General features: G+C 39.1%; 10 protein-coding genes, 5 long non-coding RNA genes, 1 other non-coding gene and 5 pseudogenes across 33 annotated transcripts; 11 read left to right on the forward strand and 10 right to left on the reverse strand.

The window, feature by feature from the left end:
- Nucleotides 1-9,857: 9,857 nt before the first annotated feature.
- LOC125094102 (glycine cleavage system H protein, mitochondrial-like) lies at nucleotides 9,858-10,370 on the reverse strand (annotated as a pseudogene).
- Nucleotides 10,371-25,298: 14,928 nt separating this feature from the next.
- On the forward strand, nucleotides 25,299-26,420 carry LOC125094103 (voltage-dependent anion-selective channel protein 1-like; annotated as a pseudogene).
- Nucleotides 26,421-41,601: 15,181 nt separating this feature from the next.
- On the forward strand, nucleotides 41,602-42,188 carry LOC125094104 (ubiquitin-conjugating enzyme E2 N-like; annotated as a pseudogene).
- A 753-nt stretch (nucleotides 42,189-42,941) lies between these two features.
- Nucleotides 42,942-53,452, forward strand: LOC125093161 (uncharacterized). Its single transcript, XR_007125168.1, has 3 exons — nucleotides 42,942-43,013; nucleotides 51,548-51,690; nucleotides 53,337-53,452. It is a non-coding gene; the product is annotated as an uncharacterized LOC125093161 (long non-coding RNA).
- Nucleotides 53,453-87,364: 33,912 nt separating this feature from the next.
- HERC6 (HECT and RLD domain containing E3 ubiquitin protein ligase family member 6) lies at nucleotides 87,365-145,091 on the forward strand. Of its 2 annotated transcripts, XM_047717951.1 has the most exons (23): nucleotides 87,365-87,691; nucleotides 90,163-90,322; nucleotides 92,609-92,685; nucleotides 96,514-96,741; nucleotides 98,052-98,149; nucleotides 99,465-99,592; nucleotides 100,398-100,528; nucleotides 101,831-101,898; nucleotides 105,927-106,048; nucleotides 106,600-106,659; nucleotides 110,276-110,369; nucleotides 114,904-115,093; nucleotides 120,704-120,858; nucleotides 127,485-127,598; nucleotides 128,138-128,245; nucleotides 132,030-132,188; nucleotides 135,348-135,491; nucleotides 137,179-137,345; nucleotides 139,245-139,308; nucleotides 140,523-140,593; nucleotides 142,147-142,333; nucleotides 142,422-142,524; nucleotides 144,564-145,091. In XM_047717951.1, the coding sequence occupies exons 1-23, from the start codon at nucleotides 87,493-87,495 to the stop codon at nucleotides 144,791-144,793; spliced, it is 3,057 nt and encodes a 1,018-aa protein (XP_047573907.1). In that variant the 5' UTR covers nucleotides 87,365-87,492; the 3' UTR covers nucleotides 144,794-145,091. The 2 variants fall into 2 exon arrangements, with proteins under 2 accessions (XP_047573907.1, XP_047573908.1); XM_047717952.1 differs by lacking the exon at nucleotides 127,485-127,598.
- Nucleotides 145,092-149,861: 4,770 nt separating this feature from the next.
- Nucleotides 149,862-192,862, forward strand: HERC5 (HECT and RLD domain containing E3 ubiquitin protein ligase 5). Its single transcript, XM_047717950.1, has 23 exons — nucleotides 149,862-150,297; nucleotides 153,423-153,543; nucleotides 154,214-154,290; nucleotides 157,204-157,425; nucleotides 158,614-158,705; nucleotides 159,198-159,328; nucleotides 161,553-161,698; nucleotides 163,057-163,133; nucleotides 163,841-163,944; nucleotides 165,410-165,469; nucleotides 167,848-167,941; nucleotides 171,048-171,237; nucleotides 172,656-172,810; nucleotides 177,039-177,152; nucleotides 178,255-178,365; nucleotides 179,843-180,013; nucleotides 182,788-182,931; nucleotides 183,746-183,912; nucleotides 188,634-188,700; nucleotides 189,571-189,641; nucleotides 191,175-191,358; nucleotides 191,450-191,552; nucleotides 192,595-192,862. The coding sequence occupies exons 1-23, from the start codon at nucleotides 150,015-150,017 to the stop codon at nucleotides 192,798-192,800; spliced, it is 3,090 nt and encodes a 1,029-aa protein (XP_047573906.1). The 5' UTR covers nucleotides 149,862-150,014; the 3' UTR covers nucleotides 192,801-192,862.
- On the reverse strand, nucleotides 189,065-200,269 carry LOC125093160 (uncharacterized). The gene is made up of 4 exons (XR_007125167.1): nucleotides 199,979-200,269; nucleotides 197,211-197,312; nucleotides 189,974-191,692; nucleotides 189,065-189,927 (listed from the first exon to the last, which is right to left on the reverse strand). It is a non-coding gene; the product is annotated as an uncharacterized LOC125093160 (long non-coding RNA).
- Nucleotides 200,270-200,777: 508 nt separating this feature from the next.
- Nucleotides 200,778-201,581, reverse strand: PIGY (phosphatidylinositol glycan anchor biosynthesis class Y). Its single transcript, XM_047717954.1, has one exon. It carries the CDS (start codon nucleotides 201,579-201,581, stop codon nucleotides 201,366-201,368), a length of 216 nt encoding a protein of 71 aa, XP_047573910.1. The 3' UTR covers nucleotides 200,778-201,365.
- Nucleotides 201,582-201,663: 82 nt separating this feature from the next.
- On the reverse strand, nucleotides 201,664-203,712 carry PYURF (PIGY upstream open reading frame). The gene is made up of 2 exons (XM_047717953.1): nucleotides 203,387-203,712; nucleotides 201,664-201,817 (listed from the first exon to the last, which is right to left on the reverse strand). The coding sequence occupies exons 1-2, from the start codon at nucleotides 203,587-203,589 to the stop codon at nucleotides 201,676-201,678; spliced, it is 345 nt and encodes a 114-aa protein (XP_047573909.1). The 5' UTR covers nucleotides 203,590-203,712; the 3' UTR covers nucleotides 201,664-201,675.
- Nucleotides 203,713-245,317: 41,605 nt separating this feature from the next.
- Nucleotides 245,318-247,892, reverse strand: LOC125093168 (uncharacterized). Its single transcript, XR_007125171.1, has 3 exons — nucleotides 247,157-247,892; nucleotides 246,506-246,943; nucleotides 245,318-246,291 (listed from the first exon to the last, which is right to left on the reverse strand). It is a non-coding gene; the product is annotated as an uncharacterized LOC125093168 (long non-coding RNA).
- Nucleotides 247,893-249,834: 1,942 nt separating this feature from the next.
- Nucleotides 249,835-258,659, reverse strand: LOC125093167 (uncharacterized). The gene is made up of 3 exons (XR_007125170.1): nucleotides 258,398-258,659; nucleotides 250,949-251,069; nucleotides 249,835-250,335 (listed from the first exon to the last, which is right to left on the reverse strand). It is a non-coding gene; the product is annotated as an uncharacterized LOC125093167 (long non-coding RNA).
- Nucleotides 258,660-258,773: 114 nt separating this feature from the next.
- HERC3 (HECT and RLD domain containing E3 ubiquitin protein ligase 3) lies at nucleotides 258,774-382,088 on the forward strand. Of its 3 annotated transcripts, none has more exons than XM_047717955.1 (26): nucleotides 258,776-258,907; nucleotides 261,530-261,591; nucleotides 270,479-270,746; nucleotides 312,302-312,461; nucleotides 316,827-316,903; nucleotides 317,933-318,154; nucleotides 319,346-319,437; nucleotides 320,320-320,450; nucleotides 321,231-321,391; nucleotides 323,587-323,663; nucleotides 327,474-327,598; nucleotides 329,375-329,434; nucleotides 331,987-332,098; nucleotides 332,718-332,907; nucleotides 334,727-334,890; nucleotides 335,023-335,136; nucleotides 345,115-345,138; nucleotides 345,232-345,321; nucleotides 346,115-346,285; nucleotides 348,572-348,715; nucleotides 349,644-349,810; nucleotides 352,246-352,312; nucleotides 352,804-352,886; nucleotides 377,722-377,905; nucleotides 378,114-378,216; nucleotides 380,433-382,088. In XM_047717955.1, exons 3-26 carry the CDS (start codon nucleotides 270,521-270,523, stop codon nucleotides 380,639-380,641), a joined length of 3,153 nt encoding a protein of 1,050 aa, XP_047573911.1. In that variant the 5' UTR covers nucleotides 258,776-258,907; nucleotides 261,530-261,591; nucleotides 270,479-270,520; the 3' UTR covers nucleotides 380,642-382,088. The 3 variants fall into 3 exon arrangements, with proteins under 3 accessions (XP_047573913.1, XP_047573911.1, XP_047573912.1); XM_047717956.1 differs by lacking the exon at nucleotides 258,776-258,907 and adding an exon at nucleotides 259,706-259,845; XM_047717957.1 differs by lacking the exon at nucleotides 261,530-261,591 and having other exon boundaries at nucleotides 258,774-258,907.
- Nucleotides 360,583-362,645, reverse strand: NAP1L5 (nucleosome assembly protein 1 like 5). The gene has a single exon (XM_047717958.1). The coding sequence runs from the start codon at nucleotides 362,462-362,464 to the stop codon at nucleotides 361,883-361,885; it is 582 nt and encodes a 193-aa protein (XP_047573914.1). The 5' UTR covers nucleotides 362,465-362,645; the 3' UTR covers nucleotides 360,583-361,882.
- On the reverse strand, nucleotides 370,717-370,807 carry LOC125094562 (uncharacterized; annotated as a pseudogene).
- On the forward strand, nucleotides 376,566-376,661 carry LOC125094601 (small nucleolar RNA SNORD21). Its single transcript, XR_007125610.1, has one exon. It is a non-coding gene; the product is annotated as a small nucleolar RNA SNORD21 (small nucleolar RNA).
- A 23,309-nt stretch (nucleotides 382,089-405,397) lies between the features above and the next one.
- Nucleotides 405,398-759,203, reverse strand: FAM13A (family with sequence similarity 13 member A). 13 transcript variants are annotated; one of them, XM_047717965.1, is made up of 25 exons: nucleotides 759,001-759,203; nucleotides 705,946-706,135; nucleotides 698,819-699,028; nucleotides 668,547-668,724; nucleotides 606,519-606,672; nucleotides 578,064-578,150; nucleotides 541,993-542,156; nucleotides 507,530-507,574; nucleotides 492,169-492,210; nucleotides 475,084-475,125; nucleotides 472,026-472,205; nucleotides 466,240-466,426; nucleotides 453,966-454,042; nucleotides 453,322-453,364; nucleotides 442,707-442,854; nucleotides 432,422-432,632; nucleotides 431,845-431,983; nucleotides 430,980-431,061; nucleotides 429,984-430,204; nucleotides 429,264-429,347; nucleotides 421,056-421,151; nucleotides 418,868-418,951; nucleotides 412,957-413,153; nucleotides 412,274-412,375; nucleotides 405,398-409,980 (listed from the first exon to the last, which is right to left on the reverse strand). In XM_047717965.1, the coding sequence occupies exons 2-25, from the start codon at nucleotides 706,100-706,102 to the stop codon at nucleotides 409,854-409,856; spliced, it is 3,057 nt and encodes a 1,018-aa protein (XP_047573921.1). In that variant the 5' UTR covers nucleotides 706,103-706,135; nucleotides 759,001-759,203; the 3' UTR covers nucleotides 405,398-409,853. The 13 variants fall into 13 exon arrangements, with proteins under 13 accessions (XP_047573921.1, XP_047573917.1, XP_047573915.1 ...); XM_047717961.1 differs by lacking the exon at nucleotides 759,001-759,203 and adding an exon at nucleotides 731,468-731,691 and having other exon boundaries at nucleotides 466,240-466,384; XM_047717959.1 differs by lacking the exon at nucleotides 759,001-759,203 and adding an exon at nucleotides 731,468-731,691.
- Nucleotides 759,204-759,445: 242 nt separating this feature from the next.
- Nucleotides 759,446-762,791, forward strand: TIGD2 (tigger transposable element derived 2). The gene is made up of 2 exons (XM_047717972.1): nucleotides 759,446-759,806; nucleotides 759,981-762,791. The coding sequence occupies exon 2, from the start codon at nucleotides 760,871-760,873 to the stop codon at nucleotides 762,446-762,448; it is 1,578 nt and encodes a 525-aa protein (XP_047573928.1). The 5' UTR covers nucleotides 759,446-759,806; nucleotides 759,981-760,870; the 3' UTR covers nucleotides 762,449-762,791.
- A 118,426-nt stretch (nucleotides 762,792-881,217) lies between these two features.
- On the forward strand, nucleotides 881,218-881,751 carry LOC125094260 (60S ribosomal protein L23a-like; annotated as a pseudogene).
- A 12,187-nt stretch (nucleotides 881,752-893,938) lies between these two features.
- GPRIN3 (GPRIN family member 3) lies at nucleotides 893,939-955,460 on the reverse strand. Of its 3 annotated transcripts, none has more exons than XM_047717973.1 (2): nucleotides 954,991-955,460; nucleotides 893,939-898,319 (listed from the first exon to the last, which is right to left on the reverse strand). In XM_047717973.1, exon 2 carries the CDS (start codon nucleotides 898,204-898,206, stop codon nucleotides 895,876-895,878), a length of 2,331 nt encoding a protein of 776 aa, XP_047573929.1. In that variant the 5' UTR covers nucleotides 898,207-898,319; nucleotides 954,991-955,460; the 3' UTR covers nucleotides 893,939-895,875. The 3 variants fall into 3 exon arrangements, with proteins under 3 accessions (XP_047573929.1, XP_047573931.1, XP_047573930.1); XM_047717975.1 differs by lacking the exon at nucleotides 954,991-955,460 and adding an exon at nucleotides 945,991-946,110; XM_047717974.1 differs by lacking the exon at nucleotides 954,991-955,460 and adding an exon at nucleotides 909,822-909,944.
- A 14,899-nt stretch (nucleotides 955,461-970,359) lies between these two features.
- On the forward strand, nucleotides 970,360-971,298 carry LOC125093174 (peroxiredoxin-1-like). The gene has a single exon (XM_047717976.1). It carries the CDS (start codon nucleotides 970,416-970,418, stop codon nucleotides 971,013-971,015), a length of 600 nt encoding a protein of 199 aa, XP_047573932.1. The 5' UTR covers nucleotides 970,360-970,415; the 3' UTR covers nucleotides 971,016-971,298.
- A 41,496-nt stretch (nucleotides 971,299-1,012,794) lies between these two features.
- Nucleotides 1,012,795-1,018,818, forward strand: LOC125093959 (uncharacterized). Its single transcript, XR_007125396.1, has 3 exons — nucleotides 1,012,795-1,012,874; nucleotides 1,017,434-1,017,499; nucleotides 1,018,716-1,018,818. It is a non-coding gene; the product is annotated as an uncharacterized LOC125093959 (long non-coding RNA).
- The last annotated feature ends 134,615 nt before the right edge of the window (nucleotides 1,018,819-1,153,433 follow it).

Genomic DNA, 1,153,433 nt, shown 5'->3' on the forward strand with positions numbered 1-1,153,433 from the left:
CTTTGGCCTAGTCCCACGGACACATAAAATGGACCATTGCACTCACCGATGCAAATGTTTATTCTGTCCAGGAACTGTTTTAAATGCTTTACATGTAGTAATTCACTTAATCTTAATAAGCCTATGAGGTGGGGTTACTATCATCATCCCCATTTTACAGATGAGGCACAGAGAGGTTAAGTAACTTACCTGAGATCATATAGCTTACAAATGACGGTGCTGGAACTTGAATCCTTGCAACATGGCTCCAAAGTTCGTTAACAGCTATGTGATTTATCTCTCAAGAAAAAGAAAGTGAAAGCACAACTCATTGAGGCCTTATATGTTCTTCCCACTGGCCCCATAAACATCTTTGTTTCCCTGCCATAACATCTGTTAGATGCCAGTGTTTACAGAAAACTCAAGTATGTTCACGAAGCAGCCCTTTGATGTAGGTAACATTATCCCTGTTTTACAGATGGAGTAAATTTTGAGGCACAGAAGGGTTAATGACTTGCCCTCAGCCACACAATATTGAGAGGAATAGCAGGGATTTAGACCCAGGACCCTCTGTCTTCAAAGCATATCTCCTTCCCACACTGTCTGTACATAGTTCATCGATGTGTTAAATATGTTCCTACTCACCTCTGTTTTGAAAACTTAAATTATTTTAACAAAAATTGGCTTTACCGATTGCTTAACAAAAATTAGTCTTCTGTTGGGCGCCTGGGTGGCTCAGTGGTTTAAATCCCCTGGGATCGAGTCCCACATCGGGCTCTCTGCTCCGAGGGGAGCCTGCTTCCTCCTCTCTCTCTGCCTACCTCTTTGCCTACTTGTGATCTCTGTCTGTCAAATGAATAAATAAAATCTTAAAAAAAAAATTAGTCTTCTGTTTTAATGTGTTCCACAAGTGAAATACACCGTACCTATGAGCATAAATTTCTAATAAATTTCTGACTAAACTTCATGCACCAGGAAAGAACAGAGATTACAGATAAACTAAATGGAAAGAAAAGGCAGGGGAGGGTGAAGAGCATTTTCTGTTTCACCAGGTAGAGATTATACAGTATCATCTGCTGGGGGCCTTCCATGTTTAGAAAAAGGACAAGCGGAGAACACAGCACTCTGTGGCACTGAAAGGGGAGAAAATGAGCAGTTAAAGTAGAATATAAATTGAACCTGAGGGGTGAATTTGCTTAAGACTAGCCAGCTGGCAAGAGCTCTCATTGGGAAGGAAAGCATAAAGCAGAAACCATCCGTTTTACAATGTAGGCTCGCTCTGCTGGATTTTTAGCTGAATTTACTTTCCATCTGTTTTTCAGTGACTGATATAGAAAGTTTTATTCCAGAAGAAGGCTTGATTTCCTAACTGGGCCCAAGAGCAGGCGGAGCAGCCCACAGGTTTACTATAGATAAGGATCATAGTAGAAGAGTGCAGCCAGCCAGGACCTTTCACCTCTTCTTTCTTAACTCATTGATTAAACAGGGAGCTCAGGAGAGAGAAGGACCAGAAGTCTTTTTGCCCGACCAGCAGTCAATGTGTCAAAGAATTTTGGACTTGGGAGGTACCTTTGGATTTATTTCTTCCTCTTCCTCTCCCCTTCATTTTTCAGAGAATTCAGTGCAAACTCTGAGAGGTGATAGATTTTGCCCAAAACCACAGAGCTGACAACTACAGACTGGGAGTAACTATAGGCCAAACTTCTAGCATCCCAGTCAAGTGCTGAGTGCATCTCTTCACACCATGTGCAATCATAACTCATAAGAACAGGCAACAAAGCCAGAGATCTATCAGGGATATGCCAAATGGTAGAAAGGTTGTGCAAAACTAACGTGTTTCTTTACAATACCTGTAGGAAAGACACCAAGACTGTAGGCAGGATTGGCTCCAAACAATATTGTGAAGTAAAGTATGAATTCAGTGGCCTCATACTCGGCTTGTCTGAGAGGCTATGTATTACAATAGTGGAGAACAAGACTCTGAAGATAGCCACCTTGTTTCAGTTCTGGCTCTCGATTGATGAGCTGTGACCTTGGGCTAGTTTCTTAACCTCCCTACACTCAGTTTCCTTGCATGAAGAAGGAGATGGTAGTATTTCTCAAATCATAGTTTTAGGGAGGATTCCATAAACTAACATGTGGGAAGTACGTAGAGTCATTCCTGGCTTTAGACAGCCTAGTAAATGTGAGGAATTTTGACTAATCGCTGCCATTGCCTGTAACACCCTACCTTGCTCTAGGCTTGCTGGTCTCTGGCAATGTCCCAGCTCACAAAATTTCTCTGTTCTTCCTCCTCTTTTCTATTGCAGCTCTCTCCTTAGTTGTTCAGTAAATGGCTGTTCACTCATTCAAATAATACATATTTAGCACATCTCCTGATGTACCAGAAACTGTTCTGAGCACTGAAGATTACAGCAGTGAACTCAACAGACAAAATTTCTGTCCTTGGGGAACATACTAGAGAAAAGAAGATAGAACAACAGAGATAAATATATTCTTTACTTTCTGTAACAATGAACGGTCTGTAGAAAAAGAACAATGAATAATGGGATAGAGCAGGGAAAATGTGCTATTTGAGGTGAGAAAGCCAGGGAACACTTTTTAGAGTCAGGGGCATTCGGGGGAGAGACCGTAATAGAAGGGAGGGAACCGACCACACATATCTTTGAAGAAAAAGTACTCCAGGCAAAGGACAGGACAGGACAAGTACAAAGGCTCTGTAGCCAAGTGGCAAGGAAGCCAACACGACAGGAGCATGGCTAGTGAGTAAAATTAAGCGGAAAGGCGGCTGGAGAAATACTGGAATCTGTAAGGCATTATACACTAAGATTAGAAATTTGGATGTTACTCTTATAGTTGAGAAGACCCAGGGAAAGAGAACAGATGAGTGTCAGGAACGGATTTATGATTGAAAGGGATCACTCATGTTGTTATGCAGAGAATAAACTGCGGGGGGCCAAGAGGAGCAACAAAGGGACAAGCTAGAAAATTCTCCAGGTGGAGTTGAAGAAGAATCAAGGGTTTTACTTTGGGGGAGTTAAATTTCTGATGCTTAGTCGACATATAATGAAGATTTTGCATAGGCACTTAAATACATTCATCTCTTCTTCTAGGGAGACATGATTTTTGGAGTCATCAGTGTGTGCATAGAACTTAAACCCACCAGGACGAGACCACCTAAGAAGTAAGGAGAAGAGAGGAGGCGGGAGGCCAAGGTACTGAGATTTTGCAGGATGTAGAAGTTGGGAAAAAGAAGATGATTGAGCAAAGAGACAAAGAAGGAGTAGCATTGAGGTGGGAGGAAAAACAACAGAAAGTGAGAGAAGGACAGTATAGATTTCAAGAAGAAAGGTGTCAGCAGCAGTTTCAAATGGAGCTAAAGATTAGGGGAGCTGAGGCCTTTGGTATGCAACAATAGGTAAATAATACATATGTCTAAGCCCAAAGTCAAGAAACTAGAGAGGTATACCGGCATCAGACAAGTGTATATTACCCGAATTTCAATTCCTTAAAATGTAGGTTGCTCTTTAGTTACTATTGGCTTCTGACGTTTTAAATCTGTTTCCTAGTTCCCAACCAGTTCTATCTTTGTGATAGCTTATCTCCAGTTCTTCCCTTCCTATACTTACATGCGGTTGCCCTACCAAGGGTGCCCTATCAAGGGTAGAGTCTATTTCTGCGTACCCTTGAATCTGGGCTGGGCCTGTGACTGCTGTTAACCACTAAAATACAGGGAAGCAACATTGTCTCGATTCCTAGCCTTTTAGAGAACGGGCAGTTTGCATGTCCTGCCTCCTGGAAGCCTGCCATCATGTAAGGGACATCTACAGGGAGAAAACAAGTTTTCGACATTTCTTATTGCAAATAGCTAATCACTTACATATGTTTTATAAAGTTCCATTCTGCAGTTTCCATTTTTTAAAAATGGTAGGTACAAGGTTTTGTTTATTCTTCCGTCAGCTGATGGACATCTAGGTTAGGACATTTGGGGCTATTACAAAGAATGCTGCTATGAACATTCATGTACAAGTTTTTGTGTGGATTCATGTTTTTGTTATTTTGAGTATATATCTACAAGTCAAAGCGCTGGCCGTATGGTAGCAGCTACACATCTTTGAATCACTTTTCCTGAAAGAATTTTTTTTTTTTTAAAGTCTGAATCTAGGGGCGCCTGGGTGGCTCAGTGGGTTAAGCCGCTGCCTTCGGCTCAGGTCATGATCTCAGGGTCCTGGGATCGAGTCCCGCATGGGGCTCTCTGCTCAGCAGGGAGCCTGCTTCCTCCTCTCTCTCTCTGCCTGCCTCTCTGTCTACTTGTGATCTCTCTCTGTCAAATAAATAAATAAAATCTTTAAAAAAAAAAAAAAGTCTGAATCCTTGACACAAAATTTATAGGGCCAGACTTCGTGGAAAATACTAGTCATCTCTTCAAAATACAGCATGTTGGAGCAACTACAAATACACTAGTACATCGTTGAAAAACTTATCAGTAAAACCTATCATAGAAAGCATAAAATAAAACAGAAAGGAAGCTAGGAATAGAAAATGTGTTGGGTTAATGGAGACGATGTTATATGTGTATGCCTGGCTCCTCCCCCCGGAACATGGTCCACTCTCCCCAGGTTATCTCTGCTCTGTTACTCTGGCCTCTACTGGAGACAGCTCAGGGGATCACTCTCTCCTGTCCTGCAGGTCTCTGGTTACTCCTCAGTACATTAGGGGAGTCTCCCCTGACTACCTACCTAAAATAGCTCTCCCTCTCCTCTACCTGTTCGCATTTTCAGAGCACAGACCCACACATTGGATGTTTACCCATTCATTCATTTAGTTATATCTGCCATTCCCCAGACCTCCCTGGAAGGTGGATTTTTGTTGAAGTTGTAATATCCCCCCAGGCACCTGAATGGCTCAGTAGGTTAAGTGTTTGCCTTCTGCTCAGGTCCTGGTCCCAGTGTCCTGGATTCAACCCTGCATTGGGCTCCCTGCTCAGTGGAGAGCCTGCTTCTGTTTCTCCCTCTGCTGTTCCCTCTGCTTGTGCTCTCTCACTTTCTTTGTGTCAAATAAATAAAGTCTTTTAATAAATAAATAAATAAATAAATAAACAAATTGTAATATCCCCAACACTTAAAGCAGAGCAGTATAAATCTGTCAAATGAATGAATGGATGAATGAATGAATGAATGAAGAATCCTCCATTTCCTGGCAAAGCCTTTGCTGCATTGAGCACTGCCCTAGGGGAAATTACATCAAGCAAATATCATGCGTGCAAAGTTGGCCACCATAAGAAAATCCCAGGGAACCTAAGTGGGTCCACTGCCAGTCATGCAAGCAGAAAAGGAAATAGAACTAAAAATTACCTAAATACTTCTGTTCTCACTTTGTGGCATGGTTCCTGCTGCTTTCCCCTTCATCTGTCTCGGTCCTTTATACCTCTCAGCATTTGCTCTTCTTGACTCTGTTTCACACATTGTGTGGCACAGAACAGCGTGGCTGATGTAAAAATCCCAAATCTGAAGACTTAATGGTTGATGTGGAAAGAGCTCAGCCTGATTAGCTCTAGGGGAGTGCTTTCAAAAATTCTACATTTTTAGGGCAGGTAGCTACAGGCTTTCCCCTCCAGGTTTTCTTCCTGACTACTTGTCTCCTTGATCTGTTCTTAAAGTCTTTCTTCTCAACTCTCTTCATTTCTTTCACATTTGCCTTCACTTTTTCCATCTTCTGCCCCAATTAAAACTCAAGGACTAATGTAGACAGCCGTAGCAGGAGATGTCTATACTTTTGTGTCACTTTCTATATTCTGCCACATCTTTTACTTCTGTTTTTACCTCCTCAGTTCAGTTATATCAAGCAAATGTTTGTGGAGCCACCTGTGCCAGACACTTGCTAGACCTTGGAGACCCTTCTGCTTCTAGTATTTCACAGTTTTAGCAGCCACCATTCCACTCATTTATGTCATAACCATAAGCTTCTTGAAGTTTCTCCACTCTGAGAATAGCTTGCACATAGATGGTTGTTGTTAATGTGGGAAATGAATTAAATTGAATTGATAATCAACCTGGAATCTGTTTTCTTTCTTCATTCCTCTTCAAAGCAATCTATGTCTGTGATACTCTAAGAGATACATATTTCGTCTTTGTCCCCAGTTCCTGAAACAGAGCTCCTAAATCCATTAGAATTTCCTGAGTAATAGGAGTCACCTCTTGTCTGATGAAATGACTTTTGGTGGGCACCTCCATAGCTTCAGGCCAAGACTTGATTTGAGGGTTAGAACTTTCAGTCACACTTCCAACCTCCAAGGAGGGGAGAGAGCCTGGGGGCTGAGGTAATCATCTATGGACAATGATCTCATCAGTCATGCCTAGATAACGAAGCCTCCATAAAACCCAGAAAGTTGGAGTTTGGAGAATTTTCGGGCTGTTGAACACATGGAGATCAGAAGGAGTGGTATGCTCCAAAGTGGACTGGAAGCTCCATGCCCTTTCTACCACACCTTACCCTATGCATCTCTTCCAGCTGACTGTTCTAGAGTTATATCCACTTATAATAAACCAGTAACCTAGTAAGTTAAATGTTTCCCTGAGTTCTGTGAGATGCTTTAGTAAATGAACTGAGCCTGAGGAAGGGGTCGTTAGAACCTCCCACTTAGGGGCTCCTGGGTGGCTCTGTTGGTGAAGTGTCCAACTCTTGATTTCAGCTCAGGTCATGAGCTCAGGGTTGTGAGATCGAGCCCTATGTGGGGCTCCATACTGAGTGCAGAGTCTGCTTGAGATTCTCTCTCTCCCGCTCCCTTTGTCCCTACACTACTCTCTCTCTCTCAAATAAATAAATGAAATCTTAAAAAAAAAAGAACCTGCCATCTCTAGCTGATTGGTCAGAAGTACAGGTAAAAAGCTAAAGTGAGGGCAGACTTATGGGACTGAGTCCTTAACCTGTGGAGTCTGTGCTAACTTTGGGTGGTTCATGTTGGAACTGAAATGAATTATAGGATACCTACTTGTGTCCAGAGAGTTGGAGAATTCACTGGTATGGAGGGGAGCCCACGTATTTGGTGACAGAAGTATTGTGAGAAAAAAAATCACAGAAATGTGGGTAGTGTTGGCAGCTGTTATATTTTTTACATCAAAGCTAAGCTGGAAGGCAATTAGCCCGAGAAAATACTTTGAATCAGAAATTTAATAAGAAACTTGTATTCAAAATATATAAAGAACTCTTGAAACTCAGTAATAATTTAAAAAACCAATTGTAGGGGTGCCTGGGTGGCTCAATGGGTTAAAGCCTCTGCCTTTGGCTTGGGTCATGATCTCAGGGTCCTGGGATGGAGCCCCACATCGGTCTCTCTGTTCAGCGGGGAGCCTGCTTCCCTTCCTCTCTCTCTGCCTGCCTCTCTGCCTACTTGTGACTTCTGTCAAATAAATAAATAAAATCTTTAAAAAAAATAAAAATAAAAAATAAAAAACCAATTATAAATGGGCAAAAGGTCTGAATAGACATTCCTCCAAAGAAGATATACAGGTAACCCATGAAAATTACATCATGAAAAGATGCTCAACAGCATTAGTCATTAGGAAAATTTAAATCAGGGCACCTGGGTGGCACAGTCCGTTAAGCATCTGACTCTTGGTTTCAGCTCAGGTCGTGATTTCAGTGTTGTGAGATTGAGTCACGTATTGGGCTCAGCACCCAGTATGGAGTCTGTTAAGACTCTCTCTCCCTCTCTCTCAACCCCTACCCAACCCCCCTTCTCTCTCAAATAAATAAATAAATCTTTAAAAGGGGAGGAGTTCAAATCAAAACCACCAGAAGATACCACTTCACACCTACTAGGATGGCTGTAATAAACAAAATGGACAATAACAAGTGAGACAAGGTTGTGGAGAAATTGGAACCTTAGTACATTGCTGGAGAGAATGTAAAATTGTACAGTCACTGTGGAAAACAGTTTGGCAGTCACTCAAATTATTAAACGTGGAGTTACCCTTCTTAGCAGTTCTTAGGTATATACCCAAGAGAAATTAAAACATACCCATACAAAAGCATGTACATGAATGTACATAGTAACATTCTTTATAACTATCAAAAGGTGAAAACAACCCCAAATCCATCAACTGATGAATGGATACAGAAAATGTGGTACGTCCATACAATGGAGTATTATTCAGCAATAGAAAGGAATGAGTACACATATGTGCTCCTACATGGATGAACCTTGAAAACATAAGGCTACGTGAAAGAAGCCAGTCTCAAAAGACCGCGTATTGTGTGGTTCCATTTATAGGAATATCCAGAAAAGGCAAATCTACAGAGATTTGTAGATTCATGGCTGTGGTGTATGGGAGTTTGGAGGACGATGGAGAATAAATGCTAATGAGCATAGGGTTTCTTTCTGAGGTGATAGAAATATTCTAAAACAGTGGACACCTGAGTGGCTCAGTCAGTTATGTGTCCAACTTTTGATTTCGGCTCAGGTCATGATTTCAGGGTCACAAGCTCAAACCCTGCCTCAGGCTCCATGCTCAGCAGGAAATCTGCTTAAGATTCTTTCTCTCTCTCCTTCTGCCCTTCTTCCCGTGTCTCTCTCTTTCACTCTCCCTAAAAAAAAAAAAAAAAAAAAAAGAGTTACAGGTAACTACTGATACATTTCTTTTTTTTTTCCTAAAGTTTTTTTTGTTTGTTTGTTTAAGGTTTTATTCATTTATTTGACAGAGAGAGAACACAAGTAGGCAGAGCGGCAGGCAGAGAGAGGGGGGAAGCAGGCTCCCTGCTAAGCAGAGAGCCCAATGTGGGACTCGATCCCACAACCCTGGGATCATGACCTGAGCCGAAGACAGATGCTTAACAACTGAGCCACCCAGAAGCCCCTGATACATTTCTTAATAAACATTTGCTGTACATATTTTTATTTTATTTTTTATTTTTATGGTTTATTATTATTTTTTAACAAAGAAGTTGAATGTTTTGTTATTAAACTAACTTCATGCAAGGCTGGTGCTTGTTGTGTGAAAAAAGCACCAGCAAGTACAGTATATTGAAAAATTAAGGTAGGGGCGCCTGGGTGGCTCAACGGGTTAAAGCCTCTGCCTTCGGCTCGGGTCATGATCCCAGGGTCCTGGGATCGAGCCCCACATCGGGCTCTCTGCTCAGCAGGGAACCTGCTTCTCTTCCTCTCTCTGCCTGCCTCTCTGCCTACTTGTGATCTCTGTCTGTCAAATAAATAAATAAAATCTTTTAAAAAAAAAAATTAAGGTAGTATTGTTGTATATCTGATGCTATACAGCTAACAAACCTTTCTCTACTGCCAGTTGTTTCCAGTGGAAAGATTAATATTTCAAGCCCTATCCAGGGATTGATGTAAGCAAGTTACAATACTCCCTAAGGCTTAGGGTAACAATGTTTTCCTTGAATTACACAATTTTTATGGCTAGTTTTTTTTTTTTTAAGATTTTATTTATTTGACAGAGAGAGACACAGAGAGAGAGGGAACACAAGCAGGGGGAGGGGCAGAAGGAGAAGCAAGCTTCCTGCCCAGCAGGGAGCCGGATGTGGACCTTGATACCAGGACCCTGAGATCAGGATCTGAGCCAAAGGCAGACGCTTAACAACTGAGCCACCCGGGCACCCTTATGGGTAGTTTTTAACAGCAGATCATTTCAGGATTCTGAACATCAGAACTGGAACATACCAATCAGAGGGCGTTGCAAAACAGATGCATATTGTGTTATTCTGCAATCATTATAAAGCTAAGGGGTATTTTCTTCCATTAACATTGTTGCAAGTAGTTTTTTCCCACTGATATTGCTAATAGTTGCTATTTTAAATCCTCTGTGTACCACTAATTTAAGACCACTGTGCTAGACTAAGTTGTTTATTTAGGGGTTCTGTTTTCACGCCTCAGTAGATTTCATGTATTTTTCATATGCTTCTTCACTCATTAATTCATCCAATTCTGATGGATTACGGGGAGCTATCTTGATCAGCCAACCATCTTCATAACAAGATTGCTGACAAGTCCTGGCTTTTCTGCAAGAGCGTCATTAATTTTGGTGACTTCTCCTGGTAGAAGACAGTAGGGTTCATGAGCACTTCCACACTTTCCAAAGCACCAGCCTCATCTCTTTGTTCAGTGTTGTCCCAATTTCAGGCACACTACAGTAAACAACATCTCCCAAAAGTTCTTGTGCAAAATTGCCGATTCCCACTGTTCCAATACCATTTTCGGTTGTTACCCATTCATGTTTGTCTGTGAATTTATGCTCAGAGAGCAGCGCAGAGCTGGTGTGCGGGGGGCCAATGGGCGCCCACCCTTAACCCCCAAGGCCAAGGCTGGTGGTGGTGGTGGGGGTGTCGCGCAGGCTGCATGCCCCAGCCAGAACGCTCCACACTGCTTGCATCGCCATATTCACAGAGATGCCTGTTTATTTTATTTTTTTATTTAATTTTTTCAGAGGAGGCAAGGGGCAGAGGGAGAGGAAGAGAGAGAATCCCAAGTAGGCTCCACACCCAATGCAGAGCCCAGCTCGGGGCTCAATCTCACAACCCCGAGATCATAACCTGAGCTGAAATCAAGAGTCCAAAGCTTAACTGACAGAGCAACCCCGGCACCCTGCTATACACATTTTTTTTTTGATGTTCTAAAATTGATTTTGGTAATACTCTATGAATATGCTAAAAATCATTGACCTGTGCACTTTACATGGATGAGTTATATCTCAATAAAGCTGTTTAAAAAATGATATTGGCCTAACCCAGGGAACGGAATAAGGTATGCAAGAGAAACCTGAAACAGCAGGATCAATCTTACCCTTCTCAGCATATCAGCTTTACTGTGGGCTAGTCGGTTATATAAACACGAGTGGATAGTACTCAGAGAGATGCAAACAAAAACATTCCCAAGGATATCACTTTATAACTTTCAGGCTAACAAAAAATGAGAAATTTGGATCTTGCCAAGGGTTGGAAGCGATGGGGGGAAAAAGGAACATACTATTCTCCCCTGCTGATGGGCATCTACCTGACGCAGCCATTCTGGGGACCAATCTGGCATGATTTGTCTAATGAAGCATACATATATCTGTGACCCAGAAATTCTGCTTCTAGGAAACTTTCCGAAGAAATTTTGACACGGGTTATACGGGAACAGGGGCAAAGTTGTTTCCTGTGTCGTAGCCAATGGTGGACAGGAGTTGAGTTTACACCAGGTTCTCATCCCTGTGAGAGGACACAGGTAAGATGTGAGGCACAGGCCGGAGTCTGCAGCCTCTGTGAGTAGTATCAGGTTAGATGGAGGCAAAGCTGCATGGGTAACTCTTAAGTACATAGAGTTGAGTGGGAAAATATAAACACCTGAAGGAGATACGTGATACAATTCTGTTCCCATAAATAAAAACTTGCACACATAAAATATTTTGCAGGAATACATTCAAATAAAAAGATAGCCCACTACAATAAAAGCAGCAGTTAGTTCTATGCCTTATTAAAGGTCAGAAGTTATTGAGCTAGAAAGGATGAAAAAAATACCCATTAGTATGATTGTAGGGGAAATTCTTGCCTTGCGTAGAAGATCGTTTATCAAATGACCTAAAGCTACATAAGCCAAGAGAACTCTCTCCGTGAGATAACAGAGGTTGCAACATTAAGAACACAACCTAAGAGGAGTTAGTTTCTTTACTATTTTAAGGCTCAGTAGCTGGGGATGATTTCTCTGAGAAGGGATTTGAACCTCGGTTCTCTGGAATTCAAGATGGTTAGTTTTGCTCTAAACTGAGGTTGAACCACTGGTTCCCCAGTGGTTCTTGTGTGCCCCCCCGCCCCGGCCGCCCACTCTCCCACCAAGGCAGCAATGAAACATAGCCTGGTTTCTGTAAAACAAATGTACCCTGTTCACTCCACCACCCCAGTTTTTGCATCATTGTGCCAATGGCTTCCCTCATTCCCTCACAGACCTTTCTACCTAATGTTAAAGAGGTTCCATGCCAGACAAACTTGGTTTCACTCTAGGCTTCACCATTTGTAGCTGATTGTTCTTGGTTATTTACCTTGTCAGTTTCTGTTTTTCCACATAATCAGGGATAATAATAAAACGTGTTGTAGTGTTTTCCTTGCACCTATCAAACATTCATATTACAGTTCAAATTATGTCCTATTTATTATGTATGTTCTTCTGCTGATTTTCTTTTTACCCAATATCTATTATGGATAGCTTTCCATGTCAGTATATATAGATAATAGCTGTCATGCATACACGGGGGCAGAGGGTACACAGGAAATCTCTCCTTTTACTCAATTTTGTGGTACACAGAAATCTGCTCTAAAAATAATCTATCTTTGGGGCACCTGGGTGGTTCAGTTGGTTGAGTATCCGACTTTTGGTTTTGGCTCGGTCATGATCTCATGGGTGGTGAGATCGAGCCCCCCATTGGGCTCTACACTCAGTGGGAGTCTGCTTAGATATTCTCTCCCTCTGCCCCTTCCCCTGCTCTCTCCCTTGCATTCTCTCCTGCTCTCTCTATCTCTCAAATAAATAAATGAATCTTTGAAAGAAGTAAAATAAAAATAAAAAATAATTTATCTTTTTAAAAATATTAAAGTTGATTCAGCAATATACTTGAATTATTTAAAATACATGTTAAGGGGCACCTGGGTGGCTCAGTGGGTTAAATAAGGCCTCTGCCTTCAGCTCAGGTCATGATTCCAGGGTTGTGGGATTGAGCCCCGCATCAGGCTCTCTGCTCAGCAGGGAGCCTGCTTCCTCCTCTCTCTCTCTGCCTGCCTCTCTGCCTACTTGTGATCTCTCTCTGTCAAATAAATAAATAAAATCTTAAAAAAATAATAATAAAATAAAATACATGTTAAAGAATTTCACAGTATGATCATTATGAAATCTAGGATTGTACAATTAGATATTAGCAGTATATTATATATATATATTTTTTAAGATTTTATTTATTTATTTGTCAGAGAGAGAGAGGGAGAGAGAGCGAGCACAGGCAGACAGAATGGCAGGCAGAGGCAGAGGGAGAAGCAGGCTCCCTGACGAGCAAGGAGCCCGATGTGGGACTCGATCCCAGGACGCTGGGATCATGACCTGAGCCGAAGGCAGCTGCTTAACCAACTGAGCCACCCAGGTGTCCCTATTTTTGTATTTAAATAGTGTATTCAGTGAGAGAAATGATCATTTTTTAAAAGATTTATTTATTTTAGAGAGAGAGAAAAAGCAAGGGGCAGGGAGGGAGAGAGAGAGTCTAAAGCAGACTCCATGCTAAGCATGGAGCCCAGCACAAGACTCAGTCTCATGACTCTGAGATCATGACCTGAACCAAATCAAGAGTTTGTTGCTTAACCAACTGAGCCACCTAGGCCCCCTGAAAGAAATTATCTTAATATGAACATTTAATAAATAATTTTAGATAATACCTGTCCATGTCAATATGTACTTTAAAAAGTAGACATTGCTTTTTAGAGTAGTTTTAGGTTCACAGCAAAATTGAGCGAAAAGTACAAGGAGTTCTCATATATACCATGGCCCCCTCATACATGCACAATCTCCCCCACTACCACCATCTCTCACTGAAGTAGCACATTTGTTATAGTCAGTAACCTGTATTGACACATGATTGTAATTCAAAGTCCATGGTTTTACATTAGGGTTGACTCTTCATGTTGTACACTCTACGTTTTGACAAATATATACTTTTATTTTAGTATAGTTGACACACAATGTTACATTCATTTCAGATGTACAACATAGTGATTTGTCAAGTTTAAACATTATGTTGTTCTCACAACACTATTAAAGTATCATTGACTGTATTCCTTATGCTGTGCCTTTTATTCCCATGACTTACCCATTTCATAACTGGAAGCCTGTATCTCCCCTCCCTTACACCCATTTTGCCCATCTCCTCCACCCCCTTCTCCTCTGGCAACTATCAGCTTGATGTCTGCATTTATAGGTCTGATTCTACATTCTGTTTTCATTTATTCATTTTTTAAAAAAAATTCCACACATGAGTGAAATCATATGGTATTTTTCTTTTTCCGTTGTTAGCATAATACCTTCTAGGTCCATCCATGTTGTCCCAAATGACACAATCTCATTCTTTTTTATAGCTATGTAATATTCCATTGTATACATATATACAGCATCATCCTTATCCATTTGTCTATCAGTGGATACTTAGGTTGTTTCCATATCTTGGATATTATAAATAATGCTACAATAAACATAGGGGTGCATATATCTTTTTGAGTTGTTTTTATTTTTTTTTATTTTGGTAATATCCAGTAGTAGAATTACTAGAACATATGGTATTTCTGTTTTTAATTTTTTGAGGAACCTCCATATTCTTTTTCATAGTGGCTGTACCAATATACATTCTCACCAACAGTGTATGAGGGTTCCTTTTTCTCTACACCATTGTGAAACTTGTTATTTCTTATCTTTCTGATTCTACCTGTTTTGATTCTGCCTATTCGTAAGGTGATAATCATCTCATTATGGTTTTGATTTGCACTTCCCTAATGATTGGTGATGTTGAGCATCCTTTCAAGTGTCTGTTGGCCATCTGTATGTCTTCTTTGGAAAAGAAGGTCCTCTGCTCGTTTTGTTTTTTTTTTTTTTAAACTTTCTTCTGTTTGAATTCTCTGGGTTCATTCTGACAATTACACCAAAGCACCCTTTTTTTTTTTTTAAAGATTTTATTTATTTTTTTGACAGAGAGAAATCACAAGTAGGCAGAGAGGCAGGCAGAGAGAGAGAGGAGGAAGCAGGCTCCCTGCAGAGCAGAGAGCCCGAAGCGGGGCTCCATCCCAGGACCCTGAGATCATGACCTGAGCTGAAGGCAGAGGCTTAACCCACTGAGCCACCCAGGTGCCCCCCCCTGCTCGTTGTTTTTTTTTTTTTTTTTTTTTTTAAAGATTTTATTTATTTATTTGACAGAGAGAAATCACAAGTAGGCAGGGAGGCAGGCAGAGAGAGAGGAGGAAGCAGGCTTCCTGCTGAGCAGAAAGCCCGATGCGGGGCTCGAACCCAGGACCTGGGATCATGACCTGAGCCGAAGGCAGCGGCTTAACCCACTGAGCCACCCAGGCGCCCCACCCCTGCTCGTTTTTAATTGGATTGTTTTTCGTTGTTGAGTTGTAGAAGTTCTTTATATATTTTGGGTATGAACACCTTATCAGATATACCATTTGCAAGTATCTTCTCCATTCAATAGGGTTTTGGGGGGGAGTTTGTTTGTTTGTTTGATGGTTTCCTTTGTGGTGCAAAATGTTTTTATTTTGATGAAGTCCTGATAGCTTATTTTTGCTTTTGTTTCCCTTGCCTTGCTTAGGAAACTTGTCTAGGAAAATGTTATAGCCGATGTTGAAGACATTACTGCCTGTGTTTTCTCCTAGGATTTTTATGGTTTCAGGTCTCACATTTAGGTCTTTAATCCACTTTGAGTTTATTTTTACTTATGGTGTTAAAAAATGATCCAAGTTTTATTCTTTTACATGTAGCTATCCACTTTTCCCAGCACCATTTATTGAAAAGATTGTCTTTTCCCCCATTGTATGTTCTTGTCTCCTTTATCATAGGTTAATTGACCATATAAACATGGGTTTATTTCGGGACTCTCTATTCTGTTCCATTGATCTATGTGTCTAATTTTGGGCCAGAACCATAGTGCTTTGATGACCACAGTTTTGGAGTATATCTTGAAATCTCAAATCATGATACCTGAAGCATTTTTTTTTTTTTCTTTTTCAAGATTGCATTGTCTGTTCTGGGTCTTTTGTAGTCCCATACATATTTTAGTACTATTTGTTCTAGTTCTATGAAAAATGGTGTTGGTATTTTGATAGGGTTTGTATTGAATCTGTAGATTGCTTTGGGCAGTGATAAATATAAATATAATGACTGCATGGAGTACTATGTTATGGATTTGTCATGCATACTTTAATTGTTTGAAAATAAAGTTCATTTTGATTTTTCCCATTATATTTAATACAGATGATACAATGTTTATTAAAGCCCTTGCTACTTTAACTTATCAATCAATATGAAAATAAGATTGATGCATAGAAAAGTCAGCAGAGAAATGAATAAGCAATTTATAGAAGACATATAAATGGCCAATATAAAATAAGAGGTTGCTCAGTTTCAATGATCAAAGAAACAGGGATTGGAACAAGACATCGTTTTCAAGGGACATAGATTGGTGAAGATGAAAAAGATTGGTAACATTAGGGCTATAAACTGGGGGTAGGAGAGTAAATTATTACACCCTTATAGGAGGGCAATATAGTGACATGTTATAACAATCAAAATGTACAGGTCTTTCGGATTATTTTTAACTTTTTAACATCTGTGGTGATAATATTATTCTTATATTAGATAGTCCTTATCTTTTAGAGATAAAATATTGAAATATCATGAATGAAATTTTATAACTTGAATTTCTTCAAAATAGTCTGGTGAGGGGGTGGAGGGAAAGTGGGAAAGGGCATAGAAGAAACAAGACTGGCCACAAGTTCTCATTTGCTGAAGCTAAATGTGACAAATGATCTTTGCCCTTGGTTCCTAAAACACAGCTCCTAAATCCCTTGGAATGTCCTGGCGACATTTTTTGTTCTGAAGAGGCTACTTTTGGTGGGCCTCTAGTTAGATTCAGGATAAGGACTAGTCACCAGAAAGACCAAGACATGATTAGAGGATTGGAAGTTTTACCCCCACTCCTTAACCTCCAAGGAAGGGAGAGGAGCTAGAGAGGGGCTAGGGATTGATCTGCTGATTAATCAGCATTGACCAGTGATTTGCTCACTCTTGCCTAGTAAAGGAACCTCTGAGTCAGTAAGCATATTGAGGTGCTCACAGGTGCTCTGGAGAAGACATGGAAACTCTGTGCCCTTCCCTCCATAACTTGCCCTATGCATTTTTTTTTTTTTTTTTTTTTTTGGCTGTTCTAGACTTGTATCCAGCAGTGGACTGAATGTTTGTATACTCTTCCCTACTGCTGCCAAATTCTGAAGTAAAAATTCTAATTCTTAATGTGACAGTATTAGGAGAGGGGTCTTTTGGGAAGTAATTAGGTCATGAAGGTGAAGCCCTCATGATGAGACTTGTGCCCTTATAAAAAGGGATCACAGAGAGCTCTCTGCCTCCTTTCTCCACGATGTGAAGACACAACAAGAAGTTAATAGTCTATAATCCAGGAGCACCTGGGTGTCTCAGTGGGTTAAAGTCTCTGCCTTCGGCTCAGGTCATGATCCCAGGGTCCTGGGATGGAGCCCTGCATTGGGGGGGGGGGGGGGGTGTGTCTCTGCTCAGCAGGGAGCCTGCTTCCTCCTCTCTCTCTCTTCCTGCCTCTCTGCCTACTTGTGATCTCTGTCTGTCAAATATATAAATAAAAATCTTTAAAAAAAAATAGTCTGTAATCCAGAAGAGGGCTTTCACTAGAACCTGACCATGCTGACACCCTGATCTCAGACATCCAGCCTCCAGAACTGTGGGAAATAAACTTCTGTTGCTTATAAACCACCCAGTCTATGGTACTTTTTACAGCCCAAACAGACAAAGACATACTTGATAATAAACTGAAGATTAAGTAGAGCATTTCCTTAAGTTGGTGAGTTTTCTAGCAAATTACTGAGCCTGAGGAGGAGGTCATGAGAACCCCTGATTTATGGCTGGTTGGTCAGAAGTTCAGGTGGCTACCTGGGACTTGTAACTGCCATCTGAAGTAGGTGCAGCCTTGTGAGACTGAGCTCTTAACCTGTGAGGTCTGTACTAGCTCCAGGTGGCTACTGTCAAAATTGAATTAAACTGTAGGACACCCATTTGATGTCAGAAGTGTCTGAGGGGTACCTAAAGGGTGCCTGACTGGATCAATCGGTTAAGCATCTGCCTTCAGCTCAGGTCATGATCCAAGTGCTGGGATCGAGCCCCACATCAAGCTCCCCGCTCAGCAGGGAGTCTGCTTCTTCCTTCCCCTCTGCCCCCCACCCCAGTGGTCTCACTCTCACTCTCATAAATAAATAAATAAATAAATAAATAAAGTCTCTAAAAAAAAAGAAGAAGTGTTGTCTGAGGGGTTCCTGGCTGGCTCAGTTGGTGCAGCATACAATCAAATCGACACCTAAATTAATAATCATAATTAGTTCTCTTTTGCTGCACCACGAATTACTCCAAAACTCTGTTGCTTGAAGGACAACAAACATTTATTAGTTCACATAATTCTGAGAGTCAGGAATTTGGGAGCTTCTTAGGGTCTCTTCTTAGGTCTCTCATGAGGTTTCAGTGAAGGTAGCAGTCAGAGTTGCTGTCATACGATGGTTTGGCTGGGGCTGGAGGTCCTCTTCTAAGGTGGTTCTCTCTCATGGCTGGGAAGTGGTTGCTATGGGAGGTTTCAGCTCCATACCACAAACACCCACGTGAGTATCCTTGTGACTTGACAGCTAGTATCATCCAGAAGAAGTGATCCAATAAGGAAGAAGCCTCAATGGGACCCAGCCTCAGAAGCCACCCTCTAACACTTCTCCAACACTTCTTGCCTCTTGATGCAAGAACCACTGGGGGCTACTTGGGAGGCCGGCTACCACAGTCAGTGATGGAATGAGCATTAAAGGAATGCAGATGAAAGTGATTTTATTCTACTATTTATTTGCAGTTTAATATCAGTGCTCTTGCTTTATATCTTCTTTTGTCCCTCCAAATCTACTCTACCCTTTCCTGTCCCAAGAAGCTCACCTGTATGGACCATACCAAAGGGTTCCCTTGCCCTCTGGTTTCAGTTAAGTTCATCCAATGGGGAACCCTAGAGGGTTGAGGAAGGAAGGGAATAGGAGCATTAACTCTCTTTGTTCCCTTCCTCAGTCTATTTCTCTCCCCCAAATGTCACAGTTCTTTTCAGGGAAGTCCTTGCATTCCTTTCAATAACCACTCCCTCCCCTCATCCCCTCAGGCCATGGGGTGCTAACCACTCTGCTGCTGCTGACCCCAGGTTAAGGCATTCTCTTGTGGTGATGCTACACAATTTGTACACAAAATTGTGCACAAAGATCATTTGCTCAAATGATCTAACTTGAGTGAAATCAAGTTTTCTGTTGAGATTCTGACTGATAACAGTGCTAAACAGGCAAATGGCAAATTTATGTACAGCTCTTTAGTATAAGCCCAAATTTATGTACAGGGATTTGGTATAAACCCAAATAGCCTCCAAAACAATGTCTCTGATGTTTGGGGTTATTTCTGCTGCTTCATAGAATTTTGTTTTCTTTCTTCCTCCTTCCTTCTTCAGCTCACATCTGACATTCACTTGACCTCTTAGCTTGCCTGGTGGCTCAGATTGGTCTTTAATGGCTAGTCTTGGAGAGTTTAAAGAAAAAGGAAGGTGAGATTTCTAGATACAGGAGGATGCCCTAGCCCTAAAGCTTTTTACTTACTATCTTCTGCCCTTTAGGTGGACCCTGGAAAATCTGTGAATGGGTGTTCCCTACCACTTGGATGCCCACGTGATTTTGAGGTTGATATTCATGTGCTGGGATAATGGGGCAGAAAAGACAAAAGGATCTCACTCTCTGATGACCGTGGAGACTCCACACAGGCACTGCCTACCTCCAGACTTCTTTGAGCACAAGAGAAATGAACTCTCTTGGTTAAATCACTATCATTTCAGTGATATCATATCATCACATGCAGGTGAGCTTAATGCAAATCAATATAATGTACTTCGAAGAGAACATCTTGGTGTCAAGAAAATATCTAGCTATTCCAGTCACTGCAACAAATCCACAGAATGGTTACACCCAATCTGCACCTGCACCTCATTAAAAATCTCCACAGGGCACCTGGGTAGCTCAGTCAGTTAAGCATTGGCTCAGGTCATGATCCAGGGTCCTGGGATCAAGCCTCACATTGGGCTCCCTGCTCAGTGGGGAGACTGCGTCTATCTCTGTCTCTCAAATAAATAAATAAATAAATAAATAAATAAATAAATAAATAAAATCTTTTTAAAATAATAAAATAAAAGTCCTCCACAGACTGCATGTATCAGGGACAGACCAAGCTGTGAGACTTCACTCTGTCCTTCAGTGGCTTATAGAGGAGAGATACTCTTGTCCACACAAGATGATGATATTAAAAGGGAAGCAGGCAAGTCCATGTTAGAATTTATAGAAGAAAAAAAATGTGGCAAAGCCTCAGACTGACAGCAATGCTGAGGATTATAGCTTCAGAGTTGCAGACCTCAGAGTACCTCATCTCCAACCAGAGATCATCAGCTTTCTGCTTCTTCTTTTCCTCTAACTATATCTTGCTCCAGGCTGTACTCAAAGCAGCCTAAACAGCCAGCACTTCTGTGGGGAATTCCTGACACCACTGCCCAGCAATAGAGACCTTGAGAGATAACAAGTCCCAAGTCACATTCTCTTCTGACTAAGCTAGCCAGCATCCCCGCCCTTTGCTTTCTTTTTCCATTTTGGGGTTCAAACTGGTGGACTACCATGACATAATATTTCCTATTCAATTTTCTCTTTCCTTTAAGAAAACCAGAGCTGGGGGCATCATAATCCTGGACTTCAAGCTCTATTACAAAGCTATAATCATCAAGACATTATGGTACTGGCACAAAAACAGACACATAGATCAATGGAACAGAATAGAGAACCCAGAAATGGAACCCTCAACTCTATGGTCAACTAATCTTTGGCAAAGCAGAAAAGAATAACCAATGGAAAAAAGACAGTCTCTTCCACAAATGGTGCTGGGAAAATTGGACAGCCACATGCTGAAGAATGAAACTGGACCATTTCCTTACACTGTACACAAAGATAGATTCAAAATGGATGAAAGACCTCAATGTGAGAGAGGAATCCATCAAAATCCTAGAGGAGACTACAGGCAGCAACCTCTCAGACTTTAGCTGCAGCAACTTCTTGCTAGACACATCTCCAAAGGCAAGGCAAACAAAGGCAAAAGTGAGCTATTGGGCTTCATCAAGATAAAAACTTTTGCACAGCAAAGGAAACAGCTGACAAAACCAAAAGGCAATCAACAGAATGTGAGAAGATATTTGCAAATGACATATCAGATAAAGAGCTAGTATCCAAAATCTATAAAGAACTTATCGGGGCGCCTGGGTGGCTCAGTGGGTTGGGCCGCTGCCTTCGGCTCGGGTCATGATCTCGGGGTCCTGGGATTGAGTCCCACATCGGGCTCTCTGCTCAGCGGGAAGCCTGCTTCCCTCTCTCTCTCTGCCTGCCTCTCCGTCTACTTGTGATCTCTCTCTGTCAAATAAATAAATAAAATCTTAAAAAAAAAAAAAAAAAGAACTTATCAAACTCAACACCCAAAGAACAAATAATCCAATCAAGAAATGGGCAGAAGAAAAAAAAAAAAAGAAATGGGCAGAAGATATGAACAGACATTTCTGCAAAGAAGACATCTGAATGGCCAACAGTCACATGAAGTCAACATCACTTGCCATCAGGGAAATACAAATCACAACCTCAAGGAGATACCACCTCACACCAGTCAGATGGCCAAAATTAACAAGTCAGGACATGACAGATATTGGAGAGGATGCAGAGAAAGGGAAACCCTCTAAGACTGTCAGTGGGTATGAAAGCTGGTTTAGCCACTCTCAAAAACAGTATGGAGGTTCCTCAAAAGTTTGAAAACAGAGCTACCCTGCAACCCAGCAATTGCACTACTGGGTGTGTATCCTAAAGATACAAATGTAGTGATCTGAAGGGACATGTGAGCCCCAGTGTTTATAGCAACAGTGTCCACAATAGCCAAGCTATGGAAAGAGCCTAGATGTCCATCGACAGATGAATAAAGAAAATATGGTATATATATACAATGGAATACTACTCAGCCATCAAAAAATGAAATCTTGCCACTTGCAATGACATGGATGGAACTAGAGGGTGTTATGCTAAGCAAAATATGTTGATCAGAGAATGACAATTATCATATGATCTCACTGATATGTGGAATTTAAGAAACAAAACAGAGGATCATAGGGGAAGAGAAGAAAAAAATAAAACAAGACAAAACCAGAGAGGGAGACAAACTGTAAGAGACTCTTAAGCATAGGAAACAAATTGAAGGTTGCTGGAGGGGAAGGTGTGGGTGATGGGATAACTGAGTGATGGACATTAAGGAGGGTATGTGATGTAATGAGCACTGGGTATTATCTAAGACTGATGTATCACTGACCTCTACTTCTGAAACCAATAATACATTATATGTTAACTGAATTTAAATAAAAATAAATAAATTTAAAACCTTTTTCTCTTTCCTTAGGCTTTTTTGGATAGTAAATAGGGGAGACCAGAATATGTCACCCCCAAATATTCCTCTTTTACATAAAAATTATTTCAAATTTACGGCAATTAAGAAGCAGCAAACTCTTCTCTCTGATTGCCCTCTTTCTGCTTACAAGCAGGATATAAATTCTGCTTTTTCTGGAGGCAGACTTCAGCTCAAGGACAATAAAAAAGGAATTTACAAACAAACTTTACTCCATTAGCTTCCTCCCATCTATTTACCTTCTCTCAGTTTGCCACCCTTGGAAGCCTAAAACTACTTTCCTTTGTCCTGTTATTTCTCTATAAATGTATTGTTTTTGATGAAGATGCTACATAAGCCAGAGTTCTAAGCCACTACTTTGAATTACTCTTCAAGTTTCTCCCATGTGATGAACTGCACTGTACATATTAAATTGTTTTTCTCTCATTAATCTGTCTCTTTGTTAAAGAGCCCAGCTGAAAACCTAAAATGAGTAAAGTTTTGCCTCCTCTATGTAAAGAAGTAGGTCACCTGATGAATGTTTTTTTCTTCACTCTGGCAATGCATATGCTACAACTAATCACAATGTGATGGTATCTGGAATTGGGGTCTTTGGGAGGTAATTAAGTCATGAGGGTGGAACCTTCGGCCAGAGAGCTGGCTCTCATCCTCTGCCATGTAAGGATACAAAAAGTCAGCAATCTAGCTTAGATGACCCTTGCCAGAACCCAACTCTGCCAGCCTCCAGAAATGTGAGAAATAAATTTCTTTTTTTTTTTAAAGACTTTATTTATTTATTTATTTGACAGAGAAAGAGACAGCAAGAGAGGGGACACAAGCAGGGGGAGTGGGAGAGAGAGAAGCAGGCTCCCCACCAAGCAGGAAGCCTGATGTGGGGCTTGACCCCAGGACTCTGGGATCATGACCTGAGCCGAAGGCAGACACATAACGACCGAGCCACCCAGGCACCCCAACAAATAAATTTCTATTATTGACACATCACCCAGTCTATGGTAATTTGTTATAGCAGCCTGAACTAAGACATACCCCTTACAAATCTCATTTTGACTCTATTTCTATAATGCAATAACAGTTACTAAAGCCAGCATCATCTAGTCTGGTTGCAAATAGGTTTGCAAATTTTATTTATTTATTTATTTATTTATTTATTTATTTATTTATTTATTTGACAGAGATCACAAGTAGTCAGAGAGGCAGGCAGAGAGAGAGGAAGGGAAGCAGGCCCCCCACTGAGCAGAGAGCCTGATGTGGGGCTTGATCCCACGACCCTGGGATCATGACCTGAGCTGAAGGCAGAGGCTTTAACCCACTGAGCCACCCAGGCGCCCCAGGTTTGCAAATATTTAAGGTTTGATTTTTATAGATCAAACCAAGGACCAGAAAATGTGGCTTCAGGGGTACCTGGGTGGCTTAGTTGGTTAAGCATCTGACTCTTGATTTCAGCTCAGGTCATGCTCTCAAGATCATGAGATCAAACTCCATATCAGGGTCTGCACTCAGCATGGAGTCTGCTTGAGATTCTCTTGCTCCCTCTGCCTCTGCTCCTCCCCCCACTTGCACTCACTCTATCTAAATAAATAAAATCTTTTTTTTTTTTTAAGTCATTTCAGGGGCACCTGGGTGGCTCAGTGGGCTAAAGCTTCTGCCTTCAGCTCAGGTCATGATCCCAGAGTCCTGGGATCGAGCCCCGCATCAGGGGAGCCTGCTTCTCCCTCTCTCTCTGCCTGCCTCTCCACCTACTTGTGATCTCTCTCTGTCAAATACATAAATAAAATCTTTAAAAAAAAAAAAAAAAGTCGTTTCAGCAGGTCATGGGTCCATGGGCTACCGAAGAAAAAACAGGCTTCCCTGGCTCTTAATGTCACTCCTTGTATATATAGCATCCCTTTCCCTTTCAGTGTCTTGAGAGAGAGCACTGTGAATGAGGTGGGCAAAGTTCCTATGAGGGTAAATGAAAGATTCAGAAACTCCAGGGCCACCTTGTCATCTAGGCCAGTGGTGAGGACCTGAGGTGATTTGGCAATATCTTTGTTCTTGGCACAAAGAACACCTATTTGTTCTAAATGCACCCCTATTTACCCTGTGTGGGGTTTTGTTTTGTTTCTCTCTTTCTCTTTTGTTTTCTTTTTTTATTACTTTGATATTTATTCAAAAAATCGTTATTGAGTGCCTATTGTATATGAAGCACCGTGGCTGTCAGGAATTAAATGGTAAAAGTCAGAACATAGCCCCTACTTCTCATGGAGTTCTCAGTGATTCTCCATGATCAATAACAACAATAATCATTAATACATATAGAATCATTACTATGTGCCAGATCTTGCAGTCAGCACTGTACATTTGTTATTTAATTCAAACAACTAGAAATGTATTATTGTCACCATTTTATAGATGAGGAAACCAAGGCACAAAAAGTCAGAAATTTGCCCAGTCACATGGCCACAGTGGTGGAGCCTGTATCCTACTTGTCACTACTTTACTGTCTTTATTGTTCTACCCAAGGAGATGTCACCTGAGGTGTTTTACTAATCCATTGATTTATTCACTCATCCACTCACCACTCTGTTATTAAACATTTTTGATGTGCCTGGGATATGGCTGTGGTTTTGGACAAACAAAGAATTAAGAACAGTCCCTCTCATTGAGTAGATCACAGTTTACTGAGAACGATCCATAAACACGTAATTCCAGCACAACCTGTTAGGTACAAAAGCAGGGCTACATACCAAGTGAAATGGAAACAAAGACGTGGAAGTGACTCACTTTTGCATGTGATTGCTGAGAAAGACTTCACAGAAGGGAAAATCTTTTAACAGTAGTCTTGAAGGCTTAATAGCAACTCATTAGTTAAAAGAAAGGAGAGAACATAAGGAGAGGCCCAGAGTCATGCCCGTGCCAGGTGTGTGGGCGATGATGATATAGGTGGGTGGTGGGAAGTAGCAGGACTTAAGGATCAGATGTTGAGTTGGGGCTCCATCACTCATGCTATAGCCACCACCCAGCTGACACCACTGCCACTGAGCCAGGGATGGCTGTGCCTCCCTTAAATGCTCATCCTGGCAAATCTGCCAGGGATGTCTTCCCCAAGAGCTATGGATATGGCTTCATAAAATGTGATTTGGAAACAAAATCCTAGGGGTATCAGGTCAGGTCATGATCTCAGGATTCTGGGATGGAGCCTGGCATCAGGCTCCTTGCTCACAGGGAGTCTGCTTCTCCCTCTCCCTCTGACCCTCACCATCTGTTCATGCTCTCTCTCTCTTTCTCTAATAAAATCTTAAAAGAAGAAAGGAGGGAAGGAAAGAAAGAAGGAAGGAAGAAGGAAGGAAGGAAGGAAGGAAGGAAGGAAGGAAGGAAGGAGTAGGAAAGAAGGGAGGAAGGAAGGAAGACAAAAATCTGAGAATAAACTTGAATGTACAAACTTAAGTCCATCCAACACTGAAACCAACCACCAAAGTGAGGGTTAGACTGGAAACCAAGTAGATGCACCAAACATGGTCTGATGTCTACGGAGAAATGAAACACTGCGAACATACCAGGTATGGAAATCTTTGTGGAAGATCAGCTTGCATGTGGACTGAAGCTGACCTTTGATTCATCCTCTCATGGGGGACAGGGGCAGGGTGCCAGGGAGAGAGTGGCAGCGAAGGGGTGGGATGATAAAATCAGGACAGGGCATAAGCAAGAGTGCATCAACCTGGATGTGGATTTCTACATGGCTGGGCCTTCAGTCTGGGGTGTTCAGGTGCTGGGTCAAGAAGACTGGCTGGCTGGCTAGCTCCCAGATGAATCCTGAGACCACAAAGTCTGGGGGGTACCAAGAGCAACTTTGCGGTTGGCTGCAAGACTAATGAATTGCAGCTTCGCACTAACGTAAATGACAGGATAGAGTGTAGTGGCTCCATTTATCAGAAGGTGAACAAGAAGTTGGAGACCAATGTCATTCTGGTCTAGACAGCAAGTAACACTTGCTGGACCTGGTGTCCTGTTTCCCGACTGATGTGAACAACTCCATTCCGATGGGTTTAGGATACATTCAGATCCTAAAGCCAGGGGTGTCAGACTGACACTGTGAGCTCTGCTGGATGGCAAGAATGTCAACACCAGTGGCCACAAGCTTGGTCTAGGCCTGGAATGCAAGCATAATTGAATACTGTGCAATCGTTTAATTTTAAACTATTTTGCAGCATAGCTACCTTCAGGATTTGGGTACCTTTTTCTGGGATGCAGCATTGCTAAATATCATCTCAGACCTCCACACTAAAGATCATTCTGTCAGGGGCGCCTGGGTGGCTCAGTGGGTTAAGCCTCTGCCTTCGGCGCAGGTCATGATCTCAGGGTCCTGGGATAGAGCCCCGCATCAGGCTCCCTGCTCAGTGGGGAGCCTGCTTCCCTTCCTCTCTCTCTCTGCCTGCCTCTCTACCTACTTGTGATCTCTGTCTGTCAAATAAATAAATAAAACCTTAAAAAAAAAAGATGATTCTGCTTTAAGGTGTCGCCCATTCAGAGATAAAGGAAAAACAAATTCCAAAAAAAAGTCATTTCAGCTGTAGACTTGGGGGGAACTTGATGACCTATGGCGATGTCAGATTTCTTTTTTATCTAGAAATGGCTCCTATGGAAGATGATAATTTATAGGCAGTTTGCAAAGAGGTAGAGTACATGAATAAAATTATGACTTCCTGAGATATAAATTTTGGTTTCCTACCCTAATGGAGAAGAGGCTTGTTTGGCTTGTTCTTTGATGTTGTGTACTAACTCATCTGAAAGAGACTTAAATTTTTTTTTAAGATCTCCTTTATTTATTTGAGATAGAGAGAGAGCACACACAAGCGGGGGGGAGGGGAGGGACCAGCAGAGGGGGAGGGAGAAGCAGACTCCCGGCTGAACAAGGAGCCCGATGCAGGGCTAGATCCCAGGACCCATGTTCCCAGGATCATGACCTGAGCTGAAGGCAGACGCTTAACCCACTGAGCCACCCAGGTGTCCCTGAAAGAGACTTTAGACAGATTTTCATGACCTGTTTCCACCCCATTCCACACCTCTTTTACACCACATAGTCTGCAGTGCACAGTAGCTGTTTTTTTATGTGCCATTTTGGGGTGGAGAAGATGGATGTGATGAAACCAGTAATTCAACTTAATTCCCTTAATTCCCTTTCATGTTGTGTTTTTTTTTTTTGCCCTTGCACCAGATGAAACAGCTTCTAAGAGTTCTAGTTGCAAGCAGGAACAGTCTCTGTGACTATAATCACTTTGTGACATCATTCAAATCTAAATTGGATTTCTATTTATATTCTTACCATTTGGTTTATTTTTTAGTAGTTTAATGGGTACATTTTAGAGTCTGACATTTCGTGTGGAATTAGATCCTTCCTTTCTAATGCTATAATTAACATAAAGTAAAATTTGGATAAAATATTAAAGCCTAAAAAAAAAATGTTGCATTGGAAACAAAGGGTGACTTGACCATACTCAAAGGGGTTTCAGCTGGGGATTAATGCATACAGTTCTGTATTTTTTTTATTTTTATTTTTTTTTATTTTATAAACATATATTTTTATCCCCAGGGGTACAGGTCTGCGAATCGCCAGGTTTACACACTTCACAGCACTCACCATAGCACATACCCTCCCCAATATCCATAACCCCACCCCCCTCTCCCAACCCCCCTCCCCCCATCAACCCTCAGTTTGTTTTGTGAGATTAAGAGTCACTTATGGTTTCCAGTTCTGTATTTTTATTTAAGATTTTTTTTTAAATTTATTTATTTGACAGATAGAGATCACAAGAAGGCAGAGAGTCAGGCAGAGAGAGAGGGGGAAGCAGGCTCCCCGCTGAGCAGAGAGCCTGATGTGGGGCTCGATCCCAGGACCCTGAGATCATGACCTGAGCCAAAGGCAGAAGCTTTAACCCACTGAGCCACCCAGGAGCCCCATAGTTCTGTATTTTAAAGAATCTCCCCACCATTTTTTTTTTTAAGGATTTTATTTATGTATTTGAGAGTGACAGAGAGCAAGAGCAGAGGGAGAGGGAGACGAAGACTCTCCGCTGAGCAGAGAGCCTGGGGGTAGGGTTCATCCCAGGACCCTGAGATCAGGACTCGCAAGCTGAAGGCAGACACTTAACTGACTGAGCCACCCAAGTTTCCCTCTGGAGCCATTGTGAAAGACATCAAGGCTAGAAGATCCTGAGGAAAGGAAGAACAAGTTGGTAACTGTTGTAGCCATCTAAACATTATTTCAGTTATGGAAGAGGATTAATTCACTTAATTCTCATAACCCACATAGTGACCATATGCCACTTACAGATGAGGAAATCAATGAATAGAGAGGTAGGTTAACTTGCCAACAGCCAGTAAGCCGAGTCAGGTTTCAAACCCAGGCAGTTGTTGTTGTTGTTGTTGTTGTTTTAAGATTTTATTTATTTATTTAAGAGAGAGCGAGCATGAGCAGGGGATTGGCAAAGGGAGAAGGACAAGCAGACTCCCCACTGAAAAGGGAGCCTGACACAGGGCTGGATCCCAGGACGCCAAGATCATGACCTGAGCCCAAGGCAGATGCTTAACCCACTGAGTCACCCAGGGGCTCCCGGGCAGTCTGCTTTTTGAGAAGCTTTGGGAATAAGGATGGAGTGCTACTGGAGGTGGGCTAGAGGATGAGGGATATTATGGAGCAAACTTTCTTAGAAATCCCTTTAAACATCTCTCTCTCTTCGCAGTGTCGACACTCTGCCCGCTAATCTCTGCCCTAAGGGAGCAGTCACACTGCTTTTCCTGAGAACTTCCTCCTTCTCCAGCCTGGCTGTGTATATTCCATTTAGCTCTGAAAGAGAATGTGACTCTCCCGGTCTAAGCACCCTCATAGGCTAAGTGAAATCTCCTCCAGATCTGATTAATTTTTGCTGGAGATACTAAAACCCTGCTTTCAATTCCAGGGAAGGTGGGAGGAGAAGTCTGGGAATGTAATGGTATTAAGACCATTAAGACATTGGATTTGGGGGCGCCTGAGTGGCTCAGTCCTTGAGTATCTCTGCCTTCCGCGCAGGTCATGACCCCAGAGTCCTGGGATCAAGCCCCGCATTGGGCTCCCTGCTCAGCCGGAGGCCTGCTTCTCCCTCTCCCACTCTCCCTGCTTGTGTTCCCTCTCTTGTGGTGTCTCTCTCTGTCAAATAAGTAAATACATTCTTAAAAAAAAAAAAAAGACGGATTTAATTTCAGGTTTGTTTTGTTTGTGGTGCCTCAGGGATATTTAAGTGAAGATGAGAAAAGAAACCACAGCAAAGGAAGTCAGAGGTTTGAAGATTTTCTTTGGAAAACACTTACCAAAAAAAGAAAGAGAAAGAAAGAAAATAGTTATTAAGTGTTTGGTTTCAAACAATTAACAAGAATATTCAAATATCATCTCCCTGGTCATTACTCCTAGTATTTTGAGAAGGCACCTTTGTAAACACAGTTAGATTTTTTTTCTAAATACTTTGAAAAGGAAACTAAACCTGTGCATCAGTGGCCAAGTTCTCAAAGCCTGTTTCTCTTAATGTAGTTTTATCTGAAGATAGTTTATGATACAGGTTCTAAAATTCACAATTTCTTCAAGTTTAAAGAACCACATAGGGATATATGTCATAATATTTGTGCAAAAAAATTTGATAACAACATGTATGTAGAGGTTGTAATTTTTACTTTTATTTTTCCTGATAAAAACTGCATGTTGACTACAGAGAATATAAAATGCAGAAGATAAAAAATTCATCTTAACATCATATATAATCATTATGAACATTTACACATAATTCCTCCCATATTACTTCCCTCTTTTTCTTTCTTTTATTTTATAATTATAATGATTCTGGTGTTCCATTTCAAACATAGCTACTTTTTCCTCATGGTATATAAACTGCTCTTAAAATATATATATTTGTGGGGCACCTGGGTGGCTCAGTGGGTTAAAGTCTCTGCCTTCAGCTTGGGTCATGGTCCCAGGGTCCTGGGATTGAGCCCCACATCGGGCTCTCTGCTCAGCGGGGAGCCTGCTTCCTCCTCTCTCTCTTTGCCTGCCTCTCTGACTATTTGTGATCTCTGTCAAATGAATAAATAAAATCTTAAAAAAATATATATATATGTATTTGTTGGGGTTGCTGGCTGGCTCAGTGGGTAGAGCATGTGACTCTTAATCTCAGGATTGGAGGTTTAAGCCCCATGTTGGGTGTAGAGACTACTTAAGAATAAAATATTTAAAACTATATATATTTCTTTTTTAAATGGTAAAAATAATTCATTCTCACTGCTTAAAAAAAAATTCATACAATACAAAAAATACATAGAATCAAAAACATAAGTCTCCCTGCCTTTTCCCAGACTTATTCTCCAAGGTACCTCCAGTGATGGTTTGATTAAATCCTCAAGTTTTTACAAAAGCAATTCTTGGGGATATTTTTTCCCCTCATACCTGTAATCTAGATCAACATAAGCATGTTTTCCCTAAAGTGTTGTTAATGATTACTTGTCTGTTTTTCGGATTACTTTTTCTACCCTGTTTTTAATGATTATGTATGACGCAATGTTGCTAAAACACTGGAATGTTTGGTGTGAATGAGCTGGAGGAAGATTTTATACCAAGAGTGGCATAAAATGGAATATAGACATTCCTTGAATAGAGGCTAATTATGGTTTAGATTCTCATCTTTCTTCACCTTTCTTAAAAATAAATTTTTTATTATGGGGTCATCTTACATCTACAGAAAGATACAAAGATAGCCCAGATGGTGCCTGTATACACTTGGCCCAGCTTTCCCCAATGTTAGTATCTTGTATAACCGTGGTATGTTTGCCCAAGCTAAGAAATTAACACTGGTACAACACTGTTAACTACAGACTCCATTTGGGTTTTGTTAGTTTTCCCATCAATATCCTTTTTCTTTTTTTTTAAGATTTTATTTATTTATTTGACAGAGACAGAAATCACAAGTAGGCAGAGAGTCAGGCAGAGAGAGAGGGGGAAGCAGACTCCCTGCAGAGCAGAGAGCCCGATGCAGGGCTCAATCCCAGGACCCTGAGATTATGACCCCAGCCGAAGGCAGCGGTCCAATCCACTGAGCCACCCAGGCACCCCATCCTTTTTCTTTAAAAAAAAAAAAAAAAGATTTTATTTACTTATTTGACAGAGACACAGCGAGAGAGGGAACACAAGCAGGGGGAGTGGGAGAGGGAGAAGCAGGCTTCCCATGGAGCAGGAAGCCCAATGCGGGGCTTGATCCCAGGATCCCGGAATCACGACCAAGGGGAAAGCAGACGCCTAACAACTGAGCCACCCAGGCACCCCTTAATATCCTTTTTCTGCTCCAGGATCCAATTCAGGATACCTTATTTCATTTAATCACTTCATCTTTTTAATCCCATTGTTTCAGGGCTCTCCAGGAACGTTTGAGGGAAGGGAAAGGGTTTTGAGAAGAGCACACCCAGACACGTTTGAGATCATGTTAGCAAATGAGGCTGTGAATTATTGGGAGTTTTGAGATTCTTGGTGGATGTTATTTTACTTAGTCATCCTGCCTCCTTCAGGCAAAAGTATTTGAGGGGTAGCTATACCAAATGTCATCCGTGAGTAGAGATCCTCAAGACATCATCTGAGAGATGTCAGACATGAGTCCATTCTCAAAAAAGGCTCCTCCTCCAGCAACCTTCTCGTGAAAATTAGAGCAACAGGGATTTGCTCACCACTCTGGACCACAGGTGCCTCTGTATGTCTTTACTAAAAGTGCAGATCATCTTCATATTAATTTATCAGGTCATTTTCTTTGGCAGGTTGTCATGTAAGCTGATATAAGGGAACAAGCTTGGGTGGGTATGTAAAGGAAATGCTGGAGGACCGGCTTGGGAAAAACTTGGAACACATTCCACTTATGCTGTTGAAGGAAATCAGAGTATACTCGTTGGAATTGGGAGCCTCGAGGTGTGTATATGAGGTAGCTGGAAGGCAGGAAGTTTGGAGAGGAGAAAAGGTGTGCTTTTAATGTAGGAGATAAATTCTGTGAGAGGTGATAGGAAAAGACAAATCTAGCCTTCTTTATACCTTTCCCTCCGCTGAATCAGTGCTCTACGAACACAGTGCCCACAATCCCCACAATTGTTATGGGTGTTCAGCTATTTTATACCCATAGAGTCATATCAGTGCTGAAGGGATTAAAATACTTCTAATTCAGGGAGTAAGGCCTCTGCTCCCCTGAGCCCTCACGTACCTTTTCACCTCCCTGGCTGCCCAACTCCTGCCCTGAGAGCCCTGCGGGAAGGTGTTCAGGTCCCTGGCACCACAGGACAATCCTGCCCAATGGGCCAGGGCCCCGTCATTTCTGATGTCTGTGCCAAAGTGAGCAAATATTTGTGCATGGTTCCTGCTGATTAAGACCATGACCCTGGGGCACCTGGGTGGCTCAGTGTGTTAAAGCCTCTGCCTTCAGCTCAGGTCATGATCTCAGGGGGTTGGGATCCAGCCTCGAGTTGGGCTCTCTCCTCGGTGGGGAGCCTGCTTCCTCCTCTCTCTCTGCCTGCCTCTCTGCCTGCTTGTGATCTCCGTCTGTCAAATAAATAAATAAAATCTTAAAAAAAAAAAAAAAAAGACCATGACCCAGATCTTTTGCTGTATTTTTTTTTTTAAGATTTTATTTATTTATTTGACAGACGGAGATCACAAATAGGCAGAGAGGCAGGCAGGAGTGGGGGGTGGGGGGGAAGCAGGCTCCCTGCTGAGCAGAGTGCTCAGCGTGCAGCTTGATCCCAGGACCCTGAGATCATGACCCGAGCTGAAGGCAGAAGCTTAACCCACTGAGACACCCAGGTGCCCCCTTTGCCATATTTTAAGTGTTGAGAGGATTCTGACTACCAGGGATTTCCAGACTCAGGCCAGCTTTCTGCAATACAGGTAGAATTCCTCCACCAGTTCATCTTAACTTTAAACAAAACAAAACAAAACAAAACCAAAACACCTGGTAAAACATACATAACAAAATTTGCCATTTAATCGTTTTTAAAAAGATTTTATTTATTTATTTAACACAGAGAGCAAGAGCATGAGAGAGTATAAGCAGGGGAGCAGCAGAGGCAGAGGGAGAAGCAGACTCCCCGCTGAGCAAGGAGCCTGCTTCAGGGCGCCATCCAAGGACCCTGAGGTCATGACCAAAGCATGCATAACCAACTGAGCAACCCAGGAGCCCCCATTTAGTCATTTTTCAGTGTACAATCCAGTGGCATTAAGTTACTTTTAAAGCCTTATTACCAAGAATGCAATTCTTTTTTTTCCCTAAGTTTATTTATTTTTAATAATCTCTATATTGAGCATGGGATTTGAACTCTTGACCTCGAGATCAAGAGTCACATGCTCTTCCAACTTAACCAACCAGGCACCTGACCAAGAATGCAATTCTTATTATTCCTGGGCATCTTAAGGGTCTGTGCTTTGGCTCACACTGTTTCTTTCACTTCAAATATTCTGCTCTTTCATCTGCTATTGAAACCCTGAATATATATCTCCATGTCCACCAAATCTTCATTAATCTCTTATAGCAGAAACTAAGCCCTGCTTGCTCTAAACTCTTTTTTTCCCCCCACCCAGGAGCTCCCATAGCACTTGTCTTTTACAGTGGTTTTTAATTTAATTTTATTTTTTTATAGAAATTAAGCACATACCCTCCCCAATGTCCATAATGCAACCACCCTCTCCCTCCCCTCCGCCCCCCAGCAACCCTCAGTTTGTTTTGTGAGATTAAGAGTCTCTTATGGTTTGTCTCCCTCCCAATCCCATCTTGTTTCATTTTTTCCTTCTCTACCCCCCAAACCCCCCAAGTTGCCTCTCAAATTCTTCATATCAGGGAGATCATATGATTATTGTCTTTCTCTGATTGACTTATTTCACTCAGCATAATATCCTCTAGTTCCATCCATGTCGTTGCAAATCTTGCAAAAGGCAAGATTTCATTTCTTTTGATGGCTGCATAGTGTACACACACACACACACACACACACATATATCACATCTTCTGTATCCATTCCTCTGTTGTTGGACATCTAGGTTCTTTCCATAGTTTGGCTATTGTGGACATTGCTGCTATAAACATTCGGTTCACGTGCCCCTTCAGATCACTACATTTGGTAATTCGGGTAAATACCCAATAGTGCGATTGCTGGGTCATAGGGTAGCTCTATTTTCAACTTTTTGAGGAACCTCCATGCTGTTTTCCAGAGTGGTTGCACCAGCTTGTATTCCCACCAACAGTGTAGGAGGGTTCCCCTTTCTCCGCATCCTCGCCAGCGTCTGTCATTTCCTGACTTGTTAATTTTAGCCATTCTGACTGGTGTGAGGTGGTATCTCATTGTGGTTTTGATTTGTATTTCCCTGATACCGAGTGGATGTGGAGCACTTTTTCATGCGTCTTTTCGCCATCTGGATGTCTTCTTTGTAGAAACGTCTGTTCATGTCCTCTGCCCATTTCTTGATTGGATTATTTGCTCTTTGGGTGTTGAGTTTGTTAAGCTCTTTATAGATTTTGGATACTAGCCCTTTATCTGATATGTTGTTTGCAAATATCTTTTCCCATTCTGTCAGTTGTCTTTTGGTTTTGTTGACTGTTTCCTTTGCTGTGCAAAAGCTTTTGATCTTGATGAAGACCCAATAGTTCATTTTTGCCCTTGCTTCCCTTGCCTTTGGCGATGTTTCTAGGAAGAAGTTGCTGCGGCTAAGGTGGAAGAGGTTGCTGCCTGTGTTCTTCTCAAGGATTTTGATGGATTCCTTTCTCACATTGAGGTCCTTCATCCATTTTGAGTCTATTTTCATGTGTGGTGTAAGGAAATAGTCCAGTTTCATTTTTCTGCATGTGGCTGTCCCATTTTTCCAACACCGTTTGTTGAAGAGACTGTCTTTTTTCCATTGAACTTTCTTTCCTGCTTTGTCGAAGATTAGTTGGTCATAGAGTTGAGAATCTATTTCTGGGCTCTCTATTCTGTTCCATTGATCTATGTGTCTGTTTTTGTGCCAGACCATACTGTCTTGATAATGACAGCTTTGTAACAGAGCTTGAAGTCTGGAATTGTGATGCCACCAAATTTGGCTTTCTTTTTCAACATTCTTGTGGCTATTCGAGGTCTTTTCTGGTTCCGTATAAATTTTAAGATTATTTGCTCTGTTTCTTTGAAAAAAAATGGGTGGTATTTTGATAGAGATTGCATTAAATGTGTATATTGCTTTAGGTAGCATAGACATTTTCACAATATTTGTTCTTCCAATCCATGAGCTTGGAACATTTTTCCATTTCTTTGTGTCTTCCTCAATTTCTTTCATGAGTACTTTATAGTTTTCTGAGTACAGATTCTTTGCTTCTTTGGTTAGGTTTATTCCTAGATATCTTATGATTTTGGGTGCAATTGTAAATGGGATTGACTCCTTAATTTCTCTTTCTTCCGTCTTGTTGTTGGTGTATAGAAATGCAACTGATTTCTGTGTATTGATTTTATATCCTGACACTTTACTGAATTCCTGTACAAGTTCTAGCAGATTTGGAGTGGAGTCTTTTGGGTTTTCCACATAAAGTATCATATCATCTGCAAAGAGTGATAGTTTGACTTCTTCTTTGCTGACTTGAATGCCTTTAATTTCTTTTTGTTGTCTGATTGTTGAGGCTAGGACTTCTAGTACTATGTTAAATAGCAGTGGTGATAATGGACATCCCTGCCATGTTCCTGACCTTAGTGGAAAGCGTCTCAGTTTTTCTCCATTGAGAATGATATTCGCTGTGGGTTTTTCATACATGGCTTTGATGATATGGAGGTATGTACCCTCTATCCCTACACTTTGAAGAATTTTGATCAAGAAAGGTTGCTCTAAACTCTTAAAACACAATTTGAAACTCTCAAATATTTCTACTTCTGCCTTGCATTATTATTTTTATGTGTGTATATTTATTAATACCATCTAGACCTCTGTTTTTTTTTAAAGATTTTATTTATTTATTTGACAGCGATCACAAGTAGGCAGAGAGGTAGGCAGAGGGGGAGGGGGAAGCAGGCTCCCCACTGAGCAGAGAGCCCAATGTGGGGCTCGATCCCAGGACTCTGAGATCATGACCTGAGCCAAAGGCAGAGGCTTAACCCACTGAGCCACCCAGGAGCCCCATAGACAACTGTTTCTTAAAGTGTTATGCAGGGATTGCTTCTATTAGAATCATCTGCTTTAAAACAATGTTGATCCTCAGACCCCAATACCAGAAATTCATTTAATAAGTCTGGTAGTGGGTCCAGATCTTGCATTTTAAATAAGTTCCCCAAGAGATCTTATGCATACTCAAGTTTGAGAGCAAAGTTCTAGGCAATTTCTCCCAAAGGGTAGGGGCTATGTCTGGCTTGTTTTAGCATATTTTATAGCACCTTGTGCTCAAAAGTTGATAAATCCTGAATTGAACAGCTCAATTGACTATAAACCAAAAATGTGAATGTATTTTCTCTTTGTCCCTATGATTTGGACAACCAGATTTTTGTGTGTTTGGTTTTGAATGGCCAGTGTCTAGTCTTAGTTCTGCTGAAAGCATCTCATTTTCTTTATTTCCCTGAAGAAACTACTTCTTCCAAGTATTAAACTATACAGTTCAGATAGGGGTAAATCTAATCCCGGGTTCCAGAAGTGGGAATGTTATCCAGGCCAGCCTTCAAAGTGTAACAATTTCTCCTGACCACAATGATTTGTTCAGAGGTGTGCCTACAATCCCAGCTGAGACAGGGGGGTCAATCCTAGCATTATGCTAAACTCTTTCTCTTGGGATTGTAAAACTGAAATGATATTTGAAGTCAACACAGGACTGCCTGAGCACAAAGCCACTGAAAAAGAAAAGTGGAGCCTAGAGATTAATGAGACAGTATATCCTGAGGACATCATTTGAGTGCCTGAATAAAGCCTTTCCTGAAGTTTATTCCTTAAATTTGCAGGCATTAAGCCAATTAATCCTCTTCTTAATTTAAAGTAAATTGAACTGGTTTTGTGTTGCCCACAGCGGGAGTCCTGTTATATCTTTTATATTGCCCTCCACCATCTGATATTGTGAGTGAACAACTTTGAGTCTTGGACTTTCCCTAACTCTCTCTGCCAATGTTAAATATGATAAATATAATTTCACAACAGTGCTCAGGCCTGTTCAGACTTCTTTATTTCATTTGCATGGGTGTGATTTAAACCCATCTATGAGAGCAGCCTTTATATACTTCTGAGCATGACTTGAGTGCTAAGCCAATTTAGACAAGGATATTCTAGATGTCATCTTTCCTGGAAAACTTCCCTGACTCTCACACTTCCTAACATTCCAGGTTAAGAGGCTCTCTCTTAGTTTTTAAACTTACCCTTTTTCCAGCCCCCTTTATTCTGTTAAAATTGTTTCTTACCTGCTTTCCCAGTGGAGTTCCTTTTGTCTTTTGTTTGTTTGTTTGTTTGTTTGTTTTGTAATCTCCAACACCCCGCCCAGTGCTTTGCACAGAGTAGGTACTTGACATGCAATTATTGAATGAATGGATAAATAATGAATGATGAGAGTTGCATAAATTAGGAGAAACTTGTTTCTTTCCCCATACTTTCTCTAAGAAGGCTGCAGCGAATCAATAACTACATTTAAGACATCTGTTCATCAATTTTTTTGCCTTATTTTGTATTCTATGAGGCATATAGAGATGGATCTTGGTGAAGTATTCAAAAGCGGGCAGTAAGTGTGAAGAATTGAAAATAGGAAAAATGAAGAACAATTGAAGGAGCCTGGAAGTTATCCTGGGAGATGAAGATTTGGAATAGAAAACAAAATGGTCTTCAAATACTTGCAGTGGGGGGGGCGCCTGGGTGTCTCGGTGTGTTAGGCCTCTGCCTTCGGCTCAGGTCATGATCCCAGGGTCCTGGGATTGAGTCCCACATCGGGCTCTCTGCTCAGCAGGGAACCTGCTTCCTCCTCTCTCTCTGCCTGCCTCTCTGCCTGCTTGTGATCTCTGTCTGTCAAATAAATAAATAAAATCTTCAAATACTTGCAGTGGGTGGGAACAGGGCAAAAATGAGGCCAATAAATTTAGATGGAAGTTCTTCCGCAATAGAGAATTCTAATGATGAGGGCCATGAGAGGTACAACATAGCTGCTTCAGGACTTTCTGAGCTTCCCATTCCTGAGGCACCCCTGTAGAGCCCAAATACCAGTAGATACTGGGGGTCAGAAAATCAAATATTGGCCTTTACTGGTTTCCTGCCACCCAGACAACATTAAGTTTTTAGAAACTTTTTTAAGAATTCTAAGAATCTGGGGTGCCTGTGTGGCTCAGTAGGTTAAGCATCTGCCTTTGGCTCAGGTCATGATCTCAGGGTCCTGGGCTCCAGCCCGATGTTTGGGGGGTGGGGGGGAGCTACTCAGCAGGGAGTCTGCTTCTCCTTCTCCCTCTGCCTCTCCTCCCCCTGGTGCTCCCTCTTTCTTTCTGGTGCTCGATCCCCTCTCTCCCTCAAACAAATAAATAAAATCTTTAAAAAAAAAAAAAGAATTCTAAGAATCTTTGAATCTTTTATGAATATATTTATTTTAAAATTCTACTAAACCATTGTTTCTTGTGTAATGAAACATTTGCAAATGAGGAATTGTATTGCCTTCTCTTGCTCCAGTGCTACACTGAGGGAGAAGAGGATCATGTAGCCCCAAAGCATCGCTTTGCATTTGGTTAGAACAAGGGCTCGGAAGCATGGGATTCTCCTACATATGTCCTGCATTCTGCTCAGTCCCAATCTTAGGGCTTTATATATGTAAACTTTGCTCAAATACGAGTGTGTGTTTGTGTATGTCTTTGGCTAATTTTACTTATCATTCTTAGGTGGTGACTAATTAATTAAGGGTGCAGGCCCTCCAATAAAAACCAAAGGCTGGGTTTGGAAAAGGGTAGTCTAAGGACCACCTGCATCAGAATCTCTCAGGATGTTTTAAGAATGCATATTCCTGGGTCGCACCCACACTTATTAAATGAGACCCTTTGGGGAGTTGAGCCAAGAATCTGCATTGTAACAAGTATAGGGGAGGAAAATGAATTTCCCCCCTACCCTTCTAGATTCTTAGCTGAGACCACTGTATAAGAGATGGATTAACAAGAGAAAGACAAACAGAAGGTTGTTAACCTGCATATCTCATGTACACTTGGGCAATTCCAGAGAAAAATGAATAAGTCATAGAGGTAGCTTTAGCATTTAGGCTTACCTACCATTTTAATAGGGAAAGAGGAAGGGAGATGGAGACTTTAGAGGAAAGAGCAAATTATTTTTATTTAGCAAAGATGAGCAGGCCTTTAGAGGATGGATGGTACAGGGGTGCCTGGGTGGCTCAGTCATTAAGCATCTGCCTTCCGCCCCGGTCATGATCCCAGGGTCCTGGGATTGAGCCCCACATCCAGCCAGGTGGGAAGTCTGCTTCTCTCTCTCCCACTCCCTCATCCTCCCTCCCCCTCACCGCTTGTGTTCCCTCTTTCACTGTGTCTCTCTCTGTCAAATATATCAATAAAATCTAAAAAAAGGAGAAGGAGAAGAAGAAGGAAGGTATGGTCATTTGTGGCAAAGTATGTCTGGGTATGGGGTCAACTTTTAGTCTCCCTCTCCTGTGAGCACAGTCCATCCTCCCTGGGCAGTGAAACTCCCAAGAAGAGATTTATAGCAATTGAGTCCCATTTGGAGCCTGCCTTTAGACAGATAAGAGTTGAGAGAAAGTCTTTATCTATATTTCTCTGCATTTGCTATCTTCAAGTGCCTCCAGCCCAAAAGAATCATGATGCCAAAGTGGCATATTTTGGGGTCACATGTCCCAAACTCCTACAGGTGTATTTTGGGGTGGCATATTGTTACCCTTCACAAACAACCCCAGATAGTATTTTGAGTGTTAAAGTTTGAGGCTCATGACTTTGGAGGTAACAGGATAGCAGTGAGAGAACTTCCCTTCCCTGAAAACAAAAGTTATCTTTTTGGGGAAAACTGCAGACTGTTCTCAAATGTCAAATGACAGGGGCGCCTGGGTGGCTCAGTGGGTTAAAGCCTCTGCCTTCGGCTCAGGTCATGATCCCAGGGTCCTGGGATCGAGCCCCTTGTCAGGCTCTCTGCTCAGCAGGGAGCCTGCTTCCTCCTCTCTCTCTGCCTGTCTCTCTGCCTACTTGTGATCTCCGTCTGTCAAATAAATAAATAAAATCTTTAAAAAAAAATGTCAAGTGACAGACTATTAGGGAAGAGAGCAACTGAATTTTTTTCACTGCTAATTCTATGAAAATACATGACCTTATATGACCTTATTGGAATTACAGATATCAAATTATATTTTAACTATTCATGTGGTGAAAAGATATTTTAAAGATTTTACTTATTTATTTGAGAGAGAGGGAGTGAGCAAGAGAGAGAAGGAGCAGGAGGAGGGGCAGATGGAGAGGGAGAAGCAGACACCCCCCTGAGCAGGGAGCCCAAGGCTAAGGCTCAAGGTTCAAGGTTCTAGCTCAGGACCCATCAGGTCCTGAGGTCCTTCTAGCTCAGGACACCTAACTGGCTGAGTCATCCAGGCACCCCAGTGAAAAGATATTTTAAATTATATAAATTTATTTGAAATTATATAATTGTATAGTTCTGCACATATTAAGTGATGACTTTATTTTATTTTATTTTTTTTAAAGATTTTATTTATTTATTTGAGAGAGAGACAGTGAGAGAGAGCATGAGAGAGGAGAAGGTCAAAGGGAGAAGCAGACTCCCCGTGGAGCAGGGAGCCCGATTCAGGACTCGATCCTAGGACTCTGGATCATGACCTGAGCTGAAGGCAGTCGCCCAGCCAACTGAGCCACCCAGGCGCCCTTATTTTATTATTTTTTAAGATTTTATTTATTTATTTGACATAGAGAAAGAGACAGCGAGAGCAAGAACACAAGCAGGGTGGGTGGGAGAGGGAGAAGCAGGCTTCCTACCATGCAGGAATCCTGATGTGGGCTCAATCCCAGGACCCTGGGATCATGACCTGAGCCAAAGGCAGATGCTTAATGACTGAGCCACCCAGGTGCCCCAATGCCTTTATTTTAAAAGGAAATCGGGGACCACACACCACACAAAAGGTTATTATATGAAGGTATGCAAGTATTATCTAACCTTATTTATAAAAATAATTGATTTTTTGAATAAGGTTATATAATATAAATTTATATTTTTATAAATATAAATTTGTATTTATAAATATAAGATATAGATAGATAGACACGTATCTATCTATCTATCTATCTATTCATCACTTTGTTGAGACCAGAGGCTGAACTCAGGATCTGACCAGATGGCCGGGCTGTCCCTCAGAATTATCAAGGAAACTCAGCATTTGATGGCAGAACCAGTTCCTGGCATTAAAGCAGAACCAAATGGAAGCAACACCCGTTATTTTCATAGCGGCCCTCAGAATTCCACCTTTGAGGGAGGGACTTTTCAACTTGAACCATTCCTTCCAGAAGAATACCCAAAGAAGCCCCTAATGTACATTTCGTGACCAAAATTTATCACCCTAATGTAGACAAGTTGGGAAGAATAGGTTTAGATATTTTGAAAGGTAAGTGGTCCCCAGCACTGCAGATCTGCACTGTTCTGCTATCCATCCAGGCTTTGTTAAATGCTCCCAATACAGATGATACATTAGCAAATGATGGAGCACAGCAGGGGAAGACCGAGGAAGCCCAAGCCATAGAAACAGCCAGAGCATGGACCAGGCTATATGCTATGAATAATATTCAGAATCCATCTGATATCAAGTGTGCCTCACTTCTGTTCTGCCACGACTTCTTCATTTTCTGTTTGCATTTTATGGACACAGTTTTAGAAACATTACAGAATAAAAGACCAGACATCTTCAGTCCTTTGATGATTAAATGAACATTAGCAAATCTGTGTCTTGTCCTGATTCACTGTCATAAAGCAAGAGCTGAGGCTAGAAGTATCACCTGTATTGTCATGAAATGTTTAAAGCAGTGGCCCGGGGGGGTGGGGGCGGCCTGGGTGGCTCAGTGGGTTAAAGCCTCTGCCTTCGGCTCAGGTCATAATCCCAGGGTCCTGGGATCGAGCCCCGCATCGGGCTCTCTGCTCCGCAGAGGGCCTGCTTCCTCCTCTCTCTCTGCCTGCCTGTCTGCCTGCTTGTGATCTCTCTCTCTGTTAAATGAATAAACAAAATCTTATAAATAAATAAATAAATAAAAATAAAAGCAGTGGCCCTGCTCTGCCTGTATTCCTTTCCCCCATCCCGGTTTACGTATAAAGCACTGTGAGGGGCGCCTGGGTGGCTCAGTGGGTTAGGCCTCTGCCTTCGACTCAGGTCATGATCCTGGGGTCCTGGAATCAAGCCCCGCATCGGGCTCTCTGCTAAGCAGGGAGCCTGCTTCCCCCTCTCTCTCTGCCTGCCTCTCTGCCTACTTGTGGTCTCTGTCAAATAAATAAATAAAATCTTAAAAAAAAAAAAAAAGAAAAAGCACTGTGAATGAAGGTAGTTGTCAGGGTTAGCTGCAGGGGTGTGGGTGTTTTTCTTTATTATTTTTTTTGAGTGGGAGAGATAGTTTTATTCTAATTTTATGGGCTCCTTTTCCCTCCTTTAAAGGTTTTTTTTTTTTTTTTTAATTTATTTGACACAGAGAGAGAGTGAAGTGTAGAATCCTTCTTTCAAGAAAAAGCTTGTGATGATGTCGTATGGCTTGTCTGGAAACTTCGGTAAGTCTTGTTTGTTTGTTTATTTATTTATTTATTTATTTATTTATTTATTTGACAGAGAGAGACACAGCAAGAGAGGGAACACAAGCAGGGGAAGTGGGGAGGGAGAAGCAGGCTTCCCAACAAGCAGGGAGTCTGATGCAAGGCTCGATCCCCGGACCCTGGGATCATGATCCATGCCGAAGACAGAGGCTCAACAGCTAAGACACCGAGGCACCCCAATCTCTGTAAGTCTTATGTTTTAGTAAAATATTTTTTGTTGGAGCACCTGGGTGGCTCAGCGGGTTAAGCCTCTGCCTTCAGCTCAGGTCAGGATCTCAGGGTCCTGGGATAGAGCCTCATATCAGGCTCTCTGCTCAGCGGGGAGCCTGCTTCCTCCTCTTTCTCTGCCTGCCTCTCTAACTACTTGTAATCTCTGTCTGTCAAATAAATAAATAAAATCTTAAAAAAAATCTTTAAAAATACACGTATGTATTTTTTGTTATTCTAAAAAAAAAATCATCACATTGTATACCTTAAATTTGCTTGGGTATCAATATGTATCAATAATATCTCAATAAAGCCAGAAAGAAATCAGAGAGGAAAATTGGTCTTGACATATTTAGAGTCATCAAACAATATTATTAATTAATATTTTCAAACATTTGAGTGATAATCATGACGAATGAGAAATATGGGGAAGTAAATGACTTGCTTTAAAAGCTCACAGTGAAAGAAGTCTTAATGTCTACACCGGAAACCAGGCCACAGGTACAGTGGGAAAGATTTGCTACTTTTCATTTTATGACGACTCATTGCATCTCCAAATGGGCTCTGTTCCAGGTCAAAGAAAATAAATTATGCTGTACACGAAAACAGTTCCTGAAATTTACATTTTGTTTGCTTTAGAACATAACTGTTCACCTGGAAATATCTCCAGATAAGTGGACTTTGGAAGAGATTGCTACCCATAAACTGAGATATCAGATATACTTTCTCTAGTAATGACTAAAAAAATAAAATGGACCTCCAAAGCCTGGAACCTTAAACAAAAAGGCTTTTTTATTTTTTAAGATTTTATTTATTTATTTGTCAGAGAGAGAGAGAGAGAGAGTGAGCACAGGCAGACAGTGGTAGAGGGAGAAGCAGGCTCCCCGCGAAGCAAGGAGCCGGACGCGGTACTCGATCCCACAACCCTGGGATCATGACCTGAGCCAAAGGCAGCCGCTTAACCAACTAAGCCACCCAGGCGTCCCAACTTTTTTAAAGAACTCTTATATTCTTTTTTTTTTTTTTTTAAGATTTTATTTATTTGACAGACAGAGATCACAGGTAGACAGAGAGGCTGGCAGAGAGAGAGAGGGAAGCAGGCTCCCTGCTCGATCCCAGGACCCCGAGATCATGACCTGAGCCGAAGGCAGAGGGTTTAACCCACTGAGCCACCCAGGCGCCCCCAAGAACTCTGATATTCTTGAGACCCAGCCTTTTAAGGACGCTCAGAAGAGCTAGTACAACTGAATCTCAGGATTATGTTTCAAAAACTCGTGTGTTCTAGCTTTGGCTTCAATTGTTAATTTCTGACAAGTATTTTACCTCATTGCATCTCTACTTTTTTTTTTTTTTTAAGATTTTAATTGATTTATTTGACAGAGATCGCAAGTAAGCAGAGAGAGAGGCATCGGGGGTGGCGGAAAGCAGGCTCCCTGCCGAGTTGAGAGCCTGCTGCAGGGCTCCGTGCTGGGCTCGATCCCAGGACCCTGGGATCATGACCTGAGCTGAAGGCAGAGGCTTTAACCCACTGAGCCACCCAGGTGCCCCAAGCATCTCTACTTTTTGTGAATCAAATGACGGTCATCTTGGTACCAGACATTCTGATTGTGAAGAATTTGCAAATAGAAAGTATTGTAAAAATGACAAGTGCTGCTATGATTAGAGCCCCTGTGTCTTGTGTTTTCAGATAGGAGTTTTCTTTCAGTCTCCATCTATGTTTACTCTCGTTATATCTACTGCAATTATTAAGAATCATATGCGTCAAAGGCTTAGTTACTGTCCTGTTGTCACTGCCTTCCAAGTTGTCCATCAAGATAGCAGGGTACTGTATCCTGAGAAGAGGGTTTTCTGGTAAAGAAGCTTTGATAAAGAGGAATGCTAAAATACCTTTTGTCTTTGGAATTAAAAATCAGGAATATCACGCTGTGTTGTACTGATAAAATTTAAGAGGTAAATGTAAAGTTATAGTCAATCTCATTTCTCCAGGATACTTTAGATAATGTGTTATGGTTTACAATTTTAAAACTCTTTTAGTGAAGTTATACACACACGTATAAATAAGCATATATTACATCAATCATAAATACATAATGCAATGATTTTTTGTTACACATACATCCAGGTAACCTCTGTTCAGATCAAGAGGCAGAAAAATTTCAGCCCTCCTTAAGGTACAACTTTGATTGCATTTTAAAATGGTACATTTAGGGACGCCTGGGTGGCTCAGTTGGTTAAGCAGCTGCCTTCGGCTCAGGTCATGATCCCAGCGTCCTGGGATCGAGTCCCGCATCGGGCTCCTTGCTCATTGGGGAGCCTGCTTCTCCCTCTGCCTCTGCCTGCCATTCTGTCTGCCTGTGCTTGCTCTCTCTCCCTCTCTCTCTCTCTGACAAAAAAAAAAAAAAAAAATCTAAAATGGTACATTTATTTACCTTTTTAAAGATTTTTTATTGTTTATTTGACAGGCAGAGATCACAAGTAGGCAGAGAGGCAGGCAGAGAGAGAGGGGGAAACAGGCTCCCCGCTGAGCAGAGAGCCTGATGTGGGGCTCCATTCCAGGACCCTGAGATCATGACCTGAGCCGAAGGCAGAGGCCTAACACACTGAGACACCCAGGCGACCCTAAAATGGTACATTTAAATTATAATTCAAATAAATGAAATATTTAAATATTTGACATGTATTAAAAAGAAAACCAGGGATGCCTGGGTGGCTCAGTTGGTTAAGCAGCTGCCTTCGGCTCAGGTCATGATCCCAGCGTCCTGGGATCGAGTCCCACATCGGGCTCCTTGCTCATCAGGGAGCCTGCTTCTCCCTCTGCCTCTGCCTGCCATTCTGTCTGCCTGTGCTTGCTCTCTCTCCCTCTCTCTCTGACAAATAAATAAATAAAATCTTAAAAAAAAAAAAAAGAAAAAAAAAAAGAAAACCACAGTGGGGCACCTGGGTGGCTCAGTGGGTTAAGCCTCTGCCTTCGGCTCAGGTCATGATCTCAGGGTCATGGGATCGAGCCCCGCATCGGGCTCTCTGCTCAGCGGTGAGCCTGCTTCCCTCTCTCTCTGCCTGCCTCTCTGCCTACTTGTGATCTCTCTCTCTCTCTCTCTGTCAAATGAATTAAAAAAAAAAAAAAAAGAAAGAAAGAAAACCACAGTGCCCAATGGCATGAGTTAGGGTAAAGTCCCAAGTCAGTAAACCAAAACCAATCCTAACTGCAGTTTTAACCCTACAGATACATAACCTTCAACCCGTCCACAGGGGAGTGTCCTGGGTCAGCACTAGGAAATTTACCAACAAACTGCCCTCCTTTCCCTTTAGAGGGCGACCTTGTGTAAAACAATGGATCTTTTTTGGGGGGTGGCTAATAATTTCCTTTTTTCCACTCCCTCTCTACCTTTACAATCCTTCCTTTTCTGTCTCCCCTTAAAGCTCCCTTCTACTTGGTAGGTGGGAAGAGAAGAAGGGGCAACTCTTGATCTCCAGGTTCTGAGTTTGAGCCCCACATTGGGTGTAGATATTACTTAAAAGTTAAATCTTAAAAAGAGAGAGAGAGAGAGAAAAGAAAATACTCATCCATTGTTTTGCCACCTAAATGAAACTACTTTGATTTCTGATCATTTCATTTGTTAAAAAGAAAAGCACAGGCTCCAAATGGCATCACTTAGGTTCAGCCCCCAAGTCCGTAAGCAAAGGAGTAATAACTAACTAGCCTCCCTGCAGTCTCAGTCCCACAGGAATGTAACCTTTATTTAACCTGTGAGCATAGAATTTCCTGGTCAATACTAGGAAAGGGACTGATACATCCCTTCTGCTCCCCTTAGGAGGGCAACCTTTCCTAAACAATGCATTCCTTGCTAATAAATTCCTTTCTTCTTTTGTTGTGTGTGCCCTTTCTCTGCCTTTAAAAACATTTCTCTTGTTTAGCTCTGAGGCGCTCCCCTCTACTTGCTAGATGAGATAGATGCTGCCTGATTCATGAATCATTTAGTAAACCCAGTAGATCTTCAAATCACCTCAGTGTAATTTTGTGTTTTAACAGATTTGACTCTTTCACAACACTGACCTTATATCAAATTCAGCTGCTTCAATTCAGCGAGCCACAGCAGTTAAAAACAAGGATATCAGAAAACTGGGAGAGGGGTGCCCCTGGGCGGCTCAGTCCGTTGTGTCAGGATCTCAGGACCCTGGGATGGAGCCCCATGTTGGGGCTCCCTCTCCCTCTGACCCGCTCCCTGTTCAGGAGCATGTGCACTCTCTCTCAAATAATAAAAATTATAGGGTAACTGGGTGGGTCAGTCTCTTAAGCACCTGCTTTTGACTCAGGTCATGACCCCAGGGTCCTGGAATAGAGCTTCCATTGGGCTCTCGCTCAGCGGGGAGTCTGAACCTCCTTCTCTGCAGCTCCCCCTGCTCCTGCTCTCTCTTTGTCAAATGAATAAATAAAATCTTAAAAAAAAAAAAAAATCACGAGTAGGGGTGCCTGGGTGGCTCATTGGGTTAAGCCTCTGCCTTCGGCTCAGGTCGTGATCTCAGGGTCCTGGGATCGAGCCCTGCATCGGTCTCTCTGCTCAGCGGGGAGCCTGCTTCCCCCCCCTCCCTGCCTACTTGTGATCTCTCTCTCTGTCAAATAAATAAATAAAATATTTTTAAAAAAATTATGAGCAGAGTATATATAAAGTTTCAAATCGCACCTTTTTACCTGACATCACATCATATGCATTTTCCATGTTGTTTCATAATTCTTTGTATTTATAATTATTTGCTTCCATATAACATTGCATTGAACAATTTCCTGAACTCTTCCCCAACTGTTAGAAATAAAGTTTGTTCCAGCATTTGCTCTCTGCTGTGATGAACATTTTTGAGTATACAGATTTTTCAGTTTGGTAATGGCTTTTCAGTGATCCATCTTCCTAAATAAAAAGAAAACACACATTTTTAATCTAAGCAGCTTGGCTAAGACATTAACTTTACTTGACTTTCTGTTCAACAAATGAAGGATGGTAGTACACAAGTCTGAAAGGGACCTTGGAAGTAACTCAGTTCTGCTTAATTTCTTTTCTTTTTTTTTAAGATTTCATTTATTTATTTGACAGAGATCACAAGTAGCAGAGAGAGAGAGAGAGAAGCAGGCTCCCTGCTGAGCATTGAGCCCTATGCGGGGCTCATCCCCAGAACCCTGTGACTGTTTCTCCCTCCAGTTCCTCCACACCTCTCCCCTCTGCTTTCTGACTCAGGAAACTGGCAGTAAAGGACTGTAAGGGCCTATTTAGCCAGAGAGGCCCCACCTTGGTTGAACAGCCATTTTGTTGTTTATGCAGTAAAACTTAAATTGACCCTCCCCCTCTACCCCAGGGGAACTTACTTAAAAGCAAGTCCGGGAAACCAGTCCCAGGTAACAGAGCCCAAATACTAGGGTGGATCAGGTCGGGTAGAGATAACAGCCCGAATGCAGGGATGAGTCGGGCCAGGTGGAGACGTCCAATCAGTAAAGCTCGCATTCTGTCTCCCTAGCTACCAAGGAATGTGGGTCCCGCCTTTTGGGCACCAATTCTGACCAAGGTGATAGGCTAGTTCAAATATCTACTATAGGGTGAATTGTAATTCAATTGGTCACTTATGTGTGACCTAGCAGGACTGTGCAGCTTTCTCTGTGTTACAATCTCATTGGCCACCTGTGAGTGGCTAGGCCCAACCACATGGCCTTTGCCCTTAAAAGCTAGTCTGGCAGGCAGAGCGTGGTCACATCTTTGCAAGAGACGTCCCTGTCCCGTCAGTTTGATTCTGGATGCTTGGCTCGAAATAAAGCTTTGCTTGACCTTCGCTTTGTATCAGTCTCGCTCCTTTGACCATGGACCCATTATTGGGGGACCCAACAGGACTAAGTCAGTGCTTAGCTGATGGGCCCCAACAAAGAGGGGAGGGAAGTTTACTCCGTGCCCTGTCACATCACTTAAAGCAGGTTGCCTCCTTTCCCTCCAAGATCACAGCTCCTCTCAAAGTGATGCCCCCCAGGGGCATAATTACTCTTTCTGGGTTTTGTTAATAATACTTCCCTGCGTCCCTTCAGGTCTAGGGATATCAGCCTGGGGATAACTCCCTGACCTGGTCGCTTTCCTCTACCCTTCCCACACTTTTGAAAATGGTCCATTTAATCAAACTATTGGGACGATTTTCATTTGAATGTGCCATCTGTTTCCTGCTAGGTGTCTGATGCACTCTGTATACACTCAACAAGCACAACCCAGACTGGCACAAAACTGGAGTATTAACTGTTTGCTTTGTTGATACTGACGGTTAAATGGGCCAGAAAATACTGGCATGTCTCCCCTGCTCCCCTCTGGTGCTCATACTTCACAATCCCTGGCAGAAGGAGAAGGAAACTTCTGCTATTGAACGTCGGTAATAAAGTTCATCTTCAGTGGCTTATGAACTAAGACTTTATGTTGTGCTTTCCTTTAAAGTTCAGATTTTTTTAAAGCTTTTTTTCCCTAAGATTTTATTTATTTATTCAGAGAGAGAGCATGAGAGTGGGGGAGAGATAGGGAGAGAGAAGCAGGGTCCCCACTGAATGGGGAGCCCCACCCAGGACTTGATCCCCCACCCCTGAATTATGACCTGAGCGGAAGGCGGATATGTAAGCTGCTGAGGCACCCCCAAAGTTCAGATTTTTATCTCATGAAAACCCTGATGTTAGATATACATGTGCCAGAGCTATTTTATTTTATTTTTATTTGAGAGAGGAGAGAGTGAGCCAGGGGAGGGATAGAGGGAGAGAATCTTGCCAGACTCCCCACTGCCCAACGTAGGGCTCTATCTCACCACCATGAGATCATGCCCTGAGCAGAAATCATGAGTGGGACGTTCAACTGACTGAGCCATTCAGGTGCTCCCCAGAGCTATTTTAACAATAGCATGAATCAGGGCAGCTGGCTGGCTCAGTCAGCAAAGCATGCACTTTTGATCTCAGGGTTGGGAGTTCAAGCCCCACTCTGGGTGTAGATATTACTTAAAAATAAAATATTTTAGGGATGCCTGGATGGCTCAGTGTGTTAAGCCTCTGCCTTCAGCTCAGGTCATGTCTCAAAGTCCTGGGATCGAGTGCCGCATCACTTTCTCTGCTCAGCGGGGAAGCTGCTTCCCCCTTTCTCTCTGCCTGCCTCTCTGCTTACTTGTGATCTCTCTCTCTCTGTCAAATAAATAAATAAAATCTTTAAAAAATATATTTTGAAAATTATCTATTAAAAATATAATAACATGGGGCGCCTGGGTGGCTCAGTGGGTTAAAGCCTCTGCCTTCGGCTCAGGTCATGGTCTCAGGGTCCTGGGATCGAGCCCCGAATCGGGCTCCCTGCTCTGCAGGGAGCCTGCTTCCTCCCCTCTCTCTCTCTGCCTGCCGCTCTGCCTACTTGTGATCTCTCTCTGTCAAATAAATAAATAAATAAATAAAAATATATAATAACATGAATAGATGGTATAAGAGCTAGATGTGGGGGCACCTGGGTGGCTCAGTGGGTTAAAGCCTCTGCCTTCGGCTCCGGTCATGATCCCAGGGTCCTGGGATCAAGCCCCGCATCGGGCTCTCTGCTCAGCAGGGAGCCTGCTTCCTCCTCTCTCTCTGCCTGCCTCTCTGCCTCCTTGTGATCTCTGTCTGTCAAATAAATAAATAAATAAATATTAAAAAAAAAAAAAAGCTAGATGTGTATTTTCCCTTGGTGGATGCTCAATACCTAGCAAGCTATGGATGAAATAAGAACTCTGGGGGTGCCTGTGTGGCCGTCAGTTAAGCATCTGCCTTTGGCTCTGGTCATGATCCCAGAATCCTGGGATTGGTCCCTCACTGGTCTCCATGCTCAAAGGGGAGTCTGCTTCTCCCTCTGCTTTCCACTCTCCCTGCTTGTGTGCACTCGCTCTCCAACAAATAAATAAATAAAATCTTAAAAAAAAAAAAGAACTCTGATAATTAAAACATTTTTAAAATGAAGAGTCAACCTTTCTGAGCATTCACATTCTTCCATACCTGTAAGACAAGCTCACAAACAATTCTTCCACACCTTTGAAAGCATTATTTGGCAAGTTACTTTCTGGCTGTGCTTCCTCTAAGTTTCCATTTCCTAGAGAAAATGCTTTTTGACACTAAGGAGACACTAAGTGGATTAAGGCAGAATTGGGTTAATTATTTCCTTGTAGAAGGACTGCTTCAAACTTGACCCAAAGAAACAAGTGAAGGTTACCAAGAGTTAATTCAAACCATTCTGTCATTTTCTTGACACATTTCTCCTTCTGACTTTCAGTTGGACATGTTTTGCTCTCACAGAGGAGAGGGTGTGGATCAGGAAGTAAAAGATGTGAAGGCTGAATTGAGGCCAAGAAAAACTTGGGCTTTCTCACTACATATTGAGCAATCCTCTCTACTGACCGCTCTCATCCATTCCAGGTCTGCAGTTACCACTGTTGAAATAATTTTTCAATGGTGGTGAGGTCTGGGGCCAATGGCCAAGAAAGAATTCTTGAGACATCTTTGGAGCAAATGGGTGACTTTATGAAAGCACCAGGATGAATCCCTGGGCAGAAAGAGCAGCTGCCCCAGGGTTGGGAGGGGTGACTGATTGTGTACTTGGGAGTTGGGGGAAGGTGAGGAAAAGGGAGATTTTCAAAAGAACTTTCATATGCTAAAGAGGACCTACGGGATCCTCGCCATTGTCAAGTTAAGGTCGTTTTTCCCCCAGCAAAGCATTAACATTAAGACAGGTGGGAGTTTCCTTCTGGAAGTTAGGTCATCAATAAAAATGCTTTTCTTTTTTCTTTTTTTTTTTTTTTTAAAGATTTTATTTATTTATTTGACAGAAATCACAAGTAAGCAGAGAGGCAGGCAGAGAGAGAGGAGGAAGCAGGCTCCCTGCTGAGCAGAAAGCCCGATGTGGGGCTCGAACCCAGGACCTGGGATCATGACCTGAGCCGAAGGCAGCGGCTTAACCCACTGAGCCACCCAGGCGCCCCAAGAATGCTTTTCTTTTTTCTTATAAATCACTAAAGCATTTGTAAACTGAGGGAGACTCCAGTCCTGGAGGACTGTAATCTATATATTGAGCATTTGTTTTTCTTCCCCTTAGCTTTAAGGCAGCCGGGAGTGCCAGAGGATTGTCACACAGATCCTACCTGGGGTGGGGAAGGGAAGTGGTGGTGTTGGTTGTGGGGTGTCAGCTTGTGCTTTGTTCCCAGCTCACCTTCTCCCTCATCATTGTCACAGATGACTCCCTAACTTAATCTTTAACCCGGAACTTTCCAAGCTCCAGCCCCACACAGACAACTGTCTTCTTGACATTGCCAAGTGGAGGTGTCTGAAGAAATACCTGGGCATCATGACCTTTCCCATGCCCGAGTTTGCTCCCCTTTTTGTATTCTGTGTGTCACAAAGTGACACCATAGTCCATTCAGTTGCACAAGCCAGATGCCTCAGGAGCACCCTGGACATAGCCCCTCATCCTCTCATCACTCCTCATCCAATTTCTCTCCGAAATACATCCCCAAACGCTCCCACTCTGTCCTTTTCCCCGGGGCCAACTCCCTCGTCCCGCTGCCACCACCTCTTGCTCTTGTCCAGGGAACCGCAGTCACTGCCTGAAAGGTTTCTCAGTATCCACTCTTCCCATTCTTCCAACTAGTTCTCACGCTTCAGCTCGTGACTCTTTTGAAATGCAAATATGTTCACTTTTATACACATGCACTCACAGCACACAGAGCTTTCTTTCCTCATTAATATTTCAGTAAACTTTTTCTTTTTATGAAAATCAAAAATTTTAACTTGGCTTATGAATTTCTGCGTGGTTTGGTCCTGTCCTACTTCTCCAAACTAATCTTTCCATCTACCTCCTACTAACTGTATAACCTTGAATAAGTTACCTAACTTCTGGGTCCTTCAGTTTCTTCATCTGTAAAAAGGGAATGACAATAGTATCTTCCTCCTAGGGTTACTGTGAGAATTCTAGTAAAGTGCTTAGAGCTTAATAAGTACTCAACAAATGTTAGTTCTTATTAGCATATCTTAGCTCCTTCAATCACACTGATGGTTTTTCCTCAAAGGTGTCATACTTCCTTCTACCACAATACCTTTGCACAACGTGTTCAGTCTCTTCAGAGGACTGGTCCTTTCCATTGTCAGCTGGCATCATTTCCTCCAGGAAGCATTTATGATCCCATTAAACAGGTAAGTCCTTCTATTACCTGATATAGCAACATCTAACTTTCCTTAATACCACTTACTATATTTTTGCATTTATTTTGGTGATCACTTGACTAATGTCTCCCTCTCTACTGAAGTCCATGAGGTCGGGGTGGAGCTGACTGGATTGGTTTTCCCTCTTAATGCAGTATCCTTAGGCCCCTAGCATCTAACACTGAATAAGTATTCAATAAACATAACTTGAATAAATGAAAATGAATTTCATTGTACACTAACAGGATCTCCAAGGCAATCCATTCCCCTCAAACAGAGCGCAGCGTTTGTGTGAATGAGTTAGGATGGGTGTTCCTCAAGGAAGCTCTACTTGACCATGGAGACCCTATTAAGTTTCTCTAGGATTTGATGGTTATCTCCTTCTCTACCGGTATGTAAGTCATCCCTAAGAGGATTACTTTCCACTAGACAGGTGGTTCCAAAACCATGTCCCTTGATAAGGCCAAACTTAAACATGAAAAACAATAACACCCCCTGAGAAAAACCTTCACAGGAGAGTTTCTCTATTAAAATTCTCTCTTGGGGCACCTGGGTGGCTCAGTGGGTTAAAGCCTCTGCCTTCGGCTCAGGTCATGGTCCCGGGGTCCTGGGATGGAGTCCCGTATTGGGCTCTCTGCTCAGCAGGAAGCCTGCTTCCTCCTCTCTCTCTCTGCCTCCTTCTCTGCCTACTTGTGATCTCTGTCTGTCAAATAAATAAAGCTTTAAAAATAAAATAAAATAAAATAAAATTCTCTCTTGTCCAAGAGATGTCAGACAAGTTGTTTCCTGGCACCTTTGATTTTCTTCTCAGGCCTGGTTCTGGTTTGCTGCATTTTAACTTGCTCTACTTTATAGAGCTACACAAGGGTGAAATAATAAGAATAGTTCACATCTATTGGGTGGTATTGCTTGCTATCACCAGCCACTATACTAGTCATTTCCTATACCTATGACCCTGGAACAACACAGGTTTGAACTGCGGTCCACTACATGTGGATTTTTTTTTTTTTTAATGCAGTACAGTACTGTAAATGTATCTCCCCTTCTTATGATTGTCTTAATATCATTTTCTTTTCTTTAGCTTATGCTATTATAAGACTAGAGTATATAGGGCGCCTGGGTGGCTCAGTGGGTTAAGCCGCTGCCTTCGGCTCAGGTCATGATCCCAGGTCCTGGGTTCGGGCCTCACGTCGGGCTTTCTGCTCGGCGGAGAGCCTGCTTCCTCCTCTCTCTCTGCCTGCCTCTCTACCTGTGATTTCTCTCTGTCAAGTGAATAAATAAAATCTTTAAAAAAAAAAAAAAAGACTAGAGTATATAAAATGTATACAAATACATGTTACTCAACTATGTCTTTGGTAAGGCTTCCAGTCCACAGTAGGCTATTAGTAAAGTTTTGGGGGAGTCAAAAGTTTTACATGGATGTTCAGCTATGCTGGGGTTCAGCTATGCTGGGGTTCAGCGTGTAGATTGTGTGCAGAGCACTTGGCTCAGGGGTCCCAAACAGACCAGGTTTGGCTGCTCACCACCGACAAAATCCAAAGGCAAAGAGACAGTAGTGGTAAAACAAGAAATGGGCTTAGTTCAGTGAGACCAGCCCTGGCAGACAGTGGACTCGTGTATCAAAGACTGTCTCCGAAAGGCTACAAATACTTCCAGATTTATATAAGGAAAATGTGGGGCAAAGGGGGATAGGTATGCTCAGGTAGACAGCAAAGGTCAAATCTGTCATTGTTGCAGTCAATCATGGGTGGGTTCTTGCTGGCTTCCTGCAGTCCCTATTGATGTAGGAAAAAATGTAACCGCTCAAAGCCCATGGCCAAGAAAGAATTCTGGAGACATCTTTGATATGTCTTTGGTACAAAAGATGATTTTATTAAAGCATGGGGACAGGACCCATGGGCAGTAAAGCTGCACTGGGGTCATGAAGAGTGACCCACTATAAAAAAAAAAAAAAAAAAAAAGAGTGACCCACTATATACTTTCAGGTTGGGAGGGGGGTTAGGGATAGTGTAAGCCTCCCAAGTATTTTGGAAACAAGGTTTCCAGGATCCTGAGAGGGCTAGCTATTATTAGGAAAGATTATTTATTACTGTGTAGTAGAAACTCAGTCATGAGAGTCATGAGACCTTTCAGATGTACAGTGATGTGTCATATGCTTGGGGGTTGATTGCCAACATGTATCTTGGGGGAGGGGAGTAGAGATAAAGGAAGTTTCCAAAGGAATTTTTATATGTTAAATTAGACTTAGAGGATCCTGGGGGTTGGGCTAAGATTGCTTTTGCCTTTAAAAAAGTATCAACATTGGGGCACCTGGGTGGCTCAGTGGGTTAAGCCTCTGCCTTCAGCTCAGGTCATGATCCCAGCGTCCTGGGATCGAGCCCGGCATCGGGCTCTCTGCTTGGTGGGGAGCCTGCTTCCCCCTCTCTCTCTGCCTGCCTCTCTGCTTACTTGTGATCTCTGTCTGTCAAATAATAAAATCTTTAAAAAAATAATAATAAAAAAAATAAAGTATCAACATTGAGGCAGTTGAGTCTGTAGAGGAAAGTCACTCTGCCTGTTTTAAGGACTTGTCAATAGGCTGTAGGTAGTAAGGAAATGTATTAATTTCTCTTCTGTCTTTGTTTTCCATATCACCTATTGCTTGAGGGGGTAGTTTTGGTTCCCATGGGGGATACTTTGCCCTCAGGGTCTTCCACCTGAGCCAAGAGACTAGCAGGAAAGAAGAACCCAACTAGAAAGTTTGAAGTCAAAATGGAGCAGCCAGCGGCACCTGGGTGGCTCAGTGGGTTAAAGCCTCTGCCTTCAGCTCAGGTCATGGTCCTAGGGTCCTGGGATGGAGCCCCGCGTTGGGCTCTCTGCTCCACAGGGAGCCTGCTTCCTCCTCTCTCTTTCTCTGCCTGCCTCTCTGCCTACTTGTGATCTCTGTCTGTCAAATAAATAAATAAAATCTTTAAAAAAAAAAAATGGAGCAGCCAAAGTCCTCTTTCAAGTGTTCCCACATCTGCACTGTTCAAGGGTCAACTATATATTATTCTACTAATTCTGAATTAGAGAAAAAATCCTCTCAGGTAAATCCTATTATTGAAGTAGTTTTTGGAATATTTTGGTGAGGTTGGTAGAGTCCAGAGCCTATGGCCAAATAAGAATTCTTAAGTTGTCTTCGGTGCAAAATGGCAGTTTTATTAAAGCATGGGGACAGGACCCCTGGGCAGAAGGAGTTGCTTCTCGGGGATTGTGAGGGACAACTGATTATATACTTTGGGGATGGGGGAAGTGAAGATAAGGGAAGTTCCAAAAAGATTGTCATATGCTAAAGAAGATTCACAGAATATTTTAGGCTTTGCTAATGTCAGGCTAAAGCGGTTTTTCCCTCTAGCAAGGCATTCACAGTTAGACAGTTAGGAACTTCCTGCCTCAAGTATTTATTTGTCAGTGGGCTGCAGGTTATGAGGACATTTAATTTTTAAAAAATATTTTGTTTGTTGGGACGCCTGGGTGGCTCAGTTGGTTGGACGACTGTCTTTGGCTCAGGTCATGATCCCGGGGTTCCGGGATCGAGTCCCACGTCGGGCTCCCAGCTCCATGGGGAGTCTGCTTCTCCCTCTGACCTTCTCCTCGCTCATGCTCTCTCTCACTGTCCCTCTCTCAAATAAATAAATAAAAATAAAATCTTAAAAAAAATGTTTGTTTATTTGACAGAGATTACAAGTAGGCAGAGAGGCAGGCAGAGAGAGAGGGAGAAGCAGGCTCCCGGCTGAGCAGAGAGCCCGATGATGTGGGGGCTCACTCAACCCAGGACCCTGAGATCATGACCTGAGCCAAAGGCAGAGGCTTAACCCACTGAGACATGCAGGTGCCCCGATGACATTTAATTTTATCAACATTTCCTTTTGCCTTTGTTTCCCACATTATTATTATCCTCATTTTACAGCTGGGAACATGGAGGTTCAGAGAGATGAAGAAATTTACCTAATCTCATAGGGTCAGTGGAGCTAGATTTTGAACGCTGGTAGTCTGAATGCCACAGCCCACACCTTTATGTGCTGAATCACAGTGCCTAGGCACAGCTAGTGATCCTAACACATTAGCTTCTCATCCAGTTGGATAAGCTACAAAGACTACTCAAATTGTCCTCATAATCTTCCAAACATGTTGTGAACACAGACATCAGTCACTCTGGGATCAGACAGCAAAGTTATCCACATTCAAAACAACACATCTTGATCTGTGATTGGTATATAATGGGTGCTGCTGGCATGATATGGTGCTCAGTAAATACTTGTTTATTGAATAACTAAATGGATCATACCAGTCACACCATCATATACCCTTTAATTGGGTTATGAATATTTTCCCATGTAACTTCTCCATACATTCAGCATTCTCTCCAAAAATACAGTGAAGGGTTTCCTTCTTAATTCATTCTCTGTGGTCCAAACAATATGATCATAAATGCATGACCTTGACAACCATCCATCTGTCCATTGTACAACTGTTGTTGGCCAAGCTACGGTGTTTCCTGCTTTTGCCTTCGTGGAGAATGGGCTCATTTTTCTCTGATGACCATGCAGCCTGGCATCCCTTCTGTCTTCTCTCTTTTCATAGTCAGGCCTGTGCAATATTTCTCTCTGTGATTCTCCCACCACAGGCAGGTGAGTTTCAGCTGTTACTCTTACTGTGATTGTTACCTCTCACTGTTAACACCCGGCAAGACTTTCTTTCCCAAGCCCAACCTACACTGCACTGCAAAAGGTACCTTGCCATCAATTTCAAACTGCCTGATTGTCAGAAACCATTTCTAGGGCGCCTGGGTGGCTCAGTGGGTTAAGCCTCTGCCTTCAGCTCAGGTCATGATCTCAGGGTCCTGGGATCAAAGCCCGCATCGGGCTCTCTGCTCAGCGGGGAGCCTGCTTCCTCCTCCCTCTCTCTCTCTGCCTCATTCTCTGCCTACTTGTGATCTCTGTCTGTCAAATAAATAAATAAAGTCTTTAAAAAAAAAAAAAAGAAGAAACCATTTCTATCTGAAGTAAACTCTCTCACCATAATCAAAAGTAGTCCTTCTCTCTTTTATGAAGAATATATATTTATTGCATAGTTTCTTAGATTCCATATAAAGCCCCCAATAACTATTACACTACATGATATTTAAAGAGCCTATACTAATAATAAAAATGAATAAAGAGCTCGTACTACATGTTCATTGCTGAGTTAACAAATGTTAACTAACTAAATGTTAACTAACTAAATGTTAACATTACTAATCCAATTTTAAGGTGAGGAAATTTCACCAGGTGTGAAAAGACTTTCTTAAGATCCTTGGCTGGTATTTGTGAGTCTGGATTTATATCCAGGTCTATCCACTTGTAAAGCCATCCACCTCTACCACTGATGACACCTTTTTATTTTATTTTTATTTTTTTGAAGATTTATTTATTTTAGTTAGAGTGTGTGAGGGCAAGTGGGTTCATGAGCAGTGGGGAGGGGCAGAAGGAGAAGGAGAGTCTTTTTTTTTTTTTTAAGATTTTTTTTTCTTTTTTATTTGACAGAGAGAGAGAGAGAGAGAGCACAATTAGGCAGAGGGAGAGGGAGAAAAAGGCTCTCTGCTGAACAGGGAGCCCGATGCAGGACTCGATCCCAGGACCCTGGGATCCTGACCCAAGCTGAAGGCAGCCACCCAACAGTCTGAGCCACTCAGGCATCCCGAGAAAGAGTCTTAAGCAGACCCCCCACTGAACACAGGGTACTGCTGGGCTGGATCCCCCTACCCCATGATCGTGACCTGAGCCAAAATCAAGAGTCTATCTCTTAGCCAACTGCACCACCCAGGTACCCCAACAGCATCTTTTGAAAAGACCAGTTAGTATTCTTTTGTATAGCTGTACCAAGAGACTCAGCAGTGTCTTCTTTACTACTGGATTTTTAGGTGATTTCCAACCTTTTAATATTGAAATGTCAGTTTGGGGTGCCTGGCTATTTCAGTCAATAGAGCATGTGACTCTTTTTTTTTTTTTTTTTTTTTTTAAGATTTTATTTGACAGAGAGTGATCTCAAGTAGGCAGAGAGGCAGGCCAGGGGTATGTGGGTGGGGTGGGAGTAGACTTCCTGATGAGCAGAGAGCCCAGTACAGGGCTCCATCCTAGGACTTGAGATCAGGACCTGAGCTGAAGGCAGAGGCTTAACCCACTAAGTCACCCAGGCACCCCAGAATGTGATTCTTGATCTTGGGGTTGTAAGTGCTTGCCCCACGTTGGGTGTAGAGGTTACTTAAATATATATATATATATTGGGCACCTGGATGGCTCAGTTGGCTAAGCGACTGCCTTCGGCTCAGGTCATGATCCCAGAATATCAGGATCGAGTCCTACATGGGGCTCCCAGGCCATGGGGAGTCTGCTTCTCCCACTGACCTCCCGTCTCATGGTCTCTCTCAAATAAATAAATAAAATCTTTAAAAAAAGAAAGAAAGAAAGAAAGAAAGGAAGAAAGAAATGGCAGTTTGATGAACATTACAGTTAAATCTTTTAAATTTTTTTAAAGATTATTTATTTATTTATTTGACAGAGAGAGAGAGAGAGAGAGAGAGAGAGATCTCAAGTAGGCAGAGAGGCAGGCAGAGAGAGAGAAGAGGAAGCAAGCTCCCCACCAAGCAAAGAGCTGGACGTGGGGCTCAATCCCAGGACCCTGAGATCCTGACCTGAGCCGAAGGCAGAGGCCCAACCCACTGAGCCACCCTGGCACCCCTAAATCTTCTCTTTGAAGTAAAAACAGCATTATCTTTTCTCTAGAGTACGTAAGTAATATATGCTTACCAGAAAAAAAAAAATCAAGGAACACATGAAATTTTAAGGGAGAAAAATAAATACCATCTGCAATTCTACCATCCTATAATAGCCACCATTAACATTTTGCTGATGACAATTTTGTGTCTTCCTTATGTATACCATGTATAATTTTACATAAATGGAATCTTATGTCTCTCCCTCTTTTCTGCATTCCCTAACTCCCACTCCAACAAATGTTATACATAGGAGTAGACAGGAGGTTCATTATTTTACAAAATGGGATTGTTTATTTTATTTTGTTTTATTTTAGGATTTTATTTATTTACTTGACAGAGAGGTAGAGAGAGAGCACAAGCAGACAGAACAGCAGGCAGAGAGGGAGAGGGAGAAGCAGGCTTTCCACTGAGCAGGGAGCCCAATGCAGGGCTCGATCCCAGGACCCTGGGATCATGACCTGAGTCCAAGGCAGACACTTAACCAACTGAGCCACCCAAGTGCCCCGGATTGTTTATTTTGTAAAAACAGAAAAGAAAAATCACTTCTCTCCAATGTGCTCCTTTGCTTAAAAATAAATCATGAAAATACCTCAAGACTGCTAGTATAGCTCTAACTCACTCTTTTTGATGACTTCTTATTACGCCACTGGATTTGCCAACAATGTCTTTAATCACTTCCCTATTAAATGAAATTCCATTTAGTTTTCTTTTTTATTTCTCCTACCAATCAAGAAGGTTGTAAGTAACACCCTTACACAAATATCCTTACTTACAAATTTTCCCTTACTTTATGGACTAGATTTCCCAAGGTTACTGTCTGTCCTGTGTGACTTCTAAACCAAGGCCAGGGGCCAGTATGCAAACTATGACCCTTGAATCAAATCTGGCCTGCCCTTTCCCCTCCATTTTTGTATGGTATAGGAACTCAGTCAGAATGGCTGTTATATTTTTTTAATGGTTGAAAAAAATTTTTTAAAGGAATAGTATTTTGTGGCATATGGAAATTATGCAAAACTCAAGTTGCAGTATATAAATAACATTTCACTGGACCACAGTCATATGCATTTATTTACATATTGTCTGTGCTACTTTTGTGCTACCATGTCAGAGCTGAATAATTGCAACAAGAGTGTATGGAGAGCAAAGCCCAAAATATTTGCTATCAGGCCCTTCAGTAAACAAAATCTTACTGATGCTTGACTTAGGCAGTTGATGTACTTCTCCTATTGCTATTAAATGGACAGGGCAACTATCTATCAGGGCAACTATCTCTGTCTATCCATTTAGTTAGTTAGCTAGTTATTTATTTATTTATTTAGTAAGTAAGTAAGTAAGGCGATAGAAGCTTATTAAGTGAAGATACAGAAAACACTTCAAGAGTGAGAGGAATCCTGACAGGGTTGCCAACCAGGGCCTTTAGGGTTGGTCTTTTATAGAAAGCTAACCAGGGCGCTTAAATCCTTTTAACTTCTCAGGGTGCCTGGGTGGCTCAGTGGGCTAAAGCCTCTGCCTTCGGCTCAGGTCATGGTCCCAGGATCCTGTGATATGGTCCCAGGATCCTGTGATTGAGCCCCACATCAGGCTCTCTGCTCAGCAGGGAGCCTGCTTCCCTCTCTCTGTCTCTCTGCCTACTTGTGATCTCTGTCTGTCAAGTAAATAAGTAAAATCTTAAAAAAAAAATCCTTTTAACTTCTCTATTGATAACGCCTTCCAGGGCTTACTTCCTTTTATTTATTTATTTTACAGAGATCACAAGTAGGTAGAGAGGCAGGCAGAGAGAGAGAGAGAGAGAGAGAGGAAGGGAAGCAGGCTCCCTGCTGAGTAGAAAGCTGGATGTGGGGCTTAATCCCAGGACCCTGGGACCATGACCTAAAGGCAGAGGCTTTAACCCATGGAGCCACCCAGGTGCCCTGGCTTACTTCCTTTTTAAGGGCTGGTTATTCTTTGTTGGTCCCAGGTGATTATCATAAAGACACCCACCCACACAACCCATCCCAAACCTAGGGCAGGGTGATTCGCCAGGGGTAACTATTTAAAAATACATTTATTTAAGGGTATGGGGGGGGAATCAATAGCCAAGAATTTGGGGGGGTATTTAAAGCTGCTTTCTGGGGCGCCTGGGTGGCTCAGTGGGTTAAGCCGCTGCCTTTGGCTCAGGTCATGATCCCAGGTTCTGGGTTCGAGCCCCACATCGGGCTCTCTGCTCAGCGGGGAGCCTGCTTCCTCCTCTCTCTCTGCCTGCCTCTCTGCTTACTTGTGATTTCTCTCTGTCAAATAAATAAAATCTTAAAAAAAAAAAAAAGCTGCTTTCTATTAGAAACGTAACATTTATTGGTGTACTCGGGTGGCCCAGTTGTTAAGCATCTGCTTTCAGCTCAGGTCATGATCCCAGAGTCCTGGCATCAAGCCCCGCATCAGGCTCCCTGCTCAGCAGGTAGTCTGCTTCTTCCTCTTCTCCCCACCTGTGCTCACTCTCGCTCTCTCTCTCTCTGAAATAAATAAATAAAATCTTCTTTAAAAAGTACATATATTATTCCCTCTGTATAAAAACTGTTTTGATATTCAGATTTCAATAATTATCAGCGTCAGTATATTATCTGTGGTGACGGGAAGATATGTTCTCTGGACAGGTTGCAGGGAGGATGATATAGGACCTTTGTTTCTTTCACTGTCAGGTTGAGCTTATTCCTTCCTTCTTCATGTCTCCCCACAGTGCCTTTTAGCCGTCTAGGGATGGCCAGACAACCAGCGACTACTTTGCATATCTGCTAAAATTAAAGCACAAATTAGATGTGAGAGGAAGCGGTGGAGAAGTGTTAAGTGAGCAAGCTGACTGTCTTATGACTAATTCTTGGCAGAATCAGTGAGAGGATCCTGGATTGCAGATGCATTACCTCAGCCCTGAACAGAAAAGCATGCATGATCATGGAGCCAAGGAAAAGGCCAATGGAAAAAATATATTTTTTATAGTTAAACACAGAGAAATGACTGATTTCCCTTTCCTGTAGAAGTGTTCCTAGAATTGGCTGCTGTGATCAAAGCTGCCCTTAGAAAAAGGAAGAAATTAGCTTAGGAATTTACAGGGAATTAGGAATTCCAGGAGGCAGGAAAAATGAGTGCACAGGAAGACCAGTCAACAGGTCAGAGGGGGCAATGTGAGAATTTTCACATTTTGAACTCTGTCATTTTTTGTTAAGTAAGAAGTCTATTTGTTCTGTTAGAAGGAATGTTCTAAACCCTGAAAGAGGATAATCTCTCCTTTTCCCTTTGTATTCTACTGGATCTGTTCAGTTAGTCCTCAAGTATGGATGGGATGATGGTTCTCTCTCTCTTTTTTTTTTTTTTTTTTTTTTAAGATTTTAGTTAGTTATTTGACAGAGATCACAAGTAGGCAGAGAGGCAGGTGGCGGGACAGGATGGGGGGTGGGGGGGTTAGTAGGCTCCCTGCTGAGCAGAGAGCCCGATGCCTGACCTGATCATGACCTGAGCTGAAGGCAGAGCACTGAGCCATCCAGGTGCCCCTGGGATGATGGTTCTTGTCTAGGCACTGGGCATTCCGTGGCGGCAAAGTACACAGAAATCCTGCCTTCATAGAACATGCAATCAGCAAGAGAAATCATAAGCACAGTAAATCACCTTCTATAATTTTTAGAGCTTGACATATATGATGGAAAAATAAAGCAGGGAGGGATGGAGGTAAAGGAATAGGTCTAATCTTTTAATTTTTTAGCTCTCTTTTTTTCTTTTTCATTTCAGAGGTAGAGTTTAGTGATTCATCAGTTGCATACAACACCCAGTGTTCATTATGTCAAGTGTCCTCCTTGATGCCCATCACCCCGTTACCCCATCCCCCCACCCCCCTGCCCTCCAGAAACCCTTCTTTGTTTCCTAGAGTTCAGCATCTCTTATGGTTTGCCTCCCCTTCAATTTTCATCTTATTTTTCCTTCCCTTCCCCTATGTACATGTTTTGTTTCTTAAATTCCTCATATGAATGAAATTATATGGTATTTGTCTTTCTCTGACTGACTGACTTCACTTAGCATAATACCCTCTAGTTCCACCCATGTGGCTGCAAATGGCAAGATTTCATTCTTTTTGATGGCTGAGAGATAGCAATAGGTGAAATCCTAAATTTGAGGTCAGGAGAGGCCTCTGGGAGGTGAGACATGAGCCCAAGGCATGTCAGGGATGAGAACTCCAGGAGGAGAGACTGAGGGTGCGAGTGCAGGAAATGAAGTACTCCCCGCTTAATGAAGGGACCTGAAGGAATCCAGCTGGTCAGTGGGAAGCAAAGAAGCAGGAGAATATTTAGGAATGGGGTCCAAGAGCTGAAGGGCTGGTGGCTGGACTGCACAACTGACATGCACTTTGGCTTTTACTTTGGGTGAAATGGCTGAAATTTTCCTCTTAGAAGTGGAGATCTGGGATGCCTGAGTGGCTCAGTTGGTTAAGTGTCTGCCTTTGGCCTCAGGTCCTGCTCCTCCTGTCCTGCGGTGGAGCCCCGGGCTTCCTGCTGATCAGGGAGTCTGATTCTCCCTCTACCTGCTCTGCCTGCCACTCCCCCAACCCCCCGCTTGTGTGTAAACTCTCTCTCTCTCTCTGATAGATAGATAGATAGATAGATAAAATCTTTAAAAAACGCAAGTGGGGATCCAAGGGGTGCCTGGCTGGCTTATTTCAAAGAGCATGCAACTCTTGATCTTGGGGTTGTGACTTGGAGCCCCATGTTGGTTGTAGAGATTCCTTAAAATTTTTTTTTAAAGATTTTATTTATTTATTTGACAGAGAGAGACACAGCAAGAGAGAGAACACAAGCAGGGGGAGTGGGAGAGGGAGAAGCAGGCTTCCCGCAGAGCAGAGAGCCTGATGTGGGGCTGGATCCCAGGACCCTGGGATCATGACCTGAGTCAAAGGCAGACACTTAACAACTGAGCCACCCAGGCGCCCCCGCCCCCAATTTTTTTAATTAAAAAAAATGAAGATCCAAGATCTGATCTAAGATCTGAAATCCACTCTTAACTCTCCATATCTTCTGCCACCCTGTTTTTTTCCCCTCATCATCCATCCTCCCAGACTCTAGATTATCCCTGCAATACCAGGGCCACCACTAGGGGCCACTGAGTGAAGCACTTGCCTCCCATGCAGAAGTTAAGGGGGGGTGCCAAAAATCTCCATAGTACTGATTTTCTGTTTGGCTCAGTCACTGAAATGGCACAGCACAGCACAGCATTGTGACTGATTCTATCTTCATTTCAATTTTGATATTTTCTTCATCACGGAATGTGGGCATTAGTTTTGATATTTAGAAATACTGCATTAAATGTTATTTGATTACTTAGGCTTTTTGGCATCCTTTCTCTTAAATATTGTGTCCAAGGTGTGTCCCTCGTTCACCTCACCCTAGTCCCTGTTCCTATGCTTTCTCTTCTCCCTGTTCCCCAACATCGGTCTAAACCCAGGGTCTGTAAGCAGTTTCTATAAAAGGTCAGATAGGAAATATTTTAGGCTTTTCAGGCCATTTCTGCTATTGGAGCAGAAAAGTAGCCATCGGTAATAAGCAAGCAAGTGAGGGTAGCTGTGCTGTAGCAGGCTGGAGGAGGTTATGAAGAAGACAAGGCCTCCAGGTGACCTAAGAGCTGGACCCAGGCAGTTGGAGGCTCCTCACCACTTCCACTGTCCTTGAAATGTGTATTCTGCCCACCATTCCCATAGTGGGAGCCATTTTTCAAGGATGCAGCCTGGAGAGAGTAATGCGTTGCTAAGAGCATCTGGACAGTGTATGTCACTGGACCCAGTTAAGTTCTCTATATAAACTTCTGAGATACTGGTGGACAGGTGTGCAGATCTACTCATCTCGCGGCTGCCGAAAAGTCTCTTAATGTAAGTTCCTTTGCTTATGAAACCTGCCACCTACCGATCTGAAGCCTTCTGCCTCTTTCTTCTGTCTCCCTGCCTTCCAGCGATGAGAACCCATTTCAGATATATCCCAGGGAACTTCTGAGGTTGAGAACCAACGCAGTCTCAAACTTTACGAATGGATATGGAAATTTGAAATTAACGTCATTTTCATGTATGACAAAATACTATCCCCCCGCCCCGCCCCAGTCATTTAAAATGCAAAAATCGTTCTTAGCTCACGGGCCATAAAACAGGAGGGAAGTCCAGACTGGAAAGTCTTCATCTGAATTGTCAATAACCTGAGACATTTCTCTCAGAAGTGCTATTTCTCTCTCCCTGTCATTGCTCAAGGACCTGCGGTTCACCATGCTGAGGGCAGACTTTCAGGGCCTCTGTGTTTAGCCCGTGCTTCCACTGGAACTTGTCTTCCTCTCCTCAACCCCCATGCACATGTGCAGAGCAAGCCCAGTCTCCTTACCGCCCTCTACACAAATCAGGTTCGATGTTCGCTACCTGCCTTTGATCCTACTGCTTTTTCTCTCTGGGATCTGCCCTTCCTTCTCTCTCCCGCTACCTTTTTCTGACTCCACCTGCCACTAGTGGCCTCTTTTTCTTTGAACTCCTACTGTGGTTGACTGTAATGCCATCATTTAGTTCTTAATTCTAACATACCCTTGTTTTCCCGTTTTATACGTGCACATATTATGTTTCAGATGTGATTCCTGATCCTCTGGAAACCCTTCAGAATGCCTCGACCATGGCTGAGTACCTGGTAGAAGGCTGATACCCATGAACCAATGAACTTGGTTTAGGATTATTATCTTTTTTTTCCCCCCAAGATTTTATTTATTTGACAGAGAGACAGCAAGAAAGGAAATACAAGCAGGGTCAGAGGGAGAGGGAGAAGCAGACACCCCACTGAGCAGGGAGCTGGAAGCTGGGCTCCATCCCAGGACCATGATCCCAGGATCATGACCCAAGCTGAAGGCAGATGCTTAATGTCTGAGCCACCCAGGCGCCCCTATTATATCTTCTCTTAAAATTACCCTTCAAATGTTCAAATGGGACTGATGACATTTTTAGGACATGCCCTCTGAATTTGGGGAGGGGTCATCATTTTGATTGGATGCACAGATTATTTATATCTCTATGATTAGCAGCATTTTTGTGCCACGTGATTCTTAGCTTGTGATCTCATTGCCTTCTGAATGTGCTTCCTGATTCTCTAATTTACTGAAGGAAACCCTTAGGTTAAACAAAGACCTCTTGGACCACTTCCAGTTAAGAGAAAAAAGGAATGGCCGTTTATCAGACACCCGCTTAGGGGTCCAGCAGTCTGCTGGGAACGTTACAAAAGGTGGGAATGTTATTCCTGTTGTTCAAGGAGGGGAACGAGGCTCAGAGAAGTTCAATAACTCATCTAAGTACCGGGAATGAAATGAAACACTCAGAGGGCACTGTAAAGGGATTTGAACAGTTTAAGGTTACCGCTAGGCCCCCTGGCCACCCTCACCACTACCAAACCTCCTAACATTCCCGACGCATGGTGACGCATGGTGACGTAATGCGTAGCTCCCAGTGCAGAGTCTGAGGCTGGACGCTCGCACGGGAAGTGTAACATTTTCTTCCTCCCAATATTTCCTATTTCCATTCCTTACCTCCACTACCTCTTTAAAATTGAGTGGCTCTTTTAAATCCACACCTAAATTGTAATTCATATTATGATTTATCAAATTACATTGAAGAGAGCAAGTCAGAAAGGCAAATATTTAACTGTATGAGCTCCGGGGCACATAACCTGTGACCTGGTATTTGCGGTGGATTCTCTTCAGATTCTTGTTGAGCTAAATTGGCATTTGAGAAATTTCTCCCGATTTAAATATAAAATAATCCACTCCCACATTGGGCTGAATCCCGATGCTCCTGTGTTCTACTTCCTAGAAGTCCCTATTGCTTAACAGAGTTCACTTTGAGGGCCTGGCCTCCCAAACCTACCATGGCCTCCTGTCTTTCCAGCAGGTCACTTTCACTTCTCTATCTATTCCAGACACTAGGCAAACTGGCCTAGCCAACCTCCTCAGACAGAGGGTTTAAAGATCTTTGGTTCTTTGACTTCAAGACTTGAATACGATTTAGGAACCCATTCTCCATTACTCACTTGTGTGTCTTTGTTTGTGCCACTTCTCCTTTTTGGAGAAGTAGGCTTCTGGGGACCCTAAGGGTGCCCATCCGTGGAGCCACTGTCAGCTGAAATCCCCTATTGTTTTTTTGTTTTTGTTTTTGTTTTTTTAGATTTTGTTTATTTATTTGACAGAGATCACAAGTAGGCAGAGAGGCAAGTGGAGAGAGGGAGAAGCAGGCTCCCCACTGAGCAGAGAGCCCGATGTGAGGCTCAATCCCAAGACCCTGAGACCATGATCTGAGCCGAAGGCAGAGGCCCTAACCCACTGAGTCACCCAGGCACCCCATATATATAGCTTTTCTATAGTTACTAGTGTACATATCTCATTTGGCCAGTAGATTCAATCATCTTGAGGCAGAAATTCCATGAAGTAGGGCACCTGGGTGGCTCAGTCGGTTAAGCGGCTGCCTTTGGCTCAGGTTGTGATCCCAGGTCCCTGAGATCAAGTCCCACATCAGGCTCCCTGCTGCACGGGGAGTCTGCTTCTCCCTCTGCCTCTGCCTGCTGTTCCCCCTGTGTGTGTGTCCTCACTCTCTCTCTCTCTCTCTCTCTCTCTCTCTTTCTCTCTCTCTCACACACACACACACACACACACAAATAAAATCTTTTCAAAAAGAGGGGCGCCTGGGTGGCTCAGTGGGTTGGGCCGCTGCCTTCGGCTCGGGTCATGATCTCGGGGTCCTGGGATCGAGTCCCACATCGGGCTCTCTGCTCGGCAGGGAGCCTGCTTCCCTCTCTCTCTCTCTCTGCCTGCCTCTCTGTCTACTTGTGACCTCTCTCTGTCAAATAAATAGGTAAAATCTTTAAAAAAAAAAAAAATCTTTTCAAAAAGAAAAAGAGTTTCATGCTCAATCAATTGGCTTAATCCCAGGTGCCCCGGGAGAATAATTTTTAAAGAAAATGTGCTTTGATCACAAGGTGGGCATCAGTGGTTGTTACAGATAACCTGTTTTAGATGTTATTTAGATCCTATTTCTCTGTTCCCTGGGTTGAGGGCAGCTTTCCTTAGGTTTTCCCAGAAGCAGTTTCTGATTGAGAGTATAAAAGTGTCTTGTGATACACTTCTAGAAAAAAGAACAAGGGAATGGAGAAGAGGAACTGGGAAGAGAAGGTGGTAAAGAAGGAGACATTGAATGAAATCCTATGAGGGGTAATTTGGGTTCAATTCCATAAAGAATACTATAGACAATACAGGTCAAGACTGTCTAATAGAAGTACAAGCCAAGGGGCGCCTGGGTGGCTCAGTGGGTTAAGCCGCTGCCTTCGGCTTGGGTCATGATCTCAGAGTCCTGGGATCGAGCCCCGCATCAGGCTCTCTGCTCAGCGGGGAGCTTGCTTCCTCCTCTCTCTCTGCCTGCCTCTCTGCCTGCTTGTGATCTCTCTGTCAAATAAATAAATAAAATCTTTAAAAAAAAAAAAAGAAGTACAAGCCAAGCCAATATATTATTTTTTTATTGAGGTTTAATTGACATATAGCATTATATTTGTTTCAGGTGTACAACACAATGATTTGATATTTATATATATTGTGACATGATCACAATAGGTTTAGTAATCATCTGTCACAATATATAGTTACAAAAAATTTTTCTTTATATCTGTCCTTTTACTTATTTTTATTTATTCATTTATTTTTAAGTGGGCTCCATGCTGGGAGGCGGCTTGAACTCTTAATCCTGAGATCAAGACCTGAGCTGAGATCAAGAGCTGGACGCTTGGGGCACGTGGGTGGCTCAGTGGGTTAAAGCCTCTGCCTTCGGCTCAGGTCACGATCCCAGGGTCCTGGGATTGAGACCCGCATTGGGCTCTCTGCTCAGCAGGGAGCCTGCTTCCCCTTCTCCCTCTGCCTGCCTCTCTGCCTACTTGTGATCTCTCTTTCTCTGTCGAATTAATAAATAAAATCTTAAAAAAAAAAAAAGTCGGATGCTTAACCGATTAAGCCACCCAGAAGCTGTCTTATATATCCTTTTAAATGCTGTACTATCCACATCTGAAGAGATGAAATTAATTTTAATAATATTTTATTTAATTAACTCACTATATAATGATAGGGAAAAACTGTACTCTTAGATGGCTGACCAAACCAGCAAGGGAATTCCAGTCCCTATCCCAAAGCCCTTCCAGGTTCTTCTTTCCTACTCGGTTTCCCACTCCCGCCCAGAGTACCAAGTATGCGGAAGTAGAAGGGTATAAATCCCCCTCCCTGCCTGTGCTTGTAGCTCAGACCTTTGGAGAACAATCTCATCTGAGCCCACCGGTGTTAAATAAACCTCTGATTCCCCAAAGTTTGGAGTGCTGCCTGGTTCTTCCGCCAGGATCCAGTCCAGATTGTGCAACATTTGGTTCCCTGACTGGGAAACCGCTGGCCCATTGTTGCCACCGGTTTGGGGCAATGGCAGGGCAGTGATGGAACAGGGGATCTTAAGGGAGAAGGTGCGCCCTGCCTCATTTCGGCAGTCTCGTGCCCGGTCACCTCAAGCCGGCCAGCCCCGCTGTTCCCACCCAGATTCTAAGGAGACTTGGCAGGTGAGGACCCGGTCCAGATGTCTGATTCTGGTAAGACCTGGGGCCACAGAACCCAGTCAGGCCCAACCCTGAGGGTGGATGGGGAGACTGATCACCTCCCAGAGACCACTTAGAGGTCTCCCAGGTAGGGCCTCCTGTTGAGGGAGAGGTCCTTCGGGTCAGGAACAGCCCCCCCCCCCCAAGGGGAAACAGGAAGGAATTTCCGGAAGGAATTCCACAGGTCAGGGCTTCCTGGAGGGGAGGAATTGTAATAACTTCGGTGTGAATGTGTGAGTGAATGTGCAGTTTGACCTGGCTTGTCCAGCAGACTGAGTCAGTGGCTCCACGGATGGGCACCCTTAGGGTCCCCAGAAGCCTACGGAGTCCTAGTGGCCCTAACTTGTTTCCGTGGTGACCTCATAGGGTCTAAGGCAAGCCCCTTCAGGGTGCCAGTCTGGGGTTCATATGGACTTACTAAGGCTAAGAGGCACCCAGGTGTCCTCTGGGATGGCGGACAGAGGGGCATCTGACTGGTCTCTCCTTTGGAGGGACACCCACCCTTCATTTGTCTTCATGCCAATGACACAGGGAGGGAACACAGGGTTGCCAAGGGAGCCTCTCTGCTCATGGTGGAGGCTCTTCAAAACCTATGGTCTTAAGACTGTATGCTCAAAATTTTAAGCAAATTCTCAGACTATGGGATCAAAACATCTGGAAAATTAGGCACATTATGTGAATTGGAATGGGCCACCTTTGGGGTCAGCTGGCTCTCTGAGGGGCCCTAAGACCTACCCACTGTCCAGATCATTTACAAAATTATGGTCAGGACTCCCAGACACCCTGACCAATTCCCATATATATGTATATATATATATATATATATATATATATATATATATATATATATTAAAGATTTTATTTATTTGACAGACAGAGATCACAAGTAGGCAGAGAGGCAGGCAGAGAGAGGAAGGGAAGCAGGATCCCTGCTGAGCAGAGAGCCCAATGTGGGGCTCGATCCCAGGACCCTGGGATCATGACCTGAGCCAAAAGCAAAGGTTTTAACCCACTGAGCCACCCAGGTGCCCCCAATTCCCATATATTGATTCTTGGCTTCAGATAGCCCAAACTCTGACCCCCATGGGTCCTATTCTGTGCTAATAGGAAGGAGCAAAGTAGGACATTTTTAACCCAAGTGAAAGAGCTCAAAGTCTGTAAGGAAGCAAAGCCTATCAGGGAGGCCCTGGCCGGGGGGCATCAGGGACAGCAACTCAAATGAGCTCTGGATAAGGATGAACTCATCAAAAAGTGTGGGGACCACAGTCCTCCTCTGACCTGGGGCCTAAAGCTGAGCTGCAGGAAGACAGTGCTCCTGCTTCTTATAAGTGGCATGTGTGGGGAGGTACCTGATTTAGCAGCTCTGATAGCCCACAGGAAACTTGATCCAGACAAACAGGATGTAAAATAACATGAGCTCTCACATTTACCTTTAAGAGAAAGTGGGGTAGGCGCCTGGGTGGCTCAGTTGGTTAAGACCTGACCTTCCTCTCAGGTCATGATCCCAGCTGTCCTTCAGGATGGGGACTTTAAGGAATATTCCCAAGCAGCTGCCAAACCTTTGTTTTGGGGGAATTCCCTGTCATTCCTGGCCCAATAAGGATTGTCTATCCCCACCCTTGTTGGCGGGAAAATATGGCGTCTGCTCCTCTGGAGCTGGTGATCATCTGAGCCGGGAACCTTTCTCTGCCCTCTGACAGCACTTTTTTTCTGCCTCCCCACCCCCCTTTTCCTGTTTCTGCACCACCTTGGGTTCAGCCTGCATTACTGGCTCTTCCCTTCACTGTCAAGGAGCAAAAAGAGCACCCACAGGACCTAACAGCACCCACTCCAGATTTCCTCATGGGTCTCAGGTGAAAATTGATCATGGGGAAGATCCTGGTAGAACATATTTCAGCATTTAAACTAAGTTTGTTGGCTTAGTTCAGATAGATGTATCTTTTAAGTTATCAGTGGTAAATGTGAAACCTTTATTAAGGTTTACTGAAGGTCAAATAAGCTCATTATCTCTGTTGAAATTTGTTAGCATAGTGATGACTAAACTGATGGTTAATTGTCTCAAAGTTTTCATGGGTAATTGTTAATATAGCTTTCAAAGTCCTTGGTAACCTGAAACTTTAAAGTTTTGGTTGGATGACAAATGGAATTAAATTGTGTACATCTAGGTCTTTTCCAAATGGAATAAAATGCTAAAGCATTGATTACTGGATGTAGGTTTGTGCCATTGACTTCCTATTGCAAAGAAACTAAGAATATTTAAATCTCTTGGTAAACATGCTTTGTGCTTAACTGATTCATAAATTTGCAATCGAAAGAATTCTGTTGTAGCAGTTCACAAAATGGTTAATACTTAGCCATCACTAGATGTTAGGGTGTTTCTAAGAGTACAAAATTCTGCTAACTGTGACTGATGGAAATAAGGGAAACCAACTCTATGTGGAAAAGTAGGAGATATGTAAGAAAGATATAAGGAATGGGAATGCATTTTGTTAAAGGAAAAGAAGGTAATTTTGTCCTAAATGAGATGGTTGTTTGGAAGGAAATGGCTTGGGACAAAACCAAAATGCAAAGGAAAATTGTAGAAGGTTTTTGAAGGGAAATCTTCAGAAAAAGAATTTTAAGTGTGGTCACAACGGACTAAGATTGAAATGGAAAAAAAAAAGACACTGGTATAGAAAGCTGGTTTTCTCTCTGTTGAAAAGCCCAAAGTTTTCTTAGGTTAACTGATCTGCTGTTAAGAAGAAAACATAAACAGTTGTTTCCTCTTTGCCTGTCCAGAAAAGCCATTTTCCACATTTCACCTATATCAGGTGTTTAACATCCCTAATTATATTTAGGCATGTGCTTTAAAACTTTCTAAGATTTTAGCAAATGTTGACAAGATTTAAATTGTAAATGGAATCTCTTTAACTCATTAGACTTTTCCTTGGTATGCTGTTATCAGGAAGTACTGCCAAACAAATGATAATCCTTGGGTTACATTTGGGTAAATGCTGTAACTACTCTAAAGGTTCTATACATTTCCTAAAGTTTTAATATTTTGATAAGGTCATCACTTGATATTTAATTATTGAAGTGTTATGTGTCACAGAAATAACCTGATTTCCTTGCCTGCTAAATTGTAAACTCTAATCTCATCAGCTCTTTAACCCTGTTGATTCTGAGTTTTTGTCATTTATAATTGTTTTAATTCTCTTGTAAAATGGGTTTCACCTTAAAGGAGATTCATAAAAAGGACTTTCAGGACAACACAGGTATTCAATATCTTTACGATCAGAACTGAAATGAGTAAGAATTTCCAAAACTAACTACAGCTGCATTCAAACTAAACCAGAATTAGTAACATGGGACTAAATGAACAAAGAGTTTTTAATGTTATGTCTCTTATTTTAGACATTGCTTGTTCTCTAATGTTTGCTCTTCCAGACTAAGAAAAATTTTACTAAAGTTACCAGTGACTTACAGAAATGTAAAAATATTCATTGTAAACAAATCAAAGCATTCAACTTTCCTCTCTATCTGAAACCTCTGAAACTCAAATGGTCTCAGTTAAGTATTCTTCCATGGAATCAGTCATTTGCATAAGTTCAATAAGAATCTGTTCTTGTAACAGGACACCATTGGAAACATTGGTTATTTTACCCAGGCTTTGATTGGAATGTCATATTTGAGAAAGCCATGCATAGACTCAGATATGACCAGACAGCTTTAAGGAACTAAGGTTGACTTTATGAAACCTGGAGCTATAAATCCCCTTGCAACTGTTGGCCTGATACCTTGCTTACAGAGTTCCAAGCAGCCTCACCAGGTGAGTAAAGAATGTCACTTCCTGGCAGGTGCAGGAACCTCAGGATACTTTAGGATCCTCAGGAAGAGGAATTCACCCAAATCGACAGGTATTGCAGGCATGTCTAATGGCAAGTTCTTGGCTTAGCTTCTGGCCTGGAGAGGCTACTAAAAGTTCATCCTAGAGATTCCTTATAAGAAGTTCCAGCAAAGCAGATTCTAAAAGATGTATATGATCACTCACTGTTCTTGCTGATCTTATGTAAATAATTAGGCCAAATCTGTTTAAACTGGACTTGTTTTTTAAATAAATTACTCCTAATTTGGCTATCTCTGGAAATGAGGGTTATTTTAGAGAGAAAAATTATATTTCGGTAACACACCTTTGTGAATGTTAAGTTCTAGATTTGATTGTCTTTAAATGTTTGTTTTTACCTAAGCTAGACAACTAGAGGTAAACTTCAGAGAAATTACCATAGTAACTCATATATAGACAGTCTTCTGCTGATTATTCTGTGGGGATAAAAACAGAACCCCATGGGCACATAATTATTTAAACAACTGGAAAATCGGATTGACTCCCCAACAATTGTATAAATTAACTACCACCTTAATGAATTCTGTGGGGCTAAGATAATGAAATTGCCTAAAAGCCAGAACCATACCCCATCCCATAGGATTAACTATGGACTTATGGAGATAATAGATGACCCCACTTTCTTTATGATTGGATTGGATGATGCATGTGGGACTCCCCTTATCTCTTGACAAGTTTTCTCCCACTTGCCAGTGATCCTTTGTAATTAGAAGAGGGCTTCTTAGTGGTTTCATCCCTTAGTCATATTTAGCCTAGTAGCCACCTCTATTGAGGTACAATTACAAACAAAGGCTTTAGCTAAGCATAAAACAGCACTCCTAGTAAAAGGAGCCTTAAAGTTCACTATGGCACAGCCCCTGACTGTAATGACTTTGCATCAGGTCCAGATTTGTTTTAGAAACCAAAGGCTGCCGATGGATGATGGAGACCAACTTATTAAATACTAGGCTACACTGATAGAAATGCCTGAAATACCACCTAAAACCTGTCAGTCTTTAATAATACCTAAAACCTGTCAGCTACCCTTATGCCTGGACCTGAACATTGTACTTCTGTAGAGCATAACTGTTGGAGGGCATTGATATTGTTTATTCTAGTCAACTGGATTTAAAGGATTGCTGCAGCTATAATTCACCTCAAAAGCTCTTTGGTGGGCCACCCACCCCCCCATAGTAAGTAGGTTTTAGAGGATACCTCAAACAGATTGGAAACTTAGAGGTGTCCCAACACCTCCAAGCCCCAGGAAAAACTCAAAGGTGCATCTACTGAGAAGCTTTAGAAAGGACCCCCTCAAACCATGGTGGACAGGGCCCCCCACTGTTGTTTTAACCACCCCTACTGCCTGTAGGGTCTTAGGTGTCACTGAATGTGTCCACTGCTTTAGAGTAAAGAAGGCTGTCACCAGTTGGATGAGTCACACCAGTGGAAAGCCCAACCAGATCCTATGGACCTGCCCCGGCTCCACCTTCGATGAGATGCCACCGACTGATGGACATCTGTTCACCGTGGTTGTCGACATGACACTGACACCCTCACCTCAGGAGTTGGACTTTACATTGCTCCCCCTTCTGACTGGACTTTATTCCAGAAACTTGTTATTGTTATTGCTTATTGGGCAGCCTTAGGAACCTTAAGATGGATTGCTAAGTTCATAGAAAACATTATTACCAGATGAGCCACTGCCCAAACACTAGCCTTATGGGGCCATGGTAATAGATGATAATGATGCCCTCTAAACTAGTTTTTAAAGGGGCATCGAAGGGGGAATGATAGGGAAAAACTGTACTCTTAAGATGGCTGACCAAACCAGCAAGGAAATTCCAGTCTCTATCGCAAAGCCCTTTGGGTTCTTCTTTCCTACCCCGTTTCCCACGTGTGCCAGAAGTACCAAGTATGCGGAAATAGAAGGGTATAAATCCCCCTCCCTTCTTGTGCTTGGGGCTCAGATCTTTGGAGAACAACCTCATCTGAGCTCACCAGTGTTAAAATAAACCTCTGATCTTCCAAAGTCTCTAAGTGCTGCTTGGTTTTTCCGCCAGGATCCAGTCCAGGTTCTGCAACAATAAAAAGCATTAATGTTATCAAATGCCTCTGCAAGTCTTCCAAATTCCATTGCACTCAAGGCAATTCACAAAGGAATAAGTTCCATAAGTTTAATTTAATTATAAATAAATTCTGTTTCCTTGAGAAAATTAGGATATGTACCAGGAGGGAACACTCTGGAATCAGACTGGGATGACGTACCAGTCATATCACTTCTTATTTGTGTGACTCTGGGCAAGTTACTTTATTCCTCAATGTCTCAGTTCCATTTTATATAAAATAGGAATAATGATATCTGCTCACAATGTTTTTGTTATGATTCAACCAAACAATTCGTGTGCATCTCTAACAACAGTGCCTGTCACTTAGAAATCATTTAACAGGGATGACTGGGTGTCTCAGTCGGTTAAGCTGCTGCCTTCGGCTTAGGTCGTGATTCCAGGGTCCTGGGATTGAGTCCCACATCAGGCTCCTTGCTCGGCAGGGAACCCGTTTCCTCTGCCTCCTTGTGTGCTCGCTCGCTCTCTGACAAATAAATAAATAAATCTTAAAAAATCATTTAATAAAGATTAACTAGTGGGCAATAGAAGTAAGATGTATTGTGGTTTGGGGTTCCAAGACTCCAACAAAAGGCAGTTTATTATATCCCTTCAGTAAGTTTCTATAATTTAACTAGCTGAATTTGTATATTCCAGTTCAACTTTTCCTACATATTATAAACAAGTGAGGGTTAAGGGCACAAGTGTGAAGAAAATTCTCGTTAAGACTTCGTGACACAGTGATGAGCTCTCATGATGAACACTATAAGGGGAACAGCCTCCCATTTTGACTTGAATGAACTGCTTCACCCTTTCCCTCCATCCTTCTGTGGTAGTTTCCGTATTGGCACAGAACTGGGTGGAGGTGGGTTAGTGATGGTTGCCATGGGAAGGAAGAATATGCCTGGAAAATGGAGTATTCACCTGAAAACAAGAGTTCAAACAAGAGATGAGATAGTCAAACTAGTTTAAGATCATTGCCTACTCACTAGCATGGAGGCTTAAGTAAAGTTCAGATGAGTTGTAGAAATGAATGTTTCTGTATGGTCTGACTGGATTTTTAACCCTACCACCAGTCCTGGCTTCATAATATGTGGGGCCCAAGGGCAAAAATGAAAATGCAGAGCTCCTTGTTCAAAAAGTAGGAGAAAAGTACAATTAAAAGTACCAAAATTTAAACTTCTTTTATTTCACAATCTTTCAATTTGTCATAGTTTTTTAAAAATTTGTTAATGTTCTAAATTTTTAAAAAAGTTGGGTTTTTTGTTTGTTTGTTGTTTTGTTTGTTTGTTTTTTTCTGGCTCAGTTGGTACAGCATACAACTCTTGATCTCAGGGTTGTAAATTTGAGCCCCATGTTGGGTATAGAGATTACTTTAAAAAAATAAAAATCTTTAAAAAAAAAAGAAAATTAGAATTTTAAATTATTAGCATGAATTTTACCATTCATCTTTACATTGTGCAATATCAGTTTTAAATGCAAGTGTTAGGGACGCCTGGGTGGCTCAGTCAGTTAAACATCTGCCTTTGGTTCAGGTCATGATCCCAGGGGTCCTGGGATCAAGTCCCACATTGGGCTCCTTGCTCCGTGGGGAGCCTGCCTTTCCCTCTGCCTGCTTCTCTCCCTGCTTGTGCTCTCTCCTGCACTCCCAACCTCTATCTCTGACAAATTAATAAATAAAACCTTTAAAAAATAAATGCAAATGTTATTTTTTTAAAAGATTTTTTCATAATTTATTTGACAGAGATCACAAGTAGGCAGAGAGGCAGGCAGAGAGAGAGGAGGAAGCAGGCTCCCTGCTGAGCAGAGAGCCCTATGCAGGGCTCCATCCCAGGACCCTGGGATCATGACCTGAGCCAAAGGCAAAGGCTTTAACCACTGAGCCACCCAGGCGCCCCAAATGTTAGCATTTGTTAAAAGTTTTATTTCTTAGTGATCTGTACATCCAAAATGGGGCTGGAACTCACAATCCCAAGCTCAAAAGTTGCATGTCCCACTGACTGAGCCAGCCAGGCGCCCTGCAAATGTTAGTATTTAATTTGAATGTAAAATCATCAAAATTATGCAGTTCATATTTTACAGCTCTTGTACGCATGTGTACTTCATCCTTATCAGAAATGAGGAAATACTAAACAAAACTAGCTCAATCATTTTATTCCACTTCTTGATACCTATATATTCTACCAATCTTTAATTTCAGCCTAATGATAAGGAAGGACTGAAAAGAAAAGAGATTATGGGTTGCTTAGTTTTTCCTATTCTTTCTGTGTCATTATAATGCTGAAATGCATAATGCTGGTTGGCTAATACTGAGAAGTAACCAGAGTAAGAAAGGGTATAATGGGATTTCTTGCTTGTTTGTGTTTCTTAAAATGCTGGAAGCCCAAATTCTGGTTCTAACAGCAAGTGTAGCCTCTAGAAGCTCTCAGTGTCCTTGCTTACTCATTTGTAGATGTAACCTGCTGACTTTATACTAGCTTTGGGTCTCATCGAACTCTCACACATTGTGAGCCCAATGGAATCCTGTGTTCCTGCTGCATCTCAAGCCCTATATTGAACTATGGCAGCAAGAAATAGCTGACCTATCACACACATCTCCTCTGCTCACATGCACGCTCCAGTGTTGCACCAGATTTCACTCATGAAACACAAATCCAAACATGAAGTTGTTAAAAATTTCAAGATAATTTTAAGACAGCAGAACGTTAAACTAAGCTCAGGGCCTTCTGAGAGCAGAGTGCTAATGGGCTGACATCACTGGCCACACACCCATGAAGTGTGCTCTGTCTGCCCCATAGGTTTGCACCAAATGTCTGAAGTGCCTTGCTACTTGTGGAGAGATTGTTGCTGCCAATTATCTTCTCTCCTTCTTCCTTGGTAATGGAACCCCATTTTTATCTGGGGTTGTAAGGTGCACAGCTAAAAACTACATTTTCCAGCAGCTTCTCCCACTACAATAGCCATATGAAGACATTTTGGTTAATCAGATGCATGCAGAAATGTATGAGATTTAGGGAAGTAGCCTCATTTCTCCTTCCAAACTGTTTAGAATAGAGCTGTGACACCTAGAACTCCAGCAGTCATTGGAACATGAAGTAACAATTAGGTTCTCTAAGGAAGCAGAAGGTGCCTGAGTTCCTGAAAAATAATGGGGCTGTCACATGTGCCCTTGACTGCTCACCTCAGGGCTTTTTGTGTGTGAGAAAAATAAATTTGTATTTCAACCGTTACTCTGTATTTATTTTATTTATTTATTTATTTATTTTGCTAAAAATACTTCCTTTTATGCAAAGGTCATGGTTTTAGTATAAGCAGTAGAAATAAAGAGTAAGTGTTTTGAACTCAGGTACTAATACCTCTTTCATTTCTTCTATGGACCTTGCAGAAAGTGGTTGATTTTCTGTTTCTGGAATTGCTGTTCTTCTTCTCTTCAATCTCCCGTTGGATTTATAGGTGTTTGCAATCTTTATATAAGCTATTTAGCTGATCTCCCGCTACCTGAAGTAGTCTCAGCCTGCTACTTCTCCGCCATCTTGACTCCCCCCCCCCCCTTACTCTGTATTTAAACCATTATTACTTGGCTGCTGTATTATATGCAAATGAAATTAATCCTAATTTATAGATAAAGCTGCACTAGTTCATAGGTTAACAAGTTAAACTGTGTTTGAAATACAGTTCTTGGGGCGCCTGGGTGGCTCAGTGGGTTAATAAGCCTCTGCCTTCGGCTCAGGTCATGATCTCAGGGTCCTGGGATGGAGCCCCGTATCGGGCTCTCTGCTTGGCAGGGAACCTGCTTTCTCCTCTCTCTCTCTCTGTCTGCCTCTCTGCCTACTTGTGATCTCTCTCTGTCAAATTAAAAAAAAAAAAAAAAAAAAAAAGAAATACAGTTCTTGGTGGGGCACCTGGGTGGCTCAGTCAGTTAAGGGTTTGCCTTTAGCTTGGGTCATGATCTGGGGGTCCTGGGATTAAACCCCATGTCAGGCTCCCTGCTCAGTGGGGAGTCAGTTTCTCCCTCTTCCTTTGCTCCTCCCACCCCCAAGTAAATAAATAAAATTAAAACAAAAACAAAACCAAAACCAAAAGCAAATACAATTCTTGGGCAGCCCTCAATTTGTTATTGGGTAACACGTTTTGAAGCCCTGGCTGGAGCGGCAACCATTTCTAGGATTAGAGACACTTTTCCTCTTTCTTCCCAGTTCAGGGCTATGTTCTGGTGCTCTGAGACTGTTACAGTGTTACAATGCAATGTTCAAGAAAGACAATTACAGGGGCGCCTGGGTGGTTCAGTGGGTTGAAGCCTCTGCCTTCCGCTAGGGTCGTGATCCCAGGGTCCTGGGATCGAGCCTCGCATCGGGCTCTCTGCTCAGCAGGGAGCCTGCTTCCTCTTCTCTCTCTCTCTGCCTGCTTCTCTGCCTACTTGTGATCTCTGTCAAATAAATAAATAAAATCTTAAAAAAAAAGACAATTACAGTACTAACAGGATAACTTGAGTATAGCATTTTATTTTTTCTAAGTAATTTAAATACCAATATCTTTCAATGAGCATGGGAAAGAAAATCATTAATCCTTGTGAATAATTGTAATACTACCTATAGAGAAGAGAAGTCAACCGTTAAGTCTGCCAACCATGAAAAATGGTTGCTGCCATTGAAGAGATCAAGTTGACTAATACTGCCATCTAGAGTTCAAAATCAAAACTACCACTTCTTATCTGTAAAGAAACTGAAACACGGGGTTTGGATAGGTCAGCTTTTTTGGATTGTTTTAGGGTTTTGTTTTTAAATTTTTATTTAAATTCCAGTTAACTAGCATACAGTATAATATTAGTTTCAGGAGTACGATATACTGATTCAGCACTTCCATTCAGCACCCAGTGCTCATCACAGCAGGTGCTCACCTTAATTCCCATCACCTATTTATTTATTTATTTATTTATTTTTAAAGATTTTATTTATTTATTTGACAGAGATCACAAGCAGGCAGAGAGGCAGGCAGAGAGAGAGGAGGAAGCAGGCTCCCTGCTGAGCAGAGAGCCCGATGCGGGACTCGATCCCAGGACTCCGAGATCATGACCTGAGCCGAAGGCAGCGGCTTAACCCACTGAGCCACCCAGGCGCCCCACCCCCCATCACCTATTTAACCCAGGTTCTCCTCCCCTCTGGTGACCATCATTTTTTTTTTTTTTTAAGATTTTATTTATTTGACAGACAGAGATCACAAAGTAGGTGGAGAGGCAGGCAAAGAGAGAGGAGGAAACAGGCTCCCTGCTGAGCAGAGAGCCTGATGCGGGGCTCAATCCCAGGACCCTGGGATCATGACCTGAGCTGAAGGCAGAGGTTTTAACCCACTGAGCCACCCAGGTGCTCCTAGTGACCATCATTTTATTCTCCATAGGTTGGAATCTGTTTCCTGGTTTGACTCTCCTTCTCTCTCTCTTCTTCCCTTTGCTTGTTTGTTTCTTAAATTCCATATATAAGTGAAGTCATATGGTATTTGTCTTTTTTTGACAATTTCACTTAGCATAATTCTTCATTCTCTGCTTAATTTCACTCAGCATAATAACTCTCTAGTTCCATCCAGGTTGTACATATGTCAAGATTTCATTCTTTTTTATGGCTGAGCAATATTGCTGTGTGTGTGTGTGTGTGTGTGTGTGTGTGTGTGTGTGTGTGTGTGTGTTTGTATGCACACCTTCCTTATCCATTTGTCCATCAGTGGACACTTGGGCTCTTCCATAATTTGGCTATTGGTGATAATGCTGCTATAAACGGTGAGGTGATGTATCCCTTTGCATTAGTATCCTTTGGATAAATACCTAGTAGTACAATTGGTGCTCTATTTTTAACGAACCTCCATACTGTTTTGCAGAGTAGTTGTACTAGTTTACTTTCCCACCAAGGGTGGGAATCCTCACCACAACACCTTGTGTGTTGTCTTGTTAATTTAATTTTATTTTTTTTAAAGATTTTATTTATTTATTTGACAGAGATCACAAGTAGGCAGAGAGGCAGGCAGACAGAGAGAAAGGGAAGAAGACTCCCCGCTGAGCAGAGAGCCCAATGCAGGGCTCAATCCCAGCACCCTGGGATCATGACCTAAGCCAAAGGCAGAGGCTTTAACCCACTGAGCCATCCAGGTGCCCTGTCTTGTTAATTTTAGCCGTTCTGACACTAGGTCAGTTTTTTCTCCTACTTACACCGGCTATCCTAATTGTCTTGTCCATTTGTGAAGAACCAGAGAGCTAGACATGTGGTGGACATGTGAGAGCATCATGACTAAACACTAGATTCTCCAAGCCTGTGAAGCTGAGAGCTGGGTATAACGCTTAGAGCTCTCATAACTCTCTTGCTACCTCTAAGGAGATTCTAGAACTCTGGAGTACACTGTGTGGAGCTGGATGATGAAGCACTCAGAGCAAGAGACAGGGTGAAGAGATACAGAGACATGGAATCATTAGGACAAGTTGAGTCCTTGTTTTCTTTTTAAGGTTTTATTTTTAAGTAATCTCTACACCCAATGTGGGGCTCAAACTCACTACCATGCCAGCCAGGCACCCTGACATTAAGTCCTTGTTGACCGCAATTCCTGAAATCAGCCATACTGATGGACGTTTTAGTTCAGTGACTGTCAGAAGAGGCTAAGTTACACTATCTGTGTAATAACACCTCCCAAAAGCTCAGGAACTTACAACAAAGACTGATCTCTCACTTACACTACATAAATTAGCTACACCTCTGCTATGCTGTTGGTTCTAATCTGGGTCCCAGGATGATGGAACAATCTCTATCTGGAAAATCACCAATTGTAACAGAAGAAAAAGAGAGGAGGAAAAATAAGTATTGGCCCTTAAGCCATCCGCCCAGAAGACACTCCCTGCTTGCATGTCATTGGCCAGAACAAAATCACATGCTCAAGCTTGACGCCATAGGGCACAGAGGCAAATCAAATATTTTTAATAATAATAATAATAATAATAATAATAATAATAATGCAATCTACAGTAAATTTCCCTTCTGCTTAAATGAACTTCGGTCATATTTTATGTCACTTGCAATCAAAAGACTCTAAAGTGAGAAAAGTGAGGAAAGAACAAAATTGGATATTTTTAAAAAGATTTATCTATTTATTTGAGAGAGAGAGAGCATTTGCAAAAGAGTTGTGGGGAGAGGGGTGCCTGGGTGGCTCAGTGGGTTAAAGCCTCTGCCTTCAGCTCAGGTCATGATCCCAGAGTTCTGGGATCGAGCCCCACATCGGGCTCTCTGCTTAGCAGGGAGTCTGCTTCCTCCTCCCTCTCTCTCTCTGCCTGCCTCTCTGCCTACTTGTGATCTCTGTCTGTCAAATAAATAAATAAAATCTTAAAAAAAAAAAAAAAAAGACCTGGGGGGAGGGAGAGAGGGAGAGAATCTGCAAGCAACTCCCCACCAAGTAGGGAGCCCGACATGAGGCTCAGTCCCACAACTCAAAAGATCATGACCCCGGCAGAAACCAAGAGTCTGTCACTTAACCAACTGAGCTACCCAGGAACCCCTAAATTAGATATTTTATATAAAATAGCCAACACATGGTAAACATTCAATAAATGGAGCTACCCTTTCCAAATGCATGAACACAGATGAATTGAGAATTATATCTTTTTCAAGCAATAAAAGTATGATCGACTTCTTTAATTTGCATTTCATTCACTTATCTCACATTCATTGAGTTCTTTTTATTTATTTTTATTTATTTTTTTAAAAATACTTATTCTAGAGAGAGAGCACGTGCAATCAGGGAGAGGGACAGAGGGAGAGAGAAAATCCTGAAGCAGACCCCCACTGAGCACAGAGCTCCACAGATGGCTCAATTCCGGGGCCCGGAGACCATGAGCCTAGCCAGAATCAAGAGTCAGCTGCCCAACCAGCTGAGCCAGCCAGTTCTTTTATGAGTTCTTTTTATGGATCAGACACTATGCTAGGTGGTGGGGACACCATACATTTATATGTTAGCTCTCCAGTTGCTTTGTTTTAAGGAAATATTTAATATGGGGCTCTTGGGTGGCTCACTGGCTTAAGCATCTGACTTGTGATTTGGGCTCAGGTCATGATCTCATCGGTCACGGGATAGAGCCCCATTTCAGGCTCTGTGCTCAGCAGGAGTCTGGGAGCTCCAGGGAGTCTGGGATTCTCTCTCTCCCTCTCTCTTCCTCGGCCCCACCCCCCACTCACAAGTGTGCGTGCTCTCTCTCTCTCAAATAAATAAGTGAATAAATCTTTTAAAAAGGAGAAAAAAGATTCTTTCTCTCTCTGTAGCCCCTCCTCCCCCTCTCTTAAAAAAAAAGAAAGGAAGAAAGAAAGAAAGAAAGACTTAATATGAGGGCTTAGTGTCTTATGCTGATGGTCCCAAACTCTTATCATTTGTGCATGAGGGAAATAAATATTGAGGAAATTACTATTCAGAAAAAGGTTATATAGAGTACATACTGAAATAGAACCTGAAGTCTGAATGCTATTCATTTACTTGCCACTCATAAACCCTTTTGTCCAATACATATTTGTTAGCGTCTGTCATGTGCCAGGCACTCTTGCAACAACAACAACAAAAGAACATTTATCCCTGTCTATAGAGAACTTAAAATGTACTAGTAAGAAGAGTGGAGCGGAGAGTACATGAATGGATGCGGTAAATAATAAAAATAAAACAGTAGTGCCGGGGCGCCTGGGTGGCTCAGTGGGTTAAGCCGCTGCCTTCGGCTCAGGTCATGATCTCAGGGTCCTGGGATCGAGTCCCGCATCGGGCTCTCTGCTCAGCAGGGAGCCTGCTTCCCTTCCCCTCTCTCTGCCTGCCTCTCTGTCTACTTGTGATCTCTCTCTCTGTCAAATAAATAAATAAAATCTTAAAAAAAACAAAACAAAACAAAACAGTAGTGCCAATGATGGCTAACATTGTCATAGTCCCCAATGACCTATTTTTGCCAAACCTAAAGACTAACACTCAACCTAGATCTTGCCCAACAAGCAGTTGACAGAGGTGATCATTTCCTTTTCCTTCACCTGCTTAGTACACACCACCCTTCCTGGTTTTCCTCCTCAGATAAGTCCTCTGTTTTGTGCTAGTCACATTCACGCCCCATTGAGTGATCTCATTGAGGCATCTGATGACTGATTTCTCATTTCTACACTGAGGACTCCCAATTTTAGGACTCTCCCTTGACTTCTCTGCACAGCTCCAAAATGGTTGGTCTTATTGCCTCCTTATATAAACAAGCATTTTACAGTTATTACCAGACTGAACTCGTGATCCACCAGCCCCAACATGGAGCCTCCCTCAGGGTTCCCCATCCCAGGAAAGGGAACCACCATTCACCCAGTTGCTCAGGCCAACCTTGGAATAATCCTAATCCCTTTTTTTCTTTCCGCCTACTTCCAACCTGTCAGCAAACCTGTGGACTCCTTCAAAACATCTTGAATGTGATTATTTGTTCTCTCCTCCCTTCCAGGGTGTTGCCTTAGTCCCAAGGTCAACCTTCAGACCTGGCCTCTTATAGCAGCCTCTCCTAACTGGCTTTTCTGCTTCCATTTTTATTCTACTATGTTACCATAACCAGAATGAGTCTTTTAAAACTGAAGTCCGATCACGCCACTTCTCCGTTCAAAAGCTTCCAACTGCTCTCCTTCACCTTCTGCCTTTAGATATGAGCGTGACACATACCATCCTTTTCCATGTCCCCTGGACTCTGCTCAAATGTCACTTCATCTGAGAAGTGTTCCCTGAAATCTTATTAAAAAAACAAACAAAACAAACAAAAAAACCCCACAAGTTCCTGGGGCACCTGGGTGGTTCAGTCTGTTAAGTCTCCATCTTCTGCTCAAGTCATGATCCTGGGGTCCTGGAATCCAGCCCCACCTGGGGCTCCTTATTCAATGGGGAGCCTGCTTCTCCCTCTCCCTCTGCCCTTGTCTCCTGATTTTGTTCTCTCTCTCTCTCTCTCTCTCTCTCTCTCTCTCACTTTCAAATAAATAAATGAAATCTTTTTTTAATAAGTAAAATCTTTTTTAAAACCCCAAAGTTCCTTTTGCCCCCACCCTCTATTACTTTACTGTGTTATTTTCCTTCATGTTGCCACTTGACATTATACTAAGTATTTACCCCTTTATAAACAGGAGAGTGTTAGTCCCAAGAGGATTTTGCTTTTCCACTGCCCAAAACAGCCTAGGAAAAAAGGGTAGGCACTCAGATGCGTTTGTTAAGCACTCCAAGCACTCCAAGCATTATTCTAGCATTATGCATTACCTGTTGAATTACCCTAAGGTTAGATTTACTGTCCACGTGTCATCGATGTGGTAGCTGAGGCACAGCTTCGTTAGGTAACTGGCCCAAAGTCGCACAGCTCATGAACTGCTTAGCTAGTATGTAAGTGAACGCAGGAGTCTTCCTCTGGAATCCCTCAGCGCTCCTCAGCACTGGGTGCTCACGTTTGAGCTCCAAAAGCCATTGGCCCGGACGTCAGGATGACTAAGGGTGCCAGGGCGGGGGCGTTGTGGTGGGGAGTTGGCCTCTAGGTTAAGTCCGGCCGGTCCACCTGCCTTTCTGGTTTCCGCAAACCAGCACTCAGCTGTCACTAGCCTCTGAGAGCGCGTAGGCGCGGCGCGCGGGAGAGCGATGTACCTCTGCTGGGACACCAACCGCCCAGGACCTCTGCGCCGGAGGCTGGCCGGCCGTGGCGGTGCGGAGCTGCGACAGGCGGCCTCCGGGGAGCGCCACTCCCTGCTGCTGCTGAGCAACGGCAAAGTGCACTCGTGGGGGGACAACAGCCACGGCCAGCTGGGGCGCAGGGCCGCGCAGCGCCAGGAGCAGCCAAGTGAGTGCGGGACAAAGGTGCGGGACGGGGGGCCAGGTAGTGGGGGTGCTGGGAGCCCCGTGTCTCTGGGCCCCACGATACGGCCAAACGATGCTCTACGCTGCCTGAGCTCAACTTCGTTAGTTTCGTTTTCCAGAACCGCAGTTTGTTTCGGTTTCCAGTTCATCTTAAAAGCGTAACTGAGAGCGGAACCTAATGGGACAGCGTGGTCCCTCCCACTGAGCCTTTCTAGACCAATCCCTGCCAGTGCGGGTCTCTCTGGACTAGAGGGACCTTCCAAACGTGGTTTCTGGGTGGAACACCCCTAACTCTCTCAGAAATACTCCAGGGCATCTTTTTCTAAAAAAAAAAAAAAAAAAGTATAATAGCATTTTTACCATTACTAATTATTATAGAAACACAGGGAGAGAAATTGCCTATAATTCCACTACCCAAAGATAACTATAATATTTTGATGTATTTGCTTTTTTGCTCTATTCTATATTTACTTTTATAAAAGCATGTCATTATATAGTTTGTATACGCGGTATTTATACAGCTCTATAAATTGCGCTCTTACGAAACATGATATCATGAACATATTGCTTTTTTATTATGTATTTTTTGAAAACACATTTTAAATTGTTGCAAAACATTCCAGGCTTTGACAATACAAGTTAATTCTTCTTCTTTGATGGACATTAGGTTTTCTCCTCATTAGGGACTGCTATAAATAATGCTGTGATTGCCATTATTTGACCAAATTTATGACTACTTACTTAAAATAAATACCAAGAGTTGTGTCTGGGAGGAAAAACTTCTCCTCTACCCTGTTAGTTCTTTTTCTGAAGGCCTGCAAACTAAGTAGACAAAGATTGAGGAAAAATATATACAATTTTATTAATATTTTATGTGCACAGGAGTTCACAGAAAAAAAGGAAACTCAAAAGTGGTTAAATTCGGGCGCCTGGGTGGCTCAGTGGGTTAAAGCCTCTGCCTTCGGCTCAGGTCATGATCCCAGAGTCCTGGGATCGAGGCCCACATCGGGCTCTCTGCTCAGTGGAGAGCCTGCTTCCTCCTCTCTCTCTGACTGCCTTTCTGTCTACTTGTGATCTATCTCTCTGTCAAATAAATAAATAAAATCTTTTAAAAAAAAGTGGTTAAATTCAAGGACTTATATTGCATTTTAGCAAAGAAAAGGGAGTTTGAGCTTCAAAAGATAATTAGTTGTGGGGAAGTGACTGGAAATATATGGGGGAGACTAGTGCCAGCTCCGGTGGTAAGAGTTCCTCTTCCCTTTCTGGTGTAGGGAAGGGAGGATAGATACCTTTACAAGGGAAATTTATGCCCTACTTTTAGGTGTCTAGTGGGAGGGCAGAGAACTCTTCCTGCATCTGTTGATTTTTCAGTTGCCTTCAGCACAAAATCATCATTCTGTCAAAGTGGTATATTTCGGGGTGGCATATCCTGATCCTTTAGGTGGAGATGAGAGGCAACATGATACCTGATGCCTAATTGTTTCCCAGGAATGTGGTACTAGTCTCTACCTTCATAAGTGTGTGAATCTTTGGGATATTTCTTATTATCCCATAGTTTGAAAATAAATCATTGAAAAGGATAGGATCACAAAGTTTTAAAAAAAGAAAACTGAAGTATTAGCAAAAACTTTTCTAGTAGTGATAATTTTAACTCAAAACCTCTTATAATTCAGAGACAAACACTTTGGGAAAGCAGTTTAGATTAACTTGTAAGAATCATGCTGTAATGACCAGGTTTTCATTTGTGGGCACCTTTGACCCATTAAGGGCATATAACTGCATTCCTCTTTGTGAGAGGATCTGGCTTCTGCCTCTCACATTCATGGGGAAGGCTCCCTGCTCACTTCTTCCTGAGAAGGCACTCACTATTCTCACTGTTCAGGGCTGGAAAGTTGGAATAGACATCTATTCTCTGTCTCCCTTTGTTTTGCTATCATCATCATAGAGAAATCTTAGGCCAAGCCTCATAGTCCCTACAAGTTCCCCTCCTCCATGAAACTCATCCCTTTGAATGGCAACCATATTCCCGCACAGACAGTGTAACATACACTTTTATATTTATATACTTTTTTCCTTCACATCTTAAGTGTGATTATCAGGCCTTGATTTAAAAGTCCATTGGAAAGGATGAGAAATCTGAGTGACCCTTCTTTTTTTTTTTTTTTTTTAAAGATTTTATTTATTTACTTGACAGAGAGAGATCACAAGCAGACGGAGAGGCAGGCAGAGAGAGAGAGAGAGAGAGGGAAGCAGGCTTCCTGCCGAGCAGAGAGCCCGATGCGGGACTCGATCCCAGGACCCTGAGATCATGACCCGAGCCAAAGGCAGCGGCTCAACCCACTGAGCCACCCAGGCGCCCGACCCTTCTTTTTGAAGAAAGTAAACTTGTTGTCTTAAACTTCTTGTTAAATTAATAATCTTCTGAGGTGTTTTGTTTTGTTTTTGTTCCTGAAGAACCAATCCAGGCATTGGAAACTCTACGTGTTGATCTCGTGAGCTGTGGAAAGGAACACTCTCTTGCTGTCTGTTACAAAGGAAGGGTCTTTGCATGGGGGGCTGGTTCTGAAGGGCAGCTGGGAATTGGAGAATTTAAGGAAATAAATCTTATACCTACGTAAGTATTTCCATTCACTCATTCATTCATCTGTTATTTTTCAGTTTCATGGGCAAGGCATTTATGCAAGATGTCAGGGTACAGAGATGACTATGACAAACACAGTCCCTAGCCTCAATGATTATAGTATAGTGAGAGAATGAGGCAGGAAAACACCTCCAACACCAACTATTGCTTAATTAGAGTCCTATGAAGGAGAAGGGCAGGGCATTTGAAATGAGAACCTGTGACCCTTTATCTACATCTTATGTATTGGAAATAACTGTGGGGACCCTCCCAGTAAATAAATAAATAAATAAATAAAATATATAAAGTAAACATAAAATATCAATAAAATAAAATAAATATTATTTTAAAGTAAAAGCATTACACAGAAGATACAGAAAGAAACCTTATCTGAACTTCCTTTCTGACTAAAGCAAGATCTCCTTGAAAAAAAAGCTGCTGTTAACAGCTTGGAGCAAGTTTCTTTTGAATTCAGTTGCTTTGAAGACAGATTGCCCAATCAAGATTAAAAAAACCTATGGAACCTTCCATACTCTCCTACTGAAGTCCTAAATCCCCTCCTTTGGCTGTTGATATATTTAAAGTGATTCCACAGATTTTCCATTACTGGGAGCTCCCCTGTGTACATGTAAATAAGCCTTGTTTTTTTTCTCCTGTTAATCTGTCTATTGTCAGTTAATTTGCATGTCCCCGTTCCCTATCCACTGGATCCAACCTGGAAGAGGAAGAGTTTTCCTCCCAACATAACCTTTTTGTTCTGTCTTAAGCCACTGGATCCTAATATTTTGTGTAGTAAGATGGGGGGAGAATCACAAACACCTTTCTAGGACAAATGGTACATTTTCTAGGACAAATGATACGACAAGCAGTCTGAATTGTGTGTTCATGAATTACATATTTAAGAATTTTTTTTTTTTTTTTTTGGTGAAAGAGTAATTTATTTATTTGATAGACAGAGATCACAAGTAGGCAGAGAGGCAGGCAGAGATCGAGGGGGAAGCAGGCTCCCTGCTGAGCAGAAAGCCCGATGCGGGGACTCGATCCCAGGACCCTGAGATCATGACCTGACCGAAGGCAGAGGCTTAACCCACTGAGCCAAACAGGTGCCTTGTTTAAGAATTTTTAAGAGTATAATTTTTAATACTTGGAAGTTACTTTTTGTTACTTCTCTGGTTTTTAATTGTATAAGAGAGTGTGTGGCTTTGGGGGACAAGCATTGAACTTGGAATGAAAAGACGAAGGTTTGAGTCTAGTTCTACAACATGATATCTATAACATGATTCCCTAGACCAAACCAGAACTCTGAATTCTGTTAGGTTCAACCATATGAAATTGCGGATAGTTATGTTTTTGATCCACAAAAATGGCAGTTTAGTAGGATTCAACCTAATGATTTCTTTATCGCATAGAGCTTAAATCAGGTGATATAGATACCAGTGTTCTATAAATTCTAAAGCCCTGTGTCATATGTGCATGAAGAAACTTTTCTTTTAAGCCAGTAAGTACAGAATAAAAGTTAGTACATTATATAATGCATTTAAAGTCTAATAAATATCACTTCTGTATTACAACTGTTTGGATTCTGCTTGTACCTTTTTTCCCCCAAGATTTTATTTATTTATTTATTTATTTATTTATTTGAGAGAGAGAGTGAGTGAGAGAGAGAGAGCATGAGAAGGGGGAGGGTTAGAGGGAGAAGCAGACTCCCTGTCAATGCAGGACTCAATGTGGGACTCTATCCCAGGACTCCAGGATCATGACCTAAGCCAAAGGCAGTCACTTAACCAGCTGAGTCACCCAGAAGTCCCTGCTCTGTACCTTTATATGTGCTGATGTCATGCTTAAAATAGTTTGAGGACTTTGGAATAAGGGTAGAACAGAAAAAAGAAGAAAATAAAGTTATTTCTGGGGAAAATATGCCCAGGTTACCAAAAATCCTGAAAATGATGGATGTGTACATGCAAACTTGTCAGTGTGACAGCTGTTTCAGACAAGTATCTCCTTACAATTGCTGACGATTACATGCCAATCAGGAAAATTGCCATTACTGTGGTGTTTTTGAATACTGCCAAACTGCCTTACATATCTGCAGTCATCCAGAAACCCATTTATCCTATTGTAAAAAAACATTAAAATAGCCCAGTTTAAAAAGAAAAGAAAGGAAGAGAAAGTTATTTCCCTAAACCAAATATCTTACCTGGGATTGTTTTAATATCTGTAGTTCATTTAGTGAGCCATTCTAAAGAAAGATTAATAAATTTTGTATCATTTTTATTACAGGAAGATAAAAACTCTGACTGATATAAAAATTATACAAGTTTCCTGTGGACATCACCACTCCCTGGCATTATCAGAAGGTAAAAAAAGGGGGTGGTTTTGGATCTTCTAAGTGTCATTACAAAGTAATTTAAAAAAAAAAAAGATGTTATTTTTTAAAGTGAGAGAGAGAGAGACACACACAGTGAGAGAAGGAACACAGGTATGGGGAGTGGAAGGGGGAGAAGCAGGCTTCCTGCCCAGCAGGGAGCCTGATGCGAGGCTGGATCCCAGGACTCTGGGATCATGACCTGAGCCAAAGACAGAAGCTTAATGCTTAATGACTGAGCCACCCAGATACCCCACAAAGTAATTTTTTTGAATATGGATGATGCCTGTTGATTTTTAATGTACTGGGGCTCATTTTAATGCATTAAGAAGTTTGTTGTGTTTTTTTTTTTAAGATTTTATTTATTTATTTGACAGAGATCACAAGTAGGCAGAGAGACAGGCAGAGACAGAGGGGGAAGCAGGCTCCCTGCTGAGCAGAGAGCCCGATGTGGGGCTTGATCCCAGGACCCTGAGACTATGACCCGACTGGAAGGCAGTGGCTTAACCCACTGAGCCACCCAAGCACCCCTAGAAGTTTTATTAACTCTTCAGATTTCATAAGCTATATTGTTCTTCATTTTTTCCCCTATTCTCTTTGTTCATATTATACTCTAAGTAGTGCCTAATTCATATAAATGCCATAAAGGGTCATCTCTGTTCACATGACCTGATCTGACTGTCACAGAATTTAGTAGTGGTTTTAGCTGGAACTTTGCCCTTTATGCTGAATGGTTGTATATACCAGCAAACTCAAGTAGACTAAGGTCTATTTGTCTTTTTTACTTAGATCAAAGAAAGAAAAGTCAAGATATTAAAATTATGACTTCACATGTTTTTCTACTAATAGCCCCATCCTTTGTCCAGCGTCAGTCAAAATGTTCCAATAGAGAGTATTGCAGAAGAAAAACTTTTCTCCTATCCTCTTTTTTTTTTAAAGAAGATTATTTATTTATTTATTTGACAGACAGAGATCACAAGTAGGCAGAGAGGCAGGCAGAGAGAGAGAGGAGGAAGCAGGTTCCCCGCTGAGCAGAGAGCCCAATGTGGGGCTCAATTCCATGACCCTGGGATCACGACCTGAGCCAAAGGCAGAGGCTTTAACCCACTGAGTCACTCAGGCGCCCTCTCCTATCCTCTTTGGTTCAGTACCTGGGAGTCTGCACATTTAAGTGACAAAAGATAGATTGACAAGAGAAAAGACACACCGGTTTTATTATTTTAGTGCATGGAAGTTTACAGAAAAGAAGTGAAACTCAAGAAGTGTTTAGACATGGGGGCTTATGAACCATTTTAATGAGGGAAGGACTTGGGCTTTGCAGGATGACCAATTGTAGGGAAATACATGGGAGGTGGAAGTACATGGGAGAAACTAATAAAAGATAAGAGTTATTTTATTTAGGGTTATTTGTGAGGACTCATGTTAAGGCAGACTGTCCATCTCTGGTGATGGGTCACTGCCCCATCCCGGGTGCAGGAGAAGAGGACACCTTCAAACGGGAAATATATACCTTGCACTTGGGTGGATAAGAGGAGGGCAGAGAATTTTTCCCACATTTGTGGATTCTCAGTTGCCTTCAGCTCAAAATAACCCTTATGCCAAAATGGCGTATTTTGGGGTGGCATATCGTGAGTGTCTTCCAGAGACATGTAACATTTGCATATCCCCCAGGTGATGTCATATGCATAATGGCAGCTGCACCACAGGGGCTCCGGACATTGCCTGGTTGCCTTCTGTGCGCCAGCTACTATGGGAGATGCTTTACGTCTGGAACCTCATGAAATCACTTAACAAACACAGATGCTGTGCATCATTGGTACCCTCATTGTAGAAATGAGAAATTGGGCTCAGAGACTTTTTGTGATTTGCCTCAGATCACACACTAAGAAATAGGAGTGAGATTTGAACCTGAATCTGTTTACTTCTCAACCCTAAGCAGTTAACCATGGTACCATGAAGGCCATGAGACCACAGCATAATCCTGTGGCTCTCGGAGAATTCCTTCCTACCATTTCCAGAGGTTTGATCTAGGGCAAGTTGTTTAACCTGACGATTTTCTCATCTGTAGGAGAACTGATGCCTATCTTATGGGGTGTTTAGAAGATTCAGTGAAAGAAAGAACACAATATATCCTGTACCATCCATGGCAGATAGCAGGAGTACAAGAAGGATTAGTCTTTCTTCCTTCCTTCCTTTCCTTCTTCTTCATTATTGAAACACCTTGAAGTGTCTCCCCAGGGTATTGATTTGCCTTTATACTGGTCTGGACTGAGGGTTGTGTGGAACCCACGTACCCAATACATTTGCTGTGGTGAACTGTGAGTTCTCATAGACCTTCATATGAGTTTGACATTGTGCAGTGGGTCCTCAGAAATTCTTTCTTTCTTTCTTTTTTAAGATTTTATTTATTTGACAGAGAGGGTGAGAGAGCACAAGCAAGGGAGCAGCGGGAGAGGGAGAAGCAGGCTCCCTGCCGAGCAGGGGGCCTGACACGGGGCCTGACACGGGGCTTGGGATCCCAAGACCCTGGGATCCTGACCTGAACCAAAGGCAGACGCTTAACCCTCTGAGCCACCAAGTGCCCCAGAAATGCTTTTCAGTGGTAGAAATAACTTTAGAAGAGTTAAAAAAGAAAAATTAGATATAATAACATAAAAATCTGAGCTTTATTAGCATTTTTCCGGGGAAACAATGAAGCATTAGAAGATCTTGATTTTTTTTACCTCATGTAAGCTACCCATCTTTGGTCAAATTCAACATAAAATGTTGATGGTCTTTTCCTTCCATAGAGTCATTCCACAAGTATTTTTTAAGTGCCTATGTCTCCAGCAAAGAGGATATATCTGTGAACATATCTAAGACTCTGCTTTCATGGAGCTTATATTCTGGAAGGTGTGTAGGGGAAGTGAACCTTACACATATAGACAAATAATTATGTCATATAACAGCGGTAAGGGTAGGAAGGAAAGTGAGGCCAGGAAAGGGAATGGGAGAAGGTACTGGAGTGGAGGGAAGGAATCTTTCTCTTTTATAAATGATGTTAGGGAGACTATCACTTACACCATGACCAGAGACCAAAAGAAGGGACGGAGGAAGACATAATGCTAAGGCCATGATCCAGAGGTATGATCTAGATGCAAAGGCAATGAGGTAGCAACAGACTCAGCAGTATGTTCAGCAACAGCAGGGTCTCTGGAAAGGTCTGCGCAAGGGAGAGATAAAGGTCTGAGATGTGTCCTGGGGAACACTGGTGACCCGGGGCTTGTGAGCTGTGGTGAGAATTAGCCTTTTAATGAGCAAGATAGCAAATTCCTAAAGGGTTCTATCTGACCTTTTTTTTTTTTAAAGAGCACTCTGGCTGCATTGGAAAACAGACAAATATGGACACGGGGAGCCTAGTGAGGGGCTGTTGTAAACTTCCAGGAGAAATGTGAACCATGGCTTGGTGGCTAAGGTAATTAACAGTGGAGAGGTGAGAAGTGGTCAGTTTCAACACATTTTAAAGGTAGAGACTTTAGGATTTGCTACGATGAAGGGTGTAAAAGAAAGAAGGGAGTCAAGGATGATTTCAAGATTTCTGGTCTGAGCAGCTGAAGGAACAGAGTTGTTCTCAACTCGAGGGAGAAAAAGAGTGGATGCTGTTGGAAGGGGCTTTTGAAGGTGTTCTTGACCATCCTCCTTCCTCTTAGTGAGAATACTCTAACCTCCTTTATCCCTGTTGTAGTTATTAAAGACTTGTAGAATGAGGGTGGCAGTTTCTACTTGAATTTGGTATTCCAGTGTGTTGGCAGTTCTCAATTTCTCTGCTTTCTCTTTGTAGATGGCCGGCTGTTTTCCTGGGGAAGTAATAGCCACGGGCAGCTGGGCCTGGGGAAGGAGTGCCCATCCCAAGCCAGCCCGCAGAGGGTGTGGTCCCTGGACGGCATCCCCCTCACTCAGGTGGCTGCAGGTGGGGCGCACAGCTTCGCCCTGTCTCTCTCGGGGGCTTCGTTTGGCTGGGGAAGCAACAGTGAAGGGCAGCTGGACCTGCACAAGAACAACGTCCCAGGTAACGAGATAGTCTTCCTGTGGTAAATCAGTCTTTCTTTCCATTTGTAGGACCAGCTCCACAAAGGGGACTCTCACGGATTAGAGCAGTGATTCCCAAACTTTGTGATACATGAGAATCCCCTGGGGAGCCATCTTGATTTTTGATGGCCACTCTAATGTATTACCACAAACTTGTGGTTTCAAATAACACAAATGTATTATCTTACAGTTCTGGTGGTCAGAAGTTTGATTCAGGTCTCACAGGGCTAAAATCAAGGTGTCAGCAGGGCTGAGTTCCTTTTTGGAGGCTTCGGGACAGCCGGGTAGGGGATGCGTATGGGTGTTGCACCATTTTCTCGTCTTTTCCCCCTTCTAGCATCCACCTCCATTCCTTGACTGATAGCCCCCCTTTTTCAAAGCCAGCAATGGCTGGTGAAATCTTTCTCGGGTCACATTACTCTCAGGGTGATTTTTCTGCATTCCCTCTTCCTCAGATAAAGGACCCTGGTGATTACATTGGGCCCACCCAGATAAGCCAGGCTAACCTCCTTATTTTAAGGTCAATAGATTACAACTTTAATTCCATCTTCATTAACTCTTCTTTGTCGTGTAACCTAACATAGCCACAACCTCTGGGAAAGGACACGGACATCTTTGAAGACCCTTATTTTGTCTACCGTAAGAGCATTTAAAAAATCCCAGCACCCAAGTTAGATGCCATACCAAGTAAATCAGAAGGTCTGGGGATGGAAGTCAGGCATTGGTCATTATTAAAGAGTCTGCAAGTTATGCCAATGTGCAGTCAAGCTTGTGAACCACTGGATTAGAAGATGCTTGCAGGACAAACAACCGACAACCCTTAAACAAACTCACTGAAAAGTCTTCCCCACGAATCCTGTCCCTCTGTTCAGTTCTTTATATTCAGTTAATATATACTCAGCCAGGACTTAATCTCATTTCGTTTGACTCTGTCAACATGAAATAAGTCCTCTTCTTTTCTTAATTATTATTGCATATTTGCAGAACACCTACTAGGTGACAGAAACAAATATAACATAATGGCACTATTCTTGGGAATAAAGGTCTTAAAACTTAGCTTTCTAGGAGAATAGGCTGAGGTGTTCCAGAAGATTACATCGTTTTCAGAAATAGATGCTAAAGGGGTGTTTTTCTTTCTTTTCCAAGGCAGGGCCTTCCCTCTGTTCTATAATACTCCTGAGTGCTCATTTAAAAGATTATGTTAATGAATTATAAGATGATGAAAATATAATAGATATGACAGCTTATGAAATCTGAGTCTTAGCCTCTAGAGATTTTGCTTTCTTTCAGTGGTACAAAGCTCCAAGCCTCATACAGTTGGTGCGCTGAAGAATCTAGGTGTGGTTTACATCAGCTGTGGTTATGAGCACACTGCTGTGCTTACCCAGGTAATCTAAAATGTTTTGCTATTTTTTTTTAAATTCCTGACAATGTTACCCGAAGGTACATGCCCTATTATTGAAAGCAACCTGTGTATTGAAAGCAACCTGTGTATCAATATCTCAACGTAACCATTCAATGCACAAATATCTAAAAAGGTAAAATTAATCAAATGTAAACCATGACATTTTCAAGATCATATAACAGAAGCTAATTTCAGCTTTAGGAAATATTTTTAGATACCCACTAAATTAGATTAATGGGGTGCCTGAGTGGTTCAATTGGTAGAGCATTCAACTCTTGATCTTGGGGCTGTAAATTCGATCCCCACATTGGGTGTAGAAAATGCTTAAAAATAAAATCTTAAAAAATTTTTTAAATGATTAATATAGGAGCTAATCCTTTTAGCAGTTGTTCATTCATAATATAGTTCTATAGATGGAATTATTGCAGAGGCAACAAACTAATTTTTACAGCTTTCAAGAACCCAGATTATAGACTAGAACCTACTTTGTTCCATTTCTTGCTTGGCACAATTACCAGCCTGCTTTGTAAATGTTTGCCTCCTCTTCTTGTACTGGCCAAATAGTATATTCCAATGGGATGGATTCTCTCTATAGCCACAAGGAATAGACAAATAGAAAACTATTTGTGTGGTTGAAATGTTTATTTAAAAACTAAATGAATAGGGGCAGCTGGGTGCCTCAGTTGTTCAGCGACTGACTTCAGCTCATGTCATGATCCCAGGGTCCTGGGATGGAGACCCGCATCGGGCTCCCTGCTCACCTGGTAGTCTGCTTCTCCCTCTGCTGCTTTCTCTGCTTGTGCTCCCTCTCTGTCTGTCAAATAAATAAATAAAACCTTTTAAAAAAATAAATAAATAAAAATAAAAACGAAATGAAGCACTGACCTCTACCTCTGAAACCTCTGGCCCCAAAGCTGGAGCAACTTATATTTACTATTAGAAATAATAAATATAAGACCCCTCCCCTTTATTATAGAGCTTATATTTCACATAGTGCTTTCATACAATTCTTTGATAATACTTAATCTTCAAGTTTTTAGTTACTTTTTAAAATCTGTAGGGGTGCCTGGGTGGCCCAGTGGGTTAAAGCCTCTGCCTTCAGCTCAGGTCATGATCCCGGAGCCCTGGGATCGAGTCCGGCATCAGGCTCTCTACTCAGTGGGGACCCTGCTTCCTCCTCTCCCTCTGCCTGCCTCTCTGCCTACTTGTGATCTCTGTCTGTCAAATAAATAAATAACATCTTTAAAAAATAAATAAATAAAATCTGAAATTAGTCTGATTCCTTCTTTTTCAAACAGACTGGGAAAGTGTTCACATTTGGAGGCAATAGCTATGGACAGCTGGGATACAGCCCTACTGCTGAGAAGAAAGGGCCACAGCTCGTGGAAGGAATTGATGGCCTAGTTTCACAGATAGATTGTGGAAGGTAATGGACTAGTTTTTTGTTTGTTTGTTTTTAGTGTGAGTAGAAAGTGTTACATTTTGTTACTTAGAAATGATTCCTCAGGGCACCCCTCTCGGGTCCCCTCCCTCTATGGTTCAGTAAGCTTTGCTACTCATCCAAAAAAAAATGACTCCTCAGCCATGTTATCAGACCTTAAAACCCAAAATATGTGACTACTCTTTTTATAGATCATTTTCCTTTCTGAAAATTTACTTCTTTCAAATACAGTTTGAGTTTTCTATTTTTGTCTAATTTATGCTAGGAATTTCATTTGTTTAATAAGAATTTATTTGAAGTCTTCTGTGTATAGACCACCTTACTAGGTGCTGGGGGTTGGGAGGAAAGTTAAAAGTAAAAATAGTGGTGGGGCGCCTGGGTGGCTCAGTTGTTAACCATCTGCCTTCGGCTCAGGTCATGATCCCAGTGTCCTGTGATCTACTGAGCCTGGGATATATTGTCTTGGGATATATTGAGCCCCCTATCAGGCTCCCTGACTCAGCAGGGACTTGTGCTCTCTCTCACTCTGACAAATAAGAAACAAAAAAACAGAAATGGTAGAAGCTATAGTAAAGACCCATCAATAATATTCTATCTTTAAGGTTAGTAATAAGTTAATATTCACCTACCATTTGTTTAGTCACATCATTTGATACCCTCTCACCTTGACATTATGATAAGGTTATCTGGGTACTCAGTATAACATAAATCTGTTACTTTGTGTTAGGAGACATCATCTTTCTCAAAAAGTGTGAGTCCCTTGGTCTTCATTATATTCTGTCTCTTGCAGTTACCATACTCTTGCATATGTCTATACCACTGGAAAGGTAGTGTCTTTCGGTCGTGGACCATGTTGCAAAAGCAGCCCAACTCATCCAGAGGCTCCAACAGAAAACTTTACCTGCCTGGTTTCTGCTGATGGTACGAGTGGTCCTACTAACTTATGATTTTGTTTTAATTGATACCACTGGAGGAGAAAAATTATTTATATTCTTTTCACAGAAGTACATAGATCTGTGATTCTTTTTGTACTGTTATTTTTAATCTGTACAATATGCATCTTTTCTTATGCAGTGATGCCTGGAGTATTTAGTAACTTTTTTCTAAAGATCAGGGTAATACAAAAAGATCCCAAGTCGATGGATTATCAGAAACACTTCTATATATTTAATCGAACCTCTTCTAGGTATACCTGGCTGGCTCAGTGGGTAGAGCATGTGACTCTTGATCTCAGGGTTGTGAGTTTGAGTCCCATGCTGGGTGTAGAGATTGCTTAAAATCAAATCAAATACAAACAAACAAACAAACAAAAAAACCCCCATCTAAAGCACATCACCCTGATTTCATTATGCAAGTGCATGAAAAATTAAATTTTAAGAATATACAACATAGAACCTGATCAAAATTAATCTTTTTATGGTGCTTGTAGTCCAAATTCATCTAGAAGAATATAAATTGTCAATAAATAAGTAAATTTAGATGAGTAATATATCAGATTTTGTTTTAAGGATTTTATTTATTTTAGAGAGAGAGAGAGGATGCACAAGAGCACAGGGCCGGGGTTGGGGGGGCAGCAGAGGGAGAGGGACAAGCAGACTCCATGCTAAGCACAGAGCCCAATGTGGGGCTCAGTCCCATGACCCTGAGAACATGACCTGAGCTAAAATTAAGAGTCAGATGCCTAACTGACTGAGCCACCCAGGTACCCTGATATATTGTTTTTTTTTTTAAGAATATTTTTTTAGAAATGAAATCTTGCCATTTGCGATGACATGAATGGAACTAGAGGGTATTATGCTAAGCAAAATAAGTCAACAGAGAGGGACAGTTATCATATGATCTCACTGATTTGAGGAATGTGAGAAACAAGACAGAGGATCATAGGGGAAGGGAAGGAAAAATGAAACAAGATGAAACCAGAGAAGGAGACAAACCTGAAGAGACTCTTGGTCTCAGGAAACAAACTGAGGGTTGCTGGAGGGGCGGGGGTAGGAGGGATGGGGTGGCTGGGTGATGGACATTGGGGAGGGTATGTGCCATGGTGAGTGCTGTGAATTGTGTAAGACTGATGATTCACAGACCTGTACTCCTGAAAACAAATAATACATTGTATGTTAATAAAAAAATTTTTAAGACTTTTTTTAGAGCAGTTTTAAGATTGTAACAAAAGATTTATTTTTCTACTTCTAAAAACAATGAACATGGATCTGCATTTTCTTTTAGACCTTGTGGATTTTGAAGTCAAACATATTTTTGCTGGAACACATGCCAATTTTGTGACAACTTGTCAGGTATTTATTATACTTTGTTTCTTTTTAAAATATATTTTTTAAGATTTTTATTCATTTGTTTTTCAGAGGTGGGGTAGGGGTGCACAAGCCAGGGGGCAGCAGGCAGAGAGAGGCAGGCTCCCTGTTGAGCAAGGAGCCCCATGCAGTACTTGATCCCAGGGCCCTGGGATCTTGACTTGAGCCGAAAGCAGATGCTTAACCAACTGAGCCACCCAGGCACCCCTTTTAAAAATATTCTTAAAGGGGCGCCTGGGTGGCTCAGTGTGTTAGGCCTCTGCCTTCGGCTCAGGTCATGATCTGGGATCGAGCCCTGTGTTGGCCTCTCTGCTCAGCAGGGATCCTGCTTCCTCCTCTCTCTCTGCCTGCCTCTCTGCCTACTTGTAATCTCTGTCAAATAAATAAATGCAATCTTTAAAAAAAATTTCTTAAAAACAAAAAACAAAAACAAATAAAAATCATTTCTTTCCATCTAGATTTCTTTTTTTTTAAAGAGCACACAAATGATGAGAAAGCAAAACAGCCTTATTGATGATATGGAGAAAGTTTTAGTGATCTGGATAGAAGATCAAATATTCCCTTAAAACCAAAGTCTGATCCAGGCAAGACCCTAATTCTCTTTAGTTCTATGAAGGGGCACCTGGATGGCTCAGCCAGTTGAGCATCTGTCTTTGGCTCAGATCATGATCCCGGAGTCCTGGGATTGGGCCCCACGTTGAGCTCCCTGCTCAGTGGGGAGCTTGCTTCTCCCTTTCCTTCTGCCTGCACCTGCCCCTGCTTGTGTGCTCTATCTCTCTCTGTCAAATAAATAAATAAAATCTTTAAAAAAAATTCAGTGATGTCTGAGAGAGGTAACGAAGCTGCAGAAGAGAAGTTGGAAGCTAGCAGAGGTTGGTTCATGAGGTTAAGGAAGGAAGCCATCTCCGTAATATCAAAGTGCAAGGTGAGGCAGCAAGTGCTGATGGAGAAGCTGCAGCAGGTTATCCACAGGGTCTAGCTAAGATGGGGGCACCTGGGTGGCTCAGTCAGGTAAGCATCCAACTCTTGATTTCAGCCCCGGTCATCATCTCAGGGTTGTGAGATTGAGCTCAGCTTTGAATCTGCTTGAGATTCTCTCTCTCCCTTTGCCCCTTCCCCCACTCACATGCCCTCCCTTTCTCTCTCCCTTTCTCTCTGTCTCTCTCATAAATAAAAATCTCAGAAATAAATTTTTTAAAGATTTTATTTATTTTATTTGACTGAGAAAGATACAGCGAGAGGGAGAACACAAGCAGGGGGAGTGGGAGAGGGAGAAGCAGGCTTCCTGTTGAGCAGGGAGCCAGATGTGGGGCTCAATCCCAGGACTCTGGGATCATGACCTGAGCCAAAGGCAGAAGCTTTAACAACTGAGCCACCCAGGTGACCTACTAAATAAAGTCTTAAAAACAACCAAAAAATGTAGCTAAAATTATTAATGAAGGTGGCTACCCTAAACAAGAACTTTTTTTTTTTAAAGATTTTATTCATTTATTTGACAGGAAGAGATCGCAAGCAGGCAGAGAGGCAGGCAGATAGAGAGAGAGGTGGAAGCAGGCTCCCTGCCAAGCAGAGAGCCCGATGCAGGCAAGGCTCGATCCCAGGACCCTGGGATCATGACCTGAGCCAAAGGCAGAGGCTTTAACCCACTGAGCCACCCAGGAGCCCCCTAAACAAGAACTTTTTAATGTAGATGAAACAGCCTTCTATTGAAAGAAGATGCCATCTAGGACTTTCATAGCTAGCAAGAAGTCAGTACGTGGCTTCAGTGTTTCAATAGACAGTCTGACTATCTTGTTAGGGGCTAAAGCAGATGAGGACTTTAAGCTGAAGCCAGTGTCCACTTACCATCCTGAAAATCCTAGGGTCCTTAAGAATTATGCTAAATCTGCTCTGCTTGTGCTCTGTAAATGTAAAAAGAAACCTGGATGACGGGACCTGTTTATAACATGGTTTACAGAATTATTTTAAGCCCCCTGCTGAGATCTGCTTAAAAAAAAGTTTCCATTCAAAATGTTATTGTTCGTTGACCATGCAGCTGGTCACCCAAGAGCTCTGATGGAGATGTATAAGGAGATGAGTGTTGCTTTCATGCCTGTTAATGCAATGTCCATTCTGCAGCCCATTGATCAAGGAGTCATTTTGACTTGCAAGTTTTAGTATTTAAGAAATACATTTCCTAAGGCTATAGCTGCCATAAATAATCATTCCTCTAACGGCTCTGGGCTAAGTCAGTTGAAAACCTTCTGGGAAGGATTCACCATTCTAGATGCCATTAAGAACATCTGTGACCCATGGGAAGAGGTTAAAGTGTCAATGTGAACAGGAGTTTGGAAAAGTGGATTCCAGCCCTCATAGACGATTTTGAGGAGTTCAAGACCTCTATGGGGGAAATAACTGCAGATGTGGCAGAAATTTTAAGAGAACTAGAATGAGAAGTGGAGCCTGAAGATGTGACTGGATTGCTGCAATCTCATGATAAAACTTGAATGGATGAGGAGTTGCTTCTTATGGGTGAACAAAGAAAGTACCTTCTTGAGATGGAATCTACCTGTGAAGGTGCTATGAAGACTGTTGAAATGACAATAAAGCACCTAGAATATTGTATGAACTTTGTTTACAGAGCAGCAGCAGAGTTGGAGAGCACTGACTCCAGTTTCGAAAGAAGTTCAGCTGTGGGTAAAATACTTTTGAACAGCATTGCATGGTACAGAGAGATTGTGAAAGGAAGTGCCCATTGATGTGGCAAATTTTAATGTTGTCTTATTTTAAGAAATTGCCACAGCCACCCCAGCCTTCAGCAACCTTAACCCTGACCAGCATCCTCAAGACAAGATTACAACTGTCATCAGCAGAAACATTCAGGCTCTCAGACTCACGGATGGCTGTCTTCTTGCTGTGTCTTCACATGGAAGAAGGGGCAAGAGAGCTCTCTGGGGTCTCTTATAAGGGCACTAATCCCATTCATGAGACCTAGTCACCTCCCGAAGGCCCCACCTCTTTATACCGTCACACTGGGGATTAGAATTTCAACATATGAATTTGGGGGGGAACACATTCAGTCCATAACATTCTCCCCCCCCAAAAAATATTCATATCCTTCTTGCATGCAAAATACATTCATTCTGTTCCAACAGCCCCCAAAAGTCTTAATTCATTCCAGCACTAAAGAATGTTAGATTGGGATTTTTACTTTAAGGGAATCAGAAAAGGTGTCATAACCAAAGAAAAGAATGTTTCTTTTCTTTTTTTTAAAGATTTTATTTATTTACTTGGTGGGGGAGAGGTGAGAAAGAGTATGAGTGGGGGTGGGAGAGGGCAAAGCGGACTCGCTGCTGAGCAGGGATTCCCCCCCCACCCCTAAACCCGCCAATGCCGGCTCGATCCCAGGACCCTGAGATCATGGCCTGAGCCGAAGGCCACCCAAGCACCCCTGAGAATGTACTATATGTATATGTAAATTCAATGGAATGTACTGAATGGATGTCTCCACCGGGCCTGACTTGTCCTTGTATTCCGGGCTCTGTTATCAGGGACTGGTTGACCATATTTTACTGCATAAACAACAAAATGGCTATTTAATCCAAGATGGAATCACTCTGGCTAAGTAGGCCCTTACAATGGCTGAATATTCCCCTGTGTCTATGCACCATGTTTATCTGTTGATGCTGTCATTGGACACCGGCTGTTTCTACCTTTTTGGCTTTTGTGAATAATGCTGCAGTGAATATTGGTGTATTAAGTATGGGGTTGAGTCCCTGTTTTCAGTTATTTTGTGTCATTCCGTTTTTAAATGATAAAGCTAAGGCTCAGATCAAGCAAAGCGGCCAAGGCTAGGACTGGAACAGCCCGGCCAGTCTGAGAACCCAATCCTTCTGACTACACCTCCTCCCACGACACACCCTGTCAGAGAGGGTGGGGGCCTACCTACCGCCTGCACCACAAGCCTTGCCATGTTATTTATTCCTCAGCATGTGGGTGTTTTCCTGATCTCTTTTTTTTTTTTTTCCATGAAGGATACCAGTTCTACAGATGTTTCCAGGAAAATCCTGCCAGAAATAAGACAAATTAGCCAGTCCCTGACAGAAAAATGGATAGCATCAGCAGCAAGAAGCCCTGAACGCGAAGTGGCTAAGAGGTAGCTCTGTCTGATAACTTATAAATCACTGGTATTTGGTTTCAAAGCCATGGGGTCATTTTATCCTAAACATAAGACAGGGTTTGGCTTTGCTGGGAAAGCATGTGCATTTTAACCATATTCTCTTCCACCACCTCGAAGTTTGAAGACATCACTGATGATCTCACGTCATTTACTTAACTATATTGAGGACATGCCGTTCCCAGGCACCTTGATAGGCGTGAGAGAGGCAGAAGAGAATAAAAAACATGTTGTATCTCACAAAGCCTTCATTGAAGTAGACTCTTGTGTATCTTCACAGTTTATACTCAGGGGCGCTATAAATTTCTATTTCCAGGAGGATGGATTTTATCTAAATCCGTGACCTGGTAAAATGAACTATGAAGGGTTTTGGTGAGATTTATCAGCACAAAATATATCCAGAATTTGGAAGACTCGTCGGAGAGTAGTTATTTTCCTTGATGATTTCATGTCATCAGTTGTATAATTGGACAAAAGAGGAGTCATGCTTCATAGTACAGTACGACTTAACACTTGTGTTACTTTTACAGCGAAATTGCGATGATATTTTCATCTCCTGCTTGTCTGACTGCAAGTTTTTTAAAGAAAAGGTAAATTTTTACATGAGATTTACCTTCATTTAAAACACTGGGGAAAGAAAACACACTGAGAAATATTTAAAATGAAATGTTGTAAGTCAGTCATTTTAATTTGTGAATTACGTTATCTTCGAACATAAAGTTCAATGTAGAAAACTCTAAAGGTTGTTACAGAATTCTCCCATTTTGTAAAGTAAAGACCACTGCAAGTTGTAATTCCCAATTCACATTGTTCACCTTCTCTGCCCTGTCCTCCTCTGTGACCTGACAAAAAGGAATGATGTTCTTTTCAGGATCTTCATGTCCATGAGGGATCATTCTTATGTCGCTATAGTACTTAGAGGCCAAGGCAGCACTCTGCAGTTCTTTTTGTGGTGGGATCAGTAGGGGAATCCAGCAACAGGGAAAATAGATTCCATTTATTTTATCTTGAACTAGGTTCACTACTACAGAGGAAAATCTAATTTCTCTATTTTGTGTCTGATCCAGTCCTATAAACAGCTCTCTCTTTTTTTTTTAAGATTTTTTATTTTATTTATTTGACAGACAGAGATCACAAGTAGGCAGAGAGGCAGGCAGAGAGAGGAGGAAGAAGGCTCCCCGCTGAGCAGAGGGCCCGATGTGGGGCTCGATCCCAGGACCCTGGGATCATGATCTGAGCTGAAGGCAGAGGCTTTAACCCATTGAGCCACTTAGGCGCCCCTATAAACAGCTCTCTTGTGAAGTGCTCAACATTTGGTCTGGTATTTCTTTCCTTCCCTTTATGCTTTATAACACTGTGCCTGGGAACTGTTAAGAGATAAACTGGGGCATATTAAACATTTCAAGATTTATTTAAGCAAATACTGATTCAAACTGGGCAGCACCAAACTGAAATGGTTAGGAGCACTCCACCAACAGGGGCTAGAGGAAAGACATATATGTAGAGAAGGTGCAGAAGCAAAGCAAAGCAATTAATTGATCGGCTATAGCTCAAAGCATGGAGGGCTGTTTGTGATTGGTTATCCTTAGGTTTCTTTCTTTTTTTTTTTTTAAAGATTTTATTTATTTATTTGACAGACAGAGATCACAGGTAGGCAGAGAGGCAGGCTGAGAGAGGAAGGGAAGCAGGCTCCCTGCTTAGCAGAGAGCCCGATGTGGGGCTCGATCCCAGGACCCTGGGATCATGACCTGAGCCGAAGGCAGAGGCTTTAACCCGCTGAGCCACCCAGGCGCCCCATATCCTTAGGTTTCAATATCATTACTGAGGTGTTTATAGGCTCAGATTTGGGTTACTTACATAGGCCCCATAGTGATAGAGCCCCCTCAGTGTAATGGCCTCCATGTTTAATTTAACAGTATTTAAGGGTGAAGGTGGATAGTAGCATGAAGGGGCCCTTAGGCTGCCCTCTGGCTTCTCTGGAGGCTGATGCCCTGCTGGCGTGTCCGCAGCAGATATCACTCAGTCCAGTCCTCCCCCACTAGGTCAGGTCTCATCCCTCCCCGTTGAATAGGCCCCAAGCTGCCTCACAGATTCTGAAGTTAGTTAAATACATCTTGTGCCTCCTCCTGGCCAGGGAGGGCCAGTAGGTGGCACTCACTTAACCGGTGTTGCAGGCATTCTTTGGCTCTGTGTAACCCCGGTTGTCCCATTGGTTTTTAAGCCAGCTGCACTCTCAGTCACTCCTTAAGGGGACTGGAGGAACTGTTGAGTCCAACAACCGCACCTCAGGACCAGAGAAACCCAGGGAAGCTGAATGCCATGGCTTCCCACTGGCAGCCCATAGGCAGTGTCTTTCTAGAGTTCTAAAGAGCATCCTGATTCATCCCCACACATCCCGGTCAAGGGAGAGAAGAGAAATCAGACACTGCTTGCCTCTGCCTTCTTCCTCTCCCATTTGCTTTCTTCTTCTTCTTGCCTTCCTTCTAGGAGAGAAGTAAGGGACAGGGACTCTGCCATACAATGTTTCCTCTTTCTTCCCTACTCTAGCCTCAGGCTAATCCTTACTGCATACAGAATGTTTTCCAAGTGAAGAATATCATCTTTGTAAAGTGGAAAAGTATCCTCCCAGGAGTGATGAAACTCAAGGTTTGGTTTTAAGATGTCAAAGACTGCAAAGGACAATATATTTTAAAGGGAGAATTACAATACTTTGAGTACTTGCATAAATATTTTAGCCCTGGTATTACTATTGATCCATTAATTCAGCAAGCATAAGGTATTTCTTTTTTTTTTTTAAGATTTTATTTATTTATTTGACAGAGAGAGATCACAGGTAGGCAGAGAGGCAGGCAGAGAGAGAGGAGGAAGCAGGCTCCCTGCTGAGCAGAGAGCCGGATGTGGGGCTCTATCCCAGGACCCCGGGATCATGACCTGAGCCAAAGGCAGAGGCTTTAACACACTGAGCCACCCAGGCGCCCCCATAAGGTATTTCTTGATAGAATGTTATAAAAACAAGTTGTTTGACAGATGCAGTCTCTTCAGATATCCCCAACACAAGACCTAGACAAAGCTTTGATAGTGTTACTAAGGGGAAGGCGGGGCAGGCATTTATCAAGAATTGGCAGTATGGTTTAGGGTAGGCCTTTCAGTTTGGGGGATGGAGGGGTGGGGCTGGGGGCTCGATTAGGACTGGGAAAAGATTCAATGATCCAGGATGGTTGGAAACAGCAAGGCATTGACTTTGAAGCAAGAGAGTCTAAGAATCTTAGGGCATAAATTAATGCTTTCCATTGAGGAGTTAATGGGTCTTTTCAAGAAGTTCCTATAATGCACAATCAAACCACTTGCCTGGGCTTAGGCTCACTTGGAATAGTGAAGTCATGCTAATGAAACAGAGGAATCCTAAGTAATGGAGATGTGGATGGCAAGGTATGGGCGGGGTGTTGGGTAGTTTCGGTTCTCAGTGTACCGGCTGAGTGTGAGGGTAAATAGTGTCGGTTCTCAGATGCAGCACATAAAATCTCGCTATTATTGCACCCCACACTTGTAGCCACTTTAAAGATTTTATTTATTTATTTGACAGAGAGATCACACGCAGGCAGAGAGGCAGGCAGAGAGAGAGGAGGAAGCAGGCTCCCTGCTGAGCAGAGAGCCCGATGCGGGGCTCGATCCCAGGACTCTGAGATCACGACCTGAGCCGAAGGCAGCGGCTTAACCCACTGAGCCACCCAGGCGCCCCTTGTAGCCACTTTATTTATTATTTATTTATTTATTTATTTATTTTTAAAGATTTTATTTATTTATTTGACAGAGAGAGATCACAAGCAGGCAGAGAGGCAGGCAGAGAGACAGGAGGAAGCAGGCTCCCTGCTGAGCAGAGAGCCCGATGCGGGACTCGATCCCAGGACTCCGAGATCATGACCTGAACCGAAGGCAGCGGCTTAACCCACTGAGCCACCCAGGCGCCCTTGTAGCCACTTTAGAGATAATAATTTGTTACCTACTCTCTTTTAGGAGAATATAAATTTTATAAAACTTTTTTGTGCCAAGTAAATTATTTTGAAAGGAGGCAAGCTGTAAGAAAGAAGTTTGTATCTGCTAACTAATAAAACAATAAATATGTATGAAGTTTAGAAATACTATTTTCCATCTGTTTATGCGTGTTTTTGTTTTTGTTTTTTGTTTTTAAATTTCTTCTATCCAAAGAGGATCTGTAGAAACAATTTCCATTGATGTGGACTTACAAAAGGCAAGAGATACCTTCGAGAAGTTAACCAAAACAGAATGGATTTCTCTCATGGTAATGGCCAATATTTACTTGAGAAATAGAACAATGGAATTTCTTTACGGGAACCAGTAGATTGCAGTTTAATTTTGTTGGGAGCTGAGTCAGAGGGATGGTGTGTGATAGGGGAGGGGCGGCTGTTCATGAGGGTACCATATTCCAGACACTGTGTTAGATGCAGGCACTTTTAATTTTTTTAATTTATAAATCATATTTTCGGCAAATGACTTGCATCCAAAATACAGAAATGATTTTTGTAACTCAGTAAGAAGAGGAATGACCTAAATTTTTAAAAAGATCAAAAGATTTGAATGGATATTTATGGATAAGCATAGAGAAAAATGCTCAGTACAATTAATCGTTAGGGACATGCAAATTAAAACCACAATGAGATATCACTTCACATCCACAATGATGATCATCATCATAAAGAAAGACAATAACAAGTATTGGTGAGGATACAGAGAACCCGAAAGCCTCATTCATGGCTGGCAGACGTGTATTTCTTTAGAAAACAATTTGGCAGCTTCTCAAAAAAGTTAAACATAGGTTTACCATATGACCAGCACTTCTACTTCTGGATGCTTCTCCAACCCAAATGAAAACACATGTCCACGCAAAAGCCCCTATGTAAATGATCATAGCAGCATGTTCATGATTGTCAAAATGTGGAAACAACCCAAATATTCATCAACCAGGAAGTGGATAAATAAAATGTGGTGAATTCATACAATGGAATACTACTCAGCAATAAAAAAGAGAGGTGTTATAGCATAGGTGACCCTCAAAACATTATGTAATCGAAAGCAGACAAACACAAAAATCACATATTGTTTGATTCCATTTACATGAAATGTTCAGAGACAGCGAATCCATAGAAATAGAAAATAGATTAATGGTTGCATGGAGTGTATAATAGGAAATGTGGTGGTTGAATAATGGCCTCCCAAGATGTCCATGTCTCAATACTCAAAGTCTGTGAATGTGTTACTTTACATGGCAAAAGGAATTTTGCATAGGTCATCAAGTTACCAATCTTGAGATGAGGAGATTATTCTGGATTATCTCCAGGGGCCCAGTGTAATCACAGGAGTATCTGTAAGAGGAAGCAGGAATGTCAGAGTTAGGGAGATTTGAAGATGTGTGTTTCTGGATTTGAGAATGAAGAAAGGCCAATAGCAAAGGAATGCTGACAGTCTCTGGAAACTAGAGAAATGAAAGAGTGGGATTATCCCTATAAGAAACCACTAGCGAGGGAACAGATTCTCCCTTTGAGCTTCCAGAAGGGATGCAACCTTGTCAATGTCTTGATTTTAGTCCTGCAAGACCCATTTGGACTTCTTCTTCTTCTTCTTCTTCTTTTTTTTTTAAGATTTTAATTTATTTATTTGAGAGAGAGAGCATAAGCAGACAGAGGGCAGAGGAAGAGGGAGAAACAGACTCACTGTTAATCAGGGAGCCCAACGTGGGCCTTGATCCCAGGACCCTGGGATCATGACTTGAGTTGAAGGCAGATTCTGAACCAACTGAGTGTCCCTCATTTTGGACTTCTGACCTCTAGAACAACAAGATAACAAATTCGTGTTTCTTTAAATCACTAAATTTGTGGTTATAGTAACTGTTAGTATGGTTAGTTAGTATAGTACTAATATATAGTATAGTGATTGTTATAGTAATAATAGAAAATAGGGTTAGAGACTCTAGGGAAAATCTATTTCTTTGACTTTTTTTTAAAGATTTTATTTCTTTATTTGAGACAGAGAGAGAGCACAAGCAGGTAGAGTAGAAAAGGGAGAAGCAAGCTCCCCACTGAGCAGGGAGCCCGATGCGGGACTTGATCACATGACCCTGAGATCATGATCTGAGCTAAAGGTAGTTGCTTAACCAATTGAGACACCCAGGCACCCCTCTTTGACTTTTCTTGATTTAGAGGCTGCCTGCATTCTTTGATTCGTTGTCCCATATCACTGACTTCTGCTTCTGTGGTCACAACCGCTTCTCTGACTTCTACTCCCTCTTTTAGATACTGGCACTTTTTTAAGCACATGTTTAAATGTATGGTAAATACAGTATTTTTATTTTCAATATGAAAAGAACAAAGTTTGAGAGGTAAATAATCATTAGCAGATACATGAAAATAGCACTAGTTTGGGAAGCAAGAGAAGCTTTACCTGTACTGGGGGAATGGAAAGCCGATTCTCTTGCGATCAGTGTCAAATCTGGTTGAGCTGAATTGGCTACTGATTCAGCCCTTATGCTGTTTGGGTCACATTTTCTTTCCTTTTTTTATTGGGCTCATTATTTATGGAGTTCCTCTTTAAGATCTATTCTAGTTTAGTATTTTGTGATTCTGGGCTGTGTTGGAAAATTTTCCCTCTTCCAACTCAGGTTCATGTGTTTGGGGGCCTGTGAACTGACAATAGACTGATTAACAGAAGAAAGCGAGTTTTATTCCATGCTCCTGGGGATCATTCAGATGAAGAAACTCCCCAAAGAGCTAACAATGAGAGCTTATCTACCAATTAATGGGGAAAAGGGAATTAGAGAGAAGAGGCTTCTATGAGAAAACAAATGGAGTTTTCAGGGAGAAAAATGGGCTTTAAGGGAGCCGAATGGAAGATAGGACAGCTTGTGATAATGTTTGTTTATGCAATTTCTTATCCAAGTGCAAGTGGCCGGTCTTTCCCTGGCAGTGAAGCTTGCTTTCCAAGGACATCCATGCTGCCTCACTCTGGGAAGGCCCTGCCTTTAGTCAGATAAGGGAAATCTGAAGGCTTCTTTCTGCATCAGCGATATCACACATGCTTTTGGGTTAAAGTCATCTTTATACTGGGTCCCTACATTTGGCAGGGAAAGGGGGACAGTGTTCTTTAATATGGGGTAGATAGGATATTTTTATTTTCAAGACAAAGAAGTAAGCATAGTAGATATTATTGAATGTATTTAAAAATAAATACATCTAGGTTAAATGGGAGATAACTTGGGGTGCTCTTCCCAATGTGAGTTCCAAGGAACACTGGTTTCACAGAATGCTCCCTGAAAACAGGTTCTAAGTGAAACAACTTTGGAAACGCTGCATACCATTATGGAGTCATGATGTACATGAAAACAACTTGTAAGAACACTAATGTAATAATAATATATAGTACTTTTATTATTGCATATATAATCTTATTTAATCCTTATGACATGTAGAGATAGACACTGTCCTTAAAAGTAACTAAGCTCTATTAAATAGACTAAGTGAGGCTAGCTGTTGTAACAAACAACATTCGAATCTCAGTGGCTTGACACAATGAAAACTTCTTTCCACATCATAGTCTATTGACAATTGGAGACAGGAAGCGCATGCAAAGGGGAGAAAAAAGAAATATTTTCCCTCTACCCATCTTAGTTTCACTGGCTGGGGCCCAGCTTATTGGACTGAGAAAAGACAGATTAATAGGAGAAAAATAAACAGAAGTTTATTAATGTGTGCATGCTGCATATACAGTCAGTGATGAGTAGCTACAGGGGTGGTTATATAGCATCTTAGCAAAGAACAATAATTTTGTAGAGAGGAGACAACACAAAGGAAAAAGACTTTGAGCTTCTAAGGGTGCCTGCAGGAAGGCAAATATCTGGGGATACTGATAGTAGATAAGGTCTAGTTTGTAAGGTTGGTTTGTGTAGACCCTTTCTCAGTGCCTGCTCATCTCCCCTGATTAAGGTTGTTATCCTTCTCCTGGTACAGGAAGTTAGGGGCAAGAGGACACCTTCACAAAGGGAATTTATATTCTATTTTCAAGTAGATAGAGGGAAACCAGAGAGCTTATTTTGTACCTGCTTTTTCTCACTTGCTTGCCGCTCAAAATAATCCTCCTGCCAGAGTGGCATATTTTTGAGTGGCATATTCTGCTACCCTTCCCACCTCTGCACAGGTTCATTGAGAAGTGATTTGGGCTCCTTTCTTGAGTCCTAGGCCCTGGGACCATGAAATCCTCCAGATCTTTTGTATTTGGTTGGCAGATAAGGAAAGAGAGTATGGGAGGTCCCCTGAGGGGCTTCAGGAGTCATGCCTGGAAGTGATATACATCACCTTCACTCATATCTTGTGAGCCAGAACTCAATCATTTGGCCCCACATAACTGCAGGGAGGCTGGAAATGGCTCTTCCTGTGAGCCCAGGAGGAAAATGAAATAGGATTGGTGAGGTAAACAATATGGCATTATCTCTGCCATGTTAGATTTAAGTCAGATAGATCTGGGTATGGATCCTTGATCTGTCAATCTCTAATTGAGTGTCCTCCATGATTCACACAGTATGTACATGTGATTTCACTTTATTTCCCTCACACAACCCAATATAAAACAGAGAGGATGACTCTCACGTAACACTTTTGGGGAATTTGGGCTGCAAGGAATGATGGAGTTTGAACAGTAGGTTTGAGGAAAACTAAATTATTTTTCCACTGGAAAATGGTGGAACAAAACCCCTAGTCCCACAGCTTGTTTTCACTATAATCTGTATCTAATGGATGCTGGGCCCTTCCTGTTCCTTCCAACTACAGATAACTACATGTCTCAGGGATAATCTGCTCAGAGCTCTCCCATGTCGTTCTTCTCACCGAGAAGCATTATTAGTTTTCCTTCTGCTCCTAGAATGTCCTGTGATGCATGATTCTAGGAACTGGTGGAGTCTGGTGGTTCCATTTGCAGAAGCTGTTTGTAAGATACGTGACCGAAATTCACGAGATCTGAGTAAGTTTGATTACTTTTGTCACTTTATCTATACTCTCAGTAGAGAATCACTGAAGTAAAAGTTGGAGCAAATTTTGGATACAAGATTTAAAAATACATGGGCGCCTGGGTGGCTCAGTGGGTTAAGCCGCTGCCTTCGGCTCAGGTCATGATCTCAGGGTCCTGGGATCGAGTCCTGCGTCGGGCTCTCTGCTCAGCAGGGAGCCTGCTTCCCTCTCTCTCTCTCTCTCTCTGCCTGCTTCTCTGTCTACTTGTGATCTCTCTCTGTCAAATAAATAGAATCTTTAAAAAAAATAAAATAAAAATAAAAAATAAAATAGAATAAAAATATACACATGTTTGGGTATATGGTATGTGAATGTTTGAAAAGATTAAGCTAATATTACAATCATCATTATTATACAAAGCATGTGTAACTCTTAGGTTTGGGTATGGCTTTGACATCAGAATTTAATAACCATAGAGGATCCAGTAAAGATATATACATACTTTAAAACTTCGTTCATGTTTTAAAACTTGAGACATTTTGACCTGCATGGGAGCAAAATTTGCCATCCCAAAATGTGTCTCTCTAGCATGTGTCTTATTCTAGACTACTTTTAAGAAATAGAAGGCTCAGGAGGAACCATTGACCTTCTCCCTAGCTGCCTAAAAGATGTAAAAGATAAGGCCTGCTCCAGGAAGGGAGCTATCTCCACAGGTAACTATAGTATAATATGAATTAGGTGTGGTAGACAGGGAAGAACTTAGCAAAGTCTGTTAAAATTCCCCTCTGTATTCCTTTGTTTCCAAATGGCCCAGCAAACATTTGTTTACAAAACATTTACTCTTTTTCATCTTCTGTGAATTGTCTTCCTTCCTTTTGAAGACTCAGACTCCTGCCCTTTTCTCCTTAACTCTGCACAGCATATAAGCCTTAACTGTCTGACTGCTTCTGGGCCTCATATTCTTATAGAGCCCTTATACATACAAAATTAAATTTTATTTTCTGTTAATCTGTCTCATTAATTTAATTCTTAGACCAGCCAAAAGAAACTTGAAGGGAAGAAAAAAGTTTTTCCTTCCCAACAGATCAGTGATGAAAAACAAATTAAAACAAAGTTAAACTTTGTGTTCTTATGTATTGTATTCAGTGCTATGGAATTTCCTTTTACAATTTTAAGCTAATGTTCAAGGTCCAAAGCTTTAAAGGTACAAAGGATATATATGATGAAATATAAGCCACCTAGTTCCCCTCCCAGAAAGCAGTTATAGAATATAGTTTTTTTGTGTAAACTTTGAAAGATATGTATTTTAAAAAATAGAGACATAGATTCTTTCTTTTCTTTTTTTTTAAATTTAATTTAATTAACTTATTTATTTGACAGAGAGAGATACAACCAGAGAGGGAACACAAGCAGGAGGAGTGGGAAAGGGAGAAGCAGTCTCCCCGCTGATCAGGGATCCCAATGTGGGGCCTGATCCCAGGACTCTGGGATCATGACCTGAGCCGAAGGCAGACACTTAACCCACTGAGCCACCCAGGCACCCCTCCCTCTTTTTTAATTTTTTTAATGGTAGCACACCATTCACATTTTTTGGCAACTTGCCTTTTCCCATCAACATTATATTGTAAGGATATGTTTGTTCTGTTACAGGAACTGCCTGGTTCTATTTAATGGCTTATTAGTATTCTATTGGGAGGATATACTATAAATAGCTTTTTCTAAGCTTTTGCTATTATAATAGTGCTAACATGTATTTCTTTATATGTATATACATTTACACAGATAGGGAAAATTCCAGAAGGAAAATTACTGGATCAAATTGTATGTGCATTTAAAATTTTGAGAGATTTTGCCAAATGACCCTGCACAGAACTTTAAGTGGTCAAAATTCATATTGTAGTCTATGTAAATTGCATGTAAAAGTGCAACATGACAGCCTTGACAGAGGATATACAAATTTATACTTCATCAACAAATACAACAGCATCAGCCCACGCATTTTTCTACAATATTATCAAACTTTGGTATTTGCCTTTCTGAAGAATCTCTTATTTTGAATTTTGATTTCCTCTTTTTTTTTCTTTAAAAGATTTTATTTATTTATTTGACAGATAGAAAGAGAGAGAGACTGTGCACAAGCAGGAGGGGTGGGAGAGGGAGAAGCAGGCTCCTCATTGAGCAGGGAACCCAACACAATGAGGGGCTTAATCCCAGGACCCTGAGATCATGACCTGAGCCAAAAGCAGGTCACTTAACCAACTAAGCCACCCAGGCATCCAGAATTTTGATTTTCTCATTATGAATGAGATAGTGCTGGTTTTCCTATATCTCAATTCCATTTTCTGGGAACTATCAGTTCTTCCCTCTTAACCGATTTTTCCATGTGTTGTTGTTAGTGTTTTTCTTTTTTATTTAGGAGCTCTTTTTAAAAATTTTGTTATTTGACAGACAGAGATCACAAGTAGGCAGAGAGGTAGGCAGAGAAAGAGAGAGGGAGAAGCAGGCTCTCTGCTGAGCAGAGAGCCCTATGCAGGGCTCCATCCCAGGACCTTGGGATCATGACCTGAGCTGAAGGCAGAGGCTTAACCCACTGAGGCCCCCAGGTGCCCCTATTTAGGAGCTCTTAAATGATTAAGGCAATTAATACTTAATCAATAATATGAGTTACAAATCTTTTTTCTCTGGGTTATTATAATTATTTTTTTACTTTGTGGTACTTTTGAATGCATAATTATTCTACAACATTTTTATGAAGGGGTGCATTGGTGGCTCCATTAGTTGAGGATCCAACTCTTGGTTTCGGCTTGGGTTGTGATCTCAGGGTAGTAAGATCAGAACACCTCCCCACCCCCACCCCTGCACTCAGTGCTCAGCAGGGAGTCGGCCTGGGATTCTTTCCCTCTTCCTCTGCCCATTCCCCTGCTCTCACTTGCTCTCTCTCTCTCAAATAAATAAATCTTCAAAAGAAAACAAAAAGGGCACCTGGGTGGCTCAGTGGGTTAAAGCCTCTGCCTACGGCTTAGGTCATGATCCCAGGGTCCTGGAATCAAGCCCCGCATCGGGCTCTGGGCTCATCAAGGAGCCTGCTTCCTCCTCTCTCTCTGCCTGCCTCTCTGCCTACTTGTGATCTATGTCTGTCAAATGAATAAATGGAATCTTAAAAAAAAAAATTTAAAAAAAAAAGAAAACAAAAAGCAAACAACAACAACAAAAATGTTTGTTACCTTAAAACATTTTTATGAAGTCTAGTATATGAACATTTTCTTTTTTTTTAAAAGATTTTATTTATTTATTTGACAGAGAGATCACAAGTAGACAGAGAAGCAGGCAGAGAGAGAGAGAGAGGGAAGCAGGCTCCCCGCCAAGCAGAGAGCCCGATGCGGGGCTCAATCCCAGGACCCTGAGATTATGACCTGAGCCGAAGGCAGCAGCTTAACCCACTGAGCCACCCAGGCGCCCCTGAACATTTTCTTTTATGGTTTCTGAGTTTAGATCATACTTCAGAAAGCCTACCTCACTCTGAAATTTAAAAAAAAAAAAAATCCCCAGGCACCTGGGTGGCTCAATCAGTTGAGCATCTGCCTTTGGGTCAGGTCATGATTCCAGGGTCCTAGATTGAGTCCCGCATGGAGCTCCCTGCTCTGTGGGGAGCCTCCTTCTCCGCTTGCCCCTTCTTCCACTCATTCTCTCAATCTCTCTCTCTCACTCCCTCTCAAATAAATAAAATCTTTTTTTTTTAAATATTTTATTTATTTATTTGACAGAGATCATAAGTAGGCAGAGAGGCAGGCAGAGAGAGAGGGGGAAGCAGGCTCCCTGCTTAGCAGAGAGCCCGATGTGGGGCTCGATCCCAGGACCCTGGGATCACGACCCGAGCCGAAGGCAGAGGCTTTAACCCACTGAGCCACCCAGGTGCCCCTCAAATAAATAAAATCTTTTAAAAAAGATTCCCATGGGGGCGCTTGGGTGGCTCAGTGGGTTAAAGCCTCTGCCTTCGGCTCAGGTCATGGTCCCAGGGTCCTGGGATCAAGCCCGACATCAGGCTTTCTGCTTGGCAGGGAGCCTGCTTCCTCCTCTCTCTGCCTGCCTCTCTGCCTACTTGTGATCTCTGTCTGTTGAATAAATAAGTAAAAATCTTTAAAAAAAAAAAAAAAGATTCCCATGCTCCTATTAGAATTTTTTTAGGTTTCATTTATTTAAGTAATCTCTATACTCAAAATGGGTCTTGAATTCATGACCCTGAAATCATGAGTCACACACTCCTCCAACTGAGCCAGCCAGGTGTCCCCCTTTTCTTTTTTGAAGTAGGCTCCATGTCCAACATGGGGCTTGAACTCATGACCCTGAGATCAAGAGTAACATGCTCTACTGGATGAGCCAGCCAGGCAGGTGGCCCTCTCCTCCTAGAATTCTTATTGTTTCATTTTTATGTTTAAATCTTTGATCCATATGGAGTTTATCTTGATTAAACTTTATTTTTTCTGAGTCAGTTTTCAATTGTCGCCACACATTTATTGAATGATGTGTTTCATTCCCACTAATGTGCAATGCCACTTTTATCATATGCTAAAATGTCATGCATATTTGAGTCTATTTATGGAATCTCTATAAATCTGCCTTTCATGCATCTGCATCATATTATTTTACTTGTATGAGCTATTTTAACATTTGATAGGTTCCTTTTCTAAGAATTATCCTTTAAAGATACAAAAATCCAAGTTGGAACCAAGTAATATTACCATATTGTTATTGAGTTCATTTAAAAAAATATACCCATATATGCCAGGTATTCACAGTCTGAAAACATAGATACTATTTTTTTCAGATTGAAAGTGTTCTTTTTTCTTTTTTAAAGATTTTATTTATTTATTTGACAGACAGAGATCACAAGTAGGCAGAGAGATAGGCAGAGAGAGGAGGAAGCAGGCTCCCTTGCTGAGCAAGAAAGCCTGATTCGGGCTCGATCCCAGGACCCTGGGATCATAACCTGAGCCGAAGGCAGAAGCCTTAACCTGAGCCACCCAGGCGCCCCAAGATTGAAAGTGTCCTTGATGAAGGGTACCTTGGTGGTTCAGTCATGATCCCGGGGTCCTGGGATGGAGCCCTGCGTTGGGCTCCCTGCTCAGCTGGGTGCCTGCTTCTGCAGCTCCCTCTGTTGTTTCCCCTGCTTCTGCTCTCTGGCGTTCTCTCACTGTCTGTCAAATAAATAAATAAAATCTTTAAAAAAAAGGAAAGAAAAGATAATGTCCTTGGTGACATGATATGCATATATGTGTGTGTTTGTGTGTGTTCTTATGTATGTTTTCAGACTTTTAGATACTCTATATGGAATTTTCAGTTTGAAAATCATGCAACCAGTCAAGTAGTCAGGTATTAACAGGAGCTATGAGCAAGTTTCTTCAGAATCCTAAATTCGAGTTTTAATTCCAGTGATACTAAATTCACATCTATGAGTAATAAATGTCCAGGATGATATCTTGATACAAGATACTTTATAGATTTTGTCATCAGAAATGGAAACTATTACCTATTTCATACATTAAAGAACCCAGTAGAAACGGGGATTTTTTTTTTTTTTTTTTGGAGGCTGCATATTTATCGTGGCTGATTTTATACCCCTCAGAGCAGTGTTTGGCATCTTTGCAAGAATCTTCTTTCAACAAAATGGTCCAGATGCTTAAGACTGCAATTATCTCCCAGCTGTATCAGTGGACTGAAACCAGTCAGAGTTACTGCAGTCTTAAAGCTCTTCTAGGAATGCTGAAAAAAGTACATAAGGTAAGGGTTCCTCTGAGGGAATGTATATACCATTTTACTCGAAATCCCTCTGGTCTTGGCCAACTGGAGTCCTCTTTTGTTTTGTTTCTAAATCAGAAAGAAAATGTTTTATTCTGTCCTTAGTAATTCAGAATTTTGCTTGTTTTGCTGACTGGCTAGACCCTAGCCATAGACTACATATTTTATATATGTAACATATTTTATCTAATGTATATTAGATGCACAAATACTCAAAAAATGAGAATGACTCAGCATTTTCAGTAGAGTACACAACATAATCTAGAAGTAATTTAAACTTAGTGTACTAATAAACCTAATGATTGTTGAGGGAGAAGGAGGAGCCAGAGCATTTTAAATAAAAGAGCAGAATTAAATTAGTATTGTTCAATTAAAAATAATTAGCTAATGGGGTGGTAATCCTTATATCAGATCAATTAGATTTTTAAGCCAAAGACTATAACAAGAGATGAGGAAGGACACTATATCATACTCAAAGGGTCTGTCCAACAAGAAGATCTAACAATTTTAAATATCTATGCCCCTAACATGGGAGCAGCAAACTATATAAACCAATTAATAACAAAATCAAAGAAATACATCAACAATAATACAATAATAGTAGGGGACTTTAACACTCCCCTCACTGAAATGGACAGATCATCCAAGCAAAAGATCAACAAGGAAATAAAGGCCTTAAATGACACACTGGACCAGATGAACATCACAGATATATTCAGAACATTCCATCCCAAAGCAACAGAATACACATTCTTCTCTAGTGCACATGGAACATTCTCCAGAATAGAGCCCATCCTGGGTCATAAATCAGGTCTCAACCAGTATCAAAAGATTGGGATAATTCCCTGCATATTTTCAGACCACAATGCTCTGAAGCTAGAACTCAATCACAAGAGGAACTTTGGAAAGAACTCAAATACATGGAGACTAAACAGCATCCTTCTAAAGAATGAATGGGTCAACCAAGAAATTAAAGAAGAATTGAAAAAATTCATGGAAACAAATGATAGTGAAAACACAACAATTCAAAATCTGTGGGACACAGCAAAGGCAGTCCTGAGAGGAAAAATATATAGCGATACAAGCCTTTCTCAAGAAACAAGAAAGGTCTCAAATACACAACCTAACTCTCCACCTAAAGGAGCTGGAGAAAGAACAACAAAGAAAGCCTAAACCCAGCAGGAGAAGAGAAATAATAAAGATCAGAGCAGAAATCAATGAAATAGAAACCAAAAAACAATAGAACAAATCAACAAAACTAGGAGCTGGTTCTTTGAAAGAATTAATAAGATTGACAAACCCCTGGCCAGACTTATCAAAAAGAAAAGAGAAAGGACCCAAATAAATAAAATCATGAATAAAAGAGGAGAGATCACAACCAACACCAAGGAAATGCAAACAATTATAAGAACATACTATGAGCAACTCTACACCGACAAATTTGACAATCTGGAAGAAATGGATGCATTCCTAGAGACATATAAACTACCACAACTGAACCAGGAAGAAATAGAAAACCTGAACAGACCCATAACCAATAAGGAGTTTGAAACAGTCATCAAAAATCTCCAAACAAACAAAAGCCGAGGGCCAGATGGCTTCCCGGGGGGAATTCTACCAAACATTTAAAGAAGAATTAATTCCTATTCTCCTGAAACTGTTCCAAAAATAGAAATGGAAGGAAAACTTCCAAACTCATTTTATGAGGCCAGCATCACCTTGATCCCAAAACCAGACAAGGATGCCATCAAAAAAGAGAATTACAGACCAATATCCTTGATGAACACAGATGCAAAAATTCTCACCAAAATACTAGCCAATAGGACCCAAAGTACATTAAAAGGATTATTTACCACGACCAAGGGGGATTTATTCCAGGGCTGCAAGGTTGGTTCAACATCTGCAAATCAGTCAATGTGATACAATACATTAATAAAAGAAAAAATAAGAACCATATGATACTCTCAATAGAAGCTGAAAAAGCATTTGACAAAGTACAGCATCCCTTCCTGATCAAAACTCTTCAAAGTGTAGGGATAGAGGGCACATACTTCAATATTATCAAAGCCATCTATGAAAAACCCACCACAAATATCATTCTCAATGGAGAAAAGCTGAAAGCTTTTCCGCTAAGGTCAGGAACACGGCAGGGATGTCCATTATCACCATTGCTATTCAACATAGTACTGGAAGTCCTAGCCTCAGCAATCAGACAACAAAAATAAATTAAAGGCAACCAAATTGGCAAAGAAGAAGTCAAACTATCACTCTTTGCAGATGATATGATACTTTATGTGGAAAACCCAAAAGACTCCACTCCAAAACTGCTAGAACTCGTACAGGAATTCAGTAAAGTGTCAGGATATAAAATCAATACACAGAAATCAGTTGCATTTCTTTACACCAACAACAAGACAGAAGAAAGAGAAATTAAGGAGTCAGTCCCATTTATAATTGCACTCCAAACCATAAGATACCTAGGAATAAACCTAACCAAAAAGGCAAAGAATCTATACTCAGAAAACTATAAAGTACTCATGAAAGAAATTGAGGAAGACACAAAGAAATGGAAAAATGTTCCAAGCTCATGGATTGGAAAAACAAACATTGTGAAAATTACTATGCTACCTAAAGCAATCTACACATTTAATGCAATCCCTATCAAAATCCCATCCATTTTTTCAAAGAAATGGAACAAATAAAATTTATCTGGAACCAGAAAAGACCTCGAATAGCCAAAGGAATATTGAAAAAGAAAGCCAAAGTTGGTGACATCACAATTCCGAACTTCAAGCTCTATTACAAAGATGTCATCATCAAGACAGTATGGTACTGGCACAAAAACAGACACATAGATCAATGGAATAGAATAGAGAGCCCAGAAATACACCCTCAAATCTATGGTCAACTAATCTTTGACAAAGCAGGAAAGAATGTCCAATGGAAAAAAGACAGCCTCTTCAACAAATGGTGTTGGGAAAATTGGACAGCCACATGCAGAAAAATGAAACTGGACTATTTCCTTACACCACACATGAAAATAGACTCAAAATGGTTGAAGGACATCAATGTGAGAAAGGAATCCATCAAAATCCTTGAGGAGAACACAGGCAGCAACCTCTTTGACCTCAACTGCAGCAACTTCTTCCTAGGAACATCACCAAAGACAACAGAAGCAAGGGCAAAGTGAACTATTGGGACTTCATCAAGATCAAAAGCTTTTGCACAGCAAAGGAAACAGTTAACAAAACCAAAAGACAACTGACAGAATGGGAGAAGATATTTGCAAATGACATATCAGATAAAGGTCTAGTATCCAAAATCTATAAAGAGCTTATCAAACTCAACACCCAAAGAACAAATAATCCAATCAAGAAATGGGCAGAGGACATGAACAGACATTTCTGCAACGAAGACATCCAGATGGCCAACAGACACATGAAAAAGTGCTCCACATCACTCGGTATCAGGGAAATACAAATCAAAACCACAATGAGATACCACCGCATACCAGTCAGAATGGCTAAAATTAACAAGTCAGGAAATGACAGATGCTGGCAAGGATGCAGAGAAATGGGAACCCTCCTACACTGTTGGTGGGAATGCAAGCTGGTGCAACCACTCTGGAAAACAGCATGAAGGTTCCTCAAAAAAGTTGAAAATAGAGCTACCCTATGACCCAGCAGTTGCACTACTGGGTATTTACCTTAAGATACAAATGTAGTGATCTGAAGGGGCACGTGCACCCGAATGTTTATAGCAGCAATGTCCACAATAGCCAAACTATGGAAAGAACCTAGATGTCCATCAACAGATGAATGGATAAAGAAGATGTGGTATATATATACACAATGGAATACTATGCAGCCATCAAAAGAAATGAAACCTTGCCATTTGCGACGACGTGGATGGAACTAGAGGGTATTATGCTTAGCGAAATAAGTCAATCGGAGAAAGACAATTATCATATGATCTCCCTGATATGAGGAAGTGGAGATGCAATGTGGGGGGGTGTGGGGGGTAGGAAAAGAATAAATGAAACAAGATGGGATCGGGAGGGAGACAAACCAAAAAAATCTCTTAATCTCACAAAACAAACTGAGGGTTGGGGCACCTGGGTGGCTCAGTGGGTTAAGCCGCTGCCTTCGGCTCAGGTCATGATCTCAGGGTCCTGGAATCGAGCCCCGTGTCGGGCTCTCTGCTCAGCAGGGAGCCTGCTTCCTCTTCTCTCTCTACCTGCCTCTCTGCCTGCTTGTGATCTCTCTCTGTCAAATAAATAAATAAAATCTTAAAAAAAAAAAAAAACTGAGGGTTGCTGGTGGTGCGGGGGAGGGAGAGGATGGTGGGGTTATGGACATTGGGGAGGATATGTGCTATGGTGAGAGCTGTGAAGTGTGTAGACCTGGCGATTTACAGACCTGTATCCCTGGGGATAATAATACATTATATGTTTATAAAAAAATTAAAAAATAAAAAATAAAAAATAATTAGCTAAGATAAGATGATTTTATAAATATAAATTGCCAAATACAATCAAAATCAATTTCTCCACACAATATCAATCCCAATAGGAGAAAATATTATGTACAAAATTAGTGCTGAAGTGTTAATGCACTGATTATTTCTAAAGTAGTATATTTCCTTTTACCTAGCTTTATTGAGATATAATTATATAACATTGTGTGAGTTTAAGGTGTGCAGCATATTGCTTTGATACACTTATACTTATTTGGTATACTGATTCATTTTATAACTGGAAGTTTGTACCCTTTGACCAATATTCCCCGATTTCCCCCATCCCCTTGCCCCTGACAGCCACCATTCTACTTTGTGTTTCTGAGTTTGGCTCATACATATGTATTTTTCTTTCTCTAACTTATTTCACTTAAAATAATGTCCTGCAAGTCCACTCCACCCATGTTGTCATAAAGGCAGGATTTCCTTCTGGGTCATGGCCAGATAATATTTAGGGTATATATACATCTTCTTTATCCATTCATCCATCCAGGATGCTTGTTTCCGTGTCTTGGCTTTTGTAAAAAATGCTGCATTGAACATGGGGGGTACATGTATCTCTTTGAGACACTGATTTCATATTCTTTGAAATGAATATATTTATTCAGATGAATGTTTTTTTAATATACCCAGAAGTGGGATTGCTGGATCATATGGTGGTTCTATTTTTAATTTCTTGAGGAACCTCCATACTGTTTTCCACAGGGGTGGCACCAATTAACAGCCCTACCTGAAATGTTCAAGGGTTCCCTTTTCTCTGTATCCTTGCCAACCCTTATCTCTTATCTTTCTTGTCTTTCTGATGACAGCCATTCTCATTGTGTAGCTTTGGGTTGCATTTCTCTGATGATTAGGGATGTTGAGCATCTTTTCCTGTACCTGTCGGAGATCTGTAGGTCTTCTTTGGAAAAACAGCTATTCAGTTTCTCTGCTCATTTTTAAATCAGAGGTTTTTGTTTTGTTTGCTCAGTGGCATGTGTTCTGTATATATTTTAGATATTAATTCCTTCTCAAGTATGTAATTTGCAAATATTTTCCCCCATTTCATAGGTTGTGTTTTTTTTTAAATTTTTAAAAGATTTTATTTATTTATTTGACAGACAGAGATCACAAGTAGGCAGAGAGGCAGGCAGAGAGAGAGGGGGAAGCAGGCTCCCTGCTGAGCAGAGAGCCCGATGTGGGGCTTGATCCCAGGACCCTGGGATCATGACCTGAGCCGAAGGCAGAGGCTTAACCCACTGAGCCACCCAGGTGCCCCCATAGGTTGCGTTTTCATTTTACTTTCTTAATTTATATTCTTAGATTCTATTTTCCTGCCTTGTATCTTTTGGATTAGTTTGATTTGATAGAGGCTTATTTAGATCATTGATTTTCCAGAATTGCTTCTTCTGGGAAACCTTCTTGAACCCCTCAAGTCCTTCTCCAATCAGAAAGCGTATCCTCCATGCCTGATTACTTATTTTTACCTATTAGGCCCTGGGTCATGGGTTGGTAATCTACACCTATGGGCAGCCTCATGTTTTTGTTATTAAAGTTTTATTGGAACACATCCACACTCACTTGTTTACATATTCTCTAAGGCTGTTTTCTGCTTCAGAGTGTCAGGGTTGAATAGTTGCACAGAGCCTGTATGTTCCCAAGCACAAATATTTACTGTTTGGATTTAAGAAGGAGTTTGCTGACTACTATACTAGACAGTAACCTGTGTGTCAGCAAGGAGAATTTTTAGTTTATGTTTTGTTCCACACCTGGTAAATAGTATGTGCTAAAATAATATTCATCAATTAATGGAGAAAAGACTAATTTTGTCAAAAGTACTTGGATTTTATTCCCAAGATCTCAAAATTGTTTCCAGTATATCTGTGCCCCAACAACTGGTTTACTAATCTCCATTGTCAACATCTGTTATCTTTTACAGTATTTATGAAAATTGGATAAATTATAGATCAAAAATTGATATAGATCAAATATCAATGTCAAATGCATTGGGTTTATAGAGCTCTATTCTAATTATCTATATAATAGCCATATATATAATAGATTAAATAATATATTAATAGAAAATAAAATTCACAAGTCATGTTTTCTCTAAGGTAAACACAGCTAACTGTCGACTACCAGAAAATACTTTCATCATAGATGAATTCCCCAGTGAGATGATCTTTCATGAAACTGAAAGAAGACTGTTCTTTAGGGATAACAACCTGGTAAGACTAAAATTTTTATTTCTGAAAATTTTCATACTTTATAGGAGGACACATTAGTAGCTGGGTATCTTGTTGATAAATCAAGATTTGAACATTTCTTCATTGCAATGCTGAATTGCTAAATTAGATGATCACTGAAAACCTAAACACCTTTAACTCACAAAACAGATGCATTTTCTTAGAAAGTTCTCTAGCTACTTTGAATTTTTAAAAATAGATTGCAAAAAGAATAGAGGGAAACAATTTAAAATGATGAGGTGGGGCTCCTGGGTGGCTCAGTGGGTTGAACCTCTTCCTTCCGCTCAGGTCATGATCTCAGGGTTCTGGGATTGAGGTTCTGGGATCTAGCCCCGCATTGGGCTCTCTGCTCAGCAGGAAGCCAGCTTCTCTCTCTGCCTGCCTCTGCCTACTTGTGATCTCTGTCTGTTAAATAAATAAACAAAATCTTAAAAAAAAAACAAAAACAAAAACGATGAGGTAAAGGAATGAAATTTTTTCCCTTTGAATTATTAAAACTATTATCTCTTGTTATTTTTTAGATACCTGCAGAAAACCTCAGTCCCATTATTTTCAGTGATTTTCCATTTATTTTTAATTTGCCATCCAAGATTCAATTATTACGAGCTGAGTCCCATTTGAAAATGCGGGTATGTATGCTTTACTTTTTTTTAATTATGCAAAATTACAAACATGTACAAAATAGAGATAATGGTGTAATGAGCCTCATCACAAAGTTCCAGTCATCATCAACATTTTGCCCATCAACAATTTCCCCATGGATCCCCTTTGTTGGTTTTGTGGTTGTTACTATTTCAGCTGAAGTATTTTAAAGCAAATCCCAGACCCGATTTCCTTTCACCTTCAGTGCCTTGTTTCCGGTTGTTTCACTCTCATTCATGCCAAGATTTGTCAGTGGGTTCAGGTGGAGACCACATGATTCTTCTCTTGTAATGCTTCCCGTCGACGCTTTGTTTAATAATTCTCTCTGTTGTTTTGGTTGAGGTTTGCAAAACAGCATTATTTCTAATCATATCATTCCTTCCAAAGTTATTAATTGAATTCTGTAAAGAACTTTTCCTCATCAACCTGGGCCATTTGGCTACATTCATATAGGAAAGTAGAATGATGCTTAAGCCTTTTTCTTTAATTATTAAATGTTGCCAAATCACTGTACAGAGAGGTTGTACTAATTTATGTTACTACCAGTAACATACACACTATAATCGATGCAGAGTGTTATCAAGCTTTGTGCTCTTTTTCAACTGAACAGGTTAATCATGATTATTTTGGCTAATTTTAATTGGTTTTCTCATTATTATATAATGTCTGAGTCCTCACTTTAGATAATATCCATTGTTTTCCTTCTGTGAGCAAATACTGAAATGATCTAGTAACTGCTCTTTCTCTCTCCCTTTCCTCTCCTTCTCTATCCATTTTTTTTAAGAGTTTATTTAGTTATTTATTTGACAGATAACAAGTAGGCAGAGAGAGAGAGAGAGAGTGGGAGGAAGCAGTTTCCCTGCTAAGCAGAGAGCCCGATGCAGGGCTCCATCCTAGGACCCTGGGATCATGACCTGAGCCGAAGGCAGAGGCTTTAACCCACTGAGCCACCCAGGCGTCCCATCCTCTATCCAGTTTTAGTTACTACTGTGATCTTAGTGTTTGGATTTCATATCTGCTTAAGAGCTTGGAGCTTGATATGTAGCTCCGTCTGATATTTTTAAATTCCCAAATAACGGCTATGAGTCAATCAGTGAGTTTATTCTGTTTCCCATTTACTCTCTTCCTTCTGCTTCTTTTCGAGTCATCGAGTTATTCCCACAGAACATTTACATGCTATTTCATCTCTCTTAACCACCATTAGCGTTCATTCTCAGTTAAGTATTTGAGTGCTTACCCCACTCCCAGACATTATGCTAAAGATTTTCCAAACATGTTTTGATTGCTGAGGTCTGTCTAGGTTATTCCTCAGAAAAGTTTCCAATTTATACTTTAAAAACTCACGGGAATCAGGGCACCTGAGTGGCTCAGTTGGTTAATCGACTACCTTTGGCTCAGGTCATGATCTTGGAGTCCTGGGATTGAGTCCCACATCAGGCTCCCTGCTCTGTGGGGAGTCTGCTTCTCCCGCTGACCTTTCTCTCATACTCTCTCTCTCAAGTAAATAAATAAAATCTTAAAAAAAAAAACAAACTCACGGGAATCAGAAGTCCTACCTATTCCTTTTATTAATAATTTAAAGGATACAGGCCATCTACGTGAAACATGGAGAAGTCTGGGACATCATATGCAGAAAGGAGCCACTTCAATTATAAAACATTTCCTTGATACTCTTTTTTTTTTTTAAGATTTTATTTATTTATTTGACAGAGAGAGATCACAAGTAGGCAGAGAGGCAGGCAGGGAGAGAGGGGGAAGCAGGCTCCCCGCCGAGCAGAGAGCCCTATGCGGGGCTCCATCCCAGGACCCTGGGACCATGACCTGAGCCGAAGGCAGAGGCTTAACCCACTGAGCCACCCAGGCGCCCCTCCTTGATACTCTTAATTATGCAGCTTATGTGACATTTCCCAATGACCCATGCCCTATAAATCCATAAATTCCAGCTTTATTTATGTTAAACAACTGAGGTGGGCAAGGTACATCCTGCTAAAAGCATTCCATAGGTAAAGACTCTCCCTCTTGTTACTATTATTAGTGTCTGTCATCGGCATGTTTACAAGATTTCTTTTGTTTTCCAGCCACCTCTTTTTATATTTTCCTAACATCCCTGGTAATGGGAGAAATTATGTTTCCTTTAAACTGGTCCCTCCCTTGCAGTATTTTCTTCTACGGCAGTATTCAGTGTAGCAGGTCTACAGGTAGTGAGGGGTTCGTGAGGGCTGTGTGTATAGAGGAACCAGGCAGTTTGGATATGATGAAGGATCGGGAAAGGTCTGAGTATAAGAAAACTCTCAGTTGTAGTTGTCATGGGTGAAAGTAGACAAGAGACTCCACAATCCTGACCTCCAAAGGAGAGAGGATGGGCATATTCAAAACTGTGAACTCCAAACTATATTATCAATTCACATGCATAAATGTGGAAAGAGGAAACCAATACATGGGGAATTGGGATAGAGCAACTGGAAAATAAGATAAAATGCAGGTTTCCTGCCTAATTCTCAGTTAGGTGAAAGAAAGTTGGGGCTACAGCAGGCCACATATGCCTCTCCCTGCTATATAGTGAGTGGAGGATGTTGCTGGCCACTCCCTGTCACTCAGAGCCACGGGTCGTGGTGCTCAGCATTCAGTATTGCTGAAGTGTCCCAGAGCTGCAGACTCCTGGGCCACCAGAAGAGATGACCTGTAATCAGGAAGGACCAGAAATGCCACCTGTTTCATCTCCCTACAAACCTGGAACTTTTTTATAATGAACATATTCGGGAAAAACCAGAAGAATCTAGTGGAACCATGTATAATTTCTCAAGATATAGTAGTGGCAGAGATCTGGGACAGGCTTTCCCAAGCCCAGAGTCACACAGACGCTTCTCTGAGATGCTTGTAAGAATACTGCTGTGGGTAACCACACCCAGCCTGGAAACCTGGAATAGGATAGCTATTATCCACCTGTCTTGTTGTCGCTGTTCACAGGACAGGTCCCAAAGGCAGCTACAATGGTTTACAAGTCCTAATACTCCTTTTTTGTCCTTAGGTTATAGCAGAAGCCCTAGAGAAGTGTTAAAGCTCAAAGCAAAGCTAGTAAGTCCAATACTAGATTTCTAATCCGGGGAGTTCAGCAGAAATAAGATATTGACTAGCGTATAAGGAAATGTTGAAAATTCAGAAAAGCTAAATGGAAGTACTATGGAGAGTGACTGAGAGCAGGTAAAAAGTGAGGCCACTGGTGGCACATTTTTAGAGGGCTCCCCTATAAATCAGGTAGGTGGGTCACAGTTATTTGAACCAGAGTGGATCTTCTCTGAGCAAGTCTTTCCTCTGATCTTTTTCCTACTTTAACATCATCCTTGAGCTCCTATGCTACCCTTATATTCTTGGGGATTATGGTGCTAAAACTCTGCTTCTTAAGACATGGTGGATGTTTCAGTGTATCGAATACCGCTATTGCCTTTAAGGATCACGTTTACTATGAATGAGATCACTTGTAATTACTTAGCTGTACCTCCACGGTGACTAATCCTGTGAATATAATTCCTAGATGCCATGGTTTCACAGATCCTGGGATCTCCTTATCTTCCATAGTATAGTGTAGATATGATGGCCTTTTTTCCTAAATAATTACAATCTGAGTATATAGCAATGTGTATAGCAATAGTAGGCATGAGCAGATGCCATGAAGACCACATTTATTTGAAATAGTAAACACTTCATAGTGTTCTGTGAGATTCCTAAAATATTTCTTTCTTTCCTTTTTTTTTTTTTTTTTTTTTTTTTAAGGACTTAAAACAGAGAGAATACCTGGATCGGGGGCAAGGAATTCTTCAGTTCAATGAATTCCTTCCATTTATAGTTAAAGTCAGACGAAGTCACCTAGTTGAAGATGCTCTGTGTCAGTTAAGCCAAGTTGAAGACACCAACCTCTGTAAAGGATTAGTGGTAAAGTAAAAGTCTCTTTGGACATTTTTACTAATGTGAAGGGGAAACATTTGTAGCATACAGCAAAGGAAGAGCCTGCTTTTGCACCTATAGTTATCAGCTGTAGGTTTCCAGAATTCTGGGGTGCCAGGCTGGCTCAGTTGGTAGAGTATGTGACTCTTGATCTTGAGGTTGAGAGACCAAGCCTCACATTGGGCAAAGAGATTACTTAATAAATAAAAAATAATAATTCCTTGCTTACCCTTTAGAGAAAAGCTATGGGATGTTTAATTGAATGTTGGGATTCTGTGTAAACTATTAATTGCCTATAGCTACAAAACTGCTGCATAATGAACCATCCTAAAGTTTAATGACTTAAAAAGACAATAATTTATTATAGAGATCTGAAATTTAGCTAAGGATCTCCTAATTTAGGTTGAATCCACTTGGGTCGATTTGTAGATTTTTGTCTGCACTTATTCACATGTTTGGGAGTTAGGCAGGAACCTGCTGATCTAGGCTAGATTAAGCTTGGCTGGGGCAGTGTCGCCGTTTCCTGTGCTTTTCATCTTCCTGGGACCAGCATGCATGTTCTTCTCACTTCTGTGCCAAAGGTATAAGATAGCAAATCCAATCACACAACTAACATGGTTTAGTCAAAGCAAGTTACGTGGCTGAACCCAAGTCAAGGGCTGATGAAATATATTCAGCCTCTTTGGAGGAAGGAATTGCAAAGTCACACACCACAGACATGGATCAGGGAGGGTAAAACATATTGATGCAATTAACAAGCAGCAGGTAGAAGAGATACTTTTCCTACATTTTGGCTCTTGTTTTGGTCATAGAGTATCCAGTATATTAGTTCTAATTCTAGTCATCTTTCACTTTGTCCTTTGTGGGTACCTGTAGGGTGTGTATTGTGTTTATCTCAGATCATCTGCCCTATTGAGGCCATAGAATAATGAGTAACTTTTTAGGTAAAAGCTGGACTCTGTCCAGTGGTAGTGATTTTCCTGGTATCAGCCATAAGAAGGAGACTTAGGTTCTCAGAGAAGAAACCAGAACCTAAAGGTTGGGCTCAGCCAAGAGAGGGATATTTCCCAACCTGGGACTGAATGGCAAACAAACTATTTTATAAGCCAGACTATGTAGTTGTATATTTCATTATGTATCCACTTTCTTTTAAATCTTCATTATGAGGAAATCAATCGAGAATTACTCCATCCACAAGAGATATCAGAGAGGTAGGAAGGTGAACTTCAAGGTAGATCCAATCAACATGTAGACTCTTGAACAAGGCAAGGTTGTCAAAACCAGTTATGTGTGGGTCCTGACCACAGTGAAGGCAGACTTGCTGGTTTAAGTGAGGAGAAATTGGAAAAGTGGAAGTAAGCTTCATTTGTTATTGGGATATCCAGGTAGAACGTAAGGTGGGCACTTGGAGATGAGATGGTAGTGTATGGCCAGGGAGTCAGGTGAGGGGTGGCAGAGATATAATCTTAAGGCAGAGAAAGGAGAAAGAGAATGCCTAGTGGGGCTTAGTGATGCTTATATTACCAAAAAAAAAAAAAAAAAAAAAAAAGGCTGATTAAGTGTCCAGCTCTTCATTTTGGCTCAGGTTGTGATCTCAGGGTTATGGGAATGAGCTGTGCTTCAGACTCCACACTCAGTGGGGAGTCTGCTTCAGACTCTTTCTCCCTCTCCCTCTGCCCCTCCCTCCCTGTGAGAGTACATGCTCTCCCCCTGTCAAAAATAATAAATATTAAATAATTAAATAAATAATAAAGAAAAATAAAATCTTTAAAAACAAACAAATAAGATACAAAGAAATTGGCCAGGAAAGGAAGCAGAAAAGTAGTTAGAGTGTTAACAGGAAAACTGGGACAATATTGGCCATAAAGGTAGATTTTAGAGAAGGACATTTCCTACAGCATAACTTTTTTTTTTTTTTAAAGATTTTATTTATTTATTTGACAGAGATCACAAGTAGGCAGAGAGGCAAGCAGAGAGAGAGAGGAAGGGAAGCAGGCTCCCCGCCGAGCAGAGACCCCGATGTGGGGCTCCTTCCCAGGACCCTGGGATCACGACCGGAGCTGAAGGCAGAGGCTTCAATCCACTGAGCCACCCAGGCACCCCTACAGCATAACTTTTTAACAAAGCTAGAACAGTTTTGGCTTCTCAGACTTCATACTTGGGTAGTTTAAGCTGCCATACATGTTCAGTGTGAATAGTGTTAAGTTGAAAATATTATAAGAAGATGAATTTTTTCAAAAATATTTAAGGGGCGCCTGAGTGGCTCAGTGGATTAAAGCCTGTGCTTTCGGCTCAGGTCATGATCCCAGGGTCCTGGGATCAAGCCCTGTATCAGGCTCTCTGCTCAGCAGGGAGCCTGCTTCCTCCTCTCTCTCTGCCTGCCTCTCTGCCTACTTGTGATCTCTGTCTGTCAAATAAATAAATGAAATCTTTAAAAAATATATTTAAAAAAAATAAATAAGGGGCTCCTGTCTGGCTCAGCCAGTTGGTGGAGCATGCAACTCTTGATCTCAGGGTTGTGAGTTTGAGCCCCATGTTGGGTGTACAGATTCCTTAAAACTAAAATCTTTAAAAAAAGTGAAATAAAATTAAAAAGGAAATAATAGTAGAACTGAAGAAAGAAAAATAAAAGGATAGTTCACATGTGAGAGCTATGGGCCATCTGGTCTGATGGTTCCTTCAAAGGTGCTAAAGCCAGGGGGACTGAGAGGGTAATTTGTCAGAAGTTCTAATGAGGGAAGAGGCAGGAGAAAAAGCTATTGACTGGAGCCAGAGTTGTAAAATCTGAATGATGAGATGAAGATAGACCGTAAGACGGAAGAACCAGGGACCTGAAGTACATCCAAATGTGGTTCGAGGCTCTGGTCAAAATAATTGGTGAATGCTTAGTCTTGCTAGAATCCCTCTTTACTTGGTTCATGTGGTGGTGTAGAGGACGCACACACACACTAATCTGACTGTGACTAGGTTCACGGCATCTGCTGCTCAGCAGGAAATTGAGGGAGAACAGATTTGCGGTGAGGTGTGGGATTGAAGGGATATGGGATTCCAGGAATTCTGATGATGGCAGGAGGTTTGAAACTTTTCCACGAAGATCAAGGCATCCTATTTTAAATCTGAGCCTGTGAATGTGTTCTCTTTCCTCAGATTGAATTTACTAAAGAAATACGTTCTCTGGGGTACGGGGTAATAGCCGAGTTCTTCTACTATATATTTGAAGAGATGACCAAGACAGAATATGGAATGTTCATATATCCTGAAGAAGGTTCTTACATGTGGTTTCCTGTCAGCGTAAGTCTTTTATTTTCTTACAGTTTTCCAGGACAGAAAACGTATACCATATACTGCAACACGAAAACCATAATAATAATAATGTAAATTACTTAGGGGCTATTAGAAAAGCAGAATCTCAGGTCCCACCCCAGATCAGAGCATGTATTCTATAAGATCCCCAGGTGCTTCTATGCATGTTAAATTTTTTTTAAAGATTTTATTTATTTATTTGATACACAGAGAGAGAGATCACAAGTAGGCAGAGAGGCAGGCAGAGAGAGAGAGGGAAGCAGCCTCCCTGCTGAGCAGAGAGCCCAATGTGGGGCTTGATCCCAGGACCCTGGGATCATGACCTGAGCCAAAGGCAGAGGCTTTAACCCACTGAACCATCCAGGCACCCCAGCATGTTAATTTTTTTTTTTTTTGCATGTTAAATTTTTAAATAGCTTTTATGAAGTATATTTGAGATACAATAACCTACACATCAGGTGTTCAATTTGGTTAAGTTTTGATTACAAATATATCCATGAAACTATCACCATAATCAAAATAATGAACATATTCATCATTCCCCCAAATTTCCTCATACGCCTTTCTAATCCTACCCTCCACACACTTCCTGCCCCATACCCACACAGCCACTGATCTGATTTTTGTCATTCTGGAGTACTTTGAATTTCCTAGAATTTTATATAAATTCTAAGATTTCTATTTCAGGGCCAGCTTTGCCGTTAGCAGGCGAATGACATTGGGCTACTTATGTAATAGCCTCAATCTACATGCTCTATTTACTTCTTACAGCTATTGTAAGCATAAATGTTAAAAATGCATTTAGAGGGATGCATGGGTGGCTTAATTGGTTAAGCATCTGCCTTTGGCTCAGGTCACTATCCCAGGGTCCTGGGATCAAATCCCGTGTTGTCCCCTCCTCAGCAGGGAGTCTGCTTCTCCTTCTGCCTGTCGAGCTCCCCCTGCTTGTGCTCTCTCTCTGATAAATAAATAAATAAGTAAATAAAATATTTTTAAAAAATGCATTTAGGATTTTCAAGCTAGTTGTCTCTTGGCTGCGCTCTAGTGATGGTCCGGCAAGAGTTGGCCAGTGTTTTCCCTCATCTGGGACTACAAAGTGCAAAGAGTAAAGCCGTTTCATCAGGACTCTTTCCTTCTTTCCACCCACCTTCACTGTCAACAGCATCAGTCACCTTCCCTGACCCATATGCTTGTCCCTGTCAGCACACCTAGGCTGAGGGCAGTATCACCGAAGGGGACACACTTGTCTGACACACATGATATGCCTGATGCACAATGAAAGTGCAGATAAAGAGTACTCTTCCTTCTGCTGTATCTTTTTTCTACACAAATTTGAAGGCAAAGATGATAACATTAAATAATGACAACCTTGGCTTATAAGGCTATCCGAGCGTATTTTTTTAATATTCCAGATATACTTTCAGTAACAAAAAGTAAATTCATTTATTTAATATTCTGAACTATTAGTTTATATTTTATCTTGTGGAAGAAATTTAAATTGTATTAAAGCCTGTGTAAGAAGCTCAAACTTTCTTTTCCTGAAACCCACTTTGTTCCTAATTTGTGACTTTTAGAAAAGGAAACCAAAACCAATTTTTACTAATCTAATTATCCCTTTGGGTTATTGATTATTTCTAATACCTTAGGGATTTTTTTTTTTCTTCTCCTTTTCCAGCCTGTATTTGAAAAGAAGAGATATTTCCTTTTTGGGATCCTGTGTGGACTCTCCCTAAACAACTCAAACGTTGCCAACCTTCCTTTTCCACTGGCTCTGTTTAAGAAACTTCTGGACCAAAAACCATCATTGCAAGATTTAAAAGAACTCAGTCCTCTTCTGGGAAAGTAAGTAATATTTTTCCAGAACTATGTTAAGTCTCAGTTATTCAGGAACAAATGATGTTAATCACACATACACACAGAGACAAGGTCTTCAATTTCAATAAATGTATACTCTTTTGATGAATTTGAATCTTAGCCTGACTTACAATAAAGTATGCCTTTAAGAATAAGGAAAAGCCAAATGCTCTTCTAATTATCAATCTACAACAGAGCCTAGTATCTTAATTTATCTAGGTGGAAACTGTACACAATATTTTTTTTTGAAAGATTTTATTTATTAATTTAGAGAGAGACAGACAGCAAGGGTGGAGGGGCAGAGAGAGAGAGGGAGAAAGAGAATTTCAAGCCGCCTCCACACTCAGCCCGCAGCCCAATGAGGCTCAATCCTGTGACCCTGAGGTCATTAAGAGTAGGATGCTTAACCAATGAGCCACCCAGGTGCCCTGGAAATAATATTTTTAATGAGAACCATGCATGCTGTATTTATTTTCATAAATCATATTTAGTCAATTAATTAATTAATTAATTAATTTTTAAAGATTTTATTTATTTATCTGACGGAGAGAGAGAGCACAAGCAGGGGGAGAAGCAGGGAGAGGGAGAAGCAGGCGCCCCCGCAGATCAGGGAGTCAGATGTGGGGCTTGAATCCCAGGATCATGCCCTGAGTCGAAGGTAGATGCTTAACCCACTGAGTCCCGCAGGCACTGTCATTTAATTTATTTAAATTCATCAGCATGGGCGCCTGGGTGGCTCAGTGGGTTAAGCCGCTGCCTTCGGCTCAGGTCATGATCTCAGGGTACTGGGATCGAGTCCTGCATCGGGCTCTCTGCTCAGCAGGGAGGCTGCTTCCCTCTCTCTCTCTCTCTGCCTGCCTCTCCGTCTACTTGTGATCTCTCTCTGTCAAAAAAATAAATAAAATCTTTAAAAAAAAATAAATTCATCAGCATGTCATCAACTCTATTTTTTAAGTACTGAAAAATACTTGTTCTAAGTTAGTATATGTGCTGCCGAAGCGAGCACTACTTGTTCTAAGTTAAAAGGTAAACTATATCCTGTGAGGAAAATACTAGCAACATAAATGATAGACAAAGATTAGTATTGCCGATATATAAATATGAATATATATGTGTGTGTGTCATCACAGATAAATATGGCTGAGGGTATACACACACACGCACACACACACACACATATGGCTAATCAAAAAATGAAAATATGCTCAATCTTCCTTGTACTAAAGGAAATATGAATGAAAATGAGATGTCCTTTTTGTGCTTACAGACTGACAAATGTTAAAAAGTTTTTCATAAAATACACAGTTGGCAACAGATCGAAAAGGATTCTCTTCTGACGTACTATTTGTGTAAGAGTAAACTGCCTGAATTTACACTATATACCCTGACACTCTAGAGAACAGGGCTTCTCAACCTTGGCAACACTGAGATTAGGGGCTAGATAATTCTTTGTTGTGGAAGGCTGATCTGGGCATCGTAGGATATTTAACAGCTAAGGGGGCTGCTACCCACTAGATGCCAGTGGTGACCTTCCCCCTAATTGTAACAACGAAAGATATCTCCAGATTTTGCCAAATGTCCTCCAGGGGTCAAAATCTCCCCTGATAGGGAATCACTGGTCTATAGGAAGGGGCTCCTTTCTGTAATTTCCATCAAGACACAGCAGTGTCTGTGTATTAGCAGTGGCCCAACAAAACTGTAAAACAAGGTTAACTCTAAGAAGAGGGAGCAGGAAGGTAAGCACATTTACGTGGCATTTTATACATTTCTTTATTGTTCAAGAGTTTTTCTACTGAACATTTGTTATTTTTGAAATTTGAGAAGATCGAGAATATAATTTTTATTTTTTTAATTAAATATTACTTTTCAAATGAAAATTTTCATTAGGAATTTGCAAGTTCTAGATAATGAAGCTGATGACATTGGAGAAGAACTTTACATATATTTTTCTGTGAGTACCAATGTAGTTTAGCTTTATATTACCTTAAATATGGGATTTCTTTTTTAAAAAATTTTCTACCCTGTCCCCTTGGGATTCCTTTTTTGAGCATATTTCATTTCTGTATTATATGACTCTCCGCCCACCTGCTCCTCCTTTGATACCTTATGTTTATATAGTCTCAAAGAAAGTGAAAATACAGCAATTATGCAATCAGTGTGAACAACGTAAACCACTAAATGCTTAAGACTATATACAGCATATACAGGGTAGGCTTTTTAATTTTTATATGTATTTAAAAGGCTGAACTACATAATTATTTAGTTCCCAGTTATTTATAGTTATAGGGAAGAATGTCCTGGCAATAATGGTTTTGTCGTTATATTGGGAAGGAAGAATTTATTGTTTCAAAGTCCTTCTAGTTGGACTAAGAATCAAACTGGCATGACAAAGATTAAAAGAGAATATCAGATTTAATTTTGTATGTGCAAGGAATCCATCCAGACATGGAAATTCCAAAGACAGGCAAAATGACATATATATGTCATTCTGAACTAAGGAGAAGGGGGTAGGGGCCTAGGACTTCAGAGGGAAGAAATGCAATTTACAGGAAGATGAAAAAGAGCAAATGTTTGGTAAACAAATGTTTGTTGGGTAGCTCAGAAACAATGGGACATAGAGGACTTTTTAAAAAAGATTTTATTTATTTATTTGACAGAGAGACAGCAAGAGAGGGAACACAAGCAGGGGGAGTGGGAGAGGGAGAAGCAGGCTTCCTGCCAAGCAGGGAGCCCAGTGTGGGGTTCAGTCCCAGGACCCTGGGATCATGACCTGAGCTGAAGGCAGATGCTTAACAACTGAGCCACCCAGGTGCCCCAACATAGAGGACTTTGATCAAATGGGCCTTGCTAGGTTCCTCTCTATCCACCATGCCTAGTTCAGAGTCTATGTAGTTGTCTGTGGTGGTAGCTCTTCCTGGAGCAGGTCCTCTATCTAAATTATTTTTAGACAGTTGTGGGGGGAGGTGAAGAGCTTTTCCTGAATCTGTTGGAGGTTTTAAAAATTTTGTTATTTTTTTCTGATTCTGCTGGGTTTTGATTGCTTTTAACTCAGAAATAATCTTTATGCTAAAGTGGCCCCTCAATGGGGTGACCTGCCCGTGGCTCCTGCAGTTGAATTATTCAGAGTTTCTTTCATATTTGGTACTGAATATATTTTGGTTACAGATACACTGGGACAAAAAGGATGTTGATTTAATTCCAAATGGGATCTCTGTACCCGTGGACCAAAGCAACAAGTAAGTTTTGAGACTTAGAACATCTGCTATGGGGCGCCTGGGTGGCTCAGTGGGTTGGGCTGCTGCCTTCGGCTCGGGTCATGATCTCAGGGTCCTGGGATCGAGTCCCGCATTGGGCTCTCTGCTCGGCGGGGAGCCTGCTTCCCTCTCTCTCTCTCTCTGCCTGCCTCTCCATCTACTTTTGATCTCTCTGTCAAATAAATAAATAAAATCTTAAAAAAAAAAAGAACATCTGCTATGAATACACATAACATGTTTGTTATCACTATAACTTATGCATGTATTTTAGCTTTTCAGATGATCATTTTAGCTCCTCATCTCTGAGGAAGATTAAAAAGTTTACAGGTTAAGAGAACAGGGAAAAGGAGTCAGGATTAAATATTTCCTTTGCAGAACTTTTCACTAGTTATTCACTTAACAATTATTTTTGAGCCCTTCCTCTGTACCAGATCCTATTCCGGGTGCCAGAGAGACAGCTGTGAAACAGACAAAACCTGGAGCTTCAATTCCAGTGGGGCAGAAAGACCATATATAAATAAATTATTATGTAATATGATGTCAATAAGGATGAGCACTGTGACGAAAGTTAATTAAGAGATTTACAGTAGTGTCATGCTGGAACCACCTGGCATCTGCTTGTGAGAGCTGATGTTCAATTTTTCAAAATGTTGAGAGTTTATTATTGAGGTATTAGTAGCATGAAATCAGCCATGGTGGGAATATTTACACCACAAAGCTGGCAAATGCTGCAAATGAGGGTTCCCTTTCATTTTCTTCTCTTTAGAGGACTGGTTGTTAACCAGTTACCAGCACACTACTGGTTCCAGGGGATGGCAGAAGGCGGTCAGATAGGTCACTCCGCTAGGGCAGTCCCTGAAGCTGCTCAAAGGGTGGGAGACTTCCATGTTTCTGGTCGCTGTCAGGTGGACATACCTTCTTCCTGCCGTCAGGAAATTCATCAGGGTGGGGGTGGGGGAAGACAGACTTTTGCAGAAATGATTTCCACACGGTGACACATGATGTGAGAGAGGAGGGAGAGGGGAACAGTGGACCAACCCTGAGAACTAGTCCTGTTGCTATGGACCTCTCTGATGGTTGACAGAAGTCAGCATGTAAGGAGGGAGCAGTGCATGCTGTGGCCCCAACTCTAAGAAAGACGGGGAGCCCACCCACCCTGCAACTATCAAAGGTCAAAGATTCAAATGCCAAGTGGGAAGAGGCTGCTGCTGTGTCAGGCAGTAATCAGATCCAAAAGTTTGGAATTTACCCTAAGGGCAATGGAAAGAAAGCCTTTGAAAGATTTTAAGCAGAGAATTACGTGTACAGATGACTGTTTTAAAAGTATCTCTCTCTCGGAGGGAAAGAGCAGCAAAACAAAGTCTTTGTCCTTCTGCTACACACTTCAAGGTGTCTTCCTTCGGCTGACCACAGGCTTTTACTTCCCTCTGAATAATTTACTTTTCTTTCTTAATAGAAATTGTTAAAAGGGCAAAATAGAGAATATTTTAGTCAGTGGTGAAATATGTTATTGGCTTTTTTTTCCTTCCCTCAAGGAAAGAATATGTTTCTGCATGCATTGATTACATTTTTGACATCTCTGTAAAGGCAGTTTATGAGGAATTTCAGAGAGGATTTTATAAAGTCTGTGACAAGGAAATACTTGTTAAACTTTTCCAGCCCGAAGAACTGATGGCAGCAATGGTTGGAAATACTGATTATGACTGGAAGCAGTTTGAAGAGGTGGGTGATAACCAAAGTCCCCCCACTTCTTCCAAACAACTTCTATATGTTCCCCCTAAAATCCATTTTTCTCTCTCTTTTTCTCAAGAATTCACAATATAATCAAGGATACCACAAATCACATCCAACTATACTGATGTTTTGGAAAGCTTTCCACAAATTAACTCTGGAGGAAAAGAGAAAATTCCTCTGTAAGTATTACTAATGGATTTATAATTATATATCTTTTTAAAAGATAAATATTTGCCATGAAGTCATTATTAAATGTTTTATTTAATTAAATAATTTATTTAAGTAATCTCTACACCCAACATAAGGCTTAAACTTATCACCCTGAGATCAAGACTAGCATGCTCTTCCGACTGAGCCAGTCAGGCACACCGCCATGAAGTCATTCTTTTTTTTTTTTTTTAATCTTTTTTTTTTTTTTAAAGATTTTATTTATTTATTTGAGAGAGATCACAAGTAGGCAGAGAGGCAGGCAGAGAGAGGGGCGAAGAAGCAGGCCCCTTGCTGAGCAGAGAGCCCGACATGGGGCTCCATCCCAGGACCCTGGGATCATGACCTGAGCTGAAGGCAGAGGCTTAACCAACTGAGCCACTCAGGTGGCCCCATGAAGTCATTCTTAATAGTGGGTCACACGTGTTTATAGCAAAGCCAGGCTTCCTAAATCAATGTTCTTCCTCTTAAATAAGCCTGGTTTCCCATTGGAAAAAAAAATATATATATTACTAGTTGCCTTCTAATCAAGCCTTCACTCTCACATTCTTATCTTTATTTATCAAAGTCCTATGGAGGGCGCCTGGGTGGCTCAGTGGGTTGAGCCGCTGCCGCTGCCTTCGGCTCAAGTCCCACATCGGGCTCTCCGCTCAGCGGGGAGCCTGCTTCCCTCGCTCTCTCTCTGCTTGCCTCTCTGTCTGCTTGTGCTCTCTCTCTGTCAAATAGATAAATAAATAATAGATAAAATAATAGATAAATAAATAATAGATTAAAAAAAAGTCCTATGGAATTAGGACTATGTATATTTTTCTAATACTATTTTAGAAATAATGCTGTAGCAATTCCACTGATGATAATACCAATGCTTTTATTGTGTGCTTAACTCTGTGTCATGCATTGTACTGACCACTTCCTGTTACCTCCCTTTATCCTAATAGCCATGTTTTGAGGTACGGTACTTATTTTTTTCCTCATTTCAGATCTGAGGAAAAGAGGCCTTATGCGTTTAGTAGTTTGCCTATATTCAGACAGCTGGCGAGTGTGAGAAACAGACTCTGAACCCACTAGGCTGATCCAAAGCCAAGGTTCTGAACCAATAAACTGTGGCTTGTGATATGAGAACTTCTCTTGGTGGGAACCCTAAGGTTTCCCTTGGACAGATTTAATGACTTAGTCTCTCACCTCCCTTCCCATTTTTCAGTCATTCTGTAGATATATATCTTTTTTTTTTTTTAATTTTTTTAAAGATTTTTTTTTTTTTTTTTAATTTGACAGATCACAAGTAGGCAGAGAGGCAGGCAGAGAGAGACAGGAGGAGGCAGGCTCGCTGCTGAGCAGAGAGCCCAATGCAGGACTTGATCCCAGGACCCTGAGATCATGACCTGGGCCGAAGGCAGAGGCTTTAACCACTGAGCCACCCAGGCGCCCCAGATATATATCTTTTTGCTATTTTTGTTGCTCTTGAGGACATTGGAGGACAATTCCAACTTCACAAACCTAAACTACTTCTCCACAATCCCTGTCTAATCTCTCTCTCTTTTTTTTTTAAGATTTTATTTATTTATTTATTTGACAGACAGAGATCACAAGTAGGCAGAGAGGCAGACAGATAGAGAGAAAGGTGGAAGCAGGCTCCCTGCAGAGCACAGAGCCCGACGTGGGGCTCGATCCCAGGACACTGGGACCATGACCTGGAGAACTAACTAGCCAGATGTGACCCCTGTAGTCTCCCTGCTCCCCCAGCTGGGTACCACCCGTCAGTCTCAGGGCCTCTTCCATGTATCTTGCTCTTCTCTTTTCATGTATGTGATTTTCCCTAATTAGACCATGAACTCACTGAAGACAAAGACCAGATGTCATAATTTTTCTATGTTCTACATGGCCCTATGTGGTTCTCTCTACACAAGGGTACTCAGTGGTATCTATTAAATGAAGTGATTCATTTCTTCCTTTTCATTTTACGTTTTGCTCTTTCTATGAAATATCTTAACCAAAATTTATTCCTTTCTAGTTTTTCTTAGGGGAAATGACAGACTGCCTGTAAGAGGCAAACAGGAAATGGGAATCATATTTCGCTGTCCTGAAACTTTCCGTGAAACAGATTACCCAAGAGCGCTGACCTGTCACAATATTCTGGACCTTCCTAAATATTCTACAATGGAAAAAGTGGAGGAAGCCCTTCAAGTAGCCATCAACAGCAACAGAGGATTTGCCTCTGTCCAAGTCATAGAGCAACAGTGATCCTGCGAGTTTCAGTGAGGCCTCAGAGCCTTAAGCCCTCATCCTTTGACTCTTCTGTTCTTCCTTAGGTCTAAGTAGCACAAAGTGTTGACAAGTCTTAGGTAGAATTAGTTGACAAATGTTGGGATAAACAATAAAATGAATCAATTTAATCTCTTGATTAAAAAAAGTGATTTTTAAAAATGAATCAACATTTCTTGATCCCTAAATTTATCAGAATGTTTGTTTTTTACCAAATTATTCCTGAACAATAATTATCATTTAAAAATAAACTGAATATTAAAAGCTAATAGATTTTTTTAAAGATTTTATTTATTTATCTGACAGACAGAGATCACAAGTAGGCAGAGTCAGGCAGAGAGGTGGGGTGGAGGGAAGCAGGCTCCCTGCTCAGCAAAGAGATGGATGCGGGGCTCAATCCCAGGACCCTGAGATCATGACCTGAGCCAAAGGCAGAAACTTAACCCACTGAGTCACCCAGGTGCCCCGCTAACAGATATTTTTAGAAATATTGTATATCTAATAAACACATTGTCTGTAAAAATGAAAGATATGCTTAAGTTTGAAAAAGTAATAATTCAACATGTTTTTGAGGCATGTAAATGTATATTTTATATTCTAGCATATCTCTAGAATTTTTATTTTAGCCAAGTGCTGAGTAATTTATTTGAAAAATCTAAATGTTAAAGGATTCATTAATTCATCGAAGAATTACTTATGCTCAATACTGTGTTCCAAGAATATTCTAAATGCATATATCATTATTTGGGCTAAACTCTAACCCCAACCAGGAACTCCTATCTATTGGTAGTTGGAGAGAATGAAGGACATGAAATATGTCTTAGCAATATGGCTATGGAATGAATTAAAGGAGAAAGAGAAATATGGCTGTAAATGGCCAATGAATTTTTTTTTTTAAGATTTTATTTATTTGTCAGAGAGAGAGAGGAAGAGAGAGCGAGCACAGGCAGACAGAATGGCAGGCAGAGGCAGAGGGAGAAGCAGGTTCCCTGACGAGCAAGGAGCTCAATGTGGGACTCGATCCCAGGACGCTGGGATCATGACCTGAGCCGAAGGCAGCTGCTTAACCAACTGAGCCACCCAGGCGTCCCAATGAATTTTGAACACCAGTTCTATCTTATATTACATTTTAAACTGTAAGCTATTCTATAAATGCCTGTTGTAACAGCAAACCATACAGAGATGATGTCTTATATCAATGGCACTTTTGGAAAGGAAACACCATGGGGTGTAGTCCATGTCGGGGTGGTGATGTGGAAAGAGGGGAGGATCGCCAGAGGATAGATAGAACAGAGAGAATTTACTAAGGACACTAGAATGTGGGGTGATCCTTAGAAACACAAGCCCCAGTGAATCTTCAGATTTATTTTGGACATGTCTGGTTTCTCTAATAAATGGAATGGGGGCCCAGATGTATTCTCTTTGAATTTTAAGGGAAAAGGTAATCTCTAAATCTCAGGGATCCCTAGGCACTTGACTTTTAGGTTGTATTTTTCAGAACTTTCAACTCCAACATAAATTTTTCTAATGCAAATGGATGAACTATACTAAACATTTAGGGAAGACAGTGCAGCAATTCTTTTCTTCTTTTTAAAGATTTTATATATTTACTTGAGAGAGACAATGAGAGAGCGAGAGAATGAGTGGGGAGAGTGGCTGAGGGAGAGGGAGAAGCAGAGTCCTCGCTGAGCAGGGAGCCTATGCAGGCTAGATTCCAGGATGCTGGGATCATGACCTGAGCAGAAGATAGACGCTACCAGATTGAACCACCCAGGTGCCCCTACTGTAGTAGTTCTTTACATACTCTTTCAGAAAACAGAGGAAGAGGAGTGTCAGAAGAGCATGCAACTCTTGATCTGGGAGTTAAGAGTTTGAGCCCCAAGTTGGGAATAGAGATGACTTAAAAATAAGATCTTTTTAGAAAGAAAAAAGAAAACAGAGGAAGAGGAAACACCACCCAATTAAGTACAATGTTGGCATTATTCTCATGTCAAAACCAGACAAAGACATTACGGGAAAAGAAAACTACAAATATCTCTCATGAACAGAAACACAAAAAAAACTTTCTAAGATTTTAACATATCAAACATATCCAACAAAATATAAAAAGGATAATACTTTGCGGCCACGTGGAGTTTAGTCCAGAAAAGCACTTAAAAATCTATTAGATCTCACTGTAATAAGACAAAGAAAAACCATATAATTACCTCAATAAAGGCAGAAAAAATTTTTGACCAATTGCAATAGCCACTTATGTATGATATTCTTAGCAAATTAGAACCAGAAGGAAACGTTCTCAACCTGATAGAACCTGCAAAGAGCTAACCTTACATTCAATGGTAAGAGATTAAATGCCTTCCAAAACTATTAACAAGGAAAGGGTGCCTCTCATCACTTCTTGTACAACATTGTACTAGAGGTATTATTCCATGTAAGAGGGCAAAGAAAAAAAGAAAAGGTATAATGATTGGAAAGGAAAAAGTAATACTATCTTATTTATAGACTACTTCGGTATCTGCAGAAGATCCTAACAGATCTAATACCAAACCGAACCAAACCAAAACCTATTAAAACTGTTAAGTAAATATAGAAAAGTCTCAGGATTCAAGGTCAATATATAAAAATTAAGTCCTTACATATATTAACAACAATCATAAATTGAAATTTTAAGAACTATTTATAATATAAAAAGATAAATACTTAAGGATAAATTTAACAAAACATGTTACACTATACAGTAAAAACCAGAAAATATTGCTGAAAGACATTAAAGCAGCTTTAAATTAACAGGGAAGGGCACCTAGTGCTGCAGTGGGTTAAGCCTCAGACTCTTGTTTTGGCTCTAGTCGTGACCTCCAGAGCCGGCCTGAGACTCTCAATTCCAGCCAATGCCACATGTGTGGGCACACAGTTCTCTCTCTCTCAAATAAATAAACCAATCTTAAAAAAGAAATTGATGAGGAGAGATATGCTCATGGACCCAAGACTCAAACTGATTTATTCAGTTTGACACACTGATAATTAAATCAGTTCCCAAACTGATTTAATTCAGTGCAATCTCAAAGTCCCTGCAGTCCGTTTTGTAGGTATCGATGAACTTAACCTGAAATATATATGGAAATGGGAAGGACCTAAAATATCCAAACAAACAAATAAATATAACACCCAAAACAACACTGAATAAAGGAAAATGGTGGGCATTTGAATGAAGTGATTTTGAGACTTAATTATAATCTACAGTAATCAAGGCAGTGTGGTCTTAGAGTATAAACAGAAATATAGATCAAGGGGACACAGTAAATTTAGTCCAGAAATAAACTCAACTGCGCATAGCCAACAGAGTTTTGACAAAGATGCTAAGGCAATTCAATGGGGGAAAGGCTAGGTAGAACAACGGGAAATCAGGACAAAAATGAACCTCTATCCTTTCCTCATGCCATAAAGAATAATTCATTTGAAATGTAACAAAGACCTAAAACTGTAAAACTTGTAGACGATAACATATAAGAAAATCTCTGTAACCTCGGGTTAAGCAAAGATTTCCTAAGACAAAAGAAAAAAAAGAAAGGCATTAACTATGTAAGAGGAAAAAATGGATAAATTACATTAAAATTAAAACTTTCAGCTCTTCAAAAGACACTTCATAACATTTTAAAACAAGCCACAGATTGGTAGAAAATATTTCAAAACATATCTAATGAAGGACGATATATAACACAAGGTATTGTAATATATGAAAAGAACTTTGAGATAATAAGCAAATTAATAAATGGCAAAATCTGTGAATAGACGCTTCACCAAGGAAAAGACAGAGGTTAGCCCTAATAAGCATATGAAAAGATGCTTCAACATCATTAAGCATTAGGGAAATGGAAATGAAAACCATAGTAAGATACACAGATACAGGGGCATCTGGGTGGCTCAGTCATTCCGCGTCTGCCTTTGGCTCAAGTCATGATCCGAGGGTCCGTTGAGCCCGATATCGGGTTCCCCGCTCAGGGGGGTGCCTGCTTCTCTTTCTCCCACTCCCCCTGCTTGTGTTCCTTCTCTCGCTGTATCTATGTCTTTCAAATAAGTATAAAATCCTTAAAAAAAAAAAACCCCAAAAGATACGCGTAAAGACGACTGCAACTGCTATAATTAAAAAGACTGAAAATACCAAATGTCGAGGATATAGAGGGACTGGCACTCCCATAAATTGCCGGAGGAAATGCAAAACGGCATAGCACTTTGGAAAGGTTTGGTAGTTTCTTGTATCATATTCATGCATGTATTTACCATACGATACAGCAGTTCCATTTTTAGGTATTTACTCCCAAGAAAAGAAAACATATATCCGCTCCAAGCCGTGCTCACAGTCATAGCCCCTCTATTCACTGGAAAGAACTGAAATGTCCGTGGATCGGTGAACGGATAAACTGCTACCTCTCTGCCGTAATACCAACCAACAATCACTACTGACTGACCAAATAACTGATGAAACACGGGATTAACCTCAACAGCATTAAGCTAAGCGGAGGAAAAAACCAAAGACCGCACAGGGTTGACTCCCTGTGTAAGGGATTCTCGAAAAGGCAAACCGTGCTGACAGCGCCTCCGCGGTTGCCAGGCACCGCGGTGTGGGCGGAGGGACCGACTGCGAGATTCTCGATTTCAGTTTCCCCTCGGCCGACTGGCGGAGCCCCAGACCGAACGCTGAACGAAGCCGCTTTCCTTGCCGCCGTCGTTCCTGGAAATTCGGCAGGTCCGCTATGTCAGTGCTCCTCCTAGCGGAACTGCAGTGTTTCTTCCAAGGCCACCGGGTCCAGGCGTTCAGGGGGCCCCTGCGAGCCCGGGGACGCCCCCTCAGCCCTGCCCACCCATCCCGTCCTCCGCCAGCACCCTGTGTCCTCTGGCAGCCTTCCAAGCCCTTCATGACCCGTCCAAGTTTCCCTTTCCCTTTCCTTCTCTATTCCGCCCCCGAACCAGAGCGACGGTTTGGTTTCTTCCCGGCGCTTCGGGCTCCGCCCCCAAACTGCACGCTGCGAGTCCGGCGTCTGAGCGGGGGCGGAGCAGGCGAGGCTGCGGTTCCTCGACGCCACTGCGCTGTCCGCTAGCTCCGGCTGCGCACCGCGACGCCGCGGACGGTTTTCTCGGGGGCTCCGTCTCCTCCGAGACCCGGAGAGCAGACGTGCGGCCGTGTGAGCCCGGGAAAGCCGCGATGGAGCAGAGGCCGCGAAGGAGATCTCGCGGTGGCGTGCGCCCGGTTCCCGGGCCGGACCCGCCCTCGCGACCCACAGCGCCGCGGCGCTCCGCCGAGCCGCCGGGTACTCAGCTCTGGCTCTTCCCCAGCGCCGCCGGCCTCCGCAGAGCGCTGCCCCAAAGGACCGAGGCGACGCGACAGATGTGCTGCACGCGCGGGCGCCTCGTGGTGTTGGAGCGCGGCGGGGCCGGCGTCGAGGTTCACCAGCTGCCGGCGGGGAGCGACGGCGCCAAGAAGCCGAGTGAGTGGGCTGGCCGGTGCCCCCAGGGCCCTTCCGTCTCGGGCTGGGGGTGTGAGGGTGGGCGGCCCGGGGCCCCAAGAGCAGCGCCGGCGGAGCTGCCCGAGCGTGGGTGTGGCGGGCCTTCTCTAAACGCGAAGGGAAGCCCTGAGGGGACCCGACGCTGCCGCGGTCACCGGTGGCCGCAGAAACGCGCCAGGCCGGGTGGCTTTTGAATTTCGCGCGTGCGAGTGCCTGAGCGCTCCCTTATCCGCGTTCCCGTTTGGCGCCGAGTTTGCAGGACGGTGGCGAGAGCTGGGTCGCGCGCTCTGCAAGTCGCCCGCGCGAACGGAGAACGCGTGCAGGCTGCATCTTCAGGGCCAATCCTCCTTTAGCGTTGGTTTCTGTCGGAAGTTTGCTTTTCGCTCGCTCCTGTGGAGAACACAGCGGCTCCGATTTTGTGAGCCTTTGGAGAATATAGTTTTCTTGTTCTCAACGACAATATCATATATATGCAAACGATCTAAAGAACCCCTACAGTTGCCCTTTGCTGGGGTGGTAGTAATCTCCGTCGATAAGGTCGGGAACTGTGGTTCCGATTTTTTTTTTTTTTTAAGATTTTATTTGTTCATTTGACAGAGATCACAAGCAGACAGGCAGGCAGAGAGAGAGAGAGGGAAGCAGGCTCCCTGCTGAGCAGAGAGCCCGATGCGGAACTCGATCCCAGGACCCTGAGATCATGACCTGAGCCGAAGGCAGCGGCTTAACCTACTAAGCCACCCATGTGCCCTGTGGTTCCGATTTTAATGGTGGAGGAAAGCGAAGGGCCACATTCTTAATCTTGGAAATTTCGCCCGTCTGTTGAGTGAAGAAAGTCGGGCATCTTTTCCTTTTTTCTATTGAGCGTTTGCATTCCTTTTTTGGTGAACTGTTTGTTCATATCTTAAACTGGCTTTTAAAAAATTGAGTTGTTAATCTTTTTCTTATTTGTTTGAAGCGTTATTTGAATATTGAGTAAGAATAGCATAGACGTTGTGATGTTTTAGTTGATGTTATTTTATAGTTTTCCTTCATCGATCTTTTCTGTTAAGACTTACGGATTTTGTGTTACACAGCTATCCACACTCAGGTTTTCTGTTTTTTTTTTTTTTTTTTTTTTTAATGTACTCATCTTTATAGCAATTTTAAGCTTTTACTTTTTTTTTTTTTTTTTAAGATTTTGTTTGTTTATTTGACCGACAGAGATCACAAGTAGGCAGAGAGGCAGGCAGAGAGAGAGGGAAGCAGGCTCCCTGCTGAGCAGAGAACCTGTTGCGGGGCTTGATCAGAGGACCCTGAGATCATGACCTGAGCCAAGGCAGAAGCTTAACCCACTGAGACACCCAGACACCCCAGCTTTTACTTATTTTTTGAAGTTGGCTTGGTGGAGCCCAACGGGGCGATGGGGGGGGGCTTGACCTCTTGACCCTGAGATCAAGACCTGAGTTGAAATCAAGGGTCTGTGTGGGGTTTAACCAACTGAGCCACCCAGGCTCTCCTTAACGCCTTTATTTTAAAAGTTAAAATTTGGGAGCACTTGAAAATCATTTTGATTTTAGGATGTAGGGGAATCTAGATTTATTTGTTTCTCCAAATGGTTAGTCTGATGTCCCTTTACCTTTTCTGAGTAACCTTTTCCTCCCTGGCCCTTGAGTAACTTTTTTTTCAACTGATTGGAAATGCTGATCTCTGAAAAATATTAGTCTGTTTAACCATTTCTTCTTTATTACCATACTATTTTGGTTCTCATAGCATTTCTAATAAGGTTTGTGCTTTCAGATTTTTACATGAATAAATCCAGTTTGGTTAGAACTGAGAAGTAAAACAAATCCCCACATCCAATTTTTGTGAACAAATTAAATAAGAGTAAATGGTAACTGTGGACACTTTTTAAATCTCTTAACTTTTAGGAAGGGCTAACTATGCAGTAATGCCAATAAAAATTCTTTTAACAGCATGTCTCCTTAAAAACTAGTCCTCGGGCACGTGCGTGACTCAGTGGTTAAGCGTCTGCCTTCAGCTCAGGTCTTGATCCCAGGGTCCTGGGATGGAGGCCAGCATCAAGTTCCTGCTCAGCGCGAAGCCTGCTTCTTCCTCTCGCACTCCCCCTGCTGGTGATCCCTCTCTCGCTGTGTCTTTCTCTGTCAAATAAATAAATAAAATCTTTAAAAAAAAATTAGTCCTCAACCACAATTCTTCCTTTTAAAATTATAGAACTTGGGGGTGCTTGGGTGGCTCCAATGGTTGAGCGTCTGCCTTTGGCTCAGGTCATCATCTGCAGGTCCTGGGATCCATCCAGCCCCACATCAGGCTCCTGGCTGGCTCAGTAGGTAGCCTGCTTCTCCCTCTCCCTCTACCTCCCCAGTGGTTGTGTGCTCTCTTTCTCTCTCTCAAATGAATAAATAAAAAATCTTAAAAAAAAAACAAAACAAAATATAGAACTTGGCTCCTATATGGAGCAATTAGGAGAATTTTATTATTATTATTTGTTTTGTATTTGGAAAGAGTATATCTCAAAGTACAGAATATATTTTCTCCTAAAACAAGTTAATGCCATCCAGATACTGTTATATTTTCTTATAGACTTTTTCATTTCTGTCACTTCAAATTTAATTTCTCTGTCTCAAACTATTAAACAGGAATGTAAAAGCAAACATTCTAATTGGTTATTTAAAAACTATATTGAATTTTTAAAAAATTTTTTATATGAGGGAGGGACAGGAGGAGAGGGAAAGAAAGAAATGTAAGCAGGCTCCACACTCCTCCATCTCACAACCCTGAGATTATATATGACCTGAGCTGAACTCAAGAGAGATGCTTAACTGACTGAGCCACCCTGGTGCCCCAAAACTATATTCAATTTAAAACAAAGAATAAATCAGTGCCTTCCCAAATTGAAAAAAAAAAAAAAATCCATGGTCAAAACAATAGTCATTCCTAATTTGTCTGGTTTTGTTCTTGAATTTTTCTTTAAGGAGAGGTTCATGTTAAGCCAAAGGTTGTCTAGTTGAAATTTTTTTCAAGTGTTTTAAGCATATTTTAATGAAATAAATAATAATAGTGGGTAATAACCCGAGTGATGATAGTTCCTGATTGGGTTTGCTCTGCAGAATGCATTAAGTTAGGAAAAAAAATGAAGATACATTCTGTGGACCAAGGAGCAGAGCATATGCTGATTCTCTCCTCAGATGGAAAACCATTTGAGTACAACTATAGCATAGAACATGCAAGGTAAGGGAACTTTTTCTTTTATTAAAAATTATTTAAAATTTATTCAAATGGCAATCAATTTTTGTAGAAAAATGTTACTTTATATGAACCTTGTCTCCTGCTTTTACATAGTGGCTCTTAAGTAAACAATTCTGAAATGATCAGTGAATTCCATCAGTGAGATACAACCAAATTATGTCCATGGACATCGTGTATTGCTTTGACATTTAAAAGAAATGATTGTTGGTCTGCCTCACCCCAAATTGGACTTCCACATTCATTGATTCATTTACCCCTCATAATAATCCTATGAGTTAGATTATCAGACATAAAAGTTTTCAACGCAGGAGAAAAATACATTATCATGGAATGATTCGTGAGACTTTTTCCTAGTAGATCTTGTGACTTAGAACTTATTTTCATTTTTCATTATTCCTGTATCATACAATTATTGTTTGCAAGAGAGACTTGGGATCATTCTAATTAATATTATATAGTGCACATTATTTACCTTTTAAACCACCAACTAAAACACATGTATTTTTTATAATTTTAGATGTACTGAATGTGAAGTAATAAATTTAAATTTTTCCTTGAGCTTCAGTCCCAATGAAATACAATTAATAATTATAACATTGATGTTGTGACTTCCATTACAGTGATTGACATAAAATATATTTTCTATCATTAGGTTTCAATGCATTTTACAAGAAAAAAGTATAATTCAGATCACATGTGGAGATTATCATTCTCTTGCACTTTCAAAAGGTACTTTCTGGACTATTGTTTTTTAGAGGGAATAAATGTGTGTATACGTAGAAAGAGTAGAATGTATATGCTTCACTTTGTAACAGACAAGAATAATGGTTTTGAATTTGATATAGTTCAGGGCATTTCTTTGTTTTTTGTTTTTTTGCTTTTTTAAAGTAAGCTCTAGGCCCAACATGGGGCTTGAACTCACAACCCTGAGATAGAGTCAATGAAGAGTCACATGCTCTACCAACTGAGCCAGCCAGGCACTTGTTGGAAAGTAAGAGAATTTTTGGATGTGTAAAATCTTCAGGTTTCCATATTTACTGTTCCTACATTGTACTCTTCAAATGACAAAACTAAAACAATTTAGTAAAGAATTTGATACCCTTTGTTATTCAAGAACAACAGTTGATGGATTGGGAGTACAGTGTATCACAAACAATGGAGCACTCTCCTGGGAGGATTTCAAGCAAGAACGAGAATTTTTATAGAGCCTTAGAAGTCACAGTGCAATAATAGGGCATGATTGGTTGGGGTTGCGTATGTAACCTTATTTGGAAAGATCAGGGAATGAAGAAATAAGTATACAGCCTGGAGTTGGCTTGGTGTTTGAGGATTGGCTTACTGGTTGGATATATGGTGTTTCTGGCCAAGCAGAACATTTAAAGGAATATGTAAGTCAGTTTGCTGACATGGCACCCTGGGTAGGAATGGCTCCATCTTGACCCTGGAGATTTATTTCAACAGTTCCATGTTTTTATTTTTCAAATAGGAAACAATGAAAATATTTTGAATAATCAAAATCATTCTGGAAACAGCACCAGGCTTGGGCTACCCTTTTCTAGAACCTTCTTACCTTTTCCAAGTGCTTCTTCATCTCCCATGACAGGAACTTAGAATCTCTTGGGTCTGCTCTTGTGGCCAGTTTGCAGGCCTCTGATGTGCTCCCACATTACCATTTGAATTCAGGGATTCTCCCAGCCTTTAATATTTCTTCTTATCAGACACCATAATGGTGGGAAGTTGAAACAGTGAATATAGATTACTTCCTAAAGAAACTTGACTATGAAGGAATGATTATAACAGGATGGTGATAGATAGGAATTCAGGGTCAAGGAAAAAAATTTTTTTAAATACATAGGACAGATAAAAACAAACTAAAGGGAAATTGGGATAAAAGGGAAGTAAATAATTCAGCTTTTGACCTATGTTGAGGGCCCTGTTGAAGTTTGAGAGTATGAACTTGCATTGGCCTGATTGTTTGACTTTATCCATTCATGAACACATTTTGTTTTGAGTATCTACCCTGTTCAGATTATAAAAATAAAATAGAATCCTAGGGTCTGATGATATTGGGGCAAAAGAGATAGTGAGTTTATTACTGATAAATCGTAATCTAGGAAGAATGAAAATTGGGGAAGCGAGAAAGAGAATTGGTCATTTCATCATTATATTCTTTATTTTTTTTTTTAACATTTACTTATTTGACAGCGAGAGATCACAAGTAGGCAGAGAGTCAGGCAGAGAGAGCGGGGGAAGCAGGCTCCCTGCTGAGCAGAGAGCCTGTTGCGGGGCTCTGTCCCAGGACCCCGGGACCATGACCTGAGCTGAAGGTAGAGGCTTAACCCACTGAGCCACCCAGGCGCACCTCATCATTATATTCTTACTGGCTGATGGGCACATTGGTGTTTCTTTTCTTTTTTTTTTTTTTTTTTTTAGATTTTTTTATTTATTTATTTGACAGACAGAGATCACAAGTAGGCAGAGAGGCAGGCAGAGAGAGAGGAAGGGAAGCAGGCTCCCTGCTGAGCAGAGAGCCAGATGTGGGGCTCGATCCCAGGACCCTGGGATCACGGCCCCGGGCCGAAGGCAGAGGCTTTAACCCACTGAGCCGCCCAGGCGCCCCACACATGGTGTTACTTTTGAAGGAGAGTTCTGCCCCCCACCAGATTCTGCATGGTATCTTGCAAACAGGTGCTCAGTAAGCATTAATTCTCTGATATATTTTTTGAGATTCAGATATTGTCAATTCCATTAGATAAATACTTCAGAACTTTTCTGCACGCTCCATGTATTCAATTAACAGAGGGAGATGCAGACTCTTTCAAGATACTGCGCTGTAATTTCAAATTATACATTATTTAGAATCCTCAGGCACGTGAACAGAGTGGGTGGGCAGAAGGAAAACATTAATTTCAGGTTCTGTTTTCCTAGATGTAGAATGTTTTTGGTTTTCATGGGCCCATTCCTTGAATTTGGTTACCATATATTCAGGTAGCTTCATTCTTCTGGTCTTTGTCGGTTTGGGCTGCTATAACAAAAATACCACAGATTGGCAGAATTAAACAGCAGAAATTTCTTTCTCCCAATTCTGGAGGCTAGAAGTCCAATTCAGGGTGTCAGCATGTTCGGTGTCTGTGTGGAGGGCCCATCTTCTTACATGGTGGGGAGGGCAAGAGAACTCTTTGGAATCTCTCATAAGGGCACTAATCTCATTCTTGAGGGCTCCACCCTGATGATCTCAGCTAATACTAGTCACCTTCCAAAGGTCTACCTCCTAATACCCTTACTTGAGGGTTGGTTTTTCCACATGTATATTTTTTGAAAGGGACATGACCATTAAAGAAGCCCATCATGTAGTGATGTGGGGCAGAGGGGGGTGTTCAGGGGCTCTTACTGGTACATCACAATCTTGGAAGGTAATATTTGGGGAAGCAAGGACACAAACTCTACCCTTTGAAGCAGGAGGTAAGGAACTATAACTATTACTGCTAAAGAGGAGATTGCTTTGGGTTTTTCTCTCAGACCTGGGAAGTTGAATGTAGGATACTGATAGTATAGTATGGATAACATACATAATGCCCGAAGTTAATGTCTCCTGTACTTCAAACTTATTAATAAGGCAGCATTTTGTTTGTTTATGTCAAGGTGGTGAGCTCTTTGCATGGGGACAGAATTTACATGGCCAGCTTGGAATTGGAAGACTATTTGCCTCAATCCCCACACCACAGGTTGTGGAGCACCTTTCAGGAGTCCCCTTGGTTCAGATTTCCGCGGGAAAAGCCCACAGCATGGCCCTATCCATGTCTGGAAACATTTACTCATGGGGAAGAAATGATTTGGGGCAACTAGGCCTGGGCCACACTGACGGTATGGAACTATATTTTCAAGTTCATATTATCAAATATATTTCTTAGATAAGAGATGAATTAACACAGGCCTCCCTGTCAAAAATGGTTCAGATCTTCTCTGTCATTGGTCTTTTTTTCCTGGTTATCTCTGTCTTCAGGGCAGAAGCAATCTAGGAGACATGCGTAGTGGAAGTTGTTGCTGTGATAGAGATGTCTGTCAGGGTTGTGTAGGCTAAGCGAAAGAGCCCTGCACTGATCAGAATACCTGGTATCTGCTTCCCACTTTGCAGTTAACTAATGGCAGGGCCTGGCTGAGTCACTTAACTTTTTTCTAGGCCTTATTTTCTTTTTCTGTAAAGTGATGCATTTGGATGAAATGACCTCCGAAGTGCCTTTGCACATAAATGTCTGTTACTACTCCATTTTAGGACAAAAGAATACCAATAATCTCTTTAGCAGCTCACAGATTCTAATCTTAGTCTATAAGGTATTAATTATATCTGTATACGCAGATAAGGGGAAAAAACCCGTTATTCCTGTTATTGAACTACTTCCACAAAGCAGATGGCAAACTTTCTTATGATCCTGAATACGTTCTTGGAGTTTTCAGGTGTGGCAGACTGCTGCTTTATCAGTTGTGGTAATGCACCTGTTTTCCCCTGGGTTAGTGGTCATACACTGCATCTTTCCCTGATACGGCCCTCAGGAGAAACCATAGTCAGTGATGGAAAAATTCAAAGGAGGGAAAGGAATAAAGAGCAGTTAAAACTGTTTTTGCTGAACCTCTAAGTGCTTTGACAGGGAAATTGTGAAAAGAAAGGAGAGGTAGTATAGGACAGGAACACTGTAGTAGAGAATTTAAAAGAAAAAGAATCTTCATGTTCATTAAATTTTAGATGGGAATTGGAAATACCAGATATGCTGCAATTGAAGTTAATCAAGTTAGGCTGACAGGAGGAGTGGGTTCTGGGAAGTGGCTTGACACTTTCACATACGTGTTCTCCTGTGTGTGGCCCTTTGACCACTGCCTCACCCCCAGTTTTAGGCCAGAATAAGTGTACCAACACTGTGGGCTTTCTTGTCAGAAGGTGTTAGGAACTGTGACCACCAGCTGAGAGGCAGTGCAGGTATGTTCCTAGTAGCACGGAGCTCCAGGGTGCAAATCAGCGTTCTCTTTTGATCACTTCAGCTTCTTTTTCTCGCATAGGTGAAGAATTTCCTTCCCTCGTTGAAGCATTGGACAGTCAGAAAGTTGAATTTCTTGCTTGTGGTGGCTCTCACACTGCCCTGCTCACAGAGGTGCGTGTATCCTTGTCTCTCCAGTGGTAATTCTGGAAGAACTTTGTAGTGGAAAAGCACAAAACACCTGGATTTGGACACTTAGTATTTCCCTGGAAAGAGGGGTCACTTCTCACATGTAGGATTGTCCTCCTGATAATTTGGGGCTTTGCTTTGATGGTCTTTTTTTTTTTTTTAAGATTTCCTTAATTATTTTAGAGTGTGCACATGAGCAGGGTGGGGAGGGGCAGAGAGAGAGGGAGAAAAGCAGACTCCTCCTGAGTGTAGAGCTCAGTGTAGGGCTTGATATCATGACCCTGAGCTGAAATCAAGAGTCAGATGCTTAACCGACTGAGCTATCCAGGCTCCCCTGGGTGAGGCATCAATGAGGCATCAGTGAATAGCCCTTTTGTTAATTATGCAGTGATATCAGTGAATTCAGTAATATTTTATTATTAAGTTATATTACTTACTCTTGTATTTTTCTAGAATCTGATACTTTTTTTTCTTTAGGATGGGCAGGTATTTACTTTTGGTGCTGGAAAATACGGGCAACTCGGTCACAATTCCACACAGAATGAGTTAAGACCCCGTTTGGTGACTGAGCTCTATGGAATTAGAGTGACCCAGGTAGCATGTGGAAGGTAAGTTGTCAAGTGTCCATGAAGATTGGTGAGATCATTATGATAAATTTAGATAGGTAATTTAATAAAACTTCGTCAGTTTTTTTTTTTTAAGATTTTATTTATTTATTTGAGAGAGAGACAGTGAGAGGGAGCATGAGCAAGGAGAAGATCAGAGGGAGAAGTAGACTCCCCATGGAGCTGGGAGCCGGATGTGGGACTCGATCCGGGGATTCCGGGATCATGACCTGAGCCGAAGGCTGTTATCCAACCAACTGAGCCACCCACGCGTCCCTCGTCAGTTTTTTTTAATTGAGATAAACGTATCAAATATTTTCACATGGGTGAAGATGCTTAATTTATGTTATTAGATAATAATTTTTATTTAGCATATATATTTGTTTTCATTGTCTTTTTTTAAAAAAATAATCTCTAAACCCAGCGTGGGGCTAGAACTCATGACTCTGAAATCAAGAGTTGCATACTTCTCAGACTGAGGCAGCCAGGCATGCCCTGCATTAATTTTTATTAATGAGAAAATTATTCACTTTCTGTTGCCCGTTTAGTGAAATATCTTTGTAACTGCTCAGACAGACTTTCACCTTTAAGAAAAATATGTCATTTACTTGGGAGAGAATAAACATGAATCACAAAGGATTATTCATTGATGTCTTTCTCACAGCCCTTTAGAGGCCATCCTAAGTTACTGTTATTTTTCAGAGTGATCACAGTAGAGGAGAAGACAAAGTCCGTGGTAGTTTGAGTAGAATATTCTGATAAGTTTGATTTTTCCAGCTTTTTTTGTTGTTGTTGTTAATAAAAGTAGAAAAATTTGCTCAAACTCCTTGGCTTATTTAGTTATTCCTTGAAGATCATTCACTTCTAACCAGTGGGATTTTGGGTTTGTGGTAAGGTTAAGAAATCTTTTCAGTCAGATACTCTTCTTTTGGGCAAGTCTTTCCTTATTAAACACAAGCAAATTCAGGCTGTATCTGAATATTGGGTTCATGTGTTTACTAAAATCCTTTGTGTAAAAAAAAACTTGTGTATGTACCTTTCAGTCCATAGACCTATTCTTTTATGATCCTGGAGTAAGATTACATAAATGGATATTATTAAAGTAGACCAGATTATTGAGATGGTATGATTCGTTGCATTCAAGGGGACATTTTCACCACTTTGGATTTTTCAGAACACTCATTTCTTTAAATAGCATGTGTTAGAAGAGGAGTCTCATGTTAGAGATATCTTAATACACACCAGGGGGACAGTTCCCCTACTAACACAAGAGAATTCACTGGAAAGATGCTCAGAACTTACTGAAAGTTATTAAAGCCATATTCACATTTATTATAAGAAATGGATACAAATTAGAACCAGTCAAAGGAAGGGATGTCTAGAACAGAGTCCAAGAGGAGTCTTCCACTCTCCAGTCATCATAGAATCATGGAAAGAATGATATTACCTTCTCCCAGCCCAATACATGATGATGTGTATAGTATTGTCATCCAGGGAAGCTCAGCCCAAGTCCAGAGTTGTTACTGTGGCTTAGTTGCTTAGTCTGGTTGATTGAATCATTGCCCGCAGCAGTGAGCTCAAATTCTGGCCTCTCCCTCCTTGTAGGTTGGGCTTCAGTGAAGCCAGAGGGGCCCTTCCCAAGCCACCTGGGTAGGCTGTTAGGTGTGATCTAAGGATCTTCCCATGAATAACAAAGACGCTCCTATCACTTGGGAAATTCTAAGAGTTTAGAGGTTACCTCCCAGGAACTGAGGACAAAGGCCAGATTCTTTTCTTAACACATTCTAGAGTGGGAGAGGCCTAGGATCATATCCGTAAGGGAGTCATTATTAAGGTAAAAGTCTTTGGGAAATGGAGCTCAGAAAGGTTCACCTGATTCCATCTTCTAGGATGGGGAGAGGGGGCACTCAAAGATGGCTTCCAAGAGATGGTGACTCTCAAGTCAAGGTTTGAAAAAGGAGTAGCAAGCAAGGGCAGCTGCTTGTTCCTGTCCAGAGAATGCCTTTTCCCAAGGCCCAGCATTGTGGCCTTGAGTGGACATAGGGATTCCAAAATCTGAGCCACACATGAATGCTATTTTAGTTTCCATATTGCTAATTTCATCCATTGGAAGTTGGTTAACTAGTTTCACTCACTGGGTGACCTAATTTCAGCAGTTTACGTGTTGCTGTGTACTCTCATCATTGTAGATAATTGAGAATTGACCATCTGTGCTTTTATTTAATAGGCGGCACACACTTGCCTATGTTTCTGATTTGGGGAAGGTCTTTTCTTTTGGTTCTGGAAAAGAAGGACAACTGGGAAACGGTGGAACACATAATCAGCTGATACCACTTCCCATGAAATTGCCATCAAATGAAGAACTCAAATTTGGTAAATTTTGTAGGAACACAGGATTTGGCTTAAATACTGCGCTCAAGAAACTGACTTTTCTGTGTGTAATGTGACAAGGAAAAAAATGTATGGCTATGAAGGAAGTTTCTCTAAACATTGGTTTCATTTTTTTACTTGTAAAGAGCTTAAAATATTTGGTATAATTAATGAAGTAAAATAACCATTGGTTTTCTCTTATTTCTTCAGATTAATAAGATTAATGTGGACCTAAAATGATAGAACATAAAATAGATTATATGGATTCAGAGGCATATTCAGAGGCATATTATAGGAGACCTATTAATTCCGTGGTGATTGGTTTTTTTTTACCTGATAACTGACTCAATCACATAAAGCCCCAAGAATCATGAATGAGCAGCTGTCATATGCCAGGCACTGTAACTGTGCTTATCCCTTATGTGTGTTATCTCACCTGTCCTTTAACAGTTCTGGGAGATGTGTGCTCTCAGGCTCATCTTACTGGAGGATACAGAGCCTTGGAGGTTAAAGGGTTAGCCAGTTCTTAAAGCCAGTCAGTGCTTTGGCTGGATTTGAACCATGGCCCGAGCCACACGGAGCTTGAAACACTCTGCTATAGAAACTGCGTCAGAGTACTTAATTCTGAAACCTTAGTGGTGATCCAAGGTACCAGAATTCTCTTAAGTTCTTTTGGGAAAATAAACAGTAGGATGTTTTCTTTGAGCAGTTCATATACTTGATTTCTTCTTCTTCTTCTTCTTTTTTTTTTTTTTTTTAGATTTTATTTATTTATTTGACAGACAGAGATCACAAATAGGCAGAGAGGCCGGCATAGAGGGAGGGGAAAGCAGGTTCCCTGCTGAGCAGAGAGCCTGCTGCAAGGCTCCATTCCAGGACCCTGGGATCATGACCTGAGCTGAAGGCAGAGGCTTTAACCCACTGAGCCACCACCCCTCATATATTTGATTTCTTATAACCACTTAGACTTTTGAAGTACTTAATTTATATTCTTTACAGCCAGTAGTTACTGGCTAAGTCTTGATTTGTAGAATATGGCTTTTGGTAATGAGGGCTGAATTTAACCAGGGATCAGCTAACTAATCAAATACTAATTTGACTATTTTATATATAAGCATTTACATTAATTATATATGTCAAACTGATGTCATCTGTCAGCCTTGCAGATCATCTGTTTTTGCCAACTAGCCTTACTCTGAAGGAAATGTATATTTCTGCTTCATGAGTGGGAAATGTGCTGAGGCCTTGTGTCACAAAGAGAAAAGGACCAAGTTTAAGAGGAATCTGAAATGATTTAAATTGAGTGTGCCTGTTCATGCCCGTCACTTTCTACACTCTTACTTTCTGTGTCTCCCTTTCAGAAAGCCGAACTTCAGAAAAGGAGTTAATAATGATTGCTGGAGGGAATCAAAGCATTTTGCTCTGGATGGGAAAAAAGGTAAAAATAGATCTCTAGATGTTTTATATAACTTGGTATATTAAGCGAACTGAAGGGTTTCAGTATCCAGGTATGGTGAATTCCAAAATCATCTAGTTTCTAAGCTGACCTTTAGGGAATAGCTTAACATTATGGATCCTTTATTGTCAAAACTACGTAAGTATTGACTTACAGGAATCAGGAGATTTGTCTCTGGTAAATGTCAAATCAGATTTCTTTAGATCTTTCCTTGGCCCTGCCAGCGGCTTGGTCGGTATCCTAGCAAGCCATCACGTTGACGTTCTAACATTTTGCTGGCCTGGAGTAAAAAAGACCCGAGGTTCATAGCCTGTGAATCCTGAGTTGATAACCCCCTCACACTGCTTGCTGAGGCCAACCAAGTTCCTCCCACTCCTACACAAAGGATCTCCCCCCTGCCCCCCCCAGGCTGTGGTGCTCATTTTAATCTGATTATACCTGTTGGAAGTGCTGAGTGTTGGAGCACTCAGAGAAATTTACCTTGGATTTAAGCCCCTTGGGCAAGAAGTTGACAACCAGGCAAACAAATGATCCATTACTTCTTGGTAAAATCTTACTTAAGGATTTCTCACAGCTCTATCCTCTGTATTTAAAAGTCAGTATTACCCTGTATCCTTGGAATGTGCCTAAAAGTTGGATACCTGTTTTTGTGGTGTCTAAATTGCTGTGTTTTACTTGCTTTTTTACAGAATCCCTATGTTAATCTGAGGAGGAAAATTCCTACGTTGAACGAAGGGACCATAAAGAGGTGGATTGCTGATGTGGGGACTAAACAGTGGCAAAACACAAAAAGGTACCGCCCCTGTGTTTCTCTGCTCATAGAGTTCTGTAAAGTAGCCTTTCCCCCCATAACTGGTTCTAGACAGTTCAGAGATACGAGGTTTTGTGGTCCACGATGTCCATCAGCCAGAGGAAGAAGGAATAGATTTTGTGCGCGCTTGAGTGTGTGTGTGTAGAGACAGGGATTTATTTTTAAGGAGTTGGCTTATACTCGGTTGTTGGAACTGTGTGTGTGTGTGTGTGTGTGTGTAGAGACAGGGATTTATTTTTAAGGAGTCGGCTGATACGCAGTTGTTGGAACTGACAAGTGCAAAATAGGCAGTGCAGGCCAGCCAGCTGGAGACCCAGGGAGGAGTTAGTACTGCAGCTTGGGTCTGGAGGCAGAAGTCTCCATGCCTGGGAACCTTTTTCTCTTCAGGCCTTCGATGTAGGATGAGGCACACCCACATTATGGAGGGTTATCTGCTTTACTCAGAGTCTGTTGATTTGTATGTGAATCTCTAAAAAGTATCTTCACGGCAACATCTGGATTGGTGTTTAGCCAGATATTTGGGTACTATAGCTGAACCAAGTTGACACATTAAGATTAAAAACCACAGCTAATGTGTAAGCTCTGTGAGGGCAGCTTTTTTGACTGGAGGACTCTCTGGGTCTCTGGTATGTTTGCCTATATTGTGACTGTTCTTAGTAGGAGATACCCCTAAGCCATTTCCCAGCCCTCTTTGGCCTTAGAACCACTTGTCTGTGGACCTCTTCACAGCTGGACAGTGTGGCCAGTCTTGCTCAAAGCCATACAACTCCTACCATTTCTCAAGATTATATTTGCTTCTACAAGCGTTTCCTTTTAGAGATAGTTTTAGGCATGGTTTCTTAATTTTGTAAAGTAGTTGTATGAAACAGCTGCACTGTAGTCTGCATAGATGATCAAGAACTGTGCTGGTGATTGCACTCACCTTGCTGAGCGCTGAGTGATGTGTGGAATTGTTGAAACACTATTGTACTCCTGAAACTGAGGTGACATTCTATGTCAGCTGTACTTAAATAATTAAAAAAAAAAAAAAACCTACTTGTGCTATTACTTCCAAGATGGAACTGAGCCTACCCTCCTCACCCCCATCCTCCCATTTAATTTCTGGTAATTTTTTTCTGTTCCATTTAAGTGCAGCAGAAATAAATAGGGTTTGGAGAGCTGGGTGGGATGGGGATGTCTTACTTATTCAAGGAATTAACCCTAGGTCAGTCCTTTTCCTCTTTCCTTGTGGCTTCTCTGACTACATACCTTTTTATTACTCACATTTGTCACGAAGTTTTGAGATTGGGAAAATGAATAGACTTTTAGATGCCCAAGGCAACATGCAAACAAATCAGAGACAGAGAAGTCTGAAGGATGGTTAGGAGATGTGTTATTTATCATGTCTTATGCTATAAGGAGACATACAGTATGATGTGTTTTAACCACCATCTTATTCCTCATATAGGGAAATCAGAGAGATATTTTCATCTCCTGCTTGTCTGATTGGAAGTTTTTTAAGGGAAAGGTAATATATTTAATATATTTATAAAGTTCAAGATCCTGTTAAAAAATACTGTGTGGTGACTCAGTGAATAATGTATATTTGAAAGTTCGAAAGATTGTATATTTGAAAGTTGCTAAGATAGTAGATCTTGAACATACTCATTATAAAAAAATAAAGTTGGGGGGCATCTGGGTGACTCAGTTGGTTAAGAATCTGCTTTTGGCTCAGGTCATGATCTTGGGGTCCTGGGATCAAGCCCCTCATCAGGCCCTCTGCTTAGTGGGGAATCTGCTTCTCTGTCCCCATGCTCTTGTGCTCTTCCTCTCTCTCTCTCTCCCCCTCTCAAATAAATAAATAAAATCTTTATGAAAAAGGGAAAAAATTATAAATATATGTGATGATGGATGCTAACTAGACTTAAGTGGTAATTATTTTGCAATATATACATACATCAATTCATTATGTTGTGCACACCTGAAACTAATATAATGTGATGTCAGTTCTTTCAATAAAAAAATGAAAGATTTTAAAATGGCATGAGGTTAAAATAATTCACTCTGTGTTTATCTCTTTAAAGATTCTAAAAAAATTTTTATTTCTATTTATGAGAGAAAGAGACAGCATGCACAAACACATGTGTGTGGGGTGTGGGGGAGGAGGCAAGAGGGAGAGGGAAGGAGAATCTCAAGCAGGCTCCCCACTGACCATGGAGCAGGACATGGGGCTTGATCTCACAACCCTGAAATCATGACCTGAGCAGAAATCAAGAGTTGGATGCCTAACTGACTGAGCCACCCAGGCACCCCTAAAAATTAACTGTTTTTAATGAAAGCAAATACATGCACACTGTAGAAAATGTAAAAAATAAAGACCTGTGACCGAAAAAAATGAAAATACCCGTAATCCACTACTTAAGAGGACTAGCTTTTGTGCATATATCTTTTTTTGTGCAAATTTATTTTTTTACTAAAAATGTGATTATTTTCTTTTATATATTACTTTATACTTAATGTATTTGTCCATTTTTTATTTTATTCAGTTCATATTATTCAGTAGTTTTCTTTGATGTCATTGTAATGGCTGCATGGTATTCCATGGGAAGGACATACTTTATTTATTTATTTAACCATTAATTTATTTAACTATTTCCCATTAGAAGGTGTTAAGATTTCTTTGAATTTTTAAATGAAAGAACTACTTAGCACCTCTTTTCCTAAATATTTATATGACGTTTATCTTAAGAATATTTTCTATTCTGAGACATGAAATATTTGTATTATTTTACAGTGTGTCTATTTCTAAGACATTGAACATAAACATATAGAGAATAAATGTAATTCACAAGTTAAGTTTTTTTTTTTAAAGATTTTATTTATTTGAGAGAGAGAGAGAAGGCATGAACAGGGGGAGAGGGAGAAGCAGGCTCCCTGCTATGCAGGGAGTCCAGTGCCCGATCCCAGGATCCTAGGATCATGACCTGAGCCAAAGGCAGATGCTTAACCGACTGAGCCACCCAGGTGTCCCTCATTAGTTATTTTCTGTTGCAACACTAAGAATTTACTGCTTCTAAACCCCCCCTCATCTTTTTAAAAAGATGTATTTATTTATTTATTTGAGAGAGAGAGAGAGTGAGTACTAGTGGGGGGGGCAAGGGAGCCAGAGAGAGAATCTTACGTAGCTCCATGCTGAGTGTGGAGCCCAAGGTGGGGCTCAATCATGTATGACTTGAGACGAAACCAAGTCAGATGCTTAACCAACTATGCCACCCAGGCGTCCCTGAAGCCCCTTTTTTTGATCCTTTCAGTTCAGGTAAGTGGGAGACATGGTTATTTTTTTTCAGAAGTGGGCAGAATAACCTCTATTTTTTTGTGTGTGTAGTGTGGCTTTTTAAAAAAGATAAATATTTAATGTGGTGACTCAGTGGGTTAAGCCTTTGCCTTCTGCTCATGTCATTTTCTCAGGGTCCTAGGTTAGAGCCCCTTATCGGGCTCTCTGCTCAGCAGGTATCCTGCTTCCCCCTCTCTCTCTGCCTGCCTTTCTGCCTACTTGTGATTGCTGTCTGTCAAATAAATAAATAAAATCTTAAAAATAAATAAATAAATATTTAATATAAGATCATATCAGAACTAAACTTGGATAGTATGTATAGTGTTAATGTGGGCTTTATTTTTTTAAATCTTTTAGAAATAATTATAAGTGGTCAGTGACATTCTCAATTGAATTTGTGTTTAGCCTAATTATTTATTGTAAAGTTGAGGGAAAAAGTAATTTTGTTGAAATGAAATAAGATTTAGAAGAAGAGCTTCATCTGGATAAATAGTCTGATGAAATCTATAATTTTGAAGTGTCCTATTCCATTTACTATCCATGTACTTTTAAATTTTATCTTCCTTCTATAGAAAATCTGCAGAAACGATGCTTATTCACTTGGACTTAAATAAAGCAAGAAGTGCCTTTAAAGAGTTAACCCAGAAGGACTGGATTGCTAACACGGTGGTATTCTTTAGATTCTTATATAGAAAAAGAAAATACATTAAAATGTCTTTTTTTTTTGACAATTCAAAATTTGAGAAGAAATACTTTGTTTCAGGAGAGTCTCAGACCCTGTAGCATATCCAGATCTGGTGAAAGTCAGATGGCGTTCAGGAGTTGGTCCCTTTGGGGCAAATTGGTTGCTCTGGTAATCCCATGGATGACAAGTAGTCTCGGGGGTTCGTCTGTACCCACAAACAGCATACACACACACACACACACAATCTGTACATAGATGTACACACTCTCTGGAGGGAATTTTGTCAACTCAGGCTATAAGGAAGATGACTGAAGGATGTGTTGAGGTTGGTAAACTAGAACACAAAGACGTGTTATCTATAATTATTTTAAACATAGGTATAGACATGAGAACACTTTTTGTTATGAACATCCCCCTTACCCGGGACTATCTGGATTCTTTTTCTCTGTGTTTCGTTCTATTGCACTTCCTTTCTTTAGGTTTTAGAATGTTCTTTGGGGGATTGTTGCTCTTTGTTTCAGTACTGTTATTATTGTCCTTAGGTTTCCCACTTTGCCAAATGCTCCAAACGTGTTTCCTTCATTAGTTTAGCCTTTCTTGATGTAGTCTCTATTTATTTCTCTGTTCTCTTAATATTGGTTGATCTAGGGGTAGTACTTTCTATGTTCTCTCAATCTGTTTCTTTTTTTTTGTTGTTTTTTTAAAGATTTTATTTATTTATTTGACAGAGAGAGATCACAAGCAGGCAGAGAGGCAGGCAGAGAGAGAGGAGGAAGCAGGCTCCCTGCCGAGCAGAGAGCCCGATGTGGGGCTCGATCCCAGGACCCTGAGATCATGACCTGAGCCGAAGGCAGCGGCTTAACCCACTGAGCCACCCAGGCGCCCCTCTCAATCTGTTTCTTTCCTGGTGTCACTCTGGTTCCTTTTCTCTCTCCCTGGGCCCCTCTTCCGTCTCCCCTCCCTCCCCCCTCCCTTTTCTTTGCTCCTCCCTTCTGCTCCCTTCCCCTCCATTCCACTGTGCTTTCTTTTCCTCTCCTCACCTCTTTCCTCCCCTTCTTTCTTCCTCCCTGTCCCCCATTTCCCCTCTTTCCATTCCTTTCTCCTCCCTCTCCCCCTCTCCTTCTCATTTGCTCTTGGCCTCTGTTTCTGTACCTCTCATTATCTCTCAGTCTCCCTATCATCTCTCCCTCCTTCCTTTCCTGCCTCACCTGTTCTGCTCTATCCTCTAAAACCAGCATTCTCTATCTGAGCTTCAGGGTCTCTTTACACACACTCCTTTCTCTTGAGGGAAGATGAAAGTCTAATTCTGTTAACCTTGGCAGGACCATGGCCCTGTTAGGGGTTAAGGTAAAATGGATCCCTAATTGTGTACCTTTGTCAGAACTCTGCAGCATTTAGTAGGAAGATACCACTTCTGCATCTGTGGAGGGAAGAATTTGGGCCAGTTCCTCACTAAAGCTAATTGTACCTTGGTTGTGCCAGAACAATATTGTATGATATGCAGTCAGCATAATCATAGAGCAGTCTTCCCGTTATTTAGGCCAAATAGTTGGCTAAGAAAACCTGTAATGTTTCTTTCTATTTTGAGATTTCTGGGACACAGATTCACAGACTTTTGCAGTTCATTCTTTCATTCGGTAGGCTCTTGGATGCTTGCTCTGTGTAGGGCACTGTGGTGCGGACTCCTGGTGAAAATAAGAGACATGCTCCCAGTTTTTAAAACACTTAGGGACAAAGACGAACACGCAGGTATTAGTGGGAAGACTGGGTGTGTTTTACGCTCCGCTGCTTTCCCTGAAGCCACACTTAGAATCTAGTTAGTGTATAATTAATATTTCTGGATGAATTCAGTCATCACTAGGGCAATGAATGGTCATCTCTCTACTTAGAGCAATCAATTCAAGGTCCCCAGAGGAAGTATGAGTTTACCATGTGCCTACCTCAGGAGGGGCATTCCTGGCAGGCAGGAAAGTACACTGAGGCACAAGTGTGTGGAACAAGATGGTTGACGTGAGAGGATCACAGTAGTTCTGCAGGTCTAAGGGGAAGGCTGGGAGGTTGGGTGATATGGCAGCTGATGAGCACTGAGGTAGGAGGGGTGTATGTTACCGGGAGGTGTTAGAGTAATCAGATATGTTCACTCCAAAGACTGAACCATGTAGTAGAGCCTGCTATAGTGTTTTGATACAGAAATAGATAATTACAAGAATTTGTCCATTTAGAGACATCATTTAGTTCATATCATAATTTAATGATTAAGAGATTGGGTTTTGGTGTCAGAAAGATCCAGAAGAGATTCCCACTTAGCTCTGTGACTTTGAGCAGATACAGAGTTCCTGTCTATAAAATGGGGTAAAATACCATCTATGTTCTCGAAGAACTATAACCTGATTAACATATGTAAAGCACTTAGCATAATACTTGACAAATGAGTACTCCTAAATAAGTACAGCTTCTCAGTGGATTTTGAAACAAATTATTTCTTTTATCTGGGCACATCTAACATAAACATTCAGAATTGCATTTGAATTTTTCTTGGAATGCTTGTGTTCTGGTTTGGGGAAATGGTAAATGGAGATTGGAAGAACTAAAAGATTGAGTTTGTAGTGGAGAGTTGGTGATGAGGCAGGTGGTCCTGTGAGGAAACCATGCTATTTTTGTTGCTGGGGTTATTGCTTTTTGTTCGTGTGGGGTTACTTCATGTTGCTTTTGGGGGTTCTTATGCATTCTTTTTCTTTAAAGATAATGAGGTAGGATAGTGGAACGAGGGTGTAGAATGTAGTATTTGTTATTGGGAGGGCTGCCTATTTTGATTTCCTTGTTCATCCAGTATAACTTTAAGATGATTTTTTCTCTACCTCCTTCATGCTTCTCAGTAATTAAATGGGATGACGCTTGTCACGTATCTATACCTCGAGTATTTGGGAAGCTATGTGAGATTGGATGTAAACATTGGTTTTAGGACTGAATGATTATTCCAGTTCCTTGGTGGAATGAAACTCCAGGTTCTAGATTTTATTTTATTACAAATTGCATCTAGTTCTTGCTGTGTTTTGAGTGTCTTTTCCCTGATCTTTTTGACCACAGATAACCACATGTCTCAGGGATAATCTGCTCAAAAATCTTCCATTTCATTCCCCACACCAAGAAGCTTTAGAGATTTTCTTCCTTCTCCCTGAGTGTCCCATGATGCATGATTATAACAACTGGGAGAGCCTGGTGGTTCCGTTTGCAGAGGCTATTTGTGCCATGAATGACCAATCTTTACGGGTTCTAGGTAAGACTGATGATTTACATTTTGAAAATACTTTAACCATCCTCTCAGTGGAAATGCACACCTGGTAAAGTTATAGCAAAACTCAGATAATTGTTAACTATGTTACTGTTTTTTAGTTCATATTCTTAGCACATTGTAAAGATGCTGTAGTAAATATTGTAGTCATCCAAAATAGGTTGTTTCGCTACCTTTTTAGAGTTCTTGTAATGGTACATACGTGGTTTGGTCATGAAGTCCTTTGTTCCCAACTTTTCGTTATGAAAAATTCCATAGAAGTTGGAGGAATAGTACCCGAATATCCATATATCCTCTGCCTTAGAGTCAACGACAGTTAACCTCTTGCCATGTGTGCTTCGTGCTTTATGAGCAGCTTACATTTCATGTTTGCTGAAATACTTGAAAGTAAGTTGGACACGTCATGACATTTCACCCATAATATTTCAGCATGCATCTATTAAGAGCCTGTGTTAAACCAATCACTATCACACCTAATAAAATTAGTCATAATTCCATAATATCTATGCCATACTCAAATTTCTGTACTTGTCATAAAAGTATTTTACAGCCCCCCTTTTTTTTAAGAGTCTAGGTCAGTTGTCCTGTAGAACGCCCTACATGTAAATTTGTCTGATTATTTCCAGCCTTCTCTACTTCAAGTGCATTGGAAGTTAGGTCTAGGGGCTTGATTAGATTTTAATGAGGTTTTTATTTTGACAAATAGCATATTCAGCCCAAGGAAGTCCATTCTTTCTTAATGTTTTTTATTAAATCTAGGTAAGTGAGTGATGAAGAACTAGTGTAAAGCATTTTTTGGTTTTTCACAATGCTGAGAGGTGCATGTGTGTGTGTGCTTTCTTTTTAGTAAGCTCTAGGACCAACATGGGGGCTTGAACTCATGACCCTGAGATTAAGAGTCACATGCTGTGTTGAGCTAGCCAGACACCCCCGGAGGTGTTTTCTTGAAAGTAGGCTCCACACCCAATGTGGGGCTTGAACTCACAACCCTGAGATTAAGAGTCCCATGCTCTACTGAGTCAGCCAGGTGCCCTGAGAAGTGTTTAAGAGTTCAAAACTCATGCTGGGAGTGAGAAGAAGAAAGTTGTGCAATTGCAATTAATTCTTAAGTCTGGTTTTTAAAACAACATGCTATTTGATCTGGGTAAAAAAAAAAAAAAAGTGACTTGTCAGGTTTTTTTTCCCACAAATTAATTAGATCAGGTTCATGTGTTTGTTATATCAAGGGATTTTTCTCAAGGACATTAAATTCATGAACTTACTTGATTGCCTTAGTAGTTAACTAAAAACTTTATCACAAATATGTTTTTGTAACTGATAGAATTGACAGTGTTCAATCTGTTTACCTTTAAAAAGCCAAGAGAAATGACATGCCAACAATTGTTTATGTTTGTATTCTTCAGAGGAGTACTGGGCATCCCTGCAGGAACCTGCATTCGTCAGGCTAGTCCAGATGTTTAAAAGAGCCGTCACTGCTCAGTTGCACTACTGGACTGAAAGCTCGGAGAACAACTACCACGTTAAGGCTCTCCTAGAAATACTGAAAAAGCTGCATAGGGTAAGGGTCTTTTAGACACTTACAGATACGATTTTTATTTTGCAGTAAAAAAGGTCCCTTGGTTTCAACTGGCCCAAATATTAAGCAAACTCGGAAAACATGTTTATATTGCTATTTTTAAATTTTTGTTTTCTGTGAGTTAAGTCATGTGTATCAAAGAGAGTATGTACTTATCTGTGTGTAGTTTGAAGAGAAGTAATTCATACACATTTTATTACTTTCCTTTTCCATGTCGCACTGGCTAAGCCTTCCTCTATAATGTTGAATAGAAGGGTTGATGATGGTAGGTTCTTTACCTTGTTTGTGATTCTATTTATTTATTTATTTATTTATTTATTTTAAATTTTTTTTTATTTATTTGACAAGAGTAAGAGAGCACGAGCAGGGGGAGTGGCAGATGGGAGAGGAAGAGGCAGGTTCCCCACTGAGCAGGGAGTCTGAAGGTGGGGCTTGATTCTAGGACTCTGGGATCATGACCTGAGGCAAAGGCAGACTCTTAACTGACTGAGGCACTCACGTGCCCCTATTTATTTATTTTTAAAGGTTTGATTTTATCATGAAGTAATCTCTACACCCAATGTGGGGCTTGAACTCACACCCCCAAGATCAAGAATCACGTACTGCCCAGACTGAGCCAGCCAGGTGCCCCTTGTTTATGATTTTATTTTATTTTATTTTATTTTATTTTTTTAAAGATTTTTTTTTTTTTTTAAGATTTTATTTATTTATTTGACAGAGAGAGATCACAAGTAGACGGAGAGGCAGGCAGAGAGAGAGAGAGAGAGGGAAGCAGGCTTCCTGCTGAGCAGAGAGCCTGATGTGGGACTCGATCCCAGGACCCTGAGATCATGACCTGAGCCGAAGGCAGCGGCTTAACCCACTGAGCCACCCAGGCGCCCTATGATTTTATTTTTTTAAATATTTATTTAAATTCAGTTAACATATAGTATATTATTAGTTTCAGAGGTTGTTGTTAGTGATTCATCAGTCTTACATAACACTTAAGTGTTCATTCCTTCACATGCCCTCCTTAATGTCCATCACCCAGTTACCTCATTCTCCACCCCTCCCCCCTCCAGCAGCCCTCAGTTGTTTGTGATTTTATTTTATTTTATTTTTTAAGATTTTATTTATTTATTTGACAGACAGAGATCACAGTTAAGCAGAGAGGCAGGCAGGAGAGAGAGAGGGAAGCAGGCTCCCTGCTGAGCAGAGAGCCTGATGTGGGGCTCTTTCCCAGGACTCTGGGATCATGACCTGAGCTGAAGGCAGAGGCTTTAACCCACTGAGCCACCCAGGCGCCCCAAGATTTTATTTTTTTATTTGACAGAGATCACAAGTAGAGAGGTAGGCAGAGAGAGAGAGAGAGAGGAGGAAGCAGGCTCCCTGCTGAGCACAGAGCCCAATGACCCTGGGATCATGACCTGAGCTGAAGGCTGAGGCTTAACCCACTGAGCCACCCAGGTGCCCCTGTTTGTGATTTTAAAGGAAGAATTTGAATATCACTATTTATTTTAAAGATTTTATTTATTTATTTGACAGAGAGAGATCACAAGTAGGCAGAGAGGCAGGCAGAGAGAGAGGAAGGGAAGCGGGCTTCCCGCTGAGCAGCGAGCCCGATGCGGGACTCGATCCCAGGACCCTGGGATCGTGACCTGAGCTGAAGGCAGCGGCTTAACCCACTGAGCCACCCAGGCGCCCCTGAGTATCACTATTAAATAGGATGTTTACTGTAGAGTTTTTTAAAATAACCCTTATAGGTAAAGGTTGTTTCTAAATATTAAACATTTTAAATCCATGCAAATACTGACTCCCTCTTTTCCTGCTGAAATTCGAGTTAATTTGTATGTTTGACTTTCTCAGTCTTATCTTTCATGTCTCTTATCCATCTCTCCGTGTGAGTGCATCCCATTCTGAATGACTTCTTTAAAGATTTTATTTATTTATTTGACAGAGAGAGAGATCACAAGTAGACAGAGAGGCAGGCAGAGAGAGAGAGAGAGAGAGGGAAGCAGGCTCCCTGCTGAGCAGAGAGCCCGATGCGGGACTCGATCCCAGGACCCTGAGATCATGACCTGAGCCGAAGGCAGCGGCTCAACCCACTGAGCCACCCAGGCGCCCCTCCCCCATTCTGAATGACTTCTTTAGCCATATTTTTCTGTCCATGAAATCTCCTTTTAGTGATTTTTGTCTGCTAATAAAACTGCCCTTTGGGTTTTCATTCCAAGTATTATGTTTTCCACTTCCAGAAGTTTGTTTCTTTGAAAATTTTTTGTTGGTCAGTATTATGGTATCTGAGTCTTTTATTTTCAAGCTTTCCTTCTGCTTATTTAAATCCATATGCATCATACCTCTGGTATCTGAAGTCATTACAGGTCAGCTTTGCCCTCTTCCTTCTGCTGAATCTTCCTCATGTGTGCTTTCATTTTTGTGTTTAGTGACTGTGTGTGTGTGTGAGAGAGAGACACACACACACACACACATTTTCCTTGGAACATTATCTTCTGGAATTCTTTAAGGGCTGTGTTTCTCCAGGAAGATTTTCTTGTACCAGGTTCCTAGAGACACCACATCTGTTAGGTACTACGGTTAAATTAAATTCTTGGCTTGAAGCTCTTCAGATCTCCAGGTGTGGTCTGAATATGGTGTGTGAATTTTCAGGAAGGTGCTTCTGTGATTGCAAATTCTGTAGGTGACTTTTTTTTCCTGCAACTTGGCACCATTTTGACTAGCTGCGGTTTGCTTCCTGGAGTTGGTGTCAAGGTACGGTGGTGGACTGTTCATTTCTAGCTTACCCTCACTCTGATGGTTTAGCCCTTTTGGATGCCTGATTTATGAGATAGTTTTCTATCATTGGCCCCATAATTTGAACAGAATCTGGGTTTTGTCTCCATTCCCCAAAGCCCCAAGCATTGCAGACTGAAGTTAAGTTCCCCAGGTTTGGCAAATACTCTGAAGGCAAATGCCACTTTCACCTCATTTTTGACCTGGTTATTCATATCTACTTACAATATTGGTGTTGCATTAAAAATATCTGTTTACACTTCATCTTGTATTTCTGATTGTTTTCAGCAAATAAAGATACCTAATCTGCCAAACTGCTTTAAAAAAAGAGAATTCTGCCATACTGCTGAAATCAGTGGCCTTCATCTCTGGCTACTTTTAAAGGTTTTGTACAAAAGAGAAAGATTAATAAAAAAAATAATTTGAGTTTTGAGAAATTGAGGAATTTACCAAAAAGTACAGGAAAGTATATTCTCATGAGCTTTTTCCACTTGCAAAAAAGGAATCCTGAGAAATACTGAAGCAGTAACAAGAATCCTCAAGAAATCCTGCTCTATCCTTTGACTCTTAACGGTGACATTAGATTATTTGTCAGGCTCCCTCCCCAACCTCAGGAGGAAGACTATAGGAAGCCACAAGGATAAAACACTCACTTTTTCCACAACTGGGGATGTGCAAGGCTGAGATCAGCAGGTTCCAGCGGACCATATCATGGAGTTGAAATAGCTTCATGATGCTCTGGGTGGTGGTGCTGGAGGTTTGGATCATCTAGGGCCTAGGTCAGGGTTAATACAATATTCTAGGTGAATGGAAGCCAAGAGGAGCTTTTAGAGGACATCTTGAGAGTGAGTCATTTAGGCGGGGACTGTGCCCATCTATGTCAAGTACTTACTGTCACTCATGTCCAAAGCATGTAGTGTCATTATCAGTGTCTTCACTGACTGATGATTAGTGCTCTTGTAGGGTGTCCATGTGATACCCCTGGTCATCGGGCGATGGAGGCTGGAAGACACCCCCCACCCCAGTTTAGGAGGGGGGTGTTCCACACATGCCCTATCAGAGGGAGACGTCTGTAAATGGTATATTGTTAAGCTCTAAAGAACAGGACATGATATATTGGGCCCCAGAGTACTTTGGATTTAGGCTGTGATTTTAGGCTGTGTTTTTCCTTGGACCTAAAATTCTTTAAAGCTTTTCTATGAATTAAAAGTAAGTACGAGTAAGTTTATCATCATATCATCAATTTCTGCTATTAAATTGTAGGTATTCTTTATGTTCCTGAAAATTTGGGCCTTGGCCAGTGGAGGAATTGGATAGAACTTTATTCTGGTCATTGAAAAAGAGTGTTTAATTTGCTGTTTATGCTGATAATCTAATCAACAGCCATAAAGCAGAATTGTCTTTATATATATAAAACTTTCTCATGGGCCATATTTTATTAAAGGTAAACCAGGCCGTGTGTCAACTACCTGAAAATATTTTCAAAGTAAACGAGCTTACGCACTGGCTTGATTTTTATGGGGATGCATACAGAAGGTCTGCTTGGAAAATTAACTCTGTAAGTATAGCATGTTTATTATTTATTTAGTAAAGATTCTATTTTTTAAAACTAATCTGTACACCCAGTGTGAGAGGTCAGACTCAAAACCCATGAGATAAAGAGTTGCATGCTCTACCAACCAAACCAGCCAGTCACCCCATTAGGGTATGTTCAGAGGGGGGAGTGAGTTAATGTAGGTATTTGTGCTATAACTCTTATGCATGGGTTTCCAATCCTTGTACCCTGCAAAATTGCTCAGAAGAAATAACAGGGCTTACAGGAAAAGCGAGATAGTCCCCTCAAAACCAATGCAGTTTTGTAGCCAGAGCCCTCATAGAAAAGTGGTTACTACCTTAGATCACTTGGATCAACCAGGTAAGCAGCTCTTGGAGAGCGTCACAAGAATATGAAAATGCACCAAACAAATGGTAGAAATGGACTCACACTCTAATGAGAGAATTGGTGGTACTGAGATGGTGCAGATGGGAGTGGGGCTTTCTTAGGTGGGCGTACAAGGCAGCATGACTCACCAGGAGCCAGCAAGCAGAATGGGGCTGCAACTTTGGTGGTGGCTCTGGGTATGTCCTTTTTTTATTTTCTGAAATTGAAGCTGAAGGGCTGTTCCTGCCAGTTCAGCAGCTGACCTGAGCTTTTTTTCCTTCTCTCTGAATGTTGGAATTCTGCCCCTAGCACATTGACCCTTAACTGGCAGAAGTCAAATACGAGCTCAGCACCTATCCACATTATATCATTCACCTATTTTCCTCAGTGCATCTGAACTAATTTACATTTTGAAAGTGCACATTGCTGCAGAACAAACTCTTTGGGAAAGTGTCTAGAGTTTACAATTGATTGCTAAGTTAAATGAGCACTGAAAAATACTAGCTCAATTTTTATTTATTTATTTTTAAGTACTAGGTTTAGATATCTCTCATTGATACACACAAAACATTTTCTTAGAATTTTAGGTATCTAAGTACTACTGACCAGCAATTTGGATTGCTTCTGCTAGAAGAACTGAGACCTTAAACTTAAGTGTCAGGGATTTTAGGCTGTGAGTTAAGGTGTAAGATTTCTCTGTTCTTTCATTTGTCAGAATTCTTGCCATTTCCATTTTTAGGACACTTCAGTAGACACTCAGTATCCTGTCATATTCAGTCATTTTCCATTTATCTTTAATATTCTGTCGAAAATCAAACTACTGTATGCAGATTCACTTTTAAAAATACAGGTATGTATGCCTACTTCTTTGTCTTCATTAACAAATCAGATGATAAATGCCGTCTTAAGTATACAATATTTTGGGGGTTGATAACATTGAAAACAATGGTTATAACATTCATGGAGCTTAGACTACCAAAGGTGGCAAGAAAGACTGTCGTAATTTGGATTGGCCTGGCTTTGAGGCACATTAGGGCCTCAGCAGTGGAAGAGAGAGCAGCATGGACAGCTCCCCTAGCTTGTGGGGCTTTTGCCTTGAGGTTGGGCCCTGTATACAGGTCTTCTGTACAGCACCAAAAGAGGCATAGTAGACTTGGGCTTGGTTGGGATTAGCAAACCCATATTTAAGGAGCCCAGACTAATTAAAAAACAGAGCAGTGGCAATAGAGGGGACAGAGGACTCTTGAAATGCGGACACACATAGATGGCTGGTAGTCTAATGGTGCCATGATCAAGTTTGTAAAAAGTGTCCTCTTTTCAGTGACCTGTCATCGGGTGAGTTGGTTCTATTTGTCACCATATCCAAAAAGTGATTTTGAACTTAAAACTGAACTATCGAAAATGCCTCCGGAAATGAAAGTGCGCAAGAGTGCTGCTCTTGTTACTGCTTTTATATATGCATCTGGATATGTATATGTGCAAATCATATTCAAATATAGGTCATAACATTGGATACTTTTATATAATGCAGTTAACCACTATAAAACAAAATGGGAAATTGATTTATAAATATGACCATTGATGAAATATTTAACAAAGGAAATATGAAAGGAAAAAAGATACAAGAACTTTATTTTCCTTCAACTCTTACAACTCCTCTCCTCTAATTTTTAGCAGGCCTCCAGTGATAATTTTATGGACCTAGTATTTGATTGTTCATTGTGCTGAGAGCCTTAGACTTGAATTGCCATTTGGTCAGATAGACAGTCTGTGTGTGTGTGTGTGTGTGTGTGTGTGTGTGTGTGGTGCATGTGCACGCATCTGTCTTTCTGTCTCATATATAACTAAATTTTAGATTATCTGTGCTCTAAAATCTCTCACTGGGTTTTTCTCCTAGCATAGGATATCTTTAAAGGGATCTCATTCCTGAAGTTTCCTGCAGCATACTTTCTTTCTGAACTTCTTTTCCAAATGAGGAGGTTATGTTCAGCACACTGCTTCAGTGCTTGCTAATCATTCTCTTAACCTAATGATGGCAGTTAGCTTTGGTAGCTGAAGTATTAATAATTGTTGCCAGATAAAGTAGACCAGTGGAGGCCACACCTGGTCACTTTCCTGCTTACACTGGTTGGCTCCACAAAATTTTTCATCCTCCAGGTGTTTCTTCGGCTCACAGAGGGTGACTGCTGAATGTATGGCTTCTCTCCAGTGGCTTATGTAAATAAGGCTCTGTTCATGAATGTTCGTGACAAGCACTCATAATAAATGGAACCAAATTCCCACTTAGAGCAAATGGTGAAATAAGTGAAACATTTCTGTTTTCCTAGGAGAAGAAATTTAGAGCATGTATGCGGTTGGCTGGAATTGTGGAACAAGGAGGGTCTGAATTAGCTTTGCTGCCCACTTTGAATCTAACAGTTAGAAGGAGTCACTTGATTGAAGATGTTTTGAGTCACCTAAATCAGTTTGAGAATGAAGATCTGAGGAGAGAGTTAATGGTAAAGTATAATTCTCAATATTTTTGCTGCTGAGAGAAGGAAAACATAAAAGGATGGACAGTGGGTCTTGCAGAGAAGAAAGAATCTCCCTTTGCCGTGGAGTGTTGCTCTGATTCCCCATGTAGCTGTGAATACCTGGGAATAGCTGCGGGCACTTAGTTGCCCTCGGGCTGAGGAGCAGCGGTTGAAAGGGTTGTCCTCCCCCAGCCTGGGCAGCTAAAAATTCCAGAACTACCCGTAAAAGGTCCAGTCCTTCCTGAGGCCTGACCCACCCTAACTAGTCACCCCCTGGGGAGGGTTCCAGTGAGATGAGGTTGACACAGAGATTTGAGGATTAGTTTCTGCTCTCATACATGTACGCAGATTGCTTTGTGGAAAAGAGAACTTCCTCTTTATTAACTGTAGTTTTTTGAGGGTATTATTTTAGAAAGCCCCATGTTCTGAACATAAATGATCTCTGGTTTAGTTATTCTATAACTTGTCTTACTAGTAGATATTGGACACAGGATAATAATAATATCTAGTGAATCTGGTGAACATTTTCCTTGTGCCAAGAACACTGTGAATGCTTCACAAATATTTATGTAACCCTTTCAGTGACACTGCATGGAAGGTTCTGTTTTTCCTTTGTTTTGCTGATGTGGAAACTGAGGTACAGAATGATTAGGTGACTTCCCCAAGGGCAGTCCAGCTGAGAAGTATCAGAGCCAGAATTTGGGCCCAACTGTTAGGCTCCAGACTTTCCACTTAATCACGACAAAGATTTGCCTGATGATATTTATTAGAATGTTTTGATAGACCTTAGTTTATCACTTCTCCTACTCAGATTAAAGAATGACTTGACTCAAGTTCAAGACACTATTTTAAAAGTATATTGCACTGGGGTTTGTGGTTAGAGGTAGCATTGCCACATGTTTTTGCATATAGGTAGTTTTTAAAAATCTAACAAACTCATTATGTAAATCTTAACCTGTGATGGCAAGCCAGCCCACTGAGTTATTTTAGTTCCACTTTTATAGTTCATCATCCCTTTTAAACATTTAGGTAACATTTGATGAGCAGCCACCATTTTCAAGACTGTGAGAGGCGTTTTGCATATGTTTTTCTGTTTAATCTTTCTGATAATCTCGTGAGAAAACTGAGGCTCTGTGAGATGAAGAACCTTGCCCATAGGAAGGGACAGAGTAAGGATTTGACAACTTGGATTTTACTTATTTATTTTTTTTAGAGAGACGGGACAAAGGGGAAGGGAAAGGGAGAGACTCCCAAGCAGACTCCACACGGAGGAGAGAGCCCAACACAGGGCTTGATCCCAGGACCCTCAGATCATGACCTGAGCTAAAACCAAGAGTTGGACACTTAGCTGACTGAGTTACCCAGGTGCCCCAATACCTCGTCTTCTAAAGATTTTGAGTAATTTACTGAGGTTTGAAACTCACATCTCTAGAAAATAGAAGAGGCATCCATCAATTTAAAGCAGTAAAAGGAGCTTTTGGGGAAGTGCCATGGAACATCCTGAAGGCAACTTTGAGCAGGCCTTTTCACAGGAGTGTGTGTCAGTCAGAGAGAAGGTAGAGTGGAGAGGAGGGTTAAATGGCTGCAGGTGGTAGGGGAAGTTTAAAGGGAAATCGAGCATCCAGGGAAAGCGGAAAGGTGGAACTAGCGCAGAACTGCAAGAATTTCTCGTATTAAAGCAGCAGGAAAAAGAAGAGAGAAATAAAAAACCTAGTTAATGCTTCATAAGGGAAAGTAAGGGAGAAAACAGTGTGAAGAAAGAAGAGGGGATTGGAAGTGTAAAATGAGCTCATGAAATCAGGGAGAGGAGACGTGCGAACGGTCCTCGGAATTCAGGGGTTCACAGGTTCTTGGTCCTCTTGAAGAGAGCACTTAAGTAGGGAAATAGTTTTGGAAGTTGGTATACCTGATTCTCCAGAATTTGGTGACCTAGAGTAGAAGCCAGTATTCACTGTATGAGACAGTGGTGTTGAGATTTTCTTCTTTTAAGAGTAAGGGAAAACTCAACACATTTGTACACTGAAGTGAGGGATTCTAAGAAGGAAGGGCAGGAATGAGTGAGTATTTGAAGGAGCAAAGATGCGTTATGGTAGAATCATCCTAGGAAGAGATTGGTGTCCCTGGGTATCTTCTCAAGGAGTAAACAATGAAGCCAGTAGGTAACTTGTGTGTGCTCTGGTTTTTCAGCCTTTGAAAATCCAACTATTATTTATTTCTTTATGTTTATTTTCATTTAACTTATCGTTCCTTATTACATAATAATGATGCCAATTGAGGTCAGCTTAGTAGCTGAAGATAACAGGCTTGACAGATACAGGATTAAATCTAGGCTGCACCCCTTCGCTGTGTGTGACCTTGGGAAGTTAATATTTAAGTTCTTTTTTTTTTTTAAGATTTTATTCATTTGACAGGCAGAGATCACAAGTAGGCAGAGAGGCAGACAGAGAGGAAGGGATGCAGGCTAGGCTCCCTGCTGAGCAGAGAGCCCGACGAGGGGCTTGATCCCAGGACCCTGGGATCATGACCTGAGCCAAAGGCAGAGGCTTTAACCCACTGAGCCACCCAGGTGCCCCAATATTTAAATTCTTGAAGCTCATCACCTCATAGAATTACTGTGAAGATTAAACGAGTAAGATGCTTAGTGCTTACCAAATACCTGGGTCCATAAATAATGTTCACTCTTATGATTATTAAGTGAGTCTTAATACATAGCAATACAGAGCCCTGGAAGTGATATATTATTTGCTGTGTTTCTTCAGGTTTCATTTAGTGGAGAAATTGGACATGACTCTGGAGGAGTCAAGGTAGAGTTTTTCCACTGTCTGTTTGAGGAGATGACCCGGCCAGAATATGGGATGTTCATGTATCCCGAGGAGGCTTCCTACATGTGGTTTCCTGTCAGGGTGAGTCTTCTCCTTTTTGCTTACAGTTATCAACACAGAAAAGGCATGTCATACACCATTGGAAATTAGGTTGTCTAGACATTTTCATTTTGGGAGAGGAGTTATTGATACATATAATTACGGATAGCCTTCAGTTTTAATAAGGTGATTATTTTCTTTAAAATGGAGTCCCCTTCCCCTGTGTTCCCAATTCTGCCCACACAGGAAAACTTAAACAGTGTATGTTTTTTACCATTAATAGAATGTTTGGATAAAAAGGAACCCTTCCTTTCCCAGGTGCCCATTTTTTTGCTCAGTTCTGTTTTTCCTTGTGAATTTGAAAATTTCTTTTCAAATTTTCTTTTGAAAGCATGAAAAGAAAGTGAAAACTAGTTTATGAGGGTTTGCTGAGCCTAATGTGGTTCTATTAGTGTCCCTGTGGCAGAGATTTAACTTGACTTAATGACTGCACATAAACCCTAAATATTCTTATTGCAAGCTTTACTTTTTTTTTTTTTTAAGATTTTGTTTATTGAGAGAGAGTGTGTGAGCTAGCAGGGGGAGGGGCAGAGGGAGAGGGAGACAGAGAATCTCAAGTAGACTTCCCACTGAGAGTGGAACCTGACGACAGGCTCCATCTCATGACCCTGAGATCGTGACCTGAGCAAAATCACAAGTCAGAGGCTTAACTGACTGAGCCACCCAGGGGCCCCGCAACCTTTTTTATTTTAATTTGTGATTTGACTTTGTGAAAGGGAGAAAAGGTTTAGCTAATATGAATATTCCATTTTACTTGTAAAAATTAAAAGACATTAAATTTTTTTTCTCTTTTCAGCCTAAATTTGAGAAGAAGAGATATTTCTTCTTCGGGGTTCTTTGTGGACTTTCCCTGTTCAATTTCAACGTTGCCAACATCCCTTTCCCACTGGCCCTGTTTAAGAAACTTTTGAACCAAACACCATCATTGGAAGACTTAAAAGAACTGAGTCCTCTTTTGGGAAAGTAAGTAGCATAGTTTTTTTTTCTAGAACTCTACATAATATATATTTAGATATAGGTATACCTCGTTTCATTACCTTGTGTTTCATAGATAGTATGTGCTTCATAGATAGTAGTGTTTTTTACAGGGGTATCTGGGTGGCTTAGTGGGTTAGGCCTCTGCCTTCGGTTCAGGTCATGATCTCAGGGTCCTGGGATCGAGTCCCGCATTGGGCTCTCAGTGGGGGACCTGCTTCCCTCTGCCTCTCTGCCTACTTGTGATCTCTCTCTCCCTGTCAAATAAAAAAAAATAGTTTGTTTTTTTTTTTTATAGATCAAAGGTTTGTGGCAACCCTGTGTTTAAGCAAGCCATTTTTCCAATAGCATTTGCTCACTTAGGGTCTCTCTGTCATATTTATGGTAATTGTCACAGTATTCCAAGTGTTTCCATTACTATTCTATTTGTTATGGTGATCTGTGATCAGTGATTACAACTTGCTGAGAGCTCACAGGATGGTGAGCATTAAAGTATTTTTATTTTTATTTTATTATTTTTTTTAATTATTTTTTATTATGGTAGTCACCATACAGTACATCATTAGTTTTTGATGTAGTATTCCAGGATTCATTGTTTATGTATAATACCCAGTGTTCCATGCAGTATGTGCCCTCCTTAATATCTACCACCAGGCTTACACCCCCGCAAAACCCTCAGTCTGTTTCTCAGAGTCCACAGTCTCTCATGGTTCGTATCCCCCTTTGACTTCCCCCTCCTTCATTTTTCCTTTCCTTCTCCTGATGTCCTCCGTGCTATTCCTCATGTTCCACAAGTAAGTGAAACTACTTGATGATTGAACATTAAAGTATTTTTAAATTAATGCATGCACATTTTTAAGACATAATGCTGTTACACACTTACTATAGTGTGGTGTGAACATAACTTTTAAATGCACTGGGAAACCAAGTAATTCTTTTTGACTTGTGTCTGTTTGGATAATTGCTTTATTGCAGTGTCTGGAATCAGACCTGCAGTAACTCCAAGGTACGCTTCTAAATAAACACACCTCCCCACCCAAAAGCATTTTCATGTTCAGCAGCAACATTCTAGGTACCTTAGGTCAAGTATTATTTTGGGAAGAACTGTTAGATAATAATTTAACTTTTCAAATTAAGAGAAGTCGATTTCCCCTATGATTGGTCCTTAATGCTTATATTAATCTTTGAACCTTGTGTAGAAACCGTCATGGGCAGAGCATAAGTTATACCCTGGTGTGAATTTGCAAGTGACGTTTGTTTTAAATCTTGTTTCTTACCTTCACCTTTAAAGTGAAAACTTACTTCTAAGTTAAAAAGCCAAGCCACCACCTCACAAAAAATACTGGTAATAGAAAGGGGTGATATTCCTGCTGTATGTTGAGTTTCCTCAACATCCATAAGAAAAATGGACATATAGAAAGGAAGTTAACCCACAAAGGAGTAACAGAATGGCTTCACCTCCCCAGTGCTCATGGAATGCAGATGAAAATCAGAGGCCAATCTGCTGCCCATTTACAGTGGTTGGAAATACTGATGCTATGTGGTGTTTGCCAGGGTTTGGGAAAAGGTTTGCTCTAATTTCAGGGGTTGGTAGTGGACGTATGAGTTGGTGATTCCTTTTCAGAGAACAGTGTTATAGTACTTACCTGAATCAGAAATGTATTTGCCACTTTAGCCTAGCAGTTTTGTCTCTAGACATTTAATTTCAGAAATAATACAATCATGCAAGGCTGTTTCCATACTAATGTATATCACATTACATCGTTCATAATCTGTGGAATTACCTACATGTTCTTTAATAAGGGAATTACTTACTTTTAGTATATTTATGCAATGAAATCCTATGTAGATTTTTAAAAGAATGAGAATGGTAGTATGATTTTTTTTTTTTTTTTAAACTGAGCAGGCCAGTGGGAGAGAGGGAGAATCTCAAAGCAGGCTCCTGCAGGGCTCAGTCTCATGACCTAAGCTAAAATCAAGAGTTTAGATGCTTAACAGACTGAGCCATCTAGGTGCCCTGATCCTATTATTATTATCCCCACTTCACAGGTAAGGAAACAAACACAGTTTGGGTAACTTGTCTGAGACCCCATAGTGACAGAACCATGAATTGAACAGAGTCTGGCTCCAGCATCCAACTATTAATCATTATTACTAATTATACTAATAAGATAAGGAAAAACATCAGAAGCACAAGATTGGGCAAGGAGGAGATAAATTTATTGTTTTTTACTGAAACAGTGAAAATGACCTAAATAATGTTTATGCCTAAGAAGACTTAATACACATCAACTTAATAAATGTAAAGATCATTAAATCTGTATCAGTGTTCCTCATGTTTTTAGGTCTTCAGAATCTTCAGAAAGCTGTATTAATTGAGGACAGTACAGTGGGTGCAGGTTTTCAATGGAAGAAAAGTGAGAGTTCAGACACTAATCCAGGCGCTTGTGGAACTTGCTGGAGGTAGTACACTGGATTAATGGGAACAGGATTGTCAGTTCATGCATATGGGAAAAATGATCATTGATGCCTTATGGCGTATGCAGAAATCAGGTTCATGTGGGTGAAGGACTTAAATAGTAAAGCAAAAATGTTGAAAGTATGGACAAATATCTTCCTTGCTTTTGGAGTCTTTTTTTTTTTTTTAAGATTTTACTTATTTATTTGACAGACAGAGATCACAAGTAGGCAGAGAGGCAGGCAGAGAGAGAGGAGGAAGCAGGCTCCCTGCTGAGCAGAGAGCCCGATGAGGGGCTCGATCCCAGGACTCTGAGATCATGACCTGAACCGAAGGCAGAGGCTTTAACCCACTGAGCCACCCAAGCGCCCCTGTCATACTCTTTTCTATTTCATTTTTTTATTGTGATGAAATGTATATAACAGTTCCCATTTAAACCATTTTTAAACCATTTGGGTCTTTGTTCAAATGTTAGTTACCTCTTCAGAAAGTTCTTTCTTGATCACTCTGTATAAGAAGACAATCCCCACTCATTCTCCATTTCCTTACATGGCTTCATTATTCTTTTTTTTTTTTTTTAAAGATTTTACTTATTTATTTGACAGACAGAGATCACAAGTAGGCAGAGAGGCAGGCAGAGAGAGAGGAAGGGAAGCAGGTTCCCCACTGAGCAGAGAGCCTGATGCAGGGCTCAATCCCAGGACCCTGAGATCATGACCTGAGCCGAAGGCAGAGGCTTTAACCCACTGAGCAGTCTTAAGAAAGACATCAAAATTACCAATATTGAAGGAAAGATGATAAGTTTTAACTGCAGTGAGATTAAAGAATTTATCTGTTCTTCATGAGCTACCTTAACAAAAGGGGACAATGCTCCCTTTTTTAATTAAACATTTAACAATTAAACATATGTCAACTGTTATTTGTGACATATTTTGGGGATGGTAGAAAAATGGGGTAGGGGAAGTATCCATACAGGTAGGTGTAAGATACTAGCAATGTTTGAAGAGGCAGGTTCCTAAGTATTCTTTGTAAAAACACCCGTAAATTAGCGCATAAGCCATATACATGGACAGATAATGACAAGAGTATCATGAGCCAGTTCCCATCACTCCCTCTCCTCACCGCCCCCCTGCCAAAACCTACAATGAATAACACATGGTCTGTTTTTCACAACTGTGTAATAAAAAATCCAGGGGGAGGGGATAGTCAGCTTGGATTCCACCTTCCAGAGGCCTTCCCTGGTGACACATCCCTTTAGCAAGAGTTGACCAAGGCTGTATGTGGACACTTACAGAGTTTCTGCACACAGCTCACTGTGCTGTAGGGAGGCTTCCATCTGCATAGCTTACCTATGAGTCTCAGTGTATTGACAGTAATGTCTCAGCTTTACATCCCTTATTGCTGCCTCATTGGGTGCTTGATAGATGTTTGTGGAATGACTACATGAGAGAATGAGCAAACACAATGAGACATAGGACTTTATTACTTTTTTTTTAAGATTTTATTTATTTGACAGATCACAAGTAGGCAGAGAGGCAGGCAGAGAGAGAGAGAGGAGGAAGCAGGCTCCCAACTGAGTGGAGAGCCCGATGCGGGGCTTGATTCCAGGACCCTGGGATCACGACCTGAGCCGAAGGCAGAGGCTTTAACCCACTGAGCCACCCAGGCGCCCCAGGACTTTAAAAATATAAATGAAGTACCATAGGACAACAGAGGGTGGAGATATAAAAACACTGGCTGCTCTCCATGTTGGTGTAACCTGTATTCTCACAAATGTCTTGAAACAGTTAAGGTAGTTGATTGTCACATATGTCTTAAGCTTGATGATATTGGGACAGTAGATACAGAGAAGGTGCTCTGACCTTCTCATTCCTCCAGTTTCCTAAGTGATACCTGACATTTAAAAGGAGATTATTGTTCTGTAGGTACAGTTCAAAAGCTTAAATAAAGGTAACACTGATTTGAATGAGTTTCAGTATCAGATACGTTATCAGTCCTTTTCTCTAGAAACCTATAATCACTGAGTAAAGGAAGGTAGGATAAAGGGAAGAGAGCTTGCAGAATTGCAAATACTCAGGAACTTCACGCCTGTCGGTGAGGTCTGGCTATCAGTGCACAGAGAAATGGGCATTGTTAACTAGTGACCTGACCTCCCACCTTCACAATAGTCCTGCATTTGACATTTATTTAAATGATGTGTCCAGTGATCATAGTTACTGACTTTTAAAAAATAAAATTATTTATTCTTTAGGAGTTTGCAGACGCTTCTGGATGATGAAGGCGATGACTTTGGAGAAGTATTTTATATCTATTTTAATGTGAGTAGTGATACCAGATTACAGATCAGTTTTAACTATATTAATCCTTTACATCTTCAGATTCTAGACATATCACTCTTTAATAAGAGGACAAACTTCTGAATTAATGCAGAAGTTTTTTTTTTTCTTCACTTTTTATGAGCTGGGCTTATCAGTTAGATTTTTCTATGTAACAGCACTTAAACATAGTGGCTTAAACACAATTCATTGAGTTTCTGGCCTGAATCGACTTGCCTGGGCTGAATGGTTTACACCTGCCTTGCTCGTATACCCATTTGTTGGCTGGGTTATGGAATGTGGGCTGAAACAGCTTTTCTGTTCTAGGGAGTCTCTTGTGCCCCAGTAGGCTTGTCTTTATAGAGATGGCAAGCCTCAACATACAAGCTTCTTTTTAAGCTTTTACTTATAGTAGAGCCTATTGACCAGAGTAGCTCACATGGCCACAGCCATATGCAAGGCTGAAGAACCGAAGTCCTCCTTTTGTGGGGGTGCTGGGGGGTTGCACAGCTATTGCAAAGTCACACTGCACAGGGGCTTGAATACCAGGCTGGGAAGAAGTTGTGACTGTTTTTGCAAATCCACCATACTATGTCTAATTACTATGTCTAATCCACCATACTATGTCTGATTATTGAAATGTGGCATTTGCCCAATTTTTTCAGTATGATAAATAATTCAAGTTTTGTAAAAATTAATTTTTCATTCTGCATGATAAGATAGTAACTTTTTACATGCACATTCCTTGTTTGTATGACAAAAATGCGTACTTTTATAAGATCTTGAGAAAAACGGTATGCTTTAAGGTGTTTTTGTTGATAATTGCTTCGGATTGTTTTTGGAGACACTATCTGAGTTTATTTGTGGTTACAGGTGCATTGGGACAAAAATGATACAGACCTAATTCCTAATGGAAGTTGTGTCATTGTTGACCAGACTAACAAGTATGTACAGAGAAGTGAAATATTTGTTTTGTTTATACACTGTTTATTTCACTGGGCTCTAAAAATGTATTAGAGTTCTTACCAATTAATCACTTTTTAATAAGACAGCGAGGTGGTGTATATTATGTGTATGTGTGTGTCTCCTGGAGTTTATATTCTGGTAGGGAAGGAAATAGCTTTCGCAGAGAGGCCTTCCCTTATTGTCCTGTCTAGGTTTATACCACTAACTTCTGTCTCTATCTCCTTACCTGTTTCACTGTTTCTTTTCATATCACCCATTACATACCTTTAGGGGCGCCTGGGTGGCTCAGTGGGTTAGGGCCATTACATACCTTTAGGATTGCTGCTTGCCTGTATTTCCCCAATAATAAATAAGCTACTGCAGAATAAGCTCCTATAGTGAGCTGCTTGATGGCAAGGACTAGTCATGTTCATCATGGTGCATCTAGTACCTAGAAGAGCCACTGGTCTGTGGCAGGCACTTAGTATTTATAATGTTACAACATGGTACTGTGGTGTCTTGAGTTCTCAGCCCCTTACAGGATTCTGTTTTAAAGCCACAGTGTGGGATGAGAGAACATTCCACTGATAGTCGGTCGGAGTGGCAGAGAGATACCACCAGATGCGCATTCTGGTGTAAGCCAGCCAGCTATTTTTCTTCCATCTTTTCATCTTTATTTTTAAAAAAGGACTTCGAAGTCTGACATACAGAAAAGTATACAAATTAGTATACAGATCAAGAAATAGAATATTTCCAGTTCTGTAGTATATTTTATGAATATTCTAATTCACTATATTATCACTGATAGACATACTGAGGTTCTCTGCCTCTTCACAACTACTTTTAGCCTAGTCACTTTCCCTGAATCAGCAAATGGCCCAGAGGGAAAAACCGCAAGTAAAATGCTGGGCTCACTTTGCAGGGCTTCCCCTCTCTCTTAATACTTCAGAGGCCTCTTGCATCTTAGGTTTGGAAGCCTAGAGCTAGATGTGTTTTTGTATACTCTCTGGCTTTTTCTAGTTCTTCTCGTTGGGAGTATTTGGGGAATGCTATCCCATCATAGCTAGATGTAGAAATCCCTTCTGTATTTGTGCTTAACCACAAATACTAATATTAACTACTGTCATACATTCAGACAGTATGGAAGACCATAAAATAAAATGGGAAATTTTTCCCATCTCCCAAGCCTGTTTCCCAGAGCACTATCAGCAGGTCAGGTTTTACACTTCCACACTTTCTCTGTTCTAATCTGTGTCCTTTCATTTAACTGTGTGACCTTGAGTTATTATATAACTTCACCAAGAAACTTCTTTTCTTTACTAACATGTCCTAAGAATCTGCCCTGAGAGTTGTATGACGATTAAGTTAGATATATGAAAAATGGTCAAGTGCATATGGCTATTTTTTGGCACTGAATTGTTAGGTGTTTTAGTTCTCATTCTATTTTTGGCTTTCTGCCCATCTTCCCTGCCCCTTGCCAGTTTCCTTCAGGGTACTACAGTAAGCTGAAATGATTTTTTGTTTCATTAAAGGAGAGACTATGTTTCTAAATATGTCAATTACATCTTCAACATCTCTGTGAAGACACTCTACGAAGAATTCCAAAGAGGATTTTACAAAGTGTGTGACAAGGATATTATTGAGTTTTTCCATCCGGAAGAACTAAAGGATGTGATTATTGGAAATACAGATTATGACTGGGAAACCTTTGAGAAGGTATATTGTAAAGGCCTAGAAGTTTGAATTTGAATTTCTTGTTTATTATTTCCTGAATATGGGTTTTTTTGTGTGTATTTTTTTTTTCTAGAATGCACATTATGAAGAGGGATATGATAATTCACATCCCACCATAGTGATGTTTTGGAAGGCTTTACACAAATTGACTTTGGAGGAAAAGAAAAAGTTCCTTGGTAGGTATTCTATCAGGAGTGATCTAGAATCTTAGGTCTCTCTTATGGGATACCTAAACCTTGTTTGCTGTAGACACCATTTGCCACAAATCCTCGTGTAAGAGCCACTCCACGTCCAGTTGGATGTTCTCTCTGCCAGGCTGTGTGAACATATAAAAATGTTAATATGGGTCATCTTTCTTGTGATTTCAGACCTGCCTCTTGCTTTCAGATGTCCCCTCAGTTCTCCATCCAAGTTAGATATTTAGTCTGCTTTCTGTATTTGTGACTCCCATTATTCAGGCCTTATGGGATTGGCCATATTTTACAACATCATTGCCTCCAGCCCTTTGTGTCTCCCCTACCACATTTTGATCTCTGTTTCATGCTTACTTGGTTGTTTACCTGCAGCTTTGCTTAATGACTTTCTCATATTCTTCCAAAATTTCCATACTTATTTTTGAGAAACATTTACCTTCTTGTTCTTCTTTTTGTGGATAACATGTATGTTGGAAGATAATCAGGCTTCTCCAGAAGCCCAGCCTGACTTTCCAATCTTTGCTTTACAGGAAATCATTATTTCAGCCAAACATTTCCATCATCTCTACATTATTGAGCTCACCTTGTGCCCTCCCACCTCCAGGCTTTCTCCTTGCCCTGCCTTGAACCCTCACCCACCTCCTTGTTGCTGCTCTAAACCTTCCCCTTCTTAAAGATCCAGCTTAATTCTGAGCTCTCCAAAGTCTCCCTGGTCATCCCAGCCTGATTCTTTCTCCCTGCTCTGAACCACACTCAGCATTTTCACTCAGGAAGCACTTAATTCCATGATGGCTCACCCTTTTGTTTTTCCCTTGCTATTTCTCTTTTTCTGCACAAGAAAATAGTATTTCCAACTAGACTGTAAGCTGCTTGAGGGACAGCGTGTCAGTGCCCGATGCAGGCTGAAGTGGGACTCTGCACATGGTCCCTCCGTAAATGTTTTGAATAAGCACTTTTTTTTCCCCCTCTATAAAAGTCTTGGTCTCTGGGAAGCAGATCACTCAGTTTTATTCTTCTTCTCAAGTGTTTCTTACAGGAACTGACAGAATTCAAGTAAAAGGTTTAAAGAACATGAAAATAACATTTTGCTGTCCTGAAAATGTGAATGAAAAAGATCCCATAAGAGCACAGACGTGTATTAGTGTCCTCTACCTTCCCAAATATTCTACAATGGAAAGAGTGGAAGAAGCACTTCAAGTAGCCATCAACAACAGCAGAGGATTTGGCTGACCTGGCCTCACATTCTTTACCCCTTTATGGAAATATTTTCAAAAATAAAATTAAGAACCCAAGAATTAATGTGAAAGTCCCACTATTCATTGTATTCACCTGCTCTTTCAGAACTGTGTTTTTGCATATGAGATATTTTGATAATGTTCTAGACTAGGCTGTTAGAACAAGGTGACCCCAAAACATAGTGCATAAAAGACCGAATTTTGTTTTTCTCTCATAAGCATCTTGGCTGAGGTGGTGCTTCTCCTACTCCCACTGCTCAAATAAAGATCAAATGACTTTCTCATTGAAAATGTCCATGGAAACTGCCCATTTCTGTCTTAAATCTTCTATATGGCATTTGAAACTATTGACTTCTTTCTCCTCAGAACTGTTGTGAACTGGTAGACTGTGGCTTTCTTTTTCTTGGCTTCTTTCCCATTTCCTTTGCTTGTATTTCTTACACTCCCCTGACCTCCAGTGCTAGTGTAGTCCTCTGTTCTCACTCCGCACACACTCCCATCAACTCCATGGTTTCTGCTCTGTTTTCATGTGATGGTGCCCAGATCTCTCCGTGACCTACAGGAACTGGTCAATTCCAGTCCCAGCCATTTTTTTTGTCTAGTAGTTTGTATCTCCCTGTGTGATCCTTGGCTCATTAATCTCAGCATGTCTAAGAAAATTACTGTTTCCTGTAGTCCACAGCTCAATGTTATCACCAGGATTTCTAGGCAGAAGCCTGCAATCCTCATCCCTCTTTATCCACACATTCAATAAATCAGGTCCTAACAGTTCTTGTTCTTGTATCTAGATCCACACCACCCCACAGAACTCTCTGAGGCTGGAAACTGCCTCCCCCCCCATATCTGCACTGTTCAATAAGGTAGCCTTATGCTATAGTAAGGTTTAGTGTTTGAAGAATTTTGAAGAGAGAAAATGTCAGTGGTGGGAGAAAGAGTCTGGAGCTGTGCTGCCCAGTATGTGGCTATTCAGTTAAATAAGGGGGCCTGGGTGGCTCAGTGGGTTAAGTGTCTGACTTCATCTCAGGTCATGATTTCAGGGTCCTGGGATGGAGCCCTGAGTTGGGCACCCCACTCAGCTGGGAGTCGGCTTCTCCCTCTGGCCCTCCCCACTTGGTGTGCTCTATCTCTCAAAATCTTAAAAATAAATAGAATTAAATGAAATGTAAAATTCAGTTCTCAGTCACACTACCCGGATTTCAAGGGCTCAGTGTCTCCATGTGATGGGTGGCTAATGTGTAAGTGCAAATACACACACTTGGCACTGACAGGTCCTAAACCTACGAACCCCTGTAGTTTTGCATGTGCTTTTTTTCTTGGGAGAAGAGCCACAGTGTGATAAATCAAGATGATTTGAAAATCAGGCAGTAAAGTCATAGTTCATTGTTATCAGACACCCCAGATCCTTTCAGGCATGCCCCCTGTGCAGCTCCAGCCTGCTTTCCCACCAGTGCTCTGTATACACAGTGTACTTCACTCTAGACATCTATAACTATCTCAAGTTCCTGAACAGGCCACAGTCTCTCCTGTGTTGTTGTTTTTTAAGATTTTTATTTATTTATTTGACAGAGAGAAAGAGATCACAAGTAGGCAGAGAGGCAGGCAGAGAGAGAGGAGGAAGCAGGCTCCCCGCTGAGCAGAGAGCCCAATGCGTGTCTCGATCCCAGGACCCTGAGATCATGACCTGAGCTGAAGGCAGAGGCTTAACCCACTGAGCCACCCAGGCACCCACTCTCCTGTGTTTTTATTCATGCATTTTCTTATTCCTGGAAACTTCTCATCCCGCCCCAACCTCCCGACTCTTCTTTACCTCCTCTCTTTTCAATTCTGCATCCCAACTCTGGGTTCTTCCTCTTGTTTCTCAGAATTCACTTAATCTATGGCCACCTAGTAGGTGCCACACCAATAAATACGTGTGGAATATGGCTTCCTAGCTCAGCGTTTCACAAGTGCTAGTTTTTCTGAGTATAATCCTCATTATGGTTCCTTCCAAGGGCTTAGTTGCCAGTGGTTCTTCATATGAGTTAGCCAGAAGTGCCACCTAGTGGCAGATGCGGAAGATAGCAATCACGTCCAAATGGAGCCTTTCACTAAGGGACAAAGCTTGGAGAAGGAGACAGGCCTTTCTCCCCACAATCTCCCCACAGCTATACTCAGTAGTGAGACTCTTACTATGGCTCTTGAGGGTGCTCGGTAATTTCATATTTTCTTTTTTCTTTTTTCTTTTTTTTTAAGATTTTATTTATTTGTCAGAGAGAGAGGGAGAGAGAGCGAGCACAGGCAGACAGAATGGCAGGCAGAGGCAGAGGGAGAAGCGGGCTCCCCGCCAAGCAAGGAGCCCGATGTGGGACTCGATCCCAGGACGCTGGGATCATGACCTGAGCCGAAGGCAGCTGCTTAACCAACTGAGCCACCCAGGCGTCCCTCATATTTTCTACTTCCCTTAAAACAACCACCAAGTCTGGAAGTAGGTATCATTTTCATCTTACAGATCCAGAGTCAAGTTCAGAGAACTTCTTAGCCCACTCTGCAGGATTGGAAGAAAAGAGAGAGGTCATGGCAAGTCTTTTTTTGTTCTCTCAGAATGGGAAATTCTCACTTTGAAAGCTGAGGGAAGGATCTTATTCACAAGATGGGTAGTAAAGGTGATCCTTGTCAGCAATGCTGAGGACACTAAGGAAAATAATCTCATTAAGAGGCTTTAAGGAGGCAAGAGTTCCCATCATTGTTAGTGAAAGTATAAGATCGTATTTCTCGTGGTGGGCTTAGAGCTGGAGGTGGTGGGGTCAATGCCATGGCGTCCATACGTGGCATGAACTATGTTATGGGAAGCTAGTGAAGGAGAATCCCCGTCATTAGACATTTAGATATTATTATTTTTTAATTTGATAACAGCTTTATTGGTATATTACTCACATAGGATAGAATTAGCTAAGTGAGGTGTACAACTGAATGGATTTAGTATATTTGCAGAAGTGTGCAACCATTGCCACAATTTTAGAACCCCCCCCCCAAACATTGTACCCATTAGCTGTAACTCCATGATGTCCCAGCCATATGCATTCTCTAATCAACTTTCTGTTTCCACAGATTTGTCTATTATGGACATTTCATGTAAATGAGATCAAACAATATACTATTTTTAAAAACTGGTTTCTTTCATTTAGCATGTTTTCAAAGTTCATCCACATTGTAGAATTTATCAGTACTTTATTCCATATTTATTGATAAATAATGTTTCATTATGTTTATACCACATTTTACATATCCATTCATCAGCTGAGGGATAGTTGTGTTATTTTCCATGTTTTGGCTTTATGAATGATGCTGCTACGAATATTTGTGTGAAACATTTGTATGAAATGATGCTGTATGGTAAAATCTGTGTTTAACATTTTGAGGGACTGCCAACTGTTTTCCAAAGAAGCTGAATCATTTTTATATTCTCAGCAGCAGCATATGAGAGCTTGAGAAATATTTAAAATCTGCAGATTTGCTTTTTTTTTTTTTGCTACTGTGTTTTTTAATTGAAATATAATTGACTTAACAGATCTGTCCTTTTTTTTTTTTTAAATATTTATTTATTTGACACAGAGAGAGAGAGATCACAAATAGGCAGAGCAGCAGGCAGAGAGAGAGGGGGAAGCAGGCTCCCTGCGGAGCAGAGAGCCCGATGCGGGGCTCAATCCCAGGACCCCGAGACCATGACCTGAGCCGAAGGCAGTGGCTTAACCCACTGAGCCACCCAGGCGCCCCAACAGATCTGTTCTTAAGAGTGCTCGTGAGGGCCGCTAGTGGGTGACTCAGACAGTTAAGCATCTGGTTCTTGATTTTGACTCAGGTCATGATCTCAGGATTATGGGATTGAGCCTCACGTCAGGCTCCCGAGCTCAATGGGGAGTCTGCTTGAGGATTTCTCTCCCTCTCCCCGCCCCGTGCTTGCACATGTGCATCTCTCACTCTCAAATCTTTTTTTTTTTTTTTTTTTTTAAGATTTCATTTATTTACATGTCAGAGAGAGAGGGTACATGCAGGTCGAATGGCAGGCAGGAGAAGCAGCCTCCCCTCCAAGCAAGGAGTCTGATGTGGGACTTGATCCCAGGACCCTGGGATCATGACCTGAGCCGAAGGCAGATGCTTAACCAACTGAACCACCCAGGCATCCCTCTCTCTCAAATAAGTCTTTAAAAAAAAAAAAAAAAAAGAGTGCTAGTGAAATACAGAAACATTACATTTAGGTAGCTCTTTTCCTTTTTGTGCTATTATTGCCTTGTGTATTATGTCTACATGTTACAATCTCAACAATACTTGGTTATAATTAATACTTTATATAATTTAATGCCTCTTCATTAAATTATGAGGAGAACACAGATGTATTTGTAGTATTAGTTCTATTAACTTTGTTTACCTTTTCTGGTTCTTTTCATTAGTTCCTGTGAATTCAGGTTACCATCTGGTGTCATTTCTTCACTCCAGTTCAGCTTTGCTCCCATCTACTTCCTTTGTGCTGCTAATGGCAAATATGGTAGAGACCCCAAAATACAATTTATATATATTGTTTTCTACAAATTGCTCTACAGATCAGTTAAGTAGAGAGGAAATATACATTTACACTGTCTTTTATAGTTACATAATTATCTTTACTCTGCTGGTGGCCTGCCCCTCCAGGGAAGATGCCATAAAGCTCTACTAGACTAGGAGTTGAGGGAGGAGAGCTCCGGGTCTTGGCGGCACCCTCCTAGAGTGAAACGGTTTGAGCTGAGAGGAGGAAGAAAGATGTGGGTGATGGTTCAGATGGCACAAACTTCAATGTGCAGCATTTTCTGAGTTTTACATTTTCTTGTATGTTTCCTGATTTGGCTGTATGCCCTTGGGACAATTTCCAGAGACTCTGAATGGTGGTTTTGTTCACCAGTTAGGGTTGTTTGACAAAGGGCTTTCACGTGTCAAATTTAGCTTGTCCTCACAATTTTAGGAAACAAACAGGAGGATTTCTAAACCTACAGATGAAGCTCAGAGACAAGTAACTTGCCTAAAGTTCTAAGCATTGTTAGAACCATGCTTTCAGGCTCTCAGGAAGTATGTGCCTGCTCCATGCTAAGCATTAAATTAAAAATGTTGAACAGTTTACTGTCTAGACAGGAGACAGAAAGCAGGCAATTACAGTACAAGTTCAAGTGCTAAAATAGAGATAAAATATATGGTGCTTTAGGAAACAAGAAAGGCATCAGACTTGAACAGGAATTTGAATCCAACCATTTTGATTCCTAATTTTGCTTTTCTTATAAATAGAAAGGATGAGTCTTCTTAAAATGAGGTACTGTGCAGTGTGGTTAGGAAGGCAGACTGAAGCCATGGCTGCTGACAGTTTAAGCCTTGGTATGGTTCTTGCTGTTGCCCTGGGTAAATCATTTCCATCGCTCTGTGCTTCAGCTTCTGCATCTGCAAAATGCTGCCAGTATTGCCCACCTGACCTCTTAGGTTATAGAAGATTATATGAAATATGCTTAGCACTGGAGTTAGTGTACCATTTGCACTCTACAAGTGATTGTCAAATAAATTCTATTAGTGAAAGGATGGCATTAATGCTGAACTCCCCCAGAGTGTCCTTATCAGTTTCCTCAAAAATGATAAAATGCTTCGCTTGCAAAAGTTGAAATTGACTTTTTATAGTTCTTGTTTTATCAGCAAAATCATTTCATTTACATTGACCACAGTGAGATTTAGGGTAAATTAAAAAGGAACAAGGGGCATCTCGCTGGCTCAGTTGGTGGAGCTTATGACTCCTGATCTCCGGGTTGTGAGTTCGAGTCCCACATTGGGTGTATAGATAACTTAAAGAACTAAAAGCTTTAGGGGCCACCTGGGTGGGTCAGTTTGTTCAGTGTTGAGTGTCCGACTTTTGGTTTTGGCTCAGGTCACGATCTCAGGATGAGATGGAGCCCGATCTCATCATCGGACTCCATACTCAGGAGGTAATTTGCTTGAGATTCTCTGTCCCTCCCCCTGATCACCCCCTCTCTATATAAAATAAATAAATCTGAAAACAAAAAAGCAATAATTCCCTTTCAGGAAGTGACAGAAACTTCTATATTTGTCCAGATTATTTGTATTTTGCCATGCAGTGATTTAAGTATAGTTGGCACACCATGTTACATTGGTTTCAGATGTACACAGTGATTGGACAACTTTCTACACTGTGCTAAGCTCACCACAAATCTAGCTACCATCTGTCACTTTAAATGCTATTATGATACCATTGGCTACATTCCCTATGTACCTTTTATTTCAATGACTTTATTCCGTAACTGGAAGCTTGTACTTCCCATTTCCCTTCAACTTTTGCCCATTCCCCCTACCCTTCCCTTCTGGGCAACCATCAGTTTGTTTTCTGTATTTGCATCTACTTCTTTTTGGTTTTTAGGTTCCACATGTAAGTGAAATCATATAGTATTTGTTCTTTGTCTGATGTATTTCACTCAGCATTAATACCCTCAAGGTCAACCCATGTTGTCACAAATGTCAAGATCTCATTCTTTTTTTTATTACATAGGAGTAATATACCATTGTATATATGATGCCAGAGGCCAAGAAGGCCTCAGGCCCCTCTCCAAGAGGGTTTTGGCTTTGTACAAGGAAGAATTCAAGAGCAAGCCATTTAGAGAAAGGGGAAAAGATTAAGTATACAAGAAAGGAGCTACTTCATAGACAAAGTAGCTGTCTTCCCCAAGAGAGGAAGAGGATTCTCCTTTGCCTCTATCGGTTTTTATAAATTATTTTAGGATTTTATTTGTGAGAGGGAGAGAGCAGGGGGAGGGGCAGAGGGAGAGGGAGAGGGAGACAGCGTCCTCAAGCAGACTCCCTGCCGAGCAAGAAGCCCAAGGCAGGGCTCAGTGGCCAGCTCCTGAGATCATGACCTGAGCTGAAATCAAGAGCAGGCTGCTCAACTGACTGAGCCACCCAGGCCCCCCTATGTATTTTCCTTAAATTAGGTAACCATATGGGGAGGGGCTTACACTTTAACTTTGGGTTTCTCATTCACATTAGGCAATTAGTTTTTTCCATTGTTTAGGATTGTGGGATTACTCACAGGGAACAATTTTAAGAATGTCCAGCCTGTCACTTTTCCTGCTGAGTTTTAGGGTAAGGGTCAACCTAAAACCAAAATGGCTTTACCTTTGATCAACTTGTCTCCCAAGCCCTCTTCCCTCCAGCCTGATATGCCACATCATCTCCATCCGTTGATCCATTGAACTTAGATTGCTTCCGTATCTTGGTACTGTAAATAATGCTGCAGTAAACATAGGAGTGCATGTATTTTTTAAGATTAGTATTTATTTTCTTTGGGTAAATAGCCGGTACTAGAATTACTGGATAATTTAGTATTTCTGATTTTTTGAGGAACCTCGATACTGTCCCACAGTGGCTGCACCAATCTACATCCCCATCAACAGTGCACAAGGGTTCCTTTTTCTACACATCCTTGCCAACACTATTTCTCATTTATTTTAGCCATTCTGACAGGTATAATGTGTATCTCGTTGTGGTTTTGATTTTCATTTCCTTGATGATGAGTGATGCTGAGCATCTTTTCATGTGTCTTGTTGGCCACCTATAGGTCTTCTTCGGAAAAATGTCTGTTCAGGTCCTGTTTTCTTGGTGTTGAGTATCAGAGTGATTTTAAAAACATGATTTGTACTACAGAATACACTGAAACAATGCACTGCCCAACAGGTCTCCTAAGGCAGGAAAAAGTTCAACTGAAATGTGATTTAAAACACAGCTCTTAGCTCAATAGGACACAAAAGCTCTTTACAAGTCCTCCAACCCTACCTCTATCCTCAAATATACATATTTTCCTGGGAAAGTATTCTATGTGGGGTATCAAATGCCTGTTTAAACATTGCCTACATTTTAAACTTTAGAATATTTTTTACATTTCCCCTCTTTTGAAACCACACATTTGTGACCAAACAAAAACACACTTTTTTTTAAAAATGGAATAGTGTCATCTCATTTTATTATTACTAATTTAAGGATTTGATGCCAAAGAAACGAAGGTAATTTTACAAACTCAGAATGTTCGCAAGTACATGAAATTTCCATTTTATTGTAGTCTTCTAGCACACTAGCTCAAATACATTTCTCTACAACTGCTCCAACACAACTCCTCTGGAATTATTTCAGTCATCCTTAACATGTGACTCTGCCAAATACTTTGAATCTAAAATAAACATAAAATTTTAATTATTTTTAGATGAATGGGTTAAGAAAGTCATCAGGTGATGGTTAGGACTGTTAATTTCCAAAAAATTGTGTTGAAGTGTTTCTTCTGATACAGTAGTTATACATTAGAACTTTCAAAAAACAAGGGCAGAACAAAAATATAAAAGAAACTCCTGCAGCTTAAGCCTCCCATGGTCCTAAACCTCTGAGAGAAGCAAAGCAAAGCACCTTTCCTGCAATTTAAGTGGGTTTCCAGTATTTCCATGTAGCTGAGCTTTCTGAGATAGACACTCAACGATGTATCATTAATATATGTATCATCTTGGCTCTGGCTGTATTAATTATGCCTGAAGAGTTTAATACCCATCCAAGTCCAAAGGTGGAAGAACACATAAACGGGTATGGTAATGGGCAGGAGCAGACTGTAAAAGCACAGGCTGGCTGTGCTAGTGCAGCCCTGTGGGAAGTTTTCTTCCACGGAGGCTGAGTAGAACAGTCCCGCTAGAGAGACCAACGGTATAAGAACAGTCAACGTAGGAAGAGACAGAAACATTCTTCTCCCCCACTTACTACCTGCCACTCTGACTTTTAAAAAGGTAAGTGGTATTAAGAAAGTTTAGCTGTGCTGCTTTTTAAAAAATTATGATCTAGTGCTGCTCCATTTCTTCTTGCTTCTTACTTTGATGTGTCATCCTAGCTGCCTGCGGTATCATATTAGGGATCCCATCAATAATTGGATAGGCTATTCCCAACTCTTCATTAATCAATTCGTTCGTCGATGCTTCGTATCTGAGGGGAGAAAAGGAAAACAAAATGAACTGTGAAAACAAAATGCTTGGAAGAGCTTGGTGTTCAATAAACACCATCATTTATCTAATTCTTGATAGACTGTTAATTACAAAAAGCAGAATTAAACTGCTTCTAATTCTAAAAGCAGTATTACCCAATTGAAACATTTCTCTTAGAAAGTCAATCTCTAATTGTTCCCATTTTACTCCGTTTCTCTCATATTTTCTTTTCTACTTTATTCTCAAGCTATACTTTAGTATGTATTTTTAAAATCCAGTCAGAAAAAATCTCCCCTTTTCATCCAAATATTCCTTTCTTAATCTGGCAACCCCAAAACCATCCCAGTTAATTTACTACTCAAACAGCCACTAAAGAAAAACTCAACCTCTCCGCTTTAGAATACATGTTTAATAGAGCAACACTAAGCCATTAGAAGGAAACCACTGAAAAATCAAGATACACAAAATAAAATTTGAGGAAGATGAGACAGAAATGAGGAAACTTTAGAAAACAGGCCTGCAGTGAGCTAGTTACACAATTAACTGAGAGGCAGATCAAATGATCATTTCAAGGTGTAAGAAAACTGAGTGAGTGTTTTCATTACAGAAAAATAATCTAAGAGAAATGCAAAAATACTGAAAATAAAAAATGACTAGCAATCCACCACCCAAAAATAACCACTGATAGATACCATGTTGTCAGCCTTCAGTTTTAGTAGCCTGGAACTGTAGAGCTTTTTTTAAATTTTAAATTCAATTAATTAACGTTATTACGTATTATCAGTTTCAGAGGTAGAGTTCAGTGATTCATCACTTGCATATAACACCCAGGGCTCATTACATCATGTGCCCTTCTTAATGCCCATCACCCAGTTACCCCACACCCCCCTCAGGTCCCCAAGCAATTCTTTGTTTCCTATGATTAAGAGTCTCCTATGTTTGTCTCCCTCTCAGATTTTCTCGTTGCATTTTCCCCTCCCAGAGCTGTTTTTCCCGGCTCTTGGTTGAAGGAAGCCTTTACAAAACCCAGTTAGTCCAAAACTAAGAGCCAAAAGGGGCAGCACACAGAACGTAAACGTTTAAGGTCGTCAGGCATCGGCTGTACATTTTCATACGCCTTGGACCAACAGTTCATAAACCTGGCGGTACAACCGAACCGCTGCGGGGCCTTCTAAAAAAACTCCTTGCTCTAGTCCCGCCCCCAGACCGGCGGACCGGGTCTCCCTGGGATGGTGCCCGGGAATCGGCATTAAAAAAAAAAAGTTCCCTGGCGATTCCACGGTGCGGCCAGTGGTGAACCTGTAAACGCCCCGACCCATCCCTACGGGTGGGCGGCTTGATGTGGGAGGCCTGGGGCTCGGCTCCCCTCCCGTCTCCTCCTGCCCTTCCGGCCGCAGTTGGGAGATGCGTGGTAGTTGGTCCGCCGGGAGCCAGAAAATGGCAGCGGAAAACGAAGGGCTGCCCAGAGGCCCTGAGGCTGCCGCGCGGCCCACCCACCCCCGCCCCCGCCCCCGCCTCGGCCCCGGCCCCCGGAGGGCGCGAACGCAAACCCGCAGCCGGCGAATCTCACCTGAGCGGCTTCTTGGAGAGCGGGCACACCAGGAACTCGAGCAGCGCCGGGTCGAAGGCGCGGGGCGGGTCCCCGGTCCTCTCGCTCTTGTCCGCGGACCGCCGTGACCCCGACGCGTGAAGGCACCTACGGGCGACCGCGAACGGCGGCACGCGTGGACCCCGCAGCGCTGAGGCGAGCCAGCCGCACGCTCCGCTCAGCATGGTGCAGCAGGCCGCCGCCGCCGCCACACTGCACCGCACGGCGCCCTCCGCCAGCCCGGGCCCCTTCAGCCGGAGCCCGCGCCGCCAGTCCCACCGCCGGCCAGCCTCCGCCCCCGGTGCTGCGCAAACGCAGTCCGCGGGCCGGCAGGAGCTAGCGCTTTGGTTCCGGGGGCGCTCCTGACCGACTGCTTTTCCCACGGCACCAGTCGATAGTTATGGGCGTGGCCTGCATCCGGAGGACCCTAGGGACTGTGCCACCGCATTTACGAATTACAAACAAAACCCATGCTTAAATTGGGGTATTTTGAGCTTACACCAGGGCTTCTCGCAGGGGTGCCAGGAAGCCAGTGGCCGGACCTCAAAGTCACAAGGTTAACCTTGCACCTACGTGGTTATCTCCAAAAGGAGGTTTCAACCACGTTGTCACACTGGGTATGTTAAAAGCATTGATTTGTCTTTTTTTTTTTTTAAAGATTTTATTTATTTATTTGACAGACAGAGATCACAAGTAGGCAGAGAGGCAGGCAGAGAGAGAGGAAGGGAAGCAGGCTTCCTGCTGAGCAGAGAGCCCGATGCGGGACTCGATCCCAGGACCCTGAGATCATGACCTGAGCCGAAGGCAGCGGCTTAACCCACTGAGCCACCCAGGCGCCCAAAAGCATTGATTTGTCTTATGTAAATCTTTACCAAAGCTCCGGTAACCTCGTTTGTCTCCCCGCCCCTTTTCTTATTAAATTAAAACTTTAGAACCTGGAAAGAATACCACAGGCCTCTTAAGCTCCACGATGTCCAGATTCTTACCCTGTGGGACTTACTGTGACTTCAACCGCATAATAAAGCTCAACCAGTTCATAAATGACCTTGCAGACAGCAAGTTCTCTAAGTAACTGTGTAATTGGGCAGATGTCCATTAGTTGAATGGGAAATCCATTTAAAGGATTTTTCGCCCCAAGTTTGCCTCTGGCGCTCTAAGGAAGTGATCACGGGTTTGATCTTTGTTACAGTGTGGTAGATTTGGGCTCTGGTGCATGTTTTACTAGCTATGCGACTCCATCGAATGACTTAACTACTGTTTCTTTACCTGTGTAATAAGATAATGGCATTTACCTCTTGAAATCTCCTCCTTGTGGGGATTAAAACGGGATCGTGCATGCAAAGAACATTTTAAAAAAATGCTTGGGACAAATTAATGCTCAGTTAATGTTCTCTATTGTTATTTTTATTTCCTCTGTTCTTTCCAGTACAGTATGGTAGCAGATTCTTTGTTAGTCATCAATTTTTTTCCCCTTTGTTTTGCTGAATATGGACTTGAACCTTTTTTGTTTCCTTGGACTTTATCGTTTTTACACTTTGGGCTCTTGGGAGATAGGAGTGGGAGTGAGGGACACAGAAATACGGTTACAAGATGATATTTGCAGATATTTCCACTCAGTAATCTGAAAATAAAGTGAGAAATTTTTATAGTTTACTCTATGTTTAAAAGTCCACTACATTATTTGATGCTCTTTGTTCACTAATGTTCAGAAGACTTCAGCATCAGGCACTTTTCGGGGATGTAGCCTCAAGATGAACTATTGTAAAGTTCCTATGTTTACTTTCACATTATTTCCTATGAAGGCAGTAGGAGGAATTAATTTTTCAGTTGTAGTTAGTTGATACTTTGGGCCCTAGTTGATTATAAGAGATAAAATCTAACTATGTTTCAGCGAGCTTTGGGGCAGCAGAGTTTGACTTCTGCCAACACTGAGTGGACCCAGGCCAGGCTGGGCAGGCCTAGTGTCTTAGCCTTTGGTGGGTAGAGGCAGACACCTATGCTTGAGACCAGTTTCGTTAGCCTTAATTTGGCTAGCCTGGCTGACAGATCCCTATCACCTGGGTTTTCTAAACAGTTATAAATAAATTAGTTCCAGTTTGCCTCTACCTAGAAGGTTCAAAGCAGGTCAGTTTACTTTCACTTATGTTAGTATTTAGGGGAAACAGAGAGTAACAGCAAAGCATTGAAAACGTCTTCAAATTTATAAAACCAAAAATCAATAACCAATAGTTAGGAACATCTGAGTGTGTGATATATTAGTCCAAATCATGTAAATATTAAGTTACAAAATGTCCTTAAGTAGTCCTTAGTAATGAAGGAATATAACTCATTTCTGAATGCGGTATGCTAAGCTGAATGTAGATTTCAGAAATGAACTGTAACATCATTAGTCCTTTTTTGCTATTGGCATGACCATGAGCTATTCCATCACAGAGCCCTGTGCACATTATAATCATGTATGGGCTCAGGTACAGCTGTGTGATGTTGGAGAGGGTACTTAAACTCTCTGCCCCAATCTTGTCATTTGTAAGATATCACAATAATAGTACCTACCTTACGAAAGTTGTTGAAAGGATTAAATAAAATAATACAAGAGAAGCAGTTAGCATAGGGGGCTGGCATAGATTACATGTTGAAAAATGCTAGCAGCTGCAAAATGACTTATTGTGGTGAAATTGGTGAAAATTCTGGTTAGAAAATAGGGGCACCTGGGTGGCTCAGTGGGTTAAAGCCTCTGCCTTCAGCTCAGGTCATGATCCTAGGGTCCTGGGATCGAGCCCTGCATCAGGCTCTCTGCTCAGTGGGGAGCCTGCTTCCCCCCACCCCTCCCTGCCTCTCTGCCTACTTGTGATCTCTGTTAAATAAATAAATCTATTTTAAAAATTAAAAAAAAAAGTGAATGCACAGTGTACCACTGGGCCTTAATTTTAACCGACACGGAATTTTTACGGTGTGCATAATACTAACACAATGTGCATAATACTAATACAATGCTGTTAGCTATCATACACATTAGAGTTAGAGATCCCGGGGCAGATTAGAGGCTGGAATACATATATTTTTTTAAAATTATTTATTTATTTATTTGACAGAGAGAGAGAGAGAGATCACAAGTAGGCAGAGAGGTAGGCAGAGAGAGGAGGAAGCAGGCTCACTGCTGAGCAGAGAGCCGGATGCGGGGCTCGATTTCAGAGAGCCGGATGCGGGGCTCGATTTCAGGACCCTGAGATCATGACCCGAGCCGAAGGCAGAGGCTTAACCCACTGAGCCACCCAGTTGCCCCTAGAATACATATATTTTTTTAAAGATTTTATTTATTTATTTGACAGACAGAGATCACAAGTAGGTAGAGAGGCAGGCAGAGAGAGAGGAAGGGAAGCAGGCTCCCTGCTGAGCAGAGAGCCCGATGCGGGACTCGATCCCAGGACCCTGAGATCACGACCTGAGGCGAAGGCAATGGCTTAACCCACTGAGCCACCCAGGCGCCCCTAGAATACATATTTTAATGAAGTCCCATAAATACCAAATTTGGGGCCTTGAAATTTGGGTATATCTGATTCAGAGAAAGAAGTTAAAATTAATTTTCCACTAGATGGCATTATTCAGTATTTGAACTAATACTCCTGCTTGTACTTTTCTTTCCGCAATTACAAAGATTTATTTTGCCAGTGGTTGCCTTTATTTGATGACATCTATTTTAGGAACAAAAATCACAAAAATTTTATTAACACATTACAATGATAATGAGTTCATTGAAATAAAGGGTCTAATAGGTAAATGAAAAAATATGAAATTCATAAAGAAGAAAATGCAGCTGGTTAACAAACACACAAAATAACAATAGTAAAGTAAAGCAAGTTTCAAACATCAAAGAAATTTCCATTTTTCACTTATAAAAATAGAAAATATTTTAAGAATGTAATTAAAAAAAGATTTTATTTATTTATTTGAGAGAAAAAGCACAAGCAGGGGGTAGAGGCAGTGTTGGAGGTGGGGAGAAGCAGACTTCTTGCTGGATCCCAGGACTCTAAGATATGACCCAAACAGAAGGCAGACACTTGACCAACTCAGCCACTCAGGTGCCCCAAAATAATTTATCAAAGGTCCACTATGTGGCAGGTACTGTCTGAATTAGCTGGGGTTCTCCAGTTCTCCATATATATATATATATATATATATATATATATATATACACACACACACACACATATACACAAACACACACACACAAACACATGAATATATGGGTTGAGTCTCAACCCATTCGTATATATGCACATATATATATGAATATAATGAGGAATCAGCGCATATGGGTATGGAGGCCGAGAAGTCCCACTATTTACCATCCCATTGGTATTCTGTGGGATGGGACAAATGTGTAATGACATGTATCCACCATTATGGTATCATACAGAATAGTTTCACTGCCCTAGAAATCCCCTGTGCTTTCCTTGCTCATCCCTTCCTCTCACCTAACCCTTGGAAACCACAGAAATTTTTACTGTTGCCCTAGTTTTGCCTTTTCCTGAATGTCATATAGTTGGAATCATACAGTATGTAACCTTTTTGGATTGGCTTCTTTAACTTAGCCATATGCATTTAAGGTTTCTCTGTGTCTTTTCATGATTTGATAGCTCATTTCTTTTTACTGTTGAATAATATTTTATTTTCTAGATATACCATAATTTATTTATCCGTTCACCTATTGAGTGACATCTTGGTTGCTTCCAAGTTTTGGCAACTATGAAAAAAGCTGCTACAAACATTCATACGCAGGTTTTTATGTAGACATACATTTTTTTTTTTAAAAGATTTTATTTATTTACCCGACAGAGAGAGAGAGATCACAAGCAGGCAGAGAGGCAGGCAGAGAGAGGGGAGGAAGCAGGCTCCCCGCAGAGCAGAGAGCCCGATGCGGGGCTCGATCCCAGGACCCTGAGATCATGACCTGAGCCGAAGGCAGCGGCTTAACCACTGAGCCACCCAGGCGCCCCTAGATATACATTTTTTATTCATTTGGGTAAATACCAAGGAATGTGATTGCAGATCATACGGTAAGAGTGTACTTAGTTTTGTAAGAAACTGTCAAGCTGTCTTCCAAAGTGACTGTACCATTTTGTGTTTCCAACAGCGATGAATAATTCCTGTTGTTCTACATCCTTGCCAACATTTGGTGTTGTTTGCCTCTTGGACTTTCACCATTCTAGTAGGTGCTGTTGTTATCTCCTTATTTTAACTTGCAAGTCCCTAATGGAGTATGAAGTTGAGCATTTTTTCGTATGTTTATTTGCTTTCTGTATATTATCTTTGGTGAGGTGTCAATTCAGATCTTCTGCACATTTTTTTTTAAGATTTTATTTATTTATTTGACAGAGAGAGATCACAAGCAGGCAGAGAGGCAGGCAGAGAGAGAGAGGAGGAAGCAGGCTCCCTGCCGAGCAGAGAGCCCGATGCGGGGCTCGATCCCAGGACCCTGAGATCATGACCTGAGCCGAAGGCAGCGGCTTAACCCACTGAGCCACCCAGGCGCCCCAGATCTTTTGCACATTTTTAAAGTTGGATTGTTTTTCTTACTGTTGAACTTTAAGACTTCTTTGAACATTTTGAATAACTGTCCTTTATCAGATGTCTTTTGAAATAGTTTTCCCAGTTCGTGGCTTATCTTTTCATTCTCTTTATATGTCTTTATTATACCAGAGTAAATCAAAGTTCAGGATGCTGAGACAGAATAAATCAGAAATATCTTTCCCTGAGGCTCTTTTATTTCTACTCAAGATAATCTTAAGTAACCAACATCTATTTCCTGCACATTCTTTAAGCTTCTGATTGCAAGATTTCTCTCCTTTGCTGTTGAACTCTTTTAAAAATGGGAGCACAGATTTTTTTTACCCCATGTAACCCTAATATACAAGAGGCAAACAAAAAAGAGGTGCATTCACAGTCAAGCACTGTGGTCCTAATTGAGCCACTATTTCTCTCCCTGGAGTGACTGCAAAGAAAATTGACAGTGATAACATTCATTTACAGCTTGACCTTTCTCATTTGATTCATTGAAAGTCAAGTCTCCTCCAATCTCATACGGCAATATCACAAAGTAGAAAGATGTGAGTATTTCTCATGTCATACTGTAAGATATAAAAATGGTAGAACGTGGGGTGCCTGGGTGGCTCAGTGGGTTAAAGCCTCTGCTTTCGGCTCAGGTCATGATCCCAGGGTCCTGGGATCGAGCCCCACATCGGGCTCTGTGCTCAGCAGGGAGCCTGCTTCCTCCTCTCTCTCTGCCTGCCTCTCTGCCTACTTGTGATCTCTCTCTGTCAAATAAATAAATAAAATCTTAAAAAAAAAATGGTAGAACGTTCCATTCTGTTTCATCCCGTTGTTATAATTAACACAAACCATCTTGTGGGAATGGAGTGACCTACTTTGATGTATCTTGCTTTGTGTGTGATAGTTTAACAAGTTAGATATTCATAGACACAAACAAATGGCCAAGAACTTCCAACCCCACTTCCATTGGATTATGCAAAGGTTCTTGGCACAATGGCTTATAAGGCCCTCAAAAAACTAACCTCTGCCTCTCCAGCATCTTATCACTATGCGACTTCCCATCTTGTATTCAGCCGTTCTGAATTATTTGCTGTCCCACTAATACTCTAGGCTGTTTTATAGCTCCATGTCCTTTGCTCATGCCATGACACCCGTCCCAAATATCCTTTTCTCCATTTGTGCATCTAAAGCACTTACCATTAAGACCAAGTTTCAACAATCCCTCTTATGAAGATTTTTGTAACTCCCTCCTTTTCCCTGTACCCTGGGTATTAGCCAGTTCATCCACCATGTACAATGGTATCACACACACACACACACACACACACACAGACACCTATACTAATCTGTAAGATCCTTTAGGTCACATACGATATTTGTTTAATTTCTTTATCCCTGCATCTAGCACAGTGACTGGCACATAGTAGGGTTTATAAAAAAGATTTTATTTATTTACTTGAGAGTGAGAAAGAGGGAGGGAGAGGGCACAAGCAGAGGGAAAGGGAGGAGCAGGTTCCCGGCTGAGCCTAGACCCCAATGCAGGGCTCGATCCCAGAACCCCAGGATCATGACCTGAGCTGAAGGCAGATGCTTAACCAACTGAGCCACCCATGCACCCTCAGAGTAGGTTTTTTTTTTTAATTTTATTTATTTAGTTGATAGAGAGATCACAAGCACGCAGAGGCAGGCAGAGAGAAAGGGGGAAGCAGGCTCCCTGCGGAGCAGAGAGCCCGATGCACGGCTCGATCCCAGTACCCCGAGATCATGACCTGAGCCAAAGTCAGAGGCTTTACCCACTGAGCACACAGGCACCCCCCAGAATAGGTTTTTTTAAAAAAGCCTATAAAATGAATGTAATAGGTCAGCTTAGTTTTCAAATGTTTAGTTGTTCCTCTTGTCAACAGAGAAAAATATTATGCAGTTATACAACATGCCAGGAACATACCAGTGAAAAGATTAGCTCAACATACTTTTCTTTTTCAATTTAGAGAAATTTTAACATAAATTCTTTTCCAGCCTGGTTATAATTTTGAAAAACATAAGTTACAGTGGAGGGGTGGGCTCTGTTGTGTTAGCATTTTGGCTCAGGTCATGATCCTCAATCCCAGGATGGAGCCAGCATTGGGCTCCCTGCTCAGTGGGGAGTCTGCTTCTCCCTCTGCCTGTCGAATGCTCATTCATTGTCTCTCTCACTCTCTCTCAAATAAATAAATAAAATCTTGAAAAAAAATAGAGGTACTAGAAGGAGTACTATATTAGATCTGTCTTCTAAATTTTTTTTTGTTTGAGGTTATCTATTTTTACAATTTACATAAAAGTTACAAAGAATTCTTATATACTCTCATTGCGATTTCCTAAATTAACAACTCTCCAGCTTGCTTTTAAAAAGGTGTTTGAGGGGCGCCTGGGTGGCTCAGTGGGTTAAAGCCCCTGCCTTCAGTTCAGGTCATGATTCCGGGGTCCTGGAATCGAGCCCCACATCGGGCTCTCTGCTCAGCAGGGAGCCTGCTTCCTCCTCTCTCTCTGCCTGGCTCTCTGTCTACTTGTGATCTCTCTCTCTGTCAAATAAAAAAGAAAGAAAGAAAGAAAGAAAGGTGTTTGAGAGTAACTTGCAGACATGAGGCTTAACCACTTCAAAACAAACAGAAAGCATTTTCTTTTCTTTTTTTTTTTTAAAGATTTTATTTATTTATTTGACAGAGAGAAATCACAAGTAGGCAGAGAGGCAGGCAGAGAGAGAGGAGGAAGCAGGCTCCCTGCTGAGCAGAAAGCCCGATGTGGGGCTCGAACCCAGGACCTGGGATCATGACCTGAGCCGAAGGCAGCGGCTTAACCCACTGAGCCACCCAGGCGCCCCAAGAAAGCATTTTCTTATATTACCATGGTACAGTGATCAAAATCAGGAAGTTAATATTGATACAATGTTCTTATAAAATCTACAGATTAAAATTTCACCAGTTGTCCCATTAGTGTACTTTTATAGCAAAAGAAAAAAAGTATTTCTGGTCCAGGATACAATCCACTATCAAACATTGTATTTAGTTTCTGTGTCTTATTTTTCTCTTATAACATGAAATTGTTAAAAAAAGGAAAAGAAAGTTTGTTGCTGGGGTTTTTGTTTGTTTGTTTGTTTGTTTTTGGTCTTTCATGATCTTGACATCTTGAAGCATATAGGCCAGTTACTTCTCAGCAAGTCCATGCCTTGACTTAGATTGTGTGATATTTTTTCACAATTAGATTCAGATTATGCATTTTTGCCAGGAATACCAAAGATTGATGCTGTGTCCTTTTCAGTTCTTCATACTAAGAAGCATTACTCCTGATGCTAATTCTGCACATTTTATCAAGGTGGTTCCTGCAAATTGTCTCTGCTGTAATTTACTGTTTTTCTCTATGTAATTAAATATTATATGGGAATTACATAAATATCTTATGGAGATGAGGTTATATTTACAGCTAAACAAAACAGAGCAAGTTTCCTAAGCGATATAATGAGAAATTGTTTAGCTCTGTATTTGAACTTCCTGGAGATTATTTATAAAAATTAGAAGACTGGCAGCACCTGGTGGCTCAGTTTGTTGAGTGATAGACTCTGGATTTCAGCTCGGGTGGTGATCTTGGAATTGAGCCCTGCCTCGGGCTCTGCCTTCAGTGCAGAGTCTGCTGCACTCAAGTCTCCCTCTCCCTCTGCCCCTTCCCCTGCTCTCTCTCTCCCTCTCCCTCTGCCCCTTCTCCTGCTCTCGTGCTCTCTCTTCCTCTCAAAAGTAAAAATAATAAAATCTTTTAAAAATATTAGAAGGCTGTTTAAAAATGGAAATCTTCTGATATTTTAGAGGGTTTAGCCTCAAAATTATTTCCAAAAACAAGGTGTGTCTCTGTATTCTGTCGAACTGAATTTTAAAACCTTAAGTAAATGGAAGTTTTGCATTCAGCAGCTCCTGGGGGATTACACTTGAAGAGGAATAGCAGTAGAACTCTTGTTTCTATGATGTCTATGCATTTGGCTCCTCCAAAACCCTCTGACAGGAAGATAATGTCCTATGTTATTAGTCATACTTTATAATAAAAAAACCAGGCTTATGTTGGTGTTGATGAATCCTGAGTTCTGGTCTGTTTGTTCATCCACATATTCTTAAAAAGAGAACGATGGGGGTGCCTGGGTGGCTCAGTGGGTTAAAGCCTCTGCCTTCGGCTCAGGTCATGATCCCAGGGTCCTGGGATCAAGCCCTGCATGGGGCTCTCTGCTCAGCAGGGAGCTGCTTCCTCCTCTCTCTCTGTCTGCCTCTATGCCTACTTGTGATCTCTGTCTGTCAAATAAATAAATAAAATCTTTAAAAACAGAGAGAGAGAGAGAACTATGCTGAAATTGTGATTTGATGCATGTTTACTTGTTTTCTGGAGTTATATATCTAGCACAATAAATAGGATATTTCAAATTATTCTTTCAAATGCATCTATGCCATTGTAAAGGAATCATGGAGTTCTTTTAGATCCCTAATTGTTAAATTTTTTTTTGCTTTATTGAAGTATGATTTTTGCAAATAAAAATTGCATATATTTAAGGTATATAATGTAATGTTTTGATATACATATACATTGTGAAACAATTACTACTATCAAGCTAATTAAAGTATCCATCACCTCACATTTTTTGTGTGTGTATAGCGAGAATACTTAAGATATACTCTCTTACCAAATTTCAAGTACACAATACAGTATTATTAACTATGGTCACCATGCTTATACTAGATCTACAAAACTTACTCATCTTGCATAACTAAAACTTTGTACACTTTGATCAACATCTCTCCATTTCTCCCACCCCACTCCCCATCCTAGCCCTGACAACCACCACTCTACTCTCTGTTTCCATGAATTATATGGTTTTAGATTCCACATGAGATCATGCAGTATTTGGTTTTCTGTGTCCAGCATATTTCACTTAGCGTAATGTCTTCCACGTTCATTCCTGTCACAAATGATGGGATTTCCTTAATTTTTTTAAAGACCAAATAATATTTCATTTTATATACATATATATACACGATACATATACACATATGTATCATATGTATGTATCTAGCTCACATTCTATTTATTCACTTCTTGATGGACACTTAGATTGATTCCATATCTTGGCTATTCTGAATTAGCTGCAGTGAACATGGGAGTGCCGATATCTCTTTAAGATCCTGATTTCATTTCCTTTGGATACGTACCTAGAAGTAGGATTACTGGATCCTATGGTAGTTCTAGTTCTATTTTTTTGAGGGACTTCCATACTGTTTTCCAAAATGGATGTACAGTTCACATTCCCACAAAAGGTATATGAGGGTTCCCTTTTTTTGCATATCCTCACCAATGCTTATTATCTTTTAGCCTTAATACCCATTTCAACATATGTGAGGTGCTATCTCTCGGTTTTGATTTGCATTTCCTTGGTAACTAGTGATGTTGAGGATTTTTTCATGTATCTGTTGGCCATTTGTATGCCTTCTTTTTTTATTTTTATTTTTATTTATTTTTCAATTTTTTTTTAAGAAGAGAGCCCGATGTGGGACTCCATCCCAGGACCCGAGGATCATGACCCGAGCCGAAGGCAGAGGCTTAACCCACTGAGCCACCCAGGTGCCTGTATGCCTTCTTTTGAGTACTGTCTATTCAAGTACTTGGCCCATTTTAAAATTGGGTTATTTGCTTTCTTGCTTTGAGTTGTTTGAGTTCCTTCTATGTTTTGGATATTAACCCTTTATCAGATGTATAGTTTGCAAGTGTTTTCTCTCATTTCATAGGGTTTTTTTTACTTGCTGATTGTTTTCCTTGCTGTGAGAAACTTTTTAGTTTGATGCAATCTCTCTATGTACTTTTGTTTTTGTTGCCAATGCCTTTGGGGTCATATTAAAAAAGTCATTTCCCAGACCAAGTCAAGAAATATTTTCCCTCTTTTCTTCTAGTTGTCTTACAGTTTCAGGTAAACATTGAAGTCTTTAATCCATCTTGAGTCAATTTTTGTATTATGTTGTGAGATAGGCTCCAATTTCATTCTTCTGCATGTGGATACCCAGTTTTCTCAATACTATTTATGGAAGAGACTACCTTTCCCCTTCGAGTGTTCTTGAGATCTTTATGGAAGATCAATTGACCATAAATGTGTAGATTTATTCTGGGCCCCCTATTCTGTTTCATTATCCTTTATGTCTATCTTTATACTGGTACCATACTGTATGGATTACTATAGCTTTGTAATATAGTTTGAAATCAGGATGTGAGAACCTCAAGTTTGTTCCTGTTGGTCAAAAATACTCAGGCTACTTGAGGACTTTTGTCACCTATGAATTTTAGGATTTTTTTTTTAATTTGTGAAAAATAGCTCTGGAATTTGAATAGGAATTACATTGTGTCTGTAGATCTCTTTGGATCTTAGTGGACATTTTAACAATATTAATTCTTCTCATCTATGAACATGGGGTGTCTTTCCATTTATTTCTGTCTTCTTTGGTTTCTTTCACCAGTGTTTCATAGTTTTCAGTGTACTGATCTTTCATCTTTTTGGTTAAATTTACTCCCAAGTATTTAATTTTTTTTGCATGCTATTGCAAATGGGATTGTTTTCTTAATTTCTTTTTTGAATAGTTTGCTATTAGTGCATAAAAATGCAATTGACTTTTGTATATTGATTTTGTGTCCTGCAGCTTTTCTACATTTGTTTATTTATCTGTGCTAATAGTTTTTTGGTGGAGACTTTAGGGTTTCTTTTTTCTTTTTAATATTTTATTTATTTATTTGACAGAAAGAAATCACAAGTAGGTAGAGAGGCAGGCAGATAGAGAGGGGGCATGCAGGCTCCCCGCTGAGCAGAGAGCCCGATGCAGGGCTCGATCCCGGGACCCTGAGATCATGACCTGAACTGAAGGCAGAGGCTTAACCCACTGAGCCACCCAGGTGCCCCTAGGATTTTTTTTTTTTTTAAAGATTTTATTTATTTATTTGACAGAGAGAAATCACAAGTAGGCAGAGAGGCAGGCAGAGAGAGAGAGGAGGAAGCAGGCTCCCTGCTGAGCAGAAAGCCCGATGTGGGGCTTGAACCCAGGACCTGGGATCATGACCTGAGCCGAAGGCAGCGGCTCAACCCACTGAGCCACCCAGGCGCCCCTACCCCTAGGATTTTTTTGTAGATAAGGTCATGTCTTTGACAAACAGAGACCATTTCACTTCTTTCTTTCAGATTTGAATGCCTTTGATTCTTTTTCTTGCCTATCTGCTCTGGCTAGGACTTCTAGCACCATGTTAAACAGAAGTGGTGAGAGTGGACATCCTTGTTTTGTTTCTCATCTTTGAGGAAAAAATTTCAGCTTTTTGCCATTGAGTATGATGTTAGCTGTGGGTTTTTCATATATGGCCTTTGTTATGCTGAGGTATGTTCCCTCTAAACCCACTTTGTTTAGTTTTTTATCGAATGGTTGTTGCACTTTGTCAAATGCTTTTTTTGCATCTATTGAAACGATCATATGATTTTTATCCTTCATTCTGCTAATATCATGTCTCACATTTATTGATTTGCATATGTCGAATCATCCTTGTATCCAAAGGATAAATCCCACTTGATCATGGTGTGTGATCCTCTTAATGCGCTCCTGAATTCAGTTTGGTAGTGTTTTGTTGAAGATTTTTGCATCTATATTCATCAGGGATATCGGCCTGTAATTTTCTTTTTTGTAGTGTCCTTGTTTGGCTTTGATCTCAGGGTAATGGTGGCCTTATTACTTGACTTCTAAAGTGTTCCCTTCAATTTTTTGGAAGAGTTTGAGAAGGGTGGTATTAAATTTCTCTAAATACCTGTAGAAGTCACCAGTGAGGCCATTACATTCTGTACTTTTTATTAGGGGGGAGTTGATTACTGATTAAATCTCCTTACTTATTATTCTATTCATATTTTTAAAAATTTCTTTATGATTCAATATTGGTAGGTTGCATTTCTAGGAGTTAAGCTTTTTCTTGTAAGTTATCTAATTTGTTGGCATATAATTGTTCATGGTAGTCTCTTATGATCGTTTGTATTTCTTTTTTTTTTTAAGATTTTATTTATTTGTCAGAGAGAGAGGGAGAGTGAGAGAGAACACAAGCAGGGGGAGAAGGGGGTGCTGCAGAGGCAGAGGGAGAAGCAGTCTCTCCACTGAGCATGGAGCCCAATGTGGGACTTGATCCCAAGGTTCTGGGATCATGACCTGAGCTGAAGGCAGAGGCTTAACCGACTGAGCCACCCAGACGTCCCGATCGTTTGTATTTCTGTGGTATTAAATGTAATGACTCTTCTTTCATTTACAGTTTTATTTATATGAGTTTTCTCTATTTTTTTTATTAATCTAGGTAAATTTTTCTCAATTTTGTTTATCTTTTCAAAAAACCAACCCTAGTTTCATTGATTTTTTAAAAAAATTTTATTATTCATTAATTTGAGAGAGCGTGTGAATGAGCGAGCATGAGGAGGAGCAGAGAGTAAGGGACAAGCAGACTCTGGGCCGATGCGGGGCTCAGTCCCCATGACTCTGAGATCATGACCTGAGTCAAAACCAAAGGCCAGCGTCCAACTGACTGAGCCGTATCTCTGTTTCATTATTTCTGCTTTAATCTTTATTATTGTCTTCCTTCTGCTAAGTTTGTACTTTTTCTAGTTCCTTGAAGTGTAAAGTTAGTTGTTTATTTGAGATTTTAATTTTTTATTATATTTTTAAAAATTTTTTTTTAAAGTAGGTTCCGTGCTGAGCATGGGGCCCAATGTGGGGCTTGAACTCAAGACCCTGAGATTGAGAACTGAGCTGAGATTAAGAGTCAGACACTTAACTAACTGAGCCACCTAGAAGCCCCTCTTTTTTTTTAGATGTAGGCCGTTAGCACTATAAATGTCCCCTTTAGACCTGCTTTTGCTGCAAACTGTAAATTTTGGTATGCTTTGTGCTTGTTTTTGTTTGTTTCAAGTACTTTTGATTACCCTTTTGATTTCTTCTTTGACCCATTGGTTATTCAGGAGTGTAATTTCTACATATTTATGAATTTCTAGTTTTCCTTTAGTTATAGACTTCTAGTTTCATACCATTGTATTCAGAAAAGATAATTCGTATGGTATCTTTTGATACTTAAATTTGTTAAGATTTGTATCATAACCTAATATTTGGTCCGTTTTGATCTATGTGTGTTTGAAAAGAATGTGCATACTGCTACTGTTGGATGAAATGTCCCGCATATGGCTCTTGGTTCTACAGTGTTGCTCAAGTTTGCTGTTTCCTTATTAATCATGTCTTGATGATTTATCCACTGATGAAAATGGGATTGAAGTCCCCTACTGTTACTATTTCTTCCTTCAATTCTGTTAACATTTGCTTTATAAATATTGGTGTTCCAATGTTAGATGCATCCTCTTGAGGAATTGACCCCTTTATTATTATATGATGACCTTTGTCTCTTGTGACAGTTTTTGGCAATTTTGTTTGATAGCCATCTTTCTCCGTGTCTTCACATGGTCTTTCTTGTGTGTGTATCTATTTCCTAGTCTCTGCTTCTTATAATAACATTATAATAATAACATTATATTGGATATATATAGGGATATATATATCCCTGTTGGATAGGGTCCACCTATATGATCTCATTCTACATTATTTACCTCTTTAAAGGCTCCATCTCAAAATATATAGTCACTTTCTGAGGTACTAGGGGCTGGGATATCAAAATATTAATTTGGAGGGACACAATTCAACCCCTAACACTGTTCTTCCTCTCTTCTGGTTCCACTGGCTTGGTAAAAAATACTTCAGCTGTACAGGATTTAAAAGAAAGTGATCAAACATCTTAAAGTCTCTTAATAGACTTTGTAATACATATTTAAATGTGTTTAATTTTTAAAAGGAAGCCATTTACAGAATTCTCAATTATGAGGGAATTATATATGAGAAACATTCATTTTTAAAGTAATGATGGCTCCAAGGAAAATATCTGTTTTCTCTCTTTAAAGATTTATTTCTTTATTTGACAGAGAGAGAAATCACAAGTAGGCAGAGAGGCAGGCAGAGAGAGAGGGTGAAGCAGGCTTCCCCCCTGAGCAGAGAGTCTGATGCGGGGCTCAATCCTAGGACCCTGAGACCATATCTGAGCTGAAGGCAGAGGCTTAACCCACTGAGCCACCCAGGCACCCCTGTTTTCTCTTTGTATATACTTGAAGGTAACTTTACCATAAAGAACTTTTATAGTCTGAACTTTAAAAAAAAACAAAACTTAAAAACTTAAAAAAAATATTTTTTCAGGAAAAATTCTAAAGTGTAATATAGAGTTCTCCTCATGTAACTGTAGTAATTCAAGTACTTTCTTTTTTTAAAATTTTTTTAAAAAGATTTTATTTTTTTATTTATTTGACAGAGAGAGATCACAAGTAGGCAGAGAGAGAGAGAGAGAGAGAGAGAGAGAGAAGGAAGCAGGCTCCCTGCTGAACAGACAGCCCAATATGGGACTCGATCCCAGGACCCTGAGATCATGACCTGAGCTGAAGGCAGAGGCTTAACCCACTGAGCCACCCAGGCGCCCTCAAGTACTTTCCATATCTCATTTCTCCTTAATAGTGGTATAAATGTGAATAATGACCAAATATTTTAGAAGGGACTTCCTTGCCCTTTGGGAAACAATCAGTTAAGATATGCTTAATTATAGTAGACTGAAAACAACTCTCAAATATCAGTGGCTTGGAATAATGAGTTTATTTTGTGTTCATGCTGTTAGGTTAAAACACATGAGAGTAGCAGTATTTTAATCACTTTTGAACTAGGGATAATGCAAGTTTGTGTAGTTAACCCTAACCCATAACAGTTATAGATTGATTGGGGTCTCTTCTCCCTGCTGTCCTTATTGCTCTCTTTTTACCAGCGAAGATGTTACTGGTTACTTTGAGAAAAGGAAAGGAACCTAAGAAAGTACACACATTCCACTTATACTCAAACAGTATTGGCCAAAAACGTCACAACTCTATGTCTAACTTCAGTTGAGTGGGGGAGTACTATCTAAATGTTAGGAAGAAAGAGAACTGGAAATACTTGTGACTACCAGATCTGGTAATATTTATGTCACCATCAGCCAGTAATAATGATTCTTTTATATACTTTTCTAGTCCTCCCATGCATCATAGAACCTGATTTGAAAAATCACAAGACTTCATTATTCAGATCATTGTTGTTGGCTTTTGTGTGTTGTAAAAATGGAAACACCCTTGACATTGTTAATCCCAGATGAATTTGATGTTATTTACATAGACTTTGTCACAGAGTTTCACAAATAGTTTTTGGACCTTGCTGTTGTTGAAATAGTAATTCTGCAATAATTGTCGTGTTCCTCCATGATATATAATGTAATTCCTATGCTAGAGGTATTTTTTCAAACTTTTGCTGGGCCTAGAATTGGAATTACACAACAGACATTGAAGAAACCATGTTTTGATAGTTTCTTTACTTTTCTCGATCTCTCTTATTCCAAACTTGTCATATAATATGATATAATATAAATAATATAAAATATAAATGTTCAGGTGACACCTATGAAATAGATGACATCTTTATTAAACTGGCTGGTCCTATTTGTCAGAAAGAAGTCGCTGGTCTAGTGAAATTCTAGTTCTAATTTTGTATTCTTTGTTAGAATAGTGGTGTAAGAATTGTGTTATAATTTTTTGGTTAAAAATTATAACAAGTGTCTAGTTACTGTATCATATGAACCAATATCAAAGGAATGTATACTTGTAACTTTCAGTAATGGCTTTCTTTCTTTATTTTTATTTAAAATTTAGTTAACGTACAGTGCAGTATTGATTTCTGGAGTGGAATTCAGTGATTCATCACTTTCATATAACACGCAGTACTCATCACAAAAGTGCCCTCTTTAATACCCTCGGACATCTAGTCCAATCCCCACCCACTTCCCTCCATCAACCTTCTGTTTGTTCTCTATCCTTAAGGGTGTTTTATGGTATGTTTCAGTCTCTCCCTTTTTCCCCTCTTCCAATATGTTCATCTGTTTTCTTTCTTAAATTCTACATGTGAGTGAGATCATTTGGTATTTGACTTTCTTTGACTGACTTAGCTCATGTAGCATAATACACTCTAGCTCCATCCACATTGTTGCACATGGCAAGATTTCATTTTTTATTTTTTTTAAAGATTTTATTTATTTATTTGACAGAGCGAGATCATAAGTAGGCAGAGAGGCAGGCAGAGGGAGAGAGGAGGAAGCAGGCTCCCTGCCAAGCAGAGAGCCCGATGCGGGACTCGATCCCAGGACCCTGAGATCATGACCTGAGCCGAAGGCAGAGGCTTAACCCACTGAGCCACCCAGGCGCCCCAAGATTTCATTTTTTAAAAAAGATTTTATTTTCTTATCTGAGAGAGAGACAGAGAGAGCATGAGTGGTGTGAGGGACAGAGGAAAAGGGAGAGGGACTAGCAGACTTCCCGCTGAGCAGAGAGTCCCACATGGGACAGAATTCCAGGACCCTGAGATCATGATCTGAGCCAAAGTCAGATGTTTAACTGACTGAGCCAGCCAGGTGCCCTAATATTTCATTCTTTTTCATAGCTGAGTAATATTCCATCATACATATATATGTGTGTGTGTATGTATATACACACACACGTATATATCTCTCTAGGTATATATAGATACATATATATATATCACTCTTCTTTATCCATTCATCAGTCAATGGACATTTGGATTCTGTCTATAGTTTGGCTATTGTTGATCATGCTACTGTAAAAATCAGGGTGCATATACCCCTTCAAATCTGTATTCTGTATTCTTTGTGTAAATACCTAGTTGTGTAATTGCTGGATAATAGGGTAGTTCTTTTTTTAACTTTTTGTGGAGCTTCTGTACTGTTCTCCAGAGTGGTTGTACCAATTTGCATTCCCACAAACTATGCAAGAGGGTTCCCCTTTCTCCACATCATTGCCAACACTTGTTTCTTATGTTGATAATTTTAGCCATTCTGACAGGTGTGAGAGTAACAGCTTTTTTTTTTTTTAAAGATTATTTATTTATTTATTTATTTTGACAGACAGAGATTACAAGTAGGCAGAGAGGCAGACAGAGAGAGAGGGAAGGAAACAGGCTCCCTGCTGAGCAGAGAACCTGATGCGGGGCTCGATTCCAGGACCCTGGGATCATGACCTGAGCCGAAGGCAGAGGCTTTAACCCACTGAGCCACCCAGGCGCCCCGAGTGACAGCTTTATTGAGATAAATTCATGTATATACAGTTTACACATTTAAAGTGTACAATTCAATGGTTTTTAGTATATTCACAGAGCTGCACACCCATCACCAAGATCAATTTTGAAACATTTTCATCATTTTGAGGAGAAACCCTGTACCTATTAGGAGTTACTCTTCATTTCCTCACTCCTATCCCACCCCTGGCCCTAGGCAACCACTAATACACTTTCTATCTCTACAGATTTGCCTATTCTGGATATTTCCTATAAATGGAATCGTACAATAGATAGTTTTTGTGACTGGTTTCTTCAATTTAGCATAATGTTTTCTAGGTCCATCCATGTTGTAGCATGTAAATCAGTACTTCATTCCTTTTTATTGCCAAATAATATCCAATTCTATGGACATACCACATTTATTTATCCATTCATTGGTTGATAGACATTGGGTTGTTTCCAAGTTTTGGCTATGAATAATGCTGTTATGAACATGTGCTAAATTTTTGTATACCTTTACATGTGTTCTTATTTTACTTGTGTATGTACCTAGGAGTAGAATTGTTAGGCTATATGATAACTCTGTATTTGACTTTTAGAGGAACTTGCAGATTGTTTCAAAACAGATGTACCATATTACAGTCCTTTTTAAAGTTTTTTTAAAAAAATGTTTACATAATATCTATACACAACATGGGGCTTGAACTCATAACCTGGAGATTAAGAGTTGCACACTCTACAGACTGAGCCATCTAGGTGACCCCACTATTTTAGATTCTTAGCAGCAATGTTTGAGAGTTTCATTTTCCACATCCTTGCTAGAACTTGTTATAAGTCTTTCTGATTATAGTCATTTTAGTGGATGTGGTGTAGTAATTCCATGTGGTTTTGACTTACATTTCCCTAATAGCTAATGATACTGAGCATCTTTTTGTTTGTTTGTTTGTTTATGGCCATTTATGTGTATGTTTATTGACCATTTGCGTATCTTCTTTGGAGAAATGTCTGCTCAGCTCCTTTAGACATTTTTCAATTGTGTTCTTTGTCTTTTTATTATTGAGTTGTAAGAGTTTTATATTCTGCATACAAATCTCCTGTGAAATATATGATTTGCAAATATTTTCTCTCAATCTTTTCATTGTCTTTTCACTTTTTGGTGGTGTCCTTTGAAGCACAAAGTTTTTCTATTTTTCTTTGTTTGTGGCTTTTCTGTTTTGCTCTGAGAAACTATGGCCTAATCCAAATTCACAGAGATTTATACCTATGTTTTCTTCTATGACTTTCATAATTGTAGATCTTACCTTTAGGTCTTAGAACAATTTTGTTAAATTTTTTATATGGTGTGAGGTAGAGTCTACTTTTAATCATTTGGAAACAAATATATAGTTATCCTAGTACCATTTGTTGAAAAGACTATTCTATACCCTTAATGTATCATCTTTGGACCTTGGTTGAAAATCAACTGACTATAAATGTGAGGGTTTATTTCTGGACTCTCAATTCTATTGCATTGATGGATATGCCAGTACCACACTGTCTTGATTACTTGTAGCTTTGTAGTAAGTTTTAAAATTGGGGAGTATGAGTCCTCCAATTGTGTTCATTTTCAAGACATTATTTTGGCTACTCTGGATCCCTTGAAATTCCATATGAATTTTAGGATTAACTTGTCAATTTCTCCAAAGAAGCCAGTTGGATTTTTTGCTAAGGAGTATTGCTATCTTTATAATATAAAGTCTTCTGATCCATGGACATAGGATGTCATTCCATTTTTTTTTAGGCCTTTAAATTTTTTTTAAAATGACTTGTAGCTCTCAGAGTATGAGTTTCACACTTTTTGTTACATTTATTCCTAAGTATTTTATTCCTTTTGATGCTATTACAAGTGAAACTTCTCCTTAATTTTCAGTTTGTTAGGGAAACATAAAGCTACTATAGACATTTAGACATAATATAACATAATTTAGACATTTAGACATAATTGATTCTTATTTGTTTATTTTTAAAGATTTTATGTATTCATTTGACAGGGAGAGAGAGAGTACAAGCCGGCGAGCAGCTGGCAGAGGGAGAGGGAGAAGCAAGCTTCCCATGGAGCAGAGAGCCTGATGCGGTGCTGGATCCCAGGACCCTGAGATCATGACCTGAGCCGGAGGTAGACGCTTACCTGACTGAGCCACCCAGGTACCCCTATAATTGATTTTTATATGAGTCTTATATTGTACAACCTTGCAGAACTTATTTATAATTTTAGTAGTTTGTTTTTCACTAGATTCCTTAGGATTTTCTGTATATAAGATTATAACATCTGCAAATAGAGATACTTGTACTACTTCATTTCTTTTTTTTTTTTTAATACTACTTCATTTCTAATCTGGATGCCTTTTACTTTACTTTATTGCCTAATTTCCCTTTCCAGAACCTCTAGCACAATGTTGAATAGAAGTGGCAGGGGCAGATATCCTTTGTTCCTGATCTTAAGTGGGGAAATTCAGACTTTCACCAATAATATTATGTTCGCTATGGGTGTTTTGTAGGTGCTATAAACAAATCTTTTTTTTTTATTTTGATTTATTTATTTGAGAGAGAGAGAGAGGTGGTGAGAGAGACCACAAGCACAGAGGAGAGGGAGAAGGAGGTTCCCAGCAAGCAGGGAGCATGATGTGGGGCTCGATTTCAGGACCTGAGTTCATGACCAGAGCCGAAGGCAGACACTTAATGGACTGAGTCACCCAGGCACCCTGTAAAGAATTTATAATTGTCACATTCTTCTCTTACACAGTTGGATTACCTAAATATATTAGTAGAACAGAACTTGGTAAAATTGAGAGAAACATTAAGCAAAGAATAGGGTTACTTCTTGTTGTCTACTATGTAACTATTGAACATCTTCATCTTTGTTCTTGCCCTGTCTGTAATCTCCACTGAGGAAAGTGACCCACCATTGAACCCCACTGTCTGAGCAGCCATATTTGATACTGTGCTATGTTCCTTCCTTCCCCACCTTCCAATCCCCTTTATTGGACTGGAATAACCATCTAACCTAAGAGCAACTAATCCTTAGGTGAGATCGTTATCTTCACCCTCTGAAGCCAGATTCAGAAACATTATTTTCATCAAGTGAATACTCTTTCTCATGACTGAACTTAAGAAACAAAGGGAAGAATTTGTCGATACCTGGTGCAAATTCTAGCTGAAAATTTAGGTGGGAGCAGAATCAGGTTGGCAGGCCATAATAGATCATGTATAAGCTAAAATTATTTTTTTTAAATAGAAATTATAAATAAGCAGAAATAGTTATTAAAGCAGGACAGAAATAAGTAGGTACATAGGCTACAACTAAGTAACACAAATAGCTGAACAGTAGAGGGAAATTCTTGAACTCTCACATCTCAGGTTTCTAGAATGAGCTTAAATTCAAAACCAGTCTTCTTTGGCCCTCGTTCTTGGAATCCCATGTAATCCTAGTCTTCTTATTCCTTCACATGAGCTAACTTTAAAGTCTTTATTGCTAGTAAATAAATGAAATAGCTGAAAGACTCAGGATAAGTTAATTACATTTGACAATTTTTTTTTCTCAAGTGAACTGAACTCTAAAGAGAAAGACATGGAAAAGAGAATGGATAGTAAAGTATGAAATCCATGAAAATAATGAAGAAGGAAAATAGAAGAACCTTAAGGTCCTTGCCCATAAGCAATCCATGTTGCCTAATGTTTTGCTGTTAGTTGTTAGAAATGTGATTAGTACTGACTAAATAATTCCTATTCAGGAGAAATATTTGCTAAGGTGGTAATAATGAGATTATTAAAATGACAATACTGTGCTTGATAAATTATTCAAGGATAAGGCATTTGGGAAGAAACCTTGTTAATGGCAAACATCTCTTAAGGGTTTAAAATGTTATGGTGACATTATGAATTACAGACTATATAAATGGTAAGAGGCTGTGTCTTGGCAGCTAGCATATGGTTTTAGATGAAGAATAAAGTAATTGTGAAGATGAGGTAAATAAAATGATTGAGATTAATTACAGTTGGTCTTTAAACAATAATGACTATTTAGTCTTGGTGAACAATTGAGGTGTAGGCTATAATTTTTCCAGTTAAATTGGATTAATCCTTCTCAGCTGCCAAATAAAGGACTTTGCTAATTAAAGATAGGAAGAGTTAATGATGGGAAGAATTTATCTGTCATTGAGATGGGGGCAACTTTTTATATGTTAGAGGAGTGTATGAGAAGTTAATGAGATACCTTGGCAGGTAGTTGGGAAAAAGATAAGGCCTAGCTTCAAGGGTATCATCAGATTTATGGTAATTGAGGTATGGGGCTTACATTCCATTTATTGGCCCAGTAATCATGCCTTGTTAATTATAGCAAATATACTAAAATGTACTGCTTTTGGATGGTGGTTTTTGGCTAGGGTGTTAGTTTCTAGGCTTCTTCAAGCTAATAGTCATGGAAAGCCAAACACAGGATCTAGAATTGAACTAAATAAAACAATTACCACAAGGCGAATTTTAGTACTGTAATAATATGCTGTAAACCAATATTTTCAGAGTATGGATTCAACAGTTTAATTAATTGAGTTCACTGAATTGTAGTGGAGTATAAAAACATGGAAGTTTTTCATTTTCCTGCAGGTGTGAGTCCTTCAAAATAACTCTTGTCATTCATATTTATGATTGCATATTATATTAATGAGTGTTCTCTGGAGAAACTGAGCCAATAAGATATAAATATAGAGATATAGATATATAATAGATTTATTATATGAATTGGTTCATGCAAATATACTTCGAGAAGTCCCATAATCTGCCATCTGCAAGCTGGAGAACCAGAAAGCTGGTGGGATAATTTAGTCCTAGTCTAAAGGCTGAGAACCAGAAGAATTGATGTCTTAGTTCATGCAAAGAGAACAAATTCTCCCTTTCCCTGCCTTTGTGTTCTATTCAGGTCCTCAAAGGGAATGGGGTGATTTTTATCCATGTTAGTGATGGGTAAAAAACCAAGATGGTGACTTCACTCAGTCTACCAATTCAAATGCAAGTGTCTTCCAGAAACATCCTTACAGGCACGCCAGAATGTTTACCAGCCATCTGGGCATCTGTTAGCCCAATCAAGTTCACATGCAAAATTGACCACACATATGCAAGTTATTATGAGGCAGTTTGAGACATGTCAAAACACATGGTTTTTTAACATGGAGGGTTTGCTTTCAAGGGGCCATTGAGTGTGCCACAAGTAGGGACTTGATTAAACTCATGAAATTATGGTGTTATGTTTTTATATGCTAATTATTCATCATTGTAATAGAGTTTGACATAAAATGCTCTTGAGAAAAAAAGAATGAAGGGCACCTGGGTGGCTAAGTTGGTTAAGCAACTTCCTTTGGCTCAGGTCATGATCCTGGAGTCTGGGGATCAAGTCCCACATGCAGGCTCCCTAGGAGCCTCTTCTCCTGCTGACTTCTCTCTTCTCATGCTTTCTCTCTCTCATTCTCTCTCTCTCTCAAATAAATAAATAAAATCTTAAAAAAAAAGAAAAAAAGAATGATATTTAGTATATTTATTAAGAATAAAATCATCATATTTTACTAGCAAGACATTTCAAGTGGGCAGGAAGAATTTTTCATATAGCCCAAAATGAATTTAAATTTACTTATCATTCTGGTGTGATTATGGTTGCTTAAGTCAGGATGCAGATAAACCCCATCATCATCAGAGACTAATATATTCCTTAGTTAAGTTTGATATGATGAGAAAAAGAAGAGAGAAAAAGTATAGTAAATGTTACCCTTCAGCAAATTAGTGGCTTGTTAAGGTCTGGTGAGAAGCTTCTTAGTTTGTAAGCTTATCTAGGTGGGAGAATAGAGTAGCCTGACAAGTTATATATAGTGCCTATGAACAGAAGTTTCCAATTTATATTTATAATTTGATCAAATTTGGGGAGATGGGTCAGAACAGGAGTTCAGAGTCAGACTCAAGTAGGGGTTAGGAGCTTTGAAACTGATTCTATTGGAAGCTCTAAAAGTATGGAAAAGAATTGTGGTTGTTCATTCTTTGTTGATGCTAGCTTTCCACACAACTCCTTTGCACGATGCATAGCATCTTTCTCTTTTTAAAAGAAGATTTTATTTATTTATTTATTTGATCAGGGGGAAGCCAGAGAGAGGAGAAGCAGGAGAGGGACAAGCAGACTCTGACTGAGCCACCCAGGTACCCCGATACATAATATCTTTCTAGCTTTTCAAACATCTTGCCATTCTCCAATATTCTTTTTTTTTCAAGATTTTATTTATTTGAGCGAGAGAAAGAGAGAGAGAGAGAGCGCGCAAGCTAGAGCATGAGCAGGGGGAGGGGCAGAGGGAGAAACAGACTCCCCGGTGGGTGCAGCACCCCTAGCGGGGCTTGATCCCAGGACCCTGAGATCATGACCTGAGCCAAAATCAAAAGTTGGACACTTAACTGACTGAGCCACCCAGGCACCCCTCCAATATTACTTATTGAAAAATGAAGCAATCCAGGTAGCAGTAATTGTATTACAGGAGATGCCCTAGAATTCCTAAACCACAAGTGTAATTGTGAAAAGCGATAATTTTGAATTTAGCACTCTAACTGTCCAAAAGTTTGTGCAAACATTTGCAATTATGGATTAAAACACAAATAAAATGATAGTAAACCCTAGGAGCTCTAAACCATACTTTTTTGCAACATCAGTTGCAAATACACTTGTTTTGGAAGATGAGTTGGTTGAGACAAACACTTTCAAAGGAAATAAGCAATTTGGCTACATGCAATCAACATTTCTGAGTGCCTGTTAGGTGAGAATAATCACTGCGGTAAGAGCTGTGGAACAGGCATCCTTCAACTACCACCTTCTTGCAAACATCTGCCTCAGGTCAGTCACAAATCCTGTAAGTTCTCCTTCTTTATCCTGGCCTTGACTTAGACCCTCACTTGCACTCAGTTCAACCTCATGACTGATCTTGCTTGCTCATCCTTCTATAAACCAGCCTCCATCCTGCCGCCATAGCTATCTTTGTAAAACACCAATTAGGTCATGTTGAATGCCTGCCTAAATTTCTTCGATGGTGCCCTGCAGCCTTCAGAATTAATTTTCCACTCCTCTGTATGGCACAAGCCCTTTTTATTCCCATTTGGGTTTCTCGAGCCTTGTTTCTCACCACATGTTCTCATGTACCTTCTGTTCACACGCAGCAAGCTATTTGCAGTTTTGCAGAATGACGTTACATCACTCCTTTCCCTCTATGTAGCTCTTCCAGGTTCATTTCTTTCCCCTCCCCTTCTTACCCTTCTTCTTTCTCTTTCTTTCCCCAGTCTGAGTTAATCACATCTTCTCTGGGCAACCAGAGCCACCCACTCATACTGCTATCATAATGCTCTCTGTATTGACCTGTAATTGGTTAAACTGCTTGCATCTGTCACTGGACAAGGAGTTACTTAAATACAAGGGCTGTTTATTTCCTTTCTATTTACTTAGTGTTGGTGCAGTGCCTGGCTCATAGCGTGGACTCACTAAGTGCTCAAATGTGCAGTCAAACCTGCTTCCTTAACATCTCTCATCTAAGTCCTCCCTTCAGTCTCCACTGCCATCATCTTAACTTAGTCCCTGTTGCTCACTTGGAATCCCAACACAACCTCTGTCACCACTGTGTTTAGTCCTTCCCAGTGATGATTCACTCTTCATACTGTCACTACTTTATATATTTTTAAAATACATAGACTGATGATTTCACCGAACGACTTAAAATCATCTCTGCCTCTTCATTATGTTAAGAATGAAGCCTAAAAAAGCCGAACTCATAGAAACACACCCTGGTGGTTACCAGGGCCTGTGGATGGGGGTTGAGGGGGACAGTGTTGGAGAGGGAAATGTTGGTCAAAGAAGACAAACTTCCAGTTGGACGACGAACAGGTTCTGAGGATGTCATGTACAGCAATGTGATTATCGATAACTATGCTGTATTATATATTTGAAAGCTTATTAAGAGTAAATCTTAGGGCGCTTGGGTAGCTCAGTGGGTTAAGTCTCTGCCTTTGGCTCAGATCACGATCTCGGGGTCCTGGGATCGAGCCCTGCATCAGGCTCTCTGCTCCGTGGGGAGCCTGCTTCCCCCTCTCTCTCTGCCTGTTTCTGCCTGCTTGTGATCTGTCTCCTTCTGTCAAATAAATAAATAAAATCTTAAAAAAAAAAGTAAATCTTAAATGTCCTCACCACAAAAAAAGAAACGGTAATTACGTGCTGTCATGAAGGTATGAGCTAATGCTATGGTGGTAGCCATTTTGTAATATATACATGTATCAAATAGATACATTGTATACCTTAAAGTTACACAGTGTTATACCTCAATTATATCTCAATAAACGGGGGAAAAAGAATAAGTTCCAGCTCTTTAGCAAAGCATCTAAAGGCGTTCAGGACAGCGTTCTTGTCACCCCTTCTAGTCTTGTCATCCACCATGACTATACCAGGTGCAGCCCACGTGCGGCAGGCACTCTTGATCTCCAGCCTTCATTCCTTTGCATACTTGGCTGTCTCTGCTAGTGCTCTTGTCCCCACACCCACTGTATCATAATGCTTTCTTTTCTACTCTTTCTCTGGGACAGTTCTCCACCAACAGGGATTTTGTCCTGTTCATTTGTCCAGTTGCTGATCGGTCAACATCTGTTGACCATGCAAATGAAGGACATATTTGATACAACTCAATATATTACAGTGGAATTTTATTTACTTCTTCATTTTCCAATGATAATTGCTTTGTTGATCTAAGAACTCTTAATGGCTTTCAGTTAAGCAACTGGCTCAGAACAAAAGTGTCATATTTGTATTCATTCCAAGAGACTTTTTGCATCCTGGCTGTGTTTCAGCTAATATGCTATATTGTTACACTTGATTTTGTTTTCCTTAGCTGTACAGTCTCAAAATTATTCCTGTTAGACTTCTTCTGACCATCTGTTTATCAGTCACTTTGAATTTTCTTTATTCAAAACATTAGTAACCCTTTTCAACCTAGTTATAACTACAAACCAAATAAGCCTGCTTGCTATTCCACTATTTCAGATCAAGCACAAAAATCTTAAACGGCATTAGCAAAAGAATGACTTCCAGTGATTGCCTTGCCTTTTGATCCCTCTGCCAGTGTAATAGGAAGTCAGTGACAATTACTGTGACTTAACTTCTAATCTGTTGTGTTTCTACTTAATAATATCACTAATAAGGTTTTGTTTTGATTTCTCAATAATGATCACGCGATTTCCACACCAAATTCAAATAGGAAATTTTCTTTGCTAGGAGTTGCCAGTCTCTATTAGAAGACGATGCTTGGGGGCACGTGGGTGGCTCAGGGGTTGAGCAACTGGCTCTTGATTTCAGCAGGGGTCATGATCTTAGGGTTATGGGATTGAGCCACAGTCGGGGTCATACTTACTGGGGAGTCTGCTTGAGATTCTCTCTCTCCCTCTCCCCCTCCACCTGCTTACATTCTTTCTCTCTTTTTCTCTCTCTAAAATAAGTAAATAAATCTTTTTAAAAAATGATGCTTGTTCAGAAAATCCATAGCAGTATTTCAAAGTAAATCTTTTCTTTTGAAATGTGAACTGCTATTTTCTTTGGTTGACTTTTTGGGATACATAATGGGATACAAAGTTATGAATTCTTGTTCAACTAAAATAAAGTGGTATTGATTTTCATCTTATTAAATATAATGGCCTAGTATCTCTATTTTTATGTTTCTAGTTATTTTTTATTCATTAATATGAGACCTGAATTGGGGCCTCTGGGTAGCACAGTTGATTAAGCAACCGACTCTTGGTTTCTGCTCAGATCATGATCTCAGGGTTTTGAGGCTAAGCCCTGTGTTGGGCTCTGTGCTCAGTGTGGAGTCGGCTTAGGAGGACTCTCTCTCCCTCTGCTTCTCCTCCCACCCCCACATTCACGCTATCTATCTCCCTCTCTCTATCTCTCAAATAAATAAATAAATATATTAAAAAATATACGAGGGGGCGCCTGGGTGGCTTAGTGGGTTAAGGCTCTGCCTTCGGCTCAGGTCATGATCTCAGGGTCCTGGGATTGAGCCCCACATCGGGCTCTCTGCTCAGCGAGGAGTCTGCTTCCTTCTCTCTCTCTCTCTCTGCCTGTCTCTCTGCCTACTTGTGATCTCTCTGTCAAATAAATAAAATCTTTAAATATATATATATATATATGAAACCTATATTTTGGACACGGATCTACAAGCAACTTATTAAATTGTCCAATTGCTTCATGGTTCTATAAAATATTTATATAATAATAAATATAGCATTTATATAGTAATAAATATAGTATTTATTTTTACTGACTCAGTAATATCATAGAATTAATGCTTTTTTTGTCTAGAGTGCTTGTTTTCGTTTCCTAGGGCTACTGTAATAAGGTACAACATAGTGGGTACCTTAAACAACAGAAATTTATTGTCTCACAGGTCTAGAGACTGGAAGTCTGAGATCAAGGTTTTGCAGATTTTGTTCCTCCTGAGGGATGTAAAGTAGAACTTGTTCTATGCCTCTTACCTAATCTCTAGTAGCCTTAAGCATTCCTTGGCTCATGGATGGCATTCTCCTTGAGTCCTCCTGTTGTCTTCCCTTTTTTACATGTCTCCGTATCCCAATTGTCTCTTTTATCAGTACATAGTAATATTGGATTAGGATCCCACCCAATGACTTCATCTTAACTTGATCATCTACAAGGACCCTATTTCTGAATAAGGTCACATTCACAGATACTGAGGGGTTAGGACTTCAACATATATTTTAAAATACATTTTAAAGATGATTATTATTTTAAAAATCCAAATTACATAGAAGATGTCTCTTCTCTTACCCTTCCTAGGTTTTATGAATGGTAACTTCTGAATCCCAGTCATTTTAGCTGTTTGACTGTTTCCACAGTTCTAGACATTGAGGTTTGTAGAATGAATGAAGAACACCTTCCTGAAAATACAATCTCCGCTCCTAGATTGCAAGTGATATGGTTTGGAAAACCTCAGTAATTCTTTCAGGATACCAACATATTCTTGGTTTTGTTTTTAGTACCAATCTCTCTTTAATAATAACATTGGGGAGTGTCTAGGTGGCTCAGTCAGTTAAGCTTCCAATTCTTGCTCTCATCCCAGGTCTTGATCTCAGGGTGGTGAGCTCAAGCCCCTTGTTGGGGTCCACCCTGGGTGTGGAAGCTATTTGTTTGTTTAAACAAACAAACAAACAAATAACATTGACATTTAAGGAGATGCAATTAATGTTTAAGGGTACAGTTCACAGCCCTGCTATGAACGATACTATAGCATCATGTCATGTGGTTTGTTGAGTGAGTTTATTGGTAGATGGTTACAGTTTCGAGTAAGGTAGTAAGTTATGCTCCATGGAGCCTAGCTGGTTTCACTTTTCTCATGGTTACAGACTGCTTACACCAACTGGCCATCTTGAAATGTAGGCCATGGGAAGAGATGAGGAAAATGGCAAAAAGGAGTCCAAATGGTTTAGCATCAGCCAGTTATCACTGGAAGGAACAAACCTCTGTCTTCTATTTCTCCAATGCCATTTTACCTTTAAAGAACTATTGTAATGTCCTCATCATAATTCTGAAATAACATGGCTTCGCTGCTCCTAGTTGACTGTCTTGGAGTGATTTAAGTATTGGAAGGCTGGTTCTTATCACCTGGAATTCAAACAATCATAGAATCCAAAAACTTTGAATTAGAAGTAATTTTCCCATTGGTGGGTTCAAAGTTCCAACCTAGTGCACAGAACCGGGCCATAGCACCCTGCAAATGGGATTTTGTGCTGCTTTAAAATAGGGAGAAATCAACTATGACTGACAACTACTACAATATAATACTAAACAGTAAATACTAAGTCTAATAACAATAATATAATGACTTCCACTCAAGAATTTATGTTTATCCGTGCCACGGTTAAAAAAAAATATCAAAGGCTTAGATGTATCCAGGTACTTGGATATGACATTAAGCAAGACGGATACCAACTTGGTTTTCTAGGCATTTGTAGTCCCTCAGAGAATGAATGTTTTATTTCAGTCAAGGTGGAAAGTTACAAATGAGGAAGTTAAGAGTGTAACAAGATCTGTAAATTTCTCTGGGGTAAGGCAAGGAAAGCTTCCATGATGAAGTGACATTTATGCCAACACTGTGAGGATGGGAAGTTAAGCATTGACAGAAGAAGGAGAAAAGTGTTGGGAACAAAATCTACAGTGTGCACAAAGGCCTGGAGGTCAGAGAGGGCCTGTTATTGATGATTCTTGCAAAGAATATAACCAGTTATTCCATATTGTATTTATTTTACTTATTCAATTACAGCGTGGCTAATAGTCATGAACAGAGATATGTAGATATAGAAAACTTTAAAAAAATATTCTATTTATTTTTATATGGGAGAGAGAGCAAGCAGGGGGTGCACAGAGGGAGAGAATCTCAAGCAGACTTCGTGCCTAGCACAGAGCCCAGCGAGGGACTGGATCTCATGACCCTGAGATCATGACATGAGCTGAAATCACAAGTTGGATGCTTAACTGACTGAGCCATCCAGGCACCTCTAGAAAGCTTTCTTTACAATGAGCTTAATTGTGAATCATCATCTACTCCTTTCATTTTTTTATAGTGTTCTCCCTCCATCATCTCAGTGAAATTTCTCAGTGATAGTCAGTGGTTCAAGGTCCCCCAGTTCAGGTTTTATTTATTTCTTGAATATGATAAACTGTGTCTGTTATTATGAGTTTTCTCATAATTCTCACAACAACCTTGCCAGCAAGTATTATTATCTCCAACTTATAAATGGGGAAACTGAGTCTCAAAGAAGTTAAATAATATATCAAAGATCACACATGGCCAGATGCCAACTCCCACCCTCGGCTTCCCTAGTCCATTCTCTTTCCATTCTGCTTTACTGCCTATAAATTACACAGTGGATTGTGAGAGGCCAAGTTCCCAAGCATGAGTTAAGCTTTTTGAAATTGAAAGTCTCAGTCACAAGACTCCCCTTTTCTTTTTCTTTTTTTTTTTTTAAAGACTTTATTTATTTATTTGTCAGAGAGATAGAGTACAGGCAGGCAGAGTGACAGGCAGAGGCAGAGGGAGAAGCAGGCTCCCTGCAGAGCAAGGAGCCTGATATGGGACTTGATCCCAGGACGCTGGGATCATGACCTGAGCCGAAGGCAGACGCTTAACCAACTGAGCTACCTGTGCATCCCGAGACTCCCCTTTTCTATTCTCCTCTCATTCCAGTGAGTCTTTACTCCATTCTCCCATGTATGTCACTGCCTCTGAAAAACTCATCTTCACTGAAGAAAATGAGCAATTCTTTAAGCCCCAAAGTGCTTGATTTACCTGTTTTAATAATTAAAAAATGCACACCATCAGGACTTTTGTTTCTCTAGACAAATTCATTCTTTCATGCATCAGTTTAAATCAGATGTTTTATTGAGGTAGTCAATGGCAGAGAAAGAAAAGAGAGGAAAGGGAACTAATAATTCAGAGCCCCTATGCTAGGACCTTTATGTTAGACCCTTTAAAAGACAGTAGCTCATTTCATCCTTAGCATAAATGTAGGGTTGATATTATAATTCCCACCTAACCAGTAAGGAAATGTCGGCACAGCTGCGTTAGTTGTAGAACTAGGATTTGAACTCTCATCTCTAAGTATCTAGTGTCCATGACTTTTCTATTGTGCTATACTGATCATTCATTTATTTCTTTCAACATTTTCATTGAGAGATTCTATGTGATAGAGACTATTGAGATGAGAACTGAACTCAGTATTTTATGTTCCAACTGATTCCTTATGGGTGATTGGTAATTTGTGGCATTAGCCCCTGGCACATAATAGGAAACTATTTGATATGTGGCATACTAATTTAATTTTCACCCCAGAATTTGGCCACTTGTCACCATGTCTCCATGCAGTTTATATCGTTTAACTTTGCTCCTTAAGGATACCATTTGGACTTATTATTAATTTGCCCCCACTGGATGCAGTCACATATCCAAAGGACCCATGAAAGTCATTGTGTGTGTGCCTTGAACGTTGATCCTCTGCTCTCCAGACCATATACTTCTGTTCTTCCAGGCCTTTGTATCTGGCCAGGAGAAGGATCTTGAAGTGTACGGACCTGGTGGCATTCCCCAGCATCCTAGTTGCTTGTGTTTGGGAATTGGACAGCTTCTGCTCATGTAGGACTGCCCATGTGTCTGTTGAGGACTTCTACTTCAGTTTTCTCCTTTGGTTGGTCTATTGGTTATCATGCTGCCCCCCTAATTTAATTCTGAGTGGGAACATGTCTTTGTAGAGTATACTGTGTGCTTCTCTCTACTTTATTTATTATTTTTAACACTCCTGTTTCTACACCTCACCTTCCCAAAGTGGTGTGCAAACTGGAGGTTCAGGTACAGAGTCTCAGGTATATCTAACCAGAGGCTTTACACATGTAAGAATTTGATTTATATTATACCTGGGACCCCATTATTCCTAATAGGCCTTTGATATCCTCAGGCTTTTGAGATTTGTTGGTCCAAAAATCTGCCATCCTTAACGATAAGCATTTTGGAATCTTCAAGTAACCTATACTTGTGCTGTAATCTGACTCCAGTTTGAATATCATTTAGATGTAATTTTTCTGTAAATTTTCTGACTATTTTATTCCACCTAAACCAAATGAAAAACATGGGAAGTCTATGAATTGATGTTAAAATTAAATACAAAACGGAGACCAGACTTGCAAATTCTCTGGGTGATAAAACCATGTAAACTCTATAAGCAAAACTAAATATAACTTATTTCATGGACACAAATAATAACTAACTTAGATAATTTCTTGCAAAGACCTCTGTTATCATAAAAGAATAGTCATTTTCCTAAAAACAGTGTAAGGTAATCACTTTTAACCAATTCCCTGCCCTGTGGAAACCCCCCACTGTAATAGCCAATCATTGTAAAGGTTAAACAACTTCCTGATTTTCACTTTCTAAGCCATCCTGTAACATCCTGTAACCTGGGCTTCATATTAGTTTTAAATTTGAAAGCTCCCAGTTCTAGAACTGTCCTTACATGCATGGTAAAGTCTTATTAAATACTATTTATTGATCTGGTGGTTTTAATTTTGCTGTTTCTGAATTTTTGGCCATGTTATATGCTCAACTGTGTCCCTCCAAAATTCATATGTTGAGGCCCCAATCCCTATCACCTCAGAATGTGACTATATTTGGAGATAGGTTCTTTCTAGAGGTAATTAATTAAAATGAGGTTGGGTGGGCCCTAATCCAATATTATTAGTGTTTTCATAAGAAGAGGAAATTAGAATGGAGACATACAGAAGGAAAAGACCATGTGAAGATGGAGAGAAGGTAGTCATCTATAAGATAAGGAGAGAGACCTCAGAATAAACCAATCCTGCTGATACCTTGATCCCAGACTTCTAAGCTCCAGAACTGTGTGAAAACAAAGTTCTATTGTTTCAACCACCAGTCTATGGTAATTTGTCTTGGCAGCCCTAGCAAACTAGTACAACTGACTTTCAAACGTGGCCAGAAGGTGTTGAGGATTTTCAGTTTAGACACACTCAATTTAGGTAATACAATACAGTACCAAAAAATAAATCCTCCAAAATAATCAGCTTTGACAATGTAGTTTTCCTGATGATGTAAATTTATACTCTACTAAGGAATAAGCACTCAGAAATTTGGAGTGATGGCCCTTGTTCCCTTGGTTGCTGTTAATGAATAAGGCCTTAAGCCATCATCTAACTAAAAATTCTTTTCAAGATTTTATTTTCAAGTAATCTCTACACCCAAAGTGGGGTTCCAACTCACAACCCTGAGATCAAGAGCCTCATGCTCCACCAACTGAGACAGCCAGGTTGCCCCTAAAAATGTATTTATCAGTATGTAAAACTGATATAAGTGCAGTTTTTTTCCCCTTCACGAAGCCTATAAAGTTACATAAATGGGGAAATTTTAATCATAGATTCTACATTCAAGATAGAGTTGGTAATTTGATTCTGTTATCTGAAAATTATATTCTGGAGATACTTTCTCTTGGGTATCAGATGCAAAAAGTATGGGACAAGACTGTATAGGGAGGAAAAGAACAGGAAAAGCATTCACTGGATTTTAATCAAAACAGAATTTGTTGAGGATTGCGCTTTACTAGAATGAAAGATATGTATGTTATAAAAACTAATTAAGACTGCTTTTGGTGGCAAAGAGAAGCAGCTGGGTTTTAGCATTTGTGTGTATTCAAGATTGGTGTTCACTAGAAAAAGGAAATCCATGGCCATTTTAGAAGGAAAATAAAAACGTAGCTTACTCATTAGTCATTAAAAACATTCTTTATGTGCACATGGAGCATAAAGCTCATTAGGTTTATAATCCAGCTACTTCCAGTTTTTATAAAGCTTGATCTCTTGATCAGATGCGTTTTTAGTTGAGGAGTTTAAACCTGATGTTAGAAATTTGTATGATGTAATTATCTATTTTCACTGCCACCAGGCAGTATCACTAGGGCCCCTTGAACCATGAAATTCTGACTTCTGGAATTCTGGGATAGGGTGATAGGATGGAGACCCAAAGAGCTTGGGGCTTCCTTTCACCCCCACGTCTTTAGACTGATTTGAAATCTAACAACTCTGTGAATCTTGGAAAAGTAAGATCCTCCCAACAGATTCACTGATAGCCATAAAGGAGAGTTTCGTGCTGTAATCTGCCCTTTCCAAAACAAATCAGCAGGAATAAAGAGAAAGTAATGATTTTAATCTTTTTTTTTAAAAAGAGATTTTATTTATACATTTGACACAGAGAGAGAAAGCGAGGGCCGGAACACAAGCAGGGGGAGTGAGAGAGGGAAAAGGAGAAGCAGGCTTCCCCGCAGAGCAGGGAGCCCAATGAGGGGCTCCATCCCAGGACCCTGGGATCATGACCCGAGCCGAAGGCGGATGCATAACGGACTGAGCCACCCAGGTGCCCCAAGAAAGTTATAATTTCAAAAGCCACCTGACCTGCAGCTGTTACAGCTTTTCCTAGCTGTCAACAACAAACCCATGATGTTCCAGAAAAGATGAAAACTTCAAACTCCCCTTCCAAAAATGGTAGGGTTTCAGAGTCTATTGACAGGATCTAAAAAGAATTTCCACCATCCTTGAAGCAGCACAACAAAATTGAAAAATGAAAATAGTTGACGGACCCTGTGCCTATGCTGCCGGAAATGGAATGCTCCTTCCTATTTGAAAGCAGTTGTAGAAGCCCCTCTCTCATGTTCTCTTCCTCCCATGCCCCGAATGGGCGGGCACCACCTTCGGAAGCAGGCGGATTGCAGGTTTCCCTAGTCCCACCTCCCTCCACCCTCCATGTGTCTTATCCCCTCCTACAGGATAAAATCGCTCATATGACAGACCACTTACTCTTTAAAGTAGTAATCACAATTATTGTACTTAATTGTGATAAAATACACATACAATAAAATTTACCATTTTAACCATTTAAAAATGTAGAGCTCAGTAGAGGGAAATATATTCACTTGACGTTGTGCAACCATCCCCACTACTTATCTTTAGAAAGTTTTTTTCTTCCCAAATGAAAACTCTGTTTCCATTAAATACTAACTCTCCATTTCTCCCTGGCAGTGACCATTCCACTTTCTGTCTCCATGAATTTGACCAGTTTGTATGATATAGGTATTTCGTAAAATGAAATCATACAATATTTGCCTTTTTTAATAGCTGGCTTATTTCACTTAATATAATGTGTTCAAAGCTCATCGATGTTATACCATTTCCTTCATTTTTAAGGCTTTATCATATTCCATTGTACATATAGATCACGTCTTTTTATCCAGTCATCGATTGATGGACACGGGTTACTTTTACTTTTTGGCTATTGTGAATAGTGTTGCTATGAACATTGTGTACAAATATCTTTCTGAGACCTTGGTTCCAACTCTTTTGGGTGTATACCCAGAAGTGGAATTGCTAGATTGTGTGGAATTAACAATTGTTTTTAATACTTCCAGAAATTTTTTTTAAAGAGTTATTTATTTATTTGAGAGAGAGAGAGAGAAACAGGTGAGCAGGGAGAGGGGTTGAGAGAGAAAGGGAGAGGGAGAGAATCCCAAGCAGGCTTCCTGCTGAACACAATTCCAAGAGTTTCATCACATTATCTCATCTAAACTGAGACCACCCTATGAGGTAGGTACTATTACCATCTCCACTTCACAACTGAAGAAATGGAGACACTAAAAGGTAAGGCAGGGGTCCACTTTTAAGTCAAATTGAATCAAATCTCTTAACCCTGAGATTATGACCAGAGCTGAAATCAAGAATTGGATGCTTAAACGACTGAGCCACCCAGGTGCCTCAATCTCCATAATATTTTAAAAAAATATTTTGCTTGGGTGTCCTGGAGAATTTTTGTTTGTTTTTGTTTCACATCTTACTTAGACAAGATATAAAACTTCAGATCTAGATAAATTTAACTCAGTTTGAAGTCTCTGATCAGATTTGATTTTCAACAATAGCTGGTGCCAACTTCTAAAAAGGCTTTATTGGAATAGTAAGGACACTAGATGCCAATCACCTGTTGAAAAGTATTGAAGTCTAGATACCTTTGGCAGAACACCAATGAAGATCCTTTTGTATAGGATTGCTCCTTTTCACACAATGCATAATCTGTATTCTAGAGAGTTGGGACATGCAAATCGCATGTCAATGTGATTATGCTAAACACCATGTTGCCCTCAGAGTTTAAAAGCTGAATACTTATTTGGTCTCACTGTCATTTGAGGGCTCCTCTTTACCCTGTCTAATTCGACAAGCACCAGCGGCTGACACAAAGGTGATGTCATTTGCTCTCCTGTTTGCTCCCCTGTCTACTAAAAGCCAGCAGCGTGAGGCTACAGTGCCTTTAAGAGTCAAGTCTCTAAAACAATAGAATTTAATAACCTCAAATAATGATAAAAAGCCCTCATCTACATTGAAGATGTATTCCCACCCCTTCCATCTCTTGCCATCTATCCAGGAACGGGTGATCTGTTTAACACTTCCCACTCCCCCACTCAGTGGCTTTTTACTGCACTTATAATAGAACTAAAACCCCTGTAACAGCTGGCATGGTATGTCCCTGACTTTTTCTCCAAGCTTCCTTCCTGCCGCTCTCTGCTCTGCCCACTCTGCTCCTGCCACTCTGGCGAGCTGGCAATCCTTTCAGGACTTGGACAAGGACGAGCTCTTCTTAGACTCAGAACTTTGACACATGCTGTTCCCTCTGCCAGGGATGATCTTTCCCAGCCTGGCAATTCCTCACATCCTTAAGACTTAAGCTTAAATGTTTTCTCTTCAGGGAACGATTCCCTGAAAATGCTGGATAGGTCTCCCCATTAATGTGTGTGTGCGTTTTACCTCATCAAGACTTCTGCTATTTCTTAGAGTATTTTTTCTTATTTCTTATTATCTTATCTTATTTTCTTATTTCTTATTGTAAAAGCCTTTGTCATACACAGAAAGATATTTTCCTAGTAAAATGTTGCCTTTTAACTTTTTTTGGGTTTAATTTTCTGTTCTAAGTTTCAAGTAATAAAGCCCATTAATCTTTTCCATTTTGTTTCATGGTACCATGCTTAGAGCCTTTCTTCTCCACAAAGTTTTGTAAGAAATCACTTATTATTTTTTTTTCTGAAGTTTTTGTTGTTTCTTAAACTTCTCTGGAATTTATTTGCTATATGGTGTAAAGGCGGAATTCCTCGAGTTGGCTGTGGCAATTTCTTCTCTCCTCCAAGGAGGAGGAGTTGCTATGGATTGGTAAAGTTTTTGTTTGTTTGCTTTGGATTGGTAAAGTTAAAGGACATTAATTGAGTCATGCTTTCTCAGAGTAGAGTCTTATGGTCGATGCATAAATAAGATTGTAGTGGCATTAGAATAGGAAGATCTAAGACTTGGATGTGAGTATTGGGGCAGAAACAGAGGACACAGGAAATAATAAGCTTAGGCAAAGGCACTTGTTCACCAAGCTTCTGACTATTCCCTAAAGTTCTGCATTGAAGTCTGGCATTAAAGCCTTATCTAATAGCAAATGTGTTTGTTTGTTGTGGCTTCTGTTTTGTTTTTTTTTTTTTTTTTTTTTTTAACAAAATGCTTATTTTTATTTGCATCTTTCCTTGTGGACCTTAAGGGGAGAGGTTGTTGACTTAGTTCCAGGTGTTTCTGGCCAAAGATCATATTAATTACATCTTCCTTTCTCAACTCCCATTATACATTTATTTCTAAAAGTTTTTTTATGATATTATCTTCAATCAAGTGAATATTTATGTGAGTGCTACATATATATTTTGATTTAGAAAATTTTTGCCTTAGAATAAAGGATACTTTATGTTTATGCATGTATAAAGTAGGTTCTAATACTGAAGATAGTTTCAGGTAATAGCTATTTAAGTAATAGCTGTAGACCTAATCATATCTAGCAGTAAGTGGAATAGACTTTTCTGTCTCCATAAACAGACATGTTATCATAAATTGGCCCTGTAGAATGGTGATACCAAAGTGAGAGCAGTGTTTGAGGAAATGATTTAAAGGTAAGAAAGGGCCCTTGCCTCAGCAATCAGACAACAAAAAGAAATAAAAGGCATCCAAATCAGCAAGGAAGAAGTCAAACTTTCAGTCTTTGCAGATGACATGATACTCTATGTAGAAAACCCAAAAAAGTCCACCAAAAAACTGCTAGAACCAATACATGAATTCAGCAAAGTCACAGGATATAAGATCAATGTACAGAAACCTGTTGCATTTCCATATACCAACAGTAGCAGAAAGAGAAATCAGAGAATCTATACCATTTATGATTGCACCAGAAGCCATAAGATGCCTAGGAATAAACCCACCCAAGAGGTAAAAGATCTGTACTCTGAAAACTATAGAACACTTATGAAATTGAAAACGACACAAAGAAATAGAAAAACATTCCACGCTCATGGCTTGGAAGAACCAATATTGTTAAAATGTCTATACTACTCAAAGCAATCTACACATTCAGAGAAATCCCTATCAAATAACAACACCAACACATTTTTAGAGCTAGAACAAACAATTTTAAAATTTGTGTGGAACCAGAAAATACCCTGAATAGCCAAAGAAGTGCTGAAAAAAAAAAAAACAACACAAATCTGGCAGCATCATAATTACAGACTTCAAACTTTATTACAAAGCTATAATCATCAAGACAGTCTAGTACTGACACAAAAACAGACACATAGATCAATGGAACAGAATAGAGAACCCGGAAATGGACCCTCAACAATATTGTCAACTAATCTTCAACAAAGCAGGAAAGAATATCCAGTAGAAAAAAGACAGTTTCTTCAACAAATGGTGTTAGAAAAATTGGACAGCCACATGCAGAAGAATGAAACTGGACCACTTTTTTACATCATACACAAAAAAATCCAAAATGGATGAAAGACATAAATGTGAGATAGGAATCTACCAACGTCTTAGAGGAGAACATAGGCAGCAACCACTTTGACTTCAGCTGTAGCAACTTCTTACTAGATACATCTCTGGAAACAAGGGAAACAAAAACAAAAATAAACTATTAGGATAAAGATAAAAAAAACTTCTGCAAGATAAAAAAATAACTCAAGATAAAAAATACTTCTGCAAAGTGAAGGAAATAAACAACAAAACTAAAAGACAACATACAAAATGGGAGAAGATATTTGCAAATGATATCTCTGATAAAGATTTGGTATCCAAAATATATGAAGAACTTATGAACCTCAACATCTAAAAAACAAATAATCCAGTTAAGAAATGGGCAGAGATGCCTGCCTCTCCATCTACTTGTGATCTCTCTGTCAAATAAATAAATAAAATCTTAAAAAAAAAAAAAAGAAATGGGCAGAGACATGAATAGACATTTTTCCAAATAAGATGTCCAGATGGTCCACAGACCATTGAAAAAATGCTCAACATCACTCATCATCAGAGAAATACAAATCAAAACCATGATGAGATACCACCTCACACCTGTCAGAATGGCTGAAATTAACAACATGGGAAACAATAGGTCTTGGCAAGGGTGGAGAGAAAGGGGAACACTGTTACACCGTTGGTGGGAATGCAACTGGTGCAGCCACTCTGTAAAACAGTGTGCAGGTTCATCAAAAAGTTAAAAAGAGAACTACCTTATGATCTAGCAACTGCAATACTAGGTATTTATCCTAAGGATAAAAAATACTGATTCAAAGGGGCACATGCACCCCAATGTTTATAGCAACATTAGCAACAATAGGCAAACTATGGAGAGATCCCATATGTCCACTGACTGATGAATGGATAAAGAAGATGTGGTATACATATACAATGGAATATTACTCAGCCATCAAAAAGAATGAAATCTTTCTATTTGCAATGATGTAGATGGAACTACAGTGTATTATGCTAAGTGAAATAAGTCAGTCAGAGAAAGACAAGTACTGTATGATTTCACTCATCTGTGAAATTTAAGAAACAAACCAGATAAACATAGGGGAAGAGAAGGAAAAATAAAATGAGATAAAAACAGAGAGGAAGGCAAACTGTAAGAGACTCTTAATGATAGAGAACAAAGTGAGGGTTGCAAGAGGGGAAGTGTGGGATGGTTAAAAGGGTGATAAACATTAAGGAGGGCACTTGTGATGCACTGGGGTATTTTTGTAAGTGATGAATCACTATAGTCTATTCCTGAAACTAATACTACACTATATGTTAACTAATTTGAATTTAAATAAAATCTTGGAGAGAAAAAATAAACATAAGAAAGGGTTATATCTTGGTCAAAGTAGCTTCTTACTCTATTCACAGGATTATAGGAATAGTGGATTTTAGAGATTCAAAGGGCTGTGAGGTTAATCAAATACAACTTCTTCCTTTTTCTTTATTTAAAAAATTTTTTAAAAAAGATTTTATTTATTTATTTGACAGAGCGAGAGATCACAAGTAGACAGAGAGGCAGGAAGCAGGCTCCCTGCTGAGCAGAGAAGCTGACGCGGGGCTCGGGGCTCAATCCCAGGACTCTGAAATCTTGACCTAAGCCGAAGGCAGTGGCTTAACCCACTGAGCCACCCAGGCACCTCATCCTCTTCCTTTTTCAAATGATAACTCAGAAGTAAAGAAAGCAATGCAACAGGCAGATTCTTGACCACAGAATAATTCTTTGTGCCAATACTTGATGAAGATCCGCTATTTGCCAGCCATTACCCTTAGGTGTTTCCATAGTTAATCAAGTATAAATATTCTCTAAATATCTTAATAGAAATGTAAATAGTTTGATGGAAGAGAAGGTGTTCATTTGTACTCCAGAATGGGAAATAGAAAGTGGGAAGGACCAAATTGGAGTTCTGAAACATTATTGGAATCATCTCTTATATGGTAATTATTGTCATCGACAGTAATAGTGATAAAAGATGTACCTATTGATCTTACAATGTATATGGTATATTTTAATGCATAAGAAATAGTCCCTTCCCTGAAAGAATTTTTAATATGGCTCATATGCTAAAGAAAGTAAATAGAAGAAAAAGGAAGGGGAGTTAACATTTATTAAGTGCTGTATGCTGAGCATTTTAAGTGCATTGTTATTACATTGAAAGATCAGAACATTCCTATGATGAGAGTACAAATATTATCAGTTTTATAGATAGGGAAACAGAGGCACGAGAATGGAAATTGACTTCTCTAAGATCGTATGGTGGGAAACTGGTGGAGACACACAAATAGCATGTAATAAATGCTAGGGACATCATGTTCACAAAAAGTGCTATAGGAAGTCAAATTGTGGGTTGGACCTCCAGAGGGTTTCATGGAAGAAGTGGGACTCATGCCAGACTCTAGCATAATGGGAGAATTTTAGAGGTGAGAGGAGGTGTGATCTGAACAAATATAGGAATATCCTTGGTTTGTGTAGATAGGGGAACATTATGATCAGTTTGACAGGAGAGAGCAGTTCTGGGCCAAGGTATGTTAAGGTCAGCATTTTGGCCATTCAAGATAATGACAAATATTCATTAAAACTTGGCTCACGGGCGCCTGGGTGGCTCAGTGGGTTAAGCCGCTGCCTTCGGCTCAGGTCATGATCTCAGGGTCCTGGGATCGAGGCCCGCATCGGGCTCTCTGCTCAGCAGGGAGCCTGCTTCCCTCTCTCTCTCTCTCTCTGCCTGCCTCTCTGTCTACTTGTGCTCTCTCTCTGTCAAATAAATAAATAAAATCTTAAAAAAAAAAACAAACCTTGGCTCACATACAGAATGGCCAAGGAATTGGGAGAGAGGCTGAGGTCACAAAAGCCAGTTAGGGAAATGTTAAAGTAGTCTAGGGGTACAGATAAGGACCAAAACTAGGGTTGAGGAAGAGGTGATGTAGAGTGTGGTAGGCTGAATAATGGTTCCCCAAAGATGTCTGCATCCTAATCTCTGGAACCTGTAAATATGTTCTCTTATATGGTAAAAGGGACTTTGCAAATGTGATTAAGGATCTTGAGATGGGGACATTATCCTAGATTTGAAATTCCTTCTAGGAGAGAATAGCCAAATATTAAGCCTTATTGCATTTAAGACATATGAGCTTATCTGATTCTTAGATCTGGTAAGCAGTTAAGGCAAAGGTTCATAATGAAGAGGATGAGGAGTACATAGGTCCATCCCTAGATGGAAAGAGTCCATAAAAACTCTTAGAATGGGGGCGCCTGGGTGGCTCAGTGGGTTAAGCCTCTGCCTTCGGCTCAGGTCATGATCTCAGGGTCCTGGGATCGAGCCCCGCATCTGGCTCTCTGCTCAGCGGGGAGCCTGCTTCCTCCTCTCTCTCTGCCTGCCTCTCTGCCTACTTGTCATCTCTCTCTCTCTGTAAAATAAATAAAATCTTTTAAAATAAAAAAAAAAAAACTCTTAGAATGGTATTCATAATTATGTGAGCAAATGCACCATTTTTGTGGAGACAACATGTAATGCCATCAGATTCTCGAAAGGGTAGAAGATTGAAAACGAAAGCTTAGAATCATGCACTAATGGTGTGGGGTACCAGAAGGTGGAGGAGGAAGGGCAAAGGGGAAGAAGCAACAGAAAGGGCAACATGGAAACTCCATATTCATTTCTTTTTTGCTGTAGATTGATACCACGAATTCCTGCTCCTCTTTTCCCATACTAGACCCTTACAGCAGGACTTTTTGTGTTTCTAGACCCAGTTTGCAAAGAGGCTGCAGAGCCCATTCTCTTAACAGTTCTTTTATTTGCTGACAATGTGTTCTTTAAAAAATTGTGTTTTGGTGTTTTACCAAATATTTCATCTATATTTCTCAAAGGACTGTTCTCAATATTACAAACACTATTATCTCCACAAAGTGGATATTAAAAGAACTTGATATATTATTATTGGCAATCTCTTCAAAGAATAGATGAGGTATGGAAAGCTTAGGGAGCTTCTAATTAACAGCCACTGTTTTTTTTTTTTTTTTTTTCAGTGATATAAATCATGGAGTTGCTTAGTTGATCTCCTAAGTAAAATGTCTCTGTGGTTAAATTTGATGTCTGTTCTGTATACCAAGAGATCCTTCTCAGCGTAGCTTAGATTCAGCATAGCCAAGTCCACTGAATGCTTCAGAGGCTGACCTGGGGTCAGAATTTCTTCCATAAACAATAAATTATATTATTATACTATAAATATTTATTAAACAATAAATAACAATAAATAAATAAAATAATAAGCAATAAACAATTTTTAAAGATATTTATTTATTTATTTATTTGACGAGAGAGAGAGAGAGAGAGAGAGAGAGAGAGATATCACAAGTAGGCAGAGAGGCAGGCAGAGAGAGAGAGGGGGAAGCAGGCTCCCTGCCAAGCAGAGAGCCCGATGTGGGACTCAATCCCAGGACCCTGAGATCATGACCTGAGCCAAAGGCAGAGGCTCAACCCACTGAGCCACCCAGGCACCCCTAAATAAACAATTTATTTAAGTAACTCTTTTTTGACCTCTGTATGGATCAAAACAGTTTGTATTTTGTTTTACAATGTATTTCTCACCTGGGGCACCTGGATAGCTCAGTTGGTTAAGTGTCTGCCTTTGGCTCTGGTCCATCAAGGTCATGGGATCAAGCCTGCATTGTGCTCCTTGCTCAACAGAGAGCCTGCTTCTCCCTCTCCCTCTGCTGCTCCCCCTGCTTGTGTGTACCCTCTCTCTGTGTCAAATGAATAAATAAAATTGTAAAAAAAAAAACCAAAACAACATAATGTTGGCTTGTTATTTATTTAAAAAAATATTTTATTTATTTATTTGACAGAGAGAGAGAGATCACAAACAGGCATTGAGGCAGGCAGAGAGAGAGGGAAGGAAACAGGCTCCCCGCTGAGCAGAGAGCCTGATGCGGGGCTCGGATCCCAGGACCCTGAGGTCATGACCTGAGCCGAAGGCAGAGGCTTAACCCACTGAGCCACCCAGGTGCCCCTAATGTTGTCTTTTTAAAAAATAAAAATAATTGTCAAGATTTCCTTTAAAAATACTATGAAAAATCATTACAAAGTTCTACAGGGGGGCACCTGGGTGGCTCAGTGGGTTAAAGCCTCTGCCTTCGGCTCAGGTCATGATCCCAGAGTCCTGGGGGATCAAGCCCCGCATCGGGCTCTCTGCTCAGCAGGAAGCCTGCTTCCTTCTCTCTCTCTCTGCCTGCCTCTCTGCCTACTCGCGATCTCTGTCTGTCAAATAAATAAATAAAATCTTAAAAAAAAAAAAGGTCTACAAGGGAATGGACTTGATGGAGTTTCCTACGGTTATGACTGATTTTCTTGGGTCCTCCACTGACATGAAATTTCACTTTAACAAAGTCTTACATTGTGGGATAAATAAAATAAATTTAAATATTTCCCAGCTTCTATGTTACACTCATTCATAAAGGGTACCTGTTCTGCTGTAAGATCAAGGAAAACATGATTTGTCTTTGAAAAGACTAGAATTTCAAGGTCAAGTCTTATATACATGCAATCTTACATAATTTATATGTTTTCTGGATGAAACTAATATGGAACTCTGTGTTTACTGCTACTATAATAAAATACCAGGTGGATGGGGCATCTGGATGGCTCAGTGGGTTAAGCCTCTGCCTTCAGCTCAGGTCATGATCCCAGGGTCCTGCGATTGAGCCCTGCATTGGGCTCTCTGCTCATCGGGGAGCCTGCTTCCACCTCTCTCTCTCTGCCTGCCTCTCTGCCTACCTGTGAGCTCATATGTCGAGTGAATAAGTAAAATCTTTAAAAAAATAAAATAAAATACCAGGTGGAGAAAGTATACTTTGTAAAATGGACTTGGCTAACCTACATTCGCTTGCAAAAGGATGTCAATGTTTTTTTGTTTTGTTTTGTTTTTTGTTTTTTTTAAAGATTTTATTTATTTATTTGACAGAGAGAAATCACAAGTAGGCAGAGAGGCAGGCAGAGAGAGAGGAGGAAGCAGGCTCCCTGCCGAGCAGAAAGCCCGATGTGGGGCTCGAACCCAGGACCTGGGATCATGACCTGAGCTGAAGGCAGCGGCTTAACCCACTGAGCCACCCAGGCGCCCCAAGGATGTCAATGTTTATTGGAAAGATCTAGCCAGGGAGTATAACTCCCTGTATATCTTGATTGAGAATAGACTTTGTCAGTTTGCAAATGTCATTCTTTTTGATTGCATTGATACTTTGGGAAGGACACATACAGAGCTCTCAGGGAAAGGGAACTCTCGGCTAAGATGCTAGATCTCTAAGTCAATCCTGGCAATCACCCTGGTCACAGATGCCACAGCTACTGCATTAAAAGCCTATTATACTTTTTGCAGCAATGTACCTACCTCTGTACCACATACTGGGTGGCTTAAAACATCAGAAATGTATTCTCTCACAATTCTGGAGGCTGAAGTCCAAAATCAAGGTGTTGGCAGTTTGATGCCCTCAGGAGGTTCTGAGGGAGAATCTACTCTCTATGCCTCTCTTCTTGCTTCTGGTGGTTACTTGGCATTTCTTGGCTGGGAGATACCCATCACTCCAATCTCTATTTTCACATGATGTTTTTCTTATTTGTCTCTGTGTATTCACATGGCTTTTTTTTTTTAAAGGATTTTTAAAAAATTTATTCATTTGAGAGATACAGAGACAGAGACTGAGAGAGCACAAGTAGAGGGAGAGGCAGAGGGAGAGGAAAAAGCAGACTCCCTGCTGAACCAGGAGCCCAACATGGGGCTTGATTCCAGGACCTGGAGATCATGACCTGAGCCAAAGGCAGATGCTCAACCATCTGAGCCCCCACATGGCTTTCTTAAAAGGACATTAGTTCGGTGCCTGGGTGGCTCAGTGGGTTAAGCCTCTGCCTTTGGCTCAGGTCGTGATCTCAGGGTCCTGGGATCGAGCCCCACTTTGGGCTCTCTGGTCAGTGGGCAGCCTGCTTCCCACCCCACCCCACCCCCCGCCGCCACCTGCCTCTCTGCCTACTTGTGATCTCTGTCGGTTAAATAAATAAAATATTAAAAAAAAAAAAAGGACATTGGTTATTGGATTTAGAATCTTCCTAATTCTCATTTTATGATCTATCTCATTTTAATGAAACTAATTACATCTGTGAAGACCCTCTTCCAAATAATTCACATTCTAAGTTCCAGGTAGACATGGATTTTGGGAGAAACTATTTAATTCACTACACCTTCCAAGCTACTTACCCTAAGTACAGGGTCCATCAGTACAATCCATCAGAACATAATGCATAACATCCAGCATGCATGTTTCTTTCCAGGTACTGGTCAGGTGGTTCTCTCTGGTTCTAGGCTGATAGCCATATATCTACGTTGAAATCCAGTTACTCAAAAAGGGAACCAGGCAAGAACTTGGATGGAATAGTACAAATCTACTTCTGAAGGCTATGAAAGAACTCGAAGTACATGCTTATCTGATGGTTGGTCAATAAGGTCATTTTCTTCTTCTTCTTTTTTTTTTTTAAGATTTTTTATTTATTTGTCAGAGAGAGAGTACACACAAGCAGGCAGAGAAGCAGGCAGAGAGAGAGGAGGAAGCAGGCTCCCTTCTGAGCAAGTAGGCCTATGAGGGACTTGATCCCAGGACCTCAGGATCATGACCTGAGCCGAAGGCAGCTGCTTAACCAACTGAGCCACCCAGGCGTCCCAGTCATTTTCTTCTATAAAGCCTGGGACACACTGGTACACATAAGGTGACTGATGACAAAGGTGACTGAACCATAATGGATTATTACAAGTCATGACACTACGTTTTCTTTTTGAGAAATGCACAGTAAAGTGCCTTCTTTGGCTACCATTCTATTGATGGATGAAATAAATTCTGATACTTCGTCCCCCCCCCTTTTTTTTTAAGATTTACTTATTTGTTGGGTAGAGAGGGGCAGATGGAGACGGAGAGAGAGAATCTTAAGCAGGCTCCATGCTCAGCATGAGACTGACAGAGAACTCAATCTCGATCTCATGACCCTGAGATCATGATCTGAGCTGAAATCAAGAGTCCGCTGCTTAACTGACTGAGCCACCCACGTGCCCCACTTTCTATGCTTTTTATTTTTCTGTGGAACTTGGCGAACCATCAACTGATTGTTATTGGTATGTGCGTGTGTGTGAATAAGAATATGATTAACAACAGTCTAAGTTTGTACAGAACTTCCTTCCTGGAACCTTTTATTTCTGGAAGGTGTGTGGGAAGATTGAGGAGTCACATGACATTAAACAATTTTAGAAAGGACCAACAACCCTACTCATAGATTTTTATGCATTTAAGTGATTTTTGATGTTCATGTTTAGAAACATCTTACCTAAGCTGATTTTCAGATGTGGGCTATGTGGCTTTTTATTTTATTAGAATTTTTTGTTTTAATTTTAATTATTTAAAATTCTAGTGAAGTATAATTCTTTTAATTAACAAGATTAAATCTTGTTAATCCATATATTCTAGTCAAGACATAAGGTGACTTATTAATAAAAACAATAAAATGAAAACCAAACCAAAACAACCCCATTATTGGTAAGGGGGTTGGACAAGGGTTACTTAGACATTTTATGTGTATTTAGCTGGTACCATCTTTTGTTAGGGATTATTGGCAATATTCTATAAAGCCTTAAGACTCTGCATTCTGCCTGACCTAGCAATTATTCTCTTAGGAATTTTTCTTAAGGAAATAATCAAAGGCGAGGGCAAATATTTAGTTATATTCACTATGTGTAGCTACGTTTGCACTACTGCTTATAATGGCAAAGAATGGAAAATGAATACACAATAAGAAATTGGTTAAATTACAGTATATTCATTTTGTAGGTGTATGTAATTTACATACAATTTAAAATGATGTTGTAGAATACTATTTAATTCTCTTGAAGATGTTAAATATATTGTTAAATTCAGAAAGCATTGTGTGAGATGTAGAAAATGAGCCACTTTTAGAAATGTATATATGTGTGGGGAAAGGACAAAATAATAAGAACTAAAAAAAGGTGGTAGATGGACTGATCATTTTTATTCTTTCCTTATATATAATTTACATATCTTCTGTAGTGAATATTACCTTTGTGAAGAGAAAAGCAAGTTTGTTTTTCTTTAAGTAGGTAAGAAAATGAGTATAATGGGAAAATGTCATAGAAAAGTTATAATGAATCTTGAATTGAGGTTACTTCTCAAAATGTATGCAGTAAGCTTCTGTACAGATGGGACATACATTTTGTTCCAGGCTTTCAAAAGCCAATGGAAAGAGGGAAACAGAAATAGCCATAGTATCTATAAGATGATTCTATAGTATCTTAAATATCTGTAAGGTAAGAACAATTTGTTAGTCAACAATTTAAAAGCAAATATAATGGTTGACTTCACTGGGCTTTTACCTACATGTGGGATGAAGACAAATGCTGGAGACCAATGGAAAGTTAAATACCAATTATCAGTTCCCCTTTATATAAAGGGTAGCCATAAAGTTTGGAAACACGATACTATTTTATTTTTTTACAGATTCTTATTGTTATATTATATTATATTATATTACAACTTTACAGATAGAACCCCCTCTGATTACTTGCTTCTTCTGGAGTATGGTAAAGATATAGGTTCATTTATTTATTTTAAAAAATTATTTATTTATTTATTTATTTATTTATTTATTATTTATTTGACCGACAGAGATCACAAGTAGGCAGAGAGGCAGGCAGAGAGAGAGGCGGGAAGCAGGCTCCCTGCTGAGCAAAGAGCTTGATGTGGGGCTCAATCCCAGAACCCCGGGATCATGACCTGAGATGAAGGCAGAGGCTTTAACCCACTGAGCCACCCAGGTGCCCCCATTTATTTATTTTTAAAGATTTTATTTACTTGAGAGATACAGAAACAGATATAGCTAGCACTAAAGGGCGGGGGCAGAGGCAGAGGGAGAAGCAGACTCCCTGCCGAATAGGGAGCCCAGCTTGGGGCTCAATCCCAGGACTCTGGGATCACCACCCAAGCCAAAGGTAAACACTTAGCCAACTGAGCCACCCAGGTGCCCCAAAGTTTATTTAGTAAAAATGAGAGAAGTCAACTGAGACAACACATTAAATATGCTTCTGCTAGGATTGAGGAAAATGAATTTACTGCATCACACTCAATGCAACCTGAACTATGCATTGCCTCAAGGGATAACACAGTGTATCAGGTAATGTCATGGAACATATGATGTATCATAACGGTAGAGCAAGAAACCATTTATTATGCATATTCACCTGTGTTCCTTGAATTTATGGCCAAGTTATAAAGCTGTCTAATACTGTTTTATGCATGCCCCTTTATAATTCCATAGGGTCACTTTAGCTCATTTGACCCAGATTTCATCTTTAACTTCAAAGAAAAGGGGTTTTTCATTTTGATGATTTTATTTTGATTTGACACAAGTGAACTTCTGGAGATTTTTTTTTTTTCATCTAGAAGGGTAAAACAATTGCCTGATTTTTGGCAGTTAAAATCTGCACACTCTGCAGCTACACAGCAATAGACATGCTCTTTGCTGTAATCCCCCAAGGTCTTATTTTGTCAGTGCAGTCCTAGTGCTAGGTTGGATGCCACTTCCAAGGGTACAAGTCTCGGACCTTGTAAGAAGAGAAATTTTCATGAAAGATGTCACTTCCTAAAGACTTTATTGCATGGGTCTTCAGGGACAAACTAAAGCTCACCCTAAAGGCTTTCTTAGGAAATGCTCAATCATCCAATGTTTTTTTGTAACATTAATTGATATTAGCCTATATGATATTACTGAGTTTCTAATATTTAAGGTAAGGTGTTTGTGCTTCATCCAAATGGACTGATTTTTTAAAAATGCAAAATTAAACTATGAATAGTTTCAAGAAACACAAAGGAATAGTCATAAAGCCTGTAAGCTCTTTGCAGTGAGGAATAATGCTTCTTATTCGGCAATATATATAGAAGACATTGACTAAATATTTAATAATTATTTGATTGATGGCAATATTGATTTACCATGATATTTTTCTTCCAAGTTATTTTTCACAGTAATAAATCAATGCTGTATGTTATAGGACAGTTTTCAATAAGCTTAGATAATGTAGCCTGGGCATATATGGGCTTCTTGGGTAAACTGTATTAAGCAACAAAAAACAGTGAAAACATGTAAAAAATGTTTAAGAATGACTTTTTCCTTTGAATATTGACTACATGGACAAAATGAGTATTTTGGGCGGTGGAGGGACCAAGAAACACCTTTGTCATTATGTAGCTTTACAGAGTATGCACATACTATCTGTCAAATAATCATTGGTTTCCTTTCCCAGAGGTGAAGACACTTATCTTTTCAAAAGTATACCTGAAAGACAGAATGTTGTGGCCAACCTATTTTTTCCCCACAAGTCTGATCTGTCTCTAAGTTTACCAAGTTCATGTTTGTCTGCCAGGTAAGTAAGTTAAACACAGAAAACAATCATCATTAAACAGTATTCCTACTGTACTGAGAATTTCTTTCAATTTGAAATAGGCACAAGCATTTCAAAAAGTGAGCTGTAAAAAATGGTGCGAATGGGTATCTGTTCAGGTGGAGGTGTAGCAGCACTGGGTATCATCCCCTTGTCACTGGGGATTCCTCATCTGTCCAGGGCTAGCGCTGGACTACATGATCCCTTCTGCCTGTCAAAGGTTACAGTTACAATTTATCACATCTCTTATTATTTATTTTTTGTTTTCCAACACTTGTTATTGTAAAAAATTTTTAAAAAGATTTTATTTATTTATTTGACAGAGATAGATAGTGAGAGAGGGAACCCAAGCAGGGGGAATGGGAGAGGGAGAAGCAGGCTCCCCACTGAGCAGGGAGCCCCATGTGGGGCTCCATCCCAAACATGACCTGAGTTGAAGGCAGTTATTTAACCAACTGAGCCACCCAGGAATTCCAAAAACCCCACCCATCTACCTACCATGGAGAGTCTATAATTAACATCTTGGGCTACTGGATTTATTACATGTATATCTAGCTATCCATCTCTCTATCCAGCCTTCAATCCATCTTTTCAAAATAACTTGCAGATATCAGTATACTTCCTCCTAAATACGTCAGTGTACATAGCATTAACTGGAAGTCAATTTTGTTTACAGTTGTTTTTTAGGTTAAATCTTTTATATTTAACATGAATGTTTTCTTTCCATAACATTTATCTTAGTTAGCAACTATGTACTCCTTGGTGCATTGAGGTGGTTAATGTTTGCCTCCCCCTTGAAGGCAACAGAAACTGTGCCATTTTCCTCACCAAGATATCAGCAGGAGCTGGTATTACAGTAGACGCTCAATATACAGTATATTTGTTGGGGGACCATACGGGAAGTCAGAAAGAAATGGATGGAAGATGGAGCTATAGAAATGCAAAGAAAAAGTAAAGTATGGTCTCTCAAACCAGTTTAAATATGTTATTAAGACTATTGTTGGTGCTCAGTCAGGACGGCTAAAATGAACAAGTCAGAAAACGACAGATGCTGGCGAGGATGCAGAGAAAGGGGAACCCTCCTACACTGTTGGTGGGAATGTGAGCTGGTGCAGCCACTCTGGAAAACAGCATGGAGGTTCCTCAAAAAGTTTAAATAGAGCCTCCCTATGACCCAGCAATCGCACTACCAGGTATTTACCCTAAAGATACAAACGTAGTGATTTGAAGGGGCACATGCACTCGAATGTTTATAGCAACAATGTCCACAATAGCCAAACTATGGAAAGAACCTAGATGTCCATCAACAGATGAATGGATAAAGAAGATGTGGTATAGATACACAATGGAATACTATGCAGCCATCAAAAAATTGAAATCTTGTCATTTGCAACGACATGGATGGAACTAGAGGGTATTATGCTTAGCGAAGTAAGTTAATCAGAGAAAGACAACAATCATATGATCTCTCTGATATGAGGAATTTGAGAGGTAGGGTGGGAGTTTGGTGGGTAGGGAAGGAAAAAATGAACAAGATGGGATCCGGAGGGAGACAAATCATAAGAGACTCTTAATCTCACAAACTGAGGGCTGCTGGGAGGTGGGGTGTAGGGAGAGGGTAGCTGGGTTATGGACATTGGGGAGGGTATGTGCTATGGTGAGTGCTATGAAATGTGTAAGCCTGATGATTCACAGACCTGTACCCCTGGGGCAAACAATACATTATATGTTAATAAAAATAATTTTTAAAAATCCTAAAAAAAAAAAGAAGAGACTATTGTTGGTGCTGTGGCCATTCAAAGCCATTTTGGTAAACGGAGCAGGACATGCTTATTAAGGAAATAGGCATTTTATGTTGGTTCAATTAAGAAAATAAAATGAAGTACTCCAAGTATCTTCACTGATCATTCTACATGTAAGTAATCTCCTAGGGTTCTGGATGTTTATTTGGTAAGGAAGCTTACGGTACTCCAGTTTGTACATACTTAAATCCCACCTCCAGGCTTTGATAACCAACTTCTTCCTTAAGATGAAATTGCTTATGAAAACACTTAAGCCATGGGACAAATATATTGACCTAAATGCTGACTGATTACAGTCTGGGTCTGCCGGCCGGCTCCTGGCATGAATCACATGAATCACATGAATCACACAGAATCTTGCTCTCTCCTTCTCAACCATGGGAAACTCCCTTCCTACCATGACTCCTCTCTGGCTTTTCCCCCAGTTCCTTTTTGTGGTACCATCTCTTAACTGGGATTATGTCTTTGTAGGGTATCTAGATTTCTGTGAAACTGTATAAGGGAATCTTGCTAATATTGTCCCCACTGTTTCTCAAGGTGTCCAGTGTGATTCAAACTTCAAAGGCTGAAATTTTCTCAGATGACCTTAGCTACCTGATAATTTGAGATTTTGCTTTTCTTATCTTTCTTGTCCCAGGAGCATTTGACAACCTGCTTTATTTCATTGAGAGTTCCTAGGTCAGCCAAGATTGACCCATCCCCACGCCTCAAAACTTTTTTTTTTTGGCTTGGTGAATCTATTAGATTTCCAGAACAGGTAATTGCAGACTTGACCTGATTTGAACGTCCTTGGGAAGAATCTGGCCTCCTTCCCAGTTCAAATGACAGGTTACAGAAATTCATCCACTAGGAAAGCCATTCTTTGGGGTTAGAGTGGTACTTCCCCAGTGTGTTCTGCTTCTGTGCTTCAAATTCAAGGGAGGGAGTGGGGGGGACAACAGATACATGAAGCCGTGTCTGTGAGAACGTTTACTTCAAAAGGACAAGGACCACGGGAACTCTGACAGCACTGTGACCTTGGGGAGGAGAAGAAAGCTCTGAGATTCAGTGCCAGGGAAAGTAGGGGCGGACAGATTTCTCTATCCACTAAAGAAGCCACATGGTGTCTTTCAGATGATAAGATTTAAGATCTACTCAGTGACTTCTCTTCATGCCCCTCCAGCCCCCACTCTGCAGCCTCCCAAGCCCCGCTTGCTCCTGCAGCACCGTTCTCCTGTTCGACCCCCAACTCTCCTGGAGGGCCCAGGCGGTGCGGGCCTCTGCACCCGACTTCCTTCCCGCGTCTCTCCCACCGCGCAGCCCCGCGTTTCAAAGGCTCCACGCCTCCTCCAATCCTCCCGAGAGGTATGAAACAGAAGACTGCTCCACTGCGGGATAAAACGCTTCATAACTCACCCTCGGTTGTCACCCTCTAGATTTTCCTCCCATGCTCAAGGCTTTCGGTCACCTCTGCATAAATATTAAGACCCAGAACCCAGAACCTGAAAAACCGACCGCTGATCAGTCCCGCTCGCTTCCCCGTCGGTGAAAAGCAATCCCATTCCGGCGCGCGCGCTCTGGGTCTGCCGGCCGGCTCCTGGCCGACACACGCCCGCGCCGCTGTCCCCTCGCGGGGCCCGCGGGTTCTGTCACCTCGGGCTGCCCCCGCCTCCCTCCACGGCCTGGGCCTCTCCCCGCCTCCCGCCCGCGGATCTCACCGCCCCGCCTCCGGCGCCGCCGCGGCCGCCATTGGTGCCCATCCGCCCCAGAAGGGCCCCCATTGGCCGGGTGGGAAGTCACTCTTCCAGCGCATTCCGCCGCCCTCGGGCTTGCGGGGAAACTTCCTTATTATTGTGACGCCGAAAACGGAGAAACCCCGAGCCGGGCCGGAGGGGCTGTCACAGTCGGAATCCCGAGCGGCGGTTCGGCGGCCGCCGAGGTACGCGGGTCGGGGGCTGGGGTTCCCGGGAAGAAGTCAGCGCGGCGCTGCATGCGCGCGACCGCCGCGTTCCGCCTGGCAGGGCTGTCAGCGCGCGGCTCCTGGAGGGGCTGCTGGGGCTGCTGCGGCTGCAGGGCGCTCCCCGCGACGACCGGGAGCCGCGCGCGCGGGGAGGTCGGGGCGCGGTGGCTGCAGCGCCTGAGGGGCGCAGGAGGCGGGCGGCGGGGCTGCGCCGGGCCGGGCGCGCTAGGTGCCCTTCGGCTTCGCGCGCGCCTCCCCGGCGTTCTCGGGGCTTGCCCTGGGACCGAAAGAGCCCCCGCGCCCAGAAAGGCCGGAAGCAGCCTTAGAAATGGGAGCGCCCCCCACCCCAACTCGGCTGCGTGCAGACCAGGAGGAATTGCGACGCAGAAAGTCAAAAAGAGGATCCTCCCCTTCCTCCTCGCCTGTCCCCATTTGAATGCCGGGGCTCCGGTGACACCCTCGCGGTGAGGGACACGGACGTTTCCCGGCGTAAAGGGAGCCGGCGAGGCCTCCGCGTTATGGGGGAGCCCCGGCGGCCGCGAGGAGTTTGCACTGAGGACGCGGGGCTCGGAGTCCGAGCTGACAGCGCCGGCGGGGCCGCGGCGCCCGGCACCACCCACCCGGCGGAGGCCGTACCCGGCTCGCTTCGCCCGAGTCCGCCTGCGGGGCGGAGCCGGGGCGAGGGTGTGTGTGGACACGTGTGTGTGCGTGTGTGTGTGTGAGGACACGTAAGTGCATGGACGGACGCGGGGGTGTCAGGAGCTGGGACGTTCGGGGGCAGGTGGCACTTGGAGTCCTGTGTAAACGTGTGGAGTGGGCAAACGGGACAATTGACAGGGACGAGCGTGTGTGACCTGAAACAGACGAGCCCGCGAGCGCGTAGAGCAGCACCTGAGGCAACGGTGCAGTGACTCTGGGTATGCACCGCAGCCCCGGGGAATGTGTATTTGAACTTTGCTTTTGGTCTGTCACGGTTTTTGTCCGTTTTCTGATTACATTGTTCTTTAGCTTTTAAATCAGCACCGTTAAGAAGTACCTTGGATTCATAGCTAAGCAAGCCTTCCAGGATTTTGCTTGCATTCGTTACACACGGAATGCTTTAGCAAAGACGATTCGAGAGCTCTCTTCCATTTTTGTATGTCTTCTGGCTCCTTCCACAAATAGGAAGCTATTTCTAGACCCTTTCATTTGATGATCTGATAACATCAAGTGAGCTGATTTTTAACTCCAGACTGAGAAGAAGGAAAAGTGAAATAAAATGAGGATTGGCAGTCTTTTAAAATGCAGTGACTCTGGAGAGAGAGGTCTTGTTTTAGTAGGCAGATTACTGTGAAGCTCACTCTTCTTGTACTTTATTTTATCCCGGGGCCAGGGAATGACATTATAAATCAGAAAAGGGGAGTAATATGTTTAACCTCCTTTTAAAGCAAAATAGATGAATTACACATTAATGTCTTACCACACCAAGGCTAGGAACCTTCTGGAGAAGGTATGCAGGAATCAAGGAGGAAGGCTCACAGCCTCTCTGGCAGAACTCCTCCTTCAGCATGTAAAAAGAAACAGTCCATTAGCATACAGTTTTACTTGTTCTGTAAGTAGTTGGGTTTTTATTTTTGAAAAAAGAAACAGAGATTCTAAAATGTTCCCAATGGTGTGGGGAGTGGTTATAGCATTTTGTTCTGAGTAACTAATTTAAATTTCTTAAGATTTGCATAAGAATTAAAAAGATTTTTTAAAACGTGAGAGTTGCACTTCTCCTGGAGATACAAGATAGTTTTGCTGCAGTTTCAGAAGTAAAAGTAATATTCTCCAAATTGGATGGGATTTTCTACATAAGAAGATAGAAATAAAGTGATGATAATACATTAAAATTATGGACCACTTTTTCTTTTGGGAGATTTAAGGTGCCTCTCAGACAGTCTCATCTTGTTTTGCATGAAAGAGGATGTGGTGATGATAGGAATGAAAGAGAAAGTCTTCAAAACAGTTCTGGCAAAATAAGCTATAATGTGTGTGGTACATGGAAAAAATGGAGGAACAGAGACAAAATTGATTTATTTTTCAAAATTTTCTCTTTTTAACGGAAATGGGAGAGTTAAAAATAATGTAATTTTCCCTTTATATTTACTACAAATGCCAGTAATTTTTAAAGGTGCTATCTGTGTCTCAAGTTTACTTTTTTTTTTTTTAAGATTTTATTTATTTATTTGACAGAGATCACAAGTAGGCAGAGAGGTAGGTAGAGAGAGGGAGGGGGAGAAGCAGGCTCCCTGCCGAGCAGAGACCCTGATGCAGGACTCGATCCCAGGATCCTGGGATCATGACCTGAGCGGAAGGCAGTGGCTTAACCCACTGAGCCACCCAGGCGCCCCTCAAGTTCACTTTTAAAGGTGACATCTTTGGAGTTGGTTAGAGATTATCTTATTTTGGTATTTAACCAAACTCCAGTTTTTAAGGTGCAGTTATTGGGGAATATTTAAGTTTGCATAAATATAAAGATGTTCTTATTTTCAGCAGCTTACTTCTCATTTTCTTTTCAATAACATGAAAGTAATTTGTAGCACTGTGCTAATGTTAATTATGATTTTTTTGAACTTGCAGGTCTTCGAGGTGAGGGAAAACTATTTTGGCTTCTAGTCTGAATGCCAAGGGTGTTACCTGTGGTGAGTTACCTAATTTCTCTGAATCCAGTTTCCTCCTCTTGTACATGGAGATAATATCTGACTCACAGAATTGACAAGAGGATTAAACAAGATAAACTATGTAAAGGACTCAAGTTAGTATAGCTCCTAGAAAGGGACCTTAACAAATCCTTAATGACGTCCCTCTGCTGTGATGTAGTGAAGAGAACAAGGTGAGCCCAGGAAGTAGGAGACCTAGTTTCTGGTCTCTGCTTCAGCCACTCACTTCTCAGAGGACCAAAATCATTTGGCCTCGGAAGGTTTCAGCTGCCATTAAAATGAGGTTAGGAATGAAGTCTTTTGCCTAGAGGTTGGATCAAATGGACTTTGAAGGTGTTTTTAATAAGATGATCTCTTTGATAATATAACTCTGTTCTCTTTAGACATTTACTGCATTTGGAAATAGTACTTACCGGTGTTGGAGCCCTGTGTTTCTGTGTGTGAATCAGTAATTGGATTAATATTATTATAAGGGTGGATATGGAGGAAAGTCTGTCTGCCTATGAGATTGTTTCCCTTGCCTCTCCCCCATCTCTGGCTAACATAGGTTCTGTTTTCTTATAAAGATGGCCGGTGATTCAGCTAATATAAGCTCACTAACTGTAGGCAGTTTTCTTTAAACATTTATTTTCCGAAAGTGGTGAAGGGGTAGAACTTGGCTTCATTTTGTTTGTGAGATGGTATCGTGTCATGTTTAAGAGCATGGACTTTGGAGTTTGGATATGAATCCTGCCTTTGCCACTTACTAAGTTTCTATTTCAACTACTTATTTACATGTAATGTTTTGGGCACTTGACCTTGCTAAGCCTTGAGGTTACTGTAAAGGGCAAACTAAATAATCTGTGTGAAGTTTCTAGCAAGATTCAGATACATAGTAGGCTTGCAGTAATAGTAACTATTTTTCTTTATTTAGCAACTGTTTATTGAGCCCCTCACAGTGTGGCAGACACTTCTCTGAGGATTGGGAAATGAACAAAAGAGGCTCAGTCCTTCCTTCCCAGAGCTTATGTTCCTGAGTTCTAGCGTGCTGGGGGTACTGAGAACCACTACCCTGTAATGATCGTAGAATCTTCGATTGTAGAAGGCATTCTGCTTTCAGATCTGCTAAAACATGGTTAGGAGGGTGCATTTTAGAATGCAGGAAATACAGTATTATTTTTTTGTTACTGCATAGGGAATGTTTCTCTAGTATAACCTGGGGAACAAAACTGTTAACAAACTTACGTTGTGGGAGTGCTGGTTTTCTCTGATCTGGGTTCAGGTCACTAGGATCCTTAGCAAGCAGCTGCTGGGCTCCTGCACTTTGCTGAGAACTGGAGACACAGAGATGAGTGAAACCTATCCCCGCCGTGGAGAAGCTCCCAGCCTACGCACAGGGGGAGGAGTGGTGGATGAGATGCAGGAAGCAGCAACAGTACCTCCATAGTACTTTCCAGTTTCTTTTACTGTGAAGTAATTGTAGGCACAAGACAGTATATGTAATATATGTGCTAAGAGGCAACAATAAAAGAACAGAAGCAGAACATCAGCCATGCTATCAAAGCTCCCATCATGCTCCTTATACTCTGTACCCTCCAACTCTCTTGGCTCCAAAATCATTACCTTGTATATTTTAGTTTTTTTTTTTTTTGTCTTGTTTTTGTTTTTGTTTTTTGCTTTTCTTCAAAGCTTTGCCACCACTAATATTTTTATCTACAAATACTTATTATACTTGTGTAACCTTTTTTCCCCCTCAACATTGCTTTCAAGGTTAGCTTCAGTGGTGGTTGTAGAGTGCATTTATTTTTGACTGCTGTGTCACAGGGTTTCCGTTTCCTTATTGATGGACATTTGGGTTGTCTTTGTTTTACCTGTTTCAAGCAGTGCTGACCTGTACATCCTTGTGCATATATCTTAAGGTACCTGGCCATGGGGTCCTTGCTTTATTATACAATAAGGTCGCCACTAGCTATATGTGACTTGGATTAAAATTAAAAGTAATTTCAGGTAATTTCAGTCCCTAAAGTGCATTAGCCACATTTCAAGTGTTTAGCGGCCGTGTGTAGCCAGTGGCTGCCTTACTGGACAGTGCAGGTATGTAACATTTCCATCTTTGCTGAAAGTTCAGTTTGCAGTTCTCACTCATCTTTCTATCTCCAGTTCTCAGCATGGTGCTGGAGCCGCATAGGTCCTTGGTAAGTTGGACTATGCTGGTCATATGTGTGGGAGTGAAACTGCCTTGCTGTGGGCTCTCTACATCTTCACCTCCACTGGATAATGCCAACTTGTTTTCCAAAGTGTTTATGTCAATTTACACTCCCACCGGCTGTGTGTAAGAGCCCTGGTTGCTCCATATTTTTGACTTGGCACTGTCAAGTTCTTGCCAGGCTGGTCAAGTGTCTTTTGAAGGCAGCCCACAGTTTACACAGACAGCAGAGAGCTCGTTCTTCTAGTTTTATAGAGCCCAGCACTGGCTAGTGAAGAAGGTCCCACCTGTAATGGCATCATCTGGGGAGGGCTAGAAATGGTTCCTGTGCTGCCTAAAATAGAGAACCAAAGTCCAGCAGAAGTGAAGGAGAGAGAGAAAGCAGCAAGGAGCAAATTCTCATGATTGAAAACTCCTCTTTGCTTTCTGTGCCATTTCTGTCTGGTAGCAACATTTTTAACAATATAGCGTGTCATCAGAATAATAAATCTCCTTTGTTACTGGAGTTAATTCTGCATTTGAATTTTGACTCCAGATTTATTTCAAACTTGGATTTGGGGAAGGCCTTCAGAGCACTAAAGCCTTGGGCATTGCCTTTGCCTGCTGTTGAAAAAGAGCCCTCTTTTCCCCATACATCATGCAGGTAATGTCTTCTAAGCTGATTTGAAGCAACGCTTATCCCTATTATAAATGAGATTAGAAGTCCTGCCCAAGTGTCATTTAGGTTTCAGTGACTTTCAGACAAGGAATAAGAATCAGTCATTGGGCTGCTGTATGCCTGGTTTGATTCATAAGACAAAGTTTAGGAATTACAGCTTATCTTTTAGCACTCAACTTACTAGGACTAATAAAAAGAGCTTTATCTACTCCCACCCCACTCCCCACCCAGAATTTGAAAGAAAAGACATGCAAAAAACTTTCTCCTAGCAACCTGGAATCCCCTTCATCAAAGTTATGACAGATGGTGGTTTGTGCTGCTTTGCTGTAGCACAATTTGGTGGAACACAGCTGATGCTAACCACGGGGAGGATGAAAGGAGTCATACCCCCAGCCTCTTCTGGGGGCTGTCCTGTTTGCTGAGGGTCTCGGGGAGGTACAGGTACAGCAGTTGACATTTACCGCTCGCTTAGTCCTGTGTGTTGGGCATCATGCTAAGCGCTCTTCTCCCCATTTTAGAGACAGGAAACAGGAAACAGTGGCTAAATATCTTCCCCAAGGCTTCACGGCTAGCATGTGGTTAACTCAGGCTTGAACCTTAGTCCTTTTGACCCTTAAACCCTGCTGAGATTATCCTGAATCTTTTACCAAAAATAGATGAGGAGAAGGGCTGGGAAAAGTACCAGGTGTGACATAGACGGAACAGAACATCTTCCTTCCTTTTGCTTTGTGACCGGGAGATCAGGCAGGAAAAGGAGGGGCTGGGACTGCAGTGGCTGGCGTAGGTGCCCAGCCAGAGTGCAGTCCCGGATTCTTCTGCAGCACTGCTCGTAACTGTGTGTTCTGGAAGGAGGGAGAAGATTCCACTCCTCCAGGAGCAAGGGAGAGACAGTGAGTGAGGAAAAATAGGTGGGAGGACCTGGGAGAGCAAAATGGCAAGTGATGAGGAACACTGCTGAAGCTAGACCTTAAATTCACGGATGCCAGTCGCTACTAGATTTGCGGGTTCTTCCAGAGTGTACTTTTAAGTGAAAGCGAGATTTAACGGCTGGTCTCTGCACCGCCCTGAATTTTTCTCCTGAAAGCTAGATGATTTTAGTGCCTCCTGCTATGGTTTTGGCAGAGCTTCATGATGACCTAGATCACATTTCTAATTAGGATTTTTAATCCATTCATGGGAATACATTTTATTTGTGGTTCCTCATTTGTTACTCCTAGTAAGTAGTTGTTATTTGACTACTTGAAAATTCCATTACTGTAACTCAGGTGGGGAGGATTTTTGATGTTTTCTTGAATAACAGTTCTAGTTGTCTTTTTTGAAATAAATGGTAGTTAAATCAGGATGAGGCCATACGTCAGGCGGCTTCCTCAGGCTTGCAGCTGGCCAAAGCACCGAGAGTTCAGCTGATTCTCAAGGACCGACTCATGCCAAACAAACTTACAAGAAGCTAATACATCCAGGATGCCAAATTGATAATGAGGAGTAGAATGCCAGGAAGACTGGGACACTTGGGTCAGCTGGTCACTGTGTTCTTTCCCCATAGTGGAAGCTGCCTTGGAAACCAATCTACGTAAGACGAGTGGCTGGGTGAATTTAATGACTAATGTTATGGAGTCCGATCTACCCACCTCCACTCTTGGGCAGTGATTACGTAGCATTTCACATAGCTTGACAGGTAATGGGACCCTTTCCCTCTGCATGGTGCTGGAGACATTGGGAAGTTCTGACCCCTTGGCTGCTTCCTTATTTTCTAGGTTCCTTATTAGATGACATAATGGTCATGAGCATAGACTCTGGGCTTAAATCCTAACTCTGCCATTGCCTAGTTGTGTGAATTAGTCAAGACCCTCATTCTCTTTTTTTTTTTCTTTTTCTTTACCTTTATCCTTTTGTTTTGTTTTGTTTTTTTTGGTTCCCCTTCTTTTCATTTATAAGTTAAACATGATAATAGCAGCATCTACCTCACAGAAGATGAAATAAGTGAAGCCCAGAGCAAAAGTGCCAGACTCAGAGTCAGCTCAAATTAAGTCTTACCTACTGTTATTAATAATGTAATTATTAATATTATCGGTCAGGACTTTTTAAAATTTCAAATGACAGAAATCTAATTTGAACAAATCTTTTTTTTTTAAATTTATTTATTTGATAGAGAGAGACACGGCTAGAGAGGGAATACAAGCAGGAGGAGTGGGAGAGGGAGAAGCAGGCTCCCCGCTGAGTGGGGAGCCTGATGCGGCCCCATCCCAGGACCCTGGGACCATGTAAAATCTTTAAAAAAAAGATTTTATTTATTTATTTGAAACAGAGAGAGATCACAAGTAGGCAGAGAGGCAGGCAGGGGGCGGTGGGGGGGGGAAGCAGGCTCCCTGCTGAGCAGAGAGCCCGATGCGGGGCTCTATCCCAGGACCCTAAGACCATGACCCAGGCCAAAGGCAGAGGCCCAACCCACTGAGCCACCCAGGCACCCCTGGTTTTTTTAAAAAACATTTTATTCATTTATTTATTTGACGGAGAGCACGAACAAGCAGAGGGAGCAGCAGAGAGGGAGGGAGAAGCAGGGAGAAGCTCAATCCCAGGATCCCGGGATCATGACCTGAGCCAGCAGCAGCCACTTAACTGAGTGAGCCAGCCTCGTGCCCCTGGAGTGGTGTTCTTTGATTGGTTTGGCCAATCTTATCTTTGTGCAAGAGAGTAGTGAATTTTTGTTACTAGGTGAAGAGGGACTTGGGTAAGAAAAAGCAGTTGATAACACCCTTGAGGAATAATTTTTAAACCTTTATTATTCAGAAAGATTGCATCACATTGAGTTGCAGCTTTCTTTTAGGTTAAGTGGTTTTCAGCCATGTGCCTTCCCCTGTTTGATGAGTAGTGTTCCTTGTATGAATATACTACAATCTGTTTATCCAGCTTCCTGTTGATGGACATTTGGGTTTCTGCCATTTTTGTTTAGTATGAATAAAGCTGCTGTGAGCATTGTTTGTAGATCTTCTTGCAGACATACAATAATAGCTTCTTGATGTCATATTTTTAAAGATTTTATTTATTTATTTGACAGACAGAGATCACAAGTAGGCTGAGAGGCAGGCAGAGAGAGAGAGGAGGAAGCAGGCTCCCCGCTGAGCAGAAAGCCCGATGCGGGGCTCGATCCCAGGACCCTGGGATCATGACCTGAGCCGAAGGCAGAGGCTTTAACCCACTGAGCCACCCAGGAGCCCCTTGATGTCATATTTTTAGATGCACTCTTTGTACTTAGCTTGCTTTCAGGCTTGCTTTACCTGAAAATGAAGCTAAAAATAGTACTTATGGCACACAGTTTTTGTGAGGATGAAATAATATAAAATGCTTATTAGCACAGCGAATGTTGTGTAGTAAGCTCTATGATGCTGCTTATGTAATTATTGGTAGGTGGGATAAGGTGAATTCATGAAACATTAAAAATGATGAGAGAAGCTAGTTGGGAAAATTAAATTATGAAAAGATTATGTGATTTTGCTGGTCTTTTAACATGTATATCCTACCCCTCTGCCCCAGCTTGTGTTTCATCTTATGTCCCTTTGTAATTAACTCAAAGAATAACAAGCTGAATGTCCTTTTAGTTTGAGAGTCTAGACAAGGAATAAAAATCTTGGGAAGAAACAGAACTTTGTGGTTAAGAAAGCATCTTGAGATTCAGTTTTATATTTTATTTTGAGTTTTCATACCTTTCCTGAAAGCCTTAGGAGTTCAAAGAATAAGTCAGATAACATTACGATAGGTAGCCAAATAATATTCTCTTGTATGGAAGTGCCCCATTTTGTTGATCCATTCCTCAATTGATAGGTATTTGGGTTTATTCTTGCCTTTTGGTATTACGAGTAATGCTGCTATGAACACTTGTATACTAGTTTTTTTTTTTTTTTTTAAGATTTATTTGAGAGAGAGCAAAAAAGAGCATGCGTGCCCGAGAGCCTGCGGCAAGGGGAGTGGTGGAGAGTCAAGCGGACTCCCTGCTGAGCAGGGAGCCTGACACTGGACTCAGTCTCAGACACCTGAGATCCTGACCTGAGCCAAAGTCAGACGTTTTACTGACTGAGCCACCCAGGTGCCCCTTCTGTGCAAGTTCTTGTGTGGACATATGTTTGCAATTCTCTTGGCTATACACCTAGGAGTGAAATTGCCAGATCATATGATAGCTATATATTTAGGCTTTTTTTTTTTTAAAGATTTTATTTATTTATTTGACAGACAGAGATCACAAGTAGGCAGAGAGGCAGGCAGAGAGAGAGAGAGGAGGAAGCAGGCTCCCTGCTGAGCACAGCAGGTGCTCACCTTAATTCCCATCACCTATTTATTTATTTATTTATTTTTAAAGATTTTATTTATTTATTTGACAGAGAGAGATCACAAGTAGACAGAGAGGCAGGCAGAGAGAGAGAGAGGGAAGCAGGCTCCCTGCTGAGCAGAGAGCCCGATGCGGGACTCGATCCCAAGACCCTGAGACCATGACCTGAGCCGAAGGCAGAGGCTTTAACCCACTGAGCCACCCAGGCGCCCTATATTTAGGCTTTTGACAAAGTGCTAGAATATTCTCCAAAGGACCAGCAAATTTTTTATGTTCTTCCCAGCAACCTAGAAGTCTCTGGTTTCTCCACATCCTCACCAACATTTGTTATTATCTGTCCTTTTGATTATAGCCATTCTAGTGAGTGTGAACTGGTAGAGAGCAATGAGATTTTGGTTTTGTTTGTATTGAAAGGGAAGTATAAATTTCTAAAAGGTGGGGAAACTTTGGACTGGAGTCAGCAGCGATCAGCCAAAAGTTGATTGAGTAGCTGCTAAAGCAAAGAGGTCTCTTATACTGGGGTCCCTAATGAAGGGAGTTAAAATCTGGCTGAAGAGTTAAGATACAGAGAAAGTCTCCAATCAAGGCAAGACAGTAGTTGTGTCAGAGGGATGCAGGCCACCTGTGGCTGGAATGACCCCTAGAGGCTTTTAGGTAGGAAGTGAAGCTTGACTCAGAGCCACAAGGATGAATAAGAAGAAACCACAGAGAAGATAATATTTTTTCTTCATTTTTTGTTTTTGTTTCAAGTGGTGAATTATTACTATCCAAGCTAACCTAAAGGAGTTAATTAGTTCAAAAAATTTCAAAACATGAAATAAGCAGAAAACTCAAAAGGGGCATAGTGAAACGACAAGATGAAGTTAGTAGGGTAATTTCCAGACTTATTGCCATAATGGTTTGCAAATATTGTTTTAGCGAGTCTCCTGTACTCGGAGTTTCTTATCAGCGATCTAAAAGTCACATTCGGGGGCGCCTGGGTGGCTCAGATCATGACCTAAGCGGAAGGCAGCGGCTTAACCCACTGAGCCACCCAGGCGCCCCCCCAACTTCCATTTCATTTCATTCATTTTTTTTTTTTAAGATTTATTTATTTATTTCGGGGAGGAGAGAGAGAGAGAGCGAGCGAGCGAGCGAGCGAGCGCCGGAGTGTGGGGAGGACGGAGTAGGGGGAGAGAATCCCCCGTAGACTTCGCGCTGAGCACAGAGCCCAACAGTGGGGCTGGAGCCCATAACCCGTAAGATCAGCACATGAGGGGCGCCTGGGTGGCTCAGTGGGTTAAGCCGCTGCCTTCGGCTCGGGTCATGATCTCAGGGTCCTGGGATCGAGTCCCGCATCGGGCTCTCTGCTCAGCAGGGAGCCTGCTTCCCTCTCTCTCTCTCTCTGCCTGCCTCTCTACTTGTGATCTCTCTCTGTCAAATAAATAAATAAAACCTTTAAAAAAATAAAAGTCACATTCGGTCTGTGTTCACTATTCATTTATACAAACAAAATTTGTTTAGAAATGTTTTTTTAAACTCCTACTGAAACACAAAAATAGCATCATTACTGTAAATATTTTCCATGATATGAATATGTATTATTTTGAGATGCAAGGTATCTGAAGAGTATTAAGAGGAGTGTTGTTTTTTTTTTTAATGATTATATTTATTACTTAAAAGTGATTTTCTCTGACCTGTTTTTTTCTTTAACCTTTTTTTACAGAACTCTCTTCTAGGCTACATGACTGCCTGAAGGATCAGAACAATGTTATGTTGGGGATATTGGTCTCTGGGCCAACCTGGGATCAGTACCAACCTGCAGGGGATTGTGGCAGAGCCACAGGTGTGTGGATTCATATCCGATAGAAGCGTCAAGGAAGTGGCCTGCGGAGGAAACCACTCCGTGTTTCTGCTGGAGGATGGGGAAGTTTACACCTGCGGTTTGAACACCAAGGGGCAGCTGGGCCACGAGAGGGAAGGAAATAAGCCAGGTGAGCACACCTAGTCCTCCTCCATGATTGGTGAGAAAGGCTGAGGAAAGGGGGAGAGCGGGTTGAAGATCACCTATGGAGTAGATTACCTGAACCTCCCTGGTGCAGGGATCCCTTACTGTTTGGAACTTTTGTGTTCAAATCAAGTCTTTTTGTGAGATATCCTTTTTTGTCTTATTAGATAACGTATGTAATATCATTGGCCAGGGGAGGGAGGTTGATGAGTTAGTTCAGAGTTAGAGAAGGATTTTCCCCAGTAATCGAATGCTACGACAGTATGATCATTTTGTGGATTTGTAACCCTCACAGTCAACATCAGAAACGTTTTCCCTGATTGCGTATTCACTTACCAGTTTTTGGCAACACACTTTCGGGTAGCATTGTGGGATGAGCACTGTGCTGGGTATGAAGAGATAGGTGAATGAGAGGTGGTGATGGTGTGGCTGTAGGAATTCCCCGTGGAAGGATGTGTGAGGTAAGTTGAAGACTATGCTGGAAGGAGCCGGGGAGCAGGACCCATTCTGCCTTCGGGGGTCAAGTAAGAGGCACAGTTGGACTTCACCAAGTGTGTGAGTATGCATGCGTTTGGCAGGAACACCCAGTTATTGCTCACACCTGAGTGTACCCTGTGACTTTTTTTTTTTTTTTTTTAAAGGCATAGCTGTCAAGGTGCCATCCTTGTTGAGGGAATGTTGAATAGTGTGGCAAGATGGTGATGGAAGGTGAAAAGGGCTGTACATATAGGGTCTGTCCAGTGATTTCAGTTTATTATCTTACCACTTTTTCTGTGTGAGTTTGACCTTCAGTATAGATGTAGGAAGAATTTATGAGGTACTTCTCAGTCTTGGATTTTGGAAGGGGTGGTGATGATGTTTAAATGGGTCTCCCTTTGGTGAGAAATGATAAGGAAGTATGTTCAGGTGTGGCCATTTGTGTTTTTTACACTAATGTGGGTGTGTGTCATTTTGTTGTTACTTGTTATCTTTTTTATTCAATCCAAATCAAGTGAAGGTACAGAAGCTTCATTAAAGAACAGCCTTGATTTTTTTTTTTCTAGATAATTTTACTCTTTTGTGTTTGTCTAGGAGGGTCATTTTGGCATCAGGATGAAGTAAAATTTTTTCATGTTTTTTTCTAGATAATTTTACCCTTTCATGTTTATCTAGGAAGGTCAGTTTGGCATCAGGATGAGCTCAATTTTTTCCATGACACATTGTCTCCCTCCTTTCTCATATTTATTCCCTCCCATAGCAAGTGGCTGTGTTCCATAGTTCACCTGCCCAAATGTCAGTATTAATTTATAAATTGATAATTTAACCATTGGATAAAGGGCTGTAGGGCTTTTTTTTTAAAAGATTTTATTTATTTATTTGGCAGAGAGAGAGACAGAGCCAGAGAGGGAACACAAGTTGGGGGAGTGGGAGAGGGAGAAGCAGGTTCCCTGCTGAGCAGGAAGCCTGATGCAGGGCTCCATCCCAGGACCCCAGGATCACGACCTGAGCCCAAGGCAGACGCTTAATGACTGAGCCACTTGGGCACCCCCGGAGGGCTAATCTTAAGCAAAATTATGAAGTATGTGAAGTATGATTTGTGGGCTCCTTCCCCATTCTTTGCCTCAAGGTTCCCTCATTGGAGCCCTCCCTAAGACATCCCATCAGGCCTACTCACCTGGAGCAAATCTCAATGTTCTGTCAGGGCTTTATGGGCCCTGGGCTCTTAGGATTTCAAGGAAGGAGTTTGTAGCATGGGCTGTATGTTTGTACACCTTTATATGTACAATGTATCTGATACTACCGGTTTTCAAATGCTAGTAGATTCTGTTATTCATTAAAATAAAAATTCGATAATGGTGCTGCCAATTCTTAATTGAATTAATAATTCCTATCCATTATGTGTTTTACCAATGAACATAAAAGAATAATATGTGGGAAAGTTTTTTATTTCTAAAAATGGTTTTCTTTTTGGAAAAGTGTAAAAACTAAGGCCTTCTTTCCCTTCCTTCTATTAAAACTCACACGAAGTTCCTATTCTTGTTCTTTCCCCAAGTGAGAGCTGGAATCTAACCATTAATGCCTGGAGAGGGATTAATGGCAAGTCACAGTCCAACAGCTCACTTCTTCCTGTGGGAATGCGAATGTTCAGCCAGGACTTAGAGGCATTTAAGGCCCATTTCATACCAATGACCCTCGAAGGGTTTGTCCTCACCACGGCCAGCCTCGGAGGGAGTATTTTGGGGACCAGGAGGAGATCTTTCCAGGACTGCAGAGATGACGCAGTTAGGGTGGACTCTGGAGTCAGGCAAAGCTGGTGTAGGTGTTAAGCGTCTCTGACTGCGTTTCTGAGCTCAGTTCCCTTTCCTGTAAAAGGAGACTGACTCCCTGTTGTAATGTAGCTCTTGACGCAGTAGATTGAAATGGTAAAGACAACTCAGCAAAGCTACCAGTGGCCTGTGAAGGCTGCCTTGCTCGCTACTCCTGTCTGTCTGCTCTGTGACTCTGCCCTCTTTGGCGGCCTCCCCCACCCCACCTTTGTCTTAGAACCTGGGGTGAGAGGATCTGACCTGGGGTGGCTGGTTAGAAAGGAAACAAAAAGCTTGCAGTCCAATGATCGCAAGGACCCGTGGGAGGCACCATGGTGAATGCATCTCAGTGCACTGCGACATTGTTCCGGAGGAGCCGCCTGACAGCTCCGTGAAGCTGGCGGTGGGTGGTCTGTGGGCTCTGGGAGTGAGTGAGCAGGAGCAGTCCCTGCTCTTGCTTGCACACTGGGTCAGGCCAGTGCCTAAGCCTGTAGCCGCTCCCTGTAGGCAAGGCTGAGTGATTCCAAGAGACTTGAGCTAGAGGTGCGTGGGGAAGGCTTTTGGATTCGGCCACAGAATCCAGCCCATGCTTGTAATCTAAATTTGTAATAAGCAAGGCCCTAGTGTAAATTACAGTAGATTCCAGAAACTTCTGTTGTTGGTTAAGCTTTTCGGTTAATTATAAACTCCATAGCAGCTGTGGAATAGTTCCTCTTTGAATGGAAAGATTATGTGGGTGGGCACCTCCCTCTCTTTTAACTTTTTTTCATTGGTAGGTGTGTTCTAAATTCGGGCACTGTTTGGGTTTATTTTTAATGACTGGAAAAAAGAGAATGAGCTTGTTTTCTCCATGTGTTTATTGAGAACTGTGACCTGGAGAGCCACTAGGCAGAGAGGGGTAAGTCAGTGACAGACCCTTTTCAGGCAGCTACTGCTGGCCCCGGCCCGTAGAAATGGTACTGCCAAGGAATTTCCATGCTGTTTGGGGAGGGAACTTGATAGAAGACCACTTTCTCAGGACACTTCTGGGGACAGTGGGCAGGTTTGTGATTTCAATTCCACACCATTGCCCAGACCAAAGGACTTTGTAGGGTTAAGGATTAAAGAGAGAGAGGGGGAAGGAAGGGTGGAAGAAGATGGGGTAGGGGATGCACTGGGATGACGGGATGAGACTCTTCTGTCAGAACATGTTCCTTGAGGGGCACCCGGGTGGCTTAGTTGTTAAGTGTCTGCCTTGGGCTCAGGTCATGATCCCAGGGTCCTAGGATCAGGCCCTACATCAAGCCCCCACATTGGGCTCCCTGCTCGGTGGGAAGCCTGCCTCTCCCTCCCTGTGTGTCTCTGTGTTGGATAAATAAATTAAATCTTGAAAAAAAAAACAAAAAACCATGTGCCTTGAGTCTGTCCTCCTGGTGGATCAGCTTGTACACACTGTCTCTAATTGGCATGGTTGCAAGGGACACAAACTCATTTTTTGAGGAGGAATCCTAGACCTGTGACACAGCAGTGGTCTAAAGTACTCCACAGTGATTTTTTTTTTTTTAAGATTTTTTTTATTTATTTGACAGAGGGAGAGAGAGATCACAAGTAGACAGAGCAGCAGGCAGAGAGAGAGGGGAAGCAGGCTACCTGCTGAGCAGAGAGCCCGATGTGGGGCATGATCCCAGGACCCTGAGATCATGACCCGAGCCGAAGGCAGAGGCCTAACCCACTGAGCCACCCAGGCACCCCTCCACAGTGATTTTAAAGGGTTTCTTTTTTTTTCTCCTTGAGAACATGTAATAGTTACCTATTGCTTTTGCTGTCCTGAGGCTACTGTGCTTTTCTTGTCTCATTTCTCTTACTTCTTGGTACTTGTGTGACCAACTTCGTGTGTGTCTCTGTGTGTGATGGAGAGAGGGCATTTCAAGGACACAGCAAATCCTGAAACTCCTGGATATGAAGGTCTGAGATTTTCCCAGTGCGTTGGGCAGCCGGGGCTTCTAGCTTAGCTGTCTCTGTGACGCATTCATTTGTGCTTTGTCCAAAGGCAAAGAGCCCTGTGATTCCCAGAAGCATTTTCTATGGGCAGAATTTCAACGTCCCATCTAAACTCAGTGTCCCACTTAAAAAACGAAACAAAACAAAAACCAGTTGGATTATAACTGTTCTGTATGTTCTGTATGACTTTTCTCTCCCTCATTCTCCGCATCACATTGTGATTATCAACCTTACCTCTCCTCCCAAATCAGGGATAGTTTCAGTGATGAGGGCATTGTGAGATTATTACTAATTTCCTCATGTTTTTTCCCATGAATTCATCTCCTAATTTCTGACAATATAGAGTCACAGAATTATAGGAAGACTTGTGTGCCTCCCCTTCTTTTTAAATTTTTAATTTTTCCCCCTTCTTAAGAAAGCAAGCAAAACATGAGTTTTTCCCCCCAAATTATGATATTTTTGTAAGTAAAGTGACTAAACTATAACTGAACATTAAGCACATCTTGAAGTATTTTTTGAACAAAAATAGAAACTGCTTGCCCATAGGAGAAAAATTCAAGAATTTTACCTTTGTTTCCCCTGCCTCTCTTATTCCCACCCAGCCACATTCTCAGCACTGTATTCTTCAGCCAAACCCACAGGTCTCCTCTCCCCATGCATACTCAGATTTTTCATACTGGGATTTTAGCTTCAGCTAATCCTTATGTTATTCGGGATATCTGCACTTATGTAAACCTCTTCCAACCTTTCTTTCTGTTTTGAGTAGGCAAGAACTGTGGTAGGTGCAATTATTTCATCTAACTTCATGATGTTAAATTTATCAAATTCTGCATTGACATTCTGGGAAGCCTTTTCATAGGAGACCTCAAAGGTAACCATTTATAAGCAGACTTTAACATTTCTGTGCAACCGGGTTTGATTCCTGTCTATGATTGGTTCCTTTTATTTCCTTGCAGATAATTTAATCCAATTCACATTCACATTTTGTATTCAACCTAAGCATTTCCATAATACCCATTCCCCTATATAACAGCTCTCCCGCTGTTTGATAAATGAGGTTTATAAAGCGGAATATCTCAGAAGCGTCAATTCCTAGAGCTGTGGTTGCTGCTAACCCTGGTAGAAGTAACACTTTCAACTAGCTTATCAAGTTCCTTTCGGGCATCTGAAGGACATGGTAACTCAGTCATGTTAATCAGCTTTTGGGGAAAAGCGAACTAGCTGAGCTGAAAGGAAAGGGAAGCCACCCTGTAATGACTTCCCATTACTGAAGTGCCTGTTTCTTTGGGCATGACTCAGAAACAAAAGGCAGAAGGTGCCATAGGAAATGTTCCTGTCTCAACACTGTCCTGTTAGGAACCCCATCCCTTTCTCATTAGGGGTGGCAGGTGGTCCAGGAGGCTGCGAAAACCTTTCTGATGATGATGATGATGGCGGTGGGAGTAATCAAACCCTATGGGATGTGGTGACTTCCTTTTAGCTGAGTGGACAGCTTTCTAGTTCAGAGGCCTGGAACTCAGGAGCCAATGTCATTCAATAATTTTATTTTCTGGGGTAGGTCATCAAAATTTACTTTTTCCTGTCTGTACTCAGCCTAGTTTCTTTTTCTTGAATTTCTCTTTCTTTTTTTTTTTTTTTGTCAGCCTACTTTCTTTAAAGATACCCGAAAGTTTTAGAAAGTACGTACTTATTAATGAGCATATTCTTTATTTTTTAAGATTTTTAAAATTTTAATTGTTTGACAGAGCGTGAGCACACAGGCAGGGGGAGCAGAAGGTAGAGGGAGAAGCAGGCTTCTCGCTGAGCAGGGAGGCTGATGGGGGTCTCTATCCCAGGACCCTGGGATCGTGACCTGAGCCCCAAGGCAGCTCCTTAACCGACTGAGTCACCCGGGCACCTCGGCATATTCTTTAATGTGAGGTGTTATTTGTGACTTTTAAAATTTGCAGTGTTACTTTTAACTAACAGTGGTTTGCATTGTGATAAAAGAGATTGAGTTCATTTGTTAATTTAGAAGTGGTTAACTATAGGTATTATAATCTCTCTTCCTCTGGATGAGCTTGACATTTTTAAGCTGATTAATCCTCATTATAGTTCTATAAAGTAGGTCAGTATTATATCATCCCAGGTATAGTAAAGGAGAACAGGAAAGGGAGTTGAGTTTCAGTTTTGCTTGGGTGCTGACAGTTTGGTTTTAAGTAGTCGTAGAATTTTGCTGGCTGCTTGGAAGAAAACAATAGAATTTTATTCTTAAACTGTTTCTCTTGTTTACTTTTAATCTCCCCTCATTCCTTACAAAAGAAACAAAAGGGTATAAACTGGGCTGCCAAGAAGCTTGTGTACTTGCATTTACTGGTTAAATGCCAGATATACTCAGGGTGTTTTGATTAAAGGTATAGAGAAACAATTAATTCCCTTTTTTCATCTTTAAAACCATCAGGTGACTGCCAGCCAGTTCTTTTATGCTCTTTTGACTGCCAGATATCTGGGGGAAAAACACACACGATCATTCATATCTCAGGCTGATATATTTTATTTTGCCTTGCAGTTTGCCTCTTGTTCTTCGTTCCTTTACTTCCTTGAATTACTTCTTATCATGCAGTCATTGATTCAGCTGATATTTACTGAGTGACGAGACTACTAGGTTCCTCATTTGTTGCCGTTACTGTCAGAACACACTGCATTTTATGTATGTATGTATGTATGTATGTATGTAAGAACACACTGCATTTAGTGCAGATCCTACCCTTTGGGAGTTTACAGGCTAGGTGGGGATGTAAAATGTGTTCCTGTTGTTCCCGTAAAGATTATATGATCCCGTTCACTGTGTGTGGAGCAAATGACCAGGATCCTAAGTGTGTCCAAATGGGAGTTGTAGTGAAGAGTCAGGTCTGAGTCAGGTCACCCACAGTGCTGCATTCACATTTCTCACGGATGCCATCTTTTACAACCACGCACATACAAAGTTCGAGTTTATCTTATGTTTGTGAGCTTGTGGGAGGAGGGAAATCTAGCCGTCGGAGAAGGGGCAGTTTTCAGAATAGTGTCATTCTCCAGGGATTTTCCATGACATTAGTGGGTAAGTCCAGCCTTTGCTTCTGAATTTTTGTGTTGCAGTAACAATTTTGTCATTTTGATGATCTCTGGTATACCTTGGTGGTCTGTGAGCTTGATGGGTCTAGGATAGGTAGAGTGTTTTTGGGAAATTTATCAGTCTGGATGCTATATGTTTATTTAGCTGGTATTTTACAGTTCTTCAGGAGCTACTGGAATCTGAGTAAATACCCTTCCGTAGCATGTAATGTTGACATCTTTGGTAATTCTCCAGCAGATACACTGTCTCCTGTCCTTGTGGATTTTGGATTAGTTTTTCACTTGTTTTAAGACATGTCTTGCAATTTCTTTACAATTATTAGATGACTCATAGCAATTGAAATTGTTATTGTGAGTGATTTTAATTTGGAGTGTTAGCTAATTATGGGAGGCAGTCTAATGAGTAAGAGCATGGACTCTGGACCAGACTTTAATATTGTAATCCTGGCTTTGCCAGTCACTGGTTGTATGATTCTGGGAAAGTCGCTTAACGTCTCTGTGTCCCAGTTTTCTTAGTCATAAAACATGGATAATAATATCTACATATTAGGATTTTGTCAGGATTTAATAAGTTTATCTCAGGTGTTTGGAATAATGCCTGGCCTGAAGTTAGGACTCACGTGCTCTCAGTAGTTATAGTAGTTTGTGGTAACATCTTTCCCTACAATGTTTTTGATCTTATTATTCTAGCATATTAAATTAATAAATTCATTACATATATATACCTAAAAATGAGTACTTTGATTACTTTTTTAGTAATCACTATAGGATTTGATAAATGGTCTATGCATACGGGGGAGGAAGATGCTATAAACCAGGGTCATTAAGAGAACCTACACACATTATGCTAATTTTTGTATTTTGAGTTTTCAAGGGTAGTCTTTATTTCAACTTTTTGGGGTCTTTTACTTTAGGTCCCAAGAAAAATACCTTGCATATATATTGGGCACTGTGTAAAAATGGGTTATCCACATATGGACATACATACATACATACATATTCTCTTTATGCCATGGTTAACATTGCCTCCAGCATTCTGGTCCAAAATTGCAAAGGGAAGTGAAGTGAATTAGGCCACTGTGGACATTACAGTACACTAAGGCTTACTGTGTGATGCTCCTAGAGGACTAGAAGTGGTTTGGCAACAGCTAGCCAGGTGATCTGATCTTGCCACAGTTCCAGAAAATAGGCTGCAGCCGATTTATGCTGAGCCCACCTGAATTCTGTGTGTGATTACTTTAGGCTTCTTGTTCGCTTTGATGGAGGTAGATTTTTGAGCAGGGATCCAAATGATCTGAAAGAAGGTAAGTGGTTTTCCTTTCTGCATTCTGCGAATGCCTAAGAAGAAATCGCTTTGGAGACTGAACCTGTCTGACCCTGGCTTTTTTTTTTTTTTTTTTTTTTTTTTAAATGGGCCTGTGTGTATGGCCAGGATGCTTTCAGCTGCAAGTAACAGAATACTAAGCTACATTTCTGCAGGAGCAACGAATAAAACGTAGGCTCTCTTTATAGAAGGTTCTAGGATTGGTTAAATTAGCATAAGGACACTGTCAGGCTTGCAGGTGCCTGCCGTCTTTTTGTTCTGCCATTTTCAGTCTGTTTTCCTTCTTCCTTGGGCTTTTCCCTTCATGGTCATTAGGTGACTGCCACAGTTCCAGGCATCACATTCTCACACAGCTGTATTCAAAGGCAGACGGGAAGGGGAGTTTTCTTTTGTGTCACCTTTCAAAAATGGGGAAAACCTTGCCTAGGAACCCCCTTGCATACACCCTCCTTTGTCTCATGGGCCTGGCCTGGGGTACGGGCCTACCATAGACCAGTCACTGATGTGCCTGAGTTAGTGAAATAGGAACTGTCAGTTTGGCATAGTCAAGTGTCATCTCCTAGGACTGGGGAGGAGCCCAGCAACCCTAAAGGTTCTAGTGCAAGGAGAAAGTGGGTGGTGGCTAATGGGGAAGCAACACACAGCATCTTCCACAAGGCCAATTTCATATTGTGTGCAATCTAGGCTCTTTGACACCTTAAAGTGGAATCACGGCATCTTCCTTTTGCTCATATTCTCATCTTTAATTCCTTTTATGAAATCAACAGCAACACCTTAACATTGGCCCTGAACAAAATTGATGGCTGTCATTATGAGGCAATGATTTGGTGGTGTTTAGTATATGACACGGAATTGGGTATTTCTTTCTTTCTTTTTTTTTTTTTTTAAAGATTTTATTTATTTTACAGAGCGAGATCACAAGCAGGCAGAGAGGCAGGCAGAGAGAGAAGGGGGAGCAGCCTCCCCGCTGAGCAGAGCGCGCGATGCGGGGCTCAATCCCAGGACCCTGGGATCATGACCTGAGCCAAAGGCAGAGGCTTAACCCACTGAGCCACCCAGGTGCCCGGAAATTGTGTATTTCTTAAGAGTGTCTTAGTTTTGTATTTAGGTGCTAAGCCCAGCATGGTGGGTACATAGGGTAAGAAATGTGTTAAATAAATACAGGTCTCATAGGTTTTACTATTTTGTTATGTTGGTGTGTTCTGTATGGATTCTGAGAGATTTCTGGGGTTAGTTCAGTAAAGATCAGAATGATCTTTATTTAAAGAAGATCACAGAATTTAAAGGATGGAGGATAAAAGAGTGACTTGAATGATCAATAATTCCATTTATGAGGCTTCACAGAACTAACATTGGATTTAGTATCACACAGCAGAACTTCTGTAAAGGGAGCTACAATAGACTCGGCTACTTCAGCTCAGTAAACTTTATCAGTTTAACCCATTTTTTTTTTTTTTAAGATTTTTATTTATTTGTGAGAGAGAGAGGAAACACGCAGGGGGAGGGGCAGAGGGAGAAGCAGGCTCCCCACAGGGAGCCTGATCCCATAATGCAGGACTCCATCCCTGGACCCTGGGATCATGACCTGAGCTGAAGGGAGAAGGTTATAACCAACTGAGTCACCCGGGCACCCCCAATTTAACCCATTTTTAGAAAGACTGCCAAGATCATGAGTGTCCTGAGAACAGTGCCTTTAGCAAGTAGTATCATCTGGGCCATGAATCAGGCATTCGTCAACCTAATTTAAAATCATGAAGTAATGCAAACACTAAAGTATACCCTTTCCTATACCTCCCAGCCCTTACCACCACACCTTACCCCAGGGGTAAGTACATTTCCAGGTGACTGTGAATATCCATTTGTTAATAGGATTGATACAAATACTTTCCAGTGACAGGGTTTTTTTTTTTTTTTTGTGTGTGTGTGTGTGTGTGTTTCTTTTTTTAAAGATTTTATTTATTTATTTGACAGACAAAGATCACAAGTAGGCAGAGAGGCAGGCAGAGAGAGAGGAGGAAGCAGGCACCCCGCCAAGCAGAAAGCCCGATGTGGGGCTCGATCCCAGGACCCTGAGATCATGACCTGAGCCGAAGGCAGAGGCCTTAACCCACTGAGCCACCCAGGTGCCCCATTGTTTGTTTGTTTTTTTTAAAACCAAAATGTATAGGTATGAGTTTATGTATATGGAAGGGGTGGATAGATGGGAGTGGAATATTGTAGTGATGCAGAGTTATACTTCTTGCCAATTCTCTAGCTCACTGATGTGGTTTAAGATTTTTTGGGTCTGATTTAGAGCCTGCATTTATCCCCAAGTGCTCTATCAGCAAGGGTCTGCTTTGCCAATATGTTGTTTTTTGGATGCCATCATTAGCCTGTTGTATGGAAAGTTTAATTTTCTTTCTTGTGATATTTTTCTCCGTTGATACTCTATCAGCTATTGAAATGAAAACATTTGCAGTGGACTCAGACTTTCAAAGGAATATGATTTACTTCATTAAAATTCGAGAGTGAGATCTTTCCATGAGGTCTAGTCACAATAGCATCTCAGCTGTCAACTATTTGGGGAGTTGTACATGTTGCTATAGGAAGAGAGTTATAAGGCTCTTTTTTTCCCCCTTAAGGTGACTACACTAACAGTGACTATATTTCTTGTGCTGTACTTTTCATTGCCATGACTTATTCATTCTGTAACTGGAAACTTATACTGCCTACTCCCCTTCTCCCATTTTGCCCACCGTCCCCACCCCCTTTCCCTCTGGCAACCACCAGTTCTCTGTATTTATGGATCTGTTTCTGTTTTTTTGTTTTTTCTTATTTATTCATTTGTTTTTTTAGATTCCACATATAAATGAAATCATATTTGTCTTTCTCTGAATTATTTCACTTAGTACAATACCCTCTAGGTCCATCCATGTTGTCATAAATGGCAAGATCTCATTCTTATGGCTGAGTAATATTTTACTATATGCGTATACACCACATCTTCTTTATCCATTTATCTACCGATGGACACTGGGGTGCTTTCACATCTTGGCTGTTGTAAATAATGCTACAGGACACAAAGGGGAGCATATGGCTTTTCTAATTAGTGTTCTTGCTTTCTTTGGGTAAATACCCACTAGTGAAATGAATAAAATTTTTGTTTTTAATTTTTTTGAGGTGCCTCCGTACTATTTTCCATAGTGGCTGCACCAATTTCAACCTTTTATTTTTTTTTAAAACCTCTTTTCAAAGTCATATTAATGAGAGCTTACAGAGAATTCTTAACCATTTAAAGAATCTGTTTCCCACTTGGCATGGATTTGTGTTTAATGTCCTTTATCACGTGAGAAGACTTTTTCACTGATCGGTTGAATCGGCCTAGTGCTGTGTGGATAGTGCTGATCATGGTTGAATAGATTGAGCTGAAGGAGACAGCAAGTTCTCCGTTCTGCCTCTATGCAGAGGCAACGGGGCACAAAAATCAAAGTAGCAGGGGAGTGTGGGGCTCATTATGGCCTTAGACACAACTTCCCTGGTTTCTTTTAAGGAGTCGTGGGCTGCTTGCTGATGGGCCGCTGTAGATCTCCTCCAGCCCAGCTGAAAGTAAGAATATTGGCCACCAGGAGAAGAGAAAGGAAAGATAGGAAAAGTGGAGCTCGCAGTCATGCTGAGCTCAGCAGGAGGCACAAGTGAACCGCTCTTTTTCTTCACCTGGAGGAAAGAATGCTCAGGTAATTATGGAATGTTTTTGTTTGTTTACCGTGGGGTGGCACATGGTAGAGGTGCCCCAAACCGGCTAGTCATTCGTGGGGAGTTGGAAGTTCTTGTGTGGTGTCATTATGAGTGTTAGCCCATGCTTTTCCCATCTTTCCGTTCTTTGTTCTTAATTGAAGATCATTTCTGAAGCACTGAAGCTTTGGTATTTAGTATTTCCACATGGAGAAATGGAGTGGTGAACAGTATATGAATATACATTTTCTGGGTATTTTATGCTGTCCTTTTGGTCACTGCATATAATTCAGATCGACTGGATGCCTCTCTCTTTACATTCTAGCTTGTCATAAAGCATTGGCTGCCTTCTTATATCGAAGAGGACTCATCTATAGGCTTTGTAAAGCTTTCGCAAATAGCTACTTTTTATATTTCTAAACTGACATAAGGTGATTAGAAGTAGGAAGGGGTGGGCCAGGCCCCAGAGAGTAGTAAGTGATATTTCTTTTTCCCCCACTGTTCTGTCTCTCTATGTCTCTGTCTCTGTCTCTCTCTCTCTCTCTCTCTCACACACACACATACACACACACGTGCATCAGGAGCACAGGTTGAAGGTGGGGAGAGTGCCAGTACACTTCACCTGGGATTGGGCAGGACCATTGGATCCATAGAATTTCTTTCTCTTGTCATTGTATAAGCTCAAGAAAAGACCAAACTCCTAGTCCATTTCTTCATTGCCCATCCTTTTGGTAAATCACTTTATGAATTAGCATTTACCAGCCTTGATTTAGATGTTTAGGGTCAGAAAAACACTATTTCAAATTTGTCCACAGTTTAAATGTGCCATTGACTTTGGCAGTGTTTCAGCTAAACAGAGCTGTCTAGAGACCTTCTTAGGACTGACCCTCAAGTGTCAGTGTTGGGAGTGGTAGTGGTATCAGGCTTCAGTGTATGTGGATGAAACCAACCAGTGAAAGCTCTGGGACAGGAAAGACTGGAGGGAGCCCAAGACTCAAATGAATTCTTCTCAGTTCTAGTTTAAGTGCCTCCTCTCTGTCCCTAGCCCTGGACTGGTTGTCATCATGACCAGACCAGAGCCACAAATCTAGAAGAAGCCGTCGGTCGTCCTTCGCTTCTGTTGTTCCTCTTCCCTTATGGAATTCTTGACTTGGAATTTTGTATGTCTCAGTCTTGTGTAATTTGCATGTTTATATTAAGGACGAGGGCACTTTACACTTTTATGCAGAATTTATTTTTGGTCAAGATTGCGTGGCTGCCCAGGTGAGTCGGACATATGATAGCAGAGCATTTCAGTGGGAAAGGATAGTTTACTAAATAAGTGGTGTTGATATAGTTGGCTGTTTATCTGCAAATAGACCTAGACCCCCTAGCTCCTTCCTTAGTCAAAAGTAACTTCTAGATGTATGAAGGATGTAAATGTAAAAAGTAAAACTATAAAAATGATAGACAAAAATTAGGGGGATGTGTTTAGAATTGGGGGTTCTAAAGTGAGACAGGTGGTCCAGAAACCATAAAGGAAATGATTGGCAGATTTGCATGAAATTAAATTTTTTTTCTGTGATATAAGGCATTCATGAACAAAACCGAAAGGTGAATCTAGACTGGGAGTAATCATGCCACAAATTGCCAGATGAAAGTTTCATATCTCAAATATAACAGCATCTTCAAATTGTTAAGAAAAAGATAAGCAACCCTGTCATAAAATGGACATTTTACAGAGAAGCACTTACAAATAGCCAATGAATAGATGCAGATATGTTCAGGGAAATGAAGATTAAAATGAGATACCATTTTTTTCATCCATATGATTGGCAAAAAATTTCAGAGTAATACCCACTGCTCACCAGTATTGGAAAACGGGAGCTATCCTGTGCCAGTTGAGAGAGTGTGGGCTGCTGCAGTCTTTTTGTAGATCAGCTCGCTGTGTTTAGTAAAATTTAAAATGGTTATACCTTTTGAATAAGCAGTTCTATTTTTAAGCTTCCTTACACAAATAAAAATGCTAATCTATAGCAGAAGGAACTATTTCTAAGGATGCTTACTGCAGCGGTCTCTTAGCGGCAGAGTAATGGAAACGGCTTTCTCATACTCGAGGGAAGAGGTTGCAGAAATATAATGGACAGTCACAAGTTCAGCTTTAGGTGCCATCTTTATACCATTGACCCACAGACCCACAAATTATTTCCAGCCTTATTTTCACCAAATTCCAGACTTGGTGTCCATTTAAGTCTCCACTTGGATGTGTAATTGGCATCTTAAATTTAACAGATCCCAAAGCCAAACCTGATTTTTCCCCTCAAGCCTGTTCCCCACCTTACTTTCTCAATTTTTGTAAATAGCAGTTCCAGTTGTCAGGTCAAAAACCTTGAAGCCATCCCTGAACCTACCTCCCTCACTTCACTATCCTGTGAATTTCTCCCCCTGCCCTACCAACTCCCAGCACCTCCTGTTTCCCTTCCCCACTTTACTTTTCTTCACAGTGTAGGCCTATCTCATATACTGCTTTCTCTCTGTCTTGTCTTTCTCTTATATTTGTTTAAGCTTCATGAGGATCGAGGCTGTTTTGTGTCTCCCAATACCTAGAATAGTGTCTGGCATCTGTAAGTGCAGCCTTCAGTAATTATTTCTTGAATAAATGAGTGATTATATTGTAGAAAGAAACAAATTGCTAATTAAGGAATATAAAATCCCTTTTTGTACAAATGAAATCAAGCCAAATAAGTCAGAGAAAGACAAATGCTGTATAAGCTTTTATGTGTAGATCCAAAAAAAAAAAAAAAAAAAAAAGAGAGAGAGAAAGGAAAAACTCAAGCTCAGAAGTGCAGAGATCAGATTAGTGGTTGCCAGGGGCAGGGGTAGGTGAAACAGGAGAAGGTGGTCAAAAGGTGCAAACTTCCGCTTAGAAAATAAGTTCCGAGGATGTGATACATAGCGTAGTGACTTTAGCAGATAATATTGTATATTTGAAAGTTGCTAAGAGTAAGTCTTGAAAACTCTCATAACAAGAAAAAAAATTGTAATTAAGTATGGTGATGGATGTTACCTAGACTTATTGTGGTGATCTTCCCACGGTATATATAAATATCACATCCTTATGTTGTACATACTCTAATATCGTCTGATAGTTATTCTTCAAATCAGGAAAGCTCACTGCAGCTCCCTGAAGAAGTCAAGTCACAACTTTACTGGAAAAAAAATGATGTCCCTTTGATTTTTCCTTCCTGTGACTCCTCCGTGGAATTTATTTCTAGATAGGCTTATACAGCTTCAGCTCTCAGGCATTTGCTTGTTAGCTTGCAGTAATCTCCATATCTACAGGGGTGAAGCTGTGAGAAAGGAGGGTACTCCTAGAAAGACTGCCTGCATTCCTGTAGGAGATTTGCCTGATTTCCTTTGGGGGAGATGTTTATGAAATCAGCTATAAGTACAGTTGACTCTTGAACAACATGGGTTGGGGGTGCTGACCTTGTGCAGTCAAAAATCTGTGTATAACTTTTGCCTTCCCCAAAACTTAACTATTCATAACCTACTGATGACTGTAAGCGTTACTAATAACATAAACCATCGATTAACGTGTGTGTTGTATATGTATTATGTACTGTATTCTTAGGATAAAGTAGGCTAGAGAAAAGAGAATATCGTTAAGAAAATCATAAGGAAGAGAAAATACATGTATACTACCACACTGTATTGGTCAAAGAAAATCCACATGTGAGTGGGCCCATGCACTTCAAACCTATGGTATTTAGGGGTCAACTGTCTATTGTTGGTGTGGGGGACCCAAATATATTGAGTATTGATATCCTACAGGTCTTTAGTTCCCTTACCCAAATATATATTGAGTTTCTTTTCTATCTTAAAACTCTAAGTATTTCAGAATGAGAAATCACATGGTTACCTCTGTGCTAGATAATTATACTTGCATTGCAGTGACAGACTGCTGACTTAGGCTTGGACCCATCCTCTACCCTGAGACATCTTTGTTTTTAATAATAGCTTTATTGGAATATAATTCACATACCATATAATTTATCCAGTTAAGGTATACAGTTCAGTGGTTTTTAGTATATTCACAAAGTTGTGCAACCATCACCACAGTCAGTTCTAGAACATTTCATCACCCCAAAAGAGACCTCTCCACCATTAGCAGTCATCTAACTTTTCTCCATGCTCCAGACACTGGCCTTGGGCAACTGCTAATCTACTTTTGGCCTTCACAGATTTGCCTATTCTGGACATTTTATATAAATGAAATCACACAGTATGTGGTCTTCTGTGACTGGCTGATTTTAATTTTAAGATTTATAGCATATATTTTAATTTCTTTTGTTGACAAATAATATTTCATTGTATAGATATCCCACATTTAGTTTCTGTGTGGTCTATTGATGGGATTTTAGGATATTATTAATAATGCTGCTATGGACATTTGTGTACAAGTTTTTGTGTGGATATATGTTTTCATACCTAGGAGTGGAATTGTTTGGTCACAGGGTTAACTAGGTTTAACTTTGTTGAGGAATTGCTGACTACTTTTCCAAAGTGATTGCACCATTTTACATTCTTGTTAGCAGAGTATGAGGCTGTGAGAGATTTTTAAAAAATTGGGTCTGTCCATAAGAGTGCCTACCTCAAGAGTCCCTGGTACATAGGAAGCAGGGAAAAAGTGCTAGAAATTTTAGTACTAATGATATAGTGGGTGCTCCCTGTGCATAACAGGTTCAGAATCAATGCAGTGTTTTGTGTGGCAAAATGCATGTAACATAAAATTCACTATCCTAACTGTTTTTAAGTGTACAGTGCAGTGGTATTAAATGCATTTATAAATGTTATGCTACCATTACCATCATCTGTTTCTAAAATTCTCTTTCCATCTGAGAACTGAAATAGTCTCGTTCCATGTCCCTCTTCCCTCAGGCCCCTGGCAGCCACCATTCTGAGCTCTGATTTTTGAATACTTTAAACTACTTCATTTAAGTGGAATTGTACAGTGTTTGTCTTTTTGTGATTGTCTTATTTCATTTAGCCTTATTTCATTCTTATTTCATTGCCTCAAGTTTTGTCCGTGTTGTGGCATGTATCAGAAGTTCCTTCCTTTTCAAGGCTGAGAGATATTCCATACTGTGATCTACTGCATTTCATCATCCATTACTCCGTTAGTGGATGCTTTGATTGCTTCCATGTTTTAGGTATTGTGAATAGTACTTCTAAGAACTGGGGTGTACAAATGTCTTTTTGAGACCCTGCTTTCATATCTTTTGGGCATATACCCGGGAGTGGAATTGCTGTATCATCTGGTAATTCTATTTTTAATCTTTCAAGCAACCCCCATCCTGTTTTCCATAGGGGCTGCACCATTTTACATTCCCATGCACAGTGCACAGGGCTTCCAGTTTCTCCCCATGCTCATCAACATTTGTTATTTTTGTTTTTCTGATAGTAGCCATCCTAATGGGTGTGAGGTGGTATCTCATTATAATTTTGATGTGTACTTCCCTAATGAGTGGCAGTGTTGAGCATCTTTTCATGTGCTCATGGGCCATTTAAGTGTCTTTGGAGAAATGTGTGTTCAAGTTGTTTCTGCTTTTTGAATTGGGTTGTTTGTCTTTTTTGTTGTTAAGTCTTAGGAGTTTTCTATATATTCTGGATATTATTCTCTTATCAGATAGTCAAGTTGAAAGATTTTCTCCCATTCTGTGGGTTGCCTTTTTATTCTGTTGAAAAGAGTCTTTTGATGCACATATATATATTTTTTATTCTCATGAAGTCCAGTTCACCTTTCTGTTTTCTTTCTTTCTTTCTTTTTTTTTTTTTTTGCCTGTGCCTTAGGTGTCATAGCCAAGAAATCCAAATGCCAAATCCAGGGTCATGAAGCTTTTCATTGCAGTCTTTCTTTCTTTCTTTCTTTCTTTCTTTCTTTCTTTCTTTCTTTCTTTCTTTTTTAAAGATTTTATTTATTTATTTATTTGACAAACAGAGATCACAAGTAGGCAGAGAGGCAGGAAGAGAGAGAGAGAGGGAGGAAGCAGGCTCCCTGCAGAGCACAGAGCCCGATGTAGGGCTCGATCCCAGGACCCTGGGATCATGACCTGAGCCAAAGGCAGAGGCTTTAACCCACTGAGCCACCCAGGTGCCCCCATTGCAGTCTTTCTTAACATTAGAATTGTTTGGACAATTAAAACACACACACACACACACACACACACACACACACACACACACACATTATGTGTTCTTCCTAAATTTGCTGATTCAAGTGGCTAGGATGGACCCAGGTTTATGTATTCAGAGAAAAGTCTCCCTTTTTGAGTATTGACTTTAAGGAAGCTGTTCTGGGCCCTCTCAGGCTGGTTTGATTACTCATCTTTGTCTTCATTATATGATGTACACAATTTTGTCATTGGATTTACCTCACTATAATATATAATCTTTGAGTCTGTCTCCTGTTAGAGATTTTGAGTCATGATGGGTGGATGAATGGATGGCTGGGTGGGTGGGTGAATAAATAACCAGGCATTTATCACTCAGGACACATCACTCAGGACACATGTTCCCTCTTCCAAGAAGCCTCTCTGTGGTGCCTGGGTGGTTCAGTCAGTTAAGCCTCTGCCTTTGTCAGGGCATGATTCTGGGGTCCTGGAATCGAGCCCCCCATCAGGCTTCCTGCTCAGTGTGGAGCCTTCTTCTCCCTCCTCCTCCTCCTCTCTTCCTGCTTATGCTCTCTTGCTCTCTCTGTCAAATAAAAAAAAATCTTTAAAAGAAAAAGTAGCAGCCTCTCCTCTCTCTCCCTCATGTGCAGGCTGGATTAGATGCCTGTCTCATGGGCTGTCTTTTGCCCCCTGCATGTGGTGCTGTAACACGAGTTTGCATGCCTTGTTTGCTCTTCAGTTAGAGGGAACTTGAGTTCAGAACCATATCTTGACAGCTTCCCAATGGTGTTGGGAAAGCTGGACAGCAACATGCAGAAGAATGAAACTGGACCACTTTCTTACATCATACACAAAAATAAATTCAAAATGGATGAAAGACCTAAATGTGAGACAGGACTCCATCAAAATCCCAGAGGAGAACACAGTGGCCTCTGTGACTTTGGCTATAGCAATTCTTATTAAACATATCACTGGAGGCAAGGGAAAGCAAAGCAAAAATGTATTATTGGGAGTTCATCAAGGTAAAAAGTTTCTGGCAGGAGTGCCTGGGTGGCTCATATGGTTAAGCGTCTGCCTTTGGGTCAAGTCATGATCTCATGGCCCTGTGACTAAGCCCCATGTCAGGATCCCTGCTCAGTGGGGAGTCTGTTTCTCTGTCTGCTTTTCCCTCTGCCCCTCACCCCCACCACTCATGCCGTCTCTCTCTCTCAAGTAAGTAAAATCTTAAAAAAAGAAAAGTTTCTGCACACCGAAGAAAGCAATAAAACTAAAAGGCAGCCTTTGGGATGAGCAAAGATATTTGCAAATGATGTATCTGATAAGGGGTTAGTATCCAAAATCGGTAAAGAACTTAATAAACTCAACACCCCAAAACCAAGTAATCCAGTTAAGAAATGAACAGAAGAGATGAATAAATATTTTTCCAAAGAAGACAACCAGATGGCTGAAAGATACATGAAAAGATGCTCAGCATCCCTTGGCATCAGGGACATGCAAATCAAAACCATGATGAGATACCACCTCACACCAGTCAGAATGGGTAAAATTAACAACACAGAAAACAATAGATGTTGGTTAGGATGTGAAGAAAAGGGAACCCTCTTGCATTGTTGGTGGGAATACAAGCTGGTGCAGCTGCTCTGGAGAACGGTATGGAGTTTCCTCAAAAAGTTAAAAAGAGAACTACCTGCAATTGCACTATTAGGTATTTACCCAAAGGATACAAAGTACTGATTTGAAGGGATGCATGTACCCCAATGTTTATAGAAGCCATATCAACAATAGCCAGACTATGGGGGTGCCTGGGTGGCTCAGTGGGTTAAAGCCTCTGCCTTTGGCTCAGGTCATGATCCCAGGGTCCTGGGATCAAGCCCCACATCGGGCTCTCTGCTCAGCGGGGAGCCTGCTTCCTCCTCTCTCTCTCTGCCTGCCTCTCTGCCTACTTGTGATCTCTGTCAAATAAATAAATAAAATCTTTAAAAAAAAACAACAACAACAATAGCCAGACTATGGAGAGAGCCCAAATGTCCATTGACTGATGAATGGATAAAAAATAAAGAATAAAGATGTGGTGTATATACACAATGGAGTATTATTCAGCCATCAAAAAGAACAAAATCTTGCCATTAGCAATGACCTGGGTGGAGCTAGTGTATAATGCTAAGTGAAGTAAGTCAGAGACAAATACCGTGTGACTTCACTCAGGTGGATTTATGAAACAAAACAGGTTAACATGGGGGGGGGGGAAGAGAGGGAAACTATTTTTTTGGGGGAGGGCTTGATCAAAACAAATACATATGCATTTATAAATTTTTAGGTTTAAACAGATCATTAAGTAATTGGATAATTTTCTTTTTTTTCCCTTCTTTTTATTTAACATATAAGCTATTATTTGTTTCAGGAGTACAGGTCTGTAATTCATTAGTCTTAAACAACACCCACCTACCACAACACATACTCTCCCCACTGTCCATCACCCAGCCACCTCATCGTCCCGCCAACTCCTCTCCAGCCACCCTCGGTTTGTTTCCTAAAATTAAGAGTCTCTTAACCATAAAAGACTCTTAAAGATAGAGAACAAACAGAGGGTTGATGGAGGGAGGTGGGTGGGGGATTGGCTAGATGATGATGGGCATTAAAGAGGGCACTTGTTATGATGAGCACTAAGTAAGTGATGAATCACTAAATTCTACTCCTGAAAGCAGTTTTGTACTGTGTGTGAACTAGAATTTAAATTAAAATTGGGGGGAAAAACCCCATATCTTATTTGTTTTTTGATCTCTATATAGAATCATTTTTTAAAAAATTTTTAAAAAGATTTTATTTATTTGACAGAGATCACAAGTAGGCAGAGAGGCAGGCAGAGAGAGAGGTGGAGGCAGGCTCCCTGCTGAGCAGAGAGCCCGATGTGGGGCTCAATCCCAGGGCCCTGGGATCATGACCTGAGCTGAAGGCAGAGGCTTACCCCACTGAGCCACCCAGGCGCCCCCTACGTGTGTAATTTAATGGGTCTTAACAGTCATAGAGAAAAAGATGGCCACCATAATCATGATAGAGAACATTTCTTTTATCCCAAAACCTTTCTTGTGCTTCCAGTTTTTTCCCTACATCTGCTTTTTGTTGTTATAGTTTTGACTTTTCTAAGATTTTATATTAGTGGAATCATATATAATCTTTTGTGTCTGGCTTTTTAGATTAATGCTTTTGAGATTCATATATTATTGCATATGTTAGTAGTTTATAGGGTTTTTATTGCTGAACAGTATTCCACTTTATAGATATATCACATTATCCATTTGTCAGTTAATGGACATTTTTTTCCCCTAAATTTGGGCTGTTTTGAGCAAAACTGCTAAGAATATCTGAGTACGATTTTTTGGGTAGACAATGTATTTTGTTTTTTCTTGGGTAAATTCCTAGGAGCTGGTTTATATGGTAACTCTGAGAACCTGCCAGACTTCCACAGTGATAGTACTGTTTTAAGTTTGCCAGCAGTTCATTAGAGTTCTAGTTGCTCCCCATCCTCACCATCACTTGATATTGTCTATATTTTTAATTTTAGCCATTCAAATTGGTGTGCAATAGAATCTCATTGTGGTTTTAATGTGCATTTCACTAATGACTAATGATTTTGAGCAACTTTTCACATGCTTATTTTAGCACAAGAAATAATATATCTTAATAATGTACCTTATTTTTAGCAAAGTATATATTCAAGTATGTTGCCCATCAAAAAAGAAATCAAAGTGCTTATCTTAATCTCTTTTTTTGAAATAAATTTTATTTTTAAGAATCTCTACACCCAGTGTGGGGCTCAAACTCATAGTCCTGAGATCCAGAGTCATTTCCTCTTCTGACTGAGCCAGTCAGGCATTCCACTGCTTATCTTAGTCTTGAGATATGATAATTATCTGTATATTCAGGGTATAAGATTTTTATCAAATATTTTGCAAATACCCCAATCTTGGTTTTCCTTTTCATTTTTTTTTGACAGTGTCTTTTGAAGAGAAAAAAAAAAAAAAACCCAAAACCAAAAAACTTCACTTTTCCAAAGAACAAAAATTTTTATCTTGATGAAATTCAATTATCAGTTTTTACTTTTAGGATTCATGTTTTTTGTGTTGTAAGAATTTTACCTAACCCAAGATTACAGTGATTTTTCTCCTAAGTTTTCTTCATCAAACATTATAGTTTAGGTCTTATTTACATCTGTGATCTTCAATTTGACATTTTGTATGTTTGTGATATAATGGTCAAAGTTCAGTTTTTGCATATGGATATCCATTTTCAGCACCATTGTTGAAAAAAAGACTTTAGCTCCCACTGAATTACCCTGACAACTTTGGAAATTAGTTGGCCAGGTGTGTACTGGTCTATCTCTAGACATTCTGTTCTGTTAATCTACTTATCTACCTTTAATCAGTACTACACTATGTCGATCACTGTAGCTCTGTAGTAAATTTTGAAAGTATGTAGTGCAGATAGTCTAAATCCTCTGACTTTGTTTTTCTTTTTCAGACTATTTTGGCTATTCTCAAAATAAGCCAGTCAGAGAAAGATAAATACCATATGATTTCACTCATATATGGGATTTTTTTCAAGGTTTTATTTATTTGTCAGAGAGTGAGACAGAGTGAGCGAGCGAGAGAGCAGCAGCAGGGAAACTGGCAGGCAGAGGGAGAAGCAGCCTCCCCACCCAGCAAGGAGCCTGATGTGGGACTAGATTCCAGGAATCTGGGATCATGAGTTGAGCCGAAGGCAGATGCTCAACCAACTGAGCCACGTGGGCGTCCCTCATATGTGGAATTTAAGAAGCAAAACAGATTAACATAGAGGAAGGGAAGGAAAAATAAAACAAGACAAAAACAGAGAAGGCAGCAAACTGTAAGGGACCCTTAACTATAGGGAACAAACTGAGGGTTGCTAGAGGGGAGGTGGGTGGGTGGATGGGGTAACTGGGTGATGGACATTAAGGATGGCACATGATGGAATGAGCGCTGGGTGTTGTATGCAACTGATGAGTCACTGAACTGTAACTCTGAAACTGATAATACACTATATATTACTTAAGTTGAATTTAAATAAAAAATTAAAAAAAGAATATTTTGGCTATTCTGGGTCCTTGGCTTTGCATATAAATTTGAGAATCAGCATTTCAGTTTTTATTAAAAAGACTTATGGGATTTTCATTGGGATTACTTTGAATCACTAGACCAATTTGGGGAGATTGACTTTTTTTTTTCTTTTTAAAAGATTTTATATATTTGAGGGAGAGAGACAGAGATAGCGAGAGAGAGCACAAGCAGGGAGGAGAGGGAGAAGCAGACTCCCTGCTGAGCAGGGAGCCCAACATGGGGCTTGATCCTAGAACCCTGGGATCATGACGTGAACCACCCAGTTGCCCCTGAGATTGACATTTTAACAATATCTAATCATTTGACTCATGAACATGGTACATGCCTCCATTTTCTGGTCTTTTTTTTTTTTTTTTTAATAATGAAAATACTTTATTTGGGATATATAAAGACTGAACTATTAATATATCAGAAAAATGGAGGAGTCATACAAGTAAGCAGAATTTCCACTTTCTAGTACAAAGTCAAATAATTGATGAACCAAAAGGTAGCAGTATATTCATATTATTTAGAACTATAAATTCTACAACTGCTACATGAATAAGGAATTTTCCTCTACGAATGTGAAAGGACACAACCTCTGGTCACAAAGCTTCTGTATGACTGATCTTTGACACTATTTGCATATAATGTTGGGGGGTAGGGACAATGGTGAGACAGAAACGAGACAACAGCATTTTCTGGTCTTTAATTTCCTTAGCAGTATTTTGTACTTCCCAGTGAATAGGCTTTGTACATATTTTGTTTCTAAGTACTTCATATATTTGATTTTATTATACATGGTATTTTAAAAACAATTTAATTTTTAATTTCTTTGGTATTATATAGAAATATGGTTAATTTTCTGTAATTGATCTTGAATCACCTTGTTAAACTCTCTTAACAGTTCTGGTAGCATTTTTTGTGGCTTCCTTATGAATTTCTACATAAATGATAGTGTTGTCTACGAGTCAGTTTTCTTCCTTCCATCCATCCTTCCTTCCTTTTATTTCTTCCTTCCTATGTGTTTTCTTTCATCTTTCTTCCTTATTTTACTGAGTGAACTTTAGTACAGTGATGAATAGAAGTGGTAAAAGTAGATATCCTTGCCTTGTTCCTGATCTTAGAGGGAAGGCATTCATTTTCATCATTACTGTTTTGTTAGCAGTGGGTTTTTCTTGGATTCCTTTTATCAAGTTGTGAAAGATGCCTGATACACTTACTGATTTTTTTTTTTTAAAGTCTGAGTGTTGAATTTTGTGAAATGCTATTTTGAACCTATTGAGGTGGTTATGGATTTTCATTTTTAGTCTGCTGAGTGATAAATTGTATGAATTGTTTTTGTATGTTAAATTGAACTTGCAGGGGCACCTGGGTGGCTCAGTTGGTTAAGTGTCTGCCTTGGGCTGATCCCAGTATCGAGCCCTGCATGGGGCTCCCTGCTCTGTGGGGAGCCTGCTTCTCCCTCTCCCTCTGCCTGCTTGTATTCTCTCTCTCTCTCTGTTAAATTAAAAAAAAAAATCTTTTAAACAAATTGAATTTGCATTCCTGGGATAAATCTCACTTGATGACTTTGACATATTTTGATTTCTAAAAATTTGGCAAGGTTTGTGTGTCAGCATTCATGAGGATTATTGATTTTCTTTTCTTTTACTCTCTTTGGTTTTGTTCTATTGGTAATGCCAGCCTCATACAATGAATTGGGACGTGTTCCCTTTAGTTTTCTGGAAGAGTTTGTGTGTATTTTATATAGGCTTATTGCAGGTTATTATTTCTTCTTTAAATGGTTTCTAGAATCACGACTGAAGCCATCTGAGCCTAGAGATTTCTTTGGGGAGCATTTTTAGTTACGATTTAAATTTAAAAAGATACAGGGGTAGTCAGATTACCTATTTTGTCTTAGGTGAGTTTTCATAGCTTGTGTCTTTCAGGGAATTTGTTTACTTCACTTATATTGTCACGTTTTCATAATATTCCTGTTATTCTTTTCATGTCTGGAAGACCTGTTTTTCTGATATAGATAACTTGTGTATTGTCTCTTTGTTTCCTGATTAGACTAGGTAGAGCTTAGTCAATTTTACTGATAATTTTAAAGAGGAAGTTTTTGGATTCAATGATTTTTCTTTTTTTGTTTTCTATTTTATTGGTTTGTACTGTTAATATTTTCTTTCTTCTACTTACTTTGTGCTTAAGGTACCGTTTTTTTTTTTTCCAGTTTCTTAATGTAAGAATTTAAATCACTGGTTTGTCATTTAAATTCTTTTCTTGAGGCACTTGGGTGTCTCAGTGGGTTAAGCCTCTGCCTTTGGCTCAGGTCATGATCTCAGGGTCCTGGGATCGAGCCCCACATCAGGCTCTCTGCTCAGCAAGGAGCCTGCTTCTCCCTCTCTCTCTGCCTGCTTGTGATCTCTCTCTCTCTCTGTCAAAAAATCTTTAAAAAAAATTCTTTTCTAATAATCATTTCATGCTAAAAATTTCCTTTTAAGCTTCACTTTATTTAGTAGTATTCTACAAATTTTCACTGGATCTGTTCTTATGTAGTATTCAAAATACTTTGTAATAATTTCCCTTACGATTTCTTTTTTGACCTATGAGTTATTTAAAATATGTAGTTTAATATCCAAATACATGAATATTTTACTGACATTTTTCATTTAATGATTTCTAGTTTAATACTCTATGCTCAGAGTACATATTTTGTATGATTCCAGGCCTCTTAAAATTATTTAGATTTGTATTATAGCCCCAAATATGGTCTATTTTGGTGAATGTTCTGTGTGCAGTTGGAAAGAATGTATATTTTGCTGTTGATGTGTAGAGTGTTTTATAAATATCAATTAGGTCAAGTTGGCTGATAGTGTTGTCCAGTAGTCTATATACTTACTGATTTTGTGTCTGCCTGTTCTATGCAGTAGTGAGAATATAATGTTTATATCTTTAACTATCATTGTTTATTTGCTTATTCTTTTTGCTAAGTTTTGATACAGATATTTTGGAACTGTGTTATTAGGTATATACACATTGAAGATTATTAGGTTCTTGATGAATTGTTCCTTTTAATGTCATGAAATGTCATTCTTTATCCCTGATAAAGTATTCACTGCTTTGAAGTCTACCTTACCTGATATGAATATAGTAGCTTCAGCTTTCTTTTGATTAGTGTTAGTATGATGTATTTTTCCCCATCCATTTACTTCTCATTTTTCTGTGTCTTTATGTTTGAAGTGGGTGTTTTTATTTGTATTTTTTTTAAGATTTTATTTATTTATTTGACAGAGATCACAAGCAGGCAGAGAGACAGGCAGAGAGAGAGGAGGGAGCAGTCTCCCTGCTGAGCAGAGAGCCTGATGCGGGGCTCGATCCCAGGACCCTGAGATCATGACCTGAGCCGAAGGCAGAGGCTTAACCCACTGAGACACCCAGGCGCCCTGGAAGTGGGTGTTTTAAAGACAGCATATAGTTGTGTCTTCACATCAGCGCAGTCTACCTTTGATTGGAGTTTTTACACAGATGTGTTTAAGAAAAAATGGACAGAAGACTGCCAATTTAAATATAAAGTAGATGGATCTCAATACAGAGATGTTTCACCTGCTGTGATAAAATTTTATCCAAATCTATGAAAATCAGTGGGATTAAGTATCTTTAGGAAGCCCCTCCAGGAGCATTTTATCTTACATTATGATTATACATTTTTACATTTATTGTTTATAAGGTAGTACACAGTCTAGAATTGGAAAAATAACCTGCAAGCTTGGAAATGGTCTCCTATTGTTAAGTCACATTAAAGGGAAAGGATTTGAATTGTTGAAAAAGAAAGTGACTAGGACAGGGAAGTGGTAAGGAGTTTAAAAAACTTTAACTTTTTTTTCATACTACATAAGTAGTGTATGTATATTGCTCACAATTTAAATACCTATAAAAAAGCAAATAAAAAATACTCTTTAATTCTATCACCCTGAACAAAAAACAGTTATTGGTCTGAAATATATCCTTCCAGTATTTAAAACATAAATGTAATTTTTAAAAATGTAGTCATATCATATCATATTACTTCTTTGTAACCCTTTTTTTCCATTTAATGTCTCATGAGTATTTTTATGAAGATTGTTTATACTGATCTGTATCAGCCTTTTTAATGACTGCATATTTCTATTCAAATACCAATTTACTTCTAATTTTTTTCTGTTAATAGTAATGCAGTGTTCACTATTCCTTATTGTTCACAAATACAAAATGTTTTATTCCCATGACTTATTCATTCCATAACTCGGAGCCTGTTATTTCCCATTCCCCTTCATCCATTTCCCATCCTTCTACCCCTTGCCTCTGGCAACCACCAGTTTGTTTTCTCTGTTTATGGGTTTATCTCTGTTTTTTGGTTTTATTTTTATTATTATTATTTTTTTTTTAGATTCCACATGTAAGTGAAATTGTATGGTATTTGTCTTTGTCTGACTTATTTCACTTAGCATTGTGCGCTCTAGGTCCATCAGTGTTGTCGCAGATGGCAGGATGTCATTTTTGATGCTCAGTAGTATTCCCCAGTACCTGTATACCACATCTTCTTTATCCATTCATCTGTTAGTGGATACTTGGATTGCTTCCGTAGTTGGCTCTTGGAAATAATGCTGTGGGATGTGTGTATCTTATCAGTGTTTTTGTTTTCTTTGGGTAAATACATAGTACTAGAATGATTGGATCATACAGAATTTCTGTTTTTAATTTTTTGAGGAAACTGTATACTTTTTACCATAATGGCCGTACCAGTTTACATTCCTACTGTGCACAAGTGTTCCTTTTTCTCCACATCCTCACCAATGTTTGTTCTTTTTTGTCTTACTGATTCTAGCTATTCTGAAGGTATAAGGTGATATCTTTTTTTTTTAAGATTTTATTTATTTATTTCACAGAGAGAGAGAGAGAAGTAGTAAGAGAGGGAACACAAGCAGGGGAAGTAGGAGAGGGAGAAGCAGTCTTCCTGGGGGCTCGATCACAGGACTCTGGGATCATGACCTGAGACAAAGGCAGACACTTAACGACTGAGCCACCCAGACACCCCTGTAAGGTGATATCTTATTGTGGTTTTGGTTTGCATTTTCCTGATGATTGGTGATATTGAGCATTTTTTCATGTGTGTGTTTGCATCTGTAGGTCTTTTTTGGAAAAATATCTATTCAGGTCCTCTGCCCATGTTAAATCAGATTATTTATTTTTTGATACTAAGTTGTATAAGTTCTTTATATATTTTGGATATTAACCCCTTACTGGATATATCACTTGCAAATATCTTCTTCCAGTCAGTAGATTGCTTGTTGTTTCATTGATGGTTCCCTTTGCTGTGCAAAAGCTTTTTATTTTGGTGTAGTCCCAATAGTTTATTTTTTATTTTGTTTACCTTGTCTTTAGGAGACATATTTAGAAAAATGTTACTAAAGCCAATGTCAAAGAAATTATGTTTTCTACTAGGAGTTTTATGGTTTCAGGTCTTATATTCAGGTTTTTAATCCATTTTCAGTTTCTTTTTGTGTGTGGTGTAAGAAAGTGGTCTGTTTTCATTCTTTGAATATTGTCCCATTTTCCCAGCACCATTTATTGAAGAGACCGTTTTTTCCCCATTGTGTATTCTTGCCTCTTTTGATTAAATTGACCTCATATAAGCATGTGTTTATTTCTGGGTTCTCTGTTCTGTTCTGTTGACCTAAGTATCTGTTTTTTGGGCCAGTACCATATTGTTTTGGTTACTACTACAGCTTTGTAGTATCTTGAAATTTGGGATTATGATACCTCTAGCTTTGTTCTTCCTTCTCAAGATTCCTTTGGCTACTTGGGATCTTCTGTGGTTCCATAAAAATTCTAGTTCTGTGGAAAATGCTGTTGGTATTTTGATAGGAATTGCATCAAAACTATAGATTGCTTTATGTAGTATGGACATTTTAACAGTATTCTTCCAATTCATAAACATGGAATATATTCCCAGTTGTTTGTGTCATTTTAAATTTCTTTCATCATTATTTTATAGTTTTCAGAATATAGGTCTTTTCCTTCCTTGGTTAAATTTATTCTTAGATGTTTTATTATTTTTTGTGTAATTTTAAATGGAATTGTTTTAATTTCTTTTTTTGCTACCTTTGTTTTAGTGTATAGAAATGCAACCAATTTCTGTGTATTAATTTTATATCCCACAGCTCTCCTGAATTTATATATTACTTCAAGGGGAGTCTTTAGGGTTTTCTGTGTATTAGTATCATGTTATCTGTAAGTAGTGATAGTTTAACTTCTTATCAATTTGGATGTCTTTTATTTCTTTTTCTTGTCTGATTGCTGTGGCTAGGACTGCTAGTACTATGTTGAATAAAAGTGGCAAGAGTTGACATCCTTGTCTTGTTTCTGATCTTAGAGGAAAAGTTTTTCACCATTGAGTATGTTGGCTGTGGTTTTTTCATATATGGCCTTTATTATGTTGAGGTATGTGCCCTGGAAACACAGTTTGTTGAGATTTTTTATCATGAACAGATGTTGAATTTTGTCAAATGCATTTTCTGCATCTATTGAGATGATCATTTGATTCTTTAAAAAGATTTTATTCATTTATTTGACAGAGAGCACAAGTCGGGGGAACAGCATGCAGAGGGAGAGGGAGAAGCAGGCTCCTCACTGAGCACCGATGGGGTGCTTCATCCTAGGACCCTGTGATCATGACCTGAGCAAAGGCAGATACTTAACTGACAGAGCCACCCAAGCGGCCCAACGATCATATGATTTTTATCCCTCACTTTGTTGATGTGGTGTATCACATTGATTGATGTGTGCATATTGAAGCATCATTGTATCCCTTGAATAAATCCTACTTGAGATGAATGATCCTTTTAAATATGTTGTTGAATGCAGTTTGCTAATGTTTTGTTGAGGATTTTTGCATCTGTTTTTATCAGGAATATTGTCTTATAGTTTTCTTTTGTAGTATCCATATGGCTTTGGTATCAGGGTGATGCTGGCCCCTTAGAATGAGTTTGGGAGCTTTCCTTCCCCTTTTGTTTTTTGTATAGATTGAGAATAGGTATTAATTCTTTAAATGTTTGGTGGAATTCACCTGTGAATTGGACTTTGGTTTTGGGGGAGTCTTTTGATTGCCAGACAGCTTTTGTTGCCAGCAGTTAGTATATTCAGATTTTCTGTTTCTTCCTGGTTTGGTTTTGGAAGATTGTGTGTTTCTAGAAATTCGTCTCTTCTAGGTTGTCCAATTTCTTGATACATATGTTTCATAGTAGTCTCATACAATGTTTTGTGTATCTGTAATGTCTCTTTTTTTTACTGATTTTATTTAGTTGAGTCCTCTCTCTCTCTCTTTTCTTGATGAGTTGGGAAAAAGGTGTATCTTTATCTTTTTAAAGAACCACTTCTTGATTTCATTGATCTTTTCTGTTTTTTTGTTTTGTTTTTTTTTGGGTCTCTATTTCCTATATTTCTGCTCTTATCTTTATTATTTTCTTCTTTCTCCTGCCCTCGGCTTTTGTTTATTCTTCTTTTTCTAGTTGCTTTAGGTGTAGTGTTACATTGTTTATTTGAGATTTTTCTTGTTTCTTGAGGTAGTCCTGCATTGCTGTATTTCCCTCTTAGAGTTGTTTTGAGAGCATCCCAAAGATTTTGGGATTTGTATCTTCATTTTCATTGTTTCCATGTATTTTTTAAAATTTTCTTGAACGTATCTGCATTTATTATTTTTTTAAAGTAACAGTTTAATTGTATATGAATATAGAGAGGCCAAACTTGGTTAATGGTGATGGTTTTCATTATTTTCCCTGTAGCTAATGATAGTATCAGAGGAGTTGTTATAATAAACAAATAGTATGTTAGTAGAACTTCAGCTTCATTAAGTAGCCACTTTTTAAAAAGTAAATTCTACACCCAGTGTGGGGCTCAAACTCACAACCCCATAATTGAGATTTGTATGCTTTACCATCTGAGCCAGCCAGGAACATGATCCCCACCCTCCACTCCTCTTCATTTTTTAAAAATACTTTTTGTTGTTGTTCCACTTGGATGCTTTTGATTTCTGTCTTCCAGGTCACTGTTCTCTTCTCTATCTACTCATCTGTTGATTCCCTTTAGTGTACTTTTCATTTCAGTTATTGTATGCTTCAGCTCTTATTCGTTCTTTTTTATATTTTTTATCTCTTTGTTGAAGTTCTCAGTGAATTCTTACATTTTCCTCTCTAGTCCAGTGAGCATCTTTATGACCATTACTTTAAACTCTTTATCAGGCATGTTGCTTATCTCCATTTTGTTCTTTGTCTAAGGTTTTTGTCTTGTTCTTTCATTTGGAGCATATTCCTCTGTCTCCTCATTTTGCTTGACTTTTGTGTTTGTTTATATGGGTTAGGCAGAACCGCTACTTCTGCCTTAAAGGAATAGCCTTGTGTATGGTCAGCCCTGTGTAGACTGTGTGCCTGGTGACTTTGCTTGTCTGCTGAAACTGTGGGTGGCATGGGCTTGCAGTCCAAGGGCACTCTGTGCTGGGGATGCCCTAGTGGGATGGTCAGAGCTGAATTGGGTGTGATTGTGTTGTCCTGTGTCTCTCTGTATAGAAGTTGCCCTGGCAGGACTTGCTAAAGCTGAAGTGGGTGTAAGCTGGGGGGTTCTGGGGTGCCCAGAATAGGGGGCAGAGGGGGTGGGGCAACTGGAGCCAAGGTTGTGTGGGCCAAGATGTTCCAGGGTACTCTATACAGGGGACATCCTGGTGGGGTGACTGGAGACAAGGTGGGGTATGGGCTATGGGCTCCTGAGTCATTCCATGCAAAGGGGGCCCTGGTAGGGCAGCTGGAACAGAGGCAGGCATGACCTGGGATTCTGGGGTATTCCATGTGGTAGGTGTGGGGTGACCAGAGCCAAAGCTAGCCAAAGCCAGGATGTTGGAGCATTGTGCATCCCCTGAAGCACCTTAGTCATCTGAGGCCAAACTGGTGCAGGTCTGGGGTGTCCTAAGGTACTTTGTGCCTGTGTTCCCTTGGTGCACTGGCTGGAGCTATAGTGAGCACTGATCAGGGGTGTCATGGTGTTGTATGCTGAGGCCACCTTAGCTGGGGCTGGTGTGGGTTAGGGGCCTGGGGCTTGCTGAGGCATTAGGCTACTCAGGGTGACCGGACCTTGTTCTCATCCACGCTTTCAAGGTGGAAGAGGAATGTAAACCACGGGCTCTCCCATCCCTCAGACCTGGAGAGAGAGTTCCAGCAGTTCTCCCACCATTTGGTGCAGTTCTAGAGCTGGATCTTTTATGTCCTAGTTGGTCTTTTAAACCGAGGCTTTTTTCCTCTGCCCCATGGTAGACAAATCTGCCCACGGTCCCTCTATTCGGGGACTGTCCGTCCCCACTGCAGTTCACAGTGTTGGGGTGGTGGGTCCCTTTGTTACTGTTTCCTCTCTTTCTTGCTGTTCTCTGTGTGGTCTATCTTCTGATGTGCTGAAGCTGTTGAGTCAGCCCTTGGTTCTTCTTCAGAAGGAATTGCTCTATAAATAGGAGTGGCTTTGGTGTGTTCTGTGGAGGAAGTGAGTTCACGGTCTTCCTACCTGGCCATCTTGAACCAGAGCCATGCCCTTCTATTAAAATCCTTTTAAAGCATCAGATTATGCCATGATTGACAGTTCTGCGTTCCTGAAAATAACTGAGTCACTGCAGCTGATCTTATTCTGACTAGTGGTAGTGCCAGTGACTCACGAACACCGTCTTCTCCCCTCCCATTGCCTGTGACAGGCCTCCATATGTTCTAGGAGCCTTAGTGTATCTGGTTTATTGCATCTGAAAGCATACACGGTAATTGGAAATTTATGGCTTTGGGAAGAAAATATTCTCAGAAGTATTCTTCATAGTGTGTAAGTGGTTTCATCATCATCGTCGTCGTCGTCGTTGTAGTCATTGTTTTGGCGGAGAGGGTTGTATATGAACGCTAAAGCCCAAGATAAAGTCACCTGTCTCTGAACTGAGAAATACTACTCTGAACTCTATTATACCTTATCTTTTTTTCTCATTCTTCAGTTGCAAAGATTTGGTTTAATGGTTGTTTGAACTTGGACAGTCATACATAGGATTAAGCACATAAACATTTGATATTCCTGGATAATTTAAATGGAGTATCAGCCGCTCAGAGATGCTGCCTGTCTCCAGGAATCCAGCACTCACTGTAGAGGAAGGTTAAATATAATTTTAGTTGGAGCATTTGTGGGAGAGCTGTGCCTTTGGGTTAGTTTTTTTGTTTTGTTTTGTTTTGTTTTTTAATTTAGCCAAGTTGTGGACTTTTCCTGATTAACTAAAATATAAAACAAACAAAAACAAAACAAAAAGGCCCACATGTACAGAAAAAAAAAAGTTATTTTAAAATTCTGGCTCTGGGTTTCCAGTTTCAGGAAGGATGGGGTAAGCATACTCTTTTCTCTCTCTCCTGCTGAAAGCAATTGTGAAACCTGGACAGAAGGCATGGAGTAGCTATTTGAGGGCTCTAAAGAGCAAATGATGGTGGGGGGATTGGGAAAGAAGGTGAGAATTCAAAGTACCACTGGATTGCCATGTAGTTTCCCATGTCCCCCCTCCGGTCCTCCTTCCATTTGGCCCAGAGGCAGGCACAGCTGTGGAAGTTCAGTATATAGGCTAGAGAGCAGCAAAGGAGCCCCAGGAAACGTGAGCATGTTGGGCTGATTTCACAGATTTCAGGGAAGGAGGACCTTGGGAAAGCAACTGCATATAGGCATCTGTGAACTGCTGGGCTCATCCCTGAGCTGTTTATGTGTGGATCTTATCCTACTTAGCATATAAATGACTCTAAGAACCGAACTAACACACAGACCACCACTCACATTCCAGACTGGCCTCTTTGTGGTGCACGCAGGGCACAAATGTGAATGGCAGTGCAGAAGCTTTGAAAACTACAACACAGCTGTCAACATTCTCCAGAAGATTTAAATAAGAGCTAGAGTCTTCGAATACTCAAAATGTTTATGGTACTATCCCAAATCACTCAGCATATGAAACCCAGAAAGGGGCACCTGAGTGGCTCTGTTGGTTAAACATCTGCCATCAGCTCAGGTCATGATCTCAGGGTTCTGGGATTGAGCCCCATGACGGACTCCCTGCTTAGCAGGAGCCTGCTTCTCCCTCTGCCTTTGCCTCTTCCCCCCCCCATTCCTGTGCTGGCATGTAGGTAAAAAATCCAAATATATCAATGTTTTTATTAAATATAGTCTAAACAAAACAATCAAAATACAGATCTTATATTAGATTTTTAAAAAATACCCAATCGTATGCTATATATAAGAACTTGACTTCAAAAATAATAATCTAGGAAGCTTAAAATACTCCTGGGCATTTATTTCAGAGAAATGAAAACTTATTCTCACACAATAACCTGTACAGAAATGTTTATCGCCTCTCTGTAATTTTGCTAACTGTGCTTTGTGGTACATCCATAATACAGTGGAGTATTACTCCCTAATAAAAAGGAACACACTATATTATATGTTTATAAAAAATAAAATTTAAAAATAAATAAATAAATAAAAAGGAACACACTATGAGATATGTGCCACAGCCTGGATGAGTCTTCCAGGCATTACATTGAGTGAAAGAATCCAGTCTTGAAAGGTTAGAAACTATAGGATTCCATTATGTGGCAGTATTGAAAATACAAAATTATAGCACTAGAAAACAGATTCGTGGTTGTCAGGAGTTAAGGATGAGGAGAGTGTGTGACCAAGGGATTCTTTTTTTGAGTGATAGAACTGTTCCATATCTTCTTTGTGACATATGTCTAAAATCATAGACTTGTACATAATAAAAGATCAGTTTTACTGTACAATGAATAAAAAAATTTGTTTTTGAAAAACTGACTCTGGTTTGAGTGTCTTGGCTCAGAAACAGGACATAATTCCTGTTGTGGAGAGATCTCTTTTATTGGGGGGCTAGGAAATCACTTTAAAGTGTGAGCTGTATTACGGAGTTGAGATTTCACTGAGGATAGCCCAGACTACCCCTCTCCCAAATGTTTAGATGAGAATAATTACAAAAGTAGTTAGAATATGGCTTAGGACAAAACAGAGAAGCAAACAATGGAGAGAGAGCCTAGTCATGTTACGGGAAGACAGGGGACTCCAGGAGGAGAATCTAGGAAATTCTTTTCTTGGGATCTGCAGGAGAATTTGGATTATGTTTTATTTTGAGTGGTTTGCTGAGCTACTGTTTATTTCCCTCATCCCAGAGCTTCAGTGAAAGTCAGTTGCACCCCTCAGAATGGGTTGGTAGTGCTGGGGGACACTACCAGGGGATAGCAAATGTAGCAGAGAGAGGCAGGATGTGCACTAGGGCGAGTTCAGTGGGAAACAGGAACGGGGGTTGGGTGAATGTGAGGACTCAGAATCCATAGGATGGCAGGGCAAAGCACAAAATTTCTCACAGGATGGCCCTGCTTTTGTTTTCTATTCTTAAAAGTGCAATCTTCGTGTAAACAGTTTGGGGAAACTCAGAAAAGAGACATTTGAGTAATGAGAGTTTAATCCCTTTAGCCATACCAACTGCTGACATTTAATTGATTATTGTTTTATTAGTTAAAAATTTAGGAGCAAATATTGAGCACTAATTTTGTATATTCTCTTTCCGTCCAAACTGCAAACTACTGACTATATTTCTCATCTGAACAATGAGGAGAAAGAGTCCATTTCCCATTTTTCCTATGTAGGCTAATCACTTCACTGTTAACTTTTACCAGTTTCATAACTGTCTAATATTTTTCCGTGACAGAATATAATACAGCCTAGTGGGTACAATGGGTTCTGAAGTCAGAAGGACCTGAGATCCAGTTCTAGTTCCTCCACTCATTAGTTGTGAATCTTGGCCAAAGTACATATGTCTTCTGAGATGGGGCTAATTACAACCCTGCCTCACAGGGTTGTTGCAGGATGTATCTACCCTCTAGGCTCGTACCATCCTTCTCTCTTACCATCCTTCGATGGTTCAATGCCCAATTCACTGTTAACCCGAAAATACATTAAAAATTCGGTGGGTTCAGAAGTCAAGTAGAAATCATCATAATAATGTAAGTCCACCTGAACTGCTGACTTGCTCTAAGCAGCACCCTGCATTTGCCTCCCGTCTGCCCGATTATCTTGGCGCGTTCCTAGTTGAGAACATTGCTAAAGACTGTTAAAGACTTGAAAGGGTTGCTATGAGAGGATCAGAGAGAAAATATACTTTTATCCTCAAAAAATACCAAATATTTCTTCAGTATGTTTAATTATTTTAATGTGTGGGTTGAGATTCTGTCATGATCTGCAAAATATAGCATAGAGTCTTGACAGAATGAACCAGAGAGACTGCGTGTGAAAATGTGCACTGTAGTCTGAGGGTGCCCCCCCACTGGAGCAGGGGGGTGTTCAGGGAGAGTCGTCGATGAAGCATTCATTCCCACATTGGCCTGACCTAGGGAGTGGGTTCTACAAGAGGGATTATGATTTCAGTGTAACAGATCCCCAGTCTGAATCTGATGAGCTTAATTTTCTGGTTAGAAGAAGTAAAACAAGTTCCACTTGGTGCAGTCACTGGTTTGATTCTTCACGCATCTTTCCCTGATGGAATGTTGCCTTTGGGGCCGCAGGTCTTCTGGCAGCAGCGGCTTGATGTCTGTTTGGATGGCTAATACGTGGTGGGGTGGGAATTGGTTTGTCTTAGGTTTGACCAGATTGGGAGTAAATGGTACTTGGAATCTAGACATGCCCTTTTTGAGGCTGTTCAGCTGTGGTAAACAAGATCAAAAGGGATGGTATTGACAGGTTTTGAGGCAAGAAAATGGTGGCAGATCAGGGAGAGTGTCCTGCCAGACAGTGGAGAAACTTACTAGTGTCATGTTAGGCTGAATGTTAACATCCAGGCAGGAAAGGCTAATGGGTTGGCATAGGAAGTCAGGTATTAGGGGACAGGTCTCAGTCATGGCTGACGTGTCAGGCCAGATACCCAGGCCCAGGAGGCTGTAAAAGCTGCCCAAATCCTGGAACTGTGGTACAAGGTGGATATTTGATCAGAGAAGTAGAGTCTGAATCACCCGAGGTATTTTGGTAGGAGTTTCTTACCTTATTCCAAAATAAAGACAGGACTGTTTCTAGTGCGGGAGGTAAAGCTGAGTTGGGTTGTAGGGCTCAGTAGTGAGTAGAGGTTAAAGAAGTAGGGCAATGGGAACTATAGGAGTTAGAACATCTTTAGATTTCTCTGACATGAGCATATTTTCAGTTAATTAAAAAATTTTTTTTTGTTTCCAAGTAATAAATTTATACCAGCTATCTTTAGGTCAAACAAAAGCTCACTGCCTCACCTGCAGTCTCAGTAGCAGAGACCATTTCTGTCAACAATTTTAGCTCTTTCTTTTAATATTTACCTTTTCTAAATGACATGCTTATAATGCTGTTTATTGATTTTTTTTCAGTATTGGATGTAGTGTAGAGACGCTGGGGAAGTTTAGCATTCCTTTATATTCTCCGCCAACTCATTCCTCTTCCTCACCCCTAGATACTCATCCTTTCCCCAATAATTGATTGCTTAAATCAATTGACAATTAAATTTTTGATTATGCAAATTATATTTATTTCGTTATTTTGGTTCTGTGTTCAATGATTGCCTTTATTTCCTATAAAACATCTTATGTGTTTTCTGGAGCTAATTATCTTTTTTTTTTCTTTTGCATTGTAACCTCTGTATTTTCTGACAGAATTGTAAAAGTCATAACAATATAAAACTCATCGGATTGTATTTCACTTTTCACCTTGGAGACATTCCTTCAACTTTGCCTCATGGGCTTCCTACATATAGCTGTTTTGGAAATGTTCTTCACCTCTTCTTATGTAAGATTTCTGTTTCTTGGATCCTGAATCTTCCTTTGTTTAGGAGGCATTATCTTATGGTAACTTTCTGAGAGAGGCAGCTTTGGAGGTAAAATATTTTGAAAGCTTTACATGCCTGAAAATGATTCCTTTTCCCCTCTCTCCTCACATTTGATTCATGGTTAGTTAGATATAGAATTCTCTGTTGGAAGTCATTTTCCTTCAGAACTGTGAAGGCATTGCTCCATTATCTTCTAGTTTTCAGTATTGCTTCTGAGAAATCTAATGCCATTCTGATCCCTGTTCTGTTGTGTATAAACTGTTTTCCTTTCTAGAAGCTTTTGTCTTTTTTGGTGTTCTAGAATTTCAAGATGAAGTCCTCTGAAGTAGGTCTTTCATCAGTCATTATCCCGAGTCCTTCATAGGTCCTATCAATGTGAAATTTAAGTTCTACTGAGAACTTTTCTTGTGTTTCTTCTTTGAAATGTTTTACCTTGTGTTTTCCCCATTTTCTTTATGGAGTTCTTATTTTTCCATTATGGGACCTTTTGAAATAAACCCCGTTTTGCTCTTTGTCTTTTTGTTCTATTTCTTGGAAAATTTCTTCAATTCTTTTTTTTTTAATTTAAATTTTAGTTAGTTAACATAGAGTGCAATATTGGTTTCTGGAGTAGAAGTAGTGATTCATCACTTACATACAACACCCAGGCCTCATCACAACAAGTGCCCTCTTTAATATCCATTCCCCACCCACCTCCCTCCATCAACCCTCAGTTCTCTCGTTAAATCTCTTACGGTTTGTTTCCCCTTCTCCTTTTCTCCCCCTTCCCATATCTTCATCCGTTTTCTTTCTTAAATTCCACGTATGAGTGAGATTACATGGTATTTGTCTTTCTCCGATTGACTGACTTCACTTAGGATTATACACTCTAGTTTTACCCATATCATTGCAAATGGCAAGATTTCATTTTTTTGAAGGCTGAGTAATACTCCATTGTATGTGTATACCACTTATTCTTTATCCATTTATCAGTTGATGGCCATCTCTCCGAAGTTTGGGTATTGTTGATAATACTGCTGTAAACATCAGGGTGCATGTAACCCTTCGAATCTATATTTTTGTATCCTTTGGGTAAATACCTAGTAGTGCAATTGCTGGATAATAGGGTAGCTCTCTTTTTAACTTTTTGAGGAAACTCCATACTGTTTTCCAGAGTTGGCTGCACCAGTTTCCATTCCCACCAACAGTGTAATAGGGTTTCCTTTTCTCAGCATTTTCACCAACACCTGTTGTTTCTTGTGTTGTTAATTTTAGCCATTCTGACAGGTGGGAGGTGTTATCTCATCGTGGTTTTGATTTGTATTTCCCTGATGATGAGTGATGTTGAGCATCTTTTCATGTGTCTCTTAGCCATCTGGTTGTCTTCTCTACCTATTCACATCTTCTGTCCATTTCTTAACTGGATTATTTGGTTTTGGGGTGTTGAGTTTGATAAGTCATTTATAGATTTTGGATACTAACCCCTTGTCAGTATGTCCTTTACAAATATCTTCTCCCGTTCTATAGATTGCCTTTTAGTTTTGTTGATTGTTTCCTTCATTGTGCAGATGTTTGTTTGTTTGTTTAAGATTTTATTTATTTATTTGTCAGAGAGAGAGATCACAAATAGGCAGAGAGGCAGGCAAAGAAAGAGGGGGAAACAGGCCCCCTGCTGAGCAGAGAGCCTGATATGGGGCTCCATCTCAGAACCCTGAGATCATGACCTGAGCCGAAGGCAGAGGCTTAACCCACTGAGCCACCCAGGCTCCCCGTGCAGACAGTTTTTATTTTGATTAAGTCCTAATAGTTCACTTAGGCTTTTGTTTCCCTTGCCCTTAGAGACATGTCTAGTAAGAAGTTGCTCTGGCCAAGGTCAAAGTGATTGCTGCCTGTGTTCTCCTCTAAGATTTTGATGGTTTCCAGTCTCACATTTATGTCTTTCTTCCATTTTGAATTTATTTTTGTGTGTGGTGTAAGGAAATGGTCCAGTTTCATTCTTTTGCATGTTGCTGTCCAGTTTTCCCAAGACCATTTGTTGAAGAGACTGCCTTTTTCTATTGGATATGCTTTCCTGTTTTGTTGAAGATTCGTTGACCATATAGTTGTGGGAATTTCTTAAATTCTTATTTCCCATTCTGCTTTTGAAGGGTTTTTGTCTTTAATTTGTGCTGCCATATTTTCATTTCCTAAGGCGATTTTTGTTCCTCAAATGTTTGAATGGTCCTTATCTTCTATTTCTTTAACAACTTAAATTTTTTTTCTGCTCCCAGCATGATCCTTATCTTCTGAGTTCATTTTCTGTTTTTTTTTTTCTCTTTTTCTTTCATGTTAACATTTTCCTCATATGTAATTATCCTTGCCAAAGCTTTATGTTTAAGAGTGTGGTTCTAAAACGTGAGTGGAGCTGTGTGAGGGCAAAGCTTGTTAACTCAGAGGAAGCTGGACATTTCCTTGGAGGACCCACAGATGTCAGTATCTGTGGATCTTCTCTTTTGGGCCTTTTTTCTTAGAGAAATCCTCTGTTTTCTCTGCTCGGTATGTATGAGGCTGTGTTCTGGAATGTTGGGGAAAAAGGTATTTTCTGGATTAGGGAGGGAGGGCTCTGGGAAACGAGTCTTATTGTTCTCAGGTAAAATTTCACTCAGTCCCACTACTTTAAGTAATATGCCTCATTCTCACTCACCTCCAGGCCTCTCTGGTTCAGTATCTCCAGATAGTAAACCTTCAGGCTTCTGCCTGGAGAGAAACCAGTCCCATGGCAGAACATCTGAGATGTATGTGCTGCTACAGGCATATATGCTACCCAGTGAAGCAGGGATCTGAACTGATAACTTGTAGAAATGTATGAAATTTATCATCTCTATAAATACTCAGATTTAGTGCTTCTTTTTGAAAAACAAAACTGCCTAGAAGGATAATGCTGTGTAAGAAAATCTTTTGTGATTCCTGTTTCTAGGCTCTACATCTTCCTCCTTGGTTTGGTCTCTTTCAGAGCAAATTGGAGCTTTGGCAGATCAGCACATTGTCCATGTGGCATGTGGCGAGTCTCATAGTCTGGCCCTCAGTGACCGGGGCCAGCTGTTTTCTTGGGGCGCAGGGAGTGACGGTCAACTAGGACTCATGACGACTGAAGACTCGGTGGCAGTGCCCAGGTAAGAAGGTCACAGATGGGAATCTGAGTTTTCAGAAGTCAGTTTTATAAGTACTCTTTCCTGCTGTTGCTTTGTGAGTCTCTGCTTTGGTTCTGCTTTCTTTCTTTAATTGCTGTTTTTTTGTTGTTGTTATTGTTTTTTTGGTGCCACTCCTGTGCCTTATACTTTATAGCAATTGTTACAAAAACTGTAATTATTTATAGAAGTGTCTGTCTCCAGTTAAAAAAATGTGAGTTGTTCAGGAATTGTACTTTATTTATTCCAGTAACCTAGTTGTTAGCATCGTGTTTGGAATTCAATAAATGTTTGAATAAAAAAAGCATCTTTTCTCCTGCTGCACTTACTAACCTTTAACTTAAAATTATAGACCTAAATCAGTCACTCAATTAAGGACTCTAAACTCAGATCAAAAGGTTGACCCGTTTTCTAATATTAGCCTTCATGAGTATTATGAACAGCTAAAATACCAAATGTACAAAAAAATTTTTTTTACACAAAAATACTAATACAGTGTTTTGTTTGTTTTTTTTTTTAAAGATTTTATTTATTTATTTGACAGAAAGAGATCACAAGTAGAGAGAGAGGCAGGCGGAGAGAGAGGAGGGAGCAGGCTCCCTGCTGAGCAGAGAGCCCGATGCGGGACTCGATCCCAGGACCCTGAGATCATGACCTGAGCCGAAGGCAGCGGCTTAACCCACTGAGCCACCCAGGCGCCCCCAGTGTTGTTTTTTTTTTAAAGATTTTATTTATTTATTTGACAGAGATCACAAGTAGGTAGAGAGGCAGGCAGAGAGAGAGAGGGGGAAGCAGGTTCCCTACTGAGCAGAGAGCCTGATGCTGGGGCTCGATCCCAGGACCCTGAGACCATGACCTGAGCTGAAGGCCGGGACTTAACCCACTGAGCCACCCAGGTGCCCCTAATACAGTGGTTTTAAGACTTTTAAATATTTACTTTATTTTCAGATCTTAGATGATTTAATAAAGTATCCAACAGATGCTTCACCACTAAGTAAATATTCGAAATACTGGAGTTACTTCCAGATGCTCTCCTTAGGGGGTGGACTCTCAGTTTGTGGAGGGTTCTTAGTGATCAGAGAGGCCACTTGCTTATTTCCATCACTTTATTCCTGTTCTTTTATATGACAAACATAGAGCACACCCCTACTGTCATACTTGCACGTTCTCTGTAACTGTTTAATGACTATTTGTCATACAAAGCTGGGAACTTTCGATGATGAGACCTGGATTATGCATTTTTGCATCACCATTGTCAAGGGTGTCCAGCACATTTATTATTTGTTACAAGGCTGTGTAATAAGTGGCCTCTCCACCCCAGTCCGATTACTGTCCCCTTTAAAGGACAAAATACTCTTCTTCCTCTTCCTTTTCTGCCCTTCTTAGATTTTTGTCACTTTAATCAAAAGCTGTTTTAAGGAAAAGAGGAACATGGAGGTAAGCGTGATTTGATTCATTTCCTGACTTAGAACAGGTAATATCTTGGATTCATTTTTCCAAAAATTAGTTGAATTTTGGTGAAGAGAGAGAGAGTGGCAATAAGAAAAAAAAGGGCACTATATATATTTTAATGAAATTATGTAAATATTAAGGAAAAGATTTATAATGTAAATGACAAAAATATTTCACTTGTTGATGACCAGAGATTTAAAGGTTTTTAACGACATTTCATTTCTAAAAACGAAGTAACCTGTGTTATAGTAGCAGTTTAATTTTCAATAGCCATGTCTAAATTATGGATGACTTCTGAGGCTTTGGTCTGTGTATAATTTTATGTTATAACTTAATTGAAATAAATTTCTTAATTCATACTCTAGTCTTGTAGAAAGTAACATAACTTTGAAGTCAAACTGCCCTCACACTCTAATACTGGTACTGTTATTAATTAGGTGAGTGACCTCGGGCAAATTCTTTAACTTATCTAAGCCTTGATTTCTTCAGTTGAAAGTGGAGTGTTGTATTGTGTACCTTATGACGTTACTGAGAGGAGAGAATGAGATGCATAGGTAAAACACATCCCATGCTTGCACTCTTTACATATCCCTCCTCTCTACCTCAAGGCTACAATTTCCCTATTGTTTCTTGGTCTTTAGAGCTGCTTCCTTTCTGTAACCAATTATGACGTTTGTGACAAGGCTAGCAGTCAACCCATAAAGGGAGAATTGTGGGGAATTTGAGTGAAAACTGGCCAGGAGAAAAAGGGCTGTTACTGCATGAAATTTCTGAAACATAGGTCCTCTAGGCAGTAGTGCATTTTCCAGTTTTAAAAAGGAGTTGGGTTCTACAGACTATTGATACCTGTATAACTTGGATGAATGTCCAGGGAATTATTCTGAGAGGCAAAAAAAACAATCCCAAAAGGTCACCTACTATATGATTTTATTTATATAACATTTTTGAAATGACAGAATTTAAGAAATAGTGGGTGAATTAGTAGTTGTCAGAGGCTAAGGATAGGGGAGGGGAGTAGTGGTTATAAGAGTTTAGCAGGAGGAATCCTTACGGTGTTCAGCTGCTCAGTATCTTGACTGTGGTGGTGGATACATGAACCTACACAGATGGTAAAATTAATACACAGAATTGAGTACGAATAAAACTGGAGAAGTGTGGATAAGATTTGTAGATTGTATTAATGTTAGTGTCCTGGTTATGATCTTATTATTCTAGTCTCAGAAAATGTCACCACTGGGGAAAACCGGGCAAAGTGTAAAAGGGCTCTCTCTTTATTATTTCCTACGACTGCATGTGAGTCAATAAAAAATAGTTGGGTTCTATTAGATACTAAATTTATATGTGAGTTCTGTTTCATAAGCTTTTTGTATGTGAGAAAAGAAAACAGTAACAAAAGTAATACCTGCTTGTCAGTCGAAATAATCTGCTCTCCCACTGGCCTCTGTCTTCTAAGATGCCCCTCTCCCGAGAGGACGGCCCTCTGGCTCCTCTGTTCCCACGGCATAGACTTAATGAAGAGGATGGTGGCAACTTGCAGGCTGTTACATTAGAGAGCAGGAGATATTCCCAGGTGCCCAAATCTGTGGGCCAGCACTGAGCACCGTTACATGGACTTTTTTCATTTGTTTTTTACCACAACCCTATGAAACAAGTGCTGTTCTTGTCCGTGTCTTTCACATGAGCAAGCAGAAGAGCAGGATTTGAAAAGGAGTCTACGATCTTCCTCTTACCATCCTAGGGAATTTGAGTTTGGTCCTTATTTTTTAAAAATTGTGATAAAAAAATTGTGGTAAAATACACATCACATGGGATTTTGCATCTTACCCATTTTTAAATGCATAGTTCAGTAGTGTTAAGTCTACTTATGTAGTTGTGTAAACAATCTCCAGAAATTGCAAAAATTTATCTTGCAAAAATTAGTCGGTACCCCTTAAATAACAGCTCTCCACTTCTCTCCCAGCCACTGGCAAGCAGCATCAGACTTGATGTGTATGAATCTGACTACTCTGGGTATCTTTCATAAGTGCATTCATAACGTATTTGCCCTTTTTTTTTTTTTAGGATTTTATTTATTTATTTGGCAGACAGAGATCACAAGTAGGCAGAGAGGCAGGCAGAGAGAGAGGAAGGGAAGCAGGCTCCCTGCTGAGCAGAGAGCCTGATGCGGGGCTCGATCCCAGGACCCCGAGATCATGACTTGAGCAGAAGGCAGAGGCTTTAACCCACTGAGCCACCCAGGCGCCCAGTATTTGCCTTTTTGTTACTGGGTTATATCACCTAGCATAATGTTCTTGAGTTTCACCCATACTGCAGCATATGCAGAATTTCCATTCTTTTGAAGGTTGATTTAACATTCCCTTGTATGAATACAGCACATTTTGTTTTTCCATTCATTTGTTGATGGACACTTTAGTTGCTTCTACCTTTTGGGCACTGTGAATAATGCTATTCTGAACATGGGTGTACAGATAGCTCTTTGGGATCCTGCTTTCAGTTATTTTAGATGTATCCATGGAAGTGGGATTGCTGGATCATTGCATTGCCCTCATTTTGAAAACCACATAGACAGCAGCCACATTCCCAGAGATCTCTCTTCTATAGCTTATTCTACTTTTCCCTCAACTGGAGATGACAAGGTTGGAATTAACAAGAGTGTGGTAATGGGATTAAGTGCAGATGTGGTTTTTTGTCTTGTTTTTTTGTTTGTTTGTTTTGTTTGTTTGTAACTGCCTAAGAAGTAGGAAGTTAGTGAAAGATCTAATAGAATTATATCTTGTAAGATTATGCATTTAATTTAAAAAGTCTTTTAGGAAAGGTGTTATTTATTACCACTGTTGGGAATATTTCTCGTCACTGTTTGGGAATGCCTTCTTAAGAAGAAAGCCTTTTCTGTTTTAGGTTAATACAGAAGCTGAACCAGCAGACGATATTACAAGTTTCCTGTGGCAACTGGCATTGCTTGGCTCTTGCAGCTGGTAATATAACATTGAAATACATGCTAATGTTATGTTAATTTGGGAACCATTTCTCTTTGCATTTGTGTGTGATGTTATCTAACTGGACCCCTTTAACACACTGGTCCTGTTGGACAGTGGTGTTTCTCAGATAGCCTTTGTGCAGCTCATACCTTTTTTGGGGTGTGGACAGTGAAGGAGGTGGTCATCATTGCTCTCTCAGGGAAGGATGAGAAGGAGGCAGGACTGAACCTCAGTGTTCTTGAACATATGGAAGATTGGTTTTTCTTAGCTATAGTCACTCTCAAGCTCCCAAATAAGTGAAAAGGAGGGAGGGAGTTAGGGAAATCTAAGTTCACAAATAATACCGTATTCCATGTTAGAATACATTTGAGGGGAAATCTGTACCAACATGCCATGCTTGATGCTCTGTGAGATAGTCCAGCTCAAAGCCTGGACCTCCTGAGTCCTGGGGTTCATGATCTTGGTGTTAGAATTAGTTCAGTTCCCTTAGTGGATCTAAGCCCGGTAACTGGCCTAGTCACAACTAAACTGGCTTACACATTTAATTTTCTCTTTCCTTTATATAAATGTTAATAGCCTTTGAAGGGCAGTAAGACTTAATTTATCTCTCTGTTGTAATGACAAATGGGAGTTTTGGTTTGGCAGTCCTTTTTTTTTTTTTAAGATTTTATTTATTTATTTGACAGGGAGAGAGATCACACGTAGGCAGAGAGGCAGGCAGAGAGGAGGAAGCAGGCTCCCTGCTGAGCAGAGAGCCAGACGAGGGGCTCGATCCCAGAACCCCGAGATATGACCTGAGTGTAAGGTAGAGGCTTTAAACCACTGAGCCACCCAGGTGCCCCAGGTTTTGGCAGTCTTCATAGCATGAAGTGTCTCTGTCCCTTGCTCTCAGGAGGGTTTGGTAGGTTGAAGGGGAGCAACTAACAAATGATTCTCCTGGGCAAATAGGTTGTTCTTACGAGGTTATTTTTGTGAAAAGAACTTGTATCATGTCTGGTAATACCAGTCACCCTGTCTTTATTTCAGATGGTCAGTTCTTCACATGGGGAAAGAACAGCCACGGGCAACTGGGCCTGGGAAAGGAGTTCCCCTCCCAAGCCAGCCCACAGAGGGTGAGGTCCCTGGAGGGCATCCCCCTGGCTCAGGTGGCTGCAGGAGGAGCTCACAGCTTTGCCCTGTCTCTCTCAGGAGCAGTTTTTGGCTGGGGGATGAACAATGCAGGGCAGCTAGGGCTCAGTGATGAAGAAGGTAAGTAAAGTCTTCGTATGTATCTCTTTAGTTCAAAAATACTTTCATCAGTTTAACACATGCTTCTTGAGAATCTGCTGGGCGCTGGCCCCATGTTAGGTTCTAAGGGTGCAGCAGTGAACAGAACAGATGATACGCTCGACTTCGTGGAGACTGCATGCTGGTGGGTGGAAGTATAGTATGTCAGATGTGTTTGAGAGGACGGTGTCCTGTTTTATATAAGGTTTCCAGAGAGGGCCTTTTTGATAAGATGTTAGAACAGAGCCTGAAGGAGGTCAGGAGGGAGAAAGGGGACATGTAGCTATCTGGGCAAAGAACGTTTCAGTCAGGGGCGCCTGGTGGCTCAGTGGGTTAAAGCCTCTGCCTTCAGCTCAGGTCATGATCTCACGATCCTGGGATCGAGCCCCACATCAGGCTCTCTGCTCGGTGAGGAGCCTGCTTCCTTATTTCTCTCTGCCTGCCTCTCTCTCTGCCTACTTATGATCTGTCAAATAAATAAATAAAATCTTAAAAAAAAAAAAAAGAACGTTTCAGTCACAGGGAGCGGGGTGTGTGGAGTCTGTACTGTGGGAAGATAGGTGGTGTGTTCAAGAGGGGAATGAGCGAGGGGAAGAGCAGCAGAGCCGCTCAGAGAGGTAGTATAGGCACGATGATGTGGGGCCATGGAAGGCAAAGGAAGAAGTTTGGCTTCCGTCAGTGAAAGGGGAACACAGTGAATGTTTTGAGGAGAAGACAGATCCAATTTAACTTTGGTGAGCACAGGCCCCAGGGAAGCTGGAAGACCAGTTTGGAGGCAGTGGGAATGAAGTCGGTTATGAATATACTGTGAAGGTGGGACCAGTTGGTTTTGCTCATCGTTGGGTATGTGTTTGAAGGAAAGAGAGGAAAAGTGGGAGGATGAAGTTGCCATTTATGGAATGAGGAAAACTGTGTGTGTGTGTGTGTGTGTGTGTGTGTGTGTGTGTGTTGGGGGCTGGCGAGTGGACAGCATTGGGGAGTGTGGGGAAACCATGCGTTAGGTTTTAGATGTGTTCAGAACGAGGTGTCCATTAGATACTCAAGTGGATGTGCAGGCAGGAAGCTGAGTATGTGTCAAGGATCCAGGAGGACCCAAAAGTCACACTAAGATAGTTGTGTACGTTTCATCTCAAAACTAATGGGAGTGACGTTCTGATTTTTCTCTTATTGTAGATCGAGAGTCTCCTTGCCATGTGAAACTCTTACGAACGCAGAAAGTCGTCTATATTAGTTGTGGAGAAGAACACACAGCAGTCCTCACAAAGGTAAGGGACTCAGAGTGTTTGGGTTTGTTCTGTGATGCTTTGGCGTTGGGTATGGCACAGATGAGGATTGTTACTCGATTCGTTTTGATAGTATCTTTTAGAGTAGTGATGGTGTTTAAAAACAGTTCAGTATAAATAACCTTAAAGTATAGTATATAGCAACATTCTGTGTTCCTCTAAAACCATTTAAATATGTGAAAAATACAGAGCAATGTACTTCATGTCTTAAAATTATCAACCTCTTTTTTCTAAAACTATCACATGCAGAGAGAACGAAAATGTATTTTTATGTTGAACAAATACTGTTAAAGATTCACTTTAGTAAAATGCCTTAACATTTGTTCAAGCACAGCTGTTCAAGAGTAGCTAACTGTGGTGAGTGCTATGAAGTGTGTAAACCTGGCGATTCACAGACCTGTGCCCCCTGGGCTAAAAATACATTATATGTTTGTAAAAAAATTAATTAAAAAAAAGGTAGCTAACTTACCAATGGGTTGTGGAGCATTTAATTTCTTACATATGAATGATTGTACAAAATCTCATTTCACCTATCCCTTTTTCCCCTCATTTTGTTTTGCTTCCTAGCACATCATTGTGCTTTGGAAATTTACAGATGGCACATCATGGTCCCTTGAGCAGTGCTGTCTTTGGTCCATAAAGATGTAGTTCTTAATTTCTTTTTTTTTTTTAATTTACTTTTCTACTTAATGAACATTGCAAAGAAGGCATTTTGGTGAAGGATCAAGTGAGTGTTGTGATATGAATCTTGTACACACTGTTGTGCACACTGTTGTGATATGAATCTTGTGTACAGAGGCTTTTCAAGGGGCGTACTCAAAACTCAGAGATACAACGTAGTCATGTCATGTTTTCCCTTGTTAGAGTGGAGGTGTGTTTACCTTTGGCGCGGGTTCCTGTGGACAACTTGGACATGATTCCATGAATGATGAGGTTAATCCAAGAAGAGTTCTGGAGCTGATGGGCAGTGAAGTAACGCAGATTGCTTGTGGCAGGTGAGTCCCCTGAAGAGCTTCCTAGTGTCTGTTAAGACCTTGAAATGAATCTTGTCTTTGTAATGACAGAGCATGTGGTTAGACCTAATAATTAACATTTTTTTTAAAGATTTTATTTATCTAAGAGAAAGAGAGAAAGAGAGAGAGCAGGGGGGAGGGGCAGAAGGAGAAGCAGACTCTCCGCTGAGCCTGAAGCCTGGAGCCCAGATGTAGAGCTCAATCCCAGGACCCCTGGTATCATGACCTAAGCTGAAGGCCAAGGCTTAACTGACCAAGCTGCCCAGGTGCCCCTCTAACCACCAGCATTTTAAGAGATCTTGGCTGCGTACACAGCCTACAGTGAAAGTTTGGAGAAAGTCTGATCTGAGTAGAGTATGGCAAAGATAGGTTTTAGATGAGTGGAGCAGGGTGGGGACATGAGACTTATTTTGGGATAAAGATTAGCAGGGAGGAAGACATAAAGAAAGGAAAGTGAGAGAGCCTCAAAGAACTTCTTGGAAATTTTGCCTGGTCTACCCTGCTTCTTCCCTGTCATCTCAAAGGCCTGATGCAGTTGGTCATTCAGCCTTTTCCAAGTGCTGCCATCTTGCTCATTGCTTAGAGTCTCAGAGATAATGGAGAGCCAGCCACTGCAAAAACAGTCAGAAGTCAGGGTGGGGTGGCATTTCTAGGGGGTACCCAGAGGCAGTGCTGTGCTCATGTGTGGGGGCTGAAAGTCAGTCTCAGTGTATATCACTAGCAGTAGAAACTATGCTGATACGTGAATTTATTTTTCCCCAGACAACACACCCTAGCCTTCGTGCCTTCTTCTGGACTAATCTATGCATTTGGTTGTGGAGCAAGAGGTCAATTAGGAACAGGGCACACTTGTAACGTTAAGTGCCCATCCCCTGTGAAAGGGTACTGGGCCGCTCATAGTGGCCAGCTTTCAGCCAGAGCCGGTAAGAGTGATTTTCATTGGAATGTAATGGTATTTTAAATGATAACAAAATATTGTTTATAGAGCATATATCTATATTCTACCTTGAAGACTTTTGGAGGAAATGAGTATGAGAGCTTTTTTTTTTTTTTCTAACATTAATCAACAGTTATTTGAGTAGTTACTATGCATGAGGGTCTATAATTGAGATCCTAGAGATCTCAATTGAGAGTAAGTAAAAAAAAAAAATTTTATTTTGGCCCTGGGGACTTTGGTAGTGGTATATAAATTTTATTTGTTATTATTGCTATTAATAAAAGTTAATGTTTATGTAACCAAGCTCTATTACTTACTTATGCTAAGCACTGAAAACAACCTTAAGAATTAGTGGTTATTATTTCATGTTGTAGATGGGGAAATTGAGTCTTAAGGAGGTTAAGTAACTTGTCCAACATCACAGAGATTTTGGGGGCAGGAATTAAAACTAGGTCTGCCTCACTCTAGAGCCTGTGCTCAATGCTTGTGCTGTTAGTTTCCTTTTGCTTTTGCTATTCTGGTCATAACATGACATGATTTCTTTTTATGCCATTGTTTCTTCTCTTAAAAAATAGTTAAATAGCACAGCGTCCATTTCATTGGAAATCAAAATAAGGCAGTCACTCAGTATGAATGACTTGAAATAATGAACCCAGCAGCTGACAAGAAGCTGGAGAGTCATTAAAAGGAAGTGTGATTTAATAATAACTTGATTTTGAAGACTATAAAGTGACTTATGCCTTGATTAGGATTTTTTTTAAACAATAACTACCATAAGTTTCCTACTAGATTATAAGAAACTTAAGTGCAGGGGACTGAGTCTTCTTTGTAAAACTTGTATACAGCACAAGGCCTGGTACAGACTTCTCAGTCAAGAAAGATTTGTGGAATGAATATATGAGCATATAAAAATGCAGTGGAACTCAAAATACAAAATAAATAAGATTTGGTTTTGATGATGTTCCCCAAAGTGAAAGAATGGCTAGGTGTCCTCTGCCATTTGAGAATTTCTTTTACACCAAGGCGTTGTAGACATGCCGGGAATGCATGTATTTAAGAAAAAAAAAAAAAAAGCAATTTCATAAACTCAGGTATTGTATAGGTTAATTTGAAATCACAACTTTTTGAAGTTTGATTAGAACCTAACTTGTGTGATCATAAATTTGTGTTTGGATGTATGCCAAAATGATTTTATAATGTAAGTAGGTAAATTTCAATTCATCATGTAAATGCTGTGGTTTAGGACCCTTCATGGGAGTGTGGGAGCACAGAGGAGGGCATCTAGGAGTATTCCGGTTAGAGGAAGTTTGAGCTGTGTCTTAAAGCCTGATTTGGAGTTAGCCAGGTAGAGGACTGTGAGAGAGCGGGCAGTGGTGAGTAGCACAGAAGCACCGTGGCAGCCGTGCTGTAGGAGGCACCATGGTGGGAAGTACAGTGTACACTGAGGGTGGTGGAAGGAAAAGATGTAGAGACAGAGGAGAGTGCGGTATATTGGGAATGAAAGCAATGTTGGTGGTGTTGGAGGGTCACTGTGAATACAGCGTGATGGGAGATAAAGCAGGGAGTAGGAAATGGAGGTCCTTGGAGGACAGGCGTCGTCCTGGAGGGGCTGGAGAACAGCACACTCAGACAGTTGATTGTTTCTTAGACGTGTTACTGTTGATATCAGTGACTTTTATTTATTCATTTTTTAAGATTTTATTTATTCATTTGACAGAGAGAGACAGCAAGAGAGGAAACACAAGCAGGGAGAGAGTGAGAAGCAGGCTTCCGGCCGAGAGGGAGCCCCATGCAGAGCTGGATCCCAGGATCCTGGGATCATGACTCGAGCTGAAGGCAGAAGCTTAATGACTGAGCCGCCCAGGCGCCTCTAGTGACCATTTTAAACTGCACATCAGTGGCTGGAAAGATTAGAATGAAAAATGGAAACAACATCAGGATTAGCTTGCTGTTGGGGAGGGGCTGGGGTAAAGCTGGAGGGGAGAATACCATTTTGTACATTTATTTTTAATTGAAGTAGAAACAGTTTTGGGCACAGAGCCAGGAGAGAAGGTTTCTTCCTTGACATAAATAAAATGGATAGGAAAGCAGTCTGAAGCATATTTTAGAGTATTAGGAAAGGGGATCAAGGAAAAAGCTTAATTACTGAAAAATATGCTCTTGAAAAAATTTTTTTGACAGATCGCTTTAAATACCATATTGTTAAACAGATCTTCTCTGGAGGAGACCAAACTTTTGTACTTTGCTCCAAATATGAGGTAAAAAATTCTTTCGACTATTATTTTGGGGGTGGAATAATGGTGAACCAGTATTTATTTTAATAAATAATTACATGAGAGCAATATTACTCTTTGTTGCTATCAATTTTATCTTATTAAGGTAAGCCAACTGATCTTGAAGATGTTCTTTCCATTTTGCTTCCTTGAGTGCCAGTGATTTTCCTGGTATTTTAATCATAGAGTTCTAACTTATAATTTAAAATCATTTGTTTATGTCTACATTTGTTCCAAAAGATATTTAAGGAGGCCTAGAGAATTTATACTTTGGCATTATTTGACTTTCCCTTTCTTCCCTATTAGGTAGCAACAAATGATGGGTACTTGAGAACTTAGTGGGTTTGTTTGATGTGATTGAGTATATGCTAAATATGAAAGAGATGATGCAATATTCAGATATCCTTTATTATTTGTAATCTGCTCATAACACCACACTAAAATTTCACATTGTGTCCTGCGTCACTCTAGTGGGTAAGTCAGGAAGAATGATGTTTCAGTATCTTTCAGCATTGCAGGTGGAGGAGAATATGGTCCAGGTAATAATCTGTGACAGAGCAATAATCCCTCCCCTCCTCCTGGACAAGGGAAGTCATTATGAAACCTGGGACACAGTTCTGTTTTCAGCCCTCCACTCCCTTCCTTGCTTTTGGGTACCCTCCCCTCCCCTCCCCGCCCTCCTCTCTCCTCCCCTCCCCCACTGAATTTTATTCAACCAGCTTGTAGGGAGGACCTACTATATATCGTGCATGGATCCTTACCCTCTCATGGAACAGCAGGGAAGAGCTGTTTGTGATGATAGAGGAGTCAGAATTGGTTGGGAAGAAAATAGGAACTGTGGAGACCGGCGGCTCCTTTGAGTCCTGGAAATTCTCCCCATTCGTCTGATAATTTGCCATCTTTAAATACACAATATTCTTGCCTTCTAGTCAGTGAAAGTCCGTGATTTGGTAGACGAGGTTGTGCTGGAGCCTGAGGCTGCAGGTTGGACAGTGGAAACTGACAACTAGATATTTTCCAGGTCAGGAGCCTGGAGAAGGTTCTGTTTAGTGCTGCCATCTGGGGTGATTTGGAACTGCTGCTTTAGACCTATTTTAGGCCCAGCTTCAGTGCTTCACAGAGAAATCTTGAGGAAAACAGAGATTATTTTGCGTTTCTTCAAAATGCCAGTGAAATGAAATATGAAAAGCACTGAATCTCTGTAGGATAGTAACTTTTGTCGATAAGTAGAGTTTGAAGCATTCATTTCCCTAAGAAATTGACTTGAATAATATTATCCAATTTAAATTTTCCTATGAAAGCCAATGTAAAACTCAGTTTTATACTTTTATAAATATGAGATCTGATCTAAGGGGTTGTTTTTAAAATGTATTACAGTTAGCACCATTGGGACTGGAAAACAAAACATTGATGAAAAGGATATAAAATAATGTCATATTAGAGAAAAAGGACAGTGAAAGGTTAAACAACTAGTAAAAGTGGTCTGCATTAAAAATGTAAGATAACAAAAAAGAAACTAAAAGTAGACTATCCCTTAGGAAGGTGTTACTCTTTCTCTTTAAAAGTGGAGGCTGTACATGTTTACTTAGACACTGTGAAACAGTTTAGACACAGAGACTGAGAAAATCATGTGTTTATTGCGTTAATATAACACCTGAAGAATCACTTAACGACCTAAGAGAAAGCGTCTGGATTGTGACAGGCTCCATTTTTATAAATGCAATTCCTTCCGCTAATGCCGGGTCTCAGGTAGAAGAGGGGAAGGGGGGAGGTGCGTACGGATACTGCTTTGCTACATTGGATTCCACGTCTTGGCAATGTAGTGAGGGCCGGGCATAGTGCCTCCTTTTCCTTTCATGTTGTTTGCTGCATAGGCTTGAAGAGGGGATGTGCTTAGGATGTTAGGTGTGCTTGTGTGTGTGTGTTTACGCTCATATGCCTGCGAACCAGCCTAGGTGACATAATTTTCTTTTCCCGATGGTTATTCTCAACCTTGGTTGCCCATTGAAATCACCTAGGGGATTTTAAAAAAACACTGATGTCTCTCGAGACTCTGATTTAGTTGGTCTAGAGTGTGACTTAGCCATCAAGATTTTGAAAGCTCTGGTGATCCAAAGTTGGGAAACGCCCTAGATCAAATTTTTTTTGGCCTATATATTATTAGAAGGCACAGAAGATTGATAACCTTTTCTTGGGTCTCTAAGTGATTCTGAGATTATACTTCATTAAGTCACCTATAGTTTATTGTACGTATGATGAAGAGTGAGAAAATAGTTCCATATTTATTTTATAGTAAGTATGTGTTAGAGTTTGTTCAGCTTCCCTGTGAATGGGGAGAGTAATTAAAAAGTAGGCAACAGTAGTTTTAAGACCAGGGTGAAGGGGCAGTCTTGCTTGTCTGTTTTCAAGTGTCCACTTTATCTTGTGATTTTCCTCTGTGTCATTCAACGTGACTTTTGTTCTCACATAACTGTCTGTGGCCATTTTAGTAAAGTGATGATCAAACCCAGATGATCAGAAACGTCGGCAAACGTTTCCACTTTCTTACTTGTTACATGTGCTCTTTCTTTCCCCTTATTATGATATCTTAACTCAAAACTAGGGGACGTAACCAAGAAAATTTACTTTGGAAGTTGTCTTTTTTAAAAATTTTTTAATTCTTTATTAAGATATAAGGTATCATTAGCCCCAGGGATACAGGTGAATCGTCAGTTTACACGCTTCACACCATAGCACATACCCTCCCCGATGTCCATAACTCAAACATGGAAGTTGTCTTTTTATGTCAGTACAAAGAAGAAAAAAACCAATCATCTTATGAATTGATGGATGAATGGTTTAATATAATTGTTTCTCATTTTTCTAGTGACAGTTATGGGGGTATAAAGCACTTTCAACTTTTTCTTAGTTCTGTATCAGGAACAGGATTTGGGAAATATCAGTTGAATAAGATACATTTTAGAAAATAAAAGTGCTTATTTTTTTATTTTTTTAGATCTCTCTGAATAAAGGATATAAAATGCTGTGTAGCACTGGGAATTTTTAAGGCCATTATTGACATGTCCTTTCTGCTAGTTTTCTTATAAATGTTTAACTGTATACCTGGAACAAGAAATTGAGAGGCATTAAGCTTTCATAGATTACACTGTACATTATAACTGAACTTTTTAATGATATATTTATATCATTATATATATATATTTATATATGGAGTTGGGTGAATAGTTATGGCAAATGATTACTACCTTAAAAACCTTGAGGTTACAGTGATTCAAAGCAGAGGGGAAAGAAGGGTGGAAAAGCCATATTGGGCTTGTTTCTCTGGTGAATAGTCTCTGAGACTGAGATTTATGTTGAGAAAGTTTTTTGGGGTGGTGTGGGCTAGAAGGGCATCTATTTGGGGATGAAGGAGGTGGGGTTGAGCAGAGGGAGAGACTGCAGGTCAGTGTAACAGAGGCCTCAGCCAGTCTCCTTAGGAGCTCTGAGGTCAGGTCCGTTCTTCCCCAGTCCTGAGTAGATGGGAGGGGGCTAGGCCTTTGTACTCCACCTCTCCCTGCCACCGGATGTTGAAGGGGTGAACCATTAGCCCCGGAACTTCAGAAAGTCTAAATGTGGAGAGCAGCCTAGCCGGGAACTGTCTGGAGCTGACACCTGCAGTGGCGAGGGAGTGAAGAGGGGTATGTGGGCAGTGCACCCCAGCTCCTGTGAAACCCAAAATGGAGAATATGTCAGCAGAAAGAGAAAAGATCCATCCTACATAATTTTTCTTTTTTACTGTTTTATTTAATCCTCTAGAATTCTTCCCCTGCCGTTGACTTCAGGACGATGAACCAAGCACATTACACCAGTTTAATAAATGATGAAACCATAGCAGTTTGGAGACAAAAACTCTCAGAACACAATAATGCAAATACAATCAAGTATGTGGCTGCTTGTTTTCATTTTATTTTTTTCCAGGGTATATTGGAATGTTCTAGCTTAGTAATTTCTCTTACTTCCATATTAAGGTTGTAAATATACATGGAATTTTTTATTTTAGGGAATCTTTTTTTTTGCCACATATTTCTTGAGGATTTAGTGTCCTTAGGCCCAGATAACATAATAGATTTTTCCCCCATTCTCTCAGAGTGTGTCCCTTAAACTTACCTTGTTCACATCTTAAAAATCCTGACTGATGAAGGTGAGTTGGCCTTTCTGCTAAAAAAAAGCTCAGGGTTATGGTTGTTTACCCCCAAGAGTTTCTTCATCTGTATAACCCAAAGCAACCCAAAAGTAAGGCAGCTGTTATCTTACCTAATCTTGAATAATATGTAGCATTTTTACATTGAAAATGATTAGCTGAGATGGCACTTTAATGTCAAGTTGAGAAAATAAAGTGAAAAGGATCAAAGCCTTTGACCAAGTTTATTTTATTTTATTACTGTTTTTTAAAGATTTTTATTTATTTATTTATTTGACAGAAAGAGAGATCATAAGTAGGCAGAGAAGCAGGTGGAGAGAGAGGGGGAAGCAGGCTCCCTGTTGAGCAGAGAGCCCAATGTGGGGCTCGATCCCAGAACCCTGGGATCGTGACCTGAGCCGAAGGCAGAGGCTTAACCCACTGAGCTACCCAGGTGCCCCTGATCAAGTTTATTTTAAAGGAGAATTTTGTCCTGCACATTTTTATGAATTTTCATTGACTTTCCTTAGCATTTTCATTTTTCTGCAAAATCTAATAAATGAATGAATCACACTCTGTGTACTCAGTGGTATACACTGAAATGGGTATAATACATCTTGCTTTGTGACATAGAGTATAGTAGGGCAAATGACCAGGGACCTAAACTTTGGGGTGTACCAAGGGATCATTGGGAATGCCCTCCAGTAGCTCATGTCCTCAGAGTTTCTCTAAGTGGCTCTGATGGGGAATTTAGGATGTAGGGGTAAGGGAAGGGGACAAGATTCATCCAGGTAGGGGCAGGTGGCTTCCCCTTTGCTGGGACCTTGACAGTTGACTCATTCTAAGTTTTCTTATTTATCAAATGAGGGGATGGAGGAAGTAATCTCTAGAGAACTTTCTTGACCCAGATTCTCTCATTATCAGCAATTACCGCAACCCCCTCCTTAACCATGTTTTTGTTGTATTTCTTCCCTTTTCCATATACTAACTGAGAGGGTCCAGCACTCTTCACACACAGCTTTTTTCTGGGCCCTCAGAAACTAGCTGTTTTCCCAGAACCTCTGTTATATAGGTAATAGGGATAAACACTCATTTTCACTTATTTTCAATTTCTTTCTCAGGTAGGAAACACGATAGAAGGAAATGGTTGTTCATTTATTATTTTGCAAAGACAATTTCTGTGTTTGGGAGATAACAGCTGAGTTTTTCTTTTGTGATTATATGTTTGGAGATGAGCCAGGGAATATCTTAGATGGTTGATGGTGGAAGGATGTTCAAGATGATTATTAGTGCAAGAGTCGTTTTTCAGTAGCTTTGGTACTTTTGATTTTAATATGACTTATGGAAAATTTAAGTACTTGTCCATTTTGAGACACAGTGTTACTCCACAGCAAGTGTACATTTTCCAGGGATTCATCTGGGTAGGAAAGCTGCTGTTAATGAAATCCTGGACTAGATGACTAACCTGTTGTTGAGGCTTGAATAACTATTTCTTTGTGATTATTAAAGGCTTGCCCACCTTTTTCTTTCTGAGCAGTGGTGTTGTTCAGATCTTATCTTCCGCAGCCTGTTGGAATGGAAGTTTTCTTGAAAAAAAGTAAGTGATTTAGAATCTTGAAAAAAATACCCACATGTGATGCAAATACTTACTCAGCAAAGGCCATGAAAGACTTCTGTTCTCTTTGATGGTGGTTGGCCTTAATTCAGTGGATAGGCTGATGATTTGTGCAAAAATTGGAATGCCTAATAATGATGAACGAGAGGATGTCAGGAAGGGCAATGCTGATTCATGCCTGGTTGGCAAAGATTAGCAAAGAGTGAGACTATCTCAGAGAGAGTTGATGTAATCAACAGCAGGATTTCTTAGGGCATTCTAAAATGTTACCCCCAACATGTGTACCATATTTGTTTTTAAATCCTTAATTCTTCAAGTAATCTCAGTTTCATTGGATTGCTTTCCCAAAGGTTTTACTCTTCTCAGAAAGAGCGAGCTTAGGGGGATGTTCCAAGGAAGCTCTAGGAGCTCCTTGGACTTAGGTCTAGCTTAGCTCAACAGGATGTGCCATTTGGGCTGAATTTCCAAGTAGTAAATGGCATTTCCTTGCTTGGCCTTATCCCTTCTGCAAATATACCCCTTGGGAACCTCATGCAGCAGAGCTCTTTGAACTCTGGTGATCCCGAGTCCTGATCATCTCTAGTCCTTTTTTGCCAGTGACCAGGTGAATGAAATCCCAAGAAGATTTAGAATTCAGTTCTGTGTGTGAATCCCACTCCATCCCCCACCAAAAATTTATGTCCCTACCTGGGTTGCCAGAGGTCAATTCAGAAACTCTCTTTAGTTTCAGCTAGAGATTGCCAGGTCATATACTTATATCATTAGGGTGGCTGAAATGAGCTCTTCCAGTTTATTTCAGACTTAATATTTAGCCTTTTCCTCCAGGAAAAAGTATCCTGGATTATGCTGGTGTTGGTCTTTTAGGACTGTGGTTTTCAACCAAGGGGACATTTAGCAATGTCTGGTGACATTTTTTGGTTGTTCCAATGGTGGGGGGTAATACTACTGGCATCCAGTGGGTAAAAACCAAGGGTGTTGCAAAGCACCTCACAATCCTATCCATCCAACAAGGAATTATTTGGCCCCAAAAGTCAATAGCACCAAGGCTGAGAAACCTTGTTCTAGAAGGTTAGGTTTTATGAAGGTTTGGAACGGCCCTTAGCCAGATTTGTCAGGCTATTCATCTTTGGTTTCATAAATTCCATAGAGATGTGGCTGAAGTCTCTCTCTTTTTTTTTTTTTTAAACTGACAGCTGTGCTATTTCAGGAGTCCTGCTTATGTAGTTTATGCAGAATGCCTCACAGGAAACCAATTAAAGTGAAGACCATTTTTACAAAGCATAAATACATTTAGATAAAATAGATAAAATATTTTGTCTTTTCTTAACAGCATGGCAGAAGATACCTCAAAGCATATGGAAGGTTACATAACGGACACCAGAATTCATTTCTGTGTTTGGGGTAGACTTATTTTTAGAGTAAAAATAACAAAAGACCCAACAAACAAAGCCCAAGCATCTCTTTATTTGACCATTGAAGTTTCAGTACATATAATTATGATTTTTTTAATGTTAGAAACTCTACTTATGTTTTTATAAATTACAGCATTGCTGTCAGATGGTGTTAAAACTGTTTGAATGTGTCCATTACTCATAAATAGTAGCCTCTTTTGCAAATGCAGAGTTCTTTTGTAATTAATAGATGTGCTAATGTTCAAGAGTAGGAATTTAAGAGATATTCTCTAAAAGTCTCTAAAAGGCCAAGATTTTATTTAAGGTTAGAAAAAAATGATTAGTTGCTAGGAAGTTAAAAAAACAATAGTGGTGAAATTAGTCCTTGGGTGTATGTAATTGTATCCCCTGTATAAACTCAGAGAGACACTAACTTTGTATTTGTTGTAGATCTGCTTTTTTAAAAAAATTACTGAGAAAAGCTTTAAAGAAGGTTTGTTCTGCCAGCCATTTGTTGATGAGTGGGCCAGTTTGCACAGGGGGTGTGTTTTGCCCCTTGGTACAGCATCTATCTCTAGGTCAGTGTACCAAAAGTACAGAAAAAGGCAAAAATTCAAGAGTAAATAAGGGAAATAACACTCCACTTATAAATTTCAAGATAGCCTCAAATGGAAATGATGATCCTTGCTTGTACTTTGAATGGAAAGAAAAAAAACTTGAAAATTTTAAGATCATCTTGACAAAGGGTTTCCAGAGCTTGATTCTGTTGGGCTTTCTTGAAATGTAGTTTTTTTGTTTTTTGTTTTTTTTTAAGATTCTATTTATTTGACAGAGAGAGACACAGCAAGAGAGGGAACAGGAGCAGGGGGAGTGGGAGAGGGAGAAGCAAGCCTCCTGACGAGCAGGGAGCCTGATGCAGGTCTCAATCCCAGGACCCTGGGATCATGACCTGAGCGGAAGGCAGATGTTTAACGACTGAGCCACCCAGGCGCCCCTGAAGTGTAGTATTTTTATGCAGCTTGTCTGCTAGGTCAACTTTAAATCCAATCAGTAGGGACAGACTATTTTGTTTCCCATTTCTAATTCCTATCAGAGTGTTTGCTTTGTTTTCTTTTATTACACACTTTTAAAATTTTTGTTTAGAATTGATGAACATTTTAAAACAAGTCCCAAAATCCCTGGGATTGACCTGAACTCAACGAGAGTGTTATTTGAAAAATTAATGAGCTCTCAACACTCCATGATTCTAGAACAGGTAAGTTCCTTACATTTACAGAGTGTATTTTTTAAAAAAATGCATTTTTGCATTGCAGTGATTCAACTTTCTTCTTCAAAATTATTTTTATTAACATATAATATATTATTTGCCCCAGGGGTACAGGTCTGTGCATCATCAGGCCTACACATCTCACAGCACTCACATACCCTCCCCAATGTCCATAACCCAACCACCCTCTCCCTACCTGCCTTCCCCCCCGCAACCCTCAGTTTGTTTTGTGAGATTAAGAGTCTCTTATGGTTTGTCTCCCTCCCAATCCCATCTTGTAGTACTTCAACTTTCAAGAGAAACAAAGAGTAAGATAAAAAGGCGAAAATCTTGTATAAATCTTAACTCTAAAATATTCACTTTGGGAATTTGACCTACCTTTGACTTTCTTCTTAGCTTAATTCTTTCTAAGCAAATGCCCTCCCAGAGTAAGGTCTGCAGGGGTGGGGATCTTTGGCTTTTCGTTCCACTGATGTGTCTCTTGAGTGCCCCGGTGCATATACTGAGTGAATGGGAGTTGAGATATCGAATACCTTATGGATTTAGAGGTAAGGTAACTAGATCTCAGGCACGTTAGAATTTCTCAGTATTCTTTTCTCTCATGCAGATCTTGAACAGCTTTGAAAGTTGCCTAATTCCTCAGTTGTCGAGTTCACCACCAGATGTTGAAGCCATGAGAATCTATTTAATACTACCGGAGTTCCCCCTGCTCCAGGATTCCAAGTATTACATAACGCTGACCATTCCCCTGGCCATGGCCATTCTGCGGCTGGATACAAACCCCAGCAAAGTATTAGGTGAATCTGCGAAACTCAATACCAGTGGTTTTGTACTTTTTATTTTATTGGTGTGACCACTGGCTCTCAGTGGACTGAGATCCGAGAATCTCTTTGCTGCCATTTAATATGCTTACCATTCAGATCTTACCTTTCTTTGCTGCTTGTCCTCTAACTGGCCATATTTGCATGATGAGCAAATTGAACCATTATTTACGGCATTTGAGATGATTCATGCCAGACTAATCTTGATTTTTAAATATTCACAAGGTTAGATTATCCAACTTTAAACTACCCTTTTCACCTCCTACCTTTGCTAGTCGTTAATAGCATCTCAAAAATTATTGTCCCTCTGTTGCCCTTTCTCCCTTACCTAATTTAGGGGGTGGGAGTGAAATGAACCGTCTGGTGTGGTGCACAGGTCTCCAGAAGAGGAGAGGAGGAAAATGACCTAGTGGAGACTTACCCAATGTTTGTTCTGTTTTTCTTTTTTAGGACAGTTGAGTCCACACTGATTTTTGCAGGCCACGGACACTTTGCTGAGATAAGAACCTTCCGTTCCTCAGTGAATTGGAGAGTGTCTCTCATGGGAGTAGTGCCTGAGATGTTTTTGTTAAGCAAGTGCAGAAAGTCTGTCACCTGGCTTTTCCCTTTTATTTATTTATTTTTTTTTCTGGTAAATTTTTTTTCAGGTGTTCATTGTAACTCAGTAACTTCTGCGTTCCATGTGGACTAGGATGTTACTTGAGTGTGTCTCCCCATGAGTAAAGAGACCTGTGTTCCTGAGGATGGAATCCCGGCTTTTCCATATTGCTTCCACCTTTGCAGAAGATTTAAAACAGAAATAATAATGAAAGCACTAGGAATATGTTAGTCCTTCATTTTGCTTTTTTAAGATCGAAGCCCCGCGGGGCGTATTTTTTCAGGTATTCTAGTAGACTGTGAGGTAGAGGATGGCGGTCTCCGAAGGAACATTACCTAACGTTTAAGTTTTGGGTTTCGTTTTTTTTTTTTTTTTTCTAGGTAGGGCCATGCAGAGAGATCAGAGTTGTTCAGTTTTACCCTTGTTTTTAACTGCTAATTAAAGAAATTTAAATTTAAAAGAATATCCCAAAGTGTATGGAAAACACTGCAGGTACCCATTCACACAAAGATTCATGATTATCAGTATTTTGCCCTTTCTGTTTTCTGTATTCCCCCTACCACCACCTTTATATTTTTGCTGAAATATTTTTTAAAAATAACAGACATCCTATCATTTCATCTGCTAAGTATTTCAATGTGGCTGAATTCACTTCTGACAATGTAGAAACCAATGCTTGAGCCTTCTTGTCTGGTTATGAGAAAGCACGGTTTGGGGAGAAACAGAAATAGTAGTTTTCCACTAACATCCCCCTTGAAGAGAGGGTGTGATTGCCCTGTATTCAGGGGCATGTGGTCCTTTGCATCCCTGGCACAGCATGTAGGTGGAGGCTGAGGTGAGGGGGACAGCAAGAATGAGGAGATGTGAATGCTCCCGCCCACAACAGGTGCCTCAGCATCTTGTCCATATGGACCTTTGGAACTGAATTTCTAGCTTAGCTCTCTGAATGGGTCTTGAAGGGGGAAAAAAAAAAAATTAGATCAAGCATTACACAAAAAGCTCGAGGGATTCTTGTGTAGCTCCTGCTCTCTCCAGAAATGCTTTAATGGATTCTTTTTAAAGTCAGCTTTGGGAAACCGTATTTTAGACTAATGTTCATTTTCTAGCTGGAGCGGTTTTTAGCTAGTAGGCAGGAGACATAAACACTCGATCAAGGATACATGCTGAAATATGTCTTTTCTTTCTTTCTTTCTAAAGATAACTGGTGGTCTCAGGTATGCCCAAAATATTTCATGAAGCTGGTAAACCTCTATAAAGGTGCGGTCGTTTATCTACTGAGAGGAAGAAAGACATTCTTAATTCCTGTACTGTTTAACAATTACATTACAGCAGCTCTCAAGCTCCTAGAGAAGTTATATAAGGTGAGCACAGAGAGGAGCCTGTGGGGAGAGGGCTGAGTAGATGGTAGGCTCAAATGTCCTACTGAGGTTGTCCATGGAAAGCCCTCTTTAACTTGTCTTGGTTTTAATTTTCCTTATTTCATTCCTCATCAGGTAAATCTCAAAGTGAAGCATGTGGAGTATGATACATTTTACATTCCTGAGATTTCCAGTCTTGTGGACATTCAGGAAGACTACCTCATGTGGTTCTTGCATCAAGCCGGCATGGTAAGAATTCATGTAAAGCAGATCTTAAAGCTTTAGTCTTTTCTCAGAGTACAAATATGGGCAAGAAGAGCACATCTGAGCCCCAGATTTGTCCCTGACTTTGGTATTAATGTCACAGTGTTTTGGCTGGCTTGGCATTCCTGAAACTTTTGAAGTGCTCTGAGAAATCATAAGTGGTCAGTAAGGAGTCATAAATGGGTAGCCAGCCAGAATGGTTCAAATCTTAATTAGTTGGCCAACATTTTATTTATTTTATTATTAATTATTATTTTTTTAATTTTTTATTTTTTCAGCATAACAGTATTCATTATTTTTGCACCACACCCGGTGCTCCATGCAATCCGTGCCCTCTACAATACCCACCACCTGGTGCCCCCAACCTCCCACCCCCCACCCCTTCAAAATTCTCAGATCGTTTTTCAGAGTCCATAGTCTCTCATGGTTCACCTCCCCTTCCAATTTCCCTCAACTCCCTTCTCCTCTCCATCTCCCCTTGTCCTCCATGCTATTTGTTATGCTCCACAAATAAGTGAAACCATATGATAATTGACTCTCTCTGCTTGACTTATTTCACTCAGCATAATCTCTTCCAGTCCCGTCCATGTTGCTACAAAACTTGGGTATTCATCCTTTCTTTTTTTTTTTTTTTTTTTTACAGCTTTATAAACATATATTTTTATCCCCAGGGGTACAGGTCTGCGAATCGCCAGGTTTACACACTTCACAGCACTCACCATAGCACATACCCTCCCCAATATCCATAACCCCACCCCCCTCTCCTAACCCCCTCCCCCCATCAACCCTCAGTTTGTTTTGTGAGATTAAGAGTCACTTATGGTTTGTCTCCCTCCCAATCCCATCTTGTTTCATTTACTCTTCTCCTACCCCCTCAATCCCCCATGTTGCATCTCCTCTCCCTCATATCAGGGAGATCATATGATAGTTTTCTTTCTCCGATTGACTTATTTCACTAAGCATGATACCCTCTAGTTCCATCCACGTCGTCGCAAATGGCAAGATTTCATTTCTTTTGATGGCTGCATAGTATTCCATTGTGTATATATACCACATCTTCTTTATCCATTCGTCTGTAGATGGACATCTAGGTTCTTTCCATAGTTTGGCTATTGTAGACATTGCTGCTATAAACATTCGGGTGCACGTGCCCCTTCGGATCACTACGTTTGTATCTTTAGGGTAAATACCCAGCAGTGCAATTGCTGGGTCATAGGGTAGTTCTATTTTCAACATTTTGAGGAACCTCCATGCTGTTTTCCAGAGTGGTTGCACCAGCTTTTCCGCTAAGGTCAGGAACACGGCAGGGATGTCCGTTATCACCACTGCTATTCAACATAGTACTAGAAGTCCTAGCCTCAGCAATCAGACAACAAAAGGAAATTAAAGGCATCCAAATCAGCAAAGAAGAAGTCAAACTATTACTCTTTGCAGATGATATGATACTATATGTGGAAAACCCAAAAGACTCCACTCCAAAACTGCTAGAACTTGTACAGGAATTCAGTAAAGTGTCAGGATATAAAATCAATGCACAGAAATCAGTTGCATTTCTCTACACCAACAACAAGACAGAAGAAAGAGAAATTAAGGAGTCCATCCCATTTACAATTGCACCCAAAACTATAAGATACCTAGGAATAAACCTAACCAAAGAGACTAAGAATCTATACTCAGAAAACTATAAAGTACTCATGAAAGAAATTGAGGAAGACACAAAGAAATGGAAAAATGTTCCATGCTCCTGGATTGGAAGAATAAATATTGTGAAAATGTCTATGCTACCTAAAGCAATCTACACATTTAATGCAATTCCTATCAAAGTACCATCCATTTTTTTCAAAGAAATGGAACAAATAATCCTAAAATTTATATGGAACCAGAAAAGACCTCGAATAGCCAAAGGAATATTGAAAAAGAAAGCCACAGTTGGTGGCATCACAATTCTGGACTTCAAGCTCTATTTTTAATTATTTTTTAAGATTTTATTTTGTCAGTGTTCCAAGAGTCACTGTTTATGCACCACACCCAGTGCTCCATGCAATATGTGCCCTCCTTAATACCCACCACCAGGCTCACCCAACCCTCACCCCCTCCCCTCCAAAACCCTCAGTTTGTTTCCCAGAATCCAGAGTCTCTCATGGTTTGTCTCCCCCTCCGATTTCCCCCAACTCACTTCTCCTCTCCATCTCGCAATGTCCTCTGTGTTATTCCTTACGCTCCACAAGTAAGTGAAACCATATGATAATTGACTCTCTCTGCTGGCCTTATTCACTCAACATAATCTCTTCCAGTCCCATGCATGTTGATACAAAAGTTGGGTATTCATCCTTTCTGATGGAGACATAATACTCCATAGTGTATATGGACCACATCTTCCTTATCCATTCGTCCATTGAAGGGCATCTTGGCTCTTTCCACAGTTTGGCAATTGTGGCTATTGCTGCTATGAACATTGGGGTACAGATGGCCCTTCTTTTCACTACATCTGTATTTTTGGGGTAAATACCCAGTAGTGCGATTGCAGGGTCATAGGGTAGCTCTGTTTTAAATTTATTAAGGAATCTCCACACTGTTTTCCAAAGTGGCTGCATCAACTTGCATTCCTACCAACAGTGTAAGAGGGTTCCCCTTTCTCTACATTCTCTCCAACACTTGTTGGGTTGCCTCTTTGTTTTGTTGACTATTTTCTTTGCTGTGCAGAAGCTTTTGATCTTGATGAAGTCCCAAAAGTTCATTTTCACTTGTTTCCTTTGCCTTTGGAGACATGTCTTTTTTTTATTTTTTAAAGATTTTATTTATTTATTTGACAGAGAGCGAGCAAACACGAGTAGGTAGAGAGGAAGGCAGAGAGTGGGTGCCAAAGACAGATGCTTAACCCACTGAGCCACCCAGGCGCCCCTGGAGACATATCTTGAAAGAAGTTGCTGTGGTTGAGGTCAAAGAGGTTACTGCCTATGTTCTCCTCTAGGATTCTGATGGATTCCTCTCTCACGTTGAGGTCTTTTATCCATTTTGAGTTTATCTTTGGGTACAGTGTAAGAGAATGGTCGAGTTTCATTCTTCTACACATAGCTGTCCAATTTTCCCAGCACCATTTTTTGAAGAGACTATCTTTTTTCCACTGTATATTTTTTCCTGCTTTGTCAAAGATTATTTGACCATAGAGTTGAGGGTCCATATCTGGGCTCTCTATTCTGTTCTACTGGTCTATGTCTCTGTTTTTGTGCCAGTACCATGCTGTCTTGGTGATCACAGCTTTGTAGTAAAGCTTGAAATCAGGCAACGTGATGCCCTCAGTTTTGCTTTTCTTTTTCAGCATTTCCTTAGCAATTCGAGGTCTCCTCTGGTTCCCTACAAATTTAGGATTGTTTGTTCCAGCACTTTGAAAAATGCTAGTGGAATTTTGATTGGGATGAGTTGGCCAACATTTTAAAAATCAAGGTATCTAAAGTAATCACACTGGTAGGAGCAGCAAGTAGGATGGTGGTGGCTGGGGCCTGAGGGAAGGGAAATGGAGAGTTGTTTAGTAGCTATAGAACTTCAGTTTTGGAAGAGGAAAAAGTTCTGGAGATCTGCCATGTAATAATGTGAACATAGCACTACTGAATTGTACACCTAAAAATGGTAAAGATGACAAACTTTATGTTAGGTGTCTTTTACTACAGAAAAGGCAAGATGCTTAAACTGAACTTCTAGCTTTTCTTGAAACTTGGAATATTTGGCAGCATAGCCCATCCTCCCAGATGGGCTAGAGTTCAACAGTGGCTCTTTAGACGAGGTTTCTACGTGCCACAATCCCTACTGCCCCTCAATTTTGACATTAAGGGAAGGATCATTTGCTAATTACCATCTTCTAATAGGTAGCTTACTTCAGTCGTCTCATGTTGGCACCTGAACCCTGCAGGCCTCTTCTGATTTGGAATTACGGGTGTGACGATGTCACCTATCCCTGACCTAGCAGTCACTGTATGTTAGAGGTGCCGCCCACGGGACTGTGGATTCCTGCCTGCCACCATGACTTGGCAAGGAGTGCCCAGTTTGATTGCACACTGGCCTGGGATCTCTGCCAGGGTGTTGAGGACCGACCTCCCCTCTGTGGTGTGTGTGTAAATTGGAGTTATATCAGGAAACAGAATGAAGATGTGGTCACTTTACTTAGTGAAGTCGTGTGCAGCAGATATATTTGATGTGAGTCCTTGCTGGTCGAACAGATCCATCACCAAAGTTGAGACAGTATTTTCCCTGTAGTGTTTTTGGAGGTCAGTAATGGTCTCTAGTAGCAAGGTGTATGAAGAGGTTTATTTAACGTAGAAGATTATTTGGTTTGTCAAATAAGAGATGATCAGTGCTAGAGACAATAATGTGTTTTTAAAATTTAAATTCAATTAATTAACATACAAATAACATATACTGTGGTATTTGTGTCAGGGGTATAAGGCTGTGATTGATCAGTCTTATTACCCAGTGCTCATTACAACACATCCCTCCCCAGTGTCCATCACCCAGTTACATGTTTGTTTTTTTTAAAAGATTTTATTTATTTATTTATTTGACAGAGATCACAAGTAGGCAGAGAGGCAGGCAGAGAGAGAGGAGGAAGCAGGCTCCCCATAGAGTAGAGAGCCCGATTTGGGGCTCCATCCCAGGACCCCAGGATCATGACCTGAGCCGAAGGCAGAGGCTTTAACCCACTGAGCCACCTAGACGCCCCTATTTAGGCTCTTTTGTTCCTTGGTAAGGAATTGGAGGCCCACAGAAGTTAAATAGTTTTTCCAATTGTTTAAGCAATTTAGCTAGCTTCATAAAAGCCAATTCTTCTGACTTTAATCTACCCTTTCTGTGATTAGATCTTGACTAAAATACTTCGAATGAACCCTAGTTCTCTTTGCCACCGAAAAAGAAGTTGCTGGTGTTAGAAATGTAGTTGATCATGATAGCAGTCTGTGAATTACAGTACTTAAGTGAGCAACTCTGGCTTTCTTTTAGATTCCACGTAGAGGTGATGCCGTGTAGTATTTGTCTTTCTCTGTCTGGCTCATTTTACTTGGCATAATGCCCTTCAGGTTCACGCATGTTTTTGCAAATGGCAGGATTTCCTTTTTTGTGGCTGGATAATATTCCTGTGTGTGTGTATGTGTGTGTGCATGCATGTGTGTGTGTACACCACAATAAATGGCGTTGTGTGTCAAATGTTTTAGCGTGGTAGTAGCCAAGGCAGTCCAGAGTATAGTTAGAGCACATGCTCTAGTCAAAAAGAACTGGGTTCAGATCTCAAAGGTGGCATATCAGTTCTGTCTCCTTAGGCAAGTTGCTTAATTCCTACAGTACTGGTGTCCTTGTTTGTAAATGAGAATTACAGTGGTCTAGTGAGAATTAGCTGGAGAAAGCATGGAAAGGTTTTATTTGGCAGAGTGCTCAGTGTGTGGCATATAATAAACCCTCATTGACTAGTTTTCAGTAAGCAGCTCTGGGGCACCTGTGGTGTGTCGTGAGCTGCTGGTCACTGGGGATGCAGACGTGTAGCACGTGGTGGTTGCCTCTTTGGGGTAATCAGTGCAGAGGCAGCAGTGAAAAAAGGTGTTACAAAGCTGTGTTGCTCTTGTGTGGAAAGGGCAATGGAGCACAAAAGGAACATTCTAGAGTGGCTGATTTTTGCTCATTTTAAAGATTTATTTTAATTTATTCCAGAGAGAGAGGGAGAGAGAGAGCAGAGGAAGGAGCAGAGGGAGAGGGACAAGTGGACTCCGTGCTGAGTGTGGAGCCTGATAAGGGGCTCCATTTCAGGACCCTGAGACTTAACCAATGGAGCTGCCCAGGCGCCCTGATTTTCGCTCATTTTAAAGAAGAGGTGGTAGTGGTTTGGTTCTTGCAGTTCATAAACTGCCATCTTCTATACTTGAAAACCAAAGAGCACATAGAACAAGTGGCTTCGCGGGCTCTCCCCTAGAGGGCAGCGTGAGGGAGAAAGTGAGCGACAAAGTAAATGCTTCCCAAGTAAACACAAGAACCGACTTGACATCTTGCTGGTTGTGTCACATGGGGCAGTGGTCCGGCTCTAGGTACCGTGTTGTGCATGGGCGAGACAAGGTCACTTGTTCATTCAGCATCAAGCTGTGATGCAGGGAAGCCAGACTTGTCTGTGGTGGGGACAGGAATGCCGGGTGGCAGGCCCTAAGGCACTGAGTGAGCTGTGTCTTCTCCCCGTGCTGTAGGTGTTTGTACAATACCTCCTGTCCGCAGCCAGCCACAGCCACGCTTAGGAAATGTGGACTTGGAATTTAAAAAAGGAGAAAAGGGTATTCCCAATTCCCCACTTCTGCACCATGTACTTATTCCATGCTTCTGTTTAATATACTTTTGAAAATGAAATAAGGTCACAGTCTAATTCCGTCTCAAGCAGGAGCACTTGAAGTATGATCTGTTACCAGTACTTTGCTACTTTTATGTTTGTCACACTCATTCTGGGGCAGTGGATGGCCCAGGACAAGCAGCCTCCTCCCTGAGAGGGTCGCGTATCTTACCAGTTCACGCTCACGCTCCTGCCTATGTTAGGGAGAATATCCGTAGAGCAAAATCCTAATGCTGCTATTTGAACATTCATTTCCTGTAATACAGAAATGCCAGGACTAACAGCATTTCTAAAATAGCTTCACAGAATAAAAATCAGTGAAATTAAATGATTGTATTTCAGATTCAAAAACCCATAGACTTATAAAAAATTATAGACCTTTTATGTATAAACAGACCTTCATAGGGATGCCTGGGTGGCTCATTCGGTCAGGTGGCTGGCTCTTGATTTCGGCTTATGCCATGCTCTTGGGTCTTCGAGCTCCGTGGCTGGCTCTGTGCTAAGCAGGGAGTCTGCTTGAGATTCTCTCTCCCTCTTCCCCTCCCCCATGCTGGCACTTGTGCTCTCTCTCTCTATCTCTCTAGAATAAATGGGTAAATCTTTAAAAATTTTTTAAAGAAGTAGACCATACGGTTCTGTTCCTTCTTTTGGCCGAATAGCCTTCCTTTGCCTTCTTTAGAGCTGGCACTGTGGTCCTCGCCTGGCTGTGGGAGGGTCTCACGGACCATCAGCTCTCTGGCCTTGGCTCTTGCTCCTAACCAAGACAGTTCTGGATTTCTTGGGAGGCAGCAAACCAAACCCCAATACCGCGCCAGGAGAGGGTGGTGACCTTGCCCTCCATTTAACTCCTCCCCTCCTGTAGAAGAGACATCTGCCTACTTCCCAAACTGGGCTCTTGCAGGAGTGAAGAGGTCAGGTGAGGGGCTGTGGGAGGGACTAGGACTGAGGAGGTAGATGTTGGAGAAGGCCTTGGTGGGCTCGTGCTGGGACTTGCAGCAAGAGGGCAGCAGATGGTCCGAGAACAGCAGTGGGCCTGGAGTGGGCTGGGACCAAGGGCCTGGAGTAGGCTGGGACCTTCAGACAGACCTGCCAGCTGAGGTCTGAAATAACTGTACCGGCCAGCAAAAATACCAGTATTTAAGAAGACTCGGTCTGCTTCAATGCTGTAATGCCCGTAGCTGTTCTTATGGTCACTCTGGTCAGTTCTCTCCCAGTCACTTTTACATTTGAAGTATCCAAAACTTTATCTTGCTTTATAGACCAACACACGTTAAAGATCTTTTTTGTCCCTTGAGAATAAGCAAATAACACGTAATTCTGAATATTGCCACCGCTTTTTTTTTTAATTATTAAATTTTTTTATAAACATGTAATGTATTATTAGCCCCAGGGGTACAGGTCTGTGAATCTCCAGGTTTACACACTTCACAGCACTCACCATAGCACATAACCTCCCCAATGTCCATAACCCAACCACCCTCTCCCTACACCCCTCCCCCAGCCCCCCTCAGTTTGTTTTGTGAGATTAAGAGTCTCTTATGGTTTGTCTCCCTCCCGATCCCATCTTGTTTCATTTATTCTTCTCCTACCCCCTTAACCCCCCATTTGCATCTCCTCTCCCTCATATCAGGGAGATCATATGATAGTTGTCTTCCTCTGATTGACTTATTTTGCTAAGCATAATTCCCTCTAGTTCCATCCATGTCGTCGCAAATTTGCCACCGCTTTTAAACCCACTTCCCTAGGATGCTTCTACCTTTTTCAGGTACCTAGACTAGTAGGTCACTTTGTGAAGGGCTGTTTTATGGTATGTGGCCTCCCCCCCCTTTTTTTTTTTAGTGATTTCAATTCCTAAATTCCAAATAATTAGAAATGTAGGTGTGAGAATGAGCCAAATTAGTCTGGATTATATATGCATGATTCCTTACCTTGTCTCACTGGACTGGAATCCACTCACAGTTAGGGTTTCTTAGTCTAGAGAAATGTTCCAAGATCTCTAAAGGAACCTTTATATAGGTTCCTATATATAGGATAATTTTAATGAAAATGGATGGATTTTAGTGAAAATTGCTATTAAATGATTTCATCGAAATATACACAAACACAAAAGGAGGTAGTTAAACCCTTCTTATTTAGTAGCCTTTAACAATTATAGAGCCAACCAAATCTATAAATTAAATTCAGACAAAATTCTAAAATCAGTAAAATGCAGATTAGCCTTATGATGAAATGTGACAGCAAAAACATCTTATTGAAACCCACTGCATTGTGGGGAGGAACTGCCGGCTGTCAGGCCTTGGTGCCTGAATTCCCGCAGCCTGCCGGCCCTGGGATGACTCAGCTCTATTCTCCTTTCAGAAGCTATTAAACATTCTTTCATGCAGTGGGCCAAGACTGCTCCTGGCCTTTTCCTGGGCGCAAATGCATCACTTACAGAGGAAGGCTGCTTTTCTTCTTTTTCTTTACCCTTGGACAATTAAGCATATATAGTGTGACGCCAGGGCAATCATTAAAATAAATGGAAATCATCATAAGGAGGTTGTTCAGAATGCGTTTTCAAGAATTTTGTTTAGGATATTATTTTAAAGAACTCACAGAATTTTTTTTTTAAAGATTTTATTTATTGATTTGATAGATCACAAGTAGGTAGAGAGGCTGGCAGAGAGAGAGGGGACAGCAGGCTCCCTGCTGATCAGAGAGCCAGATATGGGGCTCGATCCCAGCACCCTGGGATCATGACCTGAGCCAAAGGCAGAGGCTTTAACCCACTGAGCCATCCAGGTGCCCCAAGAACTCACAAAATTTTTAAAAAGTCATAGAGCACTCTCAGATCTCTGAGAGTAAGTCTGCAGTTTTCTGTTTGAGAAATACTGCTGATCAACAGAATGATATTGTTGATGTTTTTGTTTCTATGAAATCAATCAATAATGTTTGTTACATAACCTAACAACTTCCAGAAAAAAAACATTTTTTTTTTTCTTGGTAAATGGTAACAAACCTTGTAGATATGTTTCATTTGTGATTTTTATTATTTATTGTTATTCCCATCCTCAGAATTTTATTTAGATTTATTCACATTGATGGACTATCTTCTACAGGCCAAGCACTAGTCTAAGTGCTGAGTCAGGGACAGGTTTCTAAATATTTATTTCTCCTAGTCGTAAAGTGTGTGTGTGTGTGTGTGTGTGTGTGTGTGTGTATGTGTGTGTGTAAGAAGATGAAATATGACACCAAATAAAATGCAGTCTGCATCATCCATTTTACCCAGAAAAATTAATATCTGAAGTCAAGGTTGTAAAGCTCCTATTTTGGAATTTGATTTCTTATAAAAGAACATTCTGTTAATGCTGTAAACTATGGAGTCAGTGAAATGGTCTTTAAAGATCCTTTAAAATTTTTTAGAATTGTTTTAATATTTTTTTCTTAGTCTGTACCCATCAAAACATCTGGTCTGTTCCATCAAAAATCCAGTTAGCCATTCAAATGGCGTTCGCTCTCTGCCTGGGCAGAGATTGGTTATATGTTTTGTTATTTATATTTTATATTTGCAGGGGGTAGAAATTTCAGGTTTTGCAATCCAAGTAAGAGACTTTTTATTTTTCTTTATACAGAAGGCTAGACCATCTATAATACAGGTAAATCATCCATTTTTCATTTAATTCTATATTTTTCCAGCAGTATTCTCTGTGGAACACTGTAATATTTGCCAATAATATGTTTTATTCTAGGATACTGTCACACTTTGTTCCTACCCTTTCATCTTTGATGCCCAAGCCAAAACCAAAATGTTACAAACCGATGCTGAACTACAGATGCAGGTATCACATTTTAAAAATGATTTCCTCTTCTTACTGTGTTCTGTTCATCCTAAGCATTCCATTGTAACTTTTACTAACAGGAAAGAGTCTGTTTAGCTTGTAACTTTCCTTATAACTTTTTAGAACTACTATAAATTTTTTCAGCAATTTTATGTTGAATGTAACACCTGTGCATGAATGCATGTTTACCTGGATCTGGGATGGGCAAGCATTTTCATGAAGAGCCATATAGTAAATATTTTAGTCTTTGTGGGCCATGTAGTCTATCTCAACTATTCAACTATTTCGTGTTGTAACATGGAAAGCAGTGATTGACAGTAAGTAGATGAATGAGCATGACATTTTTCTAATACAATTTTCTGTACACTGAAATTTGAATTTTATATAATTTTTACATGTGAAGTTTTTTTTCCCCCCATTTCCCCCCCAATCATTTAAAAATGAAAAAACATTGTTATTTCAAGAGCTATACAAAAACAGTGAACAGGCTCGGTTTGGTCTACAGTCCATAGTTTGCTGCCCTGGTGTAGAGCTAGGGCAATAATTAAAAGGAGCTTGGTAATTCTTTATTGAATAAAAACTGAAGTTACAGAGATTTAATTTATTTTAAATACACTCTTCTATTATAAAATATAATTGGTTTTGATAAGCTTACTAAGACATTGGTGAATTAATAATCCAAATCTACCCATTCTTATTGTTGGTGGGTATATCTTTTCGTTCATCCCTCTCTCTCTCCATCTGTCTGTCTCTTGCTCTCTCTGTAATTGTGTTCTTGGGTGTGCTGTTCCAGGTGGCAGTCAATGGAGCTAATCTGCAGAATGTCTTCATGCTTCTCACCTTGGAGCCTCTGCTGGCCAGAAGCCCCTTCCTCGTCCTTCATGTTCGCAGGAACAATCTCGTTGGAGATGCCTTAAGAGAGCTGAGCATTCATTCTGATATTGACCTGAAAAAGCCTCTCAAAGTGAGCCTTTCATTTTATTCCTCTAAATGTCTTCCAGGGTTTTCATTAAGTAGTGTTGAAGAAACAGCAGAGGTCTTATTATTAAAATTGTGGAGTATAGCCATTCATGATTTCTTTCATCCGTTTTACAAGAATTTGATCACCTCCTTCTGTCAAATCGTCGAGCAAAACATCTCAACATAACATCAGATGAGAATGCCAGTGGATTACTTGAGGGATTATAGGGCTTTCTTTGTCCGCTCTCTTGGGCGTACCATCTCCAGCTCTCCAGAAACAAGCAAGCAAGAGCAAGACTAAAGCTTCAACTAGGTGAAACTCTCCAGTCAGCATTTACGAAGGTTTTGGTTGTCAAATATTGAAGAGAAAGAGATGGTAAATAGAATAGACGGGCTAGGAGTGCTAACAAGACGGACTCCATCTTCAGCCCTCCATCTGTTCATGTTTGCTCAGTGACCACTCTTGGTGCTACATGTTTCAGGGCCCTTGGAAATTAATATACATACCTTAGAATTCCCCACCAAGGCCCAGATGGGGGAGAAAGAAAAGAGAAAGAAGGAAAAAAGTAGAATGGAAAGGTAGTGAAATTGTCTGGGAGGCTGTTGACTGATCATGATAGGTACTCTTAGTACCCAGAAATTACTGAATCAAAACTTTTTCTCTCCTCATAGACTGTGCATGTTTGCGTTACTACTTACTGTATTCCCAGGGCTTAGCACAATGCTTGATACCTAATAGGTGTTCGATTAATGTTTAATGAATTATCTGAAGTGGTTTTTTTAAAGCCTTTTATCTTTCCCTTCAGATGATTTCCAGATCTCTGTTGCCATTCCTGTTGTAAACTCTAGTTTCCAAAAGGTAGTTTAAGTAGGAAACTGACGATCTCCACGCTATTGTCACCCTTTCCAGAACATCCCATGAGTGGCATCAGTCTCCTTCATCTGCCTGGGAGTTCTCCCTGGAACTTCTGGGCTAGATTTTTTATATCGCAAAGAGAGGGGGCCTCCCTTTGACCCCTGTTTTCTTTTCTTTTTTTTTTTTTTTTAAAGATTTTATTTATTTGTCAGAGAGAGAGAGGGAGAGAGAGCAAGCACAGGCAGACAGAATGGCAGGCAGAGGCAGAGGGAGAAGCAGGTTCCCTGACGAGCAAGGAGCCCGAAGTGGGACTCGATCCCAGGACGCTGGGATCAGGACCTGAGCCAAAGGCAGCTGCTTAACCAACTGCGCCACCCAGGCGTCCCTGACCCCTGTTTTCAATCAGTAATTCTGATGAGACTCTTCTAAGTCTCCTGGTGACATCTGCACAATCGAAATCCTAGTGTATATCCTCACATTTGCTCCTGTCTTGCTCTCAGCAATGTGGAACTCAGACACAATGATACACTTTTTCTAATGCTATTTTTTTGCTGTGTCTGAGCCCTTACGGTAAATTGGGGCTGATAATATTAGTGTCTACACATGAGGCTGTTCTGATTAGGATAATAGAGTTTAAATACTGGCATGTAACAGACTTGCAATAAATCTCATCTGTTGGTTTGCTGTAGCTGTCACTGTGATGATTCTTATGGGGTCAGGATGCCCTCTATAGGTCTCGTTATAGCCCCTTACAGAACCCAAGTCTACCTCCTTAGGATGCTCTCCTTCCTTCATATGCATCAGTTCCTTCAAGAGCCCCACTGAGAGAGATTTCTTCCGGAAAGTGTTCCTTTACTCAGTTTAATCATTGCTTTTCTCTATGCGCCAGAACATTTACCTCTCAATGTATTTGACTCTTGGAAAATAAAATATAGGGGTGCCTGGGTGGCTCAGTTGGTTAAGCATCTGCCTTTGGCTCAGGTCATGATCCCGGGGTCCTGGGATCGAGTCCCACATGGGGCTCCCTGCCCAGTGGGGAGTCTGCTTCTCCCTCTTCCCCCACCCACCCCTGCTCATGCCCTCTCTTTCTCTCAAATAAATAAAATCTTCAAGAAAAAAAAAAAGAAAAAAACTTATTCTCCAATTGATTATTTTGTTTGCCTTACTCCCTGAAATAGATGGTAAACTTTCCATGGACATATGGTAAACTTCTGACTTCCTTTGTATCCCTTGGAGTACTAGTAGAAATTCTGTGGGTCTGTAAGTGCTTTGTTAATAATCAGCAAGTACACCTTGCAGTTTTCATTGCATCAGTGTATTCTCTGTTATATATTTCTTCCTTTGTCCTGACTTTGGAGAGTTTGAAAAAAAAAAAAAAAAGATTAAACATCAAAGATTTCCCTGAAGTATTAATTTTACTTTCATTATTTTAAGGTAATCTTTGATGGTGAAGAAGCAGTGGATGCTGGTGGTGTCACAAAGGAGTTCTTTCTTTTACTGTTAAAAGAACTTTTGAATCCTATCTACGGAATGTTTACCTACTATCAGGATTCAAATCTTTTGTGGTTTTCAGATACGGTAAGTTAGTGATATTGCAGTTAAATGGAAGGATTGTGTTAGACTTTCTTTTTGTGGTCAGACCAGTTCCCTGACTTCTGACTTTACAAAGGGGAGCATAACAAAGATAATTCCAAGTCTGAGTAATGTAGCTCATCTTCATTTTTCACTCATTGACAAGATCCCATGTATTTTGTCACACACACCCCCACCTCCCTTTTCTCTTTTTGGTAGGTAAGATCCAGGTTTTGTTATTCTTTGAAGGGTAAAAATATGAACACTGTGATAAAGAAGTGAGTTTTATGACATGTGGAAAGTGATAGTCAGGTACGTCTTACTTTAATAATGTGGTATGTGTGTGAACACTTACACAAACACAGGCACACGTGTTATTTTTGAAAATTCAGTAGGAGAGTTAAGCTTCAAATGGCATCTAATTTTAAGCAGACTGTAATTTAGTTCTTTTTTTCCAGTGGAGTTTTCTTCTTAGAGCTGCACTGTTCTAAAAAAGCAGCCATTAGCTGCATGTAGGTATTTAAATTTAAATTTTACTTAGTTAAAATTAAATAATATTGAAGATTTATTTCCAAAATTGTGCTAGCCACATGTCAGGTGCTCAGTTGTAGCAGCTACTGGGCTGGGGGATGATGGCACAGCATAGCATAGACTGTTCCCGTCAGTGCAGAAAGTTCTGTTGGACAGCCTTGCTCTAGAAGATTATATGCTCTTCTCTGTGTCGCTAGATGAGCCGTAATTGCTTGACTTTGTCTAGGTTATGGGTTTTGGTGGTATTGCAGGGTGTTTCTCTGGCTCAGAAGATAATTAAGAATTAATGAGGTCTTTATTTTATACGGAAGATATTCTGAGGTAAATGGCAGTGTTTTGAGGGCTGCAAGCAGTGCATTCCTTTTTAAAAATTTTTTAACACATTTGCATACATACTGAAAAGTGTTTTGTAGAGCACAACTGGTTCCACTTGATTGGCATAACCTGTGGACTAGCCATCTACAACTCCACTGTGGTTGATCTCCATTTCCCGTTGGCTCTCTACAAGAAGTTACTGAACGTAAAGCCTGGCTTGGAAGACCTAAAGGAGCTCTCACCCACTGAAGGAAGGTACGAAGCTGAAAGATGGGGAACTGCTCTGGCTGCCTATGGCACAGGGATTCAGGGTTGAAAATACCACATTATCAGACCATATGGCTAGACTCTTACAATGTAGATGGGCTGCTACTCACTTGAGACATTGCCTTTAGCAGAGGGGGCAAAGGAAAAGGGAGGCTGTGGGTGCCCAGGGGTACAAAAAAATCTCACTCTTCCTTGTCCTGAACAAAAACAAGGAGTGGAGACTCTCATGGTCTGGAAATACAGAGGGAGAAAGTGCTAAAAAGGGAGTATTTTAAAAAAATTTTGATTGAGATATAATTCACATACCATACAATCCACCTACTTGAAGTCTACAATTCAATGACTTCTAGTATGTTCAGAGTTATGTAGCTATCACCACAATTTTAGAAGATTTTTATTGTCCGAAAATGAAACCTGGTACTCCTTAGTTGTCATTCCCAGTCCCCCCATCCGCAAGCCCTAGGCAACAACTGATCTCCTTTCTGTGTAGACTTGCCTAGTCTGTATATTTCATATAAATGGAATCATACAACACATGGTCTTTTGTGTCTGGCTTCTTTGAGGCAGCATGTTTTCAGGGTTCATCTGTGTTGCAACATGTGTCAGTAATGAATTTCTCTTTGTTGCCAAATAATAATCCATTGAGCAGATATGGATGACACTGTGTTCATCCGTTCATTAGTTGTTCCCCTTTTCGGCTGGCGTGGATAATGCTACTGTGGACAATCTTGCACGGGTTTTTGTGTGGATGTAAGTCTTCCTCTTGGGTGGATACCTAGGAGTGGGATGGCTGGGGCCATATGGTAGCTCTGAGTTTAGTTTTTTGAGGAACTGCCAGACTGTTTTCCAGAGTAGTGGAGCCATATTTTTATGTTATTCTCTTTCTGGCTCTGAAAACCCCTTTGATTCTGAGTTTTTCTGCCTTGATTTTAGGTGGCATCAGATATATTAAAAACCACCATACCCTTGGATTTCTGTAAACAGTATAATCCTTTTGGCTTCAGTAGGAAGCAGTAGCCCTTTTTATGGAGAAAGAGTACCAATATTAAGATGGAGATAGAGAAAGGGCCATTTCTGATGTCCCTTCTGGAAGGGAGAGCCACACCACCTGTGTAGGACACCAATACTGAAAATCCAGGAAGGATGGGAGGGGTGGGGACGCAGAAGAGAGAACGTTTAGAAGGAATATTGGAAAACAGCAGATGAGACTCTGGCAGTGTTAATTTTCGGGGTGACTGAAGAAAGCCAGAGAGTGGTTGAAGTGTGTGTGATTCCCCTTTGCCAGCCTGGCTGAGGATATTTTTGAAGTAATGATTCTGGCTGGTTTAACCGGTAGTGGATTTAAATTCCATGCTAAGAGTTTTCTTCCTGGGAAACTCTTGATGAAACTGGACCCGGAGCTCACTGAAGAAGAAAGTGTGAATGAGGTCTGCTTACAAGAAGGTATTCTCTTGGGGCGCCTGGGTGGCTCAGTGGGTTAAGCCTCTGCCTTCGGCTCAGGTCAGGATCTCAGGGTCCTGGGATCGAGCCCCACATCAGCCTCTCTGCTCGGCGGGGAGCCTGCTTCCCTTCCTCTCTCTCTGCCTACCTCTCTGCCTACTTGTGATTTCTGTCTGTCAAATAAATAAAATCTTTAAAAAAAAAAAAAAGAAGGTATTCTCTTGAAAGTTAGGATATGATCATTGTTGGTATAAACATATTCTTATTTTCAGAGTGCCTGTTTGTGTTCTTTAGTATGGCAGGTAATAGAGTATCTTTACCCTACAGAGCCCCTTGTGTTAACAAGTCAGCCAGTTAAGATTCCTAAGTGGATAGAAGTGACTTTGTGGCTTTCTTATGATGGGAGGATTATTCTGATACATGTGGGTGAAGACATTCTGTAGGGCCTCTGGAGTACCGTGTCCTCATATTTTGACTTCCAAGCAATACCACAGTTAAAAGAACACCAGTGTGTCAGATATAAATCTATCTGAACTTCTTCATAAATCTAGTAAGTCTTGGCAGTGGGAAGAGTATAATTAACAAATGTCTTACAAGTCTACTGCCATACTTTTTCCCCCCTTTTTAATATCTTATGTATTTATTTTAGAGCAGGGGTGGAGAGAGCAGGGGGAGGAGCAGAAGGAGAGGGAAAAGCAGATTCCATGCTAAGTGTGGAGCCTGGTGTGGGCTTGATCTCGTGACCCTGAGATCATGACCTGAGCCAAAACGAAGAGTTGGATACTGACCCAACTGAGTCACCCAGGTGCCCTTGTCATATTTCTTTTTAAGGTATAAACAATTTTCTGTCAGTCTGGATTTATGTTTATCCTAGAATCTTCTTTTAGATTTTCCTCACACGGATTCTGGATATATAACTAAAGTAGAAACATTATTACAATGTCTAACTTGCCTCTCTTTTCCTTTCTCTATTCTGTGATTAGGAGTCTTCAAGAACTTTTAGATTACCCTGGGGAAGATATTGAGGAGACTTTCTGTCTCAATTTCACGGTAAGGATTTCCACAGTTTCCTTCTGATTGTGGCATTCCCTTTCATCATGCTCACAAGTCGTAATGAACATACAGTTGTTTTTCAAATCAAAGAATAAATTCAGGGAATTCTCTGAAGAAATTTTATTTTAGTTACAGTGTCTTGATTGTTAGAGGAGTTAAGTAAATTTCTTGAATAAATGAATGAATGATTCATCTGTGAACTTAACATTATGAAATATTAGTCCTCTTTACTCTTGATACATAGATTTCTAGAGTTCATATCATTTTCTCTTTGATTGCATTTATTGGCAGCTGCATGTCTTAAAACACAGGATATCTTGTAAGGTGGTAATGTTTTCTGAATCAGGTTCTCTTTTCCCAAGAATTTCCTATGTAAGAAGTAGTAATTAAGCTACATTTGTTCCTAAAGCTTCTCTCAATCATTTGGAGTCTAGAAAGATAGGTGGTAAACAGAATTGAAACATCTCTTTTTTCCTCCTTATATATAGATTTGTCGAGAAAGCTATGGAGTGGTTGAACAGAAGAAGCTGATACCTGGGGGAGACAAAGTAACTGTGTGCAAGGATAACAGGTTAGTCCTGACCCCAGACCCTTGCAGATGTTGCTACTTTATTTCTCTGCACTTACACTTTTAAGACCAAGATTGATGTTAAATCTTAATCCCTGCTGCAGAGGAGGCAAGGGTAAGAGACCAAGAATTTGTAGATTGTAATTAATTTTTCATATTAGAGGAACACTAGGCCTAGATTCAGGAGATGACTGTTGCAGATCTAGAAAAATGGACAGACCTCTTCCTGCATCCTTGCACATTTTTAAAAAGACAACCTGAAGACTGTGAGGTCTAATGTAACATTCAGTAACCCTCTTTGCATGTAAACCTTCCAGACTATGCAGGGAGCCTCAGCTTTGTGGAAAGTAAGTGCCCAACAAAAATGGCTTCAGATGATGGAATTACCTTGATTTTAGGAACCTAATAAAGAGGTTAGTTTTGTGTCAAGCAGATGTTTCAGTCAAGCCCTAATAAGAATCTCTTGGAGAAAAAAAAAAAAAAAAAAGAATCCCTTGGAGCTAAATGTATTGTCCTGTCTTTATCTGAATAACATTGGTACTTTGTTCACAGTAAATGATCTATTTATTTTTTCACATAAGAACAGGCTTATATATTCCTTGTAGTCTGATGGTATTTTTTAGAGTGGGGAAATGTATGGTGGATCATAGAGTAGATTTTTGGCACAGAAGATTTCTCTTGTAGTTTTGATGATTGTTTTATAAAGTATATATGTACATATCTGCCTTTAGTTTTCAAAAGGTATCTGAGCTTTTGCATCAAGTTTCAGACAAGATAACATGTGCATGATTTTGTGGAAGCTGACAAAGGGCTAGGCCTGTGGCCCAAGGAAGGGAACATTCAGAATGTCTTTATATGGTGGTGAGTCCTCAGAGAGCTCTGTGTGTTTGGTACACTGGGTCGGACAGTGACCCAATGCAGGCGAAGGCCCTTTGTGATGTAGTCTGCACTTGAAACAGTTCTTGGGACTTACAACTCGTTCTTATCTTTATAAAAGTATTTCCCTTAGAGTACTTTTTATCTCTGCCTTTTTCCCTCTCTCTTTCTGGGTCTGAGTTTTTCTCTTCCTGTTTCTGCTTCTCCTTCCCTATCACTCTCACTGCCTCTCCTTATTTAATAGATATTTCTTTGAATCATCAGTTGAATTGACTGAATAGTTGGGAGATAACGTGTTCAGGAATACTGAGATAAAACACGGTCTTCTTAGAGTGTAAGCTGTTGTCATGTGCAACCGTACTTCAAAAGTGAAATAGACTGAATTGGGGGGGTGAATCCGAAGAGTTCAGGGATAGCAGCTTGGACACGTAGACCCAGGAGGTCAGATATGGCATAGAGTTAGGTTGCGGAACCTACCTACCTGTTGGAAAACAGAAAGTAGTGACAAAGACCACAGTGAACAGTGAAAGCCTCTCCATAGAGTGATGGCTAAATCTTGGTTGTTATATCAGGGAGAGAACAGTGAGTGAGTGTGTGTGTGGGGTGTGTGGGTACTGGTTGGGGGCTCTGCCAGGGGAAGCTTCATTTGGAGGACCCACACTCGTTTAGCCTTGGGGGTTACATTGTAGAAGTCTTTGGTAAATAGAGAATTTTAGACTTCATTCAGCAGGTAGTAAGAAGCCACTGTTTGTGAGCTCAGGAGTTATGGGATAGAAGTTGGTTCCTGGCAGACATTGTTTTCTTATCTTCTTTTCCTTCTCCACTGTTTATATCTGCTGCTGACACCATCTGCTGCTGCACACTCATGGACAGTGCTTAACCCCAAGTGGTGCTCGGAATCAGTGTGGAAGAGCATGCTTTTGTTTAAAAGGCGTGTTAGGGGAATGCTTGGGTGGCACAGTCAGCTGAGTGTCTGACTCTTGGTTTTGGCTTGGGTTGTGATCTCAGAGTCATGAGATCGAGCCCTGTGTTGGGCTCCGTGCTCAGCACGGAGTCTGCTCAAGTTTCTCTCTCCTCTTCTCATGTGTGTGGGGTGTGTGTGTGTATGTGTGTGTGTGTGTGCTTTCTCTCTCTCCCCAATAAATAAATAAATCTTTAAAAACATGTGGGCTTCTTTTCTCTTACTTTGCAGTTGTTGGCCACTAATTGACTTCGGGGCTGCTCCTACAATACATTTTTAGTAAGGATGTTCTGATGACACACAGTTTCCTTAAAAGAAAGGCAGCACTTAAATACAAGAGAATAAAGAGAAGGGAGCCCCTGTCATTCTTTAACTTGTATTATGAAGCTCCTTTATTACCATGACTTCCAAAAAGTAGCTTCAAAAGTTTTCAAGTCTTTGTACAATAGAGAGTGTTGTAGTTTTAAAACTTGCCAGACAGAGGGTGGCGGGCTCCCGTTTTGATTGCCAGCACACTGTGTTTGAGATTAGCATGTGGAGCAGCTTCTATCTTTGGTGAAGTTTATGTTTTGACTTTTCTGGGTCACTAGCACTCGTTGAGCACACAGTGAACTCATCCATGCTGTTTTCGGCACTGTTGTGCATGCCTTTGTACTTGTGACAGGAGGCAGACCTTATTTCTGTCACACAGTTACCTACTGGAGAAGCTTCTGAGAACCTCGTGTGGTTACTGCCACATTGCTTAGTATCACTGTCATGATGAAGGACAACTAGGAAGATATAAGTGAATTTCTCTTCTTTTTCTTTTATGCTGCAAAAGCAAAAATCTTATCAGCAAAGCATACTGAGATCCTGGTAAGAAATACTGCATACAACTGTGAAAGATGAATCATTGCAGCTCCTTTTCCCTTTTGTCTAGTATATGTCATAATCTTGTCACTGGGGGTGGGGGTCCTTTTTGGGTATTTCTTAGATGGGGCTAAGAAAACTAGATGAGAGGTGCCTGGGTGACTCTTTGGTTAAGCGTTTGCCTTCAGCTCAGGTCATGATCCCAGGGTCCTGGGATCGAGCCCTGCATCGGGCCTGCTTCTTCCTCTCCCACTCTCCCTGTTTTGGTTTTTTTTTTTTTTTTAAGATTTTATTTATTTATTTGGCAGACAGAGATCACAAGTAGGCAGAGAGAGGGGGAAGCGGGCTCCTTGCTGAGCAGAGAGCCCGATGTGGGGCTCTATCCCAGGACCCTGGGACCATGACCTGAGCCGAAGGCAGAGGCTTAACCCACTGAGCCACCCAGGCGCCCCTTCCACTCCCCCTGTTTATGTTCCCTCTCTTTCTGTGTCTCCCTTTGTCAAATAAATAACTAAAATCTTTTTTTTTTTTTTTAAAGAAAACTTGATGAAAGAAAGATAAGAATAATGCCTGCTGGATTTTAACTTGTAGGCAGTTGAATATACAGATACTGCTTAACAATAAGCAGCATCTTAACAGAAAGTTATTTGCTGAGTTAATAGTAAGGTATTTGCTGTCACCACTGCCCTAGAGGAAAATGCCAGAAAGATACCAATTCTTTATCCATAATTTATTATATTTCATTTGGTCTTAAGATTGCATCCTGTCCTTGAACAAGAGCTGCAGATAGTCAAATGAGTTACAAGCATCCAAGTAAAAGAACATCCATAGGTGATGGCTGGGGGCTGCATCATAGCCAGCTCTTGCCACAGCTGGTAATCACTTCTGAATAACGACTCCTCATGGTTAAGTACTTCTCATCCTCTCTAACATGGTGTTATTACTATTAATGAAAAATCCACGTGTCATTCTAGGTTTCCCCAAATTGACCTTAATTTAATGTAGTCAAATTAAATAAAATTGATGTGTTCTCCCATTTCTCCCATGTTAAGAAAGGGATGGAAAAACAGTAAAAAGATCACCCAGTGGGGCACCTCAGTGGCTCAGTGGTTTAAGCCACTGCCTTCTGTTCAGGTCATGATCTCAGGGTCTTGAGATGGAGCCCCACATCGGGCTCTCTGCTCAGCGGGGAGCCTGCTTCCCCCTCTCTCTCTGCCTGCCTCTCTGTCTACTTGTGATCTCCCTTTCTGTCAAATAAATAAATAAAATCTTAAAAAAAAAAAAAAGAAGAAAAGTACCTTAAAAAAGAAAAAAGATCATCCAGTAAGGAGTACGAGGCTTAACGTAAGTGCTCCAAAGGGCACCCAGATTCCATAGTGAGAACCTGAGGAAAAAATCCTACATGACAGACACCTGGTTCCTTAAGATCTCCTGAAGTTAGGACTGCTGACAGACGTGAGTTGATGTCTTGAGATAATCTATTGGTGTAATCTTTAAGATCTGTCTTGTATTTGCATTGGGCTGTTTTAGGATAGCAGATGACTAAAATGCCAGTCACATTTCTTGAGTGCTTACATTTGTCTAAGTACTTCACATGTAATCCTCGCCACTTTACAGATGCAGAAACTGGGCCACAGAGAGGCATAACTTACTTGTTCAGGGTGACATAGCTAGAAGTGTAGGATTCAAAGCCAGGCATTGGGAGTGAGATGAGAGCTTGTGCTCCGTGAAGGTCTGCACCTGCCCCTTCAAGGCTAAGACCAGGACTTGAGTCCCCTCCCCAACCCAGGAAGAGACATGACTTAGAAGTTTGCAGTTTTCCTTTCAGGCACGCTATGGGGTTTTTAAAAAACAAGGTTGGCACAGTTAAAAATATACTGTGAATGTATAAAATTATATGTCTGAATTTTTAAACTTTGCTTGAGACAGCCTTTATATTTACCATGTTATTACAAAGCCCTCATGGACACCTTTATTAATGACTACACAGTCTGCCATGTGGACGTGTGTGTTCTACTCTCTCGCTCCGGGGTATTTGGCTTCTAAGTTCTCTTTTGTTTCTCTCCCCTCTTCCTTTATTTTTAGTAAGACCTGTCAAGTATCTTTTGTCTAAAGCTTGCTTTGCCTTTAAAATTGCTTTTTAATAAGATCCCAAGGGTGAAATTGAATTAGTGTATGTCATTTTCAATTGGTTGATAGATGTTGTTGCTGAATTGATTTCACTAATGAATTATATATCAACTTGCATATTATCATCAGTGTATGAGAGTACTCATTTTACCTAATCCTTATAAGCACTAAGTATTCTCTTAAAGAAAACAAGTAATAAATTCTGTTGCACTTGTAAAATTTTGCATTTCTTACACACCTCGGCTACTTTGCATATTCTACACAGCTTTGGTGCATTTTTCTGTGAATTAGATAGAAATGGACAATATTGTGAATGTACTAAATGCCACTGAATTGTTCATTTAAATGGTTAATTTTATGTTCTGTGAATTTCTCTTCAATAAAAAGTGCTTGTGTACCTGTGTATGCATGTGCAAATGTGTCTGTGTCTGCCTTGAGTGTGAACTCTCAGGCAGGGAGAACTGCTGTGTCATGCTTTGGCAATGAGCGTCGGGATGTGACACTTTCCTGTGTAATGCTCTCAGAGACCGAACTGAATGTGTAATGCATACTGCTCTTCTTCCCGCCAGTTATTTTGTGCATTGCTGACAAATTTGAGCATATAATGGATTAACACTGAGTGATAGTGTTTGACCCACCTTGAAGGCAGGGTATTCTGCTGGATGTTAACATGCAGGTTTTATGGTTGCCTGAGGAACAATCACATAAGCAGGGCAGGAAACAGAGGTAAAGATCAAGCCAGTTAGGAAACAGTAGAGACGGCCTGACATTGTGAAGGGCATCCATAAACATCCCCGTGTCCTGGGAAATGTGTCCAACAGTGGTGTGATTGGTAGCTAGAAAACCCCACAGTTAAAGACTTGCCCTAAGTGGAAGGAAGATGGCTGGTCAGAGCACTCGGCTGGGAATGCCTGTGTTCCCAGACCTCACTGAGCCCTAGTGATGCCCTCTCAGGACATGTCTTTCTGCCCTAAACAGGGCTATAGTATTTCTTCTTTTTAAAGTAGTCTGCTGGTATCCTTTATGTCTTTCTGTATTGGGACTAAATGATTTTCATATGGTTTGTGGGAACTCTTTATTAAGACCACTAAACCCTTTGCCATTTGTTATTTATTGTAAATTATATTTCCAGTTGTTTGCTTTTGAAAATGTGGGGTGCTTGTGTTTAAATCTCTATAATGTATTAATTTCTGTGTTGTCCTGTCTGTTGATTATTTCTTTTGGTCTTGTATCACCAATCTCAGCCTTTCCCTATCCAGTAATTGATAAATACATAATGTACTCTCTTCACTTAAAAAAATTTCAGGTGGGGGGAGGTCTGTATTCTAAGATAGAAATCTGAATTATTCCCATATTGCTAGTTTCCTTAGCTATTCTTACAGGGGGACATTAGATTAGTTATATCCAGTTTGGGTTTTGATTTGAAGTGTGATAAAGGTTAATTTGGGAAGAATTAACACTTTTGTGGTATTTAGTCTTACCATCCAAAGGCCTGTTTTGTTTTTTTTTTTAAAGATTTTATTTATTTATTTGACAGACAGAGATCACAAGTAGGCAGAGAGGCAGGCAGAGAGAGAGGAGGAAGCAGGCTCCCCGCAGAGCAGAGAGCCCAATGTGGGGCTCGATCCCAGGACCCTGGAATCATGACCTGAGCTGAAGGCAGAGGCTTTAACCCACTGAGCCCCCCAGGCGCCCCCAAAGGCCTGTTTTAATTTCTGATTTTGTTTTTCCTTTTCACATAGATTACACATATTTTTTATTAGAGGTTTTTTAATATTTTGATTTCTTATTTCTATTGTGAAAGTCTTTCCATGTGTTTTGACCATTATTAACCTAGAAATAGTTAATGGTTTTGTATATTTATCTGGCAACTGGTCAGTTGCTCAGATTTATTCAGTAATTTTCAGTTGATTCTCTTGGGTTTTCTATATATAATTATCTGCCTGCAAAAAAATGTTTCCCCAATAATTACACACCTTATTTGTTTTATTCATTTTTGCTTCTTTACTAGATAGACCTAGAAGGATATTAAAGGAGTCTCTTATTCCTAGAGATAAGAAATATTGAATTCTATTAGTTTTTGCTTCCATGAAGATAATCCTATGATTACGATAATCATTGACTTCTTCTGTAATACGTTATTTTGATTTTCCCTTTTGGTTGCCTGGCCCCAATGATGATTAATAGTACATTAGGGTCTAACTCTGCTATTAGAGTAAGCAGCAGGTCAGCGCTGCCGGCCGGTCCTTAAGGTGAAGCAGCATAATTTCACTTCTGCATAATTTTAACCCTTAAGAGAAATGGAAGAAAATGCATCTGAGTTTTTAATTTTTAAGGGTGGGGTCTTTAATTTTAAATTCTTTTGCTTCATTCAGGATGCCCAGATAGAAACTTGAAGTAGCCTTCTTTTGGATATGCATAATATCACATTGAAAGTCTTTTATCTCTTCTGGGAGGAAATCAAAATCTGATTTTATATTGAGGAAACCAAAACGAGCTAGGTTATTGAATTTCCTGTTTCTAAATTAAAGATGACATTCTTCTCTGATGAGGAATCATAAACTTAAGAATATAATGATGTCCATCCCCCCTCTTTTGTACCTGGGAAGGGAAGGAGATTGAATTTCCAATCAGTATCTTTATGTTTCATGTAATAAAAAAATAATAAAATAATAGCTGAAATTTCTTGAGCACTGTATGTCAGACACTATCCTGTAGACTTTGTGTATTAACTGACCTGTTCGCCATAATTGTGAGGAAGGGGCTGTTACTTCCCCTTTTATAGAAGGAGAAACTGAAACAGACCAACTGAATTGCCTAAGGTTCATTGCTTATAGGGACAGAGCTGGGATTTAATTGCAAGAAGGCAGAGTATTTGAGTCCTTTTGTTTTTTGAAAATACTGTTTTATTAACACTACAGTGGTAAACAACTTTATGTTTCTTTATAGATCACTGAGTCACACAAAATTCAAAACCCACAAAGAAGCTAAGAGTCTTTACATTTAATGTGTCCTTCCTGAAAATCCTTAACTGTATACCAGTCTGTCCTCAAGCAGTACAATTTGAATATGCACCATTTTTTAATTTAATATGTCACATTTACATAGCAAAATAATGAAGGCACAGCTAATACAAGCAAACTTAAACCCTTCTACTTCTGAGCTGGGGGTGGGGACACACACTTGGATTGGTTCTTCAAGTATTTATTTTTTCCATACATTAGCTTCATTGAGGAGTTCTGATAATTTTCACAGCTACATTCTAAAAGCTACATGACAAAGACGACTTCACAAGGATCAAACTACATAACATTGAATACATGCTTTACAGGATTTGCTACATTCTACATCTTTTCAAGTAAATTAATATTTCTAGAATGCTAGGTAAAGGGATTTAATACTTAAACATTTGTTTTTTGTTTGTTTTTACACCTTTGTAAATAGACACTACCAAGAAAACACATAAACATGAGACTGTAAATAACGAACACATATGTTGACAGTATTATACAGGTTATACACCCTCCTTCTCAGAACCATGTTGCTTGTCTAAACTCAAATATTCAGAACATTCTTTAGAATTTGAAGTGGCAGTTTTCCAGGCCTCATTAAACAGTACTGTCATGATCTCCATCACAGGCTTCCAGGATTCCATCACTCTTCTCCAAAGTGTAAAGCTGATGGGTTACAAAAGCAAAGTCTTAAAGATGAGATTCTTCTGGGTTCTGTTTTTTCTGCACTGGAAAATGTCCGGACTAAAGAAACTGAAGAGTTAAGCGTTGAGAACATGTTCAGTCTTGGTCTGGGTGTTCTGTGTGTAGTGTGATGACAGTGGAATGAATAGATTTCAAAGTGACATTCTTTACTTCACATCTACTTGACACCCTTAATAAGTCTCAATTGCAGTCCGTGCAGAAGAGATCATGAAAAAAGTCATTTTTAATATAACTTGTTTTCTTCAACACTTTTTGATATATTTATTGTGTTCAAAATGAAAAATTTGAAACGGGCTGGCCAGGATCTGATTGCTTCAATTTACTATAATTTTAGGTAGGAACACCAGAATTGATTTGCATTGTATTTTGGTCCCAAACCTGAACCTTATTAAGTCCACCAATATTGGAAAAAAAAAAATAGTGATTTTGTTTTCGTCATCATTCTCCTCCTCAATCTCTGCCCCCGCTTATTTCTTGGCGTCATGAGGCACTGCAGAGTGGGGACCCTCATCTTTGGCCGCCGCCGCCTCCGCAGCAGCCTCTGCCGCAGCTTCCTCCTCCTCCTCCTCCTCCTCTTCCCCCTCTTCCTCATCCTCGTACTCTTCCTCGTCATCGTCGTCCTCCTCCCCCTCCAAGGTCCATGCACACCCCTCCATCTCACCGGTGAGCTCCTGGATCTTGGCAAGTAGGGGCTTATAGATGTCGTTATACTTTTTTTCCAGAGCCTGAAATTCCTTATCAAATTTGGCTTCTATCTTATCGCATCGCTTCTGCAGCTTTTTGAGGGCCAGGACTCGGCATTTCACCGAATTAGGCAGGCTCTCGATAAAGTCATTTTTAGGCTTTGGTGCATTCTCCACGGGGGTCTGGGGCTCCTCCACCGTCTGACCCGCCGCGCTGTCGGAGTCACCAGCCGCGCTGTCAGAGTCTCCCCCTTGCGCACCGCCTTCCGCCATTACCTCCTCCGCTGCCGCGGCTGCCTCCGCCGCCGCTGCCGCCGCTGCCGCCTGGCTTGGCTCCGCGGGCCCCTGGTTTTCCGAGTCAGCCATGATACGGGGAAGCTGCAGAGGTCTAGGGTGGCTCCCGCAGAGACCTGCACCCGAGCTGCACCAGAGAGATCTTGCGGATGCGGCAAGTGGCGGTGACGTCGGCCGCGGCAGTGACGTCGGCCGCGGCCCCGCCCTTTTCTCGCCAGCCCTTGACTGGCTCCCTGCAATCAGCTGACGGCCTTGCCCCCCACACTGCGCCAGCTTCCCCCTGTTGCTACCCTGCCATCTCCCTAGCACTGCAGCTGACGTCAAAACCGGTGTCTTGGATACCCTGCCCCCCATCCGCCCACATACCTGTCCCCCTCACCCCCCATAAAGCTGGGCTGGGAATGGCAGCAGGTGTCCAAGGCCCCTTCTTAGGACCTGCTCGGATGGCCTCAACCTTTTTCAGTTTGCTCCTCTAGCCCACTCCGGTCCTTCTGTACAGCGGTCAGTACATCTGTCTTGGCCTTTGTCTGCATGACCCATGCGGGCGTTGGTCTGGTGTCGCTGGTTTACTCTTGTGGAGTCGGCTTTGTCACCTCTCCGATTCCTGCGAATTCCTTTCCAGAAAGCGAGGGCACGGGAGAGCTGGGTGCAGGTGTGTGGAGAGGGCCGCTTGTATGTCCACATGCCCACTCAGCAGCCCTCTTTGGTCATTCCTCGGCTTAGCGGCATATGTATGCAGGGTAAGCTCTCTTAGCAAGAAGGACCTCGGAACAGTTTTGGAGCCATTTGGATAGGAAATCTCAGGACCCTTGGTATTCTGGAGTATGTTCTAGAAGGTCCCTCAGAATCTTTGGCCTGCGGACAGGAATAAAGCTGGAGGCAGGCGGAAGAAAAGCAAGTCCTTCTAATGCCTGTGGTCCAGGGCAAGGGCCGCGTCTTCTCCATGTTAAAGCATGGAGCGCTGTTCACTGGGGACACAGAGACACTCCTGTGTGCTCACAGACATGGGCCTCCAAGGCACTCCACAGTTCAGCATCTGCTTTGTGGTCTTGCTGGTGATTTGTATCTGAGAACATTTAAAAAAAGAAAGAAAAAGAAAAAGGTCTTTAAAAAAGAGAAATCTCCTCCTTTAATAGCAAAGTGAGTCCTCGTTTTATTTTACTTCCTTATCTTGCTTGTAAGACCCAATGATAGCTTCTTGAATAAGGATGAGGGCTCATATTTTAGGTATGGAAGAAGACATGATCCTTCCAGGGACTCCTTAGGAATGTTTTCAAATTCAGTGTTATTGATTCAAATGTTTGTCTTTCACTATATTGGGACTTGCTGAAGCTCTTCCATCAAGCATATGAATGTTAAGAAATTACTTCCCCAAGTACATTTGGTGTTATCTTATGGTTTTTAAGAATATTAAATTATCTAATAATATGTAAAGCACTTAGTGCTGACACATAGCAAGCACTTAATGTGTTTCAGTGTTTTTTTTTTTACAAACGACATTCATTAATATGCAAGAATAACCTGCAGTAATATTCCCTTTTAAAAGGACATTTTAGTGCCCTTCCCCAAAGAAAGGAACCATTTACAAAATGCCTGATATATTCCAAATAGCAAACATTCTAGGGTTTTTTTTTATGTATTTGTGATTCTTGTTTTCTATTTTACTTTCTTAATTCTGCTGCAGATAATTTACTTTCCCTTTTCTGTTACCATTTGTAGCGACTGGGTTTTATTGTTAAGGCTGGTATTTTAGTTTTAGCTCTGCCGGAATATAATGTGATAACACATTTATATTTAGTTGGCTGACACTATACATATTCTAGATATCGCCGATTGTTAGAAGGTGATCTCCCAAACTAAGAAGGCACGTTGAGATCAGAAAATGAAGCAGACTACTTCAAACAGTTGACACAGGGTTTTATACAGGGTGACTTACTGGTAGGGGGATCAGGCAGAGGACAAGCCATGGTAGTTGCAGAGTTACTCTCCACAAAATCCAGACCTTCATGCCCAGATTCTGGAGTGAGGAGATGCACAGAAGGGCACTGTGGTGAGACTGAAGGGTTTACATACACCTCAAAGGGCTTGCATGCAACTAAGTGCTAGCTAAGCTTTAATTTGATCTTGTGATACTGGCGGCGCATTAGGAAGGGGAAACACCGTTTTACCTCTAACAGATTCATGGGAGGACAAAGCAGGCCTCCCCAGTCTGGGCCTTGGTGGGGAATTCTAGGGTATATATATATTAATTTCCAAGGGCCCTAAAACATGTAGCACCAAGAGTGGTCACAGCAAACATGAACAGATGGAGGGCCGAAGATGGAGTCCGTCTTGTTAGCACTCCTAGCCCGTCTATTCCATTTATCATCTCTTGATGGTTGCAGGTACCTTGAGGTTAGGAATGCTTTTTGACATTTTAAAGATAAGGAACTTAGAAGCAGAAAAATAAAGCGAAATAAATATTTTGTTACCATATGTATTACTTGATTGGCAGAATCAGAGGCAGAAATGGGGCTTTCTAATGCCTATAGTGTAGAGGTTGTGACAGCCCAAATTTTAATAAAATCCATTTGACATATTTGACTTGCTTGAAACAAATAGGATGCGTTCATCTTTCAGGATGTTTATGTTGCTGTCTTTAAAAAACTTAAAATTTAGTGTTAAGCAGGCTACTTTTTTCAAATGTTCTGTTCTTTTGAGATATAATTCACAATATAATAAATAGATATATTTTGTGTATAATAAAAAGATAATTTAATTGTATTAATTGATGTGTAATAAAATTCACTTTGCTTTGGCAAATACAGTGATGTAAACACTACACTAATTGAGATGTAGAACAGTAACATCATCCCAAAAAACCCCTTCATAGGCCTTCCCTTACAGGGTCCAGCCCTGGTGATCATGGGCCCATCTCTAAAATTTTTTTTTTCCAGAATGTCCAGAAACGGAAGTGTATATGTGTAGAGTTTTGAGTCTGGCCTTTTTCACGTGGCATAATGCATTTGAGACTCATCCATGATGTTGTGTACACTAGTAGTTTGTTCCTTTTCATTACTGAGTAATATTCCCCTTTAGTTGTTTCTCATTTTTTGTGATTACAAAAAATGCTACAGTGAATATAAGTTTTTATTTCTCCTGGTTATGTACCTAGAAGTAGACCTGTTTGGTCATATGGTAAATGTATATTTAACTTTTTAAGAAAGTTCCACAGTTTTCCAAAGTGACTATACCATTTTGCTTTCACACCACAGGGTATGAGTTAAATTACTCTACATTGTCAACAGCATTTGGTATCATTGGGCTTCTTCCCTCACCCCTCCAATCTAATAGGTGTATGTGGTAACCTTAATGGCTAATGATGTAGAGTATCTGCCAATGTATGTATGTGTCATTCATAGATGTTCTTTGATGCAGTGTCAGTTTATATCTTTTGCCCACTTTCTGAGTTTTTTTGTTTTCTTATTTTTAATTGGTTTTATATATTCTAGATACAAGTCCTTGTGAAATACTTTCTTCCAGTCTATGGCTGTCTTTTTCTTAAAAAACCAGAAATTTAAAATTTTGATAATTTTTTTTTTCTTTTATGGATTGGGTTATTGGTGTCATGTTTAAGAGATCTTTGCTAAATCCAAGACCATAAGGATTTGTTCCTATGTTTTCTTTCTTTCCTTTTTTTTTTTTATAGATTTTATTTATTTGACAGAAGGAGAGAGAGAGAGCATGCACACAAGTAGAGTGGCGGGCAGAGGGAGAGGGAGAAGCAGGCTCTCTGCTGAGCAGGGAGCCCGATGCAGGGCTCGATCCCAGGATCCTTGGGATCATGACCTGAGGCAGCCCCTTAGTGGACTGAGCCACACAGGCATACCTCTTTCTTTTACTTTTTGTTTAAATTCAGTTAATTAACATATAATGTATTAGAAGTTTCAGAGGTAGGCTTCAATGATTCATCGTTGCATATAACACCCAGTGCTCTTCATATCACATGCCCTACTTAATACCCATCAATCTGTTACCCCATCCCCCTACCTCCCTCCCCTCCAGCAACCCTCAGTTTGTTTCCTATGATTAAGAGTCTCTTAGGGACACCTGGGTGGATGACTGCTTTCGGCTCAAGTCATGATCCCGGAGTTCCGGGATCGAGTCCCGCATCGGGCTCCCAGCTCCACGGGGAGTCTGCTTCTCCCTCTGACCTTCTCCTCGCTCATGCTCTCTCTCACTGCCTCTCTCTCAAATAAATAATAAATAAAATCTTAAAAAAAAAAAAGAGTCTCTTATGGTTTGTCTCCCTCTCTGATTTCAGCTTATTTTATTTTTCCCTCCCTTCTTCTGTGCTCTTCTGTTTTGTTTCTTAAATTCCACGTATGAGTGAAATCATATGACAATTGGCATCCTCTGATTGACTTATTTTGGTTAGCATAACACCCCTAGTTCCATCCACGTTGTTGTAAATGGCAAGATTTCATTTTCTTGATGGCTGAGTAGTATTCCATTGTGTGTGTGTGTGTGTGTGTGTGTGTGTCCCACATCTTCTTAATCTATCCATCTGTTGATGGACACATGAGCTCTTTCCATAGTTTGGCTATTGTGAACATTGCTGCTATAAACATTGGGGTGCAGGTGTGTCTTTGGATCACTATAATTGTATCTTTGGGGTATATGCCTTGTACTGCAATTACTGGGTCATAGGGTAGCTCTATTTTGAACTTTTAGAGGAACTGCTATACTGTTTTACAGAGTGGCTGCAACACCACTGCATTCCTACCAGCAGTGTAAGAGGGTTCCCCTTTCCAACATTTGTTGTTTCTGGTGTTGTTAATTTTAGCCATTCTGACTGGTGTGCGGTGGCATCTCGTTGTAGTTTTATTTTGTATTTCCCTGGTAATGCTGAGTTGTGTTGAGCATTTTTTCTGTTGGCCATTTGGATGTTTTCTTTGAAGAAATGTCTGTTCGTGTCTTCTACCCATTTCTTGATTGGATTATTTGTTCTTTGGGTGTTGAGTTTGATAAGTTCTCTACAGATTTTGGATACTAACCCTTTATCTGAGCAAACACTTGCAAAAATCGTCTCCCGTTCTGTCAGTTGTCTTTTGGTTTTTTCAGCTGTTTCTTTTGCTTTGCTGTACAAAAGCTTTTTATCTTGAGAAGTCCCAGTGCCTCATTTTTGCCTTTGTTTTCCTTGCCTTTGGAGACATGTCTAGATAGAAGCTGCTGCAGCCAAGGTCACAGAGGTTGCTTCCTGTGTTCTCTTCTAGGATTTTATTGGTTTTCTATATCACATTTAGGTCTTTCATCCATTTTGAATTTTCTTTTGTATATGGTATAAGAAAATGGTTCATTTCATCCTTCTGCATGTGGCTGTCCAATTTTCCCAATACAATTTGTTGAAGAGACTGTTTTCCATTGGATATTCCTTCCTGCTTTGTTGAAGATTTTTGGACCATAGAGTTGAGGGTCCATTTCTGGGCTCTCTATTCTGTTCTATTGATCTATGTGTCTGTTTTTGTGCCAGTATCATACTGTCTTGATGATTACAGCTTTGTAATAGAGCTTGAAGTCGGGTGTTATGATGCCACCAGCTTTGGGTTTTTTCTTCTTCAACATTTCTTTGGCTATTCCAGGTCTTTTCTGGTTTCCATGCAAATTCTAGGATTATTTGTTCCAGCTCTAAGAAAAATATTGATGGCATTTTGAAGGGATTGCATTGATCCTATAGATTGTTCTGGGAAGCATAGACATTTTCACAATATTTGTTCTTCTAATCCATGAGCATGGAACATTTTTCCATTTCTTTGTGTCCTTCTCGGTTTCTTTCATGAGTGTTTTATAGTTTTCAGAGTAGAGATTCTTTGCCTCTTTGGTTAGGTTTATTTCTAGGTATCTTATGCTTTTTGGTACAACTATAAAATGGGGTCAATTCCTTAATTTCTCTTTCTTCTGTCTCATTGTTAGTGTATAAAAATGCAACAGATTTCTGTGCATTGATTTGGTATCCTACCACTTTGCTGAATTCCTGTATGAGTTGTAGCAATTTTGGGATGGTGTCTTTTGGGTTTTCCACATAGAGATCAGGTCATCTGTGAAGAATGACAGTTTGAATTCTTTGCCAATTTGAATGGCTTTTATTTCTTTTTGTTGTCTGATTGCTGAGGCTAGGACTTCTAGTACTACGTTGAACAACAGTAGTGATAGTGGACATTCCTGCCATGTTCCTGACCTTAGGGGAAAAGCTCTCAGTTTTTCCCTGTTGAGAATGATTTTCACTGTGGGCTTTTCATATATGGCTTTTATGATACTGAGGGTTTGTTCCTTCTTTCCCTATGCTGTGCAGAGTTTTAATCAAGAAAGGGTACTGTACTTTGTCAAATGCTTTTTCTGCATCTATTGAGAGGATCATATGGTTCTTATCCTTTCTTTTATTAATGTGATATATCACATTGATTGATTTGTGAATGTCGACTTCCCTTGCAGCCCAGGAATAAATCTGACTTGGTCGTGGTGAATAATCCTTTTAATGTGCTGTTGGATCCTATTGGCTAGTATCTTGGTGAGAATTTTTACATCCATGTTCATCAGGGATATTGCTCTATAATTCTCCTTTTTGGTGGGGTCTTTGTCTGGTTTTGGGATGAAGGTAATGCTGGCTTCATAGAAAGAGTTTGGAAGTTTTCCTTCCATTTCTATTTTTTTTTTTTTAAGATTTTTTTTTTTTTTATTTGACAGATCACAAGCAGGCAGAGAGGCAGGCAGAGAGAGAGGAGGAAGCAGGCTCCCTGCTGAGCAGAGAGCCCGATGTGGGGCTCGATCCCAGGACTCTGAGATCATGACCTGAGCCGAAGGCAGTGGCTTAACCCACTGAGCCACCCAGGCGCCCCTCATTTCTATTTTTTGAAACAACTTCAGAGAATAGGTACTAATTTTTCTTTAAACATTTGGTAGAATTCCCCTTGGAAGCCACCTGGCCCTGGACTCTTGTTTGTTGGGAGGTTTTTGATTACTGCTTCAATTTCTTTGCTGGTTATGCAGTTGTTCAGGTTTTCTGTTTCTGCCTGTTTCAGTTTGGTAGGACTGCATCCATTTCTTTCAGATTGCCTAATTTGTTGGCATATAGTTGCTCATAATATGTTCTTAAAATTGTTGGTATTTCTTTGGTGTTGGTTGTGATCGCTCCTCTTTCATTCATGATTTTATTTATTTGCGTCTTTTCTCTTTTCTTTTTGATAAATCTGGCCAGGGGTTTATCGATCTTATTGGTTCTTTCAAAGAACTAGCTCCTAGTTTTGTTGATCTGTTCTACTGTTCTTTTGGTTTCTAGTTCTTTGATTTCTGCTCTAATCTCTATTAATTCTCATCTCCTGCTGGGTTTGGGCCTTTTTGCTGTTCTTTCTCCAGCTCCTTTAGGTATGGTTGCATTCTATATTTCTTGTTTCTTGAGAAAGGCTTATAATTGCTATGTATCTCCCTCTGAGACCTACCTTTGCTGTGTCCCAAAGGTTTTGAACAGTTGTGTTTTCATTTTCATTTGTTTCCATGAATTTTTTAAATTCTTCTTTAATTTCCTGGTTGACCCATTCATTCTTTAGTAGGATGCTCTCTAGCCTCCAAGTATTTGAGTTCCTTCTAACTTTTTTCTTGTGATTGAGTCCAAGTTTCAAAGCATTGTGGTCTGAAAATATGCAAGGAATGATCCCAGTCTTTGGGTACCAGTTGAGACTTGATTTGTGACCCACATGTGATCTGTCTGGAGAATATTCCATATGCATTAGAGAAGAATGTGTATTCTTTTGCTTTAGAATGGAATGCTCTGAATATATCTGTGAAGTCCATCTGGTCCAGTGTGTCATTCAAAGCCCTTGTTTCCTTGTTGATCTTCTGCTTAGATGATCTGTCCATTGCAGTGAGGGGGGTGTTAAAGTCCCCGAATATTATTGTATTATTATTATTAATGTGTTTCTTAAATTTTGTTATTAATTGGTTTATATGGCTGCTCCCAAGTTAGGAGCATAAATATTTACAATTGTTAGATTTCCTTGTTGGATAGACCCTTTAAATATGATTTAGTATCCCTCTTCATCTCTGTTAGTCTATGGTTTAAAACCTACTTTTTCTGATATAAGGATTGCTACTCCAGCTCCCTTTTGATGTCTTTTAGCATGATAAATTGTTCTCCACCCCCCTCATTTCAACCTGGAGGTGCTTTTGGGTTTAAAAGGAGTCTCTTGTAGACAGAATATTGATGGATCTTGCTTTCTTATCTAACCTGATACCCTGTGTCTTTTGATTGGAGCATTTAGCACATTTACAATCAGAGTAACTATTGAAAGAAAAATATGGGATGTTTCACAAATTTGTGTGTCATCTTTGCACAAGGGCCATGCTGATCTTCTCTGTATCATGTGCTGCCGAAGTGAGCACCCTATGTTTTCTTCTAGAAGTTTTATAACTTTAAGTTTTAGACCATGGTCCTTATTGAGTTAGTTTTTATAATGGTGTGAGGTGTATGGATATTATACACTTTGCATATGGTATTGTGTTGATCCAGCACTGTTTATTGAAAACACTATCTGTTGAATTGCTTTTGCAAAGTTGTTGAGAATTAAGTGAGCATATTTGTGTGAGTTTATTTCTGGGCTTTCTGATTCTGTTGCATTGATTTATATGTCTGTCCTTTCACCAACACTACACTTGACAACTGTAACTTTATAATAAGTCATGAGATTAGGTAATGTTCAGTTCTCCTGTTCTTTTTTAAAAATTGTTTTGGCTCTTCTAGTTATTTCATCTTTCTATACTAATTTCAGGATCAGCTTAGCAAACTTTTTCAAAGACCCTTACTGTAGTTTGAATTCAGACTTTTAAAAACCATTGGCAATGGATATGGTACTTGCTCTTACAAATTTATGTGTTTTAAAATGTCACCTCATTTTATACATTATATGTTAATTTAAAAAATCACAGGGGCCCTGGGTGGCTCAGTGGGTTAAAGCCTCTGCCTTCGGCTCAGGTCATGATCCCAGGGTCCTGGGATCGAGCCCTGCATTGGGCTCTCTGCTCAGCGGGGAGCCTGCTTCCCCCTCTCTCTCTGTCTGCCTCTCTGCCTACTTGTGATCTCTGTCTGTCAAATAAATAAAAAAAATTTTAAAAATCACAGTTAAAAAAAGAAACTATATTAAAAAAATAAGTCAAGTGATCAATTATGGGAAAGAAATTCTGTAACAAGGTGCTTACTGCTTAGTTTGTGCTGAAGGTTTAAATCTGGGAAATAGAAAAATGGGAAAAGAAATGATAATCTTTTTAATGGTTGGATGTCACCATCATCTTTTTATTACTGTTATTTTCAGTATGTCAAATTTTATCTTAGGACTTTTTGGCACTTAACAGATATCTCTTAAATTAGGCTTTGGAAAACCTGAAGGTAGTTTTCATACTCTTCCAACAAAATGGAGTTTTAAATGAAAAACTTCTCTTGATTAAGCAAAAAAAAACTGTATATAAGCAAAAAAAAAATGTCACCTCATTTAAAACGTCTCGTTTTGTGGGCTTTATGGACTCTAGTATATAATTGGGACTGCTGTTAACACAGAATTGTGAATAATGTAAATGAGCTATCATGTTGTGAAACCTTGATCTCTGCATATTGTAATTTCGCATGTAGCTGTCACACTAGAAATGAAAGAATCAAGGCAGGACAAAGAGAGGGTACTTAGGTGAAGTGATTGGGAGCACAGGTCTGTATTCAGACATCTGGCTTCTGTTTGTCTTGGATTCAGTTCTGAAATTGGAATAATGACAATTTACTTGAAAATTTTTGAAATGGAAAATAATTGAAAATTTATCTCTGGTCTCAAAAAGCTGTTGTCTTAAAATTTGTGTATTTATTTTTATTGGGACATAATTCTCATACAATTCACTCAAACATAGTTTTGCATATTTACCAAGATAGTGTGTATCTAAGAATTTATTGCTGTGACTAGCACCTAATATACTCTGTAACTGTTAATGATCATTATAAAAGAAAAGAATGTGTTGAGAGCAATAGTGATTGACATATAGAGATTAGAGTCTCTGTATGAGTTTGCTAGGGCTGATGTAACAATGTTCCACACAGTAAGTGGCTTAATGATTTCTTGTGTCCATTCAAGAACAAAGTGTTGGTAAGGTTGATTACTTCTGAGGCTTCCCTCCTTGGCGTGCAGATGGCCATCTTCTCCTTTTCTCTCTTTGCATTGTCTTCCCTCTGTGCATGTTTCTGTGTTCAAATTTTCCCTTCTTATAAGGTCACCAGTCATGTTGGATTAGGGCTCGGCCTGATGACCTAATATTAACTTGATTACCTCTGTAAAGATCCTGTATCTAAATAAGGTCACCTTTTGAGGTACTGGGGTTAGAACTTCAATATATGAATTTTAGGGGGACACAGTTCAACTCATAACACTCCATCCTCCAATCCCCAAAAGTCATGTCCTTCTCACCTATAAAATATAGTCACCCTATTCCAACATCCCCCAAAGTCTTAACCTATTCCAGCATCAACTCTAAGTCCAAAGTCTCATTCATGATGCTTAATTTTAGTTGTCAGCTTGGCTGGGCTATGGGGTACCCAGATATTTGGTTGGATATTACTCTGGGTATGTCTGTTAGGGTGTCTGTGGATGAGGTTAACATTTGAATGGGAAATTGAGTAAAGCAGATTGCTGTCCCTTGTGTGCATGGGTCTCATCAGTTGAAGCCCTGAACAGAACAAAAAGGCTGAGTAAGAGGTAGTCCTCCTGTCTGACTGCCTTTAAGCTGGGACCTCAGTGTTTTCCTCCCTACACACTATAACAGGAGCATCAACCCTTCCTGAGTCTCAAGCCTGCCTGCCTTTGCACTAGTAGAATGACACCATTGGCTCTCCTGGCTCTGCAGCTTGCTGACTGTAGATCTCAGAGTTTGTCTGCCCACATTTATATACATGTATGTGCACACACACGCACATACACCTACTGGTTCTGTTTCTCTGGAGAACCTTGGCTAATATATCATGTGAATATCATCTGAATCAGGTATGGGTGAGACTCAGAGTTTGATTAATCCTGAGGTACAATCCTTCTACAGCTGTGAAGCCAGACAGTTTATCTGTTTACAAATACGATCATGGGCATAGGCATAGGATGGACATTCCCTATTAAAAGGGAGACTTCAGGAGAAAAGAGGTCATAGGTCCCAAGCAAGTCTTAAACCTAGCAGGGAAAATTTCACTAAATTTTGAGGCTTGGAGAATAATCCTCTTTAGGTCTAGGCTGTGTCCTCTGGCCCACTGGGCTGGCGATCTTGCTCCAGGAGGGGAAGTTACTGGCTGGTTCCTCCACCCATGCCCATGGCAGCAGAGATAGGCTCACTGGACTCTGATTTGCCTTTGGGGCCATTTTTCCCTTTTCTTAAAAGCTAACACCCGTTTGCAACCATTTGGTTCTGTAGGCTCATTTCATACCAGTAGACTCCCAGAGTCCAGTAGCCTTCCTTTGTTTTGTCCAGCTCTGCTTCTTTGGTGCAAACTGGCAGTGTTTCTGTTCTTGAATTTAAAAAAAAAAAATAACTTTATTGGCTTCTCAGGCAGTTCTTGGGGGTCCAATTCATCAGACAAGAGGGTTCTCCACAAATCTTTCTCGGATAACCGCATTTCTACTCCTAGCTTCTGCTGAGATGATTGGTAGGATTCCTGAATCCACATGCTTGATCTCTTCAAATCATGGTTCAGCCATGCCCTTGGCCCTGTTTCCAGACGGTGTTATCTGGACAGGCTTAAGGATTTTCCAAACCTTGAAGTTCTAATTCCTTTCTGCTTAACAATTCCTCCTTCAATTTATCCCTTTCCTCTTTCATTTTACTCTGAGCAGTACAAAGAAACCAGACCATACACCTTCAGTACTTTGCTAGGCAACCTCCTGAGTCAAATATCCAGGTTTATCGCTTAAATTCTCCAAAACACTAGAACATAATTTGGCCAAGTTCTTTGCCACTTTATGACAAGATTGCCTTTCTTCTAATTTCCAATAAATAACATGTTCCCCATTTCCATCTGTGACATCACCAGAAGCATTTTAATATTCATATTTTTCTTGCCAAATTCTGCTTATGATGCATGTTTATTTTCCGACAACAAAAGCTTTCTCTACAGCTCTCCTCTTTTCATTCTCAGCCTTCACCAGGATCTCTTTTGCCGTTTCTATCAACTGTATCTTCAAGGCAGTTTAGGCTTTTTCTATCAACTGCCTCAAAACTCTGACAGCCTCTACCCGTTACCCAATTCCACAGTCATTCTACATTTATAGGTAGTTGCTATTATAGTACCCACTTCCTATGAAAATCTGTATTAGGCTTCTCCAGAGAAACAGAGCCAGTGGGAGATGTATATACTTGCATATATACTTACACAGTTACACACACACACACACACCCCATGCAGGTTCACAGCTGTGGAAGAATTTTACCTCAGGATTAATCAAACTCCCAGGCTCACCCATACCCAATTTAGATGATATCTGAATGATATATCAGGCTTCTCCAGAGAACCAGAACCAGTAGGGAGCAGTGTGCGCACACTTCATGTACATACGGGTGGGCAGACAAGGCCCCGGAGCTGCAGTCAGCAGGCTGCAGACTGGGAGAGCTAGTGGTTGTAGTTCTAGTGCAAAGGCAGGCGGGCTGGAGGCTCAGGAAGGGCTGGTGCTTCTGGTAGAGTCTGTAGGCAGGAAAACAGTGCAGCCCCAGCTCCAAGGCCACATGTATGTGTGTATATACATATATAGAGAGAGAAAAGAAAGACAAAGAGACTGATCCTTGGGTATTTGCCCATGTGATTGTGAGGCTCGCTGGCGGGCTGGCAGTCTGAAAATTCTGGCAGGAATGGAGGCTGCAGTGTAGATGCCAGAATCTTTCCTCTTCAGAGGGTGTGGAGGACCTCAGGCTTTTGAGGCCTTCAGCTGATTGGATGAGGGCCCCCCACTTCATTAAGACTGATCGGCTTTACTCAACATCTCCTGATACAGATGTTAATCCTATCTAAAAAATACCTTCACAGCACTGTCTTGACTGGTGTTTGACTAAGTTAACTGATTAGCCTAGGCAAGTTGACACATAAAATTAACCATCACCATCTATAATAAAAAAAAATCGTGTTGATGGTGATTCTCTGAGGCAGTTGTACCAGGAAAGTCCTCTTAGTTTTAGCCAGTGGGTTTTGAGAAAGTAGTCCATCAGATGCGGTGTGAGAAACTTTGAGAATCTGTGGTAAAGATGTGTAATAATCTTTCTGTGTTAGTAGCTTTTATTTTAAAAAACTGAACATTCACCCCATTTTAAAGATGAGAAAAGAGAGGCTTAGTAGTTAGCATAGAGGACATGGCAGAGCCTGGATTTGAATCCCTGTCTGCTTCACTGCTCTCCTGTATGACATGCCTGGTGGCTAGTTAGGGATGGTGGTCCTGGAAGAAGTGTTTGCTTGGAGGAAACCCAAGACGTTCAAGGGTAGTTGTATGAAGCACGATACTACAGTGAAGGATAAGTAGAAAGGAATCTGTCTTCATAATGTCAGATTGTTTTAATTTTTAGGGAAAAAATTTAAAAATAAAGAAAGGTACAGGCTAAACTGACAGACATCTTTGTATCTATGAACCAGAGTAAACGGTGTTTGCTTCAGATTTTGTAATAAAACAATGACCGAGATTCCCGCACATCCTGTCACTCCCTTCCCGCTCTTTCACCTTCCTTTCTCACACTGGCAAAACACTGATGAAGTTGATCGTCAGTCGATTTCCCGTTTTTAATATGTTTATAATGTGTGTATTAAGACCAATTAATTATAGCTTTTACTTTAAAAAATTACCCCACATTTCTTACGTACAGCATATATATAATTTCACACTTAAACAAGATCTTATAGCCTTAAACCATATAATAATCATTGCTAATATTTACAAAGCAGCCTTGGTTCTAAGAACTTTACATGTATTAACTCATTATTTTTTGTAACAGTTCCTTGGGTTATATACTCTTATTTTTCCCATTTTACAGATGAAGGGATTGAGGCACAGAGATTAAATAATTTACTCAAGGGTCATAAGATGTAAGTAGCAGAGCCACCACCTCTTATAGTTAGTATTGTTACAAATGTTAAAAAAAAAAAACAACCACTGAGTGGTGCCATCCCACTAACTGAGCAGTCAGTAGTTGGTCCTTTGGTTGCATCTGATGCAGTTAATTGATTCAAGACAGGACTGATGGCAGGGAAAGAAAAATGTAAAAAAAAAAACAACTTATGTAAATGCTGTCATAGTGTACTTAACAATCAAAAACCTGGGTTTCACTCAAATACTGATCTTGAGATTCTGTTCATTTGGATAAATATGGGCCTAGTTAACTCCATCAAAATGCTGTGCTTTATGGTTCCTATCTTATGACCATACCATCTTTTTTTTGCTCCATTCTCATATTAATGGATATTTAGTTTTGTGTCTTCCAATTCTCCATATTACAAGAAAATGCTGCGGTGAACATCTGTGTATTTGTCTTGTGCACTCTCTCTGGGCCGCCCCCTGTTAGGGGAGTAGCTCAGTTAAAGGGTATTTACAGTTTCAGCTTTTTCCAGATGTTGGCAACTTATTCTCCCAGATGTTTACGTCTCAGTTCACAGTTGACATTTCCCACTAGGGGAGACTGAATGCATACCGACGATGGCCAGACTGTGTATACAAATAGAACTCTGACCTGCAGCCTGCAGACACGTGCCCAGGAAACCAGCCCCTTATCTACAGTAAGCAGCCCAGGAAGCTGGCTTGCTGTGAGTCCGACTTGCAGGAAATCACTGTCTTAATTTGCATTTGACTGATTATTAATGAGCTGGAGCCCACTGTATAAGACAGTCCTTTCCAGAAAGGAGTTAGGAAATTACCTTTTAGAATAGGTGAGGATTCCAGTAGCACATGGTTTAACTTTGCTCGTTTCTGAAGAGAAGGGAGGCAGCCTAGAATCGTTCTCAGACTTTTTCTTTAAAGCAGAAAAAGTCTGTATTTTTTTTCCAAACTAAATTTTAAGGAGGACAGTAAGCAAGATGAAAACGAGCTCCTCAGGTAAAATGGTTCCACCTGCCTGGCCTCCCCCACTTCCTGCCAGTCTCCCCTGCCCCCGGATCACCTGAGACACTGGAGGAATCCTCTGGCTGGCTGGTAATCTCCGGGATGCCTCCTGGTGTGAGAGTTTGATGAAATCCCATTTTTCATCTCTCTCCACCCCAGAACTTCTACAAGATTTTGGGCTAACCATATTCTGTTTCTTTGGGCTTCTGGCAGGCAGGAGTTCGTGGATGCTTACGTGAATTACGTCTTCCAAATCTCAGTTCATGAATGGTACACAGCCTTCTCCAGTGGCTTCCTGAAGGTGTGTGGTGGCAAGGTGCTTGAGCTCTTCCAGCCTTCCGAGCTGCGGGCTATGATGGTGGGGAACAGCAACTACAACTGGCAGGAGCTCGAAGAGGTGAGTATGGACAGTACTGTCTTTACCTCCAAGGAAGCAGCTGTGGCCTGCCAGGTGGGCCCAGAGCCTGGTCTCTTTCCAGGTGGTCTGTGGTTGAGGGGGCATTGGAGGCCTCCTAATCTCAGTGGTTATTTCCTCCTCTCCACTGCAAATGGTGCACAAATGTATGTCCTCTATAATATTCTTCTTCTTTGTCTCTTTTGGGCAGACTGCCATCTACAAGGGTGATTACTCAGCCACACATCCCACTGTGAAACTATTTTGGGAAACATTTCATGAGTTTCCATTGGAAAAGAAGAAGAAGTTTCTCTGTAAGTATCAGTCATGTTAACCCAGTGCTTGTCCACGCGTTAGTTGGACAAGTTAGTTGCCTGTGGTGGAGGGTGATCTACCCCACAGGTCAAGGTCTTGTAAATGAAAAAGAGTAAGTGAGGGAAGTATATTTCCACTTCTTGTCTTAATGAGACCTCAGGCAAACATAGGTGGTACTTCCTTATTTGTTGCCTAATAGGATGTATTGCATGAAAGAAAGAAAAGAAGCATTTTGCTGATTTTCAGTTGCTTTTAAAATATTAGTTATCTTATATGTGAGTATTATGAAATATCACGTTGATAGAATCTAATTCGATTAACTTCCCTTATCTCTCTAGGCTTTTGAAAATTTTGCAGTGTCTCCTACAGATGTAACTGGGGAGATAGGATTTACAATAGGTTTATTGAGATATCCACAGAGCACACAGTTGACCCAATTAAAGTGTATAATTCAGTGATTTTTTAGTATATTCACAGAGATTTGATCCTGTCAGCAATTTGTAGAACATGTTCATCACCTCAGAAAGATACCTTGAACTCAGTAGCAGTCATTCCCCATTTCCTCCTGACCTGTCACCCCACCCGGCCCCCCTTACCATCTGTTTTCTGGCTCTGTGGATGTGCCTGTTTGGGACATGTCACATAAATGGAATCATACAAGATATGGTCCTTTGTGACTGGCTAGGGGACATTTGAGAAGGTTAATATATTTGGAAAGGAGAATGAAGCCCAATTTATGTCAACACATTCAGCCTTTCAAAAATAGTTGTAATCTTTGTGTCTGTATATAATCGGGGTCAGAAATTTGCTAGTGAGTAGTATACAGTTTTTGTTTATATAAAATAAAACAACATGCTTTGAAAGGAAGTCCCTTTTGCTTTATAAGCATGAGCATATCTTAATATTAATGCAAGATGTACCCCCAGATTCTACTGCTCCCACCGAGTGAGGATGAGAGGAAGTGGGGGGGAGAGGGCAGGCTCATACAAGAATGCTTAAAAAAAAAAAGCCCTGCTTCTCCTCTCCCTAGTTCCATTGGCTCTTATGAACAGTGGCCTATAAGTTAAATGACAGGTTAAGGTTTGTCAAATGACAGGTTAAGGAGCTTGTAGGGCTCTAACAACCAAGAGGAGTGTAGCCATGGAGATTTCTTTTTTTTTTTTTTTAAGATTTTTTATTTATTTATTTGACAGAGAGAGAGCACAAGCAGGCAGAGAGAGAGGAGGAAGCAGGCTCCCTGCTGAGCAGAGAGCCCGATGCAGGGCTCGATCCCAGGACCCTGAGATCATGACCTGAGCCGAAGGCAGCAGCTTAACCCACTGAGCCACCCAGGCGCCCCGCCATGGAGATTTCTTAAAAGAGTTTTTTCTGTTCAGAGATATTAGACTTGTGGAAATTTTTAGTAACTCTGCAGATATTGGCAACAATGTTTAATACCACAGCCTCAGGTAATAGGTTTTTTGAAAGTGCTCCTTAACCAATGACTTGTTTGTAGTAATTCCAGCAATTTAACTCTGAGGTTATGTATTGCTAAAAAACATGGAAAGACAGCTGCGTTGGCCTCTTTCTCTCTCTCTCTCTCTTTTTTTTTTTTTGCCAAGTCACAGTGTGTTACAAGAGTGAAATGTCTAATATAACATCATTGTTGCTCTTTTGGTTTAAGAAATTTAGGAAAAGGAGCAAACAGATACCAAATGGCTATTCCCTAGCTCAGGAGGCGTATACACGCTAGACCCTTGGCCACAGGAGACTTTGAAGTTCCATAGATGATGGTCTTCTTCCTGGCTTCCCTCTGAGATCAGCTCTTTACCTATGTCAGGAATTCCTTTCCTCTCTGATTTTGTGAAAGCTCCTAACATTTATGAGGACATACATTTGAGGCCATTTTTAATTTGAGGGCATTTTAGGGCATCTTTCATTTAGATGGATGATTTGGGTCCATGTGTATATAATCAGGGTCTGAAATAAACTAATGAAAAACAGAATTTTTATCCATATAACCCGCCTCCCACCACCCCCAGGATTGAAATGCAGTCAGTCTCTTGCTTTGTAAGAACAAGCGTAGGTGAATATTCATGCCATCCATATTGGCACCTAGAAGTGTACTTCTCATGCGAGCCACAGGGTGTCATGCCGTCCTCTCTTTTCTGTGCGGGGCTGCAGAGAGCAGCTCCTGGGCTGCGTAGCTGGTAATGCCCTTTCCCTTTCTCCTCAGTGTTCCTGACCGGCAGCGATCGCATTCCCATCTACGGCATGGCAAGCCTGCAGATTGTCATCCAGTCCACAGCCAGCGGCGAGGAGTACCTGCCCGTTGCCCACACTTGCTACAACCTTCTTGATCTCCCCAAATACAGCAGCAAAGAGATCCTGAGAGCACGGCTGACCCAGGCCCTTGACAACTATGAAGGGTTTAGTTTGGCTTGAGGCTCCACAGTGTGCCCCAGATATCCCTCCCTTCCTCAGTGTCCACATGGAGACCCATACAGAAAACCATGGGGAAGGAGTTCTATTTTTTTATTGTCTGAATGAGTTGGGACTTTTGAATCCTGAACCTGGTTGATGTGTTTCTGGGCTTGTGAACAGGAAGCAACCTTTCTGAAAAATCAGGGGTTGGGGATGGGGGTGGAAAATTGGCATTTTTGTTTTTAAACCAAATTACCTAGTAGTGTTCCTTGCACTTGTGAATATGTTGCACTCTGCTGGAAAAAATGGCAGTGGGTTTTTAACCTCTCATTTCCCAAATGTCTCTCTGGCCCTGCTGTTTCCTCACAGTGCTTCCTGTCCCTCTCATTCCTCTGCAAGAATGATTTTGACTGATGCACACTTTCTCAACTGCACGTGCAGAACGGCTCCTCTCTCTGCAGACTTGGACATGCCCCTGTCTTGTTGCAGCCCTGCTCTAAGGACTAAAGAGGCAAGGACTACTTCAGAAAGTCCCAAGTCCCGCAAGCTGAATCTGGGTCCCTTATTTCATTATTTTGGCTGAACTCTTTTGAGAATTCATGGGAGCCTTTGTGAACAGATCTTGCTTTAAAAAGAAGTTGTTGAGGGACTAGCAGCCTCTACCTGGCTCTGCCTATTCCTGGACCTGCTTAGAGATGTGCAGAGCAGCTCAGCATTGTAGCTGAGCCGAATTTTGTTTTGTTGTTCAGTCATTCAGCCAAGTCCCTTCGACAATAAGGTGAGGTGATCGACCCCTACTCCTTCAATTATCTGGCTTTTGGAGCAAATTGCATTACTTTTTTTAAGAGTATCTTCTCCAAGGAAAGTAGAATTAATAAATTTCTTGTTCTCTTTCCCTGTCAAATTATGCCCTCTGCCTCTTTCTCTTTCCTTCCTCTCCTTCCCTTTCTCTCTTACTCACTTCATCCCATTGTTTCCTGACTTAATGCTCCCTTCCTGTCCTTCTAGTGGATGCATGCAGTCTATTTTTTTAATTTCTATTTAAATTGCAAAATTTCTATTTTTTTTCCTTTTCCCTAATTGCTAACACTTAAGGACATTCTTTACTATGGGACTTTTGTTTATTGCATTTGAAATGTTTGTTTACAGTGGGATTTCAGGGGGGGATTGTGTTTAGAGCAAATATATGTATCAAAAATAACGACATGCTCAACCTACTTCATCATGGGATAAGAAAATTCTACATGATCAAAGAATCCATGTCAGCCTAATTTTAAATTCCTAGTCACTAGAGGAAAGACTTATTTATATAAAATGAAGTATTTATGAACCGTGATACAGCATCAGATCTCAATGAAGGATGTAGATTTTTGCTTTCTTTTTTTGTTTTTAAAACTTATTTCAATTGCTAAATTGGTAGTTTTTTCAGTCTTTATAATACAAGATTAAAAAAAGATATACAGTTATATGAAATGTTTATTTTCTATGTGTGTGCATATAGTTCAATATTATGCAATAAATTTGGTGTTTTAACTTAAAATTTTTTCTTATTGTATTTGCAGAATGGGTAGCTCAGTTCAGTAGAAGAATTATCTACTCAAATAATAAAAGGTCAAATTTGGTTCCAGTCATAAGAAAGTAAGACCAAGCACTAGGGAAATGGAGAAGGGAGCAGGGTCAGGGTAGCCTGAAGGGTAGATGGGATTTCTGAAAGTTGTGATAGGTGAAAAGGCATTTCACGTGGAGGGGAAGGATTTAGAGAAGGACAGGAACAATTTGGAGAGCATCAGGGGAAACAGAATAATGGTAAATAAGACTGGGGGAGGGGGAAGAAGGTAGCTTTGGGGCTGAGGAACCAGGCTAAGCAATGGAACTTGAGTTGGTAGCCACGCAGGATTTGTCAAAATGTTCAGAACTTTGGGGTGGGGGTAGGAGGCAGTGATAGGACTTAAGACTGGTTTAAGAAGAAAACTGGATGGGGGTCCATTTGAAGGAATTAGTCCTTCCCATTCTGAGAGCAGTGAGAGATGTAGCAGTAGAAGAGTGCATTGCAAGAGGATCCAAAATGATAGCACGGGAAGACCCTCATCTCTCTTCCTCCATGGACACAAGTCTATGCCAATCTGTATAGCAGTTCCTTCTGAAAAACAACTGAGGGCTGACGGAACAAATCCTGCACAACAGGGGTTGGAGGGACCACGTAGACAATGACAGGAGACACGGTAACAAGAACCCCCAATTCTAATACTGTGAACTGCAATGGGGAGGGAGGAGACTACTAAGGGACTATGAGCAGATTTTTCTGTGCTGGGAGACAGAAAAACTGTGGCTTAAAAGGGCAACGAGAATATAAAGGAACTAACCCTCCACCAAACAGTGGGATGCTGGAGAAGCTAGGCAGTGCCACTGTTTATGTTCCCTCTCCACCTTGATAGCACAGAAAGGAGCAGAGTCTGGGTACCCTAGCCACCACACTGCCCTCAGCAAGCCCTGGATCCCTAGACCACATCAGCCCTAGCCACTCTGCGGCCACAGAAAAAAAAATAAAACATGGTTTCAAGAGCAACTAGAATATAAAGGAACCAGCCTTAGAGCTCTACCAGTGAGGGAGCTGCAGAATGCACTCTGGGGTCTGAGAGGCAGGTGAGTACCACATTACATGTCCCCTCCACCTTGATAGTGCAGATGGAAGCAGGATCTGGGCCATCCCCTAAAGGAGACTGCACAAGGTGGCCCCAGTACAGCATATGCTGGGACACCCCTGAATGTCACCCACCATAGCTACACCTCTCTCACCATGGTGCAAAGCATCCCAGAACACCCCAAGACTGAACCTGTTTGGCTCAAGTTGTTTTGCCAGAACCCCTGGAGAAGGAGTGCCGCCAAGATCTTCCAGCCTGGCACACCCCAGCTCTGGTTATCACAGCTAGGTACTCCCAGAATGGAGTACCCTGGGAGCCCTTTGCATAAGTCTTCACCCACTCTGACTCTGGTTGTGTCCTGTGCAGAGTGCCCTGAGAACCTCCCTCACCCCCCACCTCCCCACCTGTGACCACTTCAGCTGTAGCCATCCCACCAGGACTACCCCAGTGCTGAATGCCTTAGAGCCCCCAGCCTGTACCTGCTATAGTTCTAGCCAGCTAACCAAAGTAAACAGGCATGGGCTGACCATACGCAAGGCCATTCCTTCAAGTCTTGGAAAAGCTGCTGTTCTGCCTAATTTATAGAAATACAGAAAGTCAAACAAGATGAGACAGGAATATGCTCCAAATGAAAAAACAATACAAACCCTCAGAAAAAAAAAAAAAAAATAAGCAACCTACCTGATAGTGTTCAAAGTAATGGGCATAACAATGGCTATTGGACTTCAGAGAAGAATGGATGAGTGGACTTTCAACAAAGAGATGGAAATTATACAAGAGAACCAATCATCATTGAAGAATACAATAACTGAAGTGAAAAATACACCAGAGGGAATCAACAATAGAATGGAGGCTGCAAAGAATGGATCAGCAATCTGAAAGGGTAATGGAAAGCATGCAAACTGAACATCAAAAAGAAAACAAAAGTGGACGGGTTAACGGATCTCTATGATAGTTTGAAGTGTACCAACTTGAACATTATAGAATCCCCAGAAAGAGAAGGGGGATTGTGGAGAGAGAAGGAGGCAAAAAGCTTACTTGAGTAATAGCTGGAAACTTCTCTCATCTTGGGAAGGAAATACATCCAGGAAACACAGAGAACCCCAAATAAGATGAACCCAAGGGGATCCACACCAAGATAACTCCTATTAGTGTCAAAGATTGGGGCACCTGGGTGGTGCCCAGGCTTAACCACTGGTTAAGCCTCTGCCTTCGGCTCAGATCATGATCTCAGGGTCCTGCAATTGAGCCCCACATCAGGCTCTCTGCTCAGCAGGGAGCCTGCATCCCCCTCTTTCTCTGCCTGCCTCTCTGCCTACTTGTGATCTCTGTCAAATAAAATCTTTAAAAAAAATAAAATGTCAAAAATTAAATACACTCTTAAAAGCAGCAAGAGAGAAACAACTAGTTATGTACAAGGAAACCCCATGAGTTTATCAGCTATTTTCTGTGGAAACTGCAAGCTAGAAGCAAGTGGCATGATATATTGAAAGGGCTGAAAGGAAGAAACTACAACCAAGAATATTCTACATGACAAGATGATCATTCTCGTCAGAATTGAAGAAGGGAAAAGGAGTTTCTCAGGCCTACATCAGATAAAGGAGTTCATCACCACTAAACCAGTATTACTAGAAATGTTCTAGGGAGTCTTTAAGTAAAAAAAGAAAAGGTCATAATTAGAAAAAAACTGTGAAAACAAAAAAATTATGAGTAAAAGCAAACATGCAGTATAGGTACTATATTCAATCACTTAAAAAGTTAAGGTTAAAAGACAAAAGTAGTAAAATCAATGACATTTAAGAAATTAGGGACTCACAAAACAAAAAGATGTAAAATACGACCTATAAATAAAGTGTGGATGTAAGTAGTAAAAATCTAGTTGAGTATTCGTTTAAACTTAAGTGACCATCAACTTAAGATAGCTTAATATAGACTGCTGTATGCATAGGATGTTTTCTATGAACCTCATGGTATAATATACCGGCAAACTCTAATAGATATACCAAAAAATAAAGAGAAAGGAATCCAAGTGTAATACTAAAGAGAGCCATCAATTACAAGGAAGAGAAGGAGCAAAGAAAAACTACAAAAATAATGAGAAAACAATAAGATGGCAATAATTACATACCTACCAATAATTACATGGCCTAAATGCTCCAATCAAAAGACATAGGGTAACTGAATGGGATTTAAAAAAAACAAGACCCATCTATATGCTGCCTACAAAAGCCTTGTTTCAGACTTAATGACACATATAGACTAAAAGTAAAGGGATGGAAAAAGATATTCCAGGCAAATGGAGGTGAAGACATATTTATATCAGACAAAAAAGACTTTAAAACAAAGACTCACAAGAGACAAAGAAGAGCATTACATAATGATAAATGGATCAATCCAAAGAGAGAATATAAAACAGTTATGGATATCTATGCACTTAACATCAGAGCCCCTGAATACGTAAAGCAAATATTAACAGACATAAAGGAAGAAATTGTCAGTGATACAATAATAGTAGGGGACTTTAACACCTGATTGACATAATAGATAGATCATCCAGACAGAAAATCAATAAAGAAGTAGTGGCTTTGAATGACAGACTAGATGAAGTTAAAAGAAATACAGGACATTCCATCCCAAAGCAGCAGAATACACATTCTTTTCAAGTGCACATGGAACATTCTCCAGGATAGATCAGTTGTTAGGCGACAAAACAAATCTCAATAAATTTAAGAATACTGAAATCATATCAAAGATCTTTTCTAATCACAACAATATTAAAGTAGAAATCAGTTACGAGTAGGGAAAAAAAAACCAAAACTAGAAAAAACCTACAAATATGTGGAAGCTGAACACAGGCTACCAAACAACCAAAGGGTGGAGAGAGAGAGGAAGTTAAAAAAGAATACATGGAAACAAATGAAAATGAAAACACAATAGTCCAAAATCTTTGGGACACAGTGAAAACAGTTTTCAGAGGGAAGTTTACAGTTGTACAGGTCTATCTCAAATCTCAAGAAACAAGGAAACTCTCAAATCAACTTTACACAAAAAGAAAGTAGAAAAAATAACAAAGCCCAAAATTAGTAGGAAGAAGGAAATAATAAAGGTGAAAGGAAAAATAAATGAAATAGGGACCAAAAAAAAAAAAGGAAAAAAAAGAAAAGAAAAAGAAATGGAGACAGAAAGAAAGAAGAAAGATCAGTGAAATCAAGAGCTCGTTCTTTGGAAAGATAAAATTGATAAACCTTTAGCTGGACCCATCAAGAAAAAGAGGACTTGAATAAAATCAGAAATGAGTGGGAAGTTATACTAACCCCACAGAAATAGAAAGGATTGTAAGGGACCAATATGAAAAAGTATACACCAAAAATTGGACAACCAAGAAGAAATGGATGAATTCCTAGAAACACAATTTTCGAAAACTGAATCAAGAAGAAATAGAAAATCTGAACAGATCACCTACTAGTAATGAAATTGAATTAGTAATAAAAAAACAACAGAAAGTCCAGGACCAGATTTCTCTACAAGTGAATTCTACCAAACATTTGGAGAAGAGCTAATACCTATTCTTCTCAAATTAGTTCAAAAAATAAGAGAGGAAAGAAAGCTTCCAAATTTATTCTAAGAGGCCAGCATTATCCTGACACCAAAACTAAAGACACAGCAAAACAAACAAAAACCTACTTTGTGAACATAGCTGTAAAAAAAATAAAAATTTGGGGCATCTGGGTGGCTCAGTCATTAAGCGTCTGCCTTCGGCTTGGGTCATGGTCCCAGAGTCCTGGGATTGGGTCCAGCATCGGGCTCCCTGCTCCACAGGAAGCCTGCTTCTCCCTCTCCCACTCCCTCTGCTGTGTTCCCTCTTTCGATGTCTCTCTCTCTGTGTCAAATAAATAAATAAAACTTTTTAAAAAATCAAAATTTTATCAAACTGCATTCAACAATAAATTAAAAGGATCACTCACCATGAACAAATGGGATTTGTTCAGGGATGCAAGGATGGTTCAATATCTGCAAATCAATCAACATGATACAGTAATAAAATGAAGGATAAAAATATCTCAATAGATGCAGAAAAAGCATTTGACAAAATTCAACATCCATTTATGATAAAAACTCTCTACAAAGAGAGAATTTGTGTTTGAAGGGAACATAATAAAGCCATATATGACAAGCCCACAGTTAACATCACACTCAATAGAAAACACTAAATACTCCGTCAAAAATCTGCTAGAATAAATGAATTCAGTAAACTTGTATGATATCAAATTAATATACTAGAATATGTTGCTGTTTCTATATACTTAATAACCAAGTAGCAGAAAGAGAAATTAAGGTAACAATCTCACTTACAGTTGCACCAGAAAAATAAAATACCTAAGAATAAATTTAACCAGAGACGAAAGACTTGTATATTGGAAGCTATAAAACATTGAAATTAAAGATGACACAAACAAATTGAAAGATATACCATGCTCATGGATTGGGATAATATTGTAAAAATATCCATATTACCCCAAAGTGATCTACAGATTCTATGCAATCCCTACCCAAACACAGTACTTTTCACAGAAGTAGACAAATGAATTGTTAGAATGAATTAATATATGAAACCACAAAAGACCCCAAATAGTCAAAGCAACCTTAAGAAAGAACAAAGCTGGAGGTATCACAATCCCAGATTTTAAGATACACTACAAATGTTATAATCAAAACAGCATGACACTGTTACAAAAATAGACAAATAATGGAGCAGAATAATGATCCCAGAAATAAACCCACACTTATATAGCATGATGTAGAAAAATTGAATCATTATGTTGTACACCTGAAACTAATGTTAACACTGTGTATCAATTATACTCAAAAATTAAACACAACTCGTTGAGAACAAGATCACTGTGCCCTCTGAAGCCAAGGATCAGGTTCTACACTGGAAATTTAGACTGTCATCTTTAAGACCATCACTGAGCATGGGAAGTGGATGAATCCAGGGCAAGTAAAATTCCGCAAAGCTCCTCTACCATTTTTAAGTTGCTGTTTTCTTGATTCAGCATTTACTGGGTTGTTGTAAATCTTTGGTTATTTTCTAGAGATCCAGTGAGTTTGTTATGACAGTTTTAAAAAAAAAAAAAACACACATGGTCAATCTACAAAAAAGGATGCAAGAATATATAATGGAGAAAAGGCCATCTCTTAAATAAATGGTGTTGGGAAAACTGGACAGCTACATGCAAAGGAATGAAACTGGACTACTCTCTTATATACAAACATAAAATGAATTAAAGACCTAAATGTGAGACATGAAACCAGAAAACTAAAAGAAAACAAGGGCAGTAATCTCTTACACATCAGCCTTAGCAACATTTTTCTAGATATGACTCCTCAGGCAAGGGAGAGAAAAGCAAAAATAAAACTATCAGGACTATACCACAATAAAAAGCTTCTACACAGGGAAGGAACCATGAAGAAAATGAAAGAGCAGCCTACTGAATAAAAGAAGATATTTGCAGGGGAGCCTGGGTGGCTCAGTCAGTTAAGCAGCTCCCTTCAGCTCAGGTCATGGTCCCAGGGATTGAGCCCTGCATTGGACTCCCTGCTCAGTGGAGAGCCTGCTTCTTCCTCTCCCTCTACCTGCCACTCAACCTAATTGTGCATGCTCTCTCTCTGTCTAGTAAATAAACAAAATCTTAAAAAAAAAAAAAAAGGATATTTGCAAATGATATATCTGAGAAGGAGTTAATGCCCAATATTAATATAACTCAACACAAAAAGTAAAAGAAAAAAAAAGATTGATCCAATTGAAAAATGGGTAGAGGACCTAAATAGACATTTTCTACAAAAAGACATATATGACTAACAGACAAATGAAAAGATGCTCATTATCATTAATCATCAGGGAATACAAACCAAAACCATAAAGAAATATGACTTTACATCTGTCAGAATGGTTAGTATCAAAAAGACAAAAAATAGTGTTGGTGAGGATGTGGAGAAAAGAGAACGCTTGTGCACTGTTGGTGGAAATATAAATTGGTACAATCACTGTGGGAAACAGTATGGAGGTTCCTCAAAAAATAATAAATAGAAATACCATATGATCCAGTAATTCCACTACTGGGTATTTACCCAAAGAAAATGAAATCGCCAATTCGAATAGATATATGCCCCCCTCCCATGTTTACTCCATCATTATCTACAATAGTTAGGTTAGAGAAGCAACCTAAGTGTCCACGGATAGGTGGATGGATAAAGAAGATGTGGGGTGTGTTTGTGTGTATGTGTATGGAATATTAATCAGATATAAAAAAAGAATAAGATGGGGGCCCCTGGGTGGCTCAGTGGGTTAAGCCGCTGCCTTCGGCTCAGGTCATGATCTCGGAGTCCTGGGATCGAGCCCCGCATCGGGCTCTCTGCTCAGCAGGGAGCCTGCTTCCTCCTCTCTCTCTGCCTGCCTCTCTGCCTGCTTGTGATCTGTCAAATAAATAAATAAAATCTTTAAAAAAAAAAAAAAAGAAGAAGATTTTGCTATTTGCAAAACCATGGATGGAACTAGAGGGTATTATGCTAATTGAAATAAGATAAACACCATATGATTTCAGTGATATATGACATTTAAAAAAACAAAATAAATTAAAAAAAATCCACCCAAAACAAGTAGTATCATAAATACAGAGAAAAAAAACTGGTGCTTGCCAGAAGGGAGGGGTTTGGAGCAATGGATGAAATTGTTGAAGGGATCAAGAAGTTCAAATTCCCAATTATAGAGTAAGTCACAATGATGACAAGTACTGTATAGGCATATGGTCAATAATATTGTGATTACATTGTAGGGTTAGAGATGGTAACTGCATGCAATAAAACATATATTCTAACAGCTAGGGTAACTGAGGCAGAAGATAGAATTAGTGATCTAGAGGACAAACTGATAGAGAAAAAGAATCAGGAGAAGACATGGAACACACAGCTTAGAAGCCATGAAAACAAAATTAGGGAAATAAATGATGCCATGAAATGTTCCAACGTCAGAATTATTGGGATCCCTGAGGGGGTGGAAAAAGATAGAAGACTAGAAGATATAGTTAAACAAATACTGGATGAAAATTTTCCCAATATGGGGAATGGAACCAGCTTTCATGTCCTAGAGGCAGAAAGAACACCCACCAAGATCAATGAATCTAGAAAGACCTCAAGGCACTTAATTGTGAAACACATGAATCATAATTTTATTTTATTTTATTTTATTTTTTAAAGATTTTATTTATTTATTTGACAGAGAGAAATCACAAGTAGGCAGAGAGGCAGGCAGAGAGAGAGGAGGAAGCAGGCTCCCTGCTGAGCAGAAAGCCCGATGTGGGGCTTGAACCCAGGACCTGGGATCATGACCTGAGCTGAAGGCAGCGGCTTAACCCACTGAGCCACCCAGGCGCCCCATGAATCATAATTTTAGACAAGAGCATCTGATGGCAGCTGGGGGAAGAGATTCCTTACTTGCAGAGGAAGGTCCATCAGAATAACATCAGACCTGTTCACAGAAACCTGGCAAGCCAGAAAGGGCTGGCAAGACATATTCAGGACAATAACTGAGAAGAACATGCAGACAAGAATACTTTATCCAGCAAGGCTGACATTTAAAATGGATGGAGAGATAAAGAGCTTCCAAGACCAGCAAGATTTAAAAGAGTATGTGACCACCAAGCCAGCACTACAAGAAATATTAAGGGGAGTTCTATAAAAGAAGAAAGAACCCAAGAGTGACACAGACCAGAAATTTACAGAGATGATCTATAGAAACAAGAACTTCACAGGCAACATGATGTCCTAAAAACGTATCTTTCAATAATCACTCACAACGTGAATGGCCTAAATGCTCCTATAAAATGGCACAGGGTTGCAGATTGGATAAAATGACAGGACCCATCCATATGCTGTCTACAAGAGACCCATTTGGAACCTGAAAGTGAAGTGATGGAGAAGCATCTTTCATGCCAATGGGCCTCAAAAGAAAGCTGGGATAGCTATTCTCATTTCAGATAAATTAGATTTTAAACTAAAGACTGTAGTGAGAGATAAAGAAGGACACTACATCATTCTTAAAGGGTCCATCCACCAAGAAGATCTTACAATTGTAAATATTTATGCCCCCAGTATGGGAGCAGCCAACTACATAAGCCAACTGTTAATCAAAATAAAAAGTCATACTGCGGGGCGCCTGGGTGGCTCAGTGGGTTAAGCTGCTGCCTTCGGCTCAGGTCATGATCTCAGGATCCTGGGATCAAGCCCCGCATCGGGCTCTCTGCTCAGCAGGGAGCCTGCTTCCTCCTCTCTCTCTGTCTGCCTCTCTGCCTGCTTGTGATCTCTCTCTGTCAGATAAATAAAATCTTTAAAAAAAAAAAAGTCATACTGATGTGAATACGTTAATAGTAGGGGATCTAAACACATAACTCTTGGTAATAGATCATCCAAGCAGAAAATCAATAAATAAACAAGAGCTTTGAATGACACATTGGGCCAGATGGACATTATAGATATATACAGAACATTCTACCCTAAAACAACAGAACACTCATTCTTCTCAAGCTCATATGGAACTTTCTCCAGAATAGACCACACACTGGAGTCACAAATCAGGGCTCAACTGATACCAAAAGATTGAGATTATTCCCGGCATACCTCAGACCACAGTGCTTTGAAACTGGAACTCAATCACAAGAAAAAGTTTGGAAGGAATTCAAACACTTGGAAGCTAAAGACCACCCTGCTTAAGAATGTTTGTATCAACCAGGAGGTCAAAGAAGAACTTAAACAATTCATGGAAAACAATGAGAATGAAGACATACCAGTCCAAAACCCATTGGATATGGCAAAGGCAGTCCTAAGAGGGAAATATATAGCCATCCAAGACTCACTCAAAAAATTGAAAAATCCAGAATATACCAGCTCTCTTTACACCTTAAAGAACTGGAAAACCAAGAACAAATTAAGCCAACCCCACGCATAAGAAGGAAATAATCAAGATCAGAACAGAGATCAATGAGATAGAAACTAGATACACAGTAGAACATATCAATGAAACTAGAAGGTGCTTCTTTGAAAGAATCAATAAGATCGATAAACCACTGGCCAAACTAATCCAAAAGAAAAGAGAGAGGACCCAAATTAATAAAATTATGAACGAAAGGGGAGAGATCATGACAAACACCAAGGAACAGAAATTATTATCAACAGTTATATGCCAATAAGTTAAGCAACCTAGAACAAATGAATGCATTCCTGAAAACCTATAAACTTCCGAGACTGAAACAGGAAGAAATTGACAACCCGAATAGACCAATATCTAGTAATGAGATTGAAACAGTGATTAAAAACCTCCCAAAAAACAAGAGCCCAGGACCTGATGGATTCTCTGGGGAATTCTACCAAACATTCAAAGAAGAAATAATACCTATTCTCTTGAAGCTGTTTCAAAAAATAGGAACAGAAGGAAAACTTCCAGACTCTTTGTATGAAGCCAGCATTACACGAATTCCCAAACCAGGCAGAGACCCCACCAAAAAGGAGAATTTCAGACCAATATCCCTGACGAATATGGATGCAAAGATTCTCAACAAGATCCTAGCTAATAGGATCCAACCATACATTAAAAAGACTATCCACCATGACCAGGTGGGCTTAATCCTTGGGAGGCAAGAGTGGTTCAACATTCTCAAATCAATCAATGTGATAGAACAAATCAATAAATGAAGAGAGAAGAACCACATGGTCCTTTCAGTTGATTCAGGAAAAGCATTTGACAAGATACAGCATCCATTCCTGATTAAAACACTTCAAAGTATAGGGATAGAGGGAATATTCCTCTATCATAAAATCTATCTATGAAAAACCCACAGCAAATAGCATTCTCCATGGGGAAAAGCTGGCAGCCTTCTTTTTGAGATCAGGAACACAACAAGGATGCCCACTCTTGCTACTGTTGTTCAACATAGTACTAGAAGTCCTAGCAACAGCAATCAGACAACACAAAGAAATAAAAGGTATTCAAATTGGCAAAGAAGAAGTCAAACTCTCTCTTTTTGCAGATGACATGATACTTTATATGGAAAACCCAAAAGACTACACCCCCAAACTACTAGAACTCATACAGCAATTCAGTAATGTAACAGGATACAAAATAGGAAATGTATTTTGTACAATGTACAGAAATCAGTTGCTTTCTTATACATGAACAATGAAAATATGGAAAGGGAAATTAGAGAATTGATTCCATTTACTATAGCACCAATAACCACAAGATACTTGGGAATAAACCAAACAAAAAGGTAAAGGATCTGTACTTGAGGAACTACAGAACTTTCATGAAAGAAATTGAAGACACAACAAGATGGAAAAGCATTCCATGCTATGGATCAGAAGAATAAACATTGTTAAAATGTCTATACTGCCTAGAGCAATGTATACTTTCAATGCCATCTTGATCAAAATTCCACTGGCATTTTTCAAAGTTCTGGAACAAAAAAATCCTAAAATTTGTATGGAACCAGAAGAGACCCCAAATTGCTAAGGAAATGTTGAAAAAGAAAAACAAAACTGGGGGCATCATGTTGTCTGATTTCAAGCTTTACTACAAAACTGTGATCACCAAAACATTTTTTGTGCACTGGCACAAAAACAGATACATAGACCAGTGGAACAGAGTAGAGAGCCCAGATATAGACCCACAACTCTATGGTCAAATAATCTTCGACAAAGCAGGAAAAAATATACAGTGGAGAAAAGACAGTCTCTTCAATAAATGGTGCTGGGAAAATTGGACAGCTATATATAGAAGAATGAAACTTGACCATTCTTTTACACCATACCCAAAGATAAACTCGAAATGGATAAAAGACCTCAATGTAAGGCAGGAATCTATCAAAATCCTAGAGGAGAACATAGGCAGTAACCTCTTTGACATTGGCCACAGCAACTTCTTTCAAGACATGTCTCCAAAGGCAAAGGAAACAAAAGCAAAAATGAACTTTTGGGACTTCATCAAGATCAAAAGCTTCTGTACAGCAAAGGAAACAGTCAACAAAACAAAGAAAAAGAAAAGAAAAAGAAAATAAGAGAAATGAGAGAAGTACAGAGCTTGAAAGGAAAGGAGAAATTAAAGATAAACCTGAGACTTGTTAGGGGCACCTGGGTTGTTCAGTCAGTTGAGTGTCTGACTCTTGATTTCTACTCAAGTTGTAGTCTCTGGGTTGTGAGGTTGAGCCCCACACTAGGCTCCACTCTAAGTGTGGAGTCTGCTTGAGATTCTCATTCTCCCTCTCCCTCTGCCCTTCTCCCTGCTCTCTCTTTCTCTTGCTCTCGAGAGTATTATGGTAAGTGAAATAAGATAAACACCATATGATTTAACTTATATGTGAAATCTAAAAAACCAAACGAACAAACAAAAACAAACAGAATCATAAATACAGGCCAAAAAACTGGTGTTTTCCAAGGGGAAATGGTTGGGGCAATGGGTGAAATTGATGAAGGGGATCAAGAGGTTCAAATTTCCAACTATAAAGTCATAACAAATAAGTCAAAATAAATAAAATCTTATAAAATAAGTCAAAATAAAATCTTTTTAAAAACATTATACTTGAGGGACACCTGGGTGGCTCAGTTGGTTGAGGTTTGCCTTCAGTTCAGGTCATGATCCCAGGGTCCTGGGATCAAGTCCTGTGTCAGGTTCCTTTCTCAGTGGGAAGCCTGCTTCTTCCTCTGTCTGCCCCTCCCCCTGCTTGTGCTCTCTCCCTTTGCCAAATAAATAAATATTTTAAAAATATATATGAGACTTGTTAATTTAACAAATGATGCTATTAACCCACTTATATATATCAAAAATGTGTGAAATGCTGCAAAAGTATGTTCAATAAATTTTTAAAATCAATTACATTGTATTGTTTTACCAGACCTAATAAATGGCTTGAAGGTGGTAAAGAGAACAGGAGCTTTCTATTAATATGTTCAACAAATATTCAATAGCTTACATAAGTGCTAAGTTCAAGGAACAAAAAAGCCTGCCATGTTTAATTTTGAATGGAAATAGTCAAGTCACTTTAAATGTCCGGGCCTTGGGGTCCCCATTCACAAATGAAGAGATTGGGCCAGATTTATTTATTTATTTATTCTAACATAAATTCTAAAATTTCTCACAGTAACCATAGAGTAAGAACCATCAGTAGCTTCACAAAAGATAAAGGGAATGAAAGCATACCACTGTGAAAAAGTCATCAATTTACAAAGGAAGGTAGCAAGTCAGAAAAAGGGAGAATTCAAAACAGCCAGAAAACAGTAAGATTGCTTTAGTAAGTTCTTACCTGGAAATGTACTGAATTCTCAAAAGACATAGAGTGGCTAGATGGATGAAAAAACAAGCATACAAGGAAACAAACAAAAACAAGACCCAAACAAGTGCTGCTTACAAGAAACTCACTTCAACTTTAAGGACAAACATAGGCTCAGAGTGAAGGGATGGAAAAAGATATTAACACCAGTGAAAAATGAAAGAGCAGGAGTAGCTATACTTATATCAACCAAAATAGATTTTATGCCAAAAATATTAACAAGAATCAAAGAAGATCGTTGTACAATGACAAAGAAGTCAATTCACCAAGAAAATCTAACAATCATAATTATATATGCATTTAACATCAGAGCACCTGAATATATTGAGAAGATACTAATAGATCTAAAGGGAGAAATAGAAAACAGTATAATGACGGTAGAGGACTTCAATATTCCACTTGTAACAATCGGATAGATCATTTCGACAGAAAATCAAGAAAAATTGGACTTGAAATGTACTTTAGACTAAATGGGCCAATATATACAGAACATTCTTTCCAACAACAAAATTCACATTCTTCTCAAATGCATACAGAACATTCTCCAAGAAAGATCACATGACAGATCACAAAAGAAGTCTTAGTAAGTTCAAAGTTTAAAAAGAATGAAATCATACCAAGTATCTTTTCCAACACAATGGTTTGAAACTAGAAATCAGTAACAGATAGAAAGCTGGAATATTTTTAAATATGTGGAAATTAAACAATGTACTCCTGAACAATGAATTAAAGAAGAAATCAAGAGGGAAATTTAAAAAGACCTGAATTAAACAACAATGGGAATACAACATACCAAAATCTATGGAATGCAGCAAAAGTGGTTTTAAGAAAAGTTTACAGCAATAAATATCTACATTAAAAGATGCAAGGAGCATCTGGGTGGCTGTCAGTTAAGCATTTGACTCTTGATTTTGGGCCAGGTCATGATCTCAGGGTTGAGCTTGAAATCGAGCCTCTATCCTGGGAATGTGGAACCTGCTTGAGATTCTCTCTCTCCCTCTCCATGTGCTATGCACCCGCCCCCAATGTCCTCTTCCTCTCTCTCTCATTCTCTCTAAAATAAATAAGTCTTGGGGTTTATTACCTGGGAGGCTCAGCTGGTTAAATGCCTCCCTTTAGCTCAGGTCATAATCCCAAGATCCTGAGATTGAGCCCTGTGTTGGGCTTTCTTCTCAGCAGGGAGCCTGCTTCTCCCTCTGCCTCTCCCCTCAGCTTGTGCTCTCTCTCTCTCTCTCAAATAAATAAATAAATAAAATATTAAAAAAATAAAAAATCTTAAAAGATAAAGGAAGGATCTCTAACAATCTAATTTTACACCTCAAGAAAGTAGAAAAGGAATAAAGTAAGCCCAAAGTTAGCAGAAGGAAGTAAATAACAAAGGTCAGAGTAGAAATAAATGCATTAGAAACCAGGAAAACTATAGAAAAGATCATGAAATTAAGAGCTGGGTTTTTGAAAGATAAAATTGACAACTGACTAGCTAGACTAAAAAAAGAAAAGAGAGAGAGAGAGAAGACTCAAATAACTATGTAAATGACAGAGGAGACATTACAAGTGATACCACAAAAGTACAAAGGATCATAAGAGACTATTATGAACAATTATACAGCAAATTGGATAACCTAGAAGAAATTCATAAATTCTTAGAAACATAAAACCTACAAAGAATGACTCATGAAGAAATAGAAGATCTGAACAGACCAGTAACAAGGAAGGAGATTGAATCAGTAGTCAAAAGCCTCCCAATGAGAAAAGCCCAAGACCAGATGGTTTCACTCATGAATTCTACCAAACACTTAAAAAAAAATTAATGCAAATATTTCCCAAGTTCTTCCAAAAAAATGGAAGAGGAGGGAACACTCCCAAACTCACTTTTTGAGGCTAGCATTACCCTATATCCAAAGCCAGGTAAGGACACTACAAGGAAAGTAAACTATAGACCAATATCTATGGTGAATATAGATGCAAAAATTCTCAAGAAAATGTTAGCATACCAAATTTAATAGCACATTTAAATGATCATACACCATGATCAAGAGGATCCATCCCTGGAATGCAAGGATGGTTTAATGTATGCCCACCAATAAATGTGATACATCAAATTAACAGAATGAAAGATAAAAATAATATGATCATCTCGATACAGGAAAAGAATATAATAATACAAGATAATTCATGATAGGAACTGTCAACAGATTGGGACTAGAAGGAACACACCTCAACATAATATAGACCATATATGATATGCCTACAGCTAGCATTACATGCAATGTTGAAAGGTTTAGAGATTGAAAGCTTTTTCTTCTAAGATCAGGAACAGATCAAGGGTGTCCACTCTCATTGGTCCCTTTCAACATAGTACTGGCCAGAGCAGTTACGGAGGGAAAAGGAATAAAAGACACCTAAATTGGAAGTAAATAAAATTACCTTTCTTTACAGATGATATGATCTTAGAATACTCCAATGATGCTACCAAAAAAAGTTAGAACTAATCGATAGATGAAGTTATAAGATACAAAATCAACAAATATAAATCAGTTGTTTCATATACTAACAGTGAAATATCTGAAAAAGAAACAATCTCAATTATAATGGCATCAAAATCATACTTAGGAATAAAGGGAGTGAAAGATCTCTATACTGTACACTGAAACCACAAAACTGTGATGAGAAAAATTAAAAAAGATGCAAAGAAATGGAAAAATATTCTATGTTCATCAGGAGAGTTAATATGTTAAAATGTCCATACTACCCAAGCCATCTATAGATTCAATGCAATCCCTATCAAAATTCCAATGACATTTCCCCCAGAAATAGAAAAACAACCCTAAAATTTGAGTGGAACCACCAAAGACCCAGAATAGTAAAAGCAATCTTGATAAAGAAGAATGAATTGGAGGCATCACACTTCCTGTTCTAAACTATACTAAAAAGCTATAGTAATTAACACAGTATGGTACTGGCATAAAACACACACACATAGACCAATGGAACATAAACAAGAGTCCAGAAGTAAACCTTTGCATATACAGTCTACTAATGTTTGACAGGGAGCCAAGAATACTCAGTGAGAAGAAGTCTCTAATAAATGATGTTGGGAAAACTGGATGACCACATGCAGAAGAATGAAATTGGACCCCTATCTTACACCACTCATAAAAATTAACTCTATATAGCTTAAAGACTTAAACCTAAGACTTGAAATTGTAAGACCCCTAGAAGAAAACATGGGAAAAAACTCCTTGACATTGGTCTTGGCAATAATTTTTGAATATGACACCAAAAGTCTAGCAACAAAAGTAAAAATTAGTAAGCGATTATATCAAACTGAAAAGCTTCTGGACAGCAAAGGAAACCACCAACAAAATAGGCAACCTACAGAATGGGAGAAAATATTTGCAAATCATATGTCTGAGAAGGTATTAATATTCAAAATACAGAAAGAACTCCTATAACTCAGGCACAAAAATACCAAACAATCTGATTAAAAAATGGGCAGAGGAACTGAATAGACATTTTCAAATAAGACATACAAAAGGCCACAGATACATAAAAACATGGCTGCCAGCACTTAAATATCAGGGAAATCCAAATAAAAACCACAAGGAGGTAACATTTCATACCTGTTAGGAAGGTTATCATCAAAAAGATAAGAGAAATATTGGTGAGAATCTGGAGAAAACATGGGAAACATGTGCTCTGTTGGTGGGAATGTAAATTGGTATTATGGAAAACAATATGGTGGTTCCACAAAGAATTAAAAAATAGACCTATGACACAAATCAGCAATCCCACTTCAGAGTATATACCCAAAGGAAATAAAAACAGGAAGAGATATTTAAACTCCCATGTTCATTCTAGCATTATTTATAATAGTCAAGATCTGGAAACAACCTAAGTATCTTTCAATGGGTAAATGGATAAAGAAGCTGTGGTATATATAGATGCATATGGGTTATTCAGCTATGAAAAAGAAGGAAATCCAGCCACTTCAACAATATGAAAGAACCTTGTCAGTATTATGCTAAGTGAAATAAGTCAGATAAAGACAAATGCTACATGGTATCACTTGTATGTTAAATCTAAAAAGCCAAATTTGGGATACCTTGGGTGGCTTAGTTGGTTGAGCCTCTAACTCTTGATTTCTGCTTGGGCATAATTTCAGTGTCATGGGATCAAGCACTACAATGGGCTCCATGTTGGGTGTGGAGCTTGCTGGTGCTTTTCTCTCTCCTTCTGCCCTTCCCCTTTCATGAACATGCTCTCTAACTATAAATTAACTAATGATAATAATTTGAAAAAGCCAAGCCCATAGAAACAGAGAGTAGAATGGTGGTTACCAAGGACTGGGGGTGGGGTGGGGTGGGTAGAGGAAATGGGGAGATGTTGGCCAAAGGGTACATACTTCCAGTTATAATGAACAGCATGGTGATTATAGTTAATAATACTGTATTATATACCTGAAAGTTGCTAAGAGCATAGAGCTTAAATGTTCAAACTATAAAAGAGAAATAATTATGTGACATGATGCATGCATTAAAGTTATGGTGGGAACTATTTTATAAGTATATCAAATCAACATGTTGTATACCTTAAACTTATAAAACATTATATGTCAATCACATCCCAATAAAACTGGAATAAGGGAAAAAATAGGCAAATCATAAATGACCAGACGATAGAGGTAAAAGTGGAACATAGAGAAGGCATATGACAGAATACCAAAATAGATTTGAGGTGAAATTCAATGAACAGAATATTTTGTTTTGAGTCAAGCATAAGAGAAAAAGTAAAGTAAAATCGAAGCTAACCTGCATAATTTCATCATGTCCTCTTGAAAAGAAATGCAAGCGTTGGATGTCTCCAGTTTTCTTTGGCTCTTAAAAAATGAACCAAGCAGGGATGCCTGGGTGGCTCAGTGGGTTAAGCCGCTGCCTTCGGTTCAGGTCATGATCCCGAGGTCCTCTGATTGAGTCCCGCAACAGGCTCCTTGCTCAGCGGGGAGCCTGCCTCTCGCTCCACCTCTCTCTCCACCTCTGCCTGCCTCTCTGCCTGCATGTGTGCTTTCTCTCTCTCTTTCTGACAAATAAATAAAATCTTAAAAAAAAAAAAAAAAAGAAGGGGAAAAAAAAATGAACGAAGCAGGGGTGCCTGGATGGCTCAGTGGGTTAAGGCCTCTGCCTTTGGCTCAGGTTATGATCCCAGTGTCCTGGGATGGAGCCCCGCATCAGGCTCTCTGCTTGGCAGGGAGCCTACTTCCCCTCTCTCTCTGCCTACCTCTCTGCCTACTTGTGATCTCTCTCCCTGTCAAATAAATACATAAAAAATATTAAAAAAAAAAATGGAACCAAGCAGATTTGAAGCCAGTTGTTAGGTCTCTAAAAGATCTGGGAACATGATGGCCACGTTGTCTTTGATAACCTTAACTTTGTCAGTATACAAGGTTGCTTGAGTTAGGAGTCTTCTGGTTTGGGAATATCTCCATTTTTAAGAGATGCCTTTGTGGAGCATTGATAGGAGCCATTGGTGGGCTTTGCTTACAGCCTTATCTTGGGGATCAGGATCTCACAAAGTAGAGGAGCTTGTGGTAAGGAAGAACAGGTTCTGATGTCTTCAGAAAAGGTGAAAATTCTCTTGTGGATCTCATCAAGGGAGTTCTCCAGTTAGAAGTGACATAGAAGCTACCACCATGTCTTTCTAACCAAAACCGTTTTGGTCAAAAAGGATTAGTTAACCTCATAGAGCAGAGTTCTGTGAAGACATGGGAAATGCTGGTCTCTGACCATTACTCTCTGCTTCCGGGTGCTAATCCAGCCTGGCTCAAATCATGTAAGGCTGCTTGCCCACCCTGAGTCAGGTGTGGGTTTAGGTTTCTGGAATGTTCTTTACCCATGCAGTGAGAAACCAGCATATGCAACAGAATAGGTGCTGGAGGCAGTGTTTACCCGATTGTGGGCAGACTCTTTGGACCTGTGTTAATAATAGGTTCTCCTACTGATAGACTGATCTAGGCTTTGGCACTTTGTGTCCTTCCAAAAGTAATGGAGTGTGTACTCCTGAGTTATGTGTAGCATGGAGAAAATTAGTTCAGATGTCAGCTTTTTTCTTTTCTTTTCTTTTTTTTTCTTCCAAGAGTGGCTGGATGCTTGGCAGGGTGTATAATCACATGGTCTTTAGATCTTTTAAAAGCTGATTTTCCTGGGCCTAATCCCAGGGGAGTTGGATACATGCTCTCTGGTAATTACTGATTCAGCTCCCATGGGTGTTGAACTGAGAAATTTAAATAAGAATTACACACACACACACACACACACTCAGATGATGGCAAATATTAAACCAGATTGGTCTGTCATGGTCACCTCTTCTCTAGGATTAGGAGAGAAGGCAGGCCCAAGATCAGATTCGGAAATAACTCCATTCTCCATGATGTCGTAAAAGGCCAGAGTTATTGAGGGTGAAGGTGAACAGTAAATGCCAACTAGGTGTTGGCTCATGTTTCCAGCAGGACCAACCTACCACTGCCAAAGGCTTCTTGTTAAAAATGGGTCTCCTGACCTTTCGTGCCTGGGTGTTCTCAGGAGCTCAGATGTTTGTGCCACAGGCTCAAGGACTCTCAAGTTCAAATCACTGGCACATTGTTTGGAGTTTCTGAATTTCTGAAGTAATGGGGGACAGGGCTTCACTCAACAAGACAGTAAAATCATTTGAATCCACAGCCTGACGGACTGCCAAGCAGGGGCACCTTCAGTCTGCCCCTGTGTGGGGTGATGAGAGAGTGGGGGACCCCAAGCTTGATGACATTTACTGTGCTGGTTAAGAGCATGCCCTGTTGGGAACAGCCCTCATCCTGAGAGTACACTTCAGTTTTAGTTGTTTAAAAATACACCCTGAGACAGAAATTTCAGGACAGAATGTCCTAGAATCAGTTCAAAGGTTATTCTGTTCCTTCACAAGAATCTGGCATTCCTACCTTGGTCTCAACTGCCATCTCAGACAGTAAATTCCTTTTATGTGTCTGAGCAGGTTTGGACCTCCTAAAATGTTCTGGGGAGTAGAATTAGAGCAGTTTGCCCTGCTGTGTGAGGGAAGGAATTTAGCAAGCATAGATCTTTCCTGAGAAAGCTGCACAGAGGTTTTGATGCAACTTGTTTGGGAATATTAAGTCACACTTTCATTTTCCTTTCAAGAGAATGGGTTGGTGTTCCCATAAAATCTTTCTTACCCCATTAGCATGAATTTATGCTTAAAGTGCTGGAGGTATACTCTGTTTATGACTCAGTACAAACAAGGAATCAGAAGGTGAGGAGGGGGTGTGGGGGAATGTTTTTTTTTTGCAGTGGTTCAAAATGTCTTGTTGGAATCTTTGTCTCAGTAACTCGCCACCAATATTCAGTGAAGAATTATTGTATGCTTATCTTATATGTGCATCCGAGTAATTCCCACAATAACCCTGTAAACTGCTACAGTTATTCCCATTTTTCAGAAAAAGAAACAGAGACGGGGAGAATGAGTAATGTATCCAGATTGTACAGCTAAGCAGTCTGTGGTCTGAGCCTTCAGCGTCCAGCAGTATTTGGCCTCTACTGCTGTTGTCCAACGTGGCAGGCTCTGTTTACCTAAGATTTTTGGAGGTGCCCATTTCCACAAATGCCCAGGATGCAGCCTGCACCTTCTACTCAAAGCAGGGCCTCTGGACCAGCAGCATGGTGGCCCCAGGAACCTGTCCAAAAGGCAGAATGTCAGAGCACCTTCCGGCCCCTGCCCCCGGGGCTACTGTACCACAAGATGCCTACACATTCCCACACACACATGGTGGAGTTTGAGAAGCAGGGCTCCCTGCCACCAGAGAGCGGTATGTTCTTCGTACTCTCCCTCCCTGCCCTCCCCCCCATCTAATCTGGTGGAGTAATTTTAAGTTCTTTAAAAGTAACAATTACAGAAAAATCACAATGTCTCAAAATATCTTACCAAGAGAGTACTCAAAGCTGTCTAACTGGAAACGTGACAAGGATTTCTGAGCATCTTTGAATTGTTTTTGAGACAGTCAGGAAAAATCCAAACATCTAAAAGACCACAAATTTTAAAATGCACAATAACATACACTTCATACACACATGGGCCCAAATGAGACCTGGAGGTCCGAGGGGTCTTAGAGATTCTGTTCTTGGTGGGGTTTGCACTGGGCCCCATTTCCTGAGCAGATGTCGCCCAACACGGAGCCACCCTGTGGGAGAAGCCTTGTTGATGGAGAGGAAAAGTGAGAACCAAGCTGTCAACAACCCCAGTTCCTGCCAAACCTCATTTGTCTCCCTGCCAGCCAGGATTCTGAAAATGCATTTGGGAATTTTGACTTTTGGGTTTTACAGAATATGAAATTCAGCCTTGATGAGTTGACCTAGCTTAGGGATAACTGTAATATATTTTGTCTTACACCATTCAGAATCTATTTCTAGAAGATAGAAATAATAATGAGGCCATTGAAAGAACTGGAAGGGACTGCCTCTCTCCCCCGCACCTAGGTCCCCATTCTGAATTCCCATTCGGGTAGTCCTGGTATTGCAAACTGTTACAAGACAGGAGTGAGAACATTTGCTCTGGGGCTGGGGGGTGGGGGGTGGGGCAGGGAGGACTTCGGAGGACCCCTGCCCTGTTTGTGGCCAGCATCACTTTCTGGTCCTTAATGGGGACAACATCAGAATATGACTTAAGAAAATGGAGGGAGGATCACTAAATGCTGCCTGTCACTTCCGCCTACATTTCACTACTTTGGACCCAGTGTTTCAAATGTTGAAATTATTGAGAGTGAGCCTCCGTTTTGGCAGAATGGTATTACACTGCACCATCGTCAGCAGTCCTGGGTCTTTGTCCCCCCGAAGACAGATCTCTGCTTGAATTCTGGTGTCAGCACTAGGATTTCTCAAAGACTTTCTCTTTTTCCTTTTTTAAAAAATTTCAGGTTCTATATTTTTAATGTTCGCTTTTGTCACTTAGAGCCTACATAACATGTACAGTTTAAAGAGTACGGGCCTGCCGCACAGTCACGGGCGTGTTCTGAGCTGCGAGCTGGGGTGGGGCTTCTGGCGCCCTTACCCTGGATATCGTTCCTGGCGCGCATGCGCAAGGCCTGGCCTGTGGCAGTGGGTAGCAGAGGGCGAGATGCTCCCTTCAGACTGAGACTTATCTTCTGAGTCACAGTTTTCTGCTGGCCTTAATAGCTTGAGAATCCTAAGTCGCTAATGTATTTCTATAATGGTCTCAGAGACTTCGGAAATAAGCAAGATTTTTTGTTTTTGTTTTGTTTTTGGCTTAATGCCTTTGTCTCTGGACCCCTTAGCCCTTTCTGAGAATCATTTCATTTTATTTTTTTAAGCATTTAGTTTTCACACATGTATACATCTGTGAACCCATCAGCTCATTTAAACAGTGAATGTATGCATCCACTTCCCTTGTGCCTTTTTCTAATCCTTCCATCCTGAAGCCAACCATCTACTTTCTGTCACTATGGATTACTTTGCATTGTTTGGTTTTAAGGCAGCTGAGCCTAGAGCATAAACCCGTTTTTCTACCTAGAACCACAACCATACTTAATTTGTAATGAGTTTGCTTCACCTTCCAGTGACCTCTCTGGAGACTGAATAAAACTTAATCCTCATGAGGCTCCTCCGGGGCTCACGGCACAGCCAGGATTCCTTACCCAAAGGAGATGTCAGACCCCACAGGCAGCTCAAAGGTTCCTGACTCTGTCAAAAATTCCGGAACAGTCACAGTGAAAAATATTTTATTTAAGTTTATACAAAATACAGTCATGTACAAAAGTGTGCACAACATTTTTCATTCGGTTTGCATTTTAAAAAAGGACAACTGTAATTTCAAACACGTTCTGCTCACATTTCGTGTAAACATTGTTCTGGGCCCATATTATTAACGAAGATTGTATCTACTCTTGGAGATTTTCGTGACAGCACGTATACGTGCTTTCAGATTGAGAATCAGATCTGCCTCACCGATTTCTCCAGCCACGTGCAGGAGCCCGACAGGGCAGATTCCGGGCAGACGAGCATCTCCAGAGATGGAATTGTGACGTCTCAGCCATAGTGACTTGGAGCTGGAGATATTTCATTTTACACACACGTTTGTGTAGATCTGTAACTGATCTCTGCCGATGTCCACACTTTTATTATGAAGGATCATATAGCAGAGGAATGCAGATGCCCCAGGGGCACGGTCCTACTCCGCCAAGGGCCAACGCCACGAGGCTGCACCTGCCACACACACGCTCTCATTGTGAGCTTGCCTCATTGACCGTGTGAAGTGTTAGGATGCACCATCTGAATAAACATTTGAAAATACGTTTAGCTACTCTTATGGCAAAATGTACTCTTCAGGTCATTTTGAGGGTCAAGCGGAGGAAAAATAAAAGAAGGGAATAAAGGGAAAGAAAGCACTTTGTGAGTTCTGCTGCACCTAAAGGCTTCATACTTTAGTATGGTGTCCTCTCTCCCTTTGGATGTACCCAAGTGGATACTGAAAAAGAATGTAAAGGAGGTGTTGGTCTTAGTGCAGAAACCATCTCCCCCCACCAAGGCGTGAAAAAAACCCTCCAGGAAGCAGTGCGTTGGGAAGATCCTTCTTGAATGCAAGACAGAATTTAGACTACAGCCAACGTTTCATAAAGCAGTTGATAGTTTATGGCATCAAAAGTAATAAGGTTAAGAAAAGTGGCATCTTCATGATCAGATTAAGAATCTCTTTGAAAAGGTGAATCAACAAACTAAAATCTGATTTTCCTTGTAAATTGGACCAGTTCTGTATACTGGGCCCAGTTCTGTCTGCTGAGAAATAGGAAGTTCTAGAAAGAACCAATGTAATCGATACCATGGCGGCCCCTTTGATAAACCTAAGTAGTCACCTTTTTAGGAATTCCAAGCTCAACCACATTCACAAATGCTCAGCCCTCAGGGGGCTCTAAGACTGCTCGCCTCAGGACAGCTCAGTGCAGTATTTATGAGTCTAGCACAGCCTTGTGACACTTGTCCTGGGCTAGAAGTGCCACACCTGGGACAGCCTCTTCGGATACCACGCAAGCATTGCATCAGAATGAGACGAAGCAAGACTTACACTAATGTTACAAATAGAGACGTGGCTGATCCCCGCCTATATGATGAGTGGTAAGATTTGACTTCAAACTAGCAACGAGAGGGAAGAAATCTAATTTTTAGCTCTCCATGCATTATGGCTAGGAATTAAAAGAAAAACAAATCAGTTCTCCAGTATGAAATTTGGTTTGGTCTTCTATGGAAATTTCCCCTGAATTCAGGGAGATCACTGAGGTTGTGTGAGCTTGCTTCTACTAGCACAAGACAAAGCAGCCGTCTGAAAAACTTCTAAGCAGGCCCTTCTCCTAAACCTTGCACATACATGTCTGAAGAGCAAATTCAAACCGAATGATTCAGAGATGAAATGCAGTAATGATACCATACCGACAGAACATAAACATCCATTTCAATGTTTACTCCTGAACACACAAAAAGCAAATGCTTGTGAAAATGACAAGCCTCTGCTATTTCTAATTCTTACAATCATACAATCAAGTTTATTCATGCTTCACCTTTACTTATCGTTGTTATTAAAAAACACCTGACATTTCTTTTGTTGGCGTGTGCTAATAAACACACACACACATTCCCAAGAGAGCAAAGGAAAAACCCCCGTCCAGAGCCTTCTGTATGAAGCCAATTAAGACGACGCCTCTAGAGCCTTGAGACCCTGGGCTACAGAAATGGTTGCTGTGGAAACAAATTTGCCTCAGCATTTCTGGCAGAGCCGTCACCTACTGCCATGTCTTCAAATAGGATCGAGTATAAACAGGGCTTTTCCGCCCTTAATCTGGGTGCCCTTCTATGAAATTAATATAGAGGAGAAATTACAAAGGAAAACATGACATTCCATACACAATTTATTTGACTGTAACTTGGTGTTTTCTTTTATTTAATCATACAAATTTGAATGGGGAGTCCTGGATAAATCTTTTATTTAATTTACCTTCGGCAGAAACAATAGATTTCAAACATTTAGTAGCTCCTCATTTATATATAGCATGTTTTAAAATTCTGTAGCGTATTAGTATTTTCAAAACAATACTCTTATTAAACAGATGTGCTTTAAAGGTTAACTGGTAATGATTTGATTTGTATTATAGCTTATTTAAGAGAAAAATTACTCAAAAAGGACAGACTAGACATGGATTTCTTTTAAAAAATACAATTTTTGGTCATGTGAATGATTCATGTTCAGATTTCAAAAATAGAAAACGTCCTAAAGTGCTTAATTTTATTTATAATATAACTCCTTGAAATTATAGTGATCTGCAATGTAAACAGTAGAGCAAAGAATACCAAACTATAGATTCACGTACATTTAAATCTGTAGATTATGTACCGTCTTTAAATGTGTGGATTAACACAGGGCACTTCCAACACACAGCTCATGCTTCTATATGATTATTTTTAAGAGCAAACATAAAGGTATTCTTTTCCCCCTATTCCCGACTTAGAACAATTGTCAACTGACAGCTTCTACCTCACTTCAGCAATGGAAAACAGTGCTATCACTACAATCTGACCAGTTTCTCAAGAACCCATTTTGAAACTGACGACGGGTCAGTAGAGTTTTACATTTTTATTTTCTTCTTCTTACCACACCGAACACAATGGTACCCTTGAGGAAGGTATCTCTCAAAGCCAACAGGAGGGCAGCAGCCTTGCTCTCCTGCTCCCCCTGTGACATTATCTTCAACAGGCAATCCCGCCAAAGTGCCTTCTCTAGGCAGCCGGCGGCTGGTGTGTGGACACCTGTGCTCCAGCCCACAGAGCGCAAACGGAGGCCTTGGACCAACAGGCAGAGACAGAATTCACTTTCCTCGGTGCAGACATGGAAGGTGAAAATCACAAGGTGACATCAGCACAGTGAAGAGATGAAGAATTCGGTGTTTTAAATTCCCTGGTCTTCCCCAAATGTCTAATATAGACAGCTTTGTGACACAGTCTCTGAAAAAATTATAATCCTAAGTGACCACACACCATTCTTTTACTCTTTACACATGATCTTGAAAATAGTGTGATTTAGATTCGGCCTTGGGCTGAGTTCTGAGGGCTACATTTACCCCCTTGGTGAGGGGATTTTAGTGCAGGTTTACTTAAAAAACAAAAACAAAAACAAAAACCATTAAACTCTGATAAGAACTCAGAAGGCTTAGAACACAGGCTCTTCTTACTCTCTCTCTTTCTCATGATCCTCAATACTTAAGCTAAGAATTAAGCAAGATCCTTTAGGTTTGGCTAGAGTCAAAATTGAAACCAAGCCCCAAAGAGGATGCTGTAGCATGCTGGCCTTGCTTAGTGTTGGATGTGAAAATCTGAGACTGATTAAGTGCAATCTATGTCCAGGAAGGAATTTTCGAGGCTCTTCACCCTGTTGCCTGATTTAAAAAATCAGCATGACTATAGCTATATTCCCTCTGTCCTCTGCAAATGATCCAGTCCTACTCAGGGATCACAATTCTTCGTCAGCTGAAGAAGTCCTGAAGCAACACACCGTCCAACAGACGACTGCATCGCCGTGCCGGGCAGACGCGGCTTCCGTCTACCTGAGAACCTAAGGGGAACAAGTCGCACGAGGGGGAGAGGTGCAGCTCTGTGGGAAGCTCACGAGAATGGCCAAGGCAGCAAATAGGGCTCTGACGCCTGTTCCCACTTTACCGGGTGCAAAGAGGACATGGACACGCACGGCGAGTTCGCTCTTCAGAGTGGAGTCCTGAGCTGGGCTTTGTTTCTTGTTATCACAGTAGACATGTTCCTCAGTTATCCAAGGGAAGAACTGTGCACGTTCTCTGTAGATGAGTATGTCTCCACGGAGTGATTCGTCACTGCCAGCGTTAGGAAATCTTCCCCTCGTGTCTCTGTGCACCTGGGGGATCTTGACTTTTCCTTACAAAATTCTTAAATCCAGGCAGGCTGCCTTCTTCCATCCAGGCAGTTTCTGAGGCTGGCAGCGAAAATGGACTGATCCCAAAGGCCTGGAGGCCAAAGGGCTACATGCTTTGCAGGTCCAGCTCCAAGGCTGCCTTCCAGTTTGTGCAGAGCGGCTGTTGACGAGGGGAGGCGGGCGCCAAGCTCAGCTTGCTCCTGTAGCCCCTCCGCGCGGGCTGGGGCTGTCCCCTCACATGGACTTGGAATCAATGTCTCTCTTGCTGATGAGCACCTCCAAGAGCCTTAGTTTTGCCTTTATGTGCTTATATTCACTGTATTCTTCAGCCATGGGAGTGCGGTCTTCCTTCTGGACATTTCTAGTGGAAACAAAGGAAAGGGGGCTGAGGATCACTGTCTGTCCCTCCTAGATCTACTGTTCATCAGGTGATTTATCGTCAGGTAGGATCTGCAATTTATCAACCTGTAGAATCGGTGTTCCCAAGTGTCCCTGGGTATCAAGACTGCAGCTGGGTTTACACAAGCAGTGAGAGATTGCTCCCCTTGGAAGGCCCCATGCACATGAATTTTTTGAGTTAACCTGGCATCCTGTAAAATGGTGGGAAGGACTAAAAACTGTAGAAAATTTTTCTCTCTGCTGCTGGTATGCATGAATGCACATTGGGAGTCTCCGTAGACTGAAATCCTTTATTTACACTTAATGCCTTCTCACTTTTATGTACTTCATTTAATGAACCATTAAGTTTCTAATTAGCAATTGGCATACCCATAATTTATAGGCTTAAAAAACAGATAGTTAATATCCTCCTTATTATAAAATTAGTCTTGGAATTCAGCAATTGGGTCACTTAACACTAATAAGCCCTTATAGGTGACTGAGTAATTTCATATGCATACTTTTTAATATGTGCAAATATTAACTGAGAGCTTACTGCAGGTCAAGCACCGTGCTAAGTACTCTGTCCCCATGGTCTGGTATGAGCCCTACAAGGTCGGGATGAAAAGGTGCTACTGTCTATGTTTTCAACCATTGTGTGGTGCCATTCTACTTCTCGTTCCACTTTGAAATGCGATGTCAAACATGCAAATACCAGGCTTCCTTCTCTTCTTATTAAAGAGAAAATACAGGAAAGGGGATAGCATGGGGCTTATTTAATTTGGTTCAATGAACTGAGAAACAAACTGATTTTACTCATGCTCTGCCTTGTTGAAGTAAAGGGTTCTAGATGGCTTCTCAGCACAGGGCAGTGAAGGGAACAGCAATCTGATAGTTGGCCTCACCCTGCTCTTCAAGGGACTTCCCTCTCCTCAGATATGAAATAAGGGAACCAGATTTAATGAGGACTGAAGTCAGAGTTTCAAACTTGTATGATGAAGACACCTGGCGGACTCCGTTGAAAGAGCACGCGACTCTTGAGCTCAGGGTCATGAGTTTGAGCCCCCATGTTTCGTGTAGAGATTACTTAAATAAATAAAAACTTAAAACCCCTACCTTGCATGATGATTATAAATTCCCATCAGCTATCCTTTCTTAAAACTTGTGAAGTTTATACATCATTTTATATAGTTCCTCATGTACAAGATAGCTGTGCATAAAGCAACTGCAATTACATGGAAAAAAGATAGACAAACCAAGAATATGTTTAGAAAGAAGAATGGGATGGAACAAACATTAATCCTGGTTTGTCTTTGGTTTCTTCTTCCTTTTTTGCGTATTATTTCTTTTGTCTGCCTATCGATATTTTCTAAATAGCCTACAATGCATGGGGAAAGAAAAGCAAATATGTAGGCATAAAAATTCATAAATCTTAAGAAAGTCACCATATGATCCAAATTAGGGATGCTAAAAAATAAATATATGTAATAATTGAAATAAACTGGAATACAACACATTTCAATGGTGAAGTTAGTGTTTATGGTGGGTTTTTTCCTCAATACTTTTGAGAAGCATGAAAGGGGATCTTTTAAAGAGAAACTATATTTACACCATTTAAATAGTTTGGATTAAAATGAAATCATCTTAAGGTATTAAAACTTAATGCAAGAGATGCAAATCTCTTCCCTGCCCTACCCTCATCTCATGATGTGAACTGGTATGCACTGTGTGCGGTCGCTTGCAAACAGGTGTGCTATTCCTTAGGATGATGTTCTACAAGGCTGATTACCTCATGTCTTGAAACTACTCGGGAAAGGCAGTACCTGTCAGTCTCGGGGACTTACTGCTTCTTGCATGTTTTTCATTCAAACCCAACGATCACCTTTGCTTTTAAAATAAGCCTAAAAAGTTGCCCTTTCCTTATTTCTCCTTTTAGCCTATTAAGACACCTCCCCTCCCCAAACCAAAACCAAAAAGCAATGCTATCAATTGGAAACGTAGCTTCAAGTTGCTCATTTGAGATTAGAATTTGAGGTGACAGGTTGGTTGTGTAAATGTTAGCTGAATTTACATCAGTCTTGGAGACTAACCCAGGAGCATTTCTTGCTGAAGGACCACACGGCCCTCCCCCTCCCACAGTGAACCTCCAAAGGACTAGGCTACAGGCAGGATACAGAGGCTTTCCCACTTGGGAGACACTGCAGAGATACGACAGGAAGAAAGGAGGGGTGTGTGTGCGGAGGGGCAGGAGTTAGGGGAGAGGAAACAGGCGCTACCTTCCATTTTGTCTGAAAAAATTGTCTTCAAAATCACGGAGTTTCTTTCGAATCCTTTTCTTTTCTTCTCTCATTTCCTGCAGGTGTTCCAAGAGTTCTGGTCTGAGAAGGACAGAAAATTTTAAGAAAACTGGGTTAAATCTGAACTGTTATAAATACAATGAACGTGCAACTCGATAGGGGCTGTGGAGACGGGGGGAGCATGTAAATGCAAGAACTGCCGGGGAGCTGAGGGACAGCGGAAATGGAGGTCTTCCACCCTCTGCATGCCAAACGTCCTGACGGCAGGTCCGGCTCTTGGGGCTCCCGTCCAGTCCCTGCCGCTTATGAATCCTTAGGGCTTGTGGAATCCCATGGCACTTTATTGTATTTTGCTTTGAAAGAAAGATGACATTGGCTCTTGGTACGTGTTAAATGAAGAGCTGTGGAATACAGAACCGTGCAGTGCCATCGGGAGACCTGGCTGCTCATGCAAGGTCTCAGTGCTCCCTCCAGGGACAGGGGATGGAGAACAGAGAACACGGAGTCCGAAGCTAAAAAAGATTCACTGTTCTAACCATGCGGATGTCCCCCACGTAAATCACTTGTGTTTTGTCAGACAACTTATTTAAATAGAAAGGCTAAAATATTTAAGAATGGTATTTTCACCCCAACATTTCAATAGCATTGCCGGCAGGACCTACATTGAAGCAGCATGGAGATTTGAAAGCCCGGTGTCCTGGCTGCACTTCGATGGTATTTTATCATCCATTGGGGAAATAAACCCATCAGCATCATCTTCAAATTGGTCCAGGAAGCAGCGTGCACTGAAATCAGTCTTCAGAGTGACCGTGAAGTCTGGCTTCGTGTTACTATCATCCTCCGAACCCTCATCTTCTTCCTGGAAATGCACAGCAACCCCGATAAAAACCCGGTTACTTTTCCTGGCACTCTTGCATTGTAAGTATCATGTAACAGTCACTTAATTATCCGACACCATACAGTTTCTTCTGTATCTACATTTAGCAACACATACATACATTATACCCAACTATAGCTGAAAGTCTACATGAACACGGTAAGTAACACCAACACTAAACACAGTTACTCAGTAGGGGAAAAAACTCTAACACTATAGAAAAAATTGGTATATAGCACAATGAACAGCTGTCAAGACTGAGGGTATGAAGGAACCACCATTATAATTTATACCCTAAATCAACTGAATCTCAAAATCCCTAGCTCTGGGATAATACATAACAAAATCCACCACCAGCCATCAGTGCTTTAGGGATTCCATTAGTTGTGGGCCTTGGACAATATTTTTTATTAAGCTATCAACATCTACAGAAATGGAACAATATAATGTTTCTATTTAAGAGTTCTGATTATAAAATATTTTGTGGTTTCTGATGCACAGAGTTTTAGGAAAGTTTTGAGATCAAAACATTTATGTTCTCGTGGTTGGAATCCTAACACGCTTAAGTTTTTTTTTTTTCAAGGAACATCCAAGGGCCACAGCTGTATTTTCCAGCATCCAAGATTCTAAGAAAAGTACGATATTCTCTATCTTGGCAATGGAATTAGAAAAACAATCAAGTCAAATTAGAGTTTCTTAGTGCCAATTTAAGTCTAAGGATGAAATCATATCAGTCTGAATGGAAGATTTTAAAAGAAGCAATTTACTGCCAAAATATATAGTCAGAGCAGATGAGAATATCCTAATAACTGGAAAATTTAAAAAGTGGTTCGGGCACAGCTACATGAACAATAGCAAGTATAATATCAATTGTTCCAGTGAAGCCAAGTGGCTCCAGCACCAATGCAACAAATTAATCTCAGGAAGCAGGTGCAGTTCCATTGGTAGTCAAGGTACAAGTATGCAAACTGCCTGTGGTGGGTTTTCTTACCATAAAGTTGCTATGTTTGCAATGGTGCTTCTGACGAGAAATCATGTGAATAAACAAACAAGACAGGAAAAACAAAACAAAAAAAGGACCAGTACAAAACTATGACGAAAGTACTGCTCTGAAGGCATGAAGATAAAATTGGTAAAAACTAGGTAGCTTTTCCAGATTCTCTCTGCTGTGACTTCAGATCTCCCATCTCTTCAGTTGGAGTAAATGCCTCATGGTTAATTTTTAAAAACTGAAATTATTAAAGACATTTTTAAATGTATAGAATAAAAGTGACTTTTAAAATTAGTAATTTAAAAGTTTCTCTCTTGCCTTTTTTTTTTTTTTTTTGTAAAAGGAAGTAACAATTCCCACCCTCTGTAATTTTTGGAAGGATTGCTTGAGATAAGGTATGTACCTGACAAGGCACACCTGGTCGAGAGGCTCCAGATCAACTGTCTGACAGCGCCGCGCCCCCTGCACTCCCCCCTCCCTGGATGAGGAAGGCCAGGTGGAACCACCTGGCCCTAAACTCCAAGGAGGCAGGGATTTGGGTCTGTCTATTCACCGCTTAGAGCTTAGCCAATGCCTGCATATGGTAAGTGCTTAATTAATGTCTGTCAAACAGTCCAGTAATCCAGTTTTATTTATTTATTTTTTTAAAATTTTTTATTTATTTATTTGACAGAGATCACAAGTAGGCAGAGAGGCAGGCAGAAAGAGAGGAAGGGAAGCAGGTTCCCTGCTGAACAGAGAGCCCGATGCTGGGCTTGGTCCCAGGACCCTGGGATCATGACCTGAGCTGAAGGCAGAGGCTTAACCCACTGAGCCACCCAGGCGCCCCTATATCCCAAAGTTTTAAGAGAACTTAAAAACTTGAAAATGTGTCTTGCCTACAGTGGGAAATCATGTATTCAAAGATGAGGCTTAACAAAACTATTCTCATCAAGCTGCAAAAAATCATAGGAAAAAAAAGAAATGACAAACTATATCTTGAAATTATATGACCATCTAGTTGTTGTGGCTATTGGGTAGATCCTAGAAGGAATGAACACATAGATAATATAGGAACAACTAAAAAAGAGTCCGTGATCGACAGTGACTAGCAATGGCTCCCTTAAAACAAATGATGGAAACTAACCATTTTTCCTTTTTTGATAGGAATGGCATAATATCTGGTATTCAATAATTAATGAGGTGAGTTGATCTATGAAAGGACGCTGATGGGGTGCCTGGCTGGCTTAGTTGGTGGAACATACGACTCTTGGTCTCGGAGTTGTGAGTTCAAGCTCCATGTTCGGTGTAGAGATTACTTAAAAAATAAAATTTTCAGGGACGCCTGGGTGGCTCAGTTGGTTGGACGATTGCCTTCGGCTCAGGTCATGATCCCGGGGTCCCGGGATCGAGTCCCACATCGGGCTCCCAGCTCCATGGGGAGTCTGCTTCTCCCTCTGACCTTCTCCTTGCTCATGCTGTCTCTCACTGTCTCTCTCTCAAATAAATAAATAAAATCTTTAAAAAAAAATAAAATAAAATTTTCAGACAAACAAAAAAAAAAGAAAGCTGATTGTGAAAATCTGTACAGAGTGATGATGCAATGGTGATGTGAATCTGAAGGGAAGTCTATAGCAGGTTCTTGACCTGACCCAGCCTTACTCAATATTCATCAATCACTTGGGTAAAAGACCCAAAAGGCATATTCACAAAATGCATAGATAATACAAAGAAGGGATGGATATTTGGCATGTTGGAATACAAAATCTAGATTTAATCAATTTCATGGGGCTGGAATAGAAATATGGCAAAAAAACCCCTCCAGGTCCTACAATTTAGGTTAGAAAAAAAAGTTGGACATAGATGACAAGCAACCCATGGAAAGGGAAGCGAGGGATTGTATCAATCAGCAGTGAAACGGGGCCTTGGGCAGTGGTTCTCACCTGGGGGTGATTTTGACCCTAGTGGACCTTTGGCAAGGTCTGGAGACAGTTTTGGTCACAACTGGGAAGGGGCACTACTGGCATCTAGTGGCCGGAGGCCAGCCCCCAATGACAGCAAGCTATCTGGCCCCAAAATGTCTACAGTGCGGAAGCTGGATGCATGCTGCCCTAGAAAGAGAACGACGAACTCACAACACATTGAGAGTCACGTAGGCATAGACTAGTCAAACAAAGGGCCCCAACCATCCAGGTAAATAGATAGTCCTTGGTCCACTATCTATCTCGCTGGTGAAGTCCTATCTAAAGCACTGTTCAGTTCTGGCTATCAGTATATCAGAGGGACAGAGATAAACTGGTGTGATTAGAGCAGAGCCACGAGGTTGCTGGAAGGTCTGGGACAAATATCGCATGAGGAATAGTAAGAAGAACTTGGAGAAAAAACTTCCACAGGCTGTGGGTGGGTGAGAGTGGACAGGACAGGTGATGGTAAAGGTATGGAGGGCTCTCAAGGAAGCAGCAGTTACACTCACTCCCATCTTGTTCCAACAGGCAACACTCAGCCTATTACGTAGAAAGCAATACATTAATAATAACTACAAATATTGTAATTTTAAATTATCTTTATACTTATCAAACTTATACATTCTGAAACTGCATGTCATATAATTATTATTGACTCTTAGTATTCTAATATTGATAATGATACAACTAATAATATGATATAAAATAAGTTTTTGTTACTATTGATGCTTAGCCCATGGAATGAGTGCCCTTCTCCATTGCCGTAAATTTTCCAAGCTTGAGGACAGAATCACTTCTTAGAGATTGTGTCTCTATTCTGTCAGGTAAGTTTTAAAGGAAATTCTTATGTTGGATAGGAGAATTGACTGGACTATCTCTAGGATCCAGGAAGATCTAGGGCTTCAGAAACTGGGCTGGTTCTACTTCACACACATCTGTTTTCCTACCATAAGCATTTAAAACCAGGGGTGGCTTTTAAGGAAACCACCTTGATACAATCTTCTGATCTGAACCCACATCAAATTCTAAATTGTCTCAGAATTGCCAAGACTTAGTACAGTCCAAACACATGCTAATAAGCCTGACCAGTTGGAACAAAATGAACTAAAAGACAACACTATTTACAAAAGCAATGTAAGCATTGCAAAATTTTGACCACCACGTGGACCAGAAGAAGAGCCATGGCCAAAATATACTTGTGAAAAAAATAAACCGAGCTAAGCAAGAAGATTTGGAAGAATGCCCTCTTTTAAAAAGTGCTTCATTAATATATCTTCCATTCATTTAATGAGACAATTATTTATTAAATATCATATTTTGGATGTGTTAAAGAACACATTTTTATCTAGTAACAGTTCTATTGCTCATTTTCAATACACAAAATTGCCCAAATTTCTTCAATTACGGTGACTTCATTCTCATGTGAAATTACCAGCCAGACAAAATTTTTCTTCTTTCATCAACATCAAGTCTTATTATAAGAAAATAGCTCCAATTTTTAAAATATAATAGAGCATATTTGCCTAATTGTTTTGTTTAGAGCATTTTTATAGAATGAATTCTAGGTAAAAGAATATGAGTAATGAGTGTAATCATTACCTAATACCTTATAATTAGGTATATGAAATACTGAAGGCCCCTAAGAACAAAGAAAAGGGAAAAAAATAAATAAGATCAAAGACTGTGCAGCTTCTGGTACCTTACCTCAGTCATAACGATGAGGACCAGGCAGGACAATGGAGTGGTTCTCAACTGTTGTCCCTTGTGGGAATGAGGCCCTTGGGTTCTAGGATACTATTTCTAACTACAGTAGATAAATGACCACCCCAGGCTTAGGACTTTCCCAGGCATATGACAAGTGAAACTCCAATTGCTAACAAACAATCACTGATTTAAAAAAAAAAAAAAAAAAAAGAATCTGGTTTTTCATTTCTAGAGCACTATGGAAGGCAGTCCAGTTCGTTAAGTCACCTAGAAACAAAACTGCAAAAGACGCTGATTGTGGTCCAGGCCAGGTAGGTCCTGACAGAGACACAGACAGAGACCTGGGGGCACGGAGTCTACTTCCCATTCTAGCTAAAGGGGCCACTGAGGACGAGGATTACCTGTATAGAACCCATAATTACTCCTGGGGTAAAAAACACCAGAGCACAGATTCCAGTGGCTGCTGGCGATGGCACTGCATTCACAGATCAGGAGATTATCAACCGAATCCCGAGGACTACATGTGCCAGGGGCCAGGCAAAAGGCGGAGGAGTGGGTGAGACGGCACCAGGAAATTGGGCAAAGGCAAGGAAGATACCTGTCTGCGAAATGATAGTTTTTTTTGTCGTGTGCTACCTAGATTGCCTTTGTTAATTCTAGGTTTTCTAGAAACTCAGTAAATACGATTTTTAGGAAGGCTACCCAGTGAGTTCATTGAAAAAGTTTCTGGAATACAGAAAATCCATTCCAAATAGAGGAAAACAAACCAAAAAATATTGTGGAACCCCCTCCCCCAATCCCTGAAAGCAAAATGAGAACAAAACAAATGACAGCAAGGTACAAAAAAGCAGGAAGATGAGATGAAACTAAGGAGATCAGCTTGGCCCTAGGATCAGTAAGCGGGGGGCTGCTGGTGGTTAGTTACGAGCAGCTGATGATTCTGAAGGCACAGCACAAGCACCGCGGGCCCCATCACTGCTGCGCCCCACCCTCCCCCTCATCCACGGGAGGAGGGGAAGCAGGGAGAGAATGGAAGCCAGTTTGGGAGATGTCTTCACCTTTATCTCCTTGAAGAAGGAAGCCGTTTCGCCCTCGATAATTGGCTGCAGCAAAGGGCTTCTCCGCTTGCTGGAGGGGGATCCCTGCGACAGGTGTGGACAAGGTGGTTATACTTTGAACCCCTCTCCCTTGCCCTCCAGGCCTCTGCCTCCTCTGGGTGACTAGGATTCATCACTGACTTTGAACTATACACCCTAACCCCTGCCCGCCGAACAGTCCCAGGAAAACCCGAGACAACCAAAATTCTTGTCTGAGGTGCTGCTTCGTTGCAGAGCCCACAGCCCCAAGCCAAGGAGGCCACAGGACAGCAAGACTAGCCCACAAGCATGCTAACTGAACACAGAAGAAGCCTGAGGAGAGACGCTGGCCTGCTCCTCCTCCCCTCTCCTCCCTGATGACAGAGGAACGAGAACCCAGGAACCGTTTGAAGCTTTGAGCACAACACAGGCTGCTGAGGGGATTCAGATGTTGTACAGCCTCCCTGCTGTGCATTCTCCTTATTGAGAGACACCTGCTGAGGGCACACAGGGCTCCTGACTGGACAAGGAAAGGAGTCCTTAGATCGAATCCTTTCGTTGGTTAGTTCACTAATTTATTCTGGGAAGAATTTCTAAAGAAGTCGCTTTCTTCTAACAGGCCTGAAGTCTGGATCCTCCCTCATGCCTAGGGACAGATACACTGTTAAAAGTAATACAAAGATCTTATCTTAGAAATAAACAAGGATTGGGGCGCCTGGGTGGCTCAGTGGGTTAAGCCGCTGCCTTCGGCTCAGGTCATGATCTCAGGGTCCTGGGATCGAGTCCCACATCGGGCTCTCTGCTCAGCAGGAAGCCTGCTTCCCTCTCTCTCTCTGCCTGCCTCTCCGTCTACTTGTGATCTCTCTCTGTCAAATAAATAAATAAAATCTTTAAAAAAAAAAAAAAAGAAAAAAAAAAAAGAAATAAACAAGGAGGGGCGCCTGGTTGGCTCAGTAGGTGGAGCACGTGGCTCTTGATCTCAGGGTTGTGAGTTTGAGCCCCACGTTAGGTGTAGAGATTGCTTAAAAAGAAAATATTTTTTTTCTTTTTTTTAGGATCTTATTTATATATTTGAGAGAGAGAGAGAGAACATGTACATGCACAAGCAGAGGGAATAGCAGAGGGAGCTGCAGAGGGAGAGGGAGAAGCAGACTTCCTACTGAGCGTGGAGCCTGACATGGGGCTCAATCCCAGAACTCTGGGATCATAACCTAAGCCAAAGGCAGACACTTAACTGACTGAGCCATCCAGGCACCCCAAAAAGAAAATCTTTAAAAAAAAAAAAAGAAAGAAAGAAACAAGGAGATTTAAAGCAGGAACTGAAGAGCAGCAGCTAAGATGGCCTCCATTTTAATAACAACATAAAAGCAAGGCTGTGCTGCTTATTAGAAAGTTTAAAAGTCAGCAGAGAAAGCCCCCTGTACTCCTGGAGGAGAGCACTGGGCCAGAGGCAAAGGATGCCCTAGGAGATGGACAGGGCAGTAAGGTTCACTCACAAGCTGGGTGGAAATATGGGGGGGAATACTGGAATAAATACAGAAGGAGGGCAAGCTGGCCAGTGCCTGAAGACAAGATGCTGTTCCCTACTCTGGACAAAATCGAAATTCAGAGGCCAAAAGCAGTTGCGTGTCAGTCAGAGGATGGTGGCCGGTGACAGCAGCCGCTTAGGTACTAGCCTCCCTCCCTTTAGTTCCACCTCAGCTTCTCTAGAGCCTCCCCAAAGAGGCTGCTCTCTGGAGGTCCTTAGGATTTCTCCCTGGAGAGGATTCCCAGTGGGACTATCCCTCTCTTGGAGGGAGAGAGAAGATTTGGGACCGGAGAGGCTTCTGGACTAGAGGGTCCTGGGGAAAGCACAGCCCCGTCCTGCTGGCGCTCGGTCTCTGAGGGAAGGGTGGGGAGTCAGCCCAGCACCAGTCAGACGGATGGCTATGTCAAAGCATGCTGCCCGGAAGAAAACAAAATTCTAGCAGCTTCAGATTTGCTCATTTGGGCAAACGTAGTCTCAGAAGTCTTAGATACATTCTTCATGCCCCAAGCGGATGGGCTGTAAGTATTCATGCCAGGTTCAACTATTAAAGCCCACTCCTGGGTGAGAAGGCAGGGTGGGGCGCTTCACCACAGCCAGGGCCCACCCCGCAGGCGGTCAAGCACAGAAAGGTGCCGTACTCACAATGATGGGGATGGTGTTGGCTCGGGACAGGATCTGTTTGACCAGCCGGTATCTGTCATACAGTGGCTTCATGACCTGACGCTCGTTCTTGCTTACCTGAAAACAAGAGCATCAGAGCTAAGAAGCTGCCTCCACTATAGTCAGGCTAGCAGAGGCTCAAGCATGCTCTGGGCCTGAGGGAAATCCGGAGGATTCAGCTCCACTCTCCCCATTCTTGCAAAACTCATGTAAATGGGTGGTAGTCTTTAGTCAGAGAACGTTTAAAATATCTACTTCAGTGGCAGATCTTTGGAAATCACTCCAAATCATCGTCATATTGCTTTTCCTCAATCAAAGCTATGACCATGATTGGTTCCCTGTTTAAACTATTCAAAGTGATTTACGATTTTCCAGATCCAGGGAAGAAGAAAGCATATATTTCTATGATAATCCTTAAACTGTGCAGCTCTGTGATCAGTTTTTATTACTTTTGTTTTACAGGTCTTTCTCCTCCATGAAGTTGTTTTTGTTTTTAAGGACAAGATTCTGGCAAACCGTAGTTTTCAAGAAACACCTGCCAATAGACTGCACGGATGGTCTCCTCTCCAGTGCCCTGAGATCCAGCAGAGCACTCACAGACGTAGAAGGGACTGTGTCCACAGGCAGTGGGGAGGAACCGGGCGAACCCCCTGGTGTTGTACTAGAAGCCCGTCATCACTTGCTACCTCTTCTTCCTGTCAGACCTCAAGCTCCAGAGAAAAACCAGAGTGTCTCATCCCTCTTTGCCTAGTTCCCTATAGCCTGGAACGGCCTCCTCTCTGCTCCTTGGTTTGGCAGAGGAGCCACCTCCCCCATGCAGCCTTCTTCCAACACTCCTTCCCCACTCTGAGAGACCTGCTCACACACCTCTGTGTCACCTACTTCAACCTGTGTATACTGCGTAACCCCACACATGCTTTGCTAGCGATGGAATGTGCATGTCCCCTCCAACCTAGTGCCCCATGTGATGGTATCAGGCACTGGGGCTTTGGGAGGTGGCAAGGTCATGGGGGTGGAGCCCCCACGAACACGAGTAGTGCCCTTGTAAAAGAGACCCCAGGAGGTCCCCTGGCCCCTCCTGTCATGTGAGGACAGCAAGAAAATGGCTGCCTGTGAACCAGGAAAGGGCCCTTACCAGACACCGAATCTATCAATTCCTTGCTCTTGGCCTTCCCAGCCTCCAGGACTATGACAAATATATCTCTGTTGTTTATAAGGTGCTTGTGTATGGTATTTTATTACAGCAGACCCAGCAGATGACACATTTTATACTCTACAGTAACTATCTGTTGGCACATCTGTCTCTTCTTCGAGACTATAAGCCCCCTGAGAGCACAGTAGGTGTTTCCGGATCCCTGGAAACTACCTCAGTGCCTGACATAATGGAAATATTCCATTAATATGTGTGAAGTGAGAGACTATTTCAAACACAAATGTGTATGCCAAGTGTATAGGTATGCATGCATTTCCTTTCTTTACTTAAATGCCAACAGAGATTACTTAAATCCCTTCTTTCTGTATTTCCTCTTTGTTTCAAGTTTGTGGTCTGTCTTCTGCACTTTATTTCCCCTGGACACATAAGGCAAGAGTTACAGAGGTAAGGAAGAGCAAATGGTATTAGGGGCCTGCTGGGCCTTCCGCTCTGAAGACAACCATGGGTTATGCACAAATGGATTATTCCTTTGTAACCTTTTCTATCTGCCTTTCTCAAAGCGGTCAACAGTAAGTGATCTTTGGACGAACTTCACCTGCCAGGATAGGTCACTCTCATTGGGCAGAAATATCTTGTGGACCTATTTTCTATGAACAGCAATAAGAATCTTTTCTATTTCTTCCTAATAACACAATATTGAAAAGCACATGGCATTTTCCTATTGTTAGCTGCCATATCAAAAGGAGTTTTAAAACTGGCATTTCATAGAAGATGACCATCCAAAATGAAAGGGAATACAGATGTTATTTTACACCAGAAAGACTGAGGATCAAACGATAGGTGTTCCTACTAGACGCGCCCACCACAATGGCTAACATGAGACAACAGATGGTGTCAAGGGTCCGCGAGAATGCGGAAGGACTGGAAATCTCCTTCACTGCTGCTTAGAGTGGAGCACGCTGGACCACTATTTGGCAGTGCCTGCTAAAGTTGCACATGTGAGTCCTCGGTTCTGCTTTTAAGGGTAAAAAAACACCACCACCAAGTGTGGCCTCAAGCTCACCAACAGACACACAGAATAATGTTCACAGCAGCACTATTTATAATAACTGCAAACTGGAAAACACCCACATGCCCAGCAACAGAACAGATACGCTCCCCCATCTGAACACTGCACAGCAATGAGGATGAGTGGGCCACAGCTACGGGCAACATCATACACTGACCCCACAAAAAGACAGTCACATAATATAAGCCAGATACTACCGGTACAAGGGTACTCTAAGAGTCCACTTAGTAAGTTCAGAAAGAAGCAAACAGAAGTTAAGCTTTAGAGTCAAGATAATGGTTTTCCTTGGTGGAGTGGAGGTCTTGGTATTGACTGGAAGGGGACAAGAAGCAGGGCTTCTGGGGGAGGACTGGTAACATTTGTTTCTTGGTCTGGATGCTGGTTACCTGGACTTGTTTATTTGGTGAAAATGCATCAAGACATATATTTACACTTTGAGCTTCTTTCTGTATTTACGTTATACTTCAACGACAGTTCAACAACAGCCACAGGTAAGTCCGAGGAGTAGAAACGGAGGGGCCTGTACAATCTCACGTGTGAAACGACACAGTTCAGGACTGGGACACATGGAATCACTTTTTTTTTTTTTTTAAGATTTTATTTATTTGTCAGAGAGAGAGGGAGAGAGAGCAAGCACAGGCAGACAGAATGGCAGGCAGAGGCAGAGGGAGAAGCAGGCTCCTGCTGAGCAAGGAGCCCGATGCAGGACTCGATCCCAGGACGCTGGAATCATGACCTGAGCCGAAGGCAGCTGCTTAACCAACTGAGCCACCCAGGCGTCCCAACTTTTTAAACACAATGTATATCCAGGAAATGTGTTGTGGATGAGGTTAAGGCACATCCTAGCTGTCAACCCATGATATGTGGTGAAATACTGCGCAAGATCAACAATCGATAGTTCAGTGGACAAAAGACCTAGGAAAAAATAACAATAATAAGGAGCTACCATCTCCCATTGTGGACTCACATCCTATTCTTTGCTGCTTGGCAGAAACATTTCTGGACTGTAGAAGCAGAGTGTGGATTTTAGGAGGAGACTTTGCTGGTAAAACCAGCCAGATGTGGCAAATCTGATAGAAGCCAGTTTCCTCTCTAATTCTTTGTTCACATTTTCTAGTTGGAGCAGATGAAGGGGATCATTGGCTCAATTCTTTGGCTTCTGACACTGACATTTAGATTTTCTATGAATTGTTCATGTTTTAAATTGATGATCCTCAGGAACTAATCACCTGTGAGTGATTTGATAAAGTCCAGTTTCTGACTCTGGTCCCATCCTATTTCCACCAAAATTAACACTGGCATTTGATAGAAGTGCTAAACACCAGAAATATTAGAGATCTTTAAATTTGAGCAGTGAAAAGAATTAATACTACTTGATTTACACCAGAATTATTTTCGTGATCTGTATCTGAAGCCAAAGGCTTGGTGATACTAAATCATAAAACCACATCACATGCAATTATCAGAACTGGATTTTTTAGTAGAGCCAAAATCTAGCCAATAGTTCCATAAACAAAGCAGGGCCATGGCTGAACTGTTAAAAAAAAAGGAGGGGTCAGCTGATATTAAATGGACCATGGGAAAACTGGAAGTTGATATCTCTTATTCTTGAGTCATTTGCTGCTTGGAGATTTTGTTATTGATGAAAAACAGGCCTTTGAAGAGCCAGTAAAATTCTCCGAGCCTTGATTTCCTGATTGGTAAACTGCAGAATTCAGATTAGAAAATCTTTGTGATCTACAGTTGCTTGGAAATGACTTTAGGCGAAGCATGTAATACATCATATTTTCTATTACACTTTCACTCCTCTTGCTTCAGCCTTTATTAAATTTTCATTTAGGTGGGAGCTCTGAATGGCTTTCCAATGTGTGGGAATAGGGTTATTACTAAGATGTATTTTTGTGCACAAATCAGAATAACATAAAAACCTAGACGGAAACTTCTAAAGGGCAAAAGCAGCTCCTCCCATTCTGTCTTTGTTTAAAAAAAAAAAAAAGATTTTATCTATCTATCTATCAATCTATCTATGTGGAGAGAACACACGAGTGGGGGGAGGGGGAGAAGGAGAGACAGAATCTCAGGCAGACTCCATGCTGAGCACAGAGCCCAAGATGGGCTTCAATCCTAGGACCCTGAGATCATGACCTGACCTGAAATCAAGAGTCGGACGCTTAACTGATGAGCCACCCAGGTGCCCCAGTCTTCATTTTTGATTAAAGAAATCTTCAATGATCCCTTACTACTCTATTTGGTTGCTCTATAAAGTCTCAGATAATATTTCCAGGTACCAAGGGAACACCAGCCAATAGTTAATCCACATTTAAACAGGGGAAAGTCTTGGACACAATTACAAAAGGCCCAATTAGACAACCGCATTTGCCTGCCTTTATCTTTTGTGATGGTTTCTGTCTTAGCCTTAAATAAAACTTCCTTACAGAAACACCCATTTCAGGCTCTGTTACCTGGACAGTGTGCCGCACAGGTGAAAGAGAAAATGACTCAGGATTTTAATATGGAGATAAGGACAGAATTAGAACCCTGGAACGTCAGAGCTAGAAGAGCCTTATTTTTTCATACGATGAAACTAAGCCCTGGAGAGGGCAATGACTTGCCCAAGGCAATAGATTTGGGTCAAGAACCCAGGTTTAAGGACTCCTAGTTGTTTTCTTTCCATTCACAAATAAGATATGAAGTAAAGTAGGATCGTAACACAGTGAAGACATACTAAAAATGTCACGATGAAGCATTTTCCTCTAAGAGGGTTTGACCGAGTTGTTCTCTTAATATAGAGAATTCTGCCTTCCAGGCTCAGAGCTCTGCCTAGGTTGAGCTCACAAGACCTCTACCTATAAACAGCAGCTAGAAGCACCACTTTGTGAGAAATGATGCCACAGACAGACGAGAAACTATATAGCCTCAAACTCTTCTGAGTAAAACAACTGGCTTGAGTTTGTGTGTGGAGGATACCACTGAGTCATAAAACTACTAGCAGGAGAAGACAAATGAGATGCATTCTTATAACTACTGCATTTTGGCCCATCAACTCAGAAAGAGACAACTCTCTCCTCTTTATTATCAGGTAATAATAGTCGACTAGGCAAAGATCAGATCATCCCAAATAGTGGATAGACAAAGGGCAGTATACATATATAAGGCTTCAGAGTCTGCATTTAAATTTGAACAGAGTGTGTTTTGTGTCAAGTTAGTTCCCAAGATATTAGAGCATAATATGAAAATATACTGATGAGAAAGAGACTCAAGGGGAAACCAGAAGCTCTGAGAAGCAATGCCTTCCTTCTAGGTTCTCATCAAGGAGCGATGTGTACCACAGTGACCTGCAGTTATGTGTTGTACTTTCTGTGACACGGCCTTCTGATGAGATCTTGAAGTGCTGAAAGGACATGCTTTCATAATAATTAGTAGGGATTTATGTGCCCTTGAGTAACTGAGTGTATTTTGTTTCTCATTCACGTGTCACTCTGTGGACTGTACTGTTAAAGCAAACAGCCTTGTTTAAAAAATGTACAAGAGTAGCACACAACTGTTTTTGGCCTGTGATTCTGACAGTCAGTCATTGTCCTTTCAAATCAGAATCTGTAGACTCAGCAAAAACCCATGAGCTTTGAGCACCTGCTTTTCTAAAAACAAACAAACAAACAAACAAAAACCCAAAAAACCCTGCTGGGGTTTGGAAAGATAGGCTAGCTCTGAAAACCCACATATTTTTCTTTTAGGAAGACTGTTGCCCAAATGGTATTTACAGTTCAGGGTCCATGGCAACACCACAGACCTAAGAATGAGAAGTTTACTCTTTGATTTTCACACTGGCCGGATATCAAATGAACTCTGTTTTTCCTGAGGAGGCTGGGGCACCATGTTCCAGAGGGAGGCAGAGAGTCTGACCACGAACCAGCAACGAATGCCACTCAAAGTTCTAGAGCACTTGTTCCCTGCCCGATGAGATGTTAGTATCCAGACCCAAAACGGTCTCCTCCCAACATCTAAAAGAATGATGAGAGAAAAGCGAAAAACAGAGAAGGGCCAAGAACTAAGATTTCATATTCCTAATGATAAGAGCACTAAAACAGGGTATGTTCTCTCTCCTCAGTCCATCACTTAATAAGAAGAAGGCCGCAGATAGCAGAACATATACTTGTAGCAGAAATGACAACATTATTGACTGGGAAACCCCTGAGCCACCTGCTAAGCCACCCAGCCCACTTCCTCAGTGCCAGACAGCCCACAGGTAAATGTGTCTGCACATGTCTGAACTGTCCATGACAAGCTACGAGGGGCAGCTATGGTATAGACAAAGCACTCGACTCCTACCTCAGTAGCCTAGAGCTCCAGGGCTGGCTTAGTAGGACTGGGATCTGACTCTCGGTCTGCTGATCCCAGTCCCTGCACATCCCCTCAGCCCAGGCAGACTGAGAGGACCAGTGTCCAACTCAGAGCAACAGATACCCAGCATACAAGCCCCCTAACTAGCCCCAAAGTTTGGGACTAGGAAGCAGCTGAGAGATCTTGGGGCCGCAGGCAAAGAAGTCTATCAATGTCGTAGGTGAACCCACGTGAGGAAAAGAAGAAATGCTGGAGATGGAAAGTTGTACAAGTCCCCTCCTCCTTCCCCACCTGCCTGGTGGCCACAAGGAGATCTACACTTAAAAGGCTCTGAGCCAACAGTGGAGAAGGGGCTCCTCTCTGCTAGAAGGAGTTCAGTTCTACTTCTCCAAATTTTGAATCCTCCAGGAGAAAAGGACAAGTTTCACAATATGTTTAAGCTCCAGTGCATTTACTATTTGGTTCAATGCCTTTAAAAAATCCAAAACAAAACTTGGCCTGAAACATGACCATTATCCTGGAGCACCAGTATTTTTCCACTCTAGGGATAGGCCAGTAAAATCAATCATCAGCAGCCCCACAGGTTTTTTTAAATTTAAACCTGATACATTCAGAACCAAAAATACCACAGACGATGCATTCCACAGTTTATTGGGCACATGGTGTCAGGTGTTTGTGCTAGATGCTGACATCGGCACCCCTTTAGAGGAACAAGACACAGAACTCCTGCCCTCACAGATCTTAGAGTCTGGTGCATTATTCTGGAAGCTTCTTTATTCAAAAGAGTATATTTTACATGAAAATACTATCTCCATTATATAGCTGGGGCTGGGACTGGAGAAGAGACCTTCACATTTTGGCCGTGTACAAATGCTTCTGGGAATATAAACTTCCTGTTTCTTTACAGCTGCTCTTAAGAACTTGTTCTGTTGGGTTCTTGACAGCACTCTCCACAGAACGTCACCGAAAGGAACTGACAAGGATATCTGATTATGAGTTTCTTAAGGAATAGAGCAGAGGCCTACTGTGCCACTGTCTCCCCCAGGACTAATGAAGAGCACGCAATAACCACACTTTATAACAAATGGCTCTCAGTGCTTCCTGTCGCTAGGAAAAGGCAAAGTCATATTTTGGATTCCTCACATTTCTGGTTCAGGATGGTGCTTGGAAATTCTCTACAGAAGAAGTTCTCTACACTGGCCTCGGCTACACTGAAGTGAGATTGAATTTTTGGGCAAATCATACTAGTTTAACACCTTCATTTTAGGGACAAGACTGTCTCAAGTCAGTGACAGCTTATGGGGGCAGAGCTAGGAACAGAGAAGTCTCTAGAGCTTTGTGTACTCATCTACAACCTACACCCCCCTCCACCACTGTCCCTCTGAAGCAGAACACTAGTGACTACATGTTAGCTGCAAACTTGTGTTTCTTTGGAACTCAAATTCAGCATCTGCTCAACAGGGGAAATCTCTCCTCAGTTCAGCCTTCAGAGATCTTAGGGCTGCTGAAAATAGGAAGTCATCTCCTAAACATGAGGAAAACCCACGTATCAAATACTGAACATAGAAGATTCATTTCTAGAGCCACACAGTTGGCCCCAAGCAGGAAACCCAGTCCATTCACATACCGGCCGCCCATGAATGCTTTCGTAATATAACAGAGCTTTCTGCAGGGCCACTTTCTCGTTGGCAATCTGGTCTTTGGTCATATCCTGAATAAACACAAGGAGAGAGAAATCAAAGTTGGGGAAACATTTATGAACACTCCGGCTTCTTTCGGTCAACAAATTTCCTCAAGGAAGGTTAAAAAGAATCTTCCTACAGTCGTTCCTCTGAGCTCTATTCAAAGCTCACTTAGGAATTAGCTTTTCCTGGCTTTCTGCTGGCAACAGAGAGAGCAGAGCAGAGCCATCGTCAACTACCTGTGGCTCCCATGTGGCAGCAAAGGCATGCTGAGGTAAGCGAAGCTGTCAGGCACATCGGGCTTAGCTTAACAGCCCAAGCGATGACTACAGTCACAAGTTACACAGTCCCAAAGGGTCATCTACAGCCCTTCTACTCCAGAGCCATCAAACCGTCTGTGAACCCCAAAAACTTCTTTCTGCAATCTCTATATGAGAGTGTTCTGCTTTCAATGGGTCGTCCTAAACCAAAGTGCTAGCACTAAAAACACTCTCGGGCTGCTCCATCTGCTTCTCCAGACATCTAGGAGTGTGGGGGACAAGGGTGTGGGAGGTCTGAGCAGACGTCACTGTGTAACCTCTTCCCACAGGGACCCATGTGTCGGGCCCTATGTTTCCACCATGTTGACTAGCAGTTGGCTTGGGGCCTCCACCGAATCCCCACACCTTAATGTCCTCAGGACGGCTGCTTTCTGCCCGCTTCTCCTGGAGCTTCCTCTGGATGGATTCCAGGGTGGCCTCGACGCTGGGCTTTATGGCTTTATCGATGAGCTCTTGCTTCTTCTCGTCTTCTTTCTCAAGCTGGGAGCCGAAACTCTTGGGCAGTGTGTTGCTTCGCTGCCGCATCCTGGGGGTTAGGTCCTCTTCTGATATCTTTAGTTTGGACTCTAGTTTGAAAACATTTGGGGGTGGTGACATATGAGAATTGATATCTGCTGAACCTTAGTTGTTTTTCTGTGGTGTTAGTAACCATGTAGTCCCACCTTTTTTTTTTTTTTAGAAACTATCTAATTATAACAGTAGTTGAAATCCCTGGGTTATTATGTAAAAGCTGAGAAAATGCTAACATCTTCTTGAACTATCTGGAGTGCTTCCCTAACCTGAGTTCCTAAGAAAGCCTTAGCCATGTAACATCCATGCTTTGGCCACACCCACAGGTTTGCTGTTCTCAGAACGTGGTAGATGTTTCTATACCTACTCCCTCACTGTTGAAGAGCACCGACTGATCCAGCACCTCACTCTGGCCAGCTTTCTCTGGATAACTTACAGATGTCATTTTGGAATTATTTTCCCTTTGTATTCCATGTGGTTGTTTATATGACTATCTTCTAAGAGACAGCATGCTTTGGAGGGACAAGGACCCAATCCTTTTTATGTTCCTCCATGCTTACAGGTCTTCTCCTAACACCAGAGCAAATAAAAAGTCATGATTTAGGTAAATGGGGAAATGCCGCAGAATTTGCATCTTAGCTGACCCGGGTTGTCCTGTGAAGGAGACCATGGTGAGATATGGGGAAGGTGTGCTCTGAACACCAAGAAGGCTGGGAAGCAACATCAAGGAATTTGTCTTTTCTGAACTATTTCAGCAGTGGCACTCAGGATGCGGTGATACTGTGAATTCTGCAAGTGAAAACCATGGCGGAGGTCTAAAACTTTACCTACCTTTAAGCTGTTTCCGGAATTTGGCAAGGTCATTTGTCCATTTTAGAACCTCTGGATTGGCTGCTTTGTCACTGTGGGAAGGCTGAGAAAAGGAAAATCTAATGTAAATGTATATGAACCGGGCAGGGAGCCCAACGTGGGGCTCAATCCCAGAACCCTGGGATCATGACCTGAGCCAAAGGCAACTGAGCCACCCAGGTGCCCCATGATCAGATCGTTTTAAAGAGGAAGACAAAGTCAAGTCCCACTGGGAAAAAATTCATCATGAACAATCAGAGCAAACATCATAAATGTAATTCCATTATCTTTCTTTACATCTGGTTATTTGTGATGCTTTCAAAGAATTCCTCATAGGCAAAATGCTGTACTTCTATTTAGTCCATGGTCCTGTTTCAGGAGTCAGAGGGTTTAAGCTATTGGGTTAACAGAATGGAAAGCAGAGGGGATACATTTTATGCTGGGATCACCTCATAAACTGCCTTTCTGCCACTCTTGTGGTCAATGCTTAGAGCTGAGAGAAGAATGAGGTCAGTACCGATGAAATTTTAGAAGATCATTTTGAACTAAGTTTTAGCCAAAATAAAGAGTCATTTAATGATCTTTCCCATTCCTTCTCGCAGAGTTTATAAGAGGTCAACTAAAACACTGAATCATTTGAAAGGATACCCAATTCAAGGAAAATGCTGATGTATGACGTCTGGGGCTTTTCAGGGTTTACTATTCAGTTTTTATCGCCTTTTTGTTTTGAGACTCTCTAGAAATCTCCCTTAACTTTTTGTCACTTTTCCAAGTTGCTGATATGCTGGCATGTGGGTACTGTCAGGGGACAGGAGGGGACAGGACAACCCTGCAAGGAGACACTTACTCTGTACTTCCTCTCCTCTTCAAATCTATCTTCGAACTTTCGGATCTTCTTTTTAAGGTTCTGAATCCTTCGCGTGAGCTGGGCCGGTGTCAGGTCCTCCCGCTCATCATCATAGGACCCGAGAGAGGAGCTCCGGCGCCTGTGAGGGACATTGAGTGGGGCGCTCATTGCCTGCATAGGGGCTTGGGGGGTGGGGATGCAGCATGGAGGGAAGGGAGTCTCCATCCTCTCCAATAAAAGGAAGTGTACTATCAGTTCATTTCGTGACCCTGAGCTCTCTAGGTCTCACCTATCAATGGGTCTAAGTTTCTCTTGCTCACATTTACAATTAGCAAAGGGAGGACTGAAATATGCACTGCAGAACTGAAAGTTAAATTTTAGATAGCTCTGGAAAGGAAGTGCTTAGTGGAGATGCAGTATGTGGCACTCTAGTCGGGCCAACTGAAAAACGGAGCAACAGAGCCCGGGTCCTAGGATGGAGTATTCCCAATATGTCCTTCTGCAGACCTGCAACACCATTCCCATTCTTCCTAACGTTAGGGCGATGATGGACTGGCTTACCGGCAACAAAACATACCTCATGAAAGAATGGGAATTTGGGGGAGAAGGAGGCACTTCCGTGTCATCCAGGTATTGCCTGCTCTGCCCATAAGCGTAGAACCGAGGAGAGAGCATGGGGTCACTGTCTTCATCCAGAAGCTGGCGAATCAGGCGTCCGGCCTGCGGGGAGAGGCGTGCTTCATCAGAGTCCACGTTCTCCTGCTGCCATGAGAAGGTAGGGATGGGCTCTGCAAAATACAGAGGGGACGAAGTCAAAATTGCTCATGGAAGCATAACTGTTTCCCAAGCGTTCTGAATGGTTTAGGAGGCACTGAATTTAAATGCAAACAATTCACATTTCAGATTTAAGGTTCTGATGAAGGACACTACGCCCCGGCTGGCATCACCAATATATCTGACAGCCATGTCATTGCTTGCTTTCCAAAAAGAAGTTACTAGGGCCACCTGGAGGAATGACCTTAAAGAAGGAGAGCAAATACTGCATGCTTCCAACTTCCCTCCCTGGTCAGGGACAAGAACTTTCTCCCAGGTGAGGGCATGAGGGAGAAGCAAAGCATGGGCGTCCGGGGGCGAGACATTTGGCATCGTAGCTGCACGTCCCTCACTGGAACAACCGAGGAGTCACATTCGTCTTGTGAGAGCCCATTTACCTAGGAGTCTGCACCTTCCATTTAGGGCTTTCAGTAAGCTGTTCATGTGCTTCTGCTTAGTGCTGGGATTAGCATGTGTAAGATGCGTGTTTTGCACTTGAAATTTCAGAAGCTGCTCAAGACTGCAGTTAACATAAGATGCTTACATAAATTAGTCAAAGAGAAAAAGAAAAAGAAGAGTGCTTTACAAAGGGTAAGTCTGTACAAATTATTTTAGACAGTCTTTAAGAAAAAAATACACTCGGAGTGCCTGGGTGGCTCAGTGAGTTAAAGCCTCTGCCTTCGGCTCAGGTCGTGGTCTCAGGGTCCTGGGATAGAGCCCTACATCAGGCTCTCTGCTCGGCAGGGAGCCTGCTTCCTCCTCTCTCTCTGACTGCCTCTCTGCCTACTTGTGATTTCTGTCAAATAAATAAATAAAATCTTTAAAAAAAAAAGAGAAAGAAATACACTCAACGCAACATCCTGATTTGTCATTTTTGGAGGGAATGGGGTAGTATTTATTTCTTTTTCCTTCAAGATCCAACTCAGTATGCATTAAAAAAAAAAATCCTATCAGATTTGAAAGATAGATCTCAGATGATGTAGGGTTTTTATTTGTAGCAGTCTCTGAATTTAAATAGAAGGTAGGCTTTAAGTATACTTAGGGATTAGTGTGACTTACACAAGGCTGGGATCCGGCCATGCTTGGAAATTCTGGGATTCCTAGAGCAACACTCGCTCCTTCAGCTATCAAAGTGTTTATCAGATCTACTAAACGGTCTTAAACAAGTACTTGTTCAGTATTTTATTTAAAAAGATATCATAATCATAGAACATTAGAGCTGGTTGAAACTCCATTCACTATCTAATTTAGTGATTTCTCAACCCCAGCTGCACGTTAGCATCATGAAGGGAGATACACATAACTTCTAATGCCCCCGCCCACCCCAGCCAACTAAACAGAATATTGAGGTGTGATATTCAATTTGTACAATAAATTATGAACCTGGAAAAGCTGGTTGTCTTTATTTACAATATATAATAAATATAAAAACTGTGCAAAATGCAACGAAGGCAAAAAACTGGCAGTGACTTGGTCTAAATCCTTTAGTTTCCAAAGCAAGGCTCAGTACTGGAGGTAAGCAACTGAAATGTCCGTCTGACTTCAAGTGTAGTAGGTTTTATGTAGCTGTTTTAGCTGAAGTAGAACATGGAAGCTAAATTTCTTCATCTGGTTTATAGAGTGTTTGGGTGCACTCAGAATCCAACAGGTATAAATTCAGATGTCAGTGGATGGTTGTACTTCATCTAGTTCTTAGAAAGAAATTGTAGTTCACCCTACCCAATAACATACATTCCACTAATCATGGGGCAAGCAAAAATGTTAGTGGATCATTTAACATAGTACTTGAGTGCCATATAGTAACTACATTTTTACAGCAGAAACATACATGCTCATAGAATTCTTCAGCTAAAATTCAACATGGTATTACATTACTCAGTTTGAATCTTGAAGCAGGATGAATTACTGAAGTCAATTGATTTTTTTTCTAAACATAATAAATTAAAATAGCATTTGAACAGAAAATGCATAGTTTCCACACAATCCAAAGCACCATAAATGTCCCCTCCACGAACATAATACCTCTTATTCAACTAACGGAAATTATTTAAATGTTAATATTTAATACTTAATATTAATATTCTATTATTGAGTTAAATTAGTTAAATTAGTTAAATGTTAAATGTTAAATATCAACCTCCCCACCTCCAGTACTTTAAAATCTGCCCAAGTGATCCTATATGCATTTAAGTTTAAGAATCACAGATTCAACCCAACAGCTTATAGACAAGGAAACTGAAACCTGAAGACTCTAAGAGCAAATATCTCATCAATGACAAGAGTTGGGACAAAAAAGAAATCTCCTGACTTGAAGGACAGTGCTTCAATTTAGTACATGCCAGATGCCCCAATCACAGGAATGATTATCTGAAATTTTTGAAGACCCCACAGTAGGGGAGTAGGCATATTAATGTAAGAAAATATTGACCTTATGTAGAATGAGGTCCATAGGTTCTCATAATTTAAAGAGAATGAAGTTCTCTGGGAGCTCAGATGGTAATATAAATTATTTTTAAAAGTATGAAAGCATTGTTAAAGACAGATTTTTTTCCCCCACTACTCTCAAAAAGTGGCAGGGAACATTCTGGTAGATGTATCTGGCTAAATCTGGAGGTGCCCAGAAGTTGCCCCTCATTTGCACTAGAGTTTACAGAAGGCTCCTCGTAAGCATTAGGGCTCAGATATGAGCAGCTCCAAACTACTGGCATAAAAGAGCAAAAAACTGATGAGAAGTGAGGGAAGGAGAGGGTAAGAGGAAAGTAATCCCTAGAGAAATAAGAAAAGTGTAGTACTAAGTTACAGAAAATGGAACTATGAAACTGGCCAGACTGTATCTTTAATTTCATGGTAATTCTTAAGACTGCAGTGATTTTCTGTAAGGACTAATATCAACAGAGCCAGGCAGGGAAAGAGTTAAGATGCAACCAGCAATAACCTCAGGGCAGAGTGGCAAAGGAGCAAAACAAGGCGGCGGGGAGGCCAAGGTGGTGTGCAGGGGGACAGAGGGCACAGGCAAAGCAAAGTCTGATGTTGATATTGGCATGTGGGTGTGCTGGCTAGTTTGACATTTCTACTCATAACAGTTTAGTTTGAAAAGGTGTTACCTTAGATCCTGAAATCCTTTCATTTGTCTGAACCTAGCAGAATATCTCTTTAGAAATATCACAAATGATCTTTCAGTTTTTGGTTATGTGTCCTCTGTGTACAAAATGAGAGTGTCTGTGACCATTTTCCAACCAGATCTCCACTAAAAAAGGTACCGTGATCCTGAATTAACAACCTAATCATGGAACTGAGTTATGCTTGTTTGATGCTTTGTGGAGCCATTTATCAGATTTCCTTTGCATTAACACAGACTCATTCCTCACCGCTCACTTGAATGATAGATAAGAAGACCCAATATGCCCTTTTCTTAACATCACCAGTGCTATATACAAAATATGCAGCTGAATTCTAGCTTATGGGTGACATTTTCTCTTAAAGGATATAGTTAGCATAAATGAATTCACTAAAAAATGACAAATGTAAACCATTATGAATTTCAATTAACAAAGTAAAAGGTTATGTTGCATCATTAGTATGCATGTAGAACAGGAGTGAAGTTTCTCACCCATCCAACATAAAATGCTTGCATTTTTCTCTTCTCTCTCTCTCTGGTTTCATGGATTAATTCATTTACTTTTTTATTGAAATATAATTAATATACAGTGTTATATTAGTTTCAGGTGTATAATATTTAAGAATTCCTTGCATTACTCAGTGCTCATCAAGATTAGTGCACTCTTACTTCCTTTATCTATATCACCCATCCCCCGCCACCCCAGCAACCACCAGCTTGTAGGTAAGAGTCCATTTTTTGTCTCTTTTTTTTCCCTTGTTCATTTGTTTGTTTCTTAAATTCCATGTAAGTAAAATCATGATAGTTGTCTTTCTCAGTCTGACTTATTTCACTTAGCATTATACCCTCTAGACCCATCCATGTTGTTGTAAATGGCAAGATCTCTCTTTCCTTTTTTTCTATCGAATTATAATTTAAGGCTCTTATAATTTATAAAATTACACATAATATATAGTTCAATATAACTAAATCAAAAAAGCCAACTATTCTTCATTTTAGTTTGTAATGATCTAAAAAAAATGATCTCATGTTTTGATAGCTGACACTCAACTAGACAAAAAAGGAAGAACTGAATAGAGCAGTGTCTACCGGACAGGATGCCCAATTGCACTGCCGACCTAGGGATTCAGTTTCGAGGATGCATTCACTGACCACTCCCAGTGCCTAGTCTGGAAAATAGTTTATATTTTAATCAGTAATTCTAGAGCAATGAAATGGACAAATATATTGCAAGGAAAGTATTCAAAGGGAAAACAGAAAAGATTAGAGGTTTCAAATTAGATTTTCATCTTAAAACACCACATAAAAGAAATGCGTTTTTATATCCAGACCAGAATTCCTTAAGTTCTGTGATTTCAGCCACGTGTCTTGTCACAAAGAATGCTGGACATAAATATGGCATGTCTCTCTATGAAAAATTAATCCATCAGGACAGCTGACATCACAGCAGGTCAGAAGTAACAGAGATAAAAGCCATATCCATGCTACCTAAGTGATAGAAAAGAATTGGTCCTGGGGAGTTCCAGCTGAGACACTGTAGTACACACAGAAATAAAGGAAATTCACTGCAGGAAGAAGAAACATAGTCTGAGTAATATTAATGTGGTCACTGCGACATAGCTACTCTCTGCTTAGCCAGCTGGATCCATTTGCTATACAAAAGAAAATTGGCTACTAAGATGATTTATTGAAGAAACCTGCTAGAATTACAGGAGCTGATGTTTTCCACTTCTCATTTCCAACTACATGCTATTTAGAGTCATTACGCCCTGGCACAACATCATACCTCCGTCTTTCAAGGTGGATCCTCGGTGGTGCGAGGAGGAATGGGCACATCCCAGACGCTGGAAGATGTAAATCCCATATAGGGAGGGAAATCCTATTATAAAAATTTCCTTGGGGCACCTGGGTGGCTCAGTGGGTTAAGCCTCTATCTTTGGCTCAGGTCATGATCTCAGGGTCCTGGGATCAAGCCCCGCATCAGGCTCTCTGCTCAGTGGGGAGCCTGCCTCTCCCCGTCCCCACCACTCTGCCTACCTCTTTGCCTACTTGTGATCTCTATCAAATTTTTTAAAAAAATCTTTAAAATTTTCTTAGTGTTCCAAAACTTAACAGTGGTAGTACTATTAAACTGTTCAGTTAATCTTGCAAACAAACTCTCAGAAGAAACCTTAGTTGTCAACTTTGTCAATCCCAATTTAATTTTTCTATCTGCTTTGTCTCTATTTGCAAATTTAATAAGTGGATCCTTAATTGCTCCATTCAAGTCATTAATAAAATGTGTGCAACAGGCTAGAGCTGAGGACTTTCCTAATGAGAATACCCCTATTTGTGTCAACTTTGATCTGTGTATCTGCACATTTAAGTACTGTTGCTTAATCAGTTACTAATTGACTCTGTTACCTGTCTGCTATTCCTTCCACATCTGACAGGGCACTGGAGTCCCTGTTAGAGGCCCAGCTGAGGTCTTTTTGAATGAGACATTTCCTAATCTAGAGTCTCTCTCTCTCTCTCTCTCTCTCTCTCTCTCTCTCACACACACACACACACACACACACACGGAGGTTGGTTTGGTAAGATCTGTCCTTGGTCAGCAGTGGAGGACCCAGTAATTATGGACTTCTTCTCTGTGTTCAGAGCCACCCACTGTCATTAGGTAGATCTGGGCTCTGGTTTCAAAGAAGTCCAACTTAGGCTGGTTTTTCCTGAAACTACACTTGGAAACATTTATGGAAGACGGTAATAACATCAACTAACACTCATGTAGTGCCTGTTAGGTGCCTGTACTGTGCCAAGCACTTTGCAAATACTAGCTCACTTAATTCTTACAACAAGCTTACTAAATGAATACTATGTTTACTCATTATTGTCTGTTGTTAGGCCTATTTATTTTTATTTTAAAAAAATATTTATTTATTGAGAAAGACAGGGCATGAGCAGGGTGGAGGAGGCAGAGTGAGAGGGAGAAGCAGACTCTGAGCCAAGCAAGGAGCCCAATGTGGGACTCGATCCCAGGACCCTGAGATCATGATCTGAACCAAAGGCAGATGCACAACCAAGTGAGCCACCCAGGTGTCCCTGTTATGCCTATTTAAAGATGGAGAAACTGAGGTCAAAACTGTAACACATTTACTAACTTGTCCACAAAGCTGCTAAAGTAGTAGAGCTGGGATTTGAACCCAGGATGTGCCTGGTCTTAGCCATTATGGCCCACTGCTTGCCAGGACACAAAACTGGCATTGCTGAGAAAGAGGCATCAGAGAGGAAGTCGAGATTTCATTATCCTGAATCATCATTTTTCTTCTTTTGGCCTCTGCTTTTTTATCTGTATAATGGCAGCATCCAGTCAAAAGGTCTTTAAGATCCCTTGCTTTTTCATCATTCTTTCAGAGAATTTTCAAGGTTATTTTTGACAAGTAGCAAGTAATAAGTAAGAAGCATAAAGTATTTTAGCCCTTTAAAAATGTTCTTTTGAGGGGCGCCTGGGTGGCTCAGTGGGTTAAAGCCTCTGCCTTCAGCTCGGGTCATGATCCCAGGGTCCTGGGATCGAGCCCCGCATCGGGCTCTCTGCTCAGCGGATAGCCTGCTTCCCTCTCTCTCTCTCTGCCTGCCTCTCTGCCTACTTGTGATCTCTGTCTGTGAAATACATAAATAAATAATAAAAAAAATGTTCTTTTGGGGCGCCTGGGTGGCTCAGTGGGTTGAAGCCTCTGCCTTCGGCTCAGGTCATGATCCCAGAGTCCTGGGATGGAACCCCACATCCGGCTCTCTGCTCAGCAGGGAGCCTGCTTCCTCCTCTCTCTCTCTCTCTGCCTGCCTCTCTGCCTACTTGTGATCTCTGTCTGTCAAATAATTAATAAAAATCTTTAAAAAAAAATGTTCTTTTGGGGCACCTGGGTGGCTCAGTGGGTTAAAGCCTCTGCCTTTGGCTCAGGTCATGATCCTAGGGTCCTGGGATGGAGGCCCACATCGGGCTCTCTGCTCAGCGGGGAGCCTGCTTCCCCCTATCTCTCTCTGCCTGCCTCTCTGCCTGCTTGTGATCTCTGTCAAATAAGTAAAATCTTTAAAAAAAAAAATGTTCTTTTAAGTTTAACTTCACCAGGACAGCTGAGTACTTAAACCTCAATACTTCCACAAATACTTCCAAATCAACATGAATTGGCTGATTAGGAACATTCTAATTATGCAATTCTGAAGGGCTCTACATAACAAATAAAAGTACATTTGATTTGTGTACTCATTTAATTTTGGAGAGTGGCAGTAATAAAATAATAATACGATGTGGATAGGTCAAAAAATGTGCCCTGATATATAGCTACATACAGAGAGAAAGAAAAAAAGAAAAAAGCATGTATTATATATCTGCCAACCAGCATGATTAGACTCTGATCCTACGTTCACTTTGACAGGATTCCACTCTATGTAGGCTATGGAATCTAATCATCGGGTTCATTTCCTTTTTTGTTGCCTTGACACAATCTGCCCCAGAAGCCAGAGAATGTCACTACCACACAGGAGCACCCAGGGCTGAGGCTAGCGCCAGCAGGCTGCTCACTGAGGACCATCGCACCTGACATTCTATGACTCTGCCTGGATACGAGAGTGTGAACTGAGGTGTGGGGATGGGGACCGGACCAGCAAACACTACACGGGGGCTTGGAGACTGGTAAGGGAGACTTACAGACAGATTCTGGCTCAGAAGGTTTGAGTAAACTATTACTTCCATTTATATATTTGGTTTCACTTTCACAGATTAAATTAGTGCAAAGTGGATTCCTTACTGCGAAGCTACCATTAAACTTGTTTGTTTTTTATTGAGGCTATAAAACAAGAGTAGTATTTTAGTGATTGGACTTATGGCTCTCATCTGAACTACCCTTTATATGCAACAATTCCTTTATTTTGACTACACTTACTATAATAATATCCCATGAATGTTTAAAATAAATATATGTTAAAAAGGGGCTACTGAAAGCGGTAACCAAATGATCAAAATGGCCTTGAAATGAATCTGTGTAGATTTTTAAGATATGCAAGTTCAGTAACGCAGCAATTGGCAAAAGTTAACACAAGTCCTTTCATAAATTACATAGATAACATAATTAGCATTTCCAAGCCTATTGTATTTCTTCCCCGATAAGCTTTTTAAAATTCCATCTAGTTGGTTCCTTCAAACTATTATTATTATTATTATATTATTATTTAGAAGAGAGTTCTTTACATTAAGTAATAAAACAGTTTTAAGGAAAGTTAACTTCCAACCACACTGGTGGGAATTTTCATACTGGCCTCTTCACATATGCTGGGAGAGATCACAAATTTATGACTGATCAAGATAAAAATCATCAAACTGAGTCCATTTCAGGGGGACTAGAAGAGTCTCCCTGCCCCTTTACTGAATATACCAAGATAACGTGGCTAATTTGAATTCCGTCCAAAAATCCTAGTTTTTTTCTAGAGTTTTGTGTTACTGATGTGAGGAGACGGTTATTCCTGAAATCCAAATACAGCACTTGTTTTGACTACTGCTTTTTTCGTTTATTGGGCCACAGTAGCTACTATGGGACTTTTTTTGGTGGTGGTGGGGATTTGTTTTTAATGAATTTAAAACACACCTGAATATCCCAAAGTACATAAAACAAAAGAAGAACAATAAAACACTACCCAGGGATGTACCACTGAAATTAAAAAGGAAACAAAACAAACACCCTGCAATTTTTTTCTAGTGACCATATCATGAGCTGGGAAGGTCTGAGAAAATCTCCCACCCAACTGCCTAATTACATGGTAAAGGGCTAGAACATGTTTCTTGAATTGCAAAGAGGGAGAACTAGAATTAAACAACAACAACAACAACAACAAAAAAAAAAACAGCTATTTTTGCTGCACCAAGCCCTGGGTGCAAGGAGCACAGAGGGATTACTATTTTTCACCTTGTGTCTGTTTAGATCGTCTTTTGCTCCTTCATCTAAACTCACTATCACAAGTACTTTCTGGTTTAAAGAGGGGTGAGGGAGAACACAAGGAAATCCAAGCGCTTCGGAAAAGGACTGATTTCTTGTAGCTGTGATTCTCTGTGTCACTGTGTTAAGTCGTGCTGCTATTCTGAAACCAGGCACACAATTTCTCCCTCTTTGTAGCCTCCAAACACACCCACCATACAGAGGCAGCCGGGCGTGCATTCTGGATACACATTGACACAGGTCTGGATGCAGACACATGGATAAGGAAGGAAGTGCGGCTTGATGGCACCGTTGCCAGCACCTTCCTGAAATGCAGTTTTGACAAGATGAGGACATCCTCTTCTTCCTCACAAGTCCATTTCTAACGTTTTGCCAAAAATCTCTAGGAAAACCAGCCTTCAACACTGCATTATTGCAGGCTTTCCATTGGAAGCGCTTTTTATACAGTGTTCTCTTTGATGACAAATCCCTTATGCTGGCTAACATGGCTTTTAAAAAATTCTGTCCATAAAGACAATCACAAAAGCAAAGCGAACTGAATCTTTCTTGAAAAAAATGGGAGGGAGATTTAATGAAGGAGGCAGGGGGTTGGCATGTAGCGGCGGGAAGAGCAGCTGCTCCCAGCCGAAGTCCTAAATGTGCACGGCTTGCTCAGTCCTGTGCTCAGTGCTACCAGAGGGGAAACACACACAGGTAGCGGCACTCCTGGGGAGTTAAGAAATAAAGAAGGCTGCAAGGTGACACTACGATAGAGGGCAAGTGCATTTTCTTTCTTAGATTGCAATGACTCCTGGCAACATTTAATGAGACACATTCCCATGCCAGGGAAAGGATCTGCAGTCATTTAGGAATGCAGTTAGTCCTATACCCTTTGCTTTCATAGATCCACGCGGTGACGCCCCTCTCATTTAGGCTACTTTATATACGCTTTTCTGATATGAAATCATCCAAACAGCCCATGATCCTACCTTCCCAGCTCTTGTCATCACACAATGCAGTCAGGTCGAGCTCAGGCACTTGGGAGACGAAGCTCTCCCGCTGGTCTTCGGCATCTGGAGTCCTCTGCAGTTTGGTGTCAGGTATGCCCGGGTGCTCCTGAATCTTCATTGTGGGGGTCTGTAATGACAGCACAACGTCTCTGAGTAGCTACGGCTCACCAACACCCACAAATGTCTGCAGCGAGTCCACTCTTTCTGGGGGAAACCTCCCAGGCTGCGGTGGTGGTTGCACCCAGCACAGAAACCAAAATCATAGCCCGATGCCCCTGGATGCTATCTGGCCACAGGCATGCAAATCGCCACCGTCCCTCTGTGCTCCTTTAACTTTTCTTCTGCGAGAAAGGCAGGAGGGTTTCTCAGAGTAGCTGCTCCTGGTAACTGCAGGCAGCTGACAGTCTTGATGGTGACTGATTGGGGCCGGGAAGGAGGGAAAGGAGTTTGTGTTTCCTTAAAGGAGTAGGGCTCTGCAGACTGTAAACAACAACAAAAATCCCGAGACTGCTGTTGCTAAGGCTGGAGAAGCAACATGGTGTCTCCTGCGTGCAGACTTCTTTGCCCCTTAGGTAAACAGTCCAGCAAGGCCCAGAGGCTGTGTACATGGACGCTCTCCTGTTGGCCCCGGCAGAGGCTTAGATCAATTAAGCGGGGCTAGCTGCACGTTCCCAGATTTCCTGTGGTTGTTTTCACCCTAAGTGTGGGGAGATCAGACTATTTACGGAGGAGCTCTGGGTATTAAAGCATTGTTGCGCAAATTCAAACAGCACAGGGGTTTGGCGGCTCATCTCGGCTAGCTGTGAGGAAGACAGACTCTGGAAATAAGCCAAAATTACATAGGGAGCGGTTTTTTTTTTTTTTTTTAAGAGTAAAAAGCCAAGAACTGGCAAGTCAGCAATGCATAATTTATATCTTACAAATATCCAACTGTCACTTGTTTTCCTACTATTCATCCAGTCTGAATATTAAATACTCGGCTACACTTGGTTTTGCTCCTTGGGGGCACCTACTCCCAGGCAGGGATATCTGGGGGAGGGGAAAACTCTCTCCCAAAGGCTGCTATTTTAGCTGCGTGATTTTATGCAAACAAAATTCACACTGAAATTCGTTCATTTTTTCTTTGCTCTTTTGGCATCTTATAAACCCAGCCACTGTCCCTTTCCCTTCTCTCCTAAGATTATAAACACAAGTATTTACTTCCAAATATTTTTCTCAAGAAGCACAGATCTGTACAAAAGATCTTCTTGGAGAATAACTGGAAATTCATTTTAGCAAATATAATAAAAGAAAAAACCCCAAACATGTGGAAATCATAAATGATTCCATTAATGCATGAGAAATGTTCTTCTGCTTAAAATAAGCACTGTTAAGGCTACCAGCTACTTTTAATAGCTGTTCAACCCACTTTGATATCACCAGGGAATATTCTAGGGGCTTTTACTATTATATTTCCATAAAATGATACATGAGGACCGCTATTTTCTTCACCACATTGGAAATAAAATGAAATACCATCCATCAGTTTCTGATGAGCTACTAAAGTCAGATGGAAACGTCAGGTAAATCTGGGGTTTTAAGACACTTTCAAAATGCTGCTTGTCTATTGGGGTTAAACCAGATTTTGCATTTATGCCGTAAGAGTTATTTGTTCCTTGAGCTGAATCCTAAGTGGACCAGGGCGGAATGACCAAATCCGGACCTCAGCTCATTAAGAACTATGAAGTCACGTAGAGTGCATGAGTGCGTGTCTTAGAATATGCATACAGCAAATAAACATCTTCTCAGTAAAGATTTCTAACACTCATTCCACTTAGAGACATACAAAAAGGAAGACTATGAGAAATATGATTCCGTGACGCAAGCACGGCATGCTGTTCCCGAGGCGCGTGTGTGGGCCTCCAACACTGCACTACACGGGGACGTTCGCGGGTCTTGCGCACAAGCGGACCAGCATGGCTGACAGTTGCTGTGTTTGGCGCTCTGGCTGAGCTGCTGCACTTCGCTGAGCCTCCATTTCTTAATCTGGGAAATGGGCATGAACAATTCCAATCTAGCAAGGTTCCTTTGAAGAGCTGGGAAAAGGCATGCAAGGCCATTAGCACGGTGCCTGGAGCATAAGGTACACACAGAGGAGGCCCTTGGTTTCTTCATCATTTCTAGGTACCATGGGAAGATGAGGAAAGCACTGGCACATGGCACATCTCCAAATGCCAGAGAGAGGGGCTGGAGATGAGACATTTCACAGCCATTCGAGGGGAACCATGCTACATCGAGGAGGGGTGTTCTTGGCGCAGGATGAGAAAAGAGCCACTGGGGATTCCCGTCGTGAATCAGCAAAAGCAATTCTGTTTTGGGGGCAATGTGGGTGAGAGGGGTTGAGGAGGAGGAACAGGTGCAGAGACAGGCCCCCAAGGGTTCGCTGGTCACAGCAGGGGAGAACAGGATGATGATGGTGTCGGGTGAGCAGACACTGGACTGAGAAAGGCCATGTGTGCTCGGCTAAGTCTGGATTTTAGCCTGGAGTTGATAAGGGAAAGCCATGGAAGGATTTTAGAAACAGAGTAACAATGGTGAAATGTGTTTTCCAGGCTGAAGCCTTACAGATGGGAGTGAATGCTGGTGGGAAGACCTAGAGGCCTAAGCATTGGGTTCTGTAGGTAGCCTGTGTCCCTTCCCAACGCCAGACACTGGCTTTGTTTCCTGCCATGCCTGTGTCTGCTCAGGGCACTCAGAGTCCTGCCGTGCTTGACATGACACATGTAAAATGCTGAAACACACACACACACACACGTAAAAACGTGTACTATTCATGATTGCTACATCTGTATTAGACCCATTACAAAGGAAATTGAGGTTACAAAATTTTTTCTGCATTGGAATTAGTACCCATTTTAAAGAAAGCTGAAATTGGAAAATTAATTTTTTACCCTCCAAAATGCAGAGATGTCTTCGTTCCTTCGACAACATGGGTTGGCGCAACCCCTCTGTGCTGGGCTCTGTGAGCCATGCAAGCTCCTTACACTGAGAGAGCTGACATTTTGGAAGAGGCTCAAGAATGCCCAGTGGGGTTCTAAGGACAGTTGATTGGGGTGCAACACAACAATTCACCTTGTGAATTAGTGAGCTGCCCTTCACAGCGCTGAGATGAAGTCGGCTAGTCGGGCATGTGGGAGAGGGAGACATTACTGCCCTGGGCAGGAGGCTGGATCCTATTACTCTAACAAAGAGAATCAGGTCGAAACTCTATCAGTTTATTCAATAATAATATATAATATATATCACACGATATATACTTATTACAGGGCCACTGTGTGCAAGAGATACAAAGATAATATTTATTCATTAATTCAGCTAATGATTTTTGCATACCTACCACATGCCAGACAATTTTCTAAACACTGGGGATACTTCAGAGGACACAATAAAGTCTGTCCTAACAAATCTTACAGGAAGTGACAGTAAGCAAAGAAAAAAATGTCAGGTAGTGGCAGGGACTATGGATAAAACTAAAGCAGAGTAAGAGAGGTGATGGAGGTGGGGGTCATGGTTTGCTATTTTCTATCCAGTGGTCAGGAAAGGCCTTTCTTATGAGGTGACATATAAGCAGAGATAAGAAGGAAATGTGGGAGTGAACCTTCCATGGGAAGAGCATTCCAGGAAGAAGGAAAGCAAATGCAAAGGCCCTGAGGCATGGTCATTGTGTTTAAGGAACAGCAAAGAGATCAGTGTGTCTGGAGTCACTGTGTAAGGGTGTTTAGGATGTGCCACATAGAACAGGGTATCACTCACATCGTAGGCCTATGTTAACCTCCATAAGCTTCTGGACTTTCTGGCCTGATTTCCCACATAGCAGGGGAAGGGTCTCTCCTACATAAACTGCACCAGCTTGCACAGCTCAGACACGCGTGCCCACCTCCGTCCTGCTGTGCTGTGATCAGTTCCTGAGGTTGCTCTTTCACTGGCCTGCTGCTCCTGTAGGCTTGATTCTGAATTTCTGGCCTCACTGGTCTCACCAGCACCTGACGTGTTTGCCATTTCTGGGGATGCAGAGTGGGCTGCTGGTGTGGGCCCAGGGTTTCTGCGCATATGGGAGCTAGGGCTGCTGCTGCATGGCCACCCACGGTGAAGCTGTTCAGGGTCTGCAGCAATATACATCAACATGGAAACTACTCTTCCCTCAAACAGTTGTTAGCTTAGACTGGGTGGGCCACCTCTCCAGATTGTCCCACCCTCTGTCCTCGTGCTCATCCTATGGCACTGTCCTTGTCTATTGCTTGTCTGCCGCTTCTCCTAGATTGTTCATGTTTAAATGTCAAAGACATTCTCAAGTACCAAAATATTTCTGGTTTCAATTTTTGTTGTTTACATGTTTTATGTCTTCAGGGAAAATGCAGAGTAAATGAATTACAGCAGTCCCCCTTCTCTGGGGGGGCTACATTCCAAGATACCTGGTAGATGCCAGAAACCGAGGAGAGGGCAGAACCCTAGAGACACTCAGCTTTTTCCTATACATACGCACCTATGGTAAAGTTTAATCGATAAGTTAGGCATAGTGAGATAAACAGTAGCTACTAATAAATAGAACAATGATACTGTAATAGACGTTATATGAAAGTGGTCTCTCTCTCTTGCCTTTCTGCTTCTTGTGATGATGTAAGATGATGAAATGCCAACAGGATGAGATGAAGTGAGGGGGATGATCGGGACGCAGCACTGGGCTACGGTGACCTTCGGGTGGTATGTCAGAAGGACAATCATCTGCCTCTGGACCAGGGTTGACTGTGGGTAACTAATACCTCAGAAAGTAAAACCACAGATAACAGGGGACTACTGCAATTGCACAGTTTTTAGCTCAGAGATCCCTGGGCCAAGAGGTCACACACCAGACCCCCGTCGAAAATGTACCATACAGAAACACATTGCATATTCTTGGCTCTTAGGAGAGACAATGTGGTACGGCAGATAGGGGATGGGTTTTCAAATCAGAGAGTTTCCATACCAGTTGGTCAGCTGCAAGATCTTCAGTGAAAACCTCTCTGTTCTTGGCATCCTTTCTTTGAAGCTTTTTTTTCTGTCATGTAAGTGTAAGACTTCATAGAGTTGTTATGAAGATTAAATGAAAAACATGTCTAACAATGGCTAGCCCATAGTAACTGTGAAAAAAAAATACGATTTCCAATTATTGAGTACCTCCCTTCCACATTCATTCCTCTGCAAGTGTTTATTGGACACATGGGATTACAGAAATTAACAAGGTGTGGAAGGAAGACATCGAACATATAAGTGCCCGTGACACGCATGTTATAACAGAAAAAAGCAGGCTGCTAGGAAGCAAATACTCAGAGAGCTCACCCTGCCTGGGGCCTCAGGTGACAGCCTGTGTTCAGGTCAAGGAAACGCTCTTAGTCTATTAACCCGATTTTTGTCAAGACCTGTCCCCCCTGTCTAACTGGACCTGGCTTTTCCAATCCTCAGACTTCATTGATCTTGCTCCTATCGGGACTTCAAATAGTTGGTGAATTTTTGCTCCATCTCCTCCCCTTCCCGGCACAGGATATAAAGAAGGAGCCTAGGAGAGTACCGGAGCCGGGAGCGATACCAGAGAGTGCACTGTGTAATGCAGTTTGCACAGGAAGGAACCACACAGTGTTAATACAAGAACCACATGGAACCATAAACATTTACTGTTTGGCCTGACAACAGAGGAAAATGGACATAACAGAGTTCCAAAATTCATGGGAATTCCAAAGCATCAGTAGCCTTTAGAGACTGGATGGAATGGGAAGTGAATCCAAACAAAAACAGAGCTTTTAAATTATTCTGGTTCTAACATTAAAACCAGTAACAAAATCCTAATGCTTCCATGGAACACAGCGAGGTTGCAGTAACACAGTGATTCATTTCATAAATGCTTGCTGACAGGATATTTCAGATTTTACCTCAAACCTGCTCAAGGCAAATAAAAGCCTTAAGATGCTTGATGATTAATATTAATGCTCAGTCTTGATTGGAAAACCTTGTCTTCTTTCTCTCTTTCCCTTCTTTTACTTTTGTTTCGAAGCAGGATAGAAAAGGGAAATGGTCTTTTGTTTATTATGAATGTCTTATTTGTTATCAAAGGTATGCTTCTAAGCTCTTCTAAGCAGTAGGCTTAGAAAGCATAAAGAATGTAAAAATATTGCAAAAGAATTTAACACTTCATTAACCTTATACTTCTGACATAAAATGACCTCCCCCAGATAAGGTAATACCCTTCTAAGCACTCAATAGTTCTTACAGGTTTTGCTTTCTTGATAAAAAGATTAGATATAAGGTTACAGTTTAAATATTCTGGATTTCATACAGAAGCATGAAATATTTCCACAATACAAAATAACTTATCAGAAGGAATTAAACTGAAGCATAAGATTTAAGCTCTATTGTGAACAGAACTTAAAAAATCTGTATTTTCAGTGATATCTTTTGGAATCTAGAAATTGTTAGTTTTTTTTTTTTTTAAAGATTTTATTTATTTATTTGACAGACAGAAATCACAAGTAGGCAGAGAGGCAGGCAGAGAGAGAGGAGGAAGCAGGCTCCCCGCGGAGCAGAGAGCCCCATATGGGGCTCGATCCCAGAACCCCGGGATCATGACCTGAGCTGAAGGCAGAGGCTTTAACCCACTGAGCCACCCAGGCGCCCCTAGAAATTGTTAGTTTTAAGGACGACCTTTCTTCTGGATGCTTCCAGACATTCACTGAGTTTAAAAAGGAACAAAAGAACAATGACTGGACTCCAACATGTTTAGGGAATAGTACACTAGGCTATTTCTTACATTAGTTCATTTCATACAGCCCAAAAGGGACATTTTATTTAAATGCCCCCCTTTTAAAACAGTCAACAAAACCAAAAGACAACTGACAGGATGGGAGAAGGTATTCACAAATGACATGTCAAATAAATGACATGTCAGATAAAGGCTAATATCAAAAATCTATAAAGAATTTATCAAACGCACCACCTAAAAAACAATCCAATTAAGAAATAGGCAGAAGACATGAACAAACATTTCTGCAAAGAAGACATCCAGATGGCCAACAGACACATGAAAAGGTGCTCAACATCACTCAGCATCAGGGAAATACAAATCAAAATGACAGTGAGATACCACCTCACACCAGTCAGAATGGCTAAAATTAACAAGTCAGGAAATGACAAATGTTGGCAAAGATGAGGAGAAAGGAGAACCTTCCTACACTGTTGGTGGGAATGCAAGCTGGTGCAGCCACTCTGGAAAACAGCATGGAGGTTCCTCAAAAAGTTGAAAATAGAGCTACCCTATGACCCAGCAATTGCACTACTGGGCATTTATCCTAAAGATACAAACGTAGTGATCTGAAGGGGCACCTGCACCCCAATGATTATAGCAGCAATGTCCACAATAGTCAAACTATGGAAAGAGCCTAGATATATAATGGATATATATAATGGATATATATAATGGAATACTATGCAGCCATCAAAAGAAATGATATCTTGCATTTTGCAATGACCTTTATGGAACTAGAGGGTGTTATGCTAAGCAAAATAAGTCAATCAGAGAAAGACAATTAGCATATGATGTCCCTGATATGAGGAATTTGAGAGGTGGGGGTAGGAAAGGAGGGGAAAATGAAACAAGATGGGATCGGGAGGGAGATAAACCATAAGTGAATCTTAATCTCACGAAACAAACTGAGGGTTGCTGGGGGTGGGGGGTAGGGATAGGGTTATGGACATTGGGAAGAGTATGTGCTATGCTGAGTGCTATGAAATGTGTAAGGCTGCTGATTCACAAACATTTACCCTTGGGGCAAATAATACATTATATGTTAATAAACAAAAATAAAATAAAATGCCCACCTTTTGAAAACCTACCCACGGAAATGATACTTTTTAAGTTTTGGCATTCTAAGGGATTCTTAACTTTTTTCCAATAGCCATCTGAGATCTCAGGCAGATTTCCCATTAGGTGATTAAAAAAATTAAAAAGATGTGCAACAAAGGGATAAACCCATGTTCACTTTTCAACACATGCATTCAAACGAAAACATATCTATGGCCACAAAATGCTTATTTCAGAAATAAAGTCACAGTTGTGCCTGCATTTGCGTTTGAGCCGCAGATTCTATGACCTGCCTCTCTCTCTCTGTGTTTCCCTCTAAGGAACATCTCTGAGACTGGGTTTAGTGTTCCACATTCTCATGGAAATGCTAGTCAAAAGAAGAAAGACCACTTTTCCTCAATGGCTGGCATCTGTGGCCTTAATCTTACATGAACCTAAGAGCATATAAGGAAAATTTTAAAGGATGGTATTAATGAGGACCAACTGTCTTTATGGAAAATGACACTGGAAAGAGCCATCCATGGTGAGCACATAAACGCTGGCTTCTCAATCTGATGCCATAGGAGACGTGAAATAAAATACCAATTAGGCAGAATTCTAGGAGGGATAACCGAAGTCTAGACTTACTTTTCATCTCTGAAATTTAGGAATTATTGTGGCATTACCAGAACACCAGATTAACACCAGATTAACACCAGATTAACCTAATATATTTAGGTTGTTAACAATAAGTTCTAGAAAGGGCTACACATATACAACAGTAAACAATGACATCATACTATAAACAAGGGAAAGGGCTTTAAAAAAGGAAAACTGATCTTTTCACAGTCCGTCCCTAATAACCAAACATCTATTTCCTTCATTGAAAGAAGCGCATGTCTTCCAGAGTTGAAGCATCACCCCAATCTTGTGGAGTGATGTCTTGTTTTCCTCCTTTGGGGCAGTTGTAAAAGAAAGGTGACACGGAGAGCTCAGGCTGAATTTTAACTCACTGCTAAATTTAGCTCCTAGCTGAACGTATGATGACAACCACGATTATTAATAGTGAATGCTTACGGGGTGCCAGCAGTGGGCTGGGTGCTGACTGGCATCTGCACATGGCTGACACATGTAAGAATAGGACCTGGCACATGCAAGCAGGATTTGAGATTTGTTTCCCCATGATTCATCCACTGCCATGGGAGCTGTCCACAAACATACCGAGGCAAACTGAGTTCAGCACGGGTTTAGCCACTTGGCTAAATCAGCCACTTGGAATTTATGAGTTAATATTATGGAGTCTATCCACAAAGGTTGCTCTTTACCCTTTTATCTCATAAAGGAGCACAGGCGTAAAAGGGAGGAACTGAGAGGACCGCTCTGGGAGGTTGGCAAGGCAATCTTCTTTAAAGTCACGTTCAATGGTGCGATGAATAAGTGCTTGCTGTGAGCAGAGGAAAAGAGCAGAGAAGGATGCAACAAGGAGAATAAAGCAATGCTTATCATGGGGGAGACTGTGCTCTGAAAACAGGTACCTGGTGTCAGGGAAAAAAATGCCAGCTGGTTGCCTGGGTCCCAAAGAAGGAAACTAAAGGAGTGGGGAAAAAGAGATGAAAGAAGAGCGAGGCTCAGCAGCTGTGAAGTCAGAAGGAGGAAGCATTCCCCTCCTATTACCTGGTGAGGCTGAAGAAGTAGACAGGACAAGAACTGAAGAGAGGGGACAAGATGAGTCCACAGCACTGGCAGGGAGCGGTGGGGAGGTGGCGATTCATTTCCATCAATTTTATGCCAAATTGTACACAAGTGTGTGTTTTTCTAAGAAGAGAGTCCACAGCTTTTAGATGCTTAACCTCTTGGATTATAGAATTCCAAGAGGGGGTAGGGACTGCAGCTGTTACTGACTCGTAGCTCCTAGCCCAGTACACGTACAGGGCAGGACTCACTAGATGCTGCTAACTCCATCAGTGCATTAGCACGATGTCCGATAAAGATTAGGAATCACTGGGTTAGAGGGAGAGTTCTATATATAACTCGTATTTCAAGGGTCAGAATTCAAGAACAGGCTGAAAAAAGCTTTAAATCTTGCCCGAGGGAAAAACTGATAAAAATACTGAAAGTGGAGTTGGAGGCATCTGGAAGTAGATTATATACACATATGTGAATGAAAAATGGGGTTGAGCACACCGAATGAAAGCCAGAGTTGGGAACAAGGGAAATCACGTGGGTCAGCATGGCGATGCTCTCAGAGAGCGAGGAAGACAGGAAATAACCAGAATTTTAAGATACAGACAGCATAAGAGAGTTAGATAGTTTTTTGCCATGGTTTACTTAAAATGAGACAAAACTCAGAAAACAAATGGGGTTTAATAACTCACACTGAGTTTATCTTAATTTGAAAATTAATGAGATAAATCTCAGTGACAGATCCACTAAATTCATTGTCTATTTATTTCAATCACTTAAAAATGCATAAAAACATGGAAGATCACGGCTTTTTGTTGTTTTATGGATAATCTAAAAGGAAATCTCCACCTTACTGAAGTTTCTCTTTGCAAGCAAAATAAAGGAATGTAAAAGCAAAAAGAATATGATTTCTCAAGGAATCTTTCCATTTCAGCAGTTGCCTTTCTGACCAAGCACAGTCTGTCAATGTCATTATCCCGTATTGACAGGCTAATAGTGCTTCACGTTTGCTCTCAGGAAGGTATGGAGAGCCCCTTTATGATCACAATTTTGTCAGCTACTCACCTCAAAATGCTGGGTATGTCCGCTGTCTTTTTCATCTTCTTTACTATAAACAACAGCAACAACAACAAAATATCATAAAATGTCAGTTTTCGAACAATGCTTTTCATCCAGTGAAATTATGATTTCATTTACTTTAAAAAAAGTAGGCTGAGGGGCGCCTGAGTGGCTCAGTGGGTTAATAAGCCTCTGCCTTCGGCTCAGGTCATGATCTCAGGGTCCTGGGATCGAGTCCCGCATTGGGCTCTCTGCTTGGCAGGGAACCTGCTTTCTCCTCTCTCTCTCTCTGTCTGCCTCTCTGCCTACTTGTGATCTCTCTCTGTCAAATAAATAAATAAAATATAAAAAAAAAAAAGTAGGCTGAATGTCTCTAAATTAAATTCTTGTAAAATTCAAAAACAAAACAGAACAAAAAGTCAAAATAAAACAAAACTAGAAACACAACCATGAGTAGGGTTATTTGTCTAAAAATAGCACCATGGCAGATTTTCTATTCTAAGCATTTTCCTTGCTACAAAATACTATTGGTAAACATACAGACCTTTAATTCTTTCTAGTTCTTGAAATGCACATTGTATTAAGTGAGAAAAAAAAGCAAACTATTCATGCTCTTAATAAGCAATGTGATGAGAAAATGCTAAAATTACCTTTCATCAGACATCAGTTCAACATTGTCAGGTCCAGCCCTCTCATGAGAAGGTGTGGAATTGGGGCTTTCCATATTCTGTAACAAAACAAAACATGGTTACCCAATAGGAATGGTAAAAAATAAGCAATAGCAGATCCTCATCCTCCTTTATTTAAAATAGAAAAATCAGATAATATACAGATATGAATGAATTCTAGTTCTCATATTTCTATCTTTGTTAAAACTAGTAAAATCATGAAAGTTTCATATATGCTGTTTGCATAGAATTGGATGGTGAATTTTATCATCCCTTTAATGAAGATATCTGATACCATTGTGGAAACCATCGTTGTATTCTATAATGTCCTTGTTAGGTATCATCTATATCTTACAGCTAAACATAGCAAAACCCAGACTGTCAGAACATTAGGATAAAATTAGAATTAGAACTAAGGAATCTGACCTTGAATCCTTTCTGAAACCAATGGAACATTCATTGCTCATTTAATATATTTTCAGGATAAATTGCCAATATAATGTGGGATAACATATAGCTTATACCCAAACTGCTAATTATCCATGAATAGAAATGATGTTAATATAAGAACCTTTCTTTCTGTGATATTTAACATTAGTCCTTGTGTTATTTGCTAGGATGGAAAAAATATAAACAGGAAACTTACTTTGAATAGTGTGTATTTCAGGCTCACCAAGAGAGCTTAACATTTATCAGGAGGCATACCTGTAAGGTTTTTTTGACATGGCCAATGCTTTCTGAATACAATTCAGGTGACTGAGCATAGCATAAGTAAGCCAACCCCATGAAGGAATATTACAAAAAAGCAAACAAGAGCTCATTTATATTCAGTAAACTGAAAAAAAAAAAAAAGAGCTGCCTTAGAGATCTGAACCCAATTTTCACTTAACTCAAAGATTCATACCTGCCTTAAAAGGACATTAAGCACAACCAACCTATTCTATGTCATCAGAATGACACATATTGAAGCAACATGTGTTCATCTACATATTTATAACCTCCCATTGTGAAAAACCTTTTACAAAGTAAATCTGATTAAGGTTCACAATATTCCCGTGAAGTTGACATATATAAAAATCCTCACAAAATAAACACATAATTAGAGTAGAAAACTAATCTTTGGCTTGGTAGATGAATGAATTGTTTTCCTTTTATGTTGGTTTGGCTAATTTATCTGGAATTCTGGAAGTTTAAAACCTTGGGCTCCATCAGACAGTAGAAACAAAGGGAGACAGAGCACAACATAATAGAATGGTGCCTCTGGAGTTGGGATCTTTGGGTTTGAATCCTACCTCTATCATTTACCAACTCTATGAACCTATTTGACCCTCAATGTCCACATCTGGAAACTGGAGATGGCAAAATAAACATAATTACATAGGTGGCCTTGAAGATTAAAGGAAATAATGCACGTAAACAACGTGAATAATACCTGGTACATTAAAAGGATATTTTACTACTATTTCTCCAGTTAAGGCGATGTTCCAGATAGTGTCTGTGTCTGACATTACTAAACATCAATTTACACACTTAGATAATTTACACAGTTCGTTTTAGAAAGGATCTGAGAAATAAAAATTATGACAACATTCAATTATATTTACATTTTTATAACTCTAAAGTTTGAGTTAGAAGAGGCCTCTCTGAAATGGCCCTCCTTAAACCAAAGCATAATTGCTCTTATTACCTGAATGTGATCTTCCTGATAAAGGGGGTTATATCTATGACAAAGAATCTGTGTTTGTTCTCACTGGTGATCTTCAATAGATTATCAAAAACTTTAGTGTAAGATCTAGTGCAATAGCATTAGTTTTTTTCTAAAGCTCTGAAACCTGAATTCCTAGGGAAGCACAACCCTCTACCCTCAGATCATTTTTAAAACAGTGTCAATGAAATACATAATTAATTATACGCAAATGGCTACTTCAGAATAAATAAAAATCTTCACCTTAAGGCTAGGAAATATTCAGAAAGAGGGAAGAGAAAGTAAACCACAGTAGTATTATATAAATTTAGATATTTCAGTAAAATTTTTTTCCCTATACAAAAAGAACCAAGATATAAATGTTTATAGGTTCTGAGAATTATAGAAAAAAAGACAGTTATGTTATACAGTGGAAGACTTTGCAAAAAGCAGTTGTAAAATGTGAGAAAGTCTGGCTGATCTCCAGGGTTAAAACTAGTAAGCAGTAACTAGTAAGGGTGGACTCCCTCCCCCACCCACTTTTTAAAAAAATGTTTGATCCCTATGTTTAAGAACTTCCCAAGGATCTGTTTTTTATGGATGTAATAGACAAAGGATGACTTTCAATATTGTTCCATATTCCTCTCTAAGGCTTTATAATAATTCCAATTTTCATGTTGTCCACACATTGGAAACTGTTGAATATTCATGAGCTGCTCTCACTAACGTGGTAGGCAAGCACACAGTGTTCCTTCGCTAAGGCAGTTGCCCCTATACCTTTTGGACACAGGAACATGTCAAGAACGTGTTACAACTGGCAGCCTATCTCATTTTTCTTCAGAATGAAACAAGGGTGGTAAAGGTCTCTGAATACAGTAACAGAAGTACCGTTCGTTTCCACTAGGGGAAAACAAGTGATAAATTCTAACTTCCATTCTTTGCCTAAAGTTTAGGGAGGGAAGATTAAGACAAAGAGATCAGCTATTCCCCCCACTTCACTGAGATGGGAGAAGGGGAAAATGGAATGCGCAGCTCAAAAGAACAGCTGAAACACAGAGGCTTCCACTGTATGGGAAGTATGCTACTGGACTCTCAAATGTTCTGCAGCTGTAATAGTACTTGTCTTAGTGGAAAACACAGACTTGATGTCTTTTGGAAGTTTTGAACTGTTTTATGTCCCAAACACTTCTCTAAGTGTGGTAAAAGAGTAGCTTATTAATGTTTGCATTTATGAAATGTTAAAGTAATAAAACTTATAAAAATGTTATTGCATTGATTTTTACTTTAACTGATCTTCTAAACTCAGGATCTTTTTAATAGGTAATTTTAAGAAATAGCAAAGAACAGATCATGACTTTAAGAATAATTTAATGTAGGGGTGCCTGGGTGGCTCAGTGGGTTAAAGCCGCTGCCTTCGGCTCGGGTCATGATCCCAGGGTGCTGGGATCGAGCCCCGCATCAGGCTCTCTGCTCAGCGGGGAGCCTGCTTCCCTTCCTCTCTCTCTCTGCCTGCCTCTCTGCCTACTTGTGATCTCTGTCTGTCAAATAAATAAATAAAATCTTAAAAAAAAAAGAATAATTTAATGTAACTGCTTCTTGAATTGCATGAAAAAAAAACAGATAAAGCTTGCTTCATTTAAGTCTTACCAGTGACTTTCAAAACACACAGATGTGCTATGATAGAATTTATTTGGACAGTTTTTGGGTGTCAGAAGGGACTGAATTTTAGGAACCACCCTCCTCAATTATAAAAATAACCTCAAATCTAAAAAGAGCAAAATCCTTGAAAAAATTAGCTTTAGACTGTGGAATTTGTTTTCAATTGTTCCCCGTGGCCCCCTCTCTGTTGAGGCATTGAAAGCTGGGCTCAAAACCTATTTGACCACTGAAGCCCTTGAAAACACTTGGAGCAAAAACAAATTTGTCTTCTAAAACCATAAAATGCTGACAAAGCCTTTATAGAGGACACTGAAAAAAAAATGTTTTCCCTCCATATACAAACAGTTCAGTCTGAAGGCTCAGAGAACACTGCTAGTCAAAACAGGTTCATTATTCTAACCTTGAGCTCTAAGAGAAGGAGAATATTTGATACACTCTCATTAACAAAGGTTTAATGTGCATATGAGTTTCTTTTTATACCCTTTCAAACATTTTATGTTTTACCGCTTAAAACGACTGGGTAATTAATCCATATTTGAAAAGAACTACTGATATGATACAAGGATGCGGATAGAAGAGCTTGCTAGCTATCCACTGAAATCTCTCTTCCTTCCACAGAAATGAAGTAGCTACATGCCCAGAAGCAATGCATTTGCCAATCTCTCTGGCGGTGAGATATGGCCATGTGACTAACTCTTCAACAGGATGCACAATGCAATGTGTGTGGCTTCTAGGTCTGGCCAATCAAGCTACCCCAGCCAGCACATTCCTCAACACTCACGCTCTCCTTCTGTGAGTGGGACAGGAGATAAAACCACCATCATTCATTGGAAGCTACTTGAAGTTGACAGAGAGGAACATGGTCTGGCACAGAGCAAGTCTTCTACTCCTCTCTCTGGCCCTCAACTTCTATTTTAGGTTGTTATGGGAGAAGGAACATTTACTGTGTTTAAGACATTGCGTTTTGGGGCTTGTTATACAAGTTACCCTAAAAAATATGGCAACCATTCATGTGCTCCTTTTTTTTCAACACATTTTTTTGATGAGTGCTGAACTCTGCTGGGCATTGGGGAAAGGTGAACCAGACACTGGTTCTTGTCATCATGACTTTTGTGTTTTGGTTACTGCTCCAACTGTAGTTTGCTACACTGTTAATATTATCTTTATTTCTAAGGTAGGTTCTTTCTGAATGATAACGCTAAACATTAATTGGCAAAACATAAAATTCAAAGTGGTCAGCACCTTCTTTCCCTATTCAATACTATGCAAAGGAAAGAAATTCTAGATGTGTGTATAAATGTGGTGAGCTTAAAAAGCTAGAAGAGTATTTATTTTTCTTAGATGAAGGGGTAGGTTGTGGTTAGAATATAGGGACAGACCTTTGGTGTAATGTAAACGAGGGAGATGGGCAAACCGTTCAAGTTTCTGAAGAAAAGGTCTTTAGATCAAAGTAAGTTATAATCAAATTCCACCCCTCCTCCAGGCTCCATCCCTTATCAATTACTCAAGAACATTGATCCCGCAATAGATCCCCTTCTCTTATACATCATTCCCTCCTCTTTTGGTTTATCTTGCCATATCACTGTTTTGTTTTGTTTTGTTTTGTTTTTTAAGATTTTGTTATTTGAGAGAGAGAGAACATGAGTGTGTGTTGCGGAATAGAGGGAGAGGGAGAAGCAAATCCCCGCTGAGCAGGGAACCTGACACAGGGTTTGAACCTAGGACCCTGAGATCAGGACCTGAGTCAAAGGCAGATGCTTAACCACTGAGCCACCCAGGCGCCCCCATGTCACTGTCGTTAAAACCCCTCTCCTGATCTTGCCTTATCTTCAGCTGCTGCTTCATTTTTCTTCACCCATAAAGTGCCAAACCTGTTAAAAAAAACTTTCCATACCTGCAGTACCCAATTCATTTCTCCTGATTCTTTCTTGTACCTATTTAACTAGATGTTTTCCTCTCTCTTCCGCCCAAATCTACCATGAAGGTAAATGTGGTGAGCTATAAACATGTAAAATTACTATTCACTCACTATCCCCATTTCTCTCTTTGGATGTGCTCTTAACTGACATCTAATAAGGCTCTTGCCCACATGTTTGCACTGAAGTTTGCTATTTGCTCCTTCTTAATCTTTACTGCTTATACCTTCTCATCTGCCTATCCACTAAATGTCGGTATGTCCCAACGCGCTGTCATAGCTCAGACCAGCCCAAGGCTTTAAATGCCACCTGGTGCCAAAGACTTCCAAACTTATTTCATTTCTCCCTTGAACTCTGGATTCACGTATCTAACTGCCTACTTGATTTTCTACTAATAGTCACCATCCTTCCAGCTAGCTTTTCCAAAGGTGACTCTGAGACCTTTGGAAAAGCTAGCTGAGACACTCCCCTCTTTCTTCACACCCACATCCAATCTATTAGAAAATCCTCTTGTTTCTACTTTAAAATACACCCATGTCTGACCTTACCACCTCCACAGCCATCGTCCTGGCCTAAATCGATATCATCTCCCACTTAGATTATGTCAATTATTTTGCTTTAGTGTTTGCTCGTCCCTTACCACCCCTGGGCTGTTCTCCCCCATCCTCCCGGGCTATTCTTAACACAGTTGCTAGAGTAATTCTTTCAAAAGGTACATCAGAAAATGATTTTCTTCTCTCTGATCCTCTATGCCTCATCTCACTCAAGGTAAATCCCAAAGACCTAAAAATAGCTACAAAGGCTAAAGGGATCAGTACCCTCGCTACATCTCTGGCCTCATGTCTTAAAATCACCCTCAACTCTGCTCTAACCACAGCAGCCCCTTGCTTATCCTCAACAGGCTAAGTCTGCTGCCCCCTCTGCCTAGAAAGCTTCTCCCCAAACCTCCTGACAGCTCACCCCCTCACCTCGTTTACGTCCCTGCACAAGTCTTCTCAGCGAGGCCCGACCCGAGTATCCTCTGTACAACATCAATCCTACACCTCCCACCACTTCCTGTCTTCTCTGCCATGCTTCATTTCTCTCCACAGTGTGTGTCACCATCTGAGGATTTTCTTGGTTCTTATTTGATCCTATAAAGGATGTAAACCTCATGATGGCTGAGGGTGTGTCCATTTTGATAACCAATGTGTCATTGGTTCCTAAAAGAGTGCTCGTCATACAGTTAGTTGTAATTGAAGGAATGAATAATTTTAAATCAGTGGCCCACAATGTTGGGCTTTTTTACATTATATTGATACCATCCAGAGAGTCACCTCAGATAGTTTTTGACAGGAGTTCTTGCTGAGTTGGAGAGGATTGAAAACAAAGGCCGAAAATTGCTGCATTAGGTAGAGGGCTGTTTCGCTGATGTAAGGTAGCGTGGGGCTGGGAGTGGGGGGCAGGTGTGCAGACGTGCTGGGTGGCTGTTTGATGTTCTAGGGCAGTTGTAACAAGGGCCTCAGAGATGTGACGGCAATACAAAGGGACAAGGGGAACCTTCATAACATTTTTAAAGCAGAGTCAACTAAAGTTGACAACAGACTGAAAAGGTGGAGGACACCTCAAGGACTGGGGGCAAGTCCAGGAAATGACTTAGTAAAGGGCTGAGAAAATGATGGCGGGATGAGATCAGATGGCTTTCCTGGTGAAAAAGAGATCAAGGAGGGACAATGAGTTTGGTTTCAGCACGTTGACTTTCTCTAAGAGAGGGGGGCAGGGGCGGAGGGAGAGGGAGAAAATCTCCAGCAGACTCCCCCACTGAGCACAGAGCCTGACACGGGGCTCGGTCTCACAACCCAAGATCATGACCTGAGCCGAAACCAAGAGTTGGGCACTTAACCGACTGAGCCATCCAGATATCCCTAAGTAGATGTCGTTTATAAATAAGAGAGCTACTAGACTATGTTTTTGTTTTTTTATATAATGCATGTAATCCTTATTACAGAATTAGTGTCATATGGAGAACGTTTGGAGAACAGAGGAAGGAGTAACAGTTGCTTCTAATACCACTACTACCACCATCATACAATCACTTTAGCACATTTCCTTGCAGTCTTTTTTCCTGGGAATGAAGATTTTTACATGTAGTTTATACACACACACATATACCTATGTAATGTATACACACATATATGTATACATGTAGGAATGCGTGCACTATGTATATTGCTTTATAATCTACTTTTAATATTGAGGGATGATATAGGGGAACCCCACCTCCACCGCTTATGTGTGACCTTAGAGAAGTTCTTTATTTTCCTCTCCCTCATTCTCCTCATGTTTAGAATGAGAGTTATAATAAAAATAAATCCACCTTCTGGATTATTGGGAGGACTAAAATTGATAATAAATATAAAACCCTTAAAATATAACTTGTCAATGGTTTTTAATGTATTACAAAGTCTTCAGAATCCTAATTTTATTGAACAGACACACAAATGTTGCTTAACTTATCTCGCACTTTTGAACATTTAAATTGCTTCTAATTTTCCATGATTATAGAAAGCCTTGTGGTGAGCAAATTAATACCATGGTCTTTTACATATTTAAGTAGAACCAAGTGGTAGAAGTACGATTACTGGATAAGATGCATGACTAACTTAGGACTTTTGATTTAAGCTATTAAATTGTGCCCAGGAGAGAAAGCTTTTAGAGATGAAGCCTTTTTCTAGGCCAACAGAAATGAGCCAATGAAGGGGAAGCCAGTGAAAAGGAGAAGTGAGTGAGTGTATGTATATGTTTGCACACGTGCATGGGTGTGGGGTGGAGAGATGGATGTAGAAGGTAGAATTTACAAAGATACCCCTTCATTTTAGAGGTTAACCTTAGAAATCAGAAAAACCATGTTACTATTTGAGTAGGTGGGAAAAAAAAATGAGTAGAGTTCTGGAGACATTTTGAAGCATGAGTGAGGGAAGTTCCTAAAACACAAGCTGTATATCTTAGTTCTTCCAAATAAATCAGGAGATAAGGTTTTCCTCTGAGAATGACTGATGGGCACAGGCATAAGCCAAGAGTTTAAAAAGGGAAGAAAAGTTTGGGACTGTGGCAATAATTAGAGATAAGGCAGAACACTCTAATGTCACTTACTACCCCCAATTTTTAAGCTCCGAATTATCTGTAGTCTCTTGGTCTCTGCTTGTCATGACAGTCTAGAGAGGTGAAAGTACAAAGGGGAACATACCCAGACGGTTCCCACTTTAGAGATGCCAAATCTGTAAGATGCTTTTTTTGGTCTACAGCATATTCTCCTGTGTTGTATTGTGGGCTGGCGTGATCAGTGTGAAATTATTAGTCATTGTGTTCAGTTACTCTCCCCTCACTTTCTCTGGAAAATGGCTTTTGCTCCCATCTCTTCATCCAAACTCCTTTTATTAAGTGACTTCCAGTTTGCTAATCCCAATGGTCAAACTCTCAGTCTTCTGCTTGAGCCATCATCTGACCTTTTTGCCCCCGAGACACTCTGTTCACTTGGCTACCAAGGCACTAAACTCACCTTCTCTGTCTTCTAATTTGCAGGTCTCGTAAATCTCCTCCCCTGGTACCTTCTCATTTCCCCATCTTCCAAATGTTGGTGTATCTCAGGGCTCACAGTCCCTGAGTCAACTTCTCTTTCCAGTCTACACTCATTCCCTTGGTCATCTCACACAGTATACTGACTTTAAATATCCTCTATCTGCTTTTGACTCCCACATTGTATCTGTAGCCAGGATTTCCTCCCTAAACTCTTGGCCCAGAAATCCACTTGCTTCCTTGATATGCCCTCTTGGATATCTAATGGGCAACTTAATCTTATATCCAGACTGAACCCAAACTTCTGTCTTCTCTATCTCAGTTAAACTTGCAACACAAATCTAGTTGCTCAGGCCAAAAACCCTGGAGTTATCTTTGACTCCCTGATATCTTTCACACCACACAGGTAATGTCAGGAAACTCTTGTCAATTCTCCTTTCAAAACACATGCAGAATCTTCACTATGTCATGATGACTGCAACGTCCCCCTCCAGAAGGAGTTTAGTCAGTGTGAACAGTGCCCCCTAGAGTAGTGCATCGTACAGCCTGCAAGGAAATGGATGCTGACTCTGGTATCACCTTAGTTCAAACCATCATCATCTCAAATCTAAATTATTGCAATAGCTGCTTAACTGGGTTCCCTGTTTCTGCCCCTGCGTGCTTACTGTCTATGCTCAACATAGTAGGTAAACGAATTTCAGTAAGCCAGATCACTGTTCTACCTAGAACCCTCAAATGGATTCTCATCTCACCCAGAACGAAGGCAGAGTTCTCAAAATGATCTATGAGGCACTACTTCATCTGCCCATCCTCTCCTATTACCTCTTTAATTTTGCTTACTGTCTTCCAATCACAATGGGGTCTTTGTGGTTTCTTGAATGTTCCAGAAAAATGACGGTCTCAGGGCCTTTGAACCTACTATCATAGAATAGCTTGCTTCCTTACTTTCTCTAAATCTTTACACTCAAATGTAAAATTCTTAGAAGGTCTTCCCAGACCACTCTATTTCAAATTCCACCTCCTGTCCCCTCATGATTCCTATTCCTATTTTCTGATTTATGTTTCTTCCTAGGAGTTATCAGTATCTAATATATTTTGTGTTTTACTTACTTATTCTTGATTATTGTCTGTTAATATATCTAGGAGGATGTAAACTCCATGAGGAGAGCTACCTCTGCCTATTTTTCTCATTCTTTATCTCCAGGACCTGAAATATTTCTTGGTACATAAAGGCATATAATTACGTATAATTCCCCCCACCCTCCCACTGGCTGACCCAACTACAGAAATAAATGTTTAGTCAGGGTGTAAAGAACTTGAAATGGAGTAAGAAAAGGTGTTGGGGAGAGTTGGGAAAAGTAAAGTTAGGACGTTAAACATAAAGGACAAGTTAAGATGCACCAACTTAACTTTTAAGATGTAGTCTAAATACTTGTTATGTTCCCTGGCTCTTTGCTTTGTGGTTTACCTGTGAAGATTAGGTTTAAAAATTTATGGAATATGACAGTTAGAAAAGCTCTTAGAGAACACCCTCACTTTAGATGAGGAAATTTTTCTCCTGAGTTGTGCTGGCAGGTTTTTCAATAATTCATTGCAACAAAGACATGGTCCACTTGGCTCACTTAACGTTAATAGGTGACATTCACAATCCTGGAATGAGGAAACTGGCAACTAAGATGGGGGCAAATCCTTTCACGTAAAAAGACTGGATAGTAGTAGGCTCTCCCACCCAAACATTTTTAAACAAAGAATATGTCCATAGTTTTATGGACACATATTCTAAGGAATAAATGTACTTTTCCACTTTTATTAGCTATTTCTGCCTATCTAATTTAAGATGCCATTCCTGGTGGGGAAGAAAATATTAATGGATTAAGTTCATGTAAAAAGGGATTGAAATAGAGAAGAACATCTTTCCAAAGAAGTCAACTGTTGGATTTTTAGTCCTCGTAATCGCTTTGGCAGATAAGCAAATTGTGAGCCAAATAAACTGCTAATGAAATTAGCACCATTTATTTTATTTAAAAATTTACTTTTCCCCCCAATAAGAATTATGTTAATGTTAAAAATATTTAATGCGTGCAATGGTTCCAAACCTTACATTCCTTATTTGGAGTGTATCAGACATGGGCCTGCAGTGTGTGATTGCTTCTGTCTCTGCCAGCTGTTTACTTTACTTCTAGAAACAGATTATCAAGGCATTTGGAGGAAAAGGGGCATCTGGGTGGCTCAGTAGGTTAAGTGTCTGACTTCAGCTCAGGTCATGATCCCAGGGGCCTGGGATCGAGCCCTGTGATGGGCTGCCTACTCAGTGGGGTGCCCATTTCTCCTTCTCCCTCTGCCTGCCACTCTCCCTGCTTGTGCTCTCTCTCAAATAAATAAATAAATAAATAATCTTAAAAAAATAAAGGACATTTGGAGGGGAAAAAAGAAATTAACATGTTTCCCTGGATTTGCATTTACGTAGATTTTATTAGGGCAAAACTGGGAATCTTCTCCAAGCGTATTCTGAAATTGACAATGGAAAACAGATGGCTTATAAGTTTACTAAATGTATAGAAAACCCAACATGGAGCTAAAACCTTGTCAGAGATAAACTAGATCAGAGTATTTACACATTGAACAGTAAGAATGGGCATTACCTATTTTTATTATGGGGATTCCAGCTCATGTTATGTTATAAATTTTATCTTTAGTTTTTGTTGTTGTTAAATTTTTTAAAACTAAAGGAACTAAGAAGACAGGCTTTGGTTCTCACTTCTCAGAGAAAGTGAAGAATACACAGAAAAAGATAATGTATACTAATATTTAAACTGAATAAATATTTATTGTCAGAAACTACGTGTAATAACTTATATATCAAAATCAATGATCCAGGGTTCGGGTGTGAGGTAACTCTATAAGAGGTTGACCTTTTTTGTTTTTGTTTCTGATTAATTTGGAAGAAAATACTTTGCAGAGTATAGATCTGAACTAAATTTCTGACTACAGAGATTTCTGTACACAAAGGGAGTTGATCCTTTTTCCCTGTGTAGTTTTCTTTCACCTGGCTTTAAGTTCATTAATTTTTTTTACATAATCATATATAAAAGGATGAACAGAATGGGAGAAAATAAAAAAATGCTTTAATGACAATATTCCAAAAATACAATTTAAAAATACTCAAAAGAATGAGATAAAAATCCTTTGAGTAACATGGAAATCAAAGTGTGCTGTCTCTTTTTCTTTTGGCAGAACATAATCTTTCTCAGCTTTGATTTTTGTATTTGTTAAAAAGAAATACAAGTGTGTATACTTAGTAGCTCTGAGGTATTCACAACTCATATCCTATAGTTCTATGAAACTCACGATTAAGATTATTATTTTTTTTACAAAGCAAGAAAAAGAGATGTGGTATTTCCTAATTGGTTACAAGTAAAAATTTCATAGAATTTTTACTCACCACAAGACCATCTTGGTTTTCACTGAGTTCAGAAAGTTTGGAACTTGATTTCTGACGTTTAGGTTTGCCCCGTTCTCCAATATAACCAGAAGTATTCTCATACAATTTTTCCACTTCCTGAGCATTCAAAATACAATCTTCAAGGCTGTTGAACCCAGAAGGAATATTTTCTTTGTTGATAAGTCCCCTTCAATTAAAAAAAAAAAGCTTAATTTTAAAAGGTAAAAGGGACATTTTAATGACACTGTCACTGCATCACATGGGAAATCAGGAGAGTGCCCAGAAATTCCAGTTTGCCTCTTTGATAAAAATCTGAGCACTGAACTACTCCTGAGACCACTTGGTGCCAAATAAATCACATTACAAGAGAAATTATTCCTAGAGGCAAACTGGCAAGGACTCTGTTTCTACCAATGAACAACTTTTGAGGTTGTACCCAAAGTAATTTATATTCAAACAAGGAGAACAGTGCAATCTTACAAAAAAATTTCCTATTATTAACAGATTACACACACACACACACACACACACACTTTAAAGATTTATTTATTTATTTGGGAGAGAAAGAACTCGCATGTGCATGGGGGCAGGGGGCAGGGGGCAGAGGGAGAGAGAGAATCTCAAGCAGACTCCCTACTAAGTGGCGAGCTTGACACAGGACTCCATTTCATTACCCTGAGATCATGACCTGAGCCGAAATCAAGAGTTGGATGCTTAACTGACTGAGCCACCAGGATCCCTGCTACACACGCATTTTATAATACAATGTGTGGAGAAAAATCTGAAAAGGAAATATGACGTCTTTTTTTCTTGAATGGGACAAACTGTTTTCCCAAATGATAAAGACAATTTAGCACAGTAGAAAAGCATTAATAACAAACTCTGACTGCATTTGATAATCTTGATAGAAACAGTATAAGTTAATAAAAACTGTGGAATATAAAGCATTTTAACTGAAGTATGGATTTGTTATGTCCCAGTACAAGGAATTTTAGGATGTAAACTAACTGGAGGTCCTTCATGACTTAGTGTTTTTTTTTTTTTTAAGTTTTCATTTATTTATTTGGCAGGGTGGGGGTGGGGGAGAGAGAGAGCACAAGCAGCGGGAGCAGCAGGCAGAGGGAGTCGAAGTGGGTCTTGATCCCTGGACCCTAGGATCATGACCTGAGCCGAAGGCAGTGGCTTAACCAACTGAGTCACCCAGTGCCCCGTTCATGACTTAGTTTTAGAAGCAGATGTGAATGTCATAACTACAGAATTTAATTCACTTAATATTCTTGAAATTGTTGAGTATTTTAAACATTTCCTTAAGAAGGAGTTTTCATAAAGTTAAATTACTTAGCAAACTGTTTGTTTTTTTACTACATCACAGGACAAATTAAGCCATCAGGGTAGCATAATGGCATGCCAAGGTATAACTGAATGAGGTCTCTCCCTTATGGTATGACTGAGTTAAGGTAACACCCTAAACACTTATAGCTATATTTTGAAATAAATGAGCTCTAAAGAGCAAAGCAGACAACTATATTTTACCATCGGTTCAACCATATACAAAAATGAAATACAATGTTAAATATTTATTCTGCCATCTAAATTCACATCCTGTCTTAGACAGGCTTATCATGGAGGCAAAACTATGAAATAAATATGATCCTAATATTTTCAAAGTTATACTATCTTTGGTGATTTTTAGCACTCCATATTTAATTTAGTCTTATTTTATACACTTTAAATGTAAGTATATATACTTAGTGAAATTATAGAAAAGATTTATGCAACAAATATTAGAAATACCCCAAGTATAAAATCACAAAAGGACAAGGAAGAGCAGACAGGGACTAATACGTACTCGTGCAGATGCTCTTCAAGACACCTTTCTATGGACGGCTGGATGAATTTGGTCTCAACTTCAAAATTAATTGTTCTACTATATAAATTCTGTCTATCACTCTTCATACTTCTCCTAACCCCTGCGGTATACATCCCATTAAAATATTTTTCATGGGGAGGGTTTATGTTTGAAAGCAATTATGACAGTATTGTGTTTCCCCCCGAATTCCTCTGCTGAAGCCCTTACCATCTGTTAATGTGATTGTTTTTGGAGACAGAGCTTTTCCAGAGGTAATTAGGCTCAATGAGGCCATAAGGTGGGTGCTCTAATCCAACAGACCTAGTGTTCTAGTAAGAAGAGGAGGAGGGCCACCTCGGTAGCTCACTTGGTTGGCTGCCTTCAGCTCAGGTCATAATCCCAGGGTCCTGGGATCGAGTCCCCCATCAGGATCCTTGCCCAGTAGGGAGCCTGCTCCTCCCTCTGCCTGCCACTCTTCCTGCTTGTGCTTACTCACTCTCTGACAAAGAAATAGATAAAATATATTTTTAAAAGATTTTACTTCTTATTAGACAGAGAGACATAGTGAGAGAGGGAACAGAAGCAGGGGGAGTGGGAGGGGGAGAAGCAGGCTTCCTGCTGAGCAGGGAGCCCGATGCGGGGCTCGATCTCAGGACCCTGAGATCATGACCTGAGCCGAAGGTAGAGGCTTTAACCCACTGAGCCACCCAGGCACCCCTTGACATCACTGAAATTTGACATGAACTCAGATATCTGGAGCCTTTCACTTTTATCTAGAGTTTCTTCCCCACCCCTACAGACACACTTAATGTTCTGGCTATACTCAACTATTTACCATTCCTCTAATACAGCATTGTTTTTGTTTTTGTTTTTTTTTTTTTCTTTTTTTTTTCTTTTTTTTACTTTGCAGTAGGAATTTAGTATAGTATTTATATAGCAAATATGTACAAATGTCCAGTTTATTGTATTTTGGACAGCTGAAACCATTTTCACCTAACTACCCTTTGCTTTTAAGAAAAATACTTATTATAAAATTTTCACACATACAGAGGGGACACTATCACAATGAATTTCAATATACCCATCACCAAGAGTCATCATTTCCATGCACCTGGCAGATGGCAAGTTTTTTAATAAATAAACTGAATCCCTCTGCATAATGAATATATTGCTTAAACTCTGATATCTTTATGATAGCAAATAATAAGACTGATCATTTGCACTAAAATGAAATATTTATAGTCTTAGTCTATCTTCTGTACTTATTTCAAAACTCTGCTCTGATGACTTTAGTACAGACTTCATTGACCTTAATCTTACTCTGAAATATGGTTATCATTGGCTTCAAGGATATATTTTTTTACTTGGTTGCACCTTTAAGTTGTTAGGAGGCACAATAATAGACAAAAATACAATAAATTTCTAATTTTTAAAAACTCTTTTGAACAATTCCATACAGTTAACAGTTTTGACTAGAATAAAGCCTAGCTTAACCTTTTAAGCGAAGCCTGATGAAAATTTTGATAAATGAATCAATTATATGTAGGTATATATTAGGAAAAACATACTTACTATAGGCTATGATAATGATTCTCAACTTCTGCACAATCAGTGATATGTCATTATATCTCCTGGGGACATACTGGAGAGGACCTTCACGGGGACAAAAGTAGTAAGGTCTGGAGCCCTCAGAGATAAGGGCCTTGCTCCCCCATAGACCTGGTGAGCTCAGAGAGGCAGTTCAGTGTGGACTGGGAGTTGAACAGAAAGGACTTTCAAGGCGTGTTAATTACCTAGCATGTCAGGTCAGGAAGACACCATATACCTAGGAGGCTGAGGCCAACAGGGAGCATAGGAAGGGAACTTCTGAGTGTCCAGATCATGCACCAAGGAAAAAGTAACAGTGAGACTGTAAGTTACCAAGGCCACACACAGTTTGCAGCCCGAGATTTACTCACTCAGTGTCCAACTCTAGTCTGACCATAGTGAGTGACCAGCATGAGCAGTGAAAAGAAGAAAGGGAAGAAAAAAAGAAGAAAAAAAAAGAAGAAAAAAGAAGGGGAAGGTTAGAGTTTCACAGGTTGTTAGATTAGTTGGTTTCTACCGTTCTTTGTCTCCTTTTGTTCTCCTGATATTGATAGTAGAATATGATCAAGAGAACTTAGAATAGAAACATACCTGGACGTGGGAAACTCTGAATTCTGCAGGAAAGGTTACTCTATGTTCCATATTTTTCTGCTGTCTGTTCATTTGGACCTTACCCCACTGTGCTGTTCCCTGCTGCCACCATGCACCCACCATCAACAGTACCACCGTCTGCTCTGTTCTCTCTCTTGTGCTTACTACCACTTTCAACCTCTGCTTGCTATCCCTCTGTCCAAACAAAGAGGGTGGAAAGCATGATGTCGTGACACACTAAGGATATTTTAAAAATGCAATGTGTTGCCACATACTATTTGGCAAAAAATGAGACAGAGGATAAGAACAGTATTAAATAATTTGTACTTGCTGTGTAGCACAATATAGGCAGTACATAGGCTAATTATACTCCTAAACATTTTCTGTAAAGCTTAGTCAGGAGCTAATTTTGAATGTAAACACCTCCTGTATTATAATTTTTCTATTTTCTGAAGGTAATATTATAGCACTCCCTCCTATCCACCAGCCCCAAGGCAATTTTTTTTTTTTAAAGTGCTGCTTAGATCACTTAAAAAGTCAGTGGTCTATATCACTGATACTGCTTTATTTCTAAAATTACACTTGCTAGCATGTCGCTTAAACAACTTCATGATATGCAACACGGTGTGTGTTTATACCACTTATCTTTGGCGTCTTTCTTTAAGCACAAAGAAGTTTCCTTCCCCCCCACCCCTAAGATTTTTGATGTGCATTATGAATCCAGGTGAAAAGGAATGAGGGGGACTAGGATCTGATTTACTCTTTGACATTTCATAAGGAGTTCAAAACAGTAACTTTATAGAGACTAAATGCTATAGTAGATAAAAATAAACTTAAAACTTTCAGGAAAAATAAATGAATGGAACTTTATTTTCCTTGACATTTAAATGATGACTACTGAAAAATACAGAAGAGTAATTGTTTATTTGTATTTTATCAAATCCTCTAATGGAGACTAAAGTTCCTTATGATACTATTCTTGAAATTCACGTTGTGGGAAAGCTTAAAATTAGTCATTATGATAATAAAGAACTTGAGCATTTCCTCTTCTGATTAGGCTTAAGCTCCACCATTTTATACTGAAGTGTAGTCAACTATTAGAGTATTACAGTGATATTCTAGTATTGCATCAGGCCAATACAGTAGGGAAATCTGTTGATTTCATAAGTTAGTTTAACAACCAAATGAATGTTGTCTAATAAGAAAAAAATCACCCTGTGGTGGCTGGGGCCGGGGTGCGGTCAGCTGGGCACCTAACTCTTGGTTTCTGCTCCTGTCAGAATCTCTGCTCAGCAAGAAGTCGACTTGGGCTTCTCTCTTCCTCTACCCCCCACTCCCACCCACAACACACACGCACACACGTTCTCTCTCTCTCAAATAAATAAATAAATCTTAAAAAACCCCCAAAAAACAAAAAAACAAAACGACCTCTGGACAGGCATATGGGAATTTTTTCCTGCAGTGGTTCAGCATCCCTCTAAAGAAGATAACCATGAGGAAGCCCTGAAATGTATTAAATCAGAGGTGGCTTCCAACAACACACATCTAGACAACACAAAACATCCAGACCCAACTGAAATGTTCATTTAGTCCCTTACACGTTTCCAAATGTTCATGAAGTGCAGAATAGTCGAAAGGAAATTGTATAGTTTTAACCTGAATACTGAAATGGGAATGGCTATAACACGGTGACTAATTCAGGTGCGTATTTTTTAAAAGGAGAGGAGAAAATGCAAATAAAGCTCTACTGCCAACTCACACGTCTCTGCCACGTCGGACTTCATCCTGCTCTTTGGACTGGCGGCGGCGCTGTCTGGCAGACAGGGCCAGAGATGCTGATGACGTTCCTGATTCTGAATCCTCTGAACTTTGGCCTCCAGAGCTGTTAACATCAAAAAGATGCTGTTCTACTGCTGACCGGATGGTTCTTTCCAAGAGTCTAATGAAAGCAGAACACAGAGTCCATCAGGCAATCAAATTTATCAGTGATTGCCTTTAAAAACTTATATCCATAATTTTGGAATATCAGCATTTCCAACGGTAGATCTACCACAGCTTCATGAACAAAGACAACATATGAGACATCTCGAAATATCTGCATCGTGTGTTAAAAATAAAACCAAAAACCTGACAAATTCTACCAGTTTGATCACTGTGTTTCTCATCTTCATAGGTCCAGGATGACTGAAATGCTCACAGCAAGCCTAACAACATTTATCAGAGGCACTCAGGAAACAAGGGTCATTTAATATAAGGCAGAACGAGGAAATACTTTTTCCTCATAGAATAATAATAGACCTATTTTTACAAAGGTGAGTTCCGTCAGATTTCATACCAGCTCTGCAGAGGAAGACAGTATAGTTTACAAAGCAAACTGGCACAAATGATTTTATGATGCCTATTATCTATTTAGAATCCCTTTAAGATAAAATTATACAGGCAATAATGCTATTAAAACGCAACACCTCACCAGAACAATGACTACTTAGAACAGGAAAATCTTTCTAAACCGCCATGCAATTAAACTGTGATGTAAATAATTGAAGCCGTATTCATACAAACATGTGCTACTAATATGTGTTACTGAAGATGGCAGGGTAGATTTACTTCATCTAACATGAGGAAATACTTAAGCACAGGGGCTGAAAAGAGTGCATGGTGAGTTAGATAAGGTATCCTTTTTAAAGCTCTATAATCTTTTAATGTGTCTAAGCCTTCTTTTTTTAAAAATTTAATTTTTTTTTTTTTAGTGTTCCAAAATTCATTGTTTATGCACCACACTCAGTGCTCTATGCAATATGTACCCTCCATTCTTTTATCACCACACTATTTAATTTTGGGTAAGCTGGCAGGGAAAATTCTAAACATATACTCCTCAAATCATAATTTTCTGCACTTGAAAAAAGGATCACATCCAAACTCATCAAACTGTACACACATTAAGTATGTGTAATTCTTTGCATATTAATTAGACTTCAATAAAGGTATTAAAATTTTTAAAAAGAACCACATATTTATTTTTAAAATGTTCAGATGGGTTTTAAAAAATTTAAGAAGTTTAGATTTTCCAAATATAGTTTAATAACAGACACATGGTAATCTCATTAAAACTACTTGAAGACAATGAACAAATATAGTCTAACTTGGACATTACAACTTTTATATTTAGGGGTGCCTGGGTGGTATGGCCAGTGGAGTGCCCAACTCTTGGTTTTGGCTCACGTTGTGATCTCACGGTTGTGAGATTGAGCCCCAAGTCCTGCTCTGTGTTCAGCACAGGGTCTGCTTAAGACTTTCTCTCCCTCTCCCTCTGCCCCTTTGCCTCCAACAAATGAATGAATGAATGAATCTTTAAAAAAAGAGAGTTTTTTTTTATATTTAGAATTCCACATCCCAATGATTCAAGATTCCCTAATAGTGGTCTATAGGAATGTGAGTGAATTAACGTATACAAACAATTCCCACACCTTTTCCAAACTATACAGACAGATAAGAGGTAAAAGCTATTAGGAAATACACAAGTAGGAACATATATGATATGCCTCGGTATAATTCTGGAATCTCTTTAAAATTCACAGAACTAAGAGAGGTCGGTCCAGCTCTCTCATTGTTTCCTCGCCTAACAAAGAAGAAAAAAAACTCCCAATTCATTCTATGAGATCCAAATTCACCCTACTTAGTGCTTCTTTAAATTATTCTCTCTTCTACATTATCACACCTTTTCTCCACTTCCTCTTGATCCCTGTTGATGGAAGATGCCCTAAAAAGGTCCATTTACATCTCAGCAAGGAAGAAAGAGAGGTGGGTGTGATGGAATATCTTTGAGCAAGAAACTATTCACAAACATTTATTTAGTGCCTAATATGCACCAGGCACTTTCCTAGGTGTTAGGGATACAGCCATGAAAATGACAAATAAGGCCCCCATGTTTATGGAGCTTACATCACTATGCAGCAAGACAGGTAATAAACAAATCATGAACTTTCAGATAGTGATAAATTCTCTCCAAAATGATGCACGGAATTGGAGAAGGGCTGTGGGTAGTCAGGGATGGCTTCTTGGAGGAGAGGACATTTGAACAAAAAAGTAAATGATAAGAAAATGAATGGCCAGGCTGAGAAACAGTGCAAGAACTCTGGGGCAAATAGAAGGTTGGCCTATTCCAGAGACAGAATGTCACGTGGCTAAAGCCTAAGGAGCAATGTGGTCAGAGAAGGAGGCAGGGGCAGGTAACTGGAGCTTAGGTTTTAGTCTACGTGCAGCTGGTAGCCTTAGGAAGAAAGAGACACGTGACGGGCATCATCAGTAGGGCACTGTCCCTGCCCTGTGGAAAAAGGACTTGTTGCCATCACTGATTTGCTTTTGATTCTGTGTCCCTTTTAGATGGTAAAGTCCCTGAAGGCAGAGCCGGAGGCTTACTTGACGTTACACACCTAACGCTACCCTTGGCATATCACAGTTATTCAACAAATGTAGGTTGATTAAAAATAAGGAAGAAGTAAAGACACTGTACTACTTTAACCTTTAATGGCATCCTCCACTGAAAGATCTCTCTCCAGACACGTATTTTGTAAACATTAATGGACTCTGACATTATTTTGACTGAAACAAAAATCTTGTATGTTCAAATTGTTAGGCTGTCTCTAGTCACACACCCACACAGAAGCTCAAACAGGAACCCTTCTTTAGTCCTCTTCTCTCGGTGGTTTTAAAGATCATCATAGGTTGCTTACTGTATTAATTGTCCAATACTATACACCTTTAAAGTAGCTTTTTTTCTGTTTGCTAGGTGGGAAAGGGAAACCCAAATAACTTACTCTCCAGTTGCTGAAACATTGCTGACTTGGGATACATGCGTGCTGTGGGAAAGAAGCACAAAGAAAGTAGATTAGACAGAGCATGAGACTGTGCACCAAACGTCTGAAGGGGATTCCAGACTGAAAGTATTAGCTAGACTCTCAGTGACCCATGCACAATGTTTAACCCATCCACTGACAGACGCTGACTTTCACTTGTTTCTGGAATTAGAGAATGCTAAGTGTTTACTCCTGAGTCAGTACTGAGTGTTTACTCCTGAACAGTGTCCCCCCTCCCCTTCCATTTTAAAGACATCCATGATGGACTGTTTCAAAGCGACCTTTAAAAACCATCTCTAGGGGCGCCTGGGTGGCTCAGTGGGTTAAGCCGCTGCCTTCAGCTCAGGTCGTGATCTCGGAGTCCTGGGATCGAGCCCCGCGTCGGGCTCTCTGCTCAGCGGGGAGCCTGCTTCCTCCTCTCTCTCTCTGCCTGCCTCTCTGCCTGCTTGTGATCTCTCTGTCAAATAAATAAATAAAATTTTTAAAAAAAACAAAACAAAACAAAAAAACCCCATCTCTACTCCCCCTATTGGCCCTTGAGCTCCTTCAGTGTCTTCATTTACTCAAAATATTACTACAATGCCACTGACTGTCTTCTTGCTGCCAACTCTACCCATTCCCTGTTTTCCCCAGCCCAAATCTATTCCCTCCTCGTCCACTCCCTCCAGACCTGCAGCCAGAGGCAACTTTCTAAAACTGCTCAGAACAGGTAGATAGCAGCAGGAACCACAGGGGACAGGGAACAAGCAAGCAACTCTGGGTTCTACACAACTATTTCTTTCCTTTTTTAAATGTATCTTTAAAAAATATTTTATTTATTTGAGAGAGAGAACAGAAGCAGGGGGAAGGGTGGAGGGAGAAGCAGACTCCCCACTGAGCAGGGAGCCCGACCTGGGGCTTGATCCCAGGACCCTGAGATCATGACCTAACCGGAGGGCAGACGCTTATCTGACTGAGCCACTCAGGTGCCCCTACACAACTATTTCTAAGCCACCTTTCTTCCCGAGTTCCTCGAGATGAAGAATCCTTCAAGTTCTATGTTTCATCTCAACATCTAATTTACGGCCCCTTTATTGAACACTTATAAACTTCCTCTACTTTTCTGTTTCCTCCAAAACCTGAATTCCTTCAAAAGCATTACAAAGTATTCAGCCTAAAGCAGAACAGTGAAATTATAGAGCACTCTGTGATAAGCACTCTTGCCTGCCCCCTGTGCTCATATAACCACAATGAGATTGAGTTCAGCAGCAATTTCAGCTGCATCAATACCAAGATTTTCTCACGGTCTGCCCTCCAGCGCTTAGTCAACTTCTAAATCAAGATTCAAAAGTCTGTTCAAACGAAAATCTTCCATGCTTGTCACACTATAGTTTTCCCTAATAGATACAACAGTTTCCTTTGCTCCTCCTTCTTTGTAGAAAACACTTGAAGAGAGCGACAGGTGTTAATGACTGATGCTGATGGCTGCCTTCCAATCACCCCAAACAGCCTTGTATCTACCATGCAATTTTGAACATAAGAACATATTTAGTTTTTTTTTAATCTATCTGCTGGGTTTTTCTTCCACGTACATGAGTATTTCATCTCTTTCCACCCAGAATCTAAGTGCTTCAAGGGAAAGTATGCTATTTCTCTTTTTCTTTCATTATACTCTCTACTGTTATCACCACTATCACCACCGTCAGACCCAGCCTACCACTCATTATACCAGAGGTGATCAGCACACACTCACTCTTCAGCCCAGAGAATTTCCTTGAAAAAGAGCGGTAGCTCTTTGTCCTGGCCACAAACCACAGCCAAATCCCAGAAGATCCACATAAAATAATGCTACTGTTCACAAGGGAAACTGATGAGAAAAACCTTTATAAATGAAAGCAAATGAAAAAATAAATACATTCTAATGCTGAGTACTTACTATGTTTCAGACACTATGTCAAGTATTTTGTACATATATTTTCCTGTTTGCTGTTTACAATAACCCATTTGGGTAGGTACTATTTTCTCAATTTTCAGTTGAAGAGTTTAGAGGTTAAGTAACCTGCCCACAGTGACAGAGCCAAGTAGATGAGCTGGAATTTGAACCAAGAACGTTTTAGCTCAGAGTCTAAGCTCTTAATCACTACACTAGCCATTCAATCCATCACTCAGTAGAAGAAAAACTCACTAGAATCATCTTTGTAGATGGAGGCCTAGACTTAGGTATTTTACTTTGCTTTTAATCAAAACCATTTTTCTCATCTGCCTCACAATGCCTGTTATTCACAGTGGTTCCCAGATTACACAACCAATAATATATCCTTTGCTCTTCTCTGTCCTTAACTGGAACAGGCAGTCCCTGCTTTTGATGCTTTGTGGCTCACCCTCTATAAAGTCAACACTGTGTAATTAACTTCTGTATTTCACTTTTCAATGTAGTTACACTGCCTCAGTTTGCGGAGCAGAGCCCATTGGGAATGAGGGCTCTGGGGGGACACAGAAGAGGGGAACATGTTGATCTGATAGATGCTAAAAATATTCCAAAGACATAGAAATATAAGCAGTCAGTTAGTCCTCCACGCTGTCTCAGAATGAGTAGATGTACACCTTTTCTCCCTTTTTTTTTTTTAAGATTTTATTTATTTATTTGACAGAGAGAGAGATCACAAGTAGACAGAGAGAGAGGAGGAAGCAGGCTCCCTGCTGAGCAGAGAGCCTGATGCAGGGCTCGATCCCAGGACCCTGGAATCACGACCTGAACCGGAGGCAGAGGCTTTAACCCACTGAGCCACCCAGGCGCCCCACCTTTTTTCCCTTCTATACACACTTTGACCTGAACTTCTTTTTGCTTATTAAAGCACACACTGATATTTTTATGTTTCTTTTTTGGGGGGTAGGGGGCAGGACACACACACACACAGAAGGTGAGGAAGAAAGAGACAAGAAAATGACCTCAAGTAGAAATGGGATCTGCGATAACTAATGCCACGCTGGTGCTTCTCAAATCCTAAAGCATATCTGAGCCATCCAGGATCTCGTTCTCTCAGGCTCCGATTCAGCACCTCTAGGTCTCAGGAAGGTGAAGCTGATATTCTGCCTTTTTAACAAATTCTACAGTGATTCTGATGCTGTTGATTTGTGGAAGACACTGATAAGCAAAGCTGTAATTCCCTGAAACTAAGAGTCTTCAAGACTTCAATTACTTAGATATCACAATAGCTATTTTTAAACATTCTAATCTAAGTAATGAAGGTATGCATTGGAAAACTTATGCTAGCATAAGTGAATAAAAGGCAACACATCAAGATTTCCTCATAGCTTAAAGAAAAATGACCTAAGCCATCTAAATTTTTTAAAAAAGATTTTATCTATTTATTTGAGAAAGAGAAAGAGAGCACAAGTGGGGAGGATGGGTGGAGGGAGAGGGAGAAGTAGACTCCCCAATGAGCAGGGAGCCCGACATGGGGCTTGATCCCAGGACCATGGGATCATGACCTGAGCTAAAGGCAGAGGCTTATCTGAGCCATTTTCAGAATGCAAAATTAATGAATAGATTGATGACAAAAGCAAGGAATTAAATCATATTCAATTTTGTTAAAATGTTGATCTTAGGTCAAATTTATGATCATTTATAGTTTTATGTTTCTTTAATAGTCCTTTACAATTTTTGGTATACTTAACATGTCCATATTTTCATGTTTTTTTTTTTTTTAAAGATTTAATTATTTATTTGACAGAGATCACAAGTAGGCAGAGAGGCAGGCAGAGAGAGAGAGAGAGAGAGGAGGAGGAAGCAGGCTCCCTGCTGAGCAGAGAGCCCGATGCGGGACTCGATCCCAGGACCCTGGAATCATGACCTGAGCCGAAGGCAGAGGCTTTAACCCACTGAGCCACCCAGACGCCCCCATATTTTCATGTTTTTTAAGCAGAATTTCTCTAAAGAAAGTATTCTGAGAAGAGAACATGTTCCATTGGGAATCAGAAAAGAGAAGTTCTGGTCTTCGCTCCGCAGTTAATTAGCTGAAATTATAGATTGCTGGTTAGCCTGGCTGCTCTGGGTGGGTTTCTTCACACAGAAAATGAAAGACTTGGCTAGTGGTCCTGTGGTTTTCTTTTAGCTCTAAAAGTTTACTGCCCTAAAGTCTGAATCACTACAAAAGGTTATAACTGCATATTATGACAGTTTCAGACGTAGTTATGGTTTATTAAATACCAATATAGCTTTGGTCAGGTATCCAGCCACCTGTATAGTTCCTGTGGGATGTGCTTAATAATCCACCAATAGCAAGATTTCTAAGAATATTTAATGACAGAAGAAGGGGCTATTTCCATAGCTATAATTCACTCATGAAGGTAATTCTAAGAAAAACGACAAAAGGGCAATAAGCAAATAAGCTAAAGTGAAAAATACAGATTTCCTTCGTCTACAATGGAACTTGCTTTTTATCCTCTGCAGAAAGCGAAGGGAAATGAATTTTTTTCAGAGCCCTTGACTGATCTGATAACAAAGTTTCCTACTTATGCAATATAAACACTTGAATATGGAAGAGATCATTTCCTAATGTTGATAAAGCAAGTATTCAAAACTGAAAAAAGATAAGCCTCTCTGCAGACTACAGAGCTAGGGTCAACTTCATGACCCAAGCCTCCTGTGAGTGAGGACGCAGCTGCATTCGCTATTGGTACAGTCTTTGAGAACAGATTCTGAGCCTACTCTGCGATATATTCTACGGTGTACTTAAATATATTTAGTCTGCATCTCTATTAACCAAACCCAAACTACATTTCTGGAAGCCCCACACGCTCAACAATACTAGTCTATAAATTTGCATGTGATAAGATGCACAGAATGCCTGTTGACAAGTGATTCTTTAATTAGAACTCTCAATTTGAAATAAAGAAATCTACATATAAAAAGAAAGAAATTTCAAGTCTACTAAAATCCGACATCTTGAAGAGGCACGTGTTCTCTTTTTTTTATACATTCTCTTACTTCAATATGTTCTCTTCTGCGGTATATAAATATTATTGTGGTAAAGTATTATTGTTTCAATAGGAACTGTTAGGTGAACAGAATTATCCTTTTTTTCCCCTCTAGAATATTTACATTTAGTGAGATTTTAAAAAAATAAGTCAGGATTTAAAAGACAGTTGTGTGATGTTTAATTTGGGCAAAGATGAAGATCGTGTAGCTAATAATCAAAATAGCATGAAGCTCCTAATTTCTCTGTTTAACAGAATATTTTTAGTATTATTTTAAAATACTAAAAGTTGATATGCAGCATCAACATTATAAGATGAATCCAGTGTTATTTATTACAGTTATAACAGATTTCTAATTAAAACTTTTTCATTAAAACCATGTCTTCCATGGACAATGTCATACATTAAAAGAAATACCCCTGATTTTCAATATTTACTTTGCTTTAACCTCTAGCTATGATTATGATATACAGAAATTTAATGGAGCATTTATAGGTATTCAAACTTTGACAAAAATTGTATTACCTTTTTGTGGTAGTGTTATAGTTTGGATCTAAAAAACCTAAGAGTTTGGCTTTAAAGCATATACTATGCATTAAAAAAAGCATATGCTATGCATAGAATACTAGAACATAAATTGAAAACATACTACATGGATATTAGTAGGAGGAAAATGTTTATCCTCAAACTTTTTCAAACCTCACACTTCATATTCCTTTAAATATTAGGACTGTTTTTAAGAAAAAAAAAAACTATTCTTCATTCCTAGAATATTTTGATGATCTATTAAAATCATTTTGATGATCTATCAAATATTTTCTAACAAATTAAATAGAGCCTATTAAAATATCAAAATACTCACTTTTTGTATAGCTTTTTGTTCAGGCCCTAATTATGGAGTTTTACATATTTAGCTGTTTTTGCATAAAAAAGAAATTCAGAGTTTTAGTTTTTGGACTAAGGTCTTTGTAAAGGAAAATTATGAATGAAATTAAATAGTTCACTATGTATACTCACTTAAGATGAGGAAGTTGAGGTTCAGAGAGGTTTAATATCTCATTCAAGTTTACACAGTTCTGATTCTATCTCGTGTAATCTGGCTTCAATAAGGACACAATCCTTCTCAAATAATGCTGCTATTCATATAAACCTTTGGCTATACATCTAGTTATTTTCTTAGAGCAGATTATTCAAAGTACTATTTTGGGTTCAAATAGAATTTTCTTTTCAAAATGTACATTCCAGAAAATTTTTTATTTCTAGATTTTTACGTTTATTAGTATAAAATTCTATCAAGCAGTCTTTAATCTTTTATTTTTTAAAAATTTATTTATTTATTTGATTCCTTTGCCTTTGGAGATGTGTCTTGAAAGAAGTGGCCAATGTCAAAGGGGATACTGCCTATGTTCTTCTCTAGGATTTTGATGGATTCCTGTCCCACACTGAGGTCTTTCATCCATTTTGAGTTTATCTTTGTGCATGGTGTAAGAGATAAGAGTTTCATTCTTCCATACATAGGTGTCCAATTTTCCCGGCACCATTTATTAAAGAGACTGTCTTTTCCACTGGATATTTTTCCCTGCCTTGTTGAAGATTATTCGACCATAGAGTTGAGGGTCTATATCTTATTTATTTATTTGAGAGAGAGAAAGAGGGAGTAAGTGAAGGGGAGAAAAAAGGGGAAAGGAGAGAGAATCTCAGGCAGCTCCCTGTTTAGTGTGGAGCCTCATGAAGGGTTTGATCTCATGACCCTGAAATCAGGACCTGAGCTGAAATCAAGAGTCAGACCCTCAACTGCTTGAGCCATCCAGGCACCCTGCACAATCTTTAATCTTTTAAAAACTACTATATCCCTCCACCAACTTCAGTTCTGATTATTAGTTTTGTTCTTTTTTTTTTAAGTTTACCAGAGGTTTTTCTATTTTATAATTTTCATTTTTATTCCCAAAGAACAATTTTCTGGATTCAAACATCAGTTCTGCTCTCTTTTCCACTTATTATTATCAAAACCTTCTAAATTTCTAAGAGGTTGCTTTTCTTCTTTTATATAGTTTTTAAATTCTGATTGGGTGGCTCATTTATTTTCATTCTTAAGAAGGTGAAATCACCACTTAAAAAGAGCTTAGATCCACAAATTTTGGTATGTATGTTTCCCCTTTTTCTTATCAATAGTCTGAACTAGTTTTTATTTCCTCTCTGAATTTTTTCCTCCTTTAGGTGAACTTTCATTGGGTGATTGGAAATTTTTTGGTATCAATTACACCATGGTCAGAATACATGACTGCTAAAATTTCAACTTTTTAAAAAAATATTTTATTTATTCATTTAAGAGAGAGGGAGAGCACAAGCGGGGAGGGCAGAGGGAAATGGAGAAGACGACTCCCCATTGAGCAGGGAGCCCCGATGCTCGATCCCAGGACCCCAGCATCACAACCTGAGCCAAAGGCAGATGCTTAACCAACTGAGCCACCCAGGCAACACTAAAATTTCTACTCTTCAAGAATTTCCAGATACAGCTGAATAATTTTTTAGAAAGTAGGAGGAATTCTTGTGCACTACTTAAAGGGTGCAAAGTTTAGTATGTAATGCTCATTTATTTTAAATCTCATTGATTATATAAAATTCTCAGTGTTATTTATTTTGTAAATTTTATTATAGACATATAGTTAGATGTATAAGTTCTATATTTCAAACGTGTTTGCCTGTTTACTCTTGTTAAGAGTTTAAACTTCTGGGGCGCCTGGGTGGCTCGGTGGGTTGGGCCGCTGCCTTCAACTCAGGTCATGATCTCAGGGTCCTGGGATCGAGTCCCACATCAGGCTCTCTGCTTAGCAAGAAGCCTGCTTCCCTCTCTCTCTCTCTCTGCCTGCCTCTCCGTCTACTTGTGATCTCTCTCTGTCAAATAAATAAATAAAAAATCTTAAAAAAAAAAAAAAGATAAAAAGAGTTTAAACTTCTATCATTTGAAGCTGTGCTATTTTACACATGCTTATTTATAGCCTTTATGTGTTTAGTCCATACTAAATTTACTAAGTCCAGGTTTGTCTTGTTTCACAAATATGAACTTTAGTTGTCCTGGTATTAATATTGCTCTCTCTGCTTTCTTTTTGTTCGCATTTGTCAGATATAAATTCTAGATTTTTATTATTAACCTTTTTGTGCCATTTTGTTTCAGGTATGGCTCTTTGGAGCAAAATATAGCTAAAGTTTTGTTTTGTAATTTTAGTTTTTATCAAAGAATTTGGCCATGTATATTTATTGTCATAGTTGATGTATTTATTCCACTTTTGTTTTGCTTTATGTTTTCTAATGTGGGAGCTTCCTTTTCCTATGATTTCTGTCTTTCCTCTTATATTCTGAAGAGATTTAAATTTCTACTGGTGGTTGCCTCTTATACTCATATATGTCTAATTATTAAAACTAAGACAATAACCCCTAAAACAAACAAAAAACCTCAAAACTCTTGACTCCTGCTTCTGTTCTCCTACCTTCCATGCAAGACAAAAGATACAGAATTTTATTACTTTCTTTGTCCCTTCACCTATGATTCTAATCAATTTCTACCATTTAATTTAAAAAATTTCTTATAAAATTCATCTCTCAATTAGCTGGACATAAACTTTGATTTTTTTTTTTAAACATTTTATTTATTTACTTGACAGCGAGAGATCACAAGTAGGCAGAGAGGCAGGCAGAGAGAGAGGAGGAAGCAGGCTCTCCACGGAGCAGAGAGCCGGATGTGGGGCTCGATCCCAGGACGCTGGGATCATGACCTGAGCCAAAGGCAGAGGCTTTAACCCACTGAGCCACCCAGGCGCCCTGATTTCTACTTTTATTTCTACTAGTATGTTTTTTTCCTTGGAATTAGAATTTTTAGGTTGACTTTCTAATCTCTGATCTTCATATCTAACATTATTTCTATCAGTTTTTTCTTATCATTTGCTCTTCATTCTGGAGGAGCTTCTCAAGTTTCTTTCTCATCATGTACTTGATTTATTTTTAATAATTTCTGCTCTTTACAGTTTCCTACATAGTTTTTTGAAATCTCTGCTAATACATTTCTTGGCTCTCTTTTCCCTCCTCTTTTCAGCTATTCTTCTATGTCTCTAGCCTTGTAATTGTAAACCTATTCTGCCCTTGCAGGTTCCCATTTAATGTTTCAGAGAGGGTTGGTTATGTCCTTAAGCATTTTTGGGAGAAGATTAGTAATATTCCTTTTCAAGTTTCCTTTTGAATCATGTAAAAAGCAATTCTCTGAAATCTGTTTTTACACTGAGTCCTCAGGGTAAGTCATCCTTTTTCTTAGTTTGTAATTTCTCTTTATAAGTTCCAAATAGCTCTTTGTGTTCTGTGGTTCTTGAGGAGAATCCATCAATTCAGGCAGGTCATTACCAAAACCTGGGTGGGTAGATTGTTCTTGTTTATTTCATCATCCCTTGGCTGTATACAGATGCTCGCTCATGAATTTAGATTTTAAGGGCCAATATATGAGTCTGCCCTAGAACAATCTATTATGCTTAAATAGGTGCACTTGCTATTTGGTCCAATTTTCTGATTAAGCTGGAGAATCAGGAATAAATTTGTACTTTGTTTTTGTACAGTGTACTCTTGAAAGCACTCATTATGTCCGGTAATCTTCCTTCCTTTTTATCCTCTTCTCAAATGCTTTATAACTGAACATCCCAGGGGGATAGTTTTGTATACTAAGTGTTCTAGTCTTTGAATAGATGTTGACATAAAGAGCTAATGGGGGACAGAGAGGTGAAAAAGAATATGCAGCTCAGCTCTGAATGGTTCAGAAAGTAACTTTCTGTTCAGTAGGGGGAATGTCACTCATTTTTCTGGTTGGTGCAGTAGACAAAGGAAGGAATCCAACTTAGTTCCCTACCCCCATCCCCTTCATTCTCTCTTTGTGGTCATCTGTATTGTCTAGATCGTGGAAATGAAGTCTGTAAGGTGAAAATACATTTCTCAGCCTATCCCAGTGATGTGACCTTTGATACATGGGTTTATCGTTGTTACAAAGCTGTCTCTAGTTTTTGTCTTTGATATCATCATTAGAATTTAAATGGGAAGCCTGGGGTAGTTACATTAGGTAAAGCTGGTCTTTTACTTATTTAAATAAAAGGTTTATATTTTATTCAGACCTGAAGTTCTTATAAACAGAAATCTATAGGAAGGCAAGAAGGCTGAAGAATGAAACAACAAGAGCTCTAGATAGAATGGCCATAAAGGTGTCATTCCCTGTCTGTCAGTTTTTCCTTTGCTTTATCATGCGGAAGAAAGACATGAGGAGAAGCATAAAAACCATAAAAATCTATATACTTTATCAGTATAGCCTAATAAATATGCTTAATATTTTAATTAACAGATAGAATAAAACTCAGAATCTATACTTGTCTCTTATTAAGTAAAAAAATATGATATCAAGAACTCAATATTGAATCCCTAGAGAATTATATGATGAACATTATGTAAATTTATAACCATTCTGCAGTACAAAATAGTACTTGCAGTAGTTGTCTGGTTTAGTGGTTTTCAGCTAGGGGTATGCATTAAAATCTCTTACATGACACTTTTCTCCCCTCAAATTTCTTGTGGCAAAACACACATAACGTTCACTATTTCAACCATTTCTTGGTGTATACTTCAGTGGCACTGAGTATATTCACACTGTAAACTCATTCCATTCAGCTCCAGAACTCTTTTCATTTTCTAAAACTGAAACCCTATTCCTATTAAACAGTAACTCTCAATTCTCTCTTTCCCCCCAGCCTCTGGCAACCACCATTCTACTTTGTGACTTTATGAATTTGACTACATTGTCCTTCACATAAGGGGAACATACAGATGTCTTTTTGTGCCTACCTTATTTCTCTAGGTATAAATGTCCTTAAGGTTCATCCATGTTGTGTCTATCAGAAGTTTCCTCCTTTTTTAGTCTGAATAAGACTCTACTGTGTATATATACTGCATTTTGTTTATCCATTATCCACTAATGGACACTTGGGTTGCAACCACCCTATGACTATTACAAATAATGTTGCTATGAACATGGATGTACAAATATCTCTTTGGGACCTTGTGACCCTGTTTTCAATTTCCCTTCTTCTTTGCCAACACTTGTTATTTTTATTTTTCAAAGCAGCCATCCTAATGGGTGTGAGGTGATACCTCATTATAGTTTTAATTTGCATTTCCCTGATGATTACTGATGTTCAGCATCTTTTCATGTGCTTATTGGCCATTTGGACAACTTCTTTGGAGAAATGTCTATTCAAATTATCTTCCCATTTTATTATTTTTTTAAAAAGATTTTATTTATTTATTTGACAGAGAGAGATCACAAGTAGACAGAAAGGCAGGCAGAGAGAGAGAGAGAGAGGGAAGCAGGCTCCCCGCTGAGCAGAGAGCCCGACGCGGGACTCGATCCCAGGACCCTGAGATCATGACCTGAGCCGAAAGCAGCGGCTTAACCCACTGAGCCACCCAGGTGCCCCAATCTTCCCATTTTAAAAATCATTTTGTTGTTGTTGATTTTTTGGAGTTCTCTATATATTCTGGATATTAATCCCTTATCAGATAAATGATTTGCAAATATTTCCCCCCACTCTTCCTTTCCTTTCTGTTGATAGTCTTTTATTTTTTTTTGACCTGTAAAACTTTAAAAAATTTCATGAAGTCCGATTTGTCTACTTTTTGTTTCCTGTGCCTTTGGTGTCATAGCTAAGAAATCGCTGCCAAATTCAGGGTTGTGTATCTTTTGCCTGATGTTTTCCTTTAAGAGTTCTTAGAGGCTTAGTTCTTACCTTTGGGGCTTTGATCTGTTTCAAGTTAATTCTTCTATAGGATATTAGGTGAGAGGCCAACTCCATGCTTTTGCATGTGGGTATCCCATTTTCCCTTTTATTCTAGAAAAGACTATCTCATGATACTTATTGAAAATATGGACACCCAACACCACTCAGGGCTCAGAATCTTGGCCAGTGAGATCCTAGTATCTTTAAAGTATACAAAGTATGTATCATAATGATGGTGTTATCAAAAAACAGAATATAACAAGTGTTAAGAAAAACATGGAGCAATTGGATTCACGCATTATTAGTGGAAATGCACTTAGAAATGGTTAAGATGGTGAACTGATATCAAAAAATAATTAAAAATGGTTACAATGATAAATTTTATGTTATTTATATTTTGTTGTTTGTATTTACCCTCCCATCCCTCTCTCAAAAAGAGCTCCAAAGGCAGAGATGCTGTGCTTCTTTAGTTGAGAAACACTGTTCTAGTTAAAAAGGACAAAGGAAACAAATAATGTTAATATATAGTTATTTGTGTCTAAAGACACCCAAATATCTAGGGTGGGAAAAAAGTAGATAATCAAGTAAACAGCCTGCTTGTTCATTGCACTTGTTAGTCAACAACAATTATAATGCCTGATATATTACGCTTTTCTAAACTATCCCAACTGATGAGAGATTTTTACCTCAAAATGATAATTAAGAAAACATACAAGAGAGTTAAGAAGAAAAAGAAACTATTAACGTTTGATAAAGCGTGACCAAAAAAAAAAAATCATAAACCTACAAATTCTAGCACAAGTTGTTTGGAAAGGTAATCCCCGAAGAGCTATTCATAAATGCTCTACAAAAACTTTTCTACATATCAGGGTAGGAGTGGTCTCACATAGTTTTCAGATCCCATCTAATGTCAGGTAATGTTTTAATCTCAATTTATCCAAAGCTAAATTTTTCTTCAATGTAAATCTACCATTAAAAGACTTTCACAAATTAATGACTCCTGGTTTCAAGGAATAAAAATATTAAAATACTGAAGAATGAGTTTCTATTCCAAAAGCTTATTTAGATACAAATCTATCTGATGTTCCTGATTCAGTAAAATCAGAAAACATATAAATACTGACAGTGACCCTAAGCAATTCCAAATCTGCTAAAATAGTAATTTAGCTTTAATTTGTATCTTGTATATTAAAACTTGGGCTGAAATTGATAAAGATGGTCAATTTAAGAGTTTTAATGGAGCACAAAATAAGAAAGAAAAAGCAGAGGAAGATTAGGGCAGGGGCTAAAAGGTAGGTGTTAGGTGAGCAAGGAGCCACCACAGAGGCCAGGTGAGCTGTTTAGAGCCAGTGAATAAGACTGGTTACAGGTATGTAGCCCCTAAAGCACATTTAGGATTTTGATAAAGTGCAGGCAGAGACAGGCCTCATATACAGGCTTTATGTATCATCCATGTATACAAACTGTATGTATAATCCAGAAATTTTTTAAGAAAAAGGAATTCAAACGTAGAAGTTGGATGGAACAGGACAGGTTGGGATGGGATCAGCGTAGGACCTGAACCCGGCCATAAGGAATGTGAAGGTAGTACAGGTGAGGCGGGAGAGGACAGAGATATGGAGGAATAGAAAGTAGAGATTAAGAGCCTCAGTCCCAGTGGAAATAAACACAGAAGTCAAAATATGAGTTTGCAGACTGTGAAGGCCCCGACAAATACAAGTGGAACTAGCAACAGATCCTGGCCAGATCGGACTGGAAGACAGGCAAGAGAATTCAGACAATAGCAAGGTTGGACGTGGCACAGAACACCTACAGCAAGCTGCTAATCTGAGCAATTGAGGTAGAGGTGCCTTTCTGGGAGTCCAGCCGAGCCCATGAGAGCCCAGGGTATGGACATCCTTGCCAAGGACGTTCTTCACCTGAAGTCTGCAGGTTCTTGTCTTTTCTGTAGCAATCTTGCTAAGCGTTTGGTATAACCTGTTTTTCCCTTTCATTTCCTTAATCACTTCAACAGGGTGCTAATCTCTAATGAGCATCGAGGGAACAATGATACTGGCTGTTTGAGCTACTGTAGCTGCAGGCATCCTGCCACATGAGAGGGCAGCAAGTGCAGATTTGTAGCTACTGTTTCTTTCCTTTAGGGGGAAAAAAGGACAAATAGTTCTGGTGAGTTAGGCTAGGGTGGAGAAGTGCTGAAATTACAGAAGACAGAGTTCAGCAGATATTTAATCTAGAATGAGAATATATGAGTGTATGTCCTGCCTGACTACAGAAAAAACTGAAGGCAACTGAAATGTATAGTAGACTGCCATGTGGTTCAGACATGACTGCTTGTAACAGAGAATCGTAATCACAGAAACTGGAATTCTACAAGGTGAAAAGTGGAGCAAGGTAACGATTGCAATAGCCTCTGTGGCTCCCGGTTCCTGGATTCCACCTGCCTTCCCCAAGCCAAAGAAAGGGTCTGGAACCTGCACTAGTGCACTGTAAGTTCTCTGCATTGCTCTCCATCTCTATTCTCTACCGCACAGACTCTATCTTCATTATAAATAATGCACCTTGTCTCCACTCCAAGAGCTGGATGCTTGTCTGATGTCCTGTATCTGAATTCCTTTATGGATCATCTCTTCTCCTCCCTCTGACACTGGAGCCCTGCTGTGCTCTATCTTCTGTGTTCATCCAGTCTTCCTGAAGACTGCCCACTCCCAGACCTGCAGACACTGAGTTTTGCTGTTCTACCTCATGCTGGACCTTTCAGAATAAACGACCTTCTGAATATCCCACCCCTGACCAGCTGCCCCATCCCATCTCATCTGCCTGGCTGGATCTACTTCTGATGAGTACCCAGCTCAACCGATGTGTCTCATCTCTTGTTTGGACCTTTCCTCTCTGTCTACACGCCACCCCCCACCTCAAAAAAAGCCCAAAATCAAAACCCAAAAAAACCCTTGACCAGTCAACGCTGTCAAAATATAATACATAGCACTCAATATTCAATATTCCTAGTCAGGAAAAATATCATTTTCCAACTACCAATCACTTTTTACTTTCCAAAGCTGCAGTAAAAGATTTTAAAATCTTTTAAAAAGATTTTAAAAGAGCCAATTTAGTTTTTTATCATGTTGACAAATTGTTATGAAATTCATGAGTCTTGGAATAACTGGCCTTTCTGAGAATTGTAGGAAGGGAATCTTAATAAAGTAGAAGAAAAAGGAATGGAAGACAAAGAGACCACAGAAATATAAGTACATTTAAAACATTTAGGCACTCATTTGCTCTTACTAGAGGTAGTGCAAAAATGCATTAATTTATAAATTAAACTGTCAGTGGACATGTTATGCTTTTAGTTCAAAAATCTGGAAGAACTTTAATTATAGTTAACAATCCTGTATTTTTTCTTCCACTTAAATTCTGTGCGTTAGAATAACCCAGGAAGAGTTAATCTCAAAGCAGCCATGCAAATAATTTGAAAACAAAACAAAACAAAACAAATAGATTCTCCCTACTTCTTGTCAAGGAGATAATTAAAAAAAAGTTAAATTAACTTGTACCAATTTACTTCTTACATAATTTCTAAGACTACCATGTAGTGTTATTCAGAAAAAGAAACTATATTTGAGATTTTAATTTCAGGACAAATAATAATTATTTTTTTCATTTATGAAATAGCTCCACTTATTTAAAATTTCCAAAGGAGTGCCTGATGGTAACTTCCTTTTTCTGCAAATTTACCTCTCCTGTACATGTGGGTTAGTAGGCATATTCATTGTTTTTTACTACTTCCATTAGATTTTAGTTTTTATGACTCAAATAGCTTCTACCAAGTGTTATAGTACTGAATTTCTTTTTCAAGACACACTATTAGTTTAAACAATTTTAAAAATCATCATATTAGAAAACACAATTATGTGTCTCTTAAGGTCTTAAGACTTATAAACCCTTTTTTCCCCATCAGCTTTTTAAAATTGTTAAAAAGACACAATTCAGTACCATGTAAAACATAGACTAATATTACCTAGAGGAATAAAAATAAGACAGAGGTGGGGGACCGGGGTGGCTCAGTGGGTTGAGCCTCTGCCTTCAGCTCAGGTCATGATCTCAGGGTCCTGGGATGGAGCCCCACATCGGTCTCTCTGCTCAGCGGGGAGCCTGCTTCCCCCCTCTCTCTCTGCCTGCTGCTCTTCCTACTTGTGTTCTCTCTCTCTGTGTCAAATAAATAAGTAAAATCTTAAAAAAAAAATAAGACAGAGGACAGTTCTCATTTGCTGGCATGATCTGGTGCTGTAGTCTTCTGTACCATGTAAAACTTAATTTCCGTTAATATAGGATAACCACTTGTTTGATATTTCTGTGTGTATTTACATAATGAATACCAGAGTCACCATGTACTCAGCAACAACATCCTCATGTGTTTATAGTAGCTGTATAGTTGAGGTAGCCTACAAACCAAAATATGCTGATTTGGTTGGCAGGAAACCAAAGTGAATCAACTGGACCACCATGTTGTCTCAGACTAAAACCTCAGATGTTCTCTCTTTTGCCACAATGTGATTATGCAATATGCTTTGAGTTGCTGAAGGGCGGAACAGTACTGAAAAGCAGTTACTTGGCTAAGACTAAAGTCTTATGACACATTTCTGAACTATTGTTGGTTGAATTAAAGCCTAACTCTAACTCTGGGACTATCATAACAAATCAGATTTAGAAATAAACAAACTATGTATCTCAAATCCTGACATCTTTTAAAGAAAGTAGATTTCAAAATTGCAGAAAGAGTTCTAACATCTACTTTTAATTCTGTCAACTCACCTGTTTTAATAGTTGTTTTTCTGGCTTCATAAGCTTTAGAAAATAACCCTACACTCCACGAAGTTGCTGAATACTCAGTTTCACAATCCACTACTGTATAGAAAATGATCTAACATAGTTGAAGCTTTGTGCTCACACCCCTCCCCCACCTGCATCTATGCATGGAACAGAAGTTTTTAAGATGTAGGTAACAGCATAATCATTAGGCAATTTCTGAAATTAAAATAGGTACCTTGACATTTCTGAATTTAAAATAAAATATCTTATTGAATCTTTTCAGCTCTACTAAATTTAAGATTTCTTAAACCAAAGAGAAGAAAAACACTGCATAAGGAATATTATGAAGGGTTCCAATAAGCTTAGTTTGGCCACAGTATAGAATACTCTATTGAAAAGAATTAAAATGGGCAAAGAAACGCAAAGAAGCCCTACCCCTCTTTCATTCCCTGTAATAGAACAACAAAAATCAAATAAATACCTCAAATAGAAAGGTGACATAGGTCTTTCATCTTCCTGTGAACTAAAAGGAAAATAAATTTTATATTAATTTCTGTTAATATTTTAACATATCAATTTTACTAAAACTCTATTCTTCCTGTCAGAAATTCTATTTTGACACATGAGAGCTAATCTCACAATGGAGTAAAGTTAGTAAAACATCCTTTACCTTGGACCTAGCCAAGGTCAATTACTTCTTCATGGGAGACCATCAAGAGAGGTTTCTCTCAAGATTGCCTCAGGCAAAAGTCAGTCACATCACTTTTTCAAAAGGAAGCTTTTTACTACCTTATTTCTACAGGCCCCATCCAAGTTCCACACATTATACATAAACCCTTAAAATGATTGCATACTCAATTATCCCAATAAAGTTAATTATAGCTCATTACCATGATGATGAAAGTAAGAAACAGACAACAAAATATTCCTGTTAAGGGTGAACCACTTCAGGAATGATGCCCTAGCAATGAAAGATGCATCAGCAAACACTGGCTCGGTGTCTTCTGTAGTTACTCTAAGTATTAACGAGTATGGATAACGTGTAAGGACATAACTGAAATTATATAACTAGTTTACAGTCTTCAACCAACACAATAGTGTACGTTCTTCAAAAACAACAATATGAAGCTTAATATAAAAGTATTTTTAAAAATGTAAGATATATACAATACTTTTTCCCTTAACATATGTTTTTCTTCTGATAAATGACTTCAAAGCAAAGAATCAGTCTCTTTCCCTTAGTGTCTGCTGGAGTGATCACACAGTCATAAAATTTACTTTTAAACAGCACTCCCCTCAATATATGACTAAGTATCTATTTCTACTAATTATGTAAATCATTAAAGAGATAAAAGTAGAAAAATAAACTATTAGATAAAGGCAAAAAGAAGACCTAGTATTTCCTCTTATGACCCCATGGTTAATCTTATACACCACCTGGGGTGTCCACCACCTTTGGGGAAGCAACTAGATAACTTCGGTTTTCCCTCTCTTGGCTTATTTTTTATTTTTTAAAGGATCACTGATGAAAAGAGGAAAGTTTGCTTCTGTTGGTAATATTATCCTGGCAAAATCTCACTACACGGTTATATTGTAAAACACATACACACAAACACACCTGTCCAAGAAGTTGAAAAGGTCTTAATATTTTAGTTGGAAAATGGCACATAAACTATGACACACTATTTTTCATTCTTGCCTGATTTTGGTTTCCAGTTTCATTATAGCTTAGCTGTTCTAATGTTCATGTTGCCGAAGACTTCAACGCTTGTAACCAGTTGTGGCAATTCTTCCTAAGTGGCGGGTAAATGATGGATCAGCTTTGTTATCGCCTCTAATGTGGGGGGACTGAGGACACAGCTGAAGAGTCAGGTTGCACAGCTGAAGCCTTAGAGGTGACATTTGGGAAATGTCCACTGGGAGCAGGGCTATTACAGGAGGGGAACTCTTTAAGCAAAACTGGTACAAGGAGCTTACACAGTGGTTTCAAAAAATTCCTTGAGAACACTGAACAAAACAAACTATAAAAAATGTTGGAGTTGGCTTTCCTAATCAAGGATTCACTGTCAAAAAGTACTAATTATGACCAACAGTATGCAAAAAGGCTGCAACTAAAAACCTCTAACAGTTTTATTATTATAGGAACATTGTCTCCATGTGTTATAAAAGGGACAGTGTACTAAACATTTTTATGCCCATGACAGATCCTTAACTCTAACATGCAACACATTTTAATGAAATTTAACAAGGGTACTTTAGTGAAGACTCAATTAGCAATATGGTTGGTTTCCTTGGAACTTAGAAGTGCTTTTGGGAGAAGATTTAGATGGTGCAGAGTTCTAAACACAGCTGTTGGTATATTTTGGCTAATGTTTATTTTGTGTACATGTGCTAAATTTCTTTGTAGCAAACAGAGGCAATCAAAATCAATCCTTTATTCTCTATCATCTTTTCTCCCTCACACATGTACTCATTAGCCAGGTGCTACTTACTGGGTGTTCCAACATTAATTAACTCGTATAAATCCTTATCACAACCCCTCCTGGTACTTGTTCCTCAACTCAAGGTAAGTAAGCTCAGAGGGGGCACCTAACAGGTGCAGGTCACAAAGCCAGTGATGTGTGAGTTATTGTATTACAAGTTAGTCCACTTCTGTCATTTACCATCTTCCCTTCAGTCTTAAGCTATCAGAATATAGGGGGGAGGTGAATAGGTGAAGAAAATTGATGTGATGGCCAGTCTTCATGGCAACAGCCATTAGCAAGATCTCGTGGAGTTTATATCCCCCATATCATGCTTCTGATTATAATGACTCCTCACCAAATTTAGTCCATTCACAATATATGATGATGGGCAGCATGTGTAAAGTGCCTGTTTCATTAAAATGTACTGGCTGGGGGCGCCTGGGTGGCTCAGTGGGTTAAAGCCTCTGCCTTCGGCTCAGGTCACGATCCCAGGGTCCTGGGATCAAGCCCCGCATCGGGCTCTCTGCTCTGCGGGGAGCCTGCTTCCTCCTCTCTCTCTGCCTGCCTCTCTGCCTACTTGTGATCTCTGTCTGTCAAATTAAAAAATAAAATAAAATAAAATAAAAAATGTACTGGCTGTATAAGAGTATCTCCTGATAGAAACATAAGTTTTTAATCTTAAGCAAGTATTTTTCAGGCTGTATCTGCCTGAAAACAAGGTAAAGTTGTCAATGAAAGATGAAATCAGAAATTCTTAATTTGGGTATGTCCCTGCAGTTTGACTAATTTTACATGTTCCCAAAAAGAAAGTGTAAATACTGCAATTTACATAAAACAAAACAGACTCAGTAGTAGATTTACTCAAATCAGCAGCAGTCAACAGGGCACCGACCCATGCACAGTACTCAAGAAGAACAATAGAATTCAAAAAGAAAAAGAAAATAAATCAATTTTGATAGTTAATTTGCACATTTCTCCTTTTCCTTTTCATCCAAGTACCCTTTCCTTGGGTTTTTGTAACTTGACAAGGGTATAAATTCTGAAACAAAACTGAAGCACTGACTTCAAATTAAGTCAACTAATTCTAAAAATCAATTTAAGGCACTGATTTATTTTTTAATCATTTATTTTTTTAAAAGATTTTTATTTATTTATTTACTTATTTATTTGACAGAGAAAGACAGTGAGAGAGGGAACACAAGCAGGGGGAGTGGAAGAGAGAGAAGCAGGCTTCCTGCTGATCAGGGAGCCGGATGCGGGGCTAGATCTCAGGACCCTAGGATCATGACCTGAGTGAGCCAAAGGCAAACGTGTAATGACGGAGCCATCTAGGTGCCCCAAACACACTGATTTTAAAGGCAATTTTAAGAAGAAATGGCTAAGGACAATTCTTCCAAACAGAACTGAGAAATGAACTTTTCCACAAAATTTACATTTAGAAAAAAGTCACCATTTCTACATTTGTACAAAATGGATATTTTACTATTGTTACAGGCCCCCAAGTATCTATTTATAGAAGTTAGGTATTCCTGTTCCTGGATTTATGTTAATTTAATGGCATGTGCAATGATATTAAATTAGTCACAATTTTTGGCCTAAATTTTAAATTGAGAATTCTGACTCATTTTTAATTTTTTAAAATAAGCACAAATACTGTGAATGAAAAAGCGAGTGTGTGTCATGAAATTAAGTCAATGACAAACTCTACTAACTTGGAATACATTCAATTTCCTCCTTGGTGACTAGTATAAACCCCAGGTTTTAATTATTTCCTGTTTGCTAACTCTGAATAATGGCCAAATTTAAGCAGCCAATCAGTTTATCTTTTTTTTCTCTCTTTTTAAAAATTTGAACATACACTGAGAGATTTGGGCAGGCACTTTGTGCATGTCAGGCAATCATTATCAGGAGCTTAACATCTTCAGGCATGTGGTCATATATGCTCTCAAAACAATAGCCTCTGGGAAGAGCATTTATCAAATAGACCCAAGTAACAGTCCAAATCTAGGAAGCTACAATTGAGAAGAGCAGTAACAGATACAATGTTTTTAGTGGGGTCCTAATAGAACTTATTTCTAGGGCTTAATACTGGTAAATGCATAGAAATGAATCACACCTAGACTTAGTTTCTTCATGAGTTGCACTAATTTCTAACCGGAAGGCACGGGATATAATGCTAATCAATTTAATTACACAGCAAGCTAATGGATATCACAAAATGTGTAGCGCTTTCTATGTCTGAGAAAAAACAAATACTGTTGGGAGAATCCTAAGAGTGTGGTATTCATAAGGGACCTTCCACAGCTGGATCAAATCACCATTCCATCCAATTCCCTTTTGAACTGTTCTGATAAATGTTCCAATGAGTCCAATGTTCTAATTGGTCATTGTGGCTGGCTACCGGAAAAAGAAAAAAAAATGAACATCATCTGCATATTTAGTTACACAGTTTGAATTTTCAAGTTATTTGAGCTAGAAGAAATAGTTTGCAAGTGCTCCTTGAGTACTGAGGAGAATTAAAAAAAAAAAATCAGGTAAATGTTAAGGATTAGGTTCTATTCATGGAAGAAATTAGGAAAAACCATCCGTGGGGGGCTAACACAAAACAAAGAGCAAAAAAGTGAGGGAGCAAAAGGGTAAAATTAAAAGTATTAAGTAAGCATTTTTTCCCCCTAGAATTCAAGGTTTTTCTTCATGTTGAGAATTTTCTTAGAGAATGATGAGGTGAGTGAAATTAGCACATTTTCTTCCCTTCCTTCCTTTCTCTGCAAAGCCTCAAGTGCCACACTTCCTTGAGAGCTTTTAATTTATGCCCAATCCCAGACATGAACTATGGACCACTCCAGCAGGGGAGTGATGTAGCAGCCAGTGTGCTTAGAGTTTTGGTTTGGTCCCATTTAGGAATATGGAAAAGAAAAACAATCTCCCTGTTCTTCTTGGGAAACAATTGTAAATGCTTTCAGGTTGGTTTATAGCTAAGTGTTTGCAGTTATAATTCTGGGAGGTATTTCTGTAGATGTAGGATACTGTATTATAAGTTTTGTTTAGTTGTATTATTTGCATGCTATGACTAAGAATACAACACTTCTCCAGTAGAAATAAAAACAAATTATTGAAGCTTAAGAGCAAATCAGTTTTCCTGACCAAAGGGTTAATGCAAAGAGCTGAAGCTGTTGATAGTCACAAGTATGAATTTTTAGCCAACACTAAGAGCTATTATTTTTGAGGCAAAATAAACAGACCAAACAAAAAGACTTGCAAAATTGAGAACTTTTTTCTCAATAAGACAGGAAAATGTTTTTATCACTTTCTTGATCGCCTAGTGGAAATCTGAATATATTGGTTATGGGTTCAATTGTGTCCCTTCAGAAAGATATGTGGAAGCCCTAACCTTCAGTGTCTCAGCATGTTACCTGATTTGGAAAGGTCTTCACAGAGGGGATCAAGTTAAAGACATCATCAGCGTGGGCCCTATTTCAGTATAATGGGCACCCTTCTAAAAAGAGGAAGTTTGGACACAAACATAGACATGCACACGGGGAGAACACTGTGTGAAGACAGAGTTGTGTCTGCACAAGCCAAGGAACCCGTAGAAGCCAGGAGGGAGGCCTGGAACAGATCTTTCTCCACAGCCTCAAGAGAGCACATGCTCCTGCCAACACACTGATTTGGGATTTCTGGCTTCCAGAATAGTGAGACAATAAATTTCTGTTGTTTTAAGCCCCTCTGTTTGCAACAGCAGCCCTAGAAAATGAATACATCTACCAAAATGTTTTCCCCTAAATTCAGAAATAAGAACCTCCCTAACAAAGTTGTCTCCATCTTACAAAAAGGTTGTCTGTGAAAATTCCTTTATAGATCTGCTATGACTAGAATTGATTTTTAACATTCACATGGGGATTTGATCTCCAGGACTGTAGTAAACTCCCATTGAAATGAACTATCTTCAATAAGTAGTCCAGATACAATATTTTAAAAAAAATTTTTAAAGACAAATTTTGGCTATGTTTCAGTTAGAAACACATTTTACATCTTTATTCATACCCATAGAATGGACATAAAATTTATGAAATTATCCTTTGTTTGGACAGTTCCTTTTTCTTTTTTCCTTCCTTCCTTCCTCCCTCCCTCCCTTCCTTCCTTCCTCTCCCTTGCTTTCCTTCCTTCTCTCTCTCTTTTTCTCTCTTCCTTCCCTTTCCCTTTCCCATTCCCTTTCCCATCCCTTTCCTTTCCTTTTCTTTTCTTTCTCTTTCTTGTAGGCTCCACGCCCAGCCTGGAGCCCAACACTGGGGACTCGAATTCACAACCCTGAGATCAAGATCTTAGCCAAGATCAAGAGTTGGGCACTTAACCAACTGAGTCACCCAGGTGCCCTTGTTTGGATATTTTCTATTGTGTTATATTTTATTATGTAAAATTATATAAAATACTGGTCACAACCTGCTACATTGATTTTATGACCACTAATAGGTCATGACCCACAGCTGAAAAACACTGTTCTAAAACACTGTGCCAACTACACTTCTCTCTTGCTTGATATATATAATGCACGCTCAATGAATGTTGTTGAATTAAGATCTATGTTCCCAATGGACGGAAACAAAACACTCTTTCTTTGCCCCATTGCCAGAGTCAGCTCTGGGCCAAAGTAGTACAGAACTTGTCTAGTCTGGATGGCAGATAAGCAGAGAGGAAGCGGTCCCAGAAAAATCCAGTAGTGGGCATGACAACATAGTTCTAGAAAGCTTTGGGGAAGTTGACAGAGCACCTCCAAGTCTCTTTTAAAGATTCTTTCCCTGGTTGACTCAGGAACACATAGTCTCTTTGGATTCTTCCCGGTTTTATGACTGTGACATTCTTTATCAGCCTGCGTCCTGTCTTTGGAGTAAAAAAACAGACTGGGAGGGAACAAATGAACATCTCATTCTACTTCACTCCCATCGACCTAACTACTTCCATCTCTGGATTCCCTTCTGATGAACATCATTCAGATATTTGAAGGGATGGAGGGTGTGCACTGTCAGGAAAGAGCTCCTCATCAGGGAGGGGGAGGTTCCTTTATCTTCGGTTGTGTCTCCCCTTACACTCAGAAAGTCTGGAGTGAAGCAGAATTACATGCTGACTGCCTGATGCAGCCGGGAGGCTCACACTGCACTTTGTGGGGGGTCTCGGCTGGAGACGTGTTGAAGTCACAGAACGGACTCTCCTTAAAGAACTTTATTCCTAGTCCCACATTTGGTCAATCACCAAATTGTACTTATTCTACCCCCGTCCACCAAAAAACCAAAACAAAAACCAAAACAAAAAACCAAAACAAAATAATTCCCTGCCGCCCATACCAGTTTATTGTTAATACTCTACCAGCTTCACACTCCTAACTTAAAAGCCTCTGCCACTTTCCCATGGCTTTGGGATACAAACCAAAAGTTTGAGTCTAGCACACAAGGTCCCTCCTAATCTAGCATACCCCTGTAGACCACTCTCTACACTTTTGTAAGTCCTCCTCTTTGTACGTGCTGTTCCCTCCGTCTTAAATGCTTCCTCCACCTCTCTTGGCCTGGTGAATATTTCTTCGCGCAGCTCAAGTGTCATCTAATCTGGAAAGCCATCTCTGGCACCCTGGAGAGGGCGATGCTTCTCCCTCCAGGCTCTGATACACTGTTCACAGCTATAAGTGAGCAACACAACACCAGAATTTGTGAGTTCAGACGCGTGCCTCACCTCCTGAATATGTCTTTATGTTTGAACCATCTCAAGCATCCAGCAGGGTATTAGAACACTCCAGGTGCTCAGTCAATGGTGAGTAAAATTAGCATCATCAAGACTTTGCTGAGTGCTAATGCTACTGCTTGATATAATATTTTGAAAACATGCACTCTTTCTTTTAAAAGATTTTATTTATTTATTTGACAGACAGAGATCACAAGTAGGCAGAGAGGCAGGCAGAGAGGAGGGGGAAGCAGGCTCCCTGCCGAGCAGAGAGCCCGATATGGGGCTTGATCCCAGGACCCTGGGATCATGACCTGAGTCAAAGGCAGAGGCTTTAACCTACTGAGCCACCCAGGCACCCACTATTTTGAAAACAAGCACTGTTTCTTATTTGTAAAATTAACTGGGCCAGCTAGGAGCATTTTCAGATATGTGTATGTTGATTATTTTAAGTTATCCTATTCCCTTCTATTCAAAACTTAGTGAAATCACAACTATGCCATGGGTTTTCTCCCATCCTTAAAAACAAGAAATTAATTTCTTTTCTTCAGCAGCACAACTGAGGTGGGAATTCTGCCACTATGCCAGTAATGTAAACGCTGTACTTTCTGTGGTGTAGAGGGAACCCAGAAACGGATGTGTTCAGGCAAGGTAATAGGGCCTGGCCACACATTCTGTTTGTTCTGGCTTGAGAGCAGGAAAAGAACATTATTTCCCTTCACTGCAAACCCCAAGGTTGTTTGGGGCTTAAAGAACTTTTTGGTTTAGTCACAAAGCTATTTTCACGGCAGTTGGAAGCTTTCATTTGTCTTTGAGATTCTTGTTCAGAAAAGTGATGTGTATCACTGATTGCCTTCGGGAGGCAATAATTTAGAATGCTATGTACAGTCATTTTCTTTATGGTGGAGTTGATATTAGTAGATGAAAAAATATTTTTAGAACATGAATAAGTAAGTTAAAATATTTCCTAATCTTTAGTTAAATAGACTTAAAAGATATGAGGATACATGCAGGAGGAAATAAGCAAAGAGTAAGTTATTTTTACTAACTTTAAAAAAAAAATAATTACCGTTAGGGCACCTGGATGGCTCTTGTTGGTTAAGTGTCTGCCTTTGGCTCAGATCATGATCCCAGGATCCTGGGATCCAGCCCTACATCGGTCTTCCTGCTCAGCAGGGAGTCTGCTTCTCCCTCTGCCCCTGCCGCCTCCCCCTGCTAGTGCACTTTCTCTCTCAAATGAAGTCTTTAAAAAAAAAAAAATTACCATTATAAAATTATTAATGGTTTGTTAATATAGTTTTTATTTAACAGATATTAATTCCCCAGAGTGTTAAGTCTGAAAGTGGACTTCTCGAGGGAGACAAAAATATGCAGAGAGCAATGCAAATTATATCTGATCTTTCCTCTAACGAACCTCCTCTGCCAGATACAAGGGCTCATTCAGCATTTTTTGAGTAGCTACCATGCATCAGAGCCAATGAGAGGTGCTGCAGATACACAGGCTAGTAAGATATGGCCTAAATCCTTACAGAATTTATAGGGAGAGACAGAAACTTGAAATTTGGTAATGACTATGAGAAAAGGATACACAGTTACTATGCGTTGAGGCCTCAGCATAACAAGTCAAGGCTTTGGGCTAAGAGCTTCACACACATTTTCTTAGTGGACCCTCAAAGACACCTTTGAGAGAGGTATCACTAACTGGATTTTTTTCAGATAAGCAAAACAAGTCTTAAAAAGGGTAATTCACCAGGGGGAGGCCGGAGAGCCAGGTACGGGTGGGGTTCAAATCCAAGTGTGTGGAAGCCAGAGCTCCGGACCTTATACTCAAGCACCAAGCACTCTGGCAGGTTAGGTGACATGAGGGACACTGGAAATGAGTTTTGAGGGTCACGGAGGCATTACCAGGAGGAAGAGAATGGACAGGGGACTCCTTAACAAAGAGAAGACACTGTACGAAGGCAGGAGGTGGCACGCAGGGAGCTCAGCACTGTGGATATAGCAGGTGTGTGCCAGGCAGAGGCCCCCGGGCCAGGCACCCTGGAGTTTCTGCTAAGTCAAGGAACTGAAAATGAAGGAGAGTCACTGATTAAAATACTACACAGTGTATCAATGGTCTGCTCTGGCTGGCTGCTGGTTCCTAATCTCGGTTTCAGGGGCTATTTTAATCTAGACGGTGAAGTTATATATTTCTTTCCATGATCATTTTGCTGACAGCAAAATACTGATGTATCACTTTAAGCTCTTTCGAAACCCTTAACTTTTTCTAGCATTTTAATTCACCGAATATGATCTGAGTAAGGCAGTTCAGTTGTTTTTATTTCCATTGAATTCAACTTTTCTGATTTTTGTTCTTACAGCTGATAAGAAGATACATGATTTCTTGACCCCAAACCTTAAAGGTTTTTATCAAATGTATCCTGTGTCTCTGCTCTCCGCTACTGCCCAGTATTTTTCCTTCTTTAGTTAGGTATCTTAATTTAAAAAATCGACTTCTTGGGCTTTGTACTGTTTTCTCCTTCCTTCCTTGCTTGCTTGTTTGCTTCCTTCCTCCCTCCCTCTCTTCCCTTCCCCATCCCTCCCCAGCTGTTTCCCGTTCACATGCCATTCTTATGCGAGAAGTAAAAGCAGTTTCCACATCTGCCTAAGGGTTATCATGTAGTGTCCAGATGAGGCAAATCTTTAGAGTCAGAAATGGATTAGTGGTTGCCTAGAGTTGGGATAGGGGGATTATAGGGAGATTGACAGTTGTTTTAGTTAGTTTGGGCTGTTCTAACAAGATACTACGGATGAGCAGCTTGAACAACGGAAACATTTACTTCTCACAGTTCTAGAGAAGGCAAGTCTAAGATTACAGTGCCAGCATAGTCAGGTTCTGGTGAGAATTCTCCCAAGAATTCCCAAGGCTGCCAAGTCCTTGCTATATCCCCCCATGGTGGGTGGGGGGGGGATGGGAAGGAGTGAGTACTCTGGCCCCCTTATCTCTTTATAAGGACACCAATCCTGTTATGGAAATGCCACCTCCATGACCTCATCCAAACCCAATTAGCTCCCAAAAGTCCCACCTCTAAATTCCATCACACTGGAGATTAGAAATTAGAACTTCAACATGTAAATTTTTGGGGACACATTCAGCCCACAATAGGGTTTGACAGCTAAAGAACACAGGGTTTCTTTTGGGTAATGAAGATATTCTAAAATTGCTTGTAGTGATGGTTGCACAACCTTATGAGTATACCAAAAATCACTGAATTGTATACTCTATGCAGGTGAATTTTATGCTATTATCAAAAAACGTTTAATTTCCAGTTCTTCTTAAAGAATAATCCTTCTAAAAAGTTTTATATAGTACAAACTATTTCTTGGCCATTCATTTTGATCATCACATAAATATATAATTATCATAGGAAAAAAAGCAGGATAGAAGGTTTTGAGAGTTTCAAGAAATTTGATTCCATGGTATTTTTTTAAAGATTTATTTATTTGAAAGGTAATCAGCTCACTTTAGGGTACAGGTTGAAAGGGAGCCTCCTCCTACTTCCCCACCATCTTGTCTCCTCTCGAAGATTTATTTATTTGAGAGAGAGACAGAGAAAATCTCCAGCAGACTCCCTGCTGAGCATGGAGCCTGCCGTGGGGCTCCATCTCATGACCCTGAGATCATGACCTGAGCTGAAATCAAGAGTCAGGCACTTAATTTACTGAGCCATGAGGCACCCCAATTTTAATGACACTTTGTAATGACACTTCCTACAAACCATTCTTTAGGTCACTTTCTAATATCCATCCAGTGAAATGGAATGTAATGCTAGAGCATCACCTTCGCTGTGTTAAACAGTCTTGCATTCAAGGAATTGAAAGGCATTGCAAGTATAAAAATCAAGAAAAAAAAAACACAAGAGAAAAGCAATATACTACTTTTTTTTTTTAAAGATTTTATTTATTTATTTGTCAGAGAGAGAGAGGGAGAGAGAGACGAGCACAGGCAGACAGAATGGCAGGCAGAGGCAGAGGGAGAAGCAGGCTCCCTGATGAGCAGGAGCCCGATGTGGGACTCGATCCCAGGACGCTGGGATCATGACCTGAGCCGAAGGCAGCTGCTTAACCAACTGAGCCACCCAGGCATCCCAGCAATATACTACTCTTTAAGTCTGAATAGTTTTATCATTTACAAAGAGCTATCATATTCTTTAACTCTAAAATTGCCCCCATAAGTATGTCACGTATTATCATCTCATTTTATAGACTGAAGAAAATGACCTGACCAAATTCATATGGCTAACTAGCTCTCAATATCTGAGTATGTTTTTATGATAGCAAGTTTACTACCCTTCTACTGCTTTCCCCACTGCTTTGTGCTGAATACCCAACACCTCCACTTTTTCCATGGTTAGGGTGATCTCTGTAAAATTTAAAAATGTTCTCATCTTAGTTCAAAATATCTTCTTTATTTGGAGTACTTAGCAAATATGTAGACTCCAGGGAAACTATAACTGTCCTATGAGAGAGAGCCCACAGAGATCTTATTTCTTCCAATATAGACTAGATTAGTGAAGTCTAAGTTTAGATACACAACCCCATAAGGGTTAACCCAGATTTGATGTGGGGCAGCTTTTAACTCCATCTTAGACTGTCTCTGTGTAGGGGATGGGGGCGGGGGGGGGGGTTGGTTTGCAGGCTGGGAGTGCTATCCAAGTGTCAAGTTAGTAATAATATAGGTTTAGAGATAAATTAACTGGCGGTGTCACCACAGGCAGTAGAGGGCTCTCTAACACTACACAGAAGATACACAAGCAGGACCATCATTACTTGGGGTATTTCCTGGTTAACTCCCACATCATCCCCATGTTACCAGTTTTCTTGTTTGCAAAAGGTTATTCTAATAACAGATGAATTCCGCTGATGAGAGGTTTCAGTGAAGTTTTCCCCTGTTGGGTCCCTAATACGTGCTAATTAACCCTGTTGCTCTGTGTCTTCTCAAAAGAGCCATTGCAATTTGAAATTATGATGGATTTTGCCATCATAAAAGAAGGAATCAGTAATATATATTGAATACCAAAATCTGATAGATGGAGTAATGAACAAGAAACTTTTACATAAATGTTCTTAATCTCAGTTTCTACTTTGACAAGTAAACCAGGGAAAGAATAGTATGCTAACACATGAAAGCAGATACCAATGCATTAAAACCAAAGGAATCTAAATTAATCACTAGGGTTCCTAACTTCATCTTCCATCATCATTCGTTGTGGATATAAACTGAGTTAGTGGCTAATGGAAAGTTAATCTAGCAAATCAAAATACTGTTGTGAAAGTTGAGAGTTTTGTCATAGACATAAGACTTAGGGTTAAGATTTGTTTCTTAGGGGCGCCTGGGTGGCTCAGTGTGTTAAAGCCTCTGCCTTTGGCTCAGGTCATGATCCCAGCGTCCTGGGATTGAGCCCCACATCGGGCTCTCTGCTCAACAGGGAGCCTGCTTCCTCCTCTCTCTCTGCCTACTTGTGATCTCTGTCTGTCAAATAAATAAATAAATAAAATCTTTAAAAAAAGAAAAAGGCTCAGTGGGTTAAAGATTTATTTCTTAGCCTACTGAAATCTTTCTATACATAAAATAGAGATTCTAACTACAGCCCACAAAATATAAGGAAAAAAGTCCCCTGGGATATAAATCATGCAAAAAGCCTGAGGTATAGGTAAAGCCTGGAATCTGATAAAATATACTATCTCTTTAGTGACAGAAGGTGAACATAGTCACCTGAGTGAAGAAAACTTTTTTTTCAAAGTAATCTCTACACCCCACGTGGAACTTGAACTCATGACTCTGAGATTAAGAGTCACATGCTCTACTGACTGAGTCAGCCAGATGCTCCTAGAAAACTTATTTCAATTCTTAATTTAATATGGTTTCCCCATTTATTTTATTATTATTTTATTTCTTTGGGGGAACTTTTTCAGATGGCAAGAATATCTATACAGTGCTAAAGTGTACTGAGTTTTATCCTTTGGTATAAGAAGTACATATAGATATTTTAGTATTTTTAAAAAGAATGGAGACAGTCTAAACGACTCAACAGATATGTAATAAGATCCCATCTTTAAGCCATTTAAAGGGAATTGTAAGAACGGAGTTCCTTGCTTTACAGAGGTTCACATTCTAAATATTCAACTTCTGCAGTTTTTTCTAAAGATCATGCGTTTCTAAACAGTCAACTCCATCCCTGAAGGTCTACAAATTACAATAGGTAATAAACAGATGGCAAAATACATTAAAGGGAACCAAAGTATTTATTTAATCCTTAGTTTACAAACACATCTGTTATTCTCATCTCAGACACAGATTAGGAGTAACAAATTTATCTTCTACATAGTTTCACAATATGCTAAGAAAGCCTAAAAAGTCACCCATGGAAATTGTAAGCTAAGCAGACATTAGGGTTAAAAACATGCCCTCTAATAAGATCAAACACATAGGATGTTGTCCATGTTACCCATGTAACAGGCACATCTCTATTACTATGCTAATCATACTGTCCATTACTGCACTAACCACATGTGTTGTAATTGTCTGGTAGTATGACTGCATCTCTCCTAGCATGTGACCTCTTTGAAGCAGAGCTTGTGTCCCAATTACCTCAGTATCCCTGGTAGTATAAACTGTTTAATATATTTGAGAATACTGTAAGCATGCTTTGTTGTTATAGTTGTAAAAACTTTATTTATTTGAGAGAGAGAGAGAATGGGGCAGTGGGGCACAGGGAGAGGGGGAGACACACACACACACACACACACACACAGAATCCAGGCAGACTCTGCATTGGGCGTGAGCCCCAAGCAGAACTCTACCTCATGACCCTGAGATCATGACCTGAGCAGAAACCAAGAGCCAGAGACTTAACCGACTGTGCCACTCAGGTGGCCGTAGTATACTTTGTTCTAAAAGGGAACACTAACACCTAGTAGATGAAAGCATGGATTATGAAAAAAAAAAAACACTTATAAAGTCATGATATTAAAGATGTTATTTGGGGATGTTGAGTAGTATAGTGTTAGATTCTTATATATACCTGCTGTCAATGGCTTTACACAAGCTACAATCATTAACTAGAGTTTAGATAAGTGTTTCCCTGAGCGTGTGGACCATTTGTGTCAGATTTGCTTTCAGGAAGCTTGTTAAAAATGTATTTACTTTCCCTGTCACACCCAGATTCAGATTCAGTAAGTCTAGGGAAAGAGGGGAGCTCTTCCTATAAGCTGATTTAAAAAAATTAGTTTCTCAGGTAATTCTCATGCACTTAAAGTATGAGAACCATTGGCCACTCTGCTCAGTACAAGTAGGGAATGTGAATTTGACTGATACTTCAAGCTATTCTCTTACTCACCCACTTTTAATTCAGTTTCTAGCCCCTTACTGCTCTAAAACGGAGCTGAGCAAAGCCCTCATGCCATCAGTCAGCATGCATTTCACAAGGCTCTGCAAACTACATGCTTCAGGCAGCGTTAACAGCAGGGGCAGTCGCCAACAGTCATCATTACTAGAGACTCCCAGAAATCCTTAGCCTAAGGCACTGAACTGGGTTTGGAAGAAGCAGTTACACCTGGGAAGAGGAAAGTTTTCTGCTTAAGCATCTAAATTCACAAGGGATCCTTAAGAAAGAGAACTACACAAACCTGCTCCTTGCCTTCAGGAGGTTTATAATCAAAGGCAGGCATAGGCTGGAAGGGAAGAATGCAGGGTAATCAATCAAATGAAATTCTCAGAGCCACAGAGCAGTGAATGCACCAATTAGCATTATTGAATGCAAATTCAAATTATTCCTCTTACAGAGGCTTACTGATAATGACTAACAATGCAAAATAATTCTGGAAATGATGCTAATTTGATTTCAGCTTTCATTAACTCTCTAAGCAAGGTTTTAGTGGTACAAAGATCTATTTTCTTAAAAATATTTACCAGTTACATTATCAAGAAGCTTACCACAGAGTTCAGTAATAGCCAATATTCTTCTCTAGAAAATGATTGCTTAAGACCCATAAGACTGAAGTCATCATAAGCAAAACAAGTCCTCAGTTATAAAGCTGGAAACCAAATCAAGTCTCCAAAAAGCGTACCTTAGTTTTATAGTCTGTTGGACAGTTCAAATATGTGGTGCTTTCCACTGGGTTAATAGAGAAGAATTTCAGATCTATCCATGAACCACTATCTGTTCCCTTGGGTTATTAATTTTTAGGAAAGGAATTCCTGGGACACCCCGTCAAGTTCCCATTGCAGGGCTCTTAAAAGTACAGTGAAAGAAAAACAACCACACTGGTCTCTGTCACAGTATCCATCTGCAGGAAACACGCTGCAAATAAACACTGAATTTTTCTTAACCTTATTTTCACTGTTGAAACATGAACATTCAGTAAAATACTGGTGGCATAGGTTTTAAAATTCAACTTCATTTTTGTCTAGATTTTTTCCAGCCTTATAAACTGTAATTACCACTTGATTTTTAAGATCATTTTCACTAATAAAACCCTTTATAGTTTTCTTAAAGGAAGTGTTTATATCAAATCAAATGGTACTGCATGTAAAGCAGTTAAAGTTGAAGTATAATAATATGATTGCAAAAGTAATTCTAAAAAGCATAAAACGTGACCTTGGGCAGCTCTGAGACTTCCTCCGTGCCTCAGTCTTCTAATTGTGAAACTGGAGGACTGGACTCTAGTCCTCACAAAGGTGACTTTCAGCCTGACCACTCCACGATACATCATTCACTTATTCCTTCACCAGCAGTTTGTTTGTTTGTTTGTTTGTTTTTAACAAGCCCTTTTGTTTTAATTTACCTCTCTCTGCTTTGGTATAACTCCTCTGCCCCGCCCTCCGCAGTCCATACTACAATTATTAATGCAAAAACAGAACCCAGTGCTCAGTCATTCTTACATAGCATTTTTTTTTAAAGGTAGCATTAAAGGTGTATAATAAATCTATCTAGAATCACTTATGGGGAAATTCTGACCTTCGCATTTGTGTCCATGTATTGTAATGTACCTACAGACAGAAAATCCTTGCTTGGATCTGGACTCCAGAAGAGAGGGATCCTAACCTGCATTTTTAAAAGGTCTCTCGCCTATAGACATCCTATCAAATGAGCTGAGAGCTTGCCACAGCTTCACAACACTGCGAAGGAGCTGATTCAGTTTTTTAGTAAACCCAGGCTATACATTCTTTCGTTTCTGTTTTCCTTCAGAGGTCAGAGATGTTTTCTTACATGTATTTTCATCCAAGGAAGGAAATAACTGAACACAACATCATCAAGTGAGAAGCACAAGAAACTGGACGTCAATGTCAGTAAAAGTGGCAGTATCATATTTAGAGTCTTCTAGTCTCGGGAAGGACATCACGGACGAAGGGCTCCACACGTTTGCAGCACGCTACTAAAAAATGCCAAGTACTGGCAAAGTTACATGGTTTCATACAACTCAGAAAATGCAGAAGAGAATAAAAGAAAACACACAGGAAAGAGTACTACCTTTGCAGAGGCATGATTTCACAGGCCATCCTTGCAGACGAATTTGCCAGAGACCCTCACAACTGGCTCTTGCACACCGATCTGGCTTCTCGGGGTGAGCCGGGCTTGGGGCGGGACGGCAGGCTGCACCTCACAGCTGGAGCGGCCACTGGCGCTGCCCTTAGCCCCTGTGCAGCCGCTCCCAGCCTCCAAACTTCTTCAAGCAATGCTATTTTATCGGCTGCCTCTCTACACTTACACTGCAGTCCACTTTGACCTTTTGTTCCAGGGAAGCAGCTGAAACCTCCAGCCAATCAGCGGGGCAGCTGCCCTGGTGCTTAAAGGCGCTGTTTCTTTTGCTCCTGCTGCCGCCCGCTCCTCCTCCTCCTCCTGTTTCTCAGGGGGCTTGCCTAATTCTGGTAACTCGAAACTTTCCTCTTAGCGAATCCGCAGACAAGCTTGTCAGTCTGGGGAGAGCAACCAATAACTGCGGCCAGAGCAAAGAGTCCCGTACTTCTCAATGTTACAGAGACAGCCAAGGAGGAAATCCATTTGTCAAGGAAAGACATCGCCTACGAAACTAAAGGTTTCTGTGACAGAAGGCAAGACCTAAGCTCCATCCCCTCTCTTCCTTTAAAAAAAAAAAAAAAAAAAAAAAAAAAAAAAATCCAAACAAACCGCTGGCATTGGAAGGCACGCTTCTAGACCCTTGCCCTACCCACACTTATTTCCTGCTGTTTGTTTACCCTGCAGTGGTTACTAGTCACTGGTGACATCACCCCAGGCACGTAGCTCACACTTCTGGGGAGAATACATGTCCTAAGATTGTCTAGCTTCTCAAGGGATCAAAGCGTCTACTCCCATGGAAGTTATTTCAACTTACTATCTCTGCATTTTATCTTTATAAAAATTGAATGTGCTTAAAAAAATTGAATGTGTTTATTTGCATAATCATTTCCCTCTAAGAACATTAAAAGCATGTTTTGGTTGGTTGCTTACTGAGGTATTTATCTAGTGTTCTATTTGTCTATCTAGCTATTTGTTTATTTTTTACAAGTAACACCAAATCAATTTTTCCATAAGGTCTGCTAAATGCCTGTTAATTAATCGGCCTTCCCTTGCAGTTTCTGCTTCAGTACAGAATACTGAAGTGTTATTCTGAGGGACATAATTGCTAATCCATAGGTTTCATACACCGTAAGAACAACAGAAGTACATTTAAAAAAATATTTCTTTCACATCACGAGGGCTGCAAGGAATTTATAAGAAAGCCCAGAGCATCGCTTTTCGTAGGATAAAGGGCAGACGGCCAGAGTCCATGGTGTTGAGAAACAGCAGGGGTTTAAAGGTCCAAAAGGTAGCCTCCTCCCCTGTAGTTTTTCCCAGTTTTTTCCCCACAGACCACTCATAATTCTGAATTTAGAACACAAAATCCTACTGTGTGTCTTTTTCTTTATTATACCTGCTAATAAAAACATTTCATTGGGGACGCCTGGGTGGCTCAGTTGGTTAAGCAGCTGCCTCCGGCTCAGGTCATGATCCCAGCGTCCTGGGATCGAGTCCCACATCGGGCTCCTTGCTCATCAGGGAGCCTGCTTCTCCCTCTGCCTCTGCCTGCCATTCTGTCTGCCTGTGCTTGCTCTCTCTCCCCCTCTCTCTCTCTCTGACAAATAAATAAATAAAATCTTAAAAAAAAAAAAAAACATTTCATTGTCTGACTAAATCTACTTAACTATATTTATGAAAGTGGGTTAGTCATCCTGAAACTTGTGTTCAGATATTAACATAGAATATTAATGACTATTAATATATTAAATCAGAATTAATTAATAATTATTATTTATTATTTTTAATTATTTATTAATTAATAATATATTAATAAATTAATATATTAAATCAGAAGTTGACTTAAGTTCAGACTTTAATTAAAATTAATATATTCCTTTTTTGATATTAGATTGGGAAATTCTAATTTGATTCTACAACTTAGTTCTGTATATTTGCTTACATTTATTTTTCAAAATGCCTTTACATCTTGCTGAACACTTTGGTAAACTGCTTGAGTTAGAAAATCATGTTTAGGGGGGCTGGGTGATGGACAATGGGGAGGGTAGGTGCTATGGTGAGTGCTGTGAAGTTTGTAAGACTGATGATTCACAAACCTGTACCCTGGGGCAAATAACACATTATAAAAAAAAAAAAGCCACATGAACTTTAAAAAAAAGTCATGGTTATATATCATAACATCTTCATTGATGAGTACAGTAGGTACTAGAAAATTAAGTAATTGTTCAAATTTACATAGGAAGTCAGTGGCAGAACAGAAACTGGATTCACAGCTTCTCAGGTCTACTCCCGAATCCTGCCACCTCACAGTGCTTACTCTAATCTATATGTATATGAGTTTTTAAATATTTTGTCAGATACAGATAGATTGGGAAATATAGTTGGCCATTGAACCACACAGGTTGAACTGTGCAGGTCCAATCACACAGATTTTTTTTTTTTTTCAGATATAGTGCAGTGCTGAAAATATTTTCTCTCTTCCTGCTGATTTTAACAACATTTTCTTTTCTCTAGCTCCCTTTATTGTAAGAAAACACTGTGCAATACATATAACCACAAAATATGTCAGACAACTATTCAAGTTATTGGTAGGGCTTCGGGGAGTCAAAAGTTGTATATGGTTTTTCGACTGCACAGGGGTTGGTGTCCCTAACCCTCGTTGACCAAGGGCCAATGGTAATTACAGTTCAAATGACAGAAGTAATATTTTGTCTTTTCTGATTTTTACAAACACATCAATACTAAATGGTGAAAATGAGTTCAACAATAAAGAACCCAGCATCAGTATGATAAATTAAACTACAATTTACATTCATTAAACTGTAAACTACAATTTACATTCATTACCTACTAAAGATGAAATACTGATGAATAGGGGGCGTTCAAATTTTAACACCTGATTCCACTTATGTTTCCTGATAAATTAAGTCTACCTATCAGCATTCCTCTAACATGCCATATTACTAGTGACAGGTCAATGGTTATTTTTAAAAATTACTGACTGCTGTAACTCAGTAATCACATGCCTTTTCAAGTTTCATCATTTATTTATAACAATTCCTCCTCTTTTGGACTCTCGGTTTCTTTTCTGGGAATTGCTTGATGATCATGTAGGAATGTGTACCTGGACCATAGCTCTTCCTCACTACCACACCCCCCAAGGACTCTGGATCAGGGATCTATTTTGCTACTTTCCGTTCCTAACATCCTCAGAGCAGTTCCTCAGTCAGCCAGCAGGAGCGCCATTCCCCTGAACTCTACCAGTTCTAACTCCTCAAACACTGATACTCTGCCTGCATTTGCTCCACACTTAGCCCCTTCCCGTGCATCACTCAACCCCCACGATCCTGCCTCCCCCATTCCTCCTCCTCTTTCTTAGCTCTCTCTTCAGCAACAACTGTTCTTCTGTCTGCAGGGGATAACCTGCACCCAAACCAACTGGCATGCAGCTTAAAAAAAGGCACATTCCTGGCTCTCCTCAGCATTTAGTTATTTCTAAAACGGGTTCACTAGCTTCCTCAGCGTCTTTATCCTTTCTAAATCCTGCCAGCTGGGTTTTCTACTGCCAGACTGCTAAACATTGCAAAAGAAAGTCACATAACCCTGGCAACTAGTGGTACTAAAAATTCATGCTATTTAACCTCGGCATGAACCTCAATTCTGTGTGGCAACTTTTTAGTTATCTTAAATGATTTTTCACTGCATTCCCATAGAAACTACTGCAGATCTTCAGCGCTGCATACGTGAAGCTCTCTCAGTCACTCATTACTTCTCCTCCAAAATTTATTCAGAAAGCCAAGATCATCAAATATGAGTGAGTGAGTACCTTTGGTCTTTGGTCTTTTTTGTTACACTTAACGGTTTAAGTGCACCCCTGCTCCCCATATATACACATCATACACACGTCTTCTTCTATTTGACTTCTTTTCTCTCTCTCTCTCTCTTTTTTTTTTTTTTTTTCTATTTGACTTTTTCCTAGTCTAGGAGAAAAGGTCTCACTCACAGGATGCCAATTTCTTATCTACCTTCTGGATCTCATCATTTTCTCCTTTCTCTGGAAGAAGCCTGATATCTCCTAGATCTTAACTCAGCCCCCCTTCCAAGAGGCCCCCAAGTAGGTGTCCCCCAGCCTTAAAAAGTTTTCCTCAGCGGCCCTGCTCTCTGGTGCTAGTGCTGTTTCCCTCTCTTTCCCGCTGACAGACTTTCTCTGAAGCCTACCTCTGTCGTGCCCACTTCTGCATAAATTACTGACTTCCCACCCCATGCTGACAGACTTGAGACTTCATCACTTTTCTGAAACTGCTTTAAGGCCACCGGTGCTCTTTTGACTATGAAATGCCTTTTCTTGAAGCCATTTCTACTCTTTTTTTAAAAAAAGATTTTATTTATTTGAGAGAAAGAGAGCATGAGAGCGAGCACAAGCAGGGTGAAGGGCAGAGGGAGAAGCGGGGTCCTGGCTGAGCAGGGAGACTGATGTGGGACTCAATCCCGTGAGCCCAAGGCAGACATTTAACCGGCTGAGCCACCCAGCTGCCCCCTTTTCTACTCTTAACTTTTCAGAAACACCCACCCTCGGTTTTCTGAGTCTTTGGCTCCCTGCCCTGTCATCGTTCCCGGAAATTCCCCAAATGTCCCTGATGTTTCCATCCTTTTATTTCATTTGTCTTTCCTTCTCTCTTACCAACCCTCCCTGCCCTGCCTTCCAGCCCAGCACCATTCAGTCCAGACATTTTATTAGGGCTTAATAAGTTGTGCTCTGGAATGAGGCTCCTGGAGAGTGTATCCTGACTCTACGACAGATGAGCAGTGTAAACTTGGGCGGGCTGTATATTAAGCTCTGAAGTTGCTCTGAGGAATAAATGAGATCATGTATGTAAAACAAAAAGAATAGTGCCTGGCAAATAATAAGTGCTAAATCATTATTAGTATTATTATCCTAATCAACACTTTGAAACCCTCCTGTTATATGACCCTCACATTTCTCTTCCTCCTGGCCCCTCTTGTTAATGATGTTGTTATTGTCTTTATGAATCAGATTCAAAGTGTGAATCATCTTTTCTTCTCCTCCCTTGCCTCTCCTTAAGCAAAGCTGTTGACTGGCTTGTCTCTTTAATCAGCTGGCCTTGGTCATCTGCAGTAGGATGATGATCCTTCTGCCTCCACTCAAACTACCTCCAGTGCATGCATTTCACTATCGGAGTGAGTTTCCTACTGTGACTGTGATCTGCTTACTTGCCACTCACCCTTCTGCTCAAAACCTTCATTAGCGCCCACCACCTCTTCAATGAACCCCAGTTATTTAATATGATGATTAAGACTCCTCACCAATTAACCCCAACTGATTCCTCCAGTTCAGCTGCTTATATTTCCTAAAGAAATCACTCCAGACAAACCCGGAGACTATTTTTCAATCTGCGCTAAACTTTTCTACCCCAAACATGAACATTCGTTCATGCTCTTCCTTCTGTCTGGACTATTTCACTATTCCACTTTCTCCCCGCAAAATTCTATGTATATGTCAGTCAGGCCTAGGACGGTTAGAAGAAATCTCTTTCCCCTTTTAAGTCCTATAGCCCTTTGCATCCCTAATGATATGTATCTTTTCTCTCCCCCCAACAGTTTTATTATTATTTGAATCTATATATTACTTCCCTATTGTAACATAAGATGTCTAGGATGAGAACTCCATCTTCCTGTAGCAACGACACAGAACAGACAGTAAGTGTTGAATGAATTCATTGATAGGTCAAACACTCTTCCAGAAACGGAAGCATAGTTCCTTTGATTAGATTTTAATTTATCAAGCAATATTTCCACCCACTTTTTAACATATCCCATTGTAGACCTACACTTAAGATAAAGCAGATGCCTCACCCAGGTTCAGGTAAAGAATGATAACCAGTAACTGATGAAAGAAATAAATCACTGAGTTTATACACTGATGTGCAAATAGAGATGACAAAGTAAGATTGTAAGATTCTATCCAAAACTTTTGAAAGCTCTTAAGCATTTTACATTATGCAGTTTCTCCTGGATTGTCTATTTCCTTTACTACACTTCAGCTGGCTTATAGACCTCTAATTTTCTTACATAATTTCTTCATCAGATTCCAAGTGTTTGGTAATACATGTGTTTGCCCTTGTGCTATCAAGAGCAAACACTGCTCCAAAAATGATGTGGCTTCAGTTGTTTCAATTTCAACATCAGTTTGAAGCAATCCAAGAGCCAAGAACATTTCTTGGTCACATTAGTTTGCTTTCATATATTGTTTTAAAATCAGACTGATTTATTTCCTAAAACAAAAGGACATATTAAGACAAATTCCTTCTTACAAGTTTGGTAACAAGGTGCTAATTCTTAGGCAAAGTTTCTTCCTCATATTTTTATCCATCTTTGTAAAATGCACTAAGGAGCAATGGCTTTCACAAGACAGTGACACAGGACTTATAAATGGTAATGACTAAAGCTGATAGGAGTTTTTCATAATCATGAAGCTGGTATTTTTAGGGTACATATAATTTTGATACTCTGGTACTGCTGCACAGGGTCCTGATTAAACTTGCTCTCTGGCAATCTGTGTTAGAACACCAGCAAATTCCAGAGCTCAAGAAAACATCATCCTCAACCAACAGCAATAAATGTCAAAAAAAGAGGGTGGGGAGGAGCTACAGAGGTGGTATATATGTAAGGCAACTATCATTTCTTAAGAATCGATGCTGTGCTCATTTTAATAGACGTGGAAAGGAAGAAGTTAATTAACTCGAACACTCAGCTAGTAAATGGCTCACATGAAGTCAGCATCTGAACGCCATATTTCCACTACATAATAGCTTACAGATAATAAAGTATTACAAATACCTATTGATATTACATATTATCAATAAGCTCCAAGAAATAAAGAATTCTTTTTTTTCTTTCGGTCTGAGGCTTATATTTAGATGAGTCAGTGTGTGTGTGTGTGTGTGTGTGTGTGTGTGTATTGTAATATCTTATAATGCTTGTTTGAACCAAAGACAACACACTGGATGAAAACAAACCTCTTCTGCTATACTGAGTCAGCACTCTGTGTGTGTGTGTGTGTTTAGTGGTAGCAGCCAGCTGTAGCTGCAATGTGGGAAGGAAGTGATTGGGCTGTTGAGGGAAAGAGGAAGACAGAAAAAGATGGAAAAATGAAGCTTTAAGTGGCATTCTTAAGTGTATTCCTCTTATTAAGAAATTAATATATGGAAAAGACAGATGGGCTGTCAGTTGTTTTTATGTAAAAAAAAAACTACAGTGTTTAAGAATAATTATTAAATCCTTATAGAAGATTTACTTTAGAAATCAAAACTGACACTCAGAATAGGCTCAATTCTAAGTGGAACAGGAAAATTTCTACTTAGGTAAACTCTTTCCTTCAGTAACAATAACAATAGAAATCAACCTGCCTGCATTACTTAAGGCTAAAATAAAAAAGTTAAGAAAACCAACATAATTATTTTCTCATTTATTAGACTTATCTATAGAAGAAGATTGTTGAAAAAAATCCCATGGGGATAGAAATTATACAGTTGGTTTTCCAAAGACACCTCTTTAGTTCTAATGGTGGATCTCACTTTTAATACTGTGTGTTGGCTTACGTCACTAAAATATATTTGACCAGCTTTGCTGGACCTCAGAGGGCTAGAGGGTTCATTTATTCAGGTGCTAAAATCCTACAGGGTGGCAGGGAGGGAGTAGCAAGGAGAACACTGCTTTAGCAATGAGGCAGGTTTCCAGGCCTCCACACCTGGAGATATACTACTCAGGCTGCCCTTCTTCACCCTCCTGGCAGCTTTGATTTTACTAACTGGCTCCAACATTCCTAATATAGAAAATAAGATTTAGGACATTCCCCAGGAAGACTGAGTAATGATCTCAAATAGAAAGACGAGTGTTTCTATTTCATGGTACATGAATACACAGTTCTATAGAAATTCATACGGAAGCTTTCTCTGTTTTTTTTTTTTTCTTTACAGAAGAGAATTTCTTGTAACAACTGAGGGACTGAAATTTCTCCATAAAAAGTGGCTAAAAATAAACTCTTTGAGACAACTTACATAATTGTTCCCCAACTTTCTGGGACAGAGAAAAATCCACATTTTTGCCAGATGGAATCTCAGTGAGTGACGACTGCCAATAAATAAGCGCTCAAGCACATTTTCCTGGAATGGGACTCCGTGGGCATGACTTTCTCCATATGTCCCTTGGGAGTCCAGATAATAGTGTTTCTGTTCTTCTAAAATAAGTCATGTCCCACACAACAGCTGCTACCACACCTGAGATCAGCCGCCTTAAATTGTCCCAGTGAACTTTCACCCTGTTAAATGATATTTCCTGGCAGAGGAGAAACAGGTTTCAGCAGAGGTTCCTTAGAGAAATGTCAAAGTTGTTCAGTGTGATATGGTAACCGACGGTCTAATTCTGTAGCCATATATCATAAAATAAACCTCATACTTCCAAGACTTGAAACACTGAGCACAAGCACAGAATCTCTGAATGTCAACACACTGGCTGGTCATATTTATTTATTTACTTCAACACAAAGGATTGTGCTTTTCTTTGAAGCAACCAAATAAATAAATAAGTGAAGATATATTTAAAAACAAAGTAAGAGGAGGTAGTGATTATTTGTGTTACCAAGAATAGGTCACATTAAAAAAAAAAAGGATCACAATCACGGTGCCTTAAAGTGTCAACATCCCTACTGCATTTTAAACGATCTGATTTTTTAAAAGTGCTTTTAAATTCAATGTTTCAGAGAACTGGGCCCATTACATTCATTGTGTATGTGCTATATCTTCTCTATCTAGTGCTATTCATATATAGAACATTATTAGAATTCACAATGAAACCAAAAAACTTTTTTCCCCATTGAATTTTAGTGAGGAGATACATAAATTGAAAAAAAATTCAAATAAATTAGGAAATAAAGTGGATGTATAATTACTAAATAAAGCTAATAAAACCAATGATTCCCTCCATAGGCAATGCAATTGATTCACTATTCAAAGAGATATAGAAAATGCCTTGAAAACCAAATTATAATTCCACAGTGATTTTCTAGAATATTACTTCGGGAAGAGAACTCTAAAGCATAAATCAATCCAACTTTTAAAGTCTAGAAACAGCCTAGTAAGATACTTTAAAACAAATATGAGTACCTCTGGAAATAATATCATCCTAGATTTTAAATCACTCTATAAGAAACAGATAAATAGTATAGAATTTGGCCAAACCAAGTAATAATTGAATGTATTCTTTGTCATTGAGTGTAAATGAGATATTATCTCTTTCTTTCTTTTCTGTCCATTAGTCCATGACTGTTGCCTGTTCTTTTTCATGTTCCCCGACCCCCCTCCATTTAAAGTTGTATTACTTAATCTCTGAATTATAGCGTTTTCTTCTTAATAGGTTTTGCTGAGTTTAGTCTTCTCTACCTCAATCCAGATTGTACAGATTTGATATTCCTAAAACACTGTTCTAAAAATGTCAGAAAGCTCTGAAAGTTTTTCATAGCTTACAAAGTAAAATCCAAATTCTATACACACCACCCTATTCCTCTGTTTTCACACTCCTGATCTTTCTCTCCTTCACTGGAACTGGGGGTCCAGGCAAGCTGAACTGTCCTCGCCTGCTGTCATGTCTGCTTTCCTGCAGTTTCTACTTGAGGCATTTCTCCTAGCCAGGAATCCCCTCCTGGCCACATACCCACTGAACCAAACCTCAGCCTGCTGCCCCTTCTCATATGCTGCCCCATCTTATTCCTCCATTCAGGGGATTTTATCTTGAATGAGTGAAGCCATAATTGCCAAGTCCAAAAGAAGTTCTCACTCTACACAATTTCTCTAAAATATGACAATTACTACTTTCTCCTTGAAACATCTGTCATCCTTGATTTAAAAGACAACAAAAACATTTTTCTTATTACAAATTATATAGTATATGTTCACATACAGATTTACAAAATATAGACAAGAAAGTAAAAGTCAAATATAATCCATCGCTTACCTAACTAGTGTTCCATGTGTTTGTATACATTCCACTTCTCCTCTTTATATATAATATATAACATATACAATTATATACAAAGATGGGACAATGTGAAGGTACTTAATGTTATTAAAAATGGCAGATATGGTAAATTTTATATACATTTTACCACAATAAAAAATATTGGATAATGTACTACATACTATTTTATAGCACATTTTATATAATAATCAGTAATATATTTCTAATCCTCAAAAATATTTTCTATGCTTGTCTTATCAGATTTTTATCCATGGTAATGATATTTTTAATCATTTGGTTCAAGTAGTGACTACCAGATTTCTCCACTGTAAAAGGAGAAACATTATCTTTGAGATGATCATTGGAGACTGAGAAAGTTTAGACTCCAGATACATTGTGAGCATCTACTTTGAAGGCAGAGATAACAGGACTTGCTGATGGATTGGTTGAGAAAGGGTAGAGGAATCTCAGATTTTTGGCTTGAGTAACTGGGTGAATAGTGGCACAATTTACTGAGATGTGGAAAAACTTGGGTAGAAATGGGACTGCCTTTTTTTTTTTTTATATAGAAGTGTGAACTGGGAGGCCTGTTTTATATAGACTGAGTGTGAGATATTTATTAAATATTTGAGTGGACTTATCAGGAAGCCAATAGGCAGGACTAGCCTCATGGGTACATGAAATATGCAGACTCCTGGGGCCCCATACTGGGTTTAATGCTCTGTGTTGCTGTCTTCAAATTTTTGATAATTTTTAACAAGGGGCTCTGCCTTTTCACTTTAGGTGGCGGGGTACCCCCAAATTTAGTAGGTGGTAGCACCAGTTGGATATATCAATTGGGAGTATGATGGAGAGGCTGGAGGAAAACTAACCTTTGCAAGGTCTGGAAACAGTCTGCAAAAGAAGACAGATTTTGCAAATGAGACTGAAAAAGCGTATCCAAGAAGACTAGAGGGAAAAGAGGAGAGTGTGGTATTGCAGAAGCAATGTGAAGAAAGTTCTTTGTAAGGGAATAATGAGTTGGGTCAAATGTGGCTGAGCTAGAGTAAGGTGAGAAGAGTAGATTGATCTCTGGATTTGGCAGGATGAAGACTGCTGGTGTCCTTACTAGGAACACTTTCAGTGTTGTGTGGGTTGAAGAACAGGAGGAATGGATATTAAGAAAGCAAGTATGTATACTCCTTTATCAGAGATTTGCTCCAAAGGAGAAGAGAGATGCTGTTTCTGGGCAAATGTTAAAAAAGTGTTGTGAGTTATTATAACATGTTTTTATCCAATGGAAAAAATCTAGAAGAAGGAAATTGATGTCAGAGAAGGGAGGTGATTATTTGAATATAGTCCTTAGGTCAATGAAAGGGAATGGGATTCGGAGTACAAGCACAAGGGCTGATCCCAGAGAGGTGCAAGTTTAGTTCATCCACTGTAATAGGAGAGAAGCCAGAGTATAAGGGTATAGATATGAATACCTTTGTAGATTTGGGAGGTAGAAGGGTAACATCAGTCTTTTGTGATTGTTGTGTAAAACAGATAAAACCTTTGGATTGTGCCATAATATTTTATAGCTCTAAGCCATGTCCATTTCTCTATTGAACTGAGGTTCATGTTTTCAGAAAACAAAGGCATTGGTGAAAGAAGAGAAGAGCTAGGATGCTAACTTAATTTTATTTTTGTTTTTCTAAAATCTGGCTCAGATTTTTGATAAGGGGACCAAAAAGACAATTCCAGGGGAAAAGAATAGTCTTCTTAGCAAATGGTGCTGGGACAACTGGATATCCACATGCAAAAGAATGAAGTTGGACTGATGCCTCCCACCACATATAAAAATTAACTCAAAATGTACCATATACTTAATTGTAAGAGCAGAACTATAAAACTCTGAGAAAAAAACATAAACATAAATCTTTGTGACCTTGGATTAAGCAATGGTTTCTTAGATTAGACATCAAAATCATAAACTAGAGAAAAAATAGATTACTTGAACTTGGTCAAAATTAAAAACTTCTGTGCTTCAGGGAACATTATCAAAAAAGTGGAAAGACAACCCTCAGAATATGAAAAAATATCTGAAAAATTGCGTATTTGACAACAGACAGTATCCAGGATCTATAACTAACTCTCCCAACCGGTAAAAAGACAACCCAATTTTAAAAATGGGCTATTTGAATTGCCATTTCTCCAAAGAAGATATACAAATGGCAAATAAACATATGAAAAGGTGTTCCTCATTATTCCTTAGGGAAATGCAAACCAAAACCACAGTAGGACACCATCTTACACTCAGCGGAATGGTTGTAATAAAATAGACACTAACAAGTGGTAACAGAGATGTGGAGAAACTGGAAATACCATACACTGTCAGTTGGAATGAAAAATGAAGCAGCCACTTTGAGAAGTAGTTTATGGGTTCTTGAAAAAGTTAAACACAGGTTACTATATGAACCAGCAATGCCACCCAGCCGTGTACATAAGAGAACTGAAAACATGTATTCATAGAAAGACTTGTACATAAATGTTCATACTAGCATTATTCATAATAGTCCCAAAGTCCAAGCAACCCAAATGTCCCTCAACTGATGAATAAATAAAATGTGGTGTCTGTATTCAACAGAATTTTTTTTAGCCTCGAAAAGTCATGAAATACTGACATGTAATATGGATGAACCTTCAAAGAATGTCCTAAGTGAAAGAAGGAGAGGCAAAGGACACATATTGTATGACTGCATTTATATGCAGTGGCCAAGAGTTGGAGCTTCATAGAGATGAGAGGCCACTGACCGTTCATGAAAAGGAACAAGGGCACTCTAGATAAAAGGAATGAAGTTAGGAAAGATGCAGAGGTGTGAAACTACTATGGCATCCTTGAAATAATGTGTTGCAATGCAGCCTGAGCATAGGATAAAGAACTGTGGTAGAGTAAGTAAGGAAGTGGATTGAGCCAGATTTTTAAAGAACCTGAATTCCTCAGAATTTATTCAATGAGAAGTCCTCTTGGCTTTTATAGCACCTCTCTTATGCCACTTCTCAACCTCTTACATTATTTTTGTTAACTGTGGATGAATTAGCCTTACTTAATAGACTGGGAGACCCCTAAAGATTAGAGAGCATGCCTTAGTCCTCTCTAGCTTTGCAGGGCCCATTGCAAAATGTGCGATACAGAGAATGTGCCCACCAGGAGCTTGTTGACTTTGAATTACTAAAATAAATTTAGTTAAGGCCACAGCAGGCCACATATACTTTGGTGATTTACAGGCTACCAAAAATTATCTGCATGTATGAAAATAAATTTCCTTATTGTTAATACCATCTCTTTCATCAACCACTCATACTACAAACAAACTACATTTTGGTTAATTGAACATAATAAAAAATAAACAAAACAAAAAACCAAAAAATAAACCTTACCAAGAACACAGTTAACAAATTTGTATGTTTTATGTATTATGTACTGTATTCTTATAATAAAGTAAGCTAAAGAAAATGTTAAGAAAATCATAAGACAAGATTTAAAAAAAAAGAACTTTGAAAAAACCTTTTAAAATTGAAGTTTGGATCTCAGTGAAATGTCAAAATTTGAACAGTCAGAGCAATTGTACTAGAGTGGCAGTTTTGGTGAATGGGTAGAGAATTATTTGTTCTTTAATAATCAAAATACTTAGAGAAATATCAGAAGCTTTCATTTTAAACCACAAGAATAAAAGGAGATTAAAGTTAAACAATGGAAAATATTTTTAATAGATATTCAGCTTATATGAAAAAGTTCATCTGAGAAAACCTTGGAATATTTATTGTGGGAGCCGGCGGTGGTTAAGAACGGATTAGAAAACTATCTGTAAAGATAGAGATGTTTTTCTAACCCACTCTGGGACCTTGGAGCCTTTTACAAACCTACTTTTCTATAAACCTTCATTAGTAAGGCCAAAGAGTGGGAATGCTCTGTCAGGGCAGTATGTGGGGAAGTTTACCACTGTGTTTTTCACAAGGCGGTTTCAAACTCCCCTTTCCCTACGTGTGAGCTACTCCAGTAAAGCCTAAAGCCTACAAGTAAAGCCTCAGCAAAACAGTTATAATATTTGGTAATTTTTCAAACAGTATGGTTAGGAATATTGTAGCTAAGAATTCTAATTTCATTTGATGTTCACTAGTCAGTTCAAGATTCTGAACTTGGCCCCCTGTATAGAGTATGAGACACTACAGGAAACACACGTGTTCAGGAAACAACTGGAGTGCCCTTTATGAAGTAAAAATATGTGATGGTTATGACTGCTTTTTGTGGCTGGCTGGAATTTAGAAATAAAGAAAGTCATTTAATTTCAGGACTTAATAGATCAGGATGCTTGAAGGACAATGAGTATGGTTAAAACTGTTGAATATCGATTCATTATTAGTATCATTTAAAGCCTGAATCTTATGACTTATACTACTGTTACATGAGACTAAAATATGAAGTGTTGTTTGGCAAACATCACGAGGAACACACTTTCTGCCACAGGGGCAGAGAGTTGCAGAGACTGGTTATAAGTGTCATAAAACAATGGATTTCTCCTGTATAAATAAGCAATATGTTACTGATAACAGGGACAATATCAGGGTCAGAGTCCTTGTGGGGAGATGGCCCAGAGATTAAGCGGGGAAGATAAGAAAGCAGAGTTTTGATGTGGTATCTCTAAGGGTAGGCAGTACAAGGTTCCCTGGCGTGAGGTGAGTACTTTCCAAAGACCCAAAGAGAGAAAACTCACACATAAAATTCTACTCTTTCAGAATCAGACAACCTCTGAGAGATGTAGGTCAGCTAGATGAAGAGAATGGAACTTAAACTCAAACTGAGCTCATATAATAATAATAACACAACAACAGGAGCTAAGGCAGCAGCAGCAAAGTAGGTGCCTGTTAGGTAAGTCCTGCTATGGATGCAAAAACTACTCAGAAGACACACTCCCTCTCCACCAGGCAGTCATAATCAGGTTGAGGAAGAAAGTAAAAAACACATGAAAGGGTAAAGAAATTCAAGATATAGGACAGGCAGGAAGTAACTGTAAAATAATCTAGCCATATATTAATCTCAGCCTGTCAATAAAACATGTAAACTTGGATAATTTGCCTAACTCAAAAAATATTTGTGAAATGAATAATCTTCTCAGAATCATGATTTCTTCATCCAAAGTTACTTTTCAGATACAAATAAATCTTTTTACAAAGCTACTTGACAAAACTGTGATATAGGCCAAAAAAAATGTCACATGCAAGATTATAATTTTTCCAGTATTGTTGAGGTATCATTGACAAACACTAAATTGTATATACTTAAGGTATAAAATATGATGATTTACATATACATTGTGAAATGATTACCACAATTAGGCAAATTAACACTTTCATCCCCTCATGTAGTTATGATTTTGTTTTTGTGATGGGAACAATAAAGACTAACTTTACCAGCAAATTTCAAGCATACAATATAATATTATTAACTACATTCATCACATTATGCATTATATCCGCAGAACTTATTCACCTTATAACTGAAGTCAGTAGCCTCTGGCCAGTGTCTGTCCATTTCTCCCTGCCTGTAGCTCCTGGCAACCACCATTCTACTCTCTACTTTTGAGCACAACTTTTTTAGATTCCAAATATAAGTGAGATCACACAGTATCTGTCTTTCTGTATCTGGCTTATTTCACTTAGCATAATGTCCTCTGAATTGTTAGAAGTGGAGGATTTCCCTCTTGCATGTGTGTGTATACATTACATTGTATACATACAAGAAATATCCATATACACATATGCTGTATGTATACACAATGGAGTATTACTTCTACCACTTTTTTAATACCCTTATCCACTGACAGACACTTAGATGGTTCCATATCTTAGCTATTATAAATAATACTTCATTAAACATGAGAGTGCAAATATCTCTTTGAGATACAGATTTCATTTCTTTGGCCATATACCCAGAAGTGGAATAGTTAGATTGCATAGTTCAATTTTTAAGTTTTTGAGGGACCGCCACACTATTACCTGGAATGGCTGTACCAATTTACATTCTTACCAACCCAGTGTACAGAGGTTCCCTTTTCTCCACATCCTCACCAATACTTGTTATCTCGTCTTTTTAATAAGTCATTCTAACAGGTATGAGGTAGCTCATTGTGGTTTTATTTTGCATTTCACTGATGACTAATGACATCATTTTCATATATCTGCTTGCCATTCCTATATCTTCTTTGAAAAAAGTCTGTTCGACCTCTTTGCCCAGTTTTTTTTTTAATACCCATCACCCATTGAAAGCCCTTCCCCCTACCAACCTCCACTCCAGTAATCATCAGTTTGTTCTCTATAGTTAAGAGTCTATTTTCTGGTTTGCCTCTCATTTTTCCCTCCTATGTTCATCTGTCTTGTTTCTTAAATTCCACATATAATTGAAATCATATGGTATTTGTCTTTCTCTCACTTACTTTACCTAGCATAGTGTTCTCTAGCTCCACCCACATCATTTCAGATGGCAATAGTTCATTCATGTTTATGGCTGAGTAATATTCCATTATAGATAGATAGATATAGATATATGTATATATAACACATGTCCCACATTTTTTTTTATCCATTCATCAATGGACACTTGGATTTTTCCATAGTTTGGCTATTGTTGATAATGCTGCTATAAACATCGGGGTACATGTACCTCATCAAATCTATTTTTTTATCAAATCTGTTTTTGTATCCTTTAGGTAAATAACTTAGTAGCGCAATTGCTGGGTCTTAGGGTAGTTCTATTTTTAACTTTTTGAGAAACCTCCATACTGTTCTCCAGAGCAGCTGCACCATACTGTTCTCTAGAGCCGCTGCACCAGTTTGCATTCCCATCAACAGTGTAAGAGGGTTCACCTTGTTCCCTCGTCCTTGCTAATACCTGTTGTTTCCTGTGTTGTTAATTTTAGTCATTTTGACTGGTGTGAGGTGGTATTTCATTGTAGTCTTGATTTGTGTTTCCCTGGTGATGAGTAATGTTGAGCATCTTTTCATGTGTCTGTGGGCCATCTATATGTCTTCTTTGGAAAGATGTCTATTTATGTCTTCTGCCCACTTCTAAGTTGGATTTATTGGTTTTGGGGTATTGAGGTTCATACTTTTAAAAATCAGATATGGACACTCTTTATCAGCTATGTCATTTGCAGATATGTTCTCCCATTCCAAAGGTTGCCTTTTAGTTTTATTGATTGTTTCCTTTGCCATGCAGAAGGTTTTCAAACTGATGAAGTCATAATAGTTTATTTTTGCTTTTGTTTCTGTTGCCAAGTTTCATTCTTTTGCATGTGGATATTCAGTTTTCCCAGCAATTTACTGAAGAGACTTATCTTTTCCCCACTGCATAGCCTTGGTGTTCTTGTCAAACTGTATTTGTGTGAGCTTATTTCTGGGCCCTCTATTCTGTTCTATTAGTATATGTTTGTTTTTATGCCAATACCATACTGTTTGATTACTCACAGCTTTGTAATACAGTTTGAAATCAGGAAATATGATGGCTTCAGCCTTCAGCTTCATTCTTCATAAGATTGCTTTGGCTATTTGGGGTCTTTTGTGTTTCCACATCAATTTTAGGATTTTTTCTAGGAAAAATGCCTTTGGAATTTTGGTAGGGGTTATACTGAATCTGTAGATCTCTTTGGGTAGTATAGGCATTTTAACAACATTAATTCTTCCAATCCATGAACATAGGATTTGTCTTTTATCAATTTCTTTTATCAGTTAGTTTTCAGTATACAGATTTTTCACCTCCTTAGTGAAGTTAATTATGAAATATTTTATTCTTTTTGATGCTATTGTAAATGAGATTGTTTCCTTAATTTCTTTCTCAGATAGTTCATTGTTAGTGTATAGAAACACAACTGAATTTTGCATATTGGTTTTGTATCCCGCAACTTTACTGAATTTGCATATTAGTTCTAACAGTTTTTTGGTAGTGTTTAGAATCCTCTATATATAAGATTATGTCATCTGCCGAGACTATTTTACTTTTTCCTTTCTGATTTAGATGCCTTTAAACTTATTTTTTTTCTTGCCTAATTGGCTCTGGCCAGAACTTCTATTACTTCATTTAACAGAGGTGATAAAGTGGGCACCCTTGTTTTTATTTCTGATGAAGAGGAATAGTTTTCAGCTATTCATCAGGGATTATGATGTTAGCTATGGCTTGCTTTATGTGGTCTTAATATGTTGAGGTACATTCCTTTTACTTAATTTTTGACAGCTTTTAATAATAAAAGAATATTTAGTGTTGTCAAATCCTTTTTCTGTATCTACTGAGATGGCCATATGATTTTTATCCTTCCTTTTATTAATGTGGTGCATGATACATATTGATTTGCGTATGTTGAACCATCTTTGCATTCCAGGGGTAAATCCCACTTGCTTAATGTGTATGATCCTTTTAATATCCTGGTGAATTTGGTTTCCTAGTAATTTGTTGAAGATTTTTATATCTCTATTCATCACAGATATTGGCCTGCAATTTCCTTTTCCTGTAGTAGCCTTATCTAGCTTTGGTATCAGGGTAATTTAGGCCCCATAAAATGAGGATAGAAGTATTCTTTTCTCTTCATGGGGCACCTGGGTGGCTCAGTGGGTTAAGCCTCTGTCTTTGGCTCAGGTCATGATCCCAGGGTACTGGGATCGAGCCCCGCATCAGGCTCTCTGCTCAGCAGGGAGCCTGCTTCCTTCTCTCTCTCTCTGCCTGCCTCTCTGCCTACTTGTGATCTCTGTCAAATAAATGAATAAAATCTTAAAAAAAAAAGGATTCTTTTCAATTTTTTTGGAAGAATCTGTGAAGGACTGGTGTTACTTCTTAAAATGTTTGGTAGAATTTATCCATGACATCACCCAGTCCTTGCAGTTTATTGAGAAGCTTTTAATTACTGCTTTAATGTCCTTACTTATTATTGATTTGTTCATATTTTCTATTTCTTCATGATTCAGTCTTGGGAGACTGTATGGTTTTAAAATTTATCCATTTCTTCTAAAATATCCAATTTGCTGGTTTATAATAGTTAATTGTAATCTCTCATGATCCCTTGTATTTCTATGGAATCAGTTGTAATGTCTCCTCTTTCATTTACAGTTTTACCTATTTGAATTCTCTTTGTTCTTGGTTAGTATAAGTAAAGGTTTGTCATTTTTATCTTTTCAAAAAACCAACTTTGAGTTTTGCTGATCTTTTCTACTTTCTTTCTAGTGTCTATTGAATTTATCTTTGCTCTAATCATTATTTTCTTCTCTCTGTTAACTTTGAGCTTAGTTTTCTTCTTTTTCTAATTCCTTGAGGTATAAAGTTAGGTTAGTTATTTGAAGGCTTTCTTTTTTTCTATATAGGCACTTATCACTATAAACTTCCCTTTAAGAAATGCTTTTGCCATACTACATGAGTTTTGGTATGTTGTATTTCAACTTTCATTTGTCTCAAAATACTTTGAGATTTTTTTTGATTTCTTCTTTTGTCCACTGGTTTTTAGGATTGTGTTAATTTCCATATATTTGTGAATTTTCCCCTATTACTAATTCATAGTTTCATACAACTCTAGTGAGGATACCTAAGGTTTCAATACCCTTACGTTTGATAAAACTTGTTTTGTGATCTAACATATGTTTTATCCTGGAGAATGTTCCATGTGCATTCAAAAAGAATGTGTTTTCTTTTCTTTTTTTTTTTTTAAATTAATTAATTAATTTTTTAAAATAAACATATAATGTCTTTTTATCTCCAGGGGTACAGGTCTGTGAATCGTCAGGTTTACACACTTCACAGCACTCACCATAGCACATACCCTCCCCGATGTCCATAAACCCACCCCCCTCTCCCAACCCCCCTCCCCGCAGCAATCCTCAGTTTGTTTTGTGAGATTAAGAGTCATTTATGGTTTATCTCCCTCCCAATCCCATCTTGTTTCATTTATTCTTTTCCTACCCCCTTAACCCCCCCATGTTGCGTCTCCACTTCCTCATATCAGGGAGATCATATGATAGTTGTCTTTCTCTGATTGACTTATTTTGCTAAGCATGATACCCTCTAGTTCCATCCACGTCCTCGCAAATGGCAAGATTTCATTTCTTTTGATAGCTGCATAGTATTCCATTGTGTATATATACCACATCTTCTTTAGCCAAAGAATGTGTTTTCTGTGACCACTGAATGGAAGGTTCTGGAAAGTTCTATTAGGTCCATTTGATCTACAGTGTCTTTCAAGTTTGGTCTTCCTTTGATTTTTTAGTCTGGATGATTTATTCATTGTTAAAAGTGGAGTACTAAAATCTCCTATTATTGTATTGCTGTCTATTTCTCCCTTTAGTTCTGTAAATATCTGCTTAAAAATTTAGGTGCTTAAAAAATTAGGTATATATGGATACATATATATCTATAATTACTATATCATCTTAGTGAATTAAAGTCTTTACCATCATATGGTGACCTTCTTTTTGTCTTGTAACAGATTCTGATTGAAAGTCTATTTTGTCTGATGTAAGTATAGTCACTCCACTCTCTTTTATTCACTATTTACATAGAATATCTTTTCCCATCCTTTCATTTTCAGCCTCTGTGTCCTTAAAGTGAATGTCTTATAGGTGACATATTGTAATTATATTTTTATCCATTCAGATATGTGTCTGCTAATTGAAAAATTTAATCCATTTACATTTAAAGTGATTATTGATAGGTAATGATGTATTATTGCCATTTTACTGTTTTCTGCTTTGTGGTTGTTTTATTTCCTTTTGCCTGCTGTCTTCCTTTGTGATTTGTTGATTTTTTGTAGTGGTGTACTTATATTTCTTTTTCATCTTTTGTGTAGCTACCAGAAGATTTTTTCTTTGCAGTTACCGTGAGACTTACCTAAAACATCTAAATAGTTACAGCAGGCATTTTAAGCTGATAACTTTAATTGCATATAAAAACTTTACAATTTTACTTCTCCCTCTCTCCAACATTTTATGCTATTGATATCACACTTTTTTTTTTTTTTTAAGATTTATTTGATAGAGAGAGAGCAAGCAAGCACAAGTTGGAGCAGGGACAGAGAGAGAAGCAGACACTCTACTGAACAGGGAGCCTGATGTGGGGCTTGATCCCAGGACCCTGAGATCATAACCTGAGCTGAAGGCAGCTGTTTAACCAACTGAGCACCCAGGTTCTCCACACATTTTTAAAATATTTTATATCCATTAACAAATTACTATAGCTATGTTTTTATACTTTTGTCTTTTAAATTTTATACTAGAATTAAGTGATTTACATATTACCAATATAGTGTTAGAGTATTCTGAATTTGACTATATATTTATCTTTATTAGGGAGTTTTATACTTTCATATTGTTACTTAGCTTCCTTTTGTTTCAACTTGAATAACTCCCCCTTTGCATTTCTTGTAAGGCATATCTAGTTATAATGAATTCCCTAAGCTTTTGTTTGTCTGGGAATGTCTTTATCTCCTCTTCAATTTTGAAAGGTACAGCTTCAAAAAACATACACAGCTTTGCTGGGTATAGTATTCTTGATTGGCAGATTTTTTTCTTTCAAACTGAATATATCACCCTACTTCTTCCTGGCCTACATCAAGGTTTCTCTTGCAAAATCCACTCATAGACTTGTTGGGGTTTTCTTGTATGTAATGAGTTGTTTTTCTCTTGCTGCTTTAAAAACTTTCTGTCTTTAACTTTTTAAAAAACTTTTTCTTTTTTCTTTTTTTTTTTTTTTTAAGAGAGTGATTATGGGTGGGGGAGGAACAGAGGGAGAGAGAGAATTCCAAGCAGACTCCACACCCAGCACAGAACCCAATGCAGGGCTTGATCTCATTGATCATGACCTGAACCAAAATCAAGAGTTGGATAATTAACAGACCAAGTGACCTCAGTGCCCAACTCTGTCTTTAACTGTGATGATCTGTATAATCTTTCTGAGTTATCTTGATTGCAGTTCTTCACTTCATGCAGAATGATATCCATGTCCTTTCTAAGACTCAGGCAGTTTTCAGCCATTATTTCTTTAAATAAGTTTTCTTCCCCTTTTTGTCTCTCCACTCCTTCTGGGACTCTTAAGTTGAAATATATTCATTCACTCGATGGTATTCTATAGATGCCACATACTTTTATCATTCTTTTTCCTTCATTTTTTGTTTTTGTTCCTGTAATTATTCTAAATAACCTATCTTTATTTGCTGATTCTTTCCTCTTGATCAAGTCTACTGTTCTCTGTTCCATTTTCAGTTCTGTTATAATATTCTTCAACTTCAGGATTTCTGTTGTTCTTTCTTGTGGTTAATTCTTTATTAAACTTGATTTTTTCAGTATTAATTTCCTGATTTCACTGTCTGTGTTATCTTGCATCTCTTTGAGCTTTTTAAAGATGATTATTTTGAAAAATTTTCAGAAAATTTGAAGATCTCTATTTGGGTTTGGTTACTGGAGCTTTATTAGTTTCCTTTTTGTGGTATCATGTTTGCTTAATTCTTTGTGAGCTGTGAGGCCTTGTGTTGGTATCTTGCATCTGAAAGAGAAAGCACCTCTTCTGGTCTTTACAGACTGGTTTTGGCACAAAAAAACTTTCTTCTTTTGGGTCCCTGGGCTGCTGCTACTGCCTCTGGGATTTCAGTTGAGCAGGGGTGAGCCAGGTCATGTGGCTGCTGCTGGGTCTGCGATAGGAGTTTGCAGTTGACAGACCTGATCCCTGGGGTGATGGAACTGCCTTCAGAACCTTGGTCAGTAGGGCTGGCACTGAGACAAGGGTTGGCTTTCAGGTCTGCAAATAGTGGGCCTGTTACCAGGTGTGCAGATGAGTGTGGCTCCTGCCAGGTTCCTGGGAGAATTCCTGCCAGCTCCCTGGGAAGTTGCCTGGGTAAGCAAAACTGGACTGAATTACTGACAGGGGCTGGAACTGAAACATTGGGTTGCTTCAAAGTCAATAGTCAGGACTGAGTCTGCAGTTTTGCCTCCAGGGGTATGGATGGGTGTATCTCCTACCAGGTTCCTAAGTGGTTAGGACTTCCTTTGCACAATGCCCAGTGGGGTTGGAGCTAGGTCACTAGGCCACTGAAGGATATGGCCAGACAACATTTCAACAGGCCTGCCTCTGGGCAGTGTGTCTCCTATCCCATCCCTGGGAGGGTAGGAGTACCCGTAGACCACAGCTGAGAGGGGCTGGAGCCAGCACAGCTTCAGTATCCTAGGTCAGACTGAGGTTGGAGGATCTGCCTCTGGGACAGGGACAGATCTCTCTCTCACCGGGTCATTGGGAGGAAAGGATTATTTCTGGACTAAGGCTGAGAGGGGCTGGAGCCTAGTCATATGGCACTTCAGGGTCCACAGCTGAAACTGAGGTCACTGGACCTATATATGGGTGGGTGTGGCCCCTCCTTGGTCGCTTGGAAGATGGTGATAGCAACAGCAGTAGAGCCAAATGTGGCTGGAGCCAGGTCTGCAGGTAGACTGGGCTGTTTTCTGGTTCTGTAGCTTACAAAATTACGGTTTGTGAGTCTATTACCTAGGTGCAGCCATGTCTTTTCAAAATGGACTTCTTCAGTCTTGGGCTCTACTGGGGTTTTGCAACCTTTTACTTAGATCCTGAAGCTCCCACAGAGACACTTTTGTCCATGGATAAATACCAACTTACTGTTGCTTTGGGGGGAAATGAGATGAGGGCTCCCTATTTTATCATTTTGTTCTATAATTTTTAAGGCAAATATCAAGACAAAATACGACACAGTGTCTAATTTTGAGGAGAATATAGGCATACTTTGTTTTTTAGAGCTTCACTTTATACACTTTGAAGATACTGCATTTTTTTTATAAATTGAAGATTTGTGGCAACCCTGCATTGAGTAAGTCTATTGGTGCCATTTTTCCAACAGTATTTGCTTACTTCATATCTCTGGGTCACATTTTGGTAATTTCACAATATTTCAAACTTTTTCATTATTATTATTATATTTGTTATGTGATCAGTGATGATGACTCACTGAAAGCTCAGATAACGGTTAGCATTTTTAAGCAATAAAGTGCTAAGTATTAAAATTACATATATTGTTTTAAACATAATGCTATAGCATACCTAAGGGATTACAGTATAAATTTAAATGCACTGGGAAATAAAAAAATTTATTTGACTCACTTTACTGAGATATGTGCCTTGTTATGGTCATCTGGACACCAAACCTGCAATGTATCTGAAATATGCCAGTGTCTGGAACTGAGATGGCCCCGGAAAGTGTGGGTTATGTGGTGGCTGTAGGTATGAGAAAAAGGCAAGCATAGAGCTGAGGGAGAAAAAACCGGAAAGACAAGTAGAGGACGGAGCAAGGAGTCTCTCATAGGCTGGGCACATGTGAGTCATTCAGTAGTTCTGAGCAGGAGTATGACCTTTTTAAAAGTTCCTGGGTCTGCTGAGGTGCTAAGGAGTGGAGTAGTAATGAAGCAAAATAAAGACAGTAAGAGAGTAAAAAAGTATTTGGGAATTGGCTGGCTATGGGCAGATGATGGGAGAGGGAGCAAGGGAAGGGTCTGAGGTACAAGAGGGATTAAGCTGAACAGTCTGCTAGTTAGAATGATGTGTTAGTATGGCTCAGTGGAGAGTTCTGAATGGGAGAGACAGGCAAAGAAGACACTGTATAGAGTTCGAAGTTGAAGATGGAGGAATAGGCCCAACTTATGTGGAGAATGAATCCAGCAGGTTAGTGAAATGCAGAAAAATGTAATTATGTAAGCACAAGGTGATGGAGGCCTAAATCAGAACTGAGCTCATGGGGGAAAAATGGAGAAAGGAATGTTGGAGAATCTGAAAATGAAATGCTGATGAGATGTGGTGACTGATTATAGAAAAGATTTTCAATCTAGTGTTTGAGAGAATGAAACCCACAGCAAGTGAAGAGGGAAAGAGGAGATGAGTTGTGTTTGGTATGGTAAGTTTATGGTAAAGGCTGAGGTAGAGGTAGCTGACAGGCACCAGAATCTGAGAACTGAGTTCGGGTCTGAGATACTGTGCTTGAAAACTACCATGCTGGGGTGCCTGGGTGGCTCAGTGGGTTAAAGCCTTTGCCTTCGGCTCAGGTCATGGTCCCAGGGTCCTGGGATCGAGCCCCACATCAGGCTCTCTGCTCAGTGGGGAACCTGCTTCCTCCTCTCTCTCTGCCTGCCTCTCTGCCTACTTGTGATCTCTGTCTGTCCAATAAATAAATAAAAATCTTAAAAAAAAAAAAAAGGTACCATGCTGTGCCTAGATTCACTGTGGAAGGGACAGGAGACAGGGGATCAGGTGGCCAAAGAGGGAAACCTGAAGGTCACTGAATTTGGAGGTGGGAAGGAAAGGACAAGACTATCACAGGGGGAAGCCACTCAGGAAATAGGAAATTTTCAAGGATATGTGAAGCACCACAATACATTCAGTATGATGAAGATTGTTTTTTAAAAAGTGGAAAGTATGTAAAAATATATTCCCATGTAAATACATTGAAAGAAGTCTGGAAGAATACACAACCAAACCTATAATAGTCCTTACCCCAAGAAGAGAGAGGAAGGAGTTAGAATTATGGAGCAAGTGATTCAGTGGGAGCTTAAGCCTTATTGGTGAGGTTTTAAATTTTTCTAAGAAGAATGTATTCCCTACACAATTCAGAAGTACTGAAAACAGAATAAATGGATAAGAAAGCACTTTTAGAGTAGAACAACTCTCTCAGGCAGAAATATTCTCTCAAGAAAAGATTTGTCTTTAATATACATTTAAAAGTGACTTATTGTAGCCTACCTTACTTATCTATCAAGTTAAAAATAACTCGGCAACAAAGCTACTTTCTTTAGCTCTACCTGCTTCATCATATTATTTTAAATAAATAATTGGTAAAGTGGTAACTTTATTTATTCTGGTTGCAGAAAATGAAAGCATTTTAATCACTCTTAATTGTTTCTCTCTTTATGCCAGAACCAGGGCAAAACTTTCATTGTAGATGTGTCTGTCTGTAGGACACCCACCATGGGTAAGGAGACCATGAACGTCTGCTGACATAGAAGCACAATGGGTAACTTTTCTGCTTCTGAAAATGGACCTATGACTTTTTTTGGTGAAACTCCCAAGATGGTGGAGCTTTTTTCCTTCTGCTTCTATGTCTCCCTGAAATACGGATCATTTCAATAACTTGATTACAGCAAATCACCCCTTAGAATTCTTCCAGATTCCAACCATTCAAAGAGCTTTATCTCCATCTTCTTCTCTCTCCTTATGAATCAACGTTCTGTTCAAGAGGACCTAATCTTTATTCCTGCCACCAGACTCTGTTATAGTCAGTGAAAAGTATGAAGGAACAAATTATTTTAAGATTAACAAACATAACTTTCTCTGTTGTAGCATTTACTTATAACAATAGTTGCATAATTTGCAATCAAGTGACATTCTTGTTAGATTATACTCATTTTTTGCTCCAGCAATTATTTGTTTTTCTGGTATTTGTATTTTTAAAACAGTGTTATTGAGATCCATATTTTTCAAGACTATGGTTCAGTGATTTTTAGTAACTTACATTTTTATCCCACCAAATAAGGTCCTTCAGGGCATTTACATTAATCTCTGTCGCTCCCTGTTCCCCTAGCCCCAGAACCAGACAATCACAATGAACTTGCTGTTTTTTAAAAAACTTGCCTTTTCTGGACTTTTGATATAAATTCTAATCATATAATACTTGGTTTCTTGAGTCTCCACTCTGACTTTAGAGAATGAACCTAGAGATTTTCCTTTTGCCTTTAAGAAAATTACACATTTAAAGAAATACCCTGCCTTTCAAAAAGACCATTACTGTACATACTACTTAACAACTAAAAACTTAAAAATATTAATTCTTTTCTCTATTAAAAAAAATTCTAAAATTAAAAAGATTCTGAAAGTAATATAGTGCTAGAAACACTCGAAAGGATCACTTAACTATTTTACATGTTGAAACAGATAGTAAGACAGCTATCCATGAAGCTTCAAATTCTTTTAACATCTCAAACATTACCTGTAATAGAACCTTTTTTCTTTTAGAGCATGGATATGTAGTTTTCCCTTCCAGGAAATTTTTTAAGTGGCCTATTTCTTAACATACCAGTTAATGTTTACAGTTTTTCTTCCTCAGCATCTTTAAAAGGAATAAGAGTATCAGGTACACCAACAGCTGGAATGTTCCAGCCATGCTTAAGGGATGTACTTGCTCAATAACCTCATTTCTATGAGTGCCTCTAACCCACTGAACTTGTACACTGTACTTACTCTATGGAGAAGGACAGGCATGGACTCCTTTGAAGCTGGCATGCCAGATCAGAAATTATGCTTTTCAGTCTACTGTGAATTTTAGTAATACACACATCTTAATTATAAAAAAACTTTTTTTTTTTTTTAAGAGAAGGAGAGAGAGGGTGCAGGGAGGGGCAGAGGGAGAGAGAGAATCCCAAGCAGGCTCTATGCCTAGCATAGAGCCTGACATGGGGCTTGATCTCACAACGCTGAGATCATGACCTGAGCCGAAATCAAGAGTCGGATGCTCAACCTAACGAGCCACCCAGGCATCCCTACAAAAAAGAATTCTTAACGGTATTTTAGTAACTGCTGCTGTGAGTTTTAGAAAGCTAATGCTTTCACTGAATTAAGTACTCTGTCTTTGGCTTCAAATTCAGTATAAAATAGAGGATTCCACTGAACTCTAACAAAATCAAGAGTTACTTATCCTTAAGCTTTTTTCACTGAATCACTCTAATTGTGAGAAATTCTATGAGGATTAGAAAAATGATGTTGTTTATATGATTATATCCTCAATGCCATTTTTTGACAATTATAGAAATACAGAAAAAAATTATATTCATCTGAAAAAATAATGTTCCAAGCTAGAAATTAGCCAATAAGCAGTAAGTGATATTGGGCTCTTCTCTTGACTTACAAAACATCACATTTTAAGTGTGTTACTCTCTTTGCTTTTATTTTTGCTGCCACTATCTGAAGATTAGAAAAACAACTCATACTTCTACTACATCTTTTTTTTTTAAATTTATTTATTTGACAGAGAGAGAAACACAGCGAGAGAGGGAACACAAGCAGGGGGAGTGGGAGAAGGAGAAGCAGGCTTCCTGCCGAGCAAGGAGCCCAATGTGGGGCTCCGTCCCAGGACTCTGGGATCATGACCGGAGCTGAAGGCAGACACCTCACGACAGAGCCACCCAGGTACCCCGTATTTCTACTACATCTTAAGAAGAAATGAGACTCCCCAGAAGAACTGAAACAAAGAAGAAAAAGACCAAAGTGAGACAACCTGGGGCAAAAGTACTGAACAAGGCCTCAAGTCTAAACATTCAAAGCTATCAAAGAACACTGTTGGCCAAAAATCGCTCCTCAAAAGCCTGAGAAAACAGCCTTAACCTGTTGTTTAAAAATTCACGGGACAATTCACCATTCTGGAAATCTCAGTACCAAAGGTTCTTTCTTGGTTTTTAACTGATAGGGTAACTCTGCTGAAAACCAAACCGTGAGTATAAATGTGGCACACTGATTTTAAAGTGCAAAGAGAATGTTTTTTTTGTTTTGTAAAGTAAACCAAACTCATCAGATCATGGGTCAAACAAGAAGAGATTTTTGTTGTATTTTTTTTTTCTTTTTCAAAGAACAACTAAAAAATAATAGACAAAAACAAGAAAAAGCCCAGCTAAATGTTTCTCAACAATTCCGCAAAAAAAAAAGTTGGTAACCAAAATAAAGTTTGTATTGGGGCACCTGGGTGGTTCAGTCGGTTAAACATCTGCCTTTAGCTCAGGTCATGATCCCAGGGTCCTGGCACTGAGCCCCACGTTGGGCTCTCTGCTTAGTGAGGAGCCTGCTTCTCCCTCTCACTCTCCCTCTGTGCTCTCTTTCTCTCAAATAAATAAATAAAATCTTTAAAAAAAAAACTTGTATTAGATAATGGGCTTATATTTAATACACATTGCCAACCTTTTTGTTTTAAGACTGATGCAACCAATGAACTGTTAAGGAAAAAAGTAGAAACACACACACACTTCTAATTTATTTAAAATTTATGAACTAAACAGTAACTTGTTCTAGAAGTAACTGCAAATGGAAACTACTTCATAAGTTTATTTTGAAATGAAAATTGGCCTAATATTCATTCTGTTACTTCAAGATATATAAAGGATTTAAAGTTTATTTTCAATTAAATTTATTTTAATTATTCTCCACCTATTTTGTGACAATTTTCTTCACAATATATTAAGAGATATGTAAAAAGTAAACTCTCTGCATGGACACTATAGAACTTGGATGAGTTTCTACTGTGTGACGGTGAGCAGCAAGGTTTCTACCTAAATCTCTAAGGTTGCCAAGGGTGCAGGAGTCAGTCTTCAAGGCCATCCTTTACGAGCTTAGAAAGTATATAAAAAATTCATAAACATTAACACACATTTGTTTCAACTGGAGATATGCTGACTGGTGGAACAAAGAGTTGCCAGAGCAACGTTAGCTGTGCCTTCTCTCCATAGTCTCACTGCTTGATTTGTATCTCAGAAATATAAATTCATTCTCCACACAGGAAGCTCTTTTCTTGTTACCTTTAGGAGCAAGAAACTTTTTTTTCCCTTTCATTTTCTGACTGGATGAATAAAAATGATGATATAAACTATGAAAATTTGAATTTTTCTTTTCATTTCTTCACATGTGGCATTCCTCGCGTAATTCTCTGCCAAGTAATTTGGGAAGATAACATCTCCACTAGTGCTTCTCACCCAGACACGTGGCCTTGATATTTAAACTACAGAAGAAAACTTTGAAAAGGGCCAATGTTTCTGTGTCCCTTCTTCTTTTCGGAACTTTCACACTGCCCAAGGCCAGTTCCTCCATGGGTGACACCCTTACCCCTCAGCGGTGAGAGCTGCGCACTGCACACGCTACCCTCCCCTCCCTGCTCCAACACAGCTGCCCACCAGGTGCACAGCCTGCTTTCCTGGGTGGGGGTGGGGGTTACCCCCTGGCTTCCAAATTCCCTCTGGACACCTTGTTCCATGACCTCCCAGCTTATAAATCAGCCTCTTTTCCTCCATGGACTCTGTGTGTTACACACACAATCTGCCTACATTCCATTTCAGTCATTATTATAATACCCCAATTGGAGTCAAACACACAAAAAAACAACCCCAACCCCTTCTGGTCCAAGTCCACTCCTGGAAGCAACAGCCTGTTCTCTGCCCTCCCTCAAAGCACACACTTGTCCATCCGGTCTATCTCAGAGGCTGGCAGGTGGTAGTGGATCGGGTGTGTGGTCTTCTCACTCATTTCCCCCCAGCGCCCCAACCTCTCCTTCTGCGCTGGTGCCACACCAGCTTTTGTAAATCCAAGTCTGCTTAGATCTTTTGCTGCCTTCTATCCCTGCAATCACATTCTGTCATTTTCTAGAGAAAAATCCAAATTCTTGCGTACGGGGGATAGTTTTTGACGATCTTATCTATTCAACTCAGTATCTTAGCCCACCTCTAGCCTTGCCTACATCCTAAACTCCAGGTGTCCAGAATCTGCAGCTGCACCTGGGGTTCTCCTTCTGGCCGTCCTCCCCACCTTGCACGCCCCAGCACATGCCTTTTTTCTTCCAGGAGCACCCTTATCCCGAGTCCCCTGCCCAGTAGATTTCTACTTTTCCTACTACTGCCAGTTCACAAGTCGTCCTCTTTCTGAAACCTCCTGACCTTCTTCTCCCAATGTGGTCTGTGCTCTTCCTCTCGCCTCACGTGGCACCCTATGTCCTGTATTAGCAGCTCTTTAAAAACACCAGAATCTTATGACTTTATCACCAGCACATTTCCCACTGCTTGGACAGTGATGGGCACCTAGTGTATGTGTGCTTACTAATCATACCAATTTTTATTCACTTTTCCTCTGCTTTCCCAAGTGCAGGACTTAAGTCTCTCATTGTCTGAACTGCCAGCACCAGGCAAGGAAACGCCACACAACTAGATCTCTGTAGATTAATGACTATTGAAGGAACCAATACTATAACTTCCTCCAAACTCTCCCTGTCCCACTGATCCTGCGGGTGATGAAAGATTACTTTTCCTAATAAACCGAATTACCATGATTCCTATCATCTATCCCACCTAGCTGAAACTTTTACTGGCTTCCTATTACCTGTAGGATGAAGCCCAGTTCCCTTGCTCACTGCCTTTTTTTTTTTTTTTTTTTTTAAGATTTTATTTATTTATTTGAGAGAGAGAGCTTGAACACCTGAGCATGGGACTGGGAGGAGGAGAAGCAGACTCCCCGCTGAGCAGGGAGCCTGATACAGAGCTCCATCTGATCCTGGGACTCTGGGATCATGACCTGAGCTGAAGGCGACACTTAACCAACTGGGCAACCCAAGCGCCCCCCTTGATTGGTTCTTTTGCATAGAAATGCACTTTTCCTTGACCCTCACACACTTTCTCTTCCTATTTCACATCTCAACTTAGGCTTTCCCTGCCTACTCAAACTGTCTCTGCGTGAGTCTGCCACATTCACCTGATTAGTTTCTTAATATGCCCACTTATTAGAGCTGAAATGATCTTCATAGGCTTTTTAATTTTTCCTAAGTGTTTTCCTATTACCCCACCCCTCAACACAGGGCCCTGGTTGGCTTCGTTCAATGCTGCATCCCCTGTCCTAGAGCAGTTCCTGGAACCAGAGGTTAGGTGTTGAGCAATTGTTCAGTGAAGGAAAGATTAAATGCGAAAATACTTCATGTTGGCATTCAAGGTCATCACTGACTTGGCCCCACTCTATTTTCCCAGCCTTATCTCCAACCAATTTTCCATATGACACCTGTTTGTTATTTCCCAAATACTTCTCTTACGCTTCCTGATGGGGCCTTCTTTTTCTTCTTATTTAAGTTCTCTTCATCTTTTATAGAAATTCCCTCTTTCATAATGCAATCTAAAGCAGTAAGCTCTTTAGCTGTATTGTTTAATGTTGTAAATACCTTTCAATTTTCTCTGTCTTGTAATGGATTTTTTTGGAATGGAAATAAGTTTTTGGATTTTTTTGGAATGGAAATATGTTTTAAGCTATAACAAAAGATTAAAAATTCTTAGAAGGAAAAATTATCTATGCTAGGAGTTAATAAGATTCAGATCCTATCTCATCTCTTTTAAGAAAACTGCATGCCTTCTTCAAGTATACAAAGAGGTTTGCTTTCAGGTATAATTTGCAACATAATAGCTAAAAGGCTATATGCAAAATTTGTTAGTGACTGTTGGTCCTAGTAACAACTCAGATGTTCATTTTAATTGCAAATAAAATTGGCCACTGAACATATTATGAAAAAGCAACCCAAAAGTAACTCATCCAGTTTTTAACCCTGAGCCTAGTATAGTCCAATTGACTAAATAATTTGTCTTAAAATACAAACAAAAAAATATATAATAAACCACAAACATTTCTAGTGGTAAGAACTATTAGGCAAAAACATGTGGGCCTAAACATCAGAGCAGACAATACAACATATAACATGTAAATAAAAGAAACACGCCAACCTGGATACCAGCTTTGCAACATTAGCATCCTCTGCTGAATTCATGTCATCCCAGCAGGGTTTTCTACGACTTAGCCACAGGCTGACCTGAGGGACGCCATCACAGAGCTCTGGTTGTGGAACTCTGTGAGCCTGAAGAGCTCCCTCACTCCTGGATTTGGGGATCTAGAAAATTAAAAGAGAGAAAGACAGATTTAAAAAATCTTTCAAATTAAGTTACTGAAGATAATTTACTCTAATTAGTAACCTAATCTATTAATAATATTCCAGAAAAATATCAACCTAGGTATAGAATTTAAAATACTTAGAAGAACTGTCATATGGCAAAAGGCACAGGGAAGGGGAGTAACCAATACTTTCAAGGGGAATGTTCAAACCATACACAGCCCATGTCCCTCTCCTGGATTCTGATACAAATCTTCCCCAGGATCACCGGCCCTCCCACCCCTTAGAATAACCATTCTGTGTAATGAGAGATTATGAGAGTATATCTGACTAGCATCCTGGAGTGAAGGAAAGAAAAAATAGAAAAAGGCAGGGGAAAAAAGGGGCTGAGAAAAACTGAAATGAAGGATGCCATAGTCAGAAAGGCATCCAGAAATATTTACTACCAACAAGCAAAATATATACCAGTTTGCTAATAGTTCCTGTTGTAATCTTCTTTTATAGGGCAAAGTATGGTGTAATACATTTTTAACTAAGGAAATAACTAGGAAAAAACTCACCTTTTTAGTTCTCTTACATCTCTGGAAGCATGGGTTGCACAGTACCAAACAAACACTGGTATACTGACTTCTTTTATTAGAAGTTTTGTCCTCCTTCCAACCCCAGAAATACCCTCATGCTTTTATATTAGATCAGAAGGAATGTGAATACAACCTATGTCTTTCTCCTAAAATTGTGTAAAAATCACGTGAGTGTTTCAGGAAAGATTCAAACCCTTGGATCAGTTGTATTTGTTATACTGGACGCTTTTTTTCATGTCAAAGCTTTCTTTTTTAATTTTTTATTTATTTATTTATTTTATTTGATTATTTATTTATAATATTTATTTTTTTATGTCAAAGCTTTCTTATGCTTGTCCTTCAACTGGATGGAATGTCATCTGTTCATCACAGGCTACTCACCAACTGCCCAAGACCAAACCAAATCTTAACTTCCTTCGAGGTTGAGATAAGAATCCACTGTCCACAGAGCTTTTCTAATTAACCTCAGGTCTTAATGACCTTTCCGAACTTTGAATTCCTGTAATACACCACCGCAGACTCTATGCTTGATTTCATGTCATCTGATACCTTCATCTTAGTTGTTTTATATTTCTAGGTTATATGGCCTCAACCAGAGGCCTGGAGACAGAGATTATAGTGTCATGTTCTTTCTCTTTCTCTCCTCTCCCTGTCCTTCTCTACTTCTTAAGGATATCATCATTATTTTTTTGCACTTGAATTTTTCAACATTATTTACTAATTTCTTTTTTGTCGTTGTTGTTGTTTTTTAAAATTATTTATTTTTTAAAATTTCTTTCCAGTGTTCCAGAATTCATTGTTTATGCACCACATCCAGTGCTCCCTGTAATACATGCCCACCACCAGGTTGGGTGAGCCTGGATATCATTATTGTTAATGTTTGAGCCATCAAGTCTAGCAAAGTTCTGAACCATTAATATTTATTGTCAGACAACACAGTTTTCCACTACAAGATATTCCCAAGATAGCGACTGACCAAGAAACTAGGATAACAGGCAATTTAAAAGAGTAATATAGGGAAAATTATAAGCATAGATATTCAATAAACTCATATCTTTATGAGGAATTACCTAAAAATAACTTTGAAAATAATTTAGCAAATAGTTACATTTAGTACAAAGTAAAACTCAGTAAAAACTAGCTTTTTTTTTTTTTAAAGATTTTATTTATTTATTTGACAGAGAGAGAGATCACAATTAGGCAGAGAAGCAGGCAGAGAGAGAGAGAGGGAAGCAGGCTCCCTGCTGAGCAGAGAGCCCGATGCGGGGCTCGATCCCAGGACCCTGGGATCATGACCTGAGCCGAAAGCAGAGGCTTTAACCCACTGAGCCACCCAGGTGTCCTAAAAACTAGCTTTTATTAACATTGTTGTTATGTGAAATTTGCCCAAATCTGATGATTACTAATGAACGATTCCATTGCATTTCTCTGTAGAACTTTTATAAGTTCATGAAAATCAAGGATAGCAAGGCAAAATTTTTTTTAAAAATATGAACTACAGAGTTCATTGAGATATTTGCCAAGATTATTTATGAAAGAAATATTAGGGCACCTGGGTGGCTCAGTCAGTTGAGCATCCAACTCTTGATTTTGGCTGAGGTCATGATCTCAGAGTCTGGGATTAAGCCCTGCACTGGGCTCCACGCTCAGCAGGGAGTCTGCTGGAGAGTCTCTCTCTCCATCTGCCCCTCCCCCGACTTGTGTTCACTCTTTCTGTCTCTTGAATAAATCTTTTTTAAAAAAGAAATATTTAGATAAACAGCAAGAGAACATCTGAAAAGTACAAATATATACTGTTATGTATTTCATAAAGGGACTCTTTTTGCATGTGATTATTTTTCATAAGAGTAGACAGGAAAAATAAACACACCAAAAAAAGCAGTGAGATTTCAAACTAATTAGCTAAAAAAATCTCATACCCAGACTTAATTCTCTCTTAATATTAAAACAAATACAAGAGCAGTTGTTTGGCAACATTTCATGGTGTTAAAATAAGGACATAGCATCTTAGGTGCAGTGATAATTTGGGGGTTCTAAATTCAATTCAGTAGTTTATGCAAAGGATAAATATATATATTTTTTCAGATTTTAATTATTTATTTGACAGAGACAGAGAGAAAGCCAGAGAGGGAACACAAGCAGGGGGAGTGGGTGAGGGAGAAGCAGGCTTCCTGCCAAGTAGGGAGCCTGATGTGGGTCTCGATTCCAGGACCCTGGGATCATGACCTGAGTCGAAGGCAAACGCTGAACTGACTGAGCTTCCCATGTGCCCCACAAAGGAGAAATATTCTAAGGTAAAAGGTAATATGTGGCTGATTCCATTTTTGTCAGCTTATATTAAAGGAGACTACATAATGCAAATCACTTAAAATTCAGATACCAGAAACTACAACAGCTACGTACACAGAAAGTATATTTTTGTGATGATTTAATCTCTATAGAAATAAACAGGACTGTCATTAACCATAAACTTCAAAATATAAACTAATTATTAATAATATATACCGAAGAAGGACAAAGGACTAAACTTGTGCACAGAACATGAAAATACCACATGAAGTTTATGAGAGAACAAAATTGTTAGAAAAGAGTAGTGCAGTAACTCTAGACTACTAGCACTATAGAGTATGTATATGTGTATATATATTTTTCTTTTTTTTTTAAAGGAATGAATGTTTTTAAAGGGGATTAATGATATAGTCTTGAAGATTCACCTTGAAGGCTATACATTTTCATTACATAAATTACTGTAGGAAAACTAGAGTGATGAAATTTTAAAACCTGCTACCTTATTGATGTTATAAATTTTAGTACAAATGTATGAACTTTGAGAAAAGGAAGGAGGTCACTTTCTTTGCCTTAGCTGGAATTGAGCTTTTTAGAAATACATGATTTGAGCCTTGGCCTTATTGGGTAGGTAGAAGAGATAGTTTATTTTTATGCTCTGAGTATCCATCTCAGATTGTGTCAAGTTCAGTGGTTGATTTTGAGATGATACTCAGTACTCCTCTCATCATAACTCTCTGAGGAGGAGTAGGACCTCAGTCATCCAAGACCAAGGATACAAGGAGACATGCTATTACAGTTGTAGTTTAAAGCAGTGGTCCTTACTAGGAGTCAGTTTCTGGAGACATTTCTGGTTGTCATGCTGGGGGTGAGGGTGTATGCTACTGGAATCTAATAGGTAGAGGCCAGGATTGTGACTAACCCTCTTTAAATGCACAGGACAGCCTGCCATGAAAAAGAGTTATCTGGCCCAAAATGTTAGCAAAGCTGGACCTGAGAAACCCTGCTTCAGGAAATGTAAGAAGAAACCTGATGTAACTCCTCTCTTTATACACTTTTCTTCTGGTTCCACCTTCCCATTTTTGCCATTGGCATGTTAAGAGGTAATGGGCCCAGATCAGCTATAGGTTTAGTGGAAATGGGCCAAGGAGGTCACCTAGATCTGCTCTTTCTAATTAAGGGCTGTTCCTGATTCCATGAGGTTCAGCCAAACTCTGTGGGGCAGGGACTCCAAATAGCACTAAAAGTCTTACTCTGATAAATGGAGCTGATGTGCTTGGAGAGACCTACCTGCAGCCTCCCTCATGACATGTGGCTATAGTAAGCAAATGGCCAACAATCTGAGATGCTGACTGAGGTGCCAGCTTTCTCTTTCCACTGGAGATACGCATTTTTCACACCACACTTTGCTGCTCTATTTTAGTGATTTCTTCATGATAACTTTTGTTCTTTTTCCTTTTTTTTAAAGATTTTATTTATTTATTTGACAGAGAGAGACACAGTGAGAGAGGGAACACAAGCGGGGGGTTGGAGGCAGAGGGAGAGGGAGAGGGAGAGATAGGCTTTCTGCTGAGCAGGGAGTGATCCCAAGACCCTGGAATCATGACCTGAGCTGAAGGCAGGCGCTTAATGACTGAGCCACTCAGGCACCCTAATAACTTTTGTTCTTGAAGGTGAGAACTATAACCCGCCACCCCCCTCCCCACCCCCGCCAACCACCTATGGAAGACATTTTGCTCAGAAGAATCTGCCACTGAGTTAAGGATCTAGGCACATGCTGTGTGATCTGTGCGTACCACTGAAATTCTAAGAATTCCAGGGATTGTAAAAAGAGCACATTCCATGCATGTATTTGCAGGCATGGAACAGACTAACACAAGGAATCTGAGCTGCTCTGGAGTTTGAGATGCCATGGGAATAGAAACACAAGAGTAACTTTTGACAATGTAAAATTAGGAAATATTCTCTTAGGTTTTGCTGCTGTTACTGTTATAAAGATTTAGTGAACATTTCTCTGTGTTAGGCATGGTTCCAAGACTTGATTTACGTCAGTTAGTCCATTTAATTGTCACAGCAACCCAAAGAGGCAGAGACTATTATTATTACCATCTAACTAATGAGGAAATGGAAGAGTCAAGAATGTGAGTTATTTGTCCCATTGAGTGAGTGGCAGCGCTATAAACCCAGAGGGTCAGACCTCATTACTTGCGCTTACCACATACTTTTTATATTTGGTTACATGTGAAACATTAGAATTGCAAGAAGAAAAGAAACTTTGGGATGAAAGTCACATTGCATCCTGTATTGCAAACCATTTTTCCCCCTCCTTCTTCTTCTTTCCTTTTTTTTTTTTTTTTTTGGCATTAGTAGTTAAAACTCTTTTTAAATTGAACCCTCTGGCATTTATTGAACCATTCTAGCAGTATAATCATAGGGGAAAAAATCAGATAGGAGGATAAAACTATATGAAAAATGTATTCATCATATTTTTTATGGTAGGCCAAAAAATGTAAGCATTTTAGTCAAGTTACTATCATAGGTAATTATGGCACATCTATATGATGAAGGATCATTTAATCATTAAAATGTCTCTAAAGTTTGTAATGAGACTGAAATAATTGTGTTATAATATATAGTGTGAGCCTATTTAGCAAATAAAAATGCATAGTTACATGCCTCCAATAAAACTTAGGTCATCTCCATACTTAAAACATACATGAAAAAATTTCAAAGGCCAAAAAACAAATTCTGCCACAGTCAACACTACAGATGTTTTAATAGGGTCTCATCTTTAAAAATTGAACAAGAAATCCAGCCACGGAAAAATACGTCTGTGACACAAGGCTCTGATTTACCCTGATACACTGACGCGACTAACATTAAAAAATAATGTGCCTCAACTTAATATTTGTCCATATGAATCTGTCAGTGTGAGGGCACAATAGTAAGTCCTAAGTATGGGCCCTCTACGCCCCAGGCAAGTGCAGGGTAGGAGTTGTCTGCTCTGCAGGACTGAAACAGAGGGATAGCAGGTGAATCAGAAGGAGGAGGAGCTCAACTGACTGGCCAAGGACCTGCCCCTTGTCAAGCATAAAAAACCACTTTTTGGTCTTAAGAGTCATCCTAAGTACTGGTCAATTGCTAAACTTGCATTTCAAAATGACAAAAACTGTAAGTCTGTTCTTTTCATCATCAGGTACTTTGCTTTGAGAGGTGTTTGGAACCAGGTAGAAAATCACAATCAAGGCTCAAATGATGGAGGAAACTGTGATAGAAGGAATCCGGAAAGTTCATTTTTAACATTTAGACTTCCTAAAGAAAGGTTATTCGACTTCCTCATTTCCTTGATCACTTTCCTCCTCCACTTGTCATTTGTTTGGAGAGAGCAAAGCCTCTTGCCTTCCTTCATGGTCACTGAACTCACAAGCTTCTTAACAAGAAATGGTGACATAACAGAGTATGAGAAAAGAGATGTTCAGCTCCAATTTTTTTTTTAAAGACCTTTTTTGTTTAAAGAAACTTGAAAAAAATCCTCTGAGAAAAGCCTTTGTTTTTAATAAAAATGTCCAAGTTGGCTTTTTAATGGTGAGGTTTATTTACTAAATGGTTGCAATTCTCCTGATAATTTGATTAATCTATTATGTGTCGGCTACAGTGCTAACTGATGTTCCAGGCTGTTTTCTCAGAAAGTTATTAATATGCTTTAGGGAATTTTGGGGGTTTAGTTTCTTGTACATAACCTTTCCCTCCTTTATTTTTTTTTGTGAAAAAAATGGGTCAGTGTTAAAGTTATAACTAATTAAAATATCTTGATCTAAGCTCTAGAGTGAGTCTGTACTGTAGAATAAAATCAGTTTAACTTTGTGAGCAAAACTGTATAAAAAGAAACTGTACAATTTTTAAAAAAGTGTGCTGTGAAATAGATGAGATCAATTACAGGTCTGCAGTACAGCCCAAGCAAGAGCCCTTAGCACCTGGTTTTCCCCAACTGCTCCCTCCTCACCTCCTCTGCAGAAGTAAGTGCCATCACAGCAGAGACTTCTGTCTGTTTTGTTAATTGCTGGAGCCCTCACTCTTAGAACAGTGCTTGGCAAATAGCTGGCAACCACTAAATATCTGTGCAATCAATGAACAAATGAATGACCAAACTCAATGATTTCATCTACCTTCCTCCCAGAAACATGGAAATGTTGACAGATTATCAGGTGATACCATAAAGCCCATTAATTCCCCTCTGTAAGCAATATGCTTGTTTTAGCAGTTTCATTTATGTTCACTTTCAAAACTTGTAAGTTAATTTTAAAAGTAGCATTGGTATGGTAATCGGAAGAACAGGCAGGAAGCTTTTACTTGGACTACACGGCCCCACAGTAGAGCCATGTGTCCTGGGACATGGGCTCAAGGCAGCCTCACCTTAAAGAAGACACTCCCAGAGACACATGGCAGTAAGCTGAGGTCTCCTCACATCCACACAGGCCACCTACTGTTTTACAAAGTTACTCATTCACATCCTTGACTTCAGGTCTTTTATCAGGAAAAAATTCAGGCAGAAAGTAACTGCACAGAAGACTTTCATAAATTTTCCTTCTATTAGCGATATAAAAATTTGCTTAAAATTTTTTGTCATTTATTCTTAATGATCAAAACCAATGATCAATCAATGAGAACATTTATTATCCCATCCTAAATGCAATCTTTTGGCTTCACATTCTTGCTAACTTAGAGGACAGGATCACGCAGGGTGATGGGACCTTAAAACAGGATATTCTGGAAGCTTACTCCAAAGGGAGATTATGGACACTAGAAGGAATGCCATGCAGGAGTGGTTCTTACACCCAGGAGTGCACATCGGAATGTCCTCTGGAGATTTTAAAAAGTACACCTACCTAAATTCATCCTGCCACCCCACTCTTGTCTCAAGGAATATCTCTGAGATGGATGCTGGGCAGGTGTATTAAAAACCACCACAACAAAACACCTTAGAACAATATGTGCTGCTGATGTGAAGTTTGTAAACTTGCCAAGAAGTAAATAGGGTTTTGAAAATAAACGTTAAGGCAAAAAAAGATGAACTTAAATGAACATTAACTGAATTGTTTGATTATAGCTGGTCATATTAAGTTTCATGTTTATATATGAAAAATTAGATGGAAAATTAAGAAATTAGATGTTTATTTTAGTACCACTCAGTTTTGGGGATGCCTGGGTGGCTCAGTCAGTTAAGCATCTGCCTTCGGCTTAGGTTATGATCCCAGGGTCCTGGGATCGAGCCCCATATTGGGCTCCCTGCTCAGTGGGGAGCCTGCTTCTCCCTCTCTCTCTGCCCCTCCCCCCAGCTTATGCTATCTTGCTTTCTGACAAATAAATAAATAAAATCTTAAAAAAAAAAAAAAGAACTACTCAGTTTTTGAGCTGAAGAGAGGTCTATTCCAATTCCTTTATTACAAAAATGAAGTCCAGGGGCTCAGAGAACTAAAATGAGCTGCCCAAGATTGTACAGATAGCGGGAAAGTCGGCTCTTAAAACCTTTCTCTTGGCTGAAGTGACAGTGAAAAATAAAGTAATAATGTATCAGATCCAGGGCAAATGGAATGATTAGTGGTAGTTTAAGGAGGCCACATGTCTGCTGTGGCCCAGAAGGTAAGCAGACGGCAACACCTTGGGCTAGGAGCACACTGCAACGGGGTGTGGAGTTGGAAGCTACCTCATAAAGTCTTGTTACCATCCCCAGCCTGATGTGAAGGTTTTGTTTATTTCAGAAAAATACATTTCTATCTTGTTTAAGTCAATGTTGTTTGGGGTTTATTTATATGCAAGGAAACCTAATCCAAACTGATGCAACATTTTGCTCAAATACTACTTTATCAGTAAAGCCTTCTTTGACATTAGTAATAAAGAGCAGAATTCTCCCTTATGCTCTACTCCCCATTTCCTTGATTTTGCTTTCTTTATCTCCACTCCACATAATGCCATCTGACATACTGTGTATTTATTTAAGTTTATTTGTTGTCTTTTCCCCCTAACCAGACATAAGTTCTATGAGGGCAGGAACCCTCACGGTTTTGTGTTACAAACATGGTGGGATGGAGGGATGCCAAGGGGAGGGCCAAGGAAGGGCACGGCCCACCTTAAAGGAAAACCCAACTGCTTAACTTTTATTGGGTCAAAATTTAGTCCCCCGGTGACACATTGCTGCCTGGGAAGTTAGGGAAAGTAGTTTTTTATCACTGTACCCAGCCAAGGAAGGGAGGGAGAATAGCTCTTGGGAGGCCACTAGCAGTCTTCACCACAGACCTAAAAAAAAATAAAGAAGTATCTGAAAAGGATGTCTGGGGAGGAGCATTCCAGATAGAGAAAAGAGCAGAGCAAAGTCCCGAGATGAAACATGATTCTCAAGTCTGAAGAACAGCAAGGAGGTCGCTGCGGCTGGAGCTGAACGAGTATGAACACTGGCAAGAGATGAAGTCCGTGATGTGACAGAGGGCCCAGACCATGTATACTTGTAGGCATTTTAAACACTTTTGTTTTTACCCAGAGCAAATAGAAAATTTTTGGAAGATGCTGAACATAAAAGTTAACACATCTGACTTTCATTTTAAAAGGGTCTTTACTGCTGCATGGAGAAAAGACAGTAGAAGGGGCAGAGTGATGCAAGCAGACCAACTAGGAAGTCATGGAGATGCTGTGGCTTTAATCCAGGAAGTGGGGAGAAGACTAGATTCTGGATATATCCTGAATGTGGAGGCAACAGGATTAGCTGATGCATTGGACATGGGGCAGGCAGGAGTCAAGGATGATGCCAAAGTTTTTGGTCTGAACACTGAAAGGAAGAAACTGTCATCATGGAGTTAGAAAAGATAGCAGGAGGTACAGATTTTGTGGGTAAATCAGGAATATATAGCTTTAAACACGCTTAAAACTTTAAACTAATAACTTTGTGCATGCATAATTTGAGATGCGCATAACATAGAGAGGTGGAAATGTCATATAGGGAGTTGAATATAGTGGCTGGAGATGAGAAGCTTCAACTAAAAATATAAGTTTGGGAGTCATCTATCAGTCATTGGTATTTAAAAACGAAGTAATTAGAAGAGGTCAACTAAGGAGTGAATCTAAATAGAGATGGGAAGAGATCAGACTACAAAATGATTTCCCAATTATGCCGAGGTCAGAGAGAGAAGACCCAGAGAGACTGAGGAGTGGACAGTGAGGTAAGAAGGAAAAACTAAGAGAATGTCCTAAAAGGCAAGGGCAAAGACTTTCAGGAGGAAGGGATAAATACAGTTGCCATGTAACCCAGCAATTCTAAAACATGCATCTACATAAAGACTTGTACATGAATGTTCACAGCAGCATTGTTTTTTATCGTTAAAAAGTGGAAACAATCCATACATCCATCAACTGATGTACAGATAAGCAAAACATGTCTGTCTGTAAAATGAATACTATTCAGTTATAAAAAGGAATGAAGTACTGATGCATGCTATAACATAGATGAATCTCAAAAATATTATGCTAGGTAAAAGAAAGCAGACATAAAAGGATACGTTATTCCATTTACATGAGATGTTGAGAATGCACAAATTTACAGGACAGAAGAGCTCAGTGGCTGCCAGGAATGAGCAATGGGAAGTGACTGCAGACGGGTACAGGGTTTGTGTTTGGGTGCGATGAAATGTCCTGGAATTAAATGGTGTAGACAGTTGCACAACTCTGTAAATAGAGTAAAAATTACTAAACTCTAATTTTAAAGGTTAATTTTATGGTATATAAATTATATCTTAGTAACACTGTTATTTAAAAAAGGAAGCCATGTTCAATGCTTCAAATGCTCCTAACAGGGTGAAGAGGATAAAAATTGAGAACTGATCCCTGAATCTGGCCATGTGGTGTCACCTGACAAGAGCTGCTTCATTCCATAGTGGGATTGATTAGAGGTCCAGGAAAAAATAGAGAAGAGGAAGTGAAAACAGCAAGCTTATATAGTTTCTTTCAAGGAGTTTTGTTGGAAGGAAATGGGTGATTGCTAAAGGCAGCTGTGGAGAGTCAAGGGAGAGGGTTTCTTTTTTTTTAAATAAGAGAAGAAATATTACAGCATATTTCTATGCTAATGGGAATGATTCAGTAGACAGATGAAAAACTGATGACCCAGCAGAGGGAGGAGAAGAATCAGGGAGCAGAGTGCTGGGAAGGGTGTGAAGGTATGGGCTCTGGTTCACAGTGGAGGGCTGATCTTGGACAGGAGCAAGCTTGGCACACTATTGTAACTAGAAGAAAGGAGAGAACATGGCATGGGGGCAGGTACAGAGTGGATATGAAGGTGGGAACAGGTGGATATTCTCTCTTCATTTTCTCTGTGAAATAGAAAGCAAGGTCATTATCTGAGAGTGAAGGGTGAAAAGGGGAATGCTAGAGGTTAAAGACCAAGGAGGAAGTAGAAAACAGTTGTCTAAAAGAGAGGAAGAGTGGAAGACTGGAGAGTGTGGCAGTACTGCCAGCAATGAGGGCTGACCTGAAGTTGGTACTCATGTACTTAAAGTGAGACCTCAAACCTAAAGCTAGTAGAGGAAAGAAAATGACAAAGATGATGGTAGAAATAAATGAAACAGACTAAAAAATAATAGAAAAGATCAATGAAACTAAGAGCTAGTTTTTGAAAAGATAAACAAAATAGACAACTTTTTATTTATTTATTTTTTAAGATTTTATTTATTTGACAGAGAGAGAGAGAGGGAAAAGAGAGAGAGAGCAAGAGAGGGAATACAAGCAGGGGGAGTGGGAGAAGGAGAAGCAGGCTTCCTGCTGGGCAGGGAGCATGATGTGGGGGTCGATCCCAGGATGCCAGGATCATGACCTGAGCTGAAGGCAAATGCTTAATGACTGAGTCACCCAGGTGCGCCAACAACTTTGTATTTCCCCTATAAACCTATGGGATAAATAAATCATAGTTATTTGCATCGGTAAGGTTTGTAAACCAACATTAAGGATAAAATATAAACTAGAATATTTGGAAAAAATAGGATTACTATACATATGAATTCTGCCTGCATGATTTGAATAATAAAGATGGTTAATAAATAGTAACACACACACACACACACACACACACACACACACACACACACACCAGACAACTTTTAGCTAAACTCACAAAGGAAAAAAAGAGGACTCAAGATTAGAAATGAGAAGACATATTACAACTGAAATACAAAGGATCATAAGAGTCTACAAAGAACAATTACCTGCTAAACAAAATGGACAACCTAGAAGGAACATAGATTCCTAAAAACATACAACTTACTAAAAATAATGAAGAAATGGAAAATCTGAATAGACCGATTGCTAATAAGGAGTAAAGATTGAATAAGTAATCAAAATCCTCCCAATAAGCAAAAGTCCAGGAGCAGATGGGTTCACTGGTAAATTCTACTAAATGTTTAAAAAAGAATATAAATCCTTCCCCCCCCAAAACAGGAGGAGAAAATATTTCCAAACTCATTTTACAAGTCCAGAAAGCCCTGATACCAAAACCAGACATGGATATTACAAGAAAAGAAAATTACAAGTCAATATTCCTGATGAACATAGATGCCAAATATTCTTAACAAAATATTAGCAACCTGAATTCAATTATAAATTAAAAAGATTATACATACTGATTAGGTGAGATTCCAGGAATGCTTCATGGTTCAACATCACCAAATCAATGTGATACATCATATTAACAAAATGAAAGATAAAAAAAATCATGTGATCATCTCAATAGAAAAAGTATTTGAGAAAATTCAACATAGATTGAAAACTCTCAAAAAATATTCCTAAACATAATAAAAGCTATACATGATAAGTCCACAACTTAACATCATACTCAATAGTGAAAAGTTAAAAGATTTTCCTGTAAGATCAATAACAAGAAAAGGATTCCACTCTTGCCACTTTTATTCAATGTAGTGCTGGAAGTCCTACCTAGAACACTTAAGCAAGAAAAAGAAATAAACAGCATCTAACTCAGAAAGGAAGAAATAAAATAGTCTTTGTAGGGGACATAATCTTATATATAGAGAACCCTAAGACTATACCAAAAAAGTGTTAGAATAAATTAGTTCAGTTAAACTGTAGGATACAAGATCAATATATAAAAATCAATTGCATTTCTATATACTAATAATGAACCATCAGAAAGAGAAACTAATATATTAACAAATGTATCAAAAAGATTAAAATACCTAGGAATAAACTTAACTAAGGAGTTGAAAGACCTGTACACTGAAAACTAAGACACTGAGGAAAGATAGTGATGATGACACAAATAAGTGGAAAGATAATCTGTGTTCATGCATTGGAAGACTCAACATTGCTAAAATGTCCATACTACCCAAAGCAATCTACAGACTCAATACAATCCTTAACAAAATTTCAATGACATTTGTCACAGAAATAGAATAATCCTAATATATGTATGGAACTACAAAGCCCCTCATATAGCCAAAGCAATTTTGAGAAAGAATAAATCTGAAGGTATCACATATCCTGATTGAAAACTAAATTACAAAGCTAGAGTAAACAAAACAGTATGGTAATGGTATAAAAACAGACATATAGATCAATGGAACAGAATAGAGAGCCCAGAAATGAACACACACATAGATGGTCAATTTATTTATGACAGAGGAATCAGAAATATACAATGGGGAAAGGACAATCTCTTCAAATAAATGGTGTTGGGAAAACTGGATAGCCACATGCAAAAGAATTAAAATAACCCTCTTAGACCACACACAAAAGTCAACTTAAGACAGATTAAAGACTTAAATATAATAGCTGACACCATCAACTAGAAGAAAACAGTGGTAAGCTCTTTGTTACCAGTCTTGACAATGATTTATTGGATTTGACACCAATAGCAAAAGCAGCAAAAGCAAAAATGAACCAGTAGGACTATATCAAACTAAAAAGCTCCTATACAGCAAATTAAAACAACAAAACAAAAAGCAACATAAGAAAGGGAGAATTGCAAATCATCTTTCTGATAAGGGGTTAATTGCAAAATATATGAAAAGCTCAATAGCAAAAAAAAAAAAATCCTATTTAAAAATGGGCAAAGAATCTGAATAGACATTTTCCCAAAGACATACAGATGGCCAAGAGGTACATGAAAAGATGCTCAACATCTCTAATCATCAGGGAAATGCAAATTAAAATCAGAATGAGAAACTGTTTTATACTTGTCAGAATGGTTAAAATAAAAAACACAAAGAAATAAGTGTTGGAGACAATGTGGAGAAAAGGGAACTTTTGTGCACTGTTGGTGGCTGCTTAAATTGGCATAGCCACTATGAAAAACAGTACTTTTTGTTTCCTCCAAAAGTTAAAAACAGAAATACCATATAAGCCAAGAATTTAATTTCTGGGTATTTATCTGAAGCAAGCAAAATCACTAACTTAAAAAGATATCTGCACTTTCATATTCACTGCAGCATTATTTACAACAGCCAAGACACGGAAACAACTTAAATGTCCATTGAAAGATGAATGGATAATTTGGTATGTATATATGCCATGGAATATTACTCAGCCACAAAAAAGGGAAGTTCTGCCATTTGAGCCAACATGGATTGACCTTGAGGGCATTATGCTAACTGAAATAAGTCAAGTATAAACAAGTACTATATGATGTCACTTAAATGTAAAATCTAAAAAAAATAAACTCCTAGATATAAAGAATAGTTTGGTGGTTGCCAGAGATAGTGGGTTGGGGGGCAGCCAAAATGGATAAAGGTGGTCAAAAGAAACTTCCACAGATATATGATAAATAAGTCCTGGGGTGTAATGCACAGCACAGTGACTATAGTTAACAATACTGTGGCAGGAATAAGGAAGGGGTTAGGGAAAAAACAGTGATTTCCCATGTCATCCCTTGACTAGAACTTCCAAATATCTGCAGAGTCTCAAGGGTACACTAAGGGTACACAAACACGGAACCTAGCTTACCCTAGCTATCAGACAGGACTGGGAGATCTGTGCTCCTCTACACAACTGATGATTTTAAGAAATCATTCAGCTAGCAGGAGGAGAGACAAGATGGTGGAGGAGTATGGACTGAAATGACATCAGGTCGCAGAAGTTCAGCTAGATAGTTATCAAACCATTCCAAATACCTACAAACTCAACAGGAGATAGAAGAGAAGAAGAGCAGTGATTCAGAAAAATCGACCACTTTCTGAAAGGTAGGATGTGTGGAGAAGTAAATTGGAAACCACAGGAAGATAGACTGCAGGGGGAGGGGCCGGCTCCCAGCAAACAGTGGAGCAATGGAACACAAAATCAGAACTTTTAGAAGTCTGCTCCACTGAGGGATATCACTCAAGAGGCTAAGCGGGGGTGAAGCCCTCACAGGGACAGTGTGGTCTCAGGACCTGCAGAGTCACTGAAAGATTGGAGGTGTCTGAGTGTGGCAAAGTTCCCAGGTATTGGAGCATGGAAGCCAACTACAGAGACGGAGTCGAGGAGTGAGCTCTCAGCTTGGGGTTACCTTAAACCGTGATCCTTGGCAGAGTCAGGCCACTGCTCTTCGAGCAGGGACCCCACAAGTGGCAGATCCAGGGAGATTCACCTTCCTCCTCTGGAGGCAGGAATATGCTGGGTTTGGAGACTCCAAACGGGGTTGTGTGCCAGAGACAGAAACACTTGGTCACAGGCCAGGTGAGCCCAGAGTGCACTGGAGACCAGGGAGATGGGAGTGATTGACCCCTTTTCTCTGAGGGCACACTGAGGAGTGAGGCCCCCAGCTCTTGGCTCCTCTGGGCTGGAGACTGGGAGGCTGCCATTCTCAGTCCCGTCCTTCGAGCTCTAAGGAAAGCATTCAGGAAACAAAAACTCCCGAGAGCGAACTCCAGCAGATTTCTTAGCCTGGCCCCTGGCAGGGGTGGTGCAATTCTGCCTCGGGCAAAGACATTTGAGAATCACTACAACAGAACCCTCCCTGAGACAATCAGCAAGAACATCCAGCCAAGACCAAGCAAACTGATCAAGGAGAACAGTGGAACTCTAGAGCTAGGGGAAAGCAGTGCATGGAATTCATGACTTTCTCCCCATGATCCTTTAGTCTTGCAAAGTTAAATTAAATTTTTTTAATTTTATGTTTTCTTATTCTAATTTTTTTAACTTTTCCTCTTTCCTCTTTTAACACTTTTAACTAGTTTATCTTAACAATACCTGTCCAAAAAAATCTTTCAAAACATTCATTATTATAGTCATATTTTATCCTTCATTGTATTTCACCTTATTTTTTGTATATATATAGGGTTTTCTTTTTTCTAAAAAATTTTGGGACCCAATTTATTCTAATAAATCAAAATATACTCCAAATCTAGCACAGGGCTTTGATCTAGTCTCCACCCTGAGAACATTCTCTCCCTTTTTCTTTTCCTTCTTTCTTTTTCCAACAAATTTATCTTATCAATTCTTTTTTAGAATTTTTAAAAAATTTTCATCTTTAAAGAAATACTCCATCCTTTCATTGTATTTACCCTTATTATTGTATATAAGTTTTTCTTTCTTTAAAATTTTGGGAGGTATTTCTTCTAAGAGATCAAAACACACCCAAAATCAAGTGGGTGGCTCTGTTTTACTCACCAGTCTAAAAAAAAAAAAAAAAATTTACATATATTTATGTTTCTGTGTGTGTGTGTGTGTGTGTTTTAATTTCTTTTTACCTCTTTTCTTCTCCCCCCAGTTTGGGGTCTCTTCTGATTTGGTTAGCGTACATTTTTCTGGGGACATTAGTACCCTTTTAGTATTTTATTCTCTCGTTCATCTATTCTTTATTTTTTTTTAAAGAGTTTATTTATTTATTTGACAGACAGGATTACAAGTAGGCAGAGAGGCAGGCAGAGAGAGAGAGGAAAGCAGGCTCCCTGCCGAGCAGAGAGTCCGACATGGGGCTTGACCCAGGACCCTGGGACCATGACCTGAGCCGAAGACAGAGGCTTTAATCCACTGAGCCACCCAGGAGCCCCATCATTCATATATTCTTATCTGGGAAAATGACAAGGCAGAAAAACTCACCACAAAAAAAAAAAGAACAAGAGGCAGTACCGATGGCTAGGGACCTAATCAATATGGACGTTGATAATATGTCAGATCTAGAGTTCAAAATGATGACTCTCAAGGTGCTAGCTGGGCTCGAAAAAGGCATGGATTTTAGAGAAACCCTGTCTGGAGAAATAAAAGCCCTTTCTGGAGAAATAAAAGAACTAAAATCTAACCAAGTTGAAATCATAAAAGGTATTAATGAAGTGCAATCAAGAATGGAGGCTCTTACTGCTAGGATAAATGAGGCAGAAGAGAGAATTAGTGATATAGAAGTGATATAGACCTAACGACAGGGAATAAAGAAGCTGAACAAAAGAGAGACAAACAACTACTGGAGCACCAGAATTTGAGAGATAACTGATACCATAAGACAAAACAATATTAAAATAATTGGGATTCCAGAAGAAGAAAAAAGAGAATGGCAGAAGGTATATTGGAACAAATTATAATAATTTCCCTAATATGGCAAAGGGAACAAGCATCAAAAGCCAGGGGGCACAGAGAATCCCCCTCAAAATCAATAAAAATAGGTCCACACCCCATCATCTAATAGTAAAACTTACAAGTCTCAGTGACAAAGAGAAAATCCTGAAAGCAGCTCAGGACAAGAAGTCTGTAACATACAATGGTAAAAATATTAGACTGGCAGCAGACTTATCCACAGAGACCTGGCAGGCCAGAAAGAACTGGCATGATATATTCAGAGAGCTAAATGAGAAAAATATGTAGCCAAGAATACTATATACAGCAAGACTGTCATTGAAAATAGAAGAGATAAAAAGCTTCCAGGACAAACAAAAACTGAAAGAATTTGCAAACACCAAACCAGCCCTATAGGAAATATTGAAAGAGGTCCTCTAAGCAAAGAGAGAGCCTAAAAGTAGTAGACCAGAAAGGAACAGAGACAATATACATTAACAGTCACCTCAGAGGCAACAAAATGCCACTAAATTCATATCTTTTAATAATTACCCTGAATGTAGATGGGGTAAATGCCCCAATCAAAAGACACAGGGTATAGAATAGATAAAAAAACAAACCCCATCAATATGCTGTCTACAAGAAACTCATTTTAGACCCAAAGACACCTCCGGATTTAAAGTGAGGGGGAGAAAACAATTTACCATGCTAATGCACGTCAAAAGAAAGCTGGGGTGGCAATCCTTATACCAGACAAATTAGATTTTAAGCCAAAGACTATAATAAGAGATAAAGAAGGACACTATGTCATAATCAAAGGGTCTGTCCAACAAGAATATCTAACAATTTTAAATATCTATGCCCCTAACATGGGAGCAGCCAAATTTATAAACCAATTAATAACAAAATCAAAGAAACACATTGACAATAATACAATAATAGTAGGGGACTTTAACATCCCCCTCACTGAAATGGACAGATCATCCAAGCAAAAGAGAAACAAGGAAATCAAGGCCTTAAATGACACACTGGACCAGACGGACATCACAGATATATTCAGAACATTCCATTGCAAAGCAACAGAATACATGTTCTTCTCTAGTGCACATGGAACATTTTCCAGAATAGAGCACATCCTGGGTCACGAATCAGGTCTCAATCGATACCAAAAGATTGGGATCATTCCCTGCATATTTTCAGACGACAGTGCTCTGAAGCTAGAAATCAATCACAAGAAAAAGTTGTAAAGAACTCAAATACATGGAGGTTAAAGAGCATCCTACTCAAGAATGAATGGGTCAATCAGGAAATTAAAGAAGAATTGAAAAAATTCATGGAAACAAATGATAATGATAACACAACTGTTCAAAATCTGTGGGACACAGGAAAGGTGGTCCTGAGACGAAAATATATAGCAATACAAGCCTTTCTCAAGAAACAGGAAAGGTCTCAAGTAGACAACCCAACCCTACACCTAAAGGAGCTGGAGAAAGAATAGCAAAGAAGGCCTAAACCCAGCAGGAGAAGAGAAATAATAAAGATCAGAGTAGAAATCAATGAAACAGAAACCAAAAGAACAGTAGAACAAATCAACGAAACTAGGAGCTGGTTCTTTGAAAGAATTAATAAGACTGATAAACACTTGGCCAGACTCATCAAAAAGAAAAGAGAAAGGACCCAAATAAAGAAAATCATGAATGAAAGAGAAGAGATGACAACCAACACAAAATACAAACAATTATAAGAACATATTATGAGCAACTATGTGCCAACAAATTTCACAATCTGGAAGAAATGGATGCATTCCTAGAAACATATAAACTACCACAACTGAACCAGGAAGAAATAGAAAACTCAACAGACCCATAACCAATAAGGAGATTGAAGCAGTCATCAAAAATCTCCCAATAACAAGAGCCCAGGGCCAGATGGCTTCCCAGGGGAATTCTACCAAACATTCAAAGAAGAATTAATACCTATTCTCCTGAAACTGTTCCAAAAACACAGAAATGGAAAAAAAATGCCAAACTCATTTTATGAGGCCAGCATTACCTTGATCCCCAAACCAGACAAAGACTCCATCAAAAAAGAGTATTATAGACCAATATCCTTGATGAACACAGATGTGAAAATTCTTTTTTTTTTTTTTAAAGATTTTATTTATTTATTTGACAGACAGAGATCACAAGCAGGCAGAGAGGCAGGCAGAGAGAGGAGGAAGCAGGCTCCCCGCTGAGCAGAGAGCCCGATGCGGGGCTCGATCCCAGGACCCCGGGATCATGACCTGAGCCGAAGGCAGTGGCTTTAACCCACTGAGCCACCCAGGCGCCCAGATGTGAAAATTCTTACCAAAATACTAGCCAATAGGATCCAGCAGTACATTAAAAGGATTATTCACCAAGACTAAGTGGGATTTATTCCTGGGCTGCAAGGCTGGTTGAACATCCACAAATCAATGTGATAAAATACATTAATAAAAGAAAGAACAAGAACCATATAATACTCTCAATAGATGCTGAAAAAGCATTTGACAAAGTACAGCATCCTTTCTTGACCAAAACTGTTCAAAGTGTAGGCATAGAGGGTACATCCCTCAATATCATCTACAGCATCCTTTCTTGACAAAAACTGTTCAAAGTGTAGGCATAGAGGGTACATCCCTCAATATCATCAAAGCCATCTATGAAAAACCCACAGCGAATATCATTCTCAATGGGGAAAAACAGAGCTTTTCCACTAAGGTCAGGAGCACGGCAGGGATGTCCATTATCGCCACTGTTATTCAACATGGTAGAAGTCCTAGCTTCAGTAATCAGACAACAAAAAGAAATTAAAGGCATCCAAATCGGCAAAGAAGAAGTCTTTCAAAGAAGAAGAACTCTCACTCTTTGCAGATGATATGATACTTTTTGTGGAAAACCCAAAAGACTCCACTCCAAATCTGCTAGAACTTGTACAGGAATTCAGTAAAGTGTCAGGATATAAAATCAATGCACAGAAATCAGTTGTATTTCTTTACACCAACAACAAGACAGAAGAAAGAGAAGTTAAGGAGTCAATCCTATTTACAATTGCACCCAAAACCATAAGATACCTAGGAATAAACCTAACCAAAGAAGCAAAGAATCTATATTCACAAAACTATAAAGTATTCATGAAAGAAACTGAGGAAGACACAAAGAAATGGAAAAATGTTACATGCTCCTGGATTGGAAGAAAAAATATTGTGAAAATGTCTATGCTACCTAAGCAATCTACATGTTTAATGCAATTCCTACCAAAATACCATCCATTTTTTTCAAAGAAATGGAAGAAATCTCCTAAAATTTATATGGAACCAGAAAAGACCTTGAATAACCAGAGGAATGTTGACAAAGACAGCCAAAGTTGGCAGCATCAAAATTCCAGACTTCAAGCTCTATTATAAAGCTGTCATCATTAAGACAGTATGGTACTGGCACAAAAACAGATACATAGATCCATGGAACAGAAAATAGAAAGCCCAGAAATAGACCTTCAACTCTATGGTCAACTAATCTTCGCTAAGCAGGAAAGAATGTCCTATGGAAAAATGACAGTCTCTTCAACGAATGGTGTTGGGAAAATTGGACAGCCACATGCAGAAAAATGAAACTGGACCATTCCTTATACCACACACAAAAATAGACTCCAAATGGATGAAGGACCTCAATGTGAGAAAGGAATCCATCAAAATCCTTGAGGAGAACACAGGCAGCAACCTCTTCGACCTCAGCCGCAGCAATGTCTTCCTAGGAACATCACCAAAGGCAAGGGAAGCAAGGGCAAAAATGAACTATTGGGGTTTTATCAAGATCAAAAGCTTTTGCACAGCAAAGGAAACAGTGAACAAAACCAAAAGACAACTGACAGAATGGGAGAAGATATTTGCAAATGACATATCAGATAAAGGGCTGGTGTCCAAAATCTATAAAGAACTTAGCAAACTCAACACCCAAAGAACAAATAATCCAATCAAGAAATGGGCAGAGGACATGAACAGACATTTCTGCAAAGAAGACATCCAGATGGCCAACAGACACATGAAAAAGTGCTCCATATCACTCGGCATCAGGGAAATACAAATCAAAACCACCATGAGATATCACCTCACACCAGTCAGAATGGCTAAAATTAACAAGTCAGGAAATGACAGATGCTGGCGAGGATGCGGAGAAAGGGGAACCCTCCTACACTGTTGGTGGGAATGCAAGCTGGTGCAACCACTCTGGAAAACAGCATGGAGGTTCCTCAAAATGTTGAAAATAGAACTACCCTATGACCCAGCAATTGCACTGCTGGGTATTTACCCTAAAGATACAAACGTAGTGATCCGAAGGGGCACGTGCACCCGAATGTTTATAGCAGCAATGTCTACAATAGCCAAACTATGGAAAGAACCTAGATGTCCATCAACAGACGAATGGATAAAGAAGATGTGGTATATATACACAATGGAATACTATGCAGCCATCAAAAGAAATGAAATCTTGCCATTTGCGATGACGTGGATGGAACTAGAGGGTATCATGCTTAGCGAAATAAGTCAATCGGAGAAAGACAACTATCATATGATCTCCCTGATATGAGGGAGAGGAGATGCAACATGGGGGGTTGAGGGGGTAGGAGAATAAATGAAACAAGATGGGATTGGGAGGGAGACAAACCATAAGTGACTCTTAATCTCACAAAACAAACTGAGGGTTGATGGGGGGAGGGGGGTTGGGAGAGGGGGGGTGGGGTTATGGATATTGGGGAGGGTATGTGCTATGGTGAGTGCTGTGAACTGTGTAAACCTGGCGATTCGCAGACCTGTACCCCTGGGGATAAAAATATATGTTTATAAAAAAAAAAATATATCACCTGGTGATGGTGAAAAAAAAAAAAAGTATGGAGCTTCCTCAAAAAGTTAAAAATAGAATTACCTTACCATCTAGCGCTTGCTCTACTGGGTGTTTACCCAAAGAATACAAGAACACTAATTCAAAGAGATATGTGCACCCCCTATGTTTACAGTAGCATTATTTACAATAGTCAAGATATGGAAATAGCCTATGTCCATCGATTGATGAATGGATAAAAAAGAGGTGGTGTATATACAGTGGGATATTATTCAGACACAAAAAGAAGGAAATCTTCTCATTTGCAGTGACATGGATGGAGCTAATATATAATGCCTAGTGAAATAAGTTAGTCAGAGAAAAAAAAATACCACATGATTTCACTCATATTTGGAATTTAAGAAACAAAACAAACAAGCAAAGGGGAAATGAGAGAGAGAAAGAGAGGCAAACCAAGAAACAGACTCTTAACTATGGAGAACAAACTGATGGGAGGTCCGGAAGGGTGAGATAGGTGATGGGGATTAAGGAGTGCAGTTGCTGTGATGAGCACCTGGCGTTGTATGGAAGTACTAAATCACTATATGGTATACCTGAGACTAATAAAACATTGTATGTTCACTAACTAGAATTTAAGTAAAAACTTAAAAAAATACACAAAAAATAAAAAATAAAACTTAAAATGAAAAAACCCAAATAACAAAATAAACCTAAAGAGTAGGTTTAGGTTTATTATTAAATGAAAAAACCCAAACAACAAAATAAACCTAAAAAAAATACTAAGATTGCAACTGAGAACTAAAAGTACGTTACACTGAAAAATATTTCATAGAAATGAAAATGTAAATCCTACAGAAATAGATGGAATTCCATCATATGTGATTTAGAACTGGGTCTTATTTTTCTGTCTTCCTTGTTCACAAAGATAACACCTAATGCCGGCAAGGATATGTGCAATTAGCACGCTCATATTTTCCAGTGGTTGTGTAAATTTTTATAACTCTTAAGTAAAAATTTAACTTAGCAATAGGTGTTAAGGGCCATAAACATATAACTTTTGAACCAGTGAAACCACTTTTAGCAATCTATCCTGGGATATAATTCTAAATAAGAAATAAAGCTCACGCTGAAAAGTATTTGACCAAACAGTACTTAAAATATTGAATAATATTATAACATTGAAAACATCTGGAATACAAAATATGACAATGATCATTACTGTTACTATGAAGCGTTACCAACACAGAAATGCTTTTAATAGCACATTAAGGGAAAGTAAAAGAAAATTGCTTTTAAAACATGAATATATCTGTCTCAACTACATCCACATACATGTAGGAAAAGATTGCTTTAAGCATCTTCTCTAGCATTTATAGAGCTATTTAATGCCTACAAATTCTAGGTACAAGAGTCCCCAACAATCAAGCAAATTTATATCTACATGTGATAGCATGGGACAATGAATAAACATCTGTTATCACAATGAGCAAAAAGTCCAAACTCTCAAGGCCTGATGATATGAAACTTGCATGTAATTTTCTATAGCAATAGCCACCTTGTAGGTAGGGTGTCAGATTCCTAGGATACTCCACGAAAGCCTATTTAGCTTATCAGATTGAGAGTTTGGTAGGCTAGCCTGATAGAGTGCTTTGCTTCATATGCTTAGTTGACATATAAAATGGTTTTCAGGATGGCTGATGCGAGTCATTTGTGCGCAACTGGATTTCTTTACATACAAAACGTCTAATATTGGTATCAGAATAACAGCTGTCAACATGGAGAAAAATACGATCACTATAAAACCAGTTCAGAGCTTTCACACTTAAAAAAGACTGAGTTATTGGGAAAGAAGTAAAATAAGAATAAAAAAAAGAAAGAACTTCCACTAAGCCCTACATGCTTACTCCATGACCCAGGCTATATACCGACAACTTACACAGATTATCGTTCATTCTCACAACTACTTTGCAAAGGAGGTATATGCAAATGTAGCATACAGGACTACAGCAATGGGAGGCAATATGAGGGTAAAGCATTTGAGCTTCATGATCAAATGTCATCTGTTACTTATCTATATAACCTTGGGAGAGTTAATAAGCCTAAGCCTCCACTCCATTTTCTCATTTTTCAAGATGGAAGGAAAATACAGTAGACTGACTCCTGTTTACCAAAGATTGGTAAAGTTCCCTCCAGATTGATCCTAGAGTTGTATTTCCTGTCCCTATTGTGATGGGTTGGGTAATGGGATTAGTCTGGGCAATGAATTATGAGCAAAAGTGATAGAATTACTTCTGGGCCAGAGCTTTTAATTGTCAGTGCAAGATTCTACAGGACTCTTCCGTTTTCTTTGGGCACAGTAACTGGCCACTGAGACCGGCTGCTCTGTCAGTGACGTCAACCTGTTAGCACAGGCAGCTGGGCGACAAGCTGAGGCAGCTTGTCAGTCTAAATTGGGCAGGCAGGATAAGCAAGAAATAAATGTTTTAGGCCACTAGGATTCTGGGTTTGCTTATTATTGAGGTATAATGAAGGCTATATGGACTGACAAAGATAATTTCTATCCTATAGTGTTTTGACGATTTAATGAAGTAATACTGAAAGTATTTTCCACAGTGTCCAGCATAGAGTAAATACTCAGTGTCAGCTATATAATGATTAAATTCTTATCTGTCTTTTATAAATTAGAATACTGAGATATTAAGTATTCTGCAATGTACCTAAGGATACACTACATTAAATGACAGACTTGCTTCTGTTAGACTATAAAGCCAGAAATCTTTTCATTCCTTTTTCTTGTCATGTGACCTAGCCAAAAAAAAAGCCTTCTAGTAATTATCTTTTTGTTCATATTTGTGCCTTTTTTGTTGTTGTTTCAAAACCTTCTGTTACAGAAAGAACTGATTTCCTTTTATTCTCTAAATTAGTTTTCTCTTACTGTTTATTTCATTTAATAAATTTTACCACATTGCATGGCAATTGTTATGCAAGATTTAATAATCAAACACCTCTACTATTTGGCTGCAACCTCTCTTTCAGAATTTATCTCCTACTACTTCCCTTCATAAACCTTCTGCCCATGGTCTATAAATCTTACAGAACATAGGATGCTCATTTTCTCATTCTGGTCTCTGTTTATGCCACTCCAACTGAAATCCTTCCTCTGTCCAGTTGTCCAATTCTTCTTTTTAAAATGTTGACTTAAATTCTCATTCTTCTACAAAGCTAGCTCTAATCAATTTCATAGCACATACAGTCTATTTTACTTATTTGAAACATAATTTCATAAGATCTTATAAGATAGCTGTGTACTGCAGGGACTTAAACACTGGAAACTGTTCCTGGGAATCCCTTGTCACTAGGGTTCTGGTTAATTTCTTCCAATGAGGAATTCTCCTGAGATCTGGAAGGCAGAGGAAAGGATGACCTACTTTGGGTATAATAACTAGCTCACAGAACTGCCTGAAAGCAATTAGATCAGAATCAATTACACTGTCACATTTTGGAAGGAATTTACTGTCAACCCTTCAAACCACATTTAACAAACCAACTAACCGTCACCACTACCATGAAAAAACCATTAGCACAGACTTAAGAAACGACTCTGCTGTTCAAGAGTTAAAACAATCCCTGCAAAAACAATGAACACTGTTATGCTGAAAATAAATTTAAAAAATTAAAAAAAAAACCAAAACCAAAACCAAAAACAAAACAATCCCTGAGTCACCAAACTTCTCAAACAGGCAGCAAGCTGTAGTCTAAGAAAGACACACTCCCTATACACGCTTCAAGGGCAATAATGAAAAGGAGGGGGATTCTAAAAGGAGAAGGCAGTGGCCAGAGAGAAAACAATGGAGTTCCTTGCAGAAAGCATAATCTAGGCCTGATCAAAGTACTGCCCCGGCTTCCTGTGCACATGCACATCCTGGTGTGTGAACGGGACTGTTTTAGTGTCCCATTTGTATATGGATGTGTGAGGGGATAGAGGGATAGTCTGTCTTTTTACTTCATAGATTCTAAGATCAAGAGGAACCATGTCAAGTCCTGATAGAGTACTGATACATCATCCAGAAATTTGAGAGCTCGAGCTAGTTGTAATGACTGGTTGGTTCTATGGAGTTTCATCCTTGCAGAAGGACTGAGTGTGTTTTCTGTATAGTAAGAGAAATGGAAAAATATATTTGGCAAACAGAAGGGTAGGCTGGGGCAACAATAATGTTATGTATTCCCCAACTCCCATTTCACTCTCCTCTTCCTAGGCACATTGGAAAGGTACATTTTGCAGATTCTCATGGATGTTACTAAATTCTGAAATGTGAGTAGAAGGGACTCTATGTGCTGAGGTGATTAAGTGCCTGTGAACTTCGCACACACTTCTTCTTTTCTTTGTTCACTGCCAATATTAGAACCAAACACTTTTTAAATTTTTTTTTAAGATTTATTTATTTATTTGACAGACAGAAATCACAAGGAGGCAGAGAGGCAGGCAGAGAGAGAGGAGGAAGCAGGCTCGCCGCTGAGCAGAGAGCCCGATGTGGGGCTCGATCCCAGACCCTGGGATCATGACCTGAGCCGAAGGCAGAGGCTTTAATCCACTGAGCCACCCAGGCGCCCCCCAAACACTTTTTAGAGGACACAGGTGAAGAATGGAAGCAGCTTGTGATCTCAGTCACTGCTTTGGGGCTTGCTGCTTACCAATTCCTCCCTACCTCCCTCAGACAATGACTGGAGTGGGAAATAAACTTTTAAAAATAAATCCAGTGGTTATAGGGATTTTTGTTATAGCAGTCAGCATTAATAACTTTGATTAGACTTTGGTCATAATTGTAGGACAAGGCAAAAGTTAGAACAAAAAGGCCAGTGAGATCTTTAGGGTCAGTGAAAAATAAAAAAAATCAGGCTAAAACTTGATTGTTTGAGAAATATGATGGGGAACCCAACCACTGATCTGAGATCAGAAAGTCAGTCTAGCACACATGATGTTTTGTATACATGTCTAGTCTCCAACCTAGTTCTTTAAGGTAGGAGACAATGGCTTTTCAAATTTGCATCCCTATTACCTGGCATGGGATATAATGATGAAATAGCCAACAATTCAGGGTGTTTATCAAAACAGGGCAGATATGCAAGAGGGGATGTTTCAGGCTGGAGAAGAAGGTCAGGGATCAGGTGTATAAACCCAGTCTTAGCAAGCTGGGTGGTCAGGACTATGAGACCAGGCTGGCTATATACTAGATTCCATGGGAGTGCTAATCTACAGATACTCTCATAAGGTCCTTCTATTTCTTGACCTATAATTACAATTGTTTATAGTAGCTGGAAAGAGAAACAGGAGTTAAGCGGGCCGAATTACTAGATTGAGAGATAACATAGGTATACCCAGATACATGATATTTTGCATTATTATTTAAAATAAGTTTTAAATCCTGTATTATATTTTTACTTGATAGTGTAATAATAATATATTATAAATATATTTAAAAATCTCACAAAACACACAAAAATATTACCCAAGTAACTAAATCTACCAGTCATTAATTCTAAAGAGATTTCAAGAGTTCAGTGGTGACTTCGGAAATCAAATAAGATTTATTTATTTATTTATTTATTTATTTAATTATTATTATTTTTTTAAATATTTTATTTATTTTTTGACAGACAGAGATCACAAGTAGGCAGAAAGGCAGAAAGAGAGAGGGGGGAAGCAGGTTCCCTGCTGAGCAGAGAGCCTGATGCGGAGCTCAATCCCAGGATCCTGGGATCATGACCTGAGCCGAAGTCAGAGGCTTAACCCACTGAGCCACCCAGGCGCCCGGAAATCAAATAAGATTTAGAGTGATCATTGATCACTCTAATGATCAATGAACAAAATTATTAATTTTTTAAAATCTCATGCTGCTAAGCACTGAAGGGATAGCTTTGCAAAGTGATTTCCTAAGATAATGGAAGAGGCAAAAAATAAACAGAGAATGTTATCATCCAGTACCTACCAGAGAGTTGACAAGATACAAAGCATTTTCTATCTAGTAAAATAAACATATATTCATATATATAAACATATGGAGGCAGAAAAAGCAGATGGAAAATTATTTTAAGAAAAGCTGAAGAGAGATTAAATCAGGAAAAGATAAATATAAAAAACCCAATGTCTTAAATTCCAGATATAATTATGTGTTTAATAGTTACTGAACCCCTTCCAAATGAAAAAAAAAATGTACTAAATTTGACTAGATTCTTACAAAAGCAAATTTCCCATAACCACACACACAGACACTCATTGCTTTTCATATAGAGTAAGAGAAAAAAAACTGATTAATTCATTTGTTCATTCTCAAGAATTTATCAATGGTTCACTACATGTCTGGCATTGGGAAAATATTACCAAAAAAAAAATAAAAATAAAAATAAAACAAAACAGAACACATAAAAAGGAAGGAAGGAAGGAAATGACAGGATTCTAGAAGAGAGTTCTCAAATATAATAAAGGACCCTGAACACATCAAAGAAGGCTTTTAGTAAATGGAGCAAATACAGTCAAAAGAACAGATCATCAAGCTTTAGTGTCAAACCACACGAAAAAATATTTACAGTATACAGTTATGGAGGAAAAGGTCACAGACATTAGAAAAAAAAGATCTACCTTATGAATAATAGATACAAAGAAGAAAGGAAGTAATAATGAGAGATCAATGAAATGGAAAATGATGATACAACAAAGAATCAACAAAAACTAAAATCTGGTTCTTTGCAAAGACTAATAAAGTCTCTGGCAAGCTATCAAAAGCAAACAAGAAAAAGGCTCCCAAAAGATAATATTAAAAATGAAAAAAGTTTAAAACTACAGATAAAATAAAGATTTTTAAAAGTAAGAGGAAACACTGAAATACTTTATGCCAGTAAATTGAAATAAAATAGGTAATATTCCAGAAAATATAACATCAAAACTAATTCAGAAAAAAACAGAAAACATGAATAGGATTAAAGATAGCATTAAAGATACTGAATCAGTAGTTAAAAATCAACTCACCAAAACAAATTTTAAAAATAATATTTAAATTAAAAAATAAATTAATAAAGAAATTTAAAAAACAAAATTTAAATAAATCAATAAATCTCACCAGACCCAGACGGTTTTATAGGTACATTCTGCCAAATATTGAAGGAACTGATAATCCTGATCTTAAACTATTTCCTCACCTCATGTTGTTACAACAGTATACATAACCTTTACACCCAAAGCAGACAAAATGTAGATGCAAAAATGCTAAACAAAATAGAAGCTATCCCAAACTCGCAAGGTATTTAAAAATATGTACCAAGGTTAAGCATCTCTTTGCCTCAGGTCATGATTCCAGGGTTTTCCAAATCAAGCCCCAAGTTCCCCATCTGGCTTCCTGCTCAAGTGGGGAGCCTGCTTATTCCTCTCCTTCTACAACCTTTGCTTGTGACCTCCCTCTCTCTCCTTCTCATTCTCTCTCAAATAAGGAAATCAAATCTTTAAAAAAATGTTTAAAAAAATATGTAGCAAGATCGGCTTCAGAACTGATCCAGTATTGCATTATTAAAGTTTAGAAAAATTTTCAGTGTATCTCCCCCCACAAGAAAAGACTTAGAAAAACCATGCAATTATCTTTACAGACACAAAAGAAAACATCTGTTAAAAGTTAACTTTCACACCAGATAAAAATTCTAAACAAACTATAAATAGAAGGGAACCTCCTTAAGCTTACAAAGCCTATCTAACAAACACTTAGAGCAAATATTATAAACCTAGTAAGTGTATGTGTGAAGAAAAACATACAATGAAAACATGTTGACACTAATTACTCTCAGATGAAACAGAAAAGATTAAATATTTTGTTCAAGTTTTTATTGAAGGTCTGTTATACGCCTGGCATTGTGAAAAAATTTCAAAAAAAGTAAGAAAAAAATATGCCATGATGATACTTAAAAGTCAAATGTAGATACTTTCCCTTAAAAGCAGGAAGGAATTCAAGAAGGCATGCTATTGCCATTTCTATTTAACCTCTAGAACATAGCACAAGAAAAAAGATATTAAATGATTAAAGGCATGAAAAAAAGCAAACAGGCTCATTATTTCCAGATGATAGGACTGTCTACAAAGGAAATCAAAGAGAAGTTATCAGCAAAATATTAGAACTAATGAGAATTTGGCAAGGTTTCTTAATATAAATGTCAACAATAAAAATTAGTTACAACATTAAATACCCGTAACAAAGTTTGAAGACATCATAAGTATTTCACTTATAATATGTACAAAATGTGTGCTACCCTAGGACATTTAAGAAGAAAACTACATTAAAAAAAATCAAAAGACATTAAAGAGGTTGTGAGCAAGTGGAGAGTTCTATGATGGTCATGAATGGAATACCAATTCTCATGAAATGACTCTATCAGTTAATTTAAATTCTAACTAAAATTTCTCATGAAACTCGACAATATTCAACTGCAAAGCAATAGACCCAAAATAACTTTCAAGAAGGGAAACAGAACTGAAGAAACTGGTTCTACCAGATATCACTAATTAGAATATTATGGTAATGACATGAGTTAAACAAATAGAGCAACCAGTAACACAGCCCCAAAACACACATAAAACATTTGACATATAATGGAAAGGACATTTCAAAAAGTGGGGAAAAGATGAACTATTGAACAAATATGCTAAGTTGATTGATTTTTATACATAAAATCAGATTCCTACTTTATGTTTCACAGAATTCAACTTCAGATGGATTAAGACCAACATATATGTAAAGCAAAATTTAAAACCGTTGGAAAACAAAAAGACTTTCTTAATGACCTCAAGGTACATGAGGATTTCTCAAACAAGATGTAAGAAATACAAAAACTAAAGACTAATTAATTTGACAACATTAAAATAAAAAGCTTTTATACAGGGGCACCTGGGTGGCTCAGTGGGTTAAAGCCTCTGCCTTCTGCTCGGGTCATGATCCCAGGGTCCTGGGATGGAGCCCCACATTGGGCTCTCTACTCAGCAGGGAGCCTGCTTCTTCCTCTCTCTGCCTGCCTCTCTGCCTACTTGTGATCTCTGTCAAATAAATAAATAAATCTTAAAAAAAAAAAAAGGATGATGAACTGATTACTAAAAGTAATTCACAGAAAAACAAATAAAAACAACTTATATACCATAAAAGAAGGTTTCTTTAAAAAAAAAAAGCTTTTATACATTAAAAGTCACCATATTCCATATAAAAAGAAAACTAAAAAATTGGGAGAAAGTATTTGAGACACATATAACTGACAACAGCTAGTAAACTCACACAGATTACTCGGAAAAAAGCAAACAATCCAATAATAAAATTTGCAATGACAGGAAAAAGTAGTACACAGATTAATGATCACAGATATGACCAAAGCTTAATGAACGCATGAAAAGCTGCCCCCATAAAATTAATCGGGATAACTACATTACAGTGAAGGTACAAATTAACCCAGAAATCTGAGTAGCTTAATAAAACAGGTTTATTTCTCAGTCATTACACAAATTCAGTGGAATTTGACAGGGGGCTCTCTGCTTCATAAAAACCACTAAAGGACCCATGCTCCACTGTCTAACTGCTGTACTGTAAGAAAGGGCTAGAGAATTATGCACAATTTTTAAATTCTCTGCCCTTGAAGCCACACTCGTCATTTCTGCTCATGGCCTACTGGCCAGAAGTAGCTAGCTGGTCTCAGCTAACTGCAATGGGGTTGGGAAACATTGGAGAAACACATAGGTATTGAGCAAATAATAAATGTCTCTGCCACAACTAGAAGTTAGAGAAATCCAAGTTAAGGCAACCGCAAGATGCATCTCACACTCATTAGACTGGGGAAACAACAACTCTGATATTAATAAGGGTTGGTGAGGATGTGAAAAATGGAAACACTCATCTTCAGCTGTTAAGCATGTAAACTGGTACAGCATCTTAAAGTATTTGCAAAGTTGGGACAAGTTAAAGATGTACATATTTATGACTGTACTTCCCATGTGTGCACAAAAGGTGTCATGTGAAAATTAGTCACTTAAAAATTGTTTGTATTGACAAAATATTTGAAATGATCTAAATATTGAAGATAACCCAAATATTGGAAAAATATGGAATGATACCTAAATAAACTGTCATATAGTCTTACTGAAAGTGAATATTGATAGAGCATATTGAACAGAAAAAAAAGCTCTACATTAAGTAATTAACATAGTGTCTGGCATTTGATCAATGTTAGCTATAATTATCACCATTACTTCTACTATTACTTTTATTAGAAAAATAAGGATGCAAACTAGCTTGATGCAGGGAGATGCATAGTAGAAAAAACTAGGAAAAAATAGACAAGAATTAGAATGTACACATTAATTAAGGTAATGTACAATATATGCATGACCATCAACAATATTTTTAAAAACAACTTAGAAGCTTGGTAAAATTTAATGCTTATTAAATTACTCTTTATATTAATTCACTTACTGAAAATTATACTGCCATTAAATTTTCTCAAAACCCTACATTATTTAAAATTTCTAGTTTACTTTGCTAGTAAATAGAAGTATTTTTATTTTTATTTTTTTTAAAGAATTTATTTATTTATCTGACAGAGAGAGATCACAAGTAAGGAGAGAGGCAGGCAGAGAGAGAGGGGAGGAAGCAGGCTCCCTGCTGAGCAGAGAGCCCGATGCGGGAAGATTCCAGGACCCTGAGATCATGACCTGAGCCGAAGGCAGAAGCTTAACCCACTGAGCCACCCAGGCGCCCCTAAAAGTATTTTTAAAAACACTTAAGAAAATACAACTGTGACAACTATTCTCATTATTGAGGAAAATCTCCATAAATGATTTATGATCCATGAAACCATTAACCTTTGAAAGAAAAATAATTTATCAGTTGTTGCTATTACAAAACAGTGTATTTGATAACTGCATTATCCTTATCACACATTTTTTAGTTAATATGACTTTGTATCCTAAAAGAAACCTCTATAAAAGTATTAAGAGAGTCCAATGACTAACTAAAACTATTACGTGCTTATAATTTAAATTTTTATCAGCATAGTTTTATCCACTGATAAAAGTCAGGAACGACAACACATAACCTTTTATTTTTATACTTTCATCCTAGCACTGAACGAATTTGATATTCATTCTCATACAGTGACTTGACCTTGAATTCTTTTGCTGAGGTCAAGAACACAGCAACTACACTGGGAAGTCCAGAACATACCCACACAGTAGAGAGAAGGAAAATAACTGTCTACCCTCATTTCTGGGTTTATACTATGGCCAATGAATATGGCTTATGAGGCTTGGTTAGAATACCTGTGTTTAGTAGAAAAAAGACTGTCTTCTGTAGTCTTAAGTGTTTCAGGTCATAGGAGCTGTGCCTTTTTATGCTCTATACCTCTTTATAAATCTATTTGATGTTCTCTTCATCATCATTCCAATTATTTGCTTGCATACATACTCTACACAGTATTGGTGTTGGGCATGAAATGGTCAAAGAATATTCCTTGAGCTACCAAGCTGCCAGGGCTGGTGATCCTTGCTCATCCTGGAGGTGTCATGGCACTGTGAAATGAGGTATCTTCTTTTTTTTTTTTCCTCCTAGCTTGGACTCAAATCAAGAAGTGGCTTTCCTACCTAAGGAAGAGAAATATAATCCTTCCTACTGCCTAAGAACAGTGACAAAAACTGGCAGAGGGAACACAGATGGGGACAGATGGCTTAGACTAGAGAGATATCTCCAGAGTCAATGGAAATATGCCATTTCTGGATTACCATTTTACATCCCCAGCTGTATAGGGATCACAGATACTTAGCTGTCCAACGCAAACACAGCTGTAACTAGAGATATCTGAGAAAGACAGCTATGAAGGCCAAATGGAGTAACTTTAATATCAAGGATACACATCATTCTCATAGCTCACAAAGTCACTCTAGAAAGGACACATCAACCATATTTTGAAGATGTTCTCAGCTTTAGCTTTCAAAGATCAACTGGAAGAAAAAAGACCTCAAGATACAACCCTGGTGAAAGGGTTAGTTCTTTATAATCTCTTATAGCTCACATGCTCTGCCTCATATCTGGGATTTGAAATTACAAGGATTTTAATCACCCATAAACTAAGCAGAGCTTAGTTTGCTATGTAAATGTAAACTTGGTTATGTAAGGCCACAGAGAAGCTTAAATTAAAAACCAAAGCTTAACTAATGAAGTAATTTCTCTATTGGATTAGTTTATTCATGAACCATACAGTGAGACTCACAGAGGATAATAAATACACATTATTGATTCTGTACATACCTGAAAATTCCAAATAGGATTAATTTCATAAAAGTAATACAATCCGGTCAAACAACTTTTATGATGGGTTTTGAGATTATCTTTATTTAGGAAGTAATTCTTCTAGGGTCTCATCACATAAAGGTAGTTACACTAACATATGGAATTAATAAGTAAATGCTACCTAATGATTTCCCTCCAATCCTACCCTTTTCAAGGTATTTGTTTATGAGTGTATTTTTTACACTGAATTTTTATTAATTCACAATAAACAAAATTTCTATTATACATTTGAGTTAATTACACATAGGTTTGCAGACACAAATATTTCAGAGAAAAAGATACAAAAAATAATTTGTATCTGAAAAGGAAAGCATGCTGGATAGTTTGGGTAATTTTCCAGGAAAAAATCAAGATGGAATAGGTTTTATAAAGAAAGGTTTTTTTATTTCTTTTAAAAATAAACCAGACTTACTATAACCAAGACATTAAGTAATGAACTCAATACTTCACTTTATTTACCTTTTACAGAATTAGTTTTACAGTAAGTTGCAATTAAAATCAGAGATTAGAATTCTTTTAAAATTTTGCCTACAATGGACTCAGGAAAATTTGGTGAACATTTTTTTTTTCAGAATGGGGAAAAACAATAGCTCTATAAATGTTCTGGTGGCCAGTTAGGAATATTCGATATACCCAAATAAATAGAAGAACTTCTACTTAAAAGATTAAAGATTAGGAAAGGAATTCTAAAATTAATGCAATAATTTTTCTGGTTAGACAAATGATCAAAGAAGTTTTCATGACATATGGGTTAAAGGGGTTTCTCTTTTCACTGGCAAAACAATTATGTGTATTTTGGATTTTTCTTAATAAGGAAAACAAAATTTTACATATTAGACTCTATTCTGTCATATGTATGATCTTATTTCTTCCTGGTTTAAATTTACTTAATTGATTATGTGTTATTTTAGTAATTATGAAAGATCAATAAAGTGATTTCTATTTTGAAAAAGAGAAATGACAGTTGGACATTGTATTTTACCCCTCAAAGCAATCAAGGAAAGACTACTACTACATTTGACTACTTCCTATGATGTAGGCTGCAAACAATTCTGATTTAGAAGAAGCAAAGCCATGGACTAAAAAATATCACTGTCAAATAAGAGGAGTATCTTGAAAATTTGGGGATGAATACCACCTTGGGTTAAATGTACTAAATAAAATTGCTTTTTATGCAACCAGGTCCAAAAATAAAAGCAAAGATAAAGGCTGAGGGAAATGCAAGAAACAGAGCATGGAAACAGGAGAACATCAAGATTCCTGCTAAATGTTTCTCATGGTAACCCAAAGGAATAGACAACTTACCCTGGATTTTGGAGATGGTTTTTGCATATCTCTTTCTAAGTCTTTTGTTTGAAGGATGTTAGGTAAGGGGTTCTTACAACTGGCTTCCTATAAAAGAAGTACAAAAGAAATATTAGAAATCAAAGAACATTACCCTATCTGGAAATTACAGTGTAGTGAAAAGCAATTTTCTCATAGGAGACAAGGCATTTCTGGATTGAACTATATATATCAGAAGCCACTGAGATTTGTCATGAGGAATCAAAATGTTTCCTTTCTCATTTGTCACCTACAACAGTGAAGTAAGGTAAGATGGTGATGGAGTAGGTGTGGGGCACACAGAACACATATATTCAGAGATTACCAATGAGATTCTCATCTATACTATCCACTGATAGCACCCCTCTTTGGAGAATTAGGTAGTTAATTCTCTAAGATATCAATCACCAAACTACTGTTTTTTACAAATGGGTTCTGATTATGTAAATACTTTTTCTTAAACAAATTCCTTCAAATAGTTTAGCAAACCACTGTTGAATAGTGATAGTTTCATACCAACATCCTGAGGAAAAATTTCTGTGTATTTGGTTCCCAAAATTACTAAGCTCCTAAGTCCTTGGTTCACACCAAAATAGTACTTGGAAAGCTAGCAGAAATTACAAGGAGGCAGCTCACATGGAATTGGATTTATTGTTTATTTCTACATGCTAAATAAAAATAATAATAATTTCATTAAAAAAAATACAATGTAGGACCTTTCTACTACTATTGCCACTAATTTGGATAAATTTTCCATAAGGGATTTCATTGCCAAATTAAGAGAGATAAATGTATATAAGGGAAGATTACAGACAACAATAAAACTAAGGAAAAAATAAGTTCAATTTCTTTCACTTGCTCTATTAACGTTGACCTCTGTATCACATTTCTTCCCTTATTTTTTACCTCTAACAGTGAACTTGCCCATTATCCACCACTCCATTATCAAAATCATGGATTTTTACCCCCAGTTTACTTAAGGGTTAATTAATTATAATCTTTTAAAGAATATTTTAGTCAAATACTTTACAATATTATTAAATTTTGCTGAGATTTTACTTAATTCTAAAGAGAACAGGATATTATTAGTATAAAATATCCTTAAGAAAATACTACTACTACTTGCTACTAAAAAATACGTACTGAATCTTAGGATATATGAAGCACTATATTAAAGTCTTTGCATTAATGCCAGTTTTGCCCCCACATAGCCCTATTAGGGGTAGGTAGTATTATCATCACGCCCCATTTAAGGATAACATAAAATCTTACAGAAGTTAAGTAACTTGGCCAAAGTCACACAGAACTCATAGATGGCTCTGTCTAACTTTATAAACTTGTATTACCTTTATATTATATCTCCAATATCTAATACACTTGACATCTTAAACCACTAGTTTGTATAGCCATAACATTTTATTTATTATATATATATATATATATATATATTATTTTTTTTATTTCTTTTCAGCGTAACAGAATTCATTGGTTTTGCACCACACCCAGTGCTCCATGCAATACATGCCCTCCTTAATACCCACCACCTGGCTCTCCTAACCTCCAACCCCCCCACCCCTTCAAAACCCTCAGATTATATTTTAAATCCAAAAGTTTAAAAAAATTAGCTAGTCTGCCCCACTCCTCTCTAATTTTACAGGTGGGGGACTTGAGGACATCTGAGGTGATGTGCCCAAGATCACACAGAGAGTGGCAGAGCTAAGACCCGTGCCTGGACTACAAGGCTGTACATGGCACCTGTTCCCGGCTTTGTGCTAGGGAGTGATATGACCAGACTCAGAGGGCATCAAGAGCCTCCTCTAAGCTGGGGGTGGCTGTGGTACTGCCAACACTCTCAGCTGCCTGTGGCCTCACGTACAGCTCTACGGAAGGACCCACGGGTACATTTCTGAGCTCTCCAAATAAGCAAGCATTCCGGTCCTGCCCTTTCCCACAAGTCACAACACCTGCTGGCCATAAGCTGCTTACTGGAAATAGTGAATGAACCCATTCCCACTTCTGACTCACTGTGAGAGGGATCAACTATATCCAGCATGACATTTAGGGTATCCAAGTGATTAACTGTATAATCTATTGCGTAATTTGACTACACTTGGATAATATAATCATGCTTAATCCTTCAACCCCCTTTTAAAACTACTGGGATGTAAATGTTAAAATGTGATAAGAAAAACGACTGACTCTTAAGGGAAGCTGACAGGAATCGATGACCTTTGTTTATGATTATCTGAGTGTTTACAAATGCCTACAATTCTTTCCTCCTTATGCATAGGCTAAAAGGGATAGTGCTTTTTTATTACTCTTATCTCCCCCACCCTGTCCCTGTGAATTAATGAGTACAAATGTGATAGTTAGCGTTCCCTATAAAACTCTGAAAAACTTTTCTGTAAACTTATAACTGAAAATGCCACTTACATGAATTATGTTTATTTTTTTGTTTCAGGATTTCACATTCAGACAACAGAGACAAAATGCAATTTAGGAGTCAGGGCACTGAAGTGGCAATCAAGAGATCTGACTCCTCATCCTGGTTCTCTAACCAACCAGCTCTAGGAACCCACGCAGGCATTTTAACCTTTTGGACATCCCTTGGTTCAAAGATTTCTAAAACAAAGGCATTGGATTAAATGAGCTCCAGGAAAATTTTCCGGGTCTTAAATCTCGAGATTTTCAGATTCTTTCAGGAAGAAGCAATATTTGTTGACAAAAAGGTAACCCACCACCTGTTCAGAGTTGCATTCCCAATGCCCCCACGAGACTGCTGCAAAGTACTGGCCTCCACCCATGTAATGGGCAGTGAGCCCAGGGGCTCTGGAGCCACAGAGGGAACATCTCCTGCAGGGCTAATGTTACTCAGATTTCTGGAGAAAATTAATACATTCCACTAGTAGCTTAAATAAGTACTGGAAATAACTTCACGTATTCTTTAAGACAGATATATTATGGAGTTAAGTGAGAAATATTTTTAAGATAAAACTTTTTCACAGTTATGTCTTTAAAAAGCCATTTACTCTGGTGGGTATGTACCTAGGAGAATTAAAAAATAACGGTCCACACAAAAACTAGACAAATAGTCATAGCAGCATTATTTATAGTAGCCAAAAAGTGGAAACAACCCAAATGTCAATCAAATGACGAATGGATAAAGAAAATATGGTATAACCACACAATGGAGTATTACTCAGGTATAAAGAGGACTGAAGTATGAATATCTGCTAAACATAGATTCACCTTGAAAACATCACACTAAGTGAAAAAAGCCAAACATAAAGCAACATGTATTGTGTGATTCCACATATATATTAAATGTCTGGAATAAGACAGTGATAGAGTGCCATTAGTGGCTGTAGAGGCTAGAAGGAGGGGAACAATTCCTAATGGGTCCAGTCTATATGGGTTTCTTTTTAGGGTGAGAAAAATGTTCTGGAATTAGGTAATGGTTGCACAACTTGGTAAACATTCTAAAAAATAATACATTTTATATTTTGAACAGGTTTATCTTATGGCATCAGAATAATATCTAATTTTTAAAAAAATAAGCCATTTAAACCCCCACACTCCCAGAGCAAAGGAAAAGACCTTGGATTTGTTTGCACTCCACCCTTAGAACTTCTCTGAAAAGGTTTGAATGGGGAATGATTCCTGTTTATAAGTATTAAAATGTATGTGGACATAAGAATTCACTCAATGAATATTAACTGAACGCTATCATGTGTGGCATTCCAATGCTAGTCATTGGAGAAGGTAATGATAAACACATCAGACCTGATTATAGGGTATATTTATATTTAAACATTTCATCTGCTTAAATGAGAGTTAACTGAATTGACTGCTCACTCTAATGACTTTTGTGCAACAACCGATTGCTTAAACGAGCTGTGTCACCTTGGTATTCTGAAAACACCATTTAAAAATACAATAGGTCTTAGTATTCAACTGCTAATGCCATGAAAAGATGGAAGAGCACTCCCTGCTTCTTCAGCAGAGCACACTACTCCCCAGTTATTCACAGGCTTGTTTCCTCATTTCATCCAGGTCTTTGTTTAATTTCACTGACGAGAATTCCCTTCCTGGAACACCTTATCTAAATTTTCACTGCTCTCTCCTCCCACTTACAGCTCTCTCTGCCCCTACTCTGTATTTCTTCACAGCCATCAGCAAAACCTGACTTTAATACTTACTGATTCTAAAACTAATAGTTGCCAGAGGGGAGGGAGTGTGTAGCATGGCAAAATAGGGGAAGGGGTGTGGGAGATGCAGGCTTCTGGTTATGGAATGAATGGGAATACAAGGCTCAGCATAAGGAATATAGTCAAGGATACTGTAATAGTGTTGTATGAGGGCACATGATAGCCACAGTTGTGTGGCACAGGACAGTATATAAACTTGTTGAACCACTACGCGGTACACCTGAAATTAATCAACATTGTGGGTCAACCATACTAAGAAAAAAAATTAAAAGAAAATACCGGTTCTAATTCTCTGTCCATCTCACCCTATCCTGTGAGAGGACTGGGTCAGTCTTGCTCATGAATAGATCCACAGGGCTAGAACCATGTTTGGCACCTAGTAGGGGCTCAACTGTTGAAATGAATGGATAAACCAAAGGAATGAGTAATATCCCTTTTCTAACCGTTCATGATCCCCTGGCCATTCTTCCTGTTTTTAGTTCTCTCCTTAATCAGCTTACATTTCATGATTCTTCATTCCTTTGCTAATACACTTAATTTTCTTCATCCTATTTCTAATCATTGTATTCATCTGGAAAAAGTACAACATTGGACGAACCCAGCTATATGCCTTCTCTGTGCTGGGAATTAAGCGAATGAAAGTGGTTGGGGAAAAAGTATATAATTTGTTGACTGTTTCATGTTAAATTTATTACCATAAATCTTAAGTGAGTCCTCTCCAATGCATAGCAATTCTGCTATACTTCTTTAGTAACTTGACTTTTATGACCTTTCTTTTATGACCTTTCTTTTCTCAAACCCCTTTCCTTCCATTATCACTGCATAGCCCATTGACTCCCACAGGATCTTTTATGACCTTTCTTTTCTCAAACCCCTTTCCTTCCATTATCACTGCATAGCCCATTGACAAAACAGAGCACTGGAACAGATGCTACTCACCCCCCTGCCCCATCAAATTTACAAACCTGTCTACAGACATTCCATCCTTCCTGCCTTCTCTCCAGTTACAGTGAAAGAGAAGATGCTGGTCCCATCAGCCATTCCCTCCACGCACCCCTGGGGATCTTATCTCCTCTTATTTTCTCAAGGATTTCATTCCCTCAATTATTCCCTCATTCCCTCTCTACTAGATCGCTCCCATTAATCACAAGTATGCTCTGGAATTGTATCTTTTTGGTTTGTTTTTAAAAACAATACTTCCTTAATCTCATTCCTCCTACTAGTTATTTCTTGGTTTTCCTTTATAGCTAACTCCTTCAAAACAGCTATCATCACTATCCCTACTTCTTTTTTTTTTTTTTAAGATTTTATTTATTTATTTATTTGACAGAGAGAGAGAGCAGGCAGAGAGGCAGGTAGAGAGAGAGGAGGAAGCAGGCTCCCTGCTGAGCAGAGAGCCCGATGCGGGGCTCAATCCCAGGACCCTGAGATCATGACCTGAGCCGAAGGCAGCGGCTTAACCCACTGAGCCACCCAGGCGCCCCATATCCCTACTTCTTTATTTTCAAAGCCCTCAAATCTGTTTTGTTTCTTGTCACCACTCTGCAGATAGTGATGAAACAATCCCAGCTTGGTCTCCTTCTTCCTCAGGTTCTTAGCAACATCTGATCCAGATAACTAGTTATTCTTGAACTACTCTCTTCCATTAGCTGCCAGGACATCAGTAGTAGGGGAAAAAAAAAATCCTATCTCACTGACCAACTCCATATAGTCTCCTTTGTTGTTCCTTCTCCTCTCTACAATAAATTTATGGTTATTGGTTAATTTTTGCTTATTGGTTATTTTTTTGCTTCGTTAACTAAATAGAAGTTCTATGAAAGCAAATGATGGGTTTCCTTTACTCACTACTGTGACTACAATGCCACAGAAAAGGGCCTAGTGTAGTAGGAGCTCAATAAATACATGTTGAATAAATGAAGTTGGAATGATGCAAGAGTTGATGTAAATCAGTCTTCCTTTCCCAAATGGTACAATGATCTCAATCACTCTCATGGATTTTAAATCAACCAATACGCTAATGACTCCCAAATTCCACTTGTCTTTGATGTTTCTCCTGAGTTCACGTCACTTTTATTTACCTATCTACTTGGCAACTCTACTTGGCTGTCTAATAAGCTTCTACTTAGTATGTCCAAACCTGAGCTTATACTTTATTAGCAAAAAACCATCTGTCAGTCCTTGAGTCTTCCCCTGACTGGCAGAGGGCACCTAGTTGCTCAACCCAATGTCTTAATCTACCTTAATTCTTCCCTTTCCTGCCCACATCAAACCCACCATCAAGTGCAGTCAAAATAAACTGGGATTCATTCAGTTATATGTACATAGTCACCCCAGTCATAGCCATCGTTCACCTAAATTATTTCAATCATTATACCTTCTACAAGGTTTGTATACATAAATGGAATGACGTCACTCCTCTATCAAGGTCTTACCATTATTCCTGGACTATAAACACTTTGCCATAACCTACACAGCCCTGACTCAGCTCTTCCCTACTTCTCTAACCTCCAACTCCCACCATTTACCCTCTGCCTCACTATGCCTCATTAGCCTTCTTTTACTCCAAGCCCCTTCCTACCTTCAAGTATTCACCATTTATGTTTTCTCTTTCTGGAATGACTTTCCAATTTTTTTTTTTTTTTTATTAGCACGGCTGCTGTATTCTTATCCTTAAGCTCCTCTGTCACTTCCTCAGAGAGACCTCCTTTGATAATTCCATCTCAAGTGGCTGTCCCTGACTATGCTCTTCTTTTATTAACCTGCTTTTAAAAAATCACAGTACTTATTCAAATTTGTAATTAACGATTTTATTTATATTTGTCTATCACTCCCAGTAGACTTTGAGGTTCATGAAGGCAAGGATTCGATCAAAGTATCCTTGGCATCTAGTTGGTATTTAGTATGTATTTGTTAAATGAATAAACATAGCAATGTTGACTCCTACATCTCCCATCCCACTAGTATTAATTTCCAGCCATTAAAGAAATGTGATGGATTTCTATGACATTAGGAATCAGATAATAATACATTTTCTTATGACCTGAGGCATATAATGGTGGGTGAGGGTAGGTTGAAAAGAAGCTATTATGATAAGGGAGATAGCTGTCAGAGAGCTGTATTTGGTGTGCTGGGGTCCAACCCACAACAAGTGATTTGGTTAGACTTAGTGACAAGGAGAACCGATGACAGAGAACAATATTGATATGACTGTAAGTTGAGACAGCAATATTGATATGATCACAAGTTGAGGTAATAGCGTGTGCCTAAGGCCTTCTATAGGAAAGAATATACAGAACAGTGCTACTTTGCACACAACCAGAACCCAAATAATGTGACTGGCAGATTACAGACTACTCTTTACAATTCCATAAGACTCTCCTCTTATTGCTACCTGCAAAATGAATCTTAATTTTACTGTAAAGAAAAAGATATGTTTTCTTAAAATGCAAAAGCAATAGGATGTTATCTTTACATAAATAAGCAGAACAAATTGAATAGGAAAATAGTGCTTTCTAGACCTTCATTATGTATACTTTTGGGAAGAAATCTGTGATTCTTTGGCATTGATCCGGGAAACAATTGAAGTGAGACGCAGTCAAACTCTGGATATATTCTGAACTTATTACATTTACTTTGTAAACTGCAACTATAATATTCACAGATAGATCCTTAATTGTCATTCAAGTATATTACAAATTGCTTTACAGAAAATGGTAAGTCAACTTAAAACAGGAACCAGCATGGAATTATCACAAAAACTGGTTAAATCAAAGATCATTTTCTACATCATTAAGCTTTAGTGTTTGGACACTAGATCTTAATATTTAGGGTTTCCTGTAGCTCTTCTGTCACTTCTTTGGAGAGGCTCTCCTCAAAATCAACTTCCCCAATTACTATAAATCTGCTTTATTTTTGCCACAGTATTTATCGCTTTAAGATTGGTGTAGGTGTCTGTATATTATTACGGTGATTTCAGATCTAATCTTAATATCTGTACTTTTCTTTGATAATCTAGTCCACTATGCTTTCTTCATTCATAGTCTTGACTTGGAGAAGCTCTACATTTTTTGCTGTGCTGAGCGGTTTGAAAATAGTGATCTACCATCATAAGCAAGCTAGCAGTGTGAGACTCAGGACCTTTTCACTTGCTGTTCCCTCTGCCTGGAATGCTCTCTTGCCCCAGAAGTTTCCATAGCTTGCTCCACGACATCATTTGATCTCAGCTCCAATGCCAGCTCAGAGGGACCTTCCTTCCCTTTTCTGTACGAAACAGTGCGCTGAACTTCCCTCTCTTCTTTCATATACCATTAATATCAAGTCCTTATCAGGGTTTAATATTCTTGCAGAATCTATCATCAAATGGCATATTAGTTTCCTTAATTGTTTACTGTGTCCCTTGGCCTAAAGTCCAACTCCTTAAGAGCATGGATTTTTTTTTTCCCCAATGCTATTTCTTCAGCTCATAGAATACTGCCTGGCGTCATAGCAGGCATTCAATAAATGCTTGTTGAATGAATAGACTCATGAAACAAAAACAACCTCTTCTGATTCTTCTCTCCTTCAGTTTATCCAACTCATGGATGTCAAGTTTTCTAATTTAGAACTCCAGTGCAAGCCACTCCTTTCCTGACAAGTTTTAGTTCCTTCCACCTACTGGAACAAGTTTAAACTCTTATTTCTGCCATCTACAGGCCTTCAGCCCACTCTTCATGTCTTATCTGCTCCACATATACATTATAACCTGGGTCACTTGTTGCTTGTTCTAGTTACTTATGTGCTTGCCCCATTCCCCATCCCTGACCTTAATATGTAAAGGGCATTTTAATCTTTTTTGCCTCTAACAGCACCAAAGTGGATGACCAATGTTTTTGCATGTCTGGTATTCACTTTCCCTTCTTTAAGGGAAGACAGAAGAAATTAACCTTCTCCTACTGGTTACAGTGTTTCTTTCTCTCTTTTTTTTAATTTCTTTTCAGCAACAGAATTCATTGTTTATGCACCACACCCAGTGTCCCATGCAATATGTGCCCTCCATAATACCCACCACCTGGTTCCCCCAACCTCCCAACCCCTGCCCCTTCAAAACCCTCAGATTGTTTTTCAGAGTCCATAGTCTCTCGTGGTTCATCTCCCCTTCCAATTTCCCTCAACTCCCTTCTCCTCTCCATCTTCCCATGTCCTCCATGTTATTTGTTATGCTCCACAAATAAGTGAAACCATGTGATAATTGACTCTCTCTGTTTGACTTATTTCACTCAGCATAATCTCTTCCAGTCCCGTCCATGTTGATACAAAAGTTGGGTATTCATCCTTTCTGATGGAGGCATAATACTCCATAGTGTATATGGGCCACATCTTCCTTATCCATTCATCCGTTGAAGGGCATCTTGGTTCTTTCCACAGTTTGGCGACCGTGGCCATTGCTGCCATAAACATTGGGGTACAGATGGCCCTTCTTTTCACTACATCTGTATCTTTGGGGTAAATACCCAGTAGTGCAATTGCAGGGTCATAGGGAAGCTCTATTTTTAATTTCTTAAGGAATCTCCACACTGTTCTCCAAAGTGGCTGCACCAATTTGCATTCCCACCAACAGTTTAAGAGGGTTCCCCTTTCTCCATATCCTCTCCAACACACGTTGTTTCCTGTCTTGCTAATTTTGGCCATTCTAATGGTTACAGTGTTTCAATCACAGTGTGTCTCTGACCAACCTCACACTGATGTAAATTAGATCTCCAGAACTTATCTTGCAAAACTGAAACTATGTACCCCTTAACCACACTTCTACATGTGCCCCTCTACCAGCCCCTGTCAACCACCAATTTACTCCCAGCTTCCAGTTCAACATTTTAAGATTTCCACATAAAAGTGAGATCATTTCCACATAAAAGTGGTATTTGTCTTTGTATGACTGGCTTATTCTGTGTAGCATAAGGTCCTTCAGATTCATCCATGTTGTCATAAATGGGAGAATTTCCTTCTTTTTATGACTGAATAATATTCCACTGCAGATATATACATCATATTTTATTTCATAATCGGTCAATGGACATTTATATTATTTCTATATCTTGGCTATTATGAATAATGCTGCAATGAACATAGGACTACAGGTATCCCTTTGAAACACTAATTTCATTTCCTTGGATATGTACCCAGAAGAGGGATTGCTAGGTCATATGGGATTTCCATCAAAAAGTACAAGGCTTCCCTTTTCTCCACATCCTCATCTATATTTTTTCTCTTGTCTTTTTGATAATAGCTATTCTAACAGATGTGAAATAATACCTTGTTGTGGTTTTGATTTGCATTTCCTCGATGATTAGTGATTTGAGCACCTTTTCACAAACCCACTAGCCATTTGTATGTTTTCTTTGGGAACACATCTATTTGGATCCTTTGCCCACTCATTTTATTATTATCTTTTGCTATTGAGTTATAGGATTTTTTTTTATATTAACCTCTTATTGACTATATGGTTTGCAAATATTCTCTCTCATTCTGTAGGCTGCCTCTTTCTTTTGTTAATGGTTTCCTTTGCTGTGTAGAATACTACAAAGTTTGAGTTTTGGTTTGATGTAGTCTCACTCATTTTTGGTTTTGTTGTCTGTGCTTTTGCAGTCATATCCCAAAAAAATCATTGCCAAGACCAACGTCAAGGAACTTTCCCCCTATGTTTTCTTCAATGAGTTTTATAGTTTGAGGTCTCATGTTTAAGCCCTTAATCCATTTTGAATTACTTTTTATGTATGATGTAAGATAAAGATCTAATTTCATTCTTATACATGTAGATATCCAGCTTTCCTAGAACCACTTACTGAGAAGACTGTCCTTTAACCATTACGTATTCTTGGCACCCGTGTGGAAGATCAGATGACTAAAGGTGCATGGATTCCTATTTGGACTCTCTATTTCATTCTGTGGTCTATATGTTTTTATGACAGTATCATACAGTTTGATTACTATAGCGTGATGCCACTAGCTTTGCTCTTCTCACTCAAGATTGCTTTGGCCATTTGGGGATTTTTATGGTTCTGTATGAAATTTAGGGCTTTTTTTTCTCTTTCTGTAAAGAAAACCATTAAGATTTTCATAGGGATTGTTGCACTGAATCTGTGGGTCATTCTGGGCAGTGCAGACATTTTAACAATATTAATTCTTCCAATCCATGAACATGGGATGTGTTTGCATTCATTTGTGTTATCTTTAATTTATCTCATCATTGCTTTATAATTTTGGTGTATCAGCCTCTCACCTCTTTGGTTAAGTTTATTCCCCAGCATTTTACTGTTTTTGTTGCTAATATGAATAGGATGTTTTCCTAATTTCCTTTTCAGATACTTTGTTGTTTGTATATAGAAACATGACTAAGATTTTATGTTGATTTTATAACATATAATTTTACTAAATTCATTTATTAATTCTACCAGTTTTGGGGGGGTATAGTTTTAGGTCTTTCTATATATAAGACCATATCATCTGCAAAGTGACCATTCCACTTCTTTTCACATTTGATTCTATCAAGCTATCTATCAATTTTTAAAAATTGTTCTGACTAGGACTTTTGGTACTATGTTGAACTGAAATGCTAGGAATGGGCATTCTTACCTTGTACCTGATTTTGGAGGGAAAACTTTCAGTATTTGCCCATTATGATACTGCCTGTGGGCTTGTCAGATATGGCCTTTATTGTGCCGAAGTAAGTTCCTTCTATACCAATTTTTAAGGGATTTTATTATGAATGTTTTAAGTGTTTATTCTGCTGAAATGATATATCTACTGAAATGATTACACTTGTTTTTCCTTTAGTTTTGTTAATGTGGTGTATATCACATTGACTGATTTGTATATACTGAAATACCCTTGTATTTGGTCATGTTGTATGATCCTTTAATGTGCTACTGAATTTGGTTTGCTAGTATTCTACTGAGGACTTTTGCATCTGGGTTTCTCAGTGATATTGGGTTGTAATTTTTTAAAAAGATTTATTTATTTTAGAGAGAGAGAGCATGAGCAGGGGGTGGGGCATAGGGAGAGGGAGAGAATCCTCAAGCAGACTCCCTGCTGGTGTAGAGCCTGACATGGGGCTCCATCTCAAGACTCTGAGATCATGATGTGAGCTAAAATAAAGAGTTGGACATTGAGCTGACTTAGCCACCCAGGAGCCCCTGGGCTGTAGTTTTCTTGTGGTGACTCTGTCTGGTTAGTATCAGGGTAATGCTGATGTCATAATATGGGTTTGAAAGCATGCCCTCTTTTGCTTATTGGAAGAGTTTATGAAGGATTCACATTGCTCTTTTTGCTGTATCTTCTGTGAGAATGAAGACCATTCTCAGCAATCAAAGTATTGATGGTTCAGAAATGTTGACATCACTCTGAAGTGTTGTTTGAAGCACTGTTTATGTGAAGGGTCCCAGGGGATTTTAATCTCATCAATGTAGAACTCCATCTCCTTGAAAAGAAAAAGAAGAGGCTCTGGGTTGACAAATGGTGGGAAAATAGGAACTGACCACTGTCATATAGAACGTGACTGAAATGTTAACACTGGGCTTCCAAGAGGAGGTCTGTGTATGTTCCCTTCCCCAACAACGTCATTATTCAGGACAATGGTTTGCTTGTTGAAATCCAAAATCTCATGGGCAAAAAATATATCCACAGGGTTTGGATGAGGCTAGCTATTGCTTGTTCAGTATCTCAAGCCCAGAAAGATGAGTTAATTCCTAAAGGAAACAATACTGAACTTGGATCAAATTCAGTTGCTTTAATTCAGAAAGCCACAACAGTTAAAGACAAGGATATCGGAAAATTTTTGGATGGTATCTGTTTCGGAAAAAGGAACGGTTCAGCAGGCTGATAAAATCTAAACTGTCCAGCTACAGAAAGAGGAGAATGTCAGATGATTCCTCTGACTTATCTGTGATATTTTAAAGATGCAATAAAAGTTGGATATTAAAAAAAAAAAAAAGAAGAGGACTGGTATTAAATCTTCCTTGAAAGCCATCTGGTATCAAACTTTTTATTGTTGTTTTTGTTTTGTTGAACGTTATTTGATTATTAATCCAATCTCCCATGTTTTCTATTTCTTCTTCTTTTTAAAAAATTTTATTTTATTTTTTAGTGTTCCAAAATTTATTGTTTATGCACCACACCCAGTGTTCCATGTAATACGTGCCTTCCTTAATACCCACCACTAGGCTCACCCAACCCCCCACCCCTTTCCTCTCCAAAACCCTCAGTTTGTTTCTCAAGAGTCCAGAGTCTCTCATGGTTTGTCTCCCCCTCCAACTTCCTCCAACTCACTTCTCCTCTCCAACTCCCAATGTCCTCCATGTTGCTCCTTATGCTCCACAAGTGAAACCATATGATAATTGATTTCTATTTCTTCTTGATTCAGTTTTGATAGGCTGTATGTTCCTAGAAATTTACTTATTTCTTCTAGGGTATCCAATTTGTTTGCACATAGTTTGGTCATAGTAGTCCCTTATGATCATTTCTATTTTTGAGGTAGCCATTGTAATATCATCTCTTTGCTTCTGATTTTGAGTCTTCTTTCTTTTCTCTTAGTTTAGTTAAGGGTTTGATTTTTTTTTTTTTTACTTCCACACAAAACTTAGTTTTGTTGATTTTTCTATCATTGTTCTTTATTTGTGCTCTAATCTTCATTATTTCCTTTATTCTGCTAATTTTGGGTTTACTGTGTTCTTCCTTTCCCAGTTCCTCGATTGTAAAGTTAGGATGTTTGAGAAATTTGTTTTTTAATATAAGCATTTATCACAATAAACATCCCTCCCAAGCATCTTAGATGTCCCTCCTTCCTTTTTTGTAGCATTTTATAAATTTTGGTAAGTTGTATTTTTATTTATCTTAAGATGCTTTTTAAATTCTTCACCCTTGATTTTTGACAGTTTGATTATAATATGTCTCATTATAGTGTTGAACTGGTCCCATTTGAAGTCCTTTGAACTTCATAAATATGGATGCCCATTTCCCTCCTCAAATTTGGAAAAGTCAGCTTTTTTTTTTTTTTTTAAAACAAGCTTTCTACCCCTTTCTCTGTGTCTTCTCCTCTGGGACTTCTACAATGTACATATTGATATACTTGATGTCTCATCAATCCTGTAGCCTCTCTCCATTCTTTTTCATTCTTTTTAATCCTGTGACTGGTTAATTTCAATTGACTTATATTTGAGTGCACCGATTCTTTCTTCTGCTTGACTAAGTCTGCCGATGAAGCTCCCTACTGCCTCTCCCCGCCCCCACCCCATTTCATTCATTATATTCCTTGCTCAGAATTTGACTGGTCCTTTATATGGTTTCTCTTTGTTGAAATTATTTTGTTCATGTATTGTTTTCCTGATTTCATTGAGTTTCTACCTGCATTTTCTTATAGTTTGCTGAGCTTCTTTAATTATTTTGAATTATTTGTCAGGCACTTCATAGGTCTCCATTTCTTTGGGGGTCAATTCCTGGGAACTGTCTGTGCTCCTTTGCTGCTGTCATGTTTTCTTGATTTTCGATGTCATTTATTACCTTGCATTGGTGTCTGCACTCAGCTGTTGTGTAAGCAATAGCAGAGACTACCGTGTTCCTCAGCACTGAAGGCTATGGTTGTCCCTGGTGGCAATGAGGGCTGCTTTTGCTTTCTTTAACTCCACAGAGGGAAGTAAAAGCAGTGGGATCCTTCTTGGTACAAAGCTTTGCTATGACCCATGGGATAAGCTGATATAGGTAAATTGCTTCCTATACTTGTCCATGTGGCCATTCTTGGTTTTTGTGCTCCACTTGGTTGCTGGAGCTTCTTTGCTATACCCTGAAGCTTTCCAGAGATATTTCACTCATTAGTAGTTGTCAAATCATTGTTTTTGTGGGCAAACCATGGCCGGGGCTTCCTACACTGCCATCTTACTCCTGTGCTCAGCTTTGCTTTCTATTCTACGAAATACCTCTTGTACTTCCAAACAATTCTTTAACGTTTTCTTTGTTTTTTTAAGGCTGACTTTAGTCAAAGTTGCTTTTCTGTTGTTTTCAACCAAAATACTTTAAGTCATACAAGTATTTATTACGGTATCACTTCATAGTGTGGTCACTCAGTAGAAAACAATGGAATCAAATCTTATAATGATGATGATGATAATCAAAATATAATACTGGCTAATCACTTATATAGTACTTACTACATGCATGGCATTTTTTCTAAGTGCTTATTATATACATTTAGTTGACCCTAACAATAACCCTATGAAATATATACTTTTGCTACCTGAATTTCTTTTATACAGAAACTGAGATACAGAAAGCAAAAGTAGATTGTCCAAGGTCACATACCAAGTAAGTGGCAGAGCTGGAATCTGAAACTAAGCAGTCTGTCTGTAGAGGCCTGCTATTAACTGTATAAAATAATGGTTCTCTAGAAGAATCCTTCCTATCTAATTAGATAAGGAAAAGTTGCATGTTAGGTAACTCCCAAATTAAACTAAAACAGGAATATTTAAAAATGATGCATATAAATAATATATATATATTTTTTTACTTTATAAGTCATCATCAACGTTCATTTATTTTCCAGTCTTTTAATATGAGCATTTTTTAGACATGTCTAAGAGCTTGGAATTCTACACCTTCTTTCTTGTATAAACCATAATCATAATATATCCCCTATGTGGAGTAACAATATAAAGCTTTTAAATCTTTATCAAGTCTCTCCAATGTACTCAACTTATCTTCTACAACAGAAATAATTCTTTGTGTACACCATCGCTTTGTGTCCTCCATGTCCTCTCTTTATGCACCAGGAAGACTACATTTCTAGCCTCCCTTATAGTTAGGTTGGGAGCAATAATACTAAATCTGCTCAACGGAATGTAAGAAGTATGTTAAGCCACTTCCAGGTGTAGTCATAAAATTATTCCATATTATTCTCAACTCCTTTTTTTGCTGAAGCAACTTTGAAGGACAGTTTGGAAAAAATGGAGGAGAGTTGCTCAACTCACTGCACTGTGGAGGGAGACATAACGTGGATTGTATTAAACCCCTAAGTTTCCAAAATCTATTACAAAAGCTTGTATTAACTACTCTGACAACGTTTTCCTACAAATAACTATAATGTTGCATTAACATTGCATTTGTTTAATTAAATTATGTAGGTACCACAAATAATAAATGAGTGAATAGTTTTAGGAAAGGACAAACAACTCTTGGATAGCATAAAATAAAACTGGTGATGGACAGATATGTAAGAGAATAGTTTATTAGTCACAAGCCTTCAAAGCTGCCATGGACAACAGTCAGTATGCTAAAAAAAAAAAAAAAAGCAAATTCAGAGAACTGATTAATCTGGCAAATTAGTTAGATGGAGTTCTGTTAAGCAAACTTTTATTGTATACTCTAGAAATGTGAACCAGTACTAATTCCCAGAAGAGTTACATGACTTTCCTAGGATAAATTTGAGTTACCTTTTACTTAGGTGTACGTAATGTAATTCAATAGACTTTTGAGTAAATATAAGTAACCAGAATAACTGTTTTGGAAGACAGAAGAATGCAAGAGTTACTCTACAACTTTTAAAGAAAAGCAGAAGTATAAGTAAATAGGAGATATTGTTCTGATCCTTGAAGAACCTATCATACAATAAAGAGAAAAAAGCAACTCACCCAAGGCAAAATGTGAGACTTGTTCTGATAGAAGGAGAAAGAAAGTGCCCTAAGATGATAGAGGAGATGGGGATTAACTGCACCTGGAGGATGAGCAAGGGCTTCACTGAACAAGAATTTGAGACGTCGCCCACCCACTCAACGCAGATTAGATCTTGCAACAAGGATTGAGGGCAAGTAGTTTATTTGAGTGGCTCAGTGGTGAAATGGGTTATAACAGAGGGAAATTATCATTATGAAGCTAATTGAGCTTTTACAGTAGTTTTGAGGCTCAGACTTAGGGGAAAGCTCTGGGAAACACTATATAACACACACAACAGAATTATTTCAACCAAGCAGTAAACAAGCTGGGAATTTATACACCCATGCTCCTCAATCATTGGTTAAGGGCAGCCCCTGGAGGGATATTCCTTTCTAGGCACTTCTGGCTCACAGAAATAGAAAGTCTATCCCTAGGAGACCAACTGAAGAAAACAGCAGGAATTTAGTACTAAAGCAAATGCAAGTAATCTTTTGAAAAACTACAAATATTCACATGCCATCTACTGAGGGTCCTTACCTGTCAAATACATAGAATGTAATGATTTAAAATAGGCAACTTCTGGGGTGCCTGGGTGGCTCAGTCAGTTAAGCATCTGACTCTTGATTTCAGCTCAGGTCATGATCTCAGAGTCATTGAGATCCAGCCCTGTGTCATGCCCAACATAGAGCCTGCTTAGGATTATCCCTCTCCCTCTCCTTCTGCCCCTTCTCATTCTTTCTCTCGATCTCACCCTGTCTTAAATAAACAAATATATAAATAATAAATAAAGTAGGCAACTTCTGAGGTGTCAGTTCCAAAATATTGCCACCTTACTGTAAGCAGTTTAAAGGTTGCGGAGCATAATGATGTTTACATAAGCAAAGCAATTTAGTCTGGCGTCTGTTAAATATTCATAATAAGAAAGAAGGAAATTAACACCTGGCAGATACATCTAATCTATTCTAATGATTCCTGAGCAGACATGACTTTCTAGTGTTTATTTGTAAACACTCTACAAAACAAAATGTCTGGGGAAAAGAATTAACAGCTATCTGAATTGTAAATATATGACTATGATCTAAACACTGGAGTCACAGAAGTATCCCAAGTTAAGCAGTAACTTCTAATACTACTTTTATTACTCAATGCTTTACATTCATCGATAATCTAATCAGTCACCACTACTAGAAAGTGCCTATTTGAGACAGGTAAGCATTCTATATGCAATTTTATGTTTGTTTCTTAAACACCATTCACTATTTTTTAGCCTCACACTCAGAATCAATCTAAAATGTACAGCTCACTGTCCAAAGAAAGGTTTGATCTGAAGACATGAGCAAATGAATTTTAATTTATTGCTACCTCTGAGTTCCTAGGTGGCCAAAATGATAACAGTGGGGGGTACAAGTCAGTCACTTTCACTATGTAAGTTCACCCCACACAGAAAGATAAAACAGCCCAATCACAAAGCATCAAACAGCATAAAAACCGAAACATTTTTTATTTCCTATTATGACTCTACTGCTCCCAGTCTGGAGTATTCTTGAGGGGCTATAGAAGAGTTTAGGAGTAGTGAACGCATAAAGGACTAGAATCAGAACAGAAATCTTCCCTGACACTGTATTACTATGATACATATTGAAAAATGTATAAATGTGCATGGCACAGATATTCCAACTTAAACTAAGACTTTGGTTATTCCTATACTTGGCCAGTAATTAGTACTTTGAATTTAAAAACCCAGCCTGTCACTTACTGCTCTTGACCCTGAGTAATTTGCTCTTTAGACTTGCTCAAGTTCAAAGTAGAATTTAAACTCATCTACTTCACAGGGCTACTGTAAGAAGTAAATGAGATAATATGTACAGAAAAAGTCAGCGTAATCCCTGGCATAAAGCCTCCTCCCTTTTGCCCCTGTGCTCCTGTACTGATTTTGTGTGTTTGTTATAGACTTTAAGCTCCTTTTGGGGAAGGGACAGGTCTTATTTATTTTCTCAAGAGGCCTACCCCTTAGTACAGAGCTTTGCACAGAGTAGGTATTAAATATTTAAAAAAGGTGAATGAACATTTATTGAAGTTAATTTGTTTAGACTATAGCCCTAAATGAAAAATAAAGACACATACAGTGTTCTTGAGCATGAAAAAGATAAGGGAAATAATTTAGAATATGATCTATCAGTTTATATGACTTTTACTCTACAGGAATTAGGACTGAACTTTGTAATTAAACTTGCCCTACCACATACTGATAAGTGAGCATTTCCCTCAAACTAATCATTACGAAAGGTTATTCTAATATTTTGCTTTTGCTCAGAACATTTTAAACTATTTTAAGTTTGCTTATGAGTCACACAGGAAAATCAGCATAATTATTTTATATCCAGTTTCAATTTTAAACAATAAAGTTAATATTTAATCACTATTCCCCAATTTAGTGATTTGCTGTGGCTCCAAATGACTATTGATTATTTCCCATTATCAAATGTAGCATTAAAGGATAAGGATCTCCCAGTCCAATGATGACAATGTCCAATAGGACACACAAATGACATGTTCTGAAGTCAATTTCAAAGATATAAGGATCGGTAGTGACACTGTCTAATAGACTGCCTTGCAAGATGTTTATTTGGAATACAGTGATACTCATTTAAGTACCTCCAGATCAACCGAGCAACATATTAAACACATTATTCTGTGTATTATATATAGGACTCATTAGCCTTATTAAATATATATAAATGTAATTCATACACAAATCATATTTATACACAAAGTATATAAACAATATGTGTATATACTAGGCAGACCAGGCTCACATCCTTCCCAACTACCTCAGTATCTGCCATCCCCCTGGATAAATTCAGGGTCAATATGAACAAACCATCAATATCTTTATTCATCTCCCTTATCCATCTCCTTCGAACGACCTTCTCTTCTCCACTTCAGTCACTTATGCTTGTGAACGCAACCTAAATCTCTTCATCACTCCAGACTGCTCCACCTCCAAAATTACTAATGTAGATAACTACTCTGTTCACAGCCCACCACTCTTCTAGCCTGCTTGCTCCCATCTCAAATATTCTCTAGCCTAACTGGGGTCTCTAGTACCTCCTACTGTGTTGTTCTTTCATATCTTAACTCACTAATCAGCTCTTCTCACCAACTTCACTACCATTACCCTGGCCCAAGCCACCATTGTTTCTTAACCAGGCTATTGTGATAAACTCCCAATGGGTGTCTCTGCTCTGTCTATCCCTCTCAACAGTCTATTCTCTGCCTACTAGCTACAGTAATCCTTTTAATATGTAAGTCACGTCATGGCACTCTTTTGTTCAATACTGTCTAATAAAATGCTGTCAGAATAAAAGTCAAAGTGTTTACCATGACCTTTAAGAGCATCCATGATCTGTGTCTTGTTGCCTTTTTGACCTTTGACCTTTTCCCTTGCTCCATGTAATTCAACCATACTGGCCTTCTCAACTGCTGGAACAGACAAAACAGGTATCCTCCCACCTCAAGGCTTTGTTCTCTTTTTCTCCCCCTGGATGCAATGTTCTCTCAAGTGTCTTCATGGCTTGCTGCTGTTTCCTTCAAGTCTCTGTTCAAATGTCCCCATGTCAATGAAGCATTTGACCATTATTTAAATGAACAAATGCCATTCCCCTACCTTACCAATATTCTCCCTTTCCCTGCTTTTTTCTGCACAAAACCTATCACCACCTGACATACTAGTTTCTTAATTATTTACGGACTATGGTTTATTGTATCTTCATTAGAATATAAGCTGCTTTATAAAGGCAGAGACTTCTGTCTGTTGCTTATTGATGTACTCCTTGTGCCTAGAACAATGCTTTGCACATAGCAGGCACTCAATAATTATTTAGATTTAATAAATTCAGCTTAGATTACATGGTGCATTATTTGAACCATATTTAAGCCACCAAATTTTGTGTATGTAAAAATCTGGATGAAGGTAATTCTTGAATGAACAGAAGGGAAAGTCTTTACTACATCTGGGATTTAAATCCTCTTATGAATAGAGACTCTAGAATTATTTTGAAGCTAGAGAAATTAAACTATAGTTGTTAAAGGTCTACTTGAAATAACCTAGTTATTTAGAAATACAGATCTGACCTTCCAATTTGGCAAAATAAAGGTGCTTTGACTATGCTTCTTTCTTGAAACCTACAAAAACCAAAAATAATGAAAAAGAGAAAAGAAAGCTGCTCCTTAAGCAAGAAACAGGCATAATATAAAGAACCAACTTTGAAGACTACTTGCCAAATTCAGCAAAATGTGGATTAAAATGCTAAGGGCAAACATGTACGTTCTGAGACCTCCAGCAGACTATACATTTCTCCAAATGTCACAGTCCAAACACATCTATCCAAAATTCCTTTGATTAAAGTAACAAGATCTAGTGGATATGCCCGAATCATTGCAGACTCTGGAAAAGCCTTTAAAGGGACTTTAGCTCACTTCCAGAGAATGAGAACGTGGATTTGAAGGAGGAGTTCTATAGATAAACATTTTTTCCTTATTTTTACCTTGGCCCCCGGTACAGGCCTGTCTGGAAATGAGGCTGATGAATGCATTGTATGAGCCATGATCAATTTTGCAGCACTGACCAGAGTCAACTGAGTAGAAAAGACATTAGGCTACCCCCCTGAGAGCTTATTACAAAAAGGCTTCACTGGAGAGCTACTGCGCACACACACACACAGTAAAAATCTAAAGTATAGCTTAAATTAAATCCATCTTGTTCTTAAAACCTTTCATCATTCTTCTATTCTTGTAATTGTTAACCCCATAGTTAAGCTGCATATTGGTTCACTCTGGTATGTAGCTCCTGTGCTACTTCCTATGGTCTGGCCAGAAATGACTGGTCACCAGTACACAAAGAACACGTGATATAAAGCATATTCTTCTCCTCTAAGATTTTCTGTTTCCTCCAGCAACCTGTTGAAATCCCATTTTTCATAGAGCCACTTAAATACTTCACTGTTCCATAAAACTTCCACTTCAAAAAAAAAAACACTCATTTTCAAAAAACATATCTGAATAGATGCTTAAATACTAAAATCATACTTTTCCATCCATTGAAAGAACAATCATATTCAATTCTTGCCTTTCCAAGGACAAGAGGATACTTAATATAGTCATAATAAAAAAAAACTATAATAGTGAATTAATAGTAAGAAATGTCTAGAAGCGGTAACTCTTCTGTCATGAGAAACATATCTGTTTGTTAACCTCATTTTTCTGCTTTTGACTCTGTTTTCCTTCCATCATCAAGCCTGATTCCTTTTCAGGTAAAGAGAAATAAGATAATATCATAAAGGTGATGTGAACCTAATGTTTTTTTTCCAGGCTAAAGTTTATTGAAAACTTGCTATTTTTATTTCATTTAATCATAACAAAAAATAGCCAAATTAGTTAGTGATAGTTTTCCTACTTTATAGATGAGGAAACTAAGGTTGAAGGAGAGACTGAGTAATTTGCCCAGAGGCACACAAACTGGAAGTTCTAACCTATTCTGTCTTATTCTAGATTAGAATAAGCTTTGTTGCCCTAAGCTTATTGATAAAATATATCTACTGAAGTATCCTTGACCAATCATTTCAAAGTAAGCCAAGGTCTTCATCAATTACTCTTTATCCTATGTTCTCACTCTCCCCCCCAATTTAATACTTTGTATTCCTATTCTATTTAACTGGCTTTGAAAATACTTTCACAAGCATTAATGGTTTGAATCCCACAATAAATCTATAGGATATTTGCCATTTTACATAACACAAAACAGAAAGAGGTAATATAAATTACCCAATAATATTGCTGAGTAGCCAGGTTACAAATATAGACCATCTTATTCTATTTTCAGCGCTCTTTCCAGAACTGTTAAATTCTTTAAAAGTATCTAGTGTCTTTTCTTAAAATAAGGCAGTCATGAAGTACTCAGTGAACTATGATGTCTTTAATTTTATTCAATTATTTTGAAAATACTCATTGCTACTGATTTCATATCATGTACAAATTGTGACCAGGGACATTATTTTCAGTAAAATGAACAGAGTCCCTCTACTGAATTCAAGCAATTTTTTTTTAAAGATTTTATTTATTTGACAGAGAGAGAGCACAAGCAGGTAGACAGGCAGGCAGAGAGAGAGAGGAGAAAGCAGGCTCCCTGCCAAGCAGAGAGGCCGATGCGGGACTCGATTCCAGGACCCTGAGATCATGACCCGAGCCGAAGGCAGAGGCTTAACCCACTTAGCCACCCAGGCGCCCCTCAAGCAATTTTCAATGCCAGGCACTGAGCTCTATGGCTTGACAAACAGGAGGCCTGAAATGACATTGCTTCCACGATCATATCAAAGATCGCATAGTACATCAAATGTATGGGAAGGAGTGGTGGGAAGGAAGTGTGAAAACATAGGGTGGGTTCAAATTATGAAAACTCTTGTTTGTCTTGCTAAGACTTAGATTTTATAATCTAGGAATAGATGAAGAAAACCTGAAGAATTCTGACATGGGAAGTGACATGTTCATAACTGCATACTACACAAGGATTACAAGGATTAATCAATCCACAAATCTGGCCGATTATTAATATTACCAAGGAAGCCTTTTAAAATGCAGGTTTGGGGGCACTACTATGAGTTTCTGACTCTTAGTCTGAGTCACCAGGTGACTGTGATAATGAGCCAAGAGCACAAATCTCTTGCCTGGATGAGAGGCTTTGAGGAAGTAGTAGTGGAGGGTGGAGAAAGATTGAAGAGATAGGCCACAGAATTAACAGGTTTTAGTGACTGTTGGACACCAACCTGGAGCAATTGTGTAGATGGATGGGCCATTCATTAAGACAAGTGAAGCATTAGATCTTCAAGGACAAGAAAGATGATAAGACTTGCTCATCACAGGCCATGAGACAAGCAGGTGCTAGAGATCACTAGGCAGTTAGATATGTATGTATGGTTTGCCAGGCAGAGCTCTGCACTGAAGACCTAAGAATGACCCTAGGAAATAATAATATTTAATTCTGACTGAGAATGAAGAGTCCTCAAAGGAGACTGAAGAAAGGTCAGAGAATAGGAAGATGACAAGAACCATTCAATATTCATTCACATAGTTAATAGAGAAAGTTTTGTTTGGGGAGATGGGAAGGCCTGAATTTCAAGTAAAAGCATCCTAATTACATACTGCCAACAAGAGTAGGAGACAGAACAATGACAGAAAAAGGTTTATTAAGGCAGAAACAGGTTACGATCAAGCTTGTTTTTTAGGCACAGAACTCTTATCACACGGGTAGAAAGGAGATGGGAGGGGATTGTCTAGAAGGGGGAGAACCGTGGGGAAATGTGTGACTGTGATAAGGTCCTAATCTAAAGCAGAGGTACTAATCCAAGAGACAGAAGACAGAATCTGAGTCCCTGTGGGAATGGTGAGGGAGGAGGAGTCAAGGCTAAACCAAGGATTCTAATCTGGCAGGCTGGGGGCTGGCAAATTAGGGTTATAGAAGATAGAACACAAGTTTTGGGGATGATGTTTTCAGTGTGAGAAATCTGAGGCACCAGTGTGGCATTTTACAGGTAGTGGGAAATACAGTCCTACTGTTCGTCTGACAAGCCAGGGCTCAAGTTATGATTTCAAGGTCATCAGCAGTATATACGGTAACTAAAGTAAAAGATGGTCCCCCAGGCAAATATGTATTTAGTGAGAATAAATGCGCAACAGTGGTGATTGTCATAGGAGTCAGAATGTAGTACTCAGCATCAGAGATAATGCTGCCTGACCGATACCAAGAGCAGGGAGACCTACATTCTTTATTCTGCATATTACTGGTGTACTCTACGAATATATTTTTGGTATTTTGGGGCAATTACATTATGCTGACATCTTGTAATGTGCTAGAAAGTAACTAAAATCTGTGGATGAAAAAAAAAGAAATCGGTGGATGATTTTCAATTTAACTATTATCTCCTCTGGGCTATCTTTGCGCAAATCATTTTATAAACCTAAGTATAGCACTTTCCAATTATACTGATTGTATCAGATATAATGCTCTTGGTGCAAGAAACAGAACACTCCACTAAAACTAGCTTATACTCTGAGGATCTTTATTTCCCTCACGTAACTCGAAGTCCAGAGGTTTGTGTGTCCTGGGTTGGTTCAGCACATCAGCAATGATGAGGAACCCACCCTTTCTCCTCATTAACTGCTAACTTCAGTGTGTCAGTGATACATTCATCAAGGGCAGAGATGGTGGCAGCAGCTCCAAGCATCATACCTTCAGGTGATAACATCTGAAAGCAGGATGGAAGAGATGGGCATCTTTCTCAAAGGCCTGCTACCTTTCTTACTTTGTAATTAAAAATTTAAAAATAATTTACATTAAGTTAAATGGATAAATCTTAAGTGTAAAGTTGCATGAGTTTTGACAAATGCATACACCCATATAACCCATATCCCTACTGAGATAAAGAACATTTTCATTACGCCCAGAGAGTTCCCTTAGGCATTTTCCTAGTCAGTCACAACCATCAGAGTCAACTATACCCAGAGGCAAACCACAGCTCTGGTTTTAACTTAAATCATTCTTTTCAATCAAGGATAAGAATCTTTCCCAGAGGCCCTCTGCTCGCTGCATACTTTGCCTTACATCTCCTTGTGGAACTGTCTCGATCTTCCTTTAAGTCAATTACTACCCAAGAAGGATGGCAGTCTAGACCCTTGTGACTCATCTATCCCTTGCAGCTGTGGGAGGGACCCCTCTGACTCAGCACTTTGTTGCAAGCCCAAATAAAATGCTTTCGTTAGTTTGTTTGAAGCAAGAAATGAGAGAAATGGCTCTGTGTACACACACACACACACACACACACACACACACACACACACACACACACGTCATCTTATTGATCTACATATCCAGCCATCCAAAATCTGATCTATTTTTCTAACTTTATTTCACTTGCAAATGTACCAAGTATACACTCATTTAAGTCAATGATTAAAATACTGAAAATAACATAAAAAAATGTAGAGACCTGCCCCGAAGTTAACACCAATCCACACTCAAAGTCTCTCATCCTGGTCCAAAGGCAACTAAACTTACATTATCTGAGCTCCAAATCTCCATATAGTCCACTAGGATATTGTGAGGAGCTTATGCAATCCTTTATGACTCTGTTGCCCATACTGGGGTGCACAGAGGTGTGTCAGTGGATACATTTACTACTTCTTCCCCTTAAAAGCCCTTTTCTATACTGAGATAAAGTAGTTAGATATATAGTAGATATATAGTAGTTTCCATGAGCCTAAGCTTATTCTCAGCCCATTTTATATGTCTGTCATTCATGTATATTCATCCTTTGTTTTGTGCCAGTTTTTTCTTTTTGTACACATCCCTTCAAAAGCTGAGCTCGTGAGCATGATCAGAACATGTTTTTCAGGTTTTTTCAGTTTCCTTCCATTTTTCCAATCTTTCAGTATGTTAATGATTTCATTTTAAGCCTCCCATTTCCTTTTTAACCCAGCTTCCTTTCGGTTTGTATCTAATATTTCTACGATTTTAGGAATTAAAAAAATCTGCTTTCTAAACAATATCCAACTTTACATACCTAACTGTGATCAGCATGTTATTTTTATAGACCCTAAAATGGCACTGGTATATTCCATTAAAATAATTTTTGTAACCTCCATTTCATCCTTACTGGCTGAAACTAGGGTCCAGAACATCATACTCCCTTGTAGCATAATCTACCCTCTGAGATGAGACTACCATGAAAATCAGTAAAGAATGGACCAACTATCTTGCTTTAGCAGAATGATTCTTCCACAGTATAGAAATGTAGTTTCCAACCATGACCTTTATCTGCCTCTAGGCCAGATCTGAAACCTGCATTAGGAGAGTAGCAGTCTTACTTTTCACCTAGCTAAGATACCAGTATTTGACTCTTCGTATGTCTTATCTATGTATGTCTTATCTATCTACTCTCATGATAAGTTCTCCACCAGACTTAAACCTAGTAGCTCAATGATTTCTAAGCAGGGATTCCTTCCGCGTATTTCAACAGGTATCATTTTATTTGCACAACATAGAACCTTCTCTTGGCACATTCCAGTTAATACCTGCATCTCCGCAGGTTTGTCTTGCCTAGGTCTTATTTTTCTATTTTCATTATATTTTAGGCTTATCTTATTATCTTATCAGCTCTAGTTAAAAAGTACAAGTGTTAAAAACCGTGTATCAGAGATACAGCTGAAACAAAGTTAATTACTTTTTAATATTTTAAAAAGAGACCTTTGGAAAGTAGTACTACAGGAACTAGAGGAACAAATTAAAGATTTTTTTTTCTATTTAAAAGAATTTATTTAATTTTTTGGTAGCATAACTGGTGTATTCTTCCCATATTTTCTCTTGCGAATCACTGACACATTCTCTCAGCCATTGTGTTGCCTCCAACTTAGGTTATACTTTTATCTCATTTTGTCATTTTAACTGTGCATTATTCTTCCCTTCCCTCAAATTTTAGTTTAGAGTTCTCTTTATCAGTTTGGGAAGATTCCAGGTAAATGCTTTCCTTGCAAATGTATTATACTCATTATGGGGAGTCTGTTGTATTAACAACATAAGCCCTGGTTAAGAAAACCTAGTTTTTGGTCTTCTTTTGCTTTTTTGGAAGGGTGCTACTTGATACTCTTTACCTTTTATTTCTTCTTCAAAGTCATGGTCTCAACTGAAAGAAGAGATGAAAATACCCCTTCAATGATCAAAACAAGTGCTTGGGCTTTATCATTCATTGCCAAATGAATCAATTGGTATAATGCAGTCTGTGAACACGTGTTTCAGGAAACTTCCCCTAAGGGAACCTCCCATATCCATTCCATCATGATTTGCCTCAAATACAAATGAGAAAGAAGTAAGATGCCTTCCCTGGAGGATTTGATTTGGTTTATCCTCAGACTCTCTTTAGAGACATACATGTATTTCCCTAATGTGTAAAGGATAGGTTATAAATGATCAGCCAATGTATAAAAAGGTGGAGGTTAAGTATTGTCAGGGATTCCTTTATAGCTTATAAAAATATTCTCCTTTACCGATGATAGTTGCCAGGGACTATATATGTGGGACTTAAAATCTGAGGTTGAACTTGAAAGTGTGCTAGACACAAGAGCGACAAAAAGATACAGTAATATTATCTTCAGGAATTTGCAGTCTACTCAGTAAGCTAGCACTCCTGAACACAGCCATAAGCATGAATCCTTGCTGTAACACCAGACTTCTATAAAAATCAGTAAGTGGTGGGCTCACATAAGTGATTTTGAGATGATTTTAGAGCAGCAAGGAAACATCAATTTGCAATTATCCTTCAACTTTAGGGGAATATAGATCAGTTAAATACTTGATACAGAGGACATATTTCACAACAGAATTCAACAAACACAGGAATAATAATCTAAAATATGTCCATGACATTTTTATGATAAAGAATAATTTAAATAAAATATCTTTCATTCAAAATATAAGCAATACTGAAGATTATATGCCAAAGTTACTTACCTTTACTATGATAAGCCTAGCCAGGTTTTCACATCTCTGGTTATCATTTTCTGTATACTCTACTTCAAACAGAGTATTATAATTTTCTAGTAATTTAGCCATTATCTTGTTGCAGATGTCTTGTTCTTTCATGCCTTCAAGCCCAGGTGGCACACTAGAAATAAGGAGGAAAAAATGAGAGGAATTATTTCGTAAAAACAAAATATGATAGCACAGCTGACTCAGGCATCTATTTTGACATCTCCTATATGAATGATCAACGTTCTTATAAGGACACATGCAATTTTTAACAAGCTCTACAGTGACATGTAGGATGTTTCTGGGACAAGATCTGCATCAATAGCTTGCGCTGAATAAGAAAGTACATGTTCAGGAAGAAGGTATAGATTAACATGGGTGCCGTGATGCTTTCTATATATTAGAAATTGCTACACATAAGTGTAGTGATTAAAATGCAAAAGTGATTAAAAACAAGTGTTATAACAAAAAGAATGAATGTTTTATCATGACAGAAATAGCTGCAGAAACAAAAGCAACACAATCTTTACTGAAGGACTTCTTAGATAGTGCACAAAAAGTATAAAAGTTAATGAAAAATATGAATACTTCCAGAAAAAAAATACTGATTACTGCTGAAGCAGAGTTATGGGTATACAGAAGATTTATTATACTATATACTATTCTCTCTTTTGGGTATGTTTAAAAATTTCCTAATGGAAAATAAAATGTGCAAAAGATCTTCTGAATGCAGAAGACACCATAAATAAGGTAGAAACACAAGCTACAGACATGAGTATCTCTTCAGTAACATGGACATTAATGGTAAGACTATGCAAAGAATTCCTACTACTCAATAAGGAAGTAAATTAAAAAAAAAAAAAAGAAAGGGCAGGAGTTGAAAAACTCATAGAAGAAAACAGGTGCACATCAATAATCTTATGATGCAAAGATACTCAACTCATTGAATAATCAGCAAAAATGCATTTAAAAAGCAACACTGAGGTGTTAATACCCATCTATATTAGTTTCCTGTGGCTGCTATAACAAATTATCATGTAGTGCTGCTTGAGACAGCAGAAATTTATTCTTTCACAGTTCTGGAGGCCAGGAGAGTACAATCAGTATCATGTGGTAGAAATTAAGTTATAAACAGGGCCACACTAACTGGTAGCATTCCTTGGCTATAACGGTATCACTTCAATTTTCAATCACGGCCAGCATCTTAAAGTTCTCTCTGCTCCATCTTCACATGGCCTTCCCTGTGTGTTAAGTCTGGAAATAAAACCCACACTTTTATGTCAATTAATCCATGGCAAAGGAGTAAAGAATATAAAATGGGGGAAAGGACAGTCTCTTCAATAAATGATGGAAAAACTGAACAGCTATGTGCAAAAGAATGAAACTGAACCACTACCTCACACCATACACAAAATCAACTTAAAATGCATTAAATATTTGAATGTAAGACTTGAAACCATAAAACTCCTATAATGTAAATATCATATAAGCTTCAAATATATACTGCCTTTCATTAAAAATGGTGGATGACTCAGAGAACAGAATAAAAAAAACAAGAGTGTGAAGTTGAAAGCCATGGAGGAGTATTTCCAGGGCTTGAAACCTAGTCAAGAGATTCCCCACATTTGCCAGACTGGATATCAGAACTGTCATTGAGTCAACCAGGAAATAAAAGAAAGAAAAAAGTATATTAAAACACTATTGCTCAAAACCTGTAGGATGCAACAAAAGTGGTTCTAAGAGGGAAATTTATAGCAATACAGACTTACCTCAATAAGCAAGAAAATCTGAAATAACCTAACCTTACACCTAAAGGCACTACAAAAAGAACAACAAACAAAACCTTAATACCATCAGAAGAAAGGAAATAATAAAGATTAGAGGAGATTTAAATGATGTAAAAGCTAAAAACAAACAAACAAAAACAAAAAAAATACCCCACCAAAAACAATAAAATAGATCAATGAAACAAGGAGCTAGTTTTTTGAAAAGATCAACAAAATTGATAAAACTCTATACAGACCCATTCAAATGGGGGGTGTGGAGGGTACAGAACTCACAAAATCACAAATGAAAGAGGAGAAATAACAACTGACACCACAGAAATACAAATAATTGTTAGAGATTATGAAAAATTATATGCCAACAGGTTGGACAACCTAGAAAAAAATGGATAAATTCCTAGAAACACACAACCTACCAAAACTGAAGCAGGAAGAAATAAAACTTTGAACTGACTGATTACCAGAAAAGAAACTGAATCAGTAATCAAAAAACTCCCAACAAACAGAAGTTCAGGACCACACAGCTTCACAGGCAAATTCTACCAAATATTTAAGAAGAGTTAATAGCTATCTTCTCAAACTATTCCAAAAAATAGAAAAGGAAGGAAAACTTCCAAATTCATTCTATGAGGCCAGCATAACTCTGATATCTAGGCCAAATAAAGACACCACAAAAAACAAACAAACAAACAAAAAAACTACAGGCCAATATCTCTCATGAACATAGTTGCAAAAATTCTCAACAAAGTACTAGCAAACCAAACCCAACAATACATTAAAAAAACAATTCTCCATGATCTAGTGGGATTATTCCTGGGTTTCAAGGGTGGTTCAATATTCACAAATCAATCAACTTGATACATCACATCAATATAAGAAAAGATAAGAACTATATACTCATTTCAATAGACTCAGAAAAGCATTAGACAAAATAAAACATTCATTCATGATAAAAACCCTCAAAAAAGTAGATTTAGAAAAAACATAATGCAACAAAATAAAGTCTGTATATAAAAGACCCACAGCACTTTTGACTGGGGTGCCTGGCTGACTCAGTCAGCGAAGTGTGTGACTCTTGATCTTGGGGTCATGCATTAAAGCCCAAGTTGGGGGAGAAGATTACATTTAAAAAAAAAAAAAAAAGACTTCTGAAAAACCCACAGCAAACATCATCTTCAATGGGGTAAAAGCTGAGAGCCTTTCCCCTAAGGTCAGAAATAAGACAAGGAATTCCACTTTCACCACTTTTATTCAATATAGTACTAGAAGTCCTAGTCACATCATCAGACAGCAAAAAGAAATTAAAGGCATCCAAATTGGAAGGAAAAAGTAAAACTTTCACTATTTGTAGATGACATGATACTATATAAAGAAAATCCAAAAGACTCCACCAAAAAAACCCAAAACAAACAAACAAACAAAAAAACAAAAACCCAGCTACGACTGACAAATTCAGTGAAGTCACAGGATACATTAATGCACAGAGATCTGTTGCATTTCTATACACCAATAATGAAGCAACAGAAAGAGAAACTAAGAAAACAATCCCATTTATAAGTACACCCAAAATAATAAGATACCTAGAAATAAACCTAACCAAAGAGGTGAATGACCTGTACTCTGAAAACTAGAAACATTGATAAAAGGAATTGAAAATGACACAAGGAAAGGAATGATATTCCATGTTCATGGACTGGAAGAATATTGTTAAAATGTCTATAATACCCAAAGCAATCTACACATTTAATGCAATCCCTATGAAAATATCAACAACATTTTTCACAGAACTAGAACAAAAAATCCTAAAATTTGTATGGAATCACAAACTACCCCAAATAGCCAAAGCAACCTTAAAAAAGAAAAGAAAAGCAATTCCAGACTCCAGGATATATTATATAGTTGTAGTAATCAAAAGAGTATATGGTACTGGCACAAAAAATAGACACATATATCAATGGGTCAGAATAGAAAACCCAGAAATTAACCCATGATTATATGGCCAATTAATCTTTGACCCAGCTATAAAGAATATCCAGTGGAAAAAAGACAGTCTCTTCAACAAAAAGTGTTGAGAAAACTGGACAGCTACATAAAAAAGAATTAACCTGGACCACTTTCTTACAGCATACACAAAAACAAACTCAAAATGGATTAAAGACCTAAATGTCCATCAAGGATGAATGGATAAAGAAGATGTGGTTCATATATACAATGGAATATTACTGTGTCATCAGAAAGGATGAATACCCACCATTTGCATCGACATGGATGGGACTAAAGGGGATTAAGCTAAGTGAAATAAGTCAAGCAGAGAAAGGTAATTATTATATGGTTCCCCCATATGTGGAACATAAGGAATAGCATGGAAGACCACAGGGGAAGGGAGGGAAAACCAAACAGGAAGAAATCAGAGAGGGAGACAAACCATGAGAAATTCTGAACTCTGGGAAACAAATTGAGAATTGCAGAGAAGAGGGGGGTGGGGAGATGGGGTGGCCGGGTTGTGGGTATTAAGAGGGCACGTGCTGTGATCAGCACTGGGTGTTATATGAAACTGATGAATCACTTGACACTACATCAAAAACTAATGATGTGCTACTATATGTTGGCTAACTGAAAAAAAAAAAAAAGATATGGCATAAACAGACATAGGAATATTATTCAGCCTTAAAAAGGAAGTAAATCCTGCCTTTTGTAACAACATGGATGACCTTGAAGGCACTATGCCAAATAAGTCAGAGAAAGACAAATACCACAAAAATTTCATGTATATGTGGAATCTAAAATAAATATTCAAGAAACAAAACAAAAAACTGAAGTCATAGATCCAGAGAACAAACTGATGATTGTCAGAGGTGGTGAGGGATGAGCAAAGTGGGTGAAAGCTGTCTAAAGGTACAAACTTCCAGTTATAAAATAAATGTCCTGGGGATGTAATGTACAGCATAATGACTATAGTTAATAATACTGCACTGTATATATTGTATATTTGAAAGTTGAAAGTTGCTAATAGAATATCTTAAAAGTTCTCATCATAGGAAAAAAATGTTTGTAGGTATGTATAGTGATGGATGTTAACTCAGACTTATTGTGGTCATCATTTTACAATGTACACATATATTGAATGATTATGCTATACACCTAAAACTAACATAATGTCAATTACATCTACATAAAAAAGACAAATATGTGAAAAATGTAAAAAAAAAAGTTACTTTATGTTTTGGGGCACAAAATATATAAAGATATAATTTTGTGACATCAATAACTGAAAGAGATATGGATGGAGTTATAAAAGAACAGAGTTTTAATTTGTTCTGTTTTTTAAGTAATCTCTAGGCCCAACATGTGGCTCAAACTCATGAACCTGAGATCAAGAGCTACATGCTCTACCAACTGAGCTAGTCAGGCACCCTGGAGCAGTTTTTGTATGTTATTGAAGTAAAGCTGATACTTATTCAAATTATTAGTGTTATAAGTTTAGGATGTTAGATGTAATCCTCATGGTAACCACAAAGAAAATACCTATAGAATGTAAACAAAAGAGAACGTGAAGAGAATTTAAACATTATACTGCAAAAAAATTTAACTAAATACATAAGAAAATAGTAATGCAGTAAATGAAGGACAAAACTACTGTAAGGTCATGGAAAACCTCTAGCACAATGACACAAGTCCCTCCTTACCAGTAATTACTTTAAATGTAAATGGATTAAATTCTCCCAAAGATAGAGACTGGTAGAATGAATAAGAACACGTTGTCTAACTATATTCTGTCTACAACAGACTCACTTGAGATTCAAAGCCACAAACAGGTTAAAAGTAAAAGGATAGGAAAAGATAATCCATGCATAGTAAGTGAAAGAGAGCAGGGGTGGCTATAGTAATATTATACATAATAAACTTAAAATAAAAAAAGTTTAAAAGAGACAAAGAGAGTCATTATATATTAATAAAAGTTTCAGTACAGCAAGAAGATATAACAATTATAAACACACAGCTAATGACAGACCATGAAAATATATGAAGAAAAAAAATGGACAGAATTTAAAGTAGAAATAAACAGTCTACAATAGTTCATGAGTTCAATACCCTACTCCCAACAATGGATAGAACAACCAGACAGAAGATATGAAATGGAGCACTTAAAAACAACAAACTAGATCAGACACACACAGACTATTTTACCCAACACCAATCAAAATAATCACTTTCCTCAAGTGTACATGGGACATTTTCCAGGATATACCATATGTTAGGCCACAAATTAATCTCAATATATTTAAAAAGATATTCATTTTACAAAGTAACTTCTTGTACCACAATGGGATGAAGTCAGAAATAATAACATCAAGGAAACTGGAAAATTCACAAAATTGTGGAATTATGTTTAAGCAATCAATGGAACAAAAAATAAATTTAAAGGAAAATTAGAAAATATTTAGAGATGAATGAAAATGAAAACACAATAAAACCAAAATTTATGGGATGCAGCAAAACTAAGCCTAAGGAAGAATTTCATAGCTGTAAACATACTAAAATGTAAGAAAGATCTCAAATTTAAAAAACCTAACTTTACCACTTAAAGAACTAGGAAAGAAAAAAAATAAACACAAAGCTAGCAGAAGGAGAGAAATAATAAAGATTAGAGCAGAGATAAATGAAATAGGGACATAGAAATATCAATGAAACCAAAAGTTGCTTCTTTGAGAAGATCAACAAAGTTGACAAACTTTTAACTAAATGAACTGAAAAAAGAGAAAGGGGTGCTCAAATTGTTAAAATCTGAAATTAAAGTGGGGACATTACTACTGATTCTATAGAAATAAAAGAATTATAAGAGTATACTATGATATTTGTACACCAACAAACTGGATAACCCAAATGAAATGGACAAATTCCTAGAAACACTACCCTACCAAGACAGAATCATGAAGATATAGAAAATCTGAAAAGACTTATAAGACTGAATCAATAATCAAAAATTTCCCAAAAGAAATGCCCTGGACCTGATGGCTTCACTGGTAAATTTTACCAAACACTTAAACTAATACCAGTATTTCTCAGACATTTCCAAGAAACTAGAAGGAGAAAACACTTCACTCATTCTGTGAGACCAACATGACCTATGTCAAAGCCAGACAAAGACTACTATAAGAAAACTATATGCCAAAACGCCTTATGAATATGATGCAAAAATTCTCAGCAAGATACTATCATACAGAATTCAGCAGCATGTTAAAAGGGTTATATAGCATGACCACATAGGATTTATTCCTGGAATGTACAGATGATTCAACTACAAAAATCCATCAATGTAATAAGCCACAGCAACAGAAAGTAGGAAAAAATTCCAGATGGTCATCTTGATTGATGCAGAAAAAACATCTGACACAATTCAACACCCTTGTATCACAAGAAACACTCAATAAACTAGCAAAAACAGAAAAATATCTTTTTTTATTATTTTTTATTATTTTTTAAAGATTTTATTTATTTATTTGACAGAGAGAAATCAAAGTAAGCAGAGAGGCAGGCAGAGAGAGGAGGAAGCAGGCTCCCTGCTCAGCAGAAAGCCCGATGTGGGGCTCGAACCCAGGACCTGGGATCATGACCTGAGCTGAAGGCAGCGGCTTAACCCACTGAGCCACCCAGGCGCCCCAGAAAAATATCTTAATACAATAAAAGCCATATATGAAAAGCCCTTAGCAAACATCATATTCAATAGTGAAAAAAATGAAAACTTTTAATTTAAGAGCAGGAACAAGGCAAGGATGCCTGCTTTTCACTATTCAACATAGTACTGGAAGTTCTAGCCAGAGAAATTAGAAATTAAAGACATTCAAACTGGAAAGCAAGAAGTAAAATTACCTCTGTTTGCAGATAATATGATCTTAAGATCCCCAAAGGTTACACAAAAATGTGTTAGACCTAAAAACCAAATTAAGAAAGCTGGTAGGATACAAAGTCAACAGATAAAAATCAACTGCATTTCTATAAACAATGAACTATCTGAAAAGGAAATCACAAAACTATTTCATCTGCAATAGCATCAAAAGGAATAAAATACTTGGGAATATATTTAACCAAGGAGATGAAATACTTATCCAATGAAAACTACAAAATGCTGGTGAAGGAAATTAAAAAACAAATAACTAGAAATATATCTCATGTTCATAGATTAGAAGACTTAGTATCATTAAAAGGCAAATATTAGCCAAAGCAATCTACGGATTCTATGCAATCTCTATCAAAATTGCAACAGTATATTTTTTTTTGCAGAAATAGAAAAGCCCATCCTAAAATTCGTATGGAATCTCAAGTGATCCGTGATAGCTGAAACAAACTCAATAAAGAACAAAAATAGAAGACTCACATTTACTGATTTCAACATTTACTACAAAGCTACAGTCATCAAAACAGTGAGGTATTGGCATTAAGGCAGACAAATGGAATACAACAGAGAGCCCAGGAAGGAATCTTTGTTTATATGGTCAAATCAGTTTTGACAAGGGTGTTAACACCACTGAATTCAAAAGGGACTATCTTTCAACAAACACTACTGGAAAAGCTGCAAAAGAATTCACATGCAAAAGAATGAAGTTATTCTGTTACCTAACATCTTATACAAAAATTAATTCAAAATGGACCAAAATTCTAAAACAATAAAACTCTTGTAAAAAACATAGAAAGCAAAAACTTCATGACATTGATTTTGGCAATGATTTCTTGGCTAGGACATGTATGGCACAGGCAACAAAAGAACAATAGACAAATGAGACTTCAAGAAAATTTAAAAATTTTGTGCATCATGACACTATCTACGGAGTAAATAGATAACCCACAAAATGGGAGAAAATATATGTAAATCATATATTTAATAAGGAACCAATATCCAAATTATATAGAGAACTCCTAAATTTTAACAAAAAAGAAATCTGATTTAAAAACTGGTAAAAGACTTGAACAGACATTTCTCCAAGGAAGATATCCAATAAGCAAATATCCAATAAGCACAAGATATATAAATAGCCAATAAGCTGTTCAGCATCACTGATCATTAGGGAAAATGCAAATAAAAATGACAATGAGATATCACCTCACACCCATTAGAATGGCTACTATCAAAAAACCGGAAAACGACAGATGTTGGCGAGGATGTAGAGAAACTGTAACTCTTTTGCACTGCTGGTGGGAATATAAAAGTATAGCCACTATGAGAAAAAGTATGGCAGTTCCTCAACAAATTAAAAATAGAATTACCATATTATCCACAAATTCCACTTCTGGACATATACCCCCAAAAACCTGAAAGCAAGGTCTGAAAAAGATTTTTGCACATCCATGTTCATAATAGCATTATTCACAACAGCTAAAATGTGGAAGCAATCCAATTATCTATGGCTAAATAGATAAGCAAAATGTGGTATAGACATACGATGGAAAACTATGCAGCCTTAAAAATGGAAGAAAATTCTGCAATGCACTACAGTATGAATAAACATTGAGGGGATTATTTTATATAAAATAAACTTGCCATAAAAAGACAAATACTGTATAATTCCTCTAACAAGAGGTACCTGGAGTAGTCAAAATCATAAAGGCAAAATATAATGGCAGTTGGCAGGGGTTAGGGCCAGGGTGAGGAGTTACTATTTAATGAGTACAGAGTTTCAGTTTTACAAGATGAAAAAAATTGGGGGATGGATGTTGGTGATAGTTGCACAACAGTGTTAATGTATTTAATATCAATGAATTGTTCACTTAAAAAGTATTAGGATGGTAAATTTTAGTTACATGTATTTTACCACAATAAAAAACATTCACAAAAAAAGGAAATGCATCTACCTCTACATTACGCATAAGACAACTGAGAACACTGGCATCTGGTTACATGACTCCTGAGTTATGACTGCTTGATGAAAGTCAGATAGTGATGAGGCAAGATAGATTTGCAATAATCATATTCACCTTAACAACATATTAAAGCTCTGCATTACTGGCATCATAGCACTTAAAAGATTGTTTATTCTCCAACAGAAATACCTTATTCCCCCCCTCCCCTTTTTTTAAAGAGACTTTATTTATTTGAGAGAGAGAGAGAGAGAGCACTAGAGAGACAGAGCAAGCACGAATGGGAGGAGAGGGAAAAATCAGCTCAATCCCAGGACCCTGAGATCATGACCTGAGCTGAAGGCAGATGCTTAACCAAGTGAGCCATCCAGATGCTCCTAGAACTACCTTATTTCCTTAATTATATGAAGTTTAGATCTAGATTAAAAGCAAACTTCAAAGGAATTATTTAAAAAATAAGCCATATTTTAACTTCCTGTTAAGTAAATTTGAAGTTTATCCTTAAGAGCTGATTTTACTTATCTACATGTTCTGAAGACACTTTCATGAATATCATGCCAAAAGTCTGATGTGGTGTTTACTATAAAATTTTCAGTGTTGTGATGTGTCTCATACTCAAGGGTCATGTGTTATGCACATCAGATGGGACAAAGGCTGAAGACTATTGCTCAGTCTAAGCATTCTCAATGGGAGTGGTACTGTCCCCAGTTTGAACAAAATCGTTCTTAGAGTAGGTGAAAGAACTTACTCTTTTTAATATACAAAGTACAGCTACATACAGTACACACAGAGATATACAGCATATTCACGATGTTAAAATTTAGGGAGGATGGAGGAGAAGTGATTAGGGAAAGAAAAAATCTAAGAAGACTCCTTGGGGAAACAATAATGAAAAAAAAAAAAAAGACTGAACAACCATCCTCTAGTCCTTCCTCTAGTAAGTTACTATTAAAGTTTAATATTGGCTTTGAATACAGGATCCATTGGGGGTGAGTGAACGATACAGACAAAAGTGGGACTCTCAGAGCAAAGGTCCAGGCGGAAGGGTCAAGGGAAGCATTTCAGATTCTGAGTTAGAATATAAGGGTTCAGTACCTGGCTCTACAACTTAAAGCTGCTTAACTGAACCTTCATTTCTTCCTTTATAAAATAGACATGTTGGCAATATTAATGCTGTAGGGATCTTTTAAGAATTGAATTTTTTAGGGCGCCTGCGTGGCTCAGTGGGTTAAGCTGCTGCCTTCGGCTCAGGTCATGATCTCAGAGTCCTGGGATCGAGTCCCGCATCAGGCTCTCTGCTCAGCAGGGAGCCTGCTTCCCTCTCTCTGCCTGCTTCTCTGTCTACTTGTGATCTTTCTCTGTCAAATAAATAAATAAAATCTTTAAAAAAAAAAGAATTTAATTTTTTAAAAGATACATGAAAAATACTTTGCAAAAATATGGGGTCAAGAATAATGGTTACCAGGGACTGGGGTGAGGTTAGGGGTTGACTAAAAGGGACACAAACAACTGTCTGGAATAATGGAAATGGTCTGTGTCTTAACTGTGGTGGTGGTGGTGGTGGTGGTGATGAATTCTGTCAAAACCTGTAACACTATACTCATACGGATGCATTCTACACTACATAAATTGTGCCTCAAGAAATCCAACTTTTAAAAAAAGTACCTTGCCAACCTGAGGTGGCTCAGAGGGTTAAGCCTCTGCCTTCAGCTCAGGTCATGATCTCAGGGTCCTGGGATCGAGACCCACATCAGGCTCTCTGCTTGGCAGGGAGCCTGCTCCCCCCCCCGCCCCGCCTGCCTCTCTGCCTACTTGTGATCTCTGTGACAAATAAATAAATAAAATCTTAAAAAAAAAAAAGTACCTTGCCAACTATAAATAACCATACCAATGCAGAGTAAGATTTTAGTTTTCACAGTAACACTGTTGGTTTACACTGAACTTGCAATTGGCTAAAATTCTCTAGTTTGTTTGTTTTTTTTTTTTAACGTATGGCTAGTAAACCAGGTCTTTCTGTTCCTGATTCCTCACTATAAATATCTGCTAGTTCTCCATTTATTTTTCTCACTTATGATAGAATAAAAAGAAACATTTGCATAGTCTTCTTCAATATTTTATTTCTAACCTTGCTATTCAACATACTATTCTTCTCACCTTTGTTTCATTAACTACTTTCATAAGGATAAAGTCTTCTGTCCTAAGCTAAATCATTAATAGAAGGCTTAAGTAGATGAAGAGTGATGAAATACTTCATCTGTAACCTCTCCTTGGGCTGTCATCATTTGATTCATCCATACCCGTAGAATCTGACTGTTCACGCAGGCCTGAACGTTCCTAATTGCATTATCACTAGATCACATTGCCCAATCTTGTCTACACACATTCTACACAAATATTATGTCCTTAACTTACTATTATTTTGCAATTAAAAATGCTGACATGCTGGGATGTTCCGCCTTATGTGGTTCTTTGCAAAAGAAAAAAAAAAACTATTACTGAAAGCAAATGCTGGAGGCCAAATTTAACAACCATTTTAAAAGGTGTAGAAGTTTCCCAATGTGTACTATCCTATCTATGAATCTACTGCAATTGACTTATACATTGATATGTTTGAATGAAAATTTAATGGAAATGAAAAGCTGGAAGATGTTTTTTAGAGAGAACATTCAATAATAAAGCTTCTAATGTTTTTTAGAACTGAGATGAGGCAGTGGAAACAAAGATTTCCAGAATTGTTTTTGTACCTGGCCCCACCCCTGGCAATGTTTCCTTCTTAAGAACTACTGATGTTGGTGTTTCCAGGTATTCAATCTACATTATGTATGTCGGCTTCCACCTTTTCTCCCTCTCACTGCAGAGTTTATTAAAAATGCCACTTATAAGCCAATGAGTTAGTCATTTCTACTCAAAAGCACTAACAGAACACAAAATTTCCTAAACGAAAGTTCTAGATGATTATACATCAAAAATTATCCAACCACTTATATCTACAAATCGGTATTTTGGATAAAAGGAAAAATATTATAGGAATTGCTTAGGTACTTTCAAATATCCAGATGTTTGACATCAAGTTACTAATCATTTCGGTAGATACACAATTTTTGAAAACTTTCTACTGGATAACTAGATATGTTTCAATTTATTTTGGATATATAAATACATGGTTTCAACCACAATAGTGAAAAAAAATAATAACTGATTATTATTCTTAAGGACAGTTGATATTAAACTTACAATAATAAAAATTAGATAGAAGCTGATATACTTAAGCACATGAAGATTGGGGTATTGTTACTGTCATTTTCAGTAGTTCTCCAAAGACTTGCCATGCTATATATTATAACTAAGTATCTCTTTAAGTGTCTTCTAGAAAAACTGTCAATAGTTTAGACCTAAGGAGAACACTGAGGTAAAGGTAAAGGGGTGAATGTGGTTTTTCTAAACCACTACCAGAATTAAAAGAGTATCAATGTCTCAAAGATAAACATTTACTGAAAGCATCACAATTAGAAAGGGTCTAACAGACTCTGGGTGAAGAGGAGTGCCCCGACTTAAAATCTGCCTCAAATTTTCCATCACTCCCATTTTTTATTTAAGGATGTAGCTGATGTTAAAACAGCAGATTAACAGGGATGGGTTAATAACTCTACTAAAATCTTGTTAAACTGTAACACCCAGAAGCAGCCAGGGATCTCTGGAGTTCCAGATAACCTGCATTAGACAGGAAAGCTAAAACATGACAAGAAAGGATACGTAGACTGGAGTGGGGTTCATGTACAGAGGTGTCAGCCCTTTGCTGGTTGCTCTGCTATGCTGTAGAATAGCATAGCATAGCAGGAAGAGCAATGGGCTCGGGGTCAGAGGGCCAGTGCTCCTGTGGTGCTTCTGTTGGTTATCACACTTGTCACCTGGGCCCCTCACCTTCAACATCAGCACCTGAATGACACCTTGGATCTCCTCCATTTCTGTAACTCTCCTTTTCTCAAGAAGTACAATGATGCACTTGGAGAGTGTGGACTACTGATGCCTAGTGATTGAAAAGCAGAGAAGGTGACTGTATATGCATGCCCAAGTTTTACTAACTTTAACAAGATGTAAGGATTTTGTAGAAACTCAACTTTAGGACAACTTCTCATTTTAAAGCATGAGGTGAAAAAAAATCTCACTTTCCATTTAAAGTCTTAATTTTAGGGCCTTACCTAGAAGAAATTTTTCAATGTCATTGTTCACAGGGAATATCAGTCTTAGTCCTGGGCTTGCTTATGAATTTTATCCTGACCAAAAGCAATTAAGACCAGACTGTTAACAGTCTCAAGGCCTCAAGTATTTTCTAGTGCTAGTTTTTCATCATTTTATCCTGGTCTTAGCACCTGATGATACAACAATACATTTTCAATCTTACAGCTTTTATTCAAGATATTCTTTTTCCCTTGTAAAATCCTTCTTCTCCTTCTTCACTTAATTAAGTCTCATTATCTTCCAAGATTCAATGAAGTGATGCTCCCCCCACCCGCCACCATGCCATCATAATTAACTGCTGCTTCTGTATTCTCACAGAATTCATTTAATTTTCTAGCATGGCATTTATTAGATTCTATTTTGTGTCATAATTTGCTGTGAAGATATTTCTCTCCATTACACTGTGAGTATCTTAAGGGTAGGGGTCTAATTCATCTTAAATCTCCAACAGAGCCTAACACTTACAAAAACTAAAAAAATTACATATTCTGAGAAGCAAAACTTATCTTTCTAGTTCCTTTTCAATTGAACTAAAGAGTTACTTGTCATTTTCTGTTATAAGATGAGTAAGTTCTAGGGATTTAAAGTACAGCATGGTGATTATAGATAAAAATACTACATTATATATTTGAAAGTTGCTGGAGAATAGATCTTAAGTGTTCGCAACACAAAAACGAAATGATATCTACGTGGCATGATGGAGATGGTTAGCTAACGCTATGGTGGTAGTCTTTTTGCAATATATAAGTATATCAGATCACTACACTATACACCTTAAGTTTACAATGTTATGTGCTAATTATATCTCAGTGAAGTTGGGAAAAAATAAATTCTTAATGGCACCAAAAAATGTGAATTTTCCCCTTGTACATAAACAGACCATATGTTTGTACTGTATAATATAAAATATAGTGTAAAGAATATACTTAATGTTCTTATTGTTTATATCAGAATAAATAGTATATATGACACATTTCATCTCCAGTGGAAAGAAATAGTCTCCAAATTACCAAGTTACAGGCAAAACCACCCAGCTTTGATCTAAATAACCTTTCAGAAGGAACAACAAAAATGTTTCCAAATGAGCTAAAAAAAACCCAACACTGGCAAGACTTTTGATAAAATCAATACCAAGAAACCCATGGTCTTCACCAAGAATTCATCTTGCAATGTTCCTGAAAATAAAGGAACACTTGAGATTGCTTATTGCTATAGCATCAATCCATTTTCAGGTCTCAGTAAAGATGCATAATAGCAGTTACCAAAACAGTGGGGGGGGGGGGGGACAACAAAACAAAGCAGCTCAGAGTCTAAAATCATCTTTACAATAATTTGAAAGAAATTTTTTGATACCATGCCCAGATTTATGGTATCTGACAGCAGTCTAGCTAAAAACTGTCAAGAGTCTCATGAATCTTAGTTAAAATATGGTGAAAATGTAAAAAAACCAAAACCAAAAACCAAACCAAACCAACAAACAAAAAAAACCCATGTTACTCTTGTTTCTTTTTCCCCTGTACTCTGTATAGATACATGAACCTTATTCTAAACCTTAGCCCAGTAAATACTACAGAAACGTTTCTTCAAGTAGTACACTTGACTAATACAAATTTCAGCTCTCTGCCTCTTCTTTTTTTAACTGTGGTTTAAAAAAAAGCAGGTAATGTAAAATTTGCCATCTTAACCATTTTTAAGTGTACAATTCAGTAATGTTAAGTATATTCACATTGTTGTGAAACAGATATCCCAAAATTTTTCACCTTGCAGCTGAAACTCTATAGCTGTTGAACAACAACATTGCTTTTCCTGATCCCCCTAGGCCCTGGCAACCAACAATCTATTTTCTGTTTCTATGAATTTGACTACCTTTAATACTTCACATAAGTGTAATCATACAGTATTTATCTTACTGTGGACCTTTTCACTTAGCATAATGTCCTCCAGTTTGCATCCATGTTAATGCAAATGACAGAACACCCTTCCTCTTTAAGGCTGAATATCAGTCATTCATATATATATATATTTGCCACATTTTGTTTACCCATATATCCAATCAATTGCTGTTTTGTTGCTTCTGTCATGGCTAATGTGCCCTGTCTCTTTTTATATGGAAGTGTTAAACAGCAAGAAATATTTTTTTAATTTAAAAAATTTTTGCAACTAAGTGTTTAAATGGCAAGACAAGAAAGAACGGAATAAGAACAATGAAAAAATTCTAAAGTCAGCCTTTACCAACCAAAGTGAGCCATAATGCCTGGAAATAACAAACATTTTCTGTTTACGTCCAGAAAAATAAAAGAATAAATATTAGATTTCCTGAGTTTCGCTGGTCTGCCAATAGCTAAGCCAAAGTGGGTCTTGAGAAAACCCAAAATAAGACAACTTAATTTGGACAACACATAATACCTTATAAGGTACTACACATTTCTGTATTTTTTCAGCCGAAGGACATTTTATCAATTTTCCAAAAAGGTTAATGCTTTATCAGTAGCAAAAATGAAATGGATTCATGAACTTACTTCTTTTATCTGTTCCTTTAGGGCAGCCCAAGGGAATGCAGGAGAATGCTACTGACCAAGTAGAGTTAGAATGCTTTTCTAAGTGCTAAACTGTCAGCTATCTATCCATAAATCCAACCATTCATCCGTCCACCAATTAATCAAAGTACCAGAGGCTAGGCAAACACTGACACCTCTAGATGGTTAAATCATATTCTTTCCCAAAAGAAGTTTACAAGTGGCATCAGGGGGAGTAGAGAGAAAAGACAAATGTTAACAGGCTTAAACAACAATGCAAAAGATGACAGGGATACAAAATATATGTCTGTTCAAAATGCTATGATAACTCCAAGAAAAGTTATTACTTGTTATTCCCACCACCACCATTTCCCACTTTTCTAGCTCTTACTTTCTTCATTATAATCCCATTGGGATATCACTCTGTCAGGTCAAATCAGTATTCAAATCAATACAAGTTCAAGAAATTCCACAGTGCTTCTTTAACATCTCTCACAGATTTGTAACTTTCACAAAGATTTTCTTAAGATTGGATGCTACTTACTCTTTATTATTTCCTCTCAGTTTCAGTTGTAGCAGAGCACCAGATAAAAGACCCCTCATAATTTTAAAGTAAAATCAGAACATTTATATAATTTACCTAAAAACAGGCAAGTTCCAAGTAATAAATAGTTGTGCCTTAAAAATTCACATTGTAACTCTGATAACCATAAACACTGATGGAAGAAATAGAAGGTGATACTAACAAATGGAAATATATTCCATGCTCATGGATTGGAAGAATTAGTATTGGTCCTGTGTCCATACTACCCAAAGAAATCTATAGATTCAATGCAATTACTACCAAAATAGCAACAGCATTTTTTTTTTCATAGAACTACGATAAACAATACTAAAAATTGTTTGGAACAACAAGAGACCTCAAATTGCCCAAACAATCCTGAGAAAGAAATAAGCTGGACCCATTACAATCCCTGATTTCAAGATATACTACACAACAGTAGTAGTATAGTACCAACACAAAATAGACACACCAGATTAATGGAACAGATTAGAGAGCCCAGAAATAAATGCATGTTTATGTGGTCAATTAATCTATGGTAAAGGAGGCAAGAATATACAATCGGGGAAAAGACAGTCTCTTTAACAAATGATGTTGGAGAAGCTGGACAACAACATGCAAAAGAATGAAACTGAACCACAACACCATACACAAAAATAAACTAATAATGGATTAAAGACCTAAATGTGAGATCTGAAACCATAAAAGTCCCAAAAGAGAATACAAGTAGTAATTTCTCAGACATCAGCCATACCAACATTTTTCTAGATATGTCTCCTGAGGCAAAGGAAACAAAAGCAAAAATAAACTTTTGGGACTACATAAAAATAAATAGCTTTTGCACATGAAAGGAAATCATCATCAAAACAAAAAGGCAACCTACTGAGTGGTAGAAGACATTTGCAAATGATGTATCTGATGAAGGGTTAAGATCCTAAATAAATAAAAAATTTGTACATCTCAATGCCAAAGCAACAAACAATGCAATTAAAATGGGCGGAAGACATGAACAGACATTTCTTCAAAGAAGACTTATAGATGGCCAACATAAATGAAAAGATACTCATCACTTCTCATCAGGGAAATGCAAACCAAAACTACAATGCAATATCACCTCACACCTGTCAGAACGGCTAAAATCAACAACACAAGAAACAACAGGTGTTGGCAAGGACGTGGAAAAAAAGGAACCCTTGTGCACTGTTGGTGGGAATGCAAACAGGTGCAGCCACCATGAAAAACAGTATGGAGATTCCTCAAAAAATTAAAAATAGAAATACCCCCATGATCCAGTAATTCCACTGCTGGGTATTTATCCAAAGAAAACAACAACACTAATTTGAAAACATATATGCACCCCTATGTTTTTGGCATTATTTACAATAGCTAAAAAATGGAAACAACCTAAGCGTCCATTAATAGATGAATGGATAAAGATGTGATGTATGTGTGTGTGTGGGTGGGTGTGTATACATATACATATAAGTATATATATACATACACACCCACACACACACACACACACACACATATAAATGGAAGATTACATAGTCACAAAAGGATGAGATCTTGTCATATGAGACAAGAGGAATGGACCTTGAGGATATAACGCTAAGTGAAATAGTCCAGACTGAGAAAGACAAATACCTTATGATTCTACTCATATGAAGAATGTAAAAACAAAACAAATGAGGAAGCAAACAAAAACCAGAATCAGACACATAAATATAGAGAAGAAACTGATGGTTGCAAGAGGGAAGGACAGGCAAAATGGGTGAAGGGAATTGGGGGATGCAGGCTTCCAGTTTTAGAATAAATCAATGAGGGGAATAAAAGGTACAGCATGGGGAATATGATCAATGACATTATAATAGCATTATATGGTAAGAGACGGTGGGACACACTTGTGGTAAGCGTAGCATAACTTAAAAACTTGTTGAATCACTATGCTGTACACCTGAAACTAATGTAGCGTGTGTGTCAACTATACTTAAAAATTTTTTAAAAGTTCACATTGCAGATTAGCCACCTAGACTACAGAACATACTCTCTCATTTAAAAAAAAGGAGCAAGCATGGTGTTTAGGTTCCTATGTCACATTCCAAAAAATCAGTTTAACATATAAATTAGAAGACATACATTCCCCACAACATAAATGAAACTAGGAGAGCAAGTGGAGCATATTCTGTTAAAAAATATTTTTTTTTTTTTAAAGATTTTATTTATTTATTTGACAGAGATCACAAGTAGGCAGAGAAGCAGGCAGAGAGAGATAGGAGGAAGCAGACTCTCCGCTGAACAGAGAGCCCGATGCGGGGCTCGATCCCAGGACCCTGGGATCATGACCTGAGCCGAAGGCAGAGGCTTTAACCCACTGAGCCACCCAGGCGCCCCTGTTAAAAAATATTTTTGTGTATTTGTTCAGAAACTGGAAAAAAGTAACAAAGAGAATGATACATGGAAGAAGTAGAAAAGGTTTATTGAGTACTTACTATGTATTGGACACTATGCTAAACATTTTGAATACATAATCTGATTTGATCCTTACAACAGTCCTAGGAGGAAGATGCTGGTTATACTACTGTTCTGTTAGAGATAAAGCAAAATTATGCAAAGTGAAAAAAACAGGATGCTAGAGACCACAGACTGTGTGGTTTTATTTGTATGGAATGTCAAATAAAGGAAAATTTAGAGAGACAGACAGTAGATTAGAGGCTGTCTGGAGACTGAGTCAACTATAAAGGGAGCTTGAGGGGTCTCATTGGGAGTAAAAATGTTCCCAAACTGTTTGTGATGTTTGTATCGAATTTACTAAAAATTCATTAAATTGTATACTTGAAATGGGAGAATCTTATAATATGTAAAAATATAGCCCAATAAAGCTGTTACAGGAAAAAAAAAAAAGATGGAGAAACAGGCCTAGAGTTTAAGGAATTTACCCAAGGTCACTATGTTACTTTCCTGTTATTGCTATAATAAATTACTAAACTTAATGGTTTAAAACAATATGAATTATTATCTTACATTTCTGGAGGCCTAAAGTCCAAAATGGGTCTTGCAGGGTTAAAATCAAGCTGTTGGCAGGGCTGCATTCCTTCCTGGGGGGAGAATGATTCTCCTCCTTTCTAGCTTCTAGAGGCTTCTTCTTGAATCATTCTGACCTCTCCTTCCATCATTGCATCTCCTTCTCTGACCCTCCTGCCTCCCTCTGATAAGGTCCCATGTGATTACACTGGGTCTAAATGCATAATCTTATCTCAAAATCTTTCTCTTAATCACGTCTGCAACATCTCTTCTACCAGAGAAAGTAACATATTCACAGGTTCCAGGGATTAGGATATAGACATCTTTGGGGGTTATTCTGTCCGAATGCAGTCACTTCTCCAGGCAGATTTAAAGCCAAATCCAAAGCTAGGCAGTCTGAGCGCCACTTGCGTAAGCGTTGCATGACTACCCACTCCTGGCCCACAGTAAGAAAGCACTGGGACAGTTCTGAAAATGCTTTCTCCAAATAAACTGGACACTCAGAAAGAAAGGATTCTAGGGTCTTTTTTTCTTTTTTAATTCAATTAGCCAACATAGTACATCATTATTTTCAGATGTAGAATTCAACAATTCATCAGTTGCATATAACACCAAGTGCTCATCACATCATGTGGACTCTAGGGTCTTAAAAGCAGCTTTCATTCTTCAGAGTTCTAGGGGCAGCCATCTCAAATTTGAAGTGGTTGGCAATTCACATATATGGAAAAATCTGTACTAAGACAAGAGCAATTTCCCACCTCCCTTCAAGACATAAATGACAAAGCTGTAGGAAATCCTTTAGGAAAATAAATGGTCAGTTATTGTCTTTCTGCCTCATTCTTATTGTTTGCTTTCTTTTAAAAATAACACAATTCTCAACATCCTCAGGCTTATTTGATTTTTGAGTGAGAAAGACAGTTTAATGTTATCCTAATTTTGAGTGGAAGTGTAACTGAAGATATAAGAATAATTTGTGATTAAGTTCAACTATAAAACAATAAAGAGAAAAACAAGGATTAAAAACCAACCTGCCCAAATGATTAGAAACAATCCCTTGGTTCTACTACCTCAATATCATTTGCTTTAAAGAAAGAAAAAATACATCAAAGAGTAAAACAACGTTTTTTTTTCTACTTAAAACCTCAGTTGAAATATTAAGAAGAGGGCGCCTGGGTGGCTCAGTCCGTTAAGCCTCTGCCTTCGGCTCAGGTCATGATTTCAGGGTCCTGGGATCGAGTCCTGCATCGGGCTCTCTGCTCAGCAGGAAGCCTACTTCCCCCTCTCTCTCTGCCTGCCTCTCTGCCTACTTGTGATTTCTCTCTCTCTGTCAAATAAATAAATAAAACCTTTAAAAAAAAAAAAAAGAAATATTAAGAAGAGCACCTGAGCAGTCTCATGGAGGGAAGAGAAAAGGAAGAAATGTATAGAGGTAATCCCAAAACCCTTTTTATTTAAAAACTCTTTTTCTTTGACAATAACTTCTTTATCGTGATCATTAGAATGTTAATTTTTAACATAAGTAGAATATTCATCTTGATATAATATCACATTTTTTTGATCAGTTGCCTAGCCAGACTTAACTGGAATACTGTCACTGTTTATTTTCTGGGTTTCCCCCTCCCCCGCATGGCTTTCCCAATACCCTGTTTAAACTACAACCCAAATGTAGGGTTTCTTTCTAAATGTAGGCAATGTCTCTTGCAAAACTGCTTCTCGAAAAAATTTACAGATATTGAACACGTATGCAATGATTAAATTTTGTGCAAGTTGTAACACAAGGAACAGTTACTAAAAAACACCAATGCTAGTGAGAAGAAAATTCATGAGCACACAAAATTACATCTTATGGACATTGATAAACTGCCTAAAAGTCTTAAGAGGCACAAACATCCATTTGCATTAATTATTTAATTTAATTTATTTATTTGTGAGAGAGAGCGAGCATGCAAGTGCACACAAGCAAGGGGAGCAACAGGCAGAGGGAGAAGCAGGTTCCCTACTGAGCAAGGAGCCTGATGCAGACCGATCCCAGGACTCTGGGATCACGACCTGAGCCAAAGGCAGACATAACCTACTGAGCCACCAAGGCACCCCTGCACTAATTCTCAACACTTCTTTAAGAAGGCCTTCCTCTTATAGCTTGTATTCCAAAGTTCATGTTAAATCATTTTTAACATGAATGTGTTTACATTCTGTAAACACAATGATTAAATGGTGATTTAATTCCAAGTTACCTGAGAGTAGCCAAAAAATCCATAGATTTTAAAATACCTTATATTGAAATGGAAAAAAAAAAACAACAGAAAACAATATAGTTGCAACAAAAGCTTTAAAACAAAATACCCATTTGGAAGATAAAAGAAAGCAATAAATTTTGCTTTACCTTCAATTCACTTATTCACTTAACACTAACTTCTACATTTATCAAGAAAGGGACTACATCGAAACTAATTTCTGCCTTTGTAGAACTTCCCTTTAGTGGTGTGGGGAGGAGGATGAGGAGAACGGGTTAATAAATACAGAATGTATCAAATATTTAATATCTCTCAAATGAGGGCACTTGAAGACTCATTTAATGGAAACCCTTTGGTTTCATTCCATTTGAAGGGTTCTAAACATAACTTTTTATTTTAATACTGTTTAATTCCACTGCAGAATTTATGGAATCTTTTTCTCTTACACATAGATGTTTTATCAAGCTTTGGAAAGAGGAAGGAGAAAAGAACAGGTTCGGGGAAGGGTGGGGAAGAGAGAGAAGAGAGAAGGTGAAAGAGGAGAGGCAGGGTAAGGAGATAACTGGATAAGAGTCAGAAAAGAAGAAGAAAGAATGAAAGAGATTAAGGAAGAGTCTGAATCAGCATTTGTATGACAGAGGATTTTCGACAAGAGAATAACCTAATTCATGACTTGTGAAAACAGAAGGATAAGAGCAAGAAGGCAGGGCACCTGGGTGGCTCAGTGGGTTAAGCTGCTGCCTTCGGCTCAGGTCATGATCTTGGGGTCCTGGGATCAAGTCCCGCATAGGGCTGTCTGCTCAGCAGGGAGCCTGCTTCCCCTCTCTCTCTCTCTCTGCCTGCCTCTCTGTCTACTGTGATCTCTGTCAAATAAATAAATAAAAATTAAAAAAAAAAAAAAAAAGAGCAAGAAGGCAGCATCTGCAGACTTTTCCAGGGGAGAGAGGAAGGAGGTGGGGGAAAACACCGGGAATCGGGAATCAGAGAACTCAAGGATCAGAGAATTTAACTGCAGTGGAGTAAGGAGTAGGCTTCTGCAGTGGGGCTCCAGAGCAGTGGGGATGGAGGGGTGTTGGGTGTGTCACCAAAGAGTTCTGCCATTTGTGTCTGTGTATACAAATGTCCATTTGTGTCGATCATGAAATAGTCATCTAATAGACTAGATTTTAATTTGATCACATAGCTAGAAGTCTGGGAGATGTGTATAGGATGTGCACTATCCATTCAGAATAACCGTCAACCTTTCTGGACTTTCTGGCCACTGAAATGTGAGTGGATAAAATTCTAAAGTTGAAAACAAGCTAAGTCTTCATCAAGAAGGTACTAATTATAAAACAAAGGAATACTAAAATTATTACAACAGCATGTACAGATTAATGTTTGCTGACATAGATATTCACAGCAAAGTAAGGACAATAAGTATGAATACTTCTTTTATGTAAAATGCCTTTAAATTTCTGTGTAGAGATTTCTAAAAGAACTTTCAGATGGAATACTGAATAGCAATAGGCCATTGGGTAATTTTTAGTTTTCTTGTTGGTAGTATTTTCATTCCTTCCAAGAAGTAAGTGCCATTTTAATGAAACTAATAATGTTACTTAAAAATTTTTTTTAAAGCAATGAGAATATATGCTTCTATGAAGCAAAACAATCTGATAACAGTATCATTACCTCACCCAGACCAAACAAACAACTTCTAATGAGATGTTCCCTTGTTCTGCAGCAACAGATTGGCCACCCAGAGAGAAATTACTAACACTCTTAACAGTTTCATTTGAAACCTTTTTAGTAAGGATGAGATAATTTCACCTCAGTGTTACCTCTAGCAAAACAACATTCATTAGTAAAAAGGCATTACTAAACATCAAAGCTTTACATAAAATTTTTTATGACGAAGTAAATAAAAACATATAGGAAAAAGCCTCTTCGACCCGAGTAGTGTAAGTGGCATTCCTGTTTGTGACTCTTTTGCAAGATATTTAACCTATATACCCTTAGATGAATTAAATCAGTTCCCTGATAGTGCTGAAAACTCATTTTATGCCTTAATTTTGTTAAATAGTATATTTAACCTTTAAAAAAAAAAACAAAACTCCAAACTAGGTCTCTACTGAGTAACCACTGCTGATATGTGAGTGTATTTTTTCTATCTCTATATAATGGTTGCAAATTTCCCTATAATAATAAGAGCAGAATCTCCGTTCAAAATCTTTTTTAAAAATTACATTTCACAGCTCCTTGTTTATGTTTGAGTGGTCAAATGATCTGCTAGGTGGTACTAAAAGTTATAAATAATATGGTAAGATACTTACATAATTTGAAACATGCTGGACTGACATTAGGGTATTTCAAGCTTGCACACACCCACATTTATTTAAAAGGCACAAGCGGTAACTGAGTCATCGGATGGGCGAGCCAATGAATAAATGAATGCTTCATGTAAACTGGTGTACAGTACACTCCTCAGGCAGGTCCCACTGAACAATAGCACCAATGAAAAAGAGAAGCTGTAAACAACTTCCCATGTGCCAAAAAACCTCAATAGGTTTGACTTCTATTCAATACAAACACAAACTTCCTGAGCAGTCAACAAGAAATTAAGGGAGTTGCAATCTGCCTACCTAGATGAGGCAATAGGCTACAGCCATAGGGTACATCTGCATCTCTTTCATATGCTTGAGAATAACCAGAACAATTAATTTAAAGAACATGTAAACAGTCAGCTCATTTTGATCCAACCCATATTTACTATGCCCTAAATTGTTTGCTTTCCTGGTGGGAAGTGGTTCAGGCAATTCCAAGACTAAGGGCAAGATAGCCCCTGCTATCATCAAGTGTCTATAATGGTGTGAGAAAATGATATAAAATATCATAATAGAGTATTTTCATAAGAAAGGTACAAAGTACTGTAAGATAGGTCACAGAGTTAAGAATTGTGTATTTTGGAGGATGGTTTGTCTGTTTAGGTGTTAAAAGTATTATTAAAGGTGTTGAAGGATGTAGGATTTGATAGAGTTAGAGACTGGGTAACATAGTTAATTCAACTACATTTTCCTGGTCTATCTTTTATGGAGAGCACCAACTAGTAGGCACAGTCAATCAGGAAACTCACATTGTATGCATGTTGGTATATGTTTTCTCACTGCCTCTTCTGACATAATGGAAAAAAAATCACACAGTACAAATTTCCATGTTTAATCTTCTTTTCTTTTATAATTGAACAGGCAATACTCAGGGTACTTTAGATTCTGCCATATATCATAAATGCTACAACTCCAGCAGTTCTATCATTTCTGTTCTTCTGTGTGATGAGCACCCTTGTCTTCAGTGGGACAGTGTCTTCCACAGAAAGAGAAACAGAGACATTTATGGATTATTCATGAATTACAAGGTGATCCAAAGCAGACTCTGAGTTTGCTTCATATGCACACAGCACTTTTAACCTCAGAATGTTTCTCTGTTAAGAATATACAATAAATTTCTCTTTCAAACAAAATGTCCCAGAGATACTTCAGATGGTAGAGGAGTAGGAGACCTTAGTTTCATCTGGCCGCAGGAATTCAGCTAGAAAGCTATCAAATCATTCTGAACACCTGCAAATTCAACTGGAGATCTAAGAAAAGAATAGCTGCAACTCTATAGAAAAGCAACCACTGGGGCACCTGGGTGGCTCAGTCTATGAAGCATCTGCTTTCGGGTCAGGTCATGATCCCGGGGTCCTGGGATCGAGCCCCAGGTCAAGCTTCCCCTCAGCAGGGCTGCTTCTCCCTCTCCCCCTGATCATGCTTGCTCTCTGTTACTCTCTCTCTCTCAAATAAATAAAATCTTTAAAAAAGGAAAGGAGAATAAAAGGCGACCACTTTCTGCAAGGTAGGAGGTGTTGAAAAGCGAATCAGAGGTGCTATATGGAAAGACAAATGGTGGGGAGGGAGCCTCTGTCAGCTGGCTACTGGAAAGTGATGCAGCCCTGGAGCATAAAATCAGAACTTTTAGAAGTCTGCTGCAGTGAGGGACATCCCTACCTGAAAGGTGATCAGGTGATGAAGTGGGGAAGAATGCTGGTGTGACAGTGTGATCTCAGGATCCTTGGGATCACAGAAAAACCAGGGTGCCTGAGTGTGGTGGGGTTCCCAGGCATTGGAGTGGGAAAACCGACTCAATCAGAGAGCCCAGAATTGGGCTCTCAGCTCGGGGTTGTCATTATACTGGAACTGCAGCTCTGTTGGGTGACTTTTTCCAGGTAGGGGCTCAGCCAGTGGCAGAACTGTGCAGAGAACCCCTTTCCTTCTCCCTGGGAGAAGTGGTGTGGTGGTGCACCACAGGAGTTTGCAGGGTTTGGAGTCTTAAAATGGGGTCATGTGCCTGAGATAGAAATGCTTGGTCACAGGCTAGGTGACCTTGGAATGTGGACAGAGATCGGGGAGACACGAGGGACTGACTGCTTTTCTCTCAGGGCACACTGAGGAGTGGGGCCCTGAGCTTTCAGCTTTGGGGCTGGACATTGGGAGGCTGCTATTTTCATTCTCATGTTCTAAAGCTGCATGGAAAGCCTTCAGGGAACAAAAGCCACAAAGAGAAATCCAGAGACCCTTACTGACCCCCTGGCAAGGGTGGTGGGCTTCTGACTGAGCCAAAGACACCTGAGAAACAGCGCAACAGGCCACTCCCGAGAAGATCAGCAAGAACAACCAGCTAAGACCAAGTTTATCGATCCCAGAGAACTGCAAAACTCCAGCACTGGGGGAAAATAGTATATAGAATTCATGGCTTTTCCCCCCTTTCTTTCAATTTTACTTTCTTCCCTCTTTTCTTTTTCAACCAATTTCTTATTTTGTTAACTTTTTTAAAAGTCTTTTTTAATTTTCTTTTTTATACTTAATTCTATCCTTTCATTGTATTTAATTTTATATATATATATATAATATATGCATATACATATATACATATATTTTTCTTTCTTTACAATTTTGGGATGCTGTTTCTTCTAACAAACAGACCAAAATAGTGATACCAAAATACCAGAATCTAGTGTATTGCTCTGCTCTTTTCACCTATCTGAACATATTCTCTCTCTTTTTTAAAAGTCTTTTTTAATTTTCATTTTTAGTTACATTCTATCCTTTCAACGTATTTAAATTTTTGTGTATATTTGTTTTTCTTTCTTTACAATTTTGGGATATAGTTTCTTCTAACAGACCAAAATACACTCAGGATATAGTGCATTGCTCTGTTCTGTTCACATGTCTGTTTATATACTTCCTTCTTTTTCTTTTTTTTTTTTTTTTTGGTCTATTAATTTTCATTTTTATATTACAGTCTATTCTTTAATATATTTAATTTTATTTTTGTACATAGATAAGTTTTTTCTTTCTTTACAATTTGGGATCTAGTTTTCTCACAAACAGACCAAAATACACACAGGATCCAGTGTATTGGTCTCTTCTGTTCACATGTCAGATTAGAGTATTTAAAAAAAAAATTTTTTTTTTCCAGTTTCAGTGCTCTTCTGATTTGTTTAGTATATATTCCTCTGGAGTTGTTCTTGACATTTTAATATTTTGTTCTCTTGCTCATCCATTCTTCTCTGGACAGAATGACAAGAAGGAAAAATTCACCTCAAAAAAGAGAACACGAGGCAGTACTGACTGCCAAGGACCTAATCAGTATGGACATAAGTAAGTTGTTGGAACTAGAGTTCAGAATAATGATTATAAAGATACTAGCTAGGCTTGAAAAATGCATAGACAACATTAGAGTATCCCTTTCTGAAGAAATACAAGAACTAAAATCTAGATAAGTCGAAATAAAAAAGGCTATTAAAGACACGCAATAAAAAATGGAGGCTCTAACTGCTAGGACAAATGAGGCATAAGAATTAGTGATATAGAACACCAAATGGTGGAGAATAAAGAAGCTAAGAAAAAGAAAGATAAAACCACTGTATCACGAGAGGAGAATTTGAGAGATAAGTGATACCATAAAGTGAAATATTGTTAGAATAATTGAGATCCCAGAAGAGGAAAGGCAGGGGGCAAAAGGCATATTGAAGCAAATTATAGTGAAGAACTTTACTAATCTGGGGAAGGAAACAGGAATTCAAGTCGAGGAGGCACAGAGACCCCCCTTCCTCACCAACAAAAATAGTTCAACACCTCAACATAGGACAGTGAAACTTGCAAGTCACAAAGTTTGCAAGAAACAAGGAGAAAGAGATAAGAAAGACAAAGAGAAAATTCTGAAATTAGATTGAGACAAGAGGTCTGTAACCTACAAGAGTAGAAACATTAGACTGGCAACAGACCTAGCCACAGAGACCTGGCAGGCCAGAAAGGACTGGCATGATATATTCAGGCTGTTAAATCAGAAAAATATGCAGCCAAGAATACTATATCCAGCTAGGATGTCATTCAAAACAGAAGGAAAAATGGAAAGCTTCCAGGAGAAATGGAACTTAAAGAAATAGTGATCACTAAACCATCCCTGCAAGAAATATTAAAGGGGATTCTCTAAGCGAAGAGAGAACCCAAAAGTAACACAGACCAGAAAGAGACAATATACAGGAACAGTGACTTTACAGCTAATACAATGGCACTAAATTCATATCTTCTAATAGTTCCTCTGAATGTAAACAGGCTAAATGCCCCACTCAAAAGGCACAGGGTATAAGATTGGATAAAAAAGCAAGACCCATCAATATGCTGTCTGCAAGAGACTCATTTTAGATCCAAAGACTCTTCCAGATTTAAAGTGAGGGCATAGAGAACTATTTATCATGTTAATGGACATCAAGAGAAAGCTGGAGTGGCAATACTTACATCAGTCAGATTAGATTTTAAACCAAAGACTATAATAAGAGACAAGGAAGAACACTTTATCATAGTTAAAGGGCCTATCCAAAAAGAGGATCTAACAATTGTAAATATGCCCCAACATGGGAGCAGCCAATTACATAAACCAATTATTAATAAAACTAAAGAAACATATTAATGATAATAATACAATAATAGTAGGAGATTTTAACACCCTACTCACTGCAATGGACAGATCATCTAAGCAGAAGATCAAAAAGGAAAATAAGGTTTTGAATGACACAATGGACCAGATGGACTTCACAAATATACTCAGAGCATTCCATCCTAAAGCAACAGAATACACATTCTCCTTGAGAGCACATGGAACATTCTCCAGAATAGATCCCATCCTGGGTCACAAATCAGGTCTCAACTGGTACCAAAAGATTAGGATCATTCCCTGCATATTTTCAGACCACAGTGCTTTGAAACTTAAATGAAATCACAAGAGGAAAGATGGAAAGAACTCAAATTTATGGAGGCTAAAGAGCATCCTACTAAAGAATGAATGGATCAGCCAGGAAATTAAAGAAGAATTAAAAAAAAAATTTCATGGAAACAAACAAAAATGAGAACAACAGTTTAAAATCTCTGGGATGCAGCAAAGGCAGTCCTAAGGAGGAAGTATACAGCAATACAGACCTTTCTCAAGAAACAAGAAAGGTCTCAAATACACAAGCTAACCCTATACCTAAAGGAGATGGTGAAAGAACAGCAAATGAAGCCTAAACCCAGCAGTATAAGAGAATTAATAAAGATTCGAGTAGAAATCAAAGAAATAGAAACCAAAGGAACAGCAGAACAGATTAATAAAAACAGGAACTGATTCTTTGAAAGAATTAATAAGGTTGATAAACTTCTGGCCAGTTTTATCCAAAAGAAAAGAGAAATGACCCAAATTAATAAAATCACAAATGAAAGAGATCACAACAAACAAACAAAGAAATACAATTATAAGAACATATTATGAGCAACTATATCCCAACAAATTAGGCAATCAGGAAGAAATGGATGCATTCCTAGAGACATATAAACTACCAAAACTGAAACAGGCAGAAAGAGAAAACCTGAGCAGACCCAGAACCAGCAAGGAAACTGAAGAAGTAATCAAAAAATCTCCCAACAAACAAGAGTCCAGGGTCAGATGGCTTCCCAGGGGAATTCTACCAAACATTTAAAGAAGAATTAATGCCTAATCTGAAGCTGTTTCAAAAAATAAAAATGGAAGGAAAACTTCCAAACTCTATGAGGCCAACATCACCTTGATGCCAAAACCAAAGATGTCCCAAAAATGAGAATTATAGACCAGTACCCCTGATGAACATGGATGCAAAAATTATTGTCAAGATGCTAGCCAACAGTATACAACAGCACATTAAAAGGATTATTCACCACAACTAAGTGGGATTTATTCCTTGGCTGCAAGGGTGGTTCAACATCTGAAAATCAATCAATATGATACACTACATTAATAAAGGAAAGGACAAGAACCATGTGATCTTCTCAGTAAGTGAAGAAAAAGTATTTGAAAAGTAAACCATCCTTTATTGATTAAAACTCTTCACAGTGTAGGGGTGCAGGGTACATACTTCAATATCATGAAAGCCATATATGAAAAGCCCACAGTGAATATCATTCTCAGTGGGGGAAAACTGAGTGCTTTTCTCCTATGTCAGAAGACATGGCAGGGGTGTCCACTCTCACCACTATTGTTCAACACGGTACCAGAAGTCCTAGCCACAGCAATCAGACAATGAAAAGAAACAAAGGGCATCCAAATCAATAAAGAAGAAGTCAAACTCTCACTCTTCACAGATAACATGTGGAAAACTCAAAAGACTCCACCCCAAAATTGACAGAACTCATACAGGAATTCAGCAAAGTGGTAGGATACAATGCACAGAAATCAGCGGAATTTCTATACAGTAACAATGAGACAGAAAAAAGAGAAATTAAGGAATTGACGTCATTTACAATTGCATCAAAAACCATAAGATACCTAGGAATAAACCTAACCAAAGAAGCAAAGGATCTGTACCCTGAAAACCATAAAACACTCATGAAAAAAAAAAATTGAGAATGACACAAAGAAATGGAAAATGTGTGTGTGTGTGTGTATATATACATATACATATAACTGAATTTAAATAAAAAAAAATGGCCCTTCTATAATTTAAAGGTCAGATAGTGAGGCAGAAGAGAAAAGAAATAGCAATCCTTTCAGAACATTATGAAGGAAGGAAAAATGTTCAAATTTTGTGGCTACCGAAGATGCTGAAAAGGAAGGTGAATACAGGCAAAACTATCTTATGTTCAGTAGTATTCAGTAGTGGGAACACTATGTAGTATTCAGAAGTGTGAGGTGTATTCACACTGCTGTAAAGCAGCTCTTGAGCATATTTTCATCTTATAAAACTTGAATATTTTAGCCATTATAGAGCTGTCCTCTCCCCTCACTACCCAGGCCCTGGCAATCACCACCCTACCTTTTGTTTCTGTAAATGTGAATAGATACACCACATAAGTAATGTATTTATCTTTTTGTGATTAGCTTATTTCACTTAGTGTAATATCTTCCAGGTTCATTCATGTGATAGCTTATGGTAAGATTTCTTTTTTTGAGGCTGAATATTTCCTTGTATGGATATACCACATTTGTTTTTCCATTCATCTACAGATGGACACATGGATTGTTGCCACCTCTTGCCTATTGGGAATAATGGTATGAACATGAATCTGCAAATATCAGTTTGAGACTCTGCTTTCAGTTCTTTTGGATTAATACACAGAACTGGGATTCCTGGATCATATAGTAGGTCTACTTTAATTTTTGAGCAACAGTTTGAAGGCTTTTATGTGTTTTGATTACTAATGTGGTTTCCAAACCAGATTCCTACATAGTAAATTCTAATGAATAGATTATTAATATAGTACAGATTAAAATAGATTATTAGTATAGTACAGATTAATTCTGGATAATTGTTTGTTCTAAAATAATGAAACATTATTGTGGGTTACATTCTTCCTTTTCCTAGAGCATTAGAAACAAAATTTATCCTTCATATTCATTCACTGAACAAATACACATTGAGAAGTACTATGTGCAAGCCACTGGCACCAGAACAAAACAATAAAAAAGTCTAGTTTTCTCCTATCCCTTGTCACCTCTGATCTTTTTCCTAACATTAGGGAGACAACAGCTGGTAGATGTGCCTAGAGGTTGGACTATATCTAACTATTCCCAACACAGAAATGTTTATTTTTTCACCTCATTATCTATTATCGATTCTAGGATGTAGGTCCAACTAAAGTTGAATCCCTAACATTCTGTTATCATATTCATTATTTTTAGTCCATACAGGCTTATGTTATTCTATGGTAAAAGGAATCATATTAGTGCTTCTTCTAATGAACCACAAGGAAAAAAAATTCTTGTAAACAGGAATGTTATACTGAATTAAGCACCACTGGCCTACCTCAGACATATGCAATATGAAATATTACAGTCACCAAAGTAGAATCAAAACATTTAACCTGCTTGAAAATGTTTCCTCTTTAGTATTTTGTAACTCAGCACCTTATTTTTTACTCCACAGCCCTTATTATATTTGGTAATTTAAAAGTTGAGAATGCAGACTGATCCCTCTACCCAGATTCAAATCATGGCTCTTTATATTATTAGCATGAAAGCCTATAAATTACTTAATCTACATGCACCTATTTCTTCATTTGTAAATTCTGGATGTTTCTTACAGGGTTATTGTTAGGATTAAATGAGTTAGGATTAAAGGAGTCTGTCTGTCTCCTTCCACAAAAACGTAAGTTCATGGAAAGCAGGGAGTATATCTCTGTTGTTCGTCTACTGTATATCTGCTGCATAGTATGGTGCCTGTGACAAGGGCTATGCTCAATAAAAAGTCAGTGAAGGAATAACCTCATTCCCTTCCAAAATCATAAGGTTTTTTTTTTTTTTTCTTTTGTGGGATCTTTTTCCAATACCACCAGTATTTCATATGTGATAATTTCCAGTTTTTTCTTTTTAAAATTTATTTTTAAAGTAGGCTCCACACCCAATGTGGGGCTTGAACTCACAACCTTGAGATCAAGAGCTGAATGTTCTACCAACTTGAGCTAGCCAGGTGCTCCTGAACATTTCCAGTTTAGGTGGAATATACCAAATTTCTTTTTTTAAGACTTTATTTGAGAGAGAGAGAGAGGAAAAAAATTCACACAAGCAAGGAGGAGGGCAGAGGGAGAGGCAGGCTCCCCACTGAGCAGGAGCCCGATGCAGGACTTGATCCCAGGACCCTGAGATCATGACCTGAGCTGAAGGCAGATGCTTAACAACTGAAACACTCAGGCGTCCCTATACCAAATTCTTTTATCAGAGCTTTTATTAGCAAGTTTCATGTTCAACATCTTAACTATCCTAGAGGGTTAGCTATGAATGTCACCAAAGTCTTTACATTTTTCTTAATTTGTAACACATGCCCTGGGGGATGATGCCTAAATTGCAGTCAAATGCTCTACCACTGAGCTATACCCCCAGGATGATGCCTAAATTGTGTGCCTTATCTTCACTCATCATAGAAATGAGAGACCTTTCTGCCTGACTTCCAACATGACAAAGGATGATGGGGGAAAAAAGCAAGTGGGACAAGCATTGTATCATCAAAATTTTAGGGGAGAAAACCCCAACTGTGATCAACAGAGATTCACACTATGGGCATGGGTGGGTAAGAGGAGAAAAAGGGAAAGGAAATTCTTTTGGATCTGTAAATGAGTAGATACTCAGATGTTAGCAGGAGTTTTATGCATGTTTTTTCCTGACACTCATGCCCCTGAAATAGTGCCTAGTGTTGCCCCATGGAGGGGACTGGCAGAGTGACAGAGGCCATGGTGGTATGTTTGTGAGTTTCTTCTCCACAATTACAGTCCACTGCATACTTACTTCTCCTGTTTTTTCCTTTCCACAAAGGACCTGCCATAATGTCAGTGCTTATTGACTCAAGGTTTGTTGACTCAAGGTGGGAGGCTGTCTGGATCCAATGGCTAAGATGGGCAGATATTAAGAACTATTTGTACTATTGCTAATATAGTGCACATACAGAACACACCTTTCTAAAGTGTCAACTATGCACTGTTTGGTTCTGAACAACTAAGGGGGGTATGGGCCAGACAATCATTGTTTCCCAACATAGCAAATATGTAATATTAGGATCAGTAGCAAGGTAAATTGATTTTTTTTTGACCTTCAAATTTTCTCTTTGCCCTGACCTAGAATCAAGCTTTGATGAAGTACAGATACAGTACTTACTTACTCCACAATGAAACTTTGTTTTGAGTTTAGAACACTTGGCTGTTGTTCTCAATTCTCAATCCTTTTTTCCGCCCCAGGTGCATGAGAGTATATACACTGTTCTTTTTTAGTGGAAAGGGAATCGCTGACTTAATTTCCAGAAGTATTTTGGAGGTTTTTATCCTGTCACTTCTTCTCTCTCCCTTCATATTCCCCTCCCCAAACACACACTTCTTACTTTGTGTTCCTGCCCTTTTTACCTTATCCAGCATAATGGGTATTTAAACTCCAGGATGTAAGAGCTAAATAATTGTTTTTTTAAATCAAGTGGCATTTATTTTCCCTATTCTCAAACTATTATTTATTTAATGAGCCAAAATCCCTGTAACACTGTTAGGGACTTCTGGATCACATCACAAAGTACAACCAACCTCTTCCATCAAAGAAACACACATTTTAACTAAGGGGTTATAAAATATTTGTGAGGAAAGAAAATAATGTTATCAGTATAAAAGATGTTCCAAGAAGGTCATATAATTGAATGCCATAACAGTAATAATTAACATTTAAAGATATATCATTTCTACATTAGCTCATTAGATTTTATCCTGAAGACAAGTCTCTGAAGTAATTTTCATAATTTCTACATTAAATATAGGAAAGTATAGATCAAAAAAGTTAAATGACATATACAGGTGGGATAGTTTTTAAATGGCAGAGATGGGAGTCTACCCAGGCCTTAATTCCAGGTGCTAGACTAAATTCTTAAACAGGACGGGAAGCTCATGGGTAGGATAGGCCTCCTAGAAGATGCTGGGAAGCAATCTGGCTAGCTGACAGACTGGTAAGAAGGTTCTGCTAGGAGTTAGGAGGGGGAAAATATAGGCATCTTTGACTGGAAGAAAGCTGTGAACAATGCATGTAAGTGGGAGTGTAATGAGACAATTTACACTGAGCCAAAGATTCAGGGCAGGAACAAAGGGGTGGAAGCCAAGGCTGCCAGAGAGAGAGCCTTGCCTGCCAGAGTTGAATTTTTATCTAGGCAACATCAGGCTTTGAATAGAGAAGCGAAAGGACAAAGACTGCATTTTAGGTGGGGTAATATTGGTGTTGGGAAAAGAGAGAAATAGTTGTACTACAATGGAAAGATGAAATCAAACTCCCTAGGGACAGACCCTTGCTCACTCAATCAATGATTAGTTGCAAGATCTGGGACTGTCAGAGCACTTCACTGGCATTGTTTTCATCAGAAGACAGTTTTGTTTTTTGGGGTTTTTGTTTTTGTTTTTGTTTTTTTTTAATGAGAATCAAATCAAATAGCATATATGAAAGCACTTTTAAAATTGTAACATGCTACACAAATGCAAAGTACTATTTTATATATTAATTTGAACCACATAGGAAGATCCTTAAGGGAGAGATTTCAACTGGTAAATTATTTTAATAGTTCAGAGAAGAGGAAGGGAGAGATTTCAACTGGTAAATTATTTTAATAGTTCAGAGAAGAGGAAGGGAGAGATTTCAATTGGTAAATTATTTTAATAGTTCAGAAGAATAGTACAGAATAGGGTGATGATAAGAAAAACTTAGAAGATTCAGGATTTGAAAAACATTATAAAGGAATATAGTAGGCAGGCACTGCTAGTTTATCATGAGGGTCAGTGAGAGAAAAGGGTGCGGATCTGCCTGAACAGAACAGCAGAAATAGAACCAATTAGAGGCTGGGTGTGAGGGCAGAGGTGACAAGTTAGATCCCTGGACAAGTAAAAAACAACCACCAGGCTCATACTGGAATGAGAGAGAGGACAGGGCTCGGTAGAGATATGGGATCTGGACCTTCTTCTCTATCCCATTTCACTCTCCCTCAGGCTTCTCTTCCACATGATTTCAAGTGTTTAAAACCCTTCCAAATCTGCTCAGCATTCTATCCCTAGCCCTATCCCCCTTGGCCATACCACCATCCCCTTTTACCAGGACCACCCTGATGGCCGGCCCACTGCCCTCTCTACACATCTCCCACCCAAGACAACTATGATCTTTTACAAAATGCAAATCAGACCATGTTGCTCCCTGCTTAAAACCTTCTGGCTGCTTTCCCCTGTGCTGAGAGTGAAGTCTAACCTCTTCACTCTAGTTGAGGAAGCCCTACACAATCTGTCCCAGCCTTTTCTTACATCATCATTTCCTACCATTTCCCAGAAACAGACCTAGTTTCTGTTTCTGGAACATAACAAGCTTATCCTCATCTTTGAGCCTTTGTACTAAGTATTTCCTCTACCTGGAAAAAAAAATAAAAGGTAAAACTTACTGAGTGCTTACTATATACAAGCATTGTACGTGTCTTAACCCACTTACGTTCCATCTCTATAATGTAAATGCTAATAATATGCTCATTTATAGAGGAGGAAATGAAGTTTCAGAAAGATTCAGTAAACTATCCCTTGGGTATACAATTAGTACACAGCAGGGCTTGGAAGTGAATCCAGTCAGTTTGGCACCAGAGATTACGTTCTGAAGCATTTTCTAACCTGAGATTCCCATGTTCCTGTTCTTTGCTTTGCTGACTTCTTGTGCTTCAGATCTCAATATAAGTGTCAGCTCTACAGAAGGGTCTTTCGCTGACTTCCTCATCAAAAGTGGTCATCGAGGCCCATGCTATTAAATCATCCCATCCTCCGCCATAGAACAGTACCTGTCAAATACTTCCTGAATGAATGAGGATTAAGAAAAGTCTGTTAAAATTACTACAATTTTAGATTGTGAGGTAGTTTCAAAATAACACATTCCAACCTTCTCTTTTATATCTGAGGAGAGCTGATGAAGAAATGTGGTAGATTCCCCAATTACTGAGCCATACAGCCATGAGGCAAGCACTTGAATGCAATGCTAACAACCAGTTCTTCATTTGTTAATCTTACTATTTTGCTTCCAACTCTGAGGGGGCTTTGATAGTGTAATTCCAATCAATTTTTGATGATTAAAGATTTATTTTATGCTTAATTAAGAACAGAACCGTTAGGAAACTAAAATATATATCATGCATATTTATATAGATCAATCTCTATCTGCATAGATATCTTTATCTATGTATACATATAACCAGCTCATTTTATATGTAGGTTTATGCTTTTTTTTTTTTTAAGATTTTATTTATTTATTTGACGGACAGAGATCAGAAGCAGGCAGGCAGGCAGAGAGGAGGAAGCAGGCTCCCTGCTGAGCAGAGAGCCCGATGTGGGGCTTGATCCCAGGACCCTGAGATCATGACCCGAGGCGAAGGCAGAGGCTTTAACCCACTGAGCCACCCAGGCGCCCCTTATGCTTTGTTTTCATATTCCTATATCACTACAAACACTTGGCATTTTACTTTGTTCTAATTTTGACCAGTCCTAAGGATGTGAAGTGATAGCTCTTAAAAACAATCCTCTGATTACTGAAGAGTTTGATTATCTCTTTATACACTTACTACTCTCCTATGAACTATCTGTTCATCATCCTTTGCTCAGTTTTCTTTGACATTCAGGAGTTTGGGTTTTAGGTTTTGTTTGTTTTTGTTTTTGTTTTTTGTATATTCTAGATATAAATCTTTTGGTAGTTTTAAACATTGCAAGTGTCTTCTCTGAGCCTGTCATTTGTCATCCTTTATTGACAAAAATCTTTAATTTTGATATAACAAAATTCGTTTTCTGTTTTCTCCATATGGTTTGTGCTTTGGGGATTTTTTTTTTTTTTTTTTTTTGCAAGAAGTTCTTCCCTTCCCCTAGATCCCAACAGTATCCTTCTCTATTTCTATTCATTTTATAATTTTTCTTTTCCTATTTAGACCTTGAGTCCATCCAGATTCTACCTTTGGACACGATGCTAGTTAGGTATCCCATTTCCTTTTTTCTCCATGTTAAAGAAGGCAATTTCCAACACCATCTACTAAAACTAGTGCATAGGTTTTAGTTTATGTGTAGGTTTACATTTTGAACAAGTAGAATTGATAAGGACTAAAAAGGAAAAGGGCTTAGATTCACTAGTATTTTGCTCCTCTTTGAGGCCATTTTCAAAAAAGGAAAACTAAGTTGTAAAACTAATAACCCAGTGTTGCTCTATTTTAATATTAATGAAGCTTAAAATATTCCAATCTTTAAACTCCTGGACCATCACACTTTCCCATCATCCACACTGTCTGATATAGGTAAGCAAAACCCAAGCTCTAAGTTGTATACCAGGCTTTGCACATCCAAGATTTTTACTTTATTTTTTAAAAGATTTATTTCTTTGAAAAAGAGAAAAGGAAAGCAAGTGGGGGGATGGAGAGGGACAAGAAGATTCTGCACTGAGCCCAGAGCCCAATGTGGAGTTCAGTCTTACAACCCTGAGATCAAGACCTGAGCGAAAATCAAGAATTGGACACTTAAATGACTGAATTACCCAGGCATCCCATCCTAGATTTTTAGTACATCAATCTAACTTAATCTAATTCTGCCATTTCTTAGGTTAAACATGAATTCTCCAGTAAGGGAAGTACTTTCATTTCTTCATGCAAACCAAATTTTATGTAGAGAGAATGAAGATGTGTACGGAATAAGGAAGGGATAAATTCAGGGCATTGCTGAAGATAAACTACTATTTCCCTGAGTCACCTTGGTTTCTCTCTGATAATTAGATTTGGAATAGGACCATTTTATCCATTAGATAGAGAGCCTAGGGCTTAAGAGTTTTTATGAGACAATAAAAATGTCTGAAATCTCAGGATTCCAAAATGCAACAACAAAAACTCAAACAAAATTAAAAAAAAACCCTGAAGACTACAAAATTAAAATTGGTAAATACTTAAATATCTTAAAATATAATACTGTATAAGTTATTTAATCACAGCTCAATAAAAATCAATTTTAAAAATATATTATGATTAATATGGATTGTGGGTACATTTGAGATGATGTGGTGTGGAGGTACCAAAAGCAAGAGAGTCTAGGACCTCGGAGAGTCTCTGAAAAGATGAAAACAAGAAAGGTCTAGAAATGCAACACACCAAAATAAATGAAAGGAATATCTGCTTTTTATGTTAAAAGTATGTCTATAAGAAAGATTAATCCCCTAGGTTAATCGATGTTCATAGAAATTACATTTTATAGTAGAAATCAATATTGCAGTAACAAGCAAGGAAATAATAGTACCTCGCTTTATAGTCCCTGAGCTCCTCTCCCTCCTAAGACACTGAGTTATCCTATTTTAAGAACAAATTCGCCACTTTAATACTGTCACTGATCTGAAACACCATGATGGGTAAATTTGCAAACTGCAGAGAATTTACTTTTTTTAGAAAATCACTAAGCAATAATAATATCAGGACATTCCAGGAACTGTCCCAGGTTTCACATATATTATGTAAATATATATATATATATATATGCACATATACACTTACACACATACATGTTCATAATATCAACCACTATGTAAGATAGCTAGTATTTTTATCCCTAAAGATAAAGAAATGAGAGGTTAAATAATTTGACTCAAGTCCCATTCTTAGAAAGCAATGGAGAAAAGTTTAAAACTGAGAGTCTGGTGATATTGCCTTTCTTCATAAAATTATATAAAACCTCAACTGTTTAAGTCTTATTACATCTTGTGTTATCACAAAATCATTGTTTTGTTGGATCATTGTTCCCATGGTCAAACAAAGTAATTCTCTTGGCTCTTTAGAAGCGAAAAATTCTTGCTTATTAGCAACATCAGAGAGAAAAAGATACCATTAAGACTGGTCTGGTTTTTTTTTTTTTTTGGTCAAGTTTTATGGTCTTTTTCTTTATAAAGGAGGGTCTGCATGTTTCCTAGTCACTGTAACAATCTGAAGACAACATTGAAAGGCTTTCAAAGTGACAGTACCATGCACCGTACTAGTAATATATCTATAAACTATATATAATCTCGTCAACACAATGCAAAAAAGACCTGCAGGAAGAGTCCTGGTTTTCACATTACGTTGTTCATTCAAGTAAGCTTAAAAATATATTCCCCCATTTTCTTTTCTTTTTTCTTTTTTTTTCCTTAAATAAACCATGGGTCATAAATGACAATCTTTCACCAAAATGTATAATATAATTCTTTGGTGTGCTTTGAACTCTTCCAGGAAAAAACAAAGGATGATGTCTGAAAATAAATTAATTCAACTGTACAAATAATAGTGTTCACACACGTTATTAACAATGACAAGACTGCATCAACCACTCACAGCACACAAAACAAATTTCTACAAACCCTGGGGAGGGGGTGTCTTCAGGGTCTCTGAGGATAAATTAGTGCTCTTTAGTATATTTGTATGATGTTTATGATGGGCTATATTTTGCACGAGATTTGTTGCACGGACTGCAAATAATTTGACTAAGAGTTATTGTCCTAGGTCCTTGACCTTTTTTATCCTTGACAGCTCTGGCAAAGGTCACACATTCATCAGTGTTTGGTGGTAACTATTAACCTTTTAAAAAATTTTAATATGTACAGCAACTCCCTCCCCTCTTTTAATGTAAATCGTACACTTCACACACTGTCGTTTTCAAATGGGATCCAGTTCCATGCGCTCGGTGCTCAGCAGACTTAACACGTCTCCACTGATTGTGCTACTGTGATTGTTCTAGCAAAAGTGGAGAGAAGCGCTGCTGCAGTAGACAACTGTGCAACTGTGATTTTGTGTGAAATAGAAGAAATTCAAGTGCTCTCCTTTTTCTCTATGGTTTTTTTTTCTTTTTTTTTAAAATCTGAAATCTCAGATGCTGCTTCTTGATTGGGTCCAAACTTCTCATGTAATAAAAAGATAAGTCTTGGATAAGTGTTTGGGGATTGCCAAAAGTAACAGGCAAGTCTAAGGAGTTGTGATGTCGGCAACATGCCTATTTTAGGGAAAGCTGTTGTTTTTAAAACAGGCCAAGCCCTCTTTTATACTGTTGTATCAACCTTTTAAAAAGACCAGTCTGCTTTTAAATATTCTATTAGTCTTTAATCATGACTGGAGTCTCTTTATTTCTAGTTGTAATAGTTAAATTTTTAAAAACCAAAGTGATTTAACCTACCTGAGCCCAATCTGACACAAAAATGTTCAAATCAACTATACATAGCAAACATAGTATTCAGTCAGATTCTATAAAACTCATATAAAATTAGGTCATCATTCATTTACACACTGCTTTTGATTTCTAAACCAGAAAACAAATCTACCTTCACATTTCCCCCTTTTACTCTCTCATGGAAAACTTAGAGGTGGCATGAAAAATTTAACAAAGACAGTATGACTATGCAGGCATCAAAAAACCCCGAAATCCTGCCATTTGCAACGACGTGGATGGAACTAGAGGGTATTATGCTGAGCGAAATAAGTCAATCAGAGAAAGACAATTATTATGTGATATCTCTGCTATGAGGAATTTGAGAGGCAGGGAAGGGGGTCATGGGGCATAGGGAGGGAAAAAAATGAAACAAGATGGGACCAGGTAGGGACACGAAACAAAAGAGACTCTTAATCTCAGGAAACAAACTGAGGGTTGCTGGGAGTGGGAGGGTAGGGATAGAGCAGCTGGGTTATGGACATAGGGGAGGGTATGTGCTATGGTGAGTGCTGTGAATTGGGTAAGACTGATGATTCACAGACCTGTACCCCCCCATAATTAACATTATATGTTAATAAAAACAAACAACAAAAAACAAAAACAAAGACTGTATGAGATGGTAAAAAGTTGAGAACTTTAAGTGTGAAAATTGAGTCAGTCACAATTTATATTACTGCATCTTGAATGAGTACTAATTCCAAACACAGAGGTTTCTTTTCTGATTCCAAAGAGTTAATTTTTTCCCTATGTAACATTTGGTTCTCATAATATTTTCTCAATGAATGTTATTCAGAAGATTGTTCTTTTGGAAACTGTATAAAGTGTCATTATGTGCCTGCAATTATTGGCTTGAATGACCTCTACATCTTCAAATCTAGGACATTTTCCTCAGTTCTCTGTCTTCTTGATCCCTTTCTCTAGTTCACCCTTTTTATTTGAAGTTCTATTTTCTTTGGCTTTGGTGCTGCTACACTAGCTTATATTCCTATGATCTCTCCAACGTTTTTCCCCCAATCCCTTAACTGTGGACATTCTCCAGGATGCTACTTGGAGAATTTGTCCATTTTGTTTTCAAGAAATAAATTAGAATGACTTCTAAACTCTAGCTCAGCCCCCAGATTTTCCCCTAACTTAATTACAGTTGCCTATCTCCAATTCCCAGATGGAGAGGTCTTGGGAAGTAGTACCAACAAGTTGAGGCTCCATAAGAAATTACAAATCATTAAAGGCTTTGAGTTGCCCTCAGAGAGAAAAGGGATAGTTTTGAAGGGAGGTTTTGTAAGCGAGAGAGGGGTATGATCATATCTTTTAAATAGGTAATTCTAGCAGTAGCACGTATTGGGATTGAAGTGGGAAAAGGAAAACCAGAAGTTATCAAAACCAGCCAAAGAAGAGATGAAGAGGTCTGGCAGGGGGATGTGAAGTGGATTAAAAAACGAGACATCTAAGTCAATGAAGTTTGAATGACGCACAAGCAAGCCACGTCTCTGGCATACACACTCATATATTCACATGATCAGGATCTCCATTATTCTACGGCAACACATATCACAATTGTAATTCAGTAATTATTTAAGGAATTTCCTCTTTTCCTCATATTGTATAGTTCCCTGAGGGCAGAACCATGATGTTTGGCCAACATCTCATACATTGCCTGCTGGCACATGGTATATGCTTTAAAAATATTTGACAAATTAATAAATTCACCAACTTAGTAAATATCAATTACAGAAAACTAAAATAACAATAACCTTATGGCTGCAAAGAAATTTACATATCTAGTAGCAAATAGCAGGTTAGAAAAATTAAGTGATTTGCTTGAAGTCATAAAGCTAGTTAATAACCGAGAAAGGAGAATTCTGTTCCTCCAAGACTGGGTCTCTTTCCATGGGAGAAAATAAAATACAAGTATATTTGCAGAAGGCAGACATAAGGGTGTTAATAATTTCTGAAGACTATTGCGTAAGTGTACATACACACTCCCACATACAATGTTGAGTATAAATTTGTCACTGGATTTTGTCAACGGCTAAGAAACATGCCTCTCTCTCTCCCTCCCTATCTTCCCTTCTTTCTTTCTCTCTCTCTCCATATATATTTATATTTATATATTTTTGTATGTATGCCTAAATTTGCCACTTGTCATCACTGGATGATGACTCAGGGAGTTTAAAAGGTCACAGCTATTTTCAAGATTATGTTGAACAAGACGTATGGCATTACTTTTAATTTTGAAGTCTTACAGACAGCAACAACACCCCATTAGTAAAACAATCTTGCTTTTACTTTTTCTTTTAGAGACATTTAAAATAAGAAAAAACAGAATTATTAGAATCTGCATTTGCTTTTTTCTCCCAAAGAAAAGACTATTTGCTTTAAATTCTTTCATTTTTTCAAGCTTGTACTTCATACACACATGGGCCACATCAAGGCAAGTGCTAAAACACAGATCATTAATCCCACAACCCGTGACTGGCAAGAAAAATTATGGTGCAGTAAACAACATCTATAACAGTATCTTTTAAAAAATGTGATCTAGTTGAAAACATAGCAGACTAGGAGTTCGTAGACACCCTATTCTTAGTTTTGCTGCTTTGCAGTCCTATGACTTGCGGCCAATCATTGGCACCCACCCCCCACTACCAGCCACCCCATGGAGCCTCACGTCAGCTTTTATAAATGAAGTCATCTGGCTTGCTCTCTAAGACTGATATAAGAAATAAACAAATCATGAATGTAGAAGTCCTCTCAAAGTGTGCTAGTAAAGAAACATGCAATTTTAGTTTTTAAAGTAGTGTTTAGCAGAGTAGTGTTGATGTCTTCTGGCTGGGCATTTCTCTTTAATAAATAACCGACTGACTTAAAGGACCTCAAATTTATGCTGGACTATATATTTCTCCAAATGATCATTAACTGCCAGACAGATGTTATTGCTTAATCACTGCATTCCCACAGAGACTGAAGGGCTCCAGGGATTATTTTTAAAAGGATAAGAAATCTTTGACTCTGGCCCCAATCAGCAATGTTCAACCACTAAGCCTGGTTATTTCTCTAGAGAGGTATATTCCAGAGAAGAGTTCACACATTTTAAAAACATTGCATCACAGTGATGTGGTAAAAGACCTACAAACCATCTATTTCATCTTCTCTCAGATCAGCACTGACTTACAATGTACTAACCTAAGATGAAAAAAAAACTAACCTAAGGGAAAAAACACTGCTCCTTGCGATATAACAAAGTAAATTATTTCACCTAAGGAAAAAATGTAAATTATACTGTATATTTTTTAGTACTATTGTTTGCTTATTTCATTTATTACAAACAGGCAATCAATACGTTGGCAAACCACTTTCAGATCTACTGCCACCTCTCATGTGAGACCAAGGTCAAAAAACATCTTTTTTGATTACCTGTGTTTGAAAAACCAAGGTTTGAAGTATCATTATTACCACTAAAGTAATACAGTTTACCCTTCACACAGAGTATCAGAGGCAACAGTATGTATGATTTATATAAACTTATAAAACATCATGATTTCTGAAAAAAAAAAAAAGTGGACATCTAATGGAAAATTTATAGTACTGTTTTTAGTATGCATACTTTAATTTCTTAAGATCCAAATTCATGGTCTTAGCTGATAATACTAGAAACAGACTTGAGCTTACTATTAAATTACATGAATTTCAGGCCATCTTGAAGGAGAAAAATAGCAGTTTTACATGGTCAACTTAATACTTCAATCCATCTGATAACAAATCCAAGGAACAACAGTAATGTAGAAATCTTTTGGCTCCAATTTGATTTTTACTCTCCTTAAAAAGCAATTGATTATTCTCTTGCCTGTTTCCAAGTTTCAATTAGAATGGACCAAAATAAATTCTATCAGTTCTATTTTAGCTCTATTTTTAGTAATCCTAAAAACTGATATTTCATATACTTCTGTTCTTTATCCATAAAAGTATGAGACTACCAAATATGCTTTTGGATGCTCGATGAGAAACAGATAATTGTACTTGTTGTACACACAAAGAATTTAATAAATACAAGTCTGTCATCTTCTGTATAAAAAGGCCTCACTACGAGCAATTATAAAATAATGTGACATTTCAGTGACATGGGAGAGATTTATAATTCAATGTTTTGTAAAAATGCAGGATGAAAAATGTATATGAAATAGAATATTGATAAAATTTTTAAAAACTATATACACCTGGGGGAAAAGCTGGAAGAAGATAGATAAAAAATTTAAAGTCATTATTTTTAAGTAATACAATTAGTGGATGATTTTTCACTGTATACCTTGCAATTTTACATATTTTTTTTCAAGCTTCTCCAATTTTATAAAACAAAAATACATAAGATTGGACATCAGTAAAAAAAAATATACAAATTTAAAAAAAGAGGGGATATGTCCTTTTATTAAATGAATGACTCAATATTAAATATTTCAACTATACCTGAAAAAACCTAAAAGCTCATTGGGAATTTTTGGATCTAGAAAAATATGCTGAAGTTCTTTTGAGAGAAAATATGCCCATAATCACCCAGAACAATCCTGAAAAAAGAATAATTAAGTGGAAAAATACCACACATGTCATTAAAATATAAAGTCCATGATACTAGGACCAAAGAAGCAGACAGATAAGGGTAGCAGAACAGAGCTCAGAGAAAGCAAAAATATATTTAAGAACTTGATATAATGATAAAAGTGCTATTTCAAATTATTTGGCAAAGCGTGACTTATTCTCTAGATACTGTGTGGTTAACAGGTTAACTATTCAGTGAAAAGCTGTATCCTTAAATCACACTTTTTTTTAGAAAAAGATTTTGTTTATTTATTTGACAGAGAGAGATCACAAGTAGGCAGAAAGGCAGGCAGAGAGAGGAGGAAGCAGGCCCCTGCTGAGCAGAGAGCCTGATGCAAGGCTTGATCCCAGGACCCTGGGATCATGACCTGACCTGAAGGCAGAGGCTTAACCCACTGAGCCACCCAGGCGCCCCCTGAAATCATACCTTATTCCAAAATAAATTTCACTAAAATTCAGTACCTAAATGTTAAAAAATGGCATATATCCTAAGATAAAATTTAAGAGAATATTTAACAACTGTTAGATTCCCATAGCATACCTGTTGTAAAACAGTGTTCACACATATTCTAAGTATAAATATTAAAATACAAAACCTCAAAAACACAGATAGTTATTAGTAAATATTCTTACAACCTTCAGGTTGAAGGCCTTTTAAGGATAACATCAAACCCAAACAACACAAATTGATATACAGGATTATTAAAATCTCTCAACTTCTTTATGGCAAAAGAATTATGAGGTTCTAACCTGAATTATATGAATCCATATAATGTGAATTATAATTATATGAATTATAAGCTGTGAGAAATATTTTTAATGTAGAATAAATTAGTGGTGATACTCAAAAGGAGCTCCTACAAATCAGTAACAACAACAACAAAAACAACAAAGACAGCCATCATAGAAAAACTGAAAAAAAGAGTGAAAAGGCAACTGACAAAAGTAAAACTATTTGGGAAATGGGCTTGTAAATATGTTAAACCTCACAATAATCAAATAAGCAAGAATTTTAAAAAGAAATAAAGTTCACGTATTCTATTGGCAAACACATCAAGGCAGGACACCATCGGTGTTGGAGAAGGTGTGAGAACGGAGACACGGTCCTAGGCTGCTGCCTACAGCACGAACTGGTCCACCCTCACAATGAAGAAAGAATTTGCTAATACGAATATTCCTTGACCAGGCAAGTCTACTTCCAAAAGTACATCCAAAGAAAATAATTAGTAAAGTGTGAAAAATGTATGCTCAAGAATAGTCACGGAGATGCTGTTTATAGGGGAAACATTTACAGAGCAGTGATTCGAGCTTGGAGCTCAGGAGCCAGCCTGTCTGGATTCAAAACCCTGATTCAAACTTCTTCTTAGCCATGTGACCTTGAGCAAGTTATAATTTCTGTGCTTCAGCTTCTTCATGTGAAAAGGAGAGATAAGACTAGTACCTGCCTCATACAGTTCTGAGGATAAGTAAGCAAGGAAATGAAAAACACCTAGAAAACTACCAGGAATTGGGTAAGCACTCAATAAATACTACCTGTTATTATAGCTGAGAAAAAAAACAACCACTATCAAATTCCCTTTATAGGGACAGCTTAAATAAAGGATATTGATCAAAGGATGAAAATGCAATACTGTAATAAGAAATGATGATATAGAATTTTAAGTATGGAAAAATGCCATGACAGATGACATTACATATTAAAATGAAGGTTACAAATCAGTATTTTATCACCCCATCTTTAATCAGACATCAATATAAATATATATGTGAGCATGCAAAGAATATGGAAGCACATAAGCCTAAGTATGAATAGTGACTAGGTTGGACAGTAGAATTACAGATGATTTTCATCTTTTTCTTCCTTATTCCTGGGTTTTTTGGTTTGAAAAAAGTTGTGTTTTTTTTGTTTTGTTTGTTTGTTTTTTACAATGAACATATGTTACTTTTGTAATAAAAAATAAACTTACACCCATTTGGGGAAAAAAGGCAACTGCAAAGTTAATTATCACAGTTACAAGTGACAGTGAGATAAGATAGAATTAAGGCAATGAGGTAACAACTGCAAAGTTTAGGTACAGATTTCAGCAGAGACGGGAGGAACTTTCTAATCACCTACTCTTTAATATGCCAAAAACATGTTTATGGTGGATAGTAGTAATAAGTACAATTGTGCTAAAAACTAAATGAACAATTTGGATTTTATAAATAGTATGCTAATGAGGTTATAAATATATTACTATGTGAAGCCAGGGTTGGGTTTCATTTTTAAAAATTTTAACTATCTACATTTTTCAATCCAAATTACCAATTTTCTAAAAGTAACATTTGGGCTGCAAACCAAACAAAGCTGCTTAGTAGCTATTAGCAGATAACATGATGGCAACATTGTAGGCTTATCTGGTTACACATCCTGTTTATGTCTACAAATTTAGCTGAGCTCATCTAATATTTACTGAAGTTGTCCAAATACCTAATTACATATACACACACACAAAGATCATGAACTACAGGTTACAAAGTTAGTGATTTGGTACCACTAACTTACTGTGTTATTTTTCTGTAAGATTTGAAGGAGCCCCAAAACAGTTTTAAAATCTTTTTTATACTTTTTTATAAGCCAAAATGTGACATCTTGGATTAAGGCACAAATGGGAGGCTTGATTCAAACTCTAGAATTCCTTTACCTCTTTAAGCATCAGATATAGCTATAATATTGCTGATTACCTTATTGATTACATTGATACACTTGTTTCAAACAATGGGATTAATTTACAGATCTGTAGAAAAAAGGCAAAGAAAGCAAAGAAATGACACGGAATTTGATCAAAATGGCTCATCACTACTAGGTTAGCAAATCAAGCAAATCTAATTACTGGAGATTACATTTTTGATGTTATTGATGTTATTAAATGATGGAAACGAAGTGTGCACAGTAGGTTTAATGGAAAGTGTCAAGAATATTAACAAAAAAAAATCTCAGCTAAAGGTCATTAGGGGTCTTTACTATCTTTGTTAATGTCATTTAACAAATACATTTTTCACTTTAAATAACAGTAGAAACAAATACATAGCTTTTTCTAACATTCTCAGTTTTTAGTACTTTTTTGTCAGGAAACTTCAAATTCAAAGTAGTCATATAATAGTATTGGGGACATATAACATTTATAGTGGAGTTGCTATTTAGTTTTCAGTCAGCATGTGAAAAAAAAATCATGTAGAACTAACATTATCCTTTAAAATACTTAAAGTATAACATCTTTCATCATATTATAAGAAAACAAATTTTCCTCCTGTTTTGGAACAGTGTGCTCTCTGGTATGTGCAGAGTGCCTTAAAAATTCTCAACAAAACAAAACAAAACAAAAAACCCCAACAACCCTGAGGCTGAGCCAAGGTTAAGGACTTTGGTGCACTATTTTGGAATGGGGTATGGGGCAGCACCAGTGGGGAAAGAAGGGAAGTAGGGATGTGAAACAAAATAAAATGTCAATAGGTACTTCACAGAGAAACCTCAAACCACACAACAGTTTGCTTGACAGATGCTTTGTTTGGCAGCCTGGAATCCACCAGATTGGCTTCAAGAAGAAACCACGGGATAGAGTATTCTGTGGGAAGGAGAAAAAAGGGATCTAGCTAGCTCTCTTCTGATTTCTATTTCCCATTGGCAAGGTTCACTCAGAGGGATTTAAATGTTCTAGACTTTCAGATTGCCTTATTCAGCTCATCTGGCAACCCATCAGGAATTCAGAGCCTAGTACAGGGTCCAACGGTGAGGAAAGCCAGATACTCAGTGCAAGTGGCTGGTTGACCCAGCTTCAAGGCAGCAGCCAAGAAGAAGAATCCAACATTCCCAAGACAGGTAAAAGGTCAAACACTGGTGGCAGATTGGTCTGGGAGGTGCGTAATGCCAAGGCAATCTGAGGACATCATAGGACTTGTGTCCACTACAAATACTAAAGTTGAAGAAGTTGGTCTATATTTAGAAGTTCTAGTGGACAAGAAAATTTTTCTTTAAATATTAAAAAGTATACTCAATATTGTAAGAAGCTTGTACCAAATGTAAGAATAAAGTGAAAACTAAGATAATTGAGGTAAGAAGAAATTCATGTCCCCGATCTCACGTTTCTAAGGAGCCCAGTTCACTAACTGGTCTGATGGACAGAATCTGTAAAACCCAATCTTTCCCTCAATTTTAAATTTTTTCAGTTAAATGCACATGTTTTCCAACACTACTCTAGTAATTGAGTACCATGAACCAAGACTTTCTGTTATGGTCCTGCTTAAGTTTCAAAGCAAACCTTGGAAGTCCCATTTTACAGAAAAAGTAACAGAAAAATAAATAATGCAGAATGTCAAGCTAACCAAAATGCATAAGACTAGATTAGACTTTCTTTTATTAGGTCATACCATCCAAACCACTGAAAATCCAGTACCCATTTTTAAAACTTTCAAAACTTAGAGAAAGCAATTCCTGCTAATCTCTGAGAATAATATTCCTTTGGAGGGTTTTTACTGGTCCTAGAAACGAGGATATTAGAAATTTCCTTAGAAAAGTCATATATAACATATACAGCTTACAGCCCAATGTTTGCTTTATAGAAAAATATTACTGTGCTATAATATACTATAAAAACATTAATATCACATCATAAAAATATAGTGGTTTCTGTGGAATGATATCAGATTTCCTCTTCATGTTTGATTCATTACCCCAGCTGCTCAGAGTATTGCCTGCTTATGGCCCATGGCTACCCCAAGATCATACAACCTCTCTAGGCACAGCTCATCTCCAGTCATTGATGAAAACGGGTTAAATGGACCAGTCTCCTTAACTCAATTCGAGGTATCACTGAAAGGCCATCTAAACTTCTAAGTAAATTGGGGACTGATTGAGGCTTTTGTTACAACTACATGAAAATTCAATTTCTTCTCCCTAATCCTACATTTCTCTATGGTTTCCACAGGTAGCTCTAAAGATCATTACCAATACAATTACTGTTTGAAACCTCAGTCTCAGGGTTTATATCTTGGACAATTCAACCCATAACAAAAAGTGATACAGTAATATTGAAAGTAATGTTCTAAAATGATACTGAGAGGAAATTCACTTTAAATGTGTTTATAAGAGGATATAAAGGCTAAAAATAAATAAGACCTCATAGGAAAATGGGCAAAAGATAGTAATAAACAATCATGAGAAAGAAAGGTAAATGGCCCTTAAACAGTTATCCAGTAAAGATGAGTAACTTCGTAATAAAATGAATGTGAGTTAAAACTATGTTAGCACCACCAATGAACAAAAAACAAAATTAAGAAAACAACTGTATTTAGAATAGCACCCAAAAGAAATATCTATTAAGATTCAACAAAAGAAGTACAAAATTCATAATCTGAAAATGATAAAACATTGTTGAAATAAATTAAAGAAGATGTAAGTAAACGGAAATATATCCCATATTCATGGATTAGAAAATATAATATTGTTAAGATGGCAATACCCCCTAAATTGATGTACACATTCAACAAAATTCTTATGAAAATACTGCCTGGCTTTTTTACAGAAACTTATAAGATGATCCTATATTCACTTGGAAAACCAAGGGACCTAGGATAGCTAAAACAACCTTGAAAAGAAAAACAGGTGGAAATTGACTTTTCCTGATTTCACAACTTACTAAAAAGCTACAGTAATCAAGACAATATGGTACTGGACTAAGTATAGATGTACAGAGATCAATGGAATAAAATTGAGAGTCTAGAAATAAACCCTGTCAATAATAGTCCATTAACTTTCAAAAAAACTAAGATAATTCAATTGGAAAAATAGTACTTTCAAGAAATGGTACTAGGGTAATTGCACCTCACATGCAAAGGAATGAAATTGGATGCTTTCCTTACATGGCACAAAAATGAACATGAAATGAACTTCATGATGAGAAGAGTTAAAACTATAAATCTCTTGGAGAAAATATCTTCATAAGTTAGGCAAAACCTTCTTAGATGCAACAACAAAGCATAGGCAACAGGAAAAAAAATCAATATACTGAACATCATCAAAATTTTTTAAAAATCATGCTTAAAAACACACAACAAAGAAAAGAAAATAGTTGGGGATTGCTGGTAGATGACTGAATAGAAGGACCCTTTTCTCACTTCATACCACAGTTACAACCAGATAATATTTATATCATGATAAGTAACCCAGAAAATGACCTGAAGACTGGCAGAACAAACTCCACAACTAAATGAAGAGAAGAGGCCATATTAAAGAGGGTAGGAAGGGCAGAGATAGGGTCCAGAGCTAAATGGACCCAAAGGACTGTCCTCTGGAGAGAGGGACACCACTAATGTGAACAGGGGAGAGAAAAAGATCCTCACACCAGAGAACACACACGGGGCCAAATTTCATGAGTTCTTACAACCAGTAGGACTTAAAACCTAGACATTTAAAAATCAGCAGACTCCCTTTGGGAGAGCCAGGAGGACAAGAGGAAACTGAGTCTCCATCTTCAACAAGACAGCATAGAAACACCCTGCAAAGATACAGCATAGAAACAGCAGTTTGAAAAACACCCGGGACATACTCAAGGGAGAGATGTTTACTAATCTCAGAGCGAGTCCTGAAGGGACAGAGATCAATAGGAGACTCCTCCAGGAGCAAAAGAGTTGGCAGGTGCCACTTCCCCCCTGTCCCCCAGGATAAACTCACAGCCACCTGCAGAAATCAGCATGATGCCTATACTAGCTTCCTAACTTGCTAACACTGTGCCTCCCTTGCCCCCTCCAGCCAGGCTTCCCTCAGTCCCTTCCCAGCAGGTCCCCTCCTATAGAAAATCAGCACAAACCTTGCTAATACCATGCGTCTCCTCACATCACTTTGTGGATTCACTGGCACCAATCTAACTGACCTTGGTCCTGGCAGTGGTTAAGTCTCCTCTTGAAGAGGACCAACTGCAAAACTTGCTAACACTATAAGTCCTGCCCCAGCTCAGGTTTGCAGATATGCCCCCTCCAATATGCTCTTGGCTAGAATCCATCCAAAGTGGTGCCACAAGCCAGGCAGTGTGCAAGCAGCCCTTACAGAGACCAGCACTACTGCAGAGGAACTCCTGCCTCAGGGAAAGGGAAAGATAACCATACACACCAGTGAGATTGGCTCCAGCAGTAGGCTGGAGGCAGACATCTGGTCTGACTACAGTCCTGCCTACCAGTGAAAGCTTCCCAGGAGAAAATTCAGGGAAAGCACCCTGCAGTTTGGTGTTACTGCATCTCTGACAAAATGAAAAAGCAGCTCAGCCCCAAGAGCAGGGAACAATAAACACACATAGGAGATGTGCCTCAAGTGCCAAGTTCTAGTGAGTAGGGTGATAGCGTACTGCAGAACAGGACCTCTTCTTCATAAGGCCATTACTTTCAAGAGCAAGAGACATAGCTGAATTTCCTAACACACAGAAACAGACCTAGAGAGTTAGACAAAATGAGGAGACAGAGGAATATGTTCCAAATGAAAGAACAGAACAAAATCACAGCAAGACAGCCAGACAAAATGGAGAGAAGTAACTTGCCTGATAGAGAATTTAAGGTAATGATCATAAAGATACTCACTGGACATGAGAAAAGACTGGAAGACATCAGTGAGACCCTTAACAAAGAGGTAAGAAAGAATCAAATCAGAGATAAAGAACACAATAAATAAAATAAAGAATACACTAGATGGAATAAATAGTAAATTAGAGGAAGCCGAAGAATGGATCAGCAGTCTTGAGGACAGAGGGATGGAAAGTAATTAAGTTGAACAGGTAAGAGAAAAAAAAAAATTATGCAAAATGAGAATAGACTTAGGGAACCCAGCAACACCATCAAATGTAATAACACGTACATTACAAGGATCTCAGAAAAGAATATAGGGCAGAAAATTTATTTTATGAAATAATAGTTGAAAACTTCTCAAATTAGAGGAAGAAAATAGAAATCCAGAGCCAGGAGGCATAAAGATCCCCCAACAAAAACAATCCAAGGAGGTCCATACCGAAAAACATAGTGATTAAAATGGCAAAAAGTAGTGATAGAGAATTTTAAAAGCTGCAAGAGAAAACAATTACATATGAAGGAAACGCCATAAGGCTATCACCTGAAAGGGAATGGGACAATAAATTCAAAGTGCTGAAAGGAAAAAACCTGCCGGCAAAAAATACTCTATTCAGCAAGGCTATCATTTAGAATAAAAGCAGAGCAAAAGAGTTACCCAGACAATAGTTAAAGACATTCATTACCACTAAACCAACCCTATAAGAAATGTTAAAGGGGACTCTGGATAGAAAGGAAAGACCATATGTATGAGCAAGGAAAGTAGGAAGCACAAAAGGAGTGTTTATAAAAATCAGTGGAAGGACTCACAAAATAAAAGGAGGTAAAGTATGGCACTACATATCTAAAACATGGAAGGGGTGGAGTAAAGAACAGGTTCAAACTTAAATGACCATCAACTTAAAACAGACTGCTATTTGCAAAAGATGTTATATACAAACCAATGGTAAACACTAATCAAAAACCAGTAACAGATATGCAAAGAATAAAATTAAGAAATCAAGTATATCACTGAAAAGCCAAATAATGAGAGAGCAAGGGAAGAAAGGAACAGAGAAAAACTACAAAATCAACCATAAAACAAGTAACAAAATGGCAATAAAAACATGCTATCAATAAATACTTTGAATGTAAATGGACGAAATGCTCCAATCAAGAAACATAGGGTGATTGAAATGGATAAAGAAACAAGACCCATCTACATGCTGCCTAGAAGAGACTCATTTGAGACCTAAAGACACCTGCAGATTAAAAGTGAGGGGATGGAGAAATATATATCATGCAAAAGGACATCAAAAGAAAGCCAGAGTAGCAATACTTATATCAGACAGAACAGACTTTAAAACAAAGACTGTCACAAGACATGTCACTGTATAACCATAAAGGGAACAATCGAACAAGAAGATATAACTGCTGTAAATATTTATGCACTAAAGATGGGCACACCCAAACACATAAAGCAGTGAATAACAAACATAAAGGAACTACCTGATAGTAACATAGTAACAGTGGGGGACTTTAAACACCCCACTTACATCAATGCATAGATTGTCCAAATAGAAAATCAACAAGGAAGCTGTGGCTCTGAATGAACCAGAGGAAGGTAACAGATATATTCGAAACATCCCCTCCCACTCCCCCCCCAAGTCCCTCCTGAAACAGCAAAATACACATTATTTTCAAGTGTACACAGAATATTCTCCAGAACAGATCACATATTAGGCCACAAAACAAGTCTGAACAGATTAAAAAGGATCAAAGACATACCATCCATCTTTTCTGACCACAATGTTACGATATTAGAAATCAATCATAAGAAGAAATCTGGAAAGAGCACAAATACAGGGAGGTTAAATAACATGCTACTAAGCAATGAATGGGTCAACCAAGAAATCAAAGAAGAAATTAAAAAGTATATGGAGATAAATGAAAATGAAAACAATAATATGAAATCTTTGGGATAGAGCAAAAGCTGTTCTAAGAGGAAAGTTTATAGCAATACAGGCCTACCTCAAGAAGGAAGAAAAATCTCAAACAACTTAACGTTATATCTAAAGTAGCTAGAAAAAGCACAAACAATACCCCTAATCAGCAGAGGGAAGGAAACAATAAAGATTAGATTAGAAATAAATGAAATAGGAACAAAAACAAAAAACCCAAAACAATAGATCAATGAAACCAGGAGCTGGTTTTTTTTTTGTTTTTTTTTTTTAAGATTTCATTTATTTATTTGAGAGATATTGAGAGAATGAGTGGGGGGAGGGGCAGAGGGCAAAGCCGACTCACCGCTAGCAGGGAGGCCAATGTGGGACTTGGCCTGGGATCATGACCTGAGCCAAAGGTAGGTGCTTAACTGACTGAGCCATCCAGGTACCCAGGAGCTGTTCTTTGAAAAGAACAACAAAACTGATAGGCTTTACCTGACTCGTAAAAAAAAAAAAAAAAAAAAAGAAAGAAAGAAAGAAAGGAAGGGAGAAAGAAAAGAAAAGAAAGAAGGGTGCAAACAAATGAAAGAGTAGAAACAACCGATACCACAGAATTGCAAAGGATTAAAAGAGAGTACTATGAAAAATTATATGCCAACAAATTGGAACTAACCTAGAAGAAATGGGTATTAAATTCCTAGAAAAATATAACCTCCCAACACTGAATCAGGAAAAATAGAAAATTTGAGCAGATGGATTACTAGCAATGATACTGAATCAGTAATCAAAAAACTCCCAATAAACAAAAGCCCAGGAACTCACAGTTTCACAGGCAATTTCTACCAACATTTAAAGAAGAGTTAATACCTATTCCTCTCAAACTATTGTAAAAAACGGAAGAGGAAGGAAAACTTCCAAATTCATTCTAAGAGGCCAGCTTTACCCGATATCAAAACCAGATAAAGACACTGCTATAGAGAACAAACTGATGGTTACCGGTGGGGAGGTGGGAGGAGATATGGGTGAAATAAGCAAAAAGGACTGAGAGTACACTAACCCTGATGAGGACTGAGTAACAGAGTCGCTGAATCACCACAATGTGCACCTGAAACCAATATAACACTGTAGATTGACTATACTGGAATTAAAATGTAAAAAGGAAATGAAAAGGCAACTCAGAATGAGAGAAAATATTTGTATACCCTATATTTAATAAGGGACTTACATCCAAAATAATGAAAGACTTCTAACTCAATAATCAAGAAAAGCGGATTAAAATTTGGGTAGAGAATCTGCACCGACATTTCCCCCAAAATGTACCAATGGCCAATCAATACATGAAAAGATATTCAACATCTGGGAAATGCAAATCACACAATGAGACACCTGGGTGCCTGGGTGGCTCAGTTAAGGATTAACTTAGTCGGTCAGTCAGTTAACTCAGTCAGTTAAGGGTCTGCCTTTGGCTGGGGTCATGATCTCAGGGTCCTGAAATCGAGCCCCATATCAGGCTTTCTGCTCAGCAGGGAGCCTGTCTTTCCCTCTCCTTCTGCCTTTCTTCCCCATTCCTGAGCTCGCGCTTGCTCTCTTTCTCTCTCAAATAAATAAATAAAATCTGTAAAAAACAGAAACAAAACCAAAAACAATGACATACTACTTACCAGGGAAATTCCAAAATTCCTCTGAAAGAGAAAATTTGACAGAAAAAGAAAGGAGCACAGGAACAAGGCACATAAAAGCTAGAAACAAACTCATGTATGTGTGCGAAGTTAGTATGTGATAGAGTTGACACTGTCAATTAGCAAACGCTGATGCTGCTCAGTGTATTATTTGGCAGCAAGTAGCTATCTATTTGAAGAAAATCAAACTGGATCTATACATGACATTTATTTATTTATTATACATACATTTATTCTAAATAAAAGTGAAGAGGTAATCATAAAACAAAACTATAAATAAAACAGAAGAATATATATTGTAATATCTTGGTTATTATTAAGATAATATTTTAAGTAAGAACTAGTATTCAGGTTTATTATTAAGCAAGATACAAATCCCAATAAACAGAAAAGGGAAGAGTTGACAAATCCAAGTAAATTAAAAATTTAAAAATTTTTAATATAATAAATCACCATAAAACTAAAAGGCAAACAGAATAGGAAAAAAGTTCTGTAACTTTTTTAGCAAAGAATTAATTTCTAGAAAACCTAAAGAACTCCTATAAAGCAAGAAGAGCCACAGATATAAAATAAAGTAAAAAGCAAGCACAAGACAGAAGCAGAAGCTACAGAGAAACACAAATACCAATGCCACCCACCACATAAATCTAAAATATATATACAATCTCACAAATAATTCAGAGAGCATTTTTTCCCACTAGAGCAACAAGTATTTTTTTTTTTAATTTTATTTTTTTTAATTTTTATTCATTTGACAGAGAGAGAGAGAGATCACAGGTAGGCAGAGAGGCAGGCAGAGAGAGAGGGAAGCAGGCTCACCGCTGAGCAGAAGCCCGATGCGGGGCTCAATCCCAGGACCCTGAGATCATGACCTGAGCCGAAGGCAGAGGCTTAACCCACTGAGCCACCCAGGTGCCCCAGAGCAACAAGTATTTAAATGGGTGTTAAAACTCAGTATAGCAAGGTTACAGGGAAAGGAGTATTCCTAAACACCAATGGAAGAATAATATAAATTGTTACAGACTCATGAACGGCACCACACATTAATTTTAAAATGCATAAACCCCTCAGCCAAGCAATTCCATTTATAGGTTATCTATTCTAGAGAAATAGTTTCAGATGTACATAAAGAGTTACAACACTCAATATGTTCACTACCACTCTGTCTTAATACATAAGAACTGACACCTCGGTGCTTATCATTACAGGGAAAATTAACCGAGTTAGGGAGAATTCGTGATATTCAATAGTTAAAGAATGGGGTATGTAAGTAGAGTGATATTATAAGTTCCACTGCTACTGTAAAAAAAAAAATAAAGCTTCATAATATATGCATCACAATCAGACTTACACTTAAAAATTGAAGATTTATGGCCATGTTCAGAAATAAGGAAGGAAGTCTATCTACCTAGTGGTTATGGATTTTATCCCTAAGAAGGAGAGGTTGGCATGGGATACTTTATTTTTATCCTATATACCTCTATATTATTTGAGTATTTATATGATAATATTACGTGATCATCTAAACTTAATAAACAAATAACTGGAATTACATGTTGAAAATCTGTAATTACAGAGCCACCCAGAAGCCCAGCATTCAGAGTACCAAACATTCACCTTGTTGGTGAATTTGAATTTTTGGTGAACTTTCTCCCACTTTATGATCATAAATTTCATAGCCAATACCTTTTTATATCTGAAATATTATGTTCTTTCAAAAGTTAACACTATTTCACGAGAATGTTCCCTTATTTAAAAAACAAACAAACAAAAACTCTTCCTCATCCATTGACTAAGACAATACATTCACCTTGGGTATCAGAAAAGCATTTCCTTTGTCTTTTTGTGGTTTATCTGACAATTATCCTTGAATCTTAGTCCATACATGTGATAAAGATGGTCCGTGGAAAGCTAAGTGGAAAGCTAAGTGTGGTCACTGGAGTTCAAGTGTTTGCTTTTCCTTAACCTAGACAGAGGAACTTCAAGAACAACATAAACCACTTCTGCCTCTTTAGAATCAAGCAGATAAGGGAGACAGTATAGAACTTGGTAAGAGCTCAATAAACAGCTCTTTTAATTTTTTTAAAAGATTTATTTATTTGACAGAGAGAGATCACAAGTAGGCAGAGAGAGAGGGGAAAGCAGGCTCCCCGCTGAGCAGAGAGCCCAATGCGGGGCTCTATCCCAGGACCCTGAGATCATGACCTAAGCCGAAGCCAAAGGCCTAACCCACTGAGCCATCCAGGTGTCCCAATAAACAGTTCTTTTAAAAATTACACTCTATTTCAATGAGAAAAGTACCTAGTGGCAACTTCTATATTTGTAAGTTTAGAAATACATACCAAGTCGATCACAGCAATACACCTGTACTTAATGCCATTGAACTGTATACTTAAAAATGGTAAAATGGTAAGTTTTGTTATGTATATTTTACCACAATACAAAAAGCTTAAAAGCTATACTGATTAGTAGAGCCTATAATAAAAACTCATTACTTATTTGATATTTGATTGAAGCAGGTTATCAGAAATTCTAGATCGAGGCCAATCCAGTAAGTTAGCCATCAAATATTGATCTGTGTGTTATAAAATAAGCTTTCTAGGGGCACCTGGGTGGCTCAGCTGGTTAAGTTTGACTTCAGCTCAGATCCTGGTCTCAGGGTCCTGGGATGGAGCCCCATGTTGGGTTCTGCACTCAGTGGGGAGTCTGTTCTCCTCTTCCCACTCTTCTGCATGTTCTCGTGCTCTCTCTCAATCTTAAGAAAATAAAATCTTTTTAAAAAACCTATTCTATTTAAAAATTCGTTTTCACCTCTCTTAGAATCTAGGGTTTCAAAATTACTGAACAGTTTTCTGCTTAATTTCTTACATGTAGATCATCAAAGGTTTATTCTGAACGTAGGAGTAAAAAGAATAAATACAGCTTATTTCACTAACACAAAATTCATGAGTAAGAAGTTAGTGCAGCTTACGTTTGAGATATTTACTCATGAGACCCTAACGTATCCTCTGAAATGCTACTATTTAAAATTTAAATCTCGGTATGCCTGGGTGGCTCAGTTAAGCATCTGACTTCAGCTCAGGTCATGATCCCAGGGTCCTGGGATAGGGTCCTGCATCAGGCTCCTTGCTCATTGGCTAGCCTGCTTCTCTCTCTGCTTGCCACTCTCCTTGCTTTTGCTCACTCTCTCTGACAAATAAATAAAATCTTTAAAAAAAAATTTTTTTTAACTGTAAATCTCTAAGTTACAATGGGAATAGTTACTAAGGTAGAACTTCTTGGGGCACTTTTGTGGCTCAGTCGGTTAAGCGTCTGACTCTTGATTTCAGCTCAGTTCATGATCTCATTGGATCTGAGATCCAGCCCTGGGGAAGGCTCTGTGCTGAGCGAGGAGACTACTTGAAGATTCTTTTCCTCCACCCCTCCCGGCCCTTGTGTGCACATGTGCTCGCATGCGCTCTCCTCTCTCTCTCTCAAATAAACGTTTTTGTTTTTTTTTAAACGTAGAACTTCCCGCCACAGGTTATGAATGTCCTGGAACCCTGGACTACCATGATCTAAGCCAAGTTTATACTGAACAGTTATTCTGAGGACTGTAATATTTGTAGTTCTGGGTTGATGAATGAATCTATAGGTTAACTGACTGTATAAGGAGATACACTACTTTAAAAAATGCTGAGGGGCGCCTGGGTGGCTCAGTGGGTTAAGCCGCTGCCTTCAGCTCAGGTCATGATCCCAGGTCCTGGGTTCGAGCCCCACATCGGGCTTTCTGCTCAGCGGGGAGCCTGCTTCCTCCTCTCTCTCTGCCTGCCTCTCTGCCTACTTGTGATTTCTCTCTGTCAAATAAATAAATAAAATCTTAAAAAAAAAATGCTGAGACTTTATGAGAGCTTTTAAAGTGTGAGTATACTCTTTCTCTGTCCTTATAACTAGAAGAAATATGTTTGATAACGTGGGGATTAATAGGTTAATAGGAGAGTTAAAAGAAAAGTCCCTGGATTTCAAAATCATGTTTCATATATCACAACTGAAGACCTTTAAGGAATAAAAAGGAAAAGAAAATATAAAGTTTTACAAAAATTCTTGTGGCCAGTGTTATAGCACCCACCAAAGAGAGAAGTTCATTTATTCCTAAAGTCTAGTTTATTCCTAGGAAACAAATGTAGCAAAGGTTACGTTTTTCTCTCACTGACAAACTGAGCTTGTATTTTTCTACTATTAGCAATGATTTTATCACTTTAATAAATTATGCAATATATTGTACTCCTTCCATTTCTGCTAATCAATGCTTCAGATTAAAATTTTTTTTTAAAGATTTTATTTATTTGAGAGAGAGAGAGAGCATGAAAGGGGCGAGGGGCAGAGGGAGAAGCCAGCTCCCTGATGAGCAGAGGGCCTGATGTGGGACTTGATTCTGGGACTCCAGGATCAGGACCTGAGCCGAAGGCAGTTGCTTAACCAACTGAGCCACCCAGGTGCCCCAGATTAAAATGTTTAAATGTCCTTTTTAGTGAAAGTAAAACTTATTTCCAGAATTCTAAATAAAGTTGTTGGAAATATTGTAAATTATGGTTTTCGTGAAAAGGTGCATGTGCCGTCTTCAAAATTGGGATGAAAAACAAGGCCAAAATTCCCAATAGCAAGATAGAACTCCTCCAACATAAATTGGCTGACTTTTCAGTCTGAAACAGGATTCTACAACCCAAGTGATTTCAGGCAGTAATAAAGAAAAAGTGGTATGTAATATTAAAAGCAAAACTCCACTAACTTACTGAAAGCAATTTGGCCCAAATACAGTGGCGAGATTGTGAACATTCATGCGGTTCTGCACATGGTGCTTGGCTACTTTTGTCAAGAACTGGCATAGGTACTTGAGGAGGCAGTAGTGGGTGTCAGGCAGCTCTTTTATTAAGTCTCTTAAGCTACTCTCCTGAGCATCATTTCTGTCATCTGGAAAGAAAAAGAATAAAAAACGCTCTCAGGCATACTGCACAGTAACAACAACAAAAGCACAGAGGCATCATAAGGTCTAATATTTTATTCAGGAAAAATTCCTAAAGGCTTAAATAAGCCCTTGAGAAAAAAGGGGGGCAGTTTTGCCTTTTCTTTGATATTTCAGCATTGAACTTATTTTAATGTTAAAGATTTACTAACTCATTCAAGACACCCTCAAAATTAAAGCTCTACTATTGCATAAAATGGGTTCGTATTTCACTTCTGTGTGTCCTTACCCAAAATTAAGATATAGGTTGGCTTTTTATCCATAGTGGAACCTCCCATTTGATTACAGTCTTCAAGCTCATTAAAAATAAGAATCTCGTAGTTGAACAAAATTTAATACAAGAGACATTCCTTGGTCACCATGAACAAGACTAAACTTAATCATCAAGAAATCTGTAGCTAGAGGAAACTAAAGGAAACTTTTAATCCCTACATAACTTTTTATCTCTCCCATGTCAGAGTTTAGAATTTAATATGTGCTTCTCATACAAACACCAAAAATATCTTACAGTGAGCCAAAATTCAGACAGACATATGAAAAGTTTCCTTCGATTCTCAAAGACTTAGGTGTTTTGTCAATATCTAAATACAGAAAAGTTATTTTAAAAAATTGTATACTACCTTCTCTCAGAGGCAAACATAAATATTTTATAGCAAATACTTTAGGGGAATAATCACAACCCATCCTTTTAGGCACATGTCTAAGGCAATGAGAACTTAATCCAGTTACTACTAATATACATTGGATTCCTTAATTTAGGTCGGTTGCTTTAGCCAGTCAAGTGAATAAGAAACAGCAAAGAGATGCAAATGTGATGCAAAGGAAGTGGATTAGTCAGTGTTACAAAATTTATGCATAATATGAGGCCATCAAAGGAAGCGAAAATCCAGAAAACATTCAGAAACTCACAGAAAGTGCTGCTAAGTGGCCAGAGAGCAAGGATCAAGAAGGTGGGTTCAGGAGTCACTTTCTGGGTTAGGATCTGGGTTCTGCCACCTGACACCTGGGTGACCTTAGACTTTAAACCTTTCCTCATTTATAAATGGGAATATTAACTACCTCATGGGGTTGTGATGAGGATTAAGAGTTTCAATTTACAAAGTACCCAAACCAGAGAGGTTGCCACATGTTAAGTGCTATGTAACTACTTGTTAGACAGAGTAACTTCTTTTACTTTACCTTCATTAATTTGGTTTTATGAGAGCACTGAGGTATTAATGAAATGTCTTTTAATATGAATCCATTTCACCTTTATGAATGTTAGAATAAGGGATGCTGCCAAAAGTACCAATGCCAAAAACGTGTAGACTTCAATCTTTGTTAAAATCGTATTAGAGAACATTCTATTTATGGTTGGAGTAACTATTTTTCACTGATCACCAACAATGTGATCCAATAACCACTACAGGGTTTACAGAAAAACAGTTTCTTGATATTAGGAAATTTTCACATTAAATTACTTTAAAAAAAGAAATCATATACAAATACTTCAATAATCCCTAAAAATATGTGGTGTGTTGCTTATGATGGCATTACTTTCCACTGTATTATGATCTTGACTATGTAAGAAATGGAAATAATTGGGGCGCCTGGGTGGCTCAGTGGGTTAAGCCTCTGCCTTCGGCTCAGGTCATGATTTCAGGGTCCTGGGATCGAGCCCCGCGTTGGGCTCTCTGCTCTGCAGGGAGCCTGCTTCCTCCTCTCTCTCTCTCTGCTTGCCTCTCTGCCTACTTGTGATTTCTCTCTGTCAAAAAAATAAATAAAATCTTTAAAAAAAAAATAAAAAAAAAAAGAAATGGAAATAATTAAGTTTGGAGTGATTAAAAATTGAAAACTACCCCTTGCTCATACCTTTATGGTTAGAAATAAATATGAACTAAAAGAAAATGAATTCTATTTTGCCTTTTTAATTTTCTTACAGTGACTAATCCAAAGTGAATCTGGATATTTTCATGGGTATGTACTGTCTGTTTAAAACTATGGTTTAATTCTAGCATTTGAGGATACAGGCAACAGCATTCCTACAGCCTTGATAATGGGCCATTAGTCTTCTGGCTCTGAAATGAAACCTCAAATCCTAAGGCAGGCAATGTGTGAAGACACCAAACTGAATAAAACAAATATTGAAAACAGTTATGAGTTTATGACAATAACATCTTTGAAAGAGAGGGAGAACTTTCATCACTGACTTCCAAGTTTTGAAATATGATAAATAATTTTCCCAGGAAATAAACTGGCAAGTAATAGGAAGGGAGACAGATACAGTCAGAGAATCTCAAACGTAACAAAACAACATAATTCCTTTAGAGCATAAATGGAAGAATCACCAAATATCTTCTCAAAAAGAAAAAGCAGCTGAAGAGAAAACATCTTCCATTTCCTATGATGGAAGATAGATTCACTGATTCACTCACTAGGCGAGTATGCAAGTGTCCTCTACCTCAGAGGCTTTAATCGCAACGCACTCACTTTGAACCCTGAATATTCATAATTTACCTTCCGACTCTGTTCAAATATACTGACAGTGCAGTAAAGACCCTGATTTATTAACGTAACATTTCTTGTCACCTCTTTTCCTACTAATAATGTGTTAACATACCAAGAATCTGTAATTTGGGTTGTTTCTAGAAATGTGGTAAAAATCGTTGCTACCCCCAGCCTGTAGCAATCTTATAGACAAGATTTCCTATACATGAGATTAATTGCTCAACACCTTTAAAAGAGGCTTCTAGGGGTGCGTGGGTGGCTCAGTTGGTTAAGCCTCTGCCTTCAGCTCAGGTCATGATCTCAGGATCCTGGGACTGAGTCCTGCATCGGGCTCCCTGCTTGATGGGGAGTCTGCTTCTCCCCCTACCTCTGCTCTCTTTCTTTCTGTCTCTCTCCCTCTCGCTCTCTTCCAATAAATAAAATCTTTTTTAAAAATGTTAAAAAAAAAAAAAAAAAAAGGAGGCTTCTAGAGGAATGCCTAGCACAGCAAGTGGGGGTGGGTGTGGTTGGAAAGGAAGCAGTATTGGTGTAAATGTGCCTTTTGATGCCTCAGAGCAAAAGCTTATAATAATTACTTTATTATTGCTTGCATTGTTTTTTGATTTACTGATACCTAAATATAATAAACATCACTTGCCATTTGTGCTCTTGCATCAATATTGGTAATTACAATACCTCCAAGGTCTCACATTATTAAAAAAGCAAGCAAGGCTTCTATCTTTGTGAACATTTATTCATTATACTTACGCTGTGTGTAATACTTATCACATGCTTTCTGTGTGTCTGGCATTCTCTAGGGATATAGCACTGAAAACAAACTTCATGCTTTTATAAAAGTTATAATATGATGGGGGAGGACAAATAGTAGTCTAATAATATATATGTGAGTGGAAATGTAAATGCTCTGAAGAAATTAAGGCAGGATTAGTAGGAATAAAAGCAGAGTGATGTAGGGGTGGGAATGTTATTTCATTCAGCATGAGCTGGGAAGGCCACTCTGACATGGTGACAATCAAGCAGAGAGCTGAAGGAAAGGGAGAATGCTTAGCACATGCTAATGTGCTACTAATCAGTAGAAATGGCAAGGGCCAAGGCCAAGTGTTGGGAGAGTGGAAGGAAGTGTAATCAGGAGACAGTTCAGGAAAGACCCAGGGAAGATCATTACAGTCTTATTATAAACCATGTTCCCACCCCCTCAAACCTGAGTGAGGGCTTTGAGCTGTGAGATTGGACTTAAAAGGACCACTCTGGTTGCTGTGTTGAGTCTGGACTGTGAGGGGCACAGGGGAAAGCAGGCTGCGGAGCTGGGAAAGGATAGTCCCAGAGAGAGAGGCTGCTTGGTTGTCCTGGAGCAGGTAGATAGCAGTGAGATGGGAAGCCAAGGGCCATTCTGCATATAGTTCATATCTTGTTTGCTTTACATATGGAAGTTGTTTGTTTTACATATGAAAAATGCATGCATGGAATACACATTCAGTCATTCAGCAAATATTTACTGAGTGGCTCTTCTGTGCCTGGCAAAATTCTAAGCGTTTGGGATACATCAGAAAACACAAACAGAAATCCCTGCTCTCAGGGAACTTAGATTCTAGTAGGTGCCACCTTAAGCGATAAATACAGTAATAGGTCTTGAGGGAAGTCAAAGTACAGGTTGGGGGGGGGGGGCGCCTGGGTGGGTCAGTGGGTTAAAGCCTCTGCCTTCAGCTCAGGTCATGATCCCAGGGTCCTGGGATCCAGCCACACACACCCCCCCACCCCCCCCCCACCCCCCCCCCCCCCCCCCCCCCCGCTCTGCTCAGCAGGGAGCCTGCTTCCTCCTCTCTCTCTCTCTGCCTGCCTCTCTGCCTACTTGTGATATCTCTCTCTGTCAAATAAATAAAATCTTAAAAAAAAAAAAGTACAGGTTGCAGTGAGGGTGGTGATTACAATATAAATAAGATTGTCAGCAAGGCCCTATTGAGAAAATATTCAGTGTTTACTGGCAGTTTAACAACAACAACAAAAATCCACAAACCAGCAAATGTAAGCTCCTTCAGAGTTGGTTGAAGGCTGAGGTTTAAAGGTGTTTTTAAATTTCTTCAATGCCTTACATATAAAAAGTGATAAATAGTTTTGATGGCCTGATACACACTTTTGAGATACACAGATAGTTACACAAACTAGCATACAAATAAAGAGACATCTGTATTCCAAATATACCTTGAAGAACGAATAATTTAGTCCATTTACACAAATAGCAGAGCTGAAGCGTTAAGTAGGAAGGGGATCACAGAGTATTCAAACGATAACAGAAGTGTTATTTGGTGGTCAGAGGGTAAGGACATTCATCAGTGAAATTCCACAGAAGGGCCTCTGAAACAGAAGTGAAATGCACTTCTGAAGTTGCATTAAAATATTTTAACTGCTGGGGTGCCTGGGTGGCTCAGTTGGTTAAGCATCTGCCTTCAGCTCAGGTCATGATCCCAGGATCCTGGCATCAAGCCCCTGATCCTGCTACCTGCTCAGTGGAGAGCGCGCTCCTCCCTCCCACTTTTTGCTCTCTCTTGTTCTCTCTCACTCTCTCTCTCTAATAAATAAAATCTTTAAAAAAAATTTGACTGTTTAAACTTATAGTTATTTCTAGAATTTAATTGGAATAAAAATTAGAATATAATTTATGAGCCAAAAGGTTTAAGGAAACTTTGCAGATGGAACAATGGTTAATAATTGAAATAGTCATCATTTTCCTTAACATTAATCTTTTCCTAGGACAAGAACTTTCTCCATTAGTGAAAGGAGTCATTTCAAATTACACAAATTTTCTTGAAAGCTTTCATTTGTTGTTGGGCAATTTTCATCCATTTCTCAGGCTAAAACACAAACATACAAGCACAGTATACATAGTATATGGAGAAAACTACTCAGCACTTAAAGACTGTACCATAAAAAAAAAATTTGCATTTCAGATTAAGCAGCAAACATTGAACCACGTGACAAGTATTTGTTCTCATTTAAAAACGATTATGATCATAATCAGCAATGCTGAACCTATATCACGAGATGGCACTTAACCCTAATGTGGACATTTATCGTGGTGCTTGCCGTGCACTTTGATTTTTCAATGGCCATGAAGTTATACTCTACTTACAACCTTAGCCTGAGGAGGAAAAAAAAAGAAACCAAAAAAACAAAACAGGCAAAATGCTAATCTCTACCGTGATAGATCTCAGAGCCACGAGAAGGTCAGCCATTAAAAGAACCAAAATATTTAGCCTCGTGGCGCCAGATTTATCGAAGTAGCTTTTTATTTCCTCATTAAGCCTCACAAAGGATTTATGAAAACTTGCTAATCTGTTAGATAGAACAATAAGCTGTTGCTGACTTTGAAGATGAAGAAAGGTCACAAGTCTGAGCATGTGGACAGCCTCTTAAAGCCAAGAAGAAGCCAGCAAGAAAACAGGAACCTTGGCCTTACAACTCCATGGAATGAAAGAATGCCAAGGATCCAAGAGAGCATGGAAGGAGCTTCTCTCCTGGAACCTTCAGATAAGTACACAGGCTGACCAACACCTTGACTTTGGCCTTGTGAACCTGGAGTAGAGACACCAGCTGAGCCCACAAACTTCTCACCCATAGAATACTGAGATAATTTGTGTGGTTTTTAAACCACTGAATTTGTGGAAATCTGTCACAGCAGCAACAGGAGCCTAATACATCCCCAGTTAGAGAGGACTAGACTGAAGATTAATTAACTTGTCCATGTTCACACAGTTCCCATGTAGCCAAGCTGCAATTCATCAGTGGCAGTCTGACCTCAGAGCTTATGGTCTGATCAGTGCACTCCAACAAAGTCAGATACTGCTGCTATCATTATCACAGAGCAACTACCACCCGGTCTCGTACATGTAAATGTTTAACAAATGTTTCCTGAATCAACAAATGAACAAGCAAAATTGGTAAGTTGTGGGGGTGGGAATCTTAATTCACTTACATGATAAATTATAGCTTCATAGGTCCTGAGATGTATGTGGAGGAATGTTTTAATAAAAACCTCCATGAATGGGTACAAAATGTTCTGTAGGATATGTGAGAACAAAACATGAATTATGTTTCCTTCTAAATATGTAATTGGTAAGAATGGGGAAAATAATCATACAACACCAGCTACACTGGATTAGACTGGGTTTTACAGCTGCATTTCATACCCCAGGAATGGAATCACTTCTTTAAACTGACAAGAAGCTTATCTAAACAACATAATAATATTTTCTAGTTAATGGAATTGGTATATTTCTATATAAAAGTAAAGGTTATATGTTTACAACTTTCTTGCAACCCTTGTCCATGACAAAGTTCTCAGGGCCTCACACAAATTTCTGAAAGGACAGGATGATAAAGTAACTGATAACATTTATAAATTACAGTCTTTTCTTAGACATTAGTGAAACTATGAATCTTATCTGATTAGATTCTACAAATGCAGAGGTATGCTTATTACCAAATTAGCTAATCTACACTAATACTTCCAGCTCCCAGAATGAGCCTGCACATAAAGGCAAGGCCTACAGGATGAAAAAAGAATTAGATGACACTTTAATACTCACAGTCCCATAACACTCCCAATGATACCTAAATAGTATGTCAGCAAGTCTGTTCTGCGGGCATTTACTGAGTGCTGAATGCTTGCCAATGGGGGCAGATTGGCATAGATAAAAACACAAGAAATACATGAAATAATATAACATCAAAATTGGGAGCTCATAGCCAGGCTAGATATCAGACACAAGCATTTAACAGCTAAAGAACCTGTTTATGTGGGAACATCAGCACACAGGAGAATAGAAAAAAAAAAAATTCTAGCACTTCGGAAGGGGAGCCTCCCACAATATAATATGCTAATCTTGAACAATATTGGCAATATCCCAGGTAACAAACTTGGCTCTTTCCATAAATCTAGTGCTATATTAAATGGGCAAAGTACAGTAAGTAATTTCAATGGGAATCACTTTACCACTAGTTTCCCACCCTTTAAAAGACTAGTGATTAAATGCTCAGCTGTAACGGGACTTATTTGGTGTCATATGAGATAAGCCATCAAACCCAGGGTTCTTAAGCCTCTTTTGGAAGTTGCCTCTTTCTCCCCTAAGTCTTCAAATTGTTTATGAACTCAGTGTAAAGGCTGATTATTTCCATGGGCTTAGCAAAATACTGGTATTGAGAATACAGCTTAACATCATTAGGGCAGAGCTATAGGCACCTAGCAAGTTGATCATCTATAATCCCTTCAAATTAATATTCTTTAAACTTTCATTATTTTACATGACTTGATTTTCTACTAATACAAATTATATATATAAATATCAATACATAATCATATATACTTATATATTAAAAATTCATTTATTAGCTCTTCTATTCCTCTTCCAGCTCACTTAAGATACTCTTCACATAAAAACATTAGTGAAAAATACAGAATTTACTGAGGATTTCATTCAATTCACAATTCATTCTAAAAATCCCTAATAGACATTATCATTTTGGCCTTTAAGCAGCTGGTCTCCTCTCTGTTTTCCCTCTTCAAGCCCATCATCTTTCTACTATTAAAAATTCTATTCCCTGTACTACAAGAATAAAAACACAGACAATAATAGGTGTTGGCAAGGATGTAGAAAAGCTAAACCTTCATTCATTGCTGATGGAACAGAAAATAGTACAGCTATCTTGGAAAACCATTTCTTAAAATGTTAAACAATGTCACCCTTTGACCCAGCAATTTCACTCCTAGGTAGATACCCAAGAAAAATGAAAACATATGTCCCTATGAAAACTTGTGCATAAATGTTCATAACAGTATTCATAATAATCAATAGGTAAAAACTACCCAATGTCCATCAATGGGTAAATGGATAAATGTGATATATTCATACAACAGAGAATTAGCCAGTCATAAAAAGGAACAAAGTACTGATGTTCCAACATGGATGAAACTTGAAACATATGCTAAGTGCAAAAGGTCAGTCACAAAAGACCACATATTGTGTGCCTCCCCATTTACATGAAATGTTGGTAAGTCCAGGTACATCTATGTAGCCAGATGTACAGATGTACATATGTCCAGGGCTGGGAGAAGTGGGGGAGGTGGAGAGGAAGGAATGGGAGTATCTGCTAATGGGTGTGGGGTTTCTTTTTCTTTTGGAGTGATAAAAATGTTCTAAAACTAAATAGTGGCGATGGCAGTATTCTGAAAATACTGAACACCACTGAACTATGTACTTTAAAAAGGGCAATTTTATGTGTATAAGTTGTAGGTCAATAAATTTGTTCTAAGGAAATTCTGTTGGCTTTAAAATCAAGTATAAAAAAAAGAAAGTCAGAGGAGACCTTTTAAACATAAGTTTATCTACTTTTCCTCTTAAAACCTCACTAAAATGACAATGAAAGAATTTTTAAAAGGTATAAGCCATCTGCGCGTGCACACACACACACGCACACACATGCACACGCATGCATACACAAAACAACCAGTTGTTCTTTTTTTTTTTTTAATTTTTTATTTGTTTATTTGACAGAGATCACAAGTAGGCAGAGAGACAGGCAGAGAGAGAGGCAGAGAGAAAGGAAGGGAAGCAGGGGGCTCGATCCCAGGACTCTGGGATCATGACCTGAGCCGAAGGCAGAGGCTTTAACCCACTGAGCCACCCAGGCGCCCACAACCAGTTGTTCTAATGCAGATTAGCTGCTCAACCACAGACTCTCTATCCAAGTTTTCATAATCCCACTCACCACTCAATGCTATCTCCTCGGGTCAAAAAGGAAAATAAAGATATATAATGGGCTCAGGAAACGAAAGATCTAGTTATCAGGATCTACAATCTTAGAGATCATGGGGGTTATATAGACAAATAATATTTTCCTGTCACAGGAATCTGGAGGGAAGTAGAACCAACTGGAATGTCATCAAATATATAGAGTTAGATGTGGGAACCTCGTTTTCCTGGCACCATGTTTCCAATTTATTCCAGTGGAGGTTTTGCACATTTGACTGACTGGCTCCTTGGGCAAATATGCAGGTGGCAACCTTGAACTCTTCTCTGGATTTAGGTCTACCCAGAAAAATCAAAGTTTATGTATTTGGCATTGCTTATAGAAAACCTAAGAGGCACATACTGAAAATGCAAAGGGCTTAAATATGGAGTTTAGTGTAATGATTCTGGTTTTTCATAGAAACAAATTTGAGGGTTGAATAATTTCAAAAGAAAAGGAATTTCTCAGTAAGAAGGAATTAACCTGGGGAAGGAAATAGGTCATATACTTCCTATGGAGCTCATGCTATCCAAAGAATGATTATGTAATAACTAGTATTGTAACTAGCCAACATTTGCATGGTATTTTAAAATCTGCAAGGCAAAATCCAACAATATAAATGGCATTATGATACATAGTATGGATAAAAGACAGGCTTAACTCAAACTTACTCTAGTAAATTCCTCATGTAACAAAGAAAACCATAACTCAGTCTTAAGCACAATTCAGTTTATTTAATTAGATTTCTTTACAATTAGGCACTGTACTGACTAAAATGACCCTATTATTAGGGTGGTTTTCTTTAAAAAAAAAAAAAAAAGGTTGCTGTCTAAATTATCAAATTCTCATAAGCTAAAATTCACAGGCTCTTAACTCTCACAAACTGTTTGCACAGCTGCTACTATAAAATTCTGTTCCATTTAAAATCAAGTACAGGGGGAGACAAAGGAAAGGGAGAATATCCATTTTAGGAGAAGGATTGATCACTTGTGTTTATCTAATTAAATCTTCTTCCCCAGAATCCACTAAAATGACAGGAAGATGTTGAAAAAATATAAGCACCAAGGACAAAAAAGAACAAAGAGAGAGGCAGATGGTATTTCAAAAACATTTGGGAGTGAATCCAAGTGACTGAAAAACCCCTGTATGTTCTAAAGCCTATCAGGCTTAGATGAGCCCTCTACCACCCTGTGCATCCAGGCAAGCGTGTGGTCAGGCAGGAGGGCTGAGGCTTAGTCTCTGGATACTGTTAATGGATTCTTGTACTCCAGATAGTGAAGAGCTAGAGCAAGAAGAACAGCTGAAAATGTCAGGACTAGTGAAAATCTGCTAAGAAAGAATGCACCCCTTAGCACACTTCCTATTCCCTTGCTCTTGAGGACAACAATGGCTGAAGAGAAAAATATGTCCACATAGAGACATCTGTGGTTCCCCAAATCAAATTGGTTACATTTCCCTCCATCTATATCCACTACTAATCCTCCTAAAGCAAAGTACCCCTTGTCCTCATATACAAATGGTTTTCTTAAATCACAATAGCCAATATCATGTATGTTTATATGAAGAGATGCACAAAATCCCACAGACAAAACTAAAATAGGGAAAAGAACACTTAAACAAAAACAAACCTTTGTTAGTATTCCCAGAAAGATAGGATTAGGAATAGGGTGCTTTGAAAAAGAAATAGCACTTATATTTTGGATATTAGCAGCATAAAACTAAAATTTTTAAAATGAGGTTGGAAAATAAAGTTGAGAATATTTAATAGAAAATAGAATTAAAGACTGTGATAGGAGAACAAGCATTCAAAATGGTGACACAGAAGATTCTAAGCTTATCTCCTCCCACAGATACAACCAATCTACAGCTACACATGGAACAATTTCCTTTGCAAGACCTGACAAATAGTGGAACAGCACCTGCATAAAAAAGCATGAAAGCAGCACACTGAGATAGGCAGGAGAGGCAGGGACCTGGTCTCACACACATAGAAAAACCCACCTCAGGCATAGCAACCACAATAAAGAGGGATCTTAAAAATATGTAGCTTTTTCCTGAGAACCAAAGAGTTTGGACACCCCAACTCTTGGGATCTGCAATGGAGAGAGGCTGCCAAAACATCTGGCTTTAAAAACCAAGAGGGTTTACATTCAGAAGAATCACAGAGCTGCGGGGAATAGATAGCCCACACTCAAAGGGTACCCCAAGACCCAATGTACAAATAGCAGTTTCAACAGTTCTTAGATCCACTGCTAATCTTAAAGTGTCTTCTGGGAAGACAGGAACCTACTGCTACTCTCTGGGGATGGATGCCATCCTTGCATTATTCTACCTTAGTTGTGCCAGTGCTGGTGGGTGTCATCTTGGTACTCTCTCTCTAACTCGCTACCACTAGTAGGTACACTGCTGTCACAGTATCATCACAGCCAACTAAGTTGCTGGCCCCTAATGTCACAACTGCAGCCCACCACAGCTGGCTGGGCAAACACCTCAGCTCCCCATGCCACAGCAGTAACCCTGCCACAGCTGCAGGTGTATACAGCCCACACATGGGATGTCCCTTAATCACCTGGCTCTAGAAGCCAGGGGTGATTGTACATCTGGGCCCCATGGGTCAAATCCTACACATGGCAAGTCCTTTAAGACCAGGAGAGGCAGCCATTTTGCCTAATACATGAAAATTAGCATACAAAGTCAAATGGAATGAGGAGGCAGAGGAATATGTTCCAAAAGAACAAGATAACCCCTCCAAAAAAGACCTTAATGAATGGAGATTTAAAAAACAAAACCTACCTGATAAGGAGTTCAGAGCAATAGTCATAAAGATGCTTATAAAACTTGGGAGAAGAATGGAAGAACCTAGTAAGAACTTCAATAAACAGACAGAAAACATGGCAAGAATATGAAACAGAAGTCACAGAGAAGAATACAAAAGCTGAGCTGAAAAATACACAAAGGGGTTCAAAAGCAGACTAGATTAAGTAGAGGAGTGGATCTCTGACCTGAATGACAGAGTACCAAAAATTACCCAAATAGAGCAACAAAAAAGAAAAAGAATTTTAAAAAAGGAAGATAGTTTAAGGGACCTATGGTTCATCAAACAGAACATTTGCATTATAAAGGACTCAGAAGGAGAAGAAAAAGAAAGGGGGCAGAAAACTTATTTGAAGAAATAATAGTTGAAAGCTTCCCTAACCTGGGGAACAAAACAGAAATTCAGGTTCAAGTAGCAGAGGAGTCCCAAATAAAATAAACCCAAAGAGAGGTACATCAAGACACACTATAATTAAAATATTAAATGTTAAAGAAAATCTTAGAAGTAGGAAAGGTAAAATGACTTATCACATACAAAGGAACCTTCCTAAAGCTATCAGTCGATTTTTCAGCAGAAATTTGCAGGCCAGGAAAAAGGGGCATGATATATTCAAAGTGCTGAAAGTAAAACAGAAAAATGAAACAACAAAAAAACGAAACTTCTAACCAAAAATACTCCATTGGAAAAGATATCATTCAAAACTGAAAGAGATTAAGAGTTTTCCAGACATTAAGACCTAAAGGAGCTCATCATCACTATTCCAGCCTTATAAGACATATTACAAGGACTTCTTGAAGCTGAATAGGTGCTAACTAGTAACAAGAAAGCAAAATGGCAATAAGCACATACCTGTCAATAACTACTTCAAATATAAACCAACTAGATTCTCCAATACAAAGATACAGAACGGTTAAATGGATTAAATGAACAAAAAACCCACATCACTCATCTGTAAGTAACATACAAGAGATTCATTTCAGATTTAAGGAGATATACAGACTGAAAGTGAAGGGATAGAAAAAGATGTTCTATGCAACTGGAAACAAATGGAAAGCTGGTGTACCTATAGTTGTATCAGAGAAAACAGACCTAAAAAAAAAAAAAAAGCTAATAAAAGACAAAGGATTCTAATAATTATAAAAGGGTCAAAACAACAAGAAGATATAACATTTCCAAATATTTCTCTACTCACCATAATATATAATATATATGCACCTAAATATATAAAACAAATATTGACAGACCTAAAGGGAGGTATAGCAGCAATAATAGTAGGTAACCTTAATACCCAGTTTATAGCAATGGATTGATCATCCAGACAAAAAACAAGGAAACATTTGCCTTAAATAATGCATTCTAATGTGGACTTAATATATACAGAATATTTCCTCCAGAAACAGAGCACACATACTTCTCAAGTGAAGATTCTCCAGGATAGAACATGTTGGGTCACCAAACAAGTCTTGATATGAAATCATGATTGATTTTATATTGATTGAAATCATATCAAGGATAACAAAATAGACACATAGATCAATGGAACAGAGTAGTGAGTCCAGAAGAAACCCATACTTTTATGGTCAATTAATCTACAACAAAGGAGGCAAGAACATACATACAATAGGGAAAAGACCAGTTCTGCAATAAATGGTCTTGGGAAAACTGGACAGCAACTCTCAAAAGAATGAAACTGAAACACTTTCTTACACTGTACAAATAAAATAAACAAACAAAAACCTTCAAAGTGGGTTAAGGACCTCAAAGTGAGATCTGAAACCATAAAAATCCTAGAAGAAAACATAGGCAATAATTTCTTTGACATTGGCCTTAGCAACATATTTTTTGATATGTGTCCTCTGGCAACAGTAATAAAAGCAAAAATTAACTATTGGGACTACATCAAAATAAAAGGCTTATATGTAGCAAAGGAAACCATTAAAAAAAACACACAAAAATTCAACCTACTGAATGGGAGAAGATATTTGCAAATGATATATCAAACAAGGAGTTAAGATTCCAAATATACAGAGAACTTTTACAAAACCAAACAAAACCAAAAAAAAACTCAACAACAATAACGAAACAATCCCCCCCCAAATAATCTGATTAAAATGGGATGGCTTGAATAGACATTTTTGCAAAGACAACATACAGATAGTCAAACACAAGAAAAAATCCTCATTATGAAAATGTGAATTTAAACCACAATAAGGTATCACTTTACATCTGTCAGAATAGCTAAAATAAAAAACACAAGAAATAACAACTGTTGGTGAGGGTGTGGAGAAAAAAGAACCCACATGCAGTATTGATGGGAACACAAATTGGTGCACCTACTGTGGAAAACACTATGGAGATTCTTCCAAAAATTAAGAGTATATTTCTATTCTTTATATATATATAATAGATAGATATAATAGATACCATATGATCCAGTAATTCCACTACTGGTATTTACCAAAGAAAATGAAAACACTAATTTGAAAAGATATACGCATCCCCATGTTTATGGCAGGATTATTTATAATAGCCAAGATATGGAAACAACCCAAGTATCCATCAATAGATGAATGGACAAAGAAAAGATACTCTGAAAAATTATTCAGTCATAAAAGAGAATGAAATCTTGCCATTTGCAACAACATGAATGGACCTAGAAGGCATAATAGTAAGTGAAATATGTCAGACAGAAAAAGACAAATACCTATGATTTCATGGACATTTGGAATTTAAGAAATAAAACAACAACAACAAAAAAAGACTCTTAAACACAGAGAATAAACTGGTGGTTGCCAGAGGAGGTGAGTGTGAGGATGGGTGAAATAGAGGGGATTGAGAGTATATTTATCTTGATGAACATTGAGAAATGTATAGAGCTGCTGAATCATACTGTACAACTGAAACTAATATAACACTGTATATTAATTATACATGACTTGATAAAAAGGAAACCATATCAAGTACCTTTTCCAATAACAACAGTATGAAACTAGAAGTCAATTACAGGAAGAAAACTGAAAGAAAAAAAAATAAAATATGTGGAGACTAAATGACATGCTACTGAACAACGAATGAGTCAATGAAGAAATCAAAGGAGAAGACAAAAAATACCTGGAGACAAATGGAAAAGGTAATACAACAGCTCAACAATCTATGGGATGAAGGAAAGTAGTAGTAATAGGGAAATTTAGAGCAATACAGGCCTATCACAAGAAAAAAAAATCTGAAATACATAACCTAACTTTATACTTAGGAACTAAAAGAAAGAATAAATGAAGCCCAAATTAGAAGGAAGGAAATAAAAATCAGAGCAGAAATAAATGAAACAGAAAATAAAAGGACAATAGAAAAGATCAATAAAACTAAGAGCTGATCTTTGAAAATATAAACCAAACTGACAAACCTTTAGTTAGACTCACTAAGAACAAAGAAGAAAGCACCCAAAATCAGAAATGAAAGGGGGAAAAGTTACAAGTGATATCATGTAAATCTAAAGATCCTAAGAAACCACTATAAACAAGTATATGTCAACCAATGTCATAACATAGAAAAAAATGATCAATTCTGGGGCACCTGGGTACCTCAGCAGGTTAGGCCTCTGCCTTCAGCTCGGGTCATGGTCTCAGTGTCCTGAGCTTGAGCCCTGCATTGGGCTCTCTGCTCAGCAGGGAACCTGCTTCCCCTTCTCTCTCTCTCTGCCTCTCTGCCTAGTTGTGATCTCTCTCTCTATCAAATAAATAAATAATCTTTAAGGAAAAAAAATTATCAATTCCTAGAAACATGCAATAGTCTAAGACTGAGTCAAGAAAAATAAAATGTCTGAATAGACTGATTACTAGTGAGGAGACTGAATCAATAGTGAAGAAAAGTCCCAACAAACAAAAGTCCAGGACCAGAGAATTTCACAGATGAATTCTACCAAACATTTAAAGATTTAATACCTATGCTTCACAAATTCTTCCAAAAACCGAAGAGGAAGGAATCCTTACAAACTAATTTTATAAGGCCAGAATTACCCTGATACCAAAACCAGACAGGGACACTACAGAAACAAAATTTTAAGCCAATATCCCTGATAAACACTCATGTAAAAATTATCAGCAAAATGTTAGCAAACCTAATTCAACAATTTATTAAAAAGATCATACACCCTGATCAAGCTGGATTTATTCCAGGAATGCAAGAAAGGTTCAACATCTGCAAATTAATCAATGTGCTACACCACATTAACAAAATGAAGGATAAAAATCATATGATCATCCCAATAGATACAGTAAAAACATCTGACAGAATTAAACATCCGCTTATGATAAAAAAAAAAAACTTTTAACCAAGTGGGAATAAAGAGAAGTAAATATAATAAAAGCTGTATATGAAGAATCTACAGTTAACATCATACTCAAGGGTAAAAAGTTGAAAATTTCTTTTCTAAGATCAGGAACCAGACAAGGATGGATACTCTCACCACTTTTATGCTACATAGTATTAGAAATCCTAGCCACAGCAACTAGATAAGAAAAGGAAATAAAAACATTCAAATTGGAAAAGGAAAAGTAAAACTGTTACTGATACCATTATCATAATACCATATATCAAAAACAGATGACATAATACCATATATTAAAAAACCCTTAAGGCTCCACCAATTAACTGTTAGAATGAAACCAATAAAGTTGCAAGATACAATATATCAGTGATCTGTTAGGTTTTTAAATGCTAATAACTGTAAGAAAGAGAAATTAAGAAAATAATCCCATTTATAATTATATACAAAAAAATAACCTAGGAGTAAATTTAAACAAGGAAGTGAAAGACCTGTACATGGACTACTACGAGATACTATTTAAAGAAATTGAAGAAGACACAAAAAAATGGAAAGGTATTCCATGCTCATGGATCAGAAAAATTAACATTTTTTAAATGTCCATACTACTCAAGGCAAGCTATAGATTCAATTTAATTCCTATCAAAATTCCATTGGCATTTTTCACAGAAATAGAACAAATAATCCTAAAATGCGTATGGAACCACAAAAGCCTTGAATAGCCAAAGCAATCTTGAAAAAGAACAATGATGGTGGTGCCATGCTTCCTCATTTCAAATTATACTGGAAAGCTACAGTAATCAAAACAATATAGTATCAGTATAAATACAGACACATAAATCAATGGAACATAACAGAAACCCCAGAAATAAACCTATGCATATATAGCCAACTAATTTTCAACAAAGGAGCCAAGAATATACAATGGGAAAGGACAGTTCATTTTTTTTTCTTCAGTCTCTTTAAAAATGTGTTTATTTTTTATTTTTATTTATTTATTTATTTTTAACATTTTATTTTTTTATTTGACAGAGAGAGAGATCACAAGTAGGCAGAGGCAGGCAGAGAGAGAGGAGGAAGCAGGCTCCCCGCCGAGCAGAGAGCCCGATGTGGGGCTCGATCCCAGGACTCCGGGATCATGACCTGAGCTGAAGGCAGGGGCTTTAACCCACTGAGCCACCCAGGCGCCCCAAAAATGTGTTTGTTTTTTAAAAAATCAATTGTGTACAAAGTGTTTCATAGTTTTTAATTCTCAAAACAAATACCCAACCCTCCACCCATAGCACTCCCTGCTTCACTGGTCTTTGTGGTAATCCACCATTTTCCCCTTACAGAAAGTTAATGGCTCAGAATAGACCCTCCTACAGAATTTTTCAACACTAACACTAACTTTTCTATTGGAAAAGTCTTCAAATTAGATTATATATGTCTCTTTTCCCCTAAAGAAACAGCTTAGCTTTTATTAGGATGGCTGTTAAAAAGTAAGTAACAGCAAGCACACAAAGTTAGTTTAACACCACAGGGGAATGAACTGTATCTACTCACTCCCTAGAACCAAACTGATAAACTGTGCCACACTTGATTATATATAGCAGTATGACTGAAATAACCAAGCAAAAGATGATATGTTCACAACTTATATTTAGGTGATGATCACAGGTTTATGCAAGTAGATCAGTCCAATAAAACAGTAACAGAACAAACAGGGCAAGATGGATACCACCATTCCTCTATCCCTTTGCCAGAAGATTTTTGATCCATATAGCAACAGTGCAAACAGAACATGTGAAATTATATGTTAGATGTTGCAGAAAAGTAACGTTTAGGGAAAAAAGCTATTTATCAGTAAATACTTCAAGTTGCCTTCTTCCCCAGTGATAGCAAACAGCTGATGATAAACAGCATTTATTTCAAACTGGTACTAAGGGAATGGAAATGCAGTTTTTAAAAAAATCAATGGTTTGTACCCTGGAATTGAAATTTCTTTAACTAGAAAAAGTGATTAATACAATAGCACTTTGTAAAAGTCTATAAAATAAAGTTAACCATAGACAGATTCCTTTTTCATATCCAGACCTTGCTTCTATCAATGTACAACAAAGTATACCTGGCTCCAACCCTTCTTGCCTGAATCCATCTTAAACCTTTAAAGCAATAAAATGCTTTACTTCCAGTGTTGCTATGAGTACTGTATTAACCATACCCCTATTACAGAGCTTTAAGAGCTCAAATCAGGCAGACACCAATAGCCAAGATCTGCTTTTCGTAGTTGAAAATATAACTATCCTATGACCCAGCAATCGCACTACGGGGTATTTACCTCAAAGATACAAATGTAGTGATCCAAAGGGGTACCTATACCCCAATGTTTACAGCAGCAATATCCACAATAGTCAAACTATGGAAAGAGCCCAGATGTCCATTGGAAGAAGTGATAAAGAAGAAGTGGTATAGGAGCACCTTGGGCTTAGTCGGTTGAGTGTCTGCTAGGGTTTCCAGGGTCCTGGGATCAAACCCTGTATTGGGCTCCCTGCTCAGCAGGGAGCCTTTTTCTCCCTCTGCCTGCAGCTCCCCCTGCTTCTGTGTATGCACTCTCACTGTCAAATAAATAAATAAAAATCTATTTTTTAATCTTATTTTATTTTTTCAGTGTTCCAAGATTCATTGCTTATGTACCACACCTACTGCTCTATGCAATACACGCCCTCCATAATACCCACCGCCTACCTTCCAAAACCTTCTGATTGTTTCTCAGAGTCCACAGTCTCTCATGGTTCATCTCCCCCTCCATAAATAAATAAACATTTTAAAAACAAAAGAAGATGATATGTTGTGTGTACACACACACACACACACACACACACACACATACAATGGAATACTACTCAGCCATCAAAAACAATGAAATCTGGTCATTTGCAAAAATGTGGATGGAACTAGAGGGCATTATGCTAAGTGAAATAAGTCAATCAGAGAAAAACAAATACCATATGATCTCACGGATATGAAGAATTTAAGAAACAGAGGATCGTAGGGGAAGAGAGTAAAAAATAAAACAGGACAACATCAAAAGTGAGACAAACCATCAGATACTCTTAATCATAGGAAACAAACTGAGGGTTGCTGGAGGGGAGGGGGTAGGAGGATGGGTCAGTGGGTGATGGACATTAAGGAGGGCAGGTAATATAATGAGTACTGGGTATTATGTAAGACTGATGAATCAATGAACTCTACCTGTGAAATTAATAATACACTAAATGTTAACTGAATTTAAATAGAAATCTGCTTTTCACGTCCATAAACTTATTAATAAGTAGCCTAAGCAGTATACCACATTCTGTAGCATATAAATAAGCAATATCCACTTTAACTGCCAATTCCGTCCTATAGGTACCTTAAAAAAATTATTTTTGTGTAGTTTTAAGTGCTACCAACAATCACAAACGTGAAATACTTCCAAAAAGAAAAAAAAAAAAAAGCAGGGACAGTCTCTTTAATAAATGATTCTGGGAAAACTGGACAGACACATGTCAAAGAGTGGAACTAGACCACTATCTTACAACAAACAAGAGAATCAATCAAAATAGATTAAAGACTTGAACGTAAGACCTGAAACCATAAAACATCTAGAAGAAAACATGGGTGATAAGATTCTTGATATTGATCTTGGTATTGAATTTTTGGATATGACTCTAAGAAAACAAAAGCAAAAATAAGTGGGACTACATCAAACTAAAAAGCTTCTGCATAGAAAGAAAATAAAACCTACTGAATGGGAGAAAGCATTTACAAACTATATATTTGATAAGGCATTAATATCCAAAATATATGAAGAACTCAAGCATCTCAAAAGCAAAACGAACAAACAAAAAAACAAAAATCAAAACAATCTGATTTTAAAATGGGAGAGGATCTAAACATTTTTCCAAAGAAGACATACAGATGACCAACATACACATAAAGTGTTCAATATCACCATTATCAGGGAAAGTTAAGTCAAACCCACAATGAGATATCACCTCATATCTCTTAGAATGACTATTATCAAAAAGACAAAAAAGAAGTGTTGGAGAGGTTGTGGAGAAAAGGGAACCTCCATACACTGCTGGTGGGATGTAAATTGGTGCAGCTACTATGAAAAACAGTATGGAGGTTCCTCAAAAAATTAAGAATAGAATTACCATATGATCCAACCATACCACTTCTAGGTATTTATCTGAGGATGATAAAAAAGTGAATCTGAAAAGTTATACGTATCCCTACAGCATTTTTTACAGTACCAAGGTATGGAAACAACCTAAAGGTCTGTTGATGGATGCATGGAAAGAGATACACACACTATATACAATGGAAAATACTACTCGTCCATAAAAAGAGGGAAATCTTATGATTTATAACAATGTGGAGAGATCTTGAAGATGCTGCTACACTAAATGAAATAAGTCAAACATGCAAAAAAAAATTACACATGATTTCACTTCTATGTGAAATAGAAAAAGTAAAACCAACCAAACTCATAGATACAGAGAGTTAGACTGGTGGTTATCAGAAGTGAAAGGGTTTGGGGATGGAAGAAACGGGTGAAGGGGGTTGACTGTATGTTAACAGATGGTAACTAGACTTATTGTGATGATCACTTTGTAGTACATATGAAGATTAAATTACTATGTTGTATACCTAAAGCTAACATAATGTTATACAGCAATTTTATCTCAAAAAAGGGGGAGAGGGGAAAGCAGTGAAAGACATTTACAGAAAAATAAGAAATATAATACAGGAAAATTTCAAAAACCAAAATGCAGTATTTTGGATTGAAGGGACTTACTGAGTGCCTGACACAATAGATGAAAAAGACTCCAGGAAAGAGCAGGTCCAGGAAGAAATATTGGTGAGAGAATCTCAGAATCAGCACTGCTACCAAATTAGGTGGGAGAGGAAGAGAAAAGGGCCAAAGAGGACTCTCCTCAGAAATAAAGAATTGATAAATTATTTGAAAAATTTTTGAAAGGTTAGGGGATTTACTGGAAAGATTTTGCAGTTTGAAAAAATCTACAGATGTTTTCATTCACGTAATTTTCTATCAACCTAAGACACATATTAACATTAAGTAGTATATCACACACCCTCACACACACACACACACACACACACACACACACACTCATGTAGTCATAACAAATCAAACATTAAGTAGGACATCAGCTAAACTTGTCATGTAACACTACTGGAAGAAACTACTGGGAGTAAGTTACATTGTCACTTATTAGAGCTAATTCTATATATTTTATAAGCAGAAGTGAAAAGATAATGTCTACAAGAAATTAAGATATAACATTATAAGAGTATTATCAAACGGAAGCAAAAACCAAAGAACAGCTAAATAAATGAAATCTGATTTCCTCTAGGAAAGAACTGCCAAAGGGTACGTAGGGGTCAGCTGGATTTCTTTATGAATCTCTCAATGTTATTTGATTTTTTAAAGACTATATGGAGCTATTACATAAAATACTTTTTTTTTTAAATAGAGGAAAAATATGTCCAAGGCAATGAAGATGTATTTTATTCAGAGTAATAAGATTATTTAAGAATGGCCATTCCAATGTTTGATTCATTTTACTGAAAGATGACCTAACCCAACTATATTTACAGCCCACCCAACACATACACTGCGCTTAATGTTGAAATCATGTACCTGGGTTTTCCAAATGCTTCTGTTCCTATAATCCTCTCTCCCTAGAGGGCACACTGCCTGTGGGTATTCTAGTGGTCCTCCAAAGTCCAGCTGAAGTATTACTTTCCTCCTCCACAAAGTTCTTCTGATCATCTGTCTTACAAAGGGTTTCTCCCTCTCAACCCTACTCTGTTCTGTGGATCCTGACTCACTACACATACATCCTATTCCCAAAAATACTACTAGCTCACCAGCAGAACAATATCCTAAATTTTTATATAAGCAGTAAAATACTAAAGCCAACGCCCTCACCTGAAATTACTAATTGTAAAGGAATTTTTTAATTATAAATTTTATATACATAACCAGCAATGTTTATTTGAAGGCTTCAATCTTCATTAAAATCATAAATAATATTAACAAAAATAAAAATTAATAACTTGCAGCTGATAAAAAATATTCCCAAATCCATCTTGTGTCATTTGCCAGCTTGACCAATAATAAAAAATTAAAGTAGTTTCAATTAAAAAAAAAAAAGTAGTTTCAATTAACTGGGGCAAGAATTTTGAAATCTTTATTTTAACTTGAAACTGAGGCCCAATTTTTTCTTTTTTTTTCCCCTCTTTCTTAATCATTAGGCAGAAACTGCACTTATTCTTCGGCAACTCTTTTGTAATTTTTTTTAAAGAGATGGAGAAGTGAATAAGAATTTGAGCTTAGAAGTAAAAAAGTGGAGGGAATTGCACTAAATGGCTTGCCTTCTTATAAACAAAAAAGCAAGGGGCAAAGGCGTGGCTGAGAAGGAGCTGAGACAGAAGCACGGCCAAGGAAGACCGAATTAAAAATGTGAATTCTGGGGCAACTGGATGGCACAGTCAGTTAAGCATCTGATTCTTCGTTTTGCTCAGGTAGTGATCTTAGGGTCATGAAATCGAGCCCCTTGTCGGGCTCCACACTCAGGGTGGAGTCTGCTTCAAACTCTCTGTCCCTCTACCCTTCCCCCCACCAAAAAATAATAAATAAATAAATAAATAAAGCAAGCAAGCAAGCAAGCAAGCAAGCAGATTTCTACATCCCAACTCTACAGAGGATGATTTAATAGACATATGGTACGACTTGATCTCTAGGGTGCCACAGTTGAGAAGCACTGGCTTAACCTTTATTGAATATTTTTGTCCTGAGTCTTTGTATGGATAAAATCAGTTTCCACAATGAGCTCAGGAAGTACACCCTACTATGATCTCCATTTAACAGTTAGGGAAACTAAGCATGGTAGTTTTAAAATGTCTACAAAGCCTGACACTTCTCCCTTCAAAAGATGGTACCAACTTCCCCTCCCCTTGAACATAAGCCAGATCATTTACTCGATCTTCATGAATAGAATGTGGCACAAAAGATGCTGTGTGTCTTCTGAGGCTCAGTCATTAAAATGATAGCTTTCATCTCTCTCGAGTTGCTCATGGCAAGAGAAGCCAGCCAGTACCCAACTGGAGAGACCTGTAGAGAAGGGACCTGTGGCCTCTCGCCAAGAACCGGCACTAAACTAGAGCCATGTAAGTGAACCCCCTTGGAAGCACATCTTTTAGCTCCAGTGAAGCCTTCAGATAATTGCAGCCCTTGACACATCCTAACAACTTGACAGACCCTGAACCAGTACTGCCCAGCTAAACTACACCTCAATTCCCAACCCACAGAAACTGTGAAAGAAAATAAGTCTTTGCTGTAGTTTTAAGCCACTCCATTTTTAAAGAAAAAGATTTTATTTACTTGTCAGAGAAAGAGAGTGACAGAGCACAAGCAAGGCGGGGTTAGGGGGAGGCAGTAGGCAGAGAGAGAAGGAGGCTCCTCCCTGAGCAGGGAGCCTGATGTGGGACTAAATCCCAGGACCCTGAGATCATGACCTGAGCCAAAGGCAGACGCTTAACCGACTGAGCCACCCAGGTGTCCCTAAGCCACTATAGTTTGGAGTAAGTGTTATGTAGCAATAGATAGCTAATACACCAAGGCACAAAAAGGTTAAGTAATTTGGTCATATTAATGTAGCTAACAAACGGCAAATGGAGATTTGAAACTTGTCAGAATGGATCTAGATCCTCTGCTCTATGCCATGTGGTCTAATGTCTTCCTTCAAAATGAAGATTATTCTGCCTATACCTTATTAGAGCTGGTGCTGAGATGAAAAGAAATGATATAAATATCTGCTAGCTTTTAAATTGTCAAGTCAGTAGTTTATTTAGGACCTATTATTAACACTAAAAGGCATAAGTTCTTAAAGAGAATATTAAAATAGTAACAAAAAAATAAGAAATTATTTATACAAATCAAGAAAACACACCCCAATAAAAAATTTTTTCCTATAGAAAAATCATTTATTTTAAACTCATTTTGTTGCTCCTAGCTATGCAGTCATTTATGATTTCTAAGACAAAAACATCAATTTTATAAAAATTTCTCACCTAATTAGCACCCACCATAGGCTTTTGCTATTTTTTACTCATACACTTATTAAATTGGGATACCTTTGTAAAAGCACAGTGTTATGAACTAAATTTTGTCCATACAAAATTCACAGGTTGAAGCCTTAACCTGCAATTGACTATATTTGGAGATAGGGCCTTAACAGAAGCTAATTAAGGTTAGATGAAGCCATAAAGGTAGGACCCTAGTCTAATGCACTGGTGTCCTTATAAAAAAGGAAAAAAAGGCACTGGGAGAGCTCACGCAGAGAAAAGACTACGGGAGAACACAGTGAGAAGGTACCATCTGTAAGCCAAGGAGAGAGGTCTTATCAGAAATCCCCCCTACCAGCACTTTGATCTTGGACTTCCAGCCTCCAGAACTATGAGAAAACAAGTTTCTGTTGTCCAGATGAGTCTACATAGAGGACTCTGAAATCCACATCTTTAGCCTTCACCCTTTTTCCCTCAGCACTGACAGTCACTTAGTCATCTCTTTAAAATGAGCTCCTCTTCATGGCCTCATAATTACCTGCCCCTCGTGACTTCCATTATTTTTATTAATGGACCAGTTGTCAAGATGCCACATCAGGATCTCTCTTCCTTCTTCAATAGCAATAGCAGGATGTGAGAAAGATGATCAATAAAGCCCCACAAAGAGATCATCAGACCCTACCAAGCTAGTAGCATGTGAGCCTTTGGCTTAAGTCCCAGATTCACCCAGAGACAGGAAAAGGAGCATTAGTCAGCTGCAAAACGTTCCTAGAAAGTTCATGCTTGTGCTTCTTCCTTTCCTGACAAAATATCAAGTCTCAGGTCTGACAGGCTAACGCATTTTAATAAGTAAAATCCCCACCCTAGGTACAGACAGGAAAGGTATGAATGTGATGTGACAAAACAAAGAAACAAACAAACAAAAAACAACAGTTGCCTCAGGTCTCCTCAAAGCACTTAGTTAGTAGAGAGCTCTCTCTGGTGATACTTCAACTTTATCTTAAAGCTTTCTTCCTGATTTATTAGTTTCTATTCACAACAGTGTGACAAACTGGCCTTCTGGCAGCATGGCCCTCCCCAAACATATGGGCATCAGGGTTGGGCCACCACTCTACCCCTCCTCAACCCACTGTTCTTCAAGTCACATCAACTCAAAACCATAGGGTTATCTTTGACTCCTTTCTTACTCTCATTAACTACTGGCTGCCCTGTTTGTGTTTTCTTTAAAATCCCATTACCCATTTCTGTGGGGATGCTGAGAAAGTTCTGGAGATGGATAGTGGTGATATCTGTATAAAAGTGTGAATGTACTTAATGCCCCTGGGGTGTGTACTTAAAAAATCATTACAACAGTCCATTTTATGTTACATATACTTTACCTCAATTTTAAAAAGTTCCACTGCCAATTATTTGTCAGATACAAGTCCTTAGGACCAAGACCTAGGTTTCTATGGGTCTTCTAGAGGTTTCCCTGCACCTTCTCATCCATCCATCTCACATAGCACTGCTAAAAAAATACTGCTTCCATCCTAGGACTTCTTTCTTCAAAAATTGACTGTTTGAAGGTCAATATTAATTCCTTAATCAAACATTAAAAACACTCTTCCATCTTAGTCAAAGCCTCTAATTATTTGTTTGTTTGTTTTGGAGAGAGCATGACTATGTGAGGTAGAGAGAGAATCTTATGCAGGCTCTTCGCCCAGCAGAGACCCTGACTCAGGGCTTGGGGTTCCATCTTGAGAGCCCCAAGCTCCATGATCTCTACCCTGAGCCCAAATCAAGAGTTGGATGCATATCCCACTGAGCCACCCAGGGTGCCCCTCAACCTACTTTTCAAATTAGTCCATTTGCTAATTTCCTGTAGCTATGCACAGCTCTGTTAGACATTTCTGTCTCACACTGGTGGTGGTTTTGCTCATGCCTTTTTCCTTGCCTATATGATTTTCCTCTCCATCGAAAGTTATGTGCCCCATTTTACTTTTTCCACAAAGTGTTCTCTGACCGCCATAATCCAAACTGATTTCCCTCTTTCCTTGTTACCACTGACTGGATGTTCTTACCACTCATCTGAAGTACCATAGAATACATACCACACACATTCTACCTCCTCAATTAAATCACACACTCCTGGGCGCCTGGGTGGCTCAGTGGGTTAAGCCGCTGCCTTCGGCTCAGGTCATGATCTCAGGGTCCTGGGATCGAGTCCTGCATCAGGCTCTCTGCTCAGCGGGGAGCCTGCTTCCCTCTCTCTCTCTCTCTGCCTGCCTCTCCGTCTACTTGTAATCTCTCTCTGTCAAATAAATAAATAATCTTTAAAAAAAAATAATAAATCACACACTCCTTAAAGTCAGAATGCTTAATCTTTTATTTCTTAGTAACATCCTGTGTCTTTGTAGGAGAGGCTAAATAAATATTGATGGACTGATCCAATTTCAACTCATCAAGTAACAACAAAAAACACCCATTGTAAGATGGACATATTTGCATTTATATTACAAAGATTTTCAAAAGGGAACATTCAAATAAAGGAATTTCTAATTACTCCTAAATGAAATGGATGGTATCCTAAAATCTTTTTATTGCTTGCAGTCCACATCTATTCCCAAAACATAACTGAGATTGTTAAAGAAGAACACATACATTATTGGCCCACCTAGGTAAGGATAAGAGATTTAAAAAAACAAAACAAAACATGAAATATTGCCAAGCTGAGACAATTATCCTGGAAATCTCAGTCAAGAGAGGCGAGTTGTTGCAGTCAGAGGTAAGTTTAATAAGACCACAGGAAAGGATGATCACTGAAGTGCTTTAGAGTCTCTCCTAAACAGGAACTGTCTAAACCAGGGCTGTGCCTCAAGCAAAAGGTTCTGGCAGACATCAGTTTCAGATGGAAGTTTCTGATAAATACCTGGTATGCAGAAATATCGGTCTGCTAATGAAAGATACAATCTCAGAGCCTGAGACACCAGTCAAGTCTAAAGTTGATAATTGGTATATAAAACAAAGAACCTAAATGGTCTTCTTCCACACACAGGGTCACTGTTGATGTGCACAAAGGAGGATCCAGAGCAGCAGCGAGGCTTAGAGGCGGCACTCGACTGTCCTCAGTGGAAGCTTTGGTTTAGCTTAGGTGTCTGAAAAAAACACTTAGTTGAGGCTCTACAATTCTAGCCCACAAAGCATGGAAGAGAGGATCTTGATGTGAGAATTTATGAAATACCTTGCTCTTTACGCAGGATAGAATTTGAAGGCCATATATATATACGTATGTATACGTATATATATATATATATGTATATATATATATATATATTTTTTTTAAGAAATCTGGCATGGGATTGTGACAGAATATAAAAGCTATTTAATCTGCTATTAAGAAGACTGAAATATAAAAGTAGGGTAACCTTAACTAAGAAGTTTTATCAAAACACATTTATGACATATTTATTACACTTTAATGGCCAAGTGTAACATTGCCTTTAGTGAGTCTGAAAAGAGCCTTGCCACTTCCAGCTTTCGCGTGACCAGCTGTCACGTGTGCCCCTCTACTCTAAGAGTACCAAATACAGTGTAAACCAAGAGAAGCACCATAGCTCTTTTCTATCTGAATTATTAAAGAGAAATTTATTTTCAGAGGCTATACAATCTGATAGCTAAAAGCATACTTTATTCCCTCCCCTCACTTAGCAGCTTACAACTAGTAGGTACTTCCATTAACATCTCCTTTATTGAACATCTCAGACCTCACCCTAAAAGTTTTCAGGAAGTGAGAGAATACTACTCTTAAGGCCAAAGTCAGTATCTCTGCCCCATTCAGAATTTGTTATTTGTGCATAATCACACAACTCCTTAAGTTGGGTATATAACCAGCCTTACTTTTAAAATGATATCACTTGCTTTTAATGATGCAAATCAATTCTTCTGGCCACCAGAGAGAAAGGTCATTAATGAGAAGCTAAATTACAAAGAAGAGCTAAAGTATAATAAAATATTACTATAATGTAACAAAAACACTAAAACAGTGCATTCTCTTTACCAAATGAAAGCTATTCTAAGTAATGTCATAAAACCATTTAAAATTCACAACTATTCACAAATATTAGTATAGTATCATTAATATTAGTATCTTAAAATTAAGACATACTATTAATAAAGATTCTTAGTAGTACTATTTTATTACTAAATATTTTGTATGAAGGACATGTTTAAATCTTCAACTAGCTTTTGTAGCAATTATTATTATTTTTTTAAAGATTTTATTTATTTGACAGACAGAGATCACAAGTAGGCAGAGAGGCAGCAGAGAGAGAGGAAGGGAAGCAGGCTCCCTGCTGAGCAGAGAGCCCGATGCGGGACTCGATCCCAGGACCCTGGGATCATGACCTGAGCCGAAGGCAGCGGCTTAACCCACTGAGCCACCCAGGCACCCTGTAGCAATTATTTTTAAATGACTTATAGAAATTTATCCTAAAACTTAACATCTCCATGACAAGGATAAAATATTCTTGTAAGAATCAGTTAAGGAGCAATGGCTACCTCCTTCAGATCCTCATACATATAAACATGAAAAAGTTCTTTTTCTAATGAACAAGGCTCACACAGGTCAGTTACTATCACTTACCTATATAGGAAGCTTTATTAAAAGCACTTAGATGACCTGAACAAGTGGTCCTGCAATTTTCGCTTTTCTATTTGACCACTGTTTTTCAGTAGACTACAACATACCACATGGCCTTCTCGCATACCCACTCTTTGGCATACTACATGGGAATAATTACACTGCTGCTTTAAAGGAATGTGGTTTTAAATAATATCCTTTTTAATCTGGCAATTAGCACTCTTAAAAATATATGTTCTCTTTTTCACTCTAACCTAGCACAAATCAGGAAAGAAATGTTTTTCAAGACTAAATAATTTTTCTTGCTATATTTAAGAGGAAGAACTAAATAATGATTATGACTATAATTACTACCTTTAAAAATCAAGTTTCTTCATTCAAGAAAAATCACTTCACAATGCAATCAAAACCCAATTTTCCTCCAGTTATGTAAAATGAATACAATCATTTTAGGACTCAATCTTGCTTATGAGAGAAAAACAGCACACCGTTGGCCTTTCAGTCTCAAAGGTCACTAACCAAATATAATTAATTAATTAATATTCCCTATATAGAATTTAATGCCTTATTCTCACTCCTTCTAAGATAGTCACTAGTCAGGAAAGAATTCCTTTGGCCCACAAACATTAAGGCTTTTCAATATTAACTATTCATCTGACAACAGTCTCAGAAATTACACTTACTAGTGGTATTTCATAATCAGTTTAATATTATTTTAGGGTAGAAAATGGGAGCCTCGAGTAATTAAAATAGAAAGATGGTGGTGACAGAGAGACCACTAATATTTAAAGGTTTAGCTTAATATTTAAAATGTAGGTGCTTAATATAGAAAAGGTTAGTTTTAGCTGAAAAATAAAACTGGTTGAAGCGCTACAAGGCTTGAACGGCACTAACCCTGAAAGAGCTGAACGAATCGAGGGTGCAGGGCTGCGGTGACCACGCTCCCTGGCAGCTCCCGGAGGAAGAGCTTCAACAGACTGGCCGCTGAGCAGACATCCCCGTCTTTCCCAAGCTCCACCGGGGCTCCACTCTCAAACTTCCATCGGAGCTGTTCCACCACTTTCACGTTGCCATTCACCCTGAAGAGGCCTTCCTGGGTGAGTCCTGGAGCAGGGGAGCAGACCCACAGAGAATAAACAGAGGTCTCTCATGGACAGACACTGACTATAGAGAACAGTAGCCACAAAATAAATAAATCTCACTACAGCATTATCCAGTACTGCAAGATGTTCACATTCTGCAAAAATGCTTTCCTACGATAATAGATCTTCACACCTACTATGTATCAACTAAAGAGATCATATTCTAAAAGTTGACCTCTAAAAATAAGGTTAGGACACACAGAAATATAAAACAGATACCATTCTACAAAGAAACTGCAGTCATATAATCTGCAGTACATTATGGAAACTTACCCTGGGCTCCAACAGCAGCTTAGTATTTAATTAAAACTATTAAAAAAAAAAAACTAAAATGTATGTAAGAAACTTCTTAACTGTATGTGATTACCTTTGTAATAATTAAGAAATATTCTTTAGTATTCACTGAATTCCAAGGATAAAACTCTAGGAGATTACAATGTAGCATAAGACAAGTCGCTTGCCTTCTGCCAGTTGACAGGGGATATTATTGTTGGCGGGGGTCAGCACAGAAGGCTCCATAAGGGAGTTTTCGATGCTTTGCCCCATCTTTGTCTAAAGCATAAGGAAAATGGGAAGACTGGGGCTGAAGAACTGTGAAGCTAATGAAGTTTAAGCTTCAGGGCCCCTTCATTTATTTAGGTCCTTTCCAATGTTTGTCCCTAATTCTTATTCTTAATTTTGTATTTTTCTTCTTAAAAAAGGCCCCCAAAGGGTTAAGCAGCAGGAGACATAAAACTTGGATTTATGCCCGAAAAGAGGAATATATGAATTAAGAGGCAGAGATAGGACAGCATAAAGGAAGATAAACACATGGAAATGTGGAGTGTTTAGGTCAAAAAGTGGTGGGGTAATAAAATGGAAGAAATGGGATAAGGCCACAAATGGCAAGTTCAACAGCGAAGACATGGGGTGCCCAGCTGCCTCAGTCTGTAGAACGTGCAACTCTTGATCGTGGAGTCGTGAGTTTGAGCCCCACATTGGGAGCAGATCTTACTTAAAAGATCTTACTTAAAAAGACTTTCTCATGGGAGCATTAAGGGGTGCGGGAACACAATAAAATCAAGGAGTACAGAAGATCTTGCTAGCTGAGAAGAGAATGGAGGGCAGAAAGCTTGCCTTAGGGAACCACATTCTACCCTAAGGCAGTAAGAAAGACAGATTCCTGTGGGAAGGGTGAAAAGGAGAGAAAAAAGTTGATTGGGTAACTGAGTACAAAAGGGAAGTAAGGAAGAGAAGAGTTAGAAGGTAATTTTAAGGTTTAAAAACTAGGGAATCCAGGAAAAAGGACTGTGAAGGATAAGGTGAAGAAGGGTTGAGGGATGGTAGCTGGCTTAGGGGAAAGGTAATGATTTCCAGCTCAGGGTACTGGGTTCAAGGAGACAGAACCCCATGGAAGAAAGCCAGCCAGCCTGTGGAGAGCCTAATGGTGACATTTAGCAGGAACATAAGGACTGAAGCCCACTGGAATTATTTAGATGAGGGGGTGTTTGTTTATATTAATTTGCTTCTTTTTCTTACCTGGTAATTGTATCGCTCTTTCTAAAGAAAAAGAAGAAAGCTAATTTCATATGATTATACATTTGTAATATGATTAAACATTTTATGAACCTTTCAATTCAAGAAGTCCATAGTAAGTACCTGGCCCCGTGTTAAGGAACTTAAAAACAAAAACAAAAAAAACATGAAAAAAAAATTCAGATGCTAGCATTATCCTCACGGCGTTTGTAGACTGGTAAGATGTACACTTTAGATATAAAGAACACGAATCTCAAAAGTTGACATGAATTTTAGCTCCAATTTTGACAAAAGTCTGTGAAACCAGAGAGGATATTAAAAGTATTTCCCCAACCAGTGTGATCAGGGCACCATGTAATCAGAACGTGTGGCAGGCAGCTTCTCAAATGGCCCCAAGGATGCCCATCTCCGGGTATCCACACCCATGTGGAATCCCTTCCCCTTGCATGGGGTCTGGATCTAGTGCCTTGCTTCTAACCAGGAGACTGTAACAAGATTATGTGATTGGGTTCTAATCTTGGTTTTGACCTTAGGTTATACAAGACTGATGTTCATCTTACTTGTTTGTTTCTCTCTGGCTCTGCGGGCTTACTCACTCTGATGAATCAGCTGCTTTTTATTTGGTTAGCTACCTCACGAAGAGGTCCATGTGTCAGGGAGTGGAGGGTGGTTTCTGGACAACAGCCAGTGAGTAACTGAGACCCTCAGGTCGACAGCCCACAGGGAACAGAATCCTGCTAACAACCACGTGAATGGGCTTGGAAGTGAACCTTCCCGCAGTCAAGTACTGTTATGACTAAAGCCTCAGCCAACACCAGACTGCAGCCTTCCAAGAACCCCTAAGACACAAGATATGACTGGACTGTGCCCAGATTCCTGACACATAGAAACTGTGAGATAAGAAACACTGTTGTTTTAAACTACATGTTTTGGGGTAACCTGCTACACAACAGGTAAATATGACGCCATTTCCTTTAACACTGCAGAATCTCGGTTACTGAGAGACTTCCCGTTTAACTCATTTTTAAAGCTTTCAAGGTCTATTTCCTCCATTCTACAAGCTTTATCTGTAACTTCAGAAATGTGTACTGACTTCAACAGACAGCACCCAAAAAATAGCACCCATCTCTGGTCAAGGCCCAAATCATGAAAATTTAGAATTCTACTTATCTACTCAGCTCCTGAGCCTGTTTTTGAACAGCAAATGACTCTTGGACCTGATTTCACAGTGTTGTTCTAGCTTTGACCTTAGGTTTTCTTTTCCAACTAGGCTTTTTGACCCTTCCCTCAAATAAATATTTCCAGTTATTCCAAATTAACTACCCAGCTCTAAGAACTGGCTTTGGTCCTTCAAGGTCCCTGGATCCCACTGCCCTTTACTGGCAGAGAGATAGGTATTAATTAAGGAAGTCACTGAGGTTCATGCTTCTCAACTATTTTTTTCTGTCCTATTCCATTTATTTGTTTAACTCTCTTCCCTCAAAAATATTTCTCACCCAAACAATTCTTATGCTACCCAGTGATTTTCAACTAGGGGCACCTTACCCCTGGTTCTATTATACTAAGGGGGAAAAAAACCCATATGGTTTTTTTAAAGCCCCTAACAATTTTATAATATATCCAATACCCATATGAGGCTTACCAGACTTATCACCTCTCAATTTTCCTACTTCAAATTTTTAGGAAATGGTGATTGTAAAAGAAATGTTTAGAGGAAGGAGATGCTTAGAAGGCTTTGTGAAGTTATTCTCGTATATTTCTGAGATTCTCTTCTATTTTATTTCAGGAGGTACAGGTTAATCAACATGAAACAGCAACTTAATAATTGGTTTAACAATGAAAAAAGTACATCAATGAAATAAGATCTATAGCATTGACAGTCACCTTCCTATACAATTGAGATATTTATTTCAAAACAGTATGAATATGTTAGAAACTGAAAATGCCAGAAATCAGAATTTGCTTAACTAGCACACTTTGGCCCAGAAAATAAGACAATGTATGAGCATATTCTGACCCCTGGTGGTAAGTGGACAGTTCTACACTATTTAAAGTGGTATATCCCCTAGGATCTTCATGCTAAAGAGAAGGAATCCAGTTAACACTATCAGCAAGATTAGTTATTTTCAAACAGTATAAAGATGATCTAGCTAATAACTTGTAAAATTTTCCTTCAAATGGCAAAAATCACGTTTTTTTTCTTTTCTTTCTTCCTTTTTTTTTTAAGGAAATAAAGTTCAAAGTCTTTTTAAAAGACCATCTTATATGACCTTAACAAAACCCTTTCTGTCCTCATATTCTTTCATAACAAAGAGTTTTCCCTCACATTGTTAAAGGTCTACATGTACTGTACTGTGGTCATACTTTGATGTTTAATGTATCTACCTAGGGTTAAATAATATGACCAATCATCCCTACCTCTGATACCTTACAGAGGGCCTACTGTATAGTGCATTGTAGGTGCACAATAAGGAGAGGCACAATACATATCTGTTGACTTAAAAAAATACAAAATAATTAATGAAACTAGTTGAAGTACCTCGCCCACAAACTTCATTCTGCCCTTCAGACTTCTACAAAGTTTTTGGTTTCTGAACATGGTAGTTTCAGACATAGTAAAGAACTTCTAGTTGTCTACACAATAATTAACTACACAACCTTTGAAAATATAGGCTAGGTGCCCTACCCACCTTAGCTTGCCAAGCCAAGAGTCTGATTTCCATGCATCTCAAGTATCACCAATGGATGGGTATTCTGAAAAGATTCCACTAGTGATTCTATTTCACATTTCTAGGTAAGAATAAGTGATTTTCTATTTTACATTTCTAGTTAAGAAGTACTGATTGAACCTATTAAAATATTTAGTTTGCATTAACCTGAATATACCTGACTAACCTATAACTATGGGTAAGAAGAGATAGAAGAAAACCAATACCTAATTCAGATTTTGCCAAAATGTTCATAGAGTGATGTTGGGAATTTTAACTGGCTCAACTCTTAAAGAGTTGATTATAAATGTACATACTTTTGACCCAGGTCTACATATACACCCACCGTGCTTGAAATGACCTGTGAGAAAGGCTGGTCACTGAATCCTTGCTTACAGACAGCAAAAGACTGCATACAATTCAATATTCATCAGCACACGACCGCTTAAAGAAATGATACGTGTATCTGGTCAGTGTGTAAGGGAAAAAAGAATTACATGAGTAAAGCTTTTTATGCAATATGGAAAGATCTCCACAATATACTGCTAAATGACTTTTTAAAAAGATTTATAACAGTGTGAATGGTATGCTGTATTTATGTTCACAGGGAAAAAAAGAACATATGCATATATGATGATATATATTCATAAAATATCTTTGTAAGACTATATCAGATGCTGGTGAAGTAATGTTGTTTCTGAGAGGGGAAATGAATAATCAGGGGACAGGTTTTAGAGGGAGAGATTTTTCAGTGCATATCCAGTATTTTGTACCACATGATATTAACTATTCAATAATTTCTTAAAACTTAAAAATTTTTTAAAACTTAAAAAATGTAGTAAACTTAAAAGTGTAACCCCAAGAGGCTATAACTCAGTCATTATTAGGTAAAAGATCAGAACACTGACCATACCAAAAACCAAAATATTTTAGGTAGTCATACTTTGTATTCAAATGAATAATATTGAACAACCCTATTTAAGAGATTAAATGAATTACCTAGAGATCCATTTATATCTAAATCAGTAGCATACAGTTTTACTCAATACTGAGTGTTTCTGAGATCTTCAGAGCTCTCACAATTTAATGTGATTTCAAGACCCTGGAGGTCGAGGCCCCATCTTCCCGCCATACTGTATACTACACCTTTTTGGTTTAACCTGTTTAAAGTATTTGAATAAACCTGGAGCTCTTCTCTAAGAATCTTACCTGACTGCAGCTTATCATCCTCTAAAAATAAGGGGATAGCAGCTATACAGTAAGGATACAAGCCTGGCTCTTCAGTTCTTGGAACAAAATATCATTTTGTCTTCTACATACCTAGTAACCTGAGCAAATAGTTGCTTTTTCAGTTAACACAAAACACCTGACCTTTTGAGGGCTGAACTACGTGCCATACCCTTCCTGTCACAAGCTGACTCACATTCCTACAGAGGAACAGATGTACTCTGTTTCTCACGTATTTCCAATAAAGGATTGTTCTTAGTAGGGGGGAATGGACTCGTAATCATGGGAAGATAAGGAAACAAACTGCACAAAGTACAGAATGCCTCTGAAGTCTCAAGGTTTACCTTTAAAAATTCTTACTAATTTTAAACTCTATTCTGCAATGAGTCTTTTGTGTAGAAATGTTGTTTCGCTATAGAAAACAATGAAAATTCCAAGCTTTTCCCCTCACAAGAGTTCCTTCCAGAACCTGCTAAAGATTGTTGACATTTATTATATAGTTTGGGTTTTTCCTATAATATTGCCCTAGTTTGAACAGCATGAATGTAGGGGATATGGAAGAATTTTCTCTCTACTTATCCAGGTTTTTAAGTCCCATTTTAAATTAAATCATTTTAAAAAGCTGTGAGATAGATCTTAAAAACAGATTTATCTTTTTATCATTCAATGAACTATATTATTCTCCAACTTTTTTACATGCTTAATTGTATCACTTCGAAAGTAAATGACCCCCCATAATAGGCTATATACCATACTTCTTCCCCCTTTTTTTAGTATCCCTACCGAGTTTATGAAAGCAATCAAGGCATCCGGTAAGTTCAGGATTGAACTCAGCTGAAAAAGATACCCCAGAAGTGTTTTAAAGTTTTACTAAAAATCACTCAGTTGGAATCTAATGAATCAAGAAGTCACTATTGTTAGAACAGTGTATTTTATTTTTTATTTTCTTTTTTGATTTTATTTGACACAGAGAGAGGGAAAGAGAGAGAGAGAGCATGCACAGACACGCACATGCACACACAAGCAGGGGGAGTGGTAGACAGAGACAGGGAGGAGCAGACTCCCCACTGAGCAGGGAGCCTCATGCGCCCCTATCCCAGGACTCTGGGATTATGACTTGAGCCTAAGGCAGACGCTTAACCCACTGAGCCACCCAGGTGCCCCAGAACAGCAAATTTTAGAACTCAAAACTAGGAATCATTCCAAATTAGAAACGTTCAGTTTCTGGTATATTGAACAGTGGTGTCAAAATAACATTACACTGTAATAATGCTCTTAATGTCCTTTTTAAAGGAAAAGCTATATTACATAATTTGATATTCTAATTAAGGTATTTTAGGGAATATACTAACACACGGTGAAGCAGTTCACACGGAAACCTTCTTGTGTGCAGGAACAGTAAACGCAACAGAATGAAACTGCGACTTACCATGCTTCACCAAGTACTCCACTATAGTCCCCACTATAGCTGGAACACCGTTCTCCGTGAGCCCCTGCTGCTGAAGATCTTGGAGGCTGACTCCAAATAACTTCTTATAGGTCGAGCTCCTCGGGTCATTTAGTGGCACCGCCACTATCTTTTTCATGTCTTCTTTCAGCCGAACCGCTGCTTTACTTTGCTTGAAAAAACATAAGAAAAAAGAGCAGTCAGTCACTTTTACCACAGGAGGTTGCATGGCTACCTGAATTGAAATGCAAGCGTCCGGAGACCCATAGGAGGGGTTCTTCACTAATTTTTACTTCCACTCAAGTCAAAACTACTAAAATCTCTCACAGGTTGCCCAGTGTTATAAAGGGCACATACTGATAGAATAGTTAAAAGGAATGAAAAATGAGAAACCTAAAGCCACAGCTTAACTGTAGCTAAGGGAGGGAGTAATAAATACACTGCAGTAGCTAAGATAGATTATTACAGTTACCAAGGGGTGTGACCAGAAGCACCTGGTTAACCGGAAGAGAAACTCACACAAGATCACTGAAACTCCATGTAGATCCTAGAACACAAGAGGTTTCTGAAGATGAAAATCTATCTAGATGCCATTTTAAAGTAGCTTTAATTTGGAGTCTTAGAAAAACTACATTTAAGTAGAGTGAACATCTGTTTCTGATTTAATTACATCTGTGAATATCTCTTCAGTATTTTGGCACATAAAATCAGCTCAATTCTCACTCAAGTTCAAAATATTCCATCTCTGAAACGGCAACATCTCAGGTAGTCACAATTTAAACATTTTCACAAGACTGTACATATTACAAAGTTTAAAAGTGCAGCTTATAATTAACTGATTCAAATTATCACTACAATGAAAAATCCACACAAATGTTTCTTTCTTTTAATGGAAATTTGTACCCCAAGGGATTATTACATTATACCATATTAAATTTTATCTTTTATAACTAAATGAGGGATTTTCTTTTTAAAGCATGTGTGTTATATAAATGTTATGTATTTATGAGTCTAAACACTGAAAAGCTGGAAAAATGCAAACTGTTTTATCTGGGGACAGAGGCATTGGATTGGGGGAAATTTTCACTCTCTGAGAATGAATGTAGCAACCAATCAAAGTGTAAATATTGTAAGTATAAGCTCCTGTAGTATTACCACTTAAAAGTAGAAACCCTACTTCCAGTTTAGAATTGAGGAAACCAAGATCAGAGTTAAGTAATTTAGCAGAAGTCACAGAACTGGTAACTTTCATCTTCCTCTAGGTGCATGTTCCTCTCAAAGTGAGATTTATATTAATGTCCCAGTGCAGTTTGTATATAATTATAGTAACATACTATAATCAACTCTGTATATGACCCGAGGAAATGACAAAGTTAATTCTATAATCTTGATTTTGAGTATGGTCCCTGTATTTTCAATTTGATTTTGGATCTTATAATCTACAGAATCAAACCAACTTCCATTGAGATGTTTACCTAATTTGGTAGGTCATATTTGAAAGCCAGATTTTTCTAGTGAAAATTCAGCAACTGTAAAGTTATAATAGAGATTTAGTATCTACTTATATTATAGATAATACTACAGATTTAGTATCTATTAATATTATTTTATCATGGTGTTAGCTACTACAGAGTACTAGTATGGGCAGTAACTATGACCTATTGCTAAGGAAATTATTAATCAATTAAGCCAAATTTATAATAGCTAATAATTTTTTGTGAGACTCAAAAACCTATCAATCTCCTTCAATTGAACATATGAGAAATTTCAGTCAACCAGGTATATCTGGTGAGCAAGAAGCCAAAAAGTAACCAGTATTAACGAAACTTTGAAAATACTCTCAAAATGTCACATTAAAAACAGCTGGCAATATAAGATTAAATCCTACACATTTTTTTAAATTAAAAAAAAATTTTTTTTTCAGTGTTCCAAGATTCATTGTTTATGCACCACATCCAGTGCTCCATGCAATATGTGTCCTCCTTAATACCCACCACCAGGCTCACCCAGCCCACATCCCTCTCCCCTCCAAAACCCTCAGTTTGTTTCTTAGAGTCCACAGTCTCTCATGGTTTGTCTTCCCTTCCGATTTCCCCCAACACACTTTTCCTCTCCATCTCCCAATGTCTTCCATGTTATTCCTTATGCTCCATAAGTAAGTGAAACCATATGATAATTGACTCTCTCTGCTTGACTTATTTCACTCAGCATAATCTCTTCCAGTCCCATCCATGCTGATACAAAAGTTGGGTATTCATCCTTTCTGATGGAGGTGTAATACTCCATTGTATCTATGGAGCATATCTTCTTTATCCATTCGTCTGTTGAAGGGCATCTTGGCTCTTTCCAGAGTTTGGCAACTGTGGCCATTGCTGCTATGAACACTGGGGTACAGATGGCCCTTCTTTTCACTACATCTATATCTTTGGGGTAAATACCCAGTAGTGCAACTGCAGGGTCATAGGGTAGCTCTATTTTTAATTTCTTAAGGAATTTCCACACTATTTTCCAAAGTGGCTGTATCAACTTGCATTCCCACCAACAGTGTAAGAGGGTTCCCCTTTCTCCACATCCTCTCCAACACTTGTTGTTTACTGTCTTGTTGATTTTGGCCATTCTGACTGGTGTAAGGTGGTATCTCAATATGGTTTTATAAATCCTGCACATTTTATCTTACTTTTGTTTTATCTTCTTATAGGGACAATACAGCATAGTGTTTTGGAGCATGGAACCAGGCTTTCTGTTTCAAGTTTCATTCTGCTCTAATTAGCTGTGAACCTTGGACAAGTCACTTGACTTCTGTGTGCCTATTATCCCATCTGTGAAATGGTGATGCTAAGAGTTCCTCTCTCATGTGGATATAGGAGACTGAAATGAATTAATATACATAAAGGAATGAGAGGAGCACTTGGCACACTAATTATGGATTGTTACAAATCATTACAACCATCATCACCATCATCCTTATTCTTCCAGGAAGTTATCCTGATTTCTTCTTTAGAAAATGGAGATACACTCAATAATTTCTATACTCAATGTGCGTCCGAAGTTTGCTGTTTAAGAAGGCATCGTGGTCAAGACATGTTTGGTGGGTAGTCTGATAATCTAATTATTCTCTATATATCTCTAATATCCTAAAATATGTAAGAATGACTTCTGAATGATACATATATACAAAATTGTTCCATCTGTATCAGAATTCCCAAAGTTTTTTTTTTTTTTTAAAGATTTTATTTATTTGACAGAGAGAGATCACAAGTGGGCAGAGAGGCAAGCAGAGAGAGAGAGAAGAGGAAGCAGGCTCCCTGCAGAGCAAAGAGCCCTATGTGGGACTCGATCCCAGGACCCTGAGATCATGACCTGAGCTGAAGGCAGAGGCTTAACCCACTGAGCCACCCAGCTGCCCCAGAATTCCCAAAGTTTTTATTAGAAAGTCAAGGTTTTCTTGGAAATGCTTGAGTTTAACACCTTGAATTAGTGCTCTTTCTGCTAACACCCCTGCTCTTCACTCCATCCTTTAGTCAGAACTGCAGACAGCAGGTTAGGTCTCCATTAGTAGACAGTGTAGAGAAGGAATCTTGGTGTTATGGATTAGAAAGTTTTTAAGGAAGAGCCAGGCAATGGACCTCACAGACGCTGAAGTGACTGCAAATTAAACCAGCTGTTTACTCAATATAAAGCCGCACCACACTGAAAATTTATATGTAATCATAATGAAAGAACCTGTTTTCAATTGGTAAGTAATTCAGACTAACATTTTTAAAACAAATAATGTTTAAAAAAAAAACACAATGAAACAAAACCACTGTACTTCTAGAGTCATCACAATCTGTCAGTGACCACAAATATATAATAAAGTCTAGCCTGGTTGGTGAAGAAATCAGCTAGCAGGAAGCAATGAAATGTTACCAGTAGTTTATGCCTAAACTACTATACTACTTCAGTAGTTTATACCTAAGTTATTTTAAAAAATTACAGCAGCTTATAGCAAATATAATAATCCCTTCTGGATGGGGTGCCCGGGTAGCTCAGTGGGTTAAGCCTCTGCCTTCGGCTCAGGTCATGATCTCAAGGTCCTAGGATTGAGCCCCGCACGGGGCTCTCTGCTCAGTGGGGAGCGCCCTTCCCCCCCAAGTGTCTCTGCCTACTTGTGATCTTTCTCTCTCTGTCAAATAAATAAATAAAATCTTTAAAAAAAAATCCCTTCTGGTAAGTAATATTCAATAGTCCTTTGGTCATGGAAAAATAAAGTGACTGTAGAAACAAAGTCATTTATGATTAATTCTACTTAAATTGAAATTATTTTCTACTCTTAGACAATGATATATCATTACTGCTTTATAAATGTAAAAATCTATGGAATTTTACCTTTCAAACATGTATCTTACCTTTCTTGATTTAAAATAAGCTAAAAATAATGGCTAATTGAAACATTCTGAGTCAAACTTAACTCTCTAAACTTTGCTTTGTGTACATTCCCATTCATCAAGTATTTGTTGGTTTGGGGTCACCTAGTCTCCACTTCTCCTCCACTCCCCGCTTTTTTTCTAGTAACATATCCTAAATACCGTCTTTTGGGTAAGGACTATAGCCTTATTGCGAAAAACTCTGCGGGGACTGCCACGGAAAAGGACCACCTTGTCTTTAGCAAGAACCAGCCTCAGGCTCCCTACCGGATCCTTCAGACCTTTCTCTTTTGCAGGCCACTGATGCCTGAGTGGATTGTCACAAGCAGAGAAAAAGGCTGGAGCTAATTGGTTCCAGCTGCAGTGTTCTCACAAGCTGTTAATTAACCATTAGATTAACTCTTGCCACCTGCATTGTTGGAGCCGCTACGGTCCCTGAGCTGCCCTGACACTGGTGCTTCAGCTGTTCTTTCCACGTGGTGATCCACTCCATAAGCTGCTACTGAAGTTTCTTTGGCTTTAAGGTAGCCAGAGGTTCTGAGGCAGATGGACAGACAGACACACACACCTGATCAAAGTACTTTGAAAAAATAAAAGAAGTCAAAGCATATAGAAAACCATGATTTTAGTAAAGAGAAAATCAGAAGGATAACGATAGCAAACATATATGAAGTTTGCTGACCACGTCATGGCTTCAGATACTTGAGATGGTTTCATTTGTTAAACCCCGGAAAAGAAATACTAGGAAGGAAGAGCCTTCTGTGATCTGCATTTTACAGAAACACAGCGGATCTAAGTAATGTGCTCTAGGTCACATCAAGGATATGGTGTAGCCAAGAGTCACACTAAAGCAATCTGATTCCAGAGGGCAGACACTTAATTCTGCCTCCACAAAAGATGTGGCGAGAACAAAATGCACATGCTGGGCAGTCCAGTGCCCTTGTTAGAAATGAGAAAAGTCCTAACCTTTTGGAACAGGAAAATAAAGTCAGATATGCTCAGAAGCAACATCAATATTTCTGATATTAAAACATAGAAAGAGAATACTATCATTCCTGTAAATGGCATGAGTTCAGAAGCCATGAGTTTTTGAATAGTTAACACCCACTGGGTGCTGATATGTGCCAGCTCTCTTGTAAGTGCTTTAAAATCAACATCTCTAAATTTTAAAACAACCCTATCAGTGGACATGTTTACTATGCCCAATGGGACAAGGAAACTAAGGCACAAACAAAAAGGAAGCTGCCCAAGTTTGCACGACTAGTAAGTTTTAGAGAAGGTAACCCCAGGTAGTCTGGCTCCAGCACTTGAGCTCTTAACCAAGACACAGTACCAGAACCTTTAATATTGGTTTTACAGGGACCCAAGGGGACAACAACTACATGTAGTTCTTTGTTTGCAGAGCTTAATAGAAAATCAATTTGAGACTACTAAATTCAACAGCTTATGTTGCCCTAAAGCAATCCTCCAAGAATTTAAGTACCAAAATTTTAAGGTACTTTGAAGAACAATCAGATTACATTACCCGTTAAATTCAGAGCCCGGAGCCTTAAAACTCTCTGGAATTGGGACTAGGACTAATATATCTATCCAGGAATGTGGACAGTAGAAAGCCACTCCACCACCAAACAAAAGGAGTCCAAGGAAAGCACAAGATCAACCTGAGATTTCTTGTTCCAGAAAGCAAGGGAATGGTCAAGGACTAAAGGGATGTGTCAAAAAGAACTGTGGGCCAGATTAAATGGGCTCCTACTGGCCAAATCTGGAATAGGTGGAACACCAAGAGTAACAAAAATTGTAAGTGATTATAATATACTGTGCAAATAAAAATGAGATTTAGAAGAGAAGGGTTTTGGGGCACCTGGGTGGCTCAGTGGGTTAAAGCCTCTGCCTTTGGCTCAGGTCATGATCCCAGGGTCCTGGGATAGAGCCCCACATCAGGATCTCTGCTCTGCGGGGAGCCTGCTTCCTCCTCTCTCTCTGCCTACTTGTGATCTCTGTCAAATAAATAAATAAATAAATAAATAAATAAATAGAAGAGAAGGGTTTTTTTTTGTTGTTTGTTTTTTTTAAAGTAAAGGTTCTCCATGCAGAAAATCCTGCAGCCAAACGCAGGAAAAAAAGCAGAATCAAAAAAATCAACTTCCACAAATCATTTAACAAGTGATCCTATCAAGGATTATGAATGACACTAAAATGTCAAGTGAAAAATTGATGGGAGAACAGGATCTTCACAACATCAAAGATCACACAGTTTTTGCAAGGGGGAAAAAAAAAAGCTGCCTTTACAATTGATATCCAGGTATATTCACTTTAACTTAAAAAATCAAATTTATCTCAAGAAGACTTGACATTATGTGCTCCTGATGTAACATGCAGAACACCTCATTTACAAAGTATTCTTGCCACAAATGTTTAAACTGATGTATATATAGCCTCTAAATCTGATAGTCTATAGGAAATACAAAAGCTAAAAGAATAAGTGGAAGAGACCATGAGAAAACAATCTAGACAAATCCAAAATGAAGGACATTCTAACAGACAACTGGCCAGGACTCTTCAAAATATCAGTATCATGAAGTAAAGACTGATTCTAGATTTAAAAGGAATTAAAATACATAAACTTTAAGTGTAATATATATATCTTGACTGGTTCTTGATTAAAAAAAAAAAAACAAAACCTTGTCTCTTTGAGACAATTGGAGAAATCTAGGTATGTGTTGTATATTATTAGATGGACTTTCTATAAATGTTTTTAAGTATAATGAAATTGTGTAAGATCTAATTTATTTCCTCTTTAGAGCGTTCCTTATTTTTATGAGGTGCATGCTGAAGTAGGGGTATAGTGTTAAGTCCTCAAATACCTTAAAATCAAATACAAAATATATTCATGTATATGTATATATTTATATAATGCTATGTATTTATGCACAGAGAAAGAGTGGGTACAAATAGAGTAGAAAGCAAATTTTTAAATTTAAGTGGACAATATATGAAATGTTTATTTTACTATCCTTTTAACTGTTATGAGTGCTTGGGGTTTTTTTAGTAATAAAAATTGGGAAAAATTGGAACCTCTCATAGAGACTCCCTACTAACAAAAAGTAACACAATTTTGACAGTACAATTAGGAGGGAAAGGAACATATTTTCTTCAAATTCCAATTAAAAAATAATTATAACAACTGTAGGGTTATTCTTACACAGAGACCTAGACAATCATATTAACTTGGATAGGGTTGGATCATTGGGAAAGCACTCTCTCTGAAATTAGAGTACCTGGGTTTGAAAACCTGTTTGCCACTGACTTGCGTATTCTCAGCAGGAATGCCAGCCTCTGGCCAAATGTGCAGCTTTGGAGAGAGGCAAAGGCAACAATAAGAATGACCCATGGTCTCTGTCCAGCCATTAATAGCTGAGTCAAGTTAGGGGTCACTGGGAGGACAAGTACTGAAGCAAAATCATCATCACTTTCAGCCTGTTGAGCTTATAAAATTTTTCATCTACACCAAGACTGGGTCCTTATCTATTAAATGCAATAAAAACACCTACTTTAAAGTGTAGAAAGTTTAATAAGATAATGCATGTCGAAATACCTACCACACAACCACAAGAGAGTCAATGATAAAAAATGTTAAAGAATTTCTTTGGGGGTAACCAATTCTTTGAAAAGACACTGTAGCACAGTTTGTAATGGGTTACTAATGGGTCATTTTTTTTCTTCTTCCCCCTTAACAGAACTCTGATTTTGTTTGATAGGATGAGGAACAAAGTACCCAGTTAAAATATACCACCTTCCTTGCAGCATTATCCTTATAGATATGGATGACCATATACCTAAGTTTGGCCAATGAGATACAAATGCAAATTGTTAGGACCACCAGAAAAAAAATCCTTTTATTAAACAGGAGGACAGCCCATTCTGATCCCCATATCCCTGTTCCCTGCTGAGATCAGAGATATAAGGCCTGGTAGCCATCTTGTGACTATGTAGCAACCCAGAAACTAGAAGCTAAGCTCTAGGACAGTAAAATAGAAAAACAAAAGGGACTTGTACCCTGAGGACATCATAGAGTTCATTCAGAATACTTATCTTTAGACTTTTTTTCTTTTTTTTTTTTTAATGAAAGGGGAAAAATCCAGTTTCAAATAACACTGTCAGAATTTCAACATTTAGGGCTGCCCGCGTGGCTCAGTGGGTTAAGCCTCTGCCTTCAGCTCAGGTCCTGATCTCAGGATTCTGGGATCAAGTCCCACATTGGGCTCTCTGCTAGCAGGGAGCCTGCCTCCTCCTCTCTCTCTCTCTCTCTCTCTCTTTCTCTACTTGTGATCTCTCTCTCTGTCAAATAAATAAAAAAAAATCTTTAAAAAAAATTTCAACATTTATTGAAGATTTATTGTTAAGGAAATAAGGAGCATTCTATAAAACAGTTTTTTCCAAATCTAGCTCATTAATTCTAAAAATCAAAGCAGTTGAGGGGTATCTTATTAGTTATCCTTAGACAATCTATCAATATCTACATGCTTTGTAAGACTAAACAATGGTTCTTAAGCTAGAATCCATGACTAATGAGTCCAACAAAATACACGAAACATTCTACTTTTAGAAAGCATAAAGTTGACACAAATGAATGAAAAGATAACCCATGCTCATGTATCATGAAAATATTGTTAAAGTGTCCATACTACCCAAAAGCAATCTACAGATTCAATGCAATCCCTATCAAAATTCCAATAGCATTTTTCATGGAATTAGAACAAATAATTCTAAAATTTGTATACAACTACAAAAGGCCCAAATAGCCAAAGCAATCTTGAGGAAGAACAAAGCTGGAGGCAGCATGCTCCCTAATTTCAAACTATATTACAAAGCTATAGTAATGAAAATAGTGTAGTATTGACACTATTAAAAACACATAGATCAATCTAACAGAATAGAGAGCCAGAATAAATCCGCACATATTTGGTGAATTAATTTACAACACAGGAGCCAAGAATATACAATGGGAAAGGACAGTTTCTTCAATAAGTGATGTTGGAAAAACTAGACAGCCACATACTAAAGAATGAAACTGGACCACTATTTTATACAATGTGCAAAAATTAATTCAAAATGGATTAAAGGCTTGAACATAAGACCAGAAACCATAAGACACCTAGAAGAAAACATAAGCAGTAAGCTCCTTGACATCACTCTTAGCAATAATTTCTTTGGATTTCATACCAAAAGCAAAGGCAACAAAAGCAAAAGTAAGTAAGTGGGACTACACCAAACTAAAAAGCTTCTGCACAGCAAAGGAAACCATTAACAAAATAAAAAGGCAACCTGATTAATGAGAGAAAATATTAGCAAATCATATCTGAAAAGAGGTTAATATCCAAAATGTATGAAGAGTTCATACATCTTACTAGCAAAAACAAAAAAACAACAAAAAAATCTCACTAAAAAATGGGCAGAAGATCTGAATAAACATTCTTCCAAAGAAAAACCAATAGCCAACAGTTTTTTGGAAAGATGCTCAACATCACCAATCAGAGAAATGAAAATCAAACCACAACAAGCTGTCACCTCACAGCTGTTAGAGTGGCTATTATAAAATAGAGCTAAGTGCTGGCAAAAATGTGAGAAAGTAAGCCTTGTTCTCTTTGGGGGGATTTTAAATTGGTGCAGCTACTATGGAAAAGAGTATAGAGGTTCCTCAAAACTAAAAATAGAACTACTGCATGATCCAGCAATTCTACTTCTGGGTATTTATCCAAAGACAAAAACACCAATCAAAAAAGATATGTGCACCCTGTGTTCACTGGAACATTATTTGCAGGAGCCAAGACATGGAAACAATCTAATGTCCATCAAAGAATGAATGGATAAAAGAAAGTGTATGTGTACATATATGTATATCTACATAAATATATACACATATATACACATATATTTACACACACACACACACACACATACACACAGTGGAATATTTAACCATAAGACTGAATAAAACCTTTCCATCTTTGATAATATGGACGGACCCTAAGGGCATTACGGTAAATAAGTCAGAAGGAAAAAGACAAATATCGTGTGAATCCAAACAAACTTTTACAGTGGAATCTAAACAAACAAGCAACCAAGCCCATAGATACAGAGAACAGACTGGTGGCTGCTAGAGAAGGCATGGAGAGGTGAGCCAAATGGGTGAAGGGAGATCAAACAGTACAAATCCAGCTATAAAATAATTAGGTCAGAGGGATGTGAAGTACTGCATGGTGGCTACAATTAATAATACTGCATCTTTGGAAGTTGCTAAGAGACTATATCTCAATCACAAAATTTTTTTTGTGATGAGAATTTTTAAGTATGGTGACAGAGGTAAACTAGACTTACTACAGCGATAATGCTGCAAAGTATGAAAATACTGAATCATCCCATTGTATACTTGAAACTAACATAATGTCCTACGTATCAATCATACCTCAATTTAAAAAATCATAATCTCCAAGGAGGTCTATGATGGAAAAAAATTAAGATTTAAGAATCTTTATACATTTATAGAAAAGTTAGGTTTAAGCAAGAGAAATGTTTTTAAAAACCTGATTTCTCTACGCAAATAAACTGTACTTAAAAATATCTTAGATCATCTTGTATCTCACAAGGAAGTTCAACTAATGTCTACAATTTAGGCTAAAAAGATTAAAAAGTCCATATGTTATCTCATATTTTTGAAATGTTCAAGAAACCAGTAAAAACAAACCCAGTAAAAATCTTGCGAATTTTAGCACTTCTCCTGAAACCACACAGATTAAGAAGAGGATGAAGAAAAGTAACATGACAGAAAAACTGTAAACTCCAATTTGTATGTAAGTGATGCTAAAGGTGAAGATGGGGCAGGAAGCATACAGTAGATATCCTAACAGCACTCTGAGGTGTCTAGAGAGAGCCAGTAGGGACACAGCACTGAAAGGTCGTTAAACTCTCATACGATTTTTTCTTTAAAGATAGAATATACTTTGAGAGGGAGCTGAATGGAGCGTAACTGCTTAAACGAAGAGGACAAAGAAGGTGCAAAAGTAGGGACAAGGGGCAGATATCAGGAAGCACTAGAAAAATACACCACTTATATCACCATAGGTTTCACTCCCTTGGAGAGCAAGTTTATGGAGAAAAGACAATAGAGCCCTCCTGACTCAGGTTCACTTATGAGAGGCAAAACAGAGATGGGCAAACAAGGGCCATGCTTAAGAAAATAGTCCTTTTGGTAGCAATAGAGGGAATGCCAGGGCTGTGTAACTTAAAAAGCTGTGTTGGCCCCCCCCATCACTACACTGCACAGGAACCTCTTGCTACTGATATCACAAAAATCCATCTCACTGAAATATGAGTAAGAAAAAAGGAACATTACCAGTAACTATATGGAGATAGTTCTTTTAAAAAGTATTAAAAAAGCATCGTGACTTTGCTGAAATAACTCATCACAAAACCCTTACCAAGAAGTAGATGGAAACTGTAACCCAACAAACAGAACTAACAAAATGAATACCAAAAGACAGGCAATGAGGCGCCTGGGTGCCTCAGTGGGTTAAGCCTCTGCCTTCGGCTCAGGTCATGATCTCAGGGTTCTGGGATCGAGCCCCGAATTGGGCTCTCTGCAGGGAGCCTGCTTCCTCCTCTCTCTCTGCCTGCCTCTCTGCCTACTTGTGATCTCTGTCAAATAAATAAACAAAATCTTAAAAAAAAAAAAAGGCAATAACAAGATAATGCCTACCACTCAACAACGAAAAAGAACAACCCACTTAAAAAATGGGCAAAGAAGCTGAATAGATATTTCTTTAAAGACAATATAAAAATGTTCAATAAGCACATGAAAAGATGCTCAATATCACTAGTCATTAGGGAAATATCAATCAAAACCACAGTGATCACAAGCAGTAACCGCTTTGACATCAGCCATACCAGCTTCTTTCTAGATATGTCTCCTGAAGCAAGGGAAACAAAAGCAGAAATAAACTATTGGGATTTCATCAAAATAAAAAGCTTCTGCACAATGAAGGAAATGATCAACAAAATTTAAAGGCAAACTACAGAATGGGAGAAGATATTTGCAAATGATATATCTGATAAAGAATTAGTATCAAAGTCTAAAAAGATCTTATCAAACTCAACACCCTCCAAAAATGAACAATCCAATTAAAAATGGGCAGAAGACATGAATAGACATTTTTCCAAAGAAAATATACAACAGCCAAGAGACACATGAAAAGATGCTCAACATCATCAGGGAACTACAAATCAAAACTACAATAAGACATCACCTCACTCGTGTCAGAATGGCTAAAATCAACACAAGAAACAACAGGTTTTGATGAGGATGTGGAGAAAAGAGAACCCTCTTTATACTGTTGGTAGAAAACACTCTGGAAAACAATATGGAGGTTCCTCAAAAAGTTAAAAATAGAATTATCCTAAAATCCAGTAATTGCACTCTAGATATTTACCCAAAGAATACAAAAATACTAATTCAAAGGTATACATGTACTCCAATTTTTATAGCAGCATTTTCTACAATAGCTAAATTATGGAAACACTCCAAGCGTCCATTGACTAATGAATGAATAAAGAATGGTATACATACACAATGGGATATTACTCAACCACAGAAAAGAATGAAATCTTGCCATTTGCAATGACATGGATGGAAGTAAGAGTGTATTATCCTAAGTGAAATAAGTCAATCAGAGAAAGAGAAACACCATATGATTTCACTCATGTGTGGCATTTAGAAAACAAAAGAGTAAGGGAAAAATGAGAGAAGCAAACCAAAAAACAAATTCTTAACTATAGAAAACAAACTGATGGTTACTGGAGGGGAGGTGTATGGGGGTGGCGGTTAAATAGGTGATGGGGATTAAAGAGGGCACTTGTGATGAGTACAGGATATTGTATGGAAGTGATGAATCACTACATTGTACACCTGAAGATAGTATAACACTGTTAACTGGAATTTAAATAAAAACTTTTTAAAAAGATGTGACATTTAAAAAAAGACAAACCACATCAGAATCATTCTGCAGTTTAACAAAAACTAAACAAAAACCATAGTGAGATACTGCTTTACATCCACTAAGATGGTTATTAAAAAACAAACAAAATGAAAACAAATAACAACAACAACCACAAAAACCCAGAAAACAAGTCCTGACTAGGATGTAAAAAACCTGGAGCCTTCATACGTCACTGGTGGTAATGTAACAATTGTACTCTAAGGAAAACTGGTGGTTCCTCAAAAAGTTAAATATAAAACTTCCCATGTGATCCAGCAATTTCACTTCTGGATATATTCCTGAAAGCCAAGGACTCAAGATACTTATAAACCTAAGTTCACAGCAGCATTATCCCTAATGGCCAAATAGTAAACACTGTCCAAATGTCCATCAACAGACGAATGAAATGCAATATGTGTATACACAGTGGAATATTATTCAGTTTTATAAAGGAATGAAATTCTGACACATGCTATAACATCGATGAAGTTTGAAAACAGTATCAGAGTGAAATAAACCAAACAAAACCAAACAAAAATTCCATGTTTCTACTTATGAGATATCTAGGAGAGGCAGATTCATAGAGACTGGAAATAGAAGAATGGTTACTAGCGGCCAGGGGGCAAAGAAGGGAATGGGCAGATATTTAAGGGGTACAAAGTTTAGGATGAAAATGGTGCAAAGTTCTGGAAGTGGATAATCATAACTGTTACACAACTTCATGAGTATACTAATGCCACGGAACTGTATTTCAAAAAATGGTTAAAATGCTAAGTTTAATGAGTTTTATGTTATGCATATTTCACCACAATCAAAATAAAACTTAATGAATTGATTACGAATTGAACTGATTACAAAGCTGAAATGTAAAAATTTAGGGAAGAAATAATCAGTCCATAGGAGAATGTGAAATGGAAACTGGCAGAACCATGAAGGGAAGAAAAGGAAAAGACCAAAAAAAAAAAAATTTTCAGAAATGAAGACTAAATTATCAAGAGCACAAAGGAGAATAGCTGTTAACAGCATAGTAAAGGAAAGAGAGGACATAAATGAGAAAAGTAGACGTAATGAAACATTAAAAAAAGAATGACAGGGTTTTAAGAGATAACTACAGATATCAGTTTTAATGAGTCCCAATATAGAGTTATTGGAGTCTCCAAAGAAAAAAAAAACAAATAATGGAGTAGAATACCTAAAGATGTAATTCACAAAAACTATGCTTCAGCAGAAGCCCCGAATCTACAAACTGAAAAGACACACCTTAGACTCAGAACAGTTAACATGAAGATCTATTCTAGGGAAATTACTAGACTAACAATAACAAAGAGTTCCTTGGGCAGCCAGGGAAAATATCATATCATAATAAGGAAAAAATAAAATGAATAGCCTCAAACTTAGAAATTGCAGTATTTAATGTCAGAAGACAACAGAACAAGACTTAAAAATATTTAAGGAAAGGGGCGCCTGGGTGGCTCAGTGGGTTAAGCCTCTGCCTTCAGCTCCGGTTGTGATCCCAGGTCCTGGGATGGAGCCCCGCATTGGGCTCTCTGCTCCGCGGGGAGCCGCTTCCCCCTCTCTCTCTCTGCCTGCTGCTTTGCCTACTTGTGATCTCTGTCAAATAAATAAATAAAATCTTAAAAAAATATATTTAAGGAAAGACTGCAGGAGCCAAATTCAATAACCAGGCAAGCTGTCCTTCATCTATAAACGCTATAGTTTGAATATACTAAAGCTAAGAATACTTGAACCTTCCTTGAGAAAACTACCAGAGAACAAACTTTAACCAATTAATAAATGGCTGGGGAGGCTTTGAATGAAGTGGCAAGCAAAGAAATTTTTAAAATTTTTAAAATTTTTAAAAGGCACGCATGGAACATAAAAAATGAATTTTGGAACACTGAAATAAAATAAAATAAAGTAAAATGAAAAAAAGATAAAACAATTTAAAAGTTCATAATTTTAAAAAAATGAACCATGTTATATGAGGAAGGAATGAAGAACCTTCTATGATCACACTCAAACGGGAAGATTTGGGGTTGAAATACTTTCAGATTTTGAAAGAGCAGTCATGTGGTTCAGAGGACAAAACCAGAGAGTGAATGGTAGTTATCTGGAAACAGATTTTTAAGACATACAAAGAAGAAATAACAATCACTTCTAAAGACAGAATAGATATTCTCAGGAGGTGGTGACAATCATAGTAATCAAAGGGAGGCAAAAACAATGTAAATGCCATTTACCATCCTTTCTATTCATGGAAACTTTTTTGAAAAGAGAAAAAATTGGTAAGAAGCAGTGGATGTAAACTGATTAAAATTTCTGGAGGGCAATTTGGCAATGCCTAAGAAAAGCTGGGGCTTCTTCCCAGGCTGTCCTCTTTTAATCTAGACTCCCAAAGACAGGGGAGGGGCAAGTAACAGTGAGCAAGACTCCTATCTTATACAAAGCAGACCTCTATATATTCACAATATACTGTTATTTGTGGGAGGTAGTATAGACTACTATAAACTAATATCAAGTCTAATCTGTTTTTTAAAGTTTTTATAAACTCATAGAAAAACTATAGGATGTAAGCAAACATGGTATGTATTACTGTTATGGAATCTTACTATTTTCTCCTTGTTACTTATTTCTTAAAATTTATACCCTAGACATGTATCACTATTATAGCAAGAAAAATGAAAGGTAATTATAAAAAGTTAAATTTTCTACATAAAATGAGGTCAAGACCTACTGCTAACTTCCAGTAATAGAGTACAGAGTTCTACAAATCCTCTCCAACACAAATACAAAGCTGGACAAAATGGTCAAAACCATCATTTCAGGGATCTAGAAACTAACCAAAGGCAAAAAAAAAACCCAAATTGGGAGACACTTATTCGTGAAAAAATGATTAAGTTTAGTGAAGAGTAATGGGAGTTTGTGGCACGCTTGCCTGGGCCTACTCCAAACCCTTCCTACCCTCCTAGTGGGACTGGCACAACAGTAATGAAACCAGCAGTTTTGGTTCTGGCTGAATTAATCTGAAAGACAGGACAAAACCTCCACTCCTCATGGGTCATGTATCTGAGAAAGGACTTGTATCATAATATATAAAAAGAACTCTTAAAATGCAATAAGAACCAACAACCCATTAAAAAAAAAAGGACATAAGATATAGACAGATATTTAACCAAAAAAGATACACAAATGGGAAAAATGTTTATGAAAAATGTCCAACATTATTAGTCATTAAATAACACTACAAATTCACTAGAATTGCTATAATAATAGAAGAGTAACAAGATCTTATGCTGACAAGGGTGTGTAGAAACTGGGATTCTCATACTGATGACCGGCATGTAAAATGTTGCAGTCATTTTGGAAAATATTTGGCATTTTCTTAAAATATTAAACATAGGGACGCCTGGGTGGCCCAGTTATTAAGTGGCTGCCTTCAGCTCAGGTCAGCCCAGCGTCCCGGGATCAAGCCCCACATTTGGCTCCCTGCTCAGCGGGAAGCCTGCTTCTTCCTCTGTCCTCCCCCTGCTTGTGTTCCCTCTTTTGTTGTGTCTCTGTCAAATAAATAAATTAAAACCTTTTAAAAAACCATTAAACATAAATTTAGCATATCATCCAGCACTTTCACTCATGGGTACCTATCCAAACACAGCATTATTCATAACAGTAGGAAATAGCCCATATGTGACATATCAGATAAAGGGCTAGTATCCAAGATCTATAAAGAACTTATCAAACTCAATACCCCCAAAACAAATAATCCCATCAAAAAATGGACAGAAGACATAAACAAACATTTCTCCAAAGAGGGCATGCAAATGGCCAACAGGCACATGAAAAAAATATTCCATATCACTTGGCATCAGGGAAATACAAATCAAAACCACAATGAGATACCAACTCACACCAGTCAGAATGGTTAAAATTAACAAGAGAGGAAACAACAAATGTTGACGAGGATATGGAGAAAGGAGAACCCACTTACACTATTGGTGGGAATGCAAGCTGGTACAGCCACTCTGGAAAACAGCATGGAGTTTCCTCAAGAAGTTAAAAATTAAGCTACCTCCTACCCAGAAACTGCACTACTATGTATTTAGCCCAAAGATACAAATGTAGTGATCCGAAGAGGTACCTGCACCCCAGTGTTTATAGCAGCAATGTCCGCAATAGCCAAACTATGGAAAGGGCCCAGCTGTCCATCGACAGATGAATGGATAAAGAAGATGTGGTATAGATACAATGAGATATTACTCAGCCATCAGAAAGGATGAATACTTACCATTTACATCAATGTGGATGGAACTGGAGAGTATTATGCTGAGCAAAATAAGTCAATCAACAATTATATGGTTTCACTCATATGTGGAATATGAGAAACAGTGCAGAGGATCATAGGGAAAGGGAGGAAAAACTGAATGGGAAGTCATCAGAGAGGGAGAAAAACCATGAGAGACTTGTAAGTGTAGGAAACAAACTGAGGGTTGCTGGAGGGGAGGTGAGGTGGGGGATGGGGTAACTGGGTGATGGGCATTAAGGAGGGCACGTGATATCATGAGCACTCGGTGTTATATCATGAGCACTCGGTGTTATACGCAACTGATAAATTACTGAATGCTACATCTCCCACTCCCCCTGCTTGGTGTTCCTGCTCTACCTGTCAAATAAATAAATCAAATCTTAAAAAAAAAAAAGGCAACTGTAACTATATTATTGTGTATTCATGCACCCTCTTTTTGCTACTTGATCAATTTTGGAGGTCCTTCCATATTGGCAGATACAGCTGTTTAGTATTAGATTATCTAGAGATACTATAATTGATTTAACTGATCTTATTTACTAATATTTACTAATTTATAGTTCTTGATATTACAAGTATTTTAGCAAGGAACATTCTTGCAAGCATTTTTACATAATTGTACAAGCACCTGTAAGATAAATTGCTAGAGGTGAGATTGCTAGATCAACAGGTATACAAAGTATATGTTTTGACACATACTGCCACATTGCCCTGCAAAGATGCTCCACTGGTTTACAGCTTGATCAAAAGCATGTAAGATTCTTCTGACATCCCTGGATAATAAAAACACTTTAAAGTTTGCTCATATTTAACTATGAATGAGACTGAACAATTTTCTTATGTCTATTAGTACTTGTATTATTTGTGAACCTCCTACTCATAAGCTTTGGTTCATTTCCTAATGGCTAGTTTTCTTTTTCTTACTGATTTGTACGAATTTTTCTATACTAAAAAGACTAATTTTTGTAGTCATGTGTGTTGTAAATATCTTTACTAGTTTTCTTTTGGAATTGTGTTTATGCAATTTGGGATTGTGCAGACATTTTAGTTACCTGTCAGAAAAATTCACCAGTTTTTTTCATTAGGGTTTCTCATTTGGTTCTCCTTTACAAAGACATTCCTTGATCCCAAATTATTGTTTTACGGTTTCACTTTGGTATTTATATTCTTATTCTGTTTGTAGTTTAAAGAGTAAAGAAGAAATCCAGCAATTATTTTTCTCCAAGTAACCAGCTATTATTATTAAACGGTTTTAATTTCTGTTAATATCCAATATGGTAGACCCTCCAACCTTAACAGTCTTGAAGTAGCTGTTAATAATTTGAAGTTGTACAATCCTTTCCCATAAACCAAGCATTGTGAATGATAAATCTTTTTAAAATCTCCAATCTACCTGCTAGTTACACAAACTCAAATATTTAGTTATATAACTTAAATAAACTTAATTATGCTATTACTTGCTATAGTACCTCTTTATAAACCAGTGGAAATCCACGGTTACAGGTAAAAACTCAAGCCAGCTTTCTTACAGTTGCTAGCTAGTTCAGAAACTATTGGACACAAGCTTCTTATCTTTAGAATTTCATTTGCCCAAATCTGCTTTAAGATTTTAGATCAGAATTAATGTAATTTATTATCTTAGCAAGTCTCCTTTACCCAATTACCCCATTCTTTCACTATGTTTATATGCTACTTCATGCTCCTCTGCATTATTCACCACTGTCACTAAAGCTTCCGTATAATCTTCTGCAGATGGACATTAAACCAAAACACATAACCAACTGTGCTTCAAAGAACCTGACCCCGAAATAAGCAACCTAGATACTTCTGGAATTTACCGATACTCAGACACTAATCTTGACTGTGATTTTGTTTGATTTTTGAATTCTGTATGGCAGAGATGAAAATACTTCCTGCAATACAATTCAGATTTGCATAGGAAAATTTACATGCCTTTGTTTGTTTACTGTTAATCTTGTCTTCCTATAATACCTCATTGGTTTATTGTAGAAAAAAGCAAAACTAAAAGTTTAAACCTGTTTAAAATTTGGTCTAAATCCGATAATATCAACAGTCCCTTCAGATCACAGAATTCTTTTTATTGTAAAGAAGTAAAATCCACCCATAATGACAGTAGTACAGAAACCACCTTAAGACAATAAAATAGGCTGCCACATAATAAAGATAATGTACTTATGAAGTTTTCAATGTATTTTTACAGTACAGTTTTATTTGATTCTCATAATAATCCAAGTTAGGCTATTATCCTTCTTTAATAGGTAAGAAAAGAGAGAGGCTGAGGATCTTGCTCAGGGTCAAACAACCAGTAAGTGGCTGAGCCAAGATTCAAAGCCATGTGTCCTGCCTTCTAACCAGGTTTCATTCCAGTTCACGACAAGCTTCCTCAAACCATCGCACAGCAAGCCATTACATGATAAAGTGTATCAGTTAAGATGTTTTGACTGCAAGTAATTGAAATTCTAGTTCAAACTGGCTAAAATAATAAGGACATTTATTATGCCATTATACTAATACAAAGGAGTTCAGGGGAAGATTCTGAGCTAGTAGATTCAGTGGCTCATGAATGTAACCACTGTTCTGCTGTTCACTGATGTATTAAGTTATCCTAAAGCTGCCTTCCCTCTTGATCCATAGATAAGATATTTGTCAGCAGCACCTGGGGTGTCTAATTTCTTGTTTACATTCAGTAGGGGAATTAGAGACTGACGGCTTTATCCCAATCATGGAGCATACATTTCCCTCTGATTTAAGCAATTTAGGTTATGGGCCAGAGATAGTGTTTATAAATATTCCACGAGATATTTCTCTACATTTCCAAACCACCTTTGCTTACACGGCCATATATGACTAGTTCAAAGCAATGAACTTTGAGAAGAGAAACGAATCACTTCCAGAATGATGCAGTTAAAAGCATGCATGCCTCCTCCATCTCCTTTCTTCCCTGATATAAACCAGGGGATACGCAGTCACATGCTGAAATAGCAACTGTTTCACAGAATGGAGGCAGCCTGGATACTAGAGTCACCAGACCAACAAGCACAGAGTCTGCCAACCTGCATCAGATTTTGAGTAATCTACAAATTCATCTGTTTCCCTGAGCTACTGAGATATCTTTCAGGATTTTCCTGTTGGGACACTCGGTGTTAATTACCCTGATTAAAGGAGATTACGTGCAGGGAAGGCTATGCCCTGACCAGCCGACACATCATCTCAGATGGAATGATGTTCAGAGTTACACTTGCACTGACTGCATGCAGCTTTATAGTAAGAAAATTAATGTGATGTTCAGTTGGGAGACTCAAAAGTACAAAATGCTTATAATTATACTGCTCATTCCCATAAATGGAAAACTGTGCTATCATCGCAAAAGCACCGTCAAAGACAGAATTCCTTTGCAGACATGCCTTTAGCTTTTGGAAGGTGTTCAAAAGACCCATTTAAAAATAAAATATGCTAGGGGTGCCTGAGTGACTCAGTCGGTTAAGCAGTTGGCTCAGGTCATGATCCCAGGGTCATGAATCGAGTGGGCATTGCGCTCCCTGCTCAGCGGGGAGCCTGCTTGTGCTCCCAAGCACGTGCTTTTTGTCTCAGTCAAATAAATAAAATCTTTAAAAAAAAATAAAGTAAAATACATTTAAGTCATGCACTAGCACAGAAAAGAGAGGTGAAACTGCAAAACCTAACATTTATTGAACTACTACATCCTAGCCCTGAGCAATAGGTAAAAGATACAAGGAAGATATGACACTTTGTGTACAAACTTTACGGTCTGCTAGTGAGACTAATTAATATAGGTCAAGGAAGATGAACAAAATGGTGAAAGCTCTTTAAAATAAACTATCAAGAAAGCATACTGCTTAGTAATGTCTAAGGTCAGAGTAAAGTGAATAACAGAACCTAGATTGAAGCTCAGGTCTGCCTAGCTCCAAAGCCCATATTCTTTCTAAAACTCCAAAAAACAAAACAAAGACAAGAAAACACAGGAGGTGGGGTAAAAAGTGAAGAAACTCATCGCGGCATTTAAGAAACCTAAACGTAGTCTGTGTGGGATGAATTTGGAACCAAACGTCAAAGTAGAAACAACAAAGATGACCATGATGGGTTTGGAACTTGAACTTGAATAATACAACAAACAAATATTAGGTAAGAAAATTCAGTTTGGCTAAATAGAGAACAAAGAGAAACTATCAATGAGGAGAAGTATAACTAAGTATTAACAATAAGTAAGGAGATAGCATGGTAGACACAGTCAACATAGATAATTAAATAGAGATAGAAGAACTAACTTAGGCACTTAACATTTATGAGACACCAAATATTCATGTCTGAAATCAGTTACCCATTGATTACACCCATGCCGGCCCCATGCACTGTCGGCCTGAGATATGCGATTAAATATCCATAGTTGTTCAGGAGTATATTAGCAAGTTACAGCTGTAACTGGGGACACTTGCCTCTGATGATAAAGCAAGGAAGTTCCCCATCTGCTGGGGACCTTGCTCCCATTCAATAGTGGTCTTTGTAAAATCTACCGTGATCAGGAAAGATTGACGTGGTAGAGAAGATGAAAGCCAGGATAGATGAATATTATGTAACACAGGACTCAGAATATGCACCTTTCATCCCACTGAAACCCTTTCTACATAGGTAAGCCTAGCTGATCTTTCCCTTCCTGCTTTGTGCTGCATTTTAAAGTGACCCAATAAACCTGTGACCAGAATATCTTAATATGGTTTGCGAGCCTTTCTGTACCAAGACCATAGCTCCTGCCTGCATGATGGGACAGATGTAAGGTAGCTGAGGACACTGGGTGTTGAGGCTACAGGAGTGGAGGGGCTCAAGTTAGGGACAAAGGCTAAAAGGCTCAGGATATCCTTGGAATTATTCCTAGCACCAGCAAAATTTGGAGGTGTCAGGAGTGGACTGCAGGGCCCTGATGATACCAACAGAACTTGTCCATCAATTCACCAAAGGTTTGATACCTGAACTCACCACAGACAAAATATCCAGAGTGTAAGAATCAACAGGCATGTATTCTAGGCCCCTCTTTCTCCAGCCATTAGAATATGCCAGCTCCCACTCTCAACCCACCTGCCTCAAAACATGCAGAAGCCACGTTAGACAGAACAGCAGGAGGCGCAAGAGGTCTGGAAGACTCAAGACTTTCCTGAGAGCTTGAGTCATCTCACCAAAGTGACCTTTAAAACTAGAAGAGACTAAGGCAATATTAACTGGCAGGCATGGTTCTCATTTGCCTGGGTGTGGTTTATTGAAGAAAAAAATAGATGTTAATAGTGAAGAAGGTACAACTTCTTCGTAAATATGAGTAGTAATATAAATAAAATTTTGAGCCCAGTGTGATTTTACTAGCAGCACTAGTAATATGGAAGAGATAAAAGGAATGAGGAAGAAAAAGGTGGTTAGTCAAGGGACACAGAAATGGAGTGTCTTTGAAATAGTCTGTCCCATGTCAACATATAGATGCATGCGTGCACACACACTACAAATATCTGATACTCTTTTTGTCTAAAGAACAACTATCTCTTGTGGTGAACATACACACACACACACACACACACACACACACACACACACAATGGAATATTACTCAGCTGTCAAAAAATTAAAGCTTGACCTTTGCAACAATATGGACAGAGCTAGAGGGTACTATACTAAATGAAATAAGTCAAGCAGAGAAAGACAAGTATATTATTTCACTCATATGTGGAACATAAGAAACAGAACAGAGCATCATAGGGGAAGGGAGGGAAAAACAAGACAAAATCAGAGAGGGAGACAAACCATAAGAGACTCTTAACTCTAGGAAATAAATTGAGGGTTGCTGGAGGGGAGAGGGGTGGGGGATGAGGAAACTGGGTGATGGGCATTAAGGAGGGCATATGATGCAATGAGCACTGGGTGTTCTATGCAACTGATGAGTCACTGAACTCTACCTCTGAAACTAATAAGACATCATATGTTTTAATTGAATTTAAATAAAATTCTTTAAAAAACAACAACACCAATTATCTTCAGTAGCAGGATACCTGAACAGTTGCTAACATAAATGTCTAGGTAAATAAGTCCCAAACTAAAAACAAATATACTAGCCCCTATGTTTTATTTGATTAATTCTCACTTTTCTGCCAGAAACATTAAAAAAAATTTTGTTCTCCAATAGCTGTGTTTTTCCAGAAACACTACACTAAATGAAAACAAACATTTGCTCCTAAGAACTGGGATAGAGCGCAAAGGCTAACTAATGGGAAAGACCAAGAACTGCTCCTCTACTACAGTGAATAACCTTTTAAATTGTATGATTTTTATATCCACCTTAATGAAATTTTGTGTATACTTTGGATTAAAATAAGGAAAAACATAGAGTTTCCTACATGGGTCTGCTTGCATTTCAGTCAAGATAGAGATCAATGCATGCAGGTCAAGAAATAAGGATTTCTTGCAGGCAAGAAATAAGGATCTAATCAGAGATGACCGCAAATCTCCTAACGAATAGGTCGCCCTGCTGCCTCACATGCCACACATTTCCAGTCCTGAAGTGTTTTATAAGACTGGGAAGATAACCACATAGACAACTGGATGCTCCAAGCCTCAGGGCTAAAAGGACCAGAGACACCCAGACAAGCACACAGGATATCGCAAAGTTCCAGGCACAGAAGTGAGGGAGTTTTACCAAGAAAATTCAGTCTGTGGGACTGATGTACAATCTGGTGATCACTTGGGGCATATGTGTAAAAAATTGCCCAAATATTTCTATATATATATTAGGATGCCATCCAAAGCTACAATAAATTGCAGCCATTTCTGAAACTTAAAAAAGGGGGAGGTAAGAGGTCGAACCTAATGTAATGATACAAAAGTGAGCGGTTAAATTGATAATAAAGAATAAGATATTTCTCAGTTCATTTAGAGACAAATAACAATGCTCCCTTGGAATACAACACCAGCTTGAAATATAAGTATGCTAAATATACATGCATTTTCTACACACTGAAATAAAAATTTAAACCCCAGCATTCTGTGATATGTATGATTCACAATACCTGGCTACTGCAAAAGGTTATATATAAGCAGCAACAGAACTGCTTTTGAAATCCATTAATTCAGCCTTAGAAGTATACACATTTTCCCATGGATCTTACATCGGTGTTAGTTACTGATGCTACTACATTGTAACGACCAGAAATTTCTACAGTCAGTTAAGGATTCACAAACGCGTACCGAACAAGCTCTTTCCTGGTCACTTTCAGCAACCATGCTGAAACAGAAACTCTAGCATTCCTAACTGAAAACAAAAATGTGACTAGAAAAAGGTCACACACAAACTCAGAAGGCACAAATTAATGGTTCTTTTCATTCTTTCTCCGGCTAGCCACTAGATTTTTCCAGTAACTGCCATTAAATATTCCTGTTTAACGCATTCCGAACAGCAAAGTCTGAAACGCTGGAGAGTGCTCGACTTTAAATCAAGCTGACTGAGACGAGTAAACTCCCGCAGGCAGGCGTCTCCCTTCATCTTTTTTGGAAAGGCAAGTAGACAAAAATGCTGAAAGCTGCCCAAAACGCTGTTAAATTCCTATCTATTCAAATGGACATTAAGTAAGGAACCTTCCCCCACCTCCCAGAAAGTAAAGACAGAATCACGTAAACATCTCAGAAGCAGGAAGGCAGCAGGCCTCTCCTCAGCCCCGTGGGGTCCACAGAAGACAGGGGCGGCCTGTACTTACACAGATGGCGAGAGCGCCTGCCCCCATTCTCGCAGGAAGTGCCTGGTAGAAGTGATGAAGCCCAGAGGAGAGCATCAAAATGACAGCGAAATATGAAAATTCCATTCAGTAGATAGGCTCTCATTTGAAAACCAGCTCCGGATCCGGAGGCCTCACAGCAAGCGAAGGGCAGCTCCTAACATTTTCGGAAGTGTGGTTTTGCTTCTCATTCGGCTGAACCCACGTGGCTGGCAGGACAGCCTGGAGTTGAAACCTGATCCAGAGCATCTAGTATTGGCAAGTCCAGGATGTCATGTGACATGGGCCTTAAGTTGCTGACATCTTTTTCTTAAACCTGACTTGCCAGATACCACACACAGGCTTTCTCTGTTCAGAAAATGCCAATCACCTGGTGGCATTCTTTAACAGGATTTGGTGCAAAACGTGAAAATGCAAACTTGCTTCCTCCTTGCTACTCCTAAGAAAACCTCACGTATTCACACTCAGGTTGCAGATTGCAACCTGACTTTCCTCACTTTCCTGAGGCACTTTTCACTTCCAGTGCCCCTTAGAAACCAGTGAAATTCTATCAAAATTTTCTTCCCTCCACTTTTATTCTATCAGAATTATTCTAAATGAAGATACTCATTTCATGTAGCTGCTACCACTTCTAATTACTTTTGAATTATCTTATTAACATATAATGGTGATAAACATAAAACAACACGTTTCTAGACTTCCGCAATTCAACATGTGTGATTTATAATCTGGAAAATTAACCTCTAGTTGACCTTTCAATAATGTCCTACTTCATATGCTGTGTCATTAAAAAATGGGACAGACTTCACAATTTCCAAATATCTGAACTGATAGCTAAAATATCATTTTTACATAAGCCAGAAGAAAACTATTTTTTTAATCACCACTTTTTTAATCAAATCTTTTTTAGTGGCACATTTGAGAGAATGCTGGCTAACACTACATGAGGAGTTTCACTTTTCCCAATTCTAAAAGACTTAAATTGCCTCCAAAAACAAAACATAATAAAGTCATATCTTAAGGGGATGGGTGGGAAGACAAAGGAAGCCTGGAATCAGTTCTCCATTTAATATTTCGCTTTAAATCTAGTATACTTTGTGTATGTCTAGTCAACCAAGAGTACCACCCAGAGCAAAGCCAGGATAGAAAATTGTGATAAGCAAGCTATAGGACATGACAAAGTACATTTTACTTTTATGCACGCATATAGAACATTGTAAAGATTACCTCCGCAAAGGCAGAACACAATCCCATACAATGGAATGGGAGTAGGGGAATGGACTTCTCCACTGAAAAATAAAACTTTTTTTCTATACCACCTAATCTAGATTTTACCATTTCTATGCACTCACTAGAAAACTAGTCTAACTGCTAAAGAAAATTATAAAACTTTTTCTAATACATTAAAAATGTGTCTCCTTTTTATGTTTATATAAGTATTATCAGTCCTTGGTGAAAAATAAAAGCCTGAAGTTTAGGTCACCTAGAGGCTCATCACCCAACATTACCCAATCAACATTTATTACCTATGCTGGGTCAGGCACTCTGCTATAGAAAATACAATGATAAAAAAGACCTAGTACCTTCTCTCATGGATCATCCAATGGGAGGAGGGAGGAATGAAAATAAGTAAATGAAACTTTTTGATTAGTAATTGCAGAGGCACTAATAAATAAGCAGAGATGAGGTACTGAAAGAAAAATAACAGAACACCTAGAAACGTTTAGCATATTTCCATTCTTTCATGTTTTTAAAAAAATATGATTTAAATATAGTTTCTGATAGTTTTATGTTCTGATTTTTTTCACTTAACATTGTATCACACACAGTAGCACAAGCATGCTCCCATACTGTTAATAGTATAAACAATTATCACTTATAATATTACATTCTGTATAAAAGTTTGAGTCATTCTCCCATTTTCAGACATGTACATGGTCTCTGATTTTATGTGTATATGTAAGTAATGCTCTATCCTCATCCTGATTATTTTCCAGTCAAGACTCCAGAAAGCGAAGTTTCTCGATCACAGAGAATATCAACGCGTGCAAAGGCTCTTGATGTAATCGACTCCGGCAGTTTACATTCTACAATTCATGCTACCCAAGTATGAATAATTTGTAAAATATTTCTTAATTTAATAGATGAAAAGGATTTCTCATTCTAAAACTTATATTTCTTTTTATTATTAAAGATAGGAAAATTCCTCATGAGTCATTTGTATTTTCTATTCTATGTGTTGCTTTGTCCATTTATCAAATGGAAACTTAACCAAGTCTCTTTTATAAGCTCATTTCAAGGATTAAATGATACAATCTATAAAAAGCACTTAGTGTAGTAACTGGAAAATGGTAGTAAAAGTAATAATTTTGGATGCTTATTGTACGGTTGGATTCTAAATCAGGCAATTTTTTTGAAATATAGTGAAAAATAAGGATCTAAATTGGTTCAATTTTTATTTTGCATTTAACTACTGTGGCCCACACTGGTAACTCTCTCCAGTACGCAATTTGATGCTATTTGAGCTTCTTCTTCCTCTTAGTTGGGGCTGAGCCCATAGTTGTGCACCCAGAGACTACATTTCCCAACCTTTCATACCAGTAGATAGGGCCATATGACCAAGTACTCACTAACAGAGTGTGGAGTGGATAGGATGTGTATGACTTCTGTGTCACATGCCTCACAGGAAATCTCTTACTCCACATTTGCTCTCCTTCCTTTTCATCATATGCTGGAATGTGGGTACACCTCACTTCCACCATGGAGAGAAGAGAATCTCAGCAGAGGAAAGCGTGAGTAGATGGAAAGGATAAGGAAAAACATAGACCTCTGAAAGACCTTGTGGAGTATGGCTACATTAACAAGCCTATATCAATTAAACTCTTAAATGAAAAAACTCTCAAATATGCTACTATATTTGAAAGTCCTATATGTGTATAAAGCAATCTTTAATATACTAACCAAATGACTCTGCCCCATTTATTGGACAAGTTGTGATTCATTTCCCACGTATGATACTAAACATACTATATATTAAATTCAGATATACATACACACATATGCACAACCAGGGTCTCTCTCAGGCTAATAGATTCTATCTAGTTTTTTTCTTTCTTTCATAGTCTGTCTAGTTTCATTCCATTTCCATAATATTTGAATAACTGTATCTTTATAATTTACTTAAATAGCTGATAAAGATAGCCCCCTCTCATCTTTTTCAAAATTTTATTGCTCCCTTCCAATTTTTCATGATGGATTTCAAAACCATTCAGTAATGTTAGAACATGTTAGAGTATCAAAATATTATATCTCGTATTATTATTTCTAACACATTTAAACATCTTATTTCTGTTTTAGATAATACTACACAAGGATGACAAAAAAAGTCTAATCCTAATTTTCATGAGTTCTAACATACTATTATAAGGTAAAATTAGTACCATGACAAGTTTTTATCCTTATTCTTGGTAATGACTATATTTCACTGCAGAAACAAAAAAAACTAAATAGGCCATTTAACAAAAGGCACTAAAAGACATTCTTCCCATCAAACAATGTTTCTCCATGAAATGTATCTGAAAATAGAGTCTCAAATATTTGAGATGCAAGTGATAGTAGAGTCGAATTCCAAAAAGTTCTCTGAACAGGCAAATATATATATTCCTAAGTATTGATTTATAAAGAGTCTTAAGATACATAAGCCACAAACAAAAGATTTGCTGATCTAAAATATGAGCTGTGCTTTTTTTCCCCCCAGAACGAATAAAGGAATTGTAGAAAGTACTTTTCAGAATAGTTCGTTCTGGTGGGCTAATTCCATGACTACTCCCAGAAATGCTGAATACCAGGTCAGGACAAAGGATGTCCTATTTTCAAGATCATGGGCTCCCTGGAGGAAGAAGTCAAGGGGACTTCACAACTGATGGTCAAGCCCATAGAACGCTATCATTCAAATGATCCTCTACCCTGGGGAAGGGTGATGAAGGAAGCTAAAAAAGGCCAGGTTATCCTGTAGCCTCCAAAAATCTGAAAATGCTTCAAAGTCGAGCTCTCTGATGTTAACTGGCAGAGTTATCAGTTTTCAAAAGACAGGATCTCTTCAGCTGGAGTAGCACTAACAGTTGTGAGAAGAACAGCAGTAGTCAGCAGATATAGTACTGCAGCCATTAGCAGAAACCAGCAAGTATCATGGGGTGTGGTGCTTGTGGCATTGACAGCATCACCCACTTGATGCCCACTGGAAACGGGACATTGGAGGCTTTTCGCCCTGAACTCTGTCTATACTCCAGCTTTACTTCTATCTCAGCTATATCTCCAGGAGTATCCTAGCCCGGACCGGAATCAATGTCATCCAACCACATAGGAAATCAGAAGTCACTTAGTCAACAAGTATTTATTATTGATGTACTCTCTCTTGACCAGAGAGGTTCAGACATTTTGGGTTTTGATTCCTTAGCAGTATAAAACAAGAATACTTGTTCTAGGTCAGGAGTCAGCAAACTATAATCTACAAGCCTCATGTGGCCACCACAGGTTCAATCCAGCTACTCCAGACCATCTCTAGTGGCACCCATCTGTTTACATATGGATGGCTGCTTTGGTACTAAAGTGGCCAAGGTTAGGAACTGCAACAGAGACTGAAATGATGGCCCTCAAGGCCTAAAACATTTACCATCTGACTATTTACAGAAAAAGTTTGCTGACCCTTGCTCTTGGGGTATTCTGTAACATTACTGGGCATGAGAATCCTCATGGAGCCATAGAAAGAATATCCTATGGGCCTTGGATCCTTGAAAAACAACGGGAAGTAGGTCTTTCTTGGGTTTATTAGTCTACTTTGTTATGACTGCTCCATTACCTGGCCTTGGGGCTATTTTTACCTTCTAATTATTTTCTGAAGGATTTCCAAAAAGAGGTCCAATTCATAATCTGATACTCATATTTCTTTTCTGAAATCAAGATGTATGCTCATTCCATTTAAGGGGAAAAAATTACCATCCTCCCAGGAAAAGATCGATTGTTCGGCAGCCATGGTAACAAATAGCCAACATAATTTATTTTAAACCTGTTCAATCAATCAGCAACTTGCCGCAGTTAACCAAGTGGTTTTGCAAGCCAACCGACCAGTAACAGCCCAATCAAGAAAGGGCTCACTCTAGTAAGCAGGACTTCAAATGTCAACCAATCAGTAATCGTCGCATCGAGTAACCACTCTTCTTCCAATGATGTCACACTCCTGAAAACCCACCCATCCTAATTCCCCACTTTTCAAAAACCCTATGTAGTTATCATCAGTCTGCTCTGCTCAAAAGACCAGCAGAGCTTTCCCGCGCCATGATAGTCAATAAATTTACCTTTGTCTTTTTGTCAGGTACACAGTGTTGGTCTCGTCATTCTTTGACATGCCTCTAGCTTAGACATCCCAATTCCGTGGGTCATTATTTAAGCCCCACTGTTTGACCTGCATCTATTACTACCTCACTAACTTGCCTAATGCTCCTTTATCCAGCCCTACTTATGGCCCCACCTTAACTCTTGGCATGCCTCTTGGCTAAGGTTAGACTGCTGGATACCATTCCCTAACCTTCTTTGGAAGCCAAAGCAAGTCCACTTTGCCAGTGTCCACGGAAGGAGAGATTCAGACCCCGGGCTGTGAGAAGTAAGCAAGAGCGCTGATGGGAATGGGAAGGTCCATTCCTCAGGCCTGGAAGACAAGACAAGAGCACTGTTTTCTTTTGAAAACAATTTATTTCCATTACGGTTCCTAAAACCATAATTTTACTTCTAAACTTCAAAAGCACTTAATGTACAATGTGCATCTATTACTATTCTACTAATTATGGCTAAGATAAGATATAAAGAATGGTGTATTACTTGAGCTACAAAGTATATGGAGAAAAAATTTTAGGACACAATTTGCAAATCTTGAGAAGGTATTCTGTTTGGCCATTTTATCTCCCTGCTTAATGATCTGAAATACCATGTACCTAGGTGGGAATTACCATTACTAGGAATAAGGATCAACACAAACACTTTAATACCCATTGTTCTTTACTCTGCCTGTTTCACAGTTTATGATTACCTCATGGCCCCTGAAGGCACTTGAGTCTTAATCTTTCAATTAGTAAATACAATACACTAAACTGTATAATCAAATTTGAAATGTGTGCCCTTAGTACTTAAGGATTTGATGACAGGAAAAAAATGTGATGGAAGCAAGTGACTGGAACTGGAGCTTCAGGCACTAGGTGTTGAGGTGACTTCTACAGAAGTCATTGATTAGGACAGCAGGGGAAGGAGAGGGCATTCTAATGTGGGTCTATGTGGTGCACAAAAAGATAGCAGCATGAAAAGTAAGGGACTTTAAACAGAAGAATAAGAAATCTCAGCAGAACCCCAAACAATAAGAACCTCCGTGGGTTCTTAAGTAGAAAATAGCTTGACAAAAGTAGTGCCAGGTTAATTGGAGGTCTGACTAAAATATACTAGAATAAAAAGGAAACTTCATATAAATAAATGGACCCTGTTAACAAATGCCCAGCTGAGAGGGAAATATCTTGAATTTAAACACTGAAAGATAAATCACAAACTCTGTAGAAAGAACTTGTAAGACTGAGAATTGACTTTATATAAGAGGCAAAAGAAAAGAGGTGTCATGTAGTCAAGAAAAGCACGAAGGAGGATTCTAATGTTTGATTTCCAGGACAACGAAATACTGCCTAATACATAGGGTATCTTAAACTCTAGTCTGCCTGGCAAAGTTCCAATTTATGGTTGCTGATTCAGTGCAATTATTAGTAGCATCCCCTTTCAGTGTTTTTGGAAAAGCTGAGGCTAAGGGAGGTAACAGCAAAGGGCGAGACCAGGGCATTAGAAGGACTCCCTCCTACCAGGATCCTAAGAAGACAGTAATCAAGACTTCCATTTTTATATGTGGAATCTTAAAATACAGAAAGAAGAAAAGAATGTCAGTCATGTAGAGAATAATATCATATAGTCTAATTAGAGTCCTAGAAGAAGATTAGAGTGAGAATGGACTAAAAAAAGTTTTTGAAACTAAGCTGAAAATTTTCAATTGATAACAAACATTAACCCCCAGCTCTACAAACATTTAGAAGGATAAAGAAAACCACACATATTTTCGACAGTGCTAACCATGAGAGTTAAAGGAAAAAAAACCTTAAAAGTAAATCAGAGAAAGATACTTTACCTTTGATGGAACAATAGGAATGACAACTTGGTTCTCATAGTTAATACAGGAGACCAGAAAATAATGGACTGATATGTATGAATTATTTTTGAAGGGGGTGGAAGAAGGCAAAGAAACTCTTACAAAACTAAAATTACATATCCAGAGAAAATATTCTTCAAAAAAAAAAAAATGAAGGTGAAATAAAAACATCTTCAGATAGATGAAAGCTGAGTGAATTTGTCATTAGTAAATTCACACTATGAGAAATGCTAAAAGGCATTCTTTGGGTAAAGGGAAGTGATACCAGATGGAAAAACTGGATCTACTAAGAGGAATGAGAAATGCTGTAAGTGGTAAATATGTGGAGGCAGGTTTGATTTTGAGCAGAAACTGTAGGTGTCTTATGTGATTTGCTGTGATTCCGTGGGACACTGGCAACCAGGGACAGCTCAAAGATGGTTCTTGGGAGCCATGAAGAGAGGCTGGGCAGCCTCATCATCAAGCTTCAGCATCTCCTAAAGAAGCTGTATGAGATTATGGGAGCTGAAACCATGAAATTCCAGTCCTCATCACTTCAGATTTCCTTGGGGGATGAAGGCATGGTCAGTGATCCTTGGATTTTGTATTGTTCTCTCACCGGAGGTTCAAGTTTTCACTCATTCATATCAACCCTATAAAGGAGAAAAAGCCAAGTGTACAATTTACCAACCTGTCTGAAATGTAAAATTCTTAAAATTTAGCTACCTTGGAGAAAGTAGGATAGATATCCTAGAATCATCCTTAAGAGATAACAGTCTTCATGAGGAGTGATCAAGAATGGCAAGAAGTGAGGCAATGGGTAAGAAGCTAAATGGATCCAATTCTGTACTTGAGGGTGAAATACATTTTATTTTATTTTTTTTTAAGATTTTTTTTTTATTTATTTATTTGACAGAGAGAGAGCACAAGCAGGCAGAGAGGCAGGCAGAGAGAGAGGAGGAGGAAGCAGGCCCCCTGCCGAGCAGAGAGCCCGATGTGGGGACTCAATCCCAGGACCCTGAGATCATGACCTGAGCCGAAGGCAGAGGCTTAACCCACTGAGCCACCCAGGCGCCCCGTGAAATACATTTTAAAGAAAAAGAACTAGCAGAACAAAAAAATCTAAATATTCAGACCTAGATGAATTGATCTTCAACTTTACAAAAAGGACAATGCCACAAGAACACAAATCAAAGTCCATGATATCCCTAGGGATTTCTCTAAATATCACTCCCAAAAGATGGTATTTGGATATGATCCTTCACTAAAAAGTCTCTCTCTTCATTGCAAAGATCTTGTCACTGCTGGCCCTGTGCATTTTCACCTTGGCAACAAGGCTTCATTCCTCTACCTCTAACTCCAGGGCAAGGTCCTATGGGCCATTTTATGAGATGAGGACCTGAGAAGGCCTATGCTGACCATCTCAAAACACTCCACCAGGAGATATTCTGGACCACCACATCCTATAAGGAAAGCTTTCTAGAAATATCCATTTTAGGTTTTATAAGTAAGTTTTATAAGTAAGTTTTATTTGAAGATCTTAAAAAATGGTTTAAAAGAATCACTTTCTCAGTTTAGAATATTTATTATACAGTTACCCTACTAACAGAAGGAACTGATTAGCCGGGCAACAGAACATGTTTGAATAGGAAGTTGCATTTGATTTCAGGCGGACTCCAGAAATCAGTCACACAGTGGGAGGAAATTTCAGTAGGAAGTATACATTAGGAGCCTTTTCATAAATATCTCAAAGGCTGCTTCAGCCTTCCTTGGCTTCTTTAATCATCATAGCCTATTTATTCTATCTCCGAAAAAATTTTCAATCCAATTTCCTCTCCGTTCTTGTAGCCATTTTTTTTTTAATTAAAGAATTTTTAAATGTCGTGCCTCATCAGCATTCCTTTCGTACAACTACACTACTAACTACACTTATGAAACAGATTTGATTATGTTACTTCCCTGCTCATTTCTTTCTTTTTAGGTCTAAAGGCTCCCTATATTACCTTCAAGGGATCTGTGATCATCCAAGTAATTATATCTGAATTTTGAGTGTATATACATGGAATTGAGCACCTATCTTCATATTTTTAAACTTTTTTAAAGAATAAAAACTGCTGGCTTATAGATTAAGTTCCAAACTCCTTAGCATGGCTTTCAGAGTGTTTCAAAATCAAATTCCATACCATTTTTATCCCCATTATATACCTTAAATTCTAGCCTTTCTGTTGTGGTGGGCTGGATAATGCCCCCCCGACAAAAGATGTCCACTTCCCAGTTCCCAGAACTTGTAAATATGTCACTTTGCATGACAAATGGGATCTTGCAGGTATATTTAAGTTACAGATCTTTTTTTTTTAAGATTTTATTTATTTATTTAACAGACAGAGATCACAAGTAGGCAGAGAGGCAGGCAGAGAGAGAGGAGGAAGCAGGCTCCCCACTGAGCAGAGACCCGAGCCGAAGGCAGAGGCTTTTAACCCACTGAGCCACCCAGGCGCCCCTAAGTTACAGATCTTGAGATGGGAAGATTATCCTTGGATTCTCTGGCACAATCTAATCATATGGGTTCTTAGAGGGTAAGAGGCAGAGGAGCTGCCATAATACAAAATAGCCCAGTGAAACTGATTTCAGATTTCTGATCTCTAGAACAGTAAGAAAATAATGTTGTGCTGCTGGAAGTCACTAAGTTTCTGGTAATTTGTTATAGCACCAATAGGAAACAAATACATTGTTGTTCTTTAAATTAAGGTGTACACTGTCTCACTTCAGAACTTTTGTTTATGATCTTGTATTTGCCAGAAATGTCTTTGCAAATATTGTGTTTTTTTTTTTTCAATGCCCAGCACCAATGTCACTAGCATTCCTGACTATCATGGCTTCTCTGTACAGACATATGGCTGGTTTAAACCACTAGTAAAATATTTACACATGGGATTGTTATAGTTTGCAAATCTACCTTTCTTGATTGAAATCTTTTGAGGATAGAGTAATATCTTATGGTATTTCCTTCCAAGCCTCACAACAAATATTTGTACAACTAATGCATTAAAATGTGTGGTGATAAATCTTTGGTTGTCACTGGAAGCACTTTAGGACTCACTTCAAAGTCAGGATAAGAAATAGGGATCCCATGAGTATCATCAGAAAAAAAATTGAAAATGTGTGAGCATAAACATGATTTGTAAGGGATTTTAGAGGAAAAAAATCCAGAGATCTGAAAAAGAATGAAAAATAATAGTGTGAAAAAACAGATGAAAGTAGTCAAAAGGTACAAATTTGCCTTTCTAAGATGACTAAGTCTTGCAAATGTAGTGTTCAGCATAGTGACTATAGTTAATGCTGTCCTTATATTTGAAAGCTACTGAGTAGATCTCAAAAGTTATCATCACAAGAAAGAAAAATCTGTATGTACAGGAATGTGAGATGATGGATGTTAACTAAACTTACTGTGGTGGTCCTTTAGCAATATATATATTACCAAACGTTGTACATCTCAAATTTATAGTTATATGTCCATTTTATCTTAACAAAATGGAAGAAAAATGATATAAAGATTTTTAATCCTATAAGAAAATTGAATTATAACTTATAATCACATTAATATAAAAATCTGTAAGAAGGAATAAGCAAGAGTATAGTACTCATGGAAAGATAGGTTTGTAGCCCTTAATATTTGAGTTCTTCATTTTCAACATTTTTTTTACCAAGAAGATTCCACTAAATTTTTTCAAATCCTTCCTCAGAATAAAGGTTAAGTTGAAATTCTTGAGGAAATTACTTTTGACTTTTTAAAATAAAAATCCACTCTTAAAATAATCATGTATAACTTATGGCTGGCATAGCCCTGACCCACAAGACTAATAAATAATATAGTTTATATTTTTTTAAAATCCAGAAATGTAAAAAAGCCCTTTTGTTATATATAAAACTTATTAATATATTATAATTCACATATGTATGGAAAAAATAAGAAAATATTCCTATTAACTGAATAACTATTCCCAGAACTAGAATTTAAAGATGTTTAACCTCATGAAGGGAGTGTAGGAAGAATTTACTAATTACAGTTTATTGCCAAAAGCTTTCACATATGTTCTCATTTAGTTATGACAATTCCACAGCAACCTATTATTTATGTTTGTCAAATGAGACTGAGGCTCAAGGGAGGTTCAGACTTACAAAGCCAATAATGCAAAGCTAGGTTTCAAACCTATGCTGAGACCTAGGTTTTCACAAATGCATTAAGTTAAGAAAGGTAAAACCCTGTTTGGAATGCACCTGGTTTCCAATTATGACTAGGCTAAGGGCAATGGCATGAACATCACTGCCAATTACAAGGTATGAAAAGCAAACCAATATTCCAACTGAGAAAAGTGTTAGAACAAAAAGAGGTTCCTTTAGAGTTTTTTAAAAAATACTATTAAACACATGTACTTATATTATCTCACTTAATCGACATGAAAAAAAGCTAGGATATAAAGGCTGACATTCCCATTTTACAACAACAACAACAACAAAAACAATGGAAACTCAGAAACCAAACTACTTGCTCAATCCACACAGCTGATAAAATGTACAAACAGAATAGAAACTCAAGCCTTCACTTATTTACTCACTTAACAATCAAATATTTACTAAGATAATACCATGTGCCAATTACTATTGCAGACTATGTTTCTCTCCAGTGGATTATTTTTAATGGATATAACTTCAATTCCTGGAAGCCTTTAAACTCATATGAGTTATAATATGCTAGGCTGTCATGGGTCATGAACTATTAGGAAAGATGGAGGGGTGCTGCTATAGGACTGCTGTGCTTTCATGTGGCAGTCAACTGTTTAATAATATCTCACATGACTATAGCTGTAATAGTTTATTATTTATAGACAATAATTGGTGTTATACCTCTATTTTATATATAAAAATGTTCTTCTTCATTGAACTATAGCAAAACTCCTACTGATCAAACACTTAACTACTGCAACCTGAGATAAATCAATTTCCTAATCATTGACATCAAAGAGCCTCAAACTAGGGAGGCTGAAAAGATGGCAGAATGAGAGAACCCCAAGCTCATCTCATCTTATAGATACAAAAAGATAACACTTACATCAGTATAAATAACCTAGAAAATGACCTGAAGACTGGCAGAACAAACTCCACAGCTAAAAGCAGAGAAGAGGCCACATCAAAGAGTGTCGGGAGAGTGGAGACACAGTAGGAAGTGAAATAGATCAGGGCTGTTGGGGGCTGGGAGGTGAAGAGGTACAGAGGCATGGAGAAGGGCAAGAAACATGCTATCACATCTAGGAGGCTGCACAGGGAAAATGAATCCCCATGACTTTTGGCTCTGAAAGCCAGGGGGACCTAATTTTGTGAGTTCTTCCAACCAGCAGGACTTAATTCCTGGAATTTAAAAAAATCAGCAGCTTGGTTCTGGGAAAGCTGGGATGGCAATAAGAAGCCAAGTCCCTGCCCTTAAAGAGACAGCACCACAAAGAGCCCTCTGATGATACAGCATAGAAGCAACAGTTTGAAAAATGCCTGGGGCATATGGGAGAAAGAGCTCTTTACTCATTTCAGAGCATGTTCTGAAGGGGCAGAGATCCCAGGAAGACTCCGCCAAGAACAAAGATGTTGGCAGGTACCAATTCCCTCTTCTGCCCCTCAGCATAAACACACAATGTTGACATTCACTACTTAACTTGCTTACATCAGCCCTGCTCCCCCACACTTCAGTAGATCAGCCATTTCCAGTCACACTTGCCTCAGTCCTATTGCCATGGGTCCCCACAACCCAGAAGACCATAGCAAACTTTGCCAATACCATGTCTCCTGATGAGCATGCTTTATGAGGTGTTGGTCCAGGTGATAGTGGTGTGGCAACAGACCCTGCAGAACCCCACTGCACACCGTGCTAAAACTGCACCTGCCCCTCCACCCCACACCCAGCCCTGGAGCTGGTGGCAGCCGGTGTCATTTCACAAGCAGACTGACATACACATTTTAAAAACCGTGCACTGGGGCCAGGAACCAAACACTGTCACAATAGGCAAAAAGAGACTCTGCAGAAGAGTGCAGGGCACATGCAACACACACCCACACAGGAGACACTCCCTGAAATGCCAGGTTCTGGGTAACAGGTAACACTGCACTGCAAGACACTATAGGACCTCTTCTTCATTAAGCCATTACTTTCAAAAGCAGGAAGCATAATTGACATTCCTAACATACAGAAACCGAGCTAGACAAAATGAGGAGACAGAGGAATAGGTCTCAAATGAAAGACCAGGGCAAAATCACAGCAAGAGACCTAAGTGAAATGGAGATAAGTAATACATCAGAGAATTTAAAGTAATGATCATAAAGATACTCACTATACTTGAGAAAAGAGTGGAGGACATTAGTGAGACCCTTAACAAAGAGATACCAAAAGAACCAGTCACAGGTGAAGAATACAATAAATGAAATTAAAAATACAAAAGATGAAATAAATAGCAGGCTACAGGAAGCAAAAGAATGAATCAGTGACCTAGAGGACAGTAATGAAATGAAACAAGCTGAGCAGGTGAGAGAAAAAAAAAAATTATGCAAAATGAGAACAGACTTAGGGAACTCAGTGACTCCATCAAGTATGATGACATTTACATTACAGGGATCCTAGAAGAATAAGAGAGGGAAAGGGTCAGAAAATTTGGAGAAATAACAGCTGAAAACTTTCCTAATTTGGGAAAGGAAACAGATATCCAGAACCAGGATGCACCAACAGTCCCCAACAAAATCAACCCCAGGAGGTCCACACCAAGACACATAGTAATTAAAATGGCAAACAGTAGTGATAAAAAGATAATTTTAAAAGGAGCAAGAAAAAAGAAGATAATTACATACAAGGAAACCCCCATAAGGTGATCAGAAGATATTTCAGCAGAAACTTTGCAAGCCAGAAGAGAGAAGCATGATATAGTCAAAGTGCCAAAAGGGAAAAATGTGCAGACAAGAATAATCCACCCAGCAATGCTAATATTAAGAACAAAAGGAGAGAAAAAGAGCTTCTCAGACAAATGAAAGCTAAAGGAGCTCATGACCACTAAATCAGCCCTCCAAGAAAGGAGGACTCTGAGTAGAAAGACCAGGAGTATAAGAAGTGGGAAACACAAATGCAGTAAAAATAAATATATCTGTAAAAATCAAAGGACTGGGGCACCTGGGTGGCTCAGTGGGTTAAGCCGCTGCCTTCGGCTCAGGTCATGATCTCAGGGTCCTGGGATCGAGTCCCGCATCGGGCTCTCTGCTCAGCGGGGAGCCTGCTCCCTCCTCTCTCTCTGCCTGCCTCTCTCTCTACTTGTGATCTCTCTCTGTCAAATAAATAAATAAAATCTTTAAAAAAAAAAAAAAATCAAAGGACTCACAAAATAAATGGGTATAAATATTACACCATGTACCTAAAATGTGGGGTGGAAAGGAGTAAAGAATAGGCTCAAAATAGCTCGATATACACTGCTATATGCAGAAGATGTTATACACAAACCTACTAGTAACAAGTCAAAAACCAGTAATAGATATGCAAAAAATAAAGAGAAAAGAATCAAGTATATCACCAATGAAAGTCAATGAACTATGAAAGAGAGTAAGTGAAGAAAGGATCAGAGAAAAACTAAAAAACCACGAAACAAGTAACAGAATGGCAACAAACACGTATCTATCAATAATTTCCTTGAATGAAAGTGGACTAAATGTTCTAATCAAAAGACACAGGGTGATGGAATGGATAAAAAAGCAAGGGTGGCTCAGTGGGTTAAGCCTCTGCCTTTGGCTGGGGTCGTGATCTTGGGGTCCTGGGATCAAGCCCCGCATCAGGCTCTCTGCTCAGCAGGGAGCCTGCTTCCCCCTCTCTCTGCCTGCCTCTCTGCCTACTTGTGATCTCTGCCTGTCAAATAAATAAATAAAATCTTAAAAAAATAAATAAAAATTTTAAAAAATTTAAAAAAAAGCAAGATCCATCTATATGCTGCCTACAAGAGACTCCTTTCAAATCTAAAGACACCTGCAGATTCAAAGTGAGGGGATGGAGAAATATTTATCATGCAAATGGATGGCAAAAGAAAGCCAGGGTAACAATACTTATACAGACAAAATAGACTTTAAAATAAAGACTGTAAAAAAATAAATAAATAAAGACTGTCCAAGAGACAAAGAATGACACTACATATGCATAAAGGAGACAATCCAATAAGAAGATAACAATTGTAAATACTTATGCACCCAACAAGGGAGCACTCAAGTACATAAAGTAATTAATAAAAACATAAAGGAACTATCTGTTAGTAACACAATAGTAGGGGACTTAAACATACATGGACAGATCATCTAAACAGAAAATCAACAAGGAAACAATGGCTTTGAATGACACATTGGATGATATATTAGGAATATTCCATCCTAAAACACCAGAATACACATTCTTTTCAAGTGCACATATTCTCCAGAATAGATCACATATTGGGCCATAAAACATGTCTCAACAAATTTAAAACGATTTAAAATTTTGGGTTTGCAGCAAAACTGTCCTATGAGTTTATAGCAATACAGGCCTATCTCAACAAGCAAGGAAAATCTCAAACCTAACCTTTCACCTAAAGGAGCTAGAAAAAGAACAACAAACACCCCCCCCCCCCCCCCCCCCCGCCCAAAAAAAACCACGCAGAGGGAAGGAATAATAAAGATTAGGGCAGAAATAAATGACAGAGAAACTAAAACAAACAATCAAACTAAAAAACCCCAAAACCAATAGAACAGATCAATGAAACAAAGAGCTTGTTCTTTGAAAAGATCAACAAAATTGATAAAACTTTAACCACACCCATCCAGAGAGAGAGAGAAGGATAGATAGAGAGAAGACTCAAAAAATCACAAGTGAAAGAGGAGAAATAAAAACGGGCACCAGAGGCGCCTGGATGGCTCAGTGGGTTAAGCCTCTGCCTTTAGCTCAGGTCATGATCTCAGGGTCCTGGGATTGAGCCCCGCATCGCGCTCTCTGCTCAGTGGGGAGTCTGCTTCCCCCCATCCCCGGCCTACCTGTGATCTCTCTCTGTCAAATAAATAAAATCTTAAAAATACACACACAAAAATGGGCACCACAGAAATACAAACAATTTTTAGAGAATATCATGAAAATTTATATACCAACAAATTGGACAACCTAGAAAAAATAAATTTCTAGAAACATACAACCTACCAAAACAGAAGCAGGAAGAAATAAAAATTTGAACCTGATTATTAGCAAAGAAACTGAATCAGTAATCAAGCTCCCAACAAACAAAAGCCTAGGACCACATGGCTTCATAGAGAAAGTCTATGAAACATTTAAAGAAGAGTTGATACCTATTCTTCTCATACTATTTCAAAAAATGGAAGAGGAAGGAAAACTTCCAAATTCATTATTTGAGGCCAATGTTACCCTGATACCAAAATCTGGTGAAGACACCACAAAAAAAGAAATACAGGCCAATCTGATGAACACAGAGGCAAAAATCCTCCACAAAATATTAGCAAACTGAATCCAGCAATACAAAAAAAAAAAAAAAAAAAAATCATTCAACATGATCAAGTACGATGTGTTCCTGGGATGCAAGAGTGGTTCAGCATTCACAAATCAATCAACATGATACATCACAACCACAAGAGGAAGGATAAAAACCATAAGATTGTTTCAATAGATGCAGAAAGACATCTGACGAGGTACAACATCCAATCATGGTAAAAACCCTCAACAAAGTATGTTTAAAGGGAACGTACGTCAACATAATAAAGGCCTTTCATGAAAAACCCACAGCTAACATCATACTCAATGGGGAATACCTGAGAGCTTTTCTAGTTTTATTCAACATTGTACAGGAAGTCCTAGCTGGACCAATCAGACAACAAAAAAATAAATGGCATTCAAATTGAAGATGAAAAGAAGAAGTAAAATTTTCACTATTTGCAGATTACATGATATTATACACAGAAATGCCTATCTCCAAAGACTACAGCAAAAAAACTGTTACAGTTGATACATAAATTCAGTAAAGTTGCAGGATACAAAAGTCAAGGTACAGAAATCTGTTGCAATGCCATACACTAATGAACTTCACACTAGTGAAGAAACAGAAAGTGAAATTAAGAAAACAATCCCATTTACAACTGCACCAAAAAAGAATAAAATATTTAAGAATAAACTTAACCAAAGAGATGAAAGGCCTATGCTCTGAAAACTATAAAACACTGATTAAAAAAAAAATTCAAGACAATGAAAAGAAATGGAAAGATGTTCCATGCTCATGGGTTGGAATATTGTTAAAATGTCTATAATACCTGAAGCAATTACAGATTTAATGCAATGCCTATCAAAATACCAAGAGTGTTTTTCACAGACCTAGAACAATCCTAAAATTTGTATGACACCAAAAGACTCCAAATAGCCAAAGCAATTTCAAAAACAAAGAAGAAAAGAAAACAACAACAACAACAAAAAAAGAACAAGCAAAAACAAAACAAGACCAAAAAATCCTGGAGGAATCATAATCCAAACTTCAAGTCATATTACAAAGCTGTAGTAATCAAAACAGTACAGTATTGTCATGAAAACCGACACACAGATCAATGGAAGAGAACAGAAATCCCAGAAATAAATCCACAATTATATGGTCAATTAATATTCAACAAAGGAGGCCAGAATATACAATGGGAAAAAGACAGTCTCATCAACAAACAGTATTGGGAAAACTGGACAGCTATATGCAAAAGAAAGAAATGGGCCACTTTCTTACACCATACAGAAAAATAAATTCAAAATGAGTTGAGGACCTAAACATGAGACCTGAAACCATAAAAATCCTAGAAAAGAGTACAGGCAGTAATTTCTCTGATGTCAGCTGTAGCAACATTTTTCTAGATATGTCTCCTGAGTCAAGGAAAACAAAAACAAAAATAAACTATTGGGACTGTATCAAAATAAAAAGCTTCTGCACAACAAATGAAACAACAAACAATTCTAACAGACAAACTACTGAATGGGAGAAGATATTTGCAAATGACATATCCAATAAAGGGTTATTATCCAAAATATATAAAGAACTTATACTACTCAACACACAAAACCCCTAAATAATCCAATGAAAAAATGGGCAGAAGATATGAATAGACATTTCTGCAAAGATATATAGATGTCAACAGACACATGAAAATATGTGCAACATCACTAATCTGGGAAATGCAAATCAAAACCACAATGTGATATCACCTCACACCTGTCGGAATGGCTAAAATAAAAAACACAGGAAACAGCAAGTATTGGTGAGGATGTGGAGACAAAGGAGCCCTGAGTGCACCGCTGATGTGAATCCAAACTGGTGTAGACATTGTGGAAAACAACACAGAAGGTCCTAAAAAAATTAAAAATAGAACTACCCTATGATCCAGTAATCATACTACTGGGTATTTACCGAAAGAATACAAAAACAGTAATTCGAAGGCATATATGCATCCCTATGTTTACTGCAGCATTATTTACAATAGCTGGAAACATCTCAAGTGTCCTTCAGTAGATGGATAAAGAAAAAATGTGGTGTGTGTGTGTGTGTGTGTGTATATACACACACACACAATATAGATATTATAAACAATATATAGTGTGTATATATATACTATATATATATATAAATATTTTTCAGCCATAAAAAAGAATGAAATCTTGCCATTTGCAACAATATGGATGGAGCTAGAGCATATAATGAAAAAGCAGAACAGGGAAAGCTACCAAATACATTGTACAAAATCAGCAAAACCCTGATAATACCAAAATCAGTCAAAAATACTACACACACACACACACACACACACACACACACTACAAACCGATATCCCTGATAAACATAGATGATACACACATACACACACCCATACACACACACACACACACACACGGGAATATTATGCAGCCATTAAAAAGAATGAAATCTTGCCATATGTAATAACACGAATGGACCTAAAGAGTATTATGTTAAATGAAATAAGTCAGACCTAGATAAATGCCCTAATGATTTAATTCATGCGTGGAATGTCTTAAATGAATCAAATGAATAAACAAAAAACCAGAATCAGATCTATATTACAGAGAACTGATGATTGCCAGATGGAAGGGGGGCAGAGGAATGGGCAAAATGGATGAAGGGAAGTGGGAGATACAGGCTTAAGATGGAATGATTAAGTCACTGGAATGAAAGGCACACCACAGGAACACAATCAACGGTATTATAACATCATTGTATGGTGACAGATGGCAGCTACCCTTGCAGTGCGCGTAACATACAGAGAGGCTGAATCACTATGCATCTGAAACTAATGTAAAATTGTATGTCAACTATACTCAAATAAATGTTTAAAAACTCACCTAAAAACTTTCTCTTCTGTGACCGTAGCAATGACAACCTAAAATCACCCATTGTTTAAAAAAGAAAACCAACAACTTGGGAACAAAGAAATTCAGTGCAAAATTAACTCCTGTATTGTGTTAACAGAGATCTTTGTTAAATAAATCAGCCTGTTTCTTTTTAACAGTACTGGAAACAAACTGTCCATTGAAGTGAGAAATTTTAAAATTCCAGTCAGCTTCAAAATGATGGCTTAATAATCCCATAAGTTTCTTCTCAACAAGCAATCACGTAATTGTACATCAATTTCAGTACATGTTGATAGGGGACTTTCCAAATTGTTAGGTAGTTCCACTATTACATCCCCAAAGGAAAAGAACACAATGTATGAGATAAGGGAGAGGGAAAAACAGAAATTTGTGAACACTGCAAGTTAAGTTTAGAGAGAGAAGAGTTGGGGGAAAAGTATGTATATGTGGGTGTTGGTGGGTGTGGGTATAGAGGTGTATTTATGTGTGTATATATATATATATTCAAATTATTAACTCTAAAAATCTGCCAAAACCACAATATTTGTAATATGCTGTGATTTAGGATTAAAGCAAAGAACAAAAATGTGCATCTGTTTTGGGTTAAGGAAATGAGAACCCTGAGGTAGTTTTGTGAATCCCTTAATAAGTACAACCATAGTTAATAAAAAAAAAACAAGTACAACCATAGATATATAATCCACCCTCATAAATGCTCTACAGTATCATTATAGGTGTATGAATTAATCTGGCCTTTCCCACCATAGTTGTCTTTTAGCTAGCTATAGCTCCTTTCTTAGTTTAAGAGACGATAGGTATTTCCTTCTAATTAAAAGATGTAGGAAATAATAAAATCAAAGCTAGTATTAATGCTTAGTGCAGAGTGTTAGGTACTCTACAAAGTGATTAAAACACACTATTTCAGCTTATCCTTATTAACAAAACCACAATCAGTATGATTTTTACTCCCATTTTCCAAATGTGAAAGGTTTTATAAAACCAATAGGAGATTCCATTGCTGATAGGTGGCAGGAGTACAAACCAGACTGTTTCTGGAACCCATAAAGTTTATCACTAAGATATACTTTTATCACTTATTTATCACAGTTTATCACTAAGTACTGCCTATCTGGTCTCTTCATTTTATTGTTTACATGCTTCCAAAACAATGATTGAGATAACTGTAATATAAAAAGAGAGTTACCATTAAAACTTTAAAAAATTTAAAATATAGTCAGTAATAAGAAAAAGACAAGCACTGGGAAATCAAAATGAATTAGCTATGGCAATTAAAGTACACTCTTAAGCTGACAGATTTGTGCAAGTCAGTGCTAAAATGGACATATCGAGTTCTTAAGTCAGACAAAGCTAAAGTTCATCTGGAAGTCACATTTTTTTTTCCTTAAGTTAAAAATACTCAGAATTTATCCTATGAATCCTTAAGTAAAAGGACAGTATCTTCCAAACAGTATTTTCTTTTTTTTTAATTTTTAAATTTTTTTTATTAACATATAATGGATTATTAGCCCCAGGGGTGCAGGTCTGTGAATCTCAGGTTTACACATACCTTCCCGAAAGTCCATAACCCAACCACCCTCTCCCTACTCCCCTCCCCCCGGCAACCCTCAGTTTGTTCTGTGAGATTAAGAGTCTCTTATGGCCAAACAGTATTTTCAAGATCAGTTAAGCTAAAAACACAAGATACTCCTCAGAAAGTTACTGTGTCTCTTGTCTAAGAAAGCCAGTGGAGGAAGAGTAAACTGGATCATTCAGCACTCAAAATTGTAACTCTATTATAATCAAGATAAAAACTGAGCTAAGGATCTGAATCAACATTTCTCCAAAAATAATACATAAATATTAAAAAATACATAAAAACATAAATAATGGGGGCGCCTGGGTGGCTCAGTGGGTTAAAGCCTCCGTCTTCGGCTCAGGTCATGATCCCAGGGTCCTGGGATCGAGTTCCATGTTGGGCTCCTTGCTCAGAGAGGAGCCTGTTTCTTCTCCCCTATGCTCAAGCTCTCCCTCTCTCTCAAGTAATTTTTAAAAATCCTTTAAAAAAAAGTTTAAACATATGACCCAGCAATCCCAATCTGTTATATATCTAAGAGAAATGAAAACATATATCCAAATGTCCATATGTACAAAAGCTTGCACATAGATGTTGATAGCAATGTTATTCGTAAGTGTCTAACAATGGAAACTTAAATTTCCAACAACTGGTGAATGGATTAATAAAATGTCATATATCCATATAATGGATTATTCAGCAATAAAAGAAAATGATGTACTGATAACATACATAAAATGACATACTGATTCATCCTAGAAAATGAACCTTGCAAACTTTATGTTAAATGAAAGAAGCCAGCCACAAAGTACACATATTATATGATTCTATTTATATGAAATGTCTAGAATAGGCAAATCCATAGAGAAAAGTGGCTGCCAAAGGCTGAGGAGCAGGAGAGAGGGTTGGGGGCAGGGGGGATGGGAAGTGACTGCTAATGGTATGGGATTTATTTTTGGGTGATGAAAACTTTGAAAATTGATTGAAGCTGTTTGAGAAGCATTATCATGGGGCCTTTTTAAACTAGAAGCATGGAAGCCAGGCATTAATAACGGTCATCTTCAACCATAAGAGAATCTAAGAATTGCATCGTGATATTATCTACACAGCTAAATTAGGGATAGTCTCAAAGCTGAATAAGCTTATCTACCAATGATTATCATTTAAGCTTTTTGGACCCTAGATCCTTTGAGGATTTGCTGAAAGCTTGGAAGAAGGTAGGCATCATGTTACCCTGAGGAGCCTAAATAGCTTCATAGACATTAGAGGAGGACTCTTTATGACTGCGGTAGAATAAGACAAAAAACAAGATCACTGCACAATTCCGTTTGAATAGAAATGTATGAAGGGAGTGGGAACTGCAGTGCAACCACAAAAATGACCAACCATCCCCCCCCCCCCCCCCCCCCCCCCCCCCCCGTCCTAGCTTGCAGGACTGACGACTATGACTGACTACAATGACACTCTAGCCTCGCCCTCTAGATTCTGGAATAAAAATTAAGATGCTCAAGAGTCAAATTGCTCCTGCTTTCTGAGACCTCCCAATACAGAAGAGATTCCTTACTTCCTTAAAGCCTCCCTAAAATCACCTTACCCAAATCCTGTAACAAGCTCCATGGTTTTCATAAGTAAGGCTGGGTCTCCCTTGCTGCGGCAGTAAGTCCAGTTTTGGCAACAGGTGTATTCCTGGTAATATTTGGCTGATGAGAAGCAATAATAAAATATAATACGCCATTAAGAGTACATATAAAATTTTATGTATATTAGGACTTCCTGTTCTCATTAAAAAATGTATATACACACACTATATATGAGAGAATTACATTGATACAAGAAAGACAATGGCTACACCCCAAAATGTTTAGAGTTATTATCTCTGAATGCTGGTATGCTTGTTTTCCTTTTTGTTTTTCTGTATTTCTTATATTCCTTCAAAGATGGTCTACAGTTTAGGAAGAAAAGTGGAGAGCAGAAGAAAATCTCCCTTCTAAAAGAATATATTATTAGAGGGAAGACCCATATTCAAAATGGTTGTCAGTATGCAAGGTGTTCAAACTTTAGCATGTTAGAATCACTTGGGATGCTTGCTGAAAATCAAAAATTCCTGGGCTCCTTCCTTGGAGTGAGCCCCAGAAGCTACATTTTGGACCCCAGGTGATTCTGACCCATCAGGTCTGAGGAGTAACCTTGGGGAGAAGCAGGGTTTTTTGTTTGTTTGTTTGTTTGTTTTGAAGATTTATTTATTTGAGAGAGACAGAGAGCAGCACGAGTGGTGTTCGTGGAGCACCACGAGGTGGAGGGTGGGGAGGAGGGGGTGTAGGGAGGGCAAGAAGCAGACTCCCCACCAAGCCAGAAGCCTCATGCGGGCTCCATGCGGTGCTTGATCCCAGGACCCTGGGATCACAACCTGGGCCCAAGGCAGATGCTCAACTGACAGCCACCCAGGCACCCTGAGGAAAGGTTTCTAGACAAACTAGAACATAAGGATGTACAGATTAACAGAGGAAGGAGATGACGTTGTAGGCTTGTAGAACAACAGCAAGCAGAGTCAAAGCCCGAAGTTGCAGATGCTGAGGACAGGGAGCATGTGTGGTCTGGTGGTGTGCAGCGGCTTTTAGTAAAATGGATCTGACCAATCTAAAGGGACTGAGGGCTCATTTAGAAAACAGTTGGAAACCAGGCGGGTTTGGAAACGTAGAGTGGGCATACAAACTTCACTTTCCAACCTACATTGCCACCATCACTTAGCAGATCACCAGTTTCCTCAATATATGTCCACAAGTTTTTCAGAAAGCAAGTATAACTTTTCCGTAAACATTTCCACCAGCAATTTTCTTTTTTTTTTTGGCCGTATTAAAACTTTTCTATCTTCCTAGGAACTCATCCTCTTATCTTTGCCTAAGCTGTCAGTGAACTGAAAACCTACGGTCAGCCAACAAGGAAACCTAGAAAACAAAATGAAGTTTAAAAGCCTCCTACTGGGCATCGATAGGACTCAAGAGTATGAAAAAAAATCACTATCTTTCAATATCATGTTAACGACTTCTTTAAAAAAGATAAAGGATTTTCCAGTGAGTAATCTGATCTTTCACTTGGGTCCAGAAATTTTCAAGTGGAAAAGTATTTCTACTTTTAGCCATATAAAAGGAATTTTTATATTAAAAATGAATACTTCAAACTTTTGTCTATAATACAAGGTAAAATAATTTTACAGCTAAAAGAGACTTCAAAGAACAAGTTTTCATTTTAGTTCTACATCCTGTTTGCCCACACACACACACACACGCCCGCCCGCTTGTGCACACATACTCTCTAAAAGAAAAATAAATATTTTAGAAATTCTCCTCAATATTTAATGTCCCTTAAAGTAGGTGAATAGTATATGGTTTTTGTGAAATTACTTCAATTGGCATAATTTTCAATTATTGAGAGAAATACTACTTGATATTAAATTGGTTTAATGCTGATTTAACAGTATCATGTCCTTATCTTAAGCTTTAATTAGAGTAGCTAATTTGAGTTACTTATACAAAAATCTCCAAATAAATGAGGGTCACTGATAAAGTAAATGAAACCCAAAAAGAAAGCAGTTCCTTTAAAAGTCACAATTTACTCTACCTAGAGATTATAACACTATTACTATTGTAACACTACCAAGCATAAAGCATACTACTGAAAATGAGGCCACAAAATGTATTTGCATTGATATTCTCTCAGTAAGAAAGGGAATTTGGAGCTTCACTTTCAGGTGAATTGGAGTAGCTTCAGAAAACCCACCTTCCAATGAACCAAAGGCTATGTCTGATGAACACTGTTGCAGATTTAAGGTACCCTCACAACTAGAAGGCCTTTTTGGTAGGTTAATGTCAAAAATTCCATTTTGGGGAGACTGGGTGGCTCAGTGGGTTAAGCCTCTGCCTTCAGCACAGGTCATGATCTCAGGGTCCTGGGATTGAGCCCCACACTGGGCTCTCTGCTCAGCAGGGAGCCTACCTGCCTCTCTGCCTACTTGTGATCTCTGTCAAATAAATAAATAAAATATTTTTTAAAAATTCCATTTTAAGAAATGGCAACTTTACACAAAAATCATCACTTTTTCCTCTTTTCACATCTTTGAGAGTTAAAGACCTCACTTCTGATGGTGTGGCAGAGCATGTTGCTTTTAAAACCAAACAGGTCTTGCTCTACTCCCTGTTATGCCACCTACGTTTGATAGATTCACATACTTTTTAGCTTTTGTTTCACTGTACATAAAACAGAGGTATCCCCGATAGTACAAGTATTAGGATTAAGGGCTATCATAAGAACCTAGAAGGAAAGAGATACTGGTGGCAAAACTCCCTAAGAAGTGAAATGTCTTCTGATTAGAGAATAAACTGCAGTGAACAGTAAGGGATAGTTAGAAAAAAAACAAAGGATACAAAATTGCTCTGTATGGTAAAGGAACAAGAATCAAGAATCAAAACAAGATTTCACACACAGCTGAGAGGGAAGGTGAGAGAGGATCTTGAGATAGAAAAATGTTGGAGAAAGGAGAGGATGGCATAGAAAGATGGAATAAGGCTATGACCCAAAGAGAAGAGCAGACAATAAGAAGTTACCTGTGGCCAACCTGGCTCCTAACAAAACATGTTCTATCTTAAGCCCCCCCCCCCCAACAACTCGTACTTTAATATAAATCGGCGGCAAATAGCAACCCCTTCCCCTAACAAAAAAGAAGTCAGAGAAAACTAGCTTCTGTAAAGACACAGCTGTCTAGGGTAAAATCTCATTAAAAGTCGACTAAATACAACCACCTTGTGTGAGGTGTTTTGAGGAAATCAAGGCGTGTGGGCCGTGTTCCAGAGATGAATTTACACAAGGTGATGAAAAGGGAAACGATCTAAGAGATAAAGGCAGGAGCAAGCTGGAGAAGCAGCTGAAACAGGAAAATGATCCAAGTGGTATCTGGAAGGAAATTAAACCCTAGAGATATTGGCGGAGGGAGAGAAGAGTCAGGGTTTACTTTATTTAAATATATGACTGACCCAGTGACGCCAGTAGGCTGACGGGCAAGGGGAAGCCAGGCTGCTAACTTCTGCCTACAAGCCACCTCCGTTGGTTAGCACTCAGAAATGTCAGCTCTCTTCCCATATGAGGAATGGGTAATGTATCAGCTACAACTGTTTTCACGCTTCTTACAAATGCGGGGGGTTGGGGGGGGAGGTAAACTTTTGAAAGTGATACAAAACTAGCATAAAGTTGTACTTTACCAAAAACAGTCAACCCACAATGCCAAAACTGCCTGGTTGATCTATCGGGTGAAGGGTGGGGGAGGGGGAGGTCTACCTTCAGGAAAAGCAGGTATTTGTCAAACGCCACTTCACAGCCTAACTAGGAGATCAACGATTTTCCATCACGCCAGACACAGCACGGCTGCGGTTTTCAGGAAGGCAACTGAGCAGTTTGGGCGGGGGAGTCAGACAGTTAGAAGGCTTAGAAGGAACATCTCTTTGCTGCAGTACGAATGCTCAGGTCAGTTCCCTTATGAAACGTTTTTAGCAACAATCTGACCTTTGCAAATAAATGACGAATTACTGTGCTACTTTATGTTAACGAAAATGGCTAGACATTTACGCTCAGGTATTGGAGAAACTTTAGCCTTTTCCAATTTTCAATCTCTCTCTCTCTCTCACACACACACACATACACACACACACACACATATACACGACAGAAAGAAAAGGCTAAATGCGTTTCCTTGGTAAACAGGTGCTGCAGGAGGAAGGTGCAGCCACTCCCTTCCCCTGGGAAGGCTCCGAGGGCCCCACAAAGAATAGAGTCCGGGAAGGGGGAAAAAGAGTGCTTCATCGCAAAGGTTACTAGTGCACAGGTGCTGGCATTCGGCCCTTTTAGAATGCCAAGATAGAAACGAACGGTATCTCCACTTACAATAAATCAAGGGACTCTTTGTCAAACTGCAGTTCCCTTATTATTACCGAGAAGCAGAAGGAGTAAAGGGGCGGCAGGAAATTCATGAGGGAGCCTCCCACAGCCTCACGCGTCTCCCAGGTGCAGTCGGTTTTGCACAGGGTCCCTTTCTATAGTGACTGTGACTTAAACCCTGGAGCAGCGCACCCAGGGTGGAAATAGTCGACACCCGGTTTGACCAACCCCTACTGAGCCTCAGGGACCCCGGGCTTGCTCAGGTAGGTGTTGCAGAGTGTAAGCCCTAGCTCCTCTCCTGAACCCGGTCCCCAAGGGGGAGCCAGCTTTCCTGCCCTCCGCCAGCAGGCGCGTCCGCTCGCTCCTACCTTCGCCCATGATCCTGGCTTGGACTGGCCGAGTCCCAGCTGGCGGGCTCTGGGAGGCGCGGGTGCAACGGCCGCTATTTGTAAACACGCCCCACGTGCGCTCGCCCAGCCCCATTCGCATTTCGCTCGAGGCACCTGAGGATGCGCAGCTTTCTCCGCAGCCCTCAGAGGGTGCGATTCTTATTCCACCTGAGAGTGGAGGAAGCCTCGCCCGCAGAGGAGAGCCACTGAAAGAAGGGCCAAGACAGAATGGACTTGTACCGCCCCCTGGTGGTCGGCAAAGTAGTTGGCAGGCCGGAGCAGTCAGGCCATTAGTGAAACCCACGCGGCGCCTAGGGACGCTGCAGTGGCGGCCCCGCCCCCTCCCGCCCTCTCACGGGAGACTCCGCCCCCACGCCGCGCGCACTCGCCCGCGCAGGCCCCGCCCCCTCGCCGACACAGCGTTCCTGCGGGGGCGCGCGCGTGCACCCTAATCCCCCGCCTTCCGGCTCCGGCGGCGACGCTCGCCCCTCGCCGCCGCTGCCGCTACCGCGCCACCAGTGTCAGCAACCCTCTAGAGACTCCATTTGCTTTCAGGGCAGTCTGGCCGCCGCGCTGTCTGGCGGAGAGCGATGCCTCCGGCCCGCTGACTGGCGTCCCCTGGGCCAAGCGCTAGCTCGCTGCGGCGGTGACACCCTGGTCGCCGGCGTCCACGGAGGAATCCGGGCTCCCTCCGCGTGAGCAAAGACGTCCCGCGCTCCGGAGCTCGCCCTGCGGGGAGAGGCCCTCGCTAACACGGCTTGTCTCTGACCTCTTAATTTCAGGAGGTAGGCAATTCAGGTCCCGCTGTCACTTCAGATAATGCCCAAAAGCATTATTTGTCGGATTTTGTCATCACACTGATAGGAGGCGTTAATTTTCTCAGTACAGTTTCAGGATAGATATGAGTAATGCCACAGACCCTGATATTGAAAAAAAATATTTTTGGTATTTTCCTTTAGGTTTCGGAGGCACCGAGTGCTTATACAGCTCCCCACAGGAACTACTTCTGTTGGCCCATCGAGGATCATCTTTCACCAGGATTATTTTAACATCTTCACTGAGCCTTCCACCTCATACCCTCTGCCATGAGTTCTGATTTCTACCAATGAAGTTTTTAATGCTTTCTTTAATCATGTGACACCACCTCTTGTCCACCTTTTGCCTTTCCAGTTGCCAAATACATTAGGTATAAGTTTGTGTCATGTTAAAGTACAGAGTTTTCTGCTTGTCCATTTTCACCTTGTTTGCACTGCTCACTTCTGTCCAGCTTGCTTTACCTCGCTTGCTTATGATTTTCATAACCACTCACTTGATGATCTCTAGCAGTCCTGCCTAGAAGAGGCAGTATTCCATACAGTGCACTGCCTGATAAAGACAGAGGTCAAGGGATGAGTTTTTCCATTATTTGTACCTATATGTCCTGTCTACAAGTCCTCTCTTAAACTATTCCCTAGTACATTTCCCAAAATAGCCCCACCTGAGTCTTAGTTCCTTTAGCAAAGTATCTCATCGGTAATGATGGCAAGAACTGAATACAAAATAGGACTGTTTTAGAGACCTTGTTGGTACGGTATTAGTTGCAGTCTCCTTTGAGAGTGCAGTACAGGGAAAGACCTCAAACTGAGTGAGGAGGAAGAAAGAATATAGGGTTAATTAAAACTAGTCCTTGTTGAAAGAACTTTGTAGGCTTTAAAACAGCAAAGTGAAGAGAGTCTTGGTAGGCCTGGCTTGGAAATTGACCAGCACACCATCCATCTAGGTCTAGGCGGAGTCAAGGAAGGGATCGGAAAACCCCATTTTCTAGTCTCATTGTATTCAAGTCTAAGTTGTTAAATATCTTGTTCTTAAAATGTTGGGGAAACGTAAGCGTGTGGTGTTGACAATTAAGGACAAGCTTGACATTATTAAGAAACTTGAGGAAGGCATCTCTTTCAAAAAGCTTTCTGTGGTGTATGGAATTGGTGAATCCACAGTTCGTGATATTAAAAAGAACAAAGAAAGGATAATAAACTATGCAAACAGTTCAGATCCTACGAGTGGGGTATCCAAACGTAAGTCAATGAAGTCATCAACATATGAAGAACTGGATAGGGTTATGATAGAGTGGTTTAACCAACAGAAAACAGATGGGATTCCTGTGTCTGGAACAATTTGTGCAAAACAAGCCAAATTCTTTTTTGATGCTCTGGGGATGGAAGGTGATTTTAATGCATCATCTGGCTGGCTAACTCGGTTTAAGCAGCGCCATGGTATTCCAAAGGCTGCCGGTAAAGGAACAAAGTTAAAAGGAGATGAAACTGCTGCCAGTGAATTTTGCGGTAACTTTCAGGAATTTGTTGAGAGAGAGAATCTACAACCAGAGCAGATTTATGGTGCTGATCAAACTGGATTGTTCTGGAAATGTCTACCATCAAGGACATTAGCTCTTGAAACTGAGCAGAATACCTCTGGTTATAGATCAAGCAGAGAGAGAATCATTATTATGTGTTGTGCAAATGCCACTGGTTTGCACAAACTTAATCTTTGTGTTGTGGGAAAAGCAAAAAAACCCCGTGCATTCAAAGGAGCTGACCTTTCAAACCTTCCTGTCACTTATTTCAGTCAAAAAAGTGCATGGATAGAACATTCTGTTTTCAGACAGTGGTTTGAAAAATACTTTGTGCCACAGGTGCAGAAGCATTTGAAGTCTCAGGGGCTTCTAGAAAAAGCAGTGCTTCTTTTGGATTTTCCCCCAGCACATCCAAATGAAGAATTACTGAGTTCAGATGATGGCAGAATAATTGTGAAATATTTGCCACCAAATGTCACAAGTCTAATTCAACCTATGAGTCAGGGAGTTCTAGCCACAGTAAAAAGATACTACCGAGCAGGACTTCTCCAGAAATACATGGGTGAGGGAATTGACCCAAAAATGTTTTGGAAGAACTTGACAGTGTTGGATGCAATTTATGAGGTATCAAGAGCTTGGAACATGGTAAAATCAAGTACCATAACCAAAGCATGGAAAAAACTTTTCCCTAGCAATGAAGAAAATTCAGGCATGAACATTGATGAAGGAGCTATTTTAGCAGCTGACTTAGCAACGGTTTTACAGAATACAGAAGCCTGTGAACACGTTGACATTGAAAATATTGATCAGTGGTTTGACTCTCGGAGTAATGATTCAAGCTGTCAGGTGCTAACTGACAGTGAAAGTGCTGAGGACCAGGCCAAGCCTGCAGAACAAAAGCATTACAATAAGACTAGAAAAGCAGATCTGAATCCAGAGAAACATATTAGCCATAAGGCTGCACTTGAATGGACCGAGAATTTATTGGATTATCTAGAACAACAAGATGACATGCTTCTGTCTGATAAACTGGTATTACGGAGGCTTCGAACAATAATAAGAAGAAAACAGAAGATCCAAAATAACAAAAATCATTAATAATACTCTTAAGTGTGTGTGTATCTTTGTGACTTTATCTGCAGTGGAACTTCATTATCATGTTTGAAGTGCTGTGGATTTCAAGGCTAAGTGCATTTTATAAATGATTTTAGGATTAGACACCATTCTGGATTACTTAAATTACTGCCCTATCATGTTGATTCTAGTAAGTGAGCATTGCCCTGTAACTTGTTTGTTTACTGTTTCTAATCTGTATTATAATAGCTAGATCATAAAGTACCTGAGGCCAGGGATCTTTTGTCTGTTTTGTGCCTGAATTTCATTGTGTCTAATAGACGATCATGCACACTCTAGGCAATCAATAAATCTTACTTAAATTGAATTTTTATGACTTTCTCTGAACTTCAGTTTCCAAATGAAATATGTTGAGGGGTAAATTTCCATTTCCATGATGTTTTCACCTGCTAAAAGTTTTAGAGCTTAACAAAAATTATGCTTGATGTATTTCACTGTGAAAGCAGAGAAATAAAGGAAAATAGTCTCAAGCTTAAATATGGCATTCTATACCAACAGTATTTGGGCAGTCAGCAGTTCAGTTTGGCCATCTCTGAATATAATGAAGGAAGAAGAAATAAAAAATGTCTCCAGGGAAAGGGCTGGCACTTCACTTTTATTCCATGTGACAGTAGGGAGAGTTCCTTCATAGTTATGGAAAGAATGCCATCCCTGTTCCAGAAAAATAGATTTTGGTTCCCAAACCATTGTAATTAGAAGATATAAGAGTTAAATTTTATTATCTTTTATTTGGATCCTTGATTACTGTAGATATATCAATAGTTTTTCTCTTTAGTAAGCTGTTTGATATTACGTAACACTTAAAAGCTTACAAAGTATGTCATTAAATTTTTATAGCATTTTTTGGTGAGGATACTGAGAACATAAGCATACATATAATTTGTGGAACCATCCATCTCATGAATGGTGGACTGACATTAAACAATATGAGAAAGGCACTACAGAAGAGTATGGGCTGCTGTGTGACCGTGGGCAGGTTATTCAACCCATATGTAAAATAAGAATACATACTTTAGAGACTTTTTATGAGGAGCAGATGATTTGATAAATGGATTTTAAGTAATACTGGCTTAGAACAGGACCCAGCTCTTTAAGTGCTAGCTCCTGTTACTGTGTTGCTGAAACTATGAGTTTCAAAAGTTATGCTGAACAGATCCGGTGCTATGACTCAACTGTGATGTTGCTGCATTGGGAAAACCCTTTAAAGGGAAGTGAGATAAAAGACAAGTAACTAGCTTTGGTTAAAATACAAAAATAATTTATTTCAGTGAAAACTGGAAGGTTAATCCAATTTAGAAGTAATTTCCTGACCATCTACTGCTAGGCAAGTGAGGTATGCAGACACATTTGAGGCATCTTAGGTTGAATTATAAAGGAAATGGGAAAATAATTGTAATTTCTTTACTCCCTGGCCTGCTAATAAAATAAACAGATGTTGGTGTTGTACATAGAACAGGATCTATGTTACTAGTATTGGCATAATTCACTGAAGTAATAAAGTACTTTTAAAGTAGATAAAATAGTAAGTAGGACATTTGAAATATTTTATCAAATTATCGTAACATAGGATCAGTGGAAAAATTCAGAGCAAAAGAAACGTGAAAGAAAACCCTGGTTATAGTAATTAAGCCCAGCCATAAAAATGGAATTTTGTTGTGATTGATTTGAGATTTTAGGGCCCCTGACCATTCTTCATGAGGCTGTCATTAGAGCATAGGATTCTGCCTTTTTGAACTGAGGCTTTGGTTCAAGAAAGGCTGTTTAAGAAAACCAGTAAGAATCTACTTTCTTTGGGAAAATTAGTATATTGACACAACTGCATCATTTTACACAATTTCAGTTCTTGGATAGGCCTGAGGAAATGAAGACTGTACATGGATGAGTCCTGAGGCTATTTTGCTTCTTGGAAACTAAGGGATTCTGAAACCTAATAATGGTAAAGACATACTTGAATGTTGCTTTGCACTTCTCACAGGGCTTTTTGCTAACAAAAACTTCTCAAATTCCCTTCAAGTATGACATTAAAATGGTTTAATCCTGTGTTTTATCATAGATGCTAATATAAACTGTGCATTCTAGTTCCATAATCAATTGTAATGTAAAAATCCTTTTGCTTTTTCAGGTTATATATTAATTATATTTTCTGGGAAGATATATTGTGTTATCTTGGTTAACCACATGCTCCTTAATATATCCTAGTTTGAGAAGCACAGAACTAATGTGCTCTCATTTGACTTTGCACACTTTGAAGAGTCAAAAATTCTGACTTGGCCGCCATTTATACAAGTGTGTATTTTTTAGAGGATTTGAAAGACTAAAAATTCAGACCAAATGGAAAGTGTCAATTGACAGTATATTTAAAAAAAAAAAAAAAAGTGCAGCTAGAATATTTACCACTTCATAATTCAATCTCAAAGAAAAATACATCAGTTAATTGGGAAACTTTGGGTGCTCAATCAACATAGAGTTGGCAGGTCCCAGATCAACAGCCACAGTCAATTTAAGCAGAATTATAGGATGATAATGGCAGTTTTTCTGGTATTCTTTCTGTTTTCACTCTAGCTTCAGGCTGGGCTGTACAGTCACTTCATCATGAATTTTCCGGATTTAGGGAGGATCATAGTGGACTAAATGGCCCAGATGACATGAAGCAGTATATAGCGACTTAAGTCACAGGCTCAGAGATGCTATCCCTCCAGTGATATGGCTAGAGCCACATAAATCAAAGCCAGGACCTGCACTCCCAATTTGGAGCTCTTTAGGAAGGCCATCTCTCCTTCTTACCTGGTTATTTTTGCAAAGTTGACCCTTTCTTATTTAAGTATATACTTTACATCCTAAGCAATGATATCTGCAAAGTCACAAGTGTTGTGTGCCAATCGTGGTCTTTTTCTAGTTCAAATTATAGTAAATGTAAAACAATCATTTTTAACAACTTGTCCATTTGTAACCTAAAATCACCTTGCATACCTCATTGTCACACTGAGAAACGCTGGCCGAACAGGGTTTTTGAAGACGAACTGGAATGTGAACACCAGCTTCTCTGCTTTCTTCCTAGATAACCTTGGCAGCTTTCTGATCCTCTCTGAATCTACTTCTTCAAATGTAAAAGATTGGTAGGTTATACAGGCACACTCCAAGCTTTTACAAACACCAACTACTGAGCAACCCTTTGGCTGTTGATTGTAAACTCCTGGTCTCCAGGCATGGGCACACCTCTTGAGGTCTAAGGCACTGCCTCATCAGTGGAAATGCCGGCTGGGGTGTCTGCATGACTTAGGGGGCAGTGCTAAGCCCTACCCTCCCAAGCTCCTGGGACTACAGTGTGTGCTGTCAATCACAGGGGCCCATTAGTAAAAACCAAAAAACACAGGTGGGGGCTGCTCCAGCTGCAGTCTCAGATAACAAGACTCAAAGAGAAATGGGTTCTTCCAAGCAGTTGAAGACATACTTGTGAGATGATAAGCTCCTGTGCTAAAAGAAGAAATGCATACTGCCTGTGCAAATTCAGTGGGGGAAGTGAAGGTAGATTTAGACCCAGTCATGAAACAGCACGAGCAGGACTAGCACCAGCACCAAAAACACTGTCTTGCTCTAACTGATGAGTCCAGGAGTCACTGGGCCTGATTTGCCCTGCAACGTCCTAGTTTACAACTAGTTCTCCTAGGGTAGGTGTTATAGTAACCCTTTTACTTTTAAGGGTGTCCCAGTGTAGAAGAGAAGTTAGATGGTTTCCCCAGCGATGACCCAGAGAAAGGAGTTGATCTGTCCAAAGTCACACAGTGACCAAAAAGGGAGTAGAAGTTCCTCTCAACTCCAGACAATGTGGCCTACTGGCCAAGGATACGGGCTCCCTCTAGACAATGAGCCTCCCAAGAGCTGGATTGTACTCTCTGTCCTACTTCATCCTGGACCCCAGCACAACACCTGCCTCCTTGACACATGTGGTAAATCTCTTATTGAAGTTCTGTCTCAGAGTACCTGGGTAGCTCAGTTGGTTAAGCAACTGTCTTCGGCTCAGGTCATGAAGTTCTGTCTTCTCCTGGAGGATGAAGAGTGTCCCTACTTCAAGTGCTGAATGTCTTCATGTGCCAGGCATATTTTGTGATCCTCAAGACCAATTGTGTGAAATGTAATACTTCATCTGTTTCACAGGGAGCCCCCAAAGGGAGCTGGTAGAGACCCATCCAAACATTCATGTTTGAGACAAAGTCAGAAATCTCAGCCCTTGAGGGAAGCTGTGGTCCTCTGTTCCCTCTTGGGTTGTAGGAATCTATGAGTTACTCAGCCAAAGCCTTTCTTCACACCACTTTTAGCATCCAGAAATATGTTGGGTGTGTGTGATTCCAGAGAAAGCTTCCACTAGTAGTATTCCCCAGATGGTTGAGTATCATTGTAAATCCACCAGGCTCATAAAAGCCTTGAAGTTCCATGCAACTGACAGGCACAGTCACCATGAGGGCATCTTTTTAATTCCCATCTGATCAAAAGATCAGACCTGGGGGTGGGGGGTGGATCCCACCATGTCTCTACATGTCTCCCGGGTGGCCACCATCCCTTCTACATGGAAATCACTCGGGGCACTGGAGCCCATCACCGTTGGTGGCTCCTCACTGTTTCTCCTTGCATGTCACCCCAAGCCCCAAGCCCACCTAGCTTTCATGCTTATGTCAAGGATGTACTTGTTTAGTATAATTTGGAAAGCCAGAAACAACAGGTATTATAAATGCATAATAAAGTGTGTGAGAAATACTGTTTTCCACATTTGTATTCAAAGTAAAGATGGATATGAACATATATAGTGTAGTTTCTTTATGGAATGTTAGGTGTGATATGTGAATATTCCTACACCTTTGGACATAGACCAGAATAAAAATCCCATGGGGATTTTAATTTTCACAGTGACCCCATAATGAGATTATCAGCTATTAACACAATAGCTAATTAAATCATTGAAGGATATTTTAGAGTCATGGCACAGAAATTAAAGAAATCTGTGAGATTTTGGAACACTTAACTTTTTTTTTTAAGTTTGAAGAGAAAAACTGAATGTACAGTAGCCTCATTAACCTATGAAGGAACCTCTACGAAAGTGCTTTTGTTCTCCTGGAGAATCTTAACAGCTGAACTCTTAACCAAATCACATCTAATTTATTTTAAGACTAACAAAAATGATACCTAATTATTTCCTCCATTTCAGAATATGTTGATCTTCTGGAGCTTATTTACAAAGAAAACACAATTACCTTTGAGCCTAAAAAGAGACATAGTAAACTTAAGGCAAAGGGTTTTTCTCATTTACCTAAGCAATTTTTTTTTTGTCATAAAGTTTTAAAGGTACTTTTTCTTAATGAGAAATGTCTGATGTTATGCACATAAACTTAGTGTGTTAATTTGCGATGATAGCCTAGATGGTTTATTTAATTCCCCTTTGGCTTTAAAAAATTAGCTTCAAAGTTTAATTCAATGGGAACTTCAGTAATCTATGAGATCTAATACGAACTAACATACTTTAAGCTATTTCAAAATAATCACAACATAAAGCTGACTCACAAAGTATAATCGTATTTTTTAAATAATTGTAACTATGGGACAATAAGTAGAGATAGTATTTCCATTTTCTGTTAATCTGCTTTTTGGGGCCATTTGCTGATTGACTTTAATATTTGGGGAGAGTGTGTATCTCCTCAGTGGATTAATAAAATACTTCACCTATAGCACATAAAATATCTAGTTCTTTTCTATAAAAACTAGAGAATGCAGGGTTTTTCCCTGCACTATACAAATATTCAGTACTATAAATTAGGCTCACATCAATTGAATAGGCACATACATAATAAATTCATTTCTACCATGAGAAAAAAAAACTGTATTTCATTGATTATAAGATACACATTTTATTATTTATGAAATTGGGATACTTCTTTTTTTTTAAAGCTTTATTTATTTGGGGAGGGAAGGAGTAGAGGGAGAGAGGCTTAAGTAGATTCTGTACCCAGCATGGAGCCCAGTGCAGGGTTCATCTCACAACGCTGAGATCAAGGCCTGAGCTGAAACTAAGAGTTGGAAGCTTATCCTCCTGTGTCCCCCAGATGTCCCCCAAATTGGGATACTTCTTACAATCAGTACCATCTTACAATTATAGTTGACAGCATTTTTGTCTTTTTCAATGATACATAAAATATTGTTTAGATTCCACAAAATATGATAAAAACATTTTGTGTTAATCTTGCCTTCCTTTGAAAATAAAATAATGCAGTACATAAAAATTTTCCATTTAGTAAATTTGTATTTATAAAAGCATAATTGTTTATTATATTTGCTATCCAAAGGTTAGATATTAAAAAGATAAGCTAGCTTCAGAAGTCTTATTTCATAATACTATCAATTGTTCACACACACACTTATGTTTCACTAATTTAGGGAAAAAAGTGAGGTGTTCCTTTTAATCACAGAATTTTAAAAAAATGTAACTTTATTTAAATTTAATTCAATTTATTAAATTTAATTAATTTAACTTAAATTTTAAATTTTATTTAAATTTAAATTTATTATTTAAATATATAGGATAAATTGTAGAATTATCAAAGTGTAGCTAAGCAGTGGTTTTACTGGTCATACTAATGATACATTCTAATGATTCATATGTGGATTAATTTTGGTAAGAGATTTCTAGATTGTTGAAGAATAGCATATTTTCCTTGTTTCTTTGTCTAGCCATATAACATACGTAATTGTTTTTTAAAAAATAATTTATTCAGATTTCCTTAGTTTTTTTTTTTTTTTTTTAAGTAAGTTCTACACCCAATGTGGGGCTTGAACTCATGATCGTGAGATCAACAGTCACATGCTCTACAGACTGAACCAGCCAAGCACCCCAAGATTTCCTTAGTTTTAACCTAATTCCAGGATCCTATCCAGGAAACTATGTTACTTCTAGTTTTCATATCTTCTTAGGCTCTTTTTGGCTTTAACAGTTTCTTAAAATTTACCTGTTTTTGATGACCTTGACAGTTTTGAGGAGTAGTGGTTAGATATTTTGTAGGATGTCCCTATATAGTAACTCTTGTTGTTGTTCTTTGTGTATTCCTTGCTTACTCTAACATAAAGCAGATTAGGAAAGTGCATGTTTAATGGTATAATATAAGAAATAAAGGTATGAGGGGAGCCTATGTGGCTCAGTCAGTTAAATGTCTGCCTTCAGCTTAGGTCATGATCTCAGGGTACTGGGATTGAGCCCCATGTCAGGCTCTCTGCCCTTCCCCCAAATCATGCTCTCTCTCTCAAATAAATAAAATCTTTTTTAAAAAAATAAGAAATATAAGTATGAGAGAGAGAGAGAGAGGTAAATTTTGTTGAGGATCTGGGAAGGCTTCTCACAAGTAGAACATAAACTTGCCCTTGAAGAAATTAGTTGTGTTTATGGTGGGATAGGAAGAATGAATATGAGCAATGCAGGTCATATTCTAGTAACAAACTGATATAATTTCAACATGTTTATCAAAGGTGTAATTAGAAGTAACAATGGAAAGTTTGGTAGCAGGCTGAGGATTGTTTTTTCCCTCCTGACACCACCTGGGTGTTTTGTAATTCTGATACTAACTATCCAGAGTTAGACTCTACAGGTTTAAGGGCTCCATTCTGCAAGACTGTCCTCATTTCTTATATGAGTTGTAGATATCAGGTCCCCACTAAGGCTACCCACTTCTATCTGACTTGGTAACAAAGCTGGGGTTTTCCACACCCATACCATTACTATTACAGGTTATTATAAAAGATATAGATGTCCAGCCAGATGTAGGGACACACAGGGTGAGGTCCAGAAGAGTCCTGAGCCAGGGACCTCTTTCCCTGTGGAGTTTGGTATGCCAGACTCCTGGCACATAGATTTGTTTGCAAATTTGGGAGCTGTTTAAACCCTCTTCTGTAAACATTTTTATGAAGGTTTAATCATGTAAGTATGATTAACTAAAAGCACTGGCTACTGATGAGTAACTCAGTTTTCAGCCCCTCCCTGCTCCCCACAAAGTCGGGGTGGGGCCAAAGATTCCAAGCTTCTAATCAAAGCAACCAGCCCCTATCCTGAAGCTATCTACCAGCCCAACAAGAGTTATCTCATTAGAACAATTACCACCAATGTCAAGGTAACCTTGAGGAAAAAAATGGAGAATGAGAAGGCACACATAAGTGGAAAAGCAAAAGTGTCAATGTTTAAATAAGAAAGAATAAAAGATGGAGACTGAAATGCAGAGAGATGAGCAGGTCCTTTGAAGGAAAAGTTGGAGAAGGAGAAGGAGAATGTACCCCTCAGAATTACTGTCGTTATCTTATTTGCCGATCCTCTAAAATGACATATGTACACACAGCCGTCTTAAAAAAGCAAGGTTTCTAGAACATTATAAGCATTGTTGGGAATTGTTTAACTTCCTATTTCTAGACTTCCCTACTCCAGTTAAGCCAATTTATTCTCATCTTGGGCCCTATTTGACACTCTGAACCTAGATTTGGTTCTAAAATGCCCTCCTTCAGTAGCTGATTTTCACTCTTTTGGTCCTTTTTGTTGCTATTTCTGTAAATGTACTCTTACCCTCTTTTGTGGCTGGCAGTTGTCTTTTCTTCTTTCCTCTTGTGGATCATTCATTTGTTTCACTAATACTTTTTTGAACAATGTGCCTTAACAAATTTAAGCTCCAGGACAGCAGGAACCTTAAGTGTGTTGGCAATGTTTGTGTGTATATTCAGTTCCTGAGTAGTCCTGGCACAAATGTGAATAAACACTGCTTGACAAAATGAATCAGTATTATATTGAGCACTATGTACATGAAGATAAAAGTTCTGATTCTCAAGGATTTTACAATAATGAGTGGGAGAACACTAGTTTATTCAAATAAATACAGTAAAATATTTAATGAAAGTCAGAGAGGAGACAATCTCCCATAAAGTTGGGACCAGAAAAGACCATCTTCAGTGAAAGGGAAATGCAAATGACCTTACAAGGAGGGGCAGTAAGAAAACTTTCCTGTCTTGACCTTGGCATTGGGTGGAGGACTAGAAACATTTTTTTTTTTCCTGAGAATTTGTAAACACAAGCCTGATTTCATAGAGTTGCAATATGAATTTACTCTATCTGTGTGGTCCCCAGACAATGGAACTGAGGGTTTAATTTAAGGTGGCTGTGTTTGCAGGACATTGGTAGGAGTAACACAAATCCTCTCTGAAGGAATACAACTTCAACACAGGCCTCCAAAAATTTCCATGGATAAAGTTCCAAAGATCAACAGCTCACAGAGAACAAGAGCTCACAAGGCACCAGGTATAAGAGTCGGCAGAAACAACAGAGAACAGTACTGGATACCACTTAGACTCTATCTACTGGAATTGTTAGCTATAAAAGGCGGGCATAGCAAAGTTTAGTTTATATAGCGAGACTTCAAACTATGAGCAAGGAATAGGAGACTTAAAAAATAAAAGATCAAGCAGATTTGAAAAGGAATTCAATAGAAGTTTGAAAATAAACTATAGCTATCATTAAAGTAATTAGTCCCCGTGATCCTTGTCAGAGCAGGGTCATTTGAGGAATGAGGGCAGAATTGGGTAATAGTCTGCTAAAGAGATAATGGCAGTAAATAAACTGTGCTTATGTTTTTTTGTACTTTTCTGCATGTGTGTGATATTTTGCAATTTTAAAATATTAAATAGAAGATAATGAGTGATGAAAAAATAAGAAAGGTCAGTATAGACTATTTCTAGTGCCTTTCAATGGTGCCTAAACCTTGATGGTGGTACAGAGAGAGGACTCCCTTCCTCCTTCAGTATACCTCATTACTCCCAGATACCAATTCTACCTCCTTCTCTTTGACTAATGGAAAATGGGGAGGGCAGAAAGGGAGGGAGAGTGGGAAGATGAGGGAAGGAGAAAAAAGAATAGGAATAGGAACAAAAGGCAAAGTGAAGGAGGAAAAGGGGGAGGGGAAAACCCACATGACTATAGTGAGGGCTCCCCTGGTCCCTCTGATAGACTTTGTCTGGGGGAGAGAAATGGGAACCATGGGAAGCACATCCTAAATCAATCAACTTGAAGATTAGCATTATATTAAGATTTAACTTTTTCACTGTAAATCATTAATTGCACTTAAAAATTTAACACTAGGGACCCCTGGGTGGCTCAGTGGGTTAAAGCCTCTGCTTTCAGCTCAGATCATGATCCCAGGGTCCTGGGATCGAGCCCCACATCAGGCTCTCTGCTCAGCAAGGAGCCTGCTTTCCTTCCTCTCTCTCTGCCTGCCTCTCTGCCTACCTGTGATCTGTCAAATAAATTTTAAAAAAAATTTAAAAAAAATTTAACACTAACCTCATCCTCTAGAGGGACTGGATTGAACCTAACCAAAATTGACAAGCTCCATTCTGCAAACCTGGAAACATCACTGCCTCTTAAAAATAAAAAGTAAAGTAGGACATTCAGTTGTCAGCTTGAATTACTTTTCCTTTTTTTACAAACATAGTTAAATCCTCTCAGAGATCCAGGCCTAGGACATGGGGAAGGACATGGAGCCTACTATTAGAGTTCAGAGATCTATGGACACATAACTCATCTTCTTGATTTTGTAGTACTAAGGATTAAACATTTATTCTATCCAACTTCTTTGAATATAGTTCAAAGTCACATTATATTAAAAAGGCATGACCTGATTTCCAGACAAATATAACAGGTATGTTCATTTTAGCTCTTTGTAAAATGGCAAGTCAAAACATATTTTATTTCAAATTAAAAAATAATAGCATAATTATGTATTTAGGAGCAATATTTCTCAATTTTAGTGATTGTTCTCTCATCTTATTTTGCAGAGTAGCTTAGAATGACCATTGCATTTCTCCACATTATGCTGCTTGAAAAGTAGCCTGATGTTGGGATGTTGTATTCCTTTTGACTTACTGTAATGCAAATGTTATACTCTAACCTATACTGGTTTAAAAGGAGGAATGTGAAAGTTCATGGGCCACTAGACTCCACAGTGCAGAGAAAGTTGGCTTTAGGTATGGCTTCACTGAGGACCTAGCTATGTTCTTAGGGTCCATCTTTGGGGTCAGCATTCCCTGTAAGACAACCTTCACCCCAGGCTGGCTCCTCTCATCACATAAGAGTATTGGTGAGCCCTGAGATCCATGTTCTTCTCATACCATCAGATCTATCTCTAGCAAACGTCTCCTCATCCCTTCTTGGCTCTGATGAATAATATGTGCCACTAGGCCAGAGCTATGGACAGGGGGTATGGGTCTGATTGCCGGGCTTCACTGAATCAGGGCCCACAGCTCTCAGGGATAGGGAAGGGAATTGTGAGACGTGGTTTTCAAATAAGACTGAAAGTACCATTACCTCATATTTTAGCAGGAGGAATAGATGTTTGGTGGCAAACAAACAAACAAACAAAAAACAAAAGCAAAAAAAAAAACAAAAAAACAACCAGTTGGCTTGGGCAAATACTGGTCAAAGTTGGCTCTAGAAAAAATAGTGAAGAGGTAAAATTTGGTATTTTCACTCAGTTTGAGTTCTATTTTTCATTAATATTTTACTCATGCATAGCCTAAGATTTCTAAAGCAAGGATCATTGTTAATGTATATTTGACTTCAATCTACAATGGCTTGCTTATATATTGTCTATCAGTGAAAATTAATGAGAACCAAGGACTGGGTTCTCACTTTGACATGTCAGTTTATATTGGCCCTGAAATTTTAGAAGAAAACAGCTTTTCTTTAATGTTAAAATATAGGTAGAATAATACTGATGAAAGTAAAATTTTACTCAATAGAAAACATTAAAAAACAAAAAAGCTTTCATTATTCATCAGTTATTATAGACTCATACTATGTTTTCATACTCATTCCTAGCCCATAAAATAAAAAAAATAGATGTTTAAAGTCTAATGTCACTGACCAGAATTATATTTTTATATGAACCAGTTTAAAAGATAACTATAATAAAAATATACAAGCATGTTTTACTTGTTTGTGTAATTTGGTCAAGACACAATGGCCAATTTCTCCCTTCCCTTTGTCACTCTCTTCTTATTTATTTAGCAATTATTAAGTAACTTCTACATCCCAGGCACTGTTTCAGGAGTTGGAAATACAAGATTAATGCTTTCTTATATCATCCACAATGGAAACTCAATCACACACTCAAAATAAAATATTGTTTTGATGGATTATAATTAGAGAGGAATGATATATATGTAAATGAATATAAAATTATTATTCTTCCCAGTATAGCAAGGGTAATATTCTGGCTTCCAGGAGGAAGAACTGATTTTATTTAGATGTATAAAATCTCAATCTGAAAGAAAAGTTTCTCTGTTTAGAACTAGAATTGTACTAGAGGTTTTCTCCATCACTATCCTTTACTCCTAATGGAAACTGCTCAAACCATTAGTAGGTAGAAAGAGGATATGGAGCATCTAAACAGGGTTTTCCTAAAATATGGGACAGTTTTGTAAATTAAGGAAGAAATAATTCTAACCCTATTACTACATATTATTCAAGCTTAACCACTAAAATAAAAATTCACATATGTGAAACCATCTTATATTAATACAAATGAGAAGGCAAATATATAGTTCCTTGGGTTAATCTATTTTTTTCCCCCTGGGATATTTGAGGTCACAAAACCAGGGCCTGGGAAAATGAGATTTTAATGAAATTCCTACAAAAAGATGTCTAGAAGCCTTGTTGCTTCAGATGTAGCAAAACAACATCTGATTGGCAAGTGGCCACTTTGGGTTTTCTCCTGCTTGGCCAGAGTCCTAAAATTAGTTTCCACAATGTTCTATCCCCATATAATCCTTGTGCTGTAGAGAGGCAGAATTATGAGGTGGGCTGACTAGATTCCAACTGCCTGAGTTAGAATTCTTGCTCTGCCATATGCTAGTGTGTGGTTGTTCTCCCCATTTCTGTTTTCCTCATCTATACGATGAGGACAGGAACGGGACCTACCTTCTAAGACCGGTATGACTATTATATGATTTAGTATATGTGAAGAAGTACTTAGAATGCCTGGCACATAGTATGTGATTGGTTAAATACACACTATACACACACAACACAGTAAATTCTCTCATGTTGTATGGGCAAACTGGAATTATGGTTTTATATTTCCCTTATGTAACTACAAAGGAGTATTTTATTATTTGACTTAGCTTATTCACTGAGAACTAAGGAGGATTATGTCTAATCCTTCAAGTTTTCACATATACATACACATGAACTTTCTAAGTCTTCGACTTAAGATATCTATCAGAAGTATTATGAATACTTGTATTAGTAAGTGTTTTATAATATCATATTTGAGTGTGCTCCTCAACAAGTCCACAATAGGTATAAAAATTCACGAGTAACATGAAAATAAAGGGGTTTCATTTCTGGTGACAGCTTCAGAGTGGTGTTCATTTTTCATTTCTGAACACATATTGGCAATGGGAACTTAAAGACTAGAAAGAAGCTTTCCACCTGGCTTCAAAGAACAGCCATAGCATACTTAGGGAATTCAGGAATGAATGGAGGAAAGATGTTATGAGGCATGTGGGACTCTTGTTCTTCATCATTTGAAAAATATGTGGTGTCTCTTAACCAGGGCAGTACTGTGTTCCTAGAAGGCGTTCAAGAATGTGAAGATACCTTAAACTTACACAATGCTATTTGTCAGTCCTATCTCAATAAATCTGGAGGAGAAAAGGGATGTGCAGGTGCTACTTGCTTTAACTGACAACCAGCCATATGACCTTGAGGGAGTCCTGGAATTGCTCTGGACTTCAGTCTGCTCACTTATAAACAGAAAGATAGAATTTAAGAAACAAAACATGAACATAGGGGAAGGGAAGACAAATAAAATAAGATAAAAACACAGAGGAGGCAAACCATAAGAGTTTTAACTCTAGCAAACAAACTGAGGGTTGCTGGAGAGGAAGTGGGTGGGGGAATGGGGTTAAAGGGTTGAGGGGAATTAAGGAGGGCACTTGAGGGCAGGAGCCCTGGGTGTTATATGCAACTGATGAATCACTGAACTCTACCTCTGAAACTAATAATACACTGTATGTTAACTAACTTGAATTTAAATAAAATCTTTTTTAAAAAACCCATAATAGTAGAAGTCCCTTTCACCATTACTAGTTGATTTGAAAGTCTAAAGATAGCTACTCTGCTTTTTGTTTAACAATAACTTAACTTTTCAGCAACATCTTCTCCAGGTGACACAGTGTTGTGATAACCCACTTGAAGCCACAACTGTGTACAAATATTGTCTTGCAAATATCTATTAAGTCTTTAAGAAAAAAATTTCATTTTAATTGGAGTAAAAAAATTGAATTTGATTTTTAATGAGAACTGATTATTTTCTAATTTAACAGATCTGTACTATTTTTCAATTTACTCCTATTCAAGACCACTATAGAAAGCTGTCTCTAAAAAAGTGAGAGTATATAAAAATTCAATTATAACTATTATCATATTTCTTCTCTTCAGAAATAAATATTAAGTAATGCACATGATAACAAAAGACCTATTTGACCAACGAAGCTAAAGATCTCCCTTACAGAGGAAATTTATTAGCAAACTCTGACTATATTTAGAGTCAGTCAATTTCAGTATTTGTGTCTTGAACTAATAAAAACTGTAGCTCACCCAAAATTATAATATTAAATTTGTACCTTCTAATAAAGGTTAACTGACGCATAGCATATTTTTTATTTACTTTGTGAACACCTAAAATTTAGTTCTTTCATTTTTATTATATAACTACTTATTTTTATTATATGACTAGACTCATTCTATATAAAGTATACATTCATTAAATATTGATGTTAAAGTATTGACAAAGAAATTCAGTGCAATATACTCCAGTTTTGCTTTGCTAAAACCCAAGGATAAAAAGTTCCCCACATAACATTTTTCCTTTTAAGAAAAGCAGTTTGTTATCAATATTATGCAAGCCCCTGTGTGAAAATGAAGTTGATGTATGCTCCTGAGACCAGTGGAGACCACCTTCCTTGTGAAAATATTTTATCCATTTTGAGTCAGGAGAAGTGCTGTTTAATTGTGCTCTGCACATGGGCATTCAGTCCATTCTGACTGATGCACTGGTCTGCCCTAGCTTTGCAGTTTCATATTGTGACCCAGAATAAAATGCATAAAAGCCATTACTGGATAGCATCTGCAAACTGCAGATCCAAAATAGACTTCTAAAAAAAGAAAAATCCCTAAATACTTGAGCTCCTGATTGGAACAACAACAATGACAACAACAAAGTAAGTTTTTGTGGCAAATGAACTAAAATAAATAGAATTGTTTCTTCACCCTCCAACAGCCTTTTTTATCCATGTTATTGTTTAAATATACCCTTATCATAAGAGATAAAAGGACATGTGGGAAGGTTTTTTGTTTGCTTTGTTTACTTTGTAAGAAAACAAATTACTTTTATTTGAAAAGAGTCTCTTCTTTATAAATCTTTAAAGCTCTAACTTCCAAATAATTGTTATGTCTTACATCAAGTTACTGCCAACTGGTTATAACAGCTAACTGGAAAAGCTAAATGATCATTTTAAAATATTTTCTCAGGAAACATAAAAAATAAATTCTAGCAGTATGTGGCTACCTCAGCTCTCAAAGTACTTTTTATAACAGATACGAACAAATGGCCATTCATTCATGTTATAAACTCAATTAATTTTGAAGAGTTAAAAATTCTAGATTTTAAAAATAGTTAATTTTTCCCATTAAAATGATTGTGTGCTTATTATGAGTTTTGGATAATAATGAAGGTAAAAATTAAGAAAAATATATATCACAGCCTCTTTTTTCTTTTTTTTTCTTTTTTTTTTTTTAAGATTTTATTTATTTGACAGAGAGAGATCACAAGTGGGCAGAGAGGCAGGCAGAGAGAGAGAGAGGAGGAAGCAGGCTCCCTGCAGAGCAGAGAGCCCGATGTGGGACTCGATCCCAGGACCCTGAGATCATGACCTGAGCTGAAGGCAGAGGCTTAACCACTGAGCCACCCAGGTGCCCCTCTTTTTTCTTTTGAGGGGGGACATGCACATATGCATGAGCAGGGAGGCTAGGGGTTGAGGGGGAGGGAGAGAGACTATCTTAAACAGGCTCCATGCTCAGCACAGAGCCCAACGTGGGCTTGCTTTCACAAACCTGAGATCATGACCTGAGTTGAAATCAAGAATTGGAGCTTAACCGACTAAGCCACCCAGGTGTCCTAAAATATATATCACAGCTTCTTAAAGAAAATCATAGTTAATATTTAATATTTTCGTATATATACATCTAACGTTACATTAGATACATAACATGATAATTAAGTGCATTAATGTTTTTTAATAAAATTGTGTTCATGCAGATTAAATTCACATATATTTATGCAAAGTAAAACATAGGCATATTTTTAAGTAAAGAGTACTATAAGATTTATAATAGTAATCCCCCCTCCCTTTCCTATCCCTGAGCCTCTTTCCCCAAATTCAGCAATTGCAATAGTTTTAGGTGGATTTCAATATTGTCTCCCCATCCAAAGATGTCCATATCCCTAATCCCCAGAACCTGTGAATATGTTACTTTACATGATAAAAGGGATTTTGCTTGTATGATCAAATTAAGCTTTCTTGAGATGGGAAAATTTCCTGGGGTTATATGGGTGGGCCCAAAGATGTAATCATAAGGATCCTTCAATGAAGGAGGTGGAAGGATCAAAGTCAGTAATAGGAAGTATAATGATAGAGGTTGGAGTGATGCAAGGAAGTCCAGTTACAGTTCATCTGAGCACCTAGCAAACAGCCAACATCCTCTGCCAGCCAAGAGAGTGAGCGGCCTTAGACTTCAGCACCCATGAGCCAAATAATGCAGGTGGCCTCTAGAAGGTGAAAAAGACAAGGAAATGGAGTCTCCCTGCACAGCTGCCAGAAGAAACCAGTCCTGCAAACACCTTGACTTTTGCCCAGTCTAACTGATTTTGGATTTTTACTATATGACTATGTATAACTATGTATACATATACATATGTGTTGTTTTAAGCTGCTAAGTTTGTAATAATTTGTTATTGCAGCCTGTTACTTTTTCTTGGAACCCTGTTCTAATTTTTTTTTCTCCAATGGTGTAGATTGCTTACTTATTTCTTTGAAAATACAATTTTAAAAAAAATCAGGTTTCCTCTTGTTCATTGTCTCTGAGTTTTGCGGGTCCTCTTTCCTGGTTTGTTTTTCTCATTCTATTGTTTTATTATCTGTGGGTAGTTATCTATATTTAACAGCAAAACCCTAAAAAGCTACGAGGAAGCATTGTCTAAGTGAGAAGATTTATCCGTAGAAAAACTTTGGTACGTAGAAGGTGATTGATGGGTATTTCACTGAAAGCTCCCTGTTTCCGTTCCTGTTTCTTCCTAATAAGTTACCCTAAAGTTTTGTGGCTTCTAATAATGATTTTATTTTGCTTAATACTTTCATGGGTCAAGAATTCAAGAGGGTCAGCCAGGCAGTTCTCAACTGGGGTGTCTCACAGATATGCAGTCTGCTGTCAATTGGGATTGTGGTTCTAACTGGACTCATCAGGCCTATGGTCTACGATAGCTCCTTCACTTGGCTGGCGGACGATGCTGGCTGTCGGCTGCATGCTCCTCTGGATAACCGACTGGGTTGTTTACACGTGGCTTCTAGAATACAGCAGTCTCAGATTTGCTTCCTCTGGATCCCAGAGCAAGCAACTCAAGAGAACAAGGCAGATGCTTCTTGATCTTTTCTGACTGACCGGCAGAGGTCACACAGTGTTATTCTTCTTCATTCTATAGGTTGAAGCAGTCATATGGCTATCCAAATTTAGGGGGACTGGATATAGACCCCCACCATTCAATTGAAGAAGCATACAGATTTGGGAGCTTAATTATTTATTCTGTTCCATCAATCTATTGGTCTATCTTGACACCCATACAGTAGATTTGTAATAAATCTTGAAATTAGGTGGTGCTATTTTCCTAAATTTGTTATTTTTCAAAGTTGATTTGGCTATTGTAGGTCCTTTGTATTTTCATAGGAATTTTAGAATCCATTTGCCAACTTCTAAAAAAAGCAGGGAGGGGAAGATTTTCGTTCTGATTGCATCTAATCTATAGACCAGCCTGGGGAGAATTGACACTTTAACAGTATTGAATCAGTTGGCCCTTGAGCATGGTGTATCGCTCCATTAATCTAGTTCCATTTTAATTTCATTCTGCGGTGTTTGGTTCTTTTTCAGTACCTAGGTGTTTCACAGCTTTTGTCAGATTTATCCTTAAGTATTTCATTTTTTCTTGTGCTATTGTAAATGCTATTGATTTTTCATTCCAATTTCCAATTGTTTATTACTAGTATGTAAAAATACAATTGACTTTTGTATATTGATCTTGTATCCCACAACCTTGCTAAACTCCTGAATTAGTACTAGTAGCTTTTTGTAAGTTTCATTGGATTTTTCACATAAACAATCATGTCATTTGTGAATAAAGACAATTTCACTTCTTCGTTTACAATCTGGATGCTCTTTACTTCTCTTCCTTGACTGAGGGCACCAACAAAAACATCCATTATAATGTCAAATAGAAGAGGTAAAAGCAAACATTCTTGTCTTACATCTGAGCTTAGATGGAAAGAATTCTTTTACTACGAAGGTATGATATTAGCTGTAAGATTTTATAGATGCCCTTTATCAGGTTGAGGAATCCCCCTTTTCTGATTTGCTGATAATTTTTTTAAAAATCAGGAATGAATGTTGGGTTTGTCAAATGGTTTTACTGAGTCTGTTGAGATTATTGTATGGTTTTCCTTTTCTAGTTTGGTTATATGCTGATTTATATTGAAGGATTTAAAATATTAAAACAATGTTGCATCCCTGAAATAAATTCCATTTAATCATGATACATTACCCTTTTATATATTGTCATGTTTGATTTGCTAAAATTTTGTTTGGAATTTTTTCTGTTAAAGAGGGATCTTAACCTGTATTTTTCTTTTGTTTTAAATATCTTTGTCCAGTTTTGATACCAGGTTAATGATGGCTTCGTAGAATGAGTTGGGAAATAGTTCTGACTTCTCAGTTTTCTGGGAGAGTTTCTGTAGACTTCGTACAATTTCTTCCTTGAACATCTGGTAGAATTCACTGGTGAAGCCATATGGGTCTGGGGTTTTCTTTGTGGGAAGGTTTTTAACTAGAAATTTAATTTTAAAATAGACTATGTGACTATTCACCTTACCTATTTCTTTTCGACTGAGCTTTGTCAACTTGTGTCTTGCATGAAATTTTATCTATGTGTTGAATTTATTGGCATAAAGTCAATAATGTTTTCATATTTTCCTTTTAATATCTATAAAATCTCTAAAGATGTAATCTTCCTGTTCCTAATATTGGCAATTTGTTCTTGCTTTCTTTTTTGTCCTTAGTAGTCTGGCTAGAGGTTTGTTAATTTTGTCAATCTTTTCAAAGAACTGGCTTTTAGTTTTACTGATTTTTCATATTGTTTTTCTATTTTCTACTTCACTGATTTCCACTTTATTATTTTTTTCCTGCTGCTTACTTGGAGTTTAATTTGCTCTTCTTTTTTTATTTCCTTAATGTGGAGGCTGATGTTATTGATTTGAGAACTTTTTTCTTAATATAGGCTGTAAATTTCCCCCTAGCCACTGCTTTAGTGACATTCCGGAAATTTTGGCATTTTCAATTTCATCCCATTTAAAAACTTCATTTCATTTTTTACTTTTCTTTGATGCATGAGTTATTTAGAAGTGTTCTAGTTTTCAGATATTTGGGGATTTTGCAGAGATCTTTATTCATTTTCTTCATTATTCATTTTAATGAATATTCATTTCATTATTCATTTCTTCATTCATTCATTATTCATTTCTAATATAATTTATGTAGATCATATTTCTATCCAGTATCATTTTTCTTCTAACTGAAACTTTCTGTACCATTTCTTATAACCTGGGCTTGTTACTGATGAAATTGGTTGGTTTTACTTATCTGAAAAGTGTTTTGTCTTCATTTTTGAAAGATACTTTGGGAGTCATAGTACTCTGGGTTGACCAAGTCTTTCCTTTCATTACTTTAAAGATTTTGCTCTACTCTCTTCTCACTTGCATTGTTTCTGATTTTGTTCCTCTGTATGTAATGAGACTTTTTTTCTGGTTGCTAGGAATTCTTTATCATTGGTTTGGAGAAGTTTGATTGTAAATATGCTTTGATATACTCTTCATGTTTCTTGTGCTTGAGTTTGTTCAGCTTCTTTGATCTAAAGCTTTTCTAACATACTGCTTTATTCAGAAGAGGTACTAGTGTCAAAAACTCATATAGATGAAATGAAAAAAGGTTTGTATGATACTACAAAATTGTAAACTTCATTAAGTAAAGACCAGTTCATCCCAGAATGTTTTAAAATTATGTCATCATTTGAATGAAGATCACATAAATTTCCCGTGGCTTAGCAGACAAAAAGTTACAACAGTATGTTTTAATTAAAAGGTGAGTAACAGGAGGATTTTCAAGAAGTGTATAAGCCACGTTTTGTTGTGTGTTTTGAAGAGGAAGGCTACAGCAACTAGCTACTGAGGCATTTTTCATCACATGAACCAGTTCAACAACTATTCACAAGATCCTGGAGAAAGTAGTTTGACTTCAAGTTACAAGGGTCTTCAATTTATAACAATCTGGTTCTTTAGAAAAATTATATTGCAGCAAGAAATCCTGAAATTTTTCCATTTGCAAATGAGGAAGGTAGCAAGATTTAACTTTATTGAAAACCACCTAGAAAAAACACAGAATAAAATGGAATAGTATTGCCTCTTTCTTTCAATATAAGGTTGAGAGACCCTTTCCCTAAACCTTCTGCTCAGCCTGAGAACCTAACTCTGGAAGAACAGCAAAGACTTTGTGAGCTGCAGTCTGATCATGCAGTCAAGATGAGGCTTACCTGTCTCTGGAAAGTTCTAGATTTCTGTGAAGGAAGAGTACCTTGTCATTCATAGGAAAGCAGCAAACATTTCACTGATGCTTTCTTCTGCTCATTACATATGTGAACAAGCTTTGACTTGTTTAGGAATCATGAGTAAGAATGAAAATCATCTCATTTTCATTGAAAATGAAATTCTTGCATGCTTATTTCAAATTTGGCCCAGAATTGGGTAATTGTGCAATAACAAAACAAGCACAAGTTTTATGTTATTTTATTCTTTATTTCTAGTTTCAAAAATAACAATTTTTATGTATAAGTAGGTAAAAAGCTAACATATAACAATTTCATAAAGACTGGTCCCATATATGAGCCTAATTATGTTACTCAGGAAGAAAATTATTTTTTCACAGCTTTGTATAAAACTCTATCTTAAGCAGGGGTGTCTGGCTGGCTCCGTTGGGGTTAAGCATCCAACTCTAGATTTTGGCTTAGGTTGTGATCTAAGGGTTGTGAGATTGAGCCCCAAGTAGGGCTCTGTGCTCAGTGTAGAGTGTGCTTGAGATTCTCTCTCTTTCCCTTTGCTCTCTCTTTCCCCTCGCTCATGCTCTTTCTCTCAATAAATAATAAATAAAATATTTTTTAAAAAACAACAGCTATATCTTAAGATATATTTTTATTCATATTCTATTGGCTTATGGTTTGGTAGCTGTACTAAAAATAGTGTCAATAATTTTTATGTTGTAAATAATTGTTTACTGAATCAATTTGTAACTTTAATGTAAATTAAATCAGCCAGCTCTGTCTTCAGTAAAAGTAAAAAAGTAAATTACTTTTTTTTTTTTTGGCTTAAGCCAGCTACTTAACAGAAATTTATTTATTATTTTTTATTTATTATTAAAATTTATTATGTTTGCCTTAGGTTGTTTTGATACTTATGAAAAGGAAATTAAGATATTAATTTCAAGACATGTAATTTAAACCTAACTTCTTTTTTGAGGAAAATTTGAGTAAAAAATCATATTAGTTTTAAATAGGGAAAACATTACAACTTACCTTATCAGCTACTTGTAGAACAGAACTTTATGATAAGCATTTAGGCCTTCTAAGGTGTGGTGGCCACAAGAATGTGCCTTCCAGACACAGCTATGGGGATGTAACTGACCCAGGGTATGGGCTCTACTCTCCATCCCTGCGCAGGTGCTGAAGCCACACCTCCCAACAACTGCTCCCAGCCCATGATTTGGTGCAGCAGGAATATGAGGCAGACCCATTCCTGGATGTCCTTGGACTCCCTTGATGGCTGATTTGGGCTCAAAGACTCCATGACAGCTCCCTGAAACTTCCTCATGCTTCACAACAATCTGAGACACCTCCACCCAACTTTACTTCCTTTCTCCTTCCCACAAGGTCATCTTTGCTTCCTGGTCTGATAGTCCTCCCAGTCTTCCCAGTCTTTTTCTCTCAGACTTGTTCCCCTGGTAAAATACTTGCATCTTTAACCCTGTCTTGGTATCTTTGAGGACTGGGGCTAACACACTGGATATGGTTTTTAAAAATCAAGTAGGAGATAAAGATAAAAAAGAAAGCTGAATTTTCTCTACCTACATGACCAACTTATATTAGTATTGTTGTCTTTTGGGGGAAGAAAGAATCACAAAAAGATTGGGCTAATCAACCACTGACATTTGTTAATGGATTGTTATATCTATAACTTACCGATAACAGTAACGTTCTATGATTTGTAAGCATAAGAACATTTATGTAAGGATACCCCGAGACTTGAAAATTATTTCAAGAATTCCTCCAGAGTAAGAAGATTGAAAACCAATACATGAAGTTGTTTCTGACATGCTTCAACTCAATCTCATTTCATTCCTTGATCCTCTGGGTGTTGTATTTTGTGTTAAAGCTGAAATATTCTGCTCCCACTTTGCAGTTCCAAGTAGCTGAATTCACTTTGTGCCAACACAGAAACCTACCCTAAAGGCTATTTCCTGCCTCTTTCTTTTTTCTTTCTTTCTTTCTTTCTTTCTTTCTTTCTTTCTTTCTTTCTTTCTTTCTTTCAAGATTTGTTTATGTATTTATTTATTTGGGAGAGAGAGAGAGCACACGCCCATGTGTGCATGTGGGAGAGGGGCAGAGAAACTCTTAAGCAGACTCCCAGCTGAGCATGGAGCCTGATGTGGGGCTTGATCTGAAGGCCCTAAGATCAAGGACTGAGTTGAAACCAAGAGTAGGATGCTTAACTGACTGAGCCAACCAGGAGCCCCATGCCTGTATCCTTTTACTTCTTCCTTTATGTGAGTTAACTAACTTCTTCCTTTATGTGAGTTAACTAACTTTATGTGAGTTAACTAACTAATTGGGTGCCCCTAGAGAAAAATATTTTGTACTTGCTATTCACTCACCAAAAATAGATGATTATGATAACTGGGAACTCAAAGTTTTCTGGACATCTAGGTAAGAATTTTTCTCAAAACATATCTGGATTCAGGAATCAGGCTGATCCAGTATTGCTGTTTTCTAAACTGAAACTTAGAGAAGTAGTTGTTAGAATTACATTTTAAAAGTGTTCAGTTTTATTTCAGCTTTATACTGCCCCAGATTTACTTGTGCTAATGAAAGCCTTTCTGCACACTGGCAATCTATTCCAAAACTATTTAAATAAACATGTTAAATCTGCCAATGATGGTAAGATCATCATTAGTCACTTTTGTAAACTAAAAAAGTAGCCTCCTCTCCCTGTTTCCCCTTCTGATCCAGCATTACTTTTGGATTTATTTCAGTTCATGTTGTCAGACTACATCTGGAATCAGCTACAGAAAAATGAAAGACCCCAAACCTCAAACAATATCCAAACCAGCTATTATATCTTATGATCCCATTTTTATAAGCTGACATTTTTATATTTCTGGTTGGTAGAAAATTGTTTGGAACTAAGGCATCATTTATTTTAAAAAACTATATCTATATAAAGGCTTTCATAATAAGCCTTTAACCTGAGATTACCTCAAGACTTTAACATTAATAAAACATAAGTTTTTCCTGATTTAAAATAAACGGCATTTGTTTGGATCAAGTAATGAATCTCTTTCACCCAGGAGATCACTAACTGGCTTACCTGGGTGTGTATTAATGTTACAAGAATCAGTTTCTTTTTATAGTACTTTCTTGACATATCAACATGCTTTAAAAAGTCACCAATATAACAATAAAATACTTATGATGAGCTATTGAAAGAAACCATATTAAGTATTTCTTTTAGAATTTGATTTAGAAATCACTTGCGGGCTTTAAATATGACTTCCCTAAAAATATCTCTTATTGGGATGCCTGGGTGGCTCAGTTGGTTGGACGACTGCCTTCGGCTCAGGTCATGATCCCGGAGTCCTCGGATTGAGTCCCGCGTTGGGCTCCCGGCTCCGCGGGAGTCTGCTTCTCTCTCTGACCTTCTCCTCGCTCATGCTCTCTCTCACTGTCTCTCTCAAATAAATAAATAAAATCTTTAAAAAAAAATATCTCTTATTATGTGCATTCTGTTAGAAAAACATTATGAATAGTTTGGTAACTTTGACAATTCCAGTTCCCCAAAATAATATCTTCCAGTAATATCCTAGTTCTGTCAAACACAACAGTCACCAGAAGAGTTCTGTCTTTGCTTAGATCACTACTACTGCATGCGAAAGTTCACTGCCTTCCACTTGGAAGCATTACTTTTCTTTTCTTTTCTTTTTTTTTTTTTAAGATTTTATTTATTTATTTGACAGACAGAGATCGCAAGCAGGCAGAGAGGCAGGAAGGGGTGGGGGAAGCAGGCTCTCTGCCAAGCAGAGAGCCCGATGCGGGGCTCGATCCCAGAACTCGGGGATCATGACCTGAGCTGAAGGCAGAGGCTTTAACCCACTGAGCCACCCAGGCGCACCTGGAGCATTACTTTTCGAACATGAATTATAATTGCTTATAAAACATTTATGAAAAAAGTAATAACATTACAATGAAAAGTAATAACCTATTTACCATAGAATAAACAATGATATTAAAGAGTAGTACAATTAAATTTAATCTAGGTGGGTCTTAAATGAAGACACTTCAGTTTGGCCATGTGTCATATAAAACAGAATCAAGAAACCAGGCGTAACCTATGATCACAAGGAGAAATACAGTGCATTTGGGACTTTTACTTGCAGTCATGGATGTAATCTTTAGACATATTGGCTTAAGGTTTTCTCTAAGATTATCAATGCTAAGGCTTCTCATGTCTTAATGTATTTTTGTTTACTTTTAATATATTGGCCCAATCAGAAATCCTAAACAAGCTAAAATCTCAAAAGAGTTGAGATTGCAATTTTAAGATTTGATAATATTTTTAAAGCATTAAGGTTATAATGATACATTCATTTTTCAAGACCACTTAAAAGGAATATTAAATCAATAAATAGTAATATTTATGTTTCATTGTGTCTATATGTTAAAAGTATATAATTATTTTTAAATGATTTAATTTCACCAAGAGGACTAGAAAGAAATTTTTGGCCAATTGAATTATGTTCTCTAGGATACAAATCATTGAAGAAAAGAAAATTAGGGGTGCTTGGGTGGCTCAGTTAGTTAAACAGCTGCCTTCAGCTCAGGTCATCCCAGGTCCTGGAATTGAGCCCTGCATTGGGCTCCCTGCTCAGCAAGGGAGTTTGCTTCTCCCTCTCCCTCTCCCTGCCACCCTGACTACTTGTGCTCTAGCTGTCAAATAAATAAATAAATAAAATTTAAAAAAATAATTTAGCTTTTTCAGGAAACTTTCCTCATCATTGAAACAAATGCATGTTGAGTTTTTCTAATTGAAAAATATAGTTTATATTTACAGTTAAATAGAGAGTCTATGAAAATTAGATATTAGATAACATTATATTAATATACCAATAGCTTATTGGTCTATTTCTCGGGTGCTTGACATTCTTATTTCTAATTAACATCTTTTCAAAACATAATGACCTTTTAATGTCTTTGATATAAAAAAAAAAGCTGGTCAGACTTATTTTCTTAATAAAATTCGCTCAAAGATCCCTAAGGAATAGAATCTATTACTAAATCCAATCCAGACTTCCACAAAATATTTTGTGTAGTCCTTCATTTTTCTCTATTTAACAACTTGAGGGGCGCCTGGGTGGCTCAGTGGGTTAGAGCTGCTGCCTTCGGCTCAGGTCATGATCCCAGGGTCCTGGGATCGAGCCCCGCATCGGGCTCTCTGCTCAGCAGGGAGCCTGCTTCCCTTCCTCTCTCTCTGTCTGCCTCTCTGCCTACTTGTGATCTCTGTCTGTCAAATAAATAAATAAAATCTTTAAAAAAAAAAACAAACAACTTGATCTCTGATATGTTCTCTGGTATGTACAAGACTGTTTCCTTTTAAGTCATTTTGTATTTGCAAAGTACATTTGCGTTTGCATTTAAGTCATTCTATAGCGACGTGTCTTGTTTCACAACAAAGGTATAAAAGCAAGCACTATTCATAATGAGGAAGACCATAGCTTCTGGGGCCAGGCTCATACTCCTTGGGTTCAAATACTAGTTATGCTACTTAATACTAGTTGTAAGGCTTTGATCAAGTTACTTAATATCTTGTGCCTTGGTTTCCCCAAATATGAAATGGGAATAATAATAATTCTTCCTTGAAGGTTATGGAAGGTATTAAATGTATTAATATGGGTTAAACATTTACAACAGTATCTGGAAACCAGTGAGGTTGAAAAAATTCTGAGCTATTATGAACATGAATATTTATTCCTAAAATATTTTATTTCCCAAGATACTGACTCAGCTGGCTAGGAAAAATAATGAATCTTAATCAGTATCTCCAAATTTCCTGATGGTTCCAATAAGCTGTACGCTTTTCATACAAGTAAAAAGAGCCCTGTGTGACTTTTCTTTCTGTTCTTGGTTTGTTTTTTGTTTTTTGTTTTTTAATAATTTATTTATTTATTTGAGAGAGACAGTGAGAGAGGGAACACAAGTAGGGGGAGTGGGAGAGGGAGAAGCAGGCTTCCTGCTGAGCAGGGGGCCCGATGTGTCTCGATCCCTGGACTCTGGGATCATGACCTGAGCCTAAGGCAGTTGCTTAACAACTGAGGCACCCAGGCGCCCCTCTGTTCTTGGTTTTTGATAAAACTCTGCATCTTGTGTACTTGCTGATTTTCCTTCCTTCCTTCCTTCCTTCCTTCCTTCCTTCCCTCCCTCTTTCCTTTTTTGTAAGGGGAGAGATACTGATATCAGTTAAATTATGTCCCCTAAAAAGATACACTGAAGTTCTAATCCCAGAATATTATCTTATTTGGAAATAGGGTCTTTGCAGACTTAACCAGGTTAAGATACAATCATTAGGGAGGCTCCTAATCCAGTATGACTGATGTCCTTGTAAAAAGGGGAAATTTAGACGCAGAAACACAGAAGGAAGAAGTGTGAAGATGGCCATGTGACTGGAGTCATGCCTCTATACTTCAAAGACACCAAGGATTGTTGGCGAACACTAGAAGCTAGAAAGAGGCAAGAAAATATTCTCTTTTGGAGCATGGCCCCAGGTTACCTTGATTTTTAGACTTCTAGCCTCCAGAACTGGGAAACAACAGGCTCTTGTTTTAAGCCACCCAACTTTTGGTCCTTTGTTATACAAGGAACGGAATACAAGATTTATCCACTTTCTGATTGCTTTTCCTCACATCTAACTAAAAACTGAGGGGCTGCAATTAATCATCTCCCCCTGCCCTTTATTTTTTCTTGAGGATCATATACTCTGGATTTGGAGAAATGAACACTTAATTTCTAGATGTAAAAAGAGTTAATAAAATTATTTTTGATCAGTGAATGAAAAATAGCTGATGAATCACAAAAAATGTCACACACAACTAGGTGCTTGGGCATTTTGTATCTTATGTCATTTTATATCTTTTTACTGATATAATCATCAAGGACTATCTTTGTTAAGGGTCTTTATTTTTTTTTTTTGAAAACTAACACTGCTATCTCTAAAATGATCTATTTTTATATTCTGAGAGACAAATGAACCTGTTAATTAAGTTGTCCTTAGCTCCTTTAGTGCCCACCACAGTCATAGAACACACAATGGTTGAATTAGCAAGAAATTAACAGATCAGGTAGTTCAACTAATTTGTTTCTCAGAGGAAGAAACTGAGGTCAAGAGAGGTTAAGCAATTTAGACTTCTGGCTTTCTTTTCTGCATCGTATCACAAGGGATTTAACCCCAATTTAAATCACATTTCAGAAGTCAGATTTTCTGGACCTTTTTTGTATTGTCATCATAGTTTGCAGCATAGTGGCCTACTAAAGAGATAACTGTTTGTTGGGGGTAATGCTTATTTGTCAGTTATCTTGAAGCTGTAAATAAGCTTGCTATTAATAGTTATAGGGAAGGTGGTTGTACATGATTGACCTGCCTTGTTATGGGCATGCACCCTGCAGTCAGTACAAGCAAAGTCTACACTGTTTTCTACAGGCAGAAACTTTCCTCAGGGTGGGTTGGGGAGAGGGGGTATTTCTAAATGAGGCATCAAGAGAAACTAGTCCCGAATTCCAGAAGCACACAGGCATTTTTGTATGACCTCATACCCCACCATAGTTGATTCTGGGGGTGCCGAATGAGGATGTAATGAGAAAGAGCAACAAACCAGAATAAAAAAGGATCTAAGATAAACTGCCAAGATTTAAAAGAGAAAAGGCATAACATCTTTAATGAATGATTTTGTCCAGAGCTATTAGTCAATTTAGAGCTCACAGATTCTCCCTATAGTTAATAGTTTCATTAATATTTACTTATTTAGAGTTACTTAGAGATCTCTCCTCATCTTCAAACAGCATTTGCTTCAAATAATATTATTACATTTACTTTCTGCAAGAAATCATGCTAATCACTTTACAGGGGTTGCTTTTTTTAGTGCAACAAAACTCCATGAAACTACCAGTATTATCCTCAATATATAGTCATGGAAAGGAAGTTTAGAGTTTAAACAACTTGCCTAATGTTGCATTGCTAGCAAACCATGGCCAAGATTTAGACTTAGCTCTAACTCTGATGGGCATTTCCATTCACTATCCAATCTCAGGGTTGATAGAATCCCTGACAGGGCATTATTTCCTTCTTCCTACTGTTAGGTAACATATGGGCCCTCCTGCTGGTTAAGCACTTGGGTCCTTCTTTTCATCTGGGGTCAGCTTTCAGAATAATCCTTTCTTCCTGCAGGCCCCAGAGATTTGGTCCGCTTACTTTTCTTTTTTCCAGCTGTCACTACTGATTTTCCCGCCCGCCTGCGATTCATCTTCTACTAGAATTCTGGAGTAGAATACAGAGCCCCTCTTTTCCTCTTCCTGCCATTTCTGATTTGAAAAAACAAAAACAAAAACAAACAAACAAAAAACCTTCCAAGTTTTTAATGAGAATCTCACTAGCATCTTCAAGTTGTAATATCATATTAGCAACTACTACTGTGCTTCACAGAGTAAAAGCTTAGTTTTGCTATTGCCATTGAATTTACTGTTTGTAATTACTTTTGCATATGTTTTTAGACACTTCCATGAGCATTGAGTTGAATTTCAGTTTGACTTGCAGCTACAGCTTCTTAGCCCTTGCCCTTTTCTGCAGGCTTGCAGCAGTCCTGATTTATCTTGCTATAAGGCTTAGACATGAAAGATACTGAAAGATGTTGAAGATCACATGTATCAAGATTTGCATTTTAAGAAATAAGCTGAAGAAGAGAGACCTGACTATTGGGAATTTCAGAAAAAGCTCTCCTAATATAAGCCCATCTTGCCTTTACTGAGACTGATATTTATTGAGAATTTAATGTTCTAAATGCTTTCCATACAAAAGGTCGATGATGATGATTATCTGCATTTTATGGATGAAGAAGTTGAAGGACAGAACCTATCCAAGAATATCAGCGTGTGATGAACCTAGATTGAAACCAAGCTCTCTAAAAGGTACATGAAGTGGCTTCCCACAAATGGAGTGTATGAACACAAATCATGAATGCTATGTAAAGAACACATTTCATTTTCTATATTTTTTATCCCGCAACTCTCTTGAATCTTAACTTGTTTTCATATTCATAGTATTGCTTGATGCTTTTGAAAAATGGATCTTGAGACGCCTGGGGGGCTCAGTCAGTTGGGTGTCTGCCTTTGGCTAGGGTCATGATCCCAGGGTTCTGGGATCGAGTCCCACATCTGGCTCCCTGCTCAGTGGGGAGCCTTTTTCTCTCTCTGCCTGCCACTCCCCCTGCTTGTGCTGTCTCTCAGAAGTAAATTTTTTTTAAATCTTAAAAAAAAGTATCTCATTTTATTCTGAAAAGTCTACCATTAAGTAATAGATTAAATGTTTTGTTAAGGGGCACCTGGGTGGCTCAGTGGGTTAAGCTTCTGCCTTCGGCTCAGGTCGTGATCTCGGGGTCCTGGGATCGAGCCCTGCATCGGGCTCTCTGCTCGGCGGGGGGGCCTGCTTCCCCTTCTCTCTCTGCCTGCCTCTCTGCCTACTTGTGATCTCTCTCTCCCCAGCTTCTGCCACCGGGCCATAATTGATGGTATAACTCAGAGAATGTCCAAGGGCTGCGATGTGGGGGAGCTCTACCCTCAGGGTGACTCTTTGAGATTTTTAAATGCCTCTCCCAACACCAAAGCTTGAAAGAAAGCTGATAATGGCCCAAGAGAATGCTGGACTAGGAGAATAAAAGAATGGAGGGCTCAGGCTGAGAACACCGAGGATCACTGTCTCTGAAGGCTTTCTGGTGTGGATGTGGTGTGATGGGAAGAATGGGGCACCCAGGGAATCCTGGAGTGGGGACGAGGGGTCCAGATATGATCAGAGCAGAGACTAGCCTTTAACTATGCTGTGTTAAGCACAATCATGGCTTCCTTAAGTGAAAAAGATAGGGAGCTAGAGCCACCGGCACAAGCAGGAGCCCACAAGGAGACTTAAATCTATGTGAGTTCTGTCTGTGACCTTAAGAGTATGGGTGTCCTACAGAAGTTGGGATGTTTGTCATGTAGCTAAATCCATACCAGTGTCAGGAGCTGCAGGATGGTCCAGAGGTGCAGTGCAGGCCTAGCTGCTGCTTCACACCAATGAGGAGAGAAAGCAGCTAAATGATAATGTGTGTGAGCTACAAAATGGCTGCCACTTCACTTTCACCATCTGAATCTCACAGGGGAATCTCTCTTGGGGCTCATGCTAACCAGAAGCATCCAGGAGAATTCTGGGAAATGTAGTTCAGCCTGGCCAAGTGGACACATTGCAAAACTACCACAGTCTCATTGCAGAATAGTGGTTCAATCATATACAATAATCTTCTGTGGGCTTTGTAGAGCCATCTGTTAAAACAACCAAAGACAGATTTAGGTATTTATGTAGAGAGATACTTACATGGAGTAGATTCTGGCTATTCTGCTTAAGAGTCCAGTGCCCCAAGTGGGTAAAACCAGAAAAACATCTCTTAGAGAATTTTATCTTGGTGAAGAAATACTTATGTAATGTAACTTTGCACAACCGCGTACATTTGGTTACTACCTTCCTGGAGATTAAAACCACAAATTAAATATAGACTTTTTTCTTAAGTGTGCAAAAATTAACTAGGGAAGTGAAAATGACTAGATAAAAGTATTTAGTATTTATTGACATGTAGCCATGAGGTTGAAAAACTCTTCTATGCATGAAAATGAGAACAGTCTCATAAATATACCTCATTAAACCCAAATAAAACATATCCTCTACTCAAAGCCTATTTAGCAGGATCTGGAAATGACTAGGCTCTCTAAAAGTAATACATGATGGGAAGTAGGAATTAAAAGAGACATTGGTCTTAACTGGTTGTGATTTACATTTCTTGTTTCACAAATTCTATAAAATCATATAAACATATGAAGCCAAAGAACTAAGTCTCTTTGGAATTGTGAAAGTGAAGTATACAGGAATTTAAATTTCTTTGGGTGTATGGTAAATCTGCACATGGTCCGTGCTTTATTATGATTGACTGTGAGACCCCCAAGATCACTGCCCATACTACTTAGCACTGTTATAAGCATATTTTCATCTCTATCAAGTGTATGTTGAAGGGAGAATAAAATGAACAAGGAGGGAGGAGAGTATGAGGATGGTTGGTATAGAAGAAAGAAGGAAGAAAGCAAAGCAAGGAAAGGAAGGGAGGAAAGTAGGAGGAAAAAACGCGAGGAAGATAAAGGAGAGAAATACACAAGCAACTCAATCAACCAAAGACAAGAACTTAGACTAGAATCCAGGTACACTAGTCAGTTCTTTAAGAAATCAAACAAAAGTACACATGTGATTTGTAGACTTATACTTGGTAATTCATGATTATAAAAATATTGGAAACATCCTTTATCATATAAAGGTCCATTACAACATGGTATAGAAAAGTAATATTTGTATTATTAAAATCAGTGTTTTGCTTTTCAAAAATACCTTATTCAAAAAAACATTTTCATGGGATCTGTCGGGTCTGAATGAAGATTTATTTTTTTTTTAAAATTCCGGTGTCTAGTATTTCATTGTTTAGTGCTCAAATATAAACTATACTGGGGTCAGGAATGATCAATTTGGATTTCTGGGTCCCAGAGAGCCCATGGCTAGAACTCAGATTCTAGAACTCAAGTGGTCCATGAACTTAGATGAAAAAAATTAACAAATTTCCACTAACTTCTAGCTGTAATCTACCATTTCTTTCACATTTTAAAACATTATTATGAAAAGATATCCATAGGTTTCCAGGGTCTCATGGCACAAAAAGCATTAAGAAACCTGTTTTTTGCAAGGACAAAATGTCTCCCTTCATTGCAACATTTTTTTTTTTTTTTTTTTCTGATTAGTATTCTGGAAACACGAATGGAAAATAATTGTGCTTACAGGCATGATACACAAGGTGGCAGTACATTATAACTTATTTTTCCAAATCAGCTTCCCTCATTCTTGGCTGTGTCTGAATGCTAATTGTAAACTGTCAGATCATTAGAATGTAATACATTTTCAAAAAATGGCTTTCGATACTTTTCAGCCTACCCTTCTCGTTTACATTAGTATGCTCTTTTTTGTGCAATATGTAGCACACATTAGAAAAGTCTCTCAGTTTGAGAAACACAGTAAGAAATTAAGCTATTTTCAGAGCTTTCTCTAAACGTTTCCTAAAAAAACAAGGACAACAACAACAAAAAACAAACCACCCTTATGAAGAAAGACTCTTTTCTTACTATAGGCAGTGTGCTCTTATTTATACAAATATGGTCTACCTGCTCAAAGGGTAATTGGTGAATTACATAAAACCTTTCCTACCAACACACACCATTTTATTTTATTTATTTATTTATTTATTTATTTTTAAATATTTTATTTATTTATTTGACAGACAGAGATCACAAGTAGGCAGAGAGGCAGGCAGAGAGAGAGGAGGAAGCAGGCTCCCCGCTGAGCAGAGAGCCCGATGTGGGGCTCAATCCCAGGACCCTGGGATCATGACCTGAGCCGAAGGCAGAGGCTTTAACCCACTGAGCCACCCAGGCGCCCCCAACACACACCATTTTAAATCACATACTCTCTCTAATTTAAATTTGTGATTTTTATTTTTAAGTGAAAAAGAAGGAGAGGGGAGGTGATCTTCTCCTCTTTGATGGTGTGATCTTTGCTGGAGTAGTTGCAAAATGGCTAGAAGTCCTCATTCCTCCATGAAGAGGCAGAGTCTGTTTCTCTAGCTCTTGACTCTGAATTGTGCTTGTGACGTGATTTGGCCAGTAGCATGTGGCAGGAGGGACAGCGCTCTGTTTCTGAGCCTATGCTTCAAGACACCTCAAATGCTTCCTTTCTCCACTTGTTTCCATTACTGGGGACTGGGCTCGCTTGCATCTGTACCTTATGAGGGAATGTGCTTGGAAGAAGCTGCTGGAGGGATGTGGGAGACAAGGAGGATGAGCCCTGGGGATCAGAAAGGAGTTGGCCCAGTTGGATAAAATCCCAGAGAAATGACCCCAACCCATGGGCAGTCTACCTTCAAATAAGAGAGGTTAGGTGAGGCCACGAGAATCCCACAGCCTGGCCCTGACCTGCGCCTGACTTCACTTGTAGGAGAAACATGCTTATTGTTTCCGGCCATTGGCTTTTGGAGTTGTGTTTGATGCAGCATTGTGTATAAAATAGGAACTATTACAAACTATTATTTGTTACTGACAAGACACCAGCTCATGACAAAGTCAGATGCCATTTTTTACAAAATATAGATAGAACTGTGAAGTACCTGTGACTTAGCACTCTATTGCATTAAAGATTTTGGCTCCTGTGACAATTACTGACAGTGTCTAGCCATTTAGTACATCTAGTTTTGATGTTAGATATAGCAAATAAGGGTAAAAGAAGAAACCGAGTATGCCTATGGGCAAGACACTGCTATGGATGAATGTCTGTGTGTACTACCCCCACTACATTCATATGTTGAAGTCTTAACTCCCAATGTATGGGGGACATGAAGCTTCTAAAGAAGCAATTAAGGTAAAATAAGGTCATAAAGGTGATAGCCTGAAAGGATCGATGTCTTCGTGAGAAGGAATACTAGAGATCAATCTCTCTTTCTTTCTCTCAACACAAAGAAGAGGTCTTACAAGCACATGGCAGGATGGTAGAGGGCTCCAAGCCAAGAGAAGACACTCAGTGTGACATCTACTTTGCCAGTATCCTCACCTTGGACTTCCCAGCCTCCAGAACTGTAAGAAATACATTTTAATTGGTCAAGCCATGCAATCAATTCTGTTTCCTTATGGCAGTCTGTGTTGACTGATACAGAATAGAAAGGCAAAGTAGAGAGAACATAGTAACAGCTAATAATGATTGCTTCCCAGCAGTCGAAAGACTTATTAAATCTAATTTCATGTAGCCCCCCACAACAACCAAGGGAGGTAGCTACTATTACTAGCATTGTCACTATTTTTATAGATGAGAAAACTGAGACAAAGAAAGTGTAAGTTGCATGACCAAGTTCTCCTGGTTAGTAAATGGCAGAGTTGGCATTTGAATTGAAGATGTCTCCCTAGAAGCTGTACTCCAAATGACTATTTTAGGCTGCTAAGAAGAAATGAGCAGTGGCAAATGAAGGCAGGAAGAGAAAGAGGAAAGAGAAAATGATAAGGAGGGACAGTGCTGGTGATCAGAACCTGTTGTTTTTCAGGGCAGCTTTCTCTGACTCAGTTTACCCCTGAGGGATACATCTCAAAGCCGGTTGGTCCCCAAACCTAACTCAGTGAGAGAGCTTGGCTATGGAGATCTGCACAGGACTTTTAGATACGTTCTGCATTTTTTCTTTCCTTGTTCTCACAGACTGAATTGCTAAATCTTTTTAGGACCCCTTGGGCCCCCAACCCTGAAAGCTGGCTTTGGGTAGAAACAGCCATGTCAGCACAACCAAACTTGATGAGAAATTCCGTGTGGTCTGGTACACGATACACTGCTGCATATGGCATGCTATTTATTGAAAATATGAATAGGCATGTTTTATTATAATAAAGCAAAACTCTAGGTACACATATAGGCATGAATAAGATGGTATTTAAAAGCATTTTTCTAGCATTGCTCCATATTGAATACATACAGGAAGAATTTACAAATTGCTCATGTTATTCATTCTACTTAAGACGTGGAAGATTAACTTGATACTGATTAGGTTGCCAAGACTTAATTTGCTAAGGAAAACATCTGAAATATGGCTAGGACCTCTCCTGGCCAGAGGGATTGCTGCGGTCTTCATACAAGCAAGAAGGCAAGGTCTTAAAAATTCTTTAGCCCTCTGTCATGTTAGCTGGAGAAGACAGGACTCACTGAGAAAATTATCCCCCATTGCCCCAAGTGCCCTTTGGTCCCAGAGGATGTAGAAGAGAAGCAAAAGAAGTTCCATACTCATTGAGATGTGTGAGGAAGGTCTGAGAGTTGAGAGCCACTGTGGCTGCCAGAGGGTCCCTATTTTTAGGAAGGAGGGCCACTGTTGGGATAGTTGGGCAAGGTTTCAGTGGGTGAGTAGCAGTAGCCTGAGTGAAAAGCAAGATCAAGTTGGGAACAGTGTGGAAAGTGGGGAGACCATGAACTGACTGTACAAGAGAATGGCTTCCTTGAGTCACCCCAACCTCACATGCCTTGGCAGCTAATGCAATAAAGGACAGTCAGTGTGCCAAGATGAGATCAGACAAGCTGTAGCCCAAAGAAAGTCGGTAAAGATGAGGAACCAATGCACAGATCAGACAGGGGGCGGGGGAGGTGCCCAACCACCGTTTCAGGACATGATGTGAAGTTCTGTCTGGATCTAGACCCCATTCTGGGGAAAACAAGGGAGGGGAGAACATGTAGAGGGACTGCTGTCTGGAGATGACATCTGGAGTTTGAATGGATGGACTGCATTCCCAAGAGACTCAGAGGTATGCAGGAAGTGATGGCATTGCTTTCCATTGGCTCATGTCGATGTTCTCCTTTCCTGCCTCTCCGTCCCGTGCGCAGTCAAGTGAAATAAGGAATGGATGGGCAAACTGAGCTTTGTTCGAGACACGGAAATGTCTGCCCTAACAAAATGTGACTGTAAACAATAAAGCCTCTACGTATCCAAAACAAAAGTGACTTTCCTGCCAAGAATTCAGTCTGCTACACATTAGGGTTAGGTGTATATGCTGGAACACTACTCTGTTCTTACAAATTCTCTCTGCTGTTTATGTTACACAATATTGATGGAGATTCTAATCAGAGGAAGAAGAATATGAAACTAGTGGTTTGCATGTCTAAATCAACATTTGAAAAGGTACCGATACATTTTCCTTATGGACATGAAAACATAAAATGCAATTGGAAGTTACTAAATATTTAATATATTCCTATAGTTGTCTATCGCTACGTAACAAAGCACTCAAAATGAAGTGGGTAAAAACAACAATATTTACCGTCTCATGGTTTCTGTGGCTCAGGAATTTGGAGAGGGCACCGTTGGCTTGGCTAGTCTCTACCCGGCAATGCATGGGGCTTCAGCAGGACAACATCAAGGCGGGAGGGATGGGATCATTGAAGCCTTGACTGAAGCCAGAAGACACAAGGTGGCTCTGTCACGTGGTGGAAAGCAAGTTGCTTCTCCCACAGGGCTGCCTGAGGGTCCCCAGGACGTGGCAGTTATCTTGACCTGGAGGGAACACTTCATAGGTTCAATGGACTTGTGTTGATTTTTAGAACCTGTCTTTGGAAGTGCCACAGCACCACTTTCTACGGTCTTCCATTGGTCACGTAGAGCCTCCTGATTCTGTGTGGGAGGAAACTACATAGGATACTGTATTAATTATGCATTGCTGTGCCACAAATTACCTTCACACTTATCAGCTTAAAGCAAACCCATTTATTATGTACAGTTTCTGTGGGTGGGGAATCCAGAAGCATCTTTGAGGGCTTATTCTGGCTCTCAGGTCTCCTGAGGTTACCTTCAAGCTATCGCCTGGGGCTATAGTCGAGGTTTGACCGAGGCTGAAGAACCTGCTTCCAAGCTTCCTTGTTTGTTGGTAAGCTGCAGTTCCTTGCCTTGGGGGCCTCTCCATAGGCTGCCTGAGTGTGGTGCACTGTGATAACACAGCAGCTGGCTTCCCCCAAAGTGACTCATGTGGAAGACAGAAAGAACCCCAAAAAGCCCCCTTCCACTTATCTTGGAAGTGACACACTACACTCGTTTCCTGTTGCTGCTTACCACGAACTTAGTGACTTAACTAGTACATATTTGGACCAGAAGCCCCAAATAGGTTTTGCTAGGCTGAAGTCAAGGTGGAGATAGGCCTGTGTTCCCTTTGGAAGCTTTAGGGAAGAATCCATTTCCCTGCCTTTTCCCTGCTTCTAGAGGCCACCTGAATTCTTTGGTTTCTGGTCCTTTCTCTATCTTCAGAATCATAGGCATGGCATCTTTCAATCCCTCTGACTCTGACTCTCTTCCACCTTTTAAGAACCCTTTGGCGGACACTGGGACTACTCAAGGAATCCAGCATAATCTCTCCATCTGAAGATCTTTAAATTAATCCCCTCTGCAAAGTCCCTTTGCTGCATATGGTAACAATTCAACACATTCACAGGTTTAAGATTTGGGGATTAAGATGTGGACGTAACTGGGGAACCATTACCCTGCTTACCACACATACCATAACTTTTGCCATTTTATATTGGGCCCACAGACCAAACTTGGTAAAATCAGGAGATGACTATTCCCCGGGTGTGAATATCCCAGGAGCTGGGAGCCATTTTGGAGGTGACGACCACATTTTTATATGACCATTACACAACTTTATAAAAAGTGTTAATTACTGCTTCAGAATACAATACTGTAATAACAATGTTATACAGTTATTAACATTTTTTTATTAGATTGAGAATGATAATGATGATAAAATCACAATAGCTACCATTGTTTGGGGTGCCTAACTGGTGTTGGGAACTGTGTTAAGCATTTTACATAAATCTCTATGTTATGTAACATCTTGAGATAGGAGATCAATATTTTTATCATTTATAATGATTAAAGATATAAAGAAACAGGTTCAGAGAAGCTCAAGCTAAATGGTTTCAGTACATTCACACAGTAGAAGTTGGTACAGAGAGAGTCTGAATCTAGTCTGGGCAAGTATAAGGCTATGCAGGCTCTCATCCCTCTTTGCCGCTAACGTCCCACGATCCTATATAAGTGACTCCAATGTTCATAACCAAGTTTTTATCATCATTACCTGGACTACAGATTCCTTAACTATATTATCCTGAAAGAGTCAAGAATCACAACCATTTATACCATTTACCATCAACCTATAGATGGCACTTTTGTATAACCAGAAGTTCAATACAAATCTAAAAGCTCCATTCCCAAACTTATACCAAAGACAATTCTATCTGAAAATTAAGTCCTCACACATTTAAATAGAACACCAGTGTCTTGGCTATAGCAAAGTAAAGGGAAGGAATTAGCTTCGTGTAAATATTTTCTAAGTGAATTCTTATCTAGTCATATAACCCACCCCCAAGACAACATAAAAAAGACCCTTTACACTGGCACATATCCTCAATTCACCAGATATTTAGACAAATCCATTTTGTGAAACATCAAAGTTTTATCCAGGGGAACGGGAGAGAATCATTTCTGGCACCCTATTTTTTTTTTTCCTCTTTCCTTTCTTCCTATTTTTGTCTAGATCTTTTCCATAACAAATATTCACATCTTCTTCTTAATTGACTGTCTTGAATAGCTCATTAGTAGAACATGTCTGGAAAGTAATTTTGATTTTCAGTGAAAATTGTATCTCCACACATTATCCTATCTCTAAAGTAGTACCATAGGGCTCAGGATATGTAGCCGGAGGTATCCTGGAAGAATTATTATAAAGAAATAGGTGCCAAGAGTTCACTATTTTAACTTGGACACAACAAATAAAAGTGATCGGCATCATGGTGGGAGGAATGAATGTTGCAGATAGAGGTATTAAACAATATCATCTAACCCTAGGCTTCTGTATTACTAGGAGAGGGGGTACTCCATCTGGCACATTTTAAAGTTCCAGATGTTAAGCCCCACTGATTGTAAGAACTCTGAAGTTAGGCTCCGCTGGTTTTCAAAGCTGCATATGATGGGGATTCACCTTCCCAGTGCAGGTCCTCGATGCCTTGGATGCCTGTGTGGTGTCTGCTCCTCTGCCCATTCTGTGTCTGTGGTATCCCTCCCATGGATAGTCCCTCAGGTCAGTTTGGCTTGACCATGTCTCTGCCCTTCCCAGCTTCAAAGGGGCCTCTTCTTTGTGTTTAGCTGTGGAGAGTCTGTTCTGCCCGTCTTTAGGTCATTTTTCTGGTTTATTTACACTGACGTGGGTGTCCTTTAGTTTTATCTGTGGGAGGAGGTGAACCTAAGGTTCTTCCACCCCACCATCTTCTGAGCTTTTCAGGCTCTGGCACATTCTCAAGAAAACTTCACAGGTAGTCCCTCCTCTTTCCTGCATTGAGTTTTGTTCATCCATTTAGCAGATTACGGCTTTAATGGCCGCATATTTCACTTCTATCCAGTTGTTTCTTGTTGGTTCATCACTTTCAGGCTCAGAATATTTCTTTTGTACATTATTTATTTATTCACTCAAGAAACACAGAATGAAGACCAACTCTATGTGAAGAATGACATTAGCTATGGGTACAGAGTCAGGGCTTCAAAGATTAATTTGGAATAATTCTCTTTCCGCACAGGCTCATAACAAGGATGGCTGATTTGGGGCAGGAGTGCCATCTTTGCCTCCATGCTCCCAGAAACTAGACCATCAGACTCTTTCCAGTGACTTCTGAGTCCTTTGTAACATAGCACTCCCATCGACTACTACCAAAAAAGAGTTTTGTGGAGGACAAGATTGAAACAGTCAGACATTTACCATCTAATAGGGCCTGTCTTTGAGAACAAAAACAAAAACAAAAACCCAACCCTCAACTTCAGAGACCTTGTGGGTCAATGGGAGAGTGATGGTTCCTACCCTTGGAGAGGGGGGCTCTCAGTAAGACAAGATATAGGATGATCACATATAAAGGAAGCCTTAAGAACACTGAGAGAGAGAGACAAACAAATATGCATGGGTTCAATGCTATATTGGTCTCATACTTAACAGCAGAGGCAAAAAAGGAAGTTAATAAGTGATGGTTGCCTACAATGTGCCCACCCTATGCTAGATTCTTTATATTATGTCGCTTAATCCTCTCAAACACTGTATGAGGGAGGTATTAATATCCCTCAACAGCTTAGGTAGCTGAATGTTGTTGCACATTGGACAAGAGATGGGGGGTGGATTTCCAACTCAGGCTCCAATGACTCCCAAGACCCTCTGTACCTCTCTACCTTCCCTTGAGTGGTCACATTAATCAGGTAAACTTTCTGGTTATAAAATGGAAGAGACCCAAATTAGGCTGGAAAAACAAAATGTGGATAAACCACAACTACATTTGCTCAAGTATCAGAGAAGCAAAGTTTCGGTGTTAATGCTTTTTCAGCTGTGTCTTCGATAGAAACGAGTATATCCAAGGTCGACCCCATATTCTACTGGTTTCTTTCCAGATCAGAATTACAACACAATTATTGCAGGTCTAAAAGTTTTGATTTACAACAAATCCAATCCTTGACTAACAAGTGGCAAAATTTGTACATTTCATATGGTGAAATCTTAAGAGACAGGGTAGTTTAATGGGGTGGGGGCGGGGAAAAACTGAATGATGATGAAATCAGATAAAATCTTCCTTAAACACTTGACACTAAGAGAACTTAAATCATTTAATACGTTCGGAAAGGAAGAATAGATAGCACCTGGTGTTTCTTCCCACTCATAAAGACACTTTCTTATTTCTTCTTTATTTGAAACTGGGGAAGGAGGAAGTTTGAGTAGACACCTAATGGAAAGGAAAGAAAGCCAACATTGATTAATTTCGCTTACATTCAACAGACATTTATACACCTCTAGTAATGGGCCAGCCACTGCGCTATCTCCTTTCACGTGTTACTCATTTAATTCTTCCAGGAAGGCCATGGGAAAGTTATTTTTATCCTCATCTTATATATGAAAAAACAGAATGATGGTAGGCAGAAAAAATATTGGACTAGGGATTGAAAAACTTGGGTCCTAGATCCACTTTTGTCAACTAATTTACTGTGGGACTTGGGAAGAACTTTACATTCTCTGTGAGTCGTTTTCTCTTTCAGGGAGAAAGAGACCAGAAATAACCCTAAAGGCAACATAGGTCTCTTTTTGAATTGGGAGTTCAACACCTTAATTCATATTCTTTTTCCTTATTTCATTTTACTATTGTTATCATTGCCACTAAATTAACCTGAGCTTTTAACTAGAGGTAAGAAGCCTGGGGCATTTTGAGTCAGGAAAAGTCTCATTAGGTTTGGTCCTGGGTGCAAACATGCGTCAGCAAGCACGTGCCTCCTGTTTAACTTCAGTATTCCTGTAGCACAATGCTCTCACTGCTGCTGGTGCAAAACCTAGGGGGAACTATGCTTCATGGGAAATTCCACATTAGTGTAGTTTAGGAAACTTTTTTTCCCCACTTGGATATGTTACTGGATTGACAGTAGAAAACACATGGAGGACCCTTAATATATTATCATATTAATATTATTATATTAATATAATATAATATATAAATAATATTTCAGAAACTGGCATTGAGAATAGCTTTAGTTTATATAAAAATATATATATAATTAATATATAATTTATTTAATATATTATACATATAATATATATAAAAACCTTACTGAGATGATTTGCATACCATACAGTAACACTTTAAAAAATGCACCACTCAGTGCATTTATATATTTATATTAGTTGAATATATTCACAGGGTTGTACCACTATCGCCACTTTAATTTTAGAACATTTACATTATCACCCTCAAAACCACATACTCATTCCTTTTTCCTGCTAGCCCCTGGCAACCGCTAACTACTCTCTTGTCTCTAAACTTGCCTATCATGGATCTTTCCTATAAATGAAATCATAACATTGTGTGGTTTTGAGCTGGCATAATGTTCACTTAGCATAATGTTTTCAAGGTTCACTCATATTGCTGCATGAATTGGTACTTTGCTTCTTTCTTTATTCCCTTTTTTTTTAAAACAAATGGTTCCTATTATTTATTTAACTTTGTTGCATTGGCTGAATGATATTCCACTGTATCCATTTATCTGTTGGTGGACATTTGGGTAGCTTTTATTTTCTGGATATCATAAATAATGTTACTATGAATGATGTATACAGGTTTGGTGTTTATGTGGACATACCTTTAAATTGTCTTGCACATACACCTAAGAGTGAAATTGCTGGGTCATATAGTAATCCTATGTTTAACACTGTTAAACTATTTCAAAGTGGCTGTACCTTTTTGAATTCTCACCAAAAGTGTATGAGAGTTCCAATTTCTTTACATTCTCACCAAGACTCATTATAGTCTGTCTTTATTTTAGCCATCCTGGTGCATGTGAAGTGGTATCTCACTGCAGTTTTATTTTGCATTTCCCCAGTAGCTAATGATGTTCAACCTCTTTTCATGTGTTCATTGGCTATTTTATATCTTTTTTGGAGAGATGTCTATTCCAATTCTTTTTTTTTTTTTTTTTACCCATGTTCTGATTTGATTATTTGTCTTTTCAATATTCAGTTGTAGGTGTTTCAAGTACCTTATTAGACATATGATTTAGAAATATTTCCTCCCAGGGATGCCTGAGGGGCTCAGTCTATTGAACATCTGCCTTCGGCTAGTGTCATGATCCCGGGGTCCTGGGATTGAGTCTTGAATCTCGCTCCTTGCTCAGTGGGGAGCCTGCTTCTCCCTCTCCTGCCCCTTCCCCTGCTTGTGCTTGCTCTCTCTATCTCTCTGACAAATAATAAATGAAATCTTTAAGAAAAAAGAAAAATATTTTCTCCCATTCTTTGGATTGTCTTTTTACTTTCTTGATAGGGTTGTTTTAATATATATATATATATATATATATATATATATATATATATATATTTAATATATATATATAAAGGAAGAGGGAGAGAGAGGGAAAAGGATAGGAAGGGGCAGAGGGAGAGGGGAAAAGAGAATCTTAAGCAGACTCTCTGCCCAGCATGGAGCCCAGTGTGGGACTCAATCTCACAACCTTGAGACCATGACCTGAGCTGAAATTGAGTAGGACACTTAACTAACTGAACTACACAGATGCCCCCATCTTTACTTTTTTGAAAAATTCTAGAATATAGAAATTTGGAGTTCCTTAATGGTGAAGAAAGTTTAAATACAGATAAAAGAAATTATATATATGTATATAAATATACATGTGTGTATATATATAATATGTATATAAATGTATACATATATATGTATAATAGAACTTGTTACCACCAAAACATAAATAGTAGAAATAAATTGTAATATAAAAAAGATTTTTGGAAAGATTTATATAGATTCATGGATGATATAGTTTTAATATGTTGTAAAACCTTCAGTCTCTGATGACAGTGTCATAAAACGGAGGTACTGTATTTCTGATAAATATCTTTTGTAACTACTGTCACAGACAAAATTAAAGGCCAGATGGATCACTGACGATCCAATTACATCAGACACTTGTGTTTTAATAACTAGGTGAAGTATATACTTAATTCAAGTCAGAAACTCTTTCCTATTTTTTTTAAAGATTTTATTTATTTATTTGAGAGAGAGAAAGCAACAGAGAGAGAGAGTGTGCCTGTGTGTGCACACAAGTGGGGGGAGGGGCAGAGGGAGAGGGAGAAGCAAACTCCTCCCTGCTGAGTAGGGAGCCCTGACTGGGGATGGGGGAATCCCAGGACGTTGGGATCATGACCTGAGCTGAAGGCTGACATTTAACTGACTGAGCCACCCAGGTGCCCTGACTGGCACCTTATTTTTGTTTAATTAATAGCTACTTACCTTTATTCTAGTTAATTTTTCTGGTTTCTTGTGAGAAAGACAGCTAGGGAAAAAGAGTAGTAAGTTTGGTTGATGGACAATGCTTTACATAGTATATACTATATACTACACTAATGCTTTTATTGTGCAAATTCTATTTCATATTGTTCTACTTCCAATTGGTCTTTTATGCTATCTGGTATATAATTTTGCTAAAAACCTGTAACTAAATATGGAAAAGTTATTTTGTTACCTTGGAGGAGGGAGGGTCTTTCTAACTATGATTCATTATTTTGACCCATAAAATAAAGGATTCAGAAAATTAACTGCCTAAAAATAAATATGAATGGCAAAACACCACTGGCAGAATCAAAAGCTAAATGTTGGAATGAAAGAAGGAAAAACATTCCTAATTGATATTACAGAATATTAATTTCCTTAATATATACAGAACTCATACAAATAGATAAGATAAAAAAATCCAGTAAAAACTGGAACAAAGATTTAAAGATAATGTTTACAGGAAAATAAATGCAAGCAGCTTTTGAGCATATGAAAATATGCTCAACTTTGCTCACTCATAATAAGAGAAACACAGATGTAAACCAGAATGATACCATTGCCCATCTATTAGCTTGTTATAGATCTAAACACAAAGAGACTGTTAAAAATCTGAAAGTTTGACGACACAGTGTGCACACTGATGGAGGGCAACTTGGAGCTTTGCATCTAAATTGCAAACATAACCCTTTGACCCAGGGATTCTACATCTAGCACTATAAATTTCACATATATTTGCACACATTAAAAAAAGATGTACAAGATTCTTCATCGCAGAATGTTTGTAAAAGTTGAAGGTTGGAAATCACTTAAATGTCCATCACCCAAATACTGGTTAAATAAATTATGGTAACTCATATAAGACAATATATGAAGCTTCAAAAAAGGACACTCAAGCCTCTTGAATGTTGAAAAGAAAAGGTCTTGAAGGTAACGTTCAGAGCACTGTGTACTGTATGTTGTCTTTTATATAAAAAGGTAAATTTAGGAGTATGTGTTTGTATTTTCTTATTTGTGCATAAAGTTCTAAAAGCATAGAGAGTAAACTATTTATAGAGGTGGTTAATTGGCTGGCTGGGGGCAAGGAAGAGAAGGAGATTTTTCATTCTCTATTATGTATAATATAATTTTAAATATATATATATAATCCAAGAGTTAATCCAAGGTTTTCTTGCTTTCTAAATTAATCTTACTAAAAGATGTAATCTGTACTTGAATCTTCTCGAGTTTGTGCAGTCAAATGGGACAAGAGTAATAGTGTAGATATCTAGTGAGTAAGTTGCAAGATAACTCAGAAACGCTGATGGAAAATATCACTATTTATCAACTCTACTTCTCAGACTCATTTCCTGAATTTTGAAGGTAGAACCTTTGATTTAAAAATCTACAGGCTTAAAAAATTGAACTGAATCCCTAGTGGCTCACCCCATGTTCACAGAGAAAAAAGCTAGAAGCTGCCAGGGGAGTGTATATGATGGTCATGTTCATGACATTGGAATCGCAATTATAATTGACTTTGATATTTCACAAGAAACTAAGATTAGAACTCTGTCCTCAAGCCTTCAGGCCCGATCTTTTTCTCATGACACATTTACAATGAAATTCAGTACAATATAACTGAAAAGAATTCAAAAGAAATAACCCTAGAAACAGAAAAATTGCTTCCTTTTTATAACAGAATATATGTAACAAAAAAATGGGGCAGAAAATCGGCTTTTTTACCTTCCGAAGCCTAATAACACTTTTTGCAATGACATGGTGATACCAAATACATCCTTCCTGTCTCTTCCCGGTGCCCTCGTCTCATCTAGAAATTTGTCTAGTAGGAACTCTGATATAACAAGTCGACTCTCAAACAGATGGTTTCCAATGGCTCTCTTATTCTTGAAACCAGCAATTATTTTGTCCCTGTGTGCTGGAGGCTTGGATGGGAATGATTCCCACCCCCCCACAACCGTCAAGTACAACATGAATGAATAGAGGCCTTCATTTATTGGAAATAGCAAGAGTGGAAAGCTCTGTTGTGCATATTTCGATGTTGCCCATATAAGCAGTGTTTCTTTTCATCAGCAAGTGGTTTATAAATGTCCATAGCCCCCCAAAACAAACAGCCTGGTTTATAACAACATATTTGGTGGTGTTTTCAGTTAATAATATTCAGTGCCCAGCTGAAAGTATTAGCTCTGGTTTTAAGCAAACTGTTTAATTAAAACTTCAAGAAGGGTCTCTAGAGCTTTAATAGGAAAGCATTACATTGGATAGCAAGGTAATGAACTTTTAAAAATTAATCAAGTATGGCCTCCTTATGCCAAATAAATAAAACATATATGAAATCTTGCCTGATATGATCAATCTTGCCTACTAAAAATCCTGTGTAAATACTAATCTAAAATCATGTTTCATGAACCATATTTACTTATGTCATCCGTCAACAACATATAACCCACAGGGCCCCATTCATGGTGGAAGCTGGTGAATCCTATTTGCCCTTTCTCTTCTTCTCCTGTCAGGGGCACACTTGCACTCTGCAGACATGCCATGCAGGTAGGATAAGAAGCTAAGAGGTTTGGCAAAGAAAACAGAGTGCCTAAATGAACCAGGTGACTTTACTTCAGCTTCTGGAGTTTCTTTTCATTTCTTTCTTTCTTTGTTTTTTAAGTTTTATTTATTTACATAATCTCTGTACCCAACGTGGGGCTTGAACTCATGATCAAGAGTTGCAGGCTCTTCCTACTGGGCAAGTGGGCTCCCTGCTTCTACAATTTCTATAGCAAATATGCTATTTTAGCTAAGTCTAAAAGGTTAGAAAGACGAAGTATTTGATTAAAAAGGAAAGTCTTTAGTGCCCATGGCTCTTGAAGCCACTCGGGGATAGCTTCAGAATACCAAGAGGAGAATGAGTAACTATTTTATGTAGTTCTTTAATTTGATCATCTTATTCAACAAATTGTGAAATTTCACTGACTCATATTTTAATTTCTCTCCTCTGAAAGAGGGCATTGTGCAAGGAAAGGACTCATTTTACTATCAAAAACACTGTTTAGATGTTGATGACGATGCTGAGAAAGGGGAACCCGCTAACACTGTTAGTGGGAATGAAAGCTGGTGCAGCCATTCTCGAAAACAGTACAGATGTTCTTCAAAAGTTTGAAAATAGAGCTACCCTAAGACCCAGCAATCACACTACTGGGTCTTTACCCCAAAGATACAAATGTAGTGATGCCAAGAGGCACATGCACCCCAATGTTCATAGCAACAATGTCCACAATAGCCAAACTATGGAAAGAACCTAGATGTCTATCAACAGATGAATGGATAAAGAAGATGTGTGTGTGTGTGTGTGTGTGTGTGTGTGTATAATGGAATACTACTCAGCTATCAAAAAATGAAATCTTGCCATCTGTAATGACATGGATGGAACTAGAGGGTATTATACTAAGTGAAATAAGTCAATCAGAGAAAGACAATTATTGAATGGTCTCACTGATATGTGGAATTTAAGAAACAAGGCAGAGGATCATAGGGGAAGAGAGGAAAGAGAGGAAAAAATGATAGAAGATGATACAAGATGAAACCAGAGAGGGAGACAAACCATAAGAGACTCTTAATCATAGGAAACAAACTTAGAGTTGCTGGAAGGGGGAAAGGTAGGGGGATGGGGCAACTGGGCTATGGGCATTAAGGAGGGCAGGTGATGTAATGAGCATATATAATGGGTATTATATAAGACTGATGAATCACTGACTTTTACCTCTGAAACCAGTAATATATTATATGTTAATTAATTGAATTTAAATTAAAAAATAAAAAGGAAAATAAAACAAAACACCCCACTGTTTTTTTTTTTAAAGATTTTATTTATTTATTTGACAGAGATCACAAGTAGGCAGAGAGGCAGGCAGAGAGAGAGAGGAGGAAGCAGACTCCCTGCTGAGCAGAGAGCCCGATATGGGGCTCGATCCCAGGATCCTGGGATCATGACCTGAGCTAAAGGCAGAGGCTTCAACCCACGGAGCCACCCAGGCACCCAACACCCTACTGTTTTATCTTAATATGTTATTTAACTAGATTCTGCTTAAGGCACACTCATGTGTTCTGCAGTGAAAAGCTTTGGAATCAAAGAGTTTTATATTTGAAACTTATTCCCCCACATATTACCTGTGTGACCCCTGGGAGCAAAAGACACTTTGTGAGCCTTAGTTTTTCATCTATAAAATGGGCAACCCACCTCATGGTGTTATGAAGATGAAATGAGATATCTGTAAAATTGTCAGCTCATTGACTTAGGCATGTACTTAAGGAAGGAGGATATTATTCTGAAGTTTTCCAGATGTTAGTTTTAGTCACAATTCCCAGTTGTTGGCTATTCTTTGCCAATGCTTTAGCTCTGTGCTAGAGCAAGAAGACCATCTGGTGAATATTGTGTGCCAATTCTGAAAGGTGAAGGAGAGGCGCTTTTAAAATAAAAATCAGAGGTTCAGGAAAAATGATCTAGCTTGTATATGATCGCTCTTGAAAAGAATGACACAACAAAAGGGCAGGTCTTCCTAGCTTATCTAAATAGACAAATTCAATTTCCAGACCATCCCAAGGTCAAGTTCAGAAAGTCAGCAGTGGGAGGTTGAGATTGGGAGCTACATGTGAACATCAAGAATAAATCAAGCGCACTCACCCTTCTGAAAACAGGGAGAGAAAGTACAAGAGGCCTTTGTTAATCAGACAGGAAAATCATAGCCTGAAAATGCTGACAATGACATTTCAAAAGTCTCAATTCCTTAGTAATAGGCAAGAACATGTGAAGGAGAAAAAAAAATCCCTGAAGTTATAAAAAGAAAACAAAAGGATCGAATATCTATTAGATGTGAGAACTTTATCTTGCAAGGTTACTTCAGGTCACATTTCCCAAATGGGGACAGCTCTGCAGAGGGAGCACGAGGCCCCGCTTGTGAGGCACTGTGCTGGCAATTTGTGATTCTGACAAATGCCATCTGATTGATGGCCCCACCCATCCCACTTAAGGCAGTCAAACACATACTGAAGAAAAATAGAGTTCTCCAAATTCAAATTCATCTATAAAATACCAAAGGAACAAAACCCCTCTTGCCCTCTAAATCCCCTCCCGCCCTGGTCTCTAAGAGGCTAGAGACTCATGGAGACTGGCCCAGGACAAGAGACTGAGCGGACCAGTGAGCGTACCAAATACATCCCAGACACAGAAGCACGTAGGATGTTCCTTAGTCTCAAGCTGAGACAAGATGCCCTCTATCCCCACCCCATCTCCTCCTTGAGCAACCAACTCCTTCATTTGCTCTCTTTTCCATCTATCACCACCTCTCCACGAGACTTCTAGAGGCCTTAATAACAGAGTCCTTTGCCTAAGAAATTCCTCCTGTTTACCCACCCACCCTTTTTCCCATCCTCACTCCTTCCATCTAGAATCTGAACCACATATAATGACTCTCTGTCACTCTGAAATCTGGGAATCCAATTGGGAAATGCTACCTAAGCTCAAACTATGATTCCCCCAATCTATAAACATAAACTCTGTTGTTCCAGTCATAATAAGCCAAACTGCCATGAAGGAAACTCTGGTCTATATTCTTAAATCTCAAGAAAGAAAATCAGGTAAGGGATCAGGTAGTTGTCCTGGGAAAAATCAGTCTCTCTTTGTTACAGCTGCCTTATATTTGTCATCATTGTTTCCTACCTTTGTTTACTGATAACTAGAGAAATTAGGATTAGAGAAAATATGCAGGCTGAGCAAAGGATCAGGCTGCTTCCCGCATCAACTCTCCCCACCCAGGCAAGAACACTGGGTCAAGGTGTAGAAGAACATGGCTGTTGGCCCAGAAATGACTGGGAACAGGGAGGCAACAACCTCAGAATCACAAAGGCTATACCGAGGAAGTGGAGTTGAGAGGGAGGCAGGGAGCTGGCACAGAAATAAACGGTGGGTCACACAATGAATAGGAAAAACGGTGATTTTTCTCATGTTAAATCTCTTTTCGTCCTTTTGTTGAATTAAAAATCCCAACTAAAAGCTTGGAGGATTTATTGGCTTTGTTTAAGAAGCATATCTTTTTTTCCCTTCAATAAAACACTATCTTAAAAGATGACTAGGACTGCAAATGAATTTTTTTTTTTTTAAATCCAGAGGATACATTCAAAGCAGGGAACGGTGTAAACATAAGTGTTTTTATCTAGTCATTGAAAATGTTTCAGCAAGCATGAATAAAGTGACCTTTAAGCCCCCATAATACAGCCAAAATAGATCATTTCAGCAAAGGAGGGAGTCTGAGTTCCACCCGGATAACAAAAGTATCTTAGAAATAGATACGGTTGTATCCACGTATAATAGAAATTGCTATATGAATTGAGATGCACCATGCTCAAAAGTGCCATGGGATTCTAGAATAAAGCTGGAGCTTGGGTGGTTCTGGCTTTGTATTTCCATGAGTTTGAGAGAGTTCTCAAGCCTCTCTGGGACTCAGATCCTCATCAATAAAAGAAGGAGTCTGACTTAGTGTCAAGGTCTGTCCTGCTCTCAAATTATTTCACTGTCATTTAGAGTGAGACTATTGTAAAAACACAATCAGCCTAAAAAGTCCAGGCATTTTTTCCTGTCCCTTATACTTCCTTAAGGGTTTCGTTGTCCCCTTTCTTTTTTTTTTTAAATTTAAAAAATTTTTTAAATAAACATATAATGTATTATTAGCCCCAGGGGTACAGGTCAGTGAATTGCCAGGTCTACACACTTCACAGCACTCACCATATCACATACCCTCCCCAATGTCCATAACCCCACCACCCTCTCCCTACCCCCTCCCCCGCTGTTGTCCCCTTTCTTAATGATTAGTTGTAGAACTCCTTAGTAAAATTGTGACAATGTGGGCTTTGGGCGCAGCCAGACCTGGGTCAGGTTTCCTCTCTGCCAGCCACAGGCAAGGTGACAATGAACAAAGGACCGTGCCTCTCTGAACCTCTTGCCTCATCCGTTAAGTGTAGTACTTATATCCTATGTTTGAAAGAAATGAAATGGCATCAATCACATAAAGAGCTTGGCCCAGCACCTGACATGGAGGGAGCATACAAGTGATCTATGAGAAACCTTTGGGTGCATCTATAACATGCAAAGTGTGGGAGAGAGTCGGCATAAGAGAACTGGTGAGTCCTTGGGCTCTGGACTCTGAAGCCAGATTTCTTAGGTTCGAATTCTGTCATTTCTTAGCCACATGGGCTTGGGCAGATTACTGAAGTCCTCAGTTTCCTAACTTGTAAACTGGGGCTCATGACAGCAGTATTTACCAAGCTGGGTTGTTGTGAGGTATAAATGAATCCATATGAAAACTCTTAGAACATTGTCTAGCTCAGGGGAGATGCTATTAACTAAAATACTCAGATCACTTTTTGATTAAAGGCTGATGTCCAGAACATACTTAAACATATTAAAAAAAAATCAGCAGTTTAAAGTGTAATTACTTGGATTTACTTTGGGCATCTCCTGTTTAAAACCTCTCAAATAAGTATTTGTCTTCTAGAGGGCAGTTAAATACCATTAGAATTATGGGTAGGAGCAATGGTGTATCCTTAGAAAATTCTATAACTGAGTCTACTCTAAATTTCTGGCTGGCAAATTTTCTCTCTCTTTAGTAGGCAGTTTTCCAACACGACAGTAGAAACTATGACATGAAATTAACAGCCTTTGTGTTACTAAAATAATAAATAAAATATATCAAATAAGTTTTGTGGCATTTCACATAGAGTCTTTGGGTCAGGGCTTTTCAGAAGAACTGTCTTTTCCCTTTTGCCTCTCTCCATAGAGGCTCTTGATTTTCCGTTTACCTGAAAGCACGCATGACTCACACAAGCCAACAGAGCTCTAAGCCTCAATATCTGATCCTGTTTTATGGTTGAGTTAGAACAGTAAGTCAGCTTTATCTGGTACAAGGTAAGGTTTTGGGGGAAGAACATTAAATTCAAGTATCACTGATGAATGAAATAATTTTAACTGCTGTGATTTCAGGAGATGGAGATTCATAATATGGATTAAAAATTCAAGTCTTTTGAGATAAACTTATTTGAATATACCCATCTAAAGTTGTAGAAAGTGATGTCAGATTTGGGCAAAATAGTTTCCAGTTAATGGACAGTGAAATGATGAGGCATTATTTCTTAAATTGTAGGAGTATCCTAAAAACTTCTGTTTTGAGTCCCAGAAAGCAGATTTTCTCTGATGGTAATAAATGTGTGAAAATTCACTTTTCTAATATATACTCTCTGTGCATTTTCAGAAGGGAATAATGTCCACCATAATTAGTTACTTTGATCTCGAAGGTTCCTTTCATCTATGTGATTCTGACCCTGATTTACTGAACAACCACATTGTGTAAGGCACTTTACCCAGTGTTGGCTTTTATATGCCAAAATGGAAACAGGCTCTAGAATCTCCCCAGAGATCTTCTTTCATATAAGAATGCATAGTCTCTCCAGTCCCTGTAGCATTCTCCAAGTAACCCAATGTGTCTTAGAAAATTGACTATTATGAAGTTGCTACATTTGAAATAAAAATTTATTGAAATACTCACTGTCAATCCTTTTAACATTCACAAATTTGGGGGAAGTCTCTCTTGCTGTATTCGTATCCACTTTATTATCAACCATCTAAAAATTAAGAGGGTCTTGACATCATGCAAACTACCAGATATGGGAAGTAGCCTGATGGCTATTTTCAGAAATATGAAAAGCATGCTTGGTACTCAGTAGATATCCATTGAATAATATTGGAATTATTAATGAGTAAATTAAAGTTTTGTAGATCTAGAGGCTATATTTGGTGTAATAAAAGAAAAAATTACTGGAACAAGTCAAAAGTACCATTTAAGACACTATCAGAGAACATTCATACTTAACAGTTGCCAGGAAAGAAACTCTTCAAACTGAGCACATTTTAATGAAAAGACTGTAATTAATGTACAAGCTAATTCTGCCTAAGTAGATAGAAAGTGTCAAAAGTGAAAGTAGCTGCTTTTGCTTTACAGATAAAATAAATGGGAGATTTTCACATTAATTTTGTATCTTTCACATATAAATCTTTGGATTCAATGTTTGTGAAATGAAACATAAGTCTGCTTTATCTTTAGAGAACAATTTAATTTTTTACTCATTTGAAATGTCCATGATACTGTATGTTCTGGGATTCAAGATTCATTGACCGTGTTTGAATGATGCCTGCTCAATGGAGGATAAAATTCTAGGAATACTTCAAGAACTTTTTCATTTCTATTGATCAGCTATCTGAATGGAAAAGATAAACATGAAAATAGAAATGCCAGTGTTGCTTTCCTAGGCTCTCACCGCAGTCCTGTGTCTATAATGGTGCTCTGAGGACACAATATGGCCTCGGGGAAGGAACAGAAGCTTTGGCAGCAAACGTAGTACCTGGAATTCTGGCCAAGGCATTTTCAAGTAGGCCTTAGACATGTTACATAACCATCGTGGGCCTGCATTTCTGTATTTGAGAAATGGGAATAATTTTTATGCCATTTTGTACACACATTGCTTAAAATATATATTTTTTAACCAAAGTATAGTTTACACACAGTGTTACCTTAGTGTCAAGTGTACAATACAGTGATTTGACAAGTCTATACATTATGCTATGCTCATCACAAGTGTAGCTACAATCTGTTACCATACAATGTTATGAAAATACCATTAACTATATTTCCTAAGGCATTTATATCTTTAAATTTTTTTATTTTGAAATAATCTAGACTTTTAGAGAGGTTGCAAAGTAGTACAAAGAGTTCTTATCTAACTTGTTTTTAACAAGTTTGATTTCCTTCTCTTTGTACGCAATGTAAATTTGGTCTATGTGTTCTTATAAAACAAAGGAAGAGCTCCGTAGGGGGTAGGGAGGGGAAAAAAATGAAACAAGATGAAACCAGAGAGGGAGACAAGCCATAAGAGACTCTTAATCTCAGAAAACAAACTGAGGGTTCCTTTGGGGTGAAGGAGAAGGATAGGGTGGCTGGGTTATGACATTGGGGAGGGTATGTGCTATGGTGAGTGCTGTGAATTGTGTAAGACAGATGATTCACAGACCTGTACCCCTGGGGGCAAATAATACATTATATGTTAATAAACAAAACAAAACAAAGGAAGAGCTTCAAATCTTTCCTTCACTTTGATTTGGCCTCCCTGGTAATCAAATATTTACTTTTTTTTTTTTTTTTTTCTTCAGTAGACCTCATTTTTTAGAGCAGTTTTAGGTCGACAGCAAAATTGAGTAGAAAGTACGGGGCATTCCCATTATACCCCTTGTTCTCACACAGGTATATTTGTTACAATTGATGAATCTATATTGACACATCACTATCACCCAAACTCCATAGTTCTTTTTTTTCTTTTTTTAAGATTTTATTTATTTATTTGACAGACAGAGATCACAAGTAGGCAGAGGGGGCAGGCAGAGAGAGAGAGGAGGAAGCAGGCTCCCCACTGAGCAGAGAGCCTGATGCGGGGCTCAATCCCAAGACCCTAGGATCATGACCTGATCCGAAGGCAGAGGCTTTAACCCACTGAGCCACCCAGGTACCCCCAAACTCCATAGTTTATATCAGGGTTCACTCTTGGTATTGTACATTCTGTGGGTTTAATATGCATTCATCATTACAGTGTCATGCAAAGTAGTTTCACTGCCCTAAAAATCCTCTGTGCTCTACCTGTTTATCCCACCTCCCTCCCTACCCCTTGGCAACCCCTGATCTTTTTACTGTCTCTAGTTTTGCCTTTCCAGAATACCATATAGCTATAATCACACAATATGTAGCCTTTTCAGACTGGCTTTTTTCACTTATTAAGACACATTTAAGTTTCCTCCAACTATTTTTTTAAAATTTCTTTTCAGCATAACAGTATTCATTGTTTTTGCACCACACCCAGTGCTCCATGCAATATGTGCCCTCCTTAATACCCACCACCTGGCTCCCCCAACCTCCCACCCCCACCCCTTCAAAACCCTCAGGTTGTTTTTCAGAGTCCATAGTCTCTCATGGTTCACCTCCTTTTATGAGTTTTCATTTCTCTTTAGCTTATGGCACTAAGGTAACATTGTATGGATAAATTTATTCCCTTGTATGGATATACAATAGTTTATTTATCTATTCACCTACCAAAGGATATCTTGGTTGCTTTCAATTTTTGGCAATTATGAATAAAGCTGCTATAAACATCCAAGTGCAAGCTTTTTAGAGATAAATATTTTCAACTCATCTGGTTAGATACCAAGGAGAGTGCTTGCTGGATCATATGGTAAGAGAACATTTAGGGTTTTTATTTTTAAATATTTTATTTATTTATTTGACAGAGATCTCAAATAGGCGGAGAGGCAGGCAGAGAAAGAGAGAGGAGGAAGCAGGCTCCCTGCTGAGCAGATAGCCCTATGCAGGGCTTGATCCTGGGACCCTGGGACCATGACCTAAGCAGAAGGCAGAGGCTTTAACCCACTGAGCCACCTAGGCACCCGAACACTTAGTTTTGTAAGAATCTGCCAATATGTCTTCCAAAGTGGCTGTATCCTTTTGCATTTCTACAAGCATTGGATGAGAATCCCGGTTGCTCTACATCCTTACCAGCATTTGGTGTTGTCAGTGTTTTGGATTTTCAACACTCTAATAGAAGGGTAGTGATGTCTCACTGTTGTTTCAAAACATATATTGTTTAAGTGCTTGACCTCTTTGGGAGGTCAGAATTAAAGTCTTTCTCTAGGAGTACTGGTATAAATCAATGAATCAAACTGATAAATTAAGAAGAGATTGAAGTTTCACCTTATGTTACTCACCAGAGTCACTTGAATACCAGCTTCTGCTGGCCAAGAAAACCAGGTCCACAGTGAATATCAATAACTGACTCCTTCCACCAAAACTTCAGCCTAATGTTTTAGAGTTAAGCATAGCTACTTAATATCAGATGGACTATTTGCTTTCTATTAAGAACAATGTCATTCAAGGGGCCATATGTTTTACTCTGCAGGGAGAGTGATATATACTTAGTGAATAATGGTGGCATAATTGTCTATCTATCCAAACGAAAGTAAAATTGGACTTATATGTACAAAAGTAAACACTAAATCAACTAAAAATTTAAATGCTCAAAAAATTAGAAAATAAAGATAAGACAATAAGATAATAGTTATCTTATAATTATATGCATAATTTAGAGGTTGAAAAATAACTTGAAATTCAAAATCAAACATATTTGACTATATAGTAATAATTAAGAACTTCTGTATGATGAGGATATGGAAACTGTTGAGGAAATGTATTTGTAATTTACACGACAGGTGAAAGTTTTTTTCTCTAACATAGTAGGAACTTTTATATAGTGATAAGAAAAGGATAAAAATGAAATTGAAGGATACATAAAACAATTCATAGAAGAACAGATCCAAATGACCAATAAGCATATCTAAAGATGCTAAACCTTATATGTCACAGGGAAATCACAGTTATACTAACAATGAGGTAGGAAAGGCAAATAGTAAGCCTGAGCTTAGGGAAAATCTAATCCTTTCTCATTACAGTCTTCAGTGAATACCGGTGATACCAGGACAGTAGTGGGTAATTTGGGAAATGCTGAAGTATTTCCTTAAGGACATTTACAATACTCAGAAACCATATACACGTGAACAACATGGGTTTGAATTATGTGGGTCCACTTACATGCAGGTTTTTTCAATAAGTATATTGGAACATCTTCTGAAGACTTGCAACAATTTGAAAAAAACTTGCAGAAATTGCATAGCCTAGAAATATCAAAAAATTAGGAAAATGTAGTTCATAAATCCATAAAATATATGTATATACTAACCTATTTTATCATTTACTACCATAATATGCACAAAAATCTATTATAAAGGTTAAAATTTACCAAAACTCCTGCTCAGAAATACTTACAGACTGTACATGGTGACTTTCACAGTCAAGAGATATATAAACAAATGTAAAGATGCAAAATTAAATTGTAATTTCATAAAATTAACTCTAGTGCATTCCAAACTTCTACAATAATTTGATAGCCACCTCTCTTTGCTATAGTGGTGAGCTCAAGCATTATATGTACCTGCTTAAAATACACGTGATGTTAATTATCTCTGAACAGTTCATCACTTCGGAAAATTGCATTTCACAGTAAAAAGTGATCTCTTACAGTTCTTATGTATTTTGACCAATGTTTAGTTCAATACCATAAACCTTGAATAACACCATGGGAACCATGTGAAGTGCTACTAGTGATGCTGGAAGTGCTTCCAAGAAGAGGAAGAAAGTCATGGCATCAGAAGACACAGTTAGGTTGCTTGATATGTACTGTAGGTTGAAGTCTGCTGCTGTGAATACCTGTCATTTCAAGATAAGTGGACCCAGCGTAAAAGACCATTGTAAAAACAGAAAAGGAAATTTGTGAAGCCTTCACTGCATCTACACTAGTAGGCATGAAAACCATACACTTTTTTGTGAAATATCTTTTTATTTTGTCTTGAAAATTCAGCTCTTATGTGGGTGCAGGATTGGTATAAGAAAGGCACACATATAGACTCTCATATGATTGGAGAAAAAATGAAGTCATTATATGACAACTTTTTTAAGCAAAATGATGATGAAGGATCTAAAGCAGGAGAATTTAATGCCAGCAAAGGATAGCTTGATAATTTTATTTACCTTTTTAAAATTTTAAATTCAATTTGACAACTTGGAGTACATCATTAGTTTCAGAGGTAGCATTCAATAATTTATCAGTTGAGAATAACACCCAGCATTCAACTTGTCACGTACCTTTCTTAATGCCCATCACTCAATTATCCCATCCCCCCATCCACCTCCTCTCCATGATAATTTTACAAAGAAGTTTGGTTTACAAATGTTAACAAGGGAAGGAGTTTCTGCCAATAAGAGGCAGCAGATGAGTTTCCAGACCCATTTAGAAAATCACTAGGAGAAAGAACAGCTTTTGCTTCATCCCAAAGATCTTGGACCATTGTGTTTTTCATCTCTCTCTATGTGTTTTCCTCTTTCCCCTTTGCTTCCTTGGTTGACCCATTCATTGTTTAGTAGCCTGTTATTTAATCTTTATGTATTGGTGCTCTTTCCAGAGTTTTTATAACTGAATTCTAGTTTCATAGAATGTGGTTGGAAAGATGCATGGACAAGTACAGACCTTGTTAACATGGCAGGCTCCCACATTCTATAAATTCCCTCTCCTCAATACACTCTGGTTGGAGTCCATCAAAGCAGTGTCACAGGCCTGGCAGCATGCAAGTAGCCCCCAGAGGAGCCAGCACCACTCCAAAATGATGACTGTCCAGGGGAGAGGGAAAGATAACCACTCATCAGTTAGATTGCAGCCCCAGTGGTGGGCTGGGGGGAAGACAGCTGGTCTGACTGCAGGCCCCACCAACCAATGAAAGCTCAGGGTACAAAACAGGGAAAGCTACCAGCAGTTCAGCACTGCTGCATCTGACTCAACTCAATCCGAAGATAGCCTCAGACTGCCCCAATAACAACACAGGGACCAAACCCTGCCCACAGAAGGCAAAAGAGAGCCATTGGAGCTAACTGGACTGAAGACAAATTGGCTCAGTCACAGTAGCCAAGTGCAAACAACACACACTGGAGACAACCCTGAGGTGCTGATGAACAGGGAACAACTCACTACAGGATACTATAGGACCTCTTCTTCATAAGGTCACTAATTTCAAGAGCAGAAGATATAGCTGGCTTTCCTAAGACATAGAAACAGATAGAGAGTCAGACAAAATGAGAAGACCAAGGAATATGTCCTAAATGAAAGAGGAAGACAAAAATCACAAGAACCCTGAGTGAAATGGAGGCAAGTAATATGCCTGATAGAAAATTTAAAGTAATGGTCATAAAGATACACAATGGACTTGAGAAAAGAGTGTAGGACCTCAGTGAGGCCCTCCACAAAGAGATAGATTGCATAAAAAAGGACCAATCAGAGATGAAGAACTCAATAATGAAATTAAAAATACATTAGATGGAACAAATGGTAGTCTAGAGTAAGCAGAAAAATGAATTAGTGAACTCAAGAACAGAGTAATGGAAAGCAGTCAAGCTGAACAGGTGAGAGAAAAAAATATGAAATGAAAATAGACTTCGGGAATTCAGCAACACCATCAAGTATAATCACATTCACCTTATATGGATCCCAGAAGAAGGAAAGAGAGAAAATGGGACAGAAAATTTATTTGGAGAAACAATAGCTGAAAACTTCCCAAATCTGGGGAAGGAAACAGAAATCCAGATCCGGGAGGCACAGAGTCCCCAACAGAATCAACCGAAGGAGGTCTACACCAAGACACATAGTAATTAAAATGGCAAAAAGTAGTCTTAAAGTGAGAATTTTAAAAACAGCCAGAGAAAAGAAGATGGATACATACAAGGGGAAACACCATAGAACCATCAGCTGATTTTTACAGTAGAAGCTTGCAGGCCAGAGGGAGTGACATGATATAGTCAAAGTGCCAAAAGAAAAAAATTTGCAAGCAAACTACTCTGCTCAGCAAAGCTATCATTCTGGATAGAAGGAGAGATAAAGAGTTTCCCAGACAAACACAAGTTAAAGGGATTCATCACCACTAAACCAACCTTACAAGAAATGTTAAAGGGGACTCTTCAAGTTGAAAGGAAAGACCTTAAGTAGGAGTAAGAAAATTAGGAAGCACAAAAGTAGTAAAATTAAGTACATCTATAAAAATCAGTCAAGAGATTCACAAAATAAAAGGATGTAAAGTAACACCATATACCTAAAACGTGATGGGAAGAAGAGTGAAGAATGTGTTCAAACTTACTGGCCATCAACTTTGATTTTTTTTTATTATTAGTTAAAAATTGTGAAAATTTACCAAAAATCTTGGTGTGGAATCTAGTTTGCAATCTAGGTTACTTTTTGCAAGAGAATTCCAGGGGAAGTTCTGTACTTTTCAAACCTATATAGTTACTTTTCAAACCTATATAGTAGCAATCTCAGTCAAGATTGGGCTAGAGTGAGGATGAAACTGTGAATAGTTGGATGCCACAATGTAAGGCATTCCAGTAGATAACAGCCTTGGTTATGGTTCAGTACATAATTCATATGCTAAGTCCAGCAGCCAACAAGAGATTTTAAAATTTTCACCAAGATTGTACAGATAGCAAAATTTGGAAAAAAAATCCATATAATCTAATTAAGTCAATATTATGATCTATCCACTTAACTTTGTCTTCTTTAGACCCCCTATTCTTAAAAGATTATACAATACAAAGTTAGAAAATTCTTTATCTAGTTTTCATTTCTACATTAAAACAAAAATATATATTATGTCATGTGATAGAAAAATAAAGTTTGATTTTAGGATGTGATGTAATTTTATGCCAGTGTTCTTTTTTCTTGGAGGAAGGGAAGAAATTAATTTCTAAATTCTTACTTTGTATGAACTTTCTCTGCTTTAAGAGAGTAATTTGTGTTTGAAAACCCCTTCATAGGACAAAGTAGTATAAGGTGAAACCTTAATTTTTATTAAAAATATAATTTTAAAAAATTCACTTTTTAATCCCTAAACCAAGACTATTTGTACTAAAAATACTACATTTCATTAAAATGGAAAGGGCTCATGGAGATGGTGAGGCTGCCTGAGAATCACAACTTTAGGAGGCTGCTATCAATCCTAGGGCTGGAGGACACTGGGAAGAGATGCTTTTTTTTTTTTTAACCAGAGCCCAGGGCAGCATCCTCAGCAGCTGGGACCCAGAGGGGATCCTACTGGAATGGTAAACTCCCTTTCAGCTTTCAATCCTTTCAGCTCCTCCTCTCAGCTTTCAATCTTCTTTCTCTCTGTGCCTCTCAGACTCTGAAAATATCCAGAAGTCAGTTGGCAAGGGAGTCTGGGAAATAGTTTGCAGGGATTAGCTTCCTGTGATACAAAGCAGAGGTAAGGGGAGAAGGTAATGTATTTGAGAGCAAATAGGTGAAAGACCAGCACTGTCATATAACAAACAACACCCCAGCTGAAATACATGAAGTACAAAATATTCTGTCTATGAGTTTGATTTTTTTTTTTTTTTTTAAGATTTCACATGTAAATGATACCACGCAGTACTATCTTTCTGTGTCTGGCTTATTTTACTTAGCAGAATGCCCTCAAGTTCCATCCATGTCACAAATCGCAAATGGCAGAGCTTCCTTTTTTTGCAGCTGAATAATATCCTATGTACACACACACAGACACACAGATACAGACACACACACACACACAGACACCCCCCCCCATAGCTTTGTTATCCATTCATCCATTGATAGACACAGGCTGTTATTGTACCTTGGTTATTGTGGATAATTCTGCAATGAACATGGAGGTGCAGATATCTCTTCCATATCCAATTAGCATTTCCTTTGGATATCTACAGAGAGTGGGATTGCTGGATCATGTGGTAAAATGGTGGAAATAGGAACAGGTTGGTTCCAACCAACTTTCAGCTATAAGATAAATAAGGTCTCAGGAGCTAATATTAAACATGATGACTAGTTTATAAACTGTATTATGTACTTGAAATTTGTTAAGAGAGTAGAACTTAAATGTTTCCACCCCTTTTCCCTCACAAAGAAAGACAAATATGTGAGGTGATGGATGTGTTAATTAACTAGATGGGGGGAGGGGATCCTTTCACAATATGTATGCATATCAAATTACCACTGCATTCCCCTTAAATATCTTACAATTTTACTCTCAGATTTCCTCAGTAAGGCTGAAAAAATACAAAATAGTTGTTATAAATAAAAACAAAAAGTACTTTTTAAGCCAAAGTAGGAGTATTCAACACTTCAAAAATTATAATTCTCATTGCCCAATCGAGTGTTTTCAGGATTTTACTGCATTACATATGGAATTAGTTATTTTACATCTGCTAATTCCTTTAATCTTCAACAAGGATTTAGGCACTATTATTCATATAAAACAGAAATAGTAAAGATCAGAGAGATTTAGTAATTTCCCCAAAATTATTTAGTTAATTAAACAAGAAAACCGAGGTTTGAACCAAGCTCTGCCAGACTGCCATATCATTTCTACTATGTCATGATATAAACATAATTAAATTACCACTAAACAAATGAAATAGGTCTTTCTCTATATATGTATATACATATATACTGAGAATTTGGGTTATATCACCAAAAAATTATAATCCATGTAATCTAAACTAGACAAAACCAATATAAATGTATGATATTTGGTCTCAAGTTCATGTTTTTTACTAAACCAGCATTTCTCAGTATGTTCTCTGAATCATTTGAGAAGCTTGTTATAAATTTAGATTTCAGGGACTCATTGAGCAAGATTCTCTGGGAACAGTGCCTGGGAGTCTGCATTTAAAATAATCGCTACCATGGATTTTTGAGCACATTTAAGTTTGACAATCCCCATGCTGACTCTCTGTTTGGTCATACTAACTCTTCTATGGAGAGTTATTTTTAAATAATTTTCCTTAAAAAAGGGAAAAAAATCAAAACGACCAAAAAAGACTAGAAATAGCAAGTACTGGTGAGGATGTGGAAGAGGGAACAATCATGCACTGAAGATTTTATTTACTTATTTATTTGACACTGAGAGAGAGCACACAGGTACACAAGCAGTGGGGAGGGGCAGAGGGAGAGGAAGAAGCAGGCTCCCCGCTGAGCAGGGAACCTGATGTGGGGCTCCATCCTGGGACTTTGGGATCATGAACTTAGCTGAAGGCAGATGCTTAACCAACTGAGCCACCCAGGTGCACTGTTGATGGGAATGTAAATTGGTGCAGCCACTATGGAAAACACTGTGGAAGTCCCTCAAAAAATTAAAAATAGAACTACTATATGAACGAGAAATTCCACTTTTGAGTATTTATCCAAAGAAAATGAAAACACAACCAAAAAGATATATGCACTCCCCACACTTCACTGCAACATTATTCACAATAGCCAAGATAGCAAAACAACCTTAGTGTCTCTTAGTACATGAATGGATAATGATATGGTATAGGTAGAAAATAGAATATTATTCAGTCTTAAAAAAGAATGAAGTCTTGCCATTTGTAATAACATAGATAGAACCCCAAGAGCCTTATGATAAGTGAAATAACTGAGACAGAGCAAGACAAATACCATATGATTTTTCTTATAATGTGAAATTTTAAAAAACCATAAAACAAGCTCATAGATACAGAGAAGAGAGACTAGCAGTTGCAGAGGTGGGACAGGAGGATGCACTGTGGAAGAAAAGGATGAAAGGTGTCAAAAGGATAGATGGATAGATAGGCAGATAGGTAGATAGATAGATAGACAGACAGAAAACAAAATGGCCAAAGGGAAAAACAGAACAAAAAAGCCCATAAAACCAATCCACTACATTTTATGTAGAATCTTAGTTCAAAGATGATCAAGCCTATTCAGGTTGGTAGTGTCTTTAAAGAGTAATATGTATGGGGCGCCTGGGTGGCTCAGTGGTTTAAGCCTCTGCCTTCGGCTCAGGTCATGATCCCAGGGTCCTGGGATCGAGCCCCGCATCGGGCTCTCTGCTCAGCAGGGAGCCTGCTTCCTCCTCTCTCTCTGCCTGCCTCTCTGCCTACTTCTGATTTCTCTCTGTCAAATAAATAAATAAAATCTTAAAAAAAAAAATAAAGAGTAATATTTGATCTATAACTTAGACAGCTGACTTCTGAGAAATTTCATCAAGTTACAAACATCCCAGGCTAAGTAGTAACTCTAAAATTTAATAATCCAAATATTCTATGAAAATAGAAATTCTAAGGTACAACATTTTAATGAACAACTTAAACTTTTCTTTAAACTACCAAATAACTCATAATAAATAAATAAGTTAATTAATAAATAATAAGCTACCAAATGGTTAACTATTTCATAGGATTATTTTTACTATCAGCAGCAGTGGAAAACGAATTCTATTTACAGTAAAATTTATTTAGTTATCTAAGTTAAATTTGCTCTTACTTGAACCCAATATTCTGATTCTATTAACACATGAACAATTGGGACTTTGACATCAAATATATACACTTCATTTTTATCCGTCTGATATTGCTTTACCCAGTCTTCTAATTTGAGAAAATCTCAATAAGCAATAAGCCGGTTTTATGATACGGAATTGTGTAAGACTTATGATACACTTTGGACAGTCGATATATCATACAATATATATATCATCTAATCCAAATCACAAAGCATTCACTCATTCAATCAGTCAGTGAATAGTTATCGAGAACCTGCACTCTGCAAGGAATTTCCCAGACTCTTGGGATGCATTGGGTAAGAAATAAAAATCACTGCCCTATTGGAGTTTGCATTCTAGCACATAGAGACAAAAAACAATAACTATAATAAAGAATCAAATTATACAGCATGATAGAAGGTAACAAGTGCTATTGGATAAAAGAAAAAGTTAGGCAGAATAAAAAAGAAAAAGACTTAGGGCAGATACTCCTAATCTAGGTATTCAGTGCAACAAACAATAGCACAAAACTCCAAAAATTCTTTCTCAAAGGGTGGAGTACTCCTAATTCTTTTCTTGGCATAAACTTAGACTTTAGCCCAAGAGAAGTCTTGAAAGCTAGTAAACTCTTATTAACATTTCGTACTTGGTTTCCGTCTGTGAGAATGCTAAAAGCAAGATTAAAATTAAAAAGGTGCTAGAGAAGTTGCTAGGCACTGTGGTGTAAGTGCTGCATGGTATCGGTGGAACCAATTTGATCTTCTGGATGTGGGTGACACAGTTGATGTGTTTGACACAACAAATCTCGGAACATGTACCAAAAAATTTTGGAGAAATTTGTAGGAAATGCCTTGCAAATGATCTACATTAACATTTTCAGACTTTGCTGACCAATCAGATGCAGCCACTGAAAAGACAAACGTTTTCCAGGGTCACCTGGAACTCTAGAGGTCTTCATGTAGCCATGGCAGAAGGAATGTTCCTACCCAGACTGGAACCCAATTTATGAAAAGGAGCAATAGCCAATGAGCAACATAAGCTTGTATAATTTACTAGATTTCTCCCAAGAGGGTACAAATGAATAGAAAATTCAAAGACAGAGTGCCTATTTTTCTTTTTAGTCTTTACCTTTTTTTTAGAAGAAAGAATTAATGTTGTTTTTGAAACTCTACCCCCAACGTGGGGCTTAAACTCTCAACCCCAAGATCCAGAGTCATGTGCTCTACAGACTTAGCCAGCCAGGCATCCCTTTCCAATTTTTTATATATCAAATTATCAAGTTTTGTTTTAGTCTTGTCAAAAGATGAGTACTTACTAATCAAAAGGGACTGAAAAGAAGAGCTACCACTAGCATGGAACCATTCTGTGTCTTTCTCTCTCTCTGTGAATGAACAAAATTCTCACTCTATTGCCTAGTGCACAGATAAATCGAGCTGCGAACTCATTTCTGCTTCCATTCTGACCAATCTTTACAGTGACCGTTAGAAAATTATTCCTTTCTGTACTCCTTTTTTTTTTTTAAGATTTTATTTATTTATTTGACAGAGAGAGATCACAAGTAGATGGAGAGGCAGGCAGAGAGAGAGGAGGAAGCAGGCTCCCCGCTGAGCAGAGAGCCCGATGCGGGACTCAATCCCAGGACCCTGAGATCATGACCTGAGCCGAAGGCAGCGGCCCAACCCACTGAGCCACCCAGGCGCCCCCTTTCTGTACTCCTTTGCGGCTAAAGTGAATTTACAATCTTTTGACGCTTAGTTGATGGTTTTTAAGGTGCTCAAATTCCAGGCAATGTTGTGTTATATAAGTTTTGAAATGTCAGGTTGTTCTTTGACAAAATATTTTTTGGGTACACTCTTTTTGGGAATCATATTGAGGACATTTTAGGAAAAATAAAATTGTGTTAAGAAAGCATTTTTTACTTGTTACTGAACTGATGTTTTTCAAGTATCTTTCATAAGCATATTGTTACATACAAAGTTTTATTCCAAGAATTATAGAACGTTTCTGTTAAAGGGGCTGTATTTTTGTTATTTCATAATATGGGTTCTAGAATCAAGTGGATCTGTTTTAATTCAGACTTCATCGTTTACTAGCTATCTGTCCTTAAGCAGGACACTTAAAGTGTTTAAATCTCAGTTTACTCATTTGTATAGTGAAAATAAAAATTGTATCATCTCACAGGCTTATTGTGAGGTTTAAATGAGATACTATATGTGACATAAAGAGAGTATTTTTATTTCATTTTCCTTATTGTATAGAAATCAGCAGGAATGAGACTGTTACTGTTTTATTTAATTCCTTTCTTTCTTCTCCCCTCCCTCACGCCTCCTTCTTCCTCTCCAAGGTAGCCTGAATTAAATTCCTCTGTTTCTGTGGAGAGGGTAGAATGGGCATGAAGACAATTTCCTGTTATAGTAATGGGGCTCAGAACACGCTAACCCCAAATACGGTACCTTGGCACAGTGCATATTTTAGGTTGAAGGATTTGGAAAGAATGGCAGAAGGTCACTCGGATCTCCCTCATTCCTTTCCCCCTGAAACGGGTCATAAAACCCTCATGTAAGAGGTGCCCTCCCTATACCCAAAGGAAAGGAGATCCTTATCTCTGAAGACAAAGGATACAAAGAAAAATCTGAACAAACAGGCCTTGCTAAGTTTCCCCCAGTTACTACACTTAACCAGTCCTATTCCTCCATGACCAAACACTCCTCATCAAACCTCGCATAAAACCCTCAGGTCTGTTTCTTTGGGACTTCATTTCCCTACGAAGTTTCCCTGTCAGGGAAAACTTATACAAGTCAATGTGTATGCTTTTCTCTGGCTAATCTGTCTGTGGTGCTGTTATTTTTGGATCCAGGCAGGGAACCCAACAGATGTGAGGCAAGTTTTGTTGGCTTTTTTCGCACGTGTGTAAACTTGAACTCATTGTGGGAAATACATTAGGAAGGGAAAGTAGAAATAGCAAGAAGGAGAGAGATTTTTTTTCCTCAGGGCGGGAAGGGCCGAGAGATCTTTGGGACCCAAGGGGAGCCGGAACCTGAGCCCAGTTCCAGGTGGTGGCTGAGGTTGGAGCGGGCTCAGTAAGCACTTGCAGGGTGCTCCTCGTAGGCGGGACCCACACACCCAGACTCCCAGCCGTGAGACATCCCCACAGGCAGGCTTGGCACAGACATGCTAGGCCTGCCTGTTTTCAAAAGACCAAAGGCTTTGAGCAATTTTATGAGTGTTTATAACGGCAGAAATAAAAATGGACCAAGGAACCGAGAAGCTGTTCCCTGTTCTCTGGAAATCACATAAACTGTACTCATTTGGGGGTGACCCCCCCCATAGGGAAGAAGTACAATTCAATAACAACTGTGATCGAACTTCCTAATCAGTTTGGCAGGATTGGGTTTGGTATGTAATCTGGTTTAAAGACAATAGATAAATAACTTCTTTTTTTTTTAATAGCAGGTCTATGGACATAGAATATTTAGCACAGTGCCTGGTAAACCGTAACCCACTTAATCAATGACATCTACTATTATGGCATGTTTAGTTTCTGTAGAAAAACATTTTTATTACCTTAATCTTTCGAAAGTATTAGCTGTTTGGAAAGCTCGTGAAATCTTCTGTGCAGCATTAACCACCAATATCTGAGTAGTTCATGTGCTTCAGTATATGAGAGAACCAATACAACATCCGGGTTGTAGCATAACAAGAATGTAAAAAGTACCATGTTCTGTTTAAATAGGATACTGTAAGTACTTTAAAGATACGGAGTGGGAATTGTCAGCTGTCTGACATCAACACCCCACCGTCAGCTAAGAGTCCAATTCAAGTGCTGATGTTAATGAGTCCGCTCTTCCAAAAATTCCAGGGCAAGAGATTTGTGTTTCCCTGGTCTCTCTGGCCATCTGACTGAACTTTGAAGCTCCGTGCTAGGAGAGACGCCATTACGTGGGGGGAATGGACTAAATCCCCAAGGGTTCCAACAAAGTCTAAGTCTAAGTGGCTGAAGGAAACTCACTTAACTTACAGACCTTTGCATTTGCTTCTGACAAGCTCTTCCTTCCTGAGGATTGTATCGTCCGCATTCACAGTTCACCCTCACCCAGGGAATAGTCCTCTGACACATATCCAAGAAACAGAAACACAGATGTGAAATCCAATGGCTCCAGCACTGCCAATTCGGAATCACCAGTAGTCCGAATGTCAGAATTCTCAGAAAAGAAAAATTTAAGAACTCTATTTCCACTGTTGTTCAAATTGCTATCTTTGAACATTTTTGTCTCTATTGGACCTGATGAAAGTAAGAAATGTCATTTTGTCAAGTGTTTCAAAGTTAGCAATTGCTCTGAAAGGAACATTTGGAAAGCTTAATGTTCACTAAAATCTTGTATTTCTTCTATAGAACTGAGTCTTAATTCAAGAAGGTCCAGCATGGGCAAATCCCACCTGAACAAAGAGGTGAGAAAGTGGAGGCACAGAGAGTCAGGTAACTTGCTCAAGTTCACACGACTCACCACTGGCAAAGCACATGTGTAGATGGGACAGTATGTCTCCAGAGCTCTCCACTCAATCGCTATGCTATACGTGCGTTTGTTATTCTTATTTCACTTTCCCGAGTTGCTTATTTGTGCCCTTTGCTCCTTATTCCCACATCCTCATATCCTCAGAAATAGCTAAAGTTCTTGGAACGTTAAGCTTTTTCCAAATACTTTTTCCAAATACACCACCAAAAAGAAACAAAACTAAATTGTGAGGGAAAGGAAGGCAGGACATAGCCTTCTTAAGCAGAGGTGTTCCAATGTTTTAGCCAATCCGTGGTTGAATCTTAGGAATGGACAGTGTCTCAAGCTCACTCACGTTTCATGACCAACTGGTAGTTGGCACTGAAAACCTTTTCAGGGCTGTGTGAATTGTGCGACTGATTGTCCTAGATGCACTACTTTATTTAAAAATAATGTTCATAAGGAGTCAATATGTAGTTTAAGAGACAATCAGTGTGTGTCTTATATAAATGGTACATCTGTGGTTTTTAATCTGTGCTAGACTGCAAAACTGTGATCTCCTGTTATTGTATGCAACCTTGAACTCCACCTCTGCAGGGGTTCTTCTGTGATTAAATAGGTTATAATTATAAGCAAATTCAGAGCAACTGAGTACTTATCAAAAAGATTACCTTTGGCTGGAGGTGAGCTGCACTGAAACTTTACAACAAAAATGTCTCTGGACAAGGAGAGTGAGAGAAGAGAAACAAAAGGACACTAATTCATCTGTAATTTACTGTTGGTAAGCCTAGCAGTAAAGAGACATTGGTCAATTGCTCTGACCCTGATGAATTTATAAACTGAGATCATTGTCGTTTATGCTTGCAGATGTTAACTGGAAAAGTTATATATGCATAAACCTTTTCTTCCTGGATTTGGCAGATATGTATAATTATATTAAAATGGTTCTAGCACACACAAAAAAAAATGTAGTGAACATTTTTTCCAGTTCGTTCTTTATCTTTTACATTATTTGTGTTTTGGGAGTTTTTAGAAGTATTTTGTTATTTAAAAGATTTTTCTTTTTTTTAAATAAAGATTTTATTTGAGAGAGACAGAGAGCATGCATGTGTGAGTATGAGTGGGGTGAAGGTGGGGGAGAGGGAGAAGCAGACTCCCTGAGTAGGGAGCCCTCGATCCCAGGACCCTGAGATCACAACTTGAGCCAAAGGCAGACACTTAACTAACTGAGCCACCCAGGCGCCCCTAAAAAAGTTCTAAAGTCATCATCAGTCTTTTGACACATTTTGAAAGCATTTTAACTACTCAGATTATAAAAGCTAATATTTGCTTTTTGCTTTTATAAACTTTCTTTCTTTCTACTTTAATTCTCTAATCTCTCTGGAATTCATTTTGGTAAAAGGCAAAACTCCAGCTGAATTTTTTTTCCCAAGTGTCTATGCAGTTATCCAAAAAAGTATTGGTTAATAAATCTTATGGCACTGATTCAAGCTACAACTTGTATTGTATATTTAATCCTCACACATAATTTTCAAGCTACTTTATCAATAATCTCCCCCACCCCCAAATTCTACTGGAATTTTTAAAGAGATTGCATCCATTTTGTAAACTAGGTGAAATCTTCAAATTATTAAGTTTTATCATCTAAGACCTTGGGTCTCTCTATCCACTCAAGTCTTTTAATAGTTTTAAATCAGGTAAAGTATTACATGTTTCTTATTCAATTTATTTATAGATTTTTTCTTGTGTAGTTGTTAATAGTTTCTTCGTATTCTCTAATTTGTTGTTGTTTGTACAAAGTCAAATTTTTTATTTTTATTTCTTATATATCTGTATTTTAGCTCTGTTACTGAACCCCCTTTCTATTTCCAATAACTTTTCAGTAGTTTTTCTTGTCTTTTCAGGTAGACAGCTATACCACCTGCAATGCTGGTACTTTGCTTTTATATTTATTTATGGGATTAAAAAAATAATTTTACTGATTAGCATTTCTAAGCCCACCATAAATGAGCAGCCTTGTCTCTATCTGGACTTCAATCAAGTTCTATTAAGGTGGCATTTTTTATCTTTTCCTTTTTTTTTAAGAGTTATTTATGTAATTGAGAGAGTGTGAGTGTATGTGTGTGTATGTATGCATGCATAAACATAAGCTGGGGGAGGGGGCAGAGGGAGAGAGAATCTCAAGCAAACTCCATGCTAAGTGTGGAACCAGATTCAAGGCTCCATGGATGGACCTGGAGATCATGACCTGAGCTGAAACCAAGAGTCTCACACTCAACCAACTGAGTCCCACACTCAACCAATTGAGTCACCCAGGTGCCCCAACATTTTTAATTTTTCAAAAGCCAAAGCCCCTAACTACCTGACCATTCTTCCTCTTGAATATCTCATACTGAATAAAATGTCAACTTTTGTTTTCTGATGTTACAAAAATTAATTATTCATGACACTTATTAAAGGATGATCAGGCAGACTATTCAGGGGACTGTTGTAAGAGGTGTAGGGAGCACCATCATGGGATTTTGCATGGGGCCAGAAAGATTGGGGTCAACTCCAAATATGACAAGGAAAAGTGGAAATTCATAGCCAAGGAGCAGGGTGGGAGGGTACTGGATGGACAATTACCAAGAGGAGGTATCAGGAGGTAGGGGAGATTCTGGCTAAACCTTCCTTACAGGATTCTTGTTGAAGGCAGAATAGAATGATGGAACATTCCCTGGGGGATAGAGGAGGATGAGGAATTTGATCAGATATTGAGGGTAGAGGATTGTGGCTAAACTGATTTAGTAGAATTCTTGCTAAAATTGTACAATGTAGAGACAAACATGGAAGCCCAAAATTAGGGCTTAGCTAAGAGAGCTCAGATGAGACTGACTAAAGTTTGGTCAAGGAGAGATTCCTTGTCAATAGTCTTTTTTTAAAACTATGAAAACAATAGATTGCAAATATATATTTTTCAATTGCAAATATATATTTGCAATTTGCAAACATATATTTCAATTGCAAATATATATTTTTCAAATATATATTTTTCAAACCTTATCACTTTCGTTTCCAATCTGAAAATCCCTGGCAGACTAGGTTGGAGGCTCTGGCCAAGAATCACTGTTCAGTTTTTCACCATATAGTGTGATTCCAGCATTTGCTGAATCTTTAGTTATTTCAAAAAGTTTTGTAAGTATAATTAGTCTATCTTATAACCTTGAACTATAACCATATCACTGGAACAAACCCTTTATTTACATGATATATTGTTCTTTCAATATATTGTGACACTTAAAGGTTTTACTTTAAAGTAAGAAATTTCCTGTAGCCCCTTGTAGCATGGAACAAATCATAAACCTTTTAACAAAATGGTTCCAGGCAACCTGATTCAAATAACCGATTAGAAACCTAGAGTCATTTTTTGATCAATTAGAAATAAATGGAAAATCAGGTATTCTAAAATTATTTTTAAAATCTGATTTACAAAAATCTGAGATATCTATATTTTCTATGCATTCAATAGCTTTGAATATAACTATCTGTAGGATAATTCCCTGAGGTAGGCACTTTGGTGGGTTTCCAAAACAAAGCACCCAGAAGTTTAAAATGGTTCTGCTTACTAAGTCTTCAACCTACAGTGAAAACTGCAAGAATCATGTTTTATAAAGAAGAGTGAAACAAAGTGTAGAATTAACGTGGATAAATGAAAATCTCATGGACATTTTCCAAACCTCTTAACTGTTCAATTAAGTTTATTTCAGAGTCATTCTACCTTGGTGAAATAAAGATTGAGTTAGCCAGCACTTTCCAAGACCCTCCTGTGGTGGTCTTTCTTTGATGGCCCCTTTACATAGAAATCCAGTTTGGGTATCTCAGTTAGACTAGTTGCAATACAGTTGTCAGATTACTTGATGTTTTAGTCCAGTCAGGCTGCTATTATAAAATACCACAGACTGTGTGGCTTATAAACAACAGAAACTTTTTTTTCACAGACCTGGAGGCTGGAATCTGTTATCAGGGTGCCTGGACAGTCAGGCTCTATGTCTGGTGAGAGTCTCCTTCCTGGCTCATAAATAGCCTTCTTTTCCCTCTAACCTCACATGGTAGAAGGGGCTAGGAACTCTGTGGGACCCATCCTTTAAGAGCATTAATCCCAATCTCCTAGTCACCTCCCAAAGACTCCACCTTTCAATGATAGTACCATTATTTTGGGGATTAGAATTTCAACACTTGAATTTCGGAGAACATAAACTTTCAGGCCATTGTGTGTAGTTATAGCAGATAGTCAGATGACCACCATTTATTTTGTCTTGGGGGAAGTGAAGGGGCAAGGGGGTGAAGAAGTGGAGTACATTAAGGAATACTTAATGTTCTACTTCTCAGGGAAATGGACAATTTTCAGATAAATGGGTGCATTTCTGGATTTTTGGATTAATAGCTATCCCTTCATTTACTCATAGGACCTGGAAGAAAAACAATCAAAAAATAAAATTAAAATAATCTGGAAGAGTTAACTTCAGTTAACTTAGTTTACTAAAAATTTTGATAAGCCAGTGTTTTTAAGGCAAAGAACAGACTTTCGTGGCATTTTGACTGATGTACATGTATTTAAGGACATGTAAAGCTGGTGGTGAGGAACTCGTAGTCAGCATTTAAAGTGAATTTATTTCAGTTAAGAAAATAAGGAGATGTGGTTTCTTCTTAGCATGATGGGCGGGTGTAATCTCCTGGTGTGACAGTACCAGGACAACTTTAGTTGGTGGAATGAAAAAAGAATCTGAAGAGGAAGGTGAAAAGTCAGAAAAGAGAGAGGAAGGAGTAGAATTGTGAAGAACACTTTTCATAATGCTATAATAATAAAGAGGACTTCTAAACTCATCACTGTAAAATATATGAGAATATTTTAAAAGTCACTTGGAAATCATTATGGGCTGAATTGCATCCCCTCCAAATTCAAATGCTGAAGTCTTACTCCCTAGTGCCTCAGAATGTGACTGTATTTGGAAATAGGGTATTAAAGAGGTATTTAAGTTACAATGTGTTCATTCAGAGGGTCCCTATCCAACACAGCTGGTGTCCATATAAGAAAAGGGGGACTCAGACACAGACATGCACCAAGGGCCCATGTGGAGATAGAGACAAAAGATGGCCCTCTACAAGCCAACAAGAGAGGTCTCAAAAGAAACCAACCTGGCCCACACACTGAGCTCAGACTTCCAGACTTCAGGACTGTGAGCAATACATTTCCATTGTTTAAGCCACCCAGTGTGTGGTACTTTCACAGAGGCCTTAGCAAACTAAAGAAGGAAAGTTACATACCCGTCTGAAATAAAAGTGAAAAAAATGTAACAATCTGAAAAAGAAGTGATATGAAACTACCTTGAGTCCACATTTCCTTTTTCTTCCAATGAAACTTCATTTTTGGTTGATTGCTGCTGTAGGTCTTGAGTTGGTCAAGCACCAAATAATCTCATGGACAGGGAAGGGATGATTACACCATCACGATAGAGTCCTCACCAGCCCAGGACGACTGTGGTCCATGGTCAGTGTTTCTAGGGCTCCACCTGACTGAGTCCAGAAAGTCCAGAAAGTCTTCCCTGACTGGACAGAGGATGCTGAGAATGTAGCACTTTGAAGAAAGAAACCCAATCTTAGGAAGATCTGTAGGAGACTCAGAGGTGAATGAGTATCTTGGTGGCTTGCATTTAGTCCAAATTATAGGGTTCCCTTTGATGGAGCTTAGGACACTCTACCTCGAACTATGGTACCTTGGCATATGAACCCTTTTAAGCTGAAGGAATTCAAGAAAATGGTAGCAACAGGAAGGAAATTGAAACAGATCATAAAACCCTCATGGGAGAGGTGTTCTCCCTATACCTGGAGGAAAGGAGCTTCCTTATCTCTGAAGACAAAGGGATATCAAGAAGAACCTGAACAAAGAGGCCTTGATAAGTTTCTCCCAGTTTAAGACACTCTACTCATACTCCTTAACCTATTATAGTCCTCCATGATCACCCACTTTTCATCCAACCTAGCATAAAGCAGATCTGTTTCTGTGTGTCTTCATTTCCTTAGGAAGGCTCCTGAACTTGTAAAACTTACATGATAAATATGTATGCTTTTCCCCATGTCTGGCTCTGTGCTCAGCAGGGTGCCTGTTTCCCCTCTCTCTCTGCCTGCTGCTCTGCCTACTGTGATTTCTCTCTCTCTGTCAAATAAATAAATAAAAATCTTAAAAAAAAAAAAGAAAGAAAAAAATGGGAAGATGGGCTTTTGCATGTAGTTCTAACATCAGCTCTCTACACAGAGCCATGAGTTTCCCATTTCCATTTTACTGAGTTTTCCTGGGTGAATTCTGATGTTTAGCTAAATTTTCTGTTCTTATTATAAAAGATGTAAACGTGACAAAGAAAAAAAATTGTATGCTTTTCTCCTGTTAATCTGTTTTTGACGGTTTAATTTTTCAGACACAGCCAGAGACCCTACGAAGGTTGCGGAAAACTCTTTCCTCCTCTACACCTTGATGGCCTTCACATCTAAGTAGAGCTTTTTGAACTTAGAATTCCTCTAAGAGAAACAGCTTTCTCATCTACCATTATCAAAAACAGTGCCGCACACTAATGAACAGCAAGGTCGCCAGCTTCCTCCATGCTCCTCTCTTTTCCAGGACATCACCCAGGATAAAGGGATTGAGGTAAGAGGGTGTGTTTTGTTGTATTGCCTTAGGAAACTAAGTCAGAGTGGTATCTGTAGGAAAAAAGTTTTTCTTCTGACCCTGCTATGCATCTTCTTACATCTTTTTCTATCAAGAGTGAAGCTTTTCTTTGTAAAAATAGGATTCTTGCAATGTGGATAAGTTGGTGTGACCTTCAATGATCTGCCAGGTAGACGTCTGTCTCGTTAGACAAGCACATTGGTCTGAAGGCAAATATGTGACAGCATTATCTGCTCATGCTGAAAAGTAAATATGAAATGGGTGATTATGCATATGAAAAAAGAATAAAAGGAGGCTCTGACAAGGCAACTGCTTTATCAACCATCCTGTGTTATCTACCTTTTTTTGCATTTTTAGATGCAGAAATCTGGGTTACTATGTTTTCCAGTAGCATTAATAAAGCTTAAGTTCTTGATGTGTTTGCTTATAATAAAATGTAAAAACACATATTTACTTTAAGCACATTGGAGTAAGGGGCTCCTTCTATTTAGTTTTTGCTAACATTTTTGCAAACAGTAGTTTCCTTTTTAAGAAACTTCCCAGGCAGCACAACATGATCCCCAGGAATTGCCAGTCTGGGACACCCCTTCTTGGTTCACATATTGTCTTGTTTCTCGCACTGCTTTTTGTGCTTCCTAACACAAACTTTGATTATAGTAACCCCAGTTGGGATTAAGGTTCTGACTACATGCCAGTTTACAATAGATACTGAAATACTACTGGTGCATTACATTTTCCCCGGAAATATAATGACAGGGAGATAATTACATTCATCAGAATTCCTCCTAGAAAGGATTCTGTATACAATTGGAAAAAATCCTTTGATATTGCATCCTCCAGTGAGCAATGCACATTTGCACTTGCCAGGATGCCTTTCAGAAGGGTGGCTCTGGGCGAACAGAGGATTTGATTTTGCTGAGTGGGGTATTAAGTGTAGGGCCACAGTGTAATTGCTAGAGATAATCAGAGAAAGACTGCCTGCTCTCCATGAAGCTTTTAGCATCACTTCCGTAGGACTATCAACGAATATGAAAAAATATATATGGCCCATTAGAAATATGGAGAAAAGATATCAAATTGGCAGATCATAGTACCAGGAATCCAAACAGCAAATAAACACAGGGGAAGAGATTCAATGTGCTTGTCATCAGAGAAAGGCTGAACTAAAACCACAGAGATACTGTTTCTTATTTGTCAGAGATACTGTTTCTTATTTGTTGTATCATCAAAGTTAAAGCTGATCATATTAGGGTAGAAGTTCATTATGTCATTCTCTACAAATTTTGCTTTGTTTCCGAAACATTGCAGCATAAATGGATTTGAAAAAAGACTTATTTGAAGGGGGTCCCCATGATGCCCATGTGTCTCAGTCTGGCTCTGTGTTAACCACTTGTTTCATTTGGCCTTATATCATGGCAGATGCAGGAATCATTCTCACCAGATGCTCTCACGGAAATTCCTTTAAGGTGCTAGCATTTTAGGTTCCAGGCATTTTTTTTTTTTTAAAGATCTTATTTATTTAATCAAGAGAGAGAGAAAGCAAGAGAGGAGAAGAGAGGGAGGGTCAGAGGAGCTGAGCAGGGAGCCCAATGTGGGGGCTTGATCCCAGGACCCTGGACTCACAATCTGAGCTGAAGGCAGATGCTTAAATAACTGAGCCACCTGGGTGCCCCAGTTCCAGGCATTTTGTGCAGAGATGGGGTCTTAAGCCTGAAGGTAAAGGTGCTAGAAATAGAAGGAAGTTCCCAATAGGAGACACTAAATGTTTTCTTATTTTCTGTGAAATTTCAAAAAGAAAAAGTTAGAGATTTTATGTTAGGTTGCATGTCCTCATTAATTCTTAAGAATTGTTAAGTATTACTTAAGAGTTTAAGTGAGAAGATAAATGAAAATTTACTAAAGACCCCAGTAGAAGCTTATTGCAAGGTCAACACTACATGTTCACCAAATCATCTTGTTCTCCTCTGGGTACACAGGAGACCTATAGTTATACCCTTTTTGCTAGCTACTTGTGAGCAGATGACTGAGGTTTGGCTAAAACAAGATAAGTGCAAGTGATTTCTGCCACTTCTAGGCCTGGCCACGGACCATCTTGGGCCATCTTCTACCCTGTTTCTCCAGGTCCATGTGTCTGGAAATGGAGGATTGTGAGATGGTGGAACAAACACATGAAAGAAGTCTGGGTCACTGAGTCACCAGTTGGAGGAGAGCCACCCAGGAAAGCAAGATAACTGGGAACATCTGTACTGGGACTGGGTGTGTATGCAAGAAGTATGTCTTTATTGTGTGGAGCTGCTGAGATTTGGGGGCTGTCATAGTAATGAGCCTATTTTGACTTACTCAGTAATTTCTTATATAAGTAAGACATATATATTAAGTATAGTTGCTTTAATGTCTCAGGAAGTCCTTCAAGTGTGCCAGGACTGCTATCAGCTAACTTAGAATTGTTTTTATGATTAGCTAGACATTTAAAATAAAGGACATTGGGACGCCTGGGTGGCTCAGTTGGTTAAGTGACTGCCTTCAGCTCAGGTCATGATCCTGGAGTCCCAGGATCAAGTCCCGCATAGGGCTCCCTGCTCAGCAGGGAGTCTGCTTCTCCCTCTGACCTTCCCCCTTGTCAAGCTCTCTCTCTCTCTCAAATAAATAAAATCTTAAAATAAAGTACTTTGAAATGACTCAGTCTGTTTTTCTCCTGTACTATAGGGGAGAGAAATGCCAGGAATTTGACATGCTTTATGAAGAAGTGATTTTTAAAAAAAGAAGCTGAAAAGGAAACTAGATTTTTGAGTATGTATTTTATATGCATACAGAATTAAGCAGTGGAAAAAACCAAAGGTATGTAACACAATGTATGTAAATCTCAGTATACATTCTTTAGAATATACAGGAAATTTTATTTATAAGGAAAGAGAACCTTACATGAAGCTGTCGAATTTCTTTGGGCTAAATTTTTTGACACTAGAGGGGTTTAATCATTCACTTGTGACCTCTCCTTCTTCATTCCATTTCTTTTTTTTTTTTTTAAAGATTTTATTTATTTATTTGACAGACAGAGATCGCAAGTAGGCAGAGAGGCAGGCAGAGAGAGAGGAGGAAGCAGGCTCCCTGCTGAGCAGAGAGCCCGATGCGGAACTCGATCCCAGGACCCTGGGATCATGACCTGAGCTGAAGGCAGAGGCTTTAACCCAGTGAGCCACCCAGGTGCCCCTCTTCATTCCATTTCTAAAGACAACCTCTGAAAGAGGACTGGACAGTAGAGCCAATCTAAACTATCTTGGAAGAAACTAGAATTTTGAACTCTGCTGTATATATCTCAAGGTTTGGTAATAGTATAAACTTCCTATTTCCTCTGATGTGTTCTGTGCAAATGATTTCCTGGGACATGCTTGGGTCTGTCTGCGCCTACTCTTTCTAGTGGTGGTAGCTCAGCCAGATACATTTCTGACTGATCTGACTTCTTAGACTTTATCAGTATTTAGCCTTGGATTATAGCTGTAGCTAGGAATTGGGATTTTAGTTTTGTTTTACGGGAGGGGGGCATTCACTTTTCAAGTTGGATGACAGGAGTTGAGATGTAGTGAATTTTTAAGAATAGCTCTGAGCAAATCACACCAAAGTTTAGATACTGACTGGAGCATAGGTCACCTGAGACCAGAAAGGAGTAACTATGGTGAGGGTAGATAATAGTATCCCCTACATGGTGAAGCCATGACTCACATATCCAACTGCCTCCCAACATCTACCCATGGATGCCTAATAGTTCTCTCAAAGTTGACATGTTCAAACATGGAGTTTGGGTCCCCCTCCCACATACTGGTAAATAGCCACTTAACCCCCCTCAGCATCATCCTTGACTCTTCTCTTTCTTTCCCCCTTCTCATCCAATCTGTCAGGATATTTTGGGGTCCTTCTTTCAAAATATTCCTAAGCCAAACCCTTTCTCAGACATCCTGGATTATTTTAATAGCTTCCAGACTATTCTACCTGTTTCTGCCTTGCTCAGAGTTTTTCCCGTGTCCCTTGGATAAAACCAATGCTCCCAGATTTTACTTCATCTCTGCCCTTCTCTCCTCCTAAGCCTTTTCTCCTTCATCACTGTTCCCTCACCCTAGCACTTATTTTGTTCCAGCCATGCTGACTTCCTTGCTCTTTCTAGAACACACCAGACATGACCCATAAACCTCAGGGCCTTATAAGTGCTGATTCCCCCATTTGGAACACTCTTCCCTTATTTATCCACGTGGATTAAATGTTGCTCAACTGTCACTTCCTGTGACAGGAAGTGTCACAGGACTTCCTGTGAGGACTTCCCTGACAACCCTAAACCTAGCAAATTCTTTCTTCAGCACCCCATCCTCTGGAGCCCATTCTTCCATCCACCCTGCCAATGGGTGCTTCCTAGCTCTTCCTGCTTGTTTCGTTTTCCTCTCTAACACTTATTCCTATCTGATATTCTTTTTTTTTTTTTTAGATTTTATTTATTTATTTGTCAGAGAGAGAGAGGGAGAGAGAGCAAGCACAGGCAGACAGAATGGCAGGCAGAGGCAGAGGGAGAAGCAGGCTCCCTGACGAGCAAGGAGCCCGATGCGGGACTCTATCCCAGGACGCTGGGATCATGACCCGAGCCGAAGGCAGCCGCTTAACCAACTGAGCCACCCAGGCGTCCCTCCTATCTGATATTCTTATGTTTCTTTTTGTTCAGTAGTGCTAAATACATTCACAGTCTTACACAATAGACACAGAAAAACAAAGTTTTTTTTAGAACTCATTCATCTTGCAAAACTGAAAATATCATCATTAAACATTAACCTCCCCTCCCTCCAGCCCTAGGCAACCACGTTTCTACTTAACCTTTTTATGATTTTGACTATATTAGATACTTTGTATGAGTGAAATTATACCATATTTTCATTTGTGATTGGATTATTATGCTTAGCAGTGATATCTTTGAGGTGAATTTGTGTTGTTACATGTGATAGGACTTCCTTCTTTTTTTAAGGCTATATAATATCCCATTGTATATATATACACAGATATATATATATATGTGTGTGTGTGTATAGATATATACACACACACATTTGTTTTATTGTTTTATTCATTCATCTGTCAATTGACATTTGAGTTGCTTGCACCTCTTGGCTGTTGTGAATAACGCTGCAATGTACATGAGTGTGTAAATTTCTCTGTAGGATCCAGCTATGAATTATTTTAGATACAGATATACCCAGAACCGGGATCTGACTCTCTTCTTTTTTTAAAACTATTATCCTTCCACTAGAATGTAAGCCCCAACAGGGTAGGAATTCTCTTATGTACCACTATATCCCCAGTGCCCGGCACAGACAGGCACCAAAAACATACCTGTTAAGATCAAATGAATATTATCTTTCTATTTGTGTGCTGTCTGCCTCTACTAGATTGCAAGCCCCTCAAGGGCACAATCACTGTTTTATTCTTGGCAACAGCCTCGGTACTTAGAACAGCTCTGGTCTTGCAGTAGCTTGTCAATGTTTTTAAAATGAATTAATTAAGGTCTTGACGTGGGCAGAGAGTAGAGAAACAAATCTAAATAAATTGATTTATTATGAAGAAAAATATGAAAGAATATGAAAAAATATGAAAGAAAAATGAAGAAATATATGAAAATATATGAAAATGAAAAATATGAAAAATAATCATCCTCACTAGTAATAAAAATGCAAATTTCAATAGTATCATTTTGACTTATCAAATGAGCACGTTTTTAAGCATTTTTAAAAAATTTTTTTATATCGAGCATTTTTTTTTAAGATTTTATTTATTTATTTGACAGAGAGAGTGTGTGAGAGAGAACACAAGAATACAAGCAGGGGAGTGTGAGAGGGAGAAGCAGGCTTTCCACTGAGCAGGGAGCCCAATGTGGGACTTGATCACAGGCCCCTGGGATCATGAACTGAGCTGAAGGCAGACACCTAACGACTGAGCCACCCAGGCACCCCATCCAGCATGTTTTTTAAACTTCTAACTTCGAACTTTCGAGAACAGTACAATAAGCACCAATATACTCTTCAGCTGGATTTGCCTTTGTTAGAAGTATGCCAAATTTGCCTTTTTTTTCCCTCTTTTCATGTTTGTGTTATAAACAAACAAATAATCAAAATTTACTGCACAATTTGAAAGTTTGTTGTAGACGTCATGATACTTTACCTTTAAGCACTTTGGTCTGTATCTTATAAGAAAAAGGAAATTTTATATCATCACTGTTCAGATCCACGCTCAGATAACGTATCATTAATATAATGCTACTATGTAACATATGGCTCATATCCAAACTTCACTAGTTGTTCCAACCAGGTTCTTTATCAGTACTTTTTTTCAAACTGAAGATCTAATCAAGAATCGGGCATTGCCCTTCGGTGTCATATCTCCCCAGTCTCCTTTCATCTAAAGCAGTCTCCCAGCCCTTTTATTCCTTTTTCGTGACACTGCCATTTTTGAAAGTCCAGGCTAGTTGCTTTGCACAATGTCTCTCAATTAGGATTTGTCTGAATGCTTCTTTATCATTATGTTCCGGTTGATCAGTGTCTTAGTCTCCTCAGGTTACTATAACAAAAATGCCAGAGACTGGGTAGCTTATGAGCAGCAAAAGTTTTTTTCTAGTAGTTTCTCATAGATCTGGAGGCTCTAAGTCCAAGATTAAGGCGCTGGCAGATTCAAATCTAGTGAGGAACTGCTTCCTGGTTCCTACACAGCTGGTTCCTACACAGCTGACCTCTCATGTGTCCTTCCATGGCAGAAGGAGCTCTCTGAAGCCTCTATTATAAGGGGCCAAAACTCATTCGTCAGGGCTCTGTCCTCATGACCTACTCACCTCCCAAAGACCCCACCTCCAGGTATTATCCCATCGTGGTTAGGATTTCAACATATGAACTTGGAGGGTTCACATTCAGTCAACTGAAATAGATTTTGCAGAAATATTATCTAATTGGTATTACATCCTCAGGGCATTCTAGGAGGGCACATAATGCTATGTTGTCCCAAACTAAAAAACAATTAACTCCAGGCTTAGCAAGACTGCAATTTATAGAGACTCATATACGGCTGTGTGTAAAGCAGTATATGATGTGATGTCCACATTATCCGTTTTTTTTTAAATGGCATGAATTTGAGATAGTATATTTAGCAAGTAGATCTTTTCTTTGGGAAGAAGCAAGGTGAACTGTTTCCCCTCTCCTCTGGTAGCAGACAATGGAAAAATTTGCCAAGCAGACACTGCAAGTGTTAGCTAAGAGAATTATAAATCTGAGACTCAGCACTGCAACAGTTCCTATCATTATTGTCCTTGGACAAGTTATTTAGTTTTTTGTCACCTTTTTCATTTTCAAAGTGATGGAAAACGATGCTCTGCTTACCTACTCTCTCACAAAGGTTGTGGTGGCTTGGGCCAAGTAAAGGCATTAAAGGGGGCACCAATTTTGTAATTTAAACGAAAGATACACAGTGAGGCACCACTCCAGTATTAGACAGACTGTTTTCATAATTAGCTTAACAGCATTCCTTGAAAATTGCGGTTTCAATATATTGTACATTTACTAAAAAAGTAAGCAACAGATGAGACTGGGACGAGCATATCCTCAAGAGAAAATAAAACATTTATCTCTAAACTGTCTCCTACAATTAAAAAATTACCATTTAATTAAAAATTAAGTCCTATAATTAAAATTAAGACCCTTTTTATTAAGAAAAATTAATGGGTTTTTGTACAAGGGTAGTTTACAACATGAATGGATCGAATTCTACCAGAGTAGATATTCTCATAGTCCTAAGTGTCAAGGTTTGCCTGTGGTGGGGGGACAGGTTGGGAGTGGGGGCGGTAATTGCAATTATTACACTGGAATCTGTAGAAAATAGACACCATATAGTTGAACAAAATTAAACATGTTTTAGCAGTTACCTTTTGAGATAAGGTCTATACTTTTTTTTTTTTTAAATGTACCTACCTCACCCAAATATTCATTGCCTTGACTAGAATTTGATTCTTGACAGAGGATAATGCTTTCTATACAACCATTTGTTTTCCCAGATCTCATGTTCCAAAGGGTCATGGGTAGGGCTGGCACATTTCTGGCTGTCCATTGCTTCTATACTTTGGCAATTCTACCTTTGTGAAGCTTAGTCATCTAGCTAGAACCATCCAAGTCCCTCTTCTGTCAATGACATGATAAGCTTGGTTTCCCAGGAAGTAGATTTGGAAAGGTAGATTCACATAGAGGTTTATGGGGATTGTTGTTGGTGTGACCACTGGGTAGGGGGAGGAATTGGGTTGTGAGGCAGTTTCAATGAGGACCTCCCCCTCCCTCCTCCCTCCCACGGGGAACTCTGACACCAGAGTGCCCTTTAGGGTTGTCCTAACTTGAGGCAAGGGAGCCAGGCTTCTCTATAACTATTAACTGTTACCAGATATGAGATTTCTCCAAGAGAACAACACAGCCTTGGGAAGGCTGACTCTTTCTAGCCAAGGAAATTCCAAAGAGGATATCAGCTGAGGGGATCAGCAGCTGCGGGTTATCTTTCAGCAGCTAGAGGAATCTGGGTGGCACACTACAGCAAGCATTTGGCACACTACCCATCCAACCATTTATTCCTTAGTTCTTCAAGCATTATGCATTTAACAACCTCAAAGCATTCCAGGGTAACTTCAGTGTGTGGACTTGCTTTACCTTAGAAATCTTTATCTGAGTTAATATATATTTGCCACACAATTTTCTCTTTCTTGGGACAAAGAAAGTTACATTTCCCTTGTATTTACATTGAAACTGAGTTCTTGCCAACAGAAATATGAGTGGATATAATGTGTCACTTCCCACTTGAGACAGTTTAAGGTAGGTGTGGGTTCTGTACACTCTTCTTTTTTTCCCCTATTAATTGGATACAAAGATCTCCAGGATGGCAGAAGAACAAGATAGAAGCATTTCAGGTCCATGGGTCACTTGAAGAGACCCTTGAGGGACAGTTGTCTCTACCATATTGGACTGTGATGACAGTGACTGAAACACTGCTCTTTCCACTTAAACAAAACAAAACAAACTATGAAAAACATCAGAAATAAACCCACCTTTATATGGTCGATTCATTTTCAACAAAGGAGACAAGAATATGCAATGGAAAAAGACAGTCTGTTTAACAAATGGTGTTGGGGAAACTGGGCAGCCACAAGCAAAAGAATGAAACTGGACCACTTTCTTACACCATACACAAAGATAGACTAAAAATGGATTAAAGGCCTAAATGCGAGACCTGAAACCATGTAAATCCTATAAGAGAGCATAGGCAGTAACTTCTCTGATGCTAGCCATAGCAACATTTTTCTAGATGTGTTTCCTGAGGCATGGAAAACAAAAGCAAAAATAAACTATTGGGACTATTAAAATAAAAAATAAACTATTGGGACTATATCAAAATAAAAATCTTCTGCATAGCAAAGGAAACAACCAACAATTCAAATAGGTAACTTACTGAGTGGGAAAAGATATTTATAAATGGTATGTCTGATAAAGGGTTAGTATCCAAAATATATAAAGAACTTATACAACTCAACACAAAAGAACCCCAAATAATCCAATTAAAAATGGGCAGAAGATGTGAACAGTCATTTCTCCAAAAAAGACATATAGATGGCCAACAGACACATGAAAAGATGTTCAACATCACTCATCATCAGGGAAATACAAATCAAAACCACAATATGATATCACTTCACACCTGTGAGAATGACTAAAACCAGTGACACAAGAAACAACAGGTGTTGATGAGGTTGTGGAGATAAAGGAACCTAGTGCACTACTGGTGGGAACGCAAACTGCTACAGCCACTGTTGAAAACAATATGGAGTTACTTGAAAAAATTAAAAGTAGAGCAACCATATGACCCAGCAGTTCCACTTCTGGGTATTTATCTGAAGAAAACAAAACCAGTACTTCAAAAAGATATAGGCACTCCTATGTTCATTGTAGTGTTATTTATAATAGCCAAGACACAGAATTGGTTCAAGTATCCATCAGAGGATGAATGGATAAAGAAGATACAGTGTGTGTGTGTGTGCGCGCGCGCGTGGGTGTGTGTCATGTGTGTTTACAATGGAATATTCACCACAAAAAAGGAAATTTGCCATTTGCAATGACATGGATGGGTCTAGAGGGTTCAATGCTAAGTGAAATATGTCACTCACAGAAAGACAACTACTATATAACTTTACTTACATGTGGAATTTAAGAAATGAATGCAGAAAAAAGAGACAAAGCAAAAACAGACTCTCAACTACAGAGAACAAACTGATAGTTACCAGAAAATGTGGATGGGGGGAATGGGTGAAATAGGTGAAGCGAATTAAAAGTACACTTATTGTGATAAGCACTGCTTATGTATAGAATGTATAGAATTGTTGAATCACTACATTTTGTATCTGAAACTGTACGTTAACTATACTGGAATTAAAAAAAAATTAAAAAGAATGACTTGCATTTTGAGTTGTTTTCTTCCTGCCTTGCCTAAAATTCATTCAGCTCAACCAATAAATGTAGAAATTTTTTGAAAAAAGACAATCTATTGAATGAAAGTAAATATTTGTAAGCCATATATCTGAGAAGGGGTTAATATCCAAAATATGTAGGTAAAGAACTCATACAACTCAATAGCAAAGGAAGCAAACAATTCAATTAACGAATGGGCAGAGGATCTGAATAAACATTTTTCCAAAGAAGACATATGGATGGCTAATAAGTACATGAAAATGTACTTGAAAGTACTAATCATCACGGAAATGAAAATCAAAACCACAGTGAGATAACCTCACACCTGTTAGAATGTCTATTGTTAAAAAAATAAGAAATAACAAATGTTGGCAAGAATGTTGCATAGGGAACCTCTGTGCACCACTGGAGGAATGTCAATTGGTGAAGCCAATTATTGAAAACAGTGTAGAGGTTCCTCAAAAAATCAAAAATGGAAACACCATAGGATCAGCCATTCCACTTCTGGATATTTATCTGAAGAAAACAAATCACTACTTCAAAAGGATATAGGCGCCCCCATGTTCACTGCCCATTATCTACAGTGGCCAATATAGAGAAGCAACGAAAGTGTCCACTGATGAAGAAAAAGTGGTACATATATAAAATATACAGCCATAAAAAATAAGGATTTTTCCCATTTGCACAATATGGATAGTCCTGGAGGACATTAGGCTAAATGAAATAAACCAGACAGAAAAAGACAAATACAATATACTCTCACTTGTTCTGTGGAATCAAACCCCTAGCAACCCACTGAAACGAAACTGAACTCATAGATACACAGAATAGATTGGTATTGCTTGGGGCAGGGGTAGGGTGAGGCAGAATGGTCAAGGTGATCAAAAGGTATAAATTTTTAGTTGTAAAATAATTAAGTCATGGTTATATAACATACAATGTGGTGTAGGTAATAAGACTGTAGAGAATACTTGAAAGTTGCTAAGAGAGTAGATCTTAAAAGTTCCCTCCACACTCTGTGTGGAGATGGATATAAAGCAAACTTATTGTGGTGTCACTTTACAAATACAAATATTGAATCATTATGTTGTGTACCTGACACTACTGTAATGTTACATGTTAATTATATTCTCCCTCCAAAAAAAAGAAATAAAGAATTAATGTGGTCTGGTTTGAGCTGCTTCACTTCAGGTTCTCTGTTATCACGATTTAGCTTGTACTGTAATCCATGCCATTCATTTATGTGAGTTATTTTTTAAATTACTGTAAAAGTTTTACTTCTAAGTATGAGAAAAATACATTGTTCTCAATTCTTTGGTGAAAATTCACTGTGAGGCTACACATTTGTATTCCAATACGGTTCACTATTATTGTGTCACTTCCTTAATAATAATATATCAGATTTTAAAGTATGAGACTTTTATTTCAGGAACAAAATACATTATGTTTAAAGGGGGGAAAAAGAGAGGCCACTTCTTTGAAAGGGAGGAAAATCCAATAAGAACAAAGCACAAATTCATAACTTAGTTGTGTGTTTTGCCACTCTTAGTCGCATCTATAGCCGTCCTGCTTTCCTTTCTCTAGGTTTAAGGTAATGGAGTAACCTGACTTTTACCTTATTTTTTTCCTCCCATGAAACCTTGATCAGGAATGAGTTTCCTTTTTTGGCAGCATCCTCAATGCTTCTCTCTTCTTTATTCATCCTAGAAATACACCTTAGTCTCACTCTATCTAAAAATTGCCCTCCAACTGCATGTCCTTTTTTTTTTCTTTTTAAAGATTTTACTTATTTATTTGACAGACAGAGAGAGAGAGAGAGATCACAAGTAGGCAGAGAAGCAGGCAGAGAGAGAGAGAGGAGGAAGCAGGCTCCCTGCCAAGTAGAGAGCCTGATGTGGGGCTCGATCCCAGGATCCTGAGATCATGACCTGAGCTGAAGGCAGAGGCTTAACCCACTGAGCCACCCAGGTGATCCTGCATGTCCTTTTTTTTTTTTTTAAGATTTTATTTATTTATTTGACAGAGAGAAATCACAAGTAAGCAGAGAGGCAGGCAGAGAGAGAGGAGGAAGCAGGCTCCCTGCTGAGCAGAAAGCCCGATGCGGGGCTCGAACCCAGGACCTGGGATCATGACCTGAGCCGAAGGCAGCGGCTTAACCCACTGAGCCACCCAGGCGCCCCCTGCATGTCCTTTTGAGCATGGTCCACTTCTCTTCTCATATCCAAACATCCTCAAAACGTCAGTCTTCACTCGCTTACGCTTCTATCCACCCCTTAATACCAGCTGTCTTCGGACCACAGTTGATTCAAAGCGCAGTGGCTAAGCTTACTTGTGACTTCCAGTTGCCAATGCCAGTGAGAACACTTTAATTCTGATTTGACTAGACTACTACACTGCATTGGAATTTGCTAGTTAGCACTTTTTCTGGGAATCGCCTATACTGTTTCTACTTACGTCTATAATCTTTCTTTGACTCCTTTGCTGGCTTGTCTTCCTCTGGGGACCCCTACCATGTTGGTGAGTCCCAGGAACTGATCAAGAATCACAGCTTTTCTCATTGTATTTGCTCCTCTTGGGTGACTTTATCCATTCTCTCTCTCTCTTTTTTTTAAGTAGGTAAAAGATGGTTTAAAAATTTTTAGCTAATGCCTTTTAAATTAAAATATCCAAGCCTGAGGTCTCTGCAAAGTTTCAGACTTTCATATCCAGCGGCCTCTGGGCATTTGTGTTAAGAACAAACCTACTCTCAGAAACCCATTTGTAGACATATGTGGCAAATTCCTAGTGCCTTATGTTGATACTCGTATATTACTTTAAAATACTGTGCCATAGACATTGTGAAAGTATATATATGCTGAATATCTTAGAGATCTTCACCAAACTTTCATAAACAGAGCATCTAAGTTTAATGAGCCCCAAAACTGTAACTTTTGGGATGGTGTTCTAAGTTAAAGGTCTAAAGTGGCCCATGGACTTGAGATAGTCCAGATTCTTTCAAAACATATATTAAAAAATAATAATAATAATTAGCCAAACCCTATCTCTGGGATGGTATTACCATTGCCTCAGGTGAAGCTTTTTATAAAAAGTATTTTTGGAGCAACAAAAAGGACAAAGAGCTGAGAATTCGTCATTCTTTGTGTGTGTGTGTGTGTGTGTGTGTGTGTGTGTGTGTGTGTTCATTACAACTTTATTAGTAATGGCCAAAATCTGAAACACACATGCACATCCACAGGTGAATAAACAAAATGTAAAACAACCATGCAATGGAATGACACTCAGCAATAAAAAGAATGAACTAGTGAGACACAAAATAATAAGGATGAATCCCAAAACAAGTATCCTGAGTGATAGTAAAAAAAAAAAAAAAAAAAAAAAAAAAAGGCATACTATGATTCCATTTATATAAAAGTCTAGGAAACACAAATGAATCTATAGTGACAGAGAACCCATGGGGACAAGGGTAGGGGGAGGCAGAGAAGTTATATTTCAATAAAGCTATTAAAAACCAAACAAACAAAAAGACACACTAAGAAAAACAGAGCAAGTCTGAGAGTCACAGTCTCAATGTACAGAGTCAAAAACCAATGTGATGGTAGACAGAAGACCCTTGGGATGTCACTGCTTAGGATGAGACTTCATCATTCTTAAAGATTTTATTTATTTATTTGATAGAGACCACAAGTAGTCAGAGAGGCAGGCAGAGAGAGAGAGGAGGAAGCAGGCTCCCCGCTGAGCAGAGAGCCCGATGCGGGGCTCGATCCCAGGACCCTGAGACCATGACCTGAGCTGAAGGTAGAAGCTTTAACCCACTGAGCCACCAGGTGCCCTGAGACTTCATCATTCTTAAAGAACAGGTTGCTTATCTCAGTGGTGCTGGTTTGCTAATCAGTGGTAGGTTGTATTTTCCATGCAAGACTAAAAAATCTGTCAAGTGACCTTGTCACTTCTTCATCAAGTTACAGGAGCTTATTTCTTTACCCCTTTGACTATGGATAGGCCCTGTGACAGCACCAGTGATAGAATATGGCAGGAATGACTGTGTGCCTGGGTATAGCCCTGGGTTGCCCTACTTTCAGACTCCATGCTGTGGGCGGCCCACAGTACATAAAGAGGATATATGCACAGGTGTTCTGGCCCTGGCTGAGCTCCCAACCAAAACCAGCATCAAAACCAGCCATATGAAGAGCCACTTTGGATGTTCAATCCATCTGTCTCCAGAACCCCAGGAGAGAGGACTCCTGAGAGGCTCGAAGAAAAAAAACCACCCAGCTGAGATCAGTCATACCTCAGAACAGTGACACATTAGTAGTAAGTTTGTTTTTTCAGCCCCCTAAGTTTTAAAAGCATTATGAGAATTGAGAGCCTCACGCTAATGCCTGCATTTACAGAATTTGGTCTGAGACTTGCTTTCCTTATAAACTGGTGTTGAAGTGGTGGGGAGACTTAGCTCTTAGCTACCTACCTCCAGATATTGTGGCCTATTGAGATACAACAAAAAGAACCTAAGTGTTGTATGTGACCAGATGGAGTTGAGGAGAGAAGGCATTTTCTCCAGGGTTAACAGAGCCAAGATTTCAAAGCTCAGTACCTAGACATCAGGCCTGTACAATGTGATTGTGGAATAGCAGAATTGTAGCTTCAGAGGTTACTATAAGCTGCTGGGTGCTGACACGGCTGGGAGTAAAAGTGCCCGTAAGCCCAGAGATCTAGAATGCTTTCGTCCTTGTGGACAAGCATCCATACAGATTGCTAAGACTCTGCGTTTGCAACTGCATCTCCTGGAGGTAAAAGGGAGACAAGGAGGAACTGTATCAGCCATTTTCATTCTTATTTTTGTATTGCTTACTTGCTGCTTCCAGAGTACGCCAACACAATAGCAACCTTGAATGTGCCCAAGTCAATATTCTCATCCATCCTTAAACCTGGACAGGTGGCCCAGTACAATATCTCCACCTGAACACTCCACAGGCATCTTGAAAGCATTGTATTCCAAACTAAGCATATCATATTTCCTCCTGAACCTACTGCCATTCCTACTGTCTCCGTCTCAGTGGGTATTAATCTTTATCCACCTGTTCCCCAGATTTCTCCTTCTACCTCTCTTGCCACTTCCAAACAGTATCCGAGGATGGCTAATATGGCTTCTTTAGTAGTTTTTAGGAATCTCTTTCTAATGTTTCAAGATTATGGTCTTGATCATGTCTCATTCGGATCTTACTAAAGATACTTACTACTTAAAACTCCCCCTCAGTGCTCCATGCAATAGTGCCCTCCTTAATACCCACCACCAGGCTCACCCATACCCCCACTTCTCTCCCCTCTAAAACCCTCAGTTTGTTTCTCAGAGACCACCATCTCTCAGGGTTCATCTCCCCCTCCAATTTCCCCCAAATTCACTTTTCCCTTCCTTCTCCTAATGTCCTCCATGTGATTCCTTATGTTTCACAACTAAGTGAAACCATATGATAATTGGCTTTCTCTACCTGAGAAAGCAGAAAGTAGAAAGAAAATTTCACTCAGCATCATTTCATCCAGTCCCATCCATGCTGATGCAAAAGTTGGGTGTTCATCCTTTCTTATGGCCGAGTAATAGTCCATTGTGTACATGGACCACATCTTCTTTATCCTTAATCTGTTGAAGGGCATCTTGGCTCTTTCCAAAGTTGGGCAACTGTGGTCATTGCTGCTATGAACATTGGGGTGCAGATGGTCCTTCTTTTCACTACATCTGTATCTTTGTGGTAAATACCCAATTACAGGGTCATAGGGTAGTTCTATTTTTAATTTTTTGAGGAACCTCCACACTGTTTTCCAAAGTGGCTACACCAATTTGCAACCCACCAACAGTATAAGAGGGTTCCCCTTTCTCCACATCCTCCACTGTATCAAAAACTAATGATGTATTTTATGGTGACTATCATAACAATAAAATATATATATGTGTGTGTGTGTGTGTATAAAACTCCCCCTCTACTCTGTTAGCAAAGAAAGCTATCTATGATATAAATCTGACCACGTTATATCTTTGCCCCAAATCTGCTATCCTGACAGGAGCACATGGCCTCCTCGTTCTGCCCGCTGGCCCCATTTTCCACCACTGCACTCAGAACACAGAAAATATGCTTACAATGCTGCCCTCTCACAAAACCGAAACCTGTCTTAGGCATCACATACCAAACTCTTTCTTGCCTTTGTCCAAGCTGTTCTCTGCCTGACATACCTTCTCTCCATGCCGGCCTGTCCCCACTTTCTTCGTTTTCAGCCTGGTTAATCTCTGCTTATTCTTTAGAACAGCAGAGTCTGAAAACCTCCTAATGCGTAGGCTATACCTCAGGCCAGTTACAGTAGAATTGTTGTGATGGCTCCCAGGAGTGAGTATTTTTTAAAGTTCCCCAGGTGATTTCTGTGGCAGCGAAGGCTGAGAACACTGCTTCAGAGTCACGATGCTCCTGTTCTCCCCGGATTGAAATGTTCTTTTACGATCCCCTAATGTTCTGTAATATCTCTATTATTGCCCTTTTCACAATGCATTCTAACGAGCTGTTTACAAGTTTGTCTCCCTACAAGATAGGAGCCCCTCAAGGGCAGGAACTGTGGGTTTTTTTCAAATTTATATTTTCAGTATTTAGCTTAATGGCTGGTAGGTGCTAAACAATCAATCACTCTCTATGAACTAATGTTAGCGAACATTTTCAGAAGAATATTCATATAAAAAGGAAACTCTCATCTCATTTTACTCCCACACTATCCACTTTTTTGTTAAGTCCCAAAGCACACAGGCATGAGTAGGGTTAGAATACATGTTTTGCTTTATGATTAGGAATGGCAGTCTTAACAAACTAATGCAAGCATGGCAGATTTTTAGGGTCCCCTCGAAGAGGTGCTGACAGGTCCAAGCATGTGACACAGGCTAATGAGCAGGGCAGGGGGAAGTCAAGTGGCTTCAAAGAAGAAATAGAAAAGGGAAACAGGGTTTACTCAATTATTTTGTAGGGGAAAAAACAAACAACACAACACTCTTCTCCTCCTTTTGATGAAGTTCTAGAACACAAGTGAGGTTCAGTAGGATTAGGTCCTGAGCCGATGACCAAGAAAGAATTCTTGAGACATCTCTGGTGCAAAATGATGGTTTATTAAAGCACAGGGACAGGACCCGTGGACAGGAAGAGCTGCTGCCCCGTTATTCTGAGGAGTGGCTGATTATATACACAGGAGTTGGGTAGGTGAGGACAAAGGGGGTGTTCAGAAGACTGTTAGGATACTGGAGGCCTGGTTATTGTCAAGCCAAGGCTCTTTTTTACCTCTAATGAGGCACTAACCTGAAGACAGTTAGGAGTTTCCTGGTGGAATGTCACATTCCTCCTATCAAGCGTCCATGTCAATAAGCTTTAGGTTTAGAAGAAATTTAACTTTATTTAATAATTTCCTTTCATCTCAGCCTCCTTCAGTTTTGTGGAGGGGAAGGAGGTGTTAGGGCTTTAGGAACTGAGTTGCTTGTCTCTGGAAGTTAGGCTATTGATAAGATAGCTTCTTTGTTGTTAATCACTAGGAATTTGTAAACCTAGGGAGACTCCTGTCTTGCAGGATTGTGATCTCTACAAGTTAACTATTTGTTTTCCTTTAAGGGCAGCCAGGATTGCCTGAGGGATGTCACACATGTCACCGAGGTGGGGGGGAGAAGGGGTGTAAGGTGCCAGCTTTTGCTTTGTCCTCAGCCAGCCTTCTGCTCCCTCATCACTTTGATGAGAAACTTCAGTGGGTTGGGCTAGATATGATAGAACATGAATGTGTACTTTTGAGAATTGAAAACACTGCAAAGAAGACAGTAACAATTTAGAGCAGAAGACTGAATAAAATTAGAATGACAAGCTTATCAACCTATAGAAACACATTCTGAAACCAGTTCAATTCACTAACCCATTTCTGAGCATCTGCCTTTCAAGCTTCTGTGAACTTGAACAAGAAAGTCCCTGACACCAAGAAACTTAGACTATTAATAATGGTAATGGGGACAATAACATGAATAGATTGTTTGAGCATCTACTACATGATAGGCTTTGTCCAAAGATCTTCATGCGTATATGGCATCTGATCTATGGTTAACTAATTCTTTTTGCTTTTTTCACTTCTCTTTTTTTTCTTTTTTTAAAATTATTATTATTTTTTTTATTTTATAAACATATATTTTTATCCCCAGGGGTACAGGTCTGCAAATCGCCAGGTTTACACAGTTCACAGCACTCACCATAGCACATACCCTCCCCAATATCCATAACCCCACCCCCCTTTCCCAACCCCCCTCTCCCCATCAACCCTCAGTTTGTTTTGTGAGATTAAGAGTCACTTATGGTTTGTTTCCCTCCCAATCCCATCTTGTTTCATTTATTCTTCTCCTACCCCCTCAACCCCCCATGTTGCATCTCCTCTCCCTCATATCAGGGATATCATATCATAGTTGTCTTTCTCCGATTGACTTATTTCGCTAAGCATGATACCCTCTAGTTCCATCCACGTCGTCGCAAATGGCAAGATTTCATTTCTTTTGATGGCTGCATAGTATTCCATTGTGTATATATACCACATCTTCTTTATCCATTCGTCTGTAGATGGACATCTAGGTTCTTTCCATAGTTTGGCTATTGTAGACATTGCTGCTATAAACATTCGGGTGCACGTGCCCCTTCGGATCACTACGTTTGTATCTTTAGGGTAAATACCCAGCAGTGCAATTGTTGGGTCATAGGGTAGTTCTATTTTCAACATTTTGAGGAACCTCCATGCTGTTTTCCAGAGTGGTTGCACCAGCTTGCATTCCCACCAACAGTGTAGGAGGGTTCCCCTTTCTCCGCATCCTCGCCAGCATCTGTCATTTCCTGACTTGTTAATTTTAGCCATTCTGACTGGTGTGAGGTGATATCTCATGGTGGTTTTGATTTGTATTTCCCTGATGCCGAGTGATATGGAGCACTTTTTCATGCGTCTGTTGGCCATCTGGATGTCTTCCTTGCAGAAATGTCTGTCCATGTCCTCTGCCCATTTCTTGATTGGATTATTTGTTCTTTGGGTGTTGAGTTTGCTAAGTTCTTTATAGATTTTGGACACTAGCCCTTTATCTGATATGTCATTTGCAAATATCTTCTCCCATTCTGTCAGTTGTCTTTTGGTTTTGTTCACTGTTTCCTTTGCTGTGCAAAAGCTTTTGATCTTGATAAAATCCCAATAGTTCATTTTTGCCCTTGCTTCCCTTGCCTTTGGTGATGTTCCTAGGAAGATGTTGCTGCCGCTGAGGTCGAAGAGGTTGCTGCCTGTGTTCTCCTCAAGGATTTTGATGGATTCCTTTCTCACATTGAGATCCTTCATCCATTTTGAGTCTATTTTCGTGTGTGGTGTAAGGAAATGATCCAATTTCATTTTTCTGCATGTGGCTGTCCAATTTTCCCAACACCATTTATTGAAGAGGCTGTCTTTTTTCCATTGGACATTCTTTCCTGCTTTGTCGAAGATGAGTTGACCATAGAGTTGAGGGTCTATTTCTGGGCTCTCTATTCTGTTCCATTGATCTATGTGTCTGTTTTTGTGCCAGTACCATGCTGTCTTGATGATGACAGCTTTGTAATAGAGCTTGAAGTCCAGAATTGTGATGCCACCAACTTTGGCTTTCTTTTCCAATATTCCTTTGGCTATTCGAGGTCTTTTCTGGTTCCATATAAATTTTAGGATGATTTGTTCCATTTCTTTGAAAAAAATGGATGGTACTTTGATAGGAATTGCATTAAATGTGTAGATTGCTTTAGGTAGCATAGACATTTTCACAATATTTATTCTTCCAATCCAGGAGCATGGAACATTTTTCCATTTCTTTGTGTCTTCCTCAATTTCTTTCACGAGTACTTTATAGTTTTCTGAGTATAGATTCTTAGTCTCTTTGGTTAGGTTTATTCCTAGGTATCTTATAGTTTTGGGTGCAATTGTAAATGGGATGGACTCCTTAATTTCTCTTTCTTCTGTCTGGTTGTTGGTGTAGAGAAATGCAACTGATTTCTGTGCATTGATTTTATATCCTGACACTTTACTGAATTCCTGTACAAGTTCTAGCAGTTTTGGAGTGGAGTCTTTTGGGTTTTCCACATATAGTATCATATCATCTGCGAAGAGTGATAGTTTGACTTCTTCTTTGCCGATTTGGATGCCTTTAATTTCCTTTTGTTGTCTGATTGCTGAGGCTAGGACTTCTAGTACTATGTTGAATAGCAGTGGTGATAACGGACATCCCTGCCGTGTTCCTGACCTTAGCGGAAAAGCTTTCAGTTTTTCTCCATTGAGAATGATATTTGCCGTGGGTTTTTCATAGATGGCTTTGATAATATTGAGGTATGTGCCCTCTATCCCTACACTTTGAAGAGTTTTGATCAGGAAGGGATGCTGTACTTTGTCAAATGCTTTTTCAGCATCTATGGAGAGTATCATATGGTTCTTGTTCTTTCTTTTATTAATGTGTTGTATCACATTGATTGATTTGCGGATGTTGAACCAACCTTGCAGCCCTGGAATAAATCCCACTTGGTCGTGGTGAATAATCCTTTTAATGTACTGTTGAATCCTATTGGCTAGTATTTTGGCGAGAATTTTTGCATCTGTGTTCACCAAGGATATTGGTCTGTAGTTCTCTTTTTTGTTGGGATCCTCGTCTGGTTTTGGGATCAAGGTGATGCTGGCCTCATAAAATGAGTTTGGAAGTTTTCCTTCCATTTCTATTTTTTGGAACAGTTTCAGGAGAATAGGAATTAGTTCTTCTTTAAATGTTTGGTAGAATTCCCCCGGGAAGCCATCTGGCCCTGGGCTTTTGTTTGTTTGGAGATTTTTGATGACTGTTTCAATCTCCTTACTGGTTATGGGTCTGTTCAGGCTTTCTATTTCTTCCTGGTTCAGTTGTGGTAGTTTATATGTCTCTAGGAATGCATCCATTTCTTCCAGATTGTCAAATTAGTTGGCGTAGAGTTGCTCATAGTATGTTCTTATAATTGTCTGTATTTCTTTGGTGTTCGTTGTGATCTCTCCTCTTTCATTCATGATTTTATTTATTTGGGTCCTTTCTCTTTTCTTTTTGATAAGTCTGGCCAGGGGTTTATCAATCTTATTAATTCTTTCAAAGAACCAGCTCCTAGTTTCGTGGATTTGTTCTATTGTTTTTTTTGTTTCTATTTCATTGATTTCTGCTCTGATCTTTATGATTTCTCTTCTCCTGCTGGGTTTAGGGTGTCTTTCTTGTTCTTTCTCCAGCTCCTTTAGGTGTAGGGTTAGGTTGTGTACCTGAGACCTTTCTTGTTTCTTGAGAAAGGCTTGTACCACTATATATTTTCCTCTCAGGACTGCCTTTGTTGTGTCCCACAGATTCTGAACCGTTGTGTTTTCATTATCATTTGTTTCCATGAATTTTTTCAATTCTTCTTTAATTTCCTGGTTGACCCATTCATTCTTTAGAAGGATGCTGTTTAGTCTCCATGTATTTGGGTTCTTTCCAAATTTCCTCTTGTTATTGAGTTCTAGCTTCAGAGCATTGTGGTCTGAAAATATGCAGGGAATGATCCCAATCTTTTGATACCGGTTGAGACTTGATTTAGGACCAAGAATGTGATCTATTCTGGAGAATGTTCCATGTGCACTAGAGAAGAATGTGTATTCTGTTGCTTTGGGATGAAATGTTCTGAATATATCTGTGATGTCCATCTGGTCCAGTGTGTCATTTAAGGCCTTTATTTCCTTATTGATCTTTTGCTTGGATGATCTGTCCATTTCAGTGAGGGGAGTGTTAAAATCCCCTACTATTATTGTATTATTGTTGATGTGTTTCTTTGATTTTGTTATTAATTGGTTTATATAGTTGGCTGCTCCCACGTTAGGGGCATAGATATTTAAAATTGTTAGATCTTCTTGTTGGACAGTTCCTTTGAGTATGATATAGTGTCCTTCCTCATCTCTTATTATAGTCTTTGGCTTAAAATCTAATTGATCTGATATAAGGATTGCCACTCCTGCTTTCTTCTGATGTCCATTAGCATGGTAAATTCTTTTCCACCCCCTCACTTTAAACCTGGAGGTGTCTTCGGGTTTAAGATGAGTTTCTTGTAGGCAACATATAGATGGGTTTTGTTTTTTTATCCATTCTGATACCCGGTGTCTTTTGATTGGGGCATTTAGCCCATTAACATTCAGGGTAAGTATTGAGAGATATGAATTTAGTGCCATTGTATTGCCTGTAAGGTGACTGTTATTGTACATTGTCTCTGTTTCTTTCTGATCTACTACTTTTAGGGTCTCTCTTTGCTTAGAGGACCCCTTTCAATATTTCCTGTAGAGCTGGTTTGGTATTTGCAAATTCTTCCAGTTTTTGTTTGTCCTGGAAGCTTTTGATCTCTCCTTCTATTTTCAATGATAGCCTAGCTGGATATAGTATTCTTGGCTGCATGTTTTTCTCATTTAGTACTCTGAATATATCATGCCAGCTCTTTCTGGCCTGCCAGGTCTCTGTGGATAAGTCTGCTGCCAATCTAATATTTTTACCATTGTACGTTACAGACTTCTTTTCCCGGGCTGCTTTCAGGATCTTTTCTTTGTCACTAAGACTTGTAAATTTTACTATTAGGTGACGGGGTGTGGACCTATTCTTATTGATTTTGAGGTGGGTTCTCTGAACCTCCTGGATTTTGATGCTTGTTCCCTTTGCCATATTGGGGAAATTCTCTCCAATAATTCTCTCCAACATACCTTCTGCTCCCCTCTCTGTTTCCTCTTCTTCTGGAATCCCAATTATTCTAATGTTGTTTTGTCTCATGGTGTCACTTATCTCTCGAATTCTCCCCTCGTGGTCTAGTAGCTGTTTGTCCCTCTTTTGCTCAGCTTCTTTATTCTCTGTCATTTGGTCTTCTATATTGCTAATTCTTTCTTCTGCCTCATTTATCCTAGCAGTGAGAGCCTCCATTTTTGATTGCACCTCATTAATAGCTTTTTTGATTTCAACTTGGTTAGATTTTAGTTCTTTTATTTCTCCAGAAAGGGCTTTTATATCTCCCGAGAGGGTTGCTTTAATATCTTCCATGCCTTTTTCAAGCCCGGCTAGAACCTTGAGAATCGTCATTCTGAACTCTATATCTGACATGTTACCAATGTCTGTATTGATTAGGTCCCTAGCCTTTGGTACTGCTTCTTGTTCTTTTTTTTGTTGTGAATTTTTCCGCCTTGTCATTTTGTCCAGATAAGAGTATATGAAGGAGCAAGTAAAATACTAAAAGGGTGGCAACAACCCCAGGAAAATATGCTTTAGCCAAATCAGAAGAGATCCCAAATCATGAGGGGGGAGAAAGGGGATAAAAAGGGGTTCAGAAAGAAAAAAAGAAAAAAAAAAGAAACTATTAAAAAAAGAAAGCCGATAAAGAAAAAATATAAAAAGAGGAAAAAATATATATATATTAGATAAACTATTTAAAAAACATTAAAAAAGAAAACGGTAAAAGTTTAAAAAATTTAGCAGAAGAAGAGAAAAAGAAAAAAAAATTGAAAAAGGAAAAAAAAAATTAAATTAACTGCAAGGGTAAAAAATCATGGGGAGAAAGCCATGAGTTCCATGCTTTGCTTTCTTCTCCTCTGGAATTCTGCCCCTCCTTGGTATTGAAACTGCACTCCTTGGTAGGTGAACTTGGTCCTGGCTGGGTTTCCTGTTGATCTTCTGGGGGAGGGGCCTGTTGTAGTGATTCTCAAGAGTCTTTGCCCCAGGCGGAGTTGCACCGCCCTTACCCGGGGCCGGGCTGAGTAATCCGCTAGGGTTTGCTGGGTTCGCTTTCGGGAGCTTTTGTTCCCTGAGCGCTTTCTGTAGAGTTCCGGAAGACAGGAATGAAGATGGCGGCCTCCCGGTCTCCGGCCTGGAGGAGCCGAGAGCCCGGGGCCCCACTCCTCAGTGCGCCCTCAGAGAACAGCGCCCAATGACTCCCGTCACCCTGGCCTCCGGCCGCGCTCCGAGCTGACCGAGCCTGCGACCGGTTCAAGGCAACCCCGAGCTGAGAGTCACTCCTCGGCTCTGTCTCTGTAGCCGGCTTCCCCGTTCTAATACCGGTAAGCTCTGCGACACTCAGACACCCCCGATCCTTCTGCGACCCTGCGGGACCTGAGGCTGCGCTGACCCCGCCCGGGCTTCACCCCAGTTAAGCCTCTGGAGCGATGTCCCTCAGCGGAACAGGCTTTTAAAAGTCCTGATTTTGTGCTCCGTTGCTCCGCCGCTCGCCGGGAGCCGGCCCCTCCCCCCGTGGTCTATCTTCCCGTCGCTTTGGATTCACTTCTCCGCCAGTCCTACCTTTCAGATAGTGGTTGATTTCCTGTTTCTAGAATTGCTGTTCTTTTTCTCTTCAATCTCCCGTTGGATTTGTAGGTGTTTGCAATCTTAAGATAAGCTATTTAGCTGATCTCCCGCTACCCGAAGTAGTCTCAGCCTGCTACTTCTCCGCCATCTTGACTCCTTATTTTTGCTTTTTTCAATGAAGAAGGTAAGGCTCAGGGAGATTAAGGCATTTGCCCAAGTTTGATAGAACTAGGATTTAAATTTGTCTCTCTCTCTCTTTTTTTTTGGTGGTTGTTATTGCTATAACCCCTTGTGCCCTCCTAGTAGGGGACATTAAACATATACAGCAGTGATAAAAATTAGAATGTGATATGTGCTGTAAGGAAACAGAAGGCCATGAGAGTACATAACGTTAGGTTTTGCCCCTCATTGCCAGGGGTGGGTAGGGGATCAAAGCAGACATCATGGGGAAGAGATCTGATTCAGCTCCTACGTGAAGAGTACAATTTTGTTGTTCTAACTTTAGTAGCTCTCGTCAAGTTTGTTTGTTTTTTCCTTCAGTTGGTTTTATTATGAAATATATTTGGATTTACAGAAGAGTTGCAAAGATAATAGAGCTCCCTGGTACCCTTTACCCAATTTTCCCCATGTGAACATCTTCCTCACCCTTGGCACAATGATCAAAACTAGTAAATTAATATCGATACAATACTATTTACTAAATTACGCATTTCATTCAGATTTTCCCCACTAATGTTCCCTTTCTGTTCCAGACTCCAAGGAATAGAATTTGATCAGGGGAATATGGAAGAGGAAAATATTCCAGGAAAGGAGAAGGCCCTGAACAATGAAAGCCGAGATGGTCCAGGTACTTCTTCTAAGATATCAATAACATTTATTAAATCTAAATTACTGTTCCAGCAAGTGGGAGAATTCCCCATTGCTGTTTTCCTTCCTGTCAGTCAGCTCTGTCCAGGTGAACATAAAGTGACATAAATAAAGAGGAAAATAACTTGTGTAATTCCCTTGCTGTACTGCTGTACTTTCCTTTTGCATCACCGGTAACGCAAAATTAGGCTGTGCACATTTCTGTGTTAATGCACTCTCCATGGCTTTTCTGTTTTCGTCTGACAGCTCGGGCTTCATGGCAACATACCATAGATTTGGGAAAAATACGCCAGTCTAGGCTGTGTTTCCCCAAATAACTTTCTCATTTTGCAAGGTAGAAGGAACCTGCTCTACAAAGAAGGATAAACAAAGCTATTAAGTTCATCGTAGGTCTTTTAAAAGGCTTTCAAAACAGCCATATTAACAAAACAACAACTAAAAGCCCCATAGAGCAGTTATACCCTAGTCATGAATTTAAAGAATGTGTCTTCATTGAAAACAACTATGACAGAAACATTCACCTAAGTCTCTGGGAAAATATAAATGATAGGATCTCTCAACTTTGCCAACTTCTACCTGAAGAACCCAAAGGGTACTTTCTCAGAGAAATGACAAATATGGCTCCAACTTAACTTCCTTTTTTCTTATTGATGCATTTCAGGCACATTTAGCTACTTTTCCATTTTGCCCTGGAGACGGAACATCAGTTTCTATGACTGCAAAGGTGAATCAAGAAAAGTTTATTTTTTAAATGAAAGGGCTACTGTCAACTTCCCTTCTTTGACTTTAAAATGTGTGACATATTCTGGCATGATCCAGCGCAGAAACCGGGCTGCGAGCTAGGTGTGCCCACGTTATCGTGGACAATGATTCAGAGGTCACCAGACATTATTTCCTGTTGTTGGTGAAATCACAAATGGGCACATTTTTAGTGACATTACTCATAACCACACTATGGTTGTTTAAATTGGAAGGAATGATAATGAGAGTAATTTGTGGGTGATTAAGCCTCTTTTCCACCTGTCAGTTATGCAAACCGCAAGGACAGGAACAGCATAGTTATGCGTTGCTTCAAGTAGGAAAAATTTCACAAGGACTTTGAATAACATGGGGAGTCTACTGGAATGTTAAAAAGGAAAAAGTTCAAATCTATTCTGCCTTGGAAAAGAGTTTTATTGAGAGGTAATTTATATATCAGAGAATTCACCCATTTTAAGGAGATAATCTGATGAACAGTAGTATGTTTATAGGGTTGTACAATCATCTTCCCGAATCTAAATTTCAACATTTCCATTGCTCTAAGAAAAGACTTTGTGCCCATTTAGCCCCTCCATTTTCCCCATCCCCAACCCTTAGCAAACCACTAGTTTACTTTCTCTACATGTTTGCCTTTTTAGCACATTGCACACAAATGGAATCATGCATATTGATGCTCTTTTGTGTCTGGCTTCCGTCACAGAGCATTTTGGGTTTTGTGCATGTGGCAGCACAAGTCAAAGCCTCATTCCTTTTTATTGCTGAATAGTTTTCCATTCTATGGGTTTGCCACATTTTATCTATTCACCACCTAATGGACATTCGAGCTACTTCCACTTTTTCACTATTGTGCGTCATGCCATTACGAACATTTGTGCACGCCTTTTCTGTGTGGGCCTATGTTTTTATTTCTCTTGGGTAGTCACCTACGAGTGGACTTGCTAGGTTAAATGTAAGTGTAGCTTTTTTAGGAAACTGCCAAGATGTTTTCCAAACTGGCTTACTTCGTTTTACACTTTTACCAGCAATGTGCAAAGATTCCAGTCTCTGCACATCTCTGGCAACCTTCTTACTGTTTGGGTTTTATGTATGCTCATCCTAGTGGGTGAGAAATGGCATCTCATTATGACTTTGATAAGAACTTCTCAGATGACTAATGATGCGGAGCATGCTCTCGTGTTCCTTTGGCTTCTCGGTACAGTTTGTTGGGGTAGCTTCCTTGGTTCTTTGTCTATTCAAATTCTTTGTCCATTCTAAAACTGGATTATTTGCTTATTCCATCTCCCTATCTCCTCCTGGATGAAAGCCCCATCTCAACTTTTAGGGCTATTTTCCCCCTCACATCTAAAATATTGTTTTCATAATGTATTGCATTGAGAAAATTGTTTTATCATGGAATCCTAAACAAAACATTGTTTGGCTTCCTCTTAAATTTTAAAAAATGGATTTAGGTCGTATACAGTCTTCATTAATAGAATCTTGAATGTTCTTAGAAGTTCAATTTTCATGTTGGGTAAAATCAATTGTTTTCTAACAATCTTAAGTTTCTAGCTTAAGACAGAAAGGTTTTTTTCTTTTCCTTTCCTTTCTTTTTTAAAGTATGCTCCAAGTCCATTGTGAAGTCTGAACTCACGACCCTGAGAGCAAGAATTGCATGCTCTATGGAGCCAGAGAGGCACACAAAAACAAAAAAACGAGTATAAATGAGAACATGTAGCAGCTGATTATTGTCTTTCAGAAGATTTAAAAGAGTTATTGTAAATAACAAAAGTTGCCCCCAGATGCTCCCAGAATTTATGAACATCAACTACTGTACCAATTTGTTATTAGAGTTTAGAGCTATTTGCCTCTAAACAGTCCTGTCCTCCTGGGAATTTTTCAGTTTGTGGGACAAATTTTTACAGTTCTCTCATCTTTTTTTCTCTGAATCTGATAATTGCACCTTTTAGTCCTTTCACTGCTTTCAACATGCTGTTTCTAATTGGACATAGATTTAAAAAACATAATCTAGAATTAGATTCAATATTTGGGTTCTAAGAGCCTGGGAGACTCCTTTGGAGATGGGTTAATACATCTTAGTGCATAGATTATGCAACAAAATATATTTTGGTTGCTGAGGCCTCTTTTTGTTTCCTTCTTAGCTTTTTCTGAGGAAAGATTTCAGGGTATAGGTTTGAAGTTGGATTTGGTTTTGAATCCTTGCTCTGCCCTTTTATCAGCTATGAACAAATGACTCCATTTTCTTTATCTTCTAATGAGGACAGGGATGTGTTCTTCACAGCAGGACATAAAATAAGAGGGTTTCTCTCAACACCTAATATAAGGACTCAGTAAATTGGTGGATATTATCATCTTTTTTTTTTAATATTAAAGAAGTTTATCAGCAATATCAAGCCCTCAAATTGCTCTTTGTTGATACTGGAGAGTAGGAAAACCGAAAACAGTGTAGACAATAAAGACTGTACTTCATTGATATGTAGTGCTTGTTAGGACAAGAGAAGGAAGTACCAAGAACAAGTTTTGGATGGTGGGAGGTGGTAGTGGTAGAAATGGTGAATGGCAAGAAGTATTTCAGGAAAGCCGGATCAGGAAAACTCCCACTTCCTGGGGAGGGCAAATTGATACCAGGAGGACTGTACCATCAAGAAAGTCCTGAAATGGGGCTTCAGCATTATCCAGCTCAGAATTCTCAAATTTTATCACCACCAAGATTTTTTTTTTTATTACTTCTTCCTCTACTGACTCCATTGAGTAAATCAGTTCACCAAGAGATTTGATGTGCCAGTGAATTAACTAATTTGTGTGGGTGAACGGAGTCTAGAGAGAAGAATGATTTTTTTTTTCCCCTTTCTCCTCTCCAGAAAATGAAGAAGGGGTGAGGCAGGGCCTCAGAGACTGTGGTAAGCATGGGGACTCTTCCTTAGCTCTCAGCTTGGCAAGGGTCCATAGCTCCACCTGAGCTATTATACAAAGAAGCCATTCCCCTCCTTCTGTGCTGAATCTGCTTAGCCGAAGTGCAGTAAAATCTGAAAGGTATATGAGCTTGTCAGCAATTCAAGGAGACAACCTCTCGAGCTTGGCAGGCATCCCTAGGAAGAGTTTGCAACTGGGGTGTCGGTATTTGCAATCTCAGACAGATTTGCAGACAGCAGACACCATCTAGTCGACAGGAGGATAAGAATAGGATTTCACTGGTTTGTGGGCATTTGTGGAACTCCCCAGGTAATCTCAGAAGTAACTACAGAGAGGTGATTAAGGAGGTAGCTGAAAGCTATACAGATGAGCGTGACAAATCAAATAATTTTTGGCTTCATTGACAACATACAGTCATTTAAATCCACAGATAGATGAGGCTCCAAGACTTTTGAATTATTTAAATAATAATTCACAAATTAAAACAAAATAAGCACATGTATTAATCTAAGATAAAATTATTTTAATTATATATTTTTTACTAAAAATTAGATCATTGCAATTAAGTTCTTCAGAACTGTAATGTTTTAGTTAGCATACGTATTGTCATTCATGCATAGGCCCTTGGAGTTCATAAATCTTTTTATTTTATTTTATTTATTTATTTGACAGAGAGATCACAAGTAGGCAGAGAGGCAGGCAGAGAGAGAGAGAGGGAAGCAGGCTCCCTGCCAAGCAGAGAGCCCAATGTGGGGCTCGATCCCAGGATCCTGGGATCATGACCTGAGCTGAAGGCAGAGGCTTTAACCCACTGAACCACCCAGGCGCCCCCATAAATCTTTTTATTACATTCTAGAATCTCTGGGGGGGGGGGGTCTAAGGACCTTAAACTGGGAATAGTGATAGAGCTTCCATTCGGACAGGGATAATAGGGCAATGATAAAGCTAGTATTAGAACTCAACTCTCTAACTCAGTGCTGGGTTTGTTTTTTTGTTTTTTTGGTTTTTTTTTTTTTTTTGTCTTGTACTATTTTTTCTAACCCTTTTTAATATCCATAGCCCATAGCTGTCTGTTACAAGAAAGTAACTCAGCAAATGTATAGCGCAATTACTAAACTGTCCAGCAGTCAGATATGCTGGTGGTAGCCCATTCCACTCAACTCAGCTGTAAAGATGAAGTATTTTGTTGTTTTGGATGGAGGCTGGGGAAGGTGAGATGGAGAGGGCTTGTGGCAGAATGTCATCGAGATTAGTAAGTGGGGAAAGCGGGAATTCCAAGGTTTCCTTACTTAGCGCTGCTTAAGAAGTACAGATCTTGGGAGAACAAGCATGGTGGCAAGTTGGGACAGGGAGAGTAGAGAATAGCAACTAGCGTAGAGGAAATATTTATGGGTTTAGTTGGCTGAGGGAGAGTGGTGGGGAATTGGCCTCTGGCAGGCACCGAGTCTCAGAGAGGCCGGTCATGCAGGGCTTTCCAGCAGAGGGCAATCACAGCCTCTTTTTTCTCAGGCTGCTCTTGGCTTCGTTCCTTGGCTTTCACTGCCAAGTTGAGCTAACTCTGGAGTCCCAGAACCGGGTGAAGGATAGCTCCCTCTCATGTAGGGGGGTGCGGTCTTCCCTAATCTGTAGAGAGGGAAAAAGATGTTTATTGGGGTCCCCAAATTCCAAAGAGGATCTTGGTGGAAATCTAGCTACATTGTCTTGTGCAGGGCACGGAACTGAGGGTCCACCTGTAGAGATTCTCCTTTTGCTTCCCTCCTTCAAGTCTGATCAGCTCTCTATTTGGAATATGTCCATTCAGACTTCAGTATGTTTTAGACAAAGGCCTGACTGAAGGTATGGTTGCTTAACTGGAAGTGTCTTGCAAGGGAGAAAAATATAGAGATGTTTGAAGCTGGAAATTTTTAAGTATTTAACAGATCTTCAAAAATGTATGAGGGGGAATAAAGCACCCTACCTGCTAAAGACTTCAAACACCCAGAAGGCACTTTTAAAAAAAGTACTATTTCAGTATGCTATTTCAAAATATGTCACTTTTAGTATACTGATTATTTTGAACTGTAGGCCCTTGAAAAACAGCAAATGTAGGGAAAGGCTTTCTCAGGACTCTCCTTGTTTGCCTAAAGACAGGTCTTACAAGAGGGATTCAGTGGTCTCTTCCCAGGAGTCTCATCATGTGAGAGGAGACAAGAAGTCCATACTACTCCCAAACGAGCTTTCTCATGAACTATCAGATTTCCCATCTATTCTTCTAAGGGAACTTCGCTCTCCCCTAAAAAGTCTACTTCCCTCTTTTTCTTTTCTTATTAAAACAATATTTAAATCTGAATTTAAGTCACCTTGGAGAGTTACTCATTTTCCCCTGGGCTTCTCCCATGTACACATGAGGTACATGTGTTAATAACTTTTTTTTTCTTGTTGAACTGTCTACTACTAAAGGGGTCTCAGCTAAGAATTCAGAAAAGTAGAGGGAATGTTACTTTTCCTTCCCTACAACAATTTACCTAAGTCCATACTCTACAACTCTATTAACTTTTACTTAAAAACAAGAAAATGGAATTTTTGCTATTCTTACCAGTAATTAGGGTTTAGATCATTATGTTACATAAAAATATTTCAATTAAATGCTGTTTCTTTCTCTTATTTGAATTGTGTATTTCAGACAAGTTATTCAAACTTTTTTCTGATTCTAAAATGAAATTAATTCAAGAGACTCACCTCCCAATAAACTGCCAAGCAGTTTATCATAAAACCTTAACTATTGCATTTTTAACTGGGTACATTTAAATGTTATTCATTTCGTGCCATACTTTCAAGACAGATATAAAGCTACTCGTTACTGATATTACAACTTGGTTCCAACTCACAATATATCTCAAGGGTTCTGCACCCAATTCCCCTGTGCGCGCGTATGGAGGCTGCTCCCTATGTCACCAAGCAACTGGGATTCCAGCCGAGTGCTCTGTAATTCAACTCGATTCTGACACTATCTGCAGATAGCATCCGATCCCACAGGTTAAAGGGCTCAGTCTGCAAGACAGTCCCCTCCCCTTCCCCTTTCAGTTATAAATTACAAGTCCAGCTTGTCACCTGTGCTTCTGACCTACTAGCTACAGATCAGAGGTTTCTAATACTCTCTCCTTGGGTTTGATTAGTTTGCTGGAGTGGCTCACAGAACTGAGAGAAACATTTCATTACTACTTCACCAGTTTATTATAAAAAGATACAATTCAGGAACAACCAGATGTTAGAGATACATACAGAAAGGTATGGGGAGAGGGTGGAGATTTCATTCCCTTTTCCAGTGTATGACTCTCCTCGGAACTTCCTGTGTTCACCAACCTGAAAGCTCTCTGAACTGTGCTTTTGGGTTTTTATGAAGGCTTCATTACTTAAGCATGATTGATTATATCATCGGCCACTGACAACTAATTCAAATTCTAGATCCTCTTCCTTCTCAAGAGGTCGGGGGGTGGGACTGAAAATTCCAACTCTCTAATCACATGGTTGGATCCCCTGGCCTTACAAGTTGGGTCTGAAAGTCCTCATAAACATAAAAAAGAAACCCTTATATCTCTCATCTCTTAGGAAATTTTGAGGGTTTTAGGAGCTGTGTCTCAGGAATAGGGTGAAGACAAAATACAGTTGACCACTGTATAATACTGGGGGCCTAGGGGTGTCGATCTGCATATAATTTTGACTCCCCAGAAAATTAACTACCAGTAGTGTACTATTGACCAGGTTTGCTGATAAGATAAACAATTAGTCATATTGTGCATGTTGCATGAAATAGAGAAATAGGCAGAGGAAAAAAAATTGCTATTTAAAAATTCATTAGAGAAAATGTTTTAGTATTGTACTGTATTTATTGAAAAAAATGCGTGTGTAAGTGGATCCAAGCAGTTCAAACCCATGTTGTCCATGGCTGAACTGTATATATCTCTTATAAGTCATAGAATCACAATAATCCAATCAGAAACTTGAGTCTACAATCTATACCCTAACTCTGACAACTCCTAACATTAACCTTGGTTTAAAGATCCCCATTAATGGATTTGGCAGAAACAAGTTTATATACCTCCAGCTGGTTATAAATAATACAATTTTACATTTTTATAAGAGGAAACGTTTTGTCTATTCTTGTAAGAGGATGAATATGACTATTTTCCCTACCCTTGAGTAGGAGAGAAAGGCCATTGTATTTCTATGCACTGGGCCCTCCATGCCTTGGATGGAGGGTATGACAGATTATAGATTATATTCAGTCTCCTCCTTTTCTTACAAAGTGGTTGGCACTCCTCTTTGTAGGGTCTATGCTCCTTTCTCTCCTTGAATCTGAGCAGGGCTTGTTTACGACCACCTCGATTAATGGATTATCTCAAAAGGGATGTTATGTGATTTCTAATCCTAAATCATAAAAAAGAATGCAGTTTATTTCATTTTGAAGACTCTCCAATATCCCAAGAGCAGAAGAAAAGACTGAGAAAGAAAACCCAGGCTACAGTAACCTTGTCTTTCTCAGTGACTAAAATGTGAAACACATGAGATAAGCATCATGAGATAGGATTGTGCAAACGAGGACCATGTAGTTCAAGGTCAGGAAACAACTGTGATGTCTCTCAAGAACGTGAAAGAACGTGTTAGAGAGTTTTCAATTAATGGCATAATTTTTTATTTATTCCTGTACTTCTTGGAAACTCCCAGTTTTGAGGGTCATCAACCAGAAAGACATAGACAGTGAGAAGCCCTGTCATCTGAACGGGCTGCTGACATGCACTGGTGTCTTTTAGGACATGAGCATAGTCATTAAATTGCTCCTGCCGTAAATCTTCACATACCATATTCTTGATGGCTATGTGTGGACAGCTGGCATACTGAGCATGTCCTGTAATTCCTAAGGGGAATACTGAGCACCTTGGGGTAAATTATATTAGAGAACCCTAAAGCTGAGCACAATGAGAAGTAAACATTTCTGTTTCACACCAATTTTGTGCTGACCTGCATGGTTTCTTCACTCAAGAATATCATGTGATTTATTGTTTTTCTATTAATAAACACTGGTGGGTCATTTTTGTAATCCTGTACTGACAATGGCATTCATTGTTATACTTACGTTCCAGAGATCTCAAACAGAACAGGTAAAAGTGAAAGAAAACAATAGGTACCATATATTTTATAGGAGAAAAAAAAAGGAAACAGATGTGATTTGGGGCCAGATAAGTCTTCCTCAACTACTGCTTCCAAACATAATTTAGGAGCTTTGCATAATGAAGTTTCATCTATCTCTTCATGTCATAAGTCATCATGCATTGCCACTTCATATTTTGTATATACACATTTTTTTTAAAGATTTTATTTATTTATTGGACAGAGAGAGATCACAAGTAGGCAGAGAGGCAGGCAGAGAGAGAGAGGAGGAAGCAGGCTCCCCACCAAGGAAAGAGCCCGATGTGGGGCTCGATCCCAGGACCCTGGGATCATGACCCGAGCCGAAGGCAGAGGCTTTAACCCTCTGAGCCACCCAGGCGCCCCTGTATATACACATTTTATACAATAAATGTGATACGATTTTTCTTTTCAGTGTTCACACAATAATTTCTTGTGGTACCATCACTTAAAACTATTAGATCTCACCAATTAATGTGTGACTAAAAAAAGTACATTAAAATTTACCAATATGGTGATATATTACATATCTAGTGGCGAATAATGTGTGACATTGTAATACATGATATTCTATACTCACCATAACGCAAATACACAGCCTAACATTTTATCCACTGTCTTTTCCTGTTTTTATTTTTTATCTTTTTTTTTTTTTTAAGATTTTATTTATTTATTTGACAGAGGTCACAAGTAGGCAAGAGAGGCAGGCAGGGAGAGAGAGGAGGAAGCAGGCTCTCCACGGAGCAGAGAGCCCGATGCGGGGCTCGATCCCAGGACCCTGGGACCATGACCTGAGCCGAAAGCAGAGGCTTTAACCCACTGAGCCACCCAGATGCCCTATTTTTTATCTTCTTGACTGAACTCTATAAGCAGGGGTTAGCAGTTCATCTTCTGAGCTCCTATAGTAACTGATAATTGCTTTTTTGTGTGTGTTGGCTTGTTGTTGTTGTTGTTGATTTATATATACTGTGTGTTTTATGGTTTTCCTATCTGGGAACCTCTGAACAGTAAGATCTGTGGATCATTCATGTTTCTAACACCTGCATGTCACATATGTGCTTGGTGTGGATGCTTAATTTATGTCTACTGAATGAAAGTGTGGTTCTTTTGATGTCATTTTGCTTAAATCTATTTTAGGTTCTTAGATTAAGATTCTGTTTGACATTTAACCTAGGGTAGAAAAATTCTCCCAATTAGAGGCAGAGTTGGTATGTCCTGTAAAGTTCCCAGAAGTAGATATAATCTGTTTCTGCTTTTACAGATAAAAAAAAGCAGATAAATTGAGAATTTATCTGCCAAGTCATCTGTGTCTGTGCTTATTTTTCTAGAATTTCTATTATTTTTCTGAGAGGAAGTATAAATATACTGTGTCTGTGCTTCCTTTCCTTCTTTATCCACAAACATGTTTTATTACAATGTAACTCCTTGGAAGATAAATCTAAAACCTTCTCAAAAGTAAATGATTACATTACATATAAATTCTGACTTAAAGAATGACTTTAAGTATCTCAGTCCATATATCTGGCCAATATTATGAGGATTAGTATCTTTAGATGAGCATTTCACCTTAAAGGGGGAAAAATTTACACCAAGCTTTAGTTCTTTCATAAAGGAAGTTATAATTTAAAAATTTATACCTTCTAATCATTTTTTAAATTTTCTTAAAATATGCTCAAGGCTTATTCATATATTTTATGAGTTACACTTATAAAGTTCATAAAAATTGTATAATTAATTATTAAAAACTATTGAGGGTAGAAAGCAATCCCATTTCTTTTCTTTTTTTTTTTTTAAAGATTTTATTTATTTATTTGAAAGACAGAGATCACAAGTAGGCAGAGAGGCAGGCAGGGAGAGAGGGGGAAGCAGGCTCCTCGCTGAGCAGAGAGCCTGATGTGGGGTTTGATCCCAGGACCCTGAGACCATGACCTGAGCCAAAGACAGAGGCTTTAACCCACTGAGCCACCCAGGCACCCCAGCAATCCCATTTCTACAAGAGATAAGAAATAGCTTTCAGGAAAGCGGATCCAAGACAGTGGTGTAGGAAGACCATGCACTCACCTCCTCCCACAGACACACTAAATCTACACCTCCAAATGGAGCAAGTCCTTCTTAGAAAGAACCAAAGGCTGATTCAACAGCTTCTGCATGACAAACAACAGAGGACCCACATTAAAAGGAGAAGAGATGGAGACAAGGTAATGATTAGAACCCCAACCCTAATGCTACAACATGTAGTAGGGAGGGATATTACTGATGGGCCCACACATAGACTTGCCTGCCTTGAGGCACACTGAAAAAACAGTGGTCTAAAGGGCAGCTAGGTTATAAGTGAAGGAAAACCATTTATTAATCCTAGAGTACCTGCCAAATGGATGGAGAACTGTTAGATTTCTCTCTGGGCTTGGAGGTGCTGGTAAACACCATTTTTAGTTCCCCCTTCACCTTGATAGCACATGTGACCTAGTCCACCCTGCCCAAGCTCAGTCTAGCTCCAGCCCTCCCATCAGGGCACCAATGGAGTAGCATGCCTTGGGACACGTTCAGTCTATATCTGCTCTGGACCCAGTTGTCCCACCAACGTGGTGGTAGTGGGTTCTAGTGGGTTCTAGATCCTCTTCAAGCCACATCTGTTTTGGCTCCTGCCACCCTGCCATGGTAGGCCCAGTACAGCATGCCTGGGAACCCCCTGACTTGTGCCCACTGCAGTTCCAGTTGCCTTGCCAAAGATGCCAGGCTCAGGCAGGCTACACAGGGGATGAGCCTATAGAAGTCCACTCCTTCAAGACTTGGAGAGGTGGTTATTCGGCCTAATTCATAGAAACAAGTGCAGAAAGTCAAACATTATGAGGAGACAAAGGAATATGTTCCAAGCAAAAGAACAAGATAAAACCCCAGAAAAAGACCATAATAAAATGGAGAGAAGTAATTTACTTGATTAAGTAGTTCAAAGTTAATAATCACAAAGATGCTCACTGGACTTGGGAGACAAATGGAGGAACACAGTGAGAACTTCAACAAAGAGATAGAAAATATTGAAAAGAACCAATCAGAAGATTAGAAGAATAGAATAAATAAGTGAAAAACACACTAGAGAGAATCAATAGCAGATTAGATGAACAAAAGAATAAATCCATGATTCTGGAAGACAGGATAGTAAAAACCACCCAGTTAGAACAGCAATGAGAAAAATAATAAAGTGAGGATAGCTTAAGGGACTTCTAGAAAAACATTAAGTATACTAACATTCTCATAATAGAAGTCCCACAAGGAGAAGAGATGGAAAAAGAAGGAGAAAACTTACTTGAATAAATAATAGATTGAAAACTTCCCTAATCTGAAGAAGAAGGCAGACATCCAGGTCCAGGAAGCACAGAGAGTCCCAAACAAGATGATACCAAAACCAGAGGAAGGTACCACACAAAAAAGAAAACTGTAGGCCAGTATTTGCACTGATGAACATAGCTGCAGAAATCCTCAACAAAATATTAGCAAACTCTATTCAAAAACAGATTAAAAGGGTCATTCATCATGATCAAGTAGGATTTATTCCAGGGATGCAAGGATATTTCAACATCTGTGTATTAATCAGTGTGACACATCACATTAGCCAAACAAAGGATAAAGACAAGGATCCCACTCTTGCCACTTTTATTCAACAAAGTATTAGAAAGTCCTTGCCACAGAAATTAGACAAGGAAAATAAATAAAATGGATCCAAATTGAAAAGAAAGAAGTAAAACTGTTGCTATTTGCAGATGACATGATATTATATTTAGAATACCCTAAAGATTCTACCAAAAAAGTGTTAAATCTAATAAATGAATTCAGTAAAGTTATAGGATGCAAAACAAATTCATTGCATTTCTGTACACTAATAATAAGGTATCAGGAAAGAAATCAAGGGGAAAAAAAACATTTATAACTGCATCAAAAAGAGTAAAATACCTAGGAATAAATTTAACCAAGGAGGTGAAAGACTTGTACTCTGAAAACTCTAAGACATTAATGAAAGAATTTGAAATGACACAAATAAATGGAAACATAAACCATGCTCATAGATTGGAAGAATATTGCTAAGGTGTCCTTACTACCCAAAGCAACCTACATGTTCAATGCAATTCCCATCAAAATACCAATGGTATTTTTCACAGAACTAGAAAAAAGAACTCTAAAATTTCTATGGAACCACAGAAGTCCCTAAATAGCCAAAGCAATCTTGAGAAAGAACAAAGCTGGAGGCATCAGGCTCCCTGAATTCAGACTATACTACAAAGCTATAGTAATCAAACCAGTATGCTACTGGTAGGAAAGCAAACACTTGAATGAATGGAATAGAAAGCCCAGAAATAAACCCATGCATAAATGGTCAATTAATCTATGACAAAGTAGGCAAGAAAATACAATGGAGAAAAGAGTGTTGTTCAATAAGTTGTGGTGGGAAAACTGGACAGTTACATGCTAAAGAATAAAACTGGAGGAGTGCCTAGGTGGCTCAGCTGGTTAAGTGTCTGCCTTCAGCTCAGGTCATGATCCCAGGGTCCTAGGATCAGGTCCTGCATCAGCCTCCCTGCTCAGGGGAAAACCTGTTTCTCCCTCTCCTTCTACTCACCCCCCACCCCCCGCTTTTGCACTCTCTCTCACCTATCTCAAATAGATAAAATCTTAAAAAAAAAAAAAAAAGAAACTGGATCACTATCTTATACCATACAGAAAATTAAATTCAAAATGGATAAAGACTTGAATATAAGACCTGAAACCATAAAACTTCTAGAAGAAAACAGGCAGTAAACTCTGACAATATAGATTGAATAATATTTTTTGGCTCAATCTCCTCAGGCAAGGGCAGCAAAAGCTAAAATAAATAAATGGGATTATATGGGGTTTACGAAGTAAAAAGCTTTTGCACAGAAATAGCAACTGTCAACAAAATGAAAAGACAATCTATTGAATGGGAGAAGATATTTGCAAATCATACATCCAAGAAGGGGTTAATATCTAAAGTATATAAAAAACTCACACAATTAAAAAAAAAAATCCAAACCACCCCATAAAAAATTAAAACAACAACAACAACAAAAAAAAAAATAAAAATAAAAAACCAAAACAATAAATGCAAGGGTTTGAACAGACATTTTCCCAAAGATCACACATGGATGGCCTAGGGACATGAAAAGATGATCAGTTTCACTCATCGTCTTGGAAAACAAATCAAAACCACAATGAAATATTACCTCACAGTGATCAGACTGACTAATCAAAAAGACAAAAGATGACGGGAGTGGGCTAGAACGTTAAAGAAAGGGAAACATTGTACGCCGTTGCTGGGAATGTTGATTGGTACTACCAGTATTGAGGTTCAATAGCAATACCATATGATCCAGTAATTCCACTTCTGGGTATTTATCTGAAGAAAATGAAAACACCAGTTCAAAGAGATATTTGCACCTTAACGTTCATTGCAGCATTATTTACAATAGCCAATGTGGGGAAGCAATTTAAGTGTCCTTTGAGATAAAAGGATAAAGAAGATGTGGTGTATATATACAATAGACTACTACTCAGCCATAAAAAAGAGTGAAGCTTGTAACTTGTGACAACATGAATGGATCTACAGGGTATTATGCCAAGTGAAATAAGTGAGACAGAGAAAGGGCAAATACTCTATGATTTCACTTACTTGTGGAATCTAAAAAAAACAAAACACACCAAACAAAAAAAGTAGAAACAGACCCATAAACACAGAGAATAAACTAGTGGTTGCCAGAGGGTAGAAGGTGGGATGGGCAAAATGGGTAAAAGGTAGTGGGAGGTACAGGCTTCCAGTTATGGAATGTGTAAGTCATGGAGATGAAAGGTACAAGCATTGGCAATTTAGTCAGTGGTATGGTAATACTATTATATGGTGACAGATGGTAGCTCCACTTGTGAACATAGCAGAACATACAAACTTGTAGAATTACTGTGTGGTACACCTGAGACTAATTGTGTGTTAACTATACTTCAAAAAAATTAAAGTGATAAAGAAGGACATTATATACTGAGAAATTGAAAAATTCATCAGGAAGATATAATAATAATAAATGTATATGTGTATAATAAAGCAGTCCAAAATATATGAAGAAAAATGGTAAAACTGATAGTTCCATAATAATATTTAGAAACATCAATACCCCACTTTCAATAATGATTAGAAAAACTAGAGCAAAGATCAATAAGGAAACATAGGACTCCATAATAAAGTGAAAATTCTCACTTCCAGAATGGTATATATAATATATTATTAAGTTTTGAACTTGAGAATATCAATTTCAAGTAAATCACAGGCTCATAACAAAGCAAATAATATTCATCGTCTGTGACATATAATTCTGGTTATGGGTAAACATTACCTCTATATGAACCTCACATTTTTCCTCTGTGAAACAGCTTAATAACCTGTTGTAGATGTGGACAGACCTAATAAGTTAATTTGCAAAGTACTATCTTTATAACCCTCCATAACCGTTTAAGTTAATACATATATTATTACTAAAATAGTGAAAATGATGAAGCATTGCAGAGCATTTTGCAGAACCCAACAATTAAGAATACTGTCCAGTAAAACAAACAAACTCCCCCCAAACAAGAAACAGCTTTTAGTTAATTTGTGCAACAGTACTTCAGGTGACATAAAATAATGCCTTCATACACTGAGATCTTATTTGTTTTTTTGTCCCCTGAAAAGGATAAGTAATTTTATAGTTTCAGTAAGTATTCTTATTTTTTTGCAGCCTTGGTGTACAACTAATTGTTGTTGTTGTGAATATGAGATTTGAAAAGAAAATGGATATTTTGGGACACCTGGGTGGCTCAGTCGATTAAGTGTTTGCCTTTAGCTCGGGTCCTGATCCCAGGGTCCTGGGACTGAGTCCAGAGTTGGGCTCCCTGCTCAGCGGGGAGTCTGCTTCTCTCTCTCTCTCAATAAATAAAATCTTTAAAAAAAAGAAAAAAGGGGCACCTGGGTGGCTCAGAGGGTTAAAGCCTCTGCCTTCGGCTCAGGTCGTGATCCCAGGGTCCTGGGATCGAGCCCCACATCGGGCTCTTTCCTTGGTGGGAAGCCTGCTTCCTCCTCTCTCTCTGCCTGCCTCTCTGCCTACTTGTGATCTCTCTCTGTCCAATAAACAAATAAAATCTTTAAAAAAATAAATTAAAAAAAATAAAAAATAAATAAAAAAAAGAAAAAAGAAAATGGATAGTTTGATAACATAACTTATTTTTTCTTCCTTCCTCCCATTATACTATTTAGAGGAGATATATTTGAGTAAATCATTTTCTTCTAGAAGTAATTGTTTCCCTTTTTTAATACTCCACCCTTGATGTGGGAAGATTTGTTACTTTATTAGTGATGCAGCAAAAAATTTTCCAGTAGCAGTTAAAAAAACTTCCTAAGGGTTAATGGAAGAATGAGTTAGGTCGCAATGAGAAAACCATTAAGCTTTATTGAAGTAGTATCCCATATCCTGTCATTAGCATGTCATGTACAGTAAAGCAGCCATAGTGAACTAGTTAGGTAAATAGATGATGACACCAGGCTTGAATGGCCTTCGGTCATGCTGCCACCACTAACTAGCTATATGTAATTAACCTTTCTGCACTTCAGCTTTTATGTGTAAAATGGAAAGGTAAATAGTAATGCTGACATCATAGGGGTACTGTAAAGACAGTAGATAGTGTATATAAGAAACTTAGAATAATGACTACTATATAGGAAACAATATACCTTAGTCATTATTATTGATAGAAACAGTCTAGAATACGAAGGTATTATCATTTATATACAAATTTAATTGTGAGTAACGGCCAAATAATTCCAACTATCCCATTTTGTGAGTGGGGAAATTGAGTCTATATTATCTTCAAATGTTTATCCTAAAAGCCTTGAGATAAATACTAGGACCTGGAGACAACTTGTAAAACCTATCCCAGCCTATTTCATACCAGAAGGCTTCTCTTTTACTGAAAATGACACTGTATCATACAGTAAAGAAAATATTATATGCATACGATCCATATTATTTAACCAGGAAATGTTTTTCAGATTAGAGTACCATCTCTGAAGGTAGTAAGAGTAATAAAGCAGTAATACCTGAAGCTGAAGGAGCATAGCTAGAAGAAGCCAGCCCAAAGAGAAATTTATCTGAAATCTCATGTTTTATCATTTTAAAATGGTGAATGTTTATTTATTTGACACAGAGAGACAGAGGAATCACAAGTAGGCAGAGAGGCAGGCAGAGAGAGAGAGTAAGGAGGAAGCAGGCTCCCTACTGAGCAGAGAGCCCTATATGAGGCTTGATCCCAAGACCCTGGGATCATGACCAAAGGCAGAGGCTTTAACCCACTGAGCCACCCAGGCGCCCACTTGTAAATCCCTTTTACAAAGATGGCGCCGAAAGGTAAGAAGGAGGCCCCTGCCCCTCCCAAAGCCGAAGCCAAAGCAAAGGCTTTGAAGGCCAAGAAAGCAGTGCTGAAAAGAGTCCACAGTTACAAAAAAAAGATCCGCACATCACCTAAGTTCTGACGACCCAAGACTCTGCGTCTCCGAAGGCAGCCCAAATACCCTCGAAAGAGTGCCCCCAGGAGAAACTAGCTTCATCACTATGCCATCATCAAGATCCCCCTACTACTGAGTCAGCCATGAAGAAAATAGAAGACAGCAACACCCTTGCATTTATTGTGGATGTCAAGGCCAACAAGCACCAGATCAAACAGGCTGTGAAGAAGCTCTAGGACATTAATGTAGCCAAGGTCAACACCTTGATCAGGCCTGATGGAGGGAAGAAGGCATATGTTCGACTGGCCCCTGACTATGATGCTTTAGATGTTGCCAACAAAATTGGGATCATCTAAGCTGAGTCCAGCTGGCTAAATCTAAATGCAGTTTTTTTTCATGATAAAAAAATAATAAAAATAAAAATGGTAAATGTGTCCTTTGACTCCTGTATCAATTGCATTCTGGTAGAAAACACCTGGCATTTTCAAACTGGGTAACTGAGAAGAATTTTATAAAGAGCTTGTATATAAAGGTGTAGGTAGGTTTTACTGCGATCATAAAGTAGTACCATGGGTCCAGTGACAGGCTGGGGTCATGTATGTCACTCCCAGGCCTGAGGAGTCCAGGAAAGGTGGAGTAACCACAACCCAGCCTAGTGGGAAGATGTGCCCACACGACCCAGACAACACAAAGCACCCAAGGAGGGGTATCCAGGACATAAATGTCCTGCCACCCATCTCCAGCCTGCACCTCTGACGGGGAAAAGCAATGGGCATGGCAGCACAGCAAGGGGCCTGGGGTCTCCGCAAGTCAGCTGGTAAGTGCACACAGAGGACGCGGAAGGCTGAAGGCCGTGGACAAGAGCAAACGGTAGATCTTCGGCACATTGATGCGCACTTACGTCTGCTCCGACATTCAAGTGACTAAGTACTTACCCACTAAAACTCCCACCTGACGTTTCAGGAAAAGTGATTCTTCAAGGTGAAAGGATTCGTGTGTCCTGGTTTGGGTAGCATAGAAACAAATTCTTGCCTGCAAAGTTGATCTTTAGCAATTTTGAATCCCTCATTGGGGGCTGCATTCGTTTTCTCTTGCTGGGTAACGAATCACCAGAAAGTCAGTGAATGTAAGCAGTGCGTGTTTGTCACCTCACAATTTCTGTGCTCAGATGTATGGGTGCAGCATTTCTGGATTCCCCGGGATCCAGACGTGGGGCTTGCCTGACAGGAATCAAGGTGCTGGAGAAGGGCTGTGGTGTTCACCTGAGCCTGGGGCTTCTCTGCCAGAGCTCCCTGGTTGCTTCAGAATTGATTCCCTTGTAGCTGTAGAGCCGAGGAGATGTTTCTCTTCTGGCTACTAGCTGGCGACTTCTCTCAGCTCCTACAAGGTGTCCGCAGTTCCTTGCCACGTGGCCTCCATTTGAGGTTGGCAACACAGATTTCTTGTTTCCTTACAGGCCTGCTGGAGTGGGTCTCTCTGACTTCCCGGACCAGCTGGAGGAAAACTCCCCTTTTAAAGGGCTCATGTGATTCTGCTACATGCAGATAATCTATTTTAAGGTCAAGGGATTTGGGACCTGAACTACATTTATAAAAACACTTCACACCAGTGATTGATTGAATCACGGGGCGGGGGGGGGACGGTGTGTGTACATCAGGGTGCTAAGGATTTTGAGGATCGTCCTGGAATGTTGCCTACCACTGTGGGCCCGAATAAATCAAAGTGGAATCACCTGCGACTTTCCTGCTACAAGCAGTATTTTCTGTTCACACAAAGCTTCATTATTAGTGACACCGTTTATTTCATTTCTGGGGGACCCCACCTAGATTCAGCAGGTACAGGTCACTCCAAATTGTAAATGCAGTCTCAACTGAAATTTAAAATGCCCAGTCTCATGGAGTCATCCTTATTTTGTTTGTAATTTAAAGTTCTCCTTTTGTCAGCCCCACAGATCCTTATAAAGAAGGGAGTTGTGACTGGGATTCTTGTTTCTTTCCACCCCTTTGAGATTTTAATTCTGCCAGATAATCTGGTTGAAGACCAGGGAGAGAGAGAGAAACAGAGTGGACCTGAGAAGGTCCTTAGTGTGGCACACCCTGGCAGGTGTTTACATCTAACCTCTCTCCTGAGCTGTCTGAAGATTCTTTAGAGAACCCTCCCCCTCCAGTCGCTCCTTTTCCTTTAAATGTGTGTGTGCAGGCTCAAGTGCACACACTCCTTCCCTCCCTTCTTCGCTCACCTACACACATCGCCGGGGATTTCCAACTAGCTGATCTCTTAGTGCAGGCTGAGGTACTATCTCCCAGCTCTTGGACATAAAGCTCCTAACTCAGCCCCCAGGCATTTGGAGGGTTTCCTCCAACAGCATTCAGCTGTGGGGGATAGAGATTTGTTAGTGCCGTTGAGCATATTTTTATACATTTATGATGCTTGCCTAGAGAGTTTGACAAATCTCTCTGTTGTCTTGTTCATCTTTTTGTAACTGATTTGGAGATGCTCCTCCTATTTTTCTAGATTCTAGTACTTTGTTAGACACATGACTTAATTTGCATATGGAATCTTAGTTATCTAAGTGCTAAATTTTAGTGTAAACTTACCAATTGTTTCCCTTTTCCTTCCTTTTTTGAATTGGTAATATTTTTATTAGCATTTAACTTTATATTTTAAAAATCATATCTAATGTGAGAAAGTTAAACTGAATCAGAAATCTTTTCCTAAATCTTAAAGATCTGGCAACTCTCAATGCTTGAATGTATTATCCTCATTAAAAACAAACAAAAAAACCCAAAAACCAAATGGGAATTCCTTCCCCTTCTCCTCCCAGTTTTCTTTCTTTGCTTCAACTTTATCATTTAATGTAAAAAGGCTTTCTTCTTTGCTTCAACTTTATCATTCAATGTAAAAAGGCTGGCATTTTTGCCATTTTCTTCTAGTTGGTAAAGGTTTTATTTATTTATTTATTTTCATTTTATTTTATTTTATTTCTTTTCAGTTGTTTTGCCTATGTTATTCGATCCATGCAATTTTGCCAAGTATCTACAGCTACCCTCAATTTACAGATGAACACACTGAGCCTCACAAAGACTAAATGACTTGGCCAAGGAATTTAGCCTTAAAGCTGAAATTTGAAACCAGATTTCCTGGTTCTAAGCCTGGGTATTTACCACTATATCCCTTTGAACATCCAATTTATATGTCTCATGTATCTAATCTGAAAAATAATTGACTGGAAAACAGTGTGAATTTATTTATATACAATGCCTCCTAAGAGTGAAGACCTATGTGAAAGTGCCCAACAGAATGGCACATAGTTATTATTCTTTGTATTGACTTCATGCAAAAAAGAACATAGATAGGGGCTCCTGGGTGGCTCAGTCAGTTAAATGTCTGTCTTCTGCTCAGGTCATGATCCTAAGGTCCTGGGATCGAGCCCCACACAGAGCCCCATATTGGGCTCAGCAAGAAGCCTGCTTCTCCCTGTCCCACTCTCCCAGCTTGTGCTCCCTCTTTTGCTGTGTTTCTGGCAAATAAATAAATAAAATCCTGAAAAAAAAAAAAAAAAAGAAAGAACATAGCTATAGCTGACAGGCAAATACTTTCTAGCCCTTTAAGACATTTTATCTTGGGGCACCTGGGTGGCTCAGTGGGTTAAGCCTCTGCCTTCGGCTCAGGTCATGATCCCAGGGTCCTGGGATCAAGCCCCGCATCGGGCTCTCTGCTCAGCAGGAATACTGCTTCCCCTCCTCTCTCTCTCTCTCTCTCTGCCTGCTACTCTACCTACTTGTGATCTCTCTCTCTGTCGAATAAATAAATAAAATATTAAAAAAAAAAGGAAATTTTATCTTGCTTCTAAACACCTATAGCATCTTGGACAATGACATTCCGCTTAGGTGTTTTTTTTTGTTTTGTTTTTTTTTTTAATGGCAGGCAAGGTTTCTGTGCAGTTTGATTGAGAGGTGTCAAGTGGGACTCCAAAAAAGATGTAGGGAAATAATCATCTCGGAGATGCCAATACTCCCACCAGAAATCTTTTGAGCACTTTTAGTTTCCATCCTGACAATTTGAATTCCAACTATGTTAGTCCTCTGTGATATATTTAGAAAAACTGTCCGTGGAACATTAAGATAGTTCTAAGGGCCTAAAGATTTTAGAACTCTGTGCATTAGCTGACTGATGGTCTAGGATGGCATTGAGGAAAACTCAACAATGTTGGTATTTATGAGTTCATTAAGAACGTGGTAGACTGTATGTGATCCTATGTGGTTTGCAAAGGCAGATTCTTCACAGGAAACAAGAGGAATCTTGTGTTCACAATCAGTCCAGTGAAGCCAGACTATGCTAAGAAAGCTACTCTTGGGTTCACTACTCAGCATTAAAGATGTGGGTGGGTGAGAACAGTTGGCTGGAAATGGTACCTAATGACACAAACACCCAGTTGGTGGGACAGAAACAGCTACAGGCAGAAGACAAATTCCTCGGCCCCTCTGAGGACTTCCATGTGGTCTAACTTTTTCCCAAGTAGTCCTTGATCTTTGGAGATGCATGGGCTTTAATTTTGCCAAGAAGGAATGTCTATGTATACCAGAGTTAACATCATAGCAGCCCTATTTTAGGCCAAAATAGTGTATATATTTATACCCACAGAGTAGTTGGAGCTTTTGAAAACAATCATTGTTTAAAGTTCAGAGAAAATTTATTAAATCGTTTTCTGAGAGTTGAGGTTCATAGATCCTCTATGTCTCCCACCCTACAGTTCCTTGGTAAAGATAGATTTAAGGAGGCACAACGGGATCTAAGTATAGTGTTAAAGTTTAATGATGGTTAAGCTAGATTGGAGGACGTGGCTGGGCTTTCTGTCTTCTAGGAACTTAGACTGCAAGAACCCAACTTATTTAGGCAGGAGTAAGCAGAAAGCCTGGAATTACATAGCACATTCCTGGGTGGCTCTGGGCAAGAGGCCGCTACGTCTAGTTGTAAGACGGTGACAGCCTGGATATAGGTGCTCCATGCTGCCGCAAGAGCAGATGTGCCCTGTACCTCCAGCCCCTCTTGTAAATTTCCACGAATATTGAGCTCTCATCACTGTCACCGAGCAAGATCAGAAGTACCTATGCACACGTACGCACTAAATCAAGAGCAGGAAAAAAATCACTGCTTCTGCTGACCTGCAGGTGTTGTTGATTGTAGGGGGATTCCATTTTAATTAAAGGGGTGGGGGGGGGATAAAGCCTTTCATTGTAAATACTTTCAGCTCCACTGCAGATTTCTAGAAGATGTGCATCCTGTTGAAAAGCAGTTGATTCTAAACATCCAGAGCTAAAAGAACATTTTTGACAGCAGTGGCAAAAGCAATAACAACAAAAAAAGTCAGTAAATTTTAATCTATATTATGTTTATTATGGAAAATGAAATGCAAAAAATCATACTTAAATTTTTTTCAGGGTAAAACTAAGTCATCCATTGAATTTCCTTCCTTCCTTCATTCAAAAATCAAATCCAAAATGAGAACAGAAGTGTATATAATTTCAAAATCTTGATTTATCCTTATATAAATCTTAAGATTCCATCTTTTTCCTAGGAAATGAAATTTTATTTGTAGGATAATTCCTGGAGGATGGGGGCTTTCTTGAATAAACCATTTTATGACTTTCATATATAGACATCATGAAAAGACATAGATTTAGATTCTAATATTGATACATTCATAAATGGAATTCACTTTGAATATTACTGTTTCTTTAGAGATTTAACACTATACTTCTGGTCTTTCTCATTGAGCATTTATACACATAAATGATTTTCACCTTGACAGCTATATATAAATGAATACACATATTCCAAAATAATTACATGAATTTATCTTTTAAGCAATAGGAAATACTGACAAACATGAAGATTTTAGGTATCCTGCTCTTATAAACAAGTATGTTTTTAGCAGTTAAAAAACACAGTCAGCTACAGTTGTAATTGTAGTGTTATTATTGGTTAACCTTTTATTTTTATCTATGATATAAAGATGGCACATTCATTCTCTAAAACATAGATTTGCATTAAATATTATTAACTTTCTACTGAGAAGTGGTTATTTTTGCACTTTGCCACACAGAATTCTCTATTAACGGGAACTCTCCTATATCCATTTCGATCTTCAACCTAATACCCAGCCAACAAATTTTTAGTGTCAGGGAATCAGGGTCAAATTTGATTTTAGGAACCAGATCAGAGTTTTTGATCTCTAATAGAGTATTTCCTTTTAGAAAAAATGAGAGAAACTCACACATCAGTTCGCCAACCTGAATTGTGGTAAATTGACAGATGTCCAGTGTTGATGTTTCCTGGCTAATGTCTCTCATCTCGTTATCTAGTTCACACAGCACTGCCTGTTATCAATAATAGTAACTTATTTGAGTCCATTTAAGGAACTCCTGATTGTTCGTATTCTATTATCCTACCAACATCATCTGCAGTTTTCTAAAAAAATTTCACTCTGACTTCTCTTTGGCATTGCTAAACATTGTTTTGCCAATCTCAACAGAATGCCTACAATCATTTTCCACTTTGAGTGATTATACACTGTTTTGAAATCTAGGGACGGTTCTCTAAAAAAAGGTAGGGCTTTTACCAGCCTGTGCAAATAAGTGTACAAATGGAGCCTACAAAACATTAATTTTCCCTAGTGTTTGTCTTTACCAGATATAAAATTAGGTGCTTGAACAGTAGCATCAAACCTTTGAAGCTGCTCAGGTACCAGTCTATGCCTGAGTGAGACACTGACTAGATTTTCATAGTGAGGCTCAGCTTTCTGAAGCACCAAATCTGCTACCTGGGAGTAGAACACCATTTAATCGGGAGTTATTTGATTCAATATTAATGTATGTAAAACAGAACAGTCATGGAAAGATGCAGTTTCCAATTAGTTGTTTTGTGATTTTTAGCTATTAACAGTATGAATAAAATGCATTTATATATATATAATTTATATATATATATATTTATATATATATAGGTGTGTAAGCTATTTACAGTTATGCCATGTATACATTTTTATGTGTAGAAAATGAAAATACTCATTGATTAGCCCTTTTGAGGCTTTTGAACAACTGTTTCTTTTTCCTGCTTTCCTATGACTCCTTGAGGATTTAGATAATTCATACAAGGTATGTACACAATCACACCCATAGTATGTACATCCTAGTCACACACTTAACACAGAAAGGATGTGTGAGGAATGTAAATCATCCCAGCGGTCAAAGAACTGACCTTACCTGTGACAAATGGCACGGTTAATTAAGCCGGCATATTTAGTAACATGCCAGTGTACAGCCAACGTATTCAGCCTTTGAGATAAGTACGTTATCGACTTTCAGAGATGATTAAAAGAAAGAAACAAACAGCCCTTTCTGACCTTCAAAAATGAAAGGACAAATTCTGTTACTGAATACATACGCACACTTCTGTTGGCTTTATTCATGTTTGTACATGTGCCTACTTGATGGCAGAACTGGGTTTTGAAATGGGACACAGCATGTGATTTTTTTTTCTACACATAAAAAGAGAAAACCAACCACTCAGACTATACACACTTACAAAATGTATTGACGCACCACGACCAGCTACAGTATTATGCACAACATACTGTTCATACGTTAGTACAGCAGAGATAAGTACATCTGCAAATTTAGTAATTATTAGTATATTTCCTTCTTGAGTTTTCAGGCCCTGTTGACCTTTCTCAGCCTCAGGAAAAGCTATCTCCAGATGTCCTGAAAACAAAAATTAGTCTCTCCTTTCCTCTAGGGATGGCGGAGCGTGACTATAATACTGCTGTCTTCGGATTTACCAACACCGTTTCAAGAGGTGATGGAAAAACATTATGAAAAACGATTCTCTTAAAGATGTGGCCTAAAATAAATGCTAAGGAATCTCAACTAAAATCATGAGGAGATCCTGATAAACATGGGTATGCCCCTTCTACCCATTCAGCACAGTTTGCTCTATATGTAGTCTTTATGTGATATTAAAGCAATGATACGAATCAGAAAAAAAATTATTTACGTGCTTAAAAGCTTTGTTAAAGAATAGACACTTTAATTTTTTAAAGTAACAAAGAGTAATGCTAGCTGCAACGTCAAAAAGAAGCTATAATTTTCACCCTGCAAATAAACGGATGACATCCCCACATCATAAGAGATCAAGAAGGAAGTTAGCACTTCTCTCCCACTTTTTTCTCCTTAGCACACTTAAATCACTAGGGTATTCCTAATCGTAATTATCACCATGCTGACTGGTCATCAGAATCTTTTTCTGAAATGCAAAATACGTGACTTATTCCTACAGGTTTGCAGCCAATCGATTCTGAGCTTGAACTGAAAAAAAGACTTGATGAAGGATTAGTACTTAGAAACGCCCATCTGGAACACCATTTTCTGTAAGGCATTATTTGAGGCCCCTTTTGAAGTGAGTACTCATGTTTTAGTTATTTTACATTTGGAACCCATTTTTTTCATAGCTAAAGCTGGTAATCCTCTAGGCAGAGTTAAGTGGGTTTTCTACACCCAAATACCCAGGAAGAGTGATTACTGTGTGTCTAACCTCTCCGTTTCAATGAAGTTTCTGTTTGGAGCTGTCTTGAATTCTAAGCTGGCAAGACTTTTTGACTCCTTTTTGTCTTCGCTAACACTAAGACAGAGATGTCGACTGTATCCCTACTAATGCTCACCGGTGCCGTACCTCTGTAATGGAGCTCCTAAACAAGTATTTCTAGCAAGAAAGCAGAAGTTATGCCTTTGCTTATTTTATCCTGTGGGTTACAGTCAGTCTTCATGGAGCAAACCATATTCTATGATAGAGTGCCCATATAGATGCACTTGCTGGTATTAACTGCCTCTTTTTGGCACATTATTGCTTGGCTTTAATTTCATTTTCAACAGTCTTTAGTCTCAAGATGAATATCTGAGATATCTGGGTCTTAAAAAAAAAAACAAAAACAAAACACCAAACTTGTGAATAACATCTTGTTACACCATTCTGGCCTCCAAGGTCCTTTCACCAAGGCCCATGGTGATTTAAATGTTCTTTACAATTATCATCACCTTGATTTAACTGATAGTCGACAGTAATTTTTCAGGAATTTTTTGTTGTTGTTTCTATCTACACATATATACAGATATACTGGATTTACTTTGAGAGGTTATTTGGTTGTGGCAAGTAAGTAGTTTAGCTGGTGAATGTTCACAGTTAAGAGTAGCTGTAATGACCTCTGGCAGATGTCACTGATTACTTGTGAGATATTTTTCCACCTCAATCCATCTTCATTTATGTCCTTGGTCATCACAAATCAAGTTTATCTTATTTCTGTAGCCAAGGAGAATTTTCTTCCCCCCCAAGAGTAGGATAAAGTTCATGGAAATGTTTCAGTATTTACAAGACTGTATTTTTACCCTTTTGCAAAAATGTCTAAAATTTTGTAGACATCCTTAAGCCCATGTGTCTGCACAGATGACGGTTGTAATTACTCAGCCAGTTGCAGAATTTCATGAAGAAGGATATAGTTACAAGAATGGACAGGAGATTCAGTGTATCACCTGTTATTTGCCAGGTGGCAGCAGCTGACCCACATTTGGAGAGATTCAACCAAAAGGGCCACACACAGCATCAAAGAACATTGCTAACAGAAAACAAACTGCTCAGATATCAATATAAAATAGCAAACACTGAAGCAGACACAGACAAGACTTCTGATTCACTGTGTAGACAAAACAGGGGTGGGGACAAGATGGTCAGCTCATTTATCCAAGATACTGCCCAGTTCACCCTGTTATTATCACAAAGGGAAATTCACAGGCCTCATTTCTCAAATACCACTCAGGACAAAGCAGGAGAGAGTAAACAGCATCATTTCCATGGCAGTATTGTAGACGATGAGTAAATCAGACCGGTCGAGGACTACACATGGCTGCAAGGGCCCAATTTTCAGTAAAAACACATATATGTATATGCAAACCTTATCCTAAGGTATTGTTTTCTTTATACTGATTCTTAAAAAGTAGACAGGGGAAGTGGTGAATTATGTGGTACTAGAAATGGACAAATTCTTTTAACACTTGCACAATACGTAGGAGGAATAGAAGATATTTTCTCACATTTTGGCAGCAAACAGTAACTGAGTAGATATAGCAAAGGCCAAACAATTTACTTTAACAGCACACTTATATATATTCTCTGTAAACACATTTTAAAGTCACATTATATTATAATCTTCATGTGGTATATACAGGTGCTCCCAGAATGATGGGAATTCCTAGAAATGAGAGGAATAACATTGGAATAAGCTAGGAACCATAAAACCTCAAAACTCTCAGAGGCAACCCAAAGTCATTTTCTTCTTCTGTTATCTACCTTAAAATGGCAAGCTCCTATTAAGGATTTGGTTCCAAAATTCAACCTCTAGGGTATATGTTACACATGCATATTCACTACAGTTTATTTAACTTCTGCTCTGTAAGCAGTAACGTGAAGAATACTGGTATCCAAAATAACAATTATCAGACAATTCTAAAGATTCAGAAATCATCAAAAACCGAGTTATATTCAATGCAGCTGAACTTGTCAAGGTAGGAAAACATACCAATATATTTTATAAATACTTCATTTTGGACACAAACAAAAAGGTTTCTTTGACCTAACAAAATGTTCAACTTATGCCATAGGTCCAAAACACAAACATAAATGAGGATTTTACTATGTGTAAAGCAGTTGGTCTGTGGCATCAAAGCCAATAATCCAGAAAGAGATAATTAGGAAAGCACTGAAGATAAACATAGGATAGCTGAAGCAAGGACATATTTCTTGTGGTCATTAAAATAGAAAAAAAAAAATCAATATTTAAATTCTAGTATTTACTGGGTAAGCCATATAGCATCTGAACATCTTAAACGTCTCATTATCTTCCAGGCACTGTGTTCTAACTCATCTCTCTTACGCTACTGGCTTAAGAAATATTTTATATTTATCTACCCAATAAGGTATTTCCTCCATATATTTCAATGACTAAAAAGCATTCAGGGGGCACCTGGGTGGCTCAGTGGGTTAAGCCGCTGCCTTCGGCTCAGGTCATGATCTCAGGGTCCTGGGATGGAGTCCCACATGGGGCTCTCTGCTCAGCAGGGAGCCTGCTTCCCTCTCTCTCTCTCTGCCTGCCTCTCTGTCTACTTGTGATCTCTCTCTGTCAAATAAACAAATAAAATCTTTAAAAAAAAGCATTCAGGATCTAAAAGAAATTAAGGATAAAACCAACTTTCAACCTGGTATGTGTCATACAGGTAAGCTGAGAATAGAGCCAAACAAGCTCAAAGAATCTGCCACAAAAACTATTTTCCACGTTCATTTGTTGGATGAACCTAAAGCGTCACGAACGCCTACTGCGTGTCAATGCCATGTCACAGACTGAAGGGAAGGAAAATCTTCAAATCAAGGTTTTTTGTGTTGAGTACTCAGGGTATCCTATAGCAAAAGCAGGGCTTGTCTTCAATAGGCTCCTTAATTGGCCATTTGATGGTCCATTTTATTACTGTTTTGAAAAGCTGTTCCTTCCTTAAGAGTCAATAAACAACCAAACAAGAAAGGTTTCCTCCTATTCTGTGACAATCCCTGGAGTGGGGGAAAAGTAAAGGTGAAGAGTTAAACCATTAAAGCTTAAGAAGGAAAGGCTAGTTCCAGTACCAAAAAAACCCGGTTAGAGGTACTTCATCAAACGTGAAGTCTTAACCCTGAGAGGCACCACTGCAATGCTGAATTTAGTTTTAAGTAATTCAGTGTAATTTTCCTAATTTGTTTCATGTGCGACAAATGCCGATGATTCTCTTAGGTCTCTGCTTCATCTTTAATTTGAACTATTTATAATTTTTAAACTTCACGACTTATAAATTTAGAATTACAAATTTATAAGTTAACCTGAGCTCTTTATAATTCATGTGGTGACACCAAACTCATGAAAATAAATATTATTCCCAGATGCTTAAATTCTTCTTTTTCTCCTATTTTAATGCAGGAGCAGCCTGTTCTAGCCACTTCCAGGCAGAGGATTACCTGGGGCCCACCCATCTGGAGCGGGTACTGTTGACAGCTGCTACTGTGTACACAGGGTGTTCTCCGTGCATATACAGCATGTAGGCCAATGGGTGAGGGAGGCAGGCAGGGAGGATGGGCTCAGAGGGAGACTATAGCCTGGCAGAGGTATCTCCAACGAAAGCCACAGGAACACTACTACGAATGGATATTCAAGGCTCAAAGAGAGTTTTAGACTAAATCTCTCATCATTAATAGTAATGTGATTGCTAATTTGATGGCAATTTCTATTTCAGGTAGTGTTCTTTTTTTTTTAAAGATTTTATTTATTATTTGACAGAGAGAAATCACAAGTAAGCAGAGAGGCAGGCAGAGAGAGAGGAGGAAGCAGGCTCCCTGCTGAGCAGAAAGCCCGATGTGGGGCTTGAACCCAGGACCTGGGATCATGACCTGAGCCGAAGGCAGCGGCTTAACCCACTGAGCCACCCAGGCGCCCCGTCAGGTAGTGTTCTTAATAGAGGCCAATTGGTAAGAAACGGAAAAATGCACCTCATTAAAAAATTCATTATCTGTTCCAAGCATAACAAACTGTAATTTTATTTCTGAGGCCCTGGGAGCACTGTGACTGGAGCCTTTTAGGCGGTCTTCATATACACTCCGATTGCTTCACAAGAAACCAATGGCTATATATTAATTTGGGCTGTGCCCAGTTTAGCATATGGGTGTTAACAGTTCAGGTATGATTTTGCCCTATATGTGCAGAATCTGCAAAAGAGAATAATTAAAAAAAAAAAAAAAAAAAAAGGCCAAAACAGAGATTGTGAGCTTCCTGCACCAATGGCATTTGTGAGTTTCCACAGAGAGGGAATACATGGCCAGACACTCTTTTCGGACTCATCGAGGGAAACAAGCTCAGGCATGGCAACCAGCGAGCACACAATACAATCTGATTTTCTCTTAATGCAAGGTGGACACCAGCGATGTCCCTGCAATGAATCTAGGAGGGGAAACTTTTCCAGGGCCCAATCTCATTTCCCTCTTCCACACTCTCTCAGCTCTCAAGCCACTGCTGATCGTCCAGCCCAGTGCCCTGTAAGACAGTCCTGGGCAAGAAGGACGTGCTCCTCTTCTGGAAACAGGTTCGGGCTGAGCTCAAACACGTGCCTATGTTCTCAAAAACTACAGACCACCTGACGCTCAAACCCTGTTTTAGTGAAGGCCTTTTTTATTGGATTTGAAGCATGAGATAGGAAAGTATTTTTCTTAAAATCAGTAAGTTCACAAAGGCTACCTTTTTACTATAGATTAGAAACTTGGCAATTACATGATATTCGTCTACCTAACAAAAACTGTGCAGAAGCTTCTGTTCTATTTGGTGTTGACTACATTTTCTATTAGACACTACTATTGAACAAGTAGCTACTGACCAAGCAAGTCAAAAGAAAGACAGAAACTGCAGCCTGTTTTCAGGAGGTGAAATTAAATGTATTGCTTTTGTTATTTTTTTTCAACACAGAGAAGAGAGTGTTTGGTAAACTGGCTGTTGATAATTCTTTACTGAAACCTTAATACTCTCAGTAGGATGTTTTTGGAGGACACCTGTACAACACAAACTTTAGTATTATTAATAATTCAAGGACTCCTTCCAAGAATTTGGTCGATGTACTTCCTCTAAAGAGAGATGAATTTAATCCAGTCAGAATCATAGAGCTGCCCCTTGCCTTCCATGCAGGGAAATCTGTATATACAAATTCATGTTTTATGTGGGCGGTATTCATAGTCAAAACTTAGCTCATTTTCCTAACGTAACTTTCTTACATTTATTAACGGTATAACAAGGTTTACAAAAACAGCTATCTGCAGATGTTTACAAGTATTAATTCATGTTTGGTATTTTATGCATTTAAATGCTTTTACTTAATGTCATCTGGCCTAAGAGTGAGTCAAAATTTGTTTCACATTTTTTACCTTTTAGTTCTTATCATCTATTTAAATTTTGTGTGGTAGTGGCATTCTTATTGCAATATGACTAGAGAGCCTAACAGTGCTTTTGCTTATAGTGTTTTTGCTATTTTTAATGTTAAGCAGGGATTTTAATGGAAATACCAGAGTGTGATAAATTGAGGCAGTAATTCTAAATGACACATGTTTAATGATAATGCTAGTTCCAGAAGCAACATCATAATTAAAAAAAAAAAACCCAGTGAATATTACTTCCTCTTAATTAAGGTCATGAACCTTCAGTAACGCTTCCTTCTTTTCTCTTGTCCTTTCTTGCAAATTGAACTATTTTCATTCATGGAGCCCTAATCAAAGGACCCAACAAAGCTTCATAGCCACTATAGTTAATATTTGCTTTCTCTAACTGGTCTCTCGAAAGAAAAAAACAAAACAAAACCCAAAAAACTAAGTAAGCTCTGACATACACAGACACTTGGGAATACCGTAACTGTGCACGAGGGTTCCCATACACGTTCCCTTTCAGTCTAACACAGAAGAAGGGGCGGGACGAACACAGCAGTTGGGGCGTCGAAAGTTCTGCAACATGGACTGCAGGACGCTGTGCTGCCTTCCTTTGAGCTTTTTGTTGGAAGAAGTGTCTGAGGAAATGGATCTCCGGGCCTGGCTGCTTTGAGCTTTGATTAATTTCTCGTGTTCCCTGATTTGTCTTTGTAGATGGTTCTGGATGGCGATGCCCAGGGACTCCGGGTCCAGGGAGGCACCGTACACCTCCCAGGTCATGCCCTGCTCATCCCACACGACATCCCTGACACGCTTGGACTGTTTCAACTGCAGCTTGGCGTCGGCGCTAAGTTGCTTCTTCTTCTCTCCCGGGGTGAGTCCCACCTGCGCGGCCGCTGCCGTCACGTTTAACTTCTGCTCCTTGAGAAACTCGCTGACGCGGCTGGCCCTGCGGGGGCTGGCTTTGACCAGGCGGGAAGGGGTCCTCTTGCCGGAACCTGGGCTGGAGTCCCCCATGGAGTCAGCCGGCAGGCTCAGGCTGGTGGCCGTCTTGGTCTGTCTGCTTTCTTCCAAGGTACCGTCCTGGTTCTTCCTGACCGGGGACGGTGTGGGGCTGGCAGCGGATCCAGCGCCTGCACTTTCTTGAGATTTAGGGTTGAGCAGCAGGGTCTTGGCCTCTGCCCTTGCCCTGGCTTCGAGGCTATCTGTGCCCTGACATTCCTGCTGTTTCACTCTGCGCGGAGACGCAGGCTCTGTTGCCTGTCCTTTACGAGCGGGATCCACGCTCCCAGACGGGTCGTCTTTGCTGGCAGGGCCACAAGAGTCAGAGAGTTGGCAGTCTGGGTTTGTTTGGGGACCATCTGTGGTTTTCACTGCAAACTCAGATGGCTTGCTTTCAAATTTCCCCAATTTGTGATTTGTTTCAGTTTGACTTCCTACACGAACAGAAATCTGGTCAGTGGGGCTAGCTTTCTGGGAGCTAGAGTTCACGTCCGAAAGCCCCGTCGGGGCCATGCCTGCTGACCCCCCATCTTCCTTGCACATATCTTGAGCATTGTCAGATGCCACAGTGATCGTGGAGATTTGAAGGACCTCCCCTGGGAGGCTCCCCAATTTACAGTCTCCTTGGCAAGCTGTGGAAACTGCCGCAGTTGCCTGGATGTGCACCTCTGGCATGATGCCAGGGCACTGGCTCGACTCCTGGGGGGCTAGGATGTCATCAGACAGCTCTAGTGTGTGGCTGCCATGGCCACTGCCATGGCAGATGACACGCAGCTGCTCCTGTGGTTCCCGACGCTCGGGAATGGGGATTTCCTTTAGGAAGGCGGTGAGGATGCTGGGGCTGGTGGAGACGGACCTGCTCTCGACACTTGCTACTGCCTGCACCTCAGCATCTTGCCGAGCCCTGCTGGCAACCTCCTGGACCTCACCGGCAGGTTGATTGGTCATTGTACTTGCTTCTTTGAACCTTGAAACCTGGTGCTGTGCAGGCAATGGCACCTTTCCCAGATCTGGAGGAAATGCGGACCCTTGGCTAGTGAGGTGGGATGGTTGAGATGTCACAGAAGTCATGGCCTGGCTGTCCGAGGTGGTGGCAGAGCGCTGTGTATGTCCAGAACACCTGTCTTCTCTCGCTGGAGACTCACAGGACCTTGTCTGGGAGTCGCGAATGGCTCCGGGCCTCTCCCCTTCAGGTCTGCCTCCAGGAGAGCAGGTGTAGCCGAACACAGATGCCGCTGTATTTGCAGTTTGCACCAGTCCCTGGACTATTTCTTGAGAGGGAAAATCACAGGGCACTTGGGCTTTTCTGTTGCCCTGGGTGCTGCCCACAGGACAACTTGACTTTCCAGGTTGCTCCCCGTCTGATGTTCTCCGGGTTTTCAGCAGCGTATCATCAGGTCCTGGTAAGGGGCTGGCACTAGGCTGGTCGCCTGGGATGGCCTGGTGGCTCTGTTGATTGGCTGGCATAGTAAATGCTTCGTCTAGAACATCCTTTCCTGCTGCAGAACACGGAACTGGTGCTGTGGGCTCGCTGCTTCCCGGCAGCTGGGTATTGCCAGGAGAGTTGCATGGAGGACACGCTTTTTCCACCTCACTGAAGACACTGGGGGAAGACATGTCCAGCGGGGTGGTCTCATGCTCAAAGGCCTGCATCAAGGCATCAGCAGCTGCCCTGGGGCTGAGGACAGGCCCTTCAGGAGGGCCAGAAAGGCCATTGGTGTTCTTACAGAGGAGGGCTGGTCGAGACCGAGGTGAGGCAGGCTGCACTTCTTCTAGATCCTCTTCTTTTCCAGAAGCTGCAAGCAAGGAAGTTTTAGCCGATCTCAAGGGGTCAGGTACGGTCCCCATGGAATTCTTCTTCAGGAAAACCTCAGCACTCTCCCCAGAGCAGTCTCCCTCTGGGAAGCAGTCTCAGCTCAGAGTGAAGACTCAGTCAGGGATGATTCCTCTGAGGGGTCCATCTGCGAAGGAGGGAAACAGTATCATTAATACGGTACAGCATGTAAAGCCTGAAAATACACCAGCCGGTCATTTCTGCCAGATCTTACAAGCACATTAAAATTTTCTCCTATATCTGTTGATATAAGAAGAGATCTTAGGAAGAAAGATTTTGAAAAGAATATTTTAATTATACAAGTCTTATTTTGGTGCATTAGTACCTGCTTGCATCCCATTGCTGTCTAGCAAACAGGTTTTTAATGTATTAACCTAAGCATATGGTAACGACCCAAAAGTCATTTGTGTAGTCTGATTTACTGCTACCAGAAAATCCTATAAAGCTACTGTAATCAAATCAGTAAGTATTGAAATAGGCCTAAACAGATATATGAAATAGAATATCTAGAGATAGATCCACATATAAATGAGATTTAATATGTGACAAGAGAGGCAGTTCAATTTAGCAGCGAAGTGATGGATTATTTAATATAAGGAGCTGGCAAACTGTTAATGCATCTAGAAGAAAAGAAAACTAGATGTTTATCTTACACCAATTCCAAAAATAAATCCTGGATGCATTTAGATGGATTAAAGGTTGAAATGTAAAATAAGCAAATAAATAAGAAGCCTGTAAGAAAATCTTAGGAAACATAAATATAATCTAGGGGCAGAGAGAGTAGGCTTCTTTTAGCAAAGGAGAAAATACAGAAACTCTAAGAAAAACCATAAACCTAAGTGACTGAATAAAACCCAAGAATTCTATATGACAAAAGATACCATAAACAAATAGGATAGATTTGAAAGACAAATGTTCAAAACCCTAGAGGACATGCAAAAGTATCTATAATATAGCAGACACTCTTAAAAATTTACAGGAGACGGGGTGCCTGGGGGACTCGGTCGGTCAAGTGTCTGACTCTTGATTTTGTCTCAGGTCATGATCTCAGGGTCATGAGATTGACCCCCATATGGGGCTCTGCACTGCCCATGGAGTCTGCTCAAGATTCTCTCTCGCTTGCCCTCCGTCCCTTCCTTGACTCACCCTCCTCCTCCACCCACTCACACGCTGGCTTGTGTATGTGCCCTCTCTTAAAAAAAAAAAATTACTGGGAAACAAAACCGTTCGTTGGAAAAATGGACACAGAATATAAAAATGCAGCTTGCAAGATAGGAAACCCACTCAGCAAGCTCATGGAAAGATGATCAAATTCACAGTCAAACGAATGCAAATAAAGTAACAATGAGATTTTACATCAACAGCACTTGTAAAAACTTAAAAAAAAAAAAAAAGAGCTATAACATTATGGCCTGAGGAGACCTAGTGAAAAGCAGTATTTTTATTACTTGTGGGTGCAAACTGTGTACTGTTACAGCTTTCTTAGGGAAGTTTAGTTTTCTTTTTTTTTTTTTTTAAAGATTTTATTTATTTATTTGACAGACAGAGATCACAAGTAGGCAGAGAGGCAGGCAGAGAGAGAGGAGGAAGCAGGCTCCTGGCTGAGCAGGGAGCCTGATGCGGGGCTCGATCCCAGGACCTGGGATCATGACCTGAGCCGGAGGCAGAGGCTTAACCCACTGAGCCACCCAGGCGCCCCGGAAGTTTAGTTTTCAAAATGAAAAATACACGTCCTCGACACAGTGATCCCACCCCTATGCACAGAAATAAAACAGCAGCATGTCTAGACAGAGATACAAGTATGCTTATTGAAGTACTTTTTGTAGGGGCAGAAAACTGGGAACAAATTGCTCTCCATGAATGGGGGAATACTGGAAGAGATCATGACATATCTATTGGAGAGTGTTATGTGACCATTAAAAGAAACAGCTGTTTAGGCTGTTAAGTTTTCACTTGGGAGGGATTTCCCCCAGGAATGACTGAGCCAGAAGGGCAAGGTAAGGAAAAGAATACATGTTTTCATTTTTGTCAAGCAATGACCTAAAATACTGCACTAAAGCACACACTGACCTAAACCACACACTGTATGTTTGTGTGTGCACACAGACATGTTTGCATATGAATATATAAATTCTAAAAATATTTAGAATGAGACATATTAGGTCTTAATGGAAGGAATGTGATGAGTTGAAGACAGAAAAGGAGAGATGGAGGTACTGAAAAGTGGGAAAGGGCTAAACTTTTAAAAGTATATCTGAATTTTAAACTGTATATCCAACTTTTTTTTTCTCCTCCAAACCAGCTCTTCCTTGTAACATTATTATGCATATTAACCTGTTGAATTGAGTATTCCCATCCTTGGTCTTGACTGTTTGCTGCTCACTCTAATCCTTTCCTCAGGTTTATATGCCCTGTCTTCTTTATTGGAGTTTTCTGTTGCAATCACTTGTTGGGCCCCAAACTCATCTTCCCCTCTCCTTCCTTCTCATCTGCCTTTAGTATGCCTTTCCTCCCACTCTCTGTCCTCCTCATCCTCAAAAAGCCTACCATTCTTCAAGACTCCACTTAAATATCATTTTCTTTCTGAAGGCCTCTAAAAGCTTTCAAGTCATAAAGTCTCTTTTAAAATCATACAGCTATGGTTATCTGGGTCCTTCTTACGCACTGTTTTTGTACCTTTGTTACTTGTATAAATGTCATTATTTCTCCAAAAGGACTTCAAGTTCCAGAAGGGAAGGGGACATGCTTATTGACGCTTTTCTGTTCACTCCACAGGAGACAATGCAAAGTCTTGTGCATAAAAAGGTGTTAATTGATCCCACTTCCCTCCAAAAGGGCCATTATTAAATCCCCACCAAACTTCCAAATAATAGGAAATTTTAACTGAGGACATGAACTATTAATCAAAACACAATTTAAAAGAGTGCTATTTTTGAAAGAAAATGGTTGTATCTTATTTATGAAACGTTATCTGTAATTCAGTGTTAGACAATTAAAAGCAAGTACTGTGGACACCTGCTACAAAAGCTGGAAGGTTTCATGAAGCTAAGAGTACAGAACATCTCCTGTGTTCTATAGCAGGAGCCAAGAAACCTGGTTTGCGGAAGACGACTGTGAAACATAGACAGCTCAAGGTTTAGCAACGGAAGTTGGAAGACCGAGAAAAAGATGACGGATTTCAGAAAACTCTCAGAATTTACTGCACTGACTTCCATTTTCCACAGATAGCTAACTGCTTCTACTGGTTTAACTCTGAAAGGGTGTTTTTAAAAAATTGGTTAATAGAAGTAAAATTATCCATCAACTCAAGAATCAAAAAGAAAAACCAGATTGCCTGTAATTCATCTCTTGTTTCACAGGTAGATAAGAAATCAAAATTTCTCTCAAACAAATCTGCTAAAGTAATTGTCACAGCTTCCTCATGCACCCAGGAGAAAAACCCCACCTCTCCTCTTTTCATGTCCCCTCTCCAACCAAAAGCAGAAATCTATAGTCTCCATAGGTCAGACAAATAGGACATCTTAAAAGTAATTATTTGGTTCTTTAGAGTAAGGAGGATGTATCTTTTAAAACCAAGCTGATTCCATGAAGTAAGATTTAAAAACCTCTAAAAATGAAATTACAGGTAGCCCACAGGCTGAACAAATCCCTGCTGCAGGTGTGTGTGTGTGTGTGTGTGTGTGAGAGAGAGAGAGAGAGAGAGAGCGAGCCAGTGAGCAAATGATCACATGCATGAAGGCAGGAGGCAAGGTGTGTGTCCTGCATGGTTTCCCCTTCTCTTTCCTCCCTTTCTTCCCTACCTCCCAGCTCTTTCCCCCTCCTCCTTCCTTTTCCTTCCTTTTCTTTCTTTCTTTTTTTTTTTCTTTTCCAAACTGAAGAGATCTTTCATAAAAAGTCAGATTTCTCTCTGTTAATCTTTAAAAACCCAGAAGGTGTGAATTACTAGACAGTAACCACTAGGTGGTGATGATGAGGGCTGGCCATCTTGATGAGCATGGACCTTCCAGGTGATGCATTCCCCACCCACCTTGCTTTCCTAGTTAGTCTTACTTACCCAGGCTTGTGAGGGCAGCTAAGTTTGATAACTTTGCTCTAAGAACACGAACAGAGTACAATTCCCAACCTAATTTTGAGTCCTCTGAGGGCAGGTTGGCCTTGTGTTTAAGAACATGGACCATGGGGCCAGAATTTCTGGATTAGAGTATCAGTTCCACTAGCTAGCTCCAGTCATATTTGGGCAAGTAACTTAACCTCTCAGGAAACCCCTTTAATCTATAAATTGAGGATAGTAATAGTACTGCCTCATTGGGATGTTGTAAGGGGTAGATTTATTTATTTTTAAAAGATTTTATTTATTTGAGAAAGAGAGAGAGAGAGCATACGCTGGGGAGAGGGACAGAGCAGAGCGAGATGCAGACTCCTAACTTGAGCAGGGGGCCTTGATGCGGGCGGGACTTGATCCTGTGACCCTGGGATCATGACCCCAGCTGAAGACAGCCGCTTAAAGGACTGAGCCACCCAGACGCCTCACAGAAGAGATTTAGCATTTAGAACAAACAGCGTCTTGGCACATATCAAACACCTGATGAACATTAGCTTCTTTTGAAAACCTCAATATTTAGGCTTTGATCTGTGTTAAAGAAAAAAATTATTCTGACATTTGTGAAAACGGTAAGATTTTATTCAAGACTATTGGGACAGGTATCAAGACTATTGCATGAGGAGAGAAAGATCAAGTTCACCTCCAAATACAACTGCAAGAATAAGTGGGAATTTATAACTAAGTAGCAGCACCGGGTTGTCAGGCTCCCTGCTCAGCCGGGAGCCTGCTTCTCCTTCTCCCTCTGCCCCCCACTCGTGCTTGCTCTCTCCCCCTAGTGTGCTCTCTCGCAAATGAAATCTCAAAATAAATACATACATACATACATACATACATACATACAAAAACAAAGAAAGAAAGACAAAAGAAGAGGGCTCAGAGGAGACTGACTAAATTCCTTCCAAGAGGGAGTCCTTGTTGTCTTTGTCTTTTGCTGTGGTGAATTTGCATTTTCCATGAGACTCTTTGTAGCAAAATGAATTCTTTCTGAATTGGCCACGAATCACACAGTTCCTCTGAATCTGCCTTTAAGTTTGATGGTTACTAGACTCTTAATAGCATGTCCCTTTGGTCCTTCTGCCCTTAAAATCAGGAGCAAGGATTTCAGGCCTTGTTGTAGCAATGCAGCAAGCCTGCAAGGTACACATTATCCACCTTTTACAGGGAAGGAAACTAAGTCCCAGAGGTTAAGTAACCTACTCAAGGCTGAAGACCTATAATTTCTATTGAACTGAATTTTAATGGATGCAAATGCCTGGGCTCCTTCTGTGCTGCTTCCTTATTATCTGTAACTCTGGAAAGAAAATGGAAAGGAAGGGAAAAAAAATACACACACATATCTGGAAAGAAAATGGAAAGGAAGGGGAAAAAATATATAGATATAGATACAGATACAGATATATATCTCTCCAAAGGGGAGAGACTTCTTTTCTGCAAGGGGTTTACAACTCAGGGGCCTGATGGCTTTAACACAAATTACAGTGACGTTCATAACTGGTCACTTTATGAACAGCCCGCCTTCTTGAAGGCTGCCATGGCCACCATTCATCCTGAAAACAGTGGGTTCCACTACCGTGCCACGCTGCCTATTTTCATAACAGACACCCACGCTTAATAAGACAGGCAGCAGGGAATCTCAGCCCTTTGTGATTTGCTCCCAGACTGCTCTGGTGGAAAGAGCATTAGACAGAGAGAACAGAGAGAAGATTGGCACTCTTGGCCCAGCAGGATGCTGATCGGCTGCAGGTCACAGCGATAATCCCGTGGGCAGCAATTACCCTTGCCTACTTCATAACTGCCGCATTGCTAGAACAAGGGCTTCAGGATGTCATCCATCTCTTTAGTGACATTTTAGGCAGGTGATACAGGGACCTTGGTGATACCTTGGTCTCCAGACATCTCACAGCAGCTTTTAGCCTTCAGGTGGATACGCAAATACCCTTGAAGCAGAGGGAGGCAAGAGGTAAGAGACTATTACTCCTTAAGAAAAGGATAAAGAAAAAAAATGTCATCTGACCTCCTATTCAACCTGATTTTTTTTTCTTTTGCTCCCTTTTATCGGGGAGCTTCGCCTAGATATTTGCATTCTGAGCCCAGCAGATCCTGCCAGTGCAGTTTTAAGGAGAGGTGATTCAATCCCAAGAAACACCCACAAGCTAGGAAAAGCAGCTCATTCTTTCTTTAAAAATTCATACCTTCACACTAACAGCTGCCTCAAATGCACTTCAAAGATACTCGCCGAAACACTGGTTCTTCCCTTTGAGCTGCGTCTAAAGCAAATCAGAATGGTTGGAGAGACAAGAAGGCTGCTTTGCTGGTGCCACTCACAGCGCCAGGTAGACTTTCAACCCTAATGGCTCCTGTAATAAAGGCACAGGAAAACAAGCTACATCCCTTTCCCTATTCGGTTCTTTGGTTCAACGCCGGTCTGGAAAAACAAACGCATGGCTTATTATTCTCTCACTGAATTCCATTGTAAGCAGGGCCGGATGAAAATCAAGAAGGAAAAGAGGGCTTTAGGAAGCATTTAGACCCCAAGTTTATCCCCCCTCTTTTGTCCAACACAAAACCTGACCAGGCAGCTTCTAAATTCACAACAGCCTCACAGGGCTCAGCAGGCGCGTACTGATTTGCTTTCTGTATTCCAAACGCTGTTCTGGAGGTGAACGTGTTTGATCCTCAGAATAACTCTGAGGTGGGACCTACTAGGAGTTCCACTTTGCAATTGTGGAAACTGAGGCAAGACCACATACACGGTAAGTGTGAGAGACCAGATTGAAATCCAGGCCCTCCGACTCCAGAGTCCACACAAGGAGGGAAACGGGACACTCTTCACGGAGGCAAGCACTGTCCTCAGACAACAAGGAAAACAACAGAAGACTAGGGAAACATAGCCCTGTGACTGATGAGGGAGCAGAAGGCAAGCTGAGAGCAAAGCACAAGCTGATACCCTGCAATCCCCCCCACCACCCCCGAGGAATCTGTGTGACATTCCTCAGGCACTCCCCAGGAAGAAAAAACAAATGGTTAACTTCTAGAGATTACAGTCCCACCAGACACTAGTCTCCCTCGGTTCATAGACGTCTTAGTGATTCACAATAAAAAGCATTCTTATCAATGACCTACCTTTTCCGAAGGAAATATAGATAAAATTAAATGTCCTTGTAATCTGCAGACCACTGATAAATATTTGAGACAGGCAGAAGCTCCCCACGGTCCCAACGTTAATACGCCTTGCTAGGGGGAAAAACAACCTCAACTTGACAATGGCAGGGCCTCCAGAATCTCGAAGGTTCTCTTTAGCATATGAAAGTTCTTTTGAAAACCTCCCTTTTCCTTATCTCCTCGTGCTTTCAATAAAACCACTTTTCGCACCAAAAACATCTCAAGAATTCTTTCTTGGTCATCTGGCTCCATACCTCACCCCATCAAACTTCACTCTCTCTCTCAGAGCTTTTTCTGTATCCTTGCTTAATAAAACTCTATCGCTTTACTCACTCTCCTTTGTCTGTGAGATTCATTCTTCGACTACATGAGATAAGGACCTCCCTCTCATGCTCCAAGACCCTCTTACTAATTCAGACGAACAGAAGGAATTTGGATATTTTAAAGGCCACAGACTTTTCTGAGAAGCTGATGAAAAATAGGGATCCCTTCTCTAGAAACAGACATGCACGTACACACACACACACAACCCTGCAGATAATTTTAGGGGGTTCATGCCTGCAAACTTTCCCCAGGCCATCCATTAATAATAGCCTTTTATCTAAGGAAAAACTTCACAAAACTCAGTTTAAGTGCCTCGCATTACTGTTATAGCATTTAAAGGAAATAAGTTAAACTGTGAGCATAGTTTTGGGAAGATAACAGATACATACTCATGAATTATTAATATTTTAAGAAATTATTATTTTGGCATCATTTACCTAAGAAGGAGGGAACTGTGCAATATATTTTACAGTCTGTTTTAAATGGTCCAGTGGAAATGTTTACCTTTTATATTCTCCCAAACCCCTAATGACTACCATTTGAAGAGGAAACTTTAGCTAATTCAAAAACTAACACGATAATGAGGTTTTTTTTTTCTTTTTAGATCATGTAGGAGACATGAATGTTTGGGTCCTTAGCAAAATCAAGACTGGTTTCAATAACCTGAAAAATTAACCCTTCAACAGCTCCGTTTTCCTACCTGTGGAGCTAACTCATAGCTAAGTATCGAAGCTGCTGTTTTAAAATGCCTAAAATAAAGTTTTTTTTTTTTAATTGAACGCTTCAGGGGAAAATGATTAAAATATTTGTTTTGTTATAGTCTCCCTTCTCTAATCAAGCTGACTCCTCTCATTTCCTTGGTTTTCCAGATAGATACTCAACTCTGAATGTTTTCCTCTTCTTTTGCAACTCAGCTTTGAAGGACTTCAATTGCGAGCTTATTTTAATTGCAAAGAGAATGCAACAGGATCTCGGCGCTAACTGATGGTTCAACAACACGCTATTAGCAATAAACTAAGCAGCTCTGCATTTGCATTTTAAAATCCTGCCTGAGCTATGATCAAAGCTGCCCTGCATCCCAATTTTCTCAGGATATATTTAGCACCACTCAGCCTTACAAACAAGTATTCTTGTCCTTGCTTCGCTCCTCCCCGGCCTGGCCTTTTTCCTTGGCCGCTGCACTCCTTCTGCGCCCCTCCCTGCCCCTCCCCCCAACACCATGGCGATCTCATTAAAACCAGGCCTCCACTCCACCTGCTTTCCCTCTGGCAAAGGCAGCTCCGGTGTGTGCCGAGTGGGAACCTAAGCAGAGACCCTTGCTACCCAGCTGCGTGCTGAAAGCTTATTAGTGATTTCTGCTTTTAGCTCCCGTCAGACAACGGGCCAGGAGTCTCTCCTCCCACACTTGGGTCTTTAGTCATGTCGAATGAGGGGAACGTGCCTCGTGGCAGTCCTGGCGGTGAAGGAAACAGAAATGGAAAAGGCTGTGCACAGAGCTGGTCAGTCAGGGCTCTCATGCTCCTCCAGGGGACAGGGAAGCCAGAGAGAAGGCAGATTGGAAAGTACAGATTCCTTGGGGCCTCGAGTCTGGACCTCCTGCAGAGCTGCCTTTTTGTTGTTTTTGAGGAGGACCTCAGTGCTCTGCTCTTGAGAATGAACAGTCTCTATGCTGAGGTCAGGATCTTTGGGTTTGGTCTGTGAGTTGTGATTAAAAAAAAAAAAAAAATCAACAACCTGTCACTCTCCTGCTTTTGAGTCTGTAAAACACGGTGTCCAGCATCATGAGGTACTTCAAGTTTTGATTTTTGCCCTGAAGGAGATTTCAATCCATTTGACGAGACAAGACGAACTCAGTCAGAAATTATAAATGAGCAGGAGGGTATGTAATTAAGTGACTAATGCTGGGGTAATAAACTTCACAGTAGTTCAAATCAGGGGAAAGGCCAATACTTTTTATTCAATTGACATTTCCTGGTACAATGTTTTTGTAGGCTAGAAAAAATTGCCTGTGTAGTCTAATGAAAAATGGATATTTGAAAGTAAGAGAAAGGTGAAGCAAGTAATAGCAAAAAAAGAATGGTCTTTGATTAAAAGGAACATAATCCCTTAAGTCACACTGAGACAATTAGGAAGTACTGCTAAATCCAGTCACTCCTTTAGTAAGCCTTCTTTGTGTCACATATTCTGGATACAAATATAAATAAGATATATTCACGTTTTGAGGAGCCCAAAGTTCCTGCAAATCCTTAATTTCAATACAATATAATGTTGTAACAGAAATGAAAAATCTCTTAAAAATGTACTATGGAAGCACATTGTTTTATTTGGCAGAGACCTTACGTTAGAGAGTGAAGAATGCTAAGGTTGAAAAGATGGATTTAAGGTGATGGAGAGGAAGCCGATGTTCATCTAGGTCAGAGTTGCTTACCCCTACACAACTGACATTCTGGACCAGATAACTTTGTGGGGAGGGAAGGGGGGGCGGACTGTCCCGTGCACTGTGTTTCCCCGCATCTCCAGCCTCTCCCCACAAGATGCCCGCCGAGCCACCACCCTCCCATTTGTGACCACCACACATGTCTCTGGTCATTGTCAAAGGGCTCCTGGGAGGAACGACTGTCGCCAGGTGAGAACCACTGATTGAAGATGTGAGCATATTCACCTTTAATAATAAAGAACATCCTGAGAATGAAGGCCTGTGTGTTGAAGTAAGAAATTCTGAACCTAGTCCAGCTAGGCAGGAATTACAGTTCCCTGCTTTCCTGTCAGAAGCAGTATTCTTTGTATTCCACCTGTGAGAATGCAAATTAGTATAATTTCTATAGAAAACAATGCTAATACTTGTCAAAAATACAAGGTCGCATACACACTGACTCAGCAATTCCACATTAGGAGCTAAGCTTATGGGTAAAATAAATAAATGTACTTATCAATGTAGGTACATTGTTATTCACTGTATGAAATAAAAGATTAGAAGCAATCTGGAAGTTCACTAATAGGGAGAGGGTCAGTTTTAAAAATTATGGTACCTTCATATAATGGTATACTAAGCACTCATATTTAAGAAGGGAAAACTCTTTATGTATTCATACAGAACAATCTCCAAAATAAATTAAATAACAAACACCAAACGATAATTTAAAAAAAATCTTAAGACACAAAGCAGTATGTTTAATAGGCATTTGTATTAAGAGGGGACAAAGAATATATTTTGCTTGTATATACACCAAATATCTCTGCAAAGGTAAGTAAGAAATTGCTATCAGAGGAGGGGAACTGAGTGCCTGGGTGACAGGATATGTGGGAAGACTTTTCACTCTATAGCCTGTTGCACTTCTTGAATTCTAAACTATATAAATGTATTGCCTATTCAAAAATAATTAAAAAAAAAATAAAAGCTGATGCTTCTCAACTAGGCAAAACTGAACAGTCACACGTGCTGAAGCTTTTCTGTCAGTGATGATGGATTTATGCTGGTCGATCCTTCCACACTCTTTCCATCTGCTTTTTGCTATGCAAGCAGGTTAGCCTGGCCATGAAACTAGTTAAAGGAAACCATAATTTCCTTATCTATCCTGACTATCTACAAGCTCCAAGCTAGGCAATATAATTATTTTTCAAAGTCAACAGCTGAAAAAGGCTTTTTATAAAGTGATGTCTGTTGGGCAACCAAAAAAAAAAAAAAAAAGTTTACTTGAGTTTCTTTTCCCAGACTCTCTGACTCCCGTTTATCAGCTGATTTCTTTTTCACCCTCTTTCCTATTGCTGGTAGCTCTAACAGCTGGTTCGCAAATTATATACATCCCTCAAACAATAAATCCCCCAAGAATGGCCTAAAGCCAAATTCTATGAAATTGGGTCAAAAGAGCGATGAAAATGATTTATTTATTTTGTCTATATGATGAGAACTGACTAAATGGAAAGATATAAAGTATAGAATACATATTTTAATTGCCAGTTACCAAGTCCACCTCTTCAAACGCCACCAGGCTTCCCTGAATGGATCCTATCTCACAGCAAGGCAATGTCAGGCCACCTTACCTGATCTTGATCGATCCATTCCAAAACCCGCCCTCCACCTGCTGCTAATGTTATCTTTCTAAAACAAACATACAGGTATGAAACTTCTCCGTGCAAAACAATTTAATGGTTCTCCACTACCTGTAAAATAAGATACACTCTCCTCAGCCCAGTTTAAAAAACTGTCCTTCATTCTCTGATTCATGTCCTCCTAAGACCGGTGTCCTCTCTCATTATCACTTGCCAGACTCTGTATGTTACTTTTCTTCCGACAAGTTTCAAAGAAGGTTTATATTCATTTTTCCAGAGGAGAAAACTGAGGCTCTGAAAAATCTAGCTCACCCAAGTTGGTTGTTTAATAAGTGGAAGAGTTGGAATTCAAAACCAAGTGAGTCCGATTCCCAAATTCTATTGCCTCCAAGCTTATGGGAATGGGAGGTAAAAATGAACTCATGATATATGCAGATAAAAGAGAAGACAGTGAGTAAATCTGAAAAGTACTTCTGAAAGATAATTCCTCCCTAAGACCTTCTCTGATAACACCAACCAAAAGCAACTATCAAATCTCTCATCTCCTGTAGCCACTTGTTTATTGTTTTAGTGACCTCAGGGAACTGAGGACATTTTGCCTCATTCTTGGTTCTCCAGGCAGGAGGCACAGCCTCTGCAAAGGCAGGAGCTTGAGGGGAAGAGTGAAGAGTTCAGCCTGACAGCTGGAGCTGTGTAGGAGGGGAGATTAGAGAAGGAAGGTGGAGGGGTGGGGATCACACGGGGCTTCTTGAGGTCTTTGTGCATGTGTCTGTCACCCTCTCAGGGAGGTCCTTCTAGACAAAGCTACTGTTAAATTGCAAGTCTTCTGACTTCTACTCTGTCACTTTGAAAGTTTTACCATGCTTGCTTACTGTTTTGTTTTTTTTTTTTTCAGAGCACCAGTCACCTTTTAAAGTACTGAAACATTTACCCATGTATTGTGAGTATCGTATATTTATTGACCGTTTTCTGGACACGCGGGCTGGAATGCAGGCTCTAAGAGGGCAGCACTTTTATCTACTTCTGCTCATTTTCTATACCTGAAGTGCCTAGTGAAATGAATGGCTCATAATAAGCTCTCACAAACACGGGTTGGAGGATGAATCAATGTCGCCTTCTGCATTTTAGCCTACCTTCATCATATGCCATAGTTTCTATGATTTTCATTTAGTTTCTACTAGAATTTGAAGATAGATTTTGCCTTGAGGACATACATATACAGCGAAGGTAACCAAATATTCTGGATGTTCTGGAGGAAGAGTGTAGTTAAAAATACTGAGTTATATTGCCACCATAAGTATCCTTGTACATGCTTCAATTTACATTTGAGATGTGGTCTTACAAAAAGGGACACACAAGATATGTATATATCTTTTGTTCTTTTTTCCTGTTGGCTAATTTAGACAACAAAGTCTACTCCTCCAAAGATACCTACTGTGTACAGAGATGGACATCTTCTTATTCCAACCCTAAGTGGGATACATCTTATTTGGGGGCTTGTGAGTAACTGATTACAATGTCTCTTTTTACTTAAAATACTGAGGAGAATATGTAATATATAAATAAATTTATAGAAAAATATCAAATGTTAAACACAATTGTTTCAGATATGTCTTTCCAACCTAGAGAATACTTTTATTTCCTCTTCAGATAATTTTTGGAACACTTAAAACATCTTTAAACTCTGTGGTGAATTCACTAAGAAAATAGTGGCTAGGAACATATGCTTATACTAAAATCCCAGGTTACTATGATTTCATACAAGTTTAAATGTTAAAAGTGTTGTTTGATTTCCAAAAACATTTCAGCTGATGCTTATTTACTATACTATCCATTGGACCAACCTTCCTTCCTTCCCCTTTCCCTCCTCTTCTCCCCTGTCCCACCTTTTTTTTAGTTGGTATAAATCTAACATAATTTATTTGCCAATGTTTTAGAATAAATCACATAGCAAGAAAATAATATGCTGCTTTTCATTACTTATACTGTAACCACCTTAAATACTTTGTAGCCAAAATTATAAGACATGAAAATTTTTTAAAAGTTTCCTAGGTGAAGCTGGCAAGTCTACGGCGTTAAGAACCACCATATTATATCATAACAGCTTCAGGTAAATTCAGCAAAACACCGTATATGCTTATTTAATTGGCAAAGATTAAAAATAATGTTTGATGTTTGCAAGGGTGGGGTGAGAATGGCATTCTCAGTCATGTTCTAAGGGCACACATTGATGAAGAACACTGCAAATATCTATACTCTTTGGGCCAGTTCTACCAGGAATTGAGCCTAAGAAAGCAAACAAAATAACTGGTAAGGGCTTATGACCAATAGGTTTCACTGCAGGGTTGTAAGCAGGAGCTCTCCAAACCACCTCCATCTAGTCGAGCTTTTACTCCCAGTCTAAGATTTACTGATGGAGCTCACGACTCATGGAACCTCAGCAGCTGGTGAGCCTGCCTGCTTCTAATTCTGTTACGCTGTATGAAAACTGAGTCAGTGGCTCTCCTTGAACTTGTTCATACCAGTCGTCCTTGTTCTCGTCACCACATCATTCGACTATATTACATTTAAAAAAGGTGAAACTAGAGTGCAGAAGTGTTTTGTTTCTTTGAAACCAAGTTGAATGCTTTGATAAAAACCTGACACAGGTGGGTCACTAAAAAATGTAGCTGTTGAATTAGGAGTGAGTGAGACAACTGTGAAAGAGGAAAGCAATTATAAATACTTAACATTCTTATTCTTAATTAGGGATATTTGCTTCACTGTAAAAACTGAAGTAGAAAAATACTGAGGGTCCATGATGAATTTTTGTAAGAAAGAGGATATGTAACTCCAACCAGTGGTTCCATTCTCAAAGAAAATATATGCCCTGTGTCCAAAGACTAGTGAATGATGCAAATTCAACTGTTTTAAGTTGGAAGAAAAATCTTAAGAATATATGTATTGTTTTTATAATCCCTCATTTTTTTCTCTAATCATTGATCAACATGTTTCAACAATATGATGCTACAGACTACAAGAAATATACATCTATTAATATGCAGAAAATATATATGTAGAAAAAATATTAGAAGGAAATATACTAAAATATATGGGGTTGATTTATGGTGGGATTATGGGTGATTTTTGAAACTTGTTTTGCATTTTTTTTTTAAGATTCTATTTACTTATTTGACAGACAGAGATCACAAGTAGGCAGAGAGGCAGGCAGAGAGAGAGGAGGAAGCAGGCTCCCCGTGGAGCAGAGAGCCCAATGCGGGGCTGGATCCCAGGACCCTGGGATCATGACCTGAACCGAAGGCAGAGGCTTTAAACCCACTGAGCCACCCAGGTGCCCCTGTTTTGTATTTTTAAAACCTTGTAAATGTAGTCTTATTTCAAAGGTGTAAAATGTAGGAAAAATATAAGGAAAAGTAAGAATGGAGAAACAAGATTCCTACCAAATTGGATCCCAACGTTCCAAAGTTTCACATTTTATAAACTGTGTTAAATCTCTGAGCTTCCCCTTGCTAAGAATATTCACAGTGCAGAAAGTGGGAAGGTTGTTCCTCCCTGAAGCTGCACGTCTAGATCTTGTTTTATCTCAATGTTCTCTCTCGGTTTTCAGATATTACACCTGCTCTTTGCCTAACCCAGCTCTGCATGAGTCCCAAGTACATAATTAGACTCCACTAGGTGTGTGGGAAGAAATCTAGGGTTAAGCTTGCTCCGCTGAGGTAGTCCTGCACGTTGCTGCTTTAGAGGACTTACCCAGCTTCAGAAGGTCAACAATCACCCCGACCTTGAGGCACGTGATGGCTCTGATTCCAGAACATTAACGTGCCTTTTCTGGGAGTTGCTTATCACTGCTTTTCATTGGTCCTTGACATTCTTTGCTATCGGCCCCAGTCAGTCTCTGGCATCTGGTTTAAGCCATTTAGATGCCATGGTTATTTCTTTTCTACTTCTGGCTTCCCTGTTTAGTAATTATCTTCCCTGTTTAGTAATGTCTGTAAGGGCTCCATGCTTTGACCTTGAATGACTGGGAATCTTTGAGCTGTAGAGGGGGAAGGAATTCAGAGAAACTCACAAAGAGAAAGGCACAGATATGGGGAGAATATACCATCCATTCAGGGAGAGTAGGGGTTGTCCTGGAAATGTAAACATGATGTTCTCATAGGCAGGGGAATCACTGAAAATATTTAACAGCTACTACACACCTGGATGTGCCTGATTTACCAGTTGGGATGCTCTTTGTGAAACAACTGGTACAGAGTTTTATACAAGGGGCTGCTAGGATCTAAAAGCTGTGGATGTTAGATAGGCTGAGAATAGAACGTCTTAATGGCATTGTTAACAGATCTGGGCATTCTGGTAGGCGGTAGAAGTAACTACATGATTTGCAACAGGCCAGTGAAGCAATTAGGAAGTTTATAAAGGAAGCAGGTTTTGATGTGTACTGACCAGCAAGGAAGAGTCCACAGGGAAGGAGATCAGTTACGAGGTTATCGCTATGTAAGAGGTAGGGAGGAATCCGTCGTTGTTAGAATAAATGTAAAGAAAAAAGTGATATGAAAAACGATGCGTGAGATGGCACTGGAGTGTCTAATGGCAGGTGGCATGAAGGACATCAGGCTAGGAAAAAAAATCAAGGATGATTCCAAGATTTCAAATCAGTGATTACGAGAATGTTGGGGGAGGCTCAAACTAGGGAATAAAACTGGACTAGCTTCCAAAAGGGTGGCTGTGTGGAAGATGGGTGAATGGCACACAAGGGGAGCTTTCCTCTACTCTCACCACTGCTGTCTCTCTGTCTCCAACTCACTCCCAATAAACATATAATCCAATAAAAATAGTGCATTTAATACACAGCTTCCATTTCCAATTATGTGGGTCCTGCAATTCCCTTTTATATAAAAAGTCAGGAGCCAGGGTACCTGGGTGGCTCAGTGGGTTAAGCCTCTGCCTTGGCTCAGGTCATGATCTCAGGGTCCTGGGATTGAGCCCCACATCGGGTTCTCTGCTCAGTAGGGAACCTGCTTCCCCCTCTCTCTCTGCCTGCTTCTCTGCCTACTTGTGATCTCTCTCTCTCTGTCAAGTAAATAAATAAAATCTCAAAAAAAAAAAAAAAAAGGAGCCATTACTAAGGTGTGTGAGCAATGAACAATGGAAATTGGAGGCTTATAGTCCAAGTGTGTGGAGCTGCCCACACAACTGGTTGTGTTCATCTCTTTCCTACTCTGGGTCACGAACATCATACAGGTAGCCTGAAATTGGCCATAGAGAGAATATTCACACCACAGAAATTGGCAAACTGCAAATCTGGATGTTTATCCCCCAGATAGCCTGTTGTTGAATATTTCATACCTCACTTAAGCAATGGGCTAGGAAATAGTTTTAAAAAGTGAAATTTTATAAAAGCTCTTAAATGATTACAAGGCAACATTACAACTTCCAACTGATAAAAATATCAGTTGGGAGGAGAAAGAGGAGCAGCACATATGATTTTTGAGGTATGCTTGCTATATACATGGGTATCAAGGTTCATGAAAGGTGGGATGGTGGGATTTATTCCCACCCCAGAGGGATCTCTGAACATTTCTAAGTTAGTCACTGGTTCCCTGAGGGAAAAACTTCTAATTTCTCGAACACTATTTAATACTCTGGCACAAACTGTGTTTTTCAAAGATGACCACTGTGGGTGCTTCCTGCTCTCTTGCTCCCTATTCCAATGGTCCTACTGGATTTCCTCTACAAATCTGGTTAATAATTCAACTGAGCAATAATGAATTTTTTTTCAGCAGGCTAGCATGCTGAATGTGTGAAGCAATTACTAAAGAGAAAAATCACCTCAATACTGTCTACCACCAAACTTTTTCAGGGCACCTTTCTGGAACTGGGTCTCTTAAAATGTCCACCCTACCTCAATACAACCTCAACTTCTTGGTGTTCTCTTCCTCCTCTGAAAGGCTACTGTAGTTTGTAGTCACTTTTCTTATAATGAATGATTTCTAACACTTAATTCCCCAGGCGTGAAATTTATTACAGAAATTGTTAGTTAGAGCAGACGGGGTACAAGAGGTGATTATGCCTGAATGACATTTTGGTTGGATTAAGGTTAAGATACCCATTATTTAGAACCATATTCTCCTACCCCGGGCAAAATGCAGTTCTTCAAGCCTACTCAAGTATTAGGGAAAAAAAAACAACACACTGTGCGATAGGGATTCCCATTTATTTCCAAGCAAATTATTAGGTGCTACAAAAGAATCTCATCTCTTGCTATGTGGTTTGATACATTATTGGTGTTCAAAAAATGTTTCTGGAAAGAAAGGAGTATTTTTCTGTAGCAGCAGGGTTCCACTGCATGAAGTTTTAGACAAATATTTGAGGAACAATGGGAATAAATGTCCCTTTTGCTTAAAATACTGTTTTAGAACTATTAGATAAATTTAATCAATAGCATGGAAATCTTGAGCATTTGTTCATTCTCTTAGTCATCCTGAATATCCTTATTTCTCATTTGGAGAGAAAGTATTTCACAAGATTTGTTGATTGATTACCATTTTAAAATTACCAAAATAGAACAGATAGTGACATTAAAAAGTTAAAAGAAGTGAAGAAGAGGAGGTGGTAAATATATTCACCATGGAAAGGACAAAGGAGTGGGAGAAATATGAATAGAATGGCTTCTCCTTATCCAGTGGGGAGACCATAGTTGGCTTCCCAGGGATGTGGATTAATACTGATGACTCCTGAGATCTACATAAAATCTGGTAACTAGCTAAGTCTCCCTGTGATTTGCTTTTATGCTAAGGAAACAAAGATGAGTTAACAAGAATGAAATAACTTACCCAAATTGCCAGACAAATGTAGTATTTCACTGACTCTAGGAATACAAATGGTTTACCTACTCTTATTCTTGCAAACACTTTGTTTTTCCTGTATGTATTTCACCATATTTGGCATTTTTAGATATTTGCTTACCATGGCATCCCTCCTACAAATCTCATGCATGATCATACACACAGGAGAAATAATAACTAATCATGTATATTGCTAAGGGCCAAGAGAATGAAACAAAACATGGGAGTACAATGCAGATGGTGGAACTAGGTAGAGCTTAGAAAGGTGTGTGCATTGCAGAAATGGCAGCTGAGGGAGAAGGCAATAATTACAGAGGCTCCAATCCTCAGGGATAGGTACAGTGGTCAAGCTGTGAATCAAGAGGATTTGACTAATATTATGAATACATTATGCCAGCCTAAGGAAAGGTGAACTGTTGTCTTGAAGAGTGTACACTCCATCATATAGGTTAGTGATGTGTTATTGATGTGGAACCGTATTTTATTGAGCACTTGCTATGCTCCAGCTTTTCCTATGACCTAAAGACTTCGTAAGAACTATCTCATTTAAAACCCACAATAATCTTATGAGGTAGGACTCATTTAACTCACATTTTATAGTTGATGAAGATTGGGAAATTTAATTAACTTACCCAAAGTCAATGGCTAATAAGCAATACCAGTGATTTCAGAGTTCAAATTCTTTCAGCTCTCAGAAATGCTAGGACAAGGAAGGAAGTGCAGAGGATAGGAATGGCAGCACAAAGACCAGTTGACAGAATGTGGGAAATATGGGCTACATTAGGCCAAGAGGAGTGAAGAAGATGAACTAGTAGTTAAAACAATAGTGTAGACAAGCAGTGAGAATGGAAGAGAAAAGAGAAAAAACATGGATGCAGCACATATTTTGAAGGAAGAATTACCAGGACTTGGACTTACTGCTTAGGGAGGATGATGGAGAAAACAAGGACCTGGTGCTGGTGGGAAGACTGTAAAAATTGTTTTAATAGAAGACTTCAGCAAGTGGATAGAAGGGGAAGGCAGTAGAGTCACAAATGGCAATTGCTGGTGTTGGGTGTTGAGATGAGTCATGTCGTACCACACCACATACACCTCTACTAGCCCCATAAGGAATCTTCTTTAGTTTTATGGTCAGTCATACCATTATGGTGGTCATGATAATGATAGCACTTACAATTTTAAGACTTATAAAAATGAGGGCACCTGAGTGCCTCAGTTGGTTAAGTGACTGACTTCAGCTCAGGTCATAATCCTGGAGTCCCAGGATCAAGTCCCACATGGGGCCTCCCTGCTCAGTGGGGAGTCTGCTTCTCCCTCTGACCACCCCCCCTCTCACGGTCTCTCTCAAATAAATAAAATCTTTTTTAAAAAAATAAGACTTATAAAAATGGGATATTCTTTTCACATTCACTATTATTTTGGGTGTATTCAACTCAAACTTCCATTTGCCCTGATTTTGTCTGGTCCTGTTTTGATGGCATGTTTCTAAATATTTTAAAATAATTGTGGTTAATGGGAATTTTGCTTCAATGGGATATTTAGGATATTACAATTTTTTTTCTATAAATATATCAGTTGTACCAGTGGATTTCAAGCTTTTGGGGCACAATCCAAAATATAAAAAATTATATCTCAATGCAGTACATACATTCATATCCAAATGCTTAGACCACTAAAATAAAATGTTACTTAGAAACAATACTTATCTTTTGATATTTTCTATTTGACTCCATTCCATTTAAAAATGCTGATTAAAATCTACCAAACTGATTCCATAGAAAGCCACAGATAGAAAAACAGGGAGATTAACTCAGAGCTCCATAAAAGAGATAACCATGTTTAGCTTGAGCCTCTGGTGCCTAGCACAGAAGCTAACAAATAGAGCTTTAGAAATGATGAAAACAAGAAAGAGGGAGGGAATCACATTTTTTTGGTAGGTGATTTATTTTTCTTAAAAATTTTTAAAAGATTTTATTTATTTATTTGACAGAGAGAGAGAGAGAGAGCGAGCACAAGCGGGGTGGGGGTTGCAGCAGAGGGGGAGAGAGAACCAGGCTCCTCACTGAGCGGGAAGTCCAACATGGGGCTCGATCCCAGGACCCTGGGATCATGACCTGAGGCCAACATCTGTTATAACTGACTGAGCCACCCAGGTGCCCCTATTTTTCTTAATTTAAAAAAGATCTGGAAAATCCACTACATGGCAATTTTACTCAGTTTATTATATCTGCAAATTCAGTAAATTTTTTCCCAAGTCCTAAATTCAAGTTAATGGATAATCCCAATTATAATATTGGTCCAATAGTTGCTACAAATCAAGATTTAAATCTCCAGAAGGTCCTGGACCTTGGATGGGAACTATACATGTGGCCATGGGAACTGTGGCCTCTTCGGCAAGCACCATGACTTCTGTATTTCCCAGTAAGAAACCAGGCAAGCTGTGTGCACGCGTGTGCATGTGTGCGTGCAGGTACCCACACATGAGGCTATGAGGGTGTGGGTGGAAGGCAACTAATTGAAGGGTAAAACAGAACTGCTGTCTAAGGAGAGAGCTTGGATACAAAACGGGATGGCCCTCTAATTTGAATAATACAACAGAAGTTGGATATCTAATTTTAAATTTTTACCAATGATGTCTACATTTTACTATTCAAGATATTATAATCAATAACAAAATAAGAACATCCTGCCTAGAGCCAGGAACCACTCAACAGCTAGATGGAATTAGCATATTCTTTGACCTTTGGTTGTATTTAAATATCTTGGAATCAGTAGAAAAAGGAGTCAAAACAGAGATAAAAGGCTAAAGGATAACTTTCCTCTTCCTTCCTCAGAACAGATTCCCTGACAGTTGGGTAAGATTTGCTCTGGCAGTTTTCTCCCCCAGCCAACATGATAATAATTGCATCCACTTTTGGAGGAGGAGTGGAATGCAGCCCTCCTTCCTCCTCACTCCCTTCCTACCAGCTCCACAAAGAACTGCAGAAAAAAAGATTGTGCAACCCCTTCCTTGATTGTTATTTATACCTTCCTTAATGAAATAGACCTTTGTTTGCCTTCGTGGTCACGTCACCAGGAATGACAAACTGTGACACCGTCACTGTAATGCAATCGGGATCCTAATCAGACTGGTTAATATTTGCAGATACATTTCACAAAGAAACAGGAGAAACAGAACCCCAATCTGTCTGACTGGTCTTAGCCGTGGACCAGTTTTATGCAGAGCTCTCAGCTCCATAATGAATAACGTCTATAATTAACGTAGGCCAGGCAGACAATTGCAAGGGAAAGTTCTGTGAGTCTTACCTGCCTCAGGAGAATAGAATTCTAGTAAAGTCTTGCTTAAATCAGTAGAACAGGGATGAACAGTGTGACCTGCCTTGATACCTAAAACTACCTTGTCCCTGGGCCGCACAGAATATAACATAGATTATTTTCTGCTATTAAACAATGAATTTTGAATACAACAATCATTCTTTCACAAATATTTACTGGTCACCTATTATGCACCAGGTATGATCATGTATAATTATATTTTATACAATTTTTACTTATTCTGCATATTTTCTATATCCTGATCTTTAGGTCCTTTTAGGAATACTTATTTTAATTCAAGTATTGTAGCTTTTGCTAATGGTATTCCAGTGTATATTTTAATGCAATCTTTCTTAATTATAGATCCCCTTCATTAATTGCTGTTGCACTAGCCACTTCTATTGCTACCTAGAATTTGATTTCCTTTTCCTTATTATTTATGTATGCTAAGAGACTAGATGAAAAAGATGCCATCAGCAGTTAGTATCTTTTTAAAAATTTTTACAGCAGAAATAGATACATTTGCTATGATATCTTTTTTATAGGCTATATAAAAATGGAAGGATAGGTCATAATGGCCCATAAGGAGAGGGATAGAAGTGAGGTAGAAGGATAAGGAGAAAAGAATTATCATTTAATTAACTAAAAGAAAGGGACCTTTATAGGGCAGAGTTCATAAACCGAGTTGAGAAATATGATTAATTAACCATCAGCAATATGAGGGGAAGGTACAGAGATTTCCCATATACAACTGATAAACCTACATTGACACATCATAATTACCCAATGACAACTGTTTACATTAGGGTTCATTCTTGGCCTTGTACATTCTGTGGGTTTGGTCAAATGTACAATGACATAATATCCATCATCATGATATCATACAGGGTATTTTCCCAGCCCTGGAAACCTGGGCTGCACCTGTTTCTTCCTTTCTTCACCTCTCCCCTGCCCCACCAACTCCTGGAAAACAACTGATCTTTTCACTGTCTTCCATTATTTTGTTTTTTGCAAAATTTCAGATAGTCAGAATCCTAAAGGCTTCTTTCACTCAATAACATGGATTTAAAATTCCTCTGACTTTTCATGGGATTTCTTTTCTTCTTAGCACCAAGTAATACTCTACTGTCTGGATGTACCATAGTTTATTTATCCATTTACCCACCAAAAGCCAACTTGGCTTTTTCCAAGTTTTGGTAATTATGAGTAAAACTTCTATAAACAACCATCATGTGCAGGTTTCTGTGTGGATATAAATTTTCAACTCTTTTGGGTAAATACCAAACAGTGCTACCGCTGGATTGTATGGTAAAAACCTGCCAAATTGTCTTTCAAAGCAGCTGTGCCATTTTGCATTCCCAGCAGCAATGAATAAGTTCCCACTGCTCTCCATATTCTTGTCAGTATTTAGTGTTGTCATTGTTTGGGATTTTAGCCATTCTAATTAGTGTATGTATAAATTTGCATTTTCCTGATGACATACAATGTGAAGCATCTTCTCTTAAGCTGGTTTGCTATCTGCATGTCTTCTTTGGTGAAGTGTCTGTTAAGCCCTTTGACCCATTTTTCTGGTTGGTGTCTTATTGTTGAGTTTTTAAGAGTTCTTTGTATATTTTGAATAACAGTATTATATCAGATGTATCCTTGCAAATATTTGCAATAATGTCTCTTGTTGATCAAATATCAGTCTGTATCTTGTCTTCTAATTCCTTTGACATTATCTTTTGCATAGCAGAAGCTTTTAATTATAATGAGATTCAGCTTATCAGTTCTTTCATGGATGATGCCTTTGCTGTTGTATCTAAAATGTCATTGTTATACCCAAGGTCATCTAGGTTTTCTTCTAGGGATTTTGTACTTTACTTTTAACATTTAGGTCTATGACCTATTTTGAGTTAATTTTTGTAAAGGGTGTAAGGTTTGCGTATAGATTCATTTTCCTTTTCTTTTTTATTTTTGCACATGGATGTCCAGTTGTACCAGCACCATTTGTTGAAAAGACTATCTTTGATCCATTATATTGTCTTTGCAATATAACTGACTATATTTGTGGGCCTATTGCTAGACTCTGACAACACCAATTTTCCTTGATCTATTTATCTATTCTTTCACCAATATCAGACTGTCTTGTTGACTGTAGCTTTATACTAAGTCTTGAATTTGGACAGAGTTAGTCCTCCAACTTTGTTCTCCCTCAACAATGTGTTGGCTATTCTAGGAATTTTGCCTCTCCATATAAACTTTAGAATGAGTTTGTTGATATCAAAATAACTTACTAGGATTTTGACTGGGATTTCATTGAATCTATAGATCAAATTGAGAACTGACATCTTGACAATGTTGAGTCTATCCATGAATATGGAATACCTCTCTAGTTAATCAGTTCTTTGATTTTGATCACCAAGTTGTTAGTTTTCTACATATGGATATTGTACATATTTCGTTAGTTTTATAGCTAAGCATTTCACTTATTTGGGGTGCTAATGCAAATGACAGTTAATTTTTTTAAAGGTTTTATTTATTTATTTGAGAGAGAGAGAGAAAGGGAGAGATTGAGAGAATGACTGGAGGAGGGGCAGAGAGGGAAGCAGACTCTCTGCAGAGCAGGAAGCCCAACTCTGTACTCCATCCCAGGACTCTGGGATCATGGCCTGAGCCGAAGGCAGATGCCCAACCAATTGAGCCACTCAGGCGCCCAATTTCTTTTAAAAAGCTAGATAGCTCTCTTATGTTCTCTACAGAAACCATAGTAATCTGTTACACATGAGAAATATATTCTCCCTTCACCCCACCTGAGGCCTTTAAGAATAAAAGCAAAGAACCATAAATGCATTAAAAGGTAAATGTGAATATACTGAGCTGTAAAGAAATGAGGAAAAAAGTTACAGTTTATTATTGTCAGACATATTGACATAGTGCAGTGTTTTCCAGCCTCTTCCCTATTATATCTGTGATGGGAGTTCAAAGGCAAAGGTATCGTTTCTCCTACCCTTATTTGTGGAGTGGGCATGTTGGCTGGGTAGAGCTCTGCTTGCTGAGAAAACCCAGCAGAAGATGGACTACTGCAGCTCTAGATGGAACACATAATTAATATTCCCATAGTGGGGGTGTCTGGATGGCTCAGTTGGTTAAATATCCAACTCTTGACCTTGGCTCACAGTCTTGGGATCATGGGATTGAGCATGAATTCTCTCTCTCCCTCTCCCTCTGCTCACCCCTGCCCCCTGGACCTTGTGCATGCACACTTTCTCTCTCTCTCAAAAAAAATTTCCCATGGTGGGGATAGGGAGAATATGTTTGTGAAATGATAGCTCACAAGGATAGGTGTCAAATATGCTTGTTTAGATGGACCTATATATAAAAATTTTCCATTTTATCAATTTTTATTTATTTTTTTTCTGTTCAACAGTTCTTTCTGAATCATAAACTTCTCATGTATGTTGGGAGGGGCCTTCATCTCAAACAACAAAAAAAATCCTTCTCCTAGAATCATACAACTTAGTAGGGGTATTGCAGCCTCAGAAGAGTCCCTTCTCCATCACAGTGGCCTTTGAGGCCAAAGCTGGGTTCTGAGAATGGTTCAGGAACTTCAGATCCCAGCCCAAATGGTGACTAGGGTAGCCAGTGTTCCCTTTATTTGTGAGCTAAACCCCTGCGAGAAGTGTGAGATTCTGTCCTTGTGGGCCCTCTGTCTGGGTGAGGGGCAGGATGATCCTGGGGGAGGCAGGTGAGACCTGCAGGGTCAGAACACTCATCACCATGGGTCAGTCTGCAGTCTACAAACTGGACAGGCCAGGGGAGGGGCCAGGACCTCCAGAGCAAGCAGTACTGAACTCTTTCCTGATTCAGAACCACTTGTGCTTTGCTTGTCCTGACCCAGATGTCACTACATGTGGGTGCCTACCTATTATCACTCCCCTAATCAGATCTACAGCTTAACTTTGCCCCTTTTATCATGGAACTTTGTAGAGCCAGTCAACAATACTGACTTTCAGATTATGTGTCTGCAGGAGATTGTCAGGTCTGCTGGGCCCACTGACTCCCGGGCCACCCAACGTGGACATCTTGGTCATTCCAAATTCCTGTTTCCCATCACTGGCATTTGTGTGACATCCCTCAATTCCTTTCAGAACATGTCCTCTGCCCTTGGGTGTCTGAGGCCCCAGGATATATCATCTTGTCACCAGTTGCTTACTATTTGACTCATAAAATCCAACCTTCATCACTGGATTCCACCCACTGCAAAGACTGTGATCATTGATAACCTTGAGGTGGATAGATCCAAAAGACTCTGGCTTTTATCTTAGTTGACTTCTTAGCCACCTTCAACATATGCCTCTTTCTTCTTTGAAATACATGCTTTTCATGGCCTCCATGACCCATAGTCTATTTAGTTGTTGTTGTTGTTTTTCCTGTCTTACCCATCTTGAGTAACTTTTTGTCCTCAACTCTGAATGCCAGATTTATTCCTTGGCCTTTTCCACTACCCTCTTTCCTCCCTGGGGATCATACCTAATCCCACAGCTTTAAAACCCACCTTACCCACCTTATCAGTTACCTATTGCTGCAATATTACTATGTCACAAACCACCCTGAAACTCAGTGTCAGACAGCAGTGAGTATTTTCAGAATGAGAAAATTGAGGCTCTATGAGAAAAATTAACTTCTAGGAGACATAAGTGATGTGAGCCTCTAAACCTGCATACTGCATTTTCCACAGTCTTCAGGAAACTTAGAAAGAAACCATCATTGCCACCTCACTTCTAACAACAGCCATTGCCAAACAATCACAAGAGCCTTTAATGTCTCTTGCTAATCTCCTTTATTTGATTTTTAAATGAGAACATTCATCCATTCACCATAACTATAATATATTCTATTTTCCTTCTCTCTTCAAACCACTGTAAATGGCCAATCCCTATGGAATTATTAATTATATACACATTTTCAAGTTTGGTATAACAAAATGTTACTCGTTTGAAATAAAGGAGGTATCCATTAGGATTCCTTGGTAGCACATAGCAATAAATGATCCTGGCTAACTTACAAAGAAGAGAACTTTGTTGGAATAATAATAATAAACACCTATCGCATTTACTCTGATTAGCCACTGTTCTATGCACTGGGCTCATTAATTCCTAGAAACCCAAACCCAAGCTGTGTGGCTCCAGAGTCTTAGACACTACAGCCTACCCAAGATTATGGGGAAGTCAAAGAATGAAAGGGAAGGCTACAAAGGTAGGTTCAGAAGACAGTAGAAACCAGGGTATATCCCTATCATCAGGGATAAGTGAATTCTAATTATCCCCCCGCAAACACCTGGGTCAGTTAAATGCTCCAGATTCAAAAGTCCCGGGAGAGGGACCCAATTAGTCCTTATATAGGAGACGGCAGGGCATCTTAACTGATAGTTCTTTCTATTAAGGCTGCAGGAGAAGGGGAAAAAAATCAATTCCCCAAGAGGAAATGGGGGTGTCGTTATAAAAGCATGGGGATTTGGGAGAAGCGGGCAGCAAAAAAAAAAAAAAAAAAAAAAAGACCATTACGTGGAGCTTGAAGGAAAGGAGATTTTTATTCATTTTAACAAAAACGTTCATGGTGGCATTTGTGTGACATCCCTCAATTCCTTTCAGAACATGTCCTCAGTGGACAACCTTATTTAGAAGAGAGACCTGTACTCCCTTCCTGCTACTACCCCTGCTCCAAGCCCACTTAGAGTTCATGTTCTCCCTCTTGAGCTGGATCATGGAATGGCTGAATATCTATCATCACTGAAACACTCATCCCTAACCCCATGCAGCTATTGAGTCCTACATAATTCCTATATGGCTCTGCCTCCTTCACAGTCCAACTTGCTTAAAAGACAGTCTACAGTCCCTATGGCCCCTTCCTGCACAGTTACTCCCCAGTCTATCATCTTGATTCTTCCTTGGTCGTTCCTGCATTCTATCAACACTGCCCTTGCTAAAGTCACCAAAGACTGAATTTTGCCAAAACAAATAAACACCTTATCTCCTTATCTTGACTTCTCTGCACACAGCATTTGACATTCGGAGCACTCTGTCCTTCTGGAAGCTCTCTTATCTATGAAACACTCACTTGGTTTTCCTCTTTTCTCTACAGAAGTCCTTCTTAATGCCACTCTTTGGTTCTTTTTTCCTCAGCTCATTTCCTAAATATTGGCATTTCCTAGACCTTCTGCTTTTCTCACTTCACGCATTCAACCTGGGGGACGCAATTACTTGTATATTCATTAATCTCAAATTCACCTCCAGCCAGAACTGGAGACCTCACAAAATTTCCAGAAGAGCAGTTCTCCATTTAGAAGGGTTAATGAGACCTCAAATTAGGTATGTCCAAAAACTCATCCACTCTTACCTCTAAGCATATTCCTTCTTCTTTTTTTTTTTTTTTTAAGATTTTATTTATTTATTTGACAGAGATCACAAGTAGGCAGAGAGGCAGGCAGAGAGAGAGAGAGAGAGAGGAGGAAGCAGGCTCCCTGCGGAGCAGAGAGCCCGATGCAGGGCTCGATCCCAGGACCCTGGGATCATGACCTGAGCCGAAGGCAGAGGCTTTAACCCACTGAGCCACCCAGGCGCCCCGCATATTCCTTCTTTTAATTATCTCAGCCAACGTCACCTCCATCTTTTCACTTGAACCAGAAACTTCAAAACGACTCTTGCTTGCCTCTCTCTTCTCCTTTCTCACATCTCACTAACCACGATCCTTACAGATCCTTCTTTTTAAGTATCTTCTCTATCTAACACCTCTTATCTAGTTTCCCTACTGCTGGTATAATGTAGACACTTAGCATTTCTTGCCAGAATTGCTTTAAGGACTTCCTATATCATCTCTCTGACTCCAATCTGTACCTTCTTCAGTTCTCCACACTGCTGCCAGAAGAGATTTTTCTAAAATGCAAATATGATCATGTAGCTTCCAGAATTAAAATCCTTCAATGATATCCACACGTCCCACAAGAAGTTCAAATTCCTGTGCTTAGCACACAGGTTCTTTGTGATGAGACTCCTGTTACCTCTGAAGATTCATAACTTGGTCGGATCCTGAGCATTTCAATCCAACCATTAAGAAGGGTCTATGGTTGCCCAAACATGTCAGAGCTTCTCCACCTTCATCCCTACTGCTTCCTGTATCTTGAATGCCCTCTATACACTGGGTTGAACACTGTCTCTTAAAATTTAGGTCCACCTGCAACCTGTGAATGTGACCTGACCTATAAACAGCGTTTTTGTAGATATAAACCAGTGAAGAGGAGGTCATCCTGGGTTAGGGTGGGTGACTGGTGTCCTAAGAAGGAAATTTGGACACAGAGACACAAAGCTGGGGAGGTCCCATGAAGACACAAGCAGAGGTTGCAGAAGTGTGTCTACAAATCAAGGAACACTGAGGATCGCTGAAAACCGTCAGAAGCAAGGAGAGAGACATGGAACAGTTTCTCCCTCAGAGTCACTGAGAAAAATCAACCCTGCTGACATCTTAATCTCAGACTTCTAGCTTACAGACCAGTGTGAGGATAAATTCCTATTGTTTTAAGCCACATAGTTTGTGGTATTTTATTATGGTGACTCTAGGAGACTAATACACCCTCCCTACCCTTTCTCCCTTGCTAACCTCAATTCAGCTTAGCATCTCTCTGGCAAGCTTTCCTTGTGCTTTCTCCCTCTCAAGCCTTGGATGTCTTTCTTTTGTTTTCCCATTGCACCTGTGCATATCTCTCTCTGCTATAACGCACTGCTATGCTGTCATTGTTAGGTTTTTGTTCCTTGTGTTATCTTGGTTAGGTGATAAGCTCCAGGAGCATTGAGAGGCTGCCTCCCTGGCAGCCCCAGAATCCTGCAGGGTCCTGGAAAGAAAAAAAGGTGTGCAGTTAACATTTAGTGAATGTTAACATGCCTTGAAAGAAGTGTGATTTCATTTCCTTCAAATGGAACATTACAAATCACCAAATAGAGAGGATATAAGTAAATGGGGAAAATAAGAGTTCACATAAGGCCAACAAGGTGCAATGAACTGATAATGAAATTACTTTAACATGAAAGAAGAGCTATTTGTATTACTGAAGGTGATTTTATTCACTAGTACCGATGAGAATTGTGTTCTTGTTATCTCAAATTATGAATTATTTGCTCCGCATTTTTTACTAAAAGTTGACTAGCAGCTTATAATAAGAATAAATATCACATGAATATCTAAGTAACACAACTATCCTTCATAAACAATAAAATAAATGGAAGTCCGGAAGCTTGACATCATGTCTGACCATCCCGCAGTTGTGGTCTCCTGCTTGCTTCAGTGGTGTACATTCCTTATTGGGTAAACCCACAGGTTTACCCGAGCTCATTAGGGAAGGATCCATCCACAGTATGTAGGATGTCAGCCTGAGTCTTACTTGTCAGAAGTGTCGGCACTTTATTCACTAAAAATGACCTCTTCATGGCCTGAAGTGGCTTTGTGGGCTCTCGCCACTTTGTTATTATGGGAATCATAAGTCAGTCTCAGCATTTATGTGACTGACCTCACAAATATGTGGAAGTTTGCCTAATAAAGTTATAAAAGCTGGACTCATTTACTTTCAAGAATTCAGTAATCTAATTATTTGCCATACATACAATTATAGTTCCCTCAGACGGTAATGCAGGCCATTTTTTTTTTCCTAAAAGTGGTAAGAACGTCAGCCACATCTATTCTGGCCTCAGAAGACCACCTGTGATTAAAATTAACAAAGGTTGTCAAGGGCTTTAGCATTTTTACTGTAGAAGATCTTGCTTAATTGAAGGCTAGGAAAAGAGATTAAAGGAGGACCTTCACAATCGTTACTTTTCTTATTCACTCAACTGTTATGCAGCTAAACAAAGGGCCTGAACTACCATGAAACAGGCTACATATTTTGGCCATGTCAGCTAGTTTAACACAGACGAGTGCTGGGCCTGTGGTAGGTACCAGACGTCCACAGAGCTGAGCAAGACACAATCCCTGCCTTCAGGGGCTGGCATCTGCCAGGGTCAAAGGCAATTTCAGTGCCAGAAATTTCAACAGTAACAAAGGAAGGGAATGACTCCGTCCACCTTGTGCAGTCAGGAAAGGCTTCCTGGGTAACCTGCGGAGACTTGCGACGATATTGAGAAGGAAAAAGCATCCGAAACAGTGTAAATAATCCCACAGATCATGGGACACACAAGATGGGCTTTGGGAATTGCTGCAAGTTTAATGAAGAGTGGGGAGGAAGGAGAAATAATAAGGCATCAGGCCTGAAAGGTGGAAATAATGTTATTTAGGTGTATTTTATATAGGTGACACTTGAACATGTATACTAACTCCTTAATTCACTCATCAAACATTTATGGAGTAGTTGCTATGTCCCAGGCATCGAGGATATAGTGGTGAATATACCAGTCTTCCCCTTCCGGAAGCTCTCATCTAGAGGCAGAGGCAGAAACCTAAAGGATTGATTGGAAACCAGCTAGCGGGCCCCTTGAAAGAGGAAGGGACAGGGTGTTTTGAGAGCACAGTGTTAGCGCATCCGAAGGAGGAGCCACCCAGGGCCTCTGAGTGTAAACGACAGCAAAACCATCTTGCGAGCCCCGCAGGAGCTTGCCAGTGGGAAGGACAGGGCACTTCAGGTGCACATGAACAACAACGCGTGAGCAGATGTACAGAAGGGAGAGACAGCCTGTTGGGAGGAGCGGCTGTGGGTGGGGTAGGGTTGCAACAACAAGTGAGCGTTGCTAGAGCTCCAGATGCGAGGCTGATGGCATAAAGCCGCCATCTGTCAAGAGATGGGGCGAAGGGTAGCGGCCAAGGGAGACTGTGCTAGGAGGATAGGTCTTTCCCCCAGGTCACAGGGAGTCACTGAGGGCTGGACGGGCAGCTGGTAAGGACCAGAGGAAGGGGGACCTGTGGGAAGGCTACTGCAGGAGGAACTGTAAGAACTAGGGCAGGGATCACAGGAAAAGAGAGGAAGGGATGGATCCAGAAATATGAAAGAGGTCAAATCACCTGTGCGCTGTGATTGACTAGATGTGAAAGAGGAGACAGAGGGAACATCCAAAGCTTGGAACATCCAAGATGAGGCAGGAAGGTAACAGAATGATATGGTCAGTGCTGCAACCGATGTATTCAGAGTACGCCACATAAGTCTGTGAAGTAAGGGAACCAGCTATCTTGAGGGGAGTTCTGGAAAGCTTTGCTGAGCAAAATGATCCCTTGAGCTGAAATCTGAAGGATGTAGAGTCATCCAAGTGAAGGAGAGGGTTGATGAAAGGAGGCCTCCCAAGGCAAAGGAAGCAGCATGAGCAGAGGGAGAAGATAAAAAACAATACATTAGAGAATGATCAGCAGTTCAGAATTCCTCTGTCTTGGACCTTCTGGAAACATTTCTCTGAGTGAGAGGCTACACAGACATGGCGGTTACGAGTGAGCTTGTAGGATCAGATGGTTTGGAGTCACACCTAGCTTGCCACTTACCAGCTGTGTGATCTTGGGGAAATGTCTTAACTCCTCAGTGCCTAAGGATTCTAACACTTGCAACACAGACATGAAAACAGCACCTACTTCATAGGGTTCGTGTATGTTCTCAGGTTCTCAGAAGAAAACGTGGTGCTAGTGTTAGCTAGCAGGCAGCAGCAGCACCGGTGAGAGAGGTAGCAGAATTACTTGGGGTTTCTTATTAATACGAACTTACTACCAGGTCTACCTTGCAAGTCACCTGTCCCTGCCATATCCCTGCCTTCTCACCCCACCCACGCCATCACCATGGTCCATAACTTGCAATTATAATTTTGAAAATAATGTGTTGGAAACCTTAGGCTGCATTTGCAAAACTCTTTATTCTCTACTCTGTCGTACAATTCACTGCTTTTTATTTTTCTCAGATCTTACTGACTCCTTTCTCCATAGATATTCCTAAAACAAATTACTCAAGATTCTCCTGTGTGCAAACTGAAACTGACATGGGAAAGAGGCAGATAAAGTACATCAGTGTATCCAAGAAGAACAACAGAGGACTGGGTGTTCGGGAGGGAATCATCACAGATGAGCTGCTTGTTAGAATGTTCACTCTTTGCCTAAATCTGCAACTCCACTGTCTCAACAGCTTGATTTATCTTCAGTGGAAAAAGAAGTAATACACTAAGTTTTCACTTAAATTAATCATTTTCTAGCTTGACTTCATCGGTTGCTCATATTCTCCCTCTCTCCCTTTTTCTTATGCAGAACGTATTTTTTCCCCTTAACTTTTAGACATTTTCCTTTTTCTAGACGTGGCTCAAACACACTCATTTTTTTTTCTCAGACTGAAGGAATATGTTCTCCTTAGGCATACACACATAAAAATCAAGAGAACACGATGCTGAATGTGTTCACAAGAGCAGTAAGAGGAAGTAGAAGTTAGGCGGAACACTAATTTGCAAAATATGAAAATGTTCATTCCAAAGCCCAACTTGCTTCAATGAAACTCTGGTTTTTGCTAACCTTCTTGTTAAAGTCGTACAGATGATAGGATCAGGTGGGTGACGCGCATTATTATTATTGTTGTTGTTGTTGTTATTAAAGATTTATTTATTATAGAGAGAGAAAGAAAGAGAGCATGCATGAATGAGCAGAGGGAAGGGCAGAGGGAGAGAGAGAGAGAGAATCCTGAGGCAGATTCCTTGATGAGCCTGGAACCTGACTTGGGGCTCGATCCCATGACCCTGAGATCAGGACCTGAGCCAAAAGCAAGAGTCAAATGCTCAACTGACTGACCCACCCAGGTGCCCCAAGTCATGCTCATTATAACCCCTGTATAATAATCCCCAAATCACGTACTGCTTTTTGATTTCTTATTCTCTGTCAGGGGGTTGCTTCAGAATGGCTTTGATATTTCCCTTTCAGCCAAATTCACCTTCAATGATGCTTTCCTATATTGTTTTTATCACATCAGATATATTTTGTTTTCGTCTGAGAACCCACCTCACATTCAGAAAGCTTACTTTAGAAATATTATAGTTCTTTTGTCTTTTTTCTTTGTGTTTTTAGAATGTGACTCCAATTTCAATTTGTTTCCATTTCCTACGTACATCTCTTCTTATACATTAATTTCCTGTCTTTCTCTTGTGTCACTGGTTCCAGAAGCTTCTTAACTTTCAGAATGAATTGAAAAAAAAAAAATCTCAAAGAATAAAAGTCACACCAAGTACTGACAGGAAAACTGCTCTTTCTCTCATTATATTATGCATAATAAATACCTTAGATACAATAAAGACACTTTAAAAAATCCAACTGTTAACTTTACAAGGATTTGCAAAGTAGTACCTACAGATACTACACAGCAAGTTATTTTTAAAATCTCCTAATCCAGCCTCAAATTCTTAGGGAGTGCTGAACCCAGTGGAAAACTAAACTGAATTCAATAAACATTTATTGAGGATTCCCATGTACTGGGTGTTGTGCTAAGTTTTGTGGGGGCTATGCAAACATATATAAAAATATATAAAAGCTGGCTGATATGCTTCAAAATTGAACATTTTAGGGACGATATTGCCCTAAAAATGATTTGTCCTAGACATGGAGAGGAAAGGGCTGTGGGAGTGCAGAAGAACTTAAAAGGATTTTTAAGTTCTTAAAAAGGTGTTGGTATGGGAGAGGGGGGATGGGGTTATGGATATTGGGGAGGGTATGTGCTATGGTGAGTGCTGTGAAGTGTGTAAACCTGGCGGACCTGTACCCCTGGGGATAAAAATATATGTTTATAAAAAATAAAATTAAAAAAAGTTAAAAAAAAAAGGTGTTGGTAAAAGACTTTTAAAAATATATACATATACTTTTATTTCCCTAAGCCTTTGAAATTTGGGGTTTATAAGCCATTAGAAGTTACATTACTGTGGTTACTACATCCAAACTGGCCAAACTGGACAGTGTACTGATTCCTAGCCCAGGGTAAAGATTAGGTTTTAAAAACCAAGCATTTGGGGCAGGGGGCAGGGGTAGCCCAAGCAAAAGATTCAGAGAGAGGAAATCATAGACTTCCTGTGGTCCACCATGGTCAACTCTGCCTAGAGCTTAAGAATGTATGAAGGAGAAGAGCTGGGTAGGGGTGTAAATGGGGTTCAGGTTGAGATACTCATTGGGAAACATGACTCTAGGCCCAAGTCTATGAGGAACAAACTTTATTTTTTTTTTAATCTTTTTTATTTATTTGACAGAGATCACAAGTAGGCAGAGAGGCAGGCAGAGAGAGAGCCCAATGCGGGGCTTGATCCCAGAACCCTGGGATCACAACCCAAGCCGAAGGCAGAGGCTTTAATCCACTGAGCCACCCAGGTGCCCCGAGGAACAGACTTTAATACCAGGTTAAGAAATTGAATTTTATTTCAGAAATTATTTCAAAGTTCTATACCTTGAAATAAGTGAAAAAAATGAATGATTCCATTAACTGGAATGTGTATGAAAGGGGGAAAATAAATGTGTGTGTTTAGAAGTGTTTTTGAATATTAGGAAAATCATAATAAAGCCTAAAGTAAGAAAGATTTGATAGGCTGATTTCTGATAATTTTGACTTTTAGTAATTACTGAAAATATAGAAGAAAGTTTGCTCTGGTTTCAGTGTTGGACCAGCAAACAAGTCAGTTGACTGGAGCGGGGGTCGGGCAGCGGTGGGATGTTTTTCAATTTCCTTGGGAGTTCACACACTTTTGACTAATGACTGGAACATGTGGAATGACATGCCATTGAATTTCAGAGACTCCTGGGTCCTTAGAGTTTATGGAATCCTGCTCCTTGCCTTGTATATGCTTCCCCAGGGCAACTGCAGTGGTCCCTGAGCCTCTTCTGCTTTCTCACTGCGTGTCCCTAACTGCATATATTTTCAAGGTGGCTGATTCGAGGTGAGACACGAGGTGTGATCCTGGAAAAGAGGGGTTTTTTTTCCCTCTTTAAAAAGCAAAGTGGTTCTTCTATGAATCAAAGCATAGACGCTCAGCCTCTTAGAGTAAAAAAAAATTAAAAAATAATCAATACAGCACAAATAGATTTGGTAGTGGTTGTATGCTGTCTTGGACACTTATTCCCAAGATAAATTGTGTGTATCAAACCAACTCAATTTTCTGGGTCAACAAGGTTTTCAGTGCCACCTTCAGGTCTGAAATTCAGCATTAATTCCACACAAATGATGGATTCCTCATTAGGGCAGAAGGAAGCAGACGAGCAAGTTCTTCTTACCTCATATAACTTGCTATATTATTCAACACTGGCCTGGATAGGAGAATTTTGTTTTTCCGTGCACGGCACCCTAATGAGAGTTGCCGAGAAACACTATGCTCTTGTCAGAACAGTATGGAGCTCTTCTAAAACTAGGATGGAGCTACATCTTACCCTTTAAAGGTCAGGAGACATTATTATGCAGCAAATTTAGCCTATGATTTATCTTTTAGAAAGGCAACAGCCCCCTCCTCCAAACCCACAAGGTTTGGGTTACATTTTATAAAATTCCTAAAGGATATTGAAAATGAGAATTAATTTCCAATAACAGTACAAATAAGAGCTCCAATTTTTAAGCCTACTGTTCATAAGGTATTAGACTAAATACTGTCTCTTATTTACTCTCCACAACACACCAGCAAGGAAGGTAGTATTTTCTCAATTTTCTCAATTTTAAAATGAGGAAACTGGATTTTCTTTCTCATCCCTCTTGAACGCTGGCTCTGTTTTTACCACTGATCCCCTCTCCCTGACACTGACCTTTGAGAATTTCCTTTCTACTTTTGGGCAGTCCTGTTGTAGCCTTAGATCAAACTTATTCCTTTTCTGACCCCTAAATCCAGGCATTAGCAGAATTTTCCTCTTCTCTCCTCTTCCGTCTTGTCCTTGGAAACCTCTTTCACAGCTGGGATATCTAATGGTGCTTATCTAATAGCTGTAATTCCTGGCATCACCCTCTCCCCATGTTCCCATCCTTCTCCAGTTTATTTATTTTTAAAGATTTTATTTATTTATTTGACAGAGAGAGAGAGAGAGAGGGAGAACACAAGCAGGGGGCATGGCAGAGGGAGAGGGAGAAGCAGGCTCCCATGGAGCAGGGAGCCCAAGTTGGGGCTTGATCCCAGGCCCCTGGGATCATGACCTGAGCAGAAGGCAAACACTTAACAACTAAGCCACCCAGGCATCACCTCCACCCCTGTCCTCCTCCATTTTAATACCTGCAGGCCAGATATCTGATGGGCATGTCATGCCAGTATCCCAAACCACGTCCCACCCAGGATTCGAAATCATTCCGCCAAAATGAACTTTTCCTCCTGACATCTCTATTTCTGTCAATAGTGCCAAAGTTCTCCCAGTCAGATCTGGCAAAACACGTGGAGCCATGATGACAGCTCCGACTCCCTCCACCCTGATGTCTATGCAGTCCCAATTCCTGTCACATCTCTGCTAGAAATATCTGCAACTTTCTTTCCAATCACTGGGACTCAAAGAACATACCTCTCACATTATATAGCTTTTAAAAATACACAGAAACTCGGGACACCTGGGTGGCTCAGTTGGTTAAGCAGCTGCCTTCGGCTCAGGTCATGATCCCAGCGTCCTGGGATCGAGTCCCGCATCGGGCTCCTTGCTCGGCAGGGAGCCTGCTTCTCCCTCTGCCTCTGCCTGCCATTCTGTCTGCCTGCGCTCACTCTCTCTCCCTCTCTCTCTGACAAAAAAAAAACAAAAAAAAAATCTTAAAAAAAAAAAAAAACACAGAAACTTATGTAATTTGTCCCACAGTTTAGAAGTGGAGTAGGACTTGATCCCGGGGCTTCTGACCCCTGTTTTCCAGGTGGAATATTGCAACAACTCCCTCTCCAAGTCCTGCTCGAGCTGATCCAGGTGCCCCCGGCACGGTCTCTCTCCTGAGCTCCAACATAGCTTGTACGATCACTAACAGTCACTGTCTTATAATCACTGACAAATGACTTCATTGAAAAACACAGATCTGATCACCTCGTGCCAGCTCAAAAAATCCTTCAGTGCCTTCTTCTACTGAAAAATGTTCCACTTAGTCAGCCTGATACCAGAGAAGCCCTCCAGTCTGATTTCAACACAGTTTTGGAACAGTGCTTCCCGCAACCCCCTATACTCCAGCCTAACTGATCTACTCTCGGGGTCTCAAACATGCTGGAAGCATTTCCCTGCATTCCTCTGCGCAGGATATGGCTTCTTGGAATGGGTTCTCTGCCTTTGAGAATGCTGTCTTTTTTTTCTTTCATTAATTCCAAAATATTGATGTATGAACAATGTATCAGGGGCTATGCCAGACATGGGGGAGGGGGGACTAGTAAATTAGACAGAAAGGATCCATTTCTCTGGGACCTTAGAATCTACTGGGTGCTTAAAGTTCAGGACAAATGCCACACTCTTTGCAAAATAAGCCCTTCCTGATAACCTGTGGCAGGAAGGGATGGTTTCTCCTCCCAATAGCCATAATACAGCGAGAAAACCTATTGCAGGATTTATCATAATCTGACTGAAGGAAGTTATTGAGTCTTATCTCTCACCTAGGTTGTAAGCTCCATTTTTGATGAAGACTCCAAGTAGCTCGATATTTAGCCTTCGCAGCACGTAGCACAGTACTCCGCATATAATAAGACCTCACTAAATGATATTGGAATTAACAGTTGCTCTCAGAGTCCGTGAACACGAGACTGGGGAGAGCAGCACATGCATTCACACACAGTCAGTAGAGGACACAGCAAGCTCACACTCCTCTCGCACACCCCTACCAGATGGTTAACATAACATTATTGTAGGCAACAGAATTTGTCAGTGATATCCAGGGTCCCATGATACTTGCCTTCCTCCATTTAAAGAGAGTTTTGAGACCGAAACTAACCCAAGATTTCTGGACATCAGGGCACAGATCTGTTCAGTCTGCACATTTTTCTGTGTTAATAAGCAGGAAATAGGATTAGCATCTTCCCCATATGGTCTGTTTTTCTGACTCCAGAACCAGGAAGATGCTAAACTCTGGACCATGATTTAGGCTGAATTTGTTTGGTAAGAATTAAAAATAATCACATACAGTTATATGTACTCCTTTTGGTGTACAGTTCTAGGAGTTTTACAAATGCATGGTTGTATGACCACCACCGCCACCGAGATACTGACAGTCCCATCACCTGCTAGAGAAACACCCTATTATTCCTTTGGTGTCAACCCTCCTCTGCTCTTAACCAATCATCTGTCCCTCCACTCCTATGGTTTTACCATTTCATCTCTTTAGAACTGCAGTATTTCCGCTTCCACATTAAGGCCACACAATACTTCCTCCTCCCCCTCCCTTGAACTTTGTGTTATCCTTCCCATGAGAGGACGGAGTCCTTCGTGGGTAAAGAACAAGTCTTAGCCACCTTCGTAGGTAGGATGTGTGGCCACATCACCCCAAGTGCTGAGACTTGCAACAGTAGCAAACAACAAACACTACTGAAATAAATGCTTCTCTGTGATCAGATTAGATCAACACAAACTGACACGACTGGTGTGGCCAAACCTAATCTCATTTGCCCAAGTTTATCACTTGTCTTATGCCATAGAAATTTTAACAAAACTATGCACCTTCCTCCCTTTTCATGGATATTGGATATTTCCATTTTCATTTGTTTTTGTGAATACTTGTCTAAATTGTAGATGTCTGTTTTTGTGCTTTATCAAGGGGCAAATTGGAAAATATGGTTAGAATGGTGGTGAAATATTATAGTAATGGATTTGTGGCAACATGAAAAACAAGATTTTTCTTACTAGTTCTCAAGTAAGAGATTATGAACTATTTATTTTATAAATTATATCACTTACTGGCAATCTTTTTTTAAAGATTTTATTTATTTATATGACAGACAGAGATCACAAGTAGGCAGAGAGAGAGGAGGAAGCAGGCTCCCCGCGGAGCAGAGCCCCGGATGTGGGGCTTGATCCCAGGACCCTGGGATCATGACCTGAGCCGAAAGCAGAGGCTTTAACCCACTGAGTCACCCAGGTGTCCCACTTACTGGCATTTTTTTTTTTTTAATGAGCTATAACTGACATATATCGTTATAAGCATTTCAGAAGTACAACATAAGGATTTTATATTTGTATGTATTGCAGAATGATCACAACAGTGTCTAGTTAACAGGCATCACCATACTGCTAAAAATCTTTTTCTTGCAATGAGAAATTTTAAGGTCTACTCTCTCGGCAATTTTCTAACATGCAACACAATATTAATCACTAGACTCCCCACACTGTACAGTATATCCCTAGGACCAATTTATTTCATAACTGGAAGTCTGTGCCTTTTGACCTCTTTCACCCATTCACTCCCACCCCCACCTCAGGCAACCACAGTCTGTTCTCTGTATCTATGAGCTCATTTTTGTTTGTGTTCTTTTGTTTTATTAGATTCCATTTATAAGTGAAATCATATGATCTCACTTTGTCTTTGTCAGACTTATTTCACTTAACATAATGCCCTTGAGGTCCATCCATGTTCTTGCAAATGACAAGATTTCTTTTTAATGGCTGAATAATATTCCTGTGCGTGCGTGCGTGTGTGTGTGTAATCACATTTTCTTTACCTGTTCATTCATCAATGACACTTAAGTTGCTTGACTACTGCAAATAATGCTGTAGTGACTATCGCAGCGCATATCTTTTCAAGTTAGTGTTTCATTTCCCTCAGATAAATACCCGGAAGTAGAACTGCTGGATCATATGGTACTTTCATTTTTAATTTAATTTTTTGAGGAACCCCACAGTGCCTGTACCCAATTACATTCCAACCAAAGCTGCACAAGGGTGTCCTTTTCTCTACATCTTCTCCAATGTTTGTTATTTCTTGTCTTTTTAAAAAACAGCCATTCTAACAGATGTGAAGTGATCTCATTGTGGTTTTGAATTTGTATTTCCCAGATGATTAGTGATGTTGAGCACCTATTAGTCATCTGTATGTCTTCTTTGAAAAAATGTCTATTCAGATCCTCTACCCATTTTATAAAAAAAATTGGATTGATTCTTTATTTTTGTTTTGTTGCCATTTGCTTGCACTTCAATGTACTTTTTAGGTGAGACAGAAAAAGTTGGAATTACAGGGGAGCCTATCTGTAGACATCATTCATCTAGTGAGTTGTGGGGGAAAAGAGGGTTGAGAATCCCTGATAAAGACTCAAAGAATCTCAAAAATGGATGTGTCTTGGAAGTGCCACAGGCCAGCCTCTCAGTCATTACAGGAATCCTAACTATAGCATCTGGCTGAATAGTTCCACCACTGGTAAGCTCACCACGTCATATGGCCCCACTGCATACATCCTCACGCCCAAGAGTTTCAGAACAAACCAAATAAATAAAAGAAACACTGGGAAGGCAGTTCATTTTTCTGTAACATTATATTACATTAGCCTCCTGTAGTACCTACAGAAATCTAAAAATGGAGTTTGGAATCTACTGTGGCAGAAAGCATGTGCATCTTTGCATCACCCAGCCATGGGCAGAGTCAATTTCACCATCTTTTCCAATGCAAGATGATATATAATTTGAGGAGATGAGCTCAGCGCCTTAAATGACATGAATCTTAGAACTTTTTTTTTTTTATAGATAACTCTTTCTGAAATTTTAGTTTTTGAATTGAAGTAAACCAAGAACTTATAGTTGCAGGCAGAAGAAATTTTGTATAAGTCTATAGAAGAAAATGTCTTAAGTATCATCTACAAGCAGACCGGACTCTGAGTCCCGTGGAAGAAAGGACTCTTGCAAAACTCAGAAACAAGGGACTTTCTAACCTTAGACATTTCTGTTTCTATTGGCTAGTTTCTGGGGTGGTTTTGTACTAAGCGTCCACTTAGCTCAGATGGAAATCCATTCCCAGAATTCCCTTCCCTAAACAGTTCTTCAGTGTAGTTGGCTGTAAGGGAAAACTACGTGGGATCTGGAGGCAGAAGTAGGGCAGCAGCACGACTATGCTTGGAAGGGTGGTGTAGGGAAACGGTGGCTGTGCATGGATCTTGCAACTCACCGTGGTGATGTCCAGCAGTAGCCACGCTGCAGGTCCTAGCCCCTCACCACAACCTCTCCCTCAGCCTCTGCCCCTCAGGGCCACCAACAGCTCTTCAGTGAACGAGGGCCAGCTCCTTCTCGGCTTCTCCCAGGTCACTGAGTTTGGAGGAAATGGGAGTCCAACACGGATTCCGTTTTGTCCTATGTGTTCCAGTTTTGCAGGTTCTAGTTTGTCCTTGCTGGGCTCTGCCTCATACCCAGGCTTTCTTTACCACTGCCAGCTCTGCGAACCTACAATGACCTCAGGCCCAATACCAGATGCTTCCCACAAACTTGTTTTTATAAGCTCCCATGATTGTGTAAAGTGTAAAACTTCTAATAAATCCATTATTCCATACCCACCATAGTGGTTCTGCTTTCCTAACTGATATGGCTTCCATTATATTGCCCCTATTTTCAGAATAGATACTTGGTTACAGATATTCTTTTTGTGCATGGCTTTCTTTTTAAGAAAAAGTATCAAATGCAATAGTACTGATTTATTCAGCCTAAGCATGTTATCTGATTTTACCTTGTTTTTGAGAAAGAGACTCGGAATATGCTCTTTGCTCACTTCCACTCAAAACTACTGGGCTGGGGAACAGGAAGTCTGATCCATGAGCACAGAATAGAGAAAAACTAAAATGCGAATCTGAAGTTTGTTGCAGTTACCAGAGTTAAAAAACCACCTGGCTAACTAGCTGTTTCTTCAAAATACATTTTAATGTGACATTTGGAAACTTACATCTACTCACGATAAAACAGGAACATTAAAAATTTGAAAAACAGTTCCAAGTTCTCAATTTTCATTGCAACGTATGTGCATTGAGAGTCAATACGGTCATGAGTGCTTTAACTTCTTTACTTTAATATTTCTTTTTTTTAAATTTTATTTTATTTATTTATTTGACAGATAGAGACCACAAGTAGGGCAGAGAAGCAGGCAGAGAGAGAGGAGGAAGTAGGCTCCCCGCTGAGCAGAGATCCCAACGTGGGGCTCGATCCCAGGACCCTGAGATCATGACCTGAGCCGAAGGCAGAGGCTTAACCCACTGAGCCACCCAGGCGCCCCTACTTTAATATTTCTTAATAGTAAGATCTAATGGCCTTTAAAGGCAGAGAAGCATCTTTTCATCTTCACATCCTTACGCATTAACCCATAGATAAGACCTTATTAAACATCGACTGATCTAAGAGCAAATTTCAGCTTCCTGTTTTTTACAGAAAAGAAAGGAGCAGCAGTGCATGAGCAAACAACCACAAGCAACTGCATCCTCTGAAGCTTTTCTCACTATTATATAGAAACTTCGGCAGGAAACCACAGCTATATCCTTTTCACCGGTATAGAAAAATCTTATGAATTGCTGGCAAGCATAAAACGGCTCTATTGACATTACATAGACAGCGGAGACAATTTACACTTACCACATCCAGGTGCTTTGCAACATTTCCGCAATGTTTCTCAAGGACAAATTCCCAGGAAAAAGTAGTCATAACAGCACTCATACCTTAGCCACTTGTTAAGGGGTAAATGATATAGAAAAACAATAAACGTCATTGAAATGCAACTCCTCCCTCAATGTAACTGATTTCAAGAAAACATAAATGCTAAAATTTTTCATTTCAGTCAAACTTGTAAAGATTTCTAACTGACCAAAGATGCATTATTCTGTACTCAAAAATCATGATAGTACTAATTTTTTCCTTTGTATTCAAAAGAGCCCAAGAGTTAGACCTTTCTATTTATGAAATGTACATGCCACTTTTGTCCATTCTCATGTGTAATCGCATTCAGGAGTTGTGTCACACATGTTTTAAATTTCTAATATGAAACTTGACCATGGGTTTTACCAATGAAGGGACTTTCCAATGGAGAGCTCTTAGTCATTTAGGGAGTACAAAGAAAAGATTATGGCAGAAGTCCAGGGTTCCAAAGACTTTAACTTCAATGGGAATCACAAACATGTAAACTCATTTAACACAGAAGTCAGAGAGGACAGACCTCTAGCTTTCTTGCATGTAGACAACATCTACCACAGAAACTCTCCACAGGCTGTTTGTTCCATGAATACATAAGTGAATAAATGAATGCATAAGTTCTTGGTGGTGATGGAGACAGGGGCTCAGAAGGGCATCTCCAAGTTCCAGAAAAGGCTGAAGAAACCCCAAATGCAGAAAACAGGCCGACGATAGAAGAAAAAAAATGGAAGACCATTTCTAAAAACTTGGACATTAAAACTAGAATTGTTCTTAGGAATTTCTGGACCAAGCTTTTCACTTCTAGAGAAAACTGAGGTGCCTTGGGCAATGACATGACCTCAAGTACCTCTTTCCCAGATAGTGACATTTGTGTGCCACTTTCATGATTTTTGCCTTATGGTGCTTCTTATCTACACTATTTTTTGCCTAACCTTTCTTATTCAATTGACTTTAACTGCTGCACTAATTGAAAACATTAGCCTAGTCTTAAGAAATGGTAAAACCACATGTTTGATGTGCTAGTAATTTATTTTTCATATAGTATATAGTATACTTGGTTTACGGTCTATTTTCAAAATACAGCATTTAAAAATACACTGTTATATGTATTCTTAATATATTTATACTAAAACAAACTCATTGTTTTACTATTAAATTCATATGTTTTACTATTAAAATAAAAAGTAAATCTGTATGCTACCTAAGATCATCTTACAGGTCACTGATCAAAATCTCCTGCATTTGGGGCGCCTGGGTGGCTCAGTGGGTTAAGCCGCTGCCTTCGGCTCAGGTCATGATCTCAGGGTTCTGGGATCGAGTCCCACATCGGGCTCTCTGCTCAGCAGGGAGCCTGCTTCCTCCTCTCTCTCCGCCTGCCTCTCTCTCTACTTGTGATCTCTCTCTGTCAAATAAATAAATAAAATCTTTAAAAAAAAAAAAAAATCTCCTGCATTTGGAAAACTGGTGCGCTTTACCATGCCATCGCCCAGAACAAGGCATTCGGATTTTGCAACCATACAAAGTGGTAAAGACATTCCAGATTGATGACAAGAGTCCAGTAATAAGACCAAGGCCCGTAGGGGACTTCTGCCTATTTTTCTTAACTAGAAAAAAAATCAATTGCTTTCTAAGGAATTAAAAATAAATTAAGGCAGAAGTCATGGCTTTAAAAACAATTAGTGGATTTTCATCTTCAAAATGGACAGAGATGACGTCTTCATCCCCCTGCCAAATGTCTTTAATTATTAGAAATAGTTTTCAGAAGGAACTTGTCTCAAATGAGCCTTCTGTACACAGACTGCCTTTTTTTTCAGCCTTTTTTTTTTCCAGCCTTTAATTTGCAGCTAGAACACTTAGCTGCAAGCTATAATGAGGAATTGCTCAACTTTCATAAGTAAATGAGTATCTATGATTAAAACATCAATCACGGAAACACTAGTTCTATAAATAGTTCTGAGTCCAAAGTCCATCAGTGGGGCTAACCACAGGCACATGCTCCCTTGTTTTTGTTCTAGGTCCGTATGCACGCATGTGTGAGCACGTGACTACCCGATATGTATTTGGTTCTTCTCTTGAGAAACAAAGAAACGCTGTTTGCTGAACGTATGTGTTACCTGGATATTTTGATAAAAGATTTTTGTTTTTCAACTCAACCGCCTATACAATGATTTGTAAAGTTTCAACCTAAAATGTTTGTCCTTGAACTCACTGCGTTTGCTTAAAGAATGACTTATTTCTGATTTAGAAGTTTTTAATTTTTTCAGCAACCTAAAATCCGAGATGAAAGAAATCCATCTATAAAATCCAAACTATTCCTCTTCTTTTGACCCAGTGGTAACAATAATTAATAATGTTAATACACTGCAGTGTGGCCCAGTTGTGAAGCCTGTGACCTTTGAAGTTGAATGACTGAATGTGCACACAGCTCAGCTGGTTACTATCTGAGGAACCTTGGGCAAGTTTTTAATCTGTTTCCTCATCTCTACAATGGGGGAAGTAATAGTTCAGATTTCACAGATTGGTCTAGATGAGAAATGGGTTTAGCAGGATGTCACCAACAAAAAAGCCTGAAGAATGCAGTTTTGAAAGAATTGTAACTCATTAACAAACAGATCTGTCGTCTCTCCATCTCCTGTTTCCTTATAGGGGAAAGTAGATGGATGAAGAGAAATGTCCTAGGGTTCTCTTCTGCCCTAGAACGAAGATGGCAAAAATGCCCTGAGTGGTTCCCTCGGGCTCCTGCTCTCCCTTTATCCCACTTTCCTTCCTCTTCCCCATGTGTTTGGCTGGCTTTTCATTCTTTACTGCTTATCATCATTAGTTCTGAAATCTAGGTGCTGCCCTCTTCTCTTACTTCCCCTGTGCCACAGGAAAGGTCCCTTCTCAGTAGGGATGAACATATAAAGGTGGAAGCAATCACCAGGCATTCCAGAGACAGGAATTAGACCACTTGACCTTCCAAGGTCGTAAGGTGCTGAAGAGGAAGACCACGGAAGAGGGATAAGCACACCTTAGAAGAAAAGGATAGCACGAGGACATGGAGTATTTCACGGAGCAACTATGAAAACACTTAGGTGTTTTCAGTACCCCAAAATGAGCATATTACCCAATAATGATCTGATTCAAGATCATTTTCCAAGGGTGGAAGTGATCCTTGAGAGTCTAAGCACTAATGCAAAACAGTGGCCTTTAACTTGTCTTAAAATACACTAGCATATTACAAACCATTTATGAGCAATGGTAAAGTGCCACTGACAGCAAGTGATTTATTAAAAGACTAATTCAGAGCAGTTTTCTCTACCGTCAGCTACGCTAATCTCAATGATAAAGTAATTTCTATAATAATGTTACTCTCATTTATCTCACTTGCATTTGTAGATGTTTTCTTGCATAGAAGAAAAAGGGAGGGAATGAAGTTATATTGACGTTCTGGTGTACTCATGGGCTGGAAATGACCTCTAACATAGAAACTCGCTGTCAGCAGAACCTTGGACGTTTTCTTAATCTTACTCCTGCCCCCTCTTGGTCCTATTTGCTACCCTCTGTTTCTTAGTTGGTGTTTAGCAGAATGAAGTTGAAAGTACGTATGCCTGCATTTTAATTTTTGACAACATTAAGGGAGGATAGCGTGGCAAAGGCTTCCTCTCATTTTCATGTTGGCCTGGCTGCGAAGAAAGGAGCCCAGGTGTAGTGAGCAGCTGGCGAAGCTGCGACGAGGAACAAAAAGTAAGTGAATTGCTTGGGCTTAAAGGAAGGAAGAAAGAGGTTCAGGGGTGTCTGTTTAGGACAGAGAAAGAAGCCTGCTTGTGAGGCTGCTCAGGGAATTCCCAAGGAATTCCCAGGAAAAGAGCCTACTCTAACTTTGCTGAGCCATACTTATTAATATGTTGATGTAGGCCAGGAGTCTGAGAATTATTTGAGAGTTCAGGCTATGTTTTATTCATTTTTGAATCCCCAGCCCATAGCGTGGGGCCCAACATATATATCAAGTACTCAACACAAATGTATTAAGTGATCCAAGCCTCCATCTTCCTTAAATCAGAGCTTCCGCCAGCTCTCTTTCACATTCTATACCTCATCTCCTAAATAAAATCCTACTTCCAGTTTGAGGAATGCTTTTATTGCATTTGCAAAGCAGAAGAAATGGATACATCCCCAATCCATCAAGCTCACATTATGAACTTTTATCATCCCTCCCTGAGAGTTAGACTCACTACTCAAAAGCCACAAACCCCAGAGGGATGATCTTTAAAAACCCATCATTACAATTTTAAACATCCAAATAACCCTCAGGGGACTAGGACAAGAGTTCTTCCTACAAGCCTGAAATTTTCAGTGTAACTAAATCTATGTTATTTAAAGTCACTAAGGAAAATGAACTTTATCCCTAAAGAATTTTAGCACCTGTGGTCTTTTATGTATTATCAAGACATTTCGGGTGATAGGAGGCCTAATACTTACAGACATGGACCTCATCCTACAAGGAAATGCACTCTGTCCAAAGCAACAGTAGAGGCGAGGTCGCTGTGTCGTCTGGTGGCTTCCCCTGCCACTATTCTCAGCGCTGTCTTCTCGGAGTGAGGCTGCCGAAGCAGGGCACTCTGGGATTAATAATTCGATGTGAGTATGTTTTTAGAAGCCAGGTAGGAGGCAGGATGTGGGGGCGGCACGCAGTGAAGTGTGCACCAGGAAGGGAAGCTGCAGCAGCCGTTGAGAAAGAATGAGATTTGAGAGAGCTATTAATTAAGAGCTTTCTCTACTTCAGAGCTCTGCCCGAGTTTGTCATCCGATTGTCTCCAAAGGGCATTTGTCTTTATTTACAACACGAAGAGATCAACTCTGCCACAGTCAGCTCGTGGTGAGCTGTAGCAGCGGAGCAAGGCCACGCGAGCCCGCGGCCAGACTGCGCAGCGATCTGGGCGATGGGCTGACAGCCCAGCCGACTGTCATGGCTAGGTGAGCCCTTCTCAACTGTACAGACAGAGCCACAAACTGAGATAGGAGTTGACACTACTTCTGACAGTCTGTTCTCAACTGCCGACTGAATGGAATGCACGGGTTACTTCAAAGACTGAGATGTGCTCTGGGCTTCCAGGAGTCTCTGCAAGTTTGGTATATATCTGAAGAGTTGTAGTAACATAAAGATATGGCGCATTTCAAAATACACTGGGGCGTGTGGGTGGTTCAGTGGGTTAAGATTCTGCCTTGAGGGGCGCCTGGGTGGCTCAGTGGGTTAAGCCTCTGCCTTCGGCTCAGGTCATGATCCCAGGTCCTGGGTTCGAGCCCCACATCGGGCTTTCTGCTCAGCAGGGAGCCTGCTTCCTCCTCTCTCTCTGCCTGCCTCTCTGCCTACTTGTGATTTCTCTCTGTCAAATAAATAAATAAAATCTTTAAAAAAAAAAAAAAAGATTCTGCCTTGGGCTCAGGTCATGATTCCAGGGTCCTGGGATGGAGCCCAGAGGATGGAGAGGGAGCCTGCTTCTCCCTCTCTCTCCACCCCTCCCCCTGCCTGATCTCTCTCTCTCTCTGTGTGTCAAATAAATAAAATCTTTAAAAAATAAATAAAAAATAAAAATACATAAAGCAATCTGATGTCAAGTTGTAGTTATTGGTTAAGGTAAAGGTTTAGTTGAAGAATAAATAAATTGTTCAGACAGTTCGTTTTGTTTGCTTGTTGCTAAATGTGGGACAGTAAAACAAACAAGCAAACATTCACTATTCTCTTACTAACAGATGGGGTCAACTCAGTTTGTATTCATTAATCTTTCATAGAATCTACGTATCTTGATGATGGAAACTTTTTAGACCCTCATAGTTTATGGAAGTTAACTACATGGATGCAATGATCTCCCTACTTTGTAGAGTCTGACCAGTTTCATGAGTACAGCACTGGAGGGCTCCATGATCCTTAGGAAACACCTAGTCCAGACTTCGCAAATTCAATTCCTATTAAATGAAGTTGTTGAGTACAAGTAACTTATAGAAAGCCTCAGTGTCTGAGAGACAGTAGGGAGTAGTGGGGACTGGTGTGAAATAAAGAGATAGCACATACCATTAGTTAGCTCCTACCCAGAGAAAAAGCATCAGTGTTTTGTTTTGTATTCTGTATCTCTTGATTTTTAAATACTGGCTTATTAAAAAGAAATACCCACAAGCCACATAAAACACGATCTTCCTGCTGGTCCCACAAACTGCCAGTTTTTAACTTATGATTTCGCACATACTTCTTCAAGCCTGAGGACTGGACAGGTTAAGTGAAGTGCATCAGGTCTCTCAGATGTTTGCAGCCGGAGATCCTTCTGCTCTGAGAACCTATATGTATAGACATGAAATCATCCCCATGTGAAAGGAGACTGCATAGGCATTTCCATTCACTTAATGAGAACTCAGCCCCTGACCCTGACATTGACAGATTCCTGTTCTCTGACTGCTTTCAGAACATGTTCAACATGGAAACAAGATCAAACCTCCACACCCATTTGTCATAAGCAATTTTGACTCATTCAAGGATGCAAGGGGAAATGCACACCCATTTATGAATCTTAGCACTGAGTAAAATTCTCATTATCATTAAAATTCTAGTCACTTAATTTTTACCTGCATTTTTCAAGGAGAAATCATATATAGGATTCAAATAAAGACATGCTTAGGAAACCATAAAACGAAGTACGAATTAAAAGCTCATGCTATATAAGAAAACAGGGCATAAGAATCACAGAGGGGTTGCTGAAATAACTGATCTTTAAGTTGTGTTTTAGGGGACTGAGAAGCTAATTTAGGTTAAAGGACTGAGCACTGCAAAATGATGTAAGGGCAAAGGCAAGGACCAAAGTCTAACAAAGTGGAATCCACGAGGAATCAAGTTATCTCTTGCATTTCTGAACAACAGTTTTAAAAAAGTATAGCAGGAGAAAGCAAATTCACATCAGAGTAAAAAAGAAGGAAAACAATTAAAGATTTCTCTATTATATTCAGCAGCACTATCCCACATGGCCATAATTCAGAACAAAAATCTGGAGCTGATGCAAAATTCTGAATCCTGATGATATCTGCCATATTGTACTTATTAAGCAGATGCATAGACACAGACTATTACATTTCAGACAAACTGTCAACAAGAATTGAAACAAAAAAGATGCTCTGATTACTGAGAAAATACAGGGAAAACAAATGCTTAACTCCCTCAAGCTCTTAATTTACTCAAAGTTGTGGATTATAAAGAGTCTCCTATAAACCTAATATGCTTGTTTTAATTTTATGTTATTTAGAAATTAATATCCTGAGAAAACAATCAAGAGTGTATCTCCCATAAAACATCTTGATTATTCCCCCTAAACCAGATCTCCCACTTTGCTTGACCATTTACAATTCAGGTTTTAAAAAGGAGCCTCTGCAACTCCTTTTCTCTAGAAAATTATTAGATGCAAATATGATTTTTTAAGGAGCTCTGGAGCTCTCTGTCCAGCTGTCGGTTACTGAATTAGCAAAGTGCCGAGGTCTCTGGAGGTGCCTGTGACTTTGGGAATTTTTACTCCCTAGCCTTGACTTTTTTCAGTGTTTGCTTGGGTCTCCAAGGGTCACAGGCTGTGACTACTGACTAAAGCAATCTTTCCAGGGCTGGCTTGAGTATTCACTGTGTTTAAGACCCAGGAATTGACATTTTTAGATTGAATCTGGTGTGTAAGGCCAAGAGAGCGCCTTGCCTCGGATCACACAGCTGATGCCCACAATTTTTCTGCCACATCCCAGATCCCTGGGACAGAGATCACTGCACGGTCACTTGGAAAGGCTTACTGCATTGACTCTCAATATGGGAGGGAGGGATGCAGGAATAATTAGAATTCCCTTCCCCCCACCACTCTGGAGCCATTCAAATCCTCTCTTCAGATCCTGTTCCTTCTTCTCTTAGCACAGAATTGGTAGAGAATAGAAAGAAGTCTAGATTTCAGCCGCAGCTCTAACAAGGATTAGGACAAGTTATTCACTCATCTGGGATTCAACTGTAATGTTTTTATTTCCCAGTAAGTAAAGGCAGGACTAAACAGTGGTGTTCAGGCCTGGCTACTGGAATCACTTTAAGACCATCGTAAAATAAAGATTTCTAAGCCCTACTTCCAGATTCAGATTTGGCTTCAATAGGTCATAGCATTTAACCTTCCATCTAAGGGTCAGTTACTATTGCCTGATAATAATAATTCAGCCTCCCACTTATGCTGCTAGCTTTAAAATAAAGCCGACAATCTAATTACAGACATGAAAAATTAGAAAGCTGTTACTGTGTTGCCAACTCCAATAAGCCCAGATAAAAAGCTGTGAAAATTTTTCTCACTGGCATTCAAGACACTAAGTAATCTAAATGGTACGCGCATTTACATTTTCCCCCATAAAATTCAATAAATGTCTTTTCAATTCAAATGAAGCCTCTAAATGTTTTTATTATTCTGGACTTGACTCTTCTGCAAAAAACTTAGGTTATCCCTGATATACACATTCTGATGTGGAGAAGGAAGATGAACGAGGATTCCGGGACATCTTTATAAAAAGTGAATCTTACTCCAAAGCCAACTAATGTAGGCACCTGAGTCTATTTTAACTGGCCCTCTTCTTCCGGTTAAGGGCATAACCTTATTCTAAAGGGTATCAATACCATAACACTGTTTGATTCCCTAGGAAAGCCAGCAAGAGTTGAAAGAAGCCCACCAAACACGTTAAAAAACACGAATAAAGACTTCCTCACCCGATTTTATCGACTCGAAATAGCTATCAGGTTGCAGCAAAACACACTGATGTCAACTTCTCAAAATGCATACAACCCTATTTAAATATTTAACTATAATGATGAACAAGTCAGAGTGCAACTGGAAAATAAAATCTGCCAGGTTCTGCCCTTCCTTTTTGGGTTCTGAGTACCAAGTCATCTGTTTCATTTTCCATGAAGCTGTCGGTTCCTAGCATGGGGCTTTATACCCAAGAGGCATGCAGGAAAGGAGACTTACAGAAGAGAGTAGAAAGGTGTGCCCAGTTTGGGGCAGTCACTCGATCACTCTTGTCCCTCTGTGCCACTGATGGTACTTGTGTTCTGAGAAATGAAATGCTCAGGCTACAGTGTGGTGTGTCACATGATTTCAATTGTTTATTAAATTCAATCGAAACAAGGCCTAGCTAGTAAATTATTGCAAAAAAGATTTCTTCTTAAAGGCAGGAAATGACAGATTTATGACGTGATGGACATTCTGTCTAGATTTTCTTAAAGCAGTAGTACTAGGAAAAGAAATCTTAGATATAATATAAATTGCAACTCTTGAGTCAGATTTTAGTCCAAACAGAATTTCTGCTGCAATTCCCTCCCCGCAACTTGATTCCCATTTTTTTCTTTTCTAAGTGATTCTTAAATAAAGTTCATATTATCTCATTTTTTACTCCCTCCTTCTAGAACACCACCCCTTCCTCACGGCCTACCCAGATCCACTGATCTTTCATAAACTAGCTCACGTTCCATCTCCTCCTTGAAGCCTTTCTGGATTAATGCAATCCACAAGGTCTCCTCTCCTAACTTCACTGTCATGAATTACTGGTAAGTCATAATGTCTTTCCTTTCTCAAGGCAGTTCGGCTCTTCGGAATATTGTGTACATGCTTGTGTACCAGATGTCCCAGTTGACTCTTGGGGTCTTGCGAATGGGAAGCATCTCTTTTCGTCACTTAAAGAAGTAGCTTTTGGACTTTTTGGAACATGATGCATAATCAGATATACATTCTAAATCATAGTCCGATGTGTCTATATACCTATAAATAAATATATATTTAATCAAAAAGTTCCATGAGCTGTACTTACTTATCCTTCTATTCTGCTTTACTTTTATTTTTTAAAATAAAAATGCCATCAGACTCAGTAAACTGACTTCACAATGGGTTGTGACCCGTTCCAGAAGGGCACTTACTGATTACCGTAGGACCACCATATATAGTTCCCTCCCTTAAAACAGAATTTTAAAAATTGTATGAGACCTGGTTCTCTTTAGAGTGTGTTTCTGAGCTACTTTTTTTTTCTTTCAGTTTTTCAGACCATTATACTTGTGCCTTTTGGAGTCATCTGGGACAATTAAATCCTTGGCATATACAGTATTTTCCATCTTTTTGCCCTGAGGAATGTTTTATAAAAATAAGATTCTCTGCATTTCTATAAACTCCAATCTCCATTCTCTCATTCCCTTTCATTTTTACAATACATGAAGTAGGTAGTAGACATTTTGTGGATGAAGAAATTGAGTCACAGAGAATTACGACTTCCTCAAGGGCACGTCTTTTATTTTATTTTATTATTTTTTATTTTTATCTTTTTTAAAGATTTTACTTATTTATTTGACAGAAAGATATCACAAGTAGACAGAGAGGCAGGCAGAGGGGCAGGTAGAGAGAGAGAGAGAGGAGGAAGCAGGCTCTCCGCTAAGCAGAGAGCCCGATGCGGGGCTTGATCCCAGAACCCTGATATCATGACCTGAGCCGAAGGCAGAGGCTTAACCCACTGAGACACCCAGGTGCCCCCCACGTCTCCCTTTTAATCAGGTCATTACAAACTAGTAAATGGGGTTTCTAGATATTTGAAGGATATAAAGTTGAGGGATGGGAACACATTGCCTCCATATAATTGTGTGTACCTCACTTAACCAGGTCAAACGGTTTTTACTGACCAGATGAGTCAGGGGCTCTGCCAGATTTCAGTTTGAAGGTCCAGCTTCCTTTCAGCCTCATCTTTCCATCTTTGTCTACTTGCAGTTTTTCACCTACCTACAGCTACTTATTATTCCTGGGCCTCTTCATCCTTTGGTCTCTGTACCAGGATTGTTCCTCTCTCTTCTCTTTATTAGACTAGTTCCTCTTGTCCTTCAGGTTTCCAGGCACTGTCCTTGTCTTCTCTATCTCCACGACTAGGCTTCCACAGCTTCCTTTGCAGGCCTTGTCAGAGCACTTAACTAGCTGTACTCCTGGCCTCCCAAGTTGTACCAGCAGAGGTTGTGTCTCCCTCACTCTTCTCTTCTGTTCCATAGTCTAAGACCATGGTAAGTTCTGGATAAACAAATGTCGAATGCATGAATGAATCAGTGAATAAGTAAGTGCTTCGAGGGCAGAAACTGTTACCACTGAAGGAACCCAAGTATGAGCTGGGGCTGGAATTGTGTGTCCTGAATCTTAGAGGCCAATCTTTTAGGATTTGGGATTCCATGGCTGATATTTTCATGCTTCCCCATCAGCTGTAGATTTTCTGCCTGGAAATTCATACAGTGAAGAAGAGCTGTGTCTAATATATTCTTTTAAGTATATTTGAGCACGAACAAGAAAATGTCACAGGGTCAAATAATTAAGGCAAGTGTATTGAGACAATTAAAAAACATCTAAATTTTGGGGTGCCTGGGAGCCTCAGCGGGTTAAGCCTCTGCCTTTGGCTCAGGTCATGATCCCAGAGTCCTGGGATTGAGCCCCGCACTGGGCTCTCTGCTCAGCAGGGAGCCTGGTTCTCCCTCTCTCTCCCCGCCTGCTTCTCTGCCTACTTGTGATCTCTGTCTGTCAAATAAATAAATAAAATCTTTAAAAAAAAAAAAAAACACCTAAATTTCAAAACAGCTCGTTGGACCCTATCCTGACCTCCATTTGAGACAGTCCTGATTCAGGTAATGCTTCAGGCCTCCACTTCCCACGCAAAGCATTGCACTTTCAATTTTGTCCTCATCATTTTCATAAAAGTCCAGTTAGGGATTAGGGGAAACTTCAGCACAACACAACACACACTGCATGGGTCACCATGAGTTCCTCTGCTCTGTTTCCAAAATAAATCCCAGTGATATACCATCTAGACTTGCAATGGCAAGTACTACTTTTTTTTCCTGTTTATGAATCAACAACCCATTTCCTCCTCTCCCCCCCACCCCAACAACACATAGAAACTTGAAAAGTGCTCCTTGTGATTCTATTTAAAGAACATTCTCTAATACAAACTCCCAACTTTCGACTTTCGCAGATAGGGACAGAGCAGATTTTCTTCTTTATGCTGTGACTCATGTGTCTTTATTCCCAGACTCAGGGCAGGCCAATGGTGAACACAATGGAAAAGGAAAAATAGTTTATAACTGGAAAATAAGCACATTCGAGTGAAGTACGCTCAAAGCATTATCAAAGTAAAATATGCAGCAGCACCAACAAAAGCAAACAAAAGCCCACGCAAGAGATGTGTAAATATTTCATGAAGCTAAGCCTTAATCAACTCTCTCTCCAAATCTTGCTGGTGTTGTAAACACTCAGTTTCTTTCAGTCCCACCATGACCCAGATTCCTCGCAACAATAAAATAAAAATATGGACCGACGGTTCTTTAACAAATGTGCTGTGAAAAATACTCAGATGAGCCATATCCAGGGATTGCTTTAACTGGAAGAAGATACCTTAATAAAAGGGAGTTGCTTCTTGGTGACTCTGGGCTTCTTTCTCCCTTCCTCCTCTAAACCCCTGCCTCTTCCCCACTGCCTCTGCCGGTTTCTGGACATTCACATCATCTTAACCTTGAACTGTCTACACTTCAAGCAGAGATTTCTCCCAACGCTTCTTCAGGAGGCCCTTTAAATTCAACAGCGATCTGCTGTCTTCCCACCACCTAAAATTCACCTCCCAGTGCCCAAGTATCCCTCTTCCCCTGGACCCCCCCTTTCAATGTCCACTGCAGCGTCTGAAATTTTGCATATCTTTTAGATCTGCCTGGATAGGATGAAAATCTGTTGTGTGTATTGGCTGGCACTGTTCAGATCTTTTCTAAAAGCCCTCTCCCAAGAACCATTTATAGCCTCCAGTCTCTACCCTGATTTAATGTGGTTCCAAAGTTCACCTCTAGATACTGAACTGGTCTCTACAATGATTTCCCTTTATCAACCTCTGCCTGCCCCCCCACCCCGTCTCCACCTATTTCAGGAAAAACTACATATGTAAATGTGTGCGTGTATTCACACACACACACACACACACACACACACACACACACACACTCTAGTGTTTTGACCCTAAAGAGAATAAGCATGGGAAAATGAGAAAAATGCAAGTATAGTATTACCAGACAGACTCAGAGACAGACACACAGACACACACACATCTATTTGTACATTCACAGTGTGCACACTCGATTGATTATAAAACCCCCAACCAAGAACGAGAACAGCAGGTATCTTCTCCCGTTTACCTTCAAAGCCAGAACCTAAGGGAGCAATGACCTTGCAGAGAAATTCATCACCTGCGAGAAAGACGGCCCCTCCTGGAGCGCAGAATGCGATGGGGGAAAAGAGCAACAGGCAAAACGATCACCGGGCAAAATGTGGGACCGAACCCATCCCCTGTCACTACCGAGCACACCGCAAAGCTCCGGTCCCACGGGTTGGACGCTGGGCAAAGGGGGCGCGGCGGGGGGAGGGGGGCGTCTCTTCCCGCGGCCGCCGGTCGCCTACCTGCTCTCGCCCGGTTCTCCCCCGCGCGGCGGGGCGACTGCCTGCGCTGTGGCGGGGTTTTCCCGTCGCATGTCCCAAGCAGCGGCTCTCGGCGCCACACCGAGGGCTTCGGCGGGCTCTGGAGCGGCGGTCCTTTTTAGACCCTCCGGGAGCGAGCTGGGTGCTTGCAGGAACTGATATTACTATGCAAAGAGCAGAGGCGGCGCGCAGGAGCCGGGCGGAGACCGCGGGGGCCACCCCCACCGCGGGGCTGCAGCCGCCGCCGCCGCCGCCGCCGCTGCCCGGCACGGAGCTAAATTGGAGGTTGGAGTTCACGTGCCCGACTGCTCATCCGTCAGGCCCGGGATGCGCGCACCTGTCCACGTAGGGCAGCGCCGCGGGGCCAGAGCCTCGGAGGAAGGGGCTGCAGCTCCGCGGGCGGCGGCGACGGCGGCGGCAGCAGGACGCCGAGCTCCGCCCCCGCCGCACCCCAGCCCAGCCTTCCAGGTCCCCGGGGAAGGGTTTGCAGCGGCGACTTGCTGCGCGCCAAGGGGCGTAGCTGGCTAGAGGCTGAAGGGTTACGGTTCTACTGCAAGGTGATCAGAGGCAGACAGAAAGTTAAAGAAGAGATAAAGGTAGAGGACTGGGGCCAAGAGCGACTCAGCAGGAATGCTGGCCCTTGCTCCTTCCCACAGGTCACCAGCACCAGACTCCATGGCTGTGTCTAGACTCTAGCAGACAGTTTCTAATAAAGCCACGTGCAGTGAAGATCTGAAAGCAAGGAAACCCCCGACATTTAGTCTGTGTTGCAAAATGTACAGTGTCCTGCGTATTTGGATATAGCATTGCAGACAGTTTTCTTGTCCTTCCTCCCCACTCCCCCACCCCCATCCATGGGCGTGGATGGCTTTGAAAATCATTCCTGCCGAGTGGCTTCAGTAATAATAAATGGGATGTGTAGTATGGTTAGCAGCTGTAGATGTGCAAATGATACAATGAAAAGAACTACTATTAACTGAATATTGTGGGCTGGCACTGTGCAAAATGCCTTATATGTGCCTAATTCCCACAACAACTCAGTGAAGGGGGTGTTATTCTGCACTGCAAAAAATGCAAGCTTCCACGATTTAGACACTTTGCCTGAGGTCACACCGTAGTAACCTGCACGACTGGGAATCAAACCGCTCCAAAATATATATCCTCTCAACCAGTGCATAGGAAGCACCCAAGATCTTGTTGGAACGTGGATTCTGATTCAGTAGGTCTTGTGTGGGCCTGGGGATCAGCATTTCTAAGAGGATCTCCGTGATGTCTGTGCTGCTGGCCAAGAGACCACTTTCTAAACTACTAGGCCAGGGTTTTGAAATGAATTATTTCATGCCAGCTCTAGTTGACTGAGAGCAACTGTCTAAGGTGGGTTAAGAAGGATTCTAGGGCTGTGTCTTGATTCTTGGTCAAACCATGCAGTAATCAGTTCATCATGTTCAGTTTGATTGATGGAGAGAAGGTTGGGACAAGGTTGGTTGATGGGGAGATGGCTGAGTCGCAGTCCCTGCAGTAGACCCCTTCCTAAACAACAAGGGCGGTTGTGTTTTTATGGTGGTTATAGTTTATGTTTTTTCGTTTAAGGCATTGGTGCACCAAGAAGAGATGTCTTTCTCCTAGTTCTCACCCTCATTAAGACAAGCTTCGTCAAATTTTTACACCTAACATTTGTGTCACACAAAACACTTTACAAAGTGCTCACATAAATGATTTTCTCTGTCTTCATAACAACACTGTAAGGAATAATTTCATGCTACAGGAAAGAAAACTGAGGTAGAGTGATTTTCCTGAGAATCACAATTAATAAGCAGGCAGAAGGAGCTAGACTGTGACAGATTTCTAGTTCAGGAGTTGTTTTTACTAGACCATTGTCTTAGTTCCTACTGCCACTGTAACAAATTACCATAAACGTGGGGGCTTAATACAACACAAATGTATTATCTTACAGTTCTGGAAGTCTAAAGCCTGAAAAATTGGTCTTATAGGGCTAAAATCAAATGATCAGCAGGGCTATGCATTCCTTGGGAGGTGCTGAGGGGATAATCTTTTCTTTCCTTATCTTTCCCCAGATTCTAGAGGCAGCCTGCATTCCTTGGCTTATGACCACACCACTCAGATCTCTATTTCTATTGTCTTAGTTCCTTTTATTCTGATCCTCCTGCACCCCTTTAATAAAGACCACTGTGATTACTTTAGGTCAACCCAGATAATTCAGAATAATCTCACCATCTCTAGATCCTTAATTTAATCACATCTGTGAAGGTCCTTTTGTCATGTATGGTAATGTATTCATGACCCCAGGGATTAGGATGTAGATATTTTTTGGAGGATCATTACGATACCTTCAGAAACCTCACTTAGTATTTACCCTATAGTTTCTACTATACCTGACACATCCTTCTCTTCTCGATTTCTCAGACTTCTCAGACATTCTTTCAATGTAAAAATTCACTTGAAAGTTCTTCAAGGGACCATAATAAATGTGTAGTGGCAAGAAACACCCCAAGAACATGAAAAGGCCATGAAGATCTATAAGAATATTGTCATGAAAAGGACATATGGGATTAGGGCATACTTATTGCTCTGAATGACAATGAGGTAATCCTTAGGGGAAGTCCTAGCCACTATTAAAGGCTCTCTTTAACAACACAGAATTTTTCAAAAATTCTGCTTCTCAAAGTGTACACTGTTTCAGGAGAAATAAGGCAAGTCAAAACTGATGCAAAATTAAGTATGACATCAAATTCCAAACTGAGTGATAGTTTTCAAAGTGATGAGAGACATTAAACCAGTATGTCAAACAAAATCAATAAAAATTATTGAACAACTTTTATGCTCAAGGCATTTATAGAAACACTCTGATGTAGAAATGTTTGTCATTTTATTGGGACACAGAATTTATGAAAAGTGGAATAATAAAGGGTTTGAACAGAAGAAATAAAAGGAAAAGCAACATGAGATGGTACATGATTAATTACCAAGTGAATTGGATAAATTTGGAAGTTAGGTTTATACAGGAGAATGGATACAAAACTGGAAAGGTAGGTTAGAGGGTTGTGCTGCTCAAGGTCTTAAATGTCAAACCAAGGAGTTTAGACTTCCCCTGCAATAATAACAATGATAATAACATCTTATGCTCACACAGTGCCCAGTAATTTACCAAGCACTTTTTACATATTTTCAGTTATTTGACTTCTTCCTTAAACCCCCAGAAAGGTAGGCCTGCGCATGCGCATACGCACGCGAGCGCACCTCCGCCCCCGCCCCCCACAAGCACCCGCGCAAAAGGCGCAGGGAAGGAAATGCAACCTCTTATCAAAGAGATGTTTTTGACCATTCTATGTAAAATTGCAGCTCCCCTCCCCACTTACCTGCCATTCTTTTAATCTTCTTACCCACCCACCCTCTCACACACACACCCACCCCCTAACCACCCATTCACACACAGAGCCGGCTTTGTGTTTTTCCACTGGGCTTACTACTGCATCTTCAAAGAGTCTGTATTTGTTTACTGATATCTACTATCTATGAGGGCAGGGACTTCGTCTCTAGTTTACTTCTATATCATTATCGCCTAAAGTAGTTTCCAACACTTACTAAGTGCTCAGGAAATATTTGTTGAATTGATCATTATCTCCAATTTACAAATCAGGAGCCCAAATCCCAGGTTTAAATGACCTTCATGATGTCCAACAGCTAAAAGTGCCTTTCCCAAGACTGAAGCCCAATGTCTAGTCTAGTGATTATCTGAGAGTATATTTCCTTTCTGAGTGAAAGCTGTTAGTAGTGTTTAACCAGGGGCAGCAATGTATTTTCAAAAGAAAAGAATTTGAGACTAGAATCTTCTCTAAATGTCACATCTTTCCTAAAAACTTATCAGTTTAGCTGGATTGGCAAGAAGCCCTGGTGGGACGGAGTTACCAGCAGTAGATTTGGGAGGGCTGCCGTCAGTGCTATGTTGGTCGGCACTGAGTAATACTGTAAGTCCTTTTCTAATTGTTCTCTGTTAATTCATGTGTACATGTCTGGACACCCTGGATTATAGACTTTTTGGTCTCAGGGACCATAACTTCTATTTCTTTTGTATCCCTGCATTCTTCCCAGTACTAAGCTCTAAACATACTTACCACTGCATGGCTACAAGAAGGCTGCCGTTGCTACAAAAATGCTGTCATCACAAACTACATTCAAAATGACGTAGGCTGCAGAATATGCCCCTTTGGCAATAAGGATTATTTTGAGCTGGAGGCCGATGGAAATCAACAGATGCAGAAAAAAAGCCTTCTTGGAGCTTTCCTGATCTGACAAAGAGCAGACTTCTGAGAAATGAGGATTGCCATAAACCCCCTTTCCCTGGGAAGTTTTCTGATGTGAAGAAAATGGAGAGCCTACCACAAGATGGGTCTGCAAAAATATCTTATTAAAATAACCCTGGTCTTTCATTAGGTTCCTCTCATATGTTTACCTTCCCACAGTTTGCTGTCCCTAAAAGTCTATACCCCCTTTTCCTTTGTCTTGTCAATTCTCTATAAACTTCTTTGTTAAAATAAGCCCACTGGTTTGAGTTACCCCCCACTGAGTTTCTACTGCATTTATGCATGGTGCACGTGCAAATAAATTCTGTTTCCTTTTCCCTTGTTAATTTGCCTTTGTCTAATTTGTAGGGCCTCAGCTAGAGAACCTAAGAGGGTAGAGGGAAAAGATTTCTTTTTTCCCTCCTCTACAACAAAGAAAAGAATTCCTGTGGAAAAAAGAATGTCTATTTTTTTTCATGCAAGAAAAATCATTTTCCAGAACCCACTCTCCTAGTCACAAGTATTTGGACAGAAATTGGTCACCAAATCACCCAGGGGGCTCTGAAAATGAGCACTTAGGAATGAGGAATGGGCTTCCTTGATTTTTTGTTTGTTTGTTTGTTTGTTTGTTTGTTTAGTCTAGACATCCTGGTGCTCTAATCAGGCTGGTTCTGGGATCATCCCTTAGCAGTGTCCTCCAAAGAGAATTGGTATAGAAACACTGAAGATTTATGTTTAGGTCCGTTTTGATGTTACCTGACTGCATTTGGATTTCTGGAAGCCCATAGCAAGTCAGGTTCCTACTTATTTTCCTCCCTCCCCTCTTTCTTTCCTCTCTTCCTTCCTCCCTTCCTTCCCAACCACCTCTTCCTGTCCCCCCTCTTCTAATACTAAATTATTGCCAAATGTTTAGATTGTCTCTATCTTGAATATTCTTAAACTAGTCTTGTTCAATTGGCTGGATAAGAGAAACTCAAATCCCTGCTTGTCCTACTGGGATCATCTTTTGCTGCTTCCTAAACTCACATTTCTATTCCTGTAATAGTTTTTAGAATATACTAGTATATTGTTTTACAACACAACGACTTTGCTTTTTTTGTGGTCTACCCCCACTCTCCCTCTGAAATGCCCTTTCATCATAGCCACTTATCAAATTCCTATTTACCCATCAAAATTCGGTTTAGCTTTTACCTCCTTCAGGAACACTTGCCAAAACCACCCATTCTCATATTTAATTATTTCCTCCTCTGTGATATGCCTGTATCAAGTATCAATCTTTGTTGTAGTTAATAAAACACTGTACTATAATTTGTGTTTTTGTCTTTTGTCTCCTTAATAAACTCAGAGTTCCATGAGGATCAAGTCTTTGTATTATACTATTTTTATTTATTTATTTATTTATTTATTACCTCTACCCCCAGTGTAGGGCTTGAACTCACAACCCTGAGATCAGGAGTTGCACGTTCTTCCAACTGAGCCAGACAGTCACCCCTGTATTATACTATTTTCTATTATCAAACTTAGCACATTGCCTGTTGATTGTTAACATTTGTGGAATTCAAGGCAAACAATTTTTTAAAGAACTTACTCTGCTCCAGCTGTTGTGCTAGGCATTTTTAAATAAATTACTCTAATTAAAGTGAGAGAAGACAGAGTAATCATTTCCTAACAAAAGATTTCTAGCTAACTCTAAGAAAAAGGAGGAGTCCTAAACAGCTTTAGGCACTGGAAGCCAGGCTGTGTCTCTGCTCTTGTCATGGGTGTACAATGTTAGAAGCCTTTGGTTTTTACCTTTGGCCTCTTTAGCCATACACACTTGCAGATAACTCTCACCTTCTTCTTAAAAACTGCATGACAGGGGCACCTGGGTGGCTCAGTGGGTTAAAGCCTCAGCCTTCAGCTCAGGTCATGATCCCGGGGTTCTGGGATCGAGCCCCGCATCGGGCTCTCTGCTCAGTGGGAAGCTTGCTTCCTCCTCTCTCTCTCTCTGCCTACTTGTGATCTCTGTCTGTCACATAAATAAAAAATCTTAAAAAAAAAATTGCATGACATACAAGTGAAAGTCCATTTCATACAGGACCATTTTTCAAATGATTATTTCTGCTAGGTACTTTTAGGCTGCAAGGAATAGAAATCATGCTCAGTTCTCCTCAGCTGCTGAGAACTGGTTTAAAGAGCAATAAGGGTGCACGGGGAACTGTCTAGGAAGACACTTGCTGTTTCTGTCCTCTCGGTGTCCATTCACCCCTTGCTGATGACTGCATCTCAGTTTTCCATTGAAGAGACGCATTACTCAGTCCATATGATTAGGTGGAGCTGACCCTGATCCTGGGCATAAATAATGTAATTAAGGATGGGGCAATAGGAGAACCACCTGCCCCTGGCCATAGTGATTGGTTCATGGATGGGTGCAAGACCCAAACTATTGCTGGAACCCTTGGGAAAGTTGGGGTCCCCCAGCTAGTAAAGTGTGAAACTGCAGCTTTTAATAGGGACCATTTGCAGACAGATTGTATGAGGGAGACATGAAGATGAAGGAAAGAAAAACAGAGCTGGAAGATGCAGAGCAAGTGAAACAGTTCTAAAGGATTACATTCAGTCATTCTTGAATTCAAGTTCTGCCATTGAATTTTACATTGGTTAATCGTTTTCAAATTGGTTTGTCTCCCACAACTGAAGAGTTTTTATAGGCTCTTATAATAGCTGCATGGAAAAACTTTATATATTGCTCAGGATACAGCAGCAGACTGATGATCGACAGTGGTGCTTTTGGTCCAGTGAGAAATTCTCTGGTTGCTTGGGCACACTATCCCTTTAGAAGCAACCATCTGCTGTTGCTTCTCTTTCTGAAGCCTCTGAAGAGTCTTCTAAATACTTTTTTACTGCCTCTCTGCTTATACCACTATTACCTGAACCCTTCTTTTTCTCTGCACACATTGGATTCAAACTTTCCAGGAAAGAGATTTTCTGATGGACTGCTTAATACATTCTATCGAGTGCTTCATAAAGTCCCTGAAATGTATTTTAGATGTATTGAGTGGTGGTTAAATGTATCAAGTACTTTCTTGCAAGTTGTTGCCTCTGGCATGATTTACCACCCTATAACCACGCCCTTCACTCCTTCATTTGGCTCATACCTATTTAACTTTCAAGTCGCAGGTAAATCCATTTCCTCTGGAAAGGCTATTTGAGTCCCTGGGATTGAGTTAAGTACTTCCACTTTGGTTCATAAAGCACCTACCTGTTCACCACTGGGGATTTCATTGCTTATTTACTTGTCTGCCTCTTTACTACATATTTACTTGTCTGCCTCTTTACTACTACCAAGAAATGATTCCTATCCACGAAGAAAGTACAGTCTTGTACTTTATATACAGTCTTGTACTTTCTTCGTGGATAGGAATCATTTCTTGGTTTCTGTTTGGCACCTGGCACAGTTCCTAGCACACAGCAGATACAAAAAAAAAGTATTGGTTAAGTTCTGAATAAAATATTTGTCAATGAGATTATCGTCTGTCCTAAGTCTCTATTAAAAAAATTTCATTGACCAAAATAGCAATGGATCTCCAGAGTCAGTTCTCTCAATTTATCTACGGTGTAACATCAGGGAAAGGGATTAGAATATAACTAACACAAAGCAGTAGAGTGCTGAAAGTTCATACACACATTTAACTTACATCAGTAGAGATGCACAGTGTTGGGAAGAGGGAATGAGAAAAATAAAGAGATAATAATGCATTCAGTATGCATTTGGCATGACTTGTTCCACCATTTTGCATTTGACCTGGAAGCCAAAAACCTGCTGTTCCCTCTGGGGTGGAGGGGGCGGGGCACTCTCGTAGTGGAGTCTTTGTAGCAGGTTGGGGATGATTCTGATATTTAAAGGCACTTCCCCCCCCCCCCATACAATATAACTTCTAAACACAAATTAACCATTTCATTTGGGTATTAGATCAAAGGCTCACAAATCTGTTCTACTGATGGAAGAAAGGGTCTAAAGGAGGAGTTAATACTTTCTTCGAATAAAAAAACAAACAAACAAACAAAAATAACAACCCAGATGATAGATAGACATATAAGCTAGTGTTGAACATATTTTTTGACTGGAGAGTTTTGGATGTCCTTGCCTTTCTCCTGCTCCGTGTTACCTCAGGTTTTCCCCTGCATGTCTTCAAGCTTTTCAGTCCCCAAGCCAGCTCTGACCAAGATAGGCAGGAGACTCACATCCTGCAGCTGATGGCATATGGAAATAACCTCACTGAATTTCTGCATTTGATATGGAATGACTGGGGTGGGCCATGGACCACCATATCTGCAATGATGATCAGTCTTCCTCCCTGTTCTTCATCATGTTCTATTTGGTTCATATGATCCTACTTCTTTTGCTGGTCCAGCTTCATTTGCTGCTACTCCAACATGCTTGTCTGATACCCTAGCCCTTCTTAGATCTTGACAACAATTTTTCTCCAATGGTAGTGGGCTGCCCCTTTAGGTGGTAAATTTTTTTAGGTGCAACTTTTTCTGGTAATTGGGTAGAGTCCAACTCTAAATTGGGTGGACCTCCTGGGAAGAGAATGCAACTAGCATATGGCTTCAAATATAACCGTCATCTAGAGACTGACTGCCCTGCCTCATTCACTTCTGAGTCTGCTCTACCTTCCTCCCACCTTAAAGATGTTAGCTCTGTGAAATGAAATTTATCGATTCTTTCAAACACCATTACTTTTTTCTGAGTCAGGCCCATAAATCAAGTAAGTTTCCCTAGTCCAATTTTTTTCCCTTTCCCATCCGCTAAGATCACCAACATTCTCTATAAAAACAAAATAATTATTCATATACTCATCAACCAATGAATGGATACATAGTATATGGCATATTTATACCATGTAAAATCACTTGTCAATAAAAAAGTCATATGTGTTCTAATTAAAAGACAGGCAAAAGATCTGAATAGACATTTCTCCAAAGAAATACAAATGGTCAACAAGCACATGAAAAGTTCAATATCATTAGCCACAACGGAAATGCAAATCAAAACCACAATGAGATACTACCTCATACCATTAGGATGTTTACCGTTACACAAAAGAAAACAAATTCTGGCAAGCATATGTAGAGAGATTGGAATGTTCATAGCTGCCAAAGGGAATTAAAGATGGTGCAGCTCCTTTGGAAAGCAGTTTGACATGTCTCCAAAAGGTTAAACATGGAGTTACCATGTGACCCAGCAATTACACCTTAGGTGTATATCCCTAAAACATATGTCCACACAAAGACTTGCATCGATAACTGTTCATAACAGCATCATGCATAGCAGCTAAAAAGTAGAAACAACCCAGATACCCATCAACTGTAGTACATATTTCCATAAAATAGAATTTTATTTGGAAATAAAAAGTATTGATAGAGGCTACAATATGGATAAACTGAAAATGTGCAAAGTGAAAGAAGTCAGTCACAAGAGATCACACATTATAGGATCCCACTGATAGAAAATATCCAGAATACACAAATCTGTGGAGATGGAAAGTAGATTAGTGGTTGCCTAGGGCTGTCTGTAGGGCAGAGAAAAGGAGAAAATGGGGCATGACTGCTCATGGATAGGGGATTTCTTTTTGGGGTGATGAAAATGTTCTAAAATTAGATAGGGGTATGGTTGCATGACACTGTGAAAATACTAAAAACACTGTACAATTTTAAAGGGCGAATTGTATGCTATGTGAATTGTATCTTAATAAAGCTATTTAGAATATAATTTTATTTATTTTTATTTTTTTTAAAGATTTTATTTATTTATTTGACAGAGAGAGATCACAAGTAGGCAGAGAGGCAGGCAGAGAGAAAGAGAGAGGAGGAAGCAGGCTCCCCACCGAGTAGAGAGCTGGCTGTGGGGCTCAATCCCAAGAACCTGAGATCACAACCTGAGCGGAAGGCAGAGACTCAAACCACTGAGCCACCCAGGTTTCCCTAGAATATAATTTTAACAGCTAATTTAGCCCAATGGGTACTTTAAAAAAATTCTTAACTTCTGTTATTCTGAAGATGAGCTCATGAGCAACCTTTTCATCTCTAACTCAGTTTCCTTAATGTATTATCTTGATCAATGATACATATCCTGCCAAATATGTCAACCTATGCAAATAAATGCATACTTAGGTTTGCATATCCATGTCTTGTGAATTTAGTCCAACTGATTTCCCCAGAGTCTGATCACCATTGGGGTGAGTAGATAGAATTGATTTTAGCAAACTGCAAAGCTTTTGTTAGCCTCATATGTACTATAGCCCCAAGAGACCCTGCCTAAAATAGCCAACCTGTCAGCCAGCTGGCCTCTTGCTCTCTCTTTTTGACAGCTCTAACCTACTATATATTGGGTGGAATATTATTTTTCAACGCAGAACTATAAGGATTCCTGATGGAAATGTGTAGTATTACATAACAAAAGAAAAATAAAACAGAAATAAATTAAAAATAAGATAGAGTTCCTGATTTTGTTTTCTGTAATGGATATGAAGCCCTTGCAAGAATAAACAGTGACTTGGCATTTATCATAATAAGTGAATGAATGAATGAATGAACGAATAAACTCATAATGAATGAATAAACTCATAATCACATTGTGGATTGATGAGGATATTCAGTTTTTTCCCAGACTGGTTAAATTGATCTAGTAATAAAATTGTACAACTCAAGGAATATAACTTGTGTTCTATATAAATGATGTCTTCTGGATTTGTGCAGAATGGAAAATCTGATTTATCTAGCAGGTCTTCTAGAATGGTAGCGGAACCTGTAACCTCAAAGGAAAAAGGGATCTTCATATCCTATCTTTCCTCTTACCTCACCTAAAGGTAGTAGGATTATAATGTATCTCATTTCACTTCCCGAAACCTGAAGTCCCTATAGTACTCATAATTGACCAGTCAATTGGGTTGATGCCTATTCCAGATCTCAGAGAAATTTAGGCTATATTTGGCTCTTATGGACTTTTACTCATTCATCGATAACTATGTCAACACTGTAATACCAAGTTGACTTAATTTTCTGTGGCTGGTATTCACCATGCTGTGGTAGCTTAGACAACTACTGATTTTTAGGGGAGGATCTAAATAGAATCCATTTTATCAATTCACAGCCAGTTTAGATGCCATGTCTTAATCCTGCTCTTTTGGCATGGGGGAAGATAGGACCAAATACTTAATCAGTCCACAAAGTGCAAATAACATGGTGAAACAGAACTTCTAAAAGTCATGATTCCCATTGCTGGGGGACATGGTTATTGACCATGGTAAACATGAAGATCTATATCTATATCTATATATACACAAACACATGCACACAGAGTTATAATATATCATATATATTCTTATATATAGAATGTATGTGTGTATATTATATATGTGTGAATATATGTGTGTATGTATCATAGAAGATATATACATTTACATAGGGAATCCATAAAGCCTAGATATATAGATAATATGCTTTAGCTTTTATAGGTTGAAAGTATCTCTGATAAGATTATCAGAGATAATGTTACCAAGATTTTTTGGAAACTCTTTATACATATGAAAGATTAATGCAAAAAAAGACTTCTTTAGTTAAGAAAAATATCTGATTTTCCTAATCACCAAATGGTTCATTGTTTCTATATGTAATTTCCAGGATGATTTATCTCCCTAATGATTCATTTACTATAAGGAATCTCTCTCTTTCTACATAAAATAGTTCTAAGAGTTATGTCAGAAAGCATATTAGTATGAGGGATTCCTGGGTGTCTCAGTCAGGTTAAGTGTCTATATTTAGCTCAGGTCATGATCTCAGGGTTTCAGAATCCAGCCCTGTATCAGGCTCTCTGCTCAGTGGCGAGCCTGCTCTTCCCTCTCCCTCCACCTGCCTCTCTGCCTTCTTGTGCTCTCTATCTCTCTCTCTCAAATAAATAAATAAAATCTTTTAAAAAAGCATATTAGTATGAAATGGATCTTTTTTCCATATAGCAATAAAACTACCTTTAGGCCTGATTTCTCTGATCATGAGTTTAACAACAAAATGATTCAGAGTTAAAAACTAACAAACACTAAATTCTCTATGAGCACTTAAAACAAGATTATGTTCTAAATTCTATAAAATGACATAAACAAGATGTGAGGTACATGCACCTTGATGTTTATAGCAGCATTACCAACAATAGATGAACTATGGATGTGTACATCAATTATTCAAGGGTTCTCAAAATACAACTAAGTACCTATATAGCAACATATTACAACTATATTATGGTATCATAATGACTTATTTAAAACAAATAATCCAGCTCTAACAGCTATTGCACTAATTACACATGATTTACAGAATAATTTTATTTGCTTTCTTCTTCTTTCTTTATGTTCTTTCTTCTTTCATTCTTACAAGTGAGAAGGAGCTGGGAGGAATAATGTTTTGCCACTTTCTTACTAAAACTGCTTAGGGAAAGTTTGAGTGGATGTATTTTTTTTTTTTTTCTCTTGATAAGTTTCCCTGAAGCAAGAAGTCTTCAAAACCATTGAAAAGTCCTGACAAGCAGATATTTGTTAAGATTCTGCCATATGGGAGCACCTGGGTGGCTCAGTGGGTTAAGCCGCTGCCTTCGGCTCAGGTCATGATCCCAGGTCCTGGGTTCAGGCCCCACATCGGGCTTTCTGCTCAGCAGGGAGCCTGCTTCCTCCTCTCTCTCTGCCTGCCTCTCTGCCTACTTGTGATTTCTCTCTGTCAAATAAATAAATAAAATCTTTAAAAAAAAAAAAGATTCTGCCATATGCCAGTCACTATACTGAGCAAGGAGGACACACAGTTGAATAATACGCAGTCCTGCCCAGGAAGAATTCATAGTTCCGTGGGAGAGATAGATGCATAAGCAGCTAATTTCCACACAGGCATGAGCTACGCAGGAGGGACTATGGAACATGGGGCAGCTGGCATTTTGAGAAAAGAGAAGATCCTTGAAATGAGTCTTAGATCCAAGATGGAGAGGAGGTAGTGGGACGAAGAAGTGGAATGTAGGAGACAGATTTAAGAGACAAGTATTCTGGCTTGTGCCCAAAGATAGAGCCACTGTGGTGTTTACATATTTGAAGTCTTTATTAAGAAACATAGTTCACTCAATAAAATGCGTACTCGGTGTTTTATTATGCATTGGGCAATGTTCTAGATGCTCTAAATATAGCAGTGAACAAAACAGAAGAAAGTCTCTGACTTTAGGAGCTTATCATCTTGGGGCGGGGTGGGGGGGAAACAGATAAAAATTGAATAAGCAAATTTACATTATAATGTCAGATAGTGATGAATGTCATAATGGGGAAAAAACAGTAAGAGACTAGAGTGACAGGGTGCTATTTTACATGAGTAGAGGTGGTTCAGGGAACCCTCTTGAGAGGTGGTTTGGAGCAGAGTGAAGTTAGGGGGCAAGCTGCATGTGTATCTAGTGAAAAACTAGATAGCTTTTCAGATACAAAGGCTGGGAGACAGGACCTAGGCCTACTTAAAGAGCAGCAAGAAGGCCAAAATGGATGGAACGCACTAGAGGAGGGAAAGGATAACAGGAAACGAGTTGGTGGGAGGGGCAAGTGGCCGGCTTATACAGAGCATTTATCTTTACGAAATCAGTTTTTTCTACCTCCCAGCTACAGAGCTGTACTGTAGTCCCCAGAATTCCTTGCAGGTGGAGGTATGTAGCCATACGAAAGAGTTCTGACTCCCAGAATATGGTGGAAGCGCCATCCATCCCTTGCTGGCTTACTCACATAAATGTTCTGCATGCTTCTCTCTCTCTTCTATTGATTTCATGGAGGGACTACAAGGCCCTGGGAAGTCCTGGGCCTCCGACTAACCACACGGAAGACTTCCCACTGATTAGGAACATTTACTTTGGATTTTTTTCTTTGCTTTTATGTAAGCACAAAATTCAGGTAACTATGCTAAGCCACCAAAATTTGGGAGTTTGTTACAGCAGCCATTGATTCTCACTCATAAAGCTTTGTGGCTCATGGGGTTCGAGAAAAAGGTATCTATTGAAATTGATATTTGAGTTCATTTTCTTTTCTTCATTCTTTATCTTATATCTACCACCCCTTCAATTAGGAAAACTTTAAAGAAGCAAAGTGGCCATAGAAGATCAGCCTGATTTTTTTTTTTTTTTTAAAGATTTTATTTCTTTAGGGGAGAGAAAGCTGCCCGCGCACACAAGGAGGGGGAGGCGCAAAGCGGGAGGGGGAGGTGCAAATCGAGAGGGAGAGGCAGACTTCCTGCTGAGCAGGGAGCCCAATACTGGGCTCCAACCCAGGACCCTGAGATCAGGACCTGAGCTGAAGGCAGATGCTTAATTGACTGAGCCACCCAGACCCTCCCAAAGGCTTTTGTTTTTAAGAGAGGGGAGATAATCATCCTTCTTTGTCAGAGCGTTGCTGAGGGATGTGGACATGAACTTCAAGGCTTACAGGAATCATCAGGTTCAGCTTTCTTCCCACAACAACCCCTAAATGATTCCCTAATTCTTTCCCTGCCCAGTTCTAAGAGGAACAGTGGGAGTGATCAGAAAAAGATCAGATAAGGAAAATCCGAGTTATTTATTAAACAGAACTGAAGTTTAGACCACCTCCTTTATAAACAGAAGTGTATGTGAGAAAAGGTCTGTGTATTGGAGAATTTGGCTCAATAATTAATTTACCTTAAAATTTATATAATAATTATTCTGCATCTTTCAGGTATAAACATGTGGCTAAGACATAGTTATTTTTATAGTTTCCAACAGCATTTTAAATATTTTTTTGTCTCTGTGCAGGAACATTCCTCTAGTTTTTAAACTGTCTTATCATTCTGGGGGCGCCTGGGTGGCTCAGTGGGTTAAGCCTCTGCCTTCGGCTCAGGTCATGGTCTCAGGGTCCTGGGATGGAGCCCCACATCGGGCTCTCTGCACAGCGGAGAGCCTGCTTCCCTTCCTCTCTCTCTCTGCCTGCCTCTCTGCCTACTTGTGATCTCTGTCTGTCAAATAACTAAATAAAAAAATCTAAAACAGAGTCTTCTTTCTGGCTTGTCTTCGGCGTTTTTGTTCGTGGAGCGGCCAATAGCAAGATGTCTTCAGGAAATGCCAAAATTGGGCATCCTGCCCCCAACTTCAAAGCCACGGCTGTTATGCCAGATGGCCAGTTCAAAGACCTCAGCCTATCTGACTACAAAGGAAAATATGTTGTGTTCTTCTTTTACCCTCTTGACTTCACCTTTGTGTGTCCCACGGAGATCATTGCTTTCAGTGACAGGGCAGAAGAATTTAAGAAACTCAACTGTCAAGTGATTGGTGCTTCTGTGGATTCTCATTTCTGTCACCTGGCATGGATCAACACACCCAAGAAACAGGGAGGACTGGGACCCATGAACATTCCCTTGGTATCAGACCCCAAGCGTACCATTGCTCAGGACTATGGAGTCTTAAAGGCTGATGAAGGCATCTCGTTCAGGGGCCTCTTTATCATTGATGATAAAGGCATCCTTAGGCAGATCACTGAAAATGACCTACCTGTTGGCCGCTCTGTGGATGAGACTCTGCGACTGGTTCAGGCCTTCCAGTTTACCGACAAGCATGGGGAAGTGTGCCCAGCTGGCTGGAAGCCTGGCAGTGATACCATCAAGCCTGATGTCCAGAAGAGCAAAGAATATTTCTCTAAGCAGAAGTGAGCGTCGGGCCATTTTAGGGCTGGGCTGTAGTGGGTGGCCATGAAAACAAAATCTCTTTTGTACTATTGTTATGCTTAAAACACAAGACTTTAGACTTTGTGCAGATGTGGTATGGGATGGGACAGGCCTTTCCTGCAGGGGTGGGGAGTCCAGCCTTTCTTCCTCTGGAGAGAATGGCCTGAACTGTGTTATAGGGCAGGCCAACTGTGATGTACAGTAGTAGGGCAACACTTTCGATCTTCTGTTGTTTCTATTAAACTTGAACTGAGAAAAAAAAAAAAAATCTAAAACAAAAACAAAAACAAAAAAAAACTGTCTTATCATTCTGAAATATCACAGAATACTAAGACACTCATTGTTTCACTGTTTCTTAATTGAGCATATTCTCTGCTTCTGGCACTCTTTCTTCTAGGTGCTAGGAACATAACTTCTGCTCTCAGAGCACCTGGGTGCCTCAGTCAGTTAAGTGCTTTCAGCTCAGGTCATGATCTCAGGGTCTTTGGATCGAGCCCTGCATTAGGGTCCCTGCTCAGTGGGAGTCTGCTTCTCCCTTACTTCTCCTTCTCCCTCTCCCTCTGCCCCTCAGCTCTGCTTGTGCTCATGTTCTTACTCTCTCTCAAATAAATACATAAAATCTTAAAAAATAAATAAATAAATAAAACTTCTGCTCTCACAGACCTTGAGGAAAAAATAAAATTTGATTAACATATAACTTAGCTTGGTGTTATTTGTTTTAGTTTCTACAGTTGCTATGTTAAGAAATTACCAAAAATTTAGCTTAAAACCACACACATTTAATCTTACAGTTCTGGGGATTAGAGGTCTAAAATGAGACTTAGGGGGCTAAAATCAAGGTATTGGCAGGGCCAGTTCTTTCTGGGAGCCCTCGGGGAGAATCTGTTCCTTGTCTCTTCCAGCTTCTAGAAGTTGCTGGCATTCCTGGCCCGACAGCTGAATCACTCCAACTCCTGTTTCTACCACCACAGTATCTTCTCCTCTGTATGACTTCCTCACGTCCCTTGCAGAAGAACACTTGTGATTTTATTGGGCCCATCAGGATAATCTCACCACCGCAAGAGTATTCCTTTCATCACATCAGAAAGTCCCTGTGCCACACAAGGTAACATATTCACAGGTTCTAGGGATTAGGATGTGGACATCTTCAGAAGGGGGCACACTTTTCAGCTACCACACTTTTTCAATATTGAAAACCAAAGAACTTACATCCTTTGTCAACGTGCACTGGCAACGTTTTCAGTTTGTCCTTCTCAGCCCAGCTCACTGAACCAGGAGCGTGTTTTGTGAACTAATGGAACTTGAATGAGGCACTTTATTGAGGCTTCATACATGGCCTGCTCCTTTCAGGACCCTGTACTTCTCTAGAGCTGTGACTCCTTGTCATGATCTTCTCTGTTGTATGATAGACTGTGAGTTTCTTGAGAGCAGAGTTCGTATTTTATCCATTTCCTTATCCCTTATGCCTAATATCAAACTGTAAATGTTCAGGAAATAGTTGTCATTTTAAATCAAATGTTTATTAATGCCCAACTCATTTTTTTTTTTCATGAAACCCATACTTCTATTTCTTTCTCTATTGGTTATATCACCCTCTAAACAATATCCAGGTTTGAAATGGTGATAATTTATATCGGGGTCAACAAACCATTATGACCCTTGGGCCAAATCCAGCAACCGCTTGTATCTGGTTTAATTGGAACGTTGCCGAGTGGAGTAGTTGTGACGTTGTGACAGAGACTCTATGGACTACAAAGCTGAAAATATTACTAGTTTGCCTTTTAAAACATGTTTGGTAACTGTTTACTTACGTGATAATGCCCAACAAGTTATCTCGTGGGATGGGAAAGACTTCTATCCACATTACTTTCTTAAATATGGCCTCTTCTCGCTGATCCTTCCCCAACTCCTCCTTAAGCCCCATTTACACCAACCGCCACCCTTCATAAGTTGAACTCTTCATAAGTTAAGAATAATGGATGTGACCTCTGGAGGGCAGGAATCATGGTTATCTTGCTTCCTCGGCATGCTCAGTAACTGCTACTTGTGTGATGCGTGTTCTACAAATATCTGACCCGAATCTCTTTCTGTTTGTGATCTTCTCTAGTCTTTCTTGTAGGTATTCCATGTGGGGACTGAAGTTCCTCAGAAGATACCTTCTGCAGCTTCCTGCAGCTTTTGGACAAGTAGATGCCTCATGGCTCATTAAAGGAGAGGCTGCCCAATGGGCAAAGAGCCCCCCAAATGGCATTGTGGACAACAGAGAAAATTATGCAAAGGGGTAAGGATAAAATACCTGCTGATTTTCTATTGTGTTTTTAGTGATTTTAAAGTGTATTGCCTAGCAACAAAAAAAATCAATAATAAGAGAAGGAAAATCTATGTAGCATGGAGTGGTGCTTTATGTTTCATCTTTTATCTAATATATATATATATATATGTATATATATATATATACACACACACACACACACACACACACACACACAAATGAGTACAGCACAATCTTGCTTGGTAATGCTAAGAAAGACCTGTCTTCTAGACTCACTGAGTGCATTACTAATCACACAGGTTAGGATCGATGAGATCAAAGGCTTTAAGATGTTTCTCTTTTTGGAGCCTCCCTAGATTCTGGCTAGAAGGGCTAGTCTCCTCATACTCTATGTTGTCATTGGACGAAGACATAAAACCGATGATATTCTACTCAGATATTTCTTGATATTCTACTCATCTGATGACAGAGAAATCTAAGCTTTCACAGGGCTTCCTGAAGTGGAAAGACACATCTTTGATGTTTAATTTTAGAACTTTATGCATTCCTGTAAGACTTAAGACATGTGGGACACATTGTAGCCACTGGCTAAAAAGTAACATTAAAAACTATCAGGTGGGGCGCCTGGGTGGCTCAGTGGGTTAAAGCCTCTGCCTTCGCCTCAGGTCATGATTCCAGGGTTCTGGGATCGAGCCCCATATCGGGCTCTCTGCTCAGCAGGGAGCCTGCTTCCCTTCCTCTCTGTCTGCCTCTCTGCCTACTTGTGATCTCTGTCTGTCAAATAAACAAAATCTTAAACAAAACAAAACAAAAAAACTATCAGGTGCATCAAGAAAAACAAGCTCCCCCACAACCTGAGTGACCACTGCACACAGAATTGAGAAGACAACAGAAGTTACCTCGAGGTAGGAATGGTATGTCAGGATGACACAGGGCAAAGGCATTTATTTTTGTGAGAGATTTTTTTTTTTCTGATTGTAGCAACACAGATCAATTTTGTAACTTATAAGATACTTTAATACCACCCCACCCCAAAGGTCACAAATAGTCATAGATGAACCTGGTAATGGGTATTTAAAAATTCTGAAGTTTAGAAATATTTCAGTTAACCAAATTTGATCAAGGTAACAGAGTATACATGTATCACACAGAGATACTTAGAGACGTATGTATATGCTTGTCTGCATCTATCTATCTATCTATCTAGATATTGATCATCTACCTATATACCTATGTATTGTTCTATAGCTAATGGCCAGAGCAGTTGTTGCCAAAAATGTATAGTTTTATAATGTAATTATAATAGTAACATCTGTAAAGGATAGGGTGAATAGTAACGATATTTTCTTTTATATGTTGCTTCATAGCTGAGTCCTGGGAAACAGAAATAATACATTTTTTACTTACAGATTACAATGTATATACTCGTCACCTTTTTATCCATGATGGCCCATGATAGCCTTTGAGAAAAGAATGTGCCATTCCTATGAGCATAAAGATGAGAGTTTAATTAGTCACTATCGTAGGAAAAAGATACTGGATTCTGAATACTATTTTTACACAAATTTTATAGATACACCAATTCAATCAATAGTCTCACCGAAAACATAAAGCCTAATTCCTTTTGGGTAATATCTCAATGTTATAAGGTTGTTGAGCAACCCTGGACCAGATTTAACTTCCAGGTTAATATGAAGAGTAGGTCAGTTTTTACTGCTGGAAGAGTCAATATAATTATGTAAGATTTTACAAAAGTTAGGGCACAGTAACAAATCTCTGATCCTCTGAGTCTCTGTCTATACCTTGTTCTAACCTAGAAACTATTCCTCTGACAGCTCATGTTTAAATCTTTTTAGGTATACACTTAAAATCACGGCAAAACTCCACCCCTGCCAACCACACTATCACCCTCATCACCTCCTACATTCCTTCTATCTTACTTAGTATTTCTAAAACCTTTTTAATCTTATTGTTTCCTTCTCCCACTCTATCCCATAGTTAGTACTTATTTTTGTTCCACCTTTTGGATTTGAATATTATTCTGATTAAGAAGTGTCAAGATTCAATCTCTAAATTCTCCTTTGCTCAAACATCTCCTTAAGCCCACTCAAATGCTCCTCTCACCAGGGTCCCCAAATGCCCTGCTGAGTTTGAGAGTCGAGTAATGTGGATTTCACTATTTTTCTTATTGGAAATATTGTCTATGGGCTAAGTAAAAAAGCACGACTGAAAAAATGAGTCTCATGTGGGGCTTCTCCAACTCTTCCTTGTTATGGAAGCTCTAAACCATGGGAAGTTAGCAAAACATCTCCCCTGCCCAAGCAGTGGCCATCTCTCTGAGGTTGGGCCTCATTTCCAAACCTCCAGTTTAGATGGAATACCATGAGAGGATGGGGATTGTAAAATTAGGAGTAGGATCAGAGGAGAAGAGGAATCTGTAAAGAACACCTGCTCTGTTGAGAGGCAGGTGAAAGCAATCTTGGTCCTTAACTTACCTGTTAAGTTACCTGTTGGTGACTTACCCGTTCACTGACCTGTTGGTAGATTCTGGCCTTCTCAGACTTATCATCTGGAAAGGGAGCGTCATGAGAGCCATCGGGTATGTTTGTCCTGAGACTGGGTGTCATGTATTGAAAGCACGCAGCGCAGTACCCAGCGCAAGAGTGGAGCTCATGTAACGGCGGTGTGTGTTGTTAGTCTACTTTGGAGAGATCACAGTTTATCAATGAATCGAGAAAGAGTTAAGTTTTTTGGAGACACTGTGGCAAACACATCCTTATCCTGGAGTATCAAGTGAATGTGAGAGGGAGTTTCAAGGGCTTGGCTGTGACAAGATGTTTTTTCCAGCACACACTTAGAAAGTCATCAGCATCACACCCACTCAGTGCTTTTCTCACCAACGTCTCCAAATGCCCTGCCATGTCTGAGAGTCTACTAGTATGGATTTCATGGTTCTTCCTATTGAAAATGTAGAGTTCACGGGTCTTAGTTTGGGCTGCTGCAATAAATACCAGAGAGGAGATGCTTTAAACAATAAACATTCGTTTCTCACAGTTCTGGAGGCTGGGAAATCCAAGATCAAGGAGCTGGCAGATTCAATGCCTCGTGAGGGCCTGTTTCCTGGTTCCCAGACAGCTATCTTCCTGCTGTATCCTTCCACAGTGGAGAAGACAAGAAGGCTCTGGGGGGGGGTCCCTTGTATAAAGGCATTAATCCCATTTGCCAAAGGCCCTCATGACCAAACTGCCTTTCAAGGGCACCATCTCTTGACACTATTACATTGGGGATTAAGATTTCAGCATCCGAATTTTAGGGGAAATAAACATTCAGTCCATTGCAGATAGGGCAAGTAAAAAGTACAACTAAAAGAAACAGTTGCTTTCTCTTGATCCATTAAGCACTACTTGCTCCTCCCCTAGGACATGCTTTCTTTTTTAGCTAAAGAGTGACATGTTAGAGCTATGCGCCAAGAGCACCTGATAATCTCTATTTTCACTTGGAGTATCTAGGATGTAATTATGACATTCAATGTCTAATTAAGGCAGAATATGGCTCTGTTCTTTGATGTACAACAGAAAGGGAGAAGTGAGAGGTAGGTTAGTGTGTTTTCCTTGAAAGGCCAATTAATTATATGGTCATCATTAATTCAAGGAATTTAGAAACGTCTTGAGGATCTTCATCTTGAAATAGTTTCACTCACTTCATTTGGAGAAAGTTGCTTACACAGGACTCATCTATGAAAGACAAAGAGATGAAAGAGCCCTTGAGTCCCCAATAGTTGGCCTTGCTTTCCAGGTCCTATGACAGAGAGCTTGTTGGCTTCTGATGATGGTGGGGGTGAGGGAGCAACACCACTGGGTTCTGCTTTTCCTCTGACAATGAATATGACTTCAGACAATTCAAAATCTATCTGGCCCTCATATTTTTCATCTAGTAAATATGGGAGTTGGACTAGATGACTGCATTCCTTCTAGCCCTAACATTATATCAACATCATTATTTGAATTATTGTTCTCACCCTTCACATCCTCCAGGGACTCTGGGTTCAGGAAATGAAAACTGGACAGGAAGTTAGGAGTCCTGCTCTTTTACTGGTTAGTGGGGTGATAATGGTCACCACTCTCTGGGCCTCAACCTTCTTTTCTGAAATGGGGTTCAGTGGAAAGCAAAGCAGGCATCTTTCTTGCCCACAGAGCAGGGCTTGAGGGGTGTGGGGAAGAGCATAGAGTAAATGATGTTAAGATTCTTTCTACCTCTTAAATTCTCTGAGTTATCATAGACATTTTGTCTACCATTACTCAAGCAAAGCTAAAATGAGGATTTTATGGAATCTAAATTCCTGGGGTTTGTTCCATTAGTTTTTGTTTGTTTGTTTTTTTGAAGACTGACTGTAAGAAGAACATAATTCCTAAAAGTATTTTAAAAATCCAGTCTCCTGATAATATAGATTTCTTACAAGCCAGGAATTAAAGTGATTTATAGAAAAACAGGATTTAGCCACAAAATTATTTTCTTTTTCACCTGTACTGAATGCGTGAGTTTGCTGAGCAACACTCACTTAACATTACTTCAAATTTGCCTCTATTTGCTAAGAACAACAAAGGGCAGAAAAACCCACATTGTTGTTGTTGTTGTTGTTGTTTTTTAAAGATTTTATTTTTATTTATTTGACACAGAGAGATCACAAGTAGACAGAGAGGCAGGCAGAGAGAGAGAGAGAGGGAAGCAGGCTCCCTGCTGAGCAGAGAGCCCGATGCGGGCCTCGATCCCAGGACCCTGAGATCATGACCTGAGCCGAAGGCAGCGGCTTAACCCACTGAGCCACCCAGGCGCCCAGTTGTTGTTTTTTTTTTTAAAGATTTTATTTATTTATTTGACAGACAGAGATCACAAGTAGGCAGAGAGGAAAGCAGAGAGAGAGGAGGAAGCAGGCTCCCCGCTGAGCAAAGAGCCCTATGCAGGGCTCCATCCCAGGACCCTGGGATCATGACCTGAGCTGAAGGTAGAGGCTTTAACCCACTGAGCCATCCAGGTGCCCCGAAAAACCCACATGGTGTTACTGTATATTATTAACATTACAGATTGCTATTTCTGAGAATTACAGAGAAAAAAAATCACCTTAAGGATTAACGAAAGACAGTGCATTGCTCTTTACCATGAGGTAATTTGCCTGAATACAATTAACTGCCCTTCCCAACTCAGAAAATCCTGTAGGTTAGAAAGGACATGCCATTGTTTTCTGTTGAGTAGATGGAGATTGGTAACCAGAAACCAGATTATTTTATGTTCATATTTCAATTAGGCAGGAAGGAAGATAAACAAATAAAACTAAATATAGCTTTTTAGAAAAAAAAAACAACAACAACACTTTCCAGTTGTCTTCTTTAAAATTTCCCAAGCTTAGACTACTGTAAGAAATAGAAACTTGAATGCTTTCTTCCAAACTGTGTATCAAGAAGTCATTAGTCCCCATTTTATAGATTATCTGGGATCAGCTCAATTGAGTCATTAGTGGATAAAGACATTGTATCCATATGGGAGCAAATAAACAAAAGAATACATGGATAAAATCTCTAGGATATGACTTTTTAAAATATGGTATTTATTTGTTATGAATTCCTATGATTCCTCAGCATATAGCAAGCACTGGTCTAAGGAACTCTTTTGTTATTACTTTTTAAAATTTCTCTGTTGTTTTGTTCTTTGCCCACTAACATCAAAGTCCAAATAGCTAGAAGTGTCTGTAAGTAGGGTTTCCATATTTTTTTAAAAGTTAAAATGAAAAATTCAAAATTCTTAGGATTTTTCAAATATAGCATCATGTTTTCATATAACATAACCTTTCATTTTAAGATGATAATCCTTAGGTAAATCGTGATTTACCTAAGAGAGAAAGGTGGCTTGGATGCTTTCGCAACAAAAGTTATTTTCCTTGAATGAACAAAATATTGCTTAAGATTTCCACTTTCCACATAAACTTGGTGTCTTTTTCTCCAGTACTTTCTTCAGAGATTTATGACTAAATCATTCCCTGATGAATGCTCTTCAGAAGACATCTGAAGCCAGGTAAACTGAGAGTGGACAAACACCCTGCCTGAAGCAGCTAGGCCTTCTGCTCGTTGTGTCAAATCAGCATAAATGGTCTTGAGCTGGAAACCTGTCTGTCTCGCCCTTGCAGTGTAAAGCCATTACTAACAGAGCCTTGTCAGACCTTGAGAGGGCCTCCAAGACATCCGAGGCAAGGATATCATTAAAAAAAAGGGGGGGGGCATGAGCTCATTTAAAATATTCTGAGAAGGTTCTGTAAATATAAACTAGTGTGCATGGAAACTGATATGCAGCTGGGCTGAGGGGTTTTGGGGGGAGCACTGAGGACTTGTATAATAATTCCAATTATTACGCCTTGATTTCTCTGCCCTGCCCCAGAATTCTCAGTGGGACCCTGACCCTCTCCTTTCTTTCCACCCTCACTAAGGGATCAGGGGACTTCATGTTCTTCCTCCCCAGTGGCTGCTATAACTTTCCCGCTACAGAAACCCAGATCATTCTAGGCCCATCGGTGTTACTGCTCCTGTGGTTCTCATTCAACATTCTCATTGATTTCCATTCCGGTCACTACTTTCCCTTGTTGTCAGAACTTCTGCCATGGGTACTAACAGTGATGGAGAGAAGTTTCTCCATCATGGATTACTGCTTTCTAGGTCCCCAAGACTCAACCTTACTACTGCTGAATTAGGAAATTTAAACATGATGACCAGAGCCCAAGCGTAGCACAGCAAATGTACTCCTTGTCCCATGATTGCTCAGGGACACAAAATGAGGCACATATTTTATTAGCTTAGTATCTCTGCCTTCTCTTATGCTATATTTCTCTCCTCCTATCCTCCCTCTTTGTATGGGTGTGCTAACATAATTAACCTGAAGATTAGGCCCACAGATTCCTCCCCTAATGCCCAGCGGATCCTGCTAAGAACTTTTGGTGGTATGGTCTGACTTTCCAGACTCTCCAAGGCCAATAGAGTGATCAGAATCTTTATTAGTTTCCTACTGCTGCTGTAACAAATTACCACAAATGTCGGGACTCAAGACAACACAAACTTATTACCTTGTAGCTCATAGGTCAGGAATCTGGCATGGATCTTACCAGACAAGAATCAAGGCACCAGCAGGCTATGTTTATTTTTGGACGATCTAGGGGAGAACACCTTTTCTATTCAGACTGTTGGCCTAATGCAATTCCTTATAGTTGCAGAACTGAGTTTCTCCTTCTCTTGCTGCCTGCTAGGGATCATTTCTAGCTTCTAGAGGATACCACATTCTTTGGCTCATAGCCTATTTCCTCCATCTTCCAAGTTAATAGCAGAGGTGACTTCTCCTCACACTTAGAATTTTTCCTCATTCTTCTTCCACTCCATTTCTTGACTCTTTGCCTCCCTCTTCTGCTTTTAAGGACTTAATGTGATTAGACTGGGCCATCAAATCGGAAGGTCTTTATCCTTAATCACATCTGCAAAGATCTTTCTTTGCAAAAGAATATGTAAAATAACATATTCTAGGGGCGCCTGGGTGGCTCAGTGGGTTGAGCCGCTGCCTTCGGCTCAGGTCATGATCTCAGGGTCCTGGGATCGAGCCCCGCATCGGGCTCTCTGCTCAGCAGGGAGCCTGCTTCCTCCTCTCTCTCTGCCTGCCTCTCTGCCTGCTTGTGATCTCTGTCTGTCAAATAAATAAATAAAATCTTTAAAAAAAAAATAAAATAACATATTCTCAGGTTCTAGGGAGTAGAATGTGCGCATCGTTGGGGGAAGGTCATTATTCTGCCTACCACAGGATCTGTTCAGTCATTCTTCTTGTCTTGGTGTTTCCAGAACCTTGACTAACATCTAATAAAAAGTTATAGACTCAGATTATGCTTTGTATTAGAAGTCATTCGATTGAATTAAGAGAGAGAGAGAAGGTGGGGAGAAAGATATTCATTAGATCATTAAATGGAAAAACCCAAATGGCTTCAGATACAGATGGATCCAGGAATTTGCCTTTCTTTATCATGTGATAGGTCATTCCTCTGTTAGTTACAAATTCAGGCAGGTTGTTCCTCTGTCTCTAAGCTTTTGCCTTGTCGTTCTAGCAACCTAGTGGAAAGGAAAGTTCTCTTTCTCAAGAGTTCCAACAAAAGTTTGGGAGATAATCTTCATACACTCTGTTTGGTCATATGACCAATCCAAGATTGGAACCAGGTATGCTGTCATCAGGATAATGCAGTGTTTGATTGGCGAAGCATGGGGTCAGGCCAACTTAATCACATGGGTCAAGAGTAGATGGAGGTACTGAAGCTCACAGGGAGTGTGAATGCTGGGCAGGCAAAAACAACAGATGTCTACCATTTTTTCTTAGAATTTTGGAGAAGTACCACATAGAGATTTAAAATCTAAAGATTAAAATAGAAGTTGCAGAAAAAAGAAAAAAAACAGAAGTAGGTGGTCTTTATATGATGTGTATTATAAAATATGTGCATAAATCAAGGTGAGTAACTTTCATGCAAATATTGCATGTTTATGTGCACCCTTCCATATATTATCTGTATGTTTTATGCAAATTTCTTTTTTTTTAAGATTTTATTTATTTATTTGACAGACAGAGATCACAAGTAGGCAGAGAGAGAGGAGGAAGCAGGCTCCCTGAGCCTGAGCAGAGGCTCTCTCTCCCTGAGCAGAGAACCTGATGCTGGGCTTGATCCCAGGACCCCGGATCATGACCCGAGCCGAAGGCAAAGGTTTTAACCCAATGAGCCACCCAGGCACCCCTTTATGCAAATTTCTTAATCGCCTTTCTCAAACATAAAATAAATAGTCCCCCCCAACCCCGAGTTGTTGCAGGGATGAGAGAGAAGGCATGTGAAGAACCCACCACAGTGTCCAGCATCTCACTGATGTTCAATGAATGGCAGATATCACTATCATCATCATCATTTTAATAAATCTCAACCTTTCTCAACCTTTCTCACAGTTTTCTCGCAGAAGAACAGTTTACGTTGCAGCACTTCTACATTTAAGTCTTCCTTGAGGGCAAGTAAGCTACCTGTAATGCTCTGCATTAAATGCCAGACTTTAAATGAAATTTTGTTCAATTTGTTCTGAAGCCATTAGACCTTCTTATTGATTCAGCTCTGAGGAAAACCCCAATAGTTTTAAATGTATTGATGCTGTTTGAAGTTAATTTTAATTTAACATAAACCAAAAGCAAAGCGAGGTCAGACTAGCAATGCTGCCAACACGGAATTTGCATCCTTCTAAGATTTCTTTCACTGCTGCTCTCCATTAAATCAAATTTCATTTTATTAGCCAGGATGGATAGGCTCCAGAGCCTGTATGACTCTCTTCTCAACCCCCTCTTTCTTACAGAGGTCTGTAAGTTTTTTAATGGGATGGGGTATTTCTTATTCACTGTTTTATATGTCCAGTAGCTCTGTGCTGAGCCTACAATTAGCAGCTCACTAAGAATTTCTAGGATACTTGTTTAGAGGTAAGGATGTGGAATACACATATATGTGTTTGTATGTGGTTTGGTTACAAAGTTGGGGTAAGTATAAGTGAAGTGGGGTGGGAGAAAAATGAAGGAAATATTAGAGAATGATAATAAAAAGGAAAATGATTGTAAACTAACAATGAGAAATCAACCTGGGGTCCATGGCCAGTTTCAGGGGCTGCCATGAAATTTCTAACATTCTCTGCAAAATTTTGAGCATACGTTTGTATACGTGTTTTCTGGGGCAGAGGATTTTCATAAACATATAAGCTATCCAGGGGGGGTGTTTTTTACCCAGTGTTACTGGGCAGAGTGTAAGGATCTTCTGCCATAGAATCATCTTGGCAAATGCACTTAAAATAATTTATATTGTTATTCAGATTTTCTTTAAAGGCTGAAGGACAGAGGAAATTCTCCTGCACATCAGCCCCCCCCCCCCCCCCCCCCCCCCCCCCGCCAAAGGATTCCTAAAGTGATAGATTAATCCAATGTTCCCTAAGGCTTGTTGGGATGTCCTAGCCCATGCTATAATCAAGCAATGTGACGCGGTTGAGTTTGCACTTTGCCAATCAAATCCTTAGGTCAAGGTTCTAAATCTGAGAGTTCATATCACTTCTGTTGTCTGGGACTAACCTTGTTAATGAGGAATCTGGAGAAGCATGCTACCTAAATACACACTATGTGTGGGTGACTGGTCAACACAGGTGTTGAAAAGATGGAAACTCGGCCTGGCCTTGCTGAAGCCAGAACCCGATGGGGGTAGAGCTTGAGAGAATTAACCTGATCTTACATGCTGCACCTGGGAGGAGGAGTTTGCTGGTGAGGGATATCCCACATGTAAATAAGGAGGGTGGGTAAGGAAGAAGAAACATTCCAAGGGGCAGGTAATAATAACGGCTAACATTTAGAGCAAGCATATTATGTGTTGTACCCAGTTGTAAACGTTTTATATATATCTCCTCATTTAATCCTTCCAAAGCTTTGTCAGGTAGGTTCTGTAATACCTCTATATTTTGCAGTCAGGAAACTGAGGCCGAGAGATTAATTGACTTGCTCAAAGTCTCACAGTTCGTAAGCAGTAGGGTAGAGTTTGAACCCAGGCAAAGAGTCTCCATTGCCCACCCTCATCATCACTACACCACATACCTCTTTATTCACCTTGTCCTATTCTAGCCCTTTTCTCTGGCCAGAAGAAACTGGCCAAACACCAAAAGCTTCAGCCCCTCTTGAGTCCCATGTCAATGAAAACAGCACTGAAAATAGAGGGGGGACTTCCTTCTCTCTTGTACTTGAAATCTTACAAAATTTGCTGCTCCCACAACCTCTCTCCCCCTTGGTCCCATTGGAAAAGCTTAGTTTACCTGGGTTCCCAGGTGAGCATTGGGCTGCAGCCTCCCTCTACTTCCAGTGCTCTTGTAGATGGCATCTCTGTGGCTTTCTCTTCTGCCTTTGTTCTCTGTTTCTCTTGGACTGGAACCCTGTCCTGGACTCTCTCCCCATTAGCTAGGGCCCTAAAACTCTCACCTTTTCTTCATTTAGCTTTTTAAAGCTTCCCTCTCTTAGGAAGTGATAACTGCTGACGCTGTTACTTGTGTAGACTTGAAACAAACTGCCCAAGACCTCACTGCACTGTAGGATAGAAGTCTCTGCAAATGTTCTGGGTTAGATTTCCCTGGACTCAAGTCCCAGCTGTGTACTGTTAGGCCAAGTAATTATGTTCCTGAATCTTCAGTTTTCACGTTGGTAAAATAAGGCTAGTAAAATACCCGCTCATCAACATTGCCACAAAGATCAAATGAGATGATGCAGGTCAACTTCCTGGCATAAACTGAGCATTCAAAGAAATGTTCGCTATTATTTATGTTCTTCCACGAAACCAGACTGTAAGAAGTCCAGCTTTGTGGCTTGTGATGTCAGTCCTTCCCTAAAAGGGTTTAGCTTCTCTGTTCATCTCGGTTCAGACCCTGCTCTCGGTCAGTGCGGGGCCCTCTCTTGCAGGGTGTTTTGTGGCTAGGTTTATGCAAGTTATGGCAGTCGTGGTCCTGAAAGCTGGGGGCCTTGATCAAGACAGGACCAATGGGGGTCAAGATAGCTCAGGGTTTAGAAGAGGTTCACATGGATTGGGGAGGGAGAGGAGTGGGTAGGAAGTGCTATGAATTCAAAGCCTATAAAATCATAGGGTTTCTCTCCAGTGAGCTTTTAACGGGTCACATCGAGGGCACGATTTAATTCATGTTCTGGTAGAGACTGGAACTGAGGGTCTTAGCACATTTCCCGGCCTTTCCATGTCATTTTCAGGGCAGGTAAGGGGTCGGGCTGGCAGGGGGATCTTGCAGTATATGAGTATTAGTTTTCTATGACTGCTGTAACAAACTATCGCATATTTATGGCTGAAAACAGCACAAATGTATTATTTTACAGTTCAGGAGGTCAGAAGTATAAAATAAGTCTGCAGGGCTGTGTCCTTTTAGGAGGCTATCCATGAAAATCTATCTCTTTGTCATTTCCAGCTGTGTCCTTTGGCTTCCGGCTTCTTCCTCCATCTTCAAAGTTAACAATGCAGCATTTTCAAATTCTGTCTCTCTTGTCTCTCTCTGTGTCTCTCCCTGACCTCTATTTCCATGGTCACATCTCTGAGTCTCCTGCCTCCCTTTTTCCCTTGTGATCACATCATACTACCTGATAATCCAGGATAATTTCTGCATCTCAAGATTCTTAATCACCTCTGCAAAATCCCTTTTATGATGATAAGTAACACTGTCTCAGGTCCCAGTGATTGGGATGTAGGCTCCTTTGGGAGGGCGTTTTTTCCTGCTTTGTGGAGCAGGACAAGCTTAATTAAGCAGGGAAACACAGCAGGCTCTGACAGATAGCCTGGCCTCATAGGTTTTTACCAGTGAGAATCTTCATTGTTGCTATAGTGCATATGGAGCCATGGTCCTACTAACTGTACTTAAATCATAACCCTACTCCTAGATAAGGAGACTTCATGTTATGCAAAAGCTTGCAAAATACGGGATTTAGGATGTTTAAAATATGTGTCCATCCTCAAATGCTGACAACTCTTTTTGGCCATAAATTAAAATGTTGATATTTTATATAAAATGCACTCACACAAAACACACCTTTTTTTTTTTTTTAACAAATAGAAGAAAACCCATCCCAAATGTAGGCTCAGAAATTTACTTTAAAGATAAAAATATTAAATTCCTAGAGAAAAATTAAATTGCCAAAGAAAGCAAGAGAAATCACAGAAAAAGGATAATTCCTATATAGAAATTGTCACTAGTCCCTGGGATCCACAGTGTGTGTTTAAGACACCCAATAGCAGGGGTATAGGCCCTATTTCAATGTCAGTTTTTAGGACATTTCCCCCCTTACAATAGTCCATTAGTGCCCTACAGGGATTGGTAGATAAGAGAAAAAAATTTGGTAGAGATGGGGGATATAGATGTGAAACTGTTTTTAAAAACTTCCGTGAATAGCATGGTTGTCTGTGAGCATAAAGGGTACCTTCTATTCTACCCAGAACTGGGGATTGCATTAGTTTGCTGGTGCTGCCATAACAAAGTACTTACAGACTGGGTGTCTTAAGCACCAAAGATTTATTTTTTCACAGTTCTGGAGGCTAGAAGTCCAAGATCAAGGTGTGGGTAGGGTAAGTTTTTTCTGAGGTCTCTCTCTTTGGCTCACAGACAGTTGACTTCTCACTGTGTCCTTATGTGGTCTTCCCTCTGTCTTTGTTTTCTTATCAGTCTCCTCTTTTTATAAGAACAGCAGTCATATTGGATTAGGGCCCACTCCTACATCCTCATTTTAACTTGATTACCTCTTTAAAAGCCCTATCTCCAGTTACAGTGACCTTCCCAGGTACTGGTGGTTAGGACTTCAACACACGAATTTTGGAAGAATGCAAGTCAGCCTGTAACAGGGTCTGACTGAATGTATTCCTTTACATGACTTTTTTGTGGGGTAATTTGTTTCAACTGTGTCTGTCACTCTTCCTAATGAGAGAAGGGTAAACTTAGAAGTAAGGGTCCTTGCCAGTCACCAGGTGGTGTTTTCAACCAGGAACGGTCACAAGTCATATCGCATTCAAACCAAGACCAGATAAACCCATTCTGGATCCATGTCTCTGTCAAAATCATTCAAAACCTTGGGGATTTAGAGGTTACCACATGAAGTTATTTAAAGTCATCCAAGCTGTTATCTGTTCCTTATTTTAGCATTTCATATTAACTCAAAATCCTTTTAGGACAGAGGGTTAAATTCTTTGGCTTTTCTGTTTCGGTCATTTTCTTCTCATATGTCCTGGGATTTATATTTAAAGTCACCACTTAGAAACGCAGAAATGTAATGTTATTTTCTGTGACTGAACTCAACTTGCCCATGAGCTCCCCAATCTTGTCAGGAACTGGGCAGATTTTAAGTTGCCCTGTCTTGTTTTCTTAGTCACTCTCAGTTCAAATTTTCCTCTTTTCCAGGGTAAGTCAGTGTTGCTGCTCCCTTCCCTGCCCTCGGGATGGGATCCAGATCCCCAGGGAAAACCACAGGTTCCTGTTCTGACATCCTATCTCCCTTGGTATTGCCTGAGGTGTTGGATATACAATGTACATGAAGCTTAAACTTCAGGGCTTCTCATTCACAGAACTTCTTCTGAGCCCTCAGAAGGGGATGCAGTGACGGGTTCGCGTGATCTTTGATTTTGTAACACTTGCAGAATTAAAATATTTTAATAGCAAGGAAGACCACTGTTGCTTGCCACTTGATTTCCACTCCACCAAACTTCCCCTCATATAAAGGTGCTTTGGAGTGGTGGCAGGAATTTCGGGGCTCTAACTAAGGGAAAGTCGAGATGAGGATACATTCAGTTTGTATTTAGTGTGATGTATTCATGTGGTTTATAGTGACTTCTATGAATAGTTAAATTGTATGCTGGTCAACCTGGGGTAGGAATGGTCTCCAGAAATATCCCTAACATCTGCTGCACCAAGTCAAAATCTCGCAGGGCTGGAGTGGTACCAGTATATAGTGCCTGTGATGCCTGGCACTAGAAGTAAATGGGGCGTGGAAGAGAAAATGCCTTGGGAAGAAGCCTATGGAAGAGTCTTCCAGTTACAAGAGGGGTAGAATGGTAAACAGAGGATTTAATTCTTGTTGATAACATAGAAATTTTCCAGGTCAGAAATACATTCAGTAATGCAGCAAATACAATGATAATTATGATATATAAATATTGTTTTATGATGGAAATAATGCAGAATAGAACTTAGAATTCCTGTGTTTGTAAGGTACAGACATAAATAGGAGGTACAACTCTGTGTGTGGCCACATGATTCATGCTTTCCAACTATCAGTTATAAAAAAATGTCAATTGGGGCACCTGGGTGGCTCAGTCAGTTGGGTTCTGCCTTCCGCTCAGTTCATCATCCCGGGATCCTGGGGTTGAGTCCCGGGTCTGCTCCTTGCCTAGCAGGGAGCCTACTTCTCCCTCTGCCTGCGGTTCCCCTTTCTTGTGCTCTCTCTCTCTGTCAAATAAATAAAAAATAAAAGTCAATCAACTATGCTTAATGAAGGATATCTACCTTTTCATTCCCTCTATAGAAAATATTGTAAAATAATTATCATATGAAGATATGACCAGAGTATGCACCAAATAATTTATGTGGAATGTTTTACTGAGATATTAACAAGTAATTTTTAAAAGTTGTTATTATCTAGATTTTATGGTACTCGTATTTGTTAGCTTTCATACACTTGTTTTCTTTTCCCAAATATTTAAAAAAAAATAACTTTCATTCCTAGCATTATATTTATCATCTTGTATTGTTTTCTCTTAAGGACCCCCCCCAAATCCCAAGCTTCAGGGTTCCCTGTAAACCTTATCTGGTTATCCTTATGCCCCTTGAAATGGTGAACATTGTATGCAGTATGCCAACCTGATAGGGACCCAGGACAGCAACTCTTCATTCTCCTTGCCCAGACCCCAGCTCTTTACGGACCAGTGTTCCCTGAGCATGAACATTTCAGCACACCTCCTCCGTTTCTGCTATATTCCAGGAGCACCTGATGCCCCACTGACATGCAGGGACATTTAAGATGTAGGAAGCAGAAGTGTCCCGCATGCTACTGCAATCCATCCTTCTTTCCTTCCTTCCTCCATCCCTCTCTCCCTCCCTCCCTCCCTCCTTCTCCCTCTTTTCTTTTTTGTTTCTCTCTCTCCCCTTTTTCTTTCATTTTTCTTTTTTTCCTTTCCTTTTCCTTGCTTTCCTCCCTCCCTCTCTCCCTCCCTTCCTTCCTTCCTTCCTCCCTCCCTCCTTCTCCGTCTTTTCTTTCTTTCTCTATTTCTCTCTCCCTTTTTCCTTTTGTTTTCTTTTTCTTCCTTTCCTTCCCTTCCTCCCTCCTTTCCTTGCTTCCTCCCTCCCTCCCTCCCTCCCTCCTTCTCCCTCTTTTCTTTCTTTCTCTGTTTCTCTCTCTCTTTTGTTTCCTTTTCTTTTCCTTCCTTCCTTCCTCCCCTTCCTTCCTTCCTTCCTTCCATCCTTCCTTCCTTCAATCCTTCCTTCTTTTCTTCCTTCCTCTAGGAAAGCCACTGCTTTTGGAGGGCAGCTGTGGACTGAGCCCTGCCAGTGAGACTGGGGTCCCGGGAAGGGCATACAAGCTGATGGGATCCAGCCGCAGGCCCCCTCCCTGACACCAGGGGACATCACCTTGTGGTTTTCTGTGTAGGCTCATAGGATAGCACAGCACCATGGTGCAACAGATAAGAGCACAGATGGAGCCAGGTCACGGTAGGGTCAAATTCCAGAGCCATCAGTTACAAGCTCTGTAAACTTGGATAAGTTATTTAACCTCTCTGAGCATCAGTTATCTTATCCATACAAAAGGTTTTTGTGAGGATGAGGGACTTAACATATCTAAAGTACTTAGAATACAAAATGCGTATGTTTCAGCTCTTAAAATCTCCTCACTGCAGGGTACGCGCTTGGGTTGTGTCCTGTGTCTTTCCTGATCTGTGGTTTATATTAAAAACACTGTGCTCTAGTCTCCAAGCTTTTGTTCATTGATATTTAAAGAGAGGCTTTTGGGATTTATAACACCCGCCCCCAAAAAAGGCCCAGGGGTGCCTGGCTGGCTCAGTGGGTAGAGCATGTGACTCTTAATCTCAGGGTCATGAATTCAAGCCCCACAGTAGGCATGGAGCCTACACTAAAAAAAAAAAAAAAAAAAAGGTCAAAAGTTATAATGGAAAGTCCAGAGATGGACTTAAGCGACTATTTTGCAAGTCAAAAAATGGACATAAGTTTTTTGTTTATGCTTGTATCCCAAATATAAAGACATTAAACTTCTCTGAGGCAATGGATACTTCTGGCTAATAAGGAGAAGATAGTGAACAAAGATTTAAAAAAAAAAATACAAATATTAAAATGATAGCATATTTCAAAATGCTACATAAATAGCGATAAAAGAGAACCAACACTTTTGATTTCCTTTAAGGGTGTCAGGTATCAGGTCATGAAATTTATATATATGGCTTAACCTTTACACTACTCTGTTATGTGGAAAGTTTTATTTCTGAGGATTGCAGAATTTCAAGTTACTTGTCCAGCCTATTAGATACAATAAGGGGTAGGCCATGTTTCAAGCTGACACTTCACTTCCAAAAGACTTACTCTTCCGCCTATTGTTCTTGACAGCCCACCCCATCCCCTGTTTCCTAAATTCCTAAATTCCTAATTCTCTGAAAGGAAAACCACTGACTAGAAAGAATACTTTTATGTAAAGAGGAGGTTTCCATCCTGAGCCAGAGGCGTGTCAATTGTGGGAGCATCTTAGAGAAATCTAGGGTACAGATTCTATCTGCAAGCTTGACATCTATTATGAAAGTATATGTCAGTGTGATCATGTACTCAATTCTAATTAACTCTTTTCTTCCAGTAAATTCTGCCAATACATTGATTCTATTTAAAAAAATTCAAGCTGTCCTTGTGGGAAACCCTCATTCCATCTCTCTCAATTATTTGTCACTTTGACTCCAAACATTACCTTTATTCTTACGGCAAATTCCTCAGAAAAACTGTCCATCCCATTCCCAGAATGAATTATGAATCATGGCTAAGATGGTGACAATAAAATTTGGCTCTTACTTCAAAAGAGATATAGAGAGATCAAATATGGGAACCCATGGCTCTGGCTAAACTTAAAACTAGCCTCATACAATATGTCATATGTGTTTTCAAGCTTGACCCCAAGTGAATTCATGAGGAAGACAAAATTTGTTTCATGTAATCCACCGTCTCCTTTCTTGGCACCTGCTGCCTTGCCTTCACATCCCATTCACAACACTGGGTCTAATGTTCTCATTCTTTCTTTACTTCTCTCTCTCAAGATCTGAGTTCGGGGAAGGGTCTGGTGTACTCATTTCATGCGAACATTACCAGATCACAGTCTATCCCCCGTACCTTCCTTCTCAGTTTCCCAGATGTAGATTTGTGAATATGCTTGTTTCCTTCCCACTGTCCATTCTTCCCTTAGGGTTATTTCTCTTCTGGTTTTCAATTCAATTTATAAGTGAGTTAGGAACTGTTTAAATTATTTCCATTTTGCCACATGGAAGGGTTTAAAAATAGATGATTCTGCCCACAATCACATTATCATGTAACAATGTTCTGTAAGTTCTTGTTAATGTAATAAGATTGAACTAGAAATAAATTGGACATACATTTTGGAAAAGTGAAGGCAACACTATTATTTGCATATGTGAAGATACACCTGAAAATGTGACTAAATAAAAAAGCATTGTAAGTTTTAAAAGTTCAGTGAAATGGCATATATGAAAAACATTTAATAGTAACTGTGTTTTGTTCCAGCAATTCTTATTTAGAAAATGTAATGAAAGAAGAGCTCACTTATGGTATTAGCAAGGACACAAAATAAGTTAGAAGTAACCTTATCAAGAATTGCAGGGATTACATGAAGTGAACTACTTTTTTTATTTTTAAAATAAATAGACGATATGCCTTTGGAATACTTGGAGACACATTTTTTTTGCTCTAATTATGAGGAATTATGAGTATCATGATAATATTTTCTTTCAAATACAAATGCAAAAATAATTCTAATGAAAATTCAAAAGAGATTGAAGAATCAACAACTTTACAAATGTTTCTAAGGTTTTTGTTTTATTTTGACTTGATTGAAGTACAGTTGACCCAGATATTTCCAAGGTTTTTCTGGAAAAATAGACAAAAAGTACTAAATTTATTGCTAATGAAACTTAGTTGGATTATTAAAAAGTTTAAATAAAACATTGTATACAAAGATTTTGGGATTGATTAGAATTTCAAATTGCAGTTTTATGCATGGACATTTAATTATGTGTTCTAGAATTCCACAGGTCTCACCAGCGTGTTAAAATGAAGTCTTAACTTCCGAATTACAGTGACTTAGGCTCTATCTTTGATATGGAAGGACTTCTTCAGTTCCCTGTCAAAGCCACCCGTACTAATTTCTGGGATGTCGTGGTGTGTCACTTGCATCCAGGAGCAAGTGGCTTATGTTCTTTTTTTTTTTTTTAAAGATTTTATTTATTTATTTCACAGAGAGAGATCACAAGTAGGTAGAGAGGCAGGCAGAGAGAGAAAGGAGGAAGCAGGCTCCCCGCTGAGCAGAGAGCCCGATGTGGGACTCGATCCCAGGACCCTGAGATCATGACCTGAGCCGAAGGCAGAGGCTTAACCCATTGAGCCACCCAGGCACCTGGCTTATGTTCTTCATGAGTCACATCACCACAACCTCTGCTGCCTGTGTTCTCTGTGAGACTGTCCCAAGGTGGTTCTGCTGGGCTCATGGGCTACCTGCCCCTTAGTGGTCCATGGCAAAGTTGGGGAGAAATGTTCACCTGGACCTAGAGCAGTAACCTTTGTGCCCATGATTTCAAGTGACCTTTATAAACACATCTCCTAAAATTCTATCTTTAATCCCTCGCATCATCAGTACTGAAATCCTGACCTCAGTCAGAAAGAAGTAGATCTAAGCCATCCCCTGGCATACTGAGCCCTGTTCTCCTCATCTTCTCAGTCTTTCAAACTTCTCTATTCTATTTCAGCCCTGCCCCCGCCCCCCAAATCCTATGCATTGTTGAATCATAGGAATAGACTAGACTATCAGGTCATTAAATAGCATACAAGTTCTGTGCACAAGTTCATGTTCAGCAGGGAAACTCTGCTCTATAGAAATCCACCAAACTCTATTATAAGTCACTTGTTAACAGTGATTTATTTAGGTGTATTAGGTGCCAAGTATTGTACATAGTTAAAGTCACTCAGAGACACTTACTGTCTAGAAGTCACAGCTCTTATTCACTGGGGTATCATGAGAGGGTTTACCAAGTGCATTTCTAAAATATATAAACTCCATTTTCCTACTCTATTTTCCTACCAAAGCTAACTATGCTACAGAAGAACAATTGAATTCAGTCTATCATGACTGGCTTTTAGGATTATTTACCTTATTTAAAAAAAAATGTTCTTAAAATCCACTTGCTGTATTTCTGAGAATCCAATCATACCAGAATGTAGAGAAAAATCAAAAGAACATTAACCTACTGGCAATATTTCAGCCCCTCTCTCTGGATCTGCAATACGGATTCACTGCCCTCCATATTCAGTCAGCACCTTTCCTTATAATATTCTGAGACAGAATGTCTGAATTCTGAAAATCATCATGTGATTTCTCACAGTATCTCTACCCATGTTATAGATGGGCATGACATCATCATTAAATAAACATCTATTGAACATAAACTCTTACCTGGCAGCAGAGTTAGGTATAGAAGAAAAACAGTGAACAGAATAATCTTGGTCAAAGATGCTCATGGTTTAGTAAGAAGACAGGTTTATATACAAACGATAATGATGAAGATGATGCTAATGAGAGTGACTGTGATATGATAATGATAGAAACGTAATGGGGGTGAAAGAATTTTTTAAAAAGTGGTGCTGGGTTAGTGGCTATCTAATTGACCATTGCACAACATATTAAAAAAAAATCCATTTGGATTGTGGATTTAAATGTGAATATTAAAGCAAAACTTCTAGAAAATTACATAGGAGAATATTTTCATTATGTTTGGGTAGAAAAAGATTTTATAAACCAGACATCAAAAGCATTACCTGAGGGGCCCCTGGGTGGCTCAGTGGGTTAAAGCCTCTGCCTTTGGCTCAGGTCATGATCCCAGGGTCGCGGGATTGAGCCCCATATCAGGCTCTCTGCTCAGTGGGGAACCTACTTCCTCCTCTCTCTCTGCCTGCCTCTCTGCTTACTTGTGATCTCTATCTGTCAAATGAATAAAAATAAAATCTTAAAAAAAAAAGCATTAGCTGAAAAGGAAAAGATTGATAAATTGTTTCAGTAAAATTAAGAACTCTTGTTCACTAAAAGATACCAGTAAGGGAACAAGTCACAGAGTAGGAGAAAATATTTGTAATACATATATCTGGAAAAGAATTAAATTCAGAGGACTTATACATTGATAAGAAAAATACTCCAGAAAACATAATTACAAATGGGCAAAACACTTGAATAGGCAGTTCACAAAAAAGATATCCAAATGATCAATAGAAATTTGCAAAGGTAATCAGCATTATTAGTCACTAAGGAAATGCAAATTAAATTAACTGTAAGATACCTATATAAGAAAACTGAAACTAAAAACTGAAAATACCAAGTATCAGTGAAGATACGGTTTGGAAAACTGTCAGTTACTGCAATTGATCATACAATGCCCAAAGACCCTACGATTCTATTTCTAGACAAGAGAAATGTATACGGATTTACCAAAAGACTTGTACAAGAATGTTAATACTCTTTATAACCACGACCACCACCAGTAAAAACAAAACAGAAACAGAAACAGCAACTAGAAATCAGCCAATTGTCCATCAAGAGTAGAATAAAGAATACAGCAGGGGAAAGGATAGTCTCTTCAACAAATGGTGCTTGGACAAATGGATGTCCACATGGAAAAGAAAGAGATCGAACCTCTCTTAGACCATATACAAAAATCAACTCAAAATGAACTAAGGACTTATATAAGACCTATAAATGTAAGAAATTGTAAACTTACCAGAAGAAAACATAGGGGAAAAACTTCATGAAATTGGTGTTGGCAACGATTCCCTGGATATGACTCCCAAAACACAAGCAACAAAAGTAAAATGAACTAAAAACTTCTGCACAGCAAAAGAAACTAGCAACAAAATGAATAGATGACATACAGAAAGAGAGAAAATAGTTGCAAACTACCTATCTGATGATAAGGTCTTAATACCCACAATATGTAAGGAAATTCTACAACTTAATAGCAAAAACCAAATAACCCAATTAAAAAGTGAATAAAGGTCCCAAACAGACATTTTTCCACGGAAGACTTACAAATGGACAGCAGGTATATGAAAAGCTGCTCAGTGTCAGTAATCATGAGGAAATGCAAATCAAAACCCCAGTGAGCTATCACTTCATGCTTGTTAGGATGACCATCATTAAAAACAAACACGCACAAGATGGTTAGTGTTGACAAAGATGTAGAGAAATTAAAACTCTTGTGTATTGTTGTTGAGAATGGAAAATGGTCGCTATGAAAAACAGTAAGTTTCCTCAAAAAGTTAAGAAATAGAACTACCATCCATATGATCCAGAAATCCCACTTCTTGGTACTTATCCAGTGCTTATTGTGCTGCATTGTTTATCGCACACTATTAGCAATAGCCAAGATGTGGAAGCAACAACCTAAGAGCCCATCAGTAGATGAATGGGTAAAGGAAATGTAGTATATACACGCAAGGGAATATTACTTGTTTTTAAAAAGAAGGAAATCCAGGGCACCTGGGTGGCTCAGTCGTTAGCGTTTGCCTTAGGCTCAGGTAATGATCCCAGGGTCCTGAGATCAAGCCCCACATCAGGCTCTCTGCTCGGCGCGAAGCCTGCTTCTTCCTCTCGCACTCCCCCTGCTGGTGATCCCTCTCTCGCTGTGTCTCTCTCTGTCAAATAAATAAATAAAATCTTAAAAAAAAAAAAAAAGAAGGAAATCCTGTCAGATGTGACAACATGGGTGAATCTTCAGGACATTATGCTAAATGAAATCAGTCACAGAAAGACAAATACTGCATAATTCCATTTATATGAAATATCTGAAGAAGTCAGACTCATAGAAACAAAAAGTAAATTCCCAGGAACTGAGGTTTGAGGGAAGTGGGGAGTTGTGGTTCAATGTGTATAAATTTAAGTTATACAAGCTGAAAAAGTTCTGGAGATCTGCTTGTACAACATTGTGCTTAAGGTTAACAATAATGTACCGTATACTTAAAAATCTGTTAAAATGGTGGATCTCATATTACGTGTTTTGCTTTTTTTTACCCCCCCCCACCCCCTGCCACAAAACTCCATTAGAATAAATGATGAAGCTGAGGATGTATTCAGATAACAGAATGTTATACACTGGTCTACAGTAATGAAAAGGAATGGATTATTGCTTCATGGTATGTATCAAGATGCACAGACCACCCAAGTACAATGTTGAGTGAATGAAGCCAGACACAAAATTACATATCATATCATACTGTTTGTACAGGCACGATTAAACAAAACCAACCTAAGCAGATGGAAGTCAGAATTGTGACCTTGAAGGGAAGGGTAATGACAAGGGAAGTTTTTAGAGTGCTGGTGAAGTTCTGTGTGTTACTTTTTTTTTTTTTTTAAGATTTTATTTATTTATTTGACAGAGAGAGATCACAAGTAGATGGAGAGGCAGGCAGAGAGAGAGAGAGAGAGGGAAGCAGGCTCCCTGCTGAGCAGAGAGCCCGATGCGGGCCTCGATCCCAGGACCCTGAGATCATGACCTGAGCCGAAGGCAGCGGCTTAACCCACTGAGCCACCCAGGCGCCCTGTGTGTTACTTTTGATCGGAGTGGATATACAAGTATGTTTCACTATGAGAAAATTAATCAAATTGTACACTTAGGAATTACACACTTCAGGCCTGTTATGCCTCAATATAAAGTATACTTAGTAATAATAATAGCCATCATTTATCAAACATCTTAGGTATCAGACACTTTGCCTGTGTGAGCTCATTTAACCTTCCCAACTCTTTTCTGCAATAGTTATTGTATTATCTTCGTTTGATAAGTGAGGACACGGAGATACTAAGCAGTTAGGGAACTTGCCCAGGGTCACACAGCTTGCACAGTAAGCGGTAACTAGGAATTCCGTGGCAAGCAGTCTGCTTTTCCATCTGGCTTCCTAACGACTGTGCACGAAGTAGCACATCTAAGGAGTGAGCCAAGGCTGTGTTGTCAGTGATTAAGTTTTTCTGAGCAGACAAATTCATGGACATCTCCTGGGGACAGCTGACACTTCAGGAGCCTTGAAGGGAGACGGGGTGTCGTCTAGGCACAAAAGAAATATCTCAGGTAAGACAAATAGCATGTGCAAAAGTAAGAAGTGTTGAACTTGAAAATGCCAGGAGTTTGGTGTGGTGTAAAAAGTGTGAGTGAAGGATCCCTAAGAACCTGTGCAGAGACAAAGAAATTTGGCTTTTATTCCTGTGGAGAGTGAAATTATAAAGAAGATAATTGTGTAATTCAATTTACATTGTAGAAATAACATCCTGTTGGCAGTCTGGAGGATAGACCTGAAGGAAGAAATCAGTCAGTGTGACCACTAGGTCCTAGTAATCACAAAGGAAGAAGAGGTTGGGAGAATGGAGATTTCGAATAGTACATGCTTGGATATCACCACTAAATACCCGTTAGGAAGGAAAAATATTCCTCTCTTCTCAGAATTATAAAGAAAAAATTCTTCCTTCAAATTTATACAATAACTATTCACTTGTACCTTCTCTGCATGAGGCATTGTGTGGAACATTCTTACAGGTGGGACTCCTCAGGCCTGACTGCAGGTGGAGTGGGACAGAAGTCGTATAATTTCGTCAATAAAATGCTGCAAGGGGCGTAGGAACTTGTTTTTAAAAAAGAGAATTAGCTTTCAGATGGTGAAACCCGAGTTAACAGGCAGACAATTTCATTAAAATTCCTATTAAAAAATGTATGGCTGGGGCGCCTGGGTGGCTCAGTGGGTTAAGCCACTGCCTTCGGCTCAGGTCATGATCTCAGAGTCCTGGGATCGAGCCCCGCATCGGGCTCTCTGCTGAGCAGGGAGGCCTGCTTCCTCCTCTCTCTGCCTGCCTCTCTGCCTGCTTGTGATCTCTCTGTCAAATAAATAAATAAAATCTTTAAAAAAAAAATGTATGGCGATTGCAATAACAATTTAAATAATTTTAATAGTTATGGCTAACCCAGCTCTATCCAATCTCTTTGTTCTCTTAGTCAGGATAAAGAGGTTGGGTAGCCTGGGAACAGGAAGAAAACGGCTACATTTATACCTAGAAAAGTGAAACATCCAGGTTGGAAAGTATGTACAAATGGGTCTAAGAATCTGTCTCAGCACTCCCATTGACTCAGCAGCCTGGGACCATTCTTCAAATATAGTAATTCCAGACTACCGGCACTGACTGTTCTCATTCCCTCTCTCTGATGAAGGAATCAAGTTCAGGGGTGAAGGAGTAAAGCGAGGGGAAGAACAGTTCTTTCTTTCTAGTCAAGGCTGGGCTGTCAACTCAGATATGAGGAGGGCCCCAGTAGACACAGTGGGGATGGGAGCTTCTCTGGGCCCCATCCCACCCCTTCTCAGGCCCTGAGCTCTCTTGGCTGTAGGCAACAGATTTTCTCTATTTGCACCAGCTTCTTTTTAAATTTGGTGGTAGGCTGCTTGGACCCTTGACCTGACTTCCATTAAGATATGTGCTTGCCCCGTCTGTCCTACAGGTAAGGATAATATGCCATAGTTGGGCCTGGCTGTCTGCCGTTGCTATCCAGGAAACTTGCCAACTTCTCTTGAAGCCATATGCTCAGGCAATATTCTTTTAGATCATATCTCACGAGAGAGTGTGGAATTCTGCAGTGAATATGTTCAGTCCTCTTTATTTTTAGGGGGAAGACAGACAGAAAGCCATGTTGAATTTCTTGCCACCACAGTTGCAGAATGAAATGGGTACAGTTTTAGAGGAAAGCAATCCATTACTGTACGTGCAAAATGTCTTTTTTGGGTCTCCCCTCAATTATGGACAGATCAGAAAAGTCAGCTTAAGTATTGTCTGAGAAGGATGAACCAGTGAGAGTCAGGCTGCTCATTATCCACTCCAGCTTTTTGTGTGTGTTGCCAAAAGAGAAATGCAAACGCCAGAATCAAAGACCGGTAACCATGAGAGACAAGACTTGCCATGATTCAAGGAGAAGCAAGAGCTTAATGGGCAACGAGGACTATAATCACAGCTGTAAAGAGATTTAGGACAAGGATTGAAGTATGGAAGGCATGGGGGCAGGTTAGGAAACTGAGTTATTGATGAAATGTGGTGCTTTAATGTGATGCCCTGCTCAAAGCACCAGGTCAAGCTGAACCCAAGCACTATTGAGCATATATCCTTTATGTTCATACATTCTGTCTTTCTGTCTCTTTCTTTTAAAGAAAGATCAGAAAACTTTCATCAGAAATCCAATTCTAGTCAAGGGTCCAGCTGTTTTCTGGATGGGTTTCGTTCACCTGATTCCTGCTCTTTTCCTCTAATGATGAACTGGGTTGGTCACCCTAAAGAATCATTAACTCTTTTCTTTTTTACTCAAAATGATTACTGAATCAAAGTGATCTGTAGGCCACTTGAACCTGAATCATCTGGGGGACATTGTTAAATGGCAAACTCCTGGTTCCACTCAACCCCCCCTGAATCAGTATTTCTTAGGAGTATGTTCTAGGAATCTGCGTTTTAAACAAACACTCTTGGTGATCCTTTAAGAATTCTAAACTAGTAGAGAACTCTGAGTGTCCTCTCTCAGTGTTTCTTTTCTTTTGTGCCTTGACCTTTTCTCTTTATGCCTTGAGAGCTAAAGATAAGCACCAACAGGTAAAACAAAACACAACACAACACAACAACCAATGTGCTCTTCTTCAAAACATCACACTGTGTTACTTTCCTGCTTTAGAATGTTCACTGGGTTCCCAATGAACCAGGAATACAATGTCTCCATGGCTGTGTGCCCTTCTTTTCTGATCTCATCCCCTACTACTTTATCTCTCCTGGCTGGCTATCCTCTAGTTGTGCTGGCATAGGATCTGGGCCTTGAACCTGCCAAAATTCTTTCCTTTTTTTTTTTTTTTAAAGATTTAATTAATTTATTTATTTGACACAGAGAGAGAGATCACAAGTGGGCAGAGAGGCAGGCAGAGGGGGACAGGGAAGCAGCTCCCTGCTGAGCAGAGAGCTTGATGCAGGGCTCGATCCCAGGACTATGAGATCATGACCTGAGCCAAAGGGAGAGGCTTAACCCACTCAGCCACCCAGGTGCCCCAAGATTATTTCTTTTCTTTTTTTAAAAAAATTAATTTATTTTTTAAAATAACATACAATGTATTATTAGACCTGGGGGTACAGGTCTGTGAATTGCCAGGCTTACACACTTCACAGCACTCACCATAGCACATACCTTCCCCAATGTCCATAACCCAGCCACCCTCTCCCTACCCTGCTACCCACCACAACCCTCAGTTTGTTTTGTGAGATTAAGAGTCTACTATGGTTTGTCTCCCTCCCAATCCCATCTTGTTTCATTTTTAACTTCCCTACCCCCTAGCCCCCCACTTTGCCTCTCAAATTCCTCATATCAGGCAGATCATATGATGATTGTCTTTCTCTGATTGACATATTTTGCTCAGCATAATACCCTCTAGTTCTATCCACGTCATCGCAAATGGCAAGATTTCATTTCTTTTGATGGCTGCATGGTATTCCATTGTATTTATATATATATATATATTATATATATATATACACACACACACACCACATCATATATATATATAATATATATATATACACACCACTTCTTATCCATTCATCTGTGGATGGACATCTAGGTTCTTTCCATAGTTTGGCTATTGTGGACATTGCTGCTATAAACATTTGGGTGCATGTGCCCCTTCGGATCACTACATTTGTATCTTTAGGGTAAATACCTAGTAGTGCAATTGCTGGGCCATAGGGTAGCTCTATTTTCAACTTTTTGAGGAATCTCCATGCTGTTTTCCAGAGTGGCTGCACCAGCTTGCATTCCTACCAACAGTGTAGGAGGGTTCCCCTTTCTCTGCATTCTTGCCAGCATCTGTCATTTCCTGACTTGTTAATTCTAGCCATTCTGACTGGCATGGAGGTGGTATCTCATTGTGCTTTTGATTTGTATTTCCCTGATGCGGAGTGATATGGACCACTTTTTCATGTGTCTATTGGTCGTCTGGATGTCTTCTTTGCAGAAATTTGTTCATGTCCTCTGCCCATTTCTTGATTGGATTATTTGTTCTTTGGGTGTTGAGTTTGATAAGTTCTTTATAGATTTTGGATACTAGCCCTTTATCTGATATGTCTTTTGCAAATATCTTCTCGCATTCTGTCAGTTGTCTTTTGGTTTTGTTGACTGTTTCCTTGGTTGTGCAAACGCTTTTGATCTTGATGAAGTTTCAATAGTTCATTTTTGCCTTTGGCGATGTTTCTAGGAAAAAGTTGCTGTGGCTGAGGTCAAAGAGGTTGCTGCCTGTGTTCTCCTCAAGCATCTTGATGGATTCATTCCTCACATTGAGGTCTTTCATCCATTTTGAGCATATTTTTATGTGTGGTGTAAGGAAATGGTCCAGTTTCATTTTTCTACATGTGGCTGTCCAACTTTCCCAATACCATTTGTTGAAGAGACTTTTTTTCCATCGGACATTCTTTCCTGCTTTGTCAAAGATTAGTTGGCCATAGAGTTTTGAGGGTCCTATTTCTAGGCTCTCTATTCTGTTCCATTGATCTATGTTTTTGTGCCAGTACTATACTGTTTTGATGATGACAGCTTTGTAATAGAGCTTGAAGTCTGGAATTGTGATGCCACCAACTTTGGCTTTCTTTTTCAACATTCCTCTAGCTATTCGAGGTCTTTTCTGGTTCCATACAAATTTTAGAATTATTTGTTCCTTTTCTTAAAAAAAAAAAAGGATGGGATTTGGTAGGGATTGCATTAAATGTGTAGATTGCTTTAGGTAGCATAGACATTTTCACAATATTTGTTCTTCCAATCCATGAGCATGGAACATTTTTCCTTTTTTTGTGTTTTCCTCAGTTTCTTTCATGAGTACTTTATAGTTTTGTGAGTACAGATTCTTTGCCTCTTTGGTTAGGTTTATTCCTAGGTATCTTATGGTTTTGGGTGCAGTTGTAAATGAGATTGACTCCTTAATTTCTCTTTCTTCTGTCTTGTAGTTGGTATATAGAAATGCAACTGATTTCTGTGCATTGATTTTATATCCTGACACTTTACTGAATTCCTGTATGAGTTCTAGCAGTTTTAGAGTGGAGTCTTTTAGGTTTTCCACATAAAGTATCATAAAATCTGCAAAGAGTGATAGTTTGACTTCTTCTTTGCTGATGTGGATGCGTTTAATTTCTTTTTGTTGTCTGATTGCTGAGGCTGGGACTTCTAGTACTATGCTGAATGGCAGTGGTGATAATGGACATCCTTGCCGTGTTCTTGACCTTAATGGAAAAGCTCTCAGTTTTTCTCCATTGGAATGATATTTGCTGTGGGTTTTTCATAGATTGCTTCGATGATATTGAAGTATGTACCCTCTATCCATACACTGTGAGAATTCTGATCAAGAGAGGATACTGTACTTTTGTCAAATGGTTTTTCAGCACTATTGAGAATATCATATGGTTTTTGTCCTTTCTTTGATTAATGTATTGTATCGTATTGATTGACTTGTAGATGTTGAACCAACCTTGCAGCCCTGGAATAAATACCACTTGGTCATGGTGGATAATCCTTTTAATGTGCTGTTGGATCCTAATGACTAGTATTTTGGTGAGAATTTTCACATCTGTGTTCATCAAGGATATTGGTCTGTAATTCTCTTTTTTGATGGGGTCTTTGTCTGGTATGGGGATCAATGTAATACTGGCCTCATAAAATGAGTTTGGAAGTTTTCCTTACATTTCTATTTTTTGGAACATTTTCAGGAGAATAGGAATTAATTCTTCTTTAAATGTTTGGTAGAAATCCCCTGGGAAGCCATCTGGCCCTGGGCTCTTATTTGTTGGGAGATTTTTGATGACTGCTTCAATCTCCTTACTGGTTATGGGTCTGTTCAAGTTTTCTATTTCTTCCTGGTTCAGTTTTGGTAGTTTATATGTCTCTAGGAATGCATCCATTTCTTCCAGATTTTCAAATTTGTTGGTGTATAGTTCCTCATAATAGGTTCTTATAATTGTTTGTATTTCTTTGGTGTTGGTTGTGATCTCTCCTCTTTCATTAATGATTTTCTTTATTTGGGTCCTTTCTCTTTTCTTTTTGATAAGTCTGGCCAGGGGTTTATCAATCTTATTAATTCTTTCAAAGAACGAGCTCCTAGCTTTGTTGATTTGTTCTACTGTTGTTTTTTTTTGTTTGTTTGTTTGTTTGTTTCTATTTCATTGACTTCTGCTCTGATCTTTATTATTTCTCTTTTCTTGGTGGGTTTAGGCTTTCTTTGCTCTTCTTTATCCAGCTCCTTTAGATGTAGGGTTAATTCATGTATTTGAGACCTTTCTTGTTTCTTGAGAAAGGCTTGTATCACTATATGTTTTCCTCTCAGGACTGCCTTTGCGTTGTCCCATAGATTTTGAACAGTTGTGTTTTCATTATCATTTGTTTCCATGAATTTTTTTGATTCTTCTTTAATTTTCTGATTGACCCATTCATTCTTTAGTAGGATGCTCTTTAGACTCCATGTATTTGAATTCTTTCCAACTTTCCTCTTATGATTGAGTTCTAGCTTCAGAGCATTGTGGTCTGACAATATGCAGAGAATGATCCCAATCTTTTGGTACTGGTTGAGACCTGATTTGTGACCCATATGTGATCTGTTCTGGAGAATGTTCCATGTGCACTAGGGAAGAATGTGTATTCTGTTGCTTTGGGATGGAATGTTCTGAATATATCTGTGATGTCCATCTGGTCCGTGTGTCATTTAAGGCCTTTATTTCCTTGTTGATCTTTTGCTTGGATGATCTGTCCATTTCAGTGATTGGGGTGTTAAAGTCCCCTACTATTATTGTATTATTGTCGATGTGTTTCTTTGATTTTGTTGTTAATTGGTTTATATAGTTGGCTGCTCCTATGTTAGGGGCATAGATATTATAATTGTTAGGTCTTCTTGTTGAACAGACCCTTTGAGTATGATATAGTGTCCTTCCTCATCTCTTATTATAGTCTTTGGCTTAAAATCTAATTGATCTAAGGATTGCTACTCCAGCTTTCTTTGATGTCCATTAGCATGGTAAATTGTTTTCTACCTCTTCACTTTAAATTTGGCACTTGGAATACATCAGTAAGCAAAAGGGTGATTCCTGCCCTTATGGAGCTTACTCACATTCTTATGTACTCTCTACTCTTTAGGTCATTTGGTGCAATCAGGAGAATCTTCAAGTTCTGGAGAGTTTATCCTCCATCCTGAATTATCTTTTTTATTTGTAAAATAATAGTGGTATGCTAAGACACCTCAATTCTTCTTAAATATGCAATTAAGTGTTTCTGAAACACACATTCCTAATCATCTCCAAAAATGCACATTATAAATTCCCATTTTCAACAGGAAGTCCTCTGTATAACAATAAAGCTATGAAAGCAGATGAATTTAGAGGGAAGAGTGCAGAACTAAGATTATTCAAAGAGGAAACCACAAACATCTTTCTGTAAAAATTGATGTGATTCAGTTACTAGGTTATTTTTCTAGATCATTTATTTTCTTTGATAATACCAGTTTGCTCAACAGTGATATAAGGAAGGAAATTACTTGAGCAAAACTCATAATTTAACCTGTACTTCATAGAGAGGTATTTGTGTATATAAAATGATCTTTTGAACATTTGTCTTAATTCTATATTGTACATAAGTCTGAAGAATTGGTAAAAAAAAAATGAGATCATTCAAGATTAAAAATTCATTAAATAATTTTTTTTAATATGTCCAAATAGAGATAAAAGCAATTATTTAAAATAAACCAAAGCGGGACGCCTGGGTGGCTCAGTTGGTTAAGCAGCTGCCTTCGGCTCAGGTCATGATCCCAGCGTCCTGGGATCGAGTCCCACATCGGGCTCCTTGCTCAGTGGGGAGCCTGCTTCTCCCCTCTGCCTCTGCCTGCCATTCTGTCTGTCTGTGCTCGCTCTCTCTCCCTCTCTCTCTGACAAATAAATAAAAATATTTAAAAAAAAATAATAAAAAATAAAAAAAAAAAATAAAATAAACCAAAGCACACATCTTTTATACACCAGAAAGACAGGCTAAAGCTGTCTTTATCTCTCTGTTTAGAAGAGAGGCCCTTCCCCTCTTGTCCACCTGGGTGTTCTCAGGAGACTCATAAATATTAAGATTTCATTCCAGTACAGAGAATAGCATGAAAATATGAACAGGCCTAAGGTATAGAATAGTGGGAAATATCCATGTTGCTTTTTCTAGGCACCAGTGGCTGGATGGTTTTGTGGTTGTGCTATTTTCTAAACAACCTAAAAAGCCGAGGAGAGGGGTTGATAGGACTGTCATCATTCTTTTAACTAGTATAAATTATAGCCTGATATTTATTGTGTGAGGAATCTGTGTGGATCATGTTGCATTTAGGAAACTGCTTTTCTTAAAAAATATGGACCTGGACTGTGCTCTCTATAAGTATGAATGCTTGTCTTTAGGAGAGCTGTGTCTGATTAAACTGATGTGTCTAGAAGCCCAGGGAGAACCTTGATTCCCCACTTTATATTATACTCAAGGGCACCAAAGCCCTCTGGCCTGTCTAAAAAGAATCTCCTCCTCTTAGACCAGAGGTTAGTCTGGACTAAATAATCACAGTGCTGGGAACTGTGTTGTTGGGTGATATTTATTTTCCATGAATTGTCTGATGGTAGGAGCATGTTTTAAAGGAAAACCAGCCTTGAGTTAGGGACTGAATTTCATCACCATGGATGGCAGGCAGACTTGCATGTTATCTGATACTCTTTCTAATATGAACTTGAGGATAATAGTGGAGCGCGACAAGGTATTCTAAAGATCAAATGTAACAAGATAACTTTCTTTGATGCCTATTTCTCAAGCTACTAAAGAAAAGTAAATTCACATGAGATTAAAAAGTTTTCCTTTTCTGTATTCAAACTAGTAAGTTCTGATACACAATAAAATTCTAATCATGATGTGGGGGACAAAGAGGTGTGTCAGTAACTAAAAAAGAGACACATCTGATATTTACCTTTTTACTCATGTCTAATCCATATGATAGCACAGAATTCAAAGTAGGCCATCAGCGAATGACCTGTGGCCCCGGAAGAGCTAAAAGAGGTAACCGGAGCATATGATATTGATGAGAAGTTGGTTCACAGAAAGATAGTTCTGGAGCAAATGGTTCAGAACAGACCCCTTCTTTCTTTAGTTAAAGTAGAAGAGGGTAACGATGGGAGAGAGAGACTGATCATGGTCCAATGGAAGGAAAGAAAAAATCCTCCAAATAACATCTTTGAAGTCTAATACATTTTTTACCTTTTCCAAAATCTGACTTTCTAGAATTTGATATCTTATCATCATTTATACTTTTAGTCAAGACTAGCAGTAAGTATTCAATCACATTAAGACTGTTGAGCTAGAAAAAGGATCAATATTGATGCTCTGTAACAAAAGAGACAAGTAAGGTAGTACTTACTGTCATTCTGAATGAAGCCTGGCTGTGGAGTAGTCAATAAAAGAAAAGAATACCAAAATAACAATTTTCAGGGTGTTTTAACTCAATAACATCTAGTGTAGTCAAAGAAATATTTATTACTGGTACAGTGAGCAAATTAGTAATATTGTACATGACCAATTCATTTTGAAATTTCTTAGAGTTTATTAAGGTTTTAAGTGATTTGATAACACACTGTTTTAACCTGGAATATATCTCCCTGCTCCAAAAACAGCAGACACAATACAGAAGAGATGGAAAAAAAAAATGTGATTTGGAATCTGGGAGCCATAGAGGAAAGTAGTTAAAAAAACCAAGTCTTAAAGCCAGAATGCTGGGTTTAAATTCTAAGTTCACCTAATCTCTCTCTAAGCTTAGTGTTCTTGTCTATAAAATGGGACTAAAGTTTGTGTCTATTATAAGAGGTTATTGCAAGGAATAAATGAGATAATTTATGTACTACACTTGGTATATTGCAAGTACAATTTAGTGCTTATTGATATTGCCATGGAAGACATTAATTTGCCCAGGTAACTCTGTCCAAGGAAAGGAAAGTAAAAAATGAGGTCCCAGGACCAAACCAAACTGAATCTCATTGCTTCATTGAAATTCTCCCACATACTCTTCTTCCACTAATCTGCTAAGCTCATGTCTGCACAGGCCAAGCTGAATGAAATCCTAAACGTGTTTATTAGTTTGCTAGGGCCGCCATAACAAAATACCACGGACTGGATGATTTAGACAACAGAAATTAATTTTCTCACAGCTCTGGAGGCTAGAGGTCCCAGAAGATGAAGGTGTCAGCAGTTTGTTTCTTCTAAGGCCCCTCTTTTGGACTTGTTGGTGGCTGCCTTTTCACTGTGACCTCAGATAGTCTTTCCTCCATGTGTGCGCATCCCTGGTGTCTCTTCATCTCCTTATAAAAACACCAGCCATTTTGGATTAGAACCCCGCCCTAATGAACTCAATTAACTTGATCACCTCTTTAAAGATTTTATCACCAAATAAGATTACATTCTGAGGTACTGAGGGTTGGGACTTCAAAATTTTGAATTTAGGGAGACACAATTCAGTCCATAACATAAGCATTTGTTATAAATAATCCACACATGATATTTATATTTTGAACATTTCATAATTTTTATTTAGAAAGTTCTTCAAAGTTATACATTTGTATTTAAAAAAATAGAAGCACATGGAGTAAAATGTTTAAGGTCCTTTTACTATTTGCCCTTTCACCCCTCTCAATCAGGGCAGTTCCAGTGGCCATAGTTTAGTATGTTTCTCTAGAGAACTTTCATAGTTTTACACATCTGTGTAAAATATTACAAGATCTATATATATGTCACTATGTCATGACTATACTATACAGTTATGTTACTTTTATAATTGAATTTTGTTCTCCTTTTTTTTTTAGTTAATAGAATTAACCTAAGTAAATTGTTCTTTGATGCCCTTTTTCCACTACTTGATTTTTCTTAACAACCTTTCCATTTCAGTACACATGTGCCTATCTTATTATTGTTATATGTAACATATAGTTTTATATATAACTTAATATATATAATGTATTTGTACTCTATAGTCTGTCTTGCCATTTCCCTATTGCTGAGTATTTTGGACACCTCCAATTTTTCTTTATTTCAAATAATCATGTATATATAGCTTTGCATTTATGTGGGAAATCTGTTCTATATGTGCAGTTTTAGTTTTGAAAGACTGTTAAATTAACACCCAGTTTTCGAGTCCCAGAACTGATACAGGAAAAAGTGTTTCTCCACACTCTGGCCCGCAGTGCTTGTGATGAGCAGTTTAAATTCTTTTAATCTAATGCTGTTTTATTTTGGAACATTTTCTCATATTGTTTTTGGCCCTCTATATTTCTTTTTCCATGAATTGCTTCTTCATATATTTATGTTCTTACTTTGTCATCTTTTTCTTTCAAAGTTGAAACTCTTTGTATTTTGAATATTAATCCTTTTTAAAGGATGCAAATATTTTTCCCCAGTACTTATTTGTATTTTAATTGTGTTGGTGGTATTGTTGGTTTTTATGACTTTGGGGTATTATGTTTTATTTAGGAAGTCCTAGCCAAATCAGTATTCTAAATCAGCTCTTATATTTTATTCTGGTATTTTAAGAGGAGTGAGGTGCTCAATAAAGGTTCAGTTTAAATCTTGGCTCTGCCATTTATTAGCTGTGTGACACTGGAAAAGCCACTCAAACTGGTCGGATTATTAATAGTCTTATAATATCTCACACTAACCCTTATTTGTATTTAATTACAAGTTTCACTGATTCATTTGTTCACCATTTATTTTTAAAATATACTTAATATTTATTGAATTAATTGTAAAATTTGACTTATGAATCATGTTAAACATACAAAAATCTGGACAAAAATAAAGATAAACTTGGATGACTGTTTGCCAGTTTTATCAAATCTTATTTTGTCATATTTTCTATGACATATTTCTATGACATTTCGTAAGACACATTGTCATATTGTCATAAACAAAAAAGTTGCAGACAGAGTTGAAACCTCCTGTGTACCTGGCCCTGACCCTAACACTTTACCTCCCTCACTATTGTCACTCCCATGACACAATGTGCATGATTCCCACGTAATTTCAAATATTTTGAATATACACACTCATATAGGTAAATACGATGTTTGTAGCTTTTTACATTCAAGACAGGTAGTATCATACCATACACACAATTTTGCAGCTTGCTTTTTTTTGAGATTTATATATCTTCATACAAGTAGCTCTGGTTTGTTTTTATGCTTACTATATAATATTCATTGATTATCCCAAGATTTATGAATATACCACAGTTTGTTTACTCTCCTATTAACTGATGTTTAGTTTTCCAATTTCATTTTATTTTTATTTTTTATTTTCTGCTACTTAAGACTACCTATTTCTGGGTTTTAGGATATGCACATTTTCAGCTTCAATTGTTATTAATATGTATTAAATAGATATGGCCAGATTGATCTCCAAGGTGGTAAAGCCAGCTCCACTCAAATTATGACTGCAGGGACCTTCCACTTTTTTATATCCTCATTAACACACATTTTCCATTTTTTTTAAACAAATTTTAAGTTTTGATTTTCACATATAAGTCTATAATTTTCATGGGAATGATTTTATCTTTGCAAGAAGTGAGACAGGGATCCTATTTCCATATTACTAATCAGTACTTCAGCACTAAGCAGTCCGTTTTGGCCTCACTGATTGTTACTGTTTTAGTGCTATGCTAAGTTTTCCTCTACCTCTCCCTGCTTCCGGGCTCGCTGCCTGGTCCTATAGCACTGTCTGTCCTTCCCTGACCTAGACCACACTATCTAATCACTCTGGCTGGTAACGTCCTGCTTTCTAGGAAAGAGAACCCTCCTATTTTGTTTATCTACCTAATTGTCTTGGCCCTTTATTTTATCTTATTTTTAAAAAGATTTCATTTATTTATTTATTCGTCGGAGAGAGAGAGAGTGAGCACAAGCAGGCAGAGTGGCAGGCAGAGGCAGAAAGAGAAGCAGGCTCCCTGCTGAGCAAGGAGCCCCATGCAGGACTTGATCCCAGGACCCTGGGATGATGCCTCAACTGAAGGCATCGGCTTAACCGACTAAGCCACCAAGGTGCCCTGGCCCTTTATTTTTTTATACACATTTTGGGATCAGCCTGATTTACTTTTTGACCAGAATCGTTGGGGCTATTCAAACTATAAACTGGAGCATTTTTTGAAGAATAGGGTATTTTAAGATTTCTTTTTATTTTTCCCTATTTCCTCTTCTCTGTCTCTTTCTGCTTTCTGTGCTTCTGCAGAGAAGCACTTGGTCAATGGGTGTTGGAATTTATAGATCTCTACTCCATGGCTTATCCCTTCTTATTTCCTACTTTTGATCAGTTTTCTTTTATTTCTTTACTTATTTGCATGGAATTCTGGGGCAATATGTAGGATTGACTTTTTGCTGCATTTCACTTTCTATTCATCCTGCTTATTGATTGTTTTAGTAATTTCTTTCTCTTAGCAGCCTCATTCTTTTTTTTTTTTTTAAGATTTTATTTATTTATTTGACAGACAGAGATCACAAGTAGGCAGAGAGGCAGGCAGAGAGAGAGGAGGAAGCAGGCTCCCTGCTGAGCAGAAAGCCCGATATGGGGCTTGAACCCAGGACCTGGGATCATGACCTGAGCCGAAGGCAGCGGCTTAACCCACTGAGCCACCCAGGCGCCCCCCAGCCTCATTCTTAATGGATGAGTTATCCTTTTGAATCTTTTAGAAGTTACTAGTTATGCTTATTTTCAAATGCTCCTTGGTTGCTTGGGGTCATTTGTTTCTTTTGTTTATAGATTTTATTGGCTTTTCTTTATGTTGTTGATTTTCCTGAAATGGTTGCTTAAGATTCATTGTCTGTTAGATCTATAGTCGATATTTTAGATTGCTGTTGACAGCAGGAGAATATTCCAGTGTTCACATGAAAGTTTATGTTGTCTTGGCAGCGAATATAGATTCAGATGATGCAGACTCAGTCCTGTGTATGTGCGCGTGCATGTGTGTGTGCACGTGCGTTTGTGTGTGTGCACCCATGCCCGCAGTAGCAAAAATGAGACCAACTTGGCTTTCTTTCTTTCTTTTTTAAGATTTTATTTATTTATTTGGCAGAGAAATCACAAGTAGGCAGAGAGGCAGGCAGAGAGAGAGAAGGAGCTGAGCGGAGAGCCCGATGCGGGGCTTGATCCCAGGACCCTGAGATCACGACCTGAGTAGAAGGCAGGGGCTTAACTCACTGAGCCACCCAGACACCACCCCTAGGTTGGCTTTCTATTGGGGAATACTTACTTGTATCTTCTTCTTCTTCTTCTTTTTTTTTTTTTAAGATTTTATTTATTTATTTTAGAAAGAGCATACAAGTGAGCTTGGGGGTGCAGAGAGAGAGAGAAAGACACAGAGAGACAGAGAATCTCAAGCTCAACACAGAGCCCAGTGCAGTACTCCACTTTCCAACACTGAGGTCATCACCTGAAGGGAAACCAAGAGTCAGATGCTTGACGTGCAGATCCACCCAGGAGCCCTAGTTGTACATCTCCTGTGGGCGGAGGCTTTGTGTCTTTTATGGCTGCAATAGATCACTTGAAGCTCTGTCCTGCTTCTCTATGTGGCAGATCCCATCCCATCTTGAAGGGCTTTACCGGTGGAAGGCAGTTGCTCAAAGTTAGCCTCTGTGCACATGAGATCAGTAAAGCCAACAACACATGGCTCACTTTTTCTGGGACCCATTCCCTCTGAACTTAGTCTTCATGATTCAGCTCTGTTGCATTTTTCCATCAGTTTATTCTCATAAAAATGCTTTTTGGTTCTGCGGCGCTGATGACACATTTCCTGGCTTGACAGGTTTGCTGAGGATTTGTTTTTATGTTATTTCAATGGGATTTTTTGAAGTAAGGAAGATAAAGACAGGCATCTTGAACCAGAAATGTTGAGTCAAAAATTTAGAATGGAGAAATACATCTTTTATATTGTGCTGTGTGCTATGATTAGAAGCAAACGAGAAAGTAAGTTCTCTGCACTGAAAAACCATGTCACATACTGAACTATATTTTCCATAGAACTCAGAACAATAAGTATTTTTATGGTTGAATGATTAAAAACACTTTTTCCCAAAATCAGATTTATTCTTCTGAAGTATCTAGATAAATGTTCCAAAAATGTCCACTTATTATTTTAGGTTTACTAATTGTACTAATTTTGTGCCACATTCCAGATATCATCTCTTTATTTCCCAGACAAAACTAAGAAAATAATTTCAGCATTTTAAATTTTAATGCAGTATTTTTGCTACCTTCTTTCTAGCTTCTAACACCCATGTGTTAGACCAAATGTTATGGACCGAATGTATTCCATCCAAATGCATACGATGAAGTCCTAATCCCTAGTGTGATGGTATTAGGAGGTAGAGTCTTTGGGGAAGTAATTAGTTTAGATAAGATCGTGAGTGTAGAGGCATAATGGGATTAGTGTCTTTATAAGAGGAGGAAAAGATAACAGAACTTCCTCTTTCCACTTGAGCACACAGCGAGAAGGTAGCCACCTACAAGCCAAGAGAAGAAGCCTCAGAATGAAACCAGCCTGGCTAGCACTTTGCCCTAGGACTTCCCAGCCTCTGGAACTGTGAGAAATAGATTTCTGTTGTTTGAGCCACACAGTTTATGGTATTTTGTTACAGCAGCTTGAGCTGAGTAAGACACCAATAACATTGAGAGTTTCTGGAATAGGATTGCCAGAGTGGCACCTCAAGTAGAAGTCTTTGAAGGGAGACTTTGGAGTGATTAATTCCATTTTCAGCCTATCTTCAGCACATTCTCTTCTGTTTCATTTATAGTTTTGTGTTCCTATAGGCTTGTGCTTCTGGAATTTCTCATTTCTCTTGTATTTAGACCTGTGTGTACCTCAAGAGTGCTTGTGTTTTTATCCTTAAAACCATAAGTAGAACAATTTCTGAGAAATAGCTGTTGTTCAATAATGTTCTCTAAATGAATGAAACCTATTTCTCTGCTACATCAAGTATAAATAGCTCAAACAAAAGGGAATTTTCGTTTTCAATCCAAACAAAAATTTAAATCATTTTCAATCCAAACAAAAATTTAAACAGATCTAGAAGCTCAGTATTGACACAAAAAGAATCTCTATTATTGAAAATGAAACGTCTTGCCTCTGAGCTTGTGGTAGCTAATAAACTTGATCTAATCACATTTTTAAATTGTGTATTTAGAACAGAGATCTGCCTCAGAGACTATTTCAACATGATACTTTAGCGTTTGATGTGTATATTGAGCTTTGAGAAGATAGATTCTTTCATTGCATTTTGAATCAAAATAATAACAAGCAGTTAAAATGTATGGTTGTGGGGGATGGAAAACAGAGAGTTTCTCTTTATTATGTATTTTTCTTCCTAAGTATAAATCACTATAATTGCTTTTGAAATAAGCACAAATATGACTCAGCAGTCTTATCAGTTATCGTTCCAGCCCCAAAGATTTACTGTGTGGCCCTATGAGAATCACAAGTAGCTAAGGAACTCACTTAGGAAATGAGGACAACAAAATAACCTTTTGCATCTCAGTCACCTGGGCCTGGCTGTAGTTATTACTAGAAAGCTGTGGTGACTGCTGCAGACTGCACTGCTGTTGGATTGTGAGAATACTTCACATATGTTCCACATTGTTTCTATGGGATAAATCACCTGAATTACTAAGATTTAATTTTGTTCAAAATGCACTAATCACATAATGGATGCAGTGGCTTAGCTGACTCAGGTAGGAGTGACATCACAATTATTTCATGGTGGCGATTAAAAGCAGCATTGAGAGGGGTGTCTCTTTTAGGGAAATGGTTTGCTCCAACAGCACTTAAAAAAATATCAGAATCAGTAAATAACCAGGGGACATTTGTTTGAAGTGAAGAGATCTCCAGGATACGATTCATGAATCAACACTGTTACAAGTGTAAACTCTGTGGATGGCTTTTTACATATTTTATTTCCATCACCCATCAAGAAGGCACTGTGCATCTTTACCTCCCAATTGTTTATATGTTCAATTGCAAGCATATCTTAGCGAAGAAAATTTGAGCCCCTTGCCAACTAAATGGGAACTGAAACATATAGAGAAAGCTCAGTGATGATTTCTGTTTATTTTTTTAAAAGATTTTACTTATTTATTTGAGAGAGAGAGAGAAAGAGTGAGAGATCAGGAGCACAAGCAGGAGGAGGCAGAGGGAGAGGCAGACTTCCCACCAAGTAGGGAGCCCAACATGGAACTTGAGCCCAGGAGCCCAGGATCATGACCTGAGCTGAAGGCAGCCACTTAACTGACAGAGACACCCAGGCACCCAATTTGTGTTTATAATGTAATGAAGCAATGTGTGCTGCCCCAAAATATGAGTGACTCTTTGGCATATGAATTATTTTAAGCTAATTATTTTTAAGAGAAAGAAGGCTCAGGAAGTTTTTCTTTTTGCCTCCCTGCTAACTGCCTAAAAGAATTTAGATAGAGGACTTGCTCCAGGAAGAGAGCTTTCATCATAGATAACTATTGTATAATATGAACTAGGTATGGTAGACAAGGAGGAACCTAGCAAGGCCTATTTGATCAAAGTTCTTCATGTCCTATTGTTTCAGATGGTCTAGCAAACATTTATTTACTAAACATTTGCTCTTTTTCATCTTCCTGTGAATTGTTTTCCTTTCCTCTCAAGTCCTAGACCTCAACCCTCTTCTTCTTAGTTTAGGATGACATATATACCTGTCTTTGGAATCTTTCCTGTTTATGGGGATTCTTCATATGTACATACTTAAGCTTTTCTCTTGTTAATTTGTCTCATGACAATTTAATTCTTAGATCAAGAAGAATCATGAAGGGTAAAGGAAAAAAATTTCTCCCAACAACAGCTAGTTTTAAATGTCAAAACTTCCAAGTAACATTGTACCTATTTGTATAGTTTACTTTCCAGCAAGCACTGCATGGTTATGTAAGCTGTACTTCATCCAAGAATTAAAATGTGAATGTAGACTAAGAATGTATCTTAAATTCATTATATTCTTACAATGCACTATTTACTCCATTTCAAGATAATGAAGACATCCATCATTTTTATTCTGTTATTCTGGTTTATGTTAGAGGAAATTTCATCATTTCTCAGAACATCTTGATTTTATTTATTTTTTTTTTTGCAAAGTGACAAGTTTAGTTTCAAGATCCTCCAGATATGCTCTCTTAAAATTGGTGAATTAAAATTTCTTATCATTCTTTCCTGAGACTTTATCTTTTGGTGAGCCCTTGAGATTTTCAAGTCAGTAAACCAAGCTCTATTCTCTCCAAGCAAAGAATCCTGACAATGTATAATAGATCTGCAGACACAGATTCTAATTCCCTCCCCAGTTAATACTTGCTAAGCCATGTTTGTAAGTCATTAAACTACAGTGTAGCTTCATTTATTAAATGGATTACTTCCTGACCTCAATGTATCCTGTCTAAAATAAACCTGAAGTACTTTGTGCTTTGTAAGTACCTCATAACATGTTTAGCAATAAAACAGCACAGTGTGAAAGAACTCCATTAACATTATATTAGTAGAGGAAAATAATCAAATTTTTATAAGTGTAGGAGTAGAAAAGTACTAAAAAAGTGGTATTGACTTATACTAAATGCTAATGGTTTAAAAACAAATGTGATGAAAGTTAATACAAAGAACACCAAAGTTCCATTTGTACTTTTTAATAAAATAACCCAGTTATACTCAGAGACTGTATCTATATATCTACTTTTACAGAAGCATAAATTCATAAGACTGGAAGGGACTTCTGAAACTATTTAATCCGATTTCCATTTCACTCTCATTGGATACTTGCTTAACAAGAGATTATTTGGCTTCAACTGAAATACCCCTAATGATACACACACTTCATTAACTATATTTAGTTGCTTGAAAATTCTTTCAAAGTCTGTTTCCTTATAAATTCTATTCATTGATACTTGTTTTGCATGGTGAGGAAACCAGGAAACAAAACAATACAAAACAAAAACCTGTTGGTTCTTCACCCTCTCAGGAGCTTCCCAGGTATTATCTGACACTGCCCTGTATGCAGAGGGCAGGGAGAAATGAAAGAGGGAAGCAACTCCATCTTGGTAGGTGGCAGGTTTAATAAGCAAAAGAACTTATACACAAGGCTTGTCTTGGACAGCAGCAAGATGAATGGATCCCTATGCTTGTCCACCAAATCTTAAAAATTAATAAGGAGACCTTAATTGGATTCAGTTAGGTGTACTGTGCAGGTGTTCTCTACATCACATCACTGTCTCAAGGCTTTGTTTTTAGAGCAATCTCTGGGAGCAAGAAAGGTAAGCAGAGACCACATTCCAAGGATAGGAGTGGAGGTAAGGAGCTTCTGAGTGCCCAGGTCCAGCTAGCTCACGAGTGACCTGGTGGTCATGTCTTCCCCAACACAAACCAAACCAAACCAAACCAAACCAAACCAAACCAAACCAAACTGTATGTTTCATATTAAAAGTCTTCAGACATTTGGGATAATTATCATAGTCCCAAACATCTTATTCCTCAAAATATTTTTCTTTGTGACATCCCATGGCATCATTCTGTCTTAGCACTAACTGTGAACTATGATCTATTTATACACATCCTTCTGACAGTCTGGCGTCGGATTAACTCAGGCTCCAGAAATGGTAAGAGCAGTCTGGATTTGAACAGAAATAGCTAATATCTTCCAGCTTCCATTACATTGTGAACTAATAGAATTCTGGCTGCCAAGTCATAGGACAAAAGTGCTGTTCTTTCTTTTGTCCCTCTTAGATCCCCTAAAAGGATAGATGTCTTCATTCATGTATTCATTTATTCAGGAAATACCTTTTGAGCACATACTAATTTTCAAACATTTTCCTGTGTGTTGGAAATCAATAACGAATAGGATGAAGGTGACATTTGCTTTACAGAATTTATGGTTAGAAGAAGAGAGAGAAAGAAGTATTACAGTTTGGGGCTTGCTAAGTAAAAAGTCTGGGGCTAAAGGAAGGAGTATAAATTACTTTAGGTGGTCCACAAAGTTCTTTCTGGGGAGATGAGAAGTAACAAGTCATTAACTGTGTATTTAAGAGTGCCCTCTATTGCTTTTCTTCTCCTCTGCTTCATGTTTATTGTCCCTTTGTCCCCACTAGGGTGGCTGTCCACACCAGCTGTGCACCTCCTCTGGACCATACTGAAAAAGCTGCTGCCTTGTTCAGGTGATCTGCAATGTGAGGTATGTCCATGCTCCAGTGGGGCTTCCTACCCTGGAGCAAAGAACTTTCTCTATATTCTCTATTAGTAAATATTCTATATTTACATTCTATATTAGTTGCCTAGAGTTGCTAATTACTACAAATTCAGATGGCTTAAAACAACAGAAATTATCTAACAATTCTGGAGGCTTGAAGTTCAAAAATCAAAGTGTCAGTAAGGCTGTGTTTTCCCGAAGGCTCTAGGGAAAAATCCATCCTTGACTCCTAGCTTCTGGTGGTTGCCAGGAATCCTTGGGCTTCCTCAGTTTATAGAAATATCCCTCCTATCTCTGTCTCTGTGGTCACATGGTGTTCTCTCTGTGTCTGTGTCCAAATTGTCCTCTTCTTAAAAAGATACCAGTCATTGGGTTAGAACCCATCCTAATCCAATAAGATCTCAACTTGATTATATCTTCAAAGACTCAATTTCCAAATAAGGTCACCATCGTGGGTATGGATGGTTAGGACTTAAACATATCTTTAAAACAGGACACAATTCGACCCACAGCAATGTTCCCAGATGCACTGAGTCTTTGTAGAGCTTCTTGCTGACGACTTAATGTGTCTCCTCTGTTCAACTAATTTCTCTTTCACAAGCAGAGAAAACTCCACCGCAAACCCTGCCATTATGTCTAGGTCTTTTAGAAGCCTTACCAAAATAAATAGGCAAACAAATAAACAAACGAACAGAAGCCTTGCTTGGGCTACCAGTCATATAATTACTTCTCTAATTTTTTTTAAAACCATAATTTTTTCTCTCCAGCAAGCAGACAGCCCCAGGAACCAGAGGTAGGGAGTGTTAAAGGTCAGCCTCATGAGCACCCCAAATCATCTTCTCCTGATTTCCATCCTGCAATGTTAAACTTTCCTTGTACTTTTTCTGATTTCTTTTAGCAATTCCTGTGTTTTCTCTTGGACATGGAGCCTGCTTGGGATTCTGTTCTTCCCTCTGTCCCACCCTTCCTTCCCCCCCACCCACCCACACACCCTCCCCCAACACACACTCTCTCAAAACAAACAAACAAACAAACAAAAAAATAAAAAAGTAAAAAATAGAAATTAAGGAGGTTTTTTCCCCGAGAGAAGTTAGTGAAGATCTGGGGAAAGTAGTGTCAGTTCTGGCTCAATAAAGATACTTTGTTATACCAATAATACCAAGAATCTCTCCTCTCCCTGCAAGGATGAAGACTTAAGAGTGATTCAAAAGATGGGACACATGAAGACTCTGCCTTAGGGTCATCTTTCCTCCCTGCTGAACTTGGTAACAGAGTGGAGAACTTAGCTGAGAAGCCTGCACAACTTTCAAAAGGAGATATGCAAAGAGAAACAGCAGGGTAAAACATTGAGTTAGGGGCTCAATGAGCTATTGAACTAAGCAAAGAAGAAGAAAAGCTGATTTCTTAACTAAAAGCACATTTTTAGAAGCCTTTAAATTATGATACGAATATATGTGTTTATGGGCATATATAAGTTTCTGTGTGTGTGTGTGTGTATGTGCACACAGATGTGAAATTTGCGGTAGAGGTAAGTTTTCTGATCGATGGAAAGATAAATTGTAGAGACCAGCAATAAATCAAGAGGTTCAACTCTACCCTATTTATATTTTTGCTTACTAAGAAAGTTTCCTATTACTATTTTACATCCTCAGCTAAAAGATGCACATTTTAGTGTCTCTAAAATCAGGATGTGTCTTAAAAATGATATTATCTTCCCACTATGGTGTTGTCCAGGGATCAGTTAGATTGTCATTGCCTTTAAATACAAGAATATGGAAATAGCTTTACATATTGTCGTGGCCACTTCATTTGAATTATGTGCATTTTTGGTATCACACGTATTGCTTTTAATTGTTATTTAATATCTTTTAAAAATAATGTAATATACTTTAACTTTTCAATGAAAATTTATTGCATATACAGAAAAGTAAAAACAACTTGAAGAAATTTATGTCTAAATACTACTGAAGGACCCTTTCAAAATCTGTGAAACAAAATTTCTACCTGGCAAGAAACCTATGTGTCATAGTTTACTTGGGAACATTTTCTTGTTAGTGGTACATGACATCCATACATAATGGTGCATCTTCAATAAATGACATATTAGAGTCAAGAAAATGTGGCAATTCATTCCCTCAAGTACAGTGAAACATGAGCTATTCAAAATCCAGCCTCCCATAACTTCCTGACTTCCAGACTAATTCTACACTTATGTCTCCATAACTAGGAAAATAATCTCTCCTACAGCTACTAAACAGCCACAAAGGACCCAGGGAAAAATGACTCTATTTGTGAAAAATCTGAAGATAACTTTATGAATCTCATTGCTAGTACTCTGGTCCAAACCACCATCATCTTCTCCGAGAACTGTTCCAACAGTCTCCTTCCTCAGTGGCCTCCCTGCACACCCTCCAGGAGCTTACCATTATGTTTAGAAGAAAATCTAGATTCTTTAGTGGTGCCTCCAAGGCTCCACCTTCTTGAACTGTACTGGCTTTGCCACCTTGCCTTTCTGCTGCTCTGCCTTTCCCAATTTATTGCCTGTGCAATTGTTCCTCTCACATTCTGCAATACCGTCCTCCTAGTTCTTCTGACTTACTGGTTCCTTTTTTTTTTCTTTAAAGAGAGAGAGAGCAGGCAAGAATGCACACCCGAGCTGGAGGGCTAGAGGGAGAGAGAGAGAGAATCTCAAGCAGATTCCTCACTGATTATGGAGCCCGATGTTTGGCTTGATCCCACAACTGTGAGATCATGGTCTGAAACAGAAACCAGGAGTCTGACACTTAACTGACTGTGCCATCCAGGCACTCCTGACTCACTGCTTATTGACCTCAGCTCAAAAGTCACTGTCTCAGAGACCTTCCTTATCTAATCCATATAAAATAGCCCTTTCGTTGTTAACATATCACCATTTATTTTGTTTTTATAGCATGTACCACTCTCTGAAGTGATCTTATTTGTTCACTTCTTAGTTGCCTGCCTGTCTCTCTCTAACATATAACTGCACCAGAGGTGGGAATGCTGGGGGCTTGTCTGTCTGATCTCGGCTATTTCCTAGCACTATTATTTCTATTTGTTGAATGAGTGAATAAACAAACCATAATTGAACAGTCTTGTAGGAAGGAAAAAGTACTTTCAATGGGCTTAGAACATCTATAAAAGCCTGTTTACATAAAAATATAAATACAGGGGCGCCTGGGTGGCTCAGTGGGTTAAGCCGCTGCCTTCGGCTCAGGTCATGATCTCAGGGTCCTGGGATCGAGTCCCACATCGGGCTCTCTGCTCAGCAAGAAGCCTGCTTCCCTCTCTCTCTCTCTCTGCCTGCCTCTCCGTCTACTTGTGATCTCTCTCTGTCAAATAAATAAATAAAATCTTTAAAAAAATATATAAATACATAAATATAAATATATGAGTCTGTTCATGTAAAATCGGAAGCCATTTCAGGAGACATTGGAAGCTTAAGAAATAGAAAAATGAAGAACATAAAGAAAGAGAAGAAGCAAAGAGTGGCAGAAGTCAGCCATGATGGTAGTGACTCAGGCACAGATTAGAATGGGCTGTGTTGATGGTGTGTAACCAGAGCAGATAGTGGAGAGGAGAGACAGACCGCAGAGCAGCTTGGAAGTCTTGAGATGGGGAGAGCACACCTGTTCCACTGCAAAGCCCTTGTGGGCCTTAATGTGTTCCACTCCAGGCTGCCAAACAGCTGAGCCCAGTGGTCTCTGGTGGGGAGGTGGCATTCACTACTCAGAATAATGTGGTATTAATAAAGTTTTACATTTCTAAAGTACTCCTAGAGGATCAGGGCAAGTAATGTGAATAGGAGAAGCAGGCTGGGTGAGGCAAGCTCATGCTTCACCTAAGAAAGCCAGCTGCTGCTTTCCTCCAGCCATTGTTGCTCCATGGGAATGTGGGTCCAGAATTAGGAGATATTCTGACTTTCCTAGTGGGCCAGATGTCTGGAATTTTATATAGAATTTCCCTACATTTCAATGCTGGCAGCAAAGTAATGTGCAAAAACACATAACGGACCAAACAAAAACAAATCTGTAGTCCAAATCTGACTCATTGGTAACAGTTGGGCACCTCCAGTTGGTAGGTAGTTTCTCGGTGTTATCCTTTTAGAAATATCCAAGAACCTTACAAAATAAATAAGTGGAAATTTAAAATTTTTGATTATGGAATGAACAAATGAGTACATTCCTCTTTTTAAAATAGTTTGAAAGTACAGAAAAGTGTAAACATTTGGAAACAAGACTGTTGTGTTCCTACACTTACATAACTTTCTGGTGAATTTTTTCTATAATTAAGACTAATGATCATTGATAAAATGCACGTATATATTCATATACACACACACATACCTACATATGGATGGGTAGCCAAATAGCTTTATGTCCTGGTATCTCTCTTAAAATAAGATTATGATATTAAAACATCTCCTTGTTATTTAAATTTCTCATGAAATTTTATATATATATTTTATATATAAACTATATTTTATATATAAAATATATACATTTTTAATAAAATTTATATATAAAATAAATTTTATATATATATAATAATGTATTTTAAAGGCAATACATTATTCATTGTAACAATAAATAATTATTTAGTTAAAGTTTTATTTTGGATGTTGACAGATTCCATTTTTTAAATGACAAATAACTTAGTAATAAGCATCTTTATGACTAAATATTGGCTTGTATTTCACATTATTTCATGGATGTGATTGCTAAGAGTAGAATTATTAAGTGAAATGTTGATGAATGAAGTCAAATTATTTAAAAATTTGGCACAAAATCCATTTCTAAGAACAGTTTTGAGAATAGATAACATATTTCTTTCCATCATTAAAATTACAGAAAGGCACATGATTTCCACTTGATGTAAGTTTATTTGTTTATTTAATTACTAGTAAGAGTAATAATATTTTATGCAACAGTTGGCTAACTACTAGATGTATATATATATATACACATATATGTATATATATATATATATATATTTTTTTTTTTTTTAGTTATCCCATTTCCTTCTTTGGTCATTCTTTTGAATTTGGAGGTCTATTAAATATATATTCTTATTTTTCTTATATGGGAAATAGGAGATGATTTTCCTGTTGATGTTTTATTTCTGGTATGTTTGGTTGACAGAAGTAGTTAGTGGCTTGACAGTGACCTTTGGTAAAAATAGGGCTGCTGAGGGGCTGCAGGTCATGTGAATCCCTGGGGACACTGAGGGGTCTCATAGTGTGACAATTATGATAAGAACTGCAGAGAGCACTGTGGATTAGGGGGCTCCAAGTGGTTTTGGTTAGTGGCCTGATCATGGTAAATTAGAGCATTACACTTACTTGAATATGACCAACAAGCTGGAGACTGAGGAAAGCAACTGAGAAAGACACTGTGGAATGATGGAAACAGTATGGTATTTCTTCATTGTCCTCAATGTTGCAAATAAATAGGCTGAAGTCAGACTGAGTTTTGTGCTTTGGTAGGTACACACTTTTCCCCTTTGGTTAGGTGGTTAACTTTTTTCTTTATCCTTGTAATTATAATTGCTATAATGTATCTATTTTAAAATTACTTTTTCATGAAACACAGTGAAACCTTTCACTGTACCTTCTTAGGCTTTTGTTTGATTCAGCAAAATTTCTATTTATTATTGTTACACTTCTGTTTGTTCATATTTGTTCTTCAGTAACACCCAGACTTTGTAGGTTGGCTCTCCATATCTCTAGTTTTCCCTCTTATCATCTTATTTTCTCTATTAAGTTGGTTCTTAGCATCATTTATTCAATTAGCCACATTTAACGTTGTTTTCCAATTGCCACCAGTGAAGATTTTAAATTTCCTGTTGTATTTGGGGATTTATTTTTTATTTATTTATTTATTTATTTTTTTAAAGATTTTATTTATTTATTTGACAGAGAGAGATCACAAGTAGACAGAGAGGCAGGCAGAGAGAGAGAGAGAGGGAAGCAGGCTCCCTGCTGAGCAGAGAGCCCGAAGCGGGACTTGATCCCAGGACCCTGAGATCATGACCTGAGCCGAAGGCAGTGGCTTAACCCACTGAGCCACCCAGGCGCCCTGTATTTGGGGATTTAAAAAAAAATATTTTCTCATTTTAATTTAGTTCCTTTCATCATTGTCTTCATTTTAAGTCCTTTTCTCACTATAGATTCCTTCTTCCTTCCATCAGAGCTCCTTCCTTCTCATATGGTCCTGAATGCTTCAAACATATGTTATCTAAAAGCTATTGGATCTCACCATACCTTTGGCTTTGTGCTTCTGTCCTGTTAATGTGTATAACTGTGCCAAAGGGAACAAAATACCGGTATTGAAGGCAGGGCGTGTAGGTTTTTTGCCATGAGACCACATTTCTGCTCATGGGAAACATGTTTGTCTCTCATTTCCATTTCCTGCTTTTAGAGGAACCTTGTCAGTTTCTGGGCCAGTTCAGGTCCTTTGGGAAGCAGATGCTAAGATGGAGGTAAGAATATAAAGATTTATTGTAGGTAATGCCTGTGCAAGGTTAAGAGGAGAGAGGGCAGGAGTGATTGCTTCAGATGGCAAGCCAGGTTTGGATGCCGTGAAAGGAGAGGGTAAGGTAGAAAGAGGTTCCAGTGGAGGTGCCGGTCAGAGAAGGTCTCTGCCAGTTCAGTGGAGGTTGCTGTGAGAGGACTTCCACACTGGGTAGAAACTTCTATGCCGAAGGGTGCCCAGTAAGCATGCCATTGTCTAGCAGTCACCTGGGGGGAGGGTGGCCTCTGCAGTCAATCCTGAAGGTACGCAAGCAGGAGAGAAACTTGCCACGGTCTCTGCTGAAGGAAGACCCAAGAAAATGCCACCATGGCTGCTGCAGAGGGGGAACAAGAAAATCAATACTTTTCACTTAGACATTCCAGTCTGAACCCAAGCTATCAACAATAGTTACTAAGAATATTTCTCTAAGTCTCTTCTGGAAGCATCATTTTCCCCCACATGAAGTGGCAAGAGTAATAGTCTGTAGGTTTGACAGGGCTCCTCAGGCTCTATCATGTTGTTAATCCATCATCTTCCCTGAGGCTTACCCATTCTTGCATAAGCATGTCTGTTCCACAGTACTGTCCTTTCACTTGCCCTGGGTCATCCGTTTCAGATAATCCTCAAATCCTTTCTACTCTTGTTTTATACACCTGCCTCTCCATTTTAATTTTCTGTCCTTCCAAGGACTGTGTCAACCTGAAACAGAACTGATTATTGACTTTGTGTTGTCTTCCTCTGAAAAGTTTAACAATTTTGAATCACATCAGCTTATTCCTAGTTTAACACCCTCCAATGACATTCCACTGCATTTAAAATAACCCTATAACTTCTTACCATGATCTGAAAGATCCTATGTGATCTGCTTCTGCCAACCTTCTGACCTCAACTCCTTGATTGATTGCCCTTGCTCACCATATTCTAAACACACTGACTTTCTTACAGTGCCTTGAACACCAGAAACTCTATGTGGGTTCAGATTCTTCCTTCTTCTTATAATACTTTTCCTCCAGAGCTTTGCACCATGAGGCTTCTCCTTAAGTCCTGATACTTCAGAAAACTTCCATGACTTCCCTGATTAGAATACAATCACCACAGTTGATTTCTGGCCCCACTCCCAGATAGTGCTGCCATGCATCTGTTTTGTCCTACATCTTACTGCTGTTTTGTGTCTCCATTTTTTTTTTTTTTTGCCTTGAAATGGACATTCAGGATATTCACGTACTAGTTAGACCAGATGAGACCTAATCCATGCTACAGCAAGGTGAGAGACCTCAAGGTTCTAGAGAATGCAAAATAATGTTAGCCATTCCCGCTGCACTCAAGTCTTTATCCTGCTTTTTCATGGTCTGAAATTATATTAGTTACATTTTGTCTTATTTAATATTTGTCTTTCTCAATGAGACATAAAGTTCCAGGATGTCAAGAGCTTTGTTAGATTCATAAATTACTGTGTGGTGGACCTTAGAATAGTGCCTGGCACATAGAGAGCGTTTAAATAAATATGTGTTCAGTAAAGGAGTGAGTGAATGCATGAATGGAAGTCTTTCTGTGAAGGATCTGTATTTTATATTCACAGCATATCTTCTCTAATCTTAACTATGTGCGTGATGACTGTATTGGTCAGAGTTCTCCAGAGCAACAGAACCAATAGGATATATAGAGATAAATAGGTACAAGAGATTTATTTTTAGAATTGACTTGCGTGGTTATAGAGACTAAGTCCCACATTCTGCTGTCTGCAAGCTGGCCAAGTAGGAAAGCCAGGGGTGTGGTTCAGTCTAAGTCTGAAGGCCTGAGGACTGGGGGGACTGGTGATAAAAGCCCTGGTCTTCTACTGGAAGCCCATGAACCAAGCATGCAGAGGTCTGAGGGCTGAGAAGCCCTGGCTCAAGCAGGGAGAGCAAATTCAATCTTCCTGTTCTTTTAGTTCTATTTAGGACCTCAGTGGATTGGATGATACCCATTCACATCCATGAGGGCAAACTTTACTCAGTCTCTGGATTCAAATACTGGTATATTCCGATGACATCACAGACACACCCAGAATTTATGTTATACTGGCTATCGGGCCATGCCTTTGCCTGGTTGGGTTGACACAAAAGTAAGCATAATAAGTTTGACAGATAGGACTGAGGGACGATATTAGAGAAGGCCTTTTGAGGTGAGAAATATCAGAGCACGAATAACCAAGGGAGGAATATCACCGACATAATTTCGTATCAGGGAATACAGGCTGGGCATTCTGTCAAGTAGCCAATATAGCCAGCTACTCTGCTGCAGCCAAAGCTGCTGCAGCTTTCAAAGCGGATCGTTCAGGGCTGCTCATTTCCATTTCCCTTCTTGGCTCTGCTAGTCCATCCTTCCTTTCCATCCAGCTTCGTCGTCCTTTTGGGACTCTGTTCTACTTTCTGTCTCCTGACTAAAAAGTGTCAGTTCAACTGCAGGTCATGTTATACCATCTAGTTTGCTACCCCAATACAAATTCCAATTTTTAAAACAACTTTCATGACGTTTATTCTTTATTTCGATACTGAGAACTTCTCAAAATCCAAAGGATCAAAATGCAATTGTTATTGGATAGTTCTTTTTCTCAGCACCACTGCTCCTAATGCCTGCCTCACATCTACATTGAGCGAGAAGCCACCCCAGTCTTTTTTTTTTTTTTCTTATGAATTTCCCTCAAACATTACCACCCTTGTGGGGAAGATACTCATTACGTTAGAGTATTTTAAACCCTAATGGCAATATATGGCTCAGCTGTAGTTACTCTGGGATGATATATGAAGCCCATGGATGGCTTCTTTCTTGGAAATTCTGCATTCAGAGACCAAAGAATAAAGAAAGCCCAGAGACAATAGGTGGGTTAGAAGACGAGTGCTGATTATTTTCTCTTTAAAAGCTCTAGCACTGCAGGTCTAAGTGATGTAGGGAGCGAGTTTACTGATCTCTCGTTGCCTGCATCGCAGAGGTCTGACTTCTGATGCCCTCTTCATGTGTGGGGATGTGCGGATTACTTTCTGTATAAGTGTGTGGGCAAAACACTGCAGGCTGAGTGGATACCATAGTGCAACATTGGGTGTAATCAGAAACTGGCTTTAAGAACACTGAGAACACGGGGCACCTGGGTGGCTCAGTGGGTTAAAGCCTCTGCCTTCAGCTCAGGTCAGGGTCCTGGGATCAAGCCTTGCATCCGGCTCTCTGCTCAGCGGGGAGCCTGCTTTCCCTCCTCTTTCTCTGCCTGCCTCTCTGCCTACTTGTGATCTCTGTCTGTCAAATAAATAAATAAAATCTTAAAAAAAAAACACTGAAAACATGATTTGCAATTTATACTCTGATACCGAGGGCTCTTCAACTTTTGCACAGCCAAAATAAGCTTTATTATTCCACAACTGCTCTGATTATCCTTCTCTCGTCTCCTTTTTTTGCACTTTAGCAAATTATCTCTGATTGATCTAGCAGATTTTTATATGGGCAGAAGAAATAAATTGTTTGCACTAATCAGTCATGAGTTGTTCTTACTAATTGAGTAAGCCACCCTAAGTCCTTTCTTGGGATCACAGGAAGGTAACTATTATGAATTGATTATTTATTACATTGCTATTCAAAAGGTGTCATGCAGTATTTTTTGCTGTATAAGTTCATGTAAGAACATAGTCATGTTTGCCTCACAGATAAGAAAAAATAGCAAAATTTCTTTCACACAATAGGAAAATGAAGGGAGCTGTGGTTTCACAGGATAACAAAGCCTTTTTCGATGCTGCTCCCAGCAATAGCACCAAACTTCTCAGATTGTCAGTCACAATAGCAAGATGAGTGATGCTTCACGCTCCAAGGCCTCGCCAGTGGTACCACCAGCCTTCTCATGGAGTCTCTGGCAAGTTATTAGGACAGCTAACAGACAGGCTCTTGGGTGACAGTGTGCTTAGTCACTCACGCATATAAGAACTGTATTAATTAGCATTACCTGGGACTTAAAAATGTAAAACATGCAAGCTATATTTAGCCAAATCTGAAATGCTTTTGGACCTATGCGGTTTCTCTCACAGTCAAACACCTTAACAAATGGGCAGTTGTGTGAATTAAGTGATTAAAGTGTGTAAGCTCCTTGGTACTGTGTCTGAGATATGGAAAGCAATGAATTCATGAATTCACCCCACAATGTTTTTTGGGGACTTACTATGTGCCCGTCATTGTTCTAGACCTGAGCTGTCTCAGATGGCAGTCACTGGCAGCACATGGCCATTGAGCTCTTGAAATATGGCTAATCACAATTGAAGTGTGCTGTAAGTATAAAATATACGTTGGATTACAAAGATTGGGGACAAATAAACAAAAGAGTGTAAAGCATCATATTAATGTTCTTATATTGATTAGATGTTGAAATAATATTTCAACATGATATTTATTATAATATTTCAATAATACCATAATAAATTATGGTAAATTGATACATTATAAAAATTAATTGTATATGTTTCTTTTTTTTTTAAAGATCCTATTTATTTACTTGAGAGAGAGAGAAAGACAGAGCGCAAGCAGGGTGGAGGGGCAGAGAAAGAGGGAGAGAAGAGGAGGGAGAAGCAGACTGCCTGCTGAGCAGAGAGCCCAACATGGGGCTCAATCCCAGGGTCCCGAGATCATGACCTCAGCCAAAGGCAATTAACCGACCGAGCCACCCAGGTACCACTATGTATTTCTTTTTAAAAATATGGCTACTGAAACATGTATAATTACCTATGTAGTTCACATTTGTGGCTCACATTACATTTCTAGTGGACAGTACTGGTTTAGATGCTGAAGAAAAAGTGAAAAAAAAAAAAAAAAACCCCAAAAGTCTTCTCTACTTTACAGCCTACATATTAAGAAGAAGAGATTGATAAAATAATATGACATGAACAAATACAGTCCATCCTCATTCTTTGCAGTTCTATATTTGTGAATTTGCCCACTTGCTAAAAATATATTTGTAACTCCCCAAATCAATACTGTGGCACCTTTGTAGTCATTCACAGACATGTGCAGAGTGGCAAAAAATTTGAGTTACCTTATGTATACATGCCCAGCTGGAGTCAAGCTCTTCTTGCTTTCCTCTCAAACTGTAAACTAATGTCCTTTTGTGGTCTATCTCATGTTGTGTTTTTTACATTTTTGCATGAGGTTTTCTTGGATGGTTTTGCTGTTTCCAATGGCCCCCAGGGGTAGTGCTGATGGACTGTCCAGTTTTCCTAAACTAATGATATGTTGTACAGAGAAAATATGTGTATTTAGTAAGCTTTGTTCAGGCGTGAGTTATATGCCCATTGGCTGAGAGTTCAATGTTAATGAATCAATAATATATATTGAATAAGGTGTTTTTAAACAGAAACACACATTAAACATGGTTATATGTTGATTAGGTGTTGACAAAGTATGTGGAGGTTTTTGGGAACCTGACTATGCATTTCCTGTAGGAGCAGTGGTTCAGTATTCCCTAATTCAGCATTCACGGTGACTTTATAGGGTATATCTGCCTTAAATAGCAAGAATTGGCTGCATATAAAATAAAGTCAGGTAGTCATAAATGCTAGGTAGAGTGGAAGGATAGAGAGGGATGGATATGATGGTACTAGAATTGATAATCTGCAGAGGACAACGGGGAAAATCTCTCCAATCTTGCAAAATTTGGGAGCAGTAGCAGAAGGTGAACTTGGAAGCATCTATGAGCCAGATCATACATGCCTGCTGGCCATGGTAAAGATTTTATTCCACATGGGATTGGAAGACTTGGGAGGATTCTGAGGGGATGATAAATTCACATTACAATTTAAGGGGTCACTCAGGCTTCCGAGAGGAGACTACATTGTCAGGGGGGAAAAGTAAAAACAGAGAGACAATTTAGACAGCAGCTGTTAGAGTTCAAGGGAGAGGTGGTAGTAGGTTGGAATGCAAATGGCACCACCCGCCATCCTGCAACTGTTCCCCCATTGTTGGTCATGTTCGCCCAGAGTTCAAGGCATATGTTGTCTATTGGTTGTCTAGTTGGCCCTCTGTCTTGGTTTTGGGTTCCCCTCCAGCTGATCCTGTTAAGAACTTTTGTGTAGTTACTGCACCAAAAGTGATCCTAGGAGGTAGGAATGAGGCACAAGGGAGTGGACAGATTAGAAAGCACAAGCATTACAGGCTGTACCATTGATCTTGTTACTGCTATGAGCTACCGGGGCTCAAGGTCTCTGGGGCTTCTGAGGGACCTGGGGAATTAGCTTCAGGATTGCAGCTCCTTACAAGAGGAAGTTGGGGCAGTCTCTGTCCTAACTGAACTGGGGACGATTCCTGGAGACAGCAACTCTGAATACTTCTGAGCTACTCTGAGCAGGCTGAGTAAGCTCCTGAGACTTTCAGGAAAGCCCAGGGGCAGCAAATGGCAAGACAAAGAGGCAGTGGGCAAACGAGGTGAGATGCTGGCAGCAGGCACAAGGATTAGTCATCTCAGCTACACTAAAATGGTAGGTGGGCCAAAGGGATGAGGCATGAGGCACAAAACCTTTTGCTCTACCTCCCAATTCCTTGTTAGAAATTAAACCTGCCCAGGAACCTTGGACTGCACAGCTTGCTCCTTGGAAACCCACCAAGTATTTGCATTCTCAGAAAACTGGGTTCTGTACCAGACAGATCCCCTGAAAGGGATGACCCTGTTGCAGTGTGAGGATTGCTCCTGTGAAGAAACTAACTTAGGGTATTTGCCATCATAATGGATCCTGACTAGTACATAATGGTTTTAATTGCGGTCCAGCTTCCTTGTGCACGGGGCCTGCTGCTGTGTTAGTTTAGGCGCCACCACTTGCTAGATGCTGACCTTATGAGAGACACATAACCTCTCTAAACTTCATTCTCCTTACTTGTGGAAGGGGAATGAAAATAGGACCTCCCTTGTGACGTTGTTGTGCGAATTAAATGAAATGATGCAAATAAAACCAGCGCGTGGAACTTAGTAAGTACTCATTGCATCTTAGTGCTAACTGTTGTCCCAAAGGCTTCTAGTTCTTTCCATCACCATTCTCCACCTAGTTTCCTCTCCATTGGCCATGTTGTGAAGTCCCAAGGTGCTCACCAATTCTGGGTGTGCTGTTACCACTAGATTTGCAGGACTCTGCTCCCAGTTTCTTTCTGACCAAGGATGTTTACCTTCAAAGATCTTTACCTATGACACTCTCTCATGAATAAATCTTTTTTTTTTTTAATTTTTATTTATTTGACAGACAGATCACAAGTAGGCAGAGAGGCAGGCAGAGAGAGAGAGGAGGAGGAGGAGGAGGCAGGCTCCTTGCTGAGCAGAGAGCCCGATGTGAGGCTCGATCCCAGGACCCTGAGATCATGACCTGAGCTGAAGGCAGAGGCTTTAACCACTGAGCCACCCAGGCGCCCCTCATGAATAAATCTTGAACTAAATTTCATTTGCCACTCAAAATATGGTCCATTTTATTTAATTATTTATGATTCATGTAAAGAATTTTGTCAGATTCTCAGTTGTGGTTTTGTTTATCAAGTTGGAGTGGTCGTTGCTATGGCCATTATTTTTTTACTATTTTACATCTATTTTAATGAGGAATCTGCCAGTTTATTTTGCCTTTGATTTTTTTCTTTAAAAGGGAATAGGAACAACAAGGAAGGGGAATAGTTCTGAAGATAAACAGTGGAAACTGGATGCCTTTTGTTTTCTGGTTATTTCTTTAGAGGTCTTTCTATAATCCTAAAGGAGATTCTCTGAGTCCTTGATGAGCCTTGCTCTGGAAGTTATTTATCTAAGAAATAATGACAGAGCAAGTTACACTTAGGTTGGGATAATTTAGAAGACTCAAGGCTATATTACTTCCACAGGAGAGCAATGACACTAGTTCCAATGAGATTCTGAGAGTATTTTTGGAACAATCCTGCTGTCTATCCTAAAATTTAGAGCATTTAAATCTCTTATGAGATGATTTCATATACTGAACTCTTTGAACTCCCTCTGTGGTAAAGCATGCCTAAAATTTATGCAAAAGGGGAGGACATAAAGATGCATAACATATTACTTCTGCTCCCAAGGGACTTTCCAATTAGAACAGTCAAGACAAAAACAATACAAGGTATGACGGGAAAGTGGGAAAAAAAAAGTAGAAATTCTTTTTTAGAAATGTTGTTCTATTTCTGTTATTAGTTATTAGTTATTATTGTTCTATTTCTGTTATTAGTAAAAATGTTCATGGGAGAAGTTGCATTTGAACAGTTGCTGTGGATGGGTGAGATTTTGGTACCTAGAGTTATAAAGTAAAAGAAGACCATGGGCCTTATAGGGAGAAGAAATAGCTTGAGTAAAAGCAAATGCATTCGAGTATATTGTGAATTTAAAATATGGTAAATGGAACAACTGGACTGAAATATAAACTGGAGGTATAATCTTGAAATTTCTTCAATTCTATCTTCATGAAATTTTTGTTTATTGGAAAAAAAAGTGTTAAATTTCCTATAATCCTTAAAAAAATAAGAAGCGTATACCTTTTATTCTTCACTGTATGTCAAAGACACGGCTATCACCTAATTTAAAGTACATCTTCTATTTATATATTCCCTTAACCTTTATATTTTGAGCATTGGATATCATTTTTTTCATGTATCCAAACTTTGTGAATTTAAAAATAATATCTGTGGTGTATTTTTTAGTAAATAGAAAGTAGGAATTATTAATATTAAAACAAAGTTATGTAAGCAGCTACTAAAATGATAAACCACAGTAAAATCATTGATGAATTATCTTATTCTTCAGTTTTTCTACTCAGCTCATTTCTTTGAAGCACATTCTCATTAGTAACACTGTGGAGTGAAAATCCGTTCAAGCTGGATTAAATTCTACCTCTGTTCTTCACTAGATGTGTAACTTCTGACACATCTCTCAACCTGAGCCTCAGTGTATCGGTGCATAAAATAGGGATGACAAATATAGGGTCATGGCAAAACTTAAGTAGAGCATATATTGACTGTTTCTGCTCAGCTATAACTCAAATGCAACTTTGAAACCACCAAGATGCCTCTCTTTTGATCCTTCGTCCAGATGCTTTATTGCCCCACTGAAAAAGAGATGCATTATGCTTTGGGGAGACCAGAAGAGCTGCTCTTAGATATATTAACATAAGGGAGGTGAGTCTGGCCCATTGGGGAGTCCTGAAGTGCACCAGGTGGCACTGTTCTTGATAGCCTTGAACTCTTACCAATCATGCAACTCAGAACTTCAGCTTTCTTCTTAATGTTGGCTGACTGGTAACTCCCGAAAAACAGGGAGATGCTCCCTTACCTTACATCTTAGTCTTCTCTCTCATTCTCTCTCTTTTAATATCATTTTCACATCTCAAAATTCTCACTATTGGGGTAACCAATACCAGCTGCTTCCCAGTTTGGGTAATATCTATTGTTCTACCTTGTGGTAACTTCCCTGCTTATAACAAAGCAGAAAGCAGATGTGGAAGCAATAAATACAGCTCATTATCTAGATAAAAATTTGAGCTGGCAGCAATTCACCTTGGAGTTGCCAAGTCAAATGCAAGAGAGTGTATGTGATTTGATTAAATAAAATATGGAGTTTCCTTTAGCTGACCACATCTCCTTATTTGGGGGCATTTGGGGCTTTAAGCAACTAAATGAGGAAGCAGAAACATCAGAAGCATCACAGCAGACGTCCTGCTAGAATTTCTTCCCTGCTGTCAAAATGCCTACTTTTCAGTAGGAAAAACTTCAACTTTTCACTTGAAGTTGCTCAGGCATCTCAAGTTAGCCAGTCCCAAAGAAAACTCTTGATCTTCTCCCCAAAGCCTGTTACACCTCTAAGCTTCCTTATCTGACTGAACACCAATAATTATCCACCAACATATTAAAATCAGAATCTTTGGTATCATTCTTTTTCTTTTTTTTTTTTAAGATTTTATTTATTTATTTGAGAGAGAGACAGTGAGAGAGAGAGCATGAGCTAGGAGAGGGTCAGAGAGAGAAGCAGACTCCCCATGGAGCTGGGAGCCCGATGCGGGACTCGATCCCGGGACTCCAGGATCATGACCTGAGCCGAAGGCAGTCGTCCAACCAACTGAGCCACCCAGGCGTCTCTTTGGTATCATTCTTAAACCCTCCACCATTTTCTTCTTCTAAATATAATCCATCACAGAGTCTAGTCGGTCTACTTCAAAGTCATCTGCCTATTTCCTCAACAACAGCCCAGGTCCTAGTCATACCATCTTTCATCTGAATATTGAAATTGCCCCTAACTGGTCTCCCTGTGCACCTTCTTGGTCATTTCTCCCTATATCCAATGCATTCACCACAGTGTATTAAGAGTGATCTTTTAAATTTCATTCTCATCATGCTCTTTTCCTGTTAAAAACTGTTTCATGGTTTCCCACTGCATCTAGAATAAAATCCAACTCTCTTACCACTTCCTACTTATCCATCCAGTTTCCCCACACATCCTCCTCTCCTCTCTCTTTGTTGCAACCATTTGTACAGTGTCTTCTTCAGCTCCTTTATCCAGCCAAACTCTTCTTTGCCTGAAAGCACTCCCCACCCTGACTGGAAGGCTTCCTTCTGCCTTTATATAGATGGCTTTTCTTAACATATAAGTCTTGGGTTAAATATAATCTATCATGACTTAATTCACATTAATCCCTCTCCCCTATTATTATTCTTTTCAATGAACCATGGTTCATTACCCTCTTTCTTAATATCTACTTATATTATATATATATATGTGGTGTGTGTGTGTGTGTATATATATATATATATATATATATATATATATATATATCTTGACCCTCTGATGGGAATTAACTTGCAGTTAAAAAAATTAATATATATAATTATATATGTGTAGTATATATATAGTAGTTTACCAATTTAAAATCTGTATCCCATGCAAGAGAGTAAGACCCTTGAGGTCAGATAAGAGTGCCTAGCACTGTGCACACATAGATGCTTTGAGCATTTATTTTGAAGTGATGTATGGGAAGAGAGCAATAAGGAACAATGAGTTCTGAATAGGCATGGGAATAGAAGGATACTGAGCCTACTCACCACGTAGAGAGGGAACATTAACCTTGTATTTAAATCTTTTAGTTTTGGGGCGCCTGGGTGGCTCAGTGGGTTAAAGCCTCTGCCTTCAGCTCAGGTCATGATCCCAGGGTCTTGGGATCGAGCCCCGTATCGGGTTCTCTGCTCAGCGGCGAGCCTGCTTCCCCTTCTCTCTCTGTCTGCCTCTCTGCCTACTTGTGATTTCTCTGTCAAATAAATAAATAAAAATCTTAAAAAAAAATAAATCTTTTAGTTTCATTTAATAAAATCTTGTTATCAGTAAAAATAGGTTGAGAGTATTATTTTTATTTTCAAAATATTTAAGAAGCAACAACATTCCACAGAGCCAAGTCAATTGGAGGGATTGTCTCCAATGTCAGGATCCAAGGTGCCCCCCTAACCTACCAAACAAAAATAATAAGTATCTTATTCCTTTGCATAATCAGATACTGTTTGTGAGCCAAAGCCCTTAATATCCTAGCAATCATTAGTCCCCAGTCCTGAGCTTTCCATTGGGAACTTTAAGAGTCACATCTTTAGGGCATCTCAGTACATAAACTGATCACATCCAACTAATTTGAGATCTCTTTCCTGTTGGGAGCTCAGAAGACTCTTGGTTTTGTTGTTGTTGTTTTTGTTGTTTGTTTTTTCATTTGTTGTTTGTTTCCTAGCAGGAACATCCTAAATTTAAGAAAATTTAGTTTGTGGAGTTTTGGCACAAAATGCTAAAATAGTTTTCTGAGCAGTAGGGACTTCTCAGGGCATAGAATGCTTCAAGTACTCAGACTTTTGAGCCCAACTGACAGCAAGCAGAGACTGCTTAGGTTTGTGCTCAAGGGAAGACACAGTCTAACACAGTATGTTTACTCTGTTACCTGTTCAGGGCTAGTGTTGTTCATGTCTTAAAAATTGTACAGCAATCACCTGAGCTTCTTGACCTAGATGTCCTGTGCAACTTAGGAAATTGTTCTAAAAGTAATCATATTCTGAAAGTCATTCTTAGCAAAAAAGATAGACATGTATGTAAGTGCCATTGCTACAAAGTGAGCAGAATTTAGAAGATGGACAGAAGCTCAATGAATTCAAAGAAGCCGATGTTAGGGGATCATGCAAATATTAAAAGAATGTATTCCATTGTCAAAACTTATTGATTGTGATTGACAATAGATAGTAGCTTTGAAAAAAAAATTTTTTTTAAACTATGTGCTAAGAAATACAAGTTCTATAAGGTAATACCCATACTGTAGCTACACTTTTTCCTTCCCTTCCTTTCCTTTCCATTTTTTCTGCCCTCCCCATTTCCTTTCCAAGATAGCTGGTCTTGGGGCACCTGGGTGGCTCAGTCAGTTAAGCATCTGCCTTTGGTTCAGGTCATGATCCCGGTGTCCTGGGATTGAGCTCTGCATCCTGCTCCTTGCTCACTGGGGAGTCTGATTTTCCACCCTCTCCCCCTGTTCATGCTTGCTCTCTCAAATAAGTAAATCAAATCTTAAAAAAAAAAAATAGCTGGTTTTGGGGTGCCTGGGTGGCTCAGCGGGTTAAGCCTCTGCTTTCAAATCTGGTCATGGTCTCAGGGTCCTGGGATCGAGCCCCGCATCTGGCTCTCTGCTCATCGGGGAGCCTGCTTCCTCCTCTCTGCCTGCCTCTCTGTCTACTTGTGATCTCTCTCTCTGTGTCAAATAAATAAATAAAATCTTTAAAAAAAATAGCTAGTCTCAGCCCACTGGGTTAATTTCTTGATCCTCTGATGGGAATTAACTCAGAGTTAAAAAAACGATCCGAAGGGGCACGTGCACCCGAATGTTTATAGCAGCAATGTCTACAATAGCCAAACTATGGAAAGAACCTAGATGTCCATCTACAGACGAATGGATAAAGAAGATGTGGTATATATACACAATGGAATACTATGCAGCCATCAAAAGAAATGAAATCTTGCCATTTGCGACGACGTGGATGGAACTAGAGGGTATCATGCTTAGCGAAATAAGTCAATCGGAGAAAGACAACTATCATATGATCTCCCTGATATGAGGAAGTGGAGATGCAACATGGTGGGTTAAGGGGGTTGGAGAAGAATAAATGAAACAAGATGGGATTGGGAGGGAGACAAACCATAAGTGACTCTTAATCTCACAAAACAAACTGAGGGTTGATGGGGGGAGGGGGTTGGGAGAGGGGGGTGGGGTTATGGATATTGGGGAGGGTATGTGCTATGGTGAGTGCTGTGAAGTGTGTAAACCTGGTGATTCGCAGACCTGTACCCCTGGGGATAAAAATATATGTTTATAAAGCTGTAAAAAAAAAAAAAGAAAAAGAAAAAAGGATGAATACCCAAGTCTTGTAGCAACATGGACGGGACTGGAAGAGATGATGCTGAGTGAAATAAGTCAAGCAGAGAGAGTCAATTATCATATGGTTTCACTTATTTGTGGAGCATAACAAATAGCATGGAGGACAAGGGGAGATGGAGAGGAGAAGGGAGTTGAGGGAAATTGGAAGGGGAGGTGAACCATGAGAGACTATGGACTCTGAAAAACGATCTGAGAATTTTGAAGGGGTGGGGGGTGGGAGGTTGGGGGCACCAGGTGGTGGGTATTGTAGAGGGCACGGATTGCATGGAGCACTGGGTGTGGTGCAAAAATAATGAATACTGTTATGCTGAAAAAATAAAAAATTAATAAAAAAAATAAAAAATAAACAAAACAAAACAAAACAAAACCCAAAACAAAACAAAAAAAGCAAACTTTGATGTAGATCATACTGAAAAATAACAGAGCTTTCTTCACAATATAATTAATAATGATTCTGCACATTAAGTGAACTTTGAACAGGCACATCAGCAAAGACTTAGAATGTTCTGCAAATAGTTATAAGAGTCCTGGTGCAGGGAATCAATAACCCAGCTCTGAAGGGTGTGAGACAAGAGCTGTGTGGACCATAGACCAGAGGATCAATAGAAATTAATCAACACAAGAAGAAGGAAAAGTATATTGCCCCAGAACAAGTAGTTAGGAGTGTAAATATGTTTCTTGGTGAGGAGTTAGTATCAAAAGCCCACTTATTCTTTTGTTTGTTTATTCAACCAATGTTTTTGAAAGCTTTGGATCCTAAATGGGAACAAGACAGATCCTCTGCCTTTAAAGAACATATAGTGAATATATTATTTGTGCTTTAATATGTATAGTAATTAATATATAATATAATAAATCAACTGGATTCCACATCATAGTTTTAGTTGTTTTCATTTAAGCCTTCGTATTCGCTGGATTAAGCCCAGGGTCTGGACACCTCTCTAGGTACTATATGTAGATATTTAGACTATGTGAACACTAAAGCACAATCATAATCTGGAAGGTGGCTGTTGAGAGTGGAGAGATTAACTAAGTAAAACCTTCAAAATAAAGCTGATTTTAAAAGTTTATTTCTCTGTTGAAGTAGCATATATTATGCTTGTACATATTAAATACAAAAATCTAAAAAGATAGTTTTCCTGTGGAATTTTTATACTAGCATTGAATTTAGAAATCTATTAGATATTGCCTTTGATTGATTTTTAATTTGCTTGGTGTTTTGTCTACCTCCAACTAATTATAAACTCCTTAAAGACAGGATTTTATTCTCTTTTTATAATGTCTTTCTTAGGTGAATATGGGATATATGATAAGTATTAAATGAAGGTATGTGTTCGTTAAATGATAATCATGGAAAATTGTTCTCCCTCCTGAAATTGGGGGCAGAACCATGACTTGCATGACCATAAGGTTAAGAAAATCATGTTTCTTCCTGTGGTAAATAGTCTCTTTGTTTTCTAAATAGTGTGTGTCCAGTCCAGTCACTGGTGCCAGAACTTATCTCTAGTAGCTCTAGCCACTTAGGGCCTGAAGTATCTCAGTGTATGAGTCTATTGTATTAGTTTCCTGGGGCTTCCGTAATAAAATGCAACAAACTAGGTGGCTTAAGCTACACAAATATTGTTCTGGAAGCTAGAAGTCCACAATTAAGGTATCAACAGACTTGTTTTTTTCTGAGGGTTGCCCCAAGGAGAATAAACCCCATCCTTCTCTACCAGCATCTGGGGGTTTGCTGGCACTCTTCGGGGCTCTGTGGTTTAGAAGGCCACCTTCTTCTGTATCCATGTCATCTTCCCTCTCTGCATGTCTTTGTACCCAAATTTATCCTTTTAATAAGTCTTATTGGATTAGGGTCCACCCTAAAAACCTCATCTTAATTTGATCATCTGCAAAAAGATCACATTCACAGGTGTGGGGGTTAAGACTTCAACATCTTTTGGGGGATCAAAATTCAAGCCCAAACAACTATAGTGTGAGGAAATCCTTTATTTTGTTGATAACATCACCTATACTATGCCAAGAGAGTAGACAACATCTTTGTCCGTGCCTGACTTAGAGAGATTGACCCAACTTTTACCAGGGATTCTAAAGCCTCTCTCAATTCCTGCTTTTATTTTGTCAAGGGATTTTGTCTACTTGATTACTCCATGGTTTAAAACATCATCAAATAGACCATTTCTATATTCCCAGTACCTTATGTCATGCACCAAAAATCTTAAATTACCTAGATTTTATTACTACATGTACTTTTGCTTATAGGTAGAAAATCCTAAGGAAAACTACCTCAGGGACTTCACAGTTATCTGGAAACAATAGAAAAAGTAGGTTATCTATTAGAAAAATACTGAATAGGTCAAGGCTATTTTTTCTTGAGAAAAACATGTTATATTGAATACTTACAAAAGAAGGAAGAAGATTCAGAAGTATTACATTTTCTGGATTCACTCAAACTCAGGTCTTTGCCACTTCTAGTTTTTAATAAACACCATACCTGGTATTTGAAGGTATTAAAAATTGTCTGATAACTAACCCAACTCTCTCTGCCTGATGCATAGCAAAACTAATCATAGACAGGTGTACAACAAGAAAAGAGTTTATTGGAGAAGTAGCCAAACAAGGGGATGGGAGAGAATAAGTTTTTTTTTTTTTTTTAATAATCATAGGGGTTGAAATTATACACATGTTGGTGAAAAGGGCAGGAACACGTGACTATTCTTGAGGACAGATGGAGCATGACCATTGAGCAACCATATATATAATCTATAATCCCATGTTCACGTGATCTTTGCCTATTCTCTTCTGCAATATGACTTTGCTGCTTATCCCACCAGGAGACGGAGACAATTTTCTTAATCCTTGCATCTGGGTTGGGTTTGTGACTTGTTTTGACCAATAGAAGGTAGCAGAAGTGACATTATTATTATCTTTGCATTTGCAAAGACCCTGTTTGAGTTCTGGAGTTTATGTCTTGAGAAACATTGCAGCTTCCACTATAGCTTAGTTGGAACTCTGCCCCAGGACTATTGCAGAAGGAAGGAAATTAGCTAACTAGAGGATGAGAGCCAAGGTGAAACAGGTTCCCCAACCAACACCAGCACCACTTGTCAGACCTGTAGGTGAGGACTTCTTGGACCTCCCTGCCCAGTGACACTCAGCTGACGTACCATGAGTGAGCCCAAGTGAGACAAGCTGAGGAACTGCCCAGTTAACCCACAGAACCATAACAAAAAGCAACCTGCTGCTGTTGGAAGACACCAAGTTTAGGAGTAGTTTATTAAATGTCATTAGGTAAATGAAACTCCAAGTGATGCACAGCAAAATGCAACTGTTTTTTAGAAATTTAAAGAAAGGAGGTAGGGGGATGTGTAATCAGTAAAGGCTTCTTGAAAGATGTGAGATTTTAACAGGCCTTGGAAAAGGTGTTAACTTTTTGGGCTACTATAATACAATATCAGAGATTGGATGCCTCAAAGACAACAGAAATGCATTTCTCACAGTTCTGGAGGCAGGGAAGTCTAACAGCAAGGTACCAGCATGGTCAAGTGAAGGTTTTCTTCCTGGGTTATAACTGGCACCTTTCGCTGTATCCTCATGTGGTGGAAGAGGCTAGGGATCTTTCTGGAGCCTCTTCTATAAGGCACTAAACAAATTCACGAGGACCTCACCTTCAGGACCTACTCATCTCCCAAAGATCTACTTCCTACTACTTCAGCTTTGAGGATTAGGTTCAACATACAAACTTTGGAGGGACACATTCAGACTTTAGTATTCAAAACTGAATAGGAAGTAAATAGCTAGAGAGGAAGAAGTCAGTATCTAGGCTAAAGAAGCAGCATAAACAAATGAACTTGAATGAGCAAGAATAATACATGCATATTATGTAACTAGGGGATTGGGAATGAGACCGAGAAGGTCAGGGAGGAAATTAGAAAAATTCACAAATAAGTTTTGTGATGGAGTGTGGTAAGAGATAATATTGAATTTACGGGTTAAAAAATTATAGAGAGCTTTAAAAACTAGTCAGATTTTATACCAATGTGATTTTTAAAAATTCCTGCCTCTTATAACACTTCATATTATATACTATTTCTTTATTCAAAAAATATTTGAGTAGCTACCCTGTGTTAGACATTGTAATAGGTTAGCTGAATAGTGCCTCCTCAAAATTCCTGTTTCTCCTATAACCTGTGAATATGACCTATTTGGAAATAGGGTCTTTGCAAGTGCAAAGATGCAGTCATCCTGGGTTAAGATAGAACCCTAAATCCAATGACAGGTGTCCTTATAAGGAGAGTGGAATTTAGGAACATAGAGAGAGATAGATACAGAGATTGGAGTGTTGCAGCTACAAACTAAGCAATGCCAGAAGCTAGGAGAGATGCATTCAACAGATTATTTCTTAGAGCCTCCGGAAGGACCCTGCTCTGCTGACATCTTGATGTTGGACTTCTAGCCTCCAGAACAGAAAAAGAATAAGTTTTGGTTGTTTTAAGCCACCTCATTAGTGGTAAGCTGTTATGCCGGCCCTAGCAATAGAAAATTATTTTGGATGCTGGAGATACAACAGGGAACAAAAGAGAAAATTCCTTCAATTAATTACCTTCATATGTTCTTTCCTCCTAAACTATAAACTCCTGAAGGAAGAATCTCTCTTGCTGATCTTTGTTTTCCATACAGTTCCTCATATACTGTAGATGCTCGGAGCAAAAAGATTCAATGAGGAGTGTGCTAGATAGTAACACAATTGCAAGTTATAGAGTCAGCAGGGTGGAATTGAGATAACACAGGCTCCACTATCAGTTCCACTGATGGTTAGTTGTGGGTGATCTTGAGCAGGGTGTTAACTCTTTTGACCCTCTCTCCCGTCGTCCCCAAACACAAACTCTAATACCTGCCCCTTGGTATAGGGTGAGAGGAATTGAGGAGGTAACATATATAAAGTGCCCCCATCATGGTTAGCTGCTCAATAAAACTAGTTTCCTTTCTTCCCCTTCTCAGGAATGGTGTAGGGAAAGTAGATTTCAGGAAGACAGATTTGGCAGTTGACTATTAGGTGGATGAGAGGGTGAGGGAGGGCATTAGAACATTTGTTTTGGAGACAGTAAAAGAAAGCTTGCTGTGAAATTATGAGAACATGTGAACTGAGAATAGAGGACAAAGAGAAACAAGGGAGAATCTATAGAATTTAACTACTAATTGGAGAAGGGAAAAAATAAACTGAATGGGAATATTTACCCAGACTTGGGATAGTAGCCTGAGATACTGACAGGGTTACTGACCCAGTCAGGGAAGTTCGGAAGTTTGGTTGTCAAGACTTGACTTCTTAAGTCATAGGCTGACAGAAAAACAGGGACAGGCCCTAGGAAAGACTGTTTGTAATGAACATCAGTTTAGTCTTGATTTGGAAAATACAATATTTGTCTTCACTTTTTAGCTATACCAGTGTATTGTAGAAAAGCCATAAAACAATATAGACATTTAATCTTCCTTGGCCTCAGTTGGAGGAGATAATATCTAGCATATATATTTTTATTTTCTGTTTATAGGTTCCATGATTCTTTGAACTAGTTAAAAACATAACAGCTCTAGATAAATGCTTTGTGATTAAATGCAGGTAAGTGGCATATCTTTGTTTCCAGATGATGTAGACTCATTTAGAATTTAGGCACATGTAGGCAGTGTCTGGTGGGGGTGGGGACAGACATTCGAGAAGTTAGTTCCGTGAGTGTGAGAAGACTCCTAGAAAGAAACTTAAACTGAAGAAGATGTTGAATTGTTAGCAGACATTCAAATTCATGGGCTGGTATGGAAAAAGTGGAATCATTCTGAGTGTGTACAGCTTAATATGGTCCTCTGTTCTTGTCCTATTGTTGCACACATCTCTTGATCCTCCAACACAAACCCAGGGATTCGTACTACCTGAGTCCTAACACTGAAGCTCAATGGGAAAAACGAAACATGACAACTATTTCCTTCATGTCTCTGAGACAAAGAGAAAACAAGGAAACACTCTTGGGGCCAGGTAAAAGGGGTGATGTAAAAGAGGCATTCTCTTGGCCTTTTGAGCAAAAATATGGAAACAATGGCTACTGCATAGACACTAAAGACATTCGCATCAATCCCTGACAGCCTCTGGACAGAATAGGAAAAAAATGGCAGTAGGTTTGACAGGAAATGACTTAATGGAGAACAGAGAACTTGGAAAGAAATGACAGTAAGAGGTAGGCAGGCTGGAGACTATATCATCTTCTACTCCTGTGAGAATGGTGGCACTTTGACTTCTAAATATATTATTTTATTTCAAACATTTTGTGACTTAATCTATCACAAAATTGATTTCTATCAATTTATTAATATAAGGAAATCTTATATATAAAATTATATGTCATTAAAATATGTTGGGCCTAAAATCTAAAATATTCTTCCTTCCCTTTTTTTTTCTTTCTACATTTCTACCATCCTGTAGAATGCTGCATCATAGAGGTAAATATCCCAAATTCTAGTTCAGAAGCCATGCTTCTTGTAGAAGAGTATAATTGCATTATCCTTGGTAAATTTATAAACCTATAATGTAATGTTGAAAATTGTGATTTTGCATGCATTGATTTTAGTGTGTAATTTGTGCTGGCAGTAATTTTCCACTGGCCATAAGGAAGAACTATTTTAATTAACTCTGAAAACTCAACCATGTCATTGGAGATGCACATACACACACACACACACACACGCACACAATCCTGAGAAATGGCATAGAATTTTAGCCTATTTTGTATAAGTGAATCACATTTCTTGGCATGTAATAAATTCTCAATAAAATAGGAGGTACTATTATTATTATCATGAAGTGTCACTGATTTATGACTAAGCCCTACTGAAAAGTAAGAGCTACATTGTCTTTTTTTTTTTTTTAAGACTTTATTTATTTATTTGTCAGAGAGAGCGGGGGAGAGAGAGCAAGCACAGGCAGACAGAATGGCAGGCAGAGGCAGAGGGAGAAGCAGGTTCCCCGACGAGCAAGGAGCCCGATGCGGGACTCCATCCCAGGACGCCGGGATCATGACCTGAGCCGAAGGCAGCTGCTCAACCAACTGAGCCACCCAGGCGTCCCAAGAGCTACATTGTCTTAATTACTACATGATACTCTAGGAAAAGTAGGCTCAGGAGGTAGGTTGATTTGTGTTGCTTTGTCAGGTAATGATATGTAAATATAATTGCTTTAAACCATATGCAGCAGGAGAGGAAGATATGTTCCTAGGACTTTGCCCCAAGAACACTTCTGTTCAGCTTAGTCCATCATTCTAGCCTGTTCATCATTTAAATTCCTATGACAATGGTTTCTTCTAGCAAGAGATAATATAGTCTGGTTGTCTTGAGGCCTAGGCTCTGATCCCAGATGTACATGGTTTTTTTTTTTTTTTTAAACTCTTTTTTTTTTTTTTAAAGATTTTATTTATTTATTTGACAGAGAGAGATCACAAGTAGACGGAGAGGCAGGCAGAGAGAGAGAGAGAGAGAGAGGGAAGCAGGCTCCCTGCTGAGCAGAGAGCCCGATGTGGGCCTCGATCCCAGGACCCTGAGATCATGACCTGAGCTGAAGGCAGCGGCTTAACCCACTGAGCCACCCAGGCGCCCCCAGATGTACATGGTTTTGAATCTTAGTTCCACTTGTTGTTAGCGCTGTGACCTTGGGCAATCTATTAACATCTTTGTGATTCATTTTCTTCCTCTATAAAATGAGGCCATAATAACAGTTAGCTCATAGGACTATTTTGAAGATTAAAAATAAAACAACCAATAAATAAATAAATAAATAAATAAATAAATAAATAAATAAAACAACCAACACATGGGAAGCCCTTGATGTAAATCAGCTCTTTGTATTACCTGATGCTACTATGGTCTCTCTTTTGGTGATAACTCTGCACTATCTGACCTCAGCTGTGACTCAGTACAAACACAAATGGTGTACAGCTCTGAGTGAATCTCAGGATTGTCCCTCTGCTCCTTTCTTATGATAATTTCCCCAGCTTTCCTCACACACAGGTATTGATCAGTACTTAGCCTAAGACTTGAGCAGAACCCTTAACAGATATCTAGAGCTCTTTCTCTTTCTCCCTTTATCTATCTATTACTACCTATCTATCTACCTACCTATTATTTATCTATATACCTCTATCTTTCAATCTTTCTATTTCTCTTCCTCTCTCTGGGCACCAATATCCTTGTACTTCTGCTCTGTATATGCTAGTCACCACGATCTCCTCTGATACTTGAGTCCATTTACTCAACTCAAGGGAGACCACTGAGCTTTACTTAAACTCTGTTTCCCTACGCCACAGGCTAAAAATACCTCTAGGCTATCAGCTAAAGCAATTTTCTTTTCTTTCTTTCTTTTTTTTTTAATATTTTGTTTTCTTTATTTGAGAGAGAGCAAGAGAGAGTGGGATGAAGGGCAGAAGGAGAAGCAGTCTCCCCGCTAAGCAGGATGTGGTACTCGATCCTGGGACACCCAACTGACTGAGCTACCCAGGTGCCCAACAACTGTATTTTCTGTCTCTCAGGAATCATTATCCTGAACTTCTTGATCTCCTATGTCTTTTTAAACATTGTTTTATATACTTTGGCTGTTCTTTAATGTTGATTCTGATGGAAAGATAAATCTGGGCCATGTTACTCCAAGTGGGCCAATGGTGGACATTATCCAAGTTAGTTTCTCTTCACCATAGCTACTAGACAGATGCTAAATTTGGCTTCTTTTGGCTGTAATGGATTTACATTTCCCTGATATATCCAAATCTTGTATTATAAGCTGATCCTAGAAACTATCCCTTAGAATGTTATAAGGCTGACTTACGAACTCAAGCCTGCTCTTCTCATCCTTCTCAACAATAAAACTGACCAATTCTTAACTTCTGATGTTAATTTTTGAGATCAAAAAAAGAAAATTTTTCTTTTTAAAACAATAATGAAATAATCTACATCTAAATTGGTTGACTAATTTTAATCCAAACATGCATGAACCTGAAATATTCAATCATTCATACATTAAAAATATTTTTTTAAAGATTTTATTTATTTATTTGGCAGACAGAAATCACAAGTAGGCAGAAAGGCAGGCAGAGAGTGGGGGAAGCAGGCTCCCCACTGAGTAGAGAGCCCGATGCAAGGCTCAATCCCAGGACCCTGGGATCATGACCTGAGCTGAAAGCAGAGGCTTTAACTCACTGAGCCACCCAGGCGCCTCATACATTAAAAATATTTATGGAGCATATACTTTGTGCTAAATGGGGACTGTTATTGTTGCTAAGGATAGAGCTGAGAAAGAAAGGTAAGCTTCTTCCATTTGTGGGACTGAGATCCCATTGGCGGTAGTGGGAAGGCAGCTAATAGGAAAGCAGATAAATGTATTAAGGAAAGAAAGGAAGGAAGGAAGGAAGATAGATTAAAGTAAGAATAAGCATAATGCAAGAAATTAAAATAAGCTGACTAGGTGACAACTTTTGAGTAAATAGTAGTCAGAAGGGCTCTTAAGGAGTTACAACATCCGAAAGAAAAAGAAAAAAAGATAAGTATGAAAAGATCAGAGAAAAAGCTTTCCACTTAGAGGAAATAAGTACAAATGTCCTATGGCTAGAAATGCACTTAAGGGTGTTTAAGAAAGGCTCGTGTTGGTAGGTGCAGTTAGTGAAGGAGAGTGGAGTCTGAGAGGTCACAGGAGTATGCAGGGGTAGGTTATTTAAAGGTGACTGAGGAGTTTGGTGTTACTTTAGAATGATGGGAAGCCACTAGAGATTTTAAAGGAAGGGAGTGGCATGATTTGAATATTTCAAATGCCTTCTGACCATTGCGTAAAGAATTTTAGAGGAGTTGTAGAGGAGTAAAAAGAAAAAGCAAGGGACTGGTTAGGAGGATATAGGACGGTAATAACGAATATGGAAAGAACTGGATGGCTTGAGATAGGTCATGGAGGTGGAGTTAATAAGACTTAATGGATTAAATGTAGATTATATAGGATAATGCCTAGATTTTTTACTTCAGCAACTGGGTCTATGGTTGTATCATTTACTGAGGAAAATTGGGAGTGAAGCAAGTTTGTGAAAAACAACCGGATTGCTCTATTTTGGCTATATCAGTTTTGAGATATTTATTAGAAAATCTCATGGAGATACTGAGTAGGAGTTGGATATATAAATCTTTGTTCCAGAAAAAGACTAAGACCAGAGAACTAATTTTAGGAATTGTGACAAATAGATGGGATCTAAAGTACTGGGTTTGAGGGAACACACCAAGGGAGAATATTTAGATAGATAAAAGAAGGGGATCTGGATACAGTTTTGTGTATTGTCAACATCTGAAGCTTATCAGGGCATAATTTAAAAAAAAAGGGGGGGGAGACTTAGAAGTAGTGAGCTGTGAGGTGGGAAGAAAACCAGGAAAGTAAGAGAATGGTCAAGGTACCAAATGCTGATGAGAAGATCTGGTAAGAACAACAAGTAACCCCTGGATGTGACAATATGGAAGTCATTAGGAACCTTGGTTAGAGCAGGCATAGTGAACTGATGGGACAGAAAAACTGAAAGAAAGAAGCACAGAGGTGGAAGGGAGCGGTTATGGAACACCCTTTTAAGGAAGAAACTGTGCTGGGAGTGGGAGCTGAGAAACGGGATGGAAGCTGGAGTAGGAAGGGCTTCAATAAAGGATATATTTTTTTTAAGAGAGGAAATACTCAACGTGTTTTATATAAATGGCAGTAATTCATTAGAGAAGCAGAAATCAATGCAGGATGAAGGGGAAGTAATTGCAGTAACAGAGTCCATGAAAGCACAAGAAGAAAGCTCTGGAGCAAGTGCAAGTCCAAGAGTTGGCCTTGGATAGCCCAAGTGATGCTTCATGCATATTCATGGAGGGGGGGATACATATATGGGTAGACTGGTTATTTCACATTGTAAAGTGGCATGAGATATTGCCTGATAGTTCTAATTTCTAGCTAATTATGAGGCAAGGTTGCTAACTGAGAGAAGGCTAGAGGAGATAGAGGAGGATTGAAGATAGCAATGCAGGAAATAGTCGTTTTGAAGGGTCATACTTTAAACAGCATTTCTGAGAAGTGTTGTATGCCCCCTTGAGTTTTGTGACCACACAATACATTCAAAGTCAGCAAGAGTATGTTTTTTCCCAAGAAAGACTGCTTGGTTGCAGACTGAGACTAAGTATATTAGTTGAATGTAATTAAGACTGGGATTTTGCCAGGAGACTATGTTGCTGAGAGAAATGGGAGAAATCATTAAGATTTTAGCAATAAATTATTTTAATGATGGACCATGAAATCCAAACTCTAGCTGAGGGGGACTTGAGCTCATGATAGGTGTAATGGTGAAAAAGTAGTACAATCTACTAACTGGGGGCTTTGCTGAGGTACAAAAATAGTCTAGGAGGGTTGTTAAATAGGAATACTGAAAAAAACCAGACATGACTAGGCATTTTTTTCATCTCTTGTTGTATAATATTGGAACAAAACATCTAAAGATAAAGTGTGTTCTCTTTCATATCAATACTGGAAAAGAAGACTTCCAGAGGTAAGTTAACTGGGTAGAGAAGGCTAAACTGTAGTTGACTAAAATTTTGCATGATCCAGAAGAAGACATCATTTAGGGTATCAATGCATTTTGGATTGTCAGACCTTTTAGAAGCATGGGAAGCTCTTTTCATTTTATATTTTTGGCCTATAACCCAAACTCCTCATCAGCCATTCAATTACACCTGAGCTCTGGCCTTCTCCCAACTCTTAGATATTCTTTTGGCTCTCTCTCTGTCTGTTTAGAATAGGAGTAGAAAATCTGTTCAACTGAAAAGATTCACAAACCCCGAATTGGGGTTTTTTCTCATACTTACATATTTATAGTGATTATAAGATTAGAGTAGGCATGAAGCCAAAAAATAAAAAGAACTTATATCAAAAGCGCTTCCATTATTAAATACTCCAATTCAGTACCGTATAGTTACTTTCCTCTCAGACCTACCTTGAATCAGATTCTTTTGTCAGAGGACACATTTTTCTACAGACTGAGCTGAAACCAAATGCTTTTTTAGCCAAGGGTAAACATATCCTGAGAGAGGACAGTCATGGCAACCAGGAGGCCCTCCTTTCTCAACGTATAAATAGCTTCTCTCTCTTATGTCCTCCATAGCTATTTATAGCGCACAAGGGAACTAGAATATGACCAATCTGTCATCCAATGCCACATAGTCCAGAAAAACTGAAACCATTAGGAGCTATTGCCAATCCTAACCAAAAATGTAGATATGGTTCTTTGATCTTTTGTTTAAGTCAGGTTAACTCAAGAAACTTTTTTAGAAGAAAAGAAATGTGAGAAATGAAAATCTGATGAGTTGTTTCTTCATATAACAATTACTGGTAGTAAAATCATTTCCCTTATTCTGTTATTTGAAAAAATCCAAACCATAATCTATTTCTGGACTGATAATCCAAAAGTCAGATGGATGGTTATTAATACTTTCTCTGAACTTATATAGAGATTTCACATAAATATGACAATAGTGAGAAGTAATTGCATTTTTTATAGTGCTGATGTTGAATTCATTGAGAATGGTGTCTTTGTAAATAAAAGTATGGCATACAAAATGTTTCTTTGAGGTTTTCCATATAAAGGAGAAACTGTGTTTAAGGATACAATGAAAACTATAACCCATTTTTTTTAAGATTTCATTTATTTTTTGACAAAGACACAACGAGAGAGGGAACAGAAGCAGGGGGAGTGCGAGAGGGAGAAGCAGGCTTCCCACTGAGCAGGGAGACCAATGTGGGGCCGGATCCCAGGACCCTGGGATCATGACCTGGGCCAAAGGCAAAGTCTTAATGACTGAGCCACCCAGGTGCCCCACCCATTTTCTTTCCCTTCTTCTTTTTTTTTTTTTTAATTTTTAATTTTTTATTAACATAAAATGTATTATTAGCCCCAGGGGTACAGGTCTGTGAATAGCCAGATTTACACACTTCACAGCACTCACCATAGCACATATCTTCCCCAATGTCCATAACCCAACCATCCTCTCCCCACGCCTCTCCCCCTGACAACCCTCACTTTATTTTGTGAGATTAAAAGTCTCTTATCGTTTGTCTCCCTCCTGATCCCATCTTGTTTCATTTTTTCCTTCCCTACCCCCCAAGCCCTCCACTTTGCCTCTCAACTTCATCATATCAGGGAGATCATATGACAATTGTCTTTCTCTGATTGACTTATTTTACTCAACATAATACCCTCTAGTTCCATCCACATCATCGCAAATGACAAGATTTCATTTCTTTTGATGGCCGCATACTATTCCGTTGTAATACCACATCTTCTTTACCCATTCATCTGTTGATGGACATTTAGGTTCTTTCCATAGTTTGGCTATCGTGGACATTGCTGCTATAAACATTCGGGTGCATATGCCCCTTCGGATCACCATATTTGTATCTTTAGGGTAAATACCCAGTAGTGCAATCACTGGGCCATAGGGTAGCTCTATTTTCAACTTTTTGAGGAAACTCCATACTGTTTTCCAGAGTGGCTGCACCAGCTTGCATTCCTACCAACAGTGTAGGAGGGTTCCCCTTTCTCTGCATCCTCACCAGCATCTGTCATTTCCTGACTTATTAATTTTAGCCATTCTGATTGGCGTGAGGTGGTATCTCATTGGTTATGATTTGTATTTCCCTGATGCCGAGTGATGTGGAGCACTTTTTCATGTGGCCATCTGGATGTCTTCTTTGCAGAAATATCTGTTCATGTCCTCTGCCCATTTCTTGATTGGATTATTTGTTCTTTGGGTGTTGAGTTTGATAAGTTCTTTATAGATTTTGGACACTAGCCCTTTATCTGATATGTCGTTTGCAAATATCTTCTCCCATTCTGTCAGTTGTCTTTCGGTTTTATTGACTGTTTCTTTGTTGTGCAAAAGATTTTGATCTTGATGAAGTCCCAGTAGTTCATTTTTGCTCTTGTCAGGAACACAGCAGGGATGTCCATTATCACCACTGCTATTCAATATAGTACTAGAAGTCCCAGCCTCAGCAATCAGACAACAAAAAGAAATTAAAGTACCCAAGTTGGCAAAGAAGAAGTCAAACTATCACTCTTTGCAATGATAATGATACTTTATGTGGAAAACCCAAAGACTCCACTCCAAAACTGCTAGAACTCATACAGGAATTCAGTAAAGTGTCAGGATATAAAATCAATGCATAGAAATCAGTTGCATTTCTATATACCAACTAGAAGGCAGAAGAAAGAGAATTTAAGGAGTCAGTCCCATTTACAACTGCACCCAAAACCGTAAGATACCTAGGAATAAACCTAACCAAAGAGGCAAAGAATCTGTACTAACAAAACTATAAAGTACTCATGAAAGAAATTGAGGAAGACACAAAGAAATGGAAAAATGTTCCATGCTCATGGATTGGAAGAAAAAATATTGTGAAAATGTCTATGCTACCTAAAACAATCTACATGTTTAATGCAATCCCTATCAAAATACCACCAACATTGTTCAAAGAATGGAACAAATAATCCTAAAATTTACGGAACCAGAAAAGACCTCAAATAGCCAGAGGAATATTGACAAAGAAAGCCAAAGTTGGAGGCATCACAATTCTAGACTTCAAGCTCTCTACAAAGCTGTCATCATCAAGACAGTATAGTACTGGCACAAAAACAGACACGTAGATCAGTGGAACAGAATAGAGATCCCAGAAATAGACCCTCAAGTCTACGGTCAACTAATCTTCACCAAGCAGGAAAGAATGTCCCATGGAAAAAAGACAGTCTCTTCAACAAATGGTGTTGGGAAAATTGGACAGCCACATGCAGAAAAATGAAACTGGACCATTTCCTCATACCACACACAAAAATAGGCTCAAAATGGATGAAAGACCTCAATGTGAGAAAGGAATCCATCAAAATCCTTGAGAACACAGGCAGCAACCTCTTCGACCCCAGCTGCAGCAACTTCTTCCTAGAAACACCCATTTTCTTTTTATGTTTGCTCTGGCTTCAAAAAGAAATTTGAAGATTTTGATGCTTAGTATTTCTAATTTCTCTCATGAACTAGGGTCTTCTGTCCCCATTCTGGAATTTTATATTGTCATAAAATATTTCTTTTTAATCTGTTTTCTTTTTACTATTCTCTTGTATATATATATTTTTAATGTAAGCCATGGAATACCATTTTGATAAATAGAATTGGAATTTCAGAATGTTCCAATTGACAGGAACTGAGAAGAAAGAAAGCATAATTTCCCCCTTTCTACAATGTAGAAAGTGGGCTCAGAGATGCTATGTAAATGGCATAGCTAGTAACTAGTTTTCTCAAGCTAAGCTTGGCACAGGCTAGGAAAAAATTAGTCTAAAAATTATATTCAATGTGCAAATTTTGCTTTCTTTTAAAAACTCATGTTATCGCCTGTGGATTTTTTAATATGGGTGAGGTTTTTTTCACCCTGGCTTGACTCCAAGCTTTTCTACAGTAGGCCCTGTTTAGTCTACTGGTATTCAGCAAACACTTCATTTGATAAATCACAGGCTGAAACTGGATTTTATTCAGTTACTTATTATCAATGTTAATGGCCAGCTTATTTCTTTTCCCAGAATATAATAGGCTTACCCTATTTTGAAATCCTAGAAATATTTGTAATTTTACATTGTACTTTTTAGCCCCAGATTTATATTAATATGTTTAATTTAAAGCAGCACATTTAACATTTATTCATAAAATGCTACATAAAACTGACGAATTCTCTCCCCACCCCAACTTTAAAACACACACATACATGGCACACACACAGACTTTGAACACACATTTCTGTTGTGCAGAGTATTTGAAACGTTAATTGGGATGATTGAGGATATGAGAATTGCATCTCTTGTGACACTCAAAATTTCTTACACTATTCACTTATAGACCTGTGGTGATAGACTCTGCCCCTGGATGGAAGAACGTGGCCTGTGCCCTTGCTCAGCCTTTTCTTATAAATCATTTCTCTGATTTCCACCTCTCACCTCCCTCCCCAACCCATTGTGTCACATTTCTGAACCACCGTTCTATTGCAATTACTTTTCTCAACAGCTAAAGCATCCTTTATTCTATAGTATTTTAAAATGATCTTCTTACTACCTAAAACAGACTGATTCATGTTCACTGCTTTTCATTCTATGCTCCCCAGCGAGACAGGTGCTAATGGGACGTGAAATAATGACAAAGAATAAGCAGCAGGAATGAGAAAAATAAGGAAAAGGTGTAGCTAAGGTAGCAATTGGATAATTGCCCCTTAACATATGAGTTTTGTCCTGTCCATTATCCTGGAAAGCTGGAGGAAATAAACCTCTGTGATGAGGGGCATACTGGTAGCGCTGTTTACGGCTGAGTCTGCTGGTAACCAGAGGAACACTTCAGATAATACTGAGCACAGGCTGGAAGGATACAAATTCAGAAGAAGGGGATTTAGGACTGGTGATAGGTGATAGCATATAATTCAAGGAGAACAAAGGAAAGACAATAAGAAAAAACTTCACTAGACTGAGGAAAGGAAATAAGCAATTTACCTATATTACCGATTGAAATAATATGTTGATATGAAATGGTTGATATGAAAATACTCTCAACTTAGGTGTTGCTACCTCCATTTTACAAAAGATGAGGTAGAGGCATTAGTCAAGTTTAAGTCTATTTGGTTTCAAAGGCATGTTCATTCTCCTGTATAATGCCGCAGAAAGCTCAGAGACACAGATTCAAGTCAAGATCAGAGCATATCTTCAGTTAATGAAATTTAGAAACATGGGATTAAATGTGAGGCAGGTCTGCAAATTTAAATCATAGCAGTTTGTAAATCTGCATTTTATTGGTTTAATGTACTTTACTTCCTTTGGGTTTTGATTTTTAAGTCATACAGTATTAACGTAAGCAAAACTTCCAAATAATTTCTATTCTACTTTGGAGTGCTTGGTATCTAATATTTTAGGTATCAACAATACTTTAATAAAGGAAAGATGCAAAAATGAGGATTATGTTTCTCATCCACTCTCTGAAAAGGAGATCACTCAGAGTAAAAGGAAAAGTACCAAAATCTATCTATGCTGCTCAGTATGGTAGCCACTGGCCCCATGAGTCAATTGAGCACTTCAGGTATGCCAAGTCCAAATTGAATTGTGGTTTAAGTGTAAAATACACCGTAGATCTTGAAGATGTAATTTGTAGAAATACAAAATATCTCATTAATAATTTCTTTATTGATTATATAGTGAAGTGTAACAATTTGGGTATATTCAGCTAAATAAAATATATCATTAAAATTAATTTCACTTGTTTCTTTTTACTTTTTGTAGTGTGGCTACTAGACCATTTAAAATAGCATGTAATTTGCAGTTGTGGCTCACATCCCTATTGAATAGTGTTGGTGTGTATTGCTCCGAACTCTTTTCCTGCAGGGGTATATTCCATGATACAAAATTCCAGGTTTCCAGGTATTTTCCAGGTCAGGAAATGCCCAGTTATGTATTATATACATAATATATCCATTTTTTCTCTCTCAATACATACCTCAGCTTTTCATGTATTTCACAATGTAAGGAATGCCCAGTTATACCCACTTACGTATCTCTATGAACCAAGTTGTGGCAATATCTAACTTTCCCTAGCCATTCTACAAATAGCCTTCACACTTTCAAGAGAAATTTCACTAAGAATGTAGGTAAACAAATAATTCAACCAAGGTAAGTTGTTACGTGTAGATAGCCTATATTTCAACTTGGTGGGAATTTATTACTCTCTCCACTAATTCATTTATTCCATAGATGTGAAAGAGGGCTTCCTGGGGAAGATGGCTGTTATGTAAAACTGTCCCAGACCACAGGGTTGGAAGAAGTCCAAGGAATGCAGGACATGCTGTCAGTTGATGAAAATGCTTTTTTTTTTTTTAAATATTTTTTTTTATTTATTTATTTGACAGACAGAGATCACAAGTAGGCAGAGAGGCAGGCAGAGAGAGGAGGAAGCGGCCTCCCTGCAGAGCAGAGAGTCCGATGTGGGGCTCGATCCCAGGACCCTGAGATCATGACCTGAGCCGAAGGCAGAGGCTTTAACCCACTGAGCCACCCAGGCGCCTGATGAAAATGTTTTGATATAGATTATTTATTACATTTAATCATTCTCAGCAAATAACTTTGAGCATTCATTTATATATGTGTTAATGTATAAGAACTGCCTGATTTTTAATATATCTCTATGTGGGCTAAAAGACCTCTCAAAGAAGGAAATAGACCTTGGATTTTATTTTTCCATAAAAGGAAACATTCCCTAGGCTTCAGAGAAACAACAAAAAAACTCCCTGAAATATTTTTGGCTCTGTTAAGGGTTATATAATATTTTAAAGAGATTGTTGATGTTCATTCTAATATTACGTTTGGGTTAATCGTACCTTTGAGGCTTGTTATCATAAATGATACATCTAGTAATAAGCTGAAGCTGTCGCAATAGTGTCGTAATAGATAGTCGTAATAGTGTCCTAATAGTGTCGTAACAGTTGAAGTGTCATAATAGATGATCTCATACCTTATCAAGATCTTTCACCGAATTGGGTTTCTACCTATTGCCTTATACCCCTATTTCCTCAATCTATTAAAAATTTTTTTGAGTATTATTTTGAAAAGAAGAATAAAAAAAACCTTCAAGTATGATGAAGTGGGTGGATTAAAAAAAACTCATGTGCTTAAATTTACCGTTGAGAGACAGTAAATTATTTTCTTTTAAAGTTTTGTTGTCAGAAAAATTTCAGGCCCCTGTCCAAAGTAATCAAAACATAAATCATAGTCAGTACTAGTCATCAAAACAAGTTACTATAAATAAATATATGATTCTTTCTTTGAGGGTAGAAATAGATCCATTATGGAATATTCCCAATATCCTCAGAATACTCAGATCTCAGCCCAGGTGGACATAGAAAAAAATGCTTCGGGACTAAAACTGCCAACACACTCGCTTTTATTTCTTCTTTCAGTGGCAAAAACAGGTAATCAGTATGAATTATTTCATAATATTTGGGTATGTAAATATATTTTTCTAAATAACATTAAATCTGATACCAACTCCTCCAGGTCTTTGGAATTTCTTATGTACCAATTTTTCTTTTTCATTCTTTCCTTATTTTTTTAATTATTATTTTTTTAATTGTATGAGAGTTAAGGTATTCTTTGGGATCCTTATGAAAACTCCAGGTTCTCTTGAATTCATTAACGTATAAGTTAGGCTAAAGTAACAAAGGCAGCTATAAATTCAGTGTCTTATATAAGTTAAAAACATTTCTTTTTCACATCAAATTCTAGGTAGGTGGCCAGAAGTTAGTGGGATTGCCTTCTGTATTGTTGATTTGCTTTTGTCAACTCAAGGTGTTGAATTCTTGATCCAAGATGGCTTAATGCCCATATTCAAGCTAAGAGAAAGAAAGAGAAGAGGTTAGGCCACCTCCTTTTGTGGGTATGACCCTAAGGTTTTACACATTGTTTCTAGTTCAGTAGAAAGTGGTCATATGACCACTTCTAGCTGCAGGGATAATTGGGAATGTGGTTATTGGTTGAGTGGCTATATGCCTCACTCAAAATCTACCACCATGAAAGTAGGAGGGAACATAGAAAATAGCTAGAAGTCCCTGCCACTTCTATAATCAGCGAAAATTAGGAGCTGGTTTCTAGATTGAAGTCCATAATGATAACCACTAAAAAGATTGTGGTCAAGTTTATACAGTCCATATGAATATATGTTGCTCTACTTTTTTGGTGTTCATTTCATGGATATTCATCTATCCATGCAACCAACTCTGTCATCTCCTGGAAATAACATGACTCTAGAGACAATAGAAGGTCTCCAGGCTCTGCAATTTGGAAATCTGCCTCCCCTATATCTCTCAGTATAGGGAAACCATTCTTTTCTGGGTTTGTGCCACTTCCCCCCCCCTTACATCCTTCAAACTTTAGTCTCTATACTCTCATATCTTGAGATAATTCCATTCTCTTATTCATAGGACTCTGAACTCTCAAAGAATAGTGGTTATTTTTTAAAATATCTTCCAGGAAAATAAAAAAAAAATGAATTTTTAATTTCCTCTAGGATTAAGAAAATTGCAATTGTTTAATTGGATTGTGACACCCAGTTTAACAACTGCAATTTTTGGATAGCCTAAGTCCACTGATGTATTTCATTTGGTTTGCAGGGTATTTTTTTGAGGGGGGGGGTGTTAAATTGATCTACAATCAAACTAAAATGAACTACAACATTTAAGAAAAGAAACCAAATATGATCCATCAATTTTCTTATGATCCAGTAATCTCACTTCTGGGAATATATATATATATACATATGTGTGTATATATATATATATATATATATATATATATAAAATGAAAACAGGACATTGAATAGACATATATGTACCCCTACGTCCACTGCAGCATTATTCACAGTGGCCAGGATATAGAAGCAACCTAAATGTCCACCAATACATGAATGGATGAAGAAGATGTGGTGTATATATATAAGGTGGAATATTAGTGAGCTACAAAAAAGAATGAAATCTTGCCATTTGGGATAACATGAATGGGCCTCAAGGGTATTATGTTAAGTGAAATAAGTTAGGCAGAAAAAGACAATATACCCTATGATTTCACTTATTTATGGAATCTAAAAAACAAAATAAATGCAAGAAAAACATAACCTAAATAGTCTCATAAATACAGAGAACAAACTGGTGGTTGCCAGAGGGGCGGGTGTTGGGGCATGAGGAAAAATAGGGGACAGAGACTGAGAGATACAAAGTTCCAGTTATAAGTAAGTTGCAGGGATATAAAGCACAGTGTAGCAAATATAGTCAATAATTACAGATGGTAACTAAACTTCCTGTGGTGATCATTTTGTAATGCATACAAATGTTGTATCTCTATGTTCTACTCCAAAACTAATATAGTATTGTATGTCACCTATACATCAAATAAAAAAAAAATGCAGATCTTGTTCAAGCAAGTTTGGGGTTGGCACCTGATGTTCTACCTTTCTTACAAGCTCCCAGGTGATGCTGTCGCTGCTGTTCCACGGAGCATGCTTTGAGAAGACTAGAAGGGATTAGAACATTTATGAAATGGTTAGTTGTGTATGGATTGAAATATATGATTGAGAAAAAATATGAATGAATGCATAGCAAAAATAACAAATATTAAGATAAGCCAAAGATAGTACAGAAGAAATAACAGAAGCAAAAGGAGCGTGAAGACAATCTTTCAGTCAAACTTTAAGAAACAGTTTGATGTCTTTTTTTTTTTTTTTAAGATTTTATTTATTTATTCGACAGACAAAGATCACAAGTAGGCAGAGAGGCAGGCAGAGAGAGGAGGAAGCAGGCTCCCTGCGGAGCAGAGAGCCTGATGCGAGGCTCCATCCCAGGACCCTGGGATCATGACCTGAGCCAAAGGCAAAGGCTTTAACCCACTGAGCCACCTAGGCACCCCACAGTTTGATGTCTTGTGAGAGATTTGAATGTACTGTAAATGCCAGCATTGATGTAAGTGTGCCTTCTAAATTTCTGCAGGTATGAACAGTATTCAATAGTTGAATTCAACAAATATTTATAGATCTGACTTGGCACAGGCATTACATCAACCGTCACAGTAGATCTTCGAGATTAAAAAGATGGAGGAGACAGGCTTCTTCTCAAACAGCTCATCACTGTGTTAGAGACAGGGATAAGCACAACTGACTATAATACAGCATGGGAAGTGTTAAGCACATGGGAGTCTACCTGGTGTTTTGCTTCCTTTCACCTTTCTAGTAATGACTACACTGCTTTCCCAGTGGGAAATCTACAACTGCCTTCCCAACACAGTCCCTCATTGCTATTGTGATGTGGACTCCTGATTGCTACCTTAGGGCCCCGGGTCGAGCAGGGGAGTTAGGTTTGTACAAAGTATAATGTTCTGGACTCACAGATGGGGCAAGGAGGGATGCAGAGTACTTCAATTGAAAACAAGATTTCTGGAAAACACTCTGAATTTTCAGTGGGGTAGGAGTCTGCAAGAGCCTCTAGTCATTTCACTGCCCTTGGGGTCTCAGGATGAAGCGAACACTGACACCAAGGAGGCAGACCTGTGGTTGGAAAGAGTCAAAACTTCTCTTTCTGACGTCTCTTGAGCTCTCCGTCAAGCTGTCTCTAAAGGCAGACATACTCCCTTTAATTTTGAAAGCCAAAAAATTCCATTTGCATAAGTAAAATAATAATAATGATGATGTGTGTATCATGGTGATTGTATATCATATATATATGTATAACATAATATATATGATTGCTAATCATATATATTAACATATTATTATATACATATTACATATTATATATGATATATGTATATAGATCATATTATATATTACTACATTATTATATATATTAAATATTATATTATTATATTATATATGTTTGTGTGTGTATTATATATATAATATATATAAAACCTCTCCATGTAGTTAGCACAACCATGACCTCATATATTTTTTTCTTTTTTCTTTTTTTCTGGTGAGAACAGTTCAGTTCTATTCTCTTAGCAAATTTTAATTATATGAGACAATATCAACTATCGTCACCATGCTATACCTTAGATCTACAAATGTTATTCATCTTATAGCTGAAGGCTTATACTCTTACTAACTTCTCCCTCTTTTCCACATCCTCCAGCTGCTGGCAACCACTTTTCTACTCTCTCTCTTTCTCTCTCTCTCTCTCTTTTTTTTGAAACTAAATATATTTTAATAGAAAACAAAATACAAAATAACTCTTTTCAGAAAACAGAAATATTTAATCCCTTTTCCAGGAATTCAAACTTGCTTTATCCTTAAAGCACAGTTTTATATGCCTGTGGACACAATTTGTCTCACAAAGTGTTCATTAAACCGCTATTTTAATGTAGGAGTTGGGAGGAAATGCTTGCAGGACAAAAGGACGTTGAGAAAGCCACACCTTTGAATAAATGGGCATTTGGAAATTTAACATATTCTAATTCTATCTTTTGACTTATCACTTCAAATCATTTTCCTTTCTTTGCCATAATCTGTCCTTTCAGGGGAGAGAACTATTCATAGATGTGAAGCCATGAGGAGACTCTTCCTCTAAGACCATCACTGCTAGAGCCCAGGACTTTCTCAAACAAACCCACCTACCCACTTCTGGGTTTATGCCATTGTGGTTGGAAAACAGGCTCGCATGATTTCCAACTTCCTAAATTGAGTGAAACTAGTTTTATGGCCTGATGTGTGACACATTGTGGAGAAGTTCCAAATGTGCCCTTGAAAAGAAAGGGTATTCGGCTATTTTGGGTGAAATAGCGTGTATATATCTAAGTCCACCTGGTCCAAGGTGTCATTCAAAGCCACCATTTCCTTATTGATTTTCTGTCTGGATGATCTATCCGTTGATATAAGCGGGCTGTTAAAGTCCCCTACTATTACTGTGTTATTGTCAATATCTTCCTCTATATCTGTTAATATTTGCTTTATGTATTTAGGTTCTCCAAAACCAAAGGTTGGCTTGATCCCTTTATCATTATGTAATGCCCTTCTTTGTCTATTGTTACAGTGTTTATTTTATTTATTTATTTATTTAAAAGATTTTATTTATTTGACAAACAGAGATCACAAGTAGGCAGAGAGGCAGGCAGAGAGAGAGAGAGAGAAGGGGAAGCAGGTTCCCTGCTAAGCAGAGACCCCAATGAGGGGCTCGATCCCAGGACACTGGGATCATGACGCAAGCCGAAGGCAGAGGCTTTAACCCACTGAGCCACCCAGGCGCCCCTACAGTGTTTATTTTAAAGTCGTTTTGTATGATATATGCATTGCTACCCCAACTTTCTTTTCATTTTCATTTGTGTGGAATGCCTTTTTTCATCTCTTCAGTTGCAGTGTGTATCTTTTGGTCTGAATTGAGTCTTTTATATGCAGCATATGGATAGGGCTTTTCTTTTCTTTTCTTTTTATTTATTCATTGATCCCATGTTTTTTGAATGGAGCAGTTTGCTCATGTACATTTAAAGTAATTACTGATAGGTATGTACTATTGGCATTTTGCTGATTGTTTTTTGGTTGTTTTTGTAGTTCTTCTCACTATACTTTTACATTCCATCTGTGTTGTATGTATTCAATGCTGTATTTTCCTTTTTTAAAATTTTGTGTATGTCTTAACTAATTATTGTGATATGATGGATTTTACTACTCTTGTCTTTTATACTTCAAATTAGTTTTATAAGTTTTATTATACATTTGTTTCTATCAGTGAGAATTTTTCCTTCATAATTTTCTCACTTCTTAATAATTTTCTTTCCTCACTAGTTATGGCTTTTCTTTTCTGCTTAAAGAAGTCTCTTTAACATTTCTTGTAAGGGTGGTTTCATGGTGATGCGCTCTTTTAACTTTTGTTTGTATGGAAACCTCTTTATCTCTCTTTCAATTCTGATTCATGACATTGGCAGGTAGAGTATTCTTGATTGTAGATTTTTTTCCTCTCAGCACCTTGAATATATCATGCCACTTTCTTCTGGCCTGAAAAATTTCTACTGAAAAATAAGCTGATAAGCTTATGGGTGTTTCCTTGTACATAACTAGCTATTTTCCTCTCACTGCTTTTAAGATTCACTCTATATTTTTAATTTTTGACATTTTAATGATGTGTTTTGATGTGGACCAGTTTGGATTCATCATGTTTGAGGCTCTTTATTAGTCCTGGACCTGGATATTTCTTTTAGTTGCCAGGTCAGGAAGATTTTTAGCCATAATTTCTTCAAATAAGTTTTCTGCTCTTTTCCCTCTTCTTCTTCTGGGACTCCTATCACAAGAATGTTAGTACACTTAATGTTTCAGAGGTTCCTTAAACTTATCTTCATTTTTTAAAAAGTATTTTTTCTTTGTATCATTCAGCTTGGATGATTTATACAACTCTGCCTTTTTTTTTTTTTTTTTTTTTCTGAGAGATAGAGATTGAGAGTGAAAGAGAGAGAGAGATAGCGAGTATGGGGGAAGGGCAGATGGGGAGTAGAGAGATTTTTAAGCAGACTCCATGCTCAGTGTAGAGCCCAACACAGGGCTCTATCTCATGACCCTGAGATAACTGAGGGTCTGAGCTGAAATCAAGAGTCAGATGCTCGGGGCGCCTGAGTGGCTCAGTGGGTTAAAGCCTCTGCCTTCAGCTCAGGTCATGATCCCAGGGTCGTGGATCGAGCCCCGCATCAGGCTCTCTGCTCGGCGGGGAGCCTGCTTCCTCCTCTCTCTCTGCCTGCCTCTCTGCCTACTTGTGATCTCTGTCTGTCAAATGGATAAATAAAATCTTAAAAAAAAAAAAAGAGTCAAATGCTCAACTGACTGAGCCACTCAGTTGCCTCCACTACCCTGTCTTCCAGATGACTGCCCCATTTTTCTGAATCCCCTAATCTGCTATTGATTCCTTCTAGCATAGTTTTCATTTCAGTCATGTATTCTTCAGCTCTAATGGGCTCTTTTTAAAAAAATATTTTCTATCTCTTTGTTGAAGTTCTCAAAGTGTTCATCTATTTTTCTTTCAAGTTCATTAATCATTTTTATGACCATTACTTTGAACTCTTTATCAAGTAAATTGGTCGTCTCTATTTTGTTTAGTTCTTTTTCTGAGCTTTTGTCTTATTCTTTCATTTGGAACATATATTTTGTTCTTTTATTTGGAACATATTTCTTTGTCTTCTTCTTTTGCCTAACTCTCTGTGTTTGTTTCTATGTGTTAAGTAGATCAGCTATGCCTCCTGATGTTGAAGGAGTGGCCTTATGTAGAATGTATACCATGGGGCCTAGAAGGGCTATCCCATCTGGTCCCCAGAACCAGGTGCACCATGTGTGTCCCCTGTGTGGACTGCATGTGCCTCCTGTTGTGTCTGGGTGGTAACTGTTGTGGGCATGTTGGTGGGTAGGACTTTCCCCCACCCTGAGGGCCAGAAGTAGTTTGGAGGGGTGCCTGCTGGGGTGGCAGGGTACAGCAGGGCTGGTCAGCAGGGGAATGCCAGAGTGGGTTGAGTGTTGCTAGCAAGGTAGTGAAGAGTGTCAACACTGTCATCTGTCTGTATCAAGTTAGCTAGGCAGGAGAATAAGAAAAGTGTTGTTTTCCACCACCATTTCCCTAGAAAGTTCCTAGGATTCCTGCCTCTTGCATATGCCTTAAAATTAGTCAAGAAATCTTCACAGATAGCCCAAGCACTTTGCAAACTGCTACCTCTGTGCGGGGTCTAGAAGAGAGTGTTTGCCTGTGGGCATGTTAAAAGAGGAGTCTTGGTTTCCTATACCTCTCTGGCTCTCTTGGAGTTAATCTCCATTGATTTTCAAAGCTATGGAGTTAAGTGGGGATTTTCAAAGCCAGATATTATGGGGGGCTCTTCTTCCTGATATAGGAACCCAGGGCTGCCCAAGAGGAGGCTTTAACCCCTCTCCTTATGGACAACTTCCGTGCCTGTGAAATTACTTCCTTTCATGGGTACCGAAGGTTACTGAACCTTCAAGTGTGGGTGCATCTCTGCCCCTCCTACCCTTCTCAATGTGGCTTTTTCTATATATCTTTGGCTATGGAGGAGCTGTTCTGCTAGTTTTGGGATTATTCTTAGAGAGACTTGCTCTATATGTAGTTGCAGCCTTGGCATGTCCAGGGGAAAAAGTGAACCCAGGACCCTTCTATTCTGCCGTCTTGATCCTGATACCAATGTGCACATTAAATATCTTACAATTTTATCTGTCTATTATGCATTAACAAAGCTGAAATTAAAATAAGAACAAAACTTTTCTGGCATGTCATGGAGAACTGGAAGATGTGGAATGTAGAAACTGTGGGATTGCATTCCTGTGGGGTTGGAACTAAATAGCAGCCATCCTTTTTAGAAAGAAAAGCCATGTCACCAGTGACAGACATCTGGGCCACACAGCTCAGTTATACCACCTGTCTGGCCCTCATAGGCATTTTCTTTGAGGTGCTGCTTAAAACAAAGAGAACTGGCTCTCGTATAAATGGGAGATAAAAATAATTTTAAACTTCTTTTGAATGCCTGCAAAGTGAAAATCAAGGTACAATTTAGTAGCTCCCTCTTTCCTCCCTCCCCCCCAAGAAACATAAACAAAAACTGACTTCAGTAATATGTTGCTATATTGTAGAAGTAGCTAATATTTTAATATATGAAAAACAAAATGACAGTACAATGATCCAAGTATGATGAAAGGCTGTAACTTCTAGTCAAAGAAATCACTGGTTCAAGAAACTAAAATGAAGAGATTGAAAAAGACACCAATTTGTTTTCTGTTTGCTGAAAAACAAAAAACATCAAGCAAAAATCATATGAGGATGCTAATTTTAATAACAGGCAAACTTTAGGAAGAAATTATTTTAACTTTCTACTTTAATCCTGGAGAAAAGTCCACAGTAGTTTATTACTAATTTCTCTCAACTGGAATTTCAGCAGGATATTCTGAATTGTGTGTCTGTTCTGTCATTTCAGTTCTCTGGGATTTTACAATTATGTAAGGCAACAAGAAATGCATAATGAATAATCAGCCTTTTTATTGTTTACTCAAAAAATTATTTAACACACACAAAAAAATTATTTAACACATATGCCAGGCACTTTATTTGGTTCTAGAATTCAGAGATGAATAAGACAAACTGTCCTGAAGTTGGTTATATGGGTTAGTGAATCCTGAAAATTATAATGCTATGGGCTGTTTAATCCCATATGTTCTGTCAACTGAGTATTAATAACCTACCATCAACAATGCCAAAAACCAAGAACAAATAACTTAAAATAACTTAAATCAATTCTATAGAATTAACTTTCTAGCAATGGTAAACCCCGAGGTAGAAAATGGCTTCTCCGATACAAAGTATTATAGGGTAAATTGGGGCAGAAACTTCACAATTGTAGAGGAGAATTTAAGGTGAAATTTAAATTTTTGAGTGCTGAGGGTGGAATTACAGAATATTCTAGATTCTAGTTCTAGAAAGAGGGAAAGTAAGGGTACCAACAGGAAGAATTTCCACGTGAGTGTTTCTGCTTAAATTGCCTTAAAGAGAATTTAGAAGATAAGGGTCTGAATCTTCATGCTCTAGTAATTTATCTTATATATTTTTTCATTCTAAATAAATACTGACTTTTACCTTAACTTTGCATTTGTAAATTTGTATTCTTTTTTTTTTTCCCTTTTTTAAAAAATTCTGTTTATTTATCTGAGAGAAAGGAAAGGGGATGAGCAGAGGGATAGGGGCAAGAAGACTCTGTGTTGCAGATTCCATGCTGAGCATGGAGCCCAACGTGGGGCTTGATCACATGACCCTGAGATCATGTCCTGAACCCAAATCAAGAGCCAGATACTGAACCAACTGAGCTACCCAGATGTCCCATATTCTTAACAGCCCAATTCTTTCCCTCAATGTATTAGCTTCAGATCTCACAAAATTCGGATCTGCCCAGTTTTCTGGGAATCACAGTGATATTAGGTTTGATGGAAAGAATCTAATAGGTACAATTGGAGGAAATACAGTAGTTTTTGTTTGTTCCTTGTTTGTTTGTTTTTTAAATGGAAATAAAACAGAAAGTTATTCTGTGTGGGGACTTTCATACAGATTAAGAGAAGTGCATTCTCCTTCCTGGTGGAAAGCAGCTTTGCAGACTTACTCAAGGTCTTCACTAGAAAATGGGTTGCTGAAGCATGGTGAAGACATGTCAGTAGCAGAATATGCCATCCCAAAATGTGCCTCTTCAGCATAAGGATTATTTTGAGAAAGAGTATTTGCAGGAAAAGTTTCGAAAACAGAGTCAAAATTACTGTTATAAGGAAGCTTACATTTATAAAGAAAATCTCTATTTGTAGTGTCACCCTCTCTGTACCAGGAAGAGAAGGAGAACTAAATCATAGAAAAATCTTATTAATAAACACCAACTTAAATTTGCATAACAAACCTTACCCTTACTTACCAGTTACTTTTCCTGGTAAATAGCAGCCTCACCCGATACCTTTCTTCTATTGTCTATAGTCAAAGATGGTATTTAAGCTGGAGTTCTAAACTACCTTGGCTAGTTACTCATTTTTCCCTGAGTATTTCCCATGTATACACGAGGTATACATGTTAATAAACTTCTGTTTTCCTCTTGTAAATTGTATTAAAGGAATCTTAGCCAATTATTCAGGTGGGAAGATGGAAAGATTTTTCTTCTTCTTCTGACAAGACTCCTTTGCCATTTTCAGTCCCAATTCATTGCTTCCAGAAACTCTGAAGTGTATTTCTGCAAGCCAGGTTCAAGTGCAGAGAAAAGCCTGGGGCATAGCTGAAAGCTCCTTCTAGACCTGGTGGGACTGGAAGTCCATTCTCAAGTATCCCAGGTATTTGATCAGAACTAGATGTCCCTGAAGGCCTGTGTCCTCAATTCGCTTCTGTGTGGTTTGAATTCTGAGATTGGTCTGAGGACTATAATAAAAAAAATTCCCTAAATTTTTTTCAGGTATAATAAGATTTTTATGTTGGAACATGAAGCTTTTTGAACACTTTAATGAGAGCAGAAAAGGTGTTATTTTAAACTACAGGCTGAATGGCAACCTGCCTGCTTATCTATGATCTCTTTTCCTTTTCAAATCCCTGCCAAATTGTTTATGATGTGAGGGAGATAATGAGAGCCCATGAACTTTGGAGGAGGTTTGCCTTTCCAGCAAAACTGGGACAAATGTGACTAAACTTCCAGAGGGGTTACCTCCAGATACATGTCTTAATTCACTTCTGAACCCAGAACAGACTTATTACTCTAATATAATCTTCCATGGGGAAGGTCTGATGATCTCAGAAATGCTGGCAGCTTTAGGGAGGCATTTGCATTGTTGAGTTAAACTGATGCCATTTCATTGGGTTGGATGAGAACTCATTCCAATGTCCCTTCACACCCAGGGTAACTTGAACATCAACTTCATACCTCAAGAGAGACCTCAGTTTGCCTGCTTATCTTCCCACTGGAAAAAAAAAAAAAGCTTCTGTTTTAACTGAATCATTTGAAATCCATTTCTAGATTGGTCTACACAGATCCTGAGGTAACCATGTGCCCTGATATAAGGAGGCAAAGAAATGACAGAGATTTTTTTTTTTTAAAGGCGCTCAGGAAGACCAAAACATCAGAATGGAGAGCTGCTACTAAAACAGAATTAATAGTAGTAACAGGAGCATACTATGCTTAAAGAATGAAAATTCTAAAGGAAATAAGGTTACTGAGAGAAAACAAAAAGAACTTTCCAGAATCAAAAAACAAATTGTCTTCACTTGACTTCCAGAAAACCACACTCTCTTGTTTATTCCTCTAACTCATTAACTTCTTCTTCTTCTTTTTTTTTTTTTTTTGTCAATCTCTTTTGATGGATTCCTCTCTTCCCCCAAAGCTCAAAACCTTTGTCTATTTATCTAAACTAACTCCACTATGTGACTTGTCTGTATGCCTTCTAATCCCAAATTTATATCCTCGGCCTAAACCTCTCTCTTGAATTCCAGATTTATTTATCTGTAGATATGTAAGTAAGCAGATATATTTTGTAGGCAGAATAATGGTCTCCCAAAGATGTTCATGCCTTAATCTCCAAACCTGTGAATGTGTTGGCTTACATAGCAAAAGGAACTTTGGGGATATGATTAAGGTTAAGGACCTTGACATGGGGAGAGTAACCTGGATTATCCAGGTGAACCCAATCTAATTACAGAAGTCCTTAAAAGTTGAAGAGGAAGGCAGAGAAGGTGAACCAGACATGGGGAGAAAGCAGAAGTGATTTGAAGAATGAGAAGGACTCAACCCACCCTTTTTGACTTTGAAGATGGAGGAAGGGAGAACTGAATCAAGGAATCTGAATAGTCTCTAGAATTTGAGATTGACCCTTAGATGACAACCAGCAAGCAAACAGGAATCCCAGTCCTGCAACTGCCAGAAACCGAATTCTGCCAACAAAAGATGAGCAGGGGAACTGTTGTTGCCTTGAGCCTACAGAAAGAAATGCAGCCCTGTGAACACCTTGTTGTTAGCCCAACAACATGTTGTTGAACTCCTCAACCACAAATTTGTAAGATAATAAATGTGTTGTTTTAAACAACTGAGCCTGCAGTAATTTGATACAGCAGCAATAGAAAACTAACATTAATATTCAACTGCCAGCTTGACATCTGCATTTAGATATTTAATAGACATTTTATGGTCAGCATATACAAAACTGAATTCTTGTTCTTCCCCCAAATATCTGCAGACTTCCACATCTCAGTTAATGATAACTTCATTTTTCTAATTGTTCAGGCCAAAAACCTTGGAGTTATGCTTGATTCCTCTCTTTCTCTCATACGTTCCATAGTTTGTCTACCAGGGATTTGTGTGAATTCTATCTTAAGACTATATTCGTGTCTCTCCTTCACCAATATCACTACCCTGGTTCCAGCTATCATCATCTTTCACTTGAATTCCTAAAACACTCTTCCTATGTGTCTCTGTCAAGCAACACTTGACTCTTGAAATTTCTTTTCAACAGAGTAGGCAGAGTGAGCCCATTAAAAGATTTGTCATCTTGGGGCGCCTGGGTGGCTCAGTGGGTTAAGCCGCTGCCTTCAGCTCAGGTCATGGTCTCAGGGTCCTGGGATCGAGTCCCACATCGGGCTCTCTGCTCGGCGAGAAGCCTGCTTCCCTCTCTCTCTCTCTCTCTCTCTCTCTGCCTTCCTCTCCATCTACTTGTGATCTCTCTCTGTCAAATAAATAAATAAAATCTTAAAAAAAAAAAAAAAGATTTGTCATCTTATATGATTCTTTTGCTCAAAATCCTCAGTATCTCCCCCCATTTCACTGAGAATAGAAGCTATCTGTAGGAACTACAAGGTCTTAGGTGATGTATGGCACTCTCCTCCATTATTTCTGACTATTTTCCTGTTACACAGCCCATCACTCACTGTGCTCCAGCCCTATTGGTACCCAAGGCAGGCATTCTTCCACTTTAAGGTCAAGGTCAGTTCACTTATTCTTTCTGCCTGGAAAGCTCTCCCCCCAGATACCAGTGGAGCTAACTCTCTACCTCCTTCATGTCATCACTCAAATCTCATTTTCTCACTGAGGACTACTCTGCCTGTTAATACAGCCATGTGTTCCCACCTTCCTTCATTCTTAATCTTCCTCACCCTACTTAATTCCTTTCTTCTCTTCCATAGCATTTATTACTCTCTAACATGTCATATAACTAACTTAATTATTGTGCTTATTGTTGATGTCTGTCTTTCCCCACTAAATTTTAAGTTTTGCATAGGTAGGGATAGTTACTGTTCTAGTCATTCATAGGCTCCAAGAGCTTAGACCAGTGCCAGGAACATTATAGATGCTCAATAGCTGTTTTTTGGATGAATATGTAGTTTAAAAGCAAGAACAGAGGAAATGAAAAGACAGTGGCTCTTGCTGAGTTAAATTAATAATTATAAAATCGAACTGATGTATAATCAGACAATATGGAACAAAATTACCAAGAAATGGGAATCATGACTTAAAAGATAAGAAGATAAGGTAGCTAGATCCTGGTGTTTAATATGCAAATAATAAGTTTAAAAGGAGAGAAAAACAGGTGGAGAAGCAATAACTAATAAAATAACAGGAAGAAAAAAATTTTGAGCTGAAAAAGGTTTGTATTTTTAAATCAAATGAACTTAACAAACACCTTTTATCTTCTGCGGGAATTTGAGAGACCAAATAGCCAAAGAATAAGTAAACATATAGAGGGAAGGATAGACTTTTTCTCTGCTCTCTTTGGCTTCCTGGCCGAGTCTGAAAATGAAACTGGCAAAGACAGATTAACAGGAGAAAAGTATACACATTTATTAAATACAGAACTTTTATGTGACATAGGAGCCTTCATAAGGAAATGACGTCCTAAAGAAACAGTTAGTTCTAGGTATTTTTATGCTAGATTTGGTGGAAAGTGGGTGGTAATGGAGGGATATGATAGGTTAAATGAGTAACTGTGGTAAATCGGGGGAATTTAGCAAGGCCTGTTTGTTTGCTTCCTTTTCAGTGTTCCTTAATCTCTGGAGATAAGAATGTTCTTTTCCTCTGGGAATAGGGAGGGCACCTCTCACATGAAGGTGTTATGACCTATTTTAGAGCAGAAGGGGTGGGTGGTTTGATAGAGAAGATTGGAGTGACCTGCCTGTTTCGGCTTTTTTCTCCAATTCCTTCAGTTTAAAATATTTAATATGCCAACATGCCATATTTTAATCCCATCACATATAAATAATTTGAATAGTAAACTTAACAGATTAATTACCCACATCTATGTCCATTTCTATGCATGGTAAACAGAGAACACATGTTCCTTTTTTCCTTACACTTTTGGGACACTTAAAAAAACTACTTATATCCTTGAGAACTAGGAGAAAACTTTAATAAGGTGTGGTAGTGTGGGGTGGGGTGGAGGCATTAAATTTAGGAACCTTGTCTACTGGCTTGGATCTGTCACTTTTGCTCACTAGCTCTGTAAAGCCCACCTCTCAAACCTTGGTTTATTGGGAAAGTAGAATAAAGCCTACCTGACAGAGTGCTGTATGTAATATATTGTAGAATATTTGAGTAAATGCTTGTGCAAGATCTAGCAGAATGCCTGGCAAGTTTTTGTCACTTAGCAGATAGTAATTGCTATTATTAATAGCTGGGAATTGGGATAATACAGAAGTTAGACAATGTGTATGGAGATCAAATATAGATGCTTTTCTAGATCTCTCCATCCCTTTTACTGAGGTAACCTTGAAAAGAATTCCTACGGAGAGTTCTCAGTAGAAGGCAGCTAGGAGAATAAGTAAACAAGACCTAAGAGCGAATAACTGCACTCTTTAAATTGGTTAAGAAACATCATTGATGAGACAAACTTTAAATAAACACTCTTGCATAGCATGCATTTAAAAATGATCTAGCACCGACACTTTAGAATGTTTTATAATGTATTAATTCGACATTATTGCCACATTAGAGGCATTAGAAAATTTCATATTCTTCACTACTAACTAATAGTCTGTCAGGAGATGATTCGGGTAATGGGAAAACTCAGATTGAAACTGTCTTTGAGGGTATTAAATTTCCGTAGTTAAAGTACTTAAAGCTGTGTTAAATTGTTTCATAATTATTTAATGGCGCTAATCTGCCTTTTTTTTTTTTTTTAAATGGCAGTGTTTTAGAGCAACTCATACAAAAGAATGCTTGGTAATTAGCACAAAGACAAAAGATAAGCTACCTGAACAAGTCAGAAGATTTCAGGGACTGTAACATCACAGTCGTACTTTCCTCCTGCTCCTAAATTGTGAATCATCTAGCACAGTCTGCTCATCTTGAGGAATGCAGGCAAAGCAGGGGAGGGTGGGGGGAGTTCATTGTTTTGCTCACTTTGATATCCCCAGCTCCAAGCACTGGACAGAGCCCATTGTGGGCATTTCAGTGAAATACTTGCTACAAGAATGAAATGCATAACTGCAAGAAAGAAATGCAGGCAAATCCTCAACGACAAAGAGCCTAAGAACATGTCAGAAAACACTGAACTATTCCGCCCCTTCCCCCTCTCCCTCTCCGACCCTTTGTCTCTGCGCCCTTGGCCGGTGTTTGAATTTCTTCCTTCAATCTCAGCTTTACCAGCGGGATTTCAGAAACCTGCTTAATGACTTCTGTGATGCAAATTGTCTGTCTTCGTGACACAAGTTTTCTTTTTTCCTGCTATTTAACTCCAGACCTTTTCCCTGTTTGGGCTGCTTGAGCTTCCAGGTATAGAAGGTACCATCAGCATTTAAAACAGAGACATCAAGATATTAACCCAAAGTAGAGAATCATATTGGGAAATTTCTCTGTTTCCTGCAAGGATCATTTGGAAAGATGTGCTTGAGCAGGCTGCCTTATTAAAAAAAAAATGGAGAAGGCTACTTTCCTTGCCTTACTAAAAAAAAAAAAAAAAAATCACACCACTGTTGGGCATATTATCTGTTTATCCGGCTGCCCAACATGCAAATAAATTAGAATTCTCACAAGAAAACTTACTGATGCAAGCTATTCAGAATTTCTCGGTATTGCTAAGAAATGTTTCTTCTTAATCTTTAAACAGAGAAAAATAACCTATGAAGGGATATTCCATTTTATACGATACTTATTTTATACAAAATAGAACCCAGTAATATAAGTTGCTTTGTTTCGTTGTCTGCAAGGATGAACCCCTTGGTGAGTTAAGGAGCAGTTTTGCAAACTGTCAGGCCAGTCTGCTATTATTTGAGACAGTTCTCCCTCTAACCAGCTTGGTTTAATCCTGATCTCACAAAGCAGCTGTCTTTCCTAAGCTTTACCTACTTTGATTTGCCAAATGCCCTTCTTAATCATCTGGTGCTACCAGATGTCAGAATCCCCTGCTGCTATTGATAGTCTTTCGCTTGGGGTAAATATAGCTCCTGTTGACTCAGTGGGCTTGTTCTGGGCACAGCTGGATGAGTAGCAGAAGGGCTTGGGAAAGAGGCTGAGCGAATACTGCGGAGTCCTGAGAGACTTGGTCACAGCTGGAAGATGGAGCGCCTGGAAGAGCCTAGATAACCACACAGCTTGCGTCTGAAGCAAAAAAGTCTCTGTAAAGTGGAATCCTGTCTTGCATTTACAGACGCACTTTGTCTGTGCCCGCAATGTTGTATGGAAGGTTGGTGCTTACCTTCTGGGTCCCTTCATCCTAAATTACTCCCATGGAAAATGTTAATAACAAACTCTTAAGTTTTGCCTGGATTATTTACTACTCCAGTGTTTTCAGCATGTGGGTCTTGGATGACCTGTACCAGTTTCATGGGAGGCATCTGTGAAAAATACAGATTTCAGGGCTTCCCCCAGATTATCCAAATCAGAATCCAAGTCCTGAGAACCTATATTTTAAACTTAATGGGTAATTCTTATGCACACTAAATCTGAGATGCATGCTTAAATTAAGTTCCATGAAGTTAGGATTCATATCTTTTTTGTTCTCTATGGTATATTCAGCATATAACCCAATACCTGGCAGGCTGTTGTGTTTTATTTTTTTATTTTTTAAATAAAATATCCAACTAGATCCCAAATATCTACTTCATCTTGCTTTTGAAGATCATTCTAAATAATGGAAAGAAAAATATACTACATCTGTAAAGCAAGAGACAGATAATCTTGTTTTGTAGATGTATTTTCAACTTTTACAAAGTTACTGCTAAGAGTGGTTTATTTTACTTTCCAAGAGCCTTTTTTGGTAAGTGTTTTTCCATTTACATCATGGGATAACTCTATAGTTCTCATGGCTTCACTGTAATAATGTTACAAATGGAGAGTACATTTGTGTTGTCTTCTGAGCTACTGAGAAACCAAAGACACAGCTCCCAAAAGTGAGAGATGCCTGCTGCCCCCCTCTACAGAGCTAGGCTCAGGTTGCTATCATAAAAGAACTCTGTATAGTGAAGATTCTAATGGAAGAATTAAAAGAATAATTTGAGATTCTCAAATCAGTACATCAGAATTCAGTAAGTCCTTTAGGATTGTGTTTTCCAGAAAAAAAAAAAAAAGTTGAGGGGGAGGAGTGTGTTCTCAAGAAGAAATCCTTTTGTCATGTCTCTAACCATAATTAGCTGAATTTCTCCAAGAAAAGGTATGCATTTAATTTTACTTCTAGATTTGTGATCTGTGCAATTTATTTATAGTTACTTTTTTCTTCAAGTTTAAAAAATGTAAAATATAATAGAAGCAGTGATGGCAAAATCCCAAAGACAATGCTAAGTAAACACAAGGGCTTGTGGGCATCCCCGGTTAGAGACTAAATTGGCACTCTTCTGAAGTAATACACTTTTTTTTTTTTAAAGGATTTTATTTATTTATTTGACACAGAGAGAGAGAGATCACAAGTAGGCAGAGAGGCAATTAGAGAGAGGAGGAAGCAGGCTCCCTGCTGAGCAGAGAGCCCAATGCGGAGGGGGGGGGCTTGATCCCAGGACCCTGAGATCATGATCTGGGCCAAAGGCAGAGGCTTTAACCCACTGAGCCACCCAGGCACCCCTGAGGTAATATTCTTGAAAATTTTTTAAGTCACCGTGATTAATTGAAATCTTACTTGTGCCAGACTCTGTTCTACGTATTTTATGTGTGTTAATTCACTTAACCCTCTCAATACCTATGCAGAATGTTCTGCTCTTTTCAGATAAGAGAGTAAAGGCAATGAATGAGAAGTTAAATAACTTGCTCAGCACCATTTTCCTCCTATGTAGCCAAGTGGCCCTGCAGAGCAGGGATGCCTTCGGGTACTCTGAGTTTGCTCCAGCAAAGGGCAGAGAAGAAGTTCCCTGCGAGGCAGGGCCAATGTCTAATCCCCTGGGAACCAATATGAAACCCATTTACCCCACCCCACCCCCCAAATCACATTATTACAGCATACTCTTTTTTTGGAGGGGGGCAGGGTTCCTTCACCAATTATCCCAAGGGGCTTTCTGCAGCATTCTTTTTATTATACATACTCCATCCTGAGACAGATTCTGATAAACACAATCTTCATTTTTCTAAACTTACCAGTGATGATTTCAGGAGACTTATATGGTAGTATATACATGAAGCTGCCCAGGTCCCAGGAAAAAAAGCATCTAAACCTAATAGCCCTTAGAGTCAACCCAAACTGGAGACATTTGATGCCAAACCCTTTCCCTAATGGGTACTGAGAAATGCTGATTTCAGCTCTTCTGCTGCTCCCATTCCGGCTTCATGAAAGGACCCAAGAATTACTGATTTAGTTGATGTAGCTGTAGGCCATTCATGTGTGATTATTGTTATCTTTCCTAATTAGCCTACTTTGTTAGGGGTTCACTGATTGTGAACTAGAATCTCTGAAAGTTGACAACCTTAGGAAATACACCAAGGATAATATAGTCAAGCAAAGAATAGCTTCCTCTGCCCCTCACCAACCCCACCTCCCCCTACAAACCCAAGGTTCCGAGATCTACTGATTACAAAATGTGCAACTGACAAACGTTTTGCTTGCAATATAATAGGCTTGAAGGAACTTCAAGTAGCTTTAATTTTACACATGATTTTTGGTGCTGATATACATGTCACTGGCTTTTTTCATCCTCTCTGAGATTTATCTGGAAAAAAAAAAGATATCTTACTAAAAAAGATGTTTGGTTTTCTGGGAACACACAGTTCCAAACAAACTTAGAACTTTATCAAGATACTAAATGAACACTTAAGAGTCTCAATCTGGTAATTCGATTCTCCTAGCAGGAGCCACTTACCATACAGATTTCTCATTATAATAACAATGTGTGTTTGAAAAGTAGCAAGCAGTTACTTCTGACTTGAGACACTGTGTCTAGTTTCTTGGGAACCCTAGGTAGTACCCAGTAATATTAGACTTGTAATTGTGCCGAGTACCGTTACAGAAATTTAGATCTGCTTTATACTGAGAATTGGTTTTTAAATAGCCCACATAGGGCTGGTAGTAGAGACTCCTGAAATTATGATGGGGCACGCTTAACCGATACTAGGTACCTACTGTATATTATGCATTGTATAATTTGCTGGGATTACTGTACTTGATTGAGTTATAAATAGTCTAGTCTCTGCTCCTAAGAAGTTCATTTCAAGCAAAAGAAACAGACTCATACAAATAAAGGGTTTAAGAGAGGAGCAAGGAAAGCCTCACAGAGAAAGTGGCACTTAATTAGGATTTTGAAGAATGAATTTGCCATTCTTCCTAAGAAAAAAAGAGGAGGGCTAAGAACATTCCAGATAGAGGAACCACTTGTGTCAATCACAGTGATGTGTTAGAGGAATCCTATGAAGCCAAGGCTAGCCAGTTGGGTGGGCTTGGTGGGAGTGGGGAGAGGCTACCATGATGAATGCCCTGGGGGGAGGTGGGGGCAATCTAGAAAAGGAAACTTGAAGGGTCTTGTATGCCATACTGAGTTCAGACCTGATGTATAGCCTATGGGGAAACACTGAAGGTTTTTAATCAGTAGAGTGACATGATCACATCAAGGTTTTAGAAAGATTACTCAATTGACAACGGAGAGCGGGAATTCTGACGGTCATACTGGAGACAGAGTGAGCATTTAACAGGTTATCGGAATTGTTTAGGTGAGAAATAATGTCGAACAGAAGCAAAGCTTGCATAATAAGGATGGGAAGGAAAGGAAAAATTTGAAAGACATTTAATTCCAGTCTCTTAAATCAGTGGGTTTTCATTGTTTTCTCTTAAAATATTTTTATCTTCGGGGCACCTGGGTGGCTCAGTGGGTTAAAGCCTCTGCCTTCAGCTCAGGTCATGATCCCAGGGTCCTGGGATCGAGTCCCGCATCGGGCTCTCTGCTCAGCAGGGAGCCTGCTTCCTCCTGTCTCTCTCTCTGCCTGCCTCTCTGCCTACTTGTGATCTGTCAAATGAATAAATAAAATCTTAAAAATTTTTTTTTATCTTCCACCTCTCTAAGAATATTAATCTGAAATACTTATATAAATTTTATTTTGTTAATAACTGGTAATATATAAGTTCACATATGCATTTCCTTATAATAAATTCAATTACCAAAATTAATGTAGCTCTTTTATTAGGACACATTTGCTAATAAAATCTATGGTTACAGATGAGAATTGCTATACTTTGTCAGCATCAACATACAATCTACATTTTTAGTTTCATATAATGGAGTCATAAAAATAAGTGGTTGTAAAAGGGTAAGTGGTCATTCTTAAAAATGACAAATCACTTTAAAATATCAGATACTTCTCTATCAAATTGATACGGAATCTTGAAAGAGCAATATTTGGGCACGTTTGTGTAAAAGTAATATTTAATAATGCTTACATTCCCTATAATAAATGTGAAAGTCTGGAAAGGAGCACCTAAAATGTGAAAGAATTAAATTGTTGATGACATAGTATTATTGCAATGTAATATATTATCACTCACTTATTTCACAACTGATTTTTTTTTAAGTTTTTTGGCTAGGAGAAGTACATTTCCTAAGCCAGTGTTCCTAAATCTTGCCAGCATATGGTTGAGAGTAACACACATATGCTCTAGTAATGAACTCTCTTGCATAGCTTTATGTGAGCAGATCTGGGCAGGTCTGATTTCCAAGGAAGTGTGTGTGTGTGTGTGTGTGCTTGGACACATGTATACATGCATAAGCATGGCAGAAGCACCACAAAATTAATTTTAACTACCAATATATCTTAATGTGTTAATAATCACTAATATGTTAAGCTGTGGTTATGGTGTATTTGAGTTATAAAAAAAAAGACAAAACATGAAATTTGGCTTAGGCATTTTCCCTGAGCACCATCTGAAAACTATGGCCTGGATTATTCTGTTTTATAATTAGCTGAATCATGTTGGCCATGTTAACATCTGCACTATCTTTAATTTCTTCTTCTGTATCAGATAGTATTACCTAAATTTTTGTACTTTATGATATAAATAATTTTTAGAAAACCTTTGTGTAGGGTTTAAATGCATTTGTATGGCTTTAAATGCATTTGTATATGAAATTCCTACTTGTTCTAGCTGAGCAAGAAGGAAAGTACTTACATTTTTGTAGAACGAAGATACTTCAAGGATCTATAATGGGAAGTCAGCACTCAACAGACAAACCTCACTCAGAAAAATATCATTGGATATCCTCTATGTTGGAGGTTCCCCACCTTGGCTAACCACTGGATTATGCAAGTAAACTTTTTTTTAAAAAAGTCTTAATGCCCTGATAACTGGGCTCTTCCCCCAGATAATCTGATTTAATTGGTATGGGATGAATTCCAGGGGGTGGCATTTTTTGAAAAGTCCCCTTGGGATTCTAACATGAAACTAGCTAGTATTGGAAATCCCAGTTCTATCTGACAGACCTCATTTTGTGTACCAAAGGAACAAAAATTATTAATATTTCCAACGGGAGAGGAAATAGAGAATAATTCAAGACACAGCTACCAAATTTTCCTTTGTATTACCATCTTATGATTCCTTTGTGACAATACTGTTGATTATTTAAAAAACCTACAACCATTGCCAAAATCACATGTAAAAGTATTATGAATGAAAATTTCTTCTGTCAGCATGGTACAATTCTAAAATGTCCTTATTGTGAATCTAACACTTTAAAAAATTCTTACAACCAAAAACAAAAGCAAAAAAAAAAGCATTCAACTTATCATATGAAGCGCCAAAAATATGAAAGAGACAATGTATAAAACATGATATTGAATTAAAAATGAGTAATTAAATCTGACATTGGACTGATGCTGATAGACCTGTAGTAATTATAATGTTGGAGAAGCATGGAGAGGCTTTTGGTAGGTTCCTGGAGGTGATGATGGCGGAACTGGAGGTAGGGCTCTCTCAAGAGGGAGGAAATGGTGTGAGTAAACACCATGAAATAGAGGAGGTCATCCTGTGCTTTTGATGGTGGACAAAAATGTTTAAGCACTTCAGAGGTCATCTGACCCATTTTCCTGATCCTTAGCACAACTCCCCAGAATGGATCTATGCTCTCTTTTTTGTGGCACCCTGTGTATACTGGGAGGCCTGGGTCTTAGCAATAAATTTTGTGTGCTGAAAAAGAGCATTAACTCTTTCAGATAATAACGCTTGAATAGATGTAATATTATAAATGGAATTTATATAGCTTGAAAAGTTAACGCATTTCCCTGACTGAGCATCTTAGTCACTTCTCAAGAGCGGGACAAGAGCCATTACCTCGTCAGAGTAAAACATAAAGCAAAGAACTCTTTCCCCCCATGAGGTCTAATAGAGCAAATCACCTACATGGAAAGACATTATTTTTGCCTGAAAGATAGGAGCAAATGGTGAGTCATAAATCAATAAAAACATAACCATAAGCTATTTAGTGATTCATCTGTTACTTATTTCTTAAAATAAACCTCAAGCAGATGAGCATTTTACTTATATCCTCAGATTCTGCTCTGAGATGCACTCATAAAGTTCTAGGGTCAAACTATACCTTTGATTGCTGGAATAAAATCCCCCTTGACGCAAAACCTCAGGAAATCTGTGGTTTGCAGAATAAGGGTAACAATTCCTATTTTTTTGCTTCCACTTGAAAAAGCTTTTAGGTTTTTTCTTTGTACCTTAATGAAATGGAATTTTACTTTTCATATTTCACTATTTTTGAAAAGAAGTTTGCTAAATGTGGCAAACTTTTCCAAAAATGGCCAAAGCAATATGCCCAGGACCAGATGTTCTAGCAATTTGCCATTCCCCCAACAAGAAGAGTCTGTTTCCTTCCATTTGAAATTTGGCAGTCGTCTTTTACTGCCCAGGTAAAAAGAATATGGTACAAGTGACTTAAGATGTTTACTTCTCTTCTCTCTGGGACTCCGGGGGAGGGGGAGATGTCTCTGTAACTGCCCCAGTGAATGCAGGGCAGTGGACATGAGGCTTCAGAGGTTCAGTCATAAAATGATATAGCTTTTCCCTGGCTCTGTGTCTCTCTCAGGATACTTTCCCTAAGAATCCAGCCACCATTGGGGAGGAAGATCAGGCCACATGGAGAGGCCATTTGTAGATGCTCTGGTATGAATCACTGAATTCTACTCCTGAAACCAAGTTTGCACTGTATATTAACTAACTAGAATTTAAGTAAAAATCTGGGGGAAAAAAAAAAAAAGATGCTCTGGTAGACAGTCCCAGCTAAGGTCCCAGTTAAAACCTGCACTGACTGACAAACATGAGAGTGACCTACCTTTAGATGACCCTAGATCCCAGTCTTGGAGGCGCTCTAGTAGAAGCTAAGTAGAGCAGAGTCAAGATGACACCACTGAGCCTTGCCTAAACTGATTATTTAGGAGCAAAATAAATCATTTTAAGTTGCTAACTTTTGGGTTTTTTACACAGCAACAGATAATTGGAACAAAACAATAATAATGAGTAAGCTGATTTTTTTCATTTCAAGATGATTTTCAAGCTTTAATCAGTGCCGCTTTGAATTCATTAAAAAGTCTTTTATTAATTGGTTATTAATCTACTGTAAAATAGCAGAAAGTGGAAAAAAGATTTGTGAACTACTATAGAATGGAGGGAGACCAATTTATGTTTTAGAATTACCTCCACCTCCAACCGTCCATCCTCCTCCATCACCTGAGTTGGTTTGGAATTATAAGTCTGACATTTAATAGTCAACTTACTTAGGGAAGACCAGAGCTCAGAAATTTAAGTAAGAATACCTAAACCTGTACCTGATTTGCCTCAGACATCCCATTATTAATATGTAATGAATATATCAGTCTCAGGAAATGCTACTGATTATCTTCCTAAATCCTCTTTTTTATCTCACAGTGGACAGACACATAGCCTGCACCTGATGGACAATTTTTTTCAGTGCCGTTATCCCTAGAATAAAGCAAGATTTCAGTAATATCATTTGCCATCCAGCATGCTAGACTCCCTCCCCTATACCCCAGCATTTTTTTTGCCATGTTTTCTTGAGGCCAACCTTGAGAGCTACCACTTTCTCAGTTCTTTCTCTAAGGTTGATAAAGCTGATGAAGAACATCTCAGATACAGTGTCACTAAGTCACCCTGTACTAATTTCAAATGGGCATTCAGTGGTATTCAGCAGGGCTTTTAAAAATTCAGCCCTTAGTGACTTCTTAAATTGCTAGTAGTTTGGATGTTAGCTATCTCAGACTTTTTCAAAATCCCCTGTTCATACTCAATGTTTCTAACAGATGATCTAAATCCCTTTGCATCAAGTTAGAGGTCTTTGGGACCCACATTCTTCTTCCGTGATTAGGTAACTTTATATTTTAGTAGCATTTCCCCTATACCCTCAACTATAGTTTGGAACATGTATCTCCATGATTTCCATTTTTTTCCCCCCAATGTATAAAAAGAATATTGCCCTGGACTTCCTTCTGTTCCTCCAACATATAGCTCTTCTTCTTTGCCTGAATATGGTCTCACTGGGTCAGCCTACTTTTCACTGGCCTTGCTGTCTATAACACACACACACACACACAACTGGAAAAAAAAAGTCCAAAAACTTCACAATTATCACAAGAATTTCATTGTTATGCATTATTCCATTTAATTATAGTCTACATTTTTAAAATGCTGGCTGTACCTACTAGTAGTTCAATGCAATTTGAAAGCATGGTCTAAAAGGAAAGGCAGGGTTATAAGTCTGAGCATTCTGCAGACAGGAATGGGCCAAACCAAGAACGAAAAACCAAGGACCAAAGTTGGTATCAAGAACTTCTTAATAGAAGAGGGATAGCAGATAGCAAACAAAGTCCAAATAATAGAGATTGAACAAACCAAATTGGGACAGAGAGGAAAAAAGTTCAGGAAGCAAGTTGATGTACACATTTAGAGCAAGTCCAGTGGAAGGACGGGTGGGCTCCATCCTGAATAACTGGGCCTTGATCCTCCCCACACGCGGGGATTGTGGTCATGCACAGCAGACAGAGAAGGGCTGTCTTTATAGTCCCCGCTGTGCTCAATTCACTTGAGGGATTTGCAGATGACCTGAACAAATGTTTGTAGAAAAGAAGAAGAAATCTGAAAAAACTGGATTGGCTAATGCGGAAAGACTAGAAAGAAGGCGCATATATAGCTCCTCTGTTGAGAAAAGTTTTAGCAGTTGGAGCATTTATGGGGAGATGGATATAAGGACCAGAGAAAGAAATTGTTTGATTTTGAGAAAGCCTTAAGCTTCTCCTGTCTTACGTAGAATACAACATTTGAGACAGGAACCAAATGAAGCCTTATTGCCTGGAAAAAAAAAGAATTCAGACAGATGTGCTAAATTTTCCTGTGTCTCTGATCTAGCACAGGTGGGAGATAAGGGGATTTAGAGTAAAAGAGCCACCATCAAAAGTATGGAGGATTATTCTCAACTGCTGTATACCTCAGTTTCCTCAACTATAAAAAAATGTGAATCATATTAGAGTCTCTCTCATAGGATAATTGGGAGGATTAAATTCATTTATACATGTAAAGCATTCAGGACAGTTCCTGGTATATGATAAGCATGGAGTAGAGGTCCCTAATATAGCTATTTCTATCACATAACTCAAAGTACTAGAAAATCTTTCTTCCAAAATTTCCAGAAATCTTTAGGACTCTTAGAAGTTGTTGAGTAACTTCAGCAACTGAGTTTTCAACTTGAATAAGATGGAGAAAGATCCATGTTTGGGGAGAATTTCCATTCCTTTTCCACTCCAGTAACATTCCTGGCCTCTTCCCAGCCCCTCACTTACAGCTCCCCAGGGGAGAGGAGTAGCTTGTCTACTGAGTGAGCTCAGAAAAACAGCTTAGAATGTGTCACTCTATCCTTTCTCTTCTCTTAACCTTTTGGATCCAGCTTGCCTGCAGGAAGTATGAATTCTCTGCTCTATCATTGCATTGGATAACCTGTGTTGATCACCTGCAAGGTCAGAGCAGCCTATTACTGGCTGGGGTCATTTGTCTAATTCAGGAGTGAAATAGGGGAGGCCTTTTGTGGTTGTAAGTCTAAGACAAGTCATGCTTTCCAATCAGGAATTTTTTATAATAAAACATATTTTAGTGTCTATCTCTATGATCTCTGTGTCTTTCTCTCAGTTGGTTTTAAACCCAGAAATAGAAAGAAAAGGTGTTATTTTGTGACTTCCTAAATCTTGGGAGCTAAAAATCATATAAGGCACTAAAGTTTTAATTTCAAAGCAATTAAACATTTTATAAAAGATACACTGTTAAATTTAGATATTTATTTCTTTGCTATCTTGATCCATTTGTACATTTAAATTTTTATTATTTTCTCCTTACACTGTATAGCCGACTAAGCCATTAGCAACTTTAATGAAGTGTTCTATTTTTGCAAAAAGATGTTTACCTAACATGTGCTCTATCCATACCCAATGAATACTTGGTAGCCACCCAAATTGGAAGCCAATTTTCATAGTGGTAATTAATGACAACAGTGCCATCCCTATTGCATTCAACCCTATGTCTCAATTAATATTCCTAACATATGGTGGGCTAATGAATCACTTGTAACTATTATAGGGTGCATCTGTTCCAACCAATGGTCTCCACTAGGAGGGTGTATCTGAGTCACTTCTGGAGCTTTTATTATAAAATGCACAGGAGCGTCCTTTCCTTCCCTAGCACAAGATTCCTTATGGTCAGAGTAATCTCTGATAGGTCACAAAACAGACCAACAGATTCTTAATTTGTCTTTCTGATTTTTTTTTTAATGTTTGATTTCTGAGTCTTTCAATGTTGGGTTATTTATTATTTTATTCTAACCCATTTTGTATTTTCAAATATACATCAGATTGATCTTTTGCTTGTAAGGTTGATATTACTTAATGTCCAGGAGCATGGAATTTTATGCTGTCAGTGGAATGTGGATTAAGGACTGTCCTGCCTCTGTGAATCACCTTAATTAGTCTCAAGCCCCAATTTCCCTTATCTATGAAACAAGAACAGAAGGACTATCTTTCATATAGGAATTCTGTGAGGATTAAAAGACAAAAAGAGATGATGCATACAAAGTGCTTGGCAAAATACATAAGCATTAGTAAGCATCCAATAAAATGTTAGCTAGTATTGTTATTATTGTGTTAATTTCAAGAGAGAGTTTTTTTCTTTTGATCTTTGACTAAACATCCATTATTATTTCTTACTTTCTATGTTGTGGTCCTCCCTTCAAAGGCCTTTAAATGACAATCATCCATTTACTTCAAGAGAATAACATCATTACTCTCTATGAGCCTTAATTGGAGTTAATCAACATCCATGCCACCTGTATGATAATGGACAATTTATTGCATAATTCTTTGCGTAAATTTTTTTGAGTGACTGGTGATTGATTAGATTCTGTTAGATTCCTTTCCTTAAATTGTATCCTTTATTCTATTTTATTTTAAAAAAGATTTTAGTTATTTGACAGAGAGAGAGAGAAAGCATGAGTGCAAAAGCAGGGGGAGCATCAGGCAGAGGGAGAGGGAGAAGTAGGCTTCCTGCTAAGCCAGAGAGCCTGACGGGGTAGGGGGGTTCCATCCCAGGACCCTGGGATCATGACCTGAGCTGAAGGCAGATGCTTAACCCACTAAGCCACCCAGGCGCCCCTGTATCATTTACTTTAAAATATTTTACTGTTTCAGGCTGGACTTCCCAATAATTTTGAATCATTTATGCATGTCTCTATGAGACAATAAACTGATCTTATTCACTCTCTAATGAACCATAGCATGGAAGAATTTAGTGCCAGTTTCTCCATCCAGTAATATATATTTCAGTATGAAATCTCACCCCTTTCTATCTTCCATGCTTTACCAGAATTAGAGCGCCCAGATAAAATGCAAGATACCCAGTTAAATTTCAGATAAAAAGTGAGTTATTTCTTAGTATAACTATGTCTCAACTATTGTGGGAGGTGTTATTCATTATTTATCTAAAATTTAAATTTAGTTGGCATTGCTAAATCTGGTATTCTTGCAAGAATGCAAGCAGGAAGGAGACTTAAAAAGTGAAATAATAGTAATACATTTAGTATGATTGCTAAATTTAGAGATTACCAGGTTATGCTACTCATATAAACATAGAGAGAGAGAAAGAGAGAGAGAGAGAGAAAACTCAACTTGACCAACCAGTTATTTGCCATGACTGAAGAAAGAGTTGCCTGTGCTCCTTCATTTAGTGGTTAGAGGAGACGTAGCTAAATCTACAAATTCAGGACAAGAATGTTGTTGGCTGGGGCACCTGGGTGGCTCAGTGGGTTAAGCCGCTGCCTTCGGCTCAGGTCATGATCTCAGGGTCCTGGGATCGAGTCCCGCATTGGGCTCTCTGCTCAGCAGGGAGCCTGCTTCCCTCTCTCTCTCTCTGCCTGCCTCTCTGTCTACTTGTGATCTCTCTCTCTGTCAAATAAATAAATTAAAAATATTTAAAAAAAAAAAAAGAATGTTGTTGGCTGTCATTCTAGTCAGGCTTAATTGATGTAATATCAAAGGCCCAGTTCAAACCTGCTGTCTTCCCAGGGGCCCTAAGTTCCCCCCTGCTTTCCTATCTTCCTGTGTGTGTACAATTCCTCCATTGATTTCTCAGTCTTCATCTGGAGTTCCACCTGGGTAGAGCCGGCAGGATCAGATTAACACATCAAACACAGAAATAGCCTCCTACATAGACTTGTGAGTAAAGGCTATGAGATCAGTACTTAACAGTGACTTTTGCCTATAATTTAGCTGTCAACTTCATTTCTGTGAGTTCAGACTTAATGACCATGTAACACAAACTTCAATTTTAGAAGAAATTAATTTGGCTTTGTGCCTGTTTCTGTAAACGGGAAAACAGAACTCCCTTTCTTTTTTCTGCAGAGCACAATTTTGGCTTTCGTTCTGTAAATATCCAGTTGACTTTCCTACCATTGAGGTTTCTTTGCCTAGCTTCTAGTCCTGCATATAAACTAGTGAAAGGACTCTGGTAACTAACTCATGGATACTGCATATTGAGCTCAGTAAAAGGAATGTGAAGGGAACATCTGCTGAGTTGTGATGGTACCCTAAGTTGGGAAAATTGATAAAGCCTAAGAAAATGGGTCAGACGTTGCCCTTCTTTAGATCATTAAGTGCATATTTTCTCTTAAAGTTGTCTATTTAGAAAAAAGCGTATTTAGTAAAAAGGTAAAAGTAAAAAGTTACTTATTAAAGTAACTCTCCTGGAAATGTCTGCATTGTCTCTTAGGAAAGGGAAGTCAGTAACCACTGAGCAGTACATTTCTACCAGGAAGCAAGATTGCTCTTGGTCTATCTTTTGGGCATAAATCCCAATGATGAAAACAATAAATTTAAAAGATTAGGTGGCTGGTGGCACCTGGGTAGGTTAAAGCCTCTGCCTTCGGCTCAGGTCACGATCCCAGGATCCCGGGATGGAGCCCCTCATCGGGCTCTCTGCTCTGCGGGGAGACTTCTTCCCTTCCTCTCTCTCTGCCTGCCTCTCTGCCTACTTGTGATCTCTCCCTGTCAAATAAATGAATAAAATCTTAAAAAAAAAAAAAAGATTAGGTGGCTGGGTCTGTTTTTACAAAATAACATGAATAGTTGAAATTACAGAATTATAGTGGGAGAGTAGTGAGTAGTTCGAATAATACACAGGCATGCTCAAATACATCAAACTTACTCTTTGTGTTGAGGCCAAATTATTACAAAAAATAATTATTAAAAAGATGATAGACTACCAAAATTTGAGGATCATAAAAAAGGAAAGATTAGCGTATCTCTGTGAATCATATAATGTCTCAGAAAAAGGGAAGGATGAAGATTACAATATAATTAGAATATGTATCATATTTTGTACATAATTTAATGAAGACTAAATCCTAAGTAATATATACCCTTATTCATATAAAAGGCACCTTATATAACACAAATATACACATGGGCTTTTGCATAGAGGGGTGTGTGTGTGTGTGTGTGTGTGTATTTGGTAGCACATTTTCTCTAAGATAGGAGAGGGCAAATTATAATGACAGGTTGGATGCCTGTTTTTGCAAACGAAGTTTTATTGGAACAGGGACATTTGTTTATGTATGTAGTCTATGGCTTTTTTCACACTACACAGTGGACTTGAGTGTTTTCATTAGTGACTACATGAGTCATGAAAAAAATTTTGGTAAACACTTACCAAATATTTACCTGATCTTTTAGAAAAAGAAATCCAAGACATGTTTATGGTATCTATAACCAAAAAGACCAAAACAAAAGAAAAACAAAAATACCAAAAAACCAAAAAACAAACCAAAATCAAAACAACAACAAAATCCCAACAAACAAAAAACAAGAATAAAAAAACCCAAACCATAAAAAATCATGTTTGTTTTAACAATTTCCTAACATGAAATTCAGTTTAGGCCTTCAGTGTTGGCAGGGGAATATGAAAGCATTCCAGCTACTGGGTAAAGACTTTAGTAAGTGTGGAGATAAGTAGAAGAAACTTTCTTATATGTCTACTTTAATTTTCTTCTTTTCTTTATAGTTTTGCTTATGTTTTTCCCCACTAATTTTTATTATTCTCTATCTTCTCTTGTCATTTATCTCCATTTTATTTTTTTCCCACTTTCCACATATTTTAAATTTTGATATTGACATGAAAGCACAAGAACTTTTTGCATAGAAAATCTATTTATTTGTACCCATAAGAGCAGTGTTAACATTTTTTTACCTCTGATGAACTAAAAGGATAACTTGAGTAAGATAAATGGGCCTCCTGACAGTTTTACCCACATTTGTTTGTTGCTGTGTAACAGCAAAGCAGGAAGAATTCTGTTTCATTCAATGTGCTTGTAATAAACTTTGACAGTAACTCTGGTAATTTTGCAGACATTGAAGATTAAAAAATAAATATGACAAGTTCAGATTTTTTTTTTATTCTCTCTTGTACCTCTTGTGCTCACTTCTAAATAGGCTAATTTGTACTTTGTGTGTACAAGTGTGTGTGTGTTTTAACTGGACCTTGCACTAGACTGTAATCCCCATGAAGATGGAGATGATGTCCACTTGGTTTGCTCTTTTATTTCAGTGCCTCTCATATACTGGGTCCTCCAAGAATATTTATTGGATGACTTGAATAAATAAGAGAGGGTTGTTGGAACATTTGAATGACTGGAATGATAAAGTCATGTAAGTCTAAATAAATCTTTCTAATAGTTGTCTGAAGTTTATATTTAAGAAGATCAGATGGGAAACTCTGAGTTGGATCTTATAATTTTCCAAGAACAAGACTCAGAAAACTCTTTAACTCAAAGAAACATTAACTGAAATGTTTTATAGGCTAGATTGTTTAAAGTATTGGATAAAAAAGACAGGATTGATTAAGACATTACAATTTAGGATGATTGTGATTTAGGATGCCCACGAAATGTGTAATGAATTCTGATTAGAAAGCTCAAAGGAAAGTATTTAATTCAGAAGATGGCATTGAAAGTGGCACTGAGGGATGAGTAGGAATCTGATTGGTAGAGAGAGTTGTGGGAGTAAATAAAGCCAAAGAGGGTTAGAAAGGTTTGCTGTCTTAGAGACTGCCTGGGCAAGTGGTCTCCTGTGGGAGCAGCACTCGCAGAGAGCTATAGTTTAAACTACTAATATTCTGACATAAAAGCAATGGGGAAGCACTGAAAATTTTTCAGTGGATATACATGATATAACTTGTATTTTAGGAAGTGAAGATTGGTGACTGTACCAAGAGTAGGTTGTCAATGAGAAATCTGGTAAGAAAACTATGGAAATAACTCCAAAGAAAAACAACTAAACACTGAACTTGTACATGAATTATCGTGGAGGAGAAGACCAAATACCGACACTGAGAAGACAAGGATCAACAAATTTGGACATGGTTTGAGTGTTGGGGTGAGCTCAATGTAGCACCATTGGAAGATCCCAATTCACGAGCACTTTCTAAATATGAAAGAAAAGGTGGAACCTATTCATAATGAAAGACAACAGGACCCCCTTTTGGCTGGGAGAAATAGGGGGACAAATGGTTAAAGCACAGATTGGATACAGTTCTCCCAGAATGCACTTCTAACTTCAAATACTCCAAAATGAATCATTCTGGAGTTATAGGGATGACAGTCCGATGTAGTGCATGTTTCTTGTTGCACTATATCTTTTAACATCGAGAAGTTACAATGCTAAGTATGGAAATCATGACAGTGAGAAGAAAATTGAGTCTCTCTCACAGTCTATCTTTTGGATTGACAATTACACCATAAAATTGATGGTTGAGGTCTTTTACCATACCATCCTTTCTAAATGCAGTGAGTTTTTAAAACATAACTCTGACTCAAGTAGAATCATTTTTATTTCCACACTTGTTGAACGAGGATATAGACAAAGTGCAATTCAATGGGGTTTGCTTTTTTAATATGTTGGTAAACTGGTTATAGTCTTATGAATCAAGATACCGAAACACAGATAGGATTCTTTTTTTTTTTTTTTAGGATTTTATTTATTTATTTGACACAGTGAGAGAGAGATCACAAGTAGACAAAGAGGCAGGCAGAGAGAGAGTGGGGGAAGCAGGCTCCCCACTGAGCAGAGAGCCTGATGTGGGGCTCGATCCCAGGACCCTGGGATCGTGACCTGAGCTGAAGGCAGAGGCTTTAATCCACTGAGCCACTCAGGTGCCCCCACAGATAGGATTCTTAATACAAACAATAATCTATTTCCTGAAGTTATAGGGAAAAAAGATGTCCCAAATGGAGTGCCCCAAATAATTTATAATCATTATTTAAATTGGTAATTAGACTTTATTTCTTTAATAAATTCTTTAGTGGAACTGGGTAAAAAATAGGATTTAAACTTTATTTCTTTAACATCAAACAAGCATAATAACACCAAATTGTAGAAGCAAAGGGGAGAAGGAACAAAAAAGATAACGGTTTACTTGATTGTATCCTAATACTTTATAGCATATTTGTGTGTGTGTGTATATATATATATATACACTATAGTTATATATATAACATAGTTATAATTATATATTATAGTGTATAATTTAATATAGTATAAGTAATTATTTATATATTAAAGAAATTTGATCTTTCTTGTGTAGAAGAACAAAACCAGATATGTATGTAGTTCCTCAGTTTGGAGCTATTAAAAAGTAAGAACCTAGAAATAAAAGCTTTTCCAACCCAGTCTGGTTCTTTGCCCTATGAGGGTTACCACCTTCTTCTATCCCACTGTTGTGCCTCTTAGTCCTCAGCTACTAGTCTTGATCCTATTTGCCAGCTTCGCTTTGATGAGATCTATTTGAGCAGCTCCAATCTGCATTTGGTCTTTACCCTTGTCATGTAATTGGGGTTCTGTACTGTTCTAGGATCTGTTCCTGTCAATTCATGATAGGTACTTTTGACATCATGACAGATTTTAGATATAAAATGATAAAGGAGACATACCCTTCCTTCTCACAATATATATAGAGAAAAGATGAAACATTAAAAATATTGGATGATAATTGCAACAATAGAGTTATGTATCCATTATAGAGGTGGCAGAGAGGAAAGAGGGATTATGATTGTGTTAAGGGCGCTGGAAAAGCTTAGTAAAGGAGGAGACATTGGAACTGTGTTTTCATATTCAACAGAAGGTGATATGGGGAGATTGGGAGCAGGTATTCCAGATGAAAGGACAAAAATAGGCATGAAAGAACTTAAAAGCTTGCCACACTTTTTCTAGCTAGACCTCTGTATTGGCTCCTTTTCCCATCTCTATTCTTGTACCTCACCAAAGTCCCATCCTCCCCCAGGAGAATTGAGTTCTTCCCTTGAATATCAATCCTTTTTTATAGTGGCCATTAGAATTCCCTGAGGCTGCATTCAGAATGGCACCTGGTCCAAATTCCCTGGTCCTGCATCTGCTTTCTATCTTGGATACCTATTTGCCTTAACCGAGATCCTGTGGCTGTGATGCTTGGATACTGAGCTTTGCATCTGTTGTAGATCAAGTTGTTTCTGAGGTAGAGCGTTAGTTAAAAAATCAGGTGCAAGTGATTTATAAAGGAGTGCTCCCCTGAGAAGCAAGTGAGGGGGAAGAGGGAAAGAAGCCAAGCAGTAGTGTGACTTCAGGTGTAGCTCCAGACACAGACTGATCACATGAGGAGCTCTGGAGCATAAATTACGTTTTAGAGATTGCTCTTAGCTAGAGGCAAAGGAGCTGGGATTTTGTATCCTCCTAGGAATCAGTCACTGGCTACAGGCAGACCTGGTGGGCTGTGATAGGGATATAAACTACCAGACACTTGTAGGTGGCGTAACTCGGTATAGGACGAAGATGAGCCTCTGAAAGACATAGGTTCAGCTGTTAGCAGCAGAGCAGTCAGAAGATGGTGAATGCTGGAAGACAGGGTCAGAAGGATCTGAGGAGAGACTGTCCACGACAGACCCACACTGAATCTTCCCCATGTTCATGCCTGTGATGCTTAGTGGGCAAGGATGTTTCAGGCACCAGAAACTCCTTAGCCTTTTCTTCTTACTAGAATTAGTTGGGTTCTGTTTTCCTCCCAAATGCCTGCATTCCTGGAAGGCTATAGACCCTTCAAGGATGAGAAAAAACTGAGGATGTCCTTGTTGCTTAGGAGGCTGGTCGAATCCCAGATGAGCGGAGAGCTTTTGGTTCATATCAAAACACCATTCCATGTTGAATACAGTTTGAAACTTTAATATTCACAAAAGAAAGGAAAGATTGATCTTTGGATTTGAAAAGCATATGCTGCTTCCTGATCAGTATCCAAAAGCAGGATAAAATGTTTCCAGGATATTTGATATTCAGATTTATTATGCTCCAAATTCAATCTTTCTGATTAGAAGGCTTATTCTTGTTAAAGACAAGTGTAGGACAAGGATATACAGCTTAAATGATTTTTTGCAACTTCAACCAGAATTTTTAAGTTTTTTTTTTTCAAGATTTTATTTATTTATTTTACAGACCTAGATCACAAGTAGGCAGAGAAGCAGGCAGAGAGAGAGGAGGAAGCAGGCTCCCTGCTGAGCAGAGAGCCCGATGTGGGGCTTGATGTGGGGTTTCATCCAAGGACCCTGGGATCACGACCTGAGCCGAAGGCAGAGGCTTAACCCACTGAGCCACCCAGGTGCCCCAGAATTTTTAAGTATTTTAAACCAGGATTTTTATTTATATTATATGGTTAGTAATTAAAAGTAATATGAAAAAAATTGCCTTTTTCTTTATTATTGCTATATAAGGCTTATTATTATAAAGGTTATCTGTCCTTTCTCCCCTTTTTTCTGAAATAAAATATTTAAAAAGTTCAAATTATAGGAGTTATAAAAATGTACATTTGCATATCTCTCATGAGAAAGACAAATAATAATGATATAATCATATGGCAAGGATTCATTGAAATTAACGACTTTCAGGTCAAATAGAAAGCTAACAGTGATTCAGCCCAGTATCTAACAGCTTAAACTGGTATTTGTAATTATTAATATGGCATAGTTATTATTGTGAACAAAATGGATTAACTTGTACCATTATAGCTTAAATATATTCTATTTTTACTCTATTTCTTGGAAAATTGGTAATTTATGTACAATAATTCTTACCTAATGAAACTATTCAATTATCCATTTTCCTGTCATTCTGGACAAATGGACACTGACTGTATCTTTGTTTCCATCATACCATGTTTGTGGTGACGTTATCTTCCAATTTTAAAGATAATTTTATTTATCACACTGAAATTGGCCAATGCCTGGAAAGGTTACATCTGCAAAGTAAACATAAAACACTGTGGAGCCAAGTGGAGCCCAAATCATTTGTTTACTTTTAACATTGATTTTTTAAAACCTCATTTCCCTGTTTTCTTACAGGTGGCAGTGGAAAAAACAGAATCTCTGAATGAAAAAATCCCCAGATTACTTTGTTGTAAAAGTGGGTCCTTGACATTCTTCTTGTTTGGCTAGGAAGATGCTGATATCCACTTTGTTACCTTTGCCTCTGGAGGTAAGAGTAGAAGTTATTATGCCTTGATGCTTGAATATTTCTTCAAACACAGAATGGTAGCAGGTAAAAGGAAATGTGCTGAACTAACGTGGAAGGCAGTGTCCATGGGAGGGGGGGATCACATGATTTGTATACATTTGTGACTGTAGCTTATTTTTCTTCACGTTCTAACTTTGATAAGTTTACGCAAACAGGTAAAATTAGCATTTTCCTTTTGTTCCCAACAAAAGTCCATGATACTGCTGTGAGGACAACGCTGCCTTTTGCTTTGTTACCTTGTTACATCTGAGTAATAATTCAGAAACATATAGATGACTGGTCAGATGTTTTATTACTTACCTTTGTAAATGGACAGTTTTACAACTTTACCTTAGATAGCAGAGTATGAGCAAGTCTTTGAAGAAAGGTCTGCGGAAGTTTTAAGTCATAGTCTCGTTGGAATTATCATTTGTGGGTTGAGTTCACCAAGTCATGTTGGACCTAAATGGCTTGTAAAACAATCTTTTAATACAGGCTTATTTAGTGGCTGGATCCTTGTTTCTCTTTTTATGTCAAAGGCTATAAAAAGGAGGGGAATGACGCAGTTTCCTGGTACTTTGAACAGCATATAAAGATTAAAATTAAACAGAATTTCACAAAATATCAGAGGCGTTGTCTCCTTTTCATGGACTCGAAGTGTGTGGTACATGGGAGCTCTTCTTTTAGCAGTTAGTCTGGATATGAGGCTGGATATTGACCCATCAATACATTTTCTTATTAAAACTATACATTTCATATATATACACATGATATCACCTAAAAAGCATTTATTATTACTGGACAGCAAGGATTTTAATTTCATTTCTCTACCAAATGATAGGTCAAAATGAGTCCTTCTGGACCAGACTTTACTTCCTGGTAACTTTGGTAACATTGGGAGTGACTTGAACTGCTGAAGCTCCATTTTAAATTATTGAAATATGGTCCCCTCAGAGCCAGAGGTCATTGATGGACTTTACCAGGCTCATCCAATATTTCCTAAAACGCAGTTACCCTCTCAGGTAGTTAATAGCACAGGTTGTTTTATCCAATATATCCAGAATCTGGCAATTTATTACCATTTCTGCCCAACCCCCTTCTCCCCCACCCCAAGATGCATCGCCTCTCACTCGGATTGTTGCCACAACGTCCTAACTATTTCCTTGCTTCTGTATTGCTCCTTCTGCAACACACACACCCGTTTCATCACCAACACAGCCAGAAGAGCAATCTCTTGAAATACAAGTCAGATAAGGTTGTTCCTCAGTGGAAATCCTGCAATGGCAGCCCACATTTCTCTGAATGAAAGCTCAAATGCTTACTCCAGACTCCACTGCTCTGCATGACTGCTGCCCTCTCTGCATCACCTCTTTGACCCTTATCCCAAGAACTCCCAGTCCTGTGACTCCAGTCCTTCTTCTCCAGCCCCACTGGCCTCCTCACTCTTCCTGCCTCTTCCTTCCCCCATGAGTCTCTATGATCTACTCTCAGTTTTCTAACTCTTTGTGCAAATGTTTCAAGCGTTATGTCCTCAGTGAGGCTTCCCTTTATCTCCCTACCTTACCCACACCCCCACTGAACACTCTCATTCTTTTTAATCTCCCCACCACCACACCGGTAGCATTTAATAACTTATTGTTATTTTTATCTCTCCCTGCCTCTTCCAGGAGAATGTAAACTTCATGACAATAGTGGTTTTGACTGTTATGTTTGCTGATGTGCTGTCAGGGTCTAGGATATTGTAGATGTGCAATAGATATTTGTTGAGTAATTGAATGAATGAGTGAATGAATGAATGCATTGCTATTTTCTGGCAGGGACAGAAAAGAGTGCTTTGGGTTACAATAATGTTGAAATGTGCTTGTATGTTTGAGGGGACACCAAAAACAGTTTCCTTGTCCGGTCTAGGTCTAAACCAACTGATAAATAAAGCTAAGTTTCAGCAGAAAGAGGACAAAATATCACCATATTATGAAAAGGACTACTGAAAGAACATGTTTATGTCTGTAGGCAAGTCACTTGTATGGTACTGAACCTCCAAATTAGATACATGTTTCCACAAAATAGTACTGGATTGTAGCCAGTCTCTCCCAAGGGGAGCAGAATGAATTCCCAGAGAAGCAAAGAATTCCCACAACCTAGAATAAGAAAAGAGGGAGGAGCTAGCTATCCATGCAGTTTCCTCTACCAAATTCACAAATGACCTATTTGGCTTCTCGGTGGTGCGTGGGAGGTGCGGGGTAGCTGAGGTGTGGTGAGACAGTGGAGAGAGGTTAGTAGAGTTACTATAATACATAGAGAAGAAAACACTAGGAGTGGGAAAGAAGCATTACTCCTGATGATATTTATATTATTCCTCTGCTGAAAAAAAAAAATTTTTTTTTTGGTTAAAAGTAATATGTCTCAGATATTTGGAATTGTTAACTTTGCTTTTGGCAAATGCACAGAGATGAAAAGTCAGTCAATATGCTTGGAATAGGAAGAATTGTTCAAAATATAAAACTGGGACATAGCCCATCAAATGTGAGGGAAAAGTTAGGAGAAGGCTATGCTTTTATTTTTTATTTTTTTAATAAGATTTTACTTACTTATTTGGGAGAGAGAGAGAGAGTGAGCTAGAAAGAGAGAGAGTGCACAAGCTGGGCAGAGAGGCAGAGGGAGAGGGAGAAGCAGACTACCTGCTGAGCAGGGAGCCCAATACAGAACCCAGGACCCTGGGTTCATGACCTGAGCTTCAGAAGACATTTAAGTGACTGAGCCACCCAAGCACCCCAAGGGTAGCTTTTAAAATAGAGATCCTTGGGGTGCCTGGGTGGCTCAGAGGTTAAGTGTCTGCCGTCGGCTAAGGGCATGATCCCAGGGTCCTGGGAGAGAGATCCTTCAATGGCCTCTCAACTCTAGTCGTGTTGCAAATGTTTTCAGATCTCAGACCACTCCTCTGGGTTTTCTTTAACATAATGAAGGGCACATCATGAAGAAAGCACAGAGATATTTGGGTGTTTGTTATGTGTTGGGGATATAATAGTGCACAAAGTAAATCTAGCCCTGGCCCTTACAGAATCTACTGGGGGCTAAGTTTAAGTAGGTGGAGAGTCAAAATAGAGTATCAGTGGCTCCAGACATGTATGCACAGGAAATGTTCGATCAATGTTTAAAAAATGCCCCTTATGCTTCAGGCACAAAATCGAGTTCAGGGCATACAAAGATAAGACACAGACCTGCCTGCAAAAAAATAGAGATTGATATGGGAGAGCTAGAAATTGCAGATAATTAAAATACAGAATAAAGTGTACTATCTCTTGACTTGTACGTGCAGCCAGGGTACTCAAAGAAAGAAAACTCAATTCAGTTTAGGTTTCAAGAAGACTTCTTGGAGAGATGAGTTTAAGCATGAGCACAGAAATAGTAGAGGAAAAAAGTGAGTTGGAAGATAGACTTGAGATGCTTGCTCGGAATACAGCAGAGTGAATGATGCAGAGACAAAAATGCAGCACAAGAAAGTAAGATACAGGAAGGATAAAGGATCAACTTCTTCATATGTTTAGGGACAGGGAAAGGAAGAGGGAATAGAAAGAATGGGGGAAAGAGAAAAGCTCAGATGTTTCCAGAATAAAGTAACTGAAGCCCTCAGCTATGAAAATCATACTGTGTTCTCATCAGTAAATCACACGTGTGCCTGAGAGCGAAACTGCTGAGCAATGAGGAGAAAAGGAAAATGAAAAAAACAAGTAGCAAAGAAAAACAGGTTGTTTACCAAGGAACAACAACTAGATAGCAACAGAGTTCTCATTAGTGACAATATTTGCTGGAAAACATTAGAATCTTATCTTCAAAGGAGTGTGGAAAAAGAACCAGCAGGCTAGAATTGTGTTCTCAGACAAGTTATCACTCAAAGTGAGGATGAATTAAAACCACTTCAGGATATACAAAGACTAATGCTTTTACCACGGGCTCTTGAAGAAAGTATCTAAATGATAAAATTCAACAGGGAAGAAAAGATGGGTGCAAAGATCAAGGGTAATCAAAGGACAGGACAAGCTGAAAGTTTGTGTGTTGAAGGTCTGAGGGAAAGAGGTGAGGAGGGGTGTAGGCAAGAGGAAAGCAGAGAGTACAACAGGTGGTGGCTTGTACTCCCAGGGATCTGGGCTTCTCCTGAAGGTTCTGTGACACGGAAGGGTCTGGGGATGTGCTTTAGTAGGATCACTCTGGCAGAAAGGTAGAGAATTTGGGAGGGAACCAGACTAATGCCTTGGGGCCACTTTAAGATTGTGGGTATAGTTTAGATGAGAAGTGATTAGGGATTGACAGGGTGAAGCGAGCAAGAAACAGCCAGATTCAGGAATTATATAGCGTTGGACCTCAGGAATCTGTAAATGATTCTCTGTGGGGAGAAAAAGGAAGCATCAGGGATATCATTGGTTTGTTAGGGCAGCTTTGATGGAGCCCAGTTGATGCAAGAGGAGAATGGGAGGTGACAGTAGGAGGGCAGATATCCCAGAAGAACTCCTCCATGAATGGCTGGTGAGACCTAAAGGAGTAGCCAGAGGGAGACCAGAGTGAAGAAATATTTCAAAATGGGAGGCTCATTCCCAAGTAGAAATACTAGTGGGTGAGAACAAGGGAGAGAAGCAAAGGTTAAAGGCAGAGTGGATAGAAAGTGTCTGATAGAACAGGGGCACAGGGAGGCAGGAGGTTGAGAGCCTTCTATATACAAGGGAAGGTAGGGAAAGAGGCAGATAAAAGAAACTCACAACTCCCTCCACTTTTGAAAATAGTACTATGACTGCACAGAGCAGTGATAAACGCATGCCAAGAAATTTAATGAACCAATGAACGAAAAGATGGATAAATGATAAATATATTCAGGCAGGTCCCAAAACACAGTAGAACTGACAAAGACCAGCATGTTGTAGGTATGGTAGACCTCTAGTGGCGGAAAGGAAAATTCAACCATCGAATGGCTGAGAACAAAATTTAAATTAAGATGGCTAAGGTAAATATGTTTGCAAAAGAATAAACAGATAAAAACATTGCTCTACAAAGGTCCTGTTGTACCCAATCTTTGATGTGTTCGGTTTCTTATCAATAGAGCTTAATGGTATTTACATTATGAGTGTACATTCATAATTAACTAATTAGACTTCATGGCCTATGGAAAATGAAGCCAGTAATCTCTTAATTATAATTAAAACCTAACAACAACAACAACAAAATAGGAGGGGAATAATTCCTTATGTGTGAAATTTCATGGACAAGCTAGATAAAAGTACGTATTCATTTTCAAATACAGACATGATGGAAGAGACAATTATAACCAAATGAGCCCTTGATCGCAAAAATCTCAAGTATGATGAAAAGGGTATATTTCAAAACAACAGCAACAGGAGTTTTAAAAAATAAATAAAAATATGAAACTGTAAAAGGAAGGGTAACAAACTACTTCAGTCCTTAAAAATTAAAATAATGTCCTAATGAGTAATCTCAAGGAAGAATTATTCATTGATAGGAACTATGATTCTTTTATGAACCTCAGTGTTTTCTAATGGAGATGAAGTTGAGTTATCCTCAAGTTAATAACAATCAAATAAAATGTTTGGCACCAGCTTCAACGAAAAAAACTCAAAAGATCTCCAATGTGTGTGGGGCACCTGGGTGGCTCAGTGGGTTAAAGCCTCTGCCTTCGGCTCAGGTCATGATCCCAGAGTCCTGGGATCGAGCCCCGCATCGGGCTCTCTGCTCAGCAGGGAGCCTGCTTTCTCCTCTCTCTCCCTCTGCCTGCCTCTCTGCCTACTTGTGATCTCTGTCAAATAAATAAATAAAAAAAAATCTTAAAAATTCCCTTATCTGCCTAGTTTCTATTCCTTAATATATTAAAAAAAAAAAAAAAAAAGATCTCCAATGTGTGAATCAGGAAAAGTATCTTGGGTGATCCAGCTTTTCCATTACAATGGATTTTATCAATAATGTAGATGAAAGAAAATTTTAAAAGAGTTAATTTGTGTGAATTACACAGCTGGTGAGAGGAGTATGAGAGAGTAAGGGACTACAGGATGTGAGAGTATAGATGTGGAAATCCATCATTAAATTTAAAAGCTTAGCTAAATTAACAGAATTGAAAGAAGCTAAGTTCTTTGGGATTTCTTGTTTGATTCTGATTCTTTTTTGATGTTCAATTCAATACTACAGTGTTTGAGAATAACATTCTAAAAAGTGTCTTTTTTTTTTTTTAAAGATTTATTTATTTATTTATTTGACAGACAGAGATCACAAGTAGGCAGAGAGGCAGGCAGAGGGAGAGAGAGGAGAAAGCAGGCTCCCCACTGAGCAGAGAGCCCGATGCGGGGCTCGATCCCAGGACTCTGGGATCATGACCTGAGCCGAAGGCAGAGGCTTTAACCCACTGAGCCACCCAGGCGCCCCCTAAAAAGTGTCTTAATTTCTCTCTAGACTTTTTAAACATACCATATTCAGTATTTACCTTCCTTATTGGCTCTGATCTGTCTAGGATTTAGTTATCAGGCATCACTCTATATTTAAATAACAACAAAGATTTTAATTGGATAGGAATATAAGCAATAAACTGGAAGCAAGTAAAAATTTCTTTTCAAGTAATACTTAGGTACTTACAATAAAACATCTCTTAAAAGTATAGTCATGTACACAAGGGAGGGGAGGTTATCTCTGGACTCTTTAAATAGATAGTTTTATTCTGCTTTTCTTGTATTGCATGTGTACCCATAGTTCTCTGCTTTCTGCATATATTACATTTGAATTTTTTCTTTTGTCTCCCCACCATTATTGAGGTATAGTTGCCAAAATAAAAATTGTATATATTTAAAGTGCAACATGATGATATATGTATACATTGTGAAATGTTTACCACAGTCAAGTTAATTAACTCATCTATCACCTTAAGTAGTTGCCATTTAAGATCTACCCCCATAATAAATTTCAAGCCTATAATACAGTTTCATTAACTATCATCCCCATGCTATATATTAGACCCTAGAACTTACTCATAACTGAACATTTGTACCATTTAACCAGCGTCTCTCCCGTTCCTCACTCCCCATAACCACCATTCTCTCTAAGAATTCAACTTCTTTAGATTTCTCACATAAGTGAGATCATATAGTCTTTATCTTCTGTGTGTGGCTTATTTCATTTAGCATAATGTCCTCCAGGTTCACCCATGTTGTTGCTTTGTGACTGCATCTATGAACATGGGATTGTAGTTATCAGTGTCTCTTTAAGATACTGATTTCATTTCCTTCGTGTGTTTACCCACTGTAAAAATGGTGGGATTGTGGGATCATATGGTAGTTCTATTTTAAGTTTTTGGAAGCACTTCAGTTCCATTTCCATTTTGACTATACCAATTTACACTTCCCTCCATCAGGGCATAAGGGTTCCCTTTTCTCCACACCCTCTCCAACACTTGTTCTAACACATCTTTTGGATAAGAGCTATCCTAACAGGTGTGAGGTGTTATCTTATGGTGGTTTTGATTTGTATTTCTCTGTTGTTCAGTGATGCTGAGTACCTCTTCGTATGCCAATTAATCATCTGTATATCTTCTTTGAATGAATATCTGTTCGGGTCTTTTGCCCATGTTTAAAATCAGGTTATTTGCTTTTTGTTCTTGAGTTGCGTGAGTTCCTTAAATATTTTGGATGTTAACCCCTTATCAGACATATGATTTGCAAATATTTCCTTCCATTCTGTAGGTTGCCTTTCTGTTCTTTTGCTGTGCAGAAGCTTTTGAAGTATGATGTAGTCCCACTTGCTTATTTTTGCTTTTGTTGCCCATATTTTTGGTGTATATACAAAAAAAATCCACTGCCAAAACCAATGTCAAGGAGGTTTTCCCTATGTTTTCTTCTAGGAGTTTAATGATGTGGATACTACATTTAAGTCTATACTTCATTTTGAGTTAATTTTTGTGTACAGTATGAGGGTCCAATTTCATTCATTTGCATGTGGATATCTAGTTTTTCCAAAACTATTTACTAAAGAGACTGTCCTTTCCCTATTTTGTGTTTTGGTGCCCTTGTGAAAGATTAGGTAACCATATATATGTGGATTTCTTTCTGGGTTCTTAATTCTGTTCTATTGGACTATGTGCCTGTTTTATGCCAGTACTGTATTGTTTTGATTGTTATAGCTTTGTAATATAGTTTGAAATCAGGAATTGTGCTGCTGCCACATTTGTCATTTTTCTAAATGTTATTTTGAAAGGTTCAGTTTCCCTTATTGACTAGAAACTGTAGCATGGCTGACAGAAGCTATCGTGTCTTTGTGGGCCAAGTTCTATAGCATCTCTTGATATTCTGAGAACTGTTCAGAGTCGATCTACATGCAACGCTAGAAAAAACCACATATTGTCTGGAACAGTGTGATGATGTCAGAGGAAAGTTAGAGAAAAGTAGCAAATGCTAAGGGTAGTTATAGATGGGGTCAAAACTTCACAGAGAATAGCTTTGAATATCAGGAGCAAGAAGCAAGGGTACCTGGAGAAAGTTTTACATTTTACATTTTACATGTGGTTCCCCAGGTTTCCAAATTTGGGAAAGACAGACTCTTGAAACAATATCTGTTTCAATATGTAACCATACTCATTTTGAAGAAGTGAAGTATAGGACCACTATGCCTATAGACCACAGTAGTCTATCTTCTCAATAACGTTATTTATTCTGGCAGCACTGAGTTCTACTGGACCTTCGCTAATGCTCTTGTTTTTGTCCCTCCCTCTATTTCTCCCCTTCTCCTTCCTTTCATTTCCTCTCTCTCTGTCTCTTAATCATTATATATTGTTCCCAAAATAGAGAAGGGAGTGAGTTCAGGTTTGAAACTACCAGACATGTAATGCCTCTGCGTTTCTTTATTTAGCCAACTCCTAATTAATTCATTTAGCAAGCTTATGTTTGCTAATAAATATTAACACATAATTTTTGTTAGAGAGAGGGTTTACTTAGTAAATAGTAATTTAAAAAAAAAAGGAAAACTTAGTTTCTGCTGTCAGGGAATTTACAGTGTAGTGGAAGTGACTGAGAGTAAACAAATAATTAATCCCAGGAGGTTTTATTACAAACTGGGATGAGTGCTGCAACAGAATAACACAAATGTGAATGAGGGTTAGGGGTGCCGAGAGGAGATTTCCTGAGGATGTGACATTTAACCCGAGACCTGAGAACAGTGGTTCTGGTTCTCTACTGGGTTGGTTTTGACAAGTCTGGAGACATTTTTGGTTGTCACAACTGGGAAGGGGCAGATTTAAATTTTCTGATCATGTGGTGTGACTTTGCTTTATGTCTATAGCAGAGATAGTTTCAACATGAAGAGATTTAGGTTTATTCCCCATAAATTATATTGTCCTAAGTATCCTTCCATTGCTTAGGCTTCAGTTGCTTTGGGGTGAGAATAGACAGCACCTAACATGAAGAAATCATTACTTAGTTTTGAATGTCAAATTAGATATTTCTGAGTACCTGGGAAAATGCCTTGAATACAAGATTTTGTAGAGAAAGAAGTTTTTTTTTTTAATTCTAATACTTTCCTTTTACATATCAAGACATCTACATATGACTCATATCATAAGGTTTTACAATAAGAGATTCAGTAGATTGCAAGGAAGTTCTGATGTCAGGGCCGTTCCCATCAGACAGGAAGAAGTACAAAGTCCTCATGCTGGGGCAGGGAACCAAAGGAAGGCAAGGAAGAGGAAAGCAAAGCAAAAAATATCTGATTTGGATGTTGTTGCTTTGTTTTTGTAATGCCAGGAAGACTATCTAACACACTGAGGATTTGGGGGAAATCTAGGAGTCAAAGGCTTGCTTTATATTACTCAGGGTTTCCCTCTGCATTGTCCTTTTCTCTGAGTTGTTGCCATCGTCCTTACACCGGCTTCGCTCATGCTAGCAAAACGGCTGAAGATGTTGTCATAGCTCTTATCCCATCACCACACCATCCAGACCCAGAGAGAGAATGCCTTTGTTGGAGCATTCTTCACAAGTGTTCCAAGATCCATTCTGATGAGAGAGGTTTAGGTCACATATTTAAACCAATCTGCATGAGGACCTGTCTGTGACTATTAGGGAAACAAAATATGTTAATCACTTAGTCATTGTCATTTCCTCTACTAGACTCTAGGAGAGGAATTAGCTTCCCTACAACTACGTGGATCTGAGTTGGAAATCAGGCCCTATTTGGTAAAAAGGGAATAGATTCTGGAGATAGACCCAAATGTCCACCTTCGTCTACTCCATAGGCTACGTAGTAGCCATACATATTCTCATCACGTGGCTTTAAACATGCTCAAGTGGACATGGAATGCATACACCTCATCTCAAAAAACGTGACCCAGACTGATCTAGATGCTGTTCAAAATTCTAGTTTTGTAGGGATCGAAACCCTATAGATCACACAGCTTACTGTCTATGTTAATATGACTTATATTTGACTGACTCTCTGCATTATTCTAGAAGACTCTTGATTAGAAGATGAAGTGGCAAAAAAACATTTCTCAACTTGCTCTCCCCAGACTGTCTCAACAGACATTCTGCTGTGGTAAGACTGTTCACTCTTCAAGGTTTGCTCCAAAACTTTCCCCTTGCTAGGTCTGCTGATCCTAAACTATTAATAACAAACTTGGATCAATCCCCATATGCTGCTCACACGGAGCTATTTCCAGGTACAGTTAACAGGAACCAAATCTTAATAAATACCCTGCCTTTGACCTTGTTATTCTGAAATGCTACTCATACTCCATCAAGGAAATGGTTTCCTTTGTTGTGGTAAGCAAGAGACAGGATCTGAGGCTTTTTACACCCTCCACCGTCCTTGAAATGTGAGTTCTTTTTTTTTTAAAGATTTTATTTATTTATTTGACAGACAGAGATCACAAGTAGACAGAGAGGCAGGCAGAGAGAGAGGAGGAAGCAGGCTCCCCGCTGAGCAGAGAGCCCGATGTGGGGCTCGATCCCAGGACCCCAAGATCATGACCCGAGCCGAAGGCAGAGGCTTTAACCCACTGAGCCACCCAGGCGCCCCTGAAATGTGAGTTCTACTTGCTTTTTCACTCCCAGAGGCTGCTCCGAGGAGGACATAACCTTGATCTGATGATAGAGATGTGGTCGTTGAGAACATCCGCATGGTATATGTGACTGAAACCAGTTAAGACCTCTATATAAACTATTAAGATCTGATGGGTGGCTGTAGGGATCCACTTGTCTTGCTCTTGGCCAAGTCAAGTCTCCGTGTATGTGAGCTCTCTTTGTTTATTAAAACTGCCGCTTGGAGTGGCGTGCCTCTTCCTTTGGTCTCCCCCTGCTCTCCATGCATGGGGTGAGGGTGGGGGGTGTCAGTTTCAGATTACACCCAGGAAGTTCCTGAGACACTTCCAAAACAACAGTAGATCACTTCTCTCCCTATGCTGCTTAAAGGCTCCTTTCCCACTGCTGTTAGTTAAGGAGCTCAGAGATTATATTCAGGGCCTAGGAAATCACAGGCTTGGAGTTTATTTGGCAATAAAACTACTGGAGTTTAGATTGTTCCAGGCTATTTGTTTCATAGGCCAGCTGTCAAAGTCAGAGATAAATTGTAATCCTGAAGTTCAGTTCTATCTAGCCTTCAGAGTTTTTTTTTTTTTTTTTTTTGGTAATAAGCCTCTGTTTCCCTCTTTGCTCATTTCTCAGACCTACTCAGAAACTCTGGGGGTCAGGGCCCAGCAATCTGATCTGTGATATAATAAATCCTCAAGTTGATTATTTCCTTCCTTCCTTCCTTCCTCCCTCCCTACCCCCTCCCTCCCTTCCTCTCTCTCCCACACACACTCTCTCTCTCTCACATTCTCTCTCGCTCTCTATCTGTCATTTTGGGACAATTTGAATAGCAGAGGCCTGCACAAAGGACAGGACACAATAGTGCTCTCCTGAGACACAGTCACATCCTGGATTGCTCCCCTCTGTCCTCTGCTGTCCTCTGACTTACAGCTGCTTTGCAGGTTCTTTGCAGGTTCTCAGGCAACTGAGTAGAAATCAAAGGTAGCATTTCTCTAGCAAGGTCTTATTTTCTTCTCTCTGCTTTCAGATGCCAGTTATCAAAACTATCTTATCTCTTTTATGTAGGAATTTATTGAAAACCATGCAAAGTAGTTAACACATTCTAGCATCCTATTTTTTTTTTTTTTTTTTTTTGTTGTTCCTCTGGAGTCCCTTAATGCTAAAACTTCAATATGGACACAATCTGGTTCTCAGGGTACAGAAGGACAAAAACGATTATCACTTTCACTGCCATATGTGACAAAAACTGCAATCTTCTAACCACTGAATCAAGGTATCTCATTGGCTTCCACTCAGCCTCCTTGAGTTTGCTAAGATCATATTTTAGAGTCTCTCAATGTTAACCCTACCTTTAGTCCCAGTTTCTGTGTCAAGGGTCTTAGTGTCAAACAACAGAAACTAAGTATGTTTATCTTAACGGGGGGGAAAGTGTGAAAAAGAAGAAGGGTTTATCGGAATGACACGGGACCCTACAGATTCACCTGGGATCTGAGGGACAAGACAACATCTTTCCTATTCTTTCACAGGATCCAAGAGAGGTGATGATGAATCAGCAAAAATTGTCATGGTTACACTGCAGGATGGGTTAGGTCTAGGTGCCATCAGCAGCCTTGTTAGCACCACATCATGGTTCCTGAGATGCTCCGATATCCAACCATCATGACATGTTCTTATATCAGACACCTGAAGTCTAAGTGCCAGGACGAGTTTCTAGGGCTTAGCTTAGATCATGTGTCTATCCCTGATCAACACCAGAAAATGGAGAGGATCTGAGTTCTCTCTTCTTTCATAATACTTTGTGGACACCACAAATCATAAGGTAACAAGAATAACATTGAGAAGAATGAATGCTGACAACTCAAAAGAACTGACACATATATACTATTTATATCTTGCCTTTCTTTTGAGCAACTTATCAGCATTGGTATCCCTTATCAATAAATATTTTTATGATTAAAAGAAAATTCAAGATCAAGATGGCATATTCATAATTCTATGGAAGCCTGATATAGTAATCACTGATTTTTATAAAGCAAACAATTACAAAGATCAAGTGATCAAAAATCTTTTCTGTATTTTATTCATGGGGAATATAATCTGTAAACTATCTCATATCAAAAGATTTTTGCCCTCATTAGGGAGTTTTTTCAATTTCAACTATTTCTATTTCTCCAGTTTGTTTATATGAAATTTGTTATTTAGGACATAGTAGCATCCAAGAGTAAAGGAGGAGAGAAAGGGAAAAGAGAGGGATATGGAATGGGAAGGAAAGAGGAAGGGAGAGGGAGAGTTAACATTTACTTAGTACTGTGCAACATTCCTTTTTATAAATTATCTCATTTAATCTTCACCAAATGGATTATTTAAATCTGTAGAATACAGTCTTCAAACAAAATTTTACCTAAAAGTCACTATAGCAAACCGGATAACTATTGGGTAAATAGCTCTGGATGGGCAGCTGAGGGAGTAGGTTCCCTTTTCATCTGTTGTGGGATAACACAGAACATAATTTGAAAATACATTATCTATTTTTTATGTTTAAAAAGGCTACATTCTGGTCAATGTAGTTTTGGCAGGTAAGTCAATTATGTTGCGGTCTAACTTTTCACACAGATTGGTAATACATACACAGAGTTTAAGTCCATTGTTAACTTTTCCATGACCATAAGAAGTTTAAGTTTCATTCTTTTTTTTCTTTTTTTAAAAATTTTATTATTATTATTATTATTATTATTATTATTATTATTTTATATAAACATATAATGTGTTTTTATCCCCAGGGGTACAGGTCTGTGAATCGCCAGGTTTACACATTTCACAGCATTAAGTTTTATTCTTAAGCATGGAATCAAAGGCTATCTATACCTTATAAAGAAATTTCAAACACGCACAGACAGACAGACATATACACACAGATGCGGTAAAGCAAAATACTTTATTTCTCAGAATTTTTCATGCCTTAACTATTATGTATAATGGGCCCGTTACGTGTAGTGATAATTTTAACATGTAAAAATAGACAAGGGCTGAGGCAAAAATTCAACTAGTCTCTTACTAAATCAAAACAACCTTGACTTTAGATCACACGTTAAGATTTTAACCATATGGAATCATTTACTAGGTGAGGCAGTCACTGGTTCAAATATTATCAAGCACTCCCTTGTAGATGTGCTCTAGGCCATTTTATGGTTTTAAAACATGACAGATTAAGGTCAAATTCAGATAGCTGAAAGAGGCACATATGAGGTTGAAACAGCAAATAGAATCTGTGCATATTACAGGAGATGCCAGTTAAGGCACCAGAGATAGAGTTATCAAGGGCACGGGGTATTATTTTGTCACTTTCGTTTGTAGAAAAAAAATGAATGGAGACATTTACAAATGTTTATTTCATCACAGAAATATCCCATTACAGCTTCATCTCCTAGACGTCATTATTCTGTAAGAGAAAATTGTTCCCTTTGTGGACTGCAGACATGAATACATTCACAGCACAATGCAGGCAATTTGAAATCTAGGCTCTATTTTCCCTTTCTGTTTGTATTGGTCTCTCTTTGCAATAGCAGGTCATGTTCTTAAGGGGATCCTGGGACAAATTTCCTGACTACATCCCATATCCAAAATCTCAGTTGACTGAAAAACAATCATTTTATCAGTTTCAGTGTTCGCACACTTAAAGAGGAAAAAATCATATATTTGTGGAAGAGTTAATTCTGTACTTTAAGATATTATATATGGATACTATCAAACCAAGGAAAAGGACTATCTTGAAATTAGTTGAAGGAGAAATTCGGACCCAGAGACAACAAGAGATTCACAGTTAATACTCTAGGAGACAAATTTCAGGAGCTTCCTCATGACTCACCTACACGAGTCATTGCAAGAACAGCTCACTGGCTTTCCTGCACCGGCTGAGTCTCCCTTGAATCCATCTCCTCTTCCAACTAAGTAATGGCATCTTCTCAAACTGAAATTCTAATTGTATCATCCTACTCCCTAAATCTTTCATTGTGCTTGGGATAAAATGCAAAATCCTTCAATGACTAACAAGCTCCTTTGTACAACACAGGTATTTCCTGAATCTGACTTTTCTAGATCCAGGCCCTTACGTTCTCTGACCCTTCTGCCTGCATGTGCCGCTTCTCATTATTTGCCATCCATTCCTACTCATGTCTGAGCTGAAACACCACTTTCTCAGGAAAGCTTTCCCTGACCCCTCAGACCTATGACAGGGGATAAACAAGGGACTGGAAATAAACAAACACGTATTAAGATGGTATAAATTGCTACAGAGAAATATAAAGAGTGAAAACGGGGTTGTTTCTTTGCAGAGCATGATCAAAAAAGGCCTTGCTCATCGAGCACTATTTGAGAGGAGGCCAGAAGGGAGTAGAGATAAGACTTGTAGCGAAGGGGCAAAAGAACAGTCCAGGCAGAGTGGGAAGCTGGTTCTTCTGTTAACTCTCTCATACCAAAGAATTATTATTTTTTTAATTCCACAATTGGGGAAATTTTTTTAAAACCAAATATTTCTATTTCTAAGTTGTGTTTATAGATAAACACATTATGTGGGACATAGTAGCATCCACGAATAAAGAGAGAAGGGGAAAAGAGAGGAATATGAAATGAGAAGAAAAAAGGAAGGCATACTTAATGAGTACTGTGCGACTTTTCTTCAGAAAGAACTCTTTGAGAAAGAGCAAGAAGGCCAACAGGGCAAACCAAGTGAGGGCATCAGGCAAAGAGAGCACTAGGCGATGGAATCAGAGATCGTGTAGACAGACCATTGTGAGAAGTTTGGGTTTTGCCTTGGGGGGAAAAAAAAAAGCTAGATTGGAGTGAGTGAAGAGGTGAATGGTGGGAGACCAGGTGAGAGGGGATATGAGTTTGGGGCTGGGGCAGGGGGTGGTGCAAAGAGGACACTATTATGTGGGTCTTGGATGTTTCTCTGAATAAACAGTGATGGCTTAGTATGATATAAGCAGACCAGCATCATGATCTAGTTTATGTTTGAGATTATCTTTCTAGCTACTATGTTGAAAATAGAATACAGGGGGGAAAGAATAGTAGCAGGGAGCCTCATTAGGGGCCTCTTGCAATAGTCCTGATGATCAATGGCTGTGACTGTACAAAGGTAGTAGAGATGCTTGTTGAGAAAGAACTGGGTTTATCTAGAATATGGTGCCAACAGAATTTGCTAATATGAGGTGGGAGGAAGAGAAGTGTGCAGAATTATTCCAATATTTTGACCTAAGAAACTATAAAGAATAGGAAATAGAGTTGCCATATACCACAAGGTGGAAAACTGGGAAAACTATTTTATGGGGGTGGGGGATGGGCTGCTGCTTCTACTTAAAGAAATCCCTTTAGAAAATGTTAAATTTAAGAAACCTTTTAGACAATCAAGCAGAAATATCTAGTCAAGCATCAGATATAAAAGTCTGGAATTTAGCAAAATGTTCAGAGCCAGGGCTGCCTGGGTTGCTCAGCCAGTTAAGCGTCTGCCTTCAGCTCAGGTCCTGATCCCAGGGTCCTGGGATCGAGTTCCATGTTGGGCTCCCTGCTCAGTGGGGAGCCTGTTTCTCCCTCTCCCTCTGCTTCTTCTCCTGTGCTCTCTCTCTCTCTTGCCCACTCTCTCTCTCTCAATCTTTAAATTCAATCAAATCTTTAAAAAAATGTTCAGGGCCAGAGGTATGCATGTTGGAGTCATCGGCAAATACATGGTATTTAAAAATTGGGATTAAAAGATGTTATTATTTTTTTAAAGATTTTTTTTAAATTATTTATTTGACAGACAGATCACAAGTAGGCAGAGAGGCAGGCAGAGAGAGAGAGAGGAGGAGGAGGCAGGCTCCCTGCTGAGCAGAGAGCCCGATGCAGGACTCGATCCCAGGACCCTGAGATCATGACCTGAGCCGAAGGTAGAGGATTTAACCACTGAGCCACCCAGGCGCCCCTAAAAGATGTTATTTTGAGGATAAGTACAGATCAAAGGTGAGTGGTCAGAGGAACTCCAATAGCACTTCAAATGTTAAAGAACAGCAAGATAAGGAGGTCTAAAGTAAGCATTTGCTTGGTGTGAGATAGAAGGACATCCCAGAGATTGGCGTTCAAAGTGGAGAGTATGTTTCAGAGAGTGAGGAGGCACAAATTGCTAATAGCAGAAATGGAAGAGAGGGTAGCACTACAGGCTTCATGGATGTTAAAAGGACTTAAAAAGGGATACTATGAATAACTCGGTGCTCACAAATTTGATAACCTGGATGAAATGGACCGATTCTCCAAAAGACACAGTATGCCAAAACTCAAGAAGAAATAATAAGACTGAATCATTCTGTGTCTATTAAAAATATCGAGTCAATATTTAACATTCTTCTAAAACAGAAAATAGAAGGCCCAGATGGGTTTACTAGTGAACTAATAAGAATTTAAGAAAGAATTTGTGCCAGTTCTCTACAATCTCTTCCAGAAATAAAAGCAGAGAGAATACTTCCTAACTCATTCTGTGAGGCTAGAATTATCCTAAATATGAAAATCAGGCCAAAAACATTACTAGAAAAAACAAACAAACAAATCTAGACAAATATTTTTTATGAATACAGATACAAAGTTTTCAACAAAATATTAGCAAATTGAAATCAACAATGTACAAAAAGAATTCTGCACCATGACCAAGTGGCATTTATCCCAGGTGTGCAAGACTTTTATAACATCTGGATATCAATAACTATAATCCATCACATCAACAGGCCAAAGAAGAAAAACCACATGATCATTTCAATAGGTGCAGAAAGGCATTTAACAAAAGCTAACACTCATTCATGATAACAACTCTCATCAAACTAGAAACAGAGGGGAACTTCTTCAGTTTAATAAAAATTATCTGCAGAACCCTACAACTTACATCGTACTTAATGGTGAAAAACTGGAAGCTTTTCTACTAAAATTAGGAAAGAGGCAAAGGTGTCCTCTCTTACTACTCCTTTTAAATGTCATACTGGGAATCCTAGTAATGTAAACAAGAGAAAAAACAAGCAACAGAAATATATTTAATATACTGAAGATATCCATATTTGGAATAAATAGACTTTAAATAACCATTATTTATATTTTTGGGGAAATAGATGACACAATGGAGACTTCACCAAAGAACTAGAACCTGCAAAAGAGAAACAGAAATTCTCAAACAGAAAACTATGATAACTAAATCTAAGAACTTAATATTTGGGGTTCTAGCCAATTTCACCGAGCAGAGGATTAGCGAAGTAAAAGATAGTCTACTTAAAAATCTATGTAAATTAAAGCAATGAGTGAAAAAAGTATGGAAAACACAGCAAACAATGTAAAAGAGACTTACGAGTCCTAGTACAAAGGTTTTGTCTGTGATGTATGTAAGAGTCACCCCAAATCAGTGTGCCTGCCCCATTCTGCGGACAAAATCTTACATGGCACTGTCAAAGAAATCCTGTGCTCATCAGTGACAGTGATCTGTTCACCATACTACCCTTTTGGAACCAAGGTTTGTCTCTAGAACCTCACTTCAGGGCAATATGATTGGGATATTAACCAGCAAAACTGAAAACAAAACGAAGTGATCATGAGAGAAAAGGGAAAATATGTTCTTGAAGAGTATGATTATACAACAGTAGGGAGCCATGCTAGCAGCTGTTTATTCTAGAAATACATGAGCCAATATGTTCCCTTATTCCCTTAAACTGAATTCATCTGGAATTTCCTTACTTGGAACAGAAAGAACTCTTACTCATATGCACAAGATTTTTATCTTCTCACTTCCTGTGAGAGAATCTTGTGGTATTTCTGCTGTTTCTGCCTGGACCATGGAACAGAGCAAAGGCTGAAAGATGACTGACTCTGAAGGAATGATAGTAAATGTTCCATCCATTTAAATTGTTGAACAGATATTTTTGTGGATGGCATATGTTCTAGAACAGGAGTGTAGAGCCAAGGGATATGTCAGGTTTCGAGATACACATTTTGGTAGCATTGTCATATTAATAAGAACAAGTTTGAGATATTTTATGAGATAGTAAGAAGAGATGGCTGAGCAGGAAATATAAGGGAGCTAATATTTAACAGGGAGATAGAAGAAGGAAATCAATGAAAAAGACTGATCAGAGAAGTGATTGTATTCTTTTTCTTTTTTTTTTAAAGATTTTATTTATTTATTTGAGAGAGAGAAAATGAGAGAGAGAGAGCATGAGAGGGGGAAGGTCAGAGGGAGAATCAGACTCCCTGCTAAGCAGGGAGCCTGATTCTGGCCTCGGTCCCAGGACTGTGGGATCATGACCTGAGCCGAAGACCTTCGCTTAACCAACTGAGCCACCCAGGCGCCCGTGATTGTATTCTTCTTTAATGTTACAGTGGGATTAATTTCTGTGACCTTTATTTGAGTCTGAGACCTTAAAAATAATTAGTGAATAATTTTTGTTTATGTAAAAGATTCTAAGATGATTCATAAAAATCAGAAAAACTGAGCTTTCATACAATCATTTTTACTTATATTCTTCTATCTATATGAATATATGTATTATGTAATATAAACTAATTAAGATCAATATAGTATAGAGACTGAACTATTGATATTAAAATATTGTTTCTAATTTTAAGGTATTGATTTAAATATTATCTAAACTGGAATATTTACTACATATATGAATGTTTAAATATATGCATTTAATGTACATCAATAAATAAAAGAGTCTAAAGTGTAGTTAGAAAAAAAAGAACTGGTAACTAAAAACAAAACAAAATAATAATTAAAAAAAAACCCAAATTATATATTCATTTCTTTCTTTCCTGAAGGAAGTCAGGAGGACTATCCCAGACATGGTGTGAAACTCTAGTTACCTGGTTCACAGGCTGTTTTATCTTTCTACTTTACCATGTAGCCATGGCTTCCTGAGGTTTTCCATTGTCTCAGATGGTGGCTGGAACTCCAGATACCCCACATGTATTCTAGACAGAAGGAGGAGGAAAGGACTAAAAACAAGAAGGGAGATATCAACATTTAGAGAATGAACATTCTAAATGTTGATATCTTAACATTCTCTTAAGTTTTTTTTTTTTTTTTTTAAGTTCTCCTAATTTCTGCTCAGAACCCATTGGACAATATCAGTTGCCAGAAAATCTTAGGAAATGAAGTATTTTAGCTGGGCATAGTGATTAGGATCCAGTTAGAACAGCAAGTGGATATTGATTAGGTAGCTAACAGTCTCTCAGTGGATATAAGAAAAAGGAAAATACACTCTATTTTCTGAAACACTCGGTAGAGATATAGGGAAGCATGTTGAATAGAATTTGAGAGAGTAGGAATTATTAGGAGGGAAGAGACTTGTGTTATTGTAGTTAGAGGGGAAGAATACATAAGATAAAACAATGGAGTGATAAAGCAAGGTACCAGGAGAGGTAAGAGACCGGAAGCAAGAATATAGGAATCTCTCTTGGTTCCTGGAGGTACCCGTTTCAAGGAAATCAATGTCAAAGTGGTCTACAATGCATTGTTCACTCATGGCTCCCATCTGCTTTACATGGCATTTTTAGAGTTTAATGACATAGTTATAATACTTAAATTTTGCTCGAAAAGACCGCAAACATAGTTTGTGAAGGTGCCATGTTCATTGTAAAGAATAAGTTGTTAAGCAAAAAAGAGATTGTTCTTCATAGATTTGGGCAAGAAATCTTGATAAAATGTTTCTAGATGGAATTGAAAAATATTTGGCTGTATATATAAAAGTAATATAAAATGATCCTTTGGATAAATGAGCCTTTGGACAATCAGCTTTTCATATCTAGTATAGTATTTTCAATACAAACATTTTTTTTTTTTACTTACAATCTAGCCTATACACAGGTGTGTGCATGTGTCCACGTGCATGCGCACACACACAAACACACACACACACATTTACTCTTTTTTTTTTTTTAAGATTTTATTTGTTTATTTGACAGAGAGATCACAAGTAGGCAGAGAGGCAGGCAGAGAGAGAGGAGGAAGCAGGCTCCCCGCTGAGCAGAAAGCCTGATGTGGGACTCAATCCCAGGACCCTGAGATCATGACCCGAGCTGAAGGCAGAGGCTTTAACCCGCTGAGCCACCCACGTGCCACACATTTACTCTTAAAAAGGTCCAACTAAGTAAGTTACTACAATTAATGCATATGGAAATAATCTCTGTAGTTTAAAAGGATCCCTTAGGATTTACTAGCAAGCATGATACATTATCTTATTCTTCTTCAGTGTGGCTGATTTCAAATGCTGTACTCTAATAACATACGACAACATCAATAATTTACTGTTTTTTAACTTTTCCATACCTCACTTTCATAAAGAAGAATATATTGAATATTTAGAGTGAATAGTATCAATAAGTTTCTTGCAGATAAGAGGCAGGATTTTACATTTTTTTAGATAGAAAAATTTAAATGTATTATGTATATTTTCTAGTTATCCACATTATGTATATAATTTCCTTTTTGTTTATTTGGAAGTACTACTTAAATATTTTTTAAATTTTATGACTTGCATTTGCTTTTTTTAATCCTTGAAGTATGAATTAATATAGTTCCATTTCAGGTTTATTCAATGTCGAATATTATAGGTCAAAATTATAATTTAGCAATTATCATGTTTCCTGCAAATAAAAAAAGATCCTGTGTAATTTGAGGTTTAATTCATATGTTTCTGTCAACTTGTTATCAAAGACTAAATAGTTAACGTTTCAAAAGTTCCATTAGTGCTAAAATTAACAAGTCAGGAAATGACAGATGCTGGTGAGGATGTGGGAAAAGGGGAACCCTCCTACACTGTTGGTGGGAATGCAAGCTGGTGCAACCACTTTGGAAAACAGCATGGAGGTTCCTCAAAATGTTGAAAATAGAACTACCCTATGACCCAGCAACTGCACTACTGGGTATTTACCCTAAAGATACAAACGTAGTGATCCGAAGGGGCACGTGCACCTGAATGTTTATAGCAGCAATGTCTACAATAGCCAAACTATGGAAAGAACCTAGATGTCCATCAACAGATGAATGGATAAAGAAGATGTGGTATAGATACACAATGGAATACTATGCAGCCATCAAAAGAAATGAAATCTTGCCATTTGCGACGACGTGGATGGAACTAGAGGGTATCATGCTTAGCGAAATAAGTCAATCGGAGAAAGACAACTATCATATGATCTCCCTGATATGAGGAAGTGGAGATGCAACATGGGGGGTTAAGGGGGTAGGAGAAGAATAAATGAAACAAGATGGGATTGGGAGGGAGACAAACCATAAGTGACTCTTAACCTCACAAAACAAACTGAGGGTTGCTGGGGGGAGGGGTGTTGGGAGAGGGGGGTGGGGTTATGGACATTGGGGAGGGTATGTGCTATGGTGAGTGCTGTGAAGTGTGTAAACCTGGCGACTCACAGACCTGTACCCCTGGGGATAAAAATATATGTTTATAAAAAATTAAAAAATTTGAAAAAAAGTTCCATTACGATGGGAAGCTTAAGAGAGATATAAAAGTTCAGCTAATGAGGTTTTTTCAGTTTGTGTAATTGATACTTTTAAAACTCATCAGAGTCGTCAATGTAGTACTGTGATACTGAAGTTACAGTGACTTAAAGCTGATGATATTTATATCAACATGGAGATATCACCATTACTACAAATATTCCATCAGCTGTATCCAATGTCTGCACCCTGTTGCTCTCCTCTACTCCAGATTGTTTCCTGGAAAATAAAACATGGAAAAAGTGAAAGAAAGAAGGAAAGATGGAAGAAAGAAAGAAATTAAAGAGAGAAAGAGGGAGAGTAAAAGAGAGAAGGAGGGAGAAATGTTGGAATAAGAGAGAAGAGCTCCATGGACTCACAGGTATGATATTTTAGAGAGAGGTGAAGTGAATTCTAGACTAAATTTTCATATTATATTACCTTCTTCCATGAATTGCTTCCCATGGTTCAATCATGGGATTTGCTTCAATCTCAATTCTACTGTGTCTCAATTGCCTTAAATTCTTATTGTGGTTTTTAAATAATCTAGATCACATTTACTATGGTTTTTAAGTGTGAATTTTTCTTTTCTAGGAGACTATTTGCTATTTCCCAAGAGGGACTGGACCACATTTAACTTTATATTCCCATTTACTAACCCCGTAACAGCTGCATAGGAGGAACTCATTAAATATTTTTTGGGCTAATGAATTAACTCATAATTTTTTAGGAGCTTTGGAATCCATTAGAATCTGAAATCTTTAAATAATGATAATACAGCATTAAGTATTCTTCACTGATTGTCATTATAACAGTAATCACAATAATAATAAGTATTCAAGCCTTTTCAGCTCTTTTCTAATTAATACTCAATTTAAAATTTAAATCTTTCGCAGCCGATCTTGCTTTTCCTCCCTTGTCTTTATAGTACTGAAATACCAAAAGAAATGAATACAGACAGATTTGCAAAAGCTGATATTTACTAGGTAACTATCAGCAGGGAATGTGGGTTATCAAGTCTGTCACCCTGAACAGTTTGGAATCCACATGTCATAAAGGAGACTAAGTAAAGAGCTTTTTTTTGTTTTTAAGTAAAGAGCTATTTTTGACAGCAACAATAATCTTAAACCTAAAATAAAAACATTTGTACTTCAACAGCCTGGGCTTTTATGCAGTCACAGTGATCAATTAACCTGTATTTGTTCTAATCAGAGGTACACAAATACTATCTCCTATTTGTTAGATTTAGGTTGGAATTGAAAACTTTAAAATATGTTATTTCTATGCAAATAATTCTATTCTTTTTATACATTAGAAATTGAATTAGCCCACCATAATCAAATAACCAATTTTTAAAATTTTTGTTGCCCTTCTTCTAACCGACTTGATGAAGAAGTCACATGAACAAAGGTACAAAAAGAAGGAGGTGGAGGAGGAAAGGGAAGAGGAGAGGAGAGGGAAGGAAGAGGATTAGAAAGAAGTCAAGAAAATAAAGAAGGCAACTGTAACCAGTTTGACCACTGAATAAAGCACTTTAATTTGGCTTTCAGTGGCTAGATGTCCAAAGAGAAATGAGGAAAGATGCATGTAAAGAGAAAAGGCAACAACGAGCCTCTTGGAACTGGCTCGATACTGTCTCTGGGGGCTAGTGCTAAAACAGGGAAAGAATCAATCTCTGCTGATTTTGAGGATTGAATTTTAAATTAGGTTCATAAGAAAATAAGCATAGTGAGGTCATGTACTAGCAGAAGCATTATTATAATTTCGACTCTAGATCAATGGAATAGAATTGAAACTACAAAATAAGTTCTTACATTTATGGTAAATTGCTTTTCAACCAATGTGCCAAGACAATTTGATATAGGATGGATAGTCTTTTCAACAAATGGAACCACTTGATAGTCACATGCAGAAGGATTATGTTGGGTTTGTACCTCACACCCTATACAAAAAAATTAACTCAAATTGGATTGTAGAGCTAAAACTACAAAACTCTTAGAAGTAAATGCAGGAATAAATCTTTGTGACCTTGGGTTAGGCAATGGTTTCTCAGATGACATCAAAAGCACAAGTAACCAAAAAACAAAAGGTACAGTGATATTATCAAAATTGAAAATTTTTATGTTTCAAAGGAAACAGTCAAGAAGGTGAAAAGACAATCCACATATTGGGAGAAAATATTAGCAAATCATATGTCTGATAAGGGGCTGGTATCCAGAATACATAAAGAGCATTTATAATTCAATAGTAAAAGGCAAATAATCTAACTGTCTTATTCTGTTTGGGCTGTATTCATACAAAATAGCATAGATTGGGTGGGTTATAAACAACAGAAATTTAGGAATGCTCTGGGGCTGCAAGTGTGATCAGGGTACCAGCATGATCAGATTCTGGTGAGAGTCAATGTATTTGTATGCTTACTCATGATCATTATTTGATTTGATCTCATGGTAGGTAATTTCATAAATAAACCCCATTAACTCCACAAGACCCTGCAGTGATCAGTTTAGCTTAAAAATGTGTTCTATCTAACATCATCAATTGGAAATACATTTCAGGCAATGGCAATTTCTTTTACCTAATGGATTGTAAACTGAAACTCAAGTCACATCAATACATTTACTGAATGCCTGTTACTGTGCTGGGGTGCAGAGAAAATATTAAGTACAAAATCAATGATTTTAACCTCAAGAAAGTTTCTAAGTTTCTCTGTAGTTCAGAAGATCATTATCAATCTCCTGTGAATTCTTTAAGACGAATTCTTTTCGTCCATTTTGTTTTCAATACAATTTAATATCAATCAGAGTAATTCTTTTGTACATTGAAATGAGGGGCTCAGTTAAAAACGAAACCTTCCCCCACCCCCTACCCCTAGATCAACCAGGATTGGAAGGTGCCGCTGTGGGTGTTACCTTCTCTTCCCACAGCCTGTAACTTAATGTTTTGTACTTCACTGAATTGTGATGGTTAGAAACTTCGTGTATAGTTTGTGGAAATTATCCAATTAAACATATTGCTTAAAAAAAAAAAAAGTCGTATCTATACCCTTACACTCAGAAGTCTTTTTTCCTTGTCATAAGCAGAGATAGTTGGTTAGTATTGTATCTTTTGTTAAGGTTATTTTAGGTGTCTACTTACATGTCTACTTGCCCTTACACATTTTAAGCTCCAGGTGACTTCATTCATTCATTCATATGACAAATATTTGTCAAATGCCGATTACCATGATAAGCATATATGATGATATGATATAAAAAGATAATATATGATAAAATGATAAAAAAGAAAGACAAAGTTCTAGTTTCCATAGAACTTTTGGTAGAATAATACATAAAATAAACAGGTATTATAAGTTCACTAATTTAGTAATTGTTTCTCATACGTGCAAAGAAAATGTACCTCTTACTGGATTGAACTGGGAAATACATGTATGTACCATAGCTCATCCCTGTGTGGCTCTTTCTTCCCCAGACCTACAACTAAGTATAGGAAGGAATCATCTCTTTTTGACCTACCACTAGCGGAATGTACAGTTTTCTCTCTTCACTCTTCAGACTTTCACTTTGCAATTTCTTTGGTTCAGACTTTCACTTTGGAATTTCTCAGGTGGGAGACAAATACCAGATATTTATGTTTTCCAAACCTAGGCAAACATTCAATTCTCTCAGCAGTAGCTAGCTCGTTCCATTCAGTAGCCTTGGAGTGAGGGAGAAACACTTTCTTCCCTAACCAAGCAATGTGTGTGTGTTGAGGGCAGTATAGGTAAAGTACCACTGTTTTTGGATAACTTGGCCTAAAGAAATTCTCACTTTCTTCTTTAGATTTCTTTAACTTCTTATATATCCCTAAATTAGGTAATAAGCCAAAAAATGCAAAAATATTTTTGATTGCCTATTTTGTAAGTCTTGCATAGATGATTTCACAAACTACCTCAAAATTGAGGGTAGGTGGCATGAATGGTTGTTTTGTGTTTGGTCTTGACCTAAAACTGAAGTAGATGAAATTCCATTTCAATATCCTGTTATATTTTGTATCTAAATTTTATTTTATACAACATTAACTAATTTATATTCTCAACAGTCTGACTAGACTTTTTCTATAAGGGAACTTAGTTATCAGTAGATTTGTTACTTTAACCAAAGATTTTAGAGAACAATCGGTAATTTGTTTAAAATGGTGTTGAGGGCGCCTGGGTGGCTCAGAGGGTTAAAGCCTCTGCCTTCGGCTCAGGTCATGATCCCAGGGTCCTGGGATCGAGCCCCACATCGGGCTCTTTCCTTGGTGGAGAGCCTGCTTCCTCCTCTCTCTCTCTGCCTGCCTCTCTGCCTACTTGTGATCTCTCTCTGTCCAATAAACAAATAAAATCTTTAAAAAAAAAATAAAATAAAATGGTGTTGAGTATATACTTACTAAGTTCATTCACATTCATGTTTGGAACTGGTAAGATTTTACACTGAATCATATATTCCATGATCATTTAAAAAATATTTATGATGGGTTGTTAGAGTAAGTCCTATCTTGTTTGGCATATTACTTTCCACACTTCAGTGGTAACAACAAAGGAAAGTTTTTCTCTTTTATCATAAATGACTGTGTATTTTGAGTCTGAGACTCTCACATTCAGCTTATCTCTGATTCTCAAAATAGGTCATGATAAGCATTAGGAGTTCTGAAGAGCTCTCTAAAACTCCTGAAATTAATTGTATGCAAAAGTTTGTGCTTAAGTTTAAAAACTGTTGTCCTACAATTTAATCTTATAAGGACAGTATCTTAAAACAAGACCATTAGAAAAATAACATGTATTTTAGTCAAAGGAAACTAGTGGTAAACAACAACAAAAAACTTCACAAATTGTGTATCAAAATAATTGTGTTTACGCATTTATTATATCATTGTACAAAGAATTTGACTTGACTTATAGAAATACATTGGGTAAAATAAGATTTAAAAGAAAAAGGACTTTCAGCTTAAAAACAGAACATACTGTCAGTATATTCCCCCTTCTCCTCTAAGAAATCACGAGAAGGCCACAATAAGAAGAAAACACAAATTTCTTCTTCAATTAAACTAGTTGACAGGTAAAACCTCAGACTCAAAGATAGTTGGAAAGTATTCCATAATCAGTGAAGACTAAACAGCAGGGCTGTAATCAGTGGGTACTGCAAGAAATTATGAATTTTTAAATAATCTCTGAGAGGAAGTTTATCTAAGTATGAAACAAAACTTAGAATAAGAATATATAAAATAAAAGATTAATAAATTCAAGTGCATAAAACAACAACAATAGTAAAATTTCTTCAAGTTGAAGAAAAATGATCAACTGGAAGAAATATTTGCAACCCATTACATCCAGTGGTCTAGTTTTCCTTATATAAAAAGAAATTTGGGGGCACCTGGGTGGCTCAGTGGGTTAAGCCTCTGCCTTCAGCTCAGGTCATGATCTCAAAGTCCTGGGATTGAGCCCCACATCCGGCTCTCTGCCCAGCAGGGAGCCTGCTTCCCCCTTGCTCTCTGCCTGCCTCTCTGCCTACTTGTGATCTCTCTCTCTCTATCAAATAAATAAATAAAATCTTTAAAAAAAAAAAGAAATTTTAAAAATCAGGAAGGAGAGGCATCTGGGTGGCTCAATCGTTTGGGCTTCTGGTTTGGGCTCAGGTCATGATCTCAGGGTCCTGCAAATGAGCCCCATGTCAGGCTTCCTGCTCAGCGGGGAGCCTGCTTCTCCTTCCCCCCCCCGCCCCCCGCTCATGTTCTCCCTCTTGATCTCTCTCTCTCTCTCAAATAAAGAAATAAAATCTTTAAAAAAAATCAGTAAGGAAAAGATCATCAATCCAAAAGAAAAAGGGCAAATGATATAAGAAGACAATTAATGGAAAATACAGATGGATCTTAACCATAAAAAGATTCCCAACTCCACTCACAATAAGACAGTACTATCATTATGACAATATTCTTCACCGATCATATTGGTACATGTAAAAAATAATGGCATGCTAGTGGGAATATAAATTGATAATACTTATATAAAGTTTTTGGGAAAATTCTCAAAATTTCAAATTTTATATTGTGAAAAAATAATATACTTACAAGTTTGTTCATTGCAGTACTGTTTGAAATGGCAGAAGATTGAAAACAACCCTAACATTATTAGTACAGGTTGGGTTAAATAAATTATGATACATACAAAGAATGTAATACTATGTAGCTGTAATAAGAATGTAGGAGATCAGGGCGCCTTGGTGGCTCAGTGGGTTAAAGCCTCTGCCTTCGGCCCAGGTCATGATCCCAGGGTCCTGGGATCAAGCCCCACATCGGGCTGTCTGCTCCGCAGGGAGCCTGTTTCATCTTCTCTCTCTCTCTGCCTGCCTCTCTGCCTACTTGGGATCTCTGTCTGTCAAATAAATAAATAAAATCTTAAAAAAAAAAAAAAAAGAATGTAGTGATATGGGACTATGTTTCTCTATATATAGATAAAAGAAAATAGCAAAGGATAAAATCATGTGTATGGCTTGCTTCTTTTCTGCCAAAAAGAAAAAAAGAGAGAGAAAGAAAGAAAGAAAAAAAAGTATATGCACATGATTATACATGCTTTGAAGACCTCTTGAAGAATAAAAAACCAAACTGATAATGATGGTTTTACCTGATTTGGCAGGGCGAGGGGGGTAGTAAGTAGCTGAAAGAAGGGTAAGGAAAACTTTTCACATACTCATCTTTATTTCTTTTGAATTTTGGACCATTCAAAATTTGTACTTTATTCATATCTATACTGCATATTCAAATAAAGAAAATTAAAGGTAAAATCAAATAACAATAATGACAATATGTATATTTATGATCTTGTACAGTTATTTCTTTAGTGGAAGAACATATGGATATCTTTATTTTTAGATTAAGAACAGCTGCAGAATCTTTATTAACAGATGATATTATTTGTATTTGCATTTTCAGAAAAACAATTTCAGTTGTTAGTTATCTGCTAGAAAAATAATTAAATGCCTAAATGCAAACAGAGTAAAAAATATGATTCCATCTTCAATGTACTTTAACATAATTGTATTTCATGGCTCACTTATCAAATTACTCCTTTCTGCAGAAGCTACTTCTTAACTGTCATGCATTAACAACAACACAGAATCCCTAGACCATCCAGACTTTTTCTTGACATAGAAAAAGCCATATGTATTTAATTTATACAACTCGCTGAGTTTAGAGATAAGTATATACTCATGAAACCCCACAAGAACGAAGATCTTTTTTTGCACTATAAAGAATTGTTCCTAAAGTAGATATCCTTATTGACTGTGGAAAACTCAATAATTTCACTCTGGAATATTTGATTTTAAGCAATATATCTTCCTGATGGACCTTTTAGGATAAAGTTGTAGCAAAATGCACATACATGAAAAGGAGTAGATATTTTTGCTATATCCAGTTGTTGATTGTAAATCAAATACATTTTGGAAGATGTCTTCCAAATTTTCTGCATTGAGTTATAGAGCAATTCATCTTTATCTGCTGTTTCTGAAGTAGTTAGGTGGCAGAAAATGTATCTATGGAGGCTAAATCTCATCATAAATGTAGAGAAGACCAATCACTCTCCATCCTCTTATAAAACATACATCTGGCATTTCAAAAGGAGTTTAAAATAATGAAGATTTTACCCTAAATAGGAGCATCAAAACTTATCTCTGCTTTACATTACTCTAAATTACAATCTGATCAGTAAGTGATTCTTATCCACATTTATTCTCATTGTGGTATTAAGACATATATGCTGTTTAAATATAAGTCTACAACTTGACCCATTCCTTCTTTAGAGTTGAGGAAAATGATGCTGATGGTGATGATGATGACAGTAACAAAACAATAGCAAGTTGACATTTATTTTGAACAAAGTTTGAATAAAGTTGACATACTTTATTCTGGGCGTTTGATGAGTCCTCTACATCTGTAATGTTATTCAGGCCTCACAAAGACTTGTGAAGTAGGTACTATTACTGTGACTATTTTATAGAAGGGAAAACATGGATTTTAGAGGGTAACATTTAAAGTCACATGGTGGCTAGTGCAAGGCAGATCCTGATAGTGTAATGTGCAAAATTGTGTACTTGGTAAGTTTAGAACAAATTCTGCTCCATGAAATTCTTCTTAATTTTAATTTTGTTCATCTTGAAATGTATAAATATTTCTATCTAAATCCATTCGTAGGGAAGTACTGTTTGTCACCCTTTCAAGGTATCTTTCTTCAGCAAATACTCTCACTAGACCAAACTGATCAAATACTTTGTCTCTATTTTGAGTTTTTTGAATTTTTCTTCCAATTTAGTTTCATCATAAATTTTCCTCACAAACCAAAATACGTTGAAGTGCATTATAAAATTTCAAAATTAAATTTTTATGCCAGTGGAATTCCCATGATATAATGTGTTTGATTTGTCCTTTGCATTTGTAGGGAAATAGTTCAATGTCTTCCTGTTTGTAAACTCTGTTATGTTTGTTATAATTCTCAAAAACTTTCAAAAGTTGAAGGCTTTTAAAAACCACTATTTATTAAATATTTCAATTAAAAATTTTCAACTTGGGGCGCCTGGGTGGCTCAGTGGGTTAAAGCCTCTGCTTTCGGCTCAGGTCATAATCCCAGGGTCCTGGGATTGAGCCCCGCATCGGGCTCTCTGCTCCGCAGAGAGCCTGCTTCCTCCTCTCTCTCTGCCTGCCTCTCTGCCTACTTGTGATCTCTGTCTGTCAAATAAATAAATGAAATCTTTAAAAAAAAATTTTTTTTTCAACTTATTTTGAACAAACTGTGAATACCATTGTATTGCAATACCGTTGTAGGACACTTAGGTTGATTATAGAGTAGGATGTCTTCAGACATTTTAAATTAAAACAATAATAAAGACAGCTTTGATGTCCCTTGAAATAAAAATCAGAACTTGGGATTGTGGAGCCATGCTTCCAAACAGTATCAGAAGGCTCAGTTTTCTTGGACTTGGGACACTGATTCCATCTTTTAGGTCCTATCTCTGACTGGAAACACTCTATATTTTTCTTAAAAACACTTAGCAAGGTCCTAACTGGATGGCCTCTGATCTCCCACTACCTTACTCTGATAATACCATTAGTTTGTGAGACATTTACTCTAAAATGTTATCATAGCTATCCACTTCACAAATTGCAACTTTGGTTTATCAGACAGAGTTCCACATGAGACTTACAACTTTGCCATTACTGGTTCCTGTTGCATTTATTACTGTTTTGAGGAGAAATCTACTGGGAACAATATAAAACCATATGACAAATTGCCATTTAGCAGAATTTACTCTGGAAATTCTTAAGTAGCTCAGCATGTGCATGGAAAGCATTTTCTTAATTACAGCCTTCAAAGAAGAGTTGAGTGAATATATCAACAATTTCAACTTTATTAGCCATAAGAAATCATTTGAGAAGATTTTAGCAACGCATTGATCATTTTAAAATATAAAAATAATAAAATTGTGTTAAAATATACTTTTCGGAAAATTTCAGAGGACATTGAATTAGAGACAGATACCCCTAAGAAATTCATTTAAAGATGTGAATATGTACCAAGAGCATTTATTTTGCTTGTTATCTTCTTATGTTCAGATGACGAATATAAAGAAGTTTTGAAATCTTTGTCTTTGTTTATACAGATATTTAATTTTTAATTTTTGAAAAAAATTTTATATACTTTTGAGGCTGATGTAAAAAGTTTTCTCATTCTCAGAAATGTCCTGATTTGGACAACAAATAACATGGTCATTCTTAAATCATGTCATTTTTATGTAACCTGCTCTGTCAGTAGGTGGCAGTCCTGACAACGTCTAAGGGAGAGTCAAGCACGTGAGGAAAACCAGTTTAGTGCAGAGAGAGAGATGGAGGGAGAGAGAGAGAGGTTATAATTTGATTATAGAGAGCTCTGTGGCTAATTTGCAGCCATTTCATCCACTTCTCATAGATTCGTGTAGAGCTGAAATTAAGCTGCCTGATTCATGAAGACATTTAAAAAATTAGTATAGAAAGGTGAAATACCTTTATAATTTTTTTTCTGTCAGTTGCACTTGTCCTATTTTTCTTCCATAGGTTATGTGAAGTTAGACTGAGGCTATGAACTAAAAAGAAAATATGGTGATTTATTTTTACCAATATGCTAAGGTTGTGAAAGAATAATGATAAATGATAAAAAAATTATACACATAGACGAACTCAAAATTGTATTGGCTTAGGGTAGAACTGAGAACTCCCAACTTGATCTAGTAGAAAAATGTTTAGTTATTTCTAGAATTAGGGTGAAAATTAAATTCTAGGCAGAATTTCACATAATACGCATATATTTATGATTTTCAGTCAAGTTGTCAACTGAATGTAATTAGCTCTGAATATTTTTGTACTTATATATTAGGCAATTCAAATATGCTGTTTTTGTATTTTATTGACAGGTCGCAGAAAGAATTATTTTGAACTTTCACAGAAACGGAGGAGAGGGTTTTTTGGAAGGTGGGTGAGAGCAAGTAAGTTGGGTGAATCTCCCTCCTGTCTCTGCCTTTCTCTACACTGCTACTTTCCCACCTTCGGTGGTCAGGGGAGACGATGGATATGTTTCCAGAATATTCCTTCATACTACCAAAATATTACCGAAAGTGCTAAGGGGAATTCTAGGGCCTAATGTGATAAAATATATTTGGAGAGGGAAATCAGAAATATTTGGCTGTTTTTAGTAAAGCATAAAAAACAATTTTCCAGGGCAAGATGATGGCTATTTATAATTTTAACTTTAAGGGGAAGTAGGGAAACAAAGATTTTTTTAACAATCAAAAGCACAAACTAATCAGATGTGAAATATCTAGAGATAATAACTTGCCAGAAACCTTAGTCTAAGGTCAGGAAGCAATCAAAAGTATTGGAAGAACCGAGAGCTCGGAAAAACCCAGCCCAGAGCAATACCTTTGTGATGAAGTTAAAAGGAGCTTGACTTGAAACTCAGGTTTGAAGATCCTCCCCTTCTGTGATCTATGGATTCCATGGAGTAGTGAATTCCACTGTCCTGGTAAAAATATTCAAATTCTACTTTGCAAGTCAGGTCCCTTTGTGAGATGTCTCAGCCACCGTTTGTTTCCTAGTTGGTCCCAGTAAACAGACGCCCTGGACTGCTCCGTGTCAGGCACGTATCCAGGCCTTCCCACCTCTGTAATAACTGGGCTCTCCTACTCCTCTTTCCTTAAACTATCCACACCACCACTTTGAAGAGGCACACACTTGTCATATTCAATCAAATGCCTTACTTTTGCCATAAGTCTCTGTTGGATTCCCTCAGCTGGAAGCCCTCTTGCCTTTTTCTAAATCCAAATTCTATTGCTATATATCTCATTAATCTCTTAGGCCATTCTACTTTCATTGGAACTGTTGATGCCTACCTTTTCTAGGCTGTAAAGCCATAGAAATAGCTACATATTTTATTGTGCACAAGAAGAGCCAACCTTACCAATAAATACTTACAGAATAATGAATTATTATATACATAATTATTAAATTATTATTATTATAATAAAAATAATAGCTAAAAATTAATTGGCATGGGTGTCTTCTTTCTTCTTTTTTCAAGCAGGTCATTGCACCTCAGGGTCACTAATTTAAAAAAGGAAACTGAGGACTGGAAAGCAAATCACAATGGAGAAGGAATTACTTTACAGTTTTAACCTGTTTACATAATGTTACATGAGACTCTAGATTTGTTTACTTCTACCATATCTAGTTTTTACCAAGTAGTAAACTTGAAATGATTTTACCAAGTAGTAAACTTGAAATGATTCCATTGTACAATGGAAGGTTCAAAAAAAAAAAAAAAAAGGCAAAGCAGCAGGGTATTTTGTTTGTTTGTTTGTTTCTAAGAACGGGAGAACCACGGTCAATGAAGGAAATATCTTCTCCCTTCTTACTTGAGTTGGGGAGAAGTAGGTTACATTATAGAACCGGAGGCCCTCCTATTCGAGGTTTTCTTTGGGAGCTATGCCATTTTATTACCTTTTACATTGGTGAAAGCATTTAGCACAGTGTCTATATATAATAGATACTTAATAAAAAAATTATTTACCTTGTTGTTGCATTACCAAATGCCTCTGAAAAAATTTTCTAGTTATAATCATGAGTTATGAAATTAAGTGTTTGTCTTTGCAAACCATCAACTGTGAAACAGGTGCAACTTAATTAGGAGTATAAATGATGCTTATTTCCTGCTGGATAACAGATAACTCGTTTTTTGTTTTTTTTTTTAAGATTCTATTTATTTATTTGAGAGAGACAGAGAATGAGAAAGAGATAGAGCATGAGTAAAGGGAGGGGCAGAGGAGGACCTGGACCACGACCTGAGCCAAAGGCAGATGCTTAACCAACTGAACTACCCAGGCACCCCAGCTCGGCTTATTTTTTATAACTAGAATAAGAAGTAGAAAGTCAAGTTCACAAGTGATTAGGAACTCTGATTTCCTTTAAAATTGGGGTTCTACTATAAATATTACTATTATAATAATATTAATAACTTTGTTGGGCCACCTGGGAGGCTCAGTCATTAAGTGTCTGCCTTCAGCTCAGGGCCTGGGATTAAGTCTCATATTGGGCTCCCTGCTTGGTGGGAGGCCTGCTTCTCCCTGTCTCACTCCTCCTGCTTGTGTTCCCTCTCTCGCTGTGTCTCTCTCTGCCAAATAAATAAATAAATAATTTTAAAAAATATTAACTTTGTAATCAGGTCTTAGAGGTGGTTTCCATTAAATATAAGAAAATGCATTTAAATATCCATTTAATATTTTTTCTAGTGTTTGAACAGTTGGTTTAGTAAAATCTTTAATTTGAAATGACCTCTTTATATATACCAAAACTAGGATTTGTCAGCACAGCCCAGTATTTCCATGGCTCCATGATGCAATGCATATGGAAGCTATTTAAATATACTCTAAATCTTTTAATGAGGTCTGCTTATAATAGATGGAAGAATCAAAGAAGTTGTAGCATTGTAAATACCAACATAAAATAAAATGAAATACATTCTAGATACTCTTTGGGTGTAGAATGATTCCATAGCATTTCCCATTTTGGACAGTAGATGTCACCAAAAAGTTAAAGATGCCTGAGTAACAGCCACTCAGTACACCGAGGTTATTAAGTATTATTTGAATCCAGTTGTGAAAAAAATGTTAGAAGGAGAAAGCCTTCTTTATCATAAACCTTTTCCCCCTGATGCCTTTAAATGCAATTTTTCCTACTATTAGACATTTTTAAAGCCCACAAAAAGACAATGTATTTTATTTCTTTTTCTTGAAAGAACAATGTGTTTTCTTTTTATTATTCTACCCTTTTCTGTCACATCTTGAAATTCCATTTATAATGTTCATATGTGGTCTGCAGACTCTAAGAATAGAAAGTTAACTAGTAATTTCTATAAACTTCTGAGATTCTCAGGTGAAAGGTGTTAAATGAAATGTATGCCTAATTACAATATGTGCCAAATTACCCTATTTTTCTTTGAAGCCGGGGCAGAGTACTCTTCAGTTACTATCAGTAACGCCAACATCATCATGTTTGAATATGACTGCCCAACAGTGAATTAAGGGTTGCCAGAGCCACCTCTCAGTAGGAGGCCAAGAAAGAGGCTGAGGGCCTCCCAGCTGCTTTCTCAACTTAGAGAAGGCTGACCAATTCCAAACTTGCACTAATGTTTTGATTCCAAGAGAACCGCAAAATAATCTCAGCCTCTTGCGCTAAAGGAAGAAAAGCAGGGGCGAGGCTACCCCACCTCCCCAACCTTAGGAACCACATTGTTTTGAGGAAATCATACCCAGCAGCAGCCACAGCCAAAGGAAAAATTGAGCTATCAATGAATTAGGAAAAGATTCCCCTGATGGACCTATCACAAGACTTTTTATTTTATTTTAATTAATTAATTAACTCATTAATATTGAGAGAGAGGGTAGGGAAGGGCAGAGGGAGAAGGAGAGGGAGAGAGAGAGAATCTTAAGCAGGCTTCACACCTAGTCTGAGCTGAAATGATGCTTGATCTCCTCACCCTGAATCATAACCTGAGCCAAAATCAAGTGTTGGATGCTCAATGACTAAGCCATCCAGGTGCCCCGAGACCTTTTAGAAAGATCACTGTCATTTTCCCACTATTTCTGAGTCCTAAAACCCTAAAATAGGTGTCAAATGTGTCAGCTCCAATGTCGCTGGGAAGCAGGACGATAACAGAAATGTATGAATTGGTCCACACTGGTTGCTCCACCGTAAGACATTCCAATTCAAACTTTTCCAGCACTGTGTCTGCTCAAACATAAATCTATAAACCAAGGTAAGCCCCTAGGGTTTGAGCATTTGAGCCTTGCTTATGACTTGGTTTGGGTATTTATATGTAATACTTAGACAAATCATTAGCTTGGGACTTAATGAAAACAACCAAAGGATCTATGCAAGCTGACTGAGCTCGCATTCTAGTGATTTCATGCAGCAATTGAACACATAATCATACAGGTAAAATTATAAAGGATATTATATAGGACAAAATTATTAAGGAAAAATTATAAAGGATATGGAGGAAAGTTCTGGTATCATTTCAATTTCTCCTAAGTACTTGGAGATGATATCCGATTAGAACAGTTCTGATTCTATCTGTATGGCCCCTTTTTGTTGTCCTTGACCTGCGGGAGAGCTCAGCCCTTGTTCTTGTATCCAAAACATTGTCAGTTAGTTCAGTAAACCATCCTGTCAAAATCCATCTGCCTGAATTAACAGCACTGACCAAATATTTTATTGAACATAATTTCACAGCACATACATAGTGGAAGGATATTGTTTTGGAAATAAATTGCAGTGCAAGTTTAGTTAGAAGAGCTTATATTTAACTTGAAATTACTGACTTCTAAAAGAAACCTGAGCAATCTTTACCAGTTTTCTCCCCAGATAAGTTAGAACAAACTATGGGTAAAAGTTAGACACAGAATTAGCAGTATTTCTACTTTTGATGATTTTTTTCTTTTTCCACATTCCTTTTTATTTTCTGCAGCTATGCAGTTTTTGACAGCTGTTTTCACTTCATATTTACCATATGTTGCTATGGAATTCTGATACATGTTTTAATGATTGCCCAATAGTCTTCTATTAAGTCGATAGGCCAAAATTTAATCATTTCTTATTGTCAAATATCTAGGATATTTTTTTGTTTAGAATAAATAATTCTGCAATAAGTATAGATATTCTTTCTTTTAGATAATCCTTGGGAATATTTCCTGGAGTGAGATTATTGCATCAAAGGATATCAACATTTATATAATTTTTGGGACACATAGTAAAAATGATTTCTAAAATGTTTATCAGTTTATGTATATACATTAGCCAGCCTAGATAATTACCTCATTTTTTCATTTTGCACAATCACTAGTCATAACATGTTTTTAAAATTTTAATGTCCAGTTTTAATTTGTTTACTTATTTTTCCTCCTATGTGCTCAATTTTTTTCTTTTTGATATTATGTCTTTTCCTGAAAATATTTCATTAATTTTTTCCTCTTTATTTTAGTTATGATATATTTTATTATAAAGAAAGGATAGCTAATACATAGAAGAATCTTTTCCTTTGTGGTATCTTTTCTTTCTACTTTTTTTTATCAAGATTATAAATGAGACCACTTTCCTCCAAGGTCTTTGTTAATTAGTTTATATAATTCTTCCTGGCAGCCAAGCTGTGAGTAACGTCCCAATTTAGTTATTAATCTACTGGCATTGCAGGGAAGGCATGTGAAAAAAAATTATCTTTAATAATTCTCATTAACTTTGCAACACTTGCTGTAAATAAACTATTATTTATTGTCTGACTAATTTTGTTGGGAATAACTAAATATAAAAACTTGCTAATAATTAGAAGTACAGCAAATTTCAAGACAGTGTGCTTAGCTCTGTGAATTTTAGGCAATATTTTTTTCGCTTCAACTTATTTTAATATCCAATTCTAAATATCAAGGAGAATTCTTCTGAAGTTTTTTCCTCCCAATGTAATAAAACTGATCATTGCTCTACAGAACATATCATTTGTCTTAACCAAAACCAGGTAATTTTCTAATTGGTTTTTTGAAAGGTTACCATTTGCTTTCAAGTTGATTTGTTCTTTTTTTCAAAAGACTGCTTGACACCACATGACTTGTGAATTTTTTGATTGTATGGACACATCTGGCCTTAGAATATTGCAGTTTATGGATCAAAGAAGGCTATTCTTCCCTTATGTAAGAATTTGAGAAGATGAAATACTATCATCAGCTTCATAAATATGGAACATATCTACTGCCCCACTCAGAAGCCATGAAGTATTTTATGCAGAAAGAGATTTACTACAATTTGCTGAGTGTTCACAACCCTCTCGACAACAATATTAATCTCTCAGGCTTGGCATACTCACTCAAATGGACCGAAATAGACTGAATATTTGTCTTCTTCATACATTTCAGATGTAATTTTCTTGGTCTTCCTCCGTAACATCTAGTGATTTCCAAATTGAGAGATAAGAGAACACGGGCGTATGCATGGAAGAGACATTTCTTAAAGCTCACTGCAAATTGATACAACAGAAAGCACACCACAAATTCATGGAAAGGCATGACAAAATCATTGCATTTCTTGTTAGTGCCTTTGCCCACTACCTATTAGGACCACTGCCTGCTTCACATTAGGTTCACCCTGATTTAGTCTAAGCCCTATGCCCCACAGACTGGTGTTTATTGTCATGGTCATTATAAGCCATTATTATTTGTTCCTAGAGTGCAAATGAGTTTGTTTCCTTTTAATTTCTCTTTGGAAAAGCCTCCCAAGGGAATGATAATTTGCAAAAAAATGGACACATGATTTTTTTTTTTTTGCCTAGTGAGTTTAAATTTAATTCGGGGCTTTCTAAGGGAAAGGCTGAAGGGAACTGACTTAAAATGATTCATTCTAATTGATCATATCAAGGACAATTCATACTTATAGATGAGAGAATCTCAGGGTCAGAAGGTATCTAGAGGGTCTTCTACTCAACTCACACTAGCCTCAGGAGACTGCTATGAGAAAAAAGAAAGATCTAGCAAGGAAAACAAGGTGTCAGTTTGTGGGAAAGGCTAGAAACAGGAAACAGGAATGGCATAATGGAATGGAGAAGTTTCAAGTGTTCAGGCATCAATTTCAACATGTTACAAGGAAATCCTTGTAAAAATGCATCCCTTTGTAAGGCTCCTGTGAGATTTGTTTCTTTGGTATTGTAGTGAGATTGTTAGTGAAGTAAAGATATTGAAAAAACAAGGTGATTCACAGCTTAGTAGAAATATTGAACCTCCTAAAACATCATAGAGAGAAAGAGTACAGGGTTAAGGGTGATATGACAGATGTTTCATTGCTGGTAATTTTGTTTGATGATGAAATTGCTTCTTTTTGTTTTGTGAGTGATACCTTCATCTGCCAAACTGCCGATTCTTAAAAAATGGCAGCATTCCAATACTGTCCTTCAAAAATTGTAATCACTCTCTTTTCCATGAGGAAGGCTTCTCTTAAAATCTGGAACTCATATTCAAGTAACAGTCAGTTATGTCTACACAATTCTTGGTAGTCCTCTGATTAACTATGCTGGATACATTGGAATTATATGTTATTGCCTTTTAGGTTTTATTGGGAAATTCAAGGAGAAGCTGGAACACTTCGTCTCTTTAGCAATTATGTGTTTTGTCTCTCATGACTATGACTAATAATATGTTCTCAATTTAGAGCATCTTTTTCCAGGAAAATGGTTTAAGAAATATATAGCCAGAATATGTGATTCTTTTTTGGCTGTTCTTCCCAATGCAGTGTTTTAGGATTATCACTAGTCTTTGCCTGTGATTCCACAATGTGTTCCTTCAGGCAATTGAACATTATAAAATCTGGACACATTCTTCATACTTAAAAAGGATCTTATCTTGCTTTCATGTGAAAATCTCTTCATTTCTCTTTGGCTTCATTAGTCTTCGAAATTAGTATCCAGTCCTTAAATATAGCAGGGCTTGGTTTCTGTTCTGCCAATGACCATGCTCCAAATCTCTTCTACACTCCTCATATGTATTAAAGTACAGCCCCAGATCTACCTTCAAATAACCACTGTCTACTTTTTTTTAATTTGATTTTTTTATTTTTAAAAATTTCTACTATACTCTCTTTGCTGCATTTTGGGGTATATTTGTTGTATGTCTTTATACTTTTTTTTTTAATGTTCAGTTAACCACTGTATGGTATATCATTAGTTTTTGATGTAGTGTTCAATGATTCATTAGTTGCATATAATACCCAGTGCTCATCACAGCATGTACTCTCCTCAATACCCATCACCCAGCTACCCCATCCCCTCACCCCCTCTTCCCTCTGAAACCCTCAGTTTGTTTCTTGGAATCCATAGTCTTTCATGGTTCGTCTCCCTCTCTAATTTCTCCCCCTTCAGTTTTCCCTCCCTTCCCCTAAGGCCCTCTGTGCTGTTCTTTATGTTCCACATATGAGTGAAACCATATGATAATTGTCTTTCTCTGCTTGTCTTATTTTACTTAGTATAATCCCCTCCAGTTCCATCCATGTTGATGCAAATGGCGGGTATTCATCCTTTCTGATGGCTGAATAATATTCCATTGTGTATACCTCCTTTTAAAATCTTCTTCTATATTTCCTGTGTGTAGAATAAAAGTTAAGTCTTTATCTATCTTCAGACGTTGATTTCTTCTGATCTTGAAAGGCCGAGCTCATGTATAATTTCTATGGTCTTATCTTTAACCATTCCAGTCATAAGTGGTTTAATTCTTTTCACTAAATGTATTTTGGAAGGCAGCTATGCTCACCACTATACCACCAACGCGCTAAATGTATTTTGAACACATACTATATATGAGGCATTAGACTAGGCTCTGATAGAAGGTTTCATGGAGGACATGTCATTTAGGAGATGCCTTCAAAGATGGGTAGAATATGACAGGTATATTTTTTTTGAAAAGCTTTTTGGATGGAGGTAACATAGCAAAGTTACCTTTGAGAAAGTCTATAGCCTGGTATGTTAAAATAGTCAATAAACCAGACAGGTAAGGATTTATAAAGAGCAAAAATGCTGGGATAGTAGGTTTAGGCTAGGTCAGGGAGAGTGATCCATACACACACACACACACACACATGCATATATATAATTTTTAAAGCAATCTCAAACTTACAAATTTACAAAAAATTGCAAATTTAGGACCAAGAACTTTTATTTTCTTCAACCATTTGAGACTAAACTTGTTCATCTGACGTCTCATTGCCTTGCACACTTTAGTATGTATTTCATATAAACAGACATTATCCTACACAGCCAACCAATATCCAAATGTGAAATAACCATTCAAATACGAAAATGAACACAACTATGTATCTCATCCTAATACCTCATTCAGGTTTCTCCAGGTTTTTTCCAGTAATATCCTCTAAAGCACAAGAACCTTGTTTAAAATCATATATATATATATATATATATATATATATATATATATATATGTTTTTTTTTTTCCTGAGTATTTCAAAGGCCCACAGAGTCCCTTTAGAGGTCCATGTGCAGTCCTTCAGGAAAGATGTATTTAGCTTGGCCCTGAGAAACTTACTTTGGTCTCAAACCAATCCAGCATTGTGTTCCTAGTGTATCACATTTCCTCTGTAAAATCAATTTCTTTTTCTTATAGGAATTCTTTCCTGATGATTTTTATAGGAGACCATGCGGTTTTGACTAGGTAACAAAGCGAGGACACCTCTGAGTGGTATCACTGCTCCAAAGCCAGGTGATGAAACCTTTCTCCGGAGGCTGTGCTGGGGGGCTCTTGGTCAGCTCCACTATCCCTCCAGATGAGTCCATGTGTCTGAACCTCCATGCTGACAACACAGAAAATCCTCCACCCCACATTTAAATCATCTAGACCCAAGGTTTGAAATTTTAAGCCTCCTGGTTTATAATTTCCAATTAGCCAGAATTGTGGAATAAATATACAATTGGGAAATTATGCTAGAGAAAAGACTATAGAAGAATGTTCTTTATTACTCTCACTTCCCCACACCAGAGTTGCCACCGGCCTATGCATGATCTACTCTTAGTTTTGATCTTAATTGTTCTGTGTTTTACCTGCAGGAAGGTGTTCACCTGATGGCCCAGAATAGAGGGGAGCCTCTTCCAGCTGTGGTCTCTACATTCACAATAGAGTCTCACCAAGCCTTTGTTAGCAACAAGTCATTCCGTGTCTTCTGGTGGAACTTCAGATCATTCAGATTTCTTTTTCAGTTAGGGAAATGTTCTCATCTTTCTAGGAATAAATCTTTACATCAGAAAATGATTTTTTATTTCATTTTCAAGACAACTTTTTGGAAAATTAAAATAATACATGGCATAATTTAAAATTTCATCTCTCTTAAAACATTCGAGGACAAACTGTATCGAGCTAAATAAATCTCAAAGCTGTGTCTCTCTGCTGTAGTCACACTTGGCTATGACAATTCTGTTATTTTTCATGATCTTATATATTTCCTTACTTTCATCTGATTCTAGTGGAAAATGTATGTGGAAGCATCACAGATTTCATAGTAGAATTTCATTAGATTCTGTGGCTGTCACTTCTTAATGCCTCATTAGCGAAGAGGTGGCTTTTTGAAGCTGGCTGCCAAGCGTCCTGCTGATTTTATTCCCTGCTGGCATGGTTGGATCTTGACAAGGGCAGGAAGAAAAAGAAGGGAAAGCTGTCTGTGACCCAGAGGCCTGTGACTTTTGGGGAAAAATGTTCCCAATGGGACCTTCCTGACTGAACTCCAAAAATTGTATGCATGTTAAAATAACATTGGATTCACCTTTCAAAGCAGATCATTATTTTTGAAATACAGATGTGAAACATAAGCTTTTGTATATGTTTACAACATGTATGAAGACTAATACAGAAAAGAATGAAAATATTTCCATTTTATCTACCTTGTAAGGAGAAGAGGTGCTTAATTGGGATTCTCAACAAGAAATTTAAGGATCAGAATTTCCCACGTAGTTATTCAATCTCTTCCTTTGGGGTGATGCTCTTCCATTATCACAAACAAGGGTTCCCACCCTTTGGCATTTGCTAGTAGAATATTTGGTAATAGCAACAGTAAAATATGTTTCTTGTTTTACTTTGTTGAAAGGAAATGCATCACCTATTGTACTAGTTCTGGATGGACCTTACAGTTTTACAGGGAATTCCTCATAAGAGTATTGACAACAAATTCCATGGTTACTTAATAGTGACCTTAAGGTTTGATGCATGCCAGATGCTTCCATTAAAGTATTTGACTTCTTTATTTTTTCAGTTATACTAAAAAAGGTAAGTTATACCTTAAATAGAGAAAAACTCACTAAAGCAGACATTGTTATTACTGGAGTTCTATTCAACTATTGAATTCTTTTCCTTCACATCACTAAACAGAGCAAAAGCATGAGATACGTTACATAGCTTACAACATGGGTTCTAACCCATCAAAGGATCACCATGTAGTTTATAAATGGAATCGCTAAGAGATGAATGAGTAGTTCCTCTATGTATGTTTTGATGTATCTATGATTAAACATTTAAGTGTAGCAGGTTAAACCGTCTTGAAGTCAGAGTTCCCTCTGCTGCCTAGTGAAGATAATAGTAACTGGTATGTCTCTTCTGTGATTTGTACTGATGATCATATGAGAAATATTTATACAATTAACTCATAAGTGATGAAGCATTATAAATAGGTGCATGATTCTTATTAGTAGTATTTAGATTTATGATGACTTAAAATCTCCTTTTTTCTGTAAAAAATTAGAAACTGTACAAAACTCATGATTTATTACCTGAATGGAATTAGTCATAAATTTGCCACAGTCCTTCCCTTTCCGGCTTATGGTCCAGCAGGGATGACCACCAGTAAGAATGAGCTGCTGTAGGTGCTGAGATGTGCAGCATACGGGTATTGGGACAACAGGCGGCTGAGGAAGAGCTCGCTCTTCCCTTTCCATGTAGCAATTTAAACTGGTTGTTAAGCAAATACGTGGGACATCAAACTTACTCTTTGAAAAGCCATTTTTTATTCAAGAGAAAGCCTGTGTACATTGTATTATCCCATTTCCCTTTACTTTCTTCATTTTAAAGAAAATCTGTCAAAAGAATTTTAAGTAACCTAAATAGATTTTGAAATTTCCTTTTACACCTTTAAACTTTCTTCAAAGCTTTCTTAACAACTACTTTTAAGACTTTTCTGTTTTAAAGCTGTTCAGTGAGAAGGATACCTTAAAAAATCAACTTTGGAAGCTATGAACATGTATCTCTTGTATGGGAGGGAAAAGTTTCCCTTGATCCTCTAAGGGTCTCTGGCTGAGTCTGTAAAATAAACTGACAAAGACATATTTGCAGGAGAAAAGTATATATGTTGACTTCATGTAAGTTTCATATACCATGGGAGCCTTCATAAAGAAGTACAGGCCCAAAGAAACAGTTGAACGTGAGTATTTTTATGCTAGGTTTGATGAAGAGTGGACAGTCCTGTAGAAATATGACAGGTCAAAGGAATATGAAGTAAGTGTAGCAAATTGGGGGAAATTTAGCCGGGCGTTTGCTCAGATTTGCCTTGGTGTCCCTTTGTCTCCTGAGGTAAGAATGTTCCTTTCTTCCAGGTATGGGGGGCTACCTCACATGAGGGTTTTATGACCTGTTTCCGAGGAGAAGGGCAGGGGAGACAGTCAGAGTGACCTCCTTTCTGCTATTTTCTTACAATTTTTCTGCTTAAAATAGCCAGTATTCCAAGTGCTCTATTTTGGGGTAGCTTGTGCTAAGTCCCTTTACTCTATGAGTAGAAGCAAAGAATTCAAGGCTGAAAACACACCTCCTGACTCAGTCTTTAAGAAAATCAATCCCATTCCTATCGATTTTACTTCTGTCTTCGGAGCATTTATCAGTTCTCTGCTGGCTACTGGAGGAGGGAGGGGATGGGAAGCAGGTAGGAAATATACAGCATGCTATGGGCCCCAAGGGCCTTAGTTTTAGTATTTGTAGAGATGGATATTAGTAGTGTAAAACAGAGGACCATAGAAAGTATGTAATGATGTATTTAACTGAATATAACCAAGTGCTAATTCAACCAAGTGCTACAGGCAATTAGTGTTGCAACAGTTATCGGTACAGATTCATTTTGATCGAAATTATAAAATAATTAAAATTTATTTTTGCTATCTTTCCCTTCTATCAATATGCATACTTACTTTTCCTGTTCCTTCCCTACTCCTAACTTTTACTTAGATCTTTTTGTGATCAGAATGAACCAGGCTAAAATTCCAGTTTGATGTTGGCCATCAAAATACTCACGTTCAGCTGTTTCTTTGGGCCTATACTTCCTTATGAAGGCTTCCATGGTATATGAAACTTATATGAAGTCAACATATATACTTTTCTCCTGCAAATATGTCTATGTTGGCCATTTTGCTCTTGTTTCCTCTTCCTCCTGATGCTCTGTTTTTGTCAAAGAGTCTTTGTTTTGTTTTGTTTTGTTTTTCAATTTTATAATTACGATTTTGGAAAATAAGAAACTGAAACCTTAACACATTTAAGTTAATTCAAAAATTTTAGTAAAGCGATAGTTCTGGGTATTTCCAAAAATCACTCAGTGAAATATGAAAATGCTACTGCTTAGATTTAGTTTTCATTAAACCTTGATAAAAGTTGCTTACACTGTATTACTGAATAAAATTGTCCCACTGTGCATTAAAGGCAAAGTGGTATGGGCAAAATTTCAGGCTTGTAATTCCAGTTTTTAAATTAGACGAGAAAAAAAAATACCCCTCTGCATTTGTAATGAACATATATCATTATACTCCATGTTCCATTTCCTTCCTCTTTTACCCAGCTACCTCCAGAGAATTCTTCAGATCCTTGCTTTTCCTTTTTTCCTACTGTAAAACAACATGCTCTGTTTTTGAAGAGACTTTGTAGGATAATTTTAAACCTATTTTTTCCAGTGAGACAGTGAATGTGTTAGTGCTTTCTCTATTCAGTTTGTCTCTTGTTTACAGGTTTATGGGAAATAAGATTATCACCATTTTCAAGCCTCTTTGCGTTGTAGTTTCCTTGACGACCAGTAGAAATCCTTTACTGACTTAGTAATGGTGAACGGGAAGGTTGAACTGGACTAAAAGTTGGGAGAAACAAGTAGTTTCTAGGTCATTCCTGAATTTATTCATAAGGTAGTAAAATGGCTAAACTCTAAATTTTAATATGTTTATATATGATATACAAACATATATGTATATGTATATGTGTATGATATACATCTCAGTGTGAAAAACTGCTTTTTGGATTGCTATGCATTATTCAAAGATCCCTTATTAATTAATTTACATGACATAATTTTCTAAATGATAACAACCATGTAACAGTTTTATAGGATAGTAAAAGAGATAGTCTTCCCTCTTCCACTTATTTATGTCATTATTTACTTGGGAAGAAAACATCATGAACTTTCTGGACTCAGGATTTATCACTCTATAAAGACTTTCCAAAAAATACATCCTCTAATTTTGGGAAGAGTGTTTTACATATCACAGAATTAGAATCTTGGCAGGTACTTTCCTGTTTTCAAATTTTACCAGACAGTTGACTGAATCATGTCATAAATGCAGTGATAGCAAACTCTGTAAAACCCATAATGCCTTGACCACTAATTATTTCATGCATAATGTATACCTTAGGTTTTCTACCATGTTAAAATTCTGTATTTGTTTCATTGTGCTGTTGAAACAGTAACGATTAGGTGCTACACAATCTTCTTGATTAATATGAGGTGAATCCAACTAGCATAAAAACGACAAAAAATCATTATGTTTTAGTAATTTTATTTTAGAAATAATAACACTAATTTCCAAGCTCCGTAAGGGAAGGGAACATATCTGCTTTACTCACATTTGTTCTCAAAGGGTTTTTGGTACAGTGCTTGGCATATGAGAAGGGTTGAGAAAATTTTTTCTGAGTGAATGAATGGAAGGATTTTTATTCAAAACATCATAACTAGATTTCTATATGTTCTAAAACTGGACTGAAATAGAGCCAGATACCATGAAAATACATATATCTTCCATCAGGAAAAAAAAAATACTACAAAGGTATTTAGAATACAAAGGGTTCTGTCTAAAGGATTGTTAATCATTGTAACCTGGTAAAGATTGTGTTAACTGTCCAAAATTAAAGGAATGATTTACTTGTTTTAAACTAATGGCTATGAAATAATTAAATATAATATTTCACTAGCTGCCATCAGCTTTTTTGCATATTATTTTTCTTAGGAAATATTGAGTCCGTACACAAAAACATATGTACAGGTCTTAATAGCATTTGGTTAGAAACATCAGGGCTGATGTTTTAGATTTGTTTTGTCATAAGATTTAATCAGCCCTAATCTCTTCCTTTTATTATTTTTGAGTAAAGGATTTAAAAATTAATGAAAATAGATTTGTGTTTGAACTACAAGAGCAATATTAGGAAAAATTCATGGGAAAAATACTATTAAATTTAGCTAAAGAACTTAGCTTTCCGGGGCACTTTATGCTGCCTTTTAAATGAATGACCCATTGAGATTTAATTTATACCAGCTCTGCTGTGCTGTAACAAGCAGCCATTATGTCTCTAAAGCATGAAGTTAATGAAATAATGCCCATTTGAAGTTGGTTATTAGGTGCACAGAGATATTTTTTCTTGTTTAAAGCTAATTAACATGAGAGACAACTTGACCATTTTAAATGAAATGAGTGGGAAATGAGAGTGATATGTCCACAATGAGGCAGACAATGGAAATTTAGCTATCAAAGAAAAGTGGAAACATACAAACACTTCAAATTATGCTAGCTTTGAGAAAAGAAACATCTTTTCAGGGAATTTTTAAACCAAGTAGTGTCAGCTAAAATGATCCATTCTTTTACCAAAGTTTAGCCTAATTCTCTGTTTATATTATGTATGTGACACATGATATTATATCATTAGTCTGGAAGACTGGCAAGAAATCCACCGAAGATAAGGGAGCACATAAATGGAAATAATGCTTAGATGTATAAGAACACTTCTCAATGTAGCCTTTTATGTCTGGGTCTTAGAAGAGGTCTTAAAGTGTCCTTGGAAATGCTGAGCTTGAGAAACAGTCACAAAAAAATTTATTTTTATGTGTCCTTTAGTATGGGGCCGATAGAGTCTTCCTAATAAAAAGTTCAGAGCAAAGCTTTCTCAGCCTCTGAATACTGGAGCAGCTCAGTTTTCACTCAGAGTTGGAGTCAGGAGACTGCTAAAAATGTTTCAAGTTCTTCATAGAATGAAGCTGAAAGCAAAGGTGAAGATTCCTTTGGGATGTCCAGAAAGTTGTAACCTCCTATAGTAGTGGACAAAAAAGTCAGCTGGGACCAGTGTTTAGAATCAGATTCTGGGCCCCACCCCCATTGGTGGGTCTGGTCCAGGAGTCCATACCCCAGGTGGTTCGAATGCAGGTGGTCTTTACCCTCCTTCTTAAGAAACACTGGCCTAGCAGCAAGACTAACGAGGTCAGAGTAACTTGGACACTATCCAACACTCCTCAAAACTTAGAAAATTTGTGTTGGAAATAAAGCTCTCCTCTAAATTCTGTTGCTTCCTCTCCAAGCAACAGAGTAAAGAAAAGGCAGTGATGGCAGAGAAGGAGAAACAGAAGTAGTTAATGAGACAGCAGGACATCGCCTGGAACTAAAGCACCCAACCGGTTGGACAGAAAGAGCCTCACACACTACAAATGAACAGAAAAAATAATGGTACTGCAGGTGGATTAGGGATTTAGCAATAAATACTCGGTGAGTACTTGGGACAAAAATCTTTGAAGCTTTTATCCTGCTGTGTAATGGTTTGATACAGCTTGGAGGAAATTTACCTTTGAAAACACTTAAATGATACTAGTCTTTTGTTTGTGTGTTTATATTAGAAAAAGGAAGATGGGGCTCCTGGGTGGCTCAGTCAGTTAAGCATCTGCCTTTGGCTTGGGTCCCGATTCCAGGGTTCCAGGTCTAAGCCCTGCCTCAGGCTCCCTACTCGGCAGGGAGTCTGCTTGTCCCTCTCGCTCTGTCCCTCCTTCCCGCTCATGCTCTGTCTCTTGCTCTTCCTCTCTCTCTCTCAAATAAAAAAATAAAATCTTAAAAATAAAAAGAAAAAGGAAGAAAGTTGGTAGAGGAAGCCATCCTGAATTGTCACAAAGAAGTCGAACCACTTTAACTTACTTGCATATAAGAATCATAATATGTTCTTGATATTTTCCCTCTAAACTACACCTAATTCACAAATTTTTTAAACTCCCTGCATATCATGTATCAAATATGTGTTTTGGGATAGTTTCATCCTATATGCTTCTAAATGCTGACTTGTCTTTTATTTTTTCAATATAGTTTTTTATTTTGGAATAGTTTTAGATTTTCAGAGAAGTTGCAAAGATAGCCTGAGAGTTCACTTAGAGTTCACCTCTCACTTAGTTTCTCCTGCTATTAACTTCTTACACAACTGTGGCACGTTTGTCACTACTAAAAACACGGATGCATTATGATTTATTGAACTGCAGGATTTCACTGGTTTCTCTATCAGTGTCTTTTTCTGGTCCAGGACCTAATTCAAAATACCATATAGTATTTTGCTTTCATGTTTCCTTTCATCTTCTCTGGTCTGCCACAGTTTTTCAGTTTTTCCTTGTTTTTCAGAACTTTGATGGTTTTGAGGAGTATTAATTAGGTATTTTAGAAAATGTCCCTGAATTCAGGTTTGTCTTATGTTTTTCTCATGACTGGACTAGGGTCATGAGTTTTGGGGGAGAATACTACATGATGAAATGCTCTTCTCATCATATCGTATCAGGGGGTCCGTGCTATTAACATGATTTATCACCAGTGATCTTAATATTGATCAGCTGGTCAAGGTAGTGTTTGACATGTTTCTCCACTGTAAAGTTATTTCTCCCTTTCCCTATTCTACTTTGTGGAAGCAAGTCACTAAGTCCACCCCACATTCAAGGAATCGGTGAATTAGACTCCATTTTCTAGAAGAACAATATCTACATAAATTATTAGAAATTCTTCAGTAAGAGAGATTCATCTCCTTTTCCCCATTTGTTTATATCCATATAGACTGATAGATATTTATTTTATACTTTGGATTATAATCCAACACTACATTAACTATTTGTTTTATTCAGATTGTTCTAGCTTTGATCACTGTGACCTTTCAGGCTGGCTCCTTTGTTCCTATAACATGCCCTCTCCACCCCTTTCCTTAATACTGCCTTACTTCCTGGCTCCATAAGATGTCACAGGTCTATCTTGTACTTGCCTGTCCTATCTGTGATATCAGTTGGCTTTGACTTTCAACCTCATAAAAACAATGAGTAAATGTATTTGGTTTCCTGTTTATAATACTTGGTGCCATATCATAAATGCTTTTGGGGATACTGATGGCATAGGCCAAGAACAAAGCAGCATTTTGCTAGGTGCACTACACTGGACAAAATGTAATGAATGCTCTTATCTGGCCTGAAGACACTGTTAGGAAAGTGATGACAGAGATGCTTTCGGATGGACTGCACATTTTCCTTTTCACTTCCTCTTATTATGTGGAAATAGTTTGGAGAGAACACTGTGGGGAAGGGCGGTGGTTTCGTTACCTACCACACACAAAGTCAGGCATGACCTTGTTCTTTGTTTCTTTTCAGCAACCTAAGTTTCTATGGTAAACAACATTGGCCCCAGACTCAAAACAGCTGGGAACAATCTTTGGCAAAGAAATAAAAAGAATAATTTATTGCTTTATTCTTCTTTCCCCCTCATCTCCCATTATTACTTGATTAACATGTATTAAAACTTCTGGTACTTCCATTATTCCAGTCAACAAATTCAACTTCTTGATGTTCTTATCTTTCTTGCCCAGATGTATCCAGAGATTCTTCCTACCTTCTGGCACAGCTGGAAATGAAGTCAGGGGTTGCCTTTGCCTCCTTTGTCACACCTTAACATTTGGGAGATGTACTGCTGAACAAGTAGTGACCATACAGTATAGGTTGGAGCGTCCCTTTAAAAAGTACCTTACAGGCGCCAGTCACTGAGCTACCCCTGAGGACTCAGCAGCCTCCCTTTGGAGGCCCGGCTTCCCCAAGCTCCTTGCCCTCCACCCAAACCTTGCTCTCACCTTCCCCTGCCTCCACCTTCTACAGGCAGTTTCTACAGAGGAAAAAAGGAATCCTATGTCCGCTATCCAGATGCTCTGCTCTTTCTATCCCTTTGCTGATGCAAATAAGGGTGATCTTCCTGCTGGGACTGAGGATTATATCCATAGAAGAATTCAGCAGAGAAACAGTAGGAAGACCCTTACTAATCTTCTGAGGAGTGGCTGGTGATCATGATAGAAAGAAACTAGTGAGGCGTTGAAGAGGAAATTTGTACAGTGCTAACTAGTAACAAGAAAGCAAAATGGCAATAAGCACATACCTGTCAATAACTACTTCAAATATAAACCAACTAGATTCTCCAATACAAAGATACAGAATAGTTAAATGGATTAAATAAACAAAAAAACCACATCACTCATCTGTAAGTAACATATAAGAGATTCACTTCAGATTTAAGGAGATATACAGACTGAAAGTGAAGGGATAGAAAAAGATGTTCTATGCAACTGGAAACAAATGGAAAGCTGGTGTGCCTATAGTTGTATCAGAGAAAACAGCCCTAAAAATAAAAGCTAATAAAAGACAAAGGATTCTAATAATTATAAAAGGGTCAAAACAACAAGAAGATATAACATTTCCAAATATTTCTCTACTCACCATAATATATAATATATACATATATGTACAAAACTGTAATTGAGCATCCAGAATGTGAAGTGATTCTGCTACAGGGTGACCAGCACGAGAACATACGCTGCTTTCTCCTAAACGTTGGACTCGCTAAGGATGACTAGCTGAGGTTCCTGGGTTTCTAGCACTTTTGGCTCACTCAGCCTATGTGAGGATTTCCTTGCAATGAGTAGAATTTCCCTTCAGTCCGTTGTCACAAAACCTCCCAGCTTGTATAATATAACCATTCGGAGTCTGCTTTAACTTGAACTAGTATAACTCCCTGATGAAATAAACTGAAAAGATCCATGCAAAAATTAATTAATTAAAATTAAAATAAAGTAAATAGTACCTTCCTATAATGAATGGTTTTATCTAAGGAAGATAGGGAGGTATTGCTTCCAATAGGTGCTAGGAAAAAACAAGCAAATGAACAAGTGAGGTAAAAATACATCTGCACAGCAAAGGAAGCAATCAACAGAATAAAAGCAACCCACTGAATGGTGGAAAACATTTGCAAGTCATATATTTGATAAGGGGTCAATTTCCAAAATATATAAATAACTCGTAGAACTCAGTAGCAAAAAAACCATCCGATTAAAAAATGGACAGAGGAACTGAATAGACATTTTTCCCAAGGAGACCTGTACATGACCAACAGGGACATGAAAAGGTGCCCAACATCACTAATCGTCAAGAACTAAAAAATCAAAACCGAAATGAGATATCACTTCACACCTCTTAGGATGGCTATCATCAAAAAGATAAAGGATAACAAGTGTTGGTGAGGATGTGGAGTAAAAATAATACTTGTGTGCTATTGCTGAGAATGTATATTGGTGCAGCCACTATGGAAAGCAGTATGGAGATTCCTCAGAAAATTAAAACTAGATCTACCATATAATCCAGCAATCCCACTTCTGGGTATATATCTGAGGGAAATGAAATCACTACCTTGAAGAGATAGCTGCATCCCATTTTTAGTGCAGCATTATTTACAATAGCCAAGACATGGAAACAATTCTCTCTCTCTCTATATATATATACATAAAAACAACTATATATATATACACACACACATATATATGTATATGTATGTGTATATATGTGTATACATACACAATAAAATATTAAATATTTTATAATATTTATATCTGTAATTATAAAATATTATTCAGCCATAAAAAAAGGAATCCTGTCATTTATGACATGTGAAGTGAACTTGAGAGCATTAGGCTAAGTGAAATAAGTCAGAGAGAGAAAGATGAATACTAAATATGTGGAATCTAAAAGTAATGAACTCACAGAAAAAGAGAACAGATTGGTAGTTGCCAGAAGTAGAGGAAATGGGTGAAGATGATAAAAAAGTACAAGATTCCAGTTATAAAGTAAGTAAGTCCTTGGATGTAATGTCCAGCCTGAGGACTATAGTGAACAATACTGTATTGTATACTTGAAAGTTGCTAAGAGAGTAGACCTTAAAATCCATTGCAAGAAAAAAATTATAACTATATGAGGTGATGGATTTTAACTAAACTTATCTTGGTAATTATTTCATAATATATACATATATCCCATCATTATGTTGCATACCTTAAACTAATAAAATGTAATTTCAATTGTATCTCAATAAAATTGGAAAAAAAATTCACTGTGACTTTTCCCTAAATTATCTTACAACAAACACCAGATCTTGAAAGAAGCCATTTACACTTGAAAACCCACAATGATTAGTTGGTGTATTCACATGTGTAGAAGGACATATCACTATCAAAATATATTTGTGAAACAATGGTTTGGGAGCCACCTGACATATAACTCTTGGAACATTTCTTTAATCTCAACACACAGTACTTGAGATTGCCAGATACTTTCTCCCTAAAGATTTTGTTTTCTTTAATATTCTTTTGGTTATCCTGATTGTGTTTTGGATAAAGGCAACAATTTAGGTGGTTGGACTAGATTGCAAGGTCTGTTTCAAATTTTTGGCAAACACAAACATAAGAATCAGATTGTCGGGGCGCCTGGGTGGTCCAGTGGGTTAAAGCCTCTGTCTTCGGCTCAGGTCATGGTCCCAGGGTCCTGGGATCGAACCCCACATCGGGCTCTCTGCTTGGCAGGGAGCCTGCTTCCTCCTCTCTCTCTCTCTCTGCCTCTCTCTCTATCTACTTGTGATCTCTATCTGTCAAATAAATAAATAAAATCTTTAAAAAAAAAAAAAAAAAAAAGAATCAGATTGTCATTATTATGGCACTAGTAGAAGTGGGTTTTAGTTACAGAAATGGGCTATGAATTTTTGATCCCAAATGTCATTGCAGAGATGTGTCATCAGGGGCACCTGGGTAGCCCAGTCAGTTAAGCATCTGACTCTTGGTTTTGGCTCAAGTCATGATCTTATGTTTCATGATCTCATGTTTCATGATCTCATGGGTCATGATCTCATGAGGTGACCATGAGATCTAGCTCTGCATTGATCCTCTGCTCCCTCTGCATCTCCCTCAACCCATGTGCAGCTATACACTCTCTCTTTCCCTCTCTCTCTAAAATAAATCCATAAATCTTTTTTAAGAAAGGTAAGAAAAACAATGTACTGATCATTCCTTTAAACAAGTGATTTTCAAAGTTGGCTGTACATTAGAATCAGCTGGGAAACCATGAAAAAAATAATGACGACTGAGAACATCTTCATGGGTCCAGGCATTGGCATCTTTTAAGGCTTCCTAAGTTATTACAATGTGCATCCAATGTCATAGAACAATAATTGTCAAATTTCAGTAAATATTTAAAATATCTGGGGATGCCTGAGTGGCTCAATCGGTTAAGCCACTGCCTTCGGCTCAGGTCATGATCCCAGGGTCCTGGGATCGAGTCCCGCATAGGGCTCCTTGCTCGGCAGGGAGCCTGCTTCTCTTTCTGCCTCTGCCTACTACTCAGCCTGCTTGTGTGCTCTCTCTCTCTTTCTTTCTCTCTCTGACAAATAAATAAATAAATAAAATCTTCAAAAAATAAGATATCTGGATAGTTTTATAACAAGGCAGATTCTTGGGACCAACACTAGCACTCATATTTATTGATCAGATGTGGCATCCAGTAACCTACATTTTAAAAAAGTAAGCCCTCAAATGCTTTGGTTCTTTGTATAATACTTTAATCTTAGCTGCCATAACTGTTTGTGATACAGCTGTGGCAAAAGCCAAGCCCCAGATACCGCCTCTACTGAGAGCTGGACAAAATTCAATGAAATGTTTTGTTTTCTTTACAAGTTCTGAGGTATCCTTATTTCATTATACCTTCCTCATCAGCTAGAGAGCCCATCTTTTAACATTCAGCTTTTTGTTACCTACTCTTGAAATATCCTGGTTCCTGCAAACTCCCTCTTTCTCTGCCCTTGTGTTCCTATGCAATTGTCTTACTGTTTTGTAAACCTTAGTATTCGTATTTGTCTTCCAAAAAACACAGAATTCTTTAAGATGACCTACTGTGATTTAATTTCTGTGGTTCTAGTGCATGACTCAATTGCTTATCACAGGGTACCTCCAAAATTACAACTCTAATAGACAAAACATTATAAATATAATATACTGTGAAATATTCTATCTCAGTGATAAATGCAATATGCCATGGAAATACAGATATTTTTGTTCATCTGTAAATTTAATGTATTCATACTTTTTTTTCCTTCTCTACAATTAGCATGAATAATTCAGAGGAGGCAATATTCTGTCTAGCTGTGAATAAGAAGTTCACATGCAGTTGACTCAATTTTCCAAGCTATTGGAGAGGAACAAAAGCAGATAATCCAAAAATCACTTACGTTTGTGTGTGAAATACATTTTGGCATTTCTTTTGGAATAAGTATGGCCAATGCTCTAGACATTCCCAGTATTTCATGTAAAAGATTCAAGCCATGTCTGTAAGACCTGATTCTCCAGAAGCCAAAAAAGGGGCCTATATAGTTCTTCCACGCACTACCTGTATGGTCTGCTTTCCTGAGGACTCCTCTGGAAGTTAAGAGGAAGTTATTTAATGAAATAAAAAGAAACAAGAAAGAGATTGGCATTTGTGGTGTGCTGTGTGTTTTACTCTTGGATCTCTCCCCTTCAAATGCAGTGGTCTCCTGTTATTTCCACATATACAAGAATATTCTATTTATGTCAGAAAGAGTTAATCAGGCAATATAGGTTATGACACCCTGAAGATCATGAATGCAAGCTAAAAGAACCAAGGGAAATGTCTGGGGATGATAGATTGGATTTCTATCCCCCCCCATAAATATTTAACCATTTATAGAGAAACATTTTTTTTTCCCCCAGAAAGACTTTTAGGTGCTTCTCCAAGTTAGATAATTTAACTTTATTCAAATATATTCTTTTAGGGAAAAAAAAAGGGAAATTTACAAAATTCAGATTAGAATTAGTTAATCAGAAGTCAAGAAGCTTCTACTGGCAGCATAAAAAATATGTTTATGTATATGTAAATGTGGTAGATTTTTTACTGTATTTTTCTCTCTTTTTATATGGTAGTGATATAGCTCTTAATATTGATAAAATTACAAAGCAGTAATTAAAATATCTTCATTAAGTGTTTTAATTGCAGAGCAGTAATTAAAATATCCTCATTAAATCTTTGACTTTTATTATGGCCTTGATAAGTTATGCCTCCAGTATTCACTCTATCCCTTCACCATTGGGGTGAAGTGATGGGCATCTGAATAGGCAGAAACCAAACAGCAAAATCATATTCTCTTGGGACACCTGGGTGGTTCAGTCAGTTAAACATGGGCCATCACCTCAGATCACGATCCCAGGGTACTGGAATTGAACCCCACATCGGGCTCCCTGCTTAGCTGGGAGTCTGCTTCTCCCTCTGCCTGCTGCTCTCCCTGCTTGTGCGTGTGGTCTCTCTCTCTCTTTCTCTGACAAAGAAATAAAATCTTTAAAAAAAAAATCATATTCTCTTTCTGTGATTGGTTCACGGCATTGGACAAAAGTTGATCCACTCAAAGGATAGCCCAGAGCTTTTAGTCCATCCTTAGGATGGTAAGCACTCCCCCTTTGAACTAGAAGGAGAAACATGCATTATTTCATTTGTAGCTGGCAACTATCTCATGACCACAAGAAGAGCCAGTCTTGGGTTAAAGGTTTTGTGAAATCATTTAGTCATCAGATCAGGCACATGAAACCTATTCTCATCTAAACTTTGTAACTCTGTTAACTAATAAACCATCTTTATCGTGTACAACAATTTGAGTTATAATATCTGTTATGTGTAACTGAAAAAACTCTTAACAGATAGGAATACATATGGCTTATATGTTTGTCAGATGAAAGAGAAGAAAAGTGATTATTCTATCATGGGACAGAAAAAAATAACAACCCCACAAAAAGTATGAAAGGATTTACCTCTGTGGTATGATGTGTTTGAACCTGGCCTTAAAAGCTGAGGGCAGCTTTTCTTCTGTTTTGCATTTCCTCCTGATCATGATAGAATGAGAAAATGTGACACAAAACCACTCTGAGTGGCCTAGTGGGAAGTGATTTTTTTCATAATTTTCTTATGTTTGTTTTACACTCCATCTATCATATAATCCAGACTAGAAGGTACCTTTCAGATGATCTAGTCTAATCCTTTCTTTTTATAAAGGAGGAAATTGAATCTCATTGAGGTTAAGTGAGATGGGCAAGGGCTGAGACAGATGTTTTTGCTTCTTGACTTCTGATGAGCCTTCTTTCCACTGCTGTATGTTATCTACAAAATACAAATAAAAATAAAAGCAAAACAAAACAGAACAAATGACTGATGGGCTCCTGGATGCCTCAGTCAGTTCAGCGTGCAACTCTAGGTTTTGGCTCAGGTCATAATCTCTGGGTCATGGGATTGAGCCCAGTTTTGGGCTCCATGCTCATCATGGAGTTTGCTTGTCCATCTCCCTCTGCTCCCCACCTTCCTCAAATAAGTAAATAAATAAAATTTTAATAAAACACACACACACACACACACACACACACACATGACTGACTCAGGTAGATGGTCTTATTGTTCACGACCAATTATTTTCTCTTCTATAGGAGGATTGTATCTCATTGCTATTACCACTTGCCTTTCAGTGCCTCCTAGCACTTTTTACTCTATCAGCAGCCTTGACCAGGTGACCTGCTGAGGTAAATGTGAGTAAGTGTGAAAGAATCATGGCATACAGTTATGTGGGGCAGGTTGCTCTCATGCTATTTTAACAAATCCCAGGAGGTGACTATTTTATCCTGGGTCCTGGAAGGAGAAATCCCATCACACAACGCCTGTGCCTTGTATAGAGATACAGTTATATTTCACATTAATGGGCAAGAAACATTTGTGGTAGTAACTCACTGAAACTTGGAATTATTACTTCAGCAAAGTTGACTAGTATTGGGAGAATCAACAGCAAGTATCCCATGTGTTTTAGAATGAGAAAAGAGCAAAGTCCTATACATGTAAAATGCATTCCTTGTTTTTCACTGGATGTTTGAAGGATATAATACTAGTTAGTCTCTTTTTCATGTCACTAACATTTTACAAAATCTGAGTTAACCTATTTCATTATTTTTACTAATTGTGAGGAAGAAGGCGAAATGGCATAACACATCAAGATACAGATAAATAATGTCTATATTTTTTTTGTTTAAAGTTTTATTTATTTATTTGATAGACAGAGATCACAAGTAGGCAGAGAGGCAGGCAGAGAAAGAGGGGAAAGCAGGTTCCCTGCTGAGCAGAGAGCCGGATATGGGGCTCAATCCTAGGACCCTGGGATCATGACTTGAGCAGAAGGCAGAGGCTTTAAACCACTGAGCCACCCAGGCACCCCAAATAATGTCTATATTAATATGATATCTTAAGTCCATCCTGTGGTTGGACATAGTCTACTATATTATGTGTTTTTAAACATGTCTCATACTTGATGGTGAACTTCTAGCACCAGGTACTGTTTCTATGCACTAAACTCACAGAGATAAGAGACACAGTTATAGACCTCAAAGAGGTCAGAGTTGATTGTCTCATTCTCATTTAGGTATTGGGACATGCAGTAGAGTACTATGGTTTGAGAGAGAGAGAGAGAGAAAGAGAGAGAGAGAGAAAAATTTATCTGGAAGAGCCAGGGAATTTCCAAGAGAGGATGATATGTAATTCAAATGCCAAAGAATGAAAAGGAGTTGTCAAGATAGGCTGAAGGGGAAGGGACCAGCATATGCAAAAATAGTGAGTCATTAAGTACTACCTCATGACTGAAGCATAGGACAAATGTGAGGTGACAGGGAGAAGCAGACATGGGCTCAACCATGACAGACTATTTATCACATTGAGGACTTGGCCTTTATTCTGTATATAATAAAATGTCACTGGAAGAATAAAATCAAAGTACTGACATGGTCAGAATTTAGTTTTGCAAGTATCTCTCTCTTTTTTTTTTTTCTTGTGAGAATGAAGAAAAGAAAATCTGGGAATACTGGTAAGAAGACTTTTAAAAGTATCTGTATTAGTGTGGATAAGAACTGTTAAGATACTGCATGTAAATCAATGGCTATGGAATACAGAGGTATTTAAACTTACTTATAAGGTACACTTTGCTGAATTTTGTGAGCTGCCTTGCTCAGCAGGCTCTCCACACCTTGATCCTCTCACCATTATCCTTCATATTATTTCCCCTAAATTTCTTTCATGGCTAATCCTGTCTTGGCACCTGCTTCCCCAGAGTATGTGAATTAAGAAAATGATTGGGTTGGGCTGGGCTGGGCTGAGGGTGGGGGCATGAGGGAAATTTTGGAGCGATGGAAAAATGTTCTAGATCTTTATCACTCTGGTGGTTATATTCATTTTTG

The sequence above is a fragment of the Lutra lutra genome, chromosome 2, assembly GCF_902655055.1.
Source record: "Lutra lutra chromosome 2, mLutLut1.2, whole genome shotgun sequence".
NCBI classification, from domain to species: domain Eukaryota; kingdom Metazoa; phylum Chordata; class Mammalia; order Carnivora; family Mustelidae; genus Lutra; species Lutra lutra.

Excerpts from the sequence above, each read along its gene's own strand:
- HERC5 (XM_047717950.1), top strand. The coding sequence starts at position 150,015 with ATGGAGCAGAGGCCGCGAAGGAGATCTCGCGGTGGCGTGCGCCCGGTT. Across the intron at positions 178,366-179,842 it reads ATTCACTTTTAAAAATACAG|GAGAAGAAATTTAGAGCATG; the intron begins GTATGTATGCCT and ends CTGTTTTCCTAG. Across the intron at positions 191,359-191,449 it reads ACTGGGAAACCTTTGAGAAG|AATGCACATTATGAAGAGGG; the intron begins GTATATTGTAAA and ends TTTTTTTTCTAG.
- HERC6 (XM_047717951.1), top strand. The coding sequence starts at position 87,493 with ATGTACCTCTGCTGGGACACCAACCGCCCAGGACCTCTGCGCCGGAGG. Across the intron at positions 96,742-98,051 it reads GCACAAGAACAACGTCCCAG|TGGTACAAAGCTCCAAGCCT; the intron begins GTAACGAGATAG and ends GCTTTCTTTCAG. Across the intron at positions 100,529-101,830 it reads CTGCCTGGTTTCTGCTGATG|ACCTTGTGGATTTTGAAGTC; the intron begins GTACGAGTGGTC and ends ATTTTCTTTTAG.
- GPRIN3 (XM_047717973.1), bottom strand. The coding sequence starts at position 898,206 with ATGGGGACCGTACCTGACCCCTTGAGATCGGCTAAAACTTCCTTGCTT.
- PIGY (XM_047717954.1), bottom strand. The coding sequence starts at position 201,581 with ATGTTTCTGTCTCTTCCTACGTTGACTGTTCTTATACCGTTGGTCTCT.
- TIGD2 (XM_047717972.1), top strand. The coding sequence starts at position 760,871 with ATGTTGGGGAAACGTAAGCGTGTGGTGTTGACAATTAAGGACAAGCTT.
- NAP1L5 (XM_047717958.1), bottom strand. The coding sequence starts at position 362,464 with ATGGCTGACTCGGAAAACCAGGGGCCCGCGGAGCCAAGCCAGGCGGCA.
- HERC3 (XM_047717957.1), top strand. The coding sequence starts at position 270,521 with ATGTTATGTTGGGGATATTGGTCTCTGGGCCAACCTGGGATCAGTACC. Across the intron at positions 320,451-321,230 it reads ACGCAGATTGCTTGTGGCAG|ACAACACACCCTAGCCTTCG; the intron begins GTGAGTCCCCTG and ends ATTTTTCCCCAG. Across the intron at positions 352,313-352,803 it reads CTTTCTGTCTCAATTTCACG|ATTTGTCGAGAAAGCTATGG; the intron begins GTAAGGATTTCC and ends CCTTATATATAG.
- FAM13A (XM_047717959.1), bottom strand. The coding sequence starts at position 731,572 with ATGGAATTTTCATATTTCGCTGTCATTTTGATGCTCTCCTCTGGGCTT. Across the intron at positions 454,043-466,239 it reads AAAACCAAGATGGTCTTGTG|AATATGGAAAGCCCCAATTC; the intron begins GTGAGTAAAAAT and ends GTTTTGTTACAG. Across the intron at positions 430,205-430,979 it reads ATTCCGGAAACAGCTTAAAG|AGTCCAAACTAAAGATATCA; the intron begins GTAGGTAAAGTT and ends TTTTCAAACTAG.
- PYURF (XM_047717953.1), bottom strand. The coding sequence starts at position 203,589 with ATGCTGAGCGGAGCGTGCGGCTGGCTCGCCTCAGCGCTGCGGGGTCCA. Across the intron at positions 201,818-203,386 it reads CTCTCCAAGAAGCCGCTCAG|ATACGAAGCATCGACGAACG; the intron begins GTGAGATTCGCC and ends TTCTCCCCTCAG.
- LOC125093174 (XM_047717976.1), top strand. The coding sequence starts at position 970,416 with ATGTCTTCAGGAAATGCCAAAATTGGGCATCCTGCCCCCAACTTCAAA.